Source organism: Onthophagus taurus, chromosome 5 (genome assembly GCF_036711975.1).
Source record: "Onthophagus taurus isolate NC chromosome 5, IU_Otau_3.0, whole genome shotgun sequence".
Lineage (NCBI taxonomy): Eukaryota > Metazoa > Arthropoda > Insecta > Coleoptera > Scarabaeidae > Onthophagus > Onthophagus taurus.
In genome coordinates this window covers 7,410,350-8,334,174 of record NC_091970.1, presented here as the reverse complement: position 1 = coordinate 8,334,174, position 923,825 = coordinate 7,410,350, and the positions used below count along the sequence as shown (strand labels likewise).

The following is a 923,825-nucleotide window of genomic DNA, read 5'->3' as shown; positions in this document are numbered from 1 at the left end:
AGAAGGAATAAAAATTGTTTTAAATTACATACGTAGAAAAGACGATGATAAACGTTCGATTAACACTCAAATATGCAGGTTACAGAGGTGAATTTCCAAATCTTATACAACTGGGTCAACAAAAATTTATGAAAAAATACCCACGCGATCATCAAAGAAAAGTGTTTTTTCTTTAGGTATAAATCACGTTGAAAACTTAATTAACATTAATCGTTATTAGTATTTTAACCTCAACTATTTAGTTACTGAAAATGTTACTAAAAATCAGGAAAACAACGTACATTTTATAAGGGTCATAGGCAGCATTGCCAACCAAATGTCGATACAATCAATGATAAAAAATCGGTAGGTTTAAATACAAAGTCAGAAAATGTTGTTTGGTAAAAGTTTATAAATGAATTTATATACTTTGTTGTTCTTTCAAGTTATTAAAGGTAACACTTGGAAATCGAAGCATGCTATAGGAAATCTTCTATAACAAAAATTGTAGCAAATTTTATTGTTAACAATATTGCCCTCTTGCACTTTAGCTCTTAGATACGTCAATATCGAGATAGATATGAAAATGTTATAAATTTGTTGCTCTTTCAAGTTATAAAAGGTAACACTTGAAAATCAGAGCCTGCTATAAAAAAACTTTTATGACAAAAATTGTTGCAAATTTTATTGTTAACAATATTGCTCTCTTGCACTTTTGCTCTTAGATACGTCAATATCGAGATAGATATGAAAATGTTATAAATTTGTTGCTCTTTCAAGTTATTAAAGGTAACAGTTGAGAATCGGAGCTTGTTATAAGAAAACTTTTGTAACCAAAATTGTTGCAAATTTTATTGTTAACAATATTGCTCTCTTGCACTTTTGCTCTTAGATGCGTCAATATCGAGATAGATAGGAAAATATAAAAATTTTATGAATTTGTTGCTCTTTCAAGTTATTAAGGGTAACACTTGAAAATCGGAGCTTGCTGTAAGAAAACTTTTATAACAAAAATTGTTGCAAATTTTATTTTTAATAATATTGCTCTCTTGCGCTTTAGCTCTTAGATACGTCAATATCGAGATATATACGAAAATATGAAAATGTTATGAATTTGTTGCGCTTTCAAGTTGTTAAAAGTAACACTTGAGAATCGAAGCTTGTTATAAGAAAACTTTTGTAACAAAAATTGTTGCAAATTTTATTGTTAACAATATTGCTCTCTTGTACTTTTGCTCTTAGATGCGTCAATATCGAGATAGATACGAAAATATAAAAATTTTATGAATTTGTTGCTCTTTCAAGTTATTAAGGGTAACACTTGAAAATCGGAGCTTGCTATAAGAAAACTTTTATAACAAAAATTGTTGCAAATTTTATTGTTAACAATATTGCTCTCTTGCACTTTTGCTCTTAGATGCGTCAATATCGAGATAGATAGGAAAATATAAAAATTTTATGAATTTGTTGCTCTTTCAAGTTATTAAAGGTAACAGTTGAGAATCGAAGCTTGCTATAAAAAAACTTTTATAACAAAAATTGTTGCAAATTTTATTGTTAACAATATTGCTCTCTTGCACTTTTGCTCTTAGATGCGTCAATATCGAGATAGATACGAAAATATACAAATTTTATGAATTTGTTGCTCTTTCAAGTTATTAAAGGTAACACTTGAAAATCAGAGCTTGCTATAAGAAAACTTTTATAACAAAAATTGTTGCAAATTTTATTGTTAACAATATTGCTCTCTTGCACTTTTGCTCTTAGATGCGTCAATATCGAGATAGATAGGAAAATATAAAAATTTTATGAATTTGTTGCTCTTTCAAGTTATTAAAGGTAACAGTTGAGAATCGAAGCTTGCTATAAAAAAACTTTTATAACAAAAATTGTTGCAAATTTTATTGTTAACAATATTGCTCTCTTGCACTTTTGCTCTTAGATGCGTCAATATCGAGATAGATACGAAAATATACAAATTTTATGAATTTGTTGCTCTTTCAAGTTATTAAAGGTAACACTTGAAAATCAGAGCTTGCTATAAGAAAACTTTTATAACAAAAATTGTTGCAAATTTTATTGTTAACAATATTGCTCTCTTGCACTTTTGCTCTTAGATGCGTCAATATCGAGATAGATAGGAAAATATAAAAATTTTATGAATTTGTTGCTCTTTCAAGTTATTAAAGGTAACAGTTGAGAATCGAAGCTTGCTATAAAAAAACTTTTATAACAAAAATTGTTGCAAATTTTATTGTTAACAATATTGCTCTCTTGCACTTTTGCTCTTAGATACGTCAATATCGAGATAGATATGAAAATATACAAATTTTATGAATTTATTGCTCTTTCAAATTATTAAAGGTAACAGTTGAGAATCGGAGCTTGTTATAAGAAAACTTTTATAACAAAAATTGTTGCAAATTTTATTGTTAACAATATTGCTCTCTTGCACTTTTGCTCTAAGATACGTCAATATCGAGATAGATATGAAAATTTTATGAATTTGTTGCTCTTTCAAGTTATTAAAGGTACCACTTGAGAATTGGAGCTTGTTATAAGAAAACTTTTATAACAAAAATTGTTGCAAATTTTATTGTTAACAATATTGCTCTCTTGCACTTTTGCTCTTAGATGCGTCAATATCGAGATAGATAGGAAAATATAAAAATTTTATGAATTTGTTGCTCTTTCAAGTTATTAAAGGTAACAGTTGAGAATCGAAGCTTGCTATAAAAAAACTTTTATAACAAAAATTGTTGCAAATTTTATTGTTAACAATATTGCTCTCTTGCACTTTTGCTCTTAGATGCGTCAATATCGAGATAGATACGAAAATATACAAATTTTATGAATTTGTTGCTCTTTCAAGTTATTAAAGGTAACACTTGAAAATCAGAGCTTGCTATAAGAAAACTTTTATAACAAAAATTGTTGCAAATTTTATTGTTAACAATATTGCTCTGTTGCACTTTTGCTCTTAGATGCGTCAATATCGAGATAGATAGGAAAATATAAAAATTTTATGAATTTGTTGCTCTTTCAAGTTATTAAAGGTAACAGTTGAGAATCGAAGCTTGCTATAAAAAAACTTTTATAACAAAAATTGTTGCAAATTTTATTGTTAACAATATTGCTCTCTTGCACTTTTGCTCTTAGATGCGTCAATATCGAGATAGATACGAAAATATACAAATCTTATGAATTTGTTGCTCTTTCAAGTTATTAAAGGTAACACTTGAAAATCAGAGCTTGCTATAAGAAAACTTTTATAACAAAAATTGTTGCAAATTTTATTGTTAACAATATTGCTCTCTTGCACTTTTGCTCTTAGATGCGTCAATATCGAGATAGATAGGAAAATATAAAAATTTTATGAATTTGTTGCTCTTTCAAGTTATTAAAGGTAACAGTTGAGAATCGAAGCTTGCTATAAAAAAACTTTTATAACAAAAATTGTTGCAAATTTTATTGTTAACAATATTGCTCTCTTGCACTTTTGCTCTTAGATGCGTCAATATCGAGATAGATACGAAAATATACAAATTTTATGAATTTATTGCTCTTTCAAATTATTAAAGGTAACAGTTGAGAATCGGAGCTTGTTATAAGAAAACTTTTATAACAAAAATTGTTGCAAATTTTATTGTTAACAATATTGCTCTCTTGCACTTTTGCTCTTAGATACGTCAATATTGAGAAAAATTCAAAATATTATATTTTGAACCGTTTTCAAATTAGGCAGGAGGTTTACTTATGACACGTACTGTATATACCAACGAGCTGGCAACGTTGCTCGAGCGATATTGCCATATCGTTGGTATATACTTTTATGGAATATAAGTAGAGTATTTCCATAAGATACAATTTTTGTCACAACTTTGTTAAAATTTTGAAAATCGGTAGATTAAGTGGTATATCGGTAGACTATCTTCTTAACGGTAGATCTACCCACAAATCAGTAGGGTTGGCAACGCTGGTCCTAGGTAATACCAATAGAAACCCTAAAAAATTTACCTTGACAAGTATTATAGAAAAAAACGAACTACCTATATATGTTGGCTTCATCCTTACTGGGCATGTACCCATTAATGTCATTATTAAACAAAAACATAGTAGACATCAAAGCATATGTTGGTTTAAATATAACAACAGCCTGGAATGTTGAACCTGAATCACAAAAATCTTACCAACATCATACTTACCTGTTGTCCTTAACACTTACTGTAAGTGACCACTATGCGTTGCATTTCCAAGGTAGAACCTGAAATAAAGAAATGATTTAGAAAACTTATAAGTACGAAGGTTTTCACGGCTGGTGTTAATTAAACTAAAACTAACACTAGACAACATGCAACATGAAAAAGAGCAACTCTAGGAATTTCTAGACCACCTCAATTCATGATAAAATTTACCATGGAAACAGAAACTGCAAAACAGTTGCCATTCCAGGATGTGTTAGTCAATAATGTTAGTACAGTAAAGTTTCCGCGGATAGCAACATTCTAACATTTGTGAGATATACGAGTATAGTCTTGTTGGTGTTTTCTGGAGATGGCAATCAATTATGTAGATTGATGTGGTTCAAAATCCAAATGTTTATACTATCGTATTGGGAAAGTTGAAATATGCGCATGTTGAAATATTTCAATGAAACACATTTCACCCTATAGATTATAAGGCATTAACTGATGACATAAATAGTCTAAATATTTCGCTGCTCTCATCATAATATATATATGAGTTGTGTACTGATATCAAAACTGATTCATCATTGATTGATTACCAGGAATGATGTCTAAACATAAATCCAAATCAGAGATTGATTATATGTGAGATGTCCAAGTATTAAATAAATGTATACTATTTAAATAATTATAAATTTTCAGTTTTGATTCACTTAAGTGACTCAAAAGTTAATTTTATTCAATCGTATATGGCGCTATACAGATAACAACCAAAAATAATCTGATAAATTCTTAAATGTGGCATACGTATGTATTTAGGTAATAAAAAAAGTAGCCGTACGAAGTGATAACGCAATCGATTACTTTTACGAATACAATTTAAGACAATCGAGTGCCTCCACAGATAATAATTAAAGTTTACGTGGAAATGTGCTAAAAATGTTACCTATTTATATAAAAGTTGGTGAGTATTTAGTTTTTTAAAATCAAATAAATAAAATTATGCAAGGAAAATAACTTAGTCGAAATTCCTATATACTACACGTAGCTACCTAATTAATTACTTATGAGGCGCCATCTTCATACGCAACCAATAATAAGCATTTTTATTGTTTTTAATATTTACAATTTTTATCCCCTTAATACATTCTAATATATATATTATTAGTATATTATTTTCACCCTCTACCCTCTTCCTCCATTTCCTTATCCTTACCCCCACAACCATTCTCATCCATCGTTTCCCCTCTCCCCCCTCTCCTAAGATCTGCCCTCGGTCCAACTCCTCCTCCCTCAACTCACTGCACCCATTCAACATATGCTCCAACGTTTCCCATTCCTCCCTGCATAGCCTACACCACCTCTCCTCATCGGGCATCCAGTATCTGTTAGCTCCCTCCTCGTTTCCCCAACGGAGCCTAGCCACCAACTTCTTCCCTTCCTCATCTCCTTCCAATAACAAGTATCTAGGCAGCCCCTCCGTTATTATGTCCCTGTACCTTTCGTTATACCTCCCCTCTTTTATTTGTGTCCTTCTTTCCTGTCTCTGCACATCTCGGTCCCTATCTCTCAACTCCCTCCACATCTCCCTACCCACCCTTCTTCTACTATTTATCTCAGTTACCGAGTAGCCCGCTCGTCTATAATAGTTGTCTCTGTCTCCATTCCCATATCTGATCTTTCCCTCTCCAATTTCCCTCCAATACTCCCCCAAGATCCCGCAGTTTTGCCTCCCTTCTATTCTTTCTTCATATTTCACTGCTCTCCTGCCCGCCTCCACTCTGACCTTATCCACCTTTACCTCTTCCCTCATTATATACCCCGGTATTTCTCTCGCCACCCCAAGCACCCATCTCCAGTATCTAGCTTGCACGTCCTCCAGCATTGCCTGCTCTCTCCATCCCCATACCTATGCTCCATACATCATCACACTGCTAACCAGGCCTTCAAACATAATCTTCCTCGCTGCCACATTCCTTCCAAAAACTCTCTTCCCCCAACCCCATACTTGTCCCATCAAATTATTCGCCTTTTTGCAAGTAAGTATACTCCCTAACCTCCTCAATCTCTTTTCCCTCCCATCTCCAATTTTCTGTTCTTTTTCTCCCACCCTTACAAAACTTTATCATCCTTGTCTTCCCCACATTCACTTCTAGCCCCTTCCCTCTAAAATATCTTTCCAATGTCTTTATCATATCTATCATCTCCGCCGCTTCTCTCGCCATGACCACGATGTCATCCGCGTATGCTAACATATGCACCTTTCTACCTCCCACCACCAACCCTCCCATTTGCCCCTTCCCCAATCTATCCTCCAGGTCCGCCGTATACAGTGCAAACAGACTTGGGCTCAGCGGACATCCCTGCCTCAGTCCCTTCATCGTCCAGAACACGTCGCTCAGCTTATCTGCCACTTTTATCCTAGACATAGTCTCCATGTATATTTCCTTCACTCTCACACTCCCTTTTCAGTGTTGCCTCCGGCACTACCTGAATAAGTTCTTCCCAACCATTGATCTCTTGTATCTTCTGTTGCCAAGTGTCAAGGTTTCCCCTGTAGAATGCTACCCCTTCTTCCGACCAGTCTGTCCTGATGAACTTGCTCCCCAGTTCCGCTCGTCTTCTGCCGTCCACCCCCTTTACCTCCACCTCCAACGGTTGGTGATCCGACTCTACCGCTTCTCCCACTTTAAACCTTTCCACCCTCTCCCACATTTCCTGATCCACCAGTACATAATCAATCACAGATGTCCCCCTCGCCCCGATGTACGTATACTCCCCTTCCTCTTTATTTCCATTCAGTATCTCCCATCCGTTCTCCTCCACCCATCTCAGCATTTCTGTTCCTTCTCCATTCCGCACAGTATCCTTCGACCGTCGTCGTCCCTACTCTCCCCATATCTCCACCCTTCCCCCCTCCTCGCCCACTCTAGCATTGAAATCCCCTCCCATTGTTATATATTCCCCCGTCCTATCCCCCGCCATACGCATATAATATATACGCAATCAAAATATATTATTAATTAATTAAGAGTTTATTGAATACAACAATCTGTCCTCCATTTCCACAACCTCGGCTCCTCGGCCAATCATCCCCTCATCCATCCCTTTGTCTCCTCACCCCCACAACCATTCTCATCCATCGTTTCCCCTCTCCCCCCTCTCCTAAGATCTGCCCTAGGACCATCTCCTCTTTCCTCAACTCACTGCACCCATTCAACATATATTCCAACGTTTCCGATTCCTCCCTGCACAGCCTACACCACTTCTCCTCATCGGCCATCCAGTATCTGTTAGCTCTCTCCTCGTTTCCACAACGGAACCTAGCCACCAACTTCTTCCCTTCCTCATCTCCTTCCTATAACAAGTATCTAGGCAGTCCCTCCGTAATTAAGTCCCTGTACCTTCCCTCTTTTATTTGTGTCGTTCTTTCCTGTCTCTGTACATCTCGGTCCCTATCTCTCAACTCCCTCCACATCTTCCTACCCACCCTTCGTCTACCATTTATCTTAAGTACCGAGTAGCCCGCTCGTCTATAATAGTTGTCTCTGTCTCCTTTCCCATATCTGACCTTTCCCTCTCTAATTTCCCTCCAACACTCCCCCAAGATCCCGCAGTTTGGCCTCCCTTCTATTCTTTCTTCATATTTCACTGCCCTCCTGCCCGCCTCCACTCTGACCTCATCCACCTTTACCTCTTCCCTCACTATAAACCCCGGTCTTTCTCTCGCCACCCCAAGCATCCATCTCCAATATCTAGCTTGCACGTCCTCCATCCTCATACCTCTGCCCCATACATCATCTCACTGCTAACCAGACCTTCAAACATAATATGCCTCGCTGCCACATTCCTTCCAAAGACTCTCATCCCCCAACCCCATACTTGTCCCATCACCTTATTCGCCTTTTTTGCCATAGCTATTACATGCGACTCCTCCCTAAACACATACCCCAAGTAAGTATACTCCCTAACCTCCTCGATCTCCTTTCCCTCCCATCTCCAGTTTTCTGTTCTTTTTCTCCCACCCTTACAAAACTTTATCATCCTTGTCTTCCCCCTAAAATATCTTTCCAATGTTTTTATCATATCCTTCCGCTTCTTTCGCCATGACAACGATGTCATCCGCGTATCCCTCCCATCTGCCCCTTCCCCAGTCTATCCTCCAGGTCCGCCGTATACAGTCCAGAACACGTCGCTCAGCTTATCTCCCACTTTTATCCTAACCATAGTCTCCATGTATATTTCCTTAACTCTCGCAATTAAGTGTATATTATTAATTAATATCATATAATTCTTTTTTTATTTGTTAGCAATTATTGCAACTGTGATAGCTGCTGCTGCGACAGGAATAATAATTGGAATTATAGTGGCTGTTGTGCCATCTGCTGAGGATTCATGTTTAAGTATGTATTAATATATAAATATATAATATAACACAAATGTATCAATTTATAGACATTGAGCCGCCGTCCAATTTAAAAGTGACAAAAAAAGAGAATCACATCGTCATACAATGGTCACCCACTCCATCAAATTGCCATGTTTATTACGCTCTTGAGGTTACTATGGACGGAGACATTAACCCTATACAATATGAGACAACAGATACGTTTTTCACTATTTCACGACTGCCGAAATATTGCACAAACGTTGATGTTGGAATAAGTGCTGTAGGAAATGAAGCTATTAGTGATGCAGTTTTTTTATCATATTTAGGTATGTCTATACTAATAATTATTTGAATAGGATTAACTGTGTATGTATACAGTTCCACCTACAGAAGAGGAAGTTAGAAATGCTATAATTAAAGTACAATCATATGATCATATGATAAATATGTTGGAATGGACGAATATTGCAGAAACATTTAATGGATGCACTGTTAAATACCGACTTATCGTAAATGACCAAGAAGTTGCTCCCGATTTAGAAACCAATCATTACTATTTTAAGAACGGATTGACTAAACAGTGTAAAGATAATGAAATTATATTGATCCCCATAGTCGAAGGAATTTTTGGAACGAAAAACGAGCTGACAGATGATGTAGAAGGTAAGAAATTAAATTGAATCATCGACAAATAATGGAATTTATTGGATTTAGTACCGCCATCCAAGGATAAGATTAATGCTGTTGCTCTTAGTCTTGGACCATACGTTCCAACTGCTAAAGTATTAACATGGACGGATTACGAAGTTGTATTCAGCAGATGTACAGTTAAATATCGTCTTACAGTAAACGATATACCAATTCAACCTGATTTAATCACCAACACTTTTAAATTTACCGATGAATTGACTAAACAATGTAAAGATAACATAGTTACATTGATGCCTATAGTGTCTGGAGTAAACGGGTTGGAGAAAATCATATCCGATCATATCGAAGGTAGATATAAAATTAAAATATTAGTCTCCAAACTGCACTCACTTTCACATGAAATACACCACCCATTAAGAATTAGACTACAATTTTGAAACTTCGGTAAAATAATGCTTTATTATCAACTAATTGTAAGAAACGATGAAAGAAAAATTATCATTTTTTAAGAAAAAGCTAGTACTCTACGCGCAGCTATGCATGCATTGACTCTTCTACCCATGCTTTCTATTAAGTTTCGATGTCCTCCTGAGGTATCTCGTTCTATGCAACCTCTAGATGGTGTCGAAGTTCATCCAGATTCTCAGGAGGCCTGGGTACTTGTCTTAGTCGCCAACCCATCATATCCCAGACAAGTTCAATCGGTGACTAGTACAGGCCAGGGCAAAAATCTGCATTCCAACCTGCTCCAGGAAACTTCTTGTAACCACAGCAGTATGGGATGTATGTAGGAAAGCGGAGGGTATGCTTACGCATACAGCACCGAGGCCCCAACGGGCCCCTTGTACGCCCTCCTACACTCTCTCCGGCTACATCAACCAGCCTAAGGAATTTCCGAAGGCTAGGATACATCTCAGAGGTGTGTTCCTGATGCCATCTATGGTCTCCGAAGTCTCTCATTCTGAGGTCTTGCAGAGTGGGGCATTCACACAAGATGTGTCGGACCGTCTCCTCGCTCTCTTTACAGCAAGCTTAAGGTTATAAAGATGCTTGTTTACCTTACAGTGACCCGTGACGAGTCCCGTTACAGTTCGTAAAGCCTTACGAAAGACAAGGCTGCCTCTATTGAAGGATAATGTCATACTTCCTTAGACAGATGGCAGCCCTTAACCCTATCCCACCAGTTCATAAACTTTTTGTGGGTAAAATCTGTAATTATCTCAATCTGAGTTGATAAGGACGGAGCGATTATTGGTTCAGGCGAACATGGCAGCCCTTTTGGCAAACCTATCAGCGTGCTTGTTACCTGAACAAGTCGAGTGTCCTTTTATCCATTGAAGTATAACACAGTTATGCACTACGGCCTTCTCCAATGTCAGATGACAACCCATAACAAGTCCTGAAGTAATTGTTATTCTACTCAGGGCCAAAATAGCTTGTCTACTCTACTGTCAGTATAAATTGTAAAAGTCTTACCTACCAAGTTGGATCTGACAATAACGTCAGCGGCAAGTTGTATGGCGATTAATTCCGCCTGTATGACGGTGGTGGAAGACTCCGGCTCCAGCTCCTTCCCGTCTCTTTGAACCATCAGTGTAGATTTTAAGGCTGTTTTTTACCTCTACCTCTGTGGAACTTGGGTGGGTGAGATATTACTTCGTAAAAATGTGTTGTAGGGGTGTAATGTCCGTTATACAACCCAGAATTGGTGAGTATTCCACCATTTCGTTCCAGAGGTTGGCATTTTTACTGTTTCTCTCACCCATTAGAATTCCTGCTGCTCGCAGTCGAATCATGGTCACCAATGCCACCTCTTGGATGAACAAATGAAGTGGCGTTAGGTTTAACATGTTTTCCATGGGTGCAGTGGGGGTAGTCCGCAGCGCACCTGTAATATGTAAACACGCAAGTCTCTGTACTTTAATAAGTGCAGCAGTAGATGTAGACTGTAGGGTCTTTGACCACCATGCTACTGCACTATATGTAAGCATAGGTCGGATTACAGCCGTGTAAATCCAGAGGGCATTTTTGGGTGTCTTACCTATAGCCCTCCGGCATTGACCGAATGCAACGTACGCTTTTTTAACTCTATTATCTAGGTGGTCTCTCCATGTCATTTTATTGTCAAGCGTGATGCCCAGATATTTAACTTCTTTTGACAATGCCTATAGAGTATTAGCAAGGGATGGCGTTCTGGGCTTGCCAACCTTCCTCATCCGTGTGAAAAGAATCAACTCTATCTTCTTAGGATTCACAGAGAGTCTTTGTTCGTCACACCAGGTCTCTATCAATTTAAGAGCTACTTGCATCCTATCAAACAGCACGTTTATATACTTGCCTTTGACAAGAATGGTTAAATCATCTGCGTAACCAACTGTGATAAAGTTGGCTTCTGCGATGTGGTTCAAGAGCCTATCCAGGGTGAGGTTCCACAAAAGTGGAACAAAAGTGGAAAGTACACCTCCTTGTGGACAGCCTCGAGTAACTCCTCAGCAGTATGGGATTTTGCAACGTCTGCATGAAAGGTACTAACACCGGTTCCAAAACGTTGTCCATACAAGGATGTGCGTTTAATGTGCCTGAAATGAACGCAAGTGGTGACCTCTCCACGTAACTCACCAACTGCTGCTGCATAATTTTTTCAAGCACCTTAGATAACATTGGAAGAATAATTATTGGTCTAAGATCTTCAAGATCACCCAACTGAAGCGGATGTGATAGAAGCCAGAACAGATCGCACCTCTGCTTCACTTACATTTTTAAACACAAATTGATTTTGACATGCATTATGCTTATAAAAATCCAAATTAAGAGACGGCAAACTATTAATAATAATAATAATATTTATTGATTACAATGTACTACACTTCAGAATAAACAACTAAAAATGGTTTCCAATAAACAACTGATCTATCTTATGGTGAGATTCAATATATATTGTTCTTCCACCTCACCATAAAGTATATAAAGAGAAAAAAAAACAGTATAGCGTGTTAAATATAAAAAAAAGAATCGCGACAACTGTATAAAGCTATAAACAAAACAAAAGTTTTAACTACTAAGTTTTAACATATAATACTTAGGTGAATACTACCAAGGGCCACAACAAGTCGTTATCGATACCAGGTCAGTACTCAAAAGGGTTCCCCAGAAATTAAGAACAAATTTAGGTAGAACAAAAAGATTACAAAAACATTCAAACGCAAAAGCAAGATCTGTGACTATTAAGAGATTGCGAACACTGCTGCCCAAACAGAAAATCAGCATAGCGCCTCCTGGCGGTGGCGGCAGACCCACACTCTGTCAATGCGCAACCAGAAGGGAAGCATTTTTTAAAACTCATAGTGTGGAATATTGGTGGAGATAGCCTTCCCTTAAACCTCACATTAACCGAGTGCACGTCACCCCGAAAAGACAACTTTTTTACAAGATACGCTGGTTTATGTAGAGTGAGTAATTTATGGTAAAAACCTACAGCATGCAACATGCATGTTCAACCACTTTAAAACCGGCAGCTTACAGCTGACGTGATCTCTGCGTTTCAACCCAAAAATTAGTCTGATACAGGTGTTTTGTACCTTTTGAATTTTCCTCTTCAATGCATAGGACAGAAAGGGTGCATACAATGCATCGCCATAATTAAACATTGATAGTACTAAACTTTCGCATAGGCGCACTTTTGCACTATGATTAACAAAGCCTCTGTTAGTATAGGCTCTTTGAACGCATTTATTGACGTGTTCATTAAAAGTAAGGCCCTCATCGATTAAAATGCCTAAGTTTTTTACTGTTTTTTGAATAGGTAGTAATTCGTTATTTACACAAATTTGTAAGTCATTAATGACTTTTTGTTTTTGTTTCTGAGGACCAAACATAATAACGTTTGATTTTTTCTGATTAATTTTAAGTCCATGTCGGCTTGAGGTGATACGCAAATATTCTAGATCACTATAAAGTCGCACACAAGCCTGTTTTATATCATGAGCCGGAAAAGAATAGTATATTTGCGTGTCGTCGGCGTAAAAATGGGTCTTGCAATGCATAACCCCTTGGTTAAAGTTTGATTTATACAAAGCATAAAGCAAAGGCGAGAGTATAGAACCCTGAGGAACGCCCGAACTAGTGTATTGATATTCAGATTGTTCATCACCCATAAATACGGCTTGTTGTCTATGTGTTAGAAAATCATATAATAAGCGGGTAGACTTATCATCAAAACCGGAATACCTCAAAATTGATGCCATTGTCTCATGATTGACCGTATCGAACGCCTTTGAATAATCTAGTAGGCAAAGAACTGTTAAATTCGGTTTCGCGAATTATATCATCAATGATATGTATCAATGCTGTCGTGCAACTGTAACCCGATTGGTTCTGTGGTAGTATGTCATTCTCCTCCACAAAGGAGACCATTTGTTCATAAAGAATTTTTTCTGCAACCTTTGCTAATCCTGGCAGAATACTAATGGGTCTCAGGTCGCTAAGTACCGTAGGTTTAGAGATTTTGGAAAGCGGTTTTATTACGGCTCGTTTAGTGTTAATACCGTCATAACCCCAAGTCCTCTAACATCCTTCCATATCTGTTTAGAACTTCCTTGTTCTGTCAAATAAGCAAAATAAGCACGTTTTTCGTTCCTCACAGCTGCAGTGGTGTAGTTACGAGAGATGTAGTAATCCCAATTACCACGACTGCGAGTCTTCCTGAATTTCATTATTACGCGATCCCTCAAATTCAGAGCTTTATATTATCTGTCTGACTGCATGGTTGAAAATTGTAGTTTGAATTTTAGTGGGTGGTGGATTTCATACGAAAGTGAGTACATAACTAATTACGAACACTATCGAATTTAGCACCACCATCCGAGGATGAGATTAATGCTGTTACGTTTAGTCTTGACCCATACCTTCCAACTGCTAAAATATTAACATGGACTGATTACGAAGCCGAATTTAGCGGATGTACAGTTACTTACCGTCTTACAGTAAACGATATACCAATTCAACCTGATTTAATCACCAACACTTTTAAATTTACCGATGAATTGACTAATCCATGTAAAGATAACACAGTTAAATTGATGCCTATAGTGTCGGGAGTAAACGGGTTGGAGAAAGTAATATCCGATCATATCGAAGGTAGATATAAAATTAAAATATTAGTCTACAAACTATAACTAATTACGAACACTATCGAATTTAGCACCACCATCCGAAGATGATATTAATGCTGTTACATTTAGTCTTGACCCATACGTTCCAACTGCTAAAATATTAACATGGACGGATTACGAAGCCGAATTTAGCGGATGTACAGTTACTTACCGTCTTACAGTAAACGATATACCAATTCAACCTGATTTAATCACCAATACTTTTAAATTTACCGATGAATTGACTAATCCATGTAAAGATAACATAGTTAAATTGATGCCTATAGTGTCGGGAGTAAACGGGTTGGAGAAAGTAATATCCGATCATATAGAAGGTAGGTATAAAATTAAAATATTAGTCTATAAACTACACTGTTGGACATAATTCACGAGCACACCCTATATAATCTGAACGCGTGAAGATAAATCCATGATATTTGCGGAGCACAAAGGTTTATTGTAGACGAGTTTATTCTGTTTTGTTTCCCCGGTTTATGTATAATTTCATACTCGTATTCCTCAAGTTTCAACCTGAATTTTAAAAGTCTGCTCCCTGGATCTTTTACGGAAAATAACCACGTTAAAGGTTTATGATCGGTAATGACACAAAACTTTTTTCCAATAAGGTACGGCCTGAAATGCTTTACAGCCCAACAGATTGCCAACAATTCACGTTCCGTTGTACTGTAATTTCTCTCTGCTCTAGCCAGTGTACGAGAAGCATATGCTATAGGTAAGTCTTTCCCAATTTTTCCCTGGGAAAGAATTGCGCCCACAGCAAAATTACTGGCATCAGTAGTAAGGAGAAATTCACGCGAAAAATCCGGGTATTGTAGAAGAGGAGCTGTACTTAATTTTTCTTTAAGTGTTACAAAAGCTTCTAAACAAGAGGGTGACCAATTGAATTCAACATTTTTCTTGAGCAATTCTGTTAATGGCAAAGAAATTTTAGCGAAATTTTGTATGTAACGCCTATAATAACCTGCTAATCCCAAAAACGATTTTATTTCTTTGGAGTTTTGTGGTACAGGATAATTCTTAACGCAATCAATTTTAGTCGGATCCGGGTACGTACCATTTTCGGTTATTATATGGCCTAAATAAATTAACTCTGGCCGCAGGAATTCACACTTTTCCGGTTTTAAACGTAAATTACTTTTTTTTAATCGTTCGAATACTTCAGTTAATTTTTGGTTGTGTTCTTGAAGTGTTTTCCCATAGATAATTATATCATCTAAGAATACAAAACATTTGATTCCTTGTAACCCTACTAATACAGAATTCATCAATTTTTGAAAAGTAGCTGGTGCTCCCTTGAGTCCAAATGGCATACGATTAAATTCATAATGGCCATATGCCGTGGAAAAAGCGGTTTTATGCTTATCCGAAGGTGACATGCGCACTTGGTGATATCCGGAAGCCAAATCCAATGAACTGAAAAATTTTTAATTTCCGAGTTGATCCAAAATCTCGGTGATGTTTGGTAACGGATGAACTGAGGATATTGTTTTTTCATTCAGCTTTCGAAAATCAACCACTACTCGCCACTGTTTATTACCATGAAGATCATTTTTCTTAGGAACTACCAAAAGAGGAGAATTATATGGTGACTGGGATTCAGTGATTATGTTATTTTGTAACATGGAATCAATTTGCGTTTTTATTTGTTCTTGTTGATGATGAGGCAATCGATAGGGTCTAATATTTACTGGAATTTCATCTTGAGTCGGTATAGAATGATTAACTAAACTCGTATATGGAAGAGAATCACCTTCTAAAAGAAAAATACTATGAAATTGTTTACAGATTTTTAGAATGCTTTCACATTCTTCAGGAGTCATATGATCTGTTCGAATAGAATTTTTTAAGATTTGTAGCCTTTCGCAGGTAGTATCAGAGGAATTAAAACTTAGTATGTCAAAATGAGTAAGATCGATAAATTCAATATTAGGATTTCCAATTTGAACTTCGTGTTCATTACTGTTTACAATTGGAACATAACAATAACCGTTTTCTGGTTTGATTATGCAGTTTCCGATGAAACATCCATTTTTAATTTCATTTGAAAGACATAGAGATTCAGATGTTGCACTTGTTTTGACGTGAACTATCGACTCAGTTCTTGCCGGTAACTTTACCACATTATTCGATGCCACTTCTACCATAGGTAGGGAGATAGTTTGAACGGAAATCTTAAAATCTACCTGTCTTCGTTCGTAGTCGATTTTTGCTTTATATTTCATAAAAAAATCTTTTCCCAATATTCCGCAAGACGTAATAGGGAAATCGTCAGGGACTAAATGAATTGTATGAGGGACGATTTCGTTTCCAATGAAGAATTTTGCATGGCATATGCCGTAGGAGAATATAGGGGTATCACCTATGCCTCTTAATTCCGATTTGTATTTTAGATGGCATACAGTGTCTTCCTTTACACAGCACCTTTTTATGATTGTAACTTGACTACCACTGTCAATTAAGAATTTTAAAGGTTTAGGAGTGATATCTGCACAGAGTTCTATTTCATCTAAGGTTGTTTTCGTTACAATATTAATTTTATAAGAAGGAATAGAAGAATTCTGAATTAATGACGTCGGATAGGCTTCTAATAATGTGGACGGCTCGGATTGCCTAAAGCTCCGGCCGTCGCCATCAAGTTTCCCGAATTCGAATTAGAATCTGTTTCAACCGTGTTTACGCGTGGTTGTTGACGTTTGAATTCGTCAGCGCGTTTCTTTTTATAACATTCGCGAATGTGATGACCGGGTTTTTTGCAATATGCACAAGTGATCGTGTTTACCGTAGTTTCTTGTTTTATTTCGCGCTTGTAAGGAATGCTAGGAATTTGTGCATGCGTACCTTGAGTTTGATTACGTTTAATAAAACAATCCTTTTCTAGGTGACCTAGTTTTGAACAAAAATGACATTTGGATCTTCCCGTGGATTTATTCTCAGTTTTTTTATGACCCAATACATTATTGAGACGTTCCTCCTCAACTGCGGCCGAAATTGCTTCAGTGAGGGTAGTGAATCGCGAAGCTTTAATAAGAACTTTGTATTGGTAATTAAGACCTTGTGTGAATGCTTGATAAGCGGATTTTTGATTTAAATTTTGAATAAGAGTTGCGGAGTCTGGCCCTTGGCTCGCTATACATGCGTCATTTAAGTCGTTAAGTAATTGTTCAATTTTGTTCGCAAAATCTCTAACGCTTTCGTTATTGCCTTGTCGACAATTCAATAATTCCAATTGAAGTTGTGCAATTGACCTGGACTCTAAAAATTGTTCTTGTAGCAGTACCTTTAAATCGGCCCATTTAGTAACAGATTTGTATTTAATCAAGTGATAAGCTGGACCCGAAAGTTTTGTAATTATGATTTTTGCAAGTAACGCCTTGTCGGCATCGGATGTTAAAGATGTACTCATAATATCACAACATGACACAAATTTATGAAATTCCGATCGATTACCACTGAATTCGGGTATTATTTTAAGAGCCATATTAATGTCGAGTTTCGATTCGGTCATATTGTCATCTAAATTATTTGAATTCGGAGGAGAATAAACCCTTGAAACAATATGTGAGTTTTGATTTAAATTTTGAGATACTGGTGGAAAATTCAACTTTTTTGTTTGGCTTCGCAAATTCATCAAAATATTCTCATGAAAGTACAACAATTGACTTACTGTTGTATACCTGACACCAAAATATGTTGGGGATGGTTTACCCAACGTAGATTTTGGGATGCTGACGAGGTTTTTTTTGAAAGTATGGACAGAACTAACGCTCCACAGTTTATTGACGTGCTTACTTCTTATTACATTAACAACTTGCTTACAACTAACTTAAAATTACCTAAATTCGTAATTGCGAAATAGAGACAAGAAATAAAAGAAAGAAAGGAAAGATAGGATTGTCGACCAATATTGCTAAGTAAGGAAAAGAATCATGTTACACAATTTTGGTTAATTAATAGAAAAGAAAATGATTGACTTTAAAATAAAGAGAAAAGAATAACATTAAGAGAAGAAAATAACATTAATTAAAATTATACACTCGCAACAATTCATCGAGTTTCGAGTTGTTCCGTCGCGGCATTGTTGACTGAGCCGCTCTTCCAAGTGGAACATTCTATCGCTATGGAGACCGAAGTGGATGGAAAATACCGGTCGTTTTTAGTGTGGTGTGAGGAACCACATTGTTATAGTACTCTGTGCGCAATGGATGGGCGATCGCGTTACTTAAGCGAGTTTGAGAGTGAAATTGCGCGTCGCCTCGACCGGTCGTTATCGGCAGTGCAACGGGCATGGCGAGAATGGTCTGAGGTAGGACATAGGTACCTTCAGCCGCGGCCGGGACGGCCCTGCGCGTCCCCATCATACGAGGATCGCGCTCTTGTGCTCAGCGTTTTAGCGTCGTGTGAGTCCTCCTCAAGGCTACTTGGAGCTGTTTGGCCACCGGCAAGGGAAGGCGCACTCACTACGCGAGTACGGCGGCGTTTGGTAGATAGTGAACTGCGCGTGCGTTGTGCGAAACAGCGGATTCCAGTAACATCCAAGCACCGCAGCATACGTCACGAGTGGGTCAACGCTAGGCATTAGTGGGTTGCTGAGTAGAGGGACATTATGTTTTCCGACGAATCAAGATTCGAATTGGTGATCGTCTACTCGAGCAGTGCGTGCAAGAATGCCCTATCCACCGACAACCGAGCATTATGGTTTGGGGTGCTATTACACATGGTGGACGTACACGTCTGCTGCGTGTATAGCAGACCATGACGGGTCAACGATACGTAGATGAGGAGCTACGGTCCGTTGTGCTTCCCTACGTTGGGCGGCTCCCAGGTCTGCTATACATGCACGACAACGCACGACAGCACATCGGGCGTGTTGTACAGACCTTTGTGGAAGAGCACCGTATACGAATGCTTCCATGGCTAGCTCGGTTTCTGCATCTGAATCCGATCAAACATGTTTGGGAAATGACTGGTCGGAGACTTCTACGTTATCCGGCTTCCTCGGCTAACGTTGAGGAGCTATGGAGGCGAGTTGAGGTGGCATGGTTGGCCATCCCTCTTGCTACAATACAGCGACTTATAGACTCCATGCCACGTCGTGTAGCGATGGTACGCGAAGCTCACGGGGGATACTCTCGCTATTGATGTTTCTCCTCCCAGCAGAGTTGTGCCGCTCTCCATGTAAGAGTAAGTTACACAACTTTAGTACTACTTCCATACCAAATTTTATTGCGCTAGACACACGCGTTCAGATTATACAGGGTGTGCTCGTGAATTATTTCCAACAGTGTATAACTAATTACGAACACCGTCGAATTTAGCACCACCATCCGAGGATGATATTAATGCTGTTGCGTTTAGTCTTGACCCATACGTTCCAACTGCTAAAATATTAACATGGACGGATTACGAAGCCGAATTTACCGGATGTACAGTTACTTATCGTCTTACAGTAAACGATATACCAATTCAAACTGATTTAATCACCAACACTTTTAAATTTACCGATGAATTGACTAATCCATGTAAAGATAACACAGTTAAATTGATGCCTATAGTGTCGGGAGTAAACGGGTTGGAGAAAGTAATATCCGATCATATCGAAGGTAGATATAAAATTAAAATATTAGTCTACAAACTATAACTAATTACGAACACTATCGAATTTAGCACCGCCATCCGAGGATGATATTAACGCTGTTACATTTAGTCTTGACCCATACCTTCCAACTGCTAAAATATTAACATGGACGGATTACGAAGCCGAATTTAGCGGATGTACAGTTACTTACCATCTTACAGTAAACGATATACCAATTCAACCTGATTTAATCACCAACACTTTTAAATTTACCGATGAATTGACTAATCCATGTAAAGATAACACAGTTAAATTGATGCCTATAGTGTCGGGAGTAAACGGGTTGGAGAAAGTAATATCCGATCATATCGAAGGTAGATATAAAATTAAAATATTAGTCTACAAACTATAACTAATTACGAACACTATCGAATTTAGCACCGCCATCCGAGGATGATATTAACGCTGTTACGTTTAGTCTTGACCCATACCTTCCAACTGCTAAAATATTAACATGGACGGATTACGAAGCCGAATTTAGCGGATGTACAGTTACTTACCATCTTACAGTAAACGATATACCAATTCAACCTGATTTAATCACCAACACTTTTAAATTTACCGATGAATTGACTAATCCATGTAAAGATAACACAGTTAAATTGATGCCTATAGTGTCTGGAGTAAACGGGTTAGAGAATATAATATCCGATCATATCGAAGGTAGATATAAAATTAAAATATTAGTCTACAAACTATAACTAATTACGAACACCATCGAATTTAGCACCGCCATCCGAGGATGATATTAATGCTGTTACATTTAGTCTTGACCCATACGTTCCAACTGCTAAAATACTAACATGGACGGATTACAAAGCCGAATTTAGCGGATGTACAGTTACTTACCGCCTTACAATAAACGATATACCAATTCAACCTGATTTAATCACCAACACTTTTAAATTTACCGATGAATTGACTAATCCATGTAAAGATAACACAGTTAAATTAATGCCTGTAGTGTCGGGAGTAAACGGGTTGGAGAAAGTAATATCGGATCATATCGAAGGTAGGTATAAAATTAAAATATTAGTCTACAAACTATAACTAATTACGAACACTATCGAATATAGCACCGCCATCAGAGGATGACATTAATGCTGTTGCGTTTAGTCTTGACCCATACGTTCCAACTGCTAAAATACTAACATGGACGGATTACGAAGCCGAATTTAGCGGATGTACAGTTACTTACCGTCTTACAGTAAACGATATACCAATGCAACCTGATTTAATCACCAACACTTTTAAATTTACCGATGAATTGACTAATCCATGTAGAGATAACACAGTTAAATTGATGCCTATAGTGTCGGGAGTAAACGGGTTGGAGAAAGTAATATCCGATCATATTGAAGGTAGATATAAAATTAAAATACACTGTTGGAAATAATTTACGAGCACACCCTATACAGGGTGTTAATAAACAAACTTTACACACGCTGGTCGGTGATAGTAGAGATAAAAACAAGAAAAAAATCCTAATACACATAGGTCCAATACTCATTGGTTTTCGAGATATGGAATTTTTAAATTTTCATTGTCAGCTTTAAATTTGAATGCGATATCGCATTACCATGAACGCGATAAAACAACAGCCGCAGAAACTGCATGTCAATAAACATTTTGTGGCTTATTCTTATTTAAGCTAGCTTATTTTCGCAATGGTTCAATTTACATTTGCGGAATACGCCGATATGCAGAAAAAAATCCTAATACACATAGGTCCAATACTCATTTATTTTCCGAGATACGCATTAGCACACTCGTTATCGCGGAAGATTTTCAAACTGTCGTCCTTCCTCTTGTAAACAAAGTTGCACTCGTTGTCGAAGAGAATTATGCACTCGATTGAAAGCAGTTTGATTTCTTAGTTGCTGGCAACCGACTACTATTCTCTGCCAAAGTTCATCTTCTGTATAAACTTCCGTGGCATAAACAATACCTTTTAAATGTCCCCAAACAAAAAAATCCATTGGCGTTAGATCAGGAGATCTTGGTGGCCACGCGACAAGTCCTCCACGACCAATCCATCTGTTTTCGAATCGTTCGTTTAAATAGTTTCTTACGTTTAGCGAATAGTGGGCTGGGGCTCCATCATGCATAAAATACATGTTTCTAATAACGTCTAATGGCACATCTTCCAGTAACTTGTTTAAATTGTCACGCAGAAAGTTCAAGTAGATTTGACCATTTAACCGATTCGGTAAACAAAATGGTCCAATTAAAAAATCACCCACAATGCCGGACCAGACATTTATCGAAAATCCAAATTGATGGTTTCTAACATGAGTTGCGTGCGGATTTTCATGAGACCAAACATGCATATTGTGGAAATTAAACACTCCATCACGCGTAAAACAGGCTTCGTCTGTAAACAAAATCTTCCCAAGCAAATCTGGATTTAAATTACATTCATGTATCAGCCATTGGCAAAATTGGATACGGGGACGGCAGTCCGTCTCTAACCGTAGATGATGAATCTTCTGTAAGTGATACGGATGAAGTAATTGTTCTTTAAGGGTCTGCCAAACAGATACAGGATTTACGCCGATAGGTCTACTTATTCGCCTGGTACTCACGTGGGGATTATTATCTACAGCTTGCAAAATATTATCTTCGGTGTTTGACGTGCGGACTGTACGAGGTTTGCCAGTGTTTGATTTTGGCGGCTTAAAGCATCCTGTTTCTCTGATCCTACGGTCGACTTCTTGAAAGGTTGGACGAGATGGAATATGCCTCGTAGGATATCTCTGCTGGTAAATTCGTCTAGCTTCACGCTAATTTCGACGAGCTTCGCCATAACATAAATGCATATCGGCGTATTCCGCAAATGTAAATTGAACCATTGCGAAAATAAGCTAGCTTAAATAAGAATAAGTTACAAAATGTTTATTGACATGCAGTTTCTGCGGCTGTTGTTTTATCGCGTTAATGGTAAAGCGATATCGCATTCAAATTTAAAGCTGACAATGAAAATTTAAAAATTCCATATCTCGAAAACCAATGAGTATTGGACCTATGTGTATTAGGATTTTTTTCTTGATTTTATCTCTACTATCACCTGCCAGCGTGTGTAAAGTTTGTTTATTAACACCCTGTATAATCAGAACAATATTTGCGGAGCATAAAGGTTTATTGTAGACGAGTTTTGAGTTTTTCTGCCGCCGCATTGTTGACTGAGCCGCCCTTCCAAGTGGAACATTCCGTCACTGTGGAAACGATAGTGGGTTGGAGATACAGATTTTTTTTAGTGCGGTGTGACGGACCAGTATGGGCGCTGGGTAAATACCCGGCGGGTAGGTATTTCTAAAATGGGTATTTTCACACAATGTTGACCACATCATTTACGCCAGTTTTTCTTCATAGGTCTTCATTTCATATGTAGTCCCTCAGAGTTAGACCCAAGATCGACCTCTCCATCTATCTTTGCGTTACTTGGACCCTCCTGGCAGTGGCTACCGTTAAGTTAAAGTTTTGGAACATTATGTCATAACCGGAAAGACGCCTTTTCTCTTGAACATGTCTCTATGTTTCCCGTAAGCTGCCCACACGAGTGTGATCCTTCTGTTTACTTCGCTTGTTTGATTATCTCTCGACTCATAGCCAAGATATACATAGCTGTCAAACCTCTCAATTTCATTATCCCCAATGTTGATGTTAGAGCCGGGAACAAGATTTATCATAAATTTTGATTTCTCCTCGTTGATATGACCCGCATTTAAATCGTTCAGCATTTAAGAACGATATCGTCCGCGTAGCGCAAATTACTTAAGCATTTGCAATCAATGTTTATGCCTTTTTGGGTCCAATCCAGTTGTTTAAATGCACTCTGAGGACTGTGATGAACAATTTGTTGATTGTAACACGGATAAAGTGCTTTATTCCTACTTCATAATAGCTTCATATTGCCGCTTAGTTAAATCAGCCTCTACAAACATGGCTAATGCTTCTTGCGGTGTTAGTGGACGAATTTTTTGTTGGCAATATTTGGGTTGGAAAGCTTTCTTATATTTTCCAGCACGAGTAGGAGAATTTGTGATGTTTTTCAGAATTTGGGATGCATCTCTTTTGCCTCTTTCTCTTAAGGTTGTTTGTGCAGCATGAATAATAACCTCATCGTCTGAAATGGTTTAGAAAGACGTCCCGGCCGACATTGACGATCACTTCGAAGTTCAAAGGTTCCATCCAACCAGACCTTATTCGTTTTTTTTTGAAAACATCTTCTTTTCTAGAGCTTTCGACCATTTCACTTTTATTGAAGATTTTAAAGTAACCAAATCTTTTCTTCAGACATCTTATCTTATCTTCAGCGTTACAGGAGTACGACAAGAGATGCTTTTCCAAATGATTCAACTTTTCATCTAAAGTTGGAAAATTGAATTAAATAATAATAACCTTAAAAACATAGCAGGTTTTTTTAAATATTGTAATCCCTATTGATTCTTACCTGAACTATCGGGATCCATCACCCTCACTTTAGTGACAGACACAGAAACGAATACGCCGAAAACTGTAACGCGTACACACCAAATTTCATTGCGCTAGACGCACGCGTTCAGATTATACACGATGTGCTCGTGAATTATTTCCAACAGTGTATTAGTCTCCAAACTACAACTAATTACGAACACTATCGAATTTAGCACCGCCATCCGAAGATGAGATTAATGCTGTTACGTTTAGTCTTGACCCATACGTTCCAACTGCTAAAATATTAACATGGACGGATTACGAAGCCGAATTTAGCGGATGTACAGTTACTTACCGCCTTACAGTAAACGATATACCAATTCAACCTGATTTAATCACCAACACTTTTAAATTTACCGATGAATTGACTAATCCATGTAAAGATAACATAGTTAAATTGATGCCTATAGTGTCGGGAGTAAACGGGTTGGAGAAAGTAATATCCGATCATATCGAAGGTAGATACAAAATTAAAATATTAGTCTACAAACTATAACTAATTACAAACACTATCGAATTTAGCACCACCATCCGAGGATGAGATTAATGCTGTTACGTTTAGTCTTGACTCATACGTTCCAACTGCTAAAATATTAACATGGACGGATTACGAAGCCGAATTTAGCGGATGTACAGTTATTTACCGCCTTACAGTAAACGATATACCAATTCAACCTGATTTAATCACCAACACTTTTAAATTTACCGATGAATTGACTAATCCATGTAAAGATAACACAGTTAAATTGATGCCTATAGTGTCGGGAGTAAACGGGTTGGAGAAAGTAATATCCGATGATATAGAAGGTAGATATAACATTAAAATATTAGTCTACTAACTATAACTAATTACGAACACCATCGAATTTAGCACCACCATCCGAGGATGAGATTAATGCTGTTGCGTTTAGTCTTGACCCATACGTTCCAACTGCTAAAATATTAACATGGACTGATTACGAAGCCGAATTTAGCGGATGTACAGTTACATATCGTCTTACAGTAAACGATATAGCAATGCAACCTGATTTAATCACCAACACTTTTAAATTTACCAATGAATTGACTAATCCATGTAAGGATAACACAGTTAAATTAATGCCTATAGTGTCGGGAGTAAACGGGTTGGAGAAAGTAATATCCGATCATATCGAAGGTAGATATAAAATTAAAATATTAGTCTACAAACTATAACTAATTACGAACACCATCGAATTTAGCACCACCATCCGAGGATGAGATTAATGCTGTTGCGTTTAGTCTTGACCCATACGTTCCAACTGCTAAAATACTAACATGGACGGATTACGAAGCCGAATTTAGCGGATGTACAGTTACTTATCGTCTTACAGTAAACGATATACCAATTCAACCTGATTTAATCACCAACACTTTTAAATTTACCGATGAATTGACTAATCCATGTAAAGATAACACAGTTAAATTGATGCCTATAGTGTCGGGAGTAAACGGGTTGGAGAAAGTAATATCCGATTATATCGAAGGTAGATACAAAATTAAAATATTAGTCTACAAACTATAACTAATTACAAACACTATCGAATTTAGCACCACCATCCGAGGATGAGATTAATGCTGTTACGTTTAGTCTTGACTCATACGTTCCAACTGCTAAAATATTAACATGGACGGATTACGAAGCCGAATTTAGCGGATGTACAGTTATTTACCGCCTTACAGTAAACGATATACCAATTCAACCTGATTTAATCACCAACACTTTTAAATTTACCGATGAATTGACTAATCCATGTAAAGATAACACAGTTAAATTGATGCCTATAGTGTCGGGAGTAAACGGGTTGGAGAAAGTAATATCCGATTATATCGAAGGTAGATATAAAATTAAAATATTAGTCTACAAACTATAACTAATTACAAACACTATCGAATTTAGCACCACCATCCGAAGATGAGATTAATGCTGTTATGTTTAGTCTTGACCCATATGTTCCAACTGCTAAAATACTAACATGGACGGATTACAAAGCCGAATTTAGCGGATGTACAGTTACTTATCGTCTTACAGTAAACGATATACCAATTCAAACTGATTTAATCACCAACACTTTTAAATTTACCGATGAATTGACTAATCCATGTAAAGATAACACAGTTACATTGATACCTATAGTGTCGGGAGTAAACGGGTTAGAGAAAGTAATATCCGATCATATCGAAGGTAGATATAAAATTAAAACATTACTCTCCAAACTACACCCATTTTCACATGAAATACACCACCCATTAAGAATTAGACTACAATTTTGAAACTTCGGTAAAATAATGCTTTATTATCAACTAATTGTAAGAAACAATGAAAGTTTAGTTGAAAAAAAACAAAAGAAAAAGCTAGTAGGGGGTTGTATCCCTACGCGCAGCTATGCATGCATTAACTCTTCTACCCATACTCTCTATTAAGTGGTCTATGTCCTCCTGAGGTATCTCGTTCCATGCAACCTCTAGATGGTGTCGAAGTTCATCCAGATTCTCAGGAGGCCTGGGTGCTTGTCTTAGTCGCCGACCCATCATATCCCAGACATGTTCAATCGGTGACTAGTACAGGCCAGGGCAAAAATCTGCATTCCAACTTGCTCCATCTCACAGCAGTATGGGATTTTGCATTATCCTGTTGGAATGTGGCATTCTGCAACGTTTGCATGAAAGGTACTAACACCGGTTCCAAAACGTATTCGATACAAGGACGTGCGTTTAATGTGCCTAGAATGAACGCAAGTCCACGTAACTCACCAACTGCTGCTGCATAATTTTTTCAAGCACCTTAGATATCGTTGGAAGAATACTTATTGGTGTAAGATCTGCAAGATCACCCAACTGAAGCGGATGTGATAGAAGCCAGAACAGATCGCACCTCTGCTTCACTTACATTTTTAAATACAAATTGATTTTGACATGCATTATGCTTATAAAAATCCAAATTAACAGACTATCCACAAGCTCGTTTACACTATCTACAAAATAAGTGTTAATACGGTCAGGGTTCTGAAAATGCGACGGTAAAGACAACGCCCTACCATCCGTCATAACCCCAAGTCTTCTAACTTCATTCCATATCTGTTTAGTTAGAACTTTCTTGTTCTGTCAAATAAGCAAAATAAGCACGTGTTTCGTTCCTCACAGCTGCAGTGATGTAGCTACGCAGAGATTTGTAGTAATCCCAATTACCACGACTGCGAGTCTTCCTGAATTTCATTTTTGCGCGATCCCTCAAGTTCAGAGCTTTATATTATCTGTCTGACTGCGTGGTTGAAAATTGTAGTTTGAATTTTAGTGGGTGGTAGATTTCATACGAAAGTGAGTATATAACTATAACTAATTACGAACACTATCGAATTTAGCACCACCATCCGAAGATGACATTAATGCTGTTGCGTTTAGTCTTGACCCATATGTTCCAACTGCTAAAATATTAACATGGACGGATTACGAAGCCGAATTTAGCGGATGTACAGTTACTTATCGTCTTACAGTAAACGATATACCAATGCAACCTGATTTAATCACCAACACTTTTCAATTTACCGATGAATTGAGTAAAGAATGCAACGGCAATACAGTTGTCTTAATGCCCATAGTCGCAGGTGTTGAAGGAGAAAATAAAATCCTAAGTAATGATGTTGACGGTAAGCAAGCTTTTTTTTTCTATATTATGTATAGCACAATTGTATAACACCTAGTAAATACATACTAATTAGTTACTTATTTTTAACACCAAATTAAACTAGATGATGTTTTGCAGCTTTTCCCAGTGGTCCAGTCTGCTTTACCCATAATATAGATAAATATTGTTATATTTTTACCGTTTTTGTTATAATTCCGCACTATTGCTCGCGTTTGAATCGACTAGGTCACTAAATCGAACGGCTTCATCCTCTGAAGGCGACGCAGGACATCCTCGTTATCGAGAAGCTGGATGGCCTCGAATGATGCAATTTCTGATGACACCGATGCTACTTTCAAGTCGAGATGGAGGTTGGTACTTTGTTCTGGAATCTTTGAATCAGACTTGCATTTGTCTTGTAGGTACAACCCCACAATTGGATTCTGTATGTCCATTTTTGTTTTAATACTTGCTTGTATATTAGCAACTTGTTTCTTAGTGATAGCATTGATTTTCTGCCAATAAGCCAATATACGTGTCTAAATTTGATATCAAGTTCCTCACTTTTTTTTTTTGACGTGAGCTTTCCATTTGAGTTTGGCATCCAGCGTCATACCAAGATATTTTGCGAATTGCATTGCCATTTATGTGTACTGGGACATAGTTTACTTTCTTATAAGTAAAGTTTATGTATGTCTATTTATTTGTATTTAGTTTTATTAGCCATCGTTTGGTCCAATTTTCTATTGAATTTAATGCCAATTGTAACTTATTTGCTGCAACTACTGCAACAGCCAAGATCGCTGTGTCGTCTGCGAATGTAGCTTTTAAAGTTTCTGGTACCTGAGGAAGGTCGAATGTGTAGAGTAAGTACAATGTTGGGCCAAGCACACTTCCTTGAGGGCTCGTATTTAATATATTGGTGAATAAGCGTTTTCATATTTTACTTTAAAGTATCGATCAGAAAGATACGATTTCAATAGTTGACTACGTTGATGGTAGTTTATAATTTAAACCATCTAACCAGACTTTGTCGAAAGCTTGTGCAACATCAAAAAATACGGCGGAGCAGACTTTATTTTATTCCATTGCTATTTCGATAGTATTCGTTATTCTAGGCACTTGGTCTATTGTTGCATGTTTATTCCGAGACCCAAATTGATGTGTTGGTATTAGGGCTTTTTCTTCTATGACAGGTTTTAGTCTTTTTAATAGTAATTTTTCAAGCAGTTTTGATAGTAAGGGTAATAATGAGATTGGCCTATATGATGTAACATCTGTGGAGGGTGTACCAGGATTTGGTATCATTATTATTTCAGCAACTTTCCATATGCTTGGGAATTAATTAGGTCATAGCCCATTGATTTTTTTATATTTAGTTTTTGTATTTCATAATACAGTTCTTTTATTCTTACATTTTGCTGATCACTTTGAAATACGCTAGGGACACTATTTAGCATAGTTGTTGGAGTTCTTGGGTAAGCAAGCTACAAGCGTTTATTATTAATAACACGATTTAAGCCTTAATTGCACAGCCCGGAATGTAATCATCAATTTGATCACTCCTGCAATATTCCAGTAGTCACAAAGCGAACAAACAAATTTTAATTTTTCATTTTCTATTTCAACAGAATTACCAGAAATAACAGACGGTTCGTTTGAATTAATAACCGAGGGAAATATGTTAATAACATGGAAACCACCATTAACTTTAGAGACTTGTGAATTTACATACGACTTGGAATTAAGAGAAACGCAGGAATTAGATTCTATAACACTAGATTCTTTCGAAGATTATAACGAAGTAGAACCATTCATTTGGGAACCCTCTAATGTAGATGGAATAACGGATTGTGGAGTTATGGTGGTTATAATTACACCTAAATACAAATCAAAATCTGGAACTAGTACCTCGTTGGGTTGTACGATGCAAAGTTTAAGTTTACATGTTTTGTAATGTATTAAACATTAATTTATAGTACTATTAATAATATCTTATGTTTCTAATTGTAAAAAAATAAATCATAAATCCTGGTAGTGTTGGTAAGGATGTGAAAAGAAAAATATTACATTAAAATAGAATAGATTTCAAATTTCTGTTTGAACAATTTCTCACTTACATTTTCTGTAAAGTTCATTCCTTCCGGAGGTTTAAAACAATCCATTTTACTTTTCACTTTTTACACACCATGTCATCTATTAGTCTTTTCACTAATAAAACACTCACAAATAGTTATACAACGTTATACGAGAATCGAGTTTTACACCAAATCATCGTACATGTCACTTAAAGGATAACGTGCCATGAAGTTGGTTACCAATGCTGCCAACACACAAATAACGCAATATTTACCTTAACAAAATCTTGATAAAGACTGATTACAAAGAAACCCGAATTACGTGGCGCCATCTGTGGTAAGATCCAAATAATAATAAAAAGTGTTAATTTAAAATTAAAAAATTAACATAAAAAACATTTAATTAAGAAAAAGAGTCGTAATGAATGTTTAGAATTACTTGTTAATTTAAAATTACCTTAAATATTTCTTCAAATAATTCAACAAAACGATGAAACAAGTTGACACTTTGCAAAATCGCGAAGATTTTGTTCACAAACAAAGCTTAGTAACTAAACATGGCCTACTTTGATTTTTAGACAATTGAACATTTTTGACAGATAACCTATATAACAGTGGTGTCCACTAATTTTTGATCAAGATCGACTTTTATATAAATGTCTTGCCAAGATCAACTGAAGGGTTTAAAGTAACCTTCCTTTTTTTTGCTCTGAGGCCCAGATATAGATATTTCAGATTTATGATTTTCTTGGCCACCACTGATTTAGAGCTTATAAAGAAAAAATGGTAATAATTGGGTTCAATTTTTTTATTGATCTAATCTTTATGGTTCATTACTAAGGTTTTATGTTTAAAAAATATTTTCCCATCGCTTTTAGTTTATAAGTTATGATTGAGTTAATTTTCGAAAATCAACAATTTTGATGTTTAATCGATTCAGAGCTTATAAATAAAAAATGGTAATAATTGGGTTCAATCTTTTTATGGATCTAGTCTTTATGGTCCATTACTAAGGTTTTATGTTTAAAAAATATTTCCCCATCGCTTTTAGTTTTTGAGTTATGATTGAGTTAATTTTCGAAAATCAACAAATTTGATGTTTAATCGATTTAGAGCTTATAAATAAAAAATGGTAATAATTGGGTTCAATCTTTTTATGGATCTAGTCTTTATGGTCCATTACTAAGGTTTTATGTATAAAAAATAATTCTCCATCGATTTTAGTTTTTGAGTTATGATTGAGTTAATTTTCGAAAATCAACAATTTTGATGTTTAATCGATTTAGAGCTTATAAATAAAAAATGGTAATAATTAAGTTCAATCTTTTTATGGATCTAGTCTTTATGGTCCATTACTAAGGTTTTATGTATAAAAAGTATTTCCCCATCGCTTTTAGTTCTTGAGTTACAATTGAGTTAATTTTCGAAAATCAACAATTTTGATGTTTAATCGATTTAGAGCTTATATAAAAAAATGGTAATAATTGCGTTCAATTTTTTTATGGATCTAGTCTTTATGGTCCATTACTAAGGTTTTATGTATAAAAAGTATTTCCCCATCGCTTTTAGTTTTTGAGTTATAATTGAGTTAATTTTTGAAAATCAACAAATTTGATGTTTAATCGATTTAGAGCTTATAAATAAAAAATGGTGATAATTGAGTTCAATCTTTTTATGGATCTAGTCTTTATGGTCCATTACTAAGGTTTTATGTTTAAAAAATATTTCCCCATCGCTTTTAGTTTTTGAGTTATGATTGGGTTAATTTTCGAAAATCAACAAATTTGATGTTTAATCGATTTAGAGCTTATAAATAAAAAATGGTAATAATTGGGTTCAATCTTTTTATGGATCTAGTCTTTATGGTCCATTACTAAGGTTTTATGTATAAAAAATAATTCTCCATCGATTTTAGTTTTTGAGTTATGATTGAGTTAATTTTCGAAAATCAACAATTTTGATGTTTAATCGATTTAGAGCTTATAAATAAAAAATGGTAATAATTAAGTTCAATCTTTTTATGGATCTAGTCTTTATGGTCCATTACTAAGGTTTTATGTATAAAAAGTATTTCCCCATCGCTTTTAGTTTTTGAGTTACAATTGAGTTAATTTTCGAAAATCAACAATTTTGATGTTTAATCGATTTAGAGCTTATAAATAAAAAATGGTAATAATTGCGTTCAATCTATTTATGGATCTAGTCTTTATGGTCCATTACTAAGGTTTTATGTATAAAAAGTATTTCCCAATCGCTTTTAGTTTTTGAGTTATGATTGAGTTAATTTTCGAAAATCAACAAATTTGATGTTTAATCGATTTAGAGCTTATAAATAAAAAATGGTAATAATTGAGTTCAATCTTTTTATGGATCTAGTCTTTATGGTCCATTACTAAGGTTTTATGTATAAAAAGTATTTCCCAATCGCTTTTAGTTTTTGAGTTATGATTGAGTTAATTTTCGAAAATCAACAATTTCGATGTTTAATCGATTCAGAGCTTATAAATAAAAAATAGTAATAATTAGGTTCAATCTTGTTATGGATTTAGTCTTTATGGCCTATTACTAAGGTTTTATGTATAAGAAGTATTTCCCCATCACTTTTACTTTTTGAGTTATAATTGAGTTAATTTTCAAAAATCAACAATTTTGATATTTAATCGATTTTGAGCTTATAAATAAAAAATGGTAATAACTGGGTTCAATCTTGTTATGGATTTAGTCTTTATGGCCCATTACTAAGGTTTTATGTACAAAAAGTATTTCCCCATCGCTTTTAGTTTTTGAGTTACAATTGAGTTAATTTTCGAAAATCAACAATTTCGATGTTTAATCGATTTAGAGCTTATAAATAAAAAATGGTAATAATTGGGTTCAATCTTGTTATGGATCTAGTCTTTATGGTCCATTACTAAGGTTTTATGTATAAAAAGTATTTCCCCATCGCTTTTAGTTTTTGAGTTACAATTATCAACAATTTTGATGTTTAATCGATTTAGAGCTTATAAATAAAAAATGGTAATAATTGGGTTCAATCTTGTTATGGATCTAATCTTTATGGTCCATTACTAAGGTTTTATGTATAAAAAATATTTCCCCATCGCTTTTTATCGCTTTTTATGAGTTATGATTGAGTTAATGTTCGAAAATCAACAATTTTGACGTTTAATCGATTTAGAGCTTATAAATAAAAAATGGTAATAATTAGGTTGGATCTTGTTATGGATCTACTCTTTATGGTCCATTACTAAGGTTTTATGTATAAAAAGTATTTATCCATCGCTTTTAGTTTTTTAATTATAATTGACTTAATGTTCGAAAATCAACAATTTTGATGTTTAATCGATTCAGAGCTTCTAAATAAAACATGGTAATAATTGGGTTCAATCTTTTTATGGATCTAGTCTTTATGGTCCATTACTAAGGTTTTATGTATAAAAAGTATTTCCCAATCGCTTTTAGTTTTTGAGTTACAATTGAGTTAATTTTCGAAAATCAACAATTTCGATGTTTAATCGATTCAGAGCTTATAAATAAAAAATAGTAATGATTAGGTTCAATCTTGTTATGGATTTAGTCTTTATGGCCTATTACTAAGGTTTTATGTATAAGAAGTATTTCCCCATCACTTTTACTTTTTGAGTTATAATTGAGTTAATTTTCGAAAATCAACAATTTTGATATTTAATCGATTTTGAGCTTATAAATAAAAAATGGTAATAACTGGGTTCAATCTTGTTATGGATTTAGTCTTTATGGCCCATTACTAAGGTTTTATGTATAAAAAGTATTTCCCCATCGCTTTTAGTTTTTGAGTTATGATTGAGTTAATTTTCGAAAATCAACAAATTTGATATTTAATCGATTTAGAGCTTATATATAAAAAATGGTAATAATTGCGTTCAATTTTTTTATTTCATCAAATGACTCACTCCGATGAGATAAAAATCATTCATGTGAACAAATTAAAGCTATGTACATAAAAACGAGATTAAAAAAAAGATATTTTGAGATAATCAATTACTTTCTATGAATAATGTACAAGCAATGCTGACCTGATAAATTAAATGCTACATATTCTTCTCCGAAATGATAACAAATTAGATTACCAATATAATTTATAGGAATCGTTCATTTTCTCTCAGATTAAAGGTGTGCTTAAAATGATTTCTGCGTGTATAAGATTCGGCAAGTATTAAATTTGTAATTAAAATAAAAACCAATCGAATTATTTTCATTTTTTAGTAATTATCGGAATTGCGGTAGCTATTATAATAACAGGAATAGTTGTAACAGTTGTAATGACTACAAAATCTGCTGAATCATCTGAAATTGAATGTTCAAGTATGATTATAATTAGTTCTTTTTATTTATTAATTATAATTAATTTTAGACTTTGTGGGTCCATTTTTAAAAATTGAGGTGAAAGAGGACCTTGTTGTTATAGAATGGTCACGTCCGACCACTTCGAATTGTGAAATTACCTATTATCTTAAAGTAAATATGAACGGAGAAACCAACTACGAGGGATATAACACAACAGATACGAGTTTAATCATATCAAAAAGACCGAAATTTTGTACGTTAATTCAAGTTAGTATAACGGCTCTAGGAAAAGAAACGGGTATTGGAGCCTCTTCTTCAAGCAAGTTGGTTTTACCTAAAAAAGCGGATGTTGATGGTGCTATAATTAAAATCGAATCGTTTAGTTCTCATTTAGAACATCTCACTTGGACCATTCAGCCAGATTTTAAAGGTTGTGAACTTAGTTATGAAATTACAGTAAACGAATTTACGAACATTCAGGATATTTTACCCAATTCTCATTGGTTTATTAGTAGGGAATTATATAAATCATGTAAGGATAATATAGTTAAATTAAAACCTATAGTCGAAGGAATCGTCGGAGTCGATATCGATGTAAGTGATGAAATAGAAGGTAAAAAAAACATATTTTTGAATTCATTAAACTAATAATTATGTTGAAGTACAACCCACACAAAAGAAAATTGATTCATCAATCAACATTAATGCCATATACGATTCAAATAACATGATATTGAAATGGACTGATAATTCTGAGATGGAATATAAAGGGTGTGAAGTAAAATACAAACTTACCATAAACGAAAAAGAATTTATTAACTTCGAGACACCCAACACTCACATCTTTACTTCTCAACAATTATCAAAACCATGTAAAGCTAATGTTATTACATTAACTCCTATTGTTATAGGAATATATGGAGAAGTTAATGGAAGTGATAAATATGTGTCGGAGTTAATTGAAGGTAAAAAAATTATTTTTATACATACACTAGACCTAATTCACTATCGCCAGAACTATCACAAGACCTAAAACGCTAAATTAATCGGAAATTTAAGAATTCACGTATTCAAATAGTGTCTTTGTGCACTGTCACTGTCAACTTTTAATTTAGAAGTGATACCAACATAAATGAGTTATTATTTTTTTAACGTTTCTCTTGAAATTATTTAAATTAAATCTAATAATATTCAAGGACGGTAGAATATACTAGATTCTACTATCCTTGAATAATATTAATATGCTTAATTAATTTATTTATTAAAAATTAATTTAATAAAAATAAATTAAAATGTTACCGCCATCTATTATCGCAACTTTGAAACATGAGAAACGTCAAAATGACGTTTATAAGTGTAAATCGTTTAAATTCAAAATAATAATCTTTTAAGTTAGTGTTAACTTATTACTTTTAGCCTGCGATTCTTGTAAAACCTTAGAATGAAAGCTAAACCCGAATAGTTCTAATTTTAGGTTTTGTATCTTATGCTAAACGCTAAACAATATAACCTAAAACTTTTTAATTTCGATTTTATTAAAAGAAAAAAAATTAAATTACAGTTCCGTTACAAAATATACCTGAAATAGATGGCACATTCGAATTATTTGGATCAAAAACAGCAAGAGTGTCATGGGCAATACAAGAAGGATTTGAGACCTGTGAATTAACATACGATTTGAAATTAATTGAAAATTTTGATGTTTTAGACTCAATTAGTGATTATAAAGAGGAAATTTTATTTTGGGAACCCGATGTGGGTGGACGAGATGAATGTGGTGTTTTAAAAGTTACGATTACACCTAAATATAAGTCCGATATAGGAGATATTAAAGAATTAGACTGTTTTATTAATTAAAGATTTATTAAAAACATTTTATCTTCCTTATTTAACAAACGATCTTTCTTTTTTCACCATTAATCGTTTCCTCGCAGCTTTTTCTTTCCACTTTTTTATTTTTTTAGGTTATGTTTATCTAGGTTCTGTCAGTAACTTATTTATTTAGTTATTTTTTTTATAAATAACAGATCAAGAACTCAATAAATAAGATATTTATTACATAATTACATTTATTTTGTGTTTATATTAAGACAAAAACCTTTTTTCACTCAAAAATTAATGACAAACGTTTAAACGTCAAAACAAAATTGTTACCAACCTCAATCGCTGAAATAACTGTGATTTTTTGAATGATTTAAATTTAAATAATATAAATTAATATAAAAGTACTATTTTTATTGCATTTTGTTCTTAATGCTTTACCTTGTTTTTAAACTAAAAGGAGTATTTTAAATTTGTAATTGTTTATTTTATATTTTTGACAGCGTGTTGAAGATATAGGTTATGTTATTGTCATCCAATTTGTGTTGTAAACATATTTTGATCCAATAATTCAATTTAATTGAACGAAATCAGTTCTTTTTTGAACATAATATAGATACTGATGATAATAGTGACTCAGAACAAGTTGAAAAATAACCTAAATTAGATGGTGGACTCTTAACTTTATTGGAAAAGTAAATAAGTACATCATTAATGGCGAAAATGATTGATATTATTAATAAAATTGTTGAGGTTGGTGGTAAGATTAATGTTTTAAACCTAAATAAATGATTTATTTGTAGGAATTGCAAAATCAACAGTTAACCATGCGTTTAAAGAATATAACGATACTAGAAAGGGGTTACTCCTGAGTTTGATGAATTTATCAAGGTCTTGATTGTCATGAACAAAATTTAGATTTAAATAAGCTACTACCTTTCAGCATAGTAGGGATATCACTTCTATTAAGAAAGTTATGATACAAAGTATGTTTTTTTTGTAGGTTATGAAGAGAAAATCTATAAATTTAAGGCAAACCGGACAAGATAAATTGTTTAGAGATCATAATGTTTAAAAAATGTTAAAAGTTATCAGTTAAAGGGTGGTATTTCAATCTGACGTTTATTTTTTGGGATAAAACCATGAAACAATTATTATACATGGTGAATTGATGGTTGGAGGAAATTAATGGATAAAATTATTTACAAACTACGATTAATTTATGTATTAAGAATTAATAAAAATAAATTAAAGTGTTACCGCCATCTATTATCGCAACTTTGAATCATAAGAAACGTCAAAATGAGATCTGTCAAAGAAATTATATATAAATATAAGTCCAATATAAAAGATATTAAAGAATTAGATTGTTTTATTTAAAAATATTTTAAACATCAACATTTTGCCTTCCTTGTTTAACAAACGATCTTTCTCTTTTCACCATTAATCGTTCCCTTGCAGCTTTTTCTTTCCGCTTTCTAATTTTTTCGATGGATTCTTCACTGGGAGGTGGTTGTACGTACAAAGCCCGTCTAATAGCATTCCTCAACTTTTCCAAACAATCGGCCGTATTCATAGCTTGCGATCGCGTTAAATCAGAATGAAATACTAAATAACCCTCTTTCGTTAACTTATTTTTATTCTATAAACGAATTTTTTATAATAAAATGAATAAAAAACGATTTTAAAACATACCATCTCGGCTAATTTCTTTTTTATATCATCCTGCAACCATTCCGCCGATTCCAAATGAAATCTTAAATCGACTTTTGTGTTGACTTTATTTACGTTTTGACCTCCGGGTCCTGGACTGCGGCTGTAAGTTATGTCTAATTTTTTTATTGGGATGTATCCTGAGAATTTTTCGTGCATACTCTCTATTGGCTTAATATAATAAATTAGTACATAAATTTGGTTAATAAATTATGAATTACCTTAGTAGGGGTCGATAACTTTAAAGAACTCCCCGGATAAAGTGTTTCGAGAGATATGGCACTTTTATAAATTGTGCTATATAGCGTATTTTGGTTAAATCGGTGAATGTTGATTAAATTTCGTTTTAAAACGTTCATTTTAAACGATTTTGTTGTGAGGTTAGGTTGCGATTGAGGTTATGTTCGAATTATTGTATTTTATTATGTCATTCGTGACTAAAAAATTTTTTTTGCAAATAAATTTAATTTAAATGTATTAAACTAAGTATTGAATGTTATAAATGTTTTATTTAAATTAATTTTTTATTAAAATTTTTTAAATTCAATTTTCCCTCTTTTTTTTTTTTTTCGTTTTTTTAATTGTCAATTTTGACGTAACTGTCAAAAAATTAGGTTATTAAACAAATAGGTTATCTTAATGTGTAACAAATTAAGTGGTTTTTTTTAATGGGGGCTTTAAAATTGATACTGATTAATGTATCTCGTGTTGTATTAGAAAATATGATCGAATTTTCCCAGATGTACGCGACACCCAGAGCGGTTGCGCGAGTTCCAGCAGAATTTCCACAGAAATTTTCCCAGAACACCCCCAGTGTCCGGTCAAAGGTCGTTGGGGGTGAGTACGGATGCTTTTCCCCACATTTCCGGCATATTTTCAAGAACGTAAACGCTTTTGGACTTAAAATGTGAGTGATTCGGACTCGATTTGCGAAGAACCCTTCAAGAGTACCTCGAAATGATAACAAGAGTTTGCATAAAAAGGTAATTAACCCTTTGTTGTTTTTTAAATAGTATTAGAATAAGATCTAATTAATAATTTTTTGTGGTATTATTTTAATTTTCTTTGATTTGGGGGGAAAAAATGTTATGGTTTATTATGTTAGGGTTGTAACATTAAATATTTTAACCACTTGTTGATTAACATTTTGGTTATTTAGGCAGCTTAAAATTGGGTTTTAAAATTTCGAAGCGCCTCCACCAATTTTGACACAAATTTCATCAAATCTTTTATTGTTTGGTTCCTTATAAATCGGTTTCGACTCAAAACGAGGTCAATCCGGTTACCTGGCCAGTTTTGGATCTCGTTTTCGGCCCCAGGTGACTCAAGTTCTTACTATAACTTTATCATAAAGCTTAAAAATCAATTAATACAGATTCTAAATTAATATCAAGTGGTGAAAGGTAGATATCTATTTTTGTAGTTAAGGTTCGGATTCTAAACTGTCCAGTAAACCATAAGACCTAGTTTTACACCTCGCTGATCACCAGAAGTGGTACTAACAAGGTGCGAATTAAAGGACTCACTTCACTTCCCTTTTAACGCATAAACGAACGATTACACACAACGTTAAACCCAATCAAAACAACAAATTTTTCCAAATACAACTTTATTTCCCCACATACCTTGTTTCATTTCTAATTCAACGCTCAATTCTTTCACCCGGATTTCCCGGGGAGTTCTTTTCCAAGAAAAATACTCTCAGGTTTATAATTCTTTAATGCCACGCTGGCATTCAACTCTGAAAGGAGAGTTGCAACAACACCTAAGAATAGCGGTAAGAACGCTTTGAACTGAGATTGCAGCGTCTCTTCAACGTAGGAAGGGGATAAATTTTCTAAGCGTACTTCCATGACGACGAAGACAGATAAAATTTCCGCTTTTCCGAACGAAAGGAGATTCTTAAAGAAAAGTACTTGTTGAATGGTTGAAAAGTCGGCTTGGAAGAACCCGTAATTGAAAGGTCAACGCGGAATCGTTGCCGGAAATTAAAATTTTATAAAAAGATAAAATCGAGGAAGTGGGAAAATGGTTCTAAATAAATTTCTAATCAATTTTTTGATGGATTTTAGTTGTTGACATCATAAGAGTTCAATCAATCATAGTTTGTAAATAGTTTTATCGTTTTTTCTAAAAGCTTCTTTATTACATTTTTATTGATTTTCTTTGAAACCTTTTAATCAAAGATTTTTTTGTGTACAATTGATTTAATGCATTGTCACATACAACTTAATTAGCAAATAGTCATTCAATTATCAATAGAGTTAGTGTCTATCATTGTAGCAATCAATTACCATTAATTTCCTCCAACCATCAATTCACCATGTATAATTATTTCATGGTTTTATCATTGAAAATAATCTTCAGATTGAAATAAAACAAGGTTTGGCTTAAATTTCTAGGATTTTTCTTCATAACCTACAAAAAAAAACACACTTTGTATCATAACTTTCTTAACAGACGTGATATTGCTACTACATTGAAAGGTGCATTGAATTTTGTTCCACACTTTATATAATGACAATCAAAACCTTGATAAATTCATCAAACTCAGGAATAAACCCATTCCAGTATTGTTATATTCTTTAACCACATGCTAACTGTTGATTTTTCAATTCCTACAAATAAATCATTTATTTAGGTTTAAAACATTAATCTTACCACCAACCTCAACAATTTTATTAACAATATCGATCATTCTCATTGAGTTTTCGCCATTAATGATGTACTTATTTACTTTTCCAATAAAGTTAAGGGTCCAAAATCTAATTTAGGTTATTTTTCAACTTGTTCTGAGTCACAACTATCTTCAGTATCTGTATTATGTTTTAAAAAGAACCAATTTCATTCAATTAAATTGAATTATTGGATCAAAATATGTTTACAACACAAATTGGATGACAATAACATAACCTATAACTTCAAAGCGCTGTCAAAAATATAAAATAAACAATTACAAATTTAAAATGCTCCGTTTAGTTTAAAAACAAGATAAAGCACAACATTAAGAACAAAATGCAACAAAAAAATAGTACTTTTATATTAATTTATATCATTTAAATTTAAATCATTCAAAAAATAACAGTTACTTTAGCGATTGAGGTTGGTAACAATTTTGTTTTGACATTTAAAATTGACGTTAAAACCAAGGTTCGTTGAATAAACATACATGAACGTATCCCCCCGCAAAGGCCTTGCTGTGACGTCATTGGAAGAATTGACATTTCTGTTTTTATTTATACAGTGTGTTTCACTGTCTAAAGCACGTTTCTAAAAACGGCTAAACCCGAATGATTCTAGTTCTACGTCTAGTGTTAGTTCTAATTTTAATTCAATAAATAGTGATATCTTATAAATAATAATGAAAAACTTTATTTTTAGATCTAAAACCTTAATTAAACTTCTAAAAAACTTATTTCGTTAAGATCGAATCGAATTTGATTAATCCAACATCGTATTCGTGATCTACATTAAATTCTCTTTAAAACGAGCCCAAACACGGTCGAGTTATCTTAAACGACAACAAACTTCCGATTGTCACTTTTTTGAGGTTATGTCAAAATTAAATGTGGGATATCTCGGGTATTTTTTAAGATAATCGAGTCGAGTTTGGACTCAATTTGAAGAATTTTTAATTCCCCACACGATCGTGACCAAATAACAAACCTAACCTCACTTTATAAACGTCGAATTAATATTATTTGATCTTTTCCGCCATCTTGATTAATAATTTTAATTAAATAATAACGAAATTCTACATTTTTACTTAAAAGTTCCCCGCGAACTTAATTTCGTTCAAATCGTATCATTTTTCATTGATTTATCCTCCATTTTGTCTTTATTTTGATAGAATTTAATTAAATGAGCTTCGTATTCGTAATCTATATTAAATTCTCTTTAAAACGAGCCCAAACTCGGTCAAGTTATCTTAAAAGACAAAAAGTTTCGATTGTCACTTTTTTGAGGTTATGTCAAAATTAAATGTTGAATATCTCGGGTGTTTTTTAAGATAATTGGGTCGTGTTTGGACTCGATTCAAGGGATTTTTAATTTCCCAGCCGATTATGAATAAAAAAAGAACCTAACCTCACTTTATAAACGTCGAATTAATATTATTTGATATTTTCCGCCATCTTGATTCATAATTTTAATTAAATAATAACGAAATTCTACATTTTTACTTAAAAGTTCCCCGCGAATTTAATTCCGTTCAAATCGTATCATTTTTCATTGAATTATCCGCCATTTTGTCTTTATTTCGACAGAGTTTAATTAATTCAACATTGTATTCGTGATCTACATTAAATTCTCTTTAAAACGAGCCCAAACTCAATGGGGTTATCTTAAAAGATAACAAACTCCTGATTGTCACTTTTTTGAGGTTATGTCAAAATTAAATGTGGGATATCTCGGGTATTTTTTAAGATAATCGAGTCGAGTTTGGACTCAATTTGAAGCATTTTTAATTCCCCACACGATCGTGACCAAATAACAAACCTAACCTCACTTTATAAATGTCGAATTATTTTCCGCCATCTTGATTAATAATTTTAATTAAATAATAACGAAATTCTACATTTTTACTTAAAAGTTCCCCGCGAATTTAATTCCGTTCAAATCGTATCATTTTTCATTGAATTATCCGCCATTTTGTCTTTATTTCGACAGAGTTTAATTAATTCAACATCGTATTCGTAATCTACATTAAATTTCCTTTAAAATGAGCTCAAACTCGGTCGAGTTATCTTAAAAAACGACAAACACCACCAACTTCCGGTTGTCACTTTTTTGAGGTTATGTCAAAATTAAACGTGGGATATCTCGGGTATTTTTTAAGATAATTGGGTCGTGTTTGGACTCAAATTAAAGGATTTTTAATTTCCCACGTGATTATGCACAAAGATAAAATCTAACACAACATTTTGTTTTTATTTGTATTTATTGACTTATTTTTACCGACTTTGACTTATGAAATTTGATTCTTTGCCTCGTAACTACTTTATTTAGGTCTATATCAGTAAACTGAGGTTTCCACAATTAAACAAATCGATGATAACAAGGTAATTCGCTCTTGGGTGTCCTGCCCAAGCATGATTGTTGTATCAATTTATATAAGATTTATTTATTTCATAAATCAACATTTTTATCTTAGAAGATTAACCTTGCAATCCTCTAAGATAAGAATATTGATTCTTATCTATCCTATCACGCAAAGAATATATTTTAGTTTTAAAGAATCAATATTTTCGTGCTATTAACTATGTTAACCACTACTTTTTCCTTTTTTTCTAGTACAAATGAAGATGCGTGATGGAACTAGAATTTCCTGCAAGGAAATTATTGGTTCGATTGGTTTATACGTGTCATATAATGTGCTTGGTAACAAGCCAATTAACCAAAAAGGTAAGATTAAAACAACTTGTTTTAATTAAACAGGGGTTTATTTGTAATGCAGTTTTATGTTATTATTGTATGAATTGCATTCCCATCACCTTTCATATACATTAGATAACGAATACCAGCACAAACAACCGGGTAACAAATTCAGTTCCAAACTCAATTTGTAGCGAGGACTCATTTACATTGATAACTCCGGGGACGTTGAATATAATACAACACGATAACTGAATACTATATCCTATATTATTAATAATTCACAAATGTAGCTTGTGTTCTTTGTATCTCATCGTATTTATTGTTTATTCATTTTAATAACAATAAGAAATATTCTTTTTTTAAATAAATCACAACATGAAAAGCGCCATCTATCGATTTAAATTTCAACTTGAAATTTTTAAATAAATTTAATAATTCTTGATTAATTTAACATTAATTAAGATTTATGCTTTAATTTAGTTTAAATATATTTAATAAAATAAAAATAATCGTAGGTAGTAACTAACTTCACATTATTTTCGATTTGTTGGTTGACAGTTTTAAAATAGCTTATAATCAAGTTTTAATCGTATTCGATAAAATTGTGGCGAGATTATTTATCAGTTATTTATTTTAATAACAACAAATTTTTTCTATCGGTTTTCAATTTCAACTTGAAGTAATAAATTTTATGTTGGTAAAAGCTAACTTCACATTATTTTCGATTTATTGACAGTTTTAAAACCGCTTATGATTGATTAAGTTTTCATCGTAAGTATTTCATTAAAAATTACTTCCTAAAACTAAAACTTCATCAAAATCGCTTAAAGAAGTGCTAAGTTAAGCATTAGGATAATTTTTTTGAAGTTTTTAAATTAAAAAGTATGAAAATGAGTGAACTAGGTGGTAGCTAACTTCACATTGTTTTTCCTTTGTTGACATCGGTTGACAGTTTTAAAATCGTTTATAACTAAGTTTTAATTGTAAGTATTTTATTAAAAATTACTTCCACACACGAAAATTTCATCTAAATCGCGTCTAGAAGTGCTAAATTAAGTAAATTAAGGTGATTTTGCGGAGTTCGAGTCGAAAATTAAAAAAAATTTAATTACTTACAACATAACCTCAATTTTTTTTAATTTAAATTTCTTTTTATTACAGGAAGATATAGAAAAGAGTCTTCAGATAATTCACGACGTCGCAACCAGCAATTTGGGGGAGTTATGTGTAACGACGCAATTTTCTCCTCTTTACGTTCCATTGGATACAACAAAATTCGAAGCCACTCGCCAGAAAGCAGATTTGGCAGCCACTCTTCTGTTAGATCTTGGAATATCACATCACAACGGTAAGAATTTAATTACAAATTTGTTTTATTTATTATAGATGTACAAATTAATTGAAGGATTATTGATTATTGTAAAGTTAAGACTTCATAATCTTTTATTGCTACTTCTTTTCCATTAAAAGGGATATACAAACATCCATGACTTGGGTGTATCTAAAATAAAAAGTTATTTAGTACATATAATCCTAATTCGATTTTTTAGATGGATTTATAAGTGGATTAAAATTGTTTTACCTTTCCAACTGTGTGTGCTCCGGCATGATGAGCCCTACCGATGTATAAATTTTCCCCGGTTGCAGTTCTTCCACCGATTACAGCATTATGAGGAACTCTACCGTTACGTTCTCTTGCCCATTGGAATCTTTGTTCGCATAAAACCTAAAAAATTATTTTTTTATAATAAATTAATTAATTTTTGAGGAATGATTTACCTGGAAATTATGAACCGCTATTTCATTACCTCCATAAGAAATGTACGCGACTCGTTTTTGTGGGATAACTTTAGCAGGGATCCAATCTCCAGCGTGATAAGCCCTTCCTACATAAATTTGACTTCCATCGAGGTCTTTACCCCCTAAAACCGCGTGGTTATGAACGCCTCTACTCGATGACCAATCAACCCAATAATAATTTCCACCCGCTTGACCTTTTTGAATAATAAATAAACATAAATATACGGTATTAAATTAAATAAAAGGGAATACTCACAAGACATGTTGATGTTGATAAAACTAAATAACCGGTTTAAAATGTGATTCCCTCACAGCTTTATTTTTATAGATTTATGTTATCTTATCGCGAAATGAGTCCGTTTATGACTAAACCAATTTTGTAAAATGGAATTGTTGTGTAGATTTGTATTGGTTCAGTGTTACATATTAAAATTGAACACTCAGAGGTTAAACATTTATTATTACATTACTAATTTTATTTAGATAACACTTAAATATTGATTATTATTGATAAATATAAAATGAGTTTTTCGAATATTGGATTCTGCGAAGTATTTAATAATGTAAATAAAAAACAACGTACTTTCTTATCGTTTTATCTGAGAACAATTTAAGCGTTTGTGCGTATTAAATGGAGAAAATTTAATATTTCCTTTAGATCTCGGCTTGAATAACAAATAATTCAGATTTATCAATAAGATGATATTATCAAAAAACCCTAATTATTTCTCAAACTATTAATGTTAGGCATAGGACATATGGAATATAAAAGATGTAAAATGAGACGCCGAAGACGACTAAGCAATAAAATATGGGGGGTGCCATTTAAAAAAATGAAGTTATGGTGCTTCCAAATTTCGAAAAGTTAACGTGTAATAGTAAAGTGACCAAACGATCTAGACAGCCGTTCTCGGCACCAAAACATACTCCATCATGTTGTTTAAGCATGTTCTGAATCCTAAATTGATATATCAAAAATTGAGTGTTCTATGATTTTTTGAACAAATGTCCGTTGGAGGAGAAAAAAATCGAATAACTCGAGAACGGATGAATCAAATTGCAAAAAGTAAAGTTATTTATAAGCCTTCAAAACAGACAAATCCAAATATGTAAAAATATACAGGTTGTTCCATTAAAAAAAATTAAGTAGGTGGCGACTTCCGGTATAACCGGAAGTGCTAGAAATCTGAAAATATTTTAGATGAAGAGAACGTAATTGATAATACTTAAGTCTGCATTCTCAAATTTTTTGTTTGGCCAGAACCCCAGAAACGTCTAATGAGCGGTCTCGCTGAGACACCCTGTATATTACATCTTTCATTTTTTATTAATTCAAAGGGTTTTGTAGGATTTTCCATTTTTTACTCAAACTATAAGTCATAAAGTCCGGAGAATGGGTCAACTTTGTTTTTTTAAATGTAACACCCTATATATTATTAGAGTTTCTAATAGAGGTACAATTCCGTGATAGGCGGTGGATTGTAAACTGCAACCACAAACCGCAGGCGACACTACTGGTTGTCGTTACATGTACAAAGTGTCGCCTGCGGTTTGTGGTTGTAGTTTGTTGATCCCTCTCAAACTATAGACCAATTTCGATAATTTCCAATTTTGCTAAACTATTTGAAAAGTTATTATATTCTTCTATGTACACCAGCACATGTGTCATGGTTTTGTTTCCGATCGCTCTACAATTACCAACTTGGCTACGATTTCCGAGTTTATCTGTAGCACCTTGGATAGACGTGGGCAAGTGGATTTTGTATACACTGATCTATCCAAAGCCTTTGATCTGATTGACCATGGAATTCTCTTACATAAATTGAGCTCTTTCGAATTTGTCCCTTCAGCAATTCAACTTCTGGCCTCTTATTTCCAACATAGAAAATGTTATGTTGCTTACAATGGATATTTTTCTAATGAGTTCACTCTTACCTCAGGGCTTCCACAGGGATCAAATTTAGGCCCTCTATTATTTGTTTGGACTCATTTTAAAGGTTTTTTAAAAAAGAATACATCATGAAAGAACACTATGAAGTTGATAACTAACTTCAGGTTTAAAATGTTAACCTCAATTTCGACATATTTGTAATCGTCGTGAAAAATCCTTTAAAATGAGTCCAAACATGATTCGTTTAATTCCTATATTACTCGAGATATAAGCAACTTCCGGTTTGAAATGTCAATGTCATTTTGACATATTCTTAATTTTTATAAAATCTCTTAATATTTGTCACAACAACAAAAATATAATAAAAAAAAAATTAAAAATTAAGGTTGGTATTAATATTTGAAAATTAAATTGCTATCTTCAGTGTTGATAACTTAGGGTTTAATGTTTTTCGTTCTAACTTTTTTGTTTTTTGAGATAAATGCGTCTTGTTTGGACTCATTTCAAAGGTTTTTTAATGAAGATGACAAATATGTCAAAATTGACGTTGACGTTTCAAACCGGAAGTGATTGTATTTCCATTAATATTAAAGTTAAATATGTCGAGTTTGAACTCATTTTAACGGATTTTTTATGAAGTTGACAAATATGTCAAAATAAAACATTTGAAACGTGTTTTACTTATCATATCTTGTAAATATTAATTTTAGATAGTCTTGGCCATCCTATATCACAGTAATTAAAGACAATCCTTCATGATCTTGACATATTATCGCAGCCGAGGTCGCTTGCGGCCGAGGCAGAATATTTGAAACCTGTTTTACTTATAATATCTTCTAAATATTAATTTTAGACAACCTTTGCCATCTTATATCACACTCGTAGAAGATAATCCTTTATGATCTTGGCATATAATCATAGCCGAGGTCGCTTGCGGCCGAGGCAGAATATTTAAAACCTCTTTTAGAATATTATATTTTATAAATATTAATTTTAGACAATCTTGGCCATCATATATGACACTCATCAAAGACAATCCTTCATGATCTTGACACATTATGGCAGCCGAGGTTGTTTGCGGCCGAGGCAGATCATTTGAAACGTGTTTTACTTATTATATCTTGTAAATATTAATTTTAGACAATCTTGGTCATCTTATATCACACTCGTAGAAGATAATCCTTCATGATCTTGGCATATAATCATAGCCGAGGTCGCTTGCGGCCGAGGCAGAATATTTAAAATCTCTTTTAGAATATTATATTTTATAAATATTAATTTCAGACAATCTTGGCCATCATATATCACACTCATCAAGAACAGTCCTCCATGATATTGACATATTATGGCAGCCGAGGTCGCTTGCGACCGAGGCAGAATATTTGAAACCTGTTTTACTTATAATATCCTTTAAATATTAATTTTAGACAACTTTGGCCATCATATATAACACTCATCAAAGACAATCCTTCATGGTCTTGGCATATAGTCGTAGCCGAGGTCGTTTGCGGCCGAGGCAGATCATTTGAAACGTGTTTTACTTATTATATCTTGTAAATATTAATTTTAGACAATCTTGGTCATCTTATATCACACTCGTAGAAGATAATCCTTCATGATCTTGGCATATAATCATAGCCGGGGTCGCTTGCGGCCGAGGCAGAATATTTAAAACCTCTTTTAGAATATTATATTTTATAAATATTAATTTTAGACAATCTTGGCCATCATATATCACACTCATCAAAGACAATCCTTCATGATCTTGACACATTATGGCAGCCGAGGTCGCTTGCGGCCGAGGCAGAATATTTGAAACCTGTTTTACTTATAATATCTTCTAAATATTAATTTTAGACAACCTTTGCCATCTTATATCACACTCGTAGAAGATAATCCTTTATGATCTTGGCATATAATCATAGCCGAGGTCGCTTGCGGCCGAGGCAGAATATTTAAAACCTCTTTTAGAATATTATATTTTATAAATATTAATTTTAGACAATCTTGGCCATCATATATGACACTCATCAAAGACAATCCTTCATGATCTTGACACATTATGGCAGCCGAGGTTGTTTGCGGCCGAGGCAGATCATTTGAAACGTGTTTTACTTATTATATCTTGTAAATATTAATTTTAGACAATCTTGGTCATCTTATATCACACTCGTAGAAGATAATCCTTCATGATCTTGGCATATAATCATAGCCGAGGTCGCTTGCGGCCGAGGCAGAATATTTAAAATCTCTTTTAGAATATTATATTTTATAAATATTAATTTCAGACAATCTTGGCCATCATATATCACACTCATCAAGAACAGTCCTCCATGATATTGACATATTATGGCAGCCGAGGTCGCTTGCGACCGAGGCAGAATATTTGAAACCTGTTTTACTTATAATATCCTTTAAATATTAATTTTAGACAACTTTGGCCATCATATATAACACTCATCAAAGACAATCCTTCATGGTCTTGGCATATAGTCGTAGCCGAGGTCGTTTGCGGCCGAGGCAGATCATTTGAAACGTGTTTTACTTATTATATCTTGTAAATATTAATTTTAGACAATCTTGGTCATCTTATATCACACTCGTAGAAGATAATCCTTCATGATCTTGGCATATAATCATAGCCGGGGTCGCTTGCGGCCGAGGCAGAATATTTAAAACCTCTTTTAGAATATTATATTTTATAAATATTAATTTTAGACAATCTTGGCCATCATATATCACACTCATCAAAGACAATCCTTCATGATCTTGACACATTATGGCAGCCGAGGTCGCTTGCGGCCGAGGCAGAATATTTGAAACCTGTTTTACTTATAATATCTTCTAAATATTAATTTTAGACAACTTTGGCCATCATATATCACACTCATCAAAGACAATCCTTCATGGTCTTGACATATTATCGCAGCCGAGGTCGCTTGCGGCCGAGGCAGAATATTTGAAACCTGTTTTACTTATAATATCTTCTAAATATTAATTTTAGACAACTTTGGCCATCATATATCACACTCATCAAAGACAATCCTTCATGGTCTTGACATATTATCGCAGCCGAGGTCGCTTGCGGCCGAGGCAGAATATTTGAAACCTGTTTTACTTATAATATCTTCTAAATATTAATTTTAGACAACTTTGGCCATCATATATCACACTCATCAAAGACAATCCTTCATGGTCTTGACATATTATCGCAGCCGAGGTCGCTTGCGGCCGAGGCAGAATATTTGAAACCTGTTTTACTTATAATATCTTCTAAATATTAATTTTAGACAACTTTGGCCATCATGTATCATACTCATCAAAGACAATCCTTCATGATGTTGACACATTATGGCAGCCGAGGTCGCTTGCGGCCGAGGCAGAATATTTGAAACCTGTTTTACCTATAATATCTTCTAAATATTAATTTTAGACAACCTTGGCCATCATATATCACACTCATCAAAGACAATCCTTCATGGTCTTGGCATATAGTCGTAGCCGAGGTCGTTTGCGGCCGAGGCAGATCATTTGAAACGTGTTTTACTTATTATATCTTGTAAATATTAATTTTAGACAATCTTGGTCATCTTATATCACACTCGTAGAAGATAATCCTTCATGATCTTGGCATATAATCATAGCCGGGGTCGCTTGCGGCCGAGGCAGAATATTTAAAACCTCTTTTAGAATATTATATTTTATAAATATTAATTTTAGACAATCTTGGCCATCATATATCACACTCATCAAAGACAATCCTTCATGATCTTGACACATTATGGCAGCCGAGGTCGCTTGCGGCCGAGGCAGAATATTTGAAACCTGTTTTACTTATAATATCTTCTAAATATTAATTTTAGACAACTTTGGCCATCATATATCACACTCATCAAAGACAATCCTTCATGGTCTTGACATATTATCGCAGCCGAGGTCGCTTGCGGCCGAGGCAGAATATTTGAAACCTGTTTTACTTATAATATCTTCTAAATATTAATTTTAGACAACTTTGGCCATCATATATCACACTCATCAAAGACAATCCTTCATGGTCTTGACATATTATCGCAGCCGAGGTCGCTTGCGGCCGAGGCAGAATATTTGAAACCTGTTTTACTTATAATATCTTCTAAATATTAATTTTAGACAACTTTGGCCATCATATATCACACTCATCAAAGACAATCCTTCATGGTCTTGACATATTATCGCAGCCGAGGTCGCTTGCGGCCGAGGCAGAATATTTGAAACCTGTTTTACTTATAATATCTTCTAAATATTAATTTTAGACAACTTTGGCCATCATGTATCATACTCATCAAAGACAATCCTTCATGATGTTGACACATTATGGCAGCCGAGGTCGCTTGCGGCCGAGGCAGAATATTTGAAACCTGTTTTACCTATAATATCTTCTAAATATTAATTTTAGACAACCTTGGCCATCATATATCACACTCATCAAAGACAATCCTTCATGGTCTTGGCATATAGTCGTAGCCGAGGTCGTTTGCGGCCGAGGCAGATCATTTGAAACGTGTTTTACTTATTATATCTTGTAAATATTAATTTTAGACAATCTTGGTCATCTTATATCACACTCGTAGAAGATAATCCTTCATGATCTTGGCATATAATCATAGCCGGGGTCGCTTGCGGCCGAGGCAGAATATTTAAAACCTCTTTTAGAATATTATATTTTATAAATATTAATTTTAGACAATCTTGGCCATCATATATCACACTCATCAAAGACAATCCTTCATGATCTTGACACATTATGGCAGCCGAGGTCGCTTGCGGCCGAGGCAGAATATTTGAAACCTGTTTTACTTATAATATCTTCTAAATATTAATTTTAGACAACTTTGGCCATCATATATCACACTCATCAAAGACAATCCTTCATGGTCTTGACATATTATCGCAGCCGAGGTCGCTTGCGGCCGAGGCAGAATATTTGAAACCTGTTTTACTTATAATATCTTCTAAATATTAATTTTAGACAACTTTGGCCATCATATATCACACTCATCAAAGACAATCCTTCATGGTCTTGACATATTATCGCAGCCGAGGTCGCTTGCGGCCGAGGCAGAATATTTGAAACCTGTTTTACTTATAATATCTTCTAAATATTAATTTTAGACAACTTTGGCCATCATATATCACACTCATCAAAGACAATCCTTCATGGTCTTGACATATTATCGCAGCCGAGGTCGCTTGCGGCCGAGGCAGAATATTTGAAACCTGTTTTACTTATAATATCTTCTAAATATTAATTTTAGACAACTTTGGCCATCATGTATCATACTCATCAAAGACAATCCTTCATGATGTTGACACATTATGGCAGCCGAGGTCGCTTGCGGCCGAGGCAGAATATTTGAAACCTGTTTTACCTATAATATCTTCTAAATATTAATTTTAGACAACCTTGGCCATCATATATCACACTCATCAAAGACAATCCTTCATGGTCTTGGCATATAGTCGTAGCCGAGGTCGTTTGCGGCCGAGGCAGATCATTTGAAACGTGTTTTACTTATTATATCTTGTAAATATTAATTTTAGACAATCTTGGTCATCTTATATCACACTCGTAGAAGATAATCCTTCATGATCTTGACATATAATCATAGCCGAGGTCGCTTGCGGCCGAGGCAGAATATTTAAAATCTCTTTTAGAATATTATATTTTATAAATATTAATTTTAGACAATCTTGGCCATCATATATCACACTCATCAAAGACAATCCTTCATGATCTTGACATATTATGGCAGCCGAGGTCGCTTGCGGCCGAGGCAGAATCTTTGAAACCTGTTTTACTTATAATATCTTCTAAATATTAATTTTAGACAACTTTGGCCATCATGTATCATACTCATCAAAGACAATCCTTCATGATGTTGACACATTATGGCAGCCGAGGTCGCTTGCGGCCGAGGCAGAATATTTGAAACCTGTTTTACCTATAATATCTTCTAAATATTAATTTTAGACAACCTTGGCCATCATATATCACACTCATCAAAGACAATCCTTCATGGTCTTGGCATATAGTCGTAGCCGAGGTCGTTTGCGGCCGAGGCAGATCATTTGAAACGTGTTTTACTTATTATATCTTGTAAATATTAATTTTAGACAATCTTGGTCATCTTATATCACACTCGTAGAAGATAATCCTTCATGATCTTGACATATAATCATAGCCGAGGTCGCTTGCGGCCGAGGCAGAATATTTAAAATCTCTTTTAGAATATTATATTTTATAAATATTAATTTTAGACAATCTTGGCCATCATATATCACACTCATCAAAGACAATCCTTCATGATCTTGACATATTATGGCAGCCGAGGTCGCTTGCGGCCGAGGCAGAATCTTTGAAACCTGTTTTACTTATAATATCTTCTAAATATTAATTTTAGACAATCTTGGCCATCATATATCACATTCATCGAAGACAATCCTTTATGATCTTGGCATATAATCATAGCCGAGGTCGCTTGCGGCCAAGGCAGAATATTTGAAATCTGTTTTACTTATTATGTCTTGTAAATATTAATTTTTAGATACTCGTTGCCATTATATAGGGTGTTCCTGTAAGCCGTTGCATAATTTTAATAACAAATATTAGAGTTAAAATAGTGATGATTCGTGTAAAAAATTTTGGTCTAAACCTTTCAAAGTTCAAAAATTTTTAATCATTTTCTTAAATATGTTCGATGTGGTTTGTCTTAGAAAGATAAAATTTGGTAAACTTTTGAAAATATGCAACCTCGGGATCAATGCTATACAGGGTGTTCACAAATGTCATTTCCTTTAAACTTTTTTATTATGTCATAAACCCTTAAATTGTGCAGCAAGTAGTTATTACTCCCTTGTACTTTCTTTCCCATATTATTTTTTATTGAAATGAGCGATCCTCCAGTTCGTCATAGTTGTATTAGTCAGTTTTGACTTATATATTTTGTTTTTGCTTCATTTTGCGATTTTTTGCTGCCTCTTAAAGTTTCTTCCTTCGCCGCTGTAATGTTTCTGCCAATTCTGTCAATATCTCAGAATTTGGACTGATTTGATAAATATTGTCCCGTTTTCTTCTAGTTCTAGGTCTTGTGTTAGTTCTAGTATTGTTCAGAACTAATACAAAATTGAACTGATTGATATTAATGTGGAAAAATTTGTTTTTGTCTTGCAAAAATCATCTGTTTACTTCTGACACTTCTGGAGACGACCCTCTTCGCAATAATAAAAGATCCTATTCTTCTTCCATTTTTACATCATACCACGAAGACACTACTACTTCTATGATGATGCATCAAATCGATTTCGATCATCCCAACTAAAACTGCACCTACAACTTTTATTCTACTTTTTGATGATGAAACATTCTTTTTTAATGAGCACTTCTACCTTTGGCAGCGTTTTTAAGCTGGATGTTATGATATAACCTTTAAATTTGATATGATCGACTAAACTAAAAAAAAATCTAAATCTACTCATTTATTTTTAATCTCAACAAATTATGTAATAAAAATTCCTATTCAAAATAATACATTAAATTCTATGAATTAAATTAACCCACTCCTAAATCATAATTTGAAACATTAATTCCTAAAACTTCCATTATATTGTAAATTATTCCTATTTCTTCCATCGGAATTAACACTCTCGTTTCTTTTAACGTTAAAATCAAAGTTAGAGAATGTGTCCAAATCGTTTGGGTTCAATGTAATCGGTGATGAATGTGCATAAACGGAACTTCTCGGCGAATTCGGCGATATTGGACTCTCGGAGTTAAATGATTGATATTTCCTCGAGTCACTATCGGTCGAATTGAAACCTTCGTCGACGTAATCATTTCTTGTATTTGGCTCTTTAGTTATTGGTCCATTCTTGGATGTTTGACGTTGATAGAAATCATCGACATGATTCGGTTTGATGTAATTATGATAATAAGAGCTTGAAGTGGGAGATGTTGGAGGATTTTCGATAAAATTGTTTATTTCAGTCGGTTTGTAATAAACGTCGTTATTTAATTTCGAATTTCTCCACCGATTTTCAACTAAATTTTCGCGATGATTCATTAATTGTTTAATAAAAAATCCTTGCGCTTCGTTCGGGATCATTTTAATAGGGTCAATTCGAAACGAATTATTACTCGTAACTTTTTCCTGGGCTACAAAAAATTGCGAATTCGGTGTAATCGTGCCGTAAGTATGTCCGGAATGGGTTTCGATAACTCCTCGTTCTTTTTTACCTTCGGTGTACTTTTTTAATGGTTTCTTTTGTACCTGTCCGTATGAACATTCTTTTTCGTGCTCCGTGGTGTTTGAGCCGAATCGAAAGAATTTCGTGCAACCTCGATGTCGAAATACGCAAGGAAATAGCATTAAAGTTAAAATTTTTTCTAAAGCGTGGTGTCGGACGAAATTGCTGGGTAACATTTGATTTTTTATTGCGAAGCATCGATGGCAAACGCTTTTTCCTTCCGCGCTTACAAAAATCGGCGTTGAACAGAGGTAATATTCGCAAAGGCTGCAGGTTAAAATCTCGAGAATCGCTTCTGGAATGTTGTAAACTGTCTCTATCCCTGAAAATAAAAATAAATTCCATTTAAAATCGGATTACAATTTTGTAATCTTGTTTTATTGAGTTTTTACGGTCTTTATCACTTTTCGAAAAGATCAAAAAAATTCCGTATTAACTTTTAGTGGGTACTTATATTGTTTATTACGTATCGTTTAAAAATAAATTTTATGTTATCGGAAATAAAAAACGTACATACGTAGAAAACAATATAAAAAAATATAAACAATTATTTCTCGTTATTTTTAATGATTTATGATATATTTTTGCAATTACCTTTATTAAAATCGAGATTATTATCCGATTTGAAAAACACGCCGGGGTTGTTACAAAGAATTCCGCAACAACTTCCGAAAGTGCAGGTGTCCTCGTGATCCAAAATTTCGTCCCAATTGAGGAGATAAGCGCAATGTTTCTTCCAATTTTTGCAACGAAACAAGAAATAAGCGGCAACTGCTTCATAAGCTGTCGCTCGAAAATTATCGGAGTCTTTTGTGTAACATCTTCCGCACCAACTTGCTCCCGTTGTTGCCAAAATGGTAATAGGACCACATGAGAGAAATTGTTGACATTTTGAACAACGTAAGTCGTTTAAAATGTTATCGGGAAGTTGTGCTATGTTATAACTGAAAGTAAATAAATAAAAAATTGTTGATATATTTATAAGACTATGTGTTATATCTTGAATGAAATGACATTCAAAGCATTAAAAAATTAAACCAACCCAAGAGAAAGATATAATAATGCTTTAAAACTACCTAATCTATGAACCACCCTGTAATATTGATATATTTATACAGGCTGGGCCAAATTGGACACTTTTAAATGGAAATGGGAATTTTTTTATTATTATTATTCATATTATGTCCCATTTTTCATAATTTTTATATATTTCAAAGAACGAGATATCAAGTATGCCATATTTTTGCAAAGAAAATTTTATGCTCCCGTCGAATTAGCAAAAATGTATAGGATGTTCCATTTTTATGTCAATAACTGCTAAAATATTGCTTTGAGGGAAAGCTAACTTATTCCATCGAATTCTACCTAAAAAGTTGCTTCGGAAATGTTTTCACAGAAAAGAAGATTTATCAATAAGAAAAAAGTTATGACGATTTTTAAAGAATGCACTTTTTTGCAAAACACCCTGTATCTCCGAAACCGTAAAAGAAACCCCAATTTTGACATATTTGTGAGTTTCATAAAAAATCCTTTAAAATGAGTCCAAACTCGATATATTTAACTTTAATATTAATGGAAATACAATCACTTCCGGTTTGAAACGTCAACGTCAATTTTGACATATTTGTCATCTTCATTAAAAAACCTTTAAAATGAGTCCAAACATGATGCATTTATCTCAAAAAACAAAAAAGTTACAATAAAAAAACCTTAAACCCGAAGTTAGCAACAATGAAGATAGCAATTTAATTTTTAAATGTTAATACCAACCTTAATTTTTTATTTTTTTTTAATTATATTTTTATTTTTGTGACAAATACTAAGATATTTTATAAAAATTAAGAATGTGTCAAAATGACATTGACATTTCAAACCGGAAGTTGCTTATATTTCGAGTAATATTGGAATTAAACGTATCATGTTTGGACTCATTTTAAAGGATTTTTCACGACGATTACAAATATGTCAAAATTGACTTCAACATTCTTAACCGGAAGTTGATCATAACTTCATTAATATTGAAGATAAATATGTCGTGTTTATACTCATTTTAAAGGATTTTTAATGAATATTACAAATATGTCAAAATTGACATTTTAAACCCGAAGTTAGTTATCATATAATAAACAACTTCATGGTGTTCTTTCATGATGTATTCTTTTTTAAAAAACTTTTTTAACGTATCTTGGAGATATTCAAGGTCAAGTCATATTTATATGCATCAAAGCATTAAAAAATTAAACCAACCCAAGTCAATCTAATACGCTGCTCAACATAGCGACTCAAAGAGGTAAAAGACACTAATTTATCATCACGCAACCACTTCTCATTGCCTACTTTAACTCAATATAGAAAATATGCCAAGAAAAGCACAAAGAAAAAGATATAATAATGCCTTAAAACTACCTAATCTATGAACCACCCTGTAATATTGATATATTTATACAGGCTGGGCCAAATTGGACACTTTTAAATGGAAACTCCTCTTTCTTTCTATAAGAGATAGAGGAAAAATGATATCAGTAGCTTTCCCTCAAAGCAATATTTTAGTAGTTATTGACATAAAAATGATTTTTTTAAATGGAACACCTATATATTACATACTATACATTACTACATACTGTTATGTCTCATTTTTCATAATTGAAAGTTGATGACAACTAAGTAATACTCTAACGATAAGTACTAACACTTACAACTGGAATCAAAATTTGACAGATAGATACTCATAAACTTAAAAGTTTTCAAGTTGTATATTTCAAAGAACGAGATATCAAGTGTGCTACCTAAAAAGTTGCTTCGGAAATGTTTTCACAAAAAAGAAGATTTATCAATAAGAAAAAAGTTATGACGATTTTTAGAAAATGCACTTTTTTTTGAAAAACACCCTGTATCTCTGAAACCGTAAGAGAAACCCCAATTTTGACATATTTGTGAGTTTCATAAAAAATCCTTTAAAATGAGTCCAAACTCGATATATTTAACTTTAATATTAATGGAAATACAATCACTTCCGGTTTGAAACGTCAACGTCAATTTTGACATATTTGTCATCTTCATTAAAAAACCTTTAAAATGAGTCCAAAGATGACGCACTTATCTCAAAAAACAAAAAAGTTAGAATAAAAAACGTTAAACCCGAAGTTAGCAACAATGAAGATAGCAATTTAATTTTTAAATATTAATACCAACCTTAATTTTTTATTTTTTTTTAATTATATTTTTGTTTTTGTGACAAATACTAAGATATTTTATAAAAATTAAGAATGTGTCAAAATGACATTGACATTTCAAACCGGAAGTTGCTTATATCTCGAGTAATATTGGAATTAAACGTATCATGTTTGGACTCATTTTAAAGGATTTTTCACGACGATTACAAATATGTCAAAATTGACGTTGACATTCTTAACCGGAAGTTCATGAAGATCATAACTTCATTAATATTGAAGATAAATATGTCGTGTTTGTACTCATTTTAAAGGATTTTTAATGAATATTACAAATATGTCAAAATTGACATTTTAAACCTGAAGTTAGTTATCATATAATAAACAACTTCATGGTGTTCTTTCATGATGTATTCTTTTTTAAAAAACTTTTTTAACGAATCTTGGAGATATTCAAGGTCAAGTAATATTTATATGCATCAAAGCATTAAAAAATTAAACCATCCTAAGTCAATCTAATATGCTGCTCAACATAGCGACTCAAAGAGGTAAAAGACACTAATTTATCATCACGCAACCACTTCTCATTGCCTACTTTAACTCAATATAGAAAATATGTCAAGAAAAGCACAAAGAAAAAGATATAATATTGCCTTAAAACTACCTAATCTATGAACCACTCTGTAATATTGATATATGTACAGGGTGGTTCAAATTGGATGTCCGAATAGGCTATCTCGGAAACTATAAGAGTTAGAAAAAAAGTATCTTACATGTCTCGATCTTTTTTTTTTAAATAAATTCACTTTTTTACAAAGAATTTGATGATGTAGCCAAAAAAATTTTTTCGGGTTTAGATTTTGAGATATTATGACAATAATATCTCAATCGTTCAATCGAATTTGAACCACTCTGTACGAAAGACCAGCCATTTTTATTAATGTTGTTAAAGTAAAATAAGAACAAACGTGTTATCAGCATTAATCTTAATAAGCGGTGATGTCGTCTTGATCTCTGGCTTTATTAATTTATTTATGCTAGATACCTTTTTACTAAGCGTTTTAGATAAAATGTTATCTTATAAGTATGTTATATTATATTATAACAACTAAGATTAGAATTAACACTCATTAGAACTAAAATTAGACCTAGAACTAGAACTAACACAAGACCTAAAAACTAGCACTATCACTAGAACTAACACAAGACCTAGAACTAGAACCATTCGGGTTTAGCCGTCTTGAAAGACGTGCGGCTAAATCCGAATGATTCTAGTTTTCGGTCTAGTATTAATTCTAGTGGCAGTGCTAGGTAGCGCTAATTACTATAATATATTACTGTGTTGTATATTTTTATTAAACTAAAACTAGAACTAGAACATTCGAGTTTAGTCATGAAAAAAACGTTCAGTTGTCAATGTCAACTTCAATTTTATTATTATAGTCGTAATCTTCATAAAAAATCCTTTAAAATGAGTCCAAACTCGACATATTTAACTTTAATATTAATGGAAATACAATCACTTCCGGTTTGAAACGTCAACGTCAATTTTGACATATTTGTCATCTTCATTAAAAAACCTTTAAAATGAGTCCAAAGATGACGCACTTATCTCAAAAAACAAAAAAGTTAGAATAAAAAACATTAAACCCGAAGTTGGCAACAATGAAGTTAGCAATTTAATTTTTAAATATTAATACCAACCTTAATTTTTGATATATTTTTGTTTTTGTTTGACAAATATTAAGACATTTTATAAAAATTAAGATTACGTCAAAATGACATTGACATTTCAAACCGGAAGTTGCTTATATCTCGAGTAATATTGAAATTAAACCTATCATGTTTGGGCTCATTTTAAAGGATTTTTCACGACGATTACAAATATGTATGTCAAAATTGACGTTGACGTTTTTAACCGGAAGTTGACCATAACTTCATTAATATTGAAGATAAATATGTCGTGTTTGTACTCATTTTAAAGGATTTTTAATGAAGATTACAAATATGTTAAAATTGAGGTTGACATTTTAAACCTGAAGTTAGTTATCATGTAATAGACAACTTCATGGTGTTCTTTCATGATTAGAGCTCGGATTTTTCGGTACCTAAGTCCAGTCGACCAGTTCATGAATGTTGCGTTATTAACGAGCGACGCATAGCCAAGGTTCCGAGTTCACTGGTCTACAGCGTTGTCATGGTAATCCATAGGCGCGCATTAGCAAGAATCTGTATTAACGCTAAATAAGCAAGTAATTATGTACTTTATCATAATTTTTCTCGACTCTCAGTTCCTGTTTGGAAAACAAGCCCTTCTAATTATGAAAAAGCAAGAAAATATTTGATGATAATTAAATAAAATATTCAATACACTCGGTTTTAAATTATAAAAACTGAAACAATAGTACAATTCTAATTCAGAAAATGAAATGGATTTAACGGTAAATAAAGGATATTAAATAAATTGGCACTGAATTCTCGGAACGCACCACAGATAAATGCAGGCCTAGCATGCTTGTAGATGTGTGAGCGATCGGAACGGTAGTTCGGGTGGTGGGAGAGCATTTATATTCGCGCCCCATAGGTTCTGCGCTGACGACGCTACTGAGATGGTACCGAAATATCCGAGCTTTGTTCATGATGTATTCTTTATTAAAAAAAACCTTTAAAATAAGTCCAAACATGATGCATTTATCTCAAAAAACAAAAAAGTTGGAATAAGAAACATTAAACCCGAAGTTAGCATTAAAACACAAGTTCGAATTTTCAACTTTTCATTTTGACATATTTGTCAACTTCATAAAAAATCCTTTAAAATAAGTCCAAACTCGACATATTTAACTTTAATATTAGTGGAGATACAATCACTACCGGTTGGAAACGTCAACGTCAATTTTGACATATTTGTCATCTTCATTAAAAAACCTTTAAAATGAGTCCAAACATGATGAAGTTATCTCAAAAAACAAAAAAGTTTGAATAAAAAACATTAAACCCGAAGTTGGCAACATTGAAGTTAGCAATTTAATTTTTAAATATTAATACCAACCTTAATTTTTGATATATTTTTGTTTGACAAATATTAAGACATTTTATAAAAATTAAGAATGTGTCAAAATGACATTGACATTTCAAACCGGAAGTTGCTTATATCTCGAGTAATATTGGAATTAAACGTATCATGTTTGGACTCATTTTAAAGGATTTTTCACGACGATTACAAATATGTCAAAATTGACGTTGACATTGTTAACCGGAAGTTGATCATAACTTCATTAATATTGAAGATAAATATGTCGTGTTTGTACTCATTTTAAAGGATTTTTAATGAAGATTACAAATGTTACAATGTTAAAATTGAGGTTGACATTTTAAACCTGAAGTTAGTTATCATATAATAGACAACTTCATGGTGTTCTTTCATGATGTATTCTTTATTAAAAAAACCTTTAAAATAAGTCCAAACATAACGCATTTATCTCAAAAAACAAAAAAGTTGGAATAAGAAACATTAAACCCGAAGTTAGCATTAAAACACAAGTTCGAATTTTCAACTTTTCATTTTGACATATTTGTCAACTTCATAAAAAATCCTTTAAAATAAGTCCAAACTCGACATATTTAACTTTAATATTAGTGGAGATACAATCACTTCCGGTTGGAAACATCAACGTCAATTTTGACATATTTGTCATGTTCATTAAAAAACCTTTAAAATGAGTCCAAAGATGACGCACTTATCTCAAAAAACAAAAAAGTTAGAATAAAAAACATTAAACCCAAAGTTGGCAACAATGAAGTTAGCAATTTAATTTTTAAATATTAATACCAACCTTAATTTTTGATATATTTTTGTTTTTGTTTGACAAATATTAAGACATTTTATAAAAATTAAGATTATGTCAAAATGACATTGACATTTCAAACCGGAAATTGCTTATATCTCGAGTAATATTGAAATTAAACCTATCATGTTTGGGCTCATTTTAAAGGATTTTTCACGACGATTACAAATATGTATGTTAAAATTGACGTTGACGTTTTTAACCGGAAGTTGACCATAACTTCATTAATATTGAAGATAAATATGTCGTGTTTGTACTCATTTTAAAGGATTTTTAATGAAGATTACAAGTATGTTAAAATTGAGGTTGACATTTTAAACCTGAAGTTAGTTATCATATAATAGACAACTTCATGGTGTTCTTTCATGATGTATTCTTTATTAAAAAAACCTTTAAAATAAGGCCAAACATGATGCATTTATCTCAAAAAACATTAAACCCGAAGTTAGCATTAAAACACAAGTTCGAATTTTCAACTTTTCATTTTGACATATTTGTTAACTTCATAAAAAATCCTTTAAAATAAGTCCAAACTCGACATATTTAACTTTAATATTAGTGGAGATACAATCACTTCCGGTTGGAAACGTCAACGTCAATTTTGACATATTTGTCATCTTCATTAAAAAACCTTGAAAATGAGTCCAAACATGATGAAGTTATCTCAAAAAACAAAAAAGTTAGAATAAAAAACATTAAACCCGAAGTTGGCAACAATGAAGTTAGCAATTTAATTTTTAAATATTAATACCAACCTTAATTTTTGATATATTTTTGTTTTTGTTTGACAAATATTAAGACATTTTATAAAAATTAAGATTATGTCAAAATGACATTGACATTTCAAACCGGAAGTTGCTTATATCTCGAGTAATATTGGAATTAAACGTATAATGTTTGGGCTCATTTTAAAGGATTTTTCACGACGATTACAAATATGTCAAAATTGACGTTGACGTTTTTAACCGGAAGTTGACCATAACTTCATTAATATTGTAGATAAATATGTCGTGTTTGTACTCATTTTAAAGGATTTTTAATGAAGATTACAAGTATGTTAAAATTGAGGTTGACATTTTAAACCTGAAGTTAGTTATCATATAATAGACAACTTCATGGTGTTCTTTCATGATGTATTCTTTATTAAAAAAACCTTTAAAATAAGGCCAAACATGATGCATTTATCTCAAAAAACATTAAACCCGAAGTTAGCATTAAAACACAAGTTCGAATTTTCAACTTTTCATTTTGACATATTTGTCAACTTCATAAAAAATCCTTTAAAATAAGTCCAAACTCGACATATTTAACTTTAATATTAGTGGAGATACAATCACTTCCGGTTGGAAACGTCAACGTCAATTTTGACATATTTGTCATCTTCATTAAAAAACCTTTAAAATGAGTCCAAACATGATGAAGTTATCTCAAAAAACAAAAAAGTTAGAATAAAAAACATTAAACCCGAAGTTGGCAACAATGAAGTTAGCAATTTAATTTTTAAATATTAATACCTACCTTAATTTTTGATATATTTTTGTTTGACAAATATTAAGACATTTTATAAAAATTAAGATTATGTCAAAATGACATTGACATTTCAAACCGGAAGTTGCTTATATCTCGAGTAATATTGAAATTAAACCTATCATGTTTGGGCTCATTTTAAAGGATTTTTCACGGCGATTACAAATATGTATGTCAAAATTGACGTTGACGTTTTTAACCGGAAGTTGACCATAACTTCATTAATATTGAAGATAAATATGTCGTGTTTGTACTCATTTTAAAGGATTTTTAATGAAGATTACAAGTATGTTAAAATTGAGGTTGACATTTTAAACCTGAAGTTAGTTATCATATAATAGACAACTTCATGGTGTTCTTTCATGATGTATTCTTTATTAAAAAAACCTTTAAAATAAGGCCAAACATGATGCATTTATCTCAAAAAACATTAAACCCGAAGTTAGCATTAAAACACAAGTTCGAATTTTCAACTTTTCATTTTGACATATTTGTCAACTTCATAAAAAATCCTTTAAAATAAGTCCAAACTCGACATATTTAACTTTAATATTAGTGGAGATACAATCACTTCCGGTTGGAAACGTCAACGTCAATTTTGACATATTTGTCATCTTCATTAAAAAACCTTTAAAATGAGTCCAAACATGATGAAGTTATCTCAAAAAACAAAAAAGTTAGAATAAAAAACATTAAACCCGAAGTTGGCAACAATGAAGTTAGCAATTTAATTTTTAAATATTAATACCTACCTTAATTTTTGATATATTTTTGTTTGACAAATATTAAGACATTTTATAAAAATTAAGATTATGTCAAAATGACATTGACATTTCAAACCGGAAGTTGCTTATATCTCGAGTAATATTGAAATTAAACCTATCATGTTTGGGCTCATTTTAAAGGATTTTTCACGGCGATTACAAATATGTATGTCAAAATTGACGTTGACGTTTTTAACCGGAAGTTGACCATAACTTCATTAATATTGAAGATAAATATGTCGTGTTTGTACTCATTTTAAAGGATTTTTAATGAAGATTACAAATATGTCAAAATTGAGGTTGACATTTTGAACCTGAAGTTAGTTATCATATAATAGACAACTTCATGGTGTTCTTTCATGATGTATTTTTTATTAAAAAAACCTTTAAAATAAGTCCAAACATGATGCATTTATCTTAAAAAACATTAAACCCGAAGTTAGCATTAAAACACAAGTTCGAATTTTCAACTTTTCATTTTGACATATTTGTTAACTTCATAAAAAATCCTTTAAAATAAGTCCAAACTCGACATATTTAACTTTAATATTAGTGGAGATACAATCACTTCCGGTTGGAAACGTCAACGTCAATTTTGACATATTTGTCATCTTCATTAAAAAACCTTTAAAATGAGTCCAAACATGATGAAGTTATCTCAAAAAACAAAAAAGTTAGAATAAAAAACATTAAACCCGAAGTTGGCAACAATGAAGTTAGCAATTTAATTTTTAAATATTAATACCAACCTTAATTTTTGATATATTTTTGTTTGACAAATATTAAGACATTTTATAAAAATTAAGATTATGTCAAAATGACATTGACATTTCAAACCGGAAGTTGCTTATATCTCGAGTAATATTGAAATTAAACCTATCATGTTTGGGCTCATTTTAAAGGATTTTTCACGACGATTACAAATATGTATGTCAAAATTGACGTTGACGTTTTTAACCGGAAGTTGACCATAACTTCATTAATATTGAAGATAAATATGTCGTGTTTGTACTCATTTTAAAGGATTTTTAATGAAGATTATAAATATGTCAAAATTGAGGTTGACATTTTAAACTTATTTTATAATAGAAGTTTTATAACAACTGAAATTAATCTAGTATTTTTAACGTGTTTTTTGTGTCATCATGATGCGTTCCAATTGTTATTCAGCGTTAGATTGTTGTATATTTTTATTGAACTAAAAGTATAATAACAATAATAAATATCATTTGTGAAATGTTTAAAATGTTATATTAATATAAATAAATGTGACATCATTTTTGCCACCTTTTCGGCATGTTCAACGTTTTTTTCTATGAGTTTGTTCTAAACGAATTTCATTGTTTTTTGTAATCTAGATAAATTGTAATGTATCAAACCTAATTTATTATCTTTGCCGCTCTGATTAACCGAATTTTTTTAAAAACGGATGTGTTTATCTTAATCGAAATGATTAATGTATCCAGATGATAAATTACAGAATTCGGTGTATTTAAATGTTGCTAACATAAATAAATAAATAATTATTATTCTTTCAACTGAATATTTAACTCAATTATAATTAATGAATTAAATTAATTGAAACTTACTTTGTTTTATCCATATCTTAATTCATTCCATCACACTTTAGAAATTTAAAAAAAGAATTGCATATTTATACAATGGCATTCCTAATTGTTCCTGGCACAACACAATACTAACAGCAAAACTAATCTAAGCGAGTATCAAGTGTATTTTATTCGAGATAACGATTCGATAACACGCCGAGATTAAATGCGATTCTTTTTTCTTGATATCTAATGATGGCGCTTTTAATTAGAATCATCCAAAAAAATGTTTTTGAAATCATACTTACAAACTTAAATAGGAATTAAGATATTATCTATATAACAGATTATAGATTATTTTAGTAATTGATTGGTAAAGAAATTTTTATAAATAAACTAATAGTCAAAAAAGAAATTTTTACTTCCTGAAGTTAGTTTTCAATATTACTTTACTAATAAAAGCTTGAAGTTTAAAAAGCTTAAACTTTTTCTCTCTTTTATTTATTTTTTTGTCCTTATTTAGATCTTCAAGATGTCATCCCAAAAGATCTCATCGTATCCGACATAAACATAATATCCGCACGAGTTTTGGCAATCAATTCATCAACGAGGGAATTACGAAATTGTATTTGGTGGCAAAGACAAGGTTTGGAAATGGGTGGTCCAACAAAACTTAAAGAAGGCATACCAGAAATTGGACAAAAACTTTCATCGGATTACCCTTGGTACGCGGACGCAGATTCAACTCCAAGTCTTCGATCGCCAAAATTTATTTCAAGCCCCCCCGATATTTCGTACCGAGGATGGTGGACGTTTCCTTATTACTCTTGTTCAGCGCGAAAATGGTTAATGTCTTATAGCGTCTCAATACCACCACCAGGAAGACACGGGTAAAATTAACCGAAATTAAAAGAGCTTAATTGTAATTAAATTGTGTTTTAGATTGAAAGGATTTTTAAGTTTAGACGTGGATATATCGAAATTTGAGGTGAATCAATGCGAAATGAAATTGATTTCAACCCCGACGGAAATTGAAGCTTTTCACGGATCTCATAAATGTCATAATAAAACCTCAAAAGTAAGTATTAAAATTGGGCGGAAAAAATTGGCACAAATAGGAATAAAAATAAAAGTAAATCCTTGACACTTGTCGTTTTGGAAATCGACGACGAAATCGTTATCGTAAAATTTCCAAGAAATCATAAAAGATCCCCAATTTCTTTTTTACTACTTGTAGCGCGTGACTCAACCTTTTACCATCCTTACAAAAGTCGATATGTTTTCTTGCGAGGAAATTTAAAGTTGTTTTATAACTTCAAAAACTTCTTTATTCATTCACTCTCTAATTTATAATTAGAGATTATATTTATAATAAATCTATAATTATTATCAAAGTGTTGGATCAAAAATTTATCTAAAACAACTTGGAATTATCTAAATTAATCTTAAATGATTTAAAAAAAAATTGGATTGCTAAAATGAATAATTTTCTCCTTTTTTAGTGTTATTATAAACCAACTAAAACGTATATGAGTTGGACACGAGGGAGTTATCAATGTGTATGCAGGGATGGTTATTATTCACCACATCATAATGGAATTTTTAATGGAACTCTTGTTGAAGGTAAAATGTCTAAATTTAAACATTTAAAACATAAATGTCTTCTCATAAGAGACTTTGTATCATTATCAAGATATATAAGAAACGATTTTACCTCAAATCGCCGAGGTCGCTTGCGGGCGAGGCGCTAAATTTGATAAATTAATACAAAATCTTGAGTTTTTGAGTATTCTCTATAGCCTTGTTCGCAAATGACCTTGGCGCAGTCTTATTATAAGAGACTTTGTTGCTTTACCAAGTCATATAAGAAACGATTTGTCTTCAAATCGCCGAGGTCGCTCGCGGGCGAGGCGCTAGATTTGATAAATTAATACAAAATCTTGAGTTTTTGAGTATTCTATAGCCTCGTTCGCAAATGACCTTGGCGGAGTCTTCTTATAAGAGACTCTGTTGCTTTACCAAGTCATATAAGAAACGATTTGTCTTCAAATCGCCGAGGTCGCTTGCGAGCGAGGCGCTGGATTTGATAAATTAATACAAAATGTTGAGTTTTTGAGAATTCTATAGCCTCGTTCGCAAGTGACCTTGGCGCAGTCTTATTATAAGAGACTTTGTTGCTTTACCAAGTCATATAAGAAACGATTTGTCTTCAAATCGCCGAGGTCGCTCGCGGGCGAGGCGCTAGATTTGATAAATTAATACAAAATCTTGAGTTTTTGAGTATTCTATAGCCTCGTTCGCAAATGACCTTGGCGGAGTCTTCTTATAAGAGACTCTGTTGCTTTACCAAGTCATATAAGAAACGATTTGTCTTCAAATCGCCGAGGTCGCTTGCGAGCGAGGCGCTGGATTTGATAAATTAATACAAAATCTTGAGTTTTTGAGTATTCTCTATAGCCTTGTTCGCAAATGACCTTGGCGCAGTCTTATTATAAGAGACTTTGTTGCTTTACCAAGTCATATAAGAAACGATTTGTCTTCAAATCGCCGAGGTCGCTTGCGAGCGAGGCGCTAAATTTGATAAATTAATACAAAATCTTGAGTTTTTGAGTATTTTATAGCCTCGTTCGCAAATGACCTTGGCGGAGTCTTCTTATAAGAGACTCTGTTGCTTTACCAAGTCATATAAGAAACGATTTGTCTTCAAATCGCCGAGGTCGCTTGCGGGCGAGGCGCTAGATTTGATAAATTAATACAAAATCTTGAGTTTTTGAGTATTCTATAGCCTCGTTCGCAAATGACCTTGGCGGAGTCTTCTTATAAGAGACTGTTGCTTTACCAAGTCATATAAGAAACGATTTGTCTTCAAATCGCCGAGGTCGCTTGCGGGCGAGGCGCTGGTTTTGATAAATTAATACAAAATGTTGAGTTTTTGAGAACTCTATAGCGTCGTTCGCTAAGTTACCTTGGCGGAGTCTTCTTATAAGAGACTTTGTTGCTTTACCAAGTCATATAAGAAACGATTTGTCTTCAAATCGCCGAGGTCGCTTGCGGGCGAGGCGCTGGATTTGATAAATTAATACAAAATCTTGAGTTTTTGAGTATTTTATAGCCTCGTTTGCAAGTGACCTTGGAACAGTCTTATTATAAGAGACTTTGTTGCTTTACCAAGATATACAGGGTGATTTATAACATACGGAGCAGATTAAAAGAGCAAGTACTAGGGGCCAAACTGAAGATATTTTCTTAATAATGTTTTGACTACAACGTAATAATCACAAAGATATAGAGCATTAAAGTTGAATTAATTGCCCAGCATTTCTTACGATATACGGTATTACACTACGTTTAAATTCAAACTGCGAATATTTCGGGGTTACTTAAGCAATGCCTGATTAGCACCAATAATAAAATCTTTGTAATATGGCAGTTACGGCTATTTAAAAATTTGTTAAATCACTCAAAAACTGGTGTTTGCTTTTTGAGAACCGCTGATACCATGTTTTTATTGCTGTCAATCCAGTTGACTTGGTTACCTAGCAACGGACATGTCATTTAATTTTAATAATCAATGTCATTTAACGTCAAAATTAGAATTTTTACTAATCAAAAAATACAATGGTAATGTACAGTAACGAAGAATACGTAGATATGCTTATTATTTATGGAGCTGCTGGAGAAAACGCTGCACACGCAAGACGTCTGTATTTAGAACGATATCCAAATCGACAGATCCCTTCTGAAAACACTTTTGTTCGGTTAATCCAGCGGGGAAGAGAGACATGAAATTTGCAACCTAAGAAAGGTCTTGGTGGCGGTAGACTAAACAGACATGGAGTGAATATGGAAGAAGAAATTCTAGAAATTGTGGAATCGGATCGAAGCACGAGTACTCGTCAAATTTCTCACCAACTCGAGGTATCCCAGAATTTTGTTTGGCGTACGTTGAAAAGTAACGGTTTACACCCCTATCATTTTCAAAAAGTGCAAGGACTGACTCCCGCTGACTATCCTTTGCGGTTGCAATTTGGGAGTGGCTGAATGCTGTTTTACCAGAAATGGTGTTCTAAATGTTCACAATTCCCATGTGTGGTCGGACGAAAATCCACAGGTTATTCGTCAAGGCTCTTTTCAACAACGATTCAGAGTGAATCTCTGGGCGCGAATTGTGAACAATACGTTAATAGGACCTTTCGAATTACCAGGAACTCTTAATGGAACTTCTTATTTACAGTTTTACAAGAAAATCTGCCAGTACTCCTGGAAGATATTCCGCTACTTATGCGACGTGAGATGTGGTTTATGCACGACGGTTGTCCGGCACATTTTAGTCGTAATGTACGAGATTTCCTCTATAATGCTTTTCGGCAAAAATGGATTGGTCGAAGTGGACCTATTCCATGGCCACCACGTAGTCCCGATCTTAACCCATTGGACTTTTTTTTATGGGGATTCATGAAGGATAGAGTATATGCCACCGAGGTTAATACAATCGACGAACTACGACATCGCATCACTGCCGCTACAGAGGATATACGTCCACGATTTCCACGATTATCGTTAAATTGGATTCGTCGTGCGCAGTTGTGCGCCGTAATGCAAGGACAGCACTTTGAACATATGTTATAAAGAGATTATTATTATTATTATGTTATTTTCTTGTTTTAGAGATTTTGTAATTTTGCATTTAAAACATTATTATTATCCGTTTCATAAATTAACATCTATTATTTCTTTTCATAAATTACGTATTAAAATTAAACATTTAAATTGTCTACTTTGACAGCTCCTTCAAAAATGAGGATGGCGTTGACAAGTATTTTAATTGTTCTTTAGTGAATATCAGCGGTTCTCAAAAGTTGACGCTAACTTATTTAAAAAATTAACATGCGATATCTATGTAACTATTAAGATTTTAACAAAACATTATTAAGAAAATCTCTTCAGTTTGACCTCAAGTACCTACCCATTTAGTCTCCTCCGTATGTTATAAATCACCCTGTATAAGAAACGATTTGTTGTCAAATCGTCGCGGTCGCTTGCGGGCGAGGCACTTGATTTGATAAATTAATACAAAATCTTTAGTTTTTGAGAATTTTACCGCCTCGACCGCAAGCGACCTCCTCAAAGTGAAGGTAAATATGTTATAAGAGATTCTTAGTTTGCCAAAATATACAGGGTGTCAGAAAAAAAACGCTCCAAGCTGTAACTCTGTCATTAACATTCCGATTTTCATGAGCGAGGTATCAAATGAAATGGTTTGATGACTACTATAATTCATGCTACAAATAAATTTTTTCCAAGGCCATCTTCAATTTTAAGCGATTATTAACTTTTGTTTTTTAAATTGCTCCATATATTTTTCTTCACGTCATTGGATAGAGGTTGTTTTTCTGAATCCATTGATGTACAATACATTCATTTTGAATGTAATTTTAACAGAGAAAAGACACCGCCTGTATATACAGGTTGTCATACAACAAATAGCTTGCGGCGTCAATCAAAATTTTGAAGATTACCGCTTAATATTTTGGAATTGAAAATTAACGCTTATTTTCTCCAAATACACCATACATGCGATACATCATTGGAAAACTAAAGATATGCTCTTTTCAGTATCATCATAATCAAGTATAGTTTGTATTTAAAAAAATACAACTTTGTGTTGTATCTCAAAAATCATATCATATTCTACTTAAAAAAGTGTCTTAAGAACGTATCAACCCCATTTCTCTAATTTCAAAAACAAACGAAATATGAGCATTTTTTTGGAAATCACGAAAATTTGACTTTTTGGCTATAACTTAAAAGATAGAGGTTTGATGTTTGCGAAATTGGATTAGTCTTGAAAAAAGAGACCGGGATATGGCACCTACTTTTCTCATATCTCTTATCGTTTCTGAAATAGCCTATAATAACACCCAAATTTGCCCACCCTGTACATCAATGGATTCAGGAAAAAAATCTCTATCCCATGACGCGAAGAAAAATATATGCAGCAATATGAAAAACAAAAGTTAATAATCGTTTGAAATTGAAGAAGGCGTTGTAAAAAATTTATTTGTAGCATAAATTATAGTATTAATAAAACCATTTCATTTGATACCTGTGTCATGAAAATCTGATTGTAAGTAACGGAGTTACAGCTAGGGGCGTTTTTTGTGTGACACCCTGTATTAATACAAAATCATCAGTTTTTGAGAATTCTACTGCCTCACCGGCAAGTAACTACGGCGATTTGAGGGGAAAGTGTTCCTTATATATCTTAGTAAATATAAAAATCTTCTATAAGAAAACATTTGACATAAACCGCCGAGATCGCTTGCGGGCGAGGCATAACATTTGATACATCAATACAAAATTATCAGTTTTTGAGAATTCTGTTGCCTCGACCGCAAACGACCTCGGCAGAGTGAGGATAAATGTTTTTTTATAAGGGACTTTGTATCTTTATCAAGACATACAGTGTGACCCATTTGAAAACGGAGCACCCTCGTAAAATTTGTATTTATTATCTGATTTCGACATTTTTTTTTTTTTGAATTGTCAAAAACTGTACCTTCGGACAGTCATATTTTTCTTAGAAAAACCAAGGCCTACTATTTCACTTTCTAGGTTCTAAAAATGAAGAAATCATATTAGGAAATTTTTTACAAAAAATCTGAGTACACCACTGCATTAAACGCCTTTTGAAATGGGCATATATAGTAGACGCCACGAGAGCTGGCAGTAAATCATCGTTTTCCGCTCTTACAAATGCCATACGTAGTTCACAAACCGCTAGAGAGTAATGTGTGTTAGAAAGAGATAGCATTAGTTTAATATGTCTGCTGTACAATTCAAATGGCCACGTCGAAAAAGTACGTCTGTTCTTCTAAGGGATGTTACTCTATAATTATAACCTCAAATCGAAACGTCTTGTGAGCGTTGTCATGAATCTGTTAGTGTTTTCACAAGCCGAAAATGTTTCCTTTGAAAGGAAAATCATTTAATAATATCTTTGACAATGTTTGACATATAACCTCCATTACTAACATAAGCTACGTTTAAATGTATATGGTGAAATAATCTAAGTCGTCCATATCTTGATTCATACCATTTTTAAGCGATCTGTCACTGCCAGCTCTCGTGGTTTCTACTATACCAAAATTTCATCGAAAATGGTTAGAAATTAAAATCGTTACAAATAATTGAAAAATATCATTTTTTATGAATTTATTTGATCTGATCTATTAAACCATGACAAAAAAGGTATAGTTCATTTTTTTCTGTAATACCTGTCAAATTGTTGTAAAGTTGGTAAAATTAACAGGAAGTTTTGTTATATGATGTTTTGAAACAAATATGTCACACTGATGTTTGAGCTTTCGTTATTCAAAAAGAAAAATTGCATAAAAAATGTTGTGGGGTGTTATTTATTTGCCATTTATTTACCTACAAAAGGTGTTTTGTTCTATTTAATTATTATGTAGCACGTTTTTACAATAAATATGTACTTGGTTAAAATCGTATTTATCTAAAAATTGATTAGTGTTTTAACCTCTAGTTACTGAAAATGTTACTAAAAATCAGGAAAACAACATAAATTTACATTGACAAGTATTATAGAAAAAAAAAACTATAATAAAAGTCAGACAATAATACAAACACTATTTACATTTCCTACAGATGAAATTAATTGATAAAAAGTTATATTTTTCAATTATCTGTAACGTTGTTAATTTGTAACAATTTTTGATGAAATTTGGTATATGCCCATTTCAAACGGCGCTTAATTTTGTCTAAAAAATATTCCCTAATATGATTTCTTCATTTTTTGCACCTAAAAAGTGAAATAATAGGCTTTGGTTTTTTCAAAAAAAATATGACTTTGTCGTAAGGTAGAGTTTCTTACGGTCTACAATTAAAAAAAAATTGTCGAAATCGGGTAATAAATACAGATTTTATAAGGGTGCACGAATGAATCACACTGTATAAGGAACGATTTAGCTTCAAATTGCCGATGTCATCTATGGGCGAGGCGCCAGTTTTGATATATTATTACAAAATTATCAGTTTTTGAGAATTCTGTTGCCTCGCCCGCAAGCGACGTCGGCAGAGTGAGGATAAATATTTTCTCATAAGGGACTTTGCATCTTTACCAAGATATATAAGAAACGATTTTGCTTCAAATTGCCGAGGTCGTCTATGGGCGCGGTGCCAGTTTTGATGTATTAATACAAAATTATCACTTTTTGGGAATTCTGCTGCCTCGCCCGCAAGCGACGTCGGCAGAGTGAGGATAAATATTTTCTTATAAGGGACTTTGCATCTTTACCAAGATATATAAGAAACGATTTTGCTTCAAATTGCCGAGGTCGTCTATGGGCGCGGTGCCAGTTTTGATATATTAATACAAAATTATCATTTTTTGGGAATTCTGCTGCCTCGCCCGCAAGCGACGTCGGCAGAGTGAGGATAAATATTTTCTTATAAGGGACTTTGCATCTTTACCAAGATATATAAGAAACGATTTTGCTTCAAATTGCCGAGGTCGTCTATGGGCGCGGTGCCAGTTTTGATGTATTAAGAGGCTACTTTACCATACAGCTCAGCAAATTACAAAAAACATACATTATTTATGAAAATATTTGGATGAAATTTTGTACATAGCTTCTTCTAACAATTCTACATAACGCATGGTGAAAATTTTTAAAGTTTTCCAAAAAAAGGGGTTTTTTTCCTCAATATTATAGAATTTGGTCGTTCTTTTTTAGCTTGCATGATAGTATACTTGAAAATAGTAACATTTTTCAAATAAATTTTTTCAAAATTTTTAGTTATAAAGGAATAGTTTGTAATTTGCTAAAATTGCAATAAGGTAGCGTAAAAATGAATATTTTCCGTCAAGATTCCCACGAAGTATTACCACCGCGTTAGTCCCGCCTCCTGCCGACTGAGCGGCGCTGACATCGACTCTCTTCATCGAAGCTCCTTGTTTTATCTATTACTTTTTAATGTGGTAGAGAAAATAATCATTTCCAAAAGTACGTTTTGAACTTTATTTTCCGTGATTTTCTACTAATAATTGTGTAATTTAACAAAATTTTTGAATTTATAGTCAATAGTTGTTATTTTATTGTGTACTATAGTGTTAGTTTAATTTAGTTTGTGTAAAGTTTTTATAAACAATGGGTAAGTATGTTCATCTAAAAAACTACCCCTTAGCATTTGAAGATGTTCTCGAAAAAGGAGTAATAGACGGTAATAATTTACGATATAAATTTTTATAAAATCTAAAATTTCATATTTTATAGTCCGAGATTTAATTGAAAAATGTATTCATTCCGAAAGGTAAGTTAAATTTTATTAATTTTATTGTATAAACTGTGGCACACATAAAAAGGACTTATTTAAAAAGAATAAACCATCACAGTAAAAATTAAAACGATACATTATTTGAAGCGATACCATAAGATAAATAATACAAATGATGCAGAACCAAATACTGATGGTGGAGAATAATCCATTCAACTGCAACAAAACTCACATTAAATTTATTAATGAGTCAAAAGAAGGGCTTAGCAGCTCATTTCTTTTATGTTTTATGTGCGGGATAAAAAAGAAGCTTTACACTGAAGAAAGCAAAGAGTCTATTGAGATAAACTCTGCTGTTGTTTCTGTTATCTGTCGGTACCGGATATACACAGGCTGAAGAATTATTGTTATGTGTGGATATACCATTTATGTTAACAAAACCATTCCAAAAATATCGAGAAACCGTAAGTGACATGGCATAGCAGTCTATGAAGAACGCAGGTAAAGAAGAATTAATTTAGTTACAGCTTCAGAAGAAGTAAATAAAAACTGAATAAAGACTGTAAACGCTAAACGCTCGAACGTCAATTACGATGCATCATCCGGAGTGGTACTGCTATAAAATAATTGTATACATAAAAAAAAATACTCGTGTATACGGGGTAATTCAGGTAGGTAGCGAAAGCCGATCAGGGTAATGATAGCAATTCGGTTATAATTTATGAGTGACATTTCACACGAAGAATATAAAAGAAAGAAGAATTTATTAGAAACTTGCAAGATGGATGCATTAACAGAAATAAAATACAAATTCTTACCAGAAGCTAAAGTACCAATCAGATATGGATCCAAGAAAGGTATCTGTGCCTAACTGCATCGAGATTTGGTGATGTATGTAGGATGAGAAATGACACGTCTTGCTTAAATAAAGTTAAATCAATCTTGTACTCGAAATTTGCTAGAAATAATAGCACTAACATGGCTAAGACTATGAATGGCTTGCATTAAAAAAATTTGAAAGTAAATATAACTTGCCAGCAAACTTTTGAGCTCTATTCATCCATAGGATGTACGGATTCTTAGTTGCAAGTCCAAATGAAACAATAAAAAACGAAAATGCCATCGTCGAGGTGAAGTGTCCAGCGAATTTCAAGAGCTTACATCTATTCAACGATGGCAAATTAAAATTTCCTAAAGATTTTTCTAGTCAGGGCTGTTTTATTTATTACACTATTAGCCATATTTTGTATACTTGAATCATTATTTAATATTATTATTAATTAGGTATTACATATTATTTCATTTACTTATACAAGGTGATACAGACCATGCAGTCCATTTTTTTAAACAGAAATATTAAAAAAGTTCGAATGAAAAGTAATAATATTCATAAAGGAACCACATTTATTCAGCTATTTTTTCTTTAATTTTTGTAACTACCTGTGTTTTCAAATAAAATTACTTACACGGTTACTCTGAGACACCTGTATATCAAACGAACGCATAATAATACAACAAAGATATAATTTATAAATGTTGTACCGAACTTTTCACATTCCCTGTATTGCAAATATATCTATTTTAATATAAAATGGAGTTATAAATGTTATTTTCGTTTCAAAATGATATAAATGTTTTATGCCTCGCAAAATTATTTATTGCATTTGAAATTGATTTTTGCCTTACATTCAATTGAATTATAAACCCATAATCTTAGATGTTCTCAACTTCTTTCTCTAATTTCTCTATTAAAAAATTAATATTCTATTCATATCGAAAAAAAGCATTAAAAAACTGATATTTGCGTAATGTAAATTGTTGTGAACCAAAATACTTAAAAAAACAAACGTAGTAAAAAGGTGGGCTACGACTACGATTATTAATAAAAAATCAAAATAATAACTAAAATAATAAATAAATTGGAAAGTCAATAAAAAGATTGATTGTAATTCATAATTAAGAAAAATTGTTAATAAACAATAATATTTAGAAGAAGTCGTTTAATTTCTTCATTAACAACATCGACGAGAAAAAGAATCGTAATAAAATAAACACGATGTTTTTTTATCTATAAAGGGTCGGGCCTAGTAGAAAATAAACTCCGCCTCGTTGCTTCCGAACGTCCGTCGTCTGCGCCCCTCAGAAACTGACCGACCTGGTAAAGTGGGCTCTTAATACAAAATTATCACTTTTTGGGAATTCTGCTGCCTCGCCCGCAAGCGACGTCGGCAGAGTGAGGATAAATATTTTCTTATAAGGGACTTTGCATCTTTACCAAGATATATAAGAAACGATTTTGCTTCAAATTGCCGAGGTCGTCTATGGGCGCGGTGCCAGTTTTGATGTATTAATACAAAATTATCACTTTTTGGGAATTCTGCTGCCTCGCCCGCAAGCGACGTCGGCAGAGTGAGGATAAATATTTTCTTATAAGGGACTTTGCATCTTTACCAAGATATATAAGAAACGATTTTGCTTCAAATTGCCGAGGTCGTCTATGGGCGCGGTGCCAGTTTTGATATATTAATACAAAATTATCATTTTTTGGGAATTCTGCTGCCTCGCCCGCAAGCGACGTCGGCAGAGTGAGGATAAATATTTTCTTATAAGGGACTTTGCATCTTTACCAAGATATATAAGAAACGATTTTGCTTCAAATTGCCGAGGTCGTCTATGGGCGCGGTGCCAGTTTTGATATATTAATACAAAATTATCATTTTTTGGGAATTCTGCTGCCTCGCCCGCAAGCGACGTCGGCAGAGTGAGGATAAATATTTTCTTATAAGGGACTTTGCATCTTTACCAAGATATATAAGAAACGATTTTGCTTCAAATTGCCGAGGTCGTCTATGGGCGCGGTGCCAGTTTTGATATATTAATACAAAATTATCACTTTTTGGGAATTCTGCTGCCTCGCCCGCAAGCGACGTCGGCAGAGTGAGGATAAATATTTTCTTATAAGGGACTTTGCATCTTTACCAAGATATATAAGAAACGATTTTGCTTCAAATTGCCGAGGTCGTCTATGGGCGCGGTGCCAGTTTTGATATATTAATACAAAATTATCACTTTTTGGGAATTCTGCTGCCTCGCCCGCAAGCGACGTCGGCAGAGTGAGGATAAATATTTTCTTATAAGGGACTTTGCATCTTTACCAAGATATATAAGAAACGATTTTGCTTCAAATTGCCGAGGTCGTCTATGGGCGCGGTGCCAGTTTTGATATATTAATACAAAATTATCACTTTTTGGGAATTCTGCTGCTTCGCCCGCAAGCGATCTCGGCAGAGTGAGGATAAATGTTTTCTTATAAGGGACTTTGCATATTTACCAAGATATACAGGGTGGTTCAGTTTTTAATCGGGAAACTTTACTAGGACGTAGTACTTGCCAAAAAACACAAGTTTTTTATATACACATAGGGTCACAACTCTTTTGTTTCCGAGCTATGAGCTGTCAAAGTTGAGCCAAAAATTTACATTTTATCTTTTATTTCGGGTATGAGTAAACCCCAGAATTTGAAATTTTGTATGTATGTACTACTGGTTCATATCTTATTTTCAACCATACCTTAAACTTCCCTAGCGCCCTCTAAGGGGATGAAATTCACAACGTGTTTGATTTTTTTATAACAACTTCTTAACGCCATGGAATATTAACATAAAAAAATATGGGTTGTAAAGCTTATTCATTATTGGTACGTTTTTGTCTCTTTAGTTTTTTCCTTAAAGATAATAGTTTTAGCGTAAAAAAAGAAAATATGCTACATTGGACTGTAAAGCGCTGCTATTATTAAAAAAAATTTTTTCTTTATAGGTGGCTATGGAAGTTGTGCACTTACTAGGATCTAGTACTAACTAAATAACACCAATTAATTGTGATTTTCATAAGAAAAACCATAAATAAGATTAATGCCTGTCTGAACAAATTACGTTGTTTTAAACAATATTAAAAAATTGATGCTCTTGTTTAATAACCGTCAAAAATTATTAATAACCAGAAATAATTATGAGGATTCACTGTAAATAAAACTTACATGTTCTCAGAGCTAACTTTTAGAATAATTTTAGCTAAACATGGCGGCATATAGCGGTACATGGCACGATATTTTATTTTTTTACACGGAAACTATTAACTATAAGGAAAATACTAAAGAGACAAAAAAGTACCACTAAAGAATAAGCTATACAATCCATATTTTTTTATGTTAATATTCCATAGCGTTAGAAAGTTCTTATAAAAAAATCAAGAGAGTGGTGAATTTCATCCCTTTAGAGGGCGCTAGTGAAGTTTAAAGTATGCTTGAAAATAACGTCTTAACCAGTAGTGAATACGTACAAAGTTTCAAATTCAACGGTTTACTTACAGCCGAAATACAAAACAAAATGTAAATTTTCGGATCAACTTTGATCGCTCATAGCTCTAAAACAAAAGAGTTGCGACCCTATGTTTATATAAAATACTTGTGTTATTTTGGCAAGTACTACATCCTAGTAAAATTTCCCGATTAAAAACTGAACCTGTATAAGGAACGATTTTGTTTCAAATCGCCGAGGTCGTCTACGGGCGAGGCACCGGTTTTGATATGTTAAGACAAAATTATCACTTTTTGAGAATTCTACTGCCTCGCCCGCAAGCGACCTCGGCAGAGTGAGGATAAATATTTTCTTATAAAGGACTTTGCATCTTTACCAAGATATATAAAAACGATTTCGTCTCAAATCGCCGAGATCAGAAGTTTTATATTTAATCTAAAATGATTCTATTTGATTTTAGTGGCATTTAATGCAATGAAAGAGAACAGTAGTCCATTTTGGGGAGACATTTTTCACTGTTTACAATGCGCTCCGGGTTGTGAAACTTGCATCGGTCCTCAACCATGTTTGGCAACTTATCATTGGGCTTTCAGGTAAAAACTTTCTTCACCATATTTTTAATAATCAAAAAAAAATTGTTTTAGGGTTACTTTATTAATATTTAGCGTAACCTGTGCAATTTGTACAGTAATCTTAATCATTTACATGTTTCGTCATCGAAAATTAAAAGTTTTTAAAGTTGCCAGCCCAATTTTTTTAGCAATAACTTTGTTGGGTTGTGCTACAATGTACCTTGAGGTGAATTCAATAAGAAACATTTTTGTTAATTCTTTTAAACCAAGTTTTTTGTAGATGGCGGCTATATTTCCGGTTTTAGACATGTATTCATGTATAGCAACTAAATGGTCGAGACATTTAGGATTTTGTATAACTTACACTGCTTTATTAATGAAGACGTGGAGAGTTTCATTAACGTACAGAGTTAAATCTGCGCATAAAGTAAAATTAACCGACAAACAGTTATTGCAATGGATGGTCCCCATATTACTTGTGATGCTCATTTATTTAAGTACATGGACGTTATCGGCCACTCCAGCGGCCGAAGTCATCACGGATTCCGTTGGATTAAAATTTAATCAGTGTACTTATAATTGGTGGGATCACAGTTTGGCTATTGGGGAAGTTCTTTTTTTAGCTTGGGGAATTCGGGTTTGTTACAATGTGCGAAACGCCGAATCGCTTTATAACGAAGCGCGATTAATTAGCTATGCTATTTACAACATCGCCGTTGTTAATATTGCTATGGTTGCTTTTCAGTGAGTACAAAAAAATGATTAAAATTAATAAAAATTTATTAATTAATTTAATTTTTTAGTTTATTAATATTTCCGAAAGCTGGACCGGATATAAAATACCTCTTAGGATTCATTCGAACTCAACTTTCAACCTCAGTAACGATTGGTTTAGTTTTTGGGCCAAAAGTAGTTCGAGTTCTCCGCGGTCAAGGAGACCAATGGGATAACAGGGCGAGATCTCGCGGTGTTACAGCTTCATTTTCGTTAAACGGAATCGGTTTAGTTTCTGAGGAAGCCCCCGATTTATACCAAGAAAACGAAGAGTTAAAAGAAGAAATTCAAAAATTGGCCGCACAAATCGAATTTATGAAAATTGTTCACATGGAAACTAATAATCGGCATGTTAAACCGAAAATTGGAGGTTATTTTAGCAACTTAAACGCCCCCGTTATTCATAGTCCTTTATCGAAGCAAGGATGTCTTCTATCAAAACCTCCAGAAGAACTGTGACTTTGTAATAGCAGCGGTGAAGAATGGTTTATGTTGGACCGAAATGGAAGCAAAAAAGACACGCGAAAACCGATTTATGTGTGAAGAAATTGTATATAAAACGTTTTAGATGTTATTTGTGGGAATGATTTAAACAAAAATGTTGCATTCTCACTTGCTGCCTTGTGTCGTTTCGTTTGCGTAAGTATTTTTCCTCTAGACTTTTTTTTATTGAATCGATTTAATTGTAATTAAATCGCTCCGTTGTGTAATAATGTAAATACTTAAAAAGCTTAAAAAGTTAACTTTGAAATTTCAAATTATTTTTATATCTAAAAGGAATATTTTTTCTAACAAAAGTTTCTTCCAAAAAATACACAGAGCGTTAATAATTCTAAAAAATGCGCAGAAATTATGTGTTATTAGAAAGAAAAGAAAATGTATTAACCGTTTATAATCCGAAAAAATAATTTCTTTAATTAAAATAAATTACAATAAATCGGATTATAAAAGGTAATTACATAGACAATAACTCTTCAAGAATCTGGTTCTTTCCTTTCTCTTTTAAAATTAAATGTTCCACTAAGTCTAGAGGTGGAAGTGCATAGTAAAAAAAGAGTACAAAATCAATCTTAGTTATTTACTCCTAGAGGTTTAAATGAATTAATCTTTCAGTATACGCGCTTATACAGTCACGTGAGTCCGTAATTGTTCTAAAATTTGTTATACAGTGCTTCCCAAAAGTAACGGATTTAAATTATTTGCAATTTTTTGGTATAGTTTTAAAATTTTTTTTTTAAACTAGTTATGACATCGCTATTTTTTTCAAATAGAAATCCTCCATTTTTATTACGAAATATGAAAGAAAATTTTTTTCTGAATTTGGTACAGTCAAAATTAATATTAGTTACATAACAAAATTTTCGAGAAAAATTGCCTTAATGTTTCATGATTTTCCATTCATTTGAGGTAGAAAAATAGCAGTAACCATGGCAACCAATTGGTTTAGATATTTTATTAAGACAATGATTGTCAAAATCAAATTCGCATAGGAAATTAAATTTGCTTTAATTTGATACCAAACACGATATATTTCCGGTAAAAATCAAAAATGTTAGGTTAAAAATCAACAAAAAGACCGCCATTTTGTTTTTGCCTTAATTCCTATATTTTCCTAAAGAGGGCGTGTTTGGTATCAAAATTCATGAAATTTTCTATACTTTCACGCTAGAGGGCTTTTAGATCACTTTTCTCGAATTTATTTCTTAATCAATTTTACAAAAAATGTTCTAAATTAAGTTAAATCAATATTTTCTGATCAAATTTGCATAGGAAATTAAATTTGCTTTAATTTGATACCAAACACGATATACTTCCGGTAAAAATCAAAAATGTTAGGTTAAAAATCAACAAAAAATCCCCATTTTGTTTTTGCCTTAATTCCTATATTTTCCTAAATAGGACGTGTTTGGTACCAAAATTCATGAAAGTTTATATACTTTCACGTTAGAGGGCTTTTAGATCACTTTTCTAAAATTTATTTATTAATCAATTTCACAAAAATTTTTCTAAATTAAATAAAATCAATATTTTTTGATCAAATTTGCATAGGAAATTAAATTTGCTTTAATTTGATATCAAACACGATACATTTCTGGTAAAAATCAAAAATGTTAGGTTAAAAATCAACTAAAGGCCGCCATTTTGTTTTTTCCTTAATTCCTATATTTTCCTAAATAGGGCGTGTTTGGTATGAAAATTCATGAAATTTTCTATACTTTCACGCTAGAGGGCTTTTAGGTCGCTTTTCTCAAATTTATTTATTAATCAATTTCACAAAAAATGTTCTAAATTAAGTAAAATCAATATTTTTTGATTAAATTCGCATAGGAAATTAAATTTGCTTTAATTTGATACCAAACACGATATATTTCCGGTAAAAATCAAAAATGTTAGGTTAAAAATCAACTAAAGGCCGCCATTTTGTTTTTGCCTTAATTCCTTTATTTTCCTAAACAGGCCGTGTTTGGTGTCAAAATTTATGAAATTTTCTATACTTTCACGCTAGAGGGCTTTTAGATTACTTTTCCTGAATTTATTTATTAATCAACTTCACAAAAAAATGTTCTAAATTAAGTAAAATCAATATTTTTGATCAAATTCGCATAGGAAATTAAATTTGCTTTAATTTGATACCAAACACGATATATTTCCGGTAAAAATAAAAAATGTTAGGTTAAAAATCAACAAAGAGGCCGCCATTTTGTTTTTGCCTTAATTCCTTTATTTTCCTAAACAGGCCGTGTTTGGTGTCAAAATTTATGAAATTTTCTATACTTTCACGCTAGAGGGCTTTTAGATTACTTTTCCTGAGTTTATTTATTAATCAACTTCACAAAAAAATGTTCTAAATTAAGTAAAATCAATATTTTTGATCAAATTCGCATAGGAAATTAAATTTGCTTTAATTTGATACCAAACACGATATATTTCCGGTAAAAATCAAAAATGTTAGGTTAAAAATCAACTAAAGGTCGCCATTTTGTTTTTGCCTTAATTCCTTTATTTTCCTAAACAGGCCGTGTTTGGTGTCAAAATTTATGAAATTTTCTATACTTTCACGCTAGAGGGCTTTTAGATTACTTTTCCTGAGTTTATTTATTAATCAACTTAACAAAAAAATGTTCTAAATTAAGTAAAATCAATATTTTTGATCAAATTCGCATAGGAAATTAAATTTGCTTTAATTTGATACCAAACACGATATATTTCCGGTAAAAATCAAAAATGTTAGGTTAAAAATCAACAAAGAAGCGGCCATTTTGTTTTTGTCTTAATTCCTATATTTTCCTAAATAGGACGTGTTTGGTACCAAAATTCATGAAATTTTATATACTTTCACGCTAGAGGGCTTTTAGATCACTTTTCTCAAATTTATTTATTAATCAATTTCACAAAAAATTTTCTAAATTAAATAAAATCAATATTTTTTGATCAAATTCGCATAGGAAATTAAATTTACTTTAATTTGATACCAAACACGATATATTTCCGGTAAAAATCAAAAATGTTAGGTTAAAAATCAACAGAGACGCCGCCATTTTGTTTTTGCCTTAATTTTCCTAAACAGGGCGTGTTTGGTATCAAAATTCATGAAATTTTATATACTTTCACGCTAGAGGGCTTTTAGATCACTTTTCTCAAATTTATTTATTAATCAATTTCACAAAAAATTTTCTAAATTAAATAAAATCAATATTTTTTGATCAAATTTGCATAGGAAATTAAATTTGCTTTAATTTGATACCAAACACGATATATTTCCGGTAAAAATCAAAAATGTTAGGTTAAAAATCAACAAAGAAGCGGCCATTTTGTTTTTGCCTTAATTCCTATATTTTCCTAAAGAGGGCGTGTTTGGTATCAAAATTCATGAAATTTTTTATACTTTCACGCTAGAGGGCTTTTAGATCACTTTTATCGAATTTATTCATTAATTAAACGTCAACGTCAATTTTGACATATTTGTCATCTTCATTAAAAAACGCTTCTTATATTTTTGTTTTTGCGACAAATATTAAAACATTTTATTAAAATTAAGAATATGTCAAAATGACGTTGACATTTCAAACCGGAAGTTGCTTATATCTCGAGTAATATTGTAATTAAACGTATCATGTTTGGACTCATTTTAAAGGATTTTTCACGACGATTACAAATATGGCAAAATTGACGTTGACATTCTTAACCGGAAGTTGACCATAACTTCATTAATATTGAAGATAAATATGTCGTGTTTGTACTCATTTTAAAGGATTTTTAATGAAAATTACAAATATGTCAAAATTGAGGATGCATATTATTTTCAGTACTTTCATAGTACCATGTTTGATTAGCTCTATAGGCAGATCTCCAGACCTGAGAGCCTTGTTATTTTTAATTTCTTGTACGCGCGTGTATTGAAAGATTGAAAAAACATTAAAAATGAACAAAATTCAATTATCAATGTGACTGATTTAAAAAAAAATTAATTAATAAAATTTAAAAAAAGTTAGAATAGGAAGAAAAAAGAAAAAGTTGGTGTTCAGTCGAAACTCTGCTTCTTAAAAAATAAACTGTGTGATAAATACCTCTTAAAACCTGATTTTATTAATTTAATAAAAAAAAATTATATTCATTGTTATTTAGTTATTAGGAAAATTAATTTAAAAAAAATCTTTAAAAAAAAATGATAAATGTTGTTATAAAAACCATTTGTAAATAATAAATAAATACATAATCTTAACAACATACTCATAAATAAAGTATGTATACTGCAATATATTAATTAATTAATAAATAAATGTGAAACGATTAAAAAAAAAATTTTTCATAAATAATCGCATTTCCGCTATACATGTGTATGTAACACGCCCTGTATACTTTTAGAAACGCTGTAGGCGCAAATTGTTGATCAAAAAAAAAGTAATAAGACAATATAATGTAATTGTAACTTAACCAAGAATTAATTTCATGTCACAATCGTCTAACGTTTATGTATTTTAATAAATTTCGTTGCTCAAGAAAGCAAAGCGTGAAATGAACGGGACTGTAAAGAATTAAATTAAAACGAAAAATCGTAGCATATCTTTAGAGTATAACTGAAACGAATTATTATTGTTAAAAAATACTCTGTTATTGTTAGAAATAATTTATTAGATTAATAATGCAATATTATTGTTGTAAATTGAGGGTGTAACAGTCCTGTTAATTATCACTTCCGGTTTGTTTTTTCTTTTTAATTATACCAACGTAACCGTGTTATACTACATATATATTTGTATTAAAATGAACGTTGAATAGATGTCATGGTTTAATAAAAAGGAGATTTAATACTTATATTTAACTCCTCCCATCCCATCATTTATTCTATTATTCCTAACTTTCCATTTGTTGTTGATTGAGATGAAATTGGACTAATTTTTATTTTAGTTTTAGATTTGCCAAAATGAAACGTCATTAAAAGAAGCAGCTTAATATCTATAACATATTGTGGTGTTTTTACACAAGTTATTAAACTATAAATTTGGGTTTCTTTAATTTTAAGAGACTCTTATTAAACTCAGGGTTTCGGGCAAGTTCAGGTTCAAAAAGAAAATTAATCAGGTTCGACAAAAATTCATTTAATTAAACACAAAATCAAATTAACTCGTTTTATGAGTAACAAAAAAAAATTGTTTTCCTAAATTTACTTTAATAACAATGCTTATTTACGAGAGATAACTTTTAAATAAAATAGATAACTGCGGTTATCGACTGAAAATCGATATTAGAGAGAACCCGTTTATTATTTGAGAGAGAGAGAGAGAGTAGGATAAAACCATATATATACTATCTCCTATATCGCTGACTAAGGCAGCAAAAGAGTGTAAACACTAGAGTGCAGATATATATATATATCTGTCTCTGTCGTGCCCTCGTTTACACAAGAGACATGCGTGAACACGTGGTGAGTACGCTTTTATCTTATTGGACGGTGAATTAAAAATTAATAGCAGCTGATGACTTTGATGTTTATAAAACACCAAATAAATGTTTGACATAAACATAACCTAAAATCTAAATATTTAGTTATGTATAGCACGAAGTAGTACCGAGAGATCAAAAAAGTCGGTCCGCTAAAAACTACTTTCCCAAGCGCTTGATACCAATACTTACTGTCCTCGTCACAGCCTCCTCCCATCTCTACTTGTTTTTAATTTTCAACGTTCTTATTGGTCGACGAGGTGATATCGATTTTTAGTTTCAATGGTTTCGATCAGCTGAGCTCAGAGCAGCTCAGAGTCGTGTTCACACACAGAGTATACAGAGGCCGGACTCCGGCTAATAAATTGGCACTCCTATCTATCCTTGTTCAACTAATGAAAACTTCGTATGATACTTTCTCTCTCACATAAACTGAATCGATGTAGATGGCGCAATGGTCGCGTTACAGTAGTATTTAAAGAAACCAATACAGGATGTCCCAGACCACCCGTACCAGCCAATTTATTCGGAAACGGTGAGTCCTAGAGAGTTGAAATAAAAAATTCGTCAACTAAAGCAGACACCCTCCTTCTAGATAGTGTGTTACGACCGACCAACAACATCCGGAAGTGGGTGCAATTGAGTAGTACCTTTGTTTATAGAGAATATAGTTAGCTCACGAGATAGAAAGAATTGGCAACCCATAAAAGATTTATTTTTTGATGTCGCCATCTAGCGATTAAATCTGTTTTTATTTTTATATCTTAACGAACAGTGTTCCATCTAGGAGTTAAATCAGATAATAAACCATTGACAATTCCACATCAAAATATTTTACAGAAGCCTACAATGAACTTTAAAAAAAGCAAAATTAATCGACTGAATATAAAATTAAATCAATAATAAATCGAAAATTGTAGGTAATTAAGACCATTCTTATCGAGTAAGTTCAGTTATGTATACATTGGTATTAATCTCGGTCGGCGGCTTTATCAATCAGTCGATATTTCGTGTTTTTAGGTTTTAACACTTTTAACGAATACATCCGGGGCAGGCGCGTGTGGGTGTACTGGTTGTTTATTGCACAGGGACGGCTAATTGAAGGGGCGATATTTTGAGCAAACATAAGAAAATTTCAAAGAACCGAAAATACAGATTCGCATTTTGTTGAAATTAAGCAGGATTGACGATATAAGTACATATACAAATAAAATTAAAATATTTTTAAATATAAAGATTGTTTATGTATATTGTTAGCAATTATGCGTTTTCTAAACATGGCGAGGTACGTTTTCTATCCCCTGATAAAAGTTCTAAATCGTCACCAGTATTAGATAGTTCGCCTTGTCAAAAGAAGTTTCCAAGTGAGTATCTAGAATTTCCGTCACCGAACTCCCATCATAGTCAGATACCCTGTGCTTTAAATAAATTAAAGGAAAAATACGATAAACTCAGACTGAAATGTAAAAATGCGAAGTCAACAATATAAAAACTAAAAAAAAGATTAACTACCACCACACTATCAAACAATTTACAATCCTGTCTAAGTGTTATAAAATATCATTCCCCTCAACATAGAACATTTGCGGCAATGCAATTACTACATAAAACAAAAGGCCACTGGACATACAATGAAAAACAATTTTCACTTAGTTTATATTATAAAGCACCAAATGCGTATAAACATTTATTAAGACAAAAAATAGTCCTAAAAAACCTTATTTCATGTTTAAAAATACGCAAAAAGTGTTTGATGCCCCTCATCTTTTGAAAAGCATACGAAACAATTTCTTTTCAAGGTATCAGAAGATTATATCATATTGATCAAAAGTCAAAGTCAGGGGCGAGATGTTTACTCAAAATCTCAAACGCTCATTTATATCCTTCGCCGTTTCAGAAATTATCGGTAAAACTGGCCGCCCAAATATTTAGCAAAAGCGTTGCGTCGGCATTAAAAACGTCAATAGCAACAGGCGAGCTAAAAAGTTCAACAGCTACTGACATTGCAGATTTCATTATGTTTATGGACAAATGGTTTGACTGTCTCAACAGTTGTACTAGATACAGTAGAAATCCTTTCAAATGCCCACTTTCCGATGCTTCGGAGGATGTATTAAATGTTTTATATGAAGCTATAATAGTATATTAAAAAACAAGTTTCGTAAGACACGCTTGAAATGCACGAATTCAAGTTGAAAAACGAGTTTTTTAATGAATGAGTGCTTTAAGTCTTATGAAACGTGTTTTTTATGCTATTTTTTGTAATTCGCGTTTTTATACTTTTTTTTAACAAAAATAAAGTAAATTTTGGCAATGTAGGGAAACAGGTATGTAGCAGTTGGTAACACCGGAACACTTGAAAGTAGAAACTTTGAATTGACAATTAGAAACCGTCAAAACACAAAATATATTCACCTGAAAAAAATGTTTCATGTACACCTCCCAAAATAAGAGAAATTGCTCAGAGTCCATGTCCTCATCATTGTGGACCTTGTATTTGATGCTAAGAACGTGTTTAAACATCCATAGACAAAAATTGTCACATTGACAACTAGAAAAATTAATGACCCAATGTCACCAACTTGAACTGGTTCCATAAAATGTTACTAAAATCTCATTACAGCATCGGATGCTGTAAAGAGTCTCATTACAGCACCCGTTTGAGTACTGTTATAGCTTCCATTACCGTAGCGAATTACAAAAACATATTTTCACAATTAAAAAAAAAGGATAAGAAAAGTAATAAGTTTACCAGACCTCCCTGTTTCGACGGGGTTATTCAAACGGTTCAGGCTGTTTTACAACTTTATAATGAAGAAAAACGCACAGGGAAACAATTTATAATAACATCCCGATTAAATCAAGATATTATTGAAAATCTTTTTTCAATTATCCGACAGCGTGGGGGTTATGCCAGAAATCCGTCCGCGCAATTGCTTCGCCTTACGATCAGGCAGATTTCTATAAATAGTTTGTTAAAATAGAAAGTGCAAGCTAATTGTGAAGAAGATCGAGCCGTGTTTTTATCTACAAATGAATATGTAGCAACAAGAGACTCGTCGGTATCTCCAATGGATATCTCAGAGTCTGATGAAGATAATAACAACATGTGAGGAATTTAGCATCCACAGTATATTGGAAGGATGTTCATTGGCATATTTTGCGGGTTATTGTGCAAAAGTTCACATTGACGAAATTCAGTGTGACTGGTGCCGAGAAATTTTGTTGAAAGAAGGCGAACTTAGTAATTCTGATGAAATTCTTTTGTTTCATAAAATGTACAAAATCAACATTAACAATATGTCCTTAAATGTACCGTCAGAAATTTGTAAAAGTATTACATTCACATCGCTAACTCAATTTAGATTATATATTCACAATTATCTGTATAAAAGGTGCGTCAGGAAACGTTTAGTTAAAAAAATTTTTAATATCCTACAAAAAAAAAGTTTGACCACCACTTTGTAAATTACGAAAATCACTTGGAGTCTTTTCTGGATATTTTAGTCAAAATACAGTTATTTTCAGAATGTAAGAAAGTTAATTTATTAAACAAACAAACCAATAATAAATCAGAAAAAATGAATATATTGTCTCATAATTAATTTTTTTATTGTATTATTAACTTTTTATTTATATTTTTTATTTTTATGTATAATAAATTTTTTCTCTCAGTTAGAGCTTTGTTTATAGAGAATGGTTACAGTCATCATATTGTATTATTTCAACAAATCAAATCCATAAAAATCCATACCCTAATTTCCCTATTTACATTTTAACTTGTTAAGGCTCCTTAACTGTGTGATATTTATTTTATCATTTTATTCTGCTAGTTTAATAAATTTTAAGTAACATTATTTTTAAAACTTTACTGGTGAATAAATCAATAACTTCAAAAAAAAAAAGTATTTATTTATTTATTTCTTCATTGATAAAACACATATTTTTTCTCGTATTTATGTTTTCCATAATACACAAATCATTCTTCAAGCGTTTTTGCCTATTTTTAATTGTTATTGCTCTAAGAATATTTTTATTAAACACAAACGAGGTGATTATAGTCGGTTAGCCAGTAGGAGAAACATACTATCCTTTTCTGAATATTCGTTTCTCTCTCGAACGAATTTGTTCTGTTTTTACGGCATTGATTTATAGGTGGCATTATTTCACAATCTGTAAACAATATGCTACTACGGCATATTTAATAAGTTTAATACAAAGTGCGCCACCTCTGGAGAATATTATCAACTAAAAACGTGGAGTCAAATAAAAGCATTGGATGAGCTAACTATATACTCTATAAACAATGGTAGTACTTTAATATTTTATATGTAAAGAGGGGTCAATTACGATATCATCGTAAAGAACTCTTCAATAGAAATCTCTTTCGCTTGAAAAAAATTTTTATATTGTTAATCGTTTTCGAAATAATAAACCCTAATTGTTGGTACTTTTTACCGGTGTTATTTAAGTTGACAAATAGATGTCGCTATTCGTCGTTTTGAAAAATCGTGTAATTTAGAAATGGCTGGTTAATAACAAGAAATTGTTTTTACTAACAAAATGAATAAAATAACAAGGAGTTTTTTTTACCACAGAAGAATATTACAAAACACTAAATAATAAAACTTAATAAATTAAAGTAAAAATACCAGTTCTTATTAAATAAATGAATAAAATAACTATGGAAAGGAATTATTTGGACGACAAAACGACACAAAACGCTCAATCTAATAAAAAATTAACAAAATCAAGATAATAAAGATTATAAATGTTCAAATTGTCTACCATTTTGAGCAACACATTTTTCAAGCCGGAGCCTTACACTATCTACCGCATTTAAAATTTCTCTTGCACTTAAATTCTGACACGCTTCTTGAATTCTGTTCTTCATTTCGTCCTTTGTTGTTGGTCGATGTTTATAAACTAAATTCTTAAGTCGACCCCAAAGATAGAAATCAAGAGGGGTCAAATCGGGTGATCGTGCTGGCCACGCCACACAACCTCCTCTTCCAATCCATCGCCCAGGGAATTTTTGGTCACAAATCGCACGAGATACCGCAGCATAATCTTGTTGTAGCCACAATCTCCTCCTTATTGCTAGTGGAATGTCACCCAACAAATCATGCTGCAATGTGCCAGCAAGAAATTCCGCATACCTGCGACCATTGAGAGTGCCATCAAAATAAAAGGGCCCAATTATGGTGTCGCCCAAAATCCCGCACCACACATTTAGAGACCACAGATTTTGATTGTTCATTTCAACCATCCAATGGGGGTTAACTTCTGACCAGTAGTGGGCATTGTGCAGGTTTAACTGCCCATTACTTTTAAATGTCGCTTCATCTGTCCAAAGGATATTCCGATGAAAAAATTGAGTTATTAAAATCTTGATCTCTTAATTCTTGGCAAAGATTTACATGATAAGCGTAAAATTTATTTTCTTTTAATATCCGTTGGACTGAGCTCTTGGTGATATCGAATTCCCTTGCCATATCACGGACGGATAAATGAGGGTATAACTCAACACCGGCTATTACCTCCGCTGTTCGATTGTCTTGCACGGTTCTTTTTATTCTGTGTCTGATGTTGTGATTAGGACGAACTACCCCAAATCGCTTAACTCTACAAGCAAGACGACTGAAGATATGACGACTTTGCTGTGGTCGGTAAGGAAAGCGCTCGGCATACAATCTTTCGGCAGCCCGAAAATTTTGTCTGCATTCCCCCAATAACATCAACATGTCATACGCTTCTTCATTGTTGAAAGGCATGTTGATGTTTAAATAAAATTCTAATTAGTTGTTCAAGATAAATACGAAGAATTGATAACTGCTAGTTTCACAAAGTTGACGTTCTGTCAATAACAATTAAATAATTTTATTTTTTTTTTATAATTTTTAATTTATTATTAAGTTTTATTATTTAGTGTTTTGTAATATTCTTCTGTGGTAAAAAAAACTCCTTGTTATTTTATTCATTTTGTTAGTAAAAACAATTTCTTGTTATTAACCAGCCATTTCTAAATTACACGATTTTTCAAAACGACGAATAGCGACATCTATTTGTCAACTTAAATAACACCGGTAAAAAGTACCAACAATTAGGGTGGATTATTTCGAAAACGATTAGCAATATAAAAATTTTTTTCAAGCAAAAGAGATTTCTATTGAAGAGTTCTTTACGATGATATCGTAATTGACCCCTCTTTACATATAAAATATTAAAGTACTACTCAATTGCACCCATTTCCGGTTGTTGTTGGTCGGTCGTAACACACTATCTAGAAGGAGGGTGTCTGCTTTAGTTGACGAATTTTTTATTTCAACTCTCTAGGACTCACCGTTTCCGAATAAATCGGCTGGTACGGGTGGTCTGGGACATCCTGTAGATGGCACCATTTATTTCAAAATTTTTAAGTGGTAAACTCGTAGACTTTAAAGAAGGCAATAGATGGCGCCATGTATTTCAAGTCCATAAATCTGTAAATCCCAGATGCGTCCAGTTCTATCAGAACTTGCGTGACTTGCTTATTCAGCCATTTCAACATTTTTATTTACTTCATCAATCTTTTATCTGTGTCTTGTTTAATTATTGTGCAGTTTTGCCTGTTTAGCGTTTCATTATTACATAGATTTGTTTAGTAGTTTATTTGTTTGTATAACTTAGTTTTCATTAGTTTATTGCCATAGTTCGTTATCTTAGAATTAGTTAGTTTTTAAGGCCTAGTAGAGTTTTATAGTAGAATTTAGTTATAATGGATAGCAATTGCTACATTTGCGGACGTTCGGTAGAGGAAGTGGTTAAATTATTTTCTTTTCCATTAAATATCAATAAGTAAATTTATAAATTTAAGTTAGATAGATTTTTTGTACTAAATGAAAATTTACTTTGATACTTTAGACAGTGATTATGGAATGAGTGTCTTGGTGTACCAGCAGAAAACACGTACTCTAGACGTATGAGAATTTGCAACAATCACTTTACAATGGAAAGCTTTATGTTGAATAGGACCCCCTTGACCTTAAAAAGAGATGCAAAGCCTTTAAGAGTGATCATGAATGTAAATTCCAATTTCTTACTTCTAATTGCTTCTATTTACTTTTAGAATGAAATTTACAGTTCTAATTACATTTTCTTTATTCAGGAAGCACACATTGTAACGAGTGAACCGCTTAGACAGCCTGAACTGGAGCAAAATAATTTAACGGATTCTGTCATAGTAAGTTTTACTTTTATTTTCACTTTATTAATAACATTGATAGGATACCATATTATGTTGAGAGCTATCAGAAACAAATATTAATTAATTTCTGTGCTGGTTATTGTTATTTTTTAACTTTTTAACATTATCACTTTTTACTCAACAAGGTTTTTTTACTTTGTAATGTATTTAATAATAATAATAATATATGTTTATTGATGATGCAACAAAAGTGCAACAAACCAAAAAAAATATATACATATAAGTAAATAAAATCATGAACACTATAAAATTATCAACAAAACCGCCGGATTTGTGTATAAAATAACACTTTATTTATTTATAGGAGTTAAATATAACAAAAGATGCTGCCATACCTTCCTCCGCTACAAATCCAATAACAGAGTCAGTATTTAAGAAGAGCCAGTTTAAAGAACAAAGAAAAACAGATCCGGAGACTTAAAAAGAATTATGAAAATAAAACTACATTACTGAGAGATATGTTAAGCACACCAGAATCTTTTACTCAGGTTTTTAAAGGTAATAGTATTTACTTTCCAATTATTTAATCACGAATTGAGGCAACATGTTTAAGTCTTAGTTGTGATCATAGTTAAAGTAATGTAATCGTGATTAATAATAATAATAATAACAATAAGATAAATGACGAACTAAGAACTTAAAATTATGACTAAGACTAATACATGTTACATGAATCTAACATAATACAAGCTGAGTTAAGTAAATGTGTTGTCAAATTTTAAACACAACATATTTAAACAAAATGCAAGCAACTTTTCCACTGTAATTGTTTGTACAGATAAGAAAATATCCTTCAGAATGCAGGTCAGGACGCTTCAGCTTTCAGACATTGCTGTTTACTTAAATAAATAGTTTGTTATTTTTTATCAGTTGTCTTTTATAACTTATCATATTTAATAAAATTGCTTTGTTTTAATTGTTGTCTTGGTCGCTTTGTTACTTTATTCTACTTGCTGAAATATTGTTCCTTTTCGCTTTGTTTTAATTCTCGTCTTGGTCGCTATGTTATACATAATTTATTCTGTTCGCTGAAATATTGTTATAATTGATACGAACAGATACAAATAAAAAGAAATATTACAGTTTATATGAATTCTATGTTATAATTTATTCTGTTCGCTGAAATATTGTTCTAATTGATACGAACAGAAACAAATAAAAAGAAATATTACAGTTTATATCAATTCTATGTTATAATTTATTCTGCTCGCTGAAATATTGTTCTAATTGATACGAACAGAAACAAATAAAAAGAAATATTACAGTTATATATTCCATACAGTTATATAAATAACATTTTATCATTAATTCTGTCTACTGCTCGTTTTTGCTGTAATACTTTTAATTTTAGTCGCTTTGTAGAATTTTTTTATTCTGGCTGTCTTAAATCTGTTGTTTGCAATTGCAATTTGTATTCCTAAATTTGTCTAGAAATTTATTTGACTTATGGTATGCTAGAGTTTTTCATGGGTTTTCCTCTAGCCTTGAAGCAAATGCTTTACCATTGTACAAAAACGCCACCATGAGCATGAAAACGATTAAATGTAAATATTTGTCTATAAATATACATAGATTTGTTCTTCTGAAGTTTGTATTTTTATTTAATAACATTTTATTAGTTTTTTTTTTAATATCAAGTTCAAAAAATCACTGTTTTCATGTTAAAACTTGTTCAAGTTTTGAGATGAAAATTTTTGATATTTTGGAACTTGTTATTAAAAAAAATTTTAAAGAGTAATGAGATTTATATTCAAACGAGCATTCAAATTCCCGCTCGTATTTATCGATCCATTACACTACCGCCATCTACATCGATTCAATTTATGTGAGAGAGAAAATACCATACGAAGTTTAGATTAGTTAAACAAGGATAGATAGGAGTGCCACTTTTATTAGCCGGAGTCCGGCCTCTGTATACTCTGTGAATATAGGAGATAGTATATATATGGATAAAACTCGTTAGAACCGTTCTTTGAAAATAAGAAATAGCCGACGTCTTAAGTTGTCATTAAACTCGTTGAAGAAAAATAGAATTAAATAAATGAACGTTATTCAAGAAAACTAATAAATCTTTACCCACAAGTAAGTATTGATCAAAATTATAGGAAACTCTTGTGAGTTGTTCTTTGAGTTTGATTCTTTGGTTTTTCTTTTTGTAGGTTATGTTAAATAAGAAAATAAAATTATCATCCGACTCACCGCGAAAAAGAAAGGATTGGAGTTCAATGTGGTATCTGGATTATGGATTGTCTCTTGTGTTCGGGGCACTAACTAATTTTCTGGATTGTCTACAGGATTCTTCTTACGGGAAATTGAACTGCTTGTTGTTCGGAAATAGGATCTTGGATGATCTCGAAGAAGTACCAGTAGTTCTCGAAATAGGTTGTAGGATGATTCTCTTTTTATTTTAATATCGTAAGTTGATTTGACTTTAAAAAATTATCTTAAATTTTTGAGGTTATCTCTTGAGATTCAAAATTTCTTCTATCTGACGACGTGGATTCGACGCTGGTCAGACGACGACTCTCCCACTCCCTGTTCGCGATCTCCTTATATACCCCGGCACTCCAACTGTTTTTTCCTCGTTTCTGATTGGCTCTTAGCTTCGCGCCCTTTTCAAAATTCAAAATTCTTGCTTCGAAACTAGCGTCATCTCTTGATTTTTCTCGGAACTAACCTTCAAAATTAAATTCTTTTTTCGTTGATTTCTCCCTTATTCCTTTATGAAACGTAATAAAACTTCGTATTCAACGTTGTCTTTTCTTGTTTTCAGACATACATTGGAGTACACGCCAAATTTCAACAATGAGTAAAGTTAGAAAAATTCAAATTTAAATCAAGGATTTCTTCCTCAAAATAACGTTAAAACCTCAAAAGATGGATGAAAAATGTGCTTTAGGAGCTGAACTATAATAATTGATACTTTTGGAAGCAAACAAAACGGTTTAAGATAAGATTTTCACCAACAAAAATCTCTCTGTCACAATTTCTAGGTTATGTTCTCTCGGTGAACTAAGAGAATGTTAAAATTATCACAATATATTCAAACCAAGGGAGGGATATAAATCTTTTTGTAAGAAATAACACACAAATGATCAAAATGACCTGGAAAACACTTTTAAACCTTGCTTGGTGGCACATAATCGGAGGAAGAAGAGAGTCAAATTCTAAGAATGACGCCCCAAGAAAATCTCAAGATTAGAGGAAGCACGAAATAACAACAAGGGAAAAAAATAGGAATCAGTCTACAAAAAGGAGGACAAACAAACTGGTTTTAAATAGTTAAAAGGTAAGTATGAAGAAAATTATACAAAATTAAATGTGAAAGAAAAAAAAATCACATTATTTATTAATATAAACGTTGACTGAGAAATTTAACTAAATTTAAGTTAAATTAATTTAAATTTAAGTTAAATTTCTCAGTCAACGATATAAATTAGCATTTGTACAGATTTCTATTTAACCAACATATTTTACAGGAAACTGTAAACGATAATTGTTAAAATAATATAACTTTTCAGGACAAATTTTTTAAAACTTAACACAATAACTACAAAGTGTATATTTTGTTACTATATATGTGGGCGAATTTATTAAATTTCTCTTCGACCTTCTTTCTACAATCATCGAGCAAACCAGGCGACGAAGAAAGCGAATTTTCGAAATCTTTATTCTCCAAAATATAAATTTCGCAAGCATCAACAGCAATAACCGTAGCGAGTCTTTTACTATTCTTCAGTATCATCGCTCTTTCCCCAAAACATTCCCCATCCCCGACATGACAAATCTTAAAACAAAACATGATTATGAATAAAATAATCAAACTAAAAAATCCAACCTCTTCGTTATCTTTCGTATAAATAGCAACCGCGCCGTCGTGCACAAAAAACATACTCCCCCCATCATCTCCAGCACGAACAATAACATCATCTTTTAAATAAATAATCTGCCGCATTTTTAAAACAAAATTTTCGGTCACATAAGACGGTAAATGATTAAAAATTCCCGTTTTATCGATTAATTGCCTACAGCCGTGTCCTAAAACTTCGTCTTTAAGTTGAAACGATAAACAGTCCAAAATCTCGTCTTCTTGGAAATAATTTTTTTGATATCGGAAATCAAAGTATTGAAGAATGCGCAATCTAATAGCTTGAGGGAGACGTTTCGTTCTCATCATTCGCTTCAATCGTTGAATTCTGTTTTGATACAAATTCCTACTCGAGCTGTATTTAGTAACGAGTTGTAAAACTTCGGCGAAAGAGAATATTTTTAATATACTCCCGGCGATCCAACAAATTATCTCGAAAATAATAACGCCGTTGCTTTGCGAGTATTCGTTACCGAATCCAACCATAAAAACTAAATAAGAAACTCGGTAAAAACACGTAATCACTTTTCCGGGTTTTGTGGTATCTCTCATCCATTTCTCATCGTACACAGTAACGAGAAAATATAACAAACTAGTCGCCCACCAAATTATTATTAAAGTAATAACGATTAATTTTAAAAAATGGAAGCGGTAAAAAGTGATTTGGGTGCATTCTGTAAATCCTTGAAGATATCTGACTATCATGCTGATTCTTAATATTTTCAAATAATTTAGTATCACCGTCATCGTGACGATTATTAATCCATGAAGATTAACTAAACAAATCACATCGAAAAGAAACCAAGATTTTAAATAGTTCCTAAAAAAGAAATAATAACACCAAAAGTATCAAAAATCGTTGAATTACGCACTTTGCTACTTCTTTGCGATTAAGAACCACTTTGTTATTCGCCGCGCAAAAGTAACCCGTATTGAAGTTAATTCCAATGTCGATGGTAAAAAAGGTGATGAAGAAACCGTGAATTATTGTTGTTATTGTAAATAAGTCCTCATCGAAGTAGACCAAAAATGGATAATAAAGCAATGAAAGTAACACTACGATGATCATAAATGTTTCCCAAGCCATTCTAGAAAGAAAATAATCAGAGATTAACTTCAGTTATAAAATATCAATTTCAATTTTGACATATTTGTAATCTTCATTAAAAATCCTTTAAAATGAGTACAAACACGACATATTTATCTTCAATATTAATGAAGTTATGGTCAACTTCCGGTTAGGCAACGTCAATTTTGACATATTTGTAATCGTCGTGAAAAATCCTTTGAAATGAGTCCAAACATGATAGGTTTAATTCCAATATTACTCGAGATATAAGCAACTTCCGGTTTGAAATGTCAATGTCATTTTGACATATTCTTAATTTTTATAAAATGTCTTAATATTTGCCACAAAAACAAAAATATAATAAAAAAAAAAATAAAAAATTAAGGTTGGTATTAATATTTAAAAATTAAATTGCTATCATCATTGTTGCCAACTTCGGGTTTAATGTTTTTTATTCTAACTTTTTTGTTTTTTGAGATAACTTCATCATGTTTGGACTCATTTTAAAGGTTTTTTAACGAAGATGACGAATATGGCAAAATTGACGTTGACGTTTCAAACCGGAAGTGATTGTATTTCCATTAATATTAAAGTTAAATAAGTCGAGTTTGGACTCGTTTTAAAGGATTTTTTATGAAGTTGACAAATATGTCAAAATTAAAAATTTTTGGGAAAAATTCAAGAATTATCATGCGGCTTAAAAATCGACGATTTTTCTTAATCCTTATGGGATGACCCAAAAAACACGTTAAAAATAAAAAGAAAGATTAATTTCAGTTATAAAACTTCTATTATATGTGATAACTAACTTCAAGTTTAAAATGTCAACCTCAATCTTGACATATTTGTAATCTTCATTAAAAATCCTTTAAAATGAGTACAAACACGACATATTTATCTTCAATATTAATGAAATTATGGTCAACTTCCGGTTAGGCAACGTCAATTTTGACATATTTGTAATCGTCGTGAAAAATCCTTTGAAATGAGTCCAAACATGATACGTTTAATTCCAATATTACTCGAGATATAAGCAACTTCCGGTTTGAAATGTCAATGTCATTTTGACATATTCTTAATTTTTATAAAATGTCTTAATATTTGCCACAAAAACAAAAATATAATAAAAAAAAAATAAAAAATTAAGGTTGGTATTAATATTTAAAAATTAAATTGCTATCTTCATTGTTGCCAACTTCAGGTTTAATGTTTTTTATTCTAACTTTTTTGTTTTTTGAGATAAGTGCGTCAACTTTGGACTCATTTTAGAGGTTTTTTAACGAAGATGACGAATATGGCAAAATTGACGTTGACGTTTCAAACCGGAAGTGATTGTATTTCCATTAATATTAAAGTTAAATAAGTCGAGTTTGGACTCGTTTTAAAGGATTTTTTATGAAGTTGACAAATATGTCAAAATTAAAAATTTTTGGGAAATATTCAAGAATCATCATTTGGCTTAAAAATCGACGATTTTTTTTAATCCTTATGGAATGACCCAAAAACACGTTAAAAATAAAAAGAAAGATTAATTTCAGTTATAAAACTTCTATTATATGATAACTAACTTCAAGTTTAAAATGTCAACCTCAATTTTGACATATTTCTAATCTTCATTAAAAATCCTTTAAAATGAGTACAAACACGACATATTTATTTTCAATATTAATGAAGTTATGGTCAACTTCCGGTTAAGAACGTCAACGTCAATTTTGACATATTTGTAATCGTCGTGAAAAATCCTTTAAAATGAGTCCAAACATGATACGTTTAATTCCAATATTACTCAAGATATAAGCAACTTCCGGTTTGAAATGTCAATGTCATTTTGATATATTCTTAATTTTTATAAAATGTCTTAATATTTGCCACAAAAACAAAAATATAATAAAAAAAAAAAAAATTAAGGTTGGTATTAATATTTAAAAATTAAATTGCTATCTTCATTGTTGCCAACTTCGGGTTTAATGTTTTTAATTCTAACTTTTTTGTTTTTTGAGATAAGTGCGTCATCTTTGGATTCATTTTAAAGGTTTTTTAACGAAGATGACGAATATGGCAAAATTGACGTTGACGTTTCAAACCGGAAGTGATTGTATTTCCATTAATATTAAAGTTAAATAAGTCGAGTTTGGACTCGTTTTAAAGGATTTTTTATGAAGTTGACAAATATGTCAAAATTAAAAATTTTTGGGAAATATTCAAGAATCATCATGTGGCTTAAAAATCGACGATTTTTTTTAATCCTTATGGAATGACCCAAAAACACGTTAAAAATAAAAAGAAAGATTAATTTCAGTTATAAAACTTCTATTATATGATAACTAACTTCAAGTTTAAAATGTCAACCTCAATTTTGACATATTTGTAATCTTCATTAAAAATCCTTTAAAATGAGTACAAACACGACATATTTATTTTCAATATTAATGAAGTTATGGTCAACTTCCGGTTAAGAACGTCAACGTCAATTTTGACATATTTGTAATCGTCGTGAAAAATCCTTTAAAATGAGTCCAAACATGATACGTTTAATTCCAATATTATTCAAGATATAAGCAACTTCCGGTTTGAAATGTCAATGTCATTTTGACATATTCTTAATTTTTATAAAATGTCTTAATATTTGCCACAAAAACAAAAATATAATAAAAAAAAAAAAAAATTAAGGTTGGTATTAATATTTAAAAATTAAATTGCTATCTTCATTGTTGCCAACTTCGGGTTTAATGTTTTTAATTCTAACTTTTTTGTTTTTTGAGGTAAGTGCGTCATCTTTGGACTCATTTTAAAGGTTTTTTAACGAAGATGACGAATATGGCAAAATTGACGTTGACGTTTCAAACCGGAAATGATTGTATTTCCATTAATATTAAAGTTAAATAAGTCGAGTTTGGACTCGTTTTAAAGGATTTTTTATGAAGTTGACAAATATGTCAAAATTTAAATTTTTTGGGATAATTTCAAAAATCATCATGTGGCTTAAAAATCGACGATTTTTCTTAATCCTTATGGAATGACCCAAAAACACGTTAAAAATAAAAAGAAAGATTAATTTCAGTTATAAAACTTCTATTATATGATAACTAACTTCAGGTTTAAAATGTCAACCTCAATTTTGACATATTTGTAATCTTCATTAAAAATCCTTTAAAATGAGTACAAACACGACATATTTATCGTCAGTATTAATGAAGTTATGGTTAACTTCCGGTTAAGAATGTCAACGTCAATTTTGACATATTTATAATCGTCGTGAAAAATCCTTTAAAATGAGTCCAAACATGATAGGTTTAATTCCAATATTAGTCGAGATATAAGCAACTTCCGGTTTGAAATGTCATTTAAAGGTTTTTTAAAGAAGATGACGAATATGGCAAATTGACGTTGACGTTTCAAACCGAAAGTGATTGTATTTCCATTAATATTAAAGTTAAATATTCGAGTTTGGACTCATTTTAAAGGATTTTTTATGAAGTTGACAAATATGTCAAAATAAACATGCACAAGTTTTCAAATGTGGCGGCATTATTTGACAGGTGTAATTACATCTGACGAATTCTCAACCAGTCGTATATGTATATATACCCTTTGTTTATAGAGAATATGATATACTTTATAAACAATAATATACCCAATTTAACCTGTATTAGTGGTTCGATTCTTTGCTAAATAATTTTAAAATATCCCCAACAGATGGCGCCACATGCGTTCTATTTTTAGTACGAAATTTTTTTAGAGGGTTACTTTTCTACGAAGCTATTTTTTATGCTTTTATCCCGTAGATTGAAATCAACTGAGCTTAGTTAACGTTAAGAATAACATCAATTCTTTGATTATATATATTATAATAAGGTTATAATATGGATTGAGATTGAGCCAACAAGAGAGAAGAGATGGATATGGAAGCGTTAATTTTGGCGGTAAATAATTTATAATACTTACAGGTGATGTAAAACTGTGTTATCGCGAAACAATACATTTTTAAACATAAAGCTGTCACATAAACCAATTATATGTATGTAATCCAAGGTATGTATAAACGTCAAATGGGAGAGGTTATGTTTTTATTGCGATTGCACTTTTATGCGCATGCGCGTGTCTGTTTAGTACGGTTTTACGTCTATTTTTGTTACATTTTCACATTTTTGTTAGTATTTATGTACAGTTAGCTCAATCCGTATTATATATAATCAAAGCATCAATTAATTGTAAAAGTAATAAAAGTGGGAATCAAAAATTCCAAGATTAATTAAATTTATGTCAAATTTTGACGTTTCATAATTGACGTACCCAACTTCACACCAAAAATTTTATAAAAATACTTTAACATACTTGAATTCACTGTAGGGATGTATCATATAATAATCCCTCTTCATATGCAACTCCATCGCCGTTTTAAACGCCGAAACCGAATTGTACAAATTCTTAGCGGTCCCATTTTTTGGGTTAACCAACGTTTTCTTCCTTATATATCTCCGAAAAGCCACGCACCACCCAGTACTTATATACATAATCAAAAGCGGCTCTTCCTTCGGCAATTGACAAACATGTTTAATCTCGTGCATAAAATTATATTGCACCGTCGTTCTCATTTTTATATTATAAATAATCCCTTTTTAATTCTTGTTTTTAGGGTATTAACAGATGTGTTTGGAGTAACAGTTGCTATGGGGAGTTTTATTTACGTTCTGCATCGATTATTTCCCCTCGAAAGGATAAAAACACCGAAAGATTAACGCAGTGTCGTTTCGAACGTCTATTTTGACGGATAAAACGTGTTGATTTGATGCTGTTGATATGTCAGGGACAAATCGAGCAAATCCTGGAGATAACTTGGACTTAAAACTGTTCGGTGACAAGGTAAATTCTGATCGATGAGGGTTTTAAAGAAGATTTACTAAAACGTATTCTTTTTTAGGTGAAACTCGAAGTTCGAACGATAAATAAGCCCACATCGAGATGTGCTTTATTAAGCAGACCTTCCTCGGCAATTCCAGCTCTTAATTTATATTCTAAAGTAAATATTTACTAAGATATAACTAATATGAAGTAAATGTGACGTTTCAGCAAGAAGATTTCGATTTAAAAATAAAGAGGCCCTTCTCAGCTGGGTGTATTCAACACAAATCAATGGAAAGTTTATGTAATGAAGATCCATCAGCTCAATTATGCGCTTCCGAAGCTAAATTCGAAAAAAATCAAGATTTTGAATCTTATAATTGCCCATTAAAGCCAGGATTAACAACGAAACCACCCCTTCCAAAAAAATCGGAGCAAAACCAAAAACTTGACGATGAAATTGAAATAATTCGTTTAAAATCGTTGCAGTTCGATAAAGAATTTAACGAAGCTTACAAAACATCTAAAGATATAATGAGTGAAAAGGAATTTGAGAATTACTTGGAGAAATCAAGTTATTTTAAAATCGAGGAAAAAAACGCCGCAAAAAATGAGAAAAAAACCGACGGATTTTTAAAGAACTTAAAAATAAAGCAAGTAGAAATCGATAAATGTATTAATAAAGCTCAAAAAGTTTTAGAGAAAAGTTTACCAAAATCTAATAAAGATTCAAAATTAAACAGCCAAATGAAAGTGGATAACTGGTTAAACGACAAAACTAAAACAGAAACAAACAAAACCAACTATTTTGAGATACTAGATAAAGTGGAAGATTTAGATTTCGTTACAAGAGTGGAAGATGAGATGTTAAAAGAAATTCCCGAACATGATAAAGAAGACGTTTCCGATTCTAATACTTACGATGATATTGTTCAAATCCTCGAGGTTTTAGAAGAAGAGGATAGAAAATCACGTAAATATAACATAAATTAGTTATACATAAATGAATTAATCAATTTTAGACCGAAACATCGAATCGATGAAAGAAATTTTAGATTTAAAACAAAAAGATGTACCGATTATCAAAATAACCGAAGCAAGTCGAGCGAGTTCCGCGACGAGTCATTCGAGCGATCAAGGATTGGGCTCAACAGCTTCGTTAATCTCTAATTCATCAAATTACACGTAAATTTAATTTATTTAAAGCAATTTTATTCTGCTCTCCTAACTGTCAAATGAGTGACGTTTAAGATAATATCAAAAAGTTATTTTTGTTATTATTAAGAGGCTTTCACGATCGGTGTTTATTAAATTAAAACTAGAAATAACACTAAACCTAGAACTAAAAACTTTTTTTTCTATTTTCTAGAATGTACATTCACCGTACTATTCAGTGGGAAATTAAAATGTTGAAATATCAAAAAATTGTATTAAAAAAAATTATTACTGATTTAATTCTAAACAAGTATTATTAATAAAAAATTTTGATTTGATCAATAATTAATGAGATAACCTCAAAAAAATAATTTCTTCATATCATTGGCTATACCTATACACAGCCTTAACTAATAGAGATATCAAAAATATCTATTAAGATTATTTATTTAAAATCGAAATCTGAACAACAATTATTTGAGAAATTTTTTGATTTAGATAATAATTGAGGAGATAACCTCAAAAAATAATCTTCGTATACCTATACATAGCCTTAATTAATCTAGATATCAAAATCTTTTATTAACATAATTTATTTAAAATCGAAATATAAACTAATTTTGTTTGAAAAACTTTTTGATACAAACAATAATTATTAAGATAACCTCAAAAATCATGATTTTGATATCAATGTGTAGAGCCATCTGGTGGAGGTTTAAATTTTTTTTATTAAATGATAGATTTTTAATGATAATTAAAATAATTATTATATGAAACCACCAATATGCTTTTTTCTATTTTCTAGAATGTACATTCACCGTACTATTCAGTGGGAAATTAAAATGTTGAAATTTCAAAAAATTGTATTAGAAAAAGTTATTAGTGATTTAATTCTAAACAAATATTATTAATAAAAAATTTTGATTCGATCAATAATTAATGAGATAACCTCAAAAAAAAATTTCTCCATATCATTGGCTATACCTATACACAGCCTTAACTAATGGAGATATCGAAAATATTTATTAAGATTATTTATTTAAAATCGAAATCTGAACAACAATTATTTGAGAAATTTTTTGATTTAGATTATAATTGAGGAGATAACCTCAAAAGATAATCTTCGTATACCTATACATAGCCTTAATTAATATAGATATCAAAATTTTTTATTGAGATAATTTATTTAAAATCGAAATGTAAACTAATTTTGTTTGAAAAACTTTTTGATACAAACAATAATTATTAAGATAACCTCAAAAATCGTGATTTTGATATCAATGTGGAGAGCCATCTGGTGGAAGTTTAAATTTTTTTCATTAAATGATAGATTTTGAATGATAATTAAAATAATTATTATATGAAACCACCAATAAGCTTTTTTCTATTTTCTAGAATGTACATTCACCGTACTATTCAGTGGGAAATTAAAATGTTGAAATTTCAAAAAATTGTATTAAAAGAAGTTATTACTGATTTAATTCTAAACAAGTATTATTAATAAAAAAATTTGATTTGATCAATAATTGAGGAGATAACCTCAAAAAATAATCTTCGTATCATTGGCTATACCTATACACAGCCTTAACTAATGGAGATATCAAAAATATTTATTAAGATTATTTATTTAAAATCGAAATCTGAACAACAATTATTTGAGAAATTTTTTGATTTAGATTATAATTGAGGAGATAACCTCAAAAAATAATCTTCGTATACCTATACATAGCCTTAATTAACATAGATATTAAAGTTTTTTATTGAGATAATTTATTTAAAATCGAAATGTAAACTAATTTTGTTTGAAAAACTTTTTGATACAAACAATAATTATTAAGATAACCTCAAAAATCATGATTTTGATATCAATGTGGAGAGCCATCTGGTGGAGGTTTAAATTTTTTTTATTAAATGATAGATTTTTAATGATAATTAAAATAATTATTATATGAAACTACCAATAAGCTTTTTTCTATTTTCTAGAATGTACATTCACCGTACTATTCAGTGGGAAATTAAAATGTCGAAATTTCAAAAAATTGTATTAGAAAAAGTTATTACTGATTTAATTCTAAACAAATATTATTAATAAAAAATTTTGATTCGATCAATAATTACTGAGATAACCTCAAAGAAAAATCTCCATATCATTGGCTATACCTATACACAGCCTTAACTAATGGAGATATCAAAAATATTTATTAAGATTATTTATTTAAAATCGAAATCTGAACAACAATTATTTGAGAAATTTTTTGATTTAGATAATAATTGAGGAGATAACCTCAAAAAATAATCTTCGTATACCTATACATAACCTTAATTAATATAGATATCAAAATTTTTTATTAAGATAATTTATTTAAAATCGAAATGTAAACTAATTTTGTTTGGAAAACTTTTTGATACAAACAATAATTATAGTAATAATAATTATTTTTGTTTTCAGCGAAATTTTATCGTATTTAGATGAGGTCGATAAAACTTGCACAAAATCTCTTAAAGTGGCTAAGGAAAAAGTTCAAAAGGTAACTAAGGCTTTAGAAGGAACTGTGGTGTTTTCAACAATTCCGAAAAAAGAGGATTTGACTCAACTAACAATAGAGGAGCTTTCCGAGCAAATAATCGATCTGCATCTCCGCGTTAAAGATAAATCGTCCTCTATAAAACTTCTTCAAGACGAATTATCATCGCTTAGAGACCAAGTGTTAAAAATAACCAAACAAACGGAGACCATCGTAAGGGAGAAATTAAAATCTCAAAAAGAGGAGCACGAAAACATCGTGAAGCGCCACCAAAAATTCATCGACCAATTAATAGCCGATAAAAAAGCATTAAATCAACAATGCGAGGGTCTCATCAACGAAATGAAAATGTTGGAGGATCGGTATAGTTCGAATATGAAAGCTGCCGAACATAAACACCAAGTTGAAATGAAAAAAGCTAAAGAAATGCATTTAGCCGGGGAAAAGATACGGAGAGAACGTTGGATTGAAGGAAAAACACAAAAAATTAAAGAACTCACAGTGAAAAGTATCGAACCCGAGCTTCAAAGTATGACTTTAAGACACGAACGTGAACTCTCCGATCTCCGAGCTTTACATAAAAAAGAAATCGAAGATTTGGAGATGAAATCGGCGAGAAAAACCCAACAATTATTAGAAAACTTACGAGAACAATTAGGCGAAGAAAGAGAAAAGGCTGTTGCGAACGAGCGCGAAATAATGAATCAACGATACCAAAAATTAATCGAAAACGAAGAAAAAAATTATCAAGAACAAAGAAGACGATTACAACAAGAACATTCAAAAAAAATGTTAGAATGCGAAGAAAAAGAGGCGATGATAACAACGGAAAAAGAAAAAACAATAAAATTAATTCAACAAGATTTCGATGAAAAATTAAACGCCTCAAAACGAAAACACAACAACGAATTAAAACTTTTAAAAGAAACAACCGAAATGGAATTAGAAGCGTGGAAAAATAATTACCGCAAACAACAAACCGTACAATTACTTGAAAAAGAAACGAAAATGCGAGAACAATTTAAAAAAGAACGCGATCGGGAAATCGAGGAAGTTATCGAAAGATTAGAAGCTGAAACGAACGAAAATAGACAACAAATTGAGATTACCACGGAAAATAGGATACGAAGAATGCGGGAGAAATTTGAAAATGAAATTAAAGAATTGGAAAAATCCGAAAATGAGGTTAAATTAAAATACGGTCAAACGAAAACGAAATTGTTAGAATACGAAGATGTTGTGATTCATTTAAAAGGTAATATTAAACAATTAGAGAATCAATTGAGTGTGAGTCAAGAAATTTCTGCGAAATTAACGGCGGAAAAAGAAAATATGAAGGAAATTGTTCGGAAAGAAATGAACGAGGATTTAAAAGAGTTAGAAAATGAAGTGAATCGATTAAAAAGTGAGAAAGATAAGGAGTTAAATCAAGTTTATTCGAGGTAATTTTTGTTTAAATATTATTTATTACTAATTAATAATTAATTTTATTTTAGAGTTAAAATTGCGATAGCTAAAAAGGATGAAATGCTTCAAGAATTATCGCGAGATTTTACTTCTATTCAAGAAAAATGTGTTTATTTGGAGAATATGTTGGAGCAGCAACGAAAAGAATATTTAATTAAGTAATTTTATAAAAATACGTTTTGTATCAATTTTTTAATATATTTTTTGTGATTAATTTCACAATTTCATAATAGATGTCGGCTATATTCATTTAACCTTCAAGTAGGTATTGACACAACTGTCAATAGACATGATTGATGGACAAAAGATGGCGTTAGTAGTTAATAAATTCAAAATTTACATTCACTGTACTATTCAGTGGGAAATTAAAATGTGGAAATTTCAAAAAATTGTATTAAAAAAAATTATTACTGATTTAATTCTAAACAAATATTATTAACAAAAAATTTTGATTTAGATAATAATTAAGGAGATAACCTCAAAAAATAATCGTCGTATACCTATACATAGCCTTAATTAACATAGATATTAAAATTCTTTATTAAGATAATTTATTTAAAATCGAAATATAAACAAATTTTGTTTGAAAAAGTTTTTGATACAAACAATAATTATTAAGATAACCTCAAAAATCGTGATTTTGATATCAATATGGAGAGCCATCTTGTGGAGGTTTAAATTTTTTTCATTAAATAATAGATTTTGAATGATAATTAAAGTAATTATTATTATATGAAACCACCAATATGCTTTTTTCTATTTTCTAGAATGTACATTCACCGTACTATTCAGTGGGAAATTAAAATGTTGAAATTTCAAAAAATTGTATTAAAAAAAATTATTACTGATTTAATTCTAAACAAGTATTATTAATAAAAAATTTTGATTCAATCAATAATTAATGAGATAACCTCAAAAAAATAATTTCTTCATATCATTGGCTATACCTATACACAGCCTTAACTAATAGAGATATCAAAAAAATCTATTAAGATTATTTATTTAAAATCGAAATCTGAACAACAATTATTTGAGAAATTTTTTGATTTAGATTATAATTGAGGAGATAACCTCAAAAAATAATCTGCGTATACCTATATATAGCCTTAATTAATATAGATATCAAAATTTTTTATTAAGATAATTTATTTAAAATCGAAATATAAACAAATTTTGTTTGAAAAACTTTTTGATACAAACAATAATTATTAAGATAACCTCAAAAATCGTGATTTTGATATCAATATGGAGAGCCATCTTGTGGAGGTTTAAATTTTTTTCATTAAATAATAGATTTTGAATGATAATTAAAGTAATTATTATCATATGAAACCACCAATATGCTTTTTTCTATTTTCTAGAATGTACATTCACCGTACTATTCAGTGGGAAATTAAAATGTGGAAATTTCAAAAAATTGTATTAAAAAAAATTATTACTGATTTAATTCTAAACAAGTATTATTAATAAAAAATTTTGATTTGATCAATAATTAATGAGATAACCTCAAAAAAATGATTTCTTCATATCATTGGCTATACCTATACACAGCCTTAACTAATAGAGACATCAAAAATATCTATTAAGATTATTTATTTAAAATCGAAATCTGAACAACAATTATTTGAGAAATTTTTTGATGTAGATAATAATTGAGGAGATAACCTCAAAAAATAATCTTCGTATACCTACACATAGCCTTAATTAACATAGATATCAAAATTTTTTGTTAAGATAATTTATTTAAAATCGAAATATAAACTAATTTTGTTTGAAAAACTTTTTGATACAAACAATAATTATTAAGATAACCTCAAAAATCGTGATTTTGATATCGATGTGGAGAGCCATCTGGTGGAAGTTTAAATTTTTTTCATTAAATAATAGATTTTGAATGATAATTAAAATAATTGTTATTTGAAACCACCAATATGTTTTTTTCTATTTTCTAGAATGTACATTCACCGTACTATTCAGTGGGAAATTAAAATGTTGAAATTTCAAAAAATTGTATTAAAAAAAATTATTACTGATTTAATTCTAAACAAGTATTATTAATAAAAAATTTTGATTCAATCAATAATTAATGAGATAACCTCAAAAAAATAATTTCTTCATATCATTGGCTATACCTATACACAGCCTTAACTAATAGAGATATGAAAAATATCTATTAAGATTATTTATTTAAAATCGAAATCTGAACAACAATTATTTGAGAAATTTTTTGATTTAGATAATAATTGAGGAGATAACCTCAAAAAATAATCTTCGTATACCTATATATAGCCTTAATTAATATAGATATCCAAATTTTTTATTAAGATAATTTATTTAAAATCGAAATATAAACTAATTTTGTTTGAAAAACTTTTTGATACAAACAATAATTATTAAGATAACCTCAAAAATCGTGATTTTGATATCAATGTGGAGAGCCATCTGGTGGAGGTTTAAATTTTTCTCATTAAATAATAGATTTTCAATGATAATTAAAATAATTATTATATGAAACTACCAATAAGCTTTTTTCTATTTTCTAGAATGTACATTCACCGTACTATTCAGTGGGAAATTAAAATGTTGAAATTTCAAAAAATTGTATTAAAAAAAGTTATTACTGATTTAATTCTAAACAAGTATTATTAATAAAAAATTTTGATTTGATCAATAATTAATGAGATAACCTCAAAAAAATAATTTCTTCATATCATTGGCTATACCTATACACAGCCTTAACTAATGGAGATATCAAAAATATTTATTAAGATTATTTATTTAAAATCGAAATCTGAACAACAATTATTTGAGAAATTTTTTGATTTAGATTATAATTGAGGAGATAACCTCAAAAAATAATCTTCGTATACCTATACGTAGCCTTAATTAACATAGATATCAACATTTTTTATTAAGATAATTTATTTAAAATCGAAATATAAACAAATTTAGTTTGAAAAACTTTTTGATACAAACAATAATTATTAAGATAACCTCAAAAATCGTGATTTTAATATCAATGTGGAGAGCCATCTGGTGGAGGTTTAAATTTTTTTCATTAATAATAGATTTTCAATGATAATTAAAATAATTATTATATGAAACTACCAATAAGCTTTTTTCTATTTTCTAGAATGTACATTCACCGTACTATTCAGTGGGAAATTAAAATGTTGAAATTTCAAAAAATTGTATTAAAAAAAGTTATTACTGATTTAATTCTAAACAAGTATTATTAATAAAAAAATTTGATTTGATCAATAATTAATGAGATAACCTCAAAAAAATAATTTCTTCATATCATTGGCTATACCTATACACAGCCTTAACTAATAGAGATATCAAAAATATCTATTAAGATTATTTATTTAAAATCAAAATCTGAACAACAATTATTTGAGAAATTTTTTGATTTAGATTATAATTGAGGAGATAACCTCAAAAAATAATCTGCGTGTACCTATACATAGCCTTAATTAACATAGATATTAAATTCTTTTATTAAGATAATTTATTTAAAATCGAAATATAAACAAATTTTGTTTGAAAAACTTTTTGATACAAACAATAATTATTTTTGTTTTCAGCGATATTTTATCGTATTTAGATGAGGTCGATAAAACTTGCACAAAATCTCTTAAAGTGGCTAAAGAAAAAGTTCAAAAAGTAATTAAGGCTTTAGAAGGAACTGTGGTGTTTTCAACAATTCCAAAAAAAGAGGATTTGACTCAACTAACAATAGAGGAAGAAGAAGTAGAAAATGAAGTAAATCGATTCAAAAGTGAGAAAGATAAGGAGTTAAATCAAGTTTATTCGAGGTAATTTTTGTTTAATTATCATTTATTATTAATTAATAATTAATTTTATTTTAGGGTTAAAATTGCGATAGCTAAAAAGGACGAAATGCTTCAAGAATTATCGCGAGATTTTTCTTCTATTCAAGAAAAATGTGTTTATATTTGTATCAATTTTTAAATATATTTTTTGTGATTAATTTCACAATTTCATAATAGATGTCGGCTATATTCATTTAACCTTCAAGCAGGTATTGACACAACTGTCAATAGAAACGATTGATGCACAAAAGATGGCGTTAGTAGTTAATAAATTCAAAATTTATTATTTTCTCTTTTTGTATTAAATCCATATAATTAGAGAAACGGTTCGAACTAAAAGTGATAATAACTTATAGGATTATTTACCTGCATAAGACCGCCTTCCTCATCGGGGAGACATCCGTGCGTAAATTCCGCCTCGTAATTCCCTGTAGTTTTATCTTGTTCGATTTCCATGGCAGCAAAACGCATTCCACCCTCCTTTATTTAAGTCCCATTCGTTTGGTTATCCGGGCAGTGACCTTGGTAATAACATCTTCTGACTGTAATATAAAAATAATAAAAGATAAAATTTTGAGTTTTTACCATCATCGATGTAAGATAGCAAAAAAAAAAAGGTTAAAAAATTGAAAAATGTGTGTATTAGTTGTGTTCCAATGATATGTTAGAAGTTAATAAATTCTACAAAATTTATTATTTTTTCTATTTGTATTAAATCCATATAAGCTTGCATTTGCATCATAGGCTTAGATATTTGTGGAACAATTAGAACTAATATAAATCTGGTGTTGAATAACAACTAAAAACAAAATTAACATTGTCACTAAAACTTACACAAATATTACTTCTAATATTTATTAGAATTATTATAATATTCATTTAAAACAGCTAGTCAACAAAAGATGGCACTAATGCAAAATTAAAAATTTATATAATCTATTGAAAGATTAATTTAAATAAAGTGATAGTGGATAAAGTTTTTCCCATACTTCATAACGTTCCTCAAACATAAAAGACGAAGTTTTCAAATTAATGTTAATATCTAAATATTGTTGATTGATCAAATCATATTCCGGCCAATTATACAATTCTGCATTGGGATTACCAGTTTTAATGAAATTACCCCAAATCGTTGTTAGATTATCAACGATTTTACTCTCGGGTTCTTCGGTAAACATCGGAGTTCGAAGTGAGATATAAAAAAGATAGAATAAATCATCGTGGTGTGATGCACCTAAAAATTTGAGTACAATTTTTTGTGTTTATTAATTTTTAATTTGTTACCATAAGGAATGGTGTCGTTGGTTCCGGGGATATAAAAGAAAGAATGTTCTCCTTCATAACTAAACTGGTAATAATAAACTTTGCTGTTGAGGTGTTGCGTTAAAAGTTTTGCACCGCGATTACTCCCAAAACCGATTATGCTATCGGCGTATAAATCGGCGATTCCTTGCCGTTTCGATTCATCAATTTCGTTACCGGGGAAATAAAATTTCCGTAATCCTTCGGAGACGTTTAAAGAAAATTGCGAATCTCTTTCGTACCCAAAAATAATCGGCCAAATTGTTTTGTAGTTTTCATCAAATTCTTTCAAAGCGGTTTGATTATTCACTACAACTAAAAAAAATGATTTAATTTAAATTAATTAAATAAAAAATTAATTTACAATAAGATCTTCCACCAAATTCATCTTTAGTAACCCCGATTAAAAGGGGAACATCGGCGACTCTTTTATTAACAACGGACTTTATTGGATGTTCGACCAAAAATCGTTCCTGCCCAAAATCAGGTTCAATAACCGGCATCCATAACCAAATTGGATCATAAAGAAACTCTTGATATCCTTCCAAATTATTCGATAATTCCTCCGAAGTTTTCGATTTTAGACAATCAATAAGGCCATTGTCAACTTCTTCGGGACAATTAACTAATTGGGCTTGTTTTTTAGCCAATCTTAATTGATCGGAAATAATTGGTTGTACCCCAAAAGCAGTTCCACTCATTGAAATAGCTTTATGAAATAATCCCCTCGACATCGGTGAGACCATATGAAGAGTTACGCTCATTCCCCCAGCACTATAACCACAAATTGTTACATTATTGGGATCACCAGAAAATGAAGCAATATTTTGTTGAACCCAACGAAGAACTTGAACTTGATCTTTAAGTCCGTTATTTCCTGGGGCCTCTTTACTACCCGTTGCTAAAAAACCGAGGGTTTGAAGGCGATAATTTGGAACAACCAAAACTATATCTTGATCTAAAATATAATGGGGACCGAAGAATTCGCTCGATGAAATTCCTTCGTAAAAACCACCAGGGTGGAAAAAAACCATAACCGGCTTTTTCTCATTTTCTAACTAAAATTATAATGCTAAAAAAATTCGGATGAAATTTTAAAACTTACGCTTCGCGTATAAACATTAAGAAATAAACAATCCTCTTTAGTTGAATCAACGAAAGATTGTGGACAAAGAGGAGGATTTTCTGTGGCATCGTAAATTTCATTCCAAGGTTTTACAGGAACTGGAGGCTAAAAGTAATAAGTAAACACTAACTTAAAAAATTGTTTTGAATTTAAACGTCATTTTGACGTTTCTTATGTTTCAAAGTTGCGATAATAGATGGCGGTAACACTTTAATTCATTCTTATTAAATTAATTCTTAATAAATAAATTAATCAAACGTATTAATATTATTCAAGGATAGTTTAATTTATAATCTAGTCGATTCTACTGTCCTTGAATATTATTAGATTTAATTTAAATATTAACAGTCAAATTTGAGGTATCTTATGTTTCAAAGTTGCGATAATAGATGGCGGTAGCACTTTAATTTATTTTTATTAAATTAATTTTTAATAAATAAATTAATCAAACATATTAATATTATTCAAGGACAGTAAAATCTATAATCTAGTAGATTCTTGAATATTATTAGATTTAATTTAAATAATTTTAATGGAAACGTTAAAAAAATAATAACTTATTTATGTTGGTATCACTTATAAATTAGAAGTTGACAGTGACAGCTCACAAAGAAACTTTATTTTAATACCTGAAATCTTAAATTTCCAATTGGTGCCTCAGCGTATCGAACCCCGAGAAAAGAAAGAATCTTTTCCCCTTTCCTACTTGTTAATGTGGTTCCTCTAAGTTGCCCCAAAGGAGTTGAAACGATTAAATTTGTTTCAGATTGTTTGAAATAACCCAACGATGTTGAAGCATAACAAAGAGAAAATAACAGGATGATTTTAATCTTAGCCATTGCAAGAATGTACTGAATTGAATTTTGGAGTAGTTTAAATTTTAACAGATTGGAAAAACCCGTGACGTCACATAAGTACAATTCAATCAGCGAATCTATATTACATATATTCTATATACTTTAGATAACGAGTATAAAAGATTTCAAGGTGATAAGAAACTAAATATATCGAAGAATACGTAGATATTTGAAACAATATATTTTTGAATCGACAGAGGTGATAGTTAACGTCTGTTAGATAGGCAACTTATACCACAGCGGTATAAAAAGAAAAGGAGTAATTTCTAAAAGGGACAAACAGACAGGAAATGCTATAATTCCTACAGGATCGCTACAAAATTAGAAATGGAGAATGTACTATTTCACTATTAGAGAGTTAAGAGGTTACTAATACTAGTTCTAACGATATAAAACTAGAACTAACACTAGACCTAGAACTAGAAAGTTTCGTACTTTCTAACCCGTATATTTCTAGTTCTAGGTCTAGTGTTAGTTCTAGTTTTAGTGCAATAAAAATATGCAACATAGTGATACCTTATGCTAACTAGCGCTACCTACCGCTATCGTTTGTAAAATGGATAAGATGAGAGATGTTAATCTATTTGTAGAGTCGCTAAAGATGGCCAAGGGCCGAAACTAGTTAGACTTCTATATAAAATAAAAGACATAAATAAACTTTTAATTTTATACTAACATTTAGAAAACTACTTTTGTGATTAATTTCACAATTGCATAACAGATGTCGGGTGTATTCTGTAGTATGAGTTGTCGACCTATCAGGCGCCAAGAGCTATCACCAGCTTAATTACCGTATTTTCTCGAATCTAATCCGCACCCTTTTTACAAATTTTGTATGCTCTAAAATCAAATGCGGATTACAATCGGATGTGGATTACATTGGAAAACGAACTTTTTTTACCATCATTGCATTTTTAAAATGGGGGGCGGATAAGATTCGAGAAAATACGGTAATTCACAGAGCTCAAAACACAATGTCCCAAAAATAAATTGTTTAAAATATCTACTTAATAAATATGTATTCTTGGATATATTTAGTTTCTTATCACTTTAACTTTTTATGTTCATTATCTGAACTATTTATAATTTATGTAAGTAGATTCCTTGAAAATGTTTATTTCCTTTTGTTAACCTTCAAAGAATTCTTTAAGTTGCGAATTGCACTTATTTGACGTCACGGGTTTTTCCAATCTGTTAAAATATAAACAACAACAATTCCAAACTTGGACTCAGTAAGTTCTTGCAATGGCCAAAATTAAAATCATCCTCCTCTTTTCACTTTGTTGTGTTTCAACGTCGTTCGGTTATTTCAAACAATCGGAAACAAATTTAATCGCTTCAACTCCTTTGGGACAACTTAAAGGAACCATATTAACAAGTAGGAAAGGGGCGAAGATTCTTTCTTTTCTCGGGGTTCGATACGCTGAGGCACCAATTGGAAATTTAAGATTTCAGGTATTAAAATTAAGTTTCTTTGTGAGCTGTCACTGTCAACTTCTAATTTATAAGTGATACCAACATAAATAAGTTATTATTTTTTTAACGTTTCCATTAAAATTGTTTAAATTAAATCTAATAATATTCAAGAATTTACTAGATTATGGATTTTACTGTCCTTGAATAATATTAATATGTTTGATTAATTTATTTATTAAAAATTAATTTAATAAAAATAAATTAAAATGTTACCGCCATCTATTATCGCAACTTTGAAACATAAGATACGTCAAATTTGACTGTTGATATTTAAATTAAATCTAATAATATTCAAGGACAGTAGAATCGACTAGATTATAAATTAAACTATCCTTGAATAATATTAACATGTTTGATTAATTTATTTATTAAAAATTAATTTAATAAAAATAAATTAAAGTGTTAGCGCCATCTATTATCGCAACTTTGAAACATAAGATACGTCAAATTTGACTGTTAATATTTAAATTAAATCTAATAATATTCAAGGACAGTAGAATCGACTAGATTATAAATTAAACTATCCTTGAATAATATTAATATGTTTGATTAATTTATTTATTAAAAACTAATTTAATAAAAATAGATTAAAATGTTACCGCCATCTATTATCGCAACTTTGAAACATAAGATACGTCAAATTTATCTGTTAATATTCAAATTAAATCTAATAATATTCAAGGACAGTAGAATCGACTAGATTATAAATTAAACTATCCTTGAATAATATTAACATGTTTGATTAATTTGTTTATTAAAAATTAATTTAATAAAAATAAATTAAAGTGTTACCGCCATCTATTATCGCAACTTTGAAACATAAAATACGTCAAATTTGACTGTTAATATTTAAATTAAATCTAATAATATTCAAGGACAATAGAATCGACTAGATTATAAATTAAACTATCCTTGAATAATATTAATATGTTTGATTAATTTATTTATTAAAAATTAATTTAATAAAAATAAATTAAAGTGTTACCGCCATCTATTATCGCAACTTTGAAACATAAGATACGTCAAATTTATCTGTTAATATTCAAATTAAATCTAATAATATTCAAGGACAGTAGAATCGACTAGATTATAAATTAAACTATCCTTGAATAATATTAACATGTTTGATTAATTTATTTATTAAAAATTAATTTAATAAAAATAAATTAAAATGTTACCGCCATCTATTATCGCATTTTTGAAACATAAGATACGTGAAATTTGACTTAATATCATTTAAATTAAATCTAATAATATTCAAGGACAGTAGAATCGACTAGATTATAAATTAAACTATCCTTGAATAATATTAATATGTTTGATTAATTTATTTATTAAAAATTAATTTAATAAAAATAAATTAAAGTGTTACCGCCATCTATTATCGCAACTTTGAAACATAAGAAACGTCAAAATGACGTTTAAATGCAACAATAATTTTTTAACTTGGTGTTTATTTATTATTTTTAGCCTCCAGTCCCTGTAAAACCCTGGAAAGAAATTTACGATGCCACAAAAAATCCTCCACTTTGTCCACAATCTTTCGTTAATTCAACTAAAGAGGATTGTTTATTTCTTAACGTTTATACGAGAAGCGTAAGTTTTAAAATTTCATCCGAATTTCTTTAACATTTTAATTTTAGTTAGAAAATGAGAAAAAGCCGGTTATGGTTTTTTTCCACCCTGGTGGATTTTACGAAGGAATTTCGTCAAGCGAATTCTTTGGTCCTCATTATCTTTTAGATCAAGATATAGTTTTGGTTGTTCCGAATTATCGCCTTCAAACCCTCGGTTTTTTAGCAACGGGTACTAAAGAGGCCCCAGGAAATAACGGACTTAAAGATCAAGTTCAAGTTCTTCGTTGGGTTCAACAAAATATTGCTTCGTTTTCTGGTGATCCCAATAATGTAACAATTTGTGGTTATAGTGCTGGAGGAACAAGTGTAACTCTTCATATGGTCTCACCGATGTCGCGGGGATTATTTCATAAAGCCATTTCAATGAGTGGTGCTGCTTTTGGGGTACAGCCAATTATTTCCGATCAATTAAGATTGGCTAAAAAACAAGCCCAATTAGTTAATTGTCCCGAAGAAGTTGACAATGGCCTTATTGATTGTTTAAAATCGAAAACTTCAGAGGAATTATCTAATAATTTACAAGGATATAAAGAGTTTCTTAATGATCCGATTTGGTTATGGATGGTGGTTATTGAACCCGATTTTGGACAGGAAAGATTTTTGGTCGAACATCCAATAAAGTCCGTTGTTAATAAAAGAGTCGCCGATGTTCCCCTTTTAATCGGGGTTACTAAAGATGAATTTGGTGGAAGATCTTATTGTAAATTAATTATTTATTTAATTAATTTAAATTAAATCATTTTTTTTTAGTTGTAGTAAATAATCAAACCGCTTTAAAAGAATTTGATGAAAACTACACAAAAAATTGGCCCATTATTTTTGGGTACGAAAGAGATTCACAATTTTCTTTAAACGTTTCCGAAGGATTACGGAAATTTTATTTCCCCGATAATAAAATCGATGAATCAAAACGGCAGGAAATCGCCGATTTATACGCCGATAGCATAATCGGTTTTGGGAGTAATCGCGGTGCAAAACTTTTAACGCAACATCTCACCAATAAAGTTTATTATTACAGGTTTAGTTATAAAGGAAAATATTCTTTCTTTTATATTCCCGGTACTAACAACACCGTTTCTTATGGTAACAAATTAAAAATTAATTAATACAAAAAAATTGTACTCAAATTTTTAGGTGCATCACATCACGATGATTTGTTATATCTTTTTTATATCTCACGTCGAACGCCGATGTTTACCGAACAACCCGAAAGTAAAATTGTTGATTATCTAACAACGATTTGGGGTAATTTCATTAAAACTGGGAATCCCGATACAAAATCGTATAAATGGCCGGAATATGATTTGGTCAATCAAAAATATTTAGATATTAATATTAATTTGAAAACTTCGAATTTTATGTTTGAGCAACGTTATAAAGTATGGGAAAAACTTTATCCAATATCACTTTATTTAAATTAACGCTAATTTCGCAACTAACGCCATCTTTTATTAACTAGCTGTTTTATATCACAATATTTAAATTCGATATTGTTGAATTATTGTAATAAATATTAATATTTGTGAAATATTGTGTATAAATGAAAGGCTTTTATTAGCCAGGCGTCTGAAGATGCAATTAAGTTGTTGTATATTTTTATTGAATTAAAACCGAATTATATAGTACCTGTTTGCGATAATAGATGACGGTAGGTAACGGTTCAATTTCTTTTAACAAGACAAAAGTAAGTTTTTTAAAGTTCTTTTAAAGTAACTAAATTAATCAAATATATTAATATTATTAAGGCCCGGTATATTTTTCTTTATAATTAAAAATTGAAAAATAGAAATTAAAGTACTTTATTAGAAAATAGATGATAAAATAGTAAACTATAAATTTTTAAAATATTCAAGAAATGGTCAATGTGAATTATTTTCTACATTTTCATTAATTTTAATATTCTCAACATCCACATTTCCAACTTATCATATGTTTCTTAAACCCTAGGAATGACATTTTTAACTTGTCATACAGACGTTCTAACTTGACAGATGACATTTATACTATAAAAATGACATTTCTAGTTTGAAAATGGCATTTCCAACTTACCATATGTTATTTATACCCTAGAAATGACATTCCTAGCTTGACATGCTACAATTCTAACTTGACAGATGACATTTATAGTATAAAAATGACATTTCCACTTTGAAAATGACATTTCCAACTTAACATATGACATTTAAACCCTAGGATTGACATTTATAGCTTGACATACAACAATTGTGACTTGACAGAAGACATTTACGGTATGAAAATAACACTTCTACTTTGAAAATGACATTTTCAATTTGACATATGACATTTAAACCTTAGAAATTACATTTTTACCTTGTCATACAGAACTTCTAACTTGACAGATGACATTTATAGTATAAAAATGACATTTCCAATTTGACATATAACATTTAAACCCTAGGAATGACATTTTTAGCTTGTCATACAGAAGTTCTAACTTGACAGATAACATTTATAGTATAAAAATGACATTTCTACTTTGAAAATGGCATTTCCTACTTACCATATGTTCTTTAAACCCTAGAAATGACATTTCTAGCTTGACATGCTACAATTCTAACTTGACAGATGACATTTATAATATAAAAATGACATTTCTACTTTGAAAATGGCATTTCCAATTTGACATATGACATTTAAACCTGAGAAATGACATTTTTAGCTTGTCATGCCTCAGTTATTCGTTATTCGGGTCTAAACCCGAAACTTCCTAGTTCCAGGTCTAGTGTTAGTTCTAGTTTTATACTAGCACTATCACTAGAACTAACTCAAGACCTAGAACTAGAATCATTCAAATCAAATTGTTTATTTAAATAACTTTAAATAATTAAAATAATTAAACAGTTGCTAACTCCATCTACCGGTGATCATTCATATAAATTTAATGTCTTCCTAAAATTATTCAATTTTGCGAGAAAAAAGTTGAAATTAACCGAAAATCCCATCAAAACATATTTTTGATATCCCAAATTGTTTATTTAAAGTGATTATAGATTCCACGAAGTTATTTTTCCCCGTAAATCAATCAGCGAAAAAATATAACCTCACTTTTTTATTTCATTACTTTTAAATTGTGAGGATTTAAGAAAATTGTAGGAATTGATTAACATAATATGAAGGTAAGTCGATTAATTGTATTAACTTTAAATAATTAATTAATTCAAGTAATTAAAAACATTCTTTTCTATTTTTAATTTAACCTAAATTTAAGTTAGAAAAATTAATTAAACATTAAATAACAAGATAAAAATTTTTTGTGATTTTTTTTATCAATATCAATGATTTATTTCAATTTTGACATATTTGTCAATTTCATAAAAAATCCTTTAAAATGAGTCCAAACTCGACATATTTCACTTTAATATTAATGGAAATACAATCACTTCCGGTTTGAAACGTCAACGTCAATTTTGACATATTTGTCATCTTCATTAAAAAACCTTTAAAATGAGTCCAAAGATGACGCACTTATCTCAAAAAACAAAAAAGTTAGAATGAAAAACATAAACCCGACGTTAGCAACAATGAAGATAGCAATTTAATTTTTAAATATTAATACCAACCTTAATTTTTCATTTTTTTTTTATTATATTTTTGTTTTTGTGGCAAATATTAAGACTTTTTATAAAAATTATGAATATGTCAAAATGATATTGACATTTCAAACCGGAAGTTGCTTATATCTCGAGTAATATTGAAATTAAACGTATCATGTTTGGACTCATTTTAAAGGATTTTTCACGACGATTACAAATATGTCAAAATTGACATTGACAGTCTTAACCGGAAGTTGACCATAACTTCATTAATATTGAAGATAAATATATCGTGTTTGTACTCATGTTAAAGGATTTTTAATGAAGATTACAAATATGTCAAAATTGACGTTGACATTCTTAACCGGAAGTTGACCATAACTTCATTAATATTGAAGATAAATATGTCGTGTTTGTACTCATTTTAAAGGATTTTTAATGAAGATTACAAATATGTCAAAATTGAGGTGGACATTTTAAACCTGAAGTTAGTTATCATATAATAGAGGTTTTATAACTGAAGTTAATTATATAATTATATAAGTTGTTTGGGTCATTTCACATTGATTAAAAAAAAATCGTCGATTTTTAAGCTACATGATGATTTTTTGAAGAATCCTGTATAATTGTAAAAAAATAATAAAAACTTATTTATGTTGGTATTACTTATAAATTTGTAGTCGACACTGTCAATTACAAATAAAATTGTTACTATCTACTTTACAGTGACAGCTCACAATAAATACTTTATTGCGTAAAGAAAATAGAAATCAACTTAGTTCCAGAAAATTCTTTAGAATATCGAACAAAGAAAAAAAAAAATTATTGCACGCACTGAATTCATTTTTGGAATTGTTTATGTTTTAACAAATTGGCAAAATACGTCACGGGTTTTTCCAAATGAGTGCAATCTGCGATCTAATTAGGAATTCTGTGAAGGTTAACAAAAGGAAATAAACATTCCGCAACAACAACTTTAAATCACATATTATAAATAACTTAATCCTCGTCTGCTTATGTGCAATTTTGTAACGTTTTTAGTCACGGTCTGTTGGAACTATAAACAATAATTTTCGTTTTTATAAGAATTTTGTATTACCTTTACCCACAACATAAATATTTCATAATATAGTCTGTTAAAAAAGCTGATAAGAAATTAAATATACCCTGATAAGAATAAACATATTTATTAAGCAGATATTTTAAACAAATTTTCAATTTAAATAATGAGATAACGGCAAAAGTTTTTCCCAAACTTTATAACGATTCTCAAACATCGAAGATAAAGTCCTCAAATTCAAACTTATATCTAAATAATGTTGATCCTTTAAGTTATATTCAGGCCAATTGTAAGATTTCGTGCTGGGATTCCCAGTTTTAACGAAATTTGTCCAAAGCGTTGTCATGATATCGACGATTTTGCTTTCAGGTTCTTCAGTAAACATTGGAGTTAACGGGGCGATGTAATAAAGATACAATAATTCGTCGTGGTGTGATACACCATAAGGGATTGTATCGTTACTTCCAGGCAGATAAAAAAAGGAGTATCTATGTTTAAAATTAAATCTGTAATAATAAACTTTATTGGTGAGGTGTTGCGCTAAAAGTTTAGCCCCTCGATTGCTTCCAAACCCAATTATGCTATCGGCGTATAAATCGGCGATTCCTTGCCGCTTTGATTCATCAATTTTATTATCGGGGAAATAATATTTGCGTAAACCATCGGATATGTTTGAAGATAACTGCGAATCTCTTTCGTAACCAAAAACGATCGGCCAAATTTTTTTGTAATCATCATCGAATTCTTTTAATGCGGTTTTATTATTAACGATATCTAAAATTTTATTTTTTTTAAATAAATTTGTTTTCAAAGTATAGTAAAACCTCGATATAAAACGGACTTCGAATATAGCGGAATTAAGATGGCTAAATCCAAACGTTTCTAGTTCTAGATCTAGTGTTAATCGTATTTATTGAAATTAAGGAATGAGACTTGTTCTAAATTAAAGCTCAAAGCTTTCTCTTTAAAATGATGTATAATAATTGTTGGGTTGGATTAGAAAAATATTGAGAAAAAAAATTTTGAAATAAAAGTTACATTTTCGTATAACCTAAAAGTGTCAAAAAAGATGCTAATTTAAAAACTCCTGGAAGCCGTATTTATTGAAATTAAGGAATGAAACTTATTTTAAATTAAAGCTCAAAGCTTTCTCTTTAAAATGATGTATAATAATTGTTGGGTTGGATTGGAAAAATATTTAAAAAAAAAATGTTGAAACAAAACTTACATTTTCGTATAACCTAAAAGTGTCAAAAAAGATGATAATTTAAAAATTCCTGGAAGCCCTATTTATTGAAATTAAGGAATGAGAATTATTTTAAATTAAAGCCCAAAGCTTTCTCTTTAAAATGATGTATAATAATTGTTGGGTTGGATTGGAAAAATATTGAGAAAAAAAATGTTGAAACAAAACTTACATTTTCGTATAAGATAAAAGTGTCAAAAAAGATGCTAAAGCAAAAATTTCTGGAAGCCGTATTTATTGAAATTAAGGAATGAGACTTATTCTAAATTAGAGCTCAAAGCTTTCTCTTTAAAATGATGTATAATAATTGTTGGGTTGGATTGGAAAAATATTGAGAAAAAAAATGTTGAAACAAAACTTACATTTTCGTATAACCTAAAAGTGTCAAAAAAGATGCTAATTTAAAAATTCCTGGAAGCCGTATTTATTGAAATTAAGAAATGAGACTTATTTTAAATTGAAGCTTAAAGCTTTCTCTTTAAAATGGTGTATAATAATTGTTGGGTTGTATTGGAAAAATATTGAGAAAAAAAATATTGAAACAAAACTTACATTTTCGTATAACCTAAGTGTCAAAAAAGCTGCTAATTTAAAAATTCCTGGAACCCGTATTTATTGAAAATAAGAAATGAAACTTATTTTAAATTGAAGCTTAAAGCTTTCTCTTTAAAATGATGTATAATAATGGTTGGGTTGTATTAGAAAAATATTGAGAAAAAAAATATTGAAACAAAACTTACATTTTCGTATAACCTAAAAGTGTCAAAAAAGATGCTAATTTAAAAATTCCTGGAACCCGTATTTATTGAAATTAAGAAATGAAACTTATTTTAAATTGAAGCTTAAAGCTTTCTCTTTAAAATGATGTATAATAATTGTTGGGTTGGATTGGAAAAATATTGAGAAAAAAAATGTTGAAACAAAACTTACATTTTCGTATAACCTAAAAGTGTCAAAAAATATGCTAATTTAAAAAATCCTCGAAGCCCTATTTATTGAAATTAAAGAATGAGACTTATTCTAAATTAAAGCTCAAAGCTTTCTCTTTAAAATGATGTATGATAATTGTTGGGTTGGATTGCAAAAATATTGAGAAAAAAAATGTTGAAACAAAACTTACATTTTCGTATAACCTAAAAGTGTCAAAAAAGATGCTAATTTAAAAATTCCTGGAACCCGTATTTATTGAAATTAAGAAATGAAACTTATTTTAAATTGAAGCTTAAAGCTTTCTCTTTAAAATGATGTATAATAATTGTTGGGTTGGATTGGAAAAATATTGAGAAAAAAAATGTTAAAACAAAACTTACATTTTCGTATAACCTAAAAGTGTCAAAAAAGATGCTAATTTAAAAAATCCTCGAAGCCCTATTTATTGAAATTAAAGAATGAGACTTATTCTAAATTAAAGCTCAAAGCTTTCTCTTTAAAATGATGTATAATAATTGTTGGGTTGGATTGGAAAAATATTGAGAAAAAAAATATTGAAACAAAACTTACATTTTCGTATAACCTAAAAGTGTCAAAAAAGCTGCTAATTTAAAAATTCCTGGAACCCGTATTTATTGAAATTAAGAAATGAAACTTATTTTAAATTGAAGCTTAAAGCTTTCTCTTTAAAATGATGTATAATAATTGTTGGGTTGTATTGGAAAAATATTGAGAAAAAAAATATTGAAACAAAACTTACATTTTCGTATAACCTAAAAGTGTCAAAAAATATGCTAATTTAAAAAATCCTCGAAGCCCTATTTATTGAAATTAAAGAATGAGACTTATTCTAAATTAAAGCTCAAAGCTTTTTCTTTAAAATGATGTATAATAATTGTTGGGTTGGATTAGAAAAATATTGAGAAAAAAAATGTTGAATCAAAACTTACATTTTCGTATAACCTAAAAGTGTCAAAAAAGATGCTAATTTAAAAATTCCTGGAAGCCGTATTTATTGAAATTAAGGAATGAGAATTATTTTAAATTAAAGCCCAAAGCTTTCTCTTTAAATTGATGTATAATAATTGTTGGGTTGAATTGGAAAAATATTGAGAAAAAAAATGTTGAAACAAAACTTACATTTTCGTATAACCTAAGTGTCAAAAAAGATGCTAATTTAAAAATTCCTGGAAGCCGTATTTATTGAAATTAAGGAATGAGAATTATTTTAAATTAAAGCCCAAAGCTTTCTCTTTAAATTGATGTATAATAATTGTTGGGTTGAATTGGAAAAATATTGAGAAAAAAAATGTTGAAACAAAACTTACATTTTCGTATAACCTAAGTGTCAAAAAAGATGCTAATTTAAAAATTCCTGGAAGCCGTATTTATTGAAATTAAGGAATGAGACTTATTCTAAATTAAAGCTCAAAGTTTTCTCTTTAAAATGATGTAGAATAATTGTTGGGTTGGATTGGAAAAATATTGAGAAAAAAAATGTTGAAACAAAACTTACATTTTCGTATAACCTAAGTGTCAAAAAAGATGCTAATTTAAAAATTCCTGGAAGCCGTATTTATTGAAATTAAGGAATGAGACTTATTCTAAATTAAAGCTCAAAGCTTTCTCTTTAAAATGATGTATAATAATTGTTGGGTTGAATTGGAAAAATATTGAGAAAAAAAATTTTGAAACAAAACTTATGTTTTCATATAACCTAAAAGTGTCAAAAAAGATGCTAATTTATAAATTCCTGGAAGTCGTATTTATTGAAATTAAGGAATGAGACTTATTCTAAATTAGAGCTCAAAGCTTTCTCTTTAAAATGATGTATAATAATTGTTGAGTTGGATTGGAAAAATATTGAGAAAAAAAATGTTGAAACAAAGCTTACATTTACGTATAACCTAAGTGTCAAAAAAGATGCTAATTTAAAAATTCCTGGAAGTTGTATTTATTGAAATTAAGGAATGAGACTTGTTCTAAATTAAAAATCAAAGTTTTCTCTTTAAAATGATGTATAATAATTGTTGGGTTGGATTGGAAAAATATTGAGAAAAAAAATGTTGAACAAAACTTACATTTTCGTATAACCTAAAAGTGTCAAAAAAGATGCTAATTTAAAAATTCCTGGAAGCCGTATTTATTGAAATTAAGGAATGAGAATTATTTTAAATTAAAGCCCAAAGCTTTCTCTTTAAAATGATGTATAATAATTGTTGGGTTGTATTGGAAAAATATTGAGAAAAAAAATTTTGAAATAAAAGTTACATTTTCGTATAACCTAAAAGTATCAAAAAAGATGCTAATTTAAAAATTCCTGGAAGCCATATTTATTGAAATTAAGGAATGAAACTTATTTTAAATGAAAGCTCAAAGCTTTGTCTTTAAAATGATGTATAATACTTGTTGGGTTGGATTAGAAAAATATTGAGAAAAAAAATGTTGAAACAAAACTTACATTTTCGTATAACCTAAAAGTGTCAAAAAAGATGCAAATTTAAAAATTCCTGGAACCCGTATTTATTGAAATTAAGAAATGAAACTTATTTTAAATTGAAGCTTAAAGCTTTCTCTTTAAAATGATGTATAATAATTGTTGGGTTGGATTGGAAAAATATTGAGAAAAAAAATGTTGAAACAAAACTTACATTTTCGAATAACCTAAAAATGTCAAAAAAGATGCTAAATCAAAATTTTCTGGAGGCCGTATTTATTGAAATTAAGGAATGAGACTTGTTCTAAATTAAAGCTCAAAGCTTTCTCTTTAAAATGATCACATCTGGACGAATAAGTTTAAATATATCTAAAAACCCTACAGTGCGGATTGCCTCAGCAGCATAACTGCCTCGGTTTTTAAATAATATATGGTTGAAAATTTAGAATTTCTGCCTCGGCTTTTATGTAAAGTTTTTGTATTAAAAAAAAACTTTACTTTATTTTAAGTACTAGAACCACTGCTTCGGCAGCATAGCTGCCTCGGCATCTAAGTAATGTATTTGTATTAAATAAAGTTTTACTTCATTCCAACAAATTAAAGTGTATATTAAAATTTTTTGCGTATTAATCCATTATTAAATCGAGGTTTTACTGTACTTTAAAGAAAAAAGAATATTTTAATAATTTCTTACTGAAAGATTGTCCACCAAACTCATCTTTAGTCACCCCAATCATCAAAGGAACATCGTGCACTCTTTTATTAACCACGGACTTAATCGGGTGCTCAACCAAAAATCTCTCCTGCCCAAAATCGGGTTCAATCACCCAAGTCCACCGCCATAAAGGATCATGCAAAAATTCCTGCCCACAAAAACTCACAAAAAAATTCTTTATAATCAAACAAAAGCCTTACATCAAAACCAGCAAGATTTTTCGATAACTCATCGGAACTTTTCGTTTTTAAACAATCAACTAAATTTTCAATTGGACAATTAACCAATTCGCCTTGCCTTTTAGCCAATCGTTCCAAATTTGTACCAATTGGAACCGGTCCAAAAGCCGCACCACTCATTGCGATGGCTTTATGAAATAATCCTTTTGACATCGGTGAAACCATATGAAGAGTTACACTAAACCCACCAGCGCTATAACCACTTATCGTTACATCATTGGGATCACCAGAAAATGAAGCAACGTTTTGTTGGATCCAACGAAGAACTTGAACTTGATCTTTAAGGCCGTAATTTCCCGGTGCTTCTTTAGTACCCGTTGCTAAAAACCCGAGGGTTTGAAGACGATAATTCGGAACAACCAAAACTATATCTTGATCCATGAGATATTGAGGTCCAAATGAATCACTAGAAGATGTACCCCCGTAAAAACCTCCTGGATGGAAAAAAACCATAACAGGCTTCTTTTCGTTATTATTATTATTTAATCGGGTGTAAACGTTAAGAAAAAGGCAATCCTCTGAAGTGGTGTTATAATAACTTTGTGGACATTGGGGAGAATTTTTTGTGGCGACGTAAATGTCTTTAAACGGTTTTGCAGGAACTGGTGGCTACGAAAAGTTGTTGCTTATTTATTTTTTTTTGTTAATTTGTTTTATTATTATCACCTGAAATCTTAGATTTCCCACCGGAGCTTCAGCATATCGAACCCCAAGGAAAGCAGAAATCGTAGCTCCTTTCCTGGTGTTTATTGTGGTTCCTCGAAGGTTTCCCAACGGAGTTGAAACGACCGGATTTGTAGAGGCGCACCTAAGAAAGCCATTTATCAAAGCTAGAAGAAGCAACAGGAACGGGACGTCGAGAGAATTGGCCATCGCGAACCGCACTGAGTTACTACCGTGCGATTGTCGAGGATTATATATTATAGAATTGGAAATCCCGGTGACGTATTATCCAAGAAGTGCATTTCGCAATTTTATCATAACAGAAAAATTCTCCGCGGAAAAATAGATACCGAGAATGAATGTGTTAATTAATAATAATTCCTCCAGTTTCGATTCCGCACATGTGCGAACAAGCTTCTGCTCGGCAAGTTGAAACGAGCGCGAGCTTTCAGTCGGTTTCAGAACTTGCGACGTGAACGATCACGGAAATTTTTTCCCAAAAAAAAACGCTGTTGATATTCGCGCAACATAAACGAACGTAATTTAACAACAAATTATTTTAATGATAAAATAATTTCTAAAATAAAAGTTTTTTTTCTATGATTTCATTAATTTATTTTTATTTTTCTTATGATTGTGGTTAACGTGATTGTTGTGTTTGAGGAATCGAACTGTTTGATAATAAAAATTGTTTAATAATAAAAATAAAGAAAAAAGGGGCAAGGTGAGTATCCAATCGAAATTATTTTGGTTTATTTAAACACAACCTTCGCGTGTAATCGATGGGAATTGTCCTATTTATATATTTATTAATCTTTTATCGATGCTTTATTTAACGTTAAATGCATTTTTAATTGATTTGAAATTCTTGACATACACAAAATTGAGTGTGCAGTGGAATGGAAGATAGATAATTGTGATTATTTATTATGATAACTAACTTCAGGATTGAAATGTCAACCTCAATTTTGACATATTTGTAATCTTCATTAAAAATCCTTTAAAACGAGTACAAACACGACATATTTATCTTCAATATTAATAAAGTTATGGTTAACTTCCGGTTAAGAATGTCAACCACAATTTTGACATATTTGTAATAGTCGTGAAAAATTCTTTAAAATGAGTCCAAACATGACGCACTTATCTCAAAAAACAAAAAAGTTAGAATAAAAAACATTAAACCCGAAGTTGGCAACAATGAAGATAGCAATTTAATTTTTAAATATTAATACCAACCTTAATTTTTGATTTTTTTTTTTATATTTTTGTTTTTGTGATAAATATTAAGACATTTTATAAAAATTAAGAATATGTCAAAATGACATTGACATTTCAAACCGGAAGTTGCTTATATCTCGAGTAATATTGAAATTAAACGTATCATGTTTGGACTCATTTTAAAGGATTTTTCACAACGATTACAAATAAGTCAAAATTGACGTTGACTTTCTTAACCGGAAGTTGACCATAACTTCATTAATATTGAAGATAAATATATCGTGTTTGTACTCATTTTAAAGAATTTTTAATGAAGATTACAAATATGTCAAAATTGGGGTTGACATTTTAAACCTGAAGTTAGTTATCATATAATAGAAGTTTTACAAGTGAAATTAATCGAGTGTTTTTATTTTTAATATTGTTTTTTGGGTCATTTCACATCGATTAAGAAAAATCGTCGATTTTTAAGCCACATGATGATTCTTGAATTTTTCCCAAAAATTTTTAATTTTGACATATTTGTCAACTTCATAAAAAATTCTTTAAAATGAGTCCAAACTCGACATATTTAACTTTAATATTAATCGAAATACAATCACTTCCGGTTTGAAATGTCAACGTCAATTTTGACAAATTCGTCGTCTTCATTAAAAACCCTTTAAAATGAGTTCAAAGATGACGCACTTATCTCAAAAAACAAAAAAGTTAGAATAAAAAACATTAAACCCTAAGTTGGCAACAATGAAGATAGCAATTTAATTTTTAAATATTAATACCAACCTTAATTTTTTACATTTTTCTGTTATATTTTTGTTTTTGTGACAAATATTAAGACATTTTATAAAAATTAAGAATATGTCAAAATGACATTGACATTTCAAACCGGAAGTTGCTTATATCTCGAGTAATATTGAAATTAAACGTATCATGTTTGGACTCATTTTAAAGGATTTTTCACGACGATTACAAATAAGTCAAAATTGACGTTGACATTCTTAACCGGAAGTTGACCATAACTTCATTAATATTGAAGATAAATATATCGTGTTTGTACTCATTTTAAAGGATTTTTAATGAAGATTACAAATATGTCAAAATTGGGGTTGACATTTTAAACCTGAAGTTAGTTATCATATAATAGAAGTTTTATAAGTGAAGTTAATCGAGTGTTAGTAATTTTCTTTTTATTTTTAAGCTTTTTTTTTGGGTCATTTCACATCGATTAAGAAAAATCGTCGATTTTTAAGCCACATGATGATTCTTGAATTTTTCCCAAAAATTTTTAATTTTGACATATTTGTCAACTTCATAAAAAATCCTTTAAAATGAGTACAAACTCGACATATTTAACTTTAATATTAATCGAAATACAATCACTTCCGGTTTGAAATGTCAACGTCAATTTTGCCAAATTCGTCATCTTCATTAAAAAACCTTGAAAATGAGTCTAAAGATGACGCACTTATCTCAAAAAACAAAAAAGTTAGAATAAAAAACATTAAACCTGAAGTTGGCAACAATGAAGATAGCAATTTAATTTTTAAATATTAATACCAACCTTAATCTTTTACATTTTTATGTTATATTTTTGTTTTTGTGACAAATATTAAGACAGTTTATAAAAATTAAGAATATGTCAAAATGACATTGACATTTCAAACCGGAAGTTGCTTATATCTCGAGTAATATTGAAATTAAACATATCATGTTTGGACTCATTTTAAAGGATTTTTCACGACGATTACAAATAAGTCAAAATTGACGTTGACATTCTTAAACGGAAGTTGATCATAACTTCATTAATATTGAAGATAAATATGTCGTGTTTGTACTCATTTTAAAGGATTTTTAATGAAGATTACAAATATGTCAAAATTGGGGTTGACAGCTTAAACCTGAAGTTATTTATCATATAATAGAAGTTTTATAAGTGAAGTTAATCGAGTGTTAGTCATTTCCTTCTTATTTTTAATGTGTTTTTTGGGTCATTTCACATCGATTAAGAAAAATCGTCGATTTTTAAGCCACATGATGATTCTTGAATTTTTACCAAAAATTTTTAATTTTGACATATTTAACTTTAATATTAATCGAAATACAATCACTTCCGGTTTGAAATGTCAACGTCAATTTTGACAAATTCGTCATCTTCATTAAAAAACCTTTAAAATGAGTCTAAAGATGACGCACTTATCTCAAAAAACAAAAAAGTTTGAATAAAAAACATTAAACCCGAAGTTGGCAACAATGAAGATAGCAATTTAATTTTAAAATATTAATACCAACCTTAATTTTTTACATTTTTATGTTATATTTTTGTTTTTGTGACAAATATTAAGACATTTTATAAAAATTAAGAATATGTCAAAATGACATTGACATTTCAAACCGGAAGTTGCTTATATCTCGAGTAATATTGAAATTAAACGTATCATGTTTGGACTCATTTTAAAGGATTTTTCACGACGACTACAAATAAGTCAAAATTGACGTTGACTTTCTTAACCGGAAGTTGACCATAACTTCATTAATATTGAAGATAAATATGTCGTGTTTGTACTCATTTTAAAGGATTTTTAATGAAGATTACAAATATGTCAAAATTGAGGTTGACATTTTAAACCTGAAGTTAGTTATCATATATTAGAAGTTTTATAACCGAAGTTAATCTAGCGTTGGTCACTTTTCCGCTTAAATTTGTACATTCCAGCTTTCTTTCTGCAATTTTGCAATCAATCCAATGCATTTAAAAAGAATTACTTTAAAGTCGTTAGTGTTCCAGTGCGAGTCTAGTCTTTTTCTTACAATTTGTAATCACCTTACTGCAATTTCAAACATTTCCAGATTGTTGAATATTTTTATCGAGTAAAAATAAAATTAACACTAAACCTAGAAGTAGAATCATTCATGTTTAGCCGTCTTAAGTAACGAAGGGCTAAACCTGAATGAATCTAGTTAGATTTAGTTGTTCCGCAAATATCAAAGGTTAAATTGCAATTGCGGACTCATATTTCTCCGTGTGTAACTGTGTAAGCGAGTAAACTGAAAGGTTAAAGGTCACAAAAGCACCATAAACGCTATTAAATTATACAAAACTAACAGTATTTTTGTGTATAATCGATATCAAACATCAAATTTTTATTTTATTGATGAGTTTATTCGAGAGTGAAATGTATTTTTAGAAAATTGCTTCAGATTGTCGCGTCGATTTCCGAGAATTCCGTACGTAATATTGATCCTAAGGTATCACATCAATAATTCTTCGAAAAAGTATCTTCGAAACGACATTTTTCAATTTACGTAATAATAAGACGATTTTTTCGTATCTTTTAAAAATCGGTGGCATTTTTCACGACGGGGAAAAAATAAAAAAAATAAATACATCGTGAGGTTGGAATTTCTGCATTTCCCCGCGTAATAAGACTAATGGTCTGTAATTTTTCTCGCCAGATTGCTTCTGGTGCCAGCGAAGGCCACCGGAATTAGTCGAGTCCAAGTTTTTTCTACCCGTGGACTTCGTTTCTTTATTTCTCTTTTCGCGCACTTTTCCAACTCCCTCATTTCTTTTTCTTTTTTTTGTTTTGTTTTGCGTACGTTCGTTGTGTGAATAGCACGCAACGAATGGAAATTTTCAAACGGTCGGTTTTCGCTTTGTTTTGTAGCTTCGCGTTGACCTGCAGCAGCAGCAGGATACCGGAAGTAAAGTGTCGTTTCAAAGCCTCAAAAAAAATACCCAAGGGTAATAGGAAGTTGAACATAAATTTTAGGTTACAAGAATTGTACCGCGTTATGTATCACTTGACTAAGCGACAAATAAACAATGACAGCTATCATCTCTCTAAAAATATAAGATTTCTCAGAATAGACAAGCTCAAACTATTTGGTGCACTTCTATTTTTCTGGCTAATACTAGATTAACTTCAGTTATAATACTTCTATTACATGATAACTAACTTCAGGTTTAAAATGTCAACCTCAATTTTGACATATTCGTAATCTTCATTAAAAATCCTTTAAAATGAGTACAAACACGACATATTTATCTTCAATATTAATGAAGATATGGTCAACTTCCGGTTAAGAATGTCAACGTCAATTTTGACATATTTGTAATTGTCGTGAAAAATCCTTTAAAATGAGTCCAAACATGATACGTTTAAGTCCAATATTACTCGAGATATAAGCAATTTCCGGTTTGAAATGTCAATGTCATTTTGACAAATTCTTAATTTTTATAAAATGTCTTAATATTTGTCACATAAACAAAAAAATAACATAAAAAAGTAAAAAATTAAGGTTGGTATTAATATTTAAAAATTAAATTGCTATCTTCATTGTTGCCAACTTCGGGTTTAATGTTTTTTATTCTAACATTTTTGTTTTTTGAGATAAGTGCGTCATCTTTGGACTCATTTTAAAGGTTTTTTAATGAAGATGACGAATTTGTCAAAATTGACGTTGACATTTCAAACCGGAAGTGATTGTATTTCGATTAATATTAAAGTTAAATATGTCGAGTTTGGACTCATTTTAAAGGATTTTTTATGAAGATTACGAATATAATAGTAAAATTAAATTTGACATTGACAACTGAAAATTTTTTTCACGATTAAACCCAAATGTTACTAATTTTAGTTCAATAAAAATATACAACATAGTAATCAGTGTTGCCGTTTCGGTACAACTGTGCTGAATTCAGTACGATTTCATGGATAAAGTACGTGAAAGTAGCAATTCAGTACAAAATTTTTAATCACTACAAACGTACTGAAATCAGTAGATTTTTAAGGAATCCAGTACAACCTTTTTGAATGTACCGTTTCTAATCTTACCACAATTTATTCAATCGCAATTTTCAGTATTTCTTGCAAGTTTTGTTTTACCTTATTACTAAAAAAAAAGGTCCCAATTTTCTCTCTCAATTCAGTAAATTTTTTTCATTTTCGCTACGAACTTTTGGTACATTTATTTTCTTGCGTGCGGCAACATTGATAGTAATATCTTATGCTAACTAGCGCTATCTACCACTGCCACTAGAACTAACACTGGAATCATCATATGGCTTAAAAAAACATGTTAAAAATAAAAAGAAAGTGCGGAAAGGTGACTAACACTAGATTAACATCAGTTATAAAACTTCTATTATATGACAACTAACTTCAGGTTTAAAATGTCAACCTTAATTTTGACATATTTGTAATCTTCATTAAAAATCCTTTAACATGAGTACAAACACGATATATTTATCTTCAATATTAATGAAGTTATGGTCAACTTCCGGTTAAGAATGTCAACATCAATTTTGGTATATTTGTAATCGTCGTGAAAAATCCTTTAAAATGAGTCCAAACATGATACGTTTAATTTCAATATTACTCGAGATATAAGCAACTTCCGGTTTGAAATGTCAATGTCATTTTGACATATTCTTAATTTTTATAAAATGTCTTAATATTTGTCATAAAAACAAAAATTTAATAAAAAAAAAATCAAAAATTTAGGTTGGTATTAATATTTAAAAATTAAATTGCTATCTTCATTGTTGCCAACTTCGGGTTTAATGTTTTTTATTCTAACTTTTTTGTTTTTTGAGATAAATGGGTCATCTTTGGACTCATTTTAAAGGTCTTTTAATGAACATGACAAATATGTCAAAATTGACGTTGACGTTTCAAACCGGAAGTGATGGTATGTCCATTAATATTAAAGTTAAATATGTCGAGTTTGGACTCATTTTAAAGGATTTTTTATGAAGTTGACAAATATGTCAAAATTAAAAATTTTTGGGAAAAATTCATGAATCATCATGTGGCTTAAAAATCGACGATTTTTCTTAATCGATGTGAAATGACCCAAAAAACACATTAAAAATAAAAAGAAAGTGACTAACACTCGATTAACGTCACTTACAAAACTTCTATTATATGATAACTAACTTCAGGTTTAAAATGTCAACCCCAATTTTGACATATATGTAATCTTTATTAAAAACCCTTTAAAATGAGTACCAACACGACATATTTATCTTCAATATTAATGAAGTTATGGTCAACTTCCGGTTGAGAAAGTCAACGTCAATCGTGACATATTTGTAATCGTCGTGAAAAATCCTTTAAAATGAGTCCAAACATGATACGTTTAAGTCCAATATTACTCGAGATATAAGCAACTTCCGGTTTGAAATGTCAATGTCATTTTGACATACTCTTAATTTTTATAAAATGTCTTAATATTTGTCACAAAAACAAAAATATAACATAAAAAAGTAAAAAATTAAGGTTGGTATTAATATTTAAAAATTAAATTGCTATCTTCATTGTTGCCAACTTCGGGTTTAATGTTTTTTATTCTAACTTTTTTGTTTTTTGAGATAAGTGCGTCATCTTTGGACTCATTTTAAAGGTTTTTTAATGAAGATGACAAATATGTCAAAATTGACGTTGACGTTTCAAACCGGAAGTGATGGTATGTCCATTAATATTAAAGTTAAATATGTCGAGTTTGGACTCATTTTAAAGGATTTTTTATGATGTTGACAAATATGTCAAAATTAAAACTTGAAAGTTCGAACTTTTTGGTTTCTTTGAGATAAATGCGTCATGTGTGCTGTGCAACCGTTGTAATCATCGATGCAAAAACGCTAAAAGATTGCACTACTATCAGAAGTTGTCTGGAGCTACTCATAAGACATTTTGGTAAACAATGCGATCACTTGGTGTTATACAGGGTGTCTCACGTAACTGGTTCGTTAGAACTTTTTCATGTTCCACTATTCATAGAGATTTGAAATTTTGGTAGCATGGGTTGTTCATTCAGAACTTTCGATCTAAAATATTTTCAAGATGGCCGCCACTTCCGGTCTGCCTAAACCCGAAACTTTCTAGTTCTCGAAACTGTTATTCTGTTATTTATCTAAATATTTGTTTTTAAGGCAATAAACATTATTATTATTATTATTTTAGGTCTTTACCTACCAGACAGCTTGAAAATCTTTAAAAACGATAAAACGTCGCTATAACGCGATCCAATTGTAGTTAGTTTTAGGTTTTTAATTTCAATTTTCTTTTTTTTTTAGATGGATGAGGAAGAGAATAAATCAAAAAGAAAAATCTTATCATTTCTTTGTGGTAAAACGGGGCTGTTATTCCTCGTAATTTTGTACACATTGTTCGGTGCCCTCGTCTTTAAGGCTTTGGAGGGTGGAACGGAGTCGGGAATCCCGCAGGATCTCCAACGGAGTCGAGAGGATTGCCTGCGAGAACTGTGGCTTATTACAGGTAAGAAGTGAGCCCCACTGATCGAGTTACCCATTAGGATTTTCATCGACTCGTCCAATTTGGGAGTCTCGCAAAATCCGATTTTACGTAATTTATAATCCCAACGTGTTCCAATTTTAGTACTTCGGGGAGGCCGCGATTCAATTTCGCGTTTCTTCGCTTGCCAGGAAAACCGTTCAATTAATCGTCACCGAAACGAAATTTACATCTAAATCTCGCTTAATCGATTCAGTTTAAAACGGCGAAAAGTCAGAAACAGACACCCAATTCTTTACGAGATCATTTATTTTTTTTCTTTTCGTCCTATGATCCCGTAATTTAATCCCACCTCGTTGTCTACCACTTCCAATTGGAGATTTTCCAAGTTGAGATAATTAGATCGTTTGATGAAGCTGATTAATCGCAAATGATGACTCCCTGGTAAAATAACCTGGGGTTATCTTATCGTCAAGCCATAAATCGTCTTGAGCGATAAAAAAAAGGTTCGTTCTCTTAAAATCCACACCCTTTGACCTCGCCACAAATCATTTTTATCTCCTCAAAATGTATTACGTCGACGCTGTTTTTATAATATTTCTTTTAATGCACTAATTTTAAAATTTAAATGAAACATAATCAATACTCTGTTATTTCTTGCAAGAATTTAAATGCACCATAAAAAATAACATGGTAATAAAAACGCCATAAAAACATGTTCGTACAAACAACTTTGGAGAGGGCTAATTAACAAATAGACATTGTTAGAAAGCTCTTACAAACGTTTATCCTCCGAGCCAAAGCACACAAAGCTCTGAGGGGCAGTCTTAATCTGCGGTTTCCCAAACATTTACCCCGAACTTATTCTTCCCCTCCGAGTCTCCAGATGGTGTCCCAAACGCAAACAGACTCGCCTAAAGTCTCTCAGTTTGAATTTGCTTTTTATTTAGATCTTTTAGAAAAGACAATCAAGCAATAACAACACGATTTTAATAAAGACGTGAATTAATTGGATTTTTGTTAAATGTTTTTTAATTAATTTGTAATACGACTACTACTAAGTAGACTTACAAGGGAAGTATCAGAACTGTCCCTCACCGATTTTGTTGAAATTTGGTACAGCGATAGTATGGCCAAAAATAAGGTTTACGTATTTTTTTATACGTGCTAATAAAGCCCCTGGGGCGAGTTATAAGGGTTGGAAATCGGGGCAAAATATATACAGGGTGTCCCGTTAAGCGTACGGAGCGGCTGTATCTCTAGAACGGTAAGGCCAAGAGGTTTGGGAAAAAAATCCTTATAAGCAAAGTGACCAAGAGAAATAGCTGGAAATTATTTTGAAGTTCGTAATTCGACCGCTAGAGAGCGTAACTGCCATTGAGAAACATAAAGTTCCCGCTATCTCAGAAACTTAGACGATGAGCTATAACTTTGACAACATCATTTAATAGCTTGGATAATACCGCATCGCTTTTGTTTTGCGATATTTCTCATATCTGTCATAATAAGGGAGGGGGAGGCCAATGCGTTTTCATATGTTTACATTTTAATATCTCCTAGACCATTCAACCGATTTGAATGTTTTCGGTGTTGTTTGAAAGAGCATTTTATGCTCTTTTTAAAGATATTTTCAGTAAGACCGTCTGCTTTAAAACAAATGAGCTAGAGGACGTTATCTGCAGCGATTACATATTTTTGTGATTTTTGAAGAAAAGTTAAATGGAACGATACTATTTACTTCACAGACCCTTAGTCACTTTCAAATTTGCTAAATTTTAGTGAAAACCGCATCTCGATATCGCCACCCGTTCTCGAGTTATAGAAGAAAATGTTAAAAACTCGAGTGCCATCAATCGGATTCAGTTACCTCATCGACAAAAACAAATCACATTACCATGGTAACTCTAAACATGTCATTTACTAACGCAGAAGCGTATGATAGAGCGTATGATGATTTATTTTCAATGTTTCGAATACGATGCAACTGCATGGCAAAAATGTGCAATGCAATTACGACAAAGATAGACATTTTTCTCTAGAAGTGTTTTTAAGATTGACTTAGCGATTACGGAAAACTGGCAACGTGGGCTACACGTTGCCAGTTTTCATTCAGACATCTCTATGAATTCGTAAATAATATTGGTGCGCAATGTGATCCCACATAACAGATACCGATTATGATAACAGACTGAACTATTACCATTGACTTTTAAATATGATTTGGACAAATCCAAACCTTTTATCACGAATGCTATGGATGCATGAAGCATCTGTCCACAAGCTGATGTAAACTTGCATAATATGCATTCTTGGTTCGAGCAAAACCCACATTGCTTTCACCCCTTTATCTATTGGGTAGACTAAACGACCTGACTTTTCAAGAAAAACCAATAACCAGGGAAAATATGACAAAACACTAAATACCAGTAAAAAATTTATGGAAGGCATTTCGCTCATTAGTGAGTTATTTTTGCCAAAAATTTAAGTTATTCTAAGTGTTTTGGTTTATTTTGTTTTATTATCATTGTTGATGTTTCATTGATCCGTTGGCTTTTCAACACGCCTCAAAAGTAGTTTTGAAGCAGTTCTAAGCTTGGAGAAAGTGTGAAGGAAGGTTCTAGATAATAAAATTTTTGTTCTCTCTTATTTGTTTCCTAAGGTAACTTAAGATATACAAATTTTTAACATTTTCTTTTATAATTCGAGAATGGATGGAGATATCGAGATGCGGTTTTCACTAATATTTAGCAAATTTTATGGTGATTAACGGTCTGTGAAGTAAATAGTATCGTTCCATTTAACCTTTTTTCAGAAATCACAAAAATATGTAAACCGCTGCAGATAACGCCCTCTAGCTTATTTGTTTTAAATCAAGCGGTCTTACTGAAAATATCTTTTAAAAGAGCATGAAATGCTCTTTCAAACAAGACCAAAAATATTTAAATCGGTTGAATGGTTCAGGAGATATTAAAATGTAAACATTTGAAAACGCATTGGCCTCCCCCTCCCTTATTATGACAGATATGAAAAATATTGCAAAACAAAAGAGATGCGGTATTATCCAAGCTACTAAATGATGTTGTCAAAGTTATAGCTCATCGTCTAACTTTCTGAGATAGCGGGAATTTTATGTTTCTCTATGGCAGTTACGCCCCCTAGCGGTCGAATTACGAACTTCAAAATAATTTCCAGCTATTTCTCTTGCCCACTTTGCTTATAAAGATTTTTTTTCCAAACCTCTAGGCCTTACCGTTGTTGAGATACAGCCGCTCCGTACGCTTAACCGGACACCCTGTATATTCGCTTATAGGCTGAAAACGAAAATAGCTATCGAAATGTGGTAAATGTAAACTGATATTCATTTTCAAAGAGCTTTCCATTGATATATCACACATATATCTGAGGGCTTCAGGGGGTAAACTACCCCTAGTTTTTTGGAATATTTTAAAAACTAAACCGTCGATTTTGGCGATAATATGTGTCCTTATAGTACGTTTAAAAATATTAATGACGTGTTTTTTCTCATTTGCCTCTGACCATCCCCTGCAAAATTACGGGGTATGATAGATAACCCCTTTCCTTAAGAATAATGTGATAAACCGTTGCACTTTTGAACAATATATTGAAGAAAACCATAAATTAGTTGTAAATTAAGATTTACGCGGTAAAATAAACCCTATACGACATTAAGGGGTGGCTGGGGTTGGTACCCCTAACCACCCCAAAAATTAAATTATTTGCGAAAATTGTTTGTCGATTTTGGTGTAATTTACCACGATGATTTTTTTATACGTTAGGTAGTACTATTGTAAGAACTTACAAGGGTTAGAAGATTGGGGTAGAAAATAGACTTTCGCTAATAACTTTCATACTTCTACAGAAAAAGCTTTTTTATCCTTATTCTATTTAAATAACACAAAAGTTATATAATATACAGGTGTCTCAGCGAGACCGGTCATTAGACGTTTCTGGGGTTCTGGCGAAAATAAAAATTTGAGAATTCAGACTTAAGTATTATCAATTACGATCTCTTCGACTAAAATATTTTCAGATTTCTTGCACTTCCGGTTATACCGAAAGTCGCCACCTACTTTATTTTTTTAAATGGAACACCCTGTATATTTTTACATATTTGGCTTTGTCTGTTTTCAGGGTTTATAAATAACTTTACTTTTTGCAATTTGATACGGCCGTTCTCGAGTTATTCGAATTTTTCTAGAAAAATCTGCTCCAGCAGATATTTGTTCAAAAAATCAGAGAACACTCGATTTTTGGGATATCAATTTAGGATTCAGAATATGCTTAAACAACATGATGGAGTATGTTTTGGTGCCGAGAACGGTTATCTAGAACGATTGGTCACTTTACTATGGCACGTCAACTTTTCAAAATTTGGAAGTACCATAACTTAATTTTTTTAAATGGCACCCCCCATATTTTATTACTTAGTCGTCTTCGGCGTCTCATTCTAGATCTTTTATATGCTATATGTCCCATACCTAACATGAATAGTTTAGGAGATAATTAGGGTTTTTTGAAAAATGCACACATATCATATGGATATTTAGCCTAGTGTGCCATGAAAAACAAGCCTTCTCAATGAGTTCTTGTCAAAGACTCACTTGTTTACGTCACTTGATGGATGTGAGCAAATAATTATTTGTTATGTCCCGTAATATTAGTACTGAAAAAAGTTAAAATCGATAACAATAACGAAAGTAATATTTACACAAATCAAGAAATTCTTAATTTATTTTTTATTCATAAAAAGCGCGACAAAGTTCGTAGTATGATTCCTAGATCTTCTTTGGCAGCTCGAATTGAGGTGTTGGGACTGGGCTCGAAATAAGCCAAGGCATTCACCTCTTCCGTTGCATTATCTACTACATTTTTTGGTCAGTTTAACACGTGATTAATTCGTCCAAAATGCAAAAAATTTGCTTCTATTCTTTTAAATTTATCTTTTGTCATCGGAGGTAAATGCGGATAATTTTCAATAAACATTCTGCAAGTTCTACTAAGAATTTTGTCGCACTTTTTGTGCACAAAAAATAAATTATGGATTTCTTTATTTGTATAAACATTATTTACGTTATTAATATCCATTTTAACTGGTTTTAGACTCACAAGCATCAAACAACGTAAATCAGACTTTGACGTTTGTCAATAAGTCATTAAACATTTGTTTTCCATGGCACACTAGGTTAATATCGATATGATATGTGAGCATTTTTCAAAAAACCCTAATTATTTCTGAAACTATTAATGTTAGGCATAGGACATATGGAGTAGAAAAGATGTAAAATGAGACGCCGAAGGCGACTAAGTAATAAAATATGGGGGTGCCATTTAAAAAAATTAAGTTATGGTGCTTCCAAATTTCGAAAAGTTAACGTGTCATAGTAAAGTGACCAAACGATCTAGACAGCCGTTCTTGGCACCAAAACATACTCCATCATGTTGTTTAAGCATGTTCTGAATCCTAAATTGATATCTCAAAAATCGAGTGTTCTATGATTTTTTGAACAAATGTCCGCTGGAGCAGATTTTTCTAGAAAAAATCGATTAACTCGAGAACGGCCGAATCAAATTGCAAAAAATAAAGTTATTTATAAACCTTCAAAACAGACAAATCCAAATATGTAAAAATATACAGGGTGTTCCATTTAAAAAAATAAAGTAGGTGGCGACTTCCGGTATAACCGGAAGTGCTAGAAAACTGAAAATATTTTAGACGAAGAGAACGTAATTGATAATACTTAAGTTTGAATTCTCAATTTTTTATTTTGGCCAGAACCACAGAAATGTCTAATGACCGGTCTCGCTGAGACACCCTGTATATTAATAATGAGTTAAAAAGCAACTGAAAAAAATGCTTAAGTATCACAAATTGTATTCTACATTGTTAGTTTAGTTTTTTTTTTAATTTATTTTTATTTAATTTGTTTTAATCATTGTTTCTATCAGTTGTGTTAAATCTGAGGGTAATAAATACAATGTTCAAAGCACTTAACATATTCGTTTTGGCATCAAAGTCTGGTAAACTGACTTCTGCTCATTTGAAAAATTGGCTACAAAATGTCTATTTCCCAAACACCGGACCCAAATCATTACTATTACTGGATTCTTGGAGTGACCACTGCCCTGAAATTATTAGTGAAGTAACCCCATCGGATGTCAAGTTTAAATATTTGTCTATACCTGCAGGGACATCAGGTCAAATTCAACCCCTGGATGTATTTCGCTTTAGAATATGGAAAAATTTCATTAGAAGATTTTCTGATCAAGTTTTTCTCTACCAGTGAGATAATATTTTAAAATTGCAATCCTTAACGCATAACCAGTTGTCTTCCCCACGATTTATTAATGTTTTTAAATACGCTTGGTTTGCATCTGGATATATAGAGGAGAGACCAGAACAGTTTGAAAATCCCGTGGTGATTTGCTTTTCCAATGAAAAACCTACGTGCGATATCTGTGAAGATATAGTTGTTATAACTTGTGCTACAGCATGCACAAGTTATAACAATCGTTGTGTTTAAAACATTTTTTCCATGATTTTCATTATTGCCAACAATATATTGAATAAAAGAAGTAAAAAAAAAGAAATTAAATTAATAACGTAGAATACAATTTGTGATAGTCTTGTGACAATTCTTTTGTCAGTTACTTTTTAACTCATTATTAATAAAAATTTATATAATTGTCCTAACTTTTGTGTTATTTAAATAGATTTTTTTAAATTTCCAACCCTTATAACTCGCCCCAGGGGCTTTATTAGCACGTATAAAAAAACACGTAAACCTTATTTTTGGCCATACTATCGCTGTACCAAATTTCAACAAAATCGGTGAGGGACAGTTCTGATACTTCCCTTGTTAGATACAATGAAGTCATAAGGAAAATATACCAACCCAACAATAAAAACAAACAAAAATTACTATAAAGTAGTTATTTTAAGACCTAGAACTAGAATCATTCGGCTTTAGCCGTCTTGAGAGACGTGCGGCTAAACCCGAATGTTTCTAGTTCTAGGTCTAGTGTTAGTTCTAGTTTTAATTCAATAAATAATAACGAAAAACTTTATTTTTAGATCTAAAAGCTTAATTAAACTTCTAAAAAAATTTATTTCGTTAAGATCGAATCAAATTTTCTTTATAATCCGCCATTTTGTTCTTATTATTATCGAATTTGATTAATCCAACATCGTATTCGTAATCTACATTAAATTCTCTTTAAAATGAGCCCAAACTCGATGGGGTTATCTTAAAAGATAACAAACTCCTGATTGTCACTTTTTTGAGGTTATGTCAAAATGAAATGTGGGATATCGCGGGTGTTTCTTGAGATAATCGAGTCGAGTTTGGACTCAATTTGAAGCATTTTTAAGTCCCCACACGATCGTGAATAAATAAAAAACCTAACCTCACTTTATAAACGTCAAATTAATATTATTTGATTAATAATTTTAATTAAATAATAGCGATATTCTATATTTTTACTTAAAAGTCCCCCGCGAACTTAATTTCGTTCAAATCGTATCATTTTTCATTGAATTATCCGCCATTTTGTCTTTATTTTGACAGAATTTAATTAAACCAACATCGTATTCTTAATCTATATTAAATTCTCTTAAAAACGAGCCCAAACTCGGTCAAGTTATCTTAAAAGACAGCAAACTTCCGATTGTCACTTTTTTGAGGTTATGTCAAATTAAATGTTGGATATCTCGGGTGTTTTTTAAGATAATTGGGTCGTGTTTGGATTCGATTTAAAGGGATTTTTAATTCCCCACTCGATTATGAATAAAAAAAGAAACTAACCTCACTTTGTAAATGTCAAATTGATATTGTTTGATATTTTTCGCCAATTTGATTAATAATTTTAATTAAATAATAATAAAATTCTTTATTTCTAGATGTAAAAATACCCGGCGAATTTAATTTCGTTGAAATCGAATCATTTTTCTTAAATCATCTTCCATTTTGTTTTTATTACTAACGAATTTGTTTAATCTAACATCGTATTCGTAATCTACATTAAATTCCCTTTAAAATGAGCCTAAACTCGACCGAGTTATCTTAAAAAACAACATACACCATCAACTTCCGGTTGTCACTTTTTTAAGGTTATGTCAAAATTAAATGTGGGATATCTCGGGTGTTTTTTAAGATAATTAGGTCGTGTTTGGACTTAAATTAAAGGATTTTTAATTTCCCACGTGATTACGCACAAAGATAAAACCTAACCTCACTTTGTAAACGTCAAATTAATTTTATTCGGTATTATACGCCATTTTAACGCAACGTTTTGTTTTTATTTGTATTTATTGACTTATTTTTTCAGTTAACGTCAATTTATTCGTGTTGGATAACTTTATAACCAATACTCAACGGACCTTGCCTTAACATTAAGATAAGAATGGAAATTAAGTAGTGTTGGATTTCCAACCGTTAGAAAGGTAGCTGAAATTACTACCTAGATAAGTGATGTCTTATCTTAACCTGCTGAAAATATGTACCTTGACAGAATATCATTTTTAAGGGTCTTGATTATGCCATAGATTCTCTCTGTCTAATACATAACAGATATATTAGCACGAAATCGTCAGTTTTAAAACACTCTAGCGCCTCGCCCGCAAGCGACCTCGGCGAAGTGATGATAAGCCATTGTTTAAGCAAGTGTTGTACGTATCATCTAACATCGCCGAGGTCGTTTGCGGGCGAGGAGCTAGATTTAATGTATCAACACGAAATCATCAGGTTTAAAGGACTCTGGCGCCTCGCCCGCAAGCGACCTCGGCGATTTGAGGAGAAATCGTTCTTTTTTTTTTTTGTCGAAGATAGAGCGTCTTATAAAAAACACGGAATTTTAATTTTTAAAGAATTTTAGTGCCTCATGTTTAACGAAAATATGTCTTCTCTACCATAGTAGTAGTGTAATAGTCAAAATCGCGATATTTTATTATAAGTGGTGGGAATATTAAGTAAGGTTGATAATAGTTTATGCTTAACGGCCATAATTGTAGCCCCTCGGCAAAGTATTAAAAAAAAATTATGGGAAAATTATTAAAATTTATTTAGTGAAACTATTGTTGACTAAGTAAAGATATCAACGGACCCATCATCTCCAAAGGTGATTTTTCGTCTGAATCATCATCTCCAGATTGATTTCCTAATACGTTTTTAACCATATCAGCTACCCCTTTTGCAGTATTAGCGGCTTTAGACACCGATTTTGCCAAATTTACGGCTCCCTAAAGTGTTTAATAAAATTCTGATTATCTCACTTAACAAAGAAATACCACCAACCTCAACTATGTTATTCAACATCCTTTGTTGTTCTTCGCTTTCCGATGATTTATCATTTTTAGTTATTGTTTCATCGTTTGTTGATGTATCCTAGTTTTTTTTTATAAAAATTAATTATTTATCTTACTTATTTGTATTATTTACCTCATCACCATGTATTGCGGCTATCAAGCATATCACGAAGATAAAGGCAGAAAAAATATAATTCTTTAATGTTAAAGACATCATTTATATGGTATGTATAAAAGAACTGTATACAAGCAGTCCTTGCAACAGAAGAATGCTTTATTATTCCGATTAAATATACAGGTTCGTTGTTTTTTATAGCCTATTACACGGTTATTAACGTATTACTTTGATTTATTAAAGTAGAATTTAATGGTAAATCAAATTTAAGTGATTTGTTTTACTTCATTTCATATAAATATTAAAAAATTATGATTATTTATAATTCAAAATTAAATTATACTTCTTTATAAGTAATTCGTTTATAAGAAGTTGTATATTTTTTTATAAAAATAATGTTTTTTTTCATATTTGTCCCAACAATCAATAATTTTCTAATTTAACTTTATTCAGGCGAAATTCTCACTACATTTGCAAACGTCGACGTCACCCCAAGAACTTTCTAAGATGATTAATAGCAAAGATCATCGAAACATTCTCCCCACAAATTCATTTATCTTAAAACCAAAATGTTTCGATTCAAACAATATATCAGGATTTAAATTCAAAAGCGCCATCTAGCGAATACTATTAATTGACTTTTTCAACAATTACTAATAAGGAAACCGTATTGTATTGAAATCGATACCAACATCACACAATTATACGAATAAAATAGAATTTCTAGTTATTTCAGTGCTACCATTCGCTTTGATTAGTGCTCGCTTTTCTAGCTCTCAACGTTTCTGGTGTTCGCTTTTCTAGTAGTGTTACTCTATGAATAATTCACGCGTACATTAACGCGGTACCAGTTCGATTTCGAAACGCTCTATTTAGCTGGGAATTGTACACAAGGACCACCCGAACCAGAACGAAATCAAATCCTAACAAATAGGACCACGTTAATTAGGCACGAAAACGCAAAACGTATCAAGTTGTCTCTATAAAATAAAGATATATGTATGGAGTAACCTAGAGCAAACTATTTACAAAGAAAACCACAACTCAAAATTTCCTGTACTGAATTAGTTACGAATCGAGCATATCATTTAACAAATTCTAGTTAAACTTGATAAGAAAGAAACGTTCATTTCTATGGCGGATAAAACATTTCCATACAATCTAACAAGTCTTCTTAAACATTTAAAGGAACTTGAGTTGCAATCTTCCAACGACTGTTTTAATTCAATAACAACATACAATCTAGCGCTACTTAAGACTGTCACTAGAACTAATAGTCGACCTAGAACTAGAATCATTCGGCTTTAGCCGTTCGTCTCTCAAGACGGCTAAACCCGAATGTTTCTAGTTCTAGGTCTAGTGTTAGTTCTACTTCTAGTAATGAACTAGGGGACTTTAAAGATGTCCAAAAGTGTCCAGAAGCTGTCTAATGGTATCTATAATTATCAAATAGTGTTTAAACGTTTTCTAGATAGTTATAAAGATTTCCAGAATATTTTTAAAGATGTCCATTTTTGGAGTTTTACGGTTTTGAAATGATTATAGGTAATAAATTAAAGACTGAAAGCGATGGAATAAAACTGCTTGGGAAAAAAAACATTAACAATCAACCCATAAACGATATTCCATAAAAGATTTTTCTCCATCATTGGTTATTACCAATCTAGGGCACTAAAACTTATGAATTTTTGGAGATTTACGTTTTTGACATGATTATAGGTAATAAATTAAAGACTGAAAGTGATGGAATAAAACTGCTTGGGAAAAAAACATTGACAATCAACCCATAAACGATAATCCATAAAAGATTTTTCCCCATCATTGGTTATTATCAACCTAGGGCATTAAAACTTATGAATTTTTGGAGTTTTACGTTTTTGACATGATTAAAGGTAATAAATTAAAGACTGAAAGTGATGGAATAAAACTGCTTGGGAAAAAAATATTAACAATCAACCCATAAACGATAATCCATAAAAGATTTTTCCCCATCATTGGTTATTATCAACCTAGGGCACTAATACTTATAAATTTTTGGAATTTTACGTTTTTGACATGATTATAGGTAATAAATTAAAGACTGAAAGTGATGGAATAAAACTGCTTGGGAAAAAAATATTAACAATCAACCCATAAACGATAATCCATAAAAGATTTTTCCCCATCATTGGTTATTATCAACCTAGGGCACTAATACTTATAAATTTTTGGAATTTTACGTTTTTGACATGATTATAGGTAATAAATTAAAGACTGAAAGTGATGGAATAAAACTGCTTGGGAAAAAAATATTAACAATCAACCCATAAACGATAATCCATAAAAGATTTTTCCCCATCATTGGTTATTATCAACCTAGGGCATTAAAACTTATGAATTTTTGGAGTTTTACGTTTTTGACATGATTAAAGGTAATAAATTAAAGACTGAAAGTGATGGAATAAAACTGCTTGGGAAAAAAATATTAACAATCAACCCATAAACGATAATCCATAAAAGATTTTTCCCCATCATTGGTTATTATCAACCTAGGGCACTAATACTTATAAATTTTTGGAATTTTACGTTTTTGACATGATTATAGGTAATAAATTAAAGACTGAAAGTGATGGAATAAAACTGCTTGGGAAAAAAATATTAACAATCAACCCATAAACGATAATCCATAAAAGATTTTTCCCCATCATTGGTTATTATCAACCTAGGGCACTAATACTTATAAATTTTTGGAATTTTACGTTTTTGACATGATTATAGGTAATAAATTAAAGACTGAAAGTGATGGAATAAAACTGCTTGGGAAAAAAATATTAACAATCAACCCATAAACGATAATCCATAAAAGATTTTTCCCCATCATTGGTTATTATCAACCTAGGGCACTAATACTTATAAATTTTTGGAATTTTACGTTTTTGACATGATTATAGGTAATAAATTAAAGACTGAAAGTGATGGAATAAAACTGCTTGGGAAAAAAATATTAACAATCAACCCATAAACGATAATCCATAAAAGATTTTTCCCCATCATTGGTTATTATCAACCTAGGGCACTAATACTTATAAATTTTTGGAATTTTACGTTTTTGACATGATTATAGGTAATAAATTAAAGACTGAAAGTGATGGAATAAAACTGCTTGGGAAAAAAATATTAACAATCAACCCATAAACGATAATCCATAAAAGATTTTTCCCCATCATTGGTTATTATCAACCTAGGGCACTAATACTTATAAATTTTTGGAATTTTACGTTTTTGACATGATTATAGGTAATAAATTAAAGACTGAAAGTGATGGAATAAAACTGCTTGGGAAAAAAATATTAACAATCAACCCATAAACGATAATCCATAAAAGATTTTTCCCCATCATTGGTTATTATCAACCTAGGGCACTAATACTTATAAATTTTTGGAATTTTACGTTTTTGACATGATTATAGATAATAAATTAAAGACTAAAAGTGATGGAATAAAACTGCTTGGGAAAAAAACATGAACAATCAACCCATAAACGATAATCCATAAAAGATTTTTCCCCATCATTGGTTATTACCAACTTAGGGCACTAAAACTAATGAATTTTTGGAGTTTTACGTTTTTGACATGATTATAGGTAATAAATTAAAGACTGAAAGTGATGGAATAAAACTGCTTGGGAAAAAGACATTAACAATCAACCCATAAACGATAATCCATAAAAGATTTTTCCCCATCATTGGTTATTACCAACTTAGGGCACTAAAACTAATGAATTTTTGGAGTTTTACGTTTTTGACATGATTATAGGTAATAAATTAAAGACTAAAAGTGATGGAATAAAACTGCTTGGGAAAAAAACATTAACAATCAACCCATAAACGATGATCCATAAAAGATTTTTCCTTATCATTGGTTATTACCAACCTAGGGCACTAAAACAAATGAATTTTTGGAGTTTTACGTTTTTGACATGATTATAGGTAATAAATTAAAGACTGAAAGTGATGGAATAAAACTGCTTGGGAAAAAGACATTAACAATCAACCCATAAACGATAATCCATAAAAGATTTTTCCCCATCATTGGTTATTACCAACTTAGGGCACTAAAACTAATGAATTTTTGGAGTTTTACGTTTTTGACATGATTATAGGTAATAAATTAAAGACTGAAAGTGATGGAATAAAACTGCTTGGGAAAAAAACATTAACAATCAACCCATAAACGATAATCCATAAAAGATTTTTCCTCATCATTGGTTATTACCAACCTAGGGCACTAAAACTTATGAATTTTTGAAATTTTACGTTTTTGACATGATTAAAGGTAATATATTAAAGACTGAATGTGATGGAATAAAACTGCTTGGGAAAAAAACATTAACAATCAACCCATAAACGATAATCCATAAAAGATTTTTCCTCATCATTGGTTATTACCAACCTAGGGCACTAAAACTTATGAATTTTTGAAATTTTACGTTTTTGACATGATTAAAGGTAATATATTAAAGACTGAATGTGATGGAATAAAACTGCTTGGGAAAAAAACATTAACAATCAACCCATAAACGATAATCCATAAAAGATTTTTCCCCATCATTGGTTATTACCAACCTAGGGCACCAAAACTTATGAATTTTTGGAATTTTACGCTTTTGACATGATTAAAGGTAATAAATTAAAGACTGAAAGTGATGGAATAAAACTGCTTGGGAAAAAAACATTAACAATCAACCCATAAACGATAATCCATAAAAGATTTTTCCTCATCATTGGTTATTACCAACCTAGGGCACTAAAACTTATGAATTTTTGAAATTTTACGTTTTTGACATGATTAAAGGTAATATATTAAAGACTGAATGTGATGGAATAAAACTGCTTGGGAAAAAAACATTAACAATCAACCCATAAACGATAATCCATAAAAGATTTTTCCTCATCATTGGTTATTACCAACCTAGGGCACTAAAACTTATGAATTTTTGAAATTTTACGTTTTTGACATGATTAAAGGTAATATATTAAAGACTGAATGTGATGGAATAAAACTGCTTGGGAAAAAAACATTAACAATCAACCCATAAACGATGATCCATAAAAGATTTTTCCTTATCATTGGTTATTTACCAACCTAGGGCACTAAAACTAATGAATTTTTGGAGTTTTACGTTTTTGACATGATTATAGGTAATAAATTAAAGACTGAAAGTGATGGAATAAAACTGCTTGGGGAAAAAACATTAACAATCAACCCATAAACGATAATCCATAAAAGATTTTTCCCCATTATTGGTTATTACCAACCTTGGGCATTAAAACTGACGAATTTTGGGAGTTTTGCGTCTTGAACATGATTGTGGGTAATAAATTAAAGACTGAAAGTGATGGAATAAAACTGAGTGGAAAAAATACATTAATAATCAACCCATACACCAGAATCCATAAAAGATTTTTCCTCATCATTGGTTATTATCAAGCTAGGGCACTAAAACCTATAAATTTTTGGAGTTTTACGTTTTTGACATGATTATAGGTAATAAATTAAAGACTGAAAGTGATGGAATAAAACTGCTTGAGAAAAAAACATTAACAATCAACCCATAAACGATGATCCATAAAAGATTTTTCCCCATCATTGGTTATTATCAACCTAGGGCACTAAAACTTATGAATTTTTGAAATTTTACGTTTTTGACATGATTAAAGGTAATATATTAAAGACTGAATGCGATGGAATAAAACTGCTTGGGAAAAAAACATTAACAATCAACCCATAAACGATGATCCATAAAAGATTTTTCCTTATCATTGGTTATTACCAACCTAGGGCACTAAAACTTATGAATTTTTGAAATTTTACGTTTTTGACATGATTAAAGGTAATATATTAAAGACTGAATGTGATGGAATAAAACTGCTTGGGAAAAAAACATTAACAATCAACCCATAAACGATAATCCATAAAAGATTTTTCCCCATCATTGGTTATTACCAACCTAGGGCACCAAAACTTATGAATTTTTGGAATTTTACGTTTTTGACATGATTAAAGGTAATAAATTAAAGACTGAAAGTGATGGAATAAAACTGAGTGGAAAAAATACATTAATAATCAACCCATACACCAGAATCCATAAAAGATGTTCCCTTATCATTGGTTATTAACAACCTAGGGCACTAAAACTTATGAATTTTTGGAGTTTTACGTTTTTGACATGATTATAGATAATAAATTAAAGACTAAAAGTGATGGAATAAAACTGCTTGGGAAAAAAACATTAACAATCAACCCATAAACGATAATCCATAAAAGATTTTTCCCCATCATTGGTTATTACCAACCTAGGGCACCAAAACTTATGAATTTTTGGAGTTTTACGTTTTTGACATGATTATAGGTAATAAATTAAAGACTGAAAGTGATGGAATAAAACTGCTTGGGAAAAAAACATTAACAATCAACCCATAAACGATAATCCATAAAAGATTTTTCCTCATCATTGGTTATTACCAACCTAGGGCACTAAAACTTATAAATTTTTGGACTATTACGTTTTTGTCATGATTATAGGTAATAAATTAAAGACTGAAAGTGATGGAATAAAACTACTTGGGGAAAAAACATTAACAATTAACCCATAAACGATAATCCATAAAAGATTTTTCCTCATCATTGGTTATTATCAAGCTAGGGCACTAAAACCTATAAATTTTTGGAATTTTACGTTTTTGACATGATTATAGGTAATAAATTAAAAACTGAAAGTGATGGAATAAAACTGCTTGGGAAAAAAACATTGACAATCAACCCATAAACGATAATCCATAAAAGATTTTTCCCCATCATTGGTTATTATCAACCTAGGGCATTAAAACTTATGAATTTTTGGAGTTTTACGTTTTTGAAATGATTATAGGTAATAAATTAAAAACTGAAAGTGATGGAATAAAACTGCTTGGAAAAAATACATTAATAATCAACCCATAAACGATAATCCATAACAGATTTTTCCCCATCATTGGTTATTACCAACCTAGGGCACCAAAACTTATGAATTTTTGGAGTTTTACGTTTTTGACATGATTATAGGTAATAAATTAAAGACTGAAAGTGATGGAATAAAACTGCTTGGGAAAAAAACATTAACAATCAACCCATAAACGATAATCCATAAAAGATTTTTCCTCATCATTGGTTATTACCAACCTAGGGCACTAAAACTTATAAATTTTTGGACTATTACGTTTTTGTCATGATTATAGGTAATAAATTAAAGACTGAAAGTGATGGAATAAAACTACTTGGGGAAAAAACATTAACAATTAACCCATAAACGATAATCCATAAAAGATTTTTCCTCATCATTGGTTATTATCAAGCTAGGGCACTAAAACCTATAAATTTTTGGAATTTTACGTTTTTGACATGATTATAGGTAATAAATTAAAAACTGAAAGTGATGGAATAAAACTGCTTGGGAAAAAAACATTGACAATCAACCCATAAACGATAATCCATAAAAGATTTTTCCCCATCATTGGTTATTATCAACCTAGGGCATTAAAACTTATGAATTTTTGGAGTTTTACGTTTTTGAAATGATTATAGGTAATAAATTAAAAACTGAAAGTGATGGAATAAAACTGCTTGGAAAAAATACATTAATAATCAACCCATAAACGATAATCCATAAAAGATTTTTCTCCATCATTGGTTATTACCAATCTAGGGCACTAAAACTTATGAATTTTTGGAGATTTACGTTTTTGACATGATTATAGGTAATAAATTAAAGACTGAAAGTGATGGAATAAAACTGCTTGGGAAAAAAACATTGACAATCAACCCATAAACGATAATCCATAAAAGATTTTTCCCCATCATTGGTTATTATCAACCTAGGGCATTAAAACTTATGAATTTTTGGAGTTTTACGTTTTTGACATGATTAAAGGTAATAAATTAAAGACTGAAAGTGATGGAATAAAACTGCTTGGGAAAAAAATATTAACAATCAACCCATAAACGATAATCCATAAAAGATTTTTCCCCATCATTGGTTATTATCAACCTAGGGCACTAATACTTATAAATTTTTGGAATTTTACGTTTTTGACATGATTATAGGTAATAAATTAAAGACTGAAAGTGATGGAATAAAACTGCTTGGGAAAAAAATATTAACAATCAACCCATAAACGATAATCCATAAAAGATTTTTCCCCATCATTGGTTATTATCAACCTAGGGCACTAATACTTATAAATTTTTGGAATTTTACGTTTTTGACATGATTATAGGTAATAAATTAAAGACTGAAAGTGATGGAATAAAACTGCTTGGGAAAAAAATATTAACAATCAACCCATAAACGATAATCCATAAAAGATTTTTCCCCATCATTGGTTATTATCAACCTAGGGCATTAAAACTTATGAATTTTTGGAGTTTTACGTTTTTGACATGATTAAAGGTAATAAATTAAAGACTGAAAGTGATGGAATAAAACTGCTTGGGAAAAAAATATTAACAATCAACCCATAAACGATAATCCATAAAAGATTTTTCCCCATCATTGGTTATTATCAACCTAGGGCACTAATACTTATAAATTTTTGGAATTTTACGTTTTTGACATGATTATAGGTAATAAATTAAAGACTGAAAGTGATGGAATAAAACTGCTTGGGAAAAAAATATTAACAATCAACCCATAAACGATAATCCATAAAAGATTTTTCCCCATCATTGGTTATTATCAACCTAGGGCACTAATACTTATAAATTTTTGGAATTTTACGTTTTTGACATGATTATAGGTAATAAATTAAAGACTGAAAGTGATGGAATAAAACTGCTTGGGAAAAAAATATTAACAATCAACCCATAAACGATAATCCATAAAAGATTTTTCCCCATCATTGGTTATTATCAACCTAGGGCACTAATACTTATAAATTTTTGGAATTTTACGTTTTTGACATGATTATAGGTAATAAATTAAAGACTGAAAGTGATGGAATAAAACTGCTTGGGAAAAAAATATTAACAATCAACCCATAAACGATAATCCATAAAAGATTTTTCCCCATCATTGGTTATTATCAACCTAGGGCACTAATACTTATAAATTTTTGGAATTTTACGTTTTTGACATGATTATAGGTAATAAATTAAAGACTGAAAGTGATGGAATAAAACTGCTTGGGAAAAAAATATTAACAATCAACCCATAAACGATAATCCATAAAAGATTTTTCCCCATCATTGGTTATTATCAACCTAGGGCACTAATACTTATAAATTTTTGGAATTTTACGTTTTTGACATGATTATAGGTAATAAATTAAAGACTGAAAGTGATGGAATAAAACTGCTTGGGAAAAAAATATTAACAATCAACCCATAAACGATAATCCATAAAAGATTTTTCCCCATCATTGGTTATTATCAACCTAGGGCACTAATACTTATAAATTTTTGGAATTTTACGTTTTTGACATGATTATAGATAATAAATTAAAGACTAAAAGTGATGGAATAAAACTGCTTGGGAAAAAAACATGAACAATCAACCCATAAACGATAATCCATAAAAGATTTTTCCCCATCATTGGTTATTACCAACTTAGGGCACTAAAACTAATGAATTTTTGGAGTTTTACGTTTTTGACATGATTATAGGTAATAAATTAAAGACTGAAAGTGATGGAATAAAACTGCTTGGGAAAAAGACATTAACAATCAACCCATAAACGATAATCCATAAAAGATTTTTCCCCATCATTGGTTATTACCAACTTAGGGCACTAAAACTAATGAATTTTTGGAGTTTTACGTTTTTGACATGATTATAGGTAATAAATTAAAGACTAAAAGTGATGGAATAAAACTGCTTGGGAAAAAAACATTAACAATCAACCCATAAACGATGATCCATAAAAGATTTTTCCTTATCATTGGTTATTACCAACCTAGGGCACTAAAACAAATGAATTTTTGGAGTTTTACGTTTTTGACATGATTATAGGTAATAAATTAAAGACTGAAAGTGATGGAATAAAACTGCTTGGGAAAAAGACATTAACAATCAACCCATAAACGATAATCCATAAAAGATTTTTCCCCATCATTGGTTATTACCAACTTAGGGCACTAAAACTAATGAATTTTTGGAGTTTTACGTTTTTGACATGATTATAGGTAATAAATTAAAGACTGAAAGTGATGGAATAAAACTGCTTGGGAAAAAAACATTAACAATCAACCCATAAACGATAATCCATAAAAGATTTTTCCTCATCATTGGTTATTACCAACCTAGGGCACTAAAACTTATGAATTTTTGAAATTTTACGTTTTTGACATGATTAAAGGTAATATATTAAAGACTGAATGTGATGGAATAAAACTGCTTGGGAAAAAAACATTAACAATCAACCCATAAACGATAATCCATAAAAGATTTTTCCTCATCATTGGTTATTACCAACCTAGGGCACTAAAACTTATGAATTTTTGAAATTTTACGTTTTTGACATGATTAAAGGTAATATATTAAAGACTGAATGTGATGGAATAAAACTGCTTGGGAAAAAAACATTAACAATCAACCCATAAACGATAATCCATAAAAGATTTTTCCCCATCATTGGTTATTACCAACCTAGGGCACCAAAACTTATGAATTTTTGGAATTTTACGCTTTTGACATGATTAAAGGTAATAAATTAAAGACTGAAAGTGATGGAATAAAACTGCTTGGGAAAAAAACATTAACAATCAACCCATAAACGATAATCCATAAAAGATTTTTCCTCATCATTGGTTATTACCAACCTAGGGCACTAAAACTTATGAATTTTTGAAATTTTACGTTTTTGACATGATTAAAGGTAATATATTAAAGACTGAATGTGATGGAATAAAACTGCTTGGGAAAAAAACATTAACAATCAACCCATAAACGATAATCCATAAAAGATTTTTCCTCATCATTGGTTATTACCAACCTAGGGCACTAAAACTTATGAATTTTTGAAATTTTACGTTTTTGACATGATTAAAGGTAATATATTAAAGACTGAATGTGATGGAATAAAACTGCTTGGGAAAAAAACATTAACAATCAACCCATAAACGATGATCCATAAAAGATTTTTCCTTATCATTGGTTATTTACCAACCTAGGGCACTAAAACTAATGAATTTTTGGAGTTTTACGTTTTTGACATGATTATAGGTAATAAATTAAAGACTGAAAGTGATGGAATAAAACTGCTTGGGGAAAAAACATTAACAATCAACCCATAAACGATAATCCATAAAAGATTTTTCCCCATTATTGGTTATTACCAACCTTGGGCATTAAAACTGACGAATTTTGGGAGTTTTGCGTCTTGAACATGATTGTGGGTAATAAATTAAAGACTGAAAGTGATGGAATAAAACTGAGTGGAAAAAATACATTAATAATCAACCCATACACCAGAATCCATAAAAGATTTTTCCTCATCATTGGTTATTATCAAGCTAGGGCACTAAAACCTATAAATTTTTGGAGTTTTACGTTTTTGACATGATTATAGGTAATAAATTAAAGACTGAAAGTGATGGAATAAAACTGCTTGAGAAAAAAACATTAACAATCAACCCATAAACGATGATCCATAAAAGATTTTTCCCCATCATTGGTTATTATCAACCTAGGGCACTAAAACTTATGAATTTTTGAAATTTTACGTTTTTGACATGATTAAAGGTAATATATTAAAGACTGAATGCGATGGAATAAAACTGCTTGGGAAAAAAACATTAACAATCAACCCATAAACGATGATCCATAAAAGATTTTTCCTTATCATTGGTTATTACCAACCTAGGGCACTAAAACTTATGAATTTTTGAAATTTTACGTTTTTGACATGATTAAAGGTAATATATTAAAGACTGAATGTGATGGAATAAAACTGCTTGGGAAAAAAACATTAACAATCAACCCATAAACGATAATCCATAAAAGATTTTTCCCCATCATTGGTTATTACCAACCTAGGGCACCAAAACTTATGAATTTTTGGAATTTTACGTTTTTGACATGATTAAAGGTAATAAATTAAAGACTGAAAGTGATGGAATAAAACTGAGTGGAAAAAATACATTAATAATCAACCCATACACCAGAATCCATAAAAGATGTTCCCTTATCATTGGTTATTAACAACCTAGGGCACTAAAACTTATGAATTTTTGGAGTTTTACGTTTTTGACATGATTATAGATAATAAATTAAAGACTAAAAGTGATGGAATAAAACTGCTTGGGAAAAAAACATTAACAATCAACCCATAAACGATAATCCATAAAAGATTTTTCCCCATCATTGGTTATTACCAACCTAGGGCACCAAAACTTATGAATTTTTGGAGTTTTACGTTTTTGACATGATTATAGGTAATAAATTAAAGACTGAAAGTGATGGAATAAAACTGCTTGGGAAAAAAACATTAACAATCAACCCATAAACGATAATCCATAAAAGATTTTTCCTCATCATTGGTTATTACCAACCTAGGGCACTAAAACTTATAAATTTTTGGACTATTACGTTTTTGTCATGATTATAGGTAATAAATTAAAGACTGAAAGTGATGGAATAAAACTACTTGGGGAAAAAACATTAACAATTAACCCATAAACGATAATCCATAAAAGATTTTTCCTCATCATTGGTTATTATCAAGCTAGGGCACTAAAACCTATAAATTTTTGGAATTTTACGTTTTTGACATGATTATAGGTAATAAATTAAAAACTGAAAGTGATGGAATAAAACTGCTTGGGAAAAAAACATTGACAATCAACCCATAAACGATAATCCATAAAAGATTTTTCCCCATCATTGGTTATTATCAACCTAGGGCATTAAAACTTATGAATTTTTGGAGTTTTACGTTTTTGAAATGATTATAGGTAATAAATTAAAAACTGAAAGTGATGGAATAAAACTGCTTGGAAAAAATACATTAATAATCAACCCATAAACGATAATCCATAACAGATTTTTCCCCATCATTGGTTATTACCAACCTAGGGCACCAAAACTTATGAATTTTTGGAGTTTTACGTTTTTGACATGATTATAGGTAATAAATTAAAGACTGAAAGTGATGGAATAAAACTGCTTGGGAAAAAAACATTAACAATCAACCCATAAACGATAATCCATAAAAGATTTTTCCTCATCATTGGTTATTACCAACCTAGGGCACTAAAACTTATAAATTTTTGGACTATTACGTTTTTGTCATGATTATAGGTAATAAATTAAAGACTGAAAGTGATGGAATAAAACTACTTGGGGAAAAAACATTAACAATTAACCCATAAACGATAATCCATAAAAGATTTTTCCTCATCATTGGTTATTATCAAGCTAGGGCACTAAAACCTATAAATTTTTGGAATTTTACGTTTTTGACATGATTATAGGTAATAAATTAAAAACTGAAAGTGATGGAATAAAACTGCTTGGGAAAAAAACATTGACAATCAACCCATAAACGATAATCCATAAAAGATTTTTCCCCATCATTGGTTATTATCAACCTAGGGCATTAAAACTTATGAATTTTTGGAGTTTTACGTTTTTGAAATGATTATAGGTAATAAATTAAAAACTGAAAGTGATGGAATAAAACTGCTTGGAAAAAATACATTAATAATCAACCCATAAACGATAATCCATAACAGATTTTTCCCCATCATTGGTTATTACCAACCTAGGGCACCAAAACTTATGAATTTTTGGAGTTTTACGTTTTTGACATGATTATAGGTAATAAATTAAAGACTGAAAGTGATGGAATAAAACTGCTTGGGGAAAAAACATTAACAATCAACCCATAAACGATAATCCATAAAAGATTTTTTCCCATCATTGGTTATTATCATTGGCAATCATCAGTTATTATTCATCATAATATCACAAAGTATTAATTCCAGCGAATGAAAGATCAAAGTTGAGACACTGTAATATAGACGTTGAACATTCACTATATCAATAAGACAAGAAATTAAATTAAATTATTAGAATCAATTGTATCTCTCGAAATTAGAACAAAATATATTAGTTTCGTTATTATCGTACAATTCTAAGGATCGATTGGAAACCTAAACACGACAAAGATTTAATCACCAGATAGCAAATTAATAAATTAAATCGATTATTTCCAAGTAAAGCTTTAACAATTTCTTTTTACGATACCATCGATGAGTTGAGTCTCTTCATTTCCTTTCATGTCATAACCAGTCGGAAAATCCTCATTCGAACATCCGCTAAGATATTATCCTGTCAGGTGCACTGCTAGGACTGCTAAGACTGCTAAGGGAAGGTACTAATTGGTAGAGAGAGAATTTGATCCATCCGCTAAAGGCTGATAATCCGATAGTTTAACCGAATTGTCTGCTCAAATTTCTACGAATTGTATGTATTCAAAGGGCTAACGTTAAATCGACCGAAACCAAACTCTCCCTCTACCGGTTTGTTGAACCTCTCGTGAGATGTTATTTCAGGTCCATCTGTATCCACTTCACTCGAAAAACGAGAGGAAACCGTTTCAGGAATGTTATTTATAAGCGTCGTGTCGTTTCATATGTCACGTTTTATATTAACCCCTTGTTCACGTCCTGTTCATTTCTGTATGTCAAGTTGAGAGGAAAATGTTTCAAATTAAACCGTCGACGGATATGAATATTAAATATTCAAAATAAAAAAAATTTCGCATTTATAGTTTTGTTTTCGAACAATTTAAAACAATTCTCGAGATGTCAATTTCAGATTTTGTGAAGAGGAATCGAGAACAATAGGAATTCATTAATTATTTTCATATAAAAGGTTCCGTTCGATTTCAGATGGTCTATAAATCAAGGTTTTGGTCGAAAATGTTAAAAAAAAATAAAACTGCAACATAATTAGAGTTTTTTTTTAGATTCAAAAATGAGATTTTAGAAAATCGGGTTATTTTCCACTCTCTTTTGTCGCTCAAAAACAGCAGGTTTATCTCTCAACTTTTTTCCTCCCTCTTTTACTCGCGTTGTTTTTTTTTTTTTCGTTGTCGAGATAGCTTCTACCCGCATTATTTAAAACGCCTAAATTGCAAACAAAGACGGCCCCCGACGCTTAAACAACAACGCCTAACGAGATAGTGTTTTCGTTCTGGGCCAAACGGGAAATAAGTTGATTGCGCGCCCCCGTTTGGCGTACTTCTGTCTCTTTGCGGGGGACATTGTTCTACGGGGGCCACGGTTAAGTGTCTGGGACAATCCCGGTTAAAATTAAACCGGACTACTTGACACCAAAGGGAGATGTTATCCAGGACATAAGAAATAAAAGAAAAAAGGAAGAAATAGAAATGTTTGTTCATTTACAACAAAATATAATAAAAATTGAGATGGATTTTTAAAGATTTACTTGGAAATGTATCATTTTCGTTTGCTAGCGTATGATATAATCTGGAGGATCGTAAACTTTGGGATAACCTCGTTTGTAAATCAAGTACAATGGATGAGCAAACAAATGGGAAATAAACTTTAACTAGTTCTCTTTATTCTCTTTGCACACAACCCTAAATAAGAGAGATCAGATTACACTAAAACCTCTATTTAACGGACGTCGTTAGAGCGGATTCGGATATAACGCACAAAATATATCTTTATTCTATATTATCGCATTTCTCTATTTCCTGAATTCGAGTAGTTAAACTTGATTGAATCTGTTGCAATTAAATTAGCAAATCAAGTGAACATAATTTCACCCAAAACAAGTGATTGATGACTCCGACGTTTCCGCAAAAGCATGGAATTATTAATAAAAGAGTCCACTACACACAAATCACGAAATGTTACTGCAATTCCAGATTTATAATGCGGACGAAACTGGTCTGAAAACACAGTAGCTTTTAAGTAAGAACAATTAACTATTAGAAGAAAAATTGGCAAAGAAAGAATATCAAAATTATATGGTATTAACGCTTTTAAGAAATACAAAATGACAGTTGACAGATGGGTTGATTTGATTTGAGGTCGAATTGCAATCGATTCTTAATCTGCATAAAGAGGGCTTTAATTTGATACCCAACAACCCATGTTTTGAAACAAATTTGATTTTTAAGAAATAAGAAATGACAGTTGACAGCTGGATTAGTTTGATTTGAGCTCGAATTGCAATCGTTTCTTAATCTGCATAAAGAGGGCTTTAATTTGATACCCAACAACCCATGTTTTGAAACAAATTTGATTTTTAAGAAATAAGAAATGACAGTTGACAGCTGGATTTGTTTGATTTGAGCTCGAATTGCAATCGTTTCTTAATCTGCATAAAGAGGGCTTTAATTTGATACCCAACAGCCCATGTTTCGAAACAAATTTGATTTTTAAGAAATAAAAAATGGCAGTTGACAGCTGGATTGGTTTGATTTGAGATCGAATTACAATCGTTTCTTAATCTGCATAAAGAGGGCTTTAATTTGATACCCAACAACCCATGTTTTGAAACAAATTTGATTTTTAAGAAATAAAAAATGACAGTTGACAGCTGAAATTGTTTGATTTGAGGTTGAATTGCAATCGTTTCTTAATCTGCATAAAGAGGGCTTCAATTTGATACTCAACAACCCATGTTTTGAAACCAATTTGATTTTTAAGAAATAAAAAATGACAGTTGACAGCTGGATTGGTTTGATTTGAGGTCGAATTGCAATCAATTCTTAATGTGCATAAAGAGGGCTTTAATTTGATACCCAACAACCCATGTTTTGAAACAAATTTGATTTTTAAGAAATAAAAAAGAACAGTTGACAGCTGGATTGGTTTTATTTGAGGTCGAATTGCAATCGATTCTTAATCTGCATAAAGAGGGCTTCAATTTGATACCCAACAACCCATGTTTTGAAACAAATTTGATTTTTAAGAAATAAAAAATGACAGTTGACAGCTGAAATTGTTTGATTTGAGGTTGAATTGCAATCGTTTCTTAATCTACGTAAAAAGGGCTTTAATTTGATACCCAACAACCCATGTTTTGAAACAAATTTGATTTTTAAGAAATAAAAAATGACAGTTGACAGCTGGATTGGTTTGATTTGAGGTCGAATTGCAATCGTTTCTTAATCTGCATAAAGAGGGCTTCAATTTGATACCCAGCAACCTATGTTTTGAAACAAATTTGATTTTTAAGATATAAAAAATGACAGTTGACAGCTGGATTGGTTTAATTTGAGGTCGAATTGCAATCGTTTCTTAATCTGTATAAAAAGGGCTTTAATTTGATACTCAACAACCCATGTTTTGAAACCAATTTGATTTTTAAGAAATAAAAAATGACAGTTGACAGCTGAAATTGTTTGATTTGAGGTTGAATTGCAATCGTTTCTTAATCTGCATAAAGAGGGCTTTAATTTGATACCCAACAACCCATGTTTTGAAACAAATTTAATTTTTAAGAAATAAAAAATGACAGTTGACAGCTGAGATGGTTTGATTTGAGGTTGAATTGCAATCGATTCTTAATCTGCATAAAGAAGGCTTTAATTTGATACCAAACAACCCATGTTTTGAAACAAATTTCATTTTTAAGAAATAAAAAATGACAGTTGACAGCTGAGATGGTTTGATTTGAAGTTGAATTTCAATCGTTTCTTAATCTGCATAAAGAGGGCTTCAATTTGATACCCAACAACCCATGTTTTGAAACAAATTTAATTTTTAAGAAATAAAAAATGACAGTTGACAGCTGAGATGGTTTGATTTGAGGTTGAATTGCAATCGATTCTTAATCTGCATAAAGAAGGCTTTAATTTGATACTCAACAACCCATGTTTTGAAACAAATTTGATTTTTAAGAAATAAAAAATGACAGTTGACAGCTGGATTAGTTTGATTTGAGGTCGAATTGCAATCGTATCTTAATCTGCATAAAGAGGGCTTCAATTTGATACCCAACAACCCATGTTTTGAAACAAATTTGATTTTTAAGAAATAAAAAATGACAGTTGACAGCTGAGAGGGTTTAATTTGAGGTTAAATTGCAATCGTATTTTAATCTGCATAAAGAGGGCTTCAATTTGATACCCAACAACCCATGTTTTGAAACAAATTTGATTTTTAAGAAATAAAAAATGACAGTTGATAGCTGGATTGGTTTGATTTGAGGTCGAATTGCAATCGTTTCTTAATCTGCATAAAGAGGGCTTCAATTTGATACCCAACAACCCATGTTTTGAAACAAATTTGATTTTTAAGAAATAAAAAATGACAGTTGGCAGCTGGATTGGTTTGATTTGAGGTCGAATTGCAATCGTTTCTTAATCTACGTAAAAAGGGCTTTAATTTGATACCCAACAACCCATGTTTTGAAACAAATTTGATTTTTAAGAAATAAAAAATGACAGTTGACAGCTGGATTGGTTTGATTTGAGGTTGAATTGCAATCGTTTCTTAATCTGCATAAAGAGGGCTTTAATTTGATACCCAACAACCCGTTTTGAAACAAATTTGATTTTTAAGAAATAAAAAATGACAGTTGACAGCTGGATTAGTTTGATTTGAGGTCGAATTGCAATCGTTTCTTAATCTGCATAAAGAGGGCTTTAATTTGATACCCGACAACCCATGTTTTGAAACAAATTTGATTTTTAAGAAATAAAAAGTGACAGTTGATAGCTGGATTGGTTTGATTTGAGGTCGAATTGCAATCGTTTCTTAATCTGCATAAAAAGGGCTTCAATTTGATACTCAACAACCCATGTTTTGAAACAAATTTGATTTTTAAGAAATAAAAAATGACAGTTGACAGCTGGATTAGTTTGATTTGAGGTCGAATTGCAATCGTATCTTAATCTGCATAAAGAGGGCTTCAATTTGATACCCAACAACCCATGTTTTGAAACAAATTTGATTTTTAAGAAATAAAAAATGACAGTTGACAGCTGAGAGGGTTTAATTTGAGGTTAAATTGCAATCGTATTTTAATCTGCATAAAGAGGGCTTCAATTTGATACCAAACAATCCACATTTTGAAACAAATTTAATTTTTAAGAAATAAAAAATGACAGTTGACAGCTGAGATGGTTTAATTTGAGGTTGAATTGCAATCGTTTCTTAATCTGCGTGAAGAGGGCTTCAATTTGATATCAAACAACCCATGTTTTAAAACAAATTTCATTTTTAAGAAATAAAAAATGACAGTTGACAGCTGAGATGGTTTTCTTTTAACAACTGATTATTCGCTTATTAAATTCGTTATTTTCTTCTGATTACAAAAATATAGGGTTTGACAAGTCTATTTTTTATTGTTTTAGAATAAAGCTAAAAATAAACTTTTTTTAGTGTCGTTAAAAAAATTAAATTTACAGTTTCCTGTAAATTATAACTAAAAATTAAATAAACTGATTTCTGATATTTAAAACAAATACATTTGTTGAACTATTTAATTTATATTTGTTTTACACAAAAGATGGAATAGATTGCATTATTCCACATTTTTTATTAATATTTAATATTATTATTAGATAACTTAATAAATTATTGATAGATGGCGCTCATATATACACAAAGTATCGCGGTTTGATGTCAATTATTATTTATTATTATTTTTATTTAGCGCCCTCGAGGATTTTAGCGAGGATTCTTGTTTGTTATCTATCGTTCTAAGTTTACATTTTCAAGTGACATTTTTTTGACGTTTCATTAAAAAAATGTTAGCCGGAGGCGACCGATTGAAAATGGCCTTGTATGTTTAAAGCTGTGCTGGAAAATGATACTAACCTCATTTTTTCAAGTGACATTTTTTGATCAATATGAATACCATCTGCAAGAAATATCATTTTGCACTCTGACAGAATGTTGAAGATAACGAATACTCAACCTTTGATGACGACAACTTAATGTTTGTATTCAATAAATTTATCATACCTAGCCAACAATAAAATACTCTCTGCATACAACTATTTTTGGAGTTTTTACTCCATAACGGTGTTTCAGGTCAGTTTAATTCGTGTAGTGTCCCACCAAGTATAACAGTAGTATGATAAGTCTGATAAACTACCAAGGGCCATTATGTTAAAGTTTCTTGAATCTGCACCTTTCCAGAAAATTCCAAAGCAGGAATTCGAAAGAATTCCACAGAACTTCAGATAATGAAATGTAATTTCATTTCTTGACGCGGCATTGAAGTTGAACTTTTGGACCAAATGAAGGACAACAAAACAATAATGGTATCCAGATCTTTAAGTTTATTGGTACTTTGTACAGATTCCTAATATCTTACCATTTTTTGATTATCTTCTCAGATTCTGTAACTTATGCTTTGTTGCCAATCTAAAAATATAGTAGGAATTAACCTGTTGTTAGTAGAGGTGACGCCGCAGAGGGAAAAAAAATCTCACAATTAGATATATCTAGTGATTGTAATTTAATGAATTGGTTTTAAAAATTTTGAACACCGAATCCGCAAAGCCCTACTGACACCCCATGTTTTGAAATAAATTTAATTTTATAAATGATAAATGATGTGGTTGACAGGTGGTTTGATTTATTTTGGTGTTCAGTGGCAATTCTTTCTTCTGAAAACGCACGGTTAAGTCCTAATGTTTTTAGTTCTTGGTCTAGTGTTAGTTCTAGTGTTATATCATTAGAACTAACACTAGACCTAGAACTAGAACCATTCAAGTTTAGCCGTCTTAAGAGGCGTACGGCTAAACTCGAATGTTTCTAGTTCTTAGTCTAGTGTTAGTTCTAGTTTCATATCATTAGAACTAACACTAGACCTAGAACTAGAACCATTCGGGTTCAGCCGTCTTAAGAGACACACGGCTAAACCCGAATGATTCTAGTTTTTGGTCTGGTGTTAGTTGTAGTTTCATATCATTAGAACTAACACTAGAACTAGAACTAGAACATTCAGATTTAGCCGTCTTAATAGATGTACAGGGTGGTTCAAATTCGATGTCCGAATAGGCTAACTCGGAAACTATAAGAGTTAGAAAAAAAGTAGCTTACATGTCATGATCTCGTTTTTCGAGAAACTGCTAATGCCGAAAACCTCATAGCGCTATCGTCTTTTGTTTTTCCGCTAGAGGCTAAAATTGAAAATATCGTAAAACCAGCAAGCGCAATTATCTTGTTTATTATTATAGCTGGAGTATTGTAACTAAGACATTATATGGACACTTTTTTACAGAGAATTTAATGACGTATCCAAAAAAATTTTTTCGGTTTTAGATTTTGAGATATTATCACAATGTTCGTTTTTTTAAATGGAAACAACCACTGATTATTCGCTTATTAAATTCGTTATTTTTTTCTGATTACAAGAATATAGGGTTTGACAGGTCTATTTCTTATTGTTTTAGAATAAAGCTAAAAATTAGCTTTTCTTTTAGTGTCTTCCAAGAAATTAAATTTACAGTTTCCTGTAAATTACGGTACTATAATTAAAAATTAAAAAAACATATTTCTGATATTTGAAACAAATATATTTGTTGAACTATTTAATTTATATATGTAATTATACAAAAGTTGGAATAGATTGCATAATTTCACATTTTTATATTAATATTATAAGTTATAAAGAGTTAAATATTTTAAAAGTTGAATATTATGTATTTGAATTGTGTTTATAACTCAAAAAACGTGATAACTAGAAAAATTCTACGTGCACCATTGGATTCCACGTGAAAAAATCTATTAGAACCCGTTTTTACTTTTTTACTAAGTTTCCGGATAGCCGAGATACAGCAGGTGTCTGAAAATCGTAAATTTCAAACACTCCCTGTATATCAAAAACGAAGAGGGCTATGAAAATTTGGTTTGCGCCATTGTAAGTTTCACAAAAAAGTAGCTCATGTTCGCGAAAGCCGCAACTTTCTATCTTTCATAATAACTGAGATACCCTGCAAACCCATCGAAATATGGACACCCTGTACGGCTAAATTCGAATGTTTCTAGTTGTTGATCTAGTTAGTTCTAGTTTCATATCATTAGAACTAATACTGGACCTAGAATTAGAACCATTCGGGTTCAGCTGTTTTAAGAGACACTAACACTAGACCTAGAAAGTTTCGGGTTTAGCAGTGCGTCTTCAGACACTTCTTCGTATTAGTCCGTTATATCGAGGTTTTAATGTATTTCTTTTTTTGAATCTGTCTCTCGGAATACTTTTTTCTTGTTAAAAGAAAGATTGTATTCGAGCAACGAGAATTAAGTACAATTATTTACAGACGGAGCTTTCGGCGAGAAATTGAGTTTGTTACAACGTTTCTACTCCCGACCTAATAAAAGTGAATAGGATACCGGAGGTAAAACGAGAGCAAGGATACAAAGTTTTCACTCTTGAAAAACTGTAGCTAGTTTAGTTACTTTTTACGAACTTTCAAACCTGCGCGTAATTTAATTATCATCGTAGTTTTTGACGTATAATTAAACGTATCAAGCTTTGATAACCCATCATCGTCTATTAAAAAGCTTCCAGGTACTTACTTAAAAATTACCTTGCGAGGACGAGCATTCAATTTCAAAAAGTGCTTTCATTTCCAATCATATTAAAGATACCTCGTTATTAAATGACTTACTTCGGACATTAAAAAAAAATTAACAAGAAAATCTTAGTTTCTCTCTGTATGTGACGTTTAATTAATTTTCTAATTAGATCTCGTAATTTGCATTTTCATTTTGGCCCGAAATGAAAAAGAGAGTTTAATTTGTGTGAAATAATAAGGATTTTATTGGTAAAAAGAAACTTATGATGGCGTGATGATGATGATGAGTGAAACGTGGATGGGCTAAAATTGAATTCTGAGCTCCCGAGAGGTGTCGTTGCTAACTAGAAAATACTGCACTGCAGGACAGTGTTGCCAATATCCTCTGCGGTGCATTAGAACCATTTATCCTCGTTTCAGGAGTTCCCCGAAGGATAACGGCTAAATACCCCACGTCAAGCTTTGAAATATTTATAGTTTATAATTTATCTTTTTATTTCAATTCAAATTTGTTGTATATTTAATCTTTTCAATAAGATTCGCGTTAATATTCTCGGTAATTTCGGTTTGAAACTTTGCAAATTAGATGAGAGCCGAGCGCTAGGCGTGAAAAGGGGGTAAAAGCTGTAAGGGAGAGAAAGGGAGCAGTCGTAAAATTTTAATAGCGACGTAATTCATCGCGAATATGACAGCGTGAATTGGAAGATTTAACGTTGGGAGGTGGAGAAATCGCCAAGTCAATTGTTTCCGGGGAAAACCTTCCGGAAAATTACGCCGAGGAAACCAGCACGGAATAACAAACTACGTTTTAAGCGAGATGGCTGGAATATTAAATAATTTTGTGACAAAAAATATTTGTCAATTCGGACGTTTCGCTTTATTTATATTAAAATCGAATTATTTTATCTTTTTGATTTATTTGTTGTGAGTTGTCAATGTCAATTACAAATCTTTGAGCCGAAGTCGCTTGTACAGGGTGGTTCAAATTCGATGTCCGAATAGGCTATAATATCTCGGAAACTATAAGAGTTAGAAAAAAAGTAGCTTACATGTCATGATCTCGTTTTTCGAGAAACTGCTAATGCCAAAAACTTCAAAGCGCTATCGTTTTTTGTTTTTCCCCTAGAGGCCAAAATTGAAAATATCGAAACAACCAGCAAGTGCAATTATCTTGGTTATTATTATAGGTGGAGTATTATAACTAAGACATTATATGGACACTTTTTTACAGAGAATTTGACGACGTATCCAAAAAAATTTTTCGATTTTAGATTTTGAGATATTATGATAATTTTTTTTTTTAAACGGAAACAACCACTGATTATATTATTCGCTTATTAAATTCGTTATTTTTTTCTGATTACTAAAATATGGAGTTAGATAGGTCTATTTCTTATTGTTTTAAAATAAAGCTAAAAATAAGCTTTTTTTTAGTGTCGTTAAAGAAATTAAATTTACAGTTTCCTGTAAATTACGGTACTATAACTAAAAATTATTCTACTAAAAATTTGCTTTATTTTCTAATATGTAACATTTTAAACTTTTCGTAATGTTCGTAATCCATCTTAAAAAACAAGAATTTTAATTTGACACTTCAGAAAATTTTTTAATACAAACAAATGTTGCGGTTCATTAAGCCTGTTTTCGAGCCAAAATGGCGGTTTGACACCTTGTCACTGCATCTCACCACTTATTTACAAAAATATTGCCGTCTTGTTGCATTTGTAGTTGCAAAAATGGCAGTAACAAGGACTTTCGACTTTTCAGAGTACCACGAGAAACAAAAAAAAGGAAATTTGGGGTAATGTTATCAATAGAACGACATAGTTTTAAATTTCTCGCTTGACATCAAATCGCGATACTTTGTGTATATATGAGCGCCATCTATCAATAATTTATTAAGTTATCTAATAATAATATTAAATATTAATAAAAAATGTGGAATAACGCAATCTATTCCAACTTTTGTGTAAAACAAATATAAATTAAATAGTTCAACAAATGTATTTGTTTCAAATATCAGAAATGAGTTTATTTAATTTTTAGTTATAATTTACAGGAAACTGTAAATTTAATTTTTTTAACGACACTAAAAAAAGGTTATTTTTAGCTTTATTCTAAAACAATAAAAAATAGACTTGTCAAACCCTATATTTTTGTAATCAAAAGAAAATAACGAATTTAATAAGCGAATAATCAGTGGTTAAAAAAAACCATCTCAGCTGTCAACTGTCATTTTTTATTTCTTAAAAATTAAAATTGTTTCAAAACATGGGTTGTTGGGTATCAAATTAAAGCCCTCTTTATGCAAATTAAGAAACGATTGTAATTCGACCTCAAATCAAACCAATCCAGCTGTCAACTGTCATTTTTTATTTCTTAAAAGTCAAATTTGTTTCAAAACATGGGTTGTTGTGTATCAAATTGAAGCCCTCTTTATGCAGATTAAGAAACGATTGCAATTCAACCTCAAATCAAACAATTTCAGATGTCAACTGTCATTTATTATTTCTTAAAAATCAAATTTGTTTGAAAACATGGGTTGTTGGATATCAAATTGAAGCCCTCTTTATGCAGATTAAGAAACGATTGCAATTCAACCTCAAATCAAACAATTGCAGCTGTCAACTGTCATTTTTTATTTCTTAAAAATCAAATTTGTTTCAAAACATGGGTTGTTGGGTATCAAATTGAAGCCCTCTTTATGCAGATTAAGAAACGATTACAATTCAACCTCAAATCAAACAATTTCAGCTGTCAACTGTCATTTTTTATTTCTTAAAAATTAAAATTGTTTCAAAACATGGGTTGTTGGGTATCAAATTAAAGCCCTCTTTATGCAGATTAAGAAACGATTGTAATTCGACCTCAAATCAAACCAATCCAGCTGTCAACTGTCATTTTTTATTTCTTAAAAGTCAAATTTGTTTCAAAACATGGGTGGTTGGGTATCAAATTGAAGCCCTCTTTATGCAGATTAAGAAACGATTGCAATTCAGCCTCAAATCAAACAATTTCAGATGTCAACTGTCATTTTTTATTTCTTAAAAATGAAATTTGTTTCAAAACATGGGTTGTTGGGTATCAAATTAAAGCCCTTTTTACGTAGATTAAGAAACGATTGCAATTCAACCTCAAATCAAACCATCTCCGCTGTCAATTGTCATTTCTTATTTCTTAAAAATCAAATTTGTTTCAAAACATGGGTTGTTGGGTATCAAATTAAAGCCCTTTTTACGTAGATTAAGAAACGATTGCAATTCAACCTCAAATCAAACAATTTCAGATGTCAACTGTCATTTTTTATTTCTTAAAAATGAAATTTGTTTCAAAACATGGGTTGTTGGGTATCAAATTAAAGCCCTTTTTACGTAGATTAAGAAACGATTGCAATTCAACCTCAAATCAAACAATTTCAGATGTCAACTGTCATTTTTTATTTCTTAAAAATGAAATTTGTTTCAAAACATGGGTTGTTGGGTATCAAATTAAAGCCCTTTTTACGTAGATTAAGAAACGATTGCAATTCAACCTCAAATCAAACCATCTCCGCTGTCAATTGTCATTTCTTATTTCTTAAAAATCAAATTTGTTTCAAAACATGGGTTGTTGGGTACCAAATTGAAGCCCTCTTTATGCAGATTAAGAAACGATTGCAATTCAACCCCAAATCAAACCCTCTCTGCTGTCAACTGTTATTTTTTATTTCTTAAAAATCAAATTTGTTTCAAAACATGGGTTGTTGGGTATCAAATTGAAGTCCTCTTTATGCAGATTAAGAAACGATTGCAATTCAACCTCAAATCAAACAATTTCAGCTGTCAACTGTCATTTTTTATTTCTTAAAAATCAAATTTGTTTCAAAACATGGGTTGTTGGATATCAAATTGAAGCCCTCTTTATGCAGATTAAGAAACGATTGCAATTCAACCTCAAATCAAACCATCTCAGCTGTCAACTGTCATTTTTTATTTCTTAAAAATCAAATTTGTTTTAAAATATGGATTGTTTGGTATCAAATTGAAGCCCTCTTTATGCAGATTAAGAAACGATTGCAATTCAACCTCAAATCAAACAATTTCAGATGTCAACTGTCATTTTTTATTTCTTAAAAATCAAATTTGGTTCAAAATATGGATTGTTTGGTATCAAATTGAAGCCCTCTTTATGCAGATTAAGAAACGATTACAATTCAACCTCAAATCAAACAATTTCAGCTGTCAACTGTCATTTTTTATTTCTTAAAAATCAAATTTGGTTCAAAATATGGATTGTTTGGTATCAAATTGAAGCCCTCTTTATGCAGATTAAGAAACGATTGCAATTCAACCTCAAATCAAACAATTTCAGCTGTCAACTGTCATTTTTTATTTCTTAAAAATCAAATTTGGTTCAAAATATGGATTGTTTGGTATCAAATTGAAGCCCTCTTTATGCAGATTAAGAAACGATTGCAATTCAACCTCAAATCAAACCATCTCAGCTGTCAACTGTCATTTTTTATTTCTTAAAAATTAAATTTGTTTCAAAACATGAATTGTTGAGTATCAAATTGAAGCCCTCTTTATGCAGATTAAGAAACGATTGCAATTCAACCTCAAATCAAACCATCTCAGCTGTCAAACCTCATTTTTATATCTTAAAAATCAAATTTGTTTCAAAACATAGGTAGTTCCATTAGCTCGATCATGTTTTATCTTTAATGATCTTAATTCTAGGGCCTCGGCTGCTTGTATAGCAAGGTTGCAATGATTTATCTTCCAACGACTGAGACAATGAAGCTATAACAGTGGTTCTTAACCTGTGGGTAATTACCCCTTGGGGGGTAAAATGTCAATATGATGTGTAATCGTGCCACACTGATTTCTACATTTTCTTGGTAAAGTGGCTCGTAATGTGATAAAAAACAACACAAGAAAAATTATAACAGAGTGAAACAAAAGGTGACGCACATCTTATTCTTTTTGTTAAATTGTAATGTAATCAATCGCGTTGACTGGATTGTTTAACTGATCTTATAAAACCTTGCATAGTAGATGCAGTAAAATTTGTTGCGGGCGAGCAATATGTTGCTAGAATTAATCAAATATCTCACTTGGACAAAGTCAACTGACGTGTCTACTTGTTCACAGTCAAGAATTTTCTTGGATACTGAGACCATTTTCTACAGATGAAGATTAATAGAGAAAAAAAATTAATAGATCAAATAGTATCTAAATCTAAACAGTAAGATAATGTAAACAGCTAAATAACAACGTAATAAATTATTATAATACCCGTAATTAAACGTTGTAATTTACGTGAAATGACAAATTGAAATTTGCATTTTCATTATTAACAGGGCAAATTTAATTTTGGACGTACCAAAATCAATTTTCCGTGCACTGTTTGTCCTGAAATCGCAAACGCGCTCGAAAATTTATATTTCAATCGATTTCGAAAATTATTATTTGTTTACCAAGCCGATTTTATTGTGACACCCGAAAAATATGACACGCAAAACTAATAATAATAAAATTAAATCGATATTACCTGTAATATAAATAGATATCTAATAAATTCGGTAAAGTTTTAAATAAACTTGCCATAAAAGGATAGTTATTCAAAAATGGAAATATTGAAAACGTCTTTGCTTTTCGAAGATGCAGAGGAAGCTCATTGTTTTCTTTGCCTGAGGGGGTTTCCACGGCCGAGATAAGACCTAAAACTGCGTTTTGGAAAGTAGCCAAAAGGTCGATAAATACGACCTTTGATATTGAATTTTGTTATAAAAATCTACAAATGTACGGTTTTGTAACTACTCGTCTTAATTAAGACGCGGGGCTTTATGTATGAAAATTAACAACAACCTCAGGCTGAAATTAGCCGAGATAATCCTCGTCGAGAGAATTTTCCCCGAAACCTCATTAAAATTTCGCCTCGACTTGTTCTTATTTTAAAAGACGACGATGTTGATGTTGTGTTTTAGTTTTTATCTTCAAAAGATGGGCCAATAGACGCCTCTCGTCTTCTTTATAAAGTTTTAATTGACTCATAATCAAGAGATTAATTTAAAACTTTCATTATTATTTAGAAATTTAAAAATATCGTTAGAACATTTTTTTTAAAACACATTGTTTTATGTAAATCGAATTGAATATGCGTGTTTAAAACAATTTTTTTATTTTATTTTTGTTTTTGTTCGTTTTTCCATTAAAAAATTTATTTTTCGCCGCGTACATCGAATTTCCACTCGATTTGAACATTGCTTTTTTTTTGTCCGCAATAAACAATTTGTTGATTACCTCTAAATGTCTTCAATCCTATAAATTTCCGGTGAATCAATGGGTAAATGGTTTTGTGGTTTGGAAAAATTCGAATTCCAATTCAACGAAACTTTTCAAATCAACGGAAAACTTTCTGTCATGTTTTCTTTCAATCTCGTTTAACAATTTGAAATAAAGTTTTTGATTTAACGCAACCTTAACAATTTTTATTTTCATTTAATAAATATCTTTAACTAACTAAAATTAGATTGGCTTACAGCCGGTCTGAAGACGCATGGCTAAACCCAAAACTTTCTAGTTCTAGGTCTAGTGTTAGTTCTAGTTTTATATCATTAGAACCACTAGAACTAGAACCATTCGGGTTTAGCCGTCTTAATGGACGTACGGCTAAACCCGAATGTTTCTAGTTCTAGGTCTAGTGTTAGTTCTACAGACGCACGACTAAACCCGAAACTTTCTAGTTCTAGGTCTAGTGTTAGTTCTAGTTTTATATCATTAGAACTAACACTAGACGTAGAACTAGAAACATTCGGGTTTAGCCGTACGTCTATTAAGACGGCTAAACCCGAATGGTTCTAGTTCTAGGTCTAGTGTTAGTTCTAGTTTTATATCATTAGAACTAACACTAGACCTAGAACTAGAAACATTCGGGTTTAGCCGTACGGGTCATGACTTAATTACACCAATATTAATGTGTACATTACCATTATACTATACTTTTGTATAACCCAAATTACATCAGCTCGATGGGTTTGATCCTCTTGAATCATCTGGTCTTGGTATTTTCGAGGATTTGGATGGCTTCGACATTAACGTGATGAAAAATTCGACGATTTTTTTTAATCAATGTGAAATGACCCAAAAACACGTTAAAGATTACATTATAAAACTTCTATTATATGATAACTAACTTCAGGTTTAAAATGTCAACCTCAATTTTGACATATTTGTAATCTTCATTAAAAATCCTTTAAAATGAGTACAAACACGACATATTTATCTTCAATATTAATGAAGTTATGGTCAACTTCCGGTTAAGAATGTCAACGTCAATTTTGACATATTTGTAATCGTCGTGAAAAATCCTTTAAAATGAGTCCAAACATGATACGTTTAATTCCAATATTACTCGAGATATAAGCAACTTCCGGTTTGAAATGTCAATGTCATTTTGACATATTTTTAATTTTTATAAAATGTCTTAATATTTGTCGCAAAAACAAAAATATAACAAAAAAAAATTAAAAATTAAGGTTGGTATTAATATTTAAAAATTAAATTACTACCTTCATTGTTGCTAACTTCGGGTTTAATGTTTTTTATTCAAACTTTTTTGTTTTTTGAGATAAGTGCGTCATCTTTGGACTCATTTTAAAGGTTTTTTAATGAAGACGATAAATATGTCAAAATTGACGTTGACGTTTCAAACCGGAAGTGATTGTATTTCCATTAATATTAAAGTGAAATATGTCGAGTTTGGACTCATTTTAAAGGATTTTTTATGAAGTTTCAAAAAATTTAAATCTTATTATCTCCATAAATCGTTTATAATGGTTTTATTACCTATATCAGCTACTTTACGGACACACTGTATAATAGCTAACTTCAGGTTTAAAATGTCAACCTCAATTTTGACATATTTGTAATCTTTATTAAAAACCCTTTAAAATGAGTACAAACACGACATATTTATCTTCAATATTAATGAAGTTATGGTCAACTTTCGGTTAAGAATGTCAACGTCAATTTTGACATATTTGTAATCGTCGTGAAAAATCCTTTAAAATGAGTCCAAACATGATCCGTTTAATTCCAATATTACTCGAGAAATAAGCAACTTCCGGTTTGAAATGTCAATGTCATTTCGACATATTTTTAATTTTTATAAAATGTCTTAATATTTGTCGCAAAAACAAAAGTATAACAAAAAAAATTAAAAATTAAGGTTGGTATTCATATTTAAAAATTAAATTGCTATCTTCATTGTTGCTAACTTCGGGTTTAATGTTTTTTATTTTAACTTTTTTGTTTTTTGAGATAAGTGAATCATCTTTGGACTCATTTTAAAGGTTTTTTAATGAAGATGACAAATATGTCAAAATTGACGTTGACGTTTCAAACCGGAAGTGATTGTATTTCCATTAATATTAAAGTGAAATATGTCGAGTTTGGACTCATTTTAAAGGATTTTTTATGAAGTTTCAAAAAATTTAAATCTTATTATCTCCATAAATCGTTTATAACGGTTTTATTACCTATATCAGCTACTTTACGGACACACTGTATAATAGCTAACTTCAGGTTTAAAATGTCAACCTCAATTTTGACATATTTGTAATCTTTATTAAAAGGCCTTTAAAATGAGTACAAACACGACATATTTATCTTCAGTATTAATGAAGTTATGGTCAACTTCCGGTTAAGAATGTCAACGTCAATTTTGACATATTTGTCATCTTCATTAAAAAACCTTTAAAATGAGTCCAAACATGATACGTTTAATTTCAATATTACTCGAGATATAAGCAACTTCCGGTTTGAAATGTCAATGTCATTTTGACATATTTTTAATTTTTATAAAATGTCTTAATATTTGTCGCAAAAACAAAAATATAACAAAAAAAATTAAAAATTAAGGTTGGTATTAATATTTAAAAATTAAATTACTTTCTTCATTGTTGCTAACTTCGGGTTTAATGTTTTTTATTCTAACTTTTTTGTTTTTTGAGATAAGTTCGTCATCTTTGGACTCATTTTAAAGGTTTTTTAATGAAGATGGCAAATATGTCAAAATTGACGTTGACGTTTCAAACCGGAAGTGATTGTATTTCCATTAATATTAAAGTGAAATATGTCGAGTTTGGACTCATTTTAAAGGATTTTTTATGAAGTTGACAAATATGTCAAAATTAAAACTTGAAAGTTCGAACTTTTTGGTTTTTTGAGATAAATATATAAAGTACGTCTCTTAAAACGGCTAAACCCGAATGTTTCTAATTCTAGATCTACTATCGTGTTAGAATTAACACTACTATCTGTGCAAAAAGTCAAGGCCCCTCACTTTAGAGATCGATATCTTCGTAACCGCTCGAAAAAAATTGCTGTAAAGTTTATTGTAATCAGTGAACATTTCTGCGTATCACATGTTAATTTGGAAATTTTCGGGTCCGCGGTTTTACTTTTATCGCGAGTTAAGTGAAAAAAGTACCCGATTTTTGAGAGTGCCAGCAACTTTGTCTACTTTGCCATTTTTTTTCTCCAAAACTATTTGACGAAAAAATTTCAAATTTGAACTGGTGGTAAACCGATGTGTTCTTAATGTGGGGCATATTTTATTTTTTCGATATTCCATATAGTTTCGCGGAAAATCGCGGTTTAGTAGGATGCTGTTATTTCGAAAACGACCTGGCGAATTTCAACGCGGTTTTTACCAAAATATGTCAAATAACGCGGATTTTCGGATTCCGTTATCAGTTTTTCAAAAATAAGGCTCCCTAATTTTTTAAGAGCGATTTAATGGAATTACAAATTAAAGAGAAACAGAAATCAGCTATGCGGGGAGAGGAAGGTTCCGTCTAATCGGAACAGATGGTGCGTACCAGACAGTACGTCGCGCCTTTATCTTGCCTACATAAAGAAATAAGGCGCGACGTCCTGTCTGGGACGCACCATCTGTTCCGATTGGCCGGAACCCTCGTCACCCCGCAAAGCTTATTTCTGTTTCTTTTTAATTTGTAATTCCATTAAGTCGCTCTTAAAAAAATTGAGAGCCTTAATATTGAAAAACTGATAACGGAATCCGACAATCAACATTATTTGACATATTTTGGTCAAATCCGCGAAGAAATCCACCCAACCGTTTTTGACATAACGGCGTCTTATTAAACCGCGATTTTCCGCGAAACTGTATGAAATATCGAAAAAATAAAACATGCCACTCATTGAGAACACATCAGACTACCACCTGTTCAAAATTAAAATGTTTTCGTACGATAGTTTTCGAGAAAAAAAATCGCAAAGTTGATAAAGTTGCCAATTCCGTAAAAAATCGGGTACAGTTTTCATTTAACTCGCGGTAACAAGAAAACCGTGGATCCGAAAACTATCAGATTAACATAAGTTACGTAGAAATGTTCAGTGATTACAACAAATTTTGTTGCAATTTTTTTTATCGAGCGGTTGCGAAGATATCGATCTCTAAAGTGAGGGGCCTTGACTTTTTGCACAGATAGTAGTGTTAATTCTAACGATATAAAACTAAAACTAACACTTTTCACAATTCTATCATCCTTAGAATACCATTTAATTTCCTGTATCTTTAATCAAAAACTTTTTATCTTAAAAAAAATGGTATTCGTGAAAAATATGATTTGAGTTAGTTTCACTTCAACCGCACGTTGGAAATACAAATTACTTGTGCGGTTACCCTTCTGCTGCAAATGTCGTAAATGAACCGTGAGAAATCGGGTCATATTTCGAACCGAACTTCCATGTCTCATATTTCAGTTTTAACACGGATATATGTCGAGGATAATGTGTCGGTGACGTTGTGTTATTGGTTGTTCTGCATTTTGCGTTATGGTTATATCAACATTTTCATGTCTTCATTCAACAAGTAAATCAATTTTAAATGTCATAAATATATTTATCGTTAAATTTTGCGTTAAACTTTGTGTTGTGATGCTGGGGGTGGGTCTTTAATAAATGCAAATCCAACACGATTCGGTCAAATATACGGTAAGCAAAATGGAATGGTTAAACCCATGTAATACCTTCGAAATTTGAACAGGGTAGTGAACCGGTTTGTGTTGGATTCTAGAGGTCAAAGACTATTCTGCGAGGATTAATTGAAAATTTGACAAATGAATCGGCCTCAAAGCATTTCAATTCGGATTAATTACACAAAAACCATCTCGACCGTGTTAAATCTAACCCAAACATAAAATTATTTTATCTCCCCATTATTAAATATTAAACTTCGTTAGCTTTAATAGACGGGGTTTAAACCTAAACTTACGGAGTGGAAACTTATAAACCGAGTCGTGAATAACTAATTAGTTTTAGGGAAACCGCAAGTTTTAGTTTCTCTCTTTACAAGATGAGGTAGCTGAAAATGAACCCGTCATGCCCGAAAAGAAAATCTTTTCGAAATTACGCCGGAAACCGGATCGATATAACAACACTTGTTATAAATCAAAATGCGATGCGTGTAAACGTCAACGACAGAAACTACAACATTCGAACGTTATCGTTATTATTGTTCAGCAAAAATTAAGATTAAAATTTTATTTAAAAAGATTTCTTATTGAGAACGGAAATCATAAAATCTTTCCTGAAAGATGTAGAAACACTGACAAGACTTAAGTGCACACTCTAACACTCTGCCCTAAAGAAGTTTCTCGAGTGTTAAGAACCATCTCAAGGATATTCGAGGGCCATCAAAAAGACGTTTCTATTCCAAGAGGCGAAACAGAAAGTTTCAAAAATGTATTATTTTCAATAAAATTATAATATAAATATAAATAAATTTTGAACATGAAAAAGTTCTAACGAACCAGTTATGTGAGACACCCTCTATACAGTGCTTCCCAAAAGTAACGGATTAATTCGCTAAATCATTTAACAACAATTTCTAAACAAAAATCATAAACCTAAACTTAACCATTTTACAGATATTGAACTTAGAATATACGGGGTGTTCCATTAAAAAAAGGAAATTAAATGGTATTCTAAGGATGATAGAATTGTGAAAAGTGTTAGTTTTAGTTTTATATCGTTAGAATTAACACTAGATCTAGAATTAGAAACATTCGGGTTTAGCCGTTTTAAGAGCCGTTTTACGTATATTTATATACTTTATATATTTATCTCAAAAGAACAAAAAGTTCGAACTTTCAAGTTTTAATTTTGACATATTTGTCAACTTCATAAAAAATCCTTTAAAATGAGTCCAAACTCGACATATTTCACTTTAATATTAATGGAAATACAATCACTTCCGGTTTGAAACGTCAACGTCAATTTTGACATATTTATCAAGTTCATAAAAAATCCTTTAAAATGAGTCCAAACTCGACATATTTCACTTTAATATTAATGGAAATACAATCACTTCCGGTTTGAAACGTCAATGTCAATTTTGACATATTTGTCATCTTTATTAAAAAACCTTTAAAATGAGTCCAAAGATGACGCACTTATCTCAAAAAGCAAAAAAGTTAGAATAAAAAACATTAAACCCGAAGTTAGCAACAATGAAGATAGTAATTTAATTTTTAAATATTAATACCAACCTTAATTTTTAATTTTTTTTTATTATATTTTTGTTTTTGTGACAAATATTAAGACATTTTATAAAAATTAAGAATATGTCAAATGACATTGACATTTCAAACCGGAAGTTGGTTATATGTCAAGTAATATTGGAATTAAACGTATCATGTTTGGACTCATTTTAAAGAATTTTTCACGGCGATTGCAAATATGTCAAAATTGACGTTGACATTCTTAACCGGAAGTTGACCATAACTTAATTAATATTGAAGATAAATATGTCGTGTTTGTACTCATTTTAAAGGATTTTTAATGAAAATTAGAAATATGTCAAAATTGAGGTTGACATTTTAAACCTGAAGTTAGTTATCATACAGTGTGTCCGTAAAGTAGCTGATATAGGTAATAAAATCATTATAAACAATTTATGGAGATAATAAGAGTTAAATTTTTTGAAACTTCATAAAAAATCCTTTAAAATGAGTCCAAACTCGACATATTTAACTTTAATATTAATGGAAATACAATCACTTCCGGTTTGAAACGTCAACGTCAATTTTGACATATTTGTCATCTTTATTAAAAAACCTTTAAAATGAGTCCAAAGATGACGCACTTATCTCAAAAAGCAAAAAAGTTAGAATAAAAAACATTAAACCCGAAGTTAGCAACAATGAAGATAGTAATTTAATTTTTAAATATTAATACAACCTTAATTTTTAATTTTTTTTTATTACATTTTTGTTTTTGTGACAAATATTAAGACATTTTATAAAAATTAAGAATATGTCAAAATGACATTGACATTTCAAACCGGAAGTTGGTTATATCTCAAGTAATATTGGAATTAAACATATCATGTTTGGACTCATTTTAAAGGATTTTTCACGGCGATTACAAATATGTCTAAATTGACATTGACATTCTTAACCGGAAGTTGACCATAACTTCATTAATATTGAAGATAAATATGTCGTGTTTGTACTCATTTTAAAGGATTTTTAATGAAAATTAGAAATATGTCAAAATTGAGGTTGACATTTTAAACCTGAAGTTAGTTATCATACAGTGTGTCCGTAAAGTAGCTGATATAGGTAATAAAATCATTATAAACAATTTATGGAGATAATAAGAGTTAAATTTTTTGAAACTTCATAAAAAATCCTTTAAAATGAGTCCAAACTCGACATATTTAACTTTAATATTAATGGAAATACAATCACTTCCGGTTTGAAACGTCAACGTCAATTTTGACATATTTGTCATCTTCATTAAAAAACCTTTAAAATCAGTCCAAAGATGACGCACTTATCTCAAAAAACAAAAAAGTTAGAATAAAAAACATTAAACCCGAAGTTAGCATCAATGAAGATAGTAATTTAATTTTTAAATATTAATACCAACCTTAATTTTTAATTTTTTTTTATTATATTTTTGTTTTTGTGACAAATATTAAGACATTTTATAAAAATTAAGAATATGTCAAAATGACATTGACATTTCAAACCGGAAGTTTCTTATATCACCATTAATATTGGAATTAAACATATCATGTTTGGACTCATTTTAAGGGATTTTTCACGGCGATTACAAATATGTCAAAATTGACATTGACATTCTTAACCGGAAATTGACCATAACTTCATTAATATTGAAGATAAATATATCGTGTTTGTACTCATTTTAAAGGATTTTTAATGAAGATTACAAATATGTCAAAATTGAGGTTGACATTTTAAACCTGAAGTTAGTTATCATACAGTGTGTCCGTAAAATAGCGTATATTGTCAATAAAATCATAAAGGATTCATGGAAAAATCCCTGAAACGGGTCTAAAGATCTTGAGGGACAAAGGGCTAAACCCGAATGTTTCTAGTTGCTGGACTAGTGTTAGTTCTAGTTTTATAATATCATTAGAACTAGAATCATTCGAGTTTAACCATTTTAAGAGACGCACTGTTAAACCCGAATGTAATCGAGATTTGACTGAGTATTGTAAACGTAACATTTAAAATAATTTTAAATCTCCTCTCAATCAAACATATTTTTAATTGTAAATGTGAAAGGATTAAATTGTTGATATTCCGAAAACCACATTTTGAAGTTGAAACAACCGATACAGTGGCTTTATAAAAGCGGATTACACGGTTTTAAGCAAAAATAAACATTTGCCGTTTAATGTAGCTTCTATATGAATGCATTAACGCTTCGAAATTATAACCAACAAAAGCCCAAATCGATAATAAATTGCCGGGATCAAATCGAAGTCTGTTTTGGTAGGGATTTGTTAGGAAAGAAGGAGGCTAATGTAGTCGTTCTTTGAAAAGTGGCAGCTTTTCCACTGTCGAGCAGTTAATTTCGGGAACATTTGCATAAAGTCGTCCGGTTCGGAGTCGCCCCTGCAACGGGCCATTAATAAGACTGGGGGCAAAATTGCAGGGAACTCTAAATTCGCGCTCGGAAAACGCGCTCAAGCATAGAAGCTGAAATTACTATTTAATTGAATCAATAAAACGGACGGGTCATGAATAAATTACTTTGATATTTAAGTAACAGAAAATGTTACTAAGATTATTATTATTATTATGAATATTTGTAAGAAAATTTTAGCCAAGAACCAACATATGCAAAAACAAAGAAGAACAAAACGCAGTCAGTACCTACTCTTCCAGTAGTAGTATTTAGCTTCTGCCAACAATATCTAGTCTCCTACAAGTCGTACACAATTTTTGTAAGCAGTATCTACTTTTCTATTGACAATATATAGCTTGCGTTGGCATTATCTAATCTCCTGTCAGCGGCATATTGTCTTTTATTACCAATATCTTGCTTTTGCCAATATAATCTAGTCTAAAACAAGGAGTACGCAATCATCGCAAGTTTTATGTTCTATTGATAATATTTAGCTTCTGCCAACATTATCTAATTTTCTGCCAACAGTGTCTAGTCTCCTGAAAGCAGTACGCAGTCTTTTGTAGGCAGTATCTACTTCTCTGTAGACAATATCTAGATGAACAATGTTAGAGAAGATTTGATAACGTGAAAAAAAAAAGTAATGAAATAATAAAAATTTTATTTTAAAATCTCGAAAAAAAACAGATTCGTCGACTCGTAACTAACACCGAAAGCAGTTTAGGTTCTAACGAACGTAAGCTTCTTATCTTCCATACGGTTGCTCAGGAGTTTAGAACATAAGTAGATGACTGAACAAACTGTGAATCCGGATAATTATGACTAATACCCAACAAAATTTGTATCCACCTTAACGTAATAATAATTATTTAACGTTACAAACGCGAATTTAAACTTTTACGCGTTGTAATATGTAACATTATATCCGGTAATCCGAGTTTTTGCAAACGCATCACGACGTCTGCGTTTAATTTTAATTAAAACCGCTTTACCGAACGCGAAACAAACTGAATTAGCCGAAAGGCTTAACCCATATTACGTTTTAGATTAGTTATTTCCGTTTTCGCGCGAAAACTTTCCACAATAAGCTAAACATTTTTTTAATAATCTACGGGATTATCATAAATAAGGATCAATAACTTTTACAGAATGGGTTTAAGCCTCAAACCCGGGATAAACCATTTAATTCTAATGGTTCTCCTCTTCGAGCGGCGCGCTAACTTGGTGATATATTGTTCCGGTTCGTTAGTTAAGTGAAGGGATATGATTGATGTCGAAAACCCGAGAAAATTAACGAATTTACTTTTTCTTCAATCAAAAACTTTTTATCTTAAAAGACTTTATTCGTGAAAAATATAATTTCAGTTAGTTTCATTTCAACGCCACGTTAGAAGTATAGTAAAACCTAAATATGTATAAATGGAACTCGTTAGAATGGACTTAAAAAAAAATTCATTCATTTTCATACATATCGATATCGAAGTATTAATGTTTAAGTATACAGGATGAGTCAAAAAGTAATAATGAAACACCCCGTATATTCTAAGTTCCATATCTTCCATAGCGTTAAAATGGGTAAAATACAAAGTGAGGTTAGGTTTTATCTTTGTGCATAATCACGTGGGAAATTAAAAATCCTTTAATTTGAGTCCAAACACGACCCAATTATCTTAAAAAACACCGGAGATATCCCACGTTTAATTTTGACATAACCTTAAAAAAGTGACAACCGGAAGTTGGTGGTGTATGTTGTTTTTTAAGATAACTCGACCGAGTTTAGGCTCATTTTAAAGGGAATTTAATGTAGATTACGAATACGATGTTAGATTAATCAAATTCGATAGTAATAAAAACAAAATGGAAGATGATTTAAGAAAAATGATTCGATTTCAACGAAATTAAATTCGCCGGGTATTTTTAGATCTAGAAATAAAGAATTTTATTATTAATCGAGTCCAAACACGACCCAATTATCTTAAAAAACACCCGAGATATTCAACATTTAATTTTGACATAACCTCAAAAAAGTGACAATCAGGAGTTTGTTATCTTTTAAGATAACCCCATCGAGTTTGGGCTCATTTTAAAGAGAATTTAATGTAGACCACGAATACAATGTTGAATTAATTAAACTCTGTCGAAATAAAGACAAAATGGCGGATAATTCAATGAAAAATGATACGATTTGAACGGAATTAAATTCGCGGGGAACTTTTAAGTAAAAGTATAGAATTTCTTTATTATTTTATTAAAATTATTAATCAAGATGGCGGAAAATATCAAATAATATTAATTCGACGTTTATAAAGTGAGGTTAGGTTTGTTATTTGGTCACGATCGTGTGGGGAATTAAAAATGCTTCAAATTGAGTCCAAACTCGACTTGATTATCTTAAAAAATACCCGAGATATCCCACATTTAAATTTGACATAACCTCAAAAAAGTGACAATCGGAAGTTTGTTATCTTTTAAGATAACCCCATCGAGTTTGGGCTCGTTTTAAAGAGAATTTAATGTAGATCACGAATACGATGTTGGATTAATCAAATTCGATAATAATAACAACAAAATGGCGGATTATAAAGAAAAAATGATTCGATTTCGACAAAATTAAATTCGCCGGGTATTTTTAGATCTAGAAATAAAGAATTTTATTATTATTTAATTAAAATTATTAATCAAGATGGCGAAAAATATCAAACAAAATCAATTTGACGTTTACGAAGTGAGGTTGGGTTCTTTTTTTATTCATAATCGGCAGGGAAATTAAAAATCCCTTGAATCGAGTCCAAACACGACCCAATTATCTTAAAAAACACCCGAGATATTCAACATTTAATTTTGACATAACCTCAAAAAAGTGACAATCGAAACTTTTTGTCTTTTAAGATAAGTTGACCGAGTTTGGGCTCGTTTTAAAGAGAATTTAATATAGATTACGAATACGAAGCTGATTTAATTAAATTCTATCAAAATAAAGACAAAATGGAGGATAATTCAATGAAAAATGATACGATTTGAACGAAATTAAGTTCGCGGGGAACTTTTAAGTAAAAATGTAGAATTTCGTTATTATTTAATTAAAATTATTAATCAAGATGGCGGAAAATATCAAACAATATTAATTCGACGTTTATAAAGTGAGGTTAGGTTTGTTATTTGGTCACGATCGTGTGGGGAATTAAAAATTCTTCAAATTGAGTCCAAACTCGACTCGATTATCTTAAAAAATACCCGAGATATCCCACATTTAATTTTGACATAACCTCAAAAAAGTGACAATCGGAAGTTTGTTGTCTTTTAAGATAACTCGACCGTGTTTGGGCTCGTTTTAAAGAGAATTTAATGTAGACGACGAATACAATGTTGAATTAATTAAACTCTGTCGAAATAAAGACAAAATGGCGGATAATTCAATGAAAAATGATACGATTTGAACGGAATTAAATTCGCGGGGAACTTTTAAGTAAAAGTATAGAATTTCGTTATTATTTAATTAAAATTATTAATCAAGATGGCGGAAAATATCAAATAATATTAATTCGACGTTTATAAAGTGAGGTTAGGTTTGTTATTTGGTCACGATCGTGTGGGGAATTAAAAATGCTTCAAATTGAGTCCAAACTCGACTCGATTATCTTAAAAAATACCCGAGATATCTCACATTTAAATTTGACATAACCTCAAAAAAGTGACAATCGGAAGTTTGTTATCTTTTAAGATAACCCCATCGAGTTTGGGCTCGTTTTAAAGAGAATTTAATGTAGATCACGAATACGATGTTGGATTAATCAAATTCGATAAAAATAAGAACAAAATGGCGGATTATAAAGAAAAAATGATTCGATTTCGACGAAATTAAATTCGCCGGGTATTTTTAGATCTAGAAATAAAGAATTTTATTATTATTTAATTAAAATTATTAATCAAGATGGCGAAAAATATCAAATAATATTAATTCGACGTTTATAAAGTGAGGTTAGGTTTGTTATTTGGTCACGATCGTGTGGGGAATTAAAAATTCTTCAAATTGAGTCCAAACTCGACTCGATTATCTCAAGAAACACCCGCGATATCCCACATTTAATTTTGACATAACCTCAAAAAAGTGACAATCAGGAGTTTGTTATCTTTTAAGATAACCCCATCGAGTTTGGGCTCATTTTAAAGAGAATTTAATGTAGATCACGAATACGATGTTGGATTAATCAAATTCGATAATAATAAGAACAAAATGGCGGATTATAAAGAAAAAATTATTCGATCTTAACCAAATAAGTTTTTTAGAAGTTTAATTAAGCTTTTAGATCTAAAAATAAGGTTTTTCATTATTATTTATAAGATATCACTATTTATTGAATTAAAACTAGAATTAGACCTAGAACTAGAAACATTCGGGTTTAGCCGTACGTCTATTAAGACGGCTAAACCCGAATGGTTCTAGTTCTAGGTCTAGTGTTAGTTCTAATGATATAAAACTAGAACTAACACTAGACCTAGAACTAGAACCATTCGGGTTCTTAGATTACTGCTGAAAATATTTCACTTCTTCATTTACTTATTTCCTTCTGCCGTGGTATTTAGCCATACGTCTTTTAAGATGGCTCAAATTAACACCGACGCTGAAAGCCTTCCTACTTATATAAATTTTCAATTTATTCTTAAACCTTTTCTATAACAATTCCGTGGTGAAAACGTAGTAAAAATATTGTAGGATTTCGTTTTTACCCTCATTCATGAATTGAGGGTAAAATCAAGACAATAGTCTCGCTGTCAGATAAAGCTCAACAAAAGCGAAAGTTCTGGCTTCATCTTCATGATGGAATACTTCCACCTGACGATCTCTTTAAAGAGCAAAGTTTACGTGCGCTCGCTCAGTATATCATTACTTTATGTACGTTTCGATTAAAACGGTTTGAAATTTTAATTACAGAAGTTGCGTGTACGAATCAGATAAGAACATAAAGTTGCGTTTAAAATATATTTTTTTGAAATTAATAAATGTACCATATTAATATTGTAATAACAACAATTTAAAAGAATTCCATATCCTAACGGGGATAAAGCATAACTCAATTTGTACAATCATTGACTCATACACTGGAATTGAACCCGAGTGTAACTTCTCACAACTGTAAATTGGCAATATAGTCCCTAGCTATCTGAGTGTTCCACGCTAACTATTAACTAGTACTAATGAAACCGAAATGCTGTTTCTACAAGTTTAAATTGATCCAAATATGAAATAAATTTTTTTTTAATTTTTAAATCTTCTCATTTCGCAAAAGAACTCGTCGACGTCGACGTTAAAGAGAGGACTGTATTTACCTCTCCCAAACGCAAATTGTTTGCTTTTCATCCCCTCAGTATTTACACACAAGTATTAAAAAGAGCTAATAAACCAACGTAAAACCGTTCCCTACACGGTCTCGCTGAAGTATTTTGGGGACTTATTCCGCCGCAACCGTGTTTTGGTCGCGAATAAAGCGTATTCATGTCATGACTTTACCACTTTACGTTCCCTCTGTTCCCTATAAAGGGAACTGTATATTGTCGCGAATTACACTCAATTTTACCCTTTTATGGACGAACCCACTTTTATTGACCAATTATTTCCGCTTTTTTTAATCACGTTTGGTATGAGCTTTTCGAAATAAACTTTTATATAGAGCAGTGGTGTCCATAACGTCGATCGCCAAGAAAATCATGAATCTGAAATATCTAATATCTGGGTCTAGAGCAGAGGTGGGCAAACAGTCGATCGCGAAGAGATCGGCAGGAGATCACAAAAGTTTTTCAAATACTATAAGTTTTTAAATTTATTGGACGTTAACGATGTTATGGATGTTGCAGTAAAAATTGCTAATTCTATAAGAGCACGGAGTTTAAGAAGGCGATTGTTCCGTAATCAGTTAGAGGAGAATGATTCGGAATATGAAGATTTAGTGCTTATTTCCAACGTTAGATGGCTTAGTCGAGGATGTTTTTTGGAACGATTTTTAGAGCTATTGCCCGAAATAGTAGAATTTTTAAATTCGTTGGGAGAAAAACATAGACAGCTGGAAGATCCACTTTGGGTACAAAAGTTGGCGTTTCTAACTGATTTTATGGGTCCTTATAACTCACTAAATTTAGAATTACAAGGAAAAGGAAAAAATATTATTCAATTAGTGAGTTCAATAAATGCTTTTAAAGCAAAATTGAAATTATACATTTCACAATTAAAAAAAATAATTTAAAGAATTTTCCACATTTAGAAACACAGATTAAAATTAGTGGTCAATGCAACATTCAACAGTTTTGTTGTGAAATAGAAAATATTAATCAAGTTATTTTTGAATTTATTTCACTTCCGTTTGGAGAATATAACATCGAAGATATTTCTTCAAATTTAGCTGATAACTTCCAACTAAATTCAACAGACATAGAATCAAAAGTTTTAACAATAAAATCGGATATCGTCTTAAAAGAACGTGTACATGAAAATTCGTTTTGGAATTTAGTATCCGAAGAAAAATTTCCGTTATTAAAATCTGTGGCATTGAGGATATTTGCATTTTTTGGTTCGACATATTTATGCGAAGCAACATTTTCACAAATGAAATTCATTAAGTCAGAATTTAGAAGCAATCTAACTGACAACCACTTGATGGCATCTATGCGATTATGTCTTAGTGAATATAAACCCAATTTTAATAAACTCAGTGATAAAATGGAATGCCATGCGTCCACATCCAAAAAATGAATTATATATATTGATATGAATAAATAATTTAATTACCATTCAATGCGTTATTTTTTTCCTTGTAACATTTACGTCGATCATTGAACATTAAACTTTGCCCAGCCCTGGTCTAGAGCAACAAAAAAGGAAGGTTACTTTAAACCCTTCAGTCGATCTTGGCAAGACATTTATATAAAAAGATTTTGATCAAAAATTAGTAGACACTACTGCTCTAAATCGATTAAACGTCAAAATTGTTGATTTTCGAAAATTAACTCAATTATAACTCAAAAACTAAAAACGATGGGGAAATACTTTTTATACATAAAACCTTAGTAATGGGCCATAAAGACTAAATCCATAACAAGATTGAACCCAATTACTACCATTTTTTATTTATAAGCTCAAAATCGATTAAACATCAAAATTGTTGATTTTCGAAAATTAATTCAATTATAACTCAAAAACTAAAAACGATGGGGAAATACTTTTTATACATAAAACCTTAGTAATGGGCCATAAAGACTAAATCCATAACAAGATTGAACCCAGTTATTACCATTTTTTATTTATAAGCTCAAAATCGATTAAACATCAAAATTGTTGATTTTCGAAAATTAATTCAATTATAACTCAAAAACTAAAAACGATGGGGAAATACTTTTTATACATAAAACCTTAGTAATGGGCCATAAAGACTAAATCCATAACAAGATTGAACCCAATTACTACCATTTTTTATTTATAAGCTCAAAATCGATTAAACATCAAAATTGTTGATTTTCGAAAATTAACTCAATTATAACTCGAAAACTAAAAGCGATGGGGAAATATTTTTTATACACAAAACCTTAGTAATGGGCCATAAAGACTAAATCCATAACAAGATTGAACCCAATTATTACCATTTTTTATTTATATGCTCTAAATCGATTAAACATCAAAATTGTTGATTTTCGAAAATTAACTCAATTATAACTCGAAAACTAAAAGCGATGGGGAAATATTTTTTATACATAAAACCTTAGTAATGGGGCATAAAGACTAAATCCATAACAAGATTGAACCCAATTATTACTATTTTTTATTTATAAGCTCTAAATCGATTAAACATCAAAATTGTTGATTTTCGAAAATTAACTCAATCATAACGCATAAACTAAAAGCGATGGAGAAAAACTTTTTATACATAAAACCTTAGTAATGAGCCATAAAGACTAGATCCATAACAAGATTGAACCCAATTATTACCACTTCTTATTTATAAGCTCTAAATCGATTAAACATCGAAACTGTTGATTTTCGAAAATTAACTCAATCATAACTCATAAACTAAAAGCGATGGAGAAAAACTTTTTATACATAAAACCTTAGTAATGAGCCATAAAAACTAGATCCACAACAAGATTGAACCCAATTATTACCACTTTTTATTTATAAGCTCTAAATTGATTAAACATCAAATTGTTGATTTTCGAAAATTAACTCAATCATAACTCATAAACTAAAAGCGATGGAGAAAAACTTTTTATACATAAAACCTTAGTAATGGGCCATAAAGACTAAATCCATAACAAGATTGAACCCAATTACTACCATTTGTTATTTATAAGCTCAAAATCGATTAAACATCAAAATTGTTGATTTTCGAAAATTGACTCAATTATAACTCAAAAACTAAAAACGATGGGGAAATACTTTTTATACATAAAACCTTAGTAATGGGCCCTAAAGACTATATCCATAAAAAAATTGAACTCAATTATTACCATTTTTTATTTATAAGCTCTAAACCGATTAAACATCAAAATTGTTGATATTCGAAAATTAACACAATCATAACTCAAAAACTAAAAGCGATGGGGAAATACTTTTTATACATAAAACCTTAGTAATGGGCCATAAAGACTAAATCCATAACAAGATTGAACCCAATTATTACCATTTTTTATTTATAAGCTCTAAAGCGATTAAACATCAAAATTGTTGATTTTCAAAAATTAACTCAATCATAACTCAAAAACTAAAAGCGACGGAGAAAAACTTTTTATACATAAAACCTTAGTAATGGGTCATAAAGACTAGATCCATAACAAGATTGAATCCAAATATTACTATTTTTTATTTATAAGCTCTAAATCGATTGAACATCAAAATTGTTGATTTTCGAAAATTAACTCAATCATAACTCAAAAACTAAAAGCGATGGGGAAATACTTTTTATACATAAAACCTTAGTAATGGGTCATAAAGACTAGATCCATAACAAGATTGAACCCAAATATTACTATTTTTTATTTATAAGCTCTAAATCGATTAAACATCAAAATTGTTGATTTTCGAAAATTAACTCAATTATAACTCAAAAACTAAAGGCGTTGGGGAAATACTTTTTATACATAAAACCTTAGTAATGGGCCATAAAGAGTAGATCCATAACAAGATTGAACCCAATTATTACCATTTTTTATTTTTAAGCTCAATTAAACATCAAAATTGTTGATTTTCGAAAATTAACTCAATCATAACTCAAAAACTAAAAGCGATGGAGAAAAACTTTTTATACATAAAACCTTAGTAATGGGCCATAAAGCCTAGATCCATAACAAGATTGAACCCAATTATTACCATTTTTTATTTATAAGCTATAAACCGATTAAACATCAAAATTGTTGATTTTCGAAAATTAACTCAATTATAAGTCAAAAACTAAAAACGATGGGGAAATACTTTTTATACATAAAACCTTAGTAACGGACCATAAAGACTAGATCCATAAAAAAATTGAATTCAATTATTACCATTTTTTATTTATAAGCTCTAAATCGATTAAACATCAAAATTGTTGATTTTCAAAAATTAACTCAATCATAACTCAAAAACTAAAAGCGATGGAGAAAAACTTTTTATACATAAAACCTTAGTAATGGGTCATAAAGAGTAGATCCATAACAAGATTGAACCCAATTATTACCATTTTTTATTTTTAAGCTCAATTAAACATCAAAATTGTTGATTTTCGAAAATTAACTCAATCATAACTCATAAACTAAAAGCGATGGAGAAAAACTTTTTATACATAAAACCTTAGTAATGGGCCATAAAGACTAAATCCATAACAAGATTGAACCCAATTACTACCATTTGTTATTTATAAGCTCAAAATCGATTAAACATCAAAATTGTTGATTTTCGAAAATTGACTCAATTATAACTCAAAAACTAAAAACGATGAGGAAATACTTTTTATACATAAAACCTTAGTAATGGGCCCTAAAGACTATATCCATAAAAAAATTGAACTCAATTATTACCATTTTTTATTTATAAGCTCTAAATAGATTAAACATCAAATTTGTTGATTTTCGAAAATTAACTCAATCATAACTCAAAAACTAAAAGCGATGGAGAAATACTTTTTATACATAAAACCTTAGTAATGGACCATAAAGATTAGATCCATAACAAGATTGAACCCAATTATTACCATTTTTTATTTATAAGTTCTAAATCGATTAAACGTGAAAATTGTTGATTTTCGAAAATTAACACAATCATAACTCAAAAACTAAAAGCGATGGGGAAATACTTTTTATACATAAAACCTTAGTAATGGGCCATAAAGACTAAATCCATAACAAGATTGAACCCAATTATTACCATTTTTTATTTATAAGCTCTAAAGCGATTAAACATCAAAATTGTTGATTTTCAAAAATTAACTCAATCATAACTCAAAAACTAAAAGCGACGGAGAAAAACTTTTTATACATAAAACCTTAGTAATGGGCCATAAAGAGTAGATCCATAACAAGATTGAACCCAATTATTACCATTTTTTATTTTTAAGCTCAATTCAACATCAAAATTGTTGATTTTCGAAAATTAACTCAATTATAACTCAAAAACTAAAAACGATGGGGAAATACTTTTTATACATAAAACCTTACTAATGGGCCCTAAAGACTAGATCCATAAAAAAAGTAAACTCAATTATTACCATTTTTTATTTATAAGCTCTAAACCGATTAAACATCAAAATTGTTGATTTTCGAAAATTAACTCAATCATAACTCAAAAACTAAAAGCGATGGAGAAAAACTTTTTATACATAAAACCTTAGTAATTGGCCATAAAGACTAGATCCATAACAAGATTGAACCCAATTATTACCATTTTTTATTTATAAGCTCTAAACCGATTAAACATCAAAATTGTTGATTTTCGAAAATTAACTTAATTATAACTCAAAAACTAAAAACGATGGGGAAATACTTTTTATACATAAAACCTTAGTAATGGACCATAAAGACTAGATCCATAAAAAAAATGAATCCAGTTATTACCATTTTTTATTTATAAACTCAAAATCAATTAAACATCAAAATTGTTGATTTTCGAAAATTAACTCAATCATAACTCAAGAACTAAAAGCGATGGAGAAAAACTTTTTATACATAAAACCTTAGTAATGGGCCATAAAGACTAGATCCATAACAAGATTGAACCCAATTATTACCATTTTTTATTTATAAGCTCTAAACCGATTAAACATCAAAATTGTTGATTTTCGAAAATTAACTCAATTATAAGTCAAAAACTAAAAACGATGGGGAAATACTTTTTATACATAAAACCTTAGTAACGGACCATAAAGACTAGATCCATAAAAAAATTGAACTCAATTATTACCATTTTTTATTTATAAGCTCTAAACTGATTAAACATCAAAATTGTTGATTTTCGAAAATTAACTCAATCATAACTCATAAACTAAAGGCGTTGGGGAAATACTTTTTATACATAAAACCTTAGTAATGGGCCATAAAGAGTAGATTCATAACAAGATTGAACCCAATTATTACCATTTTTTATTTTTAAGCTCAATTAAACATCAAAATTGTTGATTTTCGAAAATTAACTCAATCATAACTCAAAAACTAAAAGCGATGGAGAAAAACTTTTTATACATAAAACCTTAGTAATGGGCCATAAAGCCTAGATTCATAACAAGATTGAACCAAATTATTACCATTTTTTATTTATAAGCTATAAACCGATTAAACATCAAAATTGTTGATTTTCGAAAATTAACTCAATCATAACTCAAAAACTAAAAGCGATGGAGAAAAACTTTTTATACATGAAACCTTAGTAATGGGCCATAAAGCCTAGATCCATAACAAGATTGAACCCAATTATTACCATTTTTTATTTATAAGCTATAAACCGATTAAACATCAAAATTGTTGATTTTCGAAAATTAACTCAATCATAAAGCAAAAAAAAGGAAGGTTACTTTAAACCCTTCGGTCGATCTTGACAAGACATTTATATAAAAAGTCGATCTTGATCAAAAATTAGTGGACAACACTGATATAGAGCTAAAAAAAGTTTTAGTTTTAGCTGCGTCATTTTTTCGATTTTGATATAAGTTTTCCGGTGTTGTTTAACTTTGTCTGAAGGTTCTCCCAATTAAGGAGAGTGTTTAACTTAACGTACTCGCCTTAACGTCCGCCGGGATCAGGATTAATAATTCATTAAGTGCTTCTAGCAACTTTTGTTAACTGAGCACGTTTTCGATCGCGACTAAAAAAACTGGTTAGAAGGGTAAAATGCAAATTACCCCTAAGTGCTACTCAATATCCATTAGGGTTTTCGCGTTCGAAAAAGCCCTCGTAACCTAAACGTTGTCGTTTTTGGTTTTTGCGGTTCTTGAGACTCGTTACATTATGCAAATTTCTTTCGAGTACTACTATAATAGTAGTAAAATTGATAAAGAATCAAATTAATCAAATCTATACAATCAAATTCGATTCATCGAAATTTACTGATAAAAGGAATCGAATCAAACCCGATTTTCTGGTTTTCATTAGTATACAGGAAATGCTGTTTTGGCAATCGTCCGATTTCCGGAAAACGTTTTCAACTACGAATTACTACGAATGTGTGTAGCAATTTGTGGATCGACGAAAATTCAATTATTTTCTTTCCCATTATATCTACATATACAATTTCAATGCTTCTCAATAAACTAAAACTATCCGAATTTCTATTCTACAAACTTTTTAATTAATTTTGATTAAAAAAAAATTTTTGCAACTCACCCAATCCTTATTAAAACAATTATTGCAACTGGACATCAATTGAAGCAATTACCAGAAATGTGTCGTCCTTGTCAGCTGTCGTACGAATCGTGTAATTTCGACGAGAACAGCTCGTTATAACCCAATAATCACGTTTATTGCTTATTTATCATTTTCTAGTTTCCACTTTTATTCTATATATAATTGAGATTACGCTAATAAATACATATTAGATGAAAATACTCCAATACATATCTTCGGAAATAGTGGGTGTAGAAGAATATATTATGCGCAAAAAAGTATGAATGATGATGATGGCAGAAGACAAATATCTTGTGCAGAAAAACAAATTATGGTTACAACATCAAAAACAAATTGTTAGAAAAATAAGTGAAATAGAAACAGGAGTAATGTTACAAAAATATGCGAAAAATAACATGTATCACAGGCAGAAATGAAAAATATTGTTTTCAGAAGGAAAATATTGACCAAAAGGAAAATATCTTGAGCTAAACCCGAATAATTTTTTTTGCTACAAATAGATTAACATCCCTCATCCTAATAAAGAATACATCATAAAAGAACACCATGAAGTTGTCCATTTGTCTATTATATGATAACTAACTTCAGGTTTAAAATGTCAACCTCAATTTTGACATATTTGTAATTTTCATTAAAAATCCTTTAAAATGAGTACAAACACGACATATTTATCTTCAATATTAATTTTGACATATTTGAAATCGTCGTGAAAAATCCTTTAAAATGAGTCCAAACATGATACGTCTAATTCCAATATTACTCGAGATATAAGCAACTTCCGATTTGAAATGTCAATGTTATTTTGACGTATTCTTAATTTTTATAAAATGTCTTAATATTTGTCACAAAAACAAAAATAAAACAAAAAAACATTAAAAAATTAAGGCTGGTATTAATATTTAAAAATTAAATTGTTATCATCATTGTTGCTAACTTCGGGTTTAATATTTTTTATTCTAACTTTTTTGTTTTTTGAGATAAGTGCGTCGTGTTTGTACTCATTTTAAAGGTTTTTTAATGAAGATGACGAATATGTCAAAATTGACGTTGACGTTTCAAACCGGAAGTGATTGTATTTCCATTAATATTAAAGTTAAATATGTCGAGTTTGGACTCATTTTATAGGATTTTTTATGAAGTTGACAAATATGTCAAAATTAAAAGTTGAAAGATCATATTTTTGGATTTTTGAGATAAATGACTCAATTTAAAGGTTATTTTATGAATATTACGAACTGAAAGTATTTTTCACGACTAAACCCGAATGTTTTTAGTTTTAGTTCAATAAAAATATACAACATAGTAATATCTTATGTTAACTAGCGCTACCTACCACTGCCACTAGAACTAACACTAGAGATATGTATACAGGTGTCTCGGCGAGACCGGTCATTAGACGTTTCTGGGGTTCTGGCAAAAATAAAAATTTGAGAATTCAGACTTAAGTATTATCAATTACGATCTCTTCGACTAAAATATTTTCAGATTTCTTGCACTTCCGGTTATACCGGAAGTCGCCACCTATTTTATTTTTTTAAATGGAACATCCTGTATATTTTTACATATTTGGCTTTGTCTGTTTTCAGGGTTTATAAATAACTTTACTTTTTGCAATTTGATACGGCCGTTCTCGAGTTATTCGAATTTTTCTAGAAAAATCTGCTCCAGCAGATATTTGTTCAAAAAATCAGAAAACACTCGATTTTTGGGATATCAATTTAGGATTCAGAATATGCTTAAACAACATGATGGAGTATGTTTTGGTGCCGAGAACGGTTATCTAGAACGTTTGGTTACTTCACTATGGCACGCTAACTTTTCAAAATTTGGAAGTACCATAACTTCATTTTTTTTTGGCACCCCCCATATTTTATTACTTAGTCGTCTTCGGCGTCTCATTCTACATCTTTTATATCCCATATGTCCCATACCTAACATTAATAGTCTAGGAGATAATTAGGGTTTTTTGAAAAATGCACACATATCATATGGATATTTAGCCTAGTGTGCCATGAAAAACAAGCCTTCTCAATGAGTTCTTGTAAAAGACTCACTTGTTTACGTCACTTGATGCATGTGAGCAAATAATTATCTGTTATGTCCCTTAATATTAGTACTGAAAAGAGTTAAAATCGATAACAATAACGAAAGTAATATTTACACAAATCAAGAAATTCTTAATTTATTTGTTCGTAGTATGATTCCTAGATCTTCTTTGGCAGCTCGAATTGAGGTATTGGGACTGGGCTCGAAATAAGCCAAGGTATTCACCTCTTCCGTTGCATTATCTACTACATTTTTTGGTCAGTTTAACACGTGATTAATTCGTCCAAAATGCAAAAAATTTGCTTCTATTCTTTTAAATTTATCTTTTGTCATCGGAGGTAAATGCTGATAATTTTCATTAAACATTCTGCAAGTTCTACTAAGAACTTTGTCGCACTTTTTGTGCACAAAAAATAAATTATGGATTTCTTTATTTGTATAAACATTATTTACGTTATTAATATCCATTTTAACTGGTTTTAGACTCACAAGCATCAAACAACGTAAATCAGACTTTGACGTTTGTCAATAAGCCATTAAACATTTGTTTTCCATGGCACACTAGGTTAATATCGATATGATATGTGAGCATTTTTCAAAAAACCTTAATTATTTCTCAAACTATTAATGTTAGGCATAGGACATATGGAGTATAAAAGATGTAAAATGAGACGCCGAAGACGACTTAGTAATAAAATATGGGGGGTGCCATTTAAAAAAATGAAGTTATGGTGCTTCCAAATTTCGAAAAGTTAACGTGTCATAGTAAAGTGACCAAACGATCTAGACAGCCGTTCTTGGCACCAAAACATACTCCATCATGTTGTTTAAGCATGTTCTGAATCCTAAATTGATATCTCAAAAATCGAGTGTTCTATGATTTTTTGAACAAATGTCCGTTGGAGCAGATTTTTCTAGAAAAAATCGAATAACTCGAGAACGGCCGAATCAAATTGCAAAAAGTAAAGTCATTCATAAACCTCGAAAACAGACAAATCCAAATATGTAAAAATATATAGGTGTTCTATTTAAAAAAATAAAGTAGGTGGCGACGTCCGGTATAACCAGAAGTGCTAGAAAACTGAAAATATTTTAGACGAAGATAACGTAATTGATAATACTTAAGTTTGAATTCTCAATTTTTTATTTTGGCCAGAAGCACAGAAACGTCTAATGACCGGTCTCGCTGAGACACCTGTATAGTATGTCCCCGGATCGAGTTACACAGAGGAAAAAAAAATTTATTACTGATTTTTCAAACTTATCTCAGCATAAATAATGCGTCGGATATGTTCAAACCACTAAATCGCACGAACTTTATATTCTAACTATAGAAGTTAACTAATTATTCCCATTTTCATGTAAAAATTAGACTTTTCCTAAATTAAAAATTTACAAAACAAAATTTAAAACAACTTATATTAGTGAAAAATATACGGACAAATCAAATTAAAATATGACTAATGGAATAATAGTTATTTAAATGTAAATTTATGTAATAACACATTATGTAAGTAATAAATATTATTTATTTCTAAGTGAACAAATCCTCATTCAAACAAATCACCTCCTAATTCGGCACGCATTTATTCTTAGTTTTAATAGTTCTGCATCATCTTGTAATGGTTCACTGTAAACAATTTGTTTCAATCGTCCCCATAAATAAAAATCCATAATTGTAGCCCGAATGTAAAATCCGGACTAAGTGCAAAAAATGAAGTTTTGAGATAAATGATAAAAACTTCCTAAGAACTAAAATATTTAACTTAACTTCACCTGTCATCAGTAAACGGCTTCACTTTGTACATACCTATGAAATTTGAACTAAGAATACCAACATGCCTATTTTATATGTAAACTTTTATTTAAGAAATTATGAAAAGGGCTATGTGCCAATACTTTTTTGGTAAAAAGTGGGCTAAGATACCAGTTTAAAGTTCGGTATAATGATAACTGAAGTGACTGAACTGTATGAATATAACACTTTATTTCATTGTTTGAATGGTGTTTTGGTGAAGAGGTCAAATTTTTGGAGTAGGTGGATGGGGGAAGGGTCAATTTTGTGCAGAACAGCAAAGAACAGGAAAATAAGAGTTTTTAGGCTAGATAATAATAATAATAAATCAATGTTTTATAAGTTTAGTATTATATTGAAGTAATACGTACAAGTTATCTTAATTAATGCAGTAAGAGTTAAGAACAAGATACTGTAGAAAATATCAAAAATATAAACAAACTTAAACATAAAAAATAACCGAAGTAAGACCAACTAAAAATTGTACTGTTTGAAGTGTCTTTTATGCCGTTAACTCCCTATAAAACTGTTTATTTTCTTCTTTAAGGAATGGTATCATTTTCTTCAAATCTGCTTTCTTTTCATTGTTCAGTCGCGTTGCCATCTCCAGCGGAGGTAGATTCATACATACAATATGGTTCTTTGTAATATTATTTTTGAACACATTCGTAATCTTCCATGGTTCAAGATCACTAAAGGTTTTTTTTTGTACATACTCTGCCGGGGTTGTCTTTTGATACTTTAATCAAAACTACTTTTGATATTTCTAACTGCGTAGTGTTAAGATAAAATTGGGGCTAGCTTGGCAAAGTTGAAAAAGTCCACTTCCTGCATCATGGTTGTTTCAAACGAATTCTTATCACATGCGTTGCAAATAACTCTGCAAAGGTCCATTGGCACTTCACACTTGGCTTTCTTTCTTTTTTTCTCTATGTTTGCTAAATCACGGTCACAACTAAGATATGAGTGGCCTGACACGACAAACTTATGCTGGATCTCGTCAGCATAGCCATTACATACTAGATAAATCCATAAAAACACAATCATTTTATTTTTATTTTGTCCGCAGCAGTTGTCACTCCAAATTACAAACTGTTTCTTGTGAGTAATATTACTTTTTATACCTTTGAGGACGCAACTTGCGATTTCATTTCCTCCACGACCACTGATACCCTCGTGCCATAAAAACATGAAGCCTTTATTATTATCAGCCTTGTGTATACATAAGTTGTAGCACGAAAGTTGATGCAAATAGTACATTTGACAATTCGTTAACGCAGGTAACGACAGCACTTTTTCTAAGTCTATTGCCATTGTACACATATTACTCGTAGGAGTTTGAAACTCCTGATGGTCATTTTTCATAGCTGTGCGTGCGCTTTCCGCTTTACGATGATGCAATTCCAGCGAGGCGCGATTTTTTACTCTGTTTACGGAGTTATTCATTATTTTACTGTGAAGAAGGTCACATGTATTACATGTATCTTGTCTGGGGCGATGAAACCTAAGTTTTGGGACTTTTTGTCGAACTATTTTTTTGAAGTAACCGTACTTGACTGTAGTCGTCGGGTTACGTTCCACGAAAGACGCATGCAGCTTGTTGTAATTTAAATCTGGGCTCAAATACAAATTTGAACTTTTAGCCCTAATATAATGGCTCTCTTCTTTGGGCAAAGCAGCAATGTGCTCAATAATGAGCCTTTCATCTTCTGCTGAATACTTTCTCTCTCTAATTTTGTTTCCCCTCCGCTCAATGTAAGTAACATCCCCACGCTTTATCGCCTTAACGAGTGTTTCGACCCTACGCTTTGTAATACCAAAAACATCGAGAAACGTTTTCTTGCAAACTTGCTTACAAACACCTTTGCCATCTGGGATAGTAAAAAAGACAGATGCCTGGCGTCTACTTGCTGTGGGATCCACATATGAACCATGGCGCCTGCGCTTAACACTGAAAACAGATATCAGCCCCATTAAGTAGGAATTTTGTTTAACATTGTCTTCCAGTTGATAAAACTTATTGAACAGACTGAGTTTTTGATCATGCCCGATATTTTTTTAGGCCAAAGGGCCTAGCTTTAGATAACTTTCCAAATATGTGCAAACTAACAAACTTACCTCTTCGCCTGGTGGTTGTTTTTCAAGTAATCTTCCACAGGATCTTTGATTCTTATTAAATTGTGCTAGCCTCCCTTCACCTTTCTTCCTACGTTTTTTAGTTAAATCAGTTGTTTCCATATTTATAAAACCCACAAAATAACACTAATCGCAAGCACTGATCACCAAACATAACCTCTAACAACTCTGAGAGTAACAAGACACATAGCCCGTTTTTTACCAAACAGCTGGTGCTTCATAGCACACCACGCATCATAGCGGATTTTTTAAAAACTAGTTCCACAACAAACTAATGATAGCCCACTTTATACGGAATTGCATTTGGTACATTGCACGTATTTCACAACCTAACGCGAAAATGAATTATTTGGCACTTAGCCCGGATTTTACATTCAGTCTACAATTGTAAAGTCAGTACTACATGTTGGCCATCAAATAGGACCATTTCGTTCAATCCATTTTTGACGAAATTGTAAATTTAACCATTTGGCACAATGTGTGAATGATAAGCTGGGCAACTGTCTTGCTGAAAGTACATTGACCGTATAAAATTTAAGGGTAATTGGATTTACATCGCTCCAATAACGACAATGCTGGGAAGAAACAATGTCATTTGTTGAAAAGCAGCGTCTTCCTCATTCAGTTTTTTTGTCTGCCTTTTTATGGATAATACAGAACCCGTTTCCAAATTTTTTTTTCATCAGTTTGCGAGCCCCACATAAGATATTCTTGTATCCGGATATTTTTGCTGGAATTTTTGTATAACACTACACGGTTAACATCGCATGAAAAGACTTAATATCACCAACATAAGTTGTAAGTTTTATGGTTTCTATGGTTACATATCATAAATTAAACTTGAAAAATTTTCAATTTAGAAAAAAGTCCAATTTTGACATTAAAATTGGAATAATTAGTTAACTTTTATAGTTAAAGTATAAAATTTATGCGACAATACATGCTGTATATCGAGATGCTGCGATATGTATTTTGTTCGTTATATCCGAAGTCCGTTGTATCAAGGTTTGAAAAAAGCACAAAGACTTAAATGCTGGCTAAAATTATAATTCTCTTTTTAAATTTCCTTTTCCTATTGTTAGTCAAAAATGAAAGAATTACGCTTTTCTGGTGGTACAAGATTTCCAGGTCCCCACACAATTTTTCTAAAACGTTTTTCCCGGATGGAAATCTCCGTAGAATTGAAACCCCGTGAAATACAAACCGGCGCGGTGGAAATGTTTATAAGCTTGCGAGGCGGAAAGGCTTCGTCGTTGGGCGAACGGTCGGTTTTCAACCACGTTATTTTTCACTGAAACTACGTTCGCGGTTTTCTTTTCGATTTTCTCTATACCCTTACAAACTTTACGATACGTTACCCAAAGAAAAAAAATATATAAGTAGTACTTTTCTTTCTGTATAAATCAAAAATGATCTATTTAATTTGAAATCCAAACGAAAACGGAGCAGCTTTTCAGATAAAAGCTTGAGTCTGGCCAATTTAAACGAGTTCTCTATAGTTTTTCGTACCCTTCAGTTTAAAATTTCAAAGAAAATCCTTCATTTCAATGTAAAGCACCGAATTTTCTTTAAAAGTACCACAAGAAATATAAAGAGATAAAAATTAATAAGAAATCACTTTATTACTTCGAGTTACGGTTAATTAGTCAGCCCATCTGACGCTCTCGTCCAATTAATTTATGAAATTAAGTCACTTTATGAACGTTCACTTCCCTATCTCTATCCGCTTTAACAACATACATCAACTTCCCGAGAAAGAGAGAACATCCTCTTGGGAAATCTCCACACGTTCCTTCGTCGTTGCTACGTGATCTCAAGAAGAAACGTTCAATTGGGAATAGGCAATTCGAGATGCTTTACTGATTAGTTCGAGAAGTACGTTTAATTTTTATAGTTGTTTCATTTTGACATCGAATTTGAATTTGAAACCCTACCCTAAACGTTTCAATTATCTTTAATGGATAACGCAGGTGTTTCAATGCTCAACTAATCCATGTGGGGCGTTAATCATATAAACATTTATTGACATTTTGTGAGCTTTAAATATTACACAATGATTATTAAATATTTTTCTTTTTAAATAAATACACTAACTTTGATGCGAAATAAAAACTAAATAAAATATTAATATAAGGGTACTAAAATTTTACGTCATCGTAAAGAGAAAAAAAATCTCTATCAAATGAGCCTAACGAAAGGGTACATTGCCATTTAAAAAACTTCAAGTGTTATTCGTTGCTCATTTGTTTTCTGAAATAAAAACAATTGAATGCTGTCTTATTATGGCAAATAAAATATTAAACAACTTTTGTATAAAATGTTTTTTTATAAAGTTGATACCTACCAAGATATATACTATATTCCATACATAATGGGCACCCTGTATGATAACTAACTTCAGGTTTAAAATGTCAACCTCAATTTTGACATATTTGTAATCTTCATTAAAAATCCTTTAAAATGAGTACAAACATGACATATTTATTTTCGATATTAATGAAGTTATGGTCAACTTCCGGTTAAGAATGTCAATGTCAATTTTGACATATTTGTAATCGCCGTGAAAAATCCTTTAAAATGAGTCCAAACATGATATGTTTAATTCCAATATTAATGGAGATATAAGAAACTTCCGGTTTGAAATGTCAATGTCATTTTGACATATTCTTAATTTTTATAAAATGTCTTAATATTTGTCACAAAAACAAAAATATAATAAAAAAAAATTAAAAATTAAGGTTGTATTAATATTTAAAAATTAAATTACTATCTTCATTGATGCTAACTTCGGGTTTAATGTTTTTTATTCTAACTTTTTTGCTTTTTGAGATAAGTGCGTCATCTTTGGACTCATTTTAAAGGTTTTTTAATAAAGATGACAAATATGTCAAAATTGACGTTGACGTTTCAAACCGGAAGTGATTGTATTAATATTAAAATGAAATATGTCGAGTTTGGACTCATTTTAAAGGATTTTTTATGAAGTTTCAAAAAATTTAACTCTTATTATCTCCATAAATTGTTTATAATGATTTTATTACCTATATCAGCTACTTTACGGACACACTGTATGATAACTAACTTCAGGTTTAAAATGTCAACCTCAATTTTGACATATTTGTAATCTTCATTAAAAATCCTTTAAAATGAGTACAAACACGACATATTTATCTTCAATATTAATGAAGTTATGGTCAACTTCCGGTTAAGAATGTCAACGTCAATTTTGACATATTTGCAATCGTCGTGAAAAATCCTTTGAAATGAGTCTAAACATGATCCGTTTAATTCCAATATTACTCGAGATATAAGCAACTTCCGGTTTGAAATGTCAATGTCATTTTGACATATTCTTAATTTTTATAAAATGTCTTAATATTTGCCACAAAAACAAAAATATAATAAAAAAAAAATAAAAAATTAAGGTTGGTATTAATATTTAAAAATTAAATTGCTATCTTCATTGTTGCTAACTTCGGGTTTAATGTTTTTTATTCAAACTTTTTTGCTTTTTGAGATAAGTGCGTCATCTTTGGACTCATTTTAAAGGTTTTTTAATAAAGATGACAAATATGTCAAAATTGACGTTGACGTTTCAAACCGGAAGTGATTGTATTTCCATTAATATTAAAATGAAATATGTCGAGTTTGGACTCATTTTAAAGGATTTTTTATGAAGTTTCAAAAAATTTAACTCTTATTATCTCCATAAATTGTTTATAATGATTTTATTACCTATATCAGCTACTTTACGGACACACTGTATGATAACAAACTTCAGGTTTAAAATGTCAACCTCAATTTTGACATATTTGTAATCTTCATTAAAAATCCTTTAAAATGAGTACAAACACGACATATTTATCTTCAATATTAATGAAGTTATGGTCAACTTCCGGTTAAGAATGTCAACGTCAATTTTGACATATTTGTAATCGTTGTGAAAAATCCTTTAAAATGAGTCCAAACATGATACATTTTATTGCAATATTACTCGATATATAAGCAACTTCCGGTTTGAAATGTCAATGTCATTTTGACATATTCTTAATTTTTATAAAAAGTCTTAATATTTGACACAAAAACAAAAATTACAAAAAAAAAATAAAAAATTAAGGTTGGTATTAATATTTAAAAATTAAATTGCTATGTTCATTGTTGCTAACTTCGGGTTTAATGTTTTTTATTCAAACTTTTTTGTTTTTTGAGATAAGTGCGTCATCTTTGGACTCATTTTAAAGGTTTTTTAATGAAGATGACAAATATGTCAAAATTGACGTTGACGTGTCAAACCGGAAGTTATTGTATTTCTATTAATATTAAAGTTAAATATGTCGAGTTTTTTATTGACATTTTGTGAGCTTTAAATATTACACAATGATTATTAAATATTTTTCTTTTTAAATAAATACACTAACTTTGATGCGAAATAAAAACTTAATAAAATATTAATATACAGGGTGTTTTGCAATACTCCTAAATGAATCTATCCCAAGAGTGTCATTCATTATAACGTGCCATTTAAACATAACGAGTTTGATTATTTATTTATTATAAATTTAATAGTGATGAGTTAAAGTGATAAAAACTTCCCCCCAACTACTTACCACTTTTTACACAAACAAGTGGTGTTCGTGTTGGCGTAAAGTTTTTAAAGGGTAATTTCGCCGGCTAATCGACTTGAATTTAATCGGGATTTGAGGTTGAAATTAAGGGAAACGATACGAGACGTCCTCGTCGGACTGCGAGGGTGGATTTTTGGGTTAAAGTCGAAGTACGATATCGCTAATTGGATAAGAGGGCGATCGGGAAATTACACTCCTAAAACGAAATTCAATATTCCAACGTGCAATTTTCCGATTTAATATTTTGAAACTAGCGCGATTCTAATTTGAGATATCTCCCCCTCTTGTATTCTCTTGTATGGGTTTTGTTGTGTTAGGAAATGGGGTAATGTGGTTTCCGTGTTTATTAATCGTCCCTTTTTTATTAATATCGCAAAGTTGGTTCTATTAGGGGTTAAAATTCATGGCGCAAAAAATTTAATAATTCCTCGCTTGTACGGATTAATTTAACATCCGAACTTTGAAATGTACAGTATTCTCTTTTAGTGAAAATTGCAGTAAAACTTTTTGATCGGAGTTAATCCTTCCAGCGTCAATGCTCGTTTATTTCAACGTGGGTTATTATAAAATATAAATTTTTAAACTACAATTAGAATTAACAGTAGACACTTTCATTAGCTGTGCGACTCTAAAGATGGCTAACCTCAAATGTTTCTAGGTCTAGCTCTGATGTTAATTCTGATGATATAAAACTAGAACTGGACCACGTTATGCATCGGCAAATGAATAATGTTGAGAAAAACGGGATTTTCGTTTTCATCTCTCTAAAAATATAAGACTTCTCAGAATAGACAGGCTCAAACTATTGAAAATTGTTTGGTGCCTGTCCACTTTTATCACAGCTATCACAAGCATAGAAACCGCTTGGTCACTCGGTACGTTTTACGATTATACAGGGTGTTTCTGCAAGACGTGGTATAATCTAATCAATAATTTAACTTTAACTTAATAATTTTAAAAAAACACGTTAAAAATAAAAAGAAAGTGCAGAAAAATGATTAACTCTAGATTAACTTCAGTTATAAAACTTCTGTTATACAGGGTGCCCATTATGTATGGAATATAGTATATCTCTTTGTAGGTATCAACTTTATAGAAAAACATTTTATACAAAACTTGTTTAATATTTTATTTGCCATAATAAGACTGCAGTCAATTGTTTTTAATTCAGAAAACAAATGAGTAAAGAATAATACTTAAATTTTTTTAAATAGCAATGTATTCTTTCTTTAGGCTCATTTAATAGAGATTATTTTTCTCTTTACGATGGCGTAAAATTTTTGTATCCTTACATCAGAAAATTTTTGAGAAAAATTGTTTATTAATAAAAATTAATCAACAACATTAATCTAGATATCCGAGGATCGTCAAGTACCTCGAATTATTACTGTAAATTAAATTTACATACAAAATAAAACAAATAAACGAAAAATTAGTGTACATCTCTAATAATTCGAGGTACTTGACGACTCGGATATCTAGATTAATGTTATTAGTTAAATTTTCTTAATAAACAATTATTACATTTGTTTCAAAAATTTTCTGATATAAGCGTACTAAAATTTTACGTCATCGTAAAGAGAAAAAAAATCTCTATCAAATGAGCCTAACGAAAGGGTACATTGCCATTTAAAAAACTTCAAGTGTTATTCGTTGCTCATTTGTTTTCTGAAATAAAAACAATTGAATGCTGTCTTATTATGGCAAATAAAATATTAAACAACTTTTGTATAAAATGTTTTTTTATAAAGTTGATACCTACCAAGATATATACTATATTCCATACATAATGGGCACCCTGTATGATAACTAACTTCAGGTTTAAAATGTCAACCTTAATTTTGACATATTTGTAATCTTCATTAAAAATCCTTTAAAATGAGTACAAACACGACATATTTATCTTCAATATTAATGAAGTTATGGTCAACTTCCGGTTAAGAATGTCAACGTCAATTTTGACATATTTGTAATCGTTGTGAAAAATCCTTTAAAATGAGTCCAAACATGATATGTTTAATTCCAATATTAATGGATATAAGAAACTTCCGGTTTGAAATATCAATGTCATTTTGACATATTCTTAATTTTTATAAAATGTCTTAATATTTGTCACAAAAACGAAAATATAATAAAAAAAAATTAAAAATTAAGGTTGGTATTAATATTTAAAAATTAAATTACTACCTTCATTGTTGCTAACTTCGGGTTTAATGTTTTTTATTCTAACTTTTTTGCTTTTTGAGATAAGTGCGTCATCTTTGGACTCATTTTAAAGGTTTTTTAATAAAGATGACAAATATGTCAAAATTGACGTTGACGTTTCAAACCGGAAGTGCTTGCATTTCCATTAATATTAAAGTTAAATATGTCGAGTTTGGACTCATTTTTAAAGGATTTTTTATGAAGTTTCAAAAAATTTAAATCTTATCTCCATAAATTGTTCATAATGATTTTATTACCCATATCAGCTACTTTACGGACACACTGTATGATAACTAACTTCAGGTTTAAAATGTCAACCTCAATTTTGACATATTTGTAATCTTCATTAAAAATCCTTTAAAATGAGTACAAACATGACATATTTATTTTCGATATTAATGAAGTTATGGTAAACTTCCGGTTAAGACTGTCAACGTCAATTTTGACATATTTGCAATCGCCGTGAAAAATCCTTTAAAATGAGTCCAAACATGATACGTTTAATTCCAATATTACTTGAGATACAACCAACTTCCGGTTTGAAATGTCAATGTCATTTTGACATATTCTTAATTTTTATAAAATGTCTTAATATTTGTCACAAAAACAAAAATATAACAAAAAAAATAAAAAATTAAGGTTGGTATTAATATTTAAAAATTAAATTGCTATCTTCATTGTTGCTAACTTCGGGTTTAATGTTTTTTATTCTAACTTTTTTGTTTTTGGAGATAAGTGCGTCATTTTTGGACTCATTTTAAAGGTTTTTTAACAAAGAATACATCATGAAGTTGTCCATTTGTCCATTATATGATAACTAACTTCAAATTTAAAATGTCAACATCAATTTTGACATATTTGTAATCTTCATTAAAAATCCTTTAAAATGAGTACAAACACGACATATTTATCTTTAATATTAATGAAGTTATGGTCAACTTCCGGTTAAGAATGTCAACGTCAATTTTGACATATTTGTAATCGTCGTGAAAAATCCTTTAAAATGAGTCCAAACATGATACGTTTTATTTCAATATTACTCGAGATATAAGCAACTTCCGGTTTGAAATGTCAATGTCATTTTGACATATTCTTAATTTTTATAAAAAGTCTTCATATTTGACACAAAAACAAAAATAACAAAAAAAAATGAAAAATTAAGGTTGGTATTAATATTTAAAAATTAAATTGCTATCTTCATTGTTGCTAACTTCGGGTTTATGTTTTTCATTCTAACTTTTTTGTTTTTTGAGATAAGTGCGTCATCTTTGGACTCATTTTAAAGGTTTTTTAATGAAGATGACAAATATGTCAAAATTGACGTTGACGTTTCAAACCGGAAGTGGTTGTATTTCCATTAATATTAAAGTTAAATATGTCGAGTTTGGACTCATTTTAAAGGTTATTTTGTGAAGATTACGAATATAATAATAAAATTAAAGTAGACATTGACAACTGAAAGTTCTTTTCACGACTAAACCCGAATGTTTCTAGTTTTAGTTCAATAAAAATACCTATAGTTCGTTTTTTTGCTATAATACTTGTCAATGTAAATTTTTTAGGGTTTCTGTTGATATTATCTAGGACCGTTATAAAATTTATGTTGTTTTCCTGATTTTTAGTAACATTATCAGTAACTAAATAGTTGAGGTTAAAATACGAATAAATTTTTAGATAAATACGATTTTAACGAAGTACATATTTGTTGTAAAAACTTGATACTAAGTAATTAAATAGAACAAAACACCTTTTCTAGGTAAATAAATAGCAAATAAACACCCCACAACATTTTTATGCACCTTTTCTTGTTGAATAACCAAAACTTAAACATCAGTGTGACATATTTATTTCAAAACATGATAAAATAAAACTCCCTGTTAATTTTGCCAACTTTACAATTTGGCAGGTATTATAGAAAAAAAATGAACTATATACAACATAGTAATATCTTATGCTAACTAGCGGTACCTACCACTGCCACTAGAACTAACACTAGACCGAGAGAACTAGAAACATTCGGGTTTAGCCTTTTTTCGCTCAAGACGGCTAAACCCGAATGTTGCTAGTTTTAGGTCTAATGTTAGTTCTGATGATATAAAACTAGAACTAATACCACACCTAGAACTAGAAACATTCGAGTTTAGCCGTCTTAAAAGACGCACAAAATCAATGGATACACTTTGTATTCAGAAAATGTTCCGCAAATTGATTAAAATCGAGAGGAACCATAAATTTTAAATCCCGCAAGATTAAAAATCGTGCTTTGCTTGGTAATGTAATGTATAAAAATTGATTTAATAACAATTAATTAAAATATCCAACGTAAATTAGCCTCTATCTTCTCAGTAACAAGATAAGGAGTATCCTCAATACATTGAGTATTCTGTTCTAACCAAGATAACACTCAATTGTGTGTGTTTAGTCGATATGGCTCGGTTAATAATACCTAACAGTCTGTACGTGTTTAGTGATTATTAATTAAGAAAATTTTTGTGATAAATGTGATTCTCATAAAGTATTTGGAGCACTTTGGGGATTACGTGGACCCCATATTATGGTTATAACCATAAAAGCGTGGAAATAATCTACCGTTAGTTCGCTAAATTCGGAATAAGTGAAACCGTACTCGTTCCGTTGCCTATATTCGGCGGAGAATTCTCGATCCTTATTTTGTGAACTTCGCTCTATCCCAGAAACGGCCAACGCCGCTTCGAGAATCGATAAAGTTTACATGTACTTAGTATTCGCGGCACTTTCCCAAATTGATTAAGCTTGTGAACGAGAAATCGACACCGGAATAAACGATTCCTGTTTATTCTAGTAATTTGAAAGTGTAAAAAGTTTTTTTTTTTTTGATTCAACACGTTTTTGTTAAACTAATTTGCATTTATAGTTTTAGCAATTTCATCTTCTCTTTAATCATACTTATATTCAAAACTTGCTTTTATCTCATCAAATGAAAGCACAGCAACTCTTTCAAAGTTATTTAATTATTCCCTAAATAAATGTTAATTTCTAGCTGAAGTCTCTGCAATGTTAAAGCTTTCCAAAAAAAGCTGCTACTATCACTCTAAAATTAAGCACTAACCTTAGAAACTCCTTCGATGTTCCTCAGAAAGCTCTTCATGTTGATAACTGAAATTAAAAAATTAGAACTTAAGATAACTACTTGATAATAAATACTACAACGGATAGTAAATTTTAATGTTTAAGTATGTATCAGAATTAAATCGGTTTTTGCCAAAAAATTCATAATTAATAATGACAGTATAAAGAATTTAGTACAGATTAAAAAATAGAGATGGCGCTGATACATAACAACTCATTCAAAAACTATGAGAGAAAATTATTTTTTATATTTCGCTTAATACATTTTACAATTAAATAATGATGATAATAACAATACTAACCTCCAAGGTAAACTTCCTAAAGCACTCCGATAAGATCCTGTGATGAGTGAATCTTCGAATGCACTTGATGCTGTTGGCGAAAACTAAAATTAAAGAATTGTGCTAATACTAATTAATAAAGTAACTTCGTAAACCTTACAAATAGTTAAACACGATGGTTAAGCCCTTATTGTAATAAATTGTTTTGAAACTTAAGATATAAATAAATTAATAAGACGCGAACGAACTTGTTACACTTGTCACAATTGACAGATAACCACTTTAATTCTTATTAAGACGTAAAGATGGCGTTGAACCATGAAAATTGTTCGAATAAAAAAATAAAAATGTTATAATTAATTTTTCAATTAAAACGACGATAATTACATGTAAAATCAAACACTAACCTTAAAAATAATCATTTTCAAACACTCCGTTTCGATTGTATGAGTAAAACTTCGAATTCACTTGATGTTGTTGTCGAAAACTACAATTAAAGAATTGTTCTAATTCTAATTGATAAAATAACTTTGTAAAGCTTACAAATTGTTAAATATGAACTAATTTATTGTAGTAAGTTGTTTTGAGACTTAGATATAAATAAATTAATAAGACGCGAACGAACTTGTTACACTTGTCACAATTGACAGATAACCACTTTAATTCTTATTAAGACGTAAAGATGGCGTTGAACGATGAAAATTGTTCGAATAAAAAAATAAAAATGTTATAATTAATTTTTCAATTAAATCGACGATAATTAAATGTAAAATGAAACACTAACCTTAAAAATAATCATTTTCAAACACTCCGTTTCGATTGTATGAGTAAAACTTCGAATTCACTTGATGTTGTTGTCGAAAACTACAATTAAAGAATTGTTCTAATTCTAATTGATAAAATAACTTTGTAAAGCTTACAAATAGTTAAACATGAACTAATTTATTGTAGTAAGTCGTTTTGAGACTTAGATATAAATAAATTAATAAGACGCGAACGAACTTGTTACACTTGTCACAATTGACAGATAACCACTTTAATTCTTATTAAGACGTAAAGATGGCGTTGAACCATGAAAATTGTTCGAATAAAAAAATAAAAATGTTATAATTAATTTTTCAATTAAATCGACGATAATTAAATGTAAAATCAAACACTAACCTTAAAAATAATCATTTTCAAACACTCCGTTTCGATTGTATGAGTAAAACTTCGAATTCACTTGATGTTGTTGTCGAAAACTACAATTAAAGAATTGTTCTAATTCTAATTGATAAAATAACTTTGTAAAGCTTACAAATTGTTAAATATGAACTAATTTATTGTAGTAAGTTGTTTTGAGACTTAGATATAAATAAATTAATAAGACGCGAACGAACTTGTTACACTTGTCACAATTGACAGATAACCACTTTAATTCTTATTAAGACGTAAAGATGGCGTTGAACGATGAAAATTGTTCGAATAAAAAAATAAAAATGTTATAATTAATTTTTCAATTAAATCGACGATAATTAAATGTAAAATGAAACACTAACCTTAAAAATAATCATTTTCAAACACTCCGTTTCGATTGTATGAGTAAAACTTCGAATTCACTTGATGTTGTTGTCGAAAACTACAATTAAAGAATTGTTCTAATTCTAATTGATAAAATAACTTTGTAAAGCTTACAAATAGTTAAACATGAACTAATTTATTGTAGTAAGTCGTTTTGAGACTTAGATATAAATAAATTAATAAGACGCGAACGAACTTGTTACACTTGTCACAATTGACAGATAACCACTTTAATTCTTATTAAGACGTAAAGATGGCGTTGAACCATGAAAATTGTTCGAATAAAAAAATAAAAATGTTATAATTAATTTTTCAATTAAAACGACGATAATTACATGTAAAATCAAACACTAACCTTAAAAATAATCATTTTCAAACACTCCGTTTCGATTGTATGAGTAAAACTTCGAATTCACTTGATGTTGTTGTCGAAAACTACAATTAAAGAATTGTTCTAATTCTAATCGATAAAATAACTTTGTAAAGCTTACAAATTGTTAAATATGATCTAATTTATTATAGTAAGTTGTTTTAAGACTTAAATCAATGTAGATTATAAATAAATAAATAAGACGCGAACGAACTTGTCACAATTGACAGATAACCACTTTAGTACTAAGTATTAAGACTTATAGATGGCGCTGAATCATGAAAATCATTAAAATCATTCGATGATAATTTCGATTAAAATGATAATTGAACATAAAATTAAACACTAACCTCCAAAATAAGCATTTTCAAATACTCCGATTAAATTCTAAGGTGGAATAAAACTTCGAAATCTCTCCATGTTGTTGTAATAAATTAAAATTAAAGAATTAAAAGATAAGTAAATTCGTGATATTAAAACATTATTATTACATATAGTTAACGATGATGAATTTTAAGTACTTATTTTAATGATAAATAACTTAAATTAAAAAAAAACATATCACAAACACTTTAGTATTTATTAAAACATAGAGATGGCGTTAATCGTAAAATCATACAAAAAGCGGTAAATTTAAATTTGACGTTTAAATATTTTTTTAATTTTTTTCAAGATATATAAAATGAATGGTCGATATAAATCAAACAATAATCCGAGAAGGGATAATGCAGTTATTAACTCGGAAACTATAAATAACCAATCCAATATCCTAACTTCTGTTAATTGCGGTGGTATTGGATTACGCTGTTGCTTATTTATAGTCTCAGGAAATTGCATTTAACCGAGAACGTCTGTTTATTCTAACAACCCCAAAGAAAAACTTATTTTATTTTAATCATTGTATTTATGTTTAAAAATTTTTCAATTAACTTTTTGAGGGGGGCGCTCCTCCACGCAATAAAGATTTAATATTCAAATTAACGGAATAATCCGTTGTTTAGCAAGTCACATAAAGGGATTCAAACGTCCCTTATCTACTTAAAACCACCACACGGAAACGGAATTAACTCGAAAAGATTCACAAAACTGCGCGCGCCCTAAATTTTCATCAGTATCTCTCGGAATTTTTAACCCGTATAACTTTTAATAGCGAATATCCGGTGAGAGATAACTTTCGTCTGCAAAACCCTGTCTTTCTATTCCTCCTCCTTTCTCATTAATTATGAGCCCGCAGGAGTTCTTGAGGATTCCCGGACGTCCTCGTTAAGCATCCCCAATAACTACTAAACTTCCACCCGGTAGTTAACGACAATTAGAAAACTCGAAATTCCATCTTCCTATTCTTTCGTAAACCGTACCTTTATTCATCATTCTTAATTCAAACTCTTTTGTGTGTTGTTTAAACGTCGGCTTTTTCGTAGTCGTGTTAAACCGACTGATACAAATGAATCTGTTTCGCTAAGATGAACATATTACATTTACCGTATAATAAATTACTGTTTCGGAATAGTTCCTTCAGCCCGGTAGCAATTTGCTGGGTCCTCGTTTGTCTTGTATGTACTTAGAAACTCCGGTAATTGTTTAAATTTAGTACGATGGACCGTGGTGGGAGGCGCCCGTCTTGTTTGTTCTTGAGTTCTACGTGAATGTGGATCGGACGGTCATTTATTTCGTCCAGATTTCAATTTAGAAGTGTTCGATTTTTCTCGTCTTGGCAATCATCCAGATATATTTGACCTAATCTTAATCTACTTTAATAAATCAATAACGCACCGCGCATTTTTACTTGTAAATAAAATGTGTAATACTAACGCCGTGTAATATTATCTGGGGGTTGTAATAAAAAGTCGGAAACATCATGCGACGTGTTTTTGTCGTACGCGAATAGAGATAAAAGGAGTCGACGACGACGACGACGACATGGGAATGAGGATAAATATGAGAATGTAACGTTGCGTCGTTTTCCGCATGGGATGTTTCACACCCCAGGTGACAAACGGACAGGAATACTGCGAGACAGGAAATTAAATATCATCTGGGTCGTCTAGGGAGTTGTCAACGTAATATTTATTTTTTGATTTGTGTTAAAATCGTGTAACTTATCTACTAGGCATACAGAAAAACTCATTACTAAGCATAGTTAATAACGAAATATCATAAACGAACGTTAATTAATTCATTTTTAATTTTTTATCTTATGTATCCCAAATACTAACCAGTACAAAGATAGTCAATAAAAAGATAGTCACTCAATTATAGAGATATTAGCTGAGGCGCTACAATATACAGAATTAAGAAGATAGTAGCCGAGGTCGCTTGCGGCCGAGGCAGTAGAATCCACCCAACTACAGATATATTAGCTAAGGTGCTGCAATATACAACGTTAAAGAGATAGTAGCCGAGGTTGCTTGCGACCGAGGCAGTAGAATTCATTCAATTATAGAGATATTAGTTGAGATGCTACGATATACAGCGTTAAAAAAAAAGTAGCCGAGGTCGCTTGCGGCCGAGGCAGTAGAATTCACTCATTTACAGATATATTAGCTAAGGTGATGCAATATACAACGTTAAAGGGATAATAGCCGAGGTCGCTTTCGGCCGAGGCAATAGAATCCGCTCAATTACAAAGATATCAGCTGAGGCGTTGCAATATACAGCGTTAAAGAGATATAGCCGAGGTTGCTTGCGACCGAGGCAGTAGAATTCATTCAATTATAGAGATATTAGTTGAGGTGCTACGATATACAGCGTTAAAAAAAAAGTAGCCGAGGTCGCTTGCGGCCGAGGCAGTAGAATTCACTCATTTACAGATATATTAGCTAAGGTGATGCAATATACAACGTTAAAGGGATAATAGCCGAGGTCGCTTTCGGCCGAGGCAATAGAATCCGCTCAATTACAAAGATATCAGCTGAGGCGTTGCAATATACAGCGTTAAAGAGATATAGCCGAGGTTGCTTGCGACCGAGGCAGTAGAATTCATTCAATTATAGAGATATTAGTTGAGGTGCTACGATATACAGCGTTAAAAAAAAGTAGCCGAGGTCGCTTGCGGCCGAGGCAGTAGAATTCACTCATTTACAGATATATTAGCTAAGGTGATGCAATATACAACGTTAAAGGGATAATAGCCGAGGTCACTTTCGGCCGAGGCAATAGAATCCGCTCAATTACAAAGATATCAGCTGAGGCGTTGCAATATACAGCGTTAAAGAGATATAGCCGAGGTTGCTTGCGACCGAGGCAGTAGAATTCATTCAATTATAGAGATATTAGTTGAGGTGCGACAATATACAGCGTTAAAAAAAAAGTAGCCGAGGTCGCTTGCGGCCGAGGCAGTAGAATTCACTCATTTACAGATATATTAGTTAAGGTGATGCAATATACAGCGTTAAAGGGATAATAGCCGAGGTCGCTTTCGGCCGAGGCAATAGAATCCGCTCAATTACAAAGATATCAGCTGAGGCGTTGCAATATACAGCGTTAAAGAGATATTAGCCGAGGTTGCTTGCGACCGAGACAATAGAATTCATTCAATTATAGAGATATTAGCTGAGGCGCTACAATATACAGCATTAAAAAGAGTAGCCGAGGTCGCTTGCGGCCGAGGCAGTAGAATTCACTCATTTACAGATATATTAGCTAAGGTGATGCAATATACAACGTTAAAGGGATAATAGCCGAGGTCGCTTGCGGCCAAGGCAATAGAATCCGCTCAATTACAAAGATATCAGCTGAGGCGTTGCAATATACAGCGTTAAAGAGATAGTAGCCGAGGTTGCTTGCGACCGAAGCAGTAGAATTCATTCAATTATAGAGATATTAGTTGAGGTGCTACAATATACAGCGTTAAAAAAAAAGTAGCCGAGGTCGGTTGCGGCCGAGGCAGTAGAACTCACTCATTTACAAAGATATCAGCTGAGGCGTTGCAATATACAGCGTTAAAGAGATAGTAGCCGAGGTTGCTTGCGACCGAGGCAGTAGAATTCATTCAATTATAGAGATATTAGTTGAGGTGCTACAATATACAGAGTTAAAAGAAAAGTAGCCGAGGTCGCTTGCGGCCGAGGCAGTAGAATTCACTCATTTACAGATATATTAGCTAAGGTGATGCAATATACAACGTTAAAGGGGTAATAGCCGAGGGCGCTTTCGGCCGAGGCAATAGAATTCGCTCAATTACAGATATATTAACTGACACCCTATAATGAGCAGCGTCAAAGAGATAGTAGTCGAGGTTGCTTGCGGCCGAGGCAGTAGAAGCCACTCAATTACAAAGATATTAGCTGAGACGCTGCAATATACAGGTTTATATAGGGTGTCTCAGCGAGACCGCTCATTAGACGTTTCTTGGGTTCTGGCCAAAATAAAATGGTCTTCCTTGCGAAAGACTAATGCTACCTATACAATACTAGAAACTGGTTTAAAATATATTGTCTATAAAAGGCTAGGTACTGCTACCAAGAGACTAGAAATTAGTTGCAGAATACTAATATTGCTTGTAGAAGACCAAATACTGCCGACATAAGACTAAAAACTCCTTGTGGAAGACAAATACTACCTATACAATACTAAAAAATGCATGCAGAAGATAGATATTGTCAATAGAAGGTTAGTTATTGCTACCAATAGATTACACATTGATTGCAGAATATTAATACTGCTTCTAGAAGACTAAATACGCCCGACAGAAGACGAAAAACTCATTGCGAAAGACTAATACTACTTGTACAATACTAGAAACTGCTTAAAAAGATAGATATTGTCTATAAAAGGCTACATACTGCTACCAAGAGACTAGAAATTGGTTGCAGAATACTAATATTGCTTGTAGAAGACCAAATACTGCCGACATAAGACTAAAAACTCCTTGTGGAAGACAAATACTACCTATACAATACTAAAAAATGCATGCAGAAGATAGATATTGTCAATAGAAGGTTAGTTATTGCTACCAATAGATTACACATTGATTGCAGAATATTAATACTGCTTCTAGAAGACTAAATACGCCCGACAGAAGACGAAAAACTCATTGCGAAAGACTAATACTACTTGTATAATACTAGAAACTGCTTAAAAAGATAAATATTGTCTATAAAAGGCTACGTACTGCTACCAAGAGACTAGAAATTGGTTGCAGAATACTAATATTGCTTCTAGAAGACCAAATACTGCCGACAGAAGACTAAAAACTCCTTGTGGAAGACAAATATTACCTATACAATACTAAAAAATGCATGCAAAAGATAGATATTGTCAATAGAAGGTTAGTTATTGCTACCAATAGATTACACATTGATTGCAGAATATTAATACTGCTTCTAGAAGACTAAATACGCCCGACAGAAGACGAAAAACTCATTGCGAAAGACTAATACTACCTGTACAATACTAGAAACTGCTTAAAAAGATAGATATTGTCTATAAAAGGCTACGTACTGCTACCAAGAGACTAGAAATTGGTTGCAGAATACTAATATTGCTTGTAGAAGACCAAATACTGCCGACAGAAGACTAAAAACTCCTTGTGGAAGACAAATATTACCTATACAATACTAAAAAATGCATGCAGAAGATAGATATTGTCAATAGAAGGTTAGTTATTGCTACCAATAGATTACACATTGATTGCAGAATATTAATACTGCTTCTAGAAGACTAAATACGCCCGACAGAAGACGAAAAACTCATTGCGAAAGACTAATACTACCTGTACAATACTGGAAACTGCTTAAAAAGATAGATATTGTCTATAAAAGGCTACGTACTGCTACCAAGATACTAGAAATTGGTTGCAGAATACTAATATTGCTTTTAGAAGACCAAATACTGCCGACATAAGACTAAAAACTCCTTGTGGAAGACAAATACTACCTATACAATACTAAAAAATGCATGCAGAAGATAGATATTGTCAATAGAAGGTTAGTTATTGCTACCAATAGATTACACATTGATTGCAGAATATTAATACTGCTTCTAGAAGACTAAATACGCCCGACAGAAGACGAAAACCTCATTGCGAAAGACTAATACTACTTGTACAATACTAGAAACTGCTTAAAAAGATAGATATTGTCTATAAAAGGCTACGTACTGCTACCAAGAGACTCGAAATTGGTTGCAGAATACTAATATTACTTTTAGAAGACCAAATACTGCCGACATAAGACTAAAAACTCCTTGTGGAAGACAAATACTACCTGTACAATACTAGAAACTGCTTAAAAAGATAGATATTGTCTATAAAAGGCTACGTACTGCTACCAAGAGACTAGAAATTGGTTGCAGAATACTAATATTGCTTTTAGAAGACCAAATACTGCCGACATAAGACTAAAAACTCATTGCGAAAGACTAATACTACCTGTACAATACTAGAAACTGCTTAAAAAGATAGATATTGTCTATAAAAGGCTACGTACTGCTACCAAGAGACTAGAAATTGGTTGCAGAATACTAATATTGCTTTTAGAAGACCAAATACTACCGACAGAAGACTAAAAACTCCTTGCGGAAGACAATGTTGAATGTTCGGTAAAAACTTTTATCAAAGTCAAGCTATTTTTTTACGTACAATTAAACGGTGTAATAAAAACTATAGCATTCCATTTAAAATAACGAAATTATGGTCTACTTCAGGTAGACCGGAAGTGGCGGACATCTTGCAAATATTTGCAAACAACCCATGCTACCAAAATTTCAAATCTCTACGAATAGCGGAACCTGAAAAGGTTCTAACGAAGCAGTTACGTGAGACACCTGTATATACAGGCTGTGTCAAATGTCTGGAATATAGCCAATAATTTCGACATTTGTGGTTTTAAAGAAAAATGTTTCAAATAAAAAATTCTTTATTAATTGTGGCGCATTTTTTGGCGATATTTGCTTGTTTACATTGTTCTTTGTTTCATTGCTATGGCAACCAACATTGTTATTTTAAATGGGATGCATATGTTTTTTTTGCACATTTTAATAGAGGACAAATCCCTCTACGCGATGAACATATCAAATAATTTTTTTGATATTTAAAGCTGTCAACGGCGTTATTTCGGTGCCTACTTTGATTGTAATTAGCGGATTTAAAACTTTAAAAAAACGCAATTTTTCTTATACAACCATATGATTTGATATGTTCATCGCAAAAAAAAAACAATACAAACAAGCAAATAACGCAAAAATTACAAATGGCGAAGTTATTGGCTATATTCGAGACATTTGACACACCATGTATATAATATTCGCTTCGTTATTTAAAAATAATTATTTAAGAAATATTATCTTAAAGTTTCATTATTTCCCATTCAATTGAGCTAGAAAAATAATTGTAGCCATTCGTAACCACTAATTCTTCACTTAAATGCCATCTAAGCTACTTTTGATACAGTTTAGGATCAAACTTGATTGTAAAACTCAAGTAGAAATACAAATTCAAATATAAAATTTTAACCCTTATAACATCATGGAGTCAATGGAGACACCAAGCATAAATTACATTTTTTTTACATACATTTCTGAAAAAAATTGAGTATGGTGGTATTTCTGGCCACTCAAAAATTCGAGTAACTCATCGCAGAAGACTACATTACCTGCAATATCAAAGTCTAGCTCTTGATCGGTCTGAGGTTGAGCCATCACTTCATCCATAAAAACTACAAATAGCCCTTTCTTTTTTAGTGCTTTCCAGACTTCTTGTCTTGGTACCTCATCAAACGCAGAATCCATATCCAAGAAAACCTTGCATGCAGATTTCCCTCCATCATTTTTATACAGCGCAGGGAGAAAATAAGATCTTGTGTTAGTCGTCCTGGTCTGAAACCTATCTGCTCTTCTTCTCAATGCAAGTGCTTAGGTGTATTTCCAAGATTCTGGAGTATAATTTTGCAATGGTGTTTATGAGGCATCATATATTTCTTTGCCAATCTCATGGTATTTCTTTGGCAGCAGAGAGACAATTACCTTATTTCTCTGAAACGATTTTTGAGTCCATCGAGTTCTTCAGGATCTTACAAAAGAAATAAATTAATATGATAAAACATAAAAATATTAACATTTATGCAATATACAAATTTAGTAATTTTAAAAATGTTGTAAATTAACGAAATAAAAAAGCATATCACAAATATTATTTGTGATATTTAACAAAAAATTCAGGCAATTTCAACGTTACCTGTTTTAATCAATTTAGTAAAGTGCTTCGAATACCAAGTGGATGTAAAACGTATCGATTGAAAGCAAAGAAAATATAAAATAAAAAACTGGGAAGGTGCTTTCAGGAAATAACTATTTGATTAATTTGAAATTTTTGTAAAAATAAGCAAGAAAATACATTAATAAATAAATTCTATCTTTAAGTTAGTGTAAAGATTTAGATTTAGTTGTAAAGATAGAGAATAATCCCGATGCTAAGACGAGAGCAATGTATTCCAAAGCTGACGTTGCACGAAGCGACTTGTCACGTTCAAACGGATCCTTACGGGATGTCGCAAAGACGTGAGAGAATCCCCTCAGGGACTACCAATTCCCTAAACGTCCACCAAACACAAATTGTAAATCTCACAGGTGCCACCTCTAGAAACCTCTTAAAACCAGACAATACGTTACAACGTTACATAATTTAAGATAAATCCAGGTAAAAATGTAATAGGCGATTTATTTTTAATTTTAATTTATTATCAAAGCTTACCCAAACATTTTTTTTTTTAAACTCTATGGACAGTCGCGGTTGAAAGCTTTGGTTTCGCTGCGAAAACTTTCCTCGTTAAAGCCGCGGATGGGGCGAAGCTTTGAAGCGCAACCTCAAAAACTGATTTTGCGTCGCAAATATAAACCGACAAACAACAGCGCGACGTGATCAACGTTCAAATTATACCTATCCACACAAACGTAAATAACATTCTTGTTTACCAACTAAAACGAAGCGAATTCAAATCGTGATCGAAAGGAAAGTTGTTAATAGATAACAACTTAAATGTTTAAATTGTCTCCTCACCACTTACTAAAGATGGAGTTTCATCTAAACGCAAAAGCGCATCAAACGAGGTAAACCGACCAAAGAGTACCCTACGGGAACACGAAAGGGCTCTTAATCGGATAAAGCCGTGGATTTGCGCACGTAAATTCCTCCTATATAGATATAGTCCTTCTCTCTCACTATTCTAGAATGTATCTTGTAAAGGGGTTATCGAGGATCCGCCGGAAATGAAGCGGTTTAGTGTCATTTTGATGACTCGCATTGAGAATATAATAATATCACTCTATTTAGTAATACAAATTTTAAAATGTTAAAAGGAATTTTTTTAAAAAGAAATTAACGCAATTATGTAAACTTTGTGAATCCTAATACATAGCGTATTGCCGACTTCGAAGACGTCAAAATTAAGTCTCAAATCAACGACCCAGAGAGTTTGAAGCCGAGGTCGCTTGCGGCCGAGGCAGTAAATTAGATACTTTTTTTCTGATTTTTTTTCTGATATATCATTAACGATCGAGAAAGTTTTAAAGCCGAAGTCGCTTGCGGCTGAGGCAGTAGATTAGGTACACTTTTTAATGCTTTCTTTCTGATATATCATTAACCATATAAAAAGTTTAAAGCCGAGGTCGCTTGCGGCCGAGGCAGTAGAAAAGGTACACTTTTTTTATGATTTTTTTTCTGATATGTCATTAACGATCGAGAAAGTTTTAAAGCCGAAGTCGCTTGCGGCTGAGGCATTAGATTAGGTACACTTTTTTCGCTACACCCGAATATTTCTAGTTCTAGTTTCAGGTATTATGTACACTTTTTTATGATTTTCTTTCTGATATATCATTAACGATCTAAAAAGTTTAAAGCCGAGGTCGCTTGCGGCCGAGGCAGTACATTATGTACACTTTTCTTATGATTTTGTTTCTGATATGTCATTAGCGATCGAGAAAGTTTTAAAGCCGAAGTCGCTTGCGGCTGAGGCATTAGATTAGGTACACTTTTTTCGCTAAACCCGAATATTTTTAGTTCTAGTGTTAGTATTATATATACTTTTTTATGATTTTCTCTCTGATATATCATTAACGATGGAGAAAGTTTTAAAGCCGAAGTCACTTGCGGCTGAGGCATAGTAGATTAGGTACACTTTCTTTAATGTTTTCTTTCTGATATATCATTAACGATCTAAAAAGTTTAAAGCCGAGGTCGCTTGCGGCTGAGGCAGTAGATTAGGTGTACTTTTTTCTCCATCTCAAACAACATCTCCAAAGACAACGTTTTACATCTGTTTTAAACAAAATGGTCTTACGATCCAACGAAATTCAACGATTACTTTTAGTTCAATAAAAATTAACAACAATCTAACGCTGGATGACAATTAAAACTAAAGTCTTTAGACTTATCCGTGTGTCTTTTAAGGCGGCTAGCTAGTGTTAGTTCTAGTTTTATATCATTAGAACTAACACAAAATCTAGAACTAGAAATATTCGGGTTTAGCTGTCTTGAGAGACGAAGGGCTAAACCCGAACTACAGGGTAATTTAAATTCGACCCCACGAAATGTCAGAGAAAATTTCTAGTTCTGTCATGACATTTTTCATAAAAAGTTGCCTTAACAATATTTTTCCAGATTCACGAAAAAACGAAAAATAAAGAAGTTATAGGCAAAAAACGAAAGTCATTTTTTTGTTTTTCGGCCATATTTTAAAAACAAAAACGGCTAGACCCAAAAACTTAGTTGAAAAATGATGAACGCTAAGATACGCAACTTTGCCCCCATTTAACCATTTCTGTATCTCTTATGGTTTCTGAGATTCCAATGGTGGGAGTCGAATTTGAATTACCATGTATGATAACTACTTCAGGTTTAAAATGTCAACCTCAATTTTGACATATTTGTAATCCTCATTAAGAATCCTTTACAATGAGTACACACACGACATATTTATCTTCAATATTAATGAAGTTGTTGTCAACTTCCGGTTAAGAATGTTAACGTCAATTTTGACATATTATATATGACATATAAAAATGATACGTTTAATTCCAATATTAGTCGAGATATTAAGCAACTTCCGATTTGTAATGTCAATGTCATTTTGAAATATTCTTAATTTTTATAAAATGTCTTAATATTTGTCACATATAATAAAAAAAATCAAAAATTAAGGTTGGTATTAATTAAAATATTGTTGCTAACTTCAGGTTTACTGTTTTTTATCCTAACTTTTTTGTTTTTTGAGATAAGTGCGTCATCTTTGGACTCATTTTAAAGGTTTTTTAATGAAGATGACAAATATGTCAAAATTGACGTTGACGTTTCAAACCGCAAGTGATTGTATTTCCATTAATATTAAAGTGAAATATGTCGAGTTTGGACTCATTTTAAAGGATTTTTTATAAAGTTGACTAATATGTCAAAATTAAAAGTTGAAAGTTCGAACTTTTTGGTTTCTTGAGATAAATGCGTCATGTTTGGACTCACTTTAAAAGTTATTTAATAAATTAATTAAATTAATTGAAGTTGACATTGACAACTGAAAGTTTTTTTCACGACTAAACCCGAAACTTTCTAGTTCTTGGTCTTTTTTAGCTTTAGTTCAATGAAAAACAAACAACAATCTAAAGCTGAATAACAACTAAAACTAGAACTAATACTAACGTTAGTACTAAAATATTTTTACTGTATTAACATTGATTCTATTTAGTAATACAAATTTGAAAATGTTAAAAGGAAATTTGTGTAAAAAGAAATCACCGCGATTTTGTTATCGGAGCAACTTCGTAATTCTATGGACTGTGAAGCTGCGATTGCGGGTGATTTACAGTCGGAAATGCGACTGTTAAAGGGAATTAGTTGGTTTTGGTCGTTTTCAGTACATTAACTAAGAAATTACTTTGAAAATAAATTCATTTAAAAAAAATATTTACTTCGTTGCAATTCTAATTCGTTGAAATTGAAGGAAAAATCGATAAAAGCTGTCATCGTAGTTAATGACGTTTCCTGCAAGAGATTGCTTGGCACCTCCACCAACCTGGGAATAGTCACGAGTGAATGCTTCCGAAATTGAGCGTATTCCCCCCATTTTCTCCCACCCCCGAATGGAAGAACGCCTCCGGGGATTTGTCAGAACTTAATACCTCTCGAAGAATATTACGACGAAGGATTTATTCTCGTTTCTGGCTAAACCCCGCGGCGATACTTCCCAAAGAAGACTTTCCTTATCCTTTCCATTCCTTTTCCGCCGCATCTATTGTTTGAAACATTTTTCGAACAAAGCTTACGTTTTAGCCTCAAAAAATTATTGCTTTTTCGAACGGTTTAAAAAGTGGAAGCAAATCTAGCGGAATATAATCAGTTTTAATCGTTTTGCACGTTATCAATTTCACTTCAGGCGATATACCATTGTGAATAAATCAGCCACAGTTTGTGTTTCAGTCGCGTTTAATAATATTTGACGTGGCGTGCATCGAAACGGGCGTGAAATACGACCAGCACCGACACGGTTGTCGATAATTGCCGAGATACTGGCTTTTACTGATTTATGCAGATTTTTTTTAACAAAAAAAATTACCCATGTAACATAATTTATTATATCAAAAAAAAACTATTTTTATGTAGTGAAAAAATGTGTGTAATAAAGAAATAAATGTAATACATCTCGAAAAACTTTCAAACATTTGTAAAAGAAAGCGAACACATCGTGGTGACACCAAACAATCGTTCGTCATTGTCAGAAAGAAGCTTGGAGATATACCAGGAGAGTGAAGAAAAAGAAACGCACACATTGCATTTAAGAGGGAAAAAGAATCTCTTTCGGCGTGGAAAACGTGTTGGGGATTTTCTACTTTTCGGTGTTTTCTACTTTGCCTACTCTACAACGTGAGAAACGAAAGGTTTACGCGAGTTCCAAGTACTTTCGCGGAGAAAGAGTCACAGATGCACTTTCAACTTTTAATTTTACGATCCGATTTCGCAAAGTAAAAAGTTGCTATTTATTTTTATAATCCCCCCAATTATCAACACCCAAAAAGAACATTTAATCTAATTCTTACCAAGATTACAGCCCGGAATTAAATCCTAGTAAAAGACTTCCGGTGCAACAGACGACAAAAACGTCCCCCTCGATCCGAAATTCACCTTCGGGTCTGTTTACTTGTGTTTACCGGGAAGTGGGCCGTCGCCTTAGCCGCAGTCGCCGGAAGTCCGATTCAATTAGACCCCTTTTTTGCGTCGACGGCGGTCGATTAATTCTCCTCTTTGTGAACGGCGTCGGACAAAAGACGGGAAATTACCGGAAGGGCAACAATCGGAACGAACAGGCGGTGTCTTGCAATAGGAAACTGTAGGAAATCGTCGGTTTTGGTCTTGAAATAATGGAAAGAAACGACTAAAAGAAAAAAAAAAAGATATTAAACGATTAAAAAAAATCTATTTTTATATGTTAATTTATTCAATTTCATTAACAACTTTAACCAAAAGAATTTTAGAAATATCTCCTATTTATAAAAAAAATAATTTAATTAAAAAACACAAATTAAGTTATGCAACCATTTTGACGTTTCATTATTGGAACAAACGTGAAAGAACCACAAATTACGTTGTGAACCTAATTCAACATTTTTACATCCTAATTAGAGCGAAAGAAATATTAAATTTCCTCAATAACAAAGTTAGAAAGCAAGAATCTTCATAGAAATCAAAATTAACAAAGTTTTAACTGTGGCGCCATCTCCGATTCATTAATCAAAATATAAGTAACGTCAAAATTTTGAGGTTACCAATAAATAAATATTAATTATTACAAACTTACTCATTAAACGAAGAAATTAATTGTTTTTATATATTATGTTATGGTTAAAAATATAAATAAATACCTGGAATTTAAAATCCGATTAATTTCACTCCTTTCTAAATTTCCTCTTTCTGCATTCACCCTTTAAGTAAACCAATCTGACCCTGGTAACATTAACCATAATTTAACGTTTTTACAACCTGATTTGATAGTATTAAACGTATTTAAACGATTATTTCTTCATTTATCGATTAAAAATCGCATCATTTACTCTAATGATGATTTGATTGCAGCAAAGAATCTCCATGGAAACCAAGATTCTTGTCAACGAAATTTGATACTAGCGCCATCTCTGATTTATTAATCACAATATTATAAACGTGAAATTTTTGATTATTAATAAATATTAATTATTATAAACTAATTACAATTTTAAAAGTATCTCGCTTTATTGATTATTTTCCACTAAATTAATTTAAGTAAACTTAGAAAAACTTAAATAAAAGAGAAAGTACTTACTTCATTTTTTTGACATTTCGTTACAGATTGCTGTAATTAAATTTAAAATTATCTTTTAATGTTTAAATAAAAAATGTGTTGTCTAAATTCGGCTAAACCCAAATGTTTATAGTTCTAGTACTAAAAAAATTAGATAAGTCACAAAAATTAAAAGTGTCAAGAATGTTTAGTTTAGAAATACCAACCAAAAATAAATTTAAACAAAAAATCACTATGATGACAATTCCAATACAAACATGTAGTTGACATATTACAACAAATTATTATTATTATATTGTATGACGTACGAAATCAATATACAACTATAAATCAGTTTATTTATATAAATTAAACACAAATTCTTTCTATTCAAGTTGTTAAACGGAGAATTTGAAACACGCGGTAAGTTCCGAAGTGAAAAGATTTTCTGTTTTACCAGACAGGGAATTTGCCTTTGTCGAGGAAGCCGTTGGTCGAAAATTTAATTAGTACCGAAAACCGTTTTCAGGTTGGTTATAATTAATGGCCCCTTTCGCCCAGACGCGTTGTCCAAAAGCTGAAAATGTGCTCAACGGGGCGATAATTTAATTCCTGCCGTTTCAACTCGTTGACGACGACTACGACACTATGAATACGTATCAACCGCAAATTAGGACCACTTGCTCATTCTAACGCGTTACGAATGAATATTTAACGACCTAATTCCGAATGTGAACAACGAAACGGCCAAGAAAGAAAGAAGCGTTTTAAATTTAGCACAACGCAACGCTTTAATTAACAAGGTTTTTTTAATTTAAACCCCAATTGTCTTTCTAGTACATTAAAAAAATCTTACGATCTAAAATAAAAAATAAAATAAACAGCGATTACACGCAAAGAAACGTTAATATAGCTATTTTCCCCCTGGAAAATAATACTCCAATTGCATGTTACCCCCCAATATCTTTCTCCATTAGCCGGAGTATTTCGCAAAATGCCAGACGAGCTATTTTACGGTTTCGAGTCCATAAAGATGTCGTTTTTCGAGGTGGAATTTAATATTACCTTTGTTTCTTTGCGTAGAAACGCGGTTAATATCGAAATAATACAATTTAAAATTTCCATCTAAACCGCCAAGTGGGAATAATAATAATTTTTTTTAAGGAAACTATGAGATTAAACTGTAATGTAGCAAATTTCATCTCAAAAACAAACCGTTTAGAAAGCTTTTACCACAGAACACGTTCAATATCAAAACATAGCGGAAACTTTTCGAAATCTAACCGGACACGAGAGCTTTCAACTGACCTCGTGTCAAAACTTTCCTCGTTAAAGTCGCAGCTTTTGCGTTGGAACAGACGGGACGCTTTAAAGCTAACCGCAAAAATTTAGGTTTACACGTAGAATTCTGTAGGAGGATACGGTGACGTTGGTTTGTTAATAAACGTCGATATTTAACAAAACGGTTCATCAATAATCATCAAAAATTTAAGAATTATACTGGTGAAAAACCAAACTTAAGGGAATAGTCGGGAATACTCTGGTCAGAAGGTTAATTTGCAAGAAAAAGTCTGAAATTGCAATAGTTATAAACTAGACTTCAGCAAAAAATAGGAATTATATTGTTCAAAGTCCACATGAAGTCTGAAATTACTGTACAGAGAAAACAAAAAATTGATTATAAACCAAACATGATTTTTCATGGCAATACTTATGTGTTCAATAAAAGAATGCGAAGAATATGAACAAGAAACCAATGGACTTGTCTTGATATTGCACAGGACAGGAAATCACCAACACGGAAACTTTGCCAATGCAGGATAAGCACAAAAGCAAAGTAACAGCTGCAGAAATGAGGTAACGGGTGGTACAAGATCCGTATAGATAATAAGAGGCTCCCAAAAAGATGATGATAGACACCCAGAAAGAAGTTGCTGTCAGTATCAAGAACAAAACATACATAACGTTGGCAGAAGACTAGATACTGCTTCTAAAAAACTAAATACTGCTTTCTGAAGACTAGATACTGCCGACAGGTCGAAATACAGCGTCTGAAACACTAAATACTGCTTTCTAAAGACTAAAATTGCTTTGTGGAGACTAAATACTGCTTTCTGAAGACTAGCTACTACTGACAGGTCTAAGTACTGCAAAAGAAAGATAGGATATTGTTGGAGAAAACATACATAACGTTGGCAGAAGACTAGATACTGCTTCTAGAAGACTAAATACTGCTTTCTGAAGACTAGAATACTTCCGACAGGTCTAAATACAGCGCCTGGAACACTAAATACTGCTTTCTAAAGACTAAAATTGCTTTGTGGAGACTAAATACTGCTTTCTGAAGACTAGCTACTACTGATAGGTCTAAGTACTGCAAAAGAAAGATAAGATATTGTTGGAGAAAACATACATAACGTTGGCAGAAGACTAGATACTGTTTCTAGAAGGCTAAATACTGCTTTCTGAAGACTAGATACTGCCGACAGGTCTAAATACAGCGTCTGGAACACTAAATACTGCCTTCTAAAGACTAAAATTGCTTTGTGGAGACTAAATACTGCTTCCTGAAGACTAGATACTGCTAACAAGTCTAAATATTGCAAAAGAAAGATAAAATATTTTGGAGAAAACATACATAACGTTGGCAGAAGACTAGATACTGCTTCTAGAAGGCTAAATACTGCTTTCTGAAGACTAGATACTGCTAACAAGTGTAAATATTGCAAAAGAAAGATAAAACATTATGGAGAAAACATACTTAACTTTGGCAGAAGACTAGATACTGCTTCTAGAAGACTAAATACTGCTTTCTGAAGACTAGATACTTCCGACAGGTCTAAATACAGCGTCTGGAACACTAAATACTGCTTTCTAAAGACTAAAATTGCTTTGTGGAGGCTAAATACTGCTTTCTGAAGACTAGCTACTGCTAACAAGTCTAAATATTGCAAAAGAAAGATAAAATATTTTGGAGAAAGCATACATAACTTTGGCAGAAGACTAGATACTGCTTCTACAAGACTAAATACTGCTTTCTGAAGACTAGATACTGCCGACAGGTCTAAATACAGCGCCTGGAACACTAAATACTGCCTTCTAAAGACTAAAATTGCTCTGTGGAGACTAAATACTGCTTTCTGAAGACTAGATACTGCTAACAAGTCTAAATATTGCAAAACAAAGATAAAATATTTTGGAAAAAACATACATAACTTTGGCAGAAGACTAGATACTGCTTCTAGAAGACTAAATACTACTTTCTGAAGACTAGATACTGCTAACAAGTCTAAATATTGCAAAAGAAAGATAAAATATTTTGGAGAAAACATACTTAACTTTGGCAGAAGACTAGATACTGCTTCTAGAAAACTAAATACTGCTCTCTGAAGACTGGATACTTCCGACAGGTCTAATTACAGCGCCTGGAACACTAAATACTGCTTTCTAAAGACTAAAATTGCTTTGTGGAGACTAAATACTGCTTTCTGAAGACTAGATACTACTGACAGGTCTAAGTACTGCAAAAGAAAGATAAGATATTGTTGGAGAAAACATACATAACGTTGACAGAAGACTAGATACTGCTTCTAGAAGACTAAATACTGCTCTCTGAAGACTAGATACTTCCGACAAGTCTAAATACAGCGCCTGGAACACTAAATACTGCTTTCTAAAGACTAAAATTGCTTTGTGGAGACTAAATACTGCTTTCTGAAGACTAGCTACTGCTAACAAGTCTAAATATTGCAAAAGAAAGATAAAATATTTTGGAGAAAACATACATAACTTTGGCAGAAGACTAGATACTGCTTCTAGAAGACTAAATACTGCTCTCTGAAGACTAGATACTTCCGACAAGTCTAAATACAGCGCCTGGAACACTAAATACTGCTTTCTAAAGACTAAAATTGCTTTGTGGAGACTAAATACTGCTTTCTGAAGACTAGCTACTGCTAACAAGTCTAAATATTGCAAAAGAAAGATAAAATATTTTGGAGAAAACATACATAACTTTGGCAGAAGACTAGATACTGCTTCTAGAAGACTAAATACTGCTTTCTGAAGACTAGATACTGCCGACAGGTCTAAATACAGCGTCTGGAACACTAAATACTGCTTTCTAAAGACTAAAATTGCTTTGTGGAGACTAAATACTGCTTTCTGAAGACTAGCTACTGCTGACAGGTCTAAATACTACAAAAGAAAGATAAGATATTGTTGGAGAAAACATACATAACGTTGGCAGAAGACTAGATACTGCTTCTAGAAGACTAAATACTGCTCTCTGAAGACTAGATATTTCCGACAGGTTTAAATACAGCGCCTGGAACACTAAATACTGCCTTCTAAAGACTAAAAGTGATTTGTGGAGACTAAATACTGCTTTCTGAAGACTAGATACTGCTAACAAGTCTAAATATTGCAAAAGAAAGATAAAATATTTTGGAGAAAACATACATAACTTTGGCAGAAGACTAGATACTGCTTCTAGAAGACTAAATACTGCTCTCTGAAGACTAGATACTTCCGACAAGTCTAAATACAGCGCCTGGAACACTAAATACTGCTTTCTAAAGACTAAAATTGCTTTGTGGAGACTAAATACTGCTTCCTGAAGACTATCTACTGCTGACAGGTCTAAATATTGCAAAAGAAAGATAACATATTGTTGGAGAAAACATTAAAAAGGCGCCGGCGCCCCCTTTTAGGCGGCGGAGATTCATCAACATGGGAATAACATGAATAGAGAAGATGGTTGGAAACTCGAAGCCTTCTCCACCTAGATTTGACAAAAACAACTTAGTTGACAATTAGATTAATGTCAAATTTTAACCGAATTCGTCACTTCGAATTTGTTTTTGAAGAAGATTGCAACATGGCATCCGAAACGTCAAAAATTTTTTCAAAAAACGGTCGGCTTAACCCGAAAGTTTCTAGTTCTAGGTCTAGTGATAGTGCTAGTTCTAATTTTAGACGTTTCTCAATATTCTAAACGCTTCTCAAAGTCATATCGGACACCACAACATCGTTTCACCATTTTCTCAATATCGCCCAAGACATTTCTCAATATTGTCTCTGACAAATCTCAATATCATCGCAACATTCACTTATCATTTATCTCAGATATTAGAATTATTCTGATATTGACATTCTTCAGTATCATCCCAACATCATCTTAGACATATAGCGACTCTGGCTTTCAACTACATCGTACCAAACATCTCACATTATCATTCCTTGACTTTTATTGATATCATGAGGGATACTTCTCGACATAATCTGAAATATTTTTTAATAGTAATGAAATCATATCTTGCTATAAATGTGTTTTTAAAAATTTAAATATTTAATGGTTAAATAAATAAATCAATTTGAGTTTAAAGGGTTAATATTTTATTTTACAATTTAATTTAATTTCGCGAGCGAGTAAATATTCCCCGCCGACAAATACTACGTGACATTTCGCTATTTCAATATTTGCCGAAAAGAGGAAGAATGTCGCTTGAGCGCGGTTTTCCCAGACGGTTCGACCAATTTTCCTAAACCGTTTTCCCCACTTCCCGAAATGGGAAATTTAAGATCTCCCGCGCGTCCCAAAAACTGTAAAAGCAACGTCGCAAGATAAGCAAATACAAACCGTGCACACCGACCCTGTTTATGATCCCATAAACCAGTCGTCTTTATTCTCGGGTATTTACAGTCCACTTTTACGGGAAATTTATTGCCTTTCACTTTTTAGTTACCATTTCTGGAATATAGTGGAAAATCGGCAAGCTTTCACCTAAAACTGTTGTTGCTTTTAAATTTAGTGATATTGCCTAGAAAAGTTTAAATTTATCGTTATTCCTTTATCAGTAAATTCGAATTTTTTTAAAATAAAATTCTAAAATAACTACAAACAATACGTTATTTTCATCGGGAATTTACGATTTTATCTTTTCCCTACACGTCAACTATAACCTATAAACCACTTTCAACAGCTTTATTTTTCTCGTTAACCATATCTTGTAGATTTATTACATTTTCACACGTTTTTCATAATTATTTTTATATCATTTATCTCAAATATCAATAATATCACTTAAAACTTTGTAGTTCTTAGGTTACGATATAAAAATTCATCATCATCATCATCATTAGTGAGTCTTGGCCTGTTCTATCCTGCCAATTTCCTTATATTAGCTATTGTGTCTAAACTGTTTGGCGGAACATTTGCTTTGGGGGTTCCCCGTTTCTACTTTAACCTATTGATTTTGATGAATTATACAATATTCGGTTCTTCACAACAAAATCGTAATGCCTTGAACACCCTGTATATGTGGAGTATCCCTTCCAATGTTTTAAAAATGTTCTAAAATATAAATAAATACTTGGTATAGTAATTTAAAGAAATGAGTCTAACCAACTCCAATTTATTTTGCTCCTTTTTGCACTTCGGTCAATTAATTTCCGCTTTTTGCCGTTGGTTTTCGGACCGAGAGGGTTTGAAATTAGAAGACGGACGGCAAATGAGAAGTGGTTAATCGTCGGTAACGAAGCCGGGCGGTTACTCGTCGTACACTCGGGGTTTACACTTGGCGAAGTTGCAAGATTGAAACGTTGAGTTTTGTAAAATAAAGCCGAGATCAAATAAGATCGGTGTTAATAAGAAGTTTTGATTAAAAAATCTCATTTTTGGACGCGAAATTGATAAAAGACCAACTTGTTATTGAATTGAAACCTTCTCCGCGGAGAAAACTCCGGGAATTTCTTAGAAAGGTTCATTTTTCCAAAGATCGCGCAGTCAAATTGGAACCGGGGACGTTTCCACTACCTTCTTTCAATTTCCCTCACTGATAAGGCATTATAAACCCCGGGGACGTTCCATCCAATTTCCTTTCGAAGAAGTTTTCACGCTACAGACATAGTGAAAGTAAAGGGAAAGAATTTGCGACGACACCAAAAAGCAACAGATTTTTTTATTAAGTTTTATTGGACTTTATAGTCCATTCCTGATCAAAACGATATCGATTTAAAGTATCAAGGGATGATAATTTAGTGGTCTTTGAACTGTTCATTGTCACTGGCGGCGAATGTGACCGCAACGTCCCTGGAAATTGCTGGTTACCTAATGAAATTTGTGGGGAGGGCCAAATTCAATGAAGCCAGTTTACATAAATATCTATAAAACGTTAAATTTACTCTTTACTTTCTCTTTAGACGTTTATGTGATATTTAATTTCCTGCTTAGCACACAATTTCTGTGGAGTTGTTTCCTGTGTAAATGGAAAACGAAGATACAGTGACATCCCGCCCTATTTATCCTTGTATTCCGACAACACCCTTTATTATCTCTATTCACATAATGAAAGCTTGTCGGATCGTGTTTTCTAGTTTTTCAACAAACCCTGATATTTCACTCAACTTGAACCAAAAGAATTTTAAAAATATCTCGCTTTATTGATTATCTTCCACTAAATTAGTAACCTTCCTATTTATAAAAAAAATTATTTTATTAAAAAATGCAACCAAACTTAAATCTTTTGACGAAGAACCACAAATTACGTTACGAACCTAATTTAACATTTTTACAGCCTAATTAGAGCGAAAGAAATATTAAATTTCCTCAATAACAAAGTTAGAAAGCAAGAATCTTCATAGAAATCAAAATTAACAAAGTTTTAACTGTGGCGCCATCTCTGACTCATTAATCAAAATATAAGAAACGTCAAAATTTTGAGATTACCAATAAATAAATATTAATTATTACAAACTTACTCATTAAACGAAGAAATTAATTGTGTTTATATATTATGTTATGGTTAAAAATATAAATAAATACCTGGAATTTAAAGTCCGATTAATTTCACTCCTTTTTAATTTCCTCTTTCTGCATTCACCCTTTAAGTAAACCAATCTGACCCTGGTAACATTAACCATAATTTAACGTTTTTACAACCTGATTTGATAGTATTAAACGTATTTAAACGATTATTTCTTCATTTATCGATTAAAAATCGCATCATTTACTCTAATGATGATTTGATTGTAGCAAAGAATCTCCATGGAAACCAAGATTCTTGTCAACGAAATTTGATACTAGCGCCATCTCTGATTTATTAATCACAATATTATAAACGTGAAATTTTTGATTATTAATAAATATGAATTATTATAAACTAATTACAATTTTAAAAGTATCTCGCTTTATTAATTATTTTCCACTAAATTAATTTAAGTAAACTTAGAAAAAACTTAAATAAAAGAGAAAGTACTTACTTCATTTTTTTGACATTTCGTTACAGATTGCTGTAATTAAATTTAAAATTATCTTTTAATGTTAAAATAAAAAATGTGTTGTCTAAATTCGGCTAAACCCAAATGTTTATAGTTCTAGTACTAAAAAATTAGATAAATTCAACTTCATTAACAACTTTAACCAAAAGAATTTTAGAAATATCTCCTATTTTTAAAAAAATAATTTAATTAAAAAACACAAATTAAGTTATGCAACCATTTTGACGTTTCATTACTGGAACAAACGTGAAAGAATCACAAATTACGTTGTGAACCTAATTTAACATTTTTACAGCCTAATTAGAGCGAAAGAAATATTAAATTTCCTCAATAACAAAGTTAGAAAGCAAGAATCTTCATAGAAATCAAAATTAACAAAGTTTTAACTGTGGCGCCATCTCTGACTCATTAATCAAAATATAAGAAACGTCAAAATTTTGAGGTTACCAATAAATAAATATTAATTATTATAAACTTACTCATTAAACGAAGAAATTAATTGTTCTTATATATGTTATGGTTAAAAATATAAATAAATACCTTGAATTTAAAGTCCGATTAATTTCACTCCTTTTTAATTTCCTCTTTCTGCATTCACCCTTTAAGTAAACCAATCTGACCCTGGTAACATTAACCACAATTTAACGTTTTTACAACCTGATTTGATAGTATTAAACGTATTTAAACGATTATTTCTTCATTTATCGATTAAAAATCGCATCATTTAGTCTAATTATTATTTGATTGTAGCAAAGAATCTCCATGGTAACCAAAGATTCTTGTCAACGAAATTTGATACTAGCGCCATCTCTGATTTATTAATCACAATATTATAAACGTGAAATTTTTCATCATCAATAAACATTGATTATTATAAACTTATTACAATTTTAAAAATATCTCGCTTTATTGATTATCTTCCACTAAATTAATTTAAGTAAACTTATAAAAAAATTAAATAAAAGAGACTTAACTTTTTTGACATTTCATTACAGATTGCTGTAATTAAATTTAAAATTATCTTTCAATGTTAAAATGTGCAATAATTCGCTCGTTACGGTTGAAGCTTACCGCTTTTAATAGGACATGAATAATTCAAGAGTGCATTAGCGGTGAAGGTTTAATTGCAAAGCGAAAAATCGTTTGGAAAAAAATGCTGGCACATTAATTTCGTGAATTCTCTCCGGCGCACCCAATAACCGGTCGCATTTATAACTTTGCGAGTTTGGTCACACGTGTGGCGCACCACAAAATTGCTCAGAATTACGTTTGAATTGAGATATACGTCTTCCTGTCTTTTAGAAATATTAGTACGGTCTCGCCATCGGGGTAAAGATAAATGCCGAAACTTTTTTGCGGTAACCCATCAATTCTCACCAACCTACAACGTCGTTTTCTATTTATTTCAGAACGTTTGAACGTACTCTACGAGAAAAACTGGACGAAATTGGTTACAGAGCAGCTAAAGCGATTTGAAAAGGTTGTCGTTGAATCGGGGAATTCCCCCGTTTCGAAACGGGTCGAGGATCATTGGACTTTTGGTGGGGCTCTTTTATACACATTAACTTTATTAACCACAGTGGGTAAGAACTTATTAATATTAATAAAGAAATTAATTTAAATTAATTAAAAAAAATTAATTATAGGATATGGAAAATTGTCCCCAAAAACGACTTTGGGGAAAATCATCGCGATGATCTACGCGTTAATAGGCGTCCCTTTAATGCTGGTTCTTTTATCGTTATTAGGCTCAATGTTAGCCAACGGTGCCAAAATAGCTTACTCAAAAATTAGATGTAAAGATAAAACCAATAAACAGGTTAATACAGTTGTGGGGTTTCATAAAGCGTCCTCAGGAAGTGGCAAAAATAAAAACGAAGATTGTTCAATTCAAATTTTACCCCACAACAATCAAAATAGTGTCAATTATAAGACGCAAGAGTATCACATAGATCATTTAGATGTTCCCAAAAAAGCAATCTTGGCCACCGTTAGAGCCAGCCATGCAAGAGGAAGATGTCGACAGGGTCAAGTAAGGCAAATGTTGGCTGACCCACATTTCTGTCCTTCAACGCATCACGGAACTACTTCCAGATCGATTACTGGCTCTCTTACTTCGGATGTAGAAGAAACCGAGGAAAATGAAGATAGTGAACATGGGTAAAAAATTAATTTGTTCAATAAAAATATACAACTAATCTTGCACTGAATAACAACTAAAGCTAGAGCTAACACTAAATCTAGAACTTGAATCATTCTGGTCTAGCAGTAAGTCTCTTAAGACGGCTCTAATACTCAACGGACCTAAATATCTTATAAACGAAGTGTGATTGTTACGCCATCTCTGACTTATTAATCACAATATAAGAAACGTCAAATTTTTATGGTTATCTTTTTTCTTTAGGCCTCTCGTAACGAAACGAAACTTTACATTACATACCAAAAATTACGTTACGAACCTAATTTAACGTTTTTACAGGATGATATGTACGATATAAGTATTAAATTTCAATCAAAGTTTCTTATCGACGAAGTTTTGATTGTGGCGCCATCCCTGGTTTATTCATCACAATATAAGAAACGTCAAAACGTTGACGTTATCAATAAATAAATATTAATTATTACAAATTTACTCATTAAACAAAGAATTTAATTCTTTTTGTTTATTTCTTAATGAAAAATATAAATAAATACCTGGAATTTAAAGCGTAGCAACTCCAATCAATTTCGCCCCTTTTTAATTTCCGTTTTTTGCGTTAACTCCTCAAGTAAACAAATCCGAACTTGAATAACATTCCAGAAACTACGCCACGACCCTAATTTAGCGTTTTAACAGCCTGATTTGATAGAAATAAATATTAAATTTCTTTAATAAAAGAGTTTTATAGTTACCTGGGGATACTTTAGGTGGAAACTCACGAATAGGAGTTAAAAGAATTAGATGGGATGCATTTATCTAATTTTAAAGGACGAATTTCGTTATTTAAACGATTATTTCTTCTTTCATCGATTAAAAATCGCATCATTTACTCTAATTTCTAGGTTATTGTAGCAATGAATCTCCATGGAAACCAAAGTTTCCTGTAAACGAAGTTGGCGCCATCTATGATTTATTAATCGCAATATAAGAAACGTCAAAATTTTGAGGTTATTAATAAATATTAATTATTACAAATTTACTCATTAAACAAAGAATTTAATTCTTTTTGTTTATTTCTTAATGAAAAATATAAATAAATACCTGGAATTTAAAGCGTAGCAATTCCAATCAATTTCGTTCCATTTTAATTTCCGCTTTTTGCATTAACTCCTCAAGTAAATAAATCCGAACTTGAATAACATTCCAGACATTACGCCACGACCCTAATTTAGCGTTTTAACAGCCTGATTTGATAGAAATAAGTATTAAATTTCTTTAATAAAAAAGTTTTATAGTTACCTGGGGATATTTTAGGTGGAAACTCACGAATAGGAGTTAAAGGAATTAGATGTGATGTATTTATCTAATTTTAAAAGACGAATTTCGTTATTTAAACGATTATTTCTTCTTTCATCGATTAAAAATCGCATCATTTACTCTAATTTCTAGGTTATTGTAGCAATGAATCTCTATGGAAACCAAAGTTTCCTGTAAACGAAGTTGGCGCCATCTATGATTTATTAATCGCAATATAAGGAACGTCAAAATTTTGAGGTTATTAATAAATATTAATTATTACAAATTTACTCATTAAACAAAGAATTTAATTCTTTTTGTTTATTTCTTAATGAAAAATACAAATAAATACCTGGAATTTAAAGCGAATCAATTTCGCTCCTTTTTAATTTCCGCTTTTTGCATTAACTCCTCAAGTAAACAAATCCGAACTTGAATAACATTCCAGAAATTACGCCACGACCCTAATTTAGCGTTTTAACAGCCTGATTTGATAGAAATAAGTATTAAATTTCTTTAATAAAAAAGTTTTATAGTTACCTGGGGATATTTTAGGTGGAAACTCACGAATAGGAGTTAAAGGAATTAGATGGGATGTATTTTTCTAATTTTAAAGGACGAATTTCGTTATTTAAACGATTATTTCTTCTTTCATCGATTAAAAATCGCATCATTTACTCTAATTTCTAGGTTATTGTAGCAATGAATCTCCATGGAAACCAAAGTTTCCTGTAAACGAAGTTGGCGCCATCTATGATTTATTAATCGCAATATAAGGAACGTCAAAATTTTGAGGTTATTAATAAATATTAATTATTACAAATTTACTCATTAAACAAAGAATTTAATTCTTTTTGTTTATTTCTTAATGAAAAATATAAATAAATACCTGGAATTTAAAGCGTAGCAACTCCAATCAATTTCGCCTCTTTTTAATTTCCGTTTTCTGCATTAACTCCTCAAGTAAACAAATCCGAACTTGAATAACATTCCAGAAATTACGCCACGACCCTAATTTAGCGTTTCAACAGCCTGATTTGATAGAAATAAATATTAAATTTCTTTAATAAAAAAGTTTTATAGTTACCTGGGGATATTTTGGGTGAAAACTCACGAATAGGAGTTAAAGGAATTAGATGGGATGTACTTTTCTAATTTTAAAGGACGAATTTCGTTATTTAAACGATTATTTCTTCTTTTATCGATTAAAAATCGCATCATTTACTCTAATTTTTCTAGGTTATTGTAGCAATGAATCTCCATGGAAACCAAAGTTTCCTGTAAACGAAGTTGGCGCCATCTATGATTTATTAATCGCAATATAAGGACCGTCAAAATTTTGGGGTTATTAATAAATATTAATTATTACAAATTTACTCATTAAACAAAGAATTTAATTCTTTTTGTTTATTTCTTAATGAAAAATATAAATAAATACCTGCAATTTAAAGCGTAGCAACTCCAATCAATTTCGCCTCTTTTTAATTTCCGCTTTTTGCATTAACTCCTCAAGTAAACAAATCCGAACTTGAATAACATTTCAGAAATTACGTCAAGACCCTAATTTAGCGTTTCAACACCTTGATTTGATAGAAATAAATATTAAATTTCTTTAATAAAAAAGTTTTATGGTTACCTGGGGATATTTTGGGTGGAAACTCACGAATAGAAGTTAAAGGAATTAGATGGGATGTATTTATCTAATTTTAAAGGACGAATTTCGTTATTTAAACGATTATTTCTTCTTTCATCGATTAAAAATCGCATCATTTACTCTAATTTCTAGGTTATTGTAGCAATGAATCTCCATGGAAACCAAAGTTTCCTGTAAACGAAGTTGGCGCCATCTATGATTTATTAATCGCAATATAAGGAAAGTCAAAATTTTGAGGTTATTAATAAATATTAATTATTACAAATTTACTCATTAAACAAAGAATTTAATTCTTTTTGTTTATTTCTTAATGAAAAAATATAAATAAATACCTGGAATTTAAAGCGTAGCAATTCCAATCAATTTCGCTCCTTTTTAATTTCCGTTTTTTGCGTTAACTCCTCAAGTAAACAAATCCCAACTTGAATAACATTTCAGAAATTACGCCACGACCCTAATTTAGCGTTTTAACAGCCTGATTTGATAGAAATAAGTATTAAATTTCTTTAATAAATAAGTTTTATGGTTACCTGGGGATATTTTGGGTGAAAACTCACGAATAGGAGTTAAAGGAATTAGATGGGATGTATTTTTCTAATTTTAAAGGACGAATTTCGTTATTTAAACGATTATTTCTTCTTTTATCGATTAAAAATCGCATCATTTACTCTAATTTTTCTAGGTTATTGTAGCAATGAATCTCCGTGGAAACCAAAGTTTCTTGTAAACGAAGTTGGCGCCATCTATGACTTATTAATCATAATATAAGAAACGTCAAAATTTTTAAGAAATTTTCTAAGTAGTATTTGATATGTTTATGTTAACCCTTCCGCGTGGAAGTTAAAAAATTCAATTACTATGTGAGATGCGGGAGTGCGATCTACTCTATGCTATCTACTCTAATGCGATCTTATGACGTACACGTGTACGGCACTCCGCAGTAGAAATAATTTTATGCATGACGTACACGTGTACGGCACTCCACGCGGAAGGGTTAATAGAATAGAGAGAGTTCAGATTATTTGTCTACCTCCCAAAACTATCAGATGCCCACGCTTTAACAGCGTAGATGTTGTAGTTATGTTCGCTTCCTGTTCAAAGCTTCTTTCAAGAATTGACTTGCATGTTCCTCCACGTTGGTTACGATTACGAATTTTAAAGTTTAGTTTTCTTTAGTTGTGAGGTAGCTCCTAATGGGACTTGTCCTAGTTCTGTATAAAAATAAATAAATTATTACAAACTTACTCATTCAACAAAGAATGTTTCTAGGTTTAGGGGAATACCCCGAGTTTATAACTTAAAAATATAAAAAGATTTGTACTATAATTAAGCTTATGTTCTAGGGTTTGTATACCTGATACACCATCAAGAGTTCCTTTAATTTGTCGACCAAGCGATTCGTCGATTCCAATTCAATCAACATCATTACAACCATCCCACCAACAAGAACCACCGCCACCAGTGCCTGCAGTTTTAGTCCTAGCATTTTTCTCGTCATACGTGTGTCTCGGCGCGTCAGTCTTCGCTACGGTTCGCGGATGGAACTTCTTGGACGCCGCGTATTTTTGTTTCGCGGCTCTTTCCACAATCGGTGTATTCGACGCGTTACCAAACTCGCCCGATATACAAGCTCAATTACAATTGATCGCGTGCTGTTTGTACCTATTTTTGGGGTTAATCGTCGTTGCGATGTGTTTCACCCTCGTTCAAGACGAAGTGACGTATCGGTGTAGAAGATTGGCGAAGGGGCTCGGATTTGGATGAGAGGGATTTTTTGTGATGTAATTTTAAAGAAAGAATTGCGTCGAGGGAAATGTGTTTTTAAGATGATGTAATAAAAATCAAACAGATTTTATTTGCGTTTTATTTCTTTACTTCATCGAAACGATTTTTATTTAGGGATTAATTTAATAAGAAATGATTACTCATTGGAGCTGTTTATTAATAATACTTAAGTAATATGTATATAATTATTTATAAAGTTATTTAACATTTCATGTGTTTATTTTTGTCGCTAATTCAACTAATATATATAATATATATATATCAATAAAATATGTACAAATTCATTTAACTATCATAATCATCGTTAATATTATTCCCAATTCCCTAAAATTGACATCCTTAAAACAGTAACTAGGTAGCTTCATCGGTATCAATACGAAACTATTTACAAAGTCGCTGTGAAAAATTAACAATTAACAGTCCCGAATTGAAGAAAAATGGGGTTTTGGGGGAAAAGGACGATTTTTTAGGGGACACAAAAAGGGGGCAATACTGAGACGGAGGATGGAAGATTGGTTATAATGATTTTGAGATCCGTTTATGAAAAATGTCGCAGCGACGTCGCTCTGAGGCATTTATTTCAATTAATAAGATAAGTTCAACCATTGGCCCCAGTATCATTTTTATTTATTTATTCAGTTTCGTTATTTAAAGGCTAAACTAACGCGTGAAGCAATCGTCTTAATACGTTTATTTATTTTTTTAATTAATTATTAATAATTATTTTTTTTTGATTATTTATTTATTTAATCCCGTAGCTACTGTACAAAATCTGGATCGACCTAATAAACCTCTTATATAAATACTTTTATTTACAACGTTTAAATTTTAAGACAAAAATTGTACCCATTTCATGTTCACTTAATTATCTATTAATCATTTCTTTTAATAACCGTAATTATCTTAATTACCGCTTCGACGAAGGTGGATACGTCTCATTACGATGAAAAAATTGCTTCCCCAGTGTTATTTTTGATATCAGATTTTAAAAGATAACAAATACTTTTACTATTACATCGTTATGGATGCTACGACCTTAACGGCACAACAATAAAATTAAAAATAGGTATATATTAATTCCCACGTTATGCACATAATTTACAACTATATACAAACCTAATTATGCGAACAAAACATACAAAGTCGGACACGAAGGGAACCACTGAAGTACGCTTGGCAGTTGCGGTCCATGATGAGAAATTCGGCGATGCAATCAGAAATTCGTTATATCACAATACTCTCTCAGACAATGATGAAAAAAAAAATAATAATTTAATAAATTAACGACGACTATTTACAAATATATGCTCAATACAAAAAAAAATTTAAAATTGACACATATTTTAGGTTATTACTTGTCAAAAATCAATGCTACCAACCTAAATTTAGTTGAATTGAACATATATTACCAACAACAAAAATGAGTCCACATTTTTGCATTTTTTTTGAGTATTCTCGTAAAAAATTAATTAATAGGGTACCGTGCTACTTCAGTGCCCCCCTCGGTTAAAGGAGCGCCGCTGTCGTATGATACAGCTGTATCAATACTTGTATATGAACTGGGAGACACGAAAGGCGATCCCTCGTATTTGAATCCAAAACAAGCCAAGATAACGCGTTGTAACCTTCCAAAACGTACCTAACAAAAAGATTAATTAATTTATTTAAAATTTAAAATCAAAATTTACCTTAAAACATCAGTTGTGTATTGAGAATCTAAAGGATGTGATGTAACATGAGGCAACGGTAATAAATCCTCGGATCTTTGAATATTAGGGCTATGCAAATGAAGAGCGTTTTTAAGAAAAGCCGGACAAACACCTTCAAGATGCGGACAAGACGACCAAAACCACTTCGGCATTTTCCCCGTCGGCGCCGTCGAAACCAAATAACCCAAAGCGAGGGGTTGTTGTAGAACCGCCCCAACCTCCTCGACGGGTTCATTATTTCTTTGATTTCCGGCGCATTGAAACGGACTATCTTGATGTCCGGCGTTCATCACATTACTAGGACTATCCGGGCGGAACTCTTCGCGTCCCGTTGGACTTTGAGGCCCCGTTGACCAATTAAAAATGTCATTTAAATCGTCGATTTCGTCGATTTCATCCACGGGGAATAACTCGTCGTCTCCTAAATCCCCCGTGTCTAAATGTGTTTCTTGGAAGGTTGATTGAGTCGATTGGGTGGTCGCGCTTGTTGGAAATACTAAAACGTGAGTGCAAGTCACGTCTTGAGGTGTTGATAATTGGGAGTTAATGCTGATTTGGCTGAAACGTTCGTCGGGGGTGAATTGGTCCGGAAGTAATCTCAAAACTGAGTCGGGTTCAAGACTAACAAGACAAGCACTTAAAATACACGGAACCGTACTCGGGTAAGTTAAAGAACATTGCGTGCAAATTTCTTTTAGATGTTTCGATGCTTTTTGTAAATTTTTTCCGCTTAGCAAATGACTCCAACCTTTTAATTCACCATGTCCTATTCGCCCTAATCTCCCGACGACCAATCTCCAAGGTTTCACGTTTTGCGACATCACCCCCAACACGAAATCCATTAATTTTAGGAGTCCAACGCGGCGCGCGGACGCCTTTTTCCTTCTACTTCTATTCGGAATATCGATATTAATCATGATCGTTTCGAAAATTTCACCCCGCTCATCAGTAACTACCGCTAAAAGCCAACTCTGATCCTCCGATAGGCAATAACTCAGGTACAAAACGGAGGCTTGTTCAGTAGCTTGGCCAAAAGATTCGATCGATTCTACTTTTTCTTTTAATGGAGCTAAAACGTACGGCGGTGTGTACATTTTATATGGAGCTCGATTTTTCTCCTAAAAAATGAATTAATATTAGATAATGCAACAAAACCTCGATATAACGGACTAATATGGAGAAGAGTGTCGGAGATAGCCAAAAAAATTTTAATTTGCACATTCAATTGTACAGGGTGGTTCAAATTCGATGTCCAAATAGGCTAACTCGAAAACTATAAGAGTTAGAAGAAAAGTAGCTGACATGTCATAATCTCGTTTTTCGAGAAATTGCTAATGCCGAAAACCTCATAGCGCTATCGTCTTTTGTTTTTCCGCTAGAGGCCAAAATTGAAAATATCGTGAAACCCGCAAATGTAATTATCTTGGTTATTATTATAGGTGGAGTACTATAACTAAAACAATATATGGACACTTTTTTGTGGAGAATTTGATGACGTAGTCAAAAAAAATTTGTCGGTTTTAGATTTTGAGATATTATCACAATTTTCGTTTTTTTAAATGGAAACAACCACTGATTATTCGCTTAATAAATTCGTTATTTTTTTCTGATTACAAAAATATAGGGTTTGACAGGTCTATTTGTTATTGTTTTAGAATAAAACTAAAAATAAACTTTTCTTTTAGTGTCGTCGAAGAAATTAAATTTACAGTTTCCTGTAAATTACGGTTCTATAACTAAAAATTAAAAAAAACATATTTCTGATATTTGAAACAAATATATTTGTTGAACTGTTTAATTTATATATGTTTTACACAAAAGTTGGAATAGATTGCATTATTTCACTTTTTTTATTACGATTTAATATTATTTTTAAACGACTTAATAAATTATCGATAGATGGCGCTCATATGTTTATTTTTTTTTATTCAAATAAACATAGCAACATTTGTTTGTATTCAAAAAGTGTCAAAAATTTTCTGACGTGTCACTTTAAAAATCCCGTTTTTAAGATCAATTACGAAAATTTTGAAAAGTTTGACATGTTAGAATGTTACATATTAAAAAATTATTTGTTTTTAAATACCAGAAGTTATCTTCGTATTTAATTGTTAACTTTTTAGATTTTACCTACCGTCCCGTAACTTACAGGAAACTGTAAATTTAATTTCCTCGACGACACTAGATGAAAATTTTATAAAAAAAGTTTATTTTTAGCTTTATTCTAAAACAATAAGAAATAGACCCGTCGAACCCTATATTTTTGAACCCTATTTAAAAAAAACGAAAATTCTCATGATCTCAAAATCTAAAGCCGAAAATTTTTTTTTAACTATGTCATAAAATTCTCTGTAAAAAAGTGTCCATATAATGTCGTAGTTATAATATTCCACCTATAATAATAACCAAGATAATTACATTTGCGGGTTTTACGATATTTTCAATTTTGGCCTCTAGCGGAAAAACAAAAGACGATAACGCTTAGGAGGTTTTCGGCATTAGCAGTTTCTCGAAAAACGAGATCATGACATGTCAGCAACTTTTTTTTTTAACTTTTATAGTTTCCGAGTTAGTCTATTCAGACATCGAATTTGAACCACCCTGTACATAATACTGAAACTAGAACTAGAAATATTCGGGTTTAGCGAATAAAGTGTACCTAATCTACTGCCTCGGCCGCAAGCGACCTCGGCTTTAAAGTTTATAGATCGTTAATGACATATCAGAAAAAAAATCATAAAAAAAGTGTACCTTTTCTATTGCCTCGGCCGCAAGCGACCTCGGCTTTAAACTTTTTATATGGTTAATGATATATCAGAAAGAAAGCATTAAAAAGTGTACCTAATCTATTGCCTCAGCCGCACGCGACTTCGGCTTTAAAACTTTCTCAATCGTTAATAATATATCAGAAAAAAAATCATAAAAAAAGTATCTAATCTACTGCCTCGGCCGCAAGCGACCTCGGCTTCAAACTCTCTGGGTCGTTGATTTGAGACTTAATTTTGACGTCTTCGAAGTCGGCAATACGCTATGTATTGGGATTCACAAAGTTTACATAATCCTATTCAGACATCGAATTTGAACCACCCTGTACATTACTTAGAAGCCAAGGCAGCCATGGTAATTTTTAAATATTAATACTAACCTTAATTTTTGATTTTTTTTTTATATTTTTGTTTTTGTGACAAATATTAAGAGATTTTAGAAAAATTAAGAATATGTCAAAATGACATTGACATTTCAAACCGGAAGTTCTTATATCTCGAGTAATATTGGAATTAAACGTATTATTTGGACTCATTTTAAAGGATCTTTCACGGTGATTACAAATATGTCAAAATTGACGTTGACATTCTTAACCGGAAGTTGACCATTAATATTGAAGATAAATTTGTCGTATTTGTACTCGTTTTGTACTTGTTTTACATTACTTTTCACATAATTTAAATTTTTTAAATCTTTTAGAAAGCATCCGGTATGACTATTAATTTATTCTAGCCACCTTAAGTAAGAAAAAGATGTTTTGAGTCGATTTCAACAATTTTGACACACACCAATAAGTTTTTTCTATTTTTTGGAATCTCTGAAAGTCTTTCAAAAAACACCAAACTAATTTTTTTAAATAATATCATCCTTGCTAAGCATCCTCGAGGTGATTTTAATCGATTGGAATCATTTTGACTCCCACCAATCAACTATTTGCATATTTTTAATTCTTTGAATCTTCTAGAATACATCCGTTTTGACTCTATTAATTTATTTTAGTCAACTTAAGTAAGGAAAAGATGTTTTAAGTCGATTTCAACCATTTTGACACACTCCAATAAGTTTTTTTCTATTTTTTGGCATCTTTGAAACTCTTGCAAAAAAGATCAGAATCATTTTTTTCTTCGAATTAAAACTAGAACTAACACTAAATCTAGTGCCTAAAAATAATTTTGACGTTTTTTGAAGGAGTTTCGACGCACGGCTAAGAAAAAAACTTTCAGGGGTTAATGTCAACTTTAATTTTATTATTATATTCGCAATCTTTATAAAATAACCTTTAAAATGAATCGAAACATGACACACTTATCTCAAAAAACAAGAAAGTTTAAATAAAAAACAATAAACCCGAAGTTAGTAACAATGAAGATAGCAATTTAATTTTTAAATATTAATACCAACCTTAATTTTTTTATTTTTGTTTTTGTGGCAAATATTAAGAAAGTAAGGACTCATTTTAAAGGATTTTTCACGATGGTTACAAATATGTCAAAATTGACGTTGACATTCTTAACCGGAAGTTGACCATAACTTCATTAATATTGGAGATAAATATGTCGTGTTTGTACTCATTTTAAAGGATTTTTAATGAAGATAACAAATATGTCAAAATTGAAGTTGATATTTTAAGTTAATCATTTAACACGAAGAAAATAACATTTTAAAATCACAATTAATTGGTGTTATTTAGTTATAAGCACAATTTCCATAGCCAGGTATAAAGAAAAAAATTTTTTTTAATAATAAGTGGTTATAAAAAAATCAAAGGGGTTGTGAATTTCATCCCTTTAGAGGGCGCTAGAGAAGATTCAGGTACAGTTGAAAATAAATAGGGTATTAATTAACCAGTAGTACATACATACAAAATTTCAAATTCTATGGTTTACTTATACCCGAAATAAAAGATAAAATGTAAATTTTTGGCTCAATTTTGAAACAAAAAAGTTGTGATGTTTATACAGGGCCATTCACAGAGGACAATAAATTAAGATGATTTAACATAACTACTAAACTGTACATCTGAGGAGTTATAGGCCTTCAAAGTTGGCTCTTAAATTTTTAAATATCTTTGTAATACATTAAGCTAGAAAAACCAAATTTGGTATACGTTATGAGTGTACCAAAGGTATTAATTGGTAGCAAATTGAACTCAACTGAGGCATTTCAAAGGGTTGATTAAGGGTGATGGACCCTAAATTTTGACAGATTTTTTTAACCTTTGGACGGATTTAATACATTACTACTTCATTTTATGTGGAATTTAATTCTAAAACTTTTCTTACTCTTATTATTTTTTAAAAACCTTTGTCGTTTTCATAAAAAACTTAAATAACTAACTAAAGACACGTATTTCGTAATAAATAAGCGAAAATTTATGAACTTGTACGTCAAACTTGACAAATAGGTTATAAAGTTTCCTTTCTGGCTTCATTTTAGGCTATAGATTATATATAAGACCTCAATGCATTTATATATTAAATAATATTAATAGTATGACTTAAAAATATGGTCAGTTATATCGAGATTTTACCATATCAAATTCAATAAACTTACGTCTTTATTTTTGAGGAATAAATCACACATCGCAGCCGTTCCAAACCCAGTGAGTGATTTAACACTATTGGTATGCATCAATAATCTCCGGCTTTGCGAAAAAATGCTTAGAGCCAAGGATCGCATGTGGTCGTTAAATCTAAATCGTTCGCGAGCTTTTCCTAATTCGATGATGCTTTCTTGAGAGATGATCTAAATAAAAATTTATTTAACAAACGCTTTTATCATTTATAAAATAAATTATTTACCTGCACGCTAATATTACTTCGTATATTTTCCGGAACCGAATTAAGAACTGACTGGAAGCAACGTAACAGAGCCAAACAAGCGATTCTTTGGAATTCGGGTTGATCGGTTCCCATCGAAAATGGGTCAACTAAGTATATCACAATCGCGGGGGTTTCACTTTCTTCATCGTCATGTGGAATGTCCAACGATGGTCCGGAAGATTGTGGAATATCTTTGCTTGATAAACCTTCTTGATCAGCTAAAAAAAATTATTAATTTAACCCAATAATTAATAATAAATAGACTGCCTAAGTTTGACGTCACAGAAATGGGCGGAGCTTATAACGACTCCAAACAATTTCGTTGCTATCGATAAACCCGCTAAAACTGTGTATTTATATGATTTATAAATGTATACAAAATCATTCATTAATGACACCTATTAAGTAATAAACGATTTTAATATAAAAATCTAACCTCACTTTTAATGTGTCAAAAGTTAAAACTTATTATTGTAGTCTTACCGATTAGATATAATGGTCGGTTGGGTCGGTATTACAGATTTCATTCAAGAATTTTTTTTTGTTAAATTAATCGCCTTCATTAACACACTTGTTGGTTAAATAATTATTTCCGTCGACTGTGTGTTTATACGATTTATAAATGTATACAAAATCATTCATTAATGACACCTATTAATAAACGATTTTGATGTGTCAAAGTCAAAACTTATTATTGTAGTCTTACCGAATCGGTCGGTATTACAGGTTTCATCAAAAAAAATTTTTTTTTCGAAATATCTCGATAATTAATCGCCTTCATTAATACACTTGTTGGTTAAATAACTATTAACACTAAATGAAAAATTGCATAGGGCAATTTACACAATTAGCAACTAAAATTTGGAGTCGGTATAAGCTCCGCCCATCACTATGACGTCAAGGCTTAGGTTGTCTATTAATTTCTATAATATTACATTGTTCACTTTTTGGTGTAGACGGAGCTTTATCACTTGATTGCGTATTACTATCTGGTGTACTTGGTGGAGGCATAGGACTTGGCATTGATTTGTCGATAATTTCGGGCGCTTGATCCAAAAGTGATTTATCCATGGGTAATTGTTGAAGATGCGGGGCTAAATGATGCTTACAAACTTGCGCGTACAACCTTAACATATCAGTCGCTTCACCCTCCCCCAGCAACGTAAACCAATCCTCCACAGGTTCATTTCCTATTTTAATTTTAGCCGTTTTTCCAACCCTTAAAATGCCTTCTCTTAAAATTTTCGTAATTGGACAATGTCTTCCCAATCGACACATTTCATAAGCTGATGATAACTCTTTAAAGAACGTCCGCACCCTCGGAAGGATTGCGTCATTATCGGGCGCGACTACGATGTAAGCTACATCTCGCGGATACGAATACGGCTCGAGTAATAAACTTTCCCAATATTGTAACGCATACGGAGATAAAGACAACCAATCTTTTTCATGACCCACAATCAACGAAGGAATCGGTTGTGGTTCGCAACGATCATTTGTACCTCTCCCAGCTAACCGATGAAATTGTCTCCAAGTTAATGGTCCTTTAACAGCTGAAGGGGCATCCCAAAGTTTAGTTTGACTCTTCTTCTGTATCGCCTCTTGTAAAAGCGGTTGAAGATTTTTCATCATTCTTATTATATCTTGATTACATTGAGGACCACACGCTCTTAAGAAAGGCCACCTGTGCACTGATATGCTGTGCGAATTTCGTCTTTGAATCGTCTCTTCCATTTTACACATAGGCAAACTATCCGGATGTTTACTTTGCTCCAAAGCAACGCTCGTCACATCATTCCCATCGCGAAACTCTAACGAATTAATTGTATTTGAATACGAGACTCCGTTCACGTTGGGTTGACTTGATAAGAAACGAGCGATTCGGTATAAAGAATTTGCAGTACTTTGGATCATCACGCATTGATCTCGAACTAAATCGAGTACGCTGTGTGGTACAACATCTAATTGATCGCGATCTAATCCTGGTTCTTGTTTTGTGGTACTTGTTGAAAGTAAAAATGATACCATTGATGTTTTCTTTAATTCTCCAGGATCTTCAGCTATACCTAAACAATAAAATAAACATTTTTTTAACAACCTTAATTATTCAAATTAAATCTTTAATTACCAGTTATTTCCATTTCATCCTCATAAAATAACCCACTTCGATGTGATAACCTCCTATTAACAACCGCTGAAAATCCGCAACTACACCTAACAGCGTCCTCATCGATTCCCGGTGTATGAGGATGATGTGGTGGTGATAACATTCCATAAGGAGGTGGTTGTCCCATTCCCGATTGATACGGACTGTTGGGTTGATGCACTGATCTGTCACTACCTTGTCCATTCATCAAATAAACCCCCGCATCGGCCCCCTTAATATTCCCGGCCGATTTACTTCCCGCGTTACACACACATAACGTACAGCTATCGAAATTATGATCGCGGAAAATATTTAATGCAGTATCCGTTAATAAAATATTCACTAAAAGAGAACTAGCCTCGGGAGTCCGTTGCACTGTCGTTGGAGTTGACACCGGTTCAACACTGTTTAAGTTTTTGTTTAAGTAACTGCTCGCGGTTGAAGTTGCGGGGCTTGGTAATTCGTAGGGTGGTGGAGGCGGCCTAAAATTAGGTGGTAACGGACTTGACGGGAAGTTGCCGTGAATACCAGAAAGCATTCCAGGCGGAAGTTGCGGTATGGAGGGCTGTTGAGAGAGTTGCGACGATTGTTGGGGTTGTTGCGGTTGAGTTTGTTGTTGTTGTTGAGATAAAATATGTTGTACGGTGTTGGTCTTTGGATTCGAAGTGGCGGGCGTGGTTGATGAAGGTTGTTGTGTGCTGGTTTCGCGGTTTGTTTGTTGAGCTTGTCGATCGGTGTGTTGTTCCCATGAAGGCTTGTAGATGTAAGTTGAGGGAAATATCACAGGCGGTAATGTTTGACTCGGTAGGTTTGTCAGTGGGGCGTATTTACTCGAACCAACCATTTTGCAAACAGTACCAGGTTTAAATACAAAACTCCAGTCTTCTAATACATTTAAAAATAAATAAAAATATTACACAGGTGGCCCGAAAATCAACGTCAAGCAGGCATCTGGTGAGAGGCCAACCCATATTTGTTCTGGGAAAAATAAGAAAAAAATTCCATGTCTCTTAGTTAAATAGTAATAGACATATTTACTATCTACTCTATATTGCATTGTTGTATCGAAAATACGATATTTGCCTAAAACAAGCTTAAACAAATACCATTTGTCTTGTCCAATAGTATTTGCCTAGACATTTAATGATAAAACTGTAACTACTGTTTGCCTAGGCAGACAGTATCTGTCTAAGAAAAAGCTATCTACCTGAAATAACCATTTGCCTGCGACCTACAAACTACAAAATGTGGTTTCAATAAGATGGTTACCCTTATGTCTTGCAAAAGGACCGTTTCGAATAAGGTTAACCTAAAGAGAACATTAAACAAAAGGAATTATTAATTTATTATTAATTTTATTGCATTATTTTCATTAATTTTACTAGTTGTGCAAATTTCTTTGCATTTCTTCTGTTGCTGTATGAACAATTGTGGCGCAGTTGGGCAAGATTTTGAATCGGTTTTTAATACACGTTTTCTTTTATGCAATCGTAATAAAAAAATCAAGGGGATTTAGGCGCAGAGAATGAGGTTGGTATTCGAACCAAGACGTCCAATCCATCTTTTAGGAAAGTCAACGGCCTCCTTATTCCTATCAGATAACCAGATAAAACGTACAATAATCTACCAGTGCACCTTATGGGATTGAGTTGTATTTCGTTCAAGAGTAAGTTAAAATCCTCCCTCTTGCTTGAGTCATTATGATATTTTTTATATTCTGAGCTACTAATGCATCGCTTTATACTATCAAAATTTCAAATTCTACAGTTTACTGTATAAATGAAATAAAAGATAAAATGTAAATTTTTGAGTTCAACTTTGACAGCTCATAGCTTGAAAACAAACGAGTTCCGACTCTATGTTTATATAACAAACTTGTGTTATTTTGGCAAGTACTACGTCCTAGTAATCATGATTCTTAAAAACACAATAGATATGATTTGTTGAAAATTTAGTATTTCTTTGATTTATAAATTTGACAATTTCTTCTTTAATAAGTTTTTCTTGGAAATTTTAATAATATAATCTTATTGTTTTTATATCACATCATAAACTAGAATCTTTAAACTTCAATTTAACATATATATCATATCATGATTCTTAAAAACACAGTAGATATGATTTTTTTGAAAATTTAGTATTTCTTTGATTTATAAATTTAACAGTTTCTTCTTTAATAAGTTTTTCTTGGAAATTTCAATAATATTATCTTATCGTTTTTATATCACATCATAAACTAGAATCTTTAAACTTCAATTTAACATACATATCATATCATAATTCTTAAAAACACGGTAGATATGACTTTTTGAAAATTTTGTATTTTCTTCGATTTATAAATTTGACAATTTCTTCTTTAATAAGTTTTTCTTGGAAATTTCAATAATATTATCTTATTGTTTTTATATCACATCATAAACTAGAATCTTTAAACTTCAATTTAACATACATATCATATCATAATTCTTAAAAACACAGTAGATATGACTTTTTGAAAATTTTGTATTTTCTTTGATTTATAAATTTAACAGTTTCTTCTTTAATAAGTTCTTCTTGGAAATCTCAATAATATTATGTTATTGTTTTTATATCACATCATAAACTAGAATCTTTAAACTTCAATTTAACATACATATCATATCATAATTCTTAAAAACACGGTAGATATGACTTTTTGAAAATTTTGTATTTTCTTTGATTTATAAATTTGACAATTTCTTCTTTAATAAGTTTTTCTTGGAAATTTCAATAATATTATCTTATTGTTTTTATATCACATCATAAACTAGAATCTTTAAACTTCAATTTAACATACATATCATATCATAATTCTTAAAAACACAGTAGATATGACTTTTTGAAAATTTTGTATTTTCTTTGATTTATAAATTTGACAGTTTCTTCTTTAATAAGTTTTTCTTGGAAATCTCAATAATATTATGTTATTGTTTTTATATCACATCATAAACTAGAATCTTTAAACTTCAATTTAACATACATATCATATCATAATTCTTAAAAACACAGTAGATATGACTTTTTGAAAATTTTGTATTTTCTTTGATTTATAAATTTGACAATTTCTTCTTTAATAAGTTTTTCTTGGAAATTTCAATAATATTATCTTATTGTTTTTATATCACATCATAAACTAGAATCTTTAAACTTCAATTTAACATACATATAATATCATAATTCTTAAAAACACAGTAGATATGACTTTTTGAAAATTTTGTATTTTCTTTGATTTACAAATTTCACAATTTCTTCTTTAATAAGTTTTTCTTGGAAATTTCAATAACATTATCTTATTGTTTTTATATCACATCATAAACTAGAATCTATAAGCTTTAATGTATCATACATATATCATGATTCTTAAAAACACAGTAGATATGATTTTTTTGAAAATTTAGTATTTCTTTGATTTATAAATTTAACAGTTTCTTCTTTAATAAGTTTTTCTTGGAAATTTCAATAATATTATGTTATTGTTTTTATATCACATCATAAACTAGAATCTTTAAACTTCAATTTAACATACATATCATATGATAATTCTTAAAAACACATAGATATCATTTTTGAAAATTTAGTATTTTTTTTCATTTATAAATTTGACAATTTCTTAATAAATTTTTCTTGGAAATTTCATCAATATTATCTTATTGTTTTTATATCACATCATAAAGTAGAATCTTTAAACTTCAATTTAACATACATATCATATCATAATTCTTAAAAACACAGTAGATATGACTTTTTGAAAATTTTGTATTTTCTTTGATTTATAAATTTGACAGTTTCTTCTTTAATAAGTTTTTCTTGAAAATTTCAATAATATTATCTTATTGTTTTTATATCACATCATAAACTAGAATCTTTAAGCTTCAATTTAACATACATATCATATCATAATTCTTAAAAAACACAGTAGATATGACTTTTTGAAAATTTTGTATTTTCTTTGATTTATAAATTTAACAGTTTCTTCTTTAATAAGTTTTTCTTGGAAATTTCAATAATATTATCTTATTGTTTTTATATCACATCATAAACTAAAATTTTTAAGCTTCATATATAATATTCATATATATTCTGGATTAAGTGGAAGAGCAGTTGGTTAATAACCAAACTGAACTTTGTCCAGAAAATAAGTTTATTTTCTAAGAATGTATTATTTCTTTTTTCGCTTTTCTGACTTATTAATAAAGGCATTTATTATTATTATTATTTTCTGTATTCAATCCCATATAGGACAAGCATAATGAGCTGGGCAACCATCTTGTTCAGACCACATTTCTCTATAGATATTGATATCTTCTAACAAAGTTGTTAAATTATTTTGGAGGAAATACAAATAACATACAAAAGCATGAATTTTTTAAATAACGCGTTTTTTACAGAAAAACAGCCACTATTTTTTAGAAAAAAATAAGGTAAGTGTTGTACCATTTTAGAATCTTGACTAAACAGGCCATCTTTTAACAAAACTTTCCAAGGGTGTTGTACTACTCCTCTTTTAAAAATTAATATGAAAACTAATATGTTTTTTTTTCAAAACTAACGACTTTTGTTGTTTGATTTGTAATAATTAATAATATAATAATTAGTGTTAATAAAATCAAAGCATTTTCAACTCGAATTGTAGGTTACTGTAAATTTTTCTATCACTTACATGTATTCGCCGCTAGATAGCGCTAAGAAATTACTTAAACTAATATTTTATTTCCTTTTCATTATCAAACGTTGTCTAAACTATTTTACTTGAATCCTATGCCTAAATGCAACACATATTATTAAAATTGAGTGATTTTTAAACAAATTTCAACATCTCACGATTTTTTATGGCAACCCTGCTTCTATAGTAGCCAATAGCAGCAAGGTTTAAAGGAATACATTATTAAAAAAATCACTATTAAATTGCGAACATTTTTGACCATAGTACCTAAAGATATGATGTAAGGGAACGAATTTTAATACTTTCAAAAATATGTCTATTATTACTTAACTAAGAGACTTGAAATTTTTTTAATATTTTTCCCAAAACAGGTATGGGTTGGCCCACTTAACGTTGAGTTTTGAGAGCATTTAATTTTAATTAATTAACACAAACCTATATTTTCTTCCTGTGGACTTCCCGTATTTGGATAAATATCTTGTTTTCGAATTAAACTCAATTCGGTTAAATCCGGTTGTGGTAAATCTTGTTGCCCAATTGGTGAAGCGATCGGATTATGTTCCAAACTGGGAGGTGTAGGAAACATTTTACTAAGTTCCTCGGGTCGAAGTCCCCCAATTAACGAACAACCGGCTCCCGCACTTCCCCCACTTGTATTTCCACTACTATGTCCAGAAAGTCTTTTGTTATCATCGTGGTGTCCAATCGATTTATTAGAATCGGGTGGAGTTTGTATATGAGCGTGCAGCTATAACAAAATTACATTAATAAATAAATTTTAATAGAATAAATCAAATTTACTGCTTCATCACTGCTTGTATCATCCGAATGTTCAAAAATCTCATCAAGATCTCTAAACGAAGGTTGGAGATCTTCATTGGTCAATAATCTAAGGTCTTTTTTAACATCTTTTGGCTCTTCTTTAATTGTAATTCCGGTACGTTTAAAACTATCGAGATGACAATCACTATTTGGACCTTCCTCTTCAAAATCGTAAGGATCGCCCGGTCTTTTTATTCCATGGCCGGGTAATATTGTTGTTTCTGTTTCCATCTTTAATAATTAATAATAATTATTATTATTTTGTAATAATTTTATTTATTCTGTAATAATTTATTTTATTTCGGTAATAAATAAAATATTTGGGTTCACTTTATTTTTAAATTTAATTTTGATTCCAAAATAAAATAAAAAATAATATAAATAAAATTATTTTATTATAAAAAAAAAAATAGATTACCTCAAGGCCTGGTTCTTGTTTAATGTCATGAATTAAAAACGGTTCTTTCCTAATATTATTAACAGACAGATCATTATTTGTAAGCGAATCCCCGTTTTGTTTAAACATAGAATACAAGTCTTTGTTTGATCTGTTATTTCGTTGGATGTCTTTCGAATCCAACTTAATCTTCTTTACAGGATGATTTAACCTAAAATATTAATAAATTATTTATAAGTAATTAATAAACTAAAAAAATTTAATTACCAAGCATTTAATGTTGAAAAATCATAAAGTAAATCCAAAGTAAGATCTTCTTCACCAACAGCCGATTCGTATTCTTTTGAACTTAACGTTGGTCTTTTCAAAATCGGAGCTGTTAATGTTGAAGTGGTTAAATTACTATTTTCGTTCGCGCCATTACATTTTGTTTCTGTTAGCGGATGCGGGCTGTTAATTATCGATCCGGTGCTTTTCGGCGGTTGTTCCGGTGTTTGCGTATTGAGTACTTTTTCAGCGGGCGATTGCCCCGTCGTGGACGGTATAGGCGACAATGTCGGCATAATGAGCATGCCTTGATCGTTGGGGGGCACCGACGCGGGTTGTTCCGAGCTCGGATTGGGCAACGGAGATGGTGCGGCCGATTGCGGACTTCCCACGGATGGAATTGCGAGCGATTCTTGCGTACGAGGATACGAAGGCGGCCCACCATGTGGCGTACACGAACCCACACACCTGAAACGGACAAAAATTCTCTTTAATATAAACTTTACAAAAATTAAAATAAAAAAAAACATCCCTGGAGGCATGCTTCAGCGACCAGTTTAGTGTTACAGTTAATCAAGCGATGAAACCTACACCAGCAAATTGTGAAATGAAACTTACCTCAAGGGCAGGTGTGAATTTGTTAATTTTTAATCATGGCTCAATGTTTGGACTTAATTTTTTTATATGAGGCTTTTATAATTAAACCAAACCGATAAAAGCTTGTTAAAGGATAAATAATATATGAAAACCTCAAAAAAAAAGTGAATTAATTTTAATTAAATCGAGTTATCAAAAATTAAATTAAACTGATGTTAAAAAAAAATGAATGAGTGAGTGCGATAGCCCGTCACCCAAAGCGGTGACCAACCTGTCGTTCTCTGGAGGCACGGGGGAGCGTCTATGGAAGGGGATTCTGCCCCGCGCCCCCTTGCAGGGCCGCGGCGAGGCCCACTTACTGCTCGTCATGCTGCCCACGTACTTTCTACACCTGCAATACACGTGCACTCAACACAGTTCAATCTGGACACTAGGTACGTACTGCGTACAGGTAAGCTACCTAAGAGAACTACCTACCACTGATCATAACAAACTTACCTTGAACACGAGCAGATGACCCTTTTTAAAGGATCGACAAAATCCCATTCGCCAGGACCTGAAGATCCTTGCGCCGTCCCAGCTTGCCCCAACATACATTCTTGCCAAACTCGTTCCGGAAACACCGAAGCCGCCGTTGAAGGCCGTTGCATAGATGCGGGGTGCTCCACCGAAACTGGAAAAGGCCCAGGATGTGGCACTTTACTATTAATTGGAACAGGAGATGCTGGTGGTGTTTGTAAATTCGATGGGATATCTAAAAAAGTCATTAAATTAATATACAGGTGTTTCTAAAGGGTTTTAACGCTTTGTACTATTTATTACATGAAATTTAAACTCATCAAGAACTCACAAATCTGCACCAAGATTTTAATTTTTTTCCACCATTTTTATTACGGAGTATGAAGAGGATGTTTTTCTGAATGTAGTACAGTCAATATTAATATTGCTTACATAAGAAAATTTTCGTAGAAAAATCACCTTAAAGTTTAACTACTTCTAATTTGTTGACATGATAAAAATAGCAGTAGCCATGAGTATCTATGGTAACCAATTATTTTAAACAATTTTCTAAGTGTCAAAAAATGATTTAGTAAGTAGTTGACCTCCTTAATGCAACATTACCTGAATAAAAACTGCTTAGCTCACTGTGACTAAATTAAAAAAACATGGACATCTTAGAGATTTCTCAAAGTCTGCCCGACCGAAACGTTTCAGGGGAGGTTGTTTTTTCTGGGCAATACTGTCAGCGGTACTGGGTCGAATTTGGACATTAGTAAATCAACATTATACAAAATATTCACGAGCAATGAGTCGTAGTTTTTCCAACAACAATTTTGCTACGATGACGAAGACTTTGTCAAAAACATATTTTTTCCAACGAAGGAACATTCACATTGAGTGAACAAGTAAATACACAAAATTGTCGGTATTGGGCTACCCAAAATCGACATTGGGCAAGAAATAAACTATGGTGTAGCGAAATAGTATGGTGAGTTCTTATTTTTTAAAGAAACCTTAACTAAAGGGAGGTTTTTAGATTTTTCCAAAACGATATAAATTTAAAATTTAAATCTTTTTCAGGATTTTTTTAATAAACCGTTTATAATGATTTTATCACCTATACGCGTTACTTTACGGACACACTGTAGAATTTAAGTCTAACTAGTTTCGGCCTTTGGCCATCTTCAGAGACTCTACAAATAGATTAACATCTATTTTTTTTAAACTAAAACTAAAAACATCCGGATTTAATTATGAAAAAACTTTCAGTTGTCAATGTCAACTTTAAATTTATTATTATATTCGTAATCTTCATAAAATAACCTTTAAAGTGAGTCCAAATTTGATGCATTTATCTCAAAAAACCAAAAAATTTGAACTTTCAATTTTTAATTTTGACATATTTGTCAACTTCATAAAAAATCCTTTAAAATGAGTCCAAACTCGAGATATTTAACTTTAATATTAATGGAAATACAATCACTTCCGGTTTGAAACGTCAACGTCAATTTTGACATATTTGTCAACTTCATTAAAAAACCTTAACCCAAAATACAAAAAAATTGGAATAAAAAACTTTAAACCATAAATTAGCAACAATGAAGATAGCAATTTAATTTTTAAATATTAATACCAACCTTAATTTTTTATTTTTTTTTATTATATTTTTGATTTTGTGACAAATATTAAGACATTCTTATAAAAATTAGGAATATGTCAAAATGACATTGACATTTCAAACCGAAAGTTGCCTATATCTAGAGTAATATTGAAATTAAACGTATCATGTTTGGACTCATTTTAAAGGATTTTTCACGACGATTACAAATATGTCAAAATTGACGTTGACATTGTCAACCGGAAATTGACCATAGCTTCTTTAATATTGAAGATAAATATGTCGTGTTTGTACTCATTTTAAAAGATTTTTAATGAAGATTGTAAATATATCAAAATTGAGGTTGACATTTTAAACCTGAAATTAGTTATGATGTAATAGAAGTTTTATAACTGATGTTAATCTAGTGTTAGTCACTTTTCCTATTCCACTTTTCATATTTGTCAACTTCATAAAAAATCCTTTAAAATGAGTCCAAACTCGACTTATTTAACTTTAATATTAATGAAAATACAATCACTTCCGGTTTGAAACGTCAATTTTGACATATTCGTCATCTTCATTAAAAAACCTTTAAAATGAGTCCAAACTTGACGCACTTATCTCAAAAAACAAAAAAGTTAGAATAAAAAACATTAAACCCGAAGTTAGCAACAATGAAGATAACAATTTAATTTTTTAATATTAATACCAACCTTAATTTTTTATTTTTTTTTATCATATTTTTGTTTATTAAGCATTTTATAAAAATTAATGAAATTGACATTTCAAACCGGAAGTTGCTTATATCTCGAGTAATATTGGAATTAAACGTATCATGTTTGGACTCATTTTAAAGGATTTTTCACGACGATTACAAATATGTCAAAATTGACGTTGACATTTTTAACCGGAAGTTAACCATAATTTCTTTAATATTAAAGATAAATATGTCGTGTTTGGACTCATTTTAAAGGATTTTTAATGAAGATTATAAATATGTCAAAATTGAGGTTGACATTTTAAACCTGAAGTTAGTTATCATATAAAAGAAGTTTTATAACTGAAGTTAATCTACTGTTAGTCATTTTCTTTTTATTTTTAACGTGTTTTTTGGGTCATTTCACATTGACTACAAAAAATCGTCGATTTTTAAGCCACATTATGATTCTTGAATTTCTCCCAAGTTTCTTAATATTTCTTTTGTTAAAAAAGAGCGTTCTTAAATTCATTTTACATTTTGTAAGTTAGTAACTAATAATCTGATTTCGACTTTGATATGTGATCTTTTTTAACAAAACAAAAAGAAATATTAAGAAACTTGTTTGCAAAATGGATAAGATGAGAGTTACTTGATTATAGGTATAGCTGTTTGAGTTACTTCATGTATTAATTAGGATTTTAAGTTTCATGTAATAAATACGAAGCGTTAAAACCCTGATATTCGTTACTCTGTATAATATATAAATTAATTTAATTACTCGAAAAATCCCCATTTCCATGTTTGGTGGTGCCATTTGCGGAGGAATTTGTATTGGTGATGGTAACAAGAGGAGTGGTAACATTAGAATCAACGGAAGTCGGGGCTGAATTATTCACGGTATCGTCAATGTCCGTTACGAGAACGTAGCCCGAGGGATATCGCATCTTCATCCCGCCAACAATCACCTCCACGACTCCATTCTCCGTCGGAGATTGCAAATAATTTTTGTCTAAAGGAAAAAAGTGTCCCCAATCTTCCAAAAGACGAGCGTTGTCGCAATTTTTAAACGTCTGTCCGGTTATTGTTCCCGCCAATCCAAACGGGGCAAGAATAACTACAACAAAGATTAATTCAAATTAAAAAAAAATTATATGATGTTAAAGAAGGAATTTCCTTCGACGCGCGATTCCACCGCTAGACGGCGCTATCGCCATATCGTAGATAAAATCGCGCAAGCGTTGGGTTCAGCCGCAAAGTTCATTGTACCGAAAAGAGGCTCGTTTCACGGGCGTATTACGAAGCGAAAGCTCAGAACGTAAATTACCTATTTACTAGAACTTTCTAGGGCTTTAATTTTATTATTAAAATAAATATTATTAATTTAAAATTTAATTAGTTTGCTTTAGTTGTTTACAAGCAACAAGTTAAATCGCAACACGCGCACTCCTTTTACGCTTGAAATAGAGTCAATCAAATCCCCGCTCCAATTCAACCCGTTTATAGAGCGATCGGATGGAGACGGAAATAAAACTCGAGGATCTCGTCCAGATTCAGAAGTTGTCGGGCGCGTTCAATACGTTCGTTCTTAAAACGGAATCTCGCTTTACTGACCCATTAATTACGGAGAAGGGACAAGGGCGGTCGCCTCGCCGTTCGAATCGATATGTTTACCTTGCAAACCCGACGTGGACGCCTGCGCCTGATGCAGGTGGCTCTTGCATAGTTTTCGAACGGGCGGATGTTGCCTGACGTCGACGCTAGCGCACACGGAACTATCGCCGTGCACGAAAAACGCAAACGAAAACGATAGATGCACCGAACTGGCGTCCGTCGGTTTCCTAGAGCCCGTATGAGGCTGCACGAACCACTTTCCTATCCTTATGAAGTCCCTCGATAACAAACAACGTTCGATCAAATTGTGTAAAGCCTTGAATAGCAACGATCTGCATTCGTATGATAAACCGCTTTCCCACGATCCTTGTTCACTTTCTGAAATTAAACAAAGAGATAAATTATGATTAAATCATAAAATGCAATAAGATAGAGCTAATTAAAAGATGCCACTTAAACGTTTCTAGCTTATTAGAACCATCTAAATTGTACTTGAAAATGTGACGGTAAGCATTCCAAGGTAAACAAAGCGACGGCGGTCAGATGGCGGTGTCGTCGCTAATCGAACGTGTCTCGCGTGGTCGTCATAGCAACCGAGTGAATTCACGCGGACTCGCTGTGACGCATCGATTATTAGAGGACGGCCAACAACACCAAAAAGCACTCATTCATTATAAAACTCACCGCATTGTAAAAGATCTGGTGCAATTAAATCCTTGAGGTCTGGTTCTTCGCCGTACCAGAAAATCCAAAGTTCCTTAGCCGCGGCAAGACTAAGGGGCGGCGGTTGACTCGGTGGTGGTGGGACCAAGTCGAAAGGATGCGTCGCTTGAGGTGCCGAAACGCGTCTCCAAACGCATAGGATATCCGCTGCAAGACACCGGGCGTAACTTCTCAAAACGACGTCTTCGAGGGGTTCCCCGCCTCCGCTTCCAGCGGGGTGCGCGCCCCCGTACGCTCCCCCAACACCACCTCCTTCGCACCACACCAGTTTACGCCATTTTATACCCGATAATTCGGTCTGAAATGAAAAAAAATAAATAAATTTATTGAAAAATTTCTCAAAATGATGTAATAGACTTATTATTATTTGTCGTCACATAAACTTTATGGGTCAGTGGGTTACTTTCCCATCGCAACGATTAAATCGTTTAGGTGCGCGTGGAATAAACTTCAATGGCAAGCGACGCATCGTAGGGTTTAAACTTTCTGTATCTACACAGAGGACGCTGTAGTACCGTACTTGAAAACGAAAATTACCGTATTTGTACTAAAAATGGTAGTGACACAAAAGGTTTTGCGAAATAAATGCTTTAAAATGAACTATAAAATTTATTTTAAGTATAACAAAATAACAGTTTTTTAACATCTTGTTGAAACCACATTTCTTCGTAGATATTAAGGATTTGTATAGGAAATAGAAATGGCATACGAAAGTATGAATTTTTTAAACAACGTACTCTTTTGCAAAAAAAAACACTTTCGTTGGATGAAATCTACAGGGTGTATCCGAATGACTGCAACAAACTTCAAGGAAAATTTTGGTTTTTTTTCTCAAAAACCATAAACGCTAAGAAAATGAAATTTGGGGAATATGTTTAACTTATAATAGGGCACGTTTTGACCCTATTTGTACGTTCAATCTACCCTTCTAAACTACTAAACGTAACCACCCCCGTTCAATTTATGCCTAGATTTTTTTTATGAAGATGATAAATACATTGGAAAAATTTCAGTTAGATAGATAAAACTATTCTAAAACTTTTTTATCTCTCTGATGTTCTTCTAAAAATTAATAATTTCTGAGAAAAAAAATAATTAAGCAAACACTAACTGTTAAGCTAGGCTTGTCGATCAAAAGTTGGAATGAATTTTAATGAAAAAATCTTAGTAGGCTTTGCAATCTTTGTCAGAAATATTTTTGACGTTTAAATATCAGTGGTTTTCTTACTTTATTATTGTTTTATTATTAACGAGCGTAAATGCGATAGAACTTTATTCAAAAATTAATTTGAAAAACAATAATAATAGTAAGAAAAACTGACATTTAAACGTCAAAAATATTTCTGACAAAGATTGCAAAGCCTACTAAGATTTTTTCATTCAAAATTCATTCCAACTTTTGATCGACAACCCCGTTGTTTAACGGGCAGTGTTTGCTTTACTATTTTTTTTTTCTCAAAAATTATTCGTTTTTGGAAAAATTTCAGAGAGACAAAAAAGTTTTAGAATACTTTCATCTATCTATGTAAAATTTTTCTAATGTATTTATCATCTGCATAAAAAAAATTTTCGCAAAAATGCAAAGGGGGTGGTTACGTTTAGTAGTTTAGAAGGGTAGGTTGAAAGTACAAATAGGGTCAAAACGTGCCCTATTATGAGTTAAACATATTCCCCAAATTTCATTTTCCTAGCGTTTATGGTTTTTGAGAAAAAAAAATTAAACCATAATTTTCCGCCATTTTTGAAGGGGTGTAGCTCCTTAGGGGATCCGAAGTCGCCCATGGTTCATATATCAAAGTACCCTTAAAATTCACTAAAGAATCACCCCTTGAAGTTTGTTGCAGTCATTCAGATACACCCTGTATACAGGTAAGTCAGAAAGAATGGGAAATCCGAATACCGGAGACACTAGAGTGGTTTTTAATACACAGGGTGTTGAAAGTTAATTTTTTATTCCGAAATTTCTTGGTAATTTTGAAGGTTTTTGTACTATTAACATAAAATTTGGTAGTTAGATGTTTTCGAGCATGAGAAATACGAATTTGATATTTATTTTGTGATTATTACGTTTGAGATATCAAGTCATGACTATTTTGTCAGTTGAGGTATGGTGAATTAGAACCAGAAATCTGAAGAAGTTTTCAATTCTGCACAAAAAAGGTACTCTTGCTTACATTGTCTAAGTCTACTGGTTTCCAAGTTATCTGCTTTTAATTGTTTCAAAGTAATTTTAAGGTTAACTTTTTTGGTAATAACTTTACTGTTAGTAAAAATGATTATTGCACACGGAAATTAGAGCCAATTAACAGGCAATTGTCGACACATAAGCGGAAAAATAACCCAACTTTGCTTATCTTAAAAAATAAATATTTTAGAAGAAAAAATACATTTAAACAATTAAAAGTAAATAATTCGAAAACCGATAGGCTTAGACAATTTCAATAAGAGTACCTTTTTTATGTAAAATTGAATACTCTTTGTGATTTGCAGCTCTTATTGGTCGTAGCTGTCGAGCCAAAAAACTTATGATTTGATTTATCAAACGAGCACCGTGTATCTAGCGCCCTCTACGAGCAATAACAAAACAAGTTTCAAATTCGTATTTCTCATGCTCGAAAACATAAAACTACCAAATTTTATGTTAATAGTACAAAAACCTTCGAAATTATCAAGAAATTTCGAAATAAGAATTTAACTTTCAACATATTTTGGTGTCTAGTATCCCCGGTATTCGGATTTCCCATTTTTTCTGACTCACCCTGTATATATAAAAATGAATGTTTGTCTGTATGTCCTTTATAGAATCGTAAATTATGCATTTGATCATGTGATGATCTTTAGCAAAGTTATTGTGCATGAGCCCACGAAGATTTCTATGCAACAATTTTTTCAACATGAACAAAATCAATAAAATGACTAAATTGAATATTTGCGTAATGTCTTTCCTTCAAATTTATTTTAGTTGGTAGTGTAGCAACGCGCGCAGGGTACAGTTAGTATAATACAGGGTCATCCACGACGGCCGTCCATTAGAACTTTACAGGGTTCTGGTCAATACAAAAATTTGAAAATTCAGATTTAAGTATTATTAATTGCGTTCTCTTCGACTAAAATATTTTCAGATTTCTAGCACTTCCGGTTATACCGAAAGTCGCCACCTACTTTATTTTTTTAAATAGAACACAGTATATATATTTTTACATATTTGGATTTGTCTGTTTTCGAGGTTTATGAATGACTTTACTTTTTGCAATTTGATTCGGCCGTTCTCGAGTTATTCGAATTTTTCTAGAAAAATCTGCTCCAGCAGACATTTGTTAAAAAAATCAGAGAACACTCGATTTTTGGGATATCAATTTATTATTCAGAACATGCGTAAGCAACATGATGGAGTATGTTTTGGTGCCGAGTACGGCTGTCTAGATCGTTTGGTCACTTTACTACGGCACGTTAACTTTTCGAAATTTGGAAATACCATAACTTCATTTTTTTAAATGATACCCCCCATATTTTATTACTTAGTCGTCTTCGGCGTCTCATTTTGCATCTTTTATATTCGATATGTCCTATGCCTAACATTAATAGTTTGAGAAATAATTAGGATTTTTTGAAAAATGCACACATATCATATCGATATTTAACCTATTTAACCTGTGTCATGAATACCTAGTGTGACCTAGTGTATAACCATATGAACTGGCCTTTAGAAAATTTGCAGACTTCTGTGTTTGATGCCAGCTTCTTACTAAAATATTTTCAGGTTCCGGTTGCTTGCGGTTACACCGGAAGAGGTGACAATTTTCATATTTCAAATGGAACACCCTGTATTTCATTACATTTTTGAAATTTTTGTTCAATTTTAGGCCCCTGTATATTGCAGCCGACACGTACGCGCAATTATTTGGTTGCACTCTCCATAAATTATTATCAAATTCAAATAATCCTCATTACTAAATTCCAAATGTGGCATTTCTTGAGAACAGATCACTACAAAAAGTCACACCAACAGAAATAAACCATAGCTTTACCAAATGTCAAACTGTTTACTCTTTCCTTACTGATCCTCTGATAATACATAACCACAACAACATTCCCAACACAAAATTTTTTTTCCGGCGCTCAAAGTAGATGATTTATAATAATAAGTAATAATAATAAGTACGAAGGCTTTCACGACCGGTGTGAATTAAACTAAAATTAGAACTAAAACTAGAACTAACACTAGAAACTTTCGGGTTTCAATCACTCAAACCAGTTTCTAAAGAAGGTTGCAACATGGCATCCGAAACGTCAAACCTTTTATTAAAAGACGCACGACAAAACCCGAAAGTTTCTAGTGTTAGTTCTAATTTTAGTTTAAGTAACGTTGTAGTTGACATTTTTGATTGAAAAATGTTATAAAACTCAGGATGTTCCATTTAAAATATGAAAATTGTCACCTCTTCCGGTGTAACCACAAGTATCCGGAAGCTGAAAATACTTTAGTTGAAAAGCTGAAATCAAACATCACAAGTCTGCAAATTTTCAAACCTCCACTTCATTCGGTTATTCACCAGGTCGCACTAGGTATTCATGACACACTAGGTTAAATATCAATATTTGTGTGCATTTTTCAATAAACCCTAATTATTTCCCAAACTATAAATGTTAGGTATAGGACATATGGGATATAAAAGATGTAAAATGAGACACCGAAGACGACTAAGTAATAAAATATGGGGGGTGCCATTTAAAGAAATGAAGTTATGGTACTTCCAAGTTTCGAAAAGGTAACGTGCCATAGTAAAGTGACCAAACGTTCTAGACAGCCATACTCGGCACCAAAACATACTCCATCATGTTGCTTAAGCATGTTCTGAATCCTAAATTGATATCTCAAAAATCGAGTGTTCTCTGATTTTTTGAACAAATTGATTTTTCTCTGATTTTTCTAGAAAATTCGAATAACTCGAGAACGGTCGAATCAATTTGCAAAAAGTAAAGTCATTCATAAACCTTGAAAACAGACAAATCCAAATATGTAAAAATATACAGGGTGTTCCATTTAAAAAAATAAAGTAGGTGGCGACTTCCGGTATAATCGGAAGTGTTAGATATTTGAAAATATTTTAGTCGAAGAGAACGCAATTGATAATACTTAAATCTGAATTTTCAAATTTGTATTTTGGCCAAAACCCTGTAAAGTTCTAATGGACGGTCGTCGTGGATGACCTGTATAATAATTTGAATGACTTGAATATAATTATTGATTTTATTTAGCAACACGATCTTGATTTGTTACATGTCGTATGCACAGCATGCTACAGGCAGTAATATTTTTTTAAAAAGAAAAATAGCAAGTGTTGTACCATTTGGGAATCTTGCCTAAACAGGTCGTCTTTTAAAATAACTTATCATGGGTGCTTTTTTAGAAATGGTGTGTTAAACTTAATAGAGATAAGTTTTTTCAATCTTAACTCAATCAAGCTAATATTTTTTCCGTAAAACTACCGACTTTTGTTGTTTGATTTGTGACTTCTATAGTAGCACGGTTAATAAGGATTGCATTATTAAAAAAATCACTATTAAATTACAAACATTTCGGGCTGTAGTAGATACCTACTTAAAGATATGATCTACAGGAACATTTTTAAACATTTTCGACATGGTTCTTTTCGTATTTTTACCAAAACAGGTATGGGTTGGCCTTTCGCGCGGTATCCGCTTTACGTTGAATTTCGGGACACCTATATATATCGTGTCACAACTGGAATATTATAAAATTTGAACGCAGAATTAGAGTAGGAGAAGAATAAACACAAATACACAAGAATATTATACGGCAATATAACCAACGAAAATATTGTGTGCAATTAACGGCGATTTTTCTCATTGGTTATATTACAGTGTGGTTCCTTGTGTATTGATTGACCAGCATTTTACGCCACCTGTTACGTATTTTATTAAATTAAATTACAGATTTCTAAATTACCATATATTTTTGTATGGTATTTTTGAACCGTACACCGTACGTTTAGTGGAATTACGTATGGCAACACTGTATCTAACAGATACGACACCGGCTCTTGGCGTCAATTGAAATTGGCCGTTGAACGTTGATGTTTCGCCTTGACCCGCGAAGTTTCGAAAGTCAGTCAAGGCGAGATATCCAATAATTGCATCAAACGATAAGAACGATTTAATAAATAAATTTTTCTTAAGAATGTTAAATAAATTATTGTTTCGAACGTAAAATGTCCACGGCGTTTCACAGCCAGACACCGTCAATGGGCGGGGAATGAATGGGCTATCGGACCCCCACCGCCGAAACTGCGCGCGAATTTATAGTAGAGTACGTCGTTGGAACGAGAGATTTAACGGGCCGTTAAATATTTCTAATTGCCGGCGTTGCCATTGTTCACGGCATGACCCAGATTCCGGGGACGGTGCAGAAGATAGTGTGGCGAAGGAGAAATTCGCCGGTTTCTCCCCTCCGCCATCGTTATGATCAACAAATATAGACGCCTGGCGCGGAGCTGCTCGCGATTACGACCATCGACGTAGTCAAAACAAGGTGGTACAACAATAACAGGAAAAACTTCTTATCGCTGCGATATTTACCTTATCTCGTAGGTTAACAAATATCTATATTTTGTAAGTGAAATCTAATTTTTTTAATCGGTCATAACCGTTTCCTTTTTAATGCTATTTTAAGAATGTTTTTATTTAATGAACCATGAATCAAGAAACATTCCCAGATTGTATCTTAGATTTATATCTTCATCACTGAGTTACCGCATTGTTACTCAAAGCAACGTTTACACCAAATAGTAACTCTAATAAAGTATTGTGTGGATCATCACTGTCTCAAATCCAACATTTATCGATGTGACCAAAGAGTTGGTTTAAAGATAACATTTTATTTCATTGCTTCGTCTTATTGATGTATGATAAATAAAGTTCCAAATATATTTGCCCCCTTTCTAGGCTGTTGTGAAAACATTATTTGTTTGAGAACATATATTATCTTCCACATAGTTTATCTTTGATTATCAATAAGTCTTTGGGTCCATTTTTGATTTGGGATCCATATACTTGGTGGTTTTTCCAATATTAGTATGAAACTGAATTCTCCAAAATCAAGATATATTTAACCTTCACGATGATTCTTTAACAAAATTTCAACGTATAATTATAAAAGTTATTAGAAAGAAGAAAGCATACTACGTAAATTCTTGGTCCTCAAGTTTAGCCAAGATCGCTTGCGGGCGAGGATTTACATTTAATGCCATAAATATCATTCCAAACTTGGTTAACATAAATTCTTCGTCCTTGAGCTTAGTCAAAGCCGCTTGCAAGCGAGGCTACCATATTCATCCAAATTTGGTTAATAAATACTACATAAATTCTTGATCCTCAATTTTAGCCGAGGACGTTTGCGGGAGAGGCTTTATAATTAATACCTTATTCCATAAATGGTTAATAACTATACAAATTCTTGGTCCTCAACTTTAGCAACGGTCCCAAGTGGCCTTGTATAAGTTTCACCAAAATTACTTGTGGTCGAGGCATTGTGTTTTTTTTAGATAGACTATGGGTACTACTTTCAAAATATTTGGCAGTAATATGTTTTAGGATATTCTCTACACGATAGTGATATCATATTTTCAATTGGACGAATTATTTCAAAATTGCAACATTTTTTTAAAAATTGGATTCCCAAAATTTCTTTTTTGTAATTCGCTACGGTAATGGAAGCTATAACAGTACTCAAACGGGTGCTGTAATGAGACTCTTTACAGCATCCGACGCTGTAATGAGATTTTAGTAACATTCTATGGAACCAGTTCAAGTTGGTGACATTGGGTCATTAATTTTTCTAGTTGTCAATGTGACAATTTTTGTCTATGGATGTTTAAACACGTTCTTAGCATCAAATACAAGGTCCACAATGATGAGGACATTGACTCTGAGCAATTTCTCTTATTGTGGGAGGTGTACATCAAACATTTTTTTCAGGTGAATATATTTTGTGTTTTGACAGTTTCTAATTGTCAATTCAAAGTTTCTATTTTCAAGTGTTCCGGTGTTACCAACTGCTACATACCTATTTCCCTACATTGCCAAAATTTACTTTATTTTTGTTAAAAAAAAGTATAAAAACGCGAATCACAAAAAATAGCACAAAAAACACGTTTCATAAGACTTAAAGCACTCATTCATTAAATTGAATTCGTGCATTTCAAGCGTGTCTTACGAAACTTGTTTTTTAATATACTATTTTAATATTGAGATCCTAAAAACATTCTTTTTACGATAGTATTTTGTTTTTCTTAAAAATTCATTTCTTTCCCCATCAAAAACCAAACTAACATTTTAATCTAGTAGCGCATGTATATTTTACACTCGATGTTATTTTTGTCCCAATAAATAAGATATTTATTACGAAATAAAGTTTAATTGTTTCTTTTGTGACAACTAGTGTTCGGAATATCGGAATCCCGGTAATACCGATACCGGGATCCCGACCGATTTTTGCCAAATTTGAATACCGGTATTTTTTCCACAATACCGGTATTTTTCGGTATTTTCGTATTTTTGTAAATTTTTATTTTCCGTAAAATTAATGATGCTATACCATCACTAACACTTGTCAAATTAGCAGTGGAGGCTCTATGCCGAAGAGATGCAAATCTCTTAACGGCAGATGTAGCTGTAACATTTATGATAGAAACTCTTAAAGAATCAAATTTCCCAATTGCAAAACTTACATAATACTTTATTACAGAGACTATTAGAACGTCACTCAAGTTTGTCTCAAGTATTACAATACCTACATAAGTACACAAAATAACTTTTTTTTTCGTTATTAACCAAAACGAATATAAGACAAAAAATTCTAAGTTTATTAAATAGACTATCGGGCGAAAACAAAGAAAACCTACCGAGTACATAACATGAACAAAAATATTTAACTAGTACATCAAGTGAATAAGAATAAATATCGCTATTAACGAAAAATTATGATCTGCTCCACTAATTTCCAAAAGTATCACTTTGGAAGAAGCAGTCATCTTCAAAAAATTTATGACTACATAATCACCATTCCTCCAACAAGCGTGGAATCAGAGAAGGTTTTCTTATCAGTCCAAAGTTTTTGTACAACAATCCGTTGTAAACTTAATGATAATAATAAAAACCATAAAAAAACTTCTAACTTGCGTTTATTTATATAAAGTCGTACTAGTTTCGGGTTACCGCATCATCAGCGACAAAGTCAATGAAGCTATAAAAGGTGCAGACTGGAAATCAAGAGAAAGTAAAGCATTTTGCTATCTGATGGATAAACAAAATGAAGATAAAGTTGAAAATACAAATGGCGACGTTAAAATGTGGAATGTTAAAAATTTGAAAATCGAATAAATCTTTAAGATCGTATTAAAGATGTGTTGGTGGGATGAGATGAGGCGAGACTGATTTAGTCGATTTTCTAATTTTTAACATTCCACATTTTTAACGTCGCCATTTGTATTTTCAACTTTATCTTCATTTTGTTTATCCATCAGATAGCAAAATGCTTTACTTTCTCTTGATTTCCAGTCTGTACCTTTTATAGCTTCATTGACTTTGTCGCTGATGATGGCGTAACCCGAAACTAGTACGACTTTATATAAATAAACGCAAGTTAGAAGTTTTTTTATGGTTTTTATTTGATCATTATTCTTGCAACATGGATAACTCTTTCAATTAATGATAATACAATAGAAATCCTATGTATTTGATTATTTATTTTTATCTGGTGGGCGCTGGTTAACAACAAAATCTTGGTTTTACGTTTCCATAAACTTTATTATTAATTACACTTAAACTATACATATAAATTGCGATTAGTTGTGGCGAGAGTTATATAGGGAGCCTTGCTCCGCGTAAATTGAAGGGGTACTGTTTCGGTGTGTGTTAAATCGAAGACTGACTAACTGATACGAGTTGAGCTCGCAGGCTCCTTCTTTATTTTAGGTCATAACTAAAAACCCTTACCTAAACACCGAAATACCCCAACGCATTCCCACACTTAACTCCACCCAATAAATAATGCGATAAAAGACTCTAATATTGCGACTCGAGATACTTCAAATCTAGACTAAACAAATGAGGCGATACAAATAAATCCAATATAAATGAACTAATATAATATAAACCTATCAAATCTAATATAAATTAACCAATATAATATAAAATCTAACAGTATTTGAAGAGCACATTTTAATAAGTCGTATTACAAATAAGTATTTTGTATTAAGCATTTGCACTACGACTTATTGATATATATAATGAATAATTATTTATTTATTTTACATTTTTATAGTAAATTTATTATCAAATTTCGTTTCATTCATTATTTTACCTCTAGATTTTTAGCACCTTTATATTTTTTTCCAATACCGGTATACCGGTATCACATTGAAAATATACCGAAATACCGGTATTCAATTTTCGGTCGGTATTCCGAACCCTAGTGACAACCGCTACTTGATATTTGCTACGGCTATTGAACTAACGCTAGAAACATTCGGGTTTAGTCATGAAAAAGACTTTCAGTTGTCAATGTCAACTTTAATTTTATTATTATATTCGTAATCTTCATAAAATAACCTTTAAAGTGAGTCCAAACTTGACGCATTTATCTAAAATAACCAAAAAGTTTACTTTTAATTTTGACATAATTCGTCCAATTGAAAGTATGATATCACCATCGTGTAGAGAATGTCCTAAAACATATTACTGCCAAATATTTTGAAAGTAGTGCCCATAGTGTGGCTAAAAAAAATAAGGCGATTACTCTGAAACAGGCTGTATAGTCTTTACGAAGGAACATCCAAACTACAACATAGGAGTGACTCACAAACGCAGAACGTTTTTGAAACCACTAAATGCTTCTCTAATCCCTAAAAACAATAAACAATAATGTTTTTTTAACAATAATGTTCACTTTCATATTTAACCTCACGTTTGTAACGTACATATGTATAAATAAATAAAGTTTTACTTCAATAACTTTGTTTCTGTTCTGACTACACGTGATTTTATATAACAGAAGTCTATTAGCCTTTTAGTATCCTACTAAAAAGTTTGGTACTGATTGTAATTTTCCTATTGTAATCAAATCATGTTTGGGATCTCTTTTAATTTTGAAAGACTTGCCAAAATTAGTTCCCTAGTAGGGATTAGATGCGTTAACGTTTTTTGTCGACTCTTTTTAACGATATATTCAAAGTATATATTTCTGGTGCTGATTTTGGAAACACTTTTTCGAATAAAATTTGCTTTACACTGAAATAGCTGTATTTATTTTAAACTTAGATGAAATCGTCAATTCCTATATATTATGCCAGATCTCCCTTAAACGCTTTCGTTAGATCTTTTTGGTGTGTCAACCTCATTACTCCTTCTTTTGACACCTTCATCGCAACCGCGTTAGCCAAACCCAATATTATTATTAACTATGTTTTTAGACCATTTTAAGACTTCTTTGTTGCCATTTGACATGATTGATACTCGCAGTGTTGTTGTGTAAATCCACCTACATTAATAAGATCGTTATTAATAGGCTTGATTGCAACCAGAGTCACCTCGGGAAGTGTGTTGTATAATTGAGTGTGTAGCCATAAAACATCAACAATCTAAAGCTATTTTTCGTGGCGTGGTTGTTGCCCTTAGATCTTTATTCTTTTTTGTACTAAACAGTTTACTCATTTTCTAATTACTTCCATTTCTTTCTAAACTGTCTCATCGTTCTATTTTTGTAAAATTTGTACAATTTCATTTGTACATTTTTTTTGTTCACTTACACTGTAAAGAGGTGTAATGATACAGGCAAAGATTGTTTTTTATTACAGCAATTTTTGAAGTCAAATGACCTTGATCTCTCTAAAAATATAAAAGCCACGATGAGGAGGCCTTATCACAGCATAATGCGTCGTCTAAAATATTTTCTGCTGAAGATGCGAATCTTATTAAGTTAACAGATTGGGAGCAAAATTCTTCTTTGCTTCAATTTCATCTTTTGCCGCAATATCGTCTTCGTTATTTTCAAAATTATCACTAAAATAAATCAAATTTTTTAAGAAATAATTTAATAATTATTATTCTCATCTAGAAACGTTCTGGTCGTTTCTAGAAAGGAAAAGAATGTATGCCAACCTCGTAATTTTCGGAAATACCCTTGCAAACCTCATATTTATGCTACACTTTCACTTTCATCGCGGTCGATAATTTTATCGTTACTTTCCACAACAAAAACAAACGCACAAATAACTTTTTATTAACCCAACCAATACATTTACATAAAAATAAAATTAAAATTAGATTTGCATTTCTTGACCGATGTTGGTACGTCTTTTTCGTAAATGTGGCAACGCGGCGAACCGGTGACAGTTCTTCGGCGTGTACACTCCGTAACACAAGCGCAGCTGATTCGAAATTCGATGTCGTTCCGGTGAGGAGTGCGACAACAACGACGATAGCGCACTCTCCAGGAATCTCCGCTACCTGTTTTTAGAGACGCGCAACAATTTGCAAGCGACAGAAAGAGATAACGAGAGAAGCACCGTGAAAACCACGGCCCCACAAGATACCGCGGTTATGTAAATCTCGACCGCATCGAGCGCGCGTGGCCCTTTATTTTTAAAAACGCATCAACAATAACAATAGGAACAAAACAATTTATTATCTGTATCGTTATCAACAAATCTAATCACATTAAAACATAGAATACAATAATTAAATGAATAAATTTAAAAAAATTACATTGACGTTTAAGTGTCAAATTATAAATTTGACGTTTGAAGTGTCAATTTTATATTTGAGGTTAATGCTCTTTTTTGTAACGAATTTTGATTAAATTTAAAAAAAATTCCAAGGATGGTTGCAATAACGATTTGATTCATTGATATTGATAAGCGATTAGTAATTAGGAAATGATCGATGCGATGGAATGCGTGAATTTTTCGTGGAAAAAGTCAAGTTTTCAAAGTAAAACCCGACTCGTTTGGAATGGACAAGGTCGTTGAACATAAAGACAGGTCGCAGCCGGCTTAGAAAACACGGCAGCAAGCAAAGAGCGCGATCCAGATATTCGTGAAGAGAAACGCCGAGACCGTTACACGTCGACGACATGGCAACAGGGCGCCTTCTTCGCCCGAACGAACCAACGAAACGGCCCCGTACCCGTTTGTTAGTGTGTGTGTGTGCGTGTATCGTTCACACTCATTCCACTTATGTATTTATTATTATGCTTATGTTTCAACGCCCGCACACACAAAAAAAATTAAATAAAATAAAATAGAAAGATCCAGAAACAAACAACATAACCTCACTAAAATAAAAGAAAACAAAGAATCCTAAAATTCGTCGTTTGTTTTATCGCTATAGTTACGTCAGACGAGAAAAACAACACACACTTAAATACACAGAGATAGAGAATACGAATTGAGATGTCAAAGTTCTTGAAATAAACAATTTCGCATCGATGCAAAAATAAAAAATTATCGTTACTAATTGCGTGTATTAAACGTAAATACACTTTGATTTAAAAATAAAGCAAACGTAAGAAATAAAAGGAGGTAAACGGTACTTACCAGGGCAAAGAAATTAGTGTGGCAATCTTCCAAACTGGCGCCGTTGGTTTGTAGGTTCGGATGCGTCATGGTTGATCCATTATAGTTGTTTTATCGAGGCACAACACCGACGAATGGTCGCACAACGCGATCACCGTTTAAAAACGTCGATTTTCGACGTGCATTTGATACGATTTCACCTTTTAACGGAGCGATCGCAAGATGGCGGACGAAATAACAAGCGACACTAAACCGACGAGGACGCCTCCAAGCGGTCGACACCGAAAACGATGGTACCGTTTAGTCTTCGACCTGTGCCAACTTCACGTCGATTATTAATCACATAAAAAATGGCCGCAACACTCGTCAGACACGCACTGTCAAAAATTGGACAACTTCACAAAAATGTAAATATCACCAAACTTAATAAACAAATTCACTTGATAAATCGACGAGATAGATCACTTTGTTTCTCGAAAATAACTCACCGAACAACTCACGTTTATTATTTTTTTTTAACACAAAGTTGATTTGATGTTGTTTAAAGGTCCCGTGGCGGAGTTACGCGACGAAGGCCGAAAAAAAGAAGGGTTTAGACAGGAAGGTTGGACCGAAAATTGATTCATCGGCACAATCTTTAGCGACGAAAGGGTAAGTAAATAATCGCGAGCCGAACGTATTCGCCGCCACTGGCATTATACGGGAAGCCATGATTATAACTCTCTCTCGTGGAGTTATCGACTAAAACGCTAGACGGAGCCACCCTACGGGGTCGATATATGCGAATCTGCGCGGACTTCACCCCAATAAAAACCAAAAAATTTATTTAAAATTAATTTCTTTTTAGATTCTTACGCTCGCAAAAAGATTATAACCCCCCAAACGACCTAAATCAACGATTAAACACCATCATTACTTCAGTGATTGGAAGCGTGGAAACAACAAAAAAATTGGATACTCAACAAAAATTCGTTATTCTAAATAATTGTTGTGAAGAATTCCAACATAGCGTCCCAAATTCGTTATTACACAAAATAGAAACCGTCGGGGATGTTTATCAATTTTATGGCACCCCAATTTCTACAACAACCCCCTTAGATAAATTAAAAACGATGGAATTACCTCCTAATTTACACATACAATATGAATATCACCGATATCATCCAGGTTTATATCTTTTTACTTAAATTCTTTTAATTGTATTAATTTTTTTTAGATACTGACACGAAATTCGGCGGGCAAACCGCTTATCCGAGGAGTTCAACCATCGTAACAGGATTGAAATATAAAGATAAATACCCGGGGCATGTACAAAATCAAACTTGGCCTTATAATAGTTAAATTATAACAATAAATTAGTAAAAAAATATAATTATATTAAAATTTTCGTTATTTATTTTAAATATATCCTTAATAACGGTATATTTATTAATACGTTATTATAATAATGTTATTTTAAGATTAAATAAATAAATTTAAATAAACATTAAAAAAAAAAGTGGTGCCAACTTAAACCTAGTGACATCGTTTTAAAAATTTAATTAAATCTCAATAACTTAATTAATTCTTTTTAAATGTTAAATATAATTAAAATAATTTAAATTAAATAATTTTAAAGTTTAAACTTAGATTTAAAAAGAATTTTTTTATTAATTTTTTATTTGACATTTAAATGTCAAACATAACCTTAAAATAAATAAAATTACTTTCTATGTTATTTCTGCTTCTATTAATTGTTGAAGAATGAAATTTGGATGGGATTAAAATGTAAATACAGTAAAAGTCTCGATTAATACGGGGAAATAATGCAGATATCCCGTTATATGAAAAGTTATTAATTTGTAACTGTTTAAATGAATAATTTTAATGCACATACATTCGAATAGCTATCCACACCGTTGCGTTCAGTTTTATATTAGCTGTGCGTCTCTTAACACGGCTAAACCCGAATGGTATTAGTTCTAATGAAATGAAACTCCAACTAACACTAGACTTAGAACTAGAATCATTCGGGTTTAGCCATGCGTCTCTTAAGACGGCTAACCCGAATGATTCTAGTTCTAGGTTTAATGTTAGTTCTAATTCTTGGTCTAGTTTTAGCTCAATAAGAATTAACAAAAATCTAGAAACGTTGAAACTTTCTAGGTCTAGTGTTAGTTCTAGTTTTATATCATTAGAAATAACACTAGACCTAGAACTGGAAAGATTCTGGTTCAATATTCAACGGACCTTGCATATAGACCAAAATATCTTGTCAACAAAATGTGATAATTACGCCATCTCTGATTTATTAATCACAACATAAGAAACGTCAAATTTTTAAAGTTATCTTTTTTGTTTAGAGTCCTGTTTATTTAATAATCATATGGAATTGATTTTTTAACCGAATAATGGCAAATATTCCCGATTTAACAACCTTGGTGAGGAAAGTGAAAGAAGTTTATAAAAACGAGTTTAATTCGGATGCTGAGATTGTTGTAGCCGCCCCTGGGAGAGTTAATTTAATCGATTGATTATAACGATGGATTTGGTTATCGATGGTGAGAGGGATTAATTTATTATTATAAATTAAATAAATATAATAAATAAACTAAAATATTTTAATAAAAAAGCAAAAAATAAGATTTAAGTACTTTTAAGTTGCCGTTTTGATTTTTGACACATAACCTCTTTACGTTATGTCATTAATCTAATTTATTTTTAAAGTTTTAATCGATAACGTCAAAAAATGCATTAAAAACGACGATTTTAAGATATAAATTTATTATATTTATTTAATATCTACATTAAATATTAAATTTTTTAATTTTAATCATTTTCGTCAAGGTTGGTTACACTTCTTATTACAAATTAAAGTTAATTTTTAAACATTTATATAAATACGTTTAATTAATGTCTTGTTTTGAATAATAATCGTTATATAAATGTTGTAAATTAAATAGATTCTAAATTTGAATTAAATCGGTAAAATTTTAAGATGTCAATGTCAAAACGCGATTTTGAGGTTATTACATTCAAACTTCAAATAAGTTTATCATACAACTTTTTATTTTCTTACAAATTCTAATAATACAGTCTACGATCAATTAATATTGTCAATACTTTATTTATACAATCTATTTTCCCTCGATTTTTAACCATTTCATTACAACACCTGATTGTCTTTTACAAATAGGAACATCCCAACCACTTTACAATGAAGTATCTTTATTTTAATTCTTAACACAACCCTCTTTTAAATTCAAGAAAAGTGTGGTCAGTAACCGAAACGATAACGTTTCTTGCTTCTCTTCGTCGATGAGCTTTCCAAAAACACGCAAACAAGGCGGAGATTGTACAAATAAGAAGACAAATAATCGCGGTGCAAATAATTGTTAATAAATTGTAGTTTTTGTTGATGGAACAATTAATTTCGGTTTCATCGTTACCAGATGGGCAATGACGTTGCCCATCGCACCATAAATCGGGACTTATGCAAGCTTCTAATTCCGGGCAACTAAAAATTGAAATAAAAATTAATACCTAATAAAATAGAATAGAATAATTTAGTACCTGTGAATACAATTTGGAACGTTAATTTGATTTAACATTAAACTCCTGGGAAGTGTCAAAGCTGGATTTTTAGAAATTTCCATCCAAGTAACGATAAAATTTCCCGGTTCATTTTGGATAAATTCGACAACGAAACTTTTCGAATTCCTTAACCGTATCGTTTTGTAATTAAAAAAATCCCACCCTTCCGAAAATAATTCAACGACGTCGTTGGATCCATTTAAAATCGGGCAAATGATTTTAAGATTTTCAGCGTTACCAACTGGATAAATCAAAATTCGATTTTTAGTTAAACACGTTACATTTTTGGTTTCTTGCCCGTTTATTTTTAAATAAATAAAGTTGTTGAAAGGATTTTCCGGTTCTATTAACCAAGGTTGTTGGGTACAATAAAAAATGGAGCGATTTTCTTTAAAATCGTTTCTTAAATCTCGATTAATTATCGAAATCTCCCCGCTGGATCCTTTTAATCGCTTCGTTTTCCACGGGTTTAAACAGCCTTCGTTTTGTGGTAAAAAATTATAGGTCGCCTCGAAAAAATGGTCATTAAAATCATCGGATACGTTCATTTTGGTGATTTCGAAGTTAACGATTATTTTCCGAGCGGTTTTCGTTTGGATCGTAACGGGGTAATTAAAATTTTCGCAAAAACAATCTCTTAAAATCTCAATACCTCTCCAAGGATACTCGAAGATTTTTATTTCGGTTTTGCTTTCTTTACCCTTTTTAGGGTTACATTTGTATCGTCCCGTTTCTTTGTTGTATTTTGTGAAACAACTTTTATTTTTTACTTTTAATTTTTCGATGGTGATCTCTAACTTTCTTTTTTCATTCGATTCGAAGTGATAAGAACATTTTAGCGATTTTTGGCCACCTCTCCCGAATAAAAACGTTATTTTCGGGGAATAAAATCGCCCGGAATTTTTCCTAAACATTCTATCGCACGGGTTTAAACTGTTTTGTAAACCCTCTTGGGAAAAATCGACGAATTCGTATTTTATTAAAAATTGAACTGGATACAAAACGTTTCCGTATTTAATCGATTGTGTTAACGTTAAATCGGGTCCTGTTGAGACGTAACTTTCGGTTAAATCGCAAGGTCGCAACATTTTCCGGGTTTTATTCCCCAACAGACGATGATCGCACAACTTGGGTTTATCCTCTTTGCAGAATTGCCCAATTAACGGGACTTTAGCGTTCGATTTCACATCTCCGTCCCAAATTTGTAATCGAACGTCGCATTCTAACTCCTCGATCCTTTCGTTTTTAACGTGATACTTTATAAATGAAATCCAAACGATATCACGTTCAAGTCCGTGGAAATGATAATGACACGTTGTGTTCGATGGCAAAGAATGAATTGGGTTTTTTAAGAATCCCGAGCGTTTATTTTGAGTTGTTATTAAAAATTCGCACTTTTTTTCTTCGACGTAAGTCGGCGAATCCTTTTTTACGTAGAATATCTAAAAAGAAAATTGATGAGGTAGAAAATGAACAACTAAAAAGAGACAACGACTCGCTCGTCGAAAAAAATGGATGAATTGGAGCAATACACGCGTCGCAACAGTGTGCGTGTGTTCGGAATACCTGAGAGCAAAGATGAAAACACGGAGAGAGCGGTGTTATCCATATTTAATAATCAATTGGGGCTATCAGTTAATGTCGAAAGTATCGACAGATGTCATCGTGTTGGTTCGCGGAATAAAAATCGAAAAAATCCACGTCCGATAATAGTAAAATTTGTTAGCTATCGAACCCGAGCGTTGGTTTGTACAGCTAGACGGAAACTGAAGGGGTCCGGAATTGTCGTACAAGAGGACTTAACAAGTAAACGCTTTAACTTACTTAAGCAAGCGCAATCAATTGTTGGACGAGGGAAGGCCTGGACTAAGGATGGCAGAGTCATGGTTGAATACAGAGGATCCGTTATGCAATTCAAGAATGCTGCTGATTTTTCTTCTGAAGGTTCGGTGAGACTGTCTCTCGCTTGAGATTTTATGCGTATCCGGCGTAGAAAACATAATTAACTTTAAACTAGTTTTCATTTAGTAAGTTACTTTTATAAATACTGTGATAATGTTAACATTCTCTTAGTTCACCGAGAGAACATAACCTAGAATTTGTGACAGAGAGATTTTTGTTGGTGAAAATCTTATCTTAAACCGTTTTGTTTGCTTCCAAAAGTATCAATTATTATAGTTCAGCTCCTAAAGCACATTTTTCATCCATCTTTTGAGATTTTAACGTTATTTTGAGGAAGAAATCCTTGATTTAAATTTGAATTTTTCTAACTTTACTCATTGTTGAAATTTGGCGTGTACTCCAATGTATGTCTGAAAACAAGAAAAGACAACGTTGAATACGAAGTTTTATTATGTTTCATAAAGGAATAAGGGAAAAATCAACGAAAAAAGATTTAAATTTTGAAGGTTAATTCCGAGAAAAATCAAGAGATGTCGTTAGTTTCGAAGCAAAAATTTTGAATTTTTAAAAGGGCGCGAAGCTAAGAGCCAATCAGAGACGAAGAAAAAACAGTTGGAGTGCCGGGGTATATAAGGAGATCGCGAAGATGGAGTGGGAGAGTCGTCGTCGGACCAGCGTTGAATCCACGTCGTCAGATAGAAGAAATTTTGATAACCTCAAAAATTTAAGATAATTTTTTTAAAAGTCAAATCAACTTACGATATTAAAATAAAAAGAGAATCATCCTATAACCTATTCCGAGAACTACCGATACTTCTTCGAGATCATCCAAGACCCTATTTCCGAAGAACAAACAGTGCAATTTCCCGTAAGAAAAATCCTGTAGACAATCCAGAAAATTAGTTAGTGCCCCGAACACAAGAGACAATCCATAATCCAGATACCACATTGAACTCCAATCCTTTATTTTTCACAGTGAGTCGGATGATAATTTTATTTTATTATTTAACATAACCTACAAAAAGAAAATTCAAAGAATCAAACTCAAAGAACAACTCACAAGAGTTTCCTATAATTTTGATCAATACTTACTTGTGGGTAAAGATTTATTAGTTTTCTTGAATAACGTTCATTTATTTAATTCTATTTTTCTTCAACGAGTTTGATGACAACTTAAGAAGTCAACCATTTGTTATTTTCAACATGCTGTGCACAGAGTATACAGACGCCGGACTCCGGCTAATAAATTGGCACTCCTATCTATCCTTGTTCAACAAATGAAAAATTCGTATGGTACTTTCTCTCTCATATAAACTGAAACTGTGTAGATGGCGCAATTGTCGCGTTACAGTAGTATTTAAACGAACCAATAGATGGCACCATTTATTTCAAAATTTGTAAGTGGCAAACTCGTAGAGTTAAGAGAAAGCAATAGATGGCGCTATGTATTTTAAGTCGTAAATCTGTAAATCCCACGGCTACGTCCAGTTCTGTCAGAACTAACAAACTTTCTGTGTTTTGTTTAATTATTGTGCAGTTTTGCGTGTTTATCGTTTGATTATTTAAACTACTAAACAAATCTATATCGTTTGATTATAGATTTGTTTAGTACTTTATTTGTTTGTATAATTTAGTTTTCCTTAGTTTTATTGTCATACTTTGTTATCTTAGAATTAGTTGGTTTTTGGTGGTAAGGACCAAAATGGATAGGATTTGCTACATTTGCGGACGTTCGGTAGAGGAAGTGGTCAAGTTATTTTGATTTCCATTAAATATCAATAAGTACATTTATAAATTTAAGTTAGATAGATTTTTTGTACTAAATGAAAATTTACTTTGATATTTTAGACAGCGATCATGGAATGAGTGCCTTAGTGTTCCTGTAGAAAACATATATTCTAGCCGCATGACAATTTGCAATAATCATTTTACAATGGAAAGTTTTATGTTGAATAGGAATTTTAAAGAACAAAGAGAAACAGACACGGAAACTTAAGAAGAATTATGAAAATAAAACCACATTACTGAGAGATATGTTAAACAAACTAGAATATTTTACTCAGGTTTTTAAAGGTAATAATGTTTACTTTCCAATTATCTAATCACGAATTGAGGCAATATGTTTAAGTCTTAGTTGTGATCATAGTTAAAGCAATGCAAACCATGATTATGATAAATGATGAACTAAGAACTAACTTAAAACTATAAATAAGACTAAAACATGTTACATGAATCTTGTTCCTTTTCGTTTTGTCTTAATTCTGATAAATTTTGCTAGGTTTGTTATTGTTTTGCTTACTTTAATTTAAGATTAACTTTAAGTTATAGTAATAATAATAAAGCATTAATTAAGTTTCAAATATTTTTACATTTCAATTGATAGGAACAGAAACAAATAAAAAGAAATACTAAAGTTTTATATCAATTGTTAATTCGGAAACAATAATTATTTTGCTCATTTTCGCTGTAATACTTTTAATTTTAGTTGCTCTGTAGTATTTTTTTATTCTGGCTGTCTTAAATCTGTTGTTTGCAATAACAATTTGTATTCCTAAATTTGTCTAGAAGTTTATTTGACTTATGGTATGCTAGAGTTTTTCATGGGTTTTCCTCTAGCCTTGAAGCAAATGCTTTACCATTGTACAAAATGAGCATGAAAACGATTAAATATTTAAAAATCTATAGTTGTAAAATTTGGTCTATAAATATACATAGATTTCTTCTTCTGAAGTTTGCATTTTTATTTAATAATATTTTATTAGTTTTTTTTAATAACAAGTCCAAAAAAATCAGTGTTTTGAGTGTTTTGAAACTTGAACAAGTTTTAAGATGACAGTTGTTGATTTTTTGGAACTTATTATTAAAAAAAAATTTAAAAAGTAATGAGATTTTTATTTAAACGAGCATTCAAATTCCCGCTCGTATTTATCGATCGACTACACTACCGCCATCTACACAGTTTCAATTCTCTAGAGAGAGATAGAATATGAGGTCCAAATGAGAGCGGTATAAGTTAAGCCAAGGTTTATAGAACATAAGGTTACCTCATTCCCTATGCCTCTGTAGTATCGATTATTACCCCGCAAATTGACGTCACTGGTTCGATACAGTCAGAATAAAAGATAGCCTATACATGTGCCTATACGTGACAACACGATGCGAGGTTTAAATATTTTATATAGACTGTACCACAATATAGGTGGTGTTGTGTTGTTCATAGAACCAGCTACGTCACTGACCCACCTTGCCTCTCAGAGGAGGAGAATCGGTATTGGGTAACCTTATGTTCTATAGACCTTGAAGTTAAGCATCTGGTAATCTGTGGTTAATTCCGTATAAGCATGCGTCAATAATAAATTTAGTTGTGACCCGTGATACCTTTGGCGCTGATAGCATACAACACAAGAACAGCTTCTTTACCGATTGAATTAATGTTCACATTTTTGATTTTTAGTTGTCTAAGAAATAATCTAAAAACTGTTTATAGCAGGCTTGTAGTTTATTTATAACGAATAGTGACAAGTAAGTGACAAGAAGATTGAAAAGGAAAGTATTGTTAATGTTAAGATTGATTAATGAAGTGAGTAACTAAAAGAAATAAAATCAGGGGTTGATATGTGTCTTTTTCCAAATAACCAAGTGAATTGTGCTTATTTATAAAATAATTTTGTAATTTAATTATAGTTTTTATTACATACTTTTTTTTCTTCATTTTATATGTTTTTTTTTATTTTGTTGTTTTACTTGTATGTAATTTATTTGATCAAATTTTGTTTTATTATTAACATTATAATACCTGTTACACTATATAATTGTTTTTTGATAACTGTGTATGTTGAAATTTTGCAGAAACAAATTCGCTATAAGCGAAAATTGTTTCTGTTTAATTTTATCATGCAATTTTCAAAAATCAAGGAAATCAAATTTGAAAGATTTTTAAAAATTCCCGCGCATGTTCACTAGCGCCATTGGTATCGCGGGTCACAACTAAAAACAGCGTTAAATCTAAAGGTGGAGAACACGCCATCTATATAAGTATATACAGGGTGGTTCAGTTTTTAATCGGGAAACTTTACTAGAACGTAGTACTTGCCAAAATAACACAAGTTTTTTATATAAACATAGGGTCGCAACTCTTTTGTTTTCGAGCTATGAGCTGTCAAAATTGAGCCAAAAATGTACAGGGTGTCCCAATTTCGATGTCCACATAGGCCATCTCCGAAACTAAAAGAGATAGAAAAAAAGTAGCTTACATGTCATGATCTCGTTTTTCGAGAAAATGCTAATGCCGAAATCTCCGAACAGCTATCGGCTTTTGTTTTCGCCCTATCGGCAAAAACTGAAAATTTTGCAAAAACGACAATCGCGAATATCTGACTTATTATCAAAGATGGAGTATTATAAATAAAACATTATATGGGCAACTTTTTACGAAGAATTCAATGGCGTAGGTAGAATTTTTTTCCCATCTTTTATTTTCGAGATTTTAGACGTAACTTTATTTTTTTAAATGGAAACCTTAGTCGACTATGACTTAAAATAATTTGTTATTTTCTTCTGATAACAAATATATATAGTTTGTGGGGAATATTTCTTATAGTTATTGAATAATTAACAAAAATTCATTTTGTTCCATCTAAATCTAATGTATGTATTTAAAAGTTAATGTTGCTATGGTGATAACCATACATACTATGATGGAATATAATGTATCATTTTTTTTGTTCTTTCTAAAACTTGTATGTATTTAAAACTTAATGTTGTTCTGGTGATAACCATACCATGAGGGAAAGCATTGTTTCCAATTATTGCCAAAGTTTGTAGCAAGGACAGTAGAATCTAACAGGACTGCTACATCCATTGTATTTTTGTAGTCGACTACGGGTTGGTTGCCCGCACTCTACGTCACACTACTTGCCACGCCTGGTAACTGTCTGTGTTTTTAGAGGTTACATGATAGACATTAATACGTCTAAAAACATAAAACTTCAAAACTAATAGAAATACGTCTAGGATACAACCTTTAAAAACACACAGCAATAGTATAGACCATAACAACAGCTGGGCGTGGAAAATAGTGTGACGTAGTTTGCGGGTAGGTTGTCACAACAATGGATGTAGCAGTTCTCTTAAATTCTACTGTCCTTGAGTTTGTAGTAGTATTTAAAAATTCACTAACAACTCTGGCATTATGTGCTGGTGCTCCGTCATATTGAAAACATATCATTTGAAACATATTTAGTGGCAAATTGTCGACCAAAGGCTCAATGTGTTGCCTTAATATATTGAGGTATTTCCCTGAGTTTAAGTTTTTATGGTAGATACTATATGCCAAAATTCTATTATCTAAAAGGGCACACCATACATTGAACCCCAATCTTCTTTGAACACTCAGAGATTTCATCGGTCCAGATAACATTTTGAACAAACAGCAGATTATTTAATTTTTCTAAATATCATCTACAAAATACTAATCTAAGATTGACATCTACGGCACGTAAATAATGAGTTAGCCCCGCTTTGTATGGTTTATATTTATTTTTCTTTCATATTCGGGAGCAGCGGCTTTTGGGTCAGACGTCTTGTTGCAATTTCCCTTGCAGGTCATTTTGGTATGTTTTTGTATGTGGTTTGGGGAAGGACCAAATATCTATTAAATTTTCTGCTAACCGACTGAAGGTTCTTACGTGCGGTTGTCTTCTTTCCGGATATCTTGTGAAATAAAATTCCGCGGCTAACGTCGCATTCTTATCTGATAACATATAGCATTCTATCATGTTACATTTTTCATAATTTTCGAAATTCATTGTAAAGTTTTATTCAGTTTTGTTATACTTTGACACTTAACATGCTGGTGCATCGTACCAGCACATAATGCCAGAGTTGTTATCGAATTTTTAAATACAAACTTTGGCAATTATTTGATACATTATGTACCATCATAGTATGTATGGTTATCACCATAGCAACATTAACTTTTAAATACATACATTAGTTTTAGATAGAACAAAATGAATTTTTGTTAATTATTCAATAACTATAAGAAATATACCCCACAAACTATATATATTTGTTATCAGAAAAAAATAACAAATTATTTTAAGTCATAGCCAACTATGGTTTCCATTTAAAAAAATAAAGTTACGTCTAAAATCTCGAAAATAAAAGATGGGAAAAAAATTCTACCTACGCCACTGAATTCTTCGTAAAAAGTTGCCCATATAATGTTTTATTTATAATACTCCATCTTTGATAATAAGTGAGATATTCGCTATTGTCGTTTTCGCAAAATTTTCAGTTTTTGCCGATAGGGCGAAAACAAAAGACGATAGCTGTCCGGAGTTTTCGGCATTAGCATTTTCTCGAAAAACGAGATCATGACATGTAAGCTACTTTTTTTCTATCTCTTTTAGTTTCGGAGATAGCCTATGCGGACATCGAAATTGGGACACCCTGTACACTTTATCTTTTATTTCGGGTATAAGTAAACCAGAATTTGAAATTTTGTATGCATGTACTATTGGTTAATATCTTATTTTCAACCATACCTTAAACTTCCCTAGCGCCCTCTAAGGGGATGAAATTCACAACCCCTTTGATTTTTTTATAAGAACTTTTTAACACCATGGAATATTAACATAAAATAATATGGGTTGTAAAGCTTATTCATTATTGGTACTTTTTTGTCTCTTTAGTTTTTTCCTTAAAGTTAATAGTTTTAGCGTAAAAAAATAAAATATGCTACATTGTACTGTAAAGTGCTGCTATTATTAAAAAAAGTTCTCTTTATAGCTGGCGATGGAAGTAGTGCACTTACTAGGATCTAGTACTAATTAAATAACACCAATTAATTGTGATTTTCATAAGAAAAATCATAAATAAGATTAATGCCTGTCTGAACAAATTACGTTGTTTTAAACAATATTAAAAAATTGATACTGTTGCTTAATAACAGTCAACAATTATGAGGCAACTTTTAGAATAATTTTAGATAAACATGACGACACATAGCAGTACATAGCACGATATTTTATTTTTTACATGGAAACCAATAATGAATAAGCTTTACAACCCATATTATTTTATGTTAATATTCCATGGTGTTAAAAAGTTCTTATAAAAAAATCAAAGGGGTTGTGAATTTCATCCCCTTAGAGGGCGCTAGGGAAGTTTAAGGTATGGTTGAAAATAAGATATTAACCAATAGTACATGCATACAAAATTTCAAATTCTACGGTTTACTTACAACCGAAATACAAAACAAAATGTAAATTTTTGGCTCAACATTGATTGCTCATAGCTCGAAAACAAAAGAGTTGCGACTCTATGTTTATATAAAAAAATTGTGTTATTTTAGCAAGTACTACATCCTAGTAAAGTGTCCCGATTAAAAACTGAACCATCCTGTATATTTATTTAATCTATGATTTTCAAAGAACGGTTCTAACAAGTTTTATCCTACTCTCTCTCTCTCAAATAATAAACGGGTTCTCTCTAATATCGATATTTACAGTCGATAACCGCAGTTATCTATTTTATTCAAAAATTTATCTCTCGTAAATAAGCATTGTTATTAAAGTAAATTTAGGAAAACCATTTATTTTTGTTACTCATAAAACGAGTTAACTTGATTTTGTGTTTAATTAAATGAATTTTTTGTCGAACCTGATTAATATTCTTTTGAACCTGAATTTGCCCGAAACCCTGAGTTTTTAATAAGAGTCTCTTAAAATTAAAGAAACCCAAATTTATAGTTTAATAACTTGTGTAAAAACACAAGTAAAACATCACAATACCTATATTATAGTTCTATGGTTAGAGTGCTAAAGTTTGGCCATCTCAATGTCAGATCGCTGGTGGCGCATTTTGACGAATTGAGTAGAGTCGTGGTCGACGGCAAGTATGACGTATTTGGAGTAAGTGAAACATGGTTGTCAGAACAGATTCCAAACGCTGCAATCACTATTCCGGGTTATAATAGGTTTGTTCCAACAAGCGGTCGGACTCGTCCGTTACTCGTCAAATGCAATCGCACACGTCAAGTAATGTCGTCACATTTCAGCGGATTTCATTGCATTATTTATCTGTGCGATTGCATTTGACGAGTCCACGACGAGTCAAACCGCTGGTTGGAACAACCCTAATGTTGTGAGACGTGATAGACAGACGAGGGGTGGAGGAGTGGCATTGTACCTGGCTCAGGGCCTGAAATATATCTGTGAGCGGGATATGGGGATTGTTGATAATGATGTTGAACAGGTCTGGGTCCGGTTGTTATTCAATTCATATGCATGTTCTTTTGGCTGCATTTATAGGTCCCCTGCCTCGAATGTATGTGCTTTTCTTGATAATTTATGCCCCACACTATGCTGCTTACAGGGTATTACTGACTATTTGTATTGCGCGGGCGATTTAAATATAAACATGCTGGATTTTAATAACACATATACAGAGAGGTTTAATACGCTTTTAGAAGAGTTATCCCTTTCTCAGATGATAAATTCTCCTACCCGTATCACCACAAACTCGAGTTCTTTGATTGACTGTTTGATCACTAACAAGCCTGACGGTTGTATTAACCAGGCAAGCATACCGATGCATATGTCAAACCACAATCTTGTTCAATGTGACATTACTATTTCTGATTCAAGGCCCATTCCGATTACCAAATTTTGTAGACCTATATCAAACATCGATGCCTATAGTCTGAAGGGTGATTTATCCCGGTTACCACTCTATGCAATCTATCATATAACTGATGTTAATCAGAAAGTACATTTTTTAAACACTCATCTTTTGCACTTCTAGATTTTCATGCACTCAGATTACATAGGCCATTTGCACCATGATTAACGGACACAATAAAACTAATGATGTCGCTGAGGGATAGAGATACGACGAGAAAAGAAATCTTTCTTAAATAGTACATTTGTGACTAGTGATGTAAAGAGTAGTTGGTAGCTGTTATCCAACTTGCAGATTGTCAACAGGTCCAAACCCACTGTTCCCGCACATTTAGATGATGTTGGAAATATTAATGATTATTTTGTGAATTCTGTTGGTTATGCTGATGTGGATGATGATTTGCTCACTTTTTATGGTACAAATATGCTTTACCCAAATTCCCATGAGAGATTTTCGTTTGGACTCAGTGACACCTCTTCGATCATTAAAATTTTAAATGGCATTAAATCAACATCTTCTGGTAGAGACGAATTGAACATCACATTTATAAGAATGTGTCTCCCTGAAATATTGCCCTACATTATACATATTATAAATACCTGTCTTGAACAGTCTATTTTCCCGTAAGCCCGGATGTTGGTCTGTCCGACTCAGCGGTTTTGCTTTTGGAAAGTTTCCTATCCAATCGTGCTCAAATAATAAAATTGAACAATGTATCTTCATCATCACTGCCTGTGAGAGTGGGAGTGCCACAGGGGTCTATTCTGGCTCCTCTATTGTTTTCCTTGTATACATCCCAGTTGCCTAAGTGCATTCAATATTCGTCGATACACATATACGCAGATGATACCCAAATTTACATAACCTTTCCAAAGGAACACTTCGCTTCTGCTTGCTCAAAAATAAATGCAGATCTGAACGCTATTTTAGATTGCTCGCACAAGATGGCACTAACTCTCAATGCCACTAAATCTAAGGTAGTCATCTTTGGTAACTTGGACTCTGATAGTGTCGGTATATTTTTGGGTGGAGAGAGGTTGGTAGTGTACCTTGAGTCAAAAAATCTGGGTGTGCTTGTCGACAGCAATCTGCGATTCAGCAGTCATGTCACTGTTATGGTGTTCTTAGATGCCTCTATCAACACCGACACATTTTAAATATAATTAGAAAGAAACGTTTGTGCGAAACACTTGTTCTGTCAAATTTTGTGCATTGTGCTGCCATGTATAGTCCATGTTTAACTGGGTATGAACTTCATGGTATTCAAAGGGTTCAAAATAGCTGTCTTCGTTTTATGTATGGCGTTCGTAAGCGTGAAAATATTAGTCACACATTGGTTACTGCAAAATGGTTAAATATCAGAAACAAATTCAAACGTCAGTTCTTGTGTCTTGTGCACAAGTTAATTGCCACGGGGACTCCACCTTACTTATATAATAAAATCACCTATAGGACCGATGTTCATAACTTGAATCTTAGACACAAAAATACTATCGCCGTTCCTGCTCACAGGAAAGCTCTTTTTAGGCGCTCTTGTTCATATAATGTGGCCAAGGAGTATAATTCCTGTCCTCCTGAATTTAAAAATAAAAGTCTATCCGTTTTTAAAGTTAACTTGCGTAACACCTTGTTTCGGCTTCAGATGGGTCAACATAATCCTTATGCTGCCTCAGTGCTCTGACATTGGGTTGTTATCTATTTATTGGTTATATAGGGAATCATTTGAATTGATTAATTTAATTGCTGAAAACAATTGAATATGTAATTATTAGTCGTTCTCAACTCTAGGTTGAGTTGAACAGATTGGCCGCAGATTGTAATTAGTTTCACATATACAGGGTGTATCTGAATGACGTGCCCAAACTTCAGGGGGTGATTCTTTAGGCAATTTTAAGGGTACTTTCTCATATAAATTTTTACCCTCCGCATAAAAAAATTTTAGCAAAAATGTAAAGGGGGTGGTTACGTTTAGTAGTTTAGAAGGATAGGTTGAAAGTACAAATAGGGTGAAAACGTGCCCTACTACCAGTTAAACATATTCCCCAAATTTCGTTGTCCTAGCGTTTATGGTTTTTGAGAAAAAAAAATTAAACCAAAATTTTCCGCCATTTTTGGAGGGGTGTAGCTCCTTAGGGGAGCCCAAGTCGCCCATGGTTTATATACCAAAGTACCCTTAAAATTGCCTAAAGAATCACCCCTTGAAGTTTGGGCATGTCATTCAGATACACCCTGTAGAATGAATTTTTCATTTATTTTTTTTTTCTTTATATTATTGTTTAACTTTTTTATGTTGGTTGTTGCAAAAGATCAACAAATTCGTATCCATTTTAATTAAGTACTTTTAGTTTATACCAAAATAAAACGAAAAGTTTAATCTGATTTACAACCGTATAGTCGAAAACGAGAAGGAACCTCTGCGAAAGTTGTTCACGTCGCCGGCAAATTCCGGCCGCATTATAAACAGATAAACAACCCTCCAACAATTATTAAAGCCGGAAGTTTAGAGAGGAGAACGCGCTCTCTCCGGATCTAACTTTGCAACTTTATAATGAAGTTTTACGAGGTCTACTCAAACAAACCGTTTTCTAGTAAATCGTTGTCTCACCTGCACCTCCATTTCGAAACCGGGAAGTTGAGATAACGGCAATGGATGGAACGGATTTCCAAATGGAGATGTGCGGAATTTAACTAATAATTCTGGGCCGCTCGAAATTATTTCCTGGGTTGTTTCGCCGCTGCATAAATGGGATAGTAATGGGGAGGTGTCTTCGAAACCGTCGAATATTTCTATGTAGTCTTCCATTAAATTACATTTTTCAAAAACTCTAAACAAAGAAATTTATTTCAATAATTTTTTTTGGATATATTATATTAATTTATATTGATGACACACATTGATATACAAATTTTAATATTCTTTTTGTGAGACATCAAATCGGTACTCCGTTATAGTCAGGATTCAATGCTGACTCTACCTGCCTATAATAATAATAATAATAATAATAATAATAATCTTTATTGTGTTGTTGACAAATCAAAAAATTACAACAACAAACGTCATTTTTAAGATTTTACATTTTAAAATCTAAATATTCAGCAACATTATAGGGTTCTACATCGATTAGAAAATTGAACAAATCTTGTTTAAACGTACTAATTTTGGTAATATGTGTTATCGAGTTAGGTAATTTATTATATAATTTTAGGGCCGCATAACCAGTTGAAGTTTCACTAGCAGCTAGGCGATGTCTTGGGTAGCAATAATCGCGCCTATTTCGAGTTTCGTAATGGTGATTAAAAGAGTTTTGTGAAAAAAGACTTTTGTTATTAAACAGAAAAACTAAAATCTCATAAATACATATTGCAGACGCAGTTAACAACCTATTTTTCCTAAAATTGCCTCTACACGATTGTCCGTAACTTAAACCGAGCATGGTGACTGTTGCCTCCCCAGACTATGATACCAAACCGTATTTGCGAATAGCAACAACCGTAGTAGCATAAATGTATAACGCGATCATTCACCAACTTTTTCATTTGACGTAGAGCGTAGTAAAAACTGCTCAACTTTTTACAGAGTGCATCAATATGCGATTTCCATTTAAGAGTGTCGTCGATAACCACTCCAAGCAAACGTACCCGTTCTTCAGTTGTATATAAACGATGATTGAAAGTTATAGTATTGGGATAAGAGCTATTTGTAGTTTTAAACAAAATAACGTTAGTCTTGTCATGGTTTATAATGAGGTCGTTGGTGGTTAGCCAATTTTCTACAGTATTTAACAATTCTGAACCACCAGTAACAATAGATTCAAATGTATCACCATATAATAGAAAGCTGGTATCGTCAGCGTAGTTAATAGCGGAGAAGTTTGCAGTTACGTGTTCGGTAGCACTGTGTATATCATTTATGTATATCAGGAACAATATAGGACCCAGTATACTGCCCTGCGGTACACCTCTCGACATAGTGGTCTCCCTTGAAATAATTGGAACGCCATTTTCCGTAATTCGCACATTTTGTTTTCTGTTACATAGGTACGAAGCAAACCAGTCAAGAGCGATTCCCCTCATCCCACAGGAGTCCAATTTCGAGATCAGTATTTTGTAATTAATCGTGTCGAACGCCTTCGATAAGTCCAGGAGTACACCGCAAGCTATATCTCCTCTCTCCAAAGCCTCATAAATGTCGCACGTGTACGTGAATAATGCAGTTTCCACACTTCTCCGTTTCAGAAAACCATGTTGGCGCTCGCTCAGTAATTTGTGCTTTTCTAAATAATTATACAGTCTGTTGTAGACTACCTTTTCAAAGATCTTAGAGAAGTCAGTTAGCAAACTGATTGGTCGGTAATTAGAAATATCGTTTGAATCGCCTTTCTTATAGTGGTATAAGCATTGCCTTTTTTAGGTATTCAGGGAATATCCCGCACTGCAGAGATTGGTTTATTATGTGGCATATCGGATCCATAAAAGTTTGTGGACATTTTTATTTTTCCATCAATACCACATGCCTGTGAGTAACTCCGCGTTTTTACAATCGAAACCAGTTCGTCTTTACAAACTGGGAAAAAATAAAACGTATGTGGACAACTATTGTAACTTGTGTTTAAATCTTTTCCAACTATATCAGGCAAACCACCGGCAATGCTAGAGAACATGTTATTAAAATCATCAGCCAGAGATTGAAGGTCATCCGTGAAGGGGAGATTGGATGACTTTTGCTTCCCTGTATGTTCATTAATTATTTTCCACATACTTTTGTTCTTATTAGTTGACCGTTCAAGTATATGATCATTCTGTTTGCGTTTTAGCTGGTTAATTTCGGTGTCATAAAGATTTTTGTATAAATTATAGGTTGATTTAAAATCCATACTACCGTAAAAAGATTTTTATTTATAATGGTATCGACACTACAGCACTCGAAGATACTTTCAGTCTGTCACAGATTTGAATTCAGATGGTATATTTCCTTCTTTAGAAGATTTATAACCTCTTCGGTAATCAAATTTATAGCAAATTTTACCTTAGATGATATTATACTGTCGATATTTTCGATATTAACGTTGGTAGTGGGTGTTGCTGACTCTGACCCAATATTTATTGTATTCTTTTTGTTGATTGACCCTTGGGGGTTAGGTTCAGATTTACAAAGTTGACAGACCCAGTTTCCAACATTCCCGGTTGTCTTGAGGTCCAGTAACACTTTGTCGTCAATGCCAACACACTTTGTATGGTATGCTCGAGCACATTGATTAATTGAACAGATAATTGTGTCATCATAACGCGAAACGTTTTGCGAACACACACTACACTTCGGCATGATGGCCCTCTTTATAGAAGAGATGGCTCCTATTGCGGCATTGACAACATTAGTCAACGCCAGCAAGGTAAATAAATGGCTACTAATTTATTACGAGTACTGACTTGGAAATAATCAACCAAGGTTGTGAACCCACGTTCGTCAAAGCTAGGTGTCAGACGATTGTTGATTTAGCACCAATTATGCTCTGACTGATTTGAGCATTTTTGCAAGCTGTCTAAATGAGCAATTGCGAGATTTTCCAGATACCCTTCCTGGAAATACCGATGAATTGGAGAATTACTCAAACCTCGTAGGTGACACACTAACTCAGGCCTTCCACAGTGCATGTCCTGAGAGAATTGTGAAGGGCTACATTAACACTCCTGATCTACATTCACTGAAGGAAAACCATTCAACCATTGTAGGAAAGATCACTATTCATCCAGCCTTTTGGCTGAGAACTGTTATATTTTTGCTCCTTTCAGCAGAAGTAAGCTTTCCTACTTGACGTACAGCCTTCGGAGCAAGAACTTTTTGATGTTTATGCACGCAGCTCACTCCAGTTTTATCACAGTTATAAATATTGGAAGGTTGAAATTTGTATTGTGTCATCAGTTTTTCCAAGTTATCATAAAACAGGTTTGTTAAACCCTACGGCTCGCATTATGCTCGTCGACCCAGGTGTTCTCAGCTATATATCTGGATGCCTTTGCATGAAATCGTAGTTAAAGTGTTTCCCGGAAACACCTTTCTCCTTATTGAAACGATGAGGAATCTTCAAAGCTTCAGCCAAATCGATTCCTTTTTCACCAGCGGCAGACATATATTAGACAAATCTTTTCCGTATTCTACTAGAATTTGTTCGTACTCGGGTAAGCAGGTGTTAGTAAATACTCATCTTTATCATTTTTTTCCCCGATTCAATAACGACGTCTTATCATGTAGAGTACTTTTTGGAATGTTGTACCACAACGCCGCTTCTCTTAAACTCATTTCTTTGGACTTATTTTTATTAAACTAAAACTAGAAACTTTCGGGTTTAGTCGTGAAGAAAACTTTCAGTTGTCAATAATCATTTAATCTTATCATTATATTCGTAATCTTCATAAAATAAAATTAAAATGAGTCCAAACTCGCGCATTTATCTCAAAAAACCAAAAACAAGTTTTAATTCTGACATATTTGTCAACTTCATAAAAAATCCTTTAAAATGAGTCCAAACTCGACATATTTAACTTTAATATTAATGGAAATACAATCACTTCCGGTTTGAAACGTCAACGTCAATTTTGACATATTTGTCATCTTCATTAAAAAATCTTTAAAATGAGTCCAAACAAGACGCACTTATCTCAAAAAATAAAAAAGTTAGAATAAAAAACATTAAACCTGAAGTTAGCAATTTAATTTTTAAATATTAATACCAACCTTAATTTTTGATTTTTTTTTATTATTTTTTATTTTTGTGTCAAATTTTAACACGTTTTCTAAAAATTAAGAATATATCAAAACGACATTGACATTTCAAGCCGGAAGTTGCTTATATCTCGAGTAATATTGGAATTAAACATATCATGTTTGGACTCATTTTAAACGATTTTTCACGACGATTACAAATATGTCAAAATTGACTTTGACATTCTTAACCGGAAGTTGACCATAACTTCATTAATATTGAAGATAAATATGTCGTGTTTGTACTCATTTTAAAGAATTTTTAATGAAGATTACAAATATGTCAAAATTGAGGTTGACATTTTAAACCTGAAGTTAATTATCATATAATAGACAACTTCATGATGTATTCTTTATTAAATAAACCTTTAAAATGAGTCCAAACAAGACGTACTTATCTCAAAAAACAAAAAAGTTAGAATAAAAAACATTAAATCCGAAGTTAGCAATTTAATTTTTAAATATTAATACCAACCTTAATTTTTGATTTTTTTTTATTTTTGTGTCAAATTTTAACACGTTTTCTAAAAATTAAGAATATATCAAAACGACATTGACATTTCAAACCGGAAGTTGCTTATATCTCGAGTAATGTCAAAATTGACATTCTTAACCGGAAGTTGACCATAACTTCATTAATATTGAAGATAAATATGTCGTGTTTGTACTCATTTTAAAGGATTTTTAATGAAGATTACAAATATGTCAAAATTAAGGTTGACATTTTAAACCTGAAGTTAATTTCTTCTTTCTTTTTATTTTTAACGTGTTTTTTGGGTCATTTCACACTGATTAAAAAAAATCGTCGATTTTTAAGGTTCTTGAATTTTTCTCAAGTTTCTTCAATCGATTTTCTGTCAGAAAAGAATGTTTGGTAGGGTTAATTTTTTATTCAGTTTCAGTCAGGCTCCAAATTAGGTACTTAGGAGTTTTTGTAAACGATTTACACATCATGCTTGAAGGCAGAAAGGTCTTGTCATAAAGGTGAAATGAGATTGAGATACAATTACAGGGATCTCATTACAGCTTTATCCCAATAGCAAATATATGTTACTCGAATCGAAAGGATTTGAAAGCGCGTTCATTCCATTAAATCATTAATATTAGTGTTGATTCTCGACGACTCCTTGATTATTTATTTATATACCTACATAAATTCCTTCTGAATAAAAAGTCTAAACATTCAATCCAGCTTTATAGTGGAAATCTAAGAACGTCTTAGAGAAACAGACTTCTGTGTATCCAACAGTAGGATAAAATAATGTTTTTTCAAATAATTAATTAAAAAAAATTACCTAAATACTCTATCGCTGTTATCAAATTTTGTCATATAATCTTTGTGTTGGTGTAAGGGAGAAGATTGTCTGAGTACGATAAGGGCGTGCATTCCCTCGGGTGTATTCCGTTCCCGGATTCTGTATTGGCACGACACGTTCCTCGGATATATTCCGGGATAATTAGGGGATTGGATCTTGCACGGCTTCTTCCTACAACCATCTAGTTGCCTGTCACAGTACGTGCCCGGGGTGAGTTTTCCCCGATAAGTTCGCCGAGAGGAATTTCCGTATCGCAAACGAGCATCCGTCGCTTTTAGGAATTTGTATGATATTCGAAATTCAAAAGTATACCCAGCACCTTGCTAAAAAATTTTACTTTTTTAATAATTATAATCATAATTAATTTAAAATTTACTTGAAAAGGTAATTTTTCTAAATGCAACGTTAAATTAACGGTGGATGTTTCGCTGTAATACACGGAATACCCCCAGGAACTTCCGCACCATTTCCCCGAGGGTATCGGCCTATTTCCTTCTTTAATTGATATGTACCCTTCGGGGCAACCTTCATTAGTAAACGATTCGAAAGTTCCCACTGAAAACGCTTCGAATGAAATCTAAAACCAATTCAAATTAATTCAATAATTTTTTAATTAATTTATCTCACCTGTATTAATTCGCCAAAACTTTTCCCGGTAGCCGTAAAGTTTAAAAAGCATAAAAACGGGATGAACTCTTCATTTGGTCGTTTAATCTCGAGCTCGTACGTTTTTCCAACTTCCCCGTAATACGTTTTATTACAAGCTTTTAACATTATAAATTAATTAAGATAATTAACGATTTTTTTAGGACTTACGAGTACACCCAAGTAATTCATCGCTTTCATCGGCACAATCACTAAATCCGTTACAATATTTATCTAAATTTATGCAATAATTATTATTGAGACATTTATATTCGGATTTTTTGCATGGGATAAAATCGTCTGTTAATAAAACTGAGGGTATTAATAAAAATGTTGTTAAAAACCTTAAATGAAACACAAAATTAATTGAATATTTGATGGTAATGAATTGCCATGTTATGTAGATTATGTTAGGACGCGTTATAGCCAATACTAAAAGCTTTATTGAGTTATCTCCGACAATTTACGATGCTTCAAATTGGTTTCGAGTTATTTGAGGGTGGCAGATTGTTGCGAACTTTAACCCGTCGATTCCAGCTGACTACAAAAGTTATTTCGAAGCTATTTCAATTATCCAAAGATATTTTAGTGGTTTTTTTCAACTTTAATTAAAATCTTTGATGTAGTCCTTTGAGCCAAATTAATTTTACGAGATCTTAAAAACGTCCGTCGTTAATCATTAGCGAAATTAACCGAGTCGAAATTCATTTTCCCCCTTTTATCCCTCGAGGACCAATTAGTATATAACGTGATTAAAATTAACTTAATTACTTCATCAAACTTTAAATAACTCAATATTATTATTATTATAAATAATTAAATTTAAAAAAATTTACTTACATCATCCCCAAACGAATCTTTACACTAAATCTCTTATATAATCTCTAAATTTTATTTTCTCGGGTTTGTTTACAACGGATAAGCCAAGCTTACGACTTTGAGATGGTCATGCCGCAAAAGCTCAACATCGTTGATCATCCGATGTAAAAGACTGACCGGCAAAGACTGAGGAGCTTGATGTAGTATATAAACAACGAGAGATTTTTGGTAGATTTCAGTTCTGCGCGAGCGCGAAAGCTTTGAATTCGATCGAAACGACCCGGTCGCCATAAACCGCCGCGGGGAGCTTTCGTCAAGTTTTCGAAAAGCGCCCTGCGGGGTTCCACGCCGTTCTAGATTAGGATAAGCGCGGTAGTCGTTTAACGAAAATCCCAAAAGGGAGTGTTAAAGTACAAGTTTTAATTTTATATTTTGTTACAACATACTTATAAGAGATAAAAATTAATACATACTTTAAAAAGTTCCGTATAGACTCATAAGGTTATTGACATCCCTTTCAAAATCTTTATAGTATTCTTAATTGCTTTAATTTATCGTTTTTAATACAGATTTTATCCCAAAAAAAGTAAATTAAATCTAACGTCAAATTGACAATGACATTTCAAAACTACCAACCTAATATTTTTTTTTTTATAAAAAATACTAATTTTATTTAAATTTACGTTATATATTTAATTTGTAATATAAATTAAATTCCAATTCAAATGGAAAATTAATTATGAAAATATAATAAAGACTTTAAATTGCAAATACAACTTCATAAAAAATCCCTTAAAATATTACTTTTATTATTAAATTTATTTTACCTTTCAAAATATTGATAAATTATTTTTGTTAAAAGGGATGAAATTGTAATTTAATAGTTATAATCTTTTTTCTAATCTAAATAAATTTTTATATTTAAGTATTTAAGTAGTATAGGAGGCGCCATCTACAATGTGTTTATAAAATTATTTGTATTTCCCAAATAATTATTTAAATAAAAGTAAATAAACAACAAATTTATATAAATCATTCAAGAAAATCATTAATCAAGAAAATTTTGTTGTTATTTCACCAAAAAATATAATTAAATCTATAATTATTAACTCCAATCTGTCAAATCAGACAACATAACCTATAAAATCGTTTTACGTCAAAATGTAAAGTTTACATAAAATGAATTCTTACGGTTTATTCTTCGTAATTTGTATAGTTCTCTATTATTTCATATTATGGTAAATCCCAACAGCCCGACACAGCTCTAAATTAATTAATTTATATTTTTAGGGTGGTCCCAAAAGTCTTATCATGGTACTTTGAAAAGAAATTTAAGGTAACTTTACGAGTGGGATCAATAGCAATACCTTCTTTAAGATTATTCAACGTTTATTTATCGCGAAAAGGATTTACGATCGTTCGTTTCCCAACATTAAAATAAACGAATTAATTAATCAAAGTTATTTTAGCACATAGAAGAAATAAGCATTAAAAGCAGTATTTTTAATTCCGAAGTTACGAAATTAGTTACATTGGTTATTAAAGACGTTAGAATTAATAAGGATGTTTACGATGAACAAGATGTTTTTTACAATAAGAAAAGTGATGATCAAATCGATTTTAGGGAGAGAAAGATTCCTCATCCCATTATTACATTCGCACAAGTAAACAAAAGTTTGGAAAAATTCTAGAATCATCATGAAAAATCACATTAAAGTTTTGATTTGAGGTCACATGCAATGTTAACCATGCATTTTTTTATTAAACGGGTCAACAGTTAACCTCTGAAACATTCAGGTTTAGAAATCTTTGAGGTGCACTTCTAGGTCTAGTGTTAGTTCTACTTTTTGTTTAATGAAAATATACCACAATCTAATGTTAAATAACTAGATCTAGAACAAGAAATATTCAGGTTTAGCTACCTTAAGAGACTAATGGCTAAATTTGAATATTTCTAGTTCTAAGTCTTGTGTTAGTTCTAGTGCAAAACTATGAGTATGAAAATTTAACATAAAATTTTTCATTAATAACTTTCAAAATTCACCAATTATTAATTAAAGTATCCTCTTTTTAATGCAAAAAGCCGTTTTGAAAAATCGCTTTTAGATCTTGAGAAATAAATTTTTGAAATGATCGAAAATTTTTTCGAATTTTGCAATTTTCGTCGATTAAGTTTCAAAAATTCGTATAAAATCGATTTCTTGGACTATGAGTATAAAAATTTCCGAAAATGTTAATAAAAGTGTCCTCTTTCCAATGAACCAACACGTTTTGAAAAATAACTTTTAGTTTTTGAGAAAACAATATTTGAAGTTTTGATAAAATTTTCGATGTTGCAATTTTCATCGATAACTTTCAAAATTCGCTATAAAATTGATTTCTTGAAGGATCTTTGTGGAAATATCACCAATTATTAATTAAACTATCCTCTTTTTAATGCAAAAAGCCGTTTTGAAAAATCACTTTTAGTTCTTGAGAAATAAATTTTTGAAATGATCGAAAATTTTTTCGAATTTTGCAATTTTCGCCGATTAAGTTTCAAAAATTCGTATAAAATCGATTTCTTGGACTATGAGTATAAAAATTTCCGAAAATGTTAATAAAAGTGTCCTCTTTCCAATGAACCAACACGTTTTGAAAAATAACTTTTAGTTTTTGAGAAAACAATATTTGAAGTTTTGATCAAATTTTCGATGTTGCAATTTTCATCGATAACTTTCAAAATTCGCTATAAAATTAATTTCTTGAAGGATCCTTGTAGAAATATCACCAATTATTAATTAAAGTATCCTCTTTTTAATGCAAAAAGCCGTTTTGAAAAATCGCTTTTAGATCTTGAGAAATAAATTTTTGAAATGATCGAAAATTTTTTCGAATTTTGCAATTTTCGCGTATTAAGTTTCAAAAATTCGTATAAAATCGATTTCTTGGACAATGAGTATAAAAATTTCCGAAAATGTTAATAAAAGTGTCCTCTTTCCAATGAACCAACACGTTTTGAAAAATAACTTTTAGTTTTTGAGAAAACAATATTTGAAGTTTTGATAAATTGCAATTTTCATCGATAACTTTTAAAATTCGCTATAAAATTCATTTCTTGAAGGATCTTTGTGGAAATATCATCAATTATTAATTAAAGTATCCTCTTTTTAATGCAAAAAGCCGTTTTGAAAAATCACTTTTAGATCTTGAGAAATAAATTTTTGAAATGATCGAAAATTTTTTAAAATTTTGCAATTTTTGCCGATTAAGTTTTAAAAATTCGTATAAAATCGATTTCTTGGACTATGAGTATAAAAATTTCCGAAAATGTTAATAAAAGTGTCCTCTTTCCAATGAACCAACACGTTTTGAAAAATAACTTTTAGTTTTTGAGAAAACAATATTTGAAGTTTTGATAAAATTTTCGATGTTGCAATCTTCATCGATAACTTTCAAAATTCGCTATAAAATTCATTTCTTGAAGGATCCTTGCAGAAATATCACCAATTATTAATTAAAGTATCCTCTTTTTAATGCAAAAAGCCGTTTTGAAAAATCGCTTTTAGATCTTGAGAAATAAATTTTTGAAACGATCGAAAATTTTTTCGAATTTTGCAATTTTCGCGTATTAAGTTTAAAAAATTCGTATAAAATCGATTTCTTGGACAATGAGCATAAAAATTTCCGAAAATGTTAATAAAAGTGTCCTCTTTCCAATGAACCAACACGTTTTGAAAAATAACTTTTAGTTTTTGAGAAAACAATATTTGAAGTTTTGATCAAATTTTCGATGTTGCAATTTTCATCGATAACTTTCAAAATTCGCTATAAAATTGATTTCTTAAAGGATCCTTGTAGAAATAGCACCAATTATTAATTAAAGTATCCTCTTTTTAATGCAAAAAGCCGTTTTGAAAAATCGCTTTTAGTTCTTGAGAAATAAATTTTTGAAATGATCGAAAATTTTTTCGAATTTTGCAATTTTCGCCGATTAAGTTTCAAGAATTCGTATAAAATCGATTTCTTGGACTATGAGTATAAAAATTTCCGAAAATGTTAATAAAAGTGTCCTCTTTCCAATGAACCAACACGTTTTGAAAAATAACTTTTAGTTTTTGAGAAAACAATATTTGAAGTTTTGATAAAATTTTCGATGTTGCAATCTTCATCGATAACTTTCAAAATTCGCTATAAAATTCATTTCTTGAAGGATCCTTGCAGAAATATCACCAATTATTAATTAAAGTATCCTCTTTTTAATGCAAAAAGCCGTTTTGAAAAATCGCTTTTAGTTCTTGAGAAATAAATTTTTGAAATGATCGAAAATTTTTTCGAATTTTGCAATTTTCGCGTATTAAGTTTCAAAAATTCGTATAAAATCGATTTCTTGGACTATGAATATAAAAATTTCCGAAAATGTTAATAAAAGTGTCCTCTTTCCAATGAACCAACACGTTTTGAAAAATAACTTTTAGTTTTTGAGAAAACAATATTTGAAGTTTTGATAAAATTTTCGATGTTGCAATTTTCATCTATAACTTTCAAAATTCGCTATAAAATTAATTTCTTGAAGGATCCTTGTAGAAATATCACCAATTATTAATTAAAGTATCCTCTTTTTAATGCAAAAAGCCGTTTTGAAAAATCGCTTTTAGATCTTGAGAAATAAATTTTTGAATTTTTTTTTCGAATTTTGCAATTTTCGCGTATTAAGTTTCAAAAATTCGTATAAAATCGATTTCTTGGACTATGAATATAAAAATTTCCGAAAATGTTAATAAAAGTGTCCTCTTTCCAGTGAACCAACACGTTTTGAAAAATAACTTTTAGTTTTTGAGAAAACAATATTTGAAGTTTTGATAAAATTTTCGATGTTGCAATTTTCATCTATAACTTTCAAAATTCGCTATAAAATTCATTTCTTGAAGGATCTTTGTGGAAATATCACCAATTATTAATTAAAGTGTCCTCTTTTTAATGCAAAAAGCCGTTTTGAAAAATCACTTTTAGATCTTGAGAAATAAATTTTTGAAATGATCGAAAATTTTTTCGAATTTTGCAATTTTCGCGTATTAAGTTTCAAAAATTCGTATAAAATCGATTTCTTGGACTATGAGTATAAAAATTTCCGAAAATGTTAATAAAAGTGTCCTCTTTCCAATGAACCAACACGTTTTGAAAAATAACTTTTAGTTTTTGAGAAAACAATATTTGAAGTTTTGATAAAATTTTCGATGTTGCATATGATGATTCTTGAATTATACCAAAAATTTTAACATTATTTAATTTAATTAATTAAGTTTTTGTTTAGTTTATGGCAATTCATATGTATAATTTATCAGCAATGTTTTTGCAATCGGAGAGCCCTGGAGGGTTATTACACGCAACTGTTACTGAGTTACATTTAGATGGAAGTGTTTTACAAAACGCAAAAATTTTGTTGGTTAACGCCAATTTAACGGAATCATCAATTAAAATTTTACGACGTTCCGAGCGGCAAGGGAACGACGATAGTTGTTTGGGCGAATTAAGCTTTGCAATCGCATTAGAAGCGATGCTCATAGCTCAAGGTCCATTATCTTTCGATACCTTACAAATTGTTATGTCGCAAACGAACGCAACAATATACGATGGGTTTTACGGGTTATTACCGGCAAATAATCCCTATAAAGAAGAAACAAAAATAAGCGGTGATCTACAAAACGGCTCATTCGAGAGAATTTGTCCCATTATACCCAAAAATTTTACAATTACAATCGCCGATACGCATTTACAAGGAATGAGGGAGAACGGAAGATTGGATTTTCGGTCTTGTTTGGAGAAGTTATCGCTCGGGTGGCAATTTAAACCGAGTGTTCACGATTCTTGTTATTTTAAAACTGATTTGGTTCTAACTGATTGGAAAGTTGAAAATATTAAGGAACAACTTTTAGTTTTGAAACAAATTTCGTTGTCAATGGAAGTAAGTTGGAGTTGTTGTGATATAATAATAATTAATTTCATTGTTTTTTAGCTTTGTGAAAATTTATTAACGCTTAGGATAAGTTTAGACACCCTTTCGATTTTATATAATCACTCGGTGATTTTTAATTGGTACAAAACTAATTTTATGAGGAATTTGCAACATTTAAAACCCAAAAATGATTTAATTGTAACAAAAAAGGAATCGTTCCTAACTAAATTATTAAAACAAATTATTATTAATTGTTGTATCCAACTAGAACACATAAACGTTCTTGTTAAATTAGATAATAATAATTCAACTTTTGGATTATCCCATATGAAGGCGGTTTTAACACAATCCGTTGATCGTAGAGGTAATTATCACAATGTTTTAATTTTTTTATTACACCTTACTGCTTAATGTGTCATATATGGGACACTTTCTGTGCTTCATTAATACAGGGTGGCTAAATAAGTGCGCATATCGTGGAAACTACTTCTTGTAGACTCTTGCGCTAAAAAATTTGACGACTAAATTGGCTAAGAGAAAATCCTGGAAATTATTTTCAATTTTTTAAGATAATCACGGTATTTTTTTTTCAGAATTCCGCTCTATTAACATAACAAAAAGTATGCATTTTAAAGTTTAGATAAATTATAGTTTTTTTTTGTTAAAACACTTCAATTTTGACATATTTGTAATCTTCATTAAAACTCCTTTAAATTGAGTACAAACACGACATATTTATCTTCAATATTAATGAAGTTATGGTCAACTTCCGGTTAAGAATGTCAACGTCAATTTTGACATATTTGTAATCGTCGTGAAAAATCCTTTAAAATGAGTCCAAACATGATACGTTTAATTCCAATATTACTCGAGATATAAGCAACTTCCGGTTTGAAATGTCAATGTCATTTTGACATATTTATAATTTTTATAAAATGTCTTAATATTTGTCACAAAAACAAAAATATAACAAAAAAAAAAAAAATTAAGGTTGGTATTAATATATAAAAATTAAATTTCTATCTTCATTGTTGCTAACTTCGGGTTTAACGCTTTTTATTCTAACTTTTTTGTTTTTTGAGATAAGTGCGTCATCTTTGGACTCATTTTAAAGGTTTTTTAATGAAGATGACAAATATGTCAAAATTGACGTTGACGTTTCAAACCGGAAGTGATTGTATTTCCGTTAATATTAAAGTTAAATATGTCGAGTTTGGACTCATTTTAAAGGATTTTTTATGAAGATTACGAATATAATAATAAAATTAAAGTTGAAAAATATGCAAAATGGTGATATCTTATGCTAACTAGATTATTAGTTACTAATTTACAAAATTAAAGTTTAAAAAGTTGTAATAGACAAACTATTGAAAATACATCAAAAATAATGACCCAAAAGACAGGTTAAAAATAAAAAGAAAGTGCGGAAAAGTGACTAACACCAGATTAACTTCGGTTATAAAACTTCTATTGTATGATAACTAATTTCAGGTTTAAAATGTCAACCTCAATTTTGATATATTTGCAATCTTCATTAAAAATCTTTTAAAATGAGTACAAACACGACATATTTATCTTCAATATTAATGAAGTTATGGTCAACTTCCGGTTAAGAATGTCAACGTCAATTTTGACATATTTGTAATCGTCGTGAAAAATCCTTTAAAATGAGTCCAAACATGATACGTTTAATTCCAATATTACTCGAGATATAAGCAACTTCCGGTTTGAAATGTCAATATCATTTTGACATATTTATAATTTTTAAAAATGTCTTAATATTTGTCACAAAAACAAAAATATAACAAAAAAAAATAAAAAATTAAGGTTGGTATTAATATTTAAAAATTAAATTTCTATGTTCATTGTTGCTAACTTCGGGTTTAACGTTTTTTATTCTAACTTTTTTGTTTTTTGAGATAAGTGCGTCATCTTTGGACTCATTTTAAAGGTTTTTTAATGAAGATGACAAATATGTCAAAATTGACGTTGACGTTTCAAACCGGAAGTGATTGTATTTCCGTTAATATTAAAGTTAAATATGTCGAGTTTGGACTCATTTTAAAGGATTTTTTATGAAGATTACGAATATAATAATAAAATTAATGTTGAAAAATATGCAAAATGGTGATATCTTATGCTAACTAGATTATTAGTTACTAATTTACAAAATTAAAGTTTATAAAGTTGTAATAAACAAACTATTGAAAATACTTCAAAAATAATAACCCAAAAAACAGGTTGAAAATAAAAAAAAGTGCGAAAAAGTAACTAACACTAGATTAACTTCGGTTATAAAACTTCTATTATATGATAACTAACTTCAGGTTTAAAATGTCAACCTCAATTTTGACATATTTATAATCTTCATTAAAAATCCTTTAAAATGAGTACAAACACGACATATTTTTCTGCAATATTAATGAAGTTTTGGTCAACTTCCGGTTAAGAATGTCAACGTCAATTTTGACATATTTGTAATCGTCGTGAAAAATCCTTTAAAATGAGTCCAAACATGATACGTTTAATTCCAATATTACTCGAGATATAAGCAACTTCCGGTTTGAAATGTCAATGTCATTTTGACATATTTATAATTTTTAAAAAATGTCTTAATATTTGTCACAAAAACAAAAATATAACAACGTTGACGTTTCAAACCGGAAGTGATTGTATTTCCATTAATATTAAAGTTAAATATGTCGAGTTTGGACTCATTTTAAAGGATTTTTTATGAAGATTACGAATATAATAATAAAATTAAAGTTAAAAAATATGCAAAATGGTGAATCTTATACTAACTAGCGCTACCTATCGCTCCCCGATATATAACGCGGTCCATTTAATAAACTTGGTAACGTTGAAAAGAGCTTTTCTTGGACTACAAGTCCTACCTTATTTGTGCTGATTGTAAGTTGGTATGTTGCCACTAGAGGACATTTTTCGATATTACAAAAGAAATTTTGTGTTGAAACATAGCAAAATGAAGCCCAAACAAGCCAGTAAAAGCCGGGCGTCGATATCATGTTCCTAATTTAAAATATCGGTGAAAGAAGATTTAATGAGAAAATTCAATGGTTTTGATCAGTTGGGCAATCAGTTACCGATTTTACACACTTAACTTGTTTGAATATTTGTTTATGGGTGGTGTTATTAATGGTGTTTCAAACTCAACCTACAATCAGACAAGACATGGAAAATAGGAAAATAGTTTTGTAATTAATGTTTAAAACTATGTTTATTTTTGTCAATGTGCCAAATTTTCGCTTCTAAATGGACTAAAAACTAATAGAATTAGGAATGTTCTCAAAAGCGATAAAAAAACTATAATTTATATAAGCTTTAAAAGGCATAATACCTTTTTTTTTATGTTAATATAACGGAATTCCTTGAAAATCTGCATTTTCTAATTCAAGATGGCGCTTGCACCCCCTAGCGGCCATCTTAGAAACCTGAAAATAATTTCCAGCATTTTCTCTTAGCCACTTTAGTTAATAAATTTTTTACCGCAAGTCTCTACAATGAGTAGTTTCCTAGATACAGTACTTTGCACGCTTATTTGGCAACCTCTACAATTTGTGACATAAAGCTTTTTTCGAAATACTTTCAAAAAAGAGCAATTGTATACATAATAGGTTCGTTCCAACCGCACTTTTGACTGCCAATTGACAGTCACCAGCCTGCGCAGTTGAAAAGTGCTGTTCCATCCGACCCGTGGACGTGCCGCGGACTGGTCGGCGACAAGTTGTCATGAGTTCCAACGAGCGTCGGACGCGTTCATGTACGCGTCCGCGACAAGTCAAATGCGTACCTGGTTTCGACGGTGTACGGTTTGTCACGTTCTTTAGCGGTTGCGCATAACAGCGCATAACTCATTTCCAATTGTGCAGCCGGTCTGTTTGTATCTCTTATGGGTATCTTTACCATCAAGCGTGTCTGTCACGACGAGCTGAGTCTATATCTATGTGGCAAACTACTGGCACTATTTCTCTGAAAATTTGTATATAGCGTTTATCCGAGGTGCTCGTTTCAGCTAAAATATTTTCAGTTTTCTCCAACTTCCGGTTATACCGGAAATGGACCCAACTTCGTTATTTTAAATGGAATGCACCAATTTTTATAGAATTTTTGAGATCCACACTAAATTTTAATACAATTTGATACAAGTCATCATATGTCTAGAGTGCACCATTTATGAATTATTTCAGTTTTTTCGAAAATTATGGCAGATGCAACCCTTCATAATGAAAGTAATTTTTCGAAATTACAGGAGTCCGGCCAAATATTCTCAGGGTTTGCACAGAGAGGACCCATAGGTTACATAACCCTTTAAAAGTTTTTTGAAAAATTATACAGAGTTGTCAGAAATTTGCCCCGAATTTCCCTATCTCGAAAATTTCATCTTTTTAAATGGCAACCCCAATTTGGGGTTGCTTTTCAAGTATTATGTAAGCTGTGGGTCGTCTCTGTGCAAACTTTGACAATATTTGGCCGGACTCGACCGTAATTTCGAAAAATTATATTTATTGTGAAGGGTTGCATCTGCCAAAATTTTCGAAAAGACTGAAATAATTGAAAAATGACATGAAAGACATATGATGACTTATATCAAATTGTATTAAAATTTGGCGGGGATCTCGAAAATTCAATAAAAGTTGTTAAAATAACGAAGTTGGGGTCCATTTCCGATATAACCGGAAGTTGGAGAAATCTGAAAATATTTGAGCTGAAACGAGAACTTCGGGTAAACCCATATGCAAATTTTCACAAAAATAGTGCAGGTAGTTTGGCATATACATATAGACTCAGCTCGTCGTGACAGACCCTGTACAGGGTGTCCAAATTTCGATGGGTTTGTAGGGTATCTCAGTTATTATGAAAGATAGAAAGTTGCGGCTTTCGCGAACCTGAGCTACTTTTTTGTGAAGCTTACAATGGCGCAAACCAAATTTTCATAGCCCTCTTCGTTTTTGATATACAGGGAGTGTTTCCAAATTTACGATTTTCAGACACCTCCTGTATCTCGGCTATCCGGAAACGTAAAAACGGGTTCTAATAGATTTTTTCACGTAGAATCTAATGGTGCACGTAGAATTTTTCTAGTCGTCACGGTTTTTGAGTTATTAAGAGTTAAGTATTTTAGAAGTTGAGTATACAGTATTTGAGTTGTCTCAAAAACTCAAAAACCGTAATGACTAGAAAAATTCTACGTGCACCATTGGATTCCACGTGAAAAAATCTAGTAGAACCCGTTTTTACTTTTCTACTAAGTTTCCGGATAGCCGAGATACAGGAGGTGTCTGAAAATCGTAAATATCAAACACTCATCAAAAACGAAGAGGGCTATGAAAATTTGGTTTGCGCCATTGTAAGTTTCACAAAATCTTTCATCTCTATCTTTCATAATAACTGAGATACCCTGCAAACCCATCGAAATTTGGACACCTATACATTTGGATTTGGATTATTCTCTACTCTTTTACATGTTTCTGGTGTTTTGTTTAACAAATTGTTAAGAACTTTTATTTTATATGTATGTTTTATGATAAGTTTCATAGACAACTTAATCAAAAAAGTGAAAAAACATGCATATTTTTATTTCATTTTTCTAGTAAGGGTTATTATGGGGTTATTACGCTTTTTTTACATTTGTAATTAATGCTACTTTAGTTCATTATTGTTAAAAAAATGATTAAATGGATTTCGTTTGAAATGGTAAATTGTGGTTGCAGCGCTAACTATCGGCAGGGTTGGATATAAAACGTACATAGAAATTGAAAACCGTTCCAACAGCGGTGACGAAATGTACGCGTACAGGAACGTGTCCACGGACGAACATGCGCAGAAAAAAGTCCTGTACTAGTCGTGTACGCGTACACGACGAGTCAAATTTGTGCGGTTGGAACGAACCTAATATGTATACAATTGAGAATTGAGAATATTATTCTCAATAGTTTTGTGAGCTTCTCAGTAGGTTAATAGTGTAATAGACTTATTTTTAATTAAATATAAAAAATCATACAGTAAGGGATTAAAATTAATGTTTCAGATAGCTGCGCCCAAAGCATTTTACCTAAAAGCTTGGTTTCTGATCGTCATTGGAAAACGGAATTACTTTTCGAATCGATTTTTTGGAGCTTTAACGAGAGTTTTTACGAAAGAAATTTCAATGATGGCCGATTAAAAAGTTTGCATTATTGGGGAACCCCCCTCTACGTAGGGATGATCCTCATAACCTGCTCAACAACCCTAAAAGACATCAAAATTGAATCAATGCTAGATACCCTTCGTTTGGAATGGTCCAAAATGCTGGGAAATTACATCCTTTTTAGCTTAAAGTAAACCCCTATAAAATAAAATCCCAAATCATAAAAAACTTTATTTTTAGGTGCATCAAAGATTACGGGATTAATTTTAACGATAAACAACCCACAAAATCAACCCAAAAATTTAATCCATGCTTAACGTTAACCCTGTCGCATTTAAATTTCTTTTTACAATCGGAAAATGATGGTAAATCAATGAATTTAGATTTCACCCAATCAATTAATATGTTTTTAGAATACATTATAATGCGTTTGAACATGATTCAAATGGAAAAGTTCAAAAAATCTTCCTTTACAAACATAGAACATTTTAAACTACTTTCTGTTAAAAACAACGAGCCATTTTACACCTGTCAAAAAAGTGAGGAAATAACCAATTTTAAAATGTACATAAAATCTGCCCATGTCGATACATCCACGGCTAAAGAACTAGCTGAGACACGAATTGAATTGTTGGAGGAAATTGGAGCTTATTGGTCGTGCAATTTTCATTTGAGGTTATTTACGTTGACGCAAGAAATTCAAACTTGCATTGAAAACATTCGTTTTGAATTGGGCACGAAGAAAACGATTCCAACTAAAACGAATTTAAAAGTTTTTAACATCCACGTTTTTGGAGTTAGTGCTTTTTACATCGAAATTTCTGAAAAGCACAGTGTTAAAGTGGCTTTAAGTGACATGTCTGTTATTTATAAAGATGATAATTTATCGGTTATGAACAACACCGCGATTATCTCGATAGATGGGGCCGATATCTTCACTATACAAGGATTAGACTTGCACAGAGTTTTAGATAACACCACGATTCGCGAAGAAAGAAACGAAAATGAGTATTTCGTTTTGCCATGGAATAAAGTGTGGAGTGTCAACGTTAATTTATTTAGATTTTGTTTTCCCTACGAACACAATTACGCAGATGCCATACAAAACGAGTTTATTTCAATCTTTAAATGGTTAAAACAAGTACATGGAATGAAGAAGAAGAAATTCACCAACGATAGCCCGTTACCCAGCGATCTCTTAATTAACATAAAAGAATTTATCTTTGAAACAAGCGATGATCCTTTTGAAGTTAAACTCCGAGAAAATTTTGAGTTATTAGTTGATGAATTTAATGAGAGTTTAAAAAGAAGGAAAATGTTGAATGATAAGGTAAGAAATTTTTTATGGGGGGCCATTATTTAACTAAAATTTTAAACATTTATCTAGAACTAGATTTAACTAGTGTTAGTTCTAGTTTTAATTGTTATTCAGCGCTAGATTATTGTTAATTCTTATTGAACTAGAACGCCATCTCTGATTTATTAATCACAACATAGAAACGTCAAATTTTTAAGGTTATCTTTTTTGTTTAGAGGCCACTCATAACCTTCCAAACTTTACATTACATACCAAAAATTACGCTACGAACCTAATTTAACGTTTTAACAGGCTGATATGTACGATATAAGTATTAAATTTCTTTAATAACAAAGTTTTTAAGAATCTCCATGGTAACCAAAGTTTCTTATCAACGAAGTTTTGATTGTGGCGCCCTTTTCGATTTATTAATCACAATATAAGAAATGTCAAAATTTTGAGGTTATCAATAAATAAATATTAATTATTACAAATATACTAATTAAATAAAGAATTAGAAAGAATAAATAAATACCTGGAATTTAAAGCGTAGCAACTCCAATCAATTTCGCTGCTTTTTGCATTAACTCCTCTAGTAAATAAATCCAACTTTAATAACATTCCAGAAATTACACCACGACCCTAATTTAGCGTTTTAACAGCCTGATTTGATAGAAATAAGTATTAAATTTCTTTAATAACAAAGTTTTATAGTTACCTGGGAATATTTTAGGTGGAAACTCATGAATATATGAATCGGATGTATTTTTCTAATTTTAAAGAACGAATTTCGTTATTTAAACGATTATTTCTTCTTTTATCGATTAAAAATCGCATCATTTACTTTAATCGGCGTCTAATTTTATTGTAGTAATTGTAGCAATGAATCTCCATGGAAACCAAGGTTTCTTGTAAACGAAGTTGGCGCCATCTATGATTTATTAATCACAATATAAGAAACGTCAAAATTTTTAAGTTATTTTTTTTTAGTTTTTTTTTTATTCGTGATTATATTGTTATGACTTCTGGGACACCTCAAAACTTGACCGATATTTTCTAATTCTAGGTCTAGTGTTAGTTCTGGTTTTACACTAGAACTATCATTAGAACTAATTGTAAGACAACTGTAACCAACTTCACAACAATTTGTCAAAATTAAATGTCAATTTTATGAAACGTCATATTTTTTTACGATTAATTTATGCTTAAATCATACGAAAAAAGGAATTTATTTACGTTTCTTTAATGTTAATCGGTAAGAAAATCCAAAAAAAATTAAATTAAATTGACGTTTTTTGAAATTTTTACATAATATAACCTAATTTAATAATTTTCGTATTTTAAAAATGATTAATTTTAGGTTGATGAACTTCGCAAAACTCATCTACATCTTCCCGCGACGAAAGTTGAAGAGCTTTACGCAAATTTAAAAAAGAAAAATGCGGAAATTTACGTGCAGCGTTCGAAACAATTAAGTGCGGCCCCTCCACGAACTCGACTTTTCGCTTGTAGTATGACCAATTTGGAATTGATGGTGATTTAATCAATTAATGTTTGTTAATTACAACCAAACAAATTATTTTTAATAGATTTTAGCTGATCCATCAATACATGGTACTGAAAATGTAATTCGAATCATTCAAACAATCGATTCAGATTCGCCGTGGCCGGAAGATGGGCTTGAATTTTCAACTTTGTGGTGTCGAGTGATTTCGTGGACGTGTGATGAATGGAAAATTCAATTGAGGGATTTCCCACAACCGCTTCTTGATATTAAAGATTTTTGTATGTGCGGCCAATTAGCCGGGGCTGAACAAATGTCGCCGCGGAGAGCGATAAGAACCGTCTCGTTAGATTTAGGGGAACCTTATGGAACCGTTGAAATCGAGCGGGGGATGCAACCTTTGAAATTTTACCACGATTTGAGTTGCGAAATTAAATATTATAGTTACGCATTTGGGCCGTGTTGGGAACCGGTTCTTGCGCAATGCGATTTAAGCTTCGATAAGATTTTCCCACCATCGAAAGATCCATCTCCACGACTCCCATTTTGGGATAAAATGAGATTGTTGTTCCATGGAAGATTTACGGTTGTTATGCAACAACTTACCGTCCTTTTGCATGCTTCTTTGGACCCTTATAATACAACGGAAGAGATGGAATTAACTTGGAATAAACTTATCATGGATTGGACTAATGGTGAATTATTTTAATTAAAATTAAATTAAATCATTTTGTCCATGACTACTAATAATATATATAGGCCATTTTTTTTTCTATAATACTTGTCAAGGTAAATTTTTTAGGGTTTCTGTTGATATTATTAATACTAAATAGTTGAGGTTAAAATACTAAAAAAATTTTCTAAAAAGCCACCTGTGTAACCTGCATAGTACAGTAAACCTGTCTTTTTCACTTTTTATTTCATTCTTATTCAAAAAGTCGAATAACGAAAGCTCAAATAAACGTCAGCGTGACATATTATTTTCAAAGCATGATAAAACAAAACTCCCTGTCAATTTTGCCAACTTTACAACAATTTGACAGGTGTTATAGAAGAAAAACGAATATATCTTATAAATGAGTTTTCTAAAAGAAAAGGGTAGTCATTTTTCACAGAGTGAATAATCATTACATTCACAGGTAATCTAATATTTGAAACGTCAAAATTTCAAAAAACGTCAATTTAATTTAATTTTTTAGAACTTTCTAAAGGTTTCACATTAAATAAACGTAAACAAATTCCTTTTTTAGTATGTTTTAAGCATAAATTAATTAATTTTCGTAAAAAACATGAAGTTTCATAAAATTGATATTTAATTTTGACATATTGTTGTGAAGTTGGTTACTGTTGGTAACATTGAATTTGTGTCACATTGACGTTTAAACTTTATTCAAAAATTTATTTAATAAAATAAATGAGGTTAAAAAAAATTTTTTTCTCCACAATGGTTAGAATTTAAAAAATTTAACTTTTTGAGCTTATAAAGGAATGTTTGAGGTTGTATTACACCAAATTTTAAAGTTCCAAAATCAATAATACACTTTATATACATTTTTGAAAATCGCAAATTTAAATTGACGTTTATTAAAGAAAAAATTGTTCTCTCCAAAACGACTAGGAATTAAGAAACAAAACTTTTTGAGGTTATAAATTAACGTTTGATGTTATGTTATATCAAATTTGAACTTTTCAGAATGAACCATTCATTTTATATACATGTTTAAAAATTGTTGATAAATTTGACGTTTATCGTAAGTGAGGTTAAAAAAAATTTGTTTTCTCCAAAACGGTTAGGACTTAAGAAATGAAACTTTTTGAGGTTATAAAGGAATGTTTGAGGTTGTATTATACCAAATTTTAAAGTTCCAAAATTAATAATACACTTTATATACATTTTTGAAAATCGGAAATTTAAATTGACGTTTATTAAAGAAAAAATTGTTCTCTCCCAAACGACTAGGAATTAAGAAACGAAACTTTTTGAGGTTATAAATTAACGTTTCAAGTTAGCTTATCTCAAATTTGAACTTTCCAAGATGAACCGTTCATGTGATATATATTTTTAAAAATCGCTGATTAAATTTGACGTTTATCGTAAGTGAGGTTAAAAAAAATTTTTTTTCTCCAATACGGTTAGGACTTCAGAAATGAAACTTTTTGAGGTTATAAAGGAATGTTTGAGGTTGTATTATGCCAAATTTTAAAGTTCCAAGATCATTGATTCATTTTATAAACATTTTTGAAAATTGCTTATTTAAATTGATGTTTATTAAAAGTGAGGTTGAAGAGAAAATTGTTCTCTCCAAAACGACTAGGAATTAAGAAACGAAACTTTTTGAGGTTATAAATTAACGTTTCAAGTTAGCTTATCTCAAATTTGAACTTTCCAAGATGAACCGTTCATGTGATATATATTTTTAAAAATCGCTGATTAAATTTGACGTTTATCGTAAGTGAGGTTAAAAAAAATTTTTTTTCTCCAATACGGTTAGGACTTAAGAAATGAAACTTTTTGAGGTTATAAAGGAATGTTTGAGGTTGTATTATACCAAATTTTAAAGTTTCAAGTTCAATGATTCATTTTATAAACATTTTTGAAAATTGCTTATTTAAATTGACGTTTATTAAAAGTGAGGTTGAAGAGAAAATTGATCTCTCCCAAACGACTAGGAATTAAGAAACGAAACTTTTTGAGGTTATAAATTAACGTTTCAAGTTAGCTTATCCCAAATTTGAACTTTCCAAGATGAACCGTTCATGTGATATATATTTTTAAAAATCGCTGATTAAATTTGACGTTTAGCGCAAGTGAGGTTAAAAAAAAATTTTTTTCTCCAATACGGTTAGGACTTCAGAAATGAAACTTTTTGAGGTTATAAAGGAATGTTTGAGGTTGTATTATACCAAATTTTAAAGTTCCAAGATCAATGATTCATTTTATAAACATTTTTGAAAATCACAAATTTAAATTGACGTTTATTGAAAGTGAGGTTGAAGAGAAAATTGATCTCTCCCAAACGACTAGGAATTAAGAAAGGAATCTTTTTGAGGTTATAAATTAACGTTTCAAGTTAGGTTGTCCCAAATTTGAACTTTCCAAGATGAACCGTTCATGTAATATATATTTTTAAAAATCGCTGATTAAATTTGACGTTTATCGTAAGTAAGGTTAAAAAAAATTTTTTTTCTCCAATACGGTTAGGACTTCAGAAATGAAACTTTTTGAGGTTATAAAGGAATGTTTGAGGTTGTATTATACCAAATTTTAAAGTTTCAAGATCAATGATTCATTTTATAAACATTTTTGATAATCGCAAATTTAAATTGACGTTTATTGAAAGTGAGGTTGAAGAGAAAATTGTTCTCTCCCGAACGACTAGGAATTAAGAAACGAAACTTTTTGAGGTTATAAATTAACGTTTGAAGTCATGTTATACCAAATTTGAACTTTGCAGAACGAACCATTCATTTGATATACATGTTTAAAAATCGTTGATAAATTTGACGTTTATCGTGAGGTTAAAAAAAATTTTTTTCTCCAATACGGTTAGGACTTAAGAAATGAAACTTTTTGAGGTTATAAAGGAATGTTTGAGGTTGTATTATACCAAATTTAAAGCTTCCAGGATGAGCCATTAATTTTATATATATATTTAAAATATTTCATTTAAATTGACGTTTATTGAAAGTGAGGTTATCCAAATAAATTAATTTCTCCTAAACGGCTTGGAATTAAGGAACGAACCTCATTGAGGTTATAAAAGAATGTTTGAGGTTATCTCATACCAAATTTAAAGTTTCCAAGATGAGCCATTCATTTTATATATATTTTTAAAAATCGCTTAATAAATTTGACATTTGTTAAAACTAAGGTTAAAAAATTGTTGTGAAGTTGGTAACATTGAATTTGTGTCACATTGACGTTTAAACTCTATTCAAAAACTTATAAAAATGAATTTATCAATTTCAATAGTAGTCGTGGACAAAGTATCTCATTATATGCTCCTATATAAATAATAATATCTATTTTTTGTTTAGCTAGGTTCTTATTTAAAGGAGATTTTAATATTTACGTGAGAACGGCTTCTAAATACGATGATTGCAACCTTTTACATTTACCAAATATGAAGTTAATAGTTGATATTTCTTGGTTGTGTCTTGCGAATCCGAACGATCACCACAACGTTATTTATTGCGCTCCAAACAAAATTCCGGAATATTCAATTAATCAAGTTAATTAATTGATTTATTATTTATTTGGTAATAATTAAGTAATTTGTTTTAGGTTCACGATTCATTTAGAGCATTCCGATCACAAAACGTAAATTTAGCAATAACTTTGGAGACAAAATCAATTTCGAATCAATCCCCAACGAACGCTGATATCCCAGTTTTATTACTTTTTGGGAGTACCTTGCGTTGGTTTGAGAATTTAAAATTAATTTTATCTGGAATAACTCGCCCAACGCGGCGAGGACCGATTTTTAACAACGTTCGGCCGAAAAAAGTCCAATTAAGCCGACACTATAAAAAGCTCCATCTCAGAATGAGCATTCATAAATTCCAAGTTTGTTATTGGATGTCGTTTGCGATGCAAAGAGGTTGCGAATTACTCGGTGGGCGATTATCACTGTGTTCGGAACATTCTTTATCGTTAATTCCGATTGATGATGGGTTAAAGCATCGTCCTAAAGCGGAATGGTCCATCGTTTACATGAATTCGGAATTAAACGACTCAGAAATCTGGTTAAAAAGCGCTTTACAAGATGATCCCGAAACCGAAAAGAGTTTCCGATTACCCGTTGAGAAATGTTACTGCTTATCGGTAGCTAAAGTTTCGTATGGAAGAGAAACCGTCGTTCCAAATCGAGAACATGTCGGTGAAAAAAACAAAGACACCCCAACCCATCGATTGGTTGTTTACGATTTAAAAGGTGCTTGGACTAAAAGTAATCGAAACGTAGCGTTTACCCTTTTCGATACGTTCGTTAAAAGCAAAGTATAAAATCATAAAACGTTTTAAAATAAATTTTATTTATTTATTGTTGTAGCAAATGAAAAAAAATTTATCGACGGAAGCTTTAAAAGGTTTCCGGAAAGAAACAAACACAACACCGCTTAAAAAACGGATTAATAATCAAGAGGGGCCGGGAACCCCTCCAAACGCGACGATTCAATCCATTCAAGCACAATCGCTACAAGACACACCATCACCATTAACTAAATTACAGTCCGTGCATGCCGTTAATATGCTTCAACAATTAATCGCAGAAGCCGAAAATAAAGCGGTTGTATTTAGCGATGATTTATCATCGGCTACGAGACAACAAAATTTACAGGGGCTTCAAGCGTGTCAAGAGGATGATGTACAACATAAAAATTGGCAAAGTAAGTTAATTTTAATATTTTAAGGTTATCTTGATTAATTTGACGTTTACGTCAAATTAATTAAATTAAAAAAAATCATTTATTTAGAATATTTTTTTAATTTAATATCAAACGCATTCAAATAATTCTAATATTAAATTTAAAAACATAATAAATTAATTATGTTTATTATTACTTATTACCATTCATATAATTAATTAAAAAAAAATTTACTAAATTTAAGTTGGTACTAATTTTTTTTTTGACGTTTATTTGACATTCAAAATATTTTTAAGTTAAATAATTTTTAGTTGCTTTGGTTAACGCCCAAGTGTTACTGAAAGGTTGTGAAACGAAAGGATACGTTATTTTAAGCGCTGCGAAAGCTGAAATTGTACAAAGAATCCATCGCCCGGCATGGAAAGAACGTACCTTGGTTTCCAAAACGACTTGGGTGGGGAATTTGGAATGTTTGCAATATTACGCTACGGTAAATGCGGGGGAAAACGACACATTAAACGGTATTTAATTCATATTTGTATTATAAACGTTATGTTTGGAAGAATTCAAAAACATACCGAAAAATCAATAGAATCAATTCCTATTAAACCGGTCAACGCCTAACCTAGAAATTGTTTATTTTATAGCCACGCACAAAATCAATCTGATAAACTTAAAAGTAAAGTTATTTTCACTAAATTAGGTGAAATTAGAACGTATATTTATGGATGAAACACCTTTGTTTTTCTTAGGCTTTCGATGCATAACGACTGACTATTAGTCGTTAGATAGACTGTGTGTCAATAGACTCTGTGTTAATACTAGAACTAACACTAGACTCGGGTTAATTAATATACGTACTTTTCTAATACGTATATTTAACCTATCAACTACTTCAATAAAAATATACAACAATCTAGCGTTGAATAATAATTAAAACTAGAACTAACACTAGACCTAGAACTAGAAAGTTTCGAGTTTACGCCTTCAGATCAACTTTAATTTTCTTATATTCATAATCTTTACGAAAAATCCTTTAAAATGAGGCCAAACACGATGGGATTATCTCAAAAATGAACATTTTTAACATTTCGTTGCCAACTTCACTTTGTTAACTTTAAATTTATCAACTTTTTTGGTATCTTTCTTATTTTTTGAGATAAAATAGTCGAGTTTGAACTAATTTTAAAGGATTTTTCGTAAAGATTAAAAATTTAAAAAAATTAAAGTTAATATTTATAACCGGAAGTCGACCATTAAAGGTTATTTTTAAGTTAATCATGCTATATTTGTATTTATTTTAATGAATATTACAAAAAAAACATTCAACATTAAAAATAATCGAAATACGGGGTACTTCCGGTTTGAAAAATCAACTTCAATTTTGTTATATTCATAATCTTTACGAAAAATCCTTTAAAATGAGCCCAAACACGATGGGATTATCTCAAAAATGAACATTTTTAACATTTCGTTGCCAACTTCACTTTGTTAACTTCAAATTTATCGTTGTAGCTTTGTTATTTTTTGAGATAAAATAGTCGAGTTTGGACTCATTTTAAAGGATTTTTCGTAAAAATTAAGAATTTAATAAAATTAAAATTGATATTTATAACCGGAAGTCGACCATTAAAGGTTATTTTTAAGTGAATCATGCTATATTTGTATTTATTTTAATGACTGTTTAATGAATATTACAAAAAAAAACATTCAACATTAAAAATAATCGAAATACGGGGTACTTCCGGTTTGAAATATCAACTTCAATTTTGTTATATTCATAATCTTTGCGAAAAATCCTTTAAAATGAGGCCAAACACGATGGGATTATCTCAAAAATGAACATTTTTAACATTTCATTGCCAACTTCACTTTGTTGACTTTAAATTTATCATTTTTTTGTGATAACTTTGTTATTTTTTGAGGTAAAATAGTCGAGTTTGGACTCATTTTAAATGATTTTTCGTCAACATTAAGAATTTAATAAAATTAAAGTTGATATTTATAACCGGAAGTCGACCATTAAAGGTTATTTTTAATTAATCATGCCACATTTGCATTTATTTTAATAAATGTTTGATGAATATTAAAAAAAAAACATTCAACTTTAAAAATAATCGAAATACGGGGTACTTCCGGTTTTAAATATCAGCTTCAATTTTGTTATATTCATAATCTTTACGAAAAATCCTTTAAAGTGAGACCAAACACGATGGGATTATCTCAAAAATGAACATTTTTAACATTTCGTTGCCAACTTCACTTTATTAACTTTAAATTTATCAACTTTTTGTTGTATCTTTCTTATTTTTTGAGATAAAATAGTCGAGTTTGAACTCATTTTAAAGGATTTTTCATAAAGATTAAAAATTTAAAAAAATTAAAGTTAATATTTATAACCGGAAGTCGACCATTAAAGGTTATTTTTAAGTTAATCATACTATATTTGTATTTATTTTAATGAATATTACAAAAAAAACATTCAACATTAAAAATAATCGAAATACGGGGTACTTCCGGTTTGAAATATCAACTTCAATTTTGTTATATTCATAATCTTTGCGAAAAATCCTTTAAAATGAGCCCAAACACGATGGGATTATCTCAAAAATGAACATTTTTAACATTTCATTGCCAACTTCACTTTGTTAACTTTAAATTTATCAACTTTTTGTTGTATCTTTGTTATTTTTTGAGATAAAATAGTCGAGTTTGGACTCATTTTAAAGGATTTTTCGTAAAGATTAAGAATTTAATAAAATTAAAGTTAATATTTATAACCGGAAGTCGACCATTAAAGGTTATTTTTAAGTTAATCATGCTATATTTGTATTTATTTTAATGAATATTACAAAAAAAAACATTCAACATTAAAAATAATCGAAATACGGGGTACTTCCGGTTTGAAATATCAACATCAATTTTGTTATATTCATAATCTTTGCGAAAAATCCTTTAGAATGATGCCAAACACGATGGGATTATCTCAAAAATGAACATTTTTAACATTTCGTTGCCAACTTCACTTTGTTAACTTTAAATTTATCGTTGTATCTTTGTTATTTTTTGAGATAAAATAGTCGAGTTTGGACTCATTTTAAAGAATTTTTCGTAAAGATTAAGAATTTAATAAAATGAAAGTTTATATTTATAACCGGAAGTCGACCAGGAGGAGGGGACACAGAAAGATATCACTCAACAGAAGAGTAGTTCCAAGCACATAATAGTGTTTTGGCAGCATTAAATAGTCTTTCCAACAAAATTTAGCATTCTGAATGTAGTTAATAGTCTTTTGGAAACAGTATCTTGTCTTTCCAATCAATTTGTAATTGTTTGTTAGCACTATATAATCTTCTCCAAGCAGATTGTAATCTTTTCCACCAGTATGTAGCATTTTGGAAACAGTAGGTAGCTTTTTGGAGAGCATATCTCTTTTCCAAACAATTATTAAGGTCTTTGAAAGCAATAAGTAGTCTTGGACGCAGTATTTCTCCTGGCCAAGTAGGTCGAAACCTTTAATAGGAGTGTTTAGCGTTCTGGAAGCGATAGGTATTATTTTGAAAACAGTATCTAGTCTTTTCCAAGTAAGTTGTGATCTTTTTCTATCGGTATCTAGCATTTTAAAAGCTATTTCAAAAAGTTAGCTACTAACTTTTTGAAATAGTATTTCCTCTTTCAAAACAGTTTTTAGTCTTTTACCAGCAGTATTTAATCTTTTGGTAGCAATAACTAGTCTTTGGCCAACTGTATCTAGCATTTAGGAACCAATAAATTTAAGGATTGAGGGATTTATAGAAGTTGTGCGTCGAAAACCTAAGAAACAACCGTATTTCACCCGAAAATATGCGTTTTAACTAAATATATGATTTTTCGGTAAGTTTTAAACTTTTCCGCACTTTATTTTTATTTGTAACTGCGATTATTAAGCGACATGATGATTCTTGAATTCATTTATTAGAAAACATCATGTGGTTAACGGTCGATAACATCCAAGAAAAAGATTCATCAAGTTTAAACGAAATGGCGATGATTTCGGAGGTTCCAAATATGGTTGGGAGTGGAGTTTCAGTTGGGGCCGTCGTTAGTGATACGGTTGGAGCAAGCAGTTTAGCCGATAACTCCCCAATTCAATTACAAAGAATTGTATCTCGGTGTAAATGCGAATTTTTTTACGTGGGTTATGGGGATATTAGCGTTGATCCGGGAGCTGTTGGGGAAGTTCCCCCACCCCCACAAGAAGATGTAAGCCCTTGGGATCAACGCCAAACTGCAATCGATGCTTTTACATTAATGCATCACGATTTAGATGTTTGCACAAATTCTTTGCAAGTAAGTTAATTTTCGCCTTATAAATAAATTTATCCACGACTACCTTATAATTAGGGCACGGAACTTTTGTAACAAAACGATACGATTTCCCCCCTCCACTCGTTGTGATTAAAAGAACAGCATACTGTTCAGTGGGAAATTAAAATTTCAAGTTAGAAAAAAATTGTTTTAACAAACACTGTTCCTGGTGTAATTCTGAAAAAATATTGTTAACAAAATTTTTTGATTTAATCAATAATTAAGGAGATAACCTCAAAATAATAATTTTTCCGTTTTTATACATAATTATGTATAAAAACGTGTAATTACACTTGGATGCTTAATTAATAGAAATGTTAAATTTTTTTATTAAGATAATTGATTCAAAATCGAAATTGAAACAAATTTTATTTAAAACATTTTTTGATAAAAACAATAATTATTGAGATAATTAATTTTGATAGAATACTATTCAGAGGGAAATTAAAATTTCAAGTTAGCAAAAAATTGTATTAACAAACACTGTTCCTGAAGTAATTCTAAACAAAATTTGTTAACAACATTTTTTGATTAAATCAACAATAAGGATATAACCTCAAAAATATTAATTTTTGTAGCATACTGTTCAGTGGGAAATTAAAATTTCAAGTTAAAAAAAAATTGTTTTAACAAAGACTGTTCCTGAAGCAATTCTTAACAAACATTGTTAACAAAATTTTTTGATTTAATCAATAATTAAGGAGATAACCTCAAAATAATAATTTTTCCATGTTTATACATAATTATACTTAGATGCTTAATTAATAGAGATGTAAAATTTTTTTATTCAGATAATTGATTCATAATGGAAATTGAAACAAATTTTATTTAAAACATTTTTTGATAGAAACAATAATTATTGAGATAATTAATTTTGATAGAATACTATTCAGAGGGAAATTAAAATTTCAAGTTAGCAAAAAATTGTATTAACAAACACTGTTCCTGAAGTAATTCTAAACAATTTTTGTTAACAACATTTTTTGATTAAATCAACAATAAGGATATAACCTCAAAAATATTAATTTTTGTAGCATACTGTTCAGTGGGAAATTAAAATTTCAAGTTAGAAAAAAATTGTTTTAATAAACATTGTTCCTGAAGCAATTCTTAACAAACATTGTTAACAAAATTTTTTGATTTAATCAATAATTAAGGAGATAACCTCAAAATAATAATTTTTCCATGTTTATACATAATTATACTTAGATGCTTAATTAATAGAGATGTAAAATTTTTTTATTCAGATAATTGATTCATAATCGAAATTGAAACAAATTTTATTTAAAACATTTTTTGATAGAAACAATAATTATTGAGATAATTAATTTTGATAGAATACTATTCAGAGGGAAATTAAAATTTCAAGTTAGCAAAAAATTGTATTAACAAACACTGTTCCTGAAGTAATTCTAAACAAAATTTGTTAACAACATTTTTTGATTAAATCAACAATAAGGATATAACCTCAAAAATATTAATTTTTGTAGCATACTGTTCAGTGGGAAATTAAAATTTCAAGTTAAAAAAAAATTGTTTTAACAAAGACTGTTCCTGAAGCAATTCTTAACAAACATTGTTAACAAAATTTTTTGATTTAATCAATAATTAAGGAGATAACCTCAAAATAATAATTTTTCCATGTTTATACATAATTATACTTAGATGCTTAATTAATAGAGATGTAAAATTTTTTTATTCAGATAATTGATTCATAATGGAAATTGAAACAAATTTTATTTAAAACATTTTTTGATAGAAACAATAATTATTGAGATAATTAATTTTGATAGAATACTATTCAGAGGGAAATTAAAATTTCAAGTTAGCAAAAAATTGTATTAACAAACACTGTTCCTGAAGTAATTCTAAACAATTTTTGTTAACAACATTTTTTGATTAAATCAACAATAAGGATATAACCTCAAAAATATTAATTTTTGTAGCATACTGTTCAGTGGGAAATTAAAATTTCAAGTTAGAAAAAAATTGTTTTAATAAACATTGTTCCTGAAGCAATTCTTAACAAACATTGTTAACAAAATTTTTTGATTTAATCAATAATTAAGGAGATAACCTCAAAATAATAATTTTTTCGTTTTTATACATAATTACACTTGGATGCTTAATTAATAGAAATGTAAATTTTTTTTATTAAGATAATTGATTCAAAATCGAAATTGAAACAAATTTTATTTAAAACATTTTTTGATAGAAACAATAATTATTGAGATAATTAATTTTGATAGCATACTATTCAGAGGGAAATTAAAATTTCAAGTTAGCAAAAAATTGTATTAACAAACACTGTTCCTGAAGTAATTCTAAACAAAATTTGTTAACAACATTTTTTGATTAAATCAACAATAAGGATATAACCTCAAAAATATTAATTTTTGTAGCATACTGTTCAGTGGGAAATTAAAATTTCAAGTTAGAAAAAAATTGTTTTAATAAACATTGTTCCTGAAGCAATTCTTAACAAACATTGTTAACAAAATTTTTTGATTTAATCAATAATTAAGGAGATAACCTCAAAATAATAATTTTTCCATGTTTATACATAATTATACTTAGATGCTTAATTAATAGAGATGTAAAATTTTTTTATTCAGATAATTGATTCAAAATCGAAATTGAAACAAATTTTATTTAAAACATTTTTTGATAAAAACAATAATTTTTGAGATAATTAATTTTGATAGCATACTATTCACAGGGAAATTAAAATTTCAAGTTAGCAAAAAATTGTATTAACAAACACTGTTCCTGAAGTAATTCTAAACAATTTTTGTTAACAACATTTTTTGATTAAATCAACAATAAGAATATAACCTCAAAAATATTAATTTTTGTAGCATACTGTTCAGTGGGAAATTAAAATTTCAAGTTAGAAAAAAATTGTTTTAATAAACATTGTTCCTGAAGCAATTCTTAACAAACATTGTTAACAAAATTTTTTGATTTAATCAATAATTAAGGAGATAACCTCAAAATAATAATTTTTCCATGTTTATACATAATTATACTTAGATGCTTAATTAATAGAGATGTAAAATTTTTTTATTCAGATAATTGATTCAAAATCGAAATTGAAACAAATTTTATTTAAAACATTTTTTGATAAAAACAATAATTTTTGAGATAATTAATTTTGATAGCATACTATTCACAGGGAAATTAAAATTTCAAGTTAGCAAAAAATTGTATTAACAAACACTGTTCCTGAAGTAATTCTAAACAATTTTTGTTAACAACATTTTTTGATTAAATCAACAATAAGAATATAACCTCAAAAATATTAATTTTTGTAGCATACTGTTCAGTGGGAAATTAAAATTTCAAGTTAGAAAAAAATTGTTTTAATAAACATTGTTCCTGAAGCAATTCTTAACAAACATTGTTAACAAAATTTTTTGATTTAATCAATAATTAAGGAGATAACCTCAAAATAATAATTTTTCCATGTTTATACATAATTATACTTAGATGCTTAATTAATAGAGATGTAAAATTTTTTTATTCAGATAATTGATTCAAAATCGAAATTGAAACAAATTTTATTTAAAACATTTTTTGATAAAAACAATAATTTTTGAGATAATTAATTTTGATAGCATACTATTCACAGGGAAATTAAAATTTCAAGTTAGCAAAAAATTGTATTAACAAACACTGTTCCTGAAGTAATTCTAAACAATTTTTGTTAACAACATTTTTTGATTAAATCAACAATAAGAATATAACCTCAAAAATATTAATTTTTGTAGCATACTGTTCAGTGGGAAATTAAAATTTCAAGTTAGAAAAAAATTGTTTTAATAAACATTGTTCCTGAAGCAATTCTTAACAAACATTGTTAACAAAATTTTTTGATTTAATCAATAATTAAGGAGATAACCTCAAAATAATAATTTTTCCATGTTTATACATAATTATACTTAGATGCTTAATTAATAGAGATGTAAAATTTTTTTATTCAGATAATTGATTCATAATCGAAATTGAAACAAATTTTATTTAAAACATTTTTTGATAGAAACAATAAATAATTATTGAGATAATTAATTTTGATAGCATACTATTCAGAGGGAAATTAAAATTTCAAGTTAGCAAAAAATTGTATTAACAAACACTGTTCCTGAAGTAATTCTAAACAAATTTTGTTAACAACATTTTTTGATTAAATCAACAATAAGGATATAACCTCAAAAATATTAATTTTTGTAGCATACTGTTCAGTGGGAAATTAAAATTTCAAGTTAGAAAAAAATTGTTTTAATAAACATTGTTCCTGAAGCAATTCTTAACAAACATTGTTAACAAAATTTTTTGATTTAATCAATAATTAAGGAGATAACCTCAAAATAATAATTTTTCCGTTTTTATACATAATTACACTTGGATGCTTAATTAATAGAAATGTAAATTTTTTTTATTAAGATAATTGATTCATAATCGAAATTGAAACAAATTTTATTTAAAACATTTTTTGATAAAAACAATAATTATTGAGATAATTAATTTTGATAGCATACTATTCAGAGGGAAATTAAAATTTCAAGTTAGCAAAAAATTGTATTAACAAACACTGTTCCTGAAGTAATTCTAAACAATTTTTGTTAACAACATTTTTTGATTAAATCAACAATAAGGATATAACCTCAAAAATATTAATTTTTGTAGCATACTGTTCAGTGGGAAATTAAAATTTCAAGTTAGAAAAAAATTGTGTTAACAAACATTGTTCCTGAAGCAATTCTTAACAAACATTGTTAACAAATTTTTTTGATTTAATCAATAATTAAGGAGATAACCTCAAAATAATAATTTGTCCATGTTTATACATAATTATACTTAGATGCTTAATTAATAGAGATGTAAATTTTTTTTATTCAGATAATTGATTCATAATCGAAATTGAAACAAATTTTATTTAAAACATTTTTTGATAGAAACAATAATTATTGAGATAATTAATTTTGATAGAATACTATTCAGAGGGAAATTAAAATTTCAAGTTAGCAAAAAATTGTATTAACAAACACTGTTCCTGAAGTAATTCTAAACAAATTTTGTTAACAACATTTTTTGATTAAATCAACAATAAGGATATAACCTCAAAAATATTAATTTTTGTAGCATACTGTTCAGTGGGAAATTAAAATTTCAAGTTAGAAAAAAATTGTTTTAATAAACATTGTTCCTGAAGCAATTCTTAACAAACATTGTTAACAAAATTTTTTGATTTAATCAATAATTAAGGAGATAACCTCAAAATAATAATTTTTCCGTTTTTATACATAATTACACTTGGATGCTTAATTAATAGAAATGTAAATTTTTTTTATTAAGATAATTGATTCATAATCGAAATTGAAACAAATTTTATTTAAAACATTTTTTGATAAAAACAATAATTATTGAGATAATTAATTTTGATAGCATACTATTCAGAGGGAAATTAAAATTTCAAGTTAGCAAAAAATTGTATTAACAAACACTGTTCCTGAAGTAATTCTAAACAATTTTTGTTAACAACATTTTTTGATTAAATCAACAATAAGGATATAACCTCAAAAATATTAATTTTTGTAGCATACTGTTCAGTGGGAAATTAAAATTTCAAGTTAGAAAAAAATTGTGTTAACAAACATTGTTCCTGAAGCAATTCTTAACAAACATTGTTAACAAATTTTTTTGATTTAATCAATAATTAAGGAGATAACCTCAAAATAATAATTTGTCCATGTTTATACATAATTATACTTAGATGCTTAATTAATAGAGATGTAAATTTTTTTTATTCAGATAATTGATTCATAATCGAAATTGAAACAAATTTTATTTAAAACATTTTTTGATAGAAACAATAATTATTGAGATAATTAATTTTGATAGAATACTATTCAGAGGGAAATTAAAATTTCAAGTTAGCAAAAAATTGTATTAACAAACACTGTTCCTGAAGTAATTCTAAACAAAATTTGTTAACAACATTCTTTGATTAAATCAACAATAAGGATATAACCTCAAAAATATTAATTTTTGTAGCATACTGTTCAGTGGGAAATTAAAATTTCAAGTTAGAAAAAAATTGTTTTAATAAACATTGTTCCTGAAGCAATTCTTAACAAACATTGTTAACAAAATTTTTTGATTTAATCAATAATTAAGGAGATAACCTCAAAATAATAATTTTTCCATGTTTATACATAATTATACTTAGATGCTTAATTAATAGAGATGTAAAATTTTTTTATTCAGATAATTGATTCAAAATCGAAATTGAAACAACTTTTATTTAAAACATTTTTTGATAAAAACAATAATTATTGAGATAATTAATTTTGATAGCATACTATTCAGAGGGAAATTAAAATTTCAAGTTAGCAAAAAATTGTATTAACAAACACTGTTCCTGAAGTAATTCTAAACAAAATTTGTTAACAACATTTTTTGATTAAATCAACAATAAGGATATAACCTCAAAAATATTAATTTTTGTAGCATACTGTTCAGTGGGAAATTAAAATTTCAAGTTAGAAAAAAATTGTTTTAATAAACATTGTTCCTGAAGCAATTCTTAACAAACATTGTTAACAAAATTTTTTGATTTAATCAATAATTAAGGAGATAACCTCAAAATAATAATTTTTCCATGTTTATACATAATTATACTTAGATGCTTAATTAATAGAGATGTAAAATTTTTTTATTCAGATAATTGATTCAAAATCGAAATTGAAACAAATTTTATTTAAAACATTTTTTGATAGAAACAATAATTATTGAGATAATTAATTTTGATAGCATACTATTCAGAGGGAAATTAAAATTTCAAGATAGCAAAAAATTGTATTAACAAACACTGTTCCTGAAGTAATTCTAAACAAAATTTGTTAACAACATTTTTTGATTAAATCAACAATAAGGATATAACCTCAAAAATATTAATTTTTGTAGCATACTGTTCAGTGGGAAATTAAAATTTCAAGTTAGAAAAAAATTGTTTTAATAAACATTGTTCCTGAAGCAATTCTTAACAAACATTGTTAACAAAATTTTTTGATTTAATCAATAATTAAGGAGATAACCTCAAAATAATAATTTTTCCGTTTTTATACATAATTACACTTGGATGCTTAATTAATAGAAATGTAAATTTTTTTTATTAAGATAATTGATTCAAAATCGAAATTGAAACAAATTTTATTTAAAACATTTTTTGATAGAAACAATAATTATTGAGATAATTAATTTTGATAGCATACTATTCAGAGGGAAATTAAAATTTCAAGTTAGCAAAAAATTGTATTAACAAACACTGTTCCTGAAGTAATTCTAAACAAAATTTGTTAACAACATTTTTTGATTAAATCAACAATAAGGATATAACCTCAAAAATATTAATTTTTGTAGCATGCTGTTCAGTGGGAAATTAAAATTTCAAGTTAAAAAAAAATTGTTTTAACAAAGACTGTTCCTGAAGCAATTCTTAACAAACATTGTTAACAAAATTTTTTGATTTAATCAATAATTAAGGAGATAACCTCAAAATAATAATTTTTCCGTTTTTATACATAATTACACTTGGATGCTTAATTAATAGAAATGTAAATTTTTTTTATTAAGATAATTGATTCAAAATCGAAATTGAAACAAATTTTATTTAAAACATTTTTTGATAGAAACAATAATTATTGAGATAATTAATTTTGATAGCATACTATTCAGAGGGAAATTAAAATTTCAAGTTAGCAAAAAATTGTATTAACAAACACTGTTCCTGAAGTAATTCTAAACAAATATTGTTAATAAAACTTTTTGATTTGATCAATAATTAGGAACATAATCTCAAAAAAATTTGTGTATGTATATTTTTATACATATTTTTATTGAGAAAATCGTTTTAGAATTTAATTTAGAACAACTTTTATATGAAATTTTCTGCTGAGTACGAGTGGAGGGGGGAAATCGTATTGTTTTGTTACAAAAGTTCCGTGCAAATATATACTTTATAAATGAGTTTTTTAATACAAAAGGACAAATCAATTTGACAGACTAATAATAATTATTTGAAACGTCAAATAATTTTTTTAGGACTTTTTAAACTATTCAAAAACAATATCCTTTTTCCGTCGATCGTGTATTTATATGATTTATAAATGTATATAAAATCATTCATTAATGACACCTATTTTAATATAAAAATCTAACCTCACTTTTAATGTGTCAAAAGTCGAAATTTAATATTGTAGTCTTACCGAATAGATATAGTGGTCGGTCGGGTCGGTATTACAGATTTCATTCGAGAATATTTATTAAATTGACTGCTTTATTAGACTTTCTTAAAGTTTGCCAGTGATAGAATTGGGTGATTTTTCAATGATTTATATTCTCTATTTTGTTGAAAAGATAATCAACGGAAAACTAATTAATTTTCTTAAAACAAAACGTTTCATAAAATTGACATTTAATTTTGACAAATTGTGAAGTTGGTAACATTGAATTTATGTCACATTGACGTTTAAACTTTATTCAAAAATTTATTTAAAAAAATAATAATTTATGGAATCAATATCAATAGTAGTCGTGGACAAAGTATTATATTATTATTAATTAACTCGCTACGCTCGTAACTTAACCTTACTGAATCATTAACACTAATTAAATGTTGTAGTATACCATGTTATTGGATATAGTAAATAATTTATTATTATACGTTGAACCCCATCGAAAAGAAGCATCGGAACGATTAGCGCGAATGCGATTTCAATTGCAATTACATAGTATTGAAGATCAACGTCGTCCCATTCAAAATTTGCAAACCCAAATAAGATCAACAATGAGTAAATTAAGACGACTAGAAAAAGAGACGTATTTGGTTCATAAAACTTTATTGGAAGATCCATTAAACAAAGAAATTTTAAAAGAAATGGAATCGTTAGAAAGCTTAGTTTATGAGTGCAAAAATCAATTAAACGCTCACAGTGAGGAATTAGACATGATGTTATCTTGTTATAAAGAATCCCAATTGCTTGCAAATAATCGTTTAGCCACTTTACGTAGTGATAAACCCTTAATAATCGTAAAAGCGAACGAAATTTTTTTTAAACACGCCCAATGGAGACTAACCGAGGCTGATGGGCAAATTGGAATTGCCGATTTAGTTCTAAGTAATTTTCTTTATACGAAAACATCGAAAAGTGATGATTCCGTTGAACATCTCCTCGAATTAGGTTATTTACGCATGACGAATTTGTTACCTAATCAAATATATAAAGAAGTTCTTTGCCCAACTGAAATTCAAAGCAATATGCCCGTTGAGCATAAAAGGGTTGTGCGAATATTTTGTAGGGAAAAACCCCCCGTTGGAGGGATTTCCGTTAAAGAACATTTTGAGATAAACGTTGTTCCATTAACGATCGGTTTAACTAAGAAGTTTTATAACACCATGTTGAAATTTTGTTTTCCCGAAAGGGATCCGGATAATATCGAAGCTGATCGTGGGGAAGATATCGAACAACAACCCGCGGAGCCTTTCACTAAAAATAAAAAGTTAAGATCGTCTACGAAACGAAGCCGGGATTCGAATTTTTACATTCCCGTTGATGATGTTGAGAAAATGAAGGAACGGGCTGAAAAAAATAAGTTATTTATTTATATTAAAATTCCCGAAGTTCCGGTTAGAGTTAGTTACAAAGGAAATAAAGAAAAAAATCTTGAGGATATCCGAGATTTTTCCCTTATCATTCCCACGTTGGAATATCACAATGTCACTTGGACTTGGTTAGATTTATTAATGGCTATTAATAACGATAGTCGAAAAGTTATTTTATCACAAGCAATCAAACAAAAATTGCAGTTTAAAAGAAATATTGGTGCTTCAAATGAAAGTTCTTCCCCGCACGAAGAGGATAAAGCTTGTATGTTATTAGGACCTGGAGTGAAAAATGAAGGAAAAACTGGAAAGAAAGGTGTTGGTATATTTAAAATAACCAAATGACGAAGGTTTAATTTTTAAATATACTTGTATATAATTGTATTTTCATTATTAATTTATTATTATAACTTTATTATAAGGTGCATGTTTGATTTTGAATATGTCCTGGGTATATTATAATAAGTCATTTTAAGGGTAAGTTGAGTTCATAGATTTAGAACTAGAAACATTCAGGTTTAGCTGAATAATTCTAGTTCTAGGTCTAGTCTTCGTCTTAATGATATAAAACTAGAACTAACACTAGACCTAAAAGTAGAAAATTTCATTTTCCACATGTTTTCTATGTTTTGCGTGCCCTTCAAGAAACGTCGGAATTTCGAAAGAGCTTTTTTAGAGAGATCTTTTGCAGTAAAATATTAAGTACTAAAAAATCCAAAGGAAATCCTAAGGTTCGAAGCCCTTCTACGTTTTCGATCGATTCAATTCGATATTATGGCGTACTAAGGTTTTTGCGAGCTTATCAGCCATGGTAAAGTAATGTAAATGCGATAAAGAAAGAGGTAAAGCCCAATTGACTTTGTAAATGTTAGAGAAATACGCGCCAGATGTTACTATTAGGTAATGATCCAAAATCAAACAAAGAAAAGAACAGGCGGAAATGCGAAAATTAATTAAATTCTAATTCTTGTTTCATTGTAAGTAATTAATTTTAGTAAACTTTTAATTCTTTCATTAAATTTGATTAATTAATTTTGAAACATTAAAATAATTGCTTGTAAAAATACTTAGAAATAGTAAAAGTTTTAACCAACAAATTCATAAATAGTATAATTAGTGAACTTACTTTATTTTGATGAATCGCCGCAAATTCCCAATAAAAAAAAAGTGGGGTTATGTTTCGATAAAAACTTCTTTGATACATTTGTGGAGTAAAATCTCTTCGTGGGACCTAAAATCACTTTGAATAGGTACTTTGCACGTTCAAAAATGTATTTTGATGGGTTATTTGGCACAATTAAACTTATTTTTTGTAAAATTCGATGATTTTAAGACGGAATACAAACGGTGGTTTTGAAATGTCAAAATACTATTAATATGGAGGATTGTCCCTAGATGGCGCTAATTTATTTATTTTTTTTTTAATATTCGTTCTTAAGTTATGTTTTACTTACTTATTTTACTAAATCCCGGCGTAAAGATGATCCAATTGAGATGTAACATGAAGAAAATATCCGATACAAACCAATTTTGCATTTATTAACTCCAAATTTTTTCCTAAAAAAGTAAATGAATAAAATTGATAATAAAAATACGTAGAAATAGTAAAAGTTTTACCCAACAAATTCATAAATAGTATAATTAATGAACTTACAACTTTATCTTGATGAATCGCCCCAAATTTCCAATAAAAAAAAAGTGGGGTTATGTTTCGATAAAAACTTCTTTGATACATTTGTGGAGTAAAAATCTTTCCGTGGGACCTAAAATCACTTTGAATAGGTACTTTGCGCGTTCAAAAATGTGTTTTGATGGGTTATTTGGTGCAATAAAACTTATTTTTTGTAAAATTCGATGATTTTAAGAAGGAATACAAACGGTGGTTTTGAAATGTCAAAATACTATTAATATGGAGGATTGTCCCTAGATGGCGCTAATTTAATTATTTTTTTTTTTAATATTCGTTCTTAAGTTATGTTTTACTTACTTATCTTACTAAATCCCGGCGTAAAGATGATTCAATTGAGATGTAACATGAACATCTTATTAATAAATTAATAAATTCCAAGTTTTTTCCTAAAAAAATAAATGAATAAAATTGATAATAAAAATACGTAGAAATAGTAAAAGTTTTACCCAACAAATTCATAAATAGTATAATTAATGAACTTACAACTTTATCTTCATGAATCGCCCCAAATTCCCAATAAAAAAAAGTGGGGTTATGTTTCGATAAAAACTTCTCTGATACATTTGTGGAGTAAAAATCTTTCCGTGGGACCTAAAATCACTTTGAATAGGTTCTTTGCGCGTTCAAAAATGTGTTTTGATGGGTTATTTGGTGCAATTAAACTTATTTTTTGTAAAATTCGATGATTTTAAGAAGGAATACAAACGGTGGTTTTGAAATGTCAAAATACTATTAATATGGAGGATTGCCCCTAGATGGCGCTAATTTATTTAATTTTTTTTTTTAATATTCGTTCTTAAGTTGTTTTACTTACTTATTTTACTAAATCCCGGTGTAAAGATGATTCAATTGAGATGTAACATGAACATCTTATTAATAAATTAATAAATTCCAAGTTTTTTCCTAAAAAAATAAATGAATAAAATTGATCCTAAAAATACTTAGAAATAGTAAAAGTTTTAACCAACAAATTCATAAATTATACAATTAATGAACTTACAACTTTATTTTGATGAATAACGCCAAATTCCAATTAATAAAAAGTGAGGTTATGTTTCAATAAAAACTTCTTTGATACATTTGTGGAATAAAAATCTTTTCGTGGGACCTAAAATCACTTTGAATAGGTACTATGCGCGTTCAAAAATGTGTTTTGATGGGTTATTTGGTGCAATTAAACTTAGTTTTTGTAAAATTCGATGATTTTAAGAAGGAATACAAACGGTGGTTTTGAAATGTCAAAATACTATCAATATGGAGGATTGTCCCTAGATGGCGCTAATTTATTTATTTATTTATTTTTTTAATATTCGTTCTTGAATGTTACTTAAGTTATGTTTTATTTACTTATCTAGATCACTTCATATATATACAAACTTATTTGATATAAACTTAGCATAACCTCAAAATCGTGTTTTGACAAATCTTAAAATTTTACCAATTTAATTCATATTTATAATCTTTTTTTAAACATTTAATTTACAACATTTTTATAACGATTATTATTCAAAACAAGACATTAATTAAACGTATTTTTATAAATGTTTAAAGATTAACTTTAATTTGTTATAAGAAGTGTTACCAACCACGACGAAAATGATTAAAATTGAAAAAAAATTTAATGATATGTTATATTTAATGTAGATAATAAATAAATACAATAAATTTATATCTTAAAAGTAAAATAAATTAATGTAAGAATCTATTCTTTGTAATGATAATAATATCACAGCCTTAAACGGCAAAGTGAGTCCGATGAAATCCTTGACCAATACTCTGCAAAATTGTCATAACCATTTCATTTGATCTCCCGAAGAAAATGTAGCACGTAAAAATCTTCGCTGTGTTACAATAATCATCACTAAAAAAAAATATTTAAAAGAAATTAACCCAACTTTTTTAATAATTAATTACCCAGCAATATAAGCAAAATAATTCGGTAATGAAGCAACACTCCCACACGAAGAAATCTCCATATAAGAATGTTTCGTAACAATTTCCGACGTCGCCAAATCAATACATTTCACCCCCAACTCCCCCAATTCAAAACAAACATCTTTGCGAGTTTTAAAATATTTCGTAGCCTCGTTATTCATCGACGGATTAAAAACGCTTGAAACGGCTTTATCAATTTGTTTAACATCACCTTTAGAACCAACAACCACATAACCCATGTAAGTTACACGCAAACCACTCCCGGTGTATTTCCTTCGTAAATTATCGTTTGAATCAGTGCATTCAGACAATCTACTCCTTAAAATATCAGGATCTAATCGAACATCCTTTAAAACGGTTAAAATTGGGCCATAAATTTGTTTTAAATCACCCCGAACCGCTTTGATTATCGTGAGGGTTACCGGACGTCCTTTTGCGCTTTTAAAAATGTGACGAAGACGATTTTTTGTTGATGAAGTTATAAGGCAACCGTTTAATGATTCGAGGATATCACCGATTTCAATGTTCCCCTAAAAATTGAAACGAATTAAAACAAAATTGAATTATTAAGCTACTTTTACATTTTCTGAAGCTACACTGTTTGATTTTATGCTCATAATCACTGCTTTATCTCCAGAGAAGCTATAAATACAAAAAGATTGATGATTTTTTATTTTAATTGATTAAAATAGTACCTAACAGTCATTCCGAGAGTGTCACAAGGTACAAATTCAACATGTAAAACTTCCGGCATGTTCCACGAAGTATCCAAGAAAGAATTATTGTTAACGTTGAGGTGAAAAGGGATTTTTGAAACTTGTCGGAACACCGAAAGTAAGATTTCGCTTAAAATTTCATCTCCAATAATGCAATTTTCGTTATAATACACGTTTAACTTCTTTGAAGTTATCTAAAAAATTAATTAATTAATTTTGATTAATTTAAATCTTTAAAAACTCACTAAATATTCCAACGGAATGTGTAAACATTTTTGAGACAAACAAAGTCTTATGAGAAGTCGTAATCTCCCTAAGTTGGTTTGAATGCTTTTGCATTTTCTTACTTTTTCAACGCAATTAAGGTAAGTGAAAGAAATTGCTTTATCAGAGGCGATTTTATCGAGCCATAACCAAGGATTATTGATGCTTTTTATAAAACCCAAAGTATTGTGGATTTGATTTAATCCCGTGCTGAAGATCTTTTCTGTTGTTGAACAAAACACCAATAAATCTGGGTTCGAATCGTTTATGCCGTTTTCTTTGATTTCTTCGAAAAAATTTAGAATGCAACCTAAAATGTAAACATAACCTCAAATTTAAAATAAATTTAAATAAATACTGTTTTTAGGTGAAATAAGTTAAAAATAATTAGAAATTAAGTGAAAACGACGATTTAGGTTGATCATATAGGGTTTAATACATAACTAATAAATATAAACAACATTATTAAGATAACAAAAAAAAAACAACATAACCTCAAAATTTAAAAATAATTTTTTCGTATTTATTTATAATCAGCTAGTTAATAACCACTTTTTTGTAGATATCTAAAATTACCTTTAAGATCCTTTATAAGGGGATCCGATACTGACATTGTATTAAATGGAAAAAAAATCTTTTGAGTTATTATTTTAAAACTTATCTGAACCGTTATCACATGATTATTTTATGCTGGCTTTCAGAAAATCCTTTGCAATTCAAAGTCAGTGGAATAGAAATAATCGTCGAGGTCGAAAAGTTTAAATAACATAAAACACAAAACGAGACTTTTGACACAGCTTGTAATAATCATACGGAATTGATTTTTTAACCTAATAATGCCAAAATATTCCCGATTTTAACACCTTTCGTGGGGAAAGCGAAAGTTTATAAATAAATATAATAAATAAACTAAAATGTTTTAATAAAAACGCAAAAAATAAAATTTAAGTACTTTTAAGTTGTCGTTTTGATTTTTGACACATAACCTCTTTAAATTATGTCATTGTCAATTTGATTAATATAAATTAATTTATTTTTAGGCTTTACTGTTAGTTACGATTATAGCAGGAAATAAAACTCAAAATAACGAAAACGTTATTATAACTTTAAGCGAAGATATAAAGGAAAATAAAAAAATTGTAATCGATAACGTCAAAAAATGAAAAACGACCCAAAAAAGTTGGTAACACTTTTTATTACAAATTAAAATTAATCTTTAAACATTTATAAAAATACGTTTAATTAACGTCTTGTTTTGAATAATAATCGTTATAAAAATGATTAAAAAAAGATTATAAATTTGAATTAAATTGGTAGAATTTTAAGATGTCAATTGTCAAAACACAATTTTGAGGTTATGTTAAGTTTATATTTAAACTTCAAATAAGTTTGTAGATATCGAGTGATTTAGATATTTAAAATTACCTTTAAGATCTTTTATAAGGGGATCCGATACTGATATTGTATTAAATGGGAAAAAAATCTTTTTGAGTTATTATTTTAAAACTTATCATGATTATTTTATGCTAGCTCTCAGAAAATCCTTTGCAATTCAAAGTCTGTGGAATAGAAATAACCGTCGAGGTCGAAATGGTTAAATAACATAAAACAAATCGAGACTTTTGACACAGCTGGTAATACTCATACGGAATTGATTTTTTAACCGAATAATGGCAAATATTCCCGATTTAACAACTTTATTGGGGAAAGCGAAAGAAGTTTATAAAAACGAGTTTAATTCGGATGCTGAGATTGTTGCAGCCGCCCCTGGGAGAGTTAATTCTTAAGTTCTTTGATTTCTTCGAAAAAATTTAGAATACAACCTAAAATGTAAACATAACCTCAAATTTAAAATAAATTTAAATACTTTTTTTAGGTGAAATAAGTTAAAAATAATTAGAAATTAAGTGAAAACGACGATTTAGGTTGATCATATAGGGTTTTATACATAACTAATAAATATAAACAACATTATTAAGATAATAAAAAAAAAAAATAACATAACCTCAAAATTTAAAAATAATCTTTTCGTATTTATTTATAATCAGCTAGTTAATAATCACTTTTTTTTTGTAGATATCTAAAATTACCTTTAAGATCTTTTATAAGGGGATCCGATACTGACATTGTATTAAATTGGAAAAAATCCTTTTGAGTTATTATTTTATAACTTATCTGAACCGTTATCACATGATTATTTTATGCTGGCTCTCAGAAAGTCCTTTGCAATTCAAAGTCAGTGGAATAGAAATAAACGTCGAGGTCGAAAAGTTTAAATAACATAAAACACAAATCGACACATTTGACACAGCTGGTAATATACATACGGAATTGATTTTTTTAACCGAATAATGGCAAATATTCCCGATTTAACAACCTTGGTGGGGAAAGCGAAAGAAGTTTATAAAAACGAGTTTAATTCGGATGCTGAGATAGTTGTAGCCGCCCCTGGGAGAGTTAATTTAATCGGGGAGCATACTGATTATAACGATGGATTTGTGTTACCGATGGTGAGAGGAGTTAATTTATCGTTATAAATAAAATAAATAAATATTTTAATAAAAAAGCAAAAAATAAGATTTAAGTTGCCGTTTTGATTTTTGACACATAACCTCGTTTAAGTTATGTCATTGTCAATTTGATTAATACAAATTAATTTATTTTTAGGCTTTACCCTTGGTTACGATTATAGTAGGAAATAAAACTCAAAATAACGAAAGCGTTATTATAACTTTAAGCGAAGATATAAAGGAAAATAAAAAAGTTTCAATCGATAACCTCAAAAAATGTATTAAAAGCGATCCAAAACCGAAATGGGCCAATTACGTTCTCGGTAAATTAAAAATCAACTCTATCAATCAAAATTAATCTAAAAATTAATTCATTAAAGGTGTAATAGCAAATTACATTGGAAAAACCTCCTCGTTCGAAGCTGTAATAATTTCTTCAGTTCCTTTAGGAGGCGGATTATCGAGTAGCGCAGCTTTAGAAGTGGCAACTTACACTTTTTTGGATGCTTTAAATGGATTAAACGATGTCTTGTAAAAAGAATCAAAAAATTAATACGATGTATTAAAATTAAAATATTTTTTTTAGACCGACTGATAAAGCTTTGGCATGCCAACGTGCTGAACATGATTACGCGGGTGTTCCTTGTGGAATTATGGACCAATTCATATCTGTTATGGGTAAAGAAAACACAGCACTTTTAATCGATTGTCAAAACATAACCTCAAAATTAATTCCGTTTGTCAGCGATGAAGTGGCCGTTTTAATCACTAATTCGAATGTAAAGCACGAATTGACCGGGTCTGAGTATCCCACGAGAAGGAAACAATGTTACGAAGCTGCGAGTTTATTAAAAAAGATTAGTTTAAGGGATGCCGATAAAAAAGATGTTGAAGGTAATTTTTTTGTGGGGTTATGTTTGTCGGTTCGACCTTTTCTTAAATAATAAAACACTCCACTCCTCTTCCTCTAATTTATAATTTAACTCTACTTTTAACGGTTCTTTTCTTGGCGTTCTTAACCTAACAATTCTCTTCACTAGCGCCACTCGCGGTCGTATTATAAACTAAACCGATTCAAAATGGCTCACATTTTATTAATTTATTTTTTTTAGAATTAATTAATTTAAATGTTGATGAAGTAATAATAAAACGTGCTAAACACGTTATTTCGGAAATTAAGAGAACGACGGAGGCGGCCGAAGCGTTGAGAAATAAAGATTTCGTTCGATTTGGAAAATTAATGATCGAGAGTCATTATAGCCTTAAAGATGATTATGAAGTTTCTTGCCCGGAAATTGATGAATTAGTTGAATTGGCTTTAGAGGTTGATGGTGTTTATGGTTCTAGGATTACCGGGGGTGGATTTGGGGGGTGTACTGTTACTTTAGTAAGATTTTAATTGATTTGTGATTATTTGTTTTAATTTTAATAAATCTCTTTTAGGTGCAAAAAGGTGCTGTGAATAAAGTAATTAATAACATTGGAGATAAATATAAAGGAAAAGCGACGTTTTATGTTTGTGCACCGAGTAATGGGGCACAAATAATCTCAGCACCTTATTTATAATTTTATTTAAAATAAGCTACAAAAAATAAATTCTCTATTTCACTTTGTTTAGTTTCATTTCTTCCTCATTCTTAGTTCGTGCATCAAAAAAGCCTTCATCATCGGGTCATCAATGGTTTTTTCGATCTCAATAACAGCGTTTTTACCCCCATCTTTGAAATACTCAGTCAAAGCATCCGCGTAATCCAACCAAACGCAATTCGCACAACCGCTCATGCAACAATTCGTTGGTGGTTCCGGCAAGGCTTTTTTCCCCGTTGAAGTTTTCGTTTCATTACTTGATTTGGTACAAAACCCCCTAAATGGGGTGCACAACAGCAAATTTAGACTTAATTTCCCTGATAAAAAGAAATTGTTAATTTATTTAAAGGAAAATTTTAATGCAACGCATACCCCGGATCATTTCGGGTCTCACCACTACCTATTAACTATAATCATCGTGTATTTGGGTTTATTTTGGCTGCCTTTGCCAAAGGTTATAAGGTTTTTTATGGAATTTGAGGTTAAAACGTCAAAGTTAGATTAAATGAATATTTTTTAATTTAAATAAAAATAAAGTAAAATGTTATGAAATTTTATAAATTTATTACATTATTTATTGTTAATACTTAATAAATAACTAATAATTAATTATTAATATAAATTATAATAAAAAAAAATTAGATCATTTGACACATAACCTAAAAAAAATGAAAAAACGCGTTTGACATTAATATAACCTAAAAAAGTTTTAAAATATGGGTAGAAAAATACCAGGAAGAAAGCACCACGGTGTAAGAGACCCAGAAAAGCAGCAACAACAAAGAAACGAGCTGTAATATAATTTAATCTAAATAATAAATATATTTAATGTTTCTATTTTAGTCTTAAAAACAAAATAAATGCACCCCCAACGAACTCGGAGGATCAACAAATCCCAAAAAGTTTATCTCGAATAATTGCCTTAAAAGATAAAGTAAAAAGTGGTGCAATTAGTTTAAAGCGAATTCGGAAACGAAGTAAAGGTTTAAAACCAATAACGAGTCATCCACACGGTGTGAAGCCTCCGAGAGAAGGTGAAAAACCAGAACCTGTTTTTCAACAGGATAAGAATGAAAGTGATGAAAGATTTATGCACCGTGTAAATCGCGTTTGTCACAATATCATTTTGGAGTCGAAATTTGAGGATAAATATGGGGTTGACATAAAACGAAACACCTTAACCGGGGAAGTTGAAGTTGTTAAGCGAAAAAAAGATGAAATTGAGGAGTATCATAAAAAAGTTAAAAAAGAAACGAATAATAATAATAAAGGGAAGAAAAAAAAGAAAAAAAATGATATTATTAAATTAAGTAAATCGCAAAAACGTGCGGTTAAGATTAAAGCTAAAAAAGAAAAGAAAGAAAATATTAATTATGATGAGTTTAAAAGTTTTGAGGATAAGGTGAAGTTTGGGGAGGTTGTGCATGGTCCTCCTAGTTTGGTTTTACCAAGGAAAGGAGGGAATACTGAAGAAACACACCGAGTATTAATTAATTTGTATTAATTAAATTTGATTTAATAATTGAAACATTTTTAGCCTGGAATGAAGAATTTATTACTTAAAGAAAATTTAAAATTAAGTGTGGATCGGAAAGGTAAACGTAAAGATCTCCCCACCGCAACGAGAAGGCAATTAGATTTACAACAAAAAGAGGTTATTGAAGCTTATAAATTGTTAAAATCGAAAAGGCGTGTCAAATAAAACGATTAAGTATGATGGTGTATCGATTAAGTTGTGGAATAAAATAGTAATTGTTATTAGTAATAATAAAAACTAATCTATATAAATAATTAATTATTTATATTAATAAAGAAATAAATAATGAAATAATACAAATGGCGCCATCTATCGAGGAAGTTTGGAACCGTCAAAAAAATATTAAAATTTGCTTTATTAAAAAAAAATCAAATAGTAATAAAAATAGGAAATCTTATTAGTAATAATAAATACTAATCTATATAAATAATTATTTATTTATATTAATAAAGAAATAAATTTAAAAATAATTTGGAACTGTCAAAATATTATTCCTTGCATTATTAAAAAATATTTCTCAATTATTTAAATAGTAATAAAAATAAGAAATCTTATGGTACTCATAAATACTAATCCATACAAATAATTATTTATTTATATTAATAAAGAAATAAATTTTAAAATAATACAAACAGTGCCATCTATCGATTAAGTTTAGAACTGTCAAAATATTCTTTGTATTATTAAAAACTATTTCTCAATTATTTAAATAGGAATACAAATAGGAAATCTTATTAGTAATAATAAATACTAATCCATACAAATAATTATTTATTTATATTAATGAAGAAATAAATTATAAACTAATGTAAACAGTGCCATCTATCGATTAAGTTTAAAACTGTCGAAATATTATCCTTTGCATTATTAAAGAATATTACTCAATAATTTAAATAGTAATAAAATTGTAGTTCTTATTAATAATAATAAATACTGATCTATATTAATCTTTGATTATATCTTTGAATATATCTACTAACAAAAATGTGGCTCAAGGTGAATGGACGCAGATGGAAAGCGATAATGTGAAAGTGTAACAAAGATAGACATAAAACTGTACTAAACAGATGGGCGCATGCGCACAAACCCTGACGTTTATCGTTTTGTTGTGTCACAGCCAGTCACACCGTTATGTTTAAAAATGTATTGTTTCGTGTGCAAAGTTCGCGATAATACAGCTTCACATCACCTGTAAGTATTATAAATAATAAGGAAATTTTATTTTATTTTTTTTTTCTTTTTTCATTTATTAATTTTGTTTTAAATTTACCGCCAAAATGAACGCACGCCCATTATATGTCAGTACGCTTCTATGTCTATCTCGGTTCGATCACCTTGCGCAAGCTATCTCTCTCGTTGGCCCAATCCATATTATATATAATCAAAGATATTAATAAAGAAATAAATGTGCTTCTTTAATTAATTTAAGAAATATAATAAGAAAAAACTTTTGATAATTAAAAGTTTACAATTTTCTGCGTCCCCTCGTCCCAAACTCATCTATCTTTTGCCTTCCAAAATCTGCCAAAACATCTTAATATACCCAAACTTTCCTTTAGATGAGTTATTGTTGTAAAATATTTAAAACAATTTTTGCTAGGAACTGTCAAAATTAAAAACGAACGTTTCTAACTTCACGGTCATTTTAATAATTTTTTTTTAATTAAAAACAACATATTTATTTCAGGAAGTCTTTATAAAAGCCCCGCATAATTTATTCTAATAGCTATTTGTTGTAATTTTTGATTGTAATTTGATAAAATCCATAAAAAAAGTGTTAAAAACTTGAAAGGCAGTGTTACCAACTTAATGCTTTGACAATTGATTTAAAAAAGCTTTATTTTGAATAAAAAGATTAAAATAAAAACAAAGTCATTTTCTAATAAGTATTTATTGACATATTTTATTAAATCTTTACTTAAATATTTTATAACTGATAATTTGTATTTATTTTATAAAAGCTTTCTTAAGGGATTTTTTTTAATCGAGTTTTAAACGTACTATCACATAGTCGCGTTGAAAAATAGTTGTAAATGAAACGAAAATGAAGAGTGAAAGGAGTAGGAAAAATTTAATTTGACGATAAATACAAAGAATGAATTTTTGTTAAAAACTCTCTAAGACGTGTTTGTTATATATTTTTTTTTGTTCTTTAATTTTTTAGGTTACTTTTTGTGTAATCGTGTATAATACAGGATATATTATTTTATTTTATGATTATGACAGAGATAGATACGAACATACAGCGAAAAGTTATCTTTTTTTTTCTACCGTATACAGACTTATTATTTTTTGTATTTAACTATTTATTGGGGTATCCCAGAATGATATCAAGATGTTTTTAAGTTTAAGTTGATGCAACTCTGGGATTCCCTGCATTTTTCGTCCTGCTTTTTACTTTTATTTTTATTTTTGGCAGTTTTTATTTATTATTTTTTTCGTTAAATTCGAGAAGTTTTGTTAAATTTCTTTTTTTTTTTTAATAATAATAATACTTATGAAATAATACATACTTATAAAATACTGATAATACATACAAATTAATATCACAAAAAAAAACTAGAGATTCTACAAATTATTTTTTATCTTTTTTTAATAATTATTAATTTTTTTTTTAAGTTTTTTAACGGTATTGTCGATTAAAAATTCTAATTCTTAACTTATAAGTACGATATTTGTTTAAATAAAAAATAATACAAAAATAAAGGGGGCAAAATTACGCAGGTACTCATTACATTGGATATAAAGATCGTTACATATTCTTTTTAAATAATTTTTTTTGTATATCACCTTGAAAATTCATTCAATTTTTGTTTAATATCACCACCGAAAAGGCTCACATAAGAAATTCAGGGGCGAAATCTTCTTCTTTTCAGTCGATTACCTTAAACAACTACTAATACTTTATCACCACCTCGCTTTGAAAAAGCTTTTTTCCTTAATAATTCGTGATAATCTTTTTAAATAATTATATCGTAGGACAACTGAAAATTTTATGATCAACCCAATAAGAAAAAAGAAATAATCATGTAATTAGATCGTAGAATTTTCAATCGACCCACTCATATTTACAAAAAAATGTTTTAAATATTTCGTTTTCATCAACGTCTTCTATTTTTCTTGATTCGTCAGTCTTCAAAAAAACAACCACTTTTCTTCACCATCCTCCATCTCATCCTCAATCAATATAAGATCGATACAATTTATTTTTGCTTAATGTATAAGCTGGACTTATCATAACCGTTCCAGCTCCTCTAGTTAAATTCTTAATAAATTGTGGTATAAACGAATTCCATCCAGCAACAGACTGCTTCAATGTTAAATACAACTCAAACGTAGCAGCTGTCATTGGGTCACATTTAATCGTTGATAACTTCATGTTGCCATTTTCACCTTCAAACTCCAAATAGAGCACGCAACCTCTTAACCCACAAGGTTCTGATTCGGCCATAGCCAACACATCCCTCGCAATCCGTTGAAGAAGCCCGCATGGTAACAAAACTTCACCGCACGATAAATGGGTACGCTTTGCCGTTCTTAATTCCATTTCCAAACGATTCGATAATGAAGTAATCGATGATGAATTACAATCTTCTTGGGATGAATATGAATCGAAATTCCAATCTAAAAATGAAATTCATTTTAAAATTGTTATAATTTGTCACTTAATAATGTAGTACTTATTTGTGATAATAGATGGCGCTACTATATGGATTAATTTTTTTTAAAATTAATTTATTATTTAATTTATATAAATTAAATAAAAATGTACATTTAAAACAATAAATTAAGATTGTTTTTTTTATTAAAATTTTTATTATTAAAAAATGTTTTAAGATCAAAACGATCAAAAGAAATTTTTTTTGGGTTGGTATTAATTAAAGGTTTGACAGTGACAACTAAATTGTTTAAAAAGATTTTGGTAATTAAAATGATTAAAAAGTGTTTCTAAGTGGTGTTAAGATTGTGAATGTGTATTAAAACGTTAATTCTTGCGAAAATGGGGTGAAAACAGGTACTGTTTAATTTTGAATTAATGTTTACTTAACCTGAAAATTAACTGTCAAAATTTTTACTTATTGTTTTAAAACCAGAGAGGATTTTAAGTACAGTTTACTTAAATTTAACACATAAAATGCAACATATCAATGTTATTTGACATTACACTAAAGCCTCGAACAACTTTTTCTTTAATTAAGCAAAAACAATTGAATTTGTTTGATGTTTGATGGTTTTTACCTTACTTTTTTTGGGTTTTAACAGAAATATATCGAGTTTGGTGTCAAAATGAAGGATTTTTGACGATCTTTAACCTCAAATTGTTCTTTTTAATAAATTTTATTAACAAAAAAATTTTTGGAAAAATTATTAAAAAATAAGTAAGAAATCAAAAAGTTATTTGAAAAGAGTCCAAACTCGACGAGTTTATCTCTAATCGTTTCGGGGATATTAATTTTTAATTATAAAAAAACAATTGAATTTTTTAGTTTGACATTTGATGGTTTTTAACCTAACTTTTTTGGGTTTTAGCAGAAATATATCGAGTTTGGTGTCAAAATGAAGGATTTTTAATCATCCTTAACCCCAGATTGTTGTTTTTAATAAATTTTGTTAAAAAAAAATTTTTTTTTAAAATTATTGATAAATAAAAATAAAGAAAATCGGGGTTTTTAACACAAAATTAAGTAAGAAATCAAAAAATTATTTGAAAAGAGTCCAAACACCACCTATTTATCTCTAATCGTTTTGGAGATATTAATTTTTAATTATGAAAAAATAATTGAATTTTTTAATTTGACGTTTGATGGTTTTTAACCTAACTTTTTTGGGTTTTAACGGAAATATATCGAGTTTGGTATCAAAATAAAGGATTTTTGACGATCTTTCACTCCAAATTGTTCTTTTCAATAAACTTTATTAACAAAAAAATTTTTGGATAAAAAATATTAAAAAATAAGTAAGAAATCAAAAAGTTATTTGAAAAGAGTCCAACCTCGACGTGTTTATCTTTAATCGTTTCGGGGATATTAATTTTTAATTATAAAAAACAATTGAATTTTTTTAGGTTGACGTTTGATGGTTTTTAAGCTAACTTTTTTTGGGTTTTAACAGAAATATATCGAGTTTGGTATCAAAATAAAGGATTTTTGACGATCTTTCACTCCAAATTGTTCTTTTCAATAAACTTTATTAACAAAAAAATTTTTGGAAAAATTATTAAAAAATAAGTAAGAAATCAAAAAGTTATTTGAAAAGAGTCTAAACTCGACGAGTTTATCTCTAATCGTTTCGGGGATATTAATTTTTAATTAAAAAAACAATTGAATTTTTTAGTTTGACATTTGATGGTTTTTAACCTAACTTTTTTGGGTTTTAACAGAAATATATCGAGTTTGGTGTCAAAATGAAGGATTTTTAATCATCCTTAACCCCAGATTGTTGTTTTTAATAAATTTTGTTAAAAAAAATTTTTTGAAAAAATTATTGATAAATAAAAATAAAGAAAATCGGGGTTTTTAACACAAAATTAAGTAAGAAATCAAAAAATTATTTGAAAAGAGTCCAAACACCACCTATTTATCTCTAATCGTTTTGGAGATATTAATTTTTAATTATAAAAAAACAATTGAATTTTTTAATTTGACGTTTGATAGTTTTTAACCTAACTTTTCTGGGTTTTAACGGAAATATATCGAGTTTGGTATCAAAATAAAGGATTTTTGACGATCTTTCACTCCAAATTGTTCTTTTCAATAAACTTTATTAACAAAAAAATTTTTGGATAAAAAATATTAAAAAATAAGTAAGAAATCAAAAAGTTATTTGAAAAGAGTCCAACCTCGACGTGTTTATCTTTAATCGTTTCGGAGATATTAATTTTTAATTATAAAAAACAATTGAATTTTTTTAGGTTGACGTTTGATGGTTTTTAAGCTAACTTTTTTTGGGTTTTAACAGAAATATATCGAGTTTGGTATCAAAATAAAGGATTTTTGACGATCTTTCACTCCAAATTGTTCTTTTCAATAAACTTTATTAACAAAAAAATTTTTGGAAAAATTATTAAAAAATAAGTAAGAAATCAAAAAGTTATTTGAAAAGAGTCTAAACTCGACGAGTTTATCTCTAATCGTTTCGGGGATATTAATTTTTAATTAAAAAAACAATTGAATTTTTTAGTTTGACATTTGATGGTTTTTAACCTAACTTTTTTGGGTTTTAACAGAAATATATCGAGTTTGGTGTCAAAATGAAGGATTTTTAATCATCCTTAACCCCAGATTGTTGTTTTTAATAAATTTTGTTAAAAAAAATTTTTTGAAAAAATTATTGATAAATAAAAATAAAGAAAATCGGGGTTCTTAACACAAAATTAAGTAGAAAATCAAAAAATTATTTGAAAAGAGTCCAAACACCACCTATTTATCTTTAATCGTTTTGGAGATATTAATTTTTAATTATGAAAAAACAATTGAATTTTTTAATTTGACGTTTGATGGTTTTTAACCTAACTTTTTTGGGTTTTAACGGAAATATATCGAGTTTGGTATCAAAATAAAGGATTTTTGACGATCTTTAACATCAAATTATCCTTTTTAACAAATTTTATTAAAAAAAAATTTTTGGTAAAATTAAGTAAAAAATCAAAAAGTTGTTTGAAAAGAGAATTAATATTATAAAAAAAAACAATTGAATTTGTTAATTTGATGGTTTTTAAGTTAACTTTTGACCGATTTTTTAAGATTAAAATGATCAAAAGAATTTTTTTTTAGGTTGGTATTAATTAAAGGTTTAAAGTTGACAGTGACAACTAAATGGTTTAAAAAGATTTAATTAAAATGATTAAAAAGTGATGTTAAAATCGTGAATGTGTAATAAAACGTTAATTCTTGCGAAAATGAGGTGAAAGAGAATCCGAATTAACCGGTACTATTTAATTTTGAATTAATTTTATACTTAACCTTACAATTAACTGTCAAAATTACTTTTTTAAAATTTTTTTTACTTACTTTGAACTGGAATTGGTGAATCGGCGAGAACTGATTCAATAATATCTGAAGACATAACTTTTTGATTTTGACCGTTTCCCAAGTCGCCAGCTTTCGGAAAAACACCGGTCAATTTGCTGAAGACGTGTTGAAGCCTGGAATCGGCTTCGACTCGTTCTTCTTGAAAACCGTTTTTAAACATTTTAGTAATTTTTTTTGTCTAACTTTCCATTATCTTTCTTATTTGAACGTCCCAAAAAGAACAAAGACAACAAACAACACGAATAAAAATCAGTCAAAGTGTTACTATTTAATAGTGGGATTTAATTTAATATAAATTATTAGATTATTGTTATGAATGATATTGTTAATTATTTGTTTAAATGATTTTGTTGGTGAAATCGAAAATTGCCTGGTTGTGAGACCCAGCCAACTCGACGTCCCAACACCGACTGTAACCAAGTGGCAACAACACGGAACATCAGCTGATGCTATACGGTACTGGTTTCCGTTTTAGCCAATGGGAACGCGCCTAGCGATTTTATGAAGTGCTCGCCTGGCAACAGCCTTGAGAATCAGCTGGAACGATCCCGGGCAACACGGAGTGGCGCTGCTTACTCATCGTTCCATCCTTCTCCAACACCGGTTCACCTCTATTTATAACATTCATTTATTTAAACAAAACGACGAAAAAATTTGATAAAAAAACGCATAAAGATCGTTAAAAAGATCATGGGGAATTGATTGGTAACGAGTTTATGTCGAAAATCCATATACTATCAGAGAAAATTGGAACTATTTGAGGGCCGAACAAAGAAACCGTTAATGAGGCGATGGAAAAGGATGGAAAATGGGAAGTAAGTCGGTGATGGGGTCAAGCGAAATAAAACGTTTTAAAAATAATCTTATTAATACGCCATTTTTATTATTATCACCAATAATAATTAATTATTATTTATATAAATTTATTATTTCCCAAAGTATTGCGCCATCTATTTAAATTATTTTTCACTTATAATTATAATTTTTAAAACATCCGAGAGATGGCGAAATCGCCAAATCTTTTTTTGAGGGGTTATGTCATATTATAACCATAAAAGTTTATTTTGTGTCGTTTTTAAAGTAATAAAAAAGCCATGGTGAACGTTATGAAAGGAATTTTAGTTAAATGGTAAGTAGAATTAACACCAATCTTTCTTTCCCCCATAAAAATGAATTTTAGCGACCCAGCAATGAAACAATTCTTGTTGCATTTAGATGAAACGATGAAATTGGGGCGAAAATTTATAATTCAAGACTTGGACGAAGGGCACCTATTTATCTCCGCCGATATATTGGATAGTTTACAAACGAAAATTGATGATTTAATGGATCAAATTAGTTACCCGATCAGCGAAAAGGATAACAAATAAAAATTAACCTCAGAAATTTATTATTATGTCCGCAAAACCCGTTCTGCGCGGATCGCAACGTTACAAAGAAGGCGAGAAACGAAGAATCGTCGATGAAACATCCCGAAAAAGGCGGCATAAAAAGTTTTTGGAGAGTCTTGAAATGGATAATTTTCACGATGATCCTCACGCCGATTTAGTCATGAGTAAAAAGTTACCGAAATTTGAGGATAATCTTGAGTCGAGAACGAGAAGTAAAAAGAAGGAACGTAACCCCGAGTATTATCCTTTAAAGTATCGGAAAACGTTTCAACAATTAATTGAGGATGATCGGAAAGAAGCCGAAGAAACGGGGAGGATTTCTTTTGGATCTATCACCGTGGAAGACTCCCAATTCCCCCCGTTATCTTTTTGTGCAGTGTGCGGATTCTATGGAAACTATATTTGTGTTGCGTGCGGAACGAAATTGTGTAGTAATAAGTGTTTGGATACTCATTATGAAACTCGATGTCTAAAATGGACTGTTTAAAATAGATTTTTTTTAAATAATCTTAATATTTACATTATTATTATTACCATTAATTAATTATATAAATTTATTACGCCATCTATTTAAATTCTTCTACACTATATACTTATTATTATAATTCTTAAAACATCTTAAATGAAAGTAACGAAATTTTGTAATAAATAAACTAATAAGGTAATCCAACTCCATAGGTTATGAATTTATGAACGTATCCCCCCGCAAAGGCCTTGCTGACGTCATTGGAAGAATTGACATTTCTATGTTTTTATTTATACAATGTATTTTACTTAAGAAGTAATATACAAAAATATTAAATATAAAAATATTAAAAAAAGAAAAATATAAAATAAATTAACAAAAATATTAAAATATAAAGCGAAATATTAACGGTTAAAATTTTATTATTTTTAGGTTATCCAACTTGACTCGGTTACCATGGTGATTAAGATCCAAATATTGCAGGTGCTTGTCAAAATTAAATTTGTTTTTTTTTTTAAGAAAAAAGTCTTATTTAATTGGTTTAAAAGGCTGTATTTAACTCAAAATTGGTTTATCTAGGGAATTATAAACAAGGTAAGTGGATTAAATCAAAAAATTTATTTCTCTTATTTAGATTTAAATTCGATTTAAATTAATTACAATTAACGAATTTGTTATGAATGCGAGATAATCTCTTTACGAATTGTTTTCAAATCAATAAAAATTAGGTTAGAATTGATAAAAAAATCGGAATAAAATTTTATTATTTTAAGGTTATCCAACTTGACTCGGTTACCATGGTGATTAAGATCCAAATATTGCAGGTGCTTGTCAAAATTAAATTTAAGTTTTTTTAATGAAAAACACTTAATTAATTGGATTTAAACGTTGTATTTAATTCAACATGGGTAAATGGATGAAATTATAAGCAAGGTAAGTGGATTAAATAAAGAAAAAAAATTTTTTTTAGATCAATAAAATGTACAAGAATTTAGGGTTAAATAACAATAACAGAATTTAGGGGACTAAATCGGAATGTTTCTAGGTCTAGGTGTAGTGTTAGTTCTAGTAGCAGTGATAGGTAGCGCTAATTAGCATAAGATATTATGAATATGTCGAAATGACATTGACATTTCAAATCAGAAGTTGCTTATATCTCGAGTAATATTGGAATTAAAGTATCATATTTGGGTTCATTTTAAAGAATTTTTCACGATTACAAATATGTCAAAATTGACGTTGACATTTGTAACCGAAAGTTGACCATAACTTCATTAATATTGATAAATATGTCATGTTTGTACTCATTTTAAAGGATTTTTAATGAAGATTACAAATATGTCAAAATTTAGGTTTATAATCTAAATCTGAAGTTAGTTATCATATAATAAACAAATGGACAACTTCATGGTGTTCTTTTATGATGTATTCTTTATAAAAAAAACATTAAAATGAGTCCAAACATGATGTTGTTAGATATCACTATGTTGTATATTTTTATTGCACTAAAACTAGAACTAACACTAGACCTAGAAGTAGAAAAATTCAGGTTTAGCTTTATGTATTCAGTCGTTATGCATCGAAAGCCTAAAAAAACAAGCCTTTTTTTATTTTCCTTTTTGTTTGACATTTGTACGAAAATTGAAATTAAATATAACTAAGAACAAATTAAAAATCTTTAATAATAATAATAATAATTTATATAAACAGTTTTAATACATTTAAAGATAGTTACAAATTTTTTTAAAAAATTATTTGTTGGCTCTTTATCTATACTTGTCAGGATTTAAGTTGGTATTGCCTAGTCTCTTAATAATTTTTTAAATTTCTAGTAACATTGTTAGACATTAGTTAATTGAGGTTAAGATGTTTATACTAATTATTACAGAAATAATTAAATAAAACCAAAAATTGGGTTTTCTTTTTAAATAACTGAAGTTTAAACGTCATAATGTCACCAATTGATTTCAAAACATAATATAACAAAATTCCCTGTTATTGTTACCAACTGTCATCAACTTTACAATTTGACAGAAAGAAATTAAATTGTATCCCCCCGAAATAATAGAAAACCACGAATCGAAGTTGACCATAACTTCATTAATATTGAAGATAAATATGTCGTGTTTGTACTCATTTTAAAGGATTTTTAATGAAGATTACAAATAAGTAAAAATTGAGGTTGACATTTGAAATTGAGATTAGTTATCATATAATAGAAGTTTTATAACTAAAGTTAATCTAATGTTAGTTACTTTTCCGCACTATGTTGTATATTTTTATTGAACTAAAACTGGCACTATCACTAACATAAGACCTAGACTGAGAGACGTGCAACATCTCGAATTTTCCTAGTGTAATTTTTGGTTAAAACTGACCCTCTTTCTGGCGCTTCAATTTGAAAAAACTCCTCCGAATTAAAATATAGATAATGTCTAAAATAAAACCGTTTAAAACAAAAAAAAATAATTTAAATATATATTTTATTTACTCAATTCTTATATGTACTTTCATATGTATTTTTAAATTAAATTTTTGATGAAATCCTTTCCCACAAAATTCGCATTTATGTTCTTTTTCGTCGAAATGAATTTTTCGATGTTTTCTTAAACCGCCGTTATTAACGAAACTTTTTTCGCATAAGTCGCAACTAAATTGCCGATCGTTTGTGTGCCATTTCATGTGAGATAGCATTTGGCTTTGCGTTCGAAACGCTTTCCCACAAAAGGTGCATTTATGATTTTTTGGGATCGAATCGGCGATATGAACACTTTGAATATGTTTTAATAACATTCCCTTCGTTGAGAATTTTTTACCGCAATACTCGCAAGCGTAAGGTTTTTCGTTGCTGTGTATCGCTTGTTTGTGTGTTCTTAACGAACTTGCTTGAGCAAAACTTTTTTCGCACTCGTCGCATTTGTAGGGACGCTCACCGGTGTGAGTGCGTAAATGTAGGGTTAATAAGTTATCGCTTGTAAAAATTCTCCCACAATATTCGCATTTTAAATTTTTTGGGGGTCGTTTTTTTTTTATTCCCATGTGTATGTTTGATATATGTTGAGTGAGGTAGCGTTTTTGTGTAAATTTTTTATTACACATGTCGCATTCAAAAACGCCAACTTCAGATTGTACTTTTTTTAAAGTCTCATGTAACCGTCTTGAATGATCCATTAAATACTTTTTCGATGCAAAACACAATCCGCATTTTTCGCAAGAAAATTCTTTTGATATTACATGCGTTGCTTTATGATTATTTAGCGTTGATTTTGTATAAAAGCTTTGGCCACAATCTTCACAAATGTGCTTCCTTGACCTCGTTTTATGCAATGTTGCTTTATGCCGTTTCATTTTTAATAAAGTACTAAAAACTTTTAAACAAACATCGCAGCGGAATTCCCCAATGAATAACTTTTCTTCCCTTTTTATATGCACTCGTCTTATGTGGTCACTTAAATATTTTTTACAAGCAAATTGAGATCCTTCACATTGATCACATGAGAATTTTCGTGACTCAGAATGAGTTGCTTGATGATTAATTAAAGAGGATTTTACATAAAAACATTTTTGGCAAATATCACATGAATAAGGCCGTGGTCTATTAGAGTTGTGTGTTACGCTGTGTCGTTGTAATTTAAGCGACGTTTTAAACTTTTTGGAGCATATCAAACAAGAATATTGACAATCACACTCATTTTTCGTGCAAATATCACAAATTTGATTCTCTTCGATTTTTATATCCTCATTCAAATTAAAATCATCTAATTCAAGCTCATTTTTTATTTCCTCTTCTTCGTTTAAATTAATGGGAGCGTTTAAAATCCCCAATTTATGATCTTCGTTAATTACATCAAATAAACAAGGATTGTTGAGGTTATGTGTGTTTTTCAAGTAATTTTTTAGCTTTTTCTCGCATTCTAGCCAAGTTTTTCTTAGAATAAAAACGTCTTCGAGGGTTGTTGAGCAATTTGAACACAACACCGGCGATAAAATCGCCTTTAAATCCTTAAAAAATTAATATTAATAAGGGCATTATTTAGGAGACATAACCTCACTATTTCTGGGAGAATTATTTGTAATTGCTTACGGTGGGCGCTTCCGTCGTTTAAATTTAAAGGTGTGTATGAATTTGATGTTGAATTGAAACATAATCGACATATTTCCATGTTTATTATTTAATTTTTGAATAAAAATTATTGTTATTATTCGTGTAGACGAAGTGGATAAAATAGATCCCTTTTTTTAACTGTCATTTTTTGACGTTTCTCTTTAATAAATAAATTATTAAGTTTAAAGTAGTTTTTTAAGTTAATAATTTAAACTTTTAGGGGCTTATCAAACAAGAATATTGACAATCACACTCATTTTTCGTGCAAATATCACAAATTTCATTTTTTTCGATTTTTATATCCTCATCCAAATTAAAATCATCTAATTCAAGCTCATTTTTTATTTCCTCTTCTTCGTTTAAATTAATGGGAGCGTTTGAAATCCCCAATTTACTATCTTCCTTAATTACATCAAATAAACAAGGATTGTTGAGGTTATGTGTGTTTTCCAAGTAGTTTTTTAGCTTTTTCTCGCATTCTAGCCAAGTTTTTCTTAGAATAAAAACGTCTTCGAGGGTTGTTGAGCAATTTGAACACAACACCGGCGATAAAATCGCCTTTAAATCCTTAAAAAATTAATATTAATAAGGGCATTATTTAGGTGACATAACCTCACTATTTCTGGGAGAATTATTTGTAATTGCTTACGGTGGGCGCTTCCGTCGGTTAAATTTAAAGGTGTATATGAATTTGATGTTGAATTGAAACATAATCGACATATTTCCATGTTAATCATTTAATTTTTAAATAAAAATGATTGTTATTGTTCCTGTAGTCGAAGTGGATAAAATAGATCCCTTTTTTTAACTGTCATTTTTTGACGTTTCTCTTTAATAAGTAAATTATTAAGTTTAAAGTAGTTTTCTAAGTTAATAATTTAAACTTTTAGGGGCTTATCAAACAAGAATATTGACAATCACACTCATTTTTCGTGCAAATATCACTAATTTGATTCTCTTCGATTTTTATATCCTCATTCAAATTAAAATCATCTAATTCAAGCTCATTTTTTATTTCCTCTTCTTCGTTTAAATTAATGGAAGCGTTTAAAATCCCCAATTTATGATCTTCGTTAATTACATCAAATAAACAAGGATTGTTGAGGTTATGTGTGTTTTCCAAGTAATTTTTTAGCTTTTTCTCGCATTCTAACCAAGTTTTTCTTAGAATAAAAACGTCTTCGAGGATTGTTGAGCAATTTGAACACAACACCGGCGATAAAATCGCCTTTAAATCCTTAAAAAATTAATATTAATAAGGGCATTATTTAGGAGACATAACCTCACTATTTCTGGGAGAATTATTTGTAATTGCTTACGGTGGGCGCTTCCGTCGGTTAAATTTAAAGGTGTATATGAATTTGATGTTGAATTGAAACATAATCGACATATTTCCATGTTAATCATTTAATTTTTAAATAAAAATTATTGTTATTGTTCGTGTAGACAAAGTGGATAAAATAGATCCCTTTTTTTAACTGTCATTTTTTGACGTTTCTCTTTAATAAGTAAATTATTAAGTTTAAAGTAGTTTTTAAGTTAATAATTTAAACTTTTAGGGGCTTATCAAACAAGAATATTGACAATCACACTCATTTTTTGTGCAAATATCACAAATTTGATTCTCTTCGATTTTTATATCCTCATTCAAATTAAAATCATCTAATTCAAGCTCATTTTTTATTTCCTCTTCTTCGTTTAAATTAATGGAAGCGTTTAAAATCCCCAATTTATGATCTTCGTTAATTACATCAAATAAACAAGGATTGTTGAGGTTATGTGTGTTTTCCAAGTAATTTTTTAGCTTTTTCTCGCATTCTAACCAAGTTTTTCTTAGAATAAAAACGTCTTCGAGGGTTGTTGAGCAATTTGAACACAACACCGGCGATAAAATCGCCTTTAAATCCTTAAAAAATTAATATTAATAAGGGCATTATTTAGGAGACATAACCTCACTATTTCTGGGAGAATTATTTGTAATTGCTTACGGTGGGCGCTTCCGTCGGTTAAATTTAAAGGTGTATATGAATTTGATGTTGAATTGAAACATAATCGACATATTTCCATGTTAATTATTTAATTTTTGAATAAAAATTATTGTTATTGTTCATTAGGATGAAGTGGGTAAAATAGATCCCGTTTTTTTAGCTGTCATTTTTTGACGTTTCTCTTTAATAAGTAAATTATTAAGTTTAAAGTAGTTTTTTAAGTTAATAATTTAAACTTTTAGGGGCTTATCAAACAAGAATATTGACAATCACACTCATTTTTCGTGCAAATATCACAAATTTGATTCTCTTCGATTTTTATATCCTCATTCAAATTAAAATCATCTAATTCAAGCTCATTTTTTATTTCCTCTTCTTCGTTTAAATTAATGGAAGCGTTTAAAATCCCCAATTTATGATCTTCGTTAATTACATCAAATAAACAAGGATTGTTGAGGTTATGTGTGTTTTCCAAGTAATTTTTTAGCTTTTTCTCGCATTCTAGCCAAGTTTTTCTTAGAATAAAAACGTCTTCGAGGGTTGTTGAGCAATTTGAACACAACACCGGCGATAAAATCGCCTTTAAATCCTTAAAAAATTAATATTAATAAGGGCATTATTTAGGAGACATAACCTCACTATTTCTGGGAGAATTATTTGTAATTGCTTACGTTGGGCGCTTCCGTCGGTTAAATTTAAAGGTGTATATGAATTTGATGTTGAATTGAAACATAATCGACATATTTCCATGTTAATTATTTAATTTTTGAATAAAAATTATTGTTATTGTTCATTAGGATGAAGTGGGTAAAATAGATCCCGTTTTTTTAGCTGTCATTTTTTGACGTTTCTCTTTAATAAGTAAATTATTAAGTTTAAAGTAGTTTTTTAAGTTAATAATTTAAACTTTTAGGGGCTTATCAAACAAGAATATTGACAATCACACTCATTTTTCGTGCAAATATCACAAATTTGATTTTCTTCGATTTTTATATCCTCATCCAAATTAAAATCATCTAATTCAAGCTCATTTTTTATTTCCTCTTCTTCGTTTAAATCAATGGAAGCGTTTAAAATCACCAATTTATGATCTTCGTTAATTACATCAAATAAACAAGGATTGTTGAGGTTATGTGTGTTTTCCAAGTAGTTTTTTAACTTTTTCTCGCATTGTAGCCAAGTTTTTCTTAGAATAAAAACGTCTTCGAAGGTTGTTGAGCAGTTTGAACACAACATCGGCGATAAAATCGCCTTTAAATCCTTAAAAAATTAATATTAATAAGGGTATTATTTAGGAGACATAACCTCACTATTTCTGGGAGAATTATTTGTAATTGCTTACGGTGGGCGCTTCCGTCGTTTAAATTTGAAGGTGTATATGAATTTGATGTTGAATTGAAACATAATCGACATATTTCCATGTTTATTATTTAATTTTTGAATAAAAATTATTGTTATTGTTCGTGTAGACGAAGTGGATAAAATAGATCCCGTTTTTTTAGCTGTCATTTTTTGACGTTTCTCTTTATTGAGTAAATTATTAAGTTTAAAGTACGCAGTGACTGGGAGATAATAGGGACAAGTATCCAAATCCCATTGCCAAGCCTTATCATTGTGAAGAAGAAGAAGAAGTTTAAAGTAGTTTTTTGAGTTAATAATCATGGAAACGCGTTTAGATCGTGTTATGGAAGCGATTATTTCGGAGCCAAATACTTTTGGGTGTGTTTTCGCGGAGGGGCAAGGATTGTGTTTAGGAAGTAATTAAATCCTTAATGTTTTTTGGTTATGTCAAATTATTGTTTTTTAAGCGAAAGGAGAAGCTTCTAATGAAAGTGCTGGGATTATAACGGCGATTGCTGAACAAGCCGCTAAATTAGAGCCGAGAAATAAAGATCCAATCATTGTTTTTGAAAATAATTCAAAGAAATGTATCATTCATCGGCAAGGAACGATCACGGCTGCTTATTATAAGAACATTTAAACAAACAAAATTTCTTTTTAATTTTTATTTAATCACTTTTAAAGGATAACCTCCTTTTGTATTTGTTAAATCCGATTGTTGCCAAGTGCTTATTTTCGTAAACCCAAATTGAAATTGTTATTAAAAAGCATATGGCTCCTATTAATATGTGAATTAAGGTTGATTTCATGGTGACATTTTCTAAATAAAAGTGCTCTGACCATTTTGTTACAAATAATGATAAGATCAACGAAAAAATAAAGAATTTTCCTGGAATTAAACCGTCTAAAGGTTTGTAATTTGTATCTTTGTATTTGTGGGATATGTAATAAACGCTAAAAAAGAATTGAATCATTAAACAGCATTGTTTAATAAGCGTATTGTTTACCTATGCATTATTCGAGCCGCCATATTTAAGCAATTCGCAAATATAAACCCAACAGGGCCCAAAAACATCGTTAAGATGTAAGAAAGCAACAAAAACGAGATTGAGAATAACACCATAAGGTAATTATATCGATCCAATTGCTTGTTATTCATCGTAGCGAATACATAACATTCAGTAACTCCATTTACAGCAAGAAGAAGAACAGCAATGCAATGACACTTTAAGAGAACTGTTGGAAGGTTCGTTTCTGTTAAACTTGTGCCTCCATAAAGAAATAATAAAGTGTAACTGTAAGAGTTCCCAAAAAACACCGCAATTAATCCAATTGATGTGACAACTTTACATAAGTGGCTTAAAACTATGGTTGCTTGTGATACAGATTTCTGTAAACGAAAAGATTTATTAAAAATAATGATATTAAAATTTAATTACCTGATCTTGTTGTGTTAGTGTCGAATCTCTTTTAATCATTTGGGTGAAGTAAAAATAAGCACTATCTTCTATTGGGCGGAAAATAAATCTAAATTAAATTTTTGTTTGGTTAATATCAACTTAATTTGTTTAAAAAAAAACTTACCTGGCAGCTAAGCTACCTAAATTATTTACAATATCGTACATCGACTGTTGGCTAAACGTTAAAACGGGTGAAATCGTCATAACATATTTTTCACCCTCCGTTAAAACTTGTTTTATCACACTTTGTTTCGCAAAACTTATCGTTAAAATTGTCAACTTTTTATTCAAAGGTTTATCCTAAAATCATCATGTAGTTAGCGCTTAATAGTATATTAAAAAACAAAAAAAGTTTTGTAAGACACGCTTGAAATGCACGAATTCAAGTTGAAACACAAGTTTTTTAATGAATGAGTGCTTTTTGAACGTGCTTTTTATGCTATTGTTTGTAATTCGCGTTTTTATCCTTTTTTTTAACAAAAATAAAATAAATTTTGACAATGTAGGGAAATAGATATGTAGCAGTTGGTAACACTTGATAATAGAAATTTGAATTGACAATTCTAATTGTCAATTCCAACACCTAACCTGAAAAAAATGTTTCATCTACACCCCCGAAATAAGAGAAATTGGTCAGAGTTCAATTCGACCGCGTTATACATCACTTGACTAAGCGACATTTTATCGTTTTTAGATAATAAAAAGGTATAACTTATCTTATTGTTAGAAAAAATACCGAAATACCTAAAATACTATTAAAGTGAGTCCAAACTTGACGCATTTATCTCAAAAAACTAAAAAGTTCGAACTTTCAAGTTTTAATTTTGACATATTTGTCAACTTCATAAAAAATCCTTTAAAATGAGTTCAAATTCGACATATTTAACTTTAATATTAATGGAAACTTAATTACTTCCGGTTTGAAACGTCAATTTTGACATATTTGTCAACTTCATTAAAAAACCTTTAAAATGAGTCCAAAGATAAAAAGTTAGAACAAAAAACATTAAACCCGAAGTTAACAGCAATGAAGATAGCAATTTAATTTTTAAGTATTAATACCAACCTTAATTTTAATTATATTTTTGTTTTTGTGACTAATATTAAGACATTTTATAAAAATTAAGAATATGTCAAAATGACATTGACATTTCAAACCGGAAGCTGCTTATATCTCGAGAAATATTGGAATTAAACGTATCATGTTTGGACTCATTTTAAAGGATTTTTCACGATTACAAATATGGCAAAATTGACGTTGACATTAACCGGAAGTTGACCATAACTTCATTAATATTGGAGCTAAATATGTCATGTTTGTACTCATTTTAAAGCATTTTTAATGAAAATTACAAATATGTCAAAATTGAGGTTGACATTTTAAACCTGAAGTTAGTTATCGTATAATAGACAAATGGACAACTTCATGGTGTTCTTTCATGATGTATTGTTTATTAAAAAAACCTTTAAAATGAGTCTAAATAAGACGCACTTATCTCAAAAAACAAAAAAGTTAGAATAAAACCATTAAACCCGAAGTTAGCAACAATGAAGATAGCAATTTAATTTAAAATATTAATACCAACCTTAATTTTTTATTTTTTTTTATTATATTTTTGTGACAAATATTAAGACATTTTATAAAAATTAAGAATGTGTCAGAATGACATTGACATTTCAAACCGGAAGTTGCTTATATCTCGAGTAATATTGGAATTAAACGTATCATGTTTGGACTCATTTTAAAGGATTTTTCACGACGATTACAAATATGTCAAAATTGACGTTGACATTAACCGGAAATTGACCATAACTTCATTAATATTGGAGATAAATATGTCATGTTTGTACACATTTTAAAGCATTTTTAATGAAAGTTACAAATATGTAAAAATTGAGGTTGACATTTTAAACCTGAAGTTAGTTATCATATAATTGAAGTTTTATAACTGAGTTAATCTAGTGTTAGTCACTTTCTTTTTATTTTTAATGTGTTTTATGGGTCATTTCACATTGATTAAAAAGAATCGTCGATTTTTAAGCCACATGATGATTTTTGAATTTTTCCCAAGTGTCTTAATATTTTTTTTATTAAACATTTTTTCGTCCTTAATTCCATTTTACAACTTTTTAAACTTTAATTTTGTTAATTAGTAACTAATAATCTGTGGTCTTTTTTAACAAAACAAAAAGAGATATTAAGAAACTTGTTTGTAAAATGGATAAGATGAGAGATGTTAATCTATTTGTAGAGTCTCTGAAGATTGTCAAGGGCCGAAACTGGTTAGACTTAAATTCTATACAAAATAAAAACCAGTTTAAAAGTACAAAATCAAACTCTTGACAATATTTGAAATGTTGAGGTAGTGCATTTTTGAGGTAGTGCTAACTTGACAGTGGGAATCTATGGTAAAGAGTGGAGATAACAATAAACTGTTGTAATTTGTCGTAAAGTTTACAAATTTGTCGCGTCAATCGCGTGATGCAGGAAGTAGATCTAAGGCTGTGCAGCATACATCAATTAGGCTCACTTTTACCACCTCTCGATAAATTTATCCGATAGATAATTACCATGGTTACAATGGTTGTAAGCGCTCTCATTGGCTAAGAGCGCCAATTTATCTATCGGTTAAATTTATTAAGAGGTGGCAAAAGTGGGCCTTAGAAGAAGATGACAATATAAAGGTAGAAACGTACGGCTGCCATAAAATAAAAGGGTGTATGCTTTCAGAATTGATAGATCCTCGTCACGTTTGATGTTGTACAACAGTTTTGCTCATGATTTTAGTATGGTAATGTTGGTTTTTCACCTTTGAGCCGTACGTCATTAATACGCTACTATTGAAACTGTAATTGGTCAATTGTGGCTTTAATATGACGTCATACCAATCTTTAGTAACGTTTGATGACGTAGGCGAAAATTTAACGTACGTTTAGTATGCCTTTAAAGTGCAATACCTCAAAAATTATTCATAAAAAAGGACGCAACAAATCAAGCGACAATTAATGCAATAGTTTTTTATTCAAATCGCAAGATGTAGTGCCAACTCGACAGACGTGATTATTCGTCATCATTTTGTCCCTAATTTTAGTGATTAAATTTATGCCATGATTTACAGAAACACCCTGTATGCCCTCTGTGCTTGTGATAGGTGTCATCAGTGTTCTGTGATAAAAATGGACAGGCACCAAACAATTTTTAATAGTTTGTGCCTCTCTATTCTGAGAAGTCTTATATTTTTAGGGAGATGAAAACGAAAATCTCGTTTTTCTCAACATTAATCATTTGTAGCTTAGTCAAGTGATGCATAACGCGGTCCAATGGCGTTCTTTAAATGGAATACCCTGTATATTTTTACAAGTTTAGATTTATCTGTTTTCAAGGCTTATGAATAACTTTACTTTTTGCAATTTGACTACTTCCAGAGAAGTCCCATGAATACAAAGATGTATATACAAAAGTAGTCGCGAATTACAAAAACAATAAAAAAAGCTTACATTATTCGACATAAATCCAGGGATAAAATCCAAAATGGATTTAAATTTAAAATCTTGCATATCACCAAACAATCGTTTCTCCATATCACTTTTAAAATCGTCTTTGACTTTAACATTGTTGAATTTCTTAATGTAATAATAAAAAAATTCGTAATACAACAAACAAAGTAACAAAGACGACGAAACTTGAGCTATCGAAAACGCATGTATCGCATTTTCCGGGTTATTTATAACCAGAATAACAAAAGTAATTGTTCTCGCCGTTATATAAATCGTTTCAAAAATAACCTTTAATTTCACAAAACAATAACTTTGCGCAACTAACTGAACTGGTTGTGCTATTTGGTCAATTACGCACGAAAAGGCAACCGCATAACAACCAATTTGGTACTGCATCAAATATTGATCATCTGTTGATGATAAAACGTTAATCCAAACATAAACCAAGCAAATACTTAATAAACCAGATAAAGGAACCCTAAAAAGAAAGATTCAAACTTTCATTTTATTTCTAATTTAACTCTTACGATAACCAAATCTGATTAATAACTTGTGCCCAATTATGCGATTTAGTATCCGTTAAGCAAGCTTTTAAAAGTGGTTCGCGCGATAAAAATAAAATCGTAGACTCCAAAAGTAGTAATCGAACGTTCATTATCCCCAAAACATCTTGGCCTACGTATCGTATTATAAAAGCGTTTAAGACGAACGTAACACATCTAAAAAGGATCTAAAAAACCTTATTCATAATAAATTAAAGGGAAATTAATTAATTAATTACCTGAAAAATAATGTTAAACGATGCGTTTTGGAGGCTACTTTTTAAAACGTTTCTACTCATTGTTATTTTATATTTTGCAAGATTTTCGTGCAGGATTCGACGCGTTTGTTCTTTTAGGTAATAATTACGTAATTTTTGCAACTTGTCATCGATAAATATGCGTTATTTCCGTTGAAATTTGAACGAAAATTAAAGAAGACGTCGATGATGACATATTAACATAACCTTAAAATTTTAAAACTAACCTCACTTTTTTTTATTAATATTTTTAATTTTTATTCTTAATTTATTTCTTTTTATTAATACATTAGTATTATTTAAGAATAAAAATTGAAATTAAAACAACCCATAGCACAATTTACTTTATTTAATATGAAATAATTAATTTTTTGAGACTCGAAATCCCACCGTAAGATGGCATTAGCGTCTATATTGAAATAATTTAATTAAACTAACAATTTTATTTTTAATAGTTAGAATGATGAGAGACAGCAATAACAATTATTACCAGTATCAATCTTTTTATTTAAAAAGTATAGATTCCAATTCGTGTTATATTTTTAAATTTGCCGCTACGAATTTTAAAAGTTGAAGTTTGATCAGAATGACAGATGAAAACGTCATTTTAAAGTGATTTTTCGGTAAAAGTATAATAAAGTAATAATGGTATGATTAATTAATTAGATTATAATTGGCATTATAGCCTTATTTCAGCTAACGTTATAACTGGTTGGAAGCTCGTCAGATGCAATCTCACATGTTATATGATGCGTGATATTCAAATGTAGCCTCATTATTTGATGGGTATAGGTAATTGCATTTGAGGAATTCCCAACCAGTGGGAACATTAATTCAAACACTTTCCATACAGTTATTCTGTGGTTGGAGCTTTTATATGTAAACCCAATCCAACCTGTATTCTAGTGGTTCGGTTCTTAGCTGAATAATTCCAAAATATCCTCAACAGATGGCGCCATATGCGTTCAATAAATATGCGCTATTTTTTATGAACATAACCTCACTTAAATATAATCCCAGGATAATGAGTGAGAAGAATTTGTATATCTCTTCACTTTTCGTAAGTTATATTAAGATATTGATATCATATTGATTGTGGGTAATTTTAGGGTGGAGCAGCAGCTGGTTTATCCGTAGATATGATTCTTTTTCCTTTAGATACCATAAAAACCCGTTTGCAATCAGCACAAGGTTTGGTTAATTCAAGAAGCATCATATCGCTTAAAAATCGACAATTTCTTTTTTAATCGACGGGAAATCACTCAAGTAAGTCGTAAAAGTGTAAAATTTACCGAAAAATCACTTTAATGTTTCGACGTGACGTCACTTTTTGTGACGTCATTGACTAAAATGTCGTTCTCCATCTATAAACTAAATATAACCTAAAATCTATGTTCCTGAGTGCTCAATGCTATTGGTAAAAGACTATTATTGCTGTCAGAAGATTAAATACTGCTAGTAAAAGACTAAAAACTGCTTGGAAAGAGGAAATACTATTTTAAAAAGTTACCTCCTGCTTCTAAAATGCTAGATGCTGCAGAAAAAGACTTTAATAAAAAGCTTTCAAAGACTTTAATTGTTTGGAAAAGAGATATGCTTTCCAAAAAGCTATCTAATGCTGCCAGAATGCTAAATGCTATTGGAAAAGACTAATAACTATGGAAAGAAGAGATATGCTCTCCAAAAAAGGTACCTACTGCTTCCAAAATGCTAGGTACTGGTGGAAAAGATTACAATCTGCTTGGAGAAGACTATTGTTGGGAGAAACTATTGTCTGAGATACTGTTTTTTTTGTAATATTCATCAAACATTCATTAAAATAAATACCAATACTATATTGGTATTGATTAACTTAAAAATAACTTTAATGGTCGACTTCCGGTTATAAATATCAAGTTAAATTTTATAAATTCTTAATCTTTAGGAAAAATCCTTTAAAATGAGTTCAAACTCGACTATTTTATCTCAAAAAATAAGAAAGATACCAAAAAAGTTGATAAATTTAAAGTTAACAAAGTGAAGTTGGCAACGAAATGTTAATTTTTGAGATAATCCCATCGTGTTTGGGCTCATTTTAAAGGATTTTTCGTAAAGATTATAAATATAACAAAATTAAGGTTGATATTTCAAACCGGAAGTACCCCGTATTTCGATTATTTTTAATGTTGAATGTTTTTTTTTTGTAATATTCATCAAACATTCATTGAAATAAATACAAATATAGCATGATTAACTTAAAAATAACCTTAAATGGTCGATTTCCGGTTATAAATATCAATTTTAATTTTATTAAATTCTTAATTTTTACGAAAAATCTTTTAAAATGAGTTCAAACTCGACTATTGTATCTCAAAAAATAAGAAAGGTACCAAAAAAGTTGATAAATTTAAAGTTAACAAAGTGAAGTTGGCAACGAAATGTTAATTTTTGAGATAATCCCATCGTGTTTGGGCTCATTTTAAAGGATTTTTTGTAAAGATTATAAATATAACGAAATTAAGGTTGACATTTCAAACCGGAAGTACCCCGTATTTCGATTATTTTTAATGAGTGTGATTTGATGTGATTTTTCGGTATATTCTACACTTTTCCGCATTTTCTTTTTATTTTTAACGTGTTTTTTGGGTAATTTCACAATGATTAAAAAAAAATCGTCGATTTTTAAGCCACACGATGATTCTTGAATTTTTCCCAAGGTTTTCGAAACTCCGGAGGATTTTCCGGAATTTATAAAGGAATTGGTCCCCAAGCAATCGGTAGTGCCCCACAAGCTGCCTTATTTTTTTGCACATACGAAAGTTGCAAATATTTTATGACCCCCTTAGTGCCTCAACAAGCTTTACCGATCGTTTATATGGCAGGGGCATCGCTAGCTGAAGTTGTCTGTATAAAAATTAACCCAACATTTAGAACTAAATTTTTATAATTAATTTTTTAAGGTCGCTTGCTTGGTTAGGGTTCCAATGGAAGTTGTTAAGCAACGGCGACAAACTTGTCCTAAAAATTCGACTTCTATGGCGATCGCGTTGGATGCTTGGAGATCGGAGGGGCTTTTAAAGGGGTTGTATCGCGGGTTTGGGTCTACGATTATACGGGAAGTCCCGTTTTCTTTCGTGCAATTCCCAATTTTGGAGTTTTTGAAACGCACGTATCGAATTAAATTTAAAAATAATGAAATGTTGAGTAGTTTTGAAGTTGCTAGTTGTGGCGCGATTGCAGGTGATTAATTATTTAAAAAATCTTACAGGGATTATTTATTTATTTATCTCATTAGGTGGAGTTTCCGCTGCGATTACAACCCCGTTAGATGTTGTAAAAACTCGAATAATGCTAGCTGATAAGAGTTTAACTGTTAATAATATGTTCAAATTAGTTTATAAAGAAAAAGGTGTTGCAGGGTTATTCGCCGGGTTTGTTCCTAGAGTTTTGTGGATAACTTTAGGTGGTTATATTTTCTTTGGAACTTACGATTTTGCGAGAAATTTTTGTAGTAATCACGTTTTACAGGAACCTTTAGACCTTGATAACATCTAACCTCAAAAAATTAATCAATAAAGTTTTTAAAAATTTATTTAAATATCTTTTGGCTCTTTCTTAACACACATAAATAATTAGTAAATACACCAATTAATACTTATATACACTTATATCAAAAATAATTCTCATTAATACATAAATGCTTCTTTAAAAATGCTTTTTTCCCCATCTTACACAACACAAGCTGAAATTGTCTTCTTCACAGCATCCCTTGCATAAGGAATATAGGAAATAGAATACCACGTCATCGCTAGGGATTGTATTATTATAAATAATAAAGCCAAACCCGCTTTTTTCCACTAAAAAAATATCGATTAAATTTAACCTCACTTTTTTCTTTTTTGTTGAATTTTTACCCAAAGCGCTGCCATTAATGTTAAAGCTAACGAAAGGAGTACGATAATTGTTGCAATAATCCTCGTTTCAGCGAACATTCGTTTAAATTGATTAAAAGGTCCCATTAAAAAACAAGTACTGGCCATTGAGGTTATGTTACCCAAGGTGTAAAAAATAGCGAACAGTTTTAATCCGCCGTTGAAAAATAACGCAAAAGATCCCAAAAATGATAACAATATTCCGACTATAAAGCATATTAAGAATCCTTTTATTCGTGTTGACCAACTAAATGTTGTGTTTTCGCTAAACTAAAAAATGAAACAATTTAGTTCTTTGATTTTTGGTGTGGTGTTTTTTTTTTTTACTTGAGACATGATCCCGCTTTCTTCGTCTGGTGATGTATCATCTCCGCTTAAAAATTTCCGCAATTTATCCATTTTGTTTCACTAAAACAATAAAATTAAGTTTTATATGGAATATTTTATCATGGTTATTTTAATATTTTTTAAATCGGGGGGCTTATCAGATAGGAAAACACATTCTGTTTTATTATCTAGAGATAATAAAAACGTTTTAGTATTTACCTTTCCGGAGTTTCAAATTTATTTCTTTTTTTTAAATTGAGAATGAATCAACAGGTTATGTTGTTTCTTAGAACTTAAAATCTGACAGTTTGTAAAACGTGGAATAAAAAGAGATGGATTGTATCAATTCGGTGAGGTTAGAAAAGGATGGGGATATGAATGAATCATTTTTTGTTTCATTATTTATTTATATTTTTTGAATTGATTATAATTGTTGAAATAATTATAAAAATCGGATTGGTAATAATTATTATTGTTTGGTTGGGAATCATAAATAATGGAAAAGCATGTTTTAAAAATAATTAATAAATAAAAATAGGGCGACATCTAGCGTTTAATGGAGTAAACTCAAAAATAAACGAGTTCAAAGTACCTCCGTTAGCGTCAGGTAGCGCTGTAATCAGTTTGTTTTGATTTCGTTTAATTCTAAAATTTGATTAAAAAGTGGTTTATTTTCAAATTTTGGGGCGATTTATGCTTCATTAGTGGTGTATGTTGATCCTTTTTATGTTTAATTGATTATTATTACCTTTTTATTGTTATTATTAAGTACCAAATTATTAGGAACCTTATTTTTACTAACTTACGTTATTTTCCTTTCTATTCTAGATCCTGAAGAAGAAAAGAACCCCACAATGAGTTTAAATGCGTCGTGGGAGGCTGCAAATCAAATCTGATCCACCAAAAAGATTCAATATCAAGTTTCCCGAAAAACATAACCAAGTAAGTCCTTAAAATCATTTCTTCCACATTAATTAACAAATTTTTAATCAAATTGGATTCAAAAATGATTAAATTAAGCATTTTTATAATTTTATTTAAATTTGACACTAACATGAAGTTAGCTGACGTTTACATCAAACTTCACTCATCTCGATTATTTTAAGTGACATTTAAAACGTAATTTTTTCTAACCTTCAAATAATAATTTAGAGAAGATTTTGTCTGGAAATCACGAAAATCTTGAGAATAGCAATAAAAAATAAAGTTTTGTTAATTTCTTGTATTTTTTTTATAATCCCGATGGATTGTTTCATTACTCATTTATATTTTTTGAACTGATTATAATTGTTGTAATAATTATAAGAATCGGGTTGGTAATAATTATTATAATTTGGTTGTAACCACCAAATTAAAAATACAACCATCCCGGAAACCGCTAAAAGTATTAATCCGGGTACTAAAAAGTTTTTAATAAAAGGAAATCCTTGGATTTGGTACATAAAAGAATTAAACATTGTCGCCAACTTAATCATAAACGTGGGTAAAATCCCCAATAAACCAAAATTTTTAAAACTTTCATAATTATTTAAATCGATTCCGAAAATCGTTTTTATATCGAAAATGGCTCTAATTATCTTCGGAATTGCAATTTGAGCTTTATCAATGATCTTATTTAATATTTTGTTGAAAAATTTATCAAAAAGTGTCACTTTTTTCGATGAAAAATTTTTATAACTTCTTTCTTTATCGTTTTTATCAAAAATTTCTTGGGATTCTAAAAAATTAAGAAATTTATTTATAACTTAAAGAAAAATAATCGAATTTACCTAACTCATTTGCATTTAAATCCTCATTTATATCTTCATTATCATCTTCATTCTTCAATTCATCTTTGAGAATTTCAACCAAATTCTCTTCCAAACTCAAAGAACGTTTTGATTTCCTCAAAACGTTATCATCTTCTTTATTTTCTGTACTTGTTAAATTTAATTTTGTAGGGACGAAATTTTTTGGTGAATAACGCCGATTTTCTTGTGTATTATATCCATTAATTGTTTGTTGATTAAAATTATTTTCAAATTGATCATGAAATAAATTCAAATTTTGCTCATTAAGATTATTATTTAGATAATTAAGGTTAGAATTTTGATAATTGAGGTTGGGATGTTTATAATTGACGTTTGATTGATAATTGAGGTTAGGATGTTGATAATTTTCCGAGTTAAACCCAAAATTGGGGTATAAATCGTAATTAAACGGTTGAATGTGTTTGCAATTATACAAATTGAATTTTTTTTCGTCATTTTTCGATTTTTGGTCTAATTTTTGGATTAATTTTTTGATTAAATCTTCCAATTTTGTGTCTTTTTTTAGGTTAATTTTTTCTTCGGTTGGTTTTATCAACTTTTTGAGTATATCGTCAAGGTTTTTTGATTCTATCTCATCGGGGTTCTGCATATCATCGATTTTTTCTTTTAATTCGTCCAAACGATCATTTAAATTTGTATTTTCTTCCCTATTTTCTAACTTATTTGCGTTTTCGTTGATTTTATTAAATAATATATCTAAAAAAGTCTTTTCTTTCTTCATTTTGTTGTTATCTTCAACCATTTTAACAAGTTTTTGTAACAATTTACTTTGATTCATTTCTTTTCCCTCATTTTCTAATATCTCCTCTAAATTTGATTTTCTCATTTTTTCAGATACATTTTCATTGGATTTGGATTTATCTCTCAAACCGGAAAGGTGAGTCTCCAAATTTTTTAATTCCTCAAAAACATCGTTTATAATTTCATCTTTTTCATTGATTTGATCATTTTCTTTTTTATTTTGAAGCATTGCAACAATTTCTTTTTGATTATCTAACTCATTAAGAATTTCTTTATCAACGCTTTTTCTATCAACAATTTCCTTTTCAAGCTTACCAACCAAATTTTTAACATAACCTCTCAAGTCATTCAATTCTTTTTGAGTAATCGTTAAATTAAACTTAGGATTAACACTATTTAAGCCATCAATCACGGTTTTTTGATCATTTAGAATCGTTATTAAATCCTTTAATTTCTCAATTTCCTTTTTAATCTTATTAACATTGTAATCTTTCTTTTGAATTGAACGTTTCATTCTTGTTTTATCTAAAATTTGTTTAAATAACCTCCCAAAATCACTTATTTATGTCAACTTACCTGATTTTTTCGGAATTTTCATGATAACCTTATCCAAATGGAACCGCTTATTTTCCATTTCCTTCTCCATGGCGTCTCTTTCTCCTTGGATGTACTCATAAAATTGCTCCAACATCGTTTTGCTTTTTAATCCAACATTATTTGGGCTTCCTTTCGCTTGAAAACTTTTAATCCAAATTAACAAAATTAAAATAAAAATGTATTTCTTCCTTCCCATTTTAATTTATTTTGTTTCTAAAGCAATTTTGATTCAAAAGAATGAAAGGAATGAATAAAATAAAAGTCAGCGTAAAAAAATTTGCCTTAATAAGCGTAATTTTGAATTTTTAACCTAGATTAATCAATAAAAAAAAATTCGCTGCGGACAGGATTCGAACCTGTGCGGGTAGAACCCAATGGATTTCAAGTCCATCTCCTTAACCACTCGGACACCGCAGCTGATATCTACAAAGCTTTGGTAACAAAGTAATAAATTAAACAATACAAATTGCAATAATTTTATTTTTAATAATTAAGCTTTTTGATTAATTATGTTTAAATAAAAAGAGTACAACTTAAATATTTAATCCCAATATTTAATCTCATTAGGAGGGAGATGAAAAATAAGTTTTGACATTTGAAACGTCAACATAAAAATCTTTTAATTTATTATTTATTGATGAATAAGTTATAATTTGAACTCGTCCAATTAATTTCTTTTTAATGATTTTAATTAATAAATAACGACATGGTTATAATAATTAATTCATATCCAAATTAAAAAAAAAAAAAATAAGTTGGTATCATTGAAGTGTCTAATTTGACGTTTAAATACCGTGATGATCCCAAAGCAAAATTTAACTTAAATAGACGATTTATGATTTGAATGTTACACGTAAGTACGTACATTTAGCTTCTTATAAATACCAATTTTCTTTTGATACATAAATGATTCAATCAAAAAATTATTTTTTTACCAACATTTTTGATTTTTACTTCTATAACATAATTTATAATCATTTTTACTTTTTTAGAGTGAAGAAGAAGGCGATAAAAGAAAATTAAGCAATTTCCGTAACAATTCAAAAATCTAACCAAATTTAAAAAAAATTAAGTTGGTATCTCTGAAATAACTAATCTTTGACGTTTAAATATAACCACAATTCCAATTCGAAATTAAAATCAAATTTATTATTAAATACGTTATAAATAAGTTGTAATTTGGATAAAAAAAGTAAGTTAACACATTTAATTTGTTGAAAACAATAATTTTCTTTTAACTCGTTAAAAATTGTGCCTTAAATGATTCAATTTAGAAACATAACCTAAAATTTTTTTTTTTTAATATATTTTGTATTAATTATGTTGTGTTTTTTTTAGGTTGAAGAAGAACCGCATGTTTGAAATAATGTTCTTCCCTTGAGAATGTACCACAACAACAACAAACGTCACCGCGCGAAAAAAAGGGGAATGTACCCTTTGGAGTGCGCAAACTCGGCCCATATTGACTGTGTTGTATTTGGGGGGCTGCGTTTTCCATTGTAGCATCGTTCGTTGTCTTTCGTATAGAGAGCGTTAGTATAGCGAATTATTAAATTTAAATTTTTTTAATTTCCAATTACTTTTTGAAATTAATTTTTGAGTATTATCTTCTAAATCGTTTAAGTGTTATTTTTTTTTTGTTTTAGGAAGTGAAGTGTGATTTAAAGGGTTTTAGGTCGACAACCTCTTCTTGTTTTAAGTTCTAAAAATAATCATTTCACGATTAGACGGGAACCGAAACATTTCGGGTTTAGTTTTATTTAGATTTAGTTTCTATTCGATTTTGTTTGAAAATTTCCAAGTTGTAGGGGAAACTACCCCTGAAACGTACCCCACCCTACCGAAATTTTCGCATCCGCGCTACGACGCAAGTCGCGACAACCCCCAGAGTTTGTAGAAATCGCAAGTTTCCGCGTCCCCGTTATTACCACCACAAAATACGGCACTGAAACTATTTTTTTATTTCACCTTTTTTAAGGGTACATTTAACGCTGTGAGAGTTGAGTGCGCTATGGTAAGACGCGTTAAATTTCGTTAAAAGTGAACTTCCGGTTCGAGGGGTGATGAGAAGGAAACCTCGGCCTCGTTCCTCGGTGTGTGGGTGTCGTGGTGGTGACAGTTTGACTCCATGTTTGAGGGGATGTTTCGATTATTTTTCGGCGATTTCGAAACGTTTTCGAACGTAATGTTTTATGAAAACGACATCAATCGAAAATAGGTAATTATTTTTGATGGGGTTAAACCGATTTCCGGGCGATTAATCTTGTTTTTCCCCTTCAACGTATACCAACGCCATTTTGACGTTAAGGCGTTCACTTGTTTCACCTACTAGATTATTTTACGATCATCAAAATTAAATCCTTTTTCAATTTTTATTACCCCCTTTTCGACTTTTCGTAAATCTTTCTTTTACGTGTTATAAATTGGTAACTAGGTTACGTTTATTATTATTATTAGGATTATTATCGTTTATTATCGTTATTATTTATTATCTTTGTTTGAGATTAATTAATTTATTGAAATCGCAAGACTTTGACGTTTAAGCCCGTTTTACACGGTTATACTTTTTTTATTTTACAAGTCGCACACGTTCCAATAAAATTTTGACAATGCCTCTCTGTATGTGTGAGTTATGCCGTCGTAAAGTTGGCGTCGCGACGCTAGATGCGATCTGGGTCACTTTTGGACCCCGTTTATTGCGTCTTTACTTCTAGGGGAGAAAAAATACCTCTTTAAATAATATTTTTAAGATTCAAAAAAGTCGGGGAATTTCTAAAATACTTTTTTTTTAATTTTAGATGCGTTTGAGGCCCCGGAACTCATGGAACCCGGAAGATACCCCCAAAATCCTTCTGGATGTGATTTTTAGTTGGCTTTATAGGTATGAATTATTGCTCAAAAATGCTTTTTAATAAATAAGCCTCAAAAGTAAAGTAATCCAACCCAAAGGAACGAATCCAAGCCGAAAGCAATACAATCCAACTTCAAAGCAAACTAATCCAACCGAAATTAACTTAATACAATCGAGCTGAAGCTAAAGCAAATTAGATCAGCGCTAAAGGACCGAATCCAAGCCTAATACAATGCAATTTAACTCCAAAACAAGCTAATTTAATCTCAACTTAAAATTATCTAATTCCAAAACAACCCAATTCATCTCCAAGCAACATATCCAGCCTGATAGTAATCCAAGCCTACTTCAAAGCAACCCAATCCATCTCAAAGCAACGAATTCAACTCCAAAGCAACCCAATCTCACTTGAAAGCAATCCAACCTATATCAAAGTTATTCAATCCAACCTCAAAGCGAACTAATCCAACCGAAATTAACGAATCCTAGCTTAATACAATCGAGCCAAAGCCAAAGCAAGTTAGATCAGCGCCAAAGGAACGAATCCAAGCCTAATACAATGCAATTTAACTCCAAAACAAGCTAATTTAGTCTCAACTTAAAATTATCTAATTCCAAAACAACCCAATTCATCTCCAAGCAACATATCCAGCCTGATAGTAATCCAAGCCTACTTCAAAGCAACCCAATCCATCTCAAAGCAACGAATTCAACTCCAAAGTAACCTAATCTCACTTGAAAGCAACCCAACCTATATCAAAGCAATTCAATCTAACCTCAAAGCGAACTAATCCAACCGAAATTAACGAATCCTAGCTTAATACAATCGAGCCAAAGCCAAAGCAAGTTAGATCAGCGCCAAAGGAACGAATCCAAGCCTAATACAATGCAATTTAACTACAAAACAAGCTAATTTAGTCTCAACTTAAAATTATCTAATTCCAAAACAACCCAATTCATCTCCAAGCAACATATCCAGCCTGATAGTAATCCAAGCCTACTTCAAAGCAACCCAATCCATCTCAAAGCAACGAATTCAACTCCAAAGCAACCCAATCTCACTTAAAAGCAATCCAACCTATATCAAAGTAATTCAATCCAACCTCAAAGCGAACTAATCCCACCGAAATTAACGAATCCTAGCTTAATACAATCGAGCCAAAGCCAAAGCAAGTTAGATCAGCGCCAAAGGAACGAATCCAAGCCTAATACAATGCAATTTAACTCCAAAACAAGCTAATTTAGTCTCAAAGGATATTAACTTAAAATTATCTCATTCTAAAACAACCCAACTCATATCCAAGCAACATATCCAGCTTGATAGTAATCCAATTCTGCTTCAAAGCAATCCAACCCAATCTCACTTGAAAGTAACCCAACCTATATCAAAGCAACGAATCTAACTCCAAAGCAACATAATGAAGAATTAAGTCTCAAATCTTCTGGTATCGCCCACCGACTAAGATCCTTCTCTCCCATCCTCTTCCCTCCTCAATATCTCTTACTTATATTCCTCAAATTTGCTTTGCAATTTTTCTATGGTTGTACTGGAAGGTGAAAGAGAACCTTTTCTCGTCTCGTATCTGCCCCACGTGATCTTTTACCACTTGGACATGAATGAAATATTTTCTCTTCAACTTCCATCACCAATCCTTGCTTTCGTTGAATCGCCTTGCATATGGCTAACTAATAATAGTGGTCATCCTCTAAGTATTCACTCTTCCACATCAGGGATTAATAATCTAATCTATTGACATCTGCCACCTGTCACGGAATTGTACCATTTCTAATAATTTTAATATTAATTTGTTTTCGTTTTAGTATTGGATTAGAAGAAATGTGGTAGGCGAGGGGGTAGGGGGTAGCGCCCCCTACAATCCTGGCGCCACCATTGAGGATCAACACGGCGACCAATACAGGTATGTTAATTTTTTGATAAAATTTAAGTTGGTAATGTAATCTTAAACGTCACGTCATATTTTTTTTTTAATACAAAAATGTTTGGGATAAGACAAAAAATTTCCGATCCCCCCGAAGAACCAAGTGCGCCATCATTAAATCCCGACCCGGAAGTGCGTTCGGATTGGTTGATAAATATAAAGCGATTTCGGCGTCCAAGTCGAAAATACATAAAAATCACAAAACCCGAGAAGGTATTCGTCACCGGAAGTAAATACACCGGCGAATGGATGGGGATGCAAATGTGGGGATCTGGGACCTACACGATGCTGCATAACGTTAAATACGAAGGCCGATTGATGGACGGCGATTTCCACGGCGCTGGATCGTTAATTTATCCATCCGGATATAAAGTGGACGGTTTTTGGTGTAAATCCCATTTAATAAAAGGCGCAATTGTTTACCCCGATGGATTAGAATACGTTTACCCCTTCAAATATTGCAAAGCTAAAGATCGCCGATTTTCCTCAACCATAGAAAACGGGTTTAATCCTGCTCGAAAAGAAAGATTAACAAACGAAGATGTTCCAAGGAAAATTCCACCGGGTTGTTACGATTGCGGGTATGGCTTTTATGATCCCAATGTACGTTGCGTTTTTAGCGTACACGACCCAACAAAAACCCTTAAAATACCTTCGTTGAACGAAGAAAAATGGATCAAAAGGTATTGCAGGAAAGCTTGGGATGAACCCGTTGGTTATAGACCGGATTTGTACGAAAAATGGACAAATGGGAGTAAAGCCGATTATAAATCGATACCATCCGCGTCTTCTTCCGATGAATCGTCCCTCGAATCAGCATTAGATGATGTTCTTATTTGAAAGAAATAAATTTTTTGAATTAATTGTTTTTTTTTCTTTGTAGATGTCTTAATTTCGGGCCTAGGGCCAACACAATGCCTACTGACGAAGACGGATATGGAAGAAGGCAAATCCATCATCAGGCGACGTCCCCGGCGTCCCTCCAATGTCCAGCTGGTTGTAATACTTCGACTCTTGAGCATACGCCAAGAAACCAACAAGATCGTTTCGGTTCCGAACGAAGCAATTCGGATCGACTCCCTTCCGGGGAGCGGTACCAAGGTGTTTCAGAGCGGTACCCTTTGGGCGAAAGAAACACGATGGTTTCAGTTTCTTCGGATCGGCTCCAAATTCAAAGTTGCGGCACCCAACAGCAACAAATTTTTCAACCGGAGAGGTGTCATTACGTGGAAAGGTTCGGAGGGAGAGGTTCCTACCACATTTTGGATCGCTATTCTAGTGATGTTATCAAAACGTTACCTCCGGAGGTGTATAAAATTAAGGAGAGGAGGTACCAAAGATTTTCCGAGTACGAAAGGTACCCATCCGAACGATTTTTACCAATCCCTTGCCCGGAACAAAGGGTGCCATATTTGGAACCACCTTCCCCCGCTCCAGCAAGCGACCGATTTATCCCACCACCTCCTTTATCACCGGCAAACACACCGAGTCCCGAATGTTATTCGGCGAACGCTTTCCCATCACCAACCGCAACAAACCCAACACCAGAAAGGTTCATCCCACCACCACCTCTATCCCCATCACCAACAGAAAATTTTTCACCCAAGAAACTCGAAAGGTACGAAAAACGATATTACTCCTCATCTTCATCACCGAGTTACGATAGAATAAAAGATACCACGCGGTACTACGACAACAGGTACCATAACCTTCAAAATTATAATAACACCTCCGAACGTTACGTACCGCCTCACGCTCATATTCCGGTTGAACGATATGTACCGCAACCGCAACAACCGGAGAGTTATTACGGTGCCGCTTATCAAACGTTCGATCGTTACAAATTTACCTCATCATCTTCGACGCCCTCTTCGAACGGCGATCCGTATATGCGAAGGGACCTTCCCTATCACTACCGACTTCCGGTACCGCAATATCAGGGCCAATTCCAAAGGGTCCGATACGTTCCGGCGCCCCGACCCAAATGTTGCCAATTCAACGAGCATCACTTTCAAAAATCTAGCCCCGGATCTAGCTCGAGCAGCTCCGTTACCAGTCAAAGCAACATCAACAACGCAACTTTAGAGTCCGGAAGTGGTAGTGTGGAGATTCAGTGCCAAAGTTACTTCCACCAGCAGGAAAAGGCCGTGCAATGCAACGGCGGTTATCAAACCGGGACGACGCAACAATCGGTTTCCGGGAATGGTCATCACCATCACCATCGAAAGGGACAACAACAACAGCAACAGTGTAGACACGGGATTTGTTGTACTAATAATGGTGTTGGTGGGATCGGTGTCGGGGTGGAGTATGTGGGCCAAAGCGGCGGTAGACACGTGTGCGCCACTCCACCTCCACGGGGTAGTGTTAGTTCCGGCGAAGTGACCGTTTGCAGTGATCAGTGTTGTGTTAAAAGGGGTCAAAATACTTCTTTGGCGTTAACAGTATGGTAAGTTAATGGTAGTAGAATCTAGGTTTACACTCAATTACTTTAAGTAATTTAATTTTAATAAAAATGAATTCAATATTATCCGGGTTAAACGACCTCTACAGCAGGTTTTGTTAGCACGTTGCAACTTGCCCAGAAGAAAAGACATCAAATCATAGCCACTTCGTGGCTTCACATAAAAATTATGAGAAACTACCACCAATTCTAAATTATTAACCTCACTAATTCCGCCATTACCAGTTTTAATTGCGGTTACCCAAGGTTATCCAACTCGAATAAAAATTGACGTTGACGGGGTGACGTCATTGGAGGAAAAGTATAATATACAGGTGCCCATCATGTATGGAATATAGTATATATCTTGGTAAGTATCAACTTTATGAAAAAACATTTTATACAAAAGTTGTTTAATATATTGTTTGCCATAATAAGGCATTCAATTAAGAATTATTTTCTCTTTACAATGACGTAAAATTTTAGTACTCTAGCTATAGAACTAGAAACATTCGGGTTTATCCGTCTTTAAAGACGTGCGACTCTAGGTCTAATGTTAGTTTTATTTCAGTAAAAATAGACAACAATTTAACACTTAGTAACAATTAAAACTAGAACTAGTTCTAGTTTTAGTGCAATAAAAATATACAACATAATGATAGTTTTTGTTTAATGAAGAATACATAATAAAAGAATACCATGAAGTTGTCCATTTGTCTATTATATGATTTAGATTTAAAATGTCAATCTCAATTTTGACATATTTGTTATCTTCATTAAAAATCCTTTAAAATGAGTACAAACACGACACATTTATCTTCAATATTAATGAAGTTATGGCCAACTTCCGGTTAAGAATGTCAACGTCAATTTTGACATATTTGTAATCGTCGTGAAAAATCCTTTAAAAGGAGCCCAAACATGATACGTTTAATTCCAATATTAGTCGAGATATAAGCAACTTCCGGTTTGAAATGTTAATGTCATTTTGACAAATTCTTAATTTTTATGAAATGTCTTAAAATTTATCATAAAAACAATAAAAAAAAATAAAAATTAAGGTTGGTATTAATATTTAATAATTAAATTGCTATCTTCATTGTTGCTAACTTCGGGTTTATCGTTTTTTTATTCAAACTTTTTTGTTTTTTGAGATAAATGCGTCATGTTTGGACTCATTTTAAAGGTTTTTTTAATGAAGAATACATCATGAAAGAACACCATGAAGTTGTCCACTTGTCTATTATATGATAACTGATAACTAACCAGATTTAAAATGTCAACCTCAATTTTGACATATTTGTAATCTTCATTAAAAATCCTTTAAAATGAGTACAAACACGACATATTTATCTTCAATATTAATGAAGTTACGGTCAACTTCCGGTTAGAAATGTCAACGTCAACTTTGACATATTTGCAATTGTCGTGGAAAATCCTTTAAAATGAGCCCAAACATGATACGTTTAATTCCAATATTAGTCGAGATATAAGCAACTTCCGGTTTGAAATGTCAATGTCATTTTGACAAATTCTTAATTTTTATGAAATGTCTTAAAATTTATTATAAAAACAATAAAAAAAATTAAAAATTAAGGTTGGTATTAATATTTAATAATTAAATTGCTATCTTCATTGTTGCTAACTTCGGGGTTAACGTTTTTTTATTAAAATTTTTTTGTTTTTTAACATAAATGCGTCATGTTTGGACTCATTTTAAAGGTTTTTTAATGAAGATGACAAATATGTCAAAATTAAAAGTTGAAAGTTCGAACTTTTTGGTTTTTTGAGATAAATGCGTCAAGTTTGGACTTACCTTAAAAGTTATTTTATGAAGATTACGAATATAATAATAAAATGACAACTGAATTCAACGTCAATTTTGATAAACACTTGTAATATTTGGATCTTAATCGCCATGGTAACCGAGTCAAGTTGGATAACCTAACAATAATAAAATTATAACCGTTAATATTTCGCTTTATATTTTAATTTTTTTTTATATATTTTTGTGTATTGCTTCTTAAGTAGCTTCTTAAATGTCAATTCTTCCAATGACGTCACAGCAAGTCCCCCCTTGCTTGGAGTCATTTATTTTCAAACATTAACAAATATATTTAATTAATACGAAACTAATTAAATCGTATACTACATATTACTTAAATTGAAATTTTTTGTCGAAAAATTGACAGTGTTACCATCCTCTTAAAATGAAAATTTCTTTTTTTATGATGGAAATGTTAATGAAGAAAATAAACTAACAATGAGGCAAAAACAGGTTTAAACGCAGGTAAAATTTATGATTAAAAAAGAATCCGTCTCTTTTTATGCCACGTTTTGAAGAGAAATAAAATTCACGGTGACACATAACCTTGAAAGTTGCAAATTGGGTCATCTAACCTCAATGTATTTTTTTTTTAGTTAATCGTTTTTTGTGTTAAAAATTCAGTGCAATTCGGATGGTGCAATAAAGATTTATTTATTTATTAATGAAAATATGTATGGTTAATACAAAAATGAGATGGAATTAAGTGAAAAGTAAGAAATAATTAGTAACAAAAAAATCTAACCTAGATTTTCTTAGGTTTGGTGTTTAAAAAGTTATTAGTCATCTTTAATGTTTATAAAAACAACAATTATTTAATTGACTTCTTAAAAAAGAAATCAAAACTTTTTTTTTCAATTTAGCCTCTCAACTTTCAATTTTCTCTTCACCTACTTAATAATCTTTTTGATAAAAGATTGAACCGGAAGATCATTTATAAAACCGACGTCATCTGTCAATGCAATCTGCGCCCCATTTTAACGTGTCCCCTTTCGTACAAATTTTCACTTCCCCTATTAATTTTCTTTCATCCAGACAATGATTGATTGATTGAAAATAGAAAACGATTTTTTTAATTTTATTTTAGGAGAACGTCACCTCCTCAACAGCAACAATTACAAGAACTACAACAAATTCAACCACAAACAACAGCGACGACTACATCTTCAATTCAAACGCAACAATTAAAAACGCCCACGAAAAATCAACAAAACGAACAACCACAACAACAAAATGTGGCACAAAAGCAACTTCAAAGGGCTGTGTCAATGCCAGCACAGAGTGTTAATGAAAGATATTCTCAACAACAACCACAACCCAGAGTGAATTATAGCCAAAGCGAGCGTAGACCCAGAATTGTCAGGTCAACGTCGAGGAAAGAAGTTATAAGGAATTTTATTAAAAAGGAGACTGCAAATTTTTTTGGGGTCGATGAAGAGAATGAAAATGAACAACAACAACGGTGGTTGGATCGAAGGAAACGGTTAGCTTCTAGGACTTATGGACCATTAAAAGAGGATTATTTACAAAATCGGGATACTTTGACTGAAAATGATGTGCAACAAAGAAGTGATCGCCCGGATGTTTTACCAGGACCATCAGATGTTACAGATTTACCATCTGAGCAAATTCGAGAACCTGGGAAGATACGGAGAAAAGATTCTGTGGCTAGGATGACATGGGATGGATTAGCTTACGTTGTTACAGTAAGAATTAATTATTTTATGCATGCTATATCAATTTTTTATTATATTTTGTTCAAAATCATGGTGGACATATCATTTTAGTACAACCAACTTCTTCTCCATTATCACCACAAAAGCAGGTGTTACAATCCTTTAGATAACTTTCCCCTGGGGTGCAACCAGCTAAAATAAATTAATTACATAAACATATTTACAAAGAAATTAAAAAATTTACATGGTCCACAAGCCATTTTAGTACAACCCACTTCTTCTCCATTATCACCACAAAAGCAGGTGTTACAATCCTTTAAATAACTTTGTCCTGGGGTGCAACCGGCTAAAATAAACAAAATTAAGTAATCATTTACAAAGAAATTAAGAAATTTACATGGTCCACAAGCCATTTTAGTGCAACCCCATAGTCCATCATTGCATATACAAGTATTACAATCCACAGTTTTTACTTCCCCCTCCAAGCACTCATCTAGAAACGAAATAATTAAAGAATAAAGATAATTTTAATTTATCTTACCAGCAAAAACCACTGCAATAGCAACAGCTACAATCAAAAAAACGGTTAAGTATTTCATTTTTTCTTGGTGAAGAAGTTGATTAATAAGACTGAAGTATGCAAAGAAAACTGCATCTTTTATACTTAAAACGGCTTTAAGAAAAGCACGTTTAAACGGTTTTCGTGAAGGTTTTATTGAAATAAATTATTACCGTGAAAATTAAAGAAAAGTAAATCAAATAACTGTTCTAACCTAGAAAAATTCGAATATATCAAACGCATGTTTTAATTTGACGTTGAATAAATAGGTTTAAGCTTAGCAACCCTCACCAAGTTAAAAAGAATGCACTTTTTAGATCCGCCATTACCAACTTTCATTGGGGGCGCTTAAATCGGCCGTAACCATGGTAACTATCCTCTAGATCGTTTATAAAAATTAAAATAATTAAAATTAACAAAAACGTTTTAATTTATATTTTAATTTTATATTAAAAAAAACATTTTAATTTCTTTAGGGTTAAAAGTCACATTTATGATTTAGGGTTGGTATCATTGAAATTGTTTTGACAGTTCTTGTAGGTTACGTATAATTTTTATTGAAATTTAACAATTTAATATTTAAATTAAGCCTTTTTTTTAGTGATTGAAATAAAAGTAAGTAATTTTCGTATTTGCGCTTCGATTAAAATAATTGGAGGTTATGGGGGAATTAATATAGATGCGATTAAAGTAAACAAAGCTTTTTTTCTGACTTGGATTTATTGTTTTAGAACATTATTTTTCTTTTATACAGTACAAGCAGCATTTGTACCATCGTCGTTACACCTACATGTGTTACAATCTTTCTTGAAAGAATCGTTTAAAATCAAATAATTGTTTTAACCTACAAAAATTCGAGTATATCAAGCGCATGTTTTAATTTGACGTTGAAAAAATAGGGTTAACCTTAGCAATCCTCACCAAGTTAAATAGAACACACTTTTTAGATCCTCCATTACTAACTTTCTTTGAAGGCGCTTAAATCGACTGTAACCATGGTAACTAGGTAGTTTATAAAAATTAAAATTAACAAAAACGTTTTAATTTATATTTTAATTTTAAATTAAAAAAAATTTTAATCCCCAACTTTAGGATTAATAGTTAAAAGTGACGTTTATGATTTAGGGTTGGTATTATTGAAATTGTTTTGACAGTTTTTATAGGTTATGTATAGTTCGTAATTTTGATTGAAATTTCACTATTTAATATTTAAATTAAGCTTTTTTTTTAGTGATTGAAATAAAAGTAAGTAATTTTCGTGTTTTGCGCTTCGATTAAAATAATTGGAGGTTATGGGGGAATTAATATAGATGCGATTAAAGTAAACAAAGCTTTCTTTCTGATTTCGATTTATTGTTTTGGAACATTATTGTTCTTTTATACAGTACAAGCAGCACTTGTACTATCTTGGTTACACCTACATGTGTTACAATCTTGCTTGAACGTATTTTTTTGAATCAAATAACTGTTTTAACCTAGAAAAATTCGAGTATATCAAGCGCATGTTTTAATTTAAATCGACTGTAACCATGGTAACTAGATAGTTTATAAAAATTAAAATAAAATTAACATAAACGTTTTAATTTATATTTTAATTTTAAATTAAAAACCATTTTAATATCCAACTTTAGGGTTAATAGTTAAAAGTGGCATTTATGATTTAGGGTTGGTATCATTGAAATTGTTTTTGACAGTTCTTGTAGGTTATTTGAATTAATTTTTTTTTAGTGATTGAAACGAAAGTAAGTAATTTGCGTGTTTTGCACTTTAATTAAAGTAATTGGAGTAAACAACCTTTTTTTCTGATTTAGCTTTATTGTTTTAGAACATTATTTTTCTTTTATACACAATGCAGCGGTGCATGCAGCACTTGTACCATCGTCGTTACACTTACATGTGTTACAATCTTTCTTGAAAGATTCCCCTGGAGTGCATATGATCGCTAAATAATCACAAAAATTATTAATTAAAAACCCGAAACAACAATAAACAATCTTACTTCCTGTTGTTGTTGATAACGTAGTCGTTGTTGGTGTTGTAGTTGGCGGGCACGAATTTCTGGAACAAGCCCAATGTCCTCCGAGGCACAAGCAGTAGTAACAATTATTTTTTTTCGTCCGATTATTTACGCATTCATCTACAAAGCAAGTTAGATTTTATTATTACAATCAAAATCGATAAATTTTTAATTTTACCCCCGCAAATTAATCCCATCCATAAGGTTAAAACCAATAAAACGATTAATTTTTTCATTTTTCCCCCTCGTAAGAAATAACTCAACTTGAAAGTCCCATTTAAAACATTCCTATTTATACTACTTATTTCTTTTCGCAATAAATATTTCCTCATTTTGAAAATGTTAAGAAAATACTTAAAATAACATTTTTAACATAACCTTCGAAAAAAATGTCACTTATTTTTTTAATTTTTTTTCTTTAGACTTTAACAAGACATCAAGGTCGTGCAAGGGCACAAACTGAACAATGGTCGAGAAGTTACCCTGCGGAAATACCATCGGATGCGGAAGCTCACGACGAAAGATTGTTTTTCCAACGTTCAAAACGATCGTTATCACCTTCAGAGCAACGACAACCACAACAAGAACTAGCCGGAGGCGATGTCATCGAGAGGATAGACGAAGCGGATCACACGAAACCTTTAGAAACTTCACCGACGACGACGAGAACAACCTACATTCCAAGATCGTCGGGATGGCGAAGATCGCATCATTCAACTCCGGAAGAATCGCGACAAGATATCGGATGTAATCGGATATTCACGCGACTTTTAGATCGGGTTTTAGATAATTCCGATCGGAGACAATACGGGATGGGTTGGGTTGGTAAAATGTTTGGGTAAATTCTACCAAAAAAAAAATTAATCAATACATCTCATTTAATATTATTTTCATAGTCGTTCAACTCGCCGTTCGGTGATACAAGACGAAACGATAAAAGAACAATTAGACGATATGGAAGATTATCGACCGATGTTTACTTATTGGGTCACAACAGTTCAAATTCTCGTCCTTTTCATTTCGCTGTTTTGTTACGGTTTGGGTCCCTTCGGTTTGGATTTGCACGCAAAATCAAGTCAGGTATTGGTAACGAGCTTGTCGCTGCAACAAGTGGACTACATGGAACCGGCGAATTTTTGGTTCGGCCCCCGCGCCGCCGATCTAATCCATTTAGGCGCGAAATTCGCCCCCTGTATGCGAGTCGACAACAAAATCTTACAAGATATTGAAAAGCGGAGGGCGAAAGAGCGCGAAACTGCTTGTTGTATACGAAACGATGATAGCGGATGTGTCCAATCGTCGCAAGCTGATTGTTCGGTGAGATATTTTTATTCATTTTCGTTTATTTTTAAGATAGTGTCAATAAAAATCCAAAAAAACATTTTTTTATTAGCTGTCATATTCGCCCAATCAACTTGTACGTGGAATACGTCCATCGGTATGTTTATTTCATCAACATCAACTGTATTATGTTGCAACCTTTTTTAGCATGCAAAAAATCGCATGATTTAAATACGATTTTAAATCCACCAATTAGAGCAAATAGATGTTTTTAGTTATATTTTAAGCATGATTTAAAATAACTCTTTAACTCAATCTTTTAATCAATTCTTTTTGTTTCATAGAAAACAATTTCGACGTGGAAAAAATGGTCTGCTGGAGATTCCGGACCAGGGGGACGTATTTCCGGTTCAGTTTGCGGATTAGATCCAAAGTAAATTAATACAGGGTGTCTCAGCCAGACAGGTCATTAGACGTTACTGGCCAAAATAAAAATTTGAGATTCAGACTTAAGTATTATCAATTGCGTTCTCTTCGACTTAAATATTTTCAGATTTCTAGCACTTCCGGTTATACCGGAAGTCGCCACCAACTTTATTTTTTTAAATGGAATTTGTCTGGAATTTGATTTGTCTGTTTTTAAGATTTATGAATAATTTTACTTTTTGCAATTTGATTTTTTTTTTTTGAGATAAATGCGTCATGTTAGGACTTATTTTAAAGGTTTTTTTTAATAAAAAATATATCATGAAAGAACACCATGAAGTTGTCCATTTGTCTATTATATGGTAACTAACTTCAGGTTTAAAATGTCAACCTTAGTTATGACATATTTGTAATTTTCATTAAAAATCCTTTAAAATGAGTACATACAAACACGACATATTTATCTTCAATATTAATGAAGCTATGGTCAACTTCCGGTTAAGAATGTCAGCGTCAATTTTGACATACATATTTGTAATCGTTGTGAAAAATCCTTTAAAATGAGTCCAAACATGACACGTTTAATCCAATATTACACGAGATATAAGCAACTTCCGGTTTGAAATGTCAACGTCATTTTGACATATTCTTAATTTTTATAAAATGTTTTAATATTTGTCACAAAAAGAAAAATATAATAAAAATAAAAAAATTAAGGTTACTATTAATATTTAAAAATTAAATTGCTATCTTTGTTGCTAACTTCGGGTTTAATATTTTTTTTTCTAACTTGTTTGTTTTTTTTTTAGATAAATACGTCATGTTTGGACTCTTAAAGGTTTTTTTAAAAAAGAATACATCATGAAAGAACACCATGAAGTTGTCCATTTGTCTATTATATGATAACTAACTTCAAATTTAAAATGTCAACCTCAATTTTGACATATTTGTAATCTTCATTAAAAATCCTTTAAAATGAGTACAAACACGATATATTTATCTCCAATATTAATGAAGTTATGGTCAACTTCCGGTTAAGAATGTCAACGTCAATTTTGACATATTTGTAATCGGCGTGAAAAATTCTTTAAAATGAGTCCAAAACAAAAACAAAAATATAATAAAAATAAAATAAAAAATTAAGGTTGGTATTAATATTTAAAAATTAAATTGCTAACTTCAGGTTTAATGTTTTTTATTCTCACTTTTTTGTTTTTTGAGATAAGTGCGTCATCTTTGGACTCATTTTAAAGGTTTTTTAATGAAGATGACAAATATGTCAAAATTGACGTTGACGTTTCAAACCGGAAGTGATTGTATTTCCATTAATATTAAAGTTAAATATGTCGAGTTTGGACTTATTTTAAAGGATTCTTTATGAAGTTGACAAATATGTCAAAATTAAAAGTTGAAAGTTCGATCTATTTTTTCTATTGTAGAATTTCTTGGTGTATCTAAGTCGGTTCTTAAACGTATGATGCAAATCGGACTTGAAATCGTGTAACGTCTTTCGGTATTCTGCATTTTTTCTAAGATAACTTACAACTTTACTTACCAGACAGCATGAAATTTTCGAAAAACCATAATATGTCGCTTAGTTAAATGATGTATAACGCGGTCCAATTGATAATACTTAAATCTGAATTCAAATTTTTATTTTTTAAACGTCTAATGACCGGTCTCGCTGAGACACCTGTATAACTTCAATTATTATTTAATTTTATTAATGATATTAATTATTTTTTAGATTTTGTGATGCTCCAGCTAGTGTCCACCCATACGAATGGCCCGATGATATCACAAAATGGCCAATTTGCCGAAAAAAGACCACCTTGATGTCGTCGACGCAAAAAAACGGCACTTCAAAAGATAAAATCGCCGAGCACATGGTTTGCGAGGTGATCGGGCATCCTTGCTGCATTGGAATCCACGGGCAATGCAAAATCACCACGAAAGAATATTGCGATTTCGTTCAAGGAACTTTTCACGAAGAAGCTTCGTTATGTTCACAGGTATATAATAATGTTTACCTAATTCCATTATGAAAATTAAACGTTACATGTCTTTGTGACGTTATGTAACGTCACTTTTTTTATAACTAGTGATGTAAGTCTCAGTCTAGTGTCTCAGTCTAACGTCACAGAGATGGGCGGAGCTTATACCGACTCCAAACAATTTTGTTGCTAACGATAAATTGCCATAAAAATGTCATTTAAATCGTCACATAGTTTATTTTATTTTAATACTAATTGAAAAATTGCATATGGTGATTTACCGTTAGCAACGAAAATGTTTGAAGTCGTTATAACATCTCAGACCTCTTAGAGGGAGGATGTACAGTCGTGTTCACGGAAAATGCGCACTCAAGGTCAAGCGCTGTTGAGTGCGCATTTTCCATGAACACGACTGTACAAGGGGCCTGTTGGGACCTAGGTGCCGCGTATAGAATACGCACTCCCCATACCATACATACATACAAGCTCCGCCCATCTCTATGACGTCAGGCTTAGGTTGTCTATTGATAAATTGACATCTGTCACTAATAGAATAAGTCAAGTTTTGAACAAAAATTGCTTTTTCAATGGAATTAGATACAATTTTTTACTTAACACGATATGAAACGGCTAATTTTGTTTAACTCACGTGATTTTAATCGTCAAACAAAATTAGTCTTTTCATAATTGCTAATAATAAAATTAATGCGTTTAGGTGTCTTGTTTGAACGACGTTTGCGGAATGATTCCGTTTTACATGCCCGATACACCAGATCAATTTTATCGGCTTTGGACATCGTTGTTTTTACACGCTGGGATCTTACAATTGGTGATAACCGTTTTGATTCAATACTTTTTAATGCGCGATTTGGAGAAATTAACTGGAGGATTAAGAATTGGGATTATCTATATTGGAAGTGGCGTTGCGGGGAATTTAGCGAGTGCAATTTTTGTACCTTATCGAGCTGATGTAAGTATAACCTCAATTTGACATTTGACAGTTTTAAATTTTTATTAAATTAGTTTTTTTAATAAAAGAAATTTAATTTATAAATTACAGTTATACATAATGAATAAAAATAAGCTGATTTTAATCAAATTTAATAAAAGGATTAATAAAATAAAGATTTCTTTTTAATGTCACTTTTTAATGGGGTACGTTCATTAATTGAAACGAAATTTTTTTAATTTGTTTTAGTTATTTTATTTTATTAATTTATTAAGTTATCTTTAAAACAAATTAATTCTTATTATTAATATTAATCAATCAATTTTTGGATTTTTTTTGTGTTATTTCGAAAATTTTGGGTACAATCATTAATTCGATTTGTTTGTTTGTGGTTAGGTTTTAGGTTATACTTGATGTTAACTATGTTGCAAGTTAATGTTATAAAATAAAAAGCACGAAAGGAATAATCCTTATAATAATAATAATAGCAAGGAATAATAGGAATAATAAGCAAGTAAGTTCTCCTTTTGTGTTTTTTATTTTTAGGTTATACTTGTCAATTTATTCCTTCCAATTTTATGGTTTTTTATTGATTATATCAATATTTTTGATTGGTTTTCGTTATAAGTGACTCCAATTTCATGCTAATATAGTAATAATTATTTCGCAATCAATAATAATAAAAAAAATTTATTGACATAACCTAATTTTTTTTTTTAATTTTGTAGGTTGGTCCGGCGGGTTCCCAATTTGGTCTTCTAGCCTGTTTAATAGTGGAAGTATTAAACGCGTGGCCGATGTTAAAACATCCAAATCAAGCGCTGTGTAAACTCCTTTCGGTAACGTTGGTTTTATTTTTAATCGGGTTATTACCGTGGGTGGATAATTACGCGCATTTATTCGGGTTTGTGTTCGGGTTTTTACTATCTTACGCTTTGTTGCCGTTCGTCTCGTTCGGGCCTTACGATCGACAGAAAAAGATCGTATTAATTTGGGTGTGTTTGTTATCGGCGGGATTCCTCTTTATCTGTCTTGTATTGTTGTTTTACATAATCCCGGTGTACGATTGCAAAGCTTGCTCTTATTTCAACTGCCTGCCGCTTACCGAGGATTTCTGCGCAACGCAGAATATTAATTTTAAGCGGCAGGAACCCATAGTATGACGAACGGCTATACGGTTCACAACCGTAACAATAATATTGATAATGGAAGAAAAAATAGTTGGGAAACTTAAAAAAATGGTGGAGATGAAGAAAATGAAAAATGAGATAAAATGCGATAAACAAAAATGTTTTTAACGATTTAAACAAAACATGTGATAAGGACGTCTGCTGCATACAATTTTTTTTTGGTGGTTACAGACGGTGGTTTATTTCTATGGTATACATATTTAAAAAAATATGGAAAATGATAAAAAACAGGATAAAACATGAGGATATAGGTATATGAAAATTATATATATACATATTTAATTATAAAGACGTCGTATATACGCGTGCATACGTTGTAAAAATTTAAAAAATGATACTGTGCAATATTTTTAAGGATTTATTTAACGTTGTTTTGGTTAAGATTGATTTTTATTGCAACGAAACTTGATTTGATCAAAAATACAATCTCGTGTAATAATAATAATGCAAAAAAAGGGAAAATTTGGTTAAAAAAAAATAGGACGGAAAATTTTGAGGTAAAAAAAATGTGTAAATATTATTAAATATAAAGTTTTCTTTTTAAGTATTAAATAATTATAAAAAAAATATGGGAAAAAATGAGTATAAACGTAAATGGTTTAAAAGTGAGTATGTAAAGAAGTTTGATGTGAAAAAAAAAGATGAATTTCAAGTAATAAAAGTAAACGATTTTTTGTAATAACGATATTTTAAAAAAATGCGCTCTGAATGCAAAAAGAAAAAAAAATACGATGAAGATGAATAATAATAAACCACAAAACCCAGATGATTAATGATATAAACACAAAAAGAAGAAAAAAGAACGACTTATTTATTTATATACGTCGGAAAAACTTTGTCGTGTAGAATTTTTTCCTTCTCCCTGAATTCCACGAAAAATATACCCAAAAAAAGCAAAATCCTGTTATTAAAGAAAATAATAAAAACGAAAAAAATCCTTTCCACTCGTATATTTAAATGAACGATGAATGAAATTTTAAAAAAAAAAAAAAAAAAATGAAAATATCTGTAATAACGTATGTAGAATTACTTTTTAAAGAAGAAAATCCCAAAAAATTTTTTTTAAATTAATTTTTAAACGGATTTAAATTCCAATTTGGTTTTATTAAAACAAAAAAAAAATGATGATGTTAAAAAAAAATAAACCTTTTAAGATATTTCTACGGGTAAAAAAAAGAAAATGTTTTGTTGTAATAATAATAATTAATAATTAATAAAACTTGATTCTTTTTATATCCGTTTAAAAAATTAATAAAGAAACCAATAATATATCATTAAAACTTGAATTTTTTCTAATGCAATCGTGCAAAGGTTTGAAGAATAATACAACAAAAAAGAATCACAGCAAAAATTAAATCTGATGAAATAAAAATTGAAATAAATTAATTATTAGACGAAAATTAGTTTTCGTCGAAAGTCTTGTGATATTATATCATTTGGAAAAATTGAATGGAAAAACTTTTTGACAAGACTGATTTCCGGTCGTCGTCGCTCTCTCTGTACATTTTTTAATATTAATAAGAATTTTATAATTTAAATGATGAGGTGGAAACGATCGTTTTTTTTTTGAATTAGAAAGTGTAAAAAGAAATTTGGACAAACCTTTGAATTATTGCACATGAGGTTATTAAATTTAACATCAGGTGTTAACACTAAGACCAAGCCTTAACATTATAATGATATAAACATAATATAAATTACTTCTGCACAAATTTAATGGTTTTATTTATATTACCTCGAAATGCTTCATTATCTAAACCACTTCACCGAAATTAAAACGAATCTATAAATCATATTTAGAAGATATTGAACGAAGATATACACCGATGCTTTATTAGTGGACCAAATAACCGAATTTAATTGCTCCTCACCTCGGACAAAATCGTTTTACACCTAGAAAGCAAGTCAAACTGACGTGTGACTCCACACTGATTAAAAAGTGTAGCAGTAACCTGAGAGAACTCGTTAGGGGCAATGATGTTATTCTATGGTGGGTTCCATGTCACAAAGATATTGAGGAAACGTCGTTTATTGGACCTCAACCTGGCTGTGGACTATAAAAAAGCCATTTAAAACAGGTAATCAATAGTTGGGAGGCCTCAAAGGTAGATGAAATACCACCTCTTCCATATTAGACAAGCTGAGGATTTAACTTGTCAACTTTGCAACGACGAGTTGGAGACTGCTGAATATAATATAGGTGTTTCTGTAAATCGTGGCATAATTTTAATCAAATACTAGACTGTGGAAATGATAACGATTTTCTTTCTATTTTCTTCAATGCTTACAGTGCAATGTTATCATGAGAAATCGAAATCTAAAATGTTTTCTTCTAGTTCGGGTGTACAAACTGATCTCTGATTCTCTTTAATTTTGACATATTTGTCAACTTCAAAAAAATCCCTTTAAAATGAGTCCAAACTCGACATACCGTATTTTCTCGAATGTAATCCGCACCTTTTTTACAAATTTTATATGCTCTAAAATCAAATGCGGATTACAATCGGGTGCGGATTAGATTCGCAGTCGTATAGTTGCAATTTGGAAAATAGTAAAATAAAATCACATTATAACAATAACACTTTATTAAGGGTTTTAGAACGATATTTACATATTTATGTACCATTTTTTTCCCATATTACGTCATCTTCGGATCAATTCGGATTATACAAAACTTCTTAAATGATGTTATAATATTGTTTTCAGGGATCGTTTTCCATGTCACCTACACTCACTGAGCAAATTCAGAAGCTCGTTTAATTGCTCCCGATTTTGTTAATTCTCGAGTTTGTTAATATAAATTTTTGTAATTCGCTACGGTAATGGAAGCTATAACAGTACTCAAACGGGTGCTGTAATGAGACTCCTTACAGCATCCGATGCTGTAATGAGATTTTAGTAATATTTTATGGAACCAGTTCAAGTTGGTGACATTGGGTCATTAATTTTTCTAGTTGTCAATGTGACAATTTTTGTCTATGGATGTTTAAACACGTTCTTAGCATCGAATACAAAGTCCACAATGATGAGGACATTGACTCTGAGCAATTTCTCTTATTTTGGGAGGTGAACATCAAACATTTTTTCAGGTGAATATATTTTGTGTTTTGACAGTTTCTAATTGTCAATTCAAAGTTTCTATTTTCAAGTGTTCCGGTGTTACCAACTGCTACATACCTATTTCCCTACATTACCAAAATTTACTTTATTTTTGTTAAAAAAAAAGTATAAAAACGCGAATTACAAAAAATAGTATAAAAAACACGTTTCATAAGACTTAAAGCACTCATTATCTACGACTGCTTGGATAAGTCATCATTACCGCACTCATTTGAGGTGATTTGAGTTACGTAATGAAGTTCATTACCGCACTGGTTTCATTACGTAACGCATTTTTAGCCTAATCAGTACAGACTTAATTTATTGAAACGAGCAACAATACAAAAGAAAAAGTGCTATCTACTTACAGAGAAACAATACTATTTATTCCAGATGAGTAAACATGTTGCTGAAACTGACAATTCAAAATTGTCAACCATTTCAAAATATTTTTATAAATGTCAAATAGACTTTTCTAAAGAAATTGATTTTTTAGTAATTGTTAGCAGTCGTAGATAAAATGCTGTATATCACACGTGGGCTATTATGTTTCTAACCCACTTGTAATATAAATAACTAATACATACACAGGTTGTAGTATGGATGTCATTCCACCAGGTATTATTATTATGACAAGAAGTCTAAACCAAGGGCAATCAGTCTATGATTAATTAATATCCTTATTTAATAATCCTTCTGATCTACGACTCCATACTTGTCTTAACCATTCCATCATCAGCTTTTCCATTATGCATCCTTTTTGTTGTGGCCTAACTAAGATGCCATTCGGGAAGTCTTTCAGATTTCACACTGATTTTTGTCTCAATCAATGTTATGCGCAATTTTTCGCAACCACTCGTTTATAAAGAAATATCCCACACACCTCTTCTTTCCAGTGTGTAATTGGCTGGCATATCCAGATATACTGCCATTTCGTCGGCATTCACAGTTTGAGACAAATTGAAATTTTCTTGAAAATCATTAGGAGCTTTTGGGAAATTGTAGTTCTGCGCCTCAAGGATAACACCATTCGGCGCATAAATCCCACAGTCCAACCTTTGCTAGTATTAAATATTTTTTAGTCCCTCCTTTCGTTTTTCTTGCGAGAACTAGAAAACTGCCTCGTCAATTTCATGAAGTCGTCTCTTCTTTGGCCCGGAAAATTTTTTGCACGATGCCTCAGTCTGCAATAGCTGCCTTGTCTTTCCGCAACAAAAATTGTACCAGCTTTTCGATTTTCTTAACGCTAACTTAATACCATCTCTTTAAACTTCGCTGTATAGAAGAACCTCTTCGATTTTTGCTACTTTTTTTTATAATTACGCTATTATAATATATGTATAATTAAGCACACACCACGTTCGAGCTACGACGAAGGCAGTATATGAACTGAATTCGTGCTAGACATTACTATTTATTTTTAAAATTATATTTATTTTCCAATTTTTTCTGGCTTGGCAAATTTAAAGTCTAATCTAATAAAAACTCGTCGTAAGCAAGGTTTCTTCAGGTGCATCAGCGTCAGTCAACGAAAAAAATATATATTTATGGTTAATAACAAGCATCGCATCGTTTTGGTGTTGTCGAATTACTCAAAGAAAGATGCGGATTACATTCGCAAACTAAATTTTTTTAGCACTATGAATTTTTAAAATTGAGGTGCGGATTAGATTCGAGAAAATACGGTATTTAACTTTAATATTAATGGAAATACAATCACTTCCGGTTTGAAACGTCAACGTCAATTTTGACATATTTGTCATCTTCATTAAAAAACCTTTAAAATGAGTCCAAACAAGACGCACTTATCTCAAAAAACAAAAAAGTTAGAATAAAAAACATTAAACCCGAAGTTAGCAACGATGAAGATAACAATTCAATCTTTAAATATTAATACCAACCTTAATTTTTTATGTTCTTTTTATTATGTTTTTGTTTTTGTGACAAATATTAAGACATTTTATAAAAATTAAGAATATGTCAAAATGACGTTGACATTTCAAACCGGAAGTTGCTTATGTCTCGAGTAATATTGGAATTAAACGTTTTGGACTCATTTTAAAAGATTTTTCACAACGATTACAAATATGTTAAAGTTGACGTTGACATTTCTTACCGGAAGTTGACCATAACTTCATTAATATTTGAGATAAATATGTCGTGTTTGTACTCATTTTAAAGGATTTTTAATGAAGATTACAAATATGTCAAAATTGAGGTTAACATTTTAAACCTGAGTTTGTACAACCGGATTCATCATGGGAAGACCATTGAGACTACATTCTGCTATACTGCCATAGTGCGAAAAGATCGTTCAACAGTATATGTCGTGCAGGGTAAATTGACCAAAATTATAAAGGCTTTTCTCGTTTCAGGGAAAAAAATTTCGGCATCTTTTATGACAATCACAACACTTAGTTCTTTTGAGTCAGGTTTATCTTGCCATAATTCGATTTTGTTGTTGATATTTGATAAATTGTAAAATTGGGGAAAGACTTCATCAGCTTCTATGAGGTCTTCAAGGGACATGTCTAACATTTGAGCCGGGTGTAATTTAGATAGGAAAATGACGGGGTCTTCTGAGACTCGATTAGAGGGGCTGAGAATTTTGAGGGGCTTGCTGCTGGGTGGTTGTTCCGATGTTGTTGTTGTATCTCAACAATACGTCGCACTGACTTTATGTCTTCTCCCAGTCCAAGTTTTTCTGCAACGATAGTAGCGTCCCTAATAATTTCATCTGGGACCTTTTCTGGATCGTTACGGTGGTTTTCTATCAATTACAAAATGTTACGGATTGGAGCACGTTTACCAGAGGTTACATCATAGCCGAGTATTTGGCTATCAAAATAAAGCCAAACAGCAAACAATTTTCAATAGTTTGAGCCTGTCTATTCTGTGAAGTCTTATATTTTTAGAGAAATGAAAACGAAAATTTCTCAACATTATTTATTTGTCGCTTAGTCAAGTGATGCATGACGCGGTCCAATTATGCCACGACTTATAGAAACAGCCTGTATAGCATCTAGCTATGGGATTGTGGTAGTAAGAGTAATTTAGAAGTAGTGCAACGATTTCAAGATAATGGTCTCCATGATATTTCGCCTTGCTCCATGAGAATTCGTCACCCTTAGGTCATTGTTCATTATAATCCTAGGTTTAGATCTTTTCCTATTCCCATTTACATTATGGTAACATTACGCTGATGCACTCTTACAAAGTACAAATTGACCTCTGAACAGCATCAGGGTGAAGTGGAATAGGATGCTTGAACTTTGGTGTATTCTTGTCGTGATTAGGATTTAGGTCTGCAGAAGCATTGACATCTCTATAAGTCATAGTTATTATATGATTTTTAAATTAACTAATAATCTCAACCAAATTATTGAACAAAAACTTTATTTATTTATATTATATAGGTCTCCCATGCACTCTAAACCTATAAATACAAGTATACTCGTTATTTCCATAATTATTCAAAACATTCAACTCGATTAACTCAAAAGATTCAATGGAATCATTTTCAACTTCAAAGTTTTGTAACGAATCATCATTTAACACATATGTAAACGTCCCCAAATCGGATTTTTCAATAACTTCATCTTCATCAAATTTTAAACCCTAAAATATTAAAAAATAATAAAAGAATTTTCGAAATTATAATCTCACATAAACTTTAAAATCTCTCGGGCAACTTGTGTTATCGGAGATGAGATTTCGATGGGTGTGTTCTAGCGTAACGGATGTGATTAATACATTTCGGGCTAATTTGATGCGGATGCTTCCGGTGGGGCCGTAAAAAGCGAAACATTGACCTGGTAAAGTTCCTGGTTGTATAATTAAATTAGGGCTGCTTGTGGTGTAGAATTGAATCATTCCCATTAAGACGTATGTAACTGTTGAGGGGTAAGGAATTGTATTTGGGGTGGAGATTACTACACCCCCGGCAGATTCTAAAGCGTAATCGATGATGCCCAATTTATCAGCATCATATAAACTTAAAGTGTTAACCATTTTTTGTTCCAAATTTGAAATGTATTCCAACGTATCATCTTTAGTTTTTATAAATTCGTTTAAAACGTCATGTTCGTGGTTAATTCTTAAAAATAAGAATTAAATTAATTTAATTGTTTGAAAGAATTTAATTAAAATAACCTCCAATTAGATAAATTCGAAAATTCCATATTCATAGCTGCAATTTGGTATTCCAAGTGGCGCAATTTACTTTCAATCATTTTTAACTCGTTTGTGTAACTTTCTTTCCAATAATTAACGCATTTTGAATTCGAATTTGGAATTAAAGCCTCCAAAGATTTATAAATTGGTTTTGGGTCGATTAATAAATCTAAAATAATCCAATTAAAGTTTACATTTCAAATCATTGAAGGCTTACAAGCGAGATTTAACACGATGATGGTAACGATTCCTTTTTTAAGGAAGTTAAACACTAAATTTTTCAACTTGTTTTGTTCATATTCTAAAACAAAAAATAATGGGATTAAAATTGATTAATTTTAATTAACTTTATCTTACCTATATCTTCCATGGGGATAAGTTCTTCTAAAATATTTGATCGATAATCTCCGGCGTTCGAAATGTTACCTCTAATTGCAATCATTTCATCTAAATTTGGCATAGATCTGTGTTGTCCTAATCCTGGAAGAAAATGTTAAACATTTTTTTTAGATTTGGAATAGAAATCGAGATAAATTACCTAAGAAATTTCGATTTCTGGGCCGACTTCTTGGCATTGCAAGATTTTCGTGAATCAAAATGACGTTTCAAAATTAAATCTTTTGACAGATGACAGTGGTTGATTTTAAAATTAATAAATTTTTCTTTTAATGAAGAAAAATTTTAATTGAATTTATTTGAACTAATTAAAACATTAAATTAAATTTTATAATGGTATTAATTTAGTTTTTAATATCAATTAAAAAAAGATTTAGGTAAATATGTTGGTGTATGGCGCCATCTATCGATGTCGAACGAAACTAATGTTTGAAATATCTTCGATTACGCTTAAAGTGCAATATTAATATAAATATTAATTTAAATACCTTGTATCTTTATCGATACATCTATAAACATGGCATTTAGATTTTAATTATAATAAGAAAAATGTTTAGGTTAATTAATGTATGGTGCTTATCGCGCCATCTGTCAACGTCGCACGTAAGTGGTATTTGACATCGTCGATTACGCTAAAATTGAAAGCATGCAAACCACGCAAACAAGAATTTAAACGAGTTTTGTTGAGATACCAAAAAAGAAAATTGATCCCCACCGTGAAGATTAACCCACCTTGAAATCAAATTAACCTTTAAAAATATTGATGTGAGTACATTTAAAAACTTAACATTTTTGTCAACTGTCAGAAAAGTTGTAAATTAACCACTTAACTCATTGATTTTAAAATTTGATTTTTTTATTTGAATTAGTTAATTCATTGAATTAAATTTTATAATAAACATTTAGTTTTTAATACCAATCAGAAAAAGATTTAGGTAAATATGTTGATGTATAGCGCCATCTATCGATGTCGAACGAAAGTAATGTTTGAAATATCTTCGATTACGCTTAAAGTGCAATATTAATATAAATATTAATTTAAATACCTTGTATCTTTATCGATACATCTATAAACATGGCATTTAGATTTTAATTATAATAAGAGAAATGTTTAGGTTAATTAATTTATGGAGCTTATCGCGCCATCTGTCAACGTCGCACGTAAGAGGTATTTGACGTATCGTCGGTTACGCTAAAATTGGAACCACGCAAACACGATTTAAACGAGTTTTGTTGAGATACCAAAAAAGAAAACTGATCCCCACCGTGAAGTCGATCCTTTAAATCAACCAACCCACCTTAAAATCGAATTAACCTTTAAAAATATTGAGGTGAGTACCTTTAAAAACTTAACATTTTTGTCAGAACAGTTGTAAATAATCGTAAATTAACTCATTGATTTTAAAATTTGAGTATTTTACTTAAATTAGTTAATTCATTAAATTAAATTTCATCATAATAAACATTTAGTTCTTAATTATAATAAAAAAAAATTTTAGGTTGTCTCATTTATGATGCATACGGCGCCATCTATTAACGACATCCGTAAGTGGTATTTGACACATCTCCGATTATGTTGAAAATTGAAAGAAGGCAAACACGTATAAAAAACAAGGAGTTTTTTTGTTGAGATACCGAAAAAGAAAATTGATCCCCGCCGTGAAGATTAACCCACCTTAACATTGAATTAACCTTTAAAAATATTGAGGTGAGTACATTTAAAAACTTAAAATTTTTGTCAACTGTCAAAAAAGTTGTAAATTAACTCATTGATTTTTTAATTTGATTATTTTATTTCATTAAATTAAATTTTATAATAATAAACATTTAGTTTTTAATTATAATAAAAAAAATTTTAGGTTCTCACTTATGATAATTACGGCGCCATCTATTGACGTCACCCGTAAGTGGTATTTGACACATCTCCGATTATGTTGAAAATTGAAAGAAGGCAAACACGAATTCAAATGAGGAGTTTTCTTAAGACACCGAAAAAGAAAATTGATCCCCACCGTGAAGATTAACCCACCTTAAAATCGAATTAACCTTTAAAAATATTGAGGTGAGTACATTTAAAAACTTAAAATTTTTGACACCTGTCAGAAAAGTTGGAAATAATCGTAAATTAACTCATTGATTTCAAAATTTAATTATTTTATTTGAATTAGTTAATGCATTGAATTAAATTTTATAACAATAAACATTTAGTTTTTAATTATAATAAAAAAAATTTGAGGTTAACTTATTTATGTTGGTTATAGCGCCATCTATCAACATCGCACGTAAATGGTATTTGAGATATCTTCGTTTACGATGAAATTGGAAGGACGCAAACACGAATTTGAAGATAATATGGAATTATCCTTAAAAATATTGAGGTAGGTGCAATTCAAAATAAGAGTTTTCAATATAAAATTTGACAAAGCTGTCAAAACCATATTTGTAAACAACTCTCATCTCTCTATGATTGGTTTATTTTAAATTGGTTGAAATTGGCGCTAAATTTAAATTAACTTTTATTTTAACACTTCTTTTGTGGTTATTCGAAAGATTTATCTGTATTTGTCGAAGTGAAAGTAGCCGACAGAAAGTCGCGTTGATTTCACAAAATCAATATTCCCTAGAAAAATCTCAATTTCTTTAATATAGGCTTAAATTCTTAAATTTTTTAGGTTTTATTCTATTAAAAAGGAAATAAATTAAACTTTAATAAGAAGTGATTAATGAAACGATCAATTTAATGGTGCCAATTTTTTTTATATTGCGCTAACTTGTATTATAAGATTTTGATCATCAAGGTAAACGCTTAAATACATACAAAACACACTTATCTGTATACCAACCAGTATTATACAGCATAGTTTAGTGGGTAAGGTGAGCGGCGGAGCCACTTTTTCCCCACACAAAGCTCTTGTCGACGACGGAGACTTTCTAAATGCCGTGGTCTTTTGCTGATCGTTTGGCCAGCAAACCAACACCAACAGCAGCAGCAGGTGATTCTCGTTTATTCGGTGCGAAACGAGTGGTAAAGCAAAGAAGTTGAGTTTTGTAGACGCAGAGTTTAGTTCTTCGCCAAGCGTCGTCGCGGTTTGAATTAAAACTAAACATTTTTAATTTGGACTTAGTTTCAATTAAAATGGGTGTCTAAATAAATCTTTTTTTAATTATTATATTAATAAGGTGATTTTAATAAAATCAAAAGTGAAGTGATTTTTATTGAGTGGTGATGTTGCAACCTAGAAGGAGAAGGATGATGGTTTTTTTGGTTTGGACGTTTTTATTTTTGGATGGTTTTAATTTTGTAAAAGGTATTTTCATTTTTTTTTAAAATTTTTTAATTTATCTTAACCGAGATAAATTTGAAACTTTCTATAATAACTTTAATCGGTTGTTTAACTGTAAAGCGCTTTGGAGAAAGTATCTCTTATTTATTTATTTATTTTTTTTTACTTTTTTCTAAACGAATATATTCAAAAAAATTTGACGTTACATACGCCATATTAAATGTCATTTTCAAGGTTATAAACATAAATTTTTTTTTATGAATGAAAATTAAAACCTTGGCGACACCCATTATCATCATCATCAAAGAGTAATTTGAATAAATTCTTTACAAAACGATCCTTGAAATAACACCTAGAAGATTTATGTTGATAAAAATTCGAGCCAAATCTGCTTTATTGAGTTACGTAAATCGTGGAGGTTTTCAAAGTCCTCTTAAGAGACACTTACGTAAGAATTTACTTCTGTTGGATGCAAGAGAATACCAGAATTGATGACTATGACTATTAAAGCAACGCGTATACAATCGGCATGGTTTTTTGCATCGTTGTATAAGGTGAAAGGTTACAAAACATCTTCTAAAACAACTATTAGTGTGTAAATTAAAATGAATTTGAAAACAAAAACGATTATTTAAGAATTAAATTGATTTTCGGTGTGATATAATTGTTATTTAACGAATTTTAAGTTATTTTAATTACTACTTTCTAGTAACTTGGAGGCCGTTTGCTTTCTTTCCAAAGACAACATATGGTTTTTGCGATACAGGCTTATTTCTCTCAAGTTGACTGTTGCGTAATATTTCCTTTCTTTTGGTTTTTCCAGTTGCGCAAAAAAATATTTTTTTAAATATAAATTAAAAAAAAAAAATTCCGATACCGGGAATCGAACCCGAGCCTCCTGGGTGAAAGCCAGGTATCCTAGCCACTAGACCATATCGGATCTGTTACAGTAGTACCAACTTTCTAAAACATCAAATTAATAGAGTATGTAATTAATCTTAAATAATTGTAAGGTCACTTCTTATATTTTTAAAATTCTTACCTAAGTCTTCTATCTGGCTTGTTTCTGAATTTAATTTTTCTACTATAAGCCACCTTAATTTTTTGTCTACGTTCAAACGACCTTGCTTTCTTCTAGTTTTATGCGAGCAACTTTATTTTTGCTGCATTGTTTTTGGCACCTCGTTTCTTTCTGACAACTTGAAAATTAGTAGCTTCTGTAGTATATTCACCTTCATAAAACCTGGTTTTATGTCTTTTTACGAATTGCTGGCTTCTACATTGTCTTTAGCACCTCGTTTCTTTCTGGAATATTTCTGACAACTTGAAAATTAGTAGCTTCTGTAGTATATTTACTTTCATAAAACCTGGTTTTATGTCTTTTTACGAATTGTTGATTTTTGCACTGTCTTTGGCACCTCGTTTCTTTCTGGCATCTCTGTGATAACTTGAAAATTACTGGTTTCTGTAATATCTTTATCTTCATTGAATCTGGATTTTTATATTATTACTGATTACTGATTTCTGTATTGTTTTTCGCACCTCGTTTCTTTCTGTCATATTTCTGACAACTTGAAAATTAGTAGCTTCTGTAGTATATTCACCTTCATAAAACCTGGTTTTATGTCTTTTTACGAATTGCTTGCTTCTACATTGTCTTTGGCACCTCGTTTCTTTCTGTCATATTTCTGACAACTTGAAAATTAGTAGCTTCTGTAGTATATTCACCTTCATAAAACCTGGTTTTATGTCTTTTTACGAATTGCTGGCTTCTACATTGTCTTTGGCACCTCGTTTCTTTCTGAAATATTTCTGACAACTTGAAAATTAGTAGCTTCTGTAGTGTATTCCTTTCATAAAACCTGGTTTTATGTCTTTTTACGAATTGTTGGTTTCTGCACTGTCTTTGGCACCTCGTTTCTTTCTGGCATCTTTGTGATACTTTGAAAATTACTGGTTTCTGTACTATCTTTATCTTCATTGAATCTGGATTTTTATATTATTACTGATTACTGATTTCTGTATTGTTTTTGGCACCTCGTTTCTTTCTGACATATTTCTGACAACTTGAAAATTAGTAGCTTCTGTAGTATATTCACCTTCATAAAACCTGGTTTTATGTCTTTTTACGAATTGCTGGCTTCTACATTGTCTTTAGCACCTCGTTTCTTTCTGGAATATTTCTGACAACTTGAAAATTAGTAGCTTCTGTAGTATATTTACTTTCATAAAACCTGGTTTTATGTCTTTTTACGAATTGTTGGTTTTTGCACTGTCTTTGGCACCTCGTTTCTTTCTGGCATCTCTGTGATAACTTGAAAATTACTGGTTTCTGTACTATCTTTATCTTCATTGAATCTGGATTTTTATATTATTACTGATTACTGATTTCTGTATTGTTTTTGGCACCTCGTTTCTTTCTGACATATTTCTGACAACTTGAAAATTAGTAGCTGCTGTAGTATATTCACCTTCATAAAACCTGGTTTTATGTCTTTTTACGAATTGTTGGCTTCTACATTGTCTTTGGCACCTCGTTTCTTTCTGGAAAATTTCTGACAACTTGAAAATTAGTAGCTTCTGTAGTATATTCACCTTCATAAAACCTGGTTTTATGTTTTTTTACGAATTGCTGGCTTCTGCATTGTCTTTGGCACCTCATTTCTTTCTGTCATATTTCTGACAACTTGAAAATTAGTAGTTCATGTAGTATATTCACCTTCATAGAACATGGCTTTATGTCTTATTACGAATTGCTGGTTTCTGTATTGTTTTTGGCACTTCGTTTCTTTCTGGCATATTTCTGACAACTTGAAAATTAGTAGCTTATGTAGTATATTCACCTTCATAGAACCTGGCTTCTGCGTCTTTGGCACCTCGTTTCTTTTTGGCATCTTTATGATAACTTGAAAATTACTGGTTTCTGTAATACCTTTATCTTCATTGAATTTGGCTTTTTATATTATTACTGATTACTGACTTCAGCATTGTCTTTGGCACCTCGTTTTTTTTCTGACATATTTCTGACAACTTGAAAATTACTAGCTTCTGTAGTATTTTCATCTTCATTCTTCTGCATTGTCTTTGGCACATTTTTTCTGTCTCGGGTCTTTCTGACTACTTCAAAATGACTGATTGCTGCATTGTCTTCCTTTTTGATTTTTTTGGCATCCTCATTATTCTGCCTTTCTTCATGGCTATGTTCAGGCTTCTACCATTTTTGTGATTTAGATTTCTTCAATATTTTAGTGTTCTTGTTTTTATGACTCTTCTTCTGCCTGAATTTTCGTGTAACCAGAAGAAAACGTAACGTTATTCCAATACTATGTGAAACATGCTGATTAGTTAGAAACAGTTATAAGCAGATAATCAAAGAGATAGATTTTTGAAAAAAAAAAATTTTCCGATACCGGGAATCGAACCCGAGCCTCCTGGGTGAAAGCCAGGTATCCTAGCCACTAGACCATATCGGATACACTCAAAAACTACCAACTGTCAAAACTCACCCCGAAAAAATTCCCTATATTTTTTTTAAATAAAATTAATTTTAGATTAATTTATTGATATTGAATCAAATTTCTTTATTTTATTTGAAATTCCACTCGTTCCAATTAAATTACCGGTTAAACATTTTTAAATTCCCACTTGTCGATAAATTAAACCTGAACCAGATGGCGTTCTAGTACGGTTCACGTAACGCGATCTCCGTAATTTTAAAACTACCTACAAAGAGCAACTTTACTCGTGCATCTGCATGAGTAATTTTTAACTAGCGGGATATCTAACAGATGCCGGAGTGACCCTTTTTTCCGTTTTGAATAAGTATTTCCGGTTCGGCGCGTGACCTTTCTTCACAAACACAACTTGTTTATGAATTCATGGAGAATTTTTTTTGGTTATGTAACGAGTAAGTTTTTTCTTTCCATCTACTCGTAAGTTTTAAATTCACGTGCGTTGAAATGTGATTTAAAAGTTAATTAAACGCAAAGAGATAAATAAATAAATTAATAGATGACGTAACGGTAATAACGATTACGACATTATCGGCTTGAAACAATGTCAAAAATTTTTGACGTTTTGAAATTAAATCGAGGTTAATTAGAAAATCGGTGTAAATTTCATAGAGATATAGTTATTGCATCACATTTATTTTTTTTTTTAACCAAATCTATAAACTTTCTCTTTGTTATTACATTAAAAACAAACTAAAAGTAGTTTCAATCGCATAATTTTAATAAAGAAATGTGTATGAAGCATGAAATTACACCGAGATTCCAAAAACTGAGAGTGTTTGATTAAAATTTATTTTTTGTCCTTGTTTCTTTGTATCGGGGGCTCCGCCTAAAGAACTGGATCATTAGGTAACGACGACGCAATTCGATCTATTCAGGTTTTCGTGCCTTTTATAACGTCGTCTATATAGTTTTTTTTTCTTCTTGTAATTCCGTCGGGGGCACGTGCGAACTGGGTCTTGAGAGGGCCTCCGGAATAACAAAGAAGTTTTTAATTCAATACCTTTTTTAACCCGGATTCATCGCGAATTTGACCTTAATCGAGTTTATTGAAACTTATTTCATTAATAGGTAAATATTTCATTAAGTTTCAAGCTTTATTTATGAGATTGAAATTTTGTAAATGAATGTTTTAGGTGTTTTAGAAGAATTTTTAAATGTATGGGATAATTCCAACAAACGCGATCTCACAACGCAGTCTTAAGTCACAACTCGTGAGAAGGAAAACTTACCAGGATTTCTTGTACAATAGCTCTAATTTTTATTATAATGGTGAAATTTTTTAAGGATATTCTTCTTGCATGGGAGAAAATGCTTACGTAAAGAACCAAGTGATTTTGAAGAAAAAAATCTGAATGAGTTTCGAGATACTTGAAGAAGTGAGGAGGGGGAAGATGACGCTGAAGAAGGTTCGATTCTTTTAGCCGGTTGACCTACTCGAACTCCGTCCTACATACACAATTAATTTCAAAAATTGCCCTAAATTGCTTTGGGATCAAAAATCCTTAATTAATTTGATTATTAATACAAAACTTTTCGACCTCGATTTTAAATCGTCTTAAAGGTTAAAAGCAGAACAAAAAAATGAGTTGGACACTTGACTGCGTATGTTGGGTTCTTCGTTGAGTATGGTGTGTGTGGCAAAGCAGGTCCCGGTACAGTTATGTGTGACCTTGAACGACATAGTATCGCGCAAAGTGGTCGCGAGGACTTAGTTGAAGAGAATTGAACCCAACCGGATGGATTCGTTCGTCTTAAGGTGACACTTCCAACAAATCGTTAAGAAACAGGATGTAAAACTAAATAACACCGCAAATTAACAGTTAATTTATAAAAGAAAATTCTACATAATTAGAATTGAAGCGAATTTTTGGGGTAAAACCTACTTTTTGATGCTTTTTGAGCGTATGATATTTTTTAAAACGGATTATTACGCAACCACAAGAAAGACCTTCCTTTCTCCATTATTATTCGATCGGAAAGCCCCAATAGATGCACCGTGCCACCACACTATTGTTCCAACCCATAATCGACGGAAGGAGCGATAACATCTCCTTAAACCCGTAACTAAGAAGAGGAAGAAGAGAATTCGAAAGTCGTATCGACACAATACACTTTAAACCTAGAAAATAAGTTAATTAAGGAATTTAAATTATCAAGAAAACACAACCAATTTTAATGTATCTACTGATTAAAGATTGAGGCAAATAACTATTTATTTTGTAGATAAATTTTTCGAAATAATTTATTATAATATGTGGATCAGAATGTAGTGCAAGGATTTGCACCAATTATAAGATAAGAAAATGTAAAAAGGTGCCTGCAAGGTCGATAGATTTGACATGGTTAGATTTTTTCTGTTTGATTTGTTATTTGCAAAATTTCTGCCTCAACAACTAAGTAACATTTACATGGCTCCTTCATCAGCTATTTTGACAGTGCGGTTGCCTCTCCAACTAAATGATATACTTATGTTTAAAGTAGTAAATATAACAAATAAATAATATGGAATAAATAGTATTAATATATTCACTTTAATTAATATTTCAACAATTTTTGGAAAGAGGGAGATAGATAAAAAGATAAAATTAAAAGTGTACTACTCGGTGGCAATCCCATTATTAACATATGCCAGTGAGTCATGGGCATTCCAAGATAAACAGGAAAAAAATATCACAGTGATGGAAATGAAGTTTTTACGGAAAATAGGATAAGAAATGAGGTAATAAGACTGGGCGTGGATCAAGAGGAGATAATCAACAAAATAGAGAGAAGCAACTAAAGTGGTACGCCTACATGATTAGAATGGCGCATAACACAATAGTAAAAAAGATATTTGAAGCAAAGAAGTGGGAGGAAAGAATAGCAGAATTTGGGAATAAGAGAGAGAGAAGACTCTAGCAGATATAAGGGAATTAGCCAGGAACCGGAGGAATAAGAAAAAAAATTTATCCCACGCCATCAGGCAACAAAAGGATGAAGAGAAGAAGATGAAGAATATGTCTTTTATCTTCAGAGACTCTAGAAATAGATTAATATCTCTCATCTTATCCATTTTACAAACGACAGCGATAGTTAGCATAAAAACTAGAACGAGAACTAGAAACATTCGGGTTTAGTCGTGAAAAAAACTGTCAGTTGCCAATGTCAACTTTAATTTTATTATTATATTCGTAATCTTCATAAAAAATCCTTTAAAATGAGTCCAAACTCGACATATTTTACATTAATATTAATGGAGATACAATCACTTCCGGTTTGAAACGTCAACGTCAATTTTGACATATTTGTCATCTTCATTAAAAAACCTTTAAAATGAGTCCAAAGATGACGCACTTATCTCGAAAAACAAAAAAGTTAGAATAAAAAAACTTTAAACCCGAAGTTAGCAACAATGAAGATAGCAATTTAATTTTTAAATATTAATACCAACCTTGATTTTTAATTTTTTTTTTTGTTATATTTTGGTTTTTGTGACAAATATTAAGACATTTTATAAAAATTAAGAATGTGTCAAAATGACGTTGACATTTCAAACCGGAAGTTGCTTATATCTCGAGTAATATTGGAATTAAACGTAGCATGTTTGGACTCATTTTAAAGGATTTTTCACAATGATTATAAATATGTCAAAATTGATGTTGACATTCTTAACCGGAAGTTGACCATAATTTCATTAATATTGAAGATAAATATGTCGTGTTTGTACTCATTTTAAAGGATTTTTAATGAAGATTACAAATTGAGGTTGACATTTTAAATTTGAAGTCGGTTATCATATAATGGACAACTTCATGGTGTTCTTTCATGATGTATTCTTTATTAAAAAAACCTTTAAAATGAGTCCAAACAAGACGCACTTATCTCAAACAACAAAAAAGTTACAATAAAAAACATTAAATCCGAAGTTAGCAACAATGAAGATAGCAATTTAATTTTTAAATATTAATACCAACCTTAAATTTTGATTTTTTTAATTTTATTTTTGTTTTTGTGACAAATATTAAGACATTTTATAAAAATTAAGAACATGTCAAAATGAGTTTGACATTTCAAACCGGAAGTTGCTTATATCTCGAGTAATATTGGAATTAAACGTAGGATGTTTGGACTCATTTTAAAGGATTTTTCACAATGATTATAAATATGTCAAAATTGAGGTTGACATTTTAAATTTGAAATTAGTTATCATATAATAGACAAATGGATAACTTCATGGTGTTCTTTCATGATGTATTCTTCATTAAAAAACCTTTAAAATAAGTCCAAACAAGACGCATTTATCTCAAAAAACAAAAAAGTTAGAATAAAAAGCATTAAACCCGAAGTTAGCAACAATGAAGATAGCAATTTAATTTTTAAATATTAATACCAACCTTAATTTTTGATTTTTTTAATTTTATTTTTGTTTTTGTGACAAATATTAAGACATTTTATAAAAATTAAGAACATGTCAAAATGAGTTTGACATTTTAAACCGGAAGTTGCTTATATCTCGAGTAATATTGGATTTAAACGTATCATGTTTGGACTCATTTTAAAGGATTTTTCACGACGATTACAAATATGTCAAAATTGACGTTGACATTCTTAACCGGAAGTTGACCATAACTTCATTAATATTGAAGATAAATATGTCGTGTTTGTACTCATTTTAAAGGATTTTTGATAAATATTACAAAAAAGACATCCGATTTGAAATATTAACTTTAATTTATTTCATTTTTGGACTTTTTGTTGTATCTTTGTTATTTTTTGAGATAAAATAGTCGAGTTTTGGGTTTAGCCGCACATCTCTAAAGACGGCTAAACCCGAATACACGAATTAAAGAATACATTTGTATTAGTACGCTATTTTTAAGAAATAAAGTAACTCATAGAATCTTGCTCAATTTCAAATGGGATGTTGGGAAATTTTAAAGTCTTAAGAGAAGAACGTACGAGATAAATGAAGTAAAAAAAAGTAAAAATAGCAACTTCCTGTGTTGTTGTATTAATTCGCTTTGGTGTATAATCAAAGATGAAATAGAAAGCTCTGCATCCTAGAAGCGAAAGCCACATCTGGTAATGTCCGCGGTAATTATCGACGGTTCAATGATTTATGTCGGTTAAAAGGAAGATTTTTTGTATATAATCTTATATTGATTTTTTATATCTCGTTGCTTTATTCAACAATAAGAATAGTTTCTAATTGTGTTATAAATGGTAATTTCACAGATTAACGCTTTAAATTACGTGCGTGTGTGCTTGTTTACGATATAAATCGTTTTGTGTCGATTTTTATAAGAAACTCACTTTCTAATCAAATATCCGTTCGAGGTTTACACAAAATAGAAACTTTTTTTAATCACGATATTAAGAGAAATTTATAATTTATAATTGTCAAATTACGACAATAACACCATCTATCTTTTTAATCCCAAACTAATTATGACATCACAAAATTTAATGTTGCCAACTCACCAACAATTTGACATATTAAAGAAATTATTATTATTATGATTTAAAATGATTGTTTTAATAAAATTATATTCTTATAACAATTCCGGGTCCATCGCATCACTTTTAGTGTGTCAGTAGGGTCGTCTGCCGTCTCGAGTTTGTTATTGGGATTCTTGAGGTTGATCCGTCTGTGTGTGTACGTCTCTTGGAATCGTGATGGAACGTAACCAGAGGCACCACATCGACCTCACCGAAGAACCACACATAGAGAGAGAGAGAAAGACTTAAGATTGCCAACCGCTAACTTAGTCTTGTGACCTACACTTTGTAGATGTTAAATCTACCACCTCTTCAACTTCTTCTTTTTCATCGACTTCATCTTATTTCATCTCGTCTCATCTTCTTTCATCTTCAAATATAGTAGTGTGCAAATCTAACGGGTTCTTTTTTAAAACAAAGTAATTTTTTGATTAAAATTTTTCTTTTTATCACCAAAGAATTCCATTGATTTGAATATAGAAAGTGGCTGCTGGGTTTTCGCGCAAATTGGAAAGTTAAATACCCGCCACGACTGGTTTTCGAAGAATTTCACCTAGTAAATAGCCGATAGAGCTCAAGGTCGCCGGGATTCCATCTGGATTGGAATCCGGTGGAAGGATTGTTTCTGTTATCATTTTTTTAACGAACCATAAAAGCGAATAAATTCCGCAATCCACTCAATAACAATAACAACCGTCATGGCGGGATCGTTTCGAAACCCAAACCCAACCCACATCGTCTAAAAATAAACAAGGATCAAATTTCTAAACTTAAACAAAAAAGATTGAATTTAAAGACAATGAAATCAATTTCGTCTCGTTTCAAATCGATTTAGAACGGTGATTCTTTGATTTTTTATTGAGGTAAAGGTCGTTTTGGGGGATAAATTTCAAAAAGATTTTTAAAATTTAAATTACCACGAACGTTATTGTAGCTGGTTAACGTAAAGAGAAGTTGGTTGTTGGTGTTAAAGACGGTAATTTACCGGGAAAACTGTAAAAATAATTGACCGAGATAACTGGTGACTTGTGCCGTCGTCGTCGTAAACCCACCGGGCATAATAATAATAGTAACGAAATGAAAACGTACGGCAACGTAACTAGTGGTAGCCGAGTTTTAAAACCGAACCGTTAAGATATCAATTATCATCGGCGTTACTCGCGATGCATACAAATTACCCATCGCCTTCATTAACATTTCCCGTAACGCCATTATCACACATCCTAATTTCAAAATTAAATAATATTCCGGTTCGAATAAGGAATACGAACGAAATTACAGTTAGAAAATTCTTTTTCATTCTTTTCTATAAATTGCCATTAAGTAATTTTGAAGATTTTGACTTGATTGATTAGTTGCTGAAGCAGCTATGCTGCAGAGGCAGTAGCGTGAGTACTCAAACTACAAAGAAAATTTCTCTCTTCAACACAAATATATTATTTAATTGCAGAGGCAGTTATGAAGGCTGTTATTTTCAATATAAATACATTATTCTAGTTCTTGGTCTAGTGTTAGTTCTAGCTTTAGTTGTTATGCAGCGCTAGACCAAAAAATAGAATCATAAATATCAACTCTAATTTTATTAAATTCTTAATGTTGACGAAAAATCCTTTAAAATGAGTCCAAACTCGACTATTTTATCTCAAAAAATAACAAAGTTATCACAAAAACTTGATAAATTTAAAATCAACAAAGTGAAGTTGGCAACGAAATGTTAAAAATGTTCATTTTTGCGAAAACCCCATCGTGTTTGGACTCATTTTAAAGGATTTTTCGTAAAGATTATGAATATAACAAAATTGAAGCTGATATTTCAAACCGGAAGTATCCCGTATTTCGATTATTTTTAATGTTGAATGTTTTTTTAGTAATATTCATTAAAATAAATACAAATATAGAATGATTAACTTAAAAATAACCTTTAATGGTCGACTTCCGGTTATAAATATCAACTTTAATTTTATTAAATTCTTAATATTGACGAAAAATCCTTTAAAATGAGTCCAAACTTGACTATTTTACCTCAAAAAATAACAAAGTTATCACAAAAACTTGATAAATTTAAAGTCAACAAAGTGAAGTTGGCAACGAAATGTTAAAAATGTTTATTTTTGAGATAACCCCATCGTTTTTAGACTCATTTTAAAGGATTTTTCGTAAAGATTATGAATACAACACAATTAAAGTTGATATTTCCAACCGGAAGTACCACGTATTTCGATTATTTTTAAAGTTGAATGTTTTTTTAGTAATATTCATTAAAATAAATACAAATATAGAATGATTAACTTAAAAATAACCTTTAATGGTCCACTTCCGGTTATAAATATCAACTTTAATTTTATTAAATTCTTAATCTTTACGAAAAATCCTTTAAAATGAGTCCTAACTCGACTATTTTACCTCAAAAAATAACAAAGTTATCACAAAAACTTGATAAATTTAAAGTCAACAAAGTGAAGTTGGCAACGAAATGTTAAAAATGTTCATTTTTGAGATAACCATATCGTGTTTAGACTCATTTTAAAGGATTTTTCGTAAAGATTAAGAATATAACAAAATTAAAGTTAATATTTCAAACCGGAAGTACCCCGTATTTCGATTATTTTTAATGTTGAATGTTTTTTTTTTATAATCATTAAACATTTGTTAAAATAAATACAAATATAGTATGATTAACTTAAAAATAACCTTTAATGGTCGCCTTCCGGTTATAAATATCAACTTTAATTTTATTAAATTCTTAATGTTGACGAAAAATCCTTGAAAATGAGTCCAAACTTGACTATTTTACCTCAAAAAATAACAAAGCTATCACAAAAACTTGATAAATTTAAAGTCAACAAAGTGAAGTTAGCAACGAAATGTTAAAAATGTTCATTTTTGAGATAACCATGTCGCGTTTGGACTCATTTTAAAGGATTTCTCGTAAAGATTATGAATATAACAAAATTAAAGTTGATATTTCAAACCGGAAGTAAGCCCGTGTTTCGATAATTTTTAATGTTGAACGGTTTTTTTTGTAATATTCATCAAACATTCATTAAAATAAATACAAATATAACATGATTAACTTAAAAATAACCTTTAATGGTCGACTTCCGGTTATAAATATCAACTTTTATTTTATTAAATTCTTAATCTTTACGAAAAATCCTTTAAAATGAGTCCAAACTCGACTATTTTATCTCAAAAAATAACAAAGTTATCATAAAAAGTTGATAAATTTAAAGTCAACAAAGTGAAGGTGGCAACGAAATGTTAAAAATGTTCATTTTTAATATAACCCCATCGTGTTTGGACTCATTTTAAACGATTTTTCGTAAAGATTATGAATATAACAAAATTAAAGTTGATATTTCAAACCGGAAATAACCCCGTGTTTCGATTATTTTTAAAGTTGAATGTTTTTTTTTGTAATATTCATCAAATATTCATTAAAATAAATACAAATATAGCATGATTAACTTAAAAATAACCTTTAATGGTCGACTTCCGGTTATAAATATCAACTTTAATTTTATTAAATTCTTAATCTTTACGAAAAATCCTTTAAAATGAGTCCAAACTTGACTATTTTACCTCAAAAAATAACAAAGTTATCACAAAAACTTGATAAATTTAAAGTCAACAAAGTGAAGTTGGCAACGAAATGTTAAAAATGTTCATTTTTGAGATAACCATATCGTGTTTGGACTCATTTTAAAGGATTTTTCGTAAAGATTATGAATATAACAAAATTCAAGTTGATATTTCAAACCGGAAGTACCCCGTGTTTCGATTATTTTTAATGTTGAACGGCTTTTTTTGTAATATTCATCAAACATTCATTAAAATAAATACAAATATAACATGATTAACTTAAAAATAACCTTTAATGGTCAACTTCTGGTTATAAATGCAAACTTTAATTTTATTAAATTCTTAATGTTGACAAAAAATTCTTTAAAATGAGTCCAAACTCGACTATTTTACCTCAAAAAATAATAAAGTTATCACAAAAACTTGATAAATTTAAAGTCAACAAAGTGAAGTTGGCAACGAAATGTTAAAAATGTTCATTTTTGAGATAACCCCATCGTGTTTGGACTCATTTTAAGGGATTTTTCGTAAAGATTAAGAATATAACAAAATTAAAGTTGATATTTCAAACCGGAAGTACCCCGTGTTTCGATTATTTTTAATGTTGAACGGCTTTTTTTGTAATATTCATCAAACATTCATTAAAATAAATACAAATATAACATGATTAACTTAAAAATAACCTTTAATGGTCAACTTCCGGTTATAAATGCAAACTTTAATTTTATTAAATTCTTAATGTTGACAAAAAATTCTTTAAAATGAGTCCAAACTCGACTATTTTACCTCAAAAAATAATAAAGTTATCACAAAAACTTGATAAATTTAAAGTCAACAAAGTGAAGTTGGCAACGAAATGTTAAAAATGTTCATTTTTGAGATAACCATATCGTGTTTGGACTCATTTTAAAGGATTTTTCGTAAAGATTATGAATATAACAAAATTCAAGTTGATATTTCAAACCGGAAGTACCCCGTGTTTCGATTATTTTTAATGTTGAACGGCTTTTTTTGTAATATTCATCAAACATTCATTAAAATAAATACAAATATAACATGATTAACTTAAAAATAACCTTTAATGGTCGACTTCCGGTTATAAATATCAACTTTAATTTTATTAAATTCGTAATGTTGACGAAAAATCCCTTAAAATGAGTCCAAACTCGACTATTTTATCTCAAAAAATAACAAAGTTATCACAAAAACTTGATAAATTTAAAGTCAACAAAGTGAAGTTGGCAACGAAATGTTAAAAATCTTCATTTTTGAGATAACCATATCGTGTTTGGACTCATTTTAAAGGATTTTTCGTAAAGATTATGAATATAACAAAATTAAAGTTGATATTTCAAACCGGAAGTAACCCCGTGTTTCGATTATTTTTAATGTTGAACGGTTTTTTTTGTAATATTCATCAAACATTCATTAAAATAAATACAAATATAGGATGATTAACTTAAAAATAACCTTTAATGGTCGACTTCCGGTTATAAATATCAACTTTAATTTTATTAAATTCGTAATGTTGACGAAAAATCCCTTAAAATAAGTCCAAACTCGACTATTTTATCACAAAAATAACAAAGTTATCACAAAAACTTGATAAATTTAAAGTCAACAAAGTGAAGTTGGCAACGAAATGTTAAAAACGTTCATTTTTGAGATAACCCCATCGTGTTTGGACTCATTTTAAAGGATTTTTCGTAAAGATTATAAATATAACGAAATTAAAGTTGATATTTCAAACCGGAAGTACCCCGTATTTCGATTATTTTTAATGTTAAATGTTTTTTTTTATAATCATTAAACATTTGTTAAAATAAATACAAATATAGTATGATTAACTTAAAAATAACCTTTAATGGTCGACTTCCGGTTTAAATATCAAGTTTAATTTTATTAAATTGTTAATGTTAACGAAAAATCCTTTAAAATGAGTCCAAACTCGACTATTTTACCTCAAAAAATAACAAAGATACAACAAAAAGTTGATAAATTTAAAGTCAACAAAGTGAAGTTGGCAACGAAATGTTAAAAATGTTAATTTTTGAGATAACCATATCGTGTTTGGACTCATTTGAAAGGATTTTTCGTAAAGATTATGAATATAACAAAATTAAAGTTGATATTTCAAACCGGAAGTAACCCCGTGTTTCGATTATTTTTAATGTTGAACGGTTTTTTTTGTAATATTCATCAAACATTCATTAAAATAAATACAAATATAACATGATTAACTTAAAAATAACCTTTAATGGTTGACTTCCGGTTATAAATATCAACTTTAATTTTATTAAATTCTTAATCTTTACGAAAAATCCTTTAAAATGAATCCAAACTCGACTATTTTATCACAAAAATAACAAAGTTATCACAAAAAGTTGATAAATTTAAAGTCAACAAAGTGAAGTTGGCAACGAAATGTTAAAAATGTTCATTTTTGAGATAACCCCATCGTGTTTGGACTCATTTTAAAGAATTTTTCGTAAAGATTATGAATACAACAAAATTAAAGTTGATATTTCAAACCGGAAGTACCCCGTGTTTCGATTATTTTTAATGTTGAACGGTTTTTTTTGTAATATTCATCAAACATTCATTAAAATAAATACAAATATAACATGATTAACTTAAAAATAACCTTTAATGGTCGACTTCCGGTTATAAATGCAAACTTTAATTTTATTAAATTCTTAATGTTGACAAAAAATTCTTTAAAATGAGTCCAAACTTGACTATTTTATCTCAAAAAATAACAAAGTTATCACAAAAACTTGATAAATTTAAAGTCAACAAAGTGAAGTTGGCAACGAAATGTTAAAAATGTTCATTTTTGAGATAACCATATCGTGTTTGGACTCATTTTAAAGGATTTTTCGTAAAGATTATGAATACAACACAATCAAAGTTGATATTTCAAACCGGAAGCTTTTTTTTGTAATATTCATCCCTCAGTACGTCCTCAGACGCACGGCTAAACCCGAATATTTCTAATTCTGGGTGTAATGTTAGTTCTAGTGACAGTGCAAGTGTAAAACTAGAACTAACACTATACCTAGAACTAGAATCATTTGGGTTTAGCCGTCTTTAGAGACGTGGGGCTAAATCCAAATGATTCTAGTTCTAGGTATAGTGTTAGTTCTAGTTTTGGCAGCATAGCTGTCTCGGACATAACACATTTGTATTGAATAAAGCGTCTCTCTTTGTTCCTTGAGTACTCACGCTACTAATTGCTACATTTGTATTTAAAATAAGAGAATTCACTATTTGTTGCTTTTGTGCACTATTGCCTCGGCGGCATAGCTGCCTCGGTAATTAAGTAACACATTTGCGTTGAAAAGAACTTCTCTGTTTGTTCCTTAAGAACTGATGTTATTGCCTCGACAACTTAGCTATCTCGACAACTAATTACTACATTTATATTCAAAATCCGGCAGATAAATAACACATTCGTGTTAAAAAAAAGCGTCTCTGTTTGTTTTTTGAGTTCGCAGAAGATGCAACTACCCTTAGAACAAAAATAGACGCTTCCACGAATACAACACTCTTAATAAAATATTGAAGTTTTATTTAAATTGAAAGAATAATATATGTACATTATCGTCTTTTTCAATGCGTTTTATCTTGCAACCTTGGTTTCGATATGCTTTCTATTCCGCGTAGAGTAAGGTCGATTTGGATTGGGTTGAATTTGAAAAATATGCGTTTGTACAAAGCGACATACTTAATACGCGATTATGTAAGAGAAATAATCGGAAATAACAACGTCCTTTTTCTTTATAAAAAGAGAAAAATAAATTAATTAAAACGTCTTAGAAGGTTATTTTTTCTTTTCACTGATAACAATCGATTTATGTAATTCATATTGTTTTATTATTACACTCTGAGGAACAATTTTATTCCTTTTTTTTTGAGTAGATGGACGACTATCTTTCACTTTTAACCGACTTTTCTCACTCAAGAGGACTTTCAAAAACCCGATCGGAGCTATTTTCACTTCGAGCATAATTTTTTCACGTCCCAACGCGTCTTTTTTTTTTTAATACGAAAGTGGAATTTAGGTTGAAATAACCAAAAATAAAATCGAATAGAAAATATTAAAAAAGAAAAGAAATTGTTTACCTAACCCTAATTTTGTGTTAATTCTTTTTCTTTTTTTTTTCTAGGTGAAAACATTTACATTTCGCCGAGACAACGGAGACAAAACGCCGAAGGTAAGTTTTTATATTCTCAATTTTTTTCTTGTATGTATTTATGTAAATTTGAATCATAAAAATGCTTCTAACCTAGATTTTAGTGATTTTAGATTGTAAAGGTGTGGTACCGCTAAATACCTTCCTCTTGACTCAATCTTTTCATGATACAAGGTGGAAGAAAAGCATTTTCTTCCTCAGTGAGTAACCACCTGCGATTTAAAAGGCTTAAGTTCAATTGAAAATGTCAAGGTGTTTTTGCTAAGCGCATCCCGTTCGTGAATAACAAGCAAACAAATTTTTTTTATCTTTAACCGCTTATATAAGGCTTTAACATCTCTATTTTAAACTGTTGTGATGTAGATATTAATTTTTTTAATTAAAAATGTTTTTTTTATTATAATGTATAGCAAAAAAAAATTGTTGGTGTGAAGTTAGCCTCAAAAGCTAAATTTTGACATCTAAACGACGTTTCTACTTTTTAACCCCAATCAAATTTTTAGGAGTCATTCTATCTTGATTGTTTTAATTTTCCTTCGAATTCCATTTCACAAAATCGTTTCTGAAATATCTCAACATAATTCTAAGCTTTCTCAACATTTTTCATCATATTTCCCAAAATAAATAATTTTTTCTGACTATGCAACCCAAATGTCAGCTATTACTGTTTTGGTTGCATAAATATCATTAATATTATTCGATAACTTAAATAGCCTCGAATATCATTGACATCAAAGGCGGTTCATACATTTAAACTATTACATTTATTAAATTTTAAAAATAATTTAAATCCGATTTTAAATGTTAACCTTAATTCTGTGATATTAATAGTCTTTACGAAAAATCCTTTAAAATGAGTCCAAACACGATGGTGTTATCTCAAAAATGAATATTTTTAACTTTTCGTTGCCAACTTCACTTTGTTGACTTTAAACTTATCAAGTTTTTATGATAACTTTGTTATTTTTTGAGATAAAATAGTCGAGTTTGGACTCATTTTAAAGGATTTTTCGTCAACATTAAGAATTTAATAAAATTAAAGTTGATATTTATAACCATTAAAGGTTATTTTTAAATTAATCAGGCTATATTTGTATTTATTTTAATGAATGTTTAATGAATATTACAAAAAAAAACATTCAACTTTAAAAATAATCGAAATACCGGGTACTTCCGGTTTTAAATGTCAACCTTAATTTTGTGATATTCATTATCTTTATGAAAAAGCATTTAAAATGAGTCCAAACACGATGGGGTTATCTCAAAAATGAACATTTTTAACTTTTCGTTGCCAACTTCACTTTGTTAACTTTAAATTTATCAACTTTTTGTGATAACTTTGTTATTTTTTGATATAAAATAGTCGAGTTTGGACTCATTTTAAAGTATTTTTCGTCAACATTACGAATTTAATAAAATTAAAGTTGATATTTATAACCATTAAAGGTTATTTTTAAATTAATCATGCTATATTTATATTTATTTTAATGAATGTCTGATGAATATTACAAAAAAAAACATTCAACTTACAAAATAATCGAAATACGGGGTACTTCCGGTTTTAAATGTCAACCTTAATTTTGTGATATTCATAATCTTTACGAAAAATCCTTTAAAATGAGTCCAAACACGATGGGGTTATCTCAAAAATGAGCATTTTTGATATTTCGTTGCCAACTTCACTTTGTTGATTTTAAATTTATCAAGTTTTTGTGATAACTTTGTTATTTTTTGAGATAAAATAGTCGAGTTTGGACTCATTTTAAAGGATTTTTCGTCAACATTAAGAATTTAATAAAATTAAAGTTGGCATTTATAACCGGAAGTCGATCATTAAAGGTTATTTTTAAATTAATCATGCTATATTTGTATTTATTTTAATGAATGTTTGATGAATATTACAAAAAAAACATTCAACTTTAAAACTAATCGAAATACGGGATACTTCCGGTTTTAAATGTCAACCTTAATTTTGTGATATTCATAATCTTTACGAAAAATCCTTTAAAATGAGTCCAAACACGATGGGGTTATCTCAAAAATGAGCATTTTTGATATTTCGTTGCCAACTTCACTTTGTTGATTTTAAATTTATCAAGTTTTTGTGATAACTTTGTTATTTTTTGAGATAAAATAGTCGAGTTTGGACTTATTTTAAAGGATTTTTCGTCAACATTAAAAATTTAATAAAATTAAAGTTGATATTTATAACCGGAAGTCGACCATTAAAGGTTATTTTTAAGTTAATCATGCTATATTTGTATTTATTTTAATGAATGTTTGATGAATATTACAAAAAAAAAAATTCAACTTTAAAAATAATCGAAATACGGGGCACTTCCGGTTTTAAATGTCAACCTTAATTTTGTGATATTCATAATCTTTATGAAAAATCATTTAAAATGAGTCCAAACACGATGAGGTTATCTCAAAAATGATGATTTTTGACATTTCGTTGCCAACTTCACTTTATTGACTTTAAATTTATCAAGTTTTTGTGATAACTTTGTTATTTTTTGAGATAAAATAGTCGAGTTTGGACTTATTTTAAAGGATTTTTCGTCAACATTACGAATTTAATAAAATTAAAGTTGATATTTATAACCGGAAGTCGACCATTAAAGGTTATTTTTAAATTAATCATGTTATATTTGTATTTATTTTAATGAATAATGTTTTATGAATATTACAAAAAAAACATTCAACTTTAAAAATAATCGAATATCAACTTTAATTTTGTTATATTTATAATCTTTACGAAAAATTATTTAAAATGAGTCCAAACATGTTTCGTTGCCAACTTCACTTCGTTAACTTTAAATTTATCAACTTTTTGTTGTATCTTTGTTATTTTTTGAGATAAAATAGTCGAGTTTGGGCTCATTTTGAAGGATTTTTGATAACGATTAAGAATATAAGAAAATTAAGGTTGACATCCTTTTATGTAATTGATTTGGCCACATCACACCAACAATAAATTTATTTATATAAATTTCCTCTAAAATATTTCTTATTTTTTTATAATTTTTTTTAATGTAAATAAATTCTATTCTTTTCTTTCTCTTTTTTAAACAATCTTTGAATAGATGTTACCACGGTTCTTTTGGTGGACAACCACGGCCGGAATTCATTCGGTCGTTTCCTCAACGTAAAACCGGACCTTGGCCTATTGACCTCTACAGCCAGAACCTTCATCCAAGAGGGCGTTACAACCCAATACGCCACCCAAGTCCTCGGAACCACCCTAGACAACGGACGACTTTACGCCCACTTGCTCACGAAAAGTTCACGAGTTCTATACGAAGACTCACCATCGTCCTCTATCAAAGTGTACGAGAACCCAAAGAAATGGAAGATCGAAACCAAACCGGAAAACGGCGAAAGAAACTTCGTCAAAAACACCGATTACGTTTCGCCGAACCAAATCGAACCATTCGTTGTTTTCCCCACGGTTATTTCCCGCGAAGAAATCAAAAAAGGGAAAGAAGAAGAATTAAACGAATCGCCAACGAACAATTTAAGAATCCCTTATAACGCCGACGCCAAATACATCGCTTTAACAAGCAAACAAAAAAAATCTAAACTAAATTTAGAAGTTAACGAAAACGCAATCGTTAAAGACGATATCCACCCATCAAAAATTAAAGAATGGGACAATTTACCCACATTCACAGTAAGAAACGAATTCTCCCCATCGGGATTTTCTTACCTAACAGGGGATTTCCCCGATTTCGAGGTTAACACCGAAAAGAGCAAATCAACAACATCAAGAGAACGCAAAGCCAAATTGTTATTTCGACCTAAAGAAGTTGAAAAGATAGAATTAAAAACGGTTACTTACACGGGATTTGCCGATTTCACCACGACAGTTGGCGACACGGTTATTATTTTTTCCCCATCAACTTTGGAGGTTAAGCAACAAACGGGACATGTTACCAAAATTAAAGGTGAAGCTACTTTGTTGCCAACAACGACGCAATCCATTCAAGAAAGTGCCAAAGCATCCACGATTTATGAGAAAGTTTACACCCCATCGATTGATTTTGAAGTTACAACCCCTAATGTTGAAGAAGATGATGATGAAGATGACGAATTTACGATTTTAGATAGTTCAGATAGGCCATTAAAGCAATCTGATGAGATTGATTTAGATGCTAAGGTATCGATTTTGGCTAAAGAACAAGGTGGGACTGAGAAAAATTTGGATGAGATTGAGATGGAGATAACGACGCAGGGGGAAAATGTTGTTTTGTACAATTCTGATGTTATCCAGCCCTCTGAGACTCAAATTACGAAGTTGTCCAAGCCGACGCATGATGATATCTCGAAGCTTGTTGCTTCTTTAAACGCGAAACCGATTGAGGTGACTCAATCAAACTTAAAGATTCCTTCCCAAGAAGATATTGAACGAATTTTAGCTTCGCTAAATCAGAAATCTTCGAAACCAACTGAGCCGTTAAATACGAAGAGTACTTTTATATTGAGTGATCCATTTAAAAATATAAACACGGAGGAAACTAAAGTTTTAAGCGGGGCTAAAACGATTTTCTTTGACGATGTGTTCCCTACAAGTTTAGACGAAGCTTTTGATGATAAGTTAAAAGAAAAAGTCGAAGATGAGAAGGAAACTACAACGATTTTGAGTCAAACTGAAGAAGTAACAACTGAAATGATTGAAACAACAACCGAGGTTGAAAATATAACAGAAGAAAATGAATTAACAACAACAGAGGAAGTTACAACTCAAGGAAGCGTTGAAGATAAATGTTTGGATGGTTTAAAAATCCTTCCTACGACTTCGTACCATCACTATAATGTCTTAACAACGTTTTACATCAAAGAGGGGGAATCAACTTCAACTTCAATTCAACCCGGAATAAGTATCTCAACGGAAATTGGGTTCCAAACCGTTTTATGCGACGAATTAATCGACCCAACCAACGTTTTGACAACTCCTCAACCAACAGAAATTGAAATCACCACTCAAAAAGAAATAACAACCGAAGAAATCGAAGTTACGACTGAAAATGTAAAAGAAACAGAAATAACAACCGAAATGTTCGAAGAAACAACGGAAATGACGAACAACGAAGATGCAACAACAGAAAGCGGCGAAGAAATTGAGTTGTTAGTGAAGACTTTGTATACAACTTTCAATTATTTAACCACGTATTATTTGGGGAACACCTCAACCGTCTCAACATCAAAAACGATCCAAACTAACATGATAACATCAACTTTATTCCCCGGGAAAGAGATACAACCATCTCAAATTAACGAAAATTTAGAAACCCACAAAGTTAATTTCGACGATTTCGACTTAAAAGAAGAAAACAACGAAGACGATGATGAAGATGATGATGAAGAAGAAATCGTTGCAACCCCAACTTTATCATTAACCCCGTTTAAAATTAAAACATACTTCACAACTTACACATATTTCTCGACTATTTTCGACGGGGAGGATGATTCGCGCGTTTTGAGCCGAACCGAAGTTCGATCTTCAGTTTATACCGATTACGGGAGCCCCAAAATAAGCCCAACCGATATTTTAGAGGGATTATTAAACAAAAACGATTACGATAAATACAACACAACGATGAGTCGAGTTAGAACTAATTTGCCTGTCGAAAACGACGAAGAGAATGTGATTTTACCAAGTGCGACTCAAGATAAATCTTATGTTACGTTGAATCGAAATTTACCCGTTTTGGAAGGATCGGAAGAATCGAATTCGGATCTTAATTTATCCGATTATGAGATAATTACGAATATGGTTACGAATGTTAAGAGCACGACCTCGAAGGGGGAGCAAAAAGTTTTGGAGAACTTAGATAAAAGGAATGTGCTTGAGGATCAAGTTTTTTCAGAGTCGAATAATGAATCGGAAGTTGTCCCTTCGCCCACTCTTTTATTGCAAACTAGTTACACGACTTTTACTTATTTTACAACGACTTATCATGGGACCACTTCAAGCGATGTAAATAGCAGCTTAAAAACGATTACTAATATCGTTACGGAAACTTTGAATTCCCCCCAAACTTTAAAACCGGAAGATTCGGACCAACCCATAACTTATTTCACCACTTTCACGTATTGGACGACGAGCGTTAAAAAGAACACAACGATTATTAATAGCAGCGAAAAAACAATCACTAACATCGATTCCCCGACGATTTCTTTCACATCAACCCCAACAGATTCAATCATTTCCCCAACTCCGATTTTAGAAACGATTTATTCCACATTTACTTATTTCACCACGTCTTATATCGATGATAAATCGACGGTTTTAAGCAGCTTGGTCACTCAATCCAAAATCATTACAAAAACGCCCGAATTAAAACAAGGAAGGGCGATTAATTTGGAGGCGACACAAAATCAAATTAATGAAGATAACAAAAACAAAATTGGGTTGTTATCGACGTTAACTCGCGTTGAGGAGAATTCTGGAGTTTCCACGATTTATTCCACCGATGTTTATGGGACTTCAATTAATGGGAAGTACATTCAAGTCGAAGAAACCACATCTTCCGTTCTAAATGTATCTTTAAATCCAACGAATTTGAAACCAACGGGAATTTTAAGTATAAATAAAGGGATGATTGTCGACGCTGATGGAGTGAGTACTTTATTTTATACAACCCAAGCCTTGGGGACTTACATCGATGATAGTTATGCCCAAATAATCGACAGTACAAGCTTTTTAAAAGTGGACGAAGAAAAGAAATCTTTATTACCGACCGATTTACCGGCGAGAAGAACCGGCTTGGTCCGGTTCATAGAGGGCGCGATTGTTCAAAACGAAACCACCACGTTGTATCACTCCAACGTTTTAGGAACCATAATAAACGGGAGTTACGCCCAAGTAATCGAAAGCACATCGAGCTTTTTAATTAACCCGACCCCGACGTCAATTTTAAGCGCGCAAGAATCAACGAAAATCGTTTTAACCCCTTCTCCTGTAATGTTGGAGGGTTCTGAGACTACGAAAAATGATGAAGATGTTGAAACAACCACCGAGGGGGATGAAGAAGATTTAAAAGAGACGAAAAAGTTCCCGATTAGAAAAAATAATTACACCCCAGCGATCAGGCCGTTTAGTTCGAGATCATCCCGCCCGGGATTCGCCCCAAATTCAAAACGAAAAGGTGCCACAACGATTACAAGAAGCGACATAACAACCCCAACGGTAACCGTGGTCCCCGCGTCAAAGCAGCGATTTGGGGGGCGAAAAAGCTCGTCGAATTCGTTAATCCTCCCAACAGCTTCGGGATCGAGACGATTCACCCGCCCCAAATCCACATCATCCTCAGGATTTAGACGAAGCTCCTCGAGGGTCCAACCCACATCGTTATCATCAAATTTATTAAGTTCGCGAAGAGGGGGGAGCTTTAGATCATCATCAATCCGACCATCTTCGCTTTTTAATTTAAGCAGGGCGAGAATTCGCCCCACGGCGATTAATTTTAACCGATTCAACTCGGTGACTCCTTCAGACGAAGAAAACGACATCACAACAGATGTAACTGATAACCCGACGGGATTTACGGATGATTTCGAGGATTCATCAACAACTACAGAAAGTAGCAGAAGAAACCCACTTTTGAACCGATTTAGACGCCCTAATCAAAATCCACAACGCGGATTAACTTTAACCACGCAAAAATCACCAATTAAATTAAATAAAGGTAATAAAAACGTTAAAACAACCCCAAAATCAACAACTCGCCCACTTCAAAATCGTCCAAGACCCGTTAATGCATTATTCCCGAGGCGAAATCTATTCACAACCACGACGACCCCTCCCCCGGAAGAAGAAGATGAATATATCGACGATGAGGAGGATATGGTGGGCGAAAATGAGGAGGATTACCAAGATGATATCGAATTACCCGCCGAGTCGCTGCAAAATACGCGAATTGGAAGGTCGAATGCGAGGATTGATAAAAATTTGAAACAAAAAGTTTTAATCAAACCGTTTGTGAGGAGGAGATTAAAGAGGCAAGTTCAACATTCGAGGTTTCGGAGGCCGCTATCAAGAACGACCACCCCTAAAGAAGAAGTAACCGAGACGACGACGAAATCGATTAATAATCGAAAAAATCGATTTTCTCAAAGGAGGAAAGATAATAATACAAAAAGGATTAATCCAACGAAAGCTTCGAATCAAGGAAGAACTCAATTTACAATTAGAGATAATAATAATAATAGAAATTCTAATTTTAAGCGCCCAACAACGACGATTAGGAAACCAACCCCGAATTCGAGGACTAAATTAAGAACGAGTTCGAATCAAGATGTTCGCAAATCTGGTAGTGTTAATAATAATAATAATAGTAATAGGAGGAGGGTTGATAATAATGGTGGTAATAATAATAATAATAATAATAGGAATAAATCTCGCCGCCCCACTTATATTAATCAAGAACAAATCGATAATAACTTCGTAATTCCGAGTTTTGATGGAACAATCACGGTAACTCACCAAATTCCAACGGAAGTCTCAATCCCCATCGTTAATGGGAAAATAACCGAGTACAAAAACATAGTTACCGCAAAATTTAGCACCCAAATCCTCGGCCCTGAAGAATATACAACGAGCATTAACAATTTTGGGAAAGATGTAACCGTTTTGTTATCAGAAAATAGCGCGATCAATAATAACGGGGCAACCCAAGTTACGCAATTCGTTTTAAACGAGACTCCAACAACCAGCGTTATTTTCACCCCGACTTATATCCGGGGAAGAAAGACTTCGTATTCGCATATTGTGCCTAGTACGATTTATGGGGTCGAGGAGGTTACAAACACGATCCAACCGGCGTTAGCGGCCCAAGCACCTTTAGCCAACATCTTATTGTCGCAATTATTATTGGGAAACGTGGGATTCCCCCAACAAAACCCGCTATTAGGCGCATTCCAACAACCGCAGCAACCAGGAATCCCCCAAACGCCAACAACCGAGTTTAAAACTCGAACCACAACTTACATAACAACCGTAACTAAAGCCACATCGACCGTTATTCCTTTAACATTCCGAGGAAAAGAGATTTTAACAACAATCGTCGATACCAAGACCGAGGTGATTACAGCAACCGAATTTTTAACCGACACGGTCGTTGTAACCCCAACGATTCCTAATTTTCAAGCGCCTAATCAATTAAATAGCTTGTTGGTGCCACTTTTATTGCAACAACAACAAAATCAACAAATTCCTATTTTGCAGAATCCGGCGGGGGTTTTTAATTTGGATCAAATCCAACAAGTTCAACAACAAGGAGTTTTAAGTAGTAATGTTGTAAATGATGTCGAGGAGAATCAAAATGATGCGATTAATGAAAATAACGGGGTGGAAATGGTAACGCATAAAACCCGCAAAAGAAAATCGAAAAAAGAAAAGGTTACGACCCCAACCCCCCCGGAAAAAGAAACGAGCGTGGTGACTTTGTACGTTTCGGGGCGACAACCTGGGGAATTCACCACCGTTTTATCGACGTATGTTGTAGGGGAAGAAAATAGCAGGAAAAAGCGGGAATTAAAACCGACGGGGGTTAATTTTAATCCACCAAAAACGCACTTATTAGAATACAACGATTTAATTATAGCAACAACCCCAGAAGAAAATCTACATCAAACCGAAATTAACTCAAAACCCACCGAAACGTTAGAAAGCATTTTAGGGGACGTGAACAAACACGTCACGAAAAGTAAAAAATATCAAACCACACAACCAAACGAGTCTTTTTTAGCCGTTTAGACCTCTACTTTGACGAAGCCCCTCCAAGAAGAGGTCACTACACACCTGGGGGTACCCGACAAAGTAATCATAATGAATTAAATGTTAATGTTAGATTAAATCGCGATGTAAATAATAATAATTTTAATATAAGTAATAACGAAAATGGATTAAAAAAACGAAGAGTCGTCAAAAAATTGGTTGGGATTCGTCCGAGGAACACGAATCGTCCGAAAAGAAGAAGAAAGGTGATTAAAATTAAGAAAAGAAAGCGCCCGATTAATAACGACGTTGTTATTAAGAAGAGGAGGAAAGTTATTATTACAAGGAAAAGGTTATTACCAAAAACTACAACATCTTTTATATCATCAACAACGGAAGAAATAGAAACGAAAATGTTACCACAAGAAGAAGATTTTAATTTAATCCAAGAAGCATCTAAAGAGGAATTTGAAGATGACTCAAATGAATTTGATGAAGATTATTTAAATTCGAATTTTGATGCAAATAACGATGAAGAAGATGATGATATAAATGATGATAACGAAGATGATTACGATGAAGAAGAAAATGATGATTATCAAAATCAAGATGACCCAACTCGTTTAAATATATTCAACGAAGATGGTTATTATGAAGAAAATATTTACGAAAAAATAGTTGAATCACCGATTTTCGATCCTCTTTTTCCTGAATTATCGGAATCGTTCGATTCTAATTTATTATTAAAAACGACGACTTTAACTGCAACCGAATACGAGACGAAAACCTCGATTGAAATGAAAAATAAAACGTACACTTTGGTGGTGACTCGAGTGAATGGTGACGAGCAAATTGTGAGTTCTTCGCATGAAGTGTTCCCGCAAACGAAAACTGTTATCGTAACCGAACCCGTACTTAGATACACGACGTTGACTTTATTAGACTTGGACAATTCACTACCTAACACTGACACAACCACCCTTCTTCTTGAAAATATCACCACTACCAAAATTAGTACCACTTCTACAATTGTTGAAGAAGGTGAGTTACTGAAAAATAATCCTTCCCAAAAAGAAATTTTGTAAATTAAAGTTGTAAAAAATTTAATTTTTCTTGTATATACAAGGTTTTCATTTTTATTTTAATTTTTTTAATGATTTTCTAATTGGAAATGATACAAAAACGTCTCGATTCTTAATTTGTTTATTAATATCTTTGTTTTTGATCGTTTTTATTTAGAAGTTAGAGCTTTAGATGAAGCGAGATACAATCTAGCCACTCGAGTCATGTCGAATGGGGTTGAGGTGATCGTTGCCGGCGATAAAAGTACACTTCCTGGTGAACCGGATGTAAGCAGAATTTTACCATCGTCAATTTATAAGCCGGTCACTTTCAAAGCCAGTACTTTAACCGAACATATGATGATGCTACAACCATCAGAGGTAAGTAATTTTGTTACCACTCATATTGTTTATTAATGTAGGTTTTAATTAATAATGATAATATATTAAATAATAATTAGGAGTGTTCTGGCCGTTTCCACCCCCTCTTTAGGTTTGTTTACACTTTTCATTTGATATCTGATAACTAAAAATTGAATGACGCATGTGGCGCCATCTGTTGGGGATATTTCGGAATTATTCAGCTAAGAACCGAACCACTAAAATACAGGTTGGATTAGGTTTATATATAAAAGCTCTAACCACAGAATAACTGTTTGGAGCCATTATGGGACTCCAATTAACGTTCCAATTAGTTGGGAATTCCTACCTATGGCATTTACACCTACCTGTCAAATAATGTCACCACATTTGAATATCACACTGCATCATATGATATGTGAGATTGCATCTGACGAGCTTCCAACAACTTATAACGTTAGCTGAAACAAAGCGATAATGTCAATTATAATCTAATTATTTAATCATACCATTATTACTTTATTATACTCTTAGCGAAAAATCACTTTAAAATGACGTTTTCGTCTGTCATTGTGAACAAACTTCAACTTTATAATTTTAAAATTTGAAGTTAGCAGCAAATTTAAAAATATAACACGAATTTAAATCTATACTTTTTAAATTAAAAGAATGATACTGGTAATAATTGTTATTGCCGTCTCTCATCATTCCCACTATTAATAATAAAATTGTTAGTTTAATTAAATTATTTCAGTATAGACGCTAATGCCATCTTACGGTGGTATTTAGAGTCTCAACTTCTCCAATCAAAGATCCCTGGGGCTGGGTATCTCTTTAATAAATAATAATAATAAAGTCTAATAATATTATTAAGTGTGAATATTACAGATCATTTTCAAACGAAAGCTTTGAGCTTTAATTTAAAATAATATCAAAGATCCGGAGGTCGGTTGGCAGCTCTGTTGGCGGCCATGTTGTGGCGTCCCCAGCCTTTGCATGCATCTATTTAGACGTAAATTAGTTTAGTATGTACAATTGTTAGTGTTTTAATTATCTTGCACTTGTAACTGAACGAGTGACTTGAGATTGAGAGGTCAACGTCGGCTTTATCCATCGCCAAAGTGTTTTTGATTCTAGATCTTGTGGTTAACTGTATGTTTCACAATTTCACATTACAACATAACCTCTAAATTGTAAGTAACGCGTTTGCGCTTTGAATTTCGTCTAAGTACTTTACTTGTAGCTATCTGATAAAGTTACAAATAAATAACGAAAGCTCAGGACAGATTAAAGGAGGTTTATTCTCACACCGGCTGCTTATTCTGATATTTCTTTGGTCTTTATATTGAATAATGAAGGCGTATCTGAATGGTTAAGTAAAAAGATTAAGTTGAAATAATAAAATAATTAATTCTTAATCTTATCAACATAACTTAAAAAGAAAAAACTCGCGTCATGTCAAATTTTAAACAAAATCACTAGATTATCGCAGTTATTTTAACAATTCATGTTGGTAATATATTTTTTTATTTTGCTTCGATTTAAAATTAATTAATAATATTAATTATTAAAAAGCATCAACTATTAAATTCAATTTTGAGCTATATTTTCATCTTTTTGGGATCAAAACTTAATTATAACAAAACGTTTCATTATTTATTTCACTTGCACAATAGATGGCGCTACATGCTTAATCGAGTAATTTCATTCCAAAGCTTGTGTTGACGTTATGTTGTGTTTATCGTTTATTCTTAAAAGAAGAAATTAAAATGTTACGATATAAAAAACGTAATCGACTTAAAAATAACGTTGAAGATTAAAAATACCACCTTTTATTAGTGTTATTCCAAATGCATAATTTTATATTTATATTTTAATATGTCGTTTACTGTTCGGTTATATCTTTTACTTTTACTCTTTTAAGTGATATTCGTGGTTTTCTATTATTTCGGGGGGATACAATTTAATTTCTTTCTGTCATATCTGTCAAATTGTGAGGTTGATGACAGTTGGTAACAAAAACAGGGAAATTATGACGTTTAAACTTCCGTTATTTAAAAAGAAAATCCAATTGTTGGTTTTATATTTAATTATTTCTGTAATAATTGATATAGAATCTTAACCTCAATTAACTAATGACTAAAAATGTTAATAGAAATTTAAAAAATTATTAAGACCCTATGCAATACCAACCTAAATCTTGACAGGTATAGATAAACACCAAATAATTTTTTTTAAAAATTTGTAAATATCTTTAAATGTATTAATATTGTTTATATAAATCATTTAAACCATATTTAATGAGTGTTCAAGAATTGAAATTAAAGATTTTTAATTTCTTTTTAGGTTCTATATTTGATTTTAAATTTCGTACAAATGTCAAACAAAAAGGTGTCAAACAAAATTCAAGAATCATCATGTGGCTTAAAAATCGACGATTTTTTTTAATATTTACAAATGAAACACCCTTGTTTTTCTTCTCTCAAGACGGCTAAACCCGAATGATTCTAGTTCTAGGTCTTGTGTTAGTTCTGGTGATAGTGCAATAAAAATAAGCAACATAGTGATATATTATGCTAACTAGCGCTAAATTAAGGAATGAAACTTATTTTAAATTAAACCTCAATGCTTTCTCTTTAAAATGATGTATAATAATTGTTGGGTAGGATTGGAAGAATATTGAGAAAGAAAATGTTGAAATAAAACTTAAATTTTCGTATAACCTAAAAGTGTCAAAAACGATGCTAATTTAAAAATTCCTGGAAGCCGTATTTATTGAAATTAAGGAATTAAACTTATTTTAAATTAAAGCTCAAAGCTTTCTCTTTAAAATGATGTATAATAATTATTGGGTTGGATTGGAAAAATATTGAGAAAAAAAATATTGAAACAAAACTTACATTTTCGTATAAAATAAAAGTGTCAAAAAAGATGCTAATTTAAAAAATCCTGGAAGCCGTATTTATTGAAATTAAGGAATGAAACTTATTTTAAATTAAAGCTCAAAGCTTTCTCTTTAAAATGATGTATAATAATTGTTAGGTTGGCTTGGAAAAATATTGAGAAAAAAATGTTGAAATAAAACTTACATTTTTGTATAACCTAAAAGTGTCAAAAAAGATGCTAATTTAAAAATTCCTGAAAGCCGTGTTTATTGAAATTAAGGAATGAAACTTATTTTAAATTAAAGCTTAAAGCTTTCTTTTTAAAATGATGTATAATAATTATTGGGTTAGATTGGAAAAATATTGAGATACCCAACCCTAGAGATCTTTGCTAGGAGAACTTAGTTCGAAATCCCACCGTAAGATGGCATTAGCGTCTATACTGAAATAATTTAATTAAACTAACAATTTTATTATTAATAGTGGGAATGATGAGAGACAACAATAACAATTATTACCAATATCATTCTTTTAATTTAAAAAGTATAGATTCCAATTCGTGTTATATTTTTAAATTTCCCACTAACTTCAACTTTTAAAAGTGACAGATGAAAACGTCATTTTAATGTGATTTTTCGGTGAGAGACAACTAACTATTTTTCAACTAACGTTATAACTGGTTGGAACATCGTCAGAACGTTAATATAGTGGCTCCAAACAGTTATTCTGAGGTTGGAGCTTTTATATATAAATCCAATCCAACCTGTTTTCTAGTGGTTCGGTTCTTAGCTGAATAATTCCAAAATATCCCCAACAGATGGCGCCACATGCGTTCAATTTTTAGTACGAATTGCATATTTAAAAAGAAAACACAATTTTTTGTTATTATTTCTGTAATAATTGATATAAAATCTTAACCTCAATTAACTAATGACTAAAAATGTTATTAGAAATATAAAAAATTGTTAAGACCATACGCAATACCAACCTAAATCTTGACAAAAAAATTTGTAAAATGTATTATTTAATTTCTTTTTATTTATAGATTGAGGCGCCAACAACAACCTACCCGAATCAATTCGTAACAAAAACATGTTTAACAACATTCACCTATTTAACAACGTACGTTGAAGATGGTTCCACGATCGTTTCTAGTCATCAACAGGTTGTTTCAAATATTGCAACCGAAGAAAGAAACAGCGCTGGAAAAATTCTACCTACACCTACATCAACAGTGGGAATTACTTTAACACAGGTAAATACAACAATTTATTCTTTAGGAAAAATTAAAACAATTTTTTTAGCATCCAAATTTATCTGTGGGAATCTTCCCCACGACTTACACATATTTAAACACGATAATCGAAGATAATCACCCGGTTATAATCGAATCAAAGCACACAGTAACTAATACAGTGACAGCTCCCGATGATTATTTATCATTGCTCCAACCTCAAGATTTCGTTTCGCCGATTAAAGAAACAAACACTTATTTCTCAACGATTCGAGATCGCGAGACTCGAACTCAAATTGTTATAACCGAATCGATCCCGCCGAAAGCAACGACATCCGTAATGACGTCTTATTTAGCTTTGGACGATCCCCCGAAAAATGAAGACATCGTTACGACCGATGTCGTTAAAACTTATTTTATAACGTACACCTATTTTAACACGGTGATGCAAAACGGAAATTCGCACGTTCAAACCAACATTTCAACCTCAACGGATGTTGTTACGGAAAAATTGTTTTTGCACCCAAAAAGAACGATGATGACTAAAGACGTTAAAAAGAAACAAAAATTTGAGACCGATTTTGAAATTATCGCAACGAAGACTTATTTAACCACTTTTACGACGACGACGACTTTATTGGATGAAAATCGAGAGAAAATAATCACTTCGAGATCGAGGGTTGTTGAAAACGTCGTTACAGAAAGTATCGATTTAGAGTTGTTGGATAAAAAATATTTAAATTCGATCAAAAAGGAGATTGAAAGTGAGAAATTGACTAAACTAGCTACAATTAATGGAGAGAAGATTGAAGTTACAATCGTTCCTATTAAACCGACGTCAACTTTAGAGATTTTAAAAACTACAATGACGAGTTTCGAAGAAATTAAGCCGTCAATTCCGAGTGTTATAACTGGATCGACGATTGTTTTCGTTGATGAGGATGATGATCCTTTTAAATTGGCGGCGAGCGAACCAACTCCAGTTTTGGTTCCGTCGAGCGTGGTGAAAAAATTAAGTTCGGAAATTGTTCCGTCAAAAAACTTGAAAAGGCACACCATTAAAGAAACTACCCAACCGGGATATGGTTCCACGAAAATCAAAAAACCAACCTTAAACGAAGATGTTTTAGGATTAGGATCAATTAATATCAATCAATTAACCCCCGTTTTAAACGTAATGGCCGATTTGATTCAAAATAATTTAAAAGCAACCAAACGAAACGATTCAATCGACAATATTAAGAACGTAAAAAAGAAAGAGGAGGAATTAATCCAAGCAAGACCCCCTATTTATATCCCAGTGGGGGGTTTCACCGACATTGAAGTAGCTGAGAGTCAAAATATAGCAAATTTTAAAATTAAGGAGTGGGAAAAACCGCATCATCAAAAATTCACGAACGAATCGCCGTTAATTAACGGGGGAATCCCCATTTCTCCAGGCGAAATTATAACGACGAATTCAGACGTGATCGTCGGCAAACCAGGATTGGTTGGGCCAAGAATTCCAATTCAAAATAACCAAATTCCTTTGGGAATGAACCCACCACCTTTAAATTTAAAAATTCCCATTAATCCCGTTCACCCAATAATCCACGTTCCAAATCAAAACGATTACGTTGGGCCCCCTCCCCCGCAAGATGATTATTTTGGACCTCCACCTCCTATTTTGAATCAAGATTTAATTCCGAATGAATCGTTACCCTCAACGATCATTTACAATTTGCACCCATCAAAAATTGAGTTTAAATCAAATTCGATGATTATGAATCAAAAAATTTTGGGGCTACCAGAGGTTATTGAAAGATCGACGGGGCAACCCCTATTGGTGAATATTCAGCCCTCTCAAACGGCGTTGGTTAATATCCCTCATAATAGAACGACCGCGTTGATTTATGGGGGTTCGATTGAGCCACATAAAAGCGGCCAATACTTCGATGATCCATCTCCATACGTGGAATTATCTAATGGTGTGCCTAAAATAAACTCGGAACATAATTTTAAATACAACTATAAAAACGTTAAATTGGGGAATAATCAAAAACAAGTTAGCGGGGTGATTAAGGTCGACCCAAATCCGGTTTATAATAATAAAAATAAAGAAATTAAGCCGTCTAAAACCGGGGAGGTCGTTAATAACATTTATTTCGATAGCAATTCGAATAATAAGAACATCCAGATAAACGCGCCTCCCATTTCTTTTGGATCGATACAAAAAGATAATGAGTTTGATGGTTATATCATTAAGCACGAACAAAAATTGAGTCAAAATCATCAATTTAGGGACCCCCAGAAAGTTTTTTATTATCAAGAACATAAATTAATAAGTAATCAGCATAAAATTTTAAATAATAATCAAGTTGAAATAAAAAAAAATAATCAAATCCATCAATACCAACCTCAAAGTCAATCCTTTAATAATAAAAATGTGTTCCATTTGAATCAACAAAATTCAAATAAAAATCAAGATGACTCAGGAATGAAGAATCAACACAAACAATCATTAAATTATGTTAATCAAGATGATTTGGATAAAAAAAATAATTTGAATGATAAAGAACCAAGTATTAATGTTTATAAACAAAATGTTCAATCATATAAAACCCCAGAGGCGATTAATTTATTAAAACAGCTTGATCAAAGAAAACCCAACACCACTTGGGTCCACCAAACAATTAATTACAACTTAAATCGGCCCCAAATTGTATTAAAAGGACCTTTACGAAATAAGCATCGTCAAAGACCGCGACCTCCTAATTTTATGACTCCGCCCGCGATTTCAGCTCAAAATTTGTTTAATCAAGATGATTTTAAACGATTTACGAAGCCTTCGAGTACTCCAATGAGTATTCCATTAAAACCTACTCTTAATAATAATAATAATAACAATAAAAATAAAAATCCGTATGTTTTTAATGCGATTGATTTAAATCAAGGTGAATCACACAATGGGGATGTTAATGAAGAAGGTGAAGTAATCCAAGAATCGAATATACAACCGTTTAAAATAATAAATAAAACTGTCGGTGTAAATAAATTAATTGTGAGGAAAGAAAATCAACAAAGTAATCAAATTAATCAAGTTAAATTAGATTTGGATGTAAATGAAGATGGGTTATTTACGAAATTAGGGAGTGGGGAAGTTTTTATAAAAACTAATTTAACAATACATCACAAAAAAGATGGTTTTTATAGAAACACTCAAAAACAACGCACAACAACAACGAATTTCGTCACTTCGTTACCAGTCGATACAAAAATTTCAACTCATAAGCCGTTGATGGAAATAAATCCGTTTGAAATCAACAATTTAGGAACACAAACCGAAATTCCGTATAACATGAACAAAAATGTTACCAAAATTAAAAATACCAACGATTTAGAGATCATGAAACCTCCCCCAATCAAAGAAATTAACACCGAAATGAAACCCCCGAACGTTAATGTTGAGTACAAATTAGAAACGATTAAACCGGAGGAAATCACCGAAAAGCATCTTAATTTAGTGCCCAAACCCCACGAGGAAATGATCCCACCCCCGATTACGACGGAAGAAGTTTTTGGGTTAACCCCCCCACCTCCGATTACAACCCATCGTCCCAATTATAAATTAAAAACGACGACACAAAAAGTAATTACGACGAAATTTAATAACAATTTGGTTTATAATTGGCAGCCGAATGTAGTTTTGATTAAAAATGAAACGAAAAAGAACGAAGTTGCGAGGGTTACTGAAAAAACGGTTGATGGGTGGAGTTTTGAAAGTATTGGAGATGATAAGCAAGAAGATAAAACGAATTTTGTTACAACACCGAAAATTAGGGATGAATTTGAACTTGATAAATCGAAAATTAATAATGAAATTGAATCGATACGAATTAAACCGACGAAAATTGAATCAGAAACTAAAACGTCAACGTCAATAAATGCGATATTACCGACATCAACGACAACAACAATAACACCGATTATTTCAACAATTACAACTTTAAAAGTGTTTGAATCGAAAGATAATTTAAAAGTGTTTGACTCGAAAGATACTTTAAAAGTGTTTGAATCGAAAAATAATGTTGTGGAAGAAAATAAACCGATTTCTTCATTACCGACCGAACAAATCGTACCAACCCAAACGAATTTATCCCCGCAAATTGAAATTTTAACAACAAAAATTGAAATTGTCGGTTCAATCCCGTCTTTAACTCAACAAATAATTCAAGAACAAGAAACGTTAATAAACGATCAAGAAATTTTAAGAAACACCCCAAATTTAGATGCATCAATAAAAACGTCAATAAATACATCCCCTACAACGATGACCGAAATAACTCATTATGGAACTTATCACCATCATCATCATCCCAGTATTAAAAGGCGCCCCCAAAAAACGTTAATTAATAAAATCGTTTCGATAAAACCAGTTTCGACTAAATACATAACCCACACCATAACCTCAACGGTAACTGTCACCGAAACGAAGGTTATTAAAACTTCGGGGGGTCCACCATCGACGATGACTATGCTCGTAACGAAAACCGAAATGATTACTAAAATTGATACAATAACCGAATTAATGACTTTGTTTAAACACACATCGTTTATTAATACGATTACGAAAACGGTTCATAATACTTTGTATTCACCGGGGGTTAAATACGGACAAATTAAACCAACGTCTATCGAAAAAATTGAGGTTACATCAAATATTTATCAAAAAGAAAATTATGACGTTGAAGATGAGGAAAATAATGAAGAATTTAAAGAGGAGGAGTTAATAATAAATAATGAGAAAGAAGTGAATGAAGTTAAAGAAAATAATCGCGGTGAAATTTATGTTGAAGCAAAACCGGAAGTTGAAGAAAACGATTCGATTTTGATTGTGGTAAACGACAAAAATAAAGGGAGTGTGATTAAGGATGAAGAAACGATCTCGAGGGATGAAATTTTAGAGACGAACGATGTCGATAAGATTTTATTGGGGGGCATCTCAATACCAACCTTTGAAACGTCCCAAAATGATAATAATAAATGTAACCCGGAGTGCAAAGCCACTAAAAATGAGTTGTGTCAAAGAATCGAGGGGTTAATGAGGTGCGTTTGTCGACCGGGTTTCGCTAGAATGTTTCCGGATCATCCTTGTAAACGTAAGTAGTTTTAATTTTAATTAAAATTAATTAATAAAAGTAAAATTAAGTTTTAATTTTGACGCATTTGGTTATGCAACCCAAATAACCTCAAAAAATTATTTTTATATTTTATTACTAAATCATTTTTTTATTTCAATATTTAATTATTTTTTTGTTTCAATAGTTAATTATGTTTATTAATTTTTATTTTAATTCATAATTAATTATTAAAATTAATTAAATAAGAAAATTTTAATATTTAAATATTTGGTTATGCAACCCAAATGACGTTTATATAACATAACCTCAAAAAAATTATTTTTATATTTTATTACTAAATCATTTTTCTATTTCAATATTTAATTATTTTTTTGTTTCAATAGTTAATTATGTTTATTTTAATTCATAATTAATTATTAAAATTAATTAAATAAGAAAATTTAATTTTTTAAATATTTGGTTATGCAACCCAAATGACGTTTATATAACCTAACCTCAAAAAATGTTTTTTTTTTATTAGAGACTGTATTTTTGAATTCGGAGAAGTGTTTTCAAAAAGAAGGGCTGCCTAGAAACATTCGAGTTTAAGCTGCACGTCTCTCAGTATGGCTAAACCCGAATAATTCTAGTTCTAGGTCTTGTGTTAGTTCTAGTGGCAGTGTAAAACTAGAACTAACACTAGACCTAGAACTAGAAATATCGGGTTTAGCCGTGCGTCTGAAGACGCACGGCTAAACCCGAAACTTTCAAGTTCTAGGTCTAGTGTTAGTTCTAGTTTTAATTGTTGTTTAGCGCTAGATTGTTCTTAATTTTTATTGACTTAAAAGTAGAACTAACACTAAAACTAGAAACATTCGGGTATAGCCGTCTTAAGAGACAAAGGGCTAAACCCGAATGGTTCTAGTTCTAATGTTAGTTCTAATAAGATGAAACACTAACTAACTAAGAATGATTCTAGTTCTACGTCTTGTGTTAGTTCTAGTAATAGTGTAAAACTAGAACTATTACTACTAGACCTAGAATTACACTAGATCCTAGACCTAGAATTAGAAAGGGTCGAGTTTACAACGCTAAAACTATTTTCTATGCGCTAACCTTCCTTGAAGGTTTTGAAAAAGGCTGTAAACGTGACTTCATTTTACTCCTCCGAATTAAAAATTAATTAATTGTTTTTCTTAATTTTTATTTTAATTCAAAACTAATTAAATAAGAAAATTTTAATTTTGACATATGGGTTATGCACCCTAAATGACGTTTATATAACATAACCTCAAAAAAATATTTTTTTATTTTATTACTTAATTATTTTTTTATTTCAATAATTAATTATATTTATTAATTTTTATTTTAATTCATAATTAATTATTAAAATAAATTAAATAGGGACGTTTAAATTTCAATTTTGACATATTTAATCATGCTAAATCCTAAATGACGTTTATATAAGGTAACTTCAAAAAATTATTTTTATATTTCAATAATTAATTATGTTTATTAATTTTTATTTTAATTCATAATTACTTATTAAAATTGATTAAATAAGAAAATTTTGACATATTTAATAATGCGATTCAAATGACGTTTATATAACATAATCTCAAAAAATTATATTTTTTTTTGCTTAAATTATTTTTTTATTTCAATTTTAATTCAAAATTAGAGTTTAAATTTTGACATATTTGGTTATGCAACCCAAATGACATAACCTAAAAAAAATTTATTTACATTAATATTTATTTATTTTTAACAGCAACTTACACTTACACCTTAAACATTGGATTGGAACGTTACTCAAAGGATAAATTATTCTATAAAGGAACTTTATCGAATCATAACAGCACGGATTACCTCCGATTATCATCGATAACTCAAGAAGGTCTCCACCGAATGGTCATGCAATCTGATTTACGTGATATTTACCACGGCGTTAGCATAAACGGGTTTGGAAGCGACTCAAATGGGGTTTTAACCAACAATTTTAATTTACAAGTGAGTCTTTTATTAAAATAAATTTTATAAACAAATTTGAAACGTCAAAATTTTTAAAAAACTTTAGTTCAATTTTTTGGGACTTTTTAAAGGTTTGATGTTAAAAAAACTTAAACAAATTCATTTTTTCGTATCATTTAAGCATAAATTAATTAATTTTCGTAAAAAAAGAAACATTTAATTTAATTTTGACAAATTGTTGTGAAGTTGGTTACAGTTGGTAACATTGAATTTATGTCACATTGACGTTTAAGTTCAAAAATTAATTTATGGAATCAATTTGACTTCTAATATACTATTTTCCGTTAGCTTTCCGATAACGCCGAAGAGACGCGGCTAAAAGAAACTTTTAAGCGCTATTTAAGAAATAATAATTACAGTTTGGGCGGAACTGAGTTGTACGCCTCAAAAGATAATTTGGAGCACCTCAAAGCGGAAGATTTTAACGAGTGCTCGAATAAGCTGTATCATGATTGTTCTGATTACGCGCATTGCTTCAATTTAAAGGGAACATACACTTGTAGTTGTAAAGAGGGTTATTCGGATTTATCCGAGAATATCCAGTACCCTGGGAGGATTTGTTCCGCTGAGATAATCGGGTGTGAGCGTTGTAATTATCACGGGACGTGCTACGATCGCGGGGATGATCGCGTAATTTGCGAATGCTTCCAATGGTACGCTGGGGATGGTTGCCAAGTCAATTTGAAAGTTTTATTAATCGGATTAGTAACCCTTGGGGCGATTCTTTTAACGCTACTTTTCATTTGTGTCGTTTTAACTTGTTGTAAACGCAGCCCGAAGAAGAATAACATCGCAACGGGGATGAGTTTTTTGCCGCAAAGGGTGCAACAAAATCGTCAAAATACTTTAGATAGGCGGGCTATGATTCAAGATACAAGCTCAGAGAGTGGACAATCTGATAATAACACTTTACCGTACGTCCCAAAAAAGATTGTGGCTCAAAATAAAAATCAAAAATTAAAGGGGGCGCTCAAAAAGCCGAAATTAAATCAAGACGAAAATATGCAAAGTGATCAGAAAGATCGTTCGTTAACCGTAATGATTCCAAGGGCTAAATATCATCCGAATCAAGCGACTTCGAGTAATAATAATAATAATAACAATAAAAAAAGGAAATCTTCGTCAACTAGCAACGAAGCGAAATTATTGAGTTATTTAGACGCGGGGCCTTCCCCCGATAAACTTTCAAATCAAATAAATCAGCGGAAATTTAGCTCGGCTCACAGCGAATCTTACATCGAAGAGAAACAAATAAGAAAACCCTCATCGGGGGCGCTAATTTCGGCTGGATTTGAAGTTTCAGCCACCGTAGTTAATAATATGGGAACTTTAGGGACGATTGCTACGACGTGCGGAACCGAGGCCGATCGGAGCGAGAATGCCACGTTAATTCAAAAAATTAGCGCCGATTTGTTGTCGAATACAACCGGGACGAGGTCGCAATTCAATACTTTAAGGAATACTTACGACGATGATGACGATATCGACGAAACTATGTCTAATTGGATGAATACGCGAATAACGTAATGAATTTAATTAATTAAATGAATTTTATTAAACTAATTGAGTTTTAGAACCGTTTCCGAGGCGAGATCATACGATGAAACGACGATTCAACCCCCCATGAAATCATTCCGGCACGATTATGACTCAAAACCGTCATCGCAACACCCAAATGATGTAAGAATAATAATTGTATTTATTAATTTAAATTTTGACCTATTTGGTTATGCAACCCAAATGACGTTTCTATAACATAACCTCAAAAAATTATTTTTATATTTTATTACTTAATTTTTTTATTTCAATAATTAATTATATTTTTATTTTAATTTATAATTAATTATTAAAATAAATTAAATATTAATGTTTAAATTTCAATTTTGACATATTTAATCATTCGACCCAAATAACGCTTATATAACGTAACCTCAAAAAAATGTTTATATTTTATTACTTAATTATTTTTTTTATTTCAATAATTAATTATATTTATTAATTTTTATTTTAATTAATTATCAAAATTAATTAAATAAGAAAATTTTAATTTTGACGTATTTGGTTATGCAACCCAAATGACGTTTCTATAACATAACCTCAAAAAATTATTTTTATATTTTATTACTTAATTATTTTTTTATTTCAATAATTAATTATGTTTATTAATTTCTATTTTAATTCATAATTAATTATTAAAATAAATTAAATAGGAATGTTTAAATTTCAATTTTGACATATTTAATCATGGACCCAAATGACGTTTATATAACATAACCTCAAAAAAATATTTTTATATTATATTGCTTAATTATTTTTTTATTTCAATAATTAATTATGTTTATTAATTTCTATTTTAATTCATAATTAATTATTAAAATAAATTAAATAGGAATGTTTAAATTTCAATTTTGACATATTTAATCATGCCTACCAAATGACGTTTATATAACATAACCTCAAAAAAATATTTTTATATTTTATTGCTTAATTATTTTTTTATTTCAATAATTAATTATGGTTATTAATTTCTATTTTAATTCATAATTAATTATTAAAATAAATTAAATAGGAACGTTTAAATTTCAATTTTGACATATTTAATCATGGACCCAAATGACGTTTATATAACATAACCTCAAAAAATTATTTTTATATTTTATTACTTAATTATTTTTTTATTTCAATAATTAATTATGTTTATTAATTTCTATTTTAATCCATAATTAATTATTAAAATAAATAAAATAGGAACGTTTAAATTTCAATTTTGACATATTTAATCATGGACCCAAATGACGTTTATATAACATAACCTCAAAAAATTATTTTTATATTTTATTGCTTAATTATTTTTTTTATTTCAATAATTAATTATGTTTATTAATTTCTATTTTAATTCATAATTAATTATTAAAATAAATTAAATAGGAACGTTTAAATTTCAATTTTGACATATTTAATCATGGACCCAAATCAAGGTTTATAGAACATAAGGTTACCTCATTCCCTATGCCTCTGTAGTATCGATTATTACCCCGCAAATTGACGTCACTGGTTCGATACAGTCAGAATAAAAGATAGCCTATACATGTGCCTATACGTGACAACACGATGCGAGGTTTAAATATTTTATATAGACTGTACCACAGTATAGGTGGTGTTGTGTTGTTCATAGAACCAGCTACGTCACTGACCCACATTGCCTCTCAGAGGTGGAGAATCGGTATTGGGTAACCTTATGTTCTATAGACCTTGGACCCAAATGACGTTTATATAACATAACCTCAAAAAAATATTTTTATATTTTATTGCTTAATTATTTTTTTATTTCAATAATTAATTATATTTATTCATTTTTATTTTAATTCATAATTAATTAATAAAATAAATCAAATTGGAATGTTTACATTTAAATGTTGACATATTTGGTTATGCAACCCAAATGACGTTTATATAGCAACCTCAAAAAATTATTAGTTGGTTATTTTTGTTAATTTTTTTTGTTTAAGGAGGCAAATACAATGGCAGAGCGAGATTTGGGTTCGACGTTTTTATTACCTCACACCCATCTGTATAAACCAGGAGGGGTAAGAATGAATTTAAATAAATTGTGATTAAATTTAATTGTTTAATTTTAGGGTAGCGATATATCAGGATTCGAATCTCTCTAGCGAATTAAAAAAGATGAGAAAAATGTGCCTTAAATGTGTTTTAATTTATTATGGAGTAAAAATGAATAACCTGGATAAAGACGATGAAAGATTTGGCCATATTATGTTTCAATAATTGTAAATAATTATGTAACTACAAAAAATGATTATCTTTTTAATTCCAAATAAGTATAAATAAATAATTATTTTTAATAATTTTATACGATTAAAATGTGTTACTTGTAAATATTTTTATTTAGAAATAATTTTTTTAATGTTTACGGTATGTTATTATTTATATTTTTGTTTAAATTGTATTCTGGTCTTAACGCTATACACTTTATTTGTATCTTTTAGTTATATTTTTATCTTCCCTGGGCAAAAAAAACCTTGTGCCAAAAAAGACTAACTTCCACTTTACACCGAAATTGTTTAAATCAAGTTTTTTATAACCTATTTCTTAAAGAAAATAAAAAATAATTACTAATTATTTCGTTTTATCATTGCACTCCTCCCCAACCTATCTAACATAAAATATTTAACTATTAGTATAGGCAACCCAAATTGCGTCACACTCACCGTCATTGCAATACTAAATATTTCAACAAATTAACAATTTCTTTTAAAATTGTGTAATATTAATCAGACTTTATCTGTTTTGTTAACAAATACATAATATTATAATACACAATTATAATTTTTAAATTTAATTTGTGAAAGTAGCGCCATCTACAAAACAAACCACAAACTTCATATTTCACCACCTTAACGTTAGATGGCCAAATAACCTTGACTTATAAAAGTGTAATCAATAATAAATAAATTAGATTCGTTGTAAAAACCAAAACGTTATCAATAATACTACTCGTATTTATTTAAAAAAGGATTAGCCTCAATAAAAATCGGGTTATCTCAACTTTTGTCAACGAATTCTGTATTTTTTAAGCGTTTGAACCTTGAAACGTGTTATGACATCCTTAACGAGTTCATAGTGAAATGTTTAACAAAACCATACCTTTTTTAACAATTAAATTGGTCCAATTTCAGTGCGTAAGATGTTCGAGTGTGTTCAACGTCGAAACGGCGTTAAGCGAAGTAAACATCCGGAATACAGTGGCGAAACTGAAGAACATGACACCGATCAAAATGCGATCTGTTGAACCGACCAAAAAGGCGGCAGTTTTAATTCCCGTTTGTATGATCGAAGGAAAACTTTCGTTATTGTATACTTTAAGAACTTTACAAATACGGAGTCACCGCGGTCAAGTGAGTTTTCCAGGTGGAAAACAAGACGTTGGGGAAAGTTTGGAAGAAACTGCTTTACGCGAAACTAAAGAAGAACTTGGAATTGGAGATGAAAATGTGAGGATTTGGGGATCTGGGAATTTGATGGTGGCTAGAGATGTTTATATATTACCGGTTGTGGGGCAAATTAACATTCATATGGATGATAATTATCCGGGGATTAATAGGGAAGAAGTCGAGGAAGTTTTTACGGTTCCCATTGAGGTTTTATGTGATCCCAGGAAAGCTGGATTTACGCAGTTTAAAAATCAAATTTCTTTGCCGGTTTATTTCGGGGGAAAAAGAAAGATTTGGGGAATAACCGCGGTTATTACACATATGTTTTTAAGGTCGTTTTTGCCATCTAATTTCTATAAAAGCCCTATAAAGTATGTACAACCTATTTAAGTGATATAAACCGAATTAAACAAATTTATTTATTTTTTTAATTATTAAATTATGGCAATAATGTTGTGTACTTACTATAAATATAGAATAATCAATATAATCCTCAATCTTTTATTATTAATCTTGTATTAAAAATGTTTAACCTCACTTTTTACTAATGTCAAACTTAATCGGCGATTTCCAAAAATATTTATAAAATTATTGACCTAGGAACTTTAAAATTCGGTATAATACAACTTTAAACATTCCTTTATAACTTCAAAAAGGTTCGTTCCTTAATTCCAAGATGTTTAGGAGAAATTAATTTTTTTGTATAACCTCACTTTCAATAAACGTCAATTTGAATCAGTTATTTTTAAAAAGTTATATAAAATTAATGGCTTATCTTGGAAATTTTAAATTTGGTATAAGATAACCTCAAACATTGCTTTATAACCTCAAAAAAATTCATTACTTAATTAATAATAATAAGGAGATATTAATTTTTTATTAACATAGACCTCTGTCAATGACAAAAATTAAATTCTTATTGCAGAAGAGTAGATATTGCTAATGGAAAACTAGGTATAGCTTCTAGAAGATAAGATACTGTTAGCAGAAGTCTTGGTACTGCTGATACAAAACTAGAATTACCTACAAAAAATTAAACACTGAAGATAAAAGTCCAGATATTGCTGCTAGAAGACTAGAAACAGCTGGTAGAAGACTAGCTACTGCTTGTATAAGAAAAAAAATACTAAAGCAAAGTTAGATACTGATAATAGAAGAAAACACTGCGATTTCTTCATAACATATAGAACATAGATCTCTGTCAATGAGAAACTAGGAAAACTAGGTAAATCTTTCAGAATATAACTGCTGATACAAAACTACAATTACTAACAAAAAATTCGTTACTTAATTCCAAGCCGTTTAGGAGATATTAATTTTTTTTGTATATTGTCACTTCCAATAAACGTCAATTTGAATAATATCTTTAAAAATGTATATAAAATGAATGGCTCATCTTGGAAACTTTAAATTTGGTATAAGTTAACCTCAAACTTTCCGTTATAACCTCAAAAAGTTTCATTTCTTAATTCCAAGCCGTTTAGGAGAAATTAATTTTTTTGTATAACGTCACTTTCAATAAACGTCACTTTGAATCAGTTATTTTTAAAAAATTATATAAAATGAATGGCTCATCTTGGAAACTTTAAATTTGGTATAAGATAACTTCAAATATTGCTTTGTAACCTCAAAAAGGTTCGTTGCTTAATTCTGAGCCGTTTAGGAGAAATTAATTTTTTTGTATAACATCACTTTCAATAAACGTCAATTTGAATCATATCTTTAAAAATTTAGATGAAATGAATGGTTCATCCTGGAAACTTTAAATTTGGTATAAGATAAACTCAAACATTGCTTTATAACCTCAAAAAGATTCGTTCCTTAATTCCAAGCCGTTTGGGAGAAATTAATTTTTTTGTATAACCTCACTTTCAATAAACGTCAATTTGAATCAGTTATTTTTAAAAAATTATATAATAAGAATGGCTCATCTTGGAAACTTTAAATTTGGTATAAGATAACCTCAAACATTGTTTTATAACCTCAAAAAGATTCGTTCCTTAATTCCAAGCCGTTTGGGAGAAATTAATTTTTTTGTATAACCTCACTTTCAATAAACGTCAATTTGAATCAGTTATTTTTAAAAAATTATATAAAATGAATGGCTCATGTTGGAAACTTTAAATTTGGTATAAGATAACCTCAAACATTGTTTTATAACCTCAAAAAGGTTCGTTCCTTAATTCCAAGCCGTTTAGGAGATATTAATTTTTTTGTATAACCTCACTTTCAATAAACGTCAATTTGAATCACATATCTTTAAAAATGTATATAAAATGAATGACTCATCTTGGAAACTTTAAATTTGGTATAAGATAACCTCAAAGATTGCTTTATAACCTCAAAAAGTTTCATTTTATAAGTTCCAACTGTTTTGGAGATAAAAAAATTTTTTTAACCTCATTTCTAACAAATGTCAAATTTATCACTAATTTTTAAAAGTATATATCAAATGAATGGTTCATCCTGGAAAGTTCAAATTTGCTACAACATAACTTCAAACATTCCTTTATAACATCAAAAAGTTTCATTTCTTAAGTCTTAACCGTTTTAGAGAAAAAAAATTTTTTAACCTCACTTTTAACAAACGTCAATTTAAATCTGCTATTTTCAAAAATGTTTATAAAATGAATGGCTCATCCTGGAAGCTTTAAATTTGGTATAAGGTAACCTCAAACATTGCTTTATAACCTCAAAAAGCTTCGTTACTTAATTCCAAGCCGTTTAGGAGATATTAATTTTTTTGGATAACCTCACTGCTAATAAACGTCAATTTGAATCAGATATTTTTAAAAGGTTATATAAAATGAATGGCTCATCCTGGAAACTTTAAATTTGGTATAAGATCAAGGTCTATAGAACATAAGGTTACCCAATACCGATTCTCCTCCTCTGAGAGGCAAGGTGGGTCAGTGACGTAGCTGGTTCTATGAACAACACAACACGATGCGAGGTTTAAATATTTTGTATAGACTGTACCACAGTATAGGCACGTATAGGCTATCTTTTATTTTGACTGTATCGAACCAGTGACGTCAATTTGCGGGGTAATAATCGATACTACAGAGGCATAGGGAATGAGGTAACCTTATGTTCTATAAACCTTGGTATAAGATAACCTCAAACATTGTTTTATAACCTCAAAAAGGTTCGTTCCTTAATTCCAAGCCGTTTAGGAGATATTAATTTTTTTGTATAACCTCACTTTCAATAAACGTCAATTTGAATCATATATTTAAAAATTTAGATGAAATGAATGGTTCATCCTGGAAACTTTAAATTTGGTATAAGATAAACTCAAACATTGCTTTATAACCTCAAAAAGATTCGTTCCTTAATTCCAAGCCGTTTGGGAGAAATTAATTTTTTTGTATAACCTCACTTTCAATAAACGTCAATTTGAATCAGTTATTTTTAAAAAATTATATAAATGAATGGCTCATCTTGGAAACTTTAAATTTGGTATAAGATAACCTCAAACATTGTTTTATAACCTCAAAAAGATTCGTTCCTTAATTCCAAGCCGTTTGGGAGAAATTAATTTTTTTGTATAACCTCACTTTCAATAAACGTCAATTTGAATCAGTTATTTTTTAAAAATTATATAAAATGAATGGCTCATCCTGGAAACTTTAAATTTGGTATAAGATAACCTCAAACATTGCTTTATAACCTCAAAAAGGTTGGTTACTTAATTCCAAGCCGTTTAGGAGAAATTAATTTTTTTGTATAACCTCACTTTCAATAAACGTCAATTTGAATCATATTTTTAAAAAGTTATATAAAATGAATGGCTCATCCTGGAAACTTTAAATTTGGTGTAAGATAACCTCAAACATTGCTTTATAACCTCAAAAAGGTTGGTTACTTAATTCCAAGCCGTTTAGGAGACATTAATTTTTTTGTATAACCTCACTTTCAATAAACGTCAATTTGAATCAGTTATTTTAAAAAATTATATAAAATGAATGGCTTATCTTGGAAACTTTAAATTTGGTATAAGATAACCTCAAACAATGCTTTATAACCTCAAAAAGGTTGGTTACTTAATTCCAAGCCGTTCAGGAGACATTAATTTTTTTGTATAACCTCACTTTCAATAAACGTCAATTTGAATCAGATATTTTTAAAAAATTATATAAAATAAATGGCTCATCTTGGAAACTTCAAATTTGGTATAAGATAACCTCAAATATTGCTTTGTAACCTCAAAAAGATTCGTTCCTTAATTCCAAACCGTTTGGGAGAAAATAATTTTTTTGAATAACTTCACATTCAATAAACGTCAATTTAACTTTACGATTTTCAAAAATGTATATAAAATGAATTATTGATTTTGGATCTTTAAAATTTGATATAATACAACCTCAAACATTCCTTTATAACCTCAAAAAGATTCATTTTTTAACTCCTAACTATTTTGGAGAAAAAATTTTTTTTTTAACCTCACTTCTAACAACTGTCAAATTTAATCAGCGATTTTAAAAAATATTGTAGTATTTTGTTTGTTTACATATTATATATTGGGGTTTCTTTAGCTATGAGACTCTTGTTAAACTCAGGGTTTCGGGCAAGTTCAGGTTCAAAAAGAAAAATAATAAGGTTCGACAAAAATTCTTTTAACTAAACAAAAAAAATTAACACGTTTTATGAATAACGAAAATAAAATTGTTTTTCTAAATTTACTTTATCAACAATGCCTATTGACGAGAGGTAACTTTTAAATAAAATAGAAAACTGCGATAATCGACTGAAACATCGATCTGAGAGAGAACACGTTTATTCTTTCGAGAGAGAGAGAGAGAGCAGGATAAAAATTCGTTATATCCGTTCTTAGAAATAACAAATGGCTGACGCCTTAAATCGAAATCAAACTCGTTAGAAAAATAGTGTTAAATAAAAGAAAATTATACAAGACAAACTAACAAATCTTTACCCACAAGTATTGATAAAAATTATAAGGAAACTCTTGTGAGTTGTGTTTTGAGTTTGATTTGTTGATTTTCCTTTTGTAGGTTATGTTAAATAAGAAAAATAAATTATCATCCAACTCACTGCGAAAAAGAAAGGATTGGAATTCAATGTGGTATCAGGATAATGGATTGTTTCTTGGTTTTGGAGCACGAACTAGTTTTCTGGATTGGTTACAGGATTCCTCGTAGTTTCCGGTCTCTCTTTCGGATTGTCTACAGGATTCTTCTGATGGAAAATTGGACTGCTGTTCTTCGGATGATCTCAAAGAAGTTTCAGGAGTTCTCGGAATAGGTAGATTCTTTTTTTTTATATATCGTTGGTTAAATTGGCTTTATAAAATTATTGTAATTTTAAAGGTTATCTCTCGGAGATTTAAATTTTTTCTGTCTGACGACGTGGATTCAACGCTGGTCAGACGACGACTCTCTCGCTGGCTGTTCGCGATTTCCTTATATACCCCGGCACTCCAACTGTTTCTTCCTCGTTTCTGATTGGTTCTTAGGTTCGCGCCTTTTTCAAAATTCAAAATTCTTGCATCGAAACTAGCGTCATCTCTCGGATTTTCTCGGAACTAACCTTCAAAATTAAATTCTTTTTCCGTTAATTTCTCCCTTATTCCTTTATTAATCGTAATAAAACTTCGTATTCAACGTTGTTTTTTCTTGTTTTCAGACATACATTGGAGTACACGCCAAATTTCATCAATGAGCAAAGTTAGAAATATTCAATTTTAAATCAATGATTTCCTCCTCAAAATAACGTTAAAACATCAAAGGATGGATGAAAAATGTGCTTTAGGAGCTGAACTATATTAATTGATACTTTTGGAAGCAAACTAAACGGTTTTAGATAAGATTTCCACCAACAAAAAATCTCTGTCAAAATTTTAAGGTTATGTTCTCTCGGTGAACTAAAGGATGGTTAATTCTATCACAATATATATCACATGAATCTTGGAAAATTCAAATTTGGTATAACGTAACTTCAAACGTTAATTTATAACCTCAAAAAGTTTCGTTTCATAATTCCTAGTCGTTTTGGAGAGAACAATTTTTCGTTTAATAAACGTCAATTTACATTTGCGGTTTTCAAAAATGTATATAAATCGTATTATTGGCTTTGGAACTTTAAAATTTGGTATAATACAACCTCAAACATTCTTTTGTAACCTCACAAAGTTTCATTTCTGAATTCCTAACCGTTTCAGAGAAAAGTGATATTACGTGCTTACAATAAAAATAAAATGATCAATATAATCCTCAATCTTTTATTATTAATAATATGGAAAAATTAAAGTTATATAACTCAATTAAACTGTACATACTTTAATCCTACACGATAAAGAAATAAAATTAAAAATACTTCCAAATAAAAACAGTTACAAAAATATTTTGAATCTGCAAAAATTATTAACTTTCATACCAACTGCTTTAAATTTTAAATTTAATTAAGTTACTGTATAATTTATTAAGTTAGTGATTAACCAAAATAAAAATTAAATTACAAAAATAATGTTAAATTAAATTCTTAAAAACTCAAAAATGATTATGGCAAATTAAAACGCCTCAATTTCAATTTCAACTTGTACACATAATTCCTTTTCGTTTTATATATATTTTTTAAACATAACCTAAACAAAGCGCGTTAAAAAGCTTAACATCATACAAAAAAAAACCCTTCAAAAAATGAATTTGGTACTTTTTACTGAACATCACCAATATCAACTGGTATCGACGTTGTGTACGTTGGCAATTCTAATTCTTCGTGTTTTTTCATTTTCATCGCTTGCTGAAGCTTGTAATGATTGATAATGTCTTGATCGGCGGGACAACTTTGGGTGAACGCGTCCAATTGATACATATGATACATGTAACGCCACAAAGCGACGAAATCTTCCGGTATTTCATAATCGACGAAGTATTTACCAGCGACGCGAATATGCTGTAATCTGGGCATTAATTCGCAATCGAAACAACAAATTGCGTCGCCCGTAAGAAACCTTGTTTCACGTTTTTGGAGGTGCTCGTTAATCCTTTTTAGATGACTGGTTAATTGGTTGTTTTTCTTTTCGTCTTTTTTAACCAAAATTAATTTTAGTTTGCTGTAAAGGTTTTCGATTAAAGTCGCTACTTCTTTATCCTGGTTAAAACAAACAAAATTTAATTCAAAAAGAAAAAGGAATTGATTTTATTTTTACCTGAACAAACAGATTGTATCCACCAGGTACATTTTTCATGATATATCTTTCTATCTTTTCGTTTTCTAAAATTGCGGTCCCCCTATCGATTAGAATCGGAGGCGGAGTCGCTTCGAAATTGGTGCGAAAATCGGGGGGCGGTTTTTGCATGTCGACTGTTGTCACCTTCAAACTAATTGTTTTTAATTCTGCTAATAAATATAGGTCCATAAAGTATTCTTGGCAGAAAAGACATGCTCCTTTTCGAACTCCATCAATTGTTGATGCCTGGAAAATAAAATTATGTGTTGAATGATGTCAAAAACAAAGTAAAGCGGTGGCAAAAACGATCTTCAAGATACGCGGCGATATTGAGGAAGGCCAGAAAAATTTTGACTGATATCAGAGACAATTTTGAGTCTTGTCATAAACGATGTTGAAGAATATTTAGGAAGGGATGAGCTTCAGAGGTATCAAAGAGCATCATTTATCAATAATGATGGAGAAGATGCTGAGGAACAAGTATTGCTGAGGCAATGATAACATTGGAAGATACTAAGGATGTTGAGGTTGGAGGCGATGATTATCTAATTGGACCGATATTTCTAGTAGGAGGACTTACTGGCGTGGGGGATCTCTGAAGACATTAGTTTACACTACTCCAGTGGAGAATTTGGACGATTAATTGCTGGGTGTAACTCTAAACTAAACACCCTGTATAGGGATACAGAACATGTTGAGAAACGCCTGGACAGTGTTGCGAGATGTTATTGATTTGGTATAATAAAACCTCAAACATTCCCTTATAACCTCAAAAAGTTTCATTTCTTAAGTCCTAACCGTTTCGGAGAAAAAAATTTTTTTTAACCTCACTTTCGATAAACGTCAATTTGAATCAAATATCTTTAAAAATGTATATAAAATGATCCTGGAAACTTTAAATTTGGTATAAGATAACCTCAAACATTGCTTTATAACCTCAAAAAGATTCGTTACTTAATTCCAAGCCGTTTAGGAGAAATTAATTTTTTTGTGTAACCTCACTTTCAATAAACGTCAATTTGAATCATATCTTTAAAAATGTATATAAAATGAATGGCTCATCCTGGAAACTTTAAATTTGGTATAAGATAACCTCAAACATTGCTTTATAACCTCAAAAAGGTTCGTTACTTAATTCCAAGTCGTTTGGGAGATATTAATTTTTTTGTATAACCTTACTTTCAATAAACGTCAATTTTAATCAGATATTTTTAAAAAGTTATATAAAATGAATGGTTCATCCTGGAAACTTTAAATTTGGTATAAGATAACCTCAAACATTGCTTTATAACCTCAAAAAGGTTCGTTACTTAATTCCAAGTCGTTTGGGAGATATTAATTTTTTTGTATAACCTTACTTTCAATAAACGTCAATTTTAATCAGATATTTTTAAAAATGTATATAAAATGAATGGCTCATCCTGGAAACTTTAAATTTGGTATAAGATAACCTCAAACATTGCTTTATAACCTCAAAAAATTTCGTTACTTAATTCCAAGCCGTTTAGGAGAAATTATTTTTTTTGTGTAACCTCACTTTCAATAAACGTCAATTTGAATCAGATATTTTTAAAAAGTTATATAAAATGAATGGCTCATCCAGGAAACTTTAAATTTGGTATAAGATAACCTCAAACATTGCTTTATAACCTCAAAAAGATTCGTTACTTAATTCCAAACCGTTTAGGAGAAATTAATTTTTTTGTATAACCTCACTTTCAATAAATGTCAATTTGAATCATCTATTTTTAAAAAGTTATATAAAATGAATGGCTCATCCAGGAAACTTTAAATTTGGTATAAGATAACCTCAAATATTCCTTTATAACCTCAAAAAGGTTCGTTACTTAATTCCAAGCCGTTTGGGAGAAATTAATTTTTTTGTATAACCTCACTTTCAATAAATGTCAATTTGAATCAGCTATTTTTAGAAAGTTATATAAAATGAATGGCTCATCCTGGAAACTTTAAATTTGGTATAAGATAACCTCAAACATTGCTTTATAACCTCAAAAAGGTTCGTTACTTAATTCCAAGCCGTTTAGGAGAAATTAATTTTTTTTTATGACGTCACATTCAATAAACGTCAATTTGAATCATATTTTTAAAAATGTATATAAAATGAATGGCTCATCCTGGAAACTTTAAATTTGGTATAAGATAACCTCAAACATTCCTTTATAACCTCAAAAAGGTTCGTTACTTAATTCCAAGCCGTTTGGGAGAAATTAATTTTTTTGTATAACCTCACTTTCAATAAACGTCAATTTGAATCAGATATTTTTAAAAAGTTATATAAAATGAATGGCTCATCCTGGAAACTTTAAATTTGGTATAAGATAACCTCAAACATTGCTTTATAACCTCAAAAAGATTCGTTACTTAATTCCAAACCGTTTAGGAGAAATTAATTTTTTTGTATAACCTCACTTTCAATAAACGTCAATTTGAATCAGATATTTTTAAAAAGTTATATAAAATGAATGGCTCATCCAGGAAACTTTAAATTTGGTATAAGATAACCTCAAATATTGCGTTATAACCTCAAAAAGGTTCGTTCCTCAATTCCAAGCCGTTTGGGAGAAATTAATTTTTTTGTATAACCTCACTTTCAATAAATGTCAATTTGAATCAGCTATTTTTAGAAAGTTATATAAAATGAATGGCTCATCCTGGAAACTTTAAATTTGGTATAAGATAACCTCAAACATTCCTTTATAACCTCAAAAAGGTTCGTTACTTAATTCCAAGCCGTTTGGGAGAAATTAATTTTTTTGTATAACCTCACTTTCAATAAACGTCAATTTGAATCAGATATTTCTAAAAAGTTATATAAAATGAATGGCTCATCCAGGAAACTTTAAAGTTGGTATAAGATAACCTCAAACATTGCTTTATAACCTCAACAAGGTTCGTTACTTAATTTCAAGCCGTTTAGGAGATATTAATTTTTTTGTATAACCTCACTTTCAATAAACGTCAATTTGAATCAGCTATTTTTAAAAAGTTATATAAAATGAATGGCTCATCCTGGAAACTTTAAAGTTGGTATAAGATAACCTCAAACATTGCTTTATAACCTCAACAAGGTTCGTTACTTAATTCCAAGCCGTTTAGGAGATATTAATTTTTTTGTATAACATCATTTTCAATAAACATCAATTTGAATCACATATCTTTAAAAATGTATATAAAATGAATGACTCATCTTGGAAACTTTAAATTTGGTATAAGATAACCTCAAACATTGCTTTATAACCTCAAAAAGTTTCATTTCATAAATCCCAACTGTTTTGGAGATAAAAAATTTTTTTTAACCTCATTTCTAACAAATGTCAAATTTATCACTAATTTTTAAAAGTATATATCAAATGAATGGTTCATCCTGGAAAGTTCAAATTTGCTACAGCATAACTTCAAACATTCCTTTATAACATCAAAAAGTTTCATTTCCTAAGTCTTAACCGTTTTAGAGAAAAAAATTTTTTTTTAACCTCACTTTTAACAAACGTCAATTTAAATCTGCTATTTTCAAAAATGTTTATAAAATGAATTATTTACCTTGGAACTTTAAAATTTGGTATAATACAACCTCAAACATTCCTTTGTAAGCTCAAAAAGTTTCATTTTTTAAATCCTAACCATTTCGGAGAAAAAAATTTTTTTCAACCTCACTTTTAACAACTATCAAATTTAATCAGCGATTTTTAAAAATATATATCACATGAATGGTTGATCTTGGAAAGTTCAAATTTGGTATAACATAACTTTAAACATTAATTTATAACCTCAAAAAGTTTCGTTTCTTAATTCCTAGTCGTTTTGGAGAGAACAATTTTTTCTTTAATAAACATCAATTTATATTTGCAATTTTCAAAAATGTATATAAAGCGTATTATTGATTTTAGAACTTTAAAATTTGGTATAATACAACTTCAAACATTTCCTTATAAGCTCAAAAAGTTTCATTTTTTAAATCCTAACCATTTCGGAGAAAAACATTTTTAACCACACTTTCAACAAACGTCAAATTTAAACAGCGATTTTATAAAATATATATCTAATAAATGGTACATCCTGGAAACTTTAAACTCGGTATAAAATAACTTTAAACGTTTCTCTACAACATCAAAAAGTTTCATTTCTTAAATCCTAATAGTTTTGGAGAAAATAATTTTTAACCTAACATTTGGTAAATGTCAAGTTTAATCAGCGATTTTTAAAAGTATATATAGAATGAATGGTTCATCCTGGAACGATTAAATTTGGTATAATGTAAGGTCAAACGTTCCTTTATTACCTCAAAAAAAATCATGACTTAATTTCTAACAGTTTATGAGATAATTATTTTTTTCTTTAAAAGCGATAAATTTAATCAGCGATTACATCATTCCATGAATTTAGAAAAAACATCATTTGAATCTTTATAAATAATAAAAATCATTTCTACGCAATTTCTTTAACCCCTCAACAATTTGAGAGTAGGGTTCGTGACAGTTGGTAACATTAACAGGGAATTTAGTTACATCATGTTTTAAAATCAATTTGTGTCACGTTAAGTTAAAAACTTAACCTTTAAAATTTGAACTTGACAGGTATCTGTCAAAAATGTTCTTTAAACTTAAATACGGAAACTTTGTGGTTTGTAATAAAACATTTTTTTTTCGTTTATAATTCTTGAAAAGTTGCCAAATAATAAAGTTTACAAGCTGTCAGGCGTATTTATTTTTAACTTTACCCCAAAAATAACCGCTGCATTTTGTGCCAGTTAGAAAATACATTTCATTTCATCAACCAAATCGAAAATAAATTCATCTCTCCCGAGTAACATTCACCGCCTTTGCGGAATAGACAACAAAAGATCCCTTGACATTTAACTCGGGTGAAGTTAGCATCTAAAATGAAGTTGTTAGGCAATGTTGACATTCTTTATAAAATAAAAAAGTCTTTTTAATTAAATTTTTGTTTAATTAACAATAATTTTTGATAAATGCGCAAATAAAAGGTACTTTGTGTGCGATATTACTTAAAAAGGAAGTTGGTGTCACGTTAATATATATTTAAAAAGAAATTTTTCTAGATAAGATATAAAAATTTCCGGGGAAATACATATTTATTTTTTTATATTTAAACATCAAAGAAATTTGCCGAAATAGATTTAGAATTATTTAAAATTTTATAATAAAGGGAACCAGGAAGAGATTTAATCTAATATTATTAAAAAATTAAAATCAATCAATTACTTAAATTGATTACAAAAAATAACTAAAACGTTCCAATTCTATTTTATTTTTAACTTTATAACAAAGATAACATCACTCAACCTTATTTTGATAAGATAAAAACTTAACGATCTAAAGCGATATAATAGTATGAGGTAATTTTTTTATAAATACACACTTAAAGTCTGTATCTTGGTTTTAATCCGGTTAAAAATTAAAAAAAAAACTAGTCGTTTATCGCTTTGTGGTTTAAAGTTTTAAAAAATTGCGTAAGCAACACCACAGAGTAAAGATAAAACAAATCACAAAAATAAACTTTACGTTATAAAAGTTTAAAAAGTTTTCACGAAGTTGTTATCTTAATTTTGGTCACGTTCACGTTTCTAAATGCGGGTAACGCAAAACGTTGATCATTTCAAAGAGGTATTAACCTAAAAAAGGTTGACCCAATAAAATTATTCACCGTTTTAATACGACTGTGTCACTTAAAAGCCGAGGCAGAAAAGTGTACAATAGAGCAGAAAGAGATATTAAACGTTTTTCAAATTTAATGGTATTATTTAACCAAAAGCAAATATATTGGGCCCTTTTAGTAAATTCTCTTTAACCTCACTTTTAATAAACGTCAATTTAAATTTGCGATTTTCAAAAATGTATATAAAGCGTATTATTGATTTTGGAACATTAAAATTTGGTATAATACAACCTCAAACATTCCTTTGTAAGCTCAAAAAGTTTCATTTTTTAACTCTTAACCATTTCGGAGAAAAAAAATTTTTTTAACCTCACTTCTAACAACTGTCACATTTAATCAGCGATTTTTAAAAATATATATCACATGAATGGTTCATCTTGGAAAGTTCAAATTTGGTATAACGTAACTTCAAACGTTAATTTATAACCTCAAAAAGTTTCGTTTCTTAATTCCTAGTCGTTTTGGAGAGAACAATTTTTTCTTTAATAAACGTCAATTTACATTTGCAATTTTCAAAAATGTATATAAAGAGTATTATTAATTTTGGAACTTTAAAATTTGGTATAATATAACCTCAAGCATTCCTTTATAAGCTCAAAAAGTTTCATTTTTTAATTCTTAACCATTTCGGAGAAAAAAAATTTTTTTAACCTCACTTCTAATAACTGTCAAATTTAATCAGCGATTTTCAAAAATATATATCACATGAATGGTTCATCTTGGAAACTTTAAATTTGGTATAAGATAACCTCAAACATTGCTTTATAACCTCAAAAAGGTTCGTTACTTAATTCCAAGCCGTTTGGGAGATATTAATTTTTTTGGATAACCTCACTTTCAATAAACGTCAATTTGAATCAGATATTTTTAAAAAGTTATATAAAATGAATGGCTCATCCTGGAAACTTTAAATTTGGTATAAGATAACCTCAAACATTGCTTTATAACCTCAAAAAGGTTCGTTACTTAATTCCAAGCCGTTTGGGAGAAATTAATTTTTTTGTATAACCTCACTTTCAATAAACGTCAATTTGAATCAGATATTTTTAAAAAGTTATATAAAATGAATGGCTCATCCTGGAATCTTTAAATTTGGTATAAGGTAACCTCAAACATTGCTTTATAACCTCAAAAAGGTTCGTTACTTAATTCCAAGCCGTTTAGGAGATATTCATTTTTTTGGATAACCTCACTTCTAATAAACGTCAATTTGAATCAGATATTTTTAAAAAGTTATATAAAATGAATGGCTCATCCTGGAAACTTTAAATTTGGTATAAGATAACCTCAAACATTGCTTTATAACCTCAAAAAAGGTTCGTTACTTAATTCCAAGCCGTTTAGGAGAAATTATTTTTTTTGTATAACGTCACTTTCAATAAACGTCAATTTGAATCATATCTTTAAAAATGTATATAAAATGAATGGCTCATCCTGGAAACTTTAAATTTGGTATAAGGTAACCTCAAACATTGCTTTATAACCTCAAAAAGGTTCGTTACTTAATTCCAAGCCGTTTAGGAGATATTAATTTTTTTTGGATAACCTCACTTCTAATAAACGTCAATTTGAATCAGATATTTTTAAAAAGTTATATAAAATGAATTGCTCATCCTGGAAACTTTAAATTTGGTATAAGATAACCTCAAACATTGCTTTATAACCTCAAAAAGGTTCGTTACTTAATTCCAAGCCGTTTAGGAGATATTAATTTTTTTGGATAACCTCACTTCTAATAAACGTCAATTTGAATCAGATATTTTTAAAAAGTTATATAAAATGAATGGCTCATCCTGGAATCTTTAAATTTGGTATAAGATAACCTCAAACATTGCTTTATAACCTCAAAAAGGTTTGTTACTTAATTCCAAGCCGTTTAGGAGATATTAATTTTTTTGGATAACCTCACTTCTAATAAACGTCAATTTGAATCAGATATCTTTAAAAAGTTATATAAAATGAATGGCTCATCCTGGAAACTTTAAATTTGGTATAAGATAACCTCAAACATTGCTTTATAACCTCAAAGAGGTTCGTTACTTAATTCCAAGCCGTTTAGGAGATATTATTTTTGTTGAATAGCTTCACATTCAATAAACGTCAATTTAACTTTACGATTTTCAAAAATGTATATAAAATGAATTACTGATTTTGGATCATTAAAATTTGGTATAATACAACCTCAAACATTCTTTTATTACCTCAAAAAGATTCATTTTTTAACTCCTAACTATTTTGGAGAAAAAAAATTTTTTTTTAACCTCACTTCTAACAACTGTCAAATTTAATCAGTGATTTTTAAAAATATATATCACACGAATGGTTCATCTTGGAAAGTTCAAATTTGGTATAACGTAACTTCAAAAGTTAATTTATAACCTCAAAAAGTTTCGTTTCTTAATTCCTAGTCGTTTTGGAGAGAAAATTTTTTGTTTAATAAACGTCAATTTACATTTGCGATTTTCAAAAATTCAAGATTACCGTTTTATTTCAATTAACCAATTAATAAGAAATCAGACATTGAGTGAGTCAATCTTTTTTTCTTAGTTTGAATCATCTTAAATAACTCTTCTAACTCCATGACGTTTTTATTACAGACTTTACTACGAATAAAGCGAAAAAAAGAATCGTGGAGTTGATGGATTGCATCATGCGATGGATTTAGAGAATGTGGGAAAAATTCTTTTACATTTTCTCTTCATAAATCAAAAAAAAAATTTTTTAACCCGTCAAATAGTTGTGGATTAAAAACAGTTGGCAACAACAACAGGGAATTTAGTTACATCAAGTTTTAGAACCAAATATGTCACAACGACGTTTAATATTTTAAACTCGTAATTCAAATAGAAATAAATAAGTTTTTAACGTTATATTTATACACAACAAATAAAAAGTGAGTTAATAAAGTGCAACTTATTGGGATTTACTTAAAACGTCACGAGGTATCGGCGAAATAAGGTAAGATTTAACCTTTAAAATTTGACCTTGACAACTTAAACCTGTCAAAAATTATTTTATCTAAATGCAATAATTTATCAGATTATTCGCTGTATATGTTTTATACTTGACCGTAATTCGAAAGAAAGAGAAAGTTTTTCTCTATAAATACCACAGAGTCAAACAACCTTATTATAACCGTTAAAATTTCCATCAATTTTGTTGATCTAATCTTTACATAATCATCGCATCGTTTAAAAAATGATGTTTAAATATTTATTTTTTAAAGTAAATAAAACTCATCTTATAAAACGCGTTATTCTAAGGTTTGCACGTTTATTTAAACCGAGACTGGATGAGTCATGCTCTGGTGACCTAACAAAACGCAACTTGAAGCCTTTGGGCCTTACCATTGATCGCCCTTGAAATGTTAATAAACCACGAAAGTTCGATGACTTTAATTTAATCGAAAATAATGAATTAAAACCTTAACTGTTAATGTATCGCGACTTTTTCTTATCGCCGATATGCAAGATTAAAATGACATCATCGCCCAAGTTAATAACAATAACAATTCGATTCGCTTTATAGGTTTTTAAGCATAAAAAAAGGCAACAACTGGTTAATTAAACGATAAGAATTTGAACGACACACTTTATTGAAAGTGTCGAAGACTTTTATTTCTCTTGATTGCTTCTCAAAGAGAACTTTTCCTTGACCATGGACTTCTAAAGTAAAACCACCACAGCAATTGGATATAATTAGAAAGTTATAAATTAAGAGACAAAAAAAAAATGATACTATAAATAGTATAAATAAACATTCTTGCATTTTAGAAAGTACAAAATCGAATATAAAACCCTTCAAACAAAAATTACAATTAAATTTGTAAGTTTATTAATTTATAACCTCGATTGGATAATCGACATAAATTTTAACGTGGTGAGGTAATCAGAAAGTGGAGTTTTCGTCGTAACACCATTAAAAAACGGCCAATAAACTTTACAACAATAGCGAAAGGTAACGCACAAAAATTCTCTAAAAAAACATGTTTAAGAGATGTTTTTTATTAAGCAATTTTAAATTCAGTGCTTTAAAGAAATTGCATTCAACGAGGTTAAAAAAATGTTAGTACGCAATTACTATTAAAGTAATTTAAATAATTTAAGTTGAGTCATCATGTTTTTATTTCTAAATGTTTATTTTATTTCACCGAGTTTTATTCGATTTACCGAAAATAAACGATTCGTAAATATTGCGGTAGAGGATTAAAAAACGTGTGGAATGAGTCCAAACACGATGTATCTAGGTGTTATATTACTCGAGATATCGTTATTTTTGTAAAATCAAGATGGCCGAAAACAAAACACTAAAAAATGGCGCATAAAAAGTGTATTTTATGATAAATTTAGGGTGTGATACATTAAATTAGGTTAAAAATTCCTGATTTTTATGAAAATCTTATTACTTGTGGTGATTTTAAAAATGTTTGATAATTTTAACAGAAATAAAAATAAAATAAACTAATATGGCGACTTCCGGTTATTAATATAAGCTTATATATTCTTAATCGTCACGGAAAATGCTTTAAAATGAGTCCAAACACGATATATCTACGTGTTATATTACCCAAGATATCAATACTTTGATAAAACCAAGATGGCCGAAAACAAAACACTAAAAATTATGTCATTTATTCCTTTAGAAGTGAATTTTATGGTAGATATAGAGTGTGATACATCAATTTAGGTTAAAATTTCCTGATTTTCACGAAAATGTTACTACTTTTAATGATTTTGACACTTTTTAATTGAAAATATTAATAAAAAATTATCAACCTAAATTTTTTAGATATTTTTAATCTTCATGAAAAATCCTTTGAAATGAGTCCAAACGAAGTGTATTACAAAAATTTTATAAAATTCAAGATGGCCGAAAATAAACGATTCGTAAATATTGCGGTGGAGGATTAAAAAACGTGTGGAATGAGTCCAAACACAATGTATCTAGGTGTTATATTAGCGGAGATATCGTTATTTTTGTAAAATCAAGATGGCCGAAAACAAAACACTAAAAAATGGCGCATAAAAAGTGTATTTTATGATAAATTTAGGGTGTGATACATTAAATTAGGTTAAAAATTCCTGATTTTTATGAAAATCTTATTAGTTTTGGTGATTTTGAAAATTTTTGATAATTTTTAATTGAAAATAATTACAAAAAAAATTTAAATCATAAAACGAAGTAAATGTTGGTTTAAATTTGTTTTGAAGCGATTATAAATATGAGATAACAAAAATTAAAATAAAATAAACTAATATGGCGACTTCCGGTTATTAATATAACCTTTGATTTTTATATATTCTTAATCGTCACGGAAAATGCTTTAAAATGAGTCCAAACACGATATATCTACGTGTTATATTACCCAAGATATCAATATTTTGATAAAACCAAGATGGCCGAAAACAAAACACTAATTAATTATGTCATTTATTCCTTTAAAAGTGAATTTTATGGTAGATATAGAGTGTGATACATCAATTTAGGTTAAAATTTCCTGATTTTCACGAAAATCTTATTACTTTTGATGATTTTGAAACTTTTTAATTGAAAATATTAATAAAAAAAATATTAATCTTAAATTGGAATAAATATTAAAACAAAATTTCTTTTAAAGCGCTTACAAGCATCATATAGCCAAAATAATAATAAAATAAATAAGATATGGTGACTTCCGGTTATAAATATCAACCTAAATGTTTAAATATTTTTAATCTTTATGAAAAATGCGTTAAAATGAGTCCAAACATGATATATCTACGTGTTATATTACCCAAGATATCAATATTTTGATAAAACCAAGATGGCCGAAAACAAAACACTAATTAATTATGTCATTTATTCCTATAAAAGTGAATTTTATGGTAGATATAGAGTGTGATATATTAATTTAGGTTAAAATTTCCCGATTTTCACGAAAATCATATTACTTTTGATGATTTTGAAACTTTTTGGTATAAATATATAAAAATTAAAAAAATTGATTCCGTAACTTAAAATTCGAGGCAATAGGAGTGAACATGAGTATAGAAAGAAGAGATATTAAAACGTTTTGAAATTTAATTGTGTTATTGAGTTGCCGAGGCAAATGTGCTGCTGAGGCAGGACCGATTATATGTAGCTATAAACAAATATATCGGGTTGTTTTTAAACTATGATCACATCAGCTAAAAATGTTATCTTTTAATACCATTATCTTAACATAAAAGTTGTAAGGTATATAATTGCCTCGTTTTTGTAAACTTTGAATCTTTTTATTAAATATCATTTTTAAGGGGGTAAATATGTTATGACCAGATAATTTGGAGATAAAGCATCTCTTGAATTACTCTTGATAGTAACGCATCAACATTTTCTTGATGATTCACCATGTTTATAGTAAAATGAGTTTAAGTAATATTGATCACAATGAGATTATGTTTCATTATAAATCGAAAACACTAAAAATACCAATAAAAACACGTAGATTTTTAATTTAATTCGAGTTTGAGATTAAGTTTCACTATGTCATGTCATATAGGTCTTTTTGTCATTTCCCATTTTAAGTTGGTAATAAATAATTAAAATTAGTGCGATAAAAAGATGTTTGAGTGTAAAATATTGGAAGAATGATAAATTTAAAGGATGTATTTAATGAAATTGAAATATAAAACAAAAAAATATAAAGAACACATTTAAAAATTAAAATGACATATGTCAAAATGACAAGTAAAAATACAGTAAGATGTCAAAATTTAATATTAAAATGTATTAATATTAATAGTAAGATCTAGTTTACATAAAACGTTATAAATCAAGGTCGAGAAAATCTAAAAAAATACAGTAAAAGAGAAAGAAAGGTTTAAAATAAAACCGAAATCCTAATTAATTTAATTTTTAAACGTTTCCAATTAATTACAAATCCTTTCAGATCTTTTCATAATTGTTACATAACGTTTTTAACTTATTCAAAATCAGAAAAGACGGCCGCTTTCATTACGAATAGTTCTGAAGAGTTTCGTACCACACCCAAAGGAAAAACTTACTTTTATTATCAGTTCGACGACCGGAACATCCTCGCCGTTTTCGTGTCCATTCTCCGGGATTTCGTCCGACATAATTCCAAATTGTGGTTTATTAAAATATTAAAAAACTCAAAATCAAACCGAAGGCACTACTAGAAAAGGCGGAGTACGAGTACAACCTCTAAATACCGAAAACTGACTGTTCTGTTGATGACAGTTGGTGTTTTCAATTGACAGTTACGCGTCAATCGCCGTCGGTATTACAGGTTGCGCAAATTAATACGCAATTATATCCCCGAAAGTTATGCAACCCAATTTGCTAAGGTGTTGAGTAAGTTGCAAAATTACTAATTTCTAATTTTATTGTTAAATAACTTGGTTTTGGGGAAATACCAAGCGTTGACGTAAACATCGTAATGTACTTGAAAGTTTTATTTAAATAAACAATTTAGTTACATAATTATTCTCCTACAGCTTCAATATTTTCCTCATTTTGATCATTACCATCATCAGGTATTGTAGCGAGTAATGTTTCGATGATATTTTCAACCATTTTTAAAACTTCCGGAGATACTTTTGAAAGATCCATTTTATCCCGTACTTGGGCCATCGAGGGATTTCCCTCCCTAATAAACTTCAAAATATCATTGGTTATTAAATCTCGAATAAAACTCCAAATATCCGAATCGGTTTCTTCATAAACAGATTCTCCTTCTATTTCGCCCACGATGGTCGGAGGAATTATTGGCTCTTTAGCTGCTTCGTAATAAAGGTACCATTTATTAAGAGCTGGATGAGGTTCCAAATCGAATTGGTAACAATAAAGCCCTTGTTTGTATTTTGTAACTGATAAATCGGATGGAACATCGTTTGGATCTAATACATCATCAGGAATTCCTGTTTCTTTGTTAATTTGGGCTAACCATGCATCAAGTTCAGCTTCTTCGTCTTTATCTGGTTCTGATTCTAAAGTGAATAATCCGCATTTTGTGATTATTATCGATTTTTTGGGGGATTCGTAATCGGTTGGGACTGATTCTATTCGCTTTAATACTTCTTCACCTTGAATTAATTGGCTAAAAATGATTGGTTGGTACAAAAATTAAGATTAATTTGGAGTTTACCCAAAGGCTACGTATTTGCAATCCATCCACGGCGTTGGATCTAAAGAAATAACGAATTGGGTTGTGTTGTTTGTGTGTTTCTCTTGGTGGCAAGTTGAAAGGACTCCTCTTCTATCATGCGGGATTAAATAATTCTCGCACGGAACTGGGCGATTTTCTAAATCAAATCCCCCCATTTGCAACCAACTTCCTTTTACTATCCTAAAATAACTCAATAAAAAGATAATTACAAAAATCGTTTGTTACCTGTGAATTGGTCTACCTAAGAAGCCGCGTTTTTTGCTTTTACACCTCCTTAAGAATCGCCTAACAGTTCTTGGGACTTGATCGAAATAAAGCAAAAAAAGCAAACTCCCAACGCATCGATTATCGATGGAAACTTGTAAATAGGCGAATTTCCTCTAAAAATATTGCTTTTGGTTTAATTTCCCCACATAATTTCATAATACTTTTATATCAACGGCTTTGTTGTAAATATCCGTTAATTCTAAAACCCCCAAACAATGAAAATCTTTGGTAACCCGCATCCTAGCCTTTTTAATCGCGAAATTAAACAAGGCCACATCATCCCCGATGAATTGGTTATCTAAAAACACGACAGCACCCTTTTCTAACGTCCAAACTTTCCCCCCTATCGTCCGCCGAATCTTAAAAAGAAATAAAATAATATGCAAAAAAATGATTAAATTTAGTTTATTAACCATCCATAAATATTCGTTCCATTGCACGTTAAGCATCGGTCTAAAAACGGCCGGATCGTAATCGTTAGGAAATCCCTTCATCAACCTTTGGACGTAAAATTTACATTTTTGGTACTCCACGGTCGTTAGAATCCCCACAACCGTAAATTTTGGTTTTGGAATCACCTCCACGGGGTCCAACATGTTAAAAAAATCCTTAAAAAAATGATTAATTCAAAAAAATTAACACAAACATAATCACGAAGAAAAATCTGACGTAAAAGTGACACGATTTATTAAAAAAAAATAAATACACCATTTTTTGAAACATTTTGATTTGGTAATGATAAATTTTAACTTTAATTTTGAAATAATCTCAATCTTTATAAAAAATCCTTTGAAATGAGCCCAAACACGAAGTGTTTTAAAAAAAATTTATAAAATTCAAAATGGCCGAAAATAAACGATTCGTAAATATTGCGGTGGGGGATTAAAAAACGTGTGGAATGAGTCCAAACATGATATATCTAGGTGTTATATTAGCCGAGATATCGTTATTTTTATAAAATCAAGATGGCCGAAAACAAAACACTAATTAATTATGTCATTTATTCCTTTAAAAGTGAATTTTATGGTAGATATAGAGTGTGATACATCAACTTAGGTTAAAATTTCCTGATTTTCACGAAAATCTTACTACCTTTAATGATTTTGACACTTTTTAATTAAAAATATTAATCAACCTAAATTTCTAAATATTTTTAATCTTCATAAAAAATCCTTTGAAATGAGTCCAAACACGAAGGGTTTTAAAAAAATTTTATAAAATTCAAAATGGCCGAAAATAAACGATTCGTAAATAATGCGGTGGGGGATTAAAAAACGTGTGGAATGAGTCCAAACATGATATATCTAAGTGTTATATTAGCCGAGATATCGTTATTTTTGTAAAATCAAGATGGCCGAAACAAAACACTAATTAATTATGTCATTTATTCCTTTAAAAGTGAATTTTATGGTAGATATAGAGTGTGATACATCAATTTAGGTTAAAATTTCCTGATTTTCACGAAAATCTTACTACCTTTAATGATTTTGACACTTTTTAATTAAAAATATTAATAAAAAAATATCAACCTAAATTTTTAAATATTTTTAATCTTCATAAAAAATCCTTTGAAATGACTCCAAACACGAAGTGTTTTAAAAAAATTTTATAAAATTCAAAATGGCCGAAAATAAAGGATTCGTAAATATTGCGGTGAGGGATTAAAAAACGTGTGGAATGAGTCCAAACATGATATATCTAGGTGTTATATTAGCCGATATATCGTTATTTTTATAAAATCAAGATGGCCGAAAACAAAACACTAATTAATTATGTCATTTATTCCTTTAAAAGTGAATTTTATGGTAGATATAGAGTGTGATACATCAATTTAGGTTAAAATTTCCTGATTTTCACGAAAATCTTACTACCTTTAATGATTTTGACACTTTTTAATTAAAAATATTAATCAACCTAAATTTCTAAATATTTTTAATCTTCATAAAAAATCCTTTGAAATGAGTCCAAACACGAAGGGTTTTAAAAAAATTTTATAAAATTCAAAATGGCCGAAAATAAACGATTCGTAAATATTGCGGTGGAGGATTAAAAAACGTGTGGAATGAGTCCAAACATGATATATCTAGGTGTTATATTAGCCGATATATCGTTATTTTTGTAAAATCAAGATGGCCGAAAACAAAACACTAAAAAATGGCGCATAAAAAGTGTATTTTATGATAAATTTAGGGTGTGATACATTAAATTAAGTTAAAAATTCCTGATTTTTATGAAAATCTTATTAGTTTTGGTGATTTTGAAAATTTTTGATAATTTTTAATTGAAAATTATTACAAAAAAAATTTTAATCATAAAACGAAGTAAATGTTGGTTTAAATTTGTTTTGAGGCGATTATAAATATGAGATAACAGAAATAAAAATAAAAAATAAACTAATATGGCGACTTCCGGTTATTAATATAAGCTTTGATTGTTATATATTCTTACTCGTCACGGAAAATGCTTTAAAATGAGTCCAAACACGATATATCTATGTGTTATATTAGCCAAGATATCAATATTTTGATAAAACCAAGATGGCCGAAAACAAAACACTAATTAATTATGTCATTTATTCCTTTAAAAGTGAATTTTATGGTAGATATAGAGTGTGATACATCAATTTAGGTTAAAATTTCCTGATTTTCACGAAAATCTTACTATTTTTGATGATTTTGAAACTTTTTGGTACATTTTGACATTTTTTAATTGAAAATATTAATAAAAAAAAGTACTAATCTTAAATTGGAATAAATAGTAAAATAAAATGTCTTTTAAAGCGTTTACAAACATCATATAATCAAAATAATAATAAAATAAATAAGATATGGCGACTTCCGGTTATATCAACCTAAATTGTTAAATATTTTTAATCTTTATGAAAAATGCTTTAAAATGAGTCCAAACACGATGTATTTATGTGTTATATTACCCAAGATATCAATATTTTGATAAAACCAAGATGGCCGAAAACAAAACACTAATTAATTATGTCATTTATTCCTTTAAAAGTGAATTTTATGGTAGATATAGAGTGTGATCAATTTAGGTTAAAATTTCCTGATCTTCACGAAAATCTTATTACTTTTGATCATTTTGAAACTTTTTGGTACATTGGTACTTTTTATTTGAAAATATTTATAAAAAAATTTTAAATCTTAAATTGGAATAAACATTGAATTAAAATTCCTTTTGAAGCGATTACAAATATGACATAATCGAAATAAAAATTAAATATGGCGACTTCCGGTTATTAATATAAGGTTTAATTTTCAAATATTCTTTATCTTTATGAAAAATGTTTTAAAATGAGTCCAAACACGATATATCTAAGTGCTATAGTACCCAAAATGTCGTTACTTTGATAAAATCAAGATGGCCGAAAACAAAACACTAATTAATTATGTCATTTATCCCTTTAAAAGTGAATTTTATGGTAGATATAGAGTGTGATACATCAATTTAGGTTAAAATTTCCTGATCTTCATGAAAATCTCGTTATTTTTGATGATTTTGAAAATTTTTAATATACTTTTATGATTTTTATTTGAAAATTATTATAATCTTGAATCGTAATTAATATTAAATTAAAATTTCTTTTAAAGCGGTTATAAAGCCCGAAATAAAAATGAAATAGCTAAAATATGGCGACTTCCGGTTATAAATGTCAAATTTAATGTTCAAATATTCTTAATCTTGATGAAAAATCCTTTAAAATGAACTCAAACACGATGTATTTAACTTAAAAATTCGCGGAGATACAACAATGTTAATGGATTATGTTGCCAACTTCAGGGCAATATATAAAAGTGTTAATAACTCGGTTATTTTTTGAGATAACCCTATCATGTTTGGGCTCATTTTAAAGAGCTTTTCACGAGGAATAAGAATATCGTATTTTTATTTAATAATTTGGAAGTTAATTTTTTTGTGAAGTCGATAAAAACGAAAAAAAATTATGTTCGTACAAGAAAGAGAAAAATAAAAATCACTTAACGCCTTTCAAAAGCATTCGAAAAACCGCACACGTGTCTTAAAATTTAATAGTCCCATCGGTTCGATTTCTAGACGCGGTCGACTTATTAACTTCCACGAGTTTTAGAGGACCGCTTCGCGACGATAAACGCAATTTTACTACTCCACTTCCATTGTCCAACCGATGAATTATTACCAAGTAACTGTCTTTTACTCCTCGCTAAATCACCTTTTACGGTCGAGACTTTTTGAAATGTGTTGAAAAATGATTATGACAACTTGAAAGGTATTAATTCCCTCGTAAATTTTCTTAAAGGAATAAAAAAATTAAAATATTTTGTGTTAAATTAATTAAAAAAGATTTTTTGTAAGGAACATTTATTTGATTTGGAAATTATTAAAAAAAAAAATCAAATTCTTTTTTTACATCACAATTATTTTGATATGTTGATATCGATATAAACGAACATTTAATTTTAAATTTTGATCAAAATTTACCACGTGGCATTTATATCAAGCACATCTACTTATTCATTTTAGGCTACTTATAATAGGTTTTTTACAAAAAATTAATTAAATTAATTTATGCAAGATAATTTTTAATAATGAATCGAATTCTTGGAAGGTTCATCATGAGAAGTAGAAAAATACATTCTTAGTTGCTAAGTTATAAGATAAACCACAAAAAAAAAAATTAAAACAATTTTTTAAACAAATTCTTTTCTCGTACAAAAATACATTTTGGTTTCGACTTAATCACACACATCTTTTTTAATTTTTAGCGTCCACGCACGTTTTTAAAACAAAAAGGGTTTAAATTGAAATAAAAATGAATTAATAAGGTCTCCAAACTCCTGATGGGTCAGTAACTTGTTCTTGACTCCGGTCGCTTTCTTCGATTTGCGAGTGAGCTTGGTTGACCTCTTCAACACTGTTATTACCCGATTGATTCGCTTCGAGATTCCCTCGTACTGGCGTCAAAGATAACGAATCGTTAAAATTAAGATACTGATCTATTTTGTCAGCGTTACCATGTAGGTGGAGGTGAATTTGGTTTTGATTGACCGTTGAGTAAACGTGCGGATACAGGACCATTGTTGTGCTACCACTGTTCAAGTACTGTTGGTTGTTGTTCGTCGAGTTGTAATAGTTGTAATTGGCTGGATACGTCGCGTTCGTACTCCAACTATTTGGGTGATAAGCAGCGTCGGAGTACCGCGAAACCGTTCCGACCATTGGATCTAAATCCGCTTTGGCACTGTTGAAGATTTGAGAAGATGTTAATGGGGTGCTTATGTACTCGTTATGGGCTGGATCTAATACTGAAACAAAAAATTAATACAATAAAATCGCGATGTAACGGACAAAATGAAAATTTCATGAATATCTTTGTTTTGCAAGTTGATAATCGGAGAATGATATAAAAATTTTTTTATAACAAAAGTTGTAGCAAATTTTATTCTTAACAATAGTGCTCTTTAACACTCTTGCTCTCAGATGCATAGATATTGAGAAAAATGCGAAAATATGAAAATTTGATGAATTTCGCTATTTTACTATGTGCCAATGGTAACAATCGGGAATCGGGGAATGATATAAAAAAACTTTTATAATTAAAGTTGTAGCAAATTTTATTCTAAACAATATTACTCTCTTGCACTTTTGCTCTGAAATGTATGGATATTGAGAAAAATGCGAAAATATGAAAATTTGATGAATTTCGTTATTTTACTATGTGTCAATGGTAACATTCGGGAAGCGGAGTATGATATAAAAAAACTTTTATAACCAAAGTTGTAGCAAATTTTATTCTAAACAATATTGCTCTCTTGCACTTTTGCTCTGAAATGCATAGATATTGAGAAAAATGCGAAAATATGAAAATTTGATGAATTTCGTTATTTTACTATGTGTCAATGGTAACATTCGGGAATAGGAGAATGATATAAAAAAACTTTTAAACCTAAAGTTGTAGCAAATTTCATTCTAAACAATATTACTCTCTTGCACTTTTGCTCTGAAATGTATGGATATTGAGAAAAATGCGAAAATATGAAAATTTGATGAATTTCGTTGTTTTACTATGGGTCAATGGTAACATTTGGGAATCGGAGAATGATATAAAAAAACTTTTATAATAAAAGTTGTAGCAAATTTTCTTCTAAACAATATTGCTCTCTTGCGCTTTTGCTCTGAAATGCATGGATATTGAGAAAAATGCGAAAATATGAAAATTTGATGAATTTCGCTGTTTTACTATGGGTCAATGGTAACATTTGGGAATCGGAAAATGATATAAAAAAACTTTTATAATAAAAGTTGTAGCAAATTTTCTTCTAAACAATATTGCTCTCTTGCACTTTTGCTCTGAAATGCATAGATATTGGGAAAAATGCGAAAATATAATAATTTGAAGAATTTCGTTGTTTTACTATGGGTCAATGGTAACATTTGGGAATCGGAAAATGATATAAACGAACTTTTATAATAAAAGTTGTAGCAAATTTTCTTCTAAACAATATTGCTCTCTTGCGCTTTTGCTCTGAAATGTATGGATATTGAGAAAAATGCGAAAATATGAAAATTTGATGAATTTCGTTGTTTTACTATGGGTCAATGGTAACATTTGGGAATCGGAAAATGATATAAAAAAACTTTTATAATAAAAGTTGTAGCAAATTTTCTTCTAAACAATATTGCTCTCTTGCACTTTTGCTCTGAAATGCATAGATATGGGGAAAAATGCGAAAATATAATAATTTGAAGAATTTCGTTGTTTTACTATGGGTCAATGGTAACATTTGGGAATCGGAAAATGATATAAAAGAACTTTTATAATAAAAGTTGTAGCAAATTTTCTTCTAAACAATAATGCTCTCTTGCGCTTTTGCTCTGAAATGTATGGATATTGAGAAAAATGCGAAAATAGGAAAATTTGATGAATTTCGTTGTTTTACTATGGGTCAATGGTAACATTTGGGAATCGGAGAATGATATAAAAAAACTTTTAGAACTAAAGTTGTAGCAAATTTTATTCTAAACAATATTGCTCTCTTGCGCTGTTGCTCTCAGATGCACAGATATTGAGAAAAATGCGAAAATATGATAATTTGAAGAATTACGTTATTTTACTATTTGTCTATGGCACCATTTGAGAATTGGAGAACGATATAAAAAAAACTTTTATAATCAAAGTTGTAGCAAATTTTCTTCTAAACAATATTGCTCTCTTGCGCTTTTGCTCTCGGATGCATAGATATTGAGAAAAATGCGAAAATATAAAAATTTGATGAATTTCGTTGTTTTACTATGTGTCAATGGTAACATTCGGGAATCGGAGAATGATATAAAAAAACTTTTAGAACTAAAGTTGTAGCAAATTTTATTCTAAACAATATTGCTCTCTTACACTTTTGCTCTCGGATGCATAGATATTGAGAAAAATGCGAAAATATGAAAATTTGATGAATTTCGTTATTTTGCTATGTGTCAATGGTAACATTTGGGAATCGGAGAATGATATAAAAAAACTTTCATAACTAAAGTTGTAGCAAATTTTATTCTAAACAATATTGCTCTCTTGCATTTTTGCTCTAAAATGCATGAAAGTTGAGAAAAATGCAAAAATATGAAAATTTGATGAATTTCTGTTTTACTATGTGTCAATGGTAATATTCGGGAATCGGAGAATGATATAGAAAATTTTTTATAACAAAAGTTGTAGCAAATTTTCTTCTAAACAATATTGCTCTCTTGCGCTTTTGCTCTCGGATGCATAGATATTGAGAAAAATGTGAAAATATGAAAATTTGATGAATTTCGTTGTTTTACTATGTGTCAATGGTAACATTCGGGAATCGGAGAATGATATAAAAAAATGTTTATAACCAAAGTTGTAGCAAATTTTATTCCAAACAATATTGCTCTCTTGCACTTTTGCTCTCAGTTACATAGATATTGCGAAAAATGCGAAAATATGAAAATTTGATGAATTTCGCTATTTACTATTAAATTTTTTTACTTCATTTACTTGTAACGTCCGTTCGTTTTATTTTTACCTCAAATTTTAATGTGTTAATATTTTAAACATTAATCATTTTTATACAAAATTATAATTTATAATGTATATCCGTCAATAATTTGTGACAGAAAATATTGGAAATTCTTCAAATGTTGATAGTGCACGTGCGTTTTTAAAACTATGGTTGTTGAATTAACGCCGCTTCTGAGGATGACGTAAGTCGAAACTTGTCAAGCCGAATTTAAGAATAAACCAGTAAAAAAGTACAAAATTCAATTAACTTATATTTTTTTTCGTTTACATTAAATTTTACTATGTATCTATGGTAATATTCTGGAATCGGAGAATGATATAAAAAAACTTTTACAACAGAAGTTGTAGCAAATTTTATTCTAAACAATATTGCTCTCTTGCGTTTTTGCTCTCAGTTGTGTGGATATTGAGAAAAATGCGAAAATATGAAAATTTGATGAATTTCATTATTTTACTATGTGCCAATGGTAACATTTGGGAATCGGAGAATGATATAAAAAAACTTTTAGAATTAAAGTTGTAGCAAATTTTATTCTAAACAATATTGCTCTGTTGTACCTTTGCTCTAAAATGCATAGATATTGAGAAAAATACGAACATATGAAAATTTGACGAATTTCGTTATTTTACGATGTGTCAATGGTAACATTTGGGAAGCGGAGTATGATATAAAAAAATGTTTATAACCAAAGTTGTAGCAAATTTTCTTCTAAACAATATTGCTCTCTTGTGCTTTTGCTCTCAGATGTATAGATATTGAGAAAACTGCGAAAATATGAAAATTTGATGAATTTCGTTATTTTGCTATGTGCCAATGGTAACATTCGGGAATCGGAAAATGATATAAAAAAACTTTTACAACAAAAGTTGTAGCAAATTTTATTCTAAACAATATTGCTCTGTTGCACTTTTGCTCTGAAAGGCATAGATATTGGGAAAAATGCGAAAATATGATAATTTGAAGAATTTTGTTGTTTTACTATGGGTCAATGGTAACATTCGGGAATCGGAGAATGGTATAACAAAACTTTTAGAACAAAAGTTGTCGCAAATTTTATTCTAAACAATATTACTCTCTTGCGTTTTTGCTCTCAGTTGTATGGATATCGAGAAAAATGAGAAAATATGAAAATTTGATGAATTTCGTTGTTTTACTGTGTCAATGGTAATGTTTGGGAATCGGAGAATGATATAAAAATCTTTTAGAACTAAAGGTGTAGCAAATTTTATTCTAAACAATATTGCTCTCTTGCACTTTTGCTCTGAAATGCATAGATATTGGGAAAAATGCGAAAATATAATAATTTGAAGAATTTCGTTGTTTTACTATGGGTCAATGGTAACATTTGGGAATCGGAGAATGATATAAAAAAACTTTTATAATAAAAGTTGTCGCAAATTTTCTTCAAACAATATTGCTCTCTTGCATTTTTGCTCTGAAATGCATGGATATTGAGAAAAATGCGAAAATATGAAAATTTGATGAATTTCGTTATTTTACTATGTGTCAATGGTAACATTCGGGAATAGGAGAATGATATAAAAAAACTTTTAGAACTAAAGTTGTAGCAAATTTTATTCTAAACAATATTGCTCTCTTGCACTTTTGCTCTAAAATGCATGAAAATTGAGAAAAATGCAAAAATATGAAAATTTGATGAATTTCGTTGTTTTACTGTGTCAATGGTAACATTCGGGAATCGGAAAATGATATAAAAAAACTTTTAGAACTAAAGTTGTAGCAAATTTTATTCTAAACAATATTGCTCTCTTGCACTTTTGCTCTGAAATGCATAGATATTGAGAAAAATGCGAAAATATGAAAATTTTATGAATTTCGCTGTTTTACTATGGATCAATGATAACATTTGGGAATCGGAGAATGATATAAAAAAACTTTTATAATAAAAGTTGTCGCAAATTTTCTTCTAAACAATATTGCTCTCTTGCGCTTTTGCTCTCGGATGCATAGATATTGAGAAAAATGCGAAAATATGAAAATTTGATGAATTTCGTTATTGTACTATGTGTCAATGGTAACATTCGGGAATAGGAGAATGATATAAAAAAATGTTTATAACCAAAGTTGTAGCAAATTTTATTCCAAACAATATTGCTCTCTTGCACTTTTGCTCTCAGTTGTATGGATATCGAGAAAAATGAGAAAATATAATAATTTGAAGAATTTCGTTGTTTTACTAGTTATCAATGGTAATGTTTGTTAATCGGAGAATGATATAAAAAAACTTTTAGAATTAAAGTTATAGCAAATTTTATTCTGAACAATATTACTCTCTAGCACCTTTTCTCTCAGATGCATATATATCGAGAAAAATGCAAAAATATGAAAATTTGTTACATCGAGGTTTTACCTTAATTATGCAACGAAAACGATACTTCACCATATTCTAAATTCTTTTCCGCATAAATAACCAATAAATCTAATGAAATTTGTGCACACCAACTTAAACTTGATACTTAAGAATTTCATAAATTTTATTTTTACCTGCTGGCAAATGTAGCGACGCTGACGTCGTCGAATATTCCTGTTGAGGTTCGTAGTAACTCGGGGGTTGAGGCGGGGTGTATGGAGTATAAGGGGTACTTTCCCAAGATGATTGATGATAATGCGTCGTTGGAGAAGGTGTGACAGCCGTCGTATCTGAAACAACAACTTTACTTAAAAAAATGTACTTGATCATCTCATTAAACGCTACGATCCCGGCGAGAATGCATTAAAATTGAACACAGGTCGGAACGGGTTAATAGTGCACGTGCATACTACAGGAACATATAATCCGTAGCAAGTACAACAATTCCCATACCTTGGCTTGGCCTGTGCCGTTCAAAAGTCTTCTACAGTTTCATGGGAATTTTATTTTAAGCAAAAGGGGGGCCACATCACGTAACACGATATCTGAATCCTTACAGCGACTTTCGTTATTGTTGCAGAAATCTTTTTTTTAAGAAATTTTTTGGTACAATTTTATTCAAATCACGTCGAAACTCCATTCTATTCGTGTTAATACAATGATAATCGCAGAGACACATAAAAAAAACCGTGTTACATTGTACATACGGAATTTATGATGATTCAGTTCGATTGTTCTTTCTTGTATTGATAATAATTGAATTATGTTTTTCTTTCTTTCAACTTGCACACACGCAACGCGTCCATTCAATCCATTATTGATGGACTACTCCATATTTAATTCTCGGCAAGTTTGATTACAACGATGTTGAAGATATAAATATAACAAAGAGATTCTTTTTGGATTGAAAAAATTTTTTTCCCGGTAATTCCCAAAACCTTCACGATTTCTTTTTCTTTTAATTTTTTTTCTTTGATCTGCCGCGCACGTTTTGTTTATACACACACAGGTATAAGATTGTTAGGAGTTTACAAAAAAAATAAATCTAACCTATGATTAATCCGGGCATTTCCTTTCGTCGTGACGTTTTTTGTGCTACCTTCTTCCGACCGACGGATGGCGATTAGCTATCCATGGGTGGTCAAAGTCAAAGTTTTCTTTTATTATTATTTTTAAAGTTAAATCAATACCGTTTGAGTAAATTTAGAAAAAAACAATTTTAATCTGTGTGATTATCTTAAATTAATTAAGATGGAAAATAAAATTATAAAAATACAGTTTGACAGACACAAATTTGTATCTTAACAAGATGAGTATAGTCATAAAAAGATAACCATAGTTTGGGTTTTATCACAATTAAGATTCAACTAATCGGAAGTTGCAGAGTATTGCCAGAAAAAAAGGGACACACCATAAATTTCATCCATCGACATATTAACAAAGTGAATAGAGAAGACTGCTGGGAACTTAAAAGCATGATATCAAGAAAAACACGAAAATTTGATGAATTTCGCTGTTTTAGGTACTAGGTGTCAATGGTAATACTCGGGAATCGGAACATTTTGTAAAAAAACTTTTAAAACAAAAATTGTAGCAAATTTTATTCTAAACAATACTGCTCTCTTGTGTTTTTGCTCTCAGATGTATAGATATTGAGAAAAATGCAAAAATATGAAAATTTGATGCATTTCGGTATTTTGCTATGTGTCTATGGTAACATTCAGGAATCGGAGAATGATATAAAAAAACTTTTAGAACGAAAGTTGTAGCAAATTTTATTCTAAACAATATTGCTCTCTTGCGCTTTTGCTCTCAGATGCATAGATATTGGGAAAAATGCAAAAATATAAAAATTTGATGAATTTTGTTATTTTACTATGTGCCAATGATAACATTCGGGAATCGGAGAATGATACAAAAAAACTTTTATTATAAAAGTTGTAGCAAGTTTTATTCTAAACAATATTGCTCTCTTGCACTTTTGCTCTGAAATGTATGGATATTGAGAAAAATGCGAAAATATGAAAATTTGATGAATTTTGTTGTTTTACTATGGGTCAATGGTAATATTTGGGAATCGGAGAATGATATAAAAAATCTTTTATAATAAAAGTTGTCGCAAATTTTCTTCTAAACAATATTGATCTCTTGCGCTTTTGCTCTCAGATGTATAGATATGGAGAAAAATATGAAAATATGATAATTTGATAAATTTCGTTATTTTACTATTAGTCTATGGTGACATTCGAGAATTGGAGAATGATATAAAAAAACTTTTAAAACAAAAGTTGTAGCAAATTTTATTCTAAACAATATTGCTTTCTCGTGTTTTTGCTCTCATATGTATAGATATTGAGAAAAATGCGAAAATATGAAAATTTTAAGAATTTCGTTGTTTTGCTATGTGTCTATGGTAACATTCGAGAATTGGAGAATGATATAAAAAAGGTTTTACAACTAAAGTTGTAGCAAATTTTATTCTAAACAATATTGCTCTCTTGCGCTGTTGCTCTCAGATGCATAGATATTGAGAAAAATGCGAAAATATGATAATTTGAAGAATTTCGTTATTTTACTATGTGTCTATGGTAACATTCTGGAATCGGAGAATAATATAAAAAAACTTTTAGAACTAAAGTTGTAGCAAACTTTATTCTAAACAATATTGCTTTCTTGTGTTTTTGCTCTCAGATGTATAGATATTGAGAAAAATGCGAAAATATGAAAATTTGATAAATTTTGTTATTTTACTATTTGTCTATGGTAACATTCGAGAATTGGAGAATGATATAAAAAAACTTTTAGAACAAAAGTTGTAGCAAATTTTATTCTAAACAATATTGCTTTCTCGTGCTTTTGCTCTCATATGTATAGATATTGAGAAAAATGCGAAAATATGAAAATTTGATGAATTTCGTTATTTTGCTATGTGCCAATGGTAACATTCGGGAATTGGAGAATGATATAAAAAAGGTTTTAGAACTAAAGTTGTAGCAAATTTTATTCTAAACAATATTGCTCTCTTGCGCTGTTGCTCTCAGATGCATAGATATTGAGAAAAATGCGAAAATATGATAATTTGAAGAATTTCGTTATTTTACTATGTGTCTATGGTAACATTCTGGAATCGGAGAATAATATAAAAAAACTTTTAGAACTAAAGTTGTAGCAAATTTAATTCTAAACAATATTCCTTTCTTGTGCTTTTGCTCTCAGATGTATAGATACTGGAAAAATTCCAAAAATATGAAAATTTGAAGAATTTCGTTATTTTACTCTGTGTCTATGGTAACATTCGAGAAAGGGAGAATAATATAAAAAAACTTTTAGAACTAAAGTTGTAGCAAATTTTATTCTAAACAATATTGCTCTCTTGCACTTTTGCTCTCAGATGCATAGATATTGAGAAAAGTGTGAAAATATGAAAATTTGATGAATTTCGTTATTTTACTATGTATCAATGGTAATATTCGGGAATCGGAGAATGATATAAAACAACTTTTAGAACTAAAGTTGTAGCAAATTATATTCTAAACAATATTGCTGTCTTGCACTTTTGCTCTCAGATGCATAGATATTGAGAAAAGTGTGAAAATATGAAAATTTGATGAATTTCGTTATTTTACTATGTATCAATGGTAATATTCGGGAATCGGAGAATGATATAAAACAACTTTTAGAAATAAAGTTGTAGCAAATTATATTCTAAACAATATTGCTCTCTTGCACTTTTGCTCTCAGATGCATAGATATTGAGAAAAATGTGAAAATATGAAAATTTGATGAATTTCGTTATTTTACTATGTATCAATGGTAATATTCGGGAATCGGAGAATGATATAAAACAACTTTTAGAACTAAAGTTGTAGCAAATTATATTCTAAACAATATTGCTGTCTTGCACTTTTGCTCTCAGATGCATAGATATTGAGAAAAGTGTGAAAATATGAAAATTTGATAAATTTTGTTATTTTACTATTTGTCTATGGTAACATTCGAGAAAGGGAGAATAATATAAAAAAACTTTTAGAACTAAAGTTGTAGCAAATTTTATTCTAAACAATATTGCTCTCTTGCACTTTTGCTCTCAGATGCATAGATATTGAGAAAAGTGTGAAAATATGAAAATTTGATGAATTTCGTTATTTTACTATGTATCAATGGTAATATTCGGGAATCGGAGAATGATATAAAACAACTTTTAGAACTAAAGTTGTAGCAAATTATATTCTAAACAATATTGCTGTCTTGCACTTTTGCTCTCAGATGCATAGATATTGAGAAAAGTGTGAAAATATGAAAATTTGATGAATTTCGTTATTTTACTATGTATCAATGGTAATATTCGGGAATCGGAGAATGATATAAAACAACTTTTAGAAATAAAGTTGTAGCAAATTATATTCTAAACAATATTGCTCTCTTGCACTTTTGCTCTCAGATGCATAGATATTGAGAAAAATGTGAAAATATGAAAATTTGATGAATTTCGTTATTTTACTATGTATCAATGGTAATATTCGGGAATCGGAGAATGATATAAAACAACTTTTAGAACTAAAGTTGTAGCAAATTATATTCTAAACCATATTGCTCTCTTGCACTTTTGCTCTCAGATGCATAGATATTGAGAAAAGTGTGAAAATATGAAAATTTGATGAATTTCGTTATTTTACTATGTATCAATGGTAATATTCGGGAATCGGAGAATGATATAAAACAACTTTTAGAACTAAAGTTGTAGCAAATTATATTCTAAACAATATTGCTCTCTTGCACTTTTGCTCTCAGATGCATAGATATGGAGAAAAGTGTGAAAATATGAAAATTTGATGAATTTCGTTATTTTAATATGTATCAATGGTAATATTCGGGAATCGGAGAATGATATAAAACAACTTTTAGAACTAAAGTTGTAGCAAATTATATTCTAAACAATATTGCTCTCTTGCACTTTTGCTCTCAGATGCATAGATATGGAGAAAAGTGTGAAAATATGAAAATTTGATGAATTTCGTTATTTTACTATGTATCAATGGTAATATTCGGGAATCGGAGAATGATATAAAACAACTTTTAGAACTAAAGTTGTAGCAAATTATATTCTAAACAATATTGCTCTCTTGCACTTTTGCTCTCAGATGCATAGATATTGAGAAAAGTGTGAAAATATGAAAATTTGATGAATTTCGTTATTTTACTATGTATCAATGGTAATATTTGGGAATCGGAGAATGATATAAAACAACTTTTAGAAATAAAGTTGTAGCAAATTATATTCTAAACAATATTGCTCTCTTGCACTTTTGCTCTCAGATGCATAGATATTGAGAAAAATGTGAAAATATGAAAATTTGATGAATTTCGTTATTTTACTATGTATCAATGGTAATATTCGGGAATCGGAGAATGATATAAAACAACTTTTAGAACTAAAGTTGTAGCAAATTATATTCTAAACAATATTGCTCTCTTGCACTTTTGCTCTTAGATGCATAGATATTGAGAAAAGTGTGAAAATATGAAAATTTGATGAATTTCGTTATTTTACTATGTATCAATGGTAAAATTTGGGAATCGGAGAATGATATAAAAAAACTTTTAAAACTAAAGTTGTAGCAAATTTTATTCTAAACAATATTGCTCTCTTGCACTTTTGCTCTCAGATGCATAGATATTGAGAAAAGTGTGAAAATATGAAAATTTGATGAATTTCGTTATTTTACTATGTATCAATGGTAATATTCGGGAATCGGAGAATGATATAAAACAACTTTTAGAACTAAAGTTGTAGCAAATTATATTCTAAACAATATTGCTCTCTTGCACTTTTGCTCTCAGATGCATAGATATGGAGAAAAGTGTGAAAATATGAAAATTTGATGAATTTCGTTATTTTAATATGTATCAATGGTAATATTCGGGAATCGGAGAATGATATAAAACAACTTTTAGAACTAAAGTTGTAGCAAATTATATTCTAAACAATATTGCTCTCTTGCACTTTTGCTCTTAGATGTATAGATATTGAGAAAAGTGTGAAAATATGAAAATTTGATGAATTTCGTTATTTTACTATGTATCAATGGTAATATTCGGGAATCGGAGAATGATATAAAACAACTTTTAGAACTAAAGTTGTAGCAAATTATATTCTAAACAATATTGCTCTCTTGCACTTTTGCTCTTAGATGCATAGATATTGAGAAAAGTGTGAAAATATGAAAATTTGATGAATTTCGTTATTTTACTATGTATCAATGGTAATATTCGGGAATCGGAGAATGATATAAAACAACTTTTAGAACTAAAGTTGTAGCAAATTATATTCTAAACAATATTATTCTTTTGTATTTTTGCTCTCAGATACATAGATATCAAGAAAAATGCAAAAATATGAAAATTTGATGAGTTTTATTATTTCACTATGTGTCTATGGTAAAATTTGGGAATCGGAGAATGATATAAAAAAACTTTTAAAACTAAAGTTGTAGCAAATTTTATTCTAAACAATATTGATCTCTTGCACTTTTGCTCTCAGACGCATAGATATCAAGAAAAACACGAAAATATGAAAATTTTGTGAATGTATCAAAATACTTTTCTGTTTTGGCATCGACTTTCTGTTTATGAGCAGATACAATTTGGACAGCCTTTGATGTGCGCCATTGATCTTAGGCTTAATCTTTGAAATCTTCTCATCAATGAAGAGAATTTTTGATAAACGAGCATCAGCCATCACGCGAATTATTCGGCGAAGAAGCGGAGAGAACCGATCTTATTCCATCCGCCGATACTGACACTAAACTTCTTTGCTATTTTCCTGATCGAACGCTCCGGGTTGCGTTGAACGCGACAACGAACTTTCTGCACATACTTCGAGTTATGACGGTACTCTGGATTTTTACTTTGGTAGATATATATGTAGTTTCGACAGCTTGTGCTGCTAAGTCATAGTTGTACATAGTTGGTGCAAGGTTAAATGATGTTTGTGTAAGCTTGAAAGAGCTGTGTATGGCAGAATGATTAACACATTTTATGCTAGATGTATTGGCAAGTCTTACCCAAGTCATATGAGAGTCAAGTTTCCTTTATTTCAATAGCAACAAAGTTATTAGTGGCTATCACAGATATAATCCAGATAATCTCTCGACATATTTTTGAGTTTTTTTCAAGATTAATTTTGCAATTGCCGATTTAATATTGATATAAACAAATAATTTTTAATCTCTTTTAAAGTACCCGTAAATGTCACTACAATATAGATTTTCTAATTTTAGCTTTACATTTACATTTTAACGCATAATTATAGGCGATAATAATCACTTCGCGTTCAACTTTATTACAAAAACTCTTCAATTTTTATTAATCACCGTAGAAAAGAAACAATTTAGCGGGAAAAACTTTTTTTTCGATATTCAGAACGTTACTCATGGGAAATCTTATTTTCACTACTAACACATTAAATGCCATGGTCATTTTGAGCGTAGGTCGGGGTTAAAATTTAATTATTCCATTATGTAAGAGTTTGTTAAAATCTTTTTAATCGGGATTCACACCAAAATAAGAACCACAACTTATTCATTGTCGTTTTATTAACTTAATTGTTATTCAAGTTGTCCTTTAAATAGACAAATTTGCAAATTAGCTTCTGTGAATCGCGACGCGTCGCGGGTAATTCTCGGGTTATGACTAAACCTATCTATTCATAGAAGTCTTTTTATTAATTATCTAGATTACAATTTTTTATGTCGTCCTTAAAACAAAGCGAAGAAGCACCTTTTCAGCTTCCCATGGTATATGGTCATTCAAGTGTACCCGAACGAAATTACCGGTAAAGAAAAAAAGGAGGAGGATGAAACGAGTAAACTGAAAGATTAAAAAGAGAGGGAAAAAATTGCTTCTACGAGATGGAGTTTTACGGTCGAGCACCCTTCAAGTTAAGAAACATCGTTTTGCAGTTTTAAAACTTTGTATTGAAAAGGAAAAAATAATAATGATACATAAAAATGGTGTGGTTAGAGAAATGGCTAAGTGATATAAATAGGGGGTTAATTATGTAATCATAATATTGAGGGGATTAATAGAGGAGCCGATTAGAAGCGGCAAACCAAAAAGGACTCTTTAATTTGATCTCTATAATGACCTGTGACTAATTTTCAAGAAATTGATCGTCACACTCAGCAAACCGAGAACCGGACTCCAACAATGGAACTGGCGCTTTAAAAGATCCATGCTTTAAAAGATCTTTTTGAAATGAAAAAGTTTTCAAGTAGAACCTAGAAAAGACTTTTTAATATTTCCATTTCTCGCGGATTATTTATTTATCCGATATGGTTATGCAACTTAACGGAATTATTTAGGAATAGCAGTCCGTCTTAAAAATCGATGATTTTTTCTTTATCACTAGAAAATCATTATACCTAAAATAAATTTGTTTATGGATGATGTTTTTTTAGTTCATAATAAACAATTTATTCCTAAAAAAATTTTCTCCATGACCTTTAATTCTTAAGCTATGATCGATTTTAACACCAAAAGTATCCAATTTTGACATTTTGGGGATTTTCTCTTTATCACTAGAAAATCATTACATCTAAACTAAATTTGTTTATGGATGATGTCTTCTTAGTTAATAATAAACAACTTATTCCTAAAAAACTTTTCTTCATCACCTTTCATACTTGAGTTATGATTGAGTTAATTTTCGAAAATCAACAATTTTGATGTTTAATCGATTTAGAGCTTATAAATAAAAACTGGTAATAATTGGGTTCAATCTTTTTATGGATCTAGTCTTTATGGTCCATTACTAAAGTTTTATGTATAAAAAATATTTCCCCATCGCTTTTAGTTTTTGAGTTATGATTGAGTTAATTTTCGAAAATCAACAATTTTAATGTTTAATCGATTTAGAGCTTATAAATAAAAAATGGTAATAATTGGGTTCAATCTTGTTATGGATCTAGTCATTATGGTCCATTACTAAGGTTTTATGTATAAAAAGTTTTTCCCCATCGCTTTTAGTTCTTGAGTTATGATTGAGTTAATTTTCAACAATTTAGATGTTTAATCGATTTAGACCTTATAAATAAAAATTGGTAATAATTGGGTTCAATCTTGTTATGGATTTAGTCTTTATGGTCCATTACTAAAGTTTTATGTATAAAAAGTTTTTCTCCATCGCTTTTATTTTATGAGTTATGATTGAGTTAATTTTCGAAAATCAACAATTTTGATGTTTAATCGATTTAGAGCTTATAAATAAAAAATGGTAATAATTGGGTTCAATCTTTTTATGGATCTAGTCTTTATGGTCCATTACTAAGGTTTTATGTATAAAAAATATTTCCCCATCGCTTTTAGTTCTTGAGTTATGATTGAGTTAATTTTCAACAATTTAGATGTTTAATCGATTTAGACCTTATAAATAAAAAATGGTAATAATTGGGTTCAATCTTCTTATGGATCTAGTCTTTATCGCTCATTATTAAGGTTTTATGTATAAAAACTTTTTCTTCATCGCTTTTATTTTATAAGTTATGATTGAGTTAATTTTCGAAAATCAACAATTTTGATGTTTAATCGATTTAGAGCTTGTAAATAAAAAATGGTAATAATTGGGTTCAATCTTTTTATGGATCTAGTCTTTATGGTCCATTACTAAGGTTTTATGTATAAAAAATATTTCCCCATCGCTTTTAGTTCTTGAGTTATGATTGAGTTAATTTTCAACAATTTAGATGTTTAATCGATTTAGACCTTATAAATAAAAAATGGTAATAATTGGGTTCAATCTTCTTATGGATCTAGTCTTTATCGCTCATTATTAAGGTTTTATGTATAAAAACTTTTTCTTCATCGCTTTTATTTTATAAGTTATGATTGAGTTAATTTTCGAAAATCAACAATTTTGATGTTTAATCGATTTAGAGTTTATAAATAAAAAATGGTAATAATTGGGTTCAATCTTCTTATGGATCTAGTCTTTATCGCCCATTACTAAAGTTTTATGTATAAAACGTTTTTCTCCATCGCTTTTATTTTATGAGTTATGATTGAGTTAATTTTCGAAAATCAACAATGTTGATGTTTAATCGATTTAGAGCCTATAAATAAAAAATGGTAATAATTGGGTTCAATTTTTTTATGGATCTAGTCATTATGGTCCATTACTAAAGTTTTATGTATAAAAAGTTTTTCCCCATCGCTTTTATTTTATGAGTTATGATTGAGTTAATTTTCGAAAATCAACAATTTTGATGTTTAATCGATTTAGAGCTTATAAATAAAAAATGGTAATAATTGGGTTCAATCTTGTTATGGATCTAGTCATTATGGTCCATTACTAAGGTTTTACGTATAAAAAGTTTTTCCCCATCGCTTTTAGTTCTTGAGTTATGATTGAGTTAATTTCCAACAATTTAGATCTTTAATCGATTTAGACCTTATAAATAAAAAATGGTAATAATTGGGTTCAATCTTTTTATGGATCTAGTCATTATGGCCCATTACTAAGGTTTTATGTATAAAAAGTATTTCCCCATCGCTTTTAGTTTATGAGTTATGATTGAGTTAATTTTCGAAAATCAACAAATTTGGTGTTTAATCAATTTAGAGCTTATAAATAAAAAATGGTAATAATTGGGTTCAATCTTGTTATGGATCTAGTCTTTATCGCCCATTACTAAAGTTTTATGTATAAAAAGTTTTTCTCCATCGCTTTTATTTTATGAGTTATGATTGAGTTAATTTTCGAAAATCAACAATTTTGATGTTTAATCGATTTAGAGCTTATAAATAAAAAATGGTAATAACTGGGTTCAATCTTATTATGGATCTAGTCATTATGGTTCATTACTAAGGTTTTATGTATAAAAAGTTTTTCCCTATCGCTTTTAGTTCTTGAGTTATGATTGAGTTAATTTTCGAAAATCAACAATTTTGATGTTTAATCGATTTAGAGCTTATAAATAAAAAATGTTAATAATTGGGTTCAATCTTTTTATGGATCTAGTCTTTATGGTCCATTACTAAGGTTTTATGTATACAAAATATTTCCCCATCGCTTTTAGTTTTTGAGTTATGATTGAGTTAATTTTCGAAAATCAGCAATTTTGATGTTTAATCGATTTAGAGCTTATAAATAAAAAATGGTAATAATTGGGTTCAATCTTGTTATGGATCTAGTCTTTATGGTCCATTACTAAAGTTTTATGTATAAAAAGTTTTTCTCCATCGCTTTTATTTTATGAGTTATGATTGAGTTAATTTTCGAAAATCAACAATTTTGATGTTTAATCGATTTAGAGCTTATAAATAAAAAATGGTAATAATTGGGTTCAATCTTTTTATGGATCTAGTCATTATGGTCCATTACTAAAGTTTTATGTATAAAAAGTTTTTCTCCATCGCTTTTATTTTATGAGTTATGATTGAGTTAATTTTCGAAAATCAACAATTTTGATGTTTAATCGATTTAGACCTTATAAATAAAAAATGGTAATAATTGGGTTCAATCTTTTTATGGATCTAGTCTTTATGGTCCATTACTAAAGTTTTATGTATAAAAAATATTTCCCCATCGCTTTTAGTTTTTGAGTTATGATTGAGTTAATTTTCGAAAATCAACAATTTTGATGTTTAATCGATTTAGAGCTTATAAATAAAAAATGGTAATAATTGGGTTCAATCTTGTTATGGATCTAGTCTTTATCGCCCATTACTAAAGTTTTATGTATAAAAAGTTTTTCTCCATCGCTTTTATTTTATGAGTTATGATTGAGTTAATTTGCGAAAATCAACAATTTTGATGTTTAATCGATTTAGAGCTTATAAATAAAAAATGGTAATAATTGGGTTCAATCTTGTTATGGATCTAGTCTTTATGGTCCATTACTAAGGTTTTATGTATAAAAAGTTTTTCCCCATCGCTTTTATTTTATGAGTTATGTTTGAGTTAATTTTCGAAAATCAACAATTTTGATGTTTAATCGATTTAGACCTTATAAATAAAAAATGGTAATAATTGGGTTCAATCTTTTTATGGATCTAGTCTTTATGGTGCATTACTAAAGTTTTATGTATAAAAAGTATTTCCCCATCGCTTTTAGTTTATGAGTTATGATTGAGTTAATTTTCGAAAATCAACAATTTTGATGTTTAATCGATTTAGAGCTTATAAATAAAAAATGGTAATAATTGGGTTCAATCTTTTTATGGATCTAGTCTTTGTGGTCCATTACTAAGGTTTTATGTATAAAAAATATTTCCCCATCGCTTTTAGTTTATGAGTTATGATCTATTTTAATACCAAAAGTACTCAATTTTGACATTTTGGTGATTTTTTCTTTATCACTAGAAAATCATTATACCTAAACTAAATTTGTTTATGGATAATGTCTTTTTAGTTCATAATAAACAATTTATTCCTAAAAAAATTTTCTCCATCACCTTTCATTCTTAAGCTATGATCGATTTTAACACCAAAAGTACCCAATTTTGACATTTTGGGGATTTTCTCTTTATCACTAGAAAATCATTACATCTAAACTAATTTTTTTTATGGATGATGTCTTCTTAGTTGATAATAAACAACTTATTCCTAAAAAACTTTTCTCCATCACCTTTCATCTTTGAGTTATGATCAATTTTAATACTCAATTTTGATATTTCTTTGCCCTTTTTTTATCATTAACGCCTCTTTTGAGTCATTTCCTACCGAATAAAAAAAAATCATCGGTTTTTAAGACGGACTGCTAATCTTAATATATGCCAACTTAACTTCTAAATAGGGTAGAAATCGCGTCTTCTTTTTGAAATGTAGTAGACACCGAGTGCATCGATTCCTGTACGTGGCAGTGTAAAGCTGCAACCGAAACTCAATATCTGCTCCCCGACTATCTGTTACAGAGTTACCGTGTAATGTAAGCTACATTTGCCGCTTCAACGGTTCCCAATAAGTTACCTGTGCAGACCGCAATTTTTAGCCGCCTATTCATTTTCTTGTCCACCGACACTATTTCTGAAACCATCTCTCAGAAGCTACACGTACTTATTTATCCTTCTTTGATTACAAAAAAAATTATACTTAAACATTTATAAATACATCAACAATACTTACCGCAATCTTATACATAAAAAAATACAATGACAAGCAGAATTTGTTGCGGTTTCCACAACTCAATTTCAAAAGAAATACATAAATTTCAAAAACATTTTTGATAATTCACAACCAAGAAGTTTCTAAAGTTCCATTTCTATTAAACTTGGGTCTAAATGTTGCCCCAAACCGCGGGTATATAAGAAAAGCGGGGTGCACTTGACACTTTATAATTAACATCGACTCCAAGACATTTTGACATCCAAAACAGTGCCAAGTTAACTCGCAAAGACCCCTCCGCTTATTTAAGACCTGTCAGGAGGGTGTAGTAATTAACTCGATATATAGGTAATTTCAAAAACGTTGGATTATTGAAAAGTATACTTAAGTAACTTTTCTTACCTTGAGATTCAGTTTTATAACTTTGCGAAATCTCGTTACTCTGACAACTCGGAACTTTTCTTCGATAAGAATCCAATTCTCTAACGTGTTGTGGAAACGACGAATCTATGTACGGTCTTTGACCTAATCCTATCGCTCTGTACGTATGTTGAGGATCTGAAAGATTAAAAAAAGTGTACCTTAAACGCTCCCAAACGTTTTGACTATTCATAACATAACCTCAAACGTCAAAAAATTAATTTTAATCTAAAATTAAAACAAAAATAAAACCGAATTTTTGTATCGAAGTTTTTAATTAATTAATTTAATAAAATCGGAAATTAAATTAATTAAAATTACGCGAAAAATGATGTTAATTAAAATTTTTTTTTAATTTAATTTTTGTTATTTTAAGTTGGTGGTTTTGAAATCGGCCATATTAGTTTTGGCGGGAAATTTTTAAATTTAAAATAATTCAAATTTAGTTACTTTAATTACATACATATAAAGTTTAAAGATTGAATTAAAAAATAATAAAAATTAGATTACTCGTTATACGTTAAGATGGAGAAAACCACTTCTTTTCATAATTATTAGGAAAATTTATATATTTCAAGGCTAATATCTTTAATGAAAGGTTGTTTAATGCAAAGTTGGGTTGGGTTTTGATCTTTTCTAGTTATTGGATGAATTATATGCTTTTATGGGCTCATTTTAAACCATTTTTATCAACGCCGCTTTTCTCCATCACCATCCACCATTTTAAGATTTTGGAGATTTTTTCTTTCTACCTAAAAAATGGAGATAGCTAAGTTTGGGATGTTTATGAAAATATTTTATTGGGTTAGTTCTAAACTATTTTTACCCATGCAATTTTATTCTATCAGGTTTAATTTTTGAATCATACACGATTTTATCGACATATAACGTTCATTTTAATATTTTAGGGATTTTTCCTTTCCATCTAAGAAAAAACGATAACTAGGATTAAGGTGATTATGGAAATGTTTTTTTGGACTCATTCTAAACGATTTTTATCCATACCTTCTTTCTCTATTAGTTTTACTTTTTGAGATATTCTCGATTTTAATGACCAACCTTTTTTAAATTTTTACCATTTTTTTCTTTCTATCTAGAAAATAGTGATATCCAGATTTGAAATCTTTATAGAAATATATTTTTGGGTTCATTCTAAACAATTTTTATCAACGCCGCTTTCCTCCATCACGTTTAATTTTTGACTTATTCCAAAATTAACCAACAAATATAGTCCATTTTAAGATTTTGGAGATTTTTTCTTTCTACCTACGAAATGGAGACAGCTAAGTTTGAGAAGTTTATGAAAATATTTTATTGGGTTAGTTCTAAATTGTTTTTACCCATGCAATTTTATTCTACCAGGTTTAATTTTTGAATCATACACGATTTTATCGACAAATAACGTTCATTTTAAGATTTTAGGGATTTTTGCTTTCCACCTAAGAAAAAACGATAACTAGGATTGAGGTGATTATGGAAATGTTTTTTTGGACTCATTCTAAACGATTTTTATCCATACCTTCTTTCTCTATTAGTTTTACTTTTTGAGATATTCTCGATTTTAATGATCAACCTTTTTGAAATTTTAACCATTTTTCCTTTCTATCTAGAAAATAGTTATAGCCAGATTTGAAATCTTTATGGAAATATATTTTTGGGTTCATTCTAAACAATTTTTATCAACGCCGCTTTCCTCCATCACGTTTAATTTTTGACTTATTCCCAAATTAAGCAACAAATATAGTCCATTTTAAGATTTTGGGGATTTTTGCTTTCTATCTAGAAACTGGAGATAGCTAAGTTTGAGATGTTTATGAAAATATTTTATTGGGTTAGTTCTGAACTATTTTTACCCATGCAATTTTATTCTATCAGGTTTAATTTTTGAATCATACACGATTTTATCGACAAATAACGTTCATTTTAAGATTTTAGGGATTTTTGCTTTCCACCTAGGAAAAAACGATAACTAAGATTAAGGTGATTATGGAAATGTTTTTTTGGACTCATTCTAAACGATTTTTATCCATACCATTTTTCTCTATTAGTTTTACTTTTTGAGATATTCTCGATTTTAATCATCAACCTTTTTGAAATTTTAACCATTTTTCCTTTCTATCTAGAAAATAGTTATAGCCAGATTTGAAATCTTTATGGAAATATATTTTTGGGTTCATTCTAAACAATTTTTATCAACGCCGCTTTCCTCCATCACGTTTAATTTTTGACTTATTCCCAAATTAAGCAACAAATATAGTCCATTTTAAGATTTTGGGGATTTTTGCTTTCTACCTAAAAAATGGAGATAGCTAAGTTTGGGATATTTATGAAAATATTTTATTGGGTTAGTTCTAAACTATTTTTACCCATGCAATTTTATTCTATCAGGTTTAATTTTTGAATCATACACGATTTTATCGACAAATAACGTTCATTTTAAGATTTTAGGGATTTTTCCTTTCCACCTAGGAAATAACGATAACTAGGATTAAGGTGATTATGGAAATGTTTTTTTGGACTCATTCTAAACAATTTTTATCCATACCATTTTTCTCTATTAGTTTTACTTTTTGAGATATTCTCGATTTTAATGATCAACCTTTTTGAAATTTTAACCATTTTTACTTTCTATCTAGAAAATAGTAATAGTCAGATTTGAAATCTTTATGGAAATATATTTTTGGGTTCATTCTAAACAATTTTTATCAACGCCGCTTTCCTCTATCACGTTTAATTTTTGAGTTATTCGCGAATTAAATAACAAATATAGTCCATTTTAAGATTTTGGGGATTTTTGCTTTCTACCTAAAAAATGGAGATAGCTAAGTTTGAGATGTTTATGAAAATATTTTATTGGGTTAGTTCTAAACTATTTTCACCCAAGCAATTTCATTCTATCAGGTTTAATTTTTGAATCATACACGATTTTATCGACAAATAATGATCATTTTAAGATTTTAGGGATTTTTCCTTTCCACCTAGGAAATAACGATAACTAGGATTAAGGTGATTATGGAAATGTTTTTTTGGATTCATTCTAAACGATTTTGATCCATACCTTCTTTCTCTATTAATTTTACTTTTTGAGATATTCTCGATTTTAATGATCAACCTTTTTGAAATTTTAACCATTTTTCCTTTCTATCTAGAAAATAGTTATAGCCAGATTTGAAATCTTTATGGAAATATATTTTTGGGTTCATTCTAAACAATTTTTATCAACGCCGCTTTCCTCCATCACGTTTAATTTTTGACTTATTCCCAAATTAAGCAACAAATATAGTCCATTTTAAGATTTTGGAGATTTTTTCTTTCTACCTACGAAATGGAGATAGCTAAGTTTGAGATGTTTCTGAAAATATTTTATTGGGTTAGTTCTAAACTATTTTCACCCATGCAATTTTATTCTATCAGGTTTAATTTTTGAATCATACACCATTTTATCGACAAATAACATTCTTTTTAAGATTTTAGGGATTTCTCCTTTCCACCTAGGAAAAAACGATAACTAGGATTAAGGTGATTATGGAAATGTTTTTTTGGACTCATTCTAAACGATTTTTATCCATACCTTCTTTCTCTATTAGTTTTACTTTTTGAGATATTCTCGATTTTAATGATCAACCTTTTTGAAATTTTAACCATTTTTACTTTCTATCTAGAAAATAGTGATAGCCAGATTTGAAATCTTTATGGAAATATATTTTTGGGTTCATTCTAAACAATTTTTATCAACGCCGCTTTCCTCCATCACGTTTAATTTTTGACTTATTCCAAAATTAAGCAACAAATATAGTCCATTTTAAGATTTTGGAGATTTTTTCTTTCTACCTAAAAAATGGAGATAGCTAAGTTTGAGATGTTTATGAAAATATTTTATTGGGTTAGTTCTAAACTATTTTTACCCATGCAATTTTATTCTATCAGGTTTAATTTTTGAATCACACACGATTTTATCGACAAATAACGATCATTTTAAGATTTTAGGGATTTTTCCTTTCCACCTAGGAAAAAACGATAACTAGGATTAAGGTGATTATGGAAATGTTTTTTTGGACTCATTCTAAACGATTTTGATCCATACCATTTTTCTCTATTAGTTTTACTTTTTGAGATATTCTCGATTTTGATGATCAACATTTTTGAAATTTTAACCATTTTTCCTTTCTATCTAGAAAATAGTTATAGTCAGATTTGAAATCTTTATGGAAATATATTTTTGGGTTCATTCTAAACAATTTTTATCAACGCCGCTTTGCTCCATCACGTTTAATTTTTGACTTATTCCCAAATTAAGCAACAAATATAGTCCATTTTAAGATTTTGGAGATTTTTCTTTCTACCTACGAAATGAAGATAGCTAAGTTTGGGATGTTTATGAAAATATTTTATTGGGTTAGTTCTAAACTATTTTTACCCATGCAATTTTATTCTATCAGGTTTAATTTTTGAATCATACACGATTTTATCGACAAATAACGATCATTTTAAGATTTTAGGGATTATTCCTTTCCACCTAGGAAATAACGATAACTAGGATTAAGGTGATTATGGAAATGTTTTTTTGGACTCATTCTAAACGATTTTGATCCATACCATTTTTCTCTATTAGTTTTACTTTTTAAGATATTCTCGATTTTAATGATCAACATTTTTGAAATTTTAAACATTTCTCCTTTCTATCTAGAAAATAGTGATAGCCAGATTTGAAATCTTTATGGAAATATATTTTTGCTTTTACTTTTTCACGTTTAATTTTTGACTTATTCCCAAATTAAGCAACAAATATAGTCCATTTTAAGATTTTAGGGATTTTTGCTTTCTACCTAGAAAATGGAGATAGCTAAGTTTGAGATGTTTATGAAAATATTTTATTGGGTTAGTTCTAAACTATTTTTACCCATGCAATTTTATTCTATCAGGTTTAATTTTTGAATCATACACGATTTTATCTATTAGATTTTAGGGATTTTTCCTTTCCACCTAGGAAAAAAAGGTAACCACGATTGAGGTGATTATGGAAATGTTATTTGGACTCATTCTAAACGATTTTGAAAGTGTGAGAACACAAAAATAATTTTTTCCCGTATTATTTTTATATCAACTTGGTTTTATCACAGGAAATTTACCACTTATCTTAAAACCCAGAACATTCTCACCAATATTCTTATATAAACAAGATAATTTTTTCCAATTTAACTTAATTTTAGCTATTTATTATTGTGCTAATCGGTCATTAGCTTGGAACCAAGCGTTCCATTACGGGATCCGAGCGCGGCAATTATCGACAATAAGCAATCTCATAGCGAAAACTAATCATATATTGGGGTTGTATACTGCAGTAGCCTGCCAACTATTCGGATGCATTAGGACCGTGCTGGCGTTGTTTCACGTCTCTATTATACAACCGGTTACGCAGATGCATGTGGAAGCTTGTTGGGACCTAAACAGGGCCGTACCACGACTGCGATACAAGCGGATTTAATCAAAAAACAAAATCCAAAGTTTCCCCAAATCTCAAAAATCATTAAATTAACAATTCTATGTTATAGCGAAAATGGGTTATTAATAAGATTGGAATAAAATAATTTAAGTACGGTTCTGATTAGAATACAACGCCCCCAAACAAACGGCGGCTTCGACGCTAACTACGCAACTGCGTTTCAATCATTGACAAATGCGATAGATTAGCAATTTACAAATCTGCTATTGCTGCAATTACAGTCTCATTATTTTGAAAATAATTACACCATTTACCGTCGGATTGCGCTGGACGTGGTGGGGTTGGAGGCGTTTTCACGGGGGGATGGATGAACCGTATCAATTTGTCATACGGTGATGGTGTGTTATGGTGGAAATGGTGGAGAGAGGTCATAGCGCCGCAGACGACGAAAACTTGCAATTGAAACATTAACCTGTACCGATTGGATTCTGGTTTGGACAGCGCATTAGTGGCCGAATTCATAATCAATTGATCGCGTTACGGTTTTCCCATTACTAACGCACGTAAATTGGGTATTTGGTAACACCGCAAATTTTCAATATTTCAATTCGGTTGCACTACATCTCATGATTGTCTAATAATTCTTAAATGAATATCTCAAAAAGTAAAACTAATAGAGAAAGAAGGTATGGATAAAAATCGTTTAGATTGAGTCCAAAAAAACATTTCCATAATCACCTTAATCCTAGTTATCGTTATTTCCTAGGTGGAAAGCAAAAATCCCTAAAATCTTAAAATGAACGTTATTTGTCGATAAAATCGTGGATGATTCAAAAATTAAACCTGATAGAATAAAATTGCATGGGTGAAAATAGTTTAGAACTAACCCAATAAAATATTTTCATAAACATCTCAAACTTAGCTATCTCCATTTTTTAGGTAGAAAGCAAAAATCCCCAAAATCTTAAAATGGACTATATTTATTGTTTAATTCGCGAATAACTCAAAAATTAAACGTGATGGAGGAAAGCGGCGTTGATAAAAATTGTTTAGAATGAACCCAAAAATATATTTCCATAAAGATTTCAAATCTGACTATCACTATTTTCTAGATAGAATGTAAAAATGGTTAAAATTTCAAAAAGGTTGATCATTAAAATCGAGAATATCTCAAAAAGTAAAACTAATAGAGAAAAATGGTATGGATAAAAATTGTTTAGAATGAGTCCAAAAAAACATTTCCATAATCACCTCAATCCTAGTTATCGTTATTTCCTAGATGGAAAGCAAAAATCCCTAAAATCTTAAAATGAACGTTATTTGTCGATAAAATCGTGGATGATTCAAAAATTAAACCTGATAGAATAAAATTGCATGGGTGAAAATAGTTTAGAACTATCCCAATAAAATATTTTCATAAACATCTCAAACTTAGCTATCTCCATTTTTTAGGTAGAAAGCAAAAATCCCCAAAATCTTAAAATGGACTATATTTGTTGTTTAATTCGCGAATAACTCAAAAATTAAACGTGATAGAGGAAAGCGGCGTTGATAAAAATTGTTTAGAATGAACCCAAAAATATATTTACATAAAGATTTCAAATCTGACTATCACTATTTTCTAGATAGAAAGTAAAAATGGTTAAAATTTCAAAAAGGTTGATCATTAAAATCGAGAATATCTCAAAAAGTAAAACTAATAGAGAAAAATGGTATGGATAAAAATTGTTTAGAATGAGTCCAAAAAAACATTGCCATAATCACCTCAATCCTAGTTATCGTTATTTCCTAGGTGGAAAGCAAAAATCCCTAAAATCTTAAAATGAACGTTATTTGTCGATAAAATCGTGGATGATTCAAAAATTAAACCTGATAGAATAAAATTGCATGGGTGAAAATAGTTTAGAACTATCCCAATAAAATATTTTCATAAACATCTCAAATTTAGCTATCTCCATTTTTTAGGTAGAAAGCAAAAATCCCTAAAATCTTAAAATGGACTATATTTGTTGTTTAATTCGCGAATAACTCAAAAATTAAACGTGATGGAGGAAAGCGGCGTTGATAAAAATTGTTTAGAATGAACCCAAAAATATATTTCCATAAAGATTTCAAATCTGACTATCACTATTTTCTAAATAGAAAGTAAAAATGGTTAAAATTTCAAAAAGGTTGATCATTAAAATCGAGAATATCTCAAAAAGTAAAACTAACAGAGAAAGAAGGTATGGATAAAAATTGTTTAGAATGAGTCCAAAAAAACATTTCCATAATCACCTCAATCCTAGTTATCGTATTTTCCTAGGTGGAAAGCAAAAATCCCTAAAATCTTAAAAAGAACGTTATTTGTCGATAAAATCGTGTATGATTCAAAAATTAAACCTGATAGAATAAAATTGCATGGGTGAAAATAGTTTAGAACTAACCCAATAAAATATTTTCATAAACATCTCAAACTTAGCTATCTCCATTTTCTAGGTAGAAAGAAAAAATCTCCAAAATCTTAAAATGAACTATATTTGTTGCTTAATTTGGGAATAAGTCAAAAACTAAACGAGATGGAGGAAAGCGGTGTTGATAAAAATTGTTTAGAATGAACCCAAAAATATATTTCCATAAAGATTTCAAATCTGGCTATCACTATTTTCTAGATAGAAAGTAAAAATGGGTGAAATTTCAAAAAGATCCTCCCAAAAACTATAAAAGACGGTAACTCGGGGAACAAATTTATCCACATATACTAGAATACTACAATGAAAATGATGACAATTCATGTAAAAAAAAATTAGTAAAAGTCTTCAAATTTCAAAGATACAGGCCATCAAAGTTAGGAAATTTGAATACATTTTTCCAAATATCTTAAACACTATTTACAGTAAAGCGCTGAAATTTAGTACAGTATATCAATGTGATGTAAAATCGTTATGAGTTCGATCGGTCCGCGGGAACAATGCTATACAGGCTGTTCCTAAAGTTTGTTTGCTCAGAACTTTTTTATTCTATCATAACCCTACATTTATTTTTGCAGTTTCTAATAGTAAATTTAGTTTAGAAACTTTTATTACTCTTAGATAATATTGATAAAAATCACCATTTTCGTGTTAAATGCAAAAATGTTGGGTTTTGATTTCAATAATAGCACTAAAAAAAAAGAAATCTATATTTATTTTTTGTTGTGTTTTTATCTTGTTATTTTATGTACAGGTTTCGTTTTTTTTAAATGGAAACAACCACTCGCTTATTAAATTCGTTATTTTTTTCTCTTATTGTTTTAGAATAAAGCTAAAAATAAACTTTTTTTTTAGTGTCAAAGAAATTAATTTTACAGTTTCCTGTAAATTACGGTACTGTAACTAAAAATTATTCTATTAAAAATTTATATAAAATTTACTTTATTTTCTAATATGTAACATTCTAACATGTTAAATGTTTGGTAATTTTCATCTTAAAAAAATAGGATTTTTAATTTGACACTTCAGAAAATTTTTGAATACAAACAAATGTTGCTATGTTTATTTGAATTAATAAAAAAATGTGAAATAATGCAATTTATTCCAACTTTTGTGTAAAACAAATATAAATTAAATAATTAACAAATGTTTTTGTTTCAAATATCAGAAATATGTTTTTTTAATTTTTAGTTATAATTTACAGGAAACTGTAAATTCAATTTCTTTAATGACACTAAAAAAAAGTTTATTTTTAGCTTTATTCTAAAACAATAAGAAATAGACCCATCAAACCCTATATTTTCGTAATCAGAAAAAAATAACGAATTTAATAAGCGAATAATCAGTGGTTGTTTCCGTTTAAAAAAACGAAAATTGTCATGATATCTCAAAATCTAAAACCGAAAAAATTTTTTTGACTACGTCATGAAATTCTCTGTAAAAAAGTGTCCATATAATGTCTTAGTTATAATACTCCACCTATAATAATAAACAAGATAATTGCACTTGTTGGTTTTACGGTATTTTCAATTTTGGCCTCTAGGGAAAAAACAAAAGACGATAGCGCTTTGAGGTTTTCGGCATTAGCAGTTTCTCGAAAAACGAGATCATGACGTGTAAGCTACTTTTTTTCTAACTCTTATAGTTTCCGAGTTACCCTATTTGGACATCGAATTTGAACCACCCTGTACACAGCGACGTCCTTTATTTTTTTTTGCACTGTTGATGTCATAACATTGATGAAAAGACGAAAAAAAAAATCAGGCTTTGTATTGATACAATTTCGTCTAAAGACAACGTAGATATCGGCTTCTAAAGTAGGTAGAAAACGAGGGTAAAAGTTAGTTGCTGAAAATGAATAGGAAAATTATACTCGCATTGTTTAGTTCTTTTTATAAAGCGTCGTTCCGACATTTGCGTGTTGAAAATTACCCCCAAAACAATTTCGTTTCTGCACAACGGAAGAAGTCGATCTGAAAAAGGAGGCCCTCGATGACTATTGTTCCATTTCACAAAAATAATTACGAACATATGCGAGTGTAAGTAATTGCTGCGATGACATATGGCGCAGAAATAATAAAATTCTTTGTCTTGTTTAACCCGAATGAGAATAGAAAAATGAATTTTGTTTTATATTTTTTATCATTGAGTGAGAAGTAATAAAGCACCTGGGTATTGCATGGTATCCTCGTGAGAAGAAGAGGAATAAAAGAAAGTGAAAAAGAAGTGGTCGAGGTCAGCTCGCCATCCGGTAGCAACAAGGTGGGTAACAGAAATTACTCCGAAAACCACCGCGTAATGACACGTTGTGTGTCGGGGCTGCATCAAATAGAATCCGGACTTCTGATCTTCGATAATGATGAATCGAAATAGCGCACGTCCGAATCCAATCTCCGAATCTCTGTCGGCAACGCGACCAATTTTGAATGTTTGAGAAAATTTGCGACCGACGACCTTTGGACGCCGATTTAATCAAAACGGCCAAGCGAGGCAAGCCCGAATTTGCTAATGGAATTTCCGATCCGATTGTAGGCCGAGGCAAGGGCTTAATGACATCAGTGGTGCTGTCATCAGCAACGCGCTGGTTTGGGTGCTCGCCGTTTTTGGCGTGACCGCGCGTTTCTATCCGGACGTTGAATTTGATATCGAAATAATTATTCCGGTATTCGGACCGTTTCCCCGGATCCAAATATTGTCAATTTCGCGGTTTGTCAGCTGGTTTAATTAATAATATAACCTAACCGTAATGCGCGCGTTTAAATCCGCGTTATTTGCCCCAGAACGACAAATAATCCTCAACGGGATTGCAGATTAATTCCATAAATTATTTAAATCGCCGTTATTAGTCTATTTTTTAATTCGAAGGAGTAAAATCAGGTCAAATTTTTGGTGAAATTACTAAAAAATTAAGTAAGAAATCAAAAAGTTGTTTGAAACGAGTACAAACTCGACGTGTTTATCTCCAATCGTTTCGGAGATATCAATTTTTAATTAAAAAAAACAATTGAATTTTTTAAGCTAACTTTTTGGGTTTTAACGGAAATATATCGAGTTTGGTGTCAAAATGAAGCATTTTTAATCATCTTTAATCTCAAATTGTATTTTTTAACAAATTTTGTTAAAAAAATTTTTTGAAAAAATTATTAAAAAACAAAAATAAAGAAAATTTAACACGAAATTAAGTAAGAAATCAAAAAATTATTTGAAAAGAGTCCAAACACCATTAATTTATCTCTAATCGTTTCGAAGATATCAATTTTTAATTAAAAAAAACAATTGAACTTTTTTATTTGACGTTTGATGATTTTTAAGCTAATTTTTTTGGGTTTTAATGGAAATATATCGAGTTTGGTGTCAAATTGAAGCATTCTTAATCATCTTTAACCCCAAATTCTTCTTTTTAATAAATTTTGTTAAAAAAAATTTTTGAAAAAATTATTGAAAAATAAAAATAAAAAAAATATAACTCGAAATTAAGTAAGAAATCAAAAAATTATTTGAAAAGAGTCCAAACACCACCTATTTATCTCTAATCGTTTCGGAGATAACACTTTTTAATTAAAAAAAAAATTGAATTTTTTAGTTTGACGTTTGATGGTCTTCTTAGCTAACTTTTTTCGGTTTTAACAGAAATATATCGAGTTTGGTGTCAAAATGAAGCATTTTTAATCATCTTTAACCCCAAATTCTTCTTTTTAATAAATTTTGTTAAAAAAATTTTTTGAAAAAATTATTAAAAAATAAAAATAAAGAAAATTTAACTCGAAATTAAGTAAGAAATCAAAAAATTATTTGAAAAGAGTCCAAACACCACCTATTTATCTCTAATCGTTTCGGAGATATCAATTTTTAAGTAAAAAAAAACAATTGAATTTTTTTTTTGACGTTTGATGGTTTTTAAGCTAACTTTTTTGGGTTTTAACGGAAATATATCGAGTTTGGTGTCAAAATGAAGCATTTTTAATCATCTTTAACCCCAAATTCTTCTTTTTAATAAATTTTGTTAAAAAAAATTTTTTAAAAAATTATTGAAAAATAAAAATAAAAAAAATTTAACCCGAAATTAAGTAAGAAATCAAAAAATTATTTGAAAAGAGTCCAAACACCACCTATTTATCTCTAATCGTTTCGGAGATATCACTTTTTAATTAAAAAAAAACAATTGAATGTTTTAATTTGACGTTTGATGATTTTTAAGCTAACTTTTTTGGGTTTTAACGGAAATATATCGAGTTTGGTGTCAAAATGAAGCATTTTTAATCATCTTTAAACCCAAATTCTTCTTTTTAATAAATTTTGTTAAAAAAATTTTTGAAAAAATTATTAAAAAATAAAAATAAAGAAAATTTAACCCGAAATTAAGTAAGAAATCAAAAAATTATTTGAAAAGAGTCCAAACACCACCTATTTATCTCTAATCGTTTCGGAGATATCACTTTTTAATTAAAAAAAAAACAATTGAATTTTTTGTTTGACGTTTGATGGTTTTTAAGCTAACTTTTTTGGGTTTTAACGGAAATATATCGAGTTTGGTGTCAAAATGAAGCATTTTTAATCATCTTTAACCCCAAATTCTTCTTTTTAATAAATTTTGTTCAAAAAAATTTTTGAAAAAATGTTTGAAAAATAAAAATAAAAAAAATTTAACTCGAAATTAAGTAAGAAATCAAAAAATTATTCCAAAAGAGTCCAAACACCATTAATTTATCTCTAATCGTTTCGGAGATATCACTTTTTAATTAAAAAAAAAAACATTTGAATTTTGTAATTTGACGTTTAATGACTTTTAAGCTAACTTTTTTGGGTTTTAACGGAAATATATCGAGTTTGGTGTCAAAATGAAGCATTTTTAATCATCTTTAACCCCAAATTCTTCTTCTTAATAAATTTTGTTAAAAAAATTTTTTGAATAATAAAAATAAAGAAAATTTAACTCGAAATTAAGTAAGAAATCAAAAAATTATTTGAAAAGAGTCCAAACACCACCTATTTATCTCTAATCGTTTCGGAGATATCACTTTTTAATTAAAAAAAAAACAATTGAATTTTTTGTTTGACGTTTGATGGTTTTTAAGCTAACTTTTTTGGGTTTTAACGGAAATATATCGAGTTTGGTGTCAAAATGAAGCATTTTTAATCATCTTTAACCCCAAATTCTTCTTTTTAATAAATTTTGTTCAAAAAAATTTTTGAAAAAATGTTTGAAAAATAAAAATAAAAAAAATTTAACTCGAAATTAAGTAAGAAATCAAAAAATTATTCCAAAAGAGTCCAAACACCATTAATTTATCTCTAATCGTTTCGGAGATATCACTTTTTAATTAAAAAAAAAAACATTTGAATTTTGTAATTTGACGTTTAATGACTTTTAAGCTAACTTTTTTGGGTTTTAACGGAAATATATCGAGTTTGGTGTCAAAATGAAGCATTTTTAATCGTCTTTAACCCCAAATTCTTCTTTTTAATAAATTTTGTTAAAAAAAATTTTTGAAAAAATTTTTGAAAAATAAAAATAAAGAAAATTTAACTCGAAATTAAGTAAGAAATCAAAAAATTATTCGAAAAGAGTCCAAACACCACCTATTTATCTCTAATCGTTTCGGAGATATCACTTTTTAATTAAAAAAAAAACAATTGAATTTTTTTTTTGACGTTTGATGGTTTTTAAGCTAACTTTTTTGGGTTTTAACGGAAATATATCGAGTTTGGTGTCAAAATGAAGCATTTTTAATCATCTTTAACCCCAAATTCTTCTTTTTAATAAATTTTGTTAAAAAAAATTTATTGAAAAAATTTTTGAAAAATAAAAATAAAGAAAATTTAACACGAAATTAAGTAAGAAATCAAAAATTTATTTGAAAAGAGCCCAAACACCACCTATTTATCTCTAATCGTTTCGGAGATATCACTTTTTAATTAAAAAAAAAACAATTGAATTTTTTTTTTGACGTTTGTTGGTTTTTAAGCCAACTTTTTTGGGTTTTAACGGAAATATATCGAGTTTGGTGTCAAAATGAAGCATTTTTAATCATCTTTAACCCCAAATTCTTCTTTTTAATAAATTTTGTTAAAAAAATTTTTGAAAAAATTATTGAAAAATAAAAATAAAGCAAATTTAACTCGAAACTAAGTAAGAAATCAAAAAATTATTCCAAAAGAGTCCAAACACCATTAATTTATCTCTAATCGTTTCGGAGATATCACTTTTTAATTAAAAAAAAACAATTGAATTTTTTAATTTGACGTTTGATGGTTTTTAAGCGAACTTTTTTGGGTTTTAACGGAAATATATCGAGTTTGGTATCAAAATAAAGGATTTTTGACGATCTTTAACCCCAAATTATTATTTTTAATAAATTTTATTAAAAAAAATTTTAAACTAGAATCATTCCTCCGAATTAAAAAATAGAGAAAAAAACAATTTAATTAATTTCAGCGAAACTTTATTTATTATAAAGTTTCCCCGAACATTTTTTATTGACGCAAATCAAGACGTAACAATTTGCGTAAACATCCACGTAACAATGTCTTCTCCCTGAATATTTCTTCCCATTAGATTAAATTACGTCTTGTTTGACTTCTAAGCATACCCGAATTAATTATAATTGTTCAGGTATGTCAAAGGGCTAATTTATTTCTACTTACTTGACTTAGAGCGAGGTTCTCGCGGACCATCCACCGTAACTTTGATGGCTTTATTGTAGGTTGCAACTTGAGGGGGATCCGTAGAGACTGTTATGGTAATTGAAAACGATTTTCCTGCAAATCAACAACAAAAAAAAATTACCGACATAAAAGAAAACGTGATATTAAGCCTACTTTGTTCTCATTTCAGGGCTCAAAGTCGGCAAGAAACGCAGCAATTACAGTTTGCGGTTTCAGTAGTCTACTCGCACCAACACCAGGCGTAAAATAATAATTGAAATCATAATCGAAAGAAGTCTTTTTACATTTCTACGGGATTATTTTATATTTAAACATTTCCTGTGTTATAAATGACCTACAAATAGGCGTATTTAATATTTAAATGTTTATGTATCTCAAATCAATAATTGTGTTGAGGAGCCAAAGACCAGGATGTAATAAGTAAGTAAGATCTTTGATAATTTGCGAACCAAATACTCGCCTATACGCGTAATTACCCGCGTTGAATTAATGCTAATTTATTCAGAACTACGTGTACGATCGACGTCCTCAGATGGGATCTTACCGTAAACATTTCTAACGGAATGCGTTTACTACAACACGAATCATACGATTTGTACTCGACATTTTAGGTCGATGCTGAATCATTTAACGTTCGGGTACAGTTAGTAATAATAAATATCTTTTTAAATTAAGATTAAAAGGGGATTTCTCAAAAACTGAAGGAGATGTCGCAATTTGTTTTTTTTTTGTTGGAATCGTTGGAGAATTTTGAGTTGATGTGTCAAATTTGAGGATTTAATCTTAAAAAATGAAGCAGAAAAATAGTTTTAAAGCTAATTTATTGAAAACGTCAAAATTCAGGCTTCTAACTCTTATATTATATCTCCAAGAGTTCATTATGAAATTTTATGAGTGATATATCATCTTACAGAGGAAGCTTTTAGCTTTAATTTGACATATAAGTCACTTTGTTATACCAAGAAATGAATTTAATATGATTTTTTAAATTTTATGTTAATTTATTAAAAGCGTCAAAATTCAGGTTTCCAATTTTTAAGCTATATCTCCAAGAATTTATTATAAAATTTAATGCGTGATATATCATCTTAAAGAGGAAGCTTTTAGCTTTAATCTGACATATAAGTCACTTTTTTATACCAAGAAATAAATTTAATATGATTTTTTAAATTTTAAGTTAATTTATTAAAAACGTCAAAATTCAGGTTTCCAATTTTTAAGCTATATCTCCAAGAATTTATTATAAAATTTAATGCGTGATATATCACCTTAAAGAGGAAGCTTTTAGCTTTAATCTGACATATAAGTCACTTCTTTATACCAAGAAATAAATTTAACACGATTTTTTAAATTTTAAGTTAATTTATTAAAAACGTCAAAATTCAAATTTCCAATTTTTAAGCTATATCTCCAAGAATTTATTATAAAATCTTATGAGTGATATATCATCTTAAAGAGGAGGCTTTTAGCTTTAATCTGACATATAAGTCACTTTTTTATACCAAGAAATAAATTTAATATGATTATTTAAATTTTAAGTTAATTTATTAAAAACGTCAAAATTCAGGTTTCCAATTCTTAAGCTATATCTCCACGAGTTCATTATAAAATTTTATGAGTGATATATCATCTTAAAGAGGAAGCTTTTAGCTTTAATCTGACATATAAGTCACTTCACCAAGAAATAAATTTAATATGATTTTTTAAATTTTATGTGAATTTATTAAAAACGTCAAAATTCAGGTTTCCAATTATTAAGCTATATCTCCAAGAATTTATTATAAAATTTAATGCGTGATATATCACCTTAAAGAGGAAGCTTTTAGCTTTAATCTGACATATAAGTCACTTCTTTATACCAAGAAATGAATTTAATATGATTTTTTAAATTATAAGTTAATTTATTAAAAACGTCAAAATTCAGGTTTGCAATTTTTAAGCTATATCTCCAAGACTTCATTATAAAATTTTGTGAGTGATATATCATCTTAAAGAGGAAGCTTTTAGCTTTAATCTGACATATAAGTGACTTTTTTATACCAAGAAATAAATTTAATATGATTTTTTAAATTTTAAGTTAATTTATTAAAAACGTCAAAATTCAGGTTTTCAATTTTTAAGCTATATCTCCACGAGTTCATTATAAAATTTTATGAGTGATATATCACCTTAAAGAGGAAGCTTTTAGCTTTAATCTGACATATAAGTCACTTCAACAAGAAATAAATTTAATATGATTTTTTTAATTTTAAGTTAATTTATTAAAAACGTCAAAATTCAAGTTTCCAATTTTTAAGCTATATCTCCAAAAATTTATTATAAAATCTAACGCGTGATATATCATCTTAAAGAGGAAGCTTTTAGCTTTAATCTGACATATAAGTCACTTCTTTATACCAAGAAATAAATTTAATATGATTTTTTAAATTTTAAGTTAATTTATTAAAAACATCAAAATTCAGGTTTCCAATTTTTAAGCTATATCTCCAAGAATTTATTATAAAATCTAATACGTGATGTATCGTTTTAAAGAAGAAGCTTTTAGCTTTAATCCAAGATATAAGGGACCACTTTACACCAAAAAGTAAGGTTAGAATGATTTTTTAAAGTTTACGTTCAAATTTATGATTTTTTTTAGAAACCCTAAAATTTAGACTATTAACTTTTAAGTTGTATCTCAAAAGTTTTTCATAGAACCTAACGAGTTATATATCATTTTAAAAAGGAAACTTTGAGCTTTAATTTAATGTGTATATTATTTATTTTCACCGAAAAATTAGTTTAGAATGATTTTTTTAAATACATGTTTGGGTTCTATGATTTTACTTGTGCATGGTTATCTTTAAAATTTTTTTTGATAAAGTTCTCTTCAAATTGAAACAATTAATTATATGTTTTCTTAAAGAGGAAGGTTTTAGCTTTAATTTGATACAAGACTCATTTCATAATTGTGAAGAATAAGATCTCCAGGAGGATGTTTGGGTTTAAACATAAATATGCATGGTTGTGTTCAAAAGTTTTTTGATAAAATCCATTTCAAATTGAAACAATTAATTATACGTTTTCTGAAAAAGGAAGATTTAAGCTTTAATTTGACACAAAAATCTGTCATTGACGATTTTCTAAAGTTCTCAAGTGTCTTTGATAAGTGGTAAAAGAGATAAGGTTAGTATAAAATCGAATTTATTGATTGATATCAGGTTGAAATGATCATAATCCGTGACAATGCGGATAGGTAACTTAATCCTGTAAGTAACAGCTAATAAATCCTTAGAGTTAACTATCGTCGAGGTCGAATGGTGATGGGCCGTCACGAATTCTCGAAGCTGTAAATAGCCAGTCAGTTCTCGTCCTCTCTCCGACAATAATTGTTAAAGGTCTTTCTCTTTCTCGACGACGCAATATCACCTCACAATAACCACTTTACATCCATCCATAGGAGGAGAGATGATCGTTTCCTGGTACTCCCTATCCGGATTGCACAACAACCTTCTCATCAAATAGCGTGTGTTTATTTGAAGACGTCGGAGAAGAAGATGTTGGAACGCAATCTAAATTAATATCAACCATCGGGTGACATTAAATAAAAACCGACAATAGGTAATAAAAAATAATAAGTGAAATCGATCGAAAAATCAATTAAGACGTAATCGGGAACGGAACGAAGACGTATCCATTGATTTTCTTTTTCGTTATTTGTCCATTGTATAAAAGATGACGGGGAAGGTTTTGATTATTACAATTTCTCAACCACACCATTTATTAGTTACTAACTTTTAACCGTATTTATCCTTCAAAAACGAAAACCACCTCATCTAACGGTATCCTTTATCCTTCTTATTTTCCTCCTTATGATTTACGCGATCGTTTCAGTTCTCCTCGCTCTTGAGTCTTGAGTCTTGATCTTCTCATTTTTCTCTTTGCAACGATCAAGGAAACGTGAGAATTGGAGTGTGAAATTGTTCCGAATCCGTTCTATCTCTCACTACTTAATTCAGAATGCGCATTTACGATTTAAGATCATTTTCATTTTTATCATTAATTAATATTTTTGTTTTCTGGATTATTTAAAACAATTTCTTAGAACGGGAATTTACATCCAATAGAAAGTGGTGCTTAATAATTAGAAGTTAATTAAGCTATAGCTCCAAGAATTTATTACAAAATTTAATGCGAGGTATATCATCTTAAAGAGGAAGCTTTTAGCTTTAATCTAAGATATAAAACAATTCTTTATATCAAGAAATAAATTTAATATGATTTTTTTAATTTTATGTTAATTTATTAAAAGCGTCAAAATTCAGGTTTCCAATTTTTAAGCTATATCACCAAGAATTTATTATAAAATTTGATGAGTGATATATCATCTTAAAGAGGAAGCTTTTAGCTTTAATCTGACATATAAGTCACTTCTTTATACCAAGAAATGAATTTAATACGATTTTTTAAATTTTATGTTAATTTATTAAAAACGTCAAAATTCATGTTTCCAATTTTTAAGCTATATCTCCAAGAGTTTATTATAAAATTTTATGAGTGATATATCATCTTAAAGAGGAAGCTTTTAGCTTTAATTTGACATATAAGTCACTTTGTTATACCAAGAAATGAATTTAATATGATTTTTTAAATTTTATGTTAATTTATTAAAAGCGTGAAAATTCAGGTTTCCAATTTTTAAGCTATATCTCCAAGAATTTATTATAAAATTTAATGCGTGATATATCACCTTAAAGAGGAAGCTTTTAGCTTTAATCTGACATATAAGTCACTTCTTTATACCAAGAAATGAATTTAATATGATTTTTTAAATTTTAAGTTAATTTATTATAAACGTCAAAATTCATTTTTGCAATTTTTAAGCTATATCTCTAAGACTTCATTATAAAATTTTATGAGTGATATATCATCTTAAAGAGGAAGCTTTTAGCTTTAATCTGACATATAAGTGACTTTTTTATACCAAGAAATAAATTTAATATGATTTTTTTAATTTTAAGTTAATTTATTAAAAGCGTCAAAATTCAGGTTTCCAATTTTTAAGCTATATCTCCAAGAATTTATTATAAAATTTAATGCGTGATATATCACCTTAAAGAGGAAGCTTTTAGCTTTAATCTGACATATAAGTCACTTCTTTATACCAAAAAATAAATTTAATATGATTTTTTAAATTTTAAGTTAATTTATTAAAAACGTCAAAATTCATGTTTCCAATTTTTAAGCTATATCTCCAAAAATTTATTGTAAAATCTTATTAGTGATATATCATCTTAAAGAGGAAGCTTTTAGCTTTAATCTGACATATAAGTCACTTCTTTATACCAAGAAATGAATTTAATATGATTTTTTAAATTTTAAGTTAATTTATTAAAAACGTCAAAATTCAGGTTTGCAATTTTTAAGCTATATCTCCAAGACTTTATTATAAAATTTTATGAGTGATATATCATCTTAAAGAGGAAGCTTTTAGCTTTAATTTGACATATAAGTCACTTTGTTATACCAAGAAATGAATTTAATATGATTTTTTAAATTTTATGTTAATTTATTAAAAGCGTCAAAATTCAGGTTTCCAATTTTTAAGCTATATCTCCAAGAATTTATTATAAAATTTAATGCGTGATATATCACCTTAAAGAGGAAGCTTTTAGCTTTAATCTAACATATAAGTCACTTCTTTATACCAAGAAATGAATTTAATATGATTTTTTAAATTTTAAGTTAATTTATTAAAAACGTCAAAATTCAGGTTTGCAATTTTTAAGCTATATCTCCAAGACTTTATTATAAAATTTTATGAGTGATATATCATCTTAAAGAGGAAGCTTTTAGCTTTAATCTGACATATAAGTCACTTCTTTATACCAAGAAATAAATTTAATATGATTTTTTAAATTTTAAGTTAATTTATTAAAAACGTCAAAATTCAAATTTCCAATTTTTAAGCTATATCTCCAAGAATTTATTATAAAATCTAATGCGTGATATATCATCTTAAAGAGGAAGCTTTTAGCTTTAATCTGACATATAAGTCACTTTTTTATACCAAGAAATAAATATAATATGATTTTTTTAATTTTAAGTTAATTTATTAAAAACGTCAAAATTCAAGTTTCCAATTTTTAAGCTATATCTCCAAGAATTTATTATAAAATCTAACGCGTGATATATCATCTTAAAGAGGAAGCTTTTAGCTTTAATCTGACATATAAGTCACTTCTTTATACCAAAAAATAAATTTAATATGATTTTTTTAATTTTAAGCTAATTTATTAAAAACAGCAAAATTCAGGTTTCCAATTTTTAAGCTACATCTCCAAGAATTTATTATAAAATTTTATGAGTGATATATCATCTTAAAGAGGAAGCTTTTAGCTTTAATCTGACATATAAGTCACTTTTTTATACCAAAAAATAAATTTAATATGATTTTTTTAATTTTAAGCTAATTTATTAAAAACAGCAAAATTCAGGTTTCCAATTTTTAAGCTATATCTCCAAGAATTTATTATAAAATTTTATGAGTGATATATCATCTTAAAGAGGAAGCTTTTAGCTTTAATCTGACATATAAGCCACTTCTATATACCAAGAAATGAATTTAATATGATTTTTTTAATTTTAAGTTAATTTATTAAAAACATCAAAATTCAGGTTTCCAATTTTTAAGCTATATCTCCAAGAATTTATTATAAAATCTAATACGTGATGTATCGTTTTAAAGAAGAAGCTTTTAGCTTTAATCCAAGATATAAGGGACCACTTTACACCAAAAAGTAAGGTTAGAATGATTTTTTAAAGTTTACGTTCAAATTTATGATTTTTTTAGAAACCCTAAAATTTAGACTATTAATTTTTAAGTTGTATCTCAAAAAGTTTTTCATAGAACCTAACGAGTTATATATCATTTTAAAAAGGAAACTTTGAGCTTTAATTTAATGTGTATATTATTTATTTTTACCGAAAAATAAGTTTAGAATGATTTTTTTAAGATATGTTTGGATTCTATGATTTTACTTGTGCATGGTTATCTTTAAAATTTTTTTTGATAAAGTTCTCTTCAAATTGAAACAATTAATTATATGTTTTCTTAAAGAGGAAGGTTTTAGCTTTAATTTGATACAAGACTCATTTCATAATTGTGAAGAATAAGATCTCCAGGAGGATGTTTGGGTTTAAACATAAATATGCATGGTTGTGTTCAAAAGTTTTTTGATAAAATCCATTTCAAATTGAAACAATTAATTATACGTTTTCTGAAAAAGGAAGATTTAAGCTTTAATTTGACACAAAAATCTGTCATTGACGATTTTCTAAAGTTCTCAAGTGTCTTTGATAAGTGGTAAAAGAGATAAGGTTAGTATAAAATCGAATTTATTGATTGATATCAGGTTGAAATGATCATAATCCGTGACAATGCGGATAGGTAACTTAATCCTGTAAGTAACAGCTAATAAATCCTTAGAGTTAACTATCGTCGAGGTCGAATGGTGATGGGCCGTCACGAATTCTCGAAGCTGTAAATAGCCAGTCAGTTCTCGTCCTCTCTCCGACAATAATTGTTAAAGGTCTTTCTCTTTCTCGACGACGCAATATCACCTCACAATAACCACTTTACATCCATCCATAGGAGGAGAGATGATCGTTTCCTGGTACTCCCTATCCGGATTGCACAACAACCTTCTCATCAAATAGCGTGTGTTTATTTGAAGACGTCGGAGAAGAAGATGTTGGAACGCAATCTAAATTAATATCAACCATCGGGTGACATTAAATAAAAACCGACAATAGGTAATAAAAAATAATAAGTGAAATCGATCGAAAAATCAATTAAGACGTAATCGGGAACGGAACGAAGACGTATCCATTGATTTTCTTTTTCGTTATTTGTCCATTGTATAAAAGATGACGGGGAAGGTTTTGATTATTACAATTTCTCAACCACACCATTTATTAGTTACTAACTTTTAACCGTATTTATCCTTCAAAAACGAAAACCACCTCATCTAACGGTATCCTTTATCCTTCTTATTTTCCTCCTTATGATTTACGCGATCGTTTCAGTTCTCCTCGCTCTTGAGTCTTGAGTCTTGATCTTCTCATTTTTCTCTTTGCAACGATCAAGGAAACGTGAGAATTGGAGTGTGAAATTGTTCCGAATCCGTTCTATCTCTCACTACTTAATTCAGAATGCGCATTTACGATTTAAGATCATTTTCATTTTTATCATTAATTAATATTTTTGTTTTCTGGATTATTTAAAACAATTTCTTAGAACGGGAATTTACATCCAATAGAAAGTGGTGCTTAATAATTAGAAGTTAATTAAGCTATAGCTCCAAGAATTTATTACAAAATTTAATGCGAGGTATATCATCTTAAAGAGGAAGCTTTTAGCTTTAATCTAAGATATAAAACAATTCTTTATATCAAGAAATAAATTTAATATGATTTTTTTAATTTTATGTTAATTTATTAAAAGCGTCAAAATTCAGGTTTCCAATTTTTAAGCTATATCACCAAGAATTTATTATAAAATTTGATGAGTGATATATCATCTTAAAGAGGAAGCTTTTAGCTTTAATCTGATATATAAGTCACTTTTCTATACCAAGAAATGAATTTAATATGATTTTTTAAATTTTATGTTAATTTATTAAAAATGTCAAAATTAATGTTTTCAATTTTTAAGCTATATCTCTAAAAATTTATTATAAAATTTTATGAGTGATATATCATTTTAAAGAGGAAGCTTTTAGCTTTAATCTGACATATAAGTCACTTCTTTATACCAAGAAATGAATTTAATATGATTTTTTAAATTTTATGTTAATTTATTAAAAACGTCAAAATTCATGTTTCCAATTTTTAAGCTATATCTCCAAGAGTTTATTATAAAATTTTATGAGTGATATATCATCCTAAAGAGGAAGCTTTTAGCTTTAACCTGACATACAAGTCACTTCTTTATACCAAGAAATAAATTTAATATGATTTTTTTAACTTTATGTTAATTTATAAAAAAAGTTAAAATTCAGGTTTCTAATTTTTAAGCTATATCTCCAAGAATTTATTATAAAAACTAATGTGTGCTATATCATCTTAAAAAGGAAGCTTTTAGCTTTAATCTGACATATAAGTCACTTCTTTATACCAAGAAATAAATTTAATATGATTTTTTTAACTTTATGTTAATTTATAAAAAACGTCAAAATTCAGGTTTCCAATTTTTAAGCTATATCTCGAAGAATTTATCATAAAATTTTGTGAGTGATATATCATCTTAAAGAGGAAGCTTTTAGCTTTAATCTGACATATAAGTCACTTCTTTATACCAAGAAATGAATTTAATATGATTTTTTAAATTTTATGTTAATTTATTAAAAATGTCAAAATTAATGTTTTCAATTTTTAAGCTATATCTCCAAGAGTTTATTATAAAATTTTATGAGTGACATTTCATCCTAAAGAGGAAGCTTTTAGCTTTAATCTGACATACAAGTCACTTCTTTATACCAAGAAATAAATTTAATATGATTTTTTTAACTTTATGTTAATTTATAAAAAACGTTAAAATTCAGGTTTCTAATTTTTAAGCTATATCTCCAAGAATTTATTATAAAATCTAATGTGTGCTATATCATCTTAAAAAGGAAGCTTTTAGCTTTAATCTGATATATAAGTCACTTCTTTATACTAAGAAATGAATTTAATATGATTTTTTAAATTTTATGTTAATTTATTAAAAACGTCAAAATTCATGTTTCCAATCTTTAAGCTATATCTCGAAGAGTTTATTATAAAATTTTATGAGTGATATATCATCTTAAAGAGGAAGCTTTTAGCTTTAATCTGATATATAAGTCACTTTTCTATACCAAGAAATGAATTTAATATGATTTTTTAAATTTTATGTTAATTTATTAAAAATGTCAAAATTAATGTTTTCAATTTTTAAGCTATATCTCTAAAAATTTATTATAAAATTTTATGAGTGATATATCATTTTAAAGAGGAAGCTTTTACCTTTAATCTGACATATAAGTCACTTCTTTATACCAAGAAATGAATTTAATATGATTTTTTAAATTTTATGTTAATTTATTAAAAACGTCAAAATTCATGTTTCCAATTTTTAAGCTATATCTGCAAGAGTTTATTATAAAATTTTATGAGTGATATATCATCCTAAAGAGGAAGCTTTTAGCTTTAATCTGACATACAAGTCACTTCTTTATACCAAGAAATAAATTTAATATGATTTTTTTAACTTTATGTTAATTTATAAAAAACGTTAAAATTCAGGTTTCTAATTTTTAAGCTATATCTCCAAGAATTTATTATAAAATCTAATGTGTGCTATATCATCTTAAAAAGGAAGCTTTTAGCTTTAATCTGACATACAAGTCACTTCTTTATACCAAGAAATAAATTTAATATGATTTTTTTAACTTTATGTTAATTTATAAAAAACGTTAAAATTCAGGTTTCTAATTTTTAAGCTATATCTCCAAGAATTTATTATAAAATCTAATGTGTGCTATATCATCTTAAAAAGGAAGCTTTTAGCTTTAATCTGATATATAAGTCACTTCTTTATACTAAGAAATGAATTTAATATGATTTTTTAAATTTTATGTTAATTTATTAAAAACGTCAAAATTCATGTTTCCAATCTTTAAGCTATATCTCGAAGAGTTTATTATAAAATTTTATGAGTGATATATCATCTTAAAGAGGAAGCTTTTAGCTTTAATCTGATATATAAGTCACTTTTCTATACCAAGAAATGAATTTAATATGATTTTTTAAATTTTATGTTAATTTATTAAAAATGTCAAAATTAATGTTTTCAATTTTTAAGCTATATCTCTAAAAATTTATTATAAAATTTTATGAGTGATATATCATTTTAAAGAGGAAGCTTTTACCTTTAATCTGACATATAAGTCACTTCTTTATACCAAGAAATGAATTTAATATGATTTTTTAAATTTTATGTTAATTTATTAAAAACGTCAAAATTCATGTTTCCAATTTTTAAGCTATATCTGCAAGAGTTTATTATAAAATTTTATGAGTGATATATCATCCTAAAGAGGAAGCTTTTAGCTTTAATCTGACATACAAGTCACTTCTTTATACCAAGAAATAAATTTAATATGATTTTTTTAACTTTATGTTAATTTATAAAAAACGTTAAAATTCAGGTTTCTAATTTTTAAGCTATATCTCCAAGAATTTATTATAAAATCTAATGTGTGCTATATCATCTTAAAAAGGAAGCTTTTAGCTTTAATCTGACATATAAGTCACTTCTTTATACCAAGAAATGAATTTAATATGATTTTTTAAACTTTATGTTAATTTATTAAAAGCCTCAAAATTCAGGTTTCCAATTTTTAAGCTATATCTCCAAGAATTTATTATAAAATTTTATGAGTGATATATCATTTTAAAGAGGAAGCTTTTAGCTTTAATCTGATATATAAGTCACTTCTTTATACCAAGAAATGAATTTAATATGATTTTTTAAATTTTATGTTAATTTATTAAAAACGTCAAAATTCATGTTTCCAATTTTTAAGCTATATCTCCAAGAGTTTATTATAAAATTTTATGAGTGATATATCATCCTAAAGAGGAAGCTTTTAGCTTTAATCTGACATACAAGTCACTTCTTTATACCAAGAAATGAATTTAATATGATTTTTTAAATTTTATCTTAATTTATCAAAAGCGTCAAAATTTAGACTTCCAATTATTAAGTTATATCTCCAAGAGTTCATTATAAAATTTTGTGAGTGATATGTCATCTTAAAGAGGAAGCTTTTGGCTTTAATCTGACTTATAAGTTACTTCTTTATACCAAGAAATGAATTTAATATGATTTTTTAAATTTTATGTTAATTTATTAAAATCGTCAAAATTCAAGTTTCCAATTTTTAAGTTATATCTCCAAGAATTTATTATAAAATTTTATGAGTGATATATCATCTTAAAGAGGAAGCTTTTATCTTTAATCTGACACATAAGTCACTTCTTTATACCAAGAAATAAATTTAATATGATTTTTTTAATTTTAAGTTAATTTATTAAAAACGTCAAAATTCAGGTTTCCAATTTTTAAGCTATATCTCCAAGAATTTATTATAAAATCTAATGTGTGCTATATCATCTTAAAGAGGAAGCTTTTAACTTTAATCTGGCGTATAAGTCACTTCTTTATACCAAGAAATGAATTTAATATGATTTTTTAAATTTTATGTTAATTTATTAAAAACGTCAAAATTCATGTTTCCAATTTTTAAGCTATATCTCCAAGAATTCATTATAAAATTTTATGAGTGATATATCATCTTAAAGAGGAAGCTTTTAGCTTTAATCTTGCATATAAGTCACTTCTCTATACCAAGAAATAAATTTAATATGATTTTTTAAATTTTAAGTTAATTTATTAAAAGCGTCATTTATGATTTTATTATATTTTTATATATTTAGAACGTGAATAGAATCCACTAGAAAGTATTGGTTATTAAATCGAGGAGATAATTTTAAAGGTGTGTTCTCACGGGGAGATTTATTTTTTTTAATTTTGATAGTATTTCGTGAAAGTGAACTTAAATGGGTTTAGATCACTTTCGATTTGAATGAAAACGTTGTGTTTATAACTTTCTATATGCTAATGTTAAAATCGGTAACAAAAAACCCTTTAAGGTGAATTAGTTTGTACTTTTTCATGGATTAACAAATCGAAATGTTGAAATTGTTCTCTTATTAACTCACAACATTGGGAAATGTTAACGCTTTCGTTACGTTAATGTTACGCTAATTGATTTGTTAATGTCTGGTTTCAAAGGAGTGTGAAATTAAATGTGTGAAATTATTTTAGTAATTAAGTTTATCGGAAATATATTATCTTTTAGTTGAAATGTTAGCACGATAAACTTTTTTTTTAGATAAAATGTAATCGGGTTTCCTTTAATTTGGGAAATGTCAAATATTTTTTGAAATAATTTAATAAAAATAATACATACATTTGAAATAAATATTTTCTGGGTCACATTCTATAACGTGATTATCACGTTAGTTGAATCTATCTCCTAATTACGCAGTATCCCGCTATAAGCCAATTAGTCGATGGCATTTGAATTATTGGGAATTATTCCTTAACAATATGCTGATTCAAATAGCCGATAATATCCGTTTTAAAATTTCCCGTTTACATCTATTTACACGTTTAGAAGAGCTCCACATATTCAAAGGGAAACAGGAAACCGCAACGCTTGATTTTCACATGTCCAGAAATGCTCATAATCTCACTTTACATTTCAATAGTGCGTTAGAATGAGACATAAGAACAAATTTAATTAATTTTTTGATTATTTCGCGAAAACGATGGGATTTCTGTATCAAGTGAGACAAAAAAAAATTGGGGGAGCTTTACGGTGACGTTTCGAAGAACGATTTTGACCGGTAATTGAATCGATGATGACGGTTGTCAATTCGAGATTGTTTTCGGTTTATGTCTGTTCCCATAAGTCGTAAACGATCATGGTCTTCCGTCGATCCGCCTACAGTCACGATTTCATTTCGTTTAATTTGACACAAAACGACGCGGCTTCTGTAAATTGTTTGGTTTATATTAAAATTTTGCTATATAAATAAATCAATTTTTGTACGGCACTGTACATTGATGCGAAATACGTGGTTGATCAAAAGATTTGAATCAAAAAAATGTTGAATACTAAAAAATTCATGAAGGAGATATAAAAATTTTGCTTTTAGTATTAAAAAGATTGTATAAAAAAAATTATGAACTCAAAAAATCGTCATTTTTGAAAATTATTAAATAAATCTTATGTCAAATTGAAGCTTAAACCTTCCTCTTTCAGAAAACAAATAATTAATTGTTTCAATTTGAATCAAAAAAATTATCATAAAAGATAAGCATGCGCAAGTAAAATCATAGAACCCAAACATATCTTTAAAAAATCATTCTAATCTCATTCATCGGTGAAAATAAATAATATACACATTAAATTAAAGCTCAAAGTTTCCTTTTTTAAATGATATATAATCCACTAAATTATATGAAAAGCTTTTTGAAATACAACTTAAAAATTAATAGTCTAAATGTTAAGGTTTTTAATAAAATCATAAATGTGAACATAAACTTCTTCTTGGTGTAAAGTAGTGGCTTATATCTTCGATTAAAGCTAAAAGCTTCCTTTTTAAGATGATATATCACGTATTAGACTTTATAATAAACTCTTGGAGATATAGCTTAAAAATTGTTAGTCTAAATTTTGACGTTTTTAATAAATTAACATAAAATTTAAAAAATCATATCAAATTCATTTCTTGGTATAATGAAGTGACTTATATGTCAGATTAAAGCTAAAAGCTTCCTCTTTAAGATGCTATATCACGCATTAGAGTTTATAATAAATTTTTGGAGATATAGCTTAAAGATTGGAAACTTGAATTTTGACGTTTTTAATAAATTAAATTAAAATTAAAAAAATCATATTAAATTTATTTCTTAGTATAAAGAAGTGACTTATATGTCAGATTAAAGCTAAAAGCTTCCTCTTTAAGATGATATAACACGCATTAAATTTTATAATAAATTCATGGAGATATAGCTTAAAAATGGGAAACCTGAATTTTGACGTTTGTAATAAATTCACTTAAAATTTAAAAAATCATATTAAATTTATTTCTTGGTATAAAAAAGTGACTTATATGTCAGATTAAAGCTAAAAGCTTCCTCTTTAAGTTGATATATCACGCATAAGATTTTATAATAAATTCTTGGAGATATAGCTTAAAAATTGGAAATTTGAATTTTGACGCTTTTAATAAATTAACTTAAAATTTAAAAAATCATATTAAATTTATTTCTTGGTATAAAGAAGTGACTTATATGTCAGATTAAAGCTAAAAGCTTCCTCTTTAAGAAGATATATCACTCATAAATTTTTTTAATGAATTCTTGGAGATATAGCTTAAAAATTGCAAACCTGAATTTTGACGCTTTTAATAATTAACATAAAATTTAAAAAATCATATTAAATTCATTTCTTGGTATAAAGAAGTAACTTATACGTCAGATTAAAGCTAAAGGTTTCCTCTTTAAGATGATATATCACGCATTAAATTTTATAATAAATACTTGGAGATATAGCTTAAAAATTGGAAATTTGAATTTTGACGCTTTTAATAAATTAACTTAAAATTTAAAAAATCATATTAAATTTATTTCTTGGTATAAAGAAGTGATTTATATGTCAGATTAAAGCTAAAAGCTTCCTCTTTAAGATGATGTATCACGTTTTAGATTTTATAATAAATTCTGGGAGATATAACTTAAAAATTGGAAGTCTAAATTTTGACGCTTTTAATAAATTAACATAAAATTTAAAAAATCATATTAAATTTGTTTCTTGGTATAAAGAAGTGATTTATATGTCAGATTAAAGCTAAAAGCTTCCTTTTTAAGATGATGTATCACGTTTTAGATTTTATAATAAATTCTTGGAGATATAGCTTAAAAATTGGAAACCTGAATTTTGACGTTTTTAATAAATTAACTTAAAATTTAAAAAATCATATTAAATTTATTTCTTGGTATAAAGAAGTGACTTATATGTCAGATTAAAGCTAAAAGCTTCCTCTTTAAGATGATATATCACTCATAAATTTTTTTAATGAATTCTTGGAGATATAGCTTAAAAATTGCAAACCTGAATTTTGACGCTTTTAATAATTAACATAAAATTTAAAAAATCATATTAAATTCATTTCTTGGTATAAAGAAGTAACTTATACGTCAGATTAAAGCTAAAGGTTTCCTCTTTAAGATGATATATCACGCATTAAATTTTATAATAAATTCTTGGAGATATAGCTTAAAAATTGGAAATTTGAATTTTGACGCTTTTAATAAATTAACTTAAAATTTAAAAAATCATATTAAATTTATTTCTTGGTATAAAGAAGTGATTTATATGTCAGATTAAAGCTAAAAGCTTCCTCTTTAAGATGATGTATCACGTTTTAGATTTTATAATAAATTCTGGGAGATATAACTTAAAAATTGGAAGTCTAAATTTTGACGCTTTTAATAAATTAACATAAAATTTAAAAAATCATATTAAATTTGTTTCTTGGTATAAAGAAGTGAGTTATATGTCAGATTAAAGCTAAAAGCTTCCTTTTTAAGATGATGTATCACGTTTTAGATTTTATAATAAATTCTTGGAGATATAGCTTAAAAATTGGAAACCTGAATTTTGACGTTTTTAATAAATTAACTTAAAATTTAAAAAATCATATTAAATTTATTTCTTGGTATAAAGAAGTGACTTATATGTCAGATTAAAGCTAAAGGTTTCCTCTTTAAGATGATATATCACGCATAAGATTTTATAATAAATTCTTGGAGATATAGCTTAAAAATTGGAAATTTGAATTTTGACGCTTTTAATAAATTAACTTAAAATTTAAAAATCATATTAAATTTATTTCTTGGTATAAAGAAGTGACTTATATGTCAGATTAAAGCTAAAGGTTTCCTCTTTAAGATGATATATCACGCATAAGATTTTATAATAAATTCTTGGAGATATAGCTTAAAAATTGGAAATTTGAATTTTGACGCTTTTAATAAATTAACTTAAAATTTAAAAAATCATATTAAATTTATTTCTTGGTATAAAGAAGTGATTTATATGTCAGATTAAAGCTAAAAGCTTCCTCTTTAAGATGATGTATCACGTTTTAGATTTTATAATAAATTCTGGGAGATATAACTTAAAAATTGGAAGTCTAAATTTTGACGCTTTTAATAAATTAACATAAAATTTAAAAAATCATATTAAATTTGTTTCTTGGTATAAAGAAGTGACTTATATGTCAGATTAAAGCTAAAAGCTTCCTCTTTAAGATGATATATCACGCATTAAATTTTATAATAAATTCATGGAGATATAGCTTAAAAATGGGAAACCTGAATTTTGACGTTTGTAATAAATTCATTTAAAATTTAAAAAATCATATTAAATTCATTTCTTGGTATAAAGAAGTAACTTATATGTCAGATTAAAGCCAAAAGCTTCCTCTTTAAGATGATATATCACTCAAAAGATTTTATAATGAACTCTTGGAGATATAACTTAATAATTGGAAGTCTAAATTTTGACGTTTTTAATAAATTAAGATAAAATTTAAAAAATCATATTAAATTCATTTCTTGGTATAAAGAAGTGACTTATATGTCAGATTAAAGCTAAAAGCTTCCTCTTTAAGATCATATATCACGCGTTAGATTTTATAATAAATTCTTGGAGATATAGCTTAAAAATTGGAAATTTGAATTTTGACGCTTTTAATAAATTAACTTAAAATTTAAAAAATCATATTAAATTTATTTCTTGGTATAAAGAAGTGACTTATATGTCAGATTAAAGCTAAAAGCTTCCTCTTTAAGATGATATATCACTCATAAAATTTTACAATGAATTCTTGGAGATAGAGCTTAAAAATTGGAAGTCTAAATTTTGACGCTTTTAATAAATTAACATAAAATTTAAAAAATCATATTAAATTCATTTCTTGGTATAAAGAAGTGACTTATATGTCAGATTAAAGCTAAAAGCTTCCTCTTTAAGATGATATATCACGCATAAGATTTTATAATAAATTCTTGGAGATATAGCTTAAAAATTGGAAATTTGAATTTTGACGCTTTTAATAAATTAACTTAAAATTTAAAAAATCATATTAAATTTATTTCTTGGTATAAAGAAGTGATTTATATGTCAGATTAAAGCTAAAAGCTTCCTCTTTAAGATGATGTATCACGTTTTAGATTTTATAATAAATTCTGGGAGATATAACTTAAAAATTGGAAGTCTAAATTTTGACGCTTTTAATAAATTAACATAAAATTTAAAAAATCATATTAAATTTGTTTCTTGGTATAAAGAAGTGAGTTATATGTCAGATTAAAGCTAAAAGCTTCCTTTTTAAGATGATGTATCACGTTTTAGATTTTATAATAAATTCTTGGAGATATAGCTTAAAAATTGGAAACCTGAATTTTGATGTTTTTAATAAATTAGCATAAACTTTAAAAAATCATATTAAATTTATTTCTTGGTATAAAGAAGTGAGTTATATGTCAGATTAAAGCTAAAAGCTTCCTCTTTAAGATGATATATCACTCATAATTTTTTTTAATGAATTCTTGGAGATATAGCTTAAAAATTGCAAACCTGAATTTTGACGCTTTTAATAATTAACATAAAATTTAAAAAATCATATTAAATTCATTTCTTGGTATAAAGAAGTAACTTATACGTCAGATTAAAGCTAAAAGCTTCCTCTTTAAGATGATATATCACGTTTTAGATTTTATAATAAATTCTGGGAGATATAACTTAAAAATTGGAAGTCTAAATTTTGACGCTTTTAATAAATTAACATAAAATTTAAAAAATCATATTAAATTTATTTCTTGGTATAAAGAAGTGACTTATATGTCAGATTAAAGCTAAAAGCTTCCTCTTTAAGATGATATATCACGCATAAGATTTTATAATAAATTCTTGGAGATATAGCTTAAAAATTGGAAGCCTGAATTTTGATGCTTTTAATAAATTAGCATAAACTTTAAAAAATCATATTAAATTTATTTCTTGGTACAAAGAAGTGACTTATATGTCAAATTAAAGCTAAAAGCTTCCTCTTTAGGATAATATATCACGCATTAAATTGTATCAAAAATGTAAGGAGATATCTCAAATAATTTAGCATAATTTTTAGACTTAATTTAATTTTTTGCTACAAATTCTCTTTTTATTTAATTAACATTTCTCGAATCCCGTTATCCGTGTTGAACCGAATCCGTTTCGAATAAGTTTTCTTCGTCATTCGACTTATTCGTATACCGTTTTCTCGTTATACAAATGATACATAATATATTGAGAGAGGCTGATAGCGTTCATGCGTGGAGGATACGTGATTAATTAGAAAAGGGCCCTTAATTGATTTTCTTATTAACGAGGTTGTTCGCTTCCTGTTTTCTGCTTGTTATATTAATTATCTAATTGTAAATGGCAGCCACGGATAGCCGAAAAAGGAGAACGTTAGATTTATGTATGCAGGTTTGGTTATGGAAAGCGATTATTTGTAATGGGAGTCATATATCATCTAACATCCGCGTCTCTTTTTATCGAGAATTAAAATAAATGTTATTTAAATTCGTTATTCAGCTATGTTGTAAATCTTTCAAAACAAATTTTTCAATTAAGATCTTTAAAATGTCGTTTAAGGCAAATGATGTTAAAAAAGTGAGTGATTCCTGTGAGAACGACAACTTGGTCTTGCATGGTTCATGTCACACTTGGTCATTGAATAAATTTTCCCTGTTTATGGATTTCACCGCTGTAGCGGCTATAAAGCTATAATTAGAAGGACAGGAATGCGCAAATAGAAGCCGATCGGACGCCAATCAACCTGTAAATTATGTCGATATCTCTTAAGAGCAAAAAGGTTTAGTGTTGGCACATACATCTTCAAGATCGGCTATAGCTGCCTATTAACCACGTCCATCTCTGATCACCAATCTTAAAGTATTCAAATCGTAACTTAGAAATCGTTTCTTTTGTATTGGCAAGTTTTACAGTTGAGTTCTAACGGCCAATTAACCTGTAAATTATTCGCAATGCTTTCTGGTGACCACACCGACGATGGTCATTTGAAATCGCTTCGGGTTCATCCATTATTCGAAATGGCAAAACGAGTGCACCGGTTAAAACGAGAACGATGACGACGACAAGTCGATAAAAATTAATTGGGAAGCGAATTATTGAGATGATTAAAACTAGGGCAGTTCTTTGCGTGGCATAAATCTTACAGATGTGAATTCTTAAACGAACCAACCGCACTCACGAGAGATATAACAACAAAAAAATAAATAAATAAATAAAATTGATTAATTTTATTGGCACAAAACAAGCGATAATATTAACACACTTAACGCAATTAAGAACTGGATTTCAAAATATTTATTCTTTTTACTTCGTAAAATCCTGGAAATCTTATTTTTGAAAATTATTAAATGAGTCTTGTATCAAATTAAAGCTTAAACCTTTCTCTTTTTGATAACATATAATCAATTACTTCAATTTGAATCAAAAAAAATTTATCGATATCTATGCATATTTAGGTTTAAACCCAAATAGTTAAAAAGTGATAAAATTCAAAAAAATCTTATTTTTGAACATTATTAAATGAGTCTTGTATCAAATTAAAGCTTAAACCTTCCTCTTTTTGATAACATATAATTAATTGTTTCAATTAGAAAAATTTTAAAGATAAGCATGCACAAGTCAAATCATAGAACCCAAACATATCTTTAAAAAAATCATTCTAAACTTATTTTTCGGTGAAAATAAATAATATACACATTAAATTAAAGCTTAAACTTTCCTTTTTAAAATGATATATAACCCATTAGGTTCTATGAAAAACTTTTTGAGATACAACTTAAAAATTAATAGTCTAAATTAAAATCATAAATTTGAACGTAAACTTTAAAAAATCATTCCAACCTTATTTTTTGGTGTAAAATAGTGACTTGTATCTTGGATTAAAGCTAAAAGCTTCTTCTTTAAAATGATATATCACGCATTAGATTTTATAATAAATTCTTGGAGATATAACTTAAAAATTGGAAACCTGAATTTTGACGTTTTTAATAAATTAACTTAAAATTTAAAAAATCATATTACATTCATTTCTTGGTATAAAGAAGTGACTTATACGTCAGATTAAAGCTAAAAGCTTCCTCTTTAAGGTGATATATCACGTATTAGATTTTAGAATAAATTCTTGGAGATACAACTTAAAAATTGGAAACCTGAATTTTGACGTTTTTAATAAATTAACTTAAAATTTAAAAAATCGTATTAAATTCATTTCTTGGTATAAATAAGTGACTTATACGTCAGATTAAAGCTAAAAGCTTCCTCTTTAAGGTGATATATCACGTATTAGATTTTAGAATAAATTCTTGGAGATACAACTTAAAAATTGGAAACCTGAATTTTGACGTTTTTAATAAATTAACTTAAAATTTAAAAAATCGTATTAAATTCATTTCTTGGTATAAATAAGTGACTTATACGTCAGATTAAAGCTAAAAGCTTCCTCTTTAAGATGATACATCACTCATAAAATTTTATAATAAATTCTTGGAGATATAGCTTAAAAATTGGAAACCTGAATTTTGACGTTTTTAATAAATTAACTTAAAATTTAAAAAATCATATTAAATTTATTTCTTGGTATAAAGAAGTGACTTATATGTCAGATTAAAGCTAAAAGCTTCCTCTTTAAGATGATATATAACGCATTAGATTTTATAATAAATTTTTGGAGATATAACTTAAAAATTGGAAACCTGAATTTTGACGTTTTTAATAAATTAACTTAAAATTTAAAAAATCATATTAAATTCATTTCTTGGTATAAAGAAGTGATTTATACGTCAGATTAAAGCTAAAAGCTTCCTCTTTAAGATGATATATCACACATTAGATTTTATAATAAATTCTTGGAGATATAACATAAAAATTGGAAGTCTAAATTTTGACATTTTTAATAAATTAAGTTAAAATTTAGAAAATCATATTAAATTTATTTCTTGGCATAAAGAAGTGCCTTATATATCAGATTAAAGCTAAAAGCTTCCTTTTTAAGATGATATATCACGCATAAGATTTTATAATAAACTCTTGGAGATATAACTTAAAAATTGGAAGTCTAAATTTTGACGCTTTTAATAAATTAACTTAAAATTTAAAAAATCATATTAAATTCATTTCTTGGTATAAAGAAGTGACTTATATATCAGATTAAAGCTAAAAGCTTCTTCTTTAAAATGATATATCACGCATTAGATTTTATAATAAATTCTTGGAGATATAACTTAAAAATTGGAAACCTAAATTTTGACGTTTTTAATAAATTAACTTAAAATTTAAAAAATCATATTAAATTTATTTCTTGGTATAAAGAAGTGACTTATACGTCAGATTAAAGCCAAAAGCTTCCTCTTTAAGGTGATATAACACGCATTAGATTTTATGATAAATTCTTGGAGATATAACTTAAAAATTGGAAACCTGAATTTTGACGTTTTTAATAAATTAACTTAAAATTTAAAAAATCATATTAAATTCATTTCTTGGTATAAAGAAGTGACTTATACGTCAGATTAAAGCTAAAAGCTTCCTCTTTAAGATGATATATCACGCATTAGATTTTATAATAAATTCTTGGAGATATAACTTAAAAATTGGAAACCTAAATTTTGACGTTTTTAATAAATTAACTTAAAATTTAAAATATCATATTAAATTCATTTCTTGGTATAAAGAAGTGACTTATATATCAGATTAAAGCTAAAAGCTTCCTCTTTAAGTGGATATATCACGCATTAGATTTTATAATAAATTCTTGGAGATACAACTTAAAAATTGGAAACCTGAATTTTGACGTTTTTAATAAATTAACTTAAAATTTAAAAAATCATATTAAATTCATTTCTTGGTATAAAGAAGTGACTTATACGTCAGATTAAAGCTAAAAGCTTCCTCTTTAAGATGATATATCACGCATTAGATTTTATAATAAATTCTTCGAGATACAACTTAAAAATTGGAAACCTGAATTTTGACGGTTTTAATAAATTAACTTAAAATTTAAAATATCATATTAAATTCATTTCTTGGTATAAAGAAGTGACTTATACGTCAGATTAAAGCTAAAAGCTTCCTCTTTAAGATGATATATCACGCATTAGATTTTATAATAAATTCTTGGAGATATAACTTAAAAATTGGAAACCTAAATTTTGACGGTTTTAATAAATTAACTTAAAATTTAAAAAATCATATTAAATTCATTTCTTGGTATAAAGAAGTGACTTATATATCAGATTAAAGCTAAAAGCTTCCTCTTTAAGATGATATATAACGCATTAGATTTTATAATAAATTCTTGGAGATATAACTTAAAAATTGGAAACCTGAATTTTGACGTTTTTAATAAATTCACATAAAATTTAAAAAATCATATTAAATTTATTTCTTGGTATAAAGAAGTGACTTATATATCAGATTAAAACTAAAAGCTTCCTCTTTAAGGTGATATATCACGCATTAGATTTTATAATAAATTCTTGGAGATATAACTTAAAAATTGGAAACCTGAATTTTGACGTTTTTAATAAATTAACTTAAAATTTAAAAAATCATATTAAATTCATTTCTTGGTATAAAGAAGTGACTTATACGTCAGATTAAAGCTAAAAGCTTCCTCTTTAAGATGATATATCACGCATTAGATTTTATAATAAATTCTTCGAGATACAACTTAAAAATTGGAAACCTGAATTTTGACGGTTTTAATAAATTAACTTAAAATTTAAAAAATCATATTAAATTCATTTCTTGGTATAAAGAAGTGACTTATACGTCAGATTAAAGCTAAAAGCTTCCTCTTTAAGATGATATATCACGCATTAGATTTTATAATAAATTCTTCGAGATACAACTTAAAAATTGGAAACCTGAATTTTGACGGTTTTAATAAATTAACTTAAAATTTAAAATATCATATTAAATTCATTTCTTGGTATAAAGAAGTGACTTATACGTCAGATTAAAGCTAAAAGCTTCCTCTTTAAGATGATATATCACGCATTAGATTTTATAATAAATTCTTGGAGATATAACTTAAAAATTGGAAACCTAAATTTTGACGGTTTTAATAAATTAACTTAAAATTTAAAAAATCATATTAAATTCATTTCTTGGTATAAAGAAGTGACTTATATATCAGATTAAAGCTAAAAGCTTCCTCTTTAAGATGATATATAACGCATTAGATTTTATAATAAATTCTTGGAGATATAACTTAAAAATTGGAAACCTAAATTTTGACGGTTTTAATAAATTAACTTAAAATTTAAAAAATCATATTAAATTCATTTCTTGGTATAAAGAAGTGACTTATATATCAGATTAAAGCTAAAAGCTTCCTCTTTAAGATGATATATAACGCATTAGATTTTATAATAAATTCTTGGAGATATAACTTAAAAATTGGAAACCTAAATTTTGACGTTTTTAATAAATTAACTTAAAATTTAAAAAATCATATTAAATTCATTTCTTGGTATAAAGAAGTGACTTATACGTCAGATTAAAGCTAAAAGCTTCCTCTTTAAGATGATATATCACGCATTAGATTTTATAATAAATTCTTCGAGATACAACTTAAAAATTGGAAACCTGAATTTTGACGGTTTTAATAAATTAACTTAAAATTTAAAAAATCATATTAAATTCATTTCTTGGTATAAAGAAGTGACTTATACGTCAGATTAAAGCTAAAAGCTTCCTCTTTAAGATGATATATAACGCATTAGATTTTATAATAAATTCTTGGAGATATAACTTAAAAATTGGAAACCTGAATTTTGACGTTTTTAATAAATTCACATAAAATTTAAAAAATCATATTAAATTTATTTCTTGGTATAAAGAAGTGACTTATACGTCAGATTAAAGCTAAAAGCTTCCTCTTTAAGGTGATATATCACGCATTAGATTTTATAACAAATTCTTGGAGATATAACTTAAAACTTGGAAACCTGAATTTTGACGTTTTTAATAAATTCACATAAAATTTAAAAAATCATATTAAATTCATTTTTTGGTATAAAGAAATGACTTATATGTCAGATTAAAGCTAAAAGCTTCCTCTTTAAGGTGATATATCACGCATTAGATTTTATAATAAATTCTTGGAGATATAACTTAAAAATTGGAAGTCTAAATTTTGACGCTTTTAATAAATTAACTTAAAATTTAAAAAATCATATTAAATTCATTTCTTGGTATAAAGAAGTGACTTATAGATCAGATTAAAGCTAAAAGCTTCCTCTTTAAGGTGATATATCACACATTAGATTTTATAATAAATTCTTGGAGATATAACTTAAAAATTGGAAACCTGAATTTTGACGTTTTTAATAAATTAACTTAAAATTTAAAAAATCATATTAAATTCATTTCTTGGTATAAAGAAGTGACTTATACGTCAGATTAAAGCTAAAAGCTTCTTTTTTAAGGTGATATATCACGCATTAGATTGTATAATAAATTCTTGGAGATATAACTTAAAAATTAGAGACCTGAATTTTGACGTTTTTAATAAATTCACATAAAATTTAAAAAATCATATTAAATTTATTTCTTGCTATAAAGAAGTGACTTGTATATCAGATTAAAGCTAAAAGCTTCCTCTTTAAGGTGATATATCACGCATTAGATTTTATAATAAATTCTTGGAGATATAGCTTAAAACATGGAGGCCTAAATTTTGACAGTTTTAATAAATTAACATAAACTTCAAAAAGCCATTCTATACTTATGTCTTGGTATAAAGAAGTGACTTATATGCCAGATTAAAGCTAAAAGCTTCCTCTTTAAGATGATATATTACATTACATTTTATAATAAACTCTTTGAGATATGGCTTTTAACTTAATTTTTATTCTTCTTACCTCTTCCACTTCTCCCAACGAATCTTAAGTCGTTAAATTTAGCAACTTGGTTCTTCATGTAAGCCGTACAGTTCCTTAATTCAGCACAACAATTTTCATCGTTTCCCGCCCTCACTGTCACTTGCGTCCCGTCACCGATATCGCCCAATGCGACCACTTTAAAGGCGACCGGAAGAGTTTTGTTCGACCTCCAATGACTGGGTAAAGCGGAACATAAGAAAAACGGACTTCCGGTCCGCACTAATTCGCCCGGAAATTCCGTTTGCTTCTCTTGAATCAATCGCTCGGTCCACCAAAGTTCTTGGGTTGCGTAACCACTGCCTGGTTCGCACATCATTGGTGATTTCGTCCAGGTTTCTTCTGGTACGGCACAGTTGGACAATGACACTGGCAGATGCATATGGAACGGGATTGGAATTTTAATGAATTAGAAACCTGATTAAGTAATGAAAGGAAGAAGAATTTGAGTACATTTGAAGTGACATGGATGTGATTTCGAAGATATCTGAAAAAGAAAAAAATTATATAACAAAACGTCGTTATACATGAGCACGTTTTCAAATTAATTATGTTGGATGTGCCTCAGGTTGTTTGCGCTTATATTTGAAAAACGAAAATGATCTGATTGCTTGGAACGTTAAATATCTCTTTGATTTATAACCAATCGGGTTAGCTCGTCACCAGTTGGGTTGTAAATTGCGGTGTGAAACGGAAGCCAATAAAAATTGGCATAAAATCGCCATCGGATCGGATCGATTAATTTTCTTCAAAAATTTAATCGATCAATTTAACTGGTTAATGAGCAATTACCCAAAGATAATTGCTTACCGATGAGTTTTGCTATTAACAGGTGTGTTATTTCGTATATATATATATAATTGTTGCCAATCTTATACCTACATTTAATTATTTCATTTGAAATAATTAAAATAGACTTTTTAAGAGAAATCTTGCAATTTACGGTTTTTAAGTTTTATTTTGTTGGGTTGGAATCACGTAAATTTTACGAATTGTATAAAAAGGGGTGCAGATTTTAATAAGAAATGTTAAGTTGTTGGAGATATATAAGATATAATAAAGATATTTAAAACGAAGACTTAACGAAAATTTCACGAAAAAGGTTAAAATTTCGACAAAAAAAATCATAATTCATTCAAAAATTGAGTTGGAATCATAAAATTTTTGATTTTTGTACTAAAATGAATGCAGATTTCAATAAAATATACCAAATTACTATGGGAGTAATGATAAAGAAGTTATGGTGGGTTCAATTAGAGAATGTTCATAATAATTAAAAAAGCAGCTTCTTGAGGATAAGAAAATTCATAGCTTGTTTATAAATTGTGTTGGAAGAATGAAATTTTTGAATTTGGTACTAAAATGAATGCTGTTTAGAATAAAATATACCAAATTACTATTGGAGTAATGATAAAGAAGTTATGGTGGGTTGAATTAGAGAATGTTTAAAATTACCGAAAAAACAGATTCTTGAGGATAAGAAAATTCATAACTTCATTAATAATGGAGTTGGAATCATGAAATTTTTTGTTTTTGTACTAAAATGAATGCAGATTACAATAAAATCTACCAAATTACTATTGGAGTAACGATAAAGAAGTTATGGTGGGTTGAATTAAAGAATGTTTAAAATGACCTGAAAAGCAGCTTCTTGCGGATAAGAAAATTCACAGCTTCTTTAAAAATTGAGTTGGAATCATGAAGTTTTTGATTTTTGTACTACAATGAATGCAGATTACAATAAAATATACCAAATTACTATTGGAGTAACGGTAAGGAAGATATGTTAGGTTGAATTAGAACACGTTCAAAATTAACGAAAAACAGCTTCTTGAGGATAAGAAAATTCATAACTTCATTAAGAATGGAGTTGGAATCATGAAACTTTAGATTTTTGTACTAAAATGAATGCTGATTACAATAAAATATACCAAATTACTATTGGAGTAACGGTAAGGAAGATATGTTAGGTTGAATTAGAACACGTTCAAAATTAAGGAAAAACAGCTTCTTGAGGATAAGAAAATTCATAACTTCATTAAGAATGGAGTTGGAATCATGAAACTTTAGATTTTTGTACTAAAATGAATGCTGATTACAATAAAATATACCAAATTACTATTGGAGTAGTGATAAAGACGTTATGGCGAGTTGAATTATGAAATGTTCATAATAATTAAAAAAGGAGGTTCTTAAGGATAAGCAAATTCATAACTTCATTAAGAATGGAGTTGGAATCATGAAACTTTAGATTTTTGTACTAAAATGAATGCTGATTACAATAAAATATACCAAATTACTATTGGAGTAACGATAAAGAAGTTATGGTGGGTTGAATTAGAGAATGTTTAAAATGACCGGAAAAACAGCTTCTTGCGGATAAGAAAATTCACAGCTTCTTTAAAAATTGAGTTGGAAGCATGAAATTTTTGATTTTAGTACTAAAATGAATGCAGATTTAAATAAAATATACCAAATTACTATTGGAGTAACGGTAAGGAAGATATGTTGGGTTGAATTAGAACACGTTCAAAATTAACGAAAAACAGCTTCTTGAGGATAAGAAAATTCACAACTTCATTAAGAATGGAGTTGGAATCATGAAATTTTTGATTTTTGTACTAAAATGAATGCTGATTACAATAAAATATACCAAATTACTATTGGAGTAATAATAAAGAAGTTATGGTGGGTTGAATTAGAGAATGTTTAAAATGACCGCAAAAATAGCTTCTTGCGGATAAGAAAATTCACAGCTTCTTTAAAAATAGAGTTGGAATCATGAAATTTTTGATTTTTGTACTAAAATGAATGCAGATTTCAATCAAATATACCAAATTACTATTGGAGTAATGGTAAGGAAGATATGTTGGGTTAAATTAGAACACGTTCAAAATTAACGAAAAACAGCTTCTTGGGGATATTAAAATTCGCAGCTCCTTTAAAAATTAAGCTGGAAGCATGAAATTTTTGATTTTTGTATTAAAATGAATGCTGATTACAATAAAATATACCAAATTACTATTGGAGTAATGATAAAGAAGTTATGGCGAGTTGAATTATGAAATGTTCATAATAATTAAAAAAGGAGCTTCTTAAGGATAAAAAAATTCATAGCTTCATTAAAAATGGAGTTGGAATCATGAAATTTTTGATTTTCGTACTGAAATGAATGCAGATTACAATAAAATATACCAAATTACTATTGGAGTAACGGTAAGGAAGATATGTTGGGTTGAATTAGAACACGTTCAAAATTAACGAAAAACAGCTTCTTGGGGATATTAAAATTTGCAGTTCCTTTAAAAATTAAGCTGGAAGCATGAAATTTTTGATTTTTGTATTAAAATGAATGCTGATTACAATAAAATATACCAAATTACTATTGGAGTAACGATACGGAAGATATGTTGGGTTGAATTAGAGAATGTTTAAAATGACCGGAAAAATAGCTTCTTGCGGATAAGAAAATTCACAGTTTCTTTAAAAATAGAGTTGGAATCATGAAATTTTTGATTTTTGTACTACAATGAACGCAGATTACAATAAAATATATCAAATTACTATTGGAGTAACGGTAAGGAAGATATGTTGGGTTGAATTAGAACACGTTCAAAATTAACGAAAAACAGCTTCTTGGGGATATTAAAATTCGCAGCTCCTTTAAAAATTAAGCTGGAAGCATGAAATTTTTGATTTTTGTTTTAAAATGAATGCTGATTACAATAAAATATACCAAATTACTATTGGAGTAATGATAAAGAAGTTATGCCGAGTTGAATTATAAAATGTTCATAATAATTAAAAAAGGAGCTTCTTAAGGATAAGAAAATTCATAGCTTCTTTAAAAATAGAGTTGGAATCATGAAATTTTTGATTTTTGTACTAAAATAAATGCAGATTTCAATAAAATATACCAAATTACTATTGGAGTAACGGTAAGGAAGATATGTTGGGTTGAATTAGAACACGTTCAAAATTAACGAAAAACAGCTGCTTGGGGATATTAAAATTCGCAGCTCCTTTAAAAATTAAGCTGGAAGCATGAAATTTTTGATTTTTGTATTAAAATGAATGCTGATTACAATAAAATATACCAAATTACTATTGGAGTAATGATAAAGAAGTTATGGCGAGTTGAATTAGAGAATGTTCATAATAATTAAAAAAGCAGCTTCTTGAGGATAAGAAAATTCATAGCTTCTTTAAAAATTGAGTTGGAAGAATGAAATTTTTGAATTTTGTACTAAAATGAATGCAGATTTCAATAAAATATACCAAATTACTATTGGAGTAACGGTAAGGAAGATATGTTGGGTTGAATTAGAACACGTTCAAAATTAACGAAAAACAGCTTCTTGGGGATATTAAAATTTGCAGTTCCTTTAAAAATTAAGCTGGAAGCATGAAATTTTTGATTTTTGTATTAAAATGAATGCTGATTACAATAAAATATACCAAATTACTATTGGAGTAACGATACGGAAGATATGTTGGGTTGAATTAGAGAATGTTTAAAATGACCGGAAAAATAGCTTCTTGCGGATAAGAAAATTCACAGTTTCTTTAAAAATAGAGTTGGAATCATGAAATTTTTGATTTTTGTACTACAATGAACGCAGATTACAATAAAATATATCAAATTACTATTGGAGTAACGGTAAGGAAGATATGTTGGGTTGAATTAGAACACGTTCAAAATTAACGAAAAACAGCTTCTTGGGGATATTAAAATTCGCAGCTCCTTTAAAAATTAAGCTGGAAGCATGAAATTTTTGATTTTTGTTTTAAAATGAATGCTGATTACAATAAAATATACCAAATTACTATTGGAGTAATGATAAAGAAGTTATGCCGAGTTGAATTATAAAATGTTCATAATAATTAAAAAAGGAGCTTCTTAAGGATAAGAAAATTCATAGCTTCTTTAAAAATAGAGTTGGAATCATGAAATTTTTGATTTTTGAACTAAAATAAATGCAGATTTCAATAAAATATACCAAATTACTATTGGAGTAACGGTAAGGAAGATATGTTGGGTTGAATTAGAACACGTTCAAAATTAACGAAAAACAGCTGCTTGGGGATATTAAAATTCGCAGCTCCTTTAAAAATTAAGCTGGAAGCATGAAATTTTTGATTTTTGTATTAAAATGAATGCTGATTACAATAAAATATACCAAATTACTATTGGAGTAATGATAAAGAAGTTATGGCGAGTTGAATTAGAGAATGTTCATAATAATTAAAAAAGCAGCTTCTTGAGGATAAGAAAATTCATAGCTTCTTTAAAAATTGAGTTGGAAGAATGAAATTTTTGAATTTTGTACTAAAATGAATGCAGATTTCAATAAAATATACCAAATTACTATTGGAGTAACGGTAAGGAAGATATGTTGGGTTGTATTAGAACACGTTCAAAATTAACGAAAAACAGCTTCTTGAGGATAAGAAAATTCATAACTTCATTAATAATGGAGTTGGAATCATGAAATTTTTTATTTTTGTACTAAAATGAATGCAGATTACAATAAAATATACCAAATTACTATTGGAGTAATGATAAAGAAGTTATGGTAGGTTGAATTAGAGAATGTTTAAAATGATCGAAAAAACAGCTTCTTGCAGATAGGAAAATTCATAGCTTCTTTAAAAATAGAGTTGGAATCATGAAATTTTTGATTTTTGTACTAAAATGAATGCAGATTTCAATAAAATATACCAAATTACTATTGGAGTAATGGTAAGGAAGATATGTTGGGTTAAATTAGAACACGTTCAAAATTAACGAAAAACAGCTTCTTGAGGATAAGAAAATTCATAACTTCATTAAGGATGGAGTTGGAATCATGAAATTTTTTGTTTTTGTACTAAAATGAATGCAGATTACAATAAAATCTACCAAATTACTATTGGAGTAACGATTAAGATGTTATGGTGGATTGAATTAGAGAATGTTTTAAATGACCGAAAAAACAGCTTCTTGCGGATAAGAAAATTCACAGCTTCATTAAAAATAGAGTTGGAATCATGAAATTTTTGATTTTTGTACTACAATGAATGCAGATTACAATAAAATATACCAAATTACTATTGGAGTAACGATAAGGAAGATATGTTGGGTTGAATTAGAGAATGTTTAAAATGACCGGAAAAACAGCTTCTTGCGGATAAGAAAATTCACAGCTTCTTTAAAAATTGAGTTGGAAGCATGAAATTTTTGGTTTTAGTACTAAAATGAATGCAGATTTAAATAAAATATACCAAATTACTATTGGAGTAACGGTAAGGAAGATATGTTGGGTTGAATTAGAACACGTTCAAAATTAACGAAAAACAGCTTCTTGAGGATAAGAAAATTCACAACTTCATTAAGAATGGAGTTGGAATCATGAAATTTTTGATTTTTGTACTAAAATGAATGCTGATTACAATAAAATATACCAAATTACTATTGGAGTAATAATAAAGAAGTTATGGTGGGTTGAATTAGAGAATGTTTAAAATGACTGGAAAAACAGCTTCTTGAGGATAAGAAAATTCATAACTTCATTAAGACTGGAGTTGGAATCATGAAATTTTTGATTTTTGTACTAAAATGAATGCTGATTACAATAAAATATACCAAATTACTATTAGAGTAATAATAAAGAAGTTATGGTGGGTTGAATTAGAGAATGTTTAAAATGACCGCAAAATAGCTTCTTGCGAATAAGAAAATTCACAACTTCTTTAAAAATAGAGTTGGAATCATGAAATTTTCACCGTTTGTACTAAAATGAGTGTAGATTTCAATAAAATATGCCAAATTATTATTGGAGTAACGGTAAGGAAGATATGTTGGGTTGAATTAGAAATAGTACAAAATAACCGAAAAAGCAGCTTCTTGGGGATATTAAAATTTACAACTTCTTTAAAAATTGAGCTGGAAGCATGAAATTTTTGATTTTTGTACCAAAATGAATGCAGATTCCAAATAAATACACCAAATTATTATAAAAATACAACTTAAGAAGTTATGGTGGTTTGGATTAGAAAATGTTTAAATAATTGAAAAATTCGCAACTTCTTTCAAAATTGCAGTGGATTCATAAAAATGTTACAAATTGTTTATTAAAGAAACAGAAAGATTGTGAAGTAGAATTTGTTTGTTTATTGCGAAAACTTATGTGATTTAATTAAAACATTATAGCACTATTTACGAAGTGTGATATTTCCTCATTCTTGTGGTACCTATAAACCGTTATTTGATTCCAGCACGTGAACAGTATTTTATTTTTTTTGTTTGTAAACGCATTGTGGCGAGTAAGAAGAACGAAACCAAACAGAATGGAATTTCTTTCATTTCTCGAAGTTTAATCGTTTGTTATAGAGATTTACAGTTAAAATAGCAATTTAAAATTTTCCAATTTTACTTTGATTAAGAATTTTTTTTGGAACAAACAAACTCATCTTAGATCGAAATATTTGTTTCGAACAACAAAAAAAATCAACAGTTAATAATAAATTTAAGTACGTAATTAATTTTTAATAGATATCTGTTTTTCTTTCTTATCCAATTTAACTTATTTGATGAAGATTTTTCCCGTTAATTATTTCTTTTTAAAGCCTTTCAGGTTTTTCTAATTGTTTTTTCTTATTTTTCATCAAACTTTCCCGTTAATTTTTTAACCTGGAACAAAAGCTACCGTAAAATTTATAAAACTTTTCTGGACGTTTTCGTTGATTTTTCATTACAAGACGGCGGCACCGTTAAACCATCCTCGTTTTAGTCTGTTTTGTATGGTTACAGTGAACAATTCGCCGTAGGCCAACGACCAGAAAAGAAATCCATCTTTATTATTTATTTTTCAACTTCTTCACTCAAATCTTTACTCAACATTACTATTAAGACATTTAAACTAATATAACAATGACCCTATTAGGCACGGTTTCGCGAGCTGAAATAAAATCGCAGGGGCAAATTGACGAACCGCAATTACCTTGCTAATACAAATCGCATTGTAAGCAATTTCCATCGTTAAATACTCGTTAAAACGTCAACCTCGCAATCGTTTTGTTATATACTAACATTTATGATCGGATTTTGTTCCGGCATAGTTTTCACCAACACTATTTCAAAACTGCAACTTTAAACAAACGTGGAGATTGAATTAATATGAATTCAATAATGGGTTATAGTGCAAATTAAACTTTATAAAGTCCTCTTTAATATGACATAAGAATCGTTTCTTAGCTCCCATTAATTCATTAGTTACAACTTTTTAAAGAAATTGTTGATTTTTAGGTTATGGGGTAAACGTCAAAATCGAACCCAAACTTTAAAAATTCACCCCGACTTTATTTTTGGGAGCTAAGAAACGATTTATACATCAAATTAAAGTTTGAAATCTCCTTTTTGATTTGGTTTAAATCCCATTTCTTCGTTAATAGAAATTAGGTAGTTACGATGTTTTTAAGATTGTACCAAAAAGTGAATTAATCGTAAAATATAATTTTTAACACCAACTTTAAAGGAGCGTGGAGATCGAATTAAAGTGAATTCAAAAATGGGTTATGGTGCAAATTAAAGTTTATAAAGTCGTCTTTAATTTGGTATAAGAATCGTTTCTTAGCTCCCATTAATTCATTAGTTACAACTTTTTAAAGAAATTGTTGATTTTTAGGTTATGGGGTAAACGTCAAAATCGAACCCAAACTTTAAAAATTCACCGCGACTTTATTTTTGGGAGCTAAGAAACGATTTATACATCAAATTAAAGTTTGAAATCTCCTTTTTGATTTGGTATAAATCCCATTTCTTCGTTAATAGAAATTAGGTAGTTACGACGTTTTTAAGATTGTACCAAAAAGTGAATTAATCGTAAAATATAATTTTTAACACCAACTTTAAAGGAGCGTGGAGATCGAATTAAAGTGAATTCAAAAATGGGTTATGGTGCAAATTAAACTTTATAAAGTCCTCTTTAATATGACATAAGAATCGTTTCTTAACTCCCATTAATTCATTAGTTACAACTTTTTAAAGAAATTGTTGATTTTTAGGTTATGGGGTAAACGTCAAAATCGAACCCAAACTTTAAAAATTCACCACGACTTTATTTTTGGGAGCTAAGAAACGATTTATACATCAAATTAAAGTTTGAAATCTCCTTTTTGATTTGGTATAAATCCCATTTCTTCGTTAATAGAAATTAGGTAGTTACGATGTTTTTAAGATTATACCAAAAAGTGAATTAATCGTAAAATATCATTTTTAACACCAACTTTAAAGGAGCGTGGAGATCGAATTAAAGTGAATTCAAAAATGGGTTATGGTGCAAATTAAACTTTATAAAGTCCTCTTTAATATGACATAAGAATCGTTTCTTAACTCCCATTAATTCATTAGTTACAACTTTTTAAAGAAATTGTTGATTTTTAGGTTATGGGGTAAACGTCAAAATCGAACCCAAACTTTAAAAATTCACCACGACTTTATTTTTGGGAGCTAAGAAACGATTTATACATCAAATTAAAGTTTGAAATCTCCTTTTTGATTTGGTATAAATCCCATTTCTTCGTTAATAGAAATTAGGTAGTTACGATGTTTTTAAGATTATACCAAAAAGTGAATTAATCGTAAAATATCATTTTTAACACCAACTTTAAAGGAGCGTGGAGATCGAATTAAAGTGAATTCAAAAATGGGTTATGGTGCAAATTAAAGTTTATAAAGTCGGCTTTAATTTGATATAAAAATCGTTTCTTAGGTCGGATTAATTCGTTAGTTACAACTTTTTAAAGAAATTGTTGATTTTTAGGTTATGGGGTAAACGTCAAAATCGAACCCAAACTTTAAAAATTCACCCCGACTTTATTTTTGGGAGCTAAGAAACGATTTATACATCAAATTAAAGTTTGAAATCTCCTTTTTGATTTGGTATAAATTCCATTTCTTCGTTAATAGAAATTGGGTAGTTACGATGTTTTTAAGATTATACCAAAAAGTGAATTAATCGTAAAATATCATTTTTAACACCAACTTTAAAGGAGCGTGGAGATCGAATTAAAGTGAATTCAAAAATGGGTTATGGTGCAAATTAAACTTTATAAAGTCCTCTTTAATATGACATAAGAATCGTTTCTTAGCTCCCATTAATTCATTAGTTACAACTTTTTAAAGAAATTGTTGATTTTTAGGTTATGGGGTAAACGTCAAAATCGAACTCAAACTTTAAATATTCACCCTGACTTTATTTTTGGGAGCTAAGAAACGATTTATACATCAAATTAAAGCTTGAAATCTCCTTTTTGATTTGGTATAAATCCTATTTCTTCGTTAATAGAAATTGGTTAGTTACGATGATTTTAAGATTATACCAAAAAGTGAATTAATCGTAAAATATAATTTTTAACACCTACTTTAAATGAGCGTGGAGATCGAATTAAAGTGAATTCAAAAATGGGTTATGGTGCAAATTAAACTTTATAAAGTCCTCTTTAATATGACATAAGAATCGTTTCTTAGCTCCCATTAATTCATTAGTTACAACTTTTTAAAGAAATTGTTGATTTTTAGGTTATGGGGTAAACGTCAAAATCGAACCCAAACTTTAAAAATTCACCCAGACTTTACTTTTGGGAACTAAGAAACGATTTATACATCAAATTAAAGTTTGAAATCTCCTTTTTGATTTGGTATAAATCCCATTTCTTCGTTAATAGAAATTGGGTAGTTACGATGTTTTTAAGATTATACCAAAAAGTGAATTAATCGTAAAATATAATTTTTAACACCAACTTTAAAGGAGCGTGGAGATCGAATTAAAGTGAATTCAAAAATGGGTTATGGTGCAAATTAAACTTTATAAAGTCCTCTTTAATATGACATAAGAATCGTTTCTTAGCTCCCATTAATTCATTAGTTACAACTTTTTAAAGAAATTGTTGATTTTTAGGTTATGGGGTAAACGTCAAAATCGAACTCAAACTTTAAATATTCACCCTGACTTTATTTTTGGGAGCTAAGAAACGATTTATACATCAAATTAAAGCTTGAAATCTCCTTTTTGATTTGGTATAAATCCTATTTCTTCGTTAATAGAAATTGGTTAGTTACGATGATTTTAAGATTATACCAAAAAGTGAATTAATCGTAAAATATAATTTTTAACACCTACTTTAAATGAGCGTGGAGATCGAATTAAAGTGAATTCAAAAATGGGTTATGGTGCAAATTAAACTTTATAAAGTCCTCTTTAATATGACATAAGAATCGTTTCTTAGCTCCCATTAATTCATTAGTTACAACTTTTTAAAGAAATTGTTGATTTTTAGGTTATGGGGTAAACGTCAAAATCGAACCCAAATTTTAAAAATTCACCCATACTTTATTTTCGGGAGTTAAGAAACGATTTATACATCAAATTAAAGTTTGAAATCTTCTTTTTGATTTGGTGTAAATCCCATTTTTTCGTTAATAGAAATTGGGTAGTTACGATGTTTTTAAGATTATACCAAAAAGTGAATTAATCGTAAAATATAATTTTTAACACCAACTTTAAAGAAGCATGATGATCGAATTAAAGTGAATTCAAAAATGGGTTATGGTGCAAATTAAAGTTTATAAAGTCGTCTTTAATTTGAAATAAAAATCGTTTCTTAGGTCGGATTAATTCATTAGTTACAACTTTTTAAAGAAATTGTTGATTTTTAAGTTATGGGGTAAACGTCAAAATCGAACCCAAACTTTAAAAATTCATCCAGACTTTATTTTTGGGAGCTAAGAAACGATTTATAAATCAAATTAAAGTTTGAAATCTCCTTTTTGATTTGGTATAAATCCCATTTCTTCGTTAATAGAAATTAGGTAGTTACGATGTTTTTAAGATTGTACCAAAAAGTGAATTAATCGTAAAATATAATTTTTAACACCAACTTTAAAGGAGCGTGGAGATCGAATTAAAGTGAATTCAAAAATGGGTTATGGTACAAATTAAACTTTATAAAGTCCTCTTTAACATGACATAAGAATCGTTTCTTAGCTCCCATTAATTCATTAGTTACAACTTTTTAAAGAAATTGTTGTTTTTTAGGTTATGGGGTAAACGTCAAAATCGAACCCAAACTTTAAAAATTCACCCCGATTTTATTTTTGGGAGCTAAGAAACGATTTATACATCAAATTAAAGTTTGAAATCTCCTTCTTGATTTGGTTTAAATCCCATTTCTTATTTATTATTATCCGGGTAAGAAAAAATCTAATAAATTAAGACAATAGATATAAAAAAATCCCCTCTTCCATTTCAAATTCTAATTAATGAAACAAAACAAACACATAAAAAATTCTCGGCGTCCAATTTATTATTAATTTTTTACCTTTTCTTTTAACTCGGCTCGATTAACTTTTTTCTGATCCCTTTTATTTACACTTCTTTTCGATTTCTTTTCCAAAAACAAAACAAGAACAACATAAACATCACTACGTTTAGTACCGTTGACGATGATTCATAACTTTGCAAAATAAACAGAAAGAGAACCACAAATACGTCAGAATCGCGTGACGTAAATGAAAAATCCGTAGAGTCAAAATAATAAAAAAAATCTCGCTTAATTCCGAATCTTTCCGACGATCAATTCGAAATGAACTTTTCGAAATCACGTACTCGAGGAACCTCACGCCGCCAACTCGATATTTCAAACGTAGTAAGCGGAGAACACGCATACCAACATTCAGCGCGACGGTCGCGACGTAACTAAACAACCGAATCAGGACTTCATTGACTGAATACTGCGGTTAACCGGCGGTATAATAGTCAAGAGAGAGATCGCTTTATATCACTAATCATCGATTCAGACAAAGACGGAGATACCAACTGTTTAAACTTTACGATCGCAGTCGACAGGTTGTCGCGTGTCGACTTGATCTTTATATAGGGGTAACATAAGGTTGGTATTCGTTGGAGAATTCAAGGCACGTCGGTGATTAGGAGAGAGTGGACTCGCGTCTACTTGGATTGGTTGAAGTTATATTTTCTCAGATGGCTGGGGTGGTAACAAAGGCGGAGCGATCTTTACCACAAATATGATTATTATTATAGTACAGAGTGCGATTTCGATTAAAGAGTGCTCGGGGATACGAATTGTTGATGATTGGTCGGTCGGTTAAAATGTTTTCGATAAATGTTGCGTGGTAGGGATCTTTCTTATCAATTTGAAAAATTATCAAAAGAAAGGAATCGAATAATAATGGAGGAATTAAAAGTTGTAATCGGATTAGGAAGGAAGTGATGACGTGGATGTTTGGAAACGCACCAGTTTCCTGTTTTTGTGGGAAATTAGAAAAGAAAAATAATTAATTTAAGATTGGATATCATTCTGGTTATTTTTTGTTCCACAATCTCATAGTAAAGAGTGTCTTGTGTCTAAAATTTTTGCAACAGCCAGTCTTATGACAAAGTTTTTTGATCATTTCATCATCACCACAAAGACTGGAATGTGATCTCCTCTTAACCTCTGCCATAAAGTATTTGGAATGTGGTGTCTAAATTAGGAAATATTCTCTCTTATTTGTCAAAATCAAAATATTAAGAGCAGAACTTCGTATCTTCTATAGAAAAGATTTTTGAAGGGTTCTAAGATGCCAAGAAATAGAAAAAACTTGTTATTGAGTGTCAAAATACTCCTCATTTCAACAACATCTTTTCAAACGCTTTTTTCTCAAAATTTTTATAATCAAATACCATACAAATCATACACCATCTTAAAGTAGAAGCTTTAATCTTCAATTTGAGACATAAATAATTTTTTTACTCCCAAAAATAAGCTCGTTGTGATTTTATGAAATTTTTATATTTTTTGATAATTTCAAACTTATCTTATTTCAACAAAATTTTTTCAAACACTTTTATCTCAAAATTTTTTTAATCAAATACCATACAAATCATACACCATCTTAAAGTAGAAGCTTTAATCTTCAATTTGAGACATAAATAATTTTTTTACTCCCAAAAATAAGCTCGTTGTGATTTTATGAAATTTTTATATTTTTTGATAATTTCAAACTTATCTTATTTGAACAAAATTTTTTCAAACACTTTTATCTCAAAATTTTTTTAATCAAATACCATACAAATCATACACCATCTTAAAGTAGAAGCTTTAATCTTCAATTTGAGACATAAATAATTTTTTTACTCCCAAAAATAAGCTCGTTGTGATTTTATGAAATTTTTTTATTTTTTGATAATTTCAAACTTATCCTAATTTCAACATTTTTTCAAACACTTATACCTCAAAATTTTTATAATCAAATACCATACATATCATATATCATCTTAAAGTAGAAGCTTTAATCTTCAATTTGAGACATAAATTATTTTTTTACTCTCAAAAATACGCTCGTTGTGATTTTATGAAATTTAAACTTTTTTTGATAATTTCAAACTTATCTTATTCCAACAACATTTTTTCAAACACTTTTATCTCAAAATTTTTATAATCAAACACCATACAAATCATACACCATCTTAAAATAGAAGCTTTAATCTTCAATTTGAGACATAAATTATTTTTTTACTCTCAAAAATAAGCTCGTTGTGATTTTATAAAATTTGTACATTTTTTGATAATTTCAAATTTATCCTAATTTCAACATTTTTTCAAACACTTTTATCTCAAAATTTTTATAATCAAATACCATACATATCATATACCCTCTTAAAGTAGAAGCTTTAATCTTCAAATTGAGACATAAATTATTTTTTTACTCTCAAAAATAAGCTCGTTGTGATTTTATAAAATTTGTACATTTTTTGATAATTTCAAACTTATCCTAATTTCAAAATTTTTTCAAACACTTATATCTCAAAATTTTTATAATCAAATACCATACAAATCATATAGCATCTTAAAATAGAAGCTTTAATCTTCAATTTAAGACATAAATTATGTTTTTACTCTCAAAAATAAGCTCGTTGTGATTTTATAAAATTTGTACATTTTTTGATAATTTCAAACTTATCCTAATTTCAACATTTTTTCAAACACTTTTATCTCAAAATTTTTATAATCAAATATCATACATATAATACACCATCTTAAAGTAGAAGCTTTAATCTTCAATTTGAGACATAAATTATTTTTTTACTCCCAAAAATAAACTCGTTGTGATTTTGTGAAATTTTTACATTTTTGGATAATTTCAAATTCATCTTATTTCAACAACACTTTTTCAAGCACTTTTATCTTAAAATTTTTATAATCAAACACCATACATATCATATACCATCTTAAAGTAGAAGCTTTAATCTTCAATTTAAGACATAAATTATTTTTTTACTCCCAAAAATAAGCTCGTTGTGATTTTATGAAATTTTTATATTTTTTGATAATTTCAAACTTATCTTATTTCAACAACATTTTTTCAAATACTTTTATCTCAAAATTTTTATAATCAAATACCATACAAATCATATACCATCTTAAAGTAGAAGCTTTAATCTTCAATTTGAGACATAAATTATTTTTTTACTCCCAAAAATAAGCTCGTTGTGATTTTATAAAATTTGTACATTTTTTGATAATTTCAAATTTATCCTAATTTCAACATTTTTTCAAACACTTTTATCTCAAAATTTTTATAATCAAATACCATACATATCATATACCCTCTTAAAGTAGAAGCTTTAATCTTCAAATTGAGACATAAATTATTTTTTTACTCTCAAAAATAAGCTCGTTGTGATTTTATAAAATTTGTACATTTTTTGATAATTTCAAACTTATCCTAATTTCAACATTTTTTCAAACACTTATATCTCAAAATTTTTATAATCAAATACCATACAAATCATATAGCATCTTAAAATAGAAGCTTTAATCTTCAATTTAAGACATAAATTATTTTTTTACTCTCAAAAATAAGCTCGTTGTGATTTTATAAAATTTGTACATTTTTTGATAATTTCAAACTTATCCTAATTTCAACATTTTTTCAAACACTTTTATCTCAAAATTTTTATAATCAAATATCATACATATAATACACCATCTTAAAGTAGAAGCTTTAATCTTCAATTTGAGACATAAATTATTTTTTTACTCCCAAAAATAAACTCGTTGTGATTTTGTGAAATTTTTACATTTTTGGATAATTTCAAATTCATCTTATTTCAACAACACTTTTTCAAACACTTTTATCTCAAAATTTTTATAATCAAACACCATACATATCATATATCATCTTAAAGTAGAAGCTTTAATCTTCAATTTGAGACATAAATTATTTTTTTACTCTCAAAAATAAGCTCGTTGTGATTTTATGAAATTTTTATATTTTTTGATAATTTCAAACTTATCTTATTTCAACAACATTTTTTCAAACACTTTTATCTCAAAATTTTTTTAATCAAATACCATACAAATCATACACCATCTTAAAGTAGAAGCTTTAATCTTCAATTTGAGACATAAATTTTTTTTTTGCTCAAAAATAAGCTCGGTGTGATTTTATAAAATTTTAACTTTTTTTGATTTTTTTCAAACTTATCTTATTTCAACAACATTTTTTCAAACACTTTTATCTCAATATTTTTATAATCAAATACCATACAAATCATGCACCATCTTAAAATAGAAGCTTTAATCTTCAATTTAAGACATAAATTATTTTTTTACTCTCAAAAATAAGCTCGTTGTGATTTTATGAAATTTAACTTTTTTTAATAATTTCAAACTTATCCTAATTTCAACATTTTTTCAAACACTTTTATCTCAAAATTTTTTTAATCAAACACCATACAAATCATACACCATCTTAAAGTAGAAGCTTTAATCTTCAATTTGAGACATAAAATATTTTTTTACTCCCAAAAATAAGCTCGGTGTGATTTTATGAAATTTTTACATTTTTGGATAATTTCAAATTCATCTTATTGCAACAACATTTTTTCAAACACTTTTATCTCAAAATTTTTATAATCAAACACCATACAAATCATATACCATCTTAAAGTAGAAGCTTTAATCTTCAATTTGAGACATAAATTTTTTTTTTGCTCCCAAAAATAAGCTCGGTGTGATTTTATAAAATTTTAACTTTTTTTGATTATTTCAAATTTATCTTATTTCAACAACATTTTTTCAAACACTTTTATCTCAATATTTTTATAATCAAACACCATACAAATCATACACCATCTTAAAGTAGAAGCTTTAATCTTCAATTTGAGACATAAATTATTTTTTTACTCTCAAAAATAAGCTCGTTGTGATTTTATGAAATTTTTATATTTTTTGATAATTTCAAACTTATCCTAATTTCAATATTTTTTCAAACACTTATATCTCAAAATTTTTATAATCAAATACCATACAAATCATATACCATCTTAAAGTAGAAGCTTTAATCTTCAATTTGAGACATAAATTATTTTTTTACTCCCAAAAATAAACTCGTTGTGATTTTGTGAAATTTTTACATTTTTGGATAATTTCAAATTCATCTTATTTCAACAACACTTTTTCAAACACTTTTATCTCAAAATTTTTATAATCAAACACCATACATATCATATATCATCTTAAAGAAGAAGCTGTAATCTTCAAGTTGAGACATAAATTATTTTTTTACTCTCAAAAATAAGCTCGTTATGATTTTATAAAATTTGTACATTTTTTGATAATTTCAAATTTATCCTAATTTCAACATTTTTTCAAACACTTTTATCTCAAAATTTTTATAATCAAATACCATACATATCATATACCCTCTTAAAGTAGAAGCTTTAATCTTCAATTTAAGACATAAATTATCTTTTTACTCTCAAAAATAAGCTCGTTGTGATTTTATAAAATGTGTATATTTTTTGATAATTTCAAACTTATCCTAATTTCAACATTTTTTTAAACACTTTTATCTCAAAATTTTTATAATCAAATACCATACAAATCATGCACCATCTTAAAGTAGAAGCTTTAATCTTCAATTTGAGACATAAATTATCTTTTTACTCTCAAAAATAAGCTCGTTGTGATTTTATAAAATGTGTATATTTTTTGATAATTTCAAACTTATCCTAATTTCAACATTTTTTCAAACACTTTTATCTCAAAATTTTTATAATCAAATACCATACAAATCATATACCATCTTAAAGTAGAAGCTTTAATCTTCAATTTGAGACATAAATTATTTTTTTACTCCCAAAAATAAGCACGGTGTGATTTTATGAAATTTGTACATTTTTTGATAATTTCAAACTTATCCTAATTTCAACATTTTTTCAAACACTTTTATCTCAAAATTTTTATAATCAAACACCATACATATCATATATCATCTTAAAGTAGAAGCTTTAATCTTCAATTTGAGACATAAATTATTTTTTTACTCTCAAAAATAAGCTCGTTGTGATTTTATAAAATTTATACATTTTTTGATAATTTCAAACTTATCCTAATTTCAACATTTTTTCGAACACTTTTATCTCAATATTTTTATAATCAAATACCATACAAATCATGCACCATCTTAAAGTAGAAGCTGTAATCTTCAATTTGAGACATAAATTATTTTTTTACTCTCAAAAATAAGCTCGTTGTGATTTTATGAAATTTAAACTTTTTTTGATAATTTCAAACTTATCTTATTTTAACAACATTTTTTCAAACACTTTTATCTCAAAATTTTTATAATCAAATACCATACAAATCATGCACCATCTTAAAGTAGAAGCTTTAATCTTCAATTTGAGACATAAATTATTTTTTTACTCTCAAAAATAAGCACGGTGTGATTTTATGAAATTTGTACATTTTTTGATAATTTCAAACTTATCCTAATTTCAACATTTTTTCAAACACTTTTATCTCAAAATTTTTATAATCAAACACCATACATATCATATATCATCTTAAAGAAGAAGCTGTAATCTTCAAGTTGAGACATAAATTATTTTTTTACTCTCAAAAATAAGCTCGTTATGATTTTATAAAATTTGTACATTTTTTGATAATTTCAAATTTATCCTAATTTCAACATTTTTTCAAACACTTTTATCTCAAAATTTTTATAATCAAATACCATACATATCATATACCCTCTTAAAGTAGAAGCTTTAATCTTCAATTTGAGACATAAATTATTTTTTTACTCCCAAAAATAAGCACGGTGTGATTTTATGAAATTTGTACATTTTTTGATAATTTCAAACTTATCCTAATTTCAACATTTTTTCAAACACTTTTATCTCAAAATTTTTATAATCAAACACCATACATATCATATATCATCTTAAAGTAGAAGCTTTAATCTTCAATTTGAGACATAAATTATCTTTTTACTCTCAAAAATAAGCTCGTTATGATTTTATAAAATTTGTACATTTTTTGATAATTTCAAATTTATCCTAATTTCAACATTTTTTCAAACACTTTTATCTCAAAATTTTTATAATCAAATACCATACAAATCATATACCATCTTAAAGTAGAAGCTTTAATCTTCAATTTGAGACATAAATTATTTTTTTACTCCCAAAAATAAGCACGGTGTGATTTTATGAAATTTGTACATTTTTTGATAATTTCAAACTTATCCTAATTTCAACATTTTTTCAAACACTTTTATCTCAAAATTTTTATAATCAAACACCATACATATCATATATCATCTTAAAGTAGAAGCTTTAATCTTCAATTTGAGACATAAATTATCTTTTTACTCTCAAAAATAAGCTCGTTATGATTTTATAAAATTTGTACATTTTTTGATAATTTCAAATTTATCCTAATTTCAACATTTTTTCAAACACTTTTATCTCAAAATTTTTATAATCAAATACCATACAAATCATATACCATCTTAAAGTAGAAGCTTTAATCTTCAATTTGAGACATAAATTATTTTTTTACTCCCAAAAATAAGCACGGTGTGATTTTATGAAATTTGTACATTTTTTGATAATTTCAAACTTATCCTAATTTCAACATTTTTTCAAACACTTTTATCTCAAAATTTTTATAATCAAACACCATACATATCATATATCATCTTAAAGTAGAAGCTTTAATCTTCAATTTGAGACATAAATTATTTTTTTACTCCCAAAAATAAGCACGGTGTGATTTTATGAAATTTGTACATTTTTTGATAATTTCAAACTTATCCTAATTTCAACATTTTTTCAAACACTTTTATCTCAAAATTTTTATAATCAAACACCATACATATCATATATCATCTTAAAGTAGAAGCTTTAATCTTCAATTTGAGACATAAATTATCTTTTTACTCTCAAAAATAAGCTCGTTATGATTTTATAAAATTTGTACATTTTTTGATAATTTCAAATTTATCCTAATTTCAACATTTTTTCAAACACTTTTATCTCAAAATTTTTATAATCAAACACCATACATATCATATATCATCTTAAAGTAGAAGCTTTAATCTTCAATTTGAGACATAAATTATTTTTTTACTCCCAAAAATAAGCACGGTGTGATTTTATGAAATTTGTACATTTTTTGATAATTTCAAACTTATCCTAATTTCAACATTTTTTCAAACACTTTTATCTCAAAATTTTTATAATCAAACACCATACATATCATATATCATCTTAAAGTAGAAGCTTTAATCTTCAATTTGAGACATAAATTATTTTTTTACTCCCAAAAATAAGCACGGTGTGATTTTATGAAATTTGTACATTTTTTGATAATTTCAAACTTATCCTAATTTCAACATTTTTTCAAACACTTTTATCTCAAAATTTTTATAATCAAACACCATACATATCATATATCATCTTAAAGTAGAAGCTTTAATCTTCAATTTGAGACATAAATTATTTTTTTACTCCCAAAAATAAGCACGGTGTGATTTTATGAAATTTGTACATTTTTTGATAATTTCAAACTTATCCTAATTTCAACATTTTTTCAAACACTTTTATCTCAAAATTTTTATAATCAAACACCATACATATCATATATCATCTTAAAGTAGAAGCTTTAATCTTCAATTTGAGACATAAATTATTTTTTTACTCCCAAAAATAAGCACGGTGTGATTTTATGAAATTTGTACATTTTTTGATAATTTCAAACTTATCCTAATTTCAACATTTTTTCAAACACTTTTATCTCAAAATTTTTATAATCAAACACCATACATATCATATATCATCTTAAAGTAGAAGCTTTAATCTTCAATTTGAGACATAAATTATTTTTTTACTCCCAAAAATAAGCACGGTGTGATTTTATGAAATTTGTACATTTTTTGATAATTTCAAACTTATCCTAATTTCAACATTTTTTCAAACACTTTTATCTCAAAATTTTTATAATCAAACACCATACATATCATATATCATCTTAAAGTAGAAGCTTTAATCTTCAATTTGAGACATAAATTATTTTTTTACTCCCAAAAATAAGCACGGTGTGATTTTATGAAATTTGTACATTTTTTGATAATTTCAAACTTATCCTAATTTCAACATTTTTTCAAACACTTTTATCTCAAAATTTTTATAATCAAACACCATACATATCATATATCATCTTAAAGTAGAAGCTTTAATCTTCAATTTGAGACATAAATTATTTTTTTACTCCCAAAAATAAGCACGGTGTGATTTTATGAAATTTGTACATTTTTTGATAATTTCAAACTTATCCTAATTTCAACATTTTTTCAAACACTTTTATCTCAAAATTTTTATAATCAAACACCATACATATCATATATCATCTTAAAGTAGAAGCTTTAATCTTCAATTTGAGACATAAATTATTTTTTTACTCCCAAAAATAAGCACGGTGTGATTTTATGAAATTTGTACATTTTTTGATAATTTCAAACTTATCCTAATTTCAACATTTTTTCAAACACTTTTATCTCAAAATTTTTATAATCAAACACCATACATATCATATACCCTCTTAAAGTAGAAGCTTTAATCTTCAATTTGAGACATAAATTATTTTTTTACTCCCAAAAATAAGCACGGTGTGATTTTATGAAATTTGTACATTTTTTGATAATTTCAAACTTATCCTAATTTCAACATTTTTTCAAACACTTTTATCTCAAAATTTTTATAATCAAACACCATACATATCATATATCATCTTAAAGTAGAAGCTTTAATCTTCAATTTGAGACATAAATTATCTTTTTACTCTCAAAAATAAGCTCGTTATGATTTTATAAAATTTGTACATTTTTTGATAATTTCAAATTTATCCTAATTTCAACATTTTTTCAAACACTTTTATCTCAAAATTTTTATAATCAAATACCATACAAATCATATACCATCTTAAAGTAGAAGCTTTAATCTTCAATTTGAGACATAAATTATTTTTTTACTCCCAAAAATAAGCACGGTGTGATTTTATGAAATTTGTACATTTTTTGATAATTTCAAACTTATCCTAATTTCAACATTTTTTCAAACACTTTTATCTCAAAATTTTTATAATCAAACACCATACATATCATATATCATCTTAAAGTAGAAGCTTTAATCTTCAATTTGAGACATAAATTATCTTTTTACTCTCAAAAATAAGCTCGTTATGATTTTATAAAATTTGTACATTTTTTGATAATTTCAAATTTATCCTAATTTCAACATTTTTTCAAACACTTTTATCTCAAAATTTTTATAATCAAATACCATACAAATCATATACCATCTTAAAGTAGAAGCTTTAATCTTCAATTTGAGACATAAATTATTTTTTTACTCCCAAAAATAAGCACGGTGTGATTTTATGAAATTTGTACATTTTTTGATAATTTCAAACTTATCCTAATTTCAACATTTTTTCAAACACTTTTATCTCAAAATTTTTATAATCAAACACCATACATATCATATATCATCTTAAAGTAGAAGCTTTAATCTTCAATTTGAGACATAAATTATTTTTTTACTCTCAAAAATAAGCTCGTTGTGATTTTATAAAATTTATACATTTTTTGATAATTTCAAACTTATCCTAATTTCAACATTTTTTCGAACACTTTTATCTCAATATTTTTATAATCAAATACCATACAAATCATGCACCATCTTAAAGTAGAAGCTGTAATCTTCAATTTGAGACATAAATTATTTTTTTACTCTCAAAAATAAGCTCGTTGTGATTTTATGAAATTTAAACTTTTTTTGATAATTTCAAACTTATCTTATTTTAACAACATTTTTTCAAACACTTTTATCTCAAAATTTTTATAATCAAATACCATACAAATCATGCACCATCTTAAAGTAGAAGCTTTAATCTTCAATTTGAGACATAAATTATTTTTTTACTCTCAAAAATAAGCACGGTGTGATTTTATGAAATTTGTACATTTTTTGATAATTTCAAACTTATCCTAATTTCAACATTTTTTCAAACACTTTTATCTCAAAATTTTTATAATCAAACACCATACATATCATATATCATCTTAAAGAAGAAGCTGTAATCTTCAAGTTGAGACATAAATTATTTTTTTACTCTCAAAAATAAGCTCGTTATGATTTTATAAAATTTGTACATTTTTTGATAATTTCAAATTTATCCTAATTTCAACATTTTTTCAAACACTTTTATCTCAAAATTTTTATAATCAAATACCATACATATCATATACCCTCTTAAAGTAGAAGCTTTAATCTTCAATTTGAGACATAAATTATCTTTTTACTCTCAAAAATAAGCTCGTTGTGATTTTATAAAATGTGTATATTTTTTGATAATTTCAAACTTATCCTAATTTCAACATTTTTTCAAACACTTATATCTCAAAATTTTTATAATCAAATACCATACAAATCATATACCATCTTAAAGTAGAAGCTTTAATCTTCAATTTGAGACATAAATTATTTTTTTACTCCCAAAAATAAACTCGTTGTGATTTTGTGAAATTTTTACATTTTTGGATAATTTCAAATTCATCTTATTTCAACAACACTTTTTCAAACACTTTTATCTCAAAATTTTTATAATCAAACACCATACATATCATATATCATCTTAAAGTAGAAGCTTTAATCTTCAATTTGAGACATAAATTATTTTTTTACTCTCAAAAATAAGCTCGTTGTGATTTTATGAAATTTTTATATTTTTTGATAATTTCAAACTTATCTTATTTCAACAACATTTTTTCAAACACTTTTATCTCAAAATTTTTTAAATCAAATACCATACAAATCATACACCATCTTAAAGTAGAAGCTTTAATCTTCAATTTGAGACATAAATTTTTTTTTTGCTCAAAAATAAGCTCGGTGTGATTTTATAAAATTTTAACTTTTTTTGATTATTTCAAACTTATCTTATTTCAACAACATTTTTTCAAACACTTTTATCTCAATATTTTTATAATCAAATACCATACAAATCATGCACCATCTTAAAATAGAAGCTTTAATCTTCAATTTAAGACATAAATTATTTTTTTACTCTCAAAAATAAGCTCGTTGTGATTTTATGAAATTTAACTTTTTTTAATAATTTCAAACTTATCCTAATTTCAACATTTTTTCAAACACTTTTATCTCAAAATTTTTTTAATCAAATATTATACATATCATACACCATCTTAAAGAAGAAGCTTTAATCTTCAATTTGAGACATAAATTATTTTTTTACTCTCAAAAATAAGCTCGTTATGATTTTATAAAATTTGTACATTTTTTGATAATTTCAAATTTATCCTAATTTCAACATTTTTTCAAACACTTTTATCTCAAAATTTTTATAATCAAATACCATACATATCATATACCCTCTTAAAGTAGAAGCTTTAATCTTCAATTTGAGACATAAATTATCTTTTTACTCTCAAAAATAAGCTCGTTATGATTTTATAAAATTTGTACATTTTTTGATAATTTCAAATTTATCTTATTTCAACAACACTTTTTCAAACACTTTTATCTCAAAATTTTTATAATCAAATACCATACATATCATATACCCTCTTAAAGTAGAAGCTTTAATCTTCAATTTGAGATATAAATTATCTTTTTACTCTCAAAAATAAGCTCGTTGTGATTTTATAAAATGTGTATATTTTTTGATAATTTCAAACTTATCCTAATTTCAACATTTTTTCAAACACTTTTATCTCAAAATTTTTATAATCAAACACCATACATATCATATATCATCTTAAAGTAGAAGCTTTAACCTTCAATTTGATACATAAATAATTTTTTTACTCCCAAAAATAAGCTCGTTGTGATTTTATGAAATTTTTATATTTTTTGATAATTTCAAACTTATCCTAATTTCAACATTTTTTCAAACACTTTTATCTCAAAATTTTTATAATCAAATACCATACAAATCATATACCATCTTAAAGTAGAAGCTTTAATCTTCAATTTGAGACATAAATTATCTTTTTACTCTCAAAAATAAGCTCGTTGTGATTTTATAAAATGTGTATATTTTTTGATAATTTCAAACTTATCCTAATTTCAACATTTTTTCAAACACTTTTATCTCAAAATTTTTATAATCAAATACCATACAAATCATATACCATCTTAAAGTAGAAGCTTTAATCTTCAATTTGAGACATAAATTATCTTTTTACTCTCAAAAATAAGCTCGTTGTGATTTTATAAAATGTGTATATTTTTTGATAATTTCAAACTTATCCTAATTTCAACATTTTTTCAAACACTTTTATCTCAAAATTTTTATAATCAAATACCATACAAATCATACACCATCTTAAAGTAGAAGCTTTAATCTTCAATTTGAGACATAAATTATTTTTTTACTCCCAAAAATAAGCTCGGTGTGATTTTATGAAATTTTAACTTTTTTTAATAATTTCAAACTTATCCTAATTTCAACATTTTTTCAAACATTTTTATCTCAAAATTTTTATAATCAAATACCATACATATCATATATCATCTTAAAGTAGAAGCTTTAATCTTCAATTTGAGAAATAAATTATTTTTTTATTCTCAAAAATAAGCTCGTTGTGATTTTATGAAATTTTTATATTTTTTGATAATTTCAAACTTATCCTAATTTCAACTACATTTTTTTCTTCTTGCAGTTTAGAATCCTTTCAGAACATCACAGCCTTTTTTTGTAATTTTGAATTATGCCAGCTTAATTTCTGCAATTTCCATTAATTTTTGACTTTGAATAGAGCAAGTCCAAATGATTTTCTTGCTATATACTCTATGGGCATTACAATTTCAGACATGTTTTCGAAGTCTGCACTCAAACCAGTGCCATTCCAGATTTTTTTCTTCTAGCTTAATCGAGATATTTAAATTTTGAATTTTTTTAAGTAAATAATTCCTAAATATTACGAGAAAAAATTAAAAATCATGTATAATGAGTCCAAACTCGACACATCTAGGTGTTATAACCCCCGAGATATCATTATTTTTATAAAATCAAGATGGCCGAAAACAAAACACAAAAAAATGGCGCTCAAAAAGTGATTTGTATGATAAATATAGAGTGTGATACATCAAATTAGGTTAAAATTTTCTGGTCTTTACGATAATCTTATTCTTTTTTATATTTTTGAAATTCTGGTTACTCAATTTTTTTATGAAATCTAAAATGTAACATTCTAAAACTTCTTTCTCGTTAATGACACGAAATTGAAACACTGTTTATTATTTTGTTCATATTTTATGTTGGAACCCAGCTCGTTAAGCAGTGTGAAAGTAGGAAATGTTGACTTAAAGTTTTAAGCCGACAAAAGATGGTGTTATTAGATAGTGGGAGTGAAGTAGTAATAAAGAAATAATGGATTTATACAAGAATGTTATATTTTGCTTTCATCGACGTTAATAATTTTATTAAACTACTACCGGGAGAGCTTCAAAGCAACTTCTAAGAAAACCAATAAACAATGAAGATCGTAAATGTACGAAGATATTGGACGGTGTCGATACCGATTGAACGCAACAAAAAAACATAATCCAAAAGAAATCAGAAAACATTTTTATATATTTCTCTCTCACCATTCCTTTTTTATTTATTTTTCGTTCACATTTTTTTTCTTCTTCCCATTTCGCCGTCCGTTAATCTTCGAACGCAATTACTGCAGTCGTCGTTTCGTTGCAACAGCAGCATGTTCGGCAGCTCGGTGCATTATGCGTCGTCATGAAATCATCAGTAATTTTTTCCACGTCCAGAACGGTTTGTCGCAGTGTGTGCAAGCATCAGAAGCCGAGGTGGAAGCTGCAAGAAAGAGGGAGACATAAATGGTGCAAAATTTCGGGTGCAAGTGAGACGAAAAGAAAAATTGTCGACCGTCAGTTTCATCTCTATAAAGAAGACGAAGTGAAGAAAGAGAAGGAGATGAAGAAGGCGGTGGAGAAGAAGAAGTCACAATCACGATGGGTTGGCAATAATTGTCGTTTCGCGTCGTAAACTTAATCTTTTACAATCGTATTAATGCACCATGCACACAGTCCGGTCAAAGCTATTTCAGGTTTGGCAATTGACTGAATGTTTTCAATTTTTCGTGTCTTAAAATAGTCTCAATATTGTCGAAATGAATCCAAAAACTTTTTGACAAGTATTAATTAAAAAGATTTTGTAGCACTTTAATACTGACTAAATTTGCTTTAAAAAGCTTCTTATTTTATGATGATATCTCAATTCGTTCATGAGATACGTTGTTGTTAATTGCGGTTTCTCATCTTAACCTAAATAACTACACTGGTGATTTAAAACAATCGTATCTCCGGGATTTATAGGAACGAAAGAAATATTGTGGGTGTGTTGAAACTGGATTAAATTTGCTATAAAATGGTGTTTAAATTATGTTGATATCGTTATCGGTTTTTGAGATATCATTGTTTAAATTTTAGTGGTTAAAATCTTAAGTTGTCATAAAGAGATAAATTTAAAAAATCACCACGTCAAAGTTTGTTGAAATGAAGAAATGATTTTCAACATATTAAATGTTAAGTAAATTTGCTTTAAAATGCTTTTTATTTTATGATGATATCTCAATTCGTTCATGAGATACGATGTTGTCAATTACGGTTTCTCATCTTAACCTAAATAACTACACCGGTGATTTAAAACAATCGTATCTCCGGGATTTATAGGAACGAAAGAAACATTGTGGGTGTGTTAAAACTGGATTAAATTTGCTTTAAAATGGTGTTTAAATTATGTTGATATCGCTATTGGTTTTTGAGATATCATTGTTTAAATTTTAGTGGTTAAAATCTTAAGTTGTCATAAAGAGATAAATTTAAAAAATTACCACGTCAAAGTTTGTTGAAATGAAGAAATGATATTCAACATATTAAATGTTAACTAAATTTGCTTCAAAATGGTTTTTATTTCATGATGATATCTCAATTCGTTCCTGAGATACGATGTTGTCAATTGCGGTTTCTCATCTTAACCTAAATAACTACATCGGTGATTTAAAACAATCGTATCTCCGGGATTTATAGGAACGAAAGAAATATTGTAGCTGTGTTGAAACTAGATTAAATTTGCTATAAAATGGTGTTTAAATTATGTTGATATCATTATTGGTTTTTGAGATATCATTGTTTAAATTTTAGTGGTTAAAATCTTAAGTTGTCATTAAGAGATAAATTTAAAAAATCACTACGTCAAAGTTTGTTGAAATGAAGAAATGATTTTTAACATATTAAATGTTAACTAAATTTGCTTTAAAATGTTTTTTATTTCATGATGATATCTCAATTCGTTCATGAGATACGTTGTTGTTAATTGCGGTTTCTCATCTTAACCTAAATAACTACACTGGTGATTTAAAACAATCGTATCTCCGGGATTTATAGGGACGAAAGAAATATTGTAGCTGTGTTGAAACTAGATTAAATTTGCTATAAAATGGTGTTTAAATTATGTTTATATCATTATTGGTTTTTGAGATATCATTGTTTAAATTTTAGTGGTTAAAATCTTAAGTTGTCATAAAGAGATAAATTTAAAAAATCACTACGTCAAAGTTTGTGGAAACGAAGAAATGATTTTCAACATATTATATGTTAACTAAATTTGCTTTAAAATGCTTTTTATTTCATGATGATATCTCAATTCGTTCATGAGATACGTTGTTGTTAATTGCGGTTTCTCATCTTAACCTAAATAACTACACCGGTGATTTAAAATAATCGTATCTCCAGGATTTATAGGAACGAAAGAAATATTGTGGGTGTCTTGAAACTGGATTAAATTTGCTATAAAATGGTGTTTAAATTATGTTGATATCATTACTGGTTTTTGAGATATCATTGTTTAAATTTTAGTGGTTAAAATCTTAAGTTGTCATTAAGAGTTAAATTTAAAAAATCACCACGTCAAAGTTTGTTGAAATGAAGAAATGATTTTTAACATATTAAATGTTAACTAAATTTGCTTTAAAATGCTTTTTATTTTATGATGATATCTCAATTCGTTCATGAGATACGATGTTGTTAATTCCGGTTTCTCATCTTAACCTAAATAACTACACCGGTGATTTAAAACAATCGTATCTCCGGGATTTATAGGAACGAAAGAAACATTGTGGGTGTGTTAAAACTGGATTAAATTTGCTTTAAAATGGTGTTTAAATTATGTTGATATCGCTATTGGTTTTTGAGATATCATTGTTTAAATTTTAGTGGTTAAAATCTTAAGTTGTCATTAAGAGATAAATTTAAAAAATCACCACGTCAAAGTTTGTTGAAATGAAGAAATGATTTTTAACATATTAAATGTTAACTAAATTTGCTTTAAAATGGTTTTTATTTCATGATGATATCTCAATTCGTTCATGAGATACGATGTTGTCAATTGCGGTTTCTCATCTTAACCTAAATAACTACACTGGTGATTTAAAACAATCGTATCTCCGGGATTTATAGGAACGAAAGAAATATTATGGGTGTGTTGAAACTGGATTAAATTTGCTATAAAATGGTGTTTAAATTATGTTGATATCGCTATTAGTTTTTGAGATATCATTGTTTAAATTTTAGTGGTTAAAATCTTAAGTTGTCTTTAAGAGTTAAATTTAAAAAATCACCTCGTCAAAGTTTGTTGAAATGAAGAAATGATTTTTAACATATTAAATGTTAACTAAATTTGCTTTAAAATGCTTTTTATTTTATGATGATATCTCAATTCGTTCATGAGATACGATGTTGTTAATTCCGGTTTCTCATCTTAACCTAAATAACTACACTGGTGATTTAAAACAATCATATCTCCCGGATTTATAGGAACGAAAGAAATACTGTAGCTGTGTTGAAACTAGATTAAATTTGCTATAAAATGGTGTTTAAATTATGTTGATATCGTTATTGGTTTTTGAGATATCATTGTTTAAATTTTAGTGGTTAAAATCTTAAGTTGTCATTAAGAGATAAATTTAAAAAATCACTACGTGAAAGTTTGTGGAAACGAAGAAATGATTTTCAACATATTAAATGTTAACTAAATTTGCTTCAAAATGGTTTTTATTTCATGATGATATCTCGATTCGTTCATGAGATATGTTGTTGTTAATTGCGGTTTCTCATCTTAACCTAAATAACTACACTGGTGATTTAAAACAATCGTATCTCCGGGATTTATAGGGACGAAAGAAATATTGTAGCTGTGTTGAAACTAGATTAAATTTGCTATAAAATGGTGTTTAAATTATGTTGATATCGCTATTAGTTTTTGAGATATCATTGTTTAAATTTTAGTGGTTAAAATCTTAAGTTGTCATAAAGAGATAAATTTAAAAAATTACCACGTCAAAGTTTGTTGAAATGAAGAAATGATATTCAACATATTAAATGTTAACTAAATTTGCTTCAAAATGGTTTTTATTTCATGATGATATCTCAATTCGTTCCTGAGATACGATGTTGTCAATTGCGGTTTCTCATCTTAACCTAAATAACTACATCGGTGATTTAAAACAATCGTATCTCCGGGATTTATAGGAACGAAAGAAATATTGTAGCTGTGTTGAAACTAAATTAAATTTGCTATAAAATGGTGTTTAAATTATGCTAATATCATTATTGGTTTTTGAGATATCATTGTTTAAATTTTAGTGGTTAAAATCTTAAGTTGTCATAAAGAGATAAATTTAAAAAATCACTACGTCAAAGTTTGTTGAAATGAAGAAATGATTTTTAACACATTAAATAGTAACTAAATTTGCTTTAAAATGCTTTTTATTTCATGATGATATCTCAATTCGTTCATGAGATACGATGTTGTCAATTGCGGTTTCTCATCTTAACCTAAATAACTACATCGGTGATTTAAAACAATCGTATCTCCGGGATTTATAGGAACGAAAGAAATATTGTAGCTGTGTTGAAACTAGATTAAATTTGCTATAAAATGGTGTTTAAATTATGTTGATATCGTTATCGGTTTTTGAGATATCATTGTTTAAATTTTAGTGGTTAAAATCTTAAGTTGTCATTAAGAGATAAATTTAAAAAATCACTACGTGAAAGTTTGTGGAAACGAAGAAATGATTTTCAGCATATTAAATGTTATCTAAATTTGCTTCAAAATGGTTTCTATTTTATGATGATATCTCAATTCGTTCATGAGATACGATGTTGTTAATTGCGGTTTCTGATATTAACCTAAATAACTATACAGGTGGATTAAAAAAATCATATCTCAAGAACGAATTGAGATATTATTATGAAACAAAAACCGTTTTAAAGCAAATTTAGTTAATATTTAATGTATTAAAAATCGTTTCTTCATTTCCACAAATTTAGACATGGCGATTTTTTAAATTCATCTCTGCACCACTTGTGGCAATTTAAAATTGTAATTACCAAATTAAAAAGAATCATATCTCAAAAACTAATTGAGATATCACGATGATTTAAACACCATTTTGCAGCAAATTTAATATAGTTTCATCACTCCAACAATTTTTGTTTCATTCCTATAAATCCCAATGATACGATTTTTTTAACTCGCCTGTGTTGGAATTTAGGGTTAAATGGGAAAACGTATTTATTGAAAAGGGCGTATCTTAAGAACGAATTGAGATATCATTATGAAACAAAAACCATTTTAAAGCAAATTTAGTTAATATTTAATGTATTAAAAATCGTTTCTTCATTTCCACAAATTTAGACATGGCGATTTTTTAAATTCAACTCTCACCACTTGTGGCAATTTAAAATTGTAATTACCAAATTAAAAAGAATCATATCTCAAAAACTAATTGAGATATCACGATGATTTAAACACCATTTTGTAGCAAATTTAATCTAGTTCCATCACTCCAACAATTTTTTTTCCATTCCTATAAATCCCAATGATACGATTTTTTTAATTCACCTGTGTTGGTATTTAAGGTTTAATGAGAAAACGTATTTATTGAAAAGGGCGTATCTCAAGAACGAATTGAGATATCATTATGAAACAAAAACCATTTTAAAGCAAATTTAGTTAATATTTAATGTGTTGAAAATCGTTTCTTCGATTCTACAATTTCGGACATGGCGATTTTTTAAATTCAACTCTGCACCACTTGTCGCAATTTAAAATTGTAATTACCAAATTAAAAAGAATCATATCTCAAAAACTAATTGAGATATCACGATGATTTAAACACCATTTTGTAGCAAATTTAATCTAGTTTCATCACACCAACATTTTTTTTTCCATTCCTATAAATCCCAATGATACGATTTTTTTAATTCACCTGTGTTGGTATTTAGGGTTTAATGAGAAAACGTATTTATTGAAAAGGGCGTATCTCAAGAACGAATTGAGATATCATTATGAAACAAAAACCATTTTAAAGTAAATTTAGTTAATATTTAAAATATTAAAAATCGTTTCTTCATTTCCACAAATTTAAACACGGCGATTTTTTAAATTCATCTCTGCACCACTTGTGGCAATTTAAAATTGTAATTACCAAATTAAAAAGAATCATATCTCAAAAACTAATTGAGATATCACGATGATTTAAACACCATTTTGTAGCAAATTTAATCTAGTTTGATCACTCCAACAATTTTTTTTTCATTCCTATAAATCCCAATGATACGATTTTTTTAACTCACCTGTGTTGGTATTTGGGTTAAATGGGAAAACGTATTTATTGAAAAGGGCGTATCTCAAGAACGAATTGAGATATCATCATGAAACAAAAGCCATTTTAAAGCAAATTTAGTTAATATTGCGTGTGTCGAAAATAATTTTCGCCACATTTATTTGTTATATATTATTATAATGAAACTATTTGATTTCCGCAAAACACCACAAAGACAAAAAGGGGCATCATCAACGTCTAAACCAGGAGGTTTGACCGCAAAACTGTACCTTGAGGGTTGGTTTATAAATAGATCCGATTCCTTACTTTAAAGTTTCTTCATTTAATTACTTTTTCCTTTTTCAAAATGAGCAGAAATTTATTATTAGAAATATTTCAGGAAAAGTCTATGAGTTATTAAATTCAATTCATATTTGTTTACTAGAATTGATTAAGAAAAAAAATATGTTTTCTAAGAATATTAAAAACAGTTCGATGGTATCACTGAAAAAGGAAATTTTGAAATTCCAGTAAATATGAAAACCACAGATAAGTGCGTAGCCGCAGATAATACAATGGGTCATTAGATATTCGCACCGCAAAGTAAATTTCCTACATATAACTTGAAATACATAATATGGTAATTCAGAAAAAATTGTCGGAATTATATTTATAGATTGCAAGAGAATTTTTTTGTTATGTTGCATGTAATGGTAGTCTACTCTAGCTGGTAGTAGAGGAATAAAGGAGTTGATTGGTTCAAGACGGCCGACAGAAAGGCCTTTGTGTGTTATTTGCCACGCCCGTTACCCGTGCAATTAATTCTTTTGAATTGTTCGTAGGACACGAACGGACGAGGAAGAAAAAAAAATACTTTTACCGACCACAATTAATTGAGCGTCGGCAAATTGTCCAGGAGATTGCTACCGACTTTCAGCTCCCGATATATTGCGGCCTTTTCAAGGTTCGACCACAGGTTATAGGTGTCCGAGAATTCCCCTCATCACCGACCGCGCGATGTCTTCATACAAACCTTAGAACAATACCCGCGTTTGTAGAATTGTTGCGAACGTAATTATCTACAAAGAAAAAGTCTTCCAAGAATTCTATTGCAAAAAGAAAATTGCTTACTTCAAATACTTATTAATTAAAATAACGTGAAAGATTACTATTTCGGATTTGTATTAATAAAGTTGTGGTGCATTAAGTTGCAATGAGTTGCATTGATGTGCAAAACTGTTCTGTGAAAAATTGAAGCTATGAAAACGAAAATAAACAAGTTTTGAACTTCATGACACAACGTTGGAGAATCTGTTACAGTTGTTACAGTTCTAAATTGTCACAAATGGATGTACAGAGATGAATTTAAAAACTTACTATGTGCAAATTTGTAGAATCGAAAAAACGATTTTCAACACATTAAATATTAACTAAATTTGCTTTGAAATGGTTTTTGTTTCATGATGATATCTCAATTCGTTCTTAAGATACGCTCTTTTCAATAAATGAGTTTTCCCATTTAACTCTAAATACAAACACAGGTGAGTTAAAAAAATCGTATCATTGGGATTTATAGGAATGAAAAAAAAATTGTTGGTGTGATGAAACTAGATTAAATTTGCCACAAAATGGTAGTTAAATCATCGTGATATCTCAATTAGTTTTTGAGATATCACGATAAATTTTTTGAAGTTATTTCAATAAGTGTAAAAATGATTAAAAATTGCGATTAATTCCAAATGTTAATATCTCAAAAACTAAAAGTGATTTTTCAAAACGGAGTTCATCACTAAAAAGTACATACTTTCATTGGTGATTAGTGACAATTTTGCAAATATTCACCGAGAAATCGATTTTTCATAATTCTTTAAAGTTATTTCAATAAGTGTAAAAATTATTAAAAATTGCGATTAATTTCAAATGTTAAAATCTCAAAAACTAAAAGTGATTTTTAAAAACGGACTGTATCACTAAAAAGTATATACTTTAATTAGTGATTAGTGACAATTTTACAAATATTCACCAAGAAATCGATTTTTCATAATTATTTAAAGTTATCTCAATAAGTGCAAAAATGATTAAAAATTGCGATTAAGTTCAAAAGTTTATATCTCAAAAACTAAAAGTGATTTTTCAAAACGGATTATATCACTAAAAAATACATACTTTAATTAGTGATAATTTTACAAATATTTACCAAGAAATCGATTTTTCACAATTTTTTAAAGTTATTTCAATAAGTGTAAAAATGATTAAAAATTCGATTAAGTTCAAAAGTTAATATCTCAAAAACTAAAAGTGATTTTTCAAAATGGACTTCATCACTAAAAAGTACATACTTTCATTAGTAATTAGTGACAATTTTACAAATATTCACCAAGAAATCGATTTTTCATAATTTTTTAAAGTTATCTCAATAAGTGTAAAAATGATTCAAAATTGCGATTAAGTTCAAAAGTTAATATCTCAAAAATTAAAAGTGATTTTTCAAAATGGACTTCATCACTAAAAAGTACATACTTTCATTAGTAATTAGTGACAATTTTACAAATATTCACCAAGAAATCGATTTTTCACAATTTTTTAAAATTATCTCAATAAGTGTAAAAATGATTCAAAATTGCGATTAAGTTCAAAAGTTAATGTCTCAAAAACTAAAAGTGATTTTTCAAAATGGACTTCATCACTAAAAAGTACATACTTTAATTACTAATTAGTGACCATTTTACAAATATTCACCAAGAAATCGATTTTTCACAATTTTTTGAAGTTATCTCAATAAGTGTAAAAATGATTAAAAATTTCGATAGAGTTCAAAAGTTAATATCTCAAAAACTAAAAGTGATTTTTCAAAACGGACTTTATCACTAAAAAGTACATACTTTAATTAGTAATTAGTGATAATTTTACAAATATTCACCAAGAAATCGATTTTTCACAATTTTTTAAAGTTATCTCAATAAGTGTAAAAATGATTAAAAATTGCGATTAAGTTCAAAAGTTAATATCTCAAAAACTAAAAGTGATTTTTCAAAACGGACTTCATCACTAAAAAGTACATACTTTAATTAGTAATTAGTGATAATTTTACAAATATTCACCAAGAAATCGATTTTTCACAATTTTTTAAAGTTATCTCAATAAGTGTAAAAATGATTAAAAGTTGCGATTAATTTGAAATGTTAAAATCTCAAAAACTAAAAGTGATTTTTCAAAACGGACTTCATCACTAAAAAGTACATACTTTAATTAGTAATTAGTGATAATTTTACAAATATTCACCAAGAAATCGATTTTTCACAATTTTTTAAAGTTATCTCAATAAGAGTAAAAATGATTAAAAGTTGCGATTAATTTCAAATGTTAAAATCTCAAAAACTAAAAGTGATTTTTCAAAACGGACTTCATCACTAAAAAGTACATACTTTAATTAGTAATTAGTGATAATTTTACAAATATTCACCAAGAAATCGATTTTTCACAATTTTTTAAAGTTATCTCAATAAGTGTAAAAATGATTAAAAGTTGCGATTAATTTCAAATGTTAAAATCTCAAAAACTAAAAGTGATTTTTCAAAACGGACTTCATCACTAAAAAGTACATACTTTAATTAGTAATTAGTGATAATTTTACAAATATTCACTAAGAAATCGATTTTTCACAATTTTTTAAAGTTATCTCAATAAGTGTAAAAATGATTAAAAGTTGCGATTAATTTCAAATGTTAAAATCTCAAAAACTAAAAGTGATTTTTAAAAACGGACTGTATCACTGAAAAGTATATACTTTAATTAGTGATTAGTGACAATTTTACAAATATTCACCAAGAAATCGATTTTTCATAATTATTTAAAGTTATCTCAATAAGTGCAAAAATGATTAAAAATTGCGATTAAGTTCAAAAGTTTATATCTCAAAAACTAAAAGTGATTTTTCAAAACGGATTATATCACTAAAAAATACATACTTTAATTAGTGATAATTTTACAAATATTTACCAAGAAATCGATTTTTCACAATTTTTTAAAGTTATTTCAATAAGTGTAAAAATGATTAAAAATTCGATTAAGTTCAAAAGTTAATATCTCAAAAACTAAAAGTGATTTTTCAAAATGGACTTCATCACTAAAAAGTACATACTTTCATTAGTAATTAGTGACAATTTTACAAATATTCACCAAGAAATCGATTTTTCATAATTTTTTAAAGTTATCTCAATAAGTGTAAAAATGATTCAAAATTGCGATTAAGTTCAAAAGTTAATATCTCAAAAATTAAAAGTGATTTTTCAAAATGGACTTCATCACTAAAAAGTACATACTTTCATTAGTAATTAGTGACAATTTTACAAATATTCACCAAGAAATCGATTTTTCACAATTTTTTAAAATTATCTCAATAAGTGTAAAAATGATTCAAAATTGCGATTAAGTTCAAAAGTTAATGTCTCAAAAACTAAAAGTGATTTTTCAAAATGGACTTCATCACTAAAAAGTACATACTTTAATTACTAATTAGTGACCATTTTACAAATATTCACCAAGAAATCGATTTTTCACAATTTTTTGAAGTTATCTCAATAAGTGTAAAAATGATTAAAAATTTCGATAGAGTTCAAAAGTTAATATCTCAAAAACTAAAAGTGATTTTTCAAAACGGACTTTATCACTAAAAAGTACATACTTTAATTAGTAATTAGTGATAATTTTACAAATATTCACCAAGAAATCGATTTTTCACAATTTTTTAAAGTTATCTCAATAAGTGTAAAAATGATTAAAAATTGCGATTAAGTTCAAAAGTTAATATCTCAAAAACTAAAAGTGATTTTTCAAAACGGACTTCATCACTAAAAAGTACATACTTTAATTAGTAATTAGTGATAATTTTACAAATATTCACCAAGAAATCGATTTTTCACAATTTTTTAAAGTTATCTCAATAAGTGTAAAAATGATTAAAAGTTGCGATTAATTTGAAATGTTAAAATCTCAAAAACTAAAAGTGATTTTTCAAAACGGACTTCATCACTAAAAAGTACATACTTTAATTAGTAATTAGTGATAATTTTACAAATATTCACCAAGAAATCGATTTTTCACAATTTTTTAAAGTTATCTCAATAAGAGTAAAAATGATTAAAAGTTGCGATTAATTTCAAATGTTAAAATCTCAAAAACTAAAAGTGATTTTTCAAAACGGACTTCATCACTAAAAAGTACATACTTTAATTAGTAATTAGTGATAATTTTACAAATATTCACCAAGAAATCGATTTTTCACAATTTTTTAAAGTTATCTCAATAAGTGTAAAAATGATTAAAAGTTGCGATTAATTTCAAATGTTAAAATCTCAAAAACTAAAAGTGATTTTTCAAAACGGACTTCATCACTAAAAAGTACATACTTTAATTAGTAATTAGTGATAATTTTACAAATATTCACTAAGAAATCGATTTTTCACAATTTTTTAAAGTTATCTCAATAAGTGTAAAAATGATTAAAAGTTGCGATTAATTTCAAATGTTAAAATCTCAAAAACTAAAAGTGATTTTTAAAAACGGACTGTATCACTGAAAAGTATATACTTTAATTAGTGATTAGTGACAATTTTACAAATATTCACCAAGAAATCGATTTTTCATAATTATTTAAAGTTATCTCAATAAGTGCAAAAATGATTAAAAATTGCGATTAAGTTCAAAAGTTTATATCTCAAAAACTAAAAGTGATTTTTCAAAACGGATTATATCACTAAAAAATACATACTTTAATTAGTGATAATTTTACAAATATTTACCAAGAAATCGATTTTTCACAATTTTTTAAAGTTATTTCAATAAGTGTAAAAATGATTAAAAATTCGATTAAGTTCAAAAGTTAATATCTCAAAAACTAAAAGTGATTTTTCAAAATGGACTTCATCACTAAAAAGTACATACTTTCATTAGTAATTAGTGACAATTTTACAAATATTCACCAAGAAATCGATTTTTCATAATTTTTTAAAGTTATCTCAATAAGTGTAAAAATGATTCAAAATTGCGATTAAGTTCAAAAGTTAATATCTCAAAAATTAAAAGTGATTTTTCAAAATGGACTTCATCACTAAAAAGTACATACTTTCATTAGTAATTAGTGACAATTTTACAAATATTCACCAAGAAATCGATTTTTCACAATTTTTTAAAGTTATCTCAATAAGTGTAAAAATGATTAAAAATTGCGATTAAGTTCAAAAGTTAATATCTCAAAAACTAAAAGTGATTTTTCAAAACGGACTTTATCACTAAAAAGTACATACTTTAATTAGTAATTAGTGATAATTTTACAAATATTCACCAAGAAATCGATTTTTCACAATTTTTTAAAGTTATCTCAATAAGTGTAAAAATGATTCAAATTTGCGATTAAGTTCAAAAGTTAATGTCTCAAAAACTAAAAGTGATTTTTCAAAATGGACTTCATCACTAAAAAGTACATACTTTAATTACTAATTAGTGACAATTTTACAAATATTCACCAAGAAATCGATTTTTCACAATTTTTTGAAGTTATCTCAATAAGTGTAAAAATGATTAAAAATTTCGATAGAGTTCAAAAGTTAATATCTCAAAAACTAAAAGTGATTTTTCAAAACGGACTTTATCACTAAAAAGTACATACTTTAATTAGAAATTAGTGATAATTTTACAAATATTCACCAAGAAATCAATTTTTCACAATTTTTTAAAGTTATCTCAATAAGTGTAAAAATGATTAAAAATTGCGATTAAGTTCAAAAGTTAATATCTCAAAAACTAAAAGTGATTTTTCAAAACGGACTTTATCACTAAAAAGTACATACTTTAGTTAGTAATTAGTGATAATTTTACAAATATTCACCAAGAAATCGATTTTTCACAATTTTTTAAAGTTATCTCAATAAGTGTAAAAATGATTAAAAATTGCGATTAAGTTCAAAAGTTAATATCTCAAAAACTAAAAGTGATTTTTCAAAACGGACTTTATCACTAAAAAGTACATACTTTAATTAGTAATTAGTGATAATTTTACAAATATTCACCAAGAAATCGATTTTTCACAATTTTTTAAAGTTATCTCAATAAGTGTAAAAATGATTCAAATTTGCGATTAAGTTCAAAAGTTAATGTCTCAAAAACTAAAAGTGATTTTTCAAAATGGACTTCATCACTAAAAAGTACATACTTTAATTACTAATTAGTGACAATTTTACAAATATTCACCAAGAAATCGATTTTTCACAATTTTTTGAAGTTATCTCAATAAGTGTAAAAATGATTAAAAATTTCGATAGAGTTCAAAAGTTAATATCTCAAAAACTAAAAGTGATTTTTCAAAACGGACTTTATCACTAAAAAGTACATACTTTAATTAGTAATTAGTGATAATTTTACAAATATTCACCAAGAAATCAATTTTTCACAATTTTTTAAAGTTATCTCAATAAGTGTAAAAATGATTAAAAATTGCGATTAAGTTCAAAAGTTAATATCTCAAAAACTAAAAGTGATTTTTCAAAACGGACTTTATCACTAAAAAGTACATACTTTAATTAGTAATTAGTGATAATTTTACAAATATTCACCAAGAAATCGATTTTTCACAATTTTTTAAAGTTATCTCAATAAGTGTAAAAATGATTCAAAATTGCGATTAAGTTCAAAAGTTAATGTCTCAAAAACTAAAAGTGATTTTTCAAAATGGACTTGATCACTAAAAAGTATATACTTTAATTAGTAATTAGTGACAATTTTACAAATATTCACCAAGAAATCGATTTTTCACAATTTTTTAAAGTTATCTCAATAAGTGTAAAAATGATTCAAAATTGCGATTAAGTTCAAAAGTTAATATCTCAAAAATTAAAAGTGATTTTTAAAAACGGAGTGTATCACTAAAAAGTATATACTTTAATTAGTAATTAGTGACAATTTTACAAATATTCACCAAGAAATCGATTTTTCGCAATTTTTTTTATCTCAATAAGTGTAAAAATGATTAAAAATTGCAAGACTTCAAAACTTAATATCTCAGAAACTAAAACTGAATCTGTATTATGTTTTATTATTATTTAATAATAACACAATAAATAGGTATGGTATTTGTAAAAATTTATTGAAAATACAAGACTAAAAACTGTACAATTTTTGATTATATAATGTACCAAAAAGTATAAGAAAAAAAATGTGTTAGGTTAAGAAGAACCAATTATAGAAATCGTTTTCTATATCACCTACTTAATTGTTTCCAATAATATCACACATACATGAAGCTTTGGTAAGAACTCCATTGGTAAGATCGATCATCCCTTTGACGAGTTCCTTCAAGTCTTTGGCATATTTCGGCTTATCGTAACCTTGCTTTTGAGACTCTCTGTATAATTCGCAAGCTCTGCTATGGAAATGGACGCAATACTCAATTACGGATCGATTAGCATTAACAGCTTCTAATTCGGCCAAAATCGAATCGGTTATATCTTCTTCGTCAGCGGAGGAGGAAAACATTTCTTCGTCAATCGGAGGATTAACTCTTGGAGTATTACCATGGCTATCTTCAACATCGAAAGCGACCAATTCCTTAACTCGATCTGCGTAGCGCAAAGTGTTAAGACTATGTTCGCAAGACGCTAATCCTGGGGAAATTAACGCAATCATACAAGTTCGTGAATTCTCCCCGATGAAAGAATCTCGCAAAACTTGAGTTAATTTACTCCCTCGAAATGGACAATGAGCACCTTTTTTCCCTAACGCTCTAATACATTCTTTTAAAGCCAAAAGACTTTTATTTATATCTCCCCCTTCGAGTCTAGTTTGTCGATCAGCTGTGAAAGTATCCGCACCTCTTTCATTTCCAGCTAAATCGATAAGAGAAAATTTCCCAATAACTCTCCGTTTATCATCGCCTTTTCTAATAATTATTTGAAAAACTGCGTGACTCCTAGATGAGTTGGAATTAGCGGAAGTTTGCCCCGAAGTTCTTTCATGACTCCCTTTTTGTATCAAATCGAGAACATCCTCAACTTTACACACAACTTTTTCAGTCAATCCAACAACTTGCACGATTTGACGACCATCCTCGAGGACGCGAAGTCGTTCTTTTTTCGCTAACAAATCAAAGACGAGTTTTCCATAGATTTCGAAAAAACTCGCCGAGACTATGCAATTTAATTTTTTCGCTTTCATTATTTTAAAAACATCGTGTGCTACGAATGCGTAAATCCCATTGTTGAAGTTTTGAAGTTTTCCTTTAAAATCGCCCCCCATCGTATGGGTTTTCCCCGATCCAGTTTGACCATAAGCGAAACACGTTGCCATTCCACCATCGAAAATCGTTTTTACTAATGGTCTTGCGGTGAATTTATAAACGATATAATTCGAGCAGTTTTCATCGAAGACGTAATCGAATCGAAAATGTTGGTTTTCTAAGTATTTGGTGAGATCGACTTTTTGTTTTGGTTCGTGAACTATGAGGACGTCTTTGTTTGGGATGCTGATGACGTCGACTTCTTTTCGGTTATTTTCTTTATCGTTCATTGGACGTTTTCTGACACACACTGTTATTTGGTTTTCTATAACTGGGTCGGTGTCTCTTAATGGGTGAAATTCTAATCCTTTTCTGTAGTCGTTAATCATTTGTTGGAATTCCCAATATGGGTTATATTTTTCTTCCTTTATAATCGCATCTTTCATCGCTTTCTCTCCCGCTTGTCTTTGTCTCCTTTCGTCGCGATTCTTTGCGATTAATTCGATTTCTTTTAATTGTTTCGATTTTCGTTTCTCTTCCGTCATGATGGTTTCTTTTTTGTTAAATTTTTTTGGTTTATACGGAGAGGTATTCGGCGAAGTGTTCCTCGATGGTTGTTGGCTCGTGTTTGACGAGTTTGTTTGTCTCGCCGAATTTCTTCGCATGTTTACCTTCGAATCATTATTATTTGAGCTATTGGTCTTGATATTATCTTCTTTTATCCAAGATGTTAAACATTCACGCGAACTGTTGGAGCTGGTCCGACCTTCGTCTAAAAATTTGGACGTCGTGTTGTGACTGCCTCTTTCAGCCACTACATATGGAAACATATCTCGACGGTTTTTGTCAGGTGTCGTCTTGTTGTCATTGAATTGTCAAGATTTCTTTTATTGTGATTACGCGAGGAATACGTTCTCAAACAATTTTTCAAAAATTAATCAAAACAAACGGTTTTAACCTAAAAATTTTAAAAGTGTTCGATTTATCTTGCTTAAAATTGCGATAAAAAAAGAAACGAATAAATAAAACGTTCTTTACTTACAATCAAATTGAAATTGGTTGAATTGACGACACAAACAATCTTTATGTCTACCAAAACTTCGTTTGAAAGCATTATTGACCAAACTTTCATTACATTTAATAAGGGTATTTATAATAATCGATTAAAAATTTTAATTAATAAAAAAATAAAAAATAATTAACATAACAACTCTTCTCAATCAACGAATTGAATTATTAAAAATTAAAAAAAATTAATTTTGAATCCGAGTAAAAAGCGCCATCTCTTCAAATATGCGACAAACTTCATTCCAATCTCCATTAAGTTTAACGCTCCTTTAATAGATGGTGCTTCACTTGGGTTGCCTTAAAAGGATGCTAGGTGGCGGTTATTCCCCATAAAGAATAATAAAGAACAATATAAAAAGGGAAAGCCATAAGTAATATATTGAATGTTACATACAAAAATAAAAAATACTAAAAAAAATAGTAAAAGCTAAGATATTGTACTTCTAGAAAAATACTAAGTTGATGCATCCATAGAATAACTAGATAAAGCCCATAAAAAACTAAATACTGCTTGTATATACTATAATATATAGCATAGGCAAAAGACTACTTAAGTGGTAATAAAAGACCCTAAAAGACTAAATACTTAGTAGAAGAGAAAATAAAACCATTTGCTCTTTAATGATGACGTTTGTTTAAAAAACTAAGATTTTATTTTTGTAAATATTAGAGTGATTTTAAAAAATGAAAGTATGTACTTTTTAGTAATGAAGTCCGTTTTGAAAAATCACTTTTAGTTTTTGAGATATTAATTTTCGAACACAAACGAAATTTTTAATTTTTACACTTATTGAGGTAACTTTAAAAAATTGTGAAAAATCGATTTCTTGGTGAATATTTGTAAAATTATCACTAATTACTAATTAAAGTGTTTACTTTTTAGTAGTGAAGTCCGTTTTGAAAAATCACTTTTAGTTTTTGAGATATTAACATTTGAAATGAATCGCAATTTTTAATCATTTTTACACTTATTGAAATAACTTTAAAAAATTGTGAAAAATCGATTTCTTGTTGAATATTTGTAAAATAGTCACTAATTATTAATTAAAGTATGTAATTTTTAGTGATAAAGTCCTTTTTAAAAAATCACTTTTAGTTTTTGAGATATTAACTTTTGAACTGTATACAAATTTTTAATCATATTTACACTTATTGAGATAACTTTAAAAAATTGTGAAAAATCGATTTCTTGGTGAATATTTGTAAAATTGTCACAAATTACTAATTAAAGTATGTACTTTTTAGTGATACAGTCCGTTTTTAAAAATCACTTTTAGTTTTTGAGATATTAACATTTGAAATGAATCGCAATTTTTAATCATTTTTACACTTATTGAAATAACTTTAAAAAATTGTGAAAAATCGATTTCTTGGTGAATATTTGTAAAATTGTCACCAATTACTAATTAAAGTATGTACTTTTTAGTGATACAGTCTATTTTCAAAAATCACTTTTAGTTTTTGAGATATTAACTTTTGAACTCTATACAAATTTTTAATCATTTTTACACTTATTGAGATAACATTAAAAAATTGTAAAAAATCGATTACTTAGTGAATATTTGCAAAATTGTCACTAATTACTAATGAAAGTATGGACTTTTTAGTGATACAGTCCGTTTTGAAAAATCACTTTTAGTTTTTGAGATATTAACTTTTGAAGTCTATACAAATTTTTAATCATTTTTACACTTATTGAGATAACTTTAAAAAATTGTGAAAAATCGATTTCTTGATGAATATTTGTAAAATTATCACTAATTACTAATGAAAGTATGTACTTTTTAGTGATATAGTCCGTTTTGAAAAATCACTTTTAGTTTTTGAGATATTAACTTTTGAAGTCTATACAAATTTTTAATCATTTTTACACTTATTGAGATAACTTTAAAAAATTGTGAAAAATCGATTTCTTGATGAATATTTGTAAAATTATCACTAATTACTAATGAAAGTATGTACTTTTTAGTGATATAGTCCGTTTTGAAAAATCACTTTTAGTTTTTGAGATATTAACTTTTGAAGTCTATACAAATTTTTAATCATTTTTACACTTATTGAGATAACTTTAAAAAATTGTGAAAAATCGATTTCTTGATGAATATTTGTAAAATTATCACTAATTACTAATGAAAGTATGTACTTTTTAGTGATATAGTCCGTTTTGAAAAATCACTTTTAGTTTTTGAGATATTAACTTTTGAACTCTATACAAATTTTTAATCATTTTTACACTTATTGAGATAACTTTAAAAAATTGTGAAAAATCGATTTCTTGATGAATATTTGTAAAATTATTACTAATTACTAATGAAAGTATGTACTTTTTAGTGATACTGTCCGTTTTGAAAAATCACTTTTAGTTTTTGAGATATTAACTTTTTAAATCTATTGCAATTTTTTATCATTTTTACACTTATTGAGTTAACTTTAAAAAATTGTGAAAAATCGATTTCTTGGTGGATATTTGCAAAATTGTCACTAATTACTAACAAAAGTATGTACTTTTTAGTGATACAGTCCATTTTGAAAAATCACTTTTAGTTTTTGAGATATTAACTTTTGAACTCTATACAAATTTTTAATTATTTTTACAATTATTGAGATAACTTTAAAGAATTGTGAAAAATCGATTTCTTGGTGAATATTTCTAAAATTGTTACTAATTACTAATGAAAGTGTATACTTTTTAGTGATAAAGCCCGTTTTGAAAAATCACTTTTAGTTTTTGAGATATTAACTTATGAACTTAATGGCAAGTTTTGTACTTATCGAATCAAACTTAAAAATTTGTGAAAAATCGATTTCTTGAAGAACATTTATAAAATTATGACCGATCATCAACTAAAGCATCCACTTTACAATGAAAAAGTCCCCTTTGAAAAATATGTTCTTGTTTCCGAGATATTTACATTTTAAGAAGCGAATTCTCTACCTGGTTATCTTCATTCCCCTTATCCGAAAGGACATAACGCAACGTTTTGCAAATATCGGTTGTAAACACCCATATCGAATCCTTTTACTGGCAAAAACGACATTGTGAAAGGATTACCGTTTTAGTTTCGGTTATTTAGGTGTGGATGAAAAATGATTCCCTTTGGGGTTTCAAAAACATTTTTACATCATCAATTTTAGTTAACACAAAAATTACTTCCTATTCTTTTTTCGTAATGATTTTTTATTTTTACTTTACGCGTATTATTTGAATGGGTTGTGACAGTTAGCAGCAACGGGAGGTCATTTTCCTGTCCCGTTACAAATTTCACGTCATCTTTGCATAACCCTACTCTAGTAGAAGTCTTATTTGTTCCAAAACGCTTTGTGACATGAAATGATTAAATGATCATTAAGTTGTAACATTTTTTTTGCTTTTAATAATAATTTGGCATTCACACGTTGACAATGAACATCATCACAGAATGAGATTGTAGCTGAAGGGTTGTTTCTATTTCCCCTCTCGATGGATCTGTTGAAAGATCTTATAAACAGTTGCATTGTGTCTCGAACGATGGGGTTAATTCGCCGAGGGGAGTTTATAAGGGGGCAAAATTCGTATCACAAAGGGTTGTTACTCAGGTATGTTAGGTTTACCTTTGTGGTGTCAACTGGTGAGAATAAAGAATTACTTATTAATGTTTTATCATGTGAATTTTCTTGGTAAAGTCTTCTAATTAGAACTCTTTAGCGAACGTTATTTTCCCTTAATATCCTCAAACAAACAAGAACAATTTATTGTTCCAGAAATAAAGGAGACTCTTCTTTAAGCCACCCACTAAGTCACATGACGTGACAAATGCCTTACTTAACTCCAAAAATATCCGATGACTGGTTTTGTTTTTTTTTTGCCCTCCAAAGCGTTCACAATGAGCACTAGTTTTCACGGTGCGTTTCATTTAACACTTTTAAACGTTCTTTGCGGGTCCTTTTCTGGCTGTTGTGCGCGTATCAAATTCGCTAAAGCTGTAGTTTTAAACAGTTGGGTTTAGACGCTTAAAAAGGAGGGAACTTTCGCGGATCCACCGTTTGAGGGGCCCAAGATTAGTGGTTCTATTCTTGAGACAGAGGTCGATAATTATTTTGAGACGACGGGTGGTAGTCTTTCGGGGAAGTTTTTTGGTCAACCAACGGAGGCATGTCGCCTTACCAACTTCCCTGAAAACATTGAAGGGAACCATAACGTTTTGCAATTTGTCACCGGAGTCTTCTTGAAGGTCGTCTTGAAGAGAAAACTGGCCACAGGTTAAAAACACAAACAATAGGGAACGACCAAAATGACGAAAACCACATGTGCCAAGATTTCTTGAAAGATTTATGTAGGTTTTTTTATTAAAAGAGGCGTTAAATCCGCGATTAGCGTTGAATGGCCTTTTGATAAGCTCCGATCTTTTCAACGAATGTAAAGGATACGAGAGTGCAGAAAATGGATCATAAAAAAATACAAAAATAAAAATGAAACCTCGCATTGTCAGATTTAGTGTGGGTCTTTTAGATGCCCACAGAAACCGAAATAAAAACACCAAAGTTTCACCCTTCCTACACATAAAGAGGTCAATATAAAAGGAAACCCATTCGTTGGTTCCTTTCATTCGCGTTCTTTCATTACGGAATTATAACTTCATTCATTCCCGGTAGATGTTAATCTGACACTTATGTGCTAAAGGTTGATCCAAAAATAAAACGTCAAAAACAATGTTTTAGTTTAATTTGATTTTAGGAGGATTGTCGAAAAAGTTTGTTCAAATTTGAGGCGATAATTGGCCGCAGCTGCACGATCTCTTTGACAAATTCGCCTTTTAATGACCACGGCGGGCCAGATAACATCGTCGACAATGGACCGGTTGTCCACTAAAGAGATCTACCGTGGACACACGCTGAGGCACGTACTATCATCCGCCATCTGCAAACAAACCAAACTAGCCAGCCTTTATCTGGCACTCTGTCACTTAGTGATATATACGTCTGCAATGTCCAATTTTACCTACATTAAGAACTAGAAAAAAAATCACCGCCTCTTAGTTAAAAGAATTTTTTGGTAAAACTCCATTTTAGTGAGATAAATTTGTGAAAAATCGATTTCTTGGAAAATATTTATGATATCATCAACAATCGTTAAATAAAGTATCTACTTTTTAGTGATAAAGTCCGTTTTGAAAAATCACTTTTAGTTTTTGAGATATTAACTTTTGAACACTATCGCAATTTTTAATCATTTTTATACTTATTGAGATAACTTTAAAAAATTGTGAAAAATCGATTTCTTGGTGAATATTTACAAAATTATCACTAATTAGTAATGAAAGTGTGTACTTTTTAGTGACGAAGCCCGTTTTAAAAAATTATTCTTAGTTTTTGAGATATAAACTTTTAAAATTAATCGCAATTTTTAATCATTTTTACTCTTATTGAGATAACTTTAAAAAATTTTGAAAAATGGATTTCTTGGTGAATATTTGTAAAATTGTCACTAATTACTAATTAAAGTATCTACTTTTTAGTGATGAAGTCCGTTTTGAGAAATCACTTTTAGTTTTTGAGATAAAAATGTTTGAACTTAATCGAAATTTTTATTATCTTTTAAGTTTATCGAGTCAAGTTCAAAAATTTGTGAAAAATCGATTTTTTGGAGAATATTTGCAAAATTATCACTAATTACTAATGAAAGTATACACTTTTTAGTGATGAAGTCCGTTTTGAAAAATCACTTTTAGTTTTTGAGATATTAACTTATGAACTTAATCGCAATTTTTAATCATTTTTACACTTGTTGAGATAATTTTAAAAAATTGTGAAAAATCGAGTTCTTGGTGAATATTTGTAAAATTGTCACTAATTACTAATTAAACTATGTACTTTTTAGTGATGAAGTCCGTTTTGAAAAATCACTTTTAGTTTTTGAGATATTAACTTATGAACTTAATCGCAATTTTTAATTATTTTTACTTATTGAGATACCTTTAAAAAATTGTGAAAAATCTATTTCTTGGAGAAATTTTGCAAAATTATCACTAGTTACTAATTAAAGTATGTACTTTTTAGTGATAAAATCCGTTTTGAATAATTATTCTTAATTTTTGAGATATAAACTTTTGAAATTAATCGCAATTTTAAATTATTTTTATACTTATTGAGATAACTTTAAAAAATTGTGAAAAATCGAGTTCTTGGTGTATATTTGTAAAATTGTCACTAATTACTAATTAAACTATGTACTTTTTAGTGATGAAGTCCGTTTTGAAAAATCACTTTTAGTTTTTGAGATATTAACTTTTGAACTCTATCGCAATTTTTAATCATTTTTATACTTATTGAGATAACTTTAAAAAATTGTGAAAAATCGATTTCTTGGTGAATATTTACAAAATTATCACTAATTAGTAATGAAAGTATGTACTTTTTAGTGACGAAGCCCGTTTTAAAAAATTATTCTTAGTTTTTGAGATATAAACTTTTGAAATTAATCGCAATTTTTAATCATTTTTATACTTATTGAGATAACTTTAAAAAATTGTGAAAAATCGATTTCTTGGTGTATATTTGTAAAATTATCACTAATTACTAATTAAACTATGTACTTTTTAGTGATGAAGTCCGTTTTGAAAAATCACTTTTAGTTTTTGAGATATTAACTTTTGAACTCTATCGCAATTTTTAATCATTTTTATACTTATTGAGATAACTTTAAAAAATTGTGAAAAATCGATTTCTTGGTGAATATTTACAAAATTATCACTAATTAGTAATTAAAGTATGTACTTTTTAGTGACGAAGCCCGTTTTAAAAAATTATTCTTAGTTTTTGAGATATAAACTTTTGAAATTAATCGCAATTTTTAATCATTTTTATACTTATTGAGATAACTTTAAAAAATTGTGAAAAATCGATTTCTTGGTGAATATTTGTAAAATTGTCACTAATTACTAATTAAAGTATCTACTTTTTAGTGATGAAGTCCGTTTTGAGAAATCACTTTTAGTTTTTGAGATAAAAATGTTTGAATTTAATCGAAATTTTATTATCTTTTAAGTTTATCGAGTCAAGTTCAAAAATTTGTGAAAAATCGATTTTTTGGAGAATATTTGCAAAATTATCACTAATTACTAATGAAAGTATACACTTTTTAGTGATGAAGTCCGTTTTGAAAAATCACTTTTAGTTTTTGAGATATTAACTTATGAACTTAATCGCAATTTTAAATTATTTTTACACTTATTGAGATAACTTTAAAAAATTGTGAAAAATCGATTTCTTGGTGAATATTTGTAAAATTGTCACTAATTACTAATTAAAGCATATACTTTTTGATGATAAAGTCCGCTTTAAAAAATAACTTTTAGTTTTTGAGATACAAAGTTTTGAACTCCACCCAACTTATTAACAAGTTTTCATTTTATCGAATCAATTTTAAAAAATCGTAAAAAATCGATTTCTTGAAAAATGTTTATGAAATTATCACCAATCATTAATTAAAGCACGTACTTTTTAATGATAAAGTGCGTTTTAAAAAATAACTTTTTGTTTTTGAGATACAAAGTTTTGAACTCCATCCAGCTTAGTAACAAGTTTTCATTTTATCGAGTCAATTATAAAAATTCGTAAAAAATCGATTTCTAGAAAAATGTTTATGAAATTGTCACCAATCATTAATTAAAGCATGTACTTTTTGATGATAAAGTCCGTTTTAAAAAATAACTTTTAGTTTTTGAGATACAAAGTTTTGAACTCCACCAAACTTATTAACAAGTTTTCATTTTATCTAGTCAATTATAAAAATTCGTAAAAAATCGATTTCTAGAAAAATGTTTATGAAATTATCACCAATCATTAATTAAAGCACGTACTTTTTAATGATAAAGTCCGTTTTAAAAAATAACTTTTAGTTTTTGAGATACAAAGTTTTGAACTCCACCCAGCTCATTAACAAGTTTTCATTTTATCGAATCAATTTTAAAAAATCGTAAAAAATCGATTTCTTGAAAAATGTTTATGAAATTATCACCAATCATTAATTAAAGCATGTACTTTTTAATGATAAAGTCCATTTTAAAAAATAACTTTTAGTTTTCGAGATATAAACTTTTGAACTTAATCGCAATTTTTAATCATTTTTACACTTATTGAGATAACTTTAAAAAATTGTGAAAAATCGATTTCTTGAAATTGTTGGAAGGAATAAAATTCTTTTACATTTTAGGTAACCGTTCATTTAAGCGAAATAGGATACTCCACGAAATAGGAAACCAAGTAAATACATCTAAAAGTATTCAAAGAGGATTACTTCGTTCAATTGTGCGTGAAATCAGATTTAGTAAAAACCTTGAACAATTTAAAAAAGTAATAATTTAATTTTTTTCTTAATACTCAGTTTTATAAAAGATTTAAGCAGATGTTTTATATAAATTTGGACACCTTTTATTATATAAACCAACGGTCGGAAATTAACCAACTGTAAAAGTGTCCGGAAAAATAAGATTACGAAGAACGTGCCGGGTATCAAAATTTCAAAAAAAAATTCACCACCAACACACACCATCCGACCGGAGAAATAATAATCCGGTGAATTCGATCCGTTCAAAAATCCGCATTCATAACTCACCCCTCGCGCATAACGCTTTGTGCTTATGGCCACTTTTATTCCACATATCACAAAAATTTTACCTGCGCTGTCAGCAACGTATCACACGACATACGCTAAGACGGAAGGAGATTGTTGCTTTTCTTCTCAATTTTTTTTTTTCAATTCCCCCGGCATAAAACCCAAAGGTACACAACCATTATACTTAAGGGATGACACTGTGTCTCTTATAAAGGTACCAGTAACAAGATAGGGCTTTATCCTACACTACTTAATGGCTTAATATCCTCTTTGAAATAAATGTAATCTATTTAGGTAATCTTTTTGTTGTTATCGGGGGACTAGATTTCTTTAAGATAGATTTACATCTACATTTTCTGTTCTAAGTGTAAGAAGGTATTAGTTCAAATAAAAAGAGGGCCTAAAAATTAGATGTTTGATAAAAAAGTAATTTTTTAAAACGGACTTTATCATTAAAAAGTATATGCTTTAATTAATGATTGGTGACAATTTCATCAATATGCTCCAAGAAATCGATTTTTCACAGTTATCTCAATAAGTGTAAAAATGATTAAAAATTGCGAAAGTTCAAAAGTTTATATCTCAAAAACTAAAAGTGATTTTTCAAAGCGGACTTCATCACTAAAAAGTACATAGTTTAATTAATAATTAATGACAATTTTACAAATATTCACCAAGAAATCGATTTTTCACAATTTTTTAAAGTTAACTCAAAAATTTTTAATTCTATCAAAAATTACGATTGAGTTCTAGAACGTATATCTCAAAATATAAACGAGATATTTCAAAGCGGACTTGATGGTTGAAAAGTACATGCTTTTATTGATACTTGGTGATAATTTCATAAATAATTCTCAAAAAATCGATTTTTCACAAATTTTTAAAGTTAACTCAAAAATTTTTAATTCTATCAAAAATTACGATTAATTTCTAGAACGTGTATCTCAAAATATAAACGAGATTTTTCAAAGCGGACTTGATGGTTGAAAAGTACATGCTTTTATTGATACTTGGTGATAATTTCATAAATAATTCTCAAAAAATCGATTTTTCACGAATTTTTAAATTTAACTCAAACATTTTTAATTCTATCAAAAATTACGATTGAGTTTTAGAACGTGTATCTCAAAATATAAACGAGATATTTCAAAGTGGACTTGATGGTTGAAAAGTACATGCTTTTATTGATACTTGGTGATAATTTCATAAATAATTCTCAAAAACTCGATTTTTCACAAATTTTTAAAGTTAACTCAAAAATTTTAATTCTATCAAAAATTACGATTGAGTTCTAGAACGTGTATCTCAAAATATAAACGAGATATTTTAAAGTCGACTTGATGGTTGAAAAGTACATACTTTTATTGATACTTGGTGATAATTTCATAAATAATTCTCAAAAAATCGATTTTTCACAAATTTTTAAAGTTAACTCAAACATTTTTAATTCTATCAAAAATTACGATTGAGTTCTAGAACGTATATCTCAAAATCTAAACGAGATTTTTAAAAGCGGACTTGATGGTTGAAAAGTATATGCTTTTATTGATACTTGGTGATAATTTCATAAATATATCTCAAAAAATCGATTTTTCACAAATTTTTAAAGTTAACTCAAAAATTTTTAATTCTATCAAAAATTACGATTGAATTCTAAAGCCTATATCTCAAAATATAAACGAGATATTTCAAAGCAGACTTGATGGTTGAAAAGTACGTGCTTTTATTGGTACTTGGTGATAATTTCATAAATAAATCTCAAAAAATCGATTTTTCACAAATTTTTAAAGTTAACTCAAAAATTTTTAATTCTATCAAAAATTACGATTGAGTTCTAGAACCTATATCTCAAAATCTAAACGAGATTTTTCAAAGCGGACTTGATTGTTGAAAAGTACATGCTTTTATTGATACTTGGTGATAATTTCATAAATAAATCTCAAAAAATCGATTTTTCATAAATTTTTAAATTTAGCTCAAAAATTTTTAATTCTATCAAAAATTACGATTGATTTCTAGAACGTATATCTCAAAATATAAACGAGATTTGTCAAAGCGGACTTGATGGTTGAAAAGTAGATGCTTTTATTAATACTTGGTGATAATTTCATAAATAATTCCCAAAAAATCGATTTTTCACGAATTTTTAAAGTTAACTGAAAAATTTTTAATTCTATCAAAAATTACGATTGAGTTCTAGAACGTGTATCTCAAAATATAAACGAGATATTTCAAAGCGGACTTGATGGTTGAAAAGTACATGTTTTTATTAATACTTGGTGATAATTTCATAAATAATTCTCAAAAACTCGATTTTTCACAAATTTTTAAAGTTAACTCAAAAATTTTTGATTCTATCAAAAATTACGATTCAATTCTAAACCCTATATCTCAAAATATAAACGAGATATTTCAAAGCGGACTTGATGGTTGAAAAGTACATGCTTTTATTGGTACTTGGTGATAATTTCATAAATAAATCTCAAAAAATCGATTTTTCACAAATTTTTAAAGTTAACTCAAAAATTTTTAATTCTATCAAAAATTACGATTGAGTTCTAGAACGTGTATCTCAAAATATAAACGAGATATTTCAAAGCGGACTTGATGGTTGAAAAGTACATGCTTTTATTGATACTTGGTGATAATTTCATAAATAAATCTCAAAAAATCGATTTTTCATAAATTTTTAAAGTTAACTCAAAAATTTTTATTTCTATCAAAAATTACGATTGAATTCTAAAGCCTATATCTCAAAATATAAACGAGATATTTCAAAGCAGACTTGATGGTTGAAAAGTACATGCTTTTATTGGTACTTGGTGATAATTTCATAAATAAATCTCAAAAAATCGATTTTTCACAAATTTTTAAAGTTAACTCAAAAATTTTTAATTCTATCAAAAATTACGATTGAATTCTAAAGCCTATATCTCAAAATATAAACGAGATATTTCAAAGCAGACTTGATGGTTGAAAAGTACGTGCTTTTATTGGTACTTGGTGATAATTTCATAAATAAATCTCAAAAAATCGATTTTTCACAAATTTTTAAAGTTAACTCAAAAATTTTTAATTCTATCAAAAATTACGATTGAGTTCTAGAACGTGTATCTCAAAATATAAACGAGATATTTCAAAGCGAACGTGATGGTTGAAAAGTACATGCTTTTATTGATACTTGGTGATAATTTCATAAATAAATCTGAAAAAATCGATTTTTCATAAATTTTTAAAGTTAACTCAAAAATTTTAATTCTATCAAAAATTACGATTGAGTCCTAGAACGTGTATCTCAAAATATAAACGAGATATTTTAAAGCGGACTTGATGGTTGAAAAGTACATACTTTTATTGATACTTAGTGATAATTTCATAAATAAATCTCAAAAAATCGATTTTACACAAATTTTTTAAGTTAATTCAAAAATTTTTATTTCTAACAAAAATTACGATTGAGTTCTAGAACGTATATCTCAAAATATAAACGAGATTTTTCAAAGCGGACTTGATGGTTGAAAAGTACATGCTTTTATTGGTACTTGGTGATAATTTCATAAATAATTCTCAAAAAATCGATTTTTCACAAATTTTTGAAGTAACTCAAAAATTTTTAATTCTATCAAAAATTACGATTAATTTCTAGAACGTATATCTCAAAATATAAACGAGATTTTTCAAAGCGGACTTGATGGTTGAAAAGTACATGCTTTTATTGATACTTGGTGATAATTTCATAAATAAATCTCAAAAAATCGATTTTACACAAATTTTTTAAGTTAATTCAAAAATTTTTATTTCTAACAAAAATTATGATTGAGTTCTAGAACGTATATCTCAAAATATAAACGAGATTTTTCAAAGCGGACTTGATGGTTGAAAAGTACATGCTTTTATTGGTACTTGGTGATAATTTCATAAATAAATCTCAAAAAATCGATTTTTCACAAATTTTTAAAGTAACTCAAAAATTTTTAATTCTATCAAAAATTACGATTGAGTTTTAGAACGTGTATCTCAAAATATAAACGAGATATTTTAAAGCGGACTTGATGGTTGAAAAGTACATACTTTTATTGATACTTAGTGATAATTTCATAAATAAATCCCAAAAAATCGATTTTTCACAAATTTTTAAAATTAACTCAAAAATTTTTAATTCTATCAAAAATTACGATTAATTTCTAGAACGTATATCTCAAAATCTAAACGAGATTTTTCAAAACGGACTTCATAGCTGCAAAGTAGACACTTTTCTTAATACTTAGTGACAATTTCAAAAATAATTCTGAAAAAATTGATTTTTCACAAATTTTTAAAGTTGTTCTCTAACACCATTATTTTAAACATGATTCTCAAGAAAGCTCTATTTATTAGTGTAGAAATAAACATATTATCGGAAATTTTTTGTCAATGGAAAATTTAAAAGCTGCGGCGTCGTGGAAGTCCCCCTTCTTATTCAATCAAATTCACGGCTGCATAATAGAGCACTCAACGTCTGCGGGAGCAAAGTAATAAATAAAATTTTCTCTTCGGCCACAGGTTTGAAAGTGTGTCCGGAAGTCGTGAATCGAATATTTGCGTAAGAGGTGAGTTTCCTTAGCACCCTCCAACAACTCCCCGAATAATGGAAATTGCGTTCTTCAGACTTCGTCGGTTTTCTCACCCTCACTCCTTCCTCGTTTTCTCGATCTTGTTGTGTCTGGTTTGTTAAGTGGCTTGCCCGGTGTTTGGTAATAAATCGGGGGATAAAAACGGATCTTTGAGTCTTCGAGCAAATTAGGCACTTACAATTTTCGATTTTATTTTAATTTAAGTTATTAGGATTTAGGTTCAGCTTTCTGGTAATTCTTTATTTCGGTTTTAGTGCCGTTATTTCGTGATCCTAACATAACTGGTTTTGACGTAAGATTTATTACTTTCCCTTTTCCAGTTATTGTGTAACCAATGGGGTTTGGCAATTCTTTGTTGGCAGCAACCCTTCATTGTTCCCTTCGTTCGTTTAACTGGAGCCCTCCTTTTGACTTTCGCTTTTGCACCGAGAAAAGTAAACGGAGAGACGCAATAAAAACAGACCGCCAGATGAACTTTCCCAACTTTGTGCCACGTTTTGTCTTTACAGTAACCCCTTTATTTCGAATAACTGTGTTTACCACGAAACGGGATCTTTCTATATTCTTGTATTGAAAAGAGAGTGGAGGAGAAAGTTAACGTGTTTATACTAACTGGAATTACACTTTCTCTGCCCTATTTTTGGTACTTAATACACGTTGAAATCATTCTTTTGATTTACTAATTAGTTGCCCACGAAATTCGCCATCAAGTATGTCCACAAGGGATTGTTTGACCACTCGGTTGACCTAAGATTGGCGGTATTGTTCCCTAACACCGTACAAGCCACCCCATACAATCTTTGTCCTCCGCAAATCTTCACCCTTCACATACCTTCGACCTGCTCCTTCCACCTTATCGAATCAGGGTCCTTTCGCAGGAAGTAGAAGTCGAGACTTCAACGGTTAGCGTCGGTCTAGCAGAAGGGGGGAAATTTGTCCTGCTGCAAAATTACCAAAAGGGTCAGCGGACGCAGGACGACGCCTCGGCCAATTTGAAAGCTGTGAAGGCTGGCTGTGGGGAAATTGCCAGAGTTCAGTTTCCGCAACTTAACGAACTGATGGGGACCGTCCCCTCACCATCGCGATTTAGGGATGAGTTAGAACACACCTTGTAATTCTTATATGTAATCAGCGTTGCCAACCTACGTCGACCAAATATCGGTAGAATCAATGATAAAAATACAACAAAATAGGTTAAAAATTGTGTATCGTTATCTACAAGATGTTAATGGTAACACTTAAGAATTGGAGCATGTTACAAAAAAATGTTTGGAATAAAAGTTATAGCAAATTGTATTCTTAACAATATTGCTCTCTTGTATTTTTGCTCTCAGATGCGTAAATGTCGAGAAAAATACGAAAATGTGAATATTTGATGAATTTCGTTATTTTATTACTAATCAATGGTACCACTCGGGAATTAGAGCATGTTACAAAAAAACTTCTGGAATAAAAGTTGTAGCAAATTGTATTCTGAACAATTTTGCTCTCTTGTATTTTTGCTCTTTGATGCGTAAATATCGAGAAAAACACGAAAATGTGAATATTTGATGAATTCCGTTGTTTTGCTGTAATCAGTGGTAGCACTCGGAAGTCGGATCATACTACAAAAAAAGTTTTGGAATGAAAGTTGTAGCAAATTTTGTTCTTAATAATACTGCCCTCTTGTATTTTTGCTCTTAGATGCGTAAATATAGAGAAAAATACGAAAATTTGAATATTTGATGAATTTCGTTGTTTTATTACTAGTCAATGGTAAGAATCGGGAATCGGAGCATATTACAAAAAAACTTTTGGAATGAAAGTTGTAGCAAATTTTATTCTAAACAATATTGTTCTTTTGCGCTTTTGCTATCAGATGCATAGATATTGAGAAAAATGCGAAAATATGATGAATTTCGTTGTTTTACTAGATGTCAAGGTAACACTTGGAAATAGGGTCATATTACAAAAAAACTTGTGGAACGAAAGTTGTAGCAAATTTTGTTCTTAACAATATTGCTCTCTTGTATTTTTGCTCTTAGATGCTTAAATGTCGAGAAAAATACGAAAATGTGAATATTTAATGAATTCCGTTGTTTTACTAGATGTCAAGGTAGCACTCGGAAGTCGGATCATGCTACAAAAAAACTTTTAGAATGAAAGTTGTAGCAAATTGTATTCTAAACAATATTGCTCTCTTGCGCTTTTGCTATCAGATGCATAGATATTGAGAAAAATGTTAAAAAATGAAAATTTGATGAATTTCGTTGTTTTACTAGATGTCAAGGTAACACTTGGAAATAGGGTCATATTACAAAAAAACTTGTGGAATGAAAGTTGTAGCAAATTTTGTTCTTAACAATATTGCTCTCTTGTATTTTTGCTCTTGGATGCATAAATGTTGAAAAAAATGCGAAAATGTGAATATTTAATGAATTTTGTTGTTTTACTAGTAATCAGTGGTAACACTCGGAAGTCAGATCATACTACAAAAAAACTTGTGGAATGAAAGCTGTAGCAAATTTTGTTCTTAACAATATTGCTCTCTTGTATTTTTGCTCTTAGATGCTTAAATGTCGAGAAAAATACGAAAATGTGAATATTTAATGAATTCCGTTGTTTTACTAGATGTCAAGGTAGCACTCGGAAGTCGGATCATGCTACAAAAAAACTTTTGGAATGAAAGTTGTAGCAAATTTTATTCTAAACAATATTGCTCTCTTGCGCTTTTGCTATCAGATGCATAGATATTGAGAAAAATGTTAAAAAATGAAAATTTGATGAATTTCGTTGTTTTACTAGATGTCAAGGTAACACTTGGAAATAGGGTCATATTACAAAAAAACTTGTGGAATGAAAGTTGTAGCAAATTTTGTTCTTAACAATATTGCTCTCTTGTATTTTTGCTCTTGGATGCATAAATGTTGAAAAAAATGCGAAAATGTGAATATTTAATGAATTTTGTTGTTTTACTAGTAATCAGTGGTAACACTCGGAAGTCAGATCATACTACAAAAAAACTTGTGGAATGAAAGCTGTAGCAAATTTTGTTCTTAACAATATTGCTCTATTGTATTTTTGCTCTTAGATGCTTAAATGTCGAGAAAAATACGAAAATGTGAATATTTAATGAATTCCGTTGTTTTACTAGATGTCAAGGTAGCACTCGGAAGTCGGATCATGCTACAAAAAAACTTTTGGAATGAAAGTTGTAGCAAATTTTATTCTAAACAATATTGCTCTCTTGCGCTTTTGCTCTCAGATACATAGATATTGAGAAAAATGTTAAAAAATGAAAATTTGATGAATTTCGTTGTTTTACTAGATGTCAAGGTAACACTTGGAAATAGGGTCATATTACAAAAAAAATTGTGGAATGAAAGTTGTAGCAAATTTTGTTCTTAACAATATTGCTCTCTTGTATTTTTGCTCTTGGATGCATAAATGTTGAGAAAAATGCGAAAATGTGAATATTTAATAAATTCCGTTGTTTTACTAGATGTTAAGGTAGCACTCGGAAGTCGGATCATGCTACAAAAAAACTTTTAGAATGAAAGTTGTAGCAAATTTTATTCTAAACAATATTGCTCTCTTGCGCTTTTGCTATCAGATGCATAGATATTGAGAAAAATGCGAAAATATGATGAATGTCGTTGTTTTACTAGATGTCAAGGTAATACTTGGAAATAGGGTTATACTACAAAAAAACTTGTGCAACGAAAGTTGTAGCAAATTTTGTTCTTAACAATATTGCTCTCTTGTAGTTTTGCTCTTAGGTGCGTAGATATCGAGAAAAATACGAAAATGTGAATATTTAATAAATTCCGTTGTTTTACTAGATGTCAAGGTAGCACTCGGAAGTCGGATCATGCTACAAAAAAACTTTTGGAATGAAAGTTGTAGCAAATTTTATTCTAAACAATATTGCTCTCTTGCGCTTTTGCTCTCAGATACATAGATATTGAGAAAAATGTTAAAAAATGAAAATATGATGAATGTCGTTGTTTTACTAGATGTCAAGGTAATACTTGGAAATAGGGTTATACTACAAAAAAACTTGTGCAACGAAAGTTGTAGCAAATTTTGTTCTTAACAATATTGCTCTCTTGTAGTTTTGCTCTTAGGTGCGTAAATATCGAGAAAAATACGAAAATGTGAATATTTAATGAATTCCGTTGTTTTACTAGATGTCAAGGTAGCACTCGGAAGTCGGATCATGCTACAAAAAAACTTTTAGAATGAAAGTTGTAGCAAATTTTATTCTAAACAATATTGCTCTCTTGCGCTTTTGCTATCAGATGCATAGATATTGAGAAAAATGCGAAAATATGATGAATTTCGTTGTTTTACTAGATGTCAAGGTAATACTTGGAAATAGGGTCATACTACAAAAAAAACTTGTGGAATGAAAGCTGTAGCAAATTTTGTTCTTAACAATATTGCTCTCTTGTAGTTTTGCTCTTAGGTGCGTAAATATCGAGAAAAATACGAAAATGTGAATATTTGATGAATTTCGTTGTTTTATTACTAGTCAATGGTAGCAATCGAGAATCGGAGCATTTTACAAAAAAACTTTTGGAATAAAAGTTGTAGCAAATTGTATTCTTAACGATATTGCTCTCTTGTTTGTTTGCTCTCAGATGCGTAAATATCGAGAAAAATACGAAAATTTGAATATTTAATGAATTTCGTTGCTTTACTAGTTGTCAAGGTAACACTAGGAAATCGGAGCATGTTATCAAAAAACTTTTAGAACGAAAGTTGTAGCAAATTTTATTCTTAACAATCGAAGTAGAAGACTACTTTCTATATCAGCACCTCAGAGTTATGGTATGCTAAGTCACAAATTCGAATTTGTTGATTGACAAATTACAATTAAAAAAAAAGTGTTGGCAGTTAATGGGTTAATTTTTAAACAAATACACACGGTGGAGATAACTCATTTCGCAATAAATGTGACTTAACGCACCTTACCTCTGAGGTGCTTATCTCAGACTTCTAGATCTAGTGATAAATCGGTAAGGTTGGCAACGCTGTATGTAATACATTCTGCGTAAACAAAAACGATTTTTGATTTGTAAAATTGTTCGGTGTGCAAAATTTTAACACTGTTAAGGGCTCGTGTGTGTGCGTGCTCGTAATGCCACCCTGATAAACAGGGGGTTAGGGGGTTGGGTTCGGCATCGTCGGAAAATACGGCGTAAAGCGTGAATTTTAACAGTGTGCGGTCGAACGAGTTAATAAACTCAGCCGTCGCCATAGTGGCCCATATCCATAGCGACTAGAGGGCATAAAATCGCGCCCCCCGATACGAACGGCTGCACTCCACGAAGCGTGGCATGTGATTATATCACCTGCACAGGGCCGGACTTGTGAACCGAATCAAAACAACCTCTTTTTATCCAAATTTCTTTTTATTATCTTTTTTTTGAGTAAACCTCAAAAATCAAATCAATCAAATCGAATTAAAATCAATAATTAATTTTTATTAATAAAAAAGGAATAAGTAAAATAATAAAAAGAAAAATGAAAGAAAACAAAAAAGAATCGTTACATAAATATTAAATGTGATTTGAATGATTTAATTGTTGAATTAATTTTGATCCATCTCTGTAAATTCAGTTGGTAGTCCAAAAATGAACGTCACTCTGTCGGCAATTTGAAACCTGCGTAAGTTAGTATAAAGCGGAAGAGAGACAGGGATTGACGTCGTGAAGAAGATTTCGTCGGCGATTGAACAGTAGTTCTCGGTTTTCCCGCTGCGGCCCTCGTAATTAGGCCCTTTGAACTCGCAGCGTCACAATCGCTCTAATCGCTAATCAAGTTACCTGCTGTCCCAATCAGACCTGGCAAATATTGGTCGGTTACTCTCGTAATGAATCGATTTTTATTCGCACCGCTTTTGTTGCCGGACGGAAGCACGTTTTTGTTTTTTCCCAAACGCCCAACGATTTCCACGACTTTTTTGACGTTCTACTATTTCAAACTGCCCCGGTGGTCGATTGTTTTGAAAGTGGGGAATTTTCAAAATTTCAACATTCTGATTTTATGACGAATAACATTTCAAAGCTCAGCTTTTGTACACACAACACTTCATTTAAATATTCCAACTGTTGATGAAATGGGAGAATTTAGAATTTGACTAACTAATTTGGGTTTGATTAAAAACAGCGTAACCCCGAAATTTGAAAAATTAAAGAAATGATTTTTGGCACATCAAATAAGGAGTAAATTTGCTTTAAATCGTTTTTTATTTCAACATGATATCTCAATTAGACTCTGAGATACAATTCTTTAAATGTGAATTTAACACCTATAATTATGCCAAAGCAGAGGTGAACAAAAAAAATCGTAACTCCAAAATTTGAAGATTTAAAAAAACGATCTTCCATACACTAAATAATAAAGAAATTTGCTTTTACTTGTTTCTTATTTCATGGTGATATCTCATTTGGATTTTGAGATATGATTTTTTTAAAATTAAGTACTTTTATGCTAAAATCTATCATTATGATTATGTAGAGTTTGATTAAAAAAATCGTAACTCCGAAATTTTAAAAATTAAAGAAATAATTTTTGGCACATCAAATAAGGAGTAAATTTGCTTTAAATCGTTTTTTATTTCATGATGATATCTCAATTAGACTCTGAGATACTATTCTTTAAATGTGAATTTAACACCTATAATTATGCTAAAGCAGAGGTGAACTAAAAAAATCGTAACTCCAAAATTTGAAGATTTAAAAAAACGATCTTCAGTACACTAAATAATAAAGAAATTTGCTTTTAATTGTTTCTTATTTCATGGTGATATCTCATTTGGATTTTGAGATATGATTTTTTAAAAATTAATTACTTTTATGCTAAAATCTATCATTATGATTATGTAGAGTTTGATTAAAAAAATCGTAACTCCGAAATTTTAAAAATTAAAGAAATAATTTTTGACACATCAAATAAGAAGTAAATTTGCTTTAAATCGTTTTTTATTTCATGATGATATCTCAATTAGACTCTGAGATACGATTCTTTAAAAGTGAATTTAACACCTATAATTATGCTAAAGCAGAGGTGAACTAAAAAAATCGTAACTCAAAAAGTTGAAGATTTAAAAAAATAATCTTCGATACACTAAATAATAAAGAAATTTGCTTTTAATTGTTTCTTATTTCATGGTGATATCTCATTTGGATTTTGAGATATGATTTTTTTAAAATTAATTACTTTTACGCTAAAATCTGTCATTATGATTATGTAGAGTTTGATTAAAAAAATCGTAACTCCGAAATTTTAAAAATTAAAGAAATAATTTTTGGCACATCAAATAAGGAATAAATTTGCTTTAAATCGTTTTTTATTTCATGATGATATCTCAATTAGACTCTGAGATACGATTCTTTAAATGTGAATTTAACACCTATAATTATGCTAAAGCAAAGTTGAACTAAAAAAATCGTAACTCCAAAATTTGAAGATTTAAAAAAATGATCTTCAATACACTAAATAATAAAGAAATTTGCTTTTAATTGTTTCTTATTTCATGGTGATATCTCATTTGGATTTTGAGATATGATTTTTTTTAAATTAATTACTTTTATGCTAAAATCTATTATTATGATTATGTAGAGTTTGATTAAAAAAATCGTAACTCCTAAATTTTAAAAATTAAAGAAATAATTTTTGGCACATCAAATAAGGAGTAAATTTGCTTTAAATCGTTTTTTATTTCATGATGATATCTCAATTAGACTCTGAGATACGATTCTTTAAATGTGAATTTAACACCTATAATTATGCTAAAGCAGAGGTGAACTAAAAAAATCGTAACTCCAAAATTTGAATATTTAAAAAAACGATCTTCGATACACTAAATAATAAAGAAATTTGCTTTTAATTGTTTCTTATTTCATGGTGATATCTCATTTGGATTTTGAGATATGATTTTTTAAAAATTAATTACTTTTACGTTAAAATCCATTATTATGATTATGTAGAGTTTGATTAAAAAAATCGTAATTCCGAAATTTTAAAAATTAAAGAAATAATTTTTGGCACATCAAATAAGGAGTAAATTTGCTTTAAATCGTTTTTTATTTCATGATGATATCTCAATTAGACTCTGAGATACGATTCTTTAAATGTGAATTTAACACCTATAATTATGCTAAAGCAGAGGTGAACTAAAAAAATCGTAACTCCAAAATTTGAATATTTAAAAAAACGATCTTCGATACACTAAATAATAAAGAAATTTGCTTTTAATTGTGTCTTATTTCATGGTGATATCTCATTTGGATTTTGAGATATGATTTTTTTTAAATTAATTACTTTTACGTTAAAATCTATTATTATGATTATGTAGAGTTTGATTAAAAAAATCGTAACTCCTAAATTTTAAAAATTAAAGAAATAATTTTTGGCACATCAAATAAGGAGTAAATTTGCTTTAAATCGTTTTTTATTTCATGATGATATCTCAATTAGACTCTGAGATACGATTCTTTAAATGTGAATTTAACACCTATAATTATGCTAAAGCAGAGGTGAACTAAAAAAATCGTAACTCCAAAATTTGAATATTTAAAAAAACGATCTTCGATACACTAAATAATAAAGAAATTTGCTTTTAATTGTTTCTTATTTCATGGTGATATCTCATTTGGATTTTGAGATATGATTTTTTAAAAATTAATTACTTTTACGTTAAAATCCATTATTATGATTATGTAGAGTTTGATTAAAAAAATCGTAATTCCGAAATTTTAAAAATTAAAGAAATAATTTTTGGCACATCAAATAAGGAGTAAATTTGCTTTAAATCGTTTTTTATTTCATGATGATATCTCAATTAGACTCTGAGATACGATTCTTTAAATGTGAATTTAACACTTACAGTTATGCTAAAACAGAGTTGAGCAAAAAAAATCATAACTCCCAAATTTGAAGTTGTGAAAAAATGATCTTCAACACACGAAATAAGAAGTAAATTTGCTTTAAAACGTTTTTTATTTCATGATGATATCTCAATTAGATTCTGAGATATGATTTCTTAAATAACTATGCTTTATATTGATGAGCAAAAATGAGTTCGCTTGTCTTGTTTCTACGAATTTGGGAGTATAATTTGTGATATATTTTTATAATTTGTTATACAAATTTAGTTTCACAATTCAGGTTAGTATTGTTCCATAAATTTTACCTAGGCGTATTCGATATCGGCCATTATACACGCGAGGCATTATCGCGGAGGAATTCGACCGCAAAATGTAATGAGATTTATTATAGTCAGTCCCCAAATATTTATCTTGCGTTGACATGTGCGTTCACAATGACCGGGGCCCGTTGTATAAAAGTCGTCGAAATACCTTTCTGCTAAATTGAGCCGTAGGCTCAACCATTCAACAATATCTATACGGACCAAGAAACACAGTCAAGTAGCGATATATCTTCAGAGAGGTTGCTTCAAAAACGTTCACATAGCTTAATGGCATTTTGCCAGCACATTACAATTTGAGCTTTTAGGAGGGGGATTTGCCTTTTCGCACCTGATTCTTTTTATTGTTGGAACACAGCACGAGATCGCCTAGAAACAGAGTTGTTACCGAAATTGGGGCAAATATTTGTGAAGTATACGAAGTTTACGAGCTCCTTTTGCGTACCGCCAGATTGGGTGAAAAACGTTTTTTCGCGGGAAGGGGTAATGACCACGTCCTGTTTTGTCCTTTGACAAAGACTCCCTTTTGTACTGATGGAATATATTCATTCGACCATTCTCGAAAACGGCATGGGTTGTTCTACAATAGGGGCACGTCTTCTTTGTTTTGCTTTGTTCTTTTGATCTTTCATTTCAGCACTACATTTTGTTCTAACGCAATTTTTTTTTAACTAAATTTATTGTTTACGGAGGATAACATTGAGGTTATTTTAAATAGAATCGAGGACACGGTCAATTAGCGCAATGCAATCCAATGTAATGCAATGGAACGGTGGATTCGCCTATAAATCAAAAAATAACTCCGTTGGCAGGCGCGCGAATATTTTCCCAGTGGTAGTAAAAATTTTACTGCCAAATAGCACCGCCAACAAAACAAAACAAAAAAAAATAACGAACAAGTCAGTACAAGTCCGATACCGTCGCGGTGCCGATTTGAACAAGCGTCGGTACTACACAGAATAAGTTACATTTTATGTTGCGCTCCCGTACAACACGCGAGTTCAACCTGAAAAGTCAGGTCAACGCGAAATAGACCGGTAAAACAACCGTCGATAATAAAAATACAAACTGCAAACATTCGAACGTGAACGCCAAATGTACCTTGTTTTGTTCTCTTTGAACTGTATAAACACAAAAAACCTAAAACGAAATTGATTCATTTTTAGATGTCTATTCATTTCAACTTCGTCCTGATCCAACTCTGTTTGAAAGAACATTCCATGCAACACAATTAAAAATATCAAAACTTTCAAAAATCGTCGTGACCTTATTTATAAAAACGAAATTATAAAAATCGTTTCTTAATCTGCATAAAGAGAGCTTCAATTTGATACCCAACAACCCATGTTTTGAAACAAATTTGATTTTTAAGAAATAAAAAATGACAGTTGACAGCTGAAATTGTTTGATTTGAGGTTAAATAGCAATCGTTTCTTAATCTGCATGAAGAAAGCTTCAATTTGATACCCAACAACCCATGTTTTGAAACAAATTTGATTTTTAAGAAATAAAATATGACAGTTGACAGCTGAAATTGTTTGATTTGAGGTTAAATACCAATCGTTTCTTAATCTGCATGAAGAGGGCTTCAATTTGATACCCAACAACCTATGTTTTGAAACAAATTTGATTTTTAAGAAATAAAAAATGACAGTTGACAGCTGAAATTGTTTGATTTGAGGTTAAATAGCAATCGTTTCTTAATCTGCATGAAGAGGGCTTCTATTTGATACCCTTCAACCCACGTTTTGAAACAAATTTGATTTTTAAGAAATAAAAAATGACAGTTGACAGCTGAAATTGTTTGATTTGAGGTTAAATAGCAATCGTTTCTTAATCTGCATGAAGAGGGCTTCAATTTGATACCCAACAACCCATGTTTTGAAACAAATTTGATTTTTAAGAAATAAAAAATGACAGTTGACAGCTGAAATTGTTTGATTTGAGGTTAAATAGCAATCGTTTTTTAATCTGCATGAAGAGGGCTTCAATTTGATACCCAACAACCCATGTTTTGAAACAAATTTGATTTTTAAGAAATAAAAAATGACAGTTGACAACTGAAATTGTTTGATTTGAGGTTAAATACAATCGTTTCTTAATCTGCATGAAGATGGCTTCAATTTGATACCCAACAACCCATGTTTTGAAACAAATTTGATTTTTAAGAAATAAAAAATGACAGTTGACAGCTGAAATTGTTTGATTTGAGGTTAAATAGCAATCGTTTCTTAATCTGCATGAAGAGGGCTTCAATTCGATACCAAACAACCCATGTTTTGAAACAAATTTGATTTTTAAGAAATAAAAAATGACAGTTGACAGCTGAAATTGTTTGATTTGAGGTTAAATAGCAATCGTTTCTTAATCTGCATGAAGAGGGCTTCAATTTGATACCAAACAACCCATGTTTTGAAACAAATTTGATTTTTAAGAAATAAAAAATGACAGTTGACAGCTGAAATTGTTTGATTTGAGGTTAAATAGCAATCGTTTCTTAATCTGCATGAAGAGGGCTTCAATTTGATACCCAACAACCCATGTTTTGAAACAAATTTGATTTTTAAGAAATAAAAAATGACAGTTGACAGCTGAAATTGTTTGATTTGAGGTTAAATAGCAATCGTTTCTTAATCTGCATGAAGAGGGCTTCAATTTGATACCCAACAACCCATGTTTTGAAACAAATTTGATTTTTAAGAAATAAAAAATGACAATTGACAGCTGAAATTGTTTGATTTGAGGTTAAATTGCAATCGTTTCTTAATCTGCATGAAGAGGGCTTCAATTCGATACCAAACAACCCATGTTTTGAAACAAATTTGATTTTTAAGAAATAAAAAATGACAGTTGACAGCTGAAATTGTTTGATTTGAGGTTAAATACCAATCGTTTCTTAATCTGCATGAAGAAAGCTTCAATTTGATACCCAACAACCCATATTTTGAAACAAATATGATTTTTAAGAAATAAAAAATGACAATTGACAGCTGAAATTGTTTGATTTGAGGTTAAATACCAATCGTTTCTTAATCTGCATGAAGAGGGCTTCAATTTGATACTAAACAACCCACGTTTTGAAACAAATTTGATTTTTAAGAAATAAAAAATGACAGTTGATAGCTGAAATTGTTTGATTTGAGGTTAAATAGCAATCGTTTCTTAATCTGCATGAAGAAAGCTTCAATTTGATACCCAACAACCCACGTTTTGAAACAAATTTGATTTTTAAGAAACAAAAAATGACAGTTGACAGCTGAAATTGTTTGATTTGAGGTTAAATAGCAATCGTTTCTTAATCTGCATGAAGAGGGCTTCAATTTGATACCCAACAACCCATGTTTTGAAACAAATTTGATTTTTAAGAAATAAAAAATGACAGTTGACAGCTGAAATTGTTTGATTTGAGGTTAAATACCAATCGTTTCTTAATTTGCATGAAGAGGGCTTCAATGTGATACCCAACAACCCATGTTTTGAAACAAATTTGATTTTTAAGAAATAAAAAATGACAGTTGACAGCTGAAACTGTTTGATTTGAGGTTAAATACCAATCGTTTCTTAATCTGCATGAAGAGGGTTTCAATTTGATACCCTACAATCCATGTTTTGAAACAAATTTGATTTTTAAGAAATAAAAAATGACAGTTGACAGCTGAAACTGTTTGATTTGAGGTTAAATACCAATCGTTTCTTAATCTGCATGAAGAGGGCTTCAATTTGATACCCAACAACCCATGTTTTGAAACAAATTTGATTTTTAAGAAATAAAAAATGACAGTTGACAGCTGAAATTGTTTGATTTGAGGTTAAATAGCAATCGTTTCTTAATCTGCATGAAGAGGGCTTCAATTTGATACCCTACAATCCATGTTTTGAAACAAATTTGATTTTTAAGAAATAAAAAATGACAGTTGACAGCTGAAATTGTTTGATTTGAGGTTAAATAGCAATCGTTTCTTAATCTGCATGAAGAGGGCTTCAATTTGATACCCAACAACCCATGTTTTGAAACAAATTTGATTTTTAAGAAATAAAAAATGACAGTTGACAGCTGAAATTGTTTGATTTGAGGTTAAATACCAATCGTTTCTTAATTTGCATGAAGAGGGCTTCAATGTGATACCCAACAACCCATGTTTTGAAACAAATTTGATTTTTAAGAAATAAAAAATGACAGTTGACAGCTGAAATTGTTTGATTTGAGGTTAAATAGCAATCGTTTCTTAATCTGCATGAAGAGGGCTTCAATTTGATACCAAACAACCCACGTTTTGAAACAAATTTGATTTTTAAGAAATAAAAAATGACAGTTGACAGCTGAAATTGTTTGCATCGTGCAATTTTTATTTATGTGAATGAAAAAATGAGTTGTATATCAAATTAAAGTTTAAAGTATGCTTTATAATATGGTATATACTGATCGGTAATAATCCAATAAGTTTTCTTTCAAAAAAATTAATAATCAAAACTTTAAAAAATCGTCTTAACCTCAATTATGATAAGGAAGGAATGAGTTATATATCAAATTAAAGTTTAAAGTATACTCTTTAATGTGGTATGTTTTAATCGGTAAATACTCAATAACTTTTTTTTAAAAACATTAAAATTGAACATTCGACATTTTCGCATAACTCGAACATAACAAAAAATATCAAAACTTTAAAAAATCGTCTTAACCTCAATTATGATAAGGAAGGAATGAGTTATATATCAAATTAAAGTTTAAAGTATACTCTTTAATGTGGTATGTTTTAATCGGTAAATACTCAATAACTTTTTTTTAAAAACATTAAAATTGAACATTCGACATTTTCGCATAACTCGAACATAACAAAATATATCAAAACTTTAAAAAATCGTCTTAACCTCAATTATGATAAGGAAGGAATGAGTTATATATCAAATTAAAGTTTAAAGTATACTCTTTAATGTGGTATGTTTTAATCGGTAAATACTCAATTACTTTTTTTTAAAAACATTAAAATTGAAAATTCGACATTTTCGCATAACTCGCACATAACAGAAAATATCAAAACTTTAAAAAATCGTCTTAACCTCAATTATGATACGGAAGGAATGAGTTATATATCAAATTAAAGTTTAAAGTATACTCTTTAATGTGGTATGTTTTAATCGGTAAATACTCAATTACTTTTTTTTAATAACATTAAAATTGAAAATTCGACATTTTCGCATAACTCGAACATAACAAAAAATATCAAAACTTTAAAAAATTGTCTTAACCTCAATTATGATAAGGAAGGAATGAGTTATATATCAAATTAAAGTTTAAAGTATACTCTTTAATGTGGTATGTTTTAATCGGTAAATACTCAATTACTTTTTTTTAAAAACATTAAAATTGAAAATTCGACATTTTCGCATAACTCGAACATAACAAAAAATATCAAAACTTTAAAAAATCGTCTTAACCTCAATTATGATAAGGAAGGAATGAGTTATATATCAAATTAAAGTTTAAAGTATACTCTTTAATGTGGTATGTTTTAATCGGTAAATACTCAATAACTTTTTTTTAAAAACATTAAAATTGAACATTCGACATTTTCGCATAACTCGAACATAACAAAAAATATCAAAACTTTAAAAAATCGTCTTAACCTCAATTATGATAAGAAAGGAATGAGTTATATATCAAATTAAAGTTTAAAGTATACTCTTTAATGTGGTATGTTTTAATCGGTAAATACTCAATAACTTTTTTTTAAAAACATTAAAATTGAACATTCGACATTTTCGCATAACTCGAACATAACAAAAAATATCAAAACTTTAAAAAATTGTCTTAACCTCAATTATGATAAGGAAGGAATGAGTTATATATCAAATTAAAGTTTAAAGTATACTCTTTAATGTGGTATGATTTAATCGGTAAATACTCAATAACTTTTTTTTAAAAACATTAAAATTGAACATTCGACATTTTCGCATAACTCGAACATAACAAAAAATATCAAAACTTTAAAAAATCGTCTTAACCTCAATTATGATAAGGAAGGAATGAGTTATATATCAAATTAAAGTTTAAAGTATACTCTTTAATGTGGTATGTTTTAATCGGTAAATAATCAATTACTTTTTTTTAAAAACATTAAAATTGAAAATTCGACATTTTCGCACAACTCGAACATAACAAAAAATATCAAAACTTTAAAAAATCGTCTTAACCTCAATTATGATAAGGAAGGAATGAGTTATATATCAAATTAAAGTTTAAAGTATACTCTTTAATGTGGTATGTTTTAATCGGTAAATACTCAATTACTTTTTTTTAAAAACATTAAAATTGAAAATTCGACATTTTCGCATAAGTCGAACATAACAAAAAATATCAAAACTTTAAAAAATCGTCTTAACCTCAATTATTATAAGGTAGGAGTGAGTTATATATCAAATTAAAGTTTAAAGTATACTCTTTAATATGGCATGTTTTAATCGGTAAATACTCAATTACTTTTTTTTAAAAACATTAAAATTGAAAATTCGACATTTTCGCATAACTCGAGCATAACAAAAAAAATCAAAACTTTAAAAAATCGTCTTAATCTCAATTATGATAAGGTAGGAGTGAGTTATATATCAAATTAAAGTTTAAAGTATAGTCTTTAATGTGGTATGTTTTAATCGGTAAATACTCAATTACTTTTTTTTAAAAACATTAAAATTGAAAATTCGACATTTTCGCACAACTCGAACATAACAAAAAATATCAAAACTTTAAAAAATCGTCTTAACCTCAATTATGATAAGGAAGGAATGAGTTATATATCAAATTAAAGTTTAAAGTATACTCTTTAATGTGGTATGTTTTAATCGGTAAATACTCAATTACTTTTTTTTAAAAACATTAAAATTGAAAATTCGACATTTTCGCATAAGTCGAACATAACAAAAAATATCAAAACTTTAAAAAATCGTCTTAACCTCAATTATTATAAGGTAGGAGTGAGTTATATATCAAATTAAAGTTTAAAGTATACTCTTTAATATGGCATGTTTTAATCGGTAAATACTCAATTACTTTTTTTTAAAAACATTAAAATTGAAAATTCGACGTTTTCGCATAACTCGAACATAACAAAAAATATCAAAACTTTAAAAAATCGTCTTAACCTCAATTATGATAAGGTAGGAATGAGTTATATATCAAATTAAAGTTTAAAGTATACTCTTTAATGTGGTATGTTTTAATCGGTAAATACTCAATTACTTTTTTTTAAAAACATTAAAATTGAAAATTCGACATTTTCGCACAACTCGAACATAACAAAAAATATCAAAACTTTAAAAAATCGTCTTAACCTCAATTATGATAAGGAAGGAATGAGTTATATATCAAATTAAAGTTTAAAGTATACTCTTTAATGTGGTATGTTTTAATCGGTAAATACTCAATTACTTTTTTTTAAAAACATTAAAATTGAAAATTCGACATTTTCGCATAACTCGAGCATAACAAAAAATATCAAAACTTTAATAAATCGTCATAACCTCAATTATGATAAGGTAGGAGTGAGTTGTATATCAAATTAAAGTTTAAAGTACACTCTTTAATGTGGTATGTTTTAATCGGTAAATACTCAATTACTTTTTTTTAAAAACATTAAAATTGAAAATTCGACATTTTCGCACAACTCGAACATAACAAAAAATATCAAAACTTTAAAAAATCGTCTTAACGTCAATTATGATAAGGAAGGAATGAGTTATATATCAAATTAAAGTTTAAAGTATACTCTTTAATGTGGTATGTTTTAATCGGTAAATACTCAATTACTTTTTTTTAAAAACATTAAAATTGAAAATTCGACATTTTCGCATAACTCGAGCATAACAAAAAATATCAAAACTTTAAAAAATCGTCTTAACCTCAATTATGATAAGGAAGGAGTGAGTTATATATCAAATTAAAGTTTAAAGTATACTCTTTAATGTGGTATGTTTTAATCGGTAAATACTCAATTACTTTTTTTTAAAAACATTAAAATTGAAAATTCGACATTTTCGCATAACTCGAGCATAACAAAAAATATCAAAACTTTAAAAAATCGTCTTAACCTCAATTATGATAAGGAAGGAATGAGTTATATATCAAATTAAAGTTTAAAGTATACTCTTTAATGTGGTATGTTTTAATCGGTAAATACTCAATTACTTTTTTTTAAAAACATTAAAATTGAAAATTCGACATTTTCGCATAAGTCGAACATAACAAAAAATATCAAAACTTTAAAAAATCGTCTTAACCTCAATTATTATAAGGTAGGAGTGAGTTATATATCAAATTAAAGTTTAAAGTATACTCTTTAATATGGCATGTTTTAATCGGTAAATACTCAATTACTTTTTTTTAAAAACATTAAAATTGAAAATTCGACGTTTTCGCATAACTCGAACATAACAAAAAATATCAAAACTTTAAAAAATCGTCTTAACCTCAATTATGATAAGGTAGGAATGAGTTATATATCAAATTAAAGTTTAAAGTATACTCTTTAATGTGGTATGTTTTAATCGGTAAATACTCAATTACTTTTTTTTAAAAACATTAAAATTGAAAATTCGACATTTTCGCACAACTCGAACATAACAAAAAATATCAAAACTTTAAAAAATCGTCTTAACCTCAATTATGATAAGGAAGGAATGAGTTATATATCAAATTAAAGTTTAAAGTATACTCTTTAATGTGGTATGTTTTAATCGGTAAATACTCAATTACTTTTTTTTAAAAACATTAAAATTGAAAATTCGACATTTTCGCATAACTCGAGCATAACAAAAAATATCAAAACTTTAATAAATCGTCATAACCTCAATTATGATAAGGTAGGAGTGAGTTGTATATCAAATTAAAGTTTAAAGTACACTCTTTAATGTGGTATGTTTTAATCGGTAAATACTCAATTACTTTTTTTTAAAAACATTAAAATTGAAAATTCGACATTTTCGCACAACTCGAACATAACAAAAAATATCAAAACTTTAAAAAATCGTCTTAACGTCAATTATGATAAGGAAGGAATGAGTTATATATCAAATTAAAGTTTAAAGTATACTCTTTAATGTGGTATGTTTTAATCGGTAAATACTCAATTACTTTTTTTTAAAAACATTAAAATTGAAAATTCGACATTTTCGCATAACTCGAGCATAACAAAAAATATCAAAACTTTAAAAAATCGTCTTAACCTCAATTATGATAAGGAAGGAGTGAGTTATATATCAAATTAAAGTTTAAAGTATACTCTTTAATGTGGTATGTTTTAATCGGTAAATACTCAATTACTTTTTTTTAAAAACATTAAAATTGAAAATTCGACATTTTCGCATAACTCGAGCATAACAAAAAATATCAAAACTTTAAAAAATCGTCTTAACCTCAATTATGATAAGGAAGGAATGAGTTATATATCAAATTAAAGTTTAAAGTATACTCTTTAATGTGGTATGTTTTAATCGGTAAATACTCAATTACTTTTTTTTAAAAACATTAAAATTGAAAATTCGACATTTTCGCACAACTCGAACATAACAAAAAATATCAAAACTTTAAAAAATCGTCTTAACCTCAATTATGATAAGGTAGGAGTGAGTTATATATCAAATTAAAGTTTAAAGTATACTCTTTAATGTGGTATGTTTTAATCGGTAAATACTCAATTACTTTTTTTGAAAAACATTAAAATTGAAAATTCGACATTTTTGCACAACTCGAACATAACAAAAAATATCAAAACTTTAAAAAATCGTCTTAACCTCAATTATGATAAGGAAGGAATGAGTTAAATATCAAATTAAAGTTTAAAGTATACTCTTTAATATAGTATATATTAATCGGTAATACCTCAATTACTTTTTTTCAAAAACATTAAAATTGAACGTTCGACATTTTCGCATAACTCGCACATAACAAAAAATATCAAAACTTTAAAAAATCGTCTTAACCTCAATTATGATAAGGAAGGAATGAGTTATATACAAAATTAAAATCTAAATTATTCTCATTAAAATGGTATATAATATATATCCACATATTTTTTAGCTATATCTTTTTATTTCAACTCTGCTTTACAACGATTATAGGTGTTAAATTCACTTTTAAAGAATCGTATCTCAGAGTCTAATTGAGATATCAACATGAAATAAAAAACAGTTTAAAGCAAATTTACTCCTTATTTGATGTGCCAAAAATCATTTCTTTAATTTTTCAAATTTCGGAGTTACGATTTTTTTAATCAAACTCTACATAATCATAATAATACATTTTAGCGTAAAAGTAATTAATTTTTAAAAAATCATATCTCAAAATCCAAATGAGATATCACCATGAAATAAGAAACAATTAAAAGCAAATTTCTTCATTATTTAGTGTATTGAAGATCGTATTTTTAAATCTTCAAATTTTGGAGTTACGATTTTTTTAGGTCACCTCTGCTTTAACATCATTATAGGTGTTAAATTCACATTTAAAGAATCGTATCTCAGAGTCTAATTGAGATATCATCATGAAAAAAAAAGCAATTGACTCCTTATTTAATGTGCCAAAAATCATTTCTTTAATTTTTCAAATTTCGGAGTTGCAATTTTTTTAATTCAACTTTGCACCCTAGATCTTAGGATAAAGCTTTTTTGGGCTCTAATTGAGGTATAATGATGAAGTTAAAAGTAAAAATTCTCGTCCCAATTTGTAAACACGTTTCAAAATAACATCCCGACTTTGGAGTTTGGTCGGTTTTTTTATTCGTTCAAATTTCACGGTCCCATTGACAAGAAGACCGATATTTTCGTTTTGTTGACGTCTTCCACGTTCCTTAAACAATGGGCATCGGGTCTGTGGGACTTTGGCAGGTCGCCGCACTTTGTCTCGTTCGGTTTTCTTCTCGTTTCCAGAAAACCTCTTCCGAAAATGCGTACGACGTTTTGTATTTTGTATACGTTGACTCTGCAGAGCTAATGTCAGATAATAAACGCTCATTGTTGGCTGGGTGGTGTGCGAAATTGACCTACTTTCTATATTTACCACCTTAAAAACTTGGTGATGGTTTCAACCACGCGACCAAAACGATTTTTTGGCTAAATTTCGAAATACGAATTAAAACACCAAAATCCTCATAACGGTTTATGAGGATTTTGGTTTCTAAAAAATCTTAGATCCCGTTAGATTTGTTATAAGTAATTCGTTCCCCAGTTTTTTCTTTTTATTCTTTTTTTGGGGAAACGACGGGATGTGCTTTATCTTTAGTTTAACTTTTTAACATTGCGCAAAAAATCGAAACAGGGCGTGCATAATCTTTTGAAAGCGAAAACGGATTTTGCCCCCATGACGAAACGAAGCAAGAATTAAAATATTGAATCAAACTATTTTTCTTTATTAACTCATAAATGTTTTGGTTGAAACTAAAGGAAAATATAGGGCAGAGAAACACTTAACAGGATGAAAATTTGATGAATTTCGTTGGTTTACTAGTTGTCAATGGTAATACTTGGGAATCGGAGTATATTACAAAAAAAGCTTTGGAATAAAAGTTGTAGCAAATTTTGTTCTTAACAATATTGCTCTCTTGTGTTTTTGGTCTCAAATGCGTAAATATCGAGAAAAATACGAAAATGTGAATATTTCATGAATTTCACTGTTTTATTACTAGCCAATGGTAATAATCGGGAATCGGAGCATATTACAAAAAAACTTTTGGAATGAAAGTTGTAGCAAATTTTGTTCTTAACAATATTGCTCTCTTGTATTTTTGCTCTTAGATGAGTAAATGTCGAGAAAAATACGAAAATGTGAATATTTGATGAATTTCGTTGTTTTATTACTAGCCAATGGTACCAATCGAGAATCCGAGCATATTACAAAAAAACTTTCGGAATGAAAGTTGTAGCAAATTTTGTTCTTAACAATATTGCTCTCTTGTATTTTTGCTCTTAGATGCGTAAATATCGAGAAAAATACGAAAATGTGAATATTTCATGAATTTCGTTGTTTTATTACTAGCCAATGGTAACAATCGAGAATCCGAGCATATTACAAAAAAACTTTCGGAATGAAAGTTGTAGCAAATTTTGTTCTTAACAATATTGCTCTCTTGTGTTTTTGCTCTCAGATGCGTAAATATCGAGAAAAATACGAAAATGTGAATATGTGATGAATTTCGTTGTTTTATTACTAGTCAATGGTAGCAATCGGGAATCGGAGCATATTACAAAAAAACTTTCGGAATGAAAGTTGTAGCAAATTTTGTTCTTAACAATATTGCTCTCTTGTGTTTTTGCTCTCAGATGCGTAAATGTCGAGAAAAATACGAAAATGTGAATATTTCATGAATTTCGTTGTTTTATTACTAGCCAATGGTAACAATCGGGAATCGGAGCATATTACAAAAAAACTTTCGGAATGAAAGTAGTAGCAAATTTTGTTCTTAACAATATTGCTCTCTTGTATTTTTGCTCTTAGATGCGTAAATATCGAGAAAAATACGAAAATGTGAATATTTCATGAATTTCGTTGTTTTATTACTAGCTAATGGTTACAATCGGGAATCAGAGCATATTACAAAAAAACTTTCGGAATGAAAGTTGTAGCAAATTTTGTTCTTAACAATATTGCTCTCTTGTGTTTTTGCTCTCAGATGCGTAAATGTCGAGAAAAATACGAAAATGTGAATATGTGATGAATTTCGTTGTTTTATTACTAGTCAATGGTAGCAATCGGGAATCGGAGCATATTACAAAAAAACTTTCGGAATGAAAGTTGTAGCAGATTTTGTTCTTAACAATATTGCTCTCTTGTATTTTTGCTCTCAAATGCGTAAATGTCGAGAAAAATACGAAAATGTGAATATTTGACAAATTTCGTTGTTTAACTAGTCAATGGTAGCAATCGAGAATCAGAGCATATTACAAAAAAACTTTCGGAATGAAAGTTGTAGTAAATTTTGTTCTTAACAATATTGCTCTCTTGTATTTTTACTCTTAGATGCGTAAATATCGAGAAAAATACGAAAATGTGAATATTTGATGAATTTCGTTGTTTTATTACTAGCCAATGGTAACAATCGGGAATCGGAGCATATTACAACAAAACTTTCGCAATGGAAGTTGTAGCAAATTTTGTTCTTAACAATATTGCTCTCTTGTATTTTTGCTCTTAGATGCGTAAATATCGAGAAAAATACGAAAATGTGAATATTTCATGAATTTCGTTGTTTTATTACTAGCCAATGGTAACAATCGGGAATCAGCGCATATTACAAAAAAACTTTCGGAATGAAAGTTGTAGCAAATTTTGTTCTTAACAATATTGCTCTCTTGTGTTTTTGCTCTCAGATGCGTAAATGTCGAGAAAAAAACGAAAATGTGAATATTTAAGGATATGCGTTGTTTTATTACTAGTCAATGGTAGCAATTGGGAATCAGAGCATATTACAAAAAAACTTTCGGAATGAAAGTTGTAGCAAGTTTTGTTCTTAACAATATTGCTCTCTTGTATTTTTGCTCTCAGATGCGTAAATATCGAGAAAAATACGAAAATGTGAATATTTGATGAATTTCGTTGTTTTATTACTAGCCAATGGTAACAATCGGAAATCAGAGCATATTACAAAAAAACTTTCGGAATGAAAGTTGTAGCAAGTTTTGTTCTTAACAATATTGCTCTCTTGTATTTTTGCTCTTAGATGCGTAAATATCGAGAAAAATACGAAAATGTGAATATTTGATGAATTTCGTTGTTTTATTACCAGCCAATGGTAACAATCGGGAATCAGAGCATATTACAAAAAAACTTTTGGAATGAAAGTTGTAGCAAATTTTGTTCTTAACAATATTGCTCTCTTGTATTTTTGCTCTTAGAAGCGTAAATATCGAGAAAAATACGAAAATGTGAATATTTCATGAATTTCGTTGTTTTATTACTAGCCAATGGTAACAATCGGGAATCGGAGCATATTACAAAAAAACTTTAGGAATAAAAGTTGTAGCAAATTTTGTTCTTAACAATATTGCTCTCTTGTATTTTTGCTCTTAGAAGCGTAAATATCGAGAAAAATACGAAAATGTGAATATTTCATGAATTTCGTTGTTTAATTACTAGCCAATGGTAACAATCGGGAATCGGAGCATATTACAAAAAAACTTTCGGAATGAAAGTTGTAGCAAATTTTGTTCTTAACAATATTGCTCTCTTGTATTTTTGCTCTTAGATGCGTAAATGTCGAGAAAAATACGAAAATGTGAATATTTGACGAATTTCGTTGTTTAACTAGTCAATGGTAGCAATCGAGAATCAGAGCATATTACAAAAAAACTTTCGGAATGAAAGTTGTAGCAAATTTTGTTCTTAACAATATTGCTCTCTTGTGTTTTTGCTCTCAGATGCGTAAATGTCGAGAAAAAAACGAAAATGTGAATATTTAAGGATATGCGTTGTTTTATTACTAGTCAATGGTAGCAATTGGGAATCAGAGCATATTACAAAAAAACTTTCGGAATGAAAGTTGTAGCAAATTTTGTTCTTAACAATATTGCTCTCTTGTATTTTTGCTCTCAGATGCGTAAATGTCGAGAAAAATACGAAAATGTGAATACGTGATGAATTTCGTTGTTTTATTACTTGCCAATGGTAACAATCGGGAATCGGAGCATATTACAAAGAAACTTTTGGAACGAAAGTTATAGCAAATTTTGTTCTTAACAATATTGCTCTCTTGTATTTTTGCTCTTAGATGCGTAAATATCGAGAAAAATACGAAAATGTCAATATTTGATGAATTTCGTTGTGTTATTACTAGTCAATGGTAACAATCGGGAATCGCAGCATATTACAAAGAAACTTTTGGAACAAAAGTTGTAGCAAATTTTGTTCTTAACAATATTGCTCTCTTGTATTTTTGCTCTTAGATGCGTAAATATCGAGAAAAATACGAAAATGTGAATATTTCATGAATTTCATTGTTTTATTACTAGCCAATGGTAACAATCGGGTATCGGACCATATTACAAAAAAACTTTTGGAATAAAAGTTGTAGCAAATTTTGTTCTTAACAATATTGCTCTCTTGTGCTTTTGCTCTCAGATGCGTAAATGTCGAGAAAAATACGAAAATGTGAATATTTCATGAATTTCGTTGTTTTATTACTAGCCAATGGTAACAATCGGGAATCGGAGCATATTACAAAAAATCTTTTGGAATGAAAGTTGTATCAAATTTTATTCTAAACAATATTGCTTTCTTGCACTTTTGCTTTCAGATGCATAGATATTGAGAAAAATGGGAAAATATGAAAATTTGATGAATTTCGTTGTTTTACTAGTTATCAATGGTAAGACTTGGGAATCGGAGCAATCAAACTATTTTTTTTATTAACTCATAAATTGTTTTGGTTGAAACGAAGGGAAAATATAGGTCAGAGAAACACTTAACAGGAAGACGCTAAACCTGGTTACCAAGACTATTCTTTGAATCTTCCACGAATTCTCCTCGAAAACGGTAGTCGCCGTCGGAGTAATTAGATCGTAAAACTCTACGACTATTGCACCCCGAATTGTTACTACAACCGGCTTGGGGTGCGACATTGCAACCCCCAGATGACGTTTATGATGGGTCCATACAATGACCCTTTGTATCCTTAAGGTAAAGGAGAAAACCCTTGCTGGCGTGAAGCTTTATGAAGCCGCTACTTGTTTCATACCAAAAAATATAATAAAAAAGTATAAAACAAAAAAAATTACGTTCCTAAAATCAGTATTGAGAATGGAATCGTAGATTTTGGGGTTGTTTGATAAGAGAGAAGGGGAGAGCACCCTAAAACTTATGCATGTACAGGGCGTTGTTGCATTATCAAGGACGTCAGTGGATATTAGAGGGTGGGATATGATTTGAGGGGTTCGAACCCCGCCGAGATCATCGCCCTGGGTCAACCGATGCGTTTTCCTCCGACAAGCTGACGTTTCCCTTTCGTATATAGTCACCCTCACTACACCGAGTTCAACTCCAAAACGTACAATTTCAAGATATCCAGAAAACGATTCACACCTCCAAAAAATCACTTTCGACCAGATCCTTTTTGTAAAAATAAAAAAAGATTTCTCACGCATTTTATTCAATTGTGAAAGGAAAGCAAATCCATTCAAAATTCTCCGCCTTACACACCACACCATCCCCAAAAAGAAACAACCACAAAGAAACGGCCAAAGAAAAAATCGACACACGTTAATAAATCAAGTTTTTGAGATCAAATTGAATTGTTGGGCGTTTCTAAATGTTGAAAATAAACAAACACGAATTTTGTTAAGAAAGACAGAGTGAAATAGTTCTTTATATCGCAAGAAACCTCGGCGGTTTGAGACAAAATCTTTATATAATCTTTTATACCCGAATATTACCATTAATAACTTGAAAAAGGAACAAATTCGTCAAATTTCTCATATATTCGTACTTTTCTCGACATTTACGCATCTAAGAGCAAAAATACAAGAGAGTAACATTGTTAAGAACAAAATTTGCTACAACTTTTATTCCAAAAGTTTTTTTGTAATATGCTCCGATTCCCAATTGTTACCATTGACTAGTTAAAGGACGAAATTCATCAAATTTTCACATTTTCGTATTTTTCTCGACATTTATGCATCTAAGAGCAAAAATACAAGAGAGCAATATTGTTAAGAACAAAATTTGCTACAACTTTTATTCCAAAAGTTTTTTTGTAATATGCTCCGATTCCCGATTACTACCATTGACTAGTAATAAAACAACGAAATTCATCAAATATTCAGATTTTCGTACTTTTCTCGACATTTACGCATCTGAGAACAAAAATACAACAGAGCAATATTGTTAAGAACAAAATTTGCTACAACTTTTATTCCAAAAGTTTTTTTGTAATATGCTTCGATTCCTGATTGCTACCATTAACTAGTAATAAAACAACGAAATTCATCAAATATTCACATTTTCGTATTTTTCTCGGCAACTACGTATCTAAGAGCAAAAATATAAGAGAGTGATATAGTTAAGAACAAAATTTGCTACAACTTTTATTCCAAAAGTTTTTTTGTAATATCCTCCGATTCCCGATTGCTACCATTGACAAATAATAAAACAACGAAATTCATCAAATATTCACATTTTCGTATTTTTCTCTACATTTATGCATCTAAGAGCAAAAATACAAGAGAGTAATATTGTTGAAAACAAAATTTGCTACAACTTTTATTCCAAAAGTTTTTTTGTAATATGTTCCGATTCCCGATTACTACCGTTAACTAGTAATAAAACGAAATTCATCAAATATTCACATTTTTGTATTTTTCTCGACAATTACGCATCTAAGAGCAAAAATACAAGAGAGTAATATTGTTAAGAACAAAATTTGCTACAACTTTTATTCCAAAAGTTTTTTTGTAATATCCTCCGATTCCCGATTGCTACCGATGACTACTAGTAAAACAACGAAATTCATCAAATAATCACATTTTCGTATTTTTCTGGACAATTACGCATCTAAGAGCAAAAATACAAGAGAGTAATATTGTTAAGAACAAAATTTGCTACAACTTTTATTCTAAAAGTTTTTTTGTAATATGCTCCGATTCCCGATTGTTACCATTGGCTAGTAATAAAACAACGAAATTCATGAAATATTCACATTTTCGTATTTTTCTCGACATTTACGCATCTAAGAGCAAAAATACAAGAGAGCAATATTGTTAAGAACAAAATTTGCTACAACTTTCATTCCAAAAGTTTTTTTGTAATATGCTCTGATTCTCGATTGCTACCATTGACTAGTTAAACAACGAAATTCGTCAAATATTCACATTTTCGTATTTTTCTCGACATTTACGCATCTGAGAGCAAAAACACAAGAGAGCAATATTGTTAAGAACAAAATTTGCTACAACTTTCGTTCCAAAGGTTTCTTTGTAATATGTTCCGATTCCCGATTGTTACCATTGGCAAGTAATAAAACAACGAAATTCATCAAATATTCACATTTTCGTATTTTTCTCGACATTTACGCATCTAAGAGCAAAAATACAAGAGAGCAATATTGTTAAGAACAAAACTTGCTACAACTTTCATTCCGAAAGTTTTTTTGTAATATGCTCTGATTCCCAATTGCTACCATTGACTAGTAATAAAACAACGCATATCCTTAAATATTCACATTTTCGTTTTTTTCTCGACATTTACGCATCTGAGAGCAAAAACACAAGAGAGCAATATTGTTAAGAACAAAATTTGCTACAACTTTCATTCCGAAAGTTTTTTTGTAATATGCTCTGATTCTCGATTGCTACCATTGACTAGTTAAACAACGAAATTCGTCAAATATTCACATTTTCGTATTTTTCTCGACATTTACGCATCTAAGAGCAAAAATACAAGAGAGCAATATTGTTAAGAACAAAATTTGCTACAACTTTTATTCCAAAAGTTTTTTTGTAATATGCTCCGATTCCCGATTACTACCATTGACTAGTAATAAAACAACGAAATTCATCAAATATTCAGATTTTCGTACTTTTCTCGACATTTACGCATCTGAGAACAAAAATACAACAGAGCAATATTGTTAAGAACAAAATTTGCTACAACTTTTATTCCAAAAGTTTTTTTGTAATATGCTCCGATTCCCAATTGTTACCATTGGTTAGTAATAAAACAACGAAATTGATGAAAGATTCACATTTTCATATTTTTCTCGATATTTACGCATCTAAGAGCAAAAATACAAGAGAGCAATATTGTTAAGAACAAAATTTGCTACAACTTTTATTCCTAAAGTTTTTTTGTAATATGCTCCGATTCCCGATTGTTACCATTGGCAAGTAATAAAACAACGAAATTCATCAAATATTCACATTTTCGTATTTTTCTCGACATTTACGCATCTAAGAGCAAAAATACAAGAGAGCAATATTGTTAAGAACAAAATTTGCTACAACTTTCATTCCGAAAGTTTTTTTGTAATATGCTCCGATTCCCAATTGCTACCATTAACTAGTAATAAAACAACGAAATTCATCAAATATTGACATTTTCGTATTTTTCTCGACATTTACTCATCTAAGAGCAAAAATACAAGAAAGCAATATTGTTAAGAACAAAATTTGCTACAACTTTCATTCCGAAAGTTTTTTTGTAATATGTTCTGATTCTCGATTGCTACCATTGACTAGTTAAACAACGAAATTCGTCAAATATTCACATTTTCGTATTTTTCTCGATATTTACGCATCAAAGAGCAAAAATACGAGAGAGCAATATTGTTAAGAACAAAATTTGCTACAACTTTCATTCCGAAAGTTTTTTTGTAATATGCTCCGATTCCCGATTGTTACCATTGGCAAGTAATAAAACAACGAAATTCATCAAATATTCACATTTTCGTATTTTTCTCGACAACTACGTATCTAAGAGCAAAAATATAAGAGAGTGATATTGTTAAGAACAAAATTTGCTACAACTTTTATTCCAAAAGTTTTTTTGTAATATGCTCCGATTCCCAAGTGCTACCATTAACTAGTAATAAAACAACGAAATTCATCAAATATTCACATTTTCGTATTTTTCTCGACAATTACGCAACTACGAGCAAAAATACAAGAGAGCAATATTGTTAAGAACAAAATTTGCTACAACTTTTATTCCAAAAGTTTTTTTGTAATATGCTCCGATTTCCGATTACTACCATTGACCAGTAATAAAACAACGAAATTCATCAAATATTCAATTTTCGTATTTTTCTCGACAATTACGCATCTAAGGGCAAAAATATAAGAGAGTAATATTGTTAAGAACAAAATTTGCTATAACTTTCATTCCAAAAGTTTTTTTGTAATATGCTCTGATTCCCGATTGCTACCACTAACTAGTTAAAGAACGAAATTCATCAAATTTTCACATTTTCGTATTTTTTTCGATATTTACGCCTCTAAGAGTAAAAATACAAGAGAGCAATATTGTTAAGAACAAAATTTGCTACAACTTTCATTCCAAAAGTTTTTTTGTAATATCCTCCGATTCCCGAGTGTTAGGTTTTGTAATGTGTGAAATTTTACATTAAACTTGTAACAAAACAAAATTTTGATTCTTTAATTTTGTAAATTTGTGTAACTTAAGTTTAAACATTCTTTTATAACCTCAAAAAGTTTCAATTCTTAATTCGCAACTGATTCAGAGAAAAAAATGTTTGTACCTTAATGTTTCCAAGAAATAAAAATTTAAATCAAAAACTTTAACAATTCTTATAAAAAAACGTTGTCACCTTGGAAACTATAAATTTTGCATAAATTAACCTGAAACAGTCTTTTATAACCTCAAAAAGTTTCAATTCTTAATTCCCAATTGATTCGGAGAAAAACATTTTTTCTTAATCTCATTTTTAAGAAACGTCAAATTCAAATCTTTAACTTTAACAATTTTTAAGAGAAGAACTTTTAATCCTGGAAACTTATAATTTCAAACATTTTAAGTTTTATTTCTTATTTCTGAAGCATTTCCAACAAATTTTTTTTTTTAATCTCATTTTGAAACAAACGTCTTAATCACTTCCTCAATTTTAACAATATTTATAAAAAGAACTTTTTACTCTGGAAGCTTATAACTTGGCATAATCTGACCTGAAAAAAAAGTTTCATTTCTTACTTCTTATCATTAACTTTTTTCAGATAAAAATGTAACAAGTAATATTTAAAAAGGATCTTATCCTATAATGTTGGTGATTTAATGGAAGTGTTAATTTTATGGTGACCATGAAGTTAAAGTTGAACTGAGGTCAAATAAGAACGATTTGACGTATCCCACACCGTTGTGGAAGAAGTAAATTGTACAGGAGGACAATGGTTTGAATGAAGCCGTCCTCTGGAACGCATATATCACGTCAGTTGCGGATGTTCTGAATGCAGACATTGGGAAGCGGCGGACCAAAGAGCGGGAACAAACGGGACCAACGGACGGCCTCCTTTTGCGAAAATATTTAGTAGTGTGTGGACAGGCATTCGAGGACAGCTCAAAGATTAATTCTTCCACGTTGACGTCTTAACTCGGCAAAGAAAAGGCTTTTCAATCCGAATGGATTCAAAATGATTTTTTTGGATTAGATAAAAATTAAAATTAGTCCAATTCAGAGTAAAAAGCACGCCTCTTGGCCGCTACCGAAGGGTTCGGGGGTGCACCCATTCAACGGTCGGAAACGTGGCGTACATGGGGAGCCAAGCCGTTTGGAAGGGGTCTCAACCCCTCGGGATCCCTCAGTCCCCTCATCGTAAGCCCCGTTCCTGGCCAGAGCGGTTGCTCAGTGGGAACGTTGCGGCCTGATCCAGGCCAGAGACCGGGACCCCGCGGTCCGCACGCTCGCGCGTCCCCGAAATCCCGAAATCCCAACGTCCGCACCCCCCAAACCCCTACACCCTTCTGAATGACTCACCTACTTTGTGTGCACGCGGCGCGTTCTCTCTTCCAACTAGAATTGCATGAATTCAAGTCTCATACATACTATAAAAGTTCCTATTGATATCAAAAAAATTCTTTTTATTTAAATAAATTTCTAATAAAAAAGATTTTTATTGTTATATACACAGAATTCGTCATCATTTCAAGTATGCAACCAACATCACACTATAGGTATTACTATACGCAAATCGCGTATTATAAAATAATTACTGTGATGTTGGTTGCATTTTTTTTTTTTTGGAATAAATAAGTTTCTTTGGTGTGTCTTCGGCTTAACATTTGAACGAACGATCCAAATAACACCCCGCATTCGTGCTGAATTCATGGTAACCCCACTAGCGCGGCTTTATTTTACTTGGTTTTTTTCCGTATCGCGTACACCCGTTTTGTTACTGTTACCATTATCGATTGTGATCTTTTTCGCTATGGGAACGAGCGAGATTTCTTTTATGACGGGGAGGGTTTTCGTTCTATCGACAACGTGCTTCGGGTTAGGATCGTTTTCCTATCAAACCAATCCTCAAAATAAAGAGGAAATAAACGAAATCTCGCAAAATAATCTCGAAAAATCTTCACAAATGTGGAATTAGATATGAAAGATTGATTGAGAAATCTAATTCTTAACAATATTACTCTCTTGCGCTGTTGCTCTTACAATTAGATGCATAAACATCGAGAAAAATATCAAAATATGTATACTTGATGGATTCCTTGTTTTGTGGTAACAAAACAAGGAATCGAAGCATTTCATAAAAAAACTTTTAGAACAAAAGTTGTAGCAAATTTTATTCTTAACAATATTGCTCTCTTGCATGTTTACTCTCAGATGCGTAAATATCGAGAAAAATACGAAAATGTGAAAATATGATGATTTTCGTTCTTTAACTAGTCAATGGTAACACTCGGGAATGGGAGTATATTACAAAAAAACTGTTGGAATAAAAGTTGTAGCAAATTTTGTTCAAACAATATTGCTCTCTTATATTTTTGCTCTTAGATGCGTAATTATCGAGAAAAATACGAAAATCTGAATATTTGATGAATTTCGTTGTTTTATTGGAAGTCAATGGTAGCAATCGGGAATCGGAACATATTACAAAAAAACTGTAGGAATAAAAGTTGTAGCAAATTTCATTCTTAACAATATTGCTCTCTTGTATTTTTACTCTTAAATTCGTAATTGTCGAGAAAAATACGAAAATGTGAATATTTGATGAATTTCGTTGTTTTATTGGAAGCCAATGGTAGCAATCGGGAATCGGAACATATTACAAAAAAACTTTTGGAATGAAAGTTGTAGCAAATTTCATTCTTAACAATATTGCTCTCTTGTATTTTTACTCTTAAATTCGTAATTATCGAGAAAAATACGAAAATGTGAATATTTGATGAATTTCGTTGTTTTATTGGAAGTCAATGGTAGCAATCGGGAATCAGAACATATTACAAAAAAACTGTAGGAATAAAAGTTGTAGCAAATTTCATTCTTAACCATATTGCTCTCTTGTATTTTTACTCTTAAATTCGTAATTGTCGAGAAAAATACGAAAATGTGAATATTTGATGAATTTCGTTGTTTTATTGGAAGTCAATGGTAGCAATCGGGAATCGGAACATACTACAAAAAAACTGTAGGAATAAAAGTTGTAGCAAATTTCATTCTTAACCATATTGCTCTCTTGTATTTTTACTCTTAAATTCGTAATTGTCGAGAAAAATACGAAAATGTGAATATTTGATGAATTTCGCTGTTTTATTGGAAGTCAATGGTAGCAATCGGGAATCGGAACATATTACAAAAAAACTGTAGGAATAAAAGTTGTAGCAAATTTCATTCTTAACAATATTGCTCTCTTGTATTTTTACTCTTAAATTCGTAATTGTCGAGAAAAATACGAAAATGTGAATATTTGATGAATTTCATTGTTTTATTGGAAGTCAATGGTAGCAATCGGGAATCGGAACATATTACAAAAAAACTGTAGGAATAAAAGTTGTAGCAAATTTCATTCTTAACCATATTGCTCTCTTGTATTTTTACTCTTAAATTCGTAATTGTCGAGAAAAATACGAAAATGTGAATATTTGATGAATTTCGCTGTTTTATTGGAAGTCAATGGTAGCAATCGGGAATCAGAACATATTACAAAAAAACTGTAGGAATAAAAGTTGTAGCAAATTTCATTCTTAACCATATTGCTCTCTTGTATTTTTACTCTTAAATTCGTAATTGTCGAGAAAAATACGAAAATGTGAATATTTGATGAATTTCGTTGTTTTATTGGAAGTCAATGGTAGCAATCGGGAATCGGAACATATTACAAAAAAACTGTAGGAATAAAAGTTGTAGCAAATTTCATTCTTAACCATATTGCTCTCTTGTATTTTTACTCTTAAATTCGTAATTGTCGAGAAAAATACGAAAATGTGAATATTTGATGAATTTCGCTGTTTTATTGGAAGTCAATGGTAGCAATCGGGAATCGGAACATATTACAAAAAAACTGTAGGAATAAAAGTTGTAGCAAATTTCATTCTTAACCATATTGCTCTCTTGTATTTGTACTCTTAAATTCGTAATTGTCGAGAAAAATACGAAAATGTGAATATTTGATGAATTTCATTGTTTTATTGGAAGTCAATGGTAGCAATCGGGAATCGGAACATATTACAAAAAAACTATAGGAATAAAAGTTGTAGCAAATTTCATTCTTAACAATATTGCTCTCTTGTATTTTTACTCTTAAATTCGTAATTGTCGAGAAAAATACGAAAATGTGAATATTTGATGAATTTCGTTGTTTTATTACTATTTAATGGTAATATTCGGGAATTGGAGCATGTTACAGAAAAACTTTTAATATAAAACTTGCATAAAATTTTATTATGAACAATATTGCTTTCTTGTATTTTTACTCTCAGATGCATAGATATTGAGAAAAATGCGAAAATATGAAAATTTGATGAATTTCGTTGTTTTACAAATCAATGGTAATACTTGGATCAGCTTTTCGTTTTTCATTGTGTATATCTGAATTAACATATTTTTGGAGATTGCAACCCAGATGACGGCTATTCCAAGACGTTCATAAACTATTCCTGTTTATATTTATCTGTACTATTCACTTAAGATGAGAAAATCTTTTGTCCTGCTTAAAATTAATATTTAAGTCATCAACAATAAATTTTTGTCTTTCTAAAAATATTACTAATTATATCATAACACTTTAAAAATTCTGGCTGATTTCATTTTTAAAGAAAAATCTCCCGCCGTACAATTGTGCCAACATCTCCGCGTGATTCGTCGATTGAACTCTCTCTCTTTTTTTACTTCGGGTGCTATGCCCCCTCAGGGGCAAAGTTTTGATACTTGTGCAGCGAGTCGTGTCGGCATAAAAGGGCTGGAATAAACACCGCCTGTGACAGGAGCGCATTAATCATAAGCGCTCGAGCCCTCGAGGTCCAAATAGGGCCCATTCTGTACACACTCATGGACGAATCATTCGCACATCTGTTACACCAGGGTATTGTGTTCGATTTTGGCTCCCGTTCGCTTTAATACATACACGTATACGGAATCGTCTATGTATTCGTGTACAATCAACAACAAAAATTATTTTGGATTTAGGATATAATTATAAAAATTTATTTATTCCAAGGAATATCTTTATAGTGACTAAATTTGAGAAGGATTTTTGATTTTATTTTCGAGAGGGGGTCGTTTTATTGAAGCAGTGTACATCGTAAAATACGTAATATGTGCAAACGTGTGTGTAAGGGTGAGCCCTTCCGTGTAAGGGCCCTACAGGGATACCCCCGAGCAGATTTCCCTCCTGATTTATCGGGGTTAATATTCGGCATTAGACTCAGATTACGAGAAATATTGTTTTACTTTTTTGGCAAATTCCAACCCTTTTTATGACCCCAATAAGTTAAAAGTAAAAAAGAAACTACAACCAGTTTCGCGAAAAAAGAACTGCAATAAAAAGAGAAATTTGTAAAGGATTGTAAAGGATTTCGGAAAGGGTTGGTTTGCCAAAAAGGAATTTGCGAAAAGATGGCAAATTTCTAATTTTACAACGCCCATTTCAAAGCGTGACTTATTTACAACTCTTTTTTTATGTTAACCCTTCCAAAGAAACAGCAATAAAAAGTTCTTTTGGACGTTTTTTAGTGCGGTTACTTTTTGAAGAAACAAAAGGGTTAAAATAAAAAACAGTAATTTTTTGTCGCAAAAAATCATCTTTGTTTCAAACCCTTTTTTTATATCATTTCGAATCCTTTGATCTTTTTCTAGCTAGATCACCTCAAAATAAAATAATGGGCTTAATACGGTCCGGTTGTAAAAGGGGTATCTTTCAGGAACCCGAAAAAGGGACAGTCTCTTAATCCAATTACAGGCTTTGGCAAATTTAATAGAAAGCCAAACATTCCCTCGGTCGACGTCGCCGCTGGGACGATTTAAGCTGGATTTAAACTTCGACCAAGCTACGCAAACACTACTTAAAAAGCCCTGTTTACGCAACGATGACAAAAAGTCTGAAAAAATTAAAAAAAAATAAATAAAACAACCTTAGAATACCATGAAATCCATGAAATTTGAGGGCGACAGCGTAAAATCCCTATTTTTGGCTAATATTTTGTGGAGATTACAAGGTTACGTTTGACCGAAAGATAATTTTCTGTGGATAAATACAATAAAAAAATTCTTTTTACTGTTAGGTTTTGTAATCTGTGAAATTTTACTTTAAATACTTTTATTTTTTGTAACAAAAAAATGTTTGGTTCTTTAATCTTGTAAGTTTGTGTAACTTAAGCTTAAGCACTCTTTTATAACCTCAAAAAGTATCAATTCTTTTCAGTTTTTAAGGACCAAAAATTTAAATTAAAATATTTAATAATTCTTATAAAAAAAAGTTGTTACTTTGGAAACTTTAAATTTTGCATAAATTGACCTCAAACAGTCTTTTATAACATCAAAAAGTTTCAATTCTTAATTCCCAACTGATTCGGAGAAAAAACTTTTTTTCCTTAACCTTCGAGTGGGCGCGCCCGATTTTATAATACGAGCAGGCGCGTGTCATAAATTTTATGACATCAGATCTGTATTAATAAGTATTACGTTATTTCTAGTAAAATGTTTGAAGTTATATTTATCAGAGAGTTATTTTGAATAACTTGAAAAAGTAAGAATTTCATTAAATTTTTGCATTTTTCTCAATATCTATGCATCTGAGAACAAAAGCGCAAGAGAGCAATATTGTTTACAATAAAATTTGATACAACTTTGATATTAAAAGTTTTTTTGTAACAAGCACCGATTCTCAAATCTTACCATTGACAACTTGTAAAACAACGAAATTCATCAAATTTTCATATTTTTGCATTTTCCTCAATATCTATACATCTGAGAGCAAAAGCGCAAGAGACCAATATTGTTTAGAATAAAATTTGCGACAACTTTTATATTAAAAGTTTTTTTGTAACATGCTCCGATTCCCAAATCTTACCATTGACAACCAGTAAAACAACGAAATTCGTAAAATTTTCATATTTTCGCATTTTTCTCAATATCTATGCATCTGAGAGCAAAAGGGTAAGAAAGTAATATTGTTTAGAATAAAATTTGCTACAACTTTTATCTAAAAAGTTTTTTTATAACATGCTCCTATTCTCAAGTATCACCATTGATAACAAGTAAAACAAGGAAATTCATCAAATTTTCATATTTTCGCATTTTTGTCAATATCTATGCATCTGAGAGCAAACCCACAACAAAGCAATATTGTTTAGAATAAAATTTGCTACAACTTTTATTTAAAAAGTTTTTTTATAACATGCTCCTATTCTCAAGTATCACCATTGATAACAAGTAAAACAAGGAAATTCATCAAATTTTCATATTTTCGCATTTTTGTCAATATCTATGCATCTAAGAGCAAACCCACAAGAAAGCAATATTGTTTAGAATAAAATTTTCGACAACTTTTATATTAAAAGTTATTTTGTAACATGCTCCGATTCCCAAATCTTACCATTGACAACCAGTAAAACAACGAAATTCGTAAAATTTTCATATTTTCGCATTTTTCTCAATATCTATGCATCTGAGAGCAAAAGGATAAGAAAGCAATATTGTTTAGAATAAAATTTGCTACAACTTTTATTTCAAAAGTTTTTTTATAACATGCTCCGATTCTCAAGTATCACCATTGATAACAAGTAAAACAACGAAATTCATCAAATTTACATATTTTCGCATTTTTCTCAATATCTATACATCTGAGAGCAAAAGCGCAAGAAAGCAATATTGTTTAGAATAAAATTTGCGACAACTTTTATATTAAAATTTTTTTTGTAACATGCTCCGATTTTCAAGTCTTATCATTGATAGCTAGTAAAACAACGAAATTCATCAAATTTTCATATTTTTGCATTTTCCTCAATATCTATGCATCTGAGAGCAAAAGCGCAAGAGACCAATATTGTTTAGAATAAAATTTGCGACAACTTTTATCTAAAAAGTTTTTTTATAACATACTCCGTTTCCCAAATCTTACCATTGACAACTTGTAAAACAACGAAATTTATCAAATTTTCATATTTTCGCATTTTTCTAAATATCTATACATCTAAGAGCAAAAGCGCAAGAGAGCAATATTGTTTAGAATAAAATTTGCTACAACTTTTATCTAAAAAGTTTTTTTACAACATGCTCCGATTCTCAAGTATCACCATTGATAACAAGTAAAACAACGAAATTCATCAAATTTTCATATTTTCGCATTTTTCTCAATATCTATGCATCTGAGAGCAAAAGCGCAAGAGACCAATATTGTTTAGAATAAAATTTGCGACAACTTTAGTCTAAAAAGTTTTTTTATAACATACTCCGTTTCCCAAATCTTACCATTGACAACTTGTAAAACAACGAAATTCATCAAATTTTCATATTTTCGCATTTTTCTCAATATCTATGCTTCTGACAGCAAAAGCGCAAGAGAGCAATATCGTTTAGAATAAAATTTGCTGCAACTTTTATATTAAAAGTTTCTTTGTAACATGCTCCGATTCCCAAGTCTTACCATTGACAACCAGTAAAACAACGAAATTCGTAAAATTTTCATATTTTCGCATTTTTCTCAATATCTATCCATCTGAGAGCAAAAGGGTAAGAAAGTAATATTGTTTAGAATAAAATTTGCTACAACTTTTATATTAAAAGTTTTTTTGTAACATGCTCCGATTCCCAAGTCTTACCATTGATAGCTAGTAAAACAACGAAATTTATCAAATTTTCATATTTTCGCATTTTTCTCAATATCTATCCATCTGAGAGCAAAAGGGTAAGAAAGTAAAATTGTTTAGAATAAAATTTACTACAACTTTTATCTAAAAAGTTTTTTTATAACATACTCCGTTTCCCAAATCTTACCATTGACAACTTGTAAAACAACGAAATTTATCAAATTTTCATATTTTTCGCATTTTTCTAAATATCTATGCATCTGAGAGCAAAAGCCCAAGAGAGCAATATTGTTTAGAATAAAATTTTATACAACTTTTATATTAAAAGTTTTTTTGTAACATGCTCCGATTCCCAAGTCTTACCATTGATAGCTAGTAAAACAACGAAATTTATCAAATTTTCATATTTTCGCATTTTTCTCAATATCCATGCATCTGAGAGCAAAAGCGCAAGAGGGCAATATTGTTTAGAATAAAATTTGCTACAACTTTTGTTCGAAAAGTTTTTTTATAACATGCTCCGATTCCCGAAAGTTACCTTGAGTAACTTGAAAATGTAAGAATTTCATATTTTCGTATTTTTCGCGATATTGACGCATCAAAATGCAAAAGTGTAAGAGAGCAATATTGTTTAGAATAAAATTTGATGCAACTTTTGCATTAAAAGTTTTTTTGTAACATGCTCCGATTCCCAAGTATTACCATTGACAACTAGCAAAGCAACGAAATTCATCAAATTTTCATATTTTCGCATTTTTCTCAATATATATGAACCTGAGAGCAAAAGCGCAAGGGAGCAATATTGTTTAGAATAAAATTTGCTACAACTTTTGTTCGAAAAGTTTTTTTATAACATGCTCCGATTCCCGATAATTACCTTGAGTAACTTGAACATGTAAGAATTTCATATTTTCGTATTTTTCGCGATATTGACGTATCAAAATGCAAAAGTGCAAGAGAGCAATATTGTTTAGAATAAAATTTGCTACAACTTTTATTTAAAAAGTTTTTTTATAACATGCTCCGATTCTCAAGTATCACCATTGATAACAAGTAAAACAACGAAATTCATCAAATTTTCATATTTTCGCATTTTTCTCAACATCTATGCATCTGAGAGCAAACCCGCAAGAAAGCAATATTCTTTAGAATAAAATTTGATACAACTTTCATTCAAAAAGTTTTTTTATGTTCAACATGAATAACATACCTTAATAGTGTAACATAGCTTAATAGTACAAGCATTGGGTAGTTTTGCAGAGGAAGTTTTGCTTGGAAAATGGTGACATTCGGGTTTAGCCGCACGTCTCTCAAAACGGCTAAACCCGAATGATTCTAGTTCTAGGTCTTGTGTTAGTTCTAGTGATAGTGCTAGTGTAAAACTAGAACTAACCGTGTTATTCTTTTCCCTCCGGTTATCCATAATCTCCAATTCCACAACCCAACCCAACCTAAGTCTGACTTCTGACAGTGAATTTTATCGCTTTGGATACTAGAAGTGCTTTTAATTCTGGCTACTGAGAATAGCATCCAGTACCAGAGATAAAGTTGAAAAGTAATCACCATGCGTAAAGAAATGATTATTAAATTGAGTGAATTGATGATTTAGAATTATTTGAAGTAATAATTCTGTGAAATTCATAAATTTAAAGTTTGACTTTTTAAATACCATACGAATCCGGGTATTATATTCCCTACAGAAGTACCATTTGTACCTGAAACGTTGCGAACAGTAAGTAGGTAAAAACGCTACCGATACAGATGCTCCTCCACTCTTTGTGGTTATCCAAAATTTTACCCACCTTTTGACCCTTTTCCCAGAAAGGGCTCGATTACAAATAGGCCGGTAAAACCCCAAATTATTTTAGTGCACCCAATAAAATATTCCACATTCTTTCTTATCCAAACAATACAAATGGTTTTTCCACGAAATTTCTTTTTACCTATTTTTTTAATTTTAAATCTTGAATCAGGGTTATTTTATGTCTTCAATAACACCCGAAATGACCCGCTTCCGTATCGTAACTCGTGCCCATCACGTCGTCGTCGAAATGGACATAAATGTCCGTGAGGTTTTAGTAGATTTTAGGAGACAGAAGGGGAAGGTTGTAGAATGCCCGTAGGGCGAATTAAGTACTCTTTAACTGTACTTGATTAGATCCGGCAAGATGCGGGGATCTGAAATGACCAATTACTGTAAATTAGGACCGGTCGTGTTGGACTTTACACAATCAGTAATTAATAAGTTCGGAAACTAGAAAGTTAACGTCATTGAAATGAAATTGAAATAAAAAAATTTATATTTTTATATATAAATTTATATATATATATATGTCACTTTTACATTAAAAAGTTGAGTTGTAACGAAAGAAACATCATTTTGAAATTAAAACTGTCATTTTGACGTTTGATATTGTCAAATTTAAAATTACAGTTTAACATTAATAGAGAAAACAAGTTTAGATCCAACAATTTCGAATTGTAAACGTCACTTTTATATTAAAAAGTTGGGTAGTATCGAAAGAAACGTCATTTTGACAATATCAAACATCAGATTGACATGTATAATGTCAAAATCTTCATAATCCTACTTTTCGATGTAAAAGTGATACTTGTAATTCAAAATTGTTTTATCTAAACTTGTTTCTTTTGTAAATGTTAAACTACACCTTTTAATTTAATAATAAATAAAACTAAAATTTTAAATTTGACAACATCAAACGTCAGAATGACAGGTATAATGTCAAAGTGACATTAACCACAATTAACACATTAACGTCAATTTGAATTAAATATTTTTTAAAATGTATATAAAAAGAATGGCTCATCCTGGAAACTTTAAATTTGGTATGAGATAATCTCAAACATTCCTTTATAACCTCAAAAAGTTTCATTTCATAAGTCCTAACTGTTTTAGAGATAAAAATTTTTTTTTAACCTTACTTCTAACAAATGTCAAATTTAATCAGCAATTTTTAAAAATGTATATAAAATGAATGGCTCATCTTGGAAACTTTAAATTTGGTATGAGATAACCTCAAACATTCTTTTATAACCTCAATGAGGTTCGTTCCTTAATTCCAAGCCGTTTAGGAGAAATACATTTTTTGTATAACCTCACTTTCAATAAACGTCAATTTAAATGAGATATTTTAAAAATATATATAAAATGAATGGCTCATCTTGGAAACTTTAAATTTGGTATGAGATAACCTCAAACATTCCTTTATAACCTCAAAAAGTTTTATTTCTTAATTCCAAGCCGTTTAGGAGAAATAATTTTTTTTGTATAACCTCACTTTCAATAAACGTCAATTTAAATCAGATATTTTTAAAAATATATTTAAAATTAATGACTCATCCTGGAAACTTTAAATTTGGTATGAGATAACCTCAAACATTCCTTTATAACCTCAAAAAGTTGCATTTCTTAACTCCCAACTGTTTTGGAGAAAAAAATTATTTTTTAACCTTACTTCTAATAACTGTCAAATTTAATCAGCGATTTTTAAAAATATATATAAAATGAATGGCTCATCTTGGAAACTTTAAATTTGGTATGAGATAACCTCAAACATTCCTTTATAACCTCAAAAAGTTTTATTTCTTAATTCCAAGCCGTTTAGGAGAAATAAATTTTTTTGTACAACCTCACTTTCAATAAACGTCAATTTAAATGAGATATTTTAAAAATATATATAAAATTAATGGCTCATCCTGGAAACTTTAAATTTGGTATGAGATAACCTCAAACATTCCTTTATAACCTCAAAAAGTTGTATTTCTTAACTCCTCACTGTTTTGGAGAAAAAAATTATTTTTTAACCTTACTTCTAACAAATGTCAAATTTAATAAACGATTTTTATAAATATATATAAAATGAATGGCTCATCTTGGAAACTTTAAATTTGGTATGAGATAACCTTAAACATTCTTTTATAACCTCAATGAGGTTCGTTCCTTAATTCCAAGCCGTTTAGGAGAAATTAATTTATTTGTATAACCTCACTTTCAATAAACGTCAATTTAAATGAGATATTTTAAAAATATATATAAAATTAATGGCTCATCCTGGAAACTTTAAATTTGGTATGAGATAACCTCAAACATTCCTTTATAACCTCAAAAAGTTGCATTTCTTAACTCCTCACTGTTTTGGAGAAAAAAATTATTTTTTAACCTTACTTCTAACAAATGTCAAATTTAATAAGCGATTTTTAAAAATATATGTAAAATGAATGGCTCATCTTGGAAACTTTAAATTTGGTATGAGATAACCTCAAACATTCTTTCATAACCTCAATGAGGTTCGTTCCTTAATTCCAAGCCGTTTAGGAGAAATTAATTTATTTGTATAACCTCACTTTCAATAAACGTCAATTTAAATGAGATATTTTAAAAATATATATAAAATTAATGGCTCATCCTGGAAACTTTAAATTTGGTATGAGATAACCTCAAACATTTTTTTATAACCTCAAAAAGTTGCATTTCTTAACTCCTCACTGTTTTGGAGAAAAAAATTATTTTTTAACCTTACTTCTAACAAATGTCAAATTTAATAAGCGATTTTTAAAAATATATGTAAAATGAATGGCTCATCTTGGAAACTTTAAATTTGGTATGAGATAACCTCAAACATTCTTTTATAACCTCAATGAGGTTCGTTCCTTAATTCCAAGCCGTTTAGGAGAAATTAATTTTTTTGTATAACCTCACTTTCAATAAACGTCAATTTAAATGAGATATTTTAAAAATATATATAAAATGAATGGCTCATCTTGGAAACTTTAAATTTGGTATGAGATAACCTCAAACATTCTTTTATAACCTCAATGAGGTTCGTTCCTTAATTCCAAGCCGTTTAGGAGAAATTAATTTATTTGTATAACCTCACTTTCAATAAACGTCAATTTAAATGAGATATTTTTAAAAATATATATAAAATTAATGGCTCATCCTGGAAACTTTAAATTTGGTATGAGATAACCTCAAACATTCTTTTATGACCTCATTGAGGTTCGTTCCTTAATTCCAAGCCGTTTAGAAGAAATTAATTTTTTTGTATAACCTCACTTTCAATCAACATCAATTTAAATGAAATATTTTAAAAATATATATAAAATTAATGGCTCATCTTGGAAACTTTAAATTTGGTATGAGATAACCTCAAACATTCTTTTATAACGTCAAAAAATTTCATTTCTTAAGTCCTAACTGTTTTGGAGAAAAAAATTATTTTTTAACCTTACTTCTAATAACTGTCAAATTTAATCAGCGATTTTTAAAAATATATATAAAATGAATGGCTCATCTTGGAAACTTTAAATTTGGTATGAGATAACCTCAAACATTCTTTTATAACCTCAATGAGGTTCGTTCCTTAATTCCAAGCCGTTTAGGCGAAATTAATTTATTGGTATAACCTCACTTTCAATAAACGTCAATTTAAATGAGATATTTTTAAAAATATGTATCAAATTAATGGCTCATCCTGGAAACTTTAAATTTGGTATGAGATAACCTCAAACATTCCTTTATAACCTCAAAAAGTTGCATTTCTTAACTCCTAACTGTTTTGGAGAAAAAAATTATTTTTTAACCTTACTTCTAACAAATGTCAAATTTAATAAGCGATTTTAAAAATATATATAAAATGAATGGCTCATTCTGGAAATTTTAAATTTGGTATGAGATAACTTCAAATATTTCTTTATAACCTCAAAAAGATTCGTTCCTTAATTCCAAGCCGTTTAGGAGAAATTAATTATTTTGTGTAACCTCACATTTAATAAACTTCAATTTATATCAGATATTTTTAAAAATATATATAAAATGAATGGCTCATCTTGGAAACTTTAAATTTGGTATGAGATAACCTCAAACATTCCTTTATAACCTCAAAAAGTTGCATTTCTTAACTCCTCACTGTTTTGGAGAAAAAAATTATTTTTTAACCTTACTTCTAACAAATGTCAAATTTAATAAGCGATTTTTAAAAATATATGTAAAATGAATGGCTCATCTTGGAAACTTTAAATTTGGTATGAGATAACCTCAAACATTCTTTTATAACCTCAATGAGGTTCGTTCCTTAATTCCAAGCCGTTTAGGAGAAATTAATTTATTTGTATAACCTCACTTTCAATAAACGTCAATTTAAATGAGATATTTTAAAAATGTATATAAAATTAATGGCTCATCCTGGAAACTTTAAATTTGGTATGAGATAACCTCAAACACTCCTTTATAACCTCAAAAAGTTTCATTTCTTAACTCCTAACTGTTTTGGAGAAAAAAATTATTTTTTAATCTTACTTCTAACAAATGTCAAATTTAGTAAGCGATTTTTGAAAATATATATAAAATGAATGGCTCATCTTGGAAACTTTAAATTTGGTATGAGATAACCTCAAACATTCTTTTATAACCTCAATGAGGTTCGTTCCTTAATTCCAAGCCGTTTAGGAGAAATTAATTTATTTGTATAACCTCACTTTCAATAAACGTCAATTTAAATGAGATATTTTAAAAATATATATAAAATTAATGGCTCATCCTGGAAACTTTAAATTTGGTATGAGATAACCTCAAACATTCCTTTATAACCTCAAAAAGTTGCATTTCTTAACTCCTCACTGTTTTGGAGAAAAAAATTATTTTTTAACCTTACTTCTAACAAATGTCAAATTTAATAAGCGATTTTTAAAAATATATGTAAAATGAATGGCTCATCTTGGAAACTTTAAATTTGGTATGAGATAACCTCAAACATTCTTTCATAACCTCAATGAGGTTCGTTCCTTAATTCCAAGCCGTTTAGGAGAAATTAATTTATTTGTATAACCTCACTTTCAATAAACGTCAATTTAAATGAGATATTTTAAAAATATATATAAAATTAATGGCTCATCCTGGAAACTTTAAATTTGGTATGAGATAACCTCAAACATTTTTTTATAACCTCAAAAAGTTGCATTTCTTAACTCCTCACTGTTTTGGAGAAAAAAATTATTTTTTAACCTTACTTCTAACAAATGTCAAATTTAATAAGCGATTTTTAAAAATATATGTAAAATGAATGGCTCATCTTGGAAACTTTAAATTTGGTATGAGATAACCTCAAACATTCTTTTATAACCTCAATGAGGTTCGTTCCTTAATTCCAAGCCGTTTAGGAGAAATTAATTTTTTTGTATAACCTCACTTTCAATAAACGTCAATTTAAATGAGATATTTTAAAAATATATATAAAATGAATGGCTCATCTTGGAAACTTTAAATTTGGTATGAGATAACCTCAAACATTCTTTTATAACCTCAATGAGGTTCGTTCCTTAATTCCAAGCCGTTTAGGAGAAATTAATTTATTTGCATAACCTCACTTTCAATAAACGTCAATTTAAATGAGATATTTTTAAAAATATATATAAAATTAATGGCTCATCCTGGAAACTTTAAATTTGGTATGAGATAACCTCAAACATTCTTTTATGACCTCATTGAGGTTCGTTCCTTAATTCCAAGCCGTTTAGAAGAAATTAATTTTTTTGTATAACCTCACTTTCAATCAACATCAATTTAAATGAAATATTTTAAAAATATATATAAAATTAATGGCTCATCTTGGAAACTTTAAATTTGGTATGAGATAACCTCAAACATTCCTTTATAACGTCAAAAAATTTCATTTCTTAAGTCCTAACTGTTTTGGAGAAAAAAATTATTTTTTAACCTTACTTCTAATAACTGTCAAATTTAATCAGCGATTTTTAAAAATATATATAAAATGAATGGCTCATCTTGGAAACTTTAAATTTGGTATGAGATAACCTCAAACATTCTTTTATAACCTCAATGAGGTTCGTTCCTTAATTCCAAGCCGTTTAGGCGAAATTAATTTATTGGTATAACCTCACTTTCAATAAACGTCAATTTAAATGAGATATTTTTAAAAATATGTATCAAATTAATGGCTCATCCTGGAAACTTTAAATTTGGTATGAGATAACCTCAAACATTCCTTTATAACCTCAAAAAGTTGCATTTCTTAACTCCTAACTGTTTTGGAGAAAAAAATTATTTTTTAACCTTACTTCTAACAAATGTCAAATTTAATAAGCGATTTTAAAAATATATATAAAATGAATGGCTCATTCTGGAAATTTTAAATTTGGTATGAGATAACTTCAAATATTTCTTTATAACCTCAAAAAGATTCGTTCCTTAATTCCAAGCCGTTTAGGAGAAATTAATTATTTTGTGTAACCTCACATTTAATAAACTTCAATTTATATCAGATATTTTTAAAAATATATATAAAATGAATGGCTCATCTTGGAAACTTTAAATTTGGTATGAGATAACCTCAAACATTCCTTTATAACCTCAAAAAGTTGCATTTCTTAACTCCTCACTGTTTTGGAGAAAAAAATTATTTTTTAACCTTACTTCTAACAAATGTCAAATTTAATAAGCGATTTTTAAAAATATATGTAAAATGAATGGCTCATCTTGGAAACTTTAAATTTGGTATGAGATAACCTCAAACATTCTTTTATAACCTCAATGAGGTTCGTTCCTTAATTCCAAGCCGTTTAGGAGAAATTAATTTATTTGTATAACCTCACTTTCAATAAACGTCAATTTAAATGAGATATTTTAAAAATGTATATAAAATTAATGGCTCATCCTGGAAACTTTAAATTTGGTATGAGATAACCTCAAACACTCCTTTATAACCTCAAAAAGTTTCATTTCTTAACTCCTAACTGTTTTGGAGAAAAAAATTATTTTTTAATCTTACTTCTAACAAATGTCAAATTTAGTAAGCGATTTTTGAAAATATATATAAAATGAATGGCTCATCTTGGAAACTTTAAATTTGGTATGAGATAACCTCAAACATTCTTTTATAACCTCAATGAGGTTCGTTCTTTAATTCCAAGCCGTTTAGGAAAAATTAATTTATTTGTATAACCTCACTTTCAATAAACGTCAATTTAAATGAAATATTTTAAAAATATATATAAAATTAATGGCTCATCTTGGAAACTTTAAATTTGATATGAGATAACCTCAAACATTACTTTATAACCTCAAAAAGTTTCATTTCTTAATTCCTAACTGTTTTGCAGAAAAAAATTATTTTTTAACCTTACTTTTAACAAATGTCAAATTTAATAAGCGATTTTTAAAAATATATATCACATGAATGGTTGATCTTGGAAAGTTCAAATTTGGTATAACGTAACTTCAAACGTTAATTTATAACCTCAAAAAGTTTCGTTTCTTAATTCCTAGTCGTTTTGGAGAGAACAACTTTTTCTTTAATAAACGTCAATTTTAATTTGATGATTTTGGAAGTTTAAAATTTGGTATAACCCAACCTCAAACGTTTCTTTATAACCTCAAAAAGTTTCATTTCTTAAGTCGTAATTGTTTTGGAGATAAAAATTCCAAAGGAAAATCAGAGAAATTGAAATAAAAAAATTTCATTAATGATAAATATATATTTTCGCTCTGTCCAAAATGTCTTAAAAAAAATTCTTTTAAGTCAAACAATACACATTTACAGGGTCGTATAAAAATATCTAATTACTTCCTAAATATATTGTAATTATATTATCAATCCCACGTTTAATAATACAATTACACCATTTATGTCACGCTTCAATTATTAACTAACTATCACAATGTTTCCTAGAGTAACTAAGATTCTATAATACAAGTTAAAAAGTTATTTACAAATATAATAAATTTGTACAAATATGTACAAGATAAACAAAATTAAATTATTTAATAAGGTCTCCACACCGGTTTTGAACTTTTTAAACTACTCGGTTCTTTCGGGCCACTCCCCCCGCATAATTTCGACAATTTACTTTCACTTTTTGGACTATTCGATTGATCCGAATGATTTAAACTCGTCTTTTCAGGGCTACCATCTTGAACGGTCGAATCGGGTACTTGAAGTTCTTGAAGTAAAACATTGGCCGGTTTTATCGGGGTAAAAGCGGATCGAACCACGTCGATATCCTCCTCATTATCCGATTGATCCGATTTCGAATCATCCACTAAATTCGTCGAAATCGGATTTTCTTTTTTTTCCCAAACGGTTTTTGGAGTAACTTTTGGGATTGTCGGGTGAATTTGAAAAGACGGGGATGATTGAGTCGGGGGTAAAAAGACTTCTTGTGGTGAATTTGGAACGATGGGTCTTCTGTAATATTCGGAGCACATGTAAGAGATGTCGAACCAAACTGGGTTGACTAAAAACGGTGGGAAATTTCCTTGTGGGTATCCCAATCCGTATTGGTACGCTGTGAAAAAGAAAAAAGAGGAATTAAAGGTTTTGTTTATAGGTTGAGTTGTTATTCTCGGATTAAAGCCGTTAAATGTATTTTTAGGCGCCAGATACACCAATGTTGTGTACATTCCGCCGATCGTGAACAAGGCTATAAAGCATGGCTAATGGGGTAAACCATTTTGGTCGTTAAAAAATAGGCGTTAAACACACAAAAATAAAACATTTTTGTTTTTACTTACCAGACTTAGTTCTTGGTTCTCTCGGTCCATCCACTGTAACTTTTATGGCTTTATTGTACGTGGCGACTTGGTACGGCATCGTGTTAATAACAATCGTGATGGTGAAAGATTTCCCACGTCCGCTCCTCCCGACGAATCTTAAATCGTTAAATTTAGCGACTTGGTTCTTCATGACAGCGGTGCAATTCCTTAATTCGGCACAATAATTCTCATCGTTTCCAGCTTTTATCGAAACCATCGTTCCATCGGGAACATCGTCTAAGGCTATCACTTTAAACGCAATCGGTAAGCTTTTATTGGATCTCCAATGGTTGGGTAAAGTGCTGCATAAAATAGCCGGAGATCCCGTTTGGACTAATTCGCCGTGGTATTCTTGTAATGTTGCTTGCATCGAGTTGTACATATCGGCCATGATGTCTTCGATGTTTTTGGTCAACTGCATTTAAGATAAAGAACTGGCACAAACAAGCACAAAGTAAACAAGAATTTTTTAATCACGCCGAATTTAACGTCTTAAGCACGTGTTAACACTGTAAAGTTTGAAGCAGTTCTGAATAAAACTTTTTCGTACGCTCAATATTAAACATGCTCAGGACCCCCACCACCAGCACACGACTCAACTCTCCGTTATACACACGAGGACCAGAGGGGTAGTTTTTATGCGGAAATAAATAGGTGCGCGGGGTGGGGAGCTCCCCACTCGAAAAACTTTTATAAACCAGGTACTCTTTTCGACAATTAACATGGTGTTGGACGAGGAAACAACGATTCGAAGACGCGAGATGGAGATAAGCACGTGGTGGGTGCGAGAAAGATGGTGAATGAAAGAGAATTCGGGGTGGTTTTTTACAAGGTGGAGTGAGATGCCCTGCACAGCCAATCCGAGGGCGGTTTTTGAGGGTGAACGGTGGTGAGTCCCACCCCTTCGCTGGCCGCGCGGCTAACCACCTAAAGCTTACTCCCACCGCCGTCGCCGCCACCGTGGCGCTCGCATCAAAAACACGCAGATCTTTGGCGAACCTCCTTGAGGAACATTGGCTTATTCTTGGGGAATGCGCACTAAAGTAAGATACGCCTTTTATTTTATACATTAAAAAGACTTTTTTGGGGAATATTCCCAAAAAGAGATAAACACCATAAGAATATTTACCAAATCGCCACACTGGCGACAAATACTTACTATATACAAATGTCAATATAATGTATAATAATAATATTTTAATAATAAACAAGTGTTATTAAACTCAAGAAATAAAGAGTTAAAACTATAACTAACACTAGATATAGAACCAGAATCTAGCAAAACTACCCAATGCCTGTACTATTAAGCTATGTTACATTTTATGTGGGACATAAAAAAACTTTTTGAATGAAAGTTTTATCAAATTTTATTCTAAAGAATATTACTTTCTTGCGGGTTTGCTCTCAGATGCATAGATATTGAGAAAAATGCGAAAATATGAAAATTTGATGAATTTCATTGTTTTACTAGCTATCAATGGTAAGACTTGGGAATCGGAGTTTGTTACAAAAAAACTTTTAATATAAAAGTTGTATAAAATTTTGTTCTAAACAATATTGCTCTCTTGCGTTTTTGCTCTCAGATGCATAGATATTGAAAAAAATGCGAAAATATAAGAATTTGATGAATTTCGTTGTTTTACTAGCTATCAATGGTAAGACTTGGGAATCGGAGTTTGTTACAAAAAAACTTTTAATATAAAAGTTGTCGCAAATTTTATTCTAAACAATATTGCTCTCTTGCGCTTTTGCTCTCAGATGCATAGATATTGAAAAAAATGCGAAAATATAAAAATTTGATGAATTTCGTTGTTTTACTAGCTATCAATGGTAAGACTTGGGAATCGGAGTTTGTTACAAAAAAACTTTTAATATAAAATTGGTATAAAATTTTATTCTAAACAATATTGCTCTCTTGCGCTTTTGCTCTCAGATGCATAGATATTGAAAAAAATGCGAAAATATAAGAATTTGATGAATTTCGTTGTTTTACTGGTTGTCAATGATAAGATTCGGGAATCGGAGCATGTTACAAAAAAAATTTTAATATAAAAGTTGTTGCAAATTTTATTCTAAACAATATTGCTCTCTTGCGCTTTTGCTCTCAGATGCATAGATATTGAAAATAATGCGAAAATATGAAAATTTGATGAATTTCGTTGTTTTACTAGCTATCAATGGTAAGACTTGGGAATCGGAGTTTGTTACAAAAAAACTTTTAATATAAAATTGGTATAAAATTTTATTCTAAACAATATTGCTCTCTTGCGCTTTTGCTCTCAGATGCATGGATATTGAAAAAAATGCGAAAATATAAAAATTTGATGAATTTCGTTGTTTTACTAGCTATCAATGGTAAGACTTGGGAATCGGAGTTTGTTACAAAAAAACTTTTAATATAAAAGTTGTATAAAATTTTGTTCTAAACAATATTGCTCTCTTGCAGTTTTGCTCTCAGATACATAGATATTGAAAAAAATGCGAAAATATGAAAATTTGATGAATTTCGTTGTATTACTAGCTATCAATGGTAAGACTTGGGAATCGGAGTTTGTTACAAAAAAAATTTTAATATAAAAGTTGTAGCAAATTCTATTCTAAACAATATTGCTCTCTTGCGCTTTTGCTCTCAGATGCATAGATATTGAAAAAAATGCGAAAATATGAAAATTTGATGAATTTCGTTGTATTACTAGCTATCAATGGTAAGACTTGGGAATCGGAGTTTGTTACAAAAAAAAATTTAATATAAAAGTTGTAGCAAATTCTATTCTAAACAATATTGCTCTCTTGCGCTTTTGCTCTCAGATGCATAGATATTGAAAAAAATGCGAAAATATGAAAATTTGATGAATTTCGTTGTTTTACTAGCTATCAATGGTAAGACTTGAAAATCGGAATATGTTACAAAAAAAATTTTAATATAAAAGTTGTAGCAAATTTTATTCTAAACAATATTGCTCTCTTGCGCTTTTGCTCTCAGATGCATAGATATTGAAAAAAATGCGAAAATATGAAAATTTAATAAATTTCGTTGTTTTACTAGCTATCAATGGTAAAACTTTAAAATCGGAATATGTTACAAAAAAAATTTTAATATAAAACTTGTAGCAAATTTTATTCTAAACAATATTGCTCTCTTGCGCTTTTGCTCTCAGATGCATAGATATTGAAAAAAATTTGAAAATATGAAAATTTGATGAATTTCGTTGTTTTACTAGCTATCAATGGTAAGACTTGGGAATCGGAGTTTGTTACAAAAAAACTTTCAATATAAAAGTTGTCGCAAATTTTATTCTAAACAATATTGGTCTGTTGCAGTTTTGCTCTCAGATGCATAGATATTGAGAAAAATGCGAAAAAATGAAAATTTGATGAATTTCGTTGTTTTACTAGCTATCAATGGTAATACAGTAATACCCCGTAGTTACGCGATAGGTGGGACTTACAGTAGCCGCGTAAATCGAAAATCGTGTAAGTCGAAATTCGATGAATACATATTATAAAATCAAGGATTAATAAACATCAATTTTGTTAAAAAAATGTATGTACAGGGTGGTGCAAATTCGATGTCCGATTGGGCTATCTCGGAAAATGTAAGAGTTAGAGAAAAAGCAGCTAACATGTCTAGATCTCTTTTTTTAAATAAATTCCAATGTCGAAAACCTAAAAGCGCTATCGCTAAAAAAACCGCGTAAGTACGGGGACGTGTAAGTCGAGGTTTTACTGTACTTGAAAATAGGAGCATGTTACAAAAAAAATTTTAATATAAAAGTTGTCGCAAATTTTATTCTAAATAATATTGCTCTCTTATGCTTTTGCTCTGAGATGCATAGATATTGAGAAAAATGCGAAAATATAAAAATTTTATGAATTTCGTTGTTTTACTAGCTATCAATGGTAAGACTTGGGAATCGGAGTTTGTTACAAAAAAACTTTTAATATAAAAGTTGTATAAAATTTTGTTCTAAACAATATTGCTCTCTTGCACTTTTGCTCTCAGATGCATAGATATTGAGAAAAATGCGAAAATATAAAAATTTGATGAATTTCGTTGTTTTACTAGCTATCAATGGTAAGACTTGGGAATCGAAGCATGTTACAAAAAAAATTTTAATATAAAAGTTGTAGCAAATTTTATTCTAAATAATATTGCTCTCTTATGCTTTTGCTCTGAGATGCATAGATATTGAGAAAAATGCGAAAATATAAAAATTTGATGAATTTCGTTGTTTTACTGGTTGTCAATGGTAAGATTTGGGAATCGGAGCATGTTACAAAAAAAATTTTAATATAAAAGTTGTAGCAAATTTTATTCTAAATAATATTGCTCTCTTATGCTTTTGCTCTGAGATGCATAGATATTGAGAAAAATGCGAAAATATAAAAATTTGATGAATTTCGTTGTTTTACTAGCTATCAATGGTAAGACTTGGGAATCGGAGTTTGTTACAAAAAAACTTTTAATATAAAAGTTGCATCAAATTTTATTCTAAACAATATTGCTCTCTTGCGCTTTTGCTCTCAGATGCATAGATATTGAGAAAAATGCGAAAATATGAAAATTTGATGAATTTCGTTGTTTTACAAGGCTAAACCCGAATGTTTCTAGTTCCCGATCTAGTGTTAGTTCTGGTGTTAGCACTATCATTAGAACTAACACATGACCTAAAACTAGAATCATTCGGGTTTAGCCGTCTTGAGAGACGTGCGGCTAAACCCGAATGATTCTAGTTCTAAGTCTAATGTTAGTTTTATTTCAGTAAAAATAGACAACAATTTAACGCTTAATAACAATTAAAACTAGAACTAACACTAGACCTAGAACTAGAAAATTTAGTTTTAATGCAACAAAAATATACAACATAGTGATATCTAACAACATATACAGTTTTTTTAATCAATGTGAAATGACCCAAAAAACACGTTAAAAATAAAAAGAAAGAAGAAATTAACTTCAGGTTTAAAATGTCCTTTAAAATCCTTTAAAATGAGTACAAACACGACATATTTATCTTCAATATTAATGAAGTTATGGTCAACTTCCGGTTAAGAATGTTAAAGTCAATTTTGACATATTTGTAATCGTCGTGAAAAATCCTTTAAAATGAGTCCAAACATGATACGTTTAATTCCAATATTACTCGAGATATAAGCAACTTCCGGTTTGAAATGTCAATGTCATTTTGATATATTCTTAATTTTTAGAAAATGTCTTAATATTTGTCACAAAAACAAAAATATAACATAAAAAAGTAAAAAATTAAGGTTGGTATTAATATTTAAAAATTAAATTGCTTCTTCATTGTTGCTAACTTCGGGTTTAATGTTTTTTTATTCTAACTTTTTTGATTTTTGAGATAAATGTGTCATCTTTGGACTCATTTTAAAGGTTTTTTAATGAAGATGACAAATATGTCAAAATTGACGTTGACGTTTCAAACCGGAAGTGATCGTATTTCCATTAATATTAAAGTTAGATATGTCGAGTTTGGACTCATTTTAAAGGATTTTTTATGAACTTGACAAATATCTTAAAATTAAAAGTTGGAAGTTCGAACTTTTTGGTTTTTTGAGATAAATGCGTCAAGTTTGGACTCACTTATGAAGATTACGAATATAATAATAAAATTAAAGTGCCATGCGTCATATGTGTAAAAATAAAAATGACATCAAAAGTGCCTTTAGGCAACCCTGAAAAAAATTCTATTCATGTGTACAACTTGAAACTTTTTCGATTCGAGTTTTTGTTTTTGAGATATAAGCATATGTCATTTTAAATGAAACACCCGGTATATTATATTATATACAGGTGTCTCACGTAACTGGTTCGTTAGAACTTTTTAAGGTTCCACTATTCGTAGAGGTTTGAAATTTTGGTAGCATGGGTTGTTCATTCTAAACTTTCGTACTAAAATATTTTCAAGGTGTCCACTACTTCCGGTCTACCGAAAGTAGACCACAACTCCGTTATTTTAAATAGAATGCTATAGTTTTTATTACACCTTTCAATTATACGTAAAAAAATATGTTGACTTTGATAAAAGTTGGTACCTAGAATTTTTTCTTTTCGAGTTAATATGATTCTAGCACATTTTATATGTTGTTCTTGGATTATTTATTTATCAATCTGCTTTTTGTATTTTTTGTAAATCATATAACAAATCATTTATTAATACAATTTTACATGGCACACTTTGTGTGGTGCATTACACATTAAAAAAATTTAACTCTTTTTTGTTCTTAAAATTTTTTTGGGGAATATTCCCAAAAAGAGATAAACACTATCCCGATAAGATCGAAGGTAACAATGGTTTCCATCGAATACAGAAGCACCCTCCATTGATCAGTAGATTACCATCCCCTTCGGATTCGCCCCCTCGAATAGATTCATTTTGGTGTACCGACAGTTTATTCGGAGCGACACTAAAACTAGATGCTTCTTCCTCGCGATCTCGACGAGGTTAGAAAGTAGATGGCGTTTCCACAAAGGACGATTTCCTCGATGAGATCTCTTGGGAGTTCCATTTCTGAACGAAATCGTTTTAGATCTTTTCGTTTGTGTTGATTTAAATAAAAAAAATTATTTTTATAAAATTACAATCTTTTTGGATTTGTCAACAAATCCAATTTTTTTTGTTGGGAGGCACGAGTAGCTCAGGGTTGTTCGGTTAACCGTTTGCAAACGTACTAAATCAACCGTGTAACTCCGAGAGGGCTGTGCTGACATATATTTCTTTTATTGTACCCGATTTTTTTAACTCTGCAGCTGTCCTATTCGAAATTTTTTTTATAAATGTAAGAAAGAAGGTAACCACTTCCTTTTAAGATTCGGCATAACTCTAAAAATTAAAAAGATTTCCAATCTCTTCCGTTAAGACATTTAGGGCTGTTATTGAGTAAGCCACATAATGCCATTAATAGTGAATAAGTCGAAAATGAAAAATGTTACAAAGAAATCTTGTGAATGAAAATTGTTTGTAATGCACCAATAAAACGTTATTAAGAAGCGGTTATAACCCAACTATGATTAATACCAACCTAGGGGATTAAAACCACAAATTTGTTATTTTAACAACAAAATGGGGTTTAACTCAAAAATTAAATCGTGTGGAGGAAAATGATTTTAATAAAAATTGTTCATAATAAACCATAAAAACATAATTCATAAATGATTTGTTTCTAATTGGTTAAAATTTTTATTTATGGATATAAAATCGCAAAATTTCCAAATTGACGTTTTTGGTTACTAATTGTTGTTATAATTCGAAAATGAAAAATGCTAGGAGAAAATGTTTTTGATGAGAATTGTTTATAATTAATGCAGAAATCGTTATTATAACCCAACTAAATTTATTACCAACCTAACAAATTTAAAATCTCAAATATTACGAATTTTGAGGATTTATCAACAAAATGGGGTTTAACTCAAAAATTAAATCGTGTGGAGGAAAATGGTTTTAATAAAAATTGTTTATAATAAATCATAAAAACATAATTCATAAATGGTTTATTTCTAATTGGTTGAAATTTTTATTTATAGATACAAAATCGCAAAATCTCCAAATTGACGTTTTTGGTTACTAATTGTTGTTATAACTCAAAAATGAAAAATGATAGGAGAAAATGTTTTTGATGAGAATTGTTTATAATTAATGCAGAAAACATTATTATAACCCAACTAAGATTATTACCAACCTAACAAATTTAAAATCTCAAATATTACGAATTTTGAGGATTTATCAACAAAATGGGGTTTAACTCAAAAATTAAATCGTGTGGAGGAAAATGATTTTAATAAAAATTGTTTATAATAAATCATAAAAACATAATTCATAAATGGTTTGTTTCTAATTGGTTGAAATTTTTATTTATAGATGTAAAATCGCAAAATCCCTAAATTGACGTTTTTGGTTACTAATTGTTGTTATAACTCGAAAATGAAAAATGTTTTTGATGAGAATTGTTTATAATTAATGCAGAAATCGTTATTATAACCCAACTAAGATTATTACCAACCTAGTAAATTTGAAATATCAAATATTACGAATTTTGAGGATTTATCAACAAAATGGGGTTTAACTCAAAAATTAAAAAGTGTTGAGGAGAATGATATTAATAAAAATTGTTCGTAATGAATCATAAAAACATAATTCATAAATGGTTTGTTTCTAATTGGTTGAAATTTTTATTTATAGATATAAAATCGCAAAATCTCCAAATTGACGTTTTTGGTTACTAATTGTTGTTATAACTCGAAAATGAAAAATGATAGGAGAAAATGTTTTTGATGAGAATTGTTTATAATTAATGCAGAAATCGTTATTATAACCCAACTAAGATTATTACCAACCTAATAAATTTAAAATCTCAAATATTACGAATTTCGAGGATTTATCAACAAAAGGAGGTTAACTCAAAAATTAAATCGTGTGGAGGAAAATGATTTTAATAAAAATTGTTTATAATAAATCATAAAAACATAATTCATAAATGGTTTGTTTCTAATTGGTTGAAATTTTTATCTATAGATATAAAATCGCAAAATCTCCAAATTGACGTTTTTGGTTACTAATTGTTGTTATAACTCGAAAATAAAAAATGCTAGGAGAAAATGTTTTTGATGAGAATTGTTTATAATTAATGCAGAAAACATTATTATAACCCAACTAAGATTATTACCAACCTAACAAATTTTAAATCTCAAATATTACGAATTTTGAGGATTTATCAACAAAATGGGGTTTAACTCAAAAATTAAATCGTGTGGAGGAAAACGATATTAATAAAAATTGTTCATAATAAATCATAAAAACATAATTCATAAATGGTTTGTTTCTAATTGGTTGAAATTTTTATTTATAGATATAAAATCGCAAAATCTCCAAATTGACGTTTTTGGTTACTAATTGTTGTTATAACTCGAAAATGAAAAATGCTAGGAGAAAATGTTTTTGATGAGAATTGTTTATAATTAATGCAGAAATCGTTATTATATTCCAACTAAGCTTATTACCAACCTAGTAAATTTAGAATCCCAAATATTACGAATTTTGAGGATTTATCAACAAAATGGGTTTTAACTCAAAAATTAAATCGTGTGGAGGAAAATGATTTTAATAAAAATTGTTTATAATAAATCATAAAAACATAATTCATAAATGGTTTGTTTCTAATTGGTTAAAATTTTTATTTATAGATATAAAATCGCAAAATCTCCAAATTGACGTTTTTGGTTACTAATTTTTGTTATAATTCGAAAATGAAAAATGTTAGGAGAAAATGTTTTTGATGAGAATTGTTTATAATTAATGCAGAAATCGTTATTATATCCCAACTAAGCTTGTTACCAACCTAGTAAATTTAAAATATCAAATATTACGTATTTTGAGGATTTATCAACAAAATGGGGTTTAACTCAAAAATAAAATCGTGTGGAGGAGAATAATATTAATAAAAATTGTTCATAATAAATCATAAACACATAATTCATAAATGGTTTGTTTTTCTAATTGGTTGAAATTTTTATTTATAGATATAAAATCGCAAAATGTCCAAATTGACGTTTTTGGTTACTAATTGTTATTATAATTCGAAAATGAAAAATGTTAGGAGAAAATGTTTTTGATGAGAATTGTTTATAATTAATGCAGAAAACGTTATTATAACCCAACTAAATTTATTACCAACCTAGTAAAATTAAAATCTCAAATATTACGAATTTTGAGGATTTATCAACAAAATAGGGTTTAACTCAAAAATTAAATCGTGTGGAGAAGAATGATACTAATAAAAATTGTTCATAATAAATCATAAAAACATAATTTATAAATAGTTTGTTTCTAATTGGTTAAAATTTTTATTTATAGATATAAAATCGCAAAATTTCCAAATTGACGTTTTTGGTTACTAATTTTTGTTATAATTCGAAAATTAAAAATGCTAGGAGAAAATGTTTTTGATGAGAATTGTTTATAATTAATGCAGAAAACGTTATTATATCCCAACTAAGCTTATTACCAACCTAGTAAATTTGAAATATCAAATATTACGAATTTTGAGGATTTATCAACAAAATAGGGCTTAACTCAAAAATTAAATCGTGTGGAGGAGAATGATATTAATAAAAATTGTTCATAATAAATCATAAACACATAATTCATAAATGGTTTGTTTCTAATTGGTTGAAATTTTTATTTATAGATATAAAATCGCAAAATTTCCAAATTGACGTTTTTGGTTACTAATTGTTGTTATAATTCGAAAATGAAAAATGTTAGGAGAAAATGTTTTTGATGAGAATTATTTATAATTAATGCAAAAAACGTTATTATATCCCAACTAAGCTTATTACCAACCCAGTAAATTTAAAATTTCAAATATTACGAATTTTGAGGATTTATCAACAAAATGGGGGTTAACTCAAAAATTAAATCGTGTGGAGGAGAATGATATTAATAAAAATTGTTCATAATAAATCATAAAAACATAATTCATAAATGGTTTGTTTCTAATTGGTTAAAATTTTTATTTATAGATATAAAATCGCAAAATTTCCAAATTGACGTTTTTGGTTACTAATTTTTGTTATAATTCGAAAATTAAAAATGCTAGGAGAAAATGTTTTTGATGAGAATTGTTTATAATTAATGCAGAAAACATTATTATAACCCAACTAAGATTATTACCAACCTAGGAAATTTAAAATTTCAAATATTACGAATTTTAAGGATTTATCAACAAAATGGGGTTTAACTCAACAATTAAAAAATGTGGAGGAAAATGATATTAATAAAAATTGTTTATAATAAATCATAAAAACATAATCCGCAAATAGTTTAATTCCAATTGTTTCGTATTTATGGTTATAAGCCACAAAATTGACAAATAATTAAAATGGCATTTTTCGATTAAAAACTTTGTAATAACTCAAAAATTTTAAACAGTAAGTGAAAACAGTATTAATAAAAATTGTTCATAATATAGCATATAAACATAATTCACAAACGATTTCATTCCAACTATATCGCATTTTTAGTCTTAAAGCGTAAAAGCTCAAAAATTCCTAATTTGACGTTTTTGGTTCAATTTGATTATAACTCAAAAAAAATTGTTTGTAATGAACCAGTAATATGTTATCTACAAGCAATTATAACCCAACTGTGGTTATTACCAACGTAGTAGATTTGAAACCCAAAACATTTCAAATTTGGCGCTTTTAACAACAAAAGAATTTTTTGTCAAAACTAAAGTCTCTGTATAAAAGTGATATTAATAAAAATTGTTCATAATAGGTTACAAAAACATAATACATAACCGATTTTATTCCAACAATATCGCATTTTTAATTACAAGCCATAAAATTTTTTGACTTGTTAAATCAAATTTTTTGCTAAAGTTTGAGAACTTCTAACTGGGGTGGTCTGTACTTTATACGTTACACTTATACTAAAACAACATTTGTAAAACGTCCATCAAAAGTGACCTGATAAGATCAGCTTTGTTTCTATCAGTAACAATTAGAAAGCATCGCTTTGTTGGATCAAAACGATATGCAACAGCTGACCATGTCAGAGTAGATTATGACACATCAATGAAGTCAGTAAAGGATAATGTTTGAAAGAAAATCATAAAATTCAAATTAAATGTTGTAACAAAAAGAATAAATGTTATTGTGTGTGTCCATATCAGTTTGAGAGCTGTTAATTGTCGAATTCGTAGTTCAGATCTGCTATTCGGTCGTTAATTACAGCATCGGAGGCGTCGGGCGGGCGTCTCTTCCGCACCATTTGGCCCCGCAAAGCCGTAAAGCGTAAACAAACGTCCATGAAACGGTCGTCGCCGACGTAATTAAAGAAAAATTAAAATCGAATAAACGGGCCGCCGTTGTGTCGGAGCGTCAACAGTCGGCTTTTACAACCCTTTACCATATGTCGGGCTGTCTCCGACCCGGCCCTAAATATCGTGTACGCTGCGGCCCATAAAATCGGTTAGTTTGTGTGCGCCGCCCCCCTTCTTCCACACCATACAGAGATATGGGAGAAAGAATAAATTTTTCGATTAAGTAATGTAAATGTTGAGTGCGGGAAGTTAGCCCATTTTTTGATTTTTAAATTTTTATTGTTGTTCTAGATTGTTCTAGAGTTGTTCTACATTGTTCCAAAGCGGCAAATCGAAAAAATAAAAGCACCGCATGACTAGCCCCCCATTTTTGGAAAAATGAAATTTTCTTTGTTGTTCTAGTTGTTCTAGTTATTGTTCTAGAAAATCAAAATTGTGGGATACAACATTACGAAGTTATAACTAAAAATAGGTTTGGCCGCCGAAATGTCTGGTTGATTGCTGTGACCATAGTTTTCCTATTATCAATTCGATATTACAAATATATACTTATTATAGCTAACGCAATCTGGTACAGCTATTATTTTCACTAGAACAACTCTCTAAAGGGCACTTTACTCTTTGAAAATTAAAGTTTTTGGAAGTTTAAATCATTAATTCTTGTGTCAGCGGTTTTATATTACACAATAAGAATTAAAAAATATAGAACAATCTAAAATAACTCAATCTTTGTCGATTCAAATTGTTCTAGATGTGTTTTACGTTTAACATGGACATTAATTTTGCAAAATCACATATTTTTTGTTGCTCTAAATTGTTCTTGTTGTTCTAGGTACATAAAATGTTTATTTAATCACTGCGGCTTTAGTTCTTTTAAAGTTTCATATTAAAAATTAGTACTTACAACAATTAAAACAATTCAGAATTTATTGAATAGTACCGTTTTTCAAGCACAAATCCAGTGAGTAGCGTTCATACAGTTTTTATCTGGAAAAATTACACCGTTCAAATCGCGAATTTTCCCGATATGTTTTGGTCAATTAATAAAATTGAAAACGACTCACCGAATAGATGTTGTTTCCCTTGGATTTTACTTCGAAGCTCAGCTGGAAAGAAAAGATAAATTAATTTATTGTGACAAAAAAAAAGAATTAATACGATACCTTCACATCCTTCAACGTCCATAAAATAGCAATCCCATGATGTCCTATATCACATCACTAATATCACCTAACACTTAGCATAAAAATTTATAGCACGCATTTATCACTTAATTTAAGTAATAAGTTTTATTTTTCTAAACTACTTTATCACCCTTAAATGCCCGCATATCAACTAAAATGCGTTATTAGCGAATCAACTTCCAAGCATCCCCTCCTTAATTTATTGTGTGAACTGGAGGTGAATCAACAAAAAATGTAAAGACGACTGGCCAAAGCGGTTTTAAATCGTTTTTTGGTTTTAAAACTCAACCTTTCAATAAAAAAATTACTCGTTTTCTCAAAACATTTCAAATCGTAACCCAACATTTTTGGATTTAACACGAAAACGGTGATTTTTATGAATATTATCTAAGAATAATAAAAGTTTCTAAACTAAATTTACTATTAGAAACTGCAAAAATAAATGTAGGGTTATGAAAGAATAAAAAAGTTCTGAGCAAACAAACTTTAGGAACAGCCGGTAAGCATTGTTCCCGCGGACCGATCCAACTCATAAATTGCCTAACAATTTTACACGACATTGATTTATACTGTACCAAATTTCAGCGCTTTACTGTAAATAGTGTTTAAGATATTTGGAAAAATGTGTTAAAATTTCCTAACTTTGATGGCCTGTATCTTTGAAATTTGAAGACTTTTACTATTTTTTTTTACATGAATCGTCATCATTTTCACTCTAGTATATGTGGTTAAATTTATTCCCCGAGTCACCGAAACACCCTGTATACAATATAATCAAGTGACGAATTCAGTAATGTTGTAAAATTAAATGCATGAATATTGTTGAAATATTAATCATTGACTGACGAAATTAAACCGATTTTTTTATCAATTTTATGAACCCAAGAGGTTCGAATCGCCACCTTATAGAAAATACTAAAGAGACAAAAAAGTACCACTAAAGTATGTGCTTATAACCCATATTTTTTTATGTTAATATTACATAGCGTTAAAAAGTTCTTATAAAATAAATCAAGGGGATGGTGAATTGCATCCCCTTAGAGGGTGCTAGGGAAGTTTAAGGTATGGTTGAAAATAAGGTATCAGCCAGTAGTACATACATACAAAAATTCAAATTCTATGGTTTACTTATACTCGAAATAAAAGATAAAATGTAAATTTTTGGCTCAACTTTGACAGCTCATAGCTCGAAAACAAAAGAGTTGGGACCCTATGTTTATATAAAAAACTTGTGTTATTTTGGCAAGTACTAGTAAAGCTTCCCGATTAAAAACTGATCCACCCTGTATATGGCCAAAAATCTGATTCCTGTGGAATTGGGTCGAAAATGTTTAATATTGTTGTAATACATTGTTAATGTTGAGTTAGGATGTAATACTGGTAAAAAAAAATTGTGTTAACCAAAATTTAGGTAATAAAAATATTTGAATAAATAATTGAAAATAAAAATTACTTAATTGTTTAAAAGTAAAAAAGTTAAGTTATGAAAATAACACCAACTATAACAATATTAACATTTCGCAAAAAAAAAAAAAAGAACACCAAATAATATCGAGAATAGGCATCGCGTAAGGCTAAACCAGAATATATTCCTCAATGAATAAAATATTTCAACAGTAGGATGACTAATTGTAAGCTGACATAAAAAAGCGTCGCTATGAATAACTGAATTGAACTCTCGACGACCTCTTTTAACCAACAGCGGAACTATACAAATTTTTTTTGCACTTTTGCGAACATCACGTGATTGAATCGCGACCTTAATCGTTTTTTGTGTTTTAATCAAAATCCTTAAATATTTCGAATCGGGCATTTGGACAACCGCATTCAGCCAAACACATACTTTTAATTAAGATATAAAACATTAAAATCCGTCAAACCATTCTTTAATTATAGTCGATTGAGTTTAAATTTAATTTTTTTATATTGGGGGCGTTCACACGTGCATAAACAACGAGCCGAACACGGTGTCATTCCGAGGGCTGTACAGGGTGTCCCATTAAGCGTACGGAGCGGCTGTATCTCAACAACGGTAAGGCCTAGAGGTTTGTGAAAAAAATACTTATGAGTAAAGTGGCCAAGAGAAATAGCTGGAAATTATTTTGAAGTTCGTAATTCGACCGCAGGGGGGCGTAACTGCCATAGAGAAACATAAAATTAACGCTATCTCAGAAAGTTAGACGATGAGCTATAACTTTGACGACATCATGTAGTAGCTTGGATAATACCGCATCGCTTTTGTTTTGCGATATTTCTCATATCTGTCATAATAAGGGAGGGGGGGGGCAATGCGTTTTCAAATCTTTACATGTTAATATCTCCTGGACCATTCAACCGATTTGAATATTGTTGGTCTTGTTTGAAAGAGCAATTTATGCTCTTTTTAAAGATATTTTTAGTAAGACCGCTTGGTTTAAAACAAATAAGTTAGAGGGCGTTATCTGCAGCGGTTACATATTTTTGTGATTTTTTAAAAAAAGTTAAATGGAACGATACTATTTACTTCACAGACCATTAATCACTATAAAATTTGCCAAATGTTAGTGAAAACCGCATTTCGATATTTCCATCCATTCTCGAATTATGAAAAAAAATGTTAAAAATTCGTATATCTTAATCGGATCAAGTTACCTTAGGAAACAAATAAGAGAGAACAAAAATTTTATTATCTAGAACCTTCCTTCACACTTTATCCAAGCTTAGAACTGCTTCAAAACTATTTTTGAGGCGTGTTGAAAAGCCAACGGATCAATGAAACATCAACAATGACAATAAAACAAAATAAACCAAAACACTTAGAATAACTTAAATTTTTAGTGTTTTGTCATATTTTCCATGGTTATTCCTTTTTCTTGAAAAGTCAGGTCGTTTAGTCTGCCCAATAGATAAAGGGGTGAAAGCAATGTGGGTTTTGCTCGAACCAAGAATGCATATTATGCAAGTTTACACCAGCTTGTGGACAGATGCTTCATGCATCCATAGTATTTGTGATAAAAGGTTTGGATTTGCCCAAATCATATTTAAAAGTCAATGGTAATAGTACAGTCTGTTATCATAATCGGTATCTGTTAAGGCCTGATGTAAAACAACGTGGTGGAGATATTATTCTCTTGAGGAATCTTGTGGACAATTGTTTTCTCGGATTATGTGGGATCACATTGCGCACCAATGTGATTTACGAATTCATAGAGATGTCTGAATGGGCTACACGTTGCCAATTTTCCGTAATCGCTAAGTCAATCTTAAAAACACTTCTAGAGAAAAATGTCTTTCTTTGTCGTAATTGCATTGCACATTTTTGCCATGCAGTTACATCGTATTCGAAACATTGAAAATAAATCATCATACGCTCTATCATACGCTTCTGCGTTAGTAAATGACATGTTTACAGTTTCCATGGTTATGTGATTTGTTTTTCTCGATGAGGTAACTGGATCCGATTGATGGCACTCGAGTTTTTAACATTTTCTTCTATAATTCGAGAACGGGTGGCGATATCGAGATGCGGTTTTCACTAAAATTTAGCAAATTTTAAAGTGACTAAGGGTCTGTGACGTAAATAGTATCGTTCCATTTAACTTTTCTTCAAAAATCACAAAAATATGTAATCGATGCAGATAACGCCCTCTAGCTCATTTGTTTTAAAGCAAATGGTCTTACTGAAAATATCTTTAAAAAGAGCATAAAATGCTCTTTCAAACAACACCGAAAATATTCAAATCGGTTGAATGGTCCAGGAAATATTAAAATGTAAACATTTGAAAACGCATTGGCCTCCCCCTCCCTTATTATGACAGATATGAGAAATATCGCAAAACAAAAGCGATGCGGTATTATCCAAACTACTAAATGATGTTGTCAAAGTTATAGCTCATCGTCTAAGTTTCCGAGATAGCGAGAATTTTGTTTCTCAATGGCAGTTACGCCCCCTAGCGGTCGAATTACGAACTTCAAAATAATTTCCAGCTATTTCTCTTGGTCACTTTGCTTATAAGGATTTTTTCCCAAACCTCTAGGCCTTACCGTTCTAGAGATACAGCCGCTCCGTACGCTTAACGGGACACCATGTACAGGGTGTCCCAATTTCGATGTCCACATAGGCTATCTCCGAAACTAAAAGAGATAGAAAAAAAGTAGCTTACATGTCATGATCTCGTTTTTCGAGAAAATGCTAATGCCGAAAACTCCGAACAGCTATCGTCTTTTGTTTTCGCCTTATCGGCAAAAACTGAAAATTTTGCAAAAACGACAATCGCGAATATCTCACTTATTATCAAAGATGGAGTATTATAAATAAAACATTATATGGGCAATTTTTTACGAAGAATTCAGTGGCGTAGGTAGAATTTTTTTCCCATCTTTTATTTTCGAGATTTTAGACGTAACTTTATTTTTTTAAATGGAAACCATAGTTGGCTATGACTTAACATAATTTGTTATTTTCTTCTGATAACAAATATATATAGTTTGTGGGGTATATTTCTTATAGTTATTGAATAATTAACAAAAATTCATTTTGTTCCATCTAAATCTAATGTATGTATTTAAAAGTTATTGTTGCTATGGTGATAACTAAGGCACGGAACTTTTGTAACAAAAGAATACGATTTCCCCCCTCCACTTGTTCTCAGTGGCTTCCTAGAAAACTAGCCAATGAGAACAAGTGGAGGGGGGAAATCGTATCGTTTTGTTACAAAAGTGTCGTGCCCTAGTGATAACCATACATACTATGATGGAATATAATGTATCAATTTTTTTTGTTCTTTCTAAAACTATTGTATGTATTTAAAACTTAATGTTGTTATGGTGATAACCATACCATGAGGGAAAGCATTGTTTCCAATTATTGTCAAAGTTTGTAGCAAACAGTTTGTAGTAATATTTAAAAATTCGCTAACAACTCTGGCATTATGTGCTAGTGCTCCGTCATATTGAAAATATATCATTTGAGACATATTTAGTGCCAAATTGTCGACCAAAGGCTCAAGTGCTGCCTTAATATATTGAGGTATTTCTCTGAGTTTAAGTTTTTATGGTAAATACTATATGGCAAAATTCTATTATCTAAAAGGGCACACCATACATTGAGCCCCAAGCTTCTTTGAACATTCAGAGACTTCTTCGGTCCAGATAACATTTTGAACAAACAGCAGATTATTTAATTTTTCTAAATATCATCTACAAAATTCTAATCTTCGATTGACATCTCCGGCACGTAAATAAGGAGCTAGCCCCGCTTTGTATGGTTTATACTTATTTTTCTTTCATATTCGGGAGCAACGGCTTTTGGGTCAGACGTCTTGTTGCAATTTCTCTTGCAGGTCATTTTGGTATGTTTTTGTATGTGGTTTGGAGAAGGACCAAATATCTATTAAATTTTCTGCTAACCGGCTGAAGGTTCTTACGTGCGGTTGTCTTCTTTCTGGATATCTTGTGAAATAAAATTCCGCGGCTAACGTCGCATTCTTATCTGATAACATATAGCATTCCATCATGTTACATTTTTCATAATTTTCGAAATTCATTGTAAAGTTTTATTCAGTTTTGTTATATTTTGACACTTAACATGCTGGTGCATCGTACCAGCACATAATGCCAGAGTTGTTATCGAATTTTTAAATACAAACTTTGGCAATTATTTGATACATTATGTTGCATCATAGTATGTATGGTTATCACCATAGCAACATTAACTTTTAAATACATACATTAGTTTTAGATAGAACAAAATGAATTTTTGTTAATTATTCAATAACTATAAGAAATATACCCCACAAACTATATATATTTGTTATCAGAAGAAAATAACAAATTATTTTAAGCCATAGCCAACTATGATTTCCATTTAAAAAAATAAAGTTACGTCTAAAATCTCGAAAATAAAAGATGGGAAAAAAATTCTACCTACGCCACTGAATTCTTCGTAAAAAGTTGCCCATATAATGTTTTATTTATAATACTCCATCTTTGATAATAAGTGAGATATTCGCGAATGTCGTTTTCGCAAAATTTTCAGTTTTTGCCGATAGGGCGAAAACAAAAGACGATAACTGTTCGGAGTTTTCGGCATTAGCATTTTCTCGAAAAACGAGATCATGACATGTAAGCTACTTTTTTTCTATCTCTTTTAGTTTCGGAGATAGCCTATGCGGACATCGAAATTGGGACACCCTGTACAGGGTGTCCCACGATGAACTGCGTCGATCGATATAGGAGAAACTATGAGTAGTATCTTTCTGAAAATTTGTAGGCGCACTTAAGTCGATATGCCCAACTCACCTAAAATATTTTCAAGACTGTCGCACTTCCGGTTATACCGGAAGTAGACAACAACTTCGTTATTTTAAATGGAACCACCTATATATTATTACATATTTAGATTCTATATCCGATTTTAATTAACTTTTACTTAAACATCTTATATAAAATTCTTACCCGTTTCTGAAATCTTTACAAATTTATGTAAAAAAATTACCTATGCAGGCTTGTATGTTATGTGTATTTCTGCTAACACTGTTAAGTATTTGTTATATCTGATGAAAGGAATTTGAAGAAGAGACTATAGCTTAACTTTTGGTAGCTCATATGTTGTCCTACTACATACAGGGTGTTCAAAAAAAGCTGCCAAATATTTATATAAGAAAAAGCGAAAAACTCAAAAAAATTAAATGGAAACCATATATTTTTTTAATTGTATCTGAATCTACAATAAAAATAAAGGTAACTTTATGTAAGGTTCCCTATATCTAACTATCGCCGTTTCTTTGTAATTTTCGTTTTAAATAGTTTAAGATTATTCAAAACAATTTTGTGTCAAAGACGGATAATGACTACCGAGAAACAAATGAAGGTAACACAAATGTCATTACTGGTGATTTGAATATTAATTTATTAATACCGGGCAACGTGTCAACCATGGCTTTAACAGATGTTTGTGATTCTTTTGGTTTGGTACAGCTTATAAATGACCCCACAAGGGTGACGGGCCAGACTTCTACATTAATTGACGTTTTTTATATTTCGAAACCCCATATAGTCAACGTAAGTGGTGTGTATACTACCCATGGTATCTCAGATCACAATATAATTTATTGTAACCTTAAGGGCGCAACACATATCAAATCAAGCTTTCAAAATATAGCCAGGTCATTCGGAAACTTTCATTACGACAGTTTTCTAAATGATCTTCGGCAAGTTCCTTTTTCTTATATCTTTGATATAGAAGAGTCTAACGTCAAAGCCGAATTCTTAATGGAACAGATAACTAATATCTTAGATCTCCATGCACCCGTCAAAGTAAGTACACATACTGGTCCCCCGTCACCTTGGATAACACAGAATATAAAATTTATGCAAAGCTTAAGAGATAAAGCCTTTACAAATTATCAGTCAAATAAAACATCTGCTAAATGGGATTATTACAAGTCGTTGCGTAATTTGGTTAATAAATCAATAAGTCTAGAACGTAAGGCATACTTTGAATTTCAATTGAGAATTACAAATAACAGCTGGAATTCATTGAGAAATGCCGGAATGTTTAAAAGAAATATTATTTCAATACCTAAACACCTTGGTTCCCCAAACGCTATTAACAACTTTTTTGTCAATGCAATACCCAGAAGCCATTGTCCTGATCATGAATTACTAAACTTTTATAACTGCAATAAACTAAATGATTTAACCTTCGGTTTTCATACTGTTGATGAGTTCGAAATTGAAAAGGCTATCAGCACTATCAAAAGTAAAGCTTCCGGATATGACTACCTCAATATTAAATGTATTGATTTGTGTTGTTCACATATTACACCTTACCTTTGTAATCTCATTAATACTTGTATTGTTAGTGGTGTATTCCCTACCATCTGGAAAAAAGCGTTGATAAAGCCCTTGCCTAAATCGAACGCACCAACTGCTTTAAGTGATCTGAGGCCAATAAGTGTGCTGCCGGTGTTGTCAAAGGTTATGGAACGAATTTTATTTGAACAAATAAATAGTTATGTGGAAGATAATAATATTCTACCCGTAAATCAGTCCGGTTTTAGAAGGGGATTTAGTTGTACTACAGCACTAATTCACATTATCGATGATATCCTGCGGGAAAGTGATAGGGGTAGGATGACGGTACTCTGTTTGCTGGATTATTCCAAGGCATTTGACACAGTTGATCATGAAACACTCTCAGCAATACTAGGTTATATTGGTTTTGAATATAATGCAAAAAAGTTGTTAAATGATTTTCTAACAGGTAGAGAACAGGCAGTATCGGTAGGGGTTGATTGCTCTGATTTTCTGGAAGTGAGATCGGGGGTGCCGCAGGGATCGACTCTTTCGCCTATTTTGTATGCATTATACACATCAAATTTTATCAAATCCATTTCACATTGTAAGGCGCACTTTTACGCAGACGACACCCAGCTGTACTATTCCTTCCCTCCGTCTGAGGTGGTTAAAGCGGGTATAGATATAAATAGTGATTTGCAAGCTTTATGTGATATTTCCGACCGCCATGGGCTTCATATAAATCAGAGTAAGTCTCTTGCCATTGTTTTCGGTCCAAAGAGCCTCAGACAGCAAGTTGCAGACACCCTCCATCTATTTGTGAACAATGAACCGTTACAATTCCATAAAACAGTACGAAACTTGGGTGTCTTAATAGACGAGAATTTGACTTTTAATGATCACATCAACAAATGCATACAAAGGGCGTATGGGAGTTTGAAGGTTATCTACTCGAACAGACATTATTTGAACCATAAAACAAGGAAATATCTCTGTGAAAGTCTGGTCCTCTCACTTTTTAACTATGCAGATGTTCTGTACTCTCCTTTTTTGTCCTATGTCTTAAAAGAAAAAATTCAAAAAACACAAAATTCCTGTATACGTTTACTGTTTGGTCTTCACCGAAGTGAACATGTAAGTGATAAGTTGCCGGAATTAAAATGGTTAAACATGCAGGGAAGGAGGGTGCTGCACTCTGTATGCCTCTACCACCGGGTCCTCCATCTTTATAAGCCACCTTACCTCTATAACAAAATAAGTTTTCGCGGGGATGTACACACTGTAAATATTAGATTTAAAGGGAGATTATCTCCACCTATTTTTCATAAAGCTTTTTTCAAAAAGTCATTTTCCTATCAGATCGCTAAGACAATGAATGAACTTCCTCTTGAGTGGACAGTGTGTGCATCATCAATAACTTTTAAAAGACACGTGCTAAATTATTTGCATGGATGGCAGTGACCTTCACGTTTGTAAAAATGGCTTTACATCTGCATAATGTTTTTTTTTGTTGTATGTTACAGTTAATGCGCATTCTATTAATGTTTAAATTCTCTATGGTATGGTGGAAGAACAACATGAGTTGAACCATGCCATAAGATTGTTCTCATGTATGAATCTTTTATGTTTTTTATTGGCAATTATTTAATTTTATTTACTGTTTATTTTTTGTTTTTTCTTCAATGATTTATTACAATGATTTTTTTTGGTATGCTAGGAGAACAATAAAGCAGTTTATTATTATTATTATTATTATTATATCATTTATAAAATTCACTATGCCCGCACGTTTAAATTATACTAATGAAGATTATCTAAATCTATTTATTATTTATGGAGAATGTAACAAAGTTTTAACAAGAACATGCGATACATTTGCTGCTCGATATCCGCGAAAACGGAAACCATCCCCGAATACCTTAAAACAAATAATTCATAACTTCAACATTTTAAACAATCTCCCGAGAAACAAATGAAAGTATGACAAATTATGTATTAAGTAATTTGTATTTAACGTACTAAGGATGAGACAACTAACTCTACTTTAATAAATGTTCAAAATTTTTCCCTTGAACTTCTAAACATTTTTCGCATCGCAAGATGACTTGTTGATGGGTAGCCTTTCTCAAAAAATCTGGATTTAAGTTATTGAACGCATTTCGCACTCTTTCCATACAATTTTCCTGAGTGGTCAATGTCGTGCTATAAACTTGATTTTTGATAGTACCCCATATAAAGTAATCTAAAACCGACAAATCAGGTGATCTAGGTGGCCACAAGAAAGGTCCATTATTAGCAATCCATTGGCCATTAAATATATTTTCGAGGAAATTGCTAACTAAATAGCCGTTGTGCGGAGGCGCTCCATCGTGTTGGTAAAAAATTTGTGTTAATTCAACCAGAGGTAAATTTTCTAAATAATTAGTATCAAAATTTCGTAAAATGTTTAAATATCTTTCGCCTAGAAAAAAATTAATTGCAGCAATTAAAATTAATTGTAAATTATTCGTTATACCAATTATTTCTTAATTATTTACCATTTAAATTTTCCTCATAAAAATGCAACGCTACTACTCTATCGTTTCTTATAGCGCAGTAGACATTGAATTGCCAGCTTCCTTGAAAATTACTCGTCGTAAATTTGTCAGACCAAATAATATTGTCCAAAAATTGATTATTTCCATAGTGTTCAGTTAAAATAAATTCACAAAAATTCACTCTTCTTGCGAAGTCAGTATCTCTTAAATGTTGCACTATGGAAATTGAATACGGATGATACTTATGTTTTTTCAAAATTCTGTGGATTGAGCTTTTGGAAAGTCCAGATTCTTTTGAAACTTGTCTGAGAGATATTGTCGGATATGCATTGAAATATCCTAAAACAGCGATTTCCACATTTTCATTATCTACAATAGGCTTCTTTTTGAGAACTTTTCCTTTTACGGAACCATGTGTCTTGAAGTTATAAATTATTTGTTTCAAGGTATTCGGGGATCACAATTTCAAACCGGAAGTTGCTTATATCTCGAGTAATATTGGAATTAAATTTATCATGTTTGGACTCATTTTAAAGGATTTTTCACGACGATTACAAATATGTCAAAATTGACGTTGAAATTTCTAACCGGAAATTGACCACAACTTCATTAACATTGAAGATAAATATGTCGTGTTTGTACTCATTTTAAAGGATTTTTAATGAAAATTACAAATATGTCAAAATTGAGGTTGACATTTTAAACGTGAAGTTAGTTATCATATAATAGAAGTTTTATAACTGCAGTTAATCTAATGTTAGTCACTTTTTTGAACTTTCAACTTTTAATTTTCACATATTTGTCAACTTTATAAAAAATCCTTTAAAATGAGTCCAAACTCGACATATTTAACTTTAATATTAATGGAAATACAATCACTTCCGGTTTGAAACGTCAACGTCAATTTTGACATATTTGTCATCTTCATTAAAAAACCTTTAAAATGAGTCCAAACATGACGCACTTATCTCGAAAAACAAAAAAGTTAGAATAAAAAACGTTAAATCCGAAGTTAGCAACAATTTAATTTTTAAGTATTAATACCAACCTTAATTTTTTATTTTTTTTTATTATATTTTTGTTTTTGTAACAAATATTAAGACATTTTATAAAAATTAAGAATATGTCAAAATGACATTGACATTTCAAACCGGAAATTTACCACAACTTCATTAACATTGAAGATAAATATGTCGTGTTTGTACTCATTTCAAAGGATTTTTAATGAAAATTACAAATATGTCAAAAGTGAGGTTGACATTTTAAACGTAAAGTTAGTTATCGTATAATAGAAGTGTTATAACTGAAGTTAATCTAATGTTAGTCACTTTTTTGAACTTTCAACTTTTAATTTTGACATATTTGTCAACTTTATAAAAAATCCTTTAAAATGAGTCCAAACTCGACATATTTAACTTTAATATTAATGGGAATACAATCACTTCCGGTTTGAAACGTCAACGTCAATTTTGACATATTTGTCATCTTCGTTAAAAAACCTTTAAAATGAGTCCAAACATGACACACTTATCTCGAAAAACAAAAAAGTTAGAATAAAAAAAACGTTAAATCCGAAGTTAGCAACAATGCAGATAACAATTTAATTATTAAATATTAATACCAACCTTAACTTTTAATTTTTTTTATTGTATTTTTGTTTTTGTGATAAATTTTAAGACATTTTATAAAAATTAAGAATATGTCAAAATGACATTGACATTTCAAACCGGAAGTTGCTTATATCTCGAGTAATATTGGAATTAAACGTATCATGTTTGGACTCATTTTAAAGGATTTTTCACGACGATTACAAATATGTCAAAATTGACGTTGACATTTCTAACCGGAAATTGACCATAACTTCATTAACATTAAAGATAAATATGTCGTGTTTGTATTCATTTTAAAGGATTTTTAATGAAGATTACAAATATGTCAAAAGTGAGTCAGTTTTCCGCACTTTCTTTTTATTTTTAACGTTATTTTTGGGTCATTTCACGTTGATTAAAATAAATCGTCGATTTTTAAGCCACATGACGATGATTCTTGAATTTTTCCCAAGTTTCAGTAGAGTCTCTGAAGATGGCCAAGGGCCGAAACTGGTTAGACTTATGTTCTATATCCTAATAATGGCCTAATTATGCATTCCAAATGGTTTTCTTATATCACTAATAATTAAAAAAATATGGGGGTGAGCCACTTTTGAGGGACACCGGTATAGTTCTTAAGAATCTCCTCTATAGTTACTTTTAAAAAATGGCAACTCTAATTTTAATGTCAAAAGTGACATTTAAATGACGTCTTAAAGATTAAATTTACAATTTTCTTACAGTTTGACATTCCAAATGATATGTCAACCTCAATTTTTGTTATCAATTGACGTTTTAACTGTCAAATTTGATGATTTTGCATCACACGAATATTTTAATATCAAAAGTGACATTTGAATGACAGCTTAAAGATTAAATTAACAATTTTTTTTACAGCTTGACATTCTCAATAACACGTCAACCTTAATTTTTGTTACCAATTGACGTTCTAACTGTCAAATTTGATTATTTTGCATCACACGAAAATTTTAATGTCAAAAATGACATTTAAATGACATCTTAAAGATTAAATTTACAATTTTCTTACAGTTTGACATTCCAAATGATATGTCAACCTCAATTTTTGTTACCAATTGACGTTCTAACTGTTAAATTTCATGATTTTGCATCACACGAATATTTTAATAGAAAAAGTGACATTTAAATGACATCTTAAAAATTAAATTTACAATTTTCTTACAGTTAGACATTCCAAATGATATGTCAACCTCAATCTTTGTTACCAATTGACGTTCTAACTGTCAAATTTGATTATTTTGCATCACACGAAAATTTTAATGTCAAAAATGACATTTAAATGACATCTTAAAGATTAAATTTACAATTTTCTTACAGTTTGACATTCCAAATGATATGTCAACCTCAATTTTTGTTACCAATTGACATTCTAACTGTCAAATTTGATGATTTTGCATCATACGAATATTTTAATATCAAAAATGACATTTAAATGACATCTTAAAAATTAAATTTACAATTTTCTTACAGTTTGACATTCCAAATGATATGTCAACCTCAATTTTTGCTACCAATTGACGTTCTAACTGTCAAATTTGATTATTTTGCATCACACGAAGACTTTAATGTTAAGAGAGACATCTAAATGATGGCTTAAAGACAAAATTGACAATTTGACATTCTAAATGACATATTTACCTTATTTTCTACAACCAATTGACATTCTAACTATCAAATTAGAAACAAACCAGATTGATTCATCCAATCTGGTTATAAAATCGAATATATGTACCTTAAGTTGCACCTTAAATTACAATTAGATTTTAACTCTAAAATTATTTCTTTTTTAGGAGGCTTTAGCCCAAATTTCAGAATATTCGGAAGCCGGGATAACAGTTCGCGGGACTTACGTCCAAACGGGAAAAGCACCCCCGGAAGGAGAGCGAAAACTTTATTTAGCAATTGAAAGTACCAGTGATATAGCCGTATCGAAAGCCAAGTCAGAAATAACACGATTAATCAAAGAGGAATTGTTAAAATTACAAACGGCGGGTCACCACACCTTTAATAAATCAAGATATAAAGTTATTTAAGGAAATATTTTAATCGATTTTGTGAGGTTATGTTGTAATTTGACATAATTATTAAAAAAAAGTTAATTTTATATATAAAAATGTGTTTTATTATTGTAATAAGAGTATTATTTTTAAAAAAATTATTCTTTTTATACCAATTTATAAGCAGCTTAGTCGAATTTATCGATTTATTTATAAATATTTTTTTTTTGAAGTGTGAGGTTATGTTGTAATTTGACATAATTATTAAAAAAGTTAATTTTATGTATAAAAACGCGTTTTATTATTGTAATAAGATAATTATTTTTAAAAAAATACTCTTTTTACACAAATTTGTAAGCAGCTTAGTCCAATTTATCGATTTATTTATAAATTTTTCTTTTTGAGGTTATGTCATAATCAAAACGTCAAATTAATTTTTTTTTAATCTTGCGCGGGTTCCGCCCCAACAGTTTCACTAGTTTCATACGCCCAAAATTCATGAAATTCAATTAAAATACTCAAAAAAGTATCACCTTGCCCACAAAAAATAGGTTGACTTTGATAAAAGTTATTAGTACCTAGCATTTTTTCCTAGTTTTTTCAGAAAAGGAATTTAATTATCTATAAACATTCCTCTAAGACGCCTGGCTAAACCTAAAACTTTCTAGTTTTAGGTCTACTGTTAGTTCTAGTTTTACTTGTTATTTAACCCCAAATTCTTGTACATTTTAATTGATGTAAAAATATTTTTTTTTGATTTAATCCACTTACCTTGCTTATAATTTCATCCATTTACCCATTTTGAATTAAATACGACCTTTAAATCCAATTAATTATGTGTTTTTCATTAAAAAAACTTAAATTCAACAATTTTTTGACAAGCAACTGCAATATTTGGATCTTAATCACCATGGTAACCGAGTCAAGTTGGATAACCTTAAAATAATAAAATTTTATTCCGATTTTTTTATCAATTCTAACCTAATTCTTTACGATTATCTCGCATTTTTTTAATATCTTTATATTTTTGTGTATTGCTTCTTATCCGTTTTTGCGGATATCGAGCAGCAAATGTATCGCATGTTCTTGTTAAAACTTTGTTACATTCTCCATAGATAATAAATAGATTTAGATAATCTTCATTAGTATAATTTAAACGTGCGGGCATAGTGAATTTTATAAATGATATAATGACATTTGTGTTACCTTCATTTGTTTCTCGGTAGTCATGGCCGTCTTTGACACAAAATTGTTTTGAATAATCTTAAACTATTTAAAACGAAAATTACAAAGAAACGGCGATAGTTAGATATAGGGAACCTTACATAAAGTTACCTTTATTTTTAATGTAGATTCAGATACAATTAAAAAAATATATGGTTTCCATTTAATTTTTTTGAGTTTTTCGCTTTTTCTTATATAAATATTTGGCAGCTTTTTTTGAACACCCTGTATGTAGTAGGACAACATATGAGCTACCAAAAGTTAAGCTATAGTCTCTTTTTCAAATTCCTTTCATCAGATATAACAAATACTTAACAGTGTTAGCAGAAATACACATAACATACGAGCCTGCATAGGTAATTTTTTTACATAAATTTGTAAATATTTCAGAAACGGGTAAGAATTTTATATAAGATGTTTAAGTAAAAGTTAATTAAAATCGGACGTAAAATCTAAATATGTAATAATATATAGGTGGTTCCATTTAAAATAACGAAGTTGTTGTCTACTTCCGGTATAACCGGAAGTGCGACAATCTTGAAAATATTTTAGGTGAGTTGGGCATATCGACATAAGTGCACCTACAAATTTTCAGAAAGATACTACTCATAGTTTCTCCTATATCGATCGACGCAGTTCGTCGTGGGACATCCTGTACAGGGTGTCCCAATTTCGATGTCCGCATAGGCTATCTCCGAAACTAAAAGAGATAGAAAAAAAGTAGCTTACATGTCACGATCTCGTTTTTCGAGAAAATGCTAATGCCGAAAACTCCGAACAGCTATCGTCTTTTGTTTTCGTCCTATCGGCAAAAACTGAAAATTATGCGAAAACGGCAATCGCGAATATCTCACTTATTATCAAAGATGGAGTATTATAAATAAAACATTATATGGGCAACTTTTTACGAAGAATTCAGTGGCGTAGGTAGAATTTTTTTCACATTTTTTATTTTCGAGGTTTTTGACGTAACTTTATTTTTTTAAATGGAAACCATAGTTGGCTATGACCTAAAATAATTTGTTATTTTCTTCTGATAACAAATATATATAGTTTGTGGGGCATATTTCTTATAGTTATTGAATAATTAACAAAAATTCATTTTGTTCTATCTAAACATAATGTATGTATTTAAAAGTTAATGTTGCTATGGTGATAACCATACATACTATGATGGAACATAATGTATCAAATAATTGCCAAAGTTTGTATTTAAAAATTCGATAACAACTCTGGCATTATGAGCTGATATGATGCACCAGCATGTTAGGTGAAAAGTATAACAAAACTAAATAAAACATTACAATGAACTTCGAAAATTATGAAAATGTAACATGATGGAATGCTATATGTTATCAGATAAGAATGCGACGTTAGCCGCGGAATTATATTTCACAAGGTATCCGGAAAGAAGACAACCGCACGTAAGAACCTTCAGCCGGTTAGCAGAAAATTTAATAGATTTTTGGTCCATCCCCAAACCACGTGCAAAAACATACCAAAATGGCCTGCAAGAGGATGAAGTCAATGTGTTGGCTTCACTTGCGATAAATCCATCAACATCTTGCAGAGAAATTGAACAAGACGTCTGACCCAAAAACCGCTGCTTCCGAATATGAAAGAAAAATATGTATAAACCATACAAAGCGGGCCTAACTCATTATTTACATGCAGGAGATGTCAATCTAAGATTAGAATTTTGTAGATGATATTTAGAAAAATTAAATAATCTGCTGTTTGTTCAAAACGTCATCTGGACCAATGAAGTCTCTGAGTGTTCAAAGAAGGTTGAGATTCAATGTATGGTGTGCCCTTTAGATAATAGAATGTTGGCATATAGTATCTACCATAAAAACTTAAACTCAGGTAATACCTCAATATATCAAGGCAGCACATTGTGCCTTTGGTCGACAATTTGCCATTAAATAAGTCTCAAATGATATATTTTCAATATGACAGAGCACCAGCACATAATGCCAGAGTTGTCAGTGAATTTTTAAATACTACTACAAACTTTGGCAATAATTGGAAACAACGGGCATGTTCAGCCGGTGTCAACTGTTAAGTTGCTATATTAGCAGTCGCGGCTGAACGATATGCTAAGTCAGCGCTGTTACGCAGCAGTTTAGTAAATATCTCAGCGTAAGTAATCTGCGCTTAGTTTGTCAGCGGTTGTGAAATTCTAGGTTAGGATTAATATTTTTTGTTTCTCCCCTTTAATTTTGAAAACTGGCAGAACTGTATAAAATGAAATGAGCCTTAAAATCAACATCATCATCCATTATCTCTTGTAATAACACAAAATTTTCAAAAATATTATTGTTGGCCATAGTTTTAGGTTATGCTGAACTGCTAATTCTCAATTGCTTGTTCAGCCGATTTCGTTCCGCTGTATTAAAGCTCATACAACTAGCTGACTGATTTAATTCAACTGTTGACACCTGCTGAACGTACCCAATGTTTTCCATCGTGGCATTGTTATCACCATAACAACATTAAGTTTTAAATACATACAATAGTTTTAGAAAGAACAAAAAAATTGATACATTATGTTCCATTATAGTATGTATGCTTATCACCATAGCAACATTAACTTTTAAATACATACATTAGTTTTAGATAGAACAAAATGAATTTTTGTTAATTATTCAATAACTATAAGAAATATACCCCACAAACTATATATATTTGTTATCAGAAGAAAATAACAAATTATTTTAGGTCATAGCCAACTGTGGTTTCCATTTAAAAAAATAAAGTTATGTCTCAAATCTCGAAAATAAAAGATGGGAAAAAAATTCTACCTACGCCACTGAATTCTTCGTAAAAAGTTGCCCATATAATGTTTTATTTATAATACTCCATCTTTGATAATAAGTGAGATATTCGCGATTGTCGTTTTCGCAAAATTTTCAGTTTTTGCCGATAGGGCGAAAACAAAAGACGATAGCTGTTCGGAGTTTTCGGCATTAGCATTTTCTCGAAAAACGAGATCATGACATGTAAGCTACTTTTTTTCTATCTCTTTTAGTTTCGGAGATAGCCTATGTGGACATCGAAATTGGGACACCCTGTACAAGGTTAACGGGTATTTGTGATTTCGATAGAAGACACTATGACGAATCGAATGCCGTAGAGATCTTGATCATCGACTACATCGTTTACGAGTTATCAGCACTTAAAAAAAGTCATTTTTGTGTTATTTTCGTCTACCTTCGCATTATGTTGGCGTTTTAGCGAAATTCGAAAGAGATTTCGAATCGGGCATTTCCACTTTCGTATTGATCAAAGATTACGCTTTCGAATGAGACATTGTTTATCGAAATCGGTTGACTGGTTCTCTTGTTATAATCAAAATACTATACATGTAAAATCTTATCTAATTGGGGGCTAACTTCGCATAGGTTAATTTTTTTTTAATTTTTTCCACACCATACAGAGATATGGGAGAAAGAATAAATTTTTCGATTAAGTAACGTAAATGTAATTGATAGTTAATATTAGTAAACAATGTTGTGCGAAAGTGGCACCAAATCAGTGAGATCCCACGAAATTTCGAGATTACAGAGACAAACATCCCAGCCACTACAAGCCACGACGTATGCTCTGGGAAAGCCGATCGAAATTAAATCCTAGTCGGCGTCGTTGTAGCGTCGCGACGCCTCCGCCACCAAACCCACCGGACGTGGAATCACCAACAAAGTGCTTCTATGATTATACACAAAGATACCAACCGGCTTACAACAATCCCCGTTATCGAAACGTTAACCAGATGTTCGTTGGTGTGCGTGTATGTACATGTCATCGTGGGACGTTCGCCGTGGAAATCGGAGGTGGGGTAGGCGTCGAAACGTGCACGAGCAAGCAAGCAAGCATCAGGATGTAGCGAAGTCAGACGATGCTGAACACGGAACCTAGCAAACTGTAGCCTTAGGTCAATATTGACCGCTGTAATGACCGGGGCCTGTTTGGTACTTACCCCCTTCAAACGTCAGATCGTGCGGCGCCGCCATCGCAAACATTTGGATTTCAAAGTGAATCGGCACGGCGAAAACCCGGTTTAGATAAACCGGGGCTGAGCGACGCCTACGACGATGTGACGCCTAAATGGATGCCTGTTGTAATGCAATTAAGTCACGATGTTTGCGCGTCGAGTAGGTACGATTTCATATGTGATTTTCAAAAAGAGGTTGATGTTAAACTCAAATAAATTAGAATATAACAAATAAGTTTAAATTTATGCGTTATTATGTCTTGTAGATATGGTTTTGTGCATTAATTACAAACAATTCTCATCAACACTTTTCCTTTTCCAGTTATAACAAAATTTGTAGCCAAAAACGTCAATTAAGAGATTTTGCGATTTCATACAAGGTGATTTTCAACCTATTATAATGACTAATAGGCGAAAAAATGTGTAATAAAATATTTTCTGTTTCATAGATATTCCCGTGATACTTACTTTCAAATCAAGAATACATAGAACATTTTAAAATAACATCACAGCAAGTGTTCGATGTTATTTCCCATATTTTCTATCAATTGGGCTCCACGATCTCCCACTAGCGCGGCCTAAACCAGGGTGTTGGCGGATTTTCTAGGCAGCAGAATGTATCTGATTTTGTAATATTTGCTCAGTATTAACTTTTCTGGTGTGCACTATGCTTTTTAAGTTACCCGAAAAGTAAAAATCAAGAGGATTGAGGACATCTCGACCTATCCATCTTCCAGGAAACACATTATTTACATGTCGCTGATTATATCAGATACCTAGGAAACTAAAAAACTTTTACTAGAATTTTTTTCATTTATTAGTCATTATTTGTCCAGAGGAATAAATCCCTCAGTTTATGCGTAGAGGTTGAATCACCCTGTATTTGTATATGTTACAGGCCGTACATGAAATCAGACCGTAAGTATACGGTCTAGGCGGTATCTATACGGTCTAGATGGCACAGACCGTATGGAAATGACGAGGTATTTTATATTACACAAACAAAGGTACGTTAATATTATAGTTACTTGTTACATAGTAATATAACCTAAAATTAAAAAAATAAAATAGGTTTTATGAACAACTGTATGAACGAAGAAAAGATGTTGCCGATAACAACCGCGGCTTAACGAGAGAAAAATATAGTAGTCTCATTGAAGAAGTAAAAATTGCTAAGGCTGCTAAAAAAAAAATCCAAGAATGCAGTGGCTCTTAAAGCATTATGATGTTTTATCTGTTCAGGGGGTAGAAAAACTGATAGTGCCTCTTAACAATGATTTAGTTGATGTAATATATTACGTAAATGACGACGAGTTGTTTAACATTCTTCAAGAACTACACACATCCACAAGTATGTTCTGTAATTGGAGTCATATATGGAGTAGGTAATTAATAAAATCACTTTTTACTTGCAGGTCATGGTGGTAGAGATCGCATGATGAAAAAAACAAAGGAAAAATACAAGAATATAGTGCGTACTGAAATTTTATTGTTTATTAACTTGTGCGCTCCATGTCAAATGAAACAAAAAAGGGAATTATATCAAAACTGATGATCTTCAATGATCTGAACTCCAGATGTCAAGTAGACTTAATCGATTATCAGTCGCATGCTGATGGTAAATACAGATTTGTCCTGGTGTACCAGGATCACTTAACAAAATTTGTTATTCTGCGACCACTTGAAAGTAAACGCGCAGAAGAAGTCGCTTACCACCTTGTAGACATCTTTACCACTTTTGGGACTCCTGCAGTTTTGCAATCTGACAATGGACGCGAATTTTGCAATAGAATTATTGAAGAATTAAAAAGTTTGTGGCCTGAACTAAAACTGGTCCATGGAAAACCGCGTCACAGTCAAAGTCAGGGTAGCGTCGAACGCGCTAATCAAGACGTGGAGAACATGTTAACAACTTGGATGTTGGAAAACGAAACAGAGCATTGGAGTCAAGGTCTACGATTCATACAATTTATGAAGAATACATCTTTGCACTCTGGAATAAAATATATGAGGCCATGTTCGGGGACAAACCGAAAATTGGATTAAAAACTTCTAATATTCCATTAGAAGCAATGGATAGCGTAACAACCGAAGAAGATCTGGAAAATGTGATTAATTCTATTCTGATTGAAAACACAGAAACCGTTCAACTGGAAACAGAGCAACTAGCGCTGGAAGGTGTTTCAACAGAAAAAGATTTAGAAGAAGTGGTTACGTTGGTTGTTACTGACAACACACAAACCGGACAATCCCAATTGCACCAAACAGCAACGACCAAAAATGTACCACTAGAAAATAACAATAACACTCAAACACTCTCGTATAAAATATGCGGTAGTTTTTTCAATCCCACTAATCGTGATGCCTCACATGCTGAGAGCACGTCCTTGGAAAATATTTGCAATTTTTGCAATAGAAACAGAAACATAGCAAATGCCAGAAAGGGCGCGTATGATGGATTACAAGCACAGGCAAAACGAATGAAATTAATATCAGATAGCACCCATCCAAAACCACAGATTGGATCAACTGTGAGGATTCCTGTTCCAGATGTCGATCGTGGCAGGGGAGATGCTCGGTCAGTTTTAGCGGTAGTGTTAGAAGCTACAGCAGATGGTTTTTACCGCTTGGGTACAAAACTAGGAGTCATTGCAAAATACTACTAACATTTTGAAAATTGAAGAAATCACCAAAGATAAGGAAGTTTCTCTTAGATCGGTGGCAACAAGTCAATCTACTGGGCATGGACAAGGTTTCAAAAAATGTTACTGTAAGACTAAATGTCAGTCAAACAAATGTGCTTGTCGAAAAAATAATGTATTATGTAACTCAAAATGTCACAATAGTCTAACTTGTACAAATAAATAAAAAATGCATTTTTTTCTTTGTTTAAAATATTACAGTAATATGTATATCGTCTATTTGCAGATGGACCGTTTATAAATAGACTAGTCCTTTTTCAAACCGACTAGTCCGTTTATTAAAGAACAAGCTTCTTACACATATAGACTAATAATTTCAGTCCATTTACATATGGACGAGTCCTTTTGTATACGATCTTGTTTACATATATGGTCTGTAACATATATAAATCAAAATGTCAACCAATTAGAAACAAACCATTTATGAATTGTGTTTTTATGATTTATTATGAACAATTTTTATTAATATCATTATCCTCCACACTTTTTAATTTTTGAGTTAAACCCCATTTTGTTGATAAATCCTCAAAATTCGTAATATTAAACATTTTAAATTTACTAGGTTGGTAATAAATTTAGTTGGGTTATAATAACGTTTTTTGCATTAATTATAAACAATTCTCATCAAAAACATTTTCTCCTATCATTTTTCATTTTCGAGTTATAACAACAATTAGTAACCAAAAACGTCAATTTGGAGATTTTGCGATTATATATCTATAAATAAAAATTTCAACCAATTAGAAACAAACTATTTATAAATTATGTTTTTATGATTTATTATGAACAATTTTTATTAATATCATTTTCCTCCACACTTTTTAATTTTTGAGTTAACCCCCATTTTGTTGATAAATCCTCAAAATTCGTAATATTTGAGATTTTAAATTTACTAGGTTGGTAATAAACTTAGTTGGGTTATAATAACGTTTTTTGCATTAATTATAAACAATTCTCATCAAAAACATTTTCTCCTATCATTTTTCATTTTCGAGTTATAACAACAATTAGTAACCAAAAACGTCAATTTGGAGATTTTGCGATTTTACATCTATAAATAAAAATTTCAACCAATTAGAAAGAAACCATTTATAAATTATGTTTTTATGATTTATTATGAACAATTTTTATTAATATCATTCTCCTCCACACGATTTAATTTTTGAGTTAAACCCCATTTTGTTGATAAATCCTCAAAATTCGTAATATTTGAGATTTTAAATTTACTAGGTTGGTAATAAACTTAGTTGGGCTATAATAACGTTTTTTGCATTAATTATAAACAATTCTCATCAAAAACATTTTCTCCTATCATTTTTCATTTTCGAGTTATAACAACAATTAGTAACCAAAAACGTCAATTTGGAGATTTTGCGATTATATATCTATAAATAAAAATTTCAACCAATTAGAAACAAACCATTTATGAATTATGTCTTTATGATTTATTAGAAACAATTTTTATTAAAATCATTCTCCTACACACTTTTTAATTTTTGAGTTAAACCCCATTTTGTTTATAAATTCTCAGAATTCGTAATATTTGAGATTTTAAATTTACTAGGTTGGTAATAAATTTAGTTGGGTTATAATAACGTTTTCTGCATTAATTATAAACAATTGTCATCAAAAACATTTTCTCCTAGCATTTTTCATTTTCGAGTTATAACAAGAATTAGTAACCAAAAACGTCAATTTGGAGATTTTGCGATTTTATATCTATAAATAAAAATTTCAACCAATTAGAAACAAACCATTTATAAATTATGTTTTTATGACTTGTTATGAACAATTTTTATTAATATCATTCTCCTCCACACGATTTAATTTTTGAGTTAAACCCCATTTTGTTGATAAATCCTCAAAATTCGTAATATTAGAGATTTTAAATTTACTAGGTTGGTAATAAATTTAGTTGGGTTATAATAACGTTTTCTACATTAATTATAAACAATTCTCATCAAAAACATTTTCTCCTATCATTTTTCATTTTCGAGTTGTAACAACAATTAGTAACCAAAAGCGTCAATTTGGAGATTTTGAGATTTTATATCTATAAATAAAAATTTCAACCAATTAGAAACAAACCATTTATAAATTATGTTTTTATGATTTATTATAAACAATTTTTATTGATATCATTCTCCTCAACGCTTTTTAATTTTTGAGTTAAACCCTATTTTGTTGATAAATCCTCAAAATTCGCAATATTTAAGATTTTAAATTTGCTAGGTTGGTAATAAATTTAGTTGGGTTATAATAACGTTTTCTACATTAATTATAAACAATTCTCATCAAAAACATTTTCTCCTATCATTTTTCATTTTCGAGTTATAACAACAATTAGTAACCAAAAACGTCAATTTGGAGATTTTGCGATTTTATATCTATAAATAAAAATTTCAACCAATTAGAAACAAACCATTTATAAATTATGTTTTTATGACTTATTATAAACAATTTTTATTAATATCATTTTCCTCCACACTTTTTAATTTTTGAGTTAACCCCCATTTTGTTGATAAATCCTCAAAATTCGTAATATTTAAGATTTTAAATTTGCTAGGTTGGTAATAAACTTAGTTGGGTTATAATAACGTTTTCTGCATTAATTATAAACAATTCTCATCAAAAACATTTTCTCCTAGCATTTTTTATTTTCGAATTATAACAACAATTAGTAACCAAAAACGTCAATTTGGAGATTTTGCGATTTTATATCTATAAATAAAAATTTCAACCAATTAGAAACAAACCATTTATAAATTATGTTTTTATGACTTATTATAAACAATTTTTATTAATATCATTTTCCTCCACACTTTTTAATTTTTAAGTTAACCCCCATTTTGTTGATAAATCCTAAAAATTCGTAATATTTAAGATTTTAAATTTGCTAGGTTGGTAATAAACTTAGTTGGGTTATAATAACGTTTTCTGCATTAATTATAAACAATTCTCATCAAAAACATTTTCTCCTAGCATTTTTTATTTTCGAATTATAACAACAATTAGTAACCAAAAACGTCAATTTGGAGATTTTGCGATTTTATATCTATGAATAAAAATTTCAACAAATTAGAAACAAACCATTTATGAATTATGTTTTTATGATTTATTATGAGCAATTTTTATTAATATCATTTTCCTCCACACGATTTAATTTTTGAATTAAACCCCATTTTGTTGATAAATCCTCAAAATTCGTAATATTTGAGATTTTAAATTTGTTAGGTTGGTAATAAATTTAGTTGGGTTATAATAACGTTTTCTGCATTAATTATAAACAATTCTCATCAAAAACATTTTCTCCTATCATTTTTCATTTTCGAGTTATAACAACAATTAGTAACCAAAAACGTCAATTTGGAGATTTTGCGATTTTATATCTATAAATAAAAATTTCAACCAATTAGAAACAAACCATTTATGAATTATGTCTTTATGATTTATTAGAAACAATTTTTATTAAAATCATTCTCCTACACACTTTTTAATTTTTGAGTTAAACCCCATTTTGTTGATAAATTCTCAGAATTCGTAATATTTGAGATTTTAAATTTACTAGGTTGGTAATAAATTTAGTTGGGTTATAATAACGTTTTCTGCATTAATTATAAACAATTCTCATCAAAAACATTTTCTCCTAGCATTTTTCATTTTCGAGTTATAACAACAATTAGTAACAAAAAACGTCAATTTGGAGATTTTGCGATTTTATATCTATAAATAAAAATTTCAACTAATTAGAAACAAACCATTTATAAATTATGTTTTTATGATTTATTATGAACAATTTTTATTAAAATCATTCTCCTCCACACGATTTAATTTTTGAGTTAAACCCCATTTTGTTGATAAATCCTCTAAATTCGTAATATTTGAGATTTTAAATTTCTTAGGTTGGTAATAGTGATGTTTGAGTCATAATCGCTTACGCATAACTTCGTATTGATTCATTGGAATCAATTTTCACCCACAACATTCTCAACTTGCCAAAAAAAATTCGTAAGGAAAGTTAACCCAGAATCAAATTTTTTTTTAACTCCATACAAAATATGATTGTAAAAAACATCGTTAACGTGTCGCCGTGCCCAAATTGAATGTGGGGACACGAAAGAGAATACTGTCACAAAACAAAAGCGAGAAAAACATAACCCTATCGCTGCGTATCATAGGTCCGTGAAATATTTGCGTAGTGACAGAATAAAGTCCCTCTCAATAGTTTATACTCTGGTCCCGTTATCGAGACCTCCACTGACCTCCACCGAGCTCCTCGCTCCCCCAAACCCCAAAAAAGCAAAAAAAGGGCGGCTATGGTTTTCGGGTTGTGAACGTTGGGGGTTGTTCTAAAATCCGGGGGGCGGCAAAAGCAACATGGATATAGAATAGATAGAGAGCGAGGGAAAAAGAGGGCGAATATGTGGCTCGTTTTTCCGCGTTTGTCATCTGTTTTGCGTCGGCGGCGTCGGCGTCGGGACGCGCGCGCGGTATCGAGCGTGTTTTGTTTTTGTTCCGATGCCTTTTTGTTTTTGCGCTCAACTCAACCTAAAAACGCAGGGCGAAAGAGTGAGAGGGAGGCTTAAAAACATCGGCGGTCGTTATCGATGTTTTTAGTGGAATTGCATGTACGCTTAATAATGGAAGCACGGCCCTGGATATTTTAGGGAATTTTAGTGTGATTTTATGTTATCTGGTTTTATTTACTTTAGTTCCGGGGACTCCCCCGCGTGCACCCCCCCTCGCGGGGCGCTTCGTGCGGTTGTCGGTTACCGCGCGCTGGTCAACTCTACACCCGACCCTCTCACGTGTGTGGGTGTGTGTGCTCGGTAGTGTCAATTTCGGATTTTATCGACGCCCCGAACCCACCACCACCAGTTTTGACCCCCCTCGAAACTTTTTCCCCACTCATATCATCATCCCCAATCGAAAAATACCCCAAAAATAACCGTTTCTATTTTTACTTTAACCAATTCGAAACAATTCTATTAAATACACATAAATAAATCGAAGTAATGAATGATAATCACGAATTTACCTTTATACTACGTTAATAGCACTTATTAGTGCGTTAATAACCACAATTTCCAAGACGAGGAAACGGATAATTAAAAAAAATCTTTGTGGAGATCAACAAAACAATTAAACGAAATTCATCGTAATTATCATTTCTATTTAAACCCGCTTTGTTGTCAAATTAGAGTCAAAATCAAATCCAGTTGTTGCAAGCTAAGCTAGCAGAAATGAGTTTCAAAATCGTGCTTTTATTCGGTTCTATTTCCGCGATAGTTATTTCGGTTTTTGGTGAAAAATGTAACCGCGAAATAGCTTTGATGGAAAATTTTGATGTCACAAAAGTAAGTTGGTAAATCTAGAACTAACACTAAACTGGGGTGATACCCGGAAATCGAAGTATGTTATAAAGAAACTTTTAGAACAAAAATTGTAGAAAATTTTATTCTTAATAATATCGTTGTCTTGCTGTTTTACTCTCAGACGTTTAGATATCGAGAAAAATATGAAAATTTGATGAATTTCGTTATTTTATTGTCAATGGTAGGTAACATTCTGGAATCGGACCATGTTATTAAAAAACTTTTACAATAAAAGTTGTAGCAAATCCTATTCTTAATATTATTGCTCTCTTGCACTTTTGTTTTTAGATGCATAGATATCGAGAAAAATATGAAAATTTGATAAATTTCGTTATTTCACTATGTGCCAATGGTAATACTTGGAAATTGAAACATGTTATAAAAAACTTTTATAACAAACTTTGTAGCAAATTCTATTCCTAACATTATTGCTCTCTTGCACTTTTGCTCTCACATGCATAGATATCGAGAAAATTACGAAAATATGAAAATTTTATGAATTTCGTTATTTCACTATGTGCCAATGGTAATACTTGGAAATTGAAGCATGTTATAAAAAAACTTTTATAACAAACTTTGTAGCAAATTCTATTCCTAACATTATTGCCCTGTTACACTTTTGCTCTCACATGCATAGATATCGAAAAAAATACGAAAATATGAAAATTTGATGAATTACGTCATTTCACTATGTGCCAATGGTAACACTTAGGATTCGGAGCATGTTATAAAAAAACTTTTATAACAAACTTTGTAACAAATTCTATTCCTAACATTATTGCCCTCTTGCACTTTTGCTCTCACATGCATAGATATCGAGAAAAATACGAAAATATGAAAATTTGATGAATTTCGTTATTTCACAATGTAAATAAAATCCAAAAGAAATGTTTTTCAACTGGTTTTATTTTAAAAATTTACATACATTTCTGCTAGCAGCAACATTGTTTCATATTAAATTTTCTCGTATATCACTTTTATATTTAACGGTACCTCCGATGATGGTCCAATAATGACCGAAACATGTCAGGTTGATTTAATATTTAAAATAAAACCAGTTGTAAAACATTTCTTTTGGATTTTATTTATTCGTCACACTGGTTAAAATAATGGATCCACATATTCAACATTTCACTATGTGTCAATGGTAGCTATCTGGAATTGGAGCATAGTACTAAAAAACTTTTACAACAAACGTTGTAGCAAATTCTATTCCTAACATTATTGCTCTCTTGCACTTTTGCTCTTAGATGCATAGATATCAAGAAAAACACGAAAATATGAAAATTTGATGAATTTCGTTATTTCACTTTGTGCCAATGGTAACACCTGGAAATCGGAGCTTGTTACTAAAAAACTTTTAGAACGAAAATTGTAGCAAATTCTATTCTTAATATTATTGCTCTCTTGCACTTTTGCTCTCACATGCATAGATATCAAGAAAAATACGAAAATATGAAAATTTGATGAATTTCGTTATTCCACTATATGCCAATGGTAACACTTGGGAATCGGAGCTTGTTACTAAAAAACTTTTAGAACGAAAGTTGTAGCAAATTCTATTCCTAACATTATTGCTCTCTTACACTTTTGCTCTCACATGCATAGATATCGAGAAAAATACGAAAATATGAAAATTTCATGAATTTCGATATTTCACTATGTGCCAATGGTAACACTTGGAAATCGGAGCATGTTATAAAAAAACTTTTATAACAAAAGTTGTAGCAAATTCTACTCTTAATATTATTGCTCTCTTACGCTTTTGCTCTCACATGCATAGATATCAAGAAAAATACGAAAATATGAAAATTTTATGAATTTCGTTATTTCACTATGTGCCAATGGTAACACTTGGAACTCGGAGCATGTTATAAAAAAGCTTTTATAACAAAAGTTGTAGCAAATTTTATTCTTAATATTATTGCTCTCTTACACTTTTGCTCTCACATGCATAGACATCGAGAAAAATACGAAAATATGAGAATTTGATGAATTTCGTTATTTCACTATGTGCCAATGGTAACACTTGGAAATCGGAGCATGTTATAAAAAAACTTTTATAACAAAAGTTGTAGCAAATTCTACTCTTAATATTATTGCTCTCTTACACTTTTGCTCTCACATGCATAGATATCGAGAAAAATACGAAAATATGAGAATTTGATGAATTTCGTTATTTCACTATGTGCCAATGGTAACACTTGGGAATCGGAGCTTGTTACTAAAAAACTTGTAGAACGAAAGTTGTAGCAAATTCTATTCCTAACATTATTGCTCTCTTGCACTTTTGCTCTCAGATGCATAGATATTGAAAAAAATATGAAAATATGAATTTCGTTATTTCACTATGTGCCAATGGTAACACTTGGGAATCGGAGCTTGTTACTAAAAAACTTTTAGAACGAAAGTTGTAGCAAATTCTATTCCTAACATTATTGCTCTCTTACACTTTTGCTCTCACATGCATAGACATCGAGAAAAATACGAAAATATGAGAATTTGATGAATTTCGTTATTTCACTATGTGCCAATGGTAACACTTGGGAATCGGAGCTTGTTACTAAAAAACTTTTAGAATGAAAGTTGTAGCAAATTCTATTACTAACATTATTGCTCTCTTGCACTTTTGCTCTCAGATGCATAGATATTGAAAAAAATATGAAAATGTGAATTTCGTTATTTCACTATGTGCCAATGGTAACACTTGGGAATCGGAGGTTGTTACTAAATAACTTTTAGAACGAAAGTTGTAGCAAATTCTATTCCTAACATTATTGCTCTCTTACACTTTTGCTCTCACATGCATAGACATCGAGAAAAATACGAAAATATGAGAATTTGATGAATTTCGTTATTTCACTATGTGCCAATGGTAACACTTGGGAATCGGAGCTTGTTACTAAAAAACTTTTAGAATGAAAGTTGTAGCAAATTCTATTACTAACATTATTGCTCTCTTGCACTTTTGCTCTCAGATGCATAGATATTGAAAAAAATATGAAAATATGAATTTCGTTATTTCACTATGTGCCAATGGTAACACTTGGGAATCGGAGCTTGTTACTAAAAAACTTTTAGAACGAAAGTTGTAGCAAATTCTATTCCTAACATTATTGCTCTCTTGCACTTTTGCTCTCAGATGCATAGATATTGAAAAAAATATGAAAATGTGAATTTCGTTATTTCACTATGTGCCAATGGTAACACTTGGGAATCGGAGGTTGTTACTAAAAAACTTTTAGAATGAAAGTTGTAGCAAATTCTATTACTAACATTATTGCTCTCTTGCACTTTTGCTCTCAGATGCATAGATATTGAAAAAAATATGAAAATATGAATTTCGTTATTTCACTATGTGCCAATGGTAACACTTGGGAATCGGAGCTTGTTACTAAAAAACTTTTAGAACGAAAGTTGTAGCAAATTCTATTCCTAACATTATTGCTCTCTTACACTTTTGCTCTGACATGCATAGATATCGAGAAAAATACGAAAATATGAAAATTTCATGAATTTCGATATTTCACTATGTGCCAATGGTAACACTTGGAAATTGGAGCATGTTATAAAAAAACTTTTAGAACGAAAATTATAGCAAACTTTATTCTTAACAATATTGCTCTCTTACTCTTTTGCTCTCACATGCATGGATATCGAGAAAAATACGATAAATTTGTTCAATTTCGTCGCTTAACAACGTATTCTTTTTTAGATGGGAGGACATTGGAATGTAGCATTTATAGGAAACGAACAAAAAGGGAAAAAGAAGTGTATGAGAGGAACTAATTACGCCGAAGTGGGTAAAATAATAATCGATGAAGTTGGGTTGGTTGATGGGTAAGATTTTTTCGAATCATTAAAATAAAAAATTTAATTCAATAACTTTTTACCCTTAGAATTGACGAAAACATCGTCACAACTCTCACTCAAATCGGGTCAACTTCCGAATTTTTAACAGAATCGAACGAATACCGTAAGTATCTTAATATTAAAAAAATTAACACAAAATTTTTAATTATTTAGCCCCAACTCCATGTTGGCTCATCTCAACTGATTATACATCGTACGCAGTTTGGTTTGTATGTAGTAATGGGCATAAGCAAGATGGTATTGATTTAATTGCTTTTTTTGTGGTTTATTTATTTAATATTTTTGTAGGAATTATATATATGTGCACAAGAGATGTAAATCCAAGCGATGAAGTACTAAAAAAGGCACAAGATGCTCTTTTAAAAGCTGGTTTAATGATCGGTGATGGTTATTTATTCAAAATTGATCACTCAAATTGTTAAAAAATATAAACCTTAAATGAAATAAACAAAATTAGAATAGAAATTACAAAAAGAATCTCAATTCCTTCAACAAAAGATTTATCCGTTTCGGTTCTTTTAAGACATTATTCACGATTGTATAAGAAAAAAGCAAACATTCCCTCGTTTCATTTAACCGGATTCTCTTTTGTCGGGGCTATTGTTCGTTTTGAATCATCGCAGAGGTAACATATGCAACGCTACAGGCAGAATTGAGGATTTGTAAGCGAAGGGGGATGTTAATTGTATCATATAAATCAAAAAAAAAGTTTTTATTTAAAAGTTTTTAAATTCAATTTTAGTTGAAACCCTCCCACTTCGTTTTTACATGACTTAAAACCATTGGGTTGACGGAATACCGAACCCCATTAACTCGATATTAACGAGGCCCCATCCGAAATTTACGACTACTAATTGCCCCCGAAGCCGTTCTTTTCGCCGCTAGGTACAGGCGTCCCTAAATTTTCTAAACGCGTTCGCCCCTTCCTACGCGGTAACGACGAAATAATCGTGTGTAAATAAATTTAAGCAAAAATCATGGTGAGTGATGTGCCGGCGATAATTATGCGGCACATGGCCCCGTTGCTGGCTGCCCGGAAACGCAGGTTGGCACGAATTGGGGGCCTCACATAAAGAGCACTTCCGCTGCGGAGGTAATGGTCTACTAAAGTGATGCCCTTCGTACCCGTTTCCACCCTTTTCATTAGGCCTCGTTTTAAACGTCACACGATCAACGTGTCTTGAAATGTTCTTTTGCATTTTTCATTTTTATGAACCTTTAAATCAGTGGTTCTCAACCTTTCCATCACTCTATTCGTAATTAAAGCACGATTAATATCTTAAATTGAAACTAAAACTTATCGTTTTATGATTGAATTAAGAAATAATAGTGAGTTATAAGAAGTCATTTAAACCAAAATTGTGAAGATATCGCAATTTTTTCTATAATAAATATATTAATTTCTTGTCAGCTACATAAAGAAGAAGAATTTGCCTTTAAGATAACACCAAAATCATTCTTCAGTCTTCAAAAATAAGACTCCAATGATTTTTTGAATTTCATCGATTTTTATCAAACTGCAATTAAGGCAGAGTTTTGGATTTTTTAAGATATTTTCAAATTACTTATAATAAATGTATTAATTTCTTTACAACTACATAAAGAAGAAGAATTTTGCTTCAATAAAACACCAAAATTATTTCTTGAATTTCAAAAATAACCCCTACGTGATTTTTTGAATTTTATCAATTTGATCAAACCTCAATTAAAGCAGTTTTGGATTTTTTAAAATATCTCAAAATTTCTTATAATAAATATATTATTTTCTTTATAAGTACACAAAGAAGAAGAATCTGGCTTTAAAATGACATCAAAATCATTTCTTAATCTTCAAAAATAAGCCTTCAATGATTTTTTGAATTTTATGGAATTTAAAAAAATTTTAATTAAAGCAGAGTTTTGGGTTTTTTGAAATATCTCAAAATTTCTTATAATAAATATATTATTTTCTTTATAAGTACATAAAGAAGAAGAATCTGGCTTTAAAATGACATCAAAATCATTTCTTAATCTTCAAAAATAAGCCTTCAATGATTTTTTGAAATTTATGGAATTTAAAAAAATTTTAATTAAAGCAGAGTTTTGGATTTTTTGAAATATCTCAAAATTTCTTATAATAAATATATTATTTTCTTTATAAGTACATAAAGAAGAAGAATTTGCCTTTAAGATAACACCAAAATCATTCTTCAGTCTTCAAAAATAAGACTCCAATGATTTTTTGAATTTCATCGATTTTTATCAAACTGCAATTAAGGCAGAGTTTTGGATTTTTTAAGATATTTTCAAATTACTTATAATAAATGTATTAATTTCTTTACAACTACATAAAGAAGAAGAATTTTGCTTCAATAAAACACCAAAATTATTTCTTGAATTTCAAAAATAACCCCTACGTGATTTTTTGAATTTTATCAATTTGATCAAACCTCAATTAAAGCAGTTTTGGATTTTTTAAAATATCTCAAAATTTCTTATAATAAATATATTATTTTCTTTATAAGTACACAAAGAAGAAGAATCTGGCTTTAAAATGACATCAAAATCATTTCTTAATCTTCAAAAATAAGCCTTCAATGATTTTTTGAATTTTATGGAATTTAAAAAAATTTTAATTAAAGCAGAGTTTTGGGTTTTTTGAAATATCTCAAAATTTCTTATAATAAATATATTATTTTCTTTATAAGTACATAAAGAAGAAGAATCTGGCTTTAAAATGACATCAAAATCATTTCTTAATCTTCAAAAATAAGCCTTCAATGATTTTTTGAAATTTATGGAATTTAAAAAAATTTTAATTAAAGCAGAGTTTTGGATTTTTTGAAATATCTCAAAATTTCTTATAATAAATATATTATTTTCTTTATAAGTACATAAAGAAGAAGAATCTGGCTTTAAAATGACATCAAAATCATTTCTTAATCTTCAAAAATAAGCCTTCAATGATTTTTTGAATTTATGGAATTTTAAAAAATTTTAATTAAAGCAGAGTTTTGGGTTTTTTGAAATATCTCAAAATTTCTTATAATAAATATATTATTTTCTTTATAAGTACATAAAGAAGAATAATCTGGCTTTAAAATGACATCAAAATCATTTCTTAATCTTCAAAAATAAGCCTTCAATGATTTTTTGAATTTTATGGAATTTTAAAAAATTTTAATTAAAACAGAGTTTTGGGTTTTTTGAAAGATCTCAAAATTTCTTATAATAAATATATTATTTTCTTTATAAATACATAAAGAAGAATAATCTGGCTTTAAAATGACATTAAAATCATTTCTTAATCTTCAAAAATAAGCCTTCAATGATTTTTTGAATTTTATCAATTTGATCAAACCTCAATTAAAGCAGTTTTGGATTTTTTGAAATATCTCAAAATTTCTTATAATAAATATATTATTTTCTTTATAAGTACATAAAGAAGAATAATCTGGCTTTAAAATGACATCAAAATCATTTCTTAATCTTCAAAAATAAGCCTTCAATGATTTTTTGAATTTTAAGGAATTTTAAAAATTTTTAATTAAAGCAGAGTTTTGGGTTTTTTGAAATATCTCAAAATTTCTTATAATAAATATATTATTTTCTTTATAAGTACATAAAGAAGAAGAATCTGGCTTTAAAATGACATCAAAATCATTTCTTAATCTTCAAAAATAAGCCATCAATGATTTTTTGAATTTCATGGAATTTTAAAAAACTTCATTTAAAGCAGAGTTTTGGGTTTTTTTAAATATCTCAAAATTTCTTATAATAAATATATTATTTTCTTTATAAGTACATAAAGAAGAAGAATCTGGCTTTAAAATGACATCAAAATCATTTCTTAATCTTCAAAAATAAGCCATCAATGATTTTTTGAATTTCATGGAATTTTAAAAAACTTCATTTAAAGCAGAGTTTTGGGTTTTTTTAAATATCTCAAAATTTCTTATAATAAATATATTATTTTCTTTATAAGTACATAAAGAAGAAGAATCTGGCTTTAAAATGACATCAAAATCATTTCTTAATCTTCAAAAATAAGCCTTCAATGATTTTTGAATTTTATGGAATTTTAAAAAATTTTAATTAAAGCAGAGTTTTGGGTTTTTTGAAATATCTCAAAATTTCTTATAATAAATATATTATTTTCTTTATAAGTACACAAAGAAGAAGAATCTGGCTTTAAAATGACATCAAAATCATTTCTTAATCTTCAAAAATAAGCCTTCAATGATTTTTTGAATTTTATGGAATTTAAAAAAATTTTAATTAAAGCAGAGTTTTGGGTTTTTTGAAATATCTCAAAATTTCTTATAATAAATATATTATTTTCTTTATAAGTACATAAAGAAGAAGAATCTGGCTTTAAAATGACATCAAAATCATTTCTTAATCTTCAAAAATAAGCCTTCAATGATTTTTTGAATTTTATGGAATTTTAAAAAATTTTAATTAAAGCAGAGTTTTGGGTTTTTTGAAATATCTCAAAATTTCTTATAATAAATATATTATTTTCTTTATAAGTACACAAAGAAGAAGAATCTGGCTTTAAAATGACATCAAAATCATTTCTTAATCTTCAAAAATAAGCCTTCAATGATTTTTTGAATTTTATGGAATTTTAAAAAATTTTAATTAAAGCAGAGTTTTGGGTTTTTTGAAATATCTCAAAATTTCTTATAATAAATATATTATTTTCTTTATAAGTACATAAAGAAGAAGAATCTGGCTTTAAAATGACATCAAAATCATTTCTTAATCTTCAAAAATAAGCCTTCAATGATTTTTGAATTTTATGGAATTTTAAAAAATTTTAATTAAAGCAGAGTTTTGGGTTTTTTGAAATATCTCAAAATTTCTTATAATAAATATATTATTTTCTTTATAAGTACACAAAGAAGAAGAATCTGGCTTTAAAATGACATCAAAATCATTTCTTAATCTTCAAAAATAAGCCTTCAATGATTTTTTGAATTTTATGGAATTTTAAAAAATTTTAATTAAAGCAGAGTTTTGGGTTTTTTGAAATATCTCAAAATTTCTTATAATAAATATATTATTTTCTTTATAAGTACATAAAGAAGAAGAATCTGGCTTTAAAATGACATCAAAATCATTTCTTAATCTTCAAAAATAAGCCTTCAATGATTTTTGAATTTTATGGAATTTTAAAAAATTTTAATTAAAGCAGAGTTTTGGGTTTTTTGAAATATCTCAAAATTTCTTATAATAAATATATTATTTTCTTTATAAGTACATAAAGAAGAATAACCTGGCTTTAAAATGACATCAAAATCATTTCTTAATCTTCAAAAATCAGCCTTCAATGATTTTTTGAATTTTATGGAATTTTAAAAAATTTTAATTAAAGCAGAGTTTTGGGTTTTTTGAAATATCTCAAAATTTCTTATAATAAATATATTATTTTCTTTATAAGTACATAAAGAAGAATAACCTGGCTTTAAAATGACATCAAAATCATTTCTTAATCTTCAAAAATCAGCCTTCAATGATTTTTTGAATTTTAAAAAATTTTAATTAAAGCAGAGTTTTGGGTTTTTTGAAATATCTCAAAATTTCTTATAATAAATATATTATTTTCTTTATAAGTACATAAAGAAGAAGAATCTGGCTTTAAAATGACATCAAAATCATTTCTTAATCTTCGAAAATAAGCCTTCAATGATTTTTTGAATTTTATGGAATTTTAAAAAATTTTAATTAAAGCAGAGTTTTGGGTTTTTTGAAATATCTTAAAATTTCTTATAATAAATATATTATTTTCTTCTTAAATACATAAAGAAGAATAATCTGGCTTTAAAATGACATCAAAATCATTTCTTAATCTTCAAAAATAAGCCTTCAATGATTTTTTGAATTTTATGGAATTTAAAAAATTTTTAATTAAAGCAGAGTTTTGGGTTTTTTGAAATATCTCAAAATTTCTTATAATAAATATATTATTTTCTTTATAAGTACATAAAGAAGAAGAATCTGGCTTTAAAATGACATCAAAATCATTTCTTAATCTTCAAAAATAAGCCTTCAATGATTTTTTGAATTTTATCAACTTGATCAAACCTCAATTAAAGCAGTTTTGGATTTTTTAAAATATCTCAAAATTTCTTATAATAAATATATTATTTTCTTTATAAGTACATAAAGAAGAAGAATCTGACTTTAAGATGACATCAAAATCATTTCTTAATCTTCAAAAATAAGCCTTCAATGATTTTTTGAATTTTATGGAATTTTAAAAAACTTCATTTAAAGCAAAGTTTTGGGTTTTTTTAAATATCTCAAAATTTCTTATAATAAATATATTATTTTCTTTATAAATACATAAAGAAGAATAATCTGGCTTTAAGATAACATCAAAATCATTTCTTAATCTTCAAAAATAAGCCTTCAACGATTTTTTGAATTTTATCGATTTGTTATCAAATCTCAATTAAAGCAGAGCTTTGGATTTTTTAAGATATTTCAAAATTTCTTATAATAAATATGTTAATTTTTTTACAGCTACATGAAGAAGAAGAATTTAGCTTCAAAATAACACCAAAATCATTTTTTGAACTTCAAAAATAAGCCTTGGGTGATTTTTTTAAATTTCATCAACTTGTTATCAAATCTCAATTAAAGCAAAGTTTTAAATCTTTTAAAATATCTCAAAATTTCTTATAATAAACGTATTAATTCCTTTTCAGCTACATAAAGAAGAAGAATTTGGCTTTAAAATGACATCAAAATCATTCTTGAGTCAATCATTTTTTGAACTTTATCGATTTTATCAAATCTCAATTAAAACAGTTTTGAATTTTTTAAAATACCTCAAAATTTCGGCTCTAATACAGATTTGCTAATAATTAACCATATACTTTTAATCGAGGCCTCAGCAACCTCAGATAAATACCTAATCGATTTGACACATTCATTTATGATTGATTATAACTCTTTTAGATTGTACCACATCTTCTTATAACAATTTTTGAATTTTTTTAGTATCTATAGCAAAACTATTAGTACTATTTAGTGTTCTGCCATCACCATTTTGTCTTATACCTATCATCTAGTCTTCGACCAGAGGTATATAGTCTTCTGCCAGCTATATTTAGTCTTCTGGAAGCAGTATTTAATCCTCTGGAAGCAGTATTTAATCTTCTGGAAGCAGTGTTTAGTCTCTGGAAGCTATATTTAGTGTTCTGAAAGGAATAATTTACTTTGTGGAGCAGTATTTAATCTTCTACCAGCAGTATTTAGTCTTCTTTAAGTAGTATTCAATCTTTTGGAAGCAGTGTTTAGTCTCTGGAAGCTATATTTAGTGTTCTGGAAGTACTATTTACTTTGTGGAGCAGTATTTAGTCTTCTACCAGCAGTATTTAGTCTTCTTTAAGTAGTATTTAATCTTTTGGAAGCAGTGTTTAGTCTCTGGAAGCTATATTTAGTGTTCTGGAAGTACTATTTACTTTGTGGAGCAGTATTTAGTCTTCTACCAGCAGTATTTAGTCTTCTTTAAGTAGTATTTAATCTTTTGGAAGCAGTGTTTAGTCTCTGGAAGCTATATTTAGTGTTCTGGAAGTACTATTTACTTTGTGGAGCAGTATTTAGTCTTCTACCAGCAGTATTTAGTCTTCTTTAAGTAGTATTTAATCTTTTGGAAGTAGTGTTTAGTCTCTGGAAGCTATATTTAGTGTTCTGGAAGTACTATTTACTTTGTGGAGCAGTATTTAGTCTTCTACCAGCAGTATTTAGTCTTCTTTAAGTAGTATTCAATCTTTTGGAAGCAGTGTTTAGTCTCTGGAAGCTATATTTAGTGTTCTGGAAGTACAATTTACTTTGTGGAGCAGTATTTAGTCTTCTACCAGCAGTATTTAGTCTTCTTTAAGTAGTATTCAATCTTTTGGAAGCAGTGTGTAGTCTCAGGAAGCTATATTTAGTGTTCTGGAAGTACTATTTACTTTGTGGAGCAGTATTTAGTCTTCTGCCAGCTGTATTTAGTCTTCTGGAAGCAGTATTTAATCTTTTGGAAGCAGTGTTTAGTCTCTAGGAGCTGTATTTAGTGTTCTGGAAGCACTATTTAGTCTTCTGGAACTAGTGTTTAGTCTTCTGGAAGCAGTAGTTAGTCTTTTGGAAGCAGTATCTACCCAGTATGGCATTAAAATATTATATTAAAAATATAAAGTTTGACAACTACTGTTTTAAAGTGATTGGGTGAAATGTTAATTACGTTAATTCTACTTTTTACAATGAGAGACAGTAAAGGTTTAAAGTCTATTACAGTTTAAAAAGAAAATGAAAAAAGATCAATGATGGAAATTGGATTATTAAAGTTTAGACAAGCTCGGTTTAAAAATTAATTAAGTTTTCATGAAGACTTATGCATGTTCTGACAATCAAGTTTTAATTAAAGGTTGATACATAACCAACTATTGTCGATATCGAAACATACTTTTCGTATATTTATTCAGTTTGGACGTTTTCCAGGTTATTGGACTTGGATAACGGAAGTGTTTTATCTCGTGCTTCGAAAGAGAAGTGTTTGCCCCGAACGTATTGCCAATAAACGGAAGGAGTTTTCGGCGGTGCCCTTTCGCGGATATCTCGCGACCATCTTGATCTCCCATAAAACTGTCTGATCCCGCTGGATTTCACTTGGCCCCGGGAATACGGGGAAGCGCGTTGCACACTTTGCGAAAATCTCCTCATATATCTGTCCCCGGGACTATCTTGATCCCAGATTTTGGCTTACCAGAAATCGAGCTGGAGAACCGACGACCTAAACGACCGTCACGAGTTATTGTTCTATTTTAAAGAAAATTGATTTTTTTTTTCTGGGTAAATACAAAAAGAGATATGTACAATTTCGCAGGTTTAGCAACGTTTCGTATAGCGGTACAAACGGTTTTGTTGCTTCCTTTTTTTTTGATTCGAGGCCGGAGTTTCTGGTTTTTCGTTTCGCTCGTCCCGTTTCGTTTTTATTTTCCGTCCCGAACCCGAACAAATGCATGTCAGCGCAAAAGAGGAGAGGATATAAACGTAAAACGGTTTTAAGCCCAACGAGAACGTCCAAGCTCTCGGTTATTTTGCGTTTTGGACGTTGTCTTCTCTTCTCATCGGTTTCGCGTTACGTACTCTACGTGTAGTTTGTGATTATTTTTTTTCTTTCGCGTTTTATTCCCATTTTAATTTTTTTCTTTTAGCTCTATACCCAGTTAGGGTAGACATGGAACGTGGTGTTAACGTTTTTATTCCCCATTTGTATTTATAAATGTTTAAAAAAGAATCAAGTAAGATTACTGATATCGTAAAAAAATAATAGCATTATGGCCTAAAAACTCTATTAATCAATAGGAAATGACCCAAAAGAGGCGTTAATAACAAAAAAAAAGTATGGAAAAGTGTAGTACTTACCGAAAAATCACTTTAAAGTTGCGATTTGACGTTTCGTTTTGTGAGGTTATAAGCAAGCACTTTCTTATTAAATCCTAACCTTAAATTGTTTAATTTATACCCACGCACCACATAAAACGTTATTTTCACTAAATTTGTTGAGATTACAACATATTTTCGGATAAAAACCTAGTTTTTTAGGCTATCGATGCATAACGACAACTACCTGTCATTAGATAGAATTGTTTCTACCAAATGTGTGATAATAGACTTTGTGTTAATAGATTGTGCATCAATTGATTGTCAAACGTCACGATTGAAGTGTCAAACGACTAAATTTATCTATATATTGTAAATATAAACGATAAATACGTATAGTAGCTTATTTAATAGTAGTTTACTTAAATTAAAATAGTTATTAAAAAAGATGGTTACAAAATAAAAATAAATAACCAGCGCGACGATAGCAACAAACCCTCCATCAACAAACTTCATCTTTCTTATTACAAGAGATAGAGGAAAACCAAATGTACATTTATATTTATTTATTGTATTTATCATTTATATTTACAATATAAAGATATTTTAATCGTTTGACACATCAATTGACACAAAATCTATTAACACACATTTGGTAGAAACAATTCTATCTAACGACAGGTAATTGTCGTTATGCATCGATATCCTAAAAAACAAGGTTTTCATCCGAAAATATGTTATAATCTCAACAAGTTTAGTGAAAATAACGTTTTATTTCATGCGTGGGTATAAATTAAACAATTTGAGGTTATTATTTAATACGAAAATTTTGACATAACCTCACAAAACGAAACGTCAAATATCAACTTTAAAGTAATTTTTCGGTAAGTACTACACTTTTCACAACTTTTTTTTATTATTAACGCCTTTTGGGTCATTTCCTACCGATTAAAAAAGAAAATCATCGATTTTTAGGCCACAATGCTATTTTTGACAGCTTGACAAAATTGACAGTTATCGGATTTTAATTTTAAATATCTCGAATATCTTAAAGTCCGTGATAAAACGGGTATAGGAAGCGTTTATATCTTTGATTTGTCGAACTGAGTCCGGTTAATAACAAATATTCAAAGTAATCTCTATTTATGTTCGCTTTTCAATATACAGGTGTCCCGTTAATGGTTAAGGGTACGGAGCGGCTGTATCTCGAAAACGGTAAGGCCTAGAGATTTGGGAACAAAATCCTTATAAGCAAAGTGGGCAAAAGAAATAGAAAGATAAAATTCTATCTCAGAAAGTTAGACGATGAGCTACAACTTTGATACATTTTAATATCTCCTGGATTGTTTCAATTCTTCTAACTAACGTACGTATCGTATTGGCAACAAAGAATCATCTTTTTTATAATCTATTAATTTGTGTTATCAGGATTGAACACACTTAATAACCCTGTACAAGTCTACCAAGTCGTACCAAGCAGTATCAGCATCAAAACCACCCCCTTCAAACAAAAATAACTTGTTCGGAGTCGTGCACAACCCTTTCAGTAGCAGAACAAATATTCCGTAATGTATGTACGCCCTCGGGTCGACCGGGTTGGGGGGGTGGTACCGTGGGGTTGGGAGTTAGGGGGTGTGTGTGTGTGCGGGGGTCCGCGGCCGGACGTAAAAGGGGTGAACGTCCACCCCTGTGGCGGGTAACTGGCCAGGGTCGGCCTCATTAGCGTACCGTAAAATTGCACGGCTTAGTACGGCGTTGTGCAGTGTACAGTTTTATCATATGTTGCTAGCCAGAGCCATTTTGTCTCTAAAGTAGCGAATTGAAATATTGGGAACGTTCCGAATGCTAATTTTCGGAAAAGCGGTTTTGGAAAATTAACGAATTGGAACTGCGTTTACTAAGTTGCTCGGCCACCATGACGAAAATATTATAAATTGCATTTATACGCTATAATTAACATAAATAGGAAACATTTCTATCTCAAGAACTAAAAGAGATATTTAAAAGCGTTTCTGTAAATGGATTTTTCACGAATTTTTTAAATTATTTAGAAAATATTTTTAATATTAAGTAACTAAATACGGGTTAAACTCGTAAAAACCCGAAGTTGATAACCCGAAAAGTTATTTCGTGTTAATTTTGTTATAGGAAATAAAAAATGCTTTAAAATGAGTCCAAACACGACCTAATTATCTTAAATATTACCTAAGATATACTCAATATTAACAAAAAAAACAATGGACAATCGTAATTTTAAAATAATCGTATCTACGTTGTTTTTAAAGATAATATAGTGGTGTTTGGGCTCATTTTAAACGATTTTTTATGGAGATTAATAAAATATAATAATTAAAAACCATTTTTAAAAAATGATATCAACCTAACCTATCTTAATTTTAGAATGATTAATTTTTTTTTAATTATTTTTTGTGGATGAATTATAAAGAACTAAGAATTAAAACGAAAATAAACCCGATTAATTTATTAAGTAACTAAATACGAGTTAAAATCGTAAAAACCGGAAGTTGATAACCCGAAAAGTTATTTCGTGTTAATTTTGTTATAGGAAATGAAAAATGCTTTAAAATGAGTCCAAACACGACCTAATTACCTTAAATATTACCTAAGATATACTCAATATTAACAAAAAAAACAATTGACAATCGTAATTTTAAAATAATCGTATCTACGTTGTTTTTAAAGATAATATAGTGGTGTTTGGGCTCATTTTAAAGAACTTTTTATGGAGATTAATAATTTTTAATAATTAGAAACCATTTTTAAAAAATGATATCAACCTAACCTATCATAACTTTAGAATATGATTAATTTTTTAAAATTTTTTTTGTTGATGAATTATAAAGAACTAAGAATCAATTAAAACGAAAATAAACCAGATTAATTTATTAAAGAGAACAAAAACTTTAAAGATTTCTATCTCAAGAACTAAACGAGATATTTAAAAGCGGAAGTTTTCATAAATAAGTAGACATTTTTCTGTATAAGTCATGAAAATTTGATGGAAATTAACGAAAAAATAGATTTTTCGCGAATTTTTTAAGTTGTTGAGAAAATACTTCCAAAGTTAAAAACATCAAATACTTGAAACATTTCTATCTCAAGAACTAAACGAGATATTTACAAGCGGTAGTTTTTATTAAAAAGTAGACATTTTTCTGTATATGTTGTGAAGATTTGATGGAAATTAACAAAAAAATGGATTTTTCGCGAATTTTTTAAGTTAACTAGAAGATATTTTTAAAATTGAAGAGAACAAAAACTTTAAAGCTTTCTATCTCGAGAACTAAACGAGATATTTAAAAGGGGAAGTTTTCATTAAAAAGTAGACTCTTTTCTGTATAAGTCATGAAAATTTGGTGGAAATTATCGAAGAAATGGATTTTTCGCGAATTTTTTAAGTTGTTGAGAAAATACTTCCAAAGTTAAAAACATCAAATACTTGAAACATTTCTATCTCAAGAACTAAACGAGATATTTACAAGCGGTAGTTTTTATTAAAAAGTAGACATTTTTCTGTATATGTTGTGAAGATTTGATGGAAATTAACAAAAAAATGGATTTTTCGCGAATTTTTTAAGTTAACTAGAAGATATTTTTAAAATTGAAGAGAACAAAAACTTTAAAGCTTTTTATCTCGAGAACTAAACGAGATATTTAAAAGGGGAAGTTTTCATTAAAAAGTAGACTCTTTTCTGTATAAGTCATGAAAATTTGGTGGAAATTATCGAAGAAATGGATTTTTCGCAAATTTTTTAAGTTGTTGAGAAAATACTTCCAAAGTTAAAAACATCTAATACTTGAAATATTTCTATCTCAAGAACTAAACGAGATATATACAAGCGGAAGTTTTTATTAAAAAGTAGACATTTTTCTGTATATGTTGTGAAAATTTGATGGAAATTAACAAAAAAATGAATTTTTCGCGAATTTTTTAAGTTAACTAGAAGATATTTTTAAAATTGAAGAGAACAAAATCTTTAAAGCTTTCTATCTCGAGAACTAAACGAGATATTTAAAAGGGGAAGTTTTCATTAAAAAGTAGACTCTTTTCTGTATAAGTCATGAAAATTTGGTGGAAATTTTCGAAGAAATGGATTTTTCGCAAATTTTTTAAGTTTTTGAGAAAATACTTCCAAAGTTAAAAACATCAAATACTTGAAACATTTCTATCTCAAGAACTAAACGAGATATTTAATAGTGGAAATTTTCATTAAAAAGTAGACTCTTTTCTACATAAGTCAATTTCAATTTTTATCTCAAGAATAAATTAAGATATCGGGATGAAACAAAAAGCATTTTAAAGCAAATTTAACCCAAAATCAACACAAAAAAAGTTATTTGTTTATTTAAATAAATCTTGTTGTTACGATTTTTTTAATCGTATTATTTTACATAATGCATTTAACATAAAAAATTGTTTTTTAAACTTAAATTATTACGCAATTTTTTCTTTTATGACCAAAAACTTCCTGTTTATTGAGTTTCACACAAAAGGCGAGTATTTATATAAAATCCTCAACTACATTTAATTTCATAACATTTATATCAAACACCCACCAAGCTACAAATCTAAATATTAAAAAAAATGGCAAAGATGGTTTTACTCTTACTTCTCGGTTTTCTTTTCCGGGGTTACTCTCAAGATATGCAGGTAATTTTTTAATTTAACTCATTAATTATATTTCTTTATATATAATTTTGACTTGTAGAGTAATTTTCTGTTAGCAAACGTGATTCGGCACGCTCAAAGATGCGCGAGCCAATTTAACGTAAACAATGCGATTTTAAATGATTTCTCAAACAATCAATCACTAATTGGTTTATTAACAGCCCAAAAAGCAATCGATCGAAACGTAAAATGTATGATTAAGTGTATGATGGAGCAAGAAAATTATTTCGTCGATCGAAAAATTAACATTCAATCATCCGTTGTGAATACCCCGCAAGGTGGTACTTTGGATATTCGAAAATGCACCACCGTCGATGATAACGATGATTGTGAGTTGGTGTTTAAAGCTGTTAAATGCATCGTTGAAGAAGCTACAAGAATAAACAATTAATTTTTTTTGTTTTTTGTGGTGTGGGGATTTTGGAATTATTATTTGTTTATAATAAATGAAACTTAGATTCAATTTATTCTTCGTTAAATATTTTTGGAATTAAAAAGAACGACAACTTTAAACATTTAAAATCGTAAAAACCGGAAGTTGATGATAACCCGAAAAGTTATTTGGTATTAATTTTGTTATAGGAAATAAAAAATGCTTTAAAATGAGTCCAAACACGACCTAATTATCTTAAATATTACCTAAAATATACTCATTATTAATAAAAAAAACAATCGACAATCGTAATTTTAAAATAATCGTATCTACGTTGTTTTTAAAGATAATATAGTGGTGTTTCGGCTCATTTTAAAAGATTTTTTATAGAGATTAATAATTTTTAATAATTAAACGCAATTTTTAAAAAATTACATCAACCTAACCTGTCATAATTTTAGAATATGATTAATATTTTTCGTTGATGAATTATGAAGAACTAAGAATTAAAACGAAAATAAACCCGATTAATTTATTAAGTAACTAAATACGAGTTAAAATCGTAAAAACCGGAAGTTGATGACCCGAAAAGTTATTTCGTGCTAATTTTGTTATAGGAAATAAAAAATGCTTTAAAATGAGTCCAAACACGACCTAATTATCTTAAATATTACCTAAGATATACGCAATATTAATAAAAAAACAATCGACAATCGTAATTTTAAAATAATCGTATCTACGTTGTTTTTAAAGATAATATAGTGGTGTTTGGGCTCATTTTAAAGGATTTTTTATGGAGATTAATAATTTTTAACAATTAAAGGCAATTTTTAAAAAATGACATCAACCTAACCTATCATAATTTTAGAATATGATTAATTTTTTTAAAATTTTTTTTGTTGATGAATTATAAAGAATTAAGAATCAGTTAAAACAAAAATAAATCCGATTAATTTATTAAGTAATTAAATCGAGTTAAAATCGTAAAAACCGGAAGTTGATGACCCGAAAAGTTATTTCGTGTTAATTTCGTTATAGGAAATAAAAAATGCTTTAAAATGAGTCCAAACACGACCTAATTATCTTAAATATTGCCTAAGATATACTCAATATTAATAAAAAAAACAATCGACAATCGTAATTTTAAAATAATCGTATCTACGTTGTTTTTAAAGATAATATAGTGGTGTTTGGGCTCGTTTTAAAAGATTTTTTATGGAGATTAATAATTTTTAATAATTAAACGCAATTTTTAAAAAATTACATCAACCTAACCTGTCATAATTTTAGAATATGATTAATTTTTTTCGTTGATGAATTATGAAGAACTAAGAATTAAAACAAAAATAAACCCGATTAATTTATTAAGTAATTAAATCGAGTTAAAATCGTAAAAACCGGAAGTTGATGACCCGAAAAGTTATTTCGTGTTAATTTTGTTATAGGAAACAAAAAATGCTTTAAAATGAGTCCAAACACGACCTAATTATCTTAAATATTACCTAAGATATACTCAATATTAATAAAAAAAACAATCGACAATCGTAATTTTAAAATAATCGTATCTACGTTGTTTTTAAAGATAGTATAGTGATGTTTGGGCTCATTTTAAAAGATTTTTTATAGAGATTAATAATTTTTAATAATTAAAAACAATTTTTAAAATATTACATCAACTTAACCTGTCATAATTTTAGAATATGATTAATTTTTTTCGTTGATGAATTATGAAGAACTAAGAATTAAAACGAAAGTAAACCCGATTAATTTATTAAGTAACTAAATACGAGTTAAAATCGTAAAAACCGGAAGTTGATAACCCGAAAATTCATTTCGTGTTAATTTTGTTATAGGAAATAAAAAATGCTTTAAAATGAGTCCAAACACGACCTAATTATCTTAAATATCACCTAAGATATACGCAATATTAATAAAAAAAACAATCGACAATCGTAATTTTAAAATAATCGTATCTACGTTGTTTTTAAAGATAATATAGTGATGTTTGGGCTCATTTTAAAAGATTTTTTATAGAGATTAATAATTTTTAATAATTAAAAACAATTTTTAAAAAATTACATCAACCTAACCTATCATCATTGTAGAATATGATAAATATTTCTTAAATTTTTGTTGTTGTTGAATTATAGAGAACCGAGAATCATTTAAAACGAAAATAAACCCGATTAATTTATTAAGTAACTAAATCTGAGTTAAAATCGTAAAAACCGGAAGTTGGTAATTCGAAAAATAATGTCATGTAAATTTTATTATAGGGAATGAGAAATGCTTTAAAATGAGTCCAAACACGACTTGATTATCTTATAAAGTACGCGAGATATACTAAATATTAATAACAAAAACAAATGACAATCGTATTTTTGAAATGTTCATATCTTTGTTGTTTTTAAAGATAATATAGTGATGTTTGGGCTCTTTTTAAAGAATTTTTTATGGAGATTACGAATTTTTATAAAAAAACGTAATTTTTTGACTTAACCTAATTAATTTTTATTTTGTGAACGAAAAAAATGATAAATATTATAAAATTCTTTAAAATAATACAAAAAAAAATGTAGTGCTTCTATTTGGTGACATATTGATGAAACAAAGTTCCGGTATTCTAGAACGTGTATAGATTGCCTTAAAGATAAGCAATGGTGCGACGTAGCGTAGAAGACGAATAACGTAATTTGTGCCCGTTGGGAAACTAATGGTCGCTCGGACAGTGTTTTAATGAGTCGGCTGTAGTGGTAGCCCTGCATCGGGGGAGGGCGTGAATTGGCATCGGCAACACTGACATATAACCCCACGTACCTACACTGTAACTTACCGTCCCTCGAACTACTCGATCGGAAATTCTAGATGATCACGATTCAAGCTGGAGAAAATTTATTATCCCCATCATCATCACGAATACAATCAATAAGAACAATTTTTTTACCCCACATAAATTTCATCTAAAAATTTTCAAGTATCCAAACAGATGGGACGGAGATTATTTTTTTTTCTGCTGCCGTGACTCCAAATGAAGATGTTTGCTTACGCCACTTTATTGGGCATGATTTTTATGCGTTCCTTTTATGTTCTAAGCCGGTCCTCTTTTAAAACGGGTCCGCGGCGGCAACCGTTCCACAAAGGGCGCACGCCGCAAGCCTTTTAGCCACGGTGGGCTGGATAAAGACGCCGACATTCTACAGGAAGACACCATTGTTATTGGTTTTGATATTGTTTCGTTCTATTCTTGGATGGCGATTAACCGCGTTTTTAACAATATTCGATTGAACGTACGTTATTGCTCAACCGCATCAACTAACCTCACTATAAACTATAACAGTTAACATTTATTTATTTAAAAAATGATTTTTTGTAAGAACGAAAATAAAAAAGGGGGAGATGCTTGAACGGTTTCTCTAATCAACTCTCGGCTTTGATCAGAGTAGAGAGAGTGAACTAAAGCATGGAGTAAATCCCGATGAAGGTGCCGGTGAATGGTGACGTATTGTAATGCCGCCGACAATGGTGCGTTAAGTCCTTCCGGTTCGCGTGATCCTGAAAGCTGCAGGTTCCGGATGTGTACCGCTTTGTTTCAGCCCACGCGTTGTCCCCAAAACAACGCCCGTTTGCTGCTGTTTTATCTTCACCATCCAGACGGTGTCCTATTATTCTGCTCCGCGTGAAATGTTTGGTAATGAAAGTGTTCGAGAGGCATTTAGCAAATTGGAAAAAATTATTAAAAAAAAAATAAATTAAATCTAAGCTTTATTGACTTATACAGAGAAGTGTCCACTTTTTAATGACAACTTCCGCTTTTAAAGACCTCGTTTAGTTCTTGAGATAGAAATCTTTAAAGTTTTTGTTCTCTTTAATAAATTAATTCTTAATTCTTTATAATTCACCAACAAAAAAATTTAAAAAAATTAATCATATTCTAAAATTATGTTAGGTTGATGTAATTTTTAAAAAAATGGTTTTTAATTATTATATTTTATTAATCTCCATAAAAAATCGTTTAAAATGAGCCCAAACACCACTATATTATCTTTAAAAACAACGTAGATACGATTATTTTGAAATTACGATTGTCGATTGTTTTTTTTATTAATATTGAGTATATCTTAGGTAATATTAAGATAATTAGGTCGTGTTTGGACTCATTTTAAAGCATTTTTTATTTCCTATAACGAAATTAACATGAAATAACTTTTCGGGTTATCAACTTCCGGTTTTTACGATTTTAACCCGTATTTAGTTACTTAATAAATTAATCGGGTTTATTTTCGTTTTAATTCTTAGTTCTTTATAATTCATCAACAAAAAATAATTAAAAAAAAATTAATCATTCTAAAATTAAGATAGGTTAGGTTGATATCATTTTTTAAAAATGGTTTTTAATTATTATATTTTATTAATCTCCATAAAAAATCGTTTAAAATGAGCCCAAACACCACCATATTATCTTTAAAAACAACGTAGATACGATTATTTTAAAATTACGATTGTCGATTGTTTTTTTATTAATATTGGGTATATCTTAGGTCATATTTAAGATAATTAGGTCGTGTTTGGACTCATTTTAAAGCATTTTTTATTTCCTATAACAATATTAACACGAAATAATTTTTCGGGTTATCAACTTCCGGTTTTTACGATTTTAACTCAGATTTAGATACTTAATAAATTAATCGGGTTTATTTTCGTTTTAATTCTTAGTTCTTTATAATTCATCAACAGAATAAATTAAAAAAAAATTAATCATATTCTAAAATTAAGATAGGTTAGGTTGATATCATTTTTTAAAAATGGTTTTTAATTATTATATTTTATTAATCTCCATAAAAAATCGTTTAAAATGAGCCCAAACACCACCATATTATCTTTAAAAACAACGTAGATACGATTATTTTGAAATTACGATTGTCGATTGTTTTTTTATTAATATTGGGTATATCTTAGGTAATATTTAAGATAATTAGGTCGTGTTTGGACTCATTTTAAAGCATTTTTTATTTCCTATAACAAAATTAACACGAAATGACTTTTCGGGTTATCAACTTCCGGTTTTTACGATTTTAACTCGTATTTAGTTACTTAATAAATTAATCGGGTTTATTTTCGTTTTAATTCTTAGTTTTTTATAATTCATCAACAAAAAATAATTAAAAAAAAATTAATCATATTCTAAAATTAAGATAGGTTAGGTTGATATCATTTTTTAAAAATGGTTTTTAATTATTATATTTTATTAATCTCCATAAAAAATCGTTTAAAATGAGCCCAAACACCACTATATTATCTTTAAAAACAACGTAGATACGATTATTTTAAAATTACGATTGTCGATTGTTTTTTTATTAATATTGGGTATATCTTAGGTAATATTTAAGATAATTAGGTCGTGTTTGGACTCATTTTAAAGCATTTTTTATTTCCTATAACGAAATTAACACGAAATAACTTTTCGGGTTATCAACTTCCGGTTTTTACGATTTTAACTCGTATTTAGTTACTTAATAAATTAATCGGGTTTATTTTCGTTTTAATTCTTAGTTCTTTATAATTCATCAACAAAGAATAATTTAAAAAAAATTAATCATATTCTAAAATTAAGATAGGTTAGGTTGATATCATTTTTTAAAAATGGTTTTTAATTATTATGTTTTATTAATCTCCATAAAAAATGGTTTAAAATGAGCCCAAACACCACTATATTATCTTTAAAAACAACGTAGATACGATTATTTTAAAATTACGATTGTCGATTGTTTTTTTATTAATATTGGGTATATCTTAGGTAATATTTAAGATAATTAGGTCGTGTTTGGACTCATTTTAAAGCATTTTTTATTTCCTATAACAAAATTAACACGAAATGACTTTTCGGGTTATCAACTTCCGGTTTTTACGAGTTTAACTCGTATTTAGTTACTTAATAAATTAATCGGGTTTATTTTCGTTTTAATTCTTAGTTCTTTATAATTCATCAACAAAGAATAATTTAAAAAAAATTAATCATATTCTAAAATTAAGATAGGTTAGGTTGATATCATTTTTTAAAAATGGTTTTTAATTATTATATTTTATTAATCTCCATAAAAAATGGTTTAAAATGAGCCCAAACACCACTATATTATCTTTAAAAACAACGTAGATACGATTATTTTAAAATTACGATTGTCGATTGTTTTTTTATTAATATTGGGTATATCTTAGGTAATATTTAAGATAATTAGGTCGTGTTTGGACTCATTTTAAAGCATTTTTTATTTCCTATAACGAAATTAACATGAAATAACTTTTCGGGTTATCAACTTCCGGTTTTTGCGATTTTAACCCGTATTTAGTTACTTAATAAATTAATCGGGTTTATTTTCGTTTTAATTCTTAGTTCTTTATAATTCATCAACAAAGAATAATTAAAAAAAAATTAATCATATTCTAAAATTAAGATAGGTTAGGTTGATATCATTTTTTAAAAATGGTTTTTAATTATTATATTTTATTAATCTCCATAAAAAATTGTTTAAAATGAGCCCAAACACCACTATATTATCTTTAAAAACAACGTAGATACGATTATTTTAAAATTACGATTGTCGATTGTTTTTTTTATTAATATTGAGTATATCTTAGGTAATATTAAGATAATTAGGTCGTGTTTGGACTCATTTTAAAGCATTTTTTATTTCCTATAACGAAATTAACATGAAATAACTTTTCGGGTTATCAACTTCCGGTTTTTACGATTTTAACCCGTATTTAGTTACTTAATAAATTAATCGGGTTTATTTTCGTTTTAATTCTTAGTTCTTTATAATTCATCAACAAAGAATAATTTTAAAAAAATTAATCATATTCTAAAATTAAGATAGGTTAGGTTGATATCATTTTTTAAAAATGGTTTTTAATTATTATATTTTATTAATCTCCATAAAAAATGGTTTAAAATGAGCCCAAACACCACTATATTATCTTTAAAAACAACGTAGATACGATTATTTTAAAATTACGATTGTCGATTGTTTTTTATTAATATTGGGTATATCTTAGGTAATATTTAAGATAATTAGGTCGTGTTTGGACTCATTTTAAAGCATTTTTTATTTCCTATAACGAAATTAACATGAAATAACTTTTCGGGTTATCAACTTCCGGTTTTTACGATTTTAACTGGTATTTAGTTACTTAATAAATTAATCGGGTTTATTTTCGTTTTAATGCTTAGTTCTTTATAATTCATCAACAAAGAATAATTAAAAAAAAATTAATCATATTCTAAAATTAAGATAGGTTAGGTTGATATCATTTTTTAAAAATGGTTTTTAATTATTATATTTTATTAATCTCCATAAAAAATTGTTTAAAATGAGCCCAAACACCACTATATTATCTTTAAAAACAACGTAGATACGATTATTTTAAAATTACGATTGTCGATTGTTTTTTTTATTAATATTGAGTATATCTTAGGTAATATTAAGATAATTAGGTCGTGTTTGGACTCATTTTAAAGCATTTTTTATTTCCTATAACGAAATTAACATGAAATAACTTTTCGGGTTATCAACTTCCGGTTTTTACGATTTTAACCCGTATTTAGTTACTTAATAAATTAATCGGGTTTATTTTCGTTTTAATTCTTAGTTCTTTATAATTCATCAACAAAAAATAATTAAAAAAAAATTAATCATATTCTAAAATTAAGATAGGTTAGGTTGATATCATTTTTTTTAAATGGTTTTTAATTATTATATTTTATTAATCTCCATAAAAAATGGTTTAAAATGAGCCCAAACACCACTATATTATCTTTAAAAACAACGTAGATACGATTATTTTAAAATTACGATTGTCGATTGTTTTTTTATTAATATTGGGTATATCTTAGGTAATATTTAAGATAATTAGGTCGTGTTTGGACTCATTTTAAAGCATTTTTTATTTCCTATAACGAAATTAACACGAAATGACTTTTCGGGTTATCACTTCCGGTTTTTACGATTTTAACCCGTATTTAGTTACTTAATAAATTAATTGGGTTTATTTTCGTTTTAATTCTTAGTTTTTTATAATTCATCAACAAAAAATAATTAAAAAAAAATTAATCATATTCTAAAATTAAGATAGGTTAGGTTGATATCATTTTTTAAAAATGGTTTTTAATTATTATATTTTATTAATCTCCATAAAAAATTGTTTAAAATGAGCCCAAACACCACTATATTATCTTTAAAAACAACGTAGATACGATTATTTTAAAATTACGATTGTCGATTGTTTTTTTATTAATATTTGGTATATCTTAGGTAATATTTAAGATAATTAGGTCGTGTTTGGACTCATTTTAAAGCATTTTTTATTTCCTATAACGAAATTAATACGAAATGACTTTTCGGGTTATCAACTTCCGGTTTTTACAATTTTAACTCGTATTTAGTTACTTAATAAATTAATCGGGTTTATTTTCGTTTTAATTCTTAGTTCTTTATAACTCATCAACAAAATAAATTTTAAAAAAATGAATCATATTCTAAAATTAAGATAGGTTAGGTTGATGTAATTTTTAAAAAATGGTTTTTATTATTATATTTTATTAATCTCCATAAAAAATCGTTTAAAATGAGCCCAAACACCACTATATTATCTTTAAAAACAACGTAGATACGATTATTTTAAAATTACGATTGTCGATTGTTTTTTTATTAATATTGGGTATATCTTAGGTAATATTTAAGATAACTAGGTCGTGTTTGGACTCATTTTAAAGCATTTTTTATTTCCTATAACGAAATTAACACGAAATAACTTTTCGGGTTATCAACTTCCGGTTTTTGCGATTTTAACCCGTATTTAGTTACTTAATAAATTAATCGGGTTTATTTTCGTTTTAATTCTTAGTTCTTTATAATTCATCAACAAAAAATAATTAAAAAAAAATTAATCATATTCTAAAATTAAGATAGGTTAGGTTGATATCATTTTTAAAAAATGGTTTTTAATTATTATATTTTATTAATCTCCATAAAAAATCGTTTAAAATGAGCCCAAACACCACCATATTATCTTTAAAAACAACGTAGATACGATTATTTTCAAATTACGATTGTCGATTGTTTTTTTATTAATATTGGGTATATCTTGGGTAATATTTAAGATAATTAGGTCGTGTTTGGACTCATTTTAAAGCATTTTTTATTTCCCATAACAAAATTAACACGAAATGACTTTTCGGGTTATCAACTTCCGGTTTTTACGATTTTAACTCGTATTTAGTTACTTAATAAATTAATCGGGTTTATTTTCGTTTTAATTCTTAGTTCTTTATAATTCATCAACAAAAAAATTTTTTTTAAATTAATCATATTCTAAAATTAAGATAGGTTAGGTTGATGTAATTTTAAAAAAATGGTTTCTAATTATTAAAAATTATTAATCTCCATAAAAAATCCTTTAAAATGAGCCCAAACACCACTACATTATCTTTAAAAACAACGAAGATGCGATCATTTCAAAATTACGATCATCATTTGTTTTTATTATTTTTTTAATTAATATCTCGCGTGCTTTTTAAGATAACCCCGTCGTGTTTGGGCTCATTTTAAAGCATTTTTCATCTCCTACAAGAAAATGAGCACGAAATTAATTTTTTTAAATTTTGACTTCCGGTTTTTACGTTTTCGCTCGTATCTCGGTCGTTTTTGAAGATAAACTGGTCGTGTTTGTACTCAAATTAAACGATTTTTAATTCTTTACAAGATCACATCGATGAAATCGATCACTTTTTATTTTGTTAATCATAAATGTTGCAAATTACGTTTTTAATATGAATTTATGTTGATTTGATGCACTAATTGATACAGATTTTTTGTCAAGTCTTCTCGGAAACCCCTAATTGCCATGCGAATTCGTAAAAGTGGAGCGCCGCAGACAGACAGAGAGACAGAGGCAGGTCCCCTCGTAAATCTCACTTTATTTTCCGACCCTTTGTCGCTGTTAATTACGTTCATCATCAACTGAGATCGTTAGAGCGTTACCAGTTATGAATCCGCTCCATACACGTTATTGGACAACTGATACACAACGTGGAGGTCTCTGCGAGTCTAATCAAAACCTCTCGCGAGCTTTCGTTTAACATCACCAATCTGGAGTTGATGATATTAATGAATTAGAGATATTATTTGATTTGTCGCTAAATTGGGAATAAATATTTTAGATTTTCTAATAAAGGATGAAATGAATTGATAAAATAGGTGGAATTAATTTAAATCGCAAACTCGTTTCGACATCTAATTTGAAATAGTGACCGAACATAGAGCGCGCGGTGCATTACATGAGGGACCTGGTTTCACGAAATCAAATTTCCAATATTAAATGAAACAAAAAGCAATTACCGACCATAAAATAAACAAATTCGCCGCTTCCTTGTTAAACGTTCAAAACGCATTAACGTCCGTTAAAAAGTGCACGGTTGGCTGTGCGTCCGATAAACGCAACTCTCGCCGTTACGTTTATTAATATATATTTTCGGGTGGTCCAAAATCGAATTAATAATATCGCCCAATGACGGCTCGTTAATTTATTCGACGTTATTTATCGTCGTTCGCAACCGGGGTCCCGAATCAATAAATACTGCACGCGTGATGCGCCCCTGCATCACGGCTAATTGCAAATCTATTTCGCAAAATAGCCACGCGTCGTGTCAATCCATTTTTCAGCTTTTTTTGCAGTCGATTCTGAAAAATGCTCGCAGAAAAATATTGCATCGACGCGCCATCTCTACGCGAAGAGTGAAATTTGACGATGAAACTTTTTTCGGGCAGATTTTTTCTGGATCTCGTTACAGATCGTGTCGGTAAAAATGTTTAAAAAAACAATTTATGTTATTTATTTTCCTCGCCATATTTACACAGCTTAAATATTTCGATTTTAGGGGATGTCGTGACTACTATTTCTGATTGTCACCACGTGCTTCCTGTTGGTTTGTTTATCGTGGGAGTAAAAGAGCCCAAAAATAATAACCCACGACTGTTTTGTTTTGTTTTTGATACATAAATTTCCTCAATAACTTCCTTCGAGGTGGTCTAAATGTCAAAAAAATGAAGAAAATCACAATCTTGTCTTGGTCTCCCTATTGTCTTGGTTTAAAACATTATCCTTTAATGGTAGGGTGGGTTTAGTTGGTCCAAGCTAGGGCATTGGGGTTCCGACGTTCAAATAAGGGTAAGATATTAAAGCAAAAGGGTTGGATTTAGAACAGTGGCGGCGAGAGTCCGGCAAGCCGGACCCCCGTTTGGAATATATATGAGCCTGGGGGAAAATGGGGGTGGATCGTTCCAGAATTACCCTCTCTTGCACAGGCTGTTATCTACAAAGGACGAATTTGTCCGCAAGATTTATTACGGACCCCCTACAGGTCGCGGTGGAGCGCTATGATTTAATGAATTCAAACCGAGGACATAAAAAGTTGCAATTTTTGGATAAAATCTTAAAATGAAGATATTTTCCGTCACGTCCTCGTTTCCAACCCCTTCTGTTCTATTCTATTGTAATTAAACTAACGACGTTCGAGGGTCCGAGCGTAAAAATGCACGTGGCCCCTTTCTGTTCGTCTCCCCTCAGGATACACGTTTTCGACGCGTTCATTTTGCTTGACCACCCTCGACCGTTTTAATAAAGAACCAAGCCAATGTGTCTAAACCCTACAGATTTTCCCTGTATGTATCCTTGTATGGTATTCGTTGTCACAGAGTACTGATTTATACGGATTTCCACTGAGCAGTTCGTTAATTAACAATTTTTTAAACTTTGAGTTCAGTCAAAGATTTCTTTATAATTTATAGATTTAAGTAAAGCGTTTCACAATCTACTAGTTTTCAAAAAAATTTGTGTAATAAATATACCACCTATTATGTGTCATTTTAAAGATTAAGATTTCAGCTTTAAATTGATGCATAAATCATCACTTTAATTTCATAAATAAGATAAATACGATTGTTTAAACTTTGGGTTAGGTTATTTGTTTTTTGTATTAAATTAAAACGTAGAGTTTTACATTTTACTTGTTTTCTCGAATTTTTTTATATTAAATATACCACAAATTATATATCATTTTAAAGATTAAGATTTTAGCTTTAAAATGATATATAAATCATCACTCGAATATTACAAATACGGTAAATACGCTTTTTTAAACTTTGAGTTAAGTTAAAGATAAATTTTGTATTTTTTGAGTTTAAATCAAAACACAGAGATTTACATTTTATTCTTTTTCTCAAAAATTTTTATAATAAATATACCACAAATTATATATCATTTTAAAGATTAAGATTTCAGCTTTAAATTGATACATAAATCATCACTTCAATTTCATAAATAAGGTAAATACGATTGTTTAAACTTTGGGTTAGGTTATTTTTTTTTGTATTAAATCAAAGCGTGGAGTTTTACATTTTACTTGTTTTCTCGAAATTTTTTATATTAAATTTACCACAAGTTATATATCATTTTAAAGATTAAGATTTCAGCTTTAAATTGATACATAAATCATCACTTCAATTTTATAAATAAGGTAAATACGATTGTTTAAACTTTGGGTTAGGTTATTTTTTTGTATTAAATCAAAACGTAGAGTTTTACATTTTACTTGTTTTCTCGAAATTTTTTATATTAAATATACCACAAATTATATATCATTTTAAAGATTAAGATTTCAGCTTTAAATTAATACATAAATCACCACTCCAATATCACAAATAAAGTAAATACGCTTTTTTAAACTTTGAGTTAGGTTAAAGATAAATTTCGTATTTTTTGGGTTTAAGTCAAAACGCAGATATTTACATTTCAGTTTTTTTCTCAAAACTTTTTATAATAAATATATCACATATTATATATCATTTTAAAGATTAAGATTTCAGCTTTAAATTGATGCATAAATCATCACTTCAATTTCATAAATAAGGTAAATACGATTGTTTAAACTTTGGGTTAGGTTATTTTTTTTTTGTATTAACTCAAAACGTAGTGTTTTACATTTTACTTGTTTTCTCGAAATTTTTTATATTAAATATACCACAAATTATATATCATTTTAAAAATTAAGATTTTAGCTTTAAAATGATATATAAATCATCACTCGAATATCACAAATAAGGAAAATACGCTTTTTTAAACTTTGAGTTAGGTTAAAGATAAATTTTGTATTTATTGAATTTAAGTCAAAACGCAGAGTTTTACATTTTATTCTTTTTCTCAAAACTTTTTTTAATAAATATACCACATATTATATATCATTTTAAAGATTAAGATTTCAGCTTTAAATTGATGCATAAATCATCACTTCAATTTCATAAATAAGGTAAATACGATTGTTTAAACTTTGGGTTAGGTTATTTTTTTTTTGTATTAAATCAAAACGTAGTGTTTTACATTTCACTTGTTTTCTCGAAATTTTTTATATCAAATATACCACAAATTATATATCATTTTAAAGATTAAGATTTCAGCTTTAAATTGATATATAAATCATCACTCCAATATCACAAATAAAGTAAATACACTTTTTTAAACTTTGAGTTAGGTTAAAAATAAATTTTGTATATTTTAGGTTTAAGTCAAAACGCAGAGTTTTACATTTTATTCTTTTTCTTAAAACTTTTTTTAATAAATATACCACATATTATATATCATTTTAAAGATTAAGATTTCAGCTTTAAATTGATACATAAATCATCACTTCAATTTCATAAATAAAGTAAATACGATTGTTTGAACATTGGGTTAAGTTTTTTTTTGTATTAAATCAAAACGTAGAGTTTTACATTTTACTTGTTTTCTCGAAATTTTTTATATTAAATATATCACAAATTATATATCATTTTAAAGATTAAGATTTCAGCTTTAAGTTGATATGTAAATCATCACTCTAATATCACAAATAAGGTAAATACGCTTTTTTAAATTTTAAGTTAGGTTAAAGTTAAATTTTGTATTTTTTGGCTTTAGTTTTCTACTTATAACAGAATTTAACGCAGATGATTGTCAATTTTGATATTTTGAGAATTCCTGGCTTGAACCATGCTTGAACCTAAGAAATGGTAATATCTATGGTGGCATTGACTATGGATGATGTTATCTTGATCTTTTATCATGAATTTTTATAGATCTTTTATATTCAATTTTGATATTTTGGGATTTCCAATTACGTAAACGATTTTGCTAAGAATTGAGCTTCTTTTAAAACAATGTGCTGCAAAGGGTGAATAGCATTAAAGAAGCCAAGGTCTAAAACATTCAAATCAGAACTATTCGGTGGCTGTAAATTGAATTTAATACATCATCCATCTCTTGATCCTTCAGCCAGCAATTCTGCATCGTTTTCATAAGAATGCGGTGTTGCATTATCTTGTTGAACGTAAATTGTCTTGGTTTTATGCGCTTTTGGGAATTTAGATCCAATGGCTGGTAAAACGTTATCGATAATCATCTTTTTACATTTTGCTGTGTTAATAGACTCAATTTTTTTGGTAACCATTGTTCTGTTTTACTCGGTTCTTGCTGTTTCTTTTTGCAGGTTCTTTATAAACAAAAGGCCTTAGTCCTATTTTGCCGTTGAAATACTGAATATCATTATAAGGACTAAGATTTCAGCTTTAAATTGATATATAAATCATCATTTCAATATCACAAATACGGTAAATGCGCTTTTTTAAACTTTGAGTTAGGTTAAAGATAAATTTTGTATTTTTTGGGTTTAAGTCAAAACGCAGATATTTACATTTTATTTTTTTTCTCCAAACTTTTTATAATAAATATATCACATGTTATATATCATTTTAAAGATTAAGATTTCAGCTTTAAATTGATATATAAATCATCACTTCAATATCACAAATACGGTAAATACGCTTTTTTAAACTTTGGGTTAGGTTATTTTTTTTTGTATTAAATCAAAACATAGAGTTTTACATTTTCCTTGTTTTCTCGAAATTTTGTATATTAAATATACCACAAATTATATATCATTTTAAAGATTAAGATTTCAGCTTTAAATTGATATATAAATCATCACTATAATATCACAAATAAGGAAAATACGCTTTTTTAAACTTTGAGTTAGGTTAAAGTTAAATTTTGTATTTTTTGGGTTTAAGTCAAAACGTAGATATTTACATTTTATTTTTTTTCTCAGAACTTTTTATAATAAATATATCGCATATTATATATCATTTCAAAGATTAAGATTTCAGCTTTAAATTGATACATAAATCATCACATCAATTTCATAAATAAGGTAAATACGATTGTTCAAACTTTGGGTTAGGTTATTTTTTTTGTATTAAATCAAAACGTAGAGTTTTACATTTTATTTGTTTTCTCGAAATTTTTTATATTAAATATACCACAAATTATATATCATTTTAAAGATTAAGATTTTAGCTTTAAAATAATATATAAATCATCGCTCGAATATCACAAATAAGGAAAATACGCTTTTTTATACTTTGAGTTAGGTTAAAGATAAATTTTCTATTTATTGAATTTAAGTCAAAACGCAAAGGTTTACATTTTATTCTTTTTCTCAAAATTTTTTTTAATAAATATACCACATATTATATATCATTTTAAAGATTAAGATTTCAGCTTTAAATTGATACATAAATCATCACTTCAATTTCATAAATAACGTAAATACGATTGTTTAAACTTTGGGTTGGGTTATTTTTTTTTGTATTAAATCAAAGCGTAGCGTTTTACATCTTACTTGTTTTCTCGAATTTTTTATATTAAATATACCACAAATTATATATCATTTTAAAGATTAAGATTTTAGCTTTAAAATGATATATAAATCATCACTCGAATATCACAAATAGTTAAAATACGCTTTTTTAAACTTTGAGTTAGGTTAAAGATAAATTTTGTATTTTATGGGTTTAAATCAAAACGCAGAGTTCTACATTATATTTTTTTTCTCAAAACTTTTTATAATAAATATACCACATATTATATATCATTTTAAAGATTAAGATTTCAGCTTTAAATTGATACATAAATCATCACTCCAATTTCATAAATAAGGTAAATACGATTGTTTAAACTTTGGGTTAGGTTATTTTTTTTTGTATTAAATCAAAACGTAGTTTTACATTTTACTTGTTTTCTCGAAATTTTTTATATTAAATATACCACAAATTATATATCATTTTAAAGATTAAGATTTTAGCTTTAAAATGATATATAAATCATCACTCCAATATCACAAATAAGGAAAATACGCTTTTTTAAACTTTGAGTTAGGTTAAAGTTAAATTTTGTATTTTTTGGGTTTAAGTCAAAACGTAGATATTTACATTTTATTTTTTTTCTCAGAACTTTTTATAATAAATATATCGCATATTATATATCATTTCAAAGATTAAGATTTCAGCTTTAAATTGATATATAAACCATTACTTCAATTTCATAAATATGGTAAATACGATTGTTTGAACTTTGGGTTAGGTTACAGATTTATTTGTATTAAATCAAAATGTAGAGTTTTACATTTTAGTTGTTTTCGTGAAATTTTTTATATTATATATACCACAAATTATATATCATTTTAAAGATTAAGATTTTAGCTTTAAAATAATATATAAATCATCGCTCGAATATCACAAATAAGGAAAATACGCTTTTTTAAACTTTGAGTTAGGTTAAAGATAAATTTTGTATTTTTTGGGTTTAAGTCAAAACGTAGATATTTACATTTTATTTTTTTTCTCAGAACTTTTTATAATAAATATATCGCATATTATATATCATTTTAAAGATTAAGATTTCAGCTTTAAATTGATATATAAACCATCACTTCAATTTCAAAAATAAGGTAAATACGATTGTTTAAACTTTGGGTTAGGTTATTTTTTTTTGTATTAAATCAAAACGTAGAGTTTTACATTTTACTTGTTTTCTCGAAATTTTTTATATTAAATATACCACAAATTATATATCATTTTAAAGATTAAGATTTCAGCTTTAAATTAATACATAAATCATCACTCCAATATCACAAATAAAGTAAATACGCTTTTTTAAACTTTGAGTTAGGTTAAAGTTAAATTTCGTATTTTTTGGGTTTAAGTCAAAACGCAGATATTTACATTTTATTTTTTTTCTCAAAACTTTTTTTAATAAATATACCACATATTATATATCATTTTAAAGATTAAGATTTCTGCTTTAATTTGATATATATTCAATCATCGCAACATATTATTTTTTCATTATTTCACCCAAGTTAAGTATTTGACAGATGTTTTTAGTCGACTTGAACTATTTTGACTGACACCAATCAGTTTTTTAATTTATGCAAAACTCACTTTATTATTTCATAATTAGCTTTGATACCACAAACTATTTCATTTATAGCTTAGTTTTCAGATGAAGCCATTTCATCCAACAAGCTGTGATTTAGATTCATTTTAGACTCATACATGATGAGCAGAAATAATTTAAATTTGGCAATTTAATAAAAAAGTTACAAGTTTTTTAATTTTATTGTTTTGTTTAAAAATGAAACCGAAGTTTTTCTTAGTAAATATGAAGTTGATATGAATACTGTTTGTCTAGAAATGGTTAAAAATAGGATTTAATTTTCTTGGTAAAACAGAAGAAATACTGTGTAATGGTTATTTTCAGGAAACACTTGGATACAGCTGTCTCTCCGGGTGCAGGACGCGGTTTCCTTTCCCGAACTTTCCTGGTTAATTTTAGTCTTTTATGCCCGATATTGTGTTTCGTGCTTATTTCAGAAATGAAAAGATTTTCTCAAAAAAATCTTTGATGGTTGTAGTGATAGATTTGATAATAATAACAACTACTCGGAGATAATAGTTAGTAGCCTAAATAGGGGGTTGACAACCAGTTATTAAATGTATAGGCGCGGTGGATGGAACTCAAAATTAATCGTTATTGTTAATTATTGGTAATGCTTGCTGGCGAGTGTGAACCAAATTGCTTTCTATTGCTGTACATAATTGATTTGAATTAATTGTGGTTACTTTATTATTCATTTAGACGAGAAATTTTTAAATAAATATTTGATGATTTGGAGTTAAAAAAATAAATAAAATCGGTGTTAAAGGATAACTTATCCTGGGTAAACCATCGAATACCCATAGAGTAAAACACGTCGAGGTAAAAAAAATGAAAATAAACCCCATACACCAAAACGTAGCCTCTCCCCTCTTTAACGCCCAGCTTTCTCTCCCTTTCTACTCGTTCATATGTGACGCTTGCGTGGATAGATCGCGCCATCTCTGTTCAACACCAGCAAATACTTCAAACCGCATAGCGTTAACCCGTCCCTCTCGAATCGCGGGGAATCCCCATGGCGTCGTCCTTCGTTGCGATGAGGCCCGGCCCGCTAAAACCGCAACATCGGTCGTCTCTCTTACACTACACTCGTTGTACGGGCGGAAGTGTCCTCGTCAGATGCATACCCCTTTATGTACCGCTTCTATTTTAATCTACGGTATAGGGATCTCTTTCCGTTGAACGAGTCGCGCGGCTAGCGTTGTCTTTGTTTTGGGTTTCCCCTGATAACCGAAGGGGTTATCAGCGCAGCCCGTCCTGAAAGGCTTCTCAGTCCAATGCTGAAATCCTATTTCTGTGTACCCCCGAAACGATGTTCTAGAGTCGAAATAGGGCCGCAAAGCACATGGCCCCGCGACACCAACGCGAAGTGTTGTTTGACCAATTTTCGAAATCGGGAAATTAAGTTGGAACAAAAAATTCGACAAAACAAAAAAAAAAATAAATAATACGCCGTCGGACGTCGATTAAGTGGTGAAAAAGTGAATCTCTCGATTTGGGACGTCGTTTAGCTGAGGATTAACTAAATAGGTGAGCGGATTTTTTTTCGCGTGACAAGCGAAATGCGAAAAAATTGACCCCGCCTACGCATACTACGAGGGTGAAAGTTTTCATTCAGAAAAAGTGTTGACAGCCGTTTCGGTTGCCTGGCAACGACCGGGTGAGGCATGAATGCGTTTTTTCTAACCTACTACGATAATTCCTGTTGTTTTTTAAACCTTCTCCGCCGGGAAACTTTGAATTTATAATTTTTTCCTAAATTACGTATAAACCAATTAATTTATGTCAACAACTTGCTAAATCACTCCAGTTAAATTTACAAATAATTTTCAATGGCAAAACTATACTATATTCTTGAAGTAACCAATTCCTGTTATTTACAAACTTTGATGTTTGTCGCAGCGTTAGCATTGCCTAAACACTGCAAGTGCTGCTTTTCCTAAAAGAAGTTAATATAATTATATCTGGATATATTTGGAATAATATACAAGTTGAGTTAGGCTTGGCCATAAAATATTTACCTCAGCTTTGTTTTGCCAATTTTGCCCAGCACTGTATAGAAATAATTCTATCATGGATAGCTGTGAATTAAAAGATCAACAAAACTTGCTAATAAAAACTTAGCTAATTTATAATCATACATTTTTTGATCGTCTAAACTATTATGCCTAGTAAAGTATCGGTACTTGATTTCTCGAATATCTTTTGAACAAACATTAAACTAAGGATCGTGCATCACCACATCCTCTAACGATCTATGGGACGATACTACCATAGAAGTAAAAATTCCAAATGAAGAAAATTTTTTTGCCTCAACATACTTGTTGTTGCACAATTAACAGAGGACTAGTTTATACGCAAAATGACCTCACAATGAATTTGATGAATCATGATAAATAATTCATAAATCCTATACCCTTATTCCAAAGTGCATTATATTTGTCGTGCATCCAAGCTTTAAGTACAACGAATTATAGATTGGCAAAGCACCCAACACAGTAAATATGTCCAACGAAGTATAAGCTACTGTCTCAGTTGACATAGATTGTTATGGTCTTGATTAACAAGAATGAATTTTTTGTAAAACTTTCCCTAAGCATAAGATATATATCAATTTAAAGCTGAAATCTTAATCTTTAAAATGATATATAATTTGTGGTATATTTATTATAAAAAGTTTTGAGAAAAAAAAATAAGATGTAAAACTCCGCGTTTTGACTTAAACCCAAAATATACAAAATTTATATTTAACCTAACTCAAAGTTTAAAAAAGCGTATTTACTTTATTTGTGATATTGGAGTGATGATTTGTATATCAATTTAAAGCTGAAATCTTAATCTTTAAAATGATATATAATTTGTGGTATATTTGATATAAAAAATTTCGAGAAAACAAGTAAAATGTAAAACTCTACGTTTTGATTTAATACAAAAAAAAAATAACCTAACCCAAAGGTTAAACAATCGTATTTACCTTATTTATGGAATTAAAGTGATGATTTATGTATCAATTTAAAGCTGAAATCTTAATCTTTAAAATGATATATAATTTGTGGTATATTTATTATAAAAAGTTTTGAGAAAAAAAATAAAATGTAAAACTCTGCGTTTTGGCTTAAACCTAAAATATACAAAATTTATCTTTAACCTAACTCAAAGTTTAAAAAAGCGTATTTACTTTATTTGTGATACTGGAGTGATGATTTATATATTAATTTAAAGCTGAAATCTTAATCTTTAAAATGATATATAATTTGTGGTATATTTGATATAAAAAATTTCGAGAAAACAAGTAAAATGTAAAACTCTACGTTTTGATTTAATACAAAAAAAAAATAACCTAACCCAAAGTTTAAACAATCATATTTATCTTATTTATGAAATTGAAGTGATGGTTTATATATCAATTTAAAGCTGACATCTTAATCTTTAAAATGATATATAATTTGTGGTATATTTATTATAAAAAATTTTAAGAAAGAAAATAAAATGTAAAACTCTGCGTTTTGACTTAAACCCAAAATATACAAAATTTATCTTTAACCTAACTCAAAGTTTAAAAAAGTGTATTTACCGTATTTGTGATATTGGAGTGATGATTTATATATCAATTTAAAGCTGAAATCTTAATCTTTAAAATGATATATAATTTGTGATATGTTTAATACAAAAAATTTCGAGAAAACAAGTAAAATGTAAAACTCTACGTTTTGATTTAATACAAAAAGATAACATAACCCAAAGTTTAAACAATCGTATTTACCTTATTTATGGAATTAAAGTGATGATTTATGTATCAATTTAAAGCTGAAATCTTAATTTTTAAAATGATATATAATTTGTGGTATATTTATTATAAAAAGTTTTGAGAAAAAAAATAAAATGTAAAACTCTGCGTTTTGACTTAAACCCAAAATATACAAAATTTATCTTTAACCTAACTCAAAGTTTAAAAAAGTGTATTTACTTTATTTGTGATATTGGAGTGATGATTTATATATCAATTTAAAGCTGAAATCTTAATCTTTAAAATGATATATAATTTGTGGTATATTTGATATAAAAAATTTCGAGAAAACAAGTAAAATGTAAAACTCTACGTTTTGATTTAATACAAAAAAAAAATAACCTAACCCAAAGTTTAAACAATCATATTTATCTTATTTATGAAATTGAAGTGATGGTTTATATATCAATTTAAAGCTGACATCTTAATCTTTAAAATGATATATAATTTGTGGTATATTTATTATAAAAAATTTTAAGAAAGAAAATAAAATGTAAAACTCTGCGTTTTGACTTAAACCCAAAATATACAAAATTTATCTTTAACCTAACTCAAAGTTTAAAAAAGTGTATTTACTTTATTTGTGATATTGGAGTGATGATTTATATATCAATTTAAAGCTGAAATCTTAATCTTTAAAATGATATATAATTTGTGGTATATTTGATATAAAAAATTTCGAGAAAACAAGTAAAATGTAAAACTCTACGTTTTGATTTAATACAAAAAAAAATAACCTAACCCAAAGTTTAAACAATCATATTTATCTTATTTATGAAATTGAAGTGATGGTTTATATATCAATTTAAAGCTGACATCTTAATCTTTAAAATGATATATAATTTGTGGTATATTTATTATAAAAAATTTTAAGAAAGAAAATAAAATGTAAAACTCTGCGTTTTGACTTAAACCCAAAATATACAAAATTTATCTTTAACCTAACTCAAAGTTTAAAAAAGCGTATTTATTTTATTTGTGATATTGGAGTGATGATTTATATATCAATTTAAAGCTGAAATCTTAATCTTTAAAATGATATATAATTTGTGGTATATTTGATATAAAAAATTTCGAGAAAACAAGTAAAATGTAAAACTCTACGTTTTGATTTAATACAAAAAGATAACATAACCCAAAGTTTAAACAATCGTATTTACCTTATTTATGGAATTAAAGTGATGATTTATGTATCAATTTAAAGCTGAAATCTTAAGCTTTAAAATGATATATAATTTGTGGTATATTTATTATAAAAAGTTTTGAGAAAAAAAATAAAATATAAAACTCTGCGTTTTGACTTAAACCCAAAATATACAAAATTTATCTTTACCTAACTCAAAGTTTAAAAAAGCGTATTTATTTTATTTGTGATATTGGAGTGATGATTTATATATCAATTTAAAGCTGAAATCTTAATCTTTAAAATGATATATAATTTGTGGTATATTTGATATAAAAAATTTCGAGAAAACAAGTAAAATGTAAAACTCTACGTTTTGATTTAATACAAAAAAAAATAACATAACCCAAAGTTTAAACAATCGTATTTACCTTATTTATGGAATTAAAGTGATGATTTATGTATCAATTTAAAGCTGAAATCTTAATCTTTAAAATGATATATAATTTGTGGTATATTTATTATAAAAAGTTTTGAGAAAACAAGTATAATGTAAAACTCTACGTTTTGATTTAATACAAAAAAAAATAACCTAACCCAAAGTTTAAACAATCGTATTTATCTTATTTATGGAATTAAAGTGATGATTTATGTATCAATTTAAAGCTGAAATCTTAATCTTTAAAATGATATATAATTTGTGGTATATTTGATATAAAAAATTTCGAGAAAACAAGTAAAATGTAAAACTCTACGTTTTGATTTAATACAAAAAACAAAATAACCTAACTCAAAGTTTAAACAATCGTATTTACCTTATTTATGGAATTAAAGTGATGATTTATGTATCAATTTAAAGCTGAAATCTTAATCTTTAAAATGATATATAATTTGTGGTATATTTATTATAAAAAGTTTTGAGAAAAAAAATAAAATGTAAAACTCCGCGTTTTGACTTAAACCCAAAATATACAAAATTTATGTTTAACCTAACTCAAAGTTTAAAAAAGTGTATTTACTTTATTTGTGATATTGGAGTGATGATTTGTATATCAATTTAAAGCTGAAATCTTAATCTTTAAAATGATATATAATTTGTGATATATTTAATATAAAAAATTTCGAGAAAACAAGTAAAATGTAAAACTCTACGTTTTGAGTTAATACAAAAAAAAATAACCTAACCCAAAGTTTAACCAATCGTGTTTATCTTATTTATGAAATTGAAGTGATGGTTTATATATCAATTTAAAGCTGACATCTTAATCTTTAAAATGATATATAATTTGTGGTATATTTATTATAAAAAGTTTTGAGAAAAAAAATAAAATGTAAAACTCCGCGTATTGACTTAAACCCAAAATATACAAAATTTATCTTTAACCTAACTCAAAGTTTAAAAAAGCGTATTTACTTTATTTGTGATATTGGAGTGATGATTTATATATCAATTTAAAGCTGAAATCTTAATCTTTAAAATGATATATAATTTGTGATATGTTTAATACAAAAAATTTCGAGAAAACAAGTAAAATGTAAAACTCTACGTTTTGATTTAATACAAAAAGATAACATAACCCAAAGTTTAAACAATCGTATTTATCTTATTTATGGAATTAAAGTGATGATTTATGTATCAATTTAAAGCTGAAATCTTAATCTTTAAAATGATATATAATTTGTGATATGTTTAATACAAAAAATTTCGAGAAAACAAGTAAAATGTAAAACTCTACGTTTTGATTTAATACAAAAAAAAATAACCTAACCCAAAGTTTAAACAATCGTATTTATCTTATTTATGGAATTAAAGTGATGATTTATGTATCAATTTAAAGCTGAAATCTTAATCTTTAAAATGATATATAATTTGTGGTATATTTGATATAAAAAATTTCAAGAAAACGAGTAAAATGTAAAACTCTACGTTTTGATTTAATACAAAAAAAAAATAACCTAACCCAAAGTTTAAACAATCGTATTTACCTTATTTATGGAATTAAAGTGATGATTTATATATCAATTTAAAGCTGAAATCTTAATCTTTAAAATGATATATAATTCGAACTTTCCCAATCGTTGATATCTCATCAAGAGAACATTAAGAAAAAGCTTTAAAATGTGTGTGCCTACTTTTCAAACTTTCGCGATTATTGACAATATCTGAGAAAGATAACATTAAAAAAATGTGTACTTAAGCTAGTGCCTCGGCCGCAAGCGACCTCGGCTTCTCGATCATCAATGATATACAGTGTGTTAATTAATTATCGTACCCGACGTCATCATTGCAAGTATGCAACCAATATCACGGTGCAATACGCATCATACGCAAATCGCGTATTGCAATAAAAATACTGTGATATTGGTTGCATACTTTCAATGACGAAAAAACATTAAAATGTGTGTACCTAGTCTAAATAAATCAATAAATTATTTTTGTTTCAGAATTTGAAATTTAAGAATCACCAAGAGAATAAGCATTACATAAACAATGTGAGTTTTGGAATAATCTCAAAAGAAAACTCTTAAACTATCCATAATAAATGATAACTTTTCGACTACATGTTCGGTGATTGGAATTCATCCCCAACGACGACGACGACGACATCAACGGTTTCAACCACCATGCACCTGACGTCCACGACGCAAACAACAACCGGTTCAGCGGCATCTCCTGAAGGAACCAACGTCATCAATGATACTTACACGAAGATGACGTCGGATATACTTGCTGAAAGAACCCTTAATGATTTCCTCTCGGAACATCCGGGTGAACTCATACGGACGGGAAGTCCGTTGTTCGTGTGTACAGTGCTACCGCCACATTGGCGATCGAATAAAACACTTCCGGTTGCATTTAAGGTGGTCGCTTTGGGCGATATCGGTGATGGAACTGTCGTGACAGTGCGTGCAGGTAACGATGAGAACTATTGTGCCGAATTGAGAAATTGTACTGCTGTTATGAAGAATCAAGTGGCTAAGTTTAACGATTTAAGGTTCGTTGGAAGAAGTGGAAGAGGTAAGTTTAAAAATTCATTTAAGATTTCGGCGATTTGAATGCGCGATTTCGTAAGAAAAGACACTCCCCCAATCCGAATCCGAATCCCAACCTAACCTAACGGAGAACTTTTCCGGAGTTTTCTTGGTAACCGCCCTAGACGTCGTCCCTTTCGCAGGAATTCGCAGGACAAGTCGGTAGGAATTTTCCCACGCCAGCCCGAAACGTCGTCTCGCGCATGGCAAAAAGTGAATAACGTAGCCGTCGGCTACACCGGAAACGTGGCAACAGTTTATGGAAGTTAATCCTGCGTAAAATAAGCTCTGTCACTTTACCAGTATATATGCAGGAAAAGGGTCGAGAGAAAAAGTGAAATGAAATGACGTGCCGCGGAGCCTAATCGGGCGCGTCGGACTTTTTTAATAAAAACTTTCGGATTCGCAGGATTAAACGGCTTCGGGGTCGATTTCGACAGGACGAAGGAGAACGTCGCTTTAGTTTTGTTTATTTTTTTATTGTATTACTTGTTTTGCTTGCTTTTGACCAACTCGACCCTTACTGCTCCTTTTTAATTCGTCCTTCGGTCGGTTTTTCCGTTTATTCCAACCCTTTAAAGTCACGTTTACTCTGTCCCTGTGGGGATTTGTTTGCGATTTAGGATTGACTTTGTTTCTTTTTGATTTTTTTTTGTGGGATTAAGCCATTTTTAACTTTGCCTTTTAAAAGTTTTTTAATACAAAACAACTCTATTTATTCTTAATTTATTATCAGCATATTTATAGTGAGTAGACGGTATTATAGAGATTATGTCAAGTATACGTGTGTTTATCGATTATATTAAGAAATGTTTCAAATATTAATTGTTTAAAATGAAGTTTTTAACAATTTTTCTTAATAACTTTTTTTGGTATTTCCATTAAATAACACAGTACACTGATTCACTAATTCTGTAAAAACCGTAATTATCGAAAAATGTTTCAAATAAAAATTGCTTAAAATTAGATTTATAACAACTTTTCTTAATAACATTTTTTGATATTTTCATAAAATAAGTCTCTACACTGATTCACTAATTTCCAAAAAATAGTAATTATCGATTTTATCGAAAAATGTTTCAAATAAAAATTGCTTGGAATTAGATTTATAACAACTTTTCTTAATAACATTTTTTGTTATTTTCATAAAATAAGTCCCTCCACTGATTCACTAATTCTCAAAACGATTTTATTAAAAAAATTTTTCAAATAAAAGTTGTTTAAAATTAGATTTATAACAACTTTTCTTAATAACATTTTTTGATATTTTCATAAAATAAGTCTCTACACTGATTCACTAATTTCCAAGAAATTGCAATTATTGGTTCTACCGAAAAATGTTTCAAATAAAAATTGCTTGAAATTGTATTTGTAACAACTTTTCTTAATAACATTTTTTGATATTTTCATAAAATAAGTCTCTACACTGATTCACTAATTTCCAAAAAATAGTAATTATCGATTTTATCGAAAAACGTTTGAAATAAAAATTGCTTGAAATTGTATTTGTAACAACTTTTCTTAATAAAATTTTTTGATATTTGCATAAAATAAGTTTCTCCACTGATTCACTAATTTCCAAGAAATTGCAATTATCGGTTCTATTCGAAAAATGTTTCAAATAAAAGTTGTTTGAAATTAGATTTATAACAATTTTTCTTAATACATTTTTTTGATATTTTCATAAAATAAGTTTCTACACTGATTCACTAATTTTCAAAGCAGGGTAATTATCGATTTTATCAAAAAATGTTTCAAATAAAAACTGCTTGGAATTAGATTTATAACAACTTTTCTTAATAACATTTTTTGATATTTTCATAAAATAAGTCTCTACACTGATTCACTAATTTCCAAAAAATAGTAATTATCGATTTTATCGAAAAATGTTTCAAATAAAAATTGCTTGGAATTAGATTTATAACAACTTTTCTTAATAACATTTTTTGATATTTTCATAAAATAAGTCTCTACACTGATTCACTAATTTCCAAGAAATTGCAATTATTGGTTCTACCGAAAAATGTTTCAAATAAAAATTGCTTGAAATTGTATTTGTAACAACTTTTCTTAATAACATTTTTTGATATTTTCATAAAATAAGTCTCTACACTGATTCACTAATTTCCAAAAAATAGTAATTATCGATTTTATCGAAAAACGTTTGAAATAAAAATTGCTTGAAATTGTATTTGTAACAACTTTTCTTAATAAAATTTTTTGATATTTGCATAAAATAAGTTTCTCCACTGATTCACTAATTTCCAAGAAATTGCAATTATCGGTTCTATTCGAAAAATGTTTCAAATAAAAGTTGTTTGAAATTAGATTTATAACAATTTTTCTTAATACATTTTTTTGATATTTTCATAAAATAAGTTTCTACACTGATTCACTAATTTTCAAAGCAGGGTAATTATCGATTTTATCAAAAAATGTTTCAAATAAAAACTGCTTGGAATTAGATTTATAACAACTTTTCTTAATAACATTTTTTGATATTTTCATAAAATAAGTCTCTACACTAATTCACTAATTTTCAAAACGGTAATTATAGATTTTATCAAAAAATGTTTGAAATAAAAGTTGTTTATTGATTGAAACTAGATTTATAACAACTTTTCTTAACAACATTTTTTGATATTTTCATAAAATAAGTCTCTACACTGATTCACTAATTTTCAAAACGGTAATTATAGATTTTATCAAAAAATGTTTGAAATAAAAGTTGTTTATAATTAGATTTATAACAACTTTTCTTAATAAATTTTTTTGATATTTTCATAAAATAAATCCCTCCACTGATTCACTAATTTCCGAGAAATAGTAATTATCGATTCTATCGAAAAATGGTTTTAATAAAAATTATTTAAAATTAGATTTGTAACAACTTTTCTTAATAACATTTTTTGATATTTTCATAAAATAGGTCTCTCCACTGATTCACTAATTTCCATAAAATTGCAATTATCGGTTCTATCGAAAAATGTTTCAAATAAAAATTGCTTGAAATTGTATTTGTAACAACTTTTCTTAATAACATTTTTTGATATTTTCATAAAATAGGTCTCTCCACTAATTCACTAATTTCCAAGAAATTGTAATTATCGATTTTATCAAAAAATTTTTTAAATAAAAGTTGTTTAAAGTTAGATTTATAACAACTTTTCTTAATAAAACTTTTTGAAATTTTTATAAAATAAGTCTACATTGATTCACTAATTTTCAAAACAAGGTTATTATCGATTTTTTCAAAAAATGTTTCAAATAAAAACTGCTTGAAATTAGATTTATAACAACTTTTCTTAATAAATTTTTTTGATATTTTCATAAAATAAGTTTCTACACTGATTCACTAATTTTCAAAATACGGTAATTATTGATTTTATCAAAAAATGTTTCAAATAAAAGTTGTTTAAAATTCGATTTATAACAACTTTTCTTGATAAATTTTTTTAATAATTTTATTAAATGATTCTTAATGTGTTTGTTTATTCCTAATTTGTTACATAAAAATGAATATACCATTAAACTTGTTAGTGGAAACCTTTTCTACTCCGATATTGCGGTGATTACGTCCAGTATACGTTTCGGTGCCAGTATATGTCGCCTAATAGGTTATCGTACAACATTTAACGCGAAATTTACAGCAGGTAGTGCAGACGTTCCCCGCAAATAAAGCCGACCCATGGGGATGATATTCACCATGGCTGCCACTGCCCGTGTAGTTAATTCGATGCCATCGAAAATGAACGCGTGTACTCGACAAGAGGGGTGAAGCTATTTATGATGTTGAAACATAAATCGATAACAGAGTTAAAGAACATTAAAAAAAGATTATTTCCAAATTTTTCTTTAATCTGATTAATATCAAAAAAGAAATCTAACATTGCGTGATTTTCTAGTGCACGAAGTGCGAAGGGATAATAATCAAGGACTTAGTTAGGTAGCTTTAAAAGCACGCAATCTCATTATGAGGTGGTGCCAGGTACCACAAAGCTACTTTTAACTCGTTAGAATCTCACGAAATATATTCAATATTCAAAAGATACATGTTCAAATAAAACTGCACAAAAAAGTTGAAACATGAAAGTGAAATTCATGGAACGATGTAGAGAGGACCGAAAAAAGCGTTGAATAAAAATAATCGATGAATTTAAAAGTGGCTGGATGTAGCGGCGGTGTGTTTGAGGTATCACGCAAACCCTAATAGCGGGGGTTAAACACATCAAGTAGTGCACATTTTTCACCGGGCCTCGTTCACCTCTATATGTACGTTGGCGAGTCGTGGTGTGCACGTGTGTGTGTACACGTGCTAATGCCAAACGACGAGTAGAGAGCAGAGTAAAACCTGTGTGTGTGTGTATTCGGGGGAAAATGGAGCGAAAGCTCGCGTAAAAAAGCTGGTATCGATCGGTAAAAATGGAACTGTAGAACGCAAATTTGCGGCCGAATTTTGGCGATGCTTTTTTAACCCCGAACGACGCACGGCAGTGGTTTCGGTTAATTTCGTGGCACGTGGATAGTTTTATTAGAATTGTAAATGATTTTTTTGAATTCTTAATAATTAAATTTAACGCAGTTTGATTTCAAATTTCCCAAAATATTCTAATTATTAGAGATTAAAGCTTGGATTCTATTTCTGAGATACTCAAACATGATATAAATATGGAATATTAAATTTGATTATTAGCAACTCGTTCGTTACTGCCCCGTTTCTATATTTACTTTTCGTTGCCTATTAAAATTTACCGACGAATAAAATAATACAGTTGTTTGTAATATGAACATGTAATTCGTAATTCGCAAATGTAAATACCAACGTTTATAGCATGTCTGGTTTGTTGATTTTTTTCTCATCGTGTACTAAATTATATTATAGTTTTGTTAAATATTGTTAAAAATTAATTATCGGTGCTATCGAAAAATATCTCAAATAATAGTTGCTTAAAATTGGATTTCTAACAATTTTTCTTAATAACATTTTTTGATATTTCCACAAAATAAGATTCTACACTGATTCACTAATTTTAAAAGCCGGGTAATTATCGATGATATCAAAAAATGTTTCAAATAATAGTTGGTTAAAATTGGATTTCTAACAATTTCTATTAATAACATTTTTTGATATTTTCACAAAATAAGATTTTACACTGATTCACTAATTTTGAAAAAAAATAATATCGATGTATCAAAAAATTTTTCAAATAATAGTTGTTTGAAATTGGATTCTGAACAGTTTTTCTTAATAACATTTTTTGATATTTTCACAAAATAAGATTTTACACTGATTCACTAATTTTGAAAAAAATTAATTATCGATGTATCAAAAAATGTTTCAAACAATAGTTGTTTGAAATTGGATTCTGAACAGTTTTTCTTAATAAAATTTTTTGATATCTTCATTAAATAACCCTGTACACTGATACACTAATTTTAAAAAAAGTTAATTCTCGGTCCTATCGAAAAGTGTCTCTAATAATAGTTGCTTAAAATTGGATTTCTAACAGTTTTTCTTAATAATATTTTTTGATATTTCCACAAAATAAGATTTTACACTGATTCACTAATTTTGAAAAAAATTAATTATCGATGTATCAAAAAATGTTTCAAACAATAGTTGTTTGAAATTGGATTCTGAACAGTTTTTTTTAATAAAATTTTTTGATATCTTCATTAAATAACCCTGTACACTGATACACTAATTTTAAAAAAAGTTAATTCTCGGTCCTATCGAAAAGTGTCTCTAATAATAGTTGCTTAAAATTGGATTTCTAACAGTTTTTCTTAATAATATTTTTTGATATTTCCACAAAATAAGATTTTACACTGATTCACTAATTTTGAATAAAAATAATAATCGATGATATCAAAAAATGTTTCAAATAATAGTTGGTTAAAATTGGATTTCTAACAATTTTTATTAATAACATTGTTTGATATTTCCACAAAATAAGATTCTACACTGATTCACTAATTTTGAAAAAAATTAATAATCAATGTATCAAAAAATGTTTCAAACAATAGTTGTTTGAAATTGGATTCTGAACAGTTTTTCTTAATAAAATTTTTTGATATCTTCATTAAATAACCCTGTACACTGATACACTAATTTAAAAAAAAGTTAATTCTCGGTCCTATCGAAAAGTGTCTCTAATAATAGTTGCTTAAAATTGGATTTCTAACAGTTTTTCTTAATAACATTTTTTGATATTTCCACAAAATAAGATTCTACACTGATTCACTAATTTTCAAAAAAAGCTAATTATCGATGATATCGAAAAATGTTTCAAATAAGAATTGTTACAAATAAGATTTCTAACAATTTTTCTTAATAAATTTTGTTGTTATTTTTACTAAATAAGATCCTACACTGATTTCACTAATTTTCAAAAAACCATAATTGTTGATTGTATCAAAAAATGTTTCAAGTAATAGTTGTTTGAAATTAGATTCTTAGCAAGTTTTCTTTATAACATTTTTTAATATTTTCATAAAATAAGTCTCTACACTGATTCACTAATTTCAGAAACTGGGTAATTATCGATGATATCAAAAAATGTTTCAAATAATAGTTGTTTGAAATTGGATTCTGAACAATTTTTCTTAATAAACTTTTTTGATATCTTCATTAAATAAGCCTGTACACTGATACACTAATTTTCAAAAAAGACAAAACATCGATGATATTGATAAATGTCTCAAATAATAATTGCTTAGAATTGAATTTCTAACAATTTTTCTTAATAATTTTTTTTGATATTTCCACAAAATATGATTCTACACTGATTCACTAATTTTCAAAAAAGGCTAATTATCGATGATATCGAAAAAATGTTCAAATAAGAATTGTTTGAAATAAGATTTCTAACAAATTTTCTTAATACTATTTTTTGATATTTTCATAAAATAAGTCTCTACACTGATTCACTAATTATTACAAAATGGTTATCATCGATTTTATCGAAAAATGTTTCAAATAAAAGTTGTTTAAAATAAGATTTCTAACAATTTTTCTTAATAAATTTTTTTGTTATTTTTACTAAATAAGATCCTACACTGATTTCACTAATTTTCAAAAAACCATAATTGTTGATTGTATCAAAAAATGTTTCAAGTAATAGTTGTTTGAAAATAGATTCTTAACAAGTTTTCTTTGTAACATTTTTTAATATTTTCATAAAATAAGTCTCTATACTGATTCACTAATTTTAGAAACTGGGTAATTATCGATGATATCAAAAAATGTTTCAAATAATAGTTGTTTGAAATTGGATTCTGAACAATTTTTCTTAATAAACTTTTTTGATATCTTCATTAAATAAGCCTGTACACTGATACACTAATTTTCAAAAAAGACAAAACATCGATGATATTGATAAATGTCTCAAATAATAATTGCTTAGAATTGAATTTCTAACAATTTTTCTTAATAAATTTTTTTGATATTTCCACAAAATATGATTCTACACTGATTCACTAATTTTCAAAAAAGGCTAATTATCGATGATATCGAAAAAATGTTCAAATAAGAATTATTTGAAATAAGATTTCTAACAAATTTTCTTAATACTATTTTTTGATATTTTCATAAAATAAGTCTCTACACTGATTCACTAATTATTACAAAATGGTTATCATCGATTTTATCGAAAAATGTTTCAAATAAAAGTTGTTTAAAATTAGATTCTTAACAAATTTTCTTAATAGATTTTTTTGATATTTTCATAAAATAAGTCTCTACACTGATTCACTAATTTTCAAAAAATGGTTATCATCGACTTTATCGAAAAATGTTTCAAATAAAAGTTGTTTAAAATTAGATTTCTAACAACTTTTCTTAATAACATTTTTTGATATTTTCATAAAGTACGTCTCTACACTGATTCACTAATTTTCAAAAAATTGTAATTATCGATTTTATCGAAAAATGTTTCAAATAAAAGTTGTTTAAAATTAGATTCTTAACAAATTTTTTTAATAGTATTTTTTGATATTTTCATTAAATAAGGCTGTACAAATTAAATATTTTAATTAAGAATAGGTAAATTATTTCGAAGAACTTAAAATTACAACGCAGATAGTCGTAGTAAAATGTAAATATTCGTTATTAATCGATATATAGACGTAAAGTGGAATTCTACCAAGCACAGTGGTCGTGCTTCAATATTTGATTGAATATGGCATATACTGTACAATATTTACACTGACCATTGTTCACACACCGTTCTCGAATCGACGGAAAGTTTTTTAGCATTGCGTCGCAACGTTTAATGCCATTCAGTTAGCATTCGAATTGATGGCGTGGTCGTTTTTGTAATTTTTCAACCGTACCTAGTTGTTGTAGTCCACGCATTCGGGTCGTTGTTTTCGGTTATTTACGCAATTAAAATTTCGGTTTTTCGACCGGTTTTGCACACAGCGCTCGTTTTTAACGGTGCTTTCAGTTCGGTTTTACCTCTAGTTTACAAAACCGCCCCCTCCCCACGTTCCTGTCTATCTAATCGAACAAATTGAATCGTTTTGATAACGTTAATGACGCTTTTTTTTCTGTTTTGTTTCAGGAAAAAGTTTTACATTAACGATAACGGTTTCGACGCAACCACCGCAAGTGGCTACTTATAATAAGGCGATAAAAGTTACCGTTGATGGTCCTAGAGAACCCAGATCTAAAACAAGTGAGTAAAATTTTATAAAATTGAGGGTTACTTTTTGTTTTCCCCCCTTGTTTTATTCTATCCGCAATAAAATTGCAATTATCCGGCTTCGTTGGAGACCCAAAACGATGGAAAAGTCCGTACGTTCCTGGGGTTTCAGTTACTAAAAGCTCGACTCCGTGAGAGGACCGGACACTGCTCCAGAAGTTTCTCTAAAAAGCTCTCACCCTCTTTATGTCGCACCATTTAGGTTTCTAACTCAGGAGGGGATTGAAAAACATTTCGGATAATTCGATTAGGATAAAAACAAATTTGTTAGTTTGGAGTTGTGTTATTTTAGCGGATTTATTAATGATGTATTGTTTTTATTTATAAGATTTAGTGGGGTGAGTCGTAAAAATCTAAAATACGGCCCTGTATAGACGGAGCTATCCAGACGACTGCAAGTGTAAGAGCTCTCACCCTAATCTAATACATGTCAGCAGGAAAACGTCCAGCTGTCGCAGGCTCTAGTCCGGTTTTGTCACCTCCTGCTGCTAGACAGAGCCTGACGCCTGTTGGAGACGTTAATTAATATATACTACGAGGAAACGTAATTATTTCCCCGACACTCCAACGCTTCAACCTCGTTTCGATTCATCAGGAAGTAAAATCACTCAACCTTTATGCTCCTCTTAACACTTATCTACATACATTTTCATTAATTTGCTTAATAATCTTTGCTAATTTAATTGATTGTGTTTATAACTTGAAAAAAAAATTGTTTCGTTGGCTATATCATGCAACTCATGTTATATAGAAAATATGTTGACGCATTTTAGCTCAAAATGGCTCCCAATGGCTCTAAGTACAATATGATATCTTTCATTGGCTCCAAATGTTTACTACTTCTAATCATTAGCATGGTTTCAAATTGTTTCCAAGATTTTTTGTTTTTACTATTAAATCATTTCAAATCATCGAAATGGCTCCGAATGGCTCATTGAAGATAAATACTTTCCAATTGCCGATCAAAATAATTAACGGTAATTTTGAAATGATTTATGTCTTAAATTAAAGCTAAAAGATTGTGTTTTAACCCTTTGTGTCCCAAGAAGTCAAACATTTTGAATCTTTGTGACAGAATTAAAACGCTATCAAAATACTAATAATAATCAAGCATTAAAATATATTTGAGTGATGTTGCAGTATACAAAACCTTTTACTACTTGTACTTGAGGTACTTGAGTTGCTTTGGCAGAACAATTTTCGCAACTTCCTCTTTCTTTTGAATTTGGGTTACGACATTTTCGTGGACGCAGTAAATTTGAATGTTTATTTATCAAACCTGTAGCTATAGAACGACGAAAATCTGATAGAATATTGAGAAAACACATATTGAGCAAAAACTAACATTTTCGCATAATTTCAGTGTCAAAAGAGATGCTAATTCAAAAATTCCTGGAAGCCGTGTTTATTGAAATTAAGAAATGAAACTTATTTTAAATTGAAGCTTTAAGCTTTCTGTTTAAATCAATATATAATAATCGTTGGGTTGGATTGGAAAAATATTGAAAAAAAAAATGTTGAAACAAAACTTACATTTTTTTGTATAACCTAAAAGTGTCAAAAAAGATGCTAATTTAAAAATTCCTGGAAGTCGTATTTATTGAAATTAAGGAATAAGACTTGTTCTAAATTAAAGCTCAAAGCTTTCTCTTTAAAATGATGCATAATAATTGATGGGTTGGATTGGAAAAATATTGAGAAAAAAAATGTTGAAACAAAACTTACATTTTCGTATAACCTAAAAGTGTCAAAAAAGATGCTAATTTGAAAATTCCTGGAAGCCGTATTTATTGAAATTAAGGAATGAGACTTATTCTAAATTAAAGCTCAAAGCTTTCTCTTTAAAATGATTCATAATAATTGATGGGTTGGATTGGAAAAATATTGAGAAAAAAAATGTTGAAACAAAACTTACATTTTCGTATAACCTAAAAGTGTCAAAAAAGATGCTAATTTGAAAATTCCTGGAAGCCGTATTTATTGAAATTAAGGAATAAAACTTGTTCTAAATTAAAGCTCAAAGCTTTCTCTTTAAAACGATGTATAATAATTGTTGGGTTGAATTGGAAAAGTATTGAGAAAAAAAATGTTGAAATAAAACTTACATTTTCGTATAATCTAAAAGTGCCAAAAAAAGATTCTAATTTAAAAATTCTTGGAAGCCGTATTTATTGAAATTAAGGAATGAGACTTGTTCTAAATTAAAGCTCAAAGCTTTCTCTTTAAAATGATGCATAATAATTGATGGGTTGGATTGGAAAAATATTGAGAAAAAAAATGTTGAAACAAAACTTACATTTTCGTATAACCTAAAAGTGTCAAGAAAAGATGTTAATTTAAAAATTCTTGGAAGCCGTATTTATTGAAATTAAGGAATAAAACTTGTTCTAAATTAAAGCTCAAAGCTTTCTCTTTAAAACGATGTATAATAATTGTTGGGTTGGATTGGAAAAATATTGAGAAAAAAAATGTTGAAATAAAACTTACATTTTCGTATAACCTAAAAGTGTCAAAAAAGATGCTAATTTGAAAATTCCTGGAAGCCGTATTTATTGAAATTAAGGAATGAGACTTATTCTAAATTAAAGCTCAAAGCTTTCTCTTTAAAATGATTCATAATAATTGATGGGTTGGATTGGAAAAATATTGAGAAAAAAAATGTTGAAACAAAACTTACATTTTCGTATAACCTAAAAGTGTCAAAAAAGATGCTAATTTAAAAATTCCTGGAAGCCGTATTTATTGAAATGAAGGAATAAAACTTGTTCTAAATTAAAGCTCAAAGCTTTCTCTTTAAAACGATGTATAATAATTGTTGGGTTGGATTGGAAAAATATTGAGAAAAAAAATGTTGAAACAAAACTTATATTTTCGTATAACCTAAAAGTGTCAAAAAAGATGCTAATTTAAAAATTCCTGGAAGCCGTATTTATTTAAATTAAGGAATGAGACTTATTCTAAATTAAAGCTCAAAGCTTTCTCTTTAAAATGATGTATAATAATTGTTGGGTTGGATTGGAAAAATATTGAGAAAAAAAATGTTGAAATAAAACTTACATTTTCGTATAACCTAAAAGTGTCAAAAAAGATGCTAATTTAAAAATTCCTGGAAGCCGTATTTATTTAAATTAAGGAATGAGACTTATTCTAAATTAAAGCTCAAAGCTTTCCCTTTAAAATGATGTATAATAATTGTTGGGTTGGATTGGAAAAATATTGAGAAAAAAAATTTTGAAATAAAACTTACATTTTCGTATAACCTAAAAGTGTCAAAAAAGATGCTAATTTAAAAATTCCTGGAAGCCGTATTTATTGAAATAAAGGAATGAGACTTATTCTAAATTAAAGCTCAAAGCTTTTTCTTTAAAACGATGTATAATAATTGTTGGGTTGGATTGGAAAAATATTGAGAAAAAAAATGTTGAAATAAAACTTACATTTTCGTATAACCTAAAAGTGTCAAAAAAGATGCTAATTTAAAAATTCCTGGAAGCCGTATTTATTGAAATTAAGGAATAAAACTTGTTCTAAATTAAAGCTCAAAGCTTTCTCTTTAAAACGATGTATAATAATTGTTGGGTTGGATTGGAAAAATACTGAGAAAAAAAATTTTGAAACAAAACTTACATTTTCGTATAGTCTAAAAGTGTCAAAAAAAGATTCTAATTTAAAAATTCTTGGAAGCCGAATTTATTGAAATTAAGGAATGAGATTTGTTCTAAATTAAAGCTCAAAGCTTTCTCTTTAAAATGATGTATAATAATTGTTGGGTTGGATTGGAAAAATATTGAGAAAAAAAATGTTGAAACAAAACTTACATTTTCGTATAACCTAAAAGTGTCAAAAAAGATGCTAATTTAAAAATTCCTGGAAGCCGTATTTATTGAAATTAAGGAATGAGACTTATTCTAAATTAAAGCTCAAAGCTTTCTCTTTAAAATGATTCATAATAATTGATGGGTTGGATTGGAAAAATATTGAGAAAAAAAATGTTGAAACAAAACTTACATTTTCGTATAACCTAAAAGTGTCAAAAAAGATGCTAATTTAAAAATTCCTGGAAGCCGTATTTATTTAAATTAAGGAATGAGACTTATTCTAAATTAAAGCTCACAGCTTTCTCTTTAAAATGATGTATAATAATTGTTGGGTTGGATCGGAAAAATATTGAGAAAAAAAATGTTGAAACAAAACTTACATTTTCGTATAACCTAAAAGTGTCAAAAAAGGTGCTAATTTAAAAATTCCTGGAAGCCGTATTTATTGAAATTAAGGAATAAAACTTGTTCTAAATTAAAGCTCAAAGCTTTCTCTTTAAAATGATGTATAAAAATTGTTGGGTTGGATTGGAAAAGTATTGAGAAAAAAAATGTTGAAATAAAACTTACATTTTCGTATAACCTAAAAGTGTCAAAAAAGATGCTAATTTAAAAATTCCTGGAAGCCGTATTTATTGAAATTAAGGAATGAGACTTATTTTAAATTAAAGCTCAAAGCTTTCTCTTTAAAATGATTCATAATAATTGATGGGTTGGATTGGAAAAATATTGAGAAAAAAAATGTTGAAACAAAACTTACATTTTCGTATAACCTAAAAGTGTCAAAAAAGATGCTAATTTAAAAATTCCTGGAAGCCGTATTTATTGAAATTAAGGAATAAAACTTGTTCTAAATTAAAGCTCAAAGCTTTCTCTTTAAAATGATGCATAATAATTGATGGGTTGGATTGGAAAAATATTGAGAAAAAAAATTTTGAAATAAAACTTACATTTTCGTATAACCTAAAAGTGTCAAAAAAGATGCTAATTTAAAAATTCCTGGAAGCCGTATTTATTTAAATTAAGGAATGAGACTTATTCTAAATTAAAGCTCACAGCTTTCTTTTTAAAATGATCTGTAATAATCGCACCTAATAACCATTTAAATATCAAAGAGATATCTTTTTTGAACAACAAAATTCAATAACACCACTTTTCACTAAACTTCTAACCTTACATCTGGACGAATAAGTCTAAATATACCTAAAAACCCTACAGTGCATATTGTGTCATTTTTTATACTGATTCTTTCTTGTATAGTAGAGAGTACCAACAGCTCTAAATGCGCTGAATAGATGATACAGTTCAAAATGAGTGTTTAAAATTACCGGTACAAAAGAACATACAAGAAAATTTATTAAATTGGGTTGTCTTAAAAAAAGTGAATGTTTTAAAAAATCGCCTTCACTTCATTTTGAGGAATTAGGAAATAACTAATATCTTAAGTTAAAGCTGAAAGACTCTATTTTAAGACATGATATAGAAATATTGTGGTTGTATAAAGAAAGTTTTTCAAAAAAGTTATTTGAGAATATATACTTTAAATTTTAATTTAATGCATAAATCATTTCTTAACTAAAATCATATCATCTCAAAATTTAATATTTTAATACTCATCTGCATAAATTTTCGTTAATTTTCTTAATTTAAGTGTTTGTATTTATAAGTTGAATCGAAAACTTGAGGAAGAAAGTTGACAAAGTCGTTGAAACGAATCCGCAAGGAATGAAACTCCTTGTAAGGGTAGCAACAGGTTTTTGGGGGGGAAATTAAGACGATTTATTATTTCGCAAAGTGGGCAAGGTTTCTAAAGAGGCCCTAATCTTTCGGAAAACTTTTGATTAACCGAGTCTAGACAAGTTAATTAAAACTCCCTTTTTTAAAATTTCCTTTTGACAATAAAATTCATTCCGTTCGATGCAAACTTTGTTCTGGTCGAATGGTCGAGGCATATCGAACCCTTTAGGAATTGAAGGGGTGAGTTTACATCAGTAATTTATTTCCGAATAAGAATCCTCCTCCGCCCGTCGTGTCGATACCGGTGGCGCGAGTGCAAACCGGTTCGGAGCACATTTAAGGGAACTTTATCAATTCTGTCAGTGGCACCACGTTGCCGCTCTCGGGCCACCCTAGCAAACTTTAATTTCCCCAGGTCCGAGAGAGGAGGACGTGTCCCAACCAGACCCGCCCCTATATTGGATTATGCGATCGATTAAAACCGAAATTACTTTATATTAATCAGACCCCTGTATCCGACCCCTCCGCGACTTTGTTCAATTAAACCTAAAGCGAAAAACAAATCGACTAAATCATTTATTTAATTTGCAATGATATAAGTATGCAACCAATATCGCATTATTTTTATTGCAATACGCGATTTGCGTATGATTCGTATTGCGATGTGATATTGGTTGCATAATGTTAACTTTTTCAGTTATTCTAAACCCCCGTTTCTTGTAGGTATCTACTCCGACAGCTAAATTTCCCTAAATTTGCAAGTTCTCCAAAACTGAATTAATGAATTGAATTGGTTGATTAATTAATTAGAATTGGTCGACGTCGAGAGCGAGAAACGTTGGGGGGCTCGAACTTTGAAAAGAGACGACCGATTACGTTCGGAAACCCCCCTACAAAAGGGGGGATCTCTAACCCTTTTCATATAGCTCGGCCCGTGGGCCCAAGCCGGCCCTTCAATTTACATTCATTCGCGGCAAATCGCACAGATGCGCCTGTGTATTGCATTGTTTCCGGAGCTAAAGTACTATTATACTGAGTGTTCCACTCGACCCGTTCCGTCCGTTAATAGACCAACACGGTCCGGGCCTCTTCACGAAGAAGAGAATTAAATGAAAACCAGAGAAGAGGTTTTGAATTAACCTTTTTAATTTTTTCGGTTTGTATAAATAGTTAATTTTAATAAGTTAGAAACGTTCCCGGAGGCGTAACACTGCCGTATAAAGGGCTGGTGAACTAATATAGCTGGCAACTTGAAGCAATTTCGAAACAAACTGGCACAAACTTAGGAGTTACTACCATTTCGCCGGCTCGCAAACTACTTTTGCGGTTGCCTAATATGTTAGACGACGGCGTCTTGAAAGGGCACGATTTATTCCCCTACGTCCTTACTATCCCTCTCTCACTAGTTTACCCGATTACCAGTCATATCGAAATTTACAAGCCACTTTTAGAAATTGATAACATCAATAATAAACCGAAACGAATTTCGTGATCATTAAAAAGCTCTTTCAGTTACACTCATTCAACCGTATCGGTTACACGACTTTGCTATTTAAAACTTAATACCAAGTCGCGTGTTTACTCAAAATGAAAGCTTTTTTATTTCCTTCGACGTCTTTTCCTGTTTTGTGAAGCGGCTGCGTTTACATTTTTGTTTGGAAGTCTTCGTTTATATATTTCCTGTTTTTTTTTTTATTTTTTTAGATTCATTATTATTTAGATTATTATATTCGAAATTATATCTAATTGTATATAGTAGACGAAAAATTGTGTTCATAAAAACGAATGATTTATCATTAGAAAGCTAAGAAGTCGAGAGTTTTTGTACGATTATATGGACAATTTTAGTTTTAATTTAAGATATAAATAATATTGTAACTCATCAAAATCAGATCCAAATGAGTATTTTATATTACATCTTTAATTACCAAATTTAACAGATTTTCTTGTATGTTCTTTTTTGAAAAATTTCCTTTATCGAACCCCATTATTTTTATATCACATCTAAAAATAGAATCTCTTAGCTTTAATTTAAGACATAAATCATTACCTAACTCTTCAAAACAAGGTTAAGCTGATTTTTTTAAATTTAACTCTTTTGACATAACGTAACAGATATTCTTATATATGCTTTTTTGAAAAATTTTCTTTATCAAACCCCATTATTTTTATATCACATTATAAAATAGAATCTTTTAGCTTTAATTTAAGATATAAATCATTTCCTAATTCCTCAAAATACAGACGATGTAATGTTTTAAAATTTCACTTATTTTGGTATAACCCAATTTAAGAGATTTGCTTGTGTAATCTATTACAAAAAATTTTCTTTATCTAACCCCACTATGTCTATATCATACCTTGAAATAGAATCTCTCAGCTTTAACTTAAGATATAAATCATTTCCTAACTCCTCAAAACAAGGTTGAGGTGATTTTTTTAATCTTTTCACATTTTTTAAGACAACCCAACTTAATAAATTTTCTTGAAGGATCTTTTTTGAAAAATTTTCTTTATGAAACTTCATTATTTTTATATCACATATAAAAATAGAGTCTTCTAGCTTTAATTTAAGACATAAAGCATTTCCTAATTCTTCCTAATTTCCTAATTAAGGTTGAGATGATTGTTTAAAATTTTCTCATTTTTGACATAACAGATTTTATTTTATGATCTTTTTTTGAAAAATTTTCTTTATCAAACCCCATTATTTCTATATCACATCTAAAAGTAGAATCTTTTAGCTATAATTTAAGATATAATTTATTTCTTAACTCCCCAAAATAAAGTTAGGGTGATTTTTTAAAGTTTTCACTTTTTTGACATAACAGAACTTAAGAGATTATATTATATGTTCTTTTTTGAAAAATTTTCTTTATACAACCCCATTGTTTCTATATCACATCTAAAAATACAGTCTTTTAGCTTTAATTTTAGATATATATCATTTCTTAACTTCAAAAAATACGGCTCAGATGAATTTTATTAAATTTTCACTTCTTCATAACCCAACTTAAGCGATTTTCTTGTGTTTTTTATTAAATTTTCGTTATCAAACCTCATTATTTTTATATCACATCTAAAGATAGACTCTTTTAGCTTTAATTTAAGACATAAATCATTTCCTAATTCCTCAAAACAAAATTGAGGTGATTCTTTTTAATTTTCTCTCTTTTGACATAACTTTACAAATTTTCTTGTATATTCTTTTTTGAAAAAATTTTCTTTATCAAACCTCATTATTTCTATATCACATTTAAAAATAGAATCTTTTAGCTTTAATTTAAGATATAAGTCATTAGTTAACTCCTCAAAACAAGGTTGAGGTGATCTTTTAAAATTTTCTCACTTTTGACATAACAGATTTTCTTGTATGATCTTTTTTTAAAAAATTTTCTTTATCAAACCCCATTATTTCTATACCACATCTAAAAGTAGAATCTCTTAGCTTTAATTTAAGATATAATTTATTTCTTAGCTCCCCAAAATAAAGTTGTGGTGATTTTTTAAAGTTTTTACTTTTTTGACATAACAGAACTTAAGAGATTATCTTATATGTTCTTTTTTGAAAAATTTTCTTTATACAACCTGATTGTTTCTATATCACATCTAAAAATAGAGTCTTTTAGCTTTAATTTAAGATATATATCATTTCTTAATTTCAAAAAATACGGCTCGGTGAATTTTATTAAATTTTCACTGCCTCATAACCCAACTTAAGCGATTTTCTTGTATTTTTTTTTTAATTTTCGTTATTAAACCTCATTATTTTTATATCACATCTAAAGATAGACTCTTTTAGCTTTAATTTAAGACATAAATCATTTCCTAATTCGTCAAAACAAAGTTGAGGTGATTTTTTTTAATTTTTTATCTTTTGACATAACTTTACAAATTTTCTTGTATATGCTTTTTTGAAAAAATTTTCTTTAGCAAACCTCATTATTTCTATATCACATCTAAAAATAGAGTCTTTTAGCTTTAATTTAAAACATAAGTCATTATTTAACTCCTCAAAACAAGGTTGAGGTGATTTTTTTAAATTTTCCCACTTTTGACATAACAGATTTTCTTGTATGATCTTTTTTTGAAACATTTTCTCTATCAAACGCCATTATTTCTATATCACATCCAAAAGTAGAATCTTTTAGCTTTAATTTAAGATATAATTTATTTCTTAACTCCCCAAAATAAAGTTAGGGTGATTTTTTAAAGTTTTCACTTTTTTGACATAACAGAACTTAAGAGATTATCTTATATGTTCTTTTTTGAAAAATTTTCTTTATACAACCTCATTGTTTCTATATCATATCTAAAAATAGAGTCTTTTAGCTTTAATTTAAGATATATATCATTCCTTAATTTCAAAAAATACGGCTCAGGTGAATTTTATTAAATTTTCACTTTTTCATAACCCAACTTAAGCGATTTTCTTGTGTTTTTTTTTTAAATTTTCGTTATCAAACCTCATTATTTCTATATAACATCTAAAAATAGACTCTTTTAGCTTTAATTTAAGACATAAATCATTTAATAATTCCTCAAAACAAGGTTGAGGTGATTTTTTAAAATTTTCTCACTTTTGACATAACAGATTTTCTTGTATGATCTTTTTTTGAAAAATTTTCTTTATTAAACCCCATTATTTCTATATCACATCTAAAGGTAGAATCTTTTAGCTGTAATTTAAGATATAACTTATTTCTTAACTCCCCAAAATAAAGTTGTGGTGATTTTTTAAAGTTTTCACTTTTTTGACATAACAGAACTTAAGAGATTTTCTTACATGTACTTTTTTGAAAAATTTTCTTTATACAACCTCATTGTTTCTATATCACATCTAAAAATAGAGTCTTTTAGCTTTAATTTAAGATATATATCATTTCTTAATTTCAAAAAATACGGCTCAGGTGAATTTTATTAAATTTTCACTTCTTCATAACCCAACTTAAGCGATTTTCTTGTGTTTTTTATTAAATTTTCGTTATCAAACCTCATTATTTTTATATCACATCTAAAGATAGACTCTTTTAGCTTTAATTTAAAACATAAATCATTTCCTAATTCCTCAAAACAAAGTTGAGGTGATTTTTTTTAATTTTCTCTCTTTTGACATAACTTTACAAATTTTCTTGTATATGCTTTTTTGAAAAAATTTTCATTATCAAACCTCATTATTTCTATATCACATCTAAAAATAGAGTCTTTTAGCTTTAATTTGAAACATAAGTCATTAGTTAACTCCTCAAAACAAGGTTGAGGTGATTTTTTAAAAATTTCTCACTTTTGACATAACAGATTTTCTTGTATGATCTTTTTTTGAAAAATTTTCTCTATCAAACCCCATTATTTCTATATCACATCCAAAAGTAGAATCTTTTAGCTTTAATTTAAGATATAATTTATTTCTTAACTCCCCAAAATAAAGTTAGGGTGATTTTTTAAAGTTTTCACTTTTTTGACATAACAGAACTTAAGAGATTATCTTATATGTTCTTTTTTGAAAAATTTTCTTTATACAACCTAATTGTTTCTATATCACATCTCAAAATACAGTTTTTTAGCTTTAATTTAAGATACATATCATTTCTTAATTTCAAAAAATACGGCTCAGGTGAATTTTATTAAATTTTCACTTCTTCATAACCCAACTTAAGCGATTTTCTCGTGTTTTTTATTAAATTTTCTTTATCAAACCCCATTATTTCTATATCACATCTAAAAGTAGAATCTTTTAGCTATAATTTAAAATATAATTTATTTCTTAACTCCCCAAAATAAAGTTAGGGTGATTTTTTAAAGTTTTCACTTTATTGACATAACAGAACTTAAGAGATTATCTTATATGTTCTTTTTTGAAAAATTTTCTTTATACAACCTCATTGTTTCTATATCACATCTAAAAATAGAGTCTTTTAGCTTTAATTTAATATATATATCATTTCTTAACTTAAAAAAATACGGCTCAGGTGAATTTTATTAAATTTTCACTTCTTCATAACCCAACTTAAGCGATTTTCTTGTGTTTTTTATTAAATTTTCGTTATCAAACCTCATTATTTTTATATCACATCTAAAGATAGACTCTTTTAGCTTTAATTTAAGACATAAATCATTTCCTAATTCCTCAAAACAAAGTTGAGGTGATTTTTTTTAATTTTCTCTCTTTTGACATAACTTTACAAATTTTCTTGTATATGCTTTTTTGAAAAAATTTTCATTATCAAACCTCATTGTTTCTATATCACATCTTAAAACACAAGCTTTTAGCTTTAATTTAAGACATAAATCATTTCCCAACTCCTCAAATCAAGGTTAAGGTGATTGCTTAAAATTTTCACTCTTTTGACATAACTTAACAAATTTTTTTGCATGTACTTTTTTGAAAAATTTTCTTCATCAAACCCCATTGTTTCTATATCACATCTTAAAACACAATCTTTTAGCTTTAATTTAAGACATAAATCATTTCTCAACTCCTCAAATCAAGGTTAAGGTGATTGCTTAAAATTTTCACTCTTTTGACATAACTTAGCAAATTTTTTTGCATGTACTTTTTTGAAAAATTTTCTTCATCAAACCCCATTGTTTCTATGTCACATCTTAAAACACAATCTTTTAGCTTTAATTTGAGACATAAATCATTTCTCAACTCCTCAAATCAAGGTTAAGGTGATTGCTTAAAATTTTCACTCGATTGACATAACTTAGCAAATTTTTTTGCATGTACTTTTTTGAAAAATTTTCTTCATCAAACCCCATTGTTTCTATGTCACATCTTAAAACACAATCTTTTAGCTTTAATTTGAGACATAAATCATTTCCTAAATCCTCAAATCAAGGTTGAGGTGATTCTTTTATGATTTTTTTAAATTTATTATTTTTAAGTTGAGTGCAATTTAATTCCTTATCTAAACAGAGTGGGACAGTATTACAATCTAATGTAGTGTTTTCTCTTTTAGGACAGCAGCAACAGTTTCATTTCGCCTTTGGTCAGCGACCATTTCCATTTGCCGCTTCTGATCCATTAACAGGATTTAGAATGCCACCCATAGGAAATTGTAACAGTGAGTAACTACCGTTTCATTTAAATTATTTCTAATTAAAAACATTCAACAATTTTCTGTTTAGAATACAAAACAAACATGTTAAAAATTAAAGATTGGACTTGACTCCTTCCATCTCCCAAAGGAGCCATAAGTAATTTTAGGATAGCTCGGTTTTAGCTCTCGTTTTCGGCCAAGGGGTAATGAATTAGATTCCGTTGAATTTTAAGCTCTCTAACTCCCAGAGGGGTAATAACCTTAATGGATTTATGGCCAGATTTACAAGATGTTTCGTTATGTTGAAACATAACGTTCCCACTTCGGATTACAATTTATTTATTTAATTTTTATTTCTATAACTAATTCTAATTATACAGGTTGGTTAATGTATCTGAGTCGTTTTGTATGTTTCGTAATTTAGTTGATGAGTATCGATCCGATTCATCCCGTTGTTGCAACTAGTTTTCAGGGCCGCTTTTAGAGGATTTTAAAATATTTCAAGATTAATTAGTGGTGAGTTTTATAGAGTTTGGGTGGTTTTAATTTTTTTTTTATTTTATTTCTTTAGGTAAACACGAAATGAATGTTGGGTTTGTTGATGGAAAAGATATTTTTTTTTGTAAAATCATCGAATCCGGTTCTGGTGTGTATACAGGCAGATTTTTAGGGAAAAGCTATCACCGAGCGGGTCGCGCTCGGCTCACATGTTATTGAATACATTGTCCGGCCGCAAAACAGATTAATTGCTTTTTACTTTGAGCCGCTGTGTTGTTTGCGCCGGCAATCTGCTCTTTTTCCATGGAGTGGCGGGTCGTTTGCGCCAATGCGAGAGAGAGATGCAAACCATTTTTCCCCGGTACTATTTATATTTGTTGTTGATTGTGTTCGGGATATTTGTTTGTTACAAAGTTGGACGTGTGTGGGTGTGTCGCGTCGACCGACACCGCCGGGAAATTATATCGCCGATTGGCATCCGATGGCCCGTATGACAACTTTATGCGGACTTCAATAATCGGATATTTTTCAATTCCAAATACAGTAAAACCTCGATCTGTTACTTATACATAGAATCCAACTCGAAGCTTTGAAGAAGACGTATGTCTAAACCCGAAACTTTCTAGTTCTAGTGTTAGTTCCAGTATTAATTATAATTCAGTACAATTTTTTTAATGTTTTTTTGTTCCTAAGTTGTTCAAAATAACCTAAGGAACACGATGAGTGCACATAACTCAAATTTGGCAGTAGCAAAAAAAAATACGCAACTGCAAGGAGTAACCATAAATTTGCAATTTTGATTTTTGAAAATTTTTTGCTTTTAGAATCTTTAAAATATCCTTTGTAACACGACTAATATACACATTTGAATATGTTCTAAACGTTTTATTGTAACGCTAAAATTTTCATATTTTTCTCGATACCTATGCATCTGAAAGCAAAAGAGCAAGAGAACTATATTGTTAAGAATAAAATTTGCTACAAATAATCTTGCAAAAGTTTTTTTATAACTTGCTCCGATTCCCGAGTGCTACCATTGATAACTAATAAAACAACGAAATTTATCAAATTTTCATATTTTTGCATTTTTCTCAATATTTATACATCTGAGAGCAAAAGTGCCAGAGAGCAATATTGTTTAGAATAAAATTTGCAACAACTTTAGTTCTAAAACTTTTTTTATATTATTCTCCGATTCCCGACTGTTGCCATTGGCACATAGTAAAACAACGAAATTCTTTAAATTTTCATATTTTTGCATTTTTCTCAATATTTATGCATCTGAGAGCAAAAGCGCAAGAGAGGAATATTGTTTAGAACAAAATTTGCTACAACTTTAGTTCTAAAAGTTTTTTTATGTCATTCTCCGATTCCAGAATGTTACCACTAATAACTAGTAAAACAACGAAATTTATCAAATTTTCATATTTTTGCATTTTTCTCAATATTTATACATCTGAGAGCAAAAGCGCAAGAGAGCAATATTGTTTAGAATAAAATTTGCTACAACTTATGTTGTAAAAGTTTTTTTATATCATTCTCCGACTCCCGAATGTTACCATTGATAAGTAGTAAAATAACGAAATGTATCAAATTTTCATATTTTTGCATTTTTCTCAATATCTATACATCTGGGAGCAAAAGTGCCAGAGAGCAATATTGATAAGAATAAAATTTGCTACAACTTTAGTTCTAAAACTTTTTTTATATCATTCTCTTATTTCCGAATGTTACCATTGGCACATAGTAAAACAACGAAAATCTTCAAATTTCATATTTTTACATTTTTCTCAATATTTATGCATCTGAGAGCAAAAGTGCAAGAGAGGAATATTGTTTAGAACAAAATTTGCTACAACTTTAGTTCTAAAAGTTTTTTTATATCATTCTCCGATTCCCGACTGTTACCATTGGCACATAGTAAAATAACGATATTCATCAAATTTTCATATTTTTCTCAATATCTGTACATCTGGGAGCAAAAGTACCAGAGAGCAATATTGATAAGAATAAAATTTGCTACAACTTTAGTTCTAAAAGTTTTTTTATATCATTCTTCGATTTCCGAATGTTACCATTGATAACTAATAAAACAACGAAATTCATCAAATTTTCACATTTTCATATTTTTCTCAATATCTGTACATCTGGGAGCAAAAGTACCAGAGAGCAATATTGATAAGAATAAAATTTGCTACAACTTTAGTTCTAAAAGTTTTTTTATATCATTCTCCGATTTCCGAATATTACCATTGATAACTAATAAAACAACGAAATTCATCAAATTTTCACATTTTTGCATTTTTCTCAATATTTATGCATCTGAGAGCAAAAGTGCAAGAGAGCAATATTGTTTTGAATAAAATTTGCTACAGCTTTAGTTCTAAGAGTTTTTTTATGTCGTTCTCCGATTCCCCAATGTTACCATTGATAAGTAGTAAAATAACGAAATTTATCAAATTTTCATATTTTCGCATTTTTCTCAATATCTATACATCTAGGAGCAAAAGTACCACAGAGCAATATTGATAAAAATAAAATATGCTACAACTTTAATTCTAAAACTTTTTTTATATCATTCTCCGATTCCCGACTGTCACCATTGGCACATAGTTAAATAACGAAATTCTTCAAATTTTCATATTTTTACATTTTTCTCAATATTTATGCATCTGAGAGCAAAAGCGCAAGAGAGCAATATTGTTTAGAATAAAATTTGCTACAACTTTTGTTGTAAAAGTTTTTTTATATCATTCTCCGATTCCCGATTGTTACCATTGGCAGATACTAAAATAACGAAATTCTTCAAATTATCATATTTTCGTATTTTTCTCGATATTGATGCATCTGAGTGCAAAAGTGCCAGAGAGCAATATTGTTTAGAATAAAATTTGCTACAATTTTTGTTCTAAAAGTTTTTTTATATCATTCTCCGATTCCCGCATGTTACCATTGATAACTAGTAAAACAACGAAATTCATCAAATTTTCATATTTTGGCATTTTTCTCAATATCTGTACATCTGAGAGCAAAAGCGCAAAAGAGCAATATTGATAAGAATAAAATTTGTTACAACTTTAGTTCTAAAACTTTTTTTATATCATTTTCCGATTCCCGACTGTTATTACCATTGGCACATAGTAAGATAACGAAATTCTTCAAATTATCATACTTTCGTATTTTTCTCAATATCTATACATCTTTGAGCAAAAGTGCCAGAGAGCAATATTGATAAGAATAAAATATGCTACAACTTTAATTCTAAAACTTTTTTTATATCATTCTCCGATTCCCGACTGTTACTATTGGCACATAGTAAAATAACGAAATTCATAAAATTTTCATATTTTCGTATTTTTCTCAATAACTGTACATCTGGGAGCAAAAGTGCCACAGAACAATATTGAAAACAATAAAATTTGCTACAACTTTAGTTATAAAACTTTTTTTATATCATTCTCCGATTCCCGAATGTTACCATTGGCAGATAGTAAAATAAGGAAATTCTTCAAATTATCATATTTTCGTATTTTTCTCGATATTGATGCATTTGAGTGCAAAAGTGCCAGAGAGCAATATTGTTTAGAATAAAATTTGCTACAACTTTTGTTGTAAAAGTTTTTTTATATCATTCTCCCATTTCCGAATGTTACCATTGATAACTAGTAAAACAACGAAATTTATCAAATTTTCATATTTTCGCATTTTTCTCAATATCTATACATCTGGGAGCAAAAGTGGCAGAGAACAATATTGTTTAGAATAAAATTTGCTACAACTTTAGTTCTAAAACTTTTTTTATATTATTCTCCGATTCCCGATTGTTACCATTGATAACTAGTAAAATAACGAAATTCATCAAATTTTCATATTTTCGTATTTTTCTGAATATCTGTACATCTGGGAGCAAAAGTGCCAGAAAACAATATTGATAAGAATAAAATTTGCTACAACTTTAGTTATAAAACTTTTTTTATATCATTCTCCGATTCCCGAATGTTACCATTGGCAGATAGTAAAATAACGAAATTCTTCAAATTATCATATTTTCGTATTTTTCTCGATATTGATGCATCTGAGTGCAAAAGTGCCAGAGAGCAATATTGTTTAGAATAAAATTTGCTACAACTTTTGTTGTAAAAGTTTTTTTATATCATTCTCCTATTTCCGAATGTTACCATTGATAACTAGTACAACAACGAAATTTATCAAATTTTCATATTTTTACATTTTTCTCATTACCTACACATCTGAGAGCAAAAACGCAAGAGAGCAACATTGTTTAGAATAAAATTTGCTACAACTTTTGTTCTAAAAGTTTTTTTATATCATTCTCGGATTTCCGAATGTTACCATTGGCACATAATAAAATAACGAAATTCATCAAATTTTCATATTTTTGCATTTTTCTCAATATTTATGCATCTGAGAGCAAAAACGCAAGAGAACAATATTGTTTACAATAAAATTTGCTACAACTTTCGTTCTAAAAGTTTTCTTATAACATGCTCTACTTCTTAGTTCTTAGTATAAATATAAAGCTAGTTAGTGCGTGAATTCAGACAGCAATTAAAAAATTTTCTTATCTAGGATTTACTGTAATAACAAAAATCTTTTTATTTTCTAGATATGCCCCAATTTGGTTTGACAACGACCAATTCTCATTGGGGTTATGGAGCGGCCGGGGCTTATTCGCCTTATTTCACTCCGAGTTCGTTGAGTTCTTGCGCGGCTCCTTCCGCCTCGCAATTCAACACCCCAGCTTTAGGATTCAGCGGAACAACCCCCGATCAAACCAATAATCAAGAAACGACGTTTGGATCCAGCTCGGTGACTTCGCGTAAGATTTTTTTTGAATTGAATTAATAAATAAGTTAAAAAAAAAATATTTTTAGTTCTCCCAGATACCACATCAACAGATTTAGATCAATTAGGTTTAGTTTCATCCCAAAATCACAACACCTCTCATTCGCAAGCAACACCACACTCAACTTCTTTGCTTGTGCCAAGATACACTTCGTCGAATCACGATTTTCAAGTTTCCGGGCCTAGGAGTTTATCGGATAATTCTAGTGCAGCTGAAAGTCCGGTGCAGGAAGATTTACTTAGTCAAAGTAGTGTTGGGGTGAATCATAGTAATAATACAAATTTTGGGCTCCATCAAAATATGACCCCCACCACTTATTCATCAACGAATTGTAATAATTCTTTGTATCCGGTTTTGCCGGCGAGTCTTCTTTACTCCCAATTATATTCGGCGGCTAATCAAACCCATAATTTTCATTCTTTGCATTCTCATTCATCGCAAGGTCACCATAACGATCTTCAAACGGTTATGGATCAATTATCAACCACGAATCAACGGAGTCAAATGCAAGGTAGCACGGAAATTTTACTCACAAATAATGGAACTTGCGCAGCGGCCGCTCAAAGACAAGATGATCACACTAGACTTGCCACAAATGCGAGTCAAAGGGGTCCCCAACAAAATACAGATGCTGTTTGGAGGCCGTATTAAAAAAAAATCTTTTTTAATTTTAGATTATTAATGAATTTCGTGCAATATTACTTGGGCATATTGTTAAATTGTTATTGGAGTTTGTATATATAGATAAATGTTGCTACCTCCGGTGTACATTCAGCAAAATGATTAGAATAAGATTTTATTGTGTATATAATATTGTATATATTTAAGTAACTTTAGAATTAAAATGTAGTAACCCGAAATTTCTTTTTATTACTTACTAACTATTAAAGGTTTATAATAATGTTTTGTCTTACTAAATTAATTTTTTTTTGTTACACCAAATTGGGTTGTTAACAAATTTAACGTATACGTATGAGGTATTTGTAAATTAACACACAATGTAATATAACAACGATTATAAATAAATAATAAATATTTATAAAGATTTTTTTTTCTTTGTATCTCAAAAACGTCCCTATATCCTATTAAGAAAATTAAATTTCACCTGGTTAAAGTCGATTATGGTCTTATATATGAAGGTCAAGGTGATTTTTTTTAAATTTTAAGTTTTCGACATAACCCAATTTAAGATATTTTTTTGCATGCTCTTTTTTGAAAAATAAAGTTGGTATAAATATTGGAAAAAAGAATGAAATGTTAAAGGATATAAAATTAATTTCAAATTAGATTCGGGAAAAGAAATAATATTTGAGAAAATTAAGCAAATTAATAATAAAAATTATAACATGAGTATAAAAGGAATAAAATTAATAGCTTATGGAGAATTTTGTTATTTCTAATAGTGATAGAATGCCAATACTAGGGTTAAAAAGTTGTGAAAAGTTAAATTTAATACAAAAAATAGATTCAGTAGATAAAATGAAAGATAAACAACTATTTGTAATCAATTTTCAAATGTTTTTCAAGGAATAGGGAAATTTTCAAAGTTATATAAAATAAAAAATGATGTAAAACTTGAAAAAAGATTAAAAATTGAATTAAATGATTTAAATAAAAGTAATAAGAATAAAATTTGCTACAACTTTTGTTGTAAAAGTTTTTTTATATCATTCTCCGATTCCCGAATGCTACCATTGGCACAGTAAAATAACGAAATTTATCAAATTTTCATATTTTTGCTTTTTTCTCAATATCTATACATCTGAGAGCAAAAGCGCAAGAGAGCAATATTGTTTAGAATAGAATTTGCTACAACTTATGTTGTAAAAGTTTTTTTGTATCATTCTCCGATTCCCGAATGCTACCATTGGCACATAGTAAAATAACGAAATTCGTCAAATGTTCATATTTTCGCATTTTTCTCAATATCTGTACATCTGAGAGCAAAAGCGCAAGAGAGCAATATTGTTTAGAATAAAATTTGCTACAACTTATGTTGTAAAAGTTTTTTTATATCATTCTCCGATTCCCGAATGTTACCATTGGCACATAGTAAAATAACGAAATTCATCAAATTTTCATATTTTCGCATTTTTCTCAATATCTGTACATCTGAGAGCAAAAGCGCAAGAGACCAATATTGTATAGAATAAAATTTACTGAAACTTTTGTTGTAAAAGTTTTTTTATATCATTCTCCGATTCCCGAATGTTACACTGATAACTAGTAAAACAACGAAATTTATCAAATTTTCATATTTTTGCATTTTTCTCAATATCTATACATCTGAGAGCAAAAGCGCAAGAGAGCAATATTGTTTAGAATAAAATTTGCTACAACTTATGTTGTAAAAGTTTTTTTATATCATTCTCCGATTCCCGAATGTTACCATTGGCACATAGTAAAATAACGATATTCATCAAATTTTCATATTTTCGCATTTTTCTCAATATCTGTACATCTGAGAGCAAAAGCGCAAGAGAGCAATATCGTTTAGAATAAAATTTTCTACAACTTTTGTTGTAAAAGTTTTTTTACATCATTCTCCGATTCCCGAATGTTACCATTGGTACATAGTAGAATAACGAAATTCATCAAATTTTCATATTTTCGCATTTTTCTTAATATCTTTACATCTGAGAGCAAAAGCGCAAGAGACCAATATTGTTTAGAATAAAATTTGCTACAACTTTAGTTCTAAAAGTTCTTTTATACCATTCTTCGATTCCCGAATGTTACCATTGATAACTAGTAAAACAATGAAATTTATCAAATTGTCATATTTTTGCATCTTTCTCAATATCTATACATCTGAGAGCAAAAGCGCAAGAGAGCAATATTGATAAGAATAAAATTTGCTACAACTTTTGTTGTAAAAGTTTTTTTATATCATTCTCCGTTTCCCGAATGTTACCATTGGCACATAGTAAAATAACGAAATTCGTCAAATTTTCATATTTTCGCATTTTTCTCAATATCTATACATCTGGGAGCAAATGTGCCACAGAGCAATATTGATAAGAATAAAATTTGCTACAACTTTTGTTGTAAAAGTTTTTTTATATCAATCTTCGATTCCCGAATATTACCAATGGCACATAGTAAAATACGAAATTCATAAAATTTTCATCTTTTGTCATTTTTCTCAATATCTGTACATCTGAGAGCAAAAGCGCAAGAGAGCAATATTGTTTAGAATAAAATTTGCTAAAACTTTAGTTCTAAACGTTTTTTTATATCATTTTCCAATTCCCGAATGCTACCATTGGCACATAGTAAAATAACGAAATTCATCAAATTTTCATATTTTCGCATTTTTCTCGATATTGATGTATCTGAGCGCAAAAGTTCAAGAGAGCAATACTATCAAGAATAAAATATGCTACAACTTTTATTCTAAAAATTTTTTTATATCATTCTCCGATTTCCGAATGTTACCACTGATAACTAGTAAAACAACGAAATTTATCAAATTTTCATATTTTTGCATTTTTCTCAATATCTATACATCTGAGAGCAAAAGCGCAAGAGAGCAATATTGTTTAGAATAAAATTTGCTAAAACTTTAGTTCTAAAAGTTTTTTTATATCATTCTCCGATTCCCGCATGTTACCATTGATAACTAGTAAAACAACGAAATTCATCAAATTTTCATATTTCTGCATTTTTCTCAATATCTATACATCTGGGAGCAAAAGTACCAGAGAGTAATATTGATAAGAATAAAATTTGCTACAACTTTAGTTCTAAAAGTTTTTTTATATCATTCTCCGATTCCCGAATGTTACCATTGGCACATAGTAAAATAACGAAATTCATCAAATTTTCATATTTTCGTATTTTTCTCAATATCTATACATCTGAGAGCAAAAGTGCAAGAGAGCAATATTGTTTAGAATAAAATTTGCTACAACTTTTGTTGTAAAAGTTTTTTTATATCAATCTTCGATTCCCGAATGTTACCATTGGCACATAGTAAAATACGAAATTCATAAAATTTTCATCTTTTGGCATTTTTCTCAATATCTGTACATCTGAGAGCAAAAGCGCAAGAGAGCAATATTGTTTAGAATAAAATTTGCTACAACTTTTGTTGTAAAAGTTTTTTTATATCATTCTCCGATTTGCGAATGTTACCATTGACACATAGTAAAATAACGAAATTCATCAAATTTTCATATTTTCGCATTTTTCTCAATATCTGTACATCTGAGAGCAAAAGCGCAAGAGAGCAATATTGTTTAGAATAAAATTTGCTACACCTTTTGTTGTAAAAGTTTTTTTATATCATTCTCCGATTTGCGAATGTTACCATTGACACATAGTAAAATAACGAAATTCATCAAATTTTCATATTTTCGCATTTTTCTCAATATCTATACATCTGAGAGCAAAAGTGCAAGAGAGCAATATTGTTTAGAATAAAATTTGCTACAACTTTTGTTGTAAAAGTTTTTTTATATCATTCTCCGATTTGCGAATGTTACCATTGACACATAGTAAAATAACGAAATTCATCAAATTTTCATATTTTCGCATTTTTCTCAATATCTGTACATCTGAGAGCAAAAGCACAAGAGAGCAATATTGTTTAGAATAAAATTTGCTACAACTTTTGTTGTAAAAGTTTTTTTATATCATTCTCGGATTCCAGAATGTTACCATTGGCACATAGTAAAATAACGAAATTCATCAAATTTTCATATTTTCGCATTTTTCTGAATATCTATACATCTGAGAGCAAAAGTGCAAGAGAGCAATATTGTTTAGAATAAAATTAGCTAAAACTTTAGTTCTAAAAGTTTTTTTATATCATTTTCCAATTTTGAATGTTACCATTGGCACATAGTAAAATAACGAAATTCATCAAATTTTCATATCTTTGCATTTTTCTCAATATCTGTACATCTGAGAGCAAAAGTGCAAGAGAGCAATATTGTTTAGAATAAAATTTGCTAAAACTTTAGTTCTAAAAGTTTTTTTATATCATTTTCCAATTCCCGACTGTTACCATTGGCACATAGTAAAATAACAAAATTCATCAAATTTTCATATCTTTGCTTTTTTCTCAATATCTGTACATCTGAGAGCAAAAGTGCAAGAGAGCAATATTGTTTAGAATAAAATTTGCTACAACTTTTGTTGTAAAAGTTTTTTTATATCATTCTCCGATTTGCGAATGTTACCATTGACATATAGTAAAATAACGAAATTCATAAAATTTTCATATTTTCGCATTTTTCTCAATATCTGTACATCTGAGAGCAAAAGCGCAAGAGAGCAATATTGTTTAGAATAAAATTTGCTACAACTTTTGTTGTAAAAGTTTTTTTATATCATTCTCGGATTCCAGAATGTTACCATTGGCACATAGTAAAATACGAAATTCATAAAATATTCATCTTTTGGCATTTTTCTCAATATCTGTACATCTGAGAGCAAAAGTGCAAGAGAGCAATATTGTTTAGAATAAAATTTGCTACAACTTTAATTTTAAAAGTTTTTTTATATCATTTTCCGATTCCCGAATGCTACCATTGGCACATAGTAAAATACGAAATTCATAAAATATTCAACTTTTGGCATTTTTCTCAATATCTGTACATCTGAGAGCAAAAGTGCAAGAGAGCAATATTGTTTAGAATAAAATTTGCTACAACTTTAATTCTAAAAGTTTTTTTATATGATTCTCCGATTTCCGAATGTTACCATTGGCACATAGTAAAATAACGAAATTCGTCAAATTTTCATATTTTCGCATTTTTCTCAATATCTGTACATCTGAGAGCAAGAGCGTAAGAGAGCAATATTGTTTAGAATAAAATTTGCTACAACTTTAATTCTAAAAGTTTTTTTATATCATTTTCCGATTCCCGAATGTTACCATTGATAACTAATAAAACAACGAAATTTATCAAATTTTCATATTTTTGCATTTTTCTCAATATTTATACATCTGGGAGCAAAAGCATCAGAGAGTAATATTGATAAGAATAAAATTTGCTACAACTTTTGTTGTAAAACTTTTTTTATATCATTCTCGGATTCCTGAATACTACCATTGGCACATAGTAAAATAACGAAATTTATCAAATTTTCATATTTTCGCTATTTTCTCAATATCTGTACATCTGAGAGCAAAAGCGCAAGAGAGCAATATTGTTTAGAATAAAATTTGCTACAACTTTAATTCTAAAACTTTTTTTATATCATTCTCCGATTCCCGAATGTTACCATTGGTACATAGTAAAATAACGAAATTCGTCAAATTTTCATATTTTCGCATTTTTCTCAATATCTGTACATCTGAGAGCAAAAGCGCAAGAGAGCAATATTGATAAGAATAAAATTTGCTACAACTTTTGTTGTAAAAGTTTTTTTATATCATTCTCCGATTCCCGAATGTTACCATTGGTACAGAGTAAAATAACGAAATTCATCAAATTTTCATATTTTTAAGACATAAATCATTTATTAACTCCTCAAAGTAAGGTCAAGGCGATTTTTTTTTAATTTTCACATTTTTGGCATAACCCAACTTAAGAGATTTCCTTAGATCTATATCAAACCCCATTATTTAGATACAAATTCATACAATAGAATCTTTTAGCTTTAATTTGAGATATGAATCATTTCCCAATTCCTCAAAAAATAATAAACATCTATGAAGCAAACTAAATTCGTCCTGTTTAGACTCGATTGTGGTCGTTTCTATTACAGATTAATTTCGTTCGTAACTTACTCCGGGCAGAGTGCGGCAGTCACGAAAGGGCAGGATATTTGCGATACTGCGCCGCGTACAGCCACATGGGGCATTGTTTGGCCGCTTAATGCAATTGCCGAACCAGATTTGGAGTGGTTGTAGCCGTGGCACGTACTGTGCACCTGTCACCACTAATTAGTAGCCTATAACGACCGGACCCGTTGTCAATTAACCCTAATAAACAGACGAGAGAACGGTGAACCAGTGAAACATCACCGGACTAGAGCTGTTGTCCCTCTTGATACTTATTAATTAGAAATTTTCGCATTGTTTCGAACATACTTTCGTTGTACCCCAAATTTCTAAAAGTCACATTCTTCCATCCCTTTTATACTTTCAGCAACTTGAAACTGACCGCCAGAGAGAAATTGTAGGTCCAGAACAAAGCGAGCTCAAAAAAAAAGTCTACACAGGAACGCAAGCGTTTCAGGAATTCCACAAATATTTTAGGTCTTGAACGAAAATGATTTAATACGTTCTGCCGGCGAGCCGTGGAGGGTTGATTCTTCGCGGGGGTTGTTTACAATAACTCGACCCCACTTGGAATAATAATCAAGTGCTCCCAGTTTACGTGAGGACGCCGTTAGAGGTCGTTTCATTTACTAAGACGCATTCCCCAAGGTGTAATAAGAACACAATCTTGATTAACACGTAGTACATCCTCTATTTAACCCTTTCCGTCTTTCTCATCGGCTTTAGCATCGCCTCAGGGGGTTGTAGCTCAACGTACAAAAGCTACATTGCAGATATGAACCCCTGATAAGGTAAGGAGTTAAAAGATAAGATAAGGGGTGTGTGTGCTCTTCACGATTTATAGTTTGGATTTTGATTATATATCTTTATAATTTTATTAAAGTCTCCCCCTTTTAATCTCTATTCAATGAAAAAACCGATTTGTTCTCGAGATATGAATTTTTTAAATTACAAGAAACGATTTTTCTAGAGTTTGTTTAAAAAATTTGTTAAAAATTGATTTGAAATTATTATCACTTATCAATGAAAGTGTGAGCTTTTCAACGAAAAAAGCCGCTTTCGAAAATAATTTTTAGTTTCGGAGATATGCATGTTTAAAGTTGGTCAAAAATTTTTGGTTTTTTCCATATTTAAGATTGATTTTAAAAATTTATTAAAAATCGATTTTTTTGAAAAATCATTACGCAATTCTGAAAAATTATCAATAAATTTATTCTCTATTCAATGAAAAAAACCGATTTGTAAAACAACCTTTAGTTCTCGAGATATGAATTTTTTAAATTAATAGAAACGCTTTTTTTTTATTTTTAAAAATTTTCGTATAACCTAAAAGTGTCAAAAAAAGATGCTAATTTAAAAATTCTTGGAAGCCGTATTTATTGAAATTAAGGAATAAGACTTGTTCTAAATTAAAGCTCAAAGCTTTCTCTTTAAAACGATGTATAATAATCGTTGGGTTGGATTAGAAAAATATTGAGAAAAAAAATGTTGAAATAAAACTTACATTTTCGTATAAACTAAGTGTCAAAAAAAAGATGCTAATTTAAAAATTCTTGGAAGCCGTATTTATTGAAATTAAGAAATAAGACTTGTTCTAAATTAAAGCTCAAAGCTTTCTCTTTAAAATGATGTATAATAATCGTTGGGTTGGATTCGAAAAATATTGAGAAAAAAAATGTTGAAATAAAACTTACATTTTCGTATAACCTAAAAGTGTCAAAAAAATATGTTAATTTAAAAATTCTTGGAAGCCGTATTTATTGAAATTAAGGAATGAAACTTATTTTAAATCAAAGCTCAAAGCTTTTTCTTTAAAATGATGTATAATAATCGTTGGGTTGGATTGGAAAAATATTGAGAAAAAAATGTTGAAATAAAACTTACATTTTCGTATAACCTTAAGCGTCAAAAAAAAGATGTTAATTTAAAAATTCTTGGAAGCCGTATTTATTGAAATTAAGGAATAAGACTTGTTCTAAATTAAAGCTCAAAGCTTCTTCTTTAAAACGATGTATAATAATCGTTGGGTTGGATTGGAAAAATATTGAGAAAAAAAGTGTTGAAATAAAACTTACATTTTCGTAAAACCTAAAAGTGTCAAAAAAAGGTGTTAATTTAAAAATTCTTGGAAGCCGTACTTATTGAAATTAAGGAATAAGACTTATTTTAAATTAAAGCTCAAAGCTTTCTCTTTAAAACGATGTATAATAATCGTTGGGTTGGATTAGAAAAATATTGAGAAAAAAATTTTTGAAATAAAACTTACATTTTCGTATAACCTAAAAGTGTCAAAAAAAGATGTTAATTTAAAAATTCTTTTAAGCCGTATTTATTGAAATTAAGGAATAAGACTTGTTCTAAATTAAAGCTCAAAGCTTTCTCTTTAAAACGATGTATAATAATTGTTGGGTTGGATTAGAAAAATATTGAGAAAAAAAGTGTTGAAATAAAACTTACATTTTCGTATAACCTAAAAGTGTCAAAAAAAAGATGCTAATTTAAAAATTCTTGGAAGCCGTATTTATTGAAATTAAGGAATAAGACTTGTTCTAAATTAAAGCTCAAAGCTTTCTCTTTAAAACGATGTATAATAATCGTTGGGTTGGATTAGAAAAATATTGAGAAAAAAAATGTTGAAATAAAACTTACATTTTCGTATAACCTAAAAGTGTCAAAAAAAAGATGCTAATTTAAAAATTCTTAGAAGCCGTATTTATTGAAATTAAGGAATAAGACTTGTTCTAAATTAAAGCTCAAAGCTTTCTCTTTAAAACGATGTATAATAATCGTTGGGTTGGATTGGAAAAATATTAAGAAAAAAAATTTTGAAATAAAACTTACATTTTCGTATAACCTAAAAGTGTCAAAAAAAAAGATGCTAATTTAAAAATTCTTGGAAGCCGTATTTATTGAAATTACGGAATAAGACTAGTTCTAAATTAAAGCTCAAAGCTTTCTCTTTAAAACGGTGTATAATAATTGTTGGGTTGGATTGGAAAAATATTGAGAAAAAAAATGTTGAAATAAAACTTACATTTTCGTAAAACCTAAAAGTGTTAAAAAAAAGTGTTAATTTAAAAATTCTTGGAAGCCGTACTTATTGAAATTAAGGAATAAGACTTATTTTAAATTAAAGCTCAAAGCTTTTTCTTTAAAATGATGTATAATAATCGTTGGGTTGGATTAGAAAAATATTGAGAAAAAAAATGTTGAAATAAAACTTACATTTTCGTATAACCTAAAAGTGTCAAAAAAAAGAGGCTAATTTAAAAATTCTTGGAAGCCGTATTTATTGAAATTAAGGAATAGGACTTGTTCTAAATTAAAGCTCAAAGCTTTCTCTTTAAAACGATGTATAATAATTGTTGGGTTGGATTGGAAAAATATTGAGAAAAAAAATTTTGAAATAAAACTTACATTTTCGTATAACCTAAAAGTGTCAAAAAAAGATGTTAATTTAAAAATTCTTGGAAGCCGTATTTATTAAAATTAAGGAATGAGATTTGTTCTAATTTAAAGCTCAAAGCTTTCTCTTTAAAATGATGTATAATAATTGTTGGGTTGGATTAGAAAAATATTGAGAAAAGAAATGTTGAAATAAAACTTACATTTTATTTAACCTAAAAATGTCAAAAAAAGATGCTAATTTAAAAATTCTTGGAAGCCGTATTTATTGAAATGAAGGAATGAGATTTGTTCTAAATTAAAGCTCAAAGCTTTCTCTTTAAAACGATGTAAAATAATTGTTGGGTTGGATTGGAAAAATATTGAGAAAAAATTTTTTGAAATAAAACTTACATTTTATTTAACCTAAAAGTGTCAAAAAAAAGATGCTAATTTAAAAATTCTTGGAAGCCGTATTTATTGAAATTAAGGAATAAGACTTGGTCTAAATTAAAGCTCAAAGCTTTCTCTTTAAAACGATGTATAATAATCGTTGGGTTGGAGTAGAAAAATATTGAGAAAAAAAATGTTGAAATAAAACTTACATTTTCGTATAACCTAAGTGTCAAAAAAAGATGTTAATTTAAAAATTCTTGGAAGCCGTATTTATTGAAATTAAGGAATGAGACTTGTTCAAAATTAAAGCTCAAAGCTTTCTCTTTAAAACGATGTATAATAATTGTAGGGTTGGATTCGAAAAATATTGCGAAAAAAAATGTTGAAGCAAAACTTACATTTTCGTATAACCTAATAGTGTCAAAAAAAGATGTTAATTTAAAAATTCTTGGAAGCCGTATTTATTGAAATTAATGAATAAGACTTGTTCTAAATTAAAGCTCAAAGCTTTCTCTTTAAAACGATGTATAATAATCGTTGGGTTGGATTGGAAAAATATTGAGAAAAAAAATGTTGAAATAAAACTTACATTTTCGTATAACCTAAAAGTGTCAAAAAAAGATGTTAATTTAAAAATTCTTGGAAGCTGTATTTATTGAAATTAAGGAATAAGACTTGTTCTAAATTAAAGCTCAAAGCTTTCTCTTTAAAACGATGTATAATATTCGTTGGGTTTGATTGGAAAAATATTGAGAAAAAGAATTTTGAAATAAAACTTACATTTTCGTATAATCGAAAAGTGTCAAAAAAAGATGCTAATTTAAAAATTCATGGAAGCCGTATTTATTGAAATTAAGGAATAAGGCTTATTTTAAATTAAAGCTCAAAGCTTTCTTCTTAATATGATCTGTAATAATCACACCTAATAACCATTTATCATATTTTGAACAACAAAATTCAACAACACTACTTTTCACAAAACTTCTAACGTCACATCTGGACGAAGAAGTTCTAGAGTGCGGATTGTGTCATTTTTTATACAGATTCTTTCTTGTATAGTAGAAAGTACCGACATGACAGCTCTAAATGCGCCGAATAGATGATTCATTTATTAAAAGTTGTCTATTTGCCGATTTGTCGATTTCCATTTGCCAAATGGTGCATCCACGATATTTGAACTTTTCAGTGATCTTGCTGTTCTCTATCAAACTTGCGATGGCAGAAAGATATTTCTGCTAAATCCTTGAAAAGACACTTCAAGGAGAGAAGCACATGGGATATTTAGATAGGCTAACTAAATTCTGTTCCATTTAGCTATGCAGACAAAATTTTAAAAAATATTTCATGACATTACGAAAGCAGACACTATTCATTTTCGATCCTCATTTCAGTAATCTCTAATCACCTCGGGGCGGGTTGGAAAAGCGAAATCAAACAAGCATCATCGCCAGACAGAGAAGGATGAATAGAATATTGCCGAGACTACCAATACAGAGTATCAAAGCGACCGCAAATTTCCCATAGACAGCCTCCGGGAGAGCTTTTAAATTTTTCTCTTCACTCTAGCGCAATCTGTGAACGTCTTGCGAAACTCCCCGTTTCTTACATCGCATCTTAAAGGGTACGGAAAATAGGGGGCAGAAAAGTTCCCGGCTGAAAGTCGGAGCTTTTCTTAACGAGTGCGCGTTCGTAACGTTTCGTGGAACATCGCGAAAAATCAATACTCAAGGTAAGAATGTTTTTGTTGCAACTTGATTATAGAAGTATTTTTTTTGTTTATAATAATTTCTTTGTATAAATTAAAAAATTATTTTAGAGAAAAATTAAATCAATTTTTTGCGATTTGCTAAATTTAAAAGATGCAAAATCCGATCTTAGCGCGGTCCCAAGAAAGGGGGGAGTTTTAAGAGAGTATTTCTTTACGACGTTTGTCTCGTCTTAAAGTACACTCAAGTTTCTCCCCTAGACGTTAGAGTGCGTTGGTGAGAGCTTTTTTTCTTATCAAAAAAGCTCTCATTAAAGATATCGTTTATTGATAAAAAAAATTTATCGTTTTGTGTTATATATGATAAGTCTCAACACAAAACATTTTGGGTTAAAAGCTCTCCGTGTGGTTAATCGAAGCTCCAACGAGCTTTCATATTCCAGCGTCTCGACGCACCTTTCCTTGCGGTTGGTTTGCGGTTAGACTAGGCGTGGCTTTGCGGTTAGAAGACGATTTCCGATTGGCTGATATGGTTTGCGGTCGACGCATGTGGTCGATTATAACATTTTTATTGGGGAGCTTTCAAGTCCCTTTTGCGGTTGGGTTAAGATTTTCGCCTCGGATAGGTGCTGTTTTGCTTCTTTTCGACCAACCGTTAGTGTTGCGTTGGGAATTTTTCTCATTTTCAGTGATGTAATAAAAGAAGCTTTCAAAGCTTTTCCGAATGGACGGGGTCTAATTCTGGGGAATTTAGCGGGACCTTACGGATCTCGTTTCAATTACGGATTGTCCGCCGTATAAGCCGGTCGAGAGCTTTCGCGTGAGCTTTGATCTCTCCGACGGACTTGGAGTTCTTGCAGATGTCTTTCGGACCGTGCGGATCGATTGGCCGTAAAAGGGCTTCTCGTTTGATCTTAAAAAGGGCAAGGGCTAATGTATTCAGTTATACGTATGGGTTATGTGGAGCTTTCATTTTTTTATGTTAAGGGAAAAAATTCTCCACCTCCATCTTTTTCTCTTCTTTCTCGTTGCTGCTGCTGCTGTCGTTGCGTTCCCAACAATAATTAAAAATTATGACCGCCAAACGGACGCGGACGTCGGGGATAGCACCATCCGGGTTGGGGGCGGAGGCGGCGGCGTCGGTAGTGGTGACGGTAGGGATGGGGTGAACCTCCCCTACGGCGAAACCCCCTCCTCCGCCACTTGCGGCTCCGCAGCGCGGCGAGCGGCGACCCGCGCAACTTCAATGCAAGATTTAATTAAATCCCAGTCTTGATTTATTGTCGCTTCCAGAGAATATCCTGGAAGCTGGCGGGGGTGGAGACGATGGAAGGGAACTTTCACCCCCGCCGCACCTTCCTTCCGTCCTTTGCTACCCAGTATTTCGAGCTGCTTCTTTCCACCCCCTTCACGACCACCCCGCATTCGTTCCTCTGGACCTGGGAGGGTGAGACGAAAATAGCAACCTCCAGATCAGCAATGCCTAAAAAATAGAAAAAGGGGGTACCGATTAGGGCAGAAACTTTAACTCAGTCGAATATTTTGTTTTAATTCTCAAAATAATTATAAAGTTTTGATTAAGTAATAATTTATATAACCCAGATATAGGCAGAACATTGCACACCACATATTAAAACTAGATATTGCTAATGTATGACCAGACTGCTTCTTATTCTGCTTATAAAATACTAGATACATGTTACAGATTATTAGATACAGCTGGCAGAAGACTATATATTGCTTACAGACGATTAGGTATTGTTGGCAGAAGACTAAATACTGATGCCAGAGGCCTTTATACTACTCCATTCCGATTCGCGGAATATGGAATGTCTGCAGCATAAAGCTAAATACTGGTAATAGAAGAAGAAGCTTTCCTTATATATCCTGCTAGCACAAGACTGCAAAGAAGACTACAAACAAGACTAGGAAAGTGAAAATAAAAAAATTAATTTCTCGTAAATCGTATTTTTAGGTTATAAAAGAAGTATTGAGGTTGGATTGTACCAAATTTTAAATTTCCAAGGTAAATAATTTCTAAGATAAAAATTTTTAAAAATCGCCCTATATTTGACCTAATAAAAATTCTAATAAAAATCAAATAACCGAAATTTAAGAAACGACTCTAATGTCAAATTAAACCTTAAACTGTCTTCTTTAAAATGATATATACGTGGTTGTTCCGACTTGAACTAATTTTTATCAATGAATTTTTAAAAACAACCATGCAATATTAATTTTTGCTATAAGTAGAAAAAAAAATGTTAAAATTCAAAGAATCGTCGAAGCTTTATTTTTGAAATTTAAGAAACGAGTCTAATATCAAATTAAAGCTTAAATTGTCTTCTTTAAAATGATATATAGGTGGTTTTTCCAATTTGAACTGATTTTGATCAATACATTTTTGAAAACAACCGTGCAACATCGATTTTTTCTATAAATAGCAAAAAAGTGTTATAATTAAAAAAATCGTGGAAGCTTTATTTTTGAAATTTAAGAAATGAGTCTATTATCAAATTGAACCTTAAATTGTCTTCTTTAAAATGATATATAGGTGGTTGTTCCAACTTGAACTGATTTTTATCAATACATTTTTAAATACAACCGTGCAATATCGATTTTTTCTGTAAATAGCATAAAAGTGTTATAATTCAAAAAATCGTGGAAGATTTATTTTCGAAATTTAAGAAACGAGTCTAATATCAAATTAAAGCTTAAATCGTCTTCTTTAAAATGATATATAGGTGGTTGTTCCAACTTGAACTGATTTTGATCAATATATTTTTGAATACAACCGTGCAATATTGATTTTTGCTATAAGTAGAAAAAAAATGTTAAAATTCAAAGAATCGTGGAAGCTTCATTTTTGAAATTTAAGAAATGAGTCTAATATCAAATTGAACGTTAAATTGTCTTCTTTAAAATGATATATAGGTGGTTTTTCCAATTTGAACTGATTTTTATCAATACATTTTTGAATACAACCGTGCAATATCGATTTTTTCTATAAATAGCAAAAAAGTGTTATAATTAAAAAAATCGTGGAAGATTTATTTTCGAAATTTAAGAAACGAGTCTAATATCAAATTAAACCTTAAATCGTCTTCTTTAAAATGATATATAGGTGGTTGTTCCAACTTGAACTGATTTTGATCAATATATTTTTGAATACAACCGTGCAATATTGATTTTTGCTATAAGTAGAAAAAAAATGTTAAAATTCAAAGAATCGTGGAAGCTTCATTTTTGAAATTTAAGAAATGAGTCTAATATCAAATTGAACGTTAAATTGTCTTCTTTAAAATGATATATAGGTGGTTTTTCCAATTTGAACTGATTTTTATCAATACATTTTTGAATACAACCGTGCAATATCGATTTTTTCTGTAAATAGCATAAAAGTGTTATAATTAAAAAAATCGTGGAAGATTTATTTTCGAAATTTAAGAAACGAGTCTAATATCAAATTAAAGCTTAAATCGTCTTCTTTAAAATGATATATAGGTGGTTTTTCCAATTTGAACTGATTTTTATCAATATTGATTTTTGCTATAAGTAGAAAAAAAATGTTAAAATTCAAAGAATCGTGGAAGCTTCATATTTGAAATTTAAGAAATGAGTCTAATATCAAATTGAACCTTAAATTGTTTTCTTTAAAATGATATATAGGTGGTTATTCCAACTTGAACTGATTTTGATCAATATATTTTTGAATACAACCGTGCAATATTGATTTTTGCTATAAGTAGAAAAAAAATGTTAAAATTCAAAGAATCGTGGAAGCATAATTTTTGAAATTTAAGAAATGAGTCTAATATCAAATTAAAGCTTAAATTGTCTTCTTTAAAATGATATATAGGTGGTTTTTCCAATTTGAACTGATTTTTATCAATACATTTTTAAATACAACCGTGCAATATCGATTTTTTCTGTAAATAGCATAAAAGTGTTATAATTCAAAAAATCGTAGAAGATTTATTTTCGAAATTTAAGAAACGAGTCTAATATCAAATTAAAGCTTAAATCGTCTTCTTTAAAATGATATATAGGTTGTTGTTCCAACTTGAACTGATTTTGATCAATATATTTTTGAATACAACCGTGCAATATTGATTTTTGCTATAAGTAGAAAAAAAATGTTAAAATTCAAAGAATCGTGGAAGCTTCATTTTTGAAATTTAAGAAATGAGTCTAATATCAAATTGAACGTTAAATTGTCTTCTTTAAAATGATATATAGGTGGTTTTTCCAATTTGAACTGATTTTTATCAATACATTTTTGAATACAACCGTGCAATATCGATTTTTTCTGTAAATAGCATAAAAGTGTTATAATTAAAAAAATCGTGGAAGATTTATTTTCGAAATTTAAGAAACGAGTCTAATATCAAATTAAAGCTTAAATCGTCTTCTTTAAAATGATATATAGGTGGTTTTTCCAATTTGAACTGATTTTTATCAATATTGATTTTTGCTATAAGTAGAAAAAAAATGTTAAAATTCAAAGAATCGTGGAAGCTTCATATTTGAAATTTAAGAAATGAGTCTAATATCAAATTGAACCTTAAATTGTTTTCTTTAAAATGATATATAGGTGGTTATTCCAACTTGAACTGATTTTGATCAATACATCTTTAAAAACAACCGTACAATATTGATTTTTACTATAAGTAGCAAAAAAATCATAATTTCAACGTTTCAAACTTTGAAGAAATAACCTCGAATATCATAAACGTCAATTAAATTTCCTTTCAAATCCTTTTTATCTCAACTTGATATCTCAATTAATTCTTGAGATACGACTCTTTAAACATTACCTTTTCTGATTAATATTTGTGATCGATATCAAAATAGTGTAACTAGGAAATTTGAAGATTTAAAGAGATGACCTTGAACGCGTTAAATATAGATTAAATTTGCTTTCAAATATTTTTTAAATCAAATCGATATCTCAATTAGTTCTTGAGATACGATCGTTTCAAGATTGATGTTTTTTAACTTAATCTCGGTGTTGGTAATTTAATCAAAAAATCATAATATCAACGTTTTAAACTTTGAAGCAATAACGTTGAACATCATAAAAGTCAATTAAATTTTCTTTCAAATGCTTTTTAAATCAAATCGATATCTTAATTAGTTCTTGAGATACGACTGTTTAAAAATTGGTACTTTTTAACTTAACCTCTGTGATGGTGATTGAGTCAAAAAATGATATCTTCAACATTTTAAGCTTTGAAGAAATAACCTTGAACATCATAAAAGTCAATTAAATTTCCTTTCAAATGCTTTTTATCTCAACTTGATATATCAATTAATTCTTGAGATAGGTCTCTTTAAATGTTGATGTTTAATAATACATTTTTAAAAACAACCGTCCAAAATCGATTATTACTATTATTAATGTATTAATCAGATATTAATCAGATATATTATTAGTATAATAATATAACCAAACCAAGTTATTCATTATTTTTTTTTTAAATTTTGCATAATCGTATTAATCGTAGGTGAGGTTATGAATAATAATTATAGAAATTTATTTTTGTATCAATAAAATGTTGTAAATATGATAGATTCATTATGTATTGTTGGCCGTTTACGTTTTTTATTGTATTTAATCCATGTAAAGTCGATACGAAGTAATTTTGTAGAATTTCGACAGTGACATAACCTCAAATTTCATTTTTCATTAATTTCTTATTGTAATTCATATTTGTCCAGTTGATATTATTGAAAATGATAATCTTAGCATCTCAAGGACGAAAACCATCCATTATATGGGAGTTTTGATGAAGAATTGGACGAAAATCCGTACATTAAATATTTGAATATATTTTTGAAGCTGGACGTTGAAATCTAAAAGAAAATGTTCCGAAATCAGCAAAATAAAGTTAAAGCAATAAAACTACAACATTTCGTGCATAAATATTGTTAAAATAGAAACTTTAATAATTTTTGATAAAATTTAATTGGTGACATTTGACATTTCAAAGTTGGTAGTACCGGAGAAATTTAAATGAAGAATTTCAAGTTGAAGAATTTAACCAATCAGAAAACGTTATTTAAAATGTTCTAGCAATAAACAAAAGAAATTGGTAGATTTTAGTGTGATTTCGAACGTGATGAGGAGTGCACGCTAATTTTGTCCGCGATTGTTTAAAAAACCACAACAAAAGTTAGGTTACTTGTCAATCACCATTGTGACATAACCTCAAAAATAGTAAAGTTATTGTTTAATAAGTTAAAATAAGAAGATTAATAAATAATAAACAAGAAAATGAACTCTTACCTGATCCAATTAATCCATTCCGAAGAATTATTTCAATCCAATCAAGAATCATTTTTACCGATTCCATTGAAGAGTCCAAGGTTCCTTATCCGAGAACTTCAATAATCTACAAGATAAGCTAAGTTATAATTTTCAATTTCATTATTATTCCTTGTTTTTATTTTAATTTTCTTTTGAAATTTCACTTACCTTAATTACGATTAATTTGAGTTATTATTTTGTTTGGTTATGTTATTACAATTTCATTACGTATCATTCAATTATTAAAACCGGTTAATTAATTTACTTCGTATTAACGACAGGTTAAAAGATAATATTATTAATTATTTCACTGAGAGTTTTGTTATTTATTTTTGTACGCATTTACTCAAGCGTTGAACCCACAAATAACCCTGAAGACTCACGCTTACCTTACCTGAGTCGTTTGACAAATTGACAACGTTGTAGAACAGTGTTGAAAGTTAAATTGAATTTAATTTTTTTTTATTGTTGTTTTATGTGTTTTTATTGTTATATTGATTTTAACTATAAGTAAGAAATAATGTTAAAATTCAAAGAATCGTGGAAACTTTATTTACGAAATTTAAGAAACGATTTTGGCATCAAATTAAACCTTAAAGTGTCTTCTCTAAAATGTTACATAGCTTGTTATTTCAAAAATAAAAATATGTGTAATCTGTTAAGTTTTAGATATTTGATGGTAAATTTGCTGATCCTTTTGCACTTAGGCGAAGTGACCACCATAACTATAATAATCGTTGGTGCATAATCCCCAGTTATGGTCCATCATGCCCGTTTGAGGGGGTGACTAAATTTTCCATAAAGCCCGCTCCATTAGTATCCAAATCCGGCATGCATAATACCTAATACGTTCTCCGGGCTTCCGTTCTTCCTCTGGCCGGCCATCTCCTTAATCTTGTGCGTTGCCATGAATACATAAACGCGGAATAAAGGCTCCGACCTTCTCGGATCTTAGACTGTGAATGTAATTACGAGTAGCAAGGGAAAGATTCACGATCTAACAGCGTTGTTTGCTCGGAACGTCTTTTAAAGTTTCTTACTAATTTTAAACCATTTGCTTATTAAAATGGGAACCAGCTTCGGCCCTCGACGGTGTTTGTGAGTTTTACAGCCCCTTTTGGAGGTTTTTATGTTGTATTGCCTTTGCGTTGGTTGTTTATCTTGGTCGTTGTGTAATTGTCGACATCGAAAACTCTTTTCTATTCTAAATATTAAGATTTTTGTGTGAATTTAAATGAAATAAAAACTTCGTCCACCCTTCGTTTTGCCATCAGTTAAAGACCTGGGCTGGTTTACCTATAAACTACCCTTAATTCCGACATCCCTCTAAATTACAAATCCCATTCTTCGAGCTTACTTTATTTTCCCTCTTTACCTTCGCGATCTCGAGGGCAGAGCGCGGAGGTTAACTAAATAACTACCCTATTACGTCCTGAGGGTAAAATCGAGGAACATCGGGGGTTGAAATCCGCCTTGTTACCGGGATTTTTGAGAATCCCTGATATGAAGCGAATTGAGAATTTACATATACAGCACTTTATGGTTTGTTTGGTATCTTCTCAACCCTCGGCAAACAATTTTGTAGCTTTATGACGCTGGATTTAAATTTAACGTGTTTTTTTTTTATAAGGAAATTTAACATAGTTGTAATTAATTAAATAACGCTGAAAAGAGCTGCGGCTGAAGTCGGAGTTGAAACGTCGAGAGGAGGGATCCTTGTTTATGCCCAACTCCCATTTCCACTTGCATAAATATCTTAATTGGTTCCTTTGATCGAAGCTTGAGCCGTTTGGGCGAGGCCCAAAACCAGAGCGGAAATACAGGAACGGCTGCTGCAACAGCAAATACAGAAGAGGAACACAAAAGAAAATTACACCGTCAGACGTTTGCGAGGAAAATTTTAATTAATTTTATACCAGAAAAGAACAAATTTCTTTTTTTAATCAATTTTTTATATTAACAAATTAATTTTTGTCTTTATCTTCAATGGAAATGAAAAAGAGTGATCCGAATTTCCCCCTCCCTTGCATTTTGAGAAAAAACAGTTTAAAATTTAGTTTGTTTTTTAAATTTCGAAAATAAAGCTTCTACGATTCTTTGAATTTTAAAATTTTTTTGTTATTTATGTTGTTTTTAAAAATGTATTGATAAAAATCAATGTGTTTCATGAGGAATGGTACATATGTTAATATGTTATAGATTTATTCATTTTAAGCAGAAAAGTTCCTAAAAACATGTCACATAACTTTTCTAATACTAGACGAACTATCAACTACACTACAAACCTCCCTGTATCATGCTTAGCTTGCGGGGAAATAGGACACCAGGCATGGTCAATTCATAAACCGATGTCAACCCATGACTACATAATTGACACATACATATACGAATTGAATAAGCCAAAAAATCAGAGCAGAAATGAACTAATAAAAAAACTAAGAGCTCGTTTCGCGGACCAATTCCAGATAGATACCTTTGTCAATATATCTGGCATAAGCACGGTTGCCAGATATAGTAATGCTGGATCGCCTAGATAATGACGCGCCACCAGCAACAATTCTGTAATTGGAAAAATCTACGAAAGTATCCTTAACTCCAGAATTCTTCACCTTATCAAAGACAAAATCCCTATATACCAATTCGGCTTCAAACAGAAACAATTAACAATCCATCCACTCATTATTCTCACAAATAACATACAAGTAACGAATCTACATCACCGAAAAACCGCGATCTTATTTCTTGACATAAATAAAGCCTTCGACGCAGTCTGGCACCAGGGCTTTCTATACAAGATGTATAAAACCTACACCCTACCTGAAAGTTATAGATGAATATCTTCGCGACAGGATACTGAGCATCAAAATTAATAATGCTTTCTCCCCTCTCCAAGGACTACCTCAAGGATCCCCAATTTCACCTACCCTGCACAACGTCTACTGCTATGATATATAATTGATATAACTATATTGATCCGGGTAGCTACATACTTCATACGTAGGTGACACAACACTAATATCGCATGGAAAAACAACATATCATCATGGTTCCACAAATGGAAAGTCACCCCCAATCCGGACAAATTCAAACTATTGATTCCACACTCTAGAATCACCAATCAATCCCAGCACATCACAACAGGCACATCAATTACAAAACCTACAACCTTGGTCAAATATTTGGGCATAACCCTGGACAACAAGTTAAAATTCAAAGCACACTACAAAAAAATACAAACAGAGGTAACAAGAGGAGCAAAACTCGGCGACACAGATTTATAAAAGTATATGCCGACCACTCCCTATATGTTCCCCGGAGTCAACAAAGGAAGTAATCAGGAAAGCAGAACAAAATGTTTACGGATTTTGACAAAAATTAGACACCCGAACAATCCACTCCACAACATAAACAGTTAAGATCTATATTCAAGAACGGAAATAAAACCAATCTCAGTGAGGCATAAAATACTAAAAGAAAAATTCTCCTATTATTATTATTAATGCTGCCGGGCTGAGGAGAGCGGCCCCTCTCGTTACTGCGACCTATAAGATCTATTGTAACTTTATAGCCCTTCATTTGCGATGGCCAAATATAGGATTGGACTGTGGGCTGAAGAGAGACTTCGCCTACTGTGGACCAGTTCTCCTGGAATGAGACATGCTAGGTGTTTATTAACATCGCCACTGTTAAACCCGGGAATATTTTAGGACTTGCCCGTAGTAGCATAAAAGTTCTAATGGGTGTTTTTACTGGGCACTGCCGATTAAAAGCACACCTCAACTTGTTGGGTTTAGCCGACGATGTTGAATGCCGACTATGTGCGGAGGAAGCAGAGACGGTTGAGCATGTTTTATGCCACTGCCCTGCCGTTAACCGTATCAGATTCTCGATTTTTGGGTCGCAGTTTATCTCCTCAAAAGATCTGAATGACCTTTCGCCGAGCAAAAAGGTATTAATGTTCGTTAAGAGCATTGGACTGCACGGTGAAATTTGATAACGATATCTATCGGGGTACAATAGATCCTTAGGGTCGCGGTGCAAGGTTGGTTGGTCCGCCTACCCGATATGTATTCTATGTAATGTAATGTAATGTAATGTAATGTAACTTTAGCCCTCCAAAGGTTTAGGGCAAATGTAGGTCCTTAATGAACCTCAGTATTGTCCTGAGGTCTTGAACCTTTATGTCGGTAGGTAACAGGAGTTTTACCGAAAATGTTGTGTCTTAAACGGCCTCTGGCGACGCAATTGCACAGTATATGTTCAGCAGTTTCTGACTCGTCGTTGCATAGTCGACAAGTTTGGTCCTCAACTTGTCCAATGTGGAAGAGGTGGTATTTTAGAGGCGCATGGCCGGTCAGGTAGCCTGAGAGCGTTCTTAAATCCCCTTTGCTGAGGCATAAAACCTCTTTGGTTTTCTTTTGCGACGGAGTTACCATACTCTTCGCTTGTCTGTGACCTGGACCTATCTTTGAAACCTCCCAGTTGTTGATTATTGCTTTTTTGTAGTCCACAACCAGCTTGTCCGCCTTCTCAATGCCCTCAATGTGACCTGGAACCCACCATAGGGTAACATCATTGCCCCTAGCGAGTTCTCTCAGGTTGCTGGTACATTCTCTGATGAGTGCGGAGTTACACGTGTAGGCCTAAATTGCCTTTAAGGCGGCCCGACTGTCTGTGAAAATGTTTATGGATGCACCTTTTTGTCCCTTCTGTAGGTTCAAAGCGGTGCAGAAGTTTATAGCAAGAACTTCTGCTTGGAAAATTGTTAAGTCCGAGCTGAGGGGCAATTTGATGTGGCTATTTGGTCCACTGATGTCCATGCCTACTCCAGATCTTACTGTCTTTGAAGTAATCAATCATCCCTGCTTCTAAATATGAGCTTATACGGCTGATTGAAATTGTATTCTGTCGGTATGAGGTCCGTTTTAATTTCAATCAGGTGATTTAGACATGGGTCCTTGAGAATCTCGAGGTGTCCTCTGAGGTTACCCTGCATCAACTTGAGCGAAGAAACTGTTTTCAGTGATAAGGCTGCCTCCTTTTGTATATGTAAATGGAGCGGTGTGAGGGCTTCCAAAGCAGCCGTCGGACAGCACCCTGTATGTCTATCAAAGCACATAGGGCTATCTCTTTGGTTGCAATTGCCTCCTCTAAAGTGCTAGTCAAAGCATGGAGAGCGGTAATTGTTGATTTTGCTTTCTGGTAAGGTTGGGTGGAGTGGATTAGTGACAAGCACTCCATTCCTAAGATATTGATCGATTACCTTTTCCATCCCTTTGAGGAGAAATGAAGTTAGGTTAATTGTTCTGTATGCCTTGGGATCCGCGTTTGAACGCCTACCACCTTTAGGTATGAAGATCACCTTTACTTTCCTCCATAGAGTGGGTATATAGCTAAAGCTGTAGCTAGCTACATATAGGGATATTATTACTGGGAGAAGCCTTTTTGCAGAAAAAAAAGACACCCTACATCAGATGTGCAAGACTCGAACGAACGAAGAAAGACCTAAAACATTATACGAAGAACTCAACATAAATATACTGTTATTTTATAATTAATGTAAGCGGAAAGATCCTATAACGGTCGATAGCTGAATAAAGTTACTTTCTCTCTCTCTCTCTCAATATTACACGGTTGTTTTTAAAAATGTATTGATAAAAATCAATTCATGTTGGAACAACCACCTATACATACATCATTTTAAGCTTTAATTTGATATTAGACTCGCTCGAAAATAAAGCTTCCACACTTCAGCAAATTTATTGTTAAAGCGATTTTTGTTTCTCGAAGTCTCCATCTTCAAGGGAAAACAAAAAAAGCGATCCGACTTTTTCTCCCTCCCTTAGGGTTTCGTTCGGAATCAATTTATGCTCGCTATATTGCATATTTGTGAATCCCCGGGGATCATAACCCGGGCGTTCCCAAATATTAAGCCCCGGTATCCGTTTTTATACACACCTCGTCGGCGATATTTCAGCACCCAGGTCACAAGGGTGGCGCCACAACCCCGAAACAAATAAGCCCTTGCGACTCCAAAACGCTCTACTACCTTAGGGTGTGAATTCATATATTTCTTTTTCACTTCTTTCTCTCTCTCGAGATCTGAGCCTAAAATGTTAATCTTAATTTTTATAATTTTATCGAACGAGGAAGTAAGAAATTTAATATCTTCAAGAAAAGGGGTGTGAGAAGTACCCGGGGAATCCCCTTGGGTGAAGTTATACTAATTAATGAAGGCCATACCTCGCTAAATACCGCGCGAAATGTTTAGAAGAAAGATTATTATGGTCTAGGGTCTCGAGTTGCTCCCTTCTTAATGAAGATTTAGCTGTTTCCTTCATTACGAATATTATTCCTTTGCGGCAGCATTTCTTATACAGAATATAAAATATAAAATTCTCTCTAGGAATCTTAACCAAGCTTACGGTTAAGTGAAGGATTAGTAACTCCTAGACAAGGACGTGTTTCGTGATTGTTTGCCTAAATCGCGCTTAGAACTTCCATCCTCCGCGTAATTCTCCGGATAAACACGTAATTTCAAACAACCCAAGATAAATTCTTGATTCAAGAAAATCAATTTTATCTGCTTATATTTCAAGAGGACCTTTTTGACGGCGTCTTCGCCATCGAAACAAGAATCCCGAACAATTTCTCATTAAAAGCGGGGGCGGTGAGGTGCTGATTGTCATTTGTTCTGGGCGCAATTGCGATTCTCTTGTCTCCCCGGGCAACGATAAACGAGTGTAATTATTCATTTGACGATATATTTCGACCACCCCATGTTTAATTCATCAAAAAGAAAAAAAAATAAAAATAATTTCCATTCGAAATATTTAAATCCTCCTTCTATTCTCGTTGAGAAAAAGAACAAAAACTAATTCCCATCGGACGGTTCGAATGCGAACCTTCAACTATTTCTCCTCCAGTTTCCAAACTCTGCGCTGTCTGGCTCTCGAGAGAAGTCTCTCTAGCCCTCTCTAGTTACGGTCTAGTCTCATATATGCATATTCCTCGACGGTTTTCTCCCCTTTTCCATCTCACTCTCTCGACCCCCAAAGGAACCCCTCGCATCACTTCCACCACCCACCAAGCTTCTCTTTGCGAGAGAACGAAGCAGCAAAGCTTCCGAAGCCGGTAAAAGCTCAGAAAGCCGGCTGAAAGCTCGGCGCTGTTAATTAATAATTACTGACAAGTTGCTCTCTTCCCTTACGTACGTTGAGCAGTTTCTGGTATGCCGAAACCGGCGAGCGGCACGCCAGCTTAACCCGGATAAATGAGTAATTATAGGTGTGCCGCTCGGTTGATATGGCGATACGAAGATTTTTGGGAGTTTTGTACAAAGAGGCTGAGGGGTGAGATCTACGAGTATGGGCTTTTAATTAAAATATTAATTTCGTTGGAGAAGAACGAAAACCTAAAGTGGGTGGTTACGGCGGTCTTTTTTTTTGGTTAGGGTTAAAATTGTAGATATTACTTGTTGCGGTTGAGTATCTTAACATCTTTAATTTTTCTTGTTCACAGAAAAACTTCTATATTAATAAGATAAGACATAGTGAAAATGGCAACAAGAAAAAAGTTGATATCTCCTTGAACTGATGCCAACCTGCAAGAAAAAAACTAGAATTGCTCTGGTTAGATGGCACATTTCAAAAACAAATCTGGAAAATCAAACGAAAAACTTCCAGAAAATGTCTCGAACTGCACTGACATGATAATAACTATAAAAAAATGTCTGGAATAATATTGGCGCAACTCTAGACTCTAAGAAAATGTTTGAAATTGTGTTGGGTAGCTGACAAGCTGCAAGAAAGAGTCTGAAATTACACTAAGTACATTCTAGACTTCAAAAACAATTCTGAAATACAACTACCAGACACCATGCGGTAAAGAAGTGTTTGGACTTACTCTAACCAAAGTCCAAAGGGTTCAAATTGTACTAACAGGATTCTTAATTGTAAGAAAAAGTCTGGATTTGCATTAAAGGTGCTCTAAAGTCTAGACTATAAGAAAATGTATGGAATTGTGCTAGGTAACTGCCACGCTATAAGAAAAATATCTAAAACTATTAATAAGATAAGAAATGGAGAAAGTGGCATCGATGGACACTTGCAGAAAAAAATTGGTATCTCCTTTAACTGATGGTAACCTACAAGAAAAAATCTAAAATTGCTCTGGTTAGACGACACATTTCAAAAACATATTTGGATTTGCAGTGACTATACAACGAAAAACTTCCAGAAAATGTCTCTAACTGCACTGACATGATAATAACTATCAAAAAATGACTGGAATAATATTGCCGCGACTCTAGACTCTAAGAAAATGTTTGGAATTGTGTTGGGTAGCTGCCAAGCTGCAAGAAAGAGTCTGAAATTACACTGTGTAGATTCTAGACTTCAAAAACAATTCTGAAATTACAACTACCAGATACCATGTGGTAAAGAAGTGACTTAATCTAACCAGAGTCCAAACGGTTCAAATTGTACTAACAGGATTCTTAACTATAAGAAAAAGTCTGGATTTGCATTAAAGGTACTCTAAAGTCTAGACTATAAGAAAATGTCTGGAATTGTGCTAGGTAACTGCCACGCTATAAGAAAAATATCCAAAACTATTAATAAGATAAGAAATGGAGAAAATGGCAACAATGGACACTTGCAGAAAAAAATTGGTATCTCCTTGAACTGATGCCAACCTACAAGAAAAAATCTAAAATTGCTCTGGTTAGACGACACATTTCAAAAACATATTTGGATTTGCAGTGACCATACAACGAAACACTTCCAGAAAATGTCTCGAACTGCACTGACATGATAATAACTATAAAAAAATGTCTGGAACAATATTGGCGCGACTCTAGACTCTAAGAAAATGTTTGGAATTGTGTTGGGTAGCTGCCAAGCTGCAAGAAAGAGTCTGAAATTACACTGAGTAGATTCTAGACTTCAAAAACAATTCTGAAATTACAACTACCAGACACCATGTGGTAAAAAAGTGACTTAATCTAACCAGAGTCCAAACGGTTCAAATTGTACTAACAGGATTCTTAACTATAAGAAAAAGTCTGGATTTGCATTAAAGGTACTCTAAAGTCTAGACTATAAGAAAATGTCTGGAATTGTGCTAGGTAACCGCCACGTTATAAGAAAAATATCCAAAACTATTAATAAGATAAGAAATGGAGAAAATGGCAACAATGGACACTTGCAAAAAAAAATTGGTATCTCCTTTAACTGATGCCAACCTACAAGAAAAAATCTAAAATTGCTCTGGTTAGACGACACATTTCAAAAACATATTTGGATTTGCAGTGACCATACAACGAAACACTTCCAGAAAATGTCTCGAACTGCACTGACATGATAATAACTATAAAAAAATGTCTGGAACAATATTGGCGCGACTCTAGACTCTAAGAAAATGTTTGGAATTGTGTTGGGTAGCTGCCAAGCTGCAAGAAAGAGTCTGAAATTACACTGAGTAGATTCTAGACTTCAAAAACAATTCTGAAATTACAACTACCAGACACCATGTGGTAAAAAAGTGACTTAATCTAACCAGAGTCCAAACGGTTCAAATTGTACTAACAGGATTCTTAACTATAAGAAAAAGTCTGGATTTGCATTAAAGGTACTCTAAAGTCTAGACTATAAGAAAATGTCTGGAATTGTGCTAGGTAACCGCCACGTTATAAGAAAAATATCCAAAACTATTAATAAGATAAGAAATGGAGAAAATGGCAACAATGGACACTTGCAAAAAAAAATTGGTATCTCCTTTAACTGATGCCAACCTACAAGAAAAAATCTAAAATTGCTCTGGTTAGACGACACATTTCAAAAACATATTTGGATTTGCAGTGACTATACAACGAAACACTTCCAGAAAATGTCTCAAACTGCACTGACATGATAATAACTATAAAAAAATGTCTGGAATAATATTGGCGCGACTCTAGACTCTAAGAAAATGTTTGGAATTGTGTTGGGTAGCTGCCAAGCTGCAAGAAAGAGTCTGAAATTACACTGAGTAGATTCTAGACTTCAAAAACAATTCTGAAATTACAACTATCAGACACCATGTGGTAAAGAAGTGACTTACTCTAACCAGAGTCCAAACGGTTCAAATTGTACTAACAGGATTCTTAACTATAAGAAAAAGTCTGGATTTGCATTAAAGGTACTCTAAAGTTTAGACTATAAGAAAATGTCTGGAATTGTGCTAGGTAACTGCCACGCTATAAGAAAAATATCCAAAACTATTAATAAGATAAGAAATGGAGAAAATGGCAATAATGGACACTTGCAGAAAAAAATTGGTATCTCCTTAAACTGATGCCAACCTGCAAGGGGTTGGACTTACTTTGGCCAGAGTCCAAACTCCAAATAAATGTCAGATGTAAAACCAGACGTAAAGGCTAAATATCAAGGGCAGAAACTATACCTTGATTATTTGCAGAAGAAAGTTATTATGAACATAATATCATGGGCTTCAATTGTTGTTATTTGTTTGAAATTGCAATGATAGCTAATAAGCAGAAAGACATCAACTTTTATTAAATTATATCTCAAGAACTAATTGAGATATTGCCGTAAAATACAAAGCAATTTGCAACAAATTTAATTGAGATTTAACAACCAAAGATTTGAAAACGTTTATGCTAAACTGAGAAACATCAATGTTTAAAGAAGCGTATCTCAAGAATGAAGTGAGATATCAATTTGGGTTAAAAAGCATTTTAAACCAAATTTAAATGACTTTTAATATGTTCAAGGTTATTTCTTTAAACTTTAAAATGTTGAAGATATCATTTTTTGACTCAATCACCATCACAGAGGTTAAGTTAAAAAACGTCAATATTTAAACGATCGTATCTCAAGAACTAATTGAGATATCGATTTGATTTAGAAAGCATTTGAAAGCAAATTTAACTGGCTTTTAAATATACATAACCTCATTTCTTTAAATTTACAAACTTCGGAGTTATGTTTGTTTAAGTTGTAATAACTACATCACCAAGATCTTCATTCATCAAGATAATCGGCTATAACTTTATTTATTTGTTAACAAATAAAAAATTTAATTTGTTCGTATTCATATAAGAGTTAAATTTGAAATAGCCGACGGAGCGGTTGCTTTTCTGGTTTAGGCGGCTGGATCTCGGTTCGATATGGCGGCTTGACGGTTAATAACTGGGGTTTCCCCACCCCCGGATCCCAACGTCGATCGCCTCCGGCGCCGCTAGCGCCACGACGGCGGCGGCGGCGGCCTCGTGAAACTGTCTGATACGAGTGATACGCTCCCTTACGCAAGGACTACGTCTAGAACAGCTGCTCCATGGAGACGACAGATGTCTGAAACGACGTCGCTGCTATCGACGTCGTTATAAAACCTATTATTTTATATTTTTCGCTGTTTACTGGATTCTAAAAAGAAAAAGTGTAAAGATGTAAAGAATTGTTTAGTATTAAGGGATGGTCAGTTAAATTAACTATGTTAGGGATAAATAATTGGTGGAAATTCCCCATACAGTTTCCACTTTCCATGATTACTAGAGGGCGTTAGTTTGTTTAATTAATGCCGAAGCTCCCTCGCGGGCCAATATCCTTTGTCTTAATTACCCCCTAATGAACACCTTATTCTTGGCTGGTTACTCCTCCTTGCTGGAGCCTTTAGGGGTCGTGTTTATTGATTTAAATTATTACCCTTCACATTATGGCGCTCTCGTAAATTTCCCGACACTAAAATTTTCTTACATCACTTAAACCAACATCATTTAACTCCTCCACCATTTTTTTAAAGTAAATGTCTTGCATAAATAAAAATGTAACATTATAAAAACGAATACTTTCATTTAAGCGGTCGTATTTCTTGCACACTTTTATAGTGGGCGTATTTTGCATATGCCTACCACAGCGTCTAACCGCCAGCAAACCCGAAGGGTAGTGGTCCAACGCAAATAGTGAACCTTTTTAAGGGTCTCGATACGGTTTTCATTTCGAGTGTAAAATTGTGCGCGCGTACAACGACCCGGGGTAGTTTTTAATTAAGGCGACAGAATGGCCGCGATAAGAATTCCGAGCATTCCTATTCCGTTTAATTGTGTTACGCCCTTATTTGTTATCCTTGTTAGCGAACCTGATTAAGGCAAAAATATTAAGAAGAAATATTAATATGAAATATAGATATATTTATATTCGAGATGCAAACAGATCGTCTTTTGATGGTGGGTCCATTAAAAATTCCCCTTCACTCGTTTTCCCCCTCTTAATACAAGGGAGCTGTAAGTGTAATAAAAATTTGCATAAATCAAAAAATCTCTTTGCCGTTAGCCTTCTCGAGACACTTTTCCGGAAGCAAAAAGTCGTCGGCGACGACGTCGTTTTTAAACTATGCGGGAACATAAACCAGATCCGGGCTATATGAAATATGCAGCAGGAGCACAGGAAGGAAAAGGACGTCATTTACATAGAAAAACAGGAGGGCATCGCTTGCATAGGTCGTCGTCGTCGGGAAATTCCAATCTGACCCGTTTCCTTTTTCCCCGCCTTCCTCATTCCCTCCTTCCGGTATCCTCCGCTGCCGCCGAAAGAATTTATTACTTTTCAAAAGCCATTACTTAATGGAGTGTGCATTTTTAACAACGACGGAGTGAACTGAAACTGGAGTAAGAACAGTGGATACGTTGGGGGAAAACGGAAACCTGGTAAATCGGTAATTTTTGGAACAAAGGAAATGAAATTTTTACAAAAAAAGTAATAATAATAACCCAATTAAATAATTCGGTAGTAGTGACATCTAGGAATACGAATTTTTGACCACCCTGTATAAGACATTTTGATACAACAAATAACAATCTATTTGATAGCATATCTAATCGTGCAAATGTAGAGCTTTTTTGAATGAGCGCTAGCTCAGAAATAAGGTTTTAAAAAGCATGGTGAAAAAAGAACATGGTAGACCGGAAGTGGTGGCTATCTTGAAAGTATTTCAGATCGAAAGTTTCAGATGATTAACCACTACTATCAAAATTTCAAAACTTTACGAACCTAAAAAGTTCGTTAAAACACTAAATTAACTTCAATTATAAAACTTCTATTATATGATAACTAACTTCAAGTTTAAAATGTCAACCTCAATTTCGACATATTTATAATCTTCATTAAAAATCCTTTAAAATGAGTACAAACACGCCATATTTATTTTCAATATTAAAGAAGTTATGGTCAACTTCCGGTTAAGAATGTCAACGTCAATTTTGACATATTTGTAATCGTCGTGAAAAATCCTTTAAAATGAGTCCAAACATGGTACGTTTAATTTCAATATTACTCGAGATATAAGCAACTTCCGGTTTGAATTGCCATAATGTTATAAAATGTCTTAATATTTGTCACAAAAACAAAAATATAATAGATATAACTAGAAATATTCGGGTTTAGCCGTGCGTCTGAGCACGGCCAGTAATAGTAAAAAAATTTCCATTCACTCGAAGTAGTTAGTCTTCTACCAGCAAGATTTAGTCGTCTATTAGCAGTACGTATTGGACAATATCTATTAACAGAATCTAATGTTCTGCAAATAGTAATAAATTCTCCATTAACTGAATCTAGTGTCATGGAAGCAAGGAAGAGTCTTCTATACGAAGTATTTAGTCTTCTATTGGCAAGATCTAGTCGTCTACTAGCCATATCTATTAGACGATATCTATAAACAGCATCTAAATAGTAAGAAATCCTCCATTAACAATATTTAGTCTTATAAAAGCAAGAAAAAGTCTTCTGCACGAAGTATTTAGTCTTCTACTAGCAAGATCTACTCGTCTACTAGCAGTATCTATTAGCAAACTATCTATTAACAGTATCTAGTCTATTGCAAATAGTAAGAAATCATCCATTAACAGCATCTACTCTCCCTGATGCAACAAATAGCTTTCTATACGAAGAATCTACTCTTCTATCAGCAATATCTAGTCGTCTATAAGCAATATCTATTAGACACTATCTATAAACAGCATCTAGTCTTCTGCAAATAGTAAGAAATTCTCCATTAACAATATTTGGTCTCATGAAAGCAAGAAAAAGTCTTTTGCACGAAGTATTTAGTCTTCTACTGGCAAGATCTACTCGTCTACTACCAGTATCTATTAGCAAATTATCTATTAACAGTATCTAGTCTTTTGCAAATTGTAAGAAATCATCCATTAACAGCATCAACTCTCCCTGATGCAACAAATAGCCTTCTATACGAAGAATCTATTCTTCTATCAGCAATATCTAGTCGTCTATAAGCAGCATCTATTAGAGAATATCTATAAACAGCATCTAATCTTTTGCAAATAGTAAGAAATTCTCCCTCAACAACATTTGGTCTCATGAAAGCAAGAAAAAGTCTTTTGCACGAAGTATTTAGTCTTCTACTGGCAAGATCTACTCGTCTACTACCAGTATCTATTAGCAAATTATCTATTAACAGTATCTAGTCTTTTGCAAATTGTAAGAAATCATCCATTAACAGCATCAACTCTCCCTGATGCAACAAATAGCCTTCTATACGAAGAATCTATTCTTCTATCAGCAATATCTAGTCGTCTACAAGCAATATCTATTAGAGAATATCTATAAACAGCATCTAATCTTTTGCAAATAGTAAGAAATTCTCCCTTAACAACATTTGGTCTCATGAAAGCAAGAAAAAGTCTTTTGCACGAAGTATTTAGTCTTCTACTGGCAAGATCTACTCGTCTACTACCAGTATCTATTAGCAAACTATCTATTAACAGTATCTAGTCTTTTGCAAATAGTAAGAAATCATCCATTAATAGCATCAACTCTCCCTGATGCAACAAATAGCCTTCTATACGAAGAATCTATTCTTCTATCAGCAATATCTAGTCGTCTACAAGCAGTATCTATTAGAGAATATCTATAAACAGCATCTAATCTTTTGCAAATAGTAAGAAATTCTCCCTTAACAACATTTGGTCTCATGAAAGTAAGAAAAAGTCTTTTGCACGAAGTATTTAGTCTTCTACTGGCAAGATCTACTCGTCTACTACCAGTATCTATTAGCAAACTATCTATTAACAGTATCTAGTCTTTTGCAAATAGTAAGAAATCATCCATTAACAGCATCAACTCTCCCTGATGCAACAAATAGCTTTCTATACGAAGAATCTACTCTTCTATCAGCAATATCTAGTCGTCTATAAGCAATATCTATTAGACACTATCTATAAACAGCATCTAGTCTTCTGCAAATAGTAAGAAATTCTCCATTAACAGCATCAACTCTCCCTGATGCAACAAATAGCCTTCTATACGAAGAATCTATTCTTCTATCAGCAATATCTAGTCGTCTACAAGCAGTATCTATTAGAGAATATCTATAAACAGCATCTAATCTTTTGCAAATAGTAAGAAATTCTCCATTAACAACATTTGGTCTCATGAAAGCAAGAAAAAGTCTTTTGCACGAAGTATTTAGTCTTCTACTGGCAAGATCTACTCGTCTACTAGCAGTATCTATTAGCAAACTATCTATTAACAGTATCTAGTCTTTTGCAAATAGTAAGAAATCATCCATTAACAGCATCAACTCTCCCTGATGCAACAAATAGCTTTCTATACGAAGAATCTACTCTTCTATCAGCAATATCTAGTCGTCTATAAGCAATATCTATTAGACACTATCTATAAACAGCATCTAGTCTTCTGCAAATAGTAAGAAATTCTCCATTAACAACATTTGGTCTCATGAAACCAAGAAAAAGTCTTTTGCACGAAGTATTTAGTCTTCTACTGGCAAGATCTAGTCGTCTACAAGCAGTATCTATTAGAGAATATCTATAAACAGCATCTAATCTTTTGCAAATAGTAAGAAATTCTCCCTTAACAACATTTGGTCTCATGAAAGCAAGAAAAAGTCTTCTGCACGAAGTATTTAGTCTTCTACTGGCAAGATCTAGTCGTCTACTAGCAGTATTTATTAACAAACTATCTATTAACAGTATCTAGTCTTTTGCAAATAGTAAGAAATCATCCATTAACAGCATCTACTCTCCCTGATGCAACAAATAGCTTTCTATACGAAGAATCTACTCTTCTATCAGCAATATCTAGTCGTCTATAAGCAATATCTATTAGACACTATCTATAAACAGCATCTAGTCTTCTGCAAATAGTAAGAAATTCTCCATTAACAATATTTAGTCTCATGAAAGCAAGAAAAAGTCTTCTGCACGAAGTATTTAGTCTTCTACTGGCAAGATCTACTCGTCTACTACCAGTATCTATTAGCAAACTATCCATTAACAGTATCTAGTCTTTTGCAAATAGTAAGAAATCATCCATTAACAGCATCTACTCTCCCTGATGCAACAAATAGCTTTCTATACGAAGAATCTACTCGTCTATAAGCAATATCTATTAGACACTATCTATAAACAGCATCTAGTCTTCTGCAAATAGTAAGAAATTCTCCATTAACAATATTTAGTCTCATGAAAGCAAGAAAAAGTCTTCTGCACGAAGTATTTAGTCTTCTACTGGCAAGATCTAGTCGTCTACTAGCAGTATTTATTAACAAACTATCTATTAAGAGTATCTAGTCTTGTGCAAATAGTAAGATATCTTCCAATGTCCTCCTACAGATTCCTTATAGGCTACAGTAGTGGCTATTCTGTGCTTTCTGCCTGAAACAAGATCCATGAGAAGAGCAACATCGACTAGCGGAACCACAAAACGACAAAATACATCTGTATTGATAAACGTAGCCAAATCGTTCAACTTATTACTAACTTAGTTAATCTTTTATCTATCTTAATATAAGAGAAGTTTTTTAGAAGCTATTTATTTTGGGTTGAAGTGTGAAATTTGGTTACCCTTATCGTCACTTTTTTCGTATCCCGATTCCTCCAGGGAATATATCGATCAGGCATCCAATCATCAATCAGGATTCATAACAACAGGAAGTGACGGAACACACCTTAGATACGTCGCTAACAAAGCATCCACTGATTGATGAATCGCTTATTTAATGGACAATCTCTTGAAGCAGCATCCCTTCCTAAAATAAAATTGGGGGTTGGAGTTTCCTGATAGTTTTTGTAACGATCTAAATTGATATTTAAGATTAATTATTTAAATAATTTAAGATTATATTATGAGAGAGTTTTTCTTAAATAGTAATCAACCGGGGAAAGAAAAAGATTGAAATCACGCTCCAAGACAATTTTTCACTCCCCCGAGATCGTCAACCATTCCGTCCCGGCGCAAAACCGGCAGGGGTAAATTGTCGGGAGGGTAAATCGCGTTTCTCAGTGAAAATTTCAACGGCTCAGATATATTTTTAAATTCGTTAATGTAGCGTACCGCCCGATATCAAACCGAAACCGTGACGTCACATCCGTTAAAAACGCCTACCCCAGTTTCTCTCGTTTCCGGGGAGAGTCAAAAAAAGAAGGGTGTCTCAGTGAAAAATTAACCTCGACCGGAGGCGACATCTGCGACCGGGAGATTTCTCGTCACTTTTAATTAGACATTTGTTATTTCACTTTCTTTCTTTTTCCGCCAAGAAAATTCGTCCTTTTTCGGTTCTTAGCGATTCGCGTCTTTCCCCCTTAGATTCTAACTTCTATTAGGGGAATCTTTGTTTTATTTTATGGTCTTCCTCCCTTGCGGGAGATGAAAAGTATGTCGGTCTTTCATGTAGATTCGTTTCGACCCCCTGTTTACATACGAATTTGCTGCCCGAGGCCTACGCACTGATATATTGAAATTGTCTTGTAGGTTTTATTTAACTTTTCCTTTCGTTTTCTTCTTTATCGTTCGGATTAGGGTCGATTGAATTACTTTTTTTCTACTTGATTGAAAATCGATTTATCTCTTTTTAAATACAGTTAAACCTCGATATAACTATATATACTCGATATATATATATATATTTTATACTTTATTTCAATTTTTTTTATTCCTAAGATGTTCAGAATAATCTATGGAACACGATGAGCGCACACAATTCAAATTTGGCAATAGCAAAAAAAATTACGTGATTGCAAAATAGCTCTAAATTCACAATTTTAATTCTTTAATTTTTTTTTTTCTAAGATGTTCAAAATGACTTAAGGAACACGATGAGCACACACAATTCAAATTTGGCAGTAGCAAAAGAAATTACTCAACTGCAAAGAGTAACTCTAAATTTGTAATTTTAATTTTTGGAAATTCTTTGTTTCTAGAATATGTAAAATGTCCTTTGTAACACGATTAATACACACATTTGAATATGCTACAATTTAACATGCTCCGACTTCCGAGTGATACCATTACCAATTAGTAAAATAACGAAATTCAGCAAATTTTCATATTTTTCTCGATATCTATGCATCTGAGAGCAAAAGAGCAACAGAACAATATTGTTCACAATAAAATTTGCTACAATTTATGTTCTAAAAGTTTTTTTGCAACATGCTCCAATTCCCGAGTGATACCATTAACAACTAGTATAACTACCTAAATCATTACATTTTTATATACAGGGTGATTCGGGTGGAAATGGAAAGATTTTAAGGATATGTCTAGGAAGCTAATAGGCAAAATAAGCCCATATGTTCAAATCCGATTTTCATTTGTTTCCGAGATAATTAGGTTTTTCTTTTTAAAAAGTTAATCAAGTTATGTTTGACAACGTTATCCTGTATGACAATTTGAAACAAAATGTTAATTAAAGTGATAGTTGTAATTGTTACGAAATAATAAAAATGCTTCACATTTTCAGTCATAGAGAATATGCAGATATGGTGTTTGTTTATGGTTTTTGTAATGGCAATACTGTTCGTTCAGTAGAAGAGTATCGACGTCTTTTTCCGAATCGAAGAATTCCTAATAGGCAAGTGTTTCAAACTGTTTTTACACGTGCTGGCGAAAGTGGAATGTTCCCAAGTGCAAGCATTGTTTCTGAAAAACAGCAAGGGCTCAGTTTGGAACATGAAGAAAATATTCTGGATGTTGTAGAAAGTAATCCAGGGATAAGTACAAGGCGCATGGCAATACAATTTGAAATTCCACAAACAATGGTTTGGAAAACATTAAAGCGGCAAGGCTTAAACGCTTTTCATTTGCAGAAAGTACAAAATCTCCAAGAAGGCGATTATCCATTAAGGCTACAATTTTGTCAATGGATTCGTGAAAACAGAAGATTACTTAAATGCATATTATTTTCTGATGAAGCTCAATTTACTCGAGATGGAATTAACAATTACCATAATAATCATCGATGGTCGGACGAAAATCCCCATGCCACGCAAGAACACAATTTCCAACATCGGTTTAGTATTAATGTATGGTGCGGCATTTTAAATGATCAGTTGTTTGGTCCTTTTGTGTTGGATGGCCGTCTTACTGGGGAAGGGTATTTACATTTTTTGGAAGACCATTTAGAGGAAATATTGGACGATGTACCTTTGAATATTCGACAACGTATGATTTTCCAACATGATGGAGCACCCTCTCATTATTCGAATAATGTGAGGAATTTTCTAAATACGCATTTCGGCGATCGCTGGATTGGCAGAGGAGGCCCGAGATCACCGGACCTCACTCCCCTAGATTTTTGTCTTTGGGGATGGATGAAGTCCTTAGTTTATGCTACGAAAGTGGACACAAGGGATGCGCTTCTAGATCCTATTCTTAATGCTGCGGCGTTCATTAGAGCGAATCATCGTTCACTGAAACTGGCTACCAGGTCCATTTATAAACGCGCAAATAAATGTATCGAAGTGGGTGGTGGAGTTTTCGAAAATTTAATGTGAATTTAATGTAATGCTACTTGTTTTTTTGGTTTGTTAGTTTAGTAATAAATTTTGCTTTAATATTGAAATTATTATTGTTCAAAATATCTCAAACAAATGAAAATCGGATTTGAACATATGGACTTATTTTGCTTCCTAGACATGTCCTTAAAATCTTTCCATTTCCTCCCGAATCACCCTGTATTTATATTTTTCTCACTATTGACGCTTCTAAGAGCAAAAGTGCAAGAGAGCAATATTGTTAAGAATAAAATTTGCTACAACTTCTGTTGTAAAAGTTATTTTGTAACATGCTCCGAATCCCGACTGTTGCCATTACCAACTAGTAAAACAACGAAATTTAGGAAATTTTTATATTTTTGTATTTTTCTCGATATTTATGCATCTGAGAGCAAAAGAGCAAGAGGACAATATTGTTCACAACAAAATTTGCAAAAACTTATGTTCTAAAAGTTTTTTTGTAACATGCTCCAATTCCCGAGTGATACCATCAACCAACAAGTAGTAAACTACGTAATTCATTAAATTTTCATATTTTTATATTTTTCTCACTATTGACGCATCTAAGAGCAAAAGTGCAAGAGAACAATATTGTTCACAACAAAATTTGTTACAACTTATGTTCTAACAGATTTTTTGTAACATGCTCCAATTCAAGAGTGATACCTTTAACAACTAGTATAACTACGTAATTCATTAAATTTTCATATTTTTATATTTTTCTCACTATTGACGCTTCTAAGAGCAAAAGTGTAAGAGAGCAATATTGTTAAGAATAAAATTTGCTACAACTTCTGTTGTAAAAGTTATTTTGTAACATGCTCCGAATCCCGACTGTTGCCATTACCAACTAGTAAAACAACGAAATTTAGGAAATTTTTATATTTTTGTATTTTTCTCGATATTTATGCATCTGAGAGCAAAAGAGCAAGAGGACAATATTGTTCACAACAAAATTTGCAAAAACTTATGTTCTAAAAGTTTTTTTTAACATGCTCCAATTCCCGAGTGCCATCAACCAACAAGTAGTAAACTACGTAATTCATTAAATTTTCATATTTTTATATTTTTCTCACTCTTGACGCATCTAAGAGCAAAAGTGCAAGAGAACAATATTGTTTACAACAAAATTTGTTACAACTTAAGAAAAAGTCTTCTGCACGAAGTATTTAGTCTTCTTCTGGCAAGATCTACTCGTCTACTAGCAGTATCTGTTAGCAAACTATCTATTAACAGTATCTAGTCTTTTGCAAATAGTAAGAAATCATCCATTAACGGCATCAACTCTCCCTGATGCAACAAATAGCCTTCTATACGAAGAATCTATTCTTCTATCAGCAATATCTAGTCGTCTACAAGCAGTATCTATTAGAGAATATCTATAAACAGCATCTAATCTTTTGCAAATAGTAAGAAATTCTCCCTTAACAACATTTGGTCTCATGAAAGCAAGAAAAAGTCTTTTGCACGAAGTATTTAGTCTTCTACTGGCAAGATCTACTCGTCTACTACCAGTATCTATTAGCAAACTATCTATTAACAGTATCTAGTCTTTTGCAAATAGTAAGAAATCATCCATTAACAGCATCAACTCTCCCTGATGCAACAAATAGCCTTCTATACGAAGAATCTATTCTTCTATCAGCAATATCTAGTCGTCTACAAGCAGTATCTATTAGAGAATATCTATAAACAGCATCTAATCTTTTGCAAATAGTAAGAAATTCTCCCTTAACATTTGGTCTCATGAAAGCAAGAAAAAGTCTTTTGCACGAAGTATTTAGTCTTCTACTGGCAAGATCTACTCGTCTACTACCAGTATCTATTAGCAAACTATCTATTAACAGTATCTAGTCTTTTGCAAATAGTAAGAAATCATCCATTAACAGCATCTACTCTCCCTGATGCAACAAATAGCTTTCTATACGAAGAATCTACTCTTCTATCAGCAATATCTAGTCGTCTATAAGCAATATCTATTAGACACTATCTATAAACAGCATCTAGTCTTCTGCAAATAGTAAGAAATTCTCCATTAACAATATTTAGTCTCATGAAAGCAAGAAAAAGTCTTCTGCACGAAGTATTTAGTCTTCTACTGGCAAGATCTAGTCGTCTACTAGCAGTATTTATTAACAAACTATTTATTAAGAATATCTAGTCTTGTGCAAATAGTAAGATATCTTCAGATTTTTTGTAACATGCTCCAATTCAAGAGTGATACCATTAACAACTAGTATAACTACGTAATTCATTAAATTTTCATATTTTTATATTTTTCTCACTATTGACGCTTCTAAGAGCAAAAGTGCAAGAGAGCAATATTGTTAAGAATAAAATTTGCTACAACTTCTGTTGTAAAAGTTATTTTGTAACATGCTCTGAATCCCGACTGTTGCCATTACCAACTAGTAAAACAACGAAATTTAGGAAATCTTTATATTTTTGTATTTTTCTCGATATTTATGCATCTGAGAGCAAAAGAGCAAGAGGACAATATTGTTCACAACAAAATTTGCAAAAACTTATGTTCTAAAAGTTTTTTTTGTAACATGCTCCAATTCTCGAGTGATACCATCAACCAACAAGTAGTAAACTACGTAATTCATTAAATTTTCATATTTTTATATTTTTCTCACTATTGACGCATCTAAGAGCAAAAGTGCAAGAGAACAATATTGTTCACAACAAAATTTGTTACAACTTATGTTCTAACAGATTTTTTGTAACATGCTCCAATTCAAGAGTGATACCATTAACAACTAGTATAACTACGTAATTCATTAAATTTTCATATTTTTATATTTTTCTCACTATTGACGCTTCTAAGAGCAAAAGTGCAAGAGAGCAATATTGTTAAGAATAAAATTTGCTACAACTTCTGTTGTAAAAGTTATTTTGTAACATGTGTGTGAGCGCCATCTTTTGGGCGCCGGTAGAAATTGAACGTTAAAAGGATAAAATTGGATCGATCTTTTGGATCGATCTCTTATCGTCGCCACCCTCAATGCGATAACACGCGAGTTGTTAGATTTTGTAATTTGTGAAAGTAAAACCTTTGTGTGATTTGGGGAAGGGAAAGAGAATTGGGTAAATATAGCAAGAATTTCTTTAATTCAGTTTATTTTTTATTATTTCTATTAATTTTGCTTTGAATCAGCACCCCTCTTTTTTTTAATTTTGTCCCGGCATTTATTGCTGCGCGAACATTGGTCCTTCGAGCCGGATCGCATTCCGGATTTATTTTCGTTATCATTTTCATTTATTTTTCTTATTATTTTCATTATTTTTCGTCATTACGCTGTTCATTTCACGTTTCCTTCTTTCATCCAAGCGTTTTCTTTTGATCCTCCACGTTCGACGTTTCGAACATCTGGCAACTAAAAACTTGGATACAGCTATTTTTAGCATTACCTTTTATGGTAAACAATTTGGTCCCTTACCTCATTGGTCGCAATCGTTTCGTTTTAAATCGTCCTTACGAAAATCATCCTAAGTATTTTATATACGTATACCTCGTTCCTTCCACAAGTCTCTCTCTCTCACTCTCTCTCTCTAGGCTTTCTTTCACTCTCTCAAACATTCTCTCTCGCTCTCATCAATCGAGTTACGAATCATTAAATAAATTTTGTTTCTATTCTATTTTTAAACAAAATTACTTTATTATCTCATTATGAGCGAAAAACTTACAAAACTCACTTTACGCCGTACTGGTTTCTATAACCACCTACTTGAATGCCTAGCCCTGGGTCAAGATACCTCTTCCGATCCTATAAAAAATAGCATTTTTCTTGAACGAGCACAAGACATTGATGGCATTTATAAAGATTTCCAAACGGCTCATAATACAATTATTGGACTGATTGAAGAAGCTGACTTTGACGAGCATGATAAAGTTAGAAAAACAGCAGCTACTGCATACTATACAATCAAAGCTCTCTTTCATCAACGTTCACCACCACCAGCCACAACTAGTAACGTTTCTGCACCATCGTCACCAAAATTGAATAAAATTTCGTTACCTACTTTTGATGGTAATTATAAGGAGTGGCATACATTTTATGATTTATTTCGTTCTCTGGTCCATGAAAACAATTCTCTGTCGTCTATCGTTAAATACCAGTATCTGCTTACATCCTTAAAAGGAGAAGCCTTTAATCTTTTAAAAGGATTGCCTGTTACAGAGGCTAACTATGAAACGGCCTATAAAACCTTAAAAGGAAGATATCATAATAAACGGCATTTAGCCACTTTGTATTTTCTTGAAATCCTTCATGTGAAACCATTGAAGGACGAGTCTGCAAAAGGTTTTCGATCACTAATTGATACCTTTCATGAAAACGTTGAAGGTTTTCGTACCTTGGAATTCCCCGTTGACAATTGGGATTTCTTACTTTTCAATTTAATGTTGCAAAAATTAACAGACGCCATCCGAACAGCCTTTGAAGCGGAATATTCTCATGTAGATATTCCAACCTATGTACAGCTGATGTCCTTCCTTGAAAAAAGAGCAAAGGCAATAGAGTCAGTTTTATTAACGTCGGGAGATAAAACTTCCCTTGGGCGTTCAAAACCCACCACTCGATCAGTGAATTTAAAAATTGAAAATCATTCGAAGACTTCATCGCTGAAATGTATCTTATGCTCAGACTCTCATCCTATATATCGCTGTCACGTTTTTAATGGCAAGTCAGCTCTGGAAAGATTATCACTTGCAAGAGAACACAATTTGTGTCGGAATTGTCTCAGTCAAAAACATGCAACCCACAATTGCACCTCTACTCGTACCTGCCGTCTATGCAACCAACATCACCATTCATCCTTACATCTGAAGGGTCAAGGTTCTTCATCTGTTCACGTCGGGACATCCTTCCATGAAATGTCTTCTAATATAAAAGAAACAACTCACAAGGTTATTCTACCCATTATTCAAGTCAACACTCCGGATCAATTTGGAAAACTACATACCGTAAATGCTTTAATTGACTCCGGAAGTATGTCAAACTTTATTTCTGAAAGACTCTCAAAGAAATTACATCTTCCTCGAGAATATACATCATGTGTAGAGATTCAAGGACTAAACTCGATGACATCTCTATGTAAAAAGGGATCAATTCATTGTTCCGTTCAACCCATCCATTCTCACCAACCATCTTTTCAATTTAAAGCAATCATCACACCAAGCATTTGTTCCAACCAACCATCCATTTCATCCATTACCTCCATGTATTCACACCTAAAACACTTAAACATAAATCCAGATAAAAACCTTACCACGATATCCGTCGATCTCTTATTGGGAGCTGAGCTGGTGCCTCAAATATTTACTGATGGTCGCATTCAGGGCGGACCTAATGAGCCTATTGCGGTTAATTCCGTTTTCGGGTGGATCATAATGGGAAAATCTTCTATTTCCAATCCAAATCATCACTCAACTTGTCTTTCAACCACCAATGCCTCGCTTGAAAAATCGATTCAAAGATTTTGGGAATTGGAATCCATACCAAAAGAAACATCATTATCAAAATCAGAAGAAATGTGTGAATCTCATTTTAAAAAGAACTGTCAACTTACCTCCTCTGGTCGGTTTATGGTTTCGTTGCCATTCAAAACAAAGGAACCTGTTCTTGGAAATTCTTATACTATGGCGTTAAAACGTTTTTTGTCATTGGAAAATCGACTCCTGAAAAATCCTGCATTAAAAGATGATTATGTTAAATTTATGAAGGATTATCTTGAATCTAATCACATGACACGTCTGTCATCATTAAAATCTCCTTCTGAAAAATCCTATTATATACCACATCATTGTATTGTTCGACCAGAGAGTCTTTCTACAAAACTTAGAGTGGTTTTTGACGCCTCTGCCATAACGTCTAATGGCATATCATTAAATGATAATTTATTAATTGGGCGCAAGCTTCAGCAGGATATCGTAAAAATCTTAATGTCATTTAGATGTTTCAACTATGCATTCATCTGCGATATTAAGCAGATGTATCGGCAAATTTTGATATCCCCTTCTGATCGGCCGTTTCAGAAGATCTTATGGCGGTTCTCTCCTGCAGAACCGATAGAGGAATATTGTTTAAACACAGTCACGTATGGCGTAGCGTCGGCACCTTTTCTGGCTTTACGGACCTTATTGGAATTGGCCAACAAATATGAGAATTACTATCCTAGAGCAGCTACGGTTTTACGCAACCATGTGTATGTGGATGACATCGTTGCAGGGGCCCAATCGATAAATGAAGCTTTGAAAGTACAGCAGGAATTGATTGATCTATTGGGAAGAGGAAGCTTTGAGCTAAGAAAATGGGCGAGCAATTGTAAAGAAATATTACGTTCTGTGTCTAATACTGACCTTTCAATGCCAATATCCTTGGATTATGATGACACTCATTGCGTAAAAGTGCTTGGATTACAATGGAATCCTACCTCCGATCAATTCCAGTACTCTTTCTCCTCTCGTCCGGCTCCTTGTACCAAAAGATCTATATTATCAGAGATCGCTCGAATATACGATCCCCTAGGGTTTCTTACTCCATGTACCCTCAAAGCAAAAATTTACATGCAGCAGTTATGGCAACTAAAAATATCTTGGGATGAAACTCCTCCGCTCCATGTAACTGAAAATTGGAAAACATTTAAAAACAATCTTCCAGTGTTATCCGAATGGAGTTTACCTCGATTAATGATTCCAATTAAAACTCAATCGGTGCAACTTCATTTATTCTGCGACGCTTCTCAACAGGGGTATTGCACAGTTGCCTATTTACGCTCTCAAACTGACACCTCCATAACCACATCTTTCATATGTGCTAAAGCTCGTGTCGCACCTCTGAAGACGATTTCAATTCCACGTTTGGAATTGTGTGGCGCAGTTCTTCTTGCAGACATGTTGCAAAATATTAAGGAAACATTGTCTCCACTTATAGAATTTAAATCAATTACCGCCTGGTCGGATTCGCAAGTCACCTTGGCGTGGATTGCTTCCACCCCAAGTCGTTGGAGGGTTTTCGTCGCCAATCGTGTGTCTCATATAAATAACATTCTGCCGTCAACTTCTTGGAGATACATTCCCTCGTCCTCTAATCCCGCTGACTGCGGATCTAGAGGCATGTTCCCAGATCAACTAATTGCCACAGAATTGTGGTGGAAAGGTCCCTCATGGCTTAATAAATCCCCAGAATATTGGCCATCTATCAATAAAATTCCTGAAACAGAAGATATTCTACGTGAACAACAACAGAAATTCGTTCAAACAACTGAAATTAAAACTAATATCATTGATATTCTTTTGAATAAATTTTCCTCACTATCAAAAATTCAACGTATCCTAGCATACATTCAAAGATTCCTAAGTCTATGTCAAAGGCAAAAAGGATGTTCTGGTATAAACTTATCTTTGTTTGAAGTTCAGCAGGCTTTAACCACTATGCTCCGCCACGTTCAGAATCAACACTTTTCGTCACTGTTCATTTCCATAAAAAATAACCAATTACCCCCTAAACCTCTTCGAAAATTGGCTCCGTTCATTGATAGAGAGGGTTTAATTAGGGTGGGCGGGCGTTTAAAATATGCAGTGATACCATTTGATCATAAACACCCAGTGTTGTTACCAAAAACTAATCGGGTCAATGAACTGTTGGTGGAAGAACTTCATAAAAAACATCTTCATGTGGGTCAAAGAACCTTACAATCGCTGGTGATGCGACAATATTGGATTCTTGGATCGAGAAGTTTAGTGCATCGTGTTGTATCCAGATGTATCCGTTGCGTAAAATGCAAGCCTCGTTCATATGCACCATTGATGGCGGACCTGCCAGCATTTCGAGTAGCTGAAGCTAAGGCCTTTTCCAGGGTAGCTGTGGACTTCGCAGGACCCCTTTATACCACAATCAGTCGATGTAGAGGAGCGAAGTGTATCAAATCTTATATTTCTGTATTTGTGTGTACGTCTACAAAAGCCATACACTTAGAATTGGTTTCAGATCTCTCCACAGAGGCCTTTATTGCGGCTTTGAGAAGATTTACATCCAGAAGAGGTCGATGTACACTCATTCTATCGGACCAAGGAACCAATTTCGTGGGCACATATAATAGACTTCAAGAAATGGCAAAGATTTCAGGTCAAAGGCTAGAACTCACGTGGCAATTCCATCCGCCAGGGGCTCCGCATTTTAATGGATTGGCTGAGGCGGGTGTAAAATCGGTTAAGTCACATTTAATCAGAGTCATCGGAGATCAGAAACTTACCTTCGAGGAGGTCTATACAGTTCTTACACAGATCGAAGCTATTTTGAATTCGAGACCGCTTTCGGCGATCACCAAAGATCCAAATGATCTTCAACCATTGACTCCCGCCCATTTTTTATTACTCGAACCTCAAAATACTTCTGTTTTAGATTTAGATTGTACTCAATTACCCCTCAATCGCTTGGACCGTTGGAAGCTATTACAAAGAATGGTCCAGGATTTTTGGAAACGATGGCACGTTGAATACTTACATTCGCTTCAACAAAGAAGAAAATGGAACACTCCTGATTCGAGTCCGTCTGTTGGGGATCTCGTCACCATTAAAAATGAATTGCGCCCTCCGTTGCAGTGGGAAATGGGTAGAATCGAGGCGCTTCATCCTGGAGTTGACGGCGTCATACGTGTGGCGACCGTTAAAACAACACGTGGTCACGTGACTCGACCGTTGGTGAAGATTTGTCCGTTGCCCACTTAAATTGAAATACGTAACTTACATTTAATGTCGATTAATTTCTGGTTAACTAATTACCAATTATCATTACTTACCTGTTTATTTCCATGTTCATTTAACTAAAACTTTCACGCTATTATAAAAAAAAAAAAAAAAAAAATATCTATATTCCTGTACTCTGTTTATATTTTTGTTGGTGGGCGGAATGTGTGAGCGCCATCTTTTGGGCGCCGGTAGAAATTGAACGTTAAAAGGATAAAATTGGATCGATCTTTTGGATCGATCTCTTATCGTCGCCACCCTCAATGCGATAACACGCGAGTTGTTAGATTTTGTAATTTGTGAAAGTAAAACCTTTGTGTGATTTGGGGAAGGGAAAGAGAATTGGGTAAATATAGCAAGAATTTCTTTAATTCAGTTTATTTTTTATTATTTCTATTAATTTTGCTTTGAATCAGCACCCCTCTTTTTTTTAATTTTGTCCCGGCATTTATTGCTGCGCGAACAACATGCTTCGAATACCTATGCGAAGTTAGCCCCCAATTTTTCTAGCCCCCAATTAGATAGGATTTTGCATGTATAGTATTTTGATTATAACAAGAGAACCAGTCAACCGATTTCTTTAAACAATGTCTTATTCGAAACTTAATCTTTGACCAATACAAAAGTGGAAATGCCCGATTCGAAATCTCTTTCAAATTTCGCTAAAACGCCAACATAATACGAAGGTACACGAAAATAACACACAAATGACCTTTTTTAAGTGGTGATAACTCGTAAACGATGTACCCGATGATCATGATCTATACGTCATTCGATTCGTCATAGTGTCTTCTATCGAAATCACAAAATGCCCGATTTCAAAATTTACTAATTATCTACGTACGGTTATTTAAATGACTCCACGTATCTACCGACTGGAACTCTAGCTCCCAATACGAAAATATTAATTTTGATTAAATTCGCTATAACTAAAGAACGGTTTGACCGATTTTAATGTTATATATCGCAAATGAAAAGGTTGCGTCTGGCTGAATGTAGAAGTTATAAACATTAAATTAACAAGGTGTATACACGCATAACATTGTATTACAAGAAACTGTAAGTGTAAACATCCTTTTTACATCTGGTTAACACGATTCCCAAAAAACTACTCATTCGATTGACTTGAAATTTGAACTGCAGTTTCATATAGCATCTTTTTATCGTATGATCTACAGAGAAGCTGATACGATATATTCATGATTTATTTTTGAGATAAACTTATCGATTTGAAGAACAAAATCGATTATCTTAATTTGACTAGGCACCATTTTGCCAATAAAATCGCGAATCTTCCTGATATGTTATGATCAATTAATAAAATTGAAAACGACTCACCGAATGGATGTTGTTTCCCTTGTATTTTACTTCGAAGCTCAGCTGGAAAGAAACGATAAACTAATTTATTGTGACAAAAAAAATGAATTAATACGATACCTTTTAACATCCATAAAATAGCAATCCCATGATGTCCTATATCACATCACTAATATCACCTAACACTTAGCATACATATAGCACGCATTTATCACTTAATTCAAGTAATAAGTTTTATTTTTCTAAACTACTTTATCACCCTTAAATGCCCGCATATCAACTAAAATGCGTTATTAGCGAATCAACTTCCAAGCATCCCCTCCTTAATTTATTGTGTGAACTGGAGGTGAATCAACAAAAAATGTAAAGACGACGGGCCAAAGCGGTTTTAAAACTCAACCTTTCAATAAAAAAATTACTCGTCTTCTCGAAACATTTCAAATAAAACTTACGTCATTTTACTAAAATAAAACGCACTAATCGAATTTCAATGTCCTGCAAAAGAAAGTCTATCCCCCAATATAAAAAAATTAATTTAAACTAAATCGACTATAATAAATTAGAGAACGGTTTGACTGATTTTAATGTTTTATATCTCAATCGAAAGTTTGGGGGCTAGACTTCCAATCGGCAGATTCACGGGATCATTTCAATAGCCGTACGTAGGTAATTAGTAAATTTTGAAATCGGGCATTTCCACCTTCGCATTCATTGTATGTTGATCTTTCGATCGAGATGTTGATGACTAAAATTGGTCAATTAGTTAAGGAGATAATTGATGTGTTTGATTAATTCGTTTTTTGTGTTTTAATTAAAATCCCTAAATATTTAGAATCAGGCATTTCACAACCGCATTCAGCCAGACACAAACTTTTAATTGAGATATAAAACATTAAAATCCGTCAAACCGTTCTCTAATTATAGTCTATTTAGTTTAAATTATTTTTTTTATATTGGGGGATAGACTTTCTTTTGCAGGACATTGAAATTCGGTTAGTGCGTTTTATTTTAGTAAAATTACGTAAGTTTTATTTGAAATGTTTCGAGTTTTAAAACCAAAAAACGATTTAAAACCGCTTTGGCCCGTCGTCTTTACATTTTTTGTTGATTCACCTCCAGTTCACACAATAAATTAAGGAGGGGATGCTTGGAAGTTGATTCGCTAATAACGCATTTTAGTTGATATGCGGGCATTTAAGGGTGATAAACTAGTTTAGAAAAATAAAACTTATTATTTGAATTAAGTGATAAATGCGTGCTATATGTATGCTAAGTGTTAGGTGATATTAGTGATGTGATATAGGACATCATGGGATTGCTATTTTATGGATGTTAAAAGGTATAGTATTAATTCATTTTTTTTGTCACAATAAGTTAGTTTATCGTTTCTTTCCAGCTGAGCTTCGAAGTAAAATACAAGGGAAACAACATCCATTCGGTGAGTCGTTTTTAATTTTATTAATTGATCAAAACATATCGGGAAGATTCGCGATTTGAACTTTGTAATTTTTCAGATAAAAACCGTTTGAACGCTACTCCTTGGATTTGTGCTTGAAAAACGGTACCATTCAATACATTTTTTCATTTTGTGCTTGAAAAATTATAAAGCTTTAATCAACATTGTCAAAACGTGAAATAATTTGAAATTGAGTGTAAACCACTCCAAATAATACTAGTAGAATTCAAACTTTTTAATGGGGGAGTCTCTTTTTTTTGTATCAAATAACGTGATTTCTTCGGGAATTTTTTGCTACCACATTATGTGGTATTTCAATTTAATCTTTTGCATATGTTTTCATGATATATTTACTTATTTAAAAAGAATTGTTTATAGAAAATAATCTTTACATTGTCCCTCAACCAAGTTGGTACGTGGATTGTCTAAGTTGCTGGTTGACACAATATCTATCCTTGAAATGATCTGAAACTCAAAAATCAAATTATGTTCTTTTCTATATATGTACAGAGTGTCCAAATTTCGATGGGTTTGCAGGGTATCTCAGTTATTATGAAACATAGAAAGTTGCGGCTTTCGCGAACCTGAGCTACTTTCTTGTGAAACTTACAATGACTCAAACCAAATTTTCATAGTCATCTTCGTTTTTAATATACAGGGAGTGTTTGACATTTACGATTTTCAGACACCTCCTGTATCTCGGCTATCCGGAAAGTTAGTAAAAAAGAAAAAACGGGTTCTAATAGATTTTTTCACGTGGAATCCAATGGTGCACGTAGAATTTTTCTAGTCATCACGGTCTTTGAGTTATAAACACAACTCAAATACTGAATACTCATCTTCTAAAATACTTAACTCTTTATAACTCAAAAACCGTGATGACTAGAAAAATTCTACGTGCACCATTGGATTCTATGTGAAAAAATCTATTAGAACCCGTTTTTTCTTTTTTACTAACTTTCCGGATAGCCGAGATACAGGAGGTGTCTGAAAATCGTAAATGTCAAACACTCCCTGTATATCAAAAACGAAGATGACTATGAAAATTTGGTTTGCGTCATTGTGTTTGCGGGCATTTTGTGATTTCGATAGAAGACACTATGACGAATCGAATGACGTATAGATCATGATCATCGGGTACATCGTTTACGAGTTATCACCACTTAAAAAAGGTCATTTTTGTGTTATTTTCGTGTATCTTCGCATTATGTTGGCGTTTTAGCGAAATTTGAAAGAGATTTCGAATCGGGCATTTCCACTTTCGCATTGGTCAAAGATTAAGCTTTCGAATAAGACATTGTTTATCGAAATCGGTTGACTGGTTCTCTTGTTATAATCAAAATACTATACATGCAGAATCCTATCTAATTGGGGGCTAGAAAAATTGGGGGCTAACTTCGCATAGGTATTCGAAGCATGTTACAAAATAACTTTTACAACAGAAGTTGTAGCAAATTTTATTCTTAACAATATTGCTCTCTTGCACTTTTGCTCTCAGATGCATAAATATCGAGAAAAATATGAAAATTTAATGAATTACGTAGTTATACTAATTGTTAATGGTATCACTCTTGAATTGGAGCATGTTACAAAAAATCTGTTAGAACATAAGTTGTAACAAATTTTGTTGTGAACAATATTGTTCTCTTGCACTTTTGCTCTTAGATGCGTCAATAGTGAGAAAAATATAAAAATATGAAAATTTTATGAATTACGTAGTTTACTACTTGTTGGTTGATGCTATCACTCGGAAATTGGAGCATGTTACAAAAAAACTTTTAGAACATAAGTTTTTGCAAATTTTGTTGTGAACAATATTGTCCTCTTGCTCTTTTGCTCTCAGATGCATAAATATCGAGAAAAATACAAAAATATAAAAATTTCCTAAATTTCGTTGTTTTACTAGTTGGTAATGGTAACAGTTGGGATTCGGAGCATGTTACAAAATAACTTTTACAACAGAAGTTGTAGCAAATTTTATTCTTAACAATATTGCTCTCTTGCACTTTTGCTCTTAGAAGCGTCAATAGTGAGAAAAATATAAAAATATGAAAATTTTATGAATTACGTAGTTTACTACTTGTTGGTTGATGGTATCACTCGGGAATTGGAGCATGTTACAAAAAAACTTTTAGAACATAAGTTTTTGCAAATTTTGTTGTGAACAATATTGTCCTCTTGCTCTTTTGCTCTCAGATGCATAAATATCGAGAAAAATAGAAAAATATAAAAATTTCCTAAATTTCGTTGTTTTACTAGTTGGTAATGGTAACAGTCGGGATTCCGGAGCATGTTACAAAATAACTTTTACAACAGAAGTTGTAGCAAATTTTATTCTTAACAATATTGCTCTCTTGCACTTTTGCTCTTAGAAGCGTCAATAGTGAGAAAAATATAAAAATATGAAAATTTAATGAATTACGTAGTTATACTAGTTGTTAATGGTATCACTCGGGAATTGGAGCATGTTGCAAAAAAACTTTTAGAACATAAATTGTAGCAAATTTTATTGTAAACAATATTGTTCTCTTGCACTTTTGCTCTTAGATGCGTCAATAATGAGAAAAATATAAAAATATGAAAATTTTATGAATTACGTAGTTTACTACTTGTTGGTTGATGGTATCACTCGGGAATTGAAGCATGTTACAAAAAAACTTTTAGAACATAAGCTTTTGCAAATTTTATTGTGAACAATATTGTCCTCTTGCTCTTTTGCTCTCAGATGCATAAATATCGAGAAAAATAGAAAAATATAAAAATTTCCTAAATTTCGTTGTTTTACTAGTGGGTAATGGTAACAGTCGGGATTCGGAGCATGTTACAAAATAACTTTTACAACAGAAGTTGTAGCAAATTTTATTCTTAACAATATTGCTCTCTTGCACTTTTGCTCTTAGAAGCGTCAATAGTGAGAAAAATATAAAAATATGAAAATTTAATGAATTACGTAGTTATACTAGTTGTTAATGGTATCACTCTTGAATTGGAGCATGTTACAAAAAATCTGAAGATATCTTACTATTTGCACAAGACTAGATACTCTTAATAGATAGTTTGTTAATAAATACTGCTAGTAGACGACTAGATCTTGCCAGTAGAAGACTAAATACTTCGTGCAGAAGACTTTTTCTTGCTTTCATGAGACTAAATATTGTTAATGGAGAATTTCTTACTATTTGCAGAAGACTAGATGCTGTTTATAGATATTTAAGATTTTCTCACATGGTTTAACAAAGTCTTGGTGTTTGTAATATTTATGGTCTAGCTAATCTTTGAATTGCAAGAAAATGTTTGGAATTACGCTGGCCATAGTGTTTTAACAGAAGTGTGATTTTGGTGTTTGTAATACTTGGGGCGGCCGACGTATGGAATCAAGATAAACTGTGAGGCGACATAGTTTTACAAAGTTCTGGTGGCAAACTTAGAATATTTAGTCTTTTGCTTTTAGTCTTCAAGCTACAGTAGCTATCTTCTCTGCACTTCAATACTTAATAATTGTTTATCAGTTTCATAATCGTTTTAAAACCATAAAATATGGTGTAGAAAAGGAACATAAAATAAATTAAGTTGGTTGATTGTGAAACTTCTCCAATCAGCTTTATAAGTGGTAAATCGTCTTTTCGAAGTGCAATTCCTCTGGAGATAACCATTTGCCCCGGTTTCTTAATTAATATCCCCCAAACGGCTTACCAATCGGCACATACATCTTTCGGTAGTCCAATTGTTAACTTGTTCTCGGCGTTATATATCATTCCGGACGCCTCGAGGAAAGGATGATGTATTGGACCTGCAGCCCTAATATATATCTTGGAACGGGGTTCAGAAAGGGCAGCTACAGCGAAGGGTACGTGTAATATACGACCGGCGAAGGAATATCGCACTATATCACATTGAGAATGTGAAAATGATTTTCTTTTCTCGTGTCCATCTCTTGTTATTTATTAATATTTCAAGTTTATTGACACTATTCTAATTTAATTCCTAATTCCCTTCAATTCCAAAACACCCCCTAAGCAACTCGCGTCATAAAATTTAATGCGACATAATGAATATATGATAAGGGTGAACCTGTATATTTACCATCTTGGTTCTAGTTGCCCTTTGGGGCCTAGAATTCAATTGCTACCCTTTGAAACGTGTCAGGCGTCTACGGCGCCATCGAATTTCATTAACACCGTCATCCCCCTCTCCACACTCTTTAGCCCCCAAACGCCCCGGCGAGTTACTACGAACAAAACTTCGCGAACGAACTAAGATTATTGTCTTTGCCTTGCTAAGGCACCCCCCTTTACACCCATCCGCGTCGCAGGCGAGAAGGTAAAATGGTTCTCCTGTACGTAATTAGTCAATTTTATGGCGGAGGCGCCTTTAAAGAGGCCCTTAAGTGCCGCACATTTAGGCAAATGTCTCGAAAATTGATGAATATGCAGATTGGAGGTATTTGAGAATGTGGAATTTCGTAACGGGACATTGAATCTTACGATGAAAAGCGATTATCTTTAAAGTGAATCCAAAAAGATCGATTTGATGCTACGAAATTCTTTGGTTTAGCTAAATTCACCGCAATCATTCTTTCTTGGGGGAGAAAAGAGGAATTGTTTTAGGAGAAAAATATCCTTTACATTCCTACTCGGAATTTCCACACGACTCAGTTTCAATCTCTTTAATTTTTACCGTAAAACATCGAAATAAATCGCGTAATTTTTTATGCTGCTGCCAAATTTGAATTGTGTGTACTCATTATGTTCCTTAGGTCATTTTAAACATCTTAGAAACAAAAAAAAACTAAAAAATTAAAATTTTGAATTTAGAGCTTTTTTGTAATCGCGTAATTTTTTTTGCTATTGCCAAATTTGAATTGTGTGTACTTATCGTGTTCCTTAGGGCATTCCCTAACTAAAAACGGATTTAAGATACAAGGGTATGCTGATGACCTGGTAATCACAATCCGAGGTAAATATGATTCAATCATAACTCAGCTAATGCAGAAAGCCCTACTACCACCAGTACTTGGTGCAGAAGTAATGGGCTCAGCATCAATCCCAATAAAATCGAAATAGTCCCTTTCACTCGGAGAAGGAAGCTACAAATAAAAGCACCCTCCATTGAAAGGAGAACTATTAACCTCAAAACAGAAACTAAATACCTAGGGGTAATACTTGACAGTAAACTAAACTGGAACTCACACTTAGATAAGGTGAGGAAAAAGACCATCATGGCAAACCAGATCTGCCGCAGGCTCCTAGGAAGGAACTGGGGTCTCAAACCACGAATGGCTCATTGGGCCTACGGCCCATGATAAGTAAAAGTTAGAATAAAAAACGATAAACCCGAAGTTAGCAACAATGAAGATAGCAATTTAATTTTTAAATATTAATACCAACCTTAATTTTTTATTTTTTTTATTATATCTTTGTTTTTGTGACAAATATTACGACATTTTATAAAAATTAAGAATATGTCAAAATTGACATTCTTAACCGGAAGTTGACCATAACTTCTTTAATATTGAAGATGAATATGTCGTGTTTGTACTCATTTTAAAGGATTTTTAATGAAGATCACAAATATATCAAAATTGAGGTTGACATATTAATCTTGAAGTTAGTTATCATATAATAGACCAATGGACAACTTCATGGTGTTCTTTCATGATGTATTTATTAAAAAACCTTTAAAATGAGTCCAAACAAGATGCACTTATCTCAAAAAACAAAAAAGTTAGAATAAAAAACGATAAACCCGAAGTTAGCAACAATGAAGATAGCAATTTAATTTTTAAATATTAATACCAACCTTAATTTTTTATTTTTTTTTATTATATCTTTTTGTTTGTGACAAGTATTACGACATTTTATAAAAATTAAGAATATGTCAAAATTGACATTCTTAACCGGAAGTTGACCATAACTTCTTTAATATTGAAGATGAATATGTCGTGTTTGTACTCATTTTAAAGGATTTTTAATGAAGATCACAAATATATCAAAATTGAGGTTGACATATTAATCTTGAAGTTAGTTATCATATAATAGACCAATGGACAACTTCATGGTGTTCTTTCATGATGTATTTATTAAAAAACCTTTAAAATGAGTCCAAACAAGATGCACTTATCTCAAAAAACAAGAAAGTTAGAATAAAAAACGATAAACCCGAAGTTAGCAACAATGAAGATAGCAATTTAATTTTTAAATATTAATACCAACCTTAATTTTTTATTTTTTTTATTATATCTTTGTTTTTGTGACAAATATTACGACATTTTATAAAAATTAAGAATATGTCAAAATTGACATTCTTAACCGGAAGTTGACCATAACTTCTTTAATATTGAAGATAAATATGTCGTGTTTGTACTCATTTTAAAGGATTTTTAATGAAGATCACAAATATATCAAAATTGAGGTTGACATATTAATCCTGAAGTTAGTTATCATATAATAGACCAATGGACAACTTCATGGTGTTCTTTCATGATGTATTTATTAAAAAACCTTTAAAATGAGTCCAAACAAGATGCACTTATCTCAAAAAACAAAAAAGTTTGAATAAAAAACGATAAACCCGAAGTTAGCAACAATGAAGATAGCAATTTAATTTTTAAATATTAATACCAACCTTAATTTTTTATTTTTTTTTATTATATCTTTGTTTTTGTGACAAATATTACGACATTTTATAAAAATTAAGAATATGTCAAAATTGACATTCTTAACCGGAAGTTGACCATAACTTCTTTAATATTGAAGATAAATATGTCGTGTTTGTACTCATTTTAAAGGATTTTTAATGAAGATCACAAATATATCAAAATTGAGGTTGACATATTAAACCTGAAGTTAGTTATCATATAATAGACCAATGGACAACTTCATGGTGTTCTTTCATGATGTATTTATTAAAAAACCTTTAAAATGAGTCCAAACAAGATGCACTTATCTCAAAAAACAAAAAAGATAGAATAAAAAACGATAAACCCGAAGTTAGCAACAATGAAGATAGCAATTTAATTTTTAAATATTAATACCAACCTTAATTTTTTATTTTTTTTTATTATATCTTTGTTTTTGTGACAAATATTACGACATTTTATAAAAATTAAGAATATGTCAAAATTGACATTCTTAACCGGAAGTTGACCATAACTTCTTTAATATTGAAGATAAATATGTCGTGTTTGTACTCATTTTAAAGGATTTTTACTGAAGATCACAAATATATCAAAATTGAGGTTGACATATTAATCCTGAAGTTAGTTATTATATAATAGACCAATGGACAACTTCATGGTGTTCTTTCATGATGTATTTATTAAAAAACCTTTAAAATGAGTCCAAACAAGATGCACTTATCTCAAAAAACAAAAAAGTTAGAATAAAAAACGATAAACCCGAAGTTAGCAACAATGAAGATAGCAATTTAATTTTTAAATATTAATACCAACCTTAATTTTTTATTTTTTTTATTATATCTTTGTTTTTGTGACAAATATTACGACATTTTATAAAAATTAAGAATATGTCAAAATTGACATTCTTAACCGGAAGTTGACCATAACTTCTTTAATATTGAAGATGAATATGTCGTGTTTGTACTCATTTTAAAGGATTTTTACTGAAGATCACAAATATATCAAAATTGAGGTTGACATATTAAACCTGAAGTTAGTTATCATATAATAGACCAATGGACAACTTCATGGTGTTCTTTCATGATGTATTTATTAAAAAACCTTTAAAATGAGTCCAAACAAGATGCACTTATCTCAAAAAACAAAAAAGTTAGAATAAAAAACGATAAACCCGAAGTTAGCAACAATGAAGATAGCAATTTAATTTTTAAATATTAATACCAACCTTAATTTTTTATTTTTTTTATTATATCTTTGTTTTTGTGACAAAAATTCGACATTTTATAAAAATTAAGAATATGTCAAAATTGACATTCTTAACCGGAAGTTGACCATAACTTCTTTAATATTGAAGATGAATATGTCGTGTTTGTACTCATTTTAAAGGATTTTTAATGAAGATCACAAATATATCAAAATTGAGGTTGACATATTAAACCTGAAGTTAGTTATCATATAATAGACCAATGGACAACTTCATGGTGTTCTTTCATGATGTATTTATTAAAAAACCTTTAAAATGAGTCCAAACAAGATGCACTTATCTCAAAAAACAAAAAAGATAGAATAAAAAACGATAAACCCGAAGTTAGCAACAATGAAGATAGCAATTTAATTTTTAAATATTAATACCAACCTTAATTTTTTATTTTTTTTTATTATATCTTTGTTTTTGTGACAAATATTACGACATTTTATAAAAATTAAGAATATGTCAAAATTGACATTCTTAACCGGAAGTTGACCATAACTTCTTTAATATTGAAGATGAATATGTCGTGTTTGTACTCATTTTAAAGGATTTTTAATGAAGATCACAAATATATCAAAATTGAGGTTGACATATTAAACCTGAAGTTAGTTATCATATAATAGACCAATGGACAATTTCATGGTGTTCTTTCATGATGTATTTATTAAAAAACCTTTAAAATGAGTCCAAACAAGATGCACTTATCTCAAAAAACAAAAAAGATAGAATAAAAAACGATAAACCCGAAGTTAGCAACAATGAAGATAGCAATTTAATTTTTAAATATTAATACCAACCTTAATTTTTTATTTTTTTTATTATATCTTTGTTTTTGTGACAAATATTACGACATTTTATAAAAATTAAGAATATGTCAAAATTGACATTCTTAACCGGAAGTTGACCATAACTTCTTTAATATTGAAGATAAATATGTCGTGTTTGTACTCATTTTAAAGGATTTTTAATGAAGATCACAAATATATCAAAATTGAGGTTGACATATTAATCCTGAAGTTAGTTATCATATAATAGACCAATGGACAACTTCATGGTGTTCTTTCATGATGTATTTATTAAAAAACCTTTAAAATGAGTCCAAACAAGATGCACTTATCTCAAAAAACAAAAAAGTTAGAATAAAAAACGATAAACCCGAAGTTAGCAACAATGAAGATAGCAATTTAATTTTTAAATATTAATACCAACCTTAATTTTTTATTTTTTTTTATTATATCTTTGTTTTTGTGACAAATATTACGACATTTTATAAAAATTAAGAATATGTCAAAATTGACATTCTTAACCGGAAGTTGACCATAACTTCTTTAATATTGAAGATAAATATGTCGTGTTTGTACTCATTTTAAAGGATTTTTAATGAAGATCACAAATATATCAAAATTGAGGTTGACATATTAAACCTGAAGTTAGTTATCATATAATAGACCAATGGACAACTTCATGGTGTTCTTTCATGATGTATTTATTAAAAAACCTTTAAAATGAGTCCAAACAAGATGCACTTATCTCAAAAAACAAAAAAGTTAGAATAAAAAACGATAAACCCGAAGTTAGCAACAATGAAGATAGCAATTTAATTTTTAAATATTAATACCAACCTTAATTTTTTATTTTTTTTTATTATATCTTTTTTTTTGTGACAAGTATTACGACATTTTATAAAAATTAAGAATATGTCAAAATTGACATTCTTAACCGGAAGTTGACCATAACTTCTTTAATATTGAAGATGAATATGTCGTGTTTGTACTCATTTTAAAGGATTTTTACTGAAGATCACAAATATATCAAAATTGAGGTTGACATATTAAACCTGAAGTTAGTTATCATATAATAGACCAATGGACAACTTCATGGTGTTCTTTCATGATGTATTTATTAAAAAACCTTTAAAATGAGTCCAAACAAGATGCACTTATCTCAAAAAACAAAAAAGTTAGAATAAAAAACGATAAACCCGAAGTTAGCAACAATGAAGATAGCAATTTAATTTTTAAATATTAATACCAACCTTAATTTTTTATTTTTTTTATTATATCTTTGTTTTTGTGACAAAAATTCGACATTTTATAAAAATTAAGAATATGTCAAAATTGACATTCTTAACCGGAAGTTGACCATAACTTCTTTAATATTGAAGATGAATATGTCGTGTTTGTACTCATTTTAAAGGATTTTTAATGAAGATCACAAATATATCAAAATTGAGGTTGACATATTAAACCTGAAGTTAGTTATCATATAATAGACCAATGGACAACTTCATGGTGTTCTTTCATGATGTATTTATTAAAAAACCTTTAAAATGAGTCCAAACAAGATGCACTTATCTCAAAAAACAAAAAAGATAGAATAAAAAACGATAAACCCGAAGTTAGCAACAATGAAGATAGCAATTTAATTTTTAAATATTAATACCAACCTTAATTTTTTATTTTTTTTTATTATATCTTTGTTTTTGTGACAAATATTACGACATTTTATAAAAATTAAGAATATGTCAAAATTGACATTCTTAACCGGAAGTTGACCATAACTTCTTTAATATTGAAGATGAATATGTCGTGTTTGTACTCATTTTAAAGGATTTTTAATGAAGATCACAAATATATCAAAATTGAGGTTGACATATTAAACCTGAAGTTAGTTATCATATAATAGACCAATGGACAACTTCATGGTGTTCTTTCATGATGTATTTATTAAAAAACCTTTAAAATGAGTCCAAACAAGATGCACTTATCTCAAAAAACAAAAAAGATAGAATAAAAAACGATAAACCCGAAGTTAGCAACAATGAAGATAGCAATTTAATTTTTAAATATTAATACCAACCTTAATTTTTTATTTTTTTTTATTATATCTTTGTTTTTGTGACAAATATTACGACATTTTATAAAAATTAAGAATATGTCAAAATTGACATTCTTAACCGGAAGTTGACCATAACTTCTTTAATATTGAAGATGAATATGTCGTGTTTGTACTCATTTTAAAGGATTTTTAATGAAGATCACAAATATATCAAAATTGAGGTTGACATATTAAACCTGAAGTTAGTTATCATATAATAGACCAATGGACAACTTCATGGTGTTCTTTCATGATGTATTTATTAAAAAACCTTTAAAATGAGTCCAAACAAGATGCACTTATCTCAAAAAACAAAAAAGATAGAATAAAAAACGATAAACCCGAAGTTAGCAACAATGAAGATAGCAATTTAATTTTTAAATATTAATACCAACCTTAATTTTTTATTTTTTTTTATTATATCTTTGTTTTTGTGACAAATATTACGACATTTTATAAAAATTAAGAATATGTCAAAATTGACATTCTTAACCGGAAGTTGACCATAACTTCTTTAATATTGAAGATGAATATGTCGTGTTTGTACTCATTTTAAAGGATTTTTAATGAAGATCACAAATATATCAAAATTGAGGTTGACATATTAAACCTGAAGTTAGTTATCATATAATAGACCAATGGACAACTTCATGGTGTTCTTTCATGATGTATTTATTAAAAAACCTTTAAAATGAGTCCAAACAAGATGCACTTATCTCAAAAAACAAAAAAGATAGAATAAAAAACGATAAACCCGAAGTTAGCAACAATGAAGATAGCAATTTAATTTTTAAATATTAATACCAACCTTAATTTTTTATTTTTTTTATTATATCTTTGTTTTTGTGACAAATATTACGACATTTTATAAAAATTAAGAATATGTCAAAATTGACATTCTTAACCGGAAGTTGACCATAACTTCTTTAATATTGAAGATAAATATGTCGTGTTTGTACTCATTTTAAAGGATTTTTAATGAAGATCACAAATATATCAAAATTGAGGTTGACATATTAATCCTGAAGTTAGTTATCATATAATAGACCAATGGACAACTTCATGGTGTTCTTTCATGATGTATTTATTAAAAAACCTTTAAAATGAGTCCAAACAAGATGCACTTATCTCAAAAAACAAAAAAGTTAGAATAAAAAACGATAAACCCGAAGTTAGCAACAATGAAGATAGCAATTTAATTTTTAAATATTAATACCAACCTTAATTTTTTATTTTTTTTTATTATATCTTTTTTTTTGTGACAAGTATTACGACATTTTATAAAAATTAAGAATTTGTCAAAATTGACATTCTTAACCGGAAGTTGACCATAACTTCTTTAATATTGAAGATAAATATGTCGTGTTTGTACTCATTTTAAAGGATTTTTAACAAAGATTACAAATATGTCAAAATTGAGGTTGACACTTTAAACCTGAAGTTAGTTATCATCATGTCATCAGTATTCTGTGATAAAAATGGACAGGCACCAAACAATTTTCAATAGTTTGAGCCTGTCTATTCTGAGAAGTCTTAAGTATATTTTTAGAGAGATAAAAACGAAAATCCCGTTTTAAGTGATGCATAATGTGGTCCAATTGACACCGTGTAAGATTTATTATTGATTAATTTTTTTTCAGTCAAATTGATAATCCCATCTTATTAAATACTGATTATATCGCTCACATTTTTGTTCACCTACTTGAACATTGAAATACAACGCAAAATTATTTTTCGTTCTACCACTTTCAATAAATCAACGTTAACAATTAACGTCGTAATGGCATTAAAGTCCTTGAAATAACTAAAAATAACAATTATAAATTAAATTTGATTTTAATTTTTGTTATTTTATTAAGAAATCTTTAACATCTTATTTCCTTATCTTTTTCTATATAATTGAAACAATAAAAAAATTATCAAAAAACGTCACATATAATTGAAGAGTTATATACGATCGAAATCAACGACTTTATTTCGACACTAATTAAAACAAAAAGAAGATTTAAATTTTTTTAAGATTAATTTCGATTCTTATCGAAATCAATAAATTTCGAATTTGAAATCGATTCGGATCAGTTGCTAATTTCTAATCGGGGGTAAAAAATGAAACTTTTCGTTGTCTTACTTTTATGCCTTTTGGGCAATTCTTTGGCGAGCGTGATTAAATCGAAAGAAATCATCCAACTTAACGAATCCGACAGGGTTAAACTTGAACGCGCTTTAAAACAATTAGAGGGTGGCGATAAATCCATTTTAGATGAACTCCCTAATATTATCTTTGATTTAATCGTCAGTGCAATTGGAAATTCCGATTTTGACCCGATGGGTCTTCCAGATATTAAGCTCGATTTTGAGGAGGTGATCTTAATTTTTATAAACAATTTTTTTTTTATGTTGTTTATATTATTCAGGGACGTTTAACTGGGGATCTTCAATTAACCGAGGGGGAAGTTGGGGGATTTTCAGAAATTTCTAGGGCTGGAGATGCTGAAGTTAACTTATTTATTTTGGAAAGAAGAGCTAACGTAAAAATTCCAGTTTTCTTTGAAGAACTTGGGGTGGGTTAATAATCATTAATTTTTCTTTTTAATAATTTTTTTTGTAGCTTTCTTATCGTTACTTTGCTAGATTAGGGCTTTTGGGTGTTGATGGAACAATTAGCGGGGGATTCGTTGGAATAACCACAGTTTTAGACATCGACATTAACTTGGCAAACATGGATATGAGTCTGAACGAATTCAGCATAGACGCAAAGTTAGTTTCTGCTATCATTAATACAATTAGACCCTTCTAATATTCGCTTAATTTTAGTGATTTCCGAATTAGATTCGATAATAATCCTTGGACCGATTGGACCATAAATCTTTTATTAAGAATTATTACAAGTATTGCAAAAGAGCCGATTTTAGAAGCCGTTGAGTCCGTATTAGAAATAATTTTCGGGATTATTTTTGGAGGCATATAGGTCGTAATAATTAATGTAATTTTACACGACATAAACGTGGCAATTTATAAAAATAAGGGTTGTTATTCCCCTAGCTAAGCTAAGTTAAGGGGGTTCTTTTCGATATCATAAATCGCCTTCTTGAAACCCTCCTACAACGCAAAAATGACCAAAGGACGAGATGTAAGAGCCGATAATCTCGAGAGCGATTCATAACGTTTTACGACTTTATCTCGAGTTATTTTGAGAAAATATTAATATCAAATTCTTAAAATCCAAACTTATTTAATCTTAGAATCGTTTTGTGATAAATATGGGGATTAGATTGAGTTATAAATGATAAAAGTAGTAACAATTTTGTGCTAAAAACAATTTTTTAATTGTCATAAACACATTTGATTGTTATGTTAATATAAAAAATCGTATCTCAAGAACGAATTGAGATATCACTATGAAACGAGTACCATTTTATAGGAAATTTAATATAAATTTAGTATGCGAAAAATAATTTCTTAATTTCCATAAACACTCTTGCTATGATTTTTTAAATACAACCCTGTACAGGGTGTCCAAATTTCGATGGGTTTGCAGGGTATCTCAGTTATTATGAAAGATAGAAAGTTGCGGTTTTCGCGAACCTGAGCTACTTTTTTGTGAAACTTACAATGCCGCAAACCAAATTTTCATAGACCTCTTCGTTTTTGATATACAGGGAGTATTTCAAAATTTACGATTTTCAGACACCCCCCGTATCTCGGCTATCCGGAAACTTAGTAAAAAAGTAAAAACGGGTTCTAATAGATTTTTTTACGTAGAATCCAATGATGCACGTAGAATTTTTCTAGACATCACGGTTTTTGAGTTATAAACACAACTTAGGTTTTTTTAAATGGAACCACCTATATTTTATTTTTTTATTGAACTAGAATTTTTTCAAGCTTTTCAATGATATATAATACTCTATACTTACCTTTATAATTAACCTCGAAATTAAAAAAACCACATTATTTTATAAGTAGGCTATGATAAATTAAGTGATCGCGTTGCTAGGATACCAGAATAAACAAAGAATTTTGAAAATACTATAATATTAATTATTGACTTATTAAAAAAATGTATCTATTAAATTTTGTTTGCAAAAAACGAAAAATTATTAAAAACTAAACATTATACAAATATGGCTTCAAGTTACAAGAATTGTTCAAAGTTGTTACCATTTTGATGCACACATTGTTCACAAAGTTTAGTAATGCGTTTAATTGCATTTAGAATAGTTATGGGATGTTGCTGTAAATGTGAAAAAGCATCAGTTACAGCAATTTTCAATTCCAATTTTGTTCGATTCTGGGTACTATATACCCGATTCTTGATATATTCCCATAAAAAGAAGTCCAAAATAGATAAATCAGGTGATCTTGCTGGCCATCGCGTTGGACCATGTGTGCCTCTCCACCTACCAAGAAATTCTGCAGTTAGGTAGTGACTCACTAACTGCGCATTATGAGCGGGAGCTCCGTCCTGCTGAAAATAAATATTATTTAGCCGAATAAGAGCATGGCCTCTTGCAAGATGGCCAAATAGCGATTAGCGCAAAGGTTTCCTTCAAATATTTTGTAAACAATTCGTGGCCCAATAATAAAACATGCCACGCTAAAACCAAATTTTCCTTGACGCTCCCGCTCAATTACAATATGTTGGTTTTCTTGATGCCAATGCCTGTTATTATGACGATTATAGATTCCTGTGCTGGTAAAATATGCCTCATCAGACCATATAATAGAGGAACTAAATCCAATATTATTTTGTGCATGGTTCAAATACCAGTTACAGAATTCCAAACGTCGTTCGGCATCTCCCGGGTGTAAGTGGTGAACTATTTGTTCTTTGTAGGGTTTATATTTATACTTTTTTAGAATCGCACAGGCTGTCGATTTTCTAATTCCAACTTGACATTCAATTTCTCTACATGATGTTTTAGGCGCGGCTTCCACACATCCTATCACGGTAATTTCATTGTTATTCCGATTTTCTTTATTATATTTTTTTGGCCTGGGCATCAAAAAACTTCCATCATTGATCAAATTACGCTTTATTCGAAAAAAAATTTTTGAATTTGGTTGCGCTCTTTCTGGATATCTGAAGTGAAACAATCTGCTAATAAAATGTTATTGCTGATAAATGTTGCATTCTACCTATTTATGTATAATTCAGCAGCTTGATTAACATTTTTATTTGCATGAATGTAACATGCTAGCATGTCATTTTTTTCATAATTTTCATAGCGCTCCATTTCAAGAAAAAGATAATTAAGTTAAGTTAATTAAAGGTAATTAAGGCCCACTTTTACCACCTCTTGATAAATTTATCCGATAGATAAATTGGCGTTCTTAGCCAATGACAACGTTTAAAACCGCTGTAACCATGGTAATTATCTATCGGTTAAATTTATCAAGAGGTGGTAAAAGTGGGCCTAAGTAACACACGACTTATTGTTAGCACAAAATTCAAAATTAAGTTTGACAGTAATTAACTATGTTTACTTTGTTTATTCCGGTATCCTAGCAACGCGATCACTTAATAGACAACCTAAGCCTTGACGTAACAGAGATGGGAGGAGCTTATATCGACTCCAAACATTTTCATAGCTAAGTGTGTTGCTAACGGTAAATCACCATATGCAATTTTTCAATTAGTGTTAAAATAAAATAAACTAAGTGACTTTTTATGACATTTCAAATGACATTTTTATTACGGTTTATCATTAGCAACTGTGGTTAGCAACGAAATTGTTTGGAGTCGATATAAGCTCCGCCCATCTCTGTGACGTCATGCTAGGCAGTCTATTTATTGCCTACTTATAAAATAATGTATTTTATTCAATTTCGAGGTTAATTATAAAGGTAAGTATAGAGTATTATATATCATTGAAAAGCTTGAAAAAAATCCAGTTCAATAAAAAAATAAAATATAGGTGGTTCCGTTTAAGAAAACCTAAGTTGTGTTTATAACTCAAAAACCGTGATGACTAAAAAAATTCTACGTGCACCATTGGATTCTCCGTGAAAAAATCTATTAGAACCCGTTTTTACTTATTTACTAAGTTTCCGGATAGCCGAGATACGGGGGGTGTCTGAAAATCGTAAATTTTGAAATACTCCCTGTATATCAAAAACGAAGAGGTCTATGAAAATTTGGTTTGCGGCATTATAAGTTTCACAAAAAAGTAGCTCAGGTTCGCGAAAACCGCAACTTTCTATCTTTCATAATAACTGAGATATCCTGCAAACCCATCGAAATTTGGACACCCTGTACAGGTGTCCCAAATTCTTTGTCCGCATAGGCTATCTCCGAAACTAACAGAGATGGACAAAAAGTAGCCTTCATGTCATGATCTCATTTTTCGAGTAACTGCTAATGCCGAAAACTCCGAACAGCTATCGTCTTTTGTTTGTTTGAAAAATTTGCGAAAACGACAAACGCGAATATCTCACTTATTACTAAAGATGGAGTATTATAATTAAAACATTGTATGGGCACCTTTTTATGAAGAATTCAGTGGCATAGGTACAATTTTCTTTCTATGGTTCTATGGCCTAAAATAATTCGTTATTTTTTTCTGATAATAAATATACAGGTGTGTCAAATATCTGGAATATAGCGAATAACTTCGCCATTTGTGGTTTAAAAAAAAATGTTTTAAATACAAATTATTTTATTAATCGTTGCGCACTTTTTGTATTGTTTTTTGTTTCGTTGCTATGGCAACCAATATAGTTATTTTAAATGGAATGCATATTTGATAGAGGATAAATCCCTCTATGGGATGAACGTATCAAATCATATGGTTATGTAAGAAAAAAATCGAGAAAGAATACGTTTTCTGAACGATATATTCCAAACATTTGACACACCCTGTATATAGTTTGTTGAGTATATTTCTTATAGTTATTGAATATTTAGCAACAATTCGTTTTGTTCTTTCTAAAACTATTGTATGTATTTAAAACGGAATGTTGCTATGGTGATAACCATACCATGATGGAAAACAATGTTTGGTAACGATTATTGAAAAAGTTGTGCTGATGCTCCGCCATGTTGAAAATACAGGGTGTCTCACGTAACTGGTTCGTTAGAACTTTTTAAGGTTCCACTATTCGTAGTGGTTTGAAATTTTGGTAGCATGGGCTGTTCATTCTAAACTTTCGATCTAAAATATTTTCAAGGTGGCCACCCTTTCCGGTCTACCAGAAGTAGACCACAACTTCGTTATTTTAAATGGAATGCTATAGTTTTTATTACACCTTTCAATTATACGTAAAAAAATATGTTGACTTTGATAAAAGTTGTTGGTACCTAGCGTTTTTTGTTTTCGAGTTATTTTGATTTTAAGTGTTTTTTGACAAATTTCACCCTGGTCTTTAAAAGCCCATATCTCAGCTAACAATCATTCAAAAAAGCTCTGCATTGGCACGACTACTCTACAGATGCTGCCAAATAGATTGTCATTTGTTGTATCAGAGAATCTTATACAGGCTGGTCAAAAATTGAATTATCGTTTCTCAATATTCAATTGCGAGAAAGTAGAAAATTTTAAATGGAACACCCCATATTTCTTTACCCTATCAGAAAGGGAATTTAATTCTCTACAAATTATCTATAAACATTCCTATACCTATTTATTGTAGTTTCCCTGATATTGGAAAATTAATCAAAATCAGACATAGAATCCCAAAGCCCGTTTGTGTTTTTGTTAGCAGGCCAAGACATTTTGACAGTTCATCGTTTAATTTATTTAAATTATCGGTGAATTATACACTTGATTTTTTAAGTGACCCCACAAATAAAAATCCAATGGTGTTAAATCTGGAGATCGTGGAGGCCATTGCCATGATTATGTAACAAATTTAAAATATCGGCGTTGGAATAATTTGCCATGATATACAATGACTTTCACTCGTGATCAAAAGTAAGTAACAACAATAATAACACAAATATGGACCAAAAACTGTCAAAATTCCATTGCCTTCTAATAAAAAAATCAAACGTTTTCCCGCATTCCGTGCATGCTTTGACTAATGTCCCAATATCAGGGAAACTACAATAAATAGATATAGGAATGTTCATAGATAATTTGTAGAGAATTAAATTCCCTTTCTGATAGGGTAAAAAAATACGGGGTGTTCCATTTAAAATTTTCGACCTTTTAGCCATTGAATATGGAGAAACGGTAATTCAATTTTTGACCACCTGTATAAGATACTCTGATACAAGAAATGACAATCTATTTAGCAACATCTGAAGAGTAATCGTGCCAATTTAGAGGTTTTTTTTAATGAACGTTAACTGAGATATAGGCTTTTAAAGAGCATGGTGAAATTTGCCAAAAAAAGCTTAAAATCAAAATAACTCGAAAACAAAAAATGGTAGGTACCAACAACTTTTATCAAAGTCAACATATTTTTTTATGTATAATTGAAAGGTGTAATAAAAACTATAGCATTCCATTTAAAACAACGAAGTTGTGGTCTACTTCCGGTAGGCCGAAAGTGGTGGCCATCTTGAAAATATTTTAGATTGAAAATTTAGAATGAACAACCCATGCTACCAAAATTTCAAACCTCTACGAATAGTGGAACCTAAAAAAGTTCTAACGAACCAGTTACGTGAGACACCTGTATATCATTTGAGACATATTTAATGGCAAATTGTCAACGAATGGCTCAATGTGCTGCCTTAATATATTAAGGTATCTACCTGAGTTTAAGTTTTCATGGTAGATCAACTATATGACAAAATTTTTACTTAAAAGGGAATCTTCTTTGAGAACATTCAGAGAAATACATGAACTTTATCGGTCCAGATGACATTTTGAACAAATAGCAGATTATTAAATTTTTCTAAATAAGATAACGAGATGTAAGATTCTTTATCTTTATCTCTTGGTTATTTGGAGAAAATATTAATATTAAATTCTTAAAATGATCTTTGTTTCATCACTATATCTCAATTTGTTCTTGAGATACAATCTTTTAAATTGATGCTTTTAAAATTAACTAAGTGTTAAGTGGGGTTTGAAAAATCATAACAACGATGTTTATGGAAATTAAGAAATTAATTATGGCACACTCGATCTCAATTAAATTTGCTTTAAAATGTTTCTTATTTCACCAAGATATCTCAATCCGTTCTTGAGATACGATCTTTTATATTACTACTTTTACCATTTATAACAATCTAATATATAGGGTTGTAACATAAAATATCGTATCTCAAGAACGGATTGAGATATGATGATGAAATAAGAAACATTTTAGAGGAAATTTAATTGAGATTGAGTGTGCCATAAATAATTTCTTAATCTCCAAAAACACTCCTTCTATGATTTTTTAAACCCAACTCTACACATTTGATTGTTATAAAAATGAGTAAAAAACGAGATGTAAGATTCTTTATCTTTATCTCATGGTTATTTGGAGTAAATATTAATATTAAATTCTTAAAATGATCTTTGTTTCATCATTATATCTCAATTCGTTCTTGAGATACAATCTTTTAAATTGATGCTTTTAAAATTAACAAAACCCAAAGTGTTAAGTGGGATTTGAAAAATCATAACAACGATGTTTATGGAAATTAAGAAATTATTTATGGCACACCCAATCTTAATTAAATTTGCTTTAAAATGTTTCTTATTTCACCAAGATATCTCAATCCGTTCTTGAGATACGATCTTTTATATTACTACTTTTACCATTTATAACAATCCAATACATAGGGTTGTGACATAAAATATCATATCTCAAGAACGGATTGAGATATGATGATGAAATAAGAAACATTTTAGAGGAAATTTCTTTGAGATTGAGTGTGCCATAAATAATTTCTTAATTTCTATAAACACTATTGCTATGATTTTTTAAACCCAACTCAACTCTACACATTTGATTGTTATAAAAATGAGTAAAAAACGAGATGTAAGATTCTTTATCTTTATCTCGTGGTTATTTGGAGTAAATATTAATATTAAATTCTTAAAATGATCTTTGTTTCATCGCTATATCTCAGTTTGTTCTTGAGATACAATCTTTTAAATTGATGCCTTTAAAATTAACAAAAATCAAAGTGTTAAGTGGTGTTTGAAAAATCGTAACAACGATGTTTATGGAAATTAAGAAATTATTTATGGCACACTGAATCTTAATTAAATTTGCTTTAAAATGTTTCTTATTTCACCAAGATATCTCAATCCGTTCTTGAGATACGATCTTTTATATTACTACTTTTACCATTTATAAGAATCTAATATATAGGGTTGTAGCATAAAATATCGTATCTCAAGAACGGATTGAGATATGATGATGAAATAAGAAACATTTTAGAGGAAATTTAATTGAGATTGAGTGTGCCATAAATAATTTCTTAATCTCCAAAAACACTCCTTCTATGATTTTTTAAACAAAACTCTACGTATTTGATTGATATAAAAATGAGTAAAAAACGAGATGTAAAATTCTTTATCTTTATCTCGTGGTTATTTGGAGTAAATATTAATACTAAATTCTTAAAATGATCTTTGTTTCATCACTATATCTCAATTTGTTCTTGAGATACAATCTTTTAAATTGATGCTTTTAAAATTAACAAAACCCAAAGTGTTAAGTGGGATTTGAAAAATCATAACAACGATGTTTATGGAAATTAAGAAATTATTTATGGCACACCCAATCTTAATTAAATTTGCTTTAAAATGTTTCTTATTTCACCAAGATATCTCAATCCGTTCTTGAGATACGATCTTTTATATTACTACTTTTACCATTTATAACAATCTAATATATAGGGTTGTAACATAAAATATCATATCTCAAGAACGGATTGAGATATGATGATGAAATAAGAAACATTTTAGAGGAAATTTAATTGAGATTGAGTGTGCCATAAATAATTTCTTAATTTCTATAAACACTATTGCTATGATTTTTTAAACCCAACTCTACACATTTGATTGTTATAAAAATGAGTAAAAAACGAGATGTAAGATTCTCTATCTTTATCTCATGGTTATTTGGAGTAAATATTAATATTAAATTCTTAAAATGATCTTTGTTTCATCACTATATCTCAATTTGTTCTTGAGATACAATCTTTTAAATTGATGCTTTTAAAATTAACAAAAACCAAAGTGTTAAGTGGGATTTAAAAAATCATAACAACGATGTTTATGGAAATTAAGAAATTATTTATGGCACACCCAATCTTAATTAAATTTGCTTTAAAATGTTTCTTATTTCACCAAGATATCTCAATCCGTTCTTGAGATGCGATCTTTTATATTACTACTTTTACCATTTATAACAATCTAATATATAGGGTTGTAACACAAAATATCGTATCTCAAGAACGGATTGAGATGTGATGATGAAATAAGAAACATTTTAGAGGAAATTTATTTGAGATTGAGTGTGCCATAAATAATTTCTTAATTTCTATAAACACTCTTTCTATGATTTTTTAAACGAAACTCTACATATTTGATTGATATAAAAATGAGTAAAAAACGAGATGTAAGATTCTCTATCTTTATCTCATGGTTATTTGGAGAAAATATTAATATTAAATTCTTAAAATGATCTTTGTTTCATCACTATATCTCAATTTGTTCTTGAGATACAATCTTTTAAATTGATGCTTTTAAAATTAACAAAAACCAAAGTGTTAAGTGGTGTTTGAAAAATCATAACAACGATGTTTATGGAAATTAAGAAATTATTTATGGCACACTCAATCTTAATTAAATTTGCTTTAAAATGTTTGTTATTTCACCAAGATATCTCAATCCGTTCTTGAGATACGATCTTTTATATTACTACTTTTACCATTTATAACAATCTAATATATAGGGTTGTAGCATAAAATATCGTATCTCAAGAACGGATTGAGATATGATGATGAAATAAGAAACATTTTAGAGGAAATTTAATTGAGATTGAGTGTGCCATAAATAATTTCTTAATTTCCATAAACACTCTTGCTATGATTTTTTAAACCCAACTCTACACGTTTGATTGTTATAAAAATGAGTAAAAAACGAGATGTAAGATTCTTTATCTTTATCACATGGTTATTTGGAGAAAATATTAATATTAAATTCTTAAAATGATCTTTGTTTCATCACTATATCTCAATTTGTTCTTGAGATACAATCTTTTAAATTGATGCTTTTAAAATTAACAAAAACCAAAGTGTTAAGTGGGATTTGAAAAATCATAACAACGATGTTTATGGAAATTAAGAAATTATTTATGTCACACCCAATCTTAATTAAATTTGCTTTAAAATGTTTCTTATTTCACCGAGATATCTCAATCCGTTCTTGAGATACGATCTTTTATATTACTACTTTTACCATTTATAACAATCTAATATATAGGGTTGTAGCATAAAATATCGTATCTCAAGAACGGATTGAGATATGATGATGAAATAAGAAACATTTTAGAAGAAATTTAATTGAGATTGAGTGTGCCATAAATAATTTCTTAATTTCCATAAACACTCTTTCTATGATTTTTTAAACGAAACTCTACATATTTGATTGATATAAAAATGAGTAAAAAACGAGATGTAAGATTCTCTATCTTTATCTCATGGTTATTTGGAGAAAATATTAATATTAAATTCTTAAAATGATCTTTGTTTCATCACTATATCTCAATTTGTTCTTGAGATACAATCTTTTAAATTGATGCTTTTAAAATTAACAAAAACCAAAGTGTTAAGTGGTGTTTGAAAAATCATAACAACGATGTTTATGGAAATTAAGAAACTATTTATGGCACACTCAATCTTAATTAAATTTGCTTTAAAATGTTTGTTATTTCACCAAGATATCTCAATCCGTTCTTGAGATACGATCTTTTATATTACTACTTTTACCATTTATAACAATCTAATATATAGGGTTGTAGCATAAAATATCGTATCTCAAGAACGGATTGAGATATGATGATGAAATAAGAAACATTTTAGAGGAAATTTAATTGAGATTGAGTGTGCCATAAATAATTTCTTAATTTCCATAAACACTCTTTCTATGATTTTTTAAACGAAACTCTACATATTTGATTGATATAAAAATGAGTAAAAAATGAGATGTAAGATTCTTTATCTTTATCTCATGGTTATTTGGAGAAAATATTAATATTAAATTCTTAAAATGATCTTTGTTTCATCACTATATCTCAATTTGTTCTTGAGATACAATCTTTTAAATATATGCCTTTAAAATTAACAAAAACCAAAGTGTTAAGTGGTGTTTGAAAAAATCATAACAACGATGTTTATGGAAATTAAGAAATTATTTATGGCACACTCAATCTTAATTAAATTTGCTTTAAAATGTTTCTTATTTCACCAAGATATCTCAATCCGTTCTTGAGATACGATCTTTTATATTAGTACTTTTACCATTTATAACAATCTAATATATAGGGTTGTAGCATACAATATCGTATCTCAAGAACGGATTGAGATATGATGATGAAATAAGAAACATTTTAGAGGAAATTTAATTGAGATTGAGTGTGCCATAAATAATTTCTTAATTTCCATAAACACTCTTTCTATGATTTTTTAAACAAAACTCTACATATTTGATTGATATAAAAATGAGTAAAAAACGAGATGTAAGATTCTCTATCTTTATCTCATGGTTATTTGGAGAAAATATTAATATTAAATTCTTAAAATGATCTTTGTTTCATCACTATATCTCAATTTGTTCTTGAGATACAATCTTTTAAATTGATGCTTTTAAAATTAACAAAAACCAAAGTGTTAAGTGGTGTTTGAAAAATCATAACAACGATGTTTATGGAAATTAAGAAATTATTTATGGCACACCCAATCTTAATTAAATTTGCTTTAAAATGTTTCTTATTTCACCAAGATATCTCAATCCGTTCTTGAGATACGATCTTTTATATTACTACTTTTACCATTTATAACAATCTAATATATAGGGTTGTAACATAAAATATCGTATCTCAAGAACGGATTGAGATATGATGATGAAATAAGAAACATTTTAGAGGAAATTTATTTGAGATTGAGTGTGCCATAAATAATTTCTTAATTTCCATAAACATTCTTTCTATGATTTTTTAAACGAAACTCTACATATTTGATTGTTATAAAAATGAGTAAAAAACGAGATGTGAGATTCTTTATCTTTATCTCATGGTTATTTGGAGCAAATATTAATATTAAATCTTAAAATGATCTTTGTTTCATCACTATATCTCAATTTGTTCTTGAGATACAATCTTTTAAATTGATGCTTTTAAAATTAACAAAAACCAAAGTGTTAAGTGGTGTTTGAAAAATCATAACAACGATGTTTATGGAAATTAAGAAATTATTTATGGCACACCCAATCTTAATTAAATTTGCTTTAAAATGTTTCTTATTTCACCAAGATATCTCAATCCGTTCTTGAGATACGATCTTTTATATTACTACTTTTACCATTTATAACAATCCAATACATAGGGTTGTAACATAAAATATCATATCTCAAGAACGGATTGAGATATGATGATGAAATAAGAAACATTTTAGAGGAAATTTCTTTGAGATTGAGTGTGCCATAAATAATTTCTTAATTTCTATAAACACTATTGCTATGATTTTTTAAACCCAACTCAACTCTACACATTTGATTGTTATAAAAATGAGTAAAAAACGAGATGTAAGATTCTTTATCTTTATCTCATGGTTATTTTGAGTAAATATTAATATTAAATTCTTAAAATGATCTTTGTTTCATCATTATATCTCAATTTGTTCTTGAGATACAATCTTTTAAATTGATGCTTTTAAAATTAACAAAAACCAAAGTGTTAAGTGGTGTTTGAAAAATCATAACAACGATGTTTATGGAAATTAAGAAATTATTTATGGCACATTCAATCTTAATTAAATTTGCTTTAAAATGTTTCTTATTTCACCAAGATATCTCAATCCGTTCTTGAGATACGATCTTTTATATTACTACTTTTACCATTTATAACAATCTAATATATAGGGTTGTAACATAAAATATCGTATCTCAAGAACGGATTGAGATATGATGATGAAATAAGAAACATCTTAGAGGAAATTTAATTGAGATTGAGTGTGCCATAAATAATTTCTTAATTTCCATAAACACTCTTTCTATGATTTTTTAAACGAAACTCTACATATTTGATTGTTATAAAAATCAGTAAAAAACGCGATGTAAGATTCTCTATCTTTATCTCATGGTTATTTGGAATAAATATTAATATTAAATTCTTAAAATGATCTTTGTTTCATCACTATATCTCAATTTGTTCTTGAGATACAATCTTTTAAATTGATGCTTTTAAAATTAACAAAAACCAAAGTGTTAAGTGGTGTTTGAAAAATCATAACAACGATGTTTATGGAAATTAAGAAATTATTTATGGCACACCCAATCTTAATTAAATTTGCTTTAAAATGTTTCTTATTTCACCAAGATATCTCAATCCGTTCTTGAGATACGATCTTTTATATTAGTACTTTTACCATTTATAACAATCTAATATATAGGGTTGTAGCATAAAATATCGTATCTCAAGAACGGATTGAGATATGATGATGAAATAAGAAACATTTTAGAGGAAATTTATTTGAGATTGAGTGTGCCATAAATAATTTCTTAATTTCCATAAACACTCTTGCTATGATTTTTTAAACCCAACTCTACACATTTGATTGTTATAAAAATGAGTAAAAAATGAGATGTAAGATTCTTTATCTTTATCTCGTGGTTATTTGGAGTAAATATTAATATTAAATTCTTAAAATGATCTTTATTTCATCACTATATTTCAATTTGTTCTTGAGATACAATCTTTTAAATTGATGCTTTTAAAATTAGCAAAAACCAAAGTGTTAAGTGGTGTTTGAAAAATCATAACAACGATGTTTATGGAAATTAAGAAATTATTTATGGCACACTCAATCTTAATTAAATTTGCTTTAAAATGTTTCTTATTTCACCAAGATATCTCAATCCGTTTTTGAGATACGATCTTTTACATTACTACTTTTACCATTTATAACAATCTAATATATAGGGTTGTAACATAAAATATAGTATCTCAAGAACGGATTGAGATATGATGATGAAATAAGAAACATTTTAGAGGAAATTTAATTGAGATTGAGTGTGCCATAAATAATTTCTTAATTTCCATAAACACTCTTTCTATGATTTTTTAAACGAAACTCTACATATTTGATTGTTATAAAAATGAGTAAAAAACGAGATGTAAGATTCTTTATCTTTATCTCGTGGTTATTTGGAGTAAATATTAATACTAAATTCTTAAAATGATCTTTGTTTCATCACTATATCTCAATTTGTACTTGAGATACAATCTTTTAAATTGATGCTTTTAAAATTAACAAAAACCAAAGTGTTAAGTGGGATTTGAAAAATCATAACAACGATGTTTATGGAAATTAAGAAATTATTTATGTCACACCCAATCTTAATTAAATTTGCTTTAAAATGTTTCTTATTTCACCGAGATATCTCAATCCGTTCTTGAGATACGATCTTTTATATTACTACTTTTACCATTTATAACAATCTAATATATAGGGTTGTAGCATAAAATATCGTATCTCAAGAACGGATTGAGATATGATGATGAAATAAGAAACATTTTAGAAGAAATTTAATTGAGATTGAATGTGCCATAAATAATTTCTTAATTTCCATAAACACTCTTTCTATGATTTTTTAAACGAAACTCTACATATTTGATTGATATAAAAATGAGTAAAAAACGAGATGTAAGATTCTCTATCTTTATCTCATGGTTATTTGGAGAAAATATTAATATTAAATTCTTAAAATGATCTTTGTTTCATCACTATATCTCAATTTGTTCTTGAGATACAATCTTTTAAATTGATGCTTTTAAAATTAACAAAAACCAAAGTGTTAAGTGGTGTTTGAAAAATCATAACTACGATGTTTATGGAAATTAAGAAATTATTTATGGCACACCCAATCTTAATTAAATTTGCTTTAAAATGTTTCTTATTTCACCAAGATATCTCAATCCGTTCTTGAGATACGATCTTTTATATTACTACTTTTACCATTTCTAACAATCTAATATATAGCGTTGTAACATAAAATATCGTATCTCAAGAACGGATTGAGATATGATGATGAAATAAGAAACATTTTAGAGGAAATTTAATTGAGATTGAGTGTGCCATAAATAATTTCTTAATTTCTATAAACACTATTGCTATGATTTTTAAACCCAACTCTACACATTTGATTGTTATAAAAATGAGTAAAAAATGAGATGTAAGATTCTTTATCTTTATCTCGTGGTTATTTGGAGTAAATATTAATATTAAATTCTTAAAATGATCTTTATTTCATCACTATATTTCAATTTGTTCTTGAGATACAATCTTTCAAATTGATGCTTTTAAAATTAACAAAAACCAAAGTGTTAAGTGGTGTTTGAAAAATCATAACAACGATGTTTATGGAAATTAAGAAATTATTTATGGCACACTCAATCTTAATTAAATTTGCTTTAAAATGTTTCTTATTTCACCAAGATATCTCAATCCCTTCTTGAGATACGATCTTTTATATTACTACTTTTACCATTTATAACAATCTAATATATAGGGTTGTAACATAAAATATCGTATCTCAAGAACGGATTGAGATATGATGATGAAATAAGAAACATTTTAGAGGAAATTTAATTGAGATTGAGTGTGCCATAAATAATTTCTTAATTTCTATAAACACTATTGCTATGATTTTTAAACCCAACTCTACACATTTGATTGTTATAAAAATGAGTAAAAAATGAGATGTAAGATTCTTTATCTTTATCTCGTGGTTATTTGGAGTAAATATTAATATTAAATTCTTAAAATGATCTTTATTTCATCACTATATTTCAATTTGTTCTTGAGATACAATCTTTCAAATTGATGCTTTTAAAATTAACAAAAACCAAAGTGTTAAGTGGTGTTTGAAAAATCATAACAACGATGTTTATGGAAATTAAGAAATTATTTATGGCACACTCAATCTTAATTAAATTTGCTTTAAAATGTTTCTTATTTCACCAAGATATCTCAATTCCTTCTTGAGATACGATCTTTTATATTACTACTTTTACCATTTATAACAATCTAATATATAGGGTTGTAACATAAAATATCGTATCTCAAGAACGGATTGAGATATCATGATGAAATAAGAAGCATTTTTGAGGAAATTTAATTGAGATTGAGTGTGCCATAAATAATTTCTTAATCTCCATAAACACTCTTGCTATGATTTTTTAAACCCAACTCTACACATTTGATTGTTATAAAAATGAGTAAAAAACGAGATGTAAGATTCTTTATCTTTATCTCATGGTTATTTGGAGAAAATATTAATATCAAATTCTTAAAATCCTTATTTAATCTTAGAATCGTTTTGTGATAAACGTTGGAGAAATTTCGTTTCACAAAAAAAGAAAGTTAGAAGCAAGATTTTAGAAATGAGCATTTCTCTGAAATTGTAACAAGCTGTGGAGTTCCGTCGGACTCCTCGAGCACTTCTGCATTACAAAGGGGCCTCCGAACTACAAAGTTCCGCGCCCGGTCGCGATAATTAATTCATCTCCAGGAAGGGATATGAAGTGGGCTGAAGAGATTAATTAATTAGAGCCCTAAATGTGCCTATTTGTTACCCTCTCTCAGCCTTGCTTCGAACATTTACCGAAATTATTCCTTAAAAAAATCGAAATTTTATTTTTATTTTAACTTTATCGTTATCTCCGAAACTAAGCCCATTTGTTACTCGGTGTACTTAGGGAGGGTTACGATAGATGTCGGAAACAACGTGGGACATCCATGTGCGAATCTAATTTGCTTAGGTCGGCGGGATTCATTTGTTCAAATTACAGAGTGGCGGCCATTCCAATACAGTAACCCAAACGGTTAATTCCCATTCGATATCCCACTAGATTCGCCCAAACGATTTGTTTGGTCGATTGTAGGGTCGCAGCCTCGTGTAAGTTTAGCCCCCAAACTCAAAATTAATGATGGCTTTTATTGAAACTTCAATTTCTTGATTAGAGCGCCGGTTTCGGGATCCCCCGCGCGCTAGCTTCAATTATTCTAACTATTCGCCCGCTCTCCCCGGCTCACTTTTAATCTAAATTTCCGATAAAATCGCCACCGATGCTTCGAGATTGATTGTCGAAAAGATTGATAACGCACCGATTTATTGAATTTTACTTTCCAATTAATGGTTTTATCATCAAAAAAAAAATGTAAACTTATTTCGAGTTCAATCAGCTATTAGGAACGAAAGAAAGAAAGGGGACAGACATTAGCACCGAATCACAATTATTTTAAGTGTTGCAATTCTTCGGGGATCTACCGGCCGATTCTTTGTTTTCGCTGAAACGAAAGGGTTCGGGCTAAATGGGCCGAGAATCGGTTATAAAAACGCTTCGGGTGAGCGTTTAAGATAATTGTGTGGGGGGGTTTACTGATAATCTCCAAATTCTTAACGGGATTTTTTTTATCTAAAATTCCCATCTTCAAATAAATGAAAGAGAATTTCATGATGACAGTATACAGACTTCAAACAAACAAGAATTTGGTATTGCCAATGGATGTATCACAAATATGAGACAATTCCATCTCAATCCAACTAATTTCATATAAAGTTGACACGTAATTGGTTTAGGTAGCTGAAATCTGAAAACAATTCAACTCAAAAATAATTAAGTAACTACAAAATAACTTAAGACGAAAGCAAATCAACCCAACCCAAAACAAGCCAAATCAACCATGCTATAAATCAACTACAAAATTTCAATTCGTTCTTGAGATATGATCTTTTATGTTACTATTTTTAAAATTTACAATTAAATGTGTAGAGTTGGGTTTAAAAAATCATAATAACGACGTTTACGGAAACTAAGAAAATATTTTTGGCACACTCAATCTCAATTAAATATGTTTTAAAATGCTGTTTATTTTATCGTGATATCTCAATACGTTCTTGAGATACGATTTTTTATGTTATTGCTTTTAAAATTTATAACAATCAAAGGTGTAAGGTTGTGTTTAAAAAATCATAACAAGGGTGTTTATGAAAATTAAGAAATTATTTATGGCACACTCAATCTCAATTAAATTTCCTCCAAAATGTTTCTTATTTCATCATGATATCTCAATTCGTTCTTGAGATACGACATTTTATGTTACAACCCCATATATTAGATTGTTATAAATGGTAAAAGTAGTAATATAAAAGATCGTATCTCAAGAACGGATTGAGATATCTTGGTGAAATAACAAACATTTTAAAGCAAATTTAATTGAGATTGAGTGTGCCATAAATAATTTCTTAATTTCCATAAACATCGTTGTTATGATTTTTCAAACCTCACTTAACACTTTAGTTTTTGTTAATTTTAAAAGCATCAATTTAAAAGATTGTATCTCAAGAACGAATTGAGATATAATGATGAAATAAAGATCATTTTGTGAATTTAATATTAATATTTTCTCCAAATAACCATGAGATAAAGATAAATGATCTTACATCTCGTTTTTTACACATTTTTATAACAATCAAATGTGTACAGTTGGGTTTAAAAAATCATAACAAGAGTGTTTATGGAAATTAAGAAATTATTTATGGCACACTCAATCTCAATTACATTTCCTCCAAAATGCTTCTTATTTCATCATGATATCTCAATTCGTTCTTGAGATACGATATTTTATGTTGCAACATTAGATTGTTATAAATGGTAAAAGTAGTAATATAAAACATCGTATCTCAAGAACGGATTGAGATATCTCGGTGAAATAAGAAACATTTTAAAGCAAATTTAATTGAGATTGAGTGTGCCATAAAAAAATTCTTAATTTCCATAAAAATCGTTGTTATGATTTTTCAAACCCCACTTTTGTTAATTTTAAAAACATTAATTTAAAAGATGGTATCTCAAAAACAAATCGAGATATGACGATGATATAAAACACATTTTAGAGCAAATTTAATGTAGATTTGATAAGAGTTAAGATAAGTGAAGGAAAAATATTTAGTAAAGTTTTTTTTGTTGGATAGTAGAGAGGTGAAGGACGAATAAGAGGGGAAACAAATAACTGAAGTTCGCGCCTGCCGAAGCAGGAATGTTAATTATGACACCAATGACACATTATTGTAAATTCCAACACCAGCTCTCGGCGTTGGACCCCGCAGCCAGAAACACTGCAGAGAGCAATTCGAGCGGGCTTGCTATCGTCCCTCTGGGGCGGCCCTAAATATCGGCAGTTGTTAAATTCCTGTCATCGGTTATAGTGAAAACTATGCATCGCCGAACGCGAGAAATAATAATAATTGCGCATATTTGGCGAATATTGCCACCCCTTCCAGCATATGTGCTATCGGCAAATATTTATCCTGACGGACGTTACTCGTTGGTCAATTTTGGCATTTTGTCTGCATCGAATAGTTTCACACCGGATTCCTCTTTTAATTAACAAAACGCGATAAACAAAAAAAAAAACTTAAAAAAAACAAAATTTGTACTTCTCAGTAGCTTTTACCATTTCCATCCCCTTTATCGTGGTAATCCGCGGATTCTCGACGAAATCTGGCGACACATCACGAAAATCCTAAGGCGAAAAGCACAGCTTCGTCCGAGAAAGTTCGTTTTAAAATTCACGCCGTCCCAAAAGCTTTTTATCGGACAAGAGAAGTGAATTTGCAATTTAACGTGCCCTGTTCCGGAGAGCCTTTCGTCCTAGATCTTGGGGGCTGATACAATCCGACCCCTTAACAACTGATGTCCAGCTACCCTCTTGATGCCCAAACGGGATTTGTTAGAGGATATTCGTACAAAACGTTTTCTGATTTTATAATTAAATAAAGAGCATGATAGTCAAAATAGCAACTTAAAAACCCGTATCTCAAGAGCGCATTGAGATATCATGATGAAATATGAAGCATATTAAAGCAAATTTAATTGAGATTGAGTGTGCCATAAATAATTTCTTAATTTCCATAAACACCGTTGTTACAATTTTTTAAACTCAACTCTACGCATTATTATTATTAAAAGTGGGGTTAAAGAAAAAATTGTTCTCTCCAAAACGACTAGGAATTAAGAAACGAAACTTTTTGAGGTTATAAATTAATGTTTGAAATTAAGTTATACCAAATTTGAACTTTCCAAGATCAACCATTCATGTGATATATATTTTTAAATATCGCTGATTAAATTTGACAGTTGTTAGAAGTGAGGTTATAAAAAATTTTTTTTTTCTCCGAATTGGGTAGGATTAAAAAAATGAAACTTTTTGAGCTTATAAAGGAATGTTTGAAGTTGTATTATACCAAATTTTAACGTTCCAAAATCAATAATACACTTTATATACATTTTTGAAAATCGCAAATGTAAATTGACGTTTATTAAAAAAAAATTGTTCTCTCCAAAACGACTAGGAATTAAGAAACGAAACTTTTTGAGGTTATAAATTAACGTTTGAAGTTATGTTATACCAAATTTGAACTTTCCAAGATTAACCATTTATGTGATATATATTTTTTAAAGTCGCCGATTAAATTTGACAGTTGTTAGAAGTGAGATTATAAAAAATTTTTTTTCTCCGAATTGGTTAGGATTCAAAAAATAAAACTTTTTGAGCTTATAAAGGAATGTTTGAGGTTGTGTTATACCAAATTTTAAAGTTCCAAAATCAATAATACACTTTATATACGTTTTTGAAAATTGCAAAATTAAATTGACATTTAGAAAAAATTGTTCTCTCCAAAACGACTAGGAATTAGGAAACGAAACTTTTTGAGGTTATAAATTAACGTTTGAAATTAAGTTATACCAAATTTGAACTTTCCAAGATGAACCATTCATGTGATATTTATTTTCAAAAATCGCTGATTAAATTTGACAGTTGTTAGAAGTGAGGTTAAAAAAATTCTTTTTCTCCGAATTGGTTAGGATTTTAAAAATGAAACTTTTTGAGCTTATAAAGGAATGTTTGAGGTTGTATTATACCAAATTTTAAAGTTCCAAAATCAATAATACACTTTATATACGTTTTTGAAAATCGCAAAATTAAATTGACATTTATTAAAGAAAAAATTGTTCTCTCCAAAACGACTAGGAATTAAGAAACGAAACTTTTTGAGGTTATAAATTAACGTTTGAAGTTACGTTATACCAAATTTGAACTTTCCAAGATGAACCATTCATGTGATATTTATTTTAAAAAATCGCTGATTAAATTTGACAGTTGTTAGAAGTGAGGTTATAAAAAAATTTTTTTTTCTCCGAATTGGGTAGGATTTAAAAAATAAAACTTTTTGAGCTTATAAAGGAATGTTTGAGGTTGTATTATGCCAAATTTTAAAGTTCCAAAATCAATAATACACTTTATATACGTTTTTGAAAATCGCAAAATTAAATTGACATTTATTAAAGAAAAAATTGTTCTCTCCAAAACGACTAGGAATTAAGAAGCGAAACTTTTTGAGGTTATAAATTAATGTTTGAAGTTATGTTATATCAAATTTGAACTTTCCAAGATTAACCATTCATGTGATATTTATTTTAAAAAATCGCTGATTAAATTTGACAGTTGTTAGAAGTGAGGTTAAAAAAATTTTTTTTCTCCGAATTGGTTAGGATTTTAAAAATGAAACTTTTTGAGTTTATAAAGGAATGTTTGAGGTTGTATTATACCAAATTTTAAAGTTCCAAAATCAATAATACACTTTATATACATTTTTGAAAATCTCAAATTTAAATTGACGTTTATTAAAGAAAAAATTGTTCTCTCCAAAACGACTAGGAATTAAGAAACGAAACTTTTTGAGGTTATAAATTAACGTTTGAAGTTATGTTATATCAAATTTGAACTTTCCAAGATGAACCATTCATGTGATATTTATTTTAAAAAATCGCTGATTAAATTTGACAGTTGTTAGAAGTGAGGTTAAAAAAATTTTTTTTCTCCGAATTGGTTAGGATTTTAAAAATAAAACTTTTTGAGCTTATAAAGGAATGTTTGAGGTTGTATTATACCAAATTTTAAAGTTCCAAAATCAATAATACACTTTATATATATTTTTGAAAATCGCTAATTTAAATTGACGTTTATTAAAAGTGAGGTTAAAGAAAAAATTGTTTTTTCCAAAACGACTAGGAATTAAGAAACGAAACTTTTTAAGGTTATAAATTAACGTTTGAAGTTACGTTACACCAAATTTGAACTTTCCAAGATGAACCATTCATATGATATTTATTTTCAAAAATCGCTGATTAAATTTGACAGTTGTTAGAAGTGAATTAAAAAAAAAATTTTTTTTTCCGAATTGGTTAGAATCTCAAAAATGAAACTTTTTGAGCTTATAAAGGAATGTTTGAGGTTGTATTATACCAAATTTTAAAGTTCCAAAATCAATAATACACTTTATATATATTTTTGAAAATCGCAAATTTAAATTGACGTTTATTAAAGAAAAAATTGTTCTCTCCAAAACGACTAGGAATTAAGAAACGAAACTTTTTGAGGTTATAAATTAACGTTTGAAATTAAGTTGTACCAAATTTGAACTTTCCAAGATGAACCATTCATGTGATATTTATTTTCAAAAATCGCTGATTAAATTTGACAGTTGTTAGAAGTGAGGTTAAAAAAAATTTTTTTTTTCCGAATTGGTTAGGATCTCAAAAATGAAACTTTTTGAGCTTATAAAGGAATGTTTGAGGTTGTATTATACCAAATCTTAAAGTTCCAAAATCAACAATACACGTTATATATATTTTTGAAAATCGCAAATTTAAATTGACGTTTATTAAAGAAAAAATTGTTCTCTCCAAAACGACTAGGAATTAAGAAACGAAACTTTTTGAGGTTATAAATTAACGTTTGAAGTTAAGTTATACCAAATTTGAACTTTCCAAGATGAACCATTCATGTGATATTTATTTTCAAAAATCGCTGATTAAATTTGACAGTTGTTAGAAGTGAGGTTAAAAAAAATTTTTTTCTCCGAATTGGTTAGGATTTTAAAAATAAAACTTTTTGAGCTTATAAAGGAATGTTTGAGGTTGTATTATACCAAATTTTAAAGTTCCAAAATCAATAATACACTTTATATACATTTTTGAAAATCGCAAATGTAAATTGACGTTTATTAAAAAAAAATTGTTCTCTCCAAAACGACTAGGAATTAAGAAACGAAACTTTTTGAGGTTATAAATTAACGTTTGAAGTTATGTTATACCAAATTTGAACTTTCCAAGATTAACCATTCATGTGATATATATTTTTAAATATCGCTGATTAAATTTGACAGTTGTTAGAAGTGAGGTTATAAAAAATTTTTTTTCTCCGAATTGGGTAGGATTAAAAAAATGAAACTTTTTGAGCTTATAAAGGAATGTTTGAAGTTGTATTATACCAAATTTTAACGTTCCAAAATCAATAATACACTTTATATACGTTTTTGAAAATCGCAAAATTAAATTGACGTTTATTAAAAAAAAAATTGTTCACTCCAAAACGACTAGGAATTAAGAAACGAAACTTTTTGAGGTTATAAATTAACGTTTGAAATTAAATTATACCAAATTTGAACTTTTCAAGATCAACCATTCATGTGATATATATTTTTAAAAATCGCCGATTAAATTTGACAGTTGTTAGAAGTGAGGTTATAAAAAATTTTTTTTCTCCGAATTGGTTAGGATTTAAAAAATAAAATTTTTGAGCTTATAAAGGAATGTTTGAGGTTGTATTATACCAAATTTTAAAGTTCCAAAATCAACAATACACCTTATATATATTTTTGAAAATCTCAAATTTAAATTGACGTTTATTAAAGAAAAAATTGTTCTCTCCAAAACGACTAGGAATTAAGAAACGAAACTTTTTGAGGTTATAAATTAACGTTTGAAGTTAAGTTATACCAAATTTGAACTTTCCAAGATGAACCATTCATGTGATATTTATTTTCAAAAATCGCTGATTAAATTTGACAGTTGTTAGAAGTGAGGTTAAAAAAATTCTTTTTCTCCGAATTGGTTAGGATTTAAAAAATAAAACTTTTTGAGCTTATAAAGGAATGTTTGAGGTTGTATTATACCAAATTTTAAAGTTCCAAAATCAATAATACACTTTATATACATTTTTGAAAAAAGCTTTATGCGAAAAAAAATTTTTTTAAACCTCTCATCTAACAAAAAACCGTATCTCAAGAACGAATTGAGATATCGTGATGAAATAAGAAGCATTATGAAGTAAATTTAATTGTGATTGAATGTGCGATAAATAATTTCTTAATTTCTATAAACGCTGTTGTTATGATTTTTTAAACCCAACTCTACACATTTAATTGTAAATTTTAAAAACAGTAATATAAAAAATCATATCTCAAGAACGACTGGAGATATCATAATGAAATAAGAATCATTTTAAAGCAAATTTATTAGAGATTTAGTGTGCCAAAAATATTTTCGTATTCTCCATAAACATTTTTGTTAAGATTTTTTAATCCCAATTAAATAAAAAGCTTTTATAACATACGCTTCTTTTCTTTTCTCGCACGATAAATTTTAAACTAATCTAAAGTTTGGGGATGGTCGCGGTCGATAGGGCAGGAAATCAAATTTCCCAATAACAAATATCCCACTTCGAAAGTTGTTTGTCTGTACGAAGTTCCGGGGTTAGACTGTGACAAAGCTCCGTTCGATATGAAACGAATCGGTTCATTCTAAACACTAGGACATTTAAGATAAGGGCTGCGGGGGCGATTGGCCATAAGATAAAGCACTGGTCATTCTAGCGACCCTCCCGGAAATACATTACCCCCGAAGGATAATCTTCTTGGTCCACTTAAGAGGTCTACTTGGACCCATAAACAAAACCTTTCGGATTAAATGTTAGGGGTTTTTAAACATTTTAAATTGCTTGGATTAAAAGTGAAATTTTTTGTCTTCTCAAAGTAAATATAGTTTTGATGAGATGAGATGTCCTGGCATTGCAGAGTTTTAGTAACCAGTACGTGATCAAACCTCGATTTGGCCAATGGAAAACGGTCACGAATGGTCACAGAAAGTTAAACAGTATCGTATACCTAGCGATGTACAAACTGCTGCAATAATTGCGGTAATGATTTCGCTAAAACTGCACGTACACTGTTTGAGTTACACATTAACAATAATCTATTTTAATACCAACCATCAAACGGATCACTACACTAATTCATAAATCGTTTTAGTTCGATTTTCATGAAATGATCGAATCAAATTTGGCCTTTCTTTTTTATGGAGCGTTAAGGAGCCAGCCAACACGTAATTGCTTCTACCCCGAAGGATCATCTTCATTGTGACGTCTCCACGGCGACAATTCGAGGTGAAAGGTTGCCATAGAGGTGCGCTTTCAGTCGAAAATTCACCTCTCAACAACGGTTCCTTACTTCATATTCCGACTTCAACCGTGCGTGTTTAGGGTAGAGACGACAAAAAAGAAGTGAAAAGGGACTTTTAGCCCTTCGTTTTCGTTCGAGTGGGTAATTATTAAGAAACCTTACACTTAAAGGTTTCTTTTTTTTTTTCAAATCGATTCATTTATTAACACACGTTATTAATATAATTATTAGAAATGAACGAAAAAAAGAAACGATTGATATTGAGATGGTTTGGAATGGTTTGGAATGGTTTGGGGGGCGTAACTCGGTTCGATATCCGAAATAACCATGTAAAAGTGGCGTGGAAGACGATAACAATAAAAAGTAACGACCAAGTTCGACCCAGACGTCGTTAGAGGATTGTTTTCTTTGACCGACCCTCGCCGACGTCACCATAAACTTTGGCACGAACTGATACAAAAAAAGAGATTATTAGCATCATTAGAATCATCAAAAGGAACCAAAAAATAACTTTATATATTAAAATAAAAATATGTTAAGAGATTAACGAAGCGGAAATTTACACTACATATACTTCCCCAAGTTTCTTTAAAAATTATATCTCTCTTCCTGTAAAAGCATTTTCGCGCAATAAAACAAATTAAACTAAAAAATTAACCATAAATAATCTTTTAATTTTCATAAATACCCTTGCTATGACTTTTTAAATACAACCCTATACATAATCAAATGTGTAGTGTTGGGTTTAAAAAATCATAGTAAGAGTGTTTATGGAAATTAAGAAATTATTTATGGCACACTCAATCTCAATTAAATTTGCTTTAAAATGTTTCTTATTTCACCAAGATATCTCAATCCGTTCTTGAGATACGATCTTTTATATTACTACTTTTACCATTTATAACAATCTAACGTATAGGGTAAAAATGAGTAAAAACGAGATGTAAGATTCTTTATCTTTATCTCATGATTATTTGGAGAAAATATTAATATTAAATTCTTAAAATGATCTTTGTTTCATCACTATATCTCAATTCGTTCTTGAGATACAATTTTTTAAATTGATGCTTTTAAAATTAACAAAAACCAAAGTGTTAAGTGGGGTTTGAAAAATCATAACAACGATGTTTATGGAAATTAAGAAATTATTTATGGCACACTCAATCCCAATTAAATTTGCTTTAAAATGTTTCTTATTTCACCAAGATATCTCAATTCGTTCTTGAGATACGATCTTTTACCATTTATAACAATCTAATGTATAGGGTTGTAACATAAAATATCGTATCTCAAGAACGAGTTGAGATATCATGATGAAATAAGAAGCATTTTGGAGGAAATTTAATTGGGATTGAGTGTGCCATAAATAATTTCTTAATTTCCATAAACACTCTTGCTATGATTTTTTAAACCCAACTCTACACATTCGATTGTTATAAAAATGAGTAAAAACGAGATGTAAGATAATTTATCTTTATCTCATGGTTATTTGGAGAAAATATTAATATTAAATTCGTAACATGATCTTTGTTTCATCACTATATCTCAATTCGTTCTTGAGATACAATCTCTTAAATTGATGTTTTTAAAATTAACAAAAATCAAAGTGTTAAGTGGGGTTTGAAAAATCATAACAACGATATTTTTGGAAATTAAGAAATTATTTATGGCACACTCAATCTCAATTAAATTTGCTTTAAAATGTTTCTTATCTCACCAAGATATCTCAATCCGTTCTTGAGATACGATCTTTTATATTACTACTTTTACCATTTATAACAATCTAACGTATAGGGTTGTAACATAAAATGTCGTATCTCAAGAACGAATTGAGATATCGTGATGAAATAAGAAGCATTTTGGAGGAAATTTAATTGAGATTGAGTGTGCCATAAATAATTTCTTAATTTCCATAAACACTCTTGTTATGATTTTTTAAACCCAACTCTACACATTTCATTATTATTAAAATGAGTAAAAATGGGATGTAAGATCCTTTATCTTTATCTCATGGTTATTTGGAGAAAATGTTAATATTAAATTCTTAAAATGATCTTTGTTTCATCATTATATCTCAATTCGTTCTTGAGATACAATCTTTTAAATTGATGCTTTTAAAATTAACAAAAACCAAAGTGTTAAGTGGGGTTTGAAAAATCATAACAACGATGTTTATGGAAATTAAGAAATTATTTATGGCACACTCAACCCCAATTAAGTTTGCTTTAAAATGTTTCTTATTTCACCAAGATATCTCAATTCTTTCTTGAGATACGATCTTTTACCACTTATAACAATCTAACGTATAGGGTTGTAACATAAAATATCGTATCTCAAGAACGAATTGAGATATCATGATGAAATAAGAAGCATTTTGGAGGAAATTTAATTGAGATTGAGTGTGCCATAAATAATTTCTTAATTTCCATAAACACTCTTGTTATGATTTTTTAAACCCAACTCTACACATTTGATTGTTATAAAAATGAGTAAAAACGAGATGCAAGATCCTTTATCTTTATCTCATGGTTATTTGGAGAAAATATTAATATTAAATTCTTAAAATGATCTTTGTTTCATCATTATATCTCAATTCGTTATTGAGATACAATCTTTTAAATTGATGCTTTTAAAAGTAACAAAAATCAAAGTGTTAAGTGGGGTTTGAAAAATCATAACAACGATGTTTTTGGAAATTAAGAAATTATTTATGGCACACTCAATCTCAATTAAATTTGCTTTAAAATGTTTCTTATTTCACCGAGATATCTCAATTCGTTCTTGAGATACGATCTTTTACCATTTATAACAACCTAACGTATAGGGTTGTAACATAAAATATCGTATCTCAAGAACGAATTGAGATATCATGATGAAATAAGAAGCATTTTGAAGGAAATTTAATTGGGATTGAGTATGCCATAAATAATTTATTAATTTCCATAAACACTCTTGTTATGTTTTTTTAAACCCAACTTTACACATTTCATTGTTATAAAAATTAGTAAAAACGAGATGTAAGATCATTTATGTTTATCTCATGACTATTTGGAGAAAATATTAATATTAAATTTTTAAAATGATCTTCGTTTCATCGTTATATCTCAATTCGTTATTGAGATACAAACTTTTTAATTGATGCTGTTAAAATTAACAAAAACTAAAGTGTTAAGTGAGGTTTAAAAAATCATAACAACGATGTTTATGGAAATTAAGAAATTATTTATGGCACACTCAATCTCAATTAAATTTGCTTTAAAATGTTTCTTATCTCACCAAGATATCTCAATTCGTTCTTGAGATACGATCTTTTACCATTTATAACAACCTAACGTATAGGGTTGTAACATAAAATATCGTATCTCAAGAACGAATTGAGATATCATGATGAAATAAGAACCATTTTGAAGGAAATTTTATTGAGATTGAGTGTGCCTTAAATAATTTCTTAATTTCCATAAACACTCCCATTATGATTTTTTAAACCCAACTCTACACATTTGATTGTTATAAAAATGACTAAAAACGAGATGTAAGATCCTTTATCTTTATCTCATGGTTATTTGGAGAAAATATTAATATTAAATTCTTAAAATGATCTTTGTTTCATCATTATATCTCAATTCGTTATTGAGATACAATCTTTTAAATTGATGCTTTTAAAATTAACAAAAACCAAAGTGTTAAGTGGGGTTTGAAAAATCATAACAACGATGTTTATGGAAATTAAGAAATTATTTATGGCACACTCAATCTCGATTAAATTTGCTTTAAAATGTTTCTTATTTCATCAAGATATCTCAATTCGTTCTTGAGATACGATCTTTTACCATTTATAACAACCTAATGTATAGGGTTGTAACATAAAATATCGTATCTCAAGAACGAATTGAGATATCGTGATGAAATAAGAAGCATTTTGGAGGAAATTTAATTGAGATTGAGTGTGCCATAAATAATTTCTTAATTTCCATAAACACTCTTGCTATGATTTTTTAAGCCCAACTCTACACATTTGATTGTTATAAAAATAAGTAAAAATGAGATGTAAGATGCTTTATCTTTATCTCATGGTTATTTGGAGAAAATGTTAATATTAAATTCTTAAAATGATCTTTGTTTCATCACTATATCTCAATTCGTTCTTGAGATACAATTTTTTAAATTGATGCTTTTAAAATTAACAAAAACCAAAGTGTTAAGTGGGGTTTGAAAAATCATAACAACGATGTTTATGGAAATTAAGAAATTATTTATGGCACACTCAATCTCGATTAAATTTGCTTTAAAATGTTTCTTATTTCATCAAGATATCTCAATTCGTTCTTGAGATACGATCTTTTACCATTTATAACAACCTAATGTATAGGGTTGTAACATAAAATATCGTATCTCAAGAACGAATTGAGATATCGTGATGAAATAAGAAGCATTTTGGAGGAAATTTAATTGAGATTGAGTGTGCCATAAATAATTTCTTAACTTCCATAAACACTCCTATTATGATTTTTTAAACCCAACTCTATACATTTGATTGTTATAAAAATGAGTAAAAACGAGATGTAAGATCCTTTATCTTTATCTCATGGTTATTTGGAGAAAATATTAATATTAAATTCTTAAAATGATCTTTGTTTCATCATTATATCTCAATTCGTTCTTGAGATACAATCTCTTAAATTGATGCTTTTAAAATTAACAAAAACCAAAGTGTTGAGTGGGGTTTGAAAAATCATAACAACGATGTTTATGGAAATTAAGAAATTATTTATGGCACACTCAATCTCGATTAAATTTGCTTTAAAATGTTTCTTATTTCATCAAGATATCTCAATTCGTTCTTGAGATACGATCTTTTACCATTTATAACAACCTAATGTATAGGGTTGTAACATAAAATATCGTATCTCAAGAACGAATTGAGATATCGTGATGAAATAAGAAGCATTTTGGAGGAAATTTAATTGAGATTGAGTGTGCCATAAATAATTTCTTAATTTCCATAAACACTCTTGCTATGATTTTTTAAGCCCAACTCTACACATTTGATTGTTATAAAAATAAGTAAAAATGAGATGTAAGATGCTTTATCTTTATCTCATGGTTATTTGGAGAAAATGTTAATATTAAATTCTTAAAATGATCTTTGTTTCATCACTATATCTCAATTCGTTCTTGAGATACAATTTTTTAAATTGATGCTTTTAAAATTAACAAAAACCAAAGTGTTAAGTGGGGTTTGAAAAATCATAACAACGATGTTTATGGAAATTAAGAAATTATTTATGGCACACTCAATCTCAAATAAATTTGCTTTTAAATGTTTCTTATTTCACCAAGATATCTCAATCCGTTCTTGAGATACGATCTTTTATATTACTACTTTTACCATTTATAACAATCTAACGTATAGGGTTGTAACATAAAATATCGTATCTCAAGAACGAATTGAGATATCATGATGAAATAAGAAGCATTTTGGAGGAAATTTAATTGAGATTGAGTGTGCCATAAATAATTTCTGAATTTCCATAAACACTCCTATTATGATTTTTTAAACCCAACTCTACACATTTGATTGTTATAAAAATGAGTAGAAACGAGATGTAAGATCATTTATCTTTATCTCATGATTATTTGGAGAAAATATTAATATTAAATTCTTAAAATGATCTTTGTTTCATCACTATATCTCAATTCGTTCTTGAGATACAATCTTTTAAATTGATGCTTTTAAAATTTACAAAAACCAAAGTGTTAAGTGAGGTTTAAAAAATCATTACAACGATGTTTACGGAAATTAAGAAATTATTTATGGCACACTCAATCTCAATTAAATTTGCTTTAAAATGTTTCTTATTTCACCAAGATATCTCAATCCGCTCTTGAGATACGATCTTTTATATTACTACATTTACCATTTATAACAATCTAACATATAGGGTTGTAACATAAAATATCGTATCTCAAGAACGAATTGAGAGATCATGATGAAATAAGAAGCATTTTTCAGGAAATTTAATTGAGATTGAGTGTGCCATAAATTATTTCTTAATTTCCATAAACACTCTTGTTATGATTTTTTCAACCCAACTCTACACATTTGATTGTTATAAAAATGAGTAAAAACGAGATGCAAGATCCTTTATCTTTATCTCATGGTTATTTGGAGAAAATATTAATATTAAATTCTTAAAATGATCTTTGTTTCATCATTATATCTCAATTCGTTATTGAGATACAATCTTTTAAATTGATGTTTTTAAAATTAACAAAAACTAAAATGTTAAGTGAGATTTAAAAAATCATAACAACGATGTTTATGGAAATTAAGAAATTATTTATGGCACACTCAATCTCAATTAAATTTGCTTTAAAATGTTTCTTATTTCACCAAGATATCTCAATCCGCTCTTGAGATACGATCTTTTATATTACTACATTTACCATTTATAACAATCTAACATATAGGGTTGTAACATAAAATATCGTATCTCAAGAACGAATTGAGATATCATGATGAAATAAGAACCATTTTGAAGGAAATTTAATTGAGATTGAGTGTGCCATAAATAATTTCTTAATTTTCATAAATACTCTTGCTATAATTTTTTAAACCCAACTCTACGCATTTGGTTGCCGTTAATGGTAAAAGCAATAATATAAAAGATCGTATTTCATGAACGGATTGAGACATTGATACATAATTTCTTATTTTCCATAAACATCCTTGTTATGATATTTTAAACACAACTTTTGTTTAAATGAAGCAACTTAATTGATTCACAAAATAAATCGATTTGAACACAAATCTCATCTCAAAATCGGATCCGATCGAATCATTTTCAATAGTTCATTTCGTTAATGGCTAAACAAAAACCAGATAACCCACTTAAAGCCTTATACGAGGCCGTTGCCTAAAAGTGACTACTTAAAACCGATCATATAAAACACGATTTTGCCCTCAGGTAACTAATTAAATATTTCTGGAAAATCGCCGATTGACATCGGGGTTTTAAACAATTCAACAGGAAAAAAATTGCTGAACGAAGAGTGATTTTGCTGCTGATTGAAGGGTGTCAATCGAAATTATCGTTAATATGATGGAGTAAAATAAGTTAACTTTAATAGGTGATAATTAAGAGTCGTAAACAATATGGTTGAATTGATACCTTGTTTTAAAAGGTTTAATACCTTTTAATTAAGTTTTATGTTTCAACGGTGACGCCCCTTTTGTTTCGTAATAGAATATAGAAGCCTAGAAATTGAGTGCAGGTGTTAAGTAACAATCGATTTTTTGATTAAAAATTTATTAATTCCTCGTTGAGATGGAGAAATAAAATTTGGTGGGTTCATTCATAATTGATTAAGGAATCTAATGTTGCAACCCGTTCGTTATTATCTTGCTTACTTCTTGAGAAAAATTTTCATGATTAAGATAAAAAAATTAAAAAATATTGTTCTAAGTTATTAACAAAATCAAAGAAACTAAATTTGGTACATTTATTAATAATTCATCAAAGAATGCAATGTTGCTAACCGTTTCTTATTACCACGATTAGTTCTTGAGAAAAAATTCTTAAAGTAATCTGGATTATGATTGGAACATTTTTGTAGCGATGATTTCAAAAAATTTTTTTTGCGGTGTTAATAAAATTGAAGAATCTAAATTTGGCACCTTTATTAACAAATCCTTAAGGTATCTAACTCTACCAATCATTTTTTATTATCTCGATTACTTCGGGAGAATAAAAAAAATAAAAATATGAACATTTTATGAATTTCGTTGTTTTACTAGTGGTGATATCACTCAGGAAAAGCATGCTACAAAAAAATTTTTGTAACAAAAGTTGTAGCAAATTTCATTCTTAATATTATTGCTCGCTTGCACTTTTGCTCTCAGATACATAGATATCAAGAAAAATACGAAAATATGAAAATTTGATGAATTTCGTTAGTTCACTATGTGCTAATGGTAGCACTTGGAAATCGAAGCATGTTATAAAAAAACTTTTATAACAAAAGTTGTAGCAAATACTATTCTTAATATTATTGCTCTCTTGCACTTTTGCTCTCAGATACATAGATATCAAGAAAAATGCGAAAATGTGAAAATTTGATGAATATCGTTATATCACTATGTGCCAATGGTAACATTTAGAAATCGGAGCATGTTATAAAAGAAACTTTTATAACAAAAGTTGTAGCAAATTTTATTCTTAATATTATTGCTCTCTTGCACTTTTGCTCTCAGATACATAGATATCAAGAAAAATATGAAAATTTGATGAATTTCGTTATTTCACTATGTGCCAATGGTAACACTTGGAAATCGGAGCATGTTATAAAAAAACTTTTATAACAAAAGTAATAGCAAATACTATTCCTAATATTATTGCTCTCTTGCACTTTTGCTCTCAGACACATAGATATCAAGAAAAATGCGAAAATATGAAAATTTGATGAATTTCGTTATTTCACTATGTGCCAATGGTAACACTTGGGAATCGGAGAATGTTATAAAAAAACTTTTGTAACAAAAGTTGTAGCAAATTCTATTCTTAATATTATTGCTCTCTTGTACTTTTGCTCTCAGATACATAGATATCAAGAAAAATGCGAAAATGTGAAAATTTGATGAATATCGTTATTTCACTATGTGCCAATGGTAACACTTGGGAATCGGAGAATGTTATAAAAAAACTTTTATAACAAAAGTTGTAGCAAATTCTATTCTTAATATTACTGCTCTGTTGTACTTTTGCTTTCAGATACATAGATATCAGGAAAAATACGAAAATATGAAAATTTGATGAATTTCGTTATTTCACTATGTGCCAATGGTAACACTTGGAAATCGGAGCATGTTATAAAAAAACTTTTATAACAAAAGTTGTAGCAAATTCTATTCTTAATATTATTGCTCTCTTGCATTTTTGCTGTCAGATACATAGATATCAAGAAAAATGCGAAAATATGAAAATTTGATGAATTTCGTTATTTCACTATGTGCCAATGGTAACATATAGAAATCGGAGCATGTTATAAAAAAACTTTTATAACAAAAGTTGTAGCAAATTCTATTCTTAATATTATTGCTCTCTTGCACTTTTGCTCTCAGATTCATAGATATCAAGAAAAATGCGAAAATATGAAAATTTGATGAATTTCGTTATTTCACTATGTGCCAATGGTAACAGTTGGAAATCGGAACATGTTATAAAAAAACTTTTATGACAAAAGTTGTTGCAAATTTTATTCTTAATATTATTGCTCTCTTGCACTTTTGCTCACAGATACATAGATATCAAGAAATATACGAATATATGAAAATTTGATGAATTTCGTTACTTCACTATGTGCCAATGGTAACATTTAGAAATCGGAGCATGTTATAAAAAAAACTTTTATAACAAAAGTTGTAGCAAATTTTATTCTTAATATTATTACTCTCTTGCACTTTTGCTATCAGATACATAGATATCAAGAAAAATACGAAAATATGAAAATTTGATGAATTTCGTTATTTCACTATGTGCCAATGGTAACATTTAGAAATCGGAGCATGTTATAGAAAAAACTTTTATAACAAATGTTATAGCAAATTCTATTCTTAATATTATTGCTCTCTTGCACTTTTGCTCTCAGATACATAGATATCAAGAAAAATGCGAAAATATGTAAATTTTATGAATTTCGTTATTTCACTATGTGTCAATGGTAGCACTTGGGACTCGGAGCATGTTATAAAAAAACTTTTATAACAAAAGCTGTAGCAAATTCTATTCTTAATATTATTGCTTTCTTGCACTTTTGCTCTCAGATACATAGATATCAAGAAAAATGCGAAAATATGAAAATTCGATGAATTTCGTTATTTCACTATGTGCCAATGGTAACACTTGGAAATCGGAGCATGTTATAAAAAAACTTTTATAACAAAAGTTGTAGCAAATTCTATTCTTAATATTATTGCTCTCTTGCACTTTTGCTCTCAGATTCATAGATATCAAGAAAAATGCGAAAATATGAAAATTTGATGAATTTCGTTATTTCACTATGTGCCAATGGTAACAGTTGGAAATCGAAACATGTTATAAAAAAACTTTTATGACAAAAGTTGTTGCAAATTTTATTCTTAATATTATTGCTCTCTTGCACTTTTGCTCACAGATACATAGATATCAAGAAATATACGAATATATGAAAATTTGATGAATTTCGTTACTTCACTATGTGCCAATGGTAACATTTAGAAATCGGAGCATGTTATAAAAAAAACTTTTATAACAAAAGTTGTAGCAAATTTTATTCTTAATATTATTACTCTCTTGCACTTTTGCTATCAGATACATAGATATCAAGAAAAATACGAAAATATGAAAATTTGATGAATTTCGTTATTTCACTATGTGCCAATGGTAACATTTAGAAATCGGAGCATGTTATAGAAAAAACTTTTATAACAAAAGTTATAGCAAATTCTATTCTTAATATTATTGCTCTCTTGCACTTTTGCTCTCAGATACATAGATATCAAGAAAAATGCGAAAATATGTAAATTTTATGAATTTCGTTATTTCACTATGTGTCAATGGTAGCACTTGGGACTCGGAGCATGTTATAAAAAAACTTTTATAACAAAAGCTGTAGCAAATTCTATTCTTAATATTATTGCTTTCTTGCACTTTTGCTCTCAGATACATAGATATCAAGAAAAATGCGAAAATATGAAAATTCGATGAATTTCGTTATTTCACTATGTGCCAATGGTAACACTTGGAAATCGGAGCATGTTATAAAAAAACTTTTATAACAAAAGTTGTAGCAAATACTATTCTTAATATTATTGCTCTCTTGCACTTTTGCTCTCAGATACATAGATATCAAGAAAAATGCGAAAATATGAAAATTTTATGAATTTCGTTATTTCACTATGTGCCAATGGTAGCACTTGGAAATCGGAGCGTGTTATAAAAAAACTTTTATAACAAAAGTTGTAGCAAATACTATTCTTAATATTATTGCTCTCTTGCACTTTTGCTCTCAGATACATAGATATCAAAAAAAATAGGAAAATATGAAAATTTGATGAATTTCGTTATTTCACTATGTGCCAATGGTAATACTTGGGAATCGGAGCATGTTACAAAAAAACTTTTAGAACAAAAGTTGTAGCAAATTCTATTCTTAATATTATTGCTCTCTTGTAGTTTTGCTCTTATATACGTCAATAAGGAGAAAAATATAAAAATATGAAAATTTAAGAAATTTCGTTGTATTAAAAGTTGGTAATGGTATCACTCGGAAATTGGAGCATCTTATAAAAAAACTTAAATAACAAAAGTTGTAGCAAATTCTATTCTTAATATTATTGCTCTCTTGCACTTTTGCTCTTACATGCATAGATATCAAGAAAAATAGAAAAATTTGATGAATTTGAGAATTTGAATTTGAAAAAAAAATTCTTAAAGTAATCTCGATTATGATTTCAAAATTTTTTTTTTTAGTTGTTAATAAAATCAAAGAAACTAAATTTGGTACATTTATTAAAGAATCTAGCGGTGTAAATCATATTTTTTTATCTCAATAAGTTTGTGAGAAAAAGTACCTTAAAACTTTGTGTTCTCAATTTAATTAGATGATAAAAAAACAAATCCCATTTTTATTCACATTTTTATTCCTATCAATATAATAATAATAAGTAATAATAATATACAATTTAACATGATAATTTGTACAAACACACAGTATCGTTAACTACTGCTTTAGAAACACACCCACAATAAATTAATTTTCCTTGATCGAATTCCAAATTCATGCACGTCGATTGTTTCCCTATAATCTATGTACACGACAGTAATTAGAAAAGTACTGAATCAAAAAAGATTAATTCTTGAAAAGGACGGTGGATTTTTTTCATTCATTCTTCTTTAATAAGGTCTCCAAACATCCGAATGTCTCGAATTTGGATTATGCTTCTCGTTAATATTTTTAACATCACTCGAACTGACTTCCTCTTTCTGTTTCACCAGCGTAATCGCAGCTTTCCTCCCTTTATAAACCGTTAAATTAACCCCTTCATCCTTCGAATCCTTCCCTTCATCTTCAACGATATCGCTTTTATTCTGATTATCTTGGTCTTCATCGTCATCCTCGTCTTGATCGATATTTTTTTCGTCCAAATCGTCTTCCCTCGTGTTTTCCCCGTCGATTTTACTCGAACTATCAGGGTTTTGGATTAAATCTGGGGAAGAACTTTTTTGAGGTAGTAATCCGGAGTGCTTTAGGTGCATCCAAGAGAAATCGTGGGGATAAATTTGGGAGTACAACCATTGGCTTGGCGGTGGTAATAAAGGGGTGTTTAAAAGAAGACTTGCTGCTAAGGCGTTGTTGAAGAGGTTGTTGTTTTGGATGGATTGTGGTGCTAAACCGGGAAAAGCGGGACTTTGTTGCGGGGAGGGGGTTGGAGATGCAGTTACTGAGATATCATCTTCTCCGCTTGAAACGTTTTCTGCCGTTGTTAAGAGCCCAACTTGTGTTGGGGATGATTTTGGGGAGGTGGTGCTGTGTGCGTTGCAATTAATTGATATTGGGCCTAAATTTGATGATGTTGGTTCTAAAAAATAAATCAAAAATTAATTGACAATGTTAACGAATGGGCAATCGGAACATGTTATACAAAAATTTTTGGAACGAAAATTGTAGCAAATTTTATTCTTAACAATATTGCTCTCTTGCATTTTTGCTCTCCGATACATCAATAGTGAGAAAAATACAAAAATATGCAAATTTATGAAATTTCGCTGTTTAACAAGTGCTCAATGGTACCATTTGGGAATTGGAGCATTTTACAAGCAAACTGTTAGAACGAAACTTGTCGCAAATTTGATTCTTAACAATATTGCTCTGTTGCAGTTTTGCTCTCCGATACATCAATAGTGAGAAAAATACAAAAATATGCAAATTTATGAAATTTCGGTGTTTGACAAGATCTTAATGGTACCATTTGGGAATTGGAGCATTTTACAAACAAATTGTTACAACGAAAGTTGTAGCAAATTTCATTTCTAACCATATTGCTCCCTTGCATTTTTGCTCTTAGATGCGTCACTAGTGAGAAAAATACAAAAATATGCAAATTTAAGAAATTTCGTTGTTTGACAAGTTCTTAATGGTACCATTTGGGAATTAGAGCATTTTACAAGCAAACTGTTAGAACGAAACTTGTCGCAAATTTGATTCTTAACAATATTGCTCTGTTGCATTTTTGCTCTCCGATACATCAATAGTGAGAAAAATACAAAAATATGCAAATTTAAGAAATTTCGTTGTTTGACAAGTGCGTAATGGTACCATTGGGGAATTGAAGCATTTTACAAGTAAACTGTTAGAACGAAAGTTGTAGCAAAATTGATTCTTAACAATATTGCTCTCTTGCATTTTTTCTCTCCGATACATCAATAGTGAGAAAAATAAAAAAATATGTAAATTTAAGAAATATCGTTGTTTGACAAGTTCTTAATGGTGTCATTTGGGAATTGGAGCATTTTACAAGCAAACTGTTAGAACGAAACTTGTCGCAAATTTGATTCTTAACAATATTGCTCTGTTGCATTTTTGCTCTCCGATACATCAATAGTGAGAAAAATACAAAAATATGCAAATTTATGAAATTTCGCTGTTTGACAAGTGCTCAATGGTACCATTTGGGAATTGGAGCATTTTACAAGCAAACTGTTAGAACGAAACTTTTCGCAAATTTGATTCTTAACAATATTGCTCTGTTGCATTTTTGCTCTCCGATACATCATTAGTGAGAAAAATACAAAAATATGCAAATTTAAGAAATTTCGTTGTTTGACAAGTGCTCAATGGTACCATTTGGGAATTGGAGGATTTTACAAGCAAACTGTTAGAACGAAACTTGTCGCAAATTTGATTCTTAACAATATTGCTCTGTTGCATTTTTGCTCTCCGATACATCAATAGTGAGAAAAATACAAAAATATGCAAATTTAAGAAATTTCGCTGTTTGACAAGATCATAATGGTACCATTTGGGAATTGGAGCATTTTACAAGCAAACTGTTAGAACGAAAGTTGTAGCAAAATTGATTCTTAACAATATTGCTCTCTTGCATTTTTTCTCTCCGATACATCAATAGTGAGAAAAATAAAAAAATATGTAAATTTAAGAAATATCGTTGTTTGACAAGTTCTTAATGGTGTCATTTGGGAATTGGAGCATTTTACAAGCAAACTGTTAGAACGAAACTTGTCGCAAATTTGATTCTTAACAATATTGCTCTGTTGCATTTTTGCTCTCCGATACATCAATAGTGAGAAAAATACAAAAATATGCAAATTTATGAAATTTCGCTGTTTGACAAGTGCTCAATGGTACCATTTGGGAATTGGAGCATTTTACAAGCAAACTGTTAGAACGAAACTTTTCGCAAATTTGATTCTTAACAATATTGCTCTGTTGCATTTTTGCTCTCCGATACATCATTAGTGAGAAAAATACAAAAATATGCAAATTTAAGAAATTTCGTTGTTTGACAAGTGCTCAATGGTACCATTTGGGAATTGGAGGATTTTACAAGCAAACTGTTAGAACGAAACTTGTCGCAAATTTGATTCTTAACAATATTGCTCTGTTGCATTTTTGCTCTCCGATACATCAATAGTGAGAAAAATACAAAAATATGCAAATTTTTGAAATTTCGCTGTTTGACAAGATCATAATGGTACCATTTGGGAATTGGAGCATTTTACAAGCAAACTATTAGAACGAAAGTTGTAGCAAATTTCATTCCTAACAATATTGTTCTCTTGCACTTTTGCTCTCAAATGCGTCACTAGTGAGATAAATACAAAAATATGCAAATTTAAGAAATTTCGTTGTTTGATAAGTGCTTAATGGTACCATTTGGGAATTGGCGCATTTTACAAGCAAATTGTTAGAACGAAAGTTGTAGCAAATTTCATTCCTAACAATATTGCTCTCTTGCATTTTTGTTCTTAGATGCATCACTAGTGAGAAAAATACAAAAATATGCAAATTTAAGAAATATCGTTGTTTGACAAGTTCTTAATGGTGTCATTTGGGAATTGGAGCATTTTACAAGCAAACTGTTAGAACGAAACTTGTCGCAAATTTGATTCTTAACAATATTGCTCTGTTGCATTTTTGCTCTCCGATACATCAATAGTGAGAAAAATACAAAAATATGCAAATTTATGAAATTTCGCTGTTTGACAAGTGCTCAATGGTACCATTTGGGAATTGGAGCATTTTACAAGCAAACTGTTAGAACGAAACTTTTCGCAAATTTGATTCTTAACAATATTGCTCTGTTGCATTTTTGCTCTCCGATACATCATTAGTGAGAAAAATACAAAAATATGCAAATTTAAGAAATTTCGTTGTTTGACAAGTGCTCAATGGTACCATTTGGGAATTGGAGGATTTTACAAGCAAACTGTTAGAACGAAACTTGTCGCAAATTTGATTCTTAACAATATTGCTCTGTTGCATTTTTGCTCTCCGATACATCAATAGTGAGAAAAATACAAAAATATGCAAATTTTTGAAATTTCGCTGTTTGACAAGATCATAATGGTACCATTTGGGAATTGGAGCATTTTACAAGCAAACTATTAGAACGAAAGTTGTAGCAAATTTCATTCCTAACAATATTGTTCTCTTGCACTTTTGCTCTCAAATGCGTCACTAGTGAGATAAATACAAAAATATGCAAATTTAAGAAATTTCGTTGTTTGATAAGTGCTTAATGGTACCATTTGGGAATTGGCGCATTTTACAAGCAAATTGTTAGAACGAAAGTTGTAGCAAATTTCATTCCTAACAATATTGCTCTCTTGCATTTTTGTTCTTAGATGCATCACTAGTGAGAAAAATACAAAAATATGCAAATTTAAGAAATATCGTTGTTTGACAAGTTCTTAATGGTGTCATTTGGGAATTGGAGCATTTTACAAGCAAACTGTTAGAACGAAACTTGTCGCAAATTTGATTCTTAACAATATTGCTCTGTTGCATTTTTGCTCTCCGATACATCAATAGTGAGAAAAATACAAAAATATGCAAATTTTTGAAATTTCGCTGTTTGACAAGATCATAATGGTACCATTTGGGAATTGGAGCATTTTACAAGCAAACTATTAGAACGAAAGTTGTAGCAAATTTCATTCCTAACAATATTGCTCTCTTGCCTTTTTGCTCTCAGATGCGTCACTAGTGAGATAAATACAAAAATATACAAATTTAAGAAATTTCGTTGTTTGAAAAGTGCTTAATGGTACCATTTTGGAATTGGAGCATTTTACAAGCAAACTCTTAGAACGAAAGTTGTAGCAAATTTCATTCCTAACAATATTGCTCTCTTGCATTTTTGCTCTCAGATGCGTCACTAGTGAGATAAATACAAAAATATGCAGATTTAAGAAATTTCGTTGTTTAACAAGTTCTTAATGGTACTATTTGGGAATTGGAGCATTTTACAAGCAAACTGTTAGAACGAAACTTGTCGCAAATTAGATTCTTAACAATATTGCTCTGTTGCATTTTTGCTCTCCGATGCATCAATAGTGAGAAAAATACAAAAATATGCAAATTTAAGAAATTTCGTTGTTTGATAAGTGCTTAATGGTACCATTTGGGAATTGGAGCATTTTACAAGTAAATTGTTAGAACGAAAGTTGTAGCAAATTTTATTCTTAACAATATTGCTCTCTGCACTTTTGCTCTTATATGCGTCAATAATGAGAAAAATATAAAAATATGAAAATTTAAGAAATTTCGTTGTATTAAAAGTTCTTAATGGTATAACTCGGGAATTGGAGCATGTTACAAAAAAAATTTTAGAACATAATTTATAGAAAACTTTATTCTCAATAATATTGCTCTCTTGCACTTTTGCTCTTAGATGCGTCACTATTGAGAAAAGAACAATAATATGAAAATTTGATGATTTTCGTTATTTTACTGTGTCAATAATTTACCGTTTGCTATTCTTGGTGATGTATTCGCTGGGCGATCCAACGCGGCAAACATGTGATGTGGAAAATGCGGATGATGATGGTGAGGAATAAACGGGCCGTGAGGGTAAGGGTGTCTTCCGCCGAGGATTGCCCAATCTGGGTGATGACCTGGTAATCCTAAATGATGCGCAAGACCTGCAAAAAAGAAATTAATTACGTCTTAATAAAAGAATTTTTAAATTGGGGGCGTTCAATATTATCGTCTACAAACAGACGTCAAACGGCGCTTTAGGGTTCGGAGCGGAAGTCGACAAACATCCTGCAGGGCCCAATATAATAACCCCACGTAATCCTCCGCAGATATATTTCCTGCAAACAATAACTTGGCCTCCCAGTATGGATCTTGATACTAAGGTCAGATCCTGGTTCCTTGCGGGTAGCCAATAGGGTTCGTGCATCCCCACTACCAGGCCAATAAGGTGCCGCCTAACCCGATCCTTTGGTCTGGAAGAGCTAGCAGCAGGAGCTCCAAAAAAAACATCTCCTTCTTAATATTTTTCTTTTAATCAACTCCCCCATGTAAAGTTCGAATTATGACTAAGATCTATTTTGATCTTTTAATAATGAGAATCTTGAAAGAAAGAAAACGAATCAAAGAAACGAATCGGTGTGATTTTAGACGAGAAGGGTGTGTTTTATCGATTTTAGAAGGAAAATAAGAGGGTCAACGTAAACCCGAAAATCGATTACTTAAACTAACTGGACTAAACGAATTCATGTTTTAGGAAGCGTCATTTTTCTCACCTAACTAAGGTTAATTTTTCGTTTAAAACACCCTAATGTCGGATCGTAACACAACCCTCGTCACCAAAACAACCCCCCTACCGTGCACGTAATAAAGGGGATGTAAGGAAATTCGGCGAAGAGGTGTCGGGTATTAACTATAGTAGCTGGTCCGGGGCATCTAAAGCTCACAGGGAATGCATTAGCAGAGGGCTCGTGTGCTTCGTTAGTGCGGTGCGCGGAAAGTGAGGGCGCCCGTGGGTTTTGGGGAAAGGGTTAGCAGGAGGCTAAACCTGCGATGATGGCGGTGTTACGTGCAGCCTACCATTCCTAAGACGCGGATATATCTCGGGCATTAGTTACGGGGAATTAGAGGACCGCGGAGGTGGGGGTTGGGTTCAGGTGAATTCTTAGAAATTTTCAATCCTTATTCTCGATTTAGGAGTAAGTAGTTTCACCCGTATTTTGCATTATGAATTAGGACGGTGTCGCGGGTTAGAACTCCATCCGTCCGTTGACTTATTAGACACCTAGTTTCTACGAAGAAGGGATTGGCGGTTCACGCTTGTTACCCTCCGGAATATATTAAGAAAGTGGAATCTCCACTCCGGACGTGAAGCACAACAAAGCCGAAATTGAATTTTACTTATGTATCACCTAAGATAGATCCGAAAACTTTCCCGCCCCCTAAATACATGTTTAAAGAGATGTATAACTGAAATTTGATCGCTTTGATAGAATCACATTACCTATCTCCATAAATATCATATAATGGTAATAGATATAATGGTATTACTCGGAAATTGGAGCATGTTACTAAAAAACTTTTAGAACGAAAGTTATAGCAAATTTTATTCTTAATAATATTGCTCTCTTGCACATTTGCTCCTATATGCGTCAATAATGAGAAAAATATAAAAATTTAAGAAATTTCGTTCTATTAAAAATTGTTAATGGTATCACTCGTGAATTGGAGCATGTTATTAAAAAACTTTTAGAACGACAGTTATAGCAAACTTTATTCTTAATAATATTGCTCTCTTGCACTTTTGCTCTTATATGCGTTACTAGTGAGAAAAATACAAAAATATGTAAATTTAAGAAATTTCGTTGTTTGACAACTGCTTAATGGTACCACTTGGGAAATGGAGCATTTTACAAGCAAACTGTTAGAACGAAAGTTGTAGCAAATTTCATTCCTAACAATATTGCTCTCTTGTATTTTTGCTCTTAGATGGGTCACTAGTGAGAAAAATACAAAAATATGCAAATTTAAGAAATTTTGTTGCTTGATAAGTGCTTAATGGTACCATTTGGGAATTGAAGCATTTTACAAGCTAGATGTTAGAACGAAAGTTGTAGCAAATTTCACTCCTAACAATATTGTTCTCTTGCATTTTTGCTCTTAGATGAGTCAATAATGAGAAAAATACAAAAATGTGCAAATTTAAGAAATTTCGTTGTTTGACAAGTGCTCAATGGTACCATTTGGGAATTGGAGCATTTTACAAGCAAACTGTTAGAACGAAAGTTGTAACAAATTTCATTCCAAACAATATTGTTCTCTTGCATTTTTGCTCTTAGATGCGTCAATAATGAGAAAAATACAAAAATGTGCAAATTTAAGAAATTTCGTTGTTTGACAAGTGCTTAATGGTACCATTTGTGAATTGGAACATTTAACAAGCAAACTGTTAGAACGAAAGTTGTAGCAAATTTCATTCCTAACAATATTGCTCTCTTGTATTTTTGCTTTTAGATGCGTCACTAGTGAAAAAAATACAAAAATATGCAAATTTAAGAAATTTGGTTGCTTGATAAGTGCTTAATGGTACCATTTGGGAATTGAAGCATTTTACAAGCTAAATGTTAGAACGAAAGTTGTAGCAAATTTCATTCCTAGCAATATTGCTCTCTTCCATTTTTGCTCTCCGATACATCAATAGTGAGAAAAATACAAAAATATGTAAATTTAAGAAATTTCGTTGTTTGAAAAGGTCTTAATGGTACCATTTGGGAATTGGAGCATTTTACAAGCAAACTGTTTCAATGAAAGTTGTAGCAAATTTCATTCCTAACAATATTGTTCTCTTCAATTTTTGCTCCTTGAAGCGTCACTAGTGAAAAAAATTCAAAAATATGTAAATTTAAGAAATTTCGGTGTTTGACAAGTTCTTAATGGTACCATTTGGGAATTGGAGCATTTTACAAGCAAACTGTTGGAACGAAAGTTGTAGCAAATTTCATTCCTAACAATATTGCTCTCTTGCATTTTTGCTCTCCCATACATCAATAGTGAGATAAATACAAAAATATGTAAATTTAAGAAATTTCGTTGTTTGACAAGTTCTTAATGGTACCATTTGGGAATTGGAGCATTTCACAAGCAAACTGTTAGAACGAAAATTGTAGCAAATTTCATTCCTAACAATATTGCTCTCTTGTATTTTTGCTTTTAGATGCGTCACTAGTGAAAAAAATACAAAAATATGCAAATTTAAGAAATTTGGTTGCTTGATAAGTGCTTAATGGTACCATTTGGGAATTGAAGCATTTTACAAGGTAAATGTTAGAACGAAAGTTGTAGCAAATTTCATTCCTAGCAATATTGTTCTCTTGCATTTTTGCTCTTAGATGCGTCAATAATGAGAAAAATACAAAAATGTGCAAATTTAAGAAATTTCGTTGTTTGACAAGTGCTTAATGGTACCATTTGGGAATTGGAGCATTTTACAAGCAAACTGTTGGAACGAAAGTTGTAGCAAATTTCATTCCTAACAATATTGCTCTCTTGCATTTTTGCTCTCCCATACATCAATAGTGAGATAAATACAAAAATATGTAAATTTAAGAAATTTCGTTGTTTGACAAGTTCTTAATGGTACCATTTGGGAATTGGAGCATTTTACAAGCAAACTGTTAGAACGAAAATTGTAGTAAATTTCATTCCTAACAATATTGCTCTCTTGCATTTTTGCTCTCCGATACATCAATAGTGAGAAAAATACAAAAATATGTAAATTTAAGAAATTTCGTTGTTTGACAAGTTCTTAATGATACCATCTGGGAATTGGAGCATTTTACTAGCAAACTGTTTGAATGAAAGTTGTAGCAAATTTCATTCCTAACAATCTTGCTCTCTTGTACTTTTGCTCTCCGATACATCAATAGTGAGAAAAATACAAAAATATGTAAATTTAAGAACTTTCGTTGTTTGACAAGTGCTTAATGGTACCATTTGGGAATTGAAGCATTTTACAAGCTAGATGTTAGAACGAAAGTTGTAGCTAATTTCATTCCTAACAATATTGCTCTCTTGCATTTTTGCTCTCCGATACATCAATAGTGAGAAAAATACAAAAATATGTAAATTTAGGAAATTTCGTTGTTTGACAAGTTCTTAATGGTACCATTTCGGAATTGGAACATTTTACAAGCAAACTGTTAGAACGAAAGTTGTAGCAAACTTCATTCCTAACAATATTGTTCTCTTGCATTTTTGCTCTTAGATGCGTCAATAATGAGAAAAATACAAAAATATGTAAATTTAAGAAATTTCGTTGTTTGACAAGTTCTTAATGGTACCATTTGGGTATTGGAGCATTTTACAAGCAAACTGTTAGAACGAAAGTTATAGTAAATTTCATTCCTAACAATATTGCTCTCTTGCATTTTTGCTCTCCGATACATCAATAGTGAGAAAAATACAAAAATGTGTAAATTTAAGAAATTTCGTTGTTTGACAAGTGCTTAATGGTACCATTTGGGAATTGAAGCATTTTACAAGCTAAATTTTAGAACGAAAGTTATAGCAAATTTCATTCCTAACAATATTGCTCTCTTACATTTTTGCTCTTAGATGCGTCACTAGTGAGAAAAATACAAAAATATGAAAATTTAAGATATTTCGTTGTTTTGCAAGTTGTTAATGGTATCACTTGGGAATTGGTACATGTTACTAAAAAACTTTTAGAACAAAAGTTGTAGCAAATTTCATTCTGAACAATATTGCTCTCTTGCATTTTTGCTGTTAGATGCGTTAATAGTGAGAAAAATACAATAATTTGAAAATTTTTGAAATTTCGTTGTTTAGCAAGTTAATGGTATATCACTTGAGAATTGGAGCATGTTACTAAAAAACTTTTAGAACAATAGTTGTATCAAATTTCATTCTTAACAATATTGCTCTCTTGCATTTTTGCTCTTAGATGCGTCAATAGTGAGAAAAATACAAAAATATGCAAATTTAAGAAATTACGTAGCTATACTTGTTAATGGTATCACTCGGGAAATGGAGCATGTTACAAAAAAATGCATCTTCAGTCAACAACTTTGTTACTCTTAACCACAATCATATCTACAAAAAACCACAACAAAAACCATGAAAACTCGAGCTATGCAAACTATACATAAAATACACAAGAATAACCGCTGTCGAATGTTAAAAGACTTACCTCAAATCCTGATATGATGTTTTAAAAAACATTTACAATTTACTATACATACATGTATCGGTAAAATGTGCGACTATCTTGAAATGACAATGTATGAAAATTCATCATATCATATATGTACATTTGAGGTAAATTTTTTAACATTCGACACCGGTTATTCTTTAACCATTTAATATAGAACACTTACAGAGGAAAAAGTGGTCTTTATTTAACTCTTTTATGTAGCAACACCTCTAGTTTAAATTATCGTTTTTATAAACTGTCTTTTATAATGGTAGATCTACCGATAAATCTGTAGGGTTAGCAACGCTGCCTGTCATAACTGGCAAACACCAAAAAAAAAATGTATACACACTTGTCAACCGATCAAAAGAATGATTTTTCGAGTCCCTATATCTCCATAGATCATCGCGTGTCATCGCAGTCGGTGCCACCCTTACCCAAGAAAAGAGGAAAGGGCGAGAGCAAACCGGGGACCGACTTCTCCCCAGACATCACATAGGGCAACAGAAGGCGCGACTATAACTCAATTACACAGCTTCCCACCTCTGGTGTTAGGGGCCCCCTCAACACAACACCACGTTCTATGTGTGGCATCCGCCTAACTTAATAAAACAAGAAGAATAAGAAAATTCTATTTCGTTTTTATCAATTTTCTCTCAAAATTTTTTTGAAATGAACACCAGATATTGATCAAAACGGTGCCCTCTCGTACCGATGAAGCGTTTTAACCCTTTCCTCCCTCACACGTTTTCCAACTCGCTCGCTAGAGCGATTCATATGGAAAGTAGGGAGGTCTCATCACCCACCCGATAGATGTCGCGATTATTAAAACGAATCTATTTCGAAATAACCCGAATTGAAACAAAAACTATAAATAAATCAATAAAAAACATTTAAATAAATTATTTTTTTCATTTAAAAAAAAAATTAAATAGAAAAAGTAAGCAAATTACGTGATACCCTTGAAAGGTGAATTCGAAATAGGGGTTTAAGTTGATAAATAGCGCGAGGAGCTCGTTCTAAACCCTTTCTTAGATAAATGTCTTGGGGGTGGGCCTCATTAAGGGGTGTAAACTCCCGTCGTTGTCGGGGACGCGAGGTCGATAATCGAGGGTTCGGAAAATCTATCCCGGAAAAATCCCGAGACGTTGTTAACAGGAATTTTCTTAACGAAGTTTTTCCTACGCGACTGCCGTAGGATGGGGGATGTTTACCCTCTCGCACCCTCCGTAAAAAAGGGGAACGGCGACTTATCTGTGTATAAGGCTACTTTAATTGCAACCGAATGATACCGATAAATTTTTACGCTTTCTTTCTCTTTCAATTTTAATCAACAAAAAAAATTTTTTTATTAAAATTTTGTTCTTTCCAAGTCATGTTCCTATAGGGTTGATTTGAATAGATTTGGACACTTTTTCCACTGCAGCCGTACTTTGTAAATACAATAATATGACAGTTTGATGAATTTATTGTTTTTTTAAGTTGTTAATGGTGCCATTCGGAAATTGGAGCATGTTACAAAAAAACTGTTAGAACGAAAATTGTAGCAAATTTTTTTCTTAACAATATTGCTCTCTTGCACTTTTGCTCTTAGATGCGTCAATAGTGAGAAAAATACAAAAATAAGAAAATTTAAGAAATTTCGTTGTTTAACAAGTTCTTAATGGTACTATTTGGGGATTGGAGCATTTTACAAAAAAATTATTAGAACGCAAGTTGTAGCAAATTACATTCTTAACAATATTGTTCTCTCGCACTTTTGCTCTTAGATGCGTCAATAGTGAGAAAAATACAAAAATATGAAAATTTAAGAAATTTCGTTGTTTGACAAGTTCTTAATGGTACCATTTTGGAATTAGAGCATGTTACAAAAAAATTGTTAGAACAAAAGTTGTCGCAAATTACATTCTCAACAATATTGTTCTCTTGCATTTTTGCTGTTAGATGCGTCAATAGTGAGAAAAATACAAAAATATGAAAATTTAAGAAATTTCGTTGTTTGACAAGTTCTTAATGGTACCATTTGGGAATTGGAGCATTTTACAAAAAAATTGATACAACGAAAGTTGTCGCAAATTACATTCTTAACAATATTGTTCTCTCGCACTTTTGCTCTTAGATGCGTCAATAGTGAGAAAAATACAAAAATATGAAAATTTAAGAAATTTCGTTGTTTGACAAGTTCTTAATGGTACCATTTTGGAATTAGAGCATGTTACAAAAAAATTGTTAGAACAAAAGTTGTCGCAAATTACATTCTTAACAATATTGTTCTCTTGCATTTTTGCTGTTAGATGCGTCATTAGTGAGAAAAATACAATAATATGAAAATTTAAGAAATTTCGTTGTTTGACAAGTTCTTAATGGTACCATTTGGGAATTGGAGCATTTTACAAAAAAATTGTTACAACGAAAGTTGTAGCAAATTATATTCTTAACACTATTGCTCTCATGCATTTTTGTTCTTAAATGTGTCAATAGTGAGAAAAATACAAGAATATGAAAATTTAAGAAATTTTGTTGTTTGTCAAGTTCTTAATGGTACCATTTGGAAATTGGAGCATTTTACAAAAAAATTGTTACATCGAAAGTTGTAGCAAATTACATTCTTAACAATATTCTATTCTTGCACTTTTACTGTTAGATGCGTCAATAGTGAGAAAAATACAAAAATAAGAAAATTTAAGAAATTACGTTGTTTAACAAGTTCTTAATGGTACCATTTTGGAACTGGACCATTTTACAAAAAAATTATTAAAATGAAAGTTGTAGCAAATTATATTCTTAACAATATTGCTCTCTTGAATTTTTGTTCTTAGATGCGTCAATAGTGAGAAAAATACAAAAATAAGAAAATTTAAGAAATTTCGTTGTTTAACAAGTTCTTAATGGTACCATTTGGGAATTGGAGCATTTTACAAAAAAATTGTTACAACGAAAGTTGTCGCAAATTACATTCTTAACAATATTGTTCTCTCGCACTTTTGCTCTTAGATGCGTCAATAGTGAGAAAAATACAAAAATATGAAAATTTAAGAAATTTCGTTGTTTGACAAGTTCTTAATGGTACCATTTGTGGATTGGAGCATTTTACAAAAAAATTATTACAACGAAAGTTGTAGCAAATTACATTCTTAACACTATTGTTCTCTTGCACTTTTGCTGTTAGATGCGTCAATAGTGAGAAAAATATCAAAATGTGAAAATTTAAGAAATTTCGTTGTTTGACAAGTTCTTAATGGTGCCATTTGGGAATTGGAGCATTTTACAAAAAAATTGTTACAACGAAAGTTGTCGCAAATTACATTCTTAACAATATTGTTCTCTTGCACTTTTGCTCTTAGATGCGTCAATAGTGAGAAAAATATCAAAATATGAAAATTTAAGAAATTTCGTTGTTTGACAAGTTCTTAATGGTACCATTTGGGAATTGGAGCATTCTACGAGAAAATTGTTAGAGCAAAAGTTGTAGCAAATTACATTCTTAACAATATTGTTCTCTTGTACTTTTGCTCTCAGATGCGTCAATAGTGAGAAAAATACAAAAATAAGAAAATTTAAGAAATTTCGTTGTTTAACAAGTTCTTAATGGTACCATTTGGGGATTGGAGCATTTTACAAAAAAATTATTACAACGAAAGTTGTAGCAAATTACATTCTTAACACTATTGTTCTCTTGCACTTTTGCTGTTAGATGCGTCAATAGTGAGAAAAATATCAAAATATGAAAATTTAAGAAATTTCGTTGTTTGACAAGTTCTTAATGGTGCCATTTGGGAATAGGAGCATTTTACAAAAAAATTGTTACAACGAAAGTTGTCGCAAATTACATTCTTTACAATATTGTTCTCTTGCACTTTTGCTCTTAGATGCGTCAATAGTGAGAAAAATATCAAAATATGAAAATTTAAGAAATTTCGTTGTTTGACAAGTTCTTAATGGTACCATTTGGAAATTGGAGCATTTTACAACAAAATTGTTACAACGAAAGTTGTAGCAAATTACATTCTTAACAATATTGTTCTCTTGCACTTTTGCTCTTAGATGCGTCAATAGTGAGAAAAATATAAAAGTATGAAAATTTTAGAAATTTCGTTTCTTAACAAATCCTTAATGGTACCACGAGGGAATTGGAGCATGTTACAAAAAAACTATTGGAACGAAAGTTGTAGCAAATTACATTCTTAACACTATTGCTCTCTTGCACTTTTGTTCTTAGATGCGTCAATAGTGAGAAAAATACAAAAATATGAAAATTTAAGAAATTTCGTTGTTTGACAAGTGCTTAATGGTACCATTTGGGGATTGGAGCATTTTACAAAAAAATTATTAGAACGAAAGTTGTCGCAAATTACATTCTTAACAATATTGCTCTCTTGCATTTTTGCTCTTAGATGCGTCAATAGTGAGAAAAATATCAAAATATGAAAATTTAAGAAATTTTGTTGTTTGACAAGTTCTTAATGGTACCACGTGGGAATTGGAGCATGTTACAAAAAAAATTTTAAAACGAAAGTTGTCGCAAATTACATTCTTAACAATATTGTTCTTTTGCACTTTTGGTCTTAGATGCGTCACTAGTGAGAAAAATACAAGAATATGAAAATTTAAGAAATCTCTTAGCAGTGTTTCTGAAGTCTCTCATTTAGCTTTTATAGAAATTTTATCAAAAACCTATCAAGACCTGGAGATGATTTGTATATCTTTGAGTTAATTCCTTCTTTCCAATTTTTAATTCTTTGAAGTTCTCCTGCCCTTCTCCTGGAAGCCAATCATTCTATTCTGATTTATGATTTAGATCGTCGTCTAGAAGCTAGGGAGTCCAGCCGCTTCCCAGCCTAAAGTGCAAAACACTGCTTGAGGGATTTTAAAATTTTAGCTCTCTCTGTTACTGATAGAACATGAAATTTACAAGTCTTAACATGTTGTTGAGATGTGTGTGAGTTAATAATAAAACATATACAAAAATACATTTATTGAATAAGTTACTTACCGGTTAATTTAAATGGTAAAGCTCCTGTTAAAGGATCTGGGGCGAAAGGTCTTGGGCCAAATGGGAAATGATGAAATCCTTGTTGTCTTGTTTTAGATCTTGGTTCTCTAGGACCATCAACAGTTACTTTAATCGCTTTGCTATAGGTTGCAACTTGAGGAGGTGAAGTTGAAACAATTATTGTTAATGTAAAGCTTTTTCCTGAAACGTTAAAAAAAATGATTGATGATTTTTGGTGCATCATAAAAATAAAGATGACTTGAATATTTTCTCGCAAGAATCGTTGAATAATGCAAACATCGACCGATGTTTCTGGCGCCAGACAAACTTAACGGTTCATAAAAGTTGAGCGTTTTGTAAATGAGAAGTTTAAAAAAATTAAAAATATAATTAATTTTTAAAAAAGGAACACGTAAAAATGGTATAATATCGCGGCGTGTTCGGAAATGTATATGAGGTTAAAATTACATCGGAACAAAAAGGGGAAAAAACCTATCGGTAGATGATTGCATTTTTATTTTAATACTTCAAATGTCGAATGGGCAAAAAATCCAATAAACGCAGTCCGCAAGTGAAAAAGAGAAGCATAGTTTTTATTTAATTTCGGCCGAAAACAAAACCGAAAACGCTCGGCAGCTTCAAAAACTCGATGCCACATCGAAAATGGGCTCCAGTGAGTGTATTTATTTACAAATAACATTGTCAGGAACGTATTTTGATTGATCAGCAAAATTTAAAAAATATACATTATATTAAATTGTTTTTAGGTCACAAAAGATTACTTTGTTATTTTTTAAGAAATTCGGGTTGGAATAATTTTTGAAGTGTTACAACTCCACATACAGGGGATGGAAAATAAGCGTCATTAATATTTTGGCACGCAATCGGAGCGAATTTTCACTTTACGCCCCTTTCGGGGCACATTTCGAATCGGGGAGCCACAAAATTATGTTTGTAGCACATTAAAACACGCGAAACGCGTTTTTTACGGTCAACGATCAGGTTAAAATTCAGGAGCTTTGCCCCCATAATCCAAAAAACCGTACGATTCGGTCGAAATCAAATTTTCCACAAGTTAATTTATGGACATATTTTTTCAGAAATGATGAAGTCGATCCAACTCAATTTCGTAAAGTAATAAAAAGACATTTTTGCAGTTTGCGGGTAAATGTCTTCTTATATTACTTTGTATATTTACAAAGATAATTTCGCCTCAAATTGCCGAGGTCGCTTGCGGGCGATACGCTAGAATTCTCTAAATCTGTCAAAAATATGAAAATTTAAGAAATTTCGTTGTTAATGGTATCACTTGGGAATCGGAGCATGTTACTAAAAAACTTTTAGAACGAAAGATGTAGCAAATTTTATTCTTAACAATATTGCTCTCTTGCATTTTTGCTCTTATATGCGTCACTAGTGAGAAAAATACAAAAATATGCAAATTTAAGAAATTTCGTTGCTTGACCAGTACTTAATGGTACCAAGTGGGAATTGGAGCATGTTACAAAAAACTATTAGAACAAAAGTTGTAGCAAACTTCATTCTTAACAATATTGTTCTCTTGCACTTTTGTTCTTAGATGCGTCAATAGTGAGAAAAATACAAAAATATGAAAATTTAAGAAATTTCGTTGCTTGACCAGTACTTAATGGTACCAAGTGGGAATTGGAGCATGTTACAAAAAAACTATTAGAACGAAAGTTGTAGCAAACTTCATTCTTAACAATATTGCTCTCTTGCACTTTTGTTCTTAGATGCGTCAATAGTGAGAAAAATACAAAAATATGAAAATTTAAGAAATTTCGTTGTTTGACAAGTTCTTAATGGTACCATTTTGGAATTGGAGCATTTTACAAGCAAACCGTTAGAACGAAAGTTGTAGCAAATTTCATTCCTAACAATATTGCTCTCTTGCATTTTTGCTTTTAGATGCGTCAATAGTGAGAAAAATACAAAAATATGCAAATTTAAGAAATTTCGTTGTTTGACAAGTGCTTAATGGTACCATTTGGGAATTGGAGCATTTTACATGCAAACTGTTAGAACGAAAGTTGTAGCAAATTTCATTCCTAACAATATTGCTCTCTTGCATTTTTGCTTTTAGATGCGTCACTAGTGAGAAAAATACAAAAATATGCAAATTTAAGAAATTTCGTTGTTTGACAAGTGCTTAATGGTACCATTTGGGAATTGGAGCATTTTACGAAAATATTGTTAAAACAAAAGTTGTAGCAAATTTCATTCTTAACAATATTGCTCTCTTGCATTTTTGCTTTTAGATACGTCAATAGTGAGAAAAATACAAAAATATGCAAATTTAAGAAATTTCGTTGTTTGACAAGTGCTTAATGGTACCATTTGGGAATTCGAGCATTTTACGAAAAAATTGTTAAAACAAAAGTTGTAGCAAATTTCATTCTTAACAATATTGCTCTCTTGCACTTTTGTTCTTAGATGCGTCAATAGTGAGAAAAATACAAAAATATGAAAATTTAAGAAATTTCGTTGTTGGACAAGTTCTTAATGGTACCATTTTGGAATTGGAGCATTTTACAAGCAAACCGTTAGAACGAAAGTTGTAGCAAATTTCATTCCTAACAATATTGCTCTCTTGCATTTTTGCTTTTAGATGCGTCAATAGTGAGAAAAATACAAAAATATGCAAATTTAAGAAATTTCGTTGTTTGACAAGTGCTTAATGGTACCATTTGGGAATTGGAGCATTTTACATGCAAACTGTTAGAACGAAAGTTGTAGCAAATTTCATTCCTAACAATATTGCTCTCTTGCATTTTTGCTTTTAGATGCGTCACTAGTGAGAAAAATACAAAAATATGCAAATTTAAGAAATTTCGTTGTTTGACAAGTGCTTAATGGTACCATTTCTGAATTGGAGCATTTTACAAGCAAACTGTTAGAACGAAAGTTGTAGCAAATTTCATTCCTAACAACATTGCTCTCTTGCATTTTTGTTTTTAGATGCGTCACTAGTGAGAAAAATACAAAAATATGCAAATTTAAGAAATTTCGTTGTTTGACAAGTGCTTAATGGTACCATTTGGGAATTGGAGCATTTTACAAGCAAACTGTTAGAACGAAAGTTGTAGCAAATTACATTCTTAACAATATTGTTCTCTTGCATTTTTGCTCTTAGATGCGTCAATAGTGAGAAAAATACAAAAATATGAAAATTTAAGAAATTTCGTTGCTTGACCAGTACTTAATGATACCAAGTGGGAATTGGAGCATGTTACAAAAAACTATTAGAACAAAAGTTGTAGCAAACTTCATTCTTAACAATATTGTTCTCTTGCACTTTTGCTCTTAGATGCGTCAATAGTGAGAAAAATACAAAAATATGAAAATTATAAGAAATTTTGTTGCTTGACCAGTACTTAATGGTACCAAGTGGAAATTGGAGCATATTACAAGAAAACTATTAGAACGAAAGTTGTAGCAAACTTCATTCTTAACAATATTGCTCTCTTGCACTTTTGTTCTTAGATGCGTCAATAGCGAGAAAAATACAAAAATATGAAAATTTAAGAAATTTCGTTGTTTGACAAGTGCTTAATGGTACCATTTCTGAATTGGAGCATTTTACAAGCAAACTGTTAGAACGAAAGTTGTAGCAAATTTCATTCCTAACAACATTGCTCTCTTGCATTTTTGCTTTTAGATGCGTCACTAGTGAGAAAAATACAAAAATATGCATATTTAAGAAATTTCGTTGTTTGACAAGTGCTTAATGGTACCATTTGGGAATTGGAGCATTTTACAAGCAAACTGTTAGAACGAAAGTTGTAGCAAATTACATTCTTAACAATATTGTTCTCTTGCATTTTTGCTCTTAGATGCGTCAATAGTGAGAAAAATACAAAAATATGAAAATTTAAGAAATTTCGTTGCTTGACCAGTACTTAATGGTACCAAGTGGGAATTGGAGCATGTTACAAAAAACTATTAGAACAAAAGTTGTAGCAAACTTCATTCTTAACAATATTGTTCTCTTGCACTTTTGCTCTTAGATGCGTCAATAGTGAGAAAAATACAAAAATATGAAAATTTAAGAAATTTTGTTGCTTGACCAGTACTTAATGGTACCAAGTGGAAATTGGAGCATATTACAAAAAAACTATTAGAACGAAAGTTGTAGCAAACTTCATTCTTAACAATATTGCTCTCTTGCACTTTTGTTCTTAGATGCGTCAATAGTGAGAAAAATACAAAAATATGAAAATTTAAGAAATTTCGTTGTTTGACAAGTTCTTAATGGTACCATTTTGGAATTGGAGCATTTTTCAAAAAAATTGTTAGAACGAAAGTTGTCGCAAATTACATTCTTAACAATATTGTTCTCTTGTACTTTTGTTCTTAGATGCGTCATTAGTGAGAAAAATACAAAAATATGGAAATTTAAGAAATTTCGTTGTCAATGGTATCACTCGGGAATTGAAGCATGTTACTAAGAAACTTTTAGAACAAGAGTTGTAGCAAATTTAATTCTTAACAATATTGCTCTCTTGCATTTTTGCTCTTATATGCGTCAATAATGAGAAAAATATAAAAAAATATAAGAAATATCGTTGTTTGACAAGTACTTAATATTATTAAAATAAAACAATAATGTTTTTTAAACTAGAGTTTCTCGCGTTTATTTTAAATTTCCTCGGTACCGGTTTCGACACTATATTAGGTCATCATCAGCCGAATCTACAATTTAATTGAATTACAAAAAATCCTGTTTAAATGAGAGTAATTAAAACTAGTAAAAAATAAAAATCGGATAAAATATATAATTATTCAAACTTTACGGTCAAGAATAAAACTAATTTAAAATTGGAAACATCTGTTTGGTCATTAGAGATAAAATTTCACACGTAACTAACAAATTTAAAATATTTTCTCGAAAAAGACAACACTCGACACGAGACATGAAACATGAATAAAGAACTCAATACAATAATACAAGTTATGAAATGCGTTTTTCAAAGAACGGGTTTGAGAAGAAAGGAATTTAGCAATTCGCCGTTTCAAAAATCTTTTAAACATTTGAATAGGGGTGTAAAATTAAGATCTATTTGATCGTTAAGGAGGTTGTATTTTTTCTTTTTATATTTATTAATTTAATTAAGTACTTTAAGTACTTAATGGTACCACGTGGGAATTGGAGCATGTTACAAAAAAACTATTACAACGAAAGTTGTGGCAAATTACATTCTTAACAATATTGCTCTCTTGCACTTTTGCTCTAAGATGCGTCAATAGTGAGAAAAATACAAAAATATGAAAATTTAAGAAATGTCGTTGTTTGACAAGCTCTTAATCGTGCCATTTGGGAATTGGAGCATTTTACAAAAAAATTGTTAGAACGAAAGTTGTCGCAAATTACATTCTTAACAATATTGTTCTCTTGCATTTTTGCTCTTAGATGCGTCAATAGTGAAAAATATACAAAAATATGAAAATTTTAGAAATGTCGTTGTTTGACAAGTTCTTAATGGTGCCATTTGGGAATTGGAGCATATTACAAAAAAATTGTTAGAACGAAAGTTGTAGCAAATTGCATTCTTAACACTATTGTTCTCTAGCATTTTTGCTCTTAGATGCGTCAATAGTGAGAAAAATACAAAAATATGAAAATTTAAGAAATTTCGTTGTTTGACCAGTACTTAATGGCACCTAGTGGGAATTGAAGCTTGTTACAAAAAAAATGTTAGAATGAAAATTGTAGCAAATTATATTCTTAACAATACTGCTCTCTTGCACTATTGCTCTTAGATGCGTCAATAGTGAGATAAATACAAAAATATGAAAGTTTAAGAAATTTCGTTGTTTGACCAGTACTTAATGGTACCATTTGGGAATTGAAGCATTTAAAAAAAAATTGTTAGAACGAAAGTTGTAGCAAATTACATTCTTAACAATATTATTCTCTTGCATTTTTGCTCTTAGATGCGTCAATAATGAGAAAAATACAAAAATATGAAAATTGTATAAATTTCGTTGTTTGACAAGTTCTTAATGGTGTCATTTGGGAATTGGAGCATTTTACAAAAGAAATTTTAAAACGAAAGTGTAGCAAATTTTATTCTTAACACTACTGCTCTCTTGCATTTTTGCTCTTAGATGCGTCAATAGTGAGATAAATACAAAAATATGAAAGTTTAAGAAATTTCGTTGTTTGACCAGCACTTAATGGTACCATTTGGGAATTGAAGCATTTTAAAAAAAAAATGTTAGAACGAAAGTTGTAGCAAATTACATTCTTAACAATATTGTTCTCTTGCACTTTTGCTCTTAGATGCGTCAATAATGAGAAAAATACAAAAATATGAAAATTGTATAAATTTCGTTGTTTGACAAGTTCTTAATGGTGCCATTTGGGAATTGGAGCATTTTACAAAAAAAAATTTAAAACGGAAGTTGTAGACAATTTTATTCTTAACACTATTGCTCTCTTGCATTTTTGCTCTTAGATGCGTCAATAGTGAGATAAATACAAAAATATGAAAATTGTAGAAAAGTCGTTGTTTGACAAGTTCTTAATGGTGCCATTTGGGAATTGGAGCATTTTACAAAAAAATTGTTAGAACGAAAGTTGTAGCAAATTACATTCTTAACACTATTGTTCTCTAGCATTTTTGCTCTTAGATGCGTCAATAGTGAGAAAAATACAAAAATATGAAAATTTTAGAAATATCGTTGTTTGACAAGTTCTTAATGGTGCCATTTGAGAATTGGAGCATTTTACAAAAAAATTATTAGTACGAAAGTTGTAGCAAATTACATTCTTAACAATATTGTTCTTTTGCATTTTTGCTCTTAGATGCGTCAATAGTGAGATAAATACAAAAATATGAAAGTTTAAGAAATTTCGTTGTTTAACAAGTTCTTAATGGTGCCATTTGGTAATTGAAGCATATTACAAAAAAATTGTTAGAACGAAAGTTGTAGCAAATTGCATTCTTAACACTATTGTTCTCTAGCATTTTTGCTCTTAGATGCGTCAATAGTGAGAAAAATACAAAAATATGAAAATTTAAGAAATTTCGTTGTTTGACTAGTACTTAATGGCACCTAGTGGGAATTGAAGCTTGTTACAAAAAAAATGTTAGAATGAAAATTGTAGCAAATTATATTCTTAACAATACTGCTCTCTTGCACTATTGCTCTTAGATGCGTCAATAGTGAGATAAATACAAAAATATGAAAGTTTAAGAAATTTCGTTGTTTGACCAGTACTTAATGGTACCATTTGGGAATTGAAGCATTTAAAAAAAAATTGTTAGAACGAAAGTTGTAGCAAATTACATTCTTAACAATATTATTCTCTTGCATTTTTGCTCTTAGATGCGTCAATAATGAGAAAAATACAAAAATATGAAAATTGTATAAATTTCGTTGTTTGACAAGTTCTTAATGGTGTCATTTGGGAATTGGAGCATTTTACAAAAGAAATTTTAAAACGAAAGTGTAGCAAATTTTATTCTTAACACTACTGCTCTCTTGCATTTTTGCTCTTAGATGCGTCAATAGTGAGATAAATACAAAAATATGAAAGTTTAAGAAATTTCGTTGTTTGACCAGCACTTAATGGTACCATTTGGGAATTGAAGCATTTTAAAAAAAAAATGTTAGAACGAAAGTTGTAGCAAATTACATTCTTAACAATATTGTTCTCTTGCACTTTTGCTCTTAGATGCGTCAATAATGAGAAAAATACAAAAATATGAAAATTGTATAAATTTCGTTGTTTGACAAGTTCTTAATGGTGCCATTTGGGAATTGGAGCATTTTACAAAAAAAAATTTAAAACGAAAGTTGTAGCAAATTTTATTCTTAACACTATTGCTCTCTTGCATTTTTGCTCTTAGATGCGTCAATAGTGAGATAAATACAAAAATATGAAAGTTTAAGAAGTTTCGTTGTTTGACCAGTACTTAATGGTACCACGTGGGAATTAGAGCATGTTACAAAAAAACTAATAGAACGAAAGTTGTAGCAAATTTCATTCTTAACAATATTGCTCTCTTGCACTTTTGCTCTTGGATACGTCAATAGTGAGATAAATACAAAAATATGAAAATTTAAGAAATTTCGTTGTTTGACCAGTACTTAATGGTACCACGTGGGAATTGGAGCATGGTACAAAAAAACTATTACAACGAAAGTTGTAGCAAATTTCATTCTTAACAATATTGTTCTCTTGCACTTTTGCTCTTAGATACGTCAATAGTGAGATAAATACAAAAATATGAAAATTTAAGAAATTTCGTTGTTTGACAAGTTCTTAATGGTGCCATTTGGGAATTGGAGCATTTTACAAAAAAATGGTTAGAGCGAAAGTTGTAGCAAATTACATTCTTAACAATATTGTTCTCTTGCATTTTTGCTCTTAGATGCGTCAATAGTGAGAAAAATACAAAAATGTGAAAATTTTATAAATTTCGTTGTTTGACAAGTTCTTAATGGTGGTAAAATTTGGGTTTTGAAGAATTTTACAAAAAAATTGTTAGAACGAAAGTTGTAGCAAATTACATTCTTAACAATATTAACATTGACAAAAATGTAAAAATATGAAAATTTGATGAATTCTCGGCGATTGGAGGCAAAATCGTTCCTTATATATCTTGGTAAAGATACAAAGTCTTATAAGAATATATATACCTTCAAATCGCCAAGGTCGCTTGTAGGCGAGGCGCTGCATTTGATATATCAACACGAAATCGTCAGTTTTAAAGAATTCTAACGCCTCGCCCGCAAGCGACCTCGGCAATTTGAGGCGAAATCGTTTCTTGTACACTTTTTTAAAAAATATAAAGTCAAACAAGAACGACCTCAAGAACGATTCAGTCGAAATCAAATTTTCCACAGCTTAATTTATGGATATATATTTTCAAAAATGATGAAGTCGATTCTACTCAATTTCCCAAAGAAACTTTTTGCCCCTCTTTAACGTTTATTATTAAAACAACTCCCCCTTTATATTTATTGAAGATTGATGAATAAATCAAGTAATAAATCTTACTAATAATTAAGACAACAGTAACGTTGAAATGTAACGTTTCGCAAACGTATACCTATAACATAGAGATGGATATAGAAGCTGGGGTTCGTCAGTAGCCCTGAAGAGATGGGTAAATAGACGGAGCCGGCCTAAGTTATTTGCAGTGCGAATTTCAGCATCTGGTAATCTGTGAATTATGCTGGCGCGATACTTTAAATCCGTGATTTATCGCGAGTCCGCGCGTTCGGCGGCCGTTTTGCGCCCCGACGGCATCGCTCGTATTTCCCAGCATTACCAACTGATAAAATAGGGATAAAACTATGCGCCGGCGTGCCGATATTCGAAAATCACCGACTGGAACTATTTATTCGATATTATGGGTCGTGTTTGATTGATCTCGCCGTGATTTATTGACGCGAGGGATGGCCGAATTTCCCGGGCTCTCACAAAATATTGTTTAAATTTATATATCATATTTCGCTTTAGCCGGATTAATTTTATTTATTGGCAGGGCAGCCTGTGACGCGGCCGTTCTCCCCCGCACCGTGTTATAACTAAAAACACGCTGCCGTGTGCGTGCGACCCCGCGATAAATACAAAAGTGACCGGACGCGCGTCTAGTTTTTAACCTATAAAATTTATGGACGTTAATCTTCGCAAAAAGGCATTTCGACAAAATCATGTCCACGTTTCAATCTAAATCATTTTATTAATTTTAAAATTCTTTTTCTCTTTTCGATATTTTTAATAAAACATGTTTTGACGCGATTGTCGTGGATTGTTCGAAAATGATTATATAGATACGTGATGTTAAAATCTCCAAATTGTAGTGAAAGTTAAGTTCTTAGTCTTCTACAATTTCATGTAACCCGTCGCTGAACAGTTAAAGTTCAAATATGAGCATTTAAGAAATTTGGTGCATGTTACTAAAAAACTTTTAGAACAAAAGTTGTAGCAAATTTCATTCTTAACAATATTGCTCTCTTGCGTTTTTGCCCTTAGATGCGTCAATAGTGAGGTAAATACAAAAATATGAAAGTTTAAGAAATTTCGTTGTTTGACCAGTACTTAATGGTGCCATTTGAGAATTGGAGTATTTTACAAAAAAATTGTTAGAATGAAAATTGTAGCAAATTTCATTCTTAACAATATTGCTCTCTTGCGTTTTTGCTGTTAGATGCATCAATAGTGAGAAAAATATAAAAATATGAAAATTTAAGAAATTTCGTTGGTAATGGTATCACTCGGGAATTGAAGCATGTTACTGAGAAACTTTTAGAACAAAAGAAGTAGCAAATTTTATTCTTAACAATATTGCTCTCTTGCATTTTTGCTGTTAGATGCGTCAATAGTGAGAAAAATACAAAAGTATGAAAATTTTAGAAATTTCGTTGTATTAAAAGTGTTAATGGTACTATTTGGGGATTGGAGCATTCTACGAGAAAATTGTTAGAACGAAAGTTGTAGCAAATTACATTCTTAACAATATTGTTCTCTTGCATTTTTGCTCTCAGATGCGTCAATAGTGAGAAAAATACAAAAATAAGAAAATTTAAGAAATTTCGTTGTTTAACAAGTTCTTAATGGTACTATTTGGGGATTGGAGCATTTTACAAAAAAATTATTAGAACGAAAGTTGTAGCAAATTATATTCTTAACAATATTGCTCTCTTGAATTTTTGTTCTAAGATGCGTCAATAATGAGAAAAATACATAAATATGAAAATTTAAGAAATTTCGTTGTTTGACAAGTTCTTAATGGTACCATTTGGGAATCGGAGCATGTTACTAAAAACCTTTTACAACGAAAGTTGTAGCAAATTTCATTCTTAACAATATTGCTCTCTTGCACTTTTGCTCTTAGATGCGTCAATAGTGAGAAAAATACAAAAGTATGAAAATTTTAGAAATTTCGTTGTATTAAAAGCTGTTAATGGTACTATTTGGGGATTGGAGCATTCTTCGAGAAAATTGTTAGAACGAAAGTTGTAGCAAATTACATTCTTAACAATATTGTTCTCTTGCATTTTTGCTCTCAGATGCGTCAATAGTGAGAAAAATACAAAAATAAGAAAATTTAAGAAATTTCGTTGTTTAACAAGTTCTTAATGGTACTATTTGGGGATTGGAGCATTCTACGAGAAAATTGTTAGAACGAAAGTTGTAGCAAATTACATTCTTAACAATATTGTTCTCTTGCACTTTTGCTCTCAGATGCGTCAATAGTGAGAAAAATACAAAAATAAGAAAATTTAAGAAATTTCGTTATTTAACAAGATCTTAATGGTACTATTTGGGGATTGGAGCATTTTACAAAAAAATTATTAGAACGAAAGTTGTAGCAAATTATATTCTTAACAATATTGCTCTCTTGAATTTTTGTTGTTAGATGCGTCAATAGTGAGAAAAATACAAAAATATGAAAATTTAAGAAATTTCGTTGTTTGACAAGTTCTTAATGGTACCATTTGGGAATCGGAGCATGTTACTAAAAAACTTTTACAACGAAAGTTGTAGCAAATTTCATTCTTAACAATATTGCTCTCTTGCACTTTTGCTCTTAGATGCGTCACTATTGAGAAAAATACAAAAATCTGAAAATTTAAGAAATTTTGTTGTTTGACAAGTCCTTAATGGTGCCATTTGGGAATTGGAGCATTTTACAAAAAAACTTTTACAACGAAAGTTGTAGCAAATTTCATTCTTAACAGTATTGTTCTTTTGCATTTTTGCTCTTAGATGCGTCAATAGTGAGAAAAATATAAAAATATGAAAATTGTTGTATTAAAAGTTGTTAATGGTATCACTTGGGAATTGGAGAATGTTACTAGAAAACTTCTAGAACGAAAGTTGTAGCAAATTTCATTTTTAACAATACTGCTCTCTTGCATTTTTGCTCTTAGATGCGTCAATAGTGAGATAAATACAAAAATATGAACGTTTAAGAAATTTCGTTATTTGACCAGTACTTAATGGTACCAAGTGGGAATTGGAGCATGTAACTAAAAAACTTTTAGAACAAAAGTTGTAACAAATTTCATTCTTGACAATATTGCTCTCTTGCACTTTTACTCTTAGATACGTCAATAGTGAGATAAATACAAAAATATGAAAATTTAAGAAATTTCGTTGTTTGACAAGTTCTTAATGGTACCATTTGGGAATTGGAGCACTTTACAAAAAGATTGTTAGAACGAAAGTTGTAGCAAATTTCATTCTTAACAATAATGCTCTCTTGCATTTTTGCTGTTAGATGCGTCAATAGTAAGAAAAATACAAAAATATGAAAATTTTAGAAATTTCGTTATTTGACACGTTCTTAATGGTACCATTTAGGAATTGGAGCATTTTACAAAAAAACTGTTAGAATGAAAGTTGTAGTAAATTTTATTCTTAACAATATTGCTCTCTTACATTTTTGCTGTTAGATGCGTCAATAGTGAGAAAAATACAAAAATATGAAAATTTAAGAAATTTCGTTGTTTGACAAGTTGATAATGGTATATGACACGGGAATTGGAGCATTCTACAAAAAAATTGTTAGAACGAAAGTTGTTGCAAATTACATTCTTAACAATATTGTTCTCTTGCAATTTTACTCTTAGATGCGTCAATAGTGAGAAAAATACAAAAATATGAAAATTTTAGAAATTTCGTTTTTTGATAAGTTCTTAATGGTACCATTTAGGAATTGGTGCATGTTACTAAAATACTTTTAGAACAATAGTTGTAGCAAATTTCATTCTTAACAATATTGTTCTCTTGCACTTTTGCTCTTAGATACGTCAATAGTGAGAAAAATACAAAAATATGGAAATTTAAGAAATTTCGTTGTTTGACAAGTTATTAACCCATTTAGTCCCACGATGCTTTATGTTAAAAAAAATCGATTTTTTATAATTTTCCTTAAGATAGTATGGAATGAAAAATATAAAAATGTACACAGCTGTTTAAAAGAAAAAATTGTTTTTGCGATATGAGATAAATGGTAAGATAAATGAACAATACACAAAAATGTTGGTTATCATTTATTAACTAAGTAATAAATTAGCCGTAAATAAATAATAATACTAATGCAACATAATACTAACAAATACCAACTAAAATTGTGGTATTATATATTTTGAACAAAAATGTCCAATAGAAAAGAATTGATGCAAATATAGCTTAAATAGCAAGAATTATGAAATATTTTGATATGTATAGCCTAACAACCTTATAGTGTTATCGTGCAACTAGCACCTTGGAATCTGGTAATGTATGGCTGAAAAATAATTTTAAATACGCTGGTGCGTTTTCACACCATTGGGACTAAATGGGTTAATGGTATCACTTGGAAATTAGAGCATTTTACAAAAAAACTGTTAGAATGAAAGTTGTAGTAAATTTTATTCTTAACAATATTGCTCTCTTGCATTTTTGCTGTTAGATGCGTCAATAGTGAGAAAAATACAAAAATATGAAAATTTAAGAAATTTCGTTATTTGACAAGTTCTTAATGGTACCATTTGGGAATTGGAGCACTTTAAAAAAAGATTGTTAGAACAAAAGTTGTTGCAAATTACATTCTTAACAATATTGTTCTCTTGCAATTTTACTCTTAGATGCGTCAATAGTGAGAAAAATACAAAAATATGAAAATTTTAGAAATTTCGTTATTTGACAAGTTCTTAATGGTACCATTTGGGAATTGGAGCATTTTACAAAAAAACTGTTAGAATGAAATTTGTAGTAAATTTTATTCTTAACAATATTATTTTCTTGCACTTTTGCTCTTAGATGCGTCAATAGTGAGAAAAATACAAAAATATGAAAATTTAAGAAATTTCGTTATTTGACAAGTTCTTAATGGTACCATTTAGGAATTGGAGCATTTTACAAAAAAACTGTTAGAATGAAAGTTGTAGTAAATTTTATTCTTAACAATATTGCTCTCTTGCATTTTTGCTGTTAGATGCCTCAATAGTGAGAAAAATACAAAATTATGAAAATTTAAGAAATTTCGTTGTTTGACAAGCTCTTAATGGTACCATTTGGGAATTGGAGCATTTTACAAATAAATTGTTAGAACGAAAGTTGTAGCAAATTTCAGTCTTAACAATAATGCTCTCTTGCGTTTTTGCTGTTAGATGCGTCAATAGTGAGAAAAATACAAAAATATGAAAATTTTAGAAATTTCGTTATTTGACAAGTTCTTAATGGTACCATTTAGGAATTGCAGCATTTTACAAAAAAACTGTTAGAATGAAAGTTGTAGTAAATTTTATTCTTAACAATATTGCTCTCTTGCATTTTTGCTGTTACATGCGTCAATAGTGAGAAAATACAAAAATATGAAAATTTAAGAAATTTCGTTGTTTGACAAGTTGATAATAGTATATGACACGGGAATTGGAGCATTCTACAAAAAAATTGTTACAACGAAAGTTGTTGCAAATTACATTCTTAACAATACTGTTCTCTTGCAATTTTACTCTTAGATGCGTCAATAGTGAGAAAAATACAAAAATATGAAAATTTAAGAAATTTCGTTATTTGACAAGTTCTTAATGGTACCATTTAGGAATTGGAGCATTTTACAAAAAAACTGTTAGAATGAAAGTTGTAGTAAATTTTATTCTTAACAATATTGCTCTCTTGCATTTTTGCTGTTAGATGCCTCAATAGTGAGAAAAATACAAAATTATGAAAATTTAAGAAATTTCGTTGTTTGACAAGCTCTTAATGGTACCATTTGGGAATTGGAGCATTTTACAAATAAATTGTTAGAACGAAAGTTGTAGCAAATTTCAGTCTTAACAATAATGCTCTCTTGCGTTTTTGCTGTTAGATGCGTCAATAGTGAGAAAAATACAAAAATATGAAAATTTTAGAAATTTCGTTATTTGACAAGTTCTTAATGGTACCATTTAGGAATTGCAGCATTTTACAAAAAAACTGTTAGAATGAAAGTTGTAGTAAATTTTATTCTTAACAATATTGCTCTCTTGCATTTTTGCTGTTAGATGCGTCAATAGTGAGAAAATACAAAAATATGAAAATTTAAGAAATTTCGTTGTTTGACAAGTTGATAATAGTATATGACACGGGAATTGGAGCATTCTACAAAAAAATTGTTACAACGAAAGTTGTTGCAAATTACATTCTTAACAATACTGTTCTCTTGCAATTTTACTCTTAGATGCGTCAATAGTGAGAAAAATACAAAAATATGAAAATTTAAGAAATTTCGTTATTTGACAAGTTCTTAATGGTACCATTTAGGAATTGGAGCATTTTACAAAAAAACTGTTAGAATGAAAGTTGTAGTAAATTTTATTCTTAACAATATTGCTCTCTTGCATTTTTGCTGTTAGATGCCTCAATAGTGAGAAAAATACAAAATTATGAAAATTTAAGAAATTTCGTTGTTTGACAAGCTCTTAATGGTACCATTTGGGAATTGGAGCATTTTACAAATAAATTGTTAGAACGAAAGTTGTAGCAAATTTCAGTCTTAACAATAATGCTCTCTTGCGTTTTTGCTGTTAGATGCGTCAATAGTGAGAAAAATACAAAAATATGAAAATTTTAGAAATTTCGTTATTTGACAAGTTCTTAATGGTACCATTTAGGAATTGCAGCATTTTACAAAAAAACTGTTAGAATGAAAGTTGTAGTAAATTTTATTCTTAACAATATTGCTCTCTTGCATTTTTGCTGTTAGATGCGTCAATAGTGAGAAAATACAAAAATATGAAAATTTAAGAAATTTCGTTGTTTGACAAGTTGATAATAGTATATGACACGGGAATTGGAGCATTCTACAAAAAAATTGTTACAACGAAAGTTGTTGCAAATTACATTCTTAACAATACTGTTCTCTTGCAATTTTACTCTTAGATGCGTCAATAGTGAGAAAAATACAAAAATATGAAAATTTAAGAAATTTCGTTATTTGACAAGTTCTTAATGGTACCATTTAGGAATTGGAGCATTTTACAAAAAAACTGTTAGAATGAAAGTTGTAGTAAATTTTATTCTTAACAATATTGCTCTCTTGCATTTTTGCTGTTAGATGCCTCAATAGTGAGAAAAATACAAAATTATGAAAATTTAAGAAATTTCGTTGTTTGACAAGCTCTTAATGGTACCATTTGGGAATTGGAGCATTTTACAAATAAATTGTTAGAACGAAAGTTGTAGCAAATTTCAGTCTTAACAATAATGCTCTCTTGCGTTTTTGCTGTTAGATGCGTCAATAGTGAGAAAAATACAAAAATATGAAAATTTTAGAAATTTCGTTATTTGACAAGTTCTTAATGGTACCATTTAGGAATTGCAGCATTTTACAAAAAAACTGTTAGAATGAAAGTTGTAGTAAATTTTATTCTTAACAATATTGCTCTCTTGCATTTTTGCTGTTAGATGCGTCAATAGTGAGAAAATACAAAAATATGAAAATTTAAGAAATTTCGTTGTTTGACAAGTTGATAATAGTATATGACACGGGAATTGGAGCGTTCTACAAAAAAATTGTTACAACGAAAGTTGTTGCAAATTACATTCTTAACAATACTGTTCTCTTGCAATTTTACTCTTAGATGCGTCAATAGTGAGAAAAATACAAAAATATGAAAATTTAAGAAATTTCGTTATTTGACAAGTTCTTAATGGTACCATTTAGGAATTGGAGCATTTTACAAAAAAACTGTTAGAATGAAAGTTGTAGTAAATTTTATTCTTAACAATATTGCTCTCTTGCATTTTTGCTGTTAGATGCCTCAATAGTGAGAAAAATACAAAATTATGAAAATTTAAGAAATTTCGTTGTTTGACAAGCTCTTAATCGTGCCATTTGGGAATTGGAGCATTTTACAAAAAAATTGTTAGAACGAAAGTAGTAGCAAATTACATTCTTAACAATATTGTTCTTTTGCATTTTTGCTCTTAGATGCGTCAATAGTGAGAAAAATACAAAAATGTGAAAATTTTATAAATTTCGTTTTTGACAAGTTCTTAATGGTGCCATTTAGGAATTAAAGCATTTTACAAATAAATTTTTACAACGAAAGTTGTAGCAAATTACATTCTTAACAATATTGTTCTCTTGCATTTTTGTTCTTAGATGCGTCAATAGTGAGAAAAATACAAAAATATGAAAATTTAAGAGTTTTCGTTATTTGACAAGTTCTTAATGGTACCATTTGGGAATTGGAGCATTTTACAAAAAAAATGTTAGAACGAAAGTTGTAGCAAATTTCATTCTTAACAATAATGCTCTTTTGCATTTTTGCTGTTAGATGCGTCAATAGTGAGAAAAATACAAAATTATGAAAATTTAAGAAATTTCGTTGTTTTACAAGTTGTTAATGGTATCACTCGTGAATTGGAGCATGTGACTAAAAAACTTTTAGAACGAACGTTGTAGCAAATTCCTAGAAGTTTCTCGCTTAATCGCGTACGCTTGTTATTTAATCAATGACAATGTCTTTCATCTAATAATGTGTAAGATTCACGGGAGTTTAGAGAAGCTTTAATATATACCTTAAATCGAGGCCGCAGAACTTTATATTGCATCCTGCACTTTTAATGAAGTCTCCAAAACCTTATTATTAATTATAGTACCCATTGGATTATCATATGACTCATTTACCCATGCTGAAGTAGTTAAGAAGGACGACGAGCGAATCCACATTGCCGAGCGTCGGGCGTAAGATAAATGAAAAAAAATTTGCCTCAATGTAATAATTCATAAAGATATCGCAATGATTTATGACTCATCTTAAAGTTTGAATCTCTATTTTAATATGATGTATAAAAAAAAATGAACTTGTGAATTTCTAAAGAAATCCCGATTGGCATAATTAAGTTAATATTTTAACATAGGGAAATATTGTAGATGAACTAAAGGAAATCACAGAATTCATATATCTAAAGATTTATAGATATATATAAAATGATTGAGATATCTATATATCGATTTTTTACTATTTGCCGGCGGCGAATTCTATAGTAGTACTTCAAGAGGCACAACATTTATGAAGGAATAAAGTAAAAGAATATTCATAACATGGAATCACGAAGCAGAAGAAGAAAATTCATAGAGTTGTTTCGAGATAAAAATAGTTTTTGACTTACCTCTTCCACTTCTCCCAACAAATCTTAAATCATTAAACTTAGCAACTTGATTCTTCATAATGGCAGTGCAATTTCTTAATTCGGCACAATAATTCTCGTCGTTTCCGGCTTTGACAGTAACCAAAGTGCCGTCACCGACATCTCCAAGAGCGACCACTTTGAAAGCCACAGGTAGGGTTTTGTTCGATCTCCAATGTGGTGGTAGTACTGTGCAAACGACGTGCGGACTTCCGGTCCTAACTAGTTCACCAGGATGTTCAGCCATCAGTCCGTCCAGCGTCCGTTCAGCCAACATTTCTGCAGTTAAATTTCCATAAGTTGTCCTTTCGTACTGTCCAGTCGTCGAAGAAACTTCACTCGCCAAATGCATTTTTTCTTAAACCGATTCAATTAAAGTCTTTAAAATGTTAACGATTTATTTATTTATTTATTTTTATTTTTTTGAAAGTTCAAAATTAGACTCTTTTTTTAGAAAAATATACACGCGTCATATACAGTAACGAGTTGGTGAATAAAAATCGCAGTCGGTGTGATTTCACCGGTCGCGGGGGGGTGGCGGTTACGGTGGTGGTGGTGGCCACCCTGAAAAAGTGCGCGCTAGTTACGCCGAAAAGCTCCCCGTTGCGGAAGAAACCAGTTTCGCGTTTGCCGTTCGATGCAAAACAAATCGCACAAAATAACACTCAAAAAAAAATTTTTTTAAATCAATTCAAATCACTATCATCATCTAATCAACTCCGAATATATGTATTAGGGGTGATCAAACCCTACTGATTTCTGATTCATCCTAAATCCCTTTTTGTGTTACCAGGGGTGTTCTATGTTCGAAAAAAACACGATAAGGGGGATAAAATTTCTGAAATAAAAAGAAAATTTTTGTTAATTTCTTAAAAAAATATATTTGTATATATATTTATATAAATTATATATATTTATATGAATTATATATATATTTATGTATATTTATATAAATTATATATATTTATATAAATTTTATATATATTTATATGAATTATATATATATATTTATATAAATTATATATATATTTATGTATATTTATATAAATTATATATATTTATATAAATTTTATATATATTTATATGAATTATATATATATTTATATAAATTATATATATATATTTTTATAAATTATATATATATATTTATATATATTGTACAGGGTGAGTTTTTTTTCCATGTTTAGTATGAAAATCTAAAAACTAGCAGAGATAGGAGACGAAATGTTGATTATGTCTATTAAACATGCCACAGTTTGTAAATCGTGTTTCATCTGCCCATAAAACTTTAATCCAAGCTATGATCAGCTTCACACATGTTAATAAACCACGTACAATATTCTACATGCTTATTGTAGTCATCTGGGGGTAGTGTTTGTGAAACTGCTATTTCATATGAATGAAATCTATGCTTTCTTTGTTCTCTTACGACAGTAAATTTCATTCTTAACAATATTGCTCTCTTGCACTTTTGCTCTTAGATGCGTCAATAGTGAGAAAAATACAGAAATATGAAAATTTAAGAAATTTCGTTGTTTAACAAGTTAATGGTATATCACTTGGGAATTGGAGTATGCCACAAAAAAACTTGTAGAACAAAAGTTGTAGCAAATTTCATTCTTTACAATATTCATCTCTTGCATTTTTGCTGTTAGATGCGTCAATAGTGAGAAAAATACAAAAATATGAAAATTTAAGAAATTCGTTGTTTAGCAAGTTGTTTATGGTATATCACTTGAGAATTGGAGCATTTTACAAAAAAACTGTTAGAATGAAAGTTGTAGTAAATTTTATTCTTAACAATATTATTTTCTTGCACTTTTGCTCTTAGATGCGTCAATAGTGAGAAAAATACAAAAATATGAAAATTTAAGAAATTTCGTTATTTGACAAGTTCTTAATGGTACCATTTGGAAATTGGAGCATTTCACAAAAAAACTGTTAGAAAGAAAGTTGTAGCAAATTTCATTCTTAACAATATTGCTCTCTTGCACTTTTGCTTTTAGATGCGTCAATAGTGAGAAAAATACAAAAATATGAAAATTTAAGAAATTTCGTTGTTTGACCAGTACTTAATGGTACCAAGTGGGAATTGGAGCATGTTACTAAAAAGCTTTTAGAACAAAAGTTGTAACAAATTTCATTCTTGACAATATTGCTCTCTTGCACTTTTACTCTTAGATGCGTCAATAATGAGAAAAATACAGAAATATGAAAATTTAAGAAATTCCGTTGTTTGACACGTTCTTAATGGTATCACTCGGAAATTGAAGCGTGTTACTAAAAAACTTTTAGAACAATAGATGTAGCGAATTACATTCTTAACAATATTGCTCTCTTGCACTTTTGCTCTTAGATGTATCAATAGTGAGAAAAATAAAAAATATGAAAATTTAAGAAATTTCGTTGTTTGGCACGATCTTAATGGTATCACTCGGAAATTGAAGCGTGTTACTAAAAAACTTTTAGAACAAAAGTTGTAACAAATTTCATTCTTGACAATATTGCTCTCTTGCACTTTTACTCTTAGATACGTCAATAGTGAGATAAATACAAAAATATAAAAATTTAAAAATTTCGTTGTTTGACATGTTCTTAATGGTGCCATTTGGGAGTTGGAGTATTTTACAAAAAAATGGTTGGAATGAAAGTAGTAGCAAATTACATTCTTAACAATATTGTTCTTTTGCATTTTTGTTCTTAGATGCGTCAATAGTGAGATAAATACAAAAATATTAAACTTTAAGAAATTTCTTTGTTTGACCAGTACTTAATGGTACCAAGTGGGAATTGGAGCATGTTACTAAAAAACGTTTAGAACAAAAGTTGTAACAAATGTCATTCTTGACAATATTGCTCTGTTGCACTTTTACTCTTAGATACGTCAATAGTGAGATAAATACAAAAATAGAAAAATTTAAGAAATTTCGTTGTTTGACACGTTCTTAATGGTATCACTCGGAAATTGAAGCGTGTTACTAAAAAACTTTTAGAACAAAAGTTGTAGCAAATTTCATTCTTAACAATATTGTTCTCTTGCACTTTTGTTCTTAGATGCGTCAATAGTGAGAAAAATACAAAAATATGAAAATTTAAGAAATTTCGTTGTTTGACAAGTTCTTAATGGTACCATTTTGGAATTGGAGCATTTTACAAGCAAACCGTTAGAACGAAAGTTGTAACAAATTTCATTCTTGACAATATTGCTCTCTTGCACTTTTACTCTTAGATGCGTCAATAATGAGAAAAATACAGAAATATGAAAATTTAAGAAATTCCGTTGTTTGACACGTTCTTAATGGTATCACTCGGAAATTGAAGCGTGTTACTAAAAAACTTTTAGAACAATAGATGTAGCGAATTACATTCTTAACAATATTGCTCTCTTGCACTTTTGCTCTTAGATGTATCAATAGTGAGAAAAATAAAAAATATGAAAATTTAAGAAATTTCGTTGTTTGGCACGATCTTAATGGTATCACTCGGAAATTGAAGCGTGTTACTAAAAAACTTTTAGAACAAAAGTTGTAACAAATTTCATTCTTGACAATATTGCTCTCTTGCACTTTTACTCTTAGATACGTCAATAGTGAGATAAATACAAAAATATAAAAATTTAAAAATTTCGTTGTTTGACATGTTCTTAATGGTGCCATTTGGGAGTTGGAGTATTTTACAAAAAAATGGTTGGAATGAAAGTAGTAGCAAATTACATTCTTAACAATATTGTTCTTTTGCATTTTTGTTCTTAGATGCGTCAATAGTGAGATAAATACAAAAATATTAAACTTTAAGAAATTTCTTTGTTTGACCAGTACTTAATGGTACCAAGTGGGAATTGGAGCATGTTACTAAAAAACGTTTAGAACAAAAGTTGTAACAAATGTCATTCTTGACAATATTGCTCTGTTGCACTTTTACTCTTAGATACGTCAATAGTGAGATAAATACAAAAATAGAAAAATTTAAGAAATTTCGTTGTTTGACACGTTCTTAATGGTATCACTCGGAAATTGAAGCGTGTTACTAAAAAACTTTTAGAACAAAAGTTGTAGCAAATTTCATTCTTAACAATATTGTTCTCTTGCACTTTTGTTCTTAGATGCGTCAATAGTGAGAAAAATACAAAAATATGAAAATTTAAGAAATTTCGTTGTTTGACAAGTTCTTAATGGTACCATTTTGGAATTGGAGCATTTTACAAGCAAACCGTTAGAACGAAAGTTGTAACAAATTTCATTCTTGACAATATTGCTCTCTTGCACTTTTACTCTTAGATGCGTCAATAATGAGAAAAATACAGAAATATGAAAATTTAAGAAATTCCGTTGTTTGACACGTTCTTAATGGTATCACTCGGAAATTGAAGCGTGTTACTAAAAAACTTTTAGAACAATAGATGTAGCGAATTACATTCTTAACAATATTGCTCTCTTGCACTTTTGCTCTTAGATGTATCAATAGTGAGAAAAATAAAAAATATGAAAATTTAAGAAATTTCGTTGTTTGGCACGATCTTAATGGTATCACTCGGAAATTGAAGCGTGTTACTAAAAAACTTTTAGAACAAAAGTTGTAACAAATTTCATTCTTGACAATATTGCTCTCTTGCACTTTTACTCTTAGATACGTCAATAGTGAGATAAATACAAAAATATGAAAATTTAAAAATTTCGTTGTTTGACATGTTCTTAATGGTGCCATTTGGGAGTTGGAGTATTTTACAAAAAAATGGTTGGAATGAAAGTAGTAGCAAATTACATTCTTAACAATATTGTTCTTTTGCATTTTTGTTCTTAGATGCGTCAATAGTGAGATAAATACAAAAATATTAAACTTTAAGAAATTTCTTTGTTTGACCAGTACTTAATGGTACCAAGTGGGAATTGGAGCATGTTACTAAAAAACGTTTAGAACAAAAGTTGTAACAAATGTCATTCTTGACAATATTGCTCTGTTGCACTTTTACTCTTAGATACGTCAATAGTGAGATAAATACAAAAATAGAAAAATTTAAGAAATTTCGTTGTTTGACACGTTCTTAATGGTATCACTCGGAAATTGAAGCGTGTTACTAAAAAACTTTTAGAACAAAAGTTGTAGCAAATTTCATTCTTAACAATATTGTTCTCTTGCACTTTTGTTCTTAGATGCGTCAATAGTGAGAAAAATACAAAAATATGAAAATTTAAGAAATTTCGTTGTTTGACAAGTTCTTAATGGTACCATTTTGGAATTGGAGCATTTTACAAGCAAACCGTTAGAACGAAAGTTGTAGCAAATTTCATTCCTAACAATATTGCTCTCTTGCATTTTTGCTTTTAGATCCGTCAATAGTGAGATAAATACAAAAATATGAAAATTTAATAAATTTCGTTGTTTGATACGTTCTTAATGGTATCACTCGGAAATTGAACCGTGTTACTAAAAAACTTTTAGAACAAAAGTTGTAGCAAATTTCATTCTTAACAATATTGCTCTCTTGCACTTTTGCTCTTAGTTGCGTCAATAGTGAGAAAAATACAAAAATATGAAAATTTAAGAAATTTCGTTGCATTAAACAACGGAAGTTGTAGCAAATTTCATTCTTAACAATATTGTTTTCTTGCATTTTTGCTGTTCTCTTACGCCAGTACGTTATGACGTGCAGATGCAACTTGTGTTAAAACCGATGTATCTTGGTGGATTCCTGCTAATACATTTACTTCTATGTTACAAGATCAAAATACTGTTCTGCAGCTTGTATTGCATTTTTATAACATGAAATGTAACACTCAATGATATCACGCTGTCATAACCAAACGTATCTATCAATTGTTTCCATAGCACACTACTGGAACTGTTTTCCAATTAATAGGATAAATGGCTATAATCTATTTATTAATAAAAATATCTATATCAAGTGGTATATCATTAGAATCGTTGAGAAAAGGCCTTTTTTATAATGTCATGGCTAACTATGGTTTCCGTTAGAAAAATTACAGTTTGTGTCATAACTCAAAAATTATTGCTTAAATAAAGAAATCAGTTAGACTGCTTTATTAAACATGTAATACCCTGCAAATTTTTCTTTTACACATTTTTTCTAAAATCAATAATAGCGGAGCCATAGGTATCTTATGATATAACAAAAAAATGTTTTTTTCGAGATATTTAGTTAGCCATGCATTTGATCCAATAAACAAAAAGCTCATTAAATTGAGTTCATAAAATTGCAATTCTTTCCCTATTTAATCGTCTCTCTATCTCCGCTAGTTTTCAATATCTCTATAATAAACATGAAAAAAAACTCATCCTGTATATACATTTATATAAATTATATATATATTTATATATATTATATATATTTACATAAATTATATATATATTTATATAAATTATACATATATTTATGTATATTATATATATTTTTATAAATTATATACAGTGTGACCCATTTGAACACGGAGCACCCTCGTAAAATGTGTATTTATTATCCGATTTTGACAATTTTTTTTTTAAATTGTAGACCGTAAAAGACTGTACCTTCGGACAAAGAGTCATATTTTTCTCAGAAAAACCAAGGCCTACTATTTCATTTTATAGGTGCTAAAAATCAGTAAAATTCAGATAATTGAAAAATATCATTTTCTATGAATTTATTTGATCTAATCTAGAAAACCATGACAAAAAAGGTAATAAAATGCAGACAATAATACAAAAACTATTTACATTTGTTACAGACGAAATTAATTGATAAAAAATTATATTTTTCAATTATAAATTTCATCAATGTAACGGTGTTAATTTGTAACCCTTTTTGATGAAATTTAGTATATCCCCATTTCAAACGGCGCTTAATGCAGTAGTGTACTTAGATTTTTTGTAAAAAATTTCCTAATATGATTTTTTAATTTTTTGCACCTAAAAAGTGAAATAGTAGGCCTTGGTTTCTTCAAAACAAATATGACTCTTTGTCCTAAGGTACAGTTTTTTACGGTCTACAATTCAAAAAAAAAATTGTCGAAATCGGACAATAAATACAAATTTTACGAGGGTGCTCCGCTGTCAAATGGGTCACACTATATATTTATATAAATTATACAGGGTGAGTCAGAAAGAATGGAAAATCCGAATACCGGAGATACTAGACACCAAAATATGATGATTTAACGTAACATCTCTTATACAAATGTCAGTGGTTTTCGAGGAATAGGGTGTTGAAAGTTAAATTGTTTTTTCGAAATTTCTTGATAATTTTGAAAGTTTGTGTACTATTAACTATGAATTTGAAACTTGTTTTGTTATTGCTCGTAGAGGACGCTTGCTCGTTTGATAAATCAAACCATAAGTTTTTTTGCTCGACAGCTACGACCAATAAGGGCTGCAAATCACAAAGAGCATTCAATTTTACATAAAAAAGGTACTCTTATTGAAATTGTCTAAGTCTATCGGTTTTCGAATTATTTACTTTTAAATGTTTAAATGTATTTTTTCTTCTAAAATATTTATTTCTTAACATAAGCTAAGTTGGGTTATTTTTCCGCTTATGTTTCGACAATTGCTTGTTAATTGTTAACATTGATCTAATTTCCGTGTTTAATAATCATTTTTACCAACAATAAAGTTATTACCAATTTGAAAATGCCACGACATAATGAGTTGTTTAATAGTGAGAAATCCAGATTTAAGTCCACTGGATTTTTGAAAATGGTCACAATATTCTATTGTTATTAATTAATTGTTATTGTTATCGATTATTATCGTTACTAATTGTTATAGTTATTGTGTGTTATTGATTTTAAATGTTAACCTTAAAGTTACTTTGAAACAATTAAAAGCAGATAACTTGGAAACCAGTAGACTTAGACAATGTGAGCAAGAGTACCTTTTTTGTGCAGAATTGAAAACTCCTTCAGATTTCTGGTTCTAATTCACCATACCTCAACTGACAAAATAGTCATGCATTGATATCTCAAACGTACAGTGTGTATCTAGCGCCCTCTACGAGTAATCACAAAACAAATATCAAATTCGTATTTCTCATGCTTGAAAACATCTAACTACCAAGTTTTATGTCAATAGCACAAAAACCTTCAAAATTATCAAGAAATTTCGAAATAAAAATTTAACTTTCAACACCCTGTGTATTAAAAACCACCGACATTTGTATAAGACATGTTAGGTTAAATCGTCATATTTTGGTGTCTAGTGTCTCCGGTATTCGGATTTCCCATTCTTTCTGACTCACCCTGTATATATATTTATATAAATTACACATATAGTCATATATATTATACATATTTATATAAATTATATGTATATTTTTATAAATTATGTATATTTTTATAAATTATATATATTTATATAAATTATATATATATTTATATAAATTTTATATATATTATATATATTTATATAAATTTTATATATATTATATATATTTATATAAATTATATATATATTTATATAAATTACACATATAGTCATATATATTATATATATTTATATAAATTATATATATATTTATATAAATTATATGTATATTTTTATAAATTATATATATATTTATATAAATTATATACATATTTATATAAATTTTATGTATATTATATATACAGGGTGACATAGAAAAAAGTACATTGCATAGTGCCACACAATAGAGGACACTAAATTATGACACATTATTCAATTGTTATTTATCATTGTTTTTGCAAAGGTTACTTTGCCGCTTTTTGAATAATTAGCGTGCATTGTCGGCTTTCAGATGCATGGATAACAAATTTTTTCAGTCGAAAATGACATACAGTGTATAGCAAAAAAGAAAAAGTTAGGACCGATTCAATAAAGATGGAACCCTGTATGTATGTAGCGCTTTCCATCAGTAATCATAAAACTAAGATCATATTTGAATTTAGCATGATAAAAAACCCCTGTATACCACATTTTATCCATTTTTTGCGTCTCTGGCTAAAGATATTCAAAAAAAAAACCCAAAAAAAATAAAATTCAACACCCCGTATCTTTTAACCGTAGGCCTTGCTGACCCATGTTCATAGGAACTTTTTTTCTTATTTTAGTGTCCTCTATTGTGTGGCACTATGCAATGTACTTTTTTCTATGTCACCCTGTATTTATATAAATTATATATATATTTATATAAATTATATGTATATTTTTATAAATTATATATATATTTATATAAATTGTATACATATTTATATAAATTTTATATATTATATATATTTATATAAATTATATATATATTTATATAAATTACACATATAGTCATATGTATTATATATATTTATATAAATTATATATATATTTATATAAATTATACATATATTTATATATATTATATATATTTATATAAATTATATGTATATTTTTATAAATTATATATATATTTATATAAATTATATATATATTTATATAAATTATACATATATTTATATATATTATACATATTTATATAAATTATATATATATTTATATGAATTATATATATATTTATATAAATTACACATATAGTCATATATATTATATATATTTATATAAATTATATATATATTTATATAAATTATACATATATTTATATATATTATATATATTTATATAAATTATATGTATATTTTTATAAATTATATATATATTTATATAAATTATACATATATTTATATATATAACATGTATATTTATATATAAAAGTGTAATTAATAATTACCTAATAATTATTATTCCTTGTATTTTGAAATAAAGTAAAAGCACATAATTTTTAAAAAAACCACCCCCGAATAGTAAGAAAAAAAAATTTTTTCTTTTTTTTCGAAAATATTGAACTCGTTTCCTGCGAGTTCTTTTCCCGGTGCCGCCCGACTTGACATTAAGAAAACTGTTCGTCGGTATAAAAGTTGGCCAAACGGGGACGTTGCGACGAGGGGGTTGAGGGGGTGCCCACCCCTGCGGCCGCCACCGTCGCCGCCAAACCGCGTGGCCGCGAGTGGGCGGAGCGTGTTGAGGTAGACCGAAATACCGCCAACCAGGAAGACGCCGGATTTTTACCCTCAAACCGGCGTCGTTTCTTCAGAGGTTTACCAGCGAGGAGAGGCGCACGCGTCCCGACGCCGGTTTTTTGCGACGTCTTTGTCACTCCAACGAGAAACACCTATTTCCCCGGCTTTGTCGTTCAACTTCTCAAGACGATGCCGAGGTCGCGGTGGTCGTTTTTTCCCTTGGAGGCGGTGGGCCGCAGAACGGTGGTGGCGGTACCACCGCCTGGCGGCAAAACTCTCCCCGCGACGTTCTCCATCCCGAAGAAAATTTCGTATTTGTCACCACGTTTCGAACTACTTTACAAGAAAGAAAAACAAAATTTTTGTGCATCAAATCAAACGATCCGTAAATAATCAAATTCGTAATTCCCACCTAATTTTTCTTTCCGAAAGACTTATCTTATCCCTTTTTATGTCCTCCCCAGTAATTCCGTTAACCCTTAAACTTTCAAAACAGCCCTCATTTTACTAAATACCCTTTTCGCACCTCCCCATCCCCCCTCAACTTCTTCACAATCACCTCCGCCTTACAACCTCCCTTGTTTACCCAGCACGACATCATCACCCCCTTCGTATACTCATCCTTTCTTTCGATCATGTACAATTTGTTACATTCATTTTCATTCCAACAAAATACTCGACGTCATCATTTCAAATATGCAACCAATATTACAGTACTCGTATTGCAATACGCGATTTGCATATTTGGTTGCATACTTGTTAATACGATAATTAATTAACATTAAATTATTGAGTCACCTCGTTTGGAATAAATAAGAGCTTTGAAGCTTCTGGTGTGATGTAAAGTAAAGTAGGAAAGTTTGAGAAGCCCTGGTGGCACTAATCCAGCTTAAAAGCTCCTTTGTTTCGTTTTAACCCTTTTGTCGCGAGAAGGATAACCTTTAGGGGGTCGTCGGAGGCGGCATTTAGTCGAGGACGAGGTCTAGTGGGCTTTAGGCGCTCGGTAGGTGTCGCGTCGAAGTCCGGGGGGACGAGTTCCGGGAACAACGATCATTTCTGGATAGAAATCCCGCTTCATTGAACTATACTCTGAATTCCTGGCAACACTTAAATGTCAGAGCACTTCAAATCTTGCCAATGAAATCTAGTTATATTAAATGTTTTTTTATTTTACACGTTGTATTGAACAATTTTAATCGGAAAGTATAAGGTTACTCCTTCATCAATGCTAGTTGAGGCGAGATGAACGTAAACACTTTTAAAATCGGATATCTTATCTCCAATACACTTTCCAGGAAATAGCAATGAAAGTTGCAAAAAATTGCAAAATTGGTGTATGTATCAACTTGTTTAGAAAATTAAAAATTTCAAAAAATCATATCTTCTTTATTTTTAAACGTAAGGATGTGAGTTATATCTCAAATTAAAGCTCAAACATTCTAAATTGTGATATGATATAGAAAATATGGGGTTCGATTATAATAATTTTGAGAAATATCATCGTAAAAGAAAAATTGTAAAATTTATGTACAGTTTAAAAAATCAAAAATTTCAAAAAATCATATCTTCTTTATTTTTAAAGATAAGGATGTGTATTATATCTTAAATTAAAGCTCAAACGTTTTAAATTATGATATCATATAGAAAATATAGGGTTCGATTATAAAAATTTTGAGAAATATCATCGTAAACGAAAAATTGTAAAATTAGTATACAGTTTAAAAAATCAAGAATTTCAAAAAATCATATTTTCTTTATTTTTAAAGGTAAAGATGTGTATTATATCTTAAATAAAAGCTGAAACATTTTAAATTATGATATGATATAGAAAATATAGGGTTCGATTATAAAAATGTTGAGAAATATCATCGTAAACGAAAAATTGTAAAATTAGTATACAGTTTAAAAAATCAGGAATTTCAAAAAATCATATTTTCTTTATTTTTAAAGGTAAGGATGCGTATTATATCTTAAATTAAAGCTCATACATTTTAAATTATGATATGATATAGAAAATATAGGGTTCGATTATAAAAATTTTGAGAAATATCATCGTAAACGAAAAATTGTAAAATTAGTATACAGTTTAAAAAATCAAAAATTTCAAAAAATCATATTTTCTTTATTTTTAAAGGTAAGGATGCGTATTATATCTTAAATTAAAGCTCATACATTTTAAATTATGATATGATATAGAAAATATAGGGTTCGATTATAAAAATTTTGAGAAATATCATCGTAAACGAAAAATTGTAAAATTAGTATACAGTTTAAAAAATCAAAAATTTCAAAAAATCATATTTTCTTTATTTTTAAAGGTAAGGATGCGTATTATATCTTAAATTAAAGCTCATACATTTTAAATTATGATATGATATAGAAAATATAGGGTTCGATTATAAAAATTTTGAGAAATATCATCGTAAACGAAAAATTATTAAATTGGTATAGTTTAAAAAACAAAAAAATTCAAAAAGTCATATCTTCTTTATTTATAAAGATAAAAATGTGTATTATATCTTAAATTAAAGCTCGAACATTCTAAATTACGATATGATATAGAAAATATAGGGTTCGATTATAAAAATGTTGAGAAATATCATCGTAAACGAAAAATTGTAAAATTAGTATACAGTTTAAAAAATCAAGAATTTCAAAAAATCATATTTTCTTTATTTTTAAAGGTAAAGATGTGTATTATATCTTAAATAAAAGCTGAAACATTTTAAATTATGATATGATATAGAAAATATAGGGTTCGATTATAAAAATTTTGAGAAATATCATCGTAAACGAAAAACTGTAAAATTAGTATACAGTTTAAAAAATCAAGAATTTCAAAAAATCATATTTTCTTTATTTTTAAAGGTAAGGATGTGTATTATATCTTAAATTAAAGCTCAAACATTCTAAATTATGATATGATATAGAAAATATAGGGTTCGATTATAAAAATTTTGAGAAATATCATTGTAAATGCAAAATTGTTAAATTAGTATAGTTTAAAAAACAAAAAAATTCAAAAAGTCATATCTTCTTTACTTTTAAAGGTAAGGATATGTATTATATCTCAAATTAAAGCACAAACATTCTAAATTATGATATGATATAGAAAATATAGGGTTCGATTATAAAAATTTTGAGAAATATCATTGTAAATGAAAAATGGTTAAATTAGTATAGTTTAAAAAACAAAAAAATTCAAAAAGTCATATCTTCTTTACTTTTAAAGGTAAGGATATGTATTATATCTCAAATTAAAGCACAAACATTCTAAATTATGATATGATATAGAAAATATAGGGTTAGATTATAAAAATTTTGAGAAATATCATCGTAAACGAAAAATTGTAAAATTAGTATACAGTTTAAAAAATCAGGAATTTCAAAAAATCATATTTTCTTTATTTTTAAAGGTAAGGATGTGTATTATATCTTAAATTAAAGCTCAAACATTTTAAATTATGATATGATATAGAAAATATAGGGTTCGATTATAAAAATTTTGAGAAATATCATCGTAAACGAAAAACTGTAAAATTGGTAAACAGTTTAAAAAATCAAAAATTTCAAAAAATCATATTTTCTTTATTTTTAAAGGTAAGGATGCGTATTATATCTTAAATTAAAGCTCATACATTTTAAATTATGATATGATTTAGAAAATATGAGGTTCGATTATAAAAATTTTGAGAAATATCATCGTAAACCAAAAATTGTAAAATTGGTACAGTTCAAAAAATCTAAAATTTAAAAAAATCATATCTTCTTTATTTTTAAAGATAAGGATGTGTATTATATCTTAAATTAAAGCTCAAACATTCTAGATTATAATATGATATAGAAAATATAGGGTTCGATTATAAAAATTTTGAGAAATATCATCGTAAACGAAAAATTATTAAATTGGTATAGTTTAAAAAACAAAAAAATTCAAAAAATCATATCTTCTTTATTTTTAAAGATAAGGATGTATATTATATCTTAAATTAAAGCTCAAACATTTGAAATTATGATATGATATAGAAAATATGGGGTCCGATTATAAAAATTTTAAGAAATATCATCGTAAACGAAAAATTGTAAAATTAGTATAGAGTTTAAAAAATCAAGAATTTCAAAAAATCATATTATCTTTATTTTTAAAGGTAAAGATGTGTATTATATCTTAAATAAAAGCTCAAACATTTTAAATTATGATATGATATAGAAAATATAGGGTTCGATAATAAAAATTTTAAGAAATATCATCGTAAACGAAGAATTATTAAATTGGTATAGTTTAAAAAACAAAAAAAATCAAAAAGTCATATCTTCTTTATTTTTAAAGGTAAGGATGTATATTATATCTCAAATTAAAGCTGAAATATTCTAAATTGTGATATGATATAAAAATAATAAGGTTTGATCATAACAATTTTGAGAGAAACAAAAATTTGCAAAATTAGTGTACGCGCTAACTTGTTTAGAAAATTAAAAATTTTCAAAAATTATATCTTCTTTATTTTTAAACATAAGGATGTGAGTTATATCTCAAATTAATGCTCAAATGTTCTAAATTGTGATATGATGTCATAAATGTAAAATTGATATAAATAGTTTAAAAAACAAAGAAATTCAAAAAGTCATATCTTCTTTACTTGTAAAGGTAAAAATGTGTATTATATCTCAAATTAAAGCACAAACATTCTAAATTATGATATGGTGTAGAAAAGATAGGGTTAGATTATAAAAAGTTTGACAAATATCATCATAAACAAAAAATTGTAAAATTGATATACAGGATGGTTCAATTTTTAATCGGGAAACTTTACTAAGATATAGTACTTGCAAAAATAACACAACTTTTTTATATAAATAAAGGATCGCAACTCTTGTTTTCGAGCTATGAGCTGTCAAAGTTGAGCCAATAATTTACATTTTATCTTTTATTTCGGGTATAAGTAAACCGTAGAATTTGAAATTTTGTATGTATGGTTAATACCTTATTTTCAACCATACCTTAAACTTCCCTAGCGCCCTCTAAGGGGATGAAATTCACAACCCCTTTGATTTTTTGATAACAACTTTTTAACGCCATGGAAAAGTAGATGGTTTAAAAATAAAAACATTTCAAAACGTCATATCTTCTTTACTTTTAGAGATAAGAATGTGTATTATATCTCAATTTACTGCACAAATATTCTAAATTGTGTTATTTTTAACGAATGCTATGTAAAACGAAAATAATTAATGAGGTTAGTTTGTCTTTAGAGAATAATTCTCGAAGATGTCTTAATATATGCCTTATAGCCTAATTGTCTCGATGTTTACAAACTTGAGTGTTATGGAGACTCCGTTTATGATTTATTTTCTAATTGTGGTTAGTTTACGTATTGAGTAGCTATAATTAAGAAGGTGAATTTAATGAATCGAATTGAGTTCGATATAGATAGTAGTTAAAATCGCCAATCTACATCCCTTCGAGAGCGTCACGGACACCACACACAAAGCGAGGAATAAAAAAGCGAACGCGCGGTTCATCCCACACGTAGAGTACGGCTTATTTCGAAATCAACACACAACGTACGTGCCTGAGATTGCGTCGGAACGCGTTACAACCAAAGAGAATAAAATATTAACCGCGCCCCGCGTACATGCTGAAAAGAGGACTTTTTTGCCCGCCTCTCCCCTTTACTTTGACGCGCTTCGGCAAAAGCTCAACGTTCAGCATTTCGCGTACAATCCGCTAACTCAAAAAGTCAAACGTATGAAACTAGTTCTGAAGTTGGAATATTTTCTTTCCGCGCAAAAAAGAAAAGGTCAAATGGAATTTTAACTGGGAACGAGACGAATTATGGTAATCATTATACTGGGGGGAATTCGAGTGGTAGTAGTGTGCAGAGGGGAAAACGTAACGTTTCCGGACTCCTTAGGGACCCGGTGGCAGATGCGACAATACGATTTCGATTGTGACTATCCTACTGGACACACCGGCTACTTTATTGAATTAGGAGCCCCACAGGGAGACCAGTTTCGGAGAATGGATCGGCTCCACACTTACTACACGAACAAATTGCCACCATTGTCTTTACTCCCTTTAGGATTACCAAATTAATAGATTGAAACAAAAACATTTTTTGCACTTTTAACAAAAATAACGAACCAAAACTGGTGTAACAGCAAATAACCCTCGTGCAGCTTCAATGTTCTTGCGTGTGTTATAAGGGTTCTTGTCCCATGAGAATATCACTTTACATTGTGCGTGTGTCGAATAAAACTATGTAAAAACGTGATGTTTAAACTAAATAGACACATCGATAATCATATCTTCTTTATTTTTAAACGTAAGGGTGTGTATTACATCTCAAATTAAAGCTCAAACATGCTAAATTTTGATATGATATAGAAATGATAGGGTTTGATTATAAAAATTTTGAGAAATATCATCGTAAACGAAAAATTGGCAAATTGGTATAGATAAAAAAATCAAAAATTTCAAAAAATCATATCTTCTTTATTTTTAAAGGTACAAATGTGTATTATATCTTAAATTAAAGCTCAAACATTTTAAATAATGATATGATATAGAAAATATAGGTTTCGATTAAAAAAATTTTGAGAAATATCATCGGAAACGAAAAATTGTAAAATTGGTATAGACAGTTTAAAAAATCAAAAATTTCAAAAAATCATATCTTCTTTATTTTTAAAGGTAAGGATGTGTATTATATCTTAAATTAAACCTCAAACATTTTAAATTATGATATGATATTGAAAATATGGGGTTGGATTATAAAAATTTTGAGAAATATCATCGTAAACGAAAAATTGTAAAATTGGTATAGTTTAAAAAATCAAAAATTTCAAAAAATCATATCTTTTTTATTTTTAAATGTAAAGATGTGTATTATATCTTGAATTAAAGCTCAAATATTCTAAACTGCAGTATGATATAAAAGTAATAAGGTTTGATCATAAGAATTTTGAGAAATATCATCATAAACGAAAAATTGGAAAATTGGTATAGTTTAAAAAATCAAAAATTTCAAAAAGTCATACCTTCTTTATTTTTAAAGGTAAAGATGTGTATTATATCTTAAATTAAACCTCAAATATTCTAAATTGTGGTATGATATAAAAATAAATAGATTTGATCATAAGAATTTTGAGAAATATCATCGTAAACGAAAAAGTGTAAAATTGGTATAGTTTAAAAAATCAAAAATTTCAAAAAGTCATATCTTCTTTATTTTTAAAGGTAAAGATGTGTATTATATGTTAAATTATAGCTCAAATATTCTAAATTGCAGAATGATATAAAAATAATAAGGTTTGATCATAAGAATTTTGAGAAATATCATCGTAAACGAAAAATTGGAAAATTGGTATAGACAGTTTAAGAAATCAAAAATTTCAAAAAATCATATCTTCTTTATTTTTAAAGGTAAGGATGTGTATTATATCTTAAATTAAAGCTCCAACATTTTAAATTATGATATGATATTGAAAATATGGGGTTGGATTATAAAAATTTTGAGAAATATCATCGTAAACGAAAAATTGTAAAATTGGTATAGTTTAAAAAATCAAAAATTTCAAAAAATCATATCTTCTTTATTTTTAAAGGTAAAGATGTGTATTATATCTTAAATTAAACCTCAAATATTCTAAATTGTGGTATGATATAAAAATAAATAGGTTTGATCATAAGAATTTTGAGAAATATCATCGTAAACGAAAAAGTGTAAAATTGGTATAGTTTAAAAAATCAAAAATTTCAAAAAGTCATATCTTCTTTATTTTTAAAGGTAAAGATGTGTATTATATGTTAAATTATAGCTCAAATATTCTAAATTGCAGAATGATATAAAAATAATAAGGTTTGATCATAAGAATTTTGAGAAATATCATCGTAAACGAAAAATTGGAAAATTGGTATAGACAGTTTAAGAAATCAAAAATTTCAAAAAATCATATCTTCTTTATTTTTAAAGGTAAGGATGTGTATTATATCTTAAATTAAAGCTCCAACATTTTAAATTATGATATGATATTGAAAATATGGGGTTGGATTATAAAAATTTTGAGAAATATCATCGTAAACGAAAAATTGTAAAATTGGTATAGTTTAAAAAATCAAAAATTTCAAAAAATCATATCTTCTTTATTTTTAAAGGTAAAGATGTGTATTATATCTTAAATTAAACCTCAAATATTCTAAATTGTGGTATGATATAAAAATAAATAGGTTTGATCATAAGAATTTTGAGAAATATCATCGTAAACGAAAAAGTGTAAAATTGGTATAGTTTAAAAAATCAAAAATTTCAAAAAGTCATATCTTCTTTATTTTTAAAGGTAAAGATGTGTATTATATGTTAAATTATAGCTCAAATATTCTAAATTGCAGAATGATATAAAAATAATAAGGTTTGATCATAAGAATTTTGAGAAATATCATCGTAAACGAAAAATTGGAAAATTGGTATAGACAGTTTAAGAAATCAAAAATTTCAAAAAATCATATCTTCTTTATTTTTAAAGGTAAGGATGTGTATTATATCTTAAATTAAAGCTCCAACATTTTAAATTATGATATGATATTGAAAATATGGGGTTGGATTATAAAAATTTTGAGAAATATCATCGTAAACGAAAAATTGTAAAATTGGTATAGTTTAAAAAATCAAAAATTTCAAAAAATCATATCTTCTTTATTTTTAAAGGTAAAGATGTGTATTATATCTTAAATTAAACCTCAAATATTCTAAATTGTGGTATGATATAAAAATAAATAGGTTTGATCATAAGAATTTTGAGAAATATCATCGTAAACGAAAAAGTGTAAAATTGGTATAGTTTAAAAAATCAAAAATTTCAAAAAGTCATATCTTCTTTATTTTTAAAGGTAAAGATGTGTATTATATGTTAAATTATAGCTCAAATATTCTAAATTGCAGAATGATATAAAAATAATAAGGTTTGATCATAAGAATTTTGAGAAATATCATCGTAAACGAAAAATTGGAAAATTGGTATAGACAGTTTAAGAAATCAAAAATTTCAAAAAATCATATCTTCTTTATTTTTAAAGGTAAGGATGTGTATTATATCTTAAATTAAAGCTCCAACATTTTAAATTATGATATGATATTGAAAATATGGGGTTGGATTATAAAAATTTTGAGAAATATCATCGTAAACGAAAAATTGTAAAATTGGTATAGTTTAAAAAATCAAAAATTTCAAAAAATCATATCTTCTTTATTTTTAAAGGTAAAGATGTGTATTATATCTTAAATTAAACCTCAAATATTCTAAATTGTGGTATGATATAAAAATAAATAGGTTTGATCATAAGAATTTTGAGAAATATCATCGTAAACGAAAAAGTGTAAAATTGGTATAGTTTAAAAAATCAAAAATTTCAAAAAGTCATATCTTCTTTATTTTTAAAGGTAAAGATGTGTATTATATGTTAAATTATAGCTCAAATATTCTAAATTGCAGAATGATATAAAAATAATAAGGTTTGATCATAAGAATTTTGAGAAATATCATCGTAAACGAAAAATTGGAAAATTGGTATAGACAGTTTAAGAAATCAAAAATTTCAAAAAATCATATCTTCTTTATTTTTAAAGGTAAGGATGTGTATTATATCTTAAATTAAAGCTCCAACATTTTAAATTATGATATGATATTGAAAATATGGGGTTGGATTATAAAAATTTTGAGAAATATCATCGTAAACGAAAAATTGTAAAATTGGTATAGTTTAAAAAATCAAAAATTTCAAAAAATCATATCTTCTTTATTTTTAAAGGTAAAGATGTGTATTATATCTTAAATTAAACCTCAAATATTCTAAATTGTGGTATGATATAAAAATAAATAGGTTTGATCATAAGAATTTTGAGAAATATCATCGTAAACGAAAAAGTGTAAAATTGGTATAGTTTAAAAAATCAAAAATTTCAAAAAGTCATATCTTCTTTATTTTTAAAGGTAAAGATGTGTATTATATCTTAAATTAAACCTCAAATATTCTAAATTGTGGTATGATATAAATATAAATAGGTTTGATCATAAGAATTTTGAGAAATATCATCGTAAACGAAAAAGTGTAAAATTGGCATAGTTTAAAAATCAAAAATTTCAAAAAGTCATATCTTCTTTATTTTTAAAGGTAAAGATGTGTATTATATGTTAAATTATAGCTCAAATATTCTAAATTGCAGAATGATATAAAAATAATAAGGTTTGATCATAAGAATTTTGAGAAATATCATCGTAAACGAAAAATTGGAAAATTGGTATAGACAGTTTGAGAAATCAAAAATTTCAAAAAATCATATCTTCTTTATTTTTAAAGGTAAGGATGTGTATTATATCTTATATTAAAGCTCCAACATTTTAAATTATGATATGATATTGAAAATATGGGGTTGGATTATAAAAATTTTGAGAAATATCATCGTAAACGAAAAATTGTAAAATTGGTATAGTTTAAAAAATCAAAAATTTCAAAAAATCATATCTTCTTTATTTTTAAAGGTAAAGATGTGTATTATATCTTAAATTAAACCTCAAATATTCTAAATTGTGGTATGATATAAAAATAAATAGGTTTGATCATAAGAATTTTGAGAAATATCATCGTAAACGAAAAAGTGTTAAATTTTTTATAGTTTAAAAAATCAAAAATTTCAAAAAGTCATATCTTCTTTATTTTTAAGGGTAAAGATGTGTATTATATGTTAAATTATAGCTCAAATATTCTAAATTGTAGTATGATATAAAAATAATAAGGTTTGATCATAAGAATTTTGAGAAATATCATCGTAAATGAAAAATTGGAAAATTGGTATACAGTTTAAAAAATCATAAATTTCAAAAAATCATATCTTCTTTATTTTTAAAGGTAAGGATGTGTATTATATCTTAAATTAAAGCTCCAACATTTTAAATTATGATATGATATTGAAAATATGGGGTTGGATTATAAAAATTTTGAGAAATATCATCGTAAACGAAAAATTGTAAAATTGGTATAGTTTAAAAAATCAAAAATTTCAAAAAATCATATCTTCTTTATTTTTAAAGGTAAAGATGTGTATTATATCTTAAATTAAACCTCAAATATTCTAAATTGTGGTATGATATAAATATAAATAGGTTTAATCATAAGAATTTTGAGAAATATCATCGTAAACGAAAAAGTGTAAAATTGGCATAGTTTAAAAAATCAAAAATTTCAAAAAGTCATATCTTATTTATTTTTAAAGGTAAAGATGTGTATTATATGTTAAATTATAGCTCAAATATTCTAAATTGCAGAATGATATAAAAATAATAAGGTTTGATCATAAAAATTTTGAAAAATATCACCGTAAACGAAAAATTGGAAAATTGGTTACAGTTTAAAAAATCATAAATTTCAAAAAATCTTATCTTCTTTATTTTTAAAGATAAGGATGTGTATTATATCTTAAATTAAAGCTCAAACATTTTAAATTGTGATATGATATAGAAAATATGGGTTTCGATTATAAAAATTTTGGGAAATATCGTAAACGAAAAATTGTTAAATTTATGTACAGTTTAAAAAATCAAAAATTTCAAAAAATCATATCTTCCTTATTTTTAATGATAAGGATGTGTATTATATCTTAAATTAAACCTCAAACATTTTAAATTATGACATGATATAGAAAGTATAAAGTTTGATTATAAAAATTTTGAGAAATATCATCAAAAACAAAAAATTGTAAAATTGGTTAGACGATTTTAAAAATTAAAATTTCAAAAAATCATATCTTCTTTATTTTTAAAGGTAAGGATGCGGATTATATCTTAAATTAAAGCTGAAACATTCTAAATTGTGATATGATATAAAAATAATAAGGTTTGATCATAAGAATTTTGAGAAAAATAAGAATTTGCAAAATTGGTGTACGCACTAACTTGTTTAGAAGATTAAAAATTTCCTTATTTTTAAACGTAAAGTTTATTATATTTCAAATTAAAGCTGAAACATTCGAAATTGTGATATGATATTAAAAAAATTGATAATACAACAACTTGTTTAGAAACCTAAAGGTTTTTAAATATTCGTCCCTTATTTATTTTTACAGGTTAGATTGTTTACTACACAACCTTTATTTTTCCAACTGTCTCCAGTCTAAATGAAAATTGGTGATATTTAAACCTCAATGAAATTTGACCCCGCAAAAAATCCTAAAAAGGTCTCAATGTCCCAGAAAACACTTTTAATATAGTCGTCCATCCAAATCCACCCCTAAAACGGTTTTTTTTATTTAAGAAAGTTGTTACACGCCGCCGCTTTAGCCGTTAACCCCCACGGTGAGATACATAAAAACCGAAATATCACCCTAAAGTTACCGGCCCTCGTAAAATCCGAAAAAGCCACTCTCGAAAGCTTCGTTCCAACTCGCTTCATCCTCCAGGAGAAATCGCGAGTTTTCCGCCCGTTGGAAAAAGACAGCCTTGGGTATTAAACGCGTAAAAGTGTACTACCCACATATATGAAACTCTCTATGACATTTAGGTCCCGCGTGCCCTCCAGGGAACAGTTTGCAACGCCAATCTTATCCTGGCGAGGACCATATAGGGACCACCCGGAAAATTCGCGGAATATAAAATCAGATAAAACTCTCTAAAATATATATGTGTATAAAGTTCAATCTTATGGTAGGTAAATACCTCTCCAATAAAACTTTAATGTGGAGTGAGTTTTAATCCTAAAGAGAAGAGGGTGTTTCTCTCACGATCATTAATTCAATACCATATAGCTAAGTAATTTGGGAAACGATACAACGAGAAAAGGATAATAGAACCGTACAAGCGGAAGCTTTTTGGCTGCATAAAACTTCCTAATTTACGCTTAAAATATTAACGCGTTGTTTTTTCTTCTTCTTTTCCGCCGAGGTCACGATGAAAAACCACTCACCCCGACAACATTGAATATTCACTCATTTGAAAAGGGTCTTACTAGGAATAATTATTTCCACGATAAATAATTTAATTTAAAATCTTTTAACTCACCCACTTCTAAAGCGAATTGAAAAAGTGATAATAAAACGAAAAAATATAAGTAAATTCGCAATCACGAATTCCGTAATTCTCCCAATCCCGAACTCTTCTGAATCGTGGAGGTTTTCGGTGGAACGTTCGTCTCGTGTTAGCAAGAAGGAGAGAATCTTTAAAAATTGTCCTCGTTAAGCCTTCCCAGCCCAAGTTTCGTTAACTCCGTTACTACGGGCTTCGAGCTGTTCGCGATCTGAAAGAGCCGTTTTCGCCATCCCCCTTTTAGGAATGGGGTGGTCGGTAGGGCTCATTAGGGGATCCCCAAGGAAGCCCTACGTGCTGCCTCGGTTGCTTGTTGCGTCACCGTCCCATCATTAGCTACCGATTTAATGACGTTTCACGCGGAGATGAATCGAAGCGTCCCATCAACCGATTTCTACTTGAAAACGTTCAACACTTCACGCGTTAAATTTTAACGATTTAAGATAAAGTTTTTTCAAATATAATATACTAGAACCTCGTTATACCTTGTTAGAACGGATTTCGGATATAAGAATTTTGGTATTTTTCGTTTATGATTTTATTTTTCGCAATGTAACCATATTATTTCTATATCATATCACAATATTGAATGTTTGAGCTTTAATTTGAGATATAATACACGTCCTTACCTTTAAAAATAAAGACGATATGCTTTTTTTAAATTTTTGATTTCTCTATTTTTCGTTTACGATGACATTTTTCAAAATTTTTATAATCGAACCCTATACCATCTATATCATATCATAATTTAGAATATTTGTGCTTTAATTTGAGATATAATATACATCCTTGCATTTAAAAATAAAGTAGATATGATTTTTTGAAATTCTTAATTTTCTAAACAAGTTAGTGTCTACACCAATTTTGCAATTCTTTGTTTTTCTTACAATTGCTATGATTAAATCTTATTATTTTTATATCATATCACAATTTAGAATGTTTGTGCTTTAATTTGAGATATAATACATATTCTCACCTTTAAAAGTAAAGAAGATATAACTATTTGAATTTCTTTATTTTTAAAACTGCATACCAATTTTACAATTTTTCGTTTACGATGATATTTCTCAAAATTTTTATAATCCAACACCATCTTTTCTATATCATATCATAATTTAAAATGTTTGAGCTTTAATTTAAGATATAATACGTATCCTTACCTTTAAAAATAAAGAAGATATGACTTTATGAATTTTTTTGTTTTTTAAACTATACCAATTTTTCGTTTACGACGATATTTGTCAAAATTTTTATAATCGAACCCCATATTTTCTATATCATATCATAATTTAAAACGTTTGAGCTTTAATTTAAGATATAATACACATCCTTATCTTTAAAAATAAAGAAGATATGATTTTTTGAAATTTTTGATTTTTTAAACTATACCAATTTTACAATTTTTCGTTTACGATGATATTTCTCAAAATTTTTATAGTCGAACCCCATATTTTCTATATCATATCATAATTTAAAACGTTTGAGCTTTAATTTAAGATATAGTATACATCCTTATCTTTAAAAATAAAGAAGATATGATTTTTTGAAATTTTTGTTTTTTAAACTACACTAATTTAACAATTTTTCGTTTACGATGATATTTCTCAAAATTTTTATAATCGAACCCCATATTTTCTAGATCATATCATAATTTAGAATGTTTGAGCTTTAATTTAAGATATAATACACATCCTTATCTTTAAAAATAAAGAAGACATGATTTTTTGAAATTTTTGATTTTTTAAACTGTAGACCAATTTTACAATTTTTCGTTTACGATGATATTTCTCAAAATTTTTATAGTCGAACTCTATATTTTCTAGATCATATCATAATTTAGAATGTTTGAGCTTTAATTTAAGATATAATACACATCCTTATCTTTAAAAATAAAGAAGATATGATTTTTTGAAATTTTTGATTTTTTAAACTGTACCAATTTTACAATTTTTCGTTTACGATGATATTTCTAAAAATTTTTATAATCCAACACCATCCTTTCTATATCATATCATAATTTAAAATGTTTGAGCTTTAATTTAAGATATAATATACATCCTTATCTTTAAAAATAAAGAAGATATGATTTTTTGAAATTTTTGTTTTTTAAACTACACTAATTTAACAATTTTTCGTTTACGATGATATTTCTCAAAATTTTTACAATCGAACCCCATATTTTCTAGATCATATCATAATTTAGAATGTTTGAGCTTTAATTTAAGATATAATACACATCCTTATCTTTAAAAATAAAGAAGATATGATTTTTTGAAATTTTTGATTTTTTAAACTGTACCAATTTTACAATTTTTCGTTTACGATGATATTTCTAAAAATTTTTATAATCCAACACCATCCTTTCTATATCATATCATAATTTAAAATGTTTGAGCTTTAATTTAAGATATAATACGTATCCTTACCTTTAAAAATAAAGAAGATATGATTTTTTGAAATTTTTGATTTTTAAACTGTACATAAATTTTACAATTTTTCGTTTACGATGATATTTCTCAAAATTTTTATAATCGAACCCCATATTTTCTATATCATATCATAATTTAAAACGTTTGAGCTTTAATTTAAGATATAATACATATCCTTATCTTTAAAAATAAAGAAGATATGATTTTTTGAAATTTTTGATTTTTTAAACTGTAAATCAATTTTACAATTTTTCGTTTACGATATTTCTCAAAATTTTTATAGTCGAACCCTATATTTTCTATATCATATCATAATTTAGAATGTTTGAGCTTTAATTTAAGATATAATACACATCCTTATCTTTAAAAATAAAGAAGATATGATTTTTTGAAATTTTTGATTTTTTAAACTGTACATACATTTTGCAATTTTTCGTTTACGATGATATTTCTCAAAATTTTTATAGTCGAACCCTATATTTTCTAGATCATATCATAATTTAGAATGTTTGAGCTTCAATTTAAGATATAATACACATCGTTACCTTTAAAATTAAAGAAGATATGATTTTTTGAAATTTTTGATTTTTTAAACTGTACATACATTTTGCAATATTTCGTTTACGATGATATTTCTCAAAATTTTTATAGTCGAACCCCATATTTTCTATATGATATCATAATTTAAAACGTTTGAGCTTTAATTTAAGATATAATACGTATTCTTACCTTTAAAAATAAAGAAGATATGATTTTTTGAAATTTTTGATTTTTTAAACTGTAGACCAATTTTACAATTTTTCGTTTACGATGATATTTCTCAAAATTTTTATAGTCGAACCCTATATTTTCTAGATCATATCATAATTTAGAATGTTTGAGCTTTAATTTAAGATATAATACACATTCTTATCTTTAAAAATAAGGAAGATATGATTTTTTGAAATTTTTGATTTTTTAAACTATACCAATTTTACAATTTTTCGTTTACGATGATATTTCTCAAAATTTTTATAGTCGAACCCTATATTTTCTAGATCATATCATAATTTAGAATGTTTGAGCTTTAATTTAAGATATAAGACACATCGTTATCTTTAAAATTAAAGAAGATATGATTTTTTGAAATTTTTGATTTTTTAAACTGTACATAAATTTTACAATTTTTCGTTTACGATGATATTTCTCAAAATTTTTATAATCGAACCTCATATTTTCTATATCATATCATAATTTCAAATGTTTAAGCTTTAATTGAAGATATAATACACATCCTTATCTTTAAAAATAAAGAAGATATGATTTTTAGAACATTTTGTTTTTTAAACTATACTAATTTAACAATTTTTCGTTTACGATGACATTTCTCAAAATTTTTACAATCGGACCCCATATTTTCTATATCATATCATAATTTCAAATGTTTGAGCTTTAATTTAAGATATAATACACATCCTTATCTTTAAAAATAAAGAAGATATGATTTTTTAAAATTTTTGTTTTGTAAACTATACTAATTTAACAATTTTTCGTTTACGATGATATTTCTCAAAATTTTTACAATCGGACCCCATATTTTCTATATCATATCATAATTTCAAATGTTTGAGCTTTAATTTGAGATATAATATACATCCTTATCTTTAAAATTAAAGAAGATATGATTTTTTGAAATTTTTGATTTTTTAAACTGTAGACCAATTTTACAATTTTTCGTTTACGATGATATTTCTCAAAATTTTTATAATCGAACCCCATATTTTCTATATGATATCATAATTTAAAACGTTTGAGCTTTAATTTAAGATATAATACGTATTCTTACCTTTAAAAATAAAGAAGATATGATTTTTTGAAATTTTTGATTTTTTAAACTGTACATAAATTTAACAATTTTTCGTTTACGATGACATTTCTCAAAATTTTTATTGTCGAACCCTATATTTTCTAGATCATATCATAATTTAGAATGTTTGAGCTTTAATTTAAGAAATAATACACATCGTTATCTTTAAAATTAAAGAAGATATGATTTTTTGAAATTTTTGATTTTTTAAACTGTACATAAATTTAACAATTTTTCGTTTACGATGATATTTCTCAAAATTTTTATAGTCACACCCCATATTTTCTATATGATATCATAATTTAAAACGTTTGAGCTTTAATTTAAGATATAATACGTATCCTTACCTTTAAAAATAAAGAAGATATGATTTTTTGAAATTTTAGATTTTTTAAACTGTACATAAATTTTACAATTTTTCGTTTACGATGACATTTCTCAAAATTTTTATAATCGAACCCCATATTTTCTATATCATATCATAATTTAAAACGTTTGAGCTTTAATGTAAGATATAATACACATCGTTATCTTTAAAAATAAAGAAGATATGATTTTTTGAAATTTTTGATTTTTTAAACTGTAGACCAATTTTACAATTTTTCGTTTACGATGATATTTCTCAAAATTTTTATAGTCGAACCCTATATTTTCTAGATCATATCATAATTTAGAATGTTTGAGCTTTAATTTAAGATATAATACACATCCTTATCTTTAAAATTAAAGAAGATATGATTTTTTGAAATTTTTGATTTTTTAAACTATACCAATTTTACAATTTTTCGTTTACGATGATATTTCTCAAAATTTTTATAATCGAACCCCATGTTTTCTATATCATATCATAATTTAAAATGTTTGAGCTTTAATTTAAGATATAATACACATCCTTATCTTTAAAAATAAAAAAGATATGATTTTTTGAAATTTTTGATTTTTTAAACTATATACCAATTTTACAATTTTTCGTTTACGATGATATTTCTCAAAATTTTTATAATCGAACCTCATATTTTCTATATCATATCATAATTTAGAATATTTGAGATTTAATTTGAGGCATAACACACATTCTTACTTCTTTATTTACTTCTTTGAATTGAATTCTTGCAATACACGAAAATTACACACAACTTAAACTCGGTTAATTTGATGTTAATTGTGTTTGATGCCACCTACCGCGTCAAATCGTTTTTTAGGGGATGCGGGGGTGAGAGGTCGTAGATCTGACTTTGACGACAAATTAAGTTCTGAAAACTGAAGTGTTACGAGTACGAAACTCCGAAAATAAGGGGAGACACGACCAGGAATGAGGCACCGTTGCTAAGCGTTCGGGGGATTTAAATAATGAAACTTGAAAATAACGGCGACATTTGAAACGAAAGGTATTCAAATTAGTTCGTAATAATGATCATTACTACTTTTTTTTTTACACAACTAGATTGGTTAAGATGTATTCTTATAAAAAATTCAGTTGGTTTTTATGCGGACGGCGGCGGGCACTTTTTAAAAAAGGAATTCTAAATGAATGCAAATGGCCTTCTTCTCCCTCGAGATGGTGTTTGCTTAAAAATGTTCTTTATCAATTATTTTCACCCCCTTTTTTTTTGTTTCAACTCCTACAAAAAGGAGGAAATTAAATAATAACCTCGTTTTAGTAATACTTTCCATGAAAGTTTATTTCAAAATCCGGCGTAAAAAAGTTTTGGGTTTTCAAGTGTAAACACAATCGAAAGATTTGCATTGAAATAGTGAAGGAAAGAGCTGGGGTGCTGTTGACACGCAATCAAAGCGGTAAATGTTGACAAATGTACTTGTCGCCCGCGTTTTGATGTTTGGCGAATCGAAGAATCGTTTTGTCAGGGTTATTCCTCTTGGTTTTCTTGAAGGGGGATCTCTCGTATTTCTCCACTCTCCATTTTATACGACAAATACGTTACAATATATAAAATCTTTTGTACATATATTGTAATTAATATTCAAATTTAACTGTCCAGTTTTGCAACAATTCGTTCACGACTTTATTTCTCAAAATTCTTGCAATCAAACGCTATCATTTCTATATCATATCATAATTTAAAATGTTTGAGCTTTAATTTGAGATATAATACATATCCTTACGTTTAAAAATAAAAGAGATATGATTTTTTTAAATTTTAATTTTTTAAACTCTACCAATTTTACGACTTTTCGTTTATGATCATATTTCTCAAAACTTTTATAATCAAATGATATCATTTCTATACCATATCATAATTTAGAATGTCTGAGCTTTAATTCAAGATATAATACATATCTTTACCTCTAAATATAAAGAAGATATGATTTTTTGAAATTTCAATTTTTTAAACCGTCCAACCAATTTTACTATTTTTTGTTTATGATGATATTTCTCAAAATTTTTATAATAAAACGCTATCATTTCTATATCATATCATAATTTAGAATACTTCAGCTTTAATTTGAGATATAATACACATTCTTACGTTTAAAAATAAAGAAGATATAATTTTTTTAAATTTTAATTTTTAAACTATCAATTTTACGATTTTTCGTTTTATGACAATATTTCTCAAAATTTTTATGATGGAACCCTATCATTTCTGTATCATATCATAGTTTAGAATGTTTGAGCTTTAATTTGAGATATAATACACATTCTTACGTTTAAAAATAAAGAAGATATGATTTTTTTAAATTTTAATTTTTTAAACTACCAATTTTACGATTTTTCGTTTATGATAATATTTCTCAAAATTTTTATAATCGAACCCTATCATTTCTGTATCATATCATAGTTTAGAATGTTTGAGCTTTAATTTGAGATATAATACACATTCTTACGTTTAAAAATAAAGAAGATATGATTTTTTTAAATTTTAATTTTTTAAACTACCAATTTTACGATTTTTCGTTTATGATAATATTTCTCAAAATTTTTATAATCGAACCCTATCATTTCTGTATCATATCATAGTTTAGAATGTTTGAGCTTTAATTTGAGATATAATACACATTCTTACGTTTAAAAATAAAGAAGATATGATTTTTTTAAATTTTAATTTTTTAAACTACCAATTTTACGATTTTTCGTTTATGATAATATTTCTCAAAATTTTTATAATCGAACCCTATCATTTCTGTATCATATCATAGTTTAGAATGTTTGAGCTTTAATTTGAGATATAATACACATTCTTACGTTTAAAAATAAAGAAGATATGATTTTTTTAAATTTTAATTTTTTAAACTACCAATTTTACGATTTTTCGTTTATGATAATATTTCTCAAAATTTTTATAATCGAACCCTATCATTTCTATATCATATCATAATTTAGAATGTTTGAGCTTTAATTTGAGATGTAATACACATTCATACGTTTAAAAATAAAGAAGATATGATTTTTTTTAATTTTAATTTTTTAAACTACCAATTTTACGATTTTTCGTTTATAATGATATTTCTCAAAATTTTTATGATCGAACCCTATCATTTCTATATCATATCATAATTTAGAATGTTTAAGCTTTAATTTGAGATATAATACACTTTCTTACGTTTAAAAATAAAAAAGATATAATTTTTTAAATTTTAATTTTTAAACTATCAATTTTACGATTTTTCGTTTATGACAATATTTCTCAAAATTTTTATGATGGAACCCTATCACTTCTGTATCATATCATAATTAAGAAAGTGTAAGCTTTAATTTGAGATATAATACACATTCATACGTTTAAAAATAAAGAAGATATGATTTTTTGAAATTTTAATTTTTTAAACCGTCTAACCAATTTTACGATTTTTCATTTATGATGATATTTCTCAAAATTTTTATAATCGAACCCTATCATTTCTATATCATATCATAATTTAGAATGTTTGAGCTTTAATTTGAGATATAATACACATCCTTACCTCTAAATATAAAGAAGATATGATTTTTTGAAATTTCAATTTTTTAAACCGTCCAACCAATTTTACTATTTTTTGTTTATGATGATATTTCTCAAAATTTTTATAATAAAACGCTATCATTCCTATATCATATCATAATTTAGAATATTTCAGCTTTAATTTGAGATATAATACACATTCTTACGTTTAAAAATAAAGAAGATAATTTTTTTAAATTTTAATTTTTAAACTATCAATTTTACGATTTTTCGTTTTATGACAATATTTCTCAAAATTTTTATGATGGAACCCTATCATTTCTGTATCATATCATAATATAGAAAGTTTAAGCTTTAATTTGAGATATAATACACATTCTTATCGTTAAAAGCAGAGAAGATATGTTTTTTTGAAATTTTTAATTTTTTAAACCGTCTAACCAATTTTACAATTTTTCGTTTATGATAATATTTCTCAAAATTTTTATGATGGAACTCTATCATTTCTGTATCATATCATAATTTAGAAAGTTTAAGCTTTAATTTGAGATATAATACACTTTCTTACGTTTAAAAATAAAAAAGATATAATTTTTTAAATTTTAATTTTTAAACTATCATTTTACGATTTTTCGTTTATGACAATATTTCTCAAAATTTTTATGATGGAACCCTATCACTTCTGTATCATATCATAATTTAGAAAGTGTAAGCTTTAATTTGAGATATAATACACATTCTTACGTTTAAAAATAAAGAAGATATGATTTTTCGAAATTTTTAATTTTTTAAACCGTCTAACCAATTTTACAATTTTTCGTTTATGATAATATTTCTCAAAATTTTTATGATGGAACTCTATCATTTCTGTATCATATCATAATTTAGAAAGTTTAAGCTTTAATTTGAGATATAATACACTTTCTTACGTTTAAAAATAAAAAAGATATAATTTTTTAAATTTTAATTTTTAAACTATCATTTTACGATTTTTCGTTTATGACAATATTTCTCAAAATTTTTATGATGGAACCCTATCATTCCTGTATCATATCATAATATAGAAAGTTTAAGCTTTAATTTGAGATATAATACACATTCTTATCGTTAAAAGCAGAGAAGATATGTTTTTTTGAAATTTTTAATTTTTTAAACCGTCTAACCAATTTTACAATTTTTCGTTTATGATAATATTTCTCAAAATTTTTATGATGGAACTCTATCATTTCTGTATCATATCATAATTTAGAAAGTTTAAGCTTTAATTTGAGATATAATACACTTTCTTACGTTTAAAAATAAAAAAGATATAATTTTTTAAATTTTAATTTTTAAACTATCATTTTACGATTTTTCGTTTATGACAATATTTCTCAAAATTTTTATGATGGAACCCTATCACTTCTGTATCATATCATAATTTAGAAAGTGTAAGCTTTAATTTGAGATATAATACACATTCTTACGTTTAAAAATAAAGAAGATATGATCTTTTGAAATTTTTAATTTTTTAAACCGTCTAACCAATTTTACAATTTTTCGTTTATGATAATATTTCTCAAAATTTTTATGATGGAACTCTATCATTTCTGTATCATATCATAATTTAGAAAGTTTAAGCTTTAATTTGAGATATAATACACCTTCTTACGTTTAAAAATAAAGAAGATATGATTTTTTTAAATTTTAATTTTTAAACTACCAATTTTACGCTTTTTCTATATCATATATAATATCATAATTTAGAATGTTTGAGCTTTAATTTGAGATATAATACACCTTCCTACGTTTAAAAATAAAGAAGATATCATTTTTTTAAATTTTAATTTTTTAAGCTCTACCAATTTTACGATTTTTCATTTATGATGATATTTCTCAAAATTTTTATAATCTAACGCTATCATTTCTATATTATATCATAATTTAGAATGTTTGAGCTTTAATTTGAGATATAATACACCTTCCTACGTTTAAAAATAAAGAAGATATGATTTTTTGAAATTTTAATTTTTTAAGCTCTACCAATTTTACGATTTTTCGTTTATGATGATATTTCTCAAAATTTTTATAATCAAACGCTATCATTTCTATATCATATCATAATTTAGAATGTTTGAGCTTTAATTTGAGATATAATACACCTTCTTACGTTTAAAAATAAACAAGATATCTTTTTTTTTAATTTTAATTTTTTAAACTACCAATTTTACGATTTTTCGTTTATAATGATATTTCTCAAAATTTTTATGATCGAACCCTATCATTTCTATATCATATCATAATTTAGAATGTTTGAGCTTTAATTTGAGATATAATACACCTTCTTACGTTTAAAAATAAAGAAGATATGATTTTTTGAAATTTTAATTTTTTAAACTACCAATTTTACGATTTTTCGTTTATAATGATATTTCTCAAAATTTTTATGATCGAACCCTATCATTTCTATATCATATCATAATTTAGAATGTTTGAGCTTCAATTTGAGATATAATACACATTCTTATCGTTAAAAGTAGAGAAGATATGATTTTTTTAAATTTTTAATTTTTTAAATCGTCTAACCAATTTTACAATTTTTCGTTTTTGATGATATTTCTCAAAATTTTTATAATCGAACCCTATCATTTCTATATCATATCATAATTTAGAATGTTTGAGCTTTAATTTGAGATATAATACAGATTCTTACGTTTAAAAATAAAGAAGATATGATTTTTTGAAATTTACGAATTTTCTTTTATGATGAAATTTCTCAAAATTTTTTTAATCGAACCCTATCATTTTTGTATCATATCACAATTTGGAATGTTTAAGCTTTAATTTGACATATAATACACATTCTTCCCTTTAAAAATAAAGAAGATATGATTTCATGGAAGAAATTTAAGGCAACAGATATTATTTATTTTTATTTATTCTGACTTACAAAGTTTAATTAAACATTTATTTATACATCAAGAACGAATACTATTTTTATATAATAAAAATTGTTAATTTAAACATTTACCAATTAGCCATTGATTTTGGCACAGCGATTACTCTAGCCGCGGCTCCAGTTCCATGTTTTAACTTCATTGGTAAAATAACCAAAGAAAATCCTTTAGCTAAAACACAAATTAATACAAACTAGGTTTTTTAAGAAAGTGAAATTAAAGACCTGGTAAATCTTCGGGAATATTCAAATTCTCCAATCCATAAATTTGATGAGAACACAAAATTTTATGAACGTCGAACGTTGTGCTGTTACCTTGATCTAAACTTGCTGTGTCAACACCTACGCCAATAATTCTTTTGGAGTCTACAAGCCAACGAGCTGCTTCGGGTGTCATACCTAATTAAAAAAATTTAATAAAGAAAAATAAAAAAATTAATTAATTAAATAGACCAGGAAAATTTGGCGTTGCTCCTTCACCCATATAAGCATCATAGTCTGAATAATACTGCGACCACCCATATCTGATTAACATAACAGTATTATTCGGTAAAGAACCGTGTTCTTTGATCCATTTATCTAAATGGTCGATAGTTAATTGAGTCGATCTCCCCGTATCATTAACTTCTTGCGAGATATCGACAAGAACACCTTGAACGAAAAATCTTTCAATGGGAATATCATCAACTTTCCATCCTTGTTGATAAAAATGATAAGGAGCATCTAAATGAGTCCCTCCGTGCTCTCCGGAGCAATACTCATTCGTGGCGTACCTAAAACAACAAAGTTAAAAAGGAAATCCAACAAATTAACTTTTTCCTGTTTTTTTTACTTTTACTCATTTTTGCGATGATCTCATAATTTAAGATATTTTTATCAAATTGCGTTTAAATTTTAACAAAAAAAGAAAATAAAAGGTGTTAATTCCATTACTAAACATTACGCAGGTATTCGTGTCACCTTTATTTAAACTTTAAATAAATTCTTACCAACTTCCATCTTCATTTTGTTTCTCAACTTGTCTCGTATACATAAACTTCTTATTATTCGGCCAAGAAATTGGGTTAACATCGACGGCCCAAGTTAAATCGATTATTTTATCGATTTGGTTCGTTCCGCCATCGCAAACGACCAATTTTATCAAAAAAACCAACGAAACGTACGCAAAAACCAAACACTTCATGTTGTCGCTTTTAAAGTCGCGAACGTTCTGAAACGTTTGCGGTTCAAAATCGAGTTTTATATTACTCATATTTGTATGGGCGGGTTTTTGAGACGGTTTAATCGTATAATAAGCGGATATTTCGATTAAATTTAAGTAGTTAGGGGTCAAGCACTTTTGTGTCTACCAAGAAAGAGTTAAAATAAAACAAAAATTTTATTTATTTAATTTTTTTGTTAGTAAGATGTTCTCAAAATGAGTTATTGATCACGATGAGTACAAACATTTTAAATTTGGCAGTAGCAAAAAAAATTACGCAATTTCTTTAGCTCTAAATTTGAAAATTTTAATTTTTTTTGTTTCTAAGATATTCAAAATGGATTAAGGAACACGACGAGGACACACAATTCAAATTTGGCAGTACCAAAAAAAATTACGGATTGCAAAATGCCATTATTGTAGCTCTAAATTTGCAAATTTTAATTTAAAAAAAATTTTTTGTTCCTAAGATGCTCAAAATGGCCTAAGGAACACGATGAGTACATACAATTCTTATTTGGCAGTAGCAAAAAAAATTACGCAATTGCAAAGAGTCATTTCCTTAGGTCTAAATTTGCAATTTTAAGTTTTGAACATTTTTTGCTTCTAGAATATGTAAAATATCCTTTGTAACACGATTAATACACAAATTTCAATTTAAGCAATGATATTTCTCAAAATTTTTATAATCGAACCTCGTATTTTCTATATCATGTCATAATTTAGAATGTTTGTGCTTTAATTTGAGATATAAAACACATTCTTACGTTAAAAAATAAAGATGATATGATTTCTTGAAATTTTTAATTTTTTAAACTGTCTATACCAATTTTACAATTTTTCGTTTATGATATTTCTCAAAATTTTTATAAT

General features: G+C 29.8%; 48 protein-coding genes, 11 long non-coding RNA genes and 3 other non-coding genes across 91 annotated transcripts; 30 read left to right on the top strand and 32 right to left on the bottom strand.

Moving 5' to 3' along the window:
• Positions 1 to 5,010: 5,010 nt before the first annotated feature.
• On the top strand, positions 5,011 to 30,486 carry LOC111414663 (uncharacterized). 6 transcript variants are annotated; one of them, XM_071196074.1, is made up of 20 exons: positions 5,011 to 5,130; positions 8,477 to 8,569; positions 8,622 to 8,882; positions 8,935 to 9,219; positions 9,271 to 9,555; positions 14,059 to 14,343; positions 14,408 to 14,692; positions 19,694 to 19,978; positions 20,043 to 20,327; positions 20,392 to 20,676; positions 20,741 to 21,025; positions 21,090 to 21,374; positions 24,663 to 24,947; positions 25,012 to 25,296; positions 25,361 to 25,645; positions 25,710 to 25,994; positions 26,059 to 26,343; positions 26,408 to 26,692; positions 27,870 to 28,154; positions 29,764 to 30,484. In XM_071196074.1, exons 1-20 carry the CDS (start codon positions 5,106 to 5,108, stop codon positions 30,087 to 30,089), a joined length of 5,265 nt encoding a protein of 1,754 aa, XP_071052175.1. In that variant the 5' UTR covers positions 5,011 to 5,105; the 3' UTR covers positions 30,090 to 30,484. The 6 variants fall into 6 exon arrangements, with proteins under 6 accessions (XP_071052175.1, XP_071052180.1, XP_071052179.1 ...); XM_071196079.1 differs by lacking the exon at positions 21,090 to 21,374 and having other exon boundaries at positions 29,764 to 30,486; XM_071196078.1 differs by lacking the exon at positions 20,741 to 21,025 and having other exon boundaries at positions 29,764 to 30,485.
• A 3,742-nt stretch (positions 30,487 to 34,228) lies between these two features.
• LOC111414653 (uncharacterized) lies at positions 34,229 to 36,409 on the top strand. Of its 2 annotated transcripts, XM_071196081.1 has the most exons (6): positions 34,229 to 34,398; positions 34,456 to 34,554; positions 34,604 to 34,859; positions 34,920 to 35,149; positions 35,199 to 35,501; positions 36,098 to 36,409. In XM_071196081.1, the coding sequence occupies exons 1-6, from the start codon at positions 34,374 to 34,376 to the stop codon at positions 36,391 to 36,393; spliced, it is 1,209 nt and encodes a 402-aa protein (XP_071052182.1). In that variant the 5' UTR covers positions 34,229 to 34,373; the 3' UTR covers positions 36,394 to 36,409. The 2 variants fall into 2 exon arrangements, with proteins under 2 accessions (XP_071052182.1, XP_022901816.2); XM_023046048.2 differs by having other exon boundaries at positions 34,230 to 34,398; positions 34,604 to 35,149.
• Positions 36,410 to 36,869: 460 nt separating this feature from the next.
• Positions 36,870 to 37,719, top strand: LOC111414641 (uncharacterized). Its single transcript, XR_002706291.2, has 3 exons — positions 36,870 to 37,110; positions 37,161 to 37,304; positions 37,361 to 37,719. It is a non-coding gene; the product is annotated as an uncharacterized lncRNA (long non-coding RNA).
• LOC111414640 (large ribosomal subunit protein mL62) lies at positions 37,703 to 38,485 on the bottom strand. Its single transcript, XM_023046035.2, has 3 exons — positions 38,292 to 38,485; positions 38,053 to 38,241; positions 37,703 to 37,999 (listed from the first exon to the last, which is right to left on the bottom strand). Exons 1-3 carry the CDS (start codon positions 38,427 to 38,429, stop codon positions 37,745 to 37,747), a joined length of 582 nt encoding a protein of 193 aa, XP_022901803.2. The 5' UTR covers positions 38,430 to 38,485; the 3' UTR covers positions 37,703 to 37,744.
• Positions 38,486 to 38,695: 210 nt separating this feature from the next.
• Positions 38,696 to 86,537, top strand: LOC111414642 (probable G-protein coupled receptor CG31760). The gene is made up of 10 exons (XM_023046036.2): positions 38,696 to 39,053; positions 43,363 to 43,473; positions 44,608 to 44,794; positions 66,797 to 67,163; positions 67,216 to 67,351; positions 67,776 to 67,896; positions 80,347 to 80,479; positions 80,531 to 80,684; positions 80,739 to 81,202; positions 81,262 to 86,537. Exons 2-10 carry the CDS (start codon positions 43,381 to 43,383, stop codon positions 81,689 to 81,691), a joined length of 2,085 nt encoding a protein of 694 aa, XP_022901804.2. The 5' UTR covers positions 38,696 to 39,053; positions 43,363 to 43,380; the 3' UTR covers positions 81,692 to 86,537.
• LOC111414645 (uncharacterized) lies at positions 40,407 to 40,874 on the bottom strand. Its single transcript, XR_002706292.2, has 3 exons — positions 40,739 to 40,874; positions 40,549 to 40,688; positions 40,407 to 40,488 (listed from the first exon to the last, which is right to left on the bottom strand). It is a non-coding gene; the product is annotated as an uncharacterized lncRNA (long non-coding RNA).
• LOC111414644 (natterin-3-like) lies at positions 44,802 to 45,659 on the bottom strand. The gene is made up of 4 exons (XM_023046038.2): positions 45,503 to 45,659; positions 45,226 to 45,440; positions 45,029 to 45,172; positions 44,802 to 44,947 (listed from the first exon to the last, which is right to left on the bottom strand). The coding sequence occupies exons 1-4, from the start codon at positions 45,507 to 45,509 to the stop codon at positions 44,861 to 44,863; spliced, it is 453 nt and encodes a 150-aa protein (XP_022901806.1). The 5' UTR covers positions 45,510 to 45,659; the 3' UTR covers positions 44,802 to 44,860.
• On the bottom strand, positions 54,638 to 66,425 carry LOC111414643 (uncharacterized). The gene is made up of 3 exons (XM_023046037.2): positions 66,316 to 66,425; positions 56,015 to 56,364; positions 54,638 to 55,742 (listed from the first exon to the last, which is right to left on the bottom strand). The coding sequence occupies exons 1-3, from the start codon at positions 66,327 to 66,329 to the stop codon at positions 54,757 to 54,759; spliced, it is 1,350 nt and encodes a 449-aa protein (XP_022901805.1). The 5' UTR covers positions 66,330 to 66,425; the 3' UTR covers positions 54,638 to 54,756.
• Positions 75,594 to 76,625, bottom strand: LOC139429842 (uncharacterized). The gene is made up of 2 exons (XR_011640413.1): positions 76,389 to 76,625; positions 75,594 to 75,786 (listed from the first exon to the last, which is right to left on the bottom strand). It is a non-coding gene; the product is annotated as an uncharacterized lncRNA (long non-coding RNA).
• Positions 86,538 to 86,712: 175 nt separating the features above from the next.
• Positions 86,713 to 90,853, top strand: LOC139429844 (uncharacterized). The gene is made up of 2 exons (XR_011640414.1): positions 86,713 to 87,710; positions 87,771 to 90,853. It is a non-coding gene; the product is annotated as an uncharacterized lncRNA (long non-coding RNA).
• Positions 90,854 to 91,595: 742 nt separating this feature from the next.
• Positions 91,596 to 96,008, top strand: LOC139429840 (uncharacterized). 2 transcript variants are annotated; one of them, XR_011640411.1, is made up of 5 exons: positions 91,596 to 94,012; positions 94,079 to 94,238; positions 94,323 to 94,397; positions 94,726 to 94,919; positions 95,200 to 96,008. It is a non-coding gene; the product is annotated as an uncharacterized lncRNA (long non-coding RNA). The 2 variants fall into 2 exon arrangements; XR_011640410.1 differs by having other exon boundaries at positions 91,596 to 94,238.
• Positions 96,009 to 96,294: 286 nt separating this feature from the next.
• On the top strand, positions 96,295 to 109,581 carry LOC111415805 (centrosomal protein dilatory). Its single transcript, XM_071196071.1, has 9 exons — positions 96,295 to 96,503; positions 96,581 to 96,836; positions 97,195 to 97,710; positions 103,995 to 104,221; positions 104,280 to 104,378; positions 104,429 to 105,173; positions 105,223 to 105,385; positions 107,805 to 109,322; positions 109,377 to 109,581. Exons 4-9 carry the CDS (start codon positions 104,159 to 104,161, stop codon positions 109,507 to 109,509), a joined length of 2,721 nt encoding a protein of 906 aa, XP_071052172.1. The 5' UTR covers positions 96,295 to 96,503; positions 96,581 to 96,836; positions 97,195 to 97,710; positions 103,995 to 104,158; the 3' UTR covers positions 109,510 to 109,581.
• Positions 97,968 to 104,036, bottom strand: LOC139428851 (potassium/sodium hyperpolarization-activated cyclic nucleotide-gated channel 2-like). Of its 3 annotated transcripts, XM_023047682.2 has the most exons (4): positions 103,694 to 104,036; positions 99,162 to 99,377; positions 98,260 to 99,109; positions 97,968 to 98,208 (listed from the first exon to the last, which is right to left on the bottom strand). In XM_023047682.2, exons 1-4 carry the CDS (start codon positions 103,951 to 103,953, stop codon positions 97,972 to 97,974), a joined length of 1,563 nt encoding a protein of 520 aa, XP_022903450.2. In that variant the 5' UTR covers positions 103,954 to 104,036; the 3' UTR covers positions 97,968 to 97,971. The 3 variants fall into 3 exon arrangements, with proteins under 3 accessions (XP_022903450.2, XP_022903449.2, XP_022903452.2); XM_023047681.2 differs by having other exon boundaries at positions 97,968 to 99,109; XM_023047684.2 differs by lacking the exon at positions 103,694 to 104,036 and adding an exon at positions 103,304 to 103,422 and having other exon boundaries at positions 97,968 to 99,109.
• A 3,991-nt stretch (positions 109,582 to 113,572) lies between the features above and the next one.
• LOC111415806 (esterase FE4-like) lies at positions 113,573 to 116,789 on the bottom strand. 2 transcript variants are annotated; one of them, XM_023047680.2, is made up of 6 exons: positions 116,241 to 116,789; positions 115,591 to 115,716; positions 114,850 to 115,543; positions 114,468 to 114,800; positions 114,173 to 114,417; positions 113,573 to 113,725 (listed from the first exon to the last, which is right to left on the bottom strand). In XM_023047680.2, exons 1-6 carry the CDS (start codon positions 116,448 to 116,450, stop codon positions 113,666 to 113,668), a joined length of 1,668 nt encoding a protein of 555 aa, XP_022903448.2. In that variant the 5' UTR covers positions 116,451 to 116,789; the 3' UTR covers positions 113,573 to 113,665. The 2 variants fall into 2 exon arrangements, with proteins under 2 accessions (XP_022903448.2, XP_071052173.1); XM_071196072.1 differs by having other exon boundaries at positions 114,307 to 114,417; positions 116,241 to 116,788.
• An 886-nt stretch (positions 116,790 to 117,675) lies between these two features.
• Positions 117,676 to 121,163, top strand: LOC111415807 (esterase FE4-like). Its single transcript, XM_023047685.2, has 5 exons — positions 117,676 to 117,923; positions 119,415 to 119,540; positions 119,588 to 120,281; positions 120,332 to 120,664; positions 120,716 to 121,163. Exons 1-5 carry the CDS (start codon positions 117,714 to 117,716, stop codon positions 121,000 to 121,002), a joined length of 1,650 nt encoding a protein of 549 aa, XP_022903453.2. The 5' UTR covers positions 117,676 to 117,713; the 3' UTR covers positions 121,003 to 121,163.
• A 3,143-nt stretch (positions 121,164 to 124,306) lies between these two features.
• Positions 124,307 to 130,657, bottom strand: LOC111415808 (esterase FE4-like). Its single transcript, XM_023047686.2, has 4 exons — positions 130,429 to 130,657; positions 129,724 to 130,371; positions 129,503 to 129,671; positions 124,307 to 124,969 (listed from the first exon to the last, which is right to left on the bottom strand). The coding sequence occupies exons 1-4, from the start codon at positions 130,633 to 130,635 to the stop codon at positions 124,350 to 124,352; spliced, it is 1,644 nt and encodes a 547-aa protein (XP_022903454.2). The 5' UTR covers positions 130,636 to 130,657; the 3' UTR covers positions 124,307 to 124,349.
• Positions 130,658 to 130,706: 49 nt separating this feature from the next.
• LOC111415810 (potassium channel subfamily K member 18-like) lies at positions 130,707 to 246,257 on the top strand. Its single transcript, XM_023047689.2, has 5 exons — positions 130,707 to 131,149; positions 138,725 to 138,926; positions 240,724 to 240,897; positions 240,961 to 241,474; positions 245,748 to 246,257. The coding sequence occupies exons 2-5, from the start codon at positions 138,725 to 138,727 to the stop codon at positions 246,166 to 246,168; spliced, it is 1,311 nt and encodes a 436-aa protein (XP_022903457.1). The 5' UTR covers positions 130,707 to 131,149; the 3' UTR covers positions 246,169 to 246,257.
• On the bottom strand, positions 147,951 to 148,493 carry LOC139429886 (uncharacterized). The gene is made up of 3 exons (XM_071196201.1): positions 148,358 to 148,493; positions 148,214 to 148,303; positions 147,951 to 148,158 (listed from the first exon to the last, which is right to left on the bottom strand). Exons 1-3 carry the CDS (start codon positions 148,439 to 148,441, stop codon positions 147,991 to 147,993), a joined length of 342 nt encoding a protein of 113 aa, XP_071052302.1. The 5' UTR covers positions 148,442 to 148,493; the 3' UTR covers positions 147,951 to 147,990.
• LOC139429845 (uncharacterized) lies at positions 231,319 to 231,924 on the top strand. Its single transcript, XR_011640415.1, has 2 exons — positions 231,319 to 231,457; positions 231,564 to 231,924. It is a non-coding gene; the product is annotated as an uncharacterized lncRNA (long non-coding RNA).
• Positions 246,258 to 246,325: 68 nt separating the features above from the next.
• On the bottom strand, positions 246,326 to 281,234 carry LOC111415803 (mediator complex subunit skuld). 3 transcript variants are annotated; one of them, XM_023047671.2, is made up of 16 exons: positions 281,148 to 281,234; positions 267,493 to 267,829; positions 266,869 to 267,186; positions 265,976 to 266,311; positions 262,895 to 263,150; positions 262,668 to 262,787; positions 261,800 to 262,267; positions 261,554 to 261,743; positions 261,115 to 261,366; positions 260,749 to 261,061; positions 255,615 to 256,517; positions 254,422 to 255,552; positions 253,466 to 253,704; positions 253,218 to 253,409; positions 247,878 to 249,016; positions 246,326 to 247,828 (listed from the first exon to the last, which is right to left on the bottom strand). In XM_023047671.2, exons 1-16 carry the CDS (start codon positions 281,214 to 281,216, stop codon positions 247,696 to 247,698), a joined length of 6,396 nt encoding a protein of 2,131 aa, XP_022903439.1. In that variant the 5' UTR covers positions 281,217 to 281,234; the 3' UTR covers positions 246,326 to 247,695. The 3 variants fall into 3 exon arrangements, with proteins under 3 accessions (XP_022903439.1, XP_022903442.1, XP_022903443.1); XM_023047674.2 differs by having other exon boundaries at positions 255,615 to 256,514; XM_023047675.2 differs by lacking the exon at positions 262,668 to 262,787.
• LOC139429841 (uncharacterized) lies at positions 277,339 to 281,139 on the bottom strand. The gene is made up of 2 exons (XR_011640412.1): positions 279,712 to 281,139; positions 277,339 to 279,612 (listed from the first exon to the last, which is right to left on the bottom strand). It is a non-coding gene; the product is annotated as an uncharacterized lncRNA (long non-coding RNA).
• A 208-nt stretch (positions 281,235 to 281,442) lies between the features above and the next one.
• Positions 281,443 to 282,513, top strand: LOC111415813 (mitochondrial ribosomal protein L50). Its single transcript, XM_023047692.2, has 4 exons — positions 281,443 to 281,533; positions 281,674 to 281,777; positions 281,974 to 282,293; positions 282,343 to 282,513. The coding sequence occupies exons 1-4, from the start codon at positions 281,477 to 281,479 to the stop codon at positions 282,465 to 282,467; spliced, it is 606 nt and encodes a 201-aa protein (XP_022903460.2). The 5' UTR covers positions 281,443 to 281,476; the 3' UTR covers positions 282,468 to 282,513.
• An 816-nt stretch (positions 282,514 to 283,329) lies between these two features.
• On the top strand, positions 283,330 to 339,509 carry LOC111415802 (bridge-like lipid transfer protein family member hobbit). 2 transcript variants are annotated; one of them, XM_071196070.1, is made up of 16 exons: positions 283,330 to 283,666; positions 306,117 to 306,243; positions 306,296 to 306,490; positions 310,120 to 310,770; positions 310,822 to 311,125; positions 316,811 to 317,099; positions 317,150 to 317,274; positions 317,323 to 318,239; positions 319,567 to 319,740; positions 319,796 to 320,405; positions 323,749 to 323,942; positions 323,996 to 324,709; positions 324,762 to 325,098; positions 325,389 to 325,598; positions 329,036 to 329,406; positions 338,108 to 339,509. In XM_071196070.1, exons 4-16 carry the CDS (start codon positions 310,123 to 310,125, stop codon positions 339,431 to 339,433), a joined length of 6,219 nt encoding a protein of 2,072 aa, XP_071052171.1. In that variant the 5' UTR covers positions 283,330 to 283,666; positions 306,117 to 306,243; positions 306,296 to 306,490; positions 310,120 to 310,122; the 3' UTR covers positions 339,434 to 339,509. The 2 variants fall into 2 exon arrangements, with proteins under 2 accessions (XP_071052171.1, XP_022903438.2); XM_023047670.2 differs by lacking the exon at positions 283,330 to 283,666 and adding an exon at positions 305,762 to 306,064.
• On the bottom strand, positions 284,153 to 319,137 carry LOC111415804 (uncharacterized). Of its 2 annotated transcripts, XM_023047676.2 has the most exons (9): positions 318,925 to 319,137; positions 318,742 to 318,869; positions 304,179 to 304,351; positions 303,990 to 304,126; positions 303,739 to 303,939; positions 303,342 to 303,685; positions 297,892 to 298,111; positions 284,679 to 286,141; positions 284,153 to 284,622 (listed from the first exon to the last, which is right to left on the bottom strand). In XM_023047676.2, exons 2-9 carry the CDS (start codon positions 318,825 to 318,827, stop codon positions 284,346 to 284,348), a joined length of 2,901 nt encoding a protein of 966 aa, XP_022903444.2. In that variant the 5' UTR covers positions 318,828 to 318,869; positions 318,925 to 319,137; the 3' UTR covers positions 284,153 to 284,345. The 2 variants fall into 2 exon arrangements, with proteins under 2 accessions (XP_022903444.2, XP_022903445.2); XM_023047677.2 differs by lacking the exons at positions 318,742 to 318,869; positions 318,925 to 319,137 and adding an exon at positions 304,848 to 305,219.
• Positions 339,510 to 342,395: 2,886 nt separating the features above from the next.
• LOC111415809 (uncharacterized) lies at positions 342,396 to 345,836 on the bottom strand. 2 transcript variants are annotated; one of them, XM_023047688.2, is made up of 6 exons: positions 345,784 to 345,836; positions 343,675 to 344,003; positions 343,409 to 343,623; positions 343,295 to 343,355; positions 342,693 to 343,243; positions 342,396 to 342,639 (listed from the first exon to the last, which is right to left on the bottom strand). In XM_023047688.2, the coding sequence occupies exons 1-6, from the start codon at positions 345,818 to 345,820 to the stop codon at positions 342,513 to 342,515; spliced, it is 1,320 nt and encodes a 439-aa protein (XP_022903456.1). In that variant the 5' UTR covers positions 345,821 to 345,836; the 3' UTR covers positions 342,396 to 342,512. The 2 variants fall into 2 exon arrangements, with proteins under 2 accessions (XP_022903456.1, XP_022903455.1); XM_023047687.2 differs by lacking the exon at positions 345,784 to 345,836 and adding an exon at positions 344,270 to 344,594.
• Positions 345,837 to 346,044: 208 nt separating this feature from the next.
• On the top strand, positions 346,045 to 347,811 carry LOC111415811 (galactokinase-like). The gene is made up of 6 exons (XM_023047690.2): positions 346,045 to 346,203; positions 346,361 to 346,526; positions 346,584 to 346,734; positions 346,790 to 347,097; positions 347,316 to 347,590; positions 347,647 to 347,811. The coding sequence occupies exons 1-6, from the start codon at positions 346,045 to 346,047 to the stop codon at positions 347,767 to 347,769; spliced, it is 1,182 nt and encodes a 393-aa protein (XP_022903458.2). The 3' UTR covers positions 347,770 to 347,811.
• Positions 347,812 to 348,444: 633 nt separating this feature from the next.
• Positions 348,445 to 349,507, top strand: LOC111415839 (coiled-coil domain-containing protein 137). Its single transcript, XM_023047723.2, has 3 exons — positions 348,445 to 348,583; positions 348,634 to 349,273; positions 349,328 to 349,507. The coding sequence occupies exons 1-3, from the start codon at positions 348,507 to 348,509 to the stop codon at positions 349,490 to 349,492; spliced, it is 882 nt and encodes a 293-aa protein (XP_022903491.2). The 5' UTR covers positions 348,445 to 348,506; the 3' UTR covers positions 349,493 to 349,507.
• Positions 349,508 to 351,199: 1,692 nt separating this feature from the next.
• Positions 351,200 to 356,776, bottom strand: LOC111415821 (protein charybde-like). The gene is made up of 2 exons (XM_023047703.2): positions 356,338 to 356,776; positions 351,200 to 352,951 (listed from the first exon to the last, which is right to left on the bottom strand). Exons 1-2 carry the CDS (start codon positions 356,516 to 356,518, stop codon positions 352,506 to 352,508), a joined length of 627 nt encoding a protein of 208 aa, XP_022903471.1. The 5' UTR covers positions 356,519 to 356,776; the 3' UTR covers positions 351,200 to 352,505.
• Positions 356,777 to 357,394: 618 nt separating this feature from the next.
• On the top strand, positions 357,395 to 357,728 carry LOC111415829 (transcription factor B5). Its single transcript, XM_023047710.2, has 2 exons — positions 357,395 to 357,487; positions 357,539 to 357,728. Exons 1-2 carry the CDS (start codon positions 357,453 to 357,455, stop codon positions 357,726 to 357,728), a joined length of 225 nt encoding a protein of 74 aa, XP_022903478.1. The 5' UTR covers positions 357,395 to 357,452.
• A 25-nt stretch (positions 357,729 to 357,753) lies between these two features.
• On the top strand, positions 357,754 to 358,419 carry LOC111415823 (zinc finger HIT domain-containing protein 1). The gene has a single exon (XM_023047705.2). It carries the CDS (start codon positions 357,754 to 357,756, stop codon positions 358,234 to 358,236), a length of 483 nt encoding a protein of 160 aa, XP_022903473.1. The 3' UTR covers positions 358,237 to 358,419.
• Positions 358,420 to 358,619: 200 nt separating this feature from the next.
• Positions 358,620 to 363,211, bottom strand: LOC111415817 (zinc finger protein ZFP2-like). Of its 2 annotated transcripts, none has more exons than XM_071196174.1 (4): positions 362,938 to 363,211; positions 362,268 to 362,887; positions 360,707 to 362,217; positions 358,620 to 360,650 (listed from the first exon to the last, which is right to left on the bottom strand). In XM_071196174.1, exons 2-4 carry the CDS (start codon positions 362,376 to 362,378, stop codon positions 360,533 to 360,535), a joined length of 1,740 nt encoding a protein of 579 aa, XP_071052275.1. In that variant the 5' UTR covers positions 362,379 to 362,887; positions 362,938 to 363,211; the 3' UTR covers positions 358,620 to 360,532. The 2 variants fall into 2 exon arrangements, with proteins under 2 accessions (XP_071052275.1, XP_071052276.1); XM_071196175.1 differs by having other exon boundaries at positions 362,970 to 363,211.
• Positions 363,212 to 363,711: 500 nt separating this feature from the next.
• LOC111415824 (uncharacterized) lies at positions 363,712 to 365,823 on the bottom strand. The gene is made up of 4 exons (XR_011640463.1): positions 365,619 to 365,823; positions 364,948 to 365,568; positions 364,277 to 364,897; positions 363,712 to 364,226 (listed from the first exon to the last, which is right to left on the bottom strand). It is a non-coding gene; the product is annotated as an uncharacterized lncRNA (long non-coding RNA).
• Positions 365,824 to 365,833: 10 nt separating this feature from the next.
• Positions 365,834 to 366,627, top strand: LOC111415827 (Late endosomal/lysosomal adaptor, MAPK and MTOR activator 5). Its single transcript, XM_023047709.2, has 2 exons — positions 365,834 to 366,065; positions 366,117 to 366,627. Exons 1-2 carry the CDS (start codon positions 365,969 to 365,971, stop codon positions 366,287 to 366,289), a joined length of 270 nt encoding a protein of 89 aa, XP_022903477.1. The 5' UTR covers positions 365,834 to 365,968; the 3' UTR covers positions 366,290 to 366,627.
• Positions 366,300 to 371,628, bottom strand: LOC111415818 (man(5)GlcNAc(2)-PP-dolichol translocation protein RFT1). The gene is made up of 7 exons (XM_023047699.2): positions 371,389 to 371,628; positions 371,135 to 371,337; positions 370,608 to 371,085; positions 367,234 to 367,409; positions 367,089 to 367,176; positions 366,657 to 367,039; positions 366,300 to 366,603 (listed from the first exon to the last, which is right to left on the bottom strand). The coding sequence occupies exons 1-7, from the start codon at positions 371,446 to 371,448 to the stop codon at positions 366,318 to 366,320; spliced, it is 1,674 nt and encodes a 557-aa protein (XP_022903467.2). The 5' UTR covers positions 371,449 to 371,628; the 3' UTR covers positions 366,300 to 366,317.
• A 619-nt stretch (positions 371,629 to 372,247) lies between these two features.
• LOC111415819 (S-adenosylmethionine mitochondrial carrier protein homolog) lies at positions 372,248 to 374,977 on the top strand. The gene is made up of 5 exons (XM_023047700.2): positions 372,248 to 372,466; positions 372,516 to 372,597; positions 374,103 to 374,287; positions 374,346 to 374,625; positions 374,681 to 374,977. The coding sequence occupies exons 1-5, from the start codon at positions 372,356 to 372,358 to the stop codon at positions 374,938 to 374,940; spliced, it is 918 nt and encodes a 305-aa protein (XP_022903468.2). The 5' UTR covers positions 372,248 to 372,355; the 3' UTR covers positions 374,941 to 374,977.
• Positions 374,959 to 375,972, bottom strand: LOC111415822 (vesicle transport protein SFT2A). The gene is made up of 4 exons (XM_023047704.2): positions 375,864 to 375,972; positions 375,645 to 375,725; positions 375,300 to 375,587; positions 374,959 to 375,242 (listed from the first exon to the last, which is right to left on the bottom strand). The coding sequence occupies exons 2-4, from the start codon at positions 375,714 to 375,716 to the stop codon at positions 375,114 to 375,116; spliced, it is 489 nt and encodes a 162-aa protein (XP_022903472.1). The 5' UTR covers positions 375,717 to 375,725; positions 375,864 to 375,972; the 3' UTR covers positions 374,959 to 375,113.
• Positions 375,973 to 376,874: 902 nt separating this feature from the next.
• Positions 376,875 to 379,262, bottom strand: LOC111415801 (putative leucine-rich repeat-containing protein DDB_G0290503). 2 transcript variants are annotated; one of them, XM_071196172.1, is made up of 3 exons: positions 378,773 to 379,262; positions 377,414 to 378,721; positions 376,875 to 377,361 (listed from the first exon to the last, which is right to left on the bottom strand). In XM_071196172.1, the coding sequence occupies exons 1-3, from the start codon at positions 378,987 to 378,989 to the stop codon at positions 376,904 to 376,906; spliced, it is 1,983 nt and encodes a 660-aa protein (XP_071052273.1). In that variant the 5' UTR covers positions 378,990 to 379,262; the 3' UTR covers positions 376,875 to 376,903. The 2 variants fall into 2 exon arrangements, with proteins under 2 accessions (XP_071052273.1, XP_071052274.1); XM_071196173.1 differs by having other exon boundaries at positions 377,258 to 377,361; positions 377,419 to 378,721.
• TRNAS-UGA (transfer RNA serine (anticodon UGA)) lies at positions 379,129 to 379,210 on the bottom strand. The gene has a single exon. It is a non-coding gene; the product is annotated as a tRNA-Ser (tRNA).
• A 523-nt stretch (positions 379,263 to 379,785) lies between the features above and the next one.
• Positions 379,786 to 399,656, top strand: LOC111415816 (rhomboid-5). Of its 3 annotated transcripts, XM_023047696.2 has the most exons (13): positions 379,786 to 379,985; positions 380,132 to 380,325; positions 381,592 to 381,674; positions 383,466 to 383,563; positions 384,468 to 386,033; positions 388,940 to 389,558; positions 392,527 to 392,942; positions 393,001 to 393,421; positions 393,498 to 393,542; positions 393,730 to 393,818; positions 395,559 to 395,823; positions 396,521 to 396,775; positions 397,483 to 399,656. In XM_023047696.2, exons 5-13 carry the CDS (start codon positions 384,499 to 384,501, stop codon positions 397,915 to 397,917), a joined length of 4,080 nt encoding a protein of 1,359 aa, XP_022903464.2. In that variant the 5' UTR covers positions 379,786 to 379,985; positions 380,132 to 380,325; positions 381,592 to 381,674; positions 383,466 to 383,563; positions 384,468 to 384,498; the 3' UTR covers positions 397,918 to 399,656. The 3 variants fall into 3 exon arrangements, with proteins under 3 accessions (XP_022903464.2, XP_071052272.1, XP_022903463.2); XM_071196171.1 differs by lacking the exon at positions 393,498 to 393,542 and having other exon boundaries at positions 379,799 to 379,985; XM_023047695.2 differs by lacking the exons at positions 379,786 to 379,985; positions 380,132 to 380,325 and adding an exon at positions 380,443 to 381,011.
• On the top strand, positions 383,594 to 384,447 carry LOC111415820 (MORN repeat-containing protein 5-like). The gene has a single exon (XM_023047701.2). The coding sequence runs from the start codon at positions 383,642 to 383,644 to the stop codon at positions 384,422 to 384,424; it is 783 nt and encodes a 260-aa protein (XP_022903469.1). The 5' UTR covers positions 383,594 to 383,641; the 3' UTR covers positions 384,425 to 384,447.
• On the bottom strand, positions 389,575 to 392,451 carry LOC111415825 (kielin/chordin-like protein). The gene is made up of 8 exons (XM_023047707.2): positions 392,283 to 392,451; positions 392,087 to 392,224; positions 391,921 to 392,029; positions 391,471 to 391,552; positions 390,070 to 390,247; positions 389,926 to 390,021; positions 389,773 to 389,874; positions 389,575 to 389,720 (listed from the first exon to the last, which is right to left on the bottom strand). The coding sequence occupies exons 1-8, from the start codon at positions 392,434 to 392,436 to the stop codon at positions 389,617 to 389,619; spliced, it is 963 nt and encodes a 320-aa protein (XP_022903475.2). The 5' UTR covers positions 392,437 to 392,451; the 3' UTR covers positions 389,575 to 389,616.
• Positions 399,657 to 404,422: 4,766 nt separating the features above from the next.
• LOC111415830 (SUN domain-containing protein 2-like) lies at positions 404,423 to 452,801 on the bottom strand. 3 transcript variants are annotated; one of them, XM_023047712.2, is made up of 7 exons: positions 452,724 to 452,801; positions 437,178 to 437,270; positions 405,574 to 405,696; positions 405,434 to 405,517; positions 405,196 to 405,385; positions 404,710 to 405,139; positions 404,423 to 404,661 (listed from the first exon to the last, which is right to left on the bottom strand). In XM_023047712.2, exons 3-7 carry the CDS (start codon positions 405,674 to 405,676, stop codon positions 404,452 to 404,454), a joined length of 1,017 nt encoding a protein of 338 aa, XP_022903480.1. In that variant the 5' UTR covers positions 405,677 to 405,696; positions 437,178 to 437,270; positions 452,724 to 452,801; the 3' UTR covers positions 404,423 to 404,451. The 3 variants fall into 3 exon arrangements, with proteins under 3 accessions (XP_022903480.1, XP_071052277.1, XP_022903479.1); XM_071196176.1 differs by lacking the exon at positions 452,724 to 452,801 and adding an exon at positions 437,328 to 437,378; XM_023047711.2 differs by lacking the exons at positions 437,178 to 437,270; positions 452,724 to 452,801 and adding an exon at positions 405,755 to 405,837.
• LOC111415832 (uncharacterized) lies at positions 408,478 to 435,427 on the top strand. Its single transcript, XM_071196170.1, has 3 exons — positions 408,478 to 408,920; positions 425,641 to 425,688; positions 428,754 to 435,427. The coding sequence occupies exons 1-3, from the start codon at positions 408,839 to 408,841 to the stop codon at positions 435,425 to 435,427; spliced, it is 6,804 nt and encodes a 2,267-aa protein (XP_071052271.1). The 5' UTR covers positions 408,478 to 408,838.
• TRNAE-UUC (transfer RNA glutamic acid (anticodon UUC)) lies at positions 409,765 to 409,836 on the bottom strand. Its single transcript has one exon. It is a non-coding gene; the product is annotated as a tRNA-Glu (tRNA).
• On the bottom strand, positions 412,298 to 412,369 carry TRNAE-UUC (transfer RNA glutamic acid (anticodon UUC)). Its single transcript has one exon. It is a non-coding gene; the product is annotated as a tRNA-Glu (tRNA).
• On the top strand, positions 435,425 to 452,198 carry LOC111415833 (uncharacterized). 2 transcript variants are annotated; one of them, XM_071196168.1, is made up of 9 exons: positions 435,425 to 436,429; positions 436,628 to 436,830; positions 440,740 to 440,949; positions 440,999 to 446,066; positions 447,799 to 448,037; positions 448,347 to 449,581; positions 449,633 to 449,738; positions 451,568 to 451,645; positions 451,697 to 452,198. In XM_071196168.1, exons 1-9 carry the CDS (start codon positions 435,802 to 435,804, stop codon positions 451,727 to 451,729), a joined length of 7,800 nt encoding a protein of 2,599 aa, XP_071052269.1. In that variant the 5' UTR covers positions 435,425 to 435,801; the 3' UTR covers positions 451,730 to 452,198. The 2 variants fall into 2 exon arrangements, with proteins under 2 accessions (XP_071052269.1, XP_071052270.1); XM_071196169.1 differs by lacking the exons at positions 435,425 to 436,429; positions 436,628 to 436,830 and adding exons at positions 437,788 to 438,002; positions 438,053 to 438,180.
• On the top strand, positions 452,505 to 453,500 carry LOC111415831 (nudix hydrolase 3). The gene has a single exon (XM_023047713.2). The coding sequence runs from the start codon at positions 452,705 to 452,707 to the stop codon at positions 453,398 to 453,400; it is 696 nt and encodes a 231-aa protein (XP_022903481.1). The 5' UTR covers positions 452,505 to 452,704; the 3' UTR covers positions 453,401 to 453,500.
• Positions 453,501 to 457,621: 4,121 nt separating this feature from the next.
• Positions 457,622 to 460,126, top strand: LOC111415838 (uncharacterized). Its single transcript, XR_011640246.1, has 2 exons — positions 457,622 to 458,275; positions 458,657 to 460,126. It is a non-coding gene; the product is annotated as an uncharacterized lncRNA (long non-coding RNA).
• On the bottom strand, positions 459,238 to 473,148 carry LOC111415836 (chloride intracellular channel protein 5). Its single transcript, XM_023047722.2, has 3 exons — positions 472,925 to 473,148; positions 460,182 to 460,448; positions 459,238 to 460,123 (listed from the first exon to the last, which is right to left on the bottom strand). Exons 1-3 carry the CDS (start codon positions 472,994 to 472,996, stop codon positions 459,686 to 459,688), a joined length of 777 nt encoding a protein of 258 aa, XP_022903490.1. The 5' UTR covers positions 472,997 to 473,148; the 3' UTR covers positions 459,238 to 459,685.
• Positions 468,332 to 688,343, top strand: LOC111421975 (uncharacterized). 3 transcript variants are annotated; one of them, XM_071195638.1, is made up of 6 exons: positions 468,332 to 468,423; positions 468,497 to 468,857; positions 687,523 to 687,647; positions 687,707 to 687,783; positions 687,834 to 687,917; positions 687,969 to 688,342. In XM_071195638.1, the coding sequence occupies exons 3-6, from the start codon at positions 687,523 to 687,525 to the stop codon at positions 688,100 to 688,102; spliced, it is 420 nt and encodes a 139-aa protein (XP_071051739.1). In that variant the 5' UTR covers positions 468,332 to 468,423; positions 468,497 to 468,857; the 3' UTR covers positions 688,103 to 688,342. The 3 variants fall into 3 exon arrangements, with proteins under 3 accessions (XP_071051739.1, XP_071051738.1, XP_022910933.2); XM_071195637.1 differs by lacking the exons at positions 468,332 to 468,423; positions 468,497 to 468,857 and adding an exon at positions 643,988 to 644,589 and having other exon boundaries at positions 687,969 to 688,343; XM_023055165.2 differs by lacking the exons at positions 468,332 to 468,423; positions 468,497 to 468,857 and adding an exon at positions 682,934 to 683,789 and having other exon boundaries at positions 687,969 to 688,340.
• On the bottom strand, positions 473,321 to 475,012 carry LOC111415834 (probable inactive peptidyl-prolyl cis-trans isomerase-like 6). Of its 2 annotated transcripts, none has more exons than XM_023047717.2 (5): positions 474,729 to 475,012; positions 474,477 to 474,674; positions 474,274 to 474,428; positions 474,028 to 474,228; positions 473,321 to 473,979 (listed from the first exon to the last, which is right to left on the bottom strand). In XM_023047717.2, the coding sequence occupies exons 1-5, from the start codon at positions 474,909 to 474,911 to the stop codon at positions 473,364 to 473,366; spliced, it is 1,353 nt and encodes a 450-aa protein (XP_022903485.1). In that variant the 5' UTR covers positions 474,912 to 475,012; the 3' UTR covers positions 473,321 to 473,363. The 2 variants fall into 2 exon arrangements, with proteins under 2 accessions (XP_022903485.1, XP_022903486.1); XM_023047718.2 differs by having other exon boundaries at positions 474,477 to 474,658; positions 474,729 to 474,839.
• LOC111415835 (protein lozenge-like) lies at positions 478,869 to 551,202 on the bottom strand. 3 transcript variants are annotated; one of them, XM_023047720.2, is made up of 7 exons: positions 550,824 to 551,202; positions 538,446 to 538,950; positions 512,777 to 512,890; positions 498,221 to 498,376; positions 484,851 to 485,006; positions 479,322 to 479,612; positions 478,869 to 479,261 (listed from the first exon to the last, which is right to left on the bottom strand). In XM_023047720.2, the coding sequence occupies exons 2-7, from the start codon at positions 538,843 to 538,845 to the stop codon at positions 479,125 to 479,127; spliced, it is 1,254 nt and encodes a 417-aa protein (XP_022903488.2). In that variant the 5' UTR covers positions 538,846 to 538,950; positions 550,824 to 551,202; the 3' UTR covers positions 478,869 to 479,124. The 3 variants fall into 3 exon arrangements, with proteins under 3 accessions (XP_022903488.2, XP_022903487.2, XP_022903489.2); XM_023047719.2 differs by having other exon boundaries at positions 478,869 to 479,612; XM_023047721.2 differs by lacking the exon at positions 498,221 to 498,376 and having other exon boundaries at positions 478,869 to 479,612.
• Positions 579,622 to 581,894, bottom strand: LOC111415840 (kinesin-like protein Klp10A). Its single transcript, XM_023047724.2, has 2 exons — positions 581,817 to 581,894; positions 579,622 to 581,732 (listed from the first exon to the last, which is right to left on the bottom strand). The coding sequence occupies exon 2, from the start codon at positions 581,602 to 581,604 to the stop codon at positions 579,769 to 579,771; it is 1,836 nt and encodes a 611-aa protein (XP_022903492.1). The 5' UTR covers positions 581,605 to 581,732; positions 581,817 to 581,894; the 3' UTR covers positions 579,622 to 579,768.
• LOC111415841 (segmentation protein Runt-like) lies at positions 642,470 to 644,112 on the bottom strand. The gene is made up of 2 exons (XM_023047726.2): positions 643,526 to 644,112; positions 642,470 to 643,299 (listed from the first exon to the last, which is right to left on the bottom strand). The coding sequence occupies exons 1-2, from the start codon at positions 643,965 to 643,967 to the stop codon at positions 642,776 to 642,778; spliced, it is 966 nt and encodes a 321-aa protein (XP_022903494.2). The 5' UTR covers positions 643,968 to 644,112; the 3' UTR covers positions 642,470 to 642,775.
• Positions 688,344 to 697,720: 9,377 nt separating the features above from the next.
• Positions 697,721 to 698,610, top strand: LOC139429719 (uncharacterized). Its single transcript, XR_011640272.1, has 3 exons — positions 697,721 to 697,921; positions 698,205 to 698,403; positions 698,466 to 698,610. It is a non-coding gene; the product is annotated as an uncharacterized lncRNA (long non-coding RNA).
• Positions 698,611 to 701,590: 2,980 nt separating this feature from the next.
• Positions 701,591 to 702,190, top strand: LOC111419176 (general odorant-binding protein 56h-like). Its single transcript, XM_023051947.2, has 2 exons — positions 701,591 to 701,709; positions 701,768 to 702,190. Exons 1-2 carry the CDS (start codon positions 701,644 to 701,646, stop codon positions 702,116 to 702,118), a joined length of 417 nt encoding a protein of 138 aa, XP_022907715.1. The 5' UTR covers positions 701,591 to 701,643; the 3' UTR covers positions 702,119 to 702,190.
• An 18,550-nt stretch (positions 702,191 to 720,740) lies between these two features.
• LOC111419177 (Runt related A) lies at positions 720,741 to 755,108 on the top strand. 2 transcript variants are annotated; one of them, XM_023051950.2, is made up of 6 exons: positions 720,741 to 720,988; positions 726,814 to 727,387; positions 735,966 to 736,079; positions 748,624 to 748,728; positions 753,830 to 754,042; positions 754,098 to 755,108. In XM_023051950.2, exons 2-6 carry the CDS (start codon positions 726,931 to 726,933, stop codon positions 754,718 to 754,720), a joined length of 1,512 nt encoding a protein of 503 aa, XP_022907718.2. In that variant the 5' UTR covers positions 720,741 to 720,988; positions 726,814 to 726,930; the 3' UTR covers positions 754,721 to 755,108. The 2 variants fall into 2 exon arrangements, with proteins under 2 accessions (XP_022907718.2, XP_022907716.2); XM_023051948.2 differs by having other exon boundaries at positions 748,609 to 748,728.
• A 10,367-nt stretch (positions 755,109 to 765,475) lies between these two features.
• On the bottom strand, positions 765,476 to 773,002 carry LOC111419178 (uncharacterized). Of its 2 annotated transcripts, XR_002706912.2 has the most exons (4): positions 772,769 to 773,002; positions 772,580 to 772,685; positions 771,891 to 772,146; positions 765,476 to 767,773 (listed from the first exon to the last, which is right to left on the bottom strand). It is a non-coding gene; the product is annotated as an uncharacterized lncRNA (long non-coding RNA). The 2 variants fall into 2 exon arrangements; XR_002706911.2 differs by lacking the exon at positions 765,476 to 767,773 and having other exon boundaries at positions 771,799 to 772,146; positions 772,769 to 773,000.
• Positions 773,003 to 795,321: 22,319 nt separating this feature from the next.
• LOC139429851 (uncharacterized) lies at positions 795,322 to 801,537 on the top strand. The gene is made up of 2 exons (XM_071196100.1): positions 795,322 to 796,180; positions 796,437 to 801,537. The coding sequence occupies exons 1-2, from the start codon at positions 796,146 to 796,148 to the stop codon at positions 801,142 to 801,144; spliced, it is 4,743 nt and encodes a 1,580-aa protein (XP_071052201.1). The 5' UTR covers positions 795,322 to 796,145; the 3' UTR covers positions 801,145 to 801,537.
• Positions 801,538 to 816,702: 15,165 nt separating this feature from the next.
• LOC111416301 (uncharacterized) lies at positions 816,703 to 817,707 on the top strand. The gene is made up of 4 exons (XM_023048277.2): positions 816,703 to 817,062; positions 817,116 to 817,262; positions 817,310 to 817,458; positions 817,516 to 817,707. Exons 1-4 carry the CDS (start codon positions 816,808 to 816,810, stop codon positions 817,667 to 817,669), a joined length of 705 nt encoding a protein of 234 aa, XP_022904045.2. The 5' UTR covers positions 816,703 to 816,807; the 3' UTR covers positions 817,670 to 817,707.
• Positions 817,708 to 853,848: 36,141 nt separating this feature from the next.
• On the bottom strand, positions 853,849 to 897,395 carry LOC111416297 (runt-related transcription factor 1-like). The gene is made up of 5 exons (XM_023048272.2): positions 897,277 to 897,395; positions 887,553 to 888,408; positions 869,423 to 869,623; positions 859,211 to 859,384; positions 853,849 to 854,799 (listed from the first exon to the last, which is right to left on the bottom strand). Exons 2-5 carry the CDS (start codon positions 887,920 to 887,922, stop codon positions 854,114 to 854,116), a joined length of 1,431 nt encoding a protein of 476 aa, XP_022904040.1. The 5' UTR covers positions 887,923 to 888,408; positions 897,277 to 897,395; the 3' UTR covers positions 853,849 to 854,113.
• Positions 897,396 to 921,715: 24,320 nt separating this feature from the next.
• Positions 921,716 to 923,018, bottom strand: LOC111416294 (isatin hydrolase-like). The gene is made up of 4 exons (XM_023048265.2): positions 922,741 to 923,018; positions 922,205 to 922,524; positions 921,977 to 922,150; positions 921,716 to 921,923 (listed from the first exon to the last, which is right to left on the bottom strand). Exons 1-4 carry the CDS (start codon positions 923,001 to 923,003, stop codon positions 921,823 to 921,825), a joined length of 858 nt encoding a protein of 285 aa, XP_022904033.2. The 5' UTR covers positions 923,004 to 923,018; the 3' UTR covers positions 921,716 to 921,822.
• Positions 923,019 to 923,825: the final 807 nt, after the last annotated feature.

Bases quoted from the DNA above. Each gene is read 5' to 3' on its own strand.
- LOC111414663 (XM_071196074.1), top strand. From the start codon at position 5,106: ATGTTACCTATTTATATAAAAGTTG. The intron at 25,995-26,058 runs GTAGATACAAAA...TATCGAATTTAG, and splicing joins AATATCCGATTATATCGAAG to CACCACCATCCGAGGATGAG. The intron at 26,693-27,869 runs GTAGATATAAAA...TATCGAATTTAG, and splicing joins AATATCCGATCATATCGAAG to CACCACCATCCGAAGATGAC.
- LOC111414653 (XM_023046048.2), top strand. From the start codon at position 34,374: ATGATTTCTGCGTGTATAAGATTCG. The intron at 34,399-34,455 runs GCAAGTATTAAA...TTCATTTTTTAG, and splicing joins TTCTGCGTGTATAAGATTCG to TAATTATCGGAATTGCGGTA. The intron at 34,555-34,603 runs GTATGATTATAA...AATTAATTTTAG, and splicing joins ATCTGAAATTGAATGTTCAA to ACTTTGTGGGTCCATTTTTA.
- LOC111414640 (XM_023046035.2), bottom strand. From the start codon at position 38,429: ATGAACGTTTTAAAACGAAATTTAATCAACATTCACCGATTTAACCAA. The intron at 38,242-38,291 runs GTAATTCATAAT...TATTATATTAAG, and splicing joins AGTTATCGACCCCTACTAAG to CCAATAGAGAGTATGCACGA. The intron at 38,000-38,052 runs GTATGTTTTAAA...ATTCGTTTATAG, and splicing joins AAAAGAAATTAGCCGAGATG to AATAAAAATAAGTTAACGAA.
- LOC111414642 (XM_023046036.2), top strand. From the start codon at position 43,381: ATGGAACTAGAATTTCCTGCAAGGAAATTATTGGTTCGATTGGTTTAT. The intron at 44,795-66,796 runs GTAAGAATTTAA...GTCCTTATTTAG, and splicing joins TGGAATATCACATCACAACG to ATCTTCAAGATGTCATCCCA. The intron at 80,685-80,738 runs GTGAATTCAATA...AGTTTTTTGTAG, and splicing joins GTGCTACAATGTACCTTGAG to ATGGCGGCTATATTTCCGGT.
- LOC111414644 (XM_023046038.2), bottom strand. The intron at 45,173-45,225 runs GTAAATCATTCC...ATAATTTTTTAG, and splicing joins TAGCGGTTCATAATTTCCAG to GTTTTATGCGAACAAAGATT. The intron at 44,948-45,028 runs GTAAAACAATTT...TTTTTATTTTAG, and splicing joins GAGCACACACAGTTGGAAAG to ATACACCCAAGTCATGGATG.
- LOC111414643 (XM_023046037.2), bottom strand. The intron at 55,743-56,014 runs GTAATTGCAAAA...TTTTATTTTCAG, and splicing joins TAATCTCGATTTTAATAAAG to GGATAGAGACAGTTTACAAC.
- LOC139428851 (XM_023047681.2), bottom strand. From the start codon at position 103,953: ATGAGAACGACGGTGCAATATAATTTTATGCACGAGATTAAACATGTT. The intron at 99,378-103,693 runs GTATGTTAAAGT...TTTTCTTTCTAG, and splicing joins CATCCCTACAGTGAATTCAA to AATGGCTTGGGAAACATTTA. The intron at 99,110-99,161 runs GTGCGTAATTCA...TTTCTTTTTTAG, and splicing joins AATCGCAAAGAAGTAGCAAA to GAACTATTTAAAATCTTGGT.
- LOC111415805 (XM_071196071.1), top strand. From the start codon at position 104,159: ATGTCAGGGACAAATCGAGCAAATCCTGGAGATAACTTGGACTTAAAA. The intron at 105,174-105,222 runs GTAAATATAACA...AATCAATTTTAG, and splicing joins AGAAGAGGATAGAAAATCAC to ACCGAAACATCGAATCGATG. The intron at 105,386-107,804 runs GTAAATTTAATT...TTTTGTTTTCAG, and splicing joins TCTAATTCATCAAATTACAC to CGAAATTTTATCGTATTTAG.
- LOC111415806 (XM_023047680.2), bottom strand. From the start codon at position 116,450: ATGGCTAAGATTAAAATCATCCTGTTATTTTCTCTTTGTTATGCTTCA. The intron at 115,544-115,590 runs GTAAGTTTTAAA...TTATAATTTTAG, and splicing joins TTAATGTTTATACGCGAAGC to TTAGAAAATGAGAAAAAGCC. The intron at 113,726-114,172 runs GTATGGGAAAAA...TTTATATTACAG, and splicing joins TGTTTGAGGAACGTTATGAA to TCAGAAGATGTTATTACCAA.
- LOC111415807 (XM_023047685.2), top strand. From the start codon at position 117,714: ATGGCCAAAATTAAAATCATCCTCCTCTTTTCACTTTGTTGTGTTTCA. The intron at 117,924-119,414 runs GTATTAAAATTA...TATTATTTTTAG, and splicing joins TTGGAAATTTAAGATTTCAG to CCTCCAGTCCCTGTAAAACC. The intron at 120,665-120,715 runs GTAACAAATTAA...TCAAATTTTTAG, and splicing joins TAACAACACCGTTTCTTATG to GTGCATCACATCACGATGAT.
- LOC111415808 (XM_023047686.2), bottom strand. From the start codon at position 130,635: ATGGCCAATTCTCTCGACGTCCCGTTCCTGTTGCTTCTTCTAGCTTTG. The intron at 129,672-129,723 runs GTAAGGCTTTTG...TTTTGTGGGCAG, and splicing joins AAAATCTTGCTGGTTTTGAT to GAATTTTTGCATGATCCTTT. The intron at 124,970-129,502 runs GTAAGAAATTAT...ATAAAATTTTAG, and splicing joins GTTTGGTGGACAATCTTTCA to ATATCGTTAATAATAAAACC.
- LOC111415810 (XM_023047689.2), top strand. From the start codon at position 138,725: ATGGATGAGGAAGAGAATAAATCAAAAAGAAAAATCTTATCATTTCTT. The intron at 240,898-240,960 runs GTAAGAACTTAT...AATTAATTATAG, and splicing joins AACTTTATTAACCACAGTGG to GATATGGAAAATTGTCCCCA. The intron at 241,475-245,747 runs GTAAAAAATTAA...CTTATGTTCTAG, and splicing joins AATGAAGATAGTGAACATGG to GGTTTGTATACCTGATACAC.
- LOC139429886 (XM_071196201.1), bottom strand. From the start codon at position 148,441: ATGATGTCTTTAACATTAAAGAATTATATTTTTTCTGCCTTTATCTTC. The intron at 148,304-148,357 runs GTAAATAATACA...AAAAAAAACTAG, and splicing joins CCGCAATACATGGTGATGAG to GATACATCAACAAACGATGA. The intron at 148,159-148,213 runs GTTGGTGGTATT...TAAACACTTTAG, and splicing joins TGTTGAATAACATAGTTGAG to GGAGCCGTAAATTTGGCAAA.
- LOC111415803 (XM_023047671.2), bottom strand. From the start codon at position 281,216: ATGACGCATCCGAACCTACAAACCAACGGCGCCAGTTTGGAAGATTGC. The intron at 256,518-260,748 runs GTTTGTGTTAAT...TAAATGTATTAG, and splicing joins TCCACAGGAAGAAAATATAG to AAGACTGGAGTTTTGTATTT. The intron at 255,553-255,614 runs GTAATTAAAGAT...TTTATTGTTTAG, and splicing joins GGATGAAATGGAAATAACTG to GTATAGCTGAAGATCCTGGA.
- LOC111415813 (XM_023047692.2), top strand. From the start codon at position 281,477: ATGGCCGCAACACTCGTCAGACACGCACTGTCAAAAATTGGACAACTT. The intron at 281,534-281,673 runs GTAAATATCACC...TGTTGTTTAAAG, and splicing joins TTGGACAACTTCACAAAAAT to GTCCCGTGGCGGAGTTACGC. The intron at 281,778-281,973 runs GTAAGTAAATAA...ATTTCTTTTTAG, and splicing joins CAATCTTTAGCGACGAAAGG to ATTCTTACGCTCGCAAAAAG.
- LOC111415802 (XM_023047670.2), top strand. From the start codon at position 306,006: ATGAATTCTTACGGTTTATTCTTCGTAATTTGTATAGTTCTCTATTAT. The intron at 319,741-319,795 runs GTGATTTAATCA...TATTTTTAATAG, and splicing joins TGACCAATTTGGAATTGATG to ATTTTAGCTGATCCATCAAT. The intron at 325,099-325,388 runs GTAAGTTAATTT...AATAATTTTTAG, and splicing joins ACAACATAAAAATTGGCAAA to TTGCTTTGGTTAACGCCCAA.
- LOC111415804 (XM_023047676.2), bottom strand. From the start codon at position 318,827: ATGTTATTAAAGTTGGATTTATTTACTAGAGGAGTTAATGCAAAAAGC. The intron at 304,352-318,741 runs GTATTTATTTAT...GTTTCATTTAAG, and splicing joins TGCTACGCTTTAAATTCCAG to GTTTTTAACAACATTTTTAT. The intron at 286,142-297,891 runs GTGAGACAACGA...TTTTCTTTTTAG, and splicing joins GTTTCGAAATGGAGGTGCAG to ATATTCTACGTAAAAAAGGA.
- LOC111415809 (XM_023047688.2), bottom strand. From the start codon at position 345,820: ATGTCAGTATCGGATCCCCTTATAAAAGATCTTAAAG. The intron at 343,244-343,294 runs GTAAAAGTAGCT...TTCAATTTTTAG, and splicing joins ACAGTGTAGCTTCAGAAAAT to GGGAACATTGAAATCGGTGA. The intron at 342,640-342,692 runs GTAATTAATTAT...ATTTTTTTTTAG, and splicing joins TATTTTGCTTATATTGCTGG to TGATGATTATTGTAACACAG.
- LOC111415811 (XM_023047690.2), top strand. From the start codon at position 346,045: ATGGCAAATATTCCCGATTTAACAACCTTGGTGGGGAAAGCGAAAGAA. The intron at 346,204-346,360 runs GTGAGAGGAGTT...ATTTATTTTTAG, and splicing joins ATGGATTTGTGTTACCGATG to GCTTTACCCTTGGTTACGAT. The intron at 347,591-347,646 runs GTAAGATTTTAA...AATCTCTTTTAG, and splicing joins GGGGGTGTACTGTTACTTTA to GTGCAAAAAGGTGCTGTGAA.
- LOC111415839 (XM_023047723.2), top strand. From the start codon at position 348,507: ATGGGTAGAAAAATACCAGGAAGAAAGCACCACGGTGTAAGAGACCCA. The intron at 348,584-348,633 runs GTAATATAATTT...TTTCTATTTTAG, and splicing joins CAACAACAAAGAAACGAGCT to TCTTAAAAACAAAATAAATG. The intron at 349,274-349,327 runs GTATTAATTAAT...AAACATTTTTAG, and splicing joins ATACTGAAGAAACACACCGA to CCTGGAATGAAGAATTTATT.
- LOC111415821 (XM_023047703.2), bottom strand. From the start codon at position 356,518: ATGTTTAAAAACGGTTTTCAAGAAGAACGAGTCGAAGCCGATTCCAGG. The intron at 352,952-356,337 runs GTAAGTAAAAAA...TTTCATTTTTAG, and splicing joins TTCACCAATTCCAGTTCAAA to ATTGGAATTTCGATTCATAT.
- LOC111415829 (XM_023047710.2), top strand. From the start codon at position 357,453: ATGGTGAACGTTATGAAAGGAATTTTAGTTAAATG. The intron at 357,488-357,538 runs GTAAGTAGAATT...AATGAATTTTAG, and splicing joins AAAGGAATTTTAGTTAAATG to CGACCCAGCAATGAAACAAT.
- LOC111415823 (XM_023047705.2), top strand. From the start codon at position 357,754: ATGTCCGCAAAACCCGTTCTGCGCGGATCGCAACGTTACAAAGAAGGC.
- LOC111415817 (XM_071196174.1), bottom strand. From the start codon at position 362,378: ATGGAAATATGTCGATTATGTTTCAATTCAACATCAAATTCATACACA. The intron at 362,218-362,267 runs GTGAGGTTATGT...TAATTTTTTAAG, and splicing joins AAATAATTCTCCCAGAAATA to GATTTAAAGGCGATTTTATC. The intron at 360,651-360,706 runs GTAAATAAAATA...GTTTTATTTTAG, and splicing joins AAAGTACATATAAGAATTGA to ACATTATCTATATTTTAATT.
- LOC111415827 (XM_023047709.2), top strand. From the start codon at position 365,969: ATGGAAACGCGTTTAGATCGTGTTATGGAAGCGATTATTTCGGAGCCA. The intron at 366,066-366,116 runs GTAATTAAATCC...TTGTTTTTTAAG, and splicing joins GCAAGGATTGTGTTTAGGAA to CGAAAGGAGAAGCTTCTAAT.
- LOC111415818 (XM_023047699.2), bottom strand. From the start codon at position 371,448: ATGAGTAGAAACGTTTTAAAAAGTAGCCTCCAAAACGCATCGTTTAAC. The intron at 367,177-367,233 runs GTAAGTTTTTTT...AATTTAATTTAG, and splicing joins TTAGGTAGCTTAGCTGCCAG to ATTTATTTTCCGCCCAATAG. The intron at 367,040-367,088 runs GTAATTAAATTT...TTTCGTTTACAG, and splicing joins CACTAACACAACAAGATCAG to AAATCTGTATCACAAGCAAC.
- LOC111415819 (XM_023047700.2), top strand. From the start codon at position 372,356: ATGGCGCCATATGCGTTCAATAAATATGCGCTATTTTTTATGAACATA. The intron at 372,467-372,515 runs GTAAGTTATATT...GGGTAATTTTAG, and splicing joins TGTATATCTCTTCACTTTTC to GGTGGAGCAGCAGCTGGTTT. The intron at 372,598-374,102 runs GTTTGGTTAATT...ATTTTTCCCAAG, and splicing joins CCGTTTGCAATCAGCACAAG to GTTTTCGAAACTCCGGAGGA.
- LOC111415822 (XM_023047704.2), bottom strand. From the start codon at position 375,716: ATGGATAAATTGCGGAAATTTTTAAGCGGAGATGATACATCACCAGAC. The intron at 375,588-375,644 runs GTAAAAAAAAAA...TTCATTTTTTAG, and splicing joins AAAGCGGGATCATGTCTCAA to TTTAGCGAAAACACAACATT. The intron at 375,243-375,299 runs GTAAAAATTCAA...ATATTTTTTTAG, and splicing joins CATTAATGGCAGCGCTTTGG to TGGAAAAAAGCGGGTTTGGC.
- LOC111415801 (XM_071196172.1), bottom strand. From the start codon at position 378,989: ATGGGAAGGAAGAAATACATTTTTATTTTAATTTTGTTAATTTGGATT. The intron at 378,722-378,772 runs GTAAGTTGACAT...AACAAATTTTAG, and splicing joins GAAAATTCCGAAAAAATCAG to ATAAAACAAGAATGAAACGT. The intron at 377,362-377,413 runs GTAAATTCGATT...TTAATTTTTTAG, and splicing joins TTTAAATGCAAATGAGTTAG to AATCCCAAGAAATTTTTGAT.
- LOC111415820 (XM_023047701.2), top strand. From the start codon at position 383,642: ATGTTTGGGATAAGACAAAAAATTTCCGATCCCCCCGAAGAACCAAGT.
- LOC111415816 (XM_023047696.2), top strand. From the start codon at position 384,499: ATGCCTACTGACGAAGACGGATATGGAAGAAGGCAAATCCATCATCAG. The intron at 393,819-395,558 runs GTAAATTAATAC...ATTATTTTTTAG, and splicing joins GTTTGCGGATTAGATCCAAA to ATTTTGTGATGCTCCAGCTA. The intron at 396,776-397,482 runs GTAAGTATAACC...TTAATTTTGTAG, and splicing joins TTGTACCTTATCGAGCTGAT to GTTGGTCCGGCGGGTTCCCA.
- LOC111415825 (XM_023047707.2), bottom strand. From the start codon at position 392,436: ATGAGGAAATATTTATTGCGAAAAGAAATAAGTAGTATAAATAGGAAT. The intron at 390,248-391,470 runs GTATAAAAGAAC...TAATAATTTATT, and splicing joins GTACAAGTGCTGCTTGTACT to TCAATAAAACCTTCACGAAA. The intron at 389,721-389,772 runs GTAAATTTTTTA...AATTTATTTTAG, and splicing joins TAAAATGGCTTGTGGACCAT to CTGGTTGCACCCCAGGGGAA.
- LOC111415830 (XM_023047711.2), bottom strand. From the start codon at position 405,791: ATGCCAAGAAGTCGGCCCAGAAATCGAAATTTCTTAG. The intron at 405,140-405,195 runs GTTATTTTAATT...CTTATTTTTAAG, and splicing joins TCGAATTTATCTAATTGGAG to AATTAACCACGAACATGACG. The intron at 404,662-404,709 runs GTGAGATTATAA...TTAATATTTTAG, and splicing joins CGAGAGATTTTAAAGTTTAT to GGTTTAAAATTTGATGAAGA.
- LOC111415832 (XM_071196170.1), top strand. From the start codon at position 408,839: ATGTTGCAACCTAGAAGGAGAAGGATGATGGTTTTTTTGGTTTGGACG. The intron at 408,921-425,640 runs GTATTTTCATTT...TTTTTTTTCTAG, and splicing joins TGGTTTTAATTTTGTAAAAG to GTGAAAACATTTACATTTCG. The intron at 425,689-428,753 runs GTAAGTTTTTAT...ATCTTTGAATAG, and splicing joins ACGGAGACAAAACGCCGAAG to ATGTTACCACGGTTCTTTTG.
- LOC111415833 (XM_071196168.1), top strand. From the start codon at position 435,802: ATGTTACCACAAGAAGAAGATTTTAATTTAATCCAAGAAGCATCTAAA. The intron at 448,038-448,346 runs GTGAGTCTTTTA...ATTTTCCGTTAG, and splicing joins CCAACAATTTTAATTTACAA to CTTTCCGATAACGCCGAAGA. The intron at 451,646-451,696 runs GTAAGAATGAAT...GTTTAATTTTAG, and splicing joins ATCTGTATAAACCAGGAGGG to GGTAGCGATATATCAGGATT.
- LOC111415831 (XM_023047713.2), top strand. From the start codon at position 452,705: ATGTTTAACAAAACCATACCTTTTTTAACAATTAAATTGGTCCAATTT.
- LOC111415836 (XM_023047722.2), bottom strand. From the start codon at position 472,996: ATGTCGGACGAAATCCCGGAGAATGGACACGAAAACGGCGAGGATGTT. The intron at 460,449-472,924 runs GTAAGTTTTTCC...TTTATTTTCCAG, and splicing joins TCGTCGAACTGATAATAAAA to GCATCAACAATTGATGGAGT. The intron at 460,124-460,181 runs GTAAAAATAAAA...TGTTTTAACCAG, and splicing joins GATACAATCTGTTTGTTCAG to GATAAAGAAGTAGCGACTTT.
- LOC111415834 (XM_023047717.2), bottom strand. From the start codon at position 474,911: ATGTTGGACCCCGTGGAGGTGATTCCAAAACCAAAATTTACGGTTGTG. The intron at 474,675-474,728 runs GTTAATAAACTA...TTTCTTTTTAAG, and splicing joins GGAACGAATATTTATGGATG to ATTCGGCGGACGATAGGGGG. The intron at 474,229-474,273 runs GTAACAAACGAT...GAGTTATTTTAG, and splicing joins TTAGGTAGACCAATTCACAG to GATAGTAAAAGGAAGTTGGT.
- LOC111415835 (XM_023047719.2), bottom strand. From the start codon at position 538,845: ATGCATCTGCCAGTGTCATTGTCCAACTGTGCCGTACCAGAAGAAACC. The intron at 485,007-498,220 runs GTAAGAAAAGTT...TTGTTGTTTCAG, and splicing joins TTATAAAACTGAATCTCAAG to ATACGACGGCTGTCACACCT. The intron at 479,613-484,850 runs GTAAAAATAAAA...TTTTTGTTTCAG, and splicing joins GTCGCTACATTTGCCAGCAG to TATTAGATCCAGCCCATAAC.
- LOC111415840 (XM_023047724.2), bottom strand. From the start codon at position 581,604: ATGTTTCCATATGTAGTGGCTGAAAGAGGCAGTCACAACACGACGTCC.
- LOC111415841 (XM_023047726.2), bottom strand. From the start codon at position 643,967: ATGCAGTTGACCAAAAACATCGAAGACATCATGGCCGATATGTACAAC. The intron at 643,300-643,525 runs GTAAGTAAAAAC...TCTTTTTCACAG, and splicing joins AGAACCAAGAACTAAGTCTG to CGTACCAATACGGATTGGGA.
- LOC111421975 (XM_023055165.2), top strand. From the start codon at position 683,676: ATGAGTTTCAAAATCGTGCTTTTATTCGGTTCTATTTCCGCGATAGTT. The intron at 683,790-687,522 runs GTAAGTTGGTAA...ATTCTTTTTTAG, and splicing joins AAAATTTTGATGTCACAAAA to ATGGGAGGACATTGGAATGT. The intron at 687,648-687,706 runs GTAAGATTTTTT...TTTTACCCTTAG, and splicing joins GAAGTTGGGTTGGTTGATGG to AATTGACGAAAACATCGTCA.
- LOC111419176 (XM_023051947.2), top strand. From the start codon at position 701,644: ATGGCAAAGATGGTTTTACTCTTACTTCTCGGTTTTCTTTTCCGGGGT. The intron at 701,710-701,767 runs GTAATTTTTTAA...TTTGACTTGTAG, and splicing joins GTTACTCTCAAGATATGCAG to AGTAATTTTCTGTTAGCAAA.
- LOC111419177 (XM_023051948.2), top strand. From the start codon at position 726,931: ATGTTCGGTGATTGGAATTCATCCCCAACGACGACGACGACGACATCA. The intron at 727,388-735,965 runs GTAAGTTTAAAA...GTTTTGTTTCAG, and splicing joins CGTTGGAAGAAGTGGAAGAG to GAAAAAGTTTTACATTAACG. The intron at 754,043-754,097 runs GTAAGATTTTTT...AAATATTTTTAG, and splicing joins ATCCAGCTCGGTGACTTCGC to TTCTCCCAGATACCACATCA.
- LOC139429851 (XM_071196100.1), top strand. From the start codon at position 796,146: ATGCCTAGCCCTGGGTCAAGATACCTCTTCCGATC. The intron at 796,181-796,436 runs CTATAAAAAATA...TTCGTTACCTAC, and splicing joins TCAAGATACCTCTTCCGATC to TTTTGATGGTAATTATAAGG.
- LOC111416301 (XM_023048277.2), top strand. From the start codon at position 816,808: ATGAAACTTTTCGTTGTCTTACTTTTATGCCTTTTGGGCAATTCTTTG. The intron at 817,063-817,115 runs GTGATCTTAATT...TATATTATTCAG, and splicing joins TTAAGCTCGATTTTGAGGAG to GGACGTTTAACTGGGGATCT. The intron at 817,263-817,309 runs GTGGGTTAATAA...TTTTTTTTGTAG, and splicing joins TTTTCTTTGAAGAACTTGGG to CTTTCTTATCGTTACTTTGC.
- LOC111416297 (XM_023048272.2), bottom strand. From the start codon at position 887,922: ATGCATTTGGCGAGTGAAGTTTCTTCGACGACTGGACAGTACGAAAGG. The intron at 859,385-869,422 runs GTAAGTAACTTA...TCTTTTTTGCAG, and splicing joins TTTACCATTTAAATTAACCG to GTCTTGCGCATCATTTAGGA. The intron at 854,800-859,210 runs GTAAATTATTGA...TTTATTTTTTAG, and splicing joins ATCACCAAGAATAGCAAACG to AACCAACATCATCAAATTTA.
- LOC111416294 (XM_023048265.2), bottom strand. From the start codon at position 923,003: ATGAGTAATATAAAACTCGATTTTGAACCGCAAACGTTTCAGAACGTT. The intron at 922,525-922,740 runs GTAAGAATTTAT...TTGTTGTTTTAG, and splicing joins CAAAATGAAGATGGAAGTTG to GTACGCCACGAATGAGTATT. The intron at 921,924-921,976 runs GTCTTTAATTTC...TTTGTGTTTTAG, and splicing joins TATTCCCGAAGATTTACCAG to CTAAAGGATTTTCTTTGGTT.